Here is a 1,113,667-nt window from a genome sequence, read left to right on the forward strand (position 1 = left end):
GGGATTTTCCACTGAGGTTGTTTGTGTGTTTTGCTTTTTTAAGACAGTTTACAATATTATTTGCACATTTTACTGACTGACTATGCCATTTCTGTTTGTTATTTATAATGTTTTGTGTTTGTCACTGATTAAACAGGTCAGTTTCTTGTTACCAACCGTTGTGTGTTATTCAAGCTCACCTAATTCAACTGGCTAGTTGTTATCAAGAGTACTAAAACCTTTTTCAACATGAGTCTGACAACTAAGTAAGAAAGCTAAATAACTTTAAACTTTAACACATGCTCAGATAGGCCGGTATTGGTATCGGCCAGTATCGGTATCGGATCAGAAGTGCAAAAACCTGGATTGGGACATCCCTAGCTTTGACACTATATCCTCATCTACCTGCTGGTGACACAACAACGTGGGGTTCAGTGTCTTGCTCATGGACTCTTAGATGTATTAATCAGGACAGAGAGTTGAATTCACAACCTCTGAGTTGAAAAACGACTTCTCTTCCACTGAACAACGCATGGGCTCAGATGCACTGTGCTCGATGTGACGCGGCACATCAATGGAAAGCAACTTCAGAAAAAGCGTGTAGCAGCAATGAAGAAAATTTATCATATTTTGGTTCATTTGATAATATATATTTCTTTGATATTTCAATAAAAACTTCCAAATTGCAGACATGTTGCCTGTGAGCCGGTAGTTTTAGCGAGACATCATCAGCCAGCGTGTTGCCTGTTTTGATTACGTCATCAAACAAGAGGACTAAGGTTCTTTACACTATTTTGTGGTAAACTTTCGGTCTTCGAAACCAAAAACTGATAATGCATTTGTAGCGGCCGATAGTTTTCGGTGCCAAATTTTTGGTCACATCTCTGATTTTTACATTGAACGAGATGAACCAAATGAACCAGATGTTATTTAATTATTTGACCAATTATAATATTTTCTCGGATTTTGGCATGAGATGAATTAAGATGTGATTGAATATGTCAGAGCAGACACTATTCTTTCTTACAATTAAATAATCTTGAAATCCCAAAATGAGCAATAACAGACTGGAAGGACATCAAATTGAGAAATATTTGTGACTGGCACAATGTAAGGTTGCTCCGCAAGATCAGTAAAAGAGGCAGCTTTGAGGCAAGTTGAAGAAATAAAATACTTTGTTCAGCCATATCTTTTACTGAGACATTACTGAGATCGTGACTCCAAGGAGATAAATTTGAGACACATTTGAGATCGAAACAAGTACTCACAGTTGTCTCTTGGTGAGAACTTGAAAGGAGACAATTGTGAGACTTTATTGAAAAATCGTGCCAGTAGAACTATTTTCAAGACCTTCTCATGTAATGCTCACTATGAGACTTACTTCTCATGAGACAAATTTGAGAAAACTGAGAAAACCACTCTGGTTTCTATTATTGCTGATTCATTTCTCAGAGATGGAAATGAGACATGAACAAGATCTCATCTTCAATTTTGCTTTGCTATGGGAGGTAAGCATTTCAATTTCAGTCAAATCAGTGGCTGACAGTGCATTTAAACAATAAAAATGGATAAAAACTACATTTTTCTGTCAAAGTCTAACACTACAACAGATCACCAAAAGTGATCAAATTAGCAGGGTTCACCAAATCCAGACCTTGATGCCATTTATCCTGTCATGTTGTCCATGTCTTTCTTCCCTAACACACCTGAATCAAATGATTTTGTCATCAGCAAGCTCTCCAGAAGCCTGATAATGATTCTGGTTATTTGATTCAGGTGTGTTGGGGGAAGGAGACATGAAAAACACGACAGGAAAAGTGGCCCCAAGGTCCGGATTTGGTGAACTCTGTTATGTATAGTGTTGTCACGGGTTACTTAAAAAAGTAATTTATTTACTGATTATGCCTCAAAAAAATGAATCTAGTTACTTTACTGATTACTTTATTATCAAAGTAAGTTACTTTAAAAGTAATTTTCCAGTTACTTTTTATCAATTTTTCTCCCTTTGCTGCCTCAACATAAGAATGACAACAGAAAAATGTCATCGCATGTAATTGACTTTCCGATAATTTAATTCATAGGGAAAGATCAAAATTTTTCACATAAGGCTTAATCTTTGCGGTGGTTTAATTAGTTGATGGAGGTGATTTCAACCAGCATTGACTCATGCTTGCTTAGCCACTCCGGAGCCCTGAAACTAACAAATAACTGACAAACTGCATGTAGATTGATTGGCTTATTAAACCCCCGTCAACTCAAAGATTAAACCTAATGCCATTAATTCTAAACTTCGGCTTAGGGTTTAGGGTTAACAGCATATCAGTGCCTTTGTAAAACAATGCAAATTGACAGCACAATTATCAATAACACACAAATGAATTGCACAGTGCAATAAACAGAAATATGGGGGCGGGCGCGAATGTACGCACACAACCCGGAAGTACGCCGTACACACAAGCGGTCAATTTGGCCACGAAACGTGGCGGCAACTAAGCACTTTACACTCAATCGGACTGACAACACATCCCAAAAATACTAAACGAACAAGTCACCTTACGGCATAAATGTGCAACACGAATATAATGTAGATAATTCTTCCGGACTTCACGAGGACAAGAGGGAGTGACAACTACCCGCTATTGCAACGGCAAAGCTACGAAACGGCTGGTAAAGTAGCGGCTCCAACCTATCTCTGGAACCCTCCAGAATAAAGGGAAAATACTCCAGTTCATTCATGGACGCACACAGATCAACATTCCCTCGCATTCTTAGTAGGTGGTTGCACTCCGCTCGAATGTGCACCCACGCTGGCCTGGCACACATCTTTTTCAGTCCGAAAACACTTCGCGCATGTGAGTCGAGACCAAAACAGGAAGTAATTATGAACGTTTGCCATGGAAACAAACCTTTTCTATTCAAAATGCTCTTCGTACAGGACTACAGTATTCTTCACTCTACATACAGTACATTATGAGGCAATAACAAAATAGTAATGCACGGACGAAACACACAGAAAGTAACTTTAATCAGATTACTAGTTTGGGTAAAATGAACGCGTTAGATTGCTCATTACTGAAAGAAAGTAATCAAATTACAGTAAAGCGTTACTGACAACACTGGTTATGTAGTATATAAATAGTTGATTATAGTACTTGAAACTTGAATGGACTAAGATCTTTTTCCCCACATCAAATAGTTTTGTTCCTTTCATGAGCACTTTCAAAGCGGTAAAAAAATAGAATAAATAAATAAAAACAATGTGGGTTCATTTCACTCAAATAACTCAAGTCAAAAGAAGCATACTACCTCCTAAAGCAGGGGTGGGCAAAGTATTCCACAAAGGGCCGCAGTGGGTGCATGTTTCTGTTTCAACCAATCAAGAGGAAACCTTTTCACTAATCTAGTGTCTTGCAAGGGCAATCAGTTGATCGCAGTCAGGTGTTTTTTGTTTCAGCAGAAACCTCATTGGGTAAACTGTCTGTGCTGGATCAGTAGGAACATAGACCAGGACCCATTATGGCTCCTGAAGACCGGCTTGCCCACCCCTGTCCTAAAGGAGAAAATGTGTGGGGGCAAATTTAAGTTGAAAATCACATAGTTTAAATGACATAATAGTTAATTGGAGTTGCTGAGTCAAACAGTGACTGAATTGGGTTAATTTGAGACAAAAAAATTGTGCTATTGAGCGATCTGGTGGTAGCCTGACCCATTTTGACAAAACAAATTGATCAAACCTTTTTTTTTTTTTTTTTTTTTTTTTTTTTTTTTTTTTTTTTTTAAGAGTTTATGATATTTTATTTCGATATACTTTGGTACCTTGAAACCTTCAAAACACTAAAAAAAAAATCTACAAAAAGATATTAGCTTCATATCACGAAAAATATCCAATATACATTAAGCATACATTAAGCATAATTTAATATGTACTGTTATAAATAGTTCCCGTTTGCAGAACATTTAAAAGTCTTACCATAAACCCGTCATAACATCCTGCCTCCCTATTGGTCAGAATCTTTCCCATCATACTCAGTACAATTATCCTGCTCTCCTATTGGCCGATTGTTGGTATCCCGCCAGAACAGTATAGAGACAGTATTTTGTTTTGGCATTCGCTATTGTTTTTTAGTTATGTTTCAAGCCATGGGTCCCAAGAATGTAGCTAATGACCAATAAAACATGATGAAGATGATTTCTATGGAAATGCAGCTTTATTTTTTGCTGTTTTCCCTCCTGCTCTGCAACCATTTTCACTTTCTGATATCGCCTCACTCAAAATTATATTATTACATATTATTATCACATTTATTATATTTATTACTTCATTACAGGTACGGTATCAATGGTTAAGTTAGGTCGGCGGTCGGCAACCCGTGCTTTGAGAGCTGCATGCGGCTCTTTACCGCTGCCCTAGTGGCTCTCTGGAGCATTTTCAAAAATGTTTGAAAATGTCAAAAGATGGGGGAGGGAAATATATATATTTTATATGGTTTCTGTAGGAGGACAAAAATTACACAAACATTCTTAACGTTTTCCAATGCTGTAAAAATGTGTAGAATAAATATTAAATTTCAACATTTCTGTCAACGAAGATTTGTGTCATAGCCTGCGACACCCGTTTCGATCAGCAGGGCAGGATGCCAGGCAGGTGGCTATTGTAAATAAACCGGCGGCTGTGTGATAGGCCATGGATCCAAAAGAGAATGGATCCAAAAGAGAAAAATAATTGAGGAGAACAGAGGATTCTACGTTTCTTGGACCAAATCATTTGCATTCACTGCCAATGCGGAAGGATTGCCTGAATGTTTACTCTGTGGTGAGAAGTTGTCAAATAACAAAAAGAGTAATGTGGAAAGACATTTCCAGGGAAGACATGCTACATTTGAAGCCGAGTACCGAGTTGGGAGTGAGAAAAGTGCGATTGCGTTACTTCTGAAGAACTTAAAGGAGCGCAAAATTAGATTTAAGAAATGGATTGCATCGCCACTACTGGTGCAAGTTTTGTTCCAACCTGGGAGATAATAAAGCGTTGAAAACCGTTTACAGATGGTGAGAACATGAAAGAGACATTCATCAACATATCAGAATACCTATTTGCAGACTTCCATAACAAAACCGAGATAATAAAGAAAATCAAAGATATGCCCAGATAAGGGGCATGTTATGCACATTCCATTCTGTTGTGTTTCGAAACCTTAAAATTTAAATGACATCAAAATTCGGATTTCTTTATTGCATTTATTTAATTTCATAAAAGCATTGACACAATTCATTAATATTGTAATGAAGAACTTGCGGTGGCATCATACGACAGAATAGTCACGTAGTGTGTTGGATGCACTGCAGGGAAAATAAGCATGAAATCATGAAGGCTCATTATGTATTTTTAGCCAAGTTAGTAATTTTGATAGTAGACTAATATAGCGAATACAGATACATACAAGCACGTGTTTCCTTCATTATCAGTCTTATTTAAGGCTTTTAATTTTTTGCTGCTCCAGACATATTTGTTTTTTGTGTTTTGGTCCAATATGGGTCTTTCAAAATTTGGGGTTGCCGACCCCTGAGTTAGGTATATTGTAGGGCTGCAGCTATCGATTATTTTAGTAGTCGATTAATCGATGAACTAGTTATAATCGAGTAATTGGATATGGAACATGAAAAATTAAAATACCTGAGCTGAGCTTCAAACGGTATGAAAAAAGAAAAGAGGATCTATATACAACAAAAGGACAATTGGCTAACTTACATAGCAAAAGTCCGCTAGCTTAAATCCTATAAAATGCTAACATTTTTTTCCTTTTTTTTTACAATGCTCTTAACAAATGGTTCAAACACATATTCCCACAAAAAAACGGCCAAATATATTTATAAACGAAATTACGAATGCATGAAAAAACATTAGCTCAAACAAAAACTTAGCTTATGTTGGTCTTAACAGAGAGCAGTTGGATTCAGCCATGTGAAATGAGGCGGACCAGAGGGCAGTGTATCCACCGTAATCAATAAAACTAAATGCAAACACTTTCAAAATAAACCATTACAACGTCACTTTCATTAAACGAATACTCGAAGCAATAACATTTAATTTGAATATTTTTTTTCTAATTGAATACTCGAGTTAATCGATTAATCGTTGCAGCGCTAGTATATTGAATGAATCAAATGTATTTGGCTCTCATTTCGTTTACCCTTATTATTCTATGTGGTGTTTTAGTAAAGTTTGGAACAAATTAGGTGATTTACATGTAAAAGGCGATTCATTATATGAAAAATCATGATATGAAAGCCACTCCGGAATGAGTTCATTTTGTATCTTGAAGTCCCACTGTAGTTAGATCTGATTTTAAACGTTTGAGTAAATAGCACCTTGTAAACAAGAAAAGGTACATTACGAACAGCAACAATGCTTTTAACACAAAACTACAGGAGAATTGAGTGACTAACTGGAACCTCCAAACAAACCCTTGTCTCATTATTCTTGTATTCACCATTTCTACAAATGAAACTACACAACTTTTTATCTGTTCTTAGTTAAAAACAGCGCCTGAATGGGATATGAGTCGGTAGTGAATAGTTTATCTCTAGGGTGTTAGCCCTAACTATGGAAGCGGAGTACCAGTGAAACATTAATCACCAAAGTATTATGGCTCATATCCTTGGACAGCACATTAATTCAGGTGGCTATTAGGCTGCAGCCTTGGAGCTAGCCTTCAGAAAAAAAAAGAGGGGGTCCACATTCAAATTCAGCTGACAGTGAACACAGTGTAGAAAGCTGCGACGTTACTGTGCTGCAACTATGAGAAAAGCAATTTGCTAATTTGAATATGACCAATAAATGAGTATATTTAGTCGAGCCGGCGCTGTGGTTAAAACTCAGAATAGTGGACTTTAGTGGGCAGTAGGCATAATAAATCCGAACAAGCACTGCAGTCTTTCCTGTATTGCCTGTCAATACAGGAAGACGCTCTACCTGCAGATGAAAAATAAAAAAAATAAAAGAAATAAATAAAGAAAACTGAGTGAAGGAACACCAATTAGAAAGGCTCTCTCTCCTGCACTCCCTCTGAAAAGCCAGGCTCCGCTAAAGGTCAGCCTGAAATTTGAATGACAGGGCCAAAGTCTTTTACTCATAATTTTTGTGTTTGCAATAGATTTTGGAGCAATTCACAGCCTTAGAGGCCTTAAGTAGAACAGCAATTAATTGTAATGAATAATCTGACAAATCTGGTTGACATATGGCCGCTAATACTCCTTCTTTCTAGAGGGAGCAGTGGAGGGATTAGATTACCTCAAATGATATCTGGGAGTACCGTGCCATCTGCATGTAAAGGGAGCAGCAGCGCATGTGAAACAGGACGTGGGTGGAAGTGGGGTCTGCGCCCTGCCGCTTCACTTCCCCGCAACCGATTCGGGGAGAGAACCTGCTTCATTTTTTCCCCCCTACTCCCTTTCATCTTATTGAACCAGCTGCCTCTCGTGAAGTAAAACGCAATAAGGTGACGCCGTTGCCAAAATGGAACACTGCGAGCAAAAGCAAACAAACACGACAGCAGTGACAAGTGTTGTGTCAACACACAAACAACACTTCCACATGGAGCCATCTGAGCACAGGCAAGTTTATTAAAAGCGTCTAAATGAATGATTACTTCTTATCCCTCATATACGGTGTCACATGTGTTTGCTATTATACTTCTAAAGCTCTACAAATGATTTATATCAAATGAAAGTTGTATGCAATGAACTGCAACCAAGTATTTCAGGGTAGTTGGAGTTAACATATGGAATAATAAAATCAATATATAGAATGAAGATGGAACCTTATATAGCTAGCTAAAACACACACAGGGTCAAAATTAGGGAGCGTCACGTCAACGCATGGTGACGTGACGCAAATGGACTGTGATTGGTCCGCTCAGGCTGTTGTTTCCCGTTCAGTGAGAAATCACCGCCATTTACAAACATTCTTGCGCTACACTCAAAAATGGACCAAGCCGACGAGAGGATCATTGAAGAGGTCCACAAGTACGACCACCTGTACAATGTTTCGTCAATGCATTATAAAGATTGCCAAATGGCAAGCAATTGGTAGAATTAGATTGCTGAAAATATGGAGCTGGCGGTCAGCGAATGCATAAAAAAATGGAAGAAGAGGCAAGCACGTGCCTGTTTGGAAGCGAATGGCCACACGAAGCGATGACCCATCCGGCCAAAAACTGCCAGCTTTTTATCCCTTTATGTCGTATTTTTGGTTGGTGCACCTTACCATTTATCTTTTTACATATGCTTGCTGTGAGTCTGTGACTTATTTACATTTACACTTCAAGTATATGAAGAAAAAAAGCACAAGTTTGGTGTCAAAAGAGTTGTTTGGATGTTGAATTTTCAACAACAGACAGTTTACACACTTGATACATCATCACTGACTGAGCGTGCCTCGGTGCTTTTATGATAACACGTTTACCATCATGGCTTCCAACGCAGTTTGGGAAGTTCCATAGCTGCCAAAAATCTGCTATGGCTTCCCAGTGGCTGCTTGTAGGACACAACAAAAAATCGGGCTGGAGGGCTGTCTACAATACTTTGCAGACCTCTGACAAAACATTGGCCACAGTGCTCGACACAAGTTTGAAGCTAGCCGCCACAGCTTGCTAGCTTCCACCCGAGGCTAGAATTCATAATGTGGCTGCCAGTCTCTGTGCGGCATCAACAGTCGGACGGAACACCTCCGCAACAGTCTTCTGCGTCGCCTGCGCCTCAACATTTGTATCATCAACATTTGTTGTCCAATGTTGATGAGCTGAAGGTCCACATTCAAGCGTTCCATCTCCGTTGCCATTGTTGTCTAAAGAAGAAAACTCAAGAAATTCGACAGGTCCCCCAATACCATACAAACACAACACCACACCCCTCTAGTGGCATGGCGGTGATATCAGACCAACGCGTTCTGTTGACGCAGAACTTGGAATGCTCATTGACGACGAAGGGTCTACGCCAGACATATCCAAAGTCCGGCCAGGGGGCCAAATGCGGCCCGTGGTCAAATTTCATCCGGCCCCCAGCCTCTGTCATAAAATCAATAACGTCTGGCCCGCACACAGACTTAATAAATTGGTAAGCAGTACTGCATATGAAGTAGCTTACACACTAAATGCTGCTCCTCGTTTACCCACTGAAAGGCAGCAGCACTCCAAGCAACATTTCCCCGTGTGACACTTTACTCCCAATTTTCTAAAAATGCGACAATAAACACACAAAAAAAAGAAAGTTGACTGCGACAGCCGACCCTTCAAGAATAGGTAGAAATTGGACTATTTCTTCACTAAAATACGTAACAACTGTGTCTGCCTCTAGTGCTGCAACGATTAATAGATTAACTCGAGTATTCGATTAGAAAAATAAGATTCAAATTAAATTTTGCTGCTTCGAGTATTCGTATAATTATTGTGCCGTTGTCATGGTTTATCTTGAAAGTGTTTGCAATCAGTTTTATTGATTTGAGCGGATACACTGCCCTCTAGTCTGCCTCATTTCACATGGCTGAATCCAGCTGCTGCACATTAAGACCAACATAAGCTAAGTTTTTGTTTGCGCGAATGTTTTTTTTTTTTTTTTTATGTATTCGTAATTTAGTTTATGGGTATATTTTTAGTTTTGTTTTTTGAGGGAATATGTGTCTAAACCATTTGTTAAGAGCATTGTAAAAATTAAAAAAAAAAAAAAAGGGTAGAAATTGAAGCAACTTGAATCTAGTTTAATTTCACAGCAGCAGTATTTTGCAAGAGCCCGAGAGTCGAAAGAGAACGCCACAAAGGCTAGTTGAGAGATTGTTGAAATTATTAATAAAAAAAAATAATAATAATACTAATAAAGCAAATGCGACACACAGAATGGCTTGCTTTAAAATTTGCTTAAATATATTCAGGGGTGCACATAAGTGGTCCGCATGCGCGCATGCGTACTGGACGTAGGCAAATGCGCTGGCCCTCAACGGCTTCCATACGCTTTTGCGTACCGATGGCTGACCACTGTATTTGCGGCGGACACGAGAAAATAACTTCTCAAAATGTCGAAGAGGCAGGCCACACTGAGTAATTGCTTCCGTGTTCCCCCACCCCCGTCAAAAGACAGACAGACGACAGAGACGTCACCGGAGCTACCGAAAAAAAGGACTTTTGCTGAAAAGTGGCTACAGGAGGTACCATGGCTAGAAGCAAATGATGCTCGCACGGAAATGCGGTACAAAATGTGCCGTGAGAATCCCAATGTCGCCGATAAGAGCAGCGCATTTTATGTAGGGTCAAAGAATTTCAGCCATCCAAACTTTGAAAAGCACGAAAAAAACAGAAAGCATGTGGCAATTAAGCAAACTATCGATGTCAAACAGGACCCCACTCGCCCTATGGGCAAGTGGCGGAATAGGGCGGAATAAAGGTAATGAACAGCGACATGCACTGACAAACGTGTTTTTGCTCGCAGTTTACAAAGCTAAACGTGCACGTTCAATGAGGTCTTATGAGGAGGACATCCCACTTTTAAAAAGGCTTGGAGTTAATGTGGGAGCCGCATAATGCCCTTTATTTTGAATTGGTGCTTTTTATTTCTTTACATTTCACTTCAAAGTAATGGCAATCTTGTTGTGCCAGTTGATGTTAATCAAGCACTAATTGTTAATATAATTAATTAAAGTTAATTGGCTCTAAGCAAAGCTTGTCATAAATTTATCGCATCAGGCGGGTCGGCTCTCAAGCTTAATGAGGACCAAGTCACATCTCCAGGTCCTCCTCTGAGAACCTGGGCAAAAAAATTATGTGCACCCCTGAATATATTGTTCTACGTAAAGGACGTCAGCCAAGGTCGGCCCCCCACATTTTTACCACACCAAATTTGGCCCCCTTTGCAAAAAGTTTGGACACCCCTGGTCTACGCAGTTGTTACGCTGTCACCGGAACGCAGAAGCATAAATTAAGCTTAAATTAAATCGGGTCCATCATAATCCGATGACTACCTGTATGTAAAATCTCAAGTTTGTGGGGTGAAATGAAGACGTCTCAAAGGCACCTTATGTTGACATTGACTCTCATATCAGTAAGGATTATCTGCAAAACACAAGCAGGCATGCTGAGTATCACATATGCCTGAGCAGCATTAAAGTGCCAAAAAAACAAGGGAATGGCGGTAAGCGGCGCTTGTCAGCTCAGATATCAGTCACCAGTGTGCTTTCTGATCATCACTTTAACCCCCGTGTACATGCGAGGCAGAGTACTACAGAGGCTCCGTTTACAACACCTGTCTGCATAAGAACACTCTTTTGTGAGGTGATAGTTCAGGAGCCAGGTCTGCTATGATGGCAGGAATATGGAACATTCCTTTTCTTTTTGTTTCTCCTCCCTTCACAAGGCGCTGGTGTGTGGCTTGCATAATTGCTGGGGAGCGGGTCTTAATTTAAACCGTGGGTAATTATCATGCAGAGCATACCCACCCAGAATGTTTGCATAACTATCACAAGCGTTTTCATAAATGATGCTTTAATTAGTCTTAATTAGAATTTGTTTAAGTCAGCAGGGAATGCAGGGCCCGTGAAATGATGTATGTAATAAGCATCAGGGCCTGCTCTGTTTTCCCCCCCTTACTCGGGGAATAGAGCTGACAAAAATCACATCACATTAAATTGATTCAGTCAGAATTAAAATTCTTATGGTATTAATTAAATGGGTGGGTGGGGGGGGGAGATCTCATTAGCAGGCTGGGTGGTGAGGCAGAGAACCTCTCTGCCAGCAGATGTGATGGTGTCAGAGCTGCTGTACACGCTCGCCATTAGGGCCCCCAGACAGAGAAAGTGAGGAGGGAGGGAGGGAGGGAGTGCAGAGAAAGGAAGGGATGACCTGGGAGTGACAGAGGAGAGGAGACAACAGGAAAGAGCGGCAGAGGAAAGAAGGGAGGTGTGTGCAAGAGGAAGAAGAAGTGCAAAGAAGAGAAAGACAGCAAAAGGGTAGGAAGGCGGTGCATGTCGCAGGCTTGGAGAGGAGGAGGAGGGTTGAAGTGGCAGCACATTAATGGGCTGCGGGCTCCTCACCAACTATAGCTTTATTTAGCTTCATTTGGTCTATTTGGCTGGAATTCAATAAGAGGAGAGCTAATGACTTGACCAGATACCCTGTTATCAGCTCTGATGAGACACCCTCTCTCCCCGTGACTTTATACAGCTACACTCGTCTAATGGGCTTCTGGATTGCTTTCCAAAGGACATTACAGTACAGTGGGGCACAGTACAGTGCAGAATAAGTAGTCAGTCATAACTGCATAAGCACTCAGAATGACATGCAACTGGCCAAACAAATGAAAAGTACAGCAGAACATATTAATCTACTTCCAATTTAGTAAAACATTTTTTCTTAAATTAAATATATTTGAGATGTTATTTGTTTATACTGTATAGTTGAGATAAAAATGACTTATATGGCTTTTGGTATACGAAACTATTTTTATCCTGACTAACAAGTTAAATTTGGAGATACCAGCATTGAATGCGAGCAGTGAACTAAAATTACATTACAACAAGAAGCAGGATGCCTGATACAAATCATGACAGTAAAGGTTAAATTTGTCCATAGCCACTCCCAATTTTGGTTTAATTTCAAACTAATCATAAAAAGGAATGTAATAAAACCATCTTATCACTTTGCCCTAAAGCTAAGTTTCACGTTAACTGACAATGGGAACTAGCATCAAGGGCTAATAAACCGCACTGTTTAGGCATGTATGCGAACACAAACAGTGCAACAACACGTGTAGACAGAAATTATGACAAAACTCTGTCAGATATTTACTTTATCCTCGTTAAACAAAGATTGATGTTACTGCAGCTTAACGAGTCACTTAAACTAATTGTGAAAGTTTTACATTAAATCACTCAGATTCTCAACTTTGGTCAGAAAAATATGCTTGGTGATGGAGACAACTGATTCGCTGTGGCGACCCCTGAAAGGAAAAGCCGAAAGGAAAAGCAAAAGAAGTTTTACAGTATACGTTTTTTTGCGGTTAATGTGCCCCCCCCCATCCCACCACGATAATCAAAATCTGAGAAGTAGAGGCAGAGCTTATTTACATTTATTTATTTATTTTGTCTTTTGGTGTGTTCAATGTTTTTTCTCAGATTTAGTATTGGAAAGAGACACACATAAACCCCCCCCCCAAACGTATTATTAAAAACAAAACATTTATTTAAATAAATCTTTTTTAAGTATTTCAAATGTAATAATTATAATGTTTTAAACATGTTACTGTCCCAACGAATTGTTTCTAAACAAGAATAACATAGCAAAATGCTTGTCTTTATTAAATGCTTCATTGAGTGAGTTCACTCAGATCCGCTCACGTTGCTCACTTACCAGTACTCACTACCAGTGCTTGACATCGGTTTGAAGAAAGTTTGCCCCACACCTCAACACAGAATACTTTCAACAGTGGCTGACTGTTGAAGTGAGAGAAAAAAAGCATGGTGAGATCAAAGGAGCTGCCTGAGGCCTTCAGAAAGAAGATTGTAAACGCTTATGAGTCTGCTAAGGGATTCCAAAAGATCTCAGAAGAATATAAAATCAGCCATTCCGCTGTCCAGAAAATAGTCTACAAATGGAGGACATTCAAAAAAACTGCCAACATGCCCAGGTCTGGCCGTCCAAATAAGTTCGCCCCGAGAGCAGACCGCAAGATGCTAAAAGAAGTCTCCAGAACCCCTAAAATGTCATCAAGGGACCTACAGCAAGCTCTTGCTACTGTTGGTGTGAAAGTGCATGCCCCTACAATCAGAAAGAGACTACGCAAATTTAACATTCATGGGATGTGTGCGAGGAGGAAACCTTTGCTCTCCAAGAAGAAAATGAAGGCCAGACTAAAGTTTGCAAGACTGAATGTAGACAAAGACCAGGACTTCTGGAATATTCTTTGGACAGATGAGTCTATAATTGAATTATTTGGAGACCAGAACAGAGGACATGTTTGGCATAAACCCAATACAGCATTCCAGGAAAAGAACCTCATACCAACTGTGAAGCATGGAGGTGGAAGTGTCATGGTTTGGGGATGCTTTGCTTCTGCAGGACGTGGCCAGCTCACCATCATAGAATCCACCATGACTTCTATCGTGTATCAGAGGTTGCTTGAGGAACATGTGAGATCATCTGTGAAAAAATTAAAGCTGAAGCGAACTTGGACTCTGCAACATGACAATGACCCAAAACATACCAGTAAATCCACCAAGGACTTGCTAAAAAGAAATGCTGAGTCCTGGAATGGCCGAGTCAAAGCCCAGATCTTAATCCCTTTGAGATGCTATGGGGTGACTTGAAAGGGGCTTTATATGCAAGAAACCCCTCAAAAATCTCACTGTTCAAAGTATTCTGCACTGAGGAGTGGGGCAATCTTTCTTCAGACTGATGTCAAAGACCGGTAGATGGCTACAAAAAGTGTCTCACTGAAGTTATTTCAGACAAAGGGGGTAACACTAGATGGATAGACTAGGTGGTAGGGTGTCCTAACTTTTTCCTCAGAATATGCATTTTTGTTGATATATTTGGTTTAATGAGTAAACTGTTATTTTTTTGTTGTTTACCTGCAATGAAATCACTTTATTTTCCAGTGATAAAGAAAAACATGATCACATATTGATATGTGAACTTTTAATGATAAAGAAATGAACATTTATTGGGGTGTCCTAATTTTTTTCACATGACTGTATATACATACTGTATATAGCGGAAAACACTCAGGTGACTTAAAGTTCCACTCTAAGGCCCCCAATTTGTGTGATACATCATTGGAAAGCTTAAAATCTCAATTTTTGGGAGGAAGAAAAATTTAGGACAGGAGGGCATTTTAAAAAACAAAAAAAATGTTTTTTTAAACTGCGAAACCCTATCTGGAGGTGAGAGCACACGAGAGCAGAATTACAGACGCCATGATTTTAACGAGATATTTTTGCGTACTTACCTTGTTTCGATCCAAAACCTCCATGTCGTATGTATCACTGAGTGTCAAGACAGAGCTGTGAATGGCCACAGCTGGATTTTTGGGGGATTTTTTGGGTGAAACATGGTGATGTAACAAGGGTCGATGCAGAAATCGCAGACATCAAGTAGTGGTAGAGATTTTCTTTGTCATATACTTACTCTTTTAAACGTTTTTTTTCCCCCCATTTTTTGTTTGTTTGGATCAATTATTTATCATCTAAAAAATCTGAGAAAATGCGACAGTCACAAAAAAAATACAATTTAGCGATAGTTATGAGGTAGATATCTGTGACTTTTTTACAGACGCCATTTTTTTCATTATGAGGGAGTTTGTTTAAAAGTTTAAAATATGCGAGTGAATAATTTTTTAAAAGTTTTTTTTTAAACGAAATATTAGACATCAATGAATGATTCTAAGTTAAAAATGACATTTTTAATAATAAATATTAATTACCTTCTTTTTATGGGTGCGTTTAAACAAAAACGGTTGCTCGACGTCTGTAAACGGGGGTTTCCAGGGTAAAACGGGCAAATTAAAAATAGTTTGGGGGCTTAATGCGCCATGAATCTGCTATGGCAGCATAGAGACATATTGTTCTTTCAAACACAACAGTTCTTTTGGCTTAAAATACAGCAGTTTCTTTCAAAGAGGAGTGCAGGAGCAGAAACTGCTTTTTCAGTCTTTTTCAGTTTTCCGCCATATATATGTACACAGCGAAAAGTCTGCTTTCTTCATATAAATTCCTGTATTTATTAATTTTCTCCCCACAATATTAGGCTACTCCTTCCTAAACAACAAGTATCCCAAAAATGGAATGAAAATCCAAAGAAAAACACAGAGTTTATCCTCTGGCAACAGCTAAAATGCTGTCTTTTCAGAAATGCTAACAATCCAATGCTGTTAACTAGGGCAACCTGTGGTGTAAACCTTAAGCCTGAGTTATGCTCCCGTGTTGCGGTGAAGGCGCAGCGACTACGGCATCATTCGACATTCGATGGTCCTCCGGCCAGGTGACGCCTTGCTCTGTAATTCACCGCCAAGCCCCTAGAGGGGTGTGGTTTTATGTTTGTACGATTTTGGGGTATGCTTGTTGACTTCCTCTCTAGTTTAACGGAGAAAAAAATAAACAATGCAAGATGGAACTCTTGAATGTGGATCTTCAGCTCATCAACATTGAATAAATGTTGATCCTACAAATGTTGAGGCGCAGGCGACGCAGAAGACTGTTTCGAGGCGCTCTGTCCAACTTTTGATGCCGCATAGAGAGTTCTAGCTTCGGGTGGAAACTAGCTAGCTGTGGCTGCAAGCTTAAAACTGGCGTCGGGCACTGCGTCCAGTGTTTGGTCCGAGGTATGCAAAGCCTTGCAGCCTGATTTGTTTGCAGTGTTCTACAACCAGCCAGTGGGAAACCATAGCAGATTTTTGGCATCTAAGGAACTTCCCAAACGTGCGTTGGAAGCCTTGATTGTAACGTTATCATAAAAGCACCGAAGCACTCTCAATCAGTGATAATGTATCGTGTGTGAACTGTCTGTTGTTGAAAATTAAACATCAAAACAACTCTTTTGGCACCAAACCTGTGCTTTATTCATCAGATACTTGATACTTGTGTAATATGTACACAATAAATGATGAAGTGCACCAACCAAAAATACGACATAAAGTGATAAAAAGCTGGCAGTTTTTGGCCGACTGGGTCACCGCTTCGTGTGGCCACTCAATTCCGAACACACATGTCTTGGTGGTTCTTCTATTTTTTTATTCAATCGCTGACCTTGCCATTTGGCAATCTTTATGATGTCATGGCGAGACTTGCTCTTCGATGATACTCCTGTCGGCTTGGTCCATTTTTGCGTGTAGAAAAATAATGTTTGATTCTATTCTACAATGGCGGTGATTTCGCGCTGAACCGGCAACAACAGCCTGAGCGGACCAATCACAGTCCATTTTCCGCCACATCATATGCGTCGATGTGACGCTAGGGTTTGAAAATTTAATAGGCACACGTCAGGCTACGGCGCGAGGTCATAAATTGGGTCTTCCTTGACAGCGCAGGTCTGTTGCAGAAGCATAACTCGGCCTTAATACTGGGGCAGTGGACTAATACGGGTGTCGGGAACTTAGCAAATTTGGTAATTAGCTCAAGACTAACTTCTTGAAAATGTGAGTGTCTGACCTAAAATCCAATTTGCGCTTGTTCACCGAGAAATTTCCCAGCTATCAAAGTGTGTCACTTGACTTAGCTTTTCATCCCTCAGGTAGTGCGTGGCATCATCAGGTCAACAGATAGTAGGGGTGTTAAACAACGGCTGCATTGTTGAACCCCGCAGCAGCTGTCAGCTTCAGTGAACTGCAACCTTGAGAGGACACAAGAATATCAAAAGGGGAAGGAGTAAAAATCCCTTCCATTGCACACATTTATTGAAAACTGTTACTGTATCTCACTGGGAGTTCACCATCTTAAACGATTTTTTCCCCCTTTTTTTCTCTCTCTCTCTTTGCTGTGAGCGGGACATATATTTTCCAATCGGGTGCTGAATAAAAATTGCACATGCATGTTTCTGATTAAATAATTCACTGCAGTGGTCAATAAAGTGAACATTTCCAGCAGAAATCTTTCATTATCCGAAATGCGTCCGTAAAGCCTGTCTACATTGTATGAGGCAGGCACTGTAAACACTGGAAACAGCGCCTGGTATGGAATCCAATGAAAATGATAATGGAGGAAACAATGGCCTCGGGCAATGTAGCAGCAACCCGGCGAAGCCTACGTTACAAGGCATCACTTTCCCTGTATTAGGAGTGAGCATGACCGCTAGTAGGCCCTGCATAAATATTTGGGGTAAATACACAGTATATCATTTTTCTTCACACTTGAATTGCATTATGATTTCCATGCAGACTCAGGTGAACTGGGGTCAGGGGACTAAATTAAGTGGGTCCTGGAAGCAGCTGCAATGGTTCCTCTCTTTAACCATGCTTGGCTGGTTAAGCTATCAAAAGCAGCTTGTACATGCATCATAAAAAAACACTGCGCGCGCGTGTGTTAAAATGGTATTAAAATGCTGTTGACCCTTAAAATTAGAAAAGGAAACATTCAACTCTTTGCATGACAATTATTCCACGTCCATCAAAAGAACAGGAGAAAAGAGACGTATGAGCAAGGCCCCCTTGAAAATTTATTGAAAGTCGGGTGGAGAAGTGAGGAGGTTCATTTATGACAATGGGGTGTGATGACATCACGCCATAAAAGCCCTCCGAGGGGTCATGCGGCACAAGCGGAATGCATTTGGAGTCTTTGTGTTTGCTATGCATGAATATATAAGTGGCAGAGTGGGTCAGTGGTTGACATTGCTTCCCTGTGATGGATTATGACATCCATACAGTAACTACACACTTTTTATTTTTGTTGTACGTATGTTTTTTCTGTGTGGCACCTCAACTTGATACAGTAGTACCTTGAATTTGTAACTCGATGTACTCAAATTTCAACTGAATTGAATGTCATTAATCAGTTGTACTCTCTCAAAGAGACCAAATTTGGATAAAAATGAATGTAAACTAGTTCTATAAAGTGTAAATACCATACATATCATATGTTAACGTTTTGCTCGGACTACTATTAATGTGGCACAACATGCTGACGTCATGTATGTACAGTAGGAGTGGGAACCTCAGGGCACCTCATGATACGATACGATTCGCGATACAAGGCTCACGATAACGATTATATGACGATACAGCGATTATCGATGTATTGGTCAGAAATTGGATACATGAAATTCTACGATACAACTGTTGAAACGAAAAAAAGATATTTGAAAATAGAAAAAAATACTGTTTAAGTCATTTATTAAACAGTGACACCTTTTCTGTGCAACATTGCTGTAAAATATAAATCTACTGCAAATTGTGCCCCTGCACATATAGAGGAAACCAACCACGACCACTGATATCGCTTGGAGAGATAAAAAAATAAAAAGTGCCGTAGGTATCAGCAGTTGAGCTTGGAGTGGGGCAATGATAAAATTGGTGGGTCTTTTCTTTGTATATGAACTTTGTTGCTTGGTTTGAGCACTTCCGCTATCTGCTTCAGCAATTAAGATGTCAGACTTGCTCAGTCACAGTCTTCCTCACCTTAAAAACAACAAAATAAAACAAAAAATATTAGCTACTTCATAGTGTTTGAGTTGAAATCCTGATTTTTTTTTTTTTTTGTGTTGGAAGTATTGAATTAAAAAAAATATGAATTGAATGTATAGAAATTAAAAATTCAATAATTACCTATTTTTAATATGTGGGCTACATTAATTATCATGCACATCACTTTATATATCTTGGAACCTATTCAAACCACTTTTATAGCTTATTGTATCAAAATGACAGTAATAACAGTTTGTGTAGTAAACTAGATGGAAATTGGTTCTCAAATAAATCTGTAAATTCATGTGGGCTTGTTCGATATTCATTTTCATCCAGTTTAGGGTCCTGGTTTATTTTATATCATTCAACACCAAATGTCATCAAAATAATACATGTAAATTAAAAAGTCAATTACATTACAAAACTTTCTTACCTCAAGTGATGAAAGCAAAGCTCACAAACTCCAGTGTCCACTACGTCTCCAGCTCCCAGTGAAACTTATTTTTCTTAGACAATTCTTGCATACAGCAAAGTCCTTGTTCACCTTGCTTCCTTTCTTGTTGGTGTAAAATCTAAAGTGTGTCCCCATGTGTGATTTGTAGCAATATTTTTCTCATTTTTTCCCCCCACCTTCTCACGGAGCTTTTTTATTTTTTCAACCCACTTGGAGCTTCTCTTCTTCTCTAGACAACTTGTGCGCACTTTACCCTCACCGCCACTCCCGAGCGCCCCTAGTGGACCGCCAAGGAATTGCTCAACAAACATTGAGCAGTTTACAGCATCCATACTCCATTGTATGGCCAATATGTTAAATAAAAGTATCGATTCTTGGCGGGAGCATATCGATAACCCATCGGGTTGCAAAATATCGCGATATATCGCTGTATCGAGATATTGTCACACTCTTAATGTACAGGAAGAAGAAAAAGGCAGCGGCATAGGCAGAGTTTGACTTTTGGGGCAGGGGGGACACAACATGTTGATGACCCCGAACTGCAGTGTCAGCAATAAAATTAACTTACAATATTTACAGTATAATAAAATATGCGGGTTTTTTTGTTTGTTTGTTTGTTTCCCATCGTCCTGGGGGGGAATTCCTAAATCAGGCTACTTAGGACAACTATACTTTTCGCCAAGATTGTCATAAATTGAATACGGTACACTCGCCGGTGTCGTGCCAATGTAGTTACCCCCGTCAAAAATAGTATCCCCTGGGCAAAACCACTGAGCTGCACTGATTTGCTTGATTTCCATGTTTTGCTGATGTAGTTACAGTAGGGCAAATAAGAATTTAGTCAACCACCAATTGTGCAAGTTCTCCTACTTGAAAAGATTAGAGAGGCCTGTAATTGTCAACATGGGTAAACCTCAACCATGAGAGACAGAATGTGGAAAAAAAACAGAAAATCACATTGTTTGATTTTTAAAGAATTTATTTCCAAATCATGGTGGAAAATAAGTATTTTGTCACCTACAAACAAGCAAGATTTCTGGCTGTGAGAGAGGTCTAACGAGGCTCCACTCATTACCTGTATTAATGGCACCTGTTTTAACTCATTATCGGTATAAAAGAGACCTGTCCACAATATCAGTCAGTCACACTCCAAACTCCACCAGGGCCAAGACCAAAGAGCTGTCGAAGGACACCAGAGACAAAATTGTAGACCTGCACCAGGCTGGGAAGACTGAATCTGCAATAGGTAAAACCCTTGATGTAAAGAAATCAACTGTGGGAGCAATTAGTAGAAAATGGAAGACATACAAGAACACTGATAATCTCCCTCGATCTGGGGCTCCATGCAAGATCTCACCCTGTGGCGTCAAAATGATAACAAGAACGGTGAGCAAAAATCCCGGAACCACACGGGGGGGACCTAGTGAATGACCTACAGAGAGCTGGGACCACACTAACAAAGGCTACTATCAGTAACGCAATGCGCCGCCAGGGACTCAAATCCTGAACTGCTAGACGTGTCCCCCCCGCTGAAGAAAGTACACGTACAGGCCCGCCTGCGGTTCGCTAGAGAGATGATCCAGAAGAGGACTGGGAGAATGTGTTATGGTCAGATGAAACCAAAATAGAACTTTTTGGTAGAAACACATGTTCTCGTGTTTGGAGGAGAAAGAATACTGACTTGCATCCGAAGAACACCTGTGAAGCATGGGGGTGGAAACATCATGCTTTGGCTCTTGTTTTTCTGCAAAGGGACCAAGACGACTGATCCGTGTAAAGGAAAGAATGAATGGGGCCATGTATCGAGAGATTTTGAGTGAAAATCTCCTTCCATCAGCAAGGGCATTGAAGATGAGAAGTGGCTGGGTCTTTCAGCATGACAATGATTCCAAACACACAGCCAGGGCAACAAAGGAGTGGCTTCGTAAGAAGCATTTCAAGGTCCTGGAGTGGCCTAGCCAGTCTCCAGATCTCAACCCCATAGAAAATCTGTGGAGGGAGTTGAAAGTCCGTGTGCCCAACGACAGCCCCAAAACATCACTGCTCTAGAGGAGATCTGCATGGAGGAATGGGCCAAAATACCAGCAACAGTGTGTGAAAAGATTGTGAAGAGTTACAGAAAACGTTTGGCCTCCGTTATTGCCAACAAAGGGTACATAACAAAGTATTGAGATGGCCTTTTGGTATTGACCAAATACCTATATTCCACCATGATGTGCAAATAAATTCTTTAAAAATCAAACAATGTGATTTTCTGTTTTTTTTTCCACATTCTGTCCCTCATGGTTGAGGTTTACCCATGCTGACAATTACAGGCCTCTCTTGTATTTTCAAGTGGGAGAACTTGCACAATTAGTGGTTGACTAAATACTTATTTGTCTCACTGTATCTGTGAGGTTTTAAAACATGGCCCATGCATCAAAAAAATAATAATAATAATAATTCTGTCGTATAACGTAACATACATACTGAAGATAAAAAAAGGCAATGTTTTACTGTTTTACTCGTAGGATGACCTATAACTGTTAATACTGTTAATCATAGATCCTAATTTATTTATTTATTTTTTTATACCACTTGAGGCTCAGGTATCTTAATTTTTTATGTTCCTTATCAGATTACTCGATTATTCGAACTAACTAGTTCATCGATTAATCGACTAATAAAATAATCAATAGCTGCAGCCCTAGCTCAAAATAAAAACATAAAAAAGCTAACTGTCAATTTTAGCTCAGTAGTCATTGATGTATAAAACACAAAGTAGCACTGGTGCCTAATGTGCTCAGGACTTACAATTTAGAATTAAAACTTAACTAGAACAACAACATAAAATGGATCAAATCTTTAAGAGCAACGAAAGAGTTGAGGAGCTTATTTATCATATTTAGTTTTATATTGGCTCTGTTGGGGAGGTTCAGAACATCTTAGCTGTCAATGTGCACTTCGGACTTGTAAATTTATGTGACGCTACTTATTCATTTCCTTGTGATTTAAAAAAGTCAATGTTTGCGTAATCTTGAAAATATATCCCATTTGACTGCATAATATTAGTCATTTGTACTTGTTTTTCTGAATGTATGTTACTTCTATCTTTATTATTTAAAAAAAAAAAGTAAATATTTACATTAACTTCAGTTTTAATTTACATCCTATGTTCTTAAGCAGTTAAAATTGAGATTTGGCATTTAGTATGTGAGGAAATGAGGGAAAGTAAAAATTAGGAGATGGAGGTTAGGGTTATTGCTGTTTTTGTTAACTTTTATATTGCAAATCATTGAAAAAATGCAATTTTAGATGAAAATCAGTTTTTGTATGTGTTATAGAAATAACTGTGCTAAAAGTTTTCTTTGCATTTCAGTAGTTTGGGAGGTTTGACCCCCCCCAAAAAATGAAAGAAAATACATAAAATTTCTGGCTCCGTGGCGACCTACACGTCGGGGAGTTCCGGCAAGAAATTCTAGCCACTTGCACCCCTGCATTTGAACCAATCAGAGCAGTATGTCAACCAACTGAACGAAAAAATGAGTCTAGGCGTTGTGCTTTGCTGCGTGCATTCGCACATTGACGCGACTCGTCATCGTCAGACTCAGATAAGTGCAGCAGCTGGGGAAACCTCTATGCCGTCCGTGGAATAAAATAAATAATAAATATGGGTGGAAATGGATTACGCTACACAAGCACTTTATCATGCTTGTTGTTAACACTTGTTTATGCAAATCTGATGTCGGTAGATTGTTTTCTTCTTGGAGATGAAATGCATGTGTGGCAGCTTTGTATTTATTTATATATATATATATATATATATATATTTTAACATAGCGTTTTGCCGTCATATTTTCGGAATCAAAGCACCGCGTACAGGAACAGCGTTCCGGCCCTGAATCATATACCGGAACTGCGTTCCTGACCATTCTGGCCCACTTTACCCCCTGCCTCTAATTATCCAAAAAGTAGTGTGTCGTGGGATTCCGGCTATTTTTTTCCCTCCATATTGATGTCCTGCCAGGTATTGTCATTTTATATCACATAAATATCAAATTAATCCTGGGAATTCAGAGCACACTACTGGTTTACCATGAATGCCAGTAAATTCTACCCTGGGTTTGTCACATTCTGATGCGGTCTCTCACCTTTCATATTTAAAGGGAATGACAGGAGTTACTTTTTGGCAGCAAATAGAGTCAGCTGTATTCACGCCCGAACTGCCCAGTTTCAAATGCGCCAGTTTCACCTGGCCAACAACATGTCCTCATACAGTTGCCAGCGTGTCAAAGCGGTTTTGCGTCTAAAGAATATTCCATCCATCCATCAATCATCTTCCACTTGTTCCGGGGTCGGGTCGCGTGGGCAGTCTGTTGCTGCTTTGATTTATTAATATTTCAGTGTACAAACATTTGTTACACTCCTGACCAGTTTTTGAACAATTCAATGCTCCGTACAACATTCGCTTGATGCAATAAACTATGGGGCGCAACACACATTTAGCGCCACACAGTGTTTAAAATGATGTGAAATTTTTAGAGTCACTTTTTTTTTTTTTTTTGCACATTTACAACATTATTTAGCAACTTAAATATTTATTTTCAAAAAAGAAGTTTTGGACCTGATTGTTTAAATCCAGAACTAAATATTTAATTTAAATCTTAAACTTATATCCTATATCCTAAATGTTAAATCAGGAAACGGCCGGAACTAAATATTTAGCTTAATATGCAAATTCACATGACTGGAGACCAGAAGTAACAAAATAAAAGCTGGTGGAGCAGCTCAGACTGTCTATTTACGTTGCTGGAAAATGAATAAAACCTATTCAACGGTGGCAGTCTGCTCTTGGACATGAGTCATTGTGGTAATAACAATATACAGGTAAAATGCATATTTAGGAGAAACTATTTAAAGAGTATTTTGTGTTCTCCAGCTTTTATTTTGTTACTTCCGGTCTCCAGTAATGTGAATTTGCATATTGAGCTATATATTTAGTTCCAACCGTTTCCAGATTTAGCATTTAGGACATAGGATATAAATTTAGGATTTAAATTAAATATTTAGTTATGTATTCAAACAATCAGGTCCAAAACTTCTTATTTAAAAGTAAATATTTAAGTTGATAAATAATGTTATAAATGTGCAAAAAAAAAAAAGTGACTCTAAAAATTTCACACCACGTTTTAAACACTGTCTGGCGCTAAATGTGAGAAAATCATGTCGTAATTTTGAGTATGTGCTGCTTTACAAACGGCGCCCCATAATAAACATGTACCAGGCCAGACGTCACCAATGTGGGCAATGTTGCAAATGAATGAGCAAGACTTCATGACAGTGTCAGTATTACTGGATGTTTTCCATCAGTGTGATAAATCACCTTGATCTGCGCAGAGCAGCCCTGAAAACATTCATGATAAAATTATTTCAATGGGGAAAATATGTTCTCTCCTTCAAAATTGCATTTCACAATTAGAGGCAATTTCCGATATTGTCACAAAGAGGCCTTACACTCTCAGCAAATTCAGATTTCACTGTGATTTTAATCGCTTATCTTACAATTCCATTCCGGTTCTTCCAGATTCACTTCTTATTCTCCTACTAAACTGTAAACACAGGCCATTATGATAATTTAGTTTAATTATACTAATAATCTGTTATATATTCATTAGCCTTTTAATTGGTTAACTCTGGGGACAGCAAGAAATTGCAGTCAGTCACAGACACAGATGATAATCACACACACACCCTCACATGCACGTGCAACACACACACAGGCAGGCAGTTTTCATCGCAGAAGTAACCGCCCCCTGAACTTTTTGTAGAGCACTCTTCTTCCAATCATTGGCAATTTCAGTACATTTGCCCATTCGGACAGGAAAAGCAAGCGTTGACTCTGAATGTGGGGAACCTGTGACATCTGCACTAACATGCTGGAGATAATCCTCCATGTGATTGTCAGACAAATTGGGGGTCAGCGGCGCTGCAGAATGCCGAGTGTGGCGCAAAAGGACACGGAGGGAAATGTTCAATCACGAGTCAGTCCATCCGGGAGCATTCGCCTTTTTCAGCCTCTTCAGCGCACGGTTCATCTCCCCGCCGAGATCTCGCTCTCTCCTTCTCTGCCCACAGCTGCCGTGCCTCCGCTGGGAGGGAGCTGTATTATGGCTGGGTTAATTTACTGATTAATATCCAGGCACTAGATCCCGCTTTCCCCAGATGGCCAATTAAAAACTACAACTGGCAATGCTCGTAGGCCTGGCAGCAGGTCGCCGTCGGGCCCGGGGCTGGAGGCTGTGACAGAAGGTGTGGGTCCTGTTTGGGCCCAAATAAGAACCACCAACTATGTGACTCTTTGACTCTCTGCAGAAGGGCAAACCAAAGCCCCAGAACTGAGAAGGGCAGACAAAAACTGAAGCTACAGAGGACATTTCATGTAAAAATGACTTTTTTCTATGATTAAAAATCAAATATTGAGATCGATGTGCTGCGTGCTGACTTAACCTTGGCTTAATTAGGTCACAGAGTACAGCACCATGAAATAGTATTTGCCCCATTGTTGATTTCTGTTTTTTTGCATATTCATCACACACAAAGGTTCCCGTTCATCAAACTCATTTAATATCACACAGAGACAACCCAAGGAAATACCAAATGCACTTTCCAAGAAAAGCTAAAAATTAGGGCTGTCAAACAATTTTTAATCGAGTTAATCACAGCTTAAAAATGAATTAATTGTTATTAATTAATCGAATTAATCTCTAAAATATGCCATATTTTTCTGTAAATTATTGTTGGAATGGAAATGTAAGACGGATGTATACATTCATCATACTCTACATAAGTACTGTATTTGTTTATTATAATAAATCCACAAGATGGCATTTACATTATAAACATTCTTTCTGTGAAAGGGATCCACAAATAGAAAGACTTGTCATTCTTAAAAGATAAATGTGAGTACAAGTTATAGTAATTTTGATAATTTGTATATTGTGACTAAATATTACCATCTGTTACGGGTCCCAAAAATGGTACCAGACAACAAATACAATAGTCTGTGGAACAGACAAAAGTGCATGAGGAACGAGGACACGATGTTGCTCACGTGCTGTCCAAATTCAGTCTTTTTAATTTCAACATCATGACTCCAACATCACATTCACATCCGCTTAAATTAAATGTCTTCATGCTCAATAAAACGAAAATCTATTCAAAATAATATTTGCAGTTACAAGAATACATATTCTTCCAATCAATAACAGTCTTGCTTTACTGTGATGGATACAACTGACATCTGTTGTCCTTTTCAGCTGTACGACATACTTTCGCCACAAGGGGATGCGCGCGGACGAATATAACGGTTTCATTGTCAGTCTTTTCTTTTCACATCAACAAATAATCATTTTACACGTTCTTGAACAACACAGATAATGTACAGAAAGTTCGCTAAATACCTTTACTAAACAACATGTCCGCTATATACATTTATTAAACAAAGGTGGGAGAGTAGTGACTACAAGTTTTGTATGACGCAATCTACATCGCAATCTACAATTCTACAGCAGAGGGCAAAATAGCCGTTGCTATCACTTCGCCATGAGAACGCAGTTTCTTTTCACTTTCTTTTGTCAATTAAACTTCTTAAATGACCATCATACTTGCTCTTAACATACAATCAATACAACAAAATTACATTTGACTCAAAAATTAGTCAACAATGGTGAATACTGACCTGTGGAACAGACAAAAGTGCATGAGGAACGAGGACACGATGTTGCTCACGTGCTGTCCAAATTCAGTCTGAAATAAGTCCACATCTAAGACGAGGCCAGGCGGCAGCATTTCCGGTGTCAAAAGTTCCACTTACTTTTTCCTTTTAATTATACAATAAATAACAAAATGAACCTAAGGGTGAATTTTGTTAATTGTGAACCCACAATTTATATTAATATGATTACATTTTTTTGTAGTTACTACACATCTAATGCATAGGTGTCAAACCAGTTCCACAAAGGGCCAAGTGGGTGCTGGATTTTGTTCCAACCGATACCACGCAAACAGTTTAACCAATGAATTTTCTGTTGAAGCAAGCAGCACCTGACAAAATTTAACTAATTACCCATGTAAGAGATCAGATTGGGTAAAATGTGTCCTCTTCATTGGTTGGAAAGGAAACCTGCACCTACTTGGCCCTTTATGGAGTCAGTTTGACACCAGTGATCTAGTGTATTTGTTGAGCTAAATGTTTGAATAGAGTTTGACCAAAGTCTGAGTATTATTTTGCATAGCTATTTTGATTGGGAATGCCAGTTCTCTTTGCATTGAGTGCTTTTCTTTTTGTGAACTTTTTTTTTTTTTTTTTTTTCTTGAGAGATAGGAATATTATTTTTGTTTAGGGGTGCAACGGTTCAGTTAGCCCACAGTTCGGTTTGAACCTTTTTTTTTTTTTTTTTTTTTTTAAACTGCCTTTATTTTGCTTTTGAAAAAATGAAATAAACACTTAAAATGTAAACATTTTCGACTGTTAAAATGCCTCTTAGCTCTTTGGCTAGTGTAGTCACTGACTACTGAAATACACACACAGTAGTAAAAAAGTTACTTGGCAAAGTAACTGGTGATACCTTTCATGTTTTTTTTTTTTTTTTCATTTAAAAACAAAAACAAAACAAAACAAAAAACATAGTAACCTTTGCTATGTTTGGAGGTCATTTAATGTTGTGAATCAACCGTTAAAGTTGATAAAATTGCTCCCGTTTTTGCATTAGTTCCCTTGTCTACTACTACGACATGTAAAAAGTTTAAAACTGTTTCATCGTTTGAAGATAGACTCAAGTCAAGATTTTGCCGATTTAGGAGTATTTTAGATTAAAAGTTGCTTAGGTTCTCTCGTAAGGTTTACTACTACAGAGCCTTTCTGAGAAGTTTACTGCTCTAAAATGGCGGCTGTTTACTAACGCTACCGAGTCTGTCATTTCACATGTAGTTCCATATGCATTAGACATCTAGGCGTAGATTGTATGTTGTCAGCTAAGTCAGGTAATATTGGAGCCATGTAGCCTAGCATCGCGTTTGCTACAGCGTCTCAACAAACACTCTTCCCTCTCCGAGTCTCTGACTTTTCTCGCGTCATTCAAGCAACACATTGTCTCGTTGCAGAAACGGTGACCGAATCCGAACGGATTAAAAAAAAAACGTAATGCACGAAAAACTTGCAGATTTTGAACGTAATGTACGGCGTACACATTCAAAAATGAGTGCTCACTTGTACAAATTACGACGAGACCGTACAATTTGACAGGTATGAATTATAGTGGACTGTCACAGTTAGGTTATAGCACTCTGTAGCACGGGACATCCAACTTCCAACTATCAGTGGTCAGGGCGAAACTATGTGCTTTGGCGAAATCATCTTCGATGGCTTTGCGTGCCATTTCATAAATGTCGGGGATTACGTTGTTGGAGAAATAAGTCCGCGAGGGAACAATGTAACGCGGGTCAAGCGTTGCAAATAAATAAAAGCCCGCCGTGTGTTTTCACTGGTGTCATCTTCGGGGTTGTCCTACCCTGAGAAAGTGATATCTGTGGGTGATGCTGGCTGAGGTGCCGGAGTCATGTTATAAAAGTGTTGCCATTAGCATGGGGAACAAGCGCTGAGCAATGCTTGCAATTTTTTTTTCCAATATTTTCTCTCCCCCCGCATTGTAATCCATGGGGAAACCAAAATGTTGCCACACCGCAGATTTGAAAGAAGTCGGTGCTTCCTCAAAATTCTGTTTCTCTACTCCTCCGCTCGCCATAGCTATTTGTTTTCTTTCTTGTTTCACTTTCACTTCGCTCTTAAGCGACAGACGGCGTTACTCGGCTTCTATTACACAGGTGCTTGACAGCGATCCGACATTTACTTGCGGGGCGGGAATTTCTCCACAGCGGTGCTTCACGTCACACACAGGCACACAGAGCTCGATCAATTCATTCCATAAGCGTTCGGAATACATTAATTGCAAAACCGAAAAGGCGCGGTTCATAAAGGTGTATTGAACCGTGCAGGGCGAACCGAACGGTTTGGCTTTGAACCACAAACCGTTGCACCGCTATTTTTGTTGTGCTTTCACTAAATGATACTGTAGCGACTTAACTGTTCTTAACTGCCCAAATGCATGATGGGAAGTTGGGCAACCATGACTGCCAGTGGTGGCTGCAAATGGCATATCTTCTCTGCGTTGTGTACAATACAGGGTGTTAAGGAAAAGATCATCTCCTGTCATTCTTCCCCACATCGCACGCCACAATAGTTATAATTGTTGTGGAAGACATGCAAAGCTTATACCAATAAATAGTGCGGCTCCAATGAATGCCTGTGTCCACTCCACTCGCTTGACTCTGCCTCTTAGCTCTCAATATACATAAAACGGCGCCATTGTAGGCTGTTCGCGGCAATGTGTGAGTGGGTCGTCCCGCGCATACGTTAAATGCGTTAAATATTTTAACGTGATTAATTTTTAAAAATAATTACCGCCCGTTATTGCGATCATTTTGACAGCCCAAATAAAAATCGCAGTCAGTGTCAAAACAAAAGCTTGGACTTCTGATAGTAAGAAAAAAGTCAGTAAAAGCCTAATTGGGGTTGATCAGACTGACCTGAAATACATTTGACTCATTTGTTGCACCTAGTCTGCTTGGCTTTTTAGCATTTAAAAAAACTTCACTCATTACCTGCCACTGACGATGATGGACATCCCAATCCATCTGATTTGAGAGGGCAATGCAGAAGAGCGTCTATCAGTGGCCTCAAATGAGTTTATATGATTTAAAAATATGTTCATACAAACGAACTCATTCCCCCTCATAATAGACACCTCCCCCTATCTACAGTTGAGTAAATAAACGCCTGCGGGCACTATTTGCAAATTATATCACCCTTTACCTAATTACCCACCTGCACATAAAACCGACTATTGCCTGAATGAGAAAATATAAATAAGGACTTGATGACAAAACACCAGCCTTCCTTTCCATTAAAAATCCAGATAAAATAGGAACTATAAATTTGTCATACAGCAATTATTGTCACATAGTTACATCATTATTACATAGTAAATGACTTTACTTCCAAGTGCCATGGATTTAAATGCAAACATTTGTTCTTAAATGTGTCATTAGTTCATTACAATGGCAATTCCGTTCATGTAAAAAAGTGTTCAATTTCATTGTTTGTTATCATATATTATTTAATTCTGTGTCATTGCAGTGCTTCATGAATTTATTTTATTTTTCAACCTCATCCATCAAAGTTAATGGCCGGATCCGAACACCTGATTGAGCCAGGTACAGTAGGCTGCAGAAGTTAGACGTTATTATGGTTATGTCATGCTGGTTTCAGAATCAACGGCTATTTGACTAATATAATGTAACATCCCACTTTCTTCCCTTTGTAGATGCTCTTCTGAAATATTTTCCTTCCACCTCTGTACATCCCGGGCCATCTTTTACAGCCACCTTATCCACATCAGCACTATGTCCAAGCCTGTCAAGTCCAGTACCTTCCCACACACAAACTGCTAGTGAAAAAAGAAATACTGTGTGAATGTGAATGTTTAAATATTTGTGATGAAAATAGCTATTGTTGGGGGGGGCACCAGCACCAGCAAATATGTTGCCTTAGGTACCAAATTGGTCAGGCACGGCCCTGACGGGCTCAAACGCACTGTACTCGATGCGAAGCGAAACGATAAGCAACTTTGCTTTTCTCCGTGTTTTGATTGTGTCATCACAAGAGGGCTACAGTTCTCCATACAATTTTAACCGAAAACCAAAAATGCAATTTTAGCTACAGTGGGGCAAATAAGTATTTAGTCAACCACCAATTGTGCAAGTTCTCCTACTTTAAAAGATTAGAGAGGCCTGTAATTGTCAGCATGGGTAAACCTCAACCACGAGAGACAGAATGTAGAAAAAAAAAAAAAAAGAAAATCACATTGTTTGATTTTTAAAGAATTTATTTCCAAATTAGCGTGGAAAATAAGTATTTGGTCACCTACAAACAAGCAAGATTTCTGGCTGTCAAAGAGGTCTAACTTTTTCTAACGAGGTCTAACGAGGCTCCACTCGTTACCTGTATTAATGGCACCTGTTTTAACTCATTATCGGGATAAAAGACACCTGTCCACAAACTCAGTCACACTCGAAACTCCACTATGGCCAAGACCAAAGAGCTGTCGAAGGACAACAGAGACAAAATTGTAGACCTGCACCAGGCTGGGAAGACTGAATCTGTAATAGGTAAAACGCTTGGTGTAAAGAAATCAACTGTGGGAGCAATTATTGGAAAATGGAAGACATACAAGACCACTGATAATCTCCCTCGATCCTGCATGCAAGATCTCAACGCGTGGCGTCAAAATGATAACAAGAACGGTGAGCAAAAATCCCAGAACCACACGGGGGGACCTAGTGAATGACCTACAGAGAGCTGGGACCACGGTAACAAAGGCTTCTATCAGTAACACAATGCGCCGCCAGGGACTCAAATCCTGCACTGCCAGACGTGTCCCCCTGGCTGAAGAAACTACACGTCCAGGCCCGTCTGCGGTTCGCTGGAGAGCATTTGGATGATCCAGAAGAGGACTGGGAGAATGTGTTATGGTCAGATGAAACCAAAATAGAACTTTTTGGTAGAAACACAGGTTCTCGTGTTTGGAGGAGAAAGAATACTGAATTGCATCCGAAGAACACCATACCCACTGTGAAGCATGGGGGTGGAAACATCATGCTTTGGGGCTGTTTTTCTGCAAAGGGACCAGGACGACTGATCTGTATAAAGGAAAGAATGAATGGAGCCATGTATCTAGAGATTTTGAGTGAAAATCTCCTTCCATCAGCAAGGGCATTGAAGATGAGATGTGGCTGAGTCTTTCAGCATGACAATGATCCCAAACACACAGCCAGGGCAACAAAGGAGTGGCTTCGTAAGAAGCATTTCAAGATCCTGAAGTGGCCTAGCCAGTCTTCAGCTCTCAACCCCATAGAAAATATGTGGAGGGAGTTGAAAGTCCGTGTTGCCCAACGACAGCACCAACACATCACTGCTCTGGAGAAGATCTGCATGGAGGAATGGGCCAAAATACCAGAAACAGTGTGTGAAAAGCCTTTGAAGAGTTACAGAAAATGTTTGGCCCGCGTTATTGCCAACAAAGGGTACATAACAAATTATTGAGATTAACTTTTGGTATTGACCAAATACTTATTTTCCACCATGATTTGCTAAATAAATTCTTTAAAAATCAAACAATGTGATTTTCTGGGGGGTTTTCCACATTATGTCTCTCATGGTTGAGGTTTACCCATGTTGACAATTACAGGCCTCTGTAATATTTTCAAGTGGGAGAACTTGCACAATTAGTGGTTGACTAAATACTTATTTGCGCCACTGTATAGGCTATTGTTAGAATTTGGATACAAAATTATGCAGTTCTGCTAAGTAGCATATGCATAACTAATTTAACCAACACTGTATTGAACCAATATTTACTATAACAGCTTTTGCATTATAAGACACTGCTATATTTAGACTGAGTCATTTGAATACAGCTCTTTTTATGGTAGCGACACAGACCTTGCAATTGGGCTTACATCACCATGGAAACACTGTATATACAACGGCTGAAGCAGCTTTGAGAGGAGGGGTAATTAATAACCCAATTACAGGAAAGAGATAGAAAGCAGACAGACACAGGTTTCTGTCCTTTGAAAAAGAAGAATTTCATGCAAACAGTTGTACTTCCAGCAGGTCAGCTAAACCAGGGGTATCTGGGCCATCTCTGTTTAAAGAGGGAAAAAAGGCTGTGAACAGAATTGATGGCCCATTTCATTATGTAATTGCCTCTTTAACTTTCTTGTCCTGAGCAATCGCTCTTTAAACTCCAGTTCCAGGTAATGTATGCAGAGATATGAGGCTAGTCTCCGCCAGATCATTGGTAAATAGACGTAATCTTTGCATCACCTTTGGCCAACCTGGAGGTGTCGTCTTAAAACTGTAGAATGGATTTAAAACAAAGTCAGCTTCAAACACCAATACGGAGCTCAGCTGAATCCTTCATACATACGGGATAACAAAAGTGCGATCCAGAGGTAGAACAAGGCTCCAGACAGCCTTTAAGCTGCCACCCTCAGTGTCGGGGTACAAGGAGCACAAAGCTAGATATGATTACCTGCCCACAACAGAGCGATGCATCCCACCCTCTAACCCTTGAACCAAAAGGTGCACTCGACATCGAATCAAAGTAAACACCGCACCCTGTTCAGAGCCTCTGAAGTGGCTAGAGGTGTGAACACAACATGAGTGACCCGCTTTCCTTTCATTTCCCTCCTCATAAAGATCCCACAAATGAAAAACAAAAAAAAAAAGTAAAGCAACACACAAAGCAGTAGAAGAGAAGGCAGTACTCTTGATTGAAGGGTCAGCAGAAGGATCACTGGGAGAAGGTCATCCAAGAGCCCAAATTCACATCCCATAATTGAGTAACAGGGGGTCGCTGATTACAAGGCAAGCGACATCCAGGACTATAGGACTGTAGTTGGAGTTACGCTCACCTCACAAAATAAGAAATAAGGAAAGGAAAAGGGGTAGGGGTAGGGGGAAAAAATCAGACAAAGAGCCAAAGACGGTTCTAGAAAGCCAGACAGAATATTGGATGGCCTCACCACTGTGAGAATGAGGACTTAATTAAGTGAACAGTCGGATGTTGCGGCAAGCACTATATCAGAAAGACAGAGAGTGATAATTCCCTTTATGTAATTAGATCAATTGGGCATGAAGTGAAGAGGCTTGATCCAAGAGCAGTCTGCCGCTCAAGTGGGATCACTCTGTGAGTTTTGATTACCTTTTGATTGTTAATGCAAAATGAGACCGGACCGCCATATAAATAGCTTATTTTCTCATTACCGCATTCCAGGATTGTTTGGTGCCGTTTCTTTTATTCTGTTGACTTTACTTTCTAAAATATACTTGACCTTAATGCGAACCATAAATATTGTTTTATAGCAAACCTGCGCACTAAATTCAAATCATTAGCGGTAATTAACGGCTTCTCTGATGAGTCGCCAGAGTGCTTTACGTCCACTTATTTGGCCGATAAATCGACACCAAAAGACTCATTCAGTATTATTTGAGGATATGGATTTGGAGCTCAATGAGATCCCTTTGGAATTCGTTCCTGAGCAGTGAAAGATGAATGACGCTTTCGAGCCTGTTCTTATTACTTCTTGGTTCAATTAAAAAAGTCCTTGTGATTAAAAATTGTCAACACAAACAAATTGAAGATTGAACAGCATGGTGTAATGGATTGTGTTTTGTTTTCGGAGGGTCAACTGTATATGGTGGAAAACAGTCAGGTGACTTGAAGTTCCACTCTGAGACACCGAATTTGGGCAAATTTCAAAATTGTCCTATATGCATGTGTGATACATCATTGGAAAGCTTAAAATCTTATTTTTTGGAGGAAGAAAATTTTTGAACAGGAGGGCATTTAAAAAAAGAACAATACCGTATTGGCCAGAATATAAGACGGCCCTGATTAGAAGACGATCCCCTTTTTCAAGACTGAAGTTTGAAAAAAGACTTTTTGAACACCAAATTATTTTTTATCCAGAAAATAATTATAGTACATCCGGAACAAATGATTATAACAATATATTTGAGAGAAAAAGCATGTTATTTTGCCTCATTCAAATCTTAATATCTGAACACTTAAATATGTAAACTTAAGTGCAATCACATTGGTAAATGAATGGCTTCTGGTTTTTAAAATGTAAATAAACCAATCTATTGTGATAGAACAACAAAATTGCAATAACTGCATTAACCATCAAAGTGAAATATAACTAACTGTAGTCTTGAAACAAATCTGAATAAGGAAAAACATTGCAATAAAATCATGCAAACTGGTAAAACTTGAGAGTAGCTGAGATCTGTCATGACAGAACATCGCGTCAATGATATCTGGCGCCACCTAGCGTCGTGAATGGGTATAACGTCTAGACCGCGAATATAAGACGACCCCCTCTTTTTCATTCTTATTTCAATGCAAAAAAACACCTTCTTATATTCGGGCCAATACGGTAACAAACCCATAAACCCAAACTCGAGGTGAGAGCATGAGAGAGCATAATTAAAGACACCGTGATTTTAACAAGATATTATTGGGTACTTACCTTTTTTTGATCCAAAAACTCCGTGTAACACCGAGTGTCAAGACACCACTGTGAATGGCCACAGCCGGACTTTGGGGGATTTTATGGGTGAAACACGGTAATATAACGGGTTGCTATGCAGAAATCACAGACATCAAGGAGTGGTTGAGATTTTATTTTTCAAATATTTACACTTTTAAACTTTTAAACTTTTTTTCCCCCAATTTTTCTTTGTTTGGGTTGATTATTTATCATTTAAAATATCGGGGAAAATGTGACAGTCACAAAAAAAAAAAAAAAGCGATAGTTATGAGGTGACCTTGACCTACTTACAGACACTTTTTTTTATTGTGATGTAATTTGTTTAAAAGTTTAAAATATGCGAGTGAATAATTTTATAAAGTCTTTTTTTTCTTTAAACTAAATATTAGTCATCAATTAATGATTGTAAGCTAACAATGGTAGACATTTCGAATAATAAATATAATTACCTTCTCTTTATGGTTGGGTTGAAACAAAAGCGGTTGTGCGGTGTCTGTAAACGGGGGTCTCCAGGGTAAAACGGACAAATTAAAAATACTTTAGGGGTTTAATGCACTATGAAACTGCTTTGGCAGCATATAAACGTATTGTTCTATCAACCACAACAGTTTTTTGGGCTTAAAATACTGCAGTTCATTTTAAAGAGGGGTGCAAGAGCAGAAACTGCTTTTTCAGCCTTGTCTGTGTTTTCCGCCAGATATATTTCCCATCCAATCCTGATCACAGGTGGCAAAGTTTTTTTATTCAGTTTACCGTACTAATTAATGGACAACATGGGACATGAGCTCACAGCTTCGCCGCATAGAAGAATTAGGTGCTCATCATATCAACACTTCGACCTCTAAATCTAAATGACTTCTGTCATATTTTATCCCTTGTCATGGAGCCATCCATCTATCCATTTCCAGCACAGATTTTCCCTATCAGGGTCACGGGATGCTGGAGCCTTTCCCAGATGACTTTGGGCGAAAGGCGGACTACACCCTAAACTGGTATCCAGTCAGTTGTAAGGAACACAGAGAAACAGACAATCATTCACACACACAATCACACTGGCACTAAGTGGGAATCGATCCCACACGCACTGCACCAAAGTCAGGCAAATGTACCACCACACTATGAGTGATACTGACTTGATATAAATATAAACGAATGCTCCGAGTCAAAATGGCTTGGACGTCAAGCATCGTCAATGGCACTAAAAGATGAGCATTCACAGCCAGCAGTGTTGTTTTTGGCAGCTATTTTAATTTTCATCTTAGTCTTTTGGAGAAAAATACATATTAGTCTTAGTCATATTTTAGTCATTTCAAAATGTGTTAGTCTTCGTCTAGTTTTAGTCAATGAAAACTTTTTATTTTAGTCGACAATTCTCAAAATGTTTTTGTCTATAAACTTCAGAAGTTTTAGTCCATGAATAAATAAATAATGCTAATGCTAACCTGAACGCTATGCTAAGACTACAAGTTATTTTAATGTGTGATGATCATTCAGCACAGACCTTTAAAGGTTAAAGCAACATGGCATATCTAGCCAAGATAAGAAAGCAAAACTTACCAAGCAGCACCTGATACATATGTTTCACAAAAGAAGCCTGGGCACAGGCTTACCAGCCGGTGAGTGAGCATGTGTGTGTCTGGGGGGGGGGGGGGGGGGCATCACATCACATGAGTGTCACGACCAAACACTGCTAAATATGTGCTAACGACACATAAAAATATCACACATTGTGAATTTATGACGGAAATTGGCAAATTTTCATCTCGTTCTCGTGTTGTCAGATGACAAATGGCATCCATCACGTTATGTTTTAGTCTCCAAAGACAACTTTTCAGCGACTCATTGTTAGGTCATCGTCATGAAAAAAATTGTTCGTTGACTGAATATTTTTGTTGGTGTCATCGTTCACGAAAACAACACTGACTATGAGGGGCCGTAAGAGACATTTTTCATTCTGGCCCACTCACACACATACAGTACATTCTCCTCTCACATACATATATATTCACTCTCACACACATATATATTCTCCTCTCACATTCATATATATTCTCCTCTCACATTCATATACTTTCACTCTCAAATCCATACATTTTTCCTCTCACTTTCATACATTTTTAGTTTCGCATTCATACATTTTCACTCTCACTTTAATACATTTTCACTTTCACATTCATATATTTTCACTCTCACTTTAATACATTTTCACTTTCACATTCATATATTTTCACTCTCACATTCATACATTTTCACTCTCACGTTCACACATTCTCACTCTCACATTCATACATTTTTACTTTCACGTTCATTTTTCCTCTCACATTCATATATTTTCACTCTCATTTTCTACTAAATAAATTTTAAAAATCATAAAAAAATATGAATAGATAAATTGGAAAACTAAGAGGTGTGCCTTGATCTCCAACTAAAGTACTTCAACCCTGCACTGGTTTGGGGTCAAAAGGTCAAAAGAACTCACAGCTACTGAAGTTTGAAGCTAGTAAATATGTCATATATGTGTGTGTGAGACTTAAAATATATGTCGTGAGAGGAGAGAATATGTGTGCGTGTGAGTGAAAATATGTGAATGTAAGAGGAGAATGTATGTATGTGTATGAGTGAAATTTATATGTATATGAGAGGAGAATGTATGGATGTGAGAGGAGAATATATGCGTGTGTGTGAGAGTGAATATATGTAACTGAGAGGAGAATGTATGGATGTGAGAGGAGAATATATATGTGTGTGTGAGAGTGAATACATATGTATGTGAGAGGAGAATGTATGGATGTGAGAGGAGAATATATGTGGGTGTGAGAGCGTGAATATGTATGTGAGAGGAGAATGTATGGATGTGAGAGGAGAATATATGTACGTGAGAGGAGAATGTATGTATGTGAGAGGAGAATGTATGAATGTGAGATTGAAAATGTATGAGTGTGAGAGTGAATATATATGTATGTGAGAGGAGAATATATGTGTGTGAGAGTGAATGCATATGATGTATATGAGAGGAGTATGTCTGTGTGTGAGGGGGCAAAAATGAAAAATGTCTTGTGCGGCCCCTCATAACTGACAGCCAGTTCTTCTAATCTAAGTGAATTGGGCGTTTATCTTTGTCAATGGCAGGCATTGAGTTAATTTTGCGTCACAACTTTGTAATTTTAAGTTACTTATGAATCACTTCTTGTAAATTTTGGATCCTTTCCTTGTTGATTTTTAGATCATTTCCAGGTTGTTTCTAGTTGATTTTGGGATATTTCCAGGTTACTTCTTGCTGATTTGGCGCCACATCCTGTTGGTTTTTGGGTCATGTCCTTGTTAACCCTTTGTTAACTCTTGTTAACTTTGGCTGCCATTGACGGTGCTAAACGTCCAATCCATTTTGACTGCGAGGGGGAGAATGAACGAATGTAACGGCGGACACAAAAGTGAGCCAAGTACCATTGTACACGCACTCAATCACACAAATCACAAATCTACAGTTTTATGGTGCTAATGTCAAAATAAAAGCACGTGATTTTGTATATACAGTCTGAATGGGCTTCAAAATGCCTGTCAGGGGCCTCTTCCGGCCCGCAGGCTGTACATTTGGCACCCCTCATCTACAGGACAAATATATTTGTGTCTGTACTTCCCCTTAAAAATCATAGTACAAATGCCCAAGACCACCTGCTCAACACAAATCTATATAAAATCGTAGTTGACAACAAATTACAACTTTTAAGTCTTTGGCATTAAAAGAGTTAACGACTCTCATTTACGTTTACTTCACTCAAGCCACATTCAAGCTCATGCTGGTTTGTTGCCAGAATTTTGTCTTGCAACACAGAACAAAACAGAAATACAAATGAAAAATGACTAAAACACAGAACAAAAAACTGCATATACACAGTTAAGTGAGCTCAAGACTAACTGAAACTAATGACTTAATGTTTTGCACAATTACTAAATTGTCATTGAGAACACCTTGTGCCTTGTAGCATTGACTTTTAAATGCAAGTAACTGAGGGGTGAAAAACAAACTGTTGTCTTAATAAACTGATCAATCGCTGATCCCGGATAAGAAGCGGCAGTCAGAGCACGCGGGCCCACAGGAAAGGCGTGTAGTAGTTCAGTGGCCCAGTGGAGCATTAGACTGTCTCTGTCTGTCTGGCTCTGCAGACAGAGGACGCGAGTGAGGGATGGGCCTCGTCGTCCGGGGGAAACGGCTTGTGTCCGCCGCCCACACTGCGCCTCCTTTGTGTGAAATTGGCTGAGAGGATGTAGACATATTCCACGCACTGATCCATGGCGGAGTATAAACAAGAGGGGGATCTTGCTTTGCCTCCTAGAAGGTCAGGAAGCTTCTCCGTGAAACAGTAAGTGACACTGCCTCTTCGGCGCTCACTAACAGTCTGACCGGTGGAACCTCGCCCTCCGCCCCTCCCTTTCTCAAATCCTATTTCCCTCAAACTGTATGGCACAGTCCCTTCTTGCTACCGGGTACCGAAACAAATATATATCCAGATGCTCACTGAAAAAGTAATCACAACCACCACAATTCATGGCCAGTTAGAGAAATATCCGAACTACATCACCCATACTGTATGCATATATGTCATATATACTGTTTATACGGTTTATTTTGGACTATAAATCACACTTTTTTCATAGTTTGGCTGAGCCTCCAACTTATGCTCATGTGCAATATACATGGAATTTTTCACACTGACACCTGCGAGACAGACACTCTTGGCATGTCCTCTACCTCCAGATATTGAAGTGATAAAGAATTTACTTGATTTGGTAGTGATTTGGAGTGAGATCGAGAGTTTGGTAAATACGTTACAGTATCGTGTGTTTAGGCTATAACAATCTGAATAAATGTTATTAAGTTACGTTACAGACGCCTGTTGTTCTCCATTATAATGTTATTTTTATCAAGTATAATGTTTGTTCTTGGTCCCCGATAAAACAAAATCAAAATACAACCTTAATTTTGGCACTATTAGGCGCACCTGACTATAAGCTGCCACCCAGCAAATTTTTGACACGAAAACGACATTTTGTTCATAGATAAGCTGCACTGGACTATAAGCCGCAGCTGTCCTCAGTGTATTATGGAATATTTACACCAAAAGATATTAACCGGTAACACTTTATTTGAAAGCGGCATCATACGACTGTCATAAGACCAAATGGTGTTATACTTATATAGCGCTTTTCCACCTTTCAAGCTCTGAACCAATTGGCTTTGCTTCAAGAAGCCTAATTTGGCCATCACTGCTCCTTTAGTGGAGACATTCAACTTCTGCTGCCACCTGCTGTCAACACTGTTGTTGTCCAACATGCCTCCTAGCATGCATTGCAGCGCTACAGATATAAATGACAATCAAAATTCACATTCTATGCTAATTATTTTTTCAGTTACTGTTCCAGTTGTTTCATTAATTGCTAGTTATGGTATTTGGTCACACTTTATTTGACAGTGGCGCCATAAGACTGTCATTTGACAATCATAATTATGACATGACACTGTCATGAGCATTAATGAATGCTTATAACAGATGTCATTTAGTGTTATGCGGCAAATGATCTCACTTTTGAATGAATATACAAGATCCAAGGTGGACATAAATTGAGTTAGTGACATAATTTGCCATGACACATAATGACATCTGTCATAAGCATTCAGTAATGCCCATGATAGTGTCACGTCATAATTATGACGGTCTTATGACAGTGTTATGATACCACTGTCAAAAAAAGTCAACAAATAAATCAACAAATAAGCCACATAGGACTATAGGCCGCTGGATTCATAATGAAGGGAAAAAGTAGTGGCTTATAGTCCAAAAATTATGGTAAGTTACACATTACAGACGCCTATTTTGCCTGTTGTTCTCCATTCTAATGTTATTATCATCATGTATAATGTTTGTTCTGGGTCTCTGATAAAACAAAAATAATTTAAATTAAATTAATTATTATTAAATTACAATAAAACTGATACACTTATACTCCACTGTGACATGTATGTTTGTTTTTTTGTTGTTGTATGTTTGTCATTCTCAGGTGTGTTTTGGGGAATTTTATCCAATGCCCTCACTCGTTTTCACCTTTTCCACCATGGAAGTGCTGTTAATTTGTATATAAGTTTGACTTTTTTTTTTTTTTTCTTTTTTCTTTTATGAAACACAATAGTAGAGTTTATTATAACGTTGATAATAAACGTAAATGAATAGAATGAAAAGAAATGCAAAGATTTTTTTTAAAAATCTTTTTTGGTGTTGTTGCTTCAATTCAATGGTCATTGTGCTGCTCCTGATACCAGATGATATCTTGTCTCAAAACCTTGTAAGTCATGTCACTCTTATTTTGAGACCTACTGTACTTAAAACTAACAAAAGTTGTAAGGGGAAAAAAAGTAAAGTCCTTATCTCAGCAGCAGCGGGGTCACAATGGCTGAGACAAAAGGTAGGAGATCTGTGCATGAAATCTGATTGCGGCTGCAGTAAAATGGACTGGGGAAGGCATGAATGTAATTAAAGTGGCTGACACTTTTATGCTGGGTAATGGGAGTCCAGGGCCCAGCTATTCCCAGACGAGCTCCCCTCACAGTATGGAGCACATTTTAATACCAATCCGCACAATGACTTAAATGCAACTCTCAAGGCTTTTGTGGGGATTTAATATTGATGTGTAAACAGGATAAATGCCAACAACCTGGGGTTTAAGGGACATGGTAAATAAACACTTGGCCATATATAAAATATATAAAACCTGTCAAGCATCTGGAGACAGCCCAGCTGCCGAGTGTTAATTCCGATTCCTAACTTCTGTGATTTTCTGCCACATAAAAATCCTAAATTATGAAACTTATAGGCTTGAGTAAGGCAATGAAATTAAACTACAGTTGGCGAAAAGATGAGCTCTATTGCGTCGCAGCACTAAATTTAGGAAGAAAAAAAACACACACATACACACAAAAAACAGTTTGGCCTCCTCTAATCAGTAACATATTTATTGATGCAGGTGAGAAGGAAGGGAGCATTTAGATCACAGGAAGGCAGATAATGAAGAAGTTAATAAGAGAAATGGTACTTTGAAATGTTCCTCATCCAGCCAGATCCCACGATTTAATTTGTAATAAATAATCTGGCATCATTGCAAGATGGCATCTCATAATGGCAAATGAAATATGATGGTATGATAGGTACAATAAATCTGGATTTTCCTATGGTTCCCTCAGGCTAGGACAATATGCAACTATAGTGCTCTCTGTCAGGAAGAGCAGATCTCAGAGCCGTCATAAAATCTAAATGGGCACTAATTAGGCAAGCCTTGCCTCTCACACTTACTATTTCTATTGACATTTTCAGCACGCCATCACCGCCGCCGCCTCCCCACCCCTCTGCACTACCATAAGTCACTGAGTGGAGAACTCCCTGGATTGCAGAGCGCCGGGCTGTTAAAGGGAAGTTCAACTTAGTGGTAATGAATAAATTTGCCCTCCCATGCAGTACTGTTTCTTTTGTCTTGCACCCGAGCATATTCATCGGGCTAAATGGTCATTTGCGTTGCGGCATCCATTGCTGTAATCGCCATTGCTTCTGACATTCTCATTTTTAAAAGACCTGAAAAATCTTCAAATGCTCACTTTTACATAGCTCTAATGGTGTTAATTTTCTATAGCATAGCGTGGCGCATCATGGGTGTCGTGAAGGTGTGAGACAGGGTAAATATATGCATTCCCGCCTGCCTCAAATTAATAAAAAACCTAATACATGCTTGGCACAAGACTGCTTGTTGAACATATGCTGCAAGCATGGCTAAGCCATCTGGCACAGAGTCAAGTATTCCCACCAACTGTAGTCTTATGCTACCTGACAGTGGAAAAGCTTTATTCCCCTGGTATCGGGGGCACAAATGGAGAAATATTATTGAAATGATTATCTGCATCAAGACTCAGATTTGGGCTGACATTTCGCCGGCTCTGCGTAATCCGAGGGGTTGTCTACGAGAGGGCGGAGAGGGGGTTTGCCGGTAAGCCTTGGCGGGTTGATTAATGAAGCCAGGATACTGGGTGGACCCAGCCCACCTCCACTCAGACCCTGGGGCCGAGCCCCGCATATGAAATTGGCCTACGCCGCTCATCTCCCTGGAAAGCGAAGAGCATGATGATCCTCCCATCGACACTCTACCTCGAGTCACCGGAACGGCGCACTCCAAAGCCCGCCGCGTCCGGGCTTAGGAGGCCCGGCTCCTCACGCTGTATGGCGGTGAGGGAGAGGCGCATGATGAAGAGCGGCATTAATACGTCACCTGATGTCAAGCACATTTCAGACAAAGTTATATTGCTTTTCTCAGTAGCGTCAAAACTTTTCTGCAGGTTAGTTTGTTAGAAAATATATGCCTTTGCTCTCTTGAAATACTAATTTAAAATTTGGATTCAAGCAAATGTAGTTAAATGTAGAACATCCTCATAGTAGTATCAATTATTGTGTAAACGTGCTTAATTACTTTCCTGTTCGTTTAAGTTGACACCATCTGTAACTGATCTGAGGTTTTGCATGCACATTTCAGAATTTTGGAAGGTCTTCACCAGTGTAAATGGTGATAATTTTCAACAAAAAAAAAAGTCACACAACGTGAAGTTTAAAGGGTTTTTTGGGACCATTGGCCCTAGCCCAATTCTTTACCCTAAACTTAACCAGACACAGGGGTAGAGCCGGGAATTTTTGGGCACCTAACGATTGGATTACGATTACGATTCAGAGGCTTTGATTCGATTATAAAACGATATTGATGCACCCCCCTCCTTTTTTTTTTTTTTTTTTTTTTTAAAGGTTTTGTACATTAGTTCCAAAATTGTTCAAAAATCCTCTCAGGCTAAACCAAACTACTATTTCAGTATCAAGTTAACATATAACAGTAAATTAATATACAAAAATAACAATAAATAAAAAACTCCAGTCCCCATTCAGTGTCAGCGGCTTTGAACTACATTCAATTAATTTAATGTTGTGAATCAACTGTTACAGTTGTTAAAATTGCTCCCGTTATTCCATAATTTCCCTTCTGTGTACTTTTGTCAAAGTTTTAACACTATTTCATCATTCACAGATAGATTCAAGACAAGATTCTGCCGATTTAGGAGTATTTTAGATAAAAAGTTAATTAGGTTTGCTACAACAGAGTCTTCTAGAGAGGTCTACTGCTTTAAGATGGCGGCTGTTAACTTATGCCGGAAAGTCTGTCATTTCGGATCTCTGTTCAATAATACATGTTCTAACACCGACGTCGTCTGTCATTTTGCATCTAGTTCTACATATACGTATATGATATCTACTGTACCCGTATGTTTGTAGCAACTAGCAACTGGGCGTTGTTTGTAGCGGCTGTCGGCCGCAGTCAGGTAGGATTGTTTTTTTTATCTAGCTGCATGAGTTGAACATGATATTTACTCTTGGTCCGTTCCTCATTGCGTCCCAAAGACCGCGATGACTCCGTTTTACTTCCGCTTTACCTGGTATAATTCAATAATTGGAATTTGGATATTTGTGAATCTTTCTCGAATCTTCCACGGCCGAATCGCGAATAATCTAAGAATCGGAAATTTCGCACGCCTCTACACAGGGGTATTGCGGATATTACGATAACTAGATAGTAACCTTTGCTATGTGTGGAAGTCATTTAATGTTGTGAATCAACCGTTAAAGTTGTTAAAATTGCTTCCGTTATTGCATTAGTTCTCTTCTGTCTACTTTTGACATGTGTAAGTTTAAACTATTTCATCATTTAAAGATAGATTTAAGTCAAGATTTTGCCAATTTAGGAGCATTTTAGATAAAAAATTACTTAGGTTCGCTAGGAAGGTTCGCTACAACAGAGCCCTCCTGAGAAGTCAACTGCTTTAAGATGACGGCTGTTTACTAACGCATCTAATTCTTTATTATACATGTTGCTAATGCAGCCGTGTCATTTGCATCTAGTTCTGTTTATATGTGATATCTACCGAAACATCATGTGGGCGTAGTTTGTAGGCTATCGGCTACAGTCAGGTATTATTGGAGCCACCTAGCATAGTAGCACCGCGTTTGCAACGGCGTCACCCTCCCTTGCCTCCTCCCTACTCCTGCTCTGCTCTGCTCTCTCGTCTCCGTGAGTCCGTCTTTCTCTGACTTTTCTCGCGTCAGTCAACCAACATAGTAACGCACGCCTTTCCCTCCTCAGTAACGGTAACGGCGTTGCCAAGATGAGATAAGTAATTAATTAGAATAACTCCGTTAGTAACGCCGTTATATTCTAACGCCGTTATTAACAACACTGGTCTTCACTGCCTGTGTGCCCTCAGTGTCGCAAATATATTTCAGGGCCACAGAGTTGCCCAACCCACAAAAGCAACCTGGTTGAGACTTGACTACTGGATTTGATTTACTTTTTATGCATTGCACTTATACATTTAAATAGGTACAACAAATTTCATGCACTTTACATTGGATATAAAAAGTCTATACACCCTTATTTAATTATCACCGTTTTACGATATGAGAACATTTTCCACCATTGTGATCCTGTCATATGTTTAACTCAATTCACAAAAAACAAAATAAATTACAGGTGAACGATAATTATTGGTCCGATAATAGCAATTGTGATGTCATCCAAACAAATCTGATAACAATAATCATAGGCCCGATAATATATAATACTATTGGCATGGTGTTGGTGAATTGGGATGTGTGCGTTTGTTTCCACTCCTGCTTTGCCAGTATGCAAAGTTTTGTTACTGTTCTAGAGGATGTATTTTCCATCAATGAGTGATGAACCTTACTATGGCAATTAGAATATGTTTGCATTTTACAGTGTTATGTTTACAAATTATTTAGAGACCTTTTAGGTATTGATAGGCTTGCTGTCCTATAATTGCCAGGTTAAGAAAGTAAGTAAGAAAGTTAAGAAAGAACCAAAACCACAACAGTCTCCTCTCCTGCTGCACCAAATATTTCATCTGCTGACAAAACACAATACCTGTTGGGTTTATGTTTGTTTTAGTTCAGTGCTCATTGTTCGGGTTAACACTTTGTCAATGACATTGACTGACTGTGATTGACTCAAATCATATTTATTTGAAAAAATAAATATGAGCACTTTATTTGAAGGCAAAACTCTTCTTGTCTTTGTTTTGTTCGTTACAATAATGTTCATGTCATCATGAAAAATCTGGTTAGCTCAAAAGCAATCAATGCTAAATCCACCACTAGTTTGTTTTACCTCCAGGTTTTCAAAAACTAAGGTGAATATATGTTTAGGCCTGCAGCTATCGATTATTTTAATAGTCGATTAATCGATGAACTAGTTAGTTCGAATAATCGAGTAATCGGATAAGGAACATGAAAAATTAAAATACCTGACCTGAGCCTTAAACGTTATAAAAAAATTAATAAATCGGGATATAAGTACAACAAAAGAACAATTGGCTAACTTACATAGCAAAAGTCCGGTAGTTTAAATGCTATAAAATGCCAACTTTAAAAAAAAAAAAAATGCTCCTAACAAATAGTTCAAATATATATTCCCACAAAAAAAAAGCTAAATATTCCTTTAAACTAAATTGTGAATGCATTAAAAAAAACATTAGCTCAAACAAAAACTACCCAAATCAATAAAACTAAATGCAAACACTTTCAAAACAAACCATTACAAAGCCACTTTAATTAAACGAATACTCTAAGCAGCAAAATTTAATTTGAATCTTTTTTTCTGATCGAATACACGAGTTAATCGATTAATCGTTGCAGCAATTTATAAGTTTGAAAATTATATACCGTAATTTTCGGACTATAAGGCGCACCTGACGATAAGCCACCACCCACCAAATTCGACACGAAAACACCATATGTTCATAGATAAGCCACACCGGACTATACGCCGCAGCTGTCCTCACTGTGTTTCAGGATATTTACACCAAAAGATATCTGACAGCGGCGTCATAACACTGTCATAAGACCATCATAATTATGATATGCGATCATGAGCAGTAATGAATGCTAATGACAGATGTCATTTAGTGTCATCCTGCAAATTATCTCACTTTTGAATGGATGTAAAAGATCCAGTCTGGACATAAAATGACTTAGTGACAAAATTTGCCGGATGACACTTCATGACATCTGTCATAATCATTTATTCCTGCCCATGACAGTGTCATGTCATAATTATGTCGGTCTTATAACAGTCTTATGACGCTGCTGTCAAATAAAATGTTAAATATAATAAATCAGCAAATATGCCGCACTGGACTATAAGCCGCAGGATACAAATGAGGGGAAAAAAGTAGCAGTTTATAGTCCAAAAATTACGGTATATACTATTGGTTATGATATCGGTATCGGCCTTGAGGAGTAGGAAGTTATCGATATCAGTATGGGTTTCAAAAAATGGATATTGTGCACTAGTAAAATAGATAAAACATTTTCGAAAGATGATGGACAAATAATCAACTGAGATTTCGTTATTTTCTGAGGAAACAAAGGTAGAACTTTTTTAGCTCTAATTTTAAAAGCTATAAACACAACACTGCTCAAAAGAACAACATACTCAAAGTGAAGTGAGGTGGGAGCATGCATCATGTTCTGAGGCTGTTCCCCTGGAAAGGTTGTAAAATGGAGAGTTAATTCTGCTATCTAATTCTACATTCTCAGTCCTAACATTTTCAACTCGATATCAACATTCAAAAAAATACTCGAAACCATTTTTGATACTGCATAAATTTGAAATAAAAATAATAACAATCATAATAATAATTATAAATTTTGTAAAATTTTGTGGCAGTCTTTGTGCCATTGACAATGACTGACATCCAATCATGTGGCGTCCAATTATCCATCTGGAGTGAGTTGAAATGAGTTTGTCTCTAGTAGATATCCAATCCATTTATATAGTGGGACTGTTGCTCGCGAATGAACAATCCTCTGTAAATTACATATAATAAGTTGATAAAAACTATATTAAGATATCCTGCAGGACACTTTCTGTTGATTTTTGGTCACTTCCTATTGATTTTGGGACATTGCTAGGTCACTTCCTGTTGATTTAGCTTCAATACCAGGCAATTTCTTGTTGATTTTGGGTCACATCCTGGCTGTGAAGACTCATCTTTCAATGCTGCAGTGAAGCGGATAAGACGTTTTGACTGGTCAAAATGGATTGGAAAATGTTGGAAATCTTTTCCATTACTAGCAGTACAAAATTCAAATTTCCCCCATTACAACAAACTAATGATGACCTGCGGCCACGCAAAAACAAACGATTGTGTATTGATACTTTTGCAAACAAACATCGCATCCGGATACAATATTTCAGTATCTATACTTTTCGATTGTTTTGACAACCCTGACCTTCAGTTATGAGGGAAGTGCGAAGTTGCCCCAACAAAGTTTTTTTTCCTCCTTATTGAAAACATACTTATGTGGTGGTAGGAAAAACCTGACTGTTAGATGATCAATTTTTTATACAAAAAAACTTCACTTGTTCATGGGTGTGTAGACTTTTTACATCAAATGTAAAATGCAATTTTTGGGGGGTCTTTAAGATCTGCCAATCATATGTTTGCATCTTTAATGGACCTAAAATGCATGTTTAAATCAAAATGGCATTCAAAGTTCATTGATTAAATTTGATTAAGTTCATTGCAGCAATGAAAAGAAAGAATTTTTTTTTTTTTTTTGTCTCAACCAAATCCTTCTGAGCTTGACATCACTGCAGCAGCAATGCTGGTATGCTCCCTCAACCCTTTAGCCTTGATGGATGAGCTAGTGAAGGCATTTCATGGTGCTGGGAAGCGGATAGTGGTAAGCCAAATTCGTGCCCAGATGGGAAACAACTGCGGCGTTGCTTATGAATGAACGCAAAAGATGAAGAAGACGAAGGGGAAAGTCATTCAAAAAAGGCGAGGTGCATCTTTAATCATGCCGTGTCAACGATTAGTCCGACAATGTCGCTTTGTTAAAACTGCTCTGTAATTAATAACGGGGGTTAGGACGGAACAATCAAGGGAGCCAATGTCACGAGTTGTACTATTCTAGAAAGGTGATTTCTAAATAGTGTAAATTAGGTGTTTACCTATTGTGATCCAGTCCGTGACAAGCAGAGCCTCTTTTTCTCCGCGAACAAGACCGAGGGAAAATGATTAATTGCAAGCTGGCGGATTCTACGGCTTCAAGAGTAAATCAACTTCTAAGAAGTGCTAACTTGCTAGAATATAAACTAATTTTAGGCCCCAGATATTAAAATATAATCCATCTTCTTCCTCCACAGGGAAAGCTAATTAGAAAATGTGACTGGCATAGTAGAGAAGAGGTGGAGGAAATGGTGGGATTAGGCAGCAGAAAAATCAGTCCCTGTAGCTGGATCTGGGGATTTTACACACTTCTTTTAATGTAGTATCTCTACACGTTATCATTATTTTTCTATTCAACATTACATCTTAAAAGTGCAAATATTTATGCTTCCCGGTCATTTGAGTCTCGCACGCACACACTCACTTCACCACAATGAGCACTAAACAATAGTTGCCTGAGGCACACAAGCAACCTGGCTGAGACTTGACTGGTCTTTGTTCCTTTTATGTGCTGACCTTATGCATTGAAACATGTGCAACATATTCCTCCATGCACCTTATAGAGCCGAGATACACACCTATTCATTTAAAAAAATAGCGGACAACCATTGGAAATGTGTTATGAATGCACCTGAACGAAAGCCTAAGAGCATTAGCTGTGACACCTCCTGTGAGCAGTTTGAATGTCACGTGTGGTGGAAAGCACTACGGCCGTCGTCGTCGCCGCCGCCACACTGCATGCAACATGACACAGTCGCATTTTGCAACAGAGCTAAGTAGTCCCAGCCAGCCCGGATCTCTGGAATCCCAGAAGACAATCCCCCTGAGAGGCCGAATGCTCTGAGTGGTGACAGCTTAAAGGCAATAAGCCAATAATAAAGACCAGCAAAGTGGCCACTGGAAGGCTTTCTATTCCTGCTACTTCCAAACCAGCAGAGCAAACAAGTGCCATTCGAGACATCTGCAACAAATTGTAATTTCAATTGTTATATCAATACCTTTTGTAAATAAAATTTAAAAAAATTTTAAATGACAGCCAATTTTGTAAAGGTTTGGACATAACTTGCACTTTAGTAGTGTTGTCATCATTCAATCAAATATCAAGTGCTTTGGACAATATTTTAAGATCTTATATTAAGCTTGCTTGTGTCAAAACATGTTACATTGTCTGACTTACAAGGGTGAATGTCTGGTGTTGTTAAAAATAGCATTTAATGTTGTCTGGCAAAAAAATAAATAAATACATTTTTTTTTAATGGAAACCAACTAAATTAAGAAGAAAAATTCAATGAAATCTTGTGTTACATTTGATTTCAATTAAATTAGTTTGAAAAATGCTGTATTAGTTAATAAATCAAATAAAAATAAAATAACACTTAAAAGGTAAGTTGGTGAATCTTCAGTGACCAGATGTAGATTGCTCATTTCTGGAGTTAGTGAAAGACGAAAGCTGCAAAGGCGTGTGCATGTGTGTGTGAAATCAGCAGAAAACTGATTGAGATTCAGCACTGCAACATTGCCATCTTTTGGCCAATGTGGAAGTATGCTTTCACACCTTCATGTCTTGACCAATGAGTATAATATGGTATTGTCTTGTTACATAAATTTTTATGTATACTGTAATTTGTGTTCTGGATAACCTTGAAGGTATCATCAATTGTTGCATAGTTAAAATGATCAAAGAAGTAGTTGTGAAACTGGGGGGGAAAAAAAAAAAAAAAAAAAAAAAAAAAAGGATATTCAACATAGAATTTTGGGATAATTAATCTACCTTGAGTAAGGAGAATTCAGATTACAATAAATACACCAATATCCAAAACAGTCCTGTTATGCTTTCAAATTAATCTAATTTCAAGCAAGCAAGCAAGCAAGCAAATACCTTCAAGGCTCAAGGTATCCCCTTATTAAAAAAAAATCCTATACAGATAACATTCATAACTGACTAGTATAAAGGAATAATAACCACAGTAAAATGAACCTAAATGTAAAATCACGCACCTTGAAAAAACCCATTATGAGGAGTTTTGGGTGTCTTTTACTAAAGAAACATTTTTACCTGGTGGTATTCTATACAGTGGGGAGAACAAGTATTTGATACACTGTCAATGGGAAAATTGGCAGTGTATCAAATACTTGTTCTCCCCACTGTAGGTACTGTATTGCATTGTCCTGTAGTATATAAAGCGGTATGTGCATTTTCTTTCCAAAAAAATGCATTGTAGGTTAAGTGAATACCGCAAATTGTCACCAAGTGTGAACGGGTCTTCATGATTGTGTGTCTATTTGTGTGACATGCTGGCGACCAGTTCAAGGTGTGTGCTGCCTCTCTGCTAAGCAGCCTGACCATTTCCAATGACGTGATGCAACGATTCTCAAAGTGTGGTATGCTGCTTAGTTCGAGTCATAAACCAAAGTACCACTAAATTCAATACATTTGAAAGCCAAACAACAGATCAACAAATAACTTAAAATGTTACCATACACAGGGTCTATTTGTTCTTTATCTAGTACAGTGGTACCTCTACATACAAAGTTAATTCGTTCCAGGAGCTTTTTTTGTAAGTCCAAATGGTCGTATGTCGAGCAGGATTTTCCCATAAGAATACATTATAATTCCATTAATTTGTTCCACAGCCCGAAAACCTACACTAAATCTTTAACAAATACTGCCGGTACTATTACAAATAGCAATTACACAGAAAAGAATAAATAAATTATGAATAAAAATCAAAATAATAATGTGAAGGAGGACTTTTTATTTTCACTTCACTTGTTCAGCTGCACTGGACAGTAAAACTATATTGCAGAAGTTTGGAAATAAATGAGTAAAAACCTGACGAAGCTGGCGATTTCTTTGGCGATGTTACAACAATATTAATCGTCACCTTAATTTTAAAGACTGGCGAGCGTAGGACGACCGCCAAGATCATAGACTGTCTTCTGTCGTATTGTTGAGCCAGTTCACGGATGTGCCCCCACGCTGATATTTTTTGTTATCATTTCCATCGTCATTTCAATGGTAAGGCTCATCTTTTTCCTTTTTTTTCACCACTTGAACTAACATTGTTGGAACCCATGTTGATTTCTCTCACAAGAAAATCCGCCGTGCGTCCGTCTTGCGGGAAAACAAAGAAACTGCGGCGCTGTAATAAATCATATTTCGGGCATGTCATCGGATGTAGAAACAAATGGCGAGTCAAATTTTACTCCGGATATCGAAAAGATCACGTGTAGAAGCGATCGTATGTCAAGGTACCACCGTAGTACATTTGTTACTTTTTTAATATCGTACAATTTTTACGAACAGCTAAGTTGTATTTAAGTTTTCAGTCTTTTTAGGCATTTTATCTTTTACTGTATTCAAAATGTTATTTATTCTTTATTTTCATGTGTATTATAAACAAATATACTTTAAAAGCTTGTTGCTATATATACAGCCCATTTTTTTGCAAATCTAGTACATTTTTACGTTTCAAATAGTTTTTTAAAATTATTATTATTATTCCACAGTGATTATACATTTGCATTACATCTTTAACTACAGTAGTACCTCGACATACGATCGCTTCGACATACGATCTTTTCTACATCCGACGTAAAATTTGACTCGACATTCGTTTCTACATCCGACGACATGCTCGAAATACGACGATTTATGACAGCGCAGCTGTTTCTTTGTTTTCCCGCAACGGCAGATTTTCTTGGAGAGAAATCAACATGGGTTCCAACACTGTTAGTGCAGGTGGTGATTAAAGGAAAAAGGTGAGGCTTATCATCGAAATGAAGCTAGATATTAGAAAAATAAGAACATGGGGTGCGCATCCGTGAACTGGCTCAACATTACAGCCGTAGACGAGCTATGATCTCGGCGGTCCTCCTACGTTCGCCAGTCTTTATAGGTTAAGGTGACAATTATTATTATTATTGCAACATCACCAAAGAAATCGCCAGCTTCCTTAGGTTTTTGATCATTTATTTCAGAACTTGTACAACGCAACATGCCTACTGTCTTTCGCTGCTGAACAAGTGAAGTGAAAGTAAAAAGTCATCCCTCACTCTGACACGTCAACCATGCGGTGCGTTCAGGTACACCACACAAAAAAAATATATCTGCCACATTAGAACCCGATTTGTCACATTTTGATAGGTATTATTATTACTATTCTATTATGTCATTATTCCGATTTTTTGTTCATCATTTATTTGTTTTGCTCTGTGTAATTGCTATTTGCAATAGTACCAGCAGTATTTATTAAAGATTTAGAGTAGGTTTTCAGGCTATGAAACGAATTAATGGAATTATATTGTATTCTTATGGGAAAATCCTAATCGACATACGACCATTTCGACTTACAAACAAGGTCATGGAACGAATTAACTTCATATACACACTTCACATGCAGTTTTGTTTGTTTGTTTGTTTGTTTGTTTTTTTCTAAACGTTTATGCTAAATAGATTTTAGATTACATATTTTTTTCTAATTATTATCATTTCTATATAAACCTGGTATTATATTCAATTTGTATGTGTACAATTAATGGGACGTAGAATAACAATGATACTTTTTTGGAATAAAACCATTGTCTCGTATTCTTGTTCACACTTTAGGCCTTCTGCGTTATTGTATTCTAATATGCTCTTGAAGATGTTTGTGAACTCTTTTTCTAGGTGGCACACGATGGAACATTTTAGAGAGCCACTCATGCAATGAGTGAGTTTTTGGTCTCATTTAGCTTGATCTCCATGTTTTGTTTGACATCTGAAGGCAAATCTCCCATCTAATGAACTTTGGGATGCTCCACTTGGAAGGCTCCAGCATGCAACAAGAAACAAAGGCATCGGTTGTGGTTATGCTGGCGAAAGCAGACCCCTTCCCTCATTCCAGCCAACCATCAACAACCCTTGTTCCTCTTCTTGTCAGTAGATTTACAAACATGTAGTGAGAAGGAGGCTCGAGTGGATGCCCTCTACCTGAATAAATTTTGTCCTAGCGCCGTCCCAGTTTTCCCACGGTGGTAAACGGGACATCACGGATAAGGGAGAGGATGGGCTGTGACAGAGAGTGACAATTCATGCCGTCAACCCCCTCTCTGACTGACATGTCACATTCTCTGATGACTTTATTGTGCTCGCTGTCACTGCACTTAATCTGCGTGTCAGTCAAGCGGCGAGGAGCCCCACACCGCCATCTCCAGACAGCGCGGCTAATACCCACCCTTTTTAATGACATTACATTTAGAGTAATGCCATTCAGCCTAGCACTGATATTATCTTCTATTTTGCATCATTCAGTGACACAGCCGGAGCTCGGCCGATAGAGTGCTGGTCATTTCCCCATCCATTTCTAACTGGATGACAGATGTCAAGATGAGAAGCGGCTATTATTTACTGCGCCCGTGTTTTTATCACAGGCAGACATGATGTCTCACTTTACTCCGGGCTGTCATCCGATGCATCAGAACCTGTCCTTCTGGGTGATATCTGCAGCACAGCAGTGCATAAAGCATACAACACTTTCCTTTTTATTTGCTTGGATAAGATGAAACGGCTCATTTTTGTTTGCTTGCCTCTGGCTGTGAGGACACTGAATTAATAGTGATGATATCAAATCAAGGAGTGCGTGATAAAAGTCAAATTCATTAAAGCGCCAAAGCTACCATAACCATCCACTTTCTCCGTCAAGACGAAATGAACAGGTGATTATCCTCATCACCGTCTATTTGTTAAATCACGCAAAATGCCCCGTGCCATTTAAGTTAATAATGTATTTTGTGTTCCGTAAATCTCAACGTAAGGGGATTTAAAAGTGGGGGAAAAGTGTTGCCTGTGATCACACGCCGTCTCTCACTAACCATCTGTTCAATGCTCTCAAGGTGATGGAATGACTTGTAATGAACATTATTGGTTTAAATAGTTAAGATATTCTGTCATTGAAAATAAAGCCACGTTTACGGCCTACCATCATTACAGATAGCCATTTTTTTTCTCCCTCTCCAATTGACAGTCCTTTTTGCCTTCCATCACAGCTCCGCGGTGTAATTAAATGTATTTAGCATCATAAATATTCCATGGGGACAGGTTGACACTGTGAATTAATGTCTCCCCTCAATCCCAAAGCCTCTCTCTATTAGAGGCGAAGAGGGAGTTAGCACAGTGGCAGGTAAATAGATTCTTCCTACAACATTTTTGCGTTTGTTAAAAATCAGAGTTTGTTTTTTTTTAACTTTCAAATGCGGACGAAAAACAACTAAAATGAAAATGATTAATTCACAAGATTTGATTAAAAGTTGGCAGGAGGTGAACTTGGAAAATGCATTTTGATTAGGAATAAAAAGTGTTGCTTGAGCACAAGTGATTTTAATTTTAGTTTGAAGATTTATTGACTGTTTTGTTTGCCTCGGTTGAACAGCATTATCTGTGCATGGCGCACGATTGCTACTTTCTACTATGCACTTTTGAGAAAATCCGGCTAAATTCCACAAGATTAGTCTAAGTGTGGCTCAAAGTTTCATTAAGAAACAAGTATCATGTAAGGCATTTAATAGGAAATCCTACATTAACTGAAATCAATCTAAAAGGTAAGTACAATCGTTTCAAATCAAATATATTTATATACGTCCTCAAAGTGCTTTACAACAGAGCAAAAATAGTTCGTGATAAATAAAAGGAAGGAAAGTACGTACTATATAATAAAATTGAGAAAAGAAAAACTGCATCACGCCAAAAGTCAATACAACAAATAAAACAATAAAACAGATCAAATCTGAACACATGAACACAGACATACCCAAAGTCCGGCCCGGGGGCCAAATTTCATCCGGCCCCCAGCCTCTGTCATAAAATCAGTAACGTCTGGCCCGCATACAGACTTAATAAATTGGTCAGCAGTACTGCTACCAGCATATGAGGTAGCTTACACACTAAATGCTGCTCCTCATTTACCCACTAAAAAGCAACATTACCCCGTGTGACCTCTTACTTCCAATTTTCTAAAATGGCGACAATCAACAAAAAAAAGAAAGTTGACTGTGACGGCCGACGCTTCAAGTAATATAATAATATAATATATAATATAATAATTTGGACTATTTTCGACTTTTGCCGGAGACACATCCGTCAAAAAGGGTGGAGCCAGGCCTGGAGTCAACAGGCTAGGTGCATATTCATGGTTTAAACACCAGCAAACATGGACAAAGAACACGTCATCATGGATGTTGAAAGTCACAAATTGATTTATGATGCAGCAGATCCTCTTCATAAGGACAACATTAAAAATGACGCTGAATGGAACAACATAGCAGAAGTTATGACGATGGACGGTGAGGTTATGCAGGTTATGTAATTTAAAACAGTAATTAAATGCTTCTCTGTTGAGTACAGACTCTTTGTGTTTGCCGTTGTTTTTAATTCCACATTATCGCACTCAATCACGCGAGAACTCATGACAGCATACAGCTGCCGGACTGCAGTTGAGCGCAGCCGGTATGTTTTGTCTTATTTTTTTTACATACTGTGGAGCACGCAGTTATCAAGGAGATTGGTGGATTCGTACCGAAGACGCGTCCAGTATAATTTGGCCTTTAGATTTTCTTGTGTGTTGTTAGATCCATTATGCCTCCATCAAAGGTGAGTAAATGAAGCCGATTATATTGTTTGTATTCTTTGTTGATGAGACGTTACTACTTAGCGCGGGTGTGCTACGTTAGTCAGCAATTATGCTCATGAGTGTCTGTGACCCACACACATACTCCTATCATATAACATCTTAAAGCCTCCTTTCAACACAAACTCCCATTCAAACTGTAAATTGTCATACGAGAGTGTGCTTTGGAATTGGATTTGGATTGTATTAAGGAACAACTGTTTGATAAAGAAAACTGATTCATTACAGTCTGCCTCCTCCTTATTCGATTGTGTTATTTAGTTTGCTTAAAGAAAATAATAATAATATTTTTTTTATTTCACATACCATAACAAGAATGGGTAGTTGCGCCCCTTAGATTAGTAATGGTGCGGAATTCAAGGGACAGGCTATTTCACAACCTGGGGGCAGCAACTGTAAAAGATCGATCACCCCACTGTTTAAGTCTCGGTCACCGTTTTTACGAAGTTCAACAGTTCTAGTCAGATTAAAAATTGTGTTTTTGTTTCTTTGTTATTAAATTTAAAAATTGGTGGGGTTCCAACTTCTTAAAGTTATCGAACAATAAAAAAAAATAAAGCATACAAGTGTTTTATCACAAGTTACCACTTTCGTATGCATTTGAAATATTATTATTCTTTGGTGGCTTCAGGACTGGAATTTTTCTGATACAACTCGTTATAGTCTAGAAAAAGTTTGAATGAACTCCAAATGTAACACATTTGCTCTGACATTTGGTGATCCATTATTAATCAGTCCTGAGACAATAAATACAGTGGGCCAAATAAGTATTGAGTCATCCAACAATTGTGCAAGTTCTCCTACTTGAAAAGATTAGAGAGGCCTGTAGTTGTCAACATGGGTAAACCTCAACCATGAGAGAAAGAATGTGGGGGGAAAAAACTGAAAATCACATTGTTTGATTTTTAAAGAATTTATTTCCAAATTAGAGTGAAAAATAAGTATTTGCTCACCTACAAACAACTAAGATTTCTGGCTGTCAAAGAGGTCTAACTTCTTCTAATGAGGTCTAATGAGGCTCCACTCGTTACCTGTATTAATGGCACCTGTTTTAACTCATTATCGGTATAAAAGACACCTGTCCACAACCTCAGTCAGTCACACTCCAAACTCCACTATGGCCAAGAGCAAAGAGCTGTCAAATGACACTATAGAAAAAAATTGTAGACCTGCACCAGGCTGGGAAGACTGAATCTGCAATGGGTAAAACGCTTGGTGTAAAGAAATCAACTGTGGGAGCAATTATTAGAAAATGGAAGACATACAAGACCACTGATAATCTCCCTCGATCTGGGGCTCCATGCAAGAGCTACCCCCGTGGCGTCAAAATGATAACAAAAACGGTGAACAAAAATCCCAGAACCACACGGCGGGACTTGGTGAATGACCTACAGAGAGCTGGGACCACAGTAACAAAGTCTACTATCAGTCACACAATGCGCCGTCAGGGACTCAAATCCTGCACTGCCAGATGCGTCCCCCTGCTAAAGAAAGTAAACGTGCAGGCCCGTCTGCGGTTCACTAGAGAGCATTTGGATGATCCAGAAGAGGACTGGGAGAATGTGTTATGGTCAGATGAAACCAAAATTGAACTTTTTCGTAGAAACACAGGTTCTCGTGTTTGGAGGAGAAAAAATGCTGAATTGCATCCAAAGAACACCATACCCACTGTGAAGCATGGGGGTGGAAACATCATGCTTTGGGGCTGTTTTTCTGCAAAGGGACCAGGACGACTGAGCTGTGTAAAGGAAAGAATGAATGAGGCCATTTATCGAGAGATTTTGAGTGAAAATCTCCTTCCATCAGCAAGGGCATTGAAGATGAGACGTGGCTGGGTCTTTCAGCATGACAATGATCCCAAACACACAGCCAGGGCAACAAAGGAGTGGCTTCGTAAGAAGCATTTCAAGGTCCTGGAGTGGCCTAGCCAGTCTCCAGATCTCAACCCCATAGAAAATCTGTGGAGGGAGTTGAAAGTCTGTGTTGCCCAACAACAGCCCCAAAACATCACTGCTCTAGAGCAGATCTGCACGGAGGAATGGGCCAAAATACCAGCAACAGTGTGTGAAAAGCTTGTGAAGAGTTACAGAAAATGCTTGGCCTCCGTTATTGCCAACAAAGGGTACATAACAAAGTATTGAGAGGAACTTTTGGTATTGACCAAATACTTATTTTCCACCATGATTTGCAAATAAATTCTTTAAAAATCAAACAATGTGATTTTCTGGGGGGTTTTCCACATTCTGTCTCTCCTGGTTGAGGTTTACCCATGTTGACAATTACAGGCCTCTAATATTTTCAAGTGGGAGAACTAGCACAATTTGTGATTGACTAAGATTGACTTATTTGCCCCACTGTAAATAACTGGGCTCAGAGGATCAATACGATACATCCGTAGAATATACCGACAAAATTTCATTGTAATCCGTCCAAGAATAATGAAGGAGTATCAATTTTAGTACTGTCCTTAACAATAACAAAACCAAGTGACTGACCTTTTATGGCCTTCCACTGGCGGTGTAAAAAATGCACTTTTGAAGGTTGTAGTGTCTTAAATCTTCACCCAGGAGATAATATTCTTGTGTTCCAAAGCGTACCACCATAAGCTGATCACCATTGAGGTATTCCGCTGATATAACCCATAGAACCTTGCTGTATTCAGCAGTGTCCTCTGCCTGACAATGCCCCTCACAAGCTTCCCCATTTAGAAGACTGAAGAGGCTTCCTCCAGGTTGGAAGCCCTTCCAAAAATGGTCACCCTTGAAAATCAAAGCATTTCACAGCTTATTTGCCCTGCTTGAAAAAAAAGTGCTCAAGTCTGTTAATCCGCCATCACTTGAACAAACGCTTACCATTGGCAGACCAGGCTGAGGGGGGGACAAGAGAGGATAGAATTACAAGCTCTTATGTTCATTTTAAACCTAGAGAGATTTTAATTTTCACCTCCAACATTTTCTGCAGTAAAAGCGCATACATCACCTTTCTATCTGTAAAACATGTAATTGCAAATTTGCAAGGGCTAAGCTAATTTTACGACACAGGAACACCTGTATTCATCTCCATATTAATAGAAAACAGGACGTATAAATCCCAATTTTGCTGCAGCCAGTGTCAGTGAAGATGTTCCTTGAGGGAGAGGCCTGTCTACTCACCATTAAAATATTGGTCCTCTCCCCCTTGACTTCTCTCCAGAGCTTTTATTTTTTTTTTTTTTGCGACAAAATCAGACATCATAATTATGAATGGCATCCAACCTACATCACAAGGGCTTGACACCTCTCATATCCATATATGCCAATGCACATTTAGGTTTCCACGGGATATGTGACGTTCTGGGTTGAGTTATAGTAAAGGCCGCTCCATAAAAGAGGACCCCTAGGAGTTTCATTTCATGTATGCATGTGCGTGCGTGTCTGTGTGTGTGGAGGGTGGGGGACTGGCTACTCCGGGTACATTTCATTTAAAATCAGCACATCATCATTTGTAACAGTGGAGCTTGGATTCATTATCTAATTTTCGTACAATTTAATAATACCGTTTTGGCCCGAATATAACACGGCCCTGATTATAAGAAAACCCCCTCTTTTTCAAGACTCAAGTTTGAAAGAAGCCTTTTTGAACACGAAATTAGTTTTTTTACAGAAAGTAATTACAGTACATCTGAAACAAATGATTATAACAATATATTTGAGAGAAAAAGCGTGTTATTTTGCCTCATTCAAATCTTAATATCTGATTATTTAAATATGCAAAGTGCAATCACATTCGTAAATGAATGGCTTCTGGTTTTTGAAATGTAAATAAACCAATCTATTGTGATAAAACAACAAAAGTGCAATAACTGCATTAACCATCAAAGTGAAGTCTAACTGTAACTGTAGTCTTGAAACAAATCTGAATAAGGAAAAACATTGCAATAAAATAATGCAAACTGGTTAAACTTGAGAGTAGCTGAGATTTGTCATGACAGAACATCGCTTCAATGATATCTGGCGCCATCTAGCGTCGTGAATGGGTATAACGTCAAGACCGCAAATATAAGACGACCCCCACTTTTTCAATCTTATTTCAATGCAAAAAACACCGTCTTATATTCGAGCCAATATGGTAATAATCATATCATGCATTTCAAAGGGCTTAAAGGGTATTACAACACCTGGGGAAATGCTAATATTCCATCATTTATCCATAAACGCATGCCTTTTGGATTCATATATGCCACTTCGTGTAATTACACACATCGCAACACCAAGAAAGTGATAGAAATTTGGATCGATTGTCAAGCTAAAACGACCAGCGACCAAGATCCCGGAAATCTAGCATATTGTGTGCGTGACGTCACAACAAGGAAACAACCGGCTCAGTGCTTAGTAATGAATGGCGGCGGTGTTCAATATATTTTACGAGCGATAATTTATACATGTGTCCAGTCCTATATCCAATGCGTGATATGTTTTTTATAATAAAAGAGTACTCACTCTGGCCATTTCCCTCCTTTGCTTTGCCTGGGGTGGTGGGGTGGTCTCATCAGAGCCAGTCATCGTCCTCTTTCTTGATATCTCTGGACATTTAGGTGGCTGCGCGTGTATGGTGGGCACCGCATCTGCTTTCAGCAGCAATTTCTTAGCAAAACCTGATTTCATTTTTCTCCATAGTTCGAATAGCTTTCAGGTGTAAAATGCGCACCACACAAAACCGTGCCGGAGGCTGGGTCTGCAAAATTAGCCCTCTTAGTACGGACAAACTTTACTCATTGTCTGCGTAGTCCAGCTCTTTTTCTCGCGTTCGGGAACTCATGGGTACTACATTGCGACAAATGGCTATTTGTACACCACATAGCATGACAGGTTTGAACCATATTAGCGATTTTTTGATAAAACACGAACGCAACTCTCTCGTCGATAAGCAACGATGGCACCTGCCTCGACCTTTTGTTTCCTTGTTGTGACGTCTCCGCCCCATTCGGCTGTTTCCGGAATACTTTCGGAAATGTTCGTAATTTTCGATCTACGATCTATTTTCGATAATTGCTCATGAATGTGATTTATTTTTTTGTGAACTTTATAAATATTTGTTATCTTGCCACATAACGGTTCTATTGATATCTCACAGCCCCTTAGTATTATAATACCCTTTAAGGTCACTGTACAAGAAATACAGGTAGTCCCCGGGTTAAGACGTACCTGACTTACATGATTTCGACTTTACGACGCCGGGGTCTCTTCCGCCATCTTGTCTCCCATCATTTTTTTAAGTCGTGTAACTGTCTCAACCGCCATTTTATCGCTCTTTTTTTACTTTATTTTATTAATATGACATATTATCAGAGGTGGGTAGTAACGCGTTACATTTACTCCGTTACATTTACTTGAGTAAATTTTGAGAAAAATGTACTTTGAAGAGTAGTTTTACCATGCCATACTTTTTACTTTTACTTGAGTAGATTTGTGAAGATAAAACGCTACTCATATTCCGCTACATTGGGCTACACTTGAGTTGTTACATTTTTCGTCTTTATCTACATATTGACTTCATTTTTGCCTGAGATGCCAACAGTGGCTCTAACCGACAGTGGCTCAAGCAGCTTCACAAATAGGATGTTAAAGCAATAATCACATGACTCCATTATACCAAGCACAATAAAGTCGCATGACCAGACACAGGTTTGCAGGCGGAAGTCATATAATCACACCGGCCTGTTCTATCATGTGGCGTCTTTAAAGCGTCGTAAAAATTCAACTATTTGACAAAGAGTCAACATTACTCAAAAACGCAGATTTGTTTGAAACTTTCTCCAATTTTTATTTGACACCGATGGATTCGTTTTCAATTCATGGTAGAAAATTGTTTTTTTTCCTCCACTACAGGGCACACTTGCTCTTTGGAAGGGTAAGGTTTCATTTCCAGTTTGAATCCGATGATTTTTGTTCTTTTTTTTGCCTAATATGGTCACGTAAATTGATGTAATAGGTTTAGTACAGTTTCATAATAACAGTATATAAAGATGTTTTTTTGTTGTTGCCTAATATGGTCATGTAACAGGTTACAGTACAGTATCATAATAACAGTTCTTATAGATGATGCTGTGCTAAGAAAAAAAATACCATTGTTTAAAAAAATATACTGCAAGCAGTTCCTCACAAAGTTACTGATTCCTTGAGTATTCTTTTCAGTGGATACTTTTTTACTTGAGTACATTTTTTAGGATTACTTTTTTACTCTACTTTTACTTTTTATTGAGTAATATTATTTTGAAGTAACGCTACTCTTACTTGAGTAAAAAATTTTAGCTACTTTACCCACCTCTGCATATAATACATGTTTTTGGACCGTTTTGAGATTTAGGGGGTGTTTAGGGGTGCATAAAGGCTTAATTCACACAGAATATACACATATTCACATTTATAAATACACATATACATATATAAAAACTAGATGCAAAATGACAGACTCGGCGGCGTTAGCACATGTATAGAAAACTAGATGCGAAATGACAGACTCACCAGGCGTTAGTAAACAGCCGCCATCAAAGCAGTACACTTCTCTGGAAGGCTGTTGTAGCGAACCTTCCGAGCAAACCTAATTACAGTAACTTTTATCTAAAATACTCCTAAATCGGCAAATCGTGACTTGAATCTGTCTTTAAATGATGAAACAGTTTTAAAACTTTCACATGTTGAAAGTAGACAGAAGGCAAATTATGGAATAACGGCAGCAATTTTAACTCATTCACTCCCACGCATCACTGGATCAAGGCCCTTAGCTCCCGGCCGTTTTACTGGATTTTGACTGACTTTGCAAGGCTTACAGAAAATTCTGTTCTATTGCTATATAAACACGGAACCCACCAAAAGAAAGATTAGACTCTCTTCTTTCAGCAGAAAAAAAAGTTAGTTCATATCTTTTTCCATTCTTTATAAAATCAGCATGAGAAAATAGCTTAGTTTGAGCAATTTTCCAATTTCTGATGAAAAAAAAGAGAAATTGAGCTTTTTGTAAAAGCATACATTTCAAACATAACTTTGACTTTAACACAGCTATTTTTCGCTTTTGTGTCATCCCAAACATCTGAATGTTTTCGTTCCACAAAATAACATAAACAACAAGACAAATAGAGCTTTTGATCGCAAAGTAACAATTTATATACGCATAACTAAACAACTGAACAGTTGAACTATTTGCGCATATAACAATGGGGAAGGCTCGTTGAATGAGGTGGCTCCCAGTAATCTGATGAGTCCGGATCAAGATCGGTCTCACTTTTTTCATCATCTTCATAGTTTGTTTCAACCTTGGGCTCAGGAGTAACGCAACGTGAGCTCCGCAGAACGCGTGTGGAACTTGACACTGTTGTGGCCGTCACCGTCTGTCTCATCAAGATAGATTTTTTTTAATCCTTATTTGAAAATTGGTTTCGTTTTCTTTTCAAAACACTCCTCCAGTGTCGTTTGCCTTTTTTTCCCGATCGTGCTCCACATTTTTCTCAAATTTTCACGCGTCTTCACAAGATCCCTCTAACTTCCGTTTCCTGACTATTTTTCTTCACTTCCTTTCTTGGCCCGAGATGAGTTCTTACAAAATGCGCTACTGCCCTCCAGTGGCCAGTTTTATTGCTTTAAAATGAGTTTTGAGCATTGTGCATTGCAGTTTAGGTGCAACAGAACCTAGAGATGCCTCTTGTAAAGAAAAAAAAAAAAAAACATAAAAGATGTATAAATACGTTTTTGGGACAGTGAAACAATTAAAAATAGAACGTATTTATACGTTTTTGGGACCAAATGAGTTAATAATTTTAACGATGGATTCACAACATTAAATATATTGAATATAGTTTAAAGCTGCTGGTATACAATGAGGACTTGAGTATTTTATTTACTGTTTTGAACTCTTAACTTGATATTGAAATAGTAGTTTATTTTAGCCAGAGAGGATTTTTGTACAATTTTTGTAACTAATGTACGAAACATTAAAAGCAGCTAGTAGTTGTTGGGGGAGGGAGGGTGCATCAATGATCGATTTATAATCGAATCGTAGCCTCTGAATCGTAATCGTAATCAAAACGTTAAGTGCCCCAAGATTCCCATTTCTAGCCGCCTGCGTAGGAACGGAACTCGTTCATAACCCGGGGACTAAAAGTACAAATAAAATTTGGCAAATGCACAGATCAAACGCAAAATCGGCTAACAGTAAATTAAGACGACGTAACACCAAACAGAATAGATGGTCAAGTTGGGTATGATCATTCAAGCAGGTGGGTTTTGAGTCTGGATTTGAAAAGTGGGAGAGAAGATAAGTTACATAGATCAGGGGGTAGATAGTTCCAGAGCTGGGGGGCAGAGTGGCTAAATGATCTGGAAGTGTAAGGGACAAGATGGGCATGTGGGACAGAAAGGTAGAGGATTGAAGAGGAATGGGGTGATCGAGGAGGAGTGTTAATATGGAGGAGGTCAGATAGATATGATGGTGAAGAGCTTTGAAAGTGATAAGGAGGATCTTATGGTTAATTGTTTGTTTTACCGGAAGCCAATGGAGTTGACGGAGGATGGGTGTGATGGGTCTTGTGATGGGGTACTGCTGAGTTTTAGAGGAGCTGCAGTGTCTGGAGGGATTTATTCATGTGTAATAATATGATACATAATTATTAATGTGCATCATATGAGATAAAAGAGGTATGTTATTCAGTATTTCACAAATTACACTTATAGTCCAGATTTGAAACAACTGAAAATGAAACAAGGGAGAAGTGAATTCCCAAAAGAAATAGTATTTTTTGGCCCAGTGAGACTTACACTCAGGTGTGACCCATCGCCTGAAAAAATGCAGTAGATTTCGAACCAAAAAAACACAATTGTCAAAAAAAAGTGGATTGCCAAAAACTATATGAAACAAAACAGCTGAGAACCAAAGAGAAAGTGGACTTTTGAGAGGCTGTTGGAAATCATCGATGACCTAATTCATTGATTGCACCCGTTTATTTTGGCAGAAAAAAGCTTTGTGCTTTACTTTTTAGCCGCAAGGTGATGGGAAATTAATAAATATAGTCATGGATATTTTTTCGGGAGGAAGCCCAATACTATCAGTACGGCTTTAGTGGAGGTTTAAACCCTATTACACGAAATTCTAGTTCCTGCTGTTCTCTTCGACCACTCATCATTAAATGTGGAAATGAGACCATTAAAGCACATGTCAGTCAGAGCTCCTCTACCGGTGCATGTCATTACACTGAGGAAAGGAAGTGAGAAGTCGTTGTCAGGTCATCCTCGACAAAGCTTCGGTGGATGTAGGTGGCCTACCTCGCATCATTAGTAACAGCACGAGCAGTGGTCTAATGAACTTAAGACAATGCTAATTAATGGGAGCTAACAAAGGCTTAACATTTTTTAGAAACCGCCACATGCCGAAGCAGCGTGTATGACAGCGTTTAAGCACCCCTTAATCCAGCTGCTACGCAGCACGCAGTCAAGGCACCTCCACCTCACGGCGGGTCAAAGGGGGCAGCTCCATTCCTCCGCTGATATAGTCACCTGTGACAATTCTTTATGGGCTGATAAAGTAAGGGAAGTCTCTCGTGGAACAGTGCACCAGCTTGGCGGAGGGTCTCCCTAGGGAGCAGGTGTCAGCGTTGTCTATCAGAAGGCTGAAAGGAGGAAAGGGACATGTTACCGGGCTCTATTGTATCCCGGTTGTCAGTGACTGATCGGCTCCATTTAGCTGGCTTTCACAGTGAATGAAACCACCTGAATAGATGAAAGCGAGACAGGCTCGCCGACAAACAAGGAGCCCTGGAATATTCATGGAGGATCTGTGAGCAAAAGATTAATGTATTAGAAATTAAAATGGGGCCCGGACGTATGATCTTGCTCTAACACTTGGCCGGACCTGTGTCACCCGCCGCTAGCGGCTGAAGTCAGCACATGCCGCTGCCAAGGTGGAGAGGAATCATTAAGCACCCTGCCATTGTGTGAGCAGAATAATCAAACTTCGCCCCCACCCAACCGCCGGCCCCCCCTTCCGCCGATTCTTTCCCACAGCACTGACAATGAATAATTCCGGAGCCATTTGCAATGTTAACGGCACCGATCTGGGCCATCCGTGCCTTTATGATAAGAGCTCCAAATATGCATTTCAACAGTCTGAACAGAAGCTGCTTCACCGGCATTTCAAAGGACACCTGTCAGTCATCTGAAAGAGCTGTCAGTCTCCGTCACGCAACGGTGTCGGCGAAATGGCCCCAAAAGATAATCTTTACTCTCCCGGTCTCCACCTCCCTCTCTCACAGTTACAAGTGATTTACACTGGAAAATGGATTGTGTTTTAACTGAAAAACGGGGGGTTGTTTCTTTTACCAACAGTCTTCTTTCTGGCGTACAGCCGCATCAAATCAGTTATCCTAAATGCAATCTGCACCACGCTGAATGTCATTACGCCTGATACCGGAGCACTAGACGGGCTGCAGGGCTGAAAGGTGACTTTGGTCTTGCCTATCTCTCAAAACGGATCTAAGGAAGGGTGGGGAGTAGGTTTGCATAGGATGGATCCAAAAAAAAAAGTTCACCTCTTCGCCCTGTTTTTTAACCCAGCATCATTGTCGGTCTATTTAGCAAAATCTCTCTATAGCCTCAACGAAAAGATGCTCTGATTTGTTTATTTATTGCTTGAACAAGTTTCACATTACGGGCACTTGGTTGGCAAAGGAGCAAGTGAGGCTTCATCCGTCTTCCCCCTCAAGACCAGGCCAGTCATTTGTTAAGCACGACTACCTTGTGCGCCACCAGCTGTTGGTGGTATTTACAGCTGAGTGCAGGGGATGTGTTTGGGCTGAGGCTTGAAGGGGCAGCGCCACGTTGGGCCCGTTCCCACCCACCTCCCTTTTGGCGGCTCCGTGAGGCGAGGGCAGGCAGCGGGCCCTATTGTACGTCACCACCATGGTGAGAGAGAGAGAAATGGGGGGAATCGTGCACATTGTCGTTCGGGATATTGAACCCAAATTCAATCATTTTTGAGTAAGAAAATTTCAAGCGTGGAATTAGATACTTAAATTTTGTCCCAAAATACAAGTCATCACCCCACTTTTCCCCCCTTTTTTAAACTGTCTTGAAGGGGAAGTTCAGGATTTTTAGACATCAGGGTTAATCTTTGACTTAGCGAAGGTTTAATTAGTCGTTGGAGTTGATTTCAACAAATTCTGTGTAGTTTGTTAGTTATTTGTTAGTTTCAGGGCACCCGAGTTGCTAAGCTAGCACGACTCAATTGAGCGATCTTAGCATGCCATTAAAAAATAACATATGCAAGTATGTAAATCATCGCTGGACCATGCAATCAATAGTGTTGGCTATGTTTTCAGGATAAAGTTATTAAAACTTACCATTGCATGTCAATAATTGCAGTATGAACTAGGCCTGAACGATATTGGAAAAAACTATTGTTGTGATTTTTTGGGGGTTTGCGATATATTGCGATATTATATTGCGATATTAAAATATATATATACAGTGGGGAGAACAAGTATTTGACACACTGCCAATGGGTTTTCCAATTGACTGTGTATCAAATACTTGTTCTCCCCACTGTATTCTTTTTTTAAGAAATTTTCACTTGATGACTTGAATAGCTGTTTGGAAAGACTTTGGATGACTCACCATCGCCACAGTGTAAAGTGATCCCTCGTTTTTCGCGGTTAATGGGGACCAGAACCCGCCGCAATAAGTGAAAAACCACGAAGTAGCGCACCCCCCCAATTTTTTTTTTTTTTTTTTTTTTTGTGTGTTTTTTGTGTTCAATGTATTTATTCAGATTTAGCATTGGAAAGCGATACATATAAGACATGGTTTTTCTCACGTTTTCCCCCAAAGTGATTTAAAAAATGTATATAAAATGGTTTTTAAGCACTTCATATGTCAAAATTATGATCAGTTTTAAACATAACTGTCCAACCAAATCATTTTTGAACAAGTACTGTAGTAGATAAATGCTTGGCTTTATTAAATGCTTGTTTATCTACCTTAGCTGTAACAGTTGGAGTGACATGTAGAAATTTCAAAGTCCTCATGATCACTTCTGGCATTTATATGTCTCCAACGTCTACACACAGACACACACACACACACACACACACACACATTCATTCCAGCGCGGCTTCCTTGCAGAAACTGTTTAACAAGTTAAACGATGATTGACAGATGCCCGTGTGAAGTCTGCTTCTTTGGCCAGATCAAAGCCATCGTTAACTTTAATAAGCAAGTGCCGCAGTGACTGAGAGGAACAAAGGGCTGGGAGTGGGAGGGTGTGAGCCCGTGCGCAGAGCAGAAAGCAAGGCGTATATGAATTAAAAAAAAAAAAAGAAAAACTATCGCACGTGCTTGCAATGGGACTATCGCGCACGTGCACATCGCGATGGCGATGTTTAAATGATATATCGCTCAGGCTTAGTATGAACAGCAACATTTGTAGTCCAGAAACTCTGCAGAGGAGCAGGGAGGAGTGATATCACATCGTTTTTTTCCTCCGCTGATTTTTTATGTCGTAGCCAGCAGTAAATAACCACTTTATATTGTTCGTTGTTCTTCATAGGAAACTTGTGGAAACTTTGCTTTGCCCATTTCTTCTGTTTCCACAGCCTCTAGATGCACATTTTGCCACAGTGTCATCTGTCGGTTAACTCAGCAGACTGATGTTGCATTCGAGGAAGGTGGGAAGTCAAGAGTTTCTGACCTCCGATCTGGAAAAATATTATCGGAACGGCTCCACTAATTGACCGCTTACGTGAAAGCAGTTTTTTTTAGTGGTCAGAATGTCTTTTGATGGCCAAAATAAAAAGCAACTTGTCGAGAACAGCCATGTTTGCTGTTTACATTCGCTTGGAACGCTTTGAGGTCGCAACTGGTACAATCCGAGCGAGATAAGTCCGACTTCCTATCTTCCTCGAATGAAACCATCGTGAGCACGAGTGGCTGAAGCACTCCTCTCTATTGTGGTCGCATTACACTTGAGCTGAAACGAATACTCGAGCAACTCAAGTAACTAGAGTTTAAAAACTGATCCGAGTAATTTTATCCACCTCGAGGAATCGTTTAATTTTGCCAGCTCTAAGCATCACGTTTTGCCGGACTGCGGGACAACGCGCTGACATCACGTGCGTAGAGGAAGAAGCAATTAAAAAAAAAATTTAAAAAAAAAAAAAACTTATTGCAGCCGACAGCCGCTACAAACTACGCCGACAGTGATAAAAACTACGCCGATGTTGCTAAAAACTACGCCCGCATGATGCTAGTGTGGTAGCAGGTAGTGTCCGATGCGTCTCATAGATATCCCATGCATTTAGGACTAGATGCGAAATGACAGACTCGGCCGCGTCTGGGCAGCGTTAGTAAGCAGCCGCCATCTTAAAGCAGTAGACTTCTCGGCGCTAATAAATATAACGTTACTGTCACTCGCTCACGTAGCGTTAGCCCTTCGGAGGGCTAGGTTTCTATTGATTATGACCACTGTCGATGCGTGGCTAACGTGTCTTACATACAGGCTTTATTTAATCTGTAAAAACACAGCACTGTAGAGTGATGAGGGTGTAAAATTAAAACATAATAAAGCTAACTGTCAGTTTTAGCTCAGTAGTCATTGCTGAATAAAACACCAAGTAGCACTGGTCCCTAATTTGCTCCAATACAGCAGGTATCATACATTTATTTTGAACACTGCAAAAACTCAAAATCCTATCAGTATTTACAGTTTAGACTAACTTAAAATTTAACTAGAACTTAAAAATAGCTTGACACAAATGGTGATTCAATTGAAACACGTGAGAAAAACATATACAGGGTGACCCAAAAAAATAGTTTACACTGCCATAATACAACTTAAATGCCATGTTTATTCAGCTTAGAATTAGAATTTAATCACAAATTATACATTATTGTAAAGAACATGTACAGTACACTCTATTTTCAATGTGTCCTCCCTTAAGTGTCTCAACAGCCTCCAGGCGCCTGCGGAACGCTTGACAGGTCTTCTTTATGTATGATGCTGTCATCTTTTCCCAAGATCTAACAATGGACCTTTCCAAGGCTCCCGCAGAAGTTTGTGGCTTCTTACAGGCACTGTCCTCCACAGTTGCCCATATGCTATAATCCAGGGGATTGAGATCTGGACTCTGGGTGGCCACATATCACCTTGTCAATCAACTTTTTGGTCCCCACAGATCGGGCACTTCCAGACCCAGGTTTTTGTGAGGCTGTTCCAGTATCTTTCAGCTTCTTTTTAACTTTGTAAACTGCACATTTGGATATTCTCAGATTTGCTGCAATCTCAGTAGGTGTCAGACCGGCACGCAGCAATTCAGGTACAGCTAAAGTTTTCTTCATTTTCAGCAGAAGCACAGGAATTGTAGAGACGAGAGATTACCAGCTGCATTGAGTGACCTTAATGAATCACTTAAGCATGACAACCTATTTAGATATGTTTCAATGGCTTTTAAACAAGCAGTCAACTGAGTGTAAACTTTTTTTTGGGTCACCCTGTAGCTTTCAAGTGATGTGTGTTATCAAGCGTAATTACATTTTTAGGTAAGAAATATGTTGTTATTTTTTTTTATAAAATTTAGACGTTTTTGAGTGAAAGCAGTGAATTTTTTTTCTAGTCACATCTGAGATGCAATAGTTGGCTGTTTTCAACAATGTACATCGAAAATAAAGACATTGATTGACTGAAAATGGTTCAATATTGGATTAAATGTCTTTTTTTCCTCATGTATATTTATAATTTCTTTTTACCTAAAAAAAATGTTTTATCCGATTACTGGATTAATCGATAGAATTTTCAGTCGATTACTCGATTACTAAAATATTCGATAGCTGCAGCCCTACATTACACATCTAAAAACAATAGTCCTACAGAATGAAATGAATTACGGCGGTTTGGTGTGACATTGTTTTTGGAAGGATGATCTGCATGTTGAATTTATTTTACTATGTTGGAACTGCTCGTAGAGCTCTATCATTTTTTTTATTGGCATGCTAGGAAGGTGTCATTAACTCGCGCTAGCTTAGCCACTCCAGAGCCCTGAAACTAACAAATAACTTGTAAACTGCACAGAATTTGTTGAAATCATCTCAAGCACCTAATTAAACCCCCGCTAACTCTAAGATTGAGCCTAATGTCAAAAATTCTGAACTACCGCTTTAATATAAAGTCAGGTGTTGCAGATAAGAGTAGATATCTGTAATATATAAATGGCATTTCAATGGGGAAACTGATATGATAAGACATGGAAAGACAGGAAATACAAGTTTAAATAGTTACTTCACCAAGCTTGTATCACAAAACACTCACAGTATAACCCAAGTTATCCTTCCCTATTGAAATAAATGGACATGAAATGAATGCGTGACAGCCACCAAAGGAAATTTTTACTCCACAGTGTTATAAAAACAAATGAAAATAACATTTGCTCTTGGCAGATTTGGCAAAAATGGAAAATGTGAACATGATCTAATGATTTGTACTTTCTTGTTCTTTGGCGAACTAACTTAATGGCACATTACAGCCACCAATCTAGATCGTTGTTCCACTGCAAGTAAACCAATGTGAATTGAAAGAGGCTGGAATATGTGAGGCTAACTGGCATGGAGTTGTGTCATTAATTTTTGCTCATATTTAAAGACAAAAAATGTATATAATGATGGTTTTTTATCCAAAGAAAAACTTGTACACTTCCTTCGTTATCAATTAATTTTAACTTATCGCAGCGCATCCCTCCTCCCGCAGCCCAGCAAAGGAGCCATTTTCACCCTCCCGGGATCCAGGGTGGTCCCCCGGGCCACCCGCGCTCCCATCAACCGGCCCTCAGGGATTGGAAGAGGGGACGCACCACCAACCCCACGTCCGCCCACCCGGCCTACGAGCCACACCCGCAGCCCCCCAAACGGAACAGCACGCACACGGGACCCCAGCAGCCCACCAAGCCCAGGGTCCCCCGACGGAGCAGGCGATACCCAGGCAGAGAAGGGGAAGGCGGAAGCAGGAAAACGCCGAGGAGCAGCCACGGGGCGATACGAGATCGGAGTTTAAAATGTATTGTAAAAATAATATGTTACACGACAACAGCACCCCGCTGTGATGTTCCACGCTCCCTCCCCTCTCAGGAGGGAGGTATTTCCTCTTCTATTTGTCCAATCAATTAGTGCACCTTTTGTCCATGTGATGCTACTCGGAAAGTTCGGTTGGTGCAGTGTGAATGCTGAACATTTTCAACAACTCATTTGCAAGTGTTGCTGCGAGGTAGCTCTCCAACCGGACCCTGGTCCTCTTGGTCTAGTGCGAAAGCCCCCTAAAACGTGCATATGAACAGCAAAACAAAACTGCTGGGAGCAAAGCTGGAGTAAATCTCACCAAGGACACGTAAGCACAAGCTGAAATAATTGAGAATCGAATAACATGTTAAGAGTTAATCAAATGAAGTGAAAAAAAATGAACAAAAGGGGGTCGTTATCTTTTCCGCTTGTTTTCCCCGTCGTAGAATCCTCCCATAAATGAACATCAATAGATATTCCTGTACAGCAGCTGTCTTGCAAATTATTCAGCAAGTACGATTTTTGCAGTTGAAGAAGTCACCAGAAAGCCATTCACCTGAGTCACAAATGAGTATGTAATTGACTCCTTAGGGGAAATAACTCAGCCTAACTACTGGAAATAATGTGTAAATTCAATACATTTCCTAATGAGCTCATTTGAGTTTGCTGCAATTATATTTGCCAGTCCGGGTGCAGATAGAATTCCGCAGCCGAGTTGAGGTGAATAAAACCCCCCGTGTCCCCCCCCTCCCTTCTATTAATTAAAATTAGCATATGGGCCTGTCAACACTTCTCAGAGGCACGTTGTAACAATGCCATTTAGCCCTGCATCAAGCAATGCCAGCGCAATGAATGAATGCATGCGGCTGGTAAATGCCTCCCCACCCCTAGCGACAGGGGCGGAATAGGACTGGCAGTGCTGGCTCTGACGCACAAAAGAAGCTGCGTTTTAACAGCCAGGCCCTGGCCTCTGACCAGGGGCCATCCACATCAACACTGCTTACACTCCACCATACCTCCCAGCTACTGGCCCGGCCGACTAGTGCTATAAACACCAAACAACAGAAACAAATGAAGACCACTACGGTGAGAGGATGTGTTTGCAGACAGTGAAGATGATTAGGTTGCTGTTAGGGGGAGGGAAAAAAAGCAATTTGACTTCCTTTTTTAAGACAACAACTCTTTCTTCACTGTGAGATTGTTGCGATACAAGTGTCGCTCGCTAACTCAAACATTTGAGTGATTGCAGTTTCTTCTGCAACTCCTTCAAATGTAATTTTTCCTATTTTTATCAATTGGTAACACACTCTGGTGACATTTTTGACAGACACTGACAAGGATTCACTAAGGACCCAAATGCACTAATGTTCCATTTAAACAAAAAAGGTTTATTTTCAGTTCATAGGAGTTCAAAAAGAGACAACGAAAAATCACAGCACTTGCTGGACGCCAAACATCTTAGCAAAGTCAACAAAGTAACAAAAAGGGCATTTGAACCTAACATAAATCTTAGTCAAGAAAAGGCTTACATGAGCTTACACTGTACACGAGCTGGTAACATGGAACATGGTAGGATACAAGACAAACCAACACACGGCAAGGTTAGGTGCAGACTATATATACAATGAATCACAGGTGGAAATGATCAGACTGATTGGGAAGAGCAGGAAGTAAAGTTGGGAACCAGTTGGAATGCCACTACCAAAATAAAAGCAGGAAATTCTGCACCAACAAAACAAAAAACACTAACATGACTTCCAAGACATGACAGACACATTTAGCGAAGGATCGCAGATCTCTACTTCTGTTACAGCTTAGTGTTGTTTATAGACACTTTTTACTGCCCCCTATAGGAGGATCTTTTGTGATGTCATTATTTGTAGAGTGGGGCAAACAAGTATTTAGTCAACCAATTGAGCAAGTTCTTCTACTTGAAAAGATGAGAGAGGCCTGTAATTGTAAACATGGGTAAATCTCAACCATGATACAATGTGAGGAAAAAAATAGAAAATCACATTGTTTGATTATTAAAGAATTTATTTTTCAAATTAGGGTGGAAAATAAGTATTTGGTCACCTACAAACAAGCAAGATTTCTGGCTGTCAAAGAGGTCTAACTTCTTCTAACGAGGTCTAACGAGGCTCCACTCGTTACCTGTATTAATGGCACCTGTTTTAACTGATTATCGGTATAAAAGACGCCTGCCCACAACCTCAGTCAGTCACACTCCAAACTCCACTATGGCCAAGACCAAAGAGCTGTCAAAGGACACCAGAGACAAAATTGTAGACCCGCACCAGCCTGGGAAGACTGAATCTGCAATAGGTAAAACACTTGAAGTAACGAAATCAACTGTGGGAGTGTTAGGGCCTCTGCCCCTCCCTCTTGAAACCTGGCCCACTTGGGGCAGGCATGCGTGAGTTTTCTGATTGCAGGGTGTAAAGAAATGAACTGTGGGAGCAATTATTAGAAAATGGAAACCATACAAGACCACTGATAATCTCCTTCGATCTGGGGCTCCATGCAAGATCTCACCACGTGGCGTCAAAATGATAACAAGAACTGTGAGCAAAAATTCCAGAACCACACGGGGGACCTAGTGAATGGCCTTCAGAGAGCTGGGACCACAGTAACAAAGGCTACTATCAGTAACGCAATGCGCTGCCAGGGACTCAAATCCTGCACTGCCAGACGTGTCCCCCTGTTGAAGAAAGTACACGTCCAGGCCCGTTTGCGGTTCACTAGAGAGCATTTGGAAGATCCAGAAGAGGACTGGGAAAATGTTTTATGGTCAGATGAAACCAAAATAGAACTTTTTGGTAGAAACACAGGTTCTCGTGTTTGGAGGAGAAAAATACTGAATTGCATCCGATAAACACCATACCCACTGTGAAGCATGGGGGATGCTTTGGGGCTGTTTCTCTGCAAAGGGACCAGGACAACTGATCTGTGTAAAGGAAAGAATGAATACCAAAAGTTCATCTTAATACCTTGTTATGTACCCTTTGTTGGCAATAACGGAGGCCAAACGTTTTCTGTAACTCTTCACAAGCTTTTCACACACTGTTGCTGGTATTTTGGCCCATTCCTCCATGCAGATCTCCTCTAGAGCAGTGATGTTTTGGGGCTGTCGTTGGGCAACACGAACTTTCAACTCCCTCCACAGATTTTCTATGGGATTGAGATCTGGAGACTGGCTAGGCCACTCCAGGACCTTGAAATGCTTTTTACGAAGCCACTCCTTTGTTGCCCTGGCTGTGTGTTTGGGATCATTGTCATGCTGAAAGACCCAGCCAGGTCTCATCTTCAATGCCCTTGCTGATGGAAGGAGATTTTCACTCAAAATCTCTCGATACATGGCCCCATTCATTCTTTCCTTTACACAGATCAGTCATCCTGGTCCCTTTGCAGAAAAACAGCCCCAAAGCATAATGTTTCCACTCCCATGCTTCACACTGGGTATGGGGATGCAATTGAGTATTCTTTCTCATCCAAACACAAGAACCTGTGTTTCTACCAAAAAGTTCTATTTTGGTTTCATCTGACCATAACACATTCTCCCAGTCCTCTTCTGGATCATCCAAATGCTCTCTAGCGAACCGTAGATGGGCCCGGACATGTACTGGCTTCAGCAGGGGGACCCGTCTGGCAGCGTAGGATTCGTGTCCCTGTCGGCGCATTGTGTTACTGATAGTAGCCTTTGTTACTGTGGTACCAACTCTCTGTAGGTCATTCACTAGGTCCCCCCGTGTGGTTCTGGGATTTTTGCTCACCGTTCTTGTTATCATTTTGACGCCACAGGGTGAGATCTTGCATGGAGCTTCAGATCGAGGGAGATTATCAGTAGTCTTGTATGTCTTACATTTTCTAATAACTGGTCCCACAGTTGATGTCTTTACACCAAGCGCTTTACCTATTGCAGATTCAATCTTCCCAGCCTGGTGCAGGTCTACAGTTTTGTCTCTGGTGTCCTTCGACAGCTCTTTCGTCTTGGCCATAGTGGAGTTTGGAGTGTGACTGAATGAGTTTGTAGACAGGTGTCTTTTATACCAATAATGAGTAAAAACAGGTCCCATTAATACAGGTAATGAGTGGAGTCTCGTTAGACCTCGTTAGAAGAAGTTAGACCTCTTTGAAAGCCAGAAATCTTGCTTGTTTGTAGGTGACCAAATACTTATTTTCCATTCTAATTTGGAAATAAATTCTTTAAAAATCAAACAAATGGATTTTCTGGGTTTTTTTCCAGATTCTGTCTCTCATGGTTGAGGTTTACCCATGTTGACAGTTACAGGCCTCGCTAATCTTTTCAAGTAGGAAAACTTGCAAAATCGGTGGTTGACTTAATACTTATTTGCTACACTGTAAGTGTTGACAACTATGATGCCAATGCCGTAGCAGCTAATTTCTCCCATTGATTTTTTTCACAACTTTTCAAAATGCATGCATGATACGAAAAATAATCACCTGGAATCCTCGAACAAATCATTCCTAAGGACAATCCTTCCTATTTGCATGCTGTACAGCTTTCGTACTTTTGTCCTTAATCCGGCGTTGAATTGCTGCATGTGTCACTGCGACCAACTGCGAATAACTGAAGAGGATTGTGGGATAGGCCCCCTGCTTGAAGGTGTTGCGCAGTGGCTGGCCAAATAGACCCCAATCACCAACGTCACACAATCACGTGATCGCTGTATTGTGCCGCCATATTGTCCGTCATTGTGTGTCCGTATTGTCATTAATCGTAGTTTCTAAAGGTGGATTCACTTGCAAATTATGGAAGCCCCGGTGCGTTCAGATGCTGTAAACTCATTGGATGAGTTGCATAAAAGCCGTTATTTGGAAGAGTTTCGGTCGATCCAGTCGCCACATCCATATTTGATGCCCAAACCGATGTTTCCTCCCATCCGGTCCAGTCCTGTGCGTCAGAGCTCGTCCTGAGACCACAACATTTCCAATCATGCTCCAGTTTATGTCACGATGAGGAGTCGGGTACCCAAAATCGGCACCGGCCCGAATATAAACCGACATTTGGTCAGCTGAGCGTCACCGTTGCCACGATTGTAAAATGGATCTTGATCGACAGCTGCCCCGCGTAAAATGTCTCCCCTGACGGGAGCGCTTATTTATAACGCTTTATTGACGTGAATACATCAAATGTTTTCATGGATGCATTACAGTAATGGATTTACAACTGTAAGATCAGTTTTAAATAATTACATTACACAAAATATTAGTACTGTATTTTAGTAACAAATCGTGGACTGGGCCACATAACCATCTTTGAACAGAAATGTATTAGTCTACAGGTTTTCATGACCATATCCCAATGGCAATCATACAGGTATGACATTTATTAGTTCAAGCAGAGTAAAATAATACATATTCAAAAAAGTCGTTTCCGTGTGTGCGCTCCCGTCAGGGGGGGACATTTCACGCAGGGCGGCTATTTTTTGGCTCAACACCTGTTGTTGCGCTCACCTTCTTGCTGCGCAACCGTGGCGACGAGCTTCGTAGTCTCCGTCTGATGATGTCTGCGATCGTGTTGGCATCAAATTGATGTTTTCGCCGCTGTCTAACGGCTGTCGACACAAACGCATCATGGACTGAGATAAACAAACCGTGCTGCTTTCGAGATTTGCCCTCTTAACAATGAGCACACAGCAACTACTAAAATGACCGTTTATCTTCTCTGTTACTTCAACTAACCGCCATACATGCCTTCACTATTTTGATTAATCAATGTTAACGATTGTCAGGAAGGTTTTTGGGTTCGTTTACTAGGCGGTGATTCCTTATACAAGCAGAAAACCACGCAGTAATACGAGGAATGTACGTAGCGGTAATATGTAAACACGATGAGCTGACGGACAATATGGCGGCACCAGTCAGGGGGGCGGAGTTGTGACGTCACGTGATTGGGGTCTATTGACTAGTCAATAAGATAATGAAGTCTATGGTCAATACTTTCCATCGTGTTTGTGACTACTTCCCACCCAACCAACTACGCACGGGCCGAAAAAATGTCACCAGAGTTAGTCTTGTAGTCTGGGAGAATATCGTCTAACTGCGATGAAAAGACGCACAAAGTCAGTGACGTGCGGTGAGGTTCATGGTTGGTGAGGCACTGACTCCTTTAGTGTCAGATTTCCAAATATATAAACAAAAAAGGGTAGCTTATTCAATTGGCTACTGGTTATTTCATATCTCATCAGCATTCTTCACAAAACACGCACACACGGTACATATTATTGATATGTAAAAGTAAGAAAATAACATGCATTTTCTCTACACACGCAATGTGTTGGCCGTCGCAATTCTATAATTCATGCAACGTAAATGAGAGTAAAGAGTGGTGTACAAAACCACAGAATTCAATTCTGACCTTTAGTGAAATATTCAGTTGTTTTTAAAACTTTTAATTCTGATACTTTAATCAATTTATTACAGATTGCTAAACAAAAAGTGTGAAAAGAAAAACAAAGAATATTTTATTTAAGGCCAAAATTTAGTTTTTAAATATCCTATTGTATTTTTCTTAGTCTAAGCTCTCTTTATTAATTAATAGGCAAAATGATCAATGCAAAATAAATCCTTATCTACTGATAATAACTTTTACGTGCATTGGTTCAGATGATACACTGTTCGATTCAAACCTTTGTTTTAAAAAAAATACTAAAGAAACATTTTGAAAACTTCCTGAATAAATGTCTGGTTTTTATTAGCAAACATAAACATAATGAAAATAATTCACTTAATAATGGTAGGGTCAATTCTATCCTTACAACATATGGAACTATTGAAAGATCTAAATTCTCTATATAACTGAACATTATATCATGCAAAAAAAAAAGGTAAGGTTGCTTAAAAGTTGGTGGGGACAATTTTAGCATCCTGAAAAGTTGGTAGTGTTATGTCCCTACCGTCCCTATGCAAACCTACGCCCTTTTTGTAAAAATCCTCCTTATTTTCCTTTACTTTAAAAAATCTCTCCGCCTCAATGGAGAGGATTGCTTCAATTAGATCGTTCTGTGTTCTATTTGACAAGCCAGAAAACACAGTGGATGTGTCCTAATGTCTAGCTAACCTTTCATCTTTCTCAGCAAAACAATGTAATCGTTCTACATATATGCCACGTTTAGAAGAGCTTACACGCTCATCGTTACCACGAAATGTTAACTCCTGTTTAGCTAGGATGCAGATTGCATTAATGAGGTCTTTCAAACTCCTTCGGTTTTCTTTTACCTTAGCATTGAGGCCGCTACCGTTGAGCTTCCGCTGTTCGTCAAAGCCAAATCGATCCTTGAGCTTCCAAAAGTTTTTAAAGCAATCAGGCTTTGAATGTGAGTGGTCGAGCTCTTATGTTTGCTGAGGCTTCGTGGTAGTTTTTTAATGTCACAATATATCGTGTTAGTCCAGACATTGGCACAAGTTGAGAAGAAAAGGCAGGGAAAGCAGCAAAGGCGATTTTTCGAAGGACAGCCACATAGCCAGTCTTTTCGGGTGTACCAGTCCGTTTGAAAAGCGCGAGTTATCTTCTGTCCCGCAGTTTGAAGCGAACCTTTTAGCTCCGGTGTGGTGTTAATCGCGTCCACTTTTGACGGAAAGTCCAGTTTCACGTACGCCCCCTTTCAGTGCGGCAGAGTACTATCTGCCGCAACCTGCGCCTTTTCACTGTGGTTTTATTTCCCATCAGCAAAACTAAATATGTCGCTAACAAACATTAAACTTTAAGGGTTAAAGACATTAGCCAGACTGTGGAAAATCAGGTCAAATAAACGTATCTGGAAACATTATAATGGCGACATGCAGATGTACGGCAACCAGCACGCTCCAATTCCATGTATCAACCCAGTTTGTTATGGATTGCGCAATCAGAGGTGAGGCTTTACTCGTTGCTGCCGCACCTCTCGTTTCATATCTTTATTTGAACAGGAAATTGGCAAATTCAGGGATTTTGACTATAAAAAATGTTTGAAATGAGTCATACATAAAGAGCAATGGACAAATATTAATATAAATTTGATGCTATAATTATTTTTTTGTCATGATGACAGGTGAGGCTCTGCCTCACCTGCCTCCCCTGACCGCACGTCACTGCACAAAGTATATGTAAATGCTGCGAAACGTGTGACGGCACATTAGGGTTTTGAATTGATTTTGAATGTATTTGAATTTATTTCTGCCCCCACAGCTGAAAAAAACTACTAACACTTATTGCGCTAGATTGAGGCAATTATTTCCAAATAAGTAGCAGATAGTTAATGTCCCTTGCTGATTTATTCTTCTGTAGAAAGCATCACAGAAAAGCGAAAAGAGACAAAAATACGGATGAAAACACATTCATTTTATGCTCACTAGATTTTAAGTCCACATAGAATTGGTTGAACTGTTATTTATGTTTAAACTGAGATATAATGTATTGTCATAAAAATAGTATTCATCCTTTTTAGAAAAATCTATTATTGAGTGAGTCATTTTCCAAGGTAGCTCTTTTTTTCCTCCACACCATATTGCCTGTAGTTTGTTACAATGGAGCAGAGACAAACTGTGGCAGGCCCTTTTCATCCTCATTAAGGGTCTGTTCGCAGAAGTGTGAATACATAATCTTTTAATAGCCACCCTGACAGAGAAAAAGTTAGTCGCAGTTCTTTTAGTGCCAGAGTGGGAGTGGTAATGGCATCTAATGAGGGTTGGAGGGCTGCACATGCGTGCACGTGAGCTTATACGGCGTTTGACCATCTCAAGAGACTCCAGTGAATAAAAGAGAAGGAAATACCCCTTTGTCCTATTCCTTGCCTTTGATTCTTCATGACCTCCAGTCAAGCCCTGTTAGATGTAGTCCAGGTCATGGGATACATGTGAAAGATGGAAATATCAAATCCAGCCTAAGGCTTTTACATTTGCTCCTGTGCTCCAGGTAATCACATTGTGGAGCTCAGCTGAGGCCTTTTCTTGTGTTTGTACTGCCACTGGAAGCAAATCATAGGGTTAATTATGTCTTAATACAGTCTGGCCACTCATATCCGTACCAGCAAACTAATGACATTTTGTTAATTAAAAAATAGTGTTAGAAGGATCGAGACGTCTTTAAACCTGAATCCATTGTGGAAACAAAAGAGTTTGCAGCTATAGCGGGCTGATTGTGCGCCACCACATCTGGCTGTGCGTCACGTGCGTTGCGAGGTTGTGAAGTGTATCGAGAGGCACAGCCGAGTGAGTCCGATAGTCTGCGCTCTATTGATAACTCTGCCTGTTTTAAAATCCTGGCACAACAATGCAACTCGAGCCTCGCGTGCTCCACTGAGCAACAATACCGCTCACTGGCAGCGTCGGTGTAATGATGACAGACAACAATACGTGAGCGCTTTGCTCATTGGCTCCTCATTTCTGGCGCCTTTTGATAAGAACATTTTAAGTTTAGAACTGATTTATGCTGGGTGGTTCTAGGAAATTGATATTTTCAAGCTTTGGTGTTGTTTAAGATGAAGTTATAAGAGATGAAGTTATTTTTGTAATAATAATAGCTTGTGTTAGAACCAGTAATTAACACAGTATTCTGGTGAATATCGTGTTCATGGTATAAGAATTAAACAAAATAATGAATCTATTTCCATCATCTCAGGGCACATCGACAACAATATATTTTCAGTGTAGTCGCCCTTTAAAGAATAACTTGCTTTTACATAATGTATGTTATGTATGTTTACAAAAAGTACTTCACTATTTGTATTAATGCTGACTAAAAATATATATTTGCAACTTAAATGACATTAAGAGTTGATTCATGAGTTGATCGAAGAAAGTTTCCCAAATAAGTGATTCAGGAGAGAGAAGCAATAGTCATTTTTGGCAGGCGATAAAGAATATATGCGTGTGAGTCAGGGGTCGCGTTAACCGGAAATTTTCCGTCGTTGACCGGTTTTTTAAAACGGTGACGGAAAAAACTGAAGTCCGTCAGTCATTTTGACAGGTTGCAATTCACACCCCAGACCACGGGGTGGCGAGTTAGCATATTAATTAGCTATTGTCTCTCTTAATGCATGACGTCGTTGGCTATTCTGTCAGAATATTGTAGCGTCACCGGGGTCTGGCGGCGGCACCGTGATTGACACATCAACGCGAGGTTCTTATTGGTGCACCCGGTGTGCCAGCGCGTCATCCAATTGATGGACAAGATTGCCGCCTGTGTATAGACCCCAATCACATGACGTCACAACTCCGCCCCCCTGACCGGAGCCGCCATATTGTGTGTCAGCCCGTCATGTTTATACATTACTGCTACGTACATGCCTCCTATTACGGCGTGTTTTTCTGCTCGTTAATATTAATAATCAAAATGGTGAAGGCGTGTGTGGCGGTTGGTTGCTGTAACAGAGAAGATAGACGGAGAGACGTGAAGTTCTACCGTATTCTGAGAGACGCGAAGATGAGAGCGAGATGGACTGCTGTAATTCGACAAGAAATCTGGGCACCAAACGATCACCACAGACTATGTAGTAGTCTTTTTATATCTGGTAAGATGCATTTAATATATATTTAGAAGATTTTGGGCTGACAACCACAATTAAGATCATTGTGTGACGTTGGCGATTGGGGTCTATATCGTTGCCTCCTTTTCTTTGGGGTCGGAGTTGTTGGCGGTAAGCAGAGTAAAAAGGGAGAAAAATACCACGACTTCCGTGTCTAATTTTTCGCCGCCAAGCAAGCGTTTCAATATTAATTAAAAATGAATGAAAACTAAATACTATTGAATATGTCATTATTATCATTTTAAAAATTTAAGTGACGGGTAAAAATAGACTATGACCGGATTTTTATGACCCTGTCAGTCAAAATGACAGACAACGAAAATGTCTAGCGCAACCTCTGGTGTGCGTATTGTAATATTGCTGAACGTTTGAGTTCAAACAGTAATTACTCACAGTTACAGGTAAATACCACAACGTATATGCGACTTTTTGTGTTAGGATTAAGCTTTTTTTTTTTTTTTTTTTGTCTGTTTTTGTTTTTTTGCTAACATTGTGTTAGCATTAAGGGAGTTGACGTTTCTTACATCACTTCTATCTATCTAGTTATCTAGCTTGATTAAATCCACAGTGTGTAAGTAATTCTCTTTTGTTCTATTTTGTTCAGTTGGGAGTAATGGAAATAAACTGCTTAAAGGGATCCACGGATTGAAAGCCTTGTAGTTCTTAAAAGATAAACGTTATTATGAGTTAAAACAAATTTGATATGAAAACCCCTCTTGATGTTTGTTTTTTTTAATAAAATTTGGTCAAATTAGTTTAACTCGTAGGTCGCCATTGTTGTTGACGGCTCTAGGGGTGACTTCACATGGTTATACTGACAGGCTTCCAGAGTATGACTCTAGCAACATAAACATGTCATCTGTTCAACCCTTTCAATTTGAACCAAGAGGAACATTAATGAGCATGACAGCACTGTCGATATTCCACAAAACAAGCAGCAAAAGCAAAATGAAGAAGACAGACGGGATGAGACGACAGTCGACAAAACCGGTGTTCTGCCTTAAGAAAATACTTAAATAATAGTAATATCATAAAAGGGTGGTTTATGTATGCTACATGACTAATGTGGTCAACAGATCTACAATCTGCTTTAAAACTACCACAAGAAAACACAATGCTTAAAAGTATGAGAGGGAAACGCATGCAAAAAGTATTGATGAAAAGGTAATAAAAACACAAATAGTAAGTACTCTCCGCTTTTAACCGATGATCGCATGTGTTGGACGTCTCGCCGCGTAGAAGGAATTGCAGTAACCCGGTAGCATTCGTCGACTGACAATGACAATCTACGTAATCACCCCGAGCGTCTATTGCTCGCTTAAAAGATGGCGCCCTCCGTAGGTCAAAACATGTACTAAATATTATAGATTTTTAAAATCAATGGCAATATTTTATTTGTTTCTAATGACATATTTTAGTAAAAGAGAACAATTGTGGCTTATTAGAGCCTACAAGTCTTTGAGTCCGAGGTTCCCTTTAAAGCTAGCAATTGATTGCTTTTGCTGCCTGTTGGAACATTCGCTTCCATAATCGAGTACTTGGAACTCAAATGCTTTGCTCGCAACATAGGACAAAAATTTAGCCATATCTTTAAAAACTGAATTGTATATTAAAATTATACTAAGTGAAAATACTTGAGAAGTCAATGTTTTTTTGATATTTTGGACCCTGAGACAGATTATTTAAAATGCTCAAAGAGTTCTGGACGTGGATAAAATGTGTTTAGCTTATAAAATCGTCATGGTCACCAAAAAAATAAAAAAGTGACATGATCGAATAGGATCTGATTAATTGAATATGGTATTGCAATGTGAGAGTATGAAAATTAATTGCGAAAGTAGACAAGTATTAAAATTAATTCGATATTACAACTATGGACAGTGTCAGTTCTGCACCATTTAGGCATGATTTTGTGCGAGTTGTGGTCCCATCAGCGGGAATTTTCTGAATTAATAGGATTAAACCAATCATTCTTGGGGCATAAAAACAGTTCATCCAATAAAATACGCGAACAAGAAGTTTTAAAAGAAAATAAATATACATATACTCTATATATATTGTAATTAGTAATACTTATATGAGAAAGAATTGCTCAATTACATGATTATAAAGATAACCTACAATTAAATCCTTTTACTTCGCTGCACTTTAAATCCAGCATACATTCTTGCATGTAGCTTTCAATGCGCATTCAAGACCATACCTCCAAACATGTTTGCCTGTGTAGTGTAATGCGCCCTCAAATTCCCCTTATCCCTTCTAGCACAAAAGACCCATGCGGCAGGCTGCCACTAGCTGATTCAATCAAGTGTGTTACATTGTACACCCATGGGCAACAAGGCGACTTGTATTTTAATTAATAATGTAATACCCCCGACTCAAAGGCATGGCCCTTGGCGTTACTACACAAGCTTTTTTTCTTTCTAAATACTCTCAAGATCCCATTCAAGATGCTGTAAGCAGTTTTATATAAGCAATTTATCTGATGTGAATGGAATTAGTATATTTGTAACAGCATTAATTACACCTGCAATCTCGTGACTACCGAAAGTACTTTAAAAAAATGAAACATAACTAAATAAAAATACTGCACAGGAGATAATAGGGCTTCGTATTGATGGACCTTCGAAATAAATGTGGAGATGAATTGACTAAGGACAATAAGGTTTTCATTGGTTTGTTACGTAAAGTGATGTTCGTACAGTGGTGCCTTGAGATTAATTGGCTCTCTGATCACACGCATAATTCAAAAATGTAAAATCATCTTCCTCCATGAAGCAAATTGAAACGCAATCCGTTTCAGTGCTGGGGTCTCAAATTCCCAGCAAAATTGTGCAAAAGATGGCTCGAAGAACAGCAAATCAAGTTAGCGTATGGGCCCGAATATAAGACTGTGTTTTTTGCATTGAAATAAGACTGAAAAACTGGGGGTCGTCTTATATTCGCAGTCTAGATATTATACCCATTTACGACACTAGATGGCGCCAGATATCATTGAAGCGATGTTCTGTCATGACAGATCTCAGCTACTCTCAAGTTTAACCAATTTGCATTATTTTATTGCAATGTTTTTCCTTATTCAGATTTGTTTCAAGACTACAGTTACAGTTAGACTTCACTTTGATGGTTAATGCAGTTATTGCAATTTTGTTGTTTTATCACAATAGATTGGTTTATTTACATTTTAAAAAACCAAAAGCCATTCATTTACGAATGTGATCGCACTTTAGTTTACATATTTAAATGTTCAGATATTAAGATTTGAATGAGGCAAAATAACATGCTTTTTCTCTCAAATATATTGTTATAATCCTTTGTTTCGGATGTACTGTAATTATTTTCTGTGTAAAAATTAATTTGGTGTTCAAAAAGTATTTTTTTCAAACTTGAGTCTTGAAAAAGAGGGGGTCGTCTTATAATCAGGGCCGTCTTATATTCGGCCCAATACGGTACTTGTATCTCAAGAGTATTAGTATTATTTAGCTTAAGATGCCAAAAGGAAAGAGAACTATTAACTTTTAACTGTTTGGCCTTGAGGCCCTGAGGTCTACTCTTTATTTGACTTTCAAAATCTAACAATTTTTTGCATATTAGAGTTGTACCTCATTTTGTTGAGCCAAATAAGATTACAGTATATCGTGACAGTAAAACGAGTATTTTTGTATATATATATGTATATATATTGTATGTATGTATGTATGTATATATATTTTTGTATATTTGCATATTTAAGAAGCAAGTTAGATACATATTACAGAAAAATTAAAGAGAAATTGATGTTGGGACGTCATTGTGATACATTTACGAGCATTAACAAAAAACAAAAAAAGAGCGAAGGCAACGGACCAAAATGCACCTCTTATACAGAGTACATAGTGTGAATGAAAGTTAATGTTTAGGGCTATGAAGAGGGAGACATGGCCCTGGGTGCAATGTTGTGAGGAATAACGAGCACAGTGAAGGGTGAACGCACGCTTCTTTGGAGATCCTGCACCCGAAAGGAGCCTTGGGGAGCTCAAGGGCTTGTGGGATACGGGGCTGTGCTCAACCTTTATCTGCAGCCACACACACATGCAAACACACACACAAGGACAATGGCGAATGATGGCACATTTACAGTATGCCCTGAGAAGTACCGACTCATTTGTTCACACATAATAAAGATATTAAATGAACACATAAAAATAAATGACTACCAGAATTGCTTTAAGGCGTGAAAATTTATACTTTTTCAAACTATAAGCGTGAGCCATGTTTTTAAGTATTATTAATTGTGGATTTATATTTGGGGGATTCGTTTTTAAGTAAGTACAATTTTAATTTTAAGCTGCAAAACCTTGCCTGGCATGACGCTAAAAAACTCCAAAACATTACATTTTCTGTGGTTTATATTTTGTGGTTCTACATGTTGAGAATACAAATGTTAATCACTAATGTGTTGTTTTTTTAGCAGATACAAACATTCTAATTAGCTGACATGCGCACGAGCGCCAGTAAATCCAAAGTGATTATTCGTGCCCTGGGAGAAAGGCTGTCTCCTTGCGCTCTGTCAAAAGGTCAATTATGGCCCCGAACCGGCATGCAGTGACAGTGACCTGGAAGCGCTACTGATGACCCCACGTCCAGAGGCCCAAAAGAGTTGATCATCTAACATGCAGGCTGCCCGCAGCCATGGAAATCTGACATTTGTCCTTATTCAAATGAACACAAACAATATGCATCCCATGCCTCAGCCTAACCTGTGCCAAATTTAAACCAGCGGATTTAATGCATTGTCTTCCTATCCGAGCCGGTGCCGTTTGCTTATAGGTTATGGCCGGGTTACAGGTACCATCAGTGCATTTCTTAGACTTGTATACTGAAGATATGATTAGAGAGCCATAACAAATATTAACAATTATCATTTGGATTGATGCTTTAATAGAACAATTTCATTCAAAGGATAAATAAACCGTGAGCTATCTCACCTTCCAACTCATTTACTAAATTTTAAAATCATTTCTACTTCACATACCGTATTGGCCCGAATATAAGACGGTGTTTTTTGCAACGAAATAAAACTGAAAAAGAGGGGTCGTCTTATATTCGCGGTCTAGACCTTATACCCATTCACGACGCTAGATAGCGCCAGATATCATTGAAGCGATGTTCTGGGATGACAGATCTCAGCTACTCTCCCCATTCACGACGCTAGATGGCGCCAGATATCAATGAAGCAATGTTCTGTCATGACAAATCTCAGCTTCTCTCAAGTTTAACCAGTTTACAATTTTTTATTGCAATGTTTTTCCTTATTCGGATTTGTTTCAAGACTACAGTTACAGTTAGACTTCTCATTGATGGTTAATGCAGTTATTGCAACTTTGTTGTTTTATCAGAATAGATTGGTTTATTTACATTTCAAAAACCAGAAGCCATTCATTTATGAATGTGATTGCACTGTAGTTTACACATTTAAATGTTCATATATATTTAGCTTTGAATGATGCAACATAACATGCTTTTTCTCTCAAATATATTGTTATAATCATTTGTTTCGGATGTACTGTAATTATTTTCTGTATAAAAATTCATTTGGTGTTCAAAAAGTCTTTTTTCAAACTTGAGTCTTGAAAAAGAGGGGGTCGTCTTATAATCAGGGCCGTCTTATATTTGGGCCAATACAGTATATCGGGGTATTCAAATTACTCCACCAAGGGCCGCAGTGGATGCCGGATTTCATTCCAACAACCAGTGTTGTGATTACGGGCGTTAAAGTATAACAGTGTTACTAACGGCATTATTTTTGTCAGTGGTGAGTAATCTAATTAATTACTTTTCTCATCTTTGCAACGCCGTTACAGTTACTGAGGATGAAAAGTCATGCGTTACTATGCGTTACTACGTTGGTTGAATGTCATGAAAAATGTCTGAGAGACATGGAGAGAGCAGAGGGGTGGAGGGAAAGGGGCTTGTGACGCCGTGGCAAACGCGATGCTAGTTGGCTCGGAGCGTTAGCATAATATTCACGTTCTCATTAGCATTAGCATTTAGCGTGGCGAGTGACATGTTAAACGCTCAGAAAACTTTTTACATATAGTTCGTGGCGTTCAGGGTGGTACAATTAATTGAAAATAATGGACTGTTTTCCTGTTCAGCATTATCATCACCAAGTGGGTGTTGTCCTTGTAGATGCTACGATATAATAAGAATTTGTTTTTGTTTTTTATTACCAAAAATTGTCACTTGCCCTAAACTTTTCTTAAATGACGTATCCATAAACCATGTTTTTTTGTTTGTTTGTTTGTTTGTTTGTTTTAATCAAAACAGCTAGAGCAAAGATAGAAGAGGGAAGATATTCAGAGCTTACAATTGAAAAATATATATGGCGGAAAACACTCAGGTGACTTGAAGTTCCACTCTGAGACCCCTAATTTGGCCAAATTTCAAAATTGTCCTAAATTCATGTGTGATACATCATTGGAAAGTTTAAGATCTCAATTTTCTGGAGGAAGAAACATTTTTAACAGGAGCGCATTTAAAAAAAAATAAAAAATTTTAAACCCCTAGACCCTTACCCGAGGTGAGAGCGTGAGAGAGCATAATTAAAGACACAAGGATTTTACCGAGGTAATATCGCGTACTTACCTTATTTTGATCTAAAAACTCTTTTTGGCATGTATCACCGAGTGTCAAGACACAGCTGCGAATGGCCACAGCCGGACTTTCTGGGGATTTTATGGGCGAAACACAGTAATATAACAAGGGTCGCGATGCAGAAATCGCAGACATCGAGGAGTGGTCGAGATTTTCTTTTAAATGTTTTTTCAATTGTTCTCTGTTTGGATCGATTATTTATCATCTAAAATATCGGGGGTCATGAGGTAGATATCTGTGACCTATTTACAGACACTATTTTTTTCATTGTGACGTAATTCGTTTAAAAGTTTAAAATATGCGAGTGAATTTTTTTTTTTTTTAATCTTTTTTTTTTTTTTTTAAATAAATATTAGACATCAATGAATGATTGTAAGCTAAAAATGATAGACATTTCGAATAATAAATTACTTACCTTTTTATTGCTGGATTGAAACCAAACATTGGGCGGTGTCTGTAAACGGGGGTCTCCGGGGTAAAACGGACAATTAAAAATAGTCCGGGGGCTTAATGCGCCATGAAACTGCTATGCCAGCATATAGACATAGTGTTCTATCAAACACAACAGTTCTTTTGGCTTAAAATACAACATTTTATTTTAAAGAGGGGTGCAAGAGCAGAAACTAATTTTTCAGCCTTGTCTGTGTTTTCTGCCATAAATGTATGTATATGTGTATATATAATGTATGTGTATATATATATATATATATATATATATATATATATATATATATATATATATATATATATATATACACACACACACACACACACACACACACATATAAGGGGTGTGATGTTACACACAAGTCATGGTTCAGTATTACAGGCTTTTTTCTCACAGCGTTTGAAGATTGTATACCATTACACTCTTATATAGGTGAAATTTTCAAAAAAATTTTGTAAAAAGGGTGTCCTATGTTTTTTTGGGGAATGAAAAAGAGTTCAATCAGTTACTATAAACATATATGGTGTGAAAGATGTTATAGAATGGATCATGTAATAACGTGTAGAACATGAAAAATAACGTCAATTACTTTGCCGAGTAACTAAGTCCTCTTGTGTTGAGGTAACAGAGTTACTAGCTCAATTACTTTTTGGGAGAAGTAATTTGCAACCGTAATTACTTTGTTTTTTTTTCAAATTAACATCAACAACACTGCCAACAGCACAAAACGATTTTTTTATCACCAACCTGGTGTCTTACAGGTATAATCAGTTGCTTGCAGTCAGGTGCTGCTTGTTTTAGCAGAAAACTCATTGGTTAAACTGTCAGTGGCCGACTGGTAGGAACAAATGCCAAAACCCACAGCGTTCCTTGAGGACCAGTTTGGACACCCCTGAATAAAAGCATCTGAGGCCTGCTATGCAATGTCAACTTATTGCTCTTGCGTTGTGTCCTGAACATTGGTTTATCAACCAGTGTCGTTTTAATATATAACATCTGAGCTAAAAAGCAAATAAGTTAACCAAGACTTGAGCTACATAAAATACTATAAAAACACTTGACGAGAAAAAGACAACAATACATATGAACATTAAAAGTTTCCCTAATTAAAAAATAGCCATACAAGAAATTGTAAATAAAGTGTATCTATCCATTTTTGATCCTAGTGACCTCGTCCTTTTTCTGTGTTAGGAACTAAAGTGTTAGGAACCAAAGTTAAAAGGTTCAAACTAGGGCTGTCAAACGATTAAAATTTTTAATCGAGTTAATTACAGCTTAAAGATTAATTAATCGTAATTAATCGCAATTAATCGCAATTCAAACCGTCTAAAAAATATGCCATATTTTTCTGTAAATTATATATATATTCTGTAAAATAAATTGTTGGAATGGAAAGATAAAACACAAGATGGATATATACATTCAACATACGGTACATAAGGACTGTAGTGGGCATTTCACTCTACTGTCATTTAAATCTGTCTATGCTGTCCTCACTCCGAAGCGTCTACTTTTTCCAAAGCTAGACAGCTAGTGAACGACGCCTTAATAATTCTTCTTCCTTTTTCATCTGATTTATTAATAAAATGGCCTCAAACCATTGTCCTCTTTAGACCGTCGTAAAACTACAAAATAAAAGTACACAAGCATTGCATTAGCAACAACGTTAGCTTAGCACGCTATACAGGTTCACTAAACATAAACAAAAAGCGTCTCATACAAAAAATATAACATTTCGCTTACTAACATAATATGTACATTCTTTACAACAACCATACTTACGGACAAATCTTGTCCAAGGATCATATAAGCACAACATTATCAGCCCGAGACGTCGTGCAGCCATAATGAACTGGTAAAAAAACAATAAACCATGTCGCAAAGCGACCACAAGAGTTCGCTGTTGGACAGCATAAAAAGCCTTGCTGTAAAACTTACCAAAAGGCAGAATACTTTCTGAGCGGGACATGTGCGTTAATTGCGTCAAATATTTTAACGTGATTAATTTTAAAAATTAATTACCACGCGTTAACACGATAATTTTGACAGCCCTAGTTTAAACTCTTTTACACTAAGGGTCACCACAAAAAAAAATGGCTCAGCAACTATCAGTATAATTAATAACCACCAGAGTACAGTTGTGTAAGAGGTCTGAGTGTCATTCTATTAAGTACTGAAGAAGTGTTTCGAAACTTGGTTGGTCAAACAAGTCAATTCTTGTCTGCTAAAATGAGGTGACTGAAACTGCATTGTTTGACCTCCATTCTGGAGTATAAGCAAGGTAAACCACCTTTAAGAGAATGTTATTGCCATAGCACCGGTGCAGTAAACCCCCATAACACCACCCCCCTCCCAACAGCACTCGCCTGAAGCAACACCTACCATGGTAAATGTTTATCCATGTGGACTCCCCATCTCATGCTGTTTTTGTCTGTTTGCGCAGAAGGTGGCGGCCCGGCCTGGAAGAACGTGGCAGGCAGGGAGCGCGGGCTTGCATGTCTGCAGGGCGTTCCTCAGAGCATGATCATGAAAAGCTGAAACATGAGGGAAAGTGCAAAAGGTTGAGCCGTGCAAACGTCTTTCTTCTGCAAGTCGGTTAATTTCCTTTTACCCCTGCTGCGGTTCCGCATCACTCTTCTATTACGTTTCCAGCACTGTGAAAACATAACATGGATCACACTGCGGAACAGCCACAAAAAATCAAATCATTACACTCACAAATGGAAAAATGGAGACCAATGGAAAAATAAGAATTGTATTCTTCCCCACATTGTAATTCACACAATATCAGATTATTCAGCCTTTAGCAAAACGATAATGGTTTTAAACACAGATTGCCAGCAAAAGCTAAAGACGTCCAATCTTGCGGTGCTTCTCACCAACCACCTCAATCAAAATGCTCAAATGAATAAAATTCTTTGGGGCTCGGTCAGCTGTAAACTGCTATTGATCCGAACAAATGAAATTTGTTTGCGTTGATGAATCGAAAGCATTATCTGAGTATTTTTTTAGTCTATTACCAGCAAGTGGAAACTGGGAAGACATCAGTAAATAAAGCCAGGTCACCCCGGGTAGATTCCCTTCAAACTATACACACGTTGTAAATACAGCAGACTAAACACAAGCACTTCTACTTAAAGGTAATGGACCTGCGTCATGACTAAACACTGTGCTGAGACACAAAAAGCACTTGAGGAGCACCTTCAAGGTCTACAGTCACTTGACAATGCACTGTATACTTGGCCTAGTCTTTTCTACCCTTCTTAATACATACCCTCCCAACCAAATCTACCCCCCCCCCCTAGAAGCACACACATTAAAGCCTTCCAGCTGGCACCCGCCAAGTGCACTTGGCAGGTCGGCGGGGAACATGAGAATTATACCTATATCGCCCCAGAAAGCAATTCTCAAATATCAGTGGAGTACAGCACTTCACCAGGGACTGACGAGAGAGGAAGGCATGTGAATGGAACAAAAAGCTCCTTCTGGCACTACTATCACAGGAGGAAAGTTTACTAAAGCAAGGAGACGGGAACATTTCTGTGAGGACGAATTCCAGTGAAAGTGCTGAAACTAGTACAATCAAGTCCTGTTTCTTAAGGAGTTCATAACGTTCAGATCCAGCACCAGTAGGGGAACAATAATTAGAGCCTCCATTAGAGGTGACTGTAGTTCCATACAGACACACAGCTTTTCATCATCAGGTGCTGTCAGTCAAAGGTACTTACCGTAATTTTCGGACTATAAGCCGCTACTTTTTTCCCTCATTTTGAATCCTGCGATTTATAGTCCAGTGCGGCTTATTTGTTGATTTATTTGGGTTAATAGGTAACACTTTATTTGACGGCGGCGTCATAAGACTGCCATAAGACCGTCATAATTATGAGATGACACTATCATGGGCATTAATTAATGAATGCTTATGACATATTTCATTTAGTATCATGCGGCAAATTATGAGACTAAGACCATTTATTTCCAACTCGGATCTTTTGCATCCATTCATAAGTGATATAATTTGCCGGCTGGCACAAAATGACACCTGTCATAAGTATGATGATGGTCTCATGACAGTCTTATGGCACCACTGTCAAATACAGTGCTACTATATACCATAACTAGCAATTATTTAAACAACTGGAGCAGTAACTGAAGAAATAATTATCAAAGAACATGCATTTTGATTGTTATTTACATCTGTAGCACTGCAATGCATGATAGGAGGCATGCTGGACGACAACAGTACTGACAGCAGGTGGCAGCAAAGGTTGACGGTCTCCCCCAAGAAAACAGTGATGGCCAAATGAAGCGAGAACAATGAAGGCCAAATGAAGCTTCTTGAAGCAATGAAGCTTTGCAGCCAATTGTTTCAAAGCCTCATGGTGGTTCATTTGGTCTTATGACAGTCTTATGATGCTGCTGTCAATTTAAGTGTTACCGGTTTATATCTTTATGTGTAATTATCCCATACTACAGTGAGGACAGCTGTGGCTTATAGTCCAGTGTGGCTTATCTATGAACAAATGCAGTTTTTGTGTCAAATTTGGTGGGTGGCGGCTTATAGTCAGGTGCGCCTTATAGTCCAGAAATTACGGTAGTTCCTGAATGAGATTGCAGGTCAAATAAGAGAATGCGAGTGTGCCCCAGCACACTTACAGGCTGAAGAGTGTGAGCAACTCATAACCTACAAACACAATAATTCCCCAGTTATTATTAGTTATTATTAATTAATCAGCCCTGATAAGGGCTGATCTTGATCCTATGATGAAAATCAGGCAGGGAAAAAAGTTATAATGAGGTCAAGAAGAAACACTTTTATCAGCTGTTCACTTTGACAGTTCTCGCACATTAAAAAAAAAAAAAAAAAAAAACGAAATCTTTAAAATTATATCAAGTTACTGTTGGAGCAATGTTTTGTCATGTCTTATCCGACACAAATTCAATCCAATCATTCAACCTGCACAAGTTCTGCAGACTCGCATGTCCATCACAGCGATTGTGAGATCAGTGCTCATAAAAGAGCCGCAAGCTTTAGTCGATGTTGGGGCTGAGAGGCCGGAAGCGGTTCCCCAATGCGTAGTTTTCTTTCACCCTACTGTCCAAAAATGGTGCTGTACCAGCGTATTCCAGGTCAGATTTGTTTTATTTAGTAGTTTTGGATATTAAGCTGCCCTTAAATTGAAAGATTACTTATAAACTAAATGGACACTAGAAGTGGCCCATAATATGGACATATAAGCATTTAAAATAATATCGGAAAATATCGGTACCAGTTTTGCGCTAATACAGTGGGGTAAATAAGTATTTAGTCAACCACTAATTGTGCAAGTTCTCCCACTTGAAAATATTAGAGAGGCCTTTAATTGTCAACATGGGTAAACCTCAACCATGAAAGACAGAATGTGGGGAAAAAAACAGAAAATCACATTGTTTGATTTTTAAAGAATTTATTTGCAAATCATGGTGGAAAATAAATATTTGGTCAATGCCAAAAGTTCCTCTCAATACTTTGTTATGTACTCTTTGTTGGCAATAACGGAGACCAAACGTTTCGTTGGGCAACACGGACTTTCTACTCCCTCCACAGATTTTCTATTAGGTTTAGCTCTGGAGACTGGCTAGGCCACTCCAGGACCTTGAAATGCTTCTTACGAAGCCACTCCTTTGTTGCCCTGGCTGTTTGTTTGGGATCATTGTCATGCTGAAAGACCCAGCCACATCTCACCTTCAATGCCCTTGCTGATGGAAGGAGATTTTCACACAAATTCTCTCGGTACATGGCCCCCCTTCATTCTTTCCTTTACACAGATCAGTCGTCCTGGTCCCTTTGCAGAAAAACAGCCCCAAAGCATGATGTTTCCACCCCCATGCTTCACAGTGGATATGATGTTCTTTGGACGCAATTCAGTATTCTTTCTCCTCCAAACACGAGAACCTGTGTTTCTACACATTCGCCCAGTCCCCTTCTGGATCATCCAAATGCTCTCTAGCAAACCGCAGACGGGCCTGGACGTGTACTGGCTTCAGCAGGGGGACATGTCTGGCAGTGCAGGATTTGAGTCCCTGGCGGCGCATTGTGTTACTGATAGTAGCCTTTGTTACTGTGGTCCCAGCACTCTGTAGGTCATTCACTAGGTCTCCCGTGTTGGTTCTGGGATTTTTGCTCACCGTTTTTGTTATCATTTTGACGCCACGGGGTGAGATTTTGCATGGAGCCCCAGATCAAGGGAGATTATCAGTGGTCTTGTATGTCTTCCATTTTCTAATAAGTGCTCCCACAGTTGATTTCGTTACACCAAGCGTTTTACCTATTGCAGATTCAGTCTTCCCAGCCTGGTGCAGGTCTACAATTTTGTCTCTGGTGTCCTTCGACAGCTTTTTGGTCTTGGCCATAGTGGAGTTTGGAGTGTGACTGACTGAGGTTGTGGACAGGTGTCTTTTATACCAATAATGAGTTAAAACAGGTGCCATTAATACAGTGGAGCCTCGTTAGACCTGGTTAGAAGAAGTTAGACCTCTTTGACAGCCCGAAATCTTGCCTGTTTGTAAGTGACCAAATACTTATTTTCCACTCTAATTGGGAAATAAATTCTTTAAAAATCAAACAATGTGATTTTCTGTTGTTGTTTTTTTTCCACACTCTGTCTCTCATGGTTGAGGTTTACCCATGTTGACAATTGCAGGCCTCTCTAATCTTTTCAAGGAGAACTTGCACAATTGGTGGTTGACTAAATACTTATTTGCCCCACTGTATGTGTGTTGGCTTAAATGTTAATGTACAAGCCTGCCGCATTTGTAGATGGGTTATTCACAGCTTAGCACAGCAGCTACAGTATGCTTAGAGTGACCTTTAGATGACTCCAAAACAAGATGCTTGGGATTTGTTAAGTAAGCAAAGACCACTTGCATTCATGGTGCACAAATAAAATGAACAATAAGTGGAAAATAACGAATTATAAACTCGTCTCATACAACTGCTGCATCACCACAAACAAATAGTCACGAAGAAAAGTAATAAAACACATAATTGACACTGTGCACTTGTCAAAACTAATGTTTCCACTATTTTGAGTTGAATAATAAATGTAAGGTGCAATATTGGCACATTTTCCATAACTTCAGTTGAAATTTTTCTCTTATTTCTCAAAGATTGTTTATTTGGAAAACCTTGAAGTTGTAACATCTATCATTATTAATGTCATGTGCTCCACTAATTATCAGCATATTCCATCACACTCAGCCTGCTGCCACTCCACCTATCAGGAAGCTCATCTTCCAATCACTCATAATCACCACCACAACCTGTTACCAGTTGTGCATTTAAGGCACGGCCTCATAGCAGTCAGTAGCCACGTTTACATGCTGACTTTTATTCATACCGATTCAAATCATTCCGAATGGAAATTTCAGATCAGCTGTTTACATGTCACTTCATCTATTCCGATCCAGCGTTTACATGTGTCTGCCTTTATTCTGAAAGGACGTTTGACAACTGCCGTCTGACATGCGCAGATTAATCAAAACAAAGCGTCACGTTGCAAAACATGGAGATCGATCGTCAGAGTGCTGCTGTTTTAACTTCAGAGAAGAACTGTCCCCATCACACAGTTCCTCCTCAAAACCCACGTCCACACTGTGGACATCGACGTTGGCCAGTGGTCGTCCTCCCATCACTTCGTCCATCGGGTCGAAGAACGGAAAGTTTGTGGGGTCATATCCACTTCTGCTGTTTTTCTCTTTTGCCTTGTAGTAGCCGGTTTTCAGCGTTTTCCACCTGTTTCTAATCTGGTCAACGCTCCGGTGTATTTCGGCTTCGTGTAACCTCTCGTGAACTTTTTTAAATAGTTCACTGTTCCTCTTTTTACGCCCGTCTAAGCCAGCAATTATATTCCATTCTTTTAAAGTTTGAATTAAATACAAACTTTCCGCCGGACTCCAATTAGGTGCGCTGTGCTTGGAAGCCATGTTGCAAGTGACGTTACTTACGTCACCAAGTGACGTCACCATGTCAGTACGGAGCATGTGCAGAAAGAACGCAACCAGACACCATTCCGCTTCCCTGTTTACATGATATAATTTGACTTCTAATCGGTTTGGGAAAAGGAATATTCCACCCCTGTGAAACGGAATGAAATTCCATTTGGTTTGTGCCTGTTCATTCCGAATGAGGTGTTTATATGGAACACATTTATTCGGTTTGAACATCTAAACCGATTGTAATTGGAATATTTGGCTCCATGTAAACGTGGTTATTGTCAGTTCGTCAACGATTCAGCATGCTCCTGCTCGTTAACCGTCCAAGACTGATCACCACTTCTGACCCAGTAAGCTTAGCCCGTCCTGTTTGACCCAACCACGCCAGACCTCCAGCCTGCTCAGCCTGATCTGCTCAACCTGACTACACCATTCCTCCAGTTCCTGTTTGTTTTCATTGCTTGCCTTAATAAAGCCACGTGTTTGCGATACGCAAAATGTTCCTCCGTCTTGTACCTGACAATAATATGTTAAGTCCACAGCCTCATCGATCCGTATCGGTTTGAAATCAGTATCAAATTTTTGGAGCTGGACAACATCGGGATATCGATTAAAATGTCTAATGGTAACCCCAATGTGAATGAAAATCATTTGAATAATTGTTTAGACAATAAAGCACACCCCTTGGTTCTTTATAAGGTCCAATATCAGTGTCTTGGATATAATTTTAAAAGTTATCATGGCTGAAATGTACAATAAATTGTTTCTCAGTTTCTGTGCCAAACTGGGTGATAGGCCGGCCTCACTAACATCTTGGTTTCTAAGACCAAGTAAAGTGTTTTTGTTAACATAGATGCAGGGGTCGCGTTAACCGAATATTTTCCGTCGTTGACCGATTTTTTAAAACGGTGACGGAAAAAACTGAAGTCCATCAGTCATTTTGACAGGTTGCAATTCACACCCCAGACCACAGGGTGGCGAGTGAGCGTATTAATTAGCGATTGTCTCTCTTGATGCATGACGTCGTTGGCCTTACTCTGAAAAATGTCAAGGCAACTGAGTGTCCGAAGTTTCTTCAAAAAGCCCCAAAACGACGATGGTGTTGATAAAAGAGGTGAAAAAACAGGGACTGCACAAGCGGGCACGCAATTCAAGTCCATGCGCACCAGGAGGAAGGTGTGAAAACTACGTTCAGGCCACAGCAGGTGAACTGTTAATTTCATTGTTCCATATGCTAGATATGGTAGGCTACCTACCTACTGGGGCCACAGTCAGCTGTTTTTGTCACTGCGGAGAAAAAGTTACATATTCATCTGCTTGATGTGTGATGGCAAGGTGTGGATTCTCTGTTAAGCTTGTTCGGACAGAATATTAATTTAAAATGAATGAAAACTGTCACGTGACTGTGTCGTAGCCGCTAACACACTCGGCCAAATGGACACACAAGTACGGAAGTTGAATTATGCCAAACAAAGGGTCACCACAATGTCATTATCATCATTTTAAAAATTTAAGTGACGGGTAAAAATAGATTATGACCGGATTTTTATGACCCTGTCAGTCAAAATGACAGACAACGAAAAAGTCTAGTGCAACCTCTGCATAGATGTGTCATTTTCTGAGTCCATCTCATCGTTTTGAAATCCAAGATGCATGGACCGTTCAACTTTAAATTGTAATTTCTCTGAGATGAATCATACTAGCAAAACAGTAGACATGTCATTGGAAAACTGAGATAATTCTTTTTTCATTATACCAAAAGCTGACTGTGACTCATATTTCCTTTACAGGTCACATATGAGCTTCGCATTTTGACTTGACTTTTATTGACCCTCAAGATCAACATATGATGCAGCGTAGAAAAGTTCCTGTGAACTGGGAAGTTTGTATAATAGACCCAATCGGATCACATCTCTGAATGTCCTTTTGGTATTTCTTCCCACCAACAGGACCTTCCTCAAAATAGAAACTGCACCAACACTACAGTGATAGAACAGCTCTGATAACTCCTTTATTATGGAAAATTATTTTAAACAGTGCAAAAGCAGCGCAGCCTCATTTCTTCTACGTTCCTGCCACTATCACTCCTGCTATTGATAAGATGTCTAAATTTATTGCGGAATAATTCTGCAGGAAAAGAGATAAAAGGTTGCTGAATAAAATATGAGGCGAAGGCTGTAAATTGTAGCAATGCATATCATTTCATTCAAATGTAGGACGCAATTACCATCTGCTACACTCATCAGTCGCCATCCTTTATGACTTAATTATATGTTTAATGCTATCAGATCAAGGAAAGGGCAAAACAGATGAATGAGAGAAACACAGGAAAGATTGGGCAACAAGACAAAAGGCAGATGCAAAGTAACATAAAGGGCTGAAATGGATTCCGTTCAGGAGGAAATAGGAAGTTAATTCCGATACAATACTGCCTCATCTCCTTCGCCTTTCGAAGATAATAAAGCCAGCATGTTGCCAATTTGTCTCAGAGTCAAACAAAGGAAGTCAAGTTCCTTTACATCATGCCCTGATTATGGCAATCCCTTTTAACCATACTAACTACAGGTATACAAAAACTTAGGCGCAACCTTAGAATGGATACAACTACTAGTATGGTGCTACCGGCTGGTTAGCAAACTAAATGAAACGTCTGCTAACGGCATCTGAAGTCCGTTAGCCCATAAAATTCCATAAGAAAAGTGGTTTTCTTTTTAAAGCCCAAGCGTTCAAAGTGCAGGGGGAAAAAATAGCAGCTTATAGTCTGATAAATACGGTATATGGATGGAAACAGGCGAGGGTGTTTGAATTTTAAAAATACTTATGAAACGTAACCCGATGCACCCCTAACCCACCTTTAACATAAGCTATGCTTGACATTTATGAACAGAAAGTATATATGTATTACCTGTGCATATTTTAGACGGGTTTCAAGCATCATGGTGGCAATTTTATAAAGATTCCATTTTCAATTAGCTAAAAAAAACTGCATATGATGTATGTTCATGCAGGGTAACCAAACATCTCTTTTGCCCGGACATGTCCACTTTTCACATCCTGTCCGGGGCGTCCGACGGGGTTTTGTAAATTCCTCAAAATGTCCGGTTTTCATTACTTTTTACTTGACCAATAAGAGTGTGTTGAAATTGACTGAAGCTTTGGACAGAATATTACAGTACTGTGCTGCTTGTGACGGATTCCCGGAGAACCTGCCCATTTGTTTAGATTTTTATTATGATCAATACGTATATAATCAAATGCTCATGTACCCAAAATAGTAATTAAGTCAAAAATACCTTTATTCCACTTTGGATACGAATTTGTGCATGTGTGCCCAGTCACAGACTTGCTTTATCATGGCGTTAACTGTCAATTGTCATCCACAAACAAGCCTTCATCCCAACAGGACCTCACAGGCTATCAGTATGTACACTTGGTATACTTACTTTTCGGCAACAGTTCACAAACAAGCTTTCGTCCCAACTGGACCTCACAGGCTATCGGTATGTACACTTGGTAAACTTACTTTTCAGCAACAGTTGAGTTATGTCGGAACTTTGTACTGATGTGATCTGTAAAATCCCATTTGGTGTCGCATCATTGCGCTGCCGATGATTGTAAACTTTAATAGCAATGTTTCATTTTGTCCCAGCTACCGATGCTCGCTAATAGGATAGCTGTCAGTGAGCTAAGTTGCGCTGGGCATGAGAGGAAATGTAGTTTTGAACTGCAGCGTTTGAATCGTTTGTCAGTTTATTTTGGTTATTGTTTGCGTGCAATCTAGAACATTGAATAACAATTGAGTGGGAGTAACAATTTGTCAACGACAATTGTCGTGATAGTAATTTATAAAAATGTTTAGTTGGTACGTATCCTAATGGACTACATTTCCATGGGTCCACATTATTATAATATTATTATTTATCATTATTTAATTCAATTTTTTTTTGTTGCATTTTTATTGTTCTATTATTTCTTTTAGGAATAATAATGCCTATTGAGTAACATCTGAGAATTTGAATTTTGCCTTTGGCTATATACTATATGGCTATAATTTTTTTTTTTTTTTTTTTTTTAATTAAACTGATTTTTTTCTATCCAGGCGGAGAAGGCACACTTTAAATATATTAAAGTGATATAGGCATCTTTCAGTGAACTTCGAGTATCTCGAGGCCAGGCCGAGTGTCCTCTTTTTTTGGAAATCAAAATATGGTCACCCTATTGTCATGGGTGTGGAAGTCCGGGGAAAAGTCAACCTGACTACCCTGGACCCCCATTCAAATGAAGTGAGGCCTTCAATATACTGGCGTAATAATTTATTTAAAATGTAATGAACACATGAATTGAGAGAATGAACTTTGAATCACAGTTCTCCAACCAATTGGACGTTCTGGGGGTCACATCTTAAATGGTTTAGTCCGCCGACAAGTGTAACATCACTCAACCCAGAATGAATAACGTGGCGAGACTTCATGCTGCTCAAAAAGAAAAATAATCAGGCTTTCAAAAGAAGAAAGTGTAAGAAAGAAGGCAGAACGTGGGAAGAAGCTAGTTACTGCTTTCTTTCAAGGTGACCCAAGTTGACTTGTTATACAAACTCAAGTTAAAGTTAACATAGCCCATTCCAGACAACTGCTACTGATGTTTGTATGCTCCCATGAAGTCTTTAACATAGCTACATAGCTTGCGGCTGTAAATACAAAGACAATTTCGGACCAGCTAACATTAGATGACAACATTATTAGTTTTAGAAACAGTGGTGCTAGAGAATCAGCAGATGCGCTCTTGCTGAAAATGGCTTCAAATGTTATATTTCATATCATACATTATATTAATACCCACCCCCCTTTTGGGGCGGGGGGTGTTGTTGTTGTTGTTGCTCATTCACTGGCATGGATAGCATCCCACCATTAACACTAGGAGTGTAACACATAATTTGTATGTTCACTGCATATGTGCGGTGATGAGGAAAATCAAATATAAAGTCAAATTAAATTTTCACCTTTAATTGGTGACCAGCCTGTAAAGCACCTTCAAAGGGGTCCTGTGACATTTGCTTCGTCCAGTGCACGGGTAGAGACAAGCAGTGTAGGAAGGCATCTTGTGGCTTCATTACCATGACAAGGTGTCTTCTCAAAATCCTGACCATCTGCCAGTTCCAAAAGGAACATTGCAGTAGAAACCTCTAAACCTAAATGCATGTTTTGGGAATGTGGTAAGAAGAAATTGCGTTAAAATTGGAGCACAATCATGTGTCATGAGACGAGGGCTGCAGCTATCGATTATTTGAGTAGTCAATTAATCGATGAATAATCGAGTAATCGGATAAGGAACATGAAAAATTAAAATACCTGAGCTGAGCCTCAAACGGTATAAAAAATAAATGAATAAATAAGGATATACCGTAATTTCCCGAATTTAAGGCGCACCCGTGTATAACGCGCACCCCAAATTTACTTGTAAAATCTAGGGAAAATTATTGTACCCGTGTATAACGCGCACCCTAATTTTAGCACCAATAAATATAGTTGACGGACACAGGAAGTCTGTGTTGTGTTACGTTTGTTATGGTCCGAGTTGCGGAGCTGCAATAAACATTGACTCAAATGAATTCAAGAAACTAAATTCTGTGCTTTATGAAGAGCGAAAAAAGCAGAATTTAACACAGACGAAATCATTCGGCAGATCAGACTGAAGTGTTACCGAAACAAAATGGTGACGTCACGTACAGTAATGGCCGGCAATGGATCGCCGCATACGTTTCTTCAACACAACATGGCCGTGTCAATAAAAAAAAAAAAAAATCGGTTTATAAATAAATATACATATATATACATCCATCTGTCTCCATCCATGTACCCGTGTATAATGCGCACCATGATTTTACAAGTTGATTTTGGGGGGAAAAAGTGCTCGTTATATTTGGGAAAATACGGTCTGTACAACAAAAGACCAGTTGGCTAACTTACATAGCAAAGTGCGCTAGCTTAAATGCTATAAAATGCTGACTTTTTTTTTTTTAACAATGCTCTTAACAAATGGTTCAGACTCATATTCCCACAAAAAAAATATATAAATATATATAAACATACCTATAAAGTAAATTACGAATGCATTAAAAAAAAACATACAATGTTTTTTTTTGTATGTATATATAAACAAAGCCCAAACAAAAACTTAGCTTACGTTGGTCTTAACAGGGAGCAGTAGGATTCAGCCATTTGAAATGAGGCAGACCAGAGGGCAGTGTATCCACCCTAATCAATAAAACTAAATATGAACACTTTCAAAATAAACCATTAGAACGCCACTTTAATTAAACAAATACTCGAAGCAACAAAATTTTATTCGGATATTTTTTCTAATTTTTTTCGAATACTCGAGTTAATCGATTAATCGTTGCAGCACTACATGAGACAGTGTTCAATCTTGCAGGTTCCACTTTGCATTTGCAAAATGGCCTATTGCAAAGTCATTCCTTTGTACATTTTCTGTTCTGACAAAACATTAACAAGGTTTTTATGACACCTACATCCATAATTTCATGTTACATCACTACGCTTTGCTTTATCTCACAGAAATAAAACTAAATGTTCTCTGGTGTATTATCTTCTGTACCGACGCTGTGAATCAAAACTTTACAGTGGTGAAACTTTTTCGTGAGCGTTTCGATGTAAATCATGTGGACCGCATCCACAAAGCAAAGTGGGCTTGTCCAAATGGCTGTGGGCTAAAACGCTAGCCAGTGGGCATCCCAGGTGCCAGCGGGCACTGTCCTAACTGTGTACCTTTGGCCAGAACTCATTACAGGGTGACATTTAGGCTTGCTGCTGTCCATGCCAAGTCAGCCTTCTGGATGGAGACAAATTATGTAGTTATTTTTTATGTCGGACATTAAGTCATGTCCGGTGGGAGCCAAATTAGTATCACCTTTATGTCACCTGAAAGGAAACCGACAAAGGCTGTGGATGTCTTAAACAGGGTGGCAATTTTGCTTACTGTGTAAAACATTCTCTTATTACAAATAAGACAAGAGTGAGTTGAATTATAGCCTCATCTCTACAAAGAACGCATACAACTTCGCATTAAAATGAGGCCCAATAAAAAAAATTAAATAAATAAAGGATTCACACAGCTTAGTGTTAGTGATACTTTACAGGGCATATTTTAGTTACGTTAGAGAATCATTTGAATTGTGACAGTATCATTTCCGTAGTGACTGTTTGCTCCAAGTTGATTGCAAATTTAATCTTAGCTTTGACTATAAAATACTACCAATTATATAAGTATGTTAATATATAGTTATATCTAGAAGTAGTGTGCAGTTGTGTCTTCTAGGAATTTGTCCTCTGGAAAATACCAGCATATACTATACAGCTGAAAGACATAAACATTGAAATCATAATCTTTTTCAACGTTTAATCCAAAAATAGAAAATCATGCATTAGTCGAATTTTTCTTTTATCCCAGACAATGGAATTAAATATTTTATGATTTTTTAATTCCACAAAATTTTAATATTAAATATCATTTAATATGATTTTTAGTATCAGAATTTGATCTTCTAAAAAGTATTATCCTATACACATATTCAGTCTGTCTGCAGTAGTATGAGTACTGAAACAAATGAAAGTTTCTACAATTGACTTATTCTAATTTATTGGGATCTGCCTATGTTTAAGTTCAACTCAACTAAATTTTAGGTCCATAAACTTTGGCACCTAACTGTAGAATTTAAATTGTGAGGGACGTTGAGAGCATGAAATAAAACAATTAAGTCAGCAAACATCTTTATTTTATATCAATTCTGAGCATAAAGCATGTGTCTGTCTTTGACTTTTTGTTTTTTTTTGTTTTAGGATAGTTATGTTGCCACTAACCAGCCACACTATTAGGTACCTCTGGGGTTACAAAAAGATGCCGTTTTAAATTAACACAAAGCTCGTTCAAGGTGTCTCTAGGTCAAATATAGCAAAAATTAAAAGTTTCAAAACAGAAATTATTTGCATGTTCCAAAATTTCCTGTTACTTGTGCTACAAACTTAAGTATGCTCAGTTTTCCTCCCTTTTACAGAGAAATGTGGTCGCTTGATGTTACCATAATGGGCCTAACTGTATTTTAGTTAAAACAGGAACAGAACTAAAGCGCCATCTTGTGGAGAAATGCTCATATCAACTAGTGTGATAGTATATTTGTGTGTCGTCCTGTTAGCCATGTAAATGATGGGGCTGTGGACCAATTTCAACTTTTAACAGCTCAAATATTAGTATGAGAACCAATCAAGGGAGGGAGGGGAGATTCTATTAAATGTGTCACTGCTGCATACTCAAAGATGCAGTAAACGATTTATGACATTTATAACGTTGGAGCACATTAGAGGACAATTAAAATTGAAAATAAAAATAAGTGAGCCGACTGCACTCGCTTGCAGGTAGGTCGCCAGGAATTAACGGTGCCAACGTTATTTTTGCGCTTGGCGTTATTGGCACAAATTGGGGATAATTGCTCATTGGAAGTATTCAGCAGCTCCTTACATGCATCGGGCGAGGGATATTTTCTCACTTTGAACACAAACAGAAACAACAGGGCATGTAATTGATTAAAAGTTAATTGTGCAAAGGTCTGCCTGATGGGGGACCATCTGTCAAGCTGTACATTCACTAATTCTAATCATACTTCATTAAGAGTGCAAACAAATTGCATACATCACAGTTAGGCTGGAAACTATTATGAAACAAATTGGGTTTTACAATGAAGGGAAATTACATCACATAACTAAATATTATAACCGCCACCCCGAGCCATATTTCTTAATGAATCCTCTAACGAATTTAATTGGCATAATGTGCATAATTTGGAGAAGAAAATGTCAGTGGGTCAGACTTAAACGTGTTGTGTTAGCAAAACATGACCCTTATGTAAATGATGCATGTTGTACATGTAATTGCGCGGCCCAATTAACATGTTCTAAAGGTATCATAAGCGTACATTTGGCTGATTTTACACAAGTCATGTGTCAATTCACCTTTTGCCACAGTTAAGTGTAATCCTCTTGGTATCAAAAAAAGTCTTGTCATCTTGTTACTGATTAGGAATGACACATCTATGGATGACTCAGCATTCCACAAAATCCAGGGGCCGTTTAAATGGTGACTCTCCGAGAATATGAAAAATTTCAAATTTGCATTTGCATTTGCGTCTCCATTCGAACAATTTCGCAATTCCGCATGAAAACGATGTAGTATTCATGCCAGGCCCTAGGAGAAAGTGCAGATTTACAGGGCGACAGAGAATGATGCACTTTGACCCCACCAAGCTCCCTCAGCCCGGAAAAAAATATGCCCGCTCACTCGAAGGAATGGCATTTTTCTTTAGTTGAAAAAGGCACAAAAATGGAAGCATTCAACATATTTAATTTAAAAATATTATTAAAACAGTAAATTAAAGCCAACATTCCGCCATATTTGCTGTTTTTAAATGTTTAGTAGCACCGCTGCGCACGCCCAATGTGATGTGTACGAGTGCTTTGATATGCATGCCGAAGAAGCCCCCCATCAATCCCCAGCAATCGGATTCTTCCACTTTGGAGGCAGGATTCAGAATTTTCGTCTTCGCCGACACCATATGTACATGAGGCGAGTCCGCTACTCAGTCATTGCGTCTTTGTGTCGCAGAGTCGCCATGTAAACTTACCCTAACCATGGAGCTTGTCCAGAAAAACGTTCGACTCGGTGACAGAAAAATTTTCGACTCGGTGAAACTTAGAAACAGAGTCAAAAATGTTTCTAAATTTTCGAAGTTTCCCCCCTTCAATCAACTTTATTAAATTGATCAATATAAGTCTAGGTGAGTACTTTTAATTACTGTACAAACATTTTAAAATAATAACATTACAAAATAGCCTTTTCTTGAGCTGATTGTGATTGATGTAATTCAGGGGTTGGCAAATTTTAACACCCAAAGAGCCATTTCGACCCGGTTTCCACAGAAAAGTCAACACTTATGCACATATTGATATTTGTAATGATTGCATCAGTCATATATGGTATGAAAAAGTTTGACCCTAACCCTAACTCAGATAATTTTTAGAAAATTCATTTGTAAATCATTGATTGTTTGGAACAAAAATTTCAATATGTTATATAGACAAGTTTATATGGACGGCGCCATCTTGGGAAATTTCTGCATTAAACTTCTGATTTAGAAAAACCTTCATGAGTTGCGGTTGAAGTTAGCATTGTGTTGACAACGTTAAAACTGCGAAATAAAGCCAGAGGAACCAACGGAATCTTCAAAAATGGATTCAGTACGACCTAGATGAGACGTAGGTGAAAGTGGATGATTGTTCTTATCCCTTTGTTGATCATTCGTGGACAAAATTATAACAACCTGTCAGCCAGTGTTGGACAACATGATACCATTTCTGTTTTTATTTAAAACGATTGGTGCATGTGCAAAACAGGTCAATAAATCACAATTTATTAAGCAATTAGAAAAATATTAACGAAAGTTGAGCATACGAGGAATGTGTTGTCTACATTCGCCTTCATGAAGACAAAATTCCCGTGTTCGTGTATGAGGATTAGAGGTGGGAATCTTTGGGCACCTAACGATTCGATTATGATTCAGGGACTCCGATTCGATTATAAATCGATTATCTTTTTTTTTTTTGTTATTGTTTTGTATATTTGTTCCAAAATTGTTCAAAAATCCTCTCAGGCTAAATAAACCAAACTACTATTTCAATATCAAGTTACCGGTTAAAAACACTAAATAAAATACTCAAGTCCCTATTCTGTATCAGCAGTTTTAAACTACATTCAACTAATTTAATGTTGTGAATCAAACGTTAAAATTGTTAAAATTGCGCCCGTTATTCCATAATTTCCCTCATGTCTACTTTTGACATATTAAAGTTTTAAAACTGTTTCATCATTTAAAGATAGATTCAAGTGAATATTTTGCCATTTTAGGGGTATTTTAGAAAAAAAGTAATTAGGTTCTCTATAACAGAGCCTTCTAGAGAAGTCTACTGCTTTAAGATGACGGCTGTTTACTAGCGCGGGAAAGACTGAATTTCACATCTAGTCTAGATATATGTGATATCTACCATAGCCGTATGTTTGTAGCAACTACCAACTGGGCGCTGTTTGTAGCGGCCAGGTATTATTGTTTTTTTTTTTTTGGGGGGGGGGGGGGGGGTTACCTAGCGGCATTGGCGGCACATGATATTTACTCTTGGTCCGTTCCTCATTGCGTCCCGAAGACCGCACTGACTGCGTTTTATTTCCGCTTTACCTGGTATAATTACCATACCAATACAATAATCGGAATTTGGATGTTTGTGAATCATTGTCGAATCTTCCATGGCCGAATCACGAATAATCTAGCTCGGAGCTCGGAGCTTCCTGATGGCGTTTCCACTAACTGCCATAGAGTCAATATATACGATAATATTTTACTTGTGGTCTCCCTTGGCCACTTCTTTATGTCGTCTTCCCATGTCGAGATGGCAGAAAGATAAGGTATTTTCATATCGTGTTTTTTCAGGGTTTTTTGTGAGTGATGCCACTCCAGTGCCATTGCAGTAAATAGTAAAAAAAACTTGAAAACGGAAATAGCTTGCAGATATGCGAAAGTAAAGCGGATGTACCTCGGAAACATGTCTATAGCAGAATGATCACAGTAATATTTTTTAAATGGAAAATATTACGCACTTTCGGTTTATCCTATACACTTCATTTCCCTTTTCAAATATAATTGTGGTCATCTGCTACATGATATATTTTACTGACATTTTTGTTCCAAACAATCAGTGATTGGAAAATCTTAAAAATTATAAGGTGTGCCCAAACTTTTGCATTCCACTGTATATGCATACGTATGCACCTGCTTGCTGCTCCAGAGCCACGGGTTGCATACCCCTGATCTACATAATGTCCTTTCCACACTATTTTAATTGGTCCTTTTTGCTTGCCTCTTTAAATAGACAGATTCTCATTAATACGTAGCTAAATTTAAACTCTTTGCTATGACTGGTCCTTAGCGAGGGGGGTTGTCAGCGGGCAGCTACTTTGTATCAAAATTAAGACTTCATGGTGCCATTGGCAACTGGGTTTGTCGGATGCATAAAACGGGCAGGTACTTACATATTAAGGTGAAGTGAGACATCACACCACCACTTTTTTTAAATCAGCTTGTTTGCTGAGCGTTTTGACCCTGTAACACCATGTATTTGGTGGTGGTGTCTCAATCTGATCTTCAAAGGTCTTTATTTTAACAGGGACTATAGACGACAAATAAAGATGACATAAATAAGAAACAAAGAAGAACAAATAGTCTGGTGGATATGAATACATACAAGTAAGAATGTAATTCCTATGATGCTGGTGCCTGACGTAAGTGTCCATCGCCACCTGAAATATGTCATCCATTTTGCAGTGAATAATTTAGTCAACAGCTGTAGTGTTGTCATCCATGTTTAACTAAATTAACTGAAAACCATATTGTAATATTGGAACATTTTCTCCAGTCCGCGTATAGACGAAAAGTGTCAGTGCCTATCTAGACCAATCGTTAATTTTTTTATTATTTGTTTTGTTGTCTGTTCCAACAATTTCCGAAAGAAGCAAGCCCTTTTTCATTCACACTGTACCTTCTGTATGAATATGTTTACACAAATAGCGCACACAAAATGCAGAATTAGACATTTCCACAGATTTCAGTTCGTATTAAATGCTAAAAAATAGATTGGCTGACGGATATTTGAAAAAAAAAAAGAATCCAGTTACATGTGTGTACAATCCATGCAGCTAGAGGTGATGACCCCATGAATGAATTTTTCTGTAATCCTAATCTGCCCATTTGCCTTTCTCTTCTATACAGACAAGTGTTCCTCCCAACCTCCTTAACCCCTTCGACTCAACACCAAATCCAAATTCACCTAATGATGCCATCACAAGTTTGCATATATGTTTTACTTGTGAATACATGAATACATTGTATAACCCATGAAAGCACATAGGGCTTTGCCTGGGGGTTGCCCTGAGGCAAATCATCTAGCTAACACACGCTAATGAAAGCGTGTGAGACGCAGCTAAGAGCAGCCACCACCGAACCGCTACTGCACTCCCTCCTCACGGTGCTGTTAAATAGTCTGCACGGAGCCAACTGGACTCCCTGGAGAGGTTGCCTGATGAAGAGGAAAACCTGTGGCCATTTCCGCTAATCACCGCCTAATGGCTGCACTAACATGCCTGTTACAAATGGGATTGTACATGCATGCCTGCATATATACGATATGCATGCTGTGTGAATGTGGGTGTCACAATGGGTGAAATATTGAGATACTAGGTTTAAGATTTTTTTTTGCTTCCGTGTGTTAGAATGCAAAATACAGCAGTCTCATTTCCACATGGATTGCAATAACCAACTAATCCTCACTGACTGAATTTTCTTTTGTTTCTTAAATAAAACATTAATTGATTTTTTTTTTTTTTAATACATATAAACCAGTAGTGCCCCAGTGAAATATGTCTGGATGGACGTCCATGGATCTAGCGCCTGTGTGTTCCAAACAATCAGAGGTAGTGTAACCACTAGAGGTGTGCAAAATTTCCGATTCTTAGATTATTCGCGATTCGGCCGTGGAAGATTCGAGAACGATTCACAAACATCAAAATTCCGATTATTGAAATATGCCAAGTAAAGCGGAAGTACAACACACTCAGCACGCCGCGCGGTCTTCAGGACGACATGAGGACCGAAGCGAGAGTAGCTTAACATCATGCTTCTCATTACCCGGCCCCTCGGGTAATGCCAATGCTCAACTCACGGCTCTAGCTCAACTCATGCCACGAGATAAAAAAACACAACAAAATACCTGACTGCTGCCGAAAAGCTGCTACAAAGTACATCCACATAATGTTACGGTAGATATCATTTATATAGGACTAGATGCAAATTAGATTCGGTAGTGTTAGCAGCATATCTACAAAAAGCTAGATGCGGGCGTTAGTAAACGGACGCCATCTTAAAGCAGTACACTTCTCTGCAAGGCTGTTGGAGCGAACCTTCCAAGCGAACCTAATTAACTTTTTATCTAAAATACTCCTAAATCGGTAAAATACTGACTTTAATCTATCTTTAAAATAGTTTTAAAACTTTCACATGTCGAAAGTAGACAAAAGGGAAATTATGGAATAACGGGAGCAATTTTAACAACTTTAACGGTTGATTCACAACATTAAATTAATTGAATGTAGTTTAAAGCTGCTGATACAGAATGGGGACCGGAGTTTTTTATTTAATGTCATTTTTGTATATTTGTTTACTGCTATACGTTAACTTGATACTGAAATAGTAGTTTGGTTTAGCCTGAGAGTATTTTTGAACAATTTTGGAACTAATGTACAAAACATTTTTAAAAAAAAGGGAGGTGGGTGCATCAATAATCGTTTTATAATCGAATCGGACCCTCTGAATCGTAATCGTAATCGTAATCGAATCGTTAGGTGCCCAAAGATTCCCAGCTCTAGTAACCACTGCATGCACACTACACAGCACAGTGCACGCTGTTGCGTTTTACTGACCTTTTTTTTTTTTTAATTCGTTTTTTTTTCTTTTACAATGTACATAACTTCAATTCGATGTGTCCTGCACACTGAAAATAAATATCCTTGAATCATTTGAACTTTTGATGATGTGAAAACTATATCCCCACTCAAATTGTGACACCAACTTGTTTTTTGGCTAAAATCTAAACTATCAGCTTGCAAGTAACTGACTGACCAGAGAATGGAATCAATACAGCAGATTTGTCTTCATACTTTTTGATGGTAATACTTTCATAACTATAACCCTATAGTGTAAAAGCCCATGAAAATGATAGTGATGACCTTAAAAGTCTGAAATTAAGCATACAAAAAGTAAATGCCTCTTTCCTGAAAGTGATGTGTTTTTACTCTGGGCACTATTAGGATCATTTTAATGCTGAGATTGTGCAACACTGCTCTCTGGTGGTCGAGTTATAGCAAGTGTGACAACCAAACCATGAGCAGAGGTTGGTAGAGTAGCCAGAAAATGTACTCAAGTAAGAGTAGCGTTACTTAAAAAATAATATTCCTCAAGTATAAGTAGTCGTCCGAAAAATGTACTCAAGTATAAGTAAAAAAGTATTTGGTGAAAAGAATACTCAAATAATGGGAAACATTGTGAGTAACTGCTTATATTGTTGTTTTTTTTTTTTTTTTTTTTTTAAACAATGGTATTTTTTTCTGAGCACAACGTTATCTATATGGACTATTGCTATAATGATACTGCACAATAACTCATTACATAACCACATTAGGCCAAAGAAATACAAAAATAAATAAATAAATTCCGACCAGAGGAAAAAAAAAAAAACACATAAATGAAACATTATTCGTTCACAGCATGACTGCCCTTTAGTGGAGAAAATAGTTCCGAATTTGAATAGTGAATAGTTCCTTCATAATTACTATTTTGAAATTGAAAGGATCATATCTCCAGTTTTCCGTGGTCAGTCGGTGCCAAATAAAAACCGGGAGAGAAGTTAAAATCCGCGCTTTCGAGTCATGTTGAGGGCAGCGCTCTCTATCAAATACTTCATTTTTTATGGTGCTTTAAAGACACCACATAATTGAACAGGCTAGCGTGATGATAGGATGGCAAGCTTGCGTCTGATTGGTATAATGGAGTCATGTGATTCTTGTTGCGACGTCTCATTGGTGAAATCGGTAGAGCTACCCCAGTAATACACCAGGCATGTCTCTACAATTGGCATCGCTGGCCAAAAAAATAATAAATGTAATATGTACAATAAATAATAATATAAATAATATGATTCCTGTGTAGCCCAAAGTAGCAGAGTAAGAGTAGCGTCTTTTCTTCGCAAATCTACTCAAGTAAAAAGTATGGCTAAGTAAAACTACTCTTAGGAGTTCATTTTTCTCAAAACGTTACTCAAGTAAATGTAACGGAGTACATGTAACGCGTTACTACCCACCTCTGTCCATTAGACCAAAAAAAAACCGCTATCCCTTACACTCAGAGCAGATCAGGCCAATACTTGAGAGATTGTTTAATTAATCTTGAACATGTTAATCCAGCATTGACTGGCCTTGCTTTTCATTTGCTTTCAATCAACACAATCTCTGTGTTGAGCATAGCTACCTGTAAACAAACCAAACTTACCAAAGCAATGTGAAAATGCCTTGATTAGTTTGTTCACAAGTGTTAATTGACGTCACTTTTCAGGAAAAACCGCATTTTGAAGGTAATAAAGTGCAAGGAATTTGCGACAGGTCTTACCAGATAGTTCAGTGACTCTCAAGCAGGAGGATAATGCACATTTCAATGCGCTGGTACGCGTGAACGAGGTCGCGCCACTTTCTCAAACTCGGAAGTGATTGGCAGTCCACAAACGCGCAGTCCCCATAATTTGTCAAGTTTTCAAATTTTTACAATTGGTCAACTATAAGCGGCAGGCTGTTCATTTGAATTTCCCCGATATTTTTGCTCATCAAAACCTCTCGTTATTTCGTAAGAAAATGTGCAGCCTATGCAGTCGTACAACGACAGTCCTGAACTTGGTACTTTAATTTTGGCGAAATATACCCATTTTTAACATTCCATACATTTATTTTTACAAAATATATATATATATATATATATATATATATATATATATATATATATATATATATTTTTTTTTTTTTTTTTTTTTTTTTTTTAAATTTTTTTTTTTTTTTAATTGAATTTATTTTACACGCGGAGTATCTCCCTGTGCTTAAATGTTGTTTATAACAAAAGTAACTCGACTGCTGGTACCTATATTGGGGATGTCGTAACTGCGGCCCGCGGCCCAGTTTTATTGACCTGCAGCAAATGATGAAAATTGAGTTGAATTGAATTGAAACATAGGAAGCTTGAGTTCTTTGGGGTTAGATTTGTGTCCTTATTATTCAATCAAAAAAAAGTTGCTTCAATCCAATAAAAAGTTGCTTCAATCAAAATATATATTTTCAATCGAAGAAAAAGTCACTTCAATCAAAAAAAAATGTGTTTGAATGCAAAAATAAATTTAAAACTCAAAAAAAAATATTTGAAAATTATTTTTCTTTGATTTTTTTTTATTTGAGTCATGTTTTTTTTTTTTTTTTTTCTTGATTGAAACAACATTTTTGATTGAAGTCATGCAATTTTGCGTTTGGACCACATTTTGGCAAGGACTTTGTGTCTTTATTATTCAATCAAAAAAAAGTTGCTTCAACCAAATAAAAAGTTGCTTCAATCAAAATATATATTTTCAATCGGAGAAAAAGTCACTTCAATCAAAAAAATGTGTTTGAATGCAAAAATAAATTTAAAACTCAAAAAAATATATTTGAAAATTATTTTTCTTTGATTTTTTTTTATTTGAGTCATGTTTTTTTTTTTTTTTTGATTGAAACAACATTTTTGATTGAAGTCATGCAATTTTGTGTTTGGACCACATTTTGGCAAGGACATTTGTGTCTTTATTATGCAATCAAAAATAAGTTGCTTCAAACAAAATAATCACTTCAATCAAAAAATTTTTTAAAAAATCAATCGTAGTAAAAAGGTTTGAATGTGAAAAAATATTTGAGACTCAGAAATTCGCATTTGAACACTTTATTTTTCATTCAAACTGTTTTCTTTGATTGAAGCAATCCTTTTTGTGTTTGAGCCATATTAGGGGTAGGACATTTGTGTCTAAATCATTCAATTGCAATAAAAGTTGCTTTAATCAAAAAACTATTTTTAATCAAAGAAAAAAATTATTTGCAAAAATATTTTTTTGAAAATATTTTTTATTTGATATATATATATATATATATATATATATATATATATATTTTTTTTTTTTTTTTAAATTGAAGTGTCACTTTTTTTGTAAAGCAAAAAGTTTTAAAATTTTCATTTTTTTTTTTAAAGTGGAAAACGTTTTGATCGCACTTTTTTTTCGATTAAATCATTTTGACACAAAGCTTCAACTTCAACGCTAGTTCCGGTGTGCTTGAGTGGCAGGTGACCACGCCAATGGCATAAAAGTATGAAGCAAGAATAATGGCCACCAGGGCTCCATGACTTCAATCAAAAATGTTGTTTCAATCAAATAAAAAAAACTTGACTCAAATCAAAAAAAAATTTTTTTTTAATCAAAGAAAAATAGTTTTCAAATATATTTTTGGGAGTTTCAAATTTATTTTTGCATTCAAATACATTTTTTTTGGATTGAAGTGACTTTTTCTTTGATTGAAAAATATATATTTTGATTCAAGCAACTTTTTATTTGATTGAAGCAACTTTTTTTTTTTTTGATTGAATAATAAGGACACAAATCTACCTCCATAGAGTTCAGCCTACATTCTGTTGTACTTCTCTGCTTTAATACTGGATGGAGATTAGAGTCAGTAAAACACTGCCTCTCCGTTAGCTCAGGGATCCCTAAACCTGACAACACATTGAAATCACTGTAAAATTTCAGTGAATTGTTTTACATAAATGAAAGAATATTAAAACAAATAATAATACATTCCGATGAATTGAGCTATCTTGGTTGTGATTTTCGTGACTTTTATTTATTTATTTATTTATTTTTGCTATTGCTGGACGTTTTCTCTTTTTTCTGCAGTTTGTTTCAGCTGTAAATATAAAAAAATGCTGCAATATCCATACGTCTGAATTATTTTGTTGCTTCTAGCCCTAAACTCATTCACTGCCATTGACAGTTATAGACCAGTTTCCTGCGCGAAACATGGGCGGCACCATCTTTGACATTTTCTGCTATGGACTTCCGGTTTAGACAGAACATTATGAAGTGCGGTTGAAGTACGCGGTGTGCAGACAGTTCAGTTAAAATGCAAACTAAACCAAAGGAACCCACGGAATCCACAAAAATGGATTCAGCATGACGTAGATGAGGCTCCGCGACTTTCTGTGCTGTCCGTGGTTGTGTGAACTCCTGGAAGCGCCTACACATCCAGTATGGTTGGAAGTGTTTTGACCAGCTACAGGATGTGGCTCCCTAACCTAAAAGATTGTATGTTTGTTCTTATCAATTCGTTGATCATTCATGGACAAAATTCTAACAATATGTGCAGCCTGTGTAAACATGGAGTGTAGATTGATAAACCGGCCACTTGAGCGACCAAAATTAGGTGAAATTACAAATTTTACAGCTGCCAAATGCAGAAGGGCTGACACGGATTTTGTTGTTACAAGGAAATACTATAAAGTAATTTTCATCTAGTTAGGTTATAGTGTGGTATTATAAGCTCATCGCACACGTACATATAAACACAAATAGTATGAAATTCTTTTTTATTGCATATATTGATCACAATAAAACATTTGGACAACATGATTCCATTTCTTGTTTTTTTTTTTTTACAATAATTGGTGCATGTGCAAAACAGGTCAATAAATAATTTATAAAATCATTAGAAAAATATTAACGAAGGTGGAGCATAAATCAAGTCCTCCATCATCAAGGTAGAATGCACGTAGGCTCAATATATGTCCATCAACATAAGTGTTGATGTGAGGCACATCAAGTTGTCTTCCCTTGCCTAATAGCGTTTTCCACCTGTAAACAAACGAATGAAAACATGTAACACTTGAATTTATCCCAGATAGCAGACCGACGTTGATAAGATGTTGGATCAACATTCCGCTGTCGATCTTATATCGTTGAATCAATGTCACTTTTGCACCCTCAATTAATGTTGTTTCAACATTGAAATCCTTACAAAACCTAAATGTCATTTCAATTATATAATAATATTGGAACAAACGCTGAATCAATTTTATGTTTTCACCAAAACACCCACTCATTCATAATTTCCTGGGCAATCATGAATCAACTATTTGTCAACAGTAGTTCATCAACTATAAAACGATGTTAACCCAACCATCGCCTGACATACTATAGAACAGGGGTCCTCAAATAAAAATCTTGAAGGTGCACAATTATTTTTTTCATACAAGCATGGGTCCATTTATTAATGTCGGTCAAATACAAGGCAGGTTGAAGGTGGTAAAGGTGTTTTTCTTTTGACCAAACAAAAATACAATGTACATTCTGATTAAATAAAAATAAATTAACAAAACATTATTTTTACTTAAAATTAAAATACAAAAAAAAAAAACATGCAAGTACAATATGTACACTAAATAATTGACAAGATCTGTCATTAAGGTCCAAACAATAACTATTGACAGTACATTTTGTAACTGTAAAACACTGATGGACAAAAAGGAAAACATGTGCAAGTAGTACAGTACATGTTCCCTTGTTCAAAACATAAATGACAAGCTCCGTCATTAAGGTGCAAACATAACAATTATTGACAGTAACTTTAATTGTAAAACACTGCTGAAAGAGAAAAATGGCATTTGGGGGTCAAAAAGCTGTTCACATCATCAGCCAGTACTTCAGTGCGTCTTGTGGTTGATAAATCTGAGAGTGAGATTTGTTTGATTTTTGTTGTCATTTCCTCATTTTCTTTCCCTTTGAACATTGTTGTCATCACTTCAGTCATACACATTCATAATTTCTTTATCAAAGAACGGCTTCTTAGGTTTGGCCAACACCCACGACACTCTGAGTGAAGACTCCGTTGCAATTTGTTGTTGTGTCATAGATTTAACAAAAACCTTGCTTGACTCTTGACTGCTTCAACCTATCAATTTCTTGCCTTCTCAATTCTGATTTAGGAGGAAACATCTTCAAAAGAGTTGTGCTCTTTAACATAATTTTCAGTTTCACATTTTCACTTTTTATTGAGCTCATAGGTTTGGTACTTGCAGTTAGTAAAATGGATGCATATTTGTCATTCCATTCCTCATTGAAACGGCGATTTTCGTTGTCCACTTTTCTTCTCTTGGCTACCTTTGAGCAAGCCATTTTGTTAGATCCGGTCTTCTACTGGAGGCATGTGTGGTGTTAGTGAACGTTGCTTAACGTTGTGATCTTGAATGTTGCCCGCATGCAGCGAGAGTGCCGAGCAGGGCCATATGGTGCCGAGGTAACACGGGGAAATAAATAAATAAATCACGTTTGTTCACACATGACTCACGTTCTTGACTGAAAAATAAAGTACTCGACCGCATGTGCAAACAGATTGCAAAGTGCTAGGTGCGACCACTGCTGCGGTCCGTCACCGCTTGCTAGTAGCATTCAGGCTCTCGCAGCCAATCAGCGCATCCATGCACGCTTTCTCAGCCAATCAGCGCATCCACGCAGGCTCTCTCAGCCAATCAGCGCATCGTTGTCATAGAGATTACAACAGAAATGAGAACATTGAAGATATTTGACTAAAAAAGAAACAGAATTTAGCGATAGAATAGTAGTGCATAGTGATAGATCGGCGATTCATACAAATGATATATACGTTGAAAAAAAAGTGGGTTTTTTTCTGTTTTTTTCGTTTGGCCGTGGGTCCGCAGAGAGGTGTGCCGAGGTCCGGTCGTGGACCGCGGTCCGCTAATTGGGAACCTTGGATGTAGTATATGGACTACGCATCCCATGATCACTCTGGGCTCACACAGCCAATGGCATGGGACTTGGGGGATCTAACGTAGCACATCTAGGTTGCTATTTGATGATATCCAGTGTGTGCGTGCGCGAGTGTTGTCTGGTCATTTACTCGGGGCATTAAAAAAGTTAACAAACGCCACAGAAGTCACGTCTGCTCATAACTGCACAACACCAGCATTTGACAATCGACTTTCATAAACAGGACGAAGTGAAATACAGCGCTCTTAATTTGCTACTCATTGTTCATCATGTAACCGTGAGTTAGTGCTCTGTGTCCCAGGGTTTTCAGCTGTCTGGTGTCAAACCGAAGCTATTCGTTGCAACCAAGTCGGCAAAAATGCAGTATATTGGCGGTCATTGTTGAACATATCCGTAAAGACAGTCTTTGTCAATTATGTACGAGTGGGGATAGCGTAACACTAACCCAAAATGCTGCCAAACATCGGATCTGTATGACGTTGAAACCGACAGGCCGCCTCCGTAAGCTTCTGTGTTTACTCACGAGCAATGGTCCTCGTGCACCACAGCTCCCGCACATAAGGCAGTTTGGGGGAGGAGTGGAGGGGGGCTGCTAGCGGGGAGGAGCCTTCTCATAGCTTTATTTACAAGGCAAAGATGCGCCGAACATTATAGTGAAGTAAGACCACAAAAAAAGTTTTGGGAGCTTGTTCAATTGAATCGAATATTTATGCATATTGAATCGAAGAGGGCGTATCGAACGGTTCAATATAAAACCGAGTATTGTTGCATCCTTAATGATATCGCAATATATTGCAACCCCCCAAAAATTGGATTGATAGTTATAATCCAGCTCTACTATTGCTTTGGTTAGAGAAAATGTAAAACTGAAGTCATGAGCAGAATTGCAGAAGTAAATCGGAAGTACCTCTGAAACTTGTCTATAGGAATCAATTCCATTTCAACTGGGTGGGAAGTCTGGTATTGAGCAGTGTTGTTAATAACGGCGTTACAATATAACGGCGTTACTAACGGCGTTATTTTTTTCAGTAGTGGGTAATCTAATTAATTACTTTTCTCATCTTGGCAACGCCGTTACCGTTACTGAGGACGGAAAGGCATGCGTTACTATGCGTTACTATAGTGGTCGAAAAGTCTGAGGGAGACTGACTCACCGAGACGACAGAGCAGAGCAGGAGTGTGGAGGAGGCAAGAAAGTTGTGACGCCGAACAAACGCGATGCTAGGTAGCTCCAATAATACATGGTGTTGCCGATAGCCTTCAAACTACACCCGCATGTTATGGTAGATATGGTAGACATGGTAGATATGGTAGATATCACATGTACTGTATATAGATATAACTAGATGCAAAATGGCAGACATGGCACTAAATGCGTTAGTAGACAGCCGCCATCTTGAAGCAGTAGACTTTTTAGGATGGCTCTGTTGTAGAGAACCTTCCTAGCAAACCTAAGTAACTTTTTATATAAAATACTTCTAAATCGGCAAAATATTGACTTGAATCTATCTTTAAATGATGAAACAGTTTTAAAACTTTCATATGTCGAAAGTAGAGAGAAGGGAACTAATGCAATAATGGGAGCAATTCTAACAACTTTTAACAGTTGATTCAGGGTAAAGAGTAAATTAGGGTAAAGAATTGGGCTCGGGCCAATTGTACCGAAAACCTTCACAAAAAAATTCACATAGTGTGGCCAATGTTTTTTTTTTTTTTTTTTTTTAATTGAGGGAAAAAAAAAAGTAATTATCACCAATTACTTTGCCAAGTAACTAATTACTCTTACATTCAGGTAATTGAGTTACTAACGCAATTACTTTTTGGGAGAAGTAATTTGTAACTATAATTAATTACTTTTTTTCAGTAAGATTAACAACACTGGTATTGAGTGATCACGTTTCACTGCCATCGACGGGACGGCGATAGGCTTCAAATGGCGTACCGCACGCAGGCTATTTTTAGACCGTGACGTTGCATCGTAAAGCGGAAGTAAAGCCGAAGTGGGACATTATAGACCCGCCCTCGCATAGGCCCCACGTAAAAAGTGCTACTTTTCGCCGGTAATCTTTCAAAAACGAACATGGCGATCACGCATTGCTTTTTTGGAACTTGTAGAAACGACTCTAGACATTACGACCATGAAGGATGTTTTCTTCATACGTTCCCGGAAACCAAAAACTCGGGAGGAAAAAATGTGCAAACCGAATCAACATGCGCGGACTTTAACACCAGCTCGGCGAATCCATTCACGTTTCATATGCAGTAAACATTATGTTGGGTTGGCATGGTCTTTCAGAGGACAAAGAGGTAAGCCATTTTTATATTTTTACTTTATTTTTTTTAGCGTAACGTTGTGCCGTACTGCTTCTGTCTGACAATGAATGACCTGAAAAAACTACAATGGTATCTGACTGCCACTGTTACCGTTTCTGTTATATATATATATAAAAAAAAAAACTTTAGTAAGGGGGAAGTGTAAATAAATTATAGGATTAAGATGTGTTATCAATGAAAAAATTTAAAGTGTTCGTTGGCTGTCACTGAGTAGCATTTGCGACCGCTACACAAAGCTAACTAAATTACCCCCAAGAACGGTAAGAGACGTAGGACAACCAGAGGATATATAAGAAAGACAGGGCTGATGGTAAAGGATAGCTTGTTGAAACCGGAGAATGTCATTGTCAGTCGCGTCGATTAAAAAAAAGCTAAAGCTATGCTTAGGTCGGCTCGTTTTTTTTCGTCTTTTTTAGCCTTCGACGCTAAAGCCATCTCTTTAACTGAACATTTTTATGTTCTTCCACATCTATGCCAGTCAATTTGGCACCAGGCACATCATTTTCGGAGAGAATTGGTAGGTTTAGCGCTGTAAACATCTCCTTCGTACACGATTTCCATTCATTTCCTATTAGGGACAAATGGTGGCTTGTCCTTGCATAGCAACCGTAGCTAATGCCATGAATATTGATGAGCGGAAGTGACGTGTTGCTTGCTGTACGCCATTGGGATATGAGTCCAATCCATTTTTTCCTACCCTGTCAAAATAATTGGACGTCTATCACCGTAAATGACAGGCAATTATTCAATACTGAAAAATAAAAATGAAATATGTTAAAAGAAAATAAATAATTAATCGCAGGAATTTCTTCAGAGGCTTTATTTTTTAAATTTGACGCCTCTACTTCCTGTTTGCACCTATTCTAACTTGACGGTACCTTCGGGCTATTTTTGTCCAATCACAGTTATGCTGCGTCTGGAACGTGGGTAACCACTTGCAGTGATAGTCTACTACTTGAAGCACTGTCTCGTGAAGTGAGAGTGGGGCATAAGAAGTTCATGGCATGACGATAACGTCGGATAGCAGTTCGGTAATGTAGAATAAATTCATACCTCGACATTTCTGTGATTTACTACTACGAACAACGTCGCGGTTACGTCTGGTGTAAGATTTGTAGCATGCCACGAAGGCAGCTAACCACTAAGTTGAGAAGAAATTTGAACTTAAGACCCAATAGTCACCCAGTCAATGAGATAGTTTCAAGTCCTTCACCTTTTTGAGGATGTTTAGGTGTTTCAGGAACCTACGGGGCAGTAAGAGGGTCCTGGTGTTCGTGTTCGTAGCTTCTGTCATTTGGCTGATAGTGGACATAGCTGTCCTCCGTGTCTCCATCGGCGACGTCAACAATCGGCTTGCGAAGGAAAGAGCGTTCCGGGATCTGAGGCGGGCCATTGAGAAGGGAATAAACATGAACAAAGGTAAAGACATGAAGAATGGCACTCAAAAAAACACGGCGAAACACTCGGAGGAAGACGAAGACTATGAGGAAGACGAAGACTCGGAGGAAGACACGGACGGTTTGATTGATAAACCTGTTAGACGTTTCAGAGTGCATACGAAAAAGGAGCATGTAATTGAGAAGAACAACATTCAAGGAGATAAGATTGACATTAAACTACCTGCCGTTGCTGGAAAAGTACCTGTGGATTTGCTTGACAGTGATGCATCACTATTAAAAAATAACACCATAAAGAAAGACTCCATTGCACTAATCAAACCTGTGAAAACTCCAAATTCAAGCATTAAAGGATTTAATAAACCCCAGCCTGCGAAGGAAGAACTTTCCATGAAGGAGGAGAAACAAATTGAAAAACTTCTCATTCAAGAAAAAAACAAAAAATCTTTAGAGAAGGAGCAGAAAGAAACTGAAAAACTTCTCATCCAAGAAACAAACAAAAAATCTTTATTGAAGGAGGAAAAACAAACTGAAAAACTTCTCATTCAAGAAACAAACAAAAAATCATTAGAGAAGGAAGAGAAACAAATTGAAAAACTTCTCATTCAAGAAACAAACAAAAAATTTTTAGTGAAGGAGGAGAAACCAATTGGAGAGAAGTTGAAGCAATCAGAAACAGTCCATGTGAATAAGGCAGGGGTTCACCAGGTTCTTTCACTCGACGTGACCGCTGCCCCAAGAGATCCCGGCGCCGTCGGCCAGTTCGGCCAGGCGGCGATAGTTTCCACTGAGGAAGAGGCGCAAGTAAAGCTGAGGTGGGATGAGGGCCATTTTAACGTCTACTTGAGCGAAAAGATCCCAGTGGACCGCGCCATTCCCGACACTAGGCCTCAGACGTGAGTCGCTCACACGACCGCACTCTACACTAACTAAAAATCTTGACACGTGTCAGGTGGCCTAATCCTTTCCTTACAGCTGCACTCGAGACATGGTCCACGATGACCTGCCGTCCACCAGTGTGATCTTCTGCTTCGTGGACGAAGTGTGGTCCACCCTGCTGCGCTCTGTTCACAGCGTCCTCAATCGATCGCCACCGCACCTCCTCAAAGAGATCATCCTTGTGGATGACTTCAGCCAAAAAGGTAAAGGGGCATTTTGCCTTTCCAAAGATAGCGAGGCCTAGTTTAGATTCAGTCACTGCCAACCCTCCCGGTAAAATGTGATTTGACATCTATTGCAGCCATTGAGTTGAGTCCTGCCGCACACTGAGTGTTGTGGTGGAACCTGATTAAATCACAATATCTTTCACGCAATCAAGTTTTAAGTGGGTTTTATTAAATTTTGGGATTCATTTTACTTTCAGACTACCTAAAAGATGATCTTGACAAGTACATGGCTAACTTCCCAAAAGTCCGAATCCTTCGCTTGAAGGAGCGTCAAGGTCTTATCAGGGCACGGATGGTTGGAGCAGCTGCTGCTAAAGGTACCGTGCGTAAACCTATGTTGATCTTAAGGGTACAGAGATCCCTCGCCAATTTGCGCTCCGAAATTTTTGAGTTACGGTATTCGTGGATTTTTGAGGTACTGTATAAGGTTCCCTTGATACCTGTGCATTGTGTCATCATCATAGTGCACAGGTGTTTCTTTATCATCATCATCATTGTCAGTCAAGGAAGGAGACGCTGGAGTCTAATGTGTTATTTTATTTTAATATGTTAAGATATATGTATGTATATATGCACAAATCATTGTGGTTATATATGCACATATATATATATACACACACACACAGTGGGGCAAATAAGTATTTAGTCAACCACCAATTGTGCAAGTTCTTTTACTTGGAAAAGATTAGAGATGCCTGTAATTGTCAACATGGGTAAACCTCAACCATGAGAGACAGAATGTGGGGAAAAAAAACAGAAAATCACATCGTTCCATTTTTAAAGAATTTATTTTTAAATTAAAGTGGTAAATAAGTATTTGGTCACCTACAAACAAGCAAGATTTCTTGCTGTCAAAGAGGTCTAACTTATTCTAACGATGCTCCACCCGTTACCTGTATTAATGGCACCTGTTTTAACTCATTATCGGTATAAAAGACACCTATCCACAATCTCAGTCAGTCACACTCCAAACTCCACTATGGCCAAGACCAAAGAGCTGTCGAAGGACACCAGAGACAAAATTGTAGACCTGCACCAGGCTGGGAAGACTGAATCTGCAATGGGTAAAACGCTTGGTGTAAAGAAATCAACTGTGGGAGCAATTATTAGAAAATGAAAGACATACAACACCACTGATAATCTCCCTCGACCTGGGGCTCCATGCAAGATCTCACCCCGTGGTGTCAAAATGATAACAAGAACGGTGAGCAAAAGTCCCAGAACCACACGGGGGGACCTAGTGAATGACCTACAGAGAGCTGGGACCACAGTAACAAAGGCTACTATCAGTAACACAATGCGCCGCCATGGACTCAAATCCTGCACTGCCAGACGTGTCCCCCTGCTGAAGAAAGTACACGTCCAAGCCCGTCAGCGGTTCACTAGAGAGCATTTGGATGATCCAGAAGAGGACTGGGAGAATGTGTTATGGTCAGATGAAACCAAAATAGAACTTTTTGGTAGAAACACAGGTTCTCGTGTTTGGAGGAGAAAGAATACTGAATTGCATCTGAGGAACACCATACCCACTGTGAAGCATGGGGGTGGAAACATCATGCTTTGGGGCTGTTTTTCTGCAAAGGGACCAGGACGACTGATCTGTGTAAAGGAAAGAATGAAAGGGGCCATGTATCGAAAGATTTTGAGTGAAAATCTTCCATCAGCAAGGGTATTGAAGATGAGACGTGGCTGGGTCTTTCAGCATGACAATGATCCCAAACACACAGCCAGGGCAACAAAGGAGTGGCTTCGTAAGAAGCATTTCAAGGTTCTGGAGTGGCCTAGCCAGTCTCCAGATCTAAATCTAATAGAAAATCTGTGGAGGGAGTTAAAAGTCCGTGTTGCCCAACGACAGCCCCAAAACATCACTGCTCTAGAGGGGATCTGCATGGAGGAATGGGCCAAAATGCCAGCAACAGTGCGTGAGAAGCTTGTGAAGAGTTACAGAAAACGTTTGGCCTCCGTTATTTCCAACAAAGGGTACATAACAAAATATTGAGATGAACATTTGGTATTGACCAAATACTTTTTTTCCACCATGATGTGCAAATAAAGTCTTTAAAAATCAAACAATGTGATTTTCTGTTTTTTTTTTCCACATTCTGTCTCCCATGGTTGAGGTTTACCCATGTTGACAATTACAGGCCTCTGTAATATTTTCAAGTGAGACAACTTGCACAATTAGTGGTTGACTAAATACTTATTTGCCCCACTGTATATATATAAAATCATAGTTATTACATTTCTTGTGCTTAAAAAACATTTCTTAAAAAAAAAAATCATGGCATATTGTACATGTTTTATTTTTATTTTGTAAATATTCTGGGTATAATACAGCTATCACTGTATTTTACAAACACTTGGCAACGGCCATTTCACACCTTTTTTTTTTTTTTTTTTTTTTTTTAAACTCTGTTGCCAGTGACACCAAATTCATTTAAACCGGAAAAGCTGGAAGTGAATGATTACACTGTCGCCGTCAAGGGCAGCCAATTAGATGAGTAACTGCATTATTGTCGATTTTAACTGTACAAGTTTTTAATCAATTGTTGTCAAAATATTTTTTGTTAATTAGTCCTCACAAAATTTCCATCCTACATTTAGAGTAATTGCAAACATGTATCTTGTACTGTACCTGTTAAAATTGTGCAAACAAGGAATTTCTTTTTTCAAGTTTTTAATTAGTGGTGCACAATAATACATTTTTCAACTGATACCGATAACCGATAATTCCCTCCTTGTTCCAACCGATAATGTCAAGCCGATAATTCTATTAAAAAATTTATGTAAAATGTGAACAAGTAGTAAATTCCAACATCTAAATACAGATTGTCTGACATTGTGTCATGTTAAACTTTTGGCAACAATTACTTAGAGTAAATACCTAAGTTGCTCCAAAAAAAAAAAAACATTACTACACTGCAAAAACACCTCCTTAAAACTAGTTAAAGTCCCTTGTTTTCAGTGTAAATCTATTGGAAATAAGTTAAATTATCTGCCAGCGCTTCAAGTATATTTCACTCAGATTTCTTGAAGAAAAGTAGCTAGCTGAAATTAGGTTTAACAGCCTTATTTTAAGCAGTAAATTATTCTACTTAATCCTAAAAAAAACTTGTCAGAAATATTCTTTATTCAAGAATAGGTATGGTTCAAAATATTATTTGAAAGCATTTATTTCTTGATTTAGGTGAATTTTATTTATTTTTTTTTTTGGCTGTATGGGCTTAATAAGAACAAATGGCAATATTTACTTCAAGTAAGTGGAATAATCTGGCGCATTCTTCTGTTAACTTGTCTTTAACACGCAAAACAAGGTGGGGAAAATTATTTGACTAGATTTAAGAAGAACTGATTAAGACGTCATCAATTTACAGCGTACTGAATGCATAGCTGGCTGACTCCTTTGTGAGTGTGGTTTGGTCATGTTGAAATTATCATCTAACCACTGTGCCGTCATGATAAGTATACTTACTTGACATCACTTGTCCAAATGTCTGTTGTGATCGGCATGTTTTTCGCGAAGAATGGTGGTCGTATGAACTGCATTATTTTTTGTCCGGGGCTTGGGCTCTCTGGTCACTTTGGTAAAAAAAAAAAAAAAAACGTCTCTCGTCCGGCATCTCCTCCCGCCTGTGCCCTTCAGTTAGCGGGCCGCCAAATTAGCACCCGCGCAGGACCTCTGTCTGGCAGTGGTGCTTGATGAGTTGAACCGGAGTGGCGGCGGCAGCAGCTAGGTTCTTACCGGATATCCGCCTGCCCCGGCCGGCTCGCCGTGGTGTGTTCGGGGCCTGGCTCTGCTCCGGACGGAGGCGCGCGCTTCACGTCCCGCACCGCACGCCATGGGGGAACGCTTGAGAAACCGGGGTGTTTGCCGAAGGTCCCGGCAGGCCGCCGCCCTGGACCAGCCAGAGCCAAGGGCTCCGTCGGAAGACGGCTACTTGTCGACAATCGGTCTCGTGAGCGTGTTTAGCCTTAGATGGAGTTTACCACCCGCTTTGGGCTGCATTCCCAAACAACCCGACTCCGGGAAGGCCGCAGCGTCTCTCCATCATTTCAGACCCTGTAGCTTAGTTTGGTTCATGTGTGTTAATGGTGTTGAATGAGGGCGCTTTCTTTCCTCCTCGTGGAACTTCTGCAGTGGATGCTTGGCAGATGGCGTGAGCGTCGTTTGTTTCACACACTGAAAAATCAACCCACGCTAGTGACAGTCTAGAGCACAGGTGTCAAACCGGTCTTCAAAGGGCCGCAGTGGGTGCTGGATTTCATTCCAAACAAACAAGATGAATACCTTTTCACCAATCTGGTGTTTTACAAGCGTAATCAGTTGATTGCAGTCGGGTTCTGCTTATTTGAGCAGAAACCTCATTGGTTGAACTGTCTGTGCTGGATCTGTTGGAACAAAGACCAGGACCCACTGCGGCCCTTTGTGGAATCGGTTTGACACCACTGGTCTAGAGCCACCATGATTTCACCTCAACCCTGTTGTGTAACTCTGCCTCCTCTAGGACCCCACACTCTTCAACCCCTCCTCCCTCAGGGGCCTCAGAGAGAAGAGGGGTTGAGGAGGCAGCGATGCAGAAGTGGACAAAACTGCTTTGGTTGCGCACATTTGGAGGCTAAATCAAGTATATAATTATCGGATTGCATTATCGGTTGAATTTTTTTTAAATCTAGATTTTCTGTGTGACGACATAATTGCTATTATCGGCCGTTAATTATCGGTAACTGATATTATCGTGCATCTTTATTTTTAATACTGTTGTTAAAATATGAGTGGTCAAATATGCTTGCCTTATAGAAATATATTTTTTATTACAATTCTTTACATATTACACTTTGTGAAAGAGGCTAATTGTGTTTCAAACGAGGACACTAATTGCGAACAATTAAATGAATATAATGTCGATTTGTGTCTGTGAACAACTTTCACCATTACATAATGAAGGACTACATTTGTGCAACAAATATTAGAGGACTGTTGATAATGCTAGGTGTGTGTGGACCAAATTAAAGAAGGAAGTGGACCCAAGTTAAATATTTTTCCCACAGCTGCTGTCGATGTTTGAGGCACAATAAAATAACTGCTGTATCCGTCGAATGTAAACATAGCCGCATATACTGTTCTCGTGGGGTTATTTTAGTAACTGACATTTGGTGTAACAGGATGTTTGCTCTGCTCTCAGGTGAGGTCCTCACCTTCCTTGACTCGCACGTTGAATGCAACGTTGGCTGGCTGGAGCCTCTGCTGGAACGCATTTACCTGAACCGCAAGATGGTGCCCTGTCCGGTCATTGAAGTCATCAGCGACCAGGACATGAGGTGATACTGTAGATCCATCTCCTTACTTAAGTGAAATCAGTTTTTATTTGTTGATAACCAGACCCCACCTTTTAGAGCCATAGAGGTGTGACAATATATCGAAATGGTGATACTTTCTATATTGAAAGGTTATCAATATGCTCCGCCAAGAATCGATATATATTGTTTTAAAAAGGTGTCGCTGCTAAACACAAAAACAAGGAACCAACTGGTTTCTTGCAGAATTTTCCACTAGAATAGTGTACCGTATTCTCCACACTTTAAGGCGCATCTTCAATCAATGGCCTATTTTAAAACTTTTTTCATATAAAGGCATACCTGTCAACCCGAGGCCGTTGGCAATCTTACAAATAGGGACGTATGCCTTTACAAATTGGTAACTAATCTTACAACATTGTATATAGTGTTTAACATGAAACAAAAATAAAACTAAATTTTTAAAATAATATGAATTTATTGGTAATATTGTAACATATAACCTGGTGCAATCAAAGAACAATCAATATCTTCAGCTACATCATGATTACTAAAATTTAACAGTGAATTTTGTGATAATTGTATGTAACACTTTTGGCAATTTCTATCATGTCTTTTGATGGCTGCGCTTCAGCCCGCAATTCAGTTTGACTTGAAGGTAGTTCGTTAGTGTGTCCAATTATAAATTAGAAAGGTCAATTGGTAAAATGAACTTACCGATGCAATCTTTGAGTCGGGGAACATTTCTTTTGCTAATTCTGAGAAGTGATTAGCAATAGTTGCAGGCAAATTGCGTTCGGCAACAAATTGGCAGAATAAAATCTCCGCTTTCGTCACTTTTCATTCTGCAGAATTAATCTTTATGACCAGTGTTGCTAATCTTACTTTTAAAAGGTAATTAATTATAGTTACAAATTACTTCTCCCAAAAAGTAATTGAGTTAGTAACTCAGTTACCTGAATGTAAGAGTAATTAGTTACTTGGCAAAGGAACTGGTGTTACCTTTCAGGTTTTTTTTTTTTTTTATTTAAAAAAAAAAAAAACATATTAACCTTTGCTATGTTTGGAAGTCATTTAATGTTGTGAATCAACTGTTAAAGTTGTTAAAATTGCTCCCGTTTTTGCATTAGTTCCCTTCTGTCTGCTTTCGACATGTGAACGTTTTAAAACTGTTTCATCATTTAAAGATGGATTCAAGTCAAGATTTTGCCGATTTAGGAGTATTTTAGATAAAAAGTTACTTAGGTTCGCTAGGAAGGTTCACTACAACAGAGCCTTTCAGAGAGGTCTACTGCTTTAAAATGGCAGCTGTTTACTAACGCCGCCGAGTCTGTCATTTCGCATGTATTTCTGTATGCATGTGATATCTAGATTGTAGGCTGTCGGCTACAGTCAGGAAATATTGGAGCCACCTAGCCTAGCATCGCGTTTGCTACAGTGTCAGAACAAACACTCTTCTCTCTCCGTGTCCCTGACTTTTCTCGCGTCACTCAACCAACGTAGTAACGCATAGTAACGCACATTCTCGTTGCCGAAATGGTGACAAAATCCGAACGGAGAAAAAAAACCCGTAATGCAAGAAAAATGTAAACATTTTGAACGTAGGCATACACATTTAAAAATCAGTGCTCACTTGTGCAAATTACGCTGAAACCGTACAATTTGACAGGTATGTAAAAGGGTGCGCCGCATTATTAAAGGGGAGTAGTAGGGGTTGGGGTTGTGTTATGCATCCACTAGATGGAGCTGCGCTAAAGGGAATGTCATGCCATGATTAGCCAGTATTGAGCTAGATGAAGATGCGCCTTTTATTGCGGAAAGTACGGGATGTTAACTCACTGACTGCCATTGATGCCTAGCGCATTCACAGCTAGTCTTCCCGGTTTTGGGGGCATTTACAGGCCACTTTCCAGTTGATATTGAGTCACTTCCCATGTTAATTAACAAGAAATGAACTGTAAATGCAGCAAAATCAACAGAAAAACAACAGCAAAGGACCTGAAATGCCTCCTAAATAACTCATTGGATTCCATTGACGGCCATAGACGTCTTATATGTTAGAAGAAGGGATGGCAACCTCCCGGTTCAAATGGATTGGAAGTCTACTATTGTTAAACTCATTTCAATTCATAGCGGAAGGATGAAAAGAGCTTGTTTTTCTATTTATTAGTTGTGCCGTATTATAATTATAGTATATAATAATATATAGTGTACATATATAATTATAATTCTTGACCCATGTGTCGATAATTGTTGTATTACCACGTTCTGAGATAATCATTATCGTGAGACCTGTATCGCAAATCATATTGTATCCTGAGCTACTCAGAGGTTCCCATCCAAGTCAAATTTGTTCAGTCAAATGTGAGGATAGTAACCACAAGTAAACAGAAATGATAACTGACCTGCAAGTTATTGTGTTTCATAATTAGAATCAAATTTTATTCACTGCTCTTCCATTTTGCCTTAGTTATAAGCTGGTTGACAATTTCCAGAGAGGTGTTTTCAACTGGCCTCTAGTGTTCGCCTGGAACGCCCTCTCAGACGACTACGTGAAGAAGAACAATATGACTGTGGCCGATCCTATCAGGTAGATTTTCGCACTCTGCTCTTTTTTGATTTGTTTCATAGCTATCATTCACCTTGATTAGTTTTCAACTTACAGATGTCCCGTAATGGCTGGAGGCCTTTTCTCCATTGATAAAAAATACTTCTATGAACTTGGCGCCTATGATCCAGGACTGGAAGTTTGGGGTGGGGAGAACATGGAGATTTCCTTCAAGGTAGTGCACAAATCTTTTGGAAAATGATTATTTCAATTTTTTCCTCGCTCTCAATGCTATTATAAAGGACATTCGTGGTCAGGCCCTGTCCCTCTCCCCAAGAATAGTCACGGGAAGAGGGACAACAGGAAAGATTAGGGTATGACAGGGCAGGGTGAGTGTGAAAGTAGCACTAATGCTGTACAGCAGGCACATTAAGACAAAGTGTATTAAGACTAATCACTGGTGAGAATTACTTAGTTGTCACCCAGTGTTTCGAGTGATGCCTTATGCCTATATCATTATTATTATTGTATAGGTGACCAATTCATACGAGAGAGAAAGTAAGAGAAAGTTAACTTTTTTTTAATATACCGTTAATTTCTAAAAAAGTAATAAACTTATCATGTAACTGGTTTTCTTCCTTTTTTCCTTGCCTGTTTTTATTTTGATTTAAAAATAATAAGAATCATTTAAAAATGAAAGGGTAAATTATTCATCATTAATTCTTTAATTGCCATTGACGGCACTAGACGTCCAATCCATTTAGACTTGGAGGGATGGCTGCCAGCCTCTGCAAGTCAATATAGGTCAGATGTTTAGCGCCGTCAATGGCAGCTAATGAGTTGGGTGAGTTTCCTATAAAGGGTTAATTAGAGGAATTAGATTTTTTCAGATTTTTTGATGGAATCATTGATATATTAAATTTAATAAATATTCAATTGTGACTGCTTCAGTTGAAACATAAATCTGCCTCACTAACCAACATTACGTCTAATCTTTACCACTATTAATTACGATTTGGCGACAAGCAAACTGAGTGTCATTACCTACAAACTTAACCCCACCATATTCACTGCACAAAGTTATTGTGTTTCATAATTAAAATCAAATTTTATTCACTGCTCTTCCATTTTGCCTTAGTTATAAGGTGGTTGACAATTTCCAGAGAGGAAATTGAAGAATTTCCGCATTCACGAAATGTCATTATAATAGCATTATAATGGACTAAAGAATATCTATACAGTAATACTTCTAAATACGAAATTAATATGTTCTGGAATTAGTTTCGTAAATTGAAAATTCTGTAAGTAGAGACGCGTTCTTCTTGTAAATGCCTAATCTGTTCCAAGCACCCTAAAATTCAGACATAAATCTTTTATAATGCATCAAAATATGTTCCAACTACATGTTACAATTAGATTATTGCACAATAAACAAGAAATCAGAGTTGTGCATAATGTAAAAAAAACAAGAATAGAGTAAATAATAAAAGTTAATACACTCGTGTAAAGCTGTAGGAACACGAAGGGCGAATGAAGAAGACGTAGGGATACATACGTACCAGGGATGCAACGATACAGTTAAGTCACGGTTCGGTACGATTTTTGATACGAGGGACACTATTTTCGATTCAATTTATTTAATGCTGTGAAACAAAAAATACTAGTGTTATTTTTTTTTTCAATGTTTGTTTTTATTTTGCTAACAAGCAAAAATAACAATGCCATCATATAAACATGAATTTTAGTGTATAGTATTTATGTGCTTACTTCTTTCTGATCTAAAGAAATTTTGTATAAAAGTGCTCAGAACAATCTTTACTGTTTTTTAAAGTGAGGCGGAGCACACTGTTGATTGCTACAGCTCTCTTAGCAGCTAGGTTTACCACATGGAGCAAAATATCCTGTTTGTGGTCCAAGTCCATCTGTGTCACGTACTGAATTAACATTGGTTGCAACGTTATCTATAGTCACTGGTATCGATTGAGTTGGCCTGCTTAACTTCCATTCATTCACGTCCGTTTTTAATTCATCAATGTAGTGTATGGACTACGTGTCCCATGAGCACTCTTGGCTCACGCAGCCAATGGCATGGGATCTAACGTAGCACATCTAGGTTAATATTTGATTATATCTAGTGTGTGCGTGAGTGTCGTCGGAGCATTAAACAAGTTAAGAAACGACACAGAAGTCACGTCTGCTCATTACTGCACAACACCAGCATATGATAATCGACTTTCATAAACAGGACGAGTTTGAAGTACAGTGCTCTTAATTTGCCACTCATTGTACAGCAGATGTTATGTGCCATAAATTCTCAATGTGCACGAAGATATAAACCCACCGACACAACCAAGGGCAAAATAGGGCTCTGCCCCCCTACCCCCCACACACGGAGCCCTGATCTCAACATGATGCAGTCAATCTGGAATTAAGAGACACACATAACTAAAATATCATTATCCCGCCCAGTTTGGAGGAGGAGGGGTGGGGGACTGCTAGCGGGGAGGAGCCCTTTTTTTCTGTTTTTGTCAACGCGCAGTGGAGAGCTTGGCCTGCGCGCCGGACATTTTAGCAGGAGCAAAAAAAAAAGGTCGGAAAATACATTTTGGGAGCTTTTCATTTGGATCGAATGTTTTTGCGAATTGAATCAAATACCCGTATCGAACGGTTCAATATAAAACAGTATTGTTGCATCCTTGATACGTACACATAAAGTAGAGGTCCCTCTTAGTCAAGTGGATGCCAGGAATGCTAGGCAATAGCCAGTGGCAGAGCAGCTATAAGTATGTTATGTTCAGTAAACTCTGGGAGCTGCGAGTACCAGCCATACTGTATTTTTGCCTTTCGTATCCTGAAATTTCTTTCACAACAAGAGGCAATACTTTCCCATTGAAGTGTGTCTTAATCTGAAAATTCTGTATGTAGAGACGTTCATACACTACCGTTCAAAAGTTTGGTGTCCAAGCGACCCCAAACCTTTGAACCGTAGTGTATCATATGGGGTTTTTCATTATGTACACTACGGTTCAAAAGTTTGTGGTCGCTTTGACCCCAAACTTTTGAACAGTAGTGTAAGTAGAGGTACTACTGTACAGATAAGTTCGAATGAGTTTGCCGTGGAATATTAACACCTACGCATTTACTGCCTGAATAGATTTGGATGTGCGGGGGCGAAATCGAGATCATCCCCTGCTCCCGAGTGGGACACATTTTCCGTGGACAGAACCCGTACGATTTTCCCAATGACCGGCACAAGACGGTGGAGCGCAACTTGGCCAGGGTGGCCGAAGTTTGGCTAGACGAGTACAAGGATCTTTTTTACGGCCATGGCTACAATCATCTGCTGAACCAAAATACAAACTTGGGCGACCTAACTGAGCAGATCAAGCTGAGGAATAAGCTTAAATGCAAGAGCTTCAAGTGGTACCTGGACAACGTGTATCCAGAGTTAGAGGCTCCATTAGTTAAAGCCGAGGGCCTGGTATGTTCCTCCGCTTGCCAGTCTGCAGTATTAAAGTTTAAATCTGAGTTGTAACGATTTTCCTGTTTCACGCAGGTCCTCAATCGGGGCTTAAGAAAATGTCTTTCTGTGCTGAATGAAAGTCTGGTCTTTGAGTTGTGTGATCTCACCAAGCAGGTAGCTTTTTTTGTTTGTTTGTTTGTTTGTAAATTACTGCTTAAATTTACCTACATTTTTGTCAGTTCCCATGGAAGTCTGAAAATTCCTGGCATGTTGCCCACACCCCGCTCAAAAATACTACCCGGCGTCTTCTCTTTGACCTTACAGAATCAGCACTTTAACTACACTTGGTTGTTGCACATCCGCCAGCAGGATATGTGTGTCGAATATAATATAGCTACAAACACCATCCATTTACAGCCATGTGACCGCTCCCTCGTCACACTACACTGGCTCCACAAGTCCTCCGAGTTAAAACAGGTAGGTTGCACTTAGGGTGTGCCGCATACTCTGTACCTTATTTTTTGTCGGCGGAGGACACGACTTTCCAGCTAAACTGGATGATTGATGGTCAATCCCTTCCATATTTGTCAAACGTTTGCATAAAATTTAAACTAAGGATTAAGGCGTGGCCTTTATTGTATTTATTGTTATTATTATTTGATAATTTAGTGTATTTATTAGCGGTCGACCGATATATTGGGCCAGTATATGGACTTCTTTCCAATATCGCCACTGGCCGATTAACAAAATTGAAAAAAAAGCCGATATAAAGATTTTTGATTAGGCATCTGTTTGGGCAACTGTGGCTGCCGCTGATGGTAGAACCCCGGAAGGACCCTGCAGCAGCTTGAAGGCAGGCTACTACAGGAAGCTTCATGCTTTCCTGTTATGTAAATATTGTACGATTTTTTTTTTTTTTTTTTTAATCTTGCATAGGGCTGCAACTAACAACTGTTTTCCAAATCAATTAATCGGCAATTAAACTAATCACTTAATCGGATAAATGTCACTTCTTTCAATTACCTATATAATTTACATGGAAGTTATTTTTGGCACGTTGTAAGTAGCAATGAAGACAAAATGGATGAGTTTTTTTGTTTCAACTGTATCAATTATCAAATTCGTTGGCAATTTATTAATCGATGAGTCATTGCAGCCTTATTAAGAAGCTGGTTTAGTGGTAAGTCAGAAAATTGGCAAAAATGTGAATTGTTGTTTTCCTAAGTAAAAGCAGATTTTTGTTCATGTCCTACTTTGACTTAACAAAAATGTAATGAAGAAATCTGATATTTAAAACTGAGAAGTTACATATGTTATAAATTTTAAGAATTTAGACAGGTTTAAGGTAAATAATTTGCTAATCGATTAGTTGTTGATTAATGGGTTTAATTGTTGCACCTCTAATCTTTCATGAGAGAATATGGAATGTTCGTTTATCCTTTTTAGGTGTTTACTGAGTTTTCCTTACACTCTTAATGTATCTTGTACCGTTAGCGTAGCATTCGCGTTAGCATTAGCGTTGACATGGCAAGCATCTGCTTAAACTCTCACTTGCTTAAATCTTGTCATGTCTTCCTGGTGGGTTTAAGTATTTGAAAATAATGTACTGTTCTTGCTGAGTGTGCATAATAATAAAAAGAAGTGCTGCGTTTGTTGGTTTGGTAGCATTTGACTAATCCTTCGAGTCTCAGGTCATTGTAAATTTGAAGCTGTTGAAGCAATTTTTTTTTTTTAATTGCCTTTCATCATCTATCTGCTTTAAAAAGAAAGTATTTCGGCAATCGGCTGAAAAGGTTTTAGATAACTGCATTGGCATTTCAAAATCCCAAATCGGTCAACCTCTAGTATTTATAGTGATTACTCATTTTAACTTGGAGTACTGATAACAACTTTTCTGCTACTAATGTGCATTACTGATCAAAGGTTCATTCAGCAACACTCACAAACTGTTTCTGTTGTTTTTGCCTAGCCTGATCTATTAACTGTCGAACACACCTCCAAACTAGTGTGCCTGGAAGTACATCAGAAAACTAAACGGCTTCATCTCGCCGCCTGTACCAAAGGTAACCTCTTCCAGCAGTGGGAATTCACAAACTACTACACTAAATAACGTGTACTGGTGGTAAACGTGCACTAGAACTTGCCTTCAGCAAAGCCGTTTGAGATTTTATTTACGTTTCATTGAGTGGAATCCTTGCAGCTCACACTACACACTTTCCAAGAAGGGTTGGTAAATTTGTTTTCAACATGTTGTAAAAAGAACTTACTGACCACTTTTTGACATACAAGGTTTCCGCCCAATGAATATGATACCCTTGATATCCATCTTCAGGTCCATCTTACAGAACATTCTTTGTCCAATTGAATATTTACGGTAATCAGAAAATTGGCTGTCATACTACCGTACTAATCATATTTTTCTCTTTACTTGTGCCACTTGTGTCCTAGCTAGTATAAAATTAAACAAGTAAACTATTATGCTGTACTAGTGAGACTACTTGGTGTAATAGGCCCCATTAATAGGTTCCTGGACCTGACTAGTACCATCAAAATGCCTCCTACTTGTTCAACTTAACTAACAACATGCATTTTGTCCTACTTGTGTGCAGAAATATCAGACAGTAGTGGGGAAAAAGATTACTTATAAGGCAAAGTTGTTCTAGTAGTGTGCCCTAGTTCTCCTACTACTATGCTCAATTGTTTACAAGTGCGATCGAATGGTGTACTATTAGCACAAGGGACTAAAGATGGATTGTGAGTGAGTGAGTGATGTAAAGCAGGGACTGGAAATGTGCAATGTTTTCATGACCTTTTATACAAATTTTATGACTCCATTGTTGCCATTGTTTCATTACACTTACACCCCAAAGTGCCTGAGTGGGACAGTTTTACATGTTTCTATAAGCTCCATTGGTTATGTACACACTGAAAATTTACTATGCACCCGGTTTGCATCCTGTGAATATTTCGGACTAAATAATGATAATTGCACACTAGATGTTTAGAATGTTTGGTAAGAGCCATGATGACATTTTTTTAAAACGTGGTTTACTTGAAACTTATTTTCAATGCTGCTTCATAGTGGTGAATGTGGTCTCTTTTTACAAATGTGTTTCTGTCACTAGAGGGAGGTGTTTGCCTGACACAATAAGAAAAAAAAAGTTCTCTTAACTGCAATCGCTAACAGGTGGGGAAAAAGAGGGAATGTTTTGAAAATTGTACAAATAAAATGACCAGAGATGAAGATTAAATAGCAGTTATGTATTTATTTCACATTTGCAGCATCTCCTATTTAGTGTTCATGCAAATGTATGAGTCCATGAAGCAAGTGTTTCCTAAATGCATCTTGGGTGTTGAGCCCACCTGGTGACAGGGTACAAAAAAATATTTTTATTGGCAATCTGTACCCACAGGTTGGTAATCTGTACACATAGATTACTAAACACTGTGAGCCTGTACACATAGTTTACTAATCTGTAGGTACAGATTATGTATGAAAAATATTATTTTCAATCCTATCTTGATTAAAAAAAATTAACTGAGAAATTTTATAAGTATCATGTGTTTTTTGTTTGTTTGTTTTTTACAAGAATTTAGTTGGGATAGAATTCCAAAACACTGCACACACACTAAAAGCTCTTTTTAAAAAAAAAAAACACACACACACACACAAAAAAACACTTTTTAAAGCAACATTATTTGAAAAATTGGCACCAAAAAGGCAAATTATAAAGTCAATGGTTGAAAATCTGAAAATCTTTGTGTTAAGCACAAGGGCGAGATATCGGGATAGATTGTAAAGGTGCGGAAATATGTGACATTTTATATTTTGAGAACTTTATTTGTGTTTTTGACATATTCTCTGCTGTTGGATTTTTTTCCCTGTCAGCTGTTATCCAACTGATTAGTACTAAGCATAAAAGAAGGTCCTGCCCAGTTTTTGTGTGAAACTCAGGTTTGTAAACCAATGTAATAACTAACAGATGCCTTTAGATGGCAGAGTTGCATCACTCTTGAGTTCAAATCAGCACAGATTTTGAGTATAAGACAAAGATTAAGCGGCAAATAATGCCTTGTCACGTCGATGATGAGTGTAAGAAATGGTAACATGATGAAAGTCAGAGCGCTGTAGGCACCTGACACATGAACAGTTTGTATATGTAATCAATAGGCCTTGTAAGAAAGACGACTGCCATGTCAAAAAAGCCACTGATGTTCTACTCTAGTCGAGACACACGGTTAGTCAGCCTTACTTGCCTTGTAATTCAATTCTACCATCAAAGTCTTGTAGTCTTTTTTTGTTGTTGTTATCTAGTTTGTGTCACTGATATTTCATTACACTATTTGTGTTAAAGTCACTGTTATATGGAGGACATGGAGTGCAAAAATTAAATAAATAAACAGATTATTAAATGTCATTAAAATGCTTCAATTTTAATTATTCGATTTATTTTTATTATTTATTTTATTTCAATTTTTATATATTGCACTTTTTATTTATTTCTATTTTTTTTCCAATTTTTATTTAATTCAACATTTTTTCCCAATATATATTTATCTGAACATTACATAATTTCAACATTTATTTATTTTAATTATTATTTATTTATTTATTCCAATATTTATTTCAACATTTATTTATTTCCCTTCTTATTTATTTCACTCTCTCACTCCTGTTCCCCTTGTACCGCATGAAATAATTATATCTGTCATTGGCATATCAAAAACTGTGGGCGGGCATGTACTAGGTGGGGTTTGAGTTGAGCAAGTCAAGCTACGTAGCTCTGGAGTCGAGGTATTGCTCCTTCCTTCCCAATATGGCAGCGATCGCTGAGGTTATGCATGAGCTTTCTCGGGATTTAGACTTAGAACACGTTGACCCAGGAAATTCGGACTCCGAGCATGTGGCTTACAAAAACAGCGGTTTATCACAATAGGGAGATAACACATAAAAATCTAGATAAAGAAATAAATGTTGTAATAAATATACATTGGGATAAATAAATAAAATGTTGAAATTAAAAAAAAAAAAAAAGACCATACATTGAGGTAAAAAAACTGAAATTAATATACATTGAGATAAAAATTGAAATAAATATTGAAATAGATAAATATTGAAATTGAAGCATTTTAATGACACATTTAATAATTTGTTTATTTAATTTTTGTACTCCTGGTCCTCCATACTGTTCTGCTCAACATGTTTTTGGTCAGAAACTGGTGTTGTCATGTCATGTGCTGCTTCTGCTTGTGAACTGTTTTCTAGTGAAAGAAGAGTCCACTTTCCTTTGGTGTTTATATTTTCACAGTGCATTATTTTTGTCTATCTTGAAAGATCAGTCGAAACACTTTTTTTTTTTTTTTTTTTTTAAAGTGTCGGTGAATTACTTCATTTTGTGCAGAATCTATTACATTATCTTGATGGGACATAAGTATGTTATCACTATAAGTGAAATTTAGAACCAGATGTGAAAATCGGTCACTTTCTGCATCCCACACCATTTTTACTATTACAAATTCATCATGATATACTCAAACTCCTCTATCTTCTTGCGTGTGTTCCCTCGCCGAATCTTGCGGTAGGATACGGAGCTGTACTTGGTTGGGGTAAGGTGGTTGAAGGATTCCTGATCTCCGAGGGTGTCGGAGGACTTCTTTGGGAGAGGTAGAGTAGAATAGCCAGGAACGGGGTCCAATGGTAACACATCAAGATGGCCTACGGCGCCGTCCTTATCTGACTCTGAGCCGGAGCTCGGCTGGGATGGGTCGCTCTCCTCATCGGGTGTCTCAAATGGTGGTGCCTGTCCATTCTTCTCCTCAGATAGTGGATCTTCTTACAAGTCAGGAAAGGAGATAGAATGAATGGTCATTGTTTTTACATTATTTTTTCACAAATCTGGTCCAACTGCAGAGGTCTGAGGACAAATAACATTCACTGATATGCATCCTGTTCACTAAGTAATTCACACCCTTTAGTCACCAGTTCCCTAAATTTATATCATGTACCCTCAATTTGCCAATCTGATCCCTGAGTTTCCGAATCTGTTCCTTTATATACGGCAGCCTGACAATATTGAATTCCTCTAATATCAATCTAATCTTGACAAGAGGCAAACCTGTGCACTAGAGGGGGAAAATTGATAAGGAAAAACATGTCACTAGTAGCAGAAAGAAATGTCACTTCAATACAATTTTCTTGAAAGTAGCATATATGCTTACCTTCTGAGGTTTGACTCAGCTGAGGTCTTTCTTGCTTGCCTTTAAGAGAGCAGTGAAAAGCTGAAGGATCAATCACAGGTGTCCCATGGGAGTCGCTATCTTGTACACTTTCTTCAATATGCATTCCTTCGCATGCATTTTCGGCTTCATTCCCAACAGTCTCCCTGCGTTGCTCAAAACAGAACACACCGGCTCCACCTATGATTCCGAAATGCCAATAAATTTCAGAACTTGAAAACCCTCCATTCAAATGATTGAAATTAATAGAAGGGACGATTAAACCTGGAATTTACTAAATTTAAAATCTGTGTCGTATCTCAAGCTAGGGCGTAGGTTTGCATAGGGACGTTAGGGACATAACACTACCAACTTTAAGGATGCTCAAATTGTCCCCACCAACTTTTAAGCAGCCTTATATGCATTATATAATTAGTTCAGTTATAGAGGTAATTTAGATTGTCTTCCGATATGTTGTAGGGAGAGAATTGACCCTACCATTATTAAGTGAATTACTTTCAAACTTACATTTACCCCTTTTCAAAATGCACGTTTGATTGGCTGATGACTTGACCCACCTCCAGACACACATGTGCATGCTCACACTAACACAGCCCCTACATAAATACATGTTGAAAACATGCCGCCTCCTCTGCCCCCTTCGAAGACGGGGGATATTAGGAGGTTTTTTTTTTCGGCCAGCAGCAGGTATTGTAAGTAATTTAAAAAGATGCCAATGTTGTGGAGGTAGGCAACACACCACTAATTTTGCTACTGAAAGTCCGACCTGCATCAGAATGAGCATAATGTTAAACTGTGTGAACTTGCTAACAGGCAAAACTCGAGTAGGAAGCTGCTTATAGAGAAGTGTCCTTCTGTTTGTGTTTTCTACTGTTAATGTTAATTGAACTGTGAGAAATATAGTGAACTCTGCTGGAAACTATAGAACAAGGAAAACATTAGTAAGAAGCTGTTGAGAGAGGGGTGCTTCATAACCTGATAAGTTGCTCAAACAAAACAACACCAAACATAATTATAATTAACTATGTACATTTAAAAAAAATAATTTGGATGCCGCGTGCTACCACTAGCGTTGTGATTGACTGGTTGATCGTGAATCACGTAATGAGCACTGCTGATTTAGCATATCAATTCATTAGGTTCATATTTGTAAGAAATATACCGATAATCCCCCTTCACCCAATCAGTTTGGTTTTATTAATGTCCCGTCCCAAGTAAAAAGTGTACATGCAGGTTATGCCGTTATATCGTCCCTACCAATGTTGAGATCAAAACTACGCCCTTGTTCTCAAGGCACATCTTTATCTGCTAATTCAGTGTTTTTTTAACTCGTGTGCCATGAGAGATCATCAGGTGTGCCGTGAGAAATTATCCAATTTCGCAATTTTTTATTCTTTGTTTACATCATCGGGTGGGGTTCCAGTAGGAAGGAAGGAGTAGGTAGAAAGTTCTCTGTCGTGTGCAGATGAGCGAAGTATTGCTCATGTCGCATTGAAGAACGGCTCTGATTTCTCATCCGCAAAGTGTACTCCTGCACATCTACTGTACATCATTTGATTTGGCTCGTCAATTGTCGATATACACGAAGGTGTCCTTTCCATTATATCCATATGTGACGACCGTCAATCCTCCCCCCGTGTTTTATTCCAACACATTGTCTAGGATAGCAAGGTTGCTGATGGCTAGAAATCCGATCAGTTCTTGAACACGACATGAGCAGCTCTCCAACAGCACCATGGTGGCAAGCAAGCTTAAACGTCATCTCCAAACGAAACACCCGTCGCTTCAAAACAATTCGATGGACTATTTTGTTCGCCTTCGTGAAAACACAAGGAAACCAGCAGCTTTTGTAAGGATAAACTACAAAGGCAAATGAGAAAGCCCTCAAAGCCAGTTACCATGTTGCTGAACTTTTTGGTATATTCAAAAAGTCCCACACTGTGGCAGAGACATTAATACTACCTGCCTGCAAAGTCATTGTCAGCAAGATGCTCGGCCCTGATGCGGTTAAAGACATTGCTGAAGTCCCCGTCTGATCATTCTGAGCTTTTCAAGCCTAACTGCTATTAAAAAAATAATAATAATAAAAACAAAGATAGACTGAGAGCTGTTCAAGAAGATTCCAGTCAGGATATCGGCTTTGTGTTCATCTAAACAGGCTCAAGTTTCAAACCGAGTAAGTATAATTACTAATAAATTATTTCATGACTAAATATACTGTACAGGAGTAATTTTGGAACATTTTTAGTTTGTGGTGTGCTGCGAGATCTTTTTCCAATGTAAAAACGTGCCGTGACTCAGAAAAGGTTGGATAAATTAGGACCATGTTTTTCAATCTTAAATTTGAACGGAAATGTATTGACAATTTGAGCGAAATTGACCAAAAACTAATTTTATTTGGAAATCCTCTGGTAATGGACTAGTAATTTTCAGCTTAGCTTTTTCTGGAAATTTATCAAACATTACTATAAATTTACTTAACATTACCTAGCAATTTACTGAACATTTGTACAAACCTGGCTGTTATTTTGTAGGAAGTGTAACAAGCATTTTTTTCTCGAAAATTACCAGATATTTTCTGGAAATGTATTGAACATTTCCTATTAAATTGCAGGAAATATCTCCAGAATTACCCATTTTCCACCCCTATTTGCAACCCTTTAATCTGCACGTGCCTGAATCATGAGATCCGTTGGCCTCTCTGCGCTCCCCAGCTAGGTCTTCGTCACTGTAGAACACCGAATCGTCTCCTTCCTCGACAGACCATATGTCTCTTTCCTCTGGTTCCGAGTTGCATAGCTTAGACTCTGGGGCAAATCCACAAATGATCTCGAGTACCTGCGACGCCATTACTACTTCCTCCTCCCCTTCATGATCTGCTGGGTTTGAAAACATCGGGCTCTCCTGCATCTCCATTTTGAGAATGTTTTGATTTTTTCACTCGTTGACTCAGAAACTTAACATCCTTAGGCTTGGCTTTCCGTGATAAATGAGCAAGGCTACTCTTGTCTTGCAAATTGTCCGGAAATTGTCCATCTAGAACTTGAAGTTGGTCGTGCAAGGTCAAGCTTGGCAGTCCTCTCCCCGATGTAGTTGTTAGTGAGCATTAGATCTGCAATGAACAGAGGTTTTGTTGTGAGCACCAACAAAGCCTCTTTGTGGCTCAAGGTTCAAAACATAGAGTGACTGTACCCAATCACTAATCTTTCTTGGGAGACCAATCTTCTTTCTGCAAATTTTCCAGGTGGGATTAACATTCTCCCATAGGTTTACTATACTTATACCGCTTATGTATGCTGTTTTAGACATGTTGGAGCCAGTCTTGGGTACATTTTGTTTGAAAAATAACTTACAAAAAGCGTACAGTGATAAAAAGTTCAATTCCACAAAGTTTTTTTTTTTTTTTTTTTAACGTAACAACTGTTATAAAACTACAATGTTTGTGCTCAGATCAAAGCTTGTTATGAGTATTGTTTGTTTTTTGTTGTTGTTTATTTTCTTATCTTTTACACCATGTACATCATCTTGATCCCAAGGTACATCTTCGAAGTGAGTTGAGGAGCTTCGTCTAGCGCTTTGATGACCTCGTTTTTAGATTGCTTAGAGCAGGAGTGGCCAACCATGGTCCTCGAGAGCCTCAATCCAGCTTGTTTTCCATGTCTCTCTCCTCCAACACACCTGAATCAAATTATTAGGATTGTTATCAGGCAACTGCAGAGCTTGCTGATGAGCTGATTATTTGATTCAGGTGTGTTAAAGGAGGGAGACATGGAAAACAAGCTGGATTGCGGCTCTCGAGGACCAGGGTTGGCCACCCCTGGCTTAGAGTAAGGGCTCCAGGTCTCACTCACTTTGTTCTTTTTCTTCTTGGTGAGTACACTGATAACCAAAATTGCTACTCCTCTGCCATTTGAGATCAATTTGGTTGGCATATTCCAAGAATATATACAGTACGCATCAATCCCTGAAGCCAGAATTTTAGATTTTGGTCTTGGTTCTGTTTAATTACATAAATTAATTTGCATGTTAATGTTGCCTGTAGGTTCTGAGTCAGGCAGTGTTTTATTTATTTATTTATTTATTTTTAACTCTAAACGCTTCAGTTTCCTAATTTATGTTAGTCGAAACAGCGCAAGGTAGGCAAAGTAAAAGAGTGAAAATATATTTTCTTCCCAAGAAAGTACTGTGTATCAATACTAGATGTACATAAGATAACCTCAAGATCAAAAGTAAATTAAAAAAAAAAAAATCTTCGACAGAGATGGGTAGTAATGCGTTACATGTACTCCATTATTTACTTTTAACTTTTTGAGAAAAATGTACTTCTAAGAGTAGTTTTTCCAAGCCCTCCTTTTTAGTTTTATTTGAGTAGATTTGTGTTAAAAAAAAAAAAAAAAAAAAAACTACTCTTCTACTTGGGGCTACACGAGATGTTACATTTTTCCTCTTTATTCTACATATTGTCGCATATCGATTTTTTTTTTTTTTTTTCCAGCGATGCCAAAGGTAGAGTCGTGCCTGGTGTATTACCGGGGTAGCTCTACCGATTTCACCAATGAGACGTCGCAAAAATAATCACAGAATTCCATTATACCAATCAAGACGCTAGCTTGGCGTTCTATCTTCAAGCCAGCCTGTTCAATAATGTAGCGTCTTTAAAGGACTGGAAAAAAATAAGTATTTGATATAGAACGGTGCCCTCAACGTGACCCGAAAGCGCAAATTTTAACCTCTCTCCCAGTTTTTATTTGGTACCGATTGACCACTGAAAACCAAAGATATGATCCTTTTAGTTTCAAAATAGTAATTATGAAGGAACTCTTCACTATCCTCCTCCAGAGGGCAGTCATGCTGTATGGACGAATAATGCTTCATTTATGTGATTTCTTTTTTTCTCACGTTGGAATTCAATGATTTTGCTTTTATTGTTGTATTTGTTTGGCTTACTGTACATTAACCCATTACATGACCACATTATAGACCCTACCCACCGACGTCACAAAACCACGTGGTCGCTGTATGGTTCCGCCCACTTGTCCGTCATTTTGTCTCTGTATTAGCATTGGTTTCAATTGATCGAGGAATTTAAAATGCATTTCATGGAAGACCCGGTGCTTTCTGATGCCGTAAACTCACTGGATGTGTTGCATAAAAGGCGTTATGTGGAAAAGCTTCGTTCTATACAGTCGCCAGATCCATATTTGATGCCCAAATCGATGTTTTTCGACCCACTGTCTTCGCCCTGTCTGCCTGACATCTGCTACGCTGATATTTACAATTATCTGGTCCACACAAAATCAGCCTATTCTCACGAAAATTTGAAAAACTTCAAGAGCTTGGAGGCTTATAAATACTTCGTTGCTGGTTGGGTGAAACAGGTCCTCGTCCACGAAAATTCGGGTGCTTGGAAAGGTGAGTTACGAAATTTTCAATTCAAAATCTTTTGTTATTGCTAACATCCACTGTCAAGTCTAATGTATTTCATGTCGTTTGTCAATGGAGTTAAGGCTTTTAATGTTTATATGGTTTAGCGATAGCACTCTCACTACATACATACGTGTATGTTGTCGGCAATTAGCCTAGCAATGATATTAATTGTGGTTATTTGTCAGCCCAAAACCCTCTAAGTATATCTTAAATGCATCTTACCGGATATAAAATGACTACTACATAGTCTGTGGTGATTTTTTGGTGCCCAGTTTTCACGTCGAATTGCAGCCGTCCATTTCGCTCTCCTCTTTGGATCCCTCGGAATACGGTAAAACTTCAAGTCTCTCCTTCCATCTTCTCTGTTAGTGCAACCAACAGCCACACACGCCTTCACCATTTTGATTATTAATGTTAAGGAGCAGGAAAAACACGCCGTAAATAGGAGGAATGTACGTAGCCGTAACAGGTTAACACTATGTTTTGACGGACAATTGGGCGGTACCATTCAGGAGAGCGGAGTTGTGACGTCACGTGGGTAGGGTCTATTATTACAAAAAAGCAGTCCATATATATAACTTTGTGCTCAGAAAAAATATGCCATTGTTTAAAAAAATAAAATCCAACAAAAATACAAGCAGTAATACTATTTTGAAGTGATGCTGTACTCTTCCTTGAGTAAAATTTTTGGCTACTCTACCCACCTCTGATGATCCTGATCCTAGAGTGATTTCTAATTTATTTTTTAACAGACCCAAATATGCATTCAGTGGGAGTACTGGGGATTAATTCACCACTTTCATGAAAAAAAAAAACTGAAAAATTGCATCCTGGGTTCTACCTCACAAAAATCCTGTATTGGATGTTGCGCTCGGTGTCAAATGTTACATCATCTGTTATTGAGGTCGTCAAGCCCATAGATTAATGAACGATTGAAGCTCCATACCCCTACTGCTTTTTGTAAGCCCCGCGATGGTGTCCCCGTGGTAGCATCAGTTTGCATGAAAATAAATTCTTTTTGTGAATATTAACATTTTAAAAAGACTAATTTTCCTCAAGTGTCCAAAACGCAACATCTGTTAATAATGTATTTCTTGTATTGGCTTTGAAATCAAAGTTGTAAATCCAATCTTGAATTTGGCCTCACAAATCTCTCTTATACTAGAATCTTCACATGAAAAAGGATGCCAATTGTTTCGTGTCCACTTCCAGAAGCTACACAGCATCTGTTACAATCAGTGGCTAACCCTGAAGATTGAACTGTGCTTTCAACTCAGCTCAGATCCAATTATCCGAATTACAGCATTTGTCTAACTATTGATGATCCCGAGAGCTATCATTTGCAAGATAACATACATTGCAAATTACTCCACAACAACGAAATTTCCACACAATGCGACATCCGTTACATACATAAGACCAGAACTATGTTGCCAATCACTTTTCAGAATCTCATCTTCAGTAAACTATTTACTTACAGTGGGGCAAATAAGTATTTAGTCAACCACTAATTGTGCAAGTTCTCCCACTTGAAAATATTAGAGAGGACTGTCATTGTCAACATGGGTAAACCTCAACCATGAGGGACAGAATGTGGGGGGGGGGGGGAACAGAAAATCACATGGTTTGATTTTTAAAGAATTTATTTGCAAATCATGGTGGAAAATAAGTATTTGGTCGATAGAGGCAGTCGGACATCCGGGCATTTAATAACGTCACCAGCCACAACAAAGCGTCGCCATATTGACAATGGGGTAAAAGACGAGTCACTTATAATACAAACGCATTGAACTTTAGTCTTATTTGCTGTCTTTTTTCCGTCGGAATGGCTAAAAGTTGCTGTGTTGCGGGTTGTCACACAAGGAAGAGTTCGGAGCCGCATTTGAAGTTCTTCATTCTTCCACGTGAGAAAAAAAGGAGAAACAAATGGCTGAGCGCAATTAATCGAGGAACAGTAAAAGAAGACTTTTCCGTCGACTATTTTCGCCTGTGGGAACCTAAATCCAAGCACATTTACGTTTGCAGCCGACATTTTATTACTGGTGAGTTTAATCGATTATTTTTTGCCCCAATTAGCTGCTACGATTCATTAAACTAGGCAGTGGTTATTTTTACCTGAACCGGCTACTCGCAAAGCGTTTTTTTTTCTTTTGCCGTGAACTGCTCTGATTAGTCAATCGGTATATTATTGGCCTAGTGGGAATTGGTTATTTTGCTGTGACGTGTTGACGGCTAAATAACGCTTGGAGGCGAATTACCGGTAACGGCAGGAATAATCACTTCGTATATACTACCAATTTTCTCAGTTCCACACAGTACATATTCCACGTAAATGATAAAGGTCAACCAACTTACTGGGTGACTTTATGAGGTAGTTGTAGATGTTTTTGAACTCCACTGCAGGCCATTCCTTTGTTTATCCAGCTATCAGCTGCGACTTTGTATCGGCAGCTTTGTAAGCCAATAAACTCTAATTTTAAATTGCATCGCCTCCTTGCGTCTGTCGGCAGTGACTCGTGATAATAGTAAGCCACGTTTAAGACGTTTTAGCGAAAAAGACGCAAAACACACCTGAAATATATGAATTTCAAACGTTTGTCTATGGAATGTTTAGCTCTGCGTACCCTCTTCACAAAATGGCGACACGTTGCTAAGCCAGGTGACGTCATCGTGACATCACGCCGACTTCCTCCATACCAAAAGTGCCAAAAGTTGGCAATAACGGAGGCCAAACGTTTTCTGTAACTCTTCACAAGCTTTTCACACACTGTTGCTGGTATTTTGGCCCATTCCTCCATGCAGATCTCCTCTAGAGCAGTGATGTTTTGGAGCTGTCGTTGGGCAACACGGGCTTTCAACTCCCTCCACAGATTTTCTATGGGGTTGAGATCTGGAGACTGGCTAGGCCACCCCAGGACCTTGAAATGCTTTTCACGAAGCCACTCCTTTGTTGCCCTGGCTGTGTTGTCATGCTGAAAGACCCAGAACGTCTCATCTTTAATGCCCTTGCTGATGGAAGGAGATTTTGACTCAAAATCTCTCGATACATGGCCCCTTTCATTCTTTCCTTTAAACAGATCAGTCGTCCTGGTCCCTTTGCAGAAACACAGCCCCAAAGCATGATGTTTCCACCCCCATGCTTCACAGTGGGTATGGTGTTCTTCGGATGCAATTCAGTATTCTTTCTTCTCCAAACATGAGAACCTGTGTTTCTACCAAAAAGTTCTATTTTGGTTTCATCTGACCATAACACATTCTCCCAGTTCTCTTCTAGATCATCCAAATGCTCTCTAGCGAACCGCAGACGGGCCTGGACGTGTACTGGCTTCAGCAGGGGGACACGTCTGTCAGTGCAGGATTTGAGTCAGTGGCGGCGCATTGTGTTACTTATGGTAGCCTTTGTTACTGTGGTCCCAGCTCTCTGTAGGTCATTCACTAGTTCCCACCGTGTGGTTCTGGGATTTTTGCTCACCGTTCTTGTTATCATTTTGACGCCACGGGGTGAGATCTTGCATGGAAGCCCAGATTGAGGGAGATTATTAGTGGTCTTGTATGTCTTCCATTTTCTAATATTTGCTCCCACTGTTGATTTCTTTACACCAAGCGTTTTACCTCTTGCAGATTCAGTCTTCCCAGCCTGGTGCAGATCTATAATTTTCTCTCTGGTGTCCTTTGACAGCTCTTTGGTCTTGGCCATAGGGGAGTTTGGAGTGTGACTGACTGAGATTGTGGACAGGTGTCTTTTATACCGATAATGAGTTAAACAGGTGCCATTAATACAGGTAACAAGTGGAATCTCGTTAGAAGAAGTTAGACCTCTTTGACAGCCAGAAATCTTGCTTGTTTGTAGGTGACCAAATACTTATTTTCCACTCTAATTTGGAAATAAATTCTTTAAAAATCAAACAATGTGATTTTTTTTTTTTCCACATTCCGTCTCTCATGGTTGAGGTTTACCCATGTTGACAATTACGGGCCTCTCTAATGTTTTCAAGTAGAACTTGCGCAATTGTTGGTTGACAAAATACTTATTTGCCCCACTGTATGTCATCTTATATTACATTAGCTGTGATCCGAGAAAAGTGCTTGCCCCCACCTTACAACTCATTTGAATTTTGACTCCCTTTGTCACATTCTTCTGTACATATACAGTATGTGTGTGTCAATATATATGACGTTTCATTTATGTGATCATAAATATGGTCAATGTATTGCAAATGGTCATTTAACAGTGGTATTAAATAATGCCCCCCTGAATAAGTAATAAACTGAATGCTAATAATATATAAATCAAAGCCCACCCAGTGCATGTACGCAAAAAAACTGAAAAACAGAAGTGGTAACCTCTCATACCCACATCCTGTTCTGAGCTATATACCATACAAGTTATAAATAAGATTCAGGTTGCTAGGTGAAAACAGACGTGCAAGCAGGAAACATTTTTATTCAAGATAGCAGGATGCTGTACAATGACATCTGAATGTTTGAGAACTTACAAAGAGATACTGTACAGCTCACACTCAGAACAAGTTTTCATAATGCTTTGGTCATGCACTTGAACTCAGTGGAAATTCAGTGCAAAAACATCAACAGTCCAGTATTGGCAACCTTGCCAATTTAACACCAAAGGTATGGCTAATGCCTTGAATGTGAACATTTGACTTTTTGCTTATGTAATACTGAAAATTGAAATCAAAATACACAAAAATAGATAATTGGGCCAAAGTTGAACATTTTCGCCACTTACAATGAATTTCTCAAAGAGAATTCTTGGAAAATAAACTCTTGTCAGTGTGTGGTGTGACGTGCCAGTTCACCCAGCAAATGCTAACTAAACTGCAAAACTGACATGTAAACTGTAATGATGGCGTCATGTAACGGCAGATTAAGTCTCCTCTTCTTCAACCGATCTCTGATGCAGCCCAGGAATCAACTTGAGGATGTTTTTCCGAATACTGGTCCGTTTGCTTTTTCTGGGCATGGTACCGAACAAAGAGGTGACCCTCGCTCTGTCCCAGGTAGGAGACTGTGAGCCGATGCTGCTACTGCTGCTGCTGGCCAAACTGGAGCTGCTCGATCGGCCGACGAGGTGTTGGTGATGATTCGAGTGCCGGTGTGCGAAGAAGTATTCTTGGGTGACGCTGGCGGGGCTGAAGGGGCTGGGCGAGTTCAGGTCCCCAAACACGCTGCCCTGGTCGCTGTCGTCTGTCATCAGGCCTTTGCAACTGCTGTCGCTGGACAAGCATAGGCTACGGTGGCCCATGGGGGAGTTCTGAACTTCAGAGGAATCTGTTGAGGGGTTGCTTTCTTTCAAAGTGCCTGTAGGCGGAAGACCGAAGAGGCTATAAGTGAAAACTGAAAGTTTGTGACAGTTTCATTTGTTCTGGGGAACTTCATCATACATACAGTAATACCCCAGTGTTTATATATAAACAGTGGTGCCTTGAGAAGCAAGTGACTCTTCAATCCACATCACAATGACCAGAATATATTTCATTACATTATATGTAAAGACTGCCAGCAGGTTGAAACCTATGAAACAATAAGTGGCTGACCACTTAACCTTGCTAAAGGTACCAAACCCCTTGGGTTTCACAGGTGCATTCACCGAACCCCTCGGAATATCATTATAAAGCCTTGTTTATTTTTTTTACGAATTCGAAACAGCGCAAGCTAACATCTAAGTGAATTCCTGTATTTCTCCCAGATTTCGAATTCACTACAAATAATTTTGCCTTTTGCTGTAGATTTTCACGTTGAAAAATAAAATGAAACTCATTTCATTTCACACTGTTCCTTTTTTGCTTTCATGTTTACATTCTCATTTTATTGTCACATCTTTGCATCTCATACTATTTTCCTGACGTATTTTTTTTAACTACGCAGTTCACGCTGTCTGTAGGTCTGTTATACTTCCTCATTTCAAGTGCCAGTCAACCTTCCACTGAGCAAACTGATTTCTCCTCCCATTAGATAGAGGGCTAGCAGCTGAAGGAAATGGAATAAAGCCTATAGATTGAGGGCAAACCAGTTCAAAACCTGGTCAAAAACGGCACTTAGTTTAGCGCAAAAAATAGGGCTCCGCGTTTCCTCAAGTGCCTGTGACATGATTAAAAAATATCCTAAATGGCATTATTATGAAATAAAATTATATTTTGACACGATTCAACTATATACAGCAATTTGGCAAAGTGCTGAAAACGAGAAATTTGTCTTTTAATCTGCCGTTTAGACCCTCCTGTCATTATAGCACTGTGGCAATGGAGGAGGAAGCGTTTTCAGCGTTTCTGGTTCAAGTGTAGATCTTTCAAGTGATATTGTCGATCCAGAGGTAGCCTGTGGCATACAGCCATATATATATATATATGTTTGAGTCGTATTTGGAGGAGGCGGAAAATTCAAAGCGAGAAAAAGGCTGATGACTAGAGCATACTGTAAAATGTCATTGTTTTTTCTCTCTTCTCCAATATTTTTACAGAATAGTAGAAAGACAATAGAAAGTATTTTTCCCCGATTGCTAAATAAATTGTATGGTCATGACAAATAAGTCTTTTGCTAAATGGCTGTGCCCATTAATTTTCCTCTCAGTTTCAAATTGAAAGGGTGGAACACATGACATGCTAAGCCCGGCAGCGTAACTGTGTGACGTCACCTCCCTGTGACGTCAACAACAATGGCGACCTACTAGTTAAACTAATTTTCAAATTGTATAAAAACGAAAACATCAAAAGGGGTTTCAATATAAATTTTTTAAACTCATAATAGCGTTTATCTTTTTAGAGGTGCAAGTTTTTCTATCCGTGGATCCCTTAAAGGAGCAGCCTGGGCAACAAGCAGGTGCCAGATGATTCTGCCTGTTAAAAGCAGTACTTTGGTCGACTAAGCCTTGATCTTTTTGTGAACTATTGATTTTTTTAAACGTTACCTTGTGTCTGTTTTTGCCATCAGGACACCCACCCAGCAAAGCCCTCAAAGCCACAACCATTGAACAATCAACCCGCCCGCTGCTCAACACCTTGCCTTTGCTCAATAAAATCCGTTCACTCTACATCCGTTTCTTGGTTGCACTTTGGTCCCCATCGGCTTCCCCATGCCTTGCTATAACACATTCCAAGTTTTTATAGCCGCATGATTGGAAACAATAACCTAGCTGTCTATTGTCGTGTCCACCATGCCTGAAAGGGTTAAGATCATTTCAAGCTCAATACATGACTGCCTTTTCACAAAATACTGTAATTTTTTCTTAAATAAGAGCATACACTGCTGGCCAAAAGTATTGGCACCCCTGCAATTCTGTCAGATAATGCTCAATTTCTCCCAGAAAATGATCACAATTACAAATGCTTTGGTAGTAATATCTTCATTGATTTTGCTTGCAATGAAAAAACACAAAAGACAATGGGGAAAAAAATAGATCATTACCATTTTACACAAAACTCCCAAAAAAAATGGTCCGCACAAAAGTATTGGCACCCTTTGAAAAATCATGGGATGCTTTTCTAATTGGTGTAATTACCAGCACCTTTTACTTACCTGTGGCACATAACAGGTGGTGGCAATAACTTAATCACACTTGCAGCCAGCTACAATGGATTAAAGTTGACTCAACCTCTGTCCTGTGTCGTTGTGTACCACATTGAGCATGGAGAAAAGAAAGAAGACCAAAGAACTGTCTGAGGACTTGAGAAGGAAAATTGTCAGGAAGCATGGGCAATCTCAAGGCTACAAGTCCATCTCCAAAGTTCTGAATGTTCCTGTGTCTACCGTGCGCAGAGTCATCAATAAGTGTAAAGCCCATGGCACTGTGGCTAACCTCCCTAGATGTGGACGGAAAACACAAATTGACGAGAGATTTCAACGAAAGATTGTGCGGATGGTGGATAAAGAACCTCGACTAACATCCAAGCAAGTTCAAGCTGTCCTGCAGCCCGAGGGTACAACAGTGTCAACCCGTACTATTCGTCGGTGTCTGAATGAAAAGGGACTCTATGGTAGGATACCAAGAAAGACAACAATTGCGACCCAGAGACATAAAAAAGCCAGACTGGAGTTTGCCAAAACCTATCTGAGAAAGCCAAAAACATTTTGGAAGAATGTTCTCTGGTCAGATGAGACAAAAGTAGAGCTTATTGGGAAGAGGCATCAACATAAAGTTTACTGGGAAAAAAAACCGAGGCCTTCAAAGAAAAGAACATGGTCCCCACAGTCAAACATGGCGGAGGTTCCTTGATGTTTTGGGGTTGCTTTGCAGTCTCTGGCCCTGGACTGCTTGACTGTGTGCATGGCATTATAATTATGAAGTCTGAAGACTACCAACAAATTTTGCAGCATAATGTAGGGCCTAGTGTGAGAAATCTGGGTCTCCCTCAGAGGTCATGGGTCATCCAGCAGGACAATCACCCAAAACACACTTCAAAAAGCACTAGAAAATGGTTTGCGAGAAAGCATTGGAGACTTCTGAAGTGGCCAACAATGAGTCCAGACCTGAATCCCATAGAACACCTGTGGAGAGATCTGAAAATGGCAGTTTGGAGAAGGCACCCTTCAAATCTCAGAGACCTGAAGCAGTTGGCCAAGAGTAAAGTTCCAGCAGGGCATTGTAAGAAACTCACTGATGGATATCAGAAGTGGTTGTTCAGTTATTTTCTCTAAAGGTTGTCCTACCAAGTATTAGGCTGAGGATGCCAATACTTTTGTCCAGCCCATTTTTGGAGTTTTGTGTGAAAAGATAATGATTTGGTAATTTTTTTATCCCATTCTCTTTTGTGTTTTATCATTGCAAGCAAAATAAATGAAGATATTACTACCAAAGCATTTGTAATTGCAATCATTATCTGGGAGAAATTCAGCATTATCTCACAGAATTGCAGGGGTGCCAATACTTTTGGCCAGCAGTGTATGTATCCTGAATGAATGTAATGCACATTTCTGTAGCTAACTTGTGCCTTTGAAAAGTGGATATGCGGAGGCCTACCGACAAAGTTATCATGGACTCCCTGATCAGATAGTATGAGAGAGCATGTGAAAAAGGAAGCTCTGTGGTCTTGACAGCTGAGCCAAACCCTCTCACCTCGAATTAGGCGTTCTTCCCGTAAAGTAAGCACTTGCAGCTCTTTCAGTTTCTCGTTCAACGATTGCTGTGAAAGAAACAAAAATATCGAAGTTACGAGTCCAGTTGTGTATCCAGGCTTAAGCGTCAGCGAGAAACGCACTTTAAGCTGGTTCACCCTTTTCTCCAACTCAATCCACTTCACCACGCTGCTGCATACAGTCTCCAGTCTATGATGGAGAACACGTATTTAAGAACGTACTCACATCCTGACAATTATGCGTAATGTTAAATGTCAGAAATGAGTGTTGAACGATCTTATCTTTTTATGTGTTCAAACCGCTGAGTTACCTCAGCACTTGCTCGGCGCTCGTTTGCTTACTTTAAACTGTTGGCCGATCCTCTTATCAGATCGATGACCTGCTGATGAGAGAATCCTTCAATGCTATTACCGTTGACGGTAATGATGACGTCTCCTGTGTTGGCGAGTCAACATGAGGACAGGAAGCATATGTAGAGCAAGAAATATGATCAGTGACCTCATTATTGGTCATATCTATGTATCAATTTGAACTGAAATTTCAACCAAAGTGTCACTGAGAGTATCTGTAAGTGAATGAATTGGGCTTGTTCACCTGCGGACAAACCGGCAGTCTCCGCAGCACTGTTCTCCACCACTTTGCTCACAAATGAGCAAATCTCCACTGCAGAGCTGCTCCTCAGCTGCAGGCTGTCAGACTGCAGCAATGAAAATCCTTGTTACCAAGCAAGAAAATGACGTGTTTTGAGAGAAACTTGTGTTGCAAAAACAATACAAAGGTTCCACAGTTAACTTATTGGCTGACGCAAACATTCACAACTCAGCCACAGAGGCCCAGTCCAGATTGGGCGTGTGCACTTGTGAAACCACCTTTACTCAGTTGTTAATTTTTATTTCCACTTTTTTAAATGTCTTTTGTATTGTACAGTGTAGAGGTCATAAATAGAAAAAAATGTGAATTATTTAGTTTTAATATCATTCTGTACATGACAAGAACCTGGAACTTAACTCCTTGGCTGCGACTGATGACGATAGACGTCATTTGCTGCCACTCCCCCCGGTTCAAATGGATAGGACGTCTACTACTGTCAAACTAATTTAGATTCACAGCAGAAGACTGAAAAGGAGGCAAGTGATTGTACCTCTGTCAATAGTATTGAAAGAGTTAAACATGAATGTTTACTTTTATGTCCATATCCATCATATAACCTTTTGCCTGAAATAGAGACTTAAATGGTTCTTTATTTAGTGCAATTTTGAACAGCTAATAAATCACTCAATTTTCACATCAGAAACTTAATACATGATGAAAGCATGCATAATCATCTTAATTTTACTCAACAAAAGCAAAATTAGCATTTTTCTATATACAATAACAACTTATTTAGGTTGAATTCCGATGTCACTATTGCCTCAGCGTGTCTTGCCTGCTATCTGGACCTTGCCGTTTTTGATTGAAATGTTACAGTGGGGCAAATAAGTATTTAGTCAACCACCAATTGTGCAAGTTCTCCTACTTAAAAAGATTAGAGAGGCCTGTAATTGTCAACATGGGTAAACCTCAACCATGAAAGAGAATGTGGAAGAAAAAAAAAAAAAACAGAAAATCACATTGTTTGAGAATTTATTTCCAAACCAAATTAGAGTGGAAAATAAGTATTTGGTCACCTACGAACAAGCAAGATTTCTGGCTGTCAAAGAGGTCTAACTTCTTCTAACGAGGTCTAACGAGGCTCCACTGTATTAAAGGAACCTGTTTTAACTCATTATCGGTATAAAAGACACTTGTCCACAACTTCAGTCAGTCACACTCCAAACTCCACTATGGTTGAAGGACACCAGAGACAAAATTGTAGACCTGCACCAGGCTGGGAAGACTGAATCTGCAACAGGTAAAACGCTTGGTGTAAAGAAATCAACTGTGGGAGCAATTATTAGAAAATGGAAGACATAAAAGACCACTAATAATCTCCCTCGATCTGGGGCTCCATGCAAGATCTCACCCCGTGGCGTCAAAATGATAACAAGAACAGTGAGCAAAAATCCCAGAACCACACGGGGGGGCCTAGTGAATGACCTCCAGAGAGCTGGGACCACAGTAACAAAGGCTACTATCAGTAACACAATGCGCCGCCAGGGACTCAAATCCTGCACTGCCAGACGTGTCTCCCTGCTGAAGCCAGTACACGTCCAGGCCCGTCTGCGTTACGCTAGAGAGCATTTGGATGATCCAGAAGAGGACTGGGAGAATGTGTTATGGTCAGATGAAACCAAAATAGAACTTGTTGGTAGAAACACAGGTTCTCGTGTTTGGAGGAGAAAGAATACTGAATTGCATCCGAAAAACACCAAACCCACTGTGAAGCATGGGGGTAGAACCATCATGCTTTGGGGCTGTTTTTCTGCAAAGGGACCAGGACGACTGATCTGTGTAAAGGAAAGAATGAATGGGGCCATGTATCGAGAGATTTTGAGTGAAAATCTCCTTTCATCAGCAAGGGCATTGAAGATGAGACGTGGCTGGGTCTTTCAGCATGACAATGATCCCAAACACACAGCCAGGGCAACAAAAGAGTGGCTTCGTAAGAAGCATTTCAAGGTCCTGGAGTGGCCTTGCCAGTCTCCAGATCTCAACCCCATAGCAAATCTGTGGAGAGAGTTGAAAGTCCGTGTTGCCCAACGACAGCCCCAAAACGTCACTGCACTAGAGGAGGTCTGCGTGGAGGAATGGGCCAAAATACCAGCAACAGTGTGGAAAAGCTTGTGAAGAGTTACAGAAAACGTTTGGCCTCCGTTATTGCCAACAAAGGGTACATAACAAAGTATTGAGTTGAACTTTTGGTATTGACCAAATACTTATTTTCCACCATGATTTGCATATAAATTCTTTAAAAATCAAACAATGTGATTTCCTGTTTTTTTTTTTCACATTCTGTCTCTCATGGTTGAGGTTTACCCACGTTGACAATTAAAGGCCTCTCTAATATTTTCAAGTGGGAAAACTTGCACAATTAGTGGTTGACTAAATACTTATTTGCCCCACTGTAAAACAGAACACGTAAAAGCTGAATTTTTTTTGTACTAACGCAGAAATGTCTAAATTACTGTTTGTTTGTTTTTGCCAAAAAACAGGCAGTTGGCCAAAAATTACCTGATTATTTGAATGTAAAGTTACGCTATTATGTATCGATACAAAATCCATCGTGGCGGCTGTCACAAAACAAAGAGCTTTTAAGTTGAAAATTTTTGTAAATTATTGCATTAATCCCAGAATTTCTATAGATATGAACGTAAAACAGTCTAGATTCTTGGTTAAAAGCAAAACACCGGGCAGTTATCATTAATTTACGTAAATATTTCCAGCTAAAGTTACGCAAATTTTTTTACCATTCATGTAAGTTTTTTTCACGTTTTAAAGTGCATGCATGTTGCTATTTTATTCAACAATTACCTTAAATCCTTGATAAAATCCCTCTCGAGACACTCCTGCCTGCTTGTATGCACTAAAACGTTTGTTCTGTTTTCACCTAAATTCGGCGTTAGAACGCACCGTATGTTTATCGCAGTGTAAGCCGCCCGCCCTAACGGTCTGCCTGGCCTGGCCCTCTACGGAAAGCCATGGCGCAATGTCTGTAGGAGCTGTTTCGTCAACTGATAGTGGAGTCTTATGTATCGGGAAAAAGCAATAGGTTTCAACAACTTCTGTTCTTGATATTTGTTCCGTTAACATGACATTTTTTCCAGAAGTATGCATATTTTAAATCAAATTAGTTTTAGGCTATGTATAAAAATTAGGTATGATTGGCTCCTTGAGGGGACCCTCCCATTCCCTCGAAATATGATTTATTAGGTACCTGAACTTCAAATCCGAATGCTTCATTGTCTTCCTTTTCCAAGACAACGGTCATTCTGAGTGAGAGAAAATGTAAAAAGTCAAGGTTTAAGTTCAAATACATTACATTGCATTTTACAAAATAATAAATATGTTTTACCTTTGGGGATCACAATAGTCTACCAGAAATTGTTTGGGCTGCAAAATAAGACAGATTTAAAATATTAAAACTATTGCTTTGGCAATGATATATAAGTGCTTTTCAAGTTCACTGCATCCTAGTGAGGGTCATTGTAAGTTAAAAGTTCAGCAGCGCAGCATTACATAACAAGAAGAATAATCACAAGCTTTTGTCCCACAACTTCACATTGCTGTCGGGTATTAGTTGAAAATGCTTGTTGCTAAATTGGGGATAATCTGCAATTCAATATAGAACATTTCTTAGAGTGGCACCAAAGTCTTCTTTTTACTGTATTTTTCATAACATTTCATGGCTTTTATCTGGTTTGCATTACAAAGTGTTTGTAAACCCTAAATATACCTATAAACTAAATTAGGAATGCTAAAAAAAAAAAAAAAAACACATTGGCTAAAACAAAAACTTACCTTCTGTTGGTCTTAACAGGGAGTAGCTGGATTCAGCCATGTTAAATGAGTTATGTCATATTCACTGTTGCCACTAGAAGGCAGTGTATCCACCCAAATAAATAACACTAAATGCAAACACTTTCAAAACAAACCATCACAACGTCACTCTAATTCAGTGCTTCTCAATTATTTTCTGTTACGCCCCCCCAAGGAAGACGTAAATGTTTCGCGCCCCCCCAACTCTCTGCCGCCACTGTAAATAGTATCATTCGTCTATATTACTATTATAAGTATGCCTCAGCCTTACATTGTGTCCTTTTTTTTCTATTAAAGAAAAAAAGTAACATAGATCAACTTATAATAAAGTATAACTTTTTTAACATTGTGTTGCTTGTAACAGAAAAGACTTAACGCGCATCTCAATTTGCCTGAAGTTAAAAAAAAAAAAAAAAAAAAAAAGTCACATCCAAACAGTAAAAATACACTCAAGGTACATTTTTGACCATTTGATACTGAAAAATAAAATGTAATAAAATCAGTAAATAATAACAAATTCAAATTGATTAGAAACATTTACTCTTCAGGACAACATGCCAAAAAATTTGACCGAAAAAAAAACAAAACTGAATAGAAGGGGGGGGGGGGGGGGGAGTCTTTGGACAGAAGGAAAGTTTTTATTTTCGCTGATTCACCACAGTGCTCACTGGTTTACTGATATAACACTGACAAAGCGGGACGATTGTGAAAATTGGCAGTATTCGGCACATTTTCGCTGAAAAATAGTCAAGCGGCTTATCAATGAGATTGAGGTCTAATGTCTTTAAGTGGCGTCTTAACTGATTTGGCTTCTCCGCTATAATCATTTTTAGACTCAGTAAACAGTGGTCTTTCCTCATTTTCCACTATATTAAAAGTCAAAGGCAAACGGCCCGAAAAAAGCGCATTCTCGGCGGCCGAGGGAGAACCGTAGGTGAGGGCGGTGGTCGTGACGATCCCAAGCCGAAAACGGCACTTCTCGGCCGGACACGTGAGAACCGAAGAAGACAGTGGGTCGCTGCGTGAGTCCAGCTCTGCATGAGTCTCTTCCGTGTGCTCTTGCTTACTTCAAAAATACTGCACGCACTTTGAAAATGAGAGCGCCACTGCCACCCACGGAGTGGATGTGCAAGTACACTTTATTCTAGTACGGCAAAAAAAAAAAAAAAAAAAAAAAAAGCATGTTCCCCGAGGTCACTCGCGCCCCCCCTGGCATCGCTCTGCGCCCCCCTGGGGGGGCGCGCCCCACCATTTGAGAAGTACTGCTCTAATTAAACGAATACTCGGAGCAGCAAAATTTAAATTTGAATCTTTTTTCTAATCAAATTACTCATGTTAATCAATCGTTGCAGCACTAGTACTACTGTACTACTAACCACAGCAAATGCACATGCATAGATGTAAATAGCGCATTATTTAAATTATCGGACGCCGATATGGGCAAAAAAATGCGCATCGGTATCGGATCGGCCGACACGGAAAAATTCCGATCCAGACTTCCGATCCAGTTTTTTTTTTAAGTTCGGTCCGGGTTTTCCAGCGCAACGATTTACATAATACATTCAAGTTTTTGCTCCGCTTTCCCAAAAATCCGGTCCGTATTTTACGGCACACCTTCAACACACTACATTACCGTCTCCCAATTTACCGAGAGACTTTATCACAACAACCTATGTTTTCCTGCCATTGAAAATGAAGAAAATTAGAAATGAATGGACTGACGTACATGGCCGTCAATGGTATCCCAGTAGTAGAATGGGCAAGTTTTTGGCGAATTTTGGAAGAACCATAAGTTTTTGGCAAATTCTGTATACAACTTTTATGCCCCTTACTGTCCTGGAATTTTTGGTGTGTAAATTATGTGATTTAGAACCCGCATTTACGGGCGCACGGAAAATTTGAATTATGTGATTTGTAACTCGCATTAACATGCGAACGGAACATTTTGGGCGTGTCATTCAAAAAACTCCCTGCATCACGCGAAAAATCCCGTCGTTTTGATATTCGAACGGTTATGGTCTGTCAAACAGTTCGAAGAAATGCCATTTAAAAAAAATAAAATAAAAAAAAGGAACTTTACTATCTGGACCTTTGCCTTGTAAAGCCCAATCTAATAAATCTCCAGCAATAAATTAACTGAATGCCACTGTTAACCCATGCATCAGAGGCAACGTGAGGTTCAGTATCTTGTCCAAGGACACTTCACAATGGTCACCAGAGCGGGGGAATCAAACCCACAACCTCTGGGTTAGGCAACAACTACTGAGCCATCTTTCTACCACAAGGCTTCGCAAGTTTTCTGGGGGTAAATCTGGTAAAGCGCATGAGTACTTAATAATTTATATTAAGTAACGTACAAATATTCATGTCTACATTCATACTGTACTTGATAATTTTTCCCCTTTTTAGTACTGAGTATTTTCTGACTACTTTTTATGTCTATATTGTTAACTGCTTACTTCACATTTAAATATCAATTGTACATAATTGCCAGTAAACATTTTTTTACTTAGCTTTCATCTCAGTGCATTTTTTCATTCAGGGGTAAAACAGTATTGCTTTGTTATACATGTACTGTGACATAACATATGTGCAAACTGCTGTGTATGTGATAAACAACTAACTATGCTTTAAGTTGTAAAGAAAAGTTGTCGAAGGGGAAAAAAAGGACTGCAAAATGTGTAGGTAAAAGAACGAGTGAAGTTTCACCTTGGCTGTTCTAGGCAGAGAGTCGGTGCTGTGTCGCTGTCTGTACTGATCGTAGCTGCCTCTCAGTGAACGTCTGTACCATAGGGAGCTTTTCTTCCTCTCCGCGCCGGCCTGTGCAGGACGTCCACCGGGGTTCATGGTGAACGCGGTGGTGGAAGGAGGCGAGGGAAGATTGAGAGGCAGACTGGGGTTTTCTCTCAGCATCGTCTTGCTGTTCCAGTCGAGCCTTTGACATGCGCGCGCAGGAGTGTGCGTGCGCGATGCCGAAGCTTAAAAGCAAAACGCATCAAAGCGGATGTCAACGTCGCCCACTTGACGTGTTACATTAGAAACTAACTAAAAGGAAATACTGTATGAACAACTCTTACTTTTACATTTAAAGAAGGAAGTGTTCCTTCACATTAGTGTTTGGACCTGTTTGAACACGTTTCTAAGGTCGTAACTCAAGTTAGGCTTGGTTATATCTCAATTGAATCTCCAATTTAAGCCTTTATATTACTTTTTTTTTTTTTTTTTTAATTAAAGCAAAATTAACCCTTAAAGACCTGGTGTCCATAGACATCACATTTTGAGATTATAGGACACAAAGTTAACATTTGGCTTTGAAGTGTGGAGCGAGAGTCTCAATTATAATTACTTTGATCCCTCGTTTTTCACAGTGAATGGGGACCTGAATCCGTCGTGATAAGTGAAAAACCGCGAAGTAGCGCCCCCCCATTCTTTCTTTTTGTTGCGTGTGTGTGTTTAATGTATTTATTTTAGGGCTGTCAAACAATTAAAATGTTTTAATCGAGTTAATTACAGCTTAAAAATTAATTAATCGTAATTAATCGCATTTCAAACCATCTATAAAATATGCCATATTTTTCTATAAATTATTGTTGGAATTAGGGTAGTTCCGATCATGTTTTTTTGCTCCCGATCCGATCCCGATTGTTTTAGTTTGAGTATCTGCCGATCCCGATATTTCCCGATCCAATTGCTTTTTTGTTTTTGCTCCCGATTCAATTCCAATCATTCCTGATAATTTTTCCCGATCATATACATTTTGGCAATGCATTAAGAAAAAAATGAATAAAACTCGGACGAATATATACATTCAACATACAGTACATAAGTACAGTATTTGTTTATTATGACAATAAATCCTCAAGATGGCATTTACATTGTTAACATTCTTTCTGTGAGAGGGATCCACGGATAGAAAGACTTGTAATTCTTAAAGGATAAATGTGACTTTGTATATTGTGACTAAATATTGCCATCTAGTGTATTTGTTGAGCTTTCAGTAAATGATACTATAGCCATTTAACTGTTGCGCCAAAATGCATGATGGGAAGTGCACCCATGACTGTGCGTAGTGGTACCAATTGATATATCTTCTCTGCATTGGGAAATAACATAGAGTGTTAAGAAAAAGATCGGTTACTACCTTTCTTCCCCACATTGCTTCCCACGATATTTCTAATCATAGGGAGAAGGATTGTAAGATTTTAGCCAATTAAAAAAATGCTCCAAAGGCTGCCAAAATTCACTCTACTCATTTTACGCTGCCTTTTTGCTCTATATATAGGTAAAACGGCGCCATTACAGATTGAACGTGATAACGCGTGAGTGGGTCGTGCAGCGCATGCGTTAATTGTGTTAAATATTTTAACGTGATACTTTTTTTTTTAAATTAATTACCACCGTTAACGGGATTAATTTGATAACCCTACCGTAAGCCTAAACTAAAGACTCTGGATGAGTGTAACATATTAGGTCTATAACGTTAAATACAATTAGAAAATGATCTAATTAAAAAATCTATATATATTAAAAAAAGGAATGTCCGATATTTTTTTGCCGATTCCGATACTTTGAAAAAGACGTGATCGGACCCGATCGATCGGGGAATGGAAAGACAAGACACAAGATGGATTTATACATTCAACATACGGTACATAAGTACTGTATTTGTTTTTTATAACAATAAATCAACAAGATGGCATTAACATTATTAACATTATGGTAAAAGCGATCCATGGATAGGAAGACTTGTAGTTCTTAAAAGATAAAGACAGTATAGATAGTACAAGTTATAGAAATTTTATATTAAAACCCCTCTTAATGTTTTCGTTTTGATAAAATTTGTAAACTCTTCAATCAAAAAATAAACTAGTAGCCCACCATTGTTGATGTCAATAATTACACAATGCTCATGAGAGCTTAAGCCCATAAAATCAGTCGCACCCAAGCACAGGGCGACAAAACTCCAAAAAAAAAAGTAACAAGTTGGCATTGCACTGTGCTGTCATTTTAATCTGTTTGAGCGTGGCATCTGCGTTAATTGCATCAAATATTTTAACGTGATTAATTTAAAAAAATAATTACCGCCCGTTAACGCGATAATTTTGACAGCCCTAATTTATTCAGATTTAGCATTGGAAAGAGAAACATATAAGACATGTTTTTCCCTTTTTTCCCCAATGTATTATTTTTTTTTAATTATATATTTTTATTAATATATCTCCCTGTTCTTCATCCTGCTCCATCTGTGCCTTGTTCCAGTAGCCCACTTGACATCACCCTGTTCTCCCCCAACACCTGACGCAAACCTTGTTAACCCGGCCAACGTAGGGCCTTGCCTAAGGACCCACCTGCATATCACTATGCCCCTGCTGCAACCCCCAACCTTCTGTACCAAAGTCAGCAATATTACCAATGAGCTATCCAGCTGCCCTAAACACAAGATCAATAGAGGCCGGGATCTATCACACCAGACAGGACCCCAGGTGCAGGCTATGCAAAGAGGCCCCTGAGACAGTCCAGCACATCACAGCAGGGTGTAAGACGCTGGCAGGCAAGGCATACATGGAACAACATAACCAGGTAGCAGGCATAGTGTACAGGAACATCTGTGCCGAGTACGGACTGGAGACCCCAGAGTCAAGGTGGGCGACACCTCCAAAGGTGGTCGAGAACAACCGAGCCGAGATCCTGTGGGACTTCCAGATCCAGACAGACAAACTGACGATGGCCAACCAGCCTGACATAGTGGTGGTGGATAAACATCAGAAGACAGTAGTAGTGATAGATATAGCAATTCCGAGTGATAGCAACTTCAGGAAAAAAGGACACGAAAAGCTGGAGAAATATCAAGGGTTGAAGGAAGAGTTGGAGAAAATGTGGGGAGTGAAGGCAACAGTGGTGCCAGTAGTGATCGGGACACTAGGGGCAGTAACCCCCAAGCTGGGTGCATGGCTCCAACAGATACCAGGAACAATGTCCGACGTCCGTTCAGAAGAGCGCAATCCTAGGGACAGCTAAGATCCTGCGCAGAACCCTCAAGCTCCCAGGCCCAAGCTTGAAAGGAGAGACCATACCGGACGGGTGGGCGAGACTAACCCTATATATGTGTATATATATATATATGTATATCACTTTTTTTTCAATCGGCTGCGCGGCTTCTTTATAAATGCAAACGCGCTCTTCCTTGTGTGTTCACATGCGGTCTTCTTCGTGCGCGCAAATACATTCTTCTTCGTATGTCATGTGCTATTACTCACGTGTGGAAGTACTACAGTATCTGCTCCATGCTTCCTGAATAAAAGCCAAAATAAACGCATATCCCACAAAACAAATTTCACCATAATTTAAAAAAAAATAAAATTAAAAAAAAACTGGAGACAAAATGTTGTAAGGTTGAAATCATGTAAGTCGGGTACGTCGAAACCCGGGGACTATCAGTACATAAGCAAACGCCTGTGTAACATCATCTTCCAAAACTGTTTTTCAAAGACACAAGCAATACAATGACCTCAATAAGGTAATGTATTCATTTCACTTTGTGTTTGATTTTCCTAATTCTTGCTATCTGAACATTGAGGGAAATGGGCAGAGTTGCTTACATCAAAGACATTTTGAATTTTCTTTCTGATATTTAAAACACAGATCTGTTAACACATTCATTCATTCACATTTCTGTGTCTCCACAAATCAATGAATGGATCTGCCAGATTTTTCTCCAGTTAAATCTAGAGACAGAAGTGATCATTTTTGGGCCAAAAAAGAAAAGGTCAAAGATAAGCAGGCACCTTAGCACAATGTCACTTACAGCTACAAATCAAGTCAGAAACCTTGGGGTGATTATTGATTCAGACCTAAGATTTGATAGCCATCTAAAGTCCGTCACTAAATCTGCTTATTACCACCGAATAATATAGCCAGAATTAAGGGGCTTCTGACTCAACAAGACATGGAAAAACGTATGCATGCATTCATTTCCAGCAGATTGGACTACTGCAACAGTATATTTTCAGGTCTTGATAAAAAAATCAGTCAGGAAGCTGCAGCTAGTACAGAATGCTGCAGTCAAAGTCCTCGCAAATACAAGGAAACTGGACCACATTACACCGGTTTTGGAATCGTTACACTGGCTTCCAGTGAGTCAAAGGATAGACTATAAAATACTACTTCTTGTCTACAAAACACTTAATGGCCTTGGACCAAAATACATGCTTGATTTGTTGGATTCCTATGAAACATATAGACCCCCAAGGTCGTCTGGAACCGGTCTCCTGTATGTTCTAAGAACAAGAACCAAGCAGGGTAAGGCAGCATTTAGTTATTTTGCTCTTCACCTCTGAAACAAGTTACCTGAAGGTCTAAAGTATGCTCAAACTGTTAGCTTCTTTAAACCAGGGCTAAAAATGCTTTTGTTTAGCACTGCATATCCATAAATGTCTATATATTTCAATCTATTTGTGTTCTATTCCTCTTGTGATTATCTCCATTGCTGATTTCAATTATTATTATTAGTAGTAGTAGTAGTATTTTTTTTTTTTTAAATAAAAATTCTGTTCATGATTAAATGCGATTTTTAAGTATAATTTTATTTCCTATTTCGATTGTCTTTTACGTTGTATTGATTTTAATTAGGGCTGTCAAAATTATGGTGTTAATGGGCGGTAATTAATTTTTTAAATTAATCACATTAAGATATTTGACGCATTTAACGCACATGCCCCGCTCAAACAGATTGAAATGACAGCACAGTGTCATGTGCACGTGTTACTTGTGTTTTTTGGTGTTTTGTCGCCCTCTGCTGGCGCTTGGGTGCGACTGATTTCATGGGTTTCAGCACTATGAGCATGGTGTAATTATTGACATCAACAATGGCGAGCTAGTAGTTTATTTTTTGATTGAACATTTTACAAATTTTATTAAAAGGAAAACATTAAGAGGGGTTTTAATATAAAATTTCTATAACTTGTACTAACATTTATCTTTTAAGAACTACAAGTCTTTCTATCCATGGATCGCTTTAACAGAATGTTAATAATGTTAATGCCATCTTGTTGATTTATTGTTATAATAAACTAATACAGTACTTATGTACCGTATGTTGAATGTATATAACCGTCTAGTGTCTTATCTTTCCATTCCAACAATAATTTACAGAAAAATATGGCGTATTTTATAGATGGTTTGAATTGCGATTAATTAATTTTTAGGCTGTGATTAACTCGATTAAAATTTTTAATCGTTTGACAGCCCTAATTTTAATGTGATTTTTATGATCTTCATGTGATGTAAACCACTTTAAATTGCCTTGTGTTACATTGTGCTATATAAATAAATTTGCATTGCCTTGCCATTCAACACAGGTATTTGCTTAAAGGTTCTTTGATGTACGGCGGCTGCTTGTTGTCACTTGATAGAAAAGCTTGTAATGAGATATTGAAAACAGTAATATTTGGTTAATTATCAAATTAGATATTAAACATGATTCCAAATCTATTTGTAAGTTTACTTATAAAATGAAGTTGAAGTTTCTTTTTCTTGCAAGGTGAACTTTCCAAAGCTACTTAACTAAAATCCAATCATTCCACTCGAGACTTTGTGTCCTGTTCTTTGCAGTCTTAGCAATTTGATGCGCCAAGAGTCAGAGGTGAGCAAAGCGTGACAAAACACCTGCACTTATATTGCAGGCTTTAGAAGGTTAGCGATGGGCTTCCATGCAGAGAGACTCACCGCTCTTGTTATCAAGGTGATCAAAAGGAAGATTTGTTGGGAGGCCCCTGTGTCACTGCCTGTGTTGAGGGCCCCGCAAATATTCATGGATTCATTATGATCAAAGTCCCATCCCACTGTCTGGATTGGCTTGATGAAAATCCGCATGAATATTCTTTTAGAAGTAAATCAAAGCCTCCGTGTTGTTCTTTTAATAAGTGTGTTCATGTAATACAGCACACCCTGACAAAAATATGAGGAACATCTGCACACTTTCTCTTTGTACAAAGATAACGCCATGTTACAGGAAAAAAAAATGTTTCTGGCTCGTCAACATTTTATTTGTGTTGCTTGGGTTCAAACTAAATAAAAAAGTGCCACAAAAAATGTATAAGTTTGGTTTTGCTAAAATTAGAGGCTATATTCAAATTTTCTGATCTTACGTCCTAGGTATACGGAAAATAATTACTGTAATTTTCAGACTATAAAGCGCACCTCACTATAAGCCGCCACCCACTAAGTTTGATACGAAAATGGCATTTGTTCATAGATAAGCCGCACTGGACTATAAGCCGCAGCTCTCTTCACTGTTTTATGGGATACTTAAACCAAAAGATATTCACCGATAACACTTTATTTGACAGCGGCATCATAAGACCAAATGAACCACCATGAAGCTTTGCAGCCAATTGGTTCAAAGCTTTGAAGTATTGCTTCATAAAGCTTCATTTGGCCATCAATGCTCCCTTGGGGAGACGGTCAACCTCTGCTGCCACCTGCTGTCAACACTGTTGTCATCCAACATGCCTCCTGCATGCATTCCAGCACTACAGATGTAAATAACAATCAAAATTCAGGTTCTGTGCTAATTATTTTAGAGCTGAAACAAATACTCGAGCAACTCGAGTAACTCGAGTTTAAAAACTGATCCGAGTAATTTTATTCACCTCGAGTAATCGTTTATTTTGACAGCTCTAAGCCTCACGTTTTGCTCGGACTACTTTTAATGCGGGACAACGCACTGATGTCACGTGCGTAGAGGAAGAAGCAAAAAAAAAAAAAAAAACTTACTGCAGCCGACAGCCGCTACAAACGACGCTAACGTTGCAAAATACTAGCCCGCACGATGCTACGTTGGTAGCAGATAGCGTCTGATGCGTCTCATAGAGATCACATGTATGTTGAACTAGATGTGAAATGACAGACTCGGCCGCGTCTGGGCGCGTTAGTAAACAGCCGCCATCTTAAAGCAGTAGAGCGCTAAGCGCTAATAAATAAGATTAACGTTACTGTCACTAGCTCACGTAACGTTAGCCCTGCGGAAGGCTAGGTTTCTATTAATTATGACGACTGTCGATGCGTGGCTAACGTGTCTTACATACAGGCTTTAACATAACATAGCGTTGGGGAGTGATGAAGGTGTAAAATAAAAACTTAATAATGCTAACTATCAATTTTAGCTCAGTAGTTATTGCTGGATAAAAGTAGCACTGGTCCCTAATGTGCCCCAATACAGCCTGTATCATACAAAACTCAAAATCCTATCAGGACTTACAGTTTGGAGTAACTTCAAACTTAACTAGAACTTAAAAATGGCTTGACACAAATAGAAATTCAATTGAAACACGTGGGAAAAAATCCTAACTTTTAAGTGATGTGTGCTATCAAGTGTAACGGCATTTTTAGGTAAGGCATATATATTATATATATACAGTGGGGAGAACAAGTATTTGATATTTGATACACTGCCAATAGGTTTTCGCATTGGCAGTGTATCAAATACTTGTTCTCCCCACTGTAAATATATATTTTTTTAATAAGATCTAAAAGTTTTTTGAGTGAAAGCAGTGTATTAGTCTTTTTATTCTAGTTACATCTGAGATGCAGTTGTTGGCTGTTTTCAACAATATACATCGGAAATAAAGACATTGATTGACTGAAAATGGTTCAAGATTAGATAAAATGTCTTGTTTTCTCATGTATATTTATAATTGCTCTTCACCTAAAAATATATTTGTTTTATCCGATTACTCTATTAATCGATAGAATTTTCAGTCGATTACTCGATTGCTAAAATATTCGATAGCTGCAGCCCGAAATTATTTATTCAATTACTCTTCCAGTTGTTTCATTAATTGCTAGTTATGGTATTTAGTAACACTTTATTTGACAGTGGTGCCATAAGACCGTCATAATTATGACATGACAATGCCATGAGCATGAATGAATGCTCATGATAGATGTCATTTTGTGTCATGTGGCAAATTATCTCACTTTTGAATGGATGTTAAAGATCTGTCGTTAAAAGATCTGTCATAAGCATTCATTCATGCCCATGATAGTGTCATGCCATAATTAGGACGGTCTTATGGCAGTTTTATAACACTGCTGTCAAATAAAGTGTTGCCTATTAACCCAAATAAATCAACAAATGGCCGCACTGGACTATAAGCCGCAGGATTCAAAATGAGGGAAAAAGTAGCGTCATATAGTCTGGAAATTAAGTTATGTTAAATGTCATTTCTTTGTGTTTCAGGTCAAACTAAGTCTATAAAATAAGGAGGAAAATGTATATTTAATAAAGTACAAAAGCATTAGAAAGTTCAACAGTCAGGAAAAGTGGAAATAGAATTTCAAAGTCGTGATCACAAACCCAAACTTATTGGGAAACAAAAAACTTTTTATATGTTAATGCGAAGAAACAAACTGGGAAATACCACATAGAACCTGGGAACAAAAACAGTGTTACATGGTGTAATCAAACTCATTTTTGATTCAGAGCTATTTGAATATTTTTTTAATTGTGTTTGCAAACTGCATTTTTACAATGATTAAAAAATCATTTGTCAGGGAGACACATGAAATACTACTCTTAAGCATACACGGAGATTGAGGGGAGGCAGACGGGGCAGTGCCACTCCCAGTGGGCAAAAATGTCATTACATGTAATTGTCTTCCCAATAGACCCTACCCACCGACGTCACAAAATCACGTGATCGCTGTATTGTTCCGCCACCTTGTCCGTCATTTTGTGTCTGTATTATCAATGGTCTCAATTGATCGAGCAATTTATAATGCATTTCATGGAAGACCCGGTGCTTTCGGATGCCGTAAACTCACTGGATGCGTTGCATAAAAGGCGTTATGTGGAAAAGCTTCAGTTTATCCATTCGCCAGATCCATATTTGATGCCTAAATCGATGTTTTTCGACCCGCTGTCTTCGCCGTATTTGCCTGACATCTGCTAGCTACCCTGATATTTACAACTATCTTGTCCACACAAAATCAGCCTATTCTCACGAAAGTTTGAAAAACTTTAAGAGCTTGGAGGCTTATAAATACTTCGTTGCTGGTTGGGTGAAACAGGTCCTCGTCCACGAAAATTCGGCAGGAATCTTGTGCTTGGAAAATTTTCAATTCAAAATCTTTTGTTCTTGCTAACATCCACTGTCAAGTCTAATGTATTTCATGTCATTTGTCAATGGAGCTAGGGCTTTTAATGTTTATATGGTTTAGCGATAGCACTCTCACTACATACATACGTGTATGTTGTTGGCGATTAGCCTAGCAATGATCTTAATTGTGGTTGTCAGCCCAAAACCCTCTAAATATATATTAAATGCATCTTACCAGATATAAAATGACTACTACATAATCTGTGGTAATCGTTTGGAGCCCAGTTTTCTCGTCGAATTGCAGCAGCACATCTCGCTCTCTCCTCTCCGGGTCTCTCGGAATCCGGTAGAACTTCAAGTCTCTCCGTTTATCTTCTCTGTTATTGCAACCGACCGCCACACACGCCTTCACCATTTTGATTATTAATGTTAACGAGCAGAAAAACACGCCGTAAATAGGAGGAATGTACGTAGCCGTAACAGGTAAACACGATGTGTTGACGGACAATTGGGCGGTACCAGTCAGGAGGACGGAGTTGTGACGTCACGTGGGTAGGGTCTATACAGATAGTGCCCATATTACGAACGAGTTCCGTTCCTACGCTGGCAACGTAGCCAGAATTTCCGCGTAGTTTGGAATTAACCCCCACAAAATAACTATTCAAAAAGTCCAAAAGTATTGTTATTTATTTAATGATGGAGGATACACTGCCCTCTGGTGGCAGCGTTGGGTCTGACTGTCGCCTTGTATGACAGAACCAGGCTTAGACGTCTGACATGGAATAAGGATAGCTGCGCTCTGGTTTGTCCTACATCAGGCTGTAAGTTGTTTCAGCTAATATATGTTTGCGTATGCATTTGTAATTAAGTTCACAGCTACAGTTTGTGGAGTTACGGGTGAGGGATTTGCTTTGAGAATTGTAAATATGTTAGCATTCATAGCATTTGATAACAAATTACACTCAGTTGGAATATTCATAGATCTTAAAAAAGCTTTTGATACCATTATGACATTGACATATGACATTTTAATCAATAATCTTGAAAAGTATGCGATCAGGGGAGTGGCACTACACTGGGTAAAGAGTTATTTAAGTAGCACAAAACAATTTGTGAAGTTGGGTGACTACTCATCATCATGCTTGGACATTTCTTGTGGTGTCCCCCAGGGTTCAGTGTTAGGTCCAAAACTGTTTATTCTTTATATAAATGATATTGGTACTCACTTTAGTTGCCAGGGGGTTTAGATATTAATGACCATATTTTGAGTTATTTTGAGGGGAAAATAAATTTATTATATAAGCTGCACAGACTACTTTTCATTGAGTCAAAATGTCATTTTGTCAGTGTTGTCCCATGAAAGATATACTTAAATATCTTCAGAAATGCGAGGGCTGTACTCACTTTTGTGATACACTATATAATTAAGGAATAGAAATGGAGGGTAGGTTTTAATAAGCAAATGCTTCATCCTACTCCTTTTTGGACACATTGAATACATTCTGATCTTGTTTATTATTATCATTATTATAATTATCTTAAAAATTGTTGCTGTTATCTCGAGAATATCATTGGTTCTGTCTGATTTTTTTGTTTTGTTTGTCTATTATTTTTATTTTCATGTCCAAATCAAGCATTCATTCATTTATTCATTTAAGCTATCGGACTTTTGCTAGGCAAATTTGGCTAATTTAATCTACTAAATTTACATATTAATCAGACTAGATGGACATTTGAACACCAATTGTTTTGTGTCAAGTTTTTTATTGTTAATATGTGTGTCTTTTTGAACATCAATGTACATACTAGTATGTGTGTTACAGCTTTACAAATTGTCAAAAGTGAAGGCAGTACAAAGCTTCAAAAAGCACAATTGCCTTGTTCATTGTCTGTCAAGATGAACAACTTCACGTTTAGTGAGGACAGAACATGTCATATTAATGAGGTAAAGTAAAATATATGATACTGTGAGGTACAATAACATACTGTTTATGAGACAAAAAAAAAACGACAGGAGACAAAATCGTGACTGAGACTTCAGCGTCGAAGAGTCGAAATCGCATAAGTTGAGTACGTCATAACCCGGGGACTACCTGCATATGAAAGACCTAGCAGGTAAAATCTTGCCTACAAAAGTGGTAGAGCAATAAAACAAACGACAAAAACGAATGAAATGAACAACAATCTTACATAATATTTCATAATGGGTTAAAATTATTTTTCGAACAGATCATGTGACGAGCACGTAAGAGACCCTAACCCTACTAACCGAGCATATATCTTTTAAATTAATTTTATTGCTGATACTGTGATTCGAGGTCATCAACATGTTTTGCCCCCCCCCCCCCCCCCAAAAGTAGAACTCGGCCTACACTCTTAAGTATGTAAAATGTTAATGCCCTAATAATACTAAGATTAAATTATTGTTGTAAAAAGACAATTGGAGCTCTTATATTGAAGTTTCCAACATGAATGATGAGCTAAAAAGGTGCTTCCTATGAATTTGCTTGTGACCAGCACCTTCAACCACATTTGCGCTACTTGACTCAAATCAGTGCAGCGCTGACTGCTGCGCCGCTTCCTGTCTAACAGACGTTTTCACATCAGAAGTTGTATAAGAAAAGGAAAGATGAGAATGAGTCACGAACGTTGATAATCCATACACCATTCTCGGCTTGATGCTGTGAAAATAACGGTGAGCTTTCACATCAATCGCTTCCTTTAAAAAATGACGCCACAGTCACATAACATTTTATTGATTCGCTCTTTATGAATTGTGCAAAATAAAAGACAGCATAATGTTGACGACCACAGGGAGGACTATCACAGCAATCAAGTCTCAACCGGTTTTTAAAAAGACATGTTACATCAGATTTCTGAATGAAGTAGAACCCTCAAGTTGAGCACGGTCTGGTTGACTTCCAATTAGGATTTGGACTTTGAAAATAGTAAAAATTGTGTAACAGATTATGCATTGCAGGGTCAAACTGCAAAATAAAATCTCATTACTGGCAATGCAAACAAACAGACACTATGACACTTTTAAAGGAACTAATGTTATACACCAGACTCTTTGGCATTCTATATGTCATCTATATCTATACTTATATACAATGATGGCCAAAAGTATTGGCACCCCTGCAATTCTGTCAGCTAATGCTCAATTTCTCCCAGAAAATGATTGCAGTTACAAATGCTTTGGTAGTAATATCTTCATTTATTTTGCTTGCAATGGAAAAAACACAAAAGAGAAAAAAAAAATTGCACGAAACTCCAAAAATGGGCCGGACAAAAGTATTGGCACCCTCAGCCTAATACTTGGTAACACAACCTTTAGACAAAATAACTGCGAACAGCTGCTTCCGGTATCCATCAACCAGTTTCTTACAATGCCCTGCTGGAATTTTAGACCATTCTTCTTTGGCCAACTGTTTCAGGTCTCTTAGATTTGAAGGGTGCCTTCTCCAAACTGCCATTTTCAGATCTCTCCACTGGTGTTCTATGGGATTCAGGTCTGGACTCATTGCTGGCCACTTTAGAAGTCTCCAGTGCTTTCTCTCAAACCCTTTTTCTAGGTGCTTTTGAAGTGTTTTTTATGGGTCATTGTCCTGCTGGAAGACCCATGACCTCTGAGGAAGACCCAGATTTCTCATGGTGGACCCTACATTATGTGGTAAAATTTGTTGGTAGTCTTCACACTTCATAATGCCATGCACACGGTCAAGCAGTTCAGTGCCTGAGGCAGCAAAGCAACCCCAAAACATCAGGGAACCTCCGCGATGTTTGACTGTGGGGACTGTGTTCTTTTCTTTGAAGGACTTTTTTTCCTGTAAACTCCATGTTGATACCTTTATCCAAAAAGTTCTACTTTTGTCTCATCTGTCCAGAGAACATTCTTCCAAAACGTTTTTGGCTTTCTCAGGTATGTTTTGGCAAACTCCAGCCTGGCTTTTTTATGTCTCTGGGTCAGAAGTGGGGTTTTCCTGGGTATCCTACCATATAGTCCCTTTTCATTCAGACGCCGACGGATAGTATGGGTTAACACTGTTGTACCCTCGGACTGCAGGACAGCTTGAACTTGTTTGGATGTTAGTCGACGTTCTTTATCCACCATCCGCACAATCTTTCGTTGAAATCTATTGTCTGTTTTTCTTTTCCTTCCACATCTAGGGAGGTTAGCCACAGTGCCATTGGCTTTACACTTAAGCCTGAGTTATACTCCCGCGTTGCGGTGACGGCGTAGCGACTACAGCGTCATTCGACATTCGATAGTTCTGCGGTGAGGGAACGCGTTGCTCTGTAATTCACCGCCAAGCCACTAGAGGGATGTGGCGTTATGTTTGTACGGTTTTGGGGCATGCTTGTTTACTTCCGCTAGTCGGAGAAAAAATAAACAATGCAAGATGGAACTCTTGAAAGTAAATATTCTGCTCATCAACACTGAATAAATATTGAACATACAAATGTTGACGGGCAGGTGATGCAGAAGACTGTTTCGAGGCGGTCTGGCCGACTTTTGATGCCGCACAGAGAGTTTTAGACTCGGGTGGAGAGAGCTAGCTGTGGCGGCTAGCTTCAAACTGGCGTCGAGCACTGCGTTCAAGGTCTGCAAAGCCCTCCAGCCTGATTTGTTTGCCGTGTCCTACAACCAGCCAGTGGGAAGCCATAGCAGATTTCTGGCGTCTAGGGAACTTCCCAAACTGCGTTGGGAGGCTTGATTTTAAGGTTATCATAAAAAGCACCGAGGCACTCTCAATCAGTGATGATGTATTGTGTGTGTGAAGTGTCTGTTATTGAAAATTAAAGATCAAAACAACTCTTTTGACACCAAATCTGTGCTTTATTCTTCTTGAAACATATGTACACAGTAAATGATGAAGTGCACCAACCAAAAATACGACATAAAGTGATCAAAAGTTGGCAGTTTTTAGCCGACTGGGTCACCGCTTCGTGTGGCCACTCGATTCCGAACACCCACGTCTCGGTGGTTCTTCCATTTTTTTTTTCCGATCGCCGACCTTGCCATTTGGCAATCACAATAATAATGTCTTGACGAGATTTGCTCTTCGATGATACTCCCGTCGGCTTGGTGCATTTTTGCGTGTAGAAAATAATGTTTGATTCTATTCTACAATGGCGGTGTTTTCGCGGTAAACTGGAAACAACAGTCTGAGCGGACCAATCACAGTCCGTTTTCGTCACGTCATACACGTCTAGGTGACGCGAAGGTTAGAAAATTTGAGAGGCGGGCGTAAGCCTACGGCGTAGGGTCGTAACTCGATTCTTCCTTGACGGCGTAGGTCTGACGCGGAAGTATAACTCGGCCTTTATTGATGACACTGCGCACAGTAGACACAGGAATATTCAGGTCTTTTGAGATGGACTTGTAGCCTTGAGATTGCCCATGCTTCCTCACAATTTTGCTTCTCAAGCCCTAAGACAATTCTTTGGTCTTCTTTCTTTCCTCTATGCTCAATGCGGTACACACAAGGACACAGGACAGAGGTTGGGGTCAACTTTAATCCATTTTAACTGGCTGCAGTGTGAATTAGTTATTGCAACCACCTGTGATGTGCAAATTAGAGGGTGCCAATAGTTTTGTCCGGCCCATGTTTGGAGTTTTGTGTAAAATGATAATGATTTAATTTTTTTTCCATTCTCTTTTGTGTTTTTTCATTGCAAGCAAAATAAATGAATATATTACTAACAAAGCTTTTGTAATTGCAATCATTTTCTGGGACAAATTGAGCATTATCGGACAGAATTGCAGGGGCGCCAATACGTTTGGCCAGCACTGTATAAATGGAACTTGGTCTGTGTGTGTGCATCTGCATTTTTATGTTCTTTCCCTATGGATTCTGAGACAGCTGGGCAGATTTTGATGAAATTTTACGTAGTTATACTTTATGTCTCTGGGAGTGTTTTTAGATGGGTTTGATCTCCGTAGGCCTCCATTTAGTGCGGAAAATTGATTTGAAAGTCCAAAAATTACCATTGGAAATCTCTGATTGTGGAGGTGACGGCGCCATCTTTTGGACAAAAGACGCGTCTCTTGCGATTGCAATGTCGCAGTTGGCTTTCAGACTTTATGGTTTCATGTACAAATTTAAAGGTGCTGCGATGATATGTTGTGGCTTTGAGTACTCCACAACAAGATGCTGGATTTTAAAAAAAAAAAAAAAAAAGTACAATTTTCCGAAATATGAATAAGGGATTCATTTCTGAAGGATATCGTGATCCCCATAAAGGCAAATTGGTCTGTGTGGCTGTCTCTGTGTTCGTGTTTTATGGACACGGAGCGCTGGGCGGATTTTGACGAAATTTTCACAGTTGTACTTTATGTGTCTGGGAGTGGTCTTGGATGGGTTTTTATCTGCGTAGGCCTCCATTTAGTGTGGAAAATTAATTTGAAACTCCCCCCCAAAAAATCATGGATAAGCCCTGATTTTGAGGTTTCATATGAGTCAATTTAACAAACCTTGGCCCCAACAACCCAGCACAAGTATTATAACTACTATAGGTCACTCAAAACGATAGATTATTAGATCTTTTTCAGTGACAATAAAAAATGTATAAGGCAGATAACACAGACAAGGCTGAAAAAGCAGTTTCTGCTCTTGCACCACTCTTTAAAATAAACTGCTGTATTTTAAGCCAAAAGAACTGTTTTTTTTGCTAGAAAAATATGTTTATATGCTGCCATAGCAGTTTCATAGTGCATTAAGCCCCCAAACTATTTTTAATTTGTCCGTTTTACCCTGGAGACCCCCATTTACAGACACCGCGCAGCCGCTTTGGTGTCTATGTCTAGCATTTTTAGCTTAGAAGCATTCATTGATGTCTAATTTTTAGTTAAAAAAGAAAAAAAAACTACTTCAAACAATTATTCACTCACATATTTTAAACTTTTAAACAACTTACGTCACAATGAAAAAAACAGTGTCTGTAAATAGGTCATGGCTAGCTACCTCATAACTATCGCTTAATTGTTGTTACTGTCACATTTTCCCCAATATTTTTCGATGATAAATAATCAATAAAAACAAAGAAAAAATGAAATATTTGAAAAGGAAATTCTCGACCACTCCTTGATGTCTGTGATTTCTGCTTTGCGACCCTTGTTATATTACCGTGTTTCACCCATAAAATCCCCAAAAAGTCAGGCTGAGGCTATTCACAGCTATTTTTTGACACTCGGTGAGGCATGCTACATGGAGTTTTTGGATCGAAACAACGTAAATACGCGATAATATCTCATTAAAATCATGGTGTCTTTAATTATGCTATCTCATGCTTTCACAACGAGTTAGGGTATAGGAGTTTAATTTTTTTTTTTTTTTTTAATGCCCTCCTGTTCAAATTTTTTATTTCCCCAGAAAATTGAGATTTTAAGTTTTCCAATGATGTATCACACATGCATATAGGACAATTTTGAAATTTGGCCAAATTGGGGGTCTCGGAGCAGAACTTCACGTCACCTGAGTGTTTTCCGCCATATGCATGTTAGATTTGTCACATTGTCAGTCTATATGTGTTTATCCAACATTTATCTCAATTGGTTTTTGATTGCTAGTCAAAGCAACATCCAAGTTTGGTTAGTTGTATCTTAAAGCACCACTGCATGTACAGGTAGCCATTCCAGTGTTGGCAATATAACCCAGATTTCTATGTTAACCGGAATTAACCCTTTCAATACCTCAAAACACCCTATAAATTTTAAAAAAAATCCAAAAACATGTATTAAACATCAATGTACTGTCCTCGCCAAGACATTGGAGCTAAGTCCCAGCTAGACAGCGAGCTAAGCTCCGAAATGACGATGTCAGACATCCGTGTGATTTTTGCTGACTTTATTCACCTGCTCATGACATCAACACATGCAGAATGAAACTGCAATAAAATGAAATTCAAAAGCAATTTAAATTTGCGTTTACAAGTAGCTTCTGATACAGCAATAACAAACGATTAGCATGTGTCAGTTGGTGTCCGCACATCATCACAAACAATCACATAAACTCACCCCAAGTATTCGACCACAATTGAAAACGCACAATAAACAGTACAAAAGGGGTTATGTACAGCCGTCGCTTCTGGATGCTTCACAAGCAACAAATGTGCTCGCAGACTGTCACCTCTGTCACTACTCTGTGTCACTCGGCTGCTCTGTATGTGCGTGTGTGGGATGGGCGGCGCATAAGCGCTCGCTTCCTGTTCAACGCTTCCCGCGCCAAAATAAAACCATGAATCACAAAAGAAAAGTCAACATAACAAAAAAAAAAAAAAAAGACAAAACTCAGGCATCGTAAAGTCAAAATCGCGTAAGTCGGGTTCGTCGTAACCCGGGGACTACCTGTATTTTTGTCTTTAGCCTTGTATTACTAAATTACGTAAAAACTACGTTTCCCTTGAGTAGTACAAAAAATAATGGTCGCATTCAATATGTTCAACTTCAAGGCCGTTAACTTCAGGGGTTTCACTCAATGCAGTCACATAAATGGCGTTAGTAATCTCCTAATGGCAAATTAACTGAGTCTTTGCACGTTACAAATAACTCCAATGGCTTCATAGCAAGGACGCAGGTTTGTAAGGGACAAAACACTACCAACTTTTCAGGATGTTCAAATTGTGACCCCCCCACCCCCCGCCACTCAGACACACACGCACACTCACACAGCCCAGATTAATGTCTACAACATGCTGCCTCCTCTACCCCCTTTGAAGAGGAGGGATGAATTTTTTTTCAGCCAGCAGCAGCCACTGTAAGTAATGTAGATATATTTACCCCAGCAGGGCCATATGGAGGTAGATTTGTGTCTTTATTATTCAATCAAAAAAAAAGTTGCTTCAATTAAAAAAAAGTTGCTTCAATTAAAATATATATTTTCAACCAAAAAAGTCTCTTCAATCAAAAAAAAAAAAAAAAAAAAAAAAAAAAAAGTGAATGCAAAAATACATTTGAAACAAAAAACTAAAAAAAAAAAAAAAAAAAAAATGCATGTGAAAGCTATTTTTCTTTGATAAATTTTTTTTTGTTTGTTTTTTTTTTTTTTGATTGAAGTCAAGATTATTATTTTTTTATTGAAGCAACTTTTTGATTGAAGTAATGTTGATTTGTGTTTGGGCCGCATTTTGGCTAGGACATTTTTCTCTTTATTATTCAATCAAAAAATAAGTTGCTTCAAAAAAATACAGATTTTCAAAAAGAAAAATCACTTACATCAAAAAAAAAAATTTGAAAAAGATTGAAAAATTTGCATTTGAACACAAGTTTTCATTGCAAAAGTTTTCTTTGATTGAAGCAATCCTTTTTGTGTTTGGGCCATATTATGATTAGGACATTTGTGTCTAAATCATTTAATCCCCAAAAAAGTTTCAAAGAGCTTCAATCAAAAAATATATATTTTTTTTCAATCAAAGAAATAAATCATTTAAAAAATTTTTTTTCTCTAATATAAATATATACATATGCATATAGTATATACACACATACTGTATATATATATATATATATATATATATATATATATACATATATATATGCATTATATATTTGTTCTTTTAATTCATTTTTGTTGCAGTTTTATTGCTTTACAACTCTTATTTATATTAAGGAAAGTCAATTACATGCAATTACACTTTTCTGCCACGGGGGGGGGGGCTGGCCCCCCTTAAAATCCGTTATGGCCGCCTCCTCTGCCCCCTTCGAAGAGGAGGGATATTAGAAGTTTTTTTTTTATTTTCCGGCCAGCAGCAGCCACTGTAAGTAATGTAAAAAGGTGTCAATGTTGTGGAGGGGGTGGAAACACCACTAATTTTGCTACTGAAACCCAACCTGCATCAGAGTTAGCATAACATTAAACTGTGTGAACTTGCTAAGATGCAAAACTACTGCAGTCAGGCCAGCCTCCACAAGGAATAACAAAGTCAAGCTAGCCTTCCCTCATTCCAATCATTGTTTGCATTATGTGCATTACGGTAATCCAGTGCAATAGCTTCAGAGAGCAAGTCCCTTTATTTAAAAAAAAAAAAAAAAAACGGGGGGGGGGGGGGGCTATCAAAGAATGGGTCCACTTCAGGGCGACACTGACATGAAAAAAACATCTGTGAAATAAAATCACACACAACAATTTCATGACAGTATTTTGGTTCAAGTCCTGGGGTAGTCTAGTATGCCTCAGATGTAGATCAGTCCTTGGATATATCAGACTTTTTTTCATTGATTTTATCCCCAAATCCCTTTTATATTACAATACTTTAGTTTTAGTCTAAGAGTGCTCCAGTTGTCCCCCAGAAGTGGACCCATTCTTGGGTAGCGCCCCATTTTTATCAATAAAGGGACTTACACTTCAAAATATTTTTTAGTAGTTTTTGAAAAGAAATGTTTGAATTGAACATTGTATCACGTGAACAAATACACACGAAAGCTAGTATGTCATTACAGGTTTATTTTGCATTGATCATTTAGCCTATGAATTAATTAGGTTCTTATTCTTGAGAAATGTTGCCCTGACCCCCGTTCAATAATCTGTATAGTCTTATTAATGTCCCGTCCCTGGCAGAAAGTGTACATGTGGGTAATGCTGTTATATCGTCCCTACAAATGTTGAGACCAAACCTACGTCCTTGCTTGATAGTCTTAACAATCCATGTTTGAATTTCATGGAAAAAGCAAATCTGACATGATAAAAGTTGAAATATGATTAAAAATCAAGCTAAGACAAAAAGTGCATTCATTAATACTGCATTTGGATTTCTTTACCGTGCTACTTTCAACACAATGTCCATGACAATAAGCTGCAAATATATGCTTTACATTTGCTCTTTCAACATATATGAAAATATTTTCCTTTATAATTTGAATACAAGAGCATGTAAATGGATGGGTAGTCACAATGAAAATAAAAAGTGCTCTGCAGAATCACAGTTTCACAAACACCACTAAGATTCAAGTTCAATATTGAAGTGCACACAGACACACACTTGTCAGCGTGTCCTCTCCCTTCAACAGGTTTTAGAACATCCTATTCAAGTACTCTGAAATACCTGCTGTTCTGAGGTTTTCCCTATCTATATAACATTTGTCTGGTCGTCAGGCAACTTTGGCTTTGACAGTTCAAATGAAAACACAAAGAGAATTATAAATATTTACACTTTACATTCGTGAATGAGCTTCAGTTTGTCCCCAAACTAGCATTCTGCTCTTTTTGGCAACGGAATGCTTTTACTGTGCAAAAATCTTTTAGCGCATTTTTAAAGAATGTGACTGTTAGGTACTAGGAAACACAAATGAACAATGAGAAGACAATTTCCTTTTCTGTTACATTCTTCACTGCAGTTAAGAGACCAACTGGTTTTGTAATTCCAATGGGCTCCTCATTAGGCAAGAGTGAGCTGACAATGATGAGTGGGCCACAGATAGAGAATTTTCTCCCTTCTTGTTTTTGATTAATCATTAGAGGTGGCATCAAGTTGCAGTGGAAACCTAAATGTCGAACACTATAAAGCGTCATCAACTAAAAATATACGTGAAGCAATTAAAAAAAAAAAAAAAAAGTACAAATGATGGTAAGACTTTCATTTAAAGCAGTAAAACTCCAATGCAGGGGTGGAATTACTATTAGGCCTCAAGTGTTGTGGAAATAAATGTACTTAAAAGTTAAGGGATTCCACTGTAAATCAATTTAGCATGTTAAAAAAGGGTGCTGCCCTCTGTTGACTTGGAGTGCAAAATACAAAGTGCCTCTTTTCAATTTTCAGTGCATTTGGACATTTTACTTAAAGGACATCCGATCACCTGTGCAAGTGCCTTTTACAAATAAGTACGCTTTTTATAGTGTAACCTCTGCAAATAGCACGACTAAATTTGACATCTAGGGATTTCAATGGCAGCCGATGAGTTCATTTTAACACACTGTTGGCTACAAAACATGGCACGACACGGTAACTAGGAGCAATTTTAGGGCACTTCTTTACACGAGGTAGCAAGGTTTCCACATAGGTCATGTTTTTATACCATTGGTTTGGTTCTAATGACCACAAAACTGGTGCTAAACTGCCACAGGCACCTTCCACTATTCTTTGGCACCAAGAACAACCTCAATCGACTTTCTGTATTTATCCTATGAAGACCACCTGGACATGGGATGGTACCTTCCCGGTGCGGTCTCAGTCCAGCAGCACCCTCTCTGACCCAGCGTGGGGCTGAGAAATGTCTTCACTCTTTGGCATCTTTGATGGTGGACAGCTGGGCGACAGTCTTTTTGACCCGCAGAGAGGTGAGGCGGGCGGCGGGGTTAGCGTACCAGCACTCTCTCATCAACTTGCCCATGACGCGCAGAGCCTAGATTGTCAACACAGTGTACATAGAGGAGGCAACACTTAGTTCCTATGCAAAGTAGAACCTCAACTTACTTGACACCATTAATGATGCTCCTTTTTAGCTAGAGCTTTGACGACATCTTGTGGCACTTAAGCACAATACAGAACGGGCACATGCTAGTTAAGGCTAGCATTTTGAGCATACACTGGTACCACTACATAGAATTTAATTCGTTCCAGGTGTGTAGTGTAATGCGTGGCAGGGCAGGATGCGTTCCGAAAAAGTAAAAAAGGAAGCAGACTTCCACTTATGCCAGACATGTCCAAAGTCCGGCCCGGGGGCCAAATGCGGCCCGTGGTCAAATTTCATCCGGCCCCCAGCGTCTGTCCTAAAATCAATAACGTCTGGCCCGCACACAGACTTAATAAGTTGGTCAGCAGTACTGCTACCAGCATATGAAGTAGCTTACACACTAAATGCTACTCATCATTTACCCACTAAAAGGCAGCAGCACTCTAAGCAACATTACCCCATGTGACCCTTTGCTCCCAATTTTCTAAAATGACGACAATCAACAAAAAAAAAAAGAAAGTTGACTGTGATGGCCGATGCGTCAAGGATAGGTGGAAATTGGACTATTTCTTCACTAAAATACGCAACAACTGTGTCCGCCTCATTTGCAAAGAGACAGTCACTGTTTTTAAAGAGTTCAATGTAAGGCGATATTACCAAACAAGACACGCTGACATGTACGACAAGATTACAGGGAAGATACGTTGTGAGAAATTGAAGCAACTTGAAGCTAGTTTATTTCACAGTAGTATTTCGCAATAGCCCGGGAGTCGAAAGAGAACGCCACAAAGGCTAATTGTGAGATTGTTGAAATTATTCATTAAATAATGAAAAAAAAAAAAAAATCAAATATGATGCACAGAATGGCTTGCTAAAATTTGCTTAAATATATAGTTCTTAGGGCTGTCAAACGATTAAAATTTTGAATTAATCACAGCTTAAAAATTAATTAATCGTAATTAATCGCAATTCAAACCATCTATAATATAATCCATATTTTTATGTAAATTATTGTTGGAATGGAAAGATAAGACACAAGGCGGACATATACATTCAACATACTGTGCATAAGTACTGTATTTGTTTATTATAACAATAAATCAACAAGATGGCATTAACATTATTAACATTCTGTCAAAGCGATCCATGGATAGAAAGACTTGTAGTTCTTAAAAGATAAATGTTAGTACAAGTCATATAAATTTTATATTAAAAGCCCTCTTAATGTTTTCGTTTTAATAAAGATTGTAAAATTTTCAATCACAAAAATAAACTAGTAACTCGCCATTGTTGATGTCAATAATAATTATGATGCTGAAGCCTGAAAGTGCTGAAACCCATAAAATCCAGCCAGCAGAGGGCAGAAAAACACCAAAAAACACAAGTAACAAGTGAAAATGACACTTTGCTATCATTTTAATCTGTTTGAGCGGGCATGTGCGTTGAATGCGTCATATATTTTAAGGTGATTAATTTTTAAAAATTAATTAACGCCCGTTAACGCGACGATTTTGACAGCCCTAATTGTTCTACTTAAAAAAAGTCAGCCAAGGTCGCCCCCCCAAATTTTTACAACACCAGAGCTGGCCCCCTTTGCAAAAAGTTTGGACACCCCTGACTTATGCCCAGCTCGACCACTCGTCAATCGGGAGTGCAACGGACTGCACACACGCGGTCCCAATTGACTCCGACAAAAAGTGAGTAGCAACTGAAGAAGTTGAACATGAATAAAGAGACGCCAACGTGTGGTGGATGTCGTCATGAACGCCATTTACAGTGGTGACTGTTAAAGTAAGTGGGGGGGGGGGGCGTTGTTTAGCCAGTTCACTCACACGCACATCACGCTCATGTTCATTTTATTCTGAATTGCAATGGTAAGCATCACCTTTTTCCTTTTTTTCACCACCTGCACCAACCTTCTTGGGACCCATGCTGATTTCTCTCTCAAGAAAATCTGCCACGTGTCCGCCATGCGGCAAAACAATGAATTTGCGATGCTATCATAAATTGTCGTATTTCGAGCATGACGTCATATGTCGAGACAAAAGACGAAATTTTACGTCTAATGTCGAAAGGATCATATGTCGATGCGATCGTATGTCAAAGTACCACTATATTATCGTCATGTCTTTTGCTGGGCCAATATATCAACCGTATTGTGCGATTAGCATAGTCCTATCACCATTTTCAATAAGCACATTGGTTTATCTTAGTGATTTAATAAAAGTACCACTAAGTTAAAAGTGACTCTAGCAATAATATGATGCAATATATATGAGAGCACTTCCACTAAAAACAGATATTTGGGTGATAAGTTGAAAAATGTTACTTGGACATCCTTATTATCCGATTAGAATTGGTGAAGAAGCTCATTGATTAATTTTCTTTTTCAAATTTGATCAAATTCAAGATTCTAAAATATGACAAAATGCCCAAAGAAGCAATGGGCACAATTCCATCACAGTGCTGGGTAGTGGCTGCTAGTCGGGGACCTGGCAGCCACATACTTTAATAGTGCGGTAGGTGGGTTCCACACTTTTATATGGGTGTTCTCCTCTTTGTCTGGACTGTCAGTTGTGGGGGTGGGAGGGTCGGAGCTTGGCTCCTGTGCCGCCCTGCAGCGGCCTCTCTGCGTTTTCCCGCTTCCGCCATCCTCTCTTTCCTACCCAAGCATCCTCCTTAGGCCCTAGCGCGGATCCGGTGGAGTGTTGCCCCCTCTGGGTGTGGGTCCTGTTCGGCCCCGGGCCTAGTGGGCCATGGGACTCCCACGGTGTTCCGCATCGGTTGGGGGGTTGTGGCGGTGGGTGGCTGGGGGTCCTGGCTGGCAGGCGTAGGGTGGCGTGTCCCCTCATCCCTTTCCTGAGGGCCGGTTATGCAAGGCGCGGATGATCCGGGGGGCCTTTGCCGGAGCTGTAGGAGGAGGGGTGCGCTGCGCTAGCAAAACCTCCCCGATTGGCTGGGGCGGTCACAGGGCCCTGGGGCGGCAACCGCACAGCACTTCCACCTTTCTGCAGGACTATCTCACGTCTGAGTGGGTTCACGCATGACTGAGTGCAGTGAGACACACTCAGTTAGAGAAACTGTCGGTGCCAGGATTAGCAATCAGGTAGCATAGAATAGGATGTAAATATATTTACGTTTACATGTGATTCACATAATACTGGTTTCCACACCCTACATTGGTATACTGATATATTGATATACAACTAATCACGTCTCCTTTGGACTCTCTGCCCCTCCTCTTTCTCTTTGGCTATCTGGGAAATATATATATATATAACTAGCTAATGATGGCATCACTGTGTTCATAGGTAGCATAGGGGAGCAACAATGTACTTCTTGTTGTCGTTTGTTCTCCTCTTCCGTCTGCTTCTTTCTTTTCTGTCCCCCCCATTGCCCCTCACTGCTCCTTGATTTCTCCCAATAAATAAAACATAATGAACATCCATGTGATAGATTAAAACTGTTCCGACCATAAGGACACTCAGATTCCTATTCTCCTTATCTAAGCAGCTGAACAGAACAGGTGAAAAAAGATCGGTAAACTAATTTTATATCGATATTGGTTTTTCATTATCGGTTTTGAGCCAATTTGCAAGTTGCCTTCAAAGTGAATGTAGCCGTCTGCCTTTGTACAAGAGCTAGTCACTGTTTAGCACAGTAGTTTATGCTTACTGACCATGAGATGTCTCCAAACTAAGATTCTTGGGATTTGTTATGTGAGCAGACCATTTGCATTCGTGGTGCAAAAATTCAATGAACAAGAAATGATTGATAAGAATGAATATGTTAAGTCCCAACCGCATATATCGGTGTTGGTTTGATATCGGTATCGGATTTTTGAGTTGGACAATATCAGGATATCGGTTATCAGTTAAAAAGTGATTATCAGACAACTCTAGTTGCCTTTCAAAAGCTTTTATTTTTAGATACTTATTTTCATCATTCTGAGAAATTGGCATCCTAACCCTCCCGATAAAGGTATTGCATTTGTATCTATAAACATGCTAAAAAAATCCTCAAAAATAGCCAACATTGGGTGATCCCTTCAAATTGTTTTCTCAATGCTTATGATAGCTACCTACAAAAGCACAGTCAAACAGCTTTGGATGAAAACCTTGAAGTGGAAGTTTCAGAGGTGAGAGTTTAGTCATAAATCATTTTTGAAAAAAAAAAAAAAAAAAATCAAATCCATACATTTCCTACAGAGATTGTCATCTCTCCCTCTTTCTTTTTTTTTTCTTTTTTTTTTTTTTTTTTAAACACCGTGCGAGAAGCCTCTGCTTTTGTTGGAGCAGCTCATATGGTTGAGGACTAGATATGAGACAATATAGTGGTCAGTATTATAACAGTGTTGAGTAATGTGTCACCTCACAGCTCTGCCACTGGTTGGGAATGTTCGGTCGCCGTTTCAGCTCACACACCACCTTCCTCATGTCCTCCACGGACGGATCAGAAGGCACCAGGTCATAATAAGGCAGCTGGAAATCCTCCTGAAGTCCTGTGTGGAAAACGTTGGCATCAGCTTGACTTTTGACGATGATAACTCGTACAGTATACGAGAATTGTCATACCCCTCACTGAACATCGTCGGGCCAATTCCCAGAACACCAGACCCAATGAGTAAATATCCGCCCGCTTAAAGGACTCAAAGTTGCTCATGTTGATGGTCTCGTCCAGGATTTCGGGGGACATGTACCTGTAGAAGACAACAGCACCTGGGCCTATTGACTTGGTATCTGCAGAACATTCCATATACAGTAGACAGTGGTACGAAAAAGGAACTGAACCTTTTGGAATTTCTTCAATTTCTGAAAAAAATCCCCATCAAATTATTTGATCTTTGTCAAAATCACACAGATGAAAAAACTGTCTGTTTTAACTAAAACCACCCAAACATTTATAGGTTTTCATATTTTAATGAGGATAGTATGCAAACAATGACAGAATGGGGAAAGATAAGTAAATGAACCATCACATTTAATATTTTGTGGTCCCCCCTTTTGGCAGCAATAACTTCAACCAGACGCTTCCTGTAGCTGCAGATCAATCTGGCACATCGATCAGGACTAAACTTGGCCCATTCTTCTCTACAAAACTGCTGTAGTTCAGTCAGATTCCTGGGATGTCTGGCACGAGTCTGTTGTCAGGTCATTCCACAGCATCTCAATGGAGTCTGGACTTTGACCTGACCACTCCAGAACTTTTATTTTGTTCTTTTGAAACCATTCTGACGTTGATTTACTTCTGTGTTTTGGATCATTGTTTTGCAGCATCCATCCTCTTTTTAGCTTCAACTGTCTGACAGACAGCCTCAGGTTTTTCCTGCAAAACATCTTGATAAACTTTTGAATTAATTCTTCCATTAATGATTGCAAGTTTTCCAGGCCCTGAGGTAGCAAAACAGCCCCAAATCCTCCCTCCACCATGCTTCACAGTGGGGATGAGGTGTTGATGTTGGTGAACTGTCCCATTTTTCCTCCACACATGACGTTGTGCGTTACTCCCAAACAATTCAACTTTGGTTTCATCAGTCCATCAATATTTTGCCACAATTTCCGTGGAGTGTCAAAGTGCCTTTTTGCAAACATTAAACGAGAAACAATGTTTTTTTTTTTCAGACAGCAGCGGCTTACTCTGTGTAGTACTCCCATAAACACCATTCTTGGCCATAGTTTTACATATAGTTGATGCGTGCACAGAGATAATGGACTGAGCCAGTGATTTCTGTAAGTCTTTAGCAGACACTGTAGGGTACTTTACAACTCTGATTATTCTGCGCTGAACTCTTGGCATCATCTTTGGTGGATGGCCACTCCTTGGGAGAGAAGCAACAGTGCCAAACTCTCTCCATTTGTAGACAACTTCTCTGACTGTCAATTGATTGACATCCAGACTTTTAGAGATGGTTGTGTATCCTTTCCCAGCTTTGTAAAAATCAACAATCATTGATTGCAGGTCTTCAGACAGCTCTTTGGACCGAGCCATGATGCACATCAGACAATGCTTCTCATCAAGACAATCTTAACCGGGTGTGTGTTTTATGGTGGGCAGGGCAGCTTAAAACCACTCATCAGGGATTGGGCAAACACCTGACTTAAATTGTTTGGGAAAAATTGGTTTTAATTGCTCTTTAAGTCTCCTTAGACAGAGGGTTTATTGACTTGTTTTTCACCATGTCGTTGTTTGCATGCTATCCTCATTAAAATACGAAAACCTATAAATGTTTGGGTGGTTTTAGTTAAAGCAGACACAGTTTTTACATCTGTGTGATTTTGACAAAGGTCAGATCACGTTTGATGATGACTTTATGCAGCAATGTGAGAAATTCTAAAAGGTTCAGATACTTTTTCACACCACTTTAATGAGCAGATGCTGTTCTACGCCTACAAAGTGATGGTCGTGTGAGCTGACTGAAAAAGTCCAACCTCTTTGTTCCCACTCTGTGATTGGTCGGAATGTCGATGCTGTTGGTGCTGGAGTCGTGTTTGACGGCCAAGCCCAAATCGGCAATCGCTGCTGTGCCGTTCTTCTTCACCAAGACATTTTTTGACTTCAGGTCTCGGTGAGCGATGGCTGGCTTCCCTGCAAACAGGGAAGTTCAGGACAGGTCCATAATTTTTGTTGGCTGGCCGTCTAGCGTAATCATATGCAAAGCTCGATTTTAATCTTATAATACTGCGGTAAACTTTAGTCAATGCAAATATGGCTTGCTGTTCACAGGTGACGGTACGAAAGGAGCTCTTGGATTTCTTTATTTTGATAAGTGAGCGTTCCTCTGGCTCATTTTTAGGTTGGTAAATGCCGAAAATGCCATCGGAGCGAGTAACTTGGCTCCAAATCATACTTGTCGCGTTTAAAGCGGTGTTATCTATCTAAAATGCTATCCTTGTGTGACAACAAATCATTTATTTTAGCGTGTAACATGCAAGCATATTTTCTATGTTAATCAGACATACAGTTGGGCAAATAAGTATTTAGTCAACCACCAATTGTGCAAGTTCTCCTACTTGAAAAGATTAGAGAGGCCTGTAATTGTCAACACGGGTAAACCTCAACCATGAGAGACTGAATGTGGGAAAAAACCAGAAAATCACATTGTTTGATTTTTAAAGATTTTATTTCCAAATTAGAGTGGAAAATAAGTATTTGGTCACCTATAAACAAGCAAGATTTCTGGCTGTCAAAGAGGTCTAACTTCTTCTAACGAGGTCTAACGAGGCTCCACTCGTTACCTGTATTATTGGCACTTGTTTTAACTCATTATCGGTATAAAAGACACCTGTCACCAACCTCAGTCAGTCACACTCCAAACTCCACTATGGCCAAGACCAAAGAGCTGTCGAAGGACACCAGAGACAAAATTGTAAACCTGCACCAGGCTGGTAAGACTGAATCTGCAATAGGTAAAACACTTGGTGTAAAGAAATCAACTGTGGGAGCAATTATTAGAACATGGAAGACATACAAGACCACTGATGATCTCCCTCGATCTGGGGCTCCATGCAAGATCTCACCACGTGGCGTCAAAATCATAACAAGAACAGTGAGCAAAAATCCCAGAACCAAACAGCCTAGTGAATGACCTACAGAGAGCTGGGACCACAGTAACAAAGGCTACGATCAGTAACACAATGCGCCGCCAGGGACTCAAATCCTGCACTGCCAGACATGTCCCCCTGCTGAAGAAAGTACACGTCCAGGCCCGTCTGCGGTTCGCTAGAGAGCATTTGGATGATCCAGAAGAGGACTGGGAGAATGTGTTATGGTCAGATGAAACCAAAATAGAACTAGATGGTAGAAACACAGGTTCTTGTGTTTGGAGGAGAAAGAATACTAAATTGCATCTGAAGAACACCATACCCACTGTGAAGCATGGGGGTGGAAACATCATGCTTTGGGAGTGTTTTTCTGCAAAGGGACAGGACGACTGATCTGTGTAAAGGAAAGAATGAATGGGGCCATGTATTCAGAGATTTTGAGTGAAAATCTCCTTCCATCAGCAATGATCCCAAATACACAGCCAGGGCAACAAAGGAGTGGCTTTGTAAGAAGCATTTCAAGGTCCTGGAGTGGCCTAGCCAGTCTCCAGATCTCAACCCCATAGAAAATCTGTGGAGGGAGTTGAAAGTCCATGTTGCCCAACGACAGCCCAAAACATCACTGCTCTAGAGGAGATCTGCATGGAGGAATGGGCCAAAATACCAGCAACAGTGTGTGAAAAGCTTGTGAAGAGTTACAGAAAACGTTTGGCCTCCATTATTGCCAACAAAGGTTACATAACAAAGTACTGAGATGAACTTTTGGTATTGACCAAATACTTATTTTCCACCATGATTTGCAAATAGATTTAACAATCAAACAATGTGATTTTCTGTTTTTTTTTTTCCACATTCCGTCTCACATGGTTGAAGTTTACCCATGTTGACAATTAAAGGCCTAATATTTTCAAGTGGAAGAACTTGCACAATTAGTGGTTGACTAAATATTTATTTGCCCCACTGTATACACAATGGCTCAAAAATGTCAGGAGAACGGCATTGGAATTGGTCCCTGTAACGGCACGCTTTCAATATTTGTTCAGTTTTGTTGGTTTACGCCCATTTTGATCGAGGATGCACCCACCTTGTGTCCCGATAATCTCCATGTGCAGGTGGGCCAGGCCGCTGGCTACCGATAGAGCGATGACCACCATGCTCTCCACCGACAGCGTGTACCTGTTCAGGTAATCGAATAAAGAGCCGTGTTCGTGGTACTCGGACACCAACCACAGCTGAGTCCATGAGCCGTTATCTGGAACATAACATTAGCAGTCAATAAAGCTGCCGGCTAGTAAATCTAAATTCATCCAAAATGTGGCATCGACTTCGTTTAATTTCCTGCTACGTACCTTTGTTGTCTGCTGCGATGAAACCCAGGATGTTGTCGTGCCTGAGCATGATGGTTTGATAAATCTCCGCTTCACGAAACCAGGACCTCTCGTCCCTGGAGGAGAAGATCTTTACGGCCACATCCTCTCCTCGCCATTTTCCTCGCCAAACTTCGCCAAAGCGACCTTTCCCGACGCACTCCTGAAGAACGATAGTGCGAGCGATTGTTCGCTGGACCAGGAGAGGAAGCCCTGAATGAGATGAGTCCACCACATGAACTCAAATGTTAATTGATTGGCTGGCACTGACAGCAAAAGATGTCTAATCTATCTAAACTGGATGATGTCGTATGTATTCAAAAGTAGGTTCAGAAAAGCCAACCTGATCCCGAGCCCGAGGTGCTCATGTCGTAGATGAGATCTTTGAGGCAATTGTTGGCTGACATTAGTGCACGGTCGTCAAGGGCGTCCTCCGGGTCGTGTTTGCGAGCACGGCTGTAGGCACGGCGCTGCCGCTGCACGGCGACTCCGCCCAGCACGACGCCTGCGCACAGCAGGCACGAGGGCACCGCAATCACCACCGCCAATTGCAACATGTTGCCGCTGCTTTCTGCGTTTTCCGAAGGCCTCTCTGAGAAGGAGAAATGGCGTTAAGCAAAGCGCCATTTACTATAAAGACTTGGAATTATATTTAGAGATGATGGTGAGAAGAACCAAAGCTTAAACATGAGAGTTGTAAATAAATATACCGTATTGGCCCGAATATAAGACGGTGTTTTTTGCATTGAAATAAGACTGAAAAAGTGGGAGTCGTCTTATATTCGGGGTCTAGACATTATACCCATTCACGACGCTAGATGGCGCCAGATATCATTGAAGCGAATGCTGAACTTGAGGAGTAATGTTCTGTCATGACAGATCTCAGCTACTCTCAAGTGTAACCAGTTTTCATTATTTTATTGCAATGTTTTTCCTTATTCAGATTTGTTTCAAGACTACAGTTACAGTTAGACCTCACTTTGATGGTTAATGCAGTTATTGCAATTTTGTTGTTTTATCACAATAGATTGGTTTATTTACATGTCAACATGGGTAAACTTCAACCATGAGAGACAGAATGTGGAAAAAAAACAAAAGAAAATCACATTGTTTGATTTTTAAAGAATTTATTTGCAAATCATGGTGGAAAATAAGTATTTGGTCAATACCAAAACGTCATCGCAATACTTTGCTATGCACCCTTTGTTGGCAATAACTGAGGCCAAACGTTTTCTGTAATTCTTCACAAGCTTTTCACACACTGTTGCTGGTATTTTGGCCCATTCCTCAATGCAGATCTCCTCTTGAGCAGTGACGTTTTGGGGCTGTCGTTGGGCAACACTGACTTTCAACTCCCTACACAAATTTTCGATGGGGTTGAGATCTGGAGACTGGCTAGGCCACTCCAGGACCTTGAAATGCTTCTTACGAAGCCACTCCTTTGTAGCCCTGGCTGTGTGTTTGGGATCATTGTCATGCTGAAAGATCCAGCCACGTCTCATCTTCAATGCCCTTGCTGATGGAAGGAGATTTTCACTCAAAATCTCTCGATACAAGGCCCCATTCATTCTTTCCTTTACACAGATCAGTCGTCCTGGTCCCTTTGCAGAAAAACAGCCCCAAAGCATGATGTTTCCACCCCCATGCTTCACAGTGGGTATGGTGTTCTACAGTATTCTTTCTCCTCCAAACACGAGAACCTGTGTTTCCAACAAAAAGTTCTTATTTTGGTTTCATCTGACCGTAACACATTCTCCCAGTCCTCTTCTGGATCATCCAAATGCTCTCTAGCGAACCACAGACGGGCCTGGACGTGTACTGGCTTCAGCAGGGGGACACGTCTGGCAGTGCAGGATTTGAGTGCCTGGTGGCGCATTGTGTTACTGATAGTAGCCTTTGTTACTGTGGTCCCAGCTCTCTGTAGGTCATTCACTAGGTCCCCCCGTGTGGTTCTGGGATTTTTGCTAACCGTTCTTATCATTTTGACGCCACGGGGTGAGATCTTGCATGGAGTTGTGGACAGGTGTCTTTAATACCGATAATGAGTTAAAACAGGTGCCATTAATACAGGTAACAAGTGGAGCCTCGTTAGACCTCGTTAGAAGAAGTTAGACCTCTTTGACATCCAGAAATCTTGCTTGTTTGTAGGTGACCAAATACTTATTTTCCACTCTAATTTGGAAATACATTCTTTAAAAATCAAACACAATGATTTTCTGTTTTTTTCCCCCACATTCTGTCTCTCATGGTTGAGGTTTACCCATATTGACAATTACAGGCCTCTCTTATCTTTTCAAGTAGGAGAACTTGCACAATTGGTGGTTCACTAAATACTTATTTGCCCCACTGTACACTGCTGGCAAAAAGTATTGGCACTCCTGCCATTCTGTCAGCTAATGCTCAATTTCTCCCAGAAAATGATTTCAATTCCAATTGCTTTGGTAGTGATATCTTCATTTATGTTGCTTGCAATGAAAAAACATGAAAGAGAATGGGGGGAAAAAATCAATCATTATCCTTTTACACAAAACTCCAAAAATGGGACGGGACAAAAGTATTGGCACCCTTTGAAAAATCATGTGATGCTTCTCTAATTTGTGTAATTAACAGTACCTGTTACTTACCTGTGGCACATAACAGGTGGCGGCAATAACTAAATCACACTTGCAGCCAGTTATAATGGATTCAAGTTGACTCAACCTGTGTCCTGTGTCCTTGTGTGTACCACATTGAGCATGCAGAAAAGAAAGAAGACCAAAGAACTGTCTGAGGACGTGAGGAAGCATGGGCAATCTCAAGGCCACAAGTCCATCTCCAAAGACCTGAATGTTCCTGTGTCTACCGTGCGCAGTGTCAGCAATAAGTGTAAAGCCCGTGGCACTGTGGCTAAATTGGCGAGAGATTTCAACGAAAGATTGTGCGGATGGTGGATAAAGAACCTCGACTAACATCCAAACAAGTTCAAGCTCTCCTGCAGTCCGAGGGTACAACAGTGTAAACCCGTACTATCCGTCGGCGTCTGAATGAAATGGGACTCTATTGTAGGATACCCAAGAAGACCCTACTTCTGACCCAGAGACATAAAAAAGCCAGGCTGGAGTTTGCCAAAACTTACTTGAGAAAACCAAAAATATTTTGGGAAAATGTTTTCTGGTCAGATGAGACACAAGTAGAGCTTTTTGGGAAAAGGCATCAACATAGAGTTTACAGGAGAAAAAAAACAAGGCCTTCAAAGAAAAGAACCGGGTCCCAACAGTCAAACATGGCGGAGGTTCCCTGATGTTTTGGGGTTGTTTTTCTTCCTCTGGCACTGTACTGCTTGAGCGAGTGCATGGCATTACGAAGTGTGAAGACTACCAACAAATTTTGCAGCATAATGTAGGGCCCAGTGTGAGAAATCTGGGTCTCCTTCAGAGGTCATGGGTCTTCCAGCGGGACAATGACCCAAAACACACTTCAAAAAGCACTAGAAATTGGTATGAGAGAAAGCACTGGAGACTTCTAAAGTGTCCAACAATGAGTCCAGACCTGAATCCCATAGAACACCTGGTGAGAGATCCGAAAAATGGCAGTTTGGAGAAGACACCCTTCAAATCTCAGAGACCTGAAGCAGTTTGCCAAAGAAGAATGGTCTAAAATTCCAGCAGAGCATTGTAAGAAACTAATTGATGGATACCGGAAGCGGTTGTTTGCAGTTATTTTGTCTAAAGGTTGTGCTACCAAGTATTTGGCACAGGGTGCCAATACTTTTGTTCAGCCCATTTTCGGAGTTTTGTGTAAAATGATAATGATTTATAATGAGAATATTTATTTATTTCTTTGATAAGGACGGTGCACATTGATGAACATCTATTAGACACAACTAAAAGACATACAGTAAATATGATGGATTATAGCAAAAATGCCAATTTACATAGGCAATCCCCAGGCAGGTAACCAAGGGCGTAGGTTTGGTCTCAACATTGGTAGGGACGATATAAGAGCATGACCTGCATGTACACTTTTTGCTGGGAAGGAACATTTATAAGACCAAACAGACTGGGTGAACGAGGGTCAGGGCGACATTTCTCACAAATATGAACCTTATCAATTGATAGGCTTAATGATCAATGCAAAATAAATCTGTATTGAATTGTACTAACTTTCAAGTGTATTGGTTCAGGTGACACACCGAGTCAAACTGTTGTTTTCAAAAACTACTCAAGAAACATTTTGAAAACTTCCAGAATAAATGTCTGGATTTTATTCGCAAATTTCAATATTTGAACACAAATTATATTAACATACACAAGAAATACAAACTTGTTAATCAGAAATTGACGATCTATAAGAGGGTAATCCTTCGTTCACTACATTTCTTACAGTTTAATTAACGTTAACAGTCGAAAAATTATAGGAGGATATGTCTCTCAATGCAGCTTCCTCCACGAGTTCGAGAAATTCACACTGATTAATGTTATGCCAACTCTGATGTAGGTCGGACTTTCAGTAGCAAAATTAGTGGTGTGTTCCCAACCTCCACAACATTGACATCTTTTTACATTATTTACAGTGGCTGCTGTTGCTGGTGGGAAAAAAAAACTAATATCGCTCGTCTTCGAAGGGGGCGGAGGAGGCAGCATGTTGTCAACATGTATTTCTGTCGGGGCTGTGTGAGTGTGTCGGGGGGGGGCGTCAAGTCATCAGCCGATCAAACGTGCGTTTGAGGGGAAAAAATTGACTGGCACATTCAGCAATTAAAGGTATCAATGTAAGCAATGAAAGTACTGTAATTCACTTAATAATGGGCGGGTCGATTCTATCCTTACAACATACGGGAAGACAATCTAAATGACCTATATAACTGAAGCCATTATATAATGCAAATAAGGTTGCTTAAAAGTTGGTGGGGACAATTTCAGCATCCTGAAAAGTTGGTAGTGTTATGTCCCTACCGTCCCTATGAAAACAAGAGGTTACAATAAAACAGCACAGTAGGTTACTGAGAACTAAAAAGTCAGTGGTTGCAGGACTGGTTTACTTTCAACCAGAGGCATAGCAATGGTCCCCGGGGGGCTCCGGGCAACAAGCAACGTGGGGCCCTTCGAGCGTGTGCAAGAAAGGGGGACAGTTGGACTTGGAGCAATAGCATTTTCAATAAAAGTATAATAACGCCTCGGTCTCATAGAGCGCTTTTTAGGACACTCAAAGTGCCCGGCTTCTACTACATTAGGACATAAAACTTCAGTAACATAGTAAACTCACCGCTGTCTTGCTTCCTTTTCTACTCTTCTGCTTTTTTTTATTTCTTTTGTCGCTTCCAGAAGGATAACTTCTCTTCATTTTGGATATACGCCAATTTAAAAAAAGCCAAATCGCCGATCACTCTCACTCTGAGTCATGTGAGGGAGGGGGGGAGTGTAGAGCTAGTGAAGGGGCACCTTCAGGGAACTCAGACACAACGCTTTCACTGGCACTGTCGCACTTGTCGCTGCGACAGTGCAGTAAAGCTGCGTGTGCTAAATCTGTTGGTCCTCTGGGGGCCCCTGCTGGCTGGGGGCCCTAGGCAATTGCCTGGTTTGCCTAATGGGACACGACGCCTCTGCTTTCAACCACTGCTTGAACTGAGTTTTGATGGTTAGTATTATGGGCAGTGTTGTTAATAACGGCGTTACAATATAACGGCGTTACTAACGGCGTTATTTTTTTCAGTAATGAGTAATCTAATTAATTACTTTTCTCATCTTGGCAACGCCGTTACCGTTACTGAGGCGGGAAAGGCGTGCGTTACTATGCGTTACTAAGTTGGTTGAATAAAAAAAAGTCTGAGAGAAACGGACTCACAGGGACGAGAGCAGAGCAAAGCAGGAGTGGGGAAGACGCCGTTCCAACCGCGATGCTAGGTGGCTCCAATAATACCTGACTGCAGCCATAGCCGACAAACTACGCCCACATGACACGGTAGATATCATATTATAGAACTAGATGCAAATGACAGACACTGCTGCACTGCCAACATGTTTTAAGGACTACATGCGTTTGTAAACAGACGCCATCTTAAAGCAGTAGACCTCTCAGGAAGGCCCTGATGTAGAGATCCTTCCTAGCGAACCTAAGTAATTTTTTAAAATCTAAAATGCTCCTAAATCGGCAAAATCTTAACTTAAATCTATCTTTAAATGATGAAACAGTTTTAAAACTTACACATGTTTAAAGTAGACAGAAGGCAACTAATGCAATAACGGGAGAAATTTTAACAACTTTAACGATTGATTCACAACTTTAAATGACTTCCACACATAGCAAAGGTTACTAGCTAGTTATCGCAATACCCTTGTGTCTAGTTAAGTGGAGGGTAAAGAATTGGGCTAGGGCCAATTGTCCCCCAAACACTTTAAGCTTCACATTGTGTGACCTGTGTGTTTTTTTTTTTTTTGTTTTGTTTTGTTTTGAGAAAAAAAAATATCACAAGTTACTTTGCCAAGTAACTAATTACTCTTACATTCAGGTAACTGAGTTACTAACACAATTACTTTTTGGGAGAAGTAATTTGTAACGGTAATTAATTACTTTTTTAAAGTAAAATTAACAACACTACATGGCACTAAATGCGTTAGTAGACAGCCGCCATCTTAAAGCAGTAGACTTTTTAGGACGGCTCTGTTGTAGAGAACCTTCCTAGCGAACCTAAGTAACTTTTTATCTAAAATACTTCTAAATCGGCAAAATCTTGACTTGAATCTATCTTTAAATGATGAAACAGTTTTAAAACTTTCATATGTCGAAAGTCGAGAGAAGGGAAGAAATGCAATAATGGGAGCAATTTTAACAACTTTTAACAGTTGATCCAGGGTAAAGGGTAAATTAGGGTAAAGAATTGGGCTCGGGCCAATTGTACCAAAAACCTTCACAAAAAACTTCACATAGTGTGGCCAATGTTTTTTTTTTTTTTTTTTTGAGGGGAAAAAAAAAAAAAGTAATTATCACCAATTACTTTGCCAAGTAACTAATTACTCTTACATTCAGGTAATTGAGTTACTAACGCAATTACTTTTTGGGAGAAGTAATTTGTAACTATAATTAATTACGTTTTTTCAGTAAGATTAACAACACTGATTATGGGACACTCCCTGATGGCGGGTGGTATACTGTTAGAATTTTGACCGAAGGCTGCTTTTCAGAGTGGGACCTCACATTCGCCTCAAGAGGAGGCCCTGGTCCTGAGACCCCTGTGAGCCCATGTAACATCTTGAACATTAGACAAGCCATTTTATTTATTTATTTATTTTATTTCCAAGGCTCAATAAATAGTTTTTTTTTCCCCCAAAAATGTTGCAAACATTGAATGACATTGGTTTAAAGACCTTTAATGATTTTTTTACAGAGTGATTCTATGTTACTGCGTGTATTTCCACCTGCCAGTTGCCAACATGTAATGCAATATGTGATAAAATCAGTGAGTGTAGAAACATTTTAACAGCCCAAGGTGTTATGAAAGATCTTATTTGTTTATAATTGTACAGGTTGAATTTCACTGTATTACATATTCTTTTACGATGGCTTTTAAAAGACAGTGTGGAATTAAGTGTCACACCAAGGTACTTCAATTCAGAAACAATTTGTAGTTCCTGTCCTCCGAAAAATACACCTAAAATGTTTGATGACATTTCTTCACATTTAAAAATAACTACTATAAAGATGAATTCATTATAGTAATAGTTTGATCTGATAATATTAACAAAGAAATTCGAAATGAAGATAAAAACATTTAAATGGCACAACACAGATTCATGTTAAAATTATTTTGGGGGAAAAAAATGACTTTTTTAAAATCCTGATGATCACATATTCTTGTATACACTTTGAAAGAACTTTTAAAGATTTTTTAATGTCTTTGATAAGATCATAGCTTATAAAACAAACTGCTTTCGTTCACAGCAGGTCTTTGAGGATGAGCTCACAGTGACAGCTGCACCCTCTGCTGGCAAATATAGGCAATTGCGTTAAGCGACCCATACAGTCAGGAGGTCCTATGTTTCTTATGTGTTGCTTTTTCCCTAAGCTATTCATTCTACATTTAAAAAATAAATAAATAAATAAAAATAAAAAACAGACGAAACTTATTTTAGATTTACACTATCCTTAGGTGTACATGTCACCTTCTGATTGGCTGTCGACAAGTGCTGCTTTTACCCCAACAGTCAATTAGAGTCACCTCCAGCCATGTCTGGCTTGGAGTAAAACTGAACTGGATGAAAAACAGCCAGATGGACCTTCTTAAACAAGAAGCCAAAGCTTTTAGTCTAATAAACTTTCCTCCACACAGTTAGAAAAAACACAAGAGTAGACTGGTAGCCTTTTCTGCAAGTGACCTTTCTATGGCTCTGTGGGTGGACACATGAGCCCTGGACAAAAACAAGACCTGCACAGCGACCACAGCATTAGGCATATTTGCACTAACTCTAATGCAAGGTGGGGAAGCTTTTAGTACATGCTAAAAATATATACAACTTGTTAAAAAAATCTAACAAAAGCAAACAAACAAATGCACAATTATAAAACATCATCATCTTGATCATATTTGCAGGGCTGTGTTCAAAATCACGCAATTTAAATGTGTTTTGACTAGTTATCGAAAGTCTATTTCAATCAGAGACCGAAATAGTGTATTTAGATGGCCCAATATGCACTTGAACTCTATTACAATTTCATTTCCTAAGACATCTTTGGCCTTTTACCTAAATTAAAGACAGCCTCCAACACACGGATGTGTTGTAAAACTAACTGGTCTCTCTTTTTGGGTTTTTTGTTGTTGTTGTTGTTGGTGGTGGTTTTGTTAATTCTTATCCCAAGGTTCATAGCAGCTTGAACAACATACTAGGCCTGCACAATATACATTGGGGCAAATAAGTATTTAGTCAACCACTAATTGTGCAAGTTCTCCCACTTGAAAATATTAGAGAGGCCTGTAATTGTCAACATGGTTAAACCTCAACAACGAGAGACAGAATGTGGAAATAAAAAAACAGAAAATCACATTGTTTGATTTTTAAATAATTTATTTCCAAATCATGGTGGAAAATAAGTATTTGGTCTATACCAAAAGTTCATCTCAATACTTTGTTATGTACCCTTTGTTGGCAATAAAAGAGGCCAAACGTTTTCTGTAACTCTTCACAAGCCTTTCACACACTGTTGCTGGTATTTTGGCCCATTCCTCCATGCAGATCTCCTCTAGAGCAGTGATGTTTTGGGGCTGTCGTTGGGCAACACGGACTTTCAACTCCTTCCGCAGATTTGCTATGGGGTTGAGACCTGGAGACTGCCGAGGCCACTCCAGGACCTTGAAATGCTTCTTACGAAGCCACTCCTTTGTTGCCCTGGCTGTGTGTTTGGGATCATTGTCTTGCTGAAAGACCCAGCCATGTCTCATCTTCAATCCCATTCATTCTTTCCTTTACGCAGATCTGTCGTCCTGGTCCCTTTGCAGAAAAGGAGCCCCAAAGCATGATGTTTCCACCCCCATGCTTCACAGTGGGTATGGTGTTCTTCGGATGCAGTTAGTATTCTTTCTACTCCAAACACGAGAACCTGTGTTTCTACCAAATAGTTCTATTTTGGTTTCATCTGACCATAACACATTCTCCCAGTCCTCTTCTGGATCATCCAAATGCTCTCTTGCGAACCGCAGATGGGCCTGGACGTGTACTTTCTTCAGCAGGGGGACACGTCTGGCAGTGCAGGATTTGAGTCCCTGGCGGCGCATTGTGTTACTGATAGTAGCCTTTGTTACTGTGGTCTCAGCTCTCTGTAGGTCATTCACTAGGTCCCCCGTGGGGTTCTGGGATTTTTGCTCCCCGTTCTTGTTATCATTTTGATGCCACGGGGTGAGGAGGGAGTTGAAAGTCTGTGTTGCCCAACGATAGCCCCAAAACATCACTGCTCTAGAGGAGATCTGCATGGAGGAATGGGCCAAAATACCAGCAACAGTGTGTGAAAAGCTTGTGAAGAGTTACAGAAAACGTTTGGCCTCCGTTATTGCCAACAAAGGGTACATGACAAAGTATTGAGATGAACTTTATACTTATTTTCCACCATGATTTGAAAATAAATTCTTTAAAAATCAAACAATGTGATTTTCTTTTTTTTTTTTTTTCCCCACATTCTGTCTCTCATGGTTGAGGTTTACCCATGTTGACAATTACAGGCTCTCTAATATTTTCAAGTGGGAGAACTTGCACAATTAGTGGTTGACTAAATACTTATTTGCCCCACTGTATCGTTTGAACCAAGGGTGTAGGTTGTATCTCAATATTGGTAGGGACGATATACAGCATAATCTGCATGTACACTTATTGCTGGGGAAGGGACATTTATAAGACCAAACAGATTGGGTGAACAGGGAGCAGGGCTACATTTCTCATGAATATGAATCTAATTAATTGATAGGCTAAATGATCAAAGCAAAAATAAATCTGTTATGACTTAACTAACTTTCAACTGAAAATTATTTATGTCTTTATCTGATATTTTTTCCTAAAAATAGATGAATAATTTTCTCCATCTTTTTTGAGTGTTAAGGGCTAGTTAACAGATGAATGCGTCAGATTATTCCACTTACTTTAAGTAAATATTATACGTTCTAATAAACCCATACATCTAAAAGTTGGTCATTTTTCACCTAAATCCAGAAAAATTTGCTTTCAAATAATGTTTTGAACAAATATCTATCTTTGAATTTAAGATCATTTCTGCCGCCGAGGGTCTGGGTCAAAATTTGGCGAGGCTCTCAAGCCGCTCCAGAGCTCTCCTGTCTGATATCACATTTTCGTATGCTATTTTTTCTAATAATTTTTACAAATTGGGATTTATCGACCTGTTTTGCACATGCGCCAATTGTTTTAAATATAACAAGAAATGGAATCATGTTGTCGAAATGTTTTATTGCCATCAATACCTGCAATAAAATGAATGGCATACTATTTTTGTTTATATGTTCATACCTTGTAGTATTTCCTTGTAACAAGAGAATGTGTGTCAGCTCTTCTGGTATTCGGCAAATGTAATATAATTTGTAATTTCACCTCATTTTGATCCCTTATGTGGCTGGCGTATCAATTTACACCTCACGTCAACACAGGCTGACAGGTTGTTATAATTTTGTCCACAAATGATCAACAAAGTGATATGAACAATCATAGAATCTCATCTATGTTTTGCTGAATCCATTTTTGGAGATTCCGAGGGTTCCTCTAGCTTGATTTTGCAGTTTTAACTTTTGTCAACACACTGCTTACTTTGACCACGATTCATGTTGTTCTTTCTAAACCGCAAGTTCGGAGCAGACATTTTCCAAGATGGCGCCACCCATATTTTGCCCAGGAAAATCGTCTATAACAGATGTCATTTAGTGTTATTCGGCAAATTATCTCACTTTCAAATGGATGTAAAAGAGCCAAGCTGGACATGGAGTTGGAGACATAATTTGCCAGATGACACTTAACGACATCTGTCAAAAGCATTCAATAATGCCAATGATAGAGTCATGTCATAATTATGACGGTCTTATGACAGTCTTATGACGCCGCTGTCAAATAAAGTGTTTTCTATAAACCCAAATGAATTAACAAATAAGCCGCACTGGACTATAAATCGCAGGATTAAATATTGGGGGAAAAAGTAGTGCCTTACAGTCCGAAAATTATGGTATTTGAGTCATCTGATAAAAATTCTTCAAGTTTTAATATCGCAACATATCCCAAATCCCAAAAAGTCGCAATGTCAGTTTTTTCCAATATCGTTCAGCCCTACAACATACATAACAAGTGCTGGAACGTAACAAACACTTAAGGTCAATTTCGAATGTTCTCTAATTTCAGGTAGAATTAATCCCACTCAATTGCATGGCCACCATCTACTATCACTTGAACTGTGAAGTATTTATAAATAAAGGGGGAGGGGGAAGAATGGCTAAACACGGTCCCGTGGCCTTTGCCAACACTGTTATGTCACAGGATCTAAGCAGGATCAGCATCAATCTCGTCTCGCCGGGACCACAATGACTGGGAAATCCCATAGCCATTGACTTCTATGGATAAGGACAGGCCAAATTGAAGTTCATGTTATTTACTGCCATTGACCAACAATAGATGTCCTATCCATTTTGACTTGGAGGGTTAGCAGAGATCATTTGCTGCCACTGCCAGCTCTCCCAGCTTAATAAGTAAAAAGTTGAGTGTCTACGTACCAGGCTGTAAGCGCAGGGTCTCGTTATTGCAAAAGTCGGTGAAACAGCAGTTCCTCTTGGCGTTGGGGGAGCTGTAGCAAAAAAGCTGACCTCTCATCTCGGACGGAGAAAGGCACGATTTGAGCGTCTCCTCCCGGCCGTCCACCAGCATCACCGAGTTCCAGCAGGCGCCGTCCGCAAACGTCTCACAAACTTGGTTGTCGCATAGCTGGCACATGCATTTGAGACCTGAAACTACAAAAAAGCGACATGCATTCATAAGGGGTGTAACCGTACTTCCATTTCGACGCATGGAAAGGTTAAGCAACGGTATTATTATTTTCAAAATCGAGGTTTTACACATTTTTCTCCTAATAAGAATTTTACTTCAAATGTCTGAAATGTCAGAGCAATTAATAAAAATAACAACATCAAAATTTCTTTGTTTTTTGATGGAATGGCAGCAGATTTTTTGTAATATTGGCAAATATTATATAATTGCCCATAAAAATGAATATTAGAGGCGTGCGAAATTTCCGATTCTTAGATTATTCGCGATTCGGCCGTGGAAGATTCGAGAACGATTCACAAATATCCAAATTCCGATTATTGAATTATATTGATTATTGGGACACAATGAGGAACGGACCGAGAGTAAATATCATGTTCAACTCATGCTGCTAGATAAAAAAAACAATCATACCTGACTGCGGCTGACAGCCGCTACAAACAACACCTAGCTGCTAGTTGCTACAAACATACGGCTACAGTAGATATCATATATATGTAGAACTAGATGCAAAATGACAGACTACGTCGGTGTTACAACATGTGTTATTGAACACAGATGCGAAATGACAGACTTTCCGGCGTAAACTTTTTATCTAAAATACTCCTAAATCGGCAAAATCTTGTCTTGAATCTTTCTTTAAATGATGAAATAGTTTTAAAACTTTGACAAAAGTAGACAGAAGGGAAATTGTGGAATAACGGGAGCAATTTTAACAACTGTAACAGTTGATTCAAAACAATAAATTGATTGAATGTAGTTTAAAGCTGCTGATACAGAATGGGGACTGGAGTTTTTTTTATTTACTGTTATTTTTGTATATTTGTTTACTGTTATACGTTAACTTAATACTGAAATAGTAGTTTGGTTTAGCCTGAGTGGATTTTTGAACAATTTTGGAACTAATGTACAAAACATTTTAATAAAAAAAAAAAAAAAAAAAGGAGGGAGGTGCATCAATAATCGTTTTATAATCGAATCGGAGCCTCTGAATCGTAATCGTAATCGAATCGTTAGGTGCCCAAAGATTCCCAGCTCCAATGAATATTGTATCATGTTATACTTATAACGGATGAACTGTACGTAATTAATGTGCTTGAAGTGGATTTTAAAAAATTGAACATTTAAGTCAGTCAATTTTTTGCATACTACTATTGCAGGGGTCGGCAACCCAAAATGTTGAAAGAGCCAAATTCGTCCAAAATAACAAAAAACTAATATGTCTGGAGCCGCAAAAAATTAAAGCCTTATAGAAGCATTATAATGAAGGCAACACATGTTGTATGTATCTATATTAGCCTACTCATAGATTTCATAACTAATAGAAAATAAAAACTAAAACAGCTTCCTTTTGAAAAGGTAAATAATTATATAATCGGAGTTCATGTATCTGCACAAAAGTGCAGGGTGTTCAATATCGATCACATCACACGACTCATCACAGGTATGCCGCCGCTGAATTAATGTCCTTGATTTGCTGATTGGTGATGTTGCCTGCCATTTTTATGGCCCTTTCCTTCACTGCCTTAGTGCGAGAGGCATGTATTTGATTTTCAGGATGATTTCGGTTTTGTTTTTGAAGTCTGCAAATAGGTGTTCTAATATGTTGATGAATGACTCCTTCATTTACCAGTCACCATCTGTGAACTGTTTTCCACGCTTTATTATCTCCTGGGTTGCAACAAAACTTGCAGCAGTAGTGGAGTTTGGAGATGCAATCCACTTTTTAAATCTATTTTTGCACTCCTTTAATTTCTCCAGAAGAAATGCAGTCACACTTACTGGGTACTTGGCTGCAGAAGTAGTTTGCCTTCCCTGGAAATGTCTTTCCACATTACTCCTTTTGTGATTTGACAACTCGCTACAGAGCAAGCATTCAGAAAATCCTTCCGCATTGGCAAAGAATGTAATTGATTTGTCCTTCCTTGGTTCTCCTCAGTTTTTTTTCCTCTTTTCCCCTTTGGGCTCCATGGCCCATCAAATAGCCGCCGGTTTGTTTACAACAGCCGCCCTGCTTATAGAAATGTGCGTCGCAGGCTATGACACGAATCTTAAGGTTGTTTGTGTCATGTTTGTCCTCCTACAGAAACCATGTTCAAACAAAAAATATATTTCCCTCCCCCATAATTTTCAATTTTCAAACATTTTTAACACGCTCCAGGGAGCCACTAGGGCAGCGCTAAAGAGCCGCATGTGGCTGTTAAAACACGGGTTGCCGACCCCCGCACTAGAGGTACCTCACAGTTGAGTCTGTCCTCCCAATCTGAATGAATTGGACATCTATCTTTCTAAATGGCAGGCAATGAGTTCAATATGATGAAAAGCAATTATATATATCAACTTTAGTGTTACTGGGAACCAGAACCAGAGAGAATTTTGTTTTTAATCGTTTTAATTAGGGCTTTCAAACGATTAAAATTTTTAATCGAGTTAATTACAGCTTAAAAATTAATTAATCGTAATTAATTGCAATTAATAGCAATTCAAACTATCTATAAAATATGCCATATTTTTCTGTAAATTATATATACATTCTGTAAAATAAATTGTTGGAATGGAAAGATAAGACACAAGATGGATATATACATTCAACATACGGTACATAAGGACTGTATTTGTTTATTATAACAATAAATCAACAAGATGGCATTAACATCATTAATATTCTGTTAAAGGGATCCATGGATAGAAAGACTTGTAGTTCTTAAAAGATAAATGTTAGTACAAGTTATAGAAATTTTATATCAAAACCCCTCTTAATGTTTTCGTTTTAATAAAATTTGTAAAATTTTCAATCAAAAAATAAACTAGTCACCCGCCATTGTTGATGTCAATAATTACTTACACAATGCTCATGGGTGCTGAAGCCTATAAAATCAGTCGCACCCAAGCGCCAGCAGAGGGCGGCAAAACTCCATAAAACACAGTTAGCAAGTGGGCATTTCACTCTACTGTCATTTAAATCTGTCTGAGCGGGACATGTGCGTTAATTGCGTCAAATATTTTAACGTGACTAATTTCAAAAATTAATTACCGCCCGTTAACACGATAATTTTGACAGCCCTAGTTTTAATGTGATTTTGTTTTCATTACCCAATTTATTCTTTCAAAACTGTATTTATTCATAAAATAATGATTAAAAAAATACAATCATAATTGAGACCTGGTGTCCACATTTGGACATTATATTTTGGTTCACGTAAGCTACCACACTTGCAAATTAAAAAAAAAAAAAAAAGTTAATATTTAATATATAATATTTCAAATGTGATATCAAATGTGGATGCCAGGTCTTCATGGGATTAAGATTTTCCTTTCTAATTGCCATAAATAGTTACTTGCTCTTTAAAGGATTAAATCACTATTGTTTTTTTTGTTTTTTTTTAGAGAGCTCAATTTTACTCCCAACTTCATTTTTACATATTCAACATAAACACCAATGTTAGAACCCATTAAACAGTCCAGTTGCATGTTGGATGTCTCAGGTGTACCCGATGGATTGTTTGTCACTTTGGAAGCAGACCGGTTATGTAACGGCGGCCGTGTTAAGCGGCTGCGGCGGGTGCGGAGGAACAGGAGTAATGCCTCTTAGTTTAACACCCACATAATCTCATGTTCCACTTGGAGCTGCTGTCATGCTTTGTTTGACGAGATCCACTGGACACTCAAAGCGCCATTTAATCTTGTCATTTCATTCATCAGTACATTCATTCATATAACATATGTTCTGAGCCATAATTGAGTCACAAACTCATTGGCTGTCACGGATGGCCATATAGACGTCTAATCCATTTGAACTAGGAGTGAATGACCATGTTAAAATGGATTGGATATCTAACATCGTCAATGGCAGACAATGAGTTTATATGTTTGTCTTTATGGTTCTGTGCTCATGGATTGTGCAGAATCATCATGTAGCATTAGTCACCTGAAGGGCACTGTATGAGCACTCATTACGACGATCGCGATCTACCAGTCGATCACAACGCTAGTGCTGGTAGGTCGTGGCATCATTTTTTTTTCATAAATTAACCTTGTTAATCATGTTGTGTGAGCAACATATTTGGTTATGCAACACCCAACCCCTGCTGTTAAGGTAGATCGCGGAAGTTTGTCTGCTTGAAAAGTAGCTCTTGGAGCAAAAAACAATAAGCTCCTCTGAAATAGACAATTTCACTTTGAGATGTACAAAGGTTGTGAAAAAAGGAGTGAACAAAAGTAGTGTACAAAAGTAAGTACTGAACAAAAGTAGTGTATACAGGTAGTGTACAAAGCTAGTGAACAAAATTAGTGTACAAAAGTAATTAAGTAGTGTAAAAAGAAAAAAGTAATGTACAAAAGTCGTATACAAAAGTAGGTTAGAAATGTAGTCTGCAAATGTAGTGTGCAAAAGTAGTGTACAAAAGTAAGTAGTGTACAAAAGTTGTGTACAACAGTAGTGTACAAAGGTCGTGAACAAAAGTAGTATACACAGGTAGTGTACAAAAGTAGTGTACAAAAAGTGGTGTACAAAAGTAAGTAGTGAACAAAAGTAGTGAACAAAGAAAGTGAATAAAAGTGGTTTACAAAGGTAGTCTGCAAACGTAATGTGCAAACATAGTGTGCAAAAGCAGTCTACAAAAGTAAGTAGTGTACAAAACTTGTGTACAACAGTAGTGTACAAAAGTAGTGTACAAAAATAGTGAACAAAAGTAGTGTACAAAGGTAGTGTACAAAAGTAGTGTACGATGGTAGTGGGCAATATTGGTGTACAAAGGTAGTGTGCAAAAGTAGTGTGCAAAAGTAGTGTACAAAAAGTGGTGTACAAAAGTAAGTAGTGAAAAAAGTAGTGTCAAAAGTAAGTAGTGAAAAAAGTAGTGTACAAAGGTTGTGAACAAAAGTAGTGTACAAAAGTAGTGTACAGAGTGATGTACAAAAGTAAATAGCGTAAAAAATGTAGTGTACAAAAGTCATTTACAAAAGTAGTGCACAAAGGTAGTAAACAAAAGTGTACAAAAGCAGTGTACAAAAATAGTGAACAAAAGTAGTGTACAAAGGTGATGAATAAAATTGGCGTACAAAGGTAGTGTACAAAAGTAGTGTACAATGGTAGTGTACAAAGGTAATGTGCAATATTAGTGTACAAAAATAGTGAACAAAAGTAGTGTACAAAAGTAGTGTACAAAAAGTGGTGTACAAAATTAAGTAGTGAACAAAAGTTGTGTACAAAGGTAGTGAACAAAGGTAGTCAACAAAAGTAGTGTACAAATGTAGTGCCCAAAAAGTGGTGTACAAAAGTAAATAGTGTAAAAGAAATGTAGTGTACAAAAGTAGTGTACAAAGGTAGTGAACAAAAGTAGTGTGCAAAGGTAGTGAACAAAGGTAGTGTCCAAAAGTAGTGTAAAAAGATAGTGACCAAAAGTAGTGCAAAAAGGTAGTGTACAAAAGTAGTGAACACAAGTAGTGTACAAAAGTAATTAGTGTACAAAGGTAATGTACAAAAGTAGCGTACACCGGTAGTGTACAAAGGTAGGGGACAAAAGTAGTGAACAAAAGTAAGGAGTGTACAAAGATAGTAAACAAATGTAGTGTACAAAGGTAGTGTATTTGGGTAGTGTGCAAAAGTAGTGTACAAAAGTAGTTTACAAAAAGTGGTGTACAAAAGTAGTGTACAAAACTAGTAAAGAAAAGTAGTGTACAAAGGTAGTGAATAAATTGGTGTACAAAGGAAGTGTACAAAAGTAGTGTACACAGGTAGTGTACAAAGGTTGTGAAGAAAAGTAGTGTACAAAAGTAAGGAGTGTACAAAGGTTGTAAACAAAAGCAGTGTACAAAAGTAGTGTATAAATGTGACAAAGTACAAACAATGTACTCTCGAATTTCGTGCGTTTGGTAGCTTGTTCGTCTGCAGCCCTTGTTTGAAATCCCCCACGTCATGGGTGTCCAAACCTGTCCTCGTGGGTCCTGGTTTTTGTTCCTACCAATCAAGCACAGACAGTTTAACCAATGAAGTTTGTGCTAAAACAAGCAGCACCTGACTGCAGTCAACTGATTACACTTGTGAGACACCAGATCGGTGAAAAGATGTCGTCTTGTTTGGTAGGAATGAAATCCAGCACCCACTGCGGCCCTATGTGGAATAGTTTAGACACCACTGCCCTACGTTGTGCTGGTATTTGAGTGTATTTGTTTTGTTGTCTTATCGGCTCTCTGCCAACCGCTTAGGTTAGTATTATTGATCCCCGTGGACCTACTGTCACAGACCCATTGTGTAATAACACAACCCCTTTTCCACGATCGCTTGTATTTTTGTTTGTATTCAATAAACCCTTGAATGCTTGCCTCCGTTATTTTCTGCTTTGAGGTACAACCTTGTTTCCTTGCGATGTTTGTTTAATGCTTTTCGTCTTACTGCGAAGAAAGAGGAAATGACGAGCGGCCCGCCATCAGCCGCTTCCCGGGAAAGTCCCGGGAACATTATACTAAGACGCGGCTCCGTATATGTCCGCGTCATCTCAGTGTAAGTCGGCCCGGGAAATTGGTTTCACACATCAGGGCTACACGTTTAAATCCCGGGATTTAAACAGTGTTTAGGTGTGCTTGAAGGGGGCTTTAGTGTTAGTTAGCCATGTTAAATTTCTACGTGTGTTTTTCCCTCTTAATTCGGCCTGTAGTTCCTGTTTTGAGAATGAAGCCAATACAATTTTTTTTGCCTTCATGTACATATTTTTCCGTATTGTACTGGAACACCAAAATTTAGGGCTCCCTCCCCTGTCAATCCGACTTTAATTACTGACTACAAGTAAAATGAAATAAGTAATAAGATCTTCAATTGAAGGGGGAAAAAATCACTGCCAATTCGGAATTTTATTCAGCTAAGAAACATGCCTGGCAATGAATTAAAATTAAAAAAATAATAATAATAAAAAAACATCCAACATAGCAACGAGGTGACCTAGCTCTATTAAATTCTGAAGTTTGACATCATCAGCTTGTAGGACTTTCAGCTTGGTTGATACGTTTTTTTTTTTTTTTTGCCCTAAGGAGCTCAAATATTAATCAAAATTCTTTCATCGCTCAATCAGCAGTTGCCAGGCAACAATCTGGGTTAAAGAAATGGGGGATGCTTTGGCTCAAGTGCATCCCAGCAGAATCTTGTTTAACAATTTGGGGGGAAAAAAATACAATTTTATTTTTATAATGTGTAATAGTGGAGCAGAACATCAACAAAAGCCAATATTTCCAGAAGGTAGACACAATTGCTCTGAGCAGACATGCCAAAACTGTTTTAGCTGATCAAATGCAACTATTCAAATAGTCCGCCATTTCTCATGACATCACTTATACCTAAATTTCCTATGCAATTGTGATGGCAATGTTACTTACGTGTGAGTCGTCACTTAAACAATCATATATATGTAAATGGGTTTTGCTTGGGAAAATTTTTGAATGTTGTTTATTGTGTCCTACCACTGTTGCTGTAGGTTGGTCTATGTTGCAGTACTTTGGTGCTGTGTGGCATGTCTATAAATTCCATTCTATTGTGCTCTCGGGGTGTAGAGTATCATCGTCACATTCACGGATTTCATATGTGAGTTTTTTAATTTTGCTTGATTTAATAGTGTTCAATGTTCTCAGCGTTTATGTGCTGTGCGCTAACAATGCCTGCTAACGTTGCCTACGGTGAAGAGTCCACAAACATCAGAATTCAGTGAAAAAAATAGATAAATATAGATGAGCCGTCCCAAGCCGATCATGTAGTCTCAGTGGCCGTTTACATGGTGACTCTCCGAGTATACGAAAAATTTCAAATTTGCATTTGCGTCTCCATTTGAACAATGTTGCAATTCCGCATGAAAACGATGTAGCATTCATTCCAGGCCCTAGGGGGCAGTGCAGATTTACAGGGCGACAGAGAATGATGCACTTTGACCCCACCAAGCTCCCTCAGCCCGGAAAAAAATATGCCCGCCCACTCGAAGCAATGTCATTTTTCTTTTGTTCAAAAAGGCACAAAAATTGAAACGTTCAACATATTTAATTTAAAAATATTATTAAAACAGTAAATGAAAGCCGACATTCCGTCATATTTGCTGTTTTTAATGTTTAGTAGCACCGCTGCGCACGCCCAATGTGACGTGTGCGAGTGCTGACGTTAACGGCGCGGTCTTGCGCTGAAGGAGCCTTTGATATGCATGCCGAGGAAGCCCCCCCCCAACCCCCCGCAATCGGATTCTTCCACTTTGGAGGCAGGATTCAGAATTTTTCGTCTTCGCCGACACCATATGTACACGAGGCGAGTCCGCTACCCAGTCATTGCGTCTTTGTATCGCAGCTTCGCCATGTAAACTGCCCCTCACTCTCCCTCCTGCTGCTCTTTGTTGGTCAGGCAGTGCACTGGAGTTGCCTATTAAAGTTAACGATGATTGACAGACATTAAGCTTTGATTTTGCCCCAGATGCCCGGAAGCCGAGGCTACAAAGCGCTCCGTGCATCGTTTAACTTGTTAAACAGTTGCTGTGGCAACTCGTGTGTAAGTGAGCAGCTTGAGCTGATTTGAGTGGATGGATGGATGGATGGATGGATGGATGGATGGATGGATGGATGGATGGATGGATGGATGGATGGATGGATGGATGGATGGATGGATGGATGGATGGAGCACCCTCTTAAGGTCGCTTGGCGACATTGTTTGTTGTTAAAGCCAAAATGGTTGCATGACGTAAACAGTTGCAGCTTCAGCCATGATGTTGGTCTTTATTTCTTACCTAGGCAAGTTTTGGTCATAAGTACTATTAGTCTAAAGTGCCGTGCATATTTTTGTTGTTGTATTTTTTTCATACATTTGTAGATTATTTAGAGCGTAACTTGTCTGTATATTTAGCGTACATAGCTAATGCTAACTTGCGTGCTTTTTCAGTTTTACGGCAGTCTAAATTGGGCAATGGTCAGCATATCGGGCGTATAGGTCGTACTTGCATTTTTGGGCAAAAATGTCAGTTAAAAAAATTGCGAGCTATATGCAAGTATATACAGTAATACAAAAATTGTAAGGGAAGATAAACGTGCATGAAAGGGTTAAAAGAGTCAATTGAATGAGGGGGTCTAATGTGTCATGAGAAACTGTTTTACTTTCTTTACTACTGAGCTAAAAACTCACTTTCATCTCCCCTTTTAGTTGGCCACATAATTAGATTTACAGACATCAAAACATTAATTTAACATCCTTCCAATGTGACTGAAATATTTTATTTTTATTTTATTTTTCGGTAATGTTGTTGCATAACTGATGGAAATAACAAGGGTGAGGGGGTTGAAGTGCAGAAATGAGCTCGTATTCGAAGAGGAATGAAGATAGAATTGTGAAATCATTTTGTAATGTTGAGAAGATGAAGTTATCATTTTATATTTTCATTTCAAGTACAAGAAAGTCTAAAACTGTGAGAAAAACATTTTTATCTGATCAAAAGTAAAGCAAATATCACAGGAATAAAATCGCTATTTTGGTAGGGATAAAATAATTAGCATAAATAAATAAATTATGATAAATTAAAAAACTAATAAGGAGGTGAACTTCTTAATAAAGTAAGAGAATACTTGTTTTTGTATTTTTTTTTCTTCTAGAATAACATTTCAAATAACAGTAATATATTAATATTACATACAGTGAGGAGCAAAAGTATTTGCACACCTCGTGATTTTGCAAGTTCACCCATTTAGAAAATAGGTAGAGGTCTGAAATTTGAATCATAGATACATTTCCACTTAGATAGACATAATCTATAAAAAAAAAAAAAAAATTCGGAACTCACATTGTATGATTTTTTAAAAAATAATTTATTTGTAATTCACTGGAGTTCATAAATATTTGTACCCCTCAGAAAATCAGTGCTAATATTTAGTGAAGAAGCGTTTGTTTGCAAGTAAAGAGATCAGACACTTTCTGTAGTTCTTCACCAGGTTATCACATATGGAAACAGAGATTTTGGTGCATTCCTCTACACCAGTGCTTTTCAATTATTTTCCATTACGCCCCTCCCAGAAAAACATAAATGTTCCGCGCCCCCCTCCCCAACTCTCTGCCGCCACTGTAAATATGCTGTAGTATCATTTGTCTATAAAATTCTTATCGTTATTATAAGTACGCCTCTGCATAGCATTGTGCCCTTTTTAATATTAAAGAAAAAAGTAATATAGATCAACTTACAATAAATTGTTAAAAAAAAATAAAAAAAACATCCATTGTGTAAAACCACACTCAATACATTTTTTGACAGTGTGATACTGAAAATTAAAATTTAATAAAATCAATAAATAATAATAAATTCAAATTGGTTAGCAACATTAACTAAAGATGCTAAAAAATTAGACCGAAACAACAAAAATAAATTAATAGAACAAAAACGAGTGTCATTGGCCAGAGCGGCAGTTTTTGTTTTTGCTGCAGGCAGTATCAGCTCCTTTGCTATGGTGTGGGATTATTTTACACTGAGCAACCTGTTATGCCACTTCATATGATGCTAACAGTGCTTGCTGATTTACCGATGTAACACTGACAAAGCGGGACGATTGTTGGCAATATACAGCACACTGAAAAGAAATTCCTGCTGTCCGCTGCGAACATTTTTAGACAAAGTAAACAGACTGGTCTTTCCTCGTGTCCCGCTGTACTAAATGTCAAAGCCAAAAGCCAAATGCTACATACGCTTCGTCATATTTCATCGTCTTAGCTTTTCATATCTCGAGTGCTCTTTGCTGTGTGCTCTTGTTTGGTTAAAAAATATTGCGCACACGCTGAAAATGATAGCACCACTGCCACCCACTGAGTGTATGTGCAATTACACTTTATTCTAGTACAGCAAAAAAGTATGTTCCTCAAGGTCACATACACCACTATTTGAGAAGTACTGCTCTACACAAATCTTTTCTAAATCTGTCAGGTTTCGGGGCTGTCGTTGAGAAATTTTCAGCTCCATCCAAAGATTTTCTGTCAGACTGGAGACTGGCTAAGCCACTCCCCAGAACCTTGATATGCTTTTTACGAAGCCAATCCTTGGTTATTCTGACTGTCTGCTTGGGGCCATTGTCATGTTGGAAGATCCAGTCAAGACCCATTTTCAATGCTCTAACTGAGGGAAGGAGGTTATTCCCCAAAATCTCACAGTACATGGCCCTGGACATCCTGTCCTTAATACAGTGCACTCGTCTAAGGTAGTCCCATACACGGCTGGCCAAAAGTATTGGCACCCCTGCAATTCTGTCAGATAATGCTCAATTTCTCCCAGAAAATGATTGCAATTACAAATGCTTTGGTAGTAATATTTTCATTCATTTTGCTTGCAATGAAAAAACACAAAAGAGAATGGAAAAAAAATAAATGGTAAATCATTATCATTTTACACAAAACTCCAAAAATGGGCCGGACAAAAGTATTGGCAACCTTTAGACAAAATAACTGCGAACAACCACTTCCGGTATCCATCAATAAGTCCCTTAGAATTTTAGACCATTCTTCTTTGGCCAACTGCTCCATTTCTCTGAGATTTGAAGGGTGGCTTCGCCAAACTGCCATTTTCAGATCTCTCCACAGGTATTCTATGGGATTCAGGTCTGGACTCATTGTTGGACACTTTAGAAGTCTCCGGTGCTTTCTCTCCAACAATTTTTTAGTGCTTTTTGAAGTGTGTTTTGGGCCATTGTCCTGGTGGAAGACCCATGACCTCTGAGGGAGACCCAGCTTTCTCACACTGGGCCCTACATTTTGCTGCAAAATTTGTTTGTAGTTTTCAGACTTCAAAATGCAATGCACAAGGTCAAGCAGTCCAGTGCCAGAGGTAGCAAAGCTACCCCAAAACATCAGGGCACCTCCGCCATGTTTGACTGTGGGGACCGTGTTTTTTCTTTGAATTACTCGTTTTTTTCCCCCTGTAAACTCTATGTTGATGCCTTTTCCCCAAAAGCTCTACTTTTGTCTCATCTGATTAGAGAACATTCTCCCAAAACGTTTTTGGCTTTCTCAGGTAAGTTTTTGCAAACTCCAGCCTGGATTTTTTTTATGTCTGTGGGTCAGAAGTGGGGTTTTTCTGGGTATGCTACCATAGGGTCCCTTTTCATACAGACGTCAACAGATAGTACGGGGTGACACTGCTGTACCCTCGGACTGCAGGACAGCTTGAATATGTTTGGATGTCAGTCGAGGTTCTTTATCCAACATCAGCACAATCTCTCGTCAATTTCTATTTTCCGTCCAAATCTAGGGAAGTTAGCCACAGTGCCCTGGGCTTTACACTTATTGATGACACTGCGCACGGTAGACACAGGAACATTCAGGTCTTTGGAGATGGACTTGTAGCCTTGAAATTGCCCACGCTTCCTCACAATTTTGCTTCTCAGGTCCTCAGACAGTTCATTGGTCTTCTTTGTTTTCTCCATGCTCAATGTGGTAAACACAAGGACACAGGACAGAGGTTTTCGGGCGGGCTTTCTTCAAGTCACATGACATTTTGGAGGGAAAATGACAAGCAGTACTCAATTTGGACATTAGTGATGTGCACTTTTTCATAGGGGTTTACTCACTTTTGTTGCCAGGGGGTTTAGATATTAATGGCTATATTTTGAGTTATTTTGAGGGGGGAATAAATGAACTCTATTATATAAACTGCACACAGACTACTTTTTATTGTGTCAAAGTTTCATTTTGTCAGTGTTGTCCCATGAAAAGATATACTTAAATATCTGCAAAAATGCGAGGGGTGTACTCACTTTTCTGATACACTGTATATAATATACAGTATTTTCAGGGCAACAATACAAAACAGTCCTAAAATTATGAGAAAAAAAGCAGAAAACATCTCATTAAAAAAAAAGTTAACATGATTTTAAATATTTTACAGGACAAAATACATGAGGGGGGAAAAAAACTACTGTACAACCACCCACAGAAATGGTCCATTTTTACAAGCATAATAATAATAAAATTACCATTTAAAAAAATACTGTAAAACTCTACAGAAGGAAAAGAGTTTTTTTTTGATACTACCCCAATAAAAACAATTCTCCAAAATGAATTAAAAAAAACAAAACAACATTGATTGGAATAGAGGAGAGTGGTGGTATCGCCAAATTGATTGAATTCAAGCAACTAATAAACAATACTTGGAAAATAAAACTATCAAGGATAGTTTAGATACATCACCAGAAAAAGTTGCGATGTTCAAGGAAACTAAATATGACCACAAAATCCAGTTAACAGGGGAAAAACTAATATATCACTGATAAAGAATACGATCCTATGGTCCAAGACATTAATGCCACTGAAAGATGAACATTCATGGCCAATCGTCCCAATTTAAATGAACTACACATCCATCACCATCAATTCAATTCGTTGAATGAATATATGACAGGATTTTAATGTTGTATTATTTATAGAGCTGGGAATCTTTGGGCACCTAACGATTCGATTACGATTATGATTCAGAAGCTCCGATTCGATGATAAAACGATTATTGATGCACCCCCCTCTTTTAATTTTTTTAAATTTTTTTTTATGTTTTGTACATTAGTTCCAAAATTGTTCAAAAATCCTCCCAGGCTAAACCAAACTACTATTTCAGGATCAAGTTAACATATAACAGTAAACAAATATACAAAAATAACAGTAAATAAAATACTCTAGTCGTCATTCTGTATCAGCAGCTTTAAACCACATTCAATTAATTTCCTTTCTGTCTACTTTTGTCAAGTTTTAAAACTATTTCATCATTTAAAGATAGATTCAAGACAAGATTCTGCCGATTTAGGAGTATTTTGGATAAAAAGTTAATTGGGTTCGCTACAACAGAGCCTTCTAGAGAAGTCACTGCTTTAGTACTGCTTTTAGATGGCGGCTGTTTACTAACGCCGGAAAGTCTGTCATTTGCATCTAGTTATACATATATATGATATCTACTGTAGCCGCATGTTTGTAGCAACTGGGCATTGTTTGTAGCGGCTGTTGGCTGCTGTCAGGTATGATTGTTCTTTTTTTTATCTAGCGGCATGAGCTGAACATGATATTTACTCTCGGCCCGTTCCTCATTGCGTCCCAAAGACCGCGCTGACTGTGTTTTACTGACGTTTTACCTGGTATAATTCAATAATCGGAATTTGGACGTTTGTGAATCGTTCTCGAATCTTCCACGGCTGAATCGCGAATAATCTAACAATCGGAAATTTTACACGCCTCTAATTATTTATACATTAATATATCTGTAATTACCTTAAAAGTAATATTAAAAACAGAATAATGATTAATATATGAAATACATTATTTATACATTGGAGATATATAAAATCTTTAAATGAACAAAAATAGTCACTATATTACGGGTTAAAAGTCTTAAGTGACAACATTCAAGTGAATTTCTATGGAAGCTATTGCATTCACATGAAAAATAAAAAAAATGGTGGGCTGTTTTTTTGGATTCTTTTTTTTTCAACTCTCCGTTTTTCTGAGTAATGTATTTTTGAGGCTGTTTTTTGAAAAAAAAAATTTTTTTCTAAACCTTCTGTTTTTCTAACATTCATTTTTGGGTCTGTTTTTTGAATTGATTTTTTTCCAACTTTGTTTTTCTATGTTATTTTGGAGCTGTTTTTATGATTTTTTTTTTTTCCAACTTTGTTTTTCTGAGTAATTTATTTTCGGTTTTGTTTTTTGAAATTTTCGCAGTTCGTGCAAGAGTATCTCAATAACTCACAAGTGCTTGAATTTTTTTTTTTTTTCCCCGACAACCAGACGTTTGAAGGCGTCGCGAGAGGTGTCTTCCAGTATAGAACTAGCAGGATGCAGTTCACGTGAGACTTCCAAGTATCTTGATTACTTGAATTTTGAATACATATTTTTTCCTTGGTAAACAAGCTAAGGAAAAAAACAATTCAGAAAACAAACGCAAAAATAAATTACTCAAAAACAAAGTTGGAAAAAAAAAAAAAAAAAACCCAAAAATAGATTATTTTGAAAAACAAAGTTGGGGAAAAAATTATTTCAAAAAACAAACCTGAAAATAAATTATTCAGAAAAACAAAGTTTGAAAAAAAAAAATGTAATCCAAAAATACAAGACCAAAATAAATTACTCGGAAAAACGAAGTTGGGAAAAAAAATTAATTCAAAAAAATGACCTCCCAAAAAAATTATTCAGAAAAACGGAGGATTGAAAAAAAAAATTATTCAAAAAATATTTCCACATTTTAAAATTTTTTTCATGTGAATGCAGTACGCGTCCGTAAATTTCAAGGCTGTTGAAATAAAACATTTAATAGGAATCATGTGCAAAAATGGTTGAGATGAATGATTATGTTAGAAAATCATCAAAAAGGATTTGAAAGACTTTATCTAACTCGGAAAATGGGAACATAATGTCAAAAATGTGAAAAACAATAATAATCAATGGTAATACTCTAAATCTTTACAGTAAACAAAAATAAATAAATGAATAAATTTTAATGTGAGTACACTCACTTGGAGACAACATTCGTTACAGCCATCCCTGGGACATCTACAATTCATATGACTTTTATGAAGCAGTCAGCCACATCAAATCAAATCAATCATGCTTATTTATGAGCCATACACCTTACAAAAGACATGGTGTCCTCCAGTGTGTCTGTCAGGTACCTGCGCTCATCTGCGCCACACACAGCAAAATCCACGCCGCGTGAAGGTTCTGCTTCGCGGGTCGAGTCATGGCAAGGACCGCATGGGTTCCCTCCGGCCGGACGCTGCTCCTCTTTTCACTCCACGCGGCCGCCACGGACATACACACAAAGACATGCGCACACTCAGACACACGCACACTAATGACAGGAGAAAGTGTGCGACGCAATGAGTGAGAGCTTTGCAGCCCTCCCCTGCAGGGAGAGAATGTAAGAGGATTACACAGACTCACACCATTGATGGAGACATGTGAAGCGCACACACAAACAGAACAATGTGCAGTGTGCATCCGTGTGTGTGTGTGCGTGTGGCAACTTGATTCGGCCATTGTTGTATTAGTACATAAAACTAATTGTGAAGAAATGGAAATTATCCCCAAAATACATGCAATCACATTAAAACCCATTTTAGGGTTTCAAATTACAGTTTTAGACTAGGATTAGGGTTTTAAAGTGGTGTTTAAACCCCTGTTTAGAGTTCAGATAAGGGATTCAAACTAAGGTTAAGGTTTTAAAATAGGATAAGGGTTCTAAAGTAGGGTTTAAAACCCTGGTAAATTTCAAAGTAGGGTTTTAAGCCCCTTTCACACATACCTGAACACTGTTTAAATCGCGGGATTTAAACAGGTAGCCCTTATGTGTGAAAGCAATTTCCCGGGTCGACTTACACGGAGATTACGCGGACATTTAATGGGTCTTGTCCATAGGCGGAGTTTGACTTTTGGGGCAGGGGGGGCACAACATGTTGATGACCCCAAAATACATTGTCAGCAATAAAATTAACTTACAAGAATATTCAAAATAATAAGTTGACAACGAGCGTTTTTTTTTGTTTCCCATCATTCTTAAGGGGAAATCTTAATCAGGCTGTAAGTGTTTCAAACAAGGGTTAGGATTTCTAAGTAGGGTTTTAGTCTTAGGATACAAATAAGGGTTTAAAATCCAGGATAGGGTTTCAAATTAGGGTTTTAAACTAGAGTTAAGGCTCTAGATAAGGGTTTAAAACCCAAGGCAGTGTTAAAATGTCAAATTAGGAGTTTAGTCTATGGCTAGGATTCTAAAATGGGGTTTAAAACGTATTGTAGGGTTTAAAATTTGCATTCCAAACTTGGGTTAGGGTTCCGAAAGGAGAGTTTAAACCCCATTTTAGGGTTTTAAACCCTAAAATTGGTTGAGTTTAAAATCCTGTTTAGTTCAAATGAGGGTTTCAAACTAAATTTAGAGTTTTAAATTAGATTGTGGTTTTAAAATGGGTTTCGAAACCTTGGGTAGAGCTTCAAATTAACATTTCAAACTTGGGTTAGGGTTCCAAAGGAGAGTTTAAAACCCTGTTTCGAGTTCAGATGCGCGTTTCAAACTTAGGTTAGGGCATAGACTTCAGAATTGTATTGACTGGTCAATTTGGCCAGCCACTGCAAGCCACAATCCGCTTCAGTTATTCGCAGTTGGTCGCAGCGACACATACAGTGATTCAACGCTGGTTGTAGGATAAAAGTATGAAAGCTGTACCGCATACAACCTGGAAGGATTGTCTAAGCAGTGATTTGTTCGATGATTCAAAGTAATTATTTTATTTTTCGTACCATGCATGCATTTTGAAACGTAAAAAAATCAATGGGAGAAATTAGCCGCTACGGCATTGGCATCATTGTTCGCAATATTTACATAAAATTATTGCTAACTGCACGGTTCTTTGTTCTTTTAACAAAGAAGCAAGACTGTTTTACGTCCATATCTATAAAGAATTCAGGGATTTAAGCATTTATTCACAAGAATTTCAACATAAAAAGCTCTCTGTTGTAATAAGGCGGCGCCACGGTGACTTAAAGACGAGCAGCACATTCGACATGTTTACGTAAAATAAAATTAAAAAAACGGGCAGTATAACTTATTTTTAACCAAGAATCGAGACTGTTTTACGTCCATATCTATAAAGAATTCAGGGATTTAAGCATTTATTCACGAGAATTTCAACGCTCAAAGCTCATTGTTGTGGTAAGGCAGCGCCACAGTCACATAAAGAGGAGCAGCACATTCGACGTATTTACTTAAAATAAATGCTAACTGCCCGTTTTTTTTTTTTTTTTTTTGCTTTAACCAAGAATCGAGACTGTTTTACGTCCATATCTATAAAGAATTTAAGGATTTACGCATTTATTCACAAGAATTTTCAACGTAAAAAGCTCTTTGTGTTTCCATTTGGTCAGCTTTGACGGAGATAGGCCCCCTATTAATCCGACCTCTGCCCGTTGTCCCATCAATACCATTATGAAGTCTACAGTTAGGGTTTCCAATTAGGATTTTAGAGTAGTGTTTAAAACCCAGTTGAGGGTTACAAATTAAATTTCAAACTAGGGTTATGATTTCGAAGTCTGCTTTTAGTGTAGGGTTACAAATAAGTGTTGAAGGAAGAAAATACTGTGAAGCAGGGGTGCCCAAACATTTTTCTTCGAGGGACGCGTTCAGAAAAATCGAAGGATCCAAGGGCCAACTTGAAATGCTTTCATTTTCTTTTGTTAAACACGACATAAACATATCGTCACATCCTACAGCACTATCTGTGTCATACTCAAGAGCAGGGCTCCTCAACCAGAGGCCTGGGAGTTGCACTGGGACTGGGACTGCACCCTTCGGCACTGAGGCTTTAGATGTTGTTCCTGGAATCGTACCCCAGTTTGGGGGTTTATTGTCCCTAGTGAACGACCACGGGAACCACGGTTGCCTTCACCTTCCACATCCTCTCCATCTGCCCTTTCAGCCCGTGGTCATTCTCCACCTTATAGTGTTCCCCCTTCAATCACGTGATAAAAATTTGAGCCAGATCACGTCATTGTCAGAGGTTCCGAAACACGTAAAAAAACATTGGGGTATTAATTTTTATTTTTGAGTCTGAGTGAGTATGAGAGTTAAGGTGTTAACAAAACATCTTACAAAAGTAGCTATTAATTTTACAACAAAAATGTCATCTGTTATGTTAAAAAAAAGACAAAATAACTAGAATGATATTTACAATACAAAATAAAATTATATATTAACTAGGGCTGTCAAAATTATCACGTTAACGTGCGGTAACTAATTTTTGTAATTAATCACGTTAAAATATTTGACGCAATTAACGCACATGTCCCACTCAGACAGTATTCTGCCTTTTGGTAAGTTTTACAGCAAGGTTTTTTGTGCTGTCTAACAGCGAACGCTTGTGGTCGCTTTGTGACATGGTTTATTGCTTTCTTGCCAGTTCAATATGGCTGCACGACGTCTCAGGCTGATGCCTACGTTGTAATGTTGTGTTTATATGATCCTTGGACAAGATTTGTCCGTAAGTATGGTTGTTGTAAAGAATGTACATATTATGTTAGTAAGCGAAATGTTATATTTTTTGTATGAGACGCTTATTGTTTATGTTTAGTGAACCTGTATAGCGTGCTAAGCTAACGTTGTTGCTAATGCAATGCTTGTGTACTTTTTTTTGTAGTTTCACTACGGTCTAAAGAGGACAGTGGTTTGAGACCATTTTATTAACAAATCAGATGACAAAAGGAAGAAGTCTGATTATTAAGGCGTCGTTCACTAGCTGTCTAGCTTTGGAAAAAGTAGACGCTTCGGAGTAAGGACAGCATAGACAGATTTAAATGACAGTAGAGGAAAATGCCCACTACAGTCCTTATGTACCGTATGTTGAATGTATATATCCATCTTGTGTCTTATCTTTCCATTCCAACAAATTATTTTACAGAATATATATATAATTTACAGAAAAATATGGCATATTTTATAGATGGTTTGAATTGCGATTAATTGCGATTAATTAATTTTTAAGCTGTAATTAACTCGATTAAAAATTTTAATCGTTTGACAGCCCTAATATTAACGCATTTGAAAGTCCATATGAACGCTATCAATTTTAAAATAAATCCTGCTGTACATGTACAGACAGTAATTGTGCAAACACAATGCACTTCACTGGTAGTTTGTGTAAATATTTATATAAAAAGTATTTGTTAAATGGGGTCGCGTGGAGAATCTGAGATGCTTCACAGATTGAGAACATACATGAGTTTCCAGGCAACCCTGCTTACATAAACGCCATATGCATGGTATATTTGCAGCCAAAGTACAAAACATTAGTGTCTTCAGACATTTCAAACAGCCGATAAGTGTGGAAATTGCACCTGAAAAGTCTACGTCCTCACAGGCGCCATTACCGACACATTGAAAGTGGCTGCTTGTGTTTGTCTAGCTTTAGCTGATATGCGTGACCTTGTAAAAGGCAATCGTCCGATATTTTTCAGCAGGAGAGACGCAACGGAGCGCATGGAAGGAGCCCGACGGAAAGCGGCGGACTGAGGGTTTTGCGAGCGATTCGTGCGGCAACAGAATGGATTAAATGACACTGAATGCAATGACTGTAAAAATGGCCCAACAGCTGCTGATGCATATGTTGATCGCAGCTAGCCATTATTGGCCAGTAAAATCTGTCCAGTATATTAAAACCACAAGTCATCAGATTTTATTTATTTATTCGAAATGGTGCATGAACCCGTTCAGGGTTACACGTACGAACAAATCCCCTTTTAATGCCAATTTCAACCATGCCCAACTGCAGATACAGTGCCCTCCATAATTATTGGCACCCCTGAAAAAGATGTGTTTTTTAGCTTTTAATTTTTGCGCATCTTTCGTGGCACGCCAGACCCACTTAGAGTGTTTGTTGCCAAAAAGCTCAATCTTGGTCTCATCTGACCAAAGCACACGATCCCAGGTGTGTATTTTTGTGTGAGACCAAGATTGAGCTTTTTGGCAACAAACACTCTAAGTGGGTCTGGCGTGCCACGAAAGATGCGCATGCTGAAAAGCACCTCATACCCACTGTGAAGTATGGGGGTGGGTCAGTGATGCTGTGGGGTTGTTTGGCTTCCAAAGGCCCTGGGAACCTTGTTAGGGTGCATGGCATCATGAATGCTTTGAAATACCAGGACATTTTAAATCAAAACCTGTTGCCCTCTGCCCGAAAGGTGAAGATGGGTCGTCACTGGGTCGGCATCCTTTTTGTTCAGTGTATCATATTGTAATCTGTTTATATTGCATTAAATTAATTAAATTAAATTAGTCTATTAAACGCAATAATGAAAACACTTCTTTTTCATGCCATTTATTAATGCTAACACATTAATTCAACATACAACAACATAAAAATACAACATTGTATTTTCACAAAATATTTTAATTGGAGCAAGCAGCTCCACATTAAAGATGACCCTTCTTTAGACGGTAAACAACATATTGTATTTGTTAAGGTTTTGGGGAAACGGGGGACCTAATTCATTGACGATGAGAGGGAGTAGTAGATAGTGTCCGACGAATCCAGTGGGCAGTTTGGTGATAGAACAGGTGAACAGGCAGGCAGGAGTTTTGCCATGCAAGCAGTACAGGATCTAGGGGGCAAAAACACAAAAATTAGCTCAGTATCAGGATAACAATATTCTGTGTAAACTGAAAGTCACATACCTGTAGGTGAGTTGTTGATATGGCGATGACCGGTTTAAGTAAGCTGCTGAGCGGCACCTGGTTCCAGGCTCACAATTCTGTGCAATCAAGGCAGTGACACAAATACACAAACACAAGGAGGAGGGGCTCATTTTCAATAATAGTATACTATTCAAACATTGAAACATTTACAGCAACACAGAGTAAATGCTTTCTCCCCCCATATGCTGTTATGCAAAAAATTTTGAATGACTTAACTAGCAGACATGGCACTTGAATACAACGGCCATTTTATTAACGCTCGATTGAATAACTTGTTTAACAGTCAAGAAGCGACTTCAAAACGCAATAACGACTTTAAATAAAGCTCTTACCATAAAAATTTCCGTACGGCGAGATGATGTGTCCTCAAGCTTGTAAGTTCTCCTGTTTAAGGCTGATTCTGACGTGCACCTCTCCAAAAAATCGTGACTACGCGTCACATCAACGCCGGTGACGTGATTTTGCTGCTCAGACGGTTTCCGGTCCAGCACAACAACACCGCCGTTTTCAAAACTTTCCAAACGTCTTCCTACGCTTCAACATTTGTATTAACAAAATTTGTTTGTTAAATATTGGTTAGCTGCAGCTGCAAATACACATGTTCCATCTTCGTTGCCATTGCTGTCAATGCCCGGTTTCGCAGCGGATGCCCGCCTTCAGGGTGCGCGCTGTTGTGACGTCAAACGCCAATTGTTAAATTTCAGGTTTTTAACGCGTTCGGTCTGCACGGTCCACCCCGGACCAGTGTGTAACCTATCATTTGTACTGTCAGATTTATGATACGGGCCGCATCTGGTGCACTGACGTCAGCGGGTGTGATTGCTATGCGGATCTGGCGAGCTGAGGCTGGATCGGGCACGGACTCAGCAGCATTTGGGGTTAGTTTTCGTTTTGATCATTCCCGGGTTACTTTCTCTTCAGTAACCCAAGATCAACAGGAAGTGACCCATAAACCCCCCAAAATCAAGAGGAGGTGACCTAGAAATGCCTCAAAATCAACAGTGACCAAAAATCAACAGGAGATAATGTAAAATGCCCCAAAATTAACTAATTGACGTCTATTATGTTGAAGTGGGAAGGATGACAGCGAATGAACTGAACAAATAAGCAATAAGACAAACCAGACCAGGAAATATACTTGTTTTCTATTTAATTAATAGAAACCACTAGTTGATATAAAATGTTAGAGGGAAAAAAAAAAAAGTTGAAGTTGGACTTCATCAACTTGACAATACACACACGTTAAGACGGCATCAAGGCAAACTTACAGTACAGGCCTCCGTTAAGGGAGGAGGCAGAGGGCTGACGTCAGCATCACTGTGCAGGTATTTTATATATTCATCTTTTCTCTTGCGTGGAACTAAAAAAAAACAAAAACAAATAAAAGCGCGTATGTCATTGTACATGGTCATATGCTAAGACTGTGAACTGTACAAGTGTTTAAAAGATTGCTGACACTGGAACAGCGTTGCGCTAACAAACCAAACTGGGAAAGAAACGTGATGTCAGTCATCGTGACCTCCAAAGTGAGGATTTAAAAAAAGCCAAAGCAACAAAGTCCAGGTAAGAGCCAAACTCCAGCTCCTAGATTATGATTAGTTCCTATTGAATGTCCTATTCCCAAGAGCCTGGTAAGCCATCTTTGGATACCAAAATGTGTCCCGCCAAGTCTTTTCAAATAAATACTGGCATGTGCCGCTATAAGGGCACACACCCCACCGTGAAGGCAAGTTCGTCAAGAAAAGTACAGCGCCCGATTCAAATGTCCGTTTTCATTTTGTCCACCGAGCTGTTGATCTTTGTCAGAGTCTTTTTGATGCGTAGCGCCGTCAGTCGGGCCGACGGGTTCTGATACCAGCACTCCTTCATCAGTTTTGCCATGGAGATTAATGTCTAAAAAGTAATGGGACACATATATATATATTTACAAAAATAGCAGCTCGAAGGAGTACATGCTAAAACGATTACATTTCATTTCTATTTCAATTAAAGGTAGGGTTCAATCTTGACTTACTGGGTCCGAGAACCATCGGTTGGGTATGTTGGGCCTCTGCTGGTCCACGCAGACCACCTTTTTCATGTCCTCAAAACTAGGATCACTGGGCACCACGTCATGAAAGGGAGGCTTGTAGTCCTCTACGATGCCTATGAGAAGAGCGCATGGACTTTACATTAGAGATTAGTGCTGCAACGATTAATCCATTAGCTCGAGTAATTTGATTAGAAAAAGAAAAACATTTGGATTAAATTTTGCTGCTTCGAGTATTTGTTTAATTAAAGATGTGTTGTAATTGTTTGTTTTGAAAGTGTTTGCATTTACTTTTATTGATTTGGGTGGGTACACTGCCCTTTAGTGGCAACAAGCCAAGTTTTTGTTTGAGCTAATGTTTTTTTAATGCATTCGTATTAATTTAGTCTATAGGTATATTTAGCCGTTTTTTGTGGGAATATGTTTTGAACTATTAAGAGCAATGTTTAAAAAAAAAAAAAAAAGTTAGCATTTTATAGCATTTAAACTAGCGGACTTTTGCTATGAAAGTTAGCCAATTGTTCTTTTGTTGTACTTAGATCTTCCTTTATTTATTTTTTTGATACCGTTTGAGGCTCAGCTCAGGTATTTTGATTTTTTGTGTTCCTTATCCGATTACTCGATTATTCGAACTAGTTCATTGATTAATCGACTACTAAAATAATGGATAGATGCATTTCTATTAGACCAATATATCGGCCGGCCGATTTCTCGGGCCGATAATTGGAAAGGATGTGTATCGGTATTGGCCTTTTTTTTTTTTTTTTTAATTTTGTGAATCCGACCGGCCGATATGAAAAAGTCCATTTAAAACTAGGGATAGGGACTAGGGATCGCGCCATTTTTCAGAGGATCGGAATCGGGTGAAAAGGATTGGGTTTTTAATTAAAAATAAATGTATACGTATGTCTTCCTGCTTAATGCTCTCCCACCTAAAACTTTTCTTTGTCAGCAGCGCACAGCGAGTTTTGCTTTTTAAAGTTAGCGATGATTGACATGCGTTGAAGCTTTGATCTTGCCAGAGAAGCTTGGCAACCCTACCTTCAAAGTCGCCAAATGTGTCAATCATCGTTTAGCTTGTTAAACACTAGTGTGCTGTGGCAACGCATTGTGTGTGTGTGTGTGTGTGTGCACGGGTGTTCTCAGCAGTAAGCGGATTTGACTGCATGCACTCAATGAAGCATTTAAAAAAGACAAGCATTTTTCTACGTTATATTTGTTTAAAGAAAATTCGCATTATTTAGGCGGCAGGGTGGGACAGTAACATGTTTTTTTTCCCGGAGAGCTATTTAACCTTCTATTCAACTTTATAAGAGATGTTTCTGAGTCCAGGAAATTCAGGCACTTTGGGAGCCATTATTTTTATCTGTGTGATTCAGTAAACGTGCTTTAGGCATTTAAATGAAGTACAGTGTTTTTATTATTCGATTTTTCTACGCCAATTTTTACACTTTCACTGCAAATGAATATTGGCTCCGAAATTCGGTTATCGGCCCGTCTAACTACTAATAATCGGTATCTGTCCTGAAAAACTCAACGACCATGAGGAGCACCTAAAAGTAAAAAAAAAATCTCCAAAGTCACGCTGCGTCTATTGTTTGAACTACGTACCAAAATGTGTCTGTCTGACTGAGCAATTTCTAAAAAGGCGAGCAGGATGAGAACCTTAAAGAGAGAAGGTTGCGTGTGATAGGGAGCGTGCCCCCAGTAGCTATAAAGTTTGAGTGTGTGCACTAGGTTATTCAATTTGGATACAGAAGATGAGGACTTTGATTAATTTGTGGATTGATTAAGATTGATATGAGTTCAGTGATCCCTCGCTACTTTGCACTTTAAACTTTGTGCCATATGAGGACAGTGATCCCTTGCTACTTTGCACTTTAAACTTTGCGCCCTCAGTCTATCGCAGATTTTTTTTTTTCAATTAAAAAAAAATACAGATGAGCTATCCTGACCTAATCATCTAGTCATACTCTCGCTCGATCCCTTCCTCTCCCTGCTCTTTGTTCGTCAGCACGTGGACTGGAGTTGCTTATTAAAGTAAACAATGTTGACAAATGATCGGGTTTGATCTTGCCAGAGCCAGGGACTTCACAGCGCCGCATGCGTCAATCATCGTTTGACTTGTTAAACAGTTGCTGTGACAACTCTGTGTGCAAGTGAGTGTGTGCAGTTTGAGTGAACTCACTTGATGAAGCATTTCATAAACCCAAGCATTTTTCTACTACAGTACTTAATTCTTGTTTAAAAATAATTTGGTGGAACAGTAAAAGTTTAAAACTTATCGTCATTATTATTACATTTGAAGTGCTTAAAAACCATTTATTAAAATATATATATATATAATTTTTTAAAAATTATACTTTGGGGAAAGAAGTGAAAAAACATGTCTTATATGATCTCTTTCCAATGCTAAATCTGAATCAATACATTGAACACACCCAAAAAAAATTTTTTTTGGGGGGGGTTGGGTTGGGGGGTTCGCTGCTTCGCAGTTTTTCACCTATCATGGCGGGTTCTGGTCCCCATTATCCGGGAAAACGATAGATCACTGTATTGTTAAATTCTTTAATGAAGTATGATTTAACTCAATTTTGCTCCCGCTGCCTTAAAAAAAAAAATGCCAGCGTATGTTTTTCATGCGCCCAATAATGCTGTGCGACCTTGTGTGTGTTAAATACAAAAACCTTAAAATGAGCCTGCGCCTTTTAATACGGTGCACCCTATGGTCGCGAAAATACGGTAATTTGAAGCCATTTATTTCTGTAGCGACTTCGCATCTAAAAATATGAATTCATTTTTTTCCCCACCAATTAGTGGGGACCGGTTTGTTTCAATCAATGGGGACCAGTTGGTTCCCAAAGTGATGGCAACGGAAACAATTATTTGTGTCCCATTTGTATCATATTTTAGCCATTTTGAGTCAATTTCTTCAATAATCTCTAGAAAAGATTCCTCTGGCCAAGATTCACGATCCCACCAAGTTTGACGACCATGTGAGTTTTAGTCTCCAAACAAAGACAGACATATAACGGTGAATAATAGTATGTGTATATTGAACATAGGGAAAAAGCATACCGTTGCTGACCGTCCTCCTGGCAACCTCCCACAAAACGAGGCCCAAGGCCCAGATGTCCACCCTCTTGTAGGACTCGAAGCAGTCCATCTGTATGGAGTCATCTAACACCTCGGGGGCCATGTAGCGCTTGGTGCCCACTTTGGGGTTGTTACCCACATCCAGTTCGTTGGTGTCTTGGAAATGCATGACCGCTAGACCTGGAAGACAACAAATATGCACGGTTAGGAACAAAACAACAGTTTTAAATGAATGACTTCATGTTTTTGTCAACAGGATGTAACATGCACCCTCAACACTTCGCCCCTGAGATGAGACGACCGAGATGGCGTCATCCATTGGTGCATTTACAACATTACCAGGTTGCCGCTTCCAGCCCTAAATAAGCTTTTTGATTGAGGGAATGGAACACAAGTCTTCAATAAAGTGCACTTCCGAATGTGTTTACAGCCAAGGCACAGGAGGAACATTAAGCACTGGTTGTTTCTCTTAAATTAGGAACAAATGAGACTAGACGAGAGGAACAACATTAGATTTATTTTCTTCACTGCACCCAATAAATAAAATCACATTACCAAGTCTTTGCCTCCTCACAGGTTAAATCCCTCTCAGAACCATTGTGCAACCTTGAAAACAAATGCATATTGATTGTTTTCTCCTCATAGGGGTCAGGAACACTGACTGTTCATCTTAACTAAGATAGTTTTGCTTTTGAAATCCCTGAGATTTTATGAATTGCGATGCTGCACGAAACCAAAGTGACGGGTCCATCAAAAACTTATACAAATATTTTATTTTTCAAACGTGAATTTCATAGCTAACATTTTCCAGCACCGTGACAGCATTTTGACCGATTTTAATATTGGGCTCTACAATAATATATACATCGAAAGCAAATGTAAATCTAAATTCTCAATTGATTTTACCTGGTGAAATAAATGTTACTTGCATACTGCATATCAAATCAAGCAAATGTATAAAATAGACTGCATGACTACTCGAGTTACGAATGATTCATCATTATTCAATTCAACACGTCTAGACTAGGGCTGTCCCAAACGACAAATTTTCTCCCGATTAATCAGCCGACTATTTTTACGATTAGTCGACTAATCTTTTAATTAATTTATTTTTTTAATTATAAATTTAGCAATGAAATTTTTGTTGACGCTTATAAATTAAAAAAAACATCTATTATTCTTTTTTAAAATAATTTAGCAATGAAATTTTTGTTGACGCTTATCAATTCACAAAAACATTTTGGAACACTTAAATTCTTTATTAAAGTACAAATAAACAGATAAATAACAATAATAAATCTCAAACAATGAGTTCAAGTGCTGATAGAATTAACTTGTGCAAAAGAATGGAATGTAAACAGACTCAGAACACCGACTTCACCTTTCCAACATGATTCAAAACAATTCTTAAAAAAATACCTAGCATTAATATTATAGTATACTGTAGTACTAAATATAATAGTATTATAATAATTATTCATTGCAAATCAGACTTCTCATAAAGAGTGTCATTTTAAAGGTATTCTTAGTGTAAAATCTGAAGTATGTGGGATTAACTCCAGAAATCGTTATTTTATATGATGAACATGACATGCTTTTATTTTGAAATGTTCACCGGAAGTACGCTCGCTAAACCGCTAACCCTAACCCCGCTTTACATTCCGCAAAAAAAGCACTTTTTTTCATTGCATTTGGTGTCAGTAATAAATTTTTTGTCCTTTTGCAAATGCTGTTAACCAGCGATTTTTCATGTTTGAAGTGTCACCTTTTAACTGCAAGTTTTGGACAAGGCTGCCTGTTTTATAGCCGGCTAAAGTAGGTTGTCTTTTTTCCCATTCACCTCAATGTAGCAATGCTAACGTATATAGTGTTTAATATAGATGTGTTTTCTTATTTTGTATGTCTGAACTTTAATTCTACAGCGTGTTGATGACAGAAAAGAACTGGAGTCTTATATGCTATCAGCACGCACGCACAAATGTACGCACGCACGCACGCACGCGCGGGCAACGATAAAACGCAGCCGTGAAAATGACCGCCCTCATTTTTATTTACCATGCGATAAATGGAATCATTGCATATCACAACAGGCTTAGCAACTTCAATAAAACATATCATTAGTTAGTTAGATGGACTTACAATCTCCTGTCGTTATTATTCACGGCCGACGTGCAGCCAAGCTTGGCATTGAAGAGACAGGACACAACAGTGTACCCTCCTTTGTTTCTTTAAAAATAAGTCAATGTTTTGGACTCTCTGGTGCGCTTTTTTGGCTTTGTGCCGATTTCCCCGCTTGCATACCAAGCGTCCGACATTCTGAACTTTCCACGCATATATTTTTTAAACCCTTCATTAACCGTCGACGGGATGTTGTGCTCGTCGACGGATTTACGTCATCGATGACGTCGACTAGTCGGGACAGCTCTAGTCTAGACTCCATTATACCAATCAGACTCAAGCTTGCGAATCTACGATCACGCTAGCCTGTTACACCTCATGGTCTCTTTAAAGCACCGGGGAAAGAAAATAGTATTTAACAGAGAGCTGCTGTCACAACATGACTCGAAAGCGCGGATTTTGATCTCTCTCCCAGTTTTTTATTTGGCACCAATTGACCACGTAAAACCGGAGATATGATCCTTTTAGTTTCATAATAGGAAATGTTTTCTCCACTAGAGAGCACTCATGTTCTTTGGACGAATAGTTCTTCATTTCTGTAGATTTTCTTTCTTGCCAGAATTCAATTTTTTTTTTTTTTTTGTATTTCTTTGGCTTAATGTGGTTATGTAATTGGTTATAGCACAGTATGATAAAAACAATTCATAAAGATAACTGTGCAAAGAAAAAAAATACCACTGGTTTAAAAATAAAATTAAACATGTAAGCAGTTACTCACAATGTTACTCATCACTTGTGTATTCTTTTCACCAAATACATTTTCACTTGTACTTCAATACATTTTTAGGATGACTAGTTTTATTTTAGTAGTTCAGTATATATTATTTGGAGTATAAATTATTTTAAAGTAACGCTACTTTTACTTGAGTAAAATTTTTGGCTACTGTACCCAACTCCGCCCTAAACGCATTGTGTGCCTGGTGAGAGAAAGGGGGTGTGGAAGGCTGTTGTATTTATTTAATTTTTTTTGTGGCGGCTACAGAAGTAGTTTTCAGTGCATTCGGTTGCAAATAAACCACTGAAAACTCCATGTAGATGCTATAATACGTTAAAATAAAAACACGAGACGCTTCCTATTAGTGCTGAGAGGTGGATGGAGAAGAAAGAGGGGAGGCTATGAGAGCTATTGCTGATGAAGCATGTGCACTGGCTTTTGGCCACATGCTGTGAGGTCTGTGTGAACACAAACCTGCTTTTAGGTACGGGTTAGCATTGTGGCAGCTTGGCGTTTTTGTAAGACGGTTTAACTGTGGTCTGAATGCAGCATATCTATATGGATCTCCTTTCTCTGATCTTTTTATGATGTTAAGCTTCGTTTCCATGGAAATTGCTTTGCTTTAGGCTAGACGAACTTTGCTAGATGACCCAGCTCTCTTCTATGGAGTCATAATATGAAAAAAGGAGGGCGAACAAGGCAAAGATACTCCCGGCGCACAAACACAGACCACCACTATGCACTAGCGGGGGGACAAAATGGCGAAATAAGGATGGTCATCGTAAAGTCGAAACATTGCAGGTCGAGGACATCGTGACCCGAGGATTTCATACATTTTCGTTCACCAGAAAAACAGGTTGACTCTACCTTTTTTGGTTCTTTAGTAATCAGCAGTAAACCATGGTTAGTTTTATCAAGATATGATAATTGCTCCAAGAAATCTGTTATGTGGATTCACACAGCCTGGACTGATCTTACAAGTATATTTAACATGGTGCATGGCAACCATTTGCCTCTGGACGTGTGTCGGCAGGATTGTTTCCAAGCATTACTGTCCAGTACGAAAGACTGCATCACACCTCCATTGAAAAATATGATTGACAAGTTTACTCGAGTCTACATTTTACACTCTTTTCCAAGGCTTGTATTCTTCTTACCGAGATCGGCGATGCAACACTGCCCGTTCTTTTTGACCAGAATGTTTTTGCTCTTCAGGTCCCGGTGGGCGATGGCCGGCTTGCCCTGGGTGCCAAAGATCTCCACGTGCAGATGCGCCAAGCCACTGGCGATGGAGAGTGCCATGCGGAGGCAGCTGCACGCGTCCAGCGTGCTCAGCTGAAGGTAGTCGTACAGGGAGCCCATCTCGTGGTAGTGGGTTATAAGCCACAGCTGCGTGCTGGAGTTTCTGGAGGTCATGTCAGATGCGATGAAGCCTGGGGTGACGGCAAACAAATGGTAAAAGACACACTGAGAAAAAAAAAAAAAAAAACAAACTCTTTTGTCAATGCTGCAGGCAAGCAGAGAGGATGAGATGAGGGATCGGCATTATTTTCAAAATGACTCATCTTTGACTGGCAGCAACTACTACTTTGTATATCCCTCAATTCCTATGACTGAAAAATTCATCAATTGCAATGACGTTTACATCACGCCAATTCCAAAGACTGCTATAGCCCTCAATTCCAAAGACGACTGTAATCGTCAATTCTAGGGATGTCCCGATCGCATTTTTTTGCACCCGAGTCCGAGGCACCGATTTTGAGAATCTGCCGATACCAGAGTCTCGATCCGATACCGGAAATGTTTTTTTTTTTTTTAAACAAAGGTTTTAAACCTGGTCTAGCCCACCGTGCCACCTTCATAATATAAATTATTTTTAAACAAAAATAACGTGGAAAAATGCTTGTCTTCATTAAATGCTTCATTGAGTGAGTCCACTCAAATCCGCTCACGCTGCTGAGAACAGCCTCTCACTTACACAATGAGTAGCCACAGCACACTAGTGTATAACAAGCTAAACGATGATTAACAGATTTGCACCTTTGATCGTAGAGCTACCAAGCGTCTCTAGCAAGATCAAAGCTACAAATCCGTCAATCATCATTAACTAGCAAACGCCACTGCAGTGCTGACCAAGAAAAGCAGCAGGAGGGAGAATGAGAGGCTGTACAAGCATGAAGGAGAAAAACGTAAATCTATTTTTTGAAATAAAAACCTGATCCTTTTCACCCGATCTTCAGAATAATGGCTTGATCGGCCCAATTTCTGATCACGTGATCGGATCAGAACATCCCTAGTCAATTCCAATGACTGAAATACCAGTCAATGCCAATGATGTCTGTATCAGTCAAATCCAATGATATGTAAATTTGTCAATTGACGGTTTTATCTTTCAATACAAGTGGGAATTGGGGAAAAGTTTGCGACGAACACAGAAAAAGTATCCCGACGCACCTTTTCCAGAAATTGCATTTTCTAGTTAAAATATTTAGCGGCAAGTTGAGACAAAAAAATTCAGTCAAACAAAGAATAAAAATGAATAATAAATATTTTAGAAACATTCAATCAATTTGTATTGACTGTCAATCATTGTATGTTTTTGCTAAATTACAGGGTGACCCCAAAAAAAAAAAGAAAAAAAACATGAACTTTTTAACAATCCAATAAAACCAAGGGTGATGGAAGACAAAATATTTTATTTATAGAAATTGAGACATTAGAACATGCTATTTAAGAAAAAATGATGGAATTTTCATTTATTAAAAATGATGTTCCATACATGGAGTCCTCCTGTACGAATGCATTCTTAAATCTGCAGCTGAGATTTCTAGTCGATTCCTCATCTGAGCTGGGATACTGTGAATTTCATCCTGACTTCACCATGGTTACTAAAATGGCAGATTGTTTACTTGTTCAAAGTCACTGTCTCGCTGTGCTGTCTCTTGCTCATGTCTGCCAATAAGCAAAAATTATTGTTTTGTCACCAGTGGTCAACAGCAGATTTCAAGAGCGCAAGACGCCACTTAAATGATACCTTTTTTTTCCTATGAATAAAATATTATTCTATCATCACTCTTGGTTTTATTGGATTGTTAAAACGTTCCTGTTTTTTTGGGGTCACTTTGTATTTTCTGTCATCTTTACAAATGCAGATGTTTTAAAGGGCTCTTGTTGTTCAAGCTGATCGTCACCCAGTGATTATGTTTGACATACCCAGGATGTTCTCGTGTCTTAGAAGCACTGTGTTATAGATCTCCGTTTCTCTGAACCAGGACTTCTCGTCTCGGGAGGAGAAGATCTTCACAGCGACACTCTCTCCTTGCCACTGGCCTCGCCACACTTCGCCATAGCGGCCTTTACCTGACATGAAGAAAAGAGAAGATACGTGAAAACGTTAAATTCTTGTTACATATAATTTTATATTATTGAGCTTGATATTGCGAAGTTGTACAACATACCGTATTTTCCAGACAATAAGTTGCATTTTTGTTTTTTCATAGTTTGGCCGGAGGTTTTACTTATACCCTTGAGCGACTTATGTGTGAAATTATTAACACATTATTATATAATTTCACATTATTTTCACACTAAACCGCAAGATGGTACTCAATGTTTCAACATTGGCGGTAATTTATAAACACAAGTAAAAATAACTGAGAAGGGCTGAACAAAATGGCACTGGAAAGAAAATCACATTCTGCAGATTACAAGCTGCAAGTAGTGAAATATGCAGCCGAAAACGGTAATCGAGCAGTAGTGTAACATTAGCATACAGTACACTTATTCAGCCTGTTGTTCTCTATTCTATTTTTATTTTACAGTGCCTTTCAAGAAGAGCCGGGCGGTATACCCAAAAATTTATCGGTACCGAAATTCTTCACAATGACCGACATAATTTTAACCACATCGGTAAATTCGGTAATTTAATAAAACAAGAAATTTTTTTTTTTTTCATCCCGCTTTGACCCTGTGCTGTTCGGCTATATTCATTCCCCTTTAAGAAAGCATTCAGTGTGCTTACGTATGAAGTCACGTGGTTATCGGGAACTCAAACAAACAGAAGCCCAGTAGGCTAACTCTAGCGGCTAACGCTACAAGCAAACATGATGGAGTCGGGCTTAAGGGAGCTTCACCAAACTTTCACCCGACATTCAGTAGACTATTGGCAGCCTTCAGATGGGCTTTCACCAACTTTGCTCCCTGGTTCTCACGATTTCAGGAGAGTGTGCTTTCAGTGCTTTCTACTGGTAGCCAGACAACAGGCCAACGCTAGAGGCTAACAGCGGCTGCAAGTGAACGTGATGGAGTCGGATAGTGGCTCTAACCTTGTCAAAACGGCTGAATTTAATGAGTGGATTGGGCACAGACTGCATCTAGCAATTAGTAAGTTGCGTTATTTTGTATCTCTGTATGTGTGTGATTTCTTTGATATCTTTTATGATGGTAAAGCATTCATCATAAATTATAATCCAACAGTGACCGTTTAATGGCCAAAGCTATTTTTCTGTATGTGCTTGCTTTACTCAGTGTCATTGCTGCCATCATAAAATCTTAAATGTTTCATTGGCAAAAGAGCAATATAGCTTTAATGTGAGAGTGTCTGTTTGGGGGGTGCATGTGTGCGTGCATGAAATAACACTTGTTTTGAGTAATTTTGTCACAGCAGCCATTAACAATAAGTTGGCTGTTTGAAGTGTACTGTTCAATCTGCAAGTCATTTGTGTTACAATACCATGTTTGCACAGTCGTCGTATTGATTTTTATAATGTTTCACATTGTTCAAGTCATACAAGCTGTTAAAAATGTTCATACTTGAATTCTTATTGTTTACAAGAAATTTGTATATAAATGTTTAGACTGCATGTACAATTGTTAAATATGTTAAATCGAAAGCTGGTAAATCAACGACAAACAGTTAATTTGTATTTCACTGATTCAGATTTTCAAATTATATAAAAGTCCGCTTTGAGCAAATTTATCGTCATTTATCGTTATCGAGGTAAATCTGCTCAATTTACCGTGATATGTACTTAAGGCCATATCGCCCAGCCCTACTTTCAAGATGACATGTCTGTTCTTGGTGTTGGATTTTATCAAATAAATTTCCCCCCAAAATGCAACTTATACTCCAGTGAGACTTATAGTCCGGAAAAATACGGTACATGAAAAATTGAAGACAACAGAAATAATGTCTTGTTTGTTTGGTAGCTACTATACCAGAAGTGGTAGAGCACTTAAATCATTATTGATGGGGTAAATTTAATGGCACTAAAATTGGTTACAGTTACCATTGTTGGCACACTTGCTATGCTAAAAATAAAACAATGGCTTTGTCAAAACAAGACGCTTGTGCTTGATTTATAATTAACATCGACATACTAGGTTGTGCCGCTCAAATAAATTAGTCAGTGGAAAAGACTAACGATATATAAGATTGGTCTGGCTCGTGTTAGGAACGACAATCATAACGTAAGCGCTTATTTAAAATTTACATTTCAATCTTTCACATGATATTTACTAGAAACTAAATAACACTGCAATCAACAAGGTGGACCGCAATATCCTGAGGTGCGTTTGGGTAGAATTCTCAGGATATTGTTCTTGATGTATTCTGACTTGAATGGCGACATTGAGCCCTTTTAAAAATAATGAAATAAAAACTTGCTGATTTTGGCACATTCTTTTTGAAAACCCTCTATCTTAAAGCCTCACAAAATATGCAAGATGTGCAAGATGGTGTGTGAAACCTTTGATTTAAAAGAAAAAAACAAAAAAATTAAATGCAACCATATTTCTGTCATTCTACATTTGATTTCTGCCAAATTTACATATCATTGCACAATAGTGGCCTAATTTTGCAATCCAAGTACATTTTTCACCTCAACATCGTTCTTAGTTATTTTTGCAAGTAGAGGTGTGAACTTCTGGGTTGCTCACGATACGATATGCGATACAAGGCCCACGATATGACTATATAACAATTATCGATACAATAAGGAAATCATTCTAGGATATTCTAAAAGACAACTAATAAACAAACAAAAAAAAAAAAGCTATTTTCATCCCTCCGCTGTGAATTGGAATGAATTTATCACTAGTAGACGTCCAATCCGTTTAACCCTTGTGCAGTATATTTTTTTTATACCTCTCGCAGTATTGGGGATGAAGTCTGGCGCCCTCTTGAGGGTGTGATAACTAAGTCATTTCTGAATATTTTTTTACTTGCGACATCTCAAAATGTTCACTAGCATCAGACCTATCCATACGTATATAGTTTTTATTTATTTATTTATTTTGGATGCCCTCTATGGACAATAAAAGCAATAGTGTGCTATGAACAAAACTAACAATGTTGCATGTAATATATAAAAACAAATCCAAGTAGGAATATTTGATATCAGGTCATTAGAGGCTTGAATATGTTCATAAATTATAACATCAAATTTTTTGGGGAACTCAAAATTTTTTTACAATGGCAATTTCAAAATTTTTACCCCTCTCGCAGTATTGGGGATGAAGTCTGGCGCCCTCTTGAGGGTGTGATAACTAAGTCATTTCTAAATATTTTTTTACTTGCGACATCTCAAAATGTTCACTAGCATCAGACCTATCCATACGTATATAGTTTTTATTTATTTATTTATTTTGGATGCCCTCTATGGACAATAAAAGCAATAGTGTGCTATGAACAAAACTAATAATGTTGTATGTAATATATAAAAACACATCCAAGTAGGAATATTTGATATCAGATAATTAGAGGCTTGAATATGTTCATAAATTATAACATCAAATTTTTTTTGGAACTCAACATTTTTTTATAATGGCAATTTTAACATTTTTACCCCTCTCGCAGTATTGGGGATGAAGTCTGGCGCCCTCTTGAGGGTGTGATAACTAAGTCATTTCTGAATATTTTTTTACTTGCGACATCTCAAAATGTTCACTAGCATCAGACCTATCCATACGTATATAGTTTTTATTTATTTATTTATTTTGGATGCCCTCTATGGACAATAAAAGCAATAGTGTGCTATGAACAAAACTAACAATGTTGTATGTAATATATAAAAACAAATCCAAGTAGGAATATTTGATATCAGGTCATTAGAGGCTTGAATATGTTCATAAATTATAACATCAATTTTTTTGGGGAACTCAAAAATTTTTTACTATGGCAATTTCAAAATTTTTACCCCTCTCGCAGTATTGGGGATGAAGTCTGGCGCCCTCTTGAGGGTGTGATAACTAAGTCATTTCTAAATATTTTTTTACTTGCAACATCTCAAAATGTTCACTAGCATCAGACCTATCCATACGTGTATAGTTTTTATTTATTTATTTATTCTGAATGCCCTCTATGGACAATAAAAGCAATAGTGTGCTATGAACAAAACTAACGATGTTGTATGTAATATATAAAAACACATCCAAGTAGGAATATTTGATATCAGATAATTAGAGGCTTGAATATGTTCATAAGTTATAACATCAAATTTTTTTTGGAACTCAACATTTTTTTATAATGGCAATTTTAACATTTTTACCCCTCTCGCAGTATTGGGGATGAAGTCTGGCGCCCTCTTGAGGGTGTGATAACCAAGTCACTTCTAAATATTTTTTTACTTGCGACATCTCAAAATGTTCACTAGCATCAGACCTATCCATACATATATAGTTTTAATTTATTTATTTATTCTGAATGCCCTCTATGGACAATAAAAGCAATAGTGTGCTATGAACAAAACTAACAATGTTGTATGTAATATATAAAAACAAATCCAAGTAGGAATATTTGATATCAGGTCATTAGAGCTTTGAATATGTTAATAAATTATAACATCAAAATTTATTTGAGGAACTCAACATTTTTTGACAATGGCAATTTCAAAATTTTTACCCCTCTCGCAGTATTGGGGATGAAGCCTTGCGCCCTCTTGAGGATGTGTAACTAAGTCATTTCTGAATATTTTTTTACTTGTGACATCTGAAAATGAAATGGAAAATTTTTACCCCTCTTGCAGTATTGGAGCCAAAAGTCACTCTTGGAAGTGTGACAACTAAGTCATTTCTGAATATTGTTTTTTTTTACCTTCAACCACTAAAAATATTCACTGGCATCAGAATAACAGTCAACAAGTCACAACAACTAGAAGAATTTTGAATTAACAGAATCTATATTACTCAAACGCACAACAACAAACTACTGAACTAGAACAACAAACAACTCAACTAGAACAACAAACAACCAGTGAGCTTTTTTTTTTAAAAAAAAAAAACAATTTGCACACTTTTTGGCCATGTTTTTGGCTAAAGAAAATGCCACATTTGCAGCTAATGTTTGATGCCCGTAGTCGGTTAATGCAAAGGCCACATTGCCCACATTTCTGGCTTTGTGGCGTGGCCACCACTGCGGGGTCCACCTGAGTAAAGAGGGTGAATGCATTGAAGAGAGACAGATCCAGCATATGATATGATATGGACATTGGCCATCGTAATGTCCTCCAGCAGCAAGAATATGTGGCAGATGCCTGCAACTAACACACACAAAAAAACACATCAGATGATGTCAGATGACCAGAGAGCTTTGATGCAAAGTTTTGAAAAAGACATAACATATGCTTACCTGGTCCAAGTGATCGACTGCCGCTTTACACAGATCGTAGTCCAAAATAATCTTGGGCTTTTTTTTTTAGACAATCTGATGGATAATGTCGTCCGGGCAAAACAGATTGACAGTAGTCTCGGGGCTACTGATCCTGGCAATTGCAAAAAGCGTTGGGCCAGGCAATAGAATAGGGGGCAGGTTGAAGTGCCTCGAAACTTCATTTGTAGAGGACCACACAATTTCTTGGTTTTTGGCAAGCCATGGAGTGCTGACCTGATTCTGTTGTTGTTGCTCCTCTGCTGCTTCTGCTGTAACCTCCTCAAAATCCTAATCATCATCCTCTTCCTCCTCTCCTACAAGTGGCTCAAAATCTTCATCATAGTCTTGTGACACATCATCCTTTTCATCCATTGAGTATGTGGGACATTCCTCCTCCAACACCATTTTTCTTGCCTCCTCAAGAAAAAATATTCTCGCCATCTCTGCTCACCAGCAGTCACAGGGAGTAAAATGGCCTTTGAGCCGTTGGACCCCATATAAAGTTGTTTACAAACGTGACCATTCACTGAGCCAATGGGAGGAGGAAAAAGTAAAACATTCTACCAATAAGAGTTGAGATTCAATAAACAACTGCATTTTGAATTCTCAAAATGTGTCACATCAAACACCTTTTTGCGCCCTGCAGACAAGGTGCTTTGAAGTGCATTCAAAGCCGCCTTCTGCAGACCTCTGCACGCAAAAGTACAAGCACACACATACGCACACGCTCGGTGACGTGAGAGTGCGCGTGCATGTACAAACGCACACGATTTCTCCCACAGTCGCGTCATAAAGTCAAACTTCACAAAAGTCAACTCATACTGTCCCATTGAACAGGCAAAGTGCGCGCGCACACACACACACACATACCCACATACGCGCGTGCACACCCCCACCCTCACACGCGCGTGCACACACCCACTCACACACAAGTGTTCGTGAGTCCACACACTGGCCCGTTCGATCAAAGCTCAACATGAAAACTTGTTTTTTTGGTAGTAAGTAAATGCGTTTGACAATGAGGGATCAATCAAGAAAAATGATAAATAATAGTCTCTAGTGTCCCCTGCTGGATTTTTTGTTTTTAAGATATTCATCCAGGATCCGTTACAATCTCGTGTCAGTTAACACCCCGCTGAAGCCATAAATTGTGTAATCGTGGGAAATGCACTTTCACACACCAGGTGGCAGTGCATCAAAAAACATGAGAAATTGGGATTTATAATGGGAGTCAATGGGGACGAAAGTTGGCGTAATACTCTCTGCGTCACAAAAAAGTAGGCCTCCCACATATAATAATGACAATACCAATTTTGAAATTGTGGATGGTGCCATTTTGAAGGTAAACATGTTTTGACATTTTTTGACAATTTTCAGCCCTCTAGCTTATTTTTTGATATGCTTTATATATGATAATATGACGAGTAACAAAGCAAAACGCCAGGATTTGGCGCAATACTGCACAAGGGTTAAACTGGCAACGGATTGGACATCTATGTCCATCATTAGTAGTCAATGCCAGGTAATGAGTTCATTTTGAGGCATTTCACGTCATGTTGATTTCCGGTCACTTCCTGTTGATTTTGGGGCATTTACTGGTCACTTCTTGTCGATTTTGGTTTACTGAAAACAAAGTTACTCAATAATGTCCCCAAATGATTGAGAAGTGACTCAAAATCAAGAGGAAGTAACCAGTAAATGCCCTAAAATGAATAGGAAGTGACCTGTCAATGCCCTCAAAAGACTGGCAATGAATGCTCTGGTTTCAGTGACATTGCCAGTCAGTGAGCTAACGTAGACACTAGAGATGCACGATAATATCGGTCACCGATAATTATCGGCCGATAATGGCAATTATGACGTCAGACAGATAATCCAGATCAAACGAAATTCAACCGATAATGCAATCCGATAATTATATACTTGATTTAGCCTCCAAATGTGCGCAATCAACAGTTTTGTCCAGGAGGTGTTTTTGCAGTGTAGTAATGTGATATATGTTAGGAATGGCTTACTTTTAAAGGCATTTTTGTGCAACTTGGGTGTTTACTCTCCAAGTAAGTGTTGCCAAAAGCTTACCATTACACAATGTCATTGCCATTGTTTAGATGTTGGAATTTACTACTTGTTCACATTTGATGTTGAAAAAAATAGCACTAAATTACATTTTTGCACAGTAACATTTGATCTTTGTATACTTTAACATTTTACATACATATCTGAATAGAATTATCGGCGTGACATTATCGGTTATCGGTTGGAAGGGGCAGGAAATTATCGGTTATCGATATCGGTTGAAAAATGTATTATCGTGCATCACTAGTAGACACTTTTCTAATGGAAGATTTTGGTTGCAACCTGTTGGTTTCTTTTTCTTTCTTTCTTTTTTTTTTTTTTTAACTCCTTTTAAAGTGATGTATCGATTCTTGGTGAAAGCATATCAATAACCTTTAGGGCTACAAAGTATCATGATATATCACCTGCTCAATAGATTGTCACACCCTCAGTTGCAAGTGCTAAGAGTTTGATGGCAATGCTTATGCATGAGTCCCAGGATATAAGAAGCAAACACTGAGGTTTAGAATTGTATGAGATGCTTAGTTCGCACAGTGTTATGGAGATTTAAACCTTGGGGAAAATGTATGTGGAGTTGCTGTGGGCAAAACACAGATTCAGTATGGATTTTTCAACAGTTGTGAAGCTTCTTCTGTACTTCTCCTTGTGTGTGTGTGTGTGTGTGTGTGTGCGTGCGTGCGTGCGTTCGCGTCTCGGGGCCCACCCGCTGTGTTGACATAAAGGTCTCATTAAAATGAATGAGCGAGGCTGCATATTCTCACACAGAGCTAATGTCAATAACAATACTGGCTCGGAGTGGACACTCACCCACACACTCGTTGAGAGTGATTTGTCGAGCCACGGTCCTCTGAACTAGGAAAGGCAGGCCGGAGCCGCTTCCTGAAGTGCAGGAGTGATCAAGTAGATCCTGGAAATGAAGAGAAGAACAAATCATCATTTGCATTTTTAAGGGATTTAACATCAAAGAGAAATTTAGATGTTGGCAGGAGTTGGATGAAGTCCAATTTTGTGTGAAAGGACAACATTATGTATTTAAAAACAGTACAAGTGCAGCCCCCTTCTTATTTTCCAATGTTGTGGCTGCTGGAGATTTAATCTAAGCTCCAAAACAAGGCGCGACTCTGCTAAGCCTTTTATTTTTAACTGGGCATGAAGACACATGTAGCACACAGCACCGGCACGAGAGGGCGGTGCTAAGTCGACGGCTGAGGGGAAAACCGAACTAGGGAGGGAAAGGGGAATGCAACATAGGAGGCCGACGCCTCGTATAAACAGATTTATTATGGATGAGCTGTGTGCGAGACAACTGGAATTACAAGGCGGAAGACTGTGGCTGTAAATGAAAGCGTTTCTAAGCTCTAAATAATAATGGTTTGGGCGCTCGATCATGATGGTACCACAAGTTGTGAGTGAAATTAAGTGTCGTGGGAACTAGAATGTGAATCAATACATAGATGTGTTAGTCCAGGAGTTTAGGAATAAAAATGAGCAGCTATGGATACAATTCTAAGATTTGATCATTGCAAGGTTTCGAGGCAGGCTGCTAACAAAATGAATGTTGAAAGATGTTTTGCCCACTTGCGCTGTTTATAGGTCAACATTAATGGTGCAAAAAGGTTTTGGATCGTGTTTATTGTTTAAATCATAAAATGGATGGCTGTTTTGTATTTATTGCCTCATAATGTTTTTCATATAAATGTTAACTACAATTATGTGGTAAATGGGGCTTTTCGAGTTTCATGGTAGTGTACATGTTAGTGTAGGTAAGTTATAGATGTGGTGATGCAAGACAAATTCAGGTTACAAATTTGCTAAAATAACAAAGATCACGCAGGAGTTGAAGGAATATTTTTTCACATAGTCATGTATAATTACCAAGGGCGTAGGTTTAGTTTAACAGCATAACCTGCATGTACACATTTTGCTGGGGACGGGACATTAATAAGACCAAACAGATTGGGTCAACGGGTGTCAGGGCTACATTTCTCAACGAATATGAAGCTAATTAATTGATAGTCCAAATTATCAATGCAAAATAAATCTGCGTTGACTTAATAGTAACTTTCAAATGTATTGGTTCAGGTGATACACAGTTGGATTCAAACCTTTGATTTAAAAAAATACTAAATTTTGAAAACTTCCAGAATAAATATCTGGATTTTATCAGCAAATTGAAATTGCAATATTTGAGCACAAAGTATATTAAGATACACAATAAAAACAAACTTGTTAACGATCTCTTCACCATCCAGGATTGCAAAAAAATAGAGCACTCAACATTGTCTGCCCAAAAAAATAAGTTAAATACAACTACAGACTTCATAATGATATTGACGGGACACATTCCCCAGACGCTGTGCCACGCCTTCAAGTAGGGGGCCGTCAAACACTATGCTACAGTCGATCGAAGTCGGTCGCATTTATTCTCAAACACATGCAGCGATCCAACGCCGGATTTTGGTTGAAAAGTACAAAAGCTGTACCGCATACACATAGGAAGGATTTTCTCAGGAGTGATTTCTTCGAGTATTCAAGGCAATTATCATATTTTTCGTACCGTGTATGCAGTTTGGAACGTTGTGAAAAAAAATCAATGGGAGAAATTAACCGCTACAGCATTGGCGTCATAATTCGCAATATTTAAGTAAAATAAATGCTAACTGGCTGATTTTTTGCTTTTAACCAAGAATCAAGACTGTTTTACATTCATATGAAGAATTCAGGGATTTAAGCATTAATTTACAAGAATTTCCAACGTAAAAAGCTCTTTGTTGTGATAAGGCGGTGCCATAGTGGCTAAAAGACTAGCAGCACATTCGACATATTTACATAAAATAAATGCTAAATGCCCAGTTCTTTGCTCTCTTACAAAGAATCGAGACTGTTTTACATCCATATCTACAAAGAATTCAGGGATTTAAGCATTTATTCACAATAATTTTCAACGTAAAAAGCTCTTTGTGGTGATAAAGTGGCGCCACAGTGGCTTAAAGACTAGCAGCACATTCGACATATTTAAGTAAAATAAATGCTAACTGCCCGGTTCTTTGCTCTTTTACAAAGAATCGAGACTGTTTTACGTCCATATCTATAAAGAATTCAGGGATTTAAGCATTTATTCACAATAATTTTCAACGTAAAAAGCTCTTTGTGGTGATAAAGTGGTGGCACAGTGGCTTAAAGACTAGCAGCACATTCGACATATTTACGTAAAATAAATGCTAACTGCCCGGTTATTTTGCTTTTAACCAAGAATTTAGACCGTTTTACATCCATAACTATGAAGAATTCAGAGATTTAAGCATTTATTCACATGAATTTTCAATGTAAAAAGCTCTTTGTCTGTGTTTCCACTCGGTCAGCTTTGACGGAGATAGCCCCCCTATTAATTGGCCCCGCGCCCCATGTCCCGTCAATTTAGTATGAAGTCTATGATACAACTAAGAAAGACTTGGGGAAAAAAACTGAGCTTTCCTTCAGGTAAAACACTACTGCTTTTGTCCTTAAGCACAGCCAAACTCAACAAAAAATGAAAACTTTTTACCTACATTATGAATAAAGTATGATTATCTGGGGGAAAAAAATGTCTGCCTAGGCTGCACAATAACTTTCGAAATAATGTAAAAAATAAATTAACATAATGAAAATAATTCACTTCATAACGGTAGGGTCAATTCTATCATTACAACATATGGGAAGGGAAGACAATTTAAATTACCTATATTGGATTAATTAATGGATTAATTGATTAATTAATGGATTAATTATACTGAACTCATTATATAATGCAAATAAGTTTGCTTTAAACTTGGTGGGGACAATTTGGACATCCTGAAAAATTGGTAGTGTTATGTCCCTACCGTCCCTATGCAAACCTAAACCCTTGTTAATTATACATATTTGTTCATTGCTGCTCCGTTACGATCCTCCAGCTAATGCACAAAAGTGGCTGCTCTCTTTTCTGTAAACATTTGATAAGGTGACATAGCAATTTATTGTTTACTTTTCACCACGAGCGAGTACTTTTCCATCACGTGCGATTCTATGGCTCGGCCCAGGACGTAGGGATGAACTTGCTCATTTGCATAGAAACAATATACCGTATTTTTCGGACTATAAGTCGCACGTAAGTATAAGTCGCACCAACCCAAAAATGCGCAATGAAGAGGATAAAAAACATATATAAGTCGCACTGGAGTATAAGTCGCATTTTGGGGGGAAATTCACTTGATAATATCCAACACATAGAACAGATATGTAATCTTGAAAGGCAATTTAAAGTAAAAATACCATAGAGAACAACATGCTGAATAAGTTTACACAATGACAATGTTACATGATGCATGAGCAACGAAATGCGAACATGGCCGGTATGTTAACATAACATAGCTATTAAGAGTTATTAAGATAAATATACCATAAAGAACATGCTAACAAGTTTACCAAACCAACAGTGTCACTCCAAAACACCAAAATAACATGTGAAATGATATAATAATGTGTTAATAATTTCACACATAAGTTGCACCAGAGTATAAGGCGCACCTCCAGCCAAACTATGGAAAAAAAAAAACTGCGATTTATAGTCCGAAAAATACAGTAAACGCTGGCCCGGTCATGACTTGGGGCTGGACCATGAGGAGTTTTCCTTTTTCTACCTCCGAGGACCAGACCTCGGGGTGGGCAATGGACACTTTTCTGACTGTTGTTTATACATTTTTTTGTATTTTATGCAACGTTTTATTCATTATAGCCCCTTTCACCCTTATATCCTGGTAAATTTCTGTGTAATGTGACGCAGGAGTTACACGTATCATGGCTATCACACATGGAGAGATTTCCCGGGATTAACCCCGTTGGCAACTCGGCTAGCACAATTTTATAACCTGGGAATTACTTCATCGGCAACGAAATAAACCACACATTTCCAAAGATGGACGATGGACTCGCTTCCTCGGCTGTACGATCCAGTAACAATTTAATTTTGTTATGTTTTCAGTTTAATTTAGCTATTTCCAGGTTGCCATGTTGATAATTGTTTAAGGCTTTTCGTTTTACTGCGAAGAAAGAGGAAATGGAGATCGACTTCGTGCCGTGACAAGGGAATTAAATGCCTGCTACTACACATTCGCATCCCGGGTAGGTCTCGGACATTATACTACGACGCGACGAGGTAAATGTCCGCGCAGTCTCCGTGTCAGTCAACCTGGGAAATTGCACCGAGGTTTACCGGTGTTCAGGTATGTGCAAAAGGGGTTTATTTGTATTATTGTTTTCTTTGTTGCGCCGGGATTACGTGTCGTCACTGTCTGTTCATTTAAGAGAACTAATTAAAAAAAAAAAAACTAAAAAGAAAGTCGACTGCGGCTATGTTTGCCTTGAATTCTTTCTCTTCAGACTCAAGTGGTGTACACTGTGCTGATCATTTATCAGAGGCAAATTGTTTCTTAGGGAAGTCTTTATTTGGCTGTGAAAGAAGGAGTCAAGTCTTACAAGACTGTAAAAGTCAAGAAGACATCATCTCAAAAGGCATTTCACACAAAGTTAAATAAAATCCCACTGACCCTGGCACGGCACTCTCCACATGTGTTTGACAGCCACGACAAAGTGTTTCTGGTCTAGCGTGGCCGTTCACATTTTTACGATACTTAAATAAACATTTGGCGGCTTCGGATTTTTAGATTCATTGCCAAACGTTCGGCTGAGCCAGAATCAACGGCTTGGCTGCGTCATACCGCCGCACGGTGTTTATATACATTAGCGCTCCCATTGGTCAAAGCATACTGTATTCAATATCAGAAGGATCATCTGGGTTTTAAGAGTGGAATACCTCAGTAAGAGTAATACACAAAGTCTGCTCACAAAATGGACGCAAAGTCTTATTTTCCTAAGGCTCCGGCCATGCTCTCTTTGCTCAGCGTGATTAAAGAGTGCGGCCAGCCAGTGAATGTGCTGGCTTGTGTGACCGCACGACTCCACCTAAACTCTGGTTCCGTTTAGTATAACCTCAAAACATAAACCGCAGTGTGCAGAATGCTCACAATCGCTGGCTAGGAGAGGACATTCCTAACGAAGACAGTAAAAATGACCTTGTAAAGCAAAACAAGCGTTAGTTAAAGGGGCTTTCTCGTGGAGAACAAAGAGTCTCTCTGAACCCGACATACGAAAACACAAGACTGTAGCTGTTACACAAGACAGTTTAATCTACATTTAATCTTTTCCAACACTGGAATTTTGTAAACACAAGTAATTAAATATTTTAGTAGCGGCTATGGCTGATTAAATATGTGATTCCACGTGTATAGAAAAATTACAGCTATATTTCCATGTGAGACGACATACAACAATGTACTCATTTTTAATCCTTAGCTCAACCTGCAAGCAGATACAGACAATGATTCACATTACGTTGGCATACTAGTTCAATTTAGGTTCTTCAATGAAACAAACATGGATTTTTTTGGAAAGTAAAGGAAAGCCAGAGTATCCCAAACCTGTGAAGCAGACATACCCAATAGTCTACCTAGCATGCATTCAAATTATATTATTTTAAATTAAACATGACATTTTGGGGATATCAGAGGCTTGGTTCAGACCGCAGGTCTTCATGCACATTTCTGATTTTTGGCATTCCTGTTCAGACAACCTTTTTCCATTGAGCCCCTTCAAATATTACATATATGCACTAACTCACATCCAACACGTGCTAAGTAAACTGTTCCGCATGCGCAGATTCATCAAAACAAATGCCTACACATGCTGGCTCTACGTTATTGAATAATATATTTTGATTTCCAAAAATAGGACACATATACAAGTAGGGATGGGAATCGATAGGATTTTTACGATTCCGATTCCATTATCGATATTGCTTAATGATTCGATTCTTTATCGATTCTAATTTGGGGAAAAAGAAGAACAAACGTTTTGATTGGCATCGAGTTTGTTTAATCAGAAGTCACAACCTTACAAACTCACAACAAGGTCAATAGAGGCCCAAAGCCTCAATATTAACTGTGGCAATAAGTGGCAAATGCACAAGAATGTTTAACATTTTACTGAAACATTTTTCTAATAGAAATAAAAAATCTTGGTATAAGCATATAGGTCGTTCGTCTGCCGTTAGCAATATGTGTTAAACTTGCAGGGGTCCCCAAACTTTTTCCAGTGAGGGCTGCATAACTTTTCCCTTCTCTGATGAGGGGCCGGGGTCAGTTTGTAACAGAAAAAGTGTGATGATTGCAGGAGTGCCTAAATGTAAAAAATTGTTGTTTTTTTAGAATGCCACAATCAAATAACCCTTTCTGGATATTCCACCGAACAAAAGTAAATAAAATAAAAATAATAATATAATATATTAATAATTAATAATAATAACACTATTAATCAAATAGATGATAACCAAATAACCCTCTCTGAGTTCTTCACAGAAAAAGGCCAGAAAATAAATAAACACTATTGAGGAAAAAAAAAAAAAAAAAAAAATCAAAATGCTCTCTGGTATTGTTCAGGGGGCCGGACCAAATGTCGGGGCGGGCCGTATTCGGCCCGCGGGCCGTAGTCTGGGGAACCCTGTTAAAGTGTATTAATACCAGTAGGTGGATGGCGAGATAGTGTAAAGCGCTTTGAGCGCCTTGAAAGGTGGAAAAGCGCTATATAAGTATAACACCATAAGCATAACACCATAACCAGTATATTGAAATGCATGCCTTTTAGTTTTTATGGTGCTTTCACGCTCAAGTGGCGGCGCCCTTGCGCGTCCTCACTCGAAGAAGAACGCGCTCACGTGAAGAAGAGCGCGCTTACACGCGAAGAAGAAGAAATGCCGCATCCAAGGGAGTGAGCGAGTTAGTGAGAGAGGGAAGCACTGCTACGACCCTACGTTCTTTGTTAATGCTTGTAAAATATCTACAGAGGCAACGCCTGTATGTATCATCTTTTGTGTTGTTGTTGTGTGTTTCCACTCGCGATCGGACACTTAAATCCAGTTGTGTAGTGGTTTGAACGATGTGCTAATGCTAGCGAACGAATGCTAACTGTGTTGTTATTACTGAATTAGCAGCTAATCATCGCTGATTTACGTTGATGCAAACCTGTTTGTTATTGGGGACGAAATTGATTTGTTTCATTTCTATTTTTAGTTTCACTCTTCTAGTGATGGTTGAATAAAGTCAGCAAATTATACCAACGTCTTCTGTATCCTCATTTCGGAGTTTAGCTAGCTGTATAGCTGTCTTGGTGAGGACAGTGCAGTCTATTCCCTCCCGATGCAGTTATCTCCACCTTCCCTCCCGATGCAGTTATCTCAACCTTGCAATGATTGCAAGTCGTTTTGTTGTAATTTTTCCTCGTGAAGTGAAGACACACTTTCGAGCGTTTGAACCTATGTGCTGTCATTGTTATGTTTACAGCTGCAATGCTCGTGCTTCGTGCTAAACCATCGTAACCTTTCATTTTCACCCTCTTTCCTGATGAAGTGTAGCCAAACTTTGGAGCGGGTGGTTCTTGGCGCCATGCTAGTTTGATGCGTTTGGACAACAAAACAGTCACGACGCAATATTGTGTCTTCAGGACTCGTTAAAGGGATCGTTAAGGCTTTTTCATTGTGATGTCGAGGCCTCGAAACACTAGGAACCGGTTCCGAATTGGAATCGGATTTCGATTCCCATCCCTATATACAAGACACAAATAATCCCTGTTTACTCTTATATTAAAAGTATATATGCATTGATGGAACGGTTCAATTCTGGGTTTCGGCCTTCCTGTGTGGAGTTTGCATGTTCTCCCCGTGCCTGCGTGGGTTCTCTCCGGGGACTCCGGTTTCCTCCCACATCCCAAAAAACATGCGTGGTAGGCTGATTGAACACTCCAAATGCGTGAATGGTTGTTTGTCTCATTGTGCCCTGTGACTGGCTGGCAACCAATTCAGGGTGTACCCTGCCTACTGCTCATAGTTAGCTGGGATAGGCTCCAGCACCTCCGCAACCCTTGTGAGGATAAGCGGCATGGAAAATGAACGACTGATAGAACGCATGCATGACTGACACACATATGGTCAGTTTGCCCTGACTCTCAGCCATGTAAGCAATATTGAAATATTACTTTAGGCGCACAGAAAGAACAGCGTGCATTTCAAACGTATAAAGGCGAGCGTTCTCAGGATTAACCCTTTTTTAGGGTTCAAGTGCAGCTAGGGATGGGCGATATGGCCTTAAACATGTATCACGATAAATTGAGCAGATTTATCTCGATAACGATAAATGACGATAAATTCGCCCAAGCAGACTGTTATATAATTTGAAAATCTGAATCAATGCATGAAATACAGATTAACTATTTCTTGTTGATTTATTTACCAGCATTCAATTTGATATACTGTATTTAACAATTGTACATGCAGTCTAAACATTAAGTTTATAAAAATGTATTGTAAGCAATAAGAATTCAAGTATGAAAATTTATAACAGCGTGTATGACTTGAACAATGTACATTGTCAAAATCAATATGCCTGTGCAAACATGTCATTGTAACACAAATGACTTGCAGCTTGAACAGTACACTTCAAAAAGACAACTTATTGTTAATGGCTGCTGTGACATAATTATTAAATACAAGTGTTTACTTTATGGTTTAAGGGTTTTTTTCCCCCCAGTGCATTTTTTAATAAATGCACGCACAATAAAAATAGCTGGGGCCATTTCTCGGTCATTATAAGTTTTGCCGTTGGATTGTACTTTATGCTGAATGCTTTACCATCACAAAAGCTATCAGAGGAATCACACACAGACAGATACAAAATAACGCCACATAGTAATTGCTAGATGCAGTCCGTGCCCAATCCACTCATTAAGTTCAGCCGTTTCGACAAGGTTAGAGCCGCTATCCGACTCCATAACGTTCATTTGCAGCGTTAGCCGCTAGCTAGCGTTAGCCTGGCTACCAGTAGAAAGCACTGAAAGCACCATCTCCGGAAATCGTGAGAACAAAGGAGGACAGCGGGTGAAAGCCCGTCTGGATGCCACCAAGAGTCTACTAAATGTCGGTTGAAAGTTTGGTGAACCTCCCTTAAGCCACACTCCATCACGTTTTGCTTGTAGCGTTAGCTGCTAGCGTTAGCTTACCGGGCTTTTGTTTGATTGGCTTCCTGATGATCACGTAACTCCCTACGTAAGCACATTCACTGCTTTCTTAAAGGGGAATGAACATAGACGAACAACACAGAATCAAAGCGGGATGAAAAGACTATATTTTCTTGTTTTATTAATTTACCGAATTTACCGACATGGTCAAAATTACGTCGGTCATCGTTAAGAATTTCGGTGACGGTAAATTTTCGGTTTACCGCCCTGCTCTAAGTGCAGCTATTGATTATTTTAGTAGTCGATTAATCTATCAACTAGTTAGTTCGAATAATTGCGTAATCGGATTAGGAACATTTAATGCATTGCAGAATAAATCTGAGGAAATGTAAAACAAAGACTTGCTAAGATTGCACTTTTAAAGGGAAAACAGAAAATCACATTGTTTGATTTCTAAACAATTTATTTCCAAATTAGAGTGGAAAATAAGTATTTGGTCACCTACAAACAAGCAAGATTTCTGGCTGTCAAAGAGGTCTAACTTCTTCTAACGAGGTCTAACAAGGCTTCACTCGTTACCTGTATTAATGGCACCTGTTTTAACTCATTATCGGTATAAAACACACCTGTCCCCAACCTCAGTCACAAGCCACGTTTACATGCTGACTTTTATTCATACCGATTCAAATCATTCCGAATGGAAATTTCACATCAGCTGTTTACATGTCATTTCATCTATTCCGATCCAGCGTTTACATGTGACTGCCTTTATTCCGAAAGGACGTTTGACAACTGCTGTCTGACATGCGCAGATTAATCAAAACAAAGCGTCACGTTGCAAAACATGGAGATCGATTGTCAGATAAGCTGCTGTTTTAACTTTTCGAGTGGAAACAAAACTTCAGAATGATACACCGTTCATTTAAAAAGTTGTGTGGGTGCGCTGTGCGTGTGCTTGGAAGCCATGTTGCAAGTGACGTTACTTGCATCACCGAGTGACGTCACCACGTCAGTACAGAGCATGCGCAGAAAGAACGCAACCAGACACCATTCCGCTTCCCTGTTTACATGATATAATTTTACTTCTAATCGGTTTGGGAAAAGGAATATTCCACCCCTGTGAATCGGAATGAAATTCCATTCGGTTTGGGCCTGTTCATTCCGAATGAGGTGTTTATATGGAACACATTTATTCGGTTTGAACAAATATTCCGATTGTAATTGGAATATTTGGCTCCATGTAAACGTGGCAACACTCCAAACTCCACGATGGCCAAGACCAAAGAACTGTCCAAGAACACCAGAGACAAAATTGTAGACCTGCACCAGGCTGGGAAGACTGAATCTGCAATAGGTAAAACGCTTGGTGTAAAGAAATCAACTGTGGGAGCAATTATTAGAAAATGGAAGACATACAAGACCACTGATAATCTCCCTTGAGCTGGGGCTCCATGCAAGATCTCACCCCGTGGAGTCAAAATGATAACAAGAACGATGAGCAAAAATCCCAGAACCACACGGGGGGACCTAGTGAATGACCTACAGAGAGCTGGGACCAAAGTAACAAAGGCTACGATCAGTAACACAATGCGCCGCCAGGGACTCAAATCCTGCACTGCCAGACGTGTCCCCCTGCTGAAACCAGTACACGTCCAGGCCCGTCTGCGGTTCACTAGAGAGCATTTGGATGATCCAGAAGAGGACTAGGAGAATGTGTTATGGTCACATGAAACCAAATTAGAACTTTTTGGTAGAAACACAGGTTCTCGTTTTTGGAGGAGAAAGAATACTGAACTGCATCCGAAGAACACCATACCCACTGTGAAGCATGGGGGTGGAAACATCATGCTTTGGGGCTGTTTTTCTGCAAAAGGACCAGGACGACTGATCTGTGTAAAGGAAAGAATGAATGGGGCCATGTATCGAGAGATTTTGAGTGAAAATCTCCATCCATCAGCAAGGGCATTGAAGATGAGACGTAGCTGGGTCTTTCAGCATGACAATGATCCCAAACACACAGCCAGGGCAACAAAGGAGTGGCTTCGATAGAAGCATTTCAAGGTCCTGGAGTGGCCTAGCCAGTCTCCAGATCTCAACCCCATAAAAAATCTGTGGAGGGAGTTGAAAGTGCGTGTTGCCCAACGACAGCCCCAAAACATCACTGCTCTAGAGGAGACCTGCATGGAGGAATGGGTCAAAATACCAGCAACAGTGTGTGAAAAGCTTGTGAAGAGTTACAGAAAACGTTTGGCCTCCGTTATTGCCGACAAAGGGTACATAACAAAGTATTGAGATGAACTTTTGGTATTGACCAAATACTTATTTTCCACCATGATTTGCAAATAAATTATTTAAAAATCAAACAATGTGATTTTCTGTTTTTTTTTCCACATTCTGTCCCTAACGGTTGAGGTTTACCCATGTTGACAATTAGAGGCCTATCAAATATTTTCAAGTGGGAGAACTTGCACAATTAGTGGTTGACTAAATACTTATTTGCCCCACTGTACCTAAGCTTAGCCTCAAACGGTATTAAAAAATAAATAAATAAATAAATGAGGATCTAAGTACAACAAAAGAACAATTGGCTCACTAGCCGCTAACTAACTGCTAGCTTGAATGCTGAGAAATGCTAACTTTTTTTTTTTTTTTTTTTACAATACTCTCAACATATCATTCAAACGCATATTCCAACAAAAACAGCTAAATATACATATAAACTTAGTTACAAATGCATTAAAAAAACATTAGCTTATGTTGGTCTTAACAGGGAGCAGGTGGATTCAGACATGTTAAATATGTCATATTGACTGTTGCCGATAGTGGGCAGTGTATCCACCCAAATCAATAAAACAAAATGCAAACACTTTCAAAACAAACCATTATAACTCCACTCTGATTAAATAAATACTCGATCCAGCAAAATTTGATTTGAAGCTTTTTTGTAATCTAATTACTCAATTGATTAATCTTGCAGCACTAACGGTTGTTAAGCCCGTCTCCTGCCAAAAAGCACAATTCAAGGTAGGCGCTAATGATAACGCGCAGCTCCATCGCTGCCGTCCTCCCTGCCTCTCTATTTGCTGAGGTAATTGCTGCATGAATACAAATTTGGGAGTCTTGAGAGTTCAGACAGCCGCCACATTTTGAAAAATGTGGCCAAAATCAAATTTAAAACCCCATACGAAAGTGACTTAGATGGGATTTGAAAAGGTCCACTTCTATGAGACTTGTGCTGTTCAGACCGTCAAGTTAACGCCTCACTCGAGTCAGACAAACACAATAAAATCGGATTTGTGCATTAAGACCTGCGGTATAAACCTAGCCAAAGTGATGCCAATAAAACTAATTTTTGTTGTGAAACAGAAATCCCATTCCGAGGCAATATAATTATTAAGATTGCAAATGTGCCATTCTTTGGGACTCACCGCAAGTGTGCTTTCCCCCACATTGGATGCAATGAGACCGTCAATGGTTCCGTATTCGGCATCTCGAGAGGTCAGTCTTTCCATCTGATTGTGGTGGATGCGTCTGAACACCAGAATGGCGATGGCCGAGAGGACGACCAGGATGAGTATGGGCGCCACGATGACGACAGCCAGCATGGTCACGCTGTAGTTTGACAGCTCGTCGGCTGCGAGGAGGAGATGAGACAAGAACAGGTTAAGTGTTAGCCTCAAGCAGGCATTTCTTACGTCTTATGCTTTCTAGTGCAAGCCAGAGGGCTATGCTGTGAAACTGTTATTTCCAACTGTCAAAGACTAGTTTCAGCGGAAGGAGGGGTGTGGGGACTTGAATGATGACATGGGAAATAATTACTACTAGAGCTGGGAATCTTTGGGCACCTAACGATTCGATTACGATTACGATTCAGAGGCTCCGATTCGATTATAAAACGATTATTGATGCACCCCACTCCTTTTTTTTTTTTTTTTAAATGTTTTGTACATTAGTTCCAAAATTGTTCAAAAATACTCTCAGGCTAAACCAAACTACTATTTCAGTATCAAGTTAACATATAGCAGTAAAAAAATATACAAAAATAACAGTAAATAAAAAAACTCTTGTCCCCATTCTATATCAGCAGCTTTAAACTACATTTAATTATTTTAATGTTGTGAATCAACCGTTAAAGTTGTTAAAATTACTCCCGTCATTCCATAATTTCCCTTTTGTCTACTTTCGACATGTGAAAGTTTTAAAACTATTTTAAAGATAGATTCAAGTCAATATTTTACCGATTTAGGAGTATTTTAGATAAAAAGTTAATTAGGTTTGCTTGGAAGGTTCGCTACAACAGCCATGCAGGGAAGTGTACTGCTTTAAGATGGCGGCCGTTTACTGCGCCAGCATCTAGCTTTTTGTAGATGTGCTGCTAACGCTACCGAATCTATATTGCATCTAGTCCAACATAAATGATATCTACCGTAACATTATGTGGATGTACTTTGTAGCAGCTTTTCGGCAGCAGTCAGGTATGTTGTTGTGTTTTTTTTTATCTCGTGGCATGAGTTGAGCTAGAGCCGTGAGTTGAGCATTGGCATTACCTGAGGGGCCGGTTAATGAGAAGCATGATGTTTAGCTACTCTCGCTCTGTTCCTCATTGTCCCGAAGACCGCGCGGCGCGCTGAGTGTGTTGTACTTCCGCTTTACTTGCCATATTTCAATAATCGGAATTTTGATGTTTGTGAATCGTTCTCGAATCTTCCACGGCCGAATCGCGAATAATCTAAGAATCAGAAATTTTGCACACCTCTAATTATTACAAGTTCATAATTAGCATTAACACAAAATCTTTAGGCTGCTTGTTTGTCACAAAACATTCTCCTTGGACAGCTTAACTTTATTTGGGGTTAAGTATAGGTACTTTAAATTGTGTTAGTTGTGTACTGATTTACTCATTTGACACGAGTTTGAACATAAAATCTTTGGTATCAGATGGGTTGCATCACTTTGAACCCTATTCTTTGTGTTATTTAGTTAAAGTTAGTTGGTTCTACATTTGACAGAAATGGTGGAAAATGTCTTTTCTATCACAAAATTGGCATTTGAATAAGGGCGTATATCCTTTTAGAAATCATCGCACAAACTCAGCGGCGCAATCACAATGTATAGCCTGATGCCAAATTCATCATTACGTATCCCAGTGTTTACAGGAGTATATACGGTTCCTTTGAGAGGTCTTAGCCATCATGCTTTTGAGGATTTTATAATAAAAGGGCCAACATTTTTTCCCCCTGATATCTTTGCGTGCATCAACAAGGGAAAGGTATTTTCTCCAACTTCTACAACCACTGCTTGTTCACATCTTTTGTCGATGAGCAGTGGGTGATGTACTTCACTTGGTGAAAATGTATTCAAGCTGTTCATATTGCAGAGGTGTCAGATAGATTCTTATCCATATACGAATTGTTGGACTGATCGTACTGAATGAAAAAAATCAGATACGTGTCGAATATGGGCAGAGGAATTGGAATTGACCTGCCGTGTGAACGTAGCCTTAGACCAACGTAAGTGAAGTGAACTGATCACCCTTCAAAATTTCCAAACATTTTAAGGAGAAAGGCCACTCGGCTCTAACTTCAACTGAAACAAAGATCCCTTTCTCCCACTGCACATAATCAACCCTTTTCTCCAAAAGACACATGCACTTATGACTATGATGACTGTTGCTGGGGAAAACCCAACACTAGGGATGTGCGCAACGAGTCGTGTAATCGTTTAACTGCCTACTTATAATTAAATGTATCGTATTTTCTTAGTCAGTTAAACACAGAATGATGCCTCTTGAGCCCCATTCAGACATAATATGAACTCCGGTTAAATCCAGGAATTTAAACCGGTACCCTTTATGTCTGTAAGCAATTTCCTGGGACAACTGACACGGAGATGGCACGGACATTGACCAGGTTGTGCCCTAGTATAACGTCCGGGATTTCACCGGGACGCGGCATGCATGAAAGCAGCCGATTAATTCCCCGGTCACAGCGTGAAGGCTGACGATGAAAATATCATGGCAGGCCGATCTTCATTTTCTCTTTCTTTGCAGTCAAACGAAAAGATGTGAACAAACTTTTATTATCAATTATCAACATGGCAAACTGAAAAGTTCAAAGTTCAACTCCAAACTAGGGATGTCCCGATCCAGGTTTTTGCACTTCTGATCCGATGCAGATATTGTTTTGCACTTCCGATCCGATACCGATACTGGCCGATACCTATACCGACCTATCTGAGCATGTGTTAAAGTTTAAAGAGCATACAACATGAGAAAAAAAGTCTTAAATGGCATTATAATGTGAATTAGAATCATATTTTGAGACGATTCGACTATATACAACAATTTAGCAAAGCGCAGATGACGAGAAATTAGTCTTTTAATCTGCCGGTTAGCCACGCCTACCATTATAGGGCTTTAGTGTCCCCAACAGGTGGATGACGACAGCGGTAGACTGGGCTCATCGGTTTTACTATTCAGCCCATTGAGGGGGAATTATTCAGAACGAGGAAAATGCGACAAAGAGCCGCAAAATGTCATTGTTTCAGTCTCTCTACTCCAATACTTTTACAGGATATTCTTTTTATCCAAGTATTTTTCCCCAATAGCTATATAAATGGCTTGAGAAGGACCAGTCAGCCCGTCGAGGGGGAACTATTCACAACGAGGAAAACGCGACGAAGAGAGCTGCAAAATGTCATTGTTTCTGTCTCTTTACTTCAATATTTTTACAGGATATTCTTTTTATCCAAGTATTTTCCCCAATTGCTAAATAAATGCGTGACAGCTAGCCGACATGCTAACCCGAACCGAGTGATGTTTCAAAGTCTTCGAAGCGGAAAATCACACATAACTAGGCCTGCAAGCAGGACTGAACGGGCCCTCGCAATCTAGCGCAACTCGGTTGTCACGCAACTCGGACAGTGTGCAGGTCAGGGTGGTGGCAGATCCTCCTCTCTAATCATCTCATTAGAACCTAACATGCTCGAAAGTCGCCTCTTTACATTCACACACCTAAGAGATAAAAAACCCTATTGGAGAGAGTACTACAAAAAAGGAGCAAATAAAGGGTCGTCACGGCAACAGACAGAGACAGACATGTGGACATGGGCCATAAAATAAGTATTTCAAAAGGTCTTGAAACTATAATGACCAACCTGAAAAGAACTGGACATATATTAGAAAAATGAGTGACTTTCTATTGCCACTAATTGGCGCTGTAGGGTTGATGCAAATGACCCCTACAGGACCCTTCAGAGTATGACTCAACAAGCACGAGATGTTTGGCGCAGATATGTTGTAGTTACAAGTTATGACTGTTCAAAACTTGTGGTGAGACGAAATGGCTTCAGTCATTTTCACTTCTCCTGTTGGACTCTTCTGCTTCAACCAAACCTCAGTATTTCTCATCAGGCACCTGAACACATGTCTTATGGCTCCCCTGATGCAATTTTCAGGTGAATATATTTTTTTTCCTTGGAGGAGGAGCCTGTTTAGTAAAAAAAGGCATTTCCTGTTCCCAATAGGGGGCGCTCGGCCTAATGGGTAACGTTTCAATGCACTCGTGTTCAGGGTGGGATCCCACACATACATGCCAGATATGAAAATGATTTAACGTTGTGTCAAGGAGCTATTAGTCTTTTACTAAATTTGTCATTTTGCCGAAAAAATGGCCGACTTTGGCACCACGCCCAGGTCAGACCCATGAATGAAAACACACCATTTTGAAAATTTTAGATCTCCTATGTCTCCTGAATAGTCTCACCAATTTTGAAGATGATCCAACAAACTCCCTCTGTGACAAGGTCTCAAATGTGCACCCTGTTAATTGATAAAAATTTCACGTTCGATCCAAAATACCCGATTTCCTGTTGGGTTTGGAATATGGGTTCAAGAGACTTTTTGGAGCAGTTTTGCACAAGGTATCGACTCCCCAAATTTCATTGCTCTACTTTAAAAAAACCTAATAGGAAACGCCTTTTTGAAAAATTCAAGGGGGCGCCACTGAGCAATTTTGTTACATTTTTTTGTAACGTCACAAGATTATCGAAATCCATGCAAATCCGCATGTATGTGCAAAATTTGGTGAGTTTTCGTGCATGTTCAGGCCTCCAAATGTAAACTATACTACAAATGGATAAAAATTTCACATTCGATCCAAAATACCCGATTTTCTGTTGAATTTGGAAAATGGGTGCAAGAGACTTTTTGGAACAGTTTTGCATAAGGTATGGACTCCCCAAATTTCATTGCTCTACGTTGAAAAAACCCAATGGGAAAGGCCTGTTTTAAAACTCCTTTCTGTCGCCACTAGTTGGCACTGTAGAGTTGATGCAAATGATCCTCACAAGACCCTTCAGGGTATGACTCTCAACAAGCACGGGAAGTTTGGCGCAGATATGTTGTATATCTGCCGAGTTATGACTGTTCAAAGTTTTTTGCGAGACAAATTGTTGACGGTCATTTTCACTTTCCTGTTTGGACCCCTCCGCTTCAACGAAACCTCAATATTTTTCATCAGGCACCTGAAGACAGGTCTTAAGGCTCCCCTGATGCAGGTTTGAGGTCAACAGATTTTTTTCCCTTGGAGGAGGAACCTGTCTCGTAAAAAAAAGCATTTCCTGTTCTCACTAGGGGGCGCTAGGCCTAATGGGTAATATTTCAATGCACTCGTGTTAAGGGTGGGATACCGCACATACAGTACATGCCAGATATGAAAAAGATTGAACGTTGTGTCAAGGAACTATTAGTCATTTACTGAATTTGTCATTTTGCCGAAAAAATGGCTCACTTTGGCACCGCGCCCAGGTCAGACCCGTTAATGAAAACGCACCATTTTAAAAACTTAAGATCTCATATGTCTCCTGAACAGTCTCACCAATTTTGAAGATGATCCAACAAACTCCCTCGGCGAAAAGGTCTCAAATGTGCACCCTGTAAATCGATAAAAATTTCATATTCGATCCAAAATAACCGATTTCCTGTTGGGTTTGGAATATGGGTGTAAATGCTTTTTTGGAGCGGTTTTGGACAAGGTATAGACTCCCCAAATTTCATCGCTCTACGCTAACACACCTTAATGTTATAGGCCAATTTTAAAATTTCAAGGGGGCGCCACTGAGCCATTTTGTTACATTTTTTTGCAACGCTGCAAAATTATCGGAATTTACAATTTTCCGCACGTATGTGCAAATTTTGGTGACTTTTCGTGCATGTTCAGGCCTCCAAATTGGCCGTTTTCATTTGCTATGAAAAAAAAAAAAAAAAAATCCTTTGCAAAACAATAGGGCCTTCGCACGCTTAGTGCTCGGGCCGTAATAATAATCCTTTGCAAAACAATAGGGCCTTCGCACGCCTAGTGCTCGGGCCCTAATAATTAAAAAAATAATAATCCTTTGCAAAACAATAGGGCCTTCGCACGCTTAGTGCTCGGGCCCTAACTAGCCTGGATTCATTGACATGACGACTGGGTTGTCCATTGTCTTCGCGGATCGGCAAACCGCCCGGCGGAGAGCAATTTACAGTTCGTTCCCCGGAGGAGGGTGGCTGCAGTTGTTGTGCAGCTAACGTTCAGCTAATGTGCATGAGGAGAGCTTTTTACATGCCTATCAATGATCAAACGTAAGTAGTCCTTTATTTAAAGTTTATTGTGCTTACTTTGTAATCGCTGTATTCGTATTTGACATAATACAAAACAAGATGTTTACTCACTTCCTCGTAAGTCCAATGGTCCCACAGTAAATATCCACGGTGAATGGGAACCTTTTGAAACTCCAAAAAGGCGCATACGCCTCTCCCTCATAAAGAATGATTTTTCTGCAGGCGTTTGGCTGGCGTGATGCGAAAAATAAATGTATTAATCCGCAAAATCAGCTGAATCCTTCGTCCTCATACACAACAGTACGCTGTATAGTGAAGAGGACATCTTCTACCGTACACGTCACAGCGCCCTCCTCCTCAATGCCAGACCGAAACCGGAAGTCACTCATTTTCATGGCGCGGGATTTAAAAAACTAAATAAATATAGCGATCGCTTCCACACACATCCAAGCGGTCCATATCATTCAGGAGCATAAAATACCGCGTGTATTATGAAATAAACATGCTTTTTCGTGTCACATGCACTTTAAAGTTATTTAGCCTCCTTACTTAGTTGTCAGACTCATGTTGAAAAAGATTTTAGTACTCTTGATAACAACGAGCCAGCTGAATTAGGTGAGCTTGAAGAACACACAACGGTTGGTAACAAGAAACTGACCTGTTTATTCAGTGACAATAAATAATAAACTGAAATGACATAGTCAGTCAGTAAAACGGGCAAATAATATTGTAAACTGTCTTAAAAAAGCAAAACACACCAACAACCTAAGTGGAAAATCCCACAAATCCCCCAAGCTATTAGATGCTTTTAATTTTTCGTGCATTAGTTACAAAAATTGTATAAATAGCCTCTCAGGTTTAAATAAACGACTATTTCAGTATCAAGTTAACATTTTAAAACAGTAAATAAAATACTCAAGTCCCCATTCTGTATCAGGAGCTTTAAACTACATTCAATTCATTTAATTTTGCGAATCAACTGTTAAAGTGCTCCCGTTATTCCATAATTTCCCTTCTGTCTACTTTCGACATGTGAAAGTTTTAAACCTCTTTTGAAGATAGATTCAAGTCAAGATTTTGCCGATTTAGGAGTATTTTAGATAAAAAGTTAATTAGGTTCGCTTGGAAGGTTCACAACAGCCTACTAGGGAAGTCTTCTGCTTTAAGATGGCGGCTGTTTACTAACGCATCTGGTTTTCAATACTTCAATGTTGCTAACGCAGTCGAGTCTGTCGTGTAGCATCTGGTTCTATATACTGTATATATGATATCTATTATCTCCAGTGAAATGACGTTGACGTAGTTTGTAGCGGCTGTCAGCAGCAGTCAGGTATTCTTGTGTTTTTTATCCAGTGGCATGAGTTGAGCTAAAGCTGTGAGTTGAGCATTGGCATTACCCGGGTCTAAGACAAGTTATGTGCGGTCAGTTTCTCATTGCGTCCCGAAGACCGTGCTGTGTATTAGTTCCGCTTTACTTGACATATTTCAATAATCGGAATTTGGATGTTTGTGAATCGTTCTCGAATCTTCCACGGCCGAATCGCGTGTTGGATGATGCGTCTTTACTCACGTGAGATAATGGCTCGTCATCCAGAATGAATTCTTCGGCAATGACTCTTGTTATTCCCTGGGCTTTGGGACTGTCGAGTGCCAGTTTGTCACGCTTAGCAAAAGTTTTTGCCAGTGTTAGTTGCGTAGGACCTTTCTTTTTGTCTTCGGTTTTCTTAACATACTCCTCATATTGTTTGTGGTGGTATTTCGCTAAATGCTTGATTAGGTTGGTTGTATTAAAACTTATTACAGATTTACCACTACGCTTGACTTTATTGTGGCATATGTTGCTCTCTGCCTCTTCATCTTTGTTGTCCTTTAAGGTGAAATGATCCCACACAGCTGACATTTTTATCGGTAAATTGGGAGACTGTAATGTAAATGTAGTGTGTTGAAGGTGTGCCGTAAAATGCGGACCGGATTTTAGGGAAACTGAAGCAAAAACTGGAATGGATTATGTAAATCGGTGCGCTGGAAAACGGACCGGACTTTAAAAAAAAAAAACTGGATCGGAATTTTTCCCGTGTTCCGATCCGATACCGATGCGCATTTTTTTGCCCATATCGGCGTCCGATCCAATCCGATATGACATCTCTACTCCAAACAAAGAAATTATTTTGCTACTGAATCTTAGAACCAAAGAAGAGACAGCCCATCCTCCATCTTTGGAAATGTGTGGTTTATTTTGTTGCCAATGCCAACCAAAAATGACGTCATGTCCGGGATATAAAACCCGTCCCTCGCCCTTCACGCACAGACAGAGCCGAGCCGCCAAAGCCAAGTCAGTCAGTTTTTGTTACATCAATAGAATTTAAATAAACAACTTGTCCTGAATGTTTGAGCTGAAATAACTTGTAAATACACAAACACTTTGTATTTTTAAGGGATCCACAAATAGAAAGACGTTATTATGAGTTAAAATAATTTGATATTGAAACCCCTCTTGATATTTTCATTTTTATATAATTAGTTTGTAAAATTAGTTTAACTAGTAGGCCGCACTTGTTGTCGACGTGGCAGGGCGGCGACGTCACTGGGTTATGCTGCAGGACTTCCAGAGTTTGACTCTAGCGGCATAAACATGTCATCTGTTCAAACCTTTCAATTAGAACCCGAGAGGGACATTAATGAGCATGACAGCATTGTCGATATTTCACAAGATGAGCAGCAAAAGTAAAATGAGCAGGAAAGACGGGATAAGACAAGAGTAGGGGAAAAAAACCCAGTGTTCTGCCAAAATGTGCTACACCGGCGAAAACTAAAGATGCCTTAAGAAAATACTTAACCGGAGTAATATAAAATAAGGGTGGTTTAAATATGCTCCGTGACTAATGTGGTCAACAGATCAACAATCTGCTTTAAAGCTACCACAAGAAATCACAATGGTTAAAAGTATGAGAGGGAAACACATGCAAATAGTATTTTGAGGCAATGAAAAGGTAATAAAAGACTTCATAAAAACACAATAGTAAGTACTCTCCGTAAGTACTAATGAGCGCATGCGTTGGATGTCTCTCCGCGTAGAAGCAATTGCCGTAACCCAGTAGTAGTATTCGTCGAGTGACAGTGACAATCTACGTCATTACCCCGAGTGGCCATTGCGCGCTTAAAACATGACGCCTTCCGTAGGTCAAAACATGTACTAAATATTATAGATTTTAAATCAATTCATATGTTTCTGATAACATATTTTAGTAAAAGAGAATTGTGGCTTATTAGAGCCTACAAGTCTAAGGCCGAGGTTTCCTTCAAACTTTTTATTTAATATGTGTATTAAATTGGGAGTTTTCTTGCTTATAGACCAGTCGCAAATAAAATCTGAGACTAGTCGGCAGGGAAATTAGTGTAAATTTCCCTCCTTACCCAACACCACATAAAACTGCAACGTACAACCTCCCAAATATTACAATAATAAAAGAATCACTTTTTCTAAAAAGAGTCAATAACTAATTATATTATGTCAATTCTATGAAAAAAGAAAATTGATTGCAGGTCTTCTTCACACACATTTTGGTTGCATGAGTGAGACATCAAGTTAACCTAATGCTCTGTGGGAGTAAAACAGCAGGACGCCGTAGACCTGAATTTAGCTGTCTGTCTCGCTCACACTCCCTAGGTGGCTTCGAAAATCAAGATAATGTCAGCCAGCAGACAGGACAGCGGGGAGTGCACCATGACTAAGTAATAGTCAAGCCTCCCCCCGACAACTTACTCAGAGCCTCTGTCGTTTCTGTTCCAAAGGGGTGACATTAATTTGACCTCACAGAGGTGGATGTGACAGAATTGTCACACTAAAGTAGTCACACTCCAGTTAGCCTTTGCTATGTTGCACTTTAGGAAGTGTTTTTAATGGGGATTTTAATAGTATACAGCAGAGCAGAACACAAAACAGAGACAACATATGCACAGGCGGGGGCAAACGTAGTACTGCACCTTTGACGGGAAGCTGCACGGTGCTGTTCAGGTTACACAAGTGCCCGAAGCAGCATTCCACAATCTGGTCTCTGGAAGGTGGAGTCTTGCAGGTCATCGTACTCTGCTCGTAGACATTAAAGCAACCTTTCTGGTACATCAGAGAGCCGCCGTTGACGGTCAAGGAAGAGAAACACTGGCTTCCCATGCAGCGATTCCCCGTAGCGCACGAGCTGCCCTCACACACGCACTCATGCTTCTCTTTGACAAGGGGCTTCACTTCCTCTGTAAAAGATTCATGAGGGGAACAGGGTTAGATACAACACCTGCAGTATCTAATGAGATACAGTTAAAGGAGTTGTACACAAAATGGAACTCTCGATTTTGACACACACAGAGAAGTATTAATTCAACAATGTCGTTGTTATTGTAGCAGAGGTTGGAAAGGTATAATAGTAGTTGGGATGCCTGCTTAAGTTTTGAAGTCCAGGCTACCTATCTTGACTCCAGCATGTGAGGAGTTGGCATTCTGTGCCGTTGGGCTTTATCTGGGTATTCTGGCTTTTGCTCATATTTCAGCAATATTCAATTAAGGGTCAATAAAGACTCACAGCATGGTTAAACTTTGTGGTCAATAACTGCTATGGTTACAAGGCCAAATATGGGTAAAAGTTAAAATAGGCATTCAACAAAACTTCATTTTTCTTTTACCATTCAAGTTAAAAAAAATGAATAATCAATATTAAATTTGTGAAAAATTGTTAATTAAAAAAAAAAAAATATATATATATATATATATATATATATATATGTATACTGCATATATATATTTTTTTATTATATTTTTAAAATTGGAATCGCTCTTAACTAAAAACCCTCGGCTAAATGTGATTAAACATTATGTTCCGAAATGCTTTTTTTCAACGACAAAATACTGAAAACAGAAGTTACCTTGGAACAAGAAAATAACTCGTTAGCCTGCGCTTTTCTTGCTACGAGTGGCAACATGCTCGGTAAATGAGGGCGTTGGCTTGCCACAGCTATTCACATTTACAGTAGAACAGCATGTATTACATGCTCTCACAAGGGAGTTTTGGCTGCTTATAGTACTGCAGAGATGACGACCTCTCCACGACATTCACTACAAAGAGATTAGCACCCCCAATGCATCTCTAATTACAACACTCACTCGTCATCTTCCAAGCAACTAAGGGGCCGTTTACATGGTGACTCTCCGAGAATACGAAAAATTTCAAATTTGAATTCACATGGGGCGTCTCCACTCGAACAATGTCGCAATTCCGCATGAAAACGATGTAGTATTCATGCCAAGGCCCTAGGGGGAAGTGCAGATTTACAAGGCAACAGCGAATGATGCACTTTGACCCCATCAAGCTCCTCAGCCCAGAAAAAAATATGCACGCCAACTCGAAGCAAAGGCATTTTTTCTTTTGTTCAAAAAGGCACAAAAATGAAAACATTCAACATATTTAATTTAAAAATATTATTAAAACAGTAAATTAAAGCCGACATTTCACCATATTTGCTGTTTTTAATGTTTAGTCGCACCGCTGGCTACGCCCAATGTGACGTACAGTGCCTTGCAAAAGTATTCGGCTCCCTTGAATCTTGCAACCTTTCACCACATTTCAGGCTTCAAACATAAATATATGAAATTTAATTTTTTTGTCAAGAATCAACAACAAGTGGGACACAATCGTGAAGTGGAACAACATGTTTTGGATAATTTAAACTTTTTTAACAAATAAAAAACTGAAAAGTGGGGCGTGCAATATTATTCGGCCCCTTTACTTTCAGTGCAGCAAACTCACTCCAGAAGTTCAGTGAGGATCTCTGAATGATCCAATGTTGTCCTAAATGACCGATGATGATAAATAGAATCCACCTGTGTGTAATCAAGCCTCCGTATAAATGCACCTGCTCTGTGATAGTCTCAGGGTTCTGTTTAAAGTGCAGAGAGCATTATGAAAACCAAGGAACACACCAGGCAGGTCCGAGATACTGTTGTGGAGAAGTTTAAAGCCAGATTTGGATAGAAAAAGATTTCCCAAGCTTTAAAGTCTGTCCATAGGACAACAATCAGTCGTACGCTGCACAAATCTGGCCTTTATGGAAGAGTGGCAAGAAGAAAGCCATTTCTCAAAGATATCCATAAAAAGTCTCGTTTAAAGTTTGCCACAAGCCACCTGGGAGACACACCAAACATGTGGAAGAAGGTGCTCTGGTCAGATGAAACCAAAATTGAATTTTTTGGCCACAATGCAAAACGATATGTTTGGCGTAAAAGCAACACAGCTCATCACCCTGAACACACCATCCCCACTGTCAAACATGGTGGTGGCAGCATCATGGTTTGGGCCTGCTTTTCTTCAGCAGGGACAGGGAAGATGGTTAAAATTGACGGGAAGATGGATGCAGCCAAATACAGGAACATTCTGGAAGAAAACCTGTTGGTATCTACACAAGACCTGAGACTGGGACGGAGATTTATCTTCCAACAGGACAATGATCCAAAACATAAAGCCAAATCTACAATGGAATGGTTCAAAAATAAACGTATCCAGGTGTTAGAATGGCCAAGTCAAAGTCCAGACCTGAATCCAATCGAGAATCTGTGGAAAGAGCTGAAGACTGCTGTTCACAAACACTCTCCATCCAACCTCACTGAGCTCGAGCTGTTTTGCAAGGAAGAATGTGCAAGAATGTCAGTCTCTCGATGTGCAAAACTGATAGAAACATACCCCAAGCGACTTGCAGCTGTAATTGGAGCAAAAGGTGGCGCTACAAAGTATTAACGCAAGGGGGCCGGCCGAATAATATTGCACGCCCCACTTTTCAGTTTTTTATTTGTTAAAAAAGTTTAAATTATCCAATAAATTTTGTTCCACTTTACGATTGTTTCCCACTTGTTGTTGATTCTTGACAAAAAATTAAAATTTTATATCTTTATGTTTGAAGCCTGAAATGTGGCGAAAGGTTGCAAGGTTCAAGGGGGCCGAATACTTTTGCAAGGCACTGTATATGAGTGCTGACATTATCGGCGTGGTCTCGTGCCGCGAGAGCTTTTGATATGCACACAGAGCAAGCCCCCCTCAATCCCCCGCAATCGAATTCGTCCACTTTGGAGGCAGGATTTAGAATTTTTCGTCTTCGCCTTCCGTTTTCGCCGACACCATATGCACTCCAGGCCATTCCGCTACGCAGTCATTGTGTCTTTGCGTCACAGAGTCGCCTTGTAAACTGCCCCTAAGTTGAGAACCCAGAGTGACAACAATAGAAAGTCTGAAGTCTGTCAACGCATGTTACACTGAGGTAAATAGGAGCATGTTTATGTTGTGCAATGTTGAAATGTCATGCAAATAAAAATTATCAAATAAATATTATTCCAACTATGAATCGAGAATTTACATACATAATTCGGCAAAAAATATTCTTAAAACTAATTGGCTTGCGTTTTCTTTATATATATATATATATATATATATATATATATATATATATATATATATATATATATATATATATATATATATACATATATAAATATTTCAAAATACAACATATATTATGAATAATAATTGGTTCCGGCTTTTGGCCTCGCTTTTTTTCATATTCGGTTTATGCCAAGAATTTTCATTTTGGTGCATCATTATTATGGTCAGTCTCAAAATTTACGACCGGGGGTGTAAAGCTAAACAATTTTCTCAAAATATTTTTAATACATTTACAGATTTGTAATATGGTCAATTATATGTTACAGTTGTTTTATTGTTAGTTGAGTAAAACCAGTGAAACTTTTTTTTCCACTCCCAAAAGATTGCAAAAATCTAATCACAATTATTCTCAATTTTTATCATACTTCATCATTTTAGAAATAAATGAATTTTAATGAACCAAATGTTGGGGAAAAACGCTACCAGTCAATGAATGCTACAAATATTTCAATGCCTGGTGCGTGGGCGAATTAAGTTTGAAGGGTTACTAAATAGTTTGTCACTATATGCCCTGCGATTGGCTGGTAACCAAAGTCTCTAAATAGACAGTAGTAAAACTAAATTACCTGCTTTAGGGGTCTGAAAATAAGTATTTAAAAGAAAGTCTGTGGAGAATTTAAATAGTAAAAATCTCTTTTAACAGCTTAACTACGTTTATACTCGACTGTATCCTCCTTCTGCCATAGTGTTTGACACAGCTTTTTGTGGTGTTGTATATCATCTGCGCCGTGTACAAAGGCACCTTTCCCCGGAGCTTGCACAGTGACGTTCATGTTACACAGATGGCCCTGGCAGCACTTGACAACGTGGGCCGGCGAGGGCGGCGTGGCGCAGGTGGCTCGGCCCACGTCGTCGTCCCTCAGGCAGCCCTTCTGCTGGACGGCGGTGCCGTCCGTCACCTTGAGGGAGGAAAAGCAATGTTGGCCGGCGCAGCGCCGGTGGGGCTGGCAGGCGGCGCCCTCGCACGCGCACTCCTGCTCTCGGAGGATTGGTCTGCCGGCAGACGCTTCCACATCTGACGGGCAGAAGAGGAGATAAAAGAAGAGCCATTAGCGCAATATCATTACTCTCCCATTATCGTAACTGGCATTCAATTAGACATGACAAGGGATCAAAGCTTTCTACAAGCTCTTACCAGGGAAACCTTTCTATTTAAAAACTGAACACCCACCTTTGTTGTCTCAATAGACTAAAGCCATTTCATTACAGTGAACCCCTGCTTAGTTGCTATTCACAAGTTCACCTTGTCATGTTTGAAGTATTAATACAGGCAGGTATAAACATTTTACAGGGCTGTAAATTATTTGCTTTTAGCCATACGACTACCTAGGTACCTTTTCATGTTTTTAATGTTTCGATTTACATCTAACATCATTCCACAACACATATAATTTTACTCAATTTCATTCAGAGCACATTTGATGAAATTAGGACAGCTGTAACAAACCTCAGTACATAAATATCAAACAAGATGAACCCTTTATAGGGCACTCATTTAACCCATTGGCGCAAGACCAATAGCAATGAAAGATGAGCATTCACAGCTAGTCCTCCCAGTTTAACTGAAATAGAATAGATTGTATTGTTAGTATTGTTGTTGATGGTATTTGCTTTATCCATTCATAATTTTATTTACTCCCCACAAAATTAAAAAAATAGTAACTTAATAAAATATCTAAATGTAATTATATAAAAAAATAAAGACTATTATTTATTTATTATTTAATAATGAATGCAATTCATGGAGAAATTTTTTAGAAATGCTTTTATGCTGGTCCTTTATCTCCCAAAGTCACGCTTTGTCTGTTTTGGGTCACTCCCTATTAATCTAAGGGCATTTCTGGGTTGTTCTCTCTTTATATCGGGCCATTTTCTGTTGATTTTAGGGCATACCCAGGTCACTTCCTGTTGATATCAGGTCATTTTCTGATCACTTCCTGTTAATATCGGGTTATTTTCTGATCGTTTTGAAGCATTTCTGGTAGACTTCCTTTTGATATAGGCTGGACTGGTATTTTTGGGAGATCTATGGTTCACTTCCAGTTGATTTGGGGGCATTTTATTTCCTGTTAATTTGTTGAATTTAAAAGAAATAAAATATAAAGGGACTAGTAATTTACCTAAATAACACTCTTAAGTTTTTTGTTTGTTTTAACCCTTTAATACTGGAGGTGTCGGCGGCGACACGTTTACACATATTATCTTTGAAGCATTGTCATGCTGCAATTATGTCACCTACGTGGCAATGGTTGGTCCCATTTGAAAGTGCGGAAGTTGAGGTCCATGCTTGTTTTTAGTTGAAGTCAATCGACTGAGTAAAATGGGAGATAATGTCATTTGAGTTTTATAGTATTGTTGCCATCATAAATAAGCATTAAAACGCTGTGTGAACCATGTGTTTATGCCCATATTTCCATCATTTCTCGTCCTTTTTCAAAACCCAAAGCACCACGAAAGACTACATATCCCAGGAGCCATTGTGAGGTCACGAAGGATGGACGTAATGTGAACATTTTTATTAAATTGCTGAGCGAGGCGCCACTAAGGCGAGGGAGGCAAGGTAGCGAGCGAAGGAGGGTTGGATTGAGCGAGTAACTTTGAAAAGTGCAGAATGAGTCGAAAGCAAAATTTAGCGCAAGCTAATGTGTTATTTCATCAACTTGAGGAAGACGATGGACCAGATTTGTCGTTGTTTTCTTTGGATGAGTCAGCGGGTTGGGAAGACAGGCTAACAGCGCACACGGCGGAAGAATGGGCTGTGTGATGTAGTGTATGACGCAGCCCTTCGCTTTGTTTGAGGGAACTGAGTGGCATGCCTGAAAAAAATTAACTGAGCTAGTTTACTGTCAATATGTTTGAAGATACTTTTTTCCAATGTTATACATTTTTTTCACTATCAATCTTTCCAATTTGTATATGGATGTGTGTGTTCGAGAAGCTTGATTGCATGTATATACTTTTGATAAGGTAATGGGTGCAATACCTAACCTCACAAAGAGATATCCTCCAAACGCTTTTTGTGTGAGAACTTAGATTATATATATATATACACATACATATCCACAATTTTGCACTGTTGGTCTATTGTATATAAGCTGTTTTGACCATACATACCTGTTGTTTGGGTTGAATTGTCAAATATAAAACTATTCAGTCTTCTGTTGAATGTTTATCCAAACGCTAGGCTTCAAAACGGTTCGTCGGGCATGTTTGGTTGTCAATAGGACATCAGTATTACAAATTTTGACAAAAGATTTGGGTACAGTGATCCCTCGCTACTTCCCGCTTCAAACTTCGCGCCCTCAGTCAATCGCGGATTTTGTTTCAATATAAAAAATAAATAAATAAATAAATACAGATGTGCTGTTCCCAGCCGATCGTGCTGTCTCACGCTCGCTCCCTCCTTCCCTCTCTCTCCCTGCTTTTTGTTTGTCAGAGAGTGAACTGGAGTCGCTTATCAAAGTAAACGATGATTGACAGACGGTTAAGCTTTGATCTTGCCAGAGACTCGACCTTCAAAGCGCCACATGCGTCAATCATCGTTTAACTTGTTAAACAGTTGCTGTGGCAACTCACTGTGTGTAAGTGAGCAGGTGGAGCGGATTTGAGTGTTTTTTTCTTTTAATTATACTATGGGGAAAAAGGTAATAAAAACATGTCTTATATGTATCTCTTTCCAATGATAGATCTGAATAAATACATTGAACAAAAAAATATTTTTTAGGGGTGTTACTTCGCGGTTTTTCACTTATCGCTGCGGGTTCCGGTCCCCATTAACCGCGAAAAACGAGGGATCACTGTATTTTTTTTGTCTTTTTTGGGTCCAAAATGTTGAGTTTAATTGGTCAGAGAACAAAACAACAGTTTGGACAAGAAGGTTTTGATGCCCTGAAAAAAGGGACCCAACCCAACGCATTAAGAACCTTTTTTTTTTCTTGGAAATATAAAGGCAAATTCAAAGGCATGCAAATTCGGACAAAACAGGCTCAGGTGTTAAAGGGTTAATAACCAAAAATAGTCGCTTTCCCTAAAAAGTGTTATGGTCTGAAACAAATACCGTTTGTCGCGCATTCAAAAAATAACATGAAAGTCAATAACCAACCTTTAATACGCTGCTGTAGAGTCACGTTCATGTTGCACAGATCTCCGTAGCAGCACTCCATTACCAACTCATGAGTCGGCGGGATCCCGCACTTTTCTTCTTGATTACCCACAATGCATCCCTTCTGAAACTCCCATGTACCATTCAGTAAGGAGGCAGAGGTAAAGCACTGCAGGCCCGAACAACTGTCAGCGTCGCTGCATGACGACCCTTCACAGAAGCATTCAGAGCCCCTTGTGTCGCTCTCAGCTATATGGGTGACAGACATTTTGACCACCTTTTATTAGCGTCGAAGGAACAACACTATTTTCACAGCATTTCGAAATGTGCGCACTACTGCAGTTGTCAAAAATAACTGCAAGGCAGCGGATTAGACAGACTGAGGAGGGTGCGGAGAAGGGGAGACGTGCTTGAATGATCAGTCTGTGCATGCAAGCTGCTCGAGGGGCACTCAGACAGACACGGAGTCTGAGACTCTGTGTTTTGACTGAAAACCGAGCATCTATAGTTAGCCAGAGAGCTATATTCAAGTAGATAAAGTCTGTTAATCCTTGCGCAAGTCCCCCCCTTCTTCCCCTGTAGCTACAATCTCATGTGAAAAGCTGTAAAAGAGAAGAGGGGTCATCCTTACCTTCCAAGCTAGTGCAGGGAGGGGCCAAAGCGATCAAAATCAAAAGAAACATTCGGCCTTTCGTCATTGCAGACCTGTATGTGGAGGAAGACAAACACAACCTTAAAATGAGTCCAAAATGTATTAAACTGGTGCATAGTGATGTATTTTAGTGGGGCCACAATAGAGAGAAACGTCAAACAATGACAGGATGTGTCAATTCAACATAGCCATTTATCAGCGGGACACATTTTGTTTTCAGCAAGGGAGTCAAAACCAAGTTTAAAACATGTAAAGTGGGACTCGTTCCTTGCTGTTGTCCTGGCAACAAGGCATGAGTGGCAAGCAATGGGGAGACTGGTGCTCTCTTATTGGCTGCCCGGGTCCGTGCATGTGTGTGTTGAAGGGACGGGCTGCTAGGCACTGGGGGCGCAGACAGACGTGAGGAGGAGGAGGAGAGCACTGTGGGGAGAATTAGCGTGGGTGCCCAAATAGTGTCCTCTTTGGGAGGCTGCAGACGGTCTAATCCTTCAATATTTAATGCGGCGGTAGTAACGTTCGCAGACGACGGGCAGGCAGACACTTGTTTGTTTCCCCTCCCACTCCCCGTCACTACCCTTTCTTTAAAAATATTTTTTTAAAGACACCATAGCCTGAAATGGAGAAGGAATGCACAAAGTCGTCTACCCCCTCCCCACCTACTCAAACCTTTGTGCCATTATTGCAGACATAAATGATTCAGCATGTAATGTTAACATTAGCTTACCGACAGCGTTTGTGTGGGCCACGCGCGCCGGCCACATGCTGCTCCTTTAATCATTGGACAAAACAGGGATAATCGGTCTGGCCAAGGGAGAAGGAGGGGGCGTCGACAATGGGAGGTGGAAAGCGAGGTATAGCCATGGGGCAGTCGGGGGACAGTGGGTCAGAGGAGGGGCAGCGAACTGGGCCAGTGAGGGCGGCAACTGTGCAGGGAGGGAAGTGGGACAAAGAGGTGTCTGGTGTCGGAGCCTGTGGCGGAGAGTGAGAAGAGGGACACCTTCTTGGCAGCAGACACACAGTGGGTGTGATGATTCTATACATCATCACGTCAAGCAAAGCTGGACTATTTCCAGGTTTTGATAAAATGGTGAAACAGCAAACTCATTTTTATCTGTTACATCACCAAGTCTGAACATTAATTCTTATCCTGCTGTTTTAAACCTCAGGTAAAAGCTGCATTTTATTTTCGCCTCCTGTGGTAGCATGCGGGCTGTAACACAGGCGGGCCGCCGCCGGAGTGTGAGGGTACACCATAACACAGAGATGGGGGTGTGAAGTTTCACACACGACACTGTCTGGCAAGTATTTTACACGTCACACTGAGCAATGGCATGGGCCTGATTTACATAGGTCCATTATTTTTAATAGGCATAAATCAGAAAAAAAAGATCCCAAAGGGCTTCATAAACAATTGGCATTCCATTAAATAGAGCTACGTGTTTTTAGGCAACAATTATTTTTTTTTGCTCCCAAGTCCCAAGTGTTTTTGCTCCCATTTGGTAGATGTGTTAGCAACTTGAACTGAAAGAAAAAAACATACAGAACTAGGAATATACTTAGTAGTACTATTAATCCTAAAGCTGTGTTCAGACCAGACGCGTTTTGTTGCACGACATCGCGTCGATCGCCCTACGCCAAATGCTGCTTTGTGTTCACATTGACCTTATTGTCGGCAGAAGCTGATGTCCGCGTACTCCGAACAACTTCCGGTTCACGAGACCTCAAATAAGTACCGTCGTGGCCCGAATATAAGACGGCCCTGATTATAAGACGACGCCCTCTTTTTCAAGATTCAAGTTTGAAAAAAGACTTTTTGAGCACCAAATTATTTTTTATACAGAAAATAATTACAGTACATCTGAAACAAATGATAACAATATATTTGAGAGGAAAAGCATGTTATTTTGCCTCATTCAAATCTTAATATCTGAACATTTAAATATGTAAACTAAAGTGCAATCACATTCATAAATGAATGGCTTCTGGTTTTTGAAATGAAAATAAACCAATATATTGTGATAAAACAACAAAATTGCAATAACTGCATTAACCATCAAAGTGAAGTCTAACTGTAACTGTAGTCTTGAAACAAATCTGAATAAGGAAAAACATTGCAATAAAATAATGCAAACTGGTTAAACTTGAGAGTAGCTGAGATCTGTCATGATAGAACATCGCTTCAATGATATCTGGCGCCATCTAGCGTCGTGAATCGGTATAATGTCTAGACCGCGAATATAAGACGACCCCCACTTCTTTAATCTTATTTCAATGCGAAAAACCCCGTCTTATATTCGGGCCAATACGGTAATATGCAGTGTTGTTTTCGTCAACGATGACGACAGCGAAAACATTTCGTCAACGAGCAATTTTTTAATGACGATGACGTCACGATGACGTGCGGAAAACGTGTCTTGGGAGACTAAAATATAACGAGATTGTCGTCTGACAACACGAGAATGAGATGAAAGTTCGCCACAGTTTTCGTCATAAATTTACAACGTGTGATATTTTCATATTGTATGTGTAGTTAGAACGCATTTAGCAGTGTTTAGTCGTGTCACTCATGTGAGTGCTGCACCTCCTCTTGACCCCCCCGTCTCACCAGTGAGTAAGTCTGTGCCCCTTCCAGGCTCATTTTGTGAAACATATGTGTCAGGTGCTGCTTGGTAAGTTTTGCCTTTCTATCTTAGCTAGATATGCCATTTTGCTTTAGCCTTTAAAGGTCTGTCCTGAGTGGTCATCACACACTTAACTAACTTGTAGCGTTACATAGGGTTAGCATAGCATTCGCGTTAGCATTAACATTTAGCGCGGTGACTCAGTGTCTTCTTAAAATCTTGAAAAACATTTTACATGCAGTTCGTGGCGTCCAGGTGAGGTTAATTGCAAATAATGTGCTGTTTTCCTGCTGAGTGAGTATTATCATCATGAAAATGGGGATGCTCTTGTAGACCTTTTATTTATTCACTTATTTATTCACGAACTAAAAATTTTGAAGTTATAGACGAAAACATTTTGAAAATTGTCGACTAAAACTAGACGAAATTTGTCAGTTTTCGTTGACTAAAACTAGACGAAGACAGACTAATAAGTATTTTCGTCCAAAAGACTAAGACCAAAAACAAAATGGCTGCAAAAAACAACATTGGTAATACCACTGCTTTAATCTCATAATTTGACAATTTTTTTCTCCAAATATTACGCCAGAAGTAGTTTTGCGTTAATAAAAACCTAACGTTAAAGTAAGCAACAAAATGACTCTAATCTCGTAATATTACAATTTTAATCCTTTGATTTTACAATATATGACTTAATTCTTATTATATTATGAGTTCCATCTAGTAATATTACAAATTTAATCTATTAGTATTACGACTTTTCTCTCATAATATTACAATTTACAACTTGCTTTCTCGTAGTATTGCGACTTTTATCTCCTAATCTTTTGACGATTCTTGTGATCCTATTTTTTCTTGATTTTTTTTTGGACTGTTGAGGAAGGTTCTTGACCAGCTCTGGCAACTGAAGCCACGTGAATGAGAAAACATTTGATTGGCTATTTCCTCATCATCGCTGAAATCTGTTGCAGAAAGGTCAACTTGGCCATCTTCTCTGCAGCTTTGGAAATTTGAATGTGCGACATCGCGGGGCGTGGGCTATCAGGTCAAACTGGCGACATCGTGTCGTGCCTGATGCGTGTCGCCCGTCGTGAAGCCGTCTGTCGCGCTTCAACGCGCGATTACATTGACTCTGTATAGGAACCCATCGCGCGACACGAAAAAAATGTTGCAGAAAAAAATTTTGCTGCAAAAAAAGATTGCAGACTTTCCAAGTTCATTTAGTTCAGCATGGATGCAGAGAACAGATGGATAGTTTTTCTAAGGACCAGACTAATTGTCATAAGAGCTTAAAAAATTGAATTAAAGAAAGAAAACGAAAACGTAGAACATTAAATAAAAAATATCACACACAGGGATCTATCCATTAAAAAGATATAAACACTAATTATTTGATTGCACAATGTTGTGTCACTGTGTAAAAGCACATACAACATCCAGCTTCTTGTTAAGTCCTCTTTAAAAGGTAACTAAACTCATGCTCTAATGTTAGGGCAAATTTTCTGTGGGCCGAATGACTCATATCACTCCCGAAGAGCACAAACCTATATGACTCACTCCCAACTGATAGATCTAAAACTCACCTAACTCGGTTAACTGAACAGAGCGCTGCAGGCATCTCTTAATGGCCTCGATTAGTACAAGTCAATGATTTGCTGTGCTTTTTATTTACATTCACAGATGAAAATAAATGTAATGGAGCATTGAAAATGAGCTCAATCTTTCCATCAATGATTTTTTTTGTTGAAGACTTGTTGTTCAACACGTTTACTAGAGATTAGTATACACTGGGGTTGCTTAAATTAATCCATTTTGAATTTGAATCAAACATAGTGGGGGCAGATCTATCTGGTTATTTATTTCATCGAGTTTGATATGTTAAACAGTCTCAGGAGACAACCTCCTGGTGATGAGTTGTCTTGTGAACACACGTTTATCCTGGTGTATTGAGTTCCCCAGTAGGGCTGCGTTCACAGAAGTTGACATGGAGCCATGGGTGTGCTCTCACATCACTGTCACACTTGGCATCTATATCGTTTTCTTTTATCGTCATGTGACAGCGCACAGTAAGTGGAGTACCTGCAGGAGTACAAAGCGCTGACTTAATGTCTCAATCGCTTTTATTTAAAGCGTGTGAAGTATATGACTTCACGACTCAGTTTTTCATCGGAAGACGCTCAGAATTTTATTGGTGTATTTAATTAACCTATTCAACCATGAATATAGTGACAATAGATCCTAATAAATCACCTATTCAAATGCAATAAATTGTTATTCTGAAGTAAAACAAACTATATTAAAATTAGGGGTGTGACAGAATATCTATATATAATTGACGCCCAATCCATTTAGACTGGGAACGTTTGTTAATTCGAAATAGGGCTGCAGATATCGATTATTTTAGTAGCCAGTTAACTGATGACCCCTAACCCTAACCCTATTAAGTTGGAATAATCACGTCATCGGATAAGGAACATAAAAAAAATTAAAATACCTGAGCTGAGCCTCACACAGTATATACTGTATACATATAAAAAAGAAGGCTCTATGGACAAGAAAAGAACAATTGGCTAACTTACATAGCAAAAGTCCGCTAGCTTAAATTCTATAAAATGCTAAAGCTTTTTTACAATGCTCTTAACAAATGGCTCAGACACATATTCCCACAAAAAAATGGCTAAATATACCTTTAAACTAAATTACGAATGCCTTAAAAAAAATCATTAGCTCAAACAAACACTTAGCTTGCATTGGTCTTAACAGTGAGCAGATGGATTCAGCCATGTGAAAGGAGGTAGACTAGAAGGCCGTGTATCCACCAAAATCAATGAAAATAAATGCAAACACTTTAAAAACAAACCATCACAACGCCACTTTAATTAAACGAATACTCGAAGCAGCAAAATTAAATTTGAATCTTTTTTTCTAATCGAATACTTGAGGTAATCGATTGACGGCCATAGTGGCAGCGAATGTCATTCGCTGCCATCCCTCCCACTTCAAACGGATTGGATGTCTACTCTTGATAAAATCATTACAATTCAGAGCAGAAGCTTGTTTTTCTGTTTATTAGTTGTTTGTAGAATATCCTAGAATGATTTCCTGACTAGGGATGGGAATCGAAATCCGATTCCAATTCGGAACCGGTTCCGACTGTTTCGAGGCCTCGACATCGCAATGAAAAAGCCTTAACGATCCCTTTAACGATTCCTAAAGACGCGTATTGCGTCGTGACGTGTCTTGTTGTCCAGACGCATCAAACTAGCATGGCGCCAAGAACCACTCGCTCCAAAGTTTGACTACACTTCACCAGGAAAGAGTGAAATGAAAGGTTACGACGGGTAAGCACGAGCATTGCAGCCATAAACATAACAATGACAGCACGTAGGTTCAAACGCTCAAAAGTGTGTCTTCACTTCACGAGGAAAAATTACAACAAAGCGACTTGCAGTCATTGCAAGGTGGAGATTACTGCATCGGGAGGGAATACAACTGCGCTGTCCTCACAGAGAGGCTAAGGCTCAGTTCTAGCTATACAGCTAGCTAAACTCCCAAATGACGATGAAGAAGACGTTGGTATAATTTGCTGACTTTATTCAACCATCACTTGAAGAGTAAGACTAAGAATAGAAATGAAACAAATCAATTTCGTCCCCAATAACAAACAGGTTTGCATCAACGTAAATCAGCGATGAGTAGCTGCTAATAACAGTATGGTTAGCATTCGTTCGCTAGCATTAGCACATCGTTCAAACCACTACACAACTGGATTTAAGTGTCCGATCGCGAGTGGAAACACAACAACAACAACACAAAAGATGATACATACAGGCGTTGCCTCTGTAGATATTAACATTAACAAAGAACGTAGGCTCGTAGAAGTGTTTCCCTCACTCACTTCGCTCGCTCACTCGCTTGGATGCGGCATTTCTTCGGGTGCTGAAACTGCGGCCCGCGGCCCAAATACGGCCCGCCTCCACATTTGGTCCGGCCATTTTGAATTTTTTTTTTTTTTTTCTTAATCGTGTTATTTATTTCCTGGCCTTTTTCCTTGAAGAATTCAGAGAGGGTTATTTGGTTATTATGTATTTAATTAATAGTGTTTTTATTATTAATTATTATTATTATATTATTATTTTTATTTTATTTACTTTCATTCCGTGAAGAATCCAGAAAGGGTTATTTGATTGTGGCTTTCTGAAAAACAATAATTTTTTACATTTATGCACTTCTGCAATCATTACACTTTTTCTGTTACAAACTGACCCCTCATCAGAGAAGGGAAAAGTTATGTGGTCCTCACAGTAAAAAGTTTGGGGACCCCTGCTTTAACACATATTGCCAAAGGCAGAACAACAACCTATACCAGCCAATATATACCAATATTTTTTATTTCTATTAGATAAATGTTTCAGTAAAATGTTACACATTCTTGTGTATTTGCAACTTATTGCCATAGTTAACATTGAGGCTTTGGGCCTCTTTTGATTTCGTTGTGAGTTTGTAAGGTTGTGAGTTCTGATTAAACAAACTCGATGCCAATCAAAACGTTTGTTCTTCTTTTTCCCCAAATTAGAATCGATAAGAGAATCGATAAAGAATCGAATCGTTAAGCAATATCGATAATGGAATCGGAATCGTAAAAATCCTATCAATTCCCATCCCTATTCCTGACCAATGTATCGATAATTGTCGTATCGCCATATCGTCAGATCGTTTAAAAAAAAAAAAAAAAATCATCGTTATTGTGAGTTTTGTATCGCAAATCGTATCGTATCGTGAGGTAACAAGAGGTTCCCACTCCTAATTAAAATGTATAAATATTAAAAAAAAAAAAAAAAAAAAAAAAAAATGCATAAGGAGTCATTTTAAAGCTAGTTAGGTGCAGAATATGAAATAGGTGAGAAACTCAATGTCATTTTTGTTGTCTGCCAATTAGAGCCCATTAAAAGTGTTAATTTGATCCAAAATGTCATCTTGTCCTGCCAAGAGCGCACAAATTTGAAGCCAAGTTATTATCATTTATTACATCATATTATCATTGCCAATCAGATTTTTCATAATGGGTGTCATTTTAAATTTATTCTTAGTGTAGAATCTGAAGTTTACGCGGTTGCCTCCAGAAATCTGAACATGGCGTGCTTTTATTTTGAAATGTTTACCAGAAGTATGTTTGCTAAGCCACTAGCCGTAAGCTTTACACTCAGTAAAAAGAAAAAAAAAAAAGTGCACTTCTCTTTCGTCATGCAAGTGGTATAAGTAATAGATTTTTTTTTTCTTTTAATCCAGCCAGTTTTCATGTTTGAAGTGTCACCTTTTAACCGCAATTTTTGCATTGTGGAGAAGACTGCTAATATTTTATAGCAGGCTAAAGCAGTTAGTACATTGTCTTTTTTCCATTAGCCTGAATGTAGCAATGCTAATGGTTTATAATGTCTAATGTAAAAGTTTTTCCTTATTTTGTATGTCTGAATTTTAATTCTACGGCGTGTTGATGGCCAATAAACATCTGTGAAAGCTACTGGAGTCTCATGTAAACAACTTGCACGTGTGCCGAGTGCACGCAGCACACGCACGCACAAAGGTATGCACGCACGCGGTGATAAATCGCAGCTGGGAAAATTACCGCGCGTATTTTTTTTTACCGCGAGATAATTTGACTTATTGCATTTAGCGACAGGCTTACTAACAAAATCAGCTTCAACAATCGGCAATCGGACAATTTTTTTTTTTTTTTTTTTTAACTGATTTGCTCCCAAAAACTATTAACAAAACGATTCTATTTTTAAATGCTTCATTGTCCCTAAAACGTATTTATACTTCTTTTGCGTTTTTTTTTTTTTTTTTTTAACAAGAAGCATTTATAGCTTCCGCTCTATCTGAGAAAGAAAAAACAAAGCTCCAAACCCATTTTAAAGCAATAAAACTGGCCACTGGAGGGCAGTAGCGCATTTGTAAGACCCGCAACCCGATTCAACAGCAATAAAAGGCCAGGCATCACAGTCGGAGCGGTGGTGGCATGATGCCAGGCGGTGGACGACCGAACAACACAACTGAGACGACGACTGGAATACTAGGCGCTGGACGACCGAGCAAAACAATTTGCACCACCATGCAGCGGGCTCGCCAGGCAGACCCCGCAGAGACTCAAAAATAATCCATCGTTGAGAGACAAAGATGAGGGAAAAGTTTACACGGATGACGCGGCGACAACGGCATCATCTCGGCGACAGCAGCGTCATCTCTCAGTATAAAAAATTGTTACTTTGCTATCAAAAGCTCTATTTGTCTCGTTCTTTATGATTTTTTTTAAAAGGAAAACATAATTAAAATGTTTGGGATGTAACACATGCAAAAAATAGCTGTGTCAAAGTTATGTTTGAAATGTATGCGTTTACAAAAAGCTAATTTTCTGTTTTTTCATCAGAAATTGGATAATTGCTCAAACTAAGCTATTTTCTAATGCTGACTTCTAAAGAATGGAAAAAGATATGAACTTATTTTTTTCTGCTGTAAAAAAGAGTCTAATCTTTCTTTTGGTGGGTTCCATGTTTATATAGCAATAGAACAGAATTTTCTGTGAGTCTTGCAAAATCAGTCAAAATTCAGGCAAACAGCCGGGAGCGAAGGGCCTTGCTCTGGTGAAAATGGCTGGGAGTGAATGAGTTAATTAGTATAAACCATTTTTAAAAATTTCATAACGGGCGACCTCTGATAGAGAGCCTATTTGTCATTGATAAGTGAAAGCAAAATGGGCTGAAAAAGCATGATATACACATAATTATGAAATACAAAATATACTACTGTGTGACAGGAGCAGCCGACAGAAGTGTTGGCAAGCGGCGCCAAATGTAGACATGACCAAAATCGTATTTAAACATCTTTTATGACCTAAACCTTCAGTGTATAGGAGGTATTTTGCATATTGCAAGGGGATTGTTGCGGCAGATTTTGAAGCAGGATTACTGTTTATTTTAAGCTTGAAGAAGAGGTGATGTAGATTAAATCACACGAGTTTCATGAAGCCACACATTAAAACACAGGTGGAGAAAATGGCAAGTCCCGCAGAGTGCAAGAGTGTAAGTAGAAGTTGAAGTGTCTTTCACTCAAGTAGAAAATATACAGATTTATAAGTACAGGTACTGAATACATCTTGAATATAAGGCAGATATCACTGACCTCAATGTCGCCAAGTGAACAAGTAGCAACATTGCAGGCAGCATGACTGATGTCCCTTCTGATCATTATGTAACTCACTATTGCTAAATACCGCAGAAGATTGTTTAGCTTTTGAAATTTGTTCTGAAATGTTATTTGTTTTATACAATGAAACTAGTGTTCAGATGTGAGAGGTGTCTCCAAAGCAGTGTTGTTTTCGTGAACAACGACGATAACCAAAATATTTTTAGAACATTTTTTTTCATGGCAATGACGAGCTCAAACCATGTCTTGGATAAGGGAACTATAACAAGATGTTTCAGTTATTGTCTGGCGAGACGAAAATGCGACATTCTGTCAAATGTTGTCAATGTGTGACAGTTGCTTATTGTATGTAGAGTTAGTCAGCCTGCATCCTCGCAGTGTTTGGTCGTGTCACTTATAATAACCTTGTTTCAAAAAATTTAAGAAAATTAACTAAAATTTGTAAAACCTATGTTTAACTGTGGATTTCTAAGGAGTACATAAAGGCAGAATCAACCTCTTTTAAAGATGCTGTAATAAGCTAAAATAAAGAGAGAGCACTGCAAATGAGACCTTCAGGCAGCTGCAATGATTTAATAAACTAAATTCTGTCACATTGAGAAGAAATGTCACTTACAAAAAAATGTTTTTCATCTCTGAGGTTGGAATTTTGAAAACCTAATAGATGCGTTCTTATGTATTCAGGTTTGTATGATGAAGTAAATTACAAAGCGCGCAAATGCTGACGAGAAATGGTGTTGCAGTGTGGTTTTGAGGAGGGAGTGAAGTAGTGAGGGAAAAGAGGGGGCGAAGGTAGGGGGGCGGATTGGACGCCCTGCAGGAGCTGCTGAGTCATCATGCTGGGAAAAAAAGAGGGGAGACGGGAGTCGCAATCTGCGTCTGAGCTGGCAGCCTGGCACAGTTACCATGGCACAAATAGCCTGGCCAGCGAGTAAACTGCAGCAAACTGCGGTGAGGCGATTCAAGAGGCGGCTAGACACTGGACCAATGCGTAGACCCTCTACGTTCGGCTCAAGGGTTTTCACTACAGGGTCGACTCATGGTGTCATCCAGACACAAGGGTTAAATCAAGAGTGAATGCCCGATAAGGCAAATTCAACCCCACTGCGCAACTACGTTAAAAAAGATAACAAATTACGAGTTCTCCAAAGACATCGAGCCAACCTATTTAAGACGGTCCTTCCGGGCAGTGCCATCTAGGTCACCTCTCGTCTCTAGTGGAAGCAGATACTGTTGTGTCGCTTGCTTTTTTGGCTCACGGCCGCGATACAACATAATGAGAAGTCAGCAGTCCTGTGAGGTCACTGCTTCTCAACACTGCAAGAACAGTTGCTCGGTCACAATGCGGCAAACAGACCGAAAGATCTTGACTGGGATGCTGTGGCGACTTGTGAGTTGCGTGAGTAAATAATCTTACAGAGGGAACTCCTATTTGAGGCAGAGTAGATCAGACTTTACTCAATTTAATATTCAGATGACTGGATCCACTTTGAATATTCAATATTTAAGTTTCAGCTCTTTTCTCCGACTGGCGCTCGGTGGTGTGAGTTTGTCCATGGCGTTGGCAATAAGTGCGGATGTGGACTAAAATCGATAAAACCATTTGAGTCAGGGGAAAAAAAGTGACAAAGGCATGAATTGGTCGTGCGACCAAAGCATTGTACAACAGCAAATATATATGTATTTAAAAAATAATGCTTTTAGAGCTGAAACGATTACTCGAATAATTTGAGTAACTCGGTTTAAAAAACGGATCGAGGAATTTTCTCCGCCTCAAGGTATCGTTTAATTTCGCCACTTCTAATAATGAGGTCTTGCCCAGACTACTCTTAATGCGGCACGACGTGCTGGCGTCACGTACATACATTAAGAAGACACAGGCAGTGGATATATTTGATTGCAACCATTCATGAATATAGACGTAACGACAAAGAAGTCGATGAAAGCGAAGAGAAAGGCACCAAAAACGTCCCAAAAACGTATTTATACGTCTTTTGTGTTTTTTTTTTTTTTTTTAAGTGAGAAGCATATATAGCTTCTGCTCTATCTGCGAAACAAATAACAAAGCTCCAAACCCATTTTAAAGCAATAAAACTGGCCACTGGAGGGCAGTAGCGCATTTTGTAAGACCAGGCAACCCGATTCAACAGCAATGAACGGCCGGGCAGCATGGTTTGAGCGCTGGCGGCATGATGCCAGGCGGCGCTCTGACCGAACAAAACAACCGAGAGGACGCCTGGGAGGCCAGGCGCTGGACGACCGAGCAAAACGAATGGGACCCCCAGTGCAGCGACTTGCCGAGCAGACCCCGCAGAAACGCAAAAATAATCCATCTTTGTGAGACAGACAACGATGAGGGAAAAGTTTACACGGCTGACGTGGCTACAACGGCGTCATCTCGGCGACAAACCGTCATCTCTCAATAGTCATGTGTGAATAAAATGTTACTTTGCCATCAAAAGCTCTACTTGTCTGGTTGTTCATGGTATTTTGTAAAAGGAAAACATTATTCAGATGGTTGGGATGTAACTAATGCAAAAAATAGCTTTGTTAAAGTCAAAGTTATGTTTGAAATGTATGCGTTTACAAAAAGCTCATTTTCTCCGTTTTTTCATCAGAAATTGGAAAATTGCTCAAACTAAGCTATTTCCTAATGCTGATCTCTAAAGAATGGAAAGAGATATGAACTTACTTTTTTTCTCCTGAAAGAAGAGAGTAATCTTTCTTATGGTGGGTTCCATGTTTATATAGCAATAGAACAGAATTTTCTGTGAGCCTTGCAAAATCAGTCAAAATCCAGAAAAACGGCCGGGAGCGAAGGGCCTTGCTCTGGTGAAAATGGCTGGGAGTGAATGAGTTAATAATCTTTTGCAGAACGAATTCACTTGCAAACACGATTGCCATCAAATAAAAACACTACACATATAGCACACTTGAAACAGTTTTAAATGTTGGAAAATGCCTTATCTCGCTTTTTAAAGGGAGAAACAACATATGTGCATCCCAGAGTGGAAATGATTTTGTTTCCGAAATTGGAAAAAAAAAGACACAGAATTGGATTTTTTCCTATTGTGTAATAGTAGAGAAAAACATAAATAAAATACAGCATTTCCAGGAAGTGGCCGCCCAAAGTGTGTACAGGCATTTGATCAAAGTTTACCCTTCAATGAATTGCTAACCTTTGAAAAGAGGGGATGAAAGGTATACATCTATGCTAGTCCCTGGAAAAGCTTTTGGAAAAAGCCAAGTCAACCCCAGGTCTTACAGTATCTGAGCAGCTACCTCGTTTTTGCAAGATTGGGAATGTCATCATAAGAGTTTTCCTTTCTACTTTTGTTCAATTTACATTGGCTCTGGCAAAAGCAACACAAATCGCGCTGGTACACTCGAGCAAAACCTTCAGAGTTTAACACAAGGTTGTGTTTTTTGGTAGTTCTCACGCAGATGTATTAGAGCTCTGTGACGCGTGAAGTCGTTTGAGATGGATCGAAAGGTTATATGGTGAGGTGATTAAGACGCCGTTAACGAGTGGTCAACTCCAGTGGTCGCCATGGCAGTTCGACTTTTCACACAGTCATCAAAACATTTCAAACTGCCAATTCAAACACGCTCTTTACGACCCTTCACAATCTTTGCCAGTGCAGGAATGCACAAACACTCCAAAAGAGCATCTCACAGGGCTCCTGGGCCTGAAGCGACCAGCTTCTCAAAAGCAAACCTTCCCTTGATTTGTGTCCTTGTACAACCTTTTGGCAAAATGTGTCCTTGTCAAACAAGCAAACAGAAAGAAAAGACCAGAGAGCTGTGAGAGCCGAGGGGAATAATTAGTCTTGATAGTGTGCAAAGAGCTTGAGAAGCCAAAAGGACTTGTGTGACCATCTTTCCTGTGTGACCCACTCACCAACCTCTTGACCGGTGTGTTGATAATCATCTGCTCAGCTAACATGTGTACAACAAAACAATAAAAGTGTCAACAGCGCAACACCGCTCCTTGAGCCAATGGCCAGCTTTCATAGGGCGGAATTCTCAAGACTTTCAAAAATGAAAGCCCACTAGATTATTTTATCTTCAGATGTACTACATCTGGTCACAAAATCTAAAGGTTTTATTGCTAATGTTTACTTTACGCCGTGACCCTTCATGTTCACATGCTAGTAACGCAGTTGACTGCAGTCCAACACAACTGACTAAATACCTAGTGTTTTGTGACAATGAAAACACAAATCAACTAAAATAGATTTTGAGATTTATCTATACTATACAGTAGAGTATACATGTGCCTATTACCGGTTTCAATGCATAACGTGGTATGAAAATGTCACGGTTTCAAAACATTAAAAAAATTTCAGTCATACCGTTTTTAGCCATTTTTTATGTCCCAAAAATGCAGGGCGAAATCCCTCGCTTGCAGCTGGAAGGCTAAACCCTCCCTTACAAGTTGTTGCTCAGTGTCACTGAGTCAGCTGTGCTACACAATAGCTGGAGGAGGTGAAACTCCTGAACTTTTTCCCACTTCGAAGAAAACGAAATCACTTATATGGGAATACTTCAGCTACAGAAAAGATACCGACGGCCACGGCTTAGAGGGAGAGGGCCAACCGACAAGTAAAACATGTTTGCGGAGGGTGGCTGCAGAGGAGGCAATACCTCCAATATGATTTCGCATTCATACAAAATTAAAGGTTAGCAAACACAGTCATGAATGTTTCTTACCAGCTACAGGAGTTAACTCCAGCGTGTTAAGTGTGTCGAGCGATGGTAAAAAGTTTTTTTTTTTTCTCTCTGGAAACTGTCTGTGTTGAGATAGAGAGTGTGTGTATAATGTAAACATGATACAAGTCATACACACGTGCTTTTAATGGAAAATACCGTAATTTCCCAAATATAACGCACACTTTTTCCCCCCCAAAATCAACTTGTAAAATCATGGTGCGTATTATAAACGGGTACATGGATGGAGACAGAAATATATATATATATATATATATATATATATATATATATATATATATATATATATATAAACCGTTTTTTTTTTTTTTTTTTATTGACACGGCCATTTTGTGTTGAATAAACGTATGCGGCGAACCGTTGCCGACCATTACGGTATGTGAGGTCACCATTCTGTTTCGGTAATACTTCACTCTGATCGGCCGAATGATTTCGTCTGTGTTAAATTCTGCTTTTTTCACTCTTCATAAAGCACAGAATTTAGTTTCTTGAACTCATTTGAGTCAACGTTTATTGCAGCTCCGCAACTCGGACCATAACAAACGTAACAACACAGACTTCCTTGCATGGCAGCAGCCCCATTGGTGTGTGAATGTGTGCGTGAACGGGTAAATGTGTGCTAATGTAAAGCGCTTTGGGCATGGTAACCATGCAGATAAATGCGCTATATAAGTACTGTCCATTTACCATTCCTGTGTCCGTCAACTATATCTGTCCCTCGGGAAACTCAAACCCAAATAACAATAGTTCCTATTGTTACTGTCGACAGCGATGAGCTCTCTCGGATTTCCAACTTACGTTCTCACTTTTATTTTACCGTATCAAACCATGGAGGAAACATTTATTCATCATGATGAATCAAGCAAGTTATACAGCAGCCTTTAAAAGAAAAGTCACATCTGTTTTGTTTTCTCCTGAATTCTGGTAAGTTCAAGAAGTTATCAGATCATATTATTACCGTACATATTGTCAGTTTATGGTAATGTTTTGAACTACCAATGTGCTATGATTGTGCTATGTTTCACCAGTCAGTAAAATTACATTTCTGTATCTGTACACGAGCTCTGTTGGTGCTAATAAGGGTGCGCGTTATACACGGGTACAATAAATTTCCCTAGATTTTACAAGTAAATTTAGGGTGCGTGTTATACACGGGTGCGCCTTATATTCGGGAAATTACGGTAATTCAATTATTTTTGTTCTGATGGTGATTATGTTGCGCTGTGGCTGTGGGTTTAGGCTCACCTAAAGGACTGCATTAATTTTCATTTTCTTCAGGATATTTCATTAATTGTTTTAAAATGTATTTAACTTAACAATATATTTATGTTCCAATTTGCGAATATCTTTTGAAAAATAAAAATCCTGTTCAATGGAAAAAACTTTTTTTTTTTTTTTAAAACACAGATAACTAAAAGTAAGACATTTTAGAGCTGTAATTTCAATACCGCGATGCTGTGAAAACGTGATATTTTGGCTTAAGGTTATCATACCATCAGAATCCCATACCAGCACATGCCTAATATGTAATAGGGGTATGACAATATATCGAAAAGGTGATATATCGCAATACTTTACCCAAAAGTAAACTGTAATTACACCACCCGTACACCGGAAAAAAAGGGGCGATGAGGCGATGTGAACACTACCTCTGGGAAGGTGTTCTGTACAGGTGGGGACATCACGACCTGTTATAGAGCACAGCTGCAAGCCTGCGCGCACATTTGTTGCTTGTGAAGCATCCACAGAGGCAACACCTGTATACAACACCTTTTGTCCTGTTTATTGTGCATTTTCAAATGTGGTTGAATACATAGTTCCATTCTTCAATTGTTGATGTCATGAGCAGCTGAATAAAAGCTGAAAAGTCAAAAAACCACAAAGACGTCTGACATAGTCATCTTTAGCTCGCTGTCTAGGTAGGACATAATGGCGAGGACAGTACAATGCCATAGAATACATGTTTTTGGATACTTATTTTGAAATTTAGGGGGTATTTAGGGGTACTTAAAAGATTAATTCTGACTTACGCGCAAATTTTAGTTACGTCGCCAGCATAGGAACGGAACTCGTTCGTAACCCGGCAACTACCTGTAGCAACTTTCCCATACTTCCCAACTCATAACTTACATAGAAGTCCTTTAATCATATGTCCTATAAACTGGACAAAGACATACATATCACCCCTTAAAAACTAGGCCATAGTGCAAGTGCGATGAAGCTAGTGAACAACTGGTTTGTGTATTCCAACGTGTCTCCAGTGCAGACAAGAGGAGCCAAAGCCACTGCAGATCCATGTTTGAGTGCTTCTGTGCAGACAGTCGCCTCTCATCTCCCTTCCCCCTCGCCTCCGCTTCTCTTCATCCACGTTTAAAAACACAGAAAAAGAGGCGATCGATAATTCCGTGCGGAGCCACCAGCAGAGAAGAGGGACAGATAGTCAAACAAGACTAGACTGAGGAGGAAGACTCTCTTTATCTCATTCCCCTTCTTTTAACTTTCAATGTCGAGACTGCGGCACTACAAGTTCCATACAGCTTGTCTTGATGCAAAGTGCTACGGCTCAAATTATGGATAAAAAAGGGTAGATTTTTACGTAAAATAACACAGAGGCCTCTTTTGTAAAAAAGCTGAGAACAAGTCAAGCCACATGCTGTTATCCCTATGCAGTCTTGCCTCGTCATTGGATGCCAGCCAGCACCAATGCAGAGCACACTTTCTGCCAAGTCAGCATTTAGTGTATATACAAACACAGCAGCGAGCCAGACACATGAGGCTTGAAATAAAAAGGTGGTTGCCCTCCTCCCTCTTCTATGCGCAGCCACACAACCCCCTACCACTTCCCCCACCGACACAGAAGAGTGATGAGCGCCAGACTCTTGCTCAGACTTGAAGACTATCTTGGTCTCATAACTGCGGTTCTCGTTAAAGAAAGATTCTGTAACCTGATTCCATACACGTACACACTAACGGGCCGAAAGAAGCTCATCCTAGCATTTCTCTTGTGTGGATCAGCCTCAGCTACAAAACAAGAGCACCCACATCCACACACCTCCAGACATGAACGCACACACAAAGGCACGAGCACGCATTCTGAAAAATGATAAATGATTGAGCAAATTCGTATAAAGTTTCTCATTTACAGTTTACTGTACACATTTCCTTATTGGCTGACATGGACGACAAGATACGTCCAATCCATTTGGACTGGAAGCATTGACAGTAGAGCTGTCCCGACTTGTCGTCGTATTTAACGTCATTGATGACGTACAGTGCCCTCCATAATTATTGGCACCCCTGGTTAAGATGTGTTTTTTAGTTTCTAATATTTTTTTTTATTCAAATAATATGGGACCTTAATGGAAAAAAAAGACAAAAATCCAACCTTCAATACAATGGCATTCATTCAGTGGAGAAAAAAATCGCACATAAAGAAAAAATTATTTGACATCAAATAATGTGTGTCACAATTATTAGCACCCCTGTTGTTACTACTTTGTACAACCCCCTTTTTGCCAACAAAACAAGGTCTGGGGACTGAGATGGCCATGGGAGGAGCTTGATTTTGTGTCTGGTGAACCATTTCTGTGTAGATTTGGCCATATGTTTAGTGTCAATGTCTTGCTTATTTTAATTTTTAAAAAATTATTAGAAGCTAAAAAACACATCTTTTTCAGGGGTGCCAATAATTATGGAGGGCACTGTAAATGTGTTGACGAGCACAACATCCCGTTGACGGTTAATATATATAAAATGCTTGGAAAGTTGAGAATGTCGGATGCTCGGTATGCAAGCGGGTAAAGCGGCACAAATCCAAAAAAGCACACCAGAGTCGCCAAAACATTGACTTATTTCAACGAAACAAAGGAGGGTACACTGCTGTGCCCCGTCTCTTCAATGCCAAGCTTGCATACCAGACTGCAGGTAGGCTGTTAATAAACACCTAAAGTACCGTCACCCAGTTGTAATTTTGGAATACGACAGGAGACAACAAGCTGGCAGATCGTAAGTCCATCTAACTAACTATCGGCATACTTTATTGAAGTTGCTAAGCCTGTCGCAAAATGCAATTAGTCCATTTATCGCACGGTAAAAAAAAATGAGGGCGGTAATTTTTACTGCTGCGTTTTGTCGTCACAGGCGTGCTTGGTGCATACATTTGTGCGTGCGTGTACATGTGCGTGTTGATGGCATATGAGACTTCAGTTCCTTACAAAGATGTTTATTGATCATCAACACAGCGTTAAAGTTCAGACATACAAAATAAGGAAACACATCTATATTAAACACTGTAAAATGTTACCATTGCTATATTGAGGCTAATGGGGAAAAAAGACAACCAACTAACCACTTTAATCTGCTATAAAACATTGGCAGTCTTCTCCAAAACGCAAACTTGTGGTTAAAAGATGACACTTCAACCATGAAAAATTGCTGGTTAACAGCATTTGCAAACGACAAAAAAAAAATAAAATCTATTACTGACGCCACATGCAATGACGAAAAGTGCTTTATTACGGAGTGTAAAGCTTACGGTTAGCAGTTTAGCGAACGTACTTACGGTGAACATTTAAAAATAAAAGCACATCATGTTCGTCACATAAATAACGATTTCTGAAGTTAATCCCACATACTTCAGAATTTAGATTCTACACTAAGAAAAGCTTTAAATTGACACCCTTTATGAGAAATCTAATTGGCAATGAATAATTATTATAATTATTATAATACTATTGTATGCAGTAGTATACTATAATGTTAATGCTATTTTTTAAAGAATTGTTTTGAATCATGTAGGAAAGGTGAAGTCAGTGTTCTAAATCTGTTTACGTTCCATTCTTTTGCACTAGTTAATCCTATCAGCTTTTGACCTCATTGTTTGTGATTTATTATTGTTATTCACGTGTTTATTTGTACTTTAATAAAGAATTTAAGTGTTCCAAAATGTTTTAGTGAATTAATAAATTAATAATAAATTATAAAAAAATAATAAATTAATAAGCATCAACAAAAATTTCATAACTAAATTAGTAAAAAAAAAACAACAAAAACAATATTAGTCGACTAATCGTCAAAATAGTCGGCTGACTAATCGGGAGAAAAATAGACGTTTGGGACAGCCCTAGTTGACAGTAAGTTAACTCCTTCACTGCCATTGACGACGACAATCATCCAGTTCATTTAGACTGTGAGTCACTGTCAAAACCCAAAGTACCAAATATGACACTTTTGAATCAACGTAGCACCAAATTAAGATTTCCAAATAAGATGGCTGCAAAACAAGCTGTTTTCTACCTTTCCGGTACCTGTCAGATGAGTCAGCGTCTCAGCCCAGCCTCAGACGTCCTGCTATCAGACTACCATCAGCCATGCTCAATGATGCAAACCGCCGAGTATGCCAAGGTGAGACGACAACCTACAGACTATGAAGTTGTTGTCTGCAGATCATCCACGAACCAAAATAGTCACAGGCTGCTCTGCATGGGCGGATCAGGAGGAGGAATTATGGTGGTGGTGTTGCAGATCTTTTTCAAAACAAAACACTGATTCCATTGCGAACAATGGTGATATTTTGAGGGAGGCCGCAAAAGGGTGAAGCTGCACACAAGGCCACCAGGCTTAGAAACCGCTTAGATTTTTTTTAATGGTTTAACTAACAGCATTGAAAATGACCTGGAATTGTGACTGTTTCTGATAGATTTGAAGGAAAAAAAGACACCTGGAGTATTAGGACGTCAAAGCTCTACTTTGCATGCTTGGAGCAACCACTGTTCCACTTAGAAATAGCATCATGGGTAGGAGCAAAACCATGACATATTGAACTCATCAGTGGAATTAGATGGTAACAAAGAACAACAAAGAGGGAAAACAAGGAGCTTTGTCTTGCTGAAGAGAGAAATTATAGACTGAGAACATTGAGTACAGAGCGTTTTAGCAAAGTAGAGTTTGTACGGTTTCATGCTGCATCGCTAAGGCTGCGTTGAGACTGCAGGCATATCTAATTCCAATCGGATTGCTCCTCAAATCTTATTTTAAGGGCTGAATGTTCACACTATTTTTATGGCCTATCCAAATCAGATCTGGACCTGTTCAGACTGGGCCTATTATTGACACACCTGACAGGTTGCAGTGGCAACGAAGGCGTCATCCAGCACAGAATGACGTCACAAACGGTCAAAACCCATCTGAGCTGTTCTGACTGAGATCCATTTTCTCCATATCTATATGAAACTACCTCTCCCGTATAAGGATGGAAATTGATACGATTTTTACGATTCCGATTCCCTTATCGATATTGCTTAACGATTCGATTCTTTATCAATTCAAATTTTGGGGAAAAAAAGAACAAACGTTTTGATTGGCATCGAGTTTGTTTAATCAGAAGTCACAACCTTACAAACTCACAACGAGGCCAAAAGAGGCACAAAGTCTCAATGTTAACTGTGGAAATAAGTGGCAAATACAGAAGAATGTGTAACATTTTACTGAAACATTTTTCTAATAGAAATTTAAAAAATGGTATATATTGGCATATACGTCGTTGTTCTGCCTTTGGCAATGTGTGTTAAAGTGTATTATTTGCCATTATATTGAAATGCATGCCTTTTAGTTTTTAGTGTGCTTTCACGCTGAAGTGGGGTCGCCATTGCGCTTCCTCACACGAAGAAGAACACACTCACGTGAAGAAGAGCGCACTTACATGCGAAGAAGAAGTGCAGCTACAAAGCACTCAAGCGAGTGAGCGAGTTAGTGAGAGAGGGACAAACTGCTACGAGCCTACGTTCTTTGTTAATGTTTGTAAAATATCTACAGAGGCAACGCCTGTATGTATCATCTTTTGTGTTGTTGTTGTGTGTTTCCACTCGCGATCGGACACTTAAATCCAGTTGTGTAGTGGTTTCAACGATGTGCTAATGCTAGCGAACGCATGCTAAATGTTTGTGGTATTACTGTATTAGCAGCTAATTATCGCTTACTTACGTTGACGGAAACCTGTTTGTTATTGGGGACGAAATTGATTTGTTTCATTTCTATTTTTAGTTTCACTCTTGAAGTGATGGTGTCATAACGACAGCTGAATAAAGTCAGCATATTATACCAACGTCTTCTGCACTGTCATTTAGGAGTTTAGGTCGCTGTATAGCCAGGACTGAGTCTTAGCGTCTCGGTGGGGACAGTACAGTCGTATTCCCTCGCGACGCAGTTATCTCCACCTTGCAATGATTGCAAGTCGGTTTGTTGTAATTTTTCCTCCTGAAGTGAAGACACACTTTCTAGCGTTTGAACCTACGTGCTGTCATTGTTATGTTTACTGCTGCAATGCTCATGCTAAACCATCGTAACCTTTCATTTTCACCCTCTTTCCTGGTGAAGTATAGGCAAACTTTGTAGCGAGTGGTTCTTGGCGCCATGCTAGTTTGATGCGTCTGAAAAACAAGACACGTCACGTCACGTGATGACGCAATACGCGTCTTTAGGAATCGTTAAAGGAATCGTTAAGGCTTTTTCATTGTGATGTCGAGGCCTCGAAAAACTAGGAACCGGTTCGGATTTGGAATCGGATTTCGATTCCCATCCCTACCCCCGTATGTGGTTTCAATCTATCTCACAAAAATTTGAGTTGTGTGCTTTGTGACTGTTCAGACTACAAAAGAGCCACCCAGTTTCAATCTGGATGGGCTAAAAATCGGATTTTGGCTGCCACTCTGAACAAGGCCTTAAGGCAGAGTTATGCTTCTGTGGCAGACCTACGCCGTCAAGCAAACCCGATTTACGACCCTCCACCGTAGCCTGACGTGCTCCCCCACTAAATTCTGACTACGCGTCACGTCAACGCGTGGTTACGTGACGCAAATGGACTGTAATTGGTCCGCTCAGACTGTTGTTTCCGGTTCAGCACGAAATCGCCGCCATTTACAAACATTTTTGCGCTACATTAAAAAACTGACCAAGCCGGCAAGAGGATAATCGAAGACATCCGCAAGTACGACCAGCTGTACAATGTTTCGCCAAGGCATTATAAAGATTGCCAAATGGGAAGCTATTCTTGAAAGGAGATTGTTGAAAATACGGGGCTGGCGTTCAGCGAATGCATAAAAAAAATGGAAGAACCTCTGAGACAAGTATGTGTGTGTTCGGAACCGAATGACCGCAAGAAGCGGTGACCCAGGTGACCAAAAGACCAAAAGATGCCAGCTTTTTTATCACTTTATGTCATATTTTTGGTTGGTGCACTTTATCATTTATTTTGTACATATGTTTGCTTTGAGTCTGTGACTTAGTTACAGTTTACACTTCAAGTATATGAAGAATAAAGCACAGGTTTGGTGTCAAAAGAGTTGTTTTCTATGTTTAATTTTCAACAACAGACAGTTTAAATACTTCATACATCATCACTGATTGAGAGTGCCTCGGTGCTTTTATGATAACGTGTTTCCCATCAAGGCTTCCAACGCAGTTTGGGAAGTTCCATAGCCGCCAGAAATCTGCTATGGCTTCCCACTGGCTGGCTGGAGGACACAGCAAAAAATCGGGCCGGAGGGCTGTCCACAATGCTTTGCAGATCTCAGACAAAGCGCTGGACGCGTTGCTTGACGCCAGCTTTAAGCTAGCCGCCACAACTTGCTGGCTTCCACCCAAAGCTAGAATTCGTAATGTGAATGCCAGCCTCTGTGCGGCATCAAGATTTGGACAGAACACCTCCGTAACAGTGTTACGCGTCGCCTGCGCCTCAACATTTTTATGATCAACATTTATTGTTCAATGTTGATGAGCTGAATATCCACATTCAAGCGTTCCATCAGCGTTGGCATTGTTGTGTAACCGGAAGAACACTAGAGGAAGTTGACAAGAGTCCCCCAAAACCGTACAAACACAACGCCACCCCCTCTAGTGGCTTGGCGGTGAATTACAGAGCAATGCGTTCCCTTGCCGCAGAGCTATCGAATGCTCATTGTCACCGTAGTTGTGACACCGTCACCGCAACGCAGAAGCATAGCTCAGGCTTTGGACACTCCAACAATAAAGTGCAGTAAGGTAAAAATCCATGTATATAGTTTCCGCTAGAAATTTCTTTCCGGAGCGTCTCACGAAAGCCAGAAATTAAAATAGGCTTCTAGATGAATTTTAAACAATGAGACAGATTAATGTTCACTAGGACCAGCTACAGCAAAAGCACATGACCTGTGGCAACGGGCAAGAGCATACAGGGATAAAGCACGGATGTAAGGTTGGGCGGGATGATTTTAGAATTTAAAAACAATAAAACATTATTAAAATGAACAGGCGGAGAGTGGAGGGAGGCAACAGTACAAGTTATGTACTCCCACTAACGTGTGGCGAGCCAAAGCCTTGTTATCTTACTGCATATGTGTTGTTTTCGTCAATAACAACGATAACGAAAATACAGTATTTCACTGACAAACAATTTTTTCATGATGACAGCAAGCTAAAACCATTTATTGGATGACTCGAACATGACGAGACAAGATACGTGATATTTTCTTATAGCACATGTAGTTTGTCAGCCTTCTTCCTTTCCGTGTTTGATTGTGTCACTCATGTGACATGTGCTGCCACTGGTGTTTATGAGGTCCTTCAAGCTAGGCTGCACTCCAGGCCAACTTTTTGAGTATTCGTGAACGAAAACTAGACAAACCAATTTTGAAATGACGAAAAAATGACAAAGACTAATAAGTATTTTCATCCAAAAGACTAAGAGAAAAATTAAAAGGGCTGCCAAAGACATCATTGCTGTAGATATAGGGAATTACATTTATCTAACCATTGGATTGGGTTCTGCTGTTAAATGGCGTTATTTAAATAAAACTCATTTAACTTGACCTGACCAATTATTTTGTGGTGCGGGGTATTACTTCATTTGCTCTCAAAAACGTATAAATATGTTCTATTTTTAATTGTTTCAGTGTCCCCCGTCATACGTTTTTTTTTTTTTTTTTTTTTTCAAAAGAGACATCTCTAGGTTCTGATGCAACTTAGCTCCAAAGCGCAATGTTAAAAATCCATTTTAACGCCCGTGATACCAGGCGCTGGACGACTGAGCAGAACGACCGGGACCACCAGTGCAGCGGACGATGCCGTTGAGTCTGTGCTGCTCGCCATGCAGACCCCGCGCCGCTGTGCTCGGCCGCTCACGTCCTACGCACCCTCCAGTGTCTCGCGACTCAGCCGTAAACGCACACGGCCAAACCAGTTTCTCCCGAGGAACACAAGTTCCCCAGGCAAACTCTGCCACGAGGCATTGTTTACCACAAAAGAAAATTAACTAAAAAAAAATCCATCTTGTCGCGGCCACAACAGCGTCATCTCTCAGCTCAATAGTTTAGTTATATGTAAATAAATTGTTACTTTGCAATCAAAAGCTATTTATCTTATTTTGTAGAAGAAACACATTATTCAGATGTTTGGGATGTCACAAAAGCAGAAATAGCTGTCTTAAATTCAAAGTTATGTTTGAAATGTATGCTTTTACAAAAAGCTCAATTTCTCTGTTTTTTCGTCAGAAATTGGAAAATTGCTCAAACTAAGCTATTTTCTAATGCTGATTTCTAGAGAATGGAAAAAGATATGAAGTAACTTTTTTCCTGCTGAAAAAAGAGAGTCTAATCTTTCTTTTGGTGGGTTCCATGTTTATATAGCAATAGAACAGAATTTTCTGTGGGCCTTGCAAAATCAGTCAAAAAAAAAAAGTAAAACGGTTGGGAGCGAAGGGGATTGCACCGGTGAAAATGGCTGGGAGTGAAAGAGTTAAGAGTGTTACATTTTTGCAGCTCTGTTCAAGAAAAATCATGTTAGACGAGCGTAACTCACAATCAGGACGCTCCCTAATTTACACAAAACAGAGTATAACGTGAGTCAAGAAAAAGTCTGTTTGCTGTTTATTTACAGTGCCTTGCAAAAGTATTCGGCCCCCTTGAATCTTGCAACCTTTCGCCACATTTCAGGCTTCAAACATAAAGATATGCAATTTAATTTTTTTGTCAAGAATCAACAACAAGTGGGACACAATCGTGAAGTGGAACAACATTTATTGGATAATTTAAACTTTTTTAACAAATAAAAAACTGAAAAGTGGGGCGTGCAATATTATTCGGCCCCTTTACTTTCAGTGCAGCAAACTCACTCCAGAAGTTCAGTGAGGATCTCTGAATGATCCAATGTTGTCCTAAATGACCGATGATGATAAATAGAATCCACCTGTGTGTAATCAAGTCTCCGTATAAATGCACCTGCTCTGTGATAGTCTCAGGGTTCTGTTTAAAGTGCAGAGAGCATTATGAAAACCAAAGAACACACCAGGCAGGTCCGAGATACTGTTGTGGAGAAGTTTAAAGCCGGATTTGGATACAAAAAGATTTCCCAAGCTTTAAACATCTCAAGGAGCACTGTGCAAGCCATCATATTGAAATGGAAGGCGCATCAGACCACTGCAAATCTACCAAGACCCGGCCGTCCTTCCAAACTTTCTTCTCAAACAAGGAGAAAACTGATCAGAGATGCAGCCAAGAGGCCCATGATCACTCTGGATGAACTGCAGAGATCTACAGCTGAGGTGGGAGAGTCTGTCCATAGGACAACAATCAGTCGTACACTGCACAAATCTGGCCTTTATGGAAGAGTGGCAAGAAGAAAGCCATTTCTCAAAGATATCCATAAAAAGTCTCGTTTAAAGTTTGCCACAAGCCACCTGGGAGACACACCAAACATGTGGAAGAAGGTGCTCTGGTCAGATGAAACCAAAATTGGACTTTTTGGCCACAATGCAAAACGATATGTTTGGCGTAAAAGCAACACAGCTCATCACCCTGAACACACCATCCCCACTGTCAAACATGGTGGTGGCAGCATCATGGTTTGGGCCTGCTTTTCTTCAGCAGGGACAGGGAAGATGGTTAAAATTGACGGGAAGATGGTTGGTATCTGCACAAGACCTGAGACTGGGACGGAGATTTATCTTCCAACAGGACAATGATCCAAAACATAAAGCCAAATCTACAATGGAATGGTTTCAAAAATAAACGTATCCAGGTGTTAGAATGGCCAAGTCAAAGTCCAGACCTGAATCCAATCGAGAATCTGTGGAAAGAGCTGAAGACTGCTGTTCACAAACACTCTCCATCCAACCTCACTGAGCTCGAGCTGTTTTGCAAGGAACAATGGGCAAGAATGTCAGTCTCTCCATGTGCAAAACTGATAGAAACATACCCCAAGCGACTTGCAGTTGTAATTGGAGCAAAAGGTGGCGCTACAAAGTATTAACGCAAGGGGGCCGAATAATATTGCACGCCCCACTTTTCAGTTTTTTATTTGTTAAAAAAGTTTAAATTATCCAATAAATTTTGTTCCACTTCACCATTGTGTCCCACTTGTTGTTGATTCTTGACAAAAAAATTAAAATTTTATATCTTTATGTTTGAAGCCTGAAATGTGGCGAAAGGTTGCAAGGTTCAAGGGGGCCGAATACTTTTGCAAGGCACTGTAGCAGCTAACAGTTAGCCTAGCTTCTATCTATCTATCCATCAGCACCACGCTGCCCCTAATAGGTCAGTCTTGGTAATACTGCAGACGTCTAGTCTGATTTAGGCTCGCGATCATTTTAAAGATTAGTTAAAAAGAGATGAAATCCTCATCTTAAAATTCCAGAAAATTATCTGAAAATAACTAGGGGTGCACGATATCCATTTTTTGAAACCGATACCGATATCGATAACTTCCTGCTCCTCAAGGCCGATACCGATACGATAACCGATAATATATATATATATATATATATATAATTTTTCAACGTATATTCACCTGAGTTTTGAACACCTGTAGGTCAAAAATACTAGTGGTTGATTCAGCTTAGATTTGCCTTTGACCGAACCAGAATTTTCATGATGACGATCATTATTATAATGAACAAAACAAAGGCAGTAACAAAACTTTGCATACTGGAAAAAACAGGAGTGGAAACAAACAAATCCCAATCCGACACCGTGCCAAAAATATTATTAATAGGGCCGATAATACATTATGTTATCGGATTTATTGGGATGATGTCATAATTCCTATTATTGGACCGATAATTATCGGACCGATAATTATCACGCACCTCTAAAAATAACTATGATCAGTTACTAGCGGTGCTGCTGCTTCAAATGGAGAGCCAATACACCAACCAAAGCAACTGATTACTTTTTGTCCCTTAAGTATAGCTTCACCTGGCAATATTGAGCTCGAGAGTCCCAACCACATTGTTTGGCAAAGCCTTAAATCACTACATCAGATGTGTAATCAAGTACGAACACAATCAAGTAATCCCCAGACATACTTGATTAATGTGTTTGCGTCTGGCAAGGGAAGAGGTAGTGTTTTGCCCAGGGAGGAAGGGATTGGGGTGACACAAAGATGCTAGCAGTCGATTTGAACACTTGGGTGTAAGACATTTGCACGTCTTTTAATCAGCACAATTATCTGGGAACGGTTGCTGTGAGAATCATCGCCTCCCTAATGAAGTCATTGTCAACGGGTTTAGAGTCCAGGAAGCCCTAAATGTTTTCAGCTCAAAATCCAGATTAAAAATCTGGTTCCTTCTTTATCTGTGACAGTGTAAATGTGAGTGAATAGTGGTCTTTTTTATTATGTGTCATGTCATGAACCTGGTTTTAATGAAGCATTGCAGTTTTGGAATGGGTTTAGACGTCCAACCTGAATGAAACGTTTTAAAAGCAACACCTAAATCAGAATCAAAAAGCCGAAACCAAATGGAACTTGATTCGGATTCGTTGGCGGAAAATGTAACACACATTTGACTTTAAACGTCATATCAAAATTTGTTTTTTTTTTTGTTTTACAAAACAGAAACATTAGTGCCTAGTTTAGTGGTTTTTAACCTTGCTAAAGGTACGGAACTCCACAAGTTTCACAGGTGCAATTACCGAACCCATCGGAATTTCATAATAAAACAATTTTGTAACAAATTCAAAACTGCAGGCGAGCATCTAAGTCAGGGGTTTCCAAACTTTTTGCAAAGAGGGCCAGATTTGGAGTGGTAAAAATGTGGGGGGCCGACCTTGACTGACGTCCTTTATGTAGAACAATATATTTAAGCAAATTTTAGCCATACTTTTTTATTTTTTTTAAATTAATAATTTCAACAATCTCGCAACTAGCCTTTGTGGCGCTCTCTTTCATCTCTCGGGCTCTTGCGAAATACTGCTGCTGTAAAATTAAACTAACTTCAAGTTGCTTCAATTTCTCGCTACGTATCACCCCTGTAATCTTGTCGTACATGTCAGCGTGTCTTGATTGGTAATATCGCCTCACATTGAACTCTTTAAAAACAGTGACTGTCTCTTTGCAAATGAGGCAGACATAGTTGTTGCGCATTTGAGTGAAGAAATATTCAAATTTCCACCTATCCTTGAAGCGTCGGCTGTCGCAGTCAACTTTTTTTTGTTGATTCTCGCCATTTTAGAAAATTGGGAGTAAAGGGTCACACGGGGTAATGTTGCTTAGAGTACTGCTGCCTTTTAGTGGGTAAATGAGAAGCAGCATTTAGTGTGGAAGCAACTTCACATGCTGGTAGCAGTACTGCTGACCAATTTATTAGGTCTTTGTGCGGGCCAGACGTTATTGATTTTATGACAGATGCTGGGGGCCGGATGAAATTTGACCACAGGCCGCATTTGGCCCCCGGGCCGGACTTTGGACATGTCTGATCTAAGTGGATTCCTGTTCAAATTTCTTCCAAATTTACTACAAATAATTTTGCCTTTTGTTGATTTTCACGTTGAAACTAAGCCTGTCGCAATATGCAATAATTCCATTTATCGCACGGTAAATGAAAATGAAGGCGGTAATTTTCCAGGTGCGATTTATCGCCTCACGTGCGTGCGTGCGTGCGTGCGTGCGTGCGTGCGCGCAGCAGATGTGCGGCGGACGTGCTGTTAAAAGTTCGGCTCCCTTGTTACCAACAGCGCAATATGCTGTGATGAGGATTCACTCTGTTTTATTGACTTCTGGGTATGTTCGTTTTACACATTTGAACCTACCCTATACGTTAATACTACAGGTCTTAATGCATGAATCCGATTTTTTCGTGTTTTTCCGACTCGAGTGAGGTATTAACTTGACGGTCTGAAGGTGACAAGTCGCATAGAACTGGACCTTTTCAAATCCGATCTGGGTCACTTTCGTATGTGGTCTAAATCCGATCTGGGCCACATTTTTCTAGAATGTGGCTGGCGGTCTGAACTTTCAAGTCTCCCGAATCGGAATTCATGCAGCAATGACATCAGCAAAGCGAAAGCGACAGGCAAGACAGGAGCGATGTAGCTGTGCATTAGCTTCTAGCTTGAACATAAATGAAGAAAAGGATAAGCCTGACAATTTTCGATTTTAATTCGATGCGCCGAATGAGCAATATTTCAGTACTGCTTACATGGCCGAGACGGGGCAAATTGACACATCCACGTTACGTCACGCACACAAGTCAAGACTTATGTGCGTGCGTGTATGCGTTCTATCAGTCCATATACTAACTAAACGGGGATTATTAATGTCTGTAATTAGTGTCCTCTTTTTGGATATCAAAATATGATCACCCTGGAATGACATACAGCTAGCATGTTTAATTTGTTTTGATGCTTCTGCGCAAGTGGTCACTTTGCTGAGCGCATCTCGGACTGCGAATCAGTGCGTATGCGTGATACTTGAACGAGCTCCATGGACAAAGGCAGTCTGAACGAGCATGCCAATAAAACAGACATGACAAAAAAAATCGGATTTGTGCATTAAGACCTGAAGTATGAACCTAGTCTTAGTGAAACCAAATTTTGGTTACGGCTACTTAATTAATCTATTTTTCTCTGTTGTTGTTGTTGAAGTGCAATTGTTTGTGTTACTACAACTTTATACCTTTGCGCCTAGATGCTTAAGTTAAGGAAGTGCAATTTTGTCTTTCCTTGAAAAAGACATTTTATTTATTCTGTGTTTCTGTGCGGTATTTATATTGTTGTCTTTACTTAAAAGAGGGATGGTCTATTATTTTTAGTTGTGATTGCTTAAAATTTATTTTTGAATTAAGAGTAAACGTTTATTGAGTTTAACCCTTGAGAGTCGAAGGACGCGCCGGCGCGTCCTCAGCGCACGTCGTCTTTGAAGCGCCCTCACGTTTTAAATACGTCACCCACATGCCGTTGGTTGGTCTCGTTTTAAAGTGCGGAAGTTGCGGTTTACTCTCGTTATTATTTGAAGTCAATCGACCAATTAAAACGTGAGATATTGTCATTTAAGTTTTATAGTTTTATTGTCCTCTCAAAAAAACATTAAAACGCTGCATGGATCATTTGTTTGTGTCTATATTTCCATCATTTCTTGTCCTTTTTCAAAACGGAAGCTCCATGAAAAAACCACAAATCAAACGAACCCTTTCGAAGTCACAGTGGACGCACTAAATGCGTTTTTTAAATAAATATAACTGCCATGCGAGGTTCCACCGAACGAGAGGGAGGAGTGTTCTGAAGCAGCGAGGTGGCGAGCCGACGGCCGTTTGGATCGAGCAGCGACTTTGTGTGACTTTGAGAATGAACGGAAAACTAAATTTAGCGCAAGCAATTGTGCTATTTGATCAACTTGAGGAAGAGGATGGTCCAAATTCGTCATCATCGTCTTCTTCGGAAGAGTCCTCGAGTGAAGATAGTGACGTATTTGAACACGTGGGTGACGCCATCGACGAGCAGAGGTAAGCAAACTCACTTTTTTTTTTTTTTGGGCTGGAAAAAGGTTCTTTTGAAAGTTTCTTTTGATATTGCAAGACAAAGTTAATTTTGATGCAATATAAGTGTGTGTTTGTGTATATAATAATAAAATGTGCATATCAGATCAAAGTCATACGTGAACTGTGTGTATCCAAGGCAGGAATTTATAATTGTGGTGATCTTCTTTCTATATGAAGATTAGGGATGTAGCACATATTCAGCTATGGTATTCTTTCTATTGTCATACATATAGATTTCCAATATTATTTATTGCTGTATATATTTTTATTTTATACTTTATTATTTTCATAAATACTGACTTTTTTTCATGTACATTTATAGTGACAATGAAAGTAAAGTGAAATGAAAATGGAAGGGTGGAAAGAGGACCAACACCCCATGGAAGTGTGGGCTGTGTGATGTCGCCCTGTTTCGAATTCCAGGACGAAACTGCTTTTCGGAGTGGCATGCCTGAAAAAAATTTAACTTGTTTATTGTAAATATTTTTGAAAATACTTTCCCCCCCCCCCCAATGTTATATATATATATATATATATATATATATATATATATACATTTTTTCCCACAATCAGTCTTCTCAATTTGTGTATATAAATGTGTGTTCAAGAAGCTTGATTGTGTGTACATAGTTTTCATCAGGTGATGGGCCGCAATACCTAAACTCATAAAGAGATGGCCTCTAAACACTTTTTGTGTTAGATGGTATATATTTTTCACTGTTCGGTCTGCTGTATATAACCTGTTTTGACTAGAGCATGTATAAAGGCAAAAAACGCCTATGCTATACCTGTTGTTTATGTTGAATTGTCAAATATAAGACTATTTATTCTAAATTTTTTTGGTTGAATGTTCATCCTAACATGTTGAATAAATATTACAAAGTTTCAAAATGGTTCGTTACGCATGTTTGGTTGTCAATTGGACATCAAAATTAAAAATTTTGACAAAACGATTGTGGAATTTTTGGTCTTTTTGGGCCCAAAATGATGATTTATAATTGGTCAGTGACGGAAACAACAGTTTGGACATGAAGTTCAAGGTGTCACAAAAAAAGGGACCAAACCAGGCCATCGTAAACAATTCTTTCTTTGAAATATAAAGGCAACTTCAAAGGCATGCAAAATCAGACAAAATAGGCCCAGACCTTAAAGGGTTAAATGGGTGTACTTAATATTACTTGGTATCATTAATATATACTGTATTCTTACTGTGTTATTGTAAATTGGTTTAAAAAAAAAATAAAAAAGGGGGTTGGGGGGGTGCAATAATATCGCATATCGCAATAATTTATGAGAGAATTTATCGCCCAGTAAAATTTGTTATCGCGACAGGCTTAGTTGAAAATGTTCATTTTTTTATTTTCATGTCTACATTCTCATTATTGCATCCTTGCATCTTATACTATTTTCATAGCGTAAAATGGCGCAAATGTTTTTGTTTTTTATTAGCCACGCAGTTCACGCTGTCTGTAGGTTTGTTATACTTCCTTATATCAAGTGTCAACCTTCCACTGAGCAAACCAATCTCTCCTCGAATTAGATAGAGGGCTAGCAGTTGAATGAAATGGGATAAGGCTTGTAAATTGAGGGCAAATCAGTCCAAAACCTCGTCTAAAACACCACTTTGCCTAGATTTAGTCAGTGTACAAAAGAGGGCTCTGCGTTTAACCTTCACCAAAACCCTGAGGCTTACTCACCGAACCCCAGTTAAGAACCACTGGTCTAGTTGTTTCTGCACAACAGAAACAATACAAAACGTTCAAACACGTCATATAACTGTTCATACCTATTAAATCGCCCGATTTGGTCGGGAGTTTCCCAATTATCTACAAATTTTCCCGCCTCCCGATTTAAAAAAAAAAAAAAATTACTGTAGTTCTCAACTTAATCTGTCAATTTTTGCGGTGAAGATTCTATTCACAAACCGGAAAAACTGTCTGGGAGTGAAAGATCTGCTCGCGAGACGTGCATGCTCCCATGTGACTTCATTTATTCCGGAAGTAGCAGACGAGCAAGATGGCTGATGAGAAGCAATGCAAAACGAAGATAAAATCAAAATATAAAGCAGCTTGGCAAAAGAACTATTCTTGAATAAGTGATAGAGGAGTGACATTTGCTTTTTGCTCACTGTGCTGTGTGCATACGTATATCGGTTCGTAGTGGAGGAAAAAACGATGTGACGAAGCATGCAAAAACATCACAGCACATGGATAGTACAAGAGTTCGGTCGGCAAATAAAAATATTGTAGGTAAGTACCAGCTGCCGATCAGATCTGTCAAATGAAACTGTCTGTGCTCTACTGGCCACAACGTTCAACAGAGACGTGACTAAATTTCTTGTGAGTTAGCTCAGAAGACAAAGACATGGAACTATGTTAAAGAACATAACTAGTTAGAAAGATGTAAGATTATGCAAGAACGGTTATGATAAAGGACATAACTAGTAAGAAAGATTATGTAAGAACTAGGGTTGTTCCTATCATGTTTTTTTTGCTCCCGATCCGATCCCGATCGTTTTAGTTTGAGTATCTGCCGATCCCGATATTTCCCGATCCGATTGCTTTTTTTTTTTGCTCCTGATTCAATTCCAATCATTCCCGATCATACACATTTTGGCAATGCATTAAGAAAAAAATGAACAAAACTCGGACTAATATATACATTCAACATACAGTACATAAGTACTGTATTTGTTTATTATGACAATATATCCTCAAGATGGCATTTACATTATTAACATTCTTTCTGTGAGAGGGATCCACGGATAGAAAGACTCGTGACTTTGTATATTGTGACTAAATATTGCCATCTAGTGTATTTGTTGAGCTTTCAGTAAATTATACTGTGGCCATCCCAAATGCATGATGGGAAGTGGAACCATGACTGTGCGTCGTACTACCAATTGATATATCTTCTCTGCGTTGGGAAATAACATAAGGTGTTAAGACAATGATCAATTGCCACCTTCGCCCCCACATTGCTTCCCATGATAATTCTAATCATAGGTAGAGGGATTGCAAGGCTTTAGCCAATTAAAAAAAGGCTCCAAAGGCTGCCAAAATTCACTCTACTCATTTTCCACTTTCATCTCTCTACATAGGTAAAACGGCGTCATTACAGATTGAGCGCGACAATGAGTGAGAGGGTCGTGCAGCGCATGCATTAATAGCGTTAAATATTTTAACGCGACACATTTTTTAAAAAATTAATTGCCGCCGTTATCGGGATAAATTTGATAACCCTACCTTAAGCCTAAACTAAAGACTGTGGATGAGTGTAACATATTATGTCTGTAACGTTAAATACAATTAGAAAACGATTTAATTCATATATATATATATGTATTTAAAAAAAAAAAAAAAGGCATGGCCGATATTTTTTTGCCGATTTCGATACTTTGAAAATGACGTGATCGGACCCGATCATCTCTAGTAAGAACCATTATGATGCATGATTAAAAGACATTGTTAAATCATTTACTGTGCTCATTGTATTCATATGAAGGTTCAATACACAATAAAATGTAAAATTAGATTCTGATATGCATGTTTTATCTTTGTTGCGTGCGCAATGTCTGGCGCGGACCAAAAATCTCCCTATTTTGATTTTCCACAACTTAATAGGTATGCTGATGTTTTGACCTGTCCCACCTTTGGGAAGCCCTATTTCGATTAATCTGTTCTCTGCTGCAAATTAAAGTTCATTTAAGTTCACTTTGGCTGCCATTGACAGAGCTAGACGTCCAATCCATTTTAGACTGGTAGGGCTGTCAGTGACCATTCACAGCCAGTCCTCCCATTTTAATTGAATTGGATGCCCATCATTGTCAATGGCAGGGGAGGAGTAACTTTTCCAACTCTGGATGTGAAATCTTGTTCGTCACTAAAAGCTATATCATTTTTTTAACCATTCCAGTTGAGAACCCCTGTCATCAAGCTTACAAGCTGCAAACTGAACTGTCTGCATACCCCTTCATCACCAACACCTCCCCCATCCTTAAGGAATGGGCGATTGTGATGTTAAAAAAAAGTGCCCAGAATGGGATGATGACACGCACACGATCAAGCCCCCCAGAAAAAAAAACAGTTTACATGACAATACACCGGTGGGTCGCAACTCTTTGCTAACTTTAAATAGCCCCTTTTTGAATTACACTCCTGGATATGAACGAGACGTGTTGGGTATTTAGCTAGGTAGTTATTTGGCTCGGGGCATTCATTTTAAAAATTGTGGAAAAAATAATAGCATACACAGTCGTATTTAATGTGTACGTGACAAGAAGCTCCGTGTTTTTACAGGCTTTCTTGACGAGCAGAAAAAGCAAAAATCGTTGAAGCTCCCTTTCCAAAACTTCCAACCCACATAAAAAGACGTACACAAAACAGCCACAAAAAGTCAACTTACATTTAAGCGACTGGAGACGCCAGTACGGCACTCACTTCATTGGAGTTTCGTTTCAAAGTGCTTCAAAAGGGGGTCGTCGAACGGAAGAAATCGTCCATCTCCCGGAGCCAATCAGCGACAATAGCCAGTCTGTTCGCCGAAGTCCGAGACGCTGCGGCGGCTACGCGGCGCCAACATTTCCCCCCTCCGCACCACTACGACCACACGCACGTCCGCTCACTCACTTGCTCTGGTTTTGTCAAATTCACTTTTCACCTCGCCTCTCCGGTTCGGAAGAGACAACCTGCGGACATTTTCTCCCTTTAAAACGCGGTTTGGCTCTTACGTAGGAGCCGTCTGGACTTCTCAACTCACACTCAGAACGAAGGCGGCGGCGGAGGAAGGAGGAGGAGTAGGAGAGGACGGGGGACACGGTAGTAAGATTGCAGGAAGTTCAATAAAGACTCAGTTACCCACAATACTAAGCGAGACCAAGCACTGGCGTCTCCGGTGAATTTTCGCAATAAAACAAAGTCATTTCCGGCGTAAGGATTTGCGCAATAAAACAAAGTCACAAATGACCTGACCCCGAATCACTGTAAACTGAATAAAAAATAAGGACACCAAACGACACAAAAACACTTTTTAATACTAGAAACGGCAATTTCTAGATAAATTACGACAGGGTTTTGCTGTGGTTGATACAGATCCATCAGGTCACTTCCTGTTGATTTGGGGACATTTCGAGGACACGTCCTGTCAATACAGGTCACTTCCTGTTGATATGGGGGACACTTCCGGGACACTTCTTGTTGATAGCGGGTCACTTCCTGTTGATCGACTTACTTGGGCTCCAGTTGAATGTTAATGGGCTGTAATGGTAAGTTTTTGGTAAAAAATCCCAACCATTTTTTCTGCCATTGAAAATGGTTGGGGAATTTGGACGTACACAGGGGCGGACTGGGACTAAAAAGCAGCCCTGGACTTTGACTCAGCCCAGCCCACAAGAATCGCTTTATGAAAGGAAACACAGAACCCCTAGGGGGGTCCGGGAGCATGTCCCCCCGGGGAGAATTTTTTTGGTGTTTTTTTTTGTTTTTTTTTACATTTTATTGTAAAATGCATCAATTTCGTGCACTTTCAGAGAAAAATTAAGAAAATGTGTCTAGACTGTGACTGTCTGACTTGGGGCGCTCAAAGTACTGCAAGTCTGAACTGGAGTTGGATTCATTTTCTGTACTAGCTCTATGATCAACCTGAATAAACAAATTAAAGAATTTATTTTTCAAAGCAAGTTTTAGGTATCCAATTGATTATAATATATCTCTATATATCTCTGTCTATAAAATGACTTCATTGTTTATGCCATAATTCAGTGGTCTCCAAACTATTCCACATAGGGCTGCGGCGGGCACATGATTTCATTCTATTTCATTCTAACAAAACAAGACAACACCTCTGCACCGATCTGGTGTCTTACAAGTGTAATCAGTTGATTGCATTCAGGTGCTGCTTGTTTTAGCAGAAACTTCATTGGTTAAACTGTCGGTACTCGATCGGTTGAAACAAAAACCAGGCCCCACAGCGGCCATTGAGGACCGGTTTGGAGACCCCTGCCATACAAATAATAAATTTCAATGAAAATACAATAAACATTTCAAGACAAATCCTGTATACATAACCTTCATTGGAAAGTATTAACCAGACAACAAAACGATATATAAATGATTAAAAATATATTGTATATCATATCAGTTTAACTACCTAAACTTTAAAGTAAAACTATTCATTTTATTAATATTTTGTTATATTTCTTCTGAATTAATATTGCTATGCTGCGTGTGCATACATTGTTTTACGGCTAAAATATTTTTTCTTAAGAGTGGGATAGTAGGACTAGCATACTGTAACTTGACACGATTGCAAACGGGTACATCGATTAGCTGGCACTAACCCTTTAATTGTCATTTATTTCATTTAAAATGTAGCTACCTGGTGAATAACAATTGCCAGTATACCGAGCAAGTAACCCTCTTCATCCCAATTTACTTGCCCTGCGTTTGTCTGGGGAACTTCCTCCAGCTTACTTCCCTCTTCTTTTCTCTCTCCCTGCACCGGCTGCACGTCAGAGCGGCTGCCGCTCCCTCTCACCATTGCCGGGAGCTGGGCTGTTGTTATCCGACGTGGCCGTTGCAGCCAGACTGCTGCTTGCGAAAATATTTGTCGACTTATGACATTTTAATGCTTCACTCTCCAGTTTAATTTTTTTCTCCCTAACTTTCTCCGCGCCATCCTGCTCTTTTCTGTTTTTTGCCACCACCATCCATATTGTGCATTAACGCTCGTCGCTATTTTGCTTCCACAAGGAAGGAACCAATGAAGGCTACTCTGTGCTTTCTTCGTTCCTAGTCTATCAGATTGGCAGTCAACAGCCAGGCGCATTGCTGCCACCTGTCGGATTGGATGTGAACTGTAGATAATCAGAGGATAGACGGGATAAAAACAGTGATGTATAATAATGAATGGCGGCCGCCGGCCGTCCAGGGCACCGGCCGTTCTGTGATCCTCCAGAACCCACAGATTACCAGTCCGCCCCTGGACGTACATGGCCGTCAAAGGCATGGACGTGCATGGCCGTCAATGGCATCGACTTACTTGGGCGCCAGTTGAATGTCAATTTGCTGTAAATGGTCAAAAATCACAAGGACCTATGTTTTCCTGCCAGTGAAAATGAATGGGAAATTTGGACATACATGGCTGTCAATGGCATCCCATTAGAAATAAGTTGCCTGCTCCGGCGAGGGACCCTGCCCTGGGCTTGGTAGGCCGCTGGGGGTCCCGTGGCGTGCCGTGCTGGTTGGGGGGCTGCGGCTGTGGCTTGTGGGCAGGGTGGGGGTGGGCGTGAAGTTGGTGGTGCGTCCCCTCTCGCCATCCCTGAAGGCCGGTTGATGGGTGCGCGGGTGGCCCGGGGGACCACCCTGGATCCCGCGGGGTGGGACGACGCTCCTTTGCTGGGCTGTGTTAGGAGGGATGGGCTGCGCTGAACACCCCCACCCTCCCCGACCGCCCTCCCCGGGCTGGCTGGATGGGGGCCGTGGCCCTGGGTTGGCGCCCGCGTGGCGTCTCTGCTCGTCTGTGTGGCAGCGCCGCGCTTGGTGGGGCTCACGTGCGGTTGGATGTGATGGGTCGCGCTCGGGTGGGAATCCCGGTGCCAGGATTGGGGGGGGGGCAGCGTAGGGTCGGTCGCCAACGGGCTTACACTCACGCGGGATTCACACGATTACTGGGTTTTAGATAAAAGAGCTGATTTGTGTACACTCTTCCCCTTTCAATCACTTAGCATATATCGTTGTTGTTTATGTTTCTTTTTCTTTCTTCTCTCGTGTTTCTTTTCTTCTGTACCCCCATTACCCCTTCCTGTTCGCTGTTTTGTCATAATAAACGAGGTATGTGAATGATCACATTGGGAGTATTTCTTACTCTCAATGTGAAACATTAAAACTGTTCAGACCTACCTGGCACTCAGACTTTCATTCTTCGTGTCAAACAGCTGAACAGGACAGGTTAAAAAAAGAAAAAAAGAAAATGGTTGGGAAATTTGGACGTACATGGCTGTCAATGGCATGAACGTGCATGGCTATCAATGGCATCGACTTACTTGGGCGCCAGTTGAATGTCAATGTGTAGTAAATGGTCAAAAATCACAAGGACCTATGTTTTCCTGCCAGTGAAAATGAATGGGAAATTTGGACATACATGGCTGTCAATGGCATCCCATTAGAAATAAGTTTTCTGGGGAACTATGTGGGAAACATACGTTTTTGGCAAATTCTGTATACAAATTTTATGCCCCTTACCGTCCTGCAATTTTTGATAAATTACTGTATGTGATTTGATCCAAAATTGAAGTGTGAGATACATTTACAAAATATCTACGTTTACGGGCAAACGGAAAATTTTGGGGGGGGGGGGGGGGGTCATGCCAAAATTCCAGTCATTCTGAACATAGATGGTTGGTCAAACGGTTTGGGCTATGCGGCACGGTGAAGAAACACCATTCAAAAAAAAAAAAATTTTTTTTAATTACTATCTAAAATGGAACTCAGATATGCGTTACTACTCCAAAATAGAGTAAAACACGTAATCAATTAACTAAAGTACAATAAATTATTATTTTAAATTAATGACAACAAACATATAGAAATTTTTCAAATGCAGTGAAACTAGCACACCAAACTAAAACACTTAATGTGAAATCTAGAAACATTAGTTAAAAGTGTACAATTATTCAAGAGCGTAGGTTTGGTCTCAACATTTGGTCGGGACGATATAACTGCTATATCGTCCCTACCAATGTTATATTATATATAATGTTATTATTGTTATTATAACAGTATAATCTGCATGTACACTTTTTGCTGGAGACAGGATATTAATAAGACCGAAAAGATTCAAGGACTAATCTACATCTGAGGCATCCTAGACTACCCCAAGACTCGAACCAAAGTACTTTCCTGAAATTCTAATGTGGGATTTAATTTAACATTTTATTCATGTCAGTTCATGTTCACAACAGCGTCCATCTGAAGAGGACCCATTCTTGGATAGCTCCCCATTTTTTTTTTCAATAAAGGGACTTGCACTCTGAAGCCACCGCTTTGTATTACCACAATGCACATAATGCAAACGATGATACAAATGAGGGACAACTAGCATGACTTTGTTGTTCCTTGTGGAGACTGTCCTGACTGCAGTAGTTTTGCAGGTTAGCAAATTCACAGTTTCATGCTATGCTACCTCTGATGCAGGTCGGACTTTCAGTAGCAACATTTGTGGTGTTTCCCTCACCTCCACAACATTGACGTCTTTTTACATGATTTACAGTGGCTGTGCCGGCCGAAAAAAACTTCTAATATCTCTCCTCTTCGAAGGAGGCTGAGGAAGCGACATGTTGTATTTCTGTCGGTGTTGTGTAAATGTGAGTCTGTGTGGCAGGAGGAGGGGGGTTCAAGTCATCAGCCCATGAAACGTGTGTTTGGATGGGGCATATTCAGCAAATGAACTTAGAAATGATAAGGTCTATTCTGTCCTTACAACATATGGGAAGAAAATCTAAATGACCTATTTTACTGAGCGCATTTTATCATGCAAATAAGGTTGCTTAAAAGTTGGTTGGGAAAATTTGAGCATCCTGAAAAGTTGGTAATGTTATGTCCCTACCGTCCCGATCAAAACCTAAGTCCTTGCTCCATATTGCAGGAGTAAGCTAAAATAATTTCATTCATCTTCTATAATGCATATCCTCCTGAGGGTCATGGGGGTGCTGGAGCCTATCCCAGCTAACTATGGGCAGGAGGTGGGGTAGATCTAGAACTGGTTGCCTGCCAATCACAGCATACTGTACATATTGACAAATAACCTTTTAAACTCAACAATCACAGCTATGGAGAATTTTAAGTGTTCCACCAGCCAATATAAGCATGTTTTTGGGATGTTGGAGTATCAGGCGAAAACTGGTGCAGGCACGGGGTGAACATGCAAATTCCACAAAGGAAGGCCCGAGCCTGGGATTGAAACCTAAATTTCAGAACTGGGAAACGTCCCAGTTGAAGCCTGGGACCGTGTGCTTTGGTCAGATGAGACCAAGATTGAGCTTTTTGGAACCAAACACTCTAAGTAGGTCTGGCGTGCCACAAAAGATGCGCATGCTGAAAAGCACCTCATACCCACTGTGAAGTATGGGGGTGGGTCAGTGATGCTGTGAGGCTGTTTCGCTTCCAAAGGCCCTGGGAACCTTGTGAGGGTGCATGGCATCATGAATGCTTTGAAATACCAGGACATTTTAAATCAAAATCTGTTGCCCTCTGCCCAAAAGCTGAAGATGGGCCGTCACTGGGTCTTTCAGCAAGACAATGACCCTAAAAACATATGGCCAAATCTACACAGAAATGGTTCACCAGACACAAAATCAAGCTCCTCCCATGGCCATCTCAGTCCCCAGACCTTGTTTTGTTGGCAAAAGGGGGTTGTACAAAGTATTAACACCAGGGGTGCTAATAATTGTGACACACATTATTTGATGTCAAATATGTGGGATTTTTTCCGCACTGAATAAATGCACTTGTATTGAAGGTTGGATTTTTCTTTTTTCCATTAAGGTCCCATATTATTTGAATCAAAGAAAAATATTAGAAGCTAAAAAACGCATCTTAACCTGGGGTGCCAATAATTATGGAGGGCACTGTAAGTCTTTTTTTGTACATTTTGCTTTAGATGACATCTATATCCTAAATGTGTTAGTTTCTCATAGTTTAGGTTTTTTGTTTAGTTTATTTCCATTTCATTGTCATTTAAGTTTGTTGTTTTAGTTCTTAGTAGTAGAAATATTATCGATGGATTTTATTTATTTACTCTTTGTCTAGACTGTAAACGTGCCTTGTGAATGGCTAGGTGTACTGTTGCCTTTTGCCTATTGTCGATAATGAAATACTTCAGTTTACAGTAACTGTGATGAGGAAAAGTAAGATGGATTTGTTGGATGTTGGAAAAATATGGATTGATTTAAGGGCAGACATTTCACATCAGACTTCTTATGGATGGCAAATGCGGTTTGTTAGTACAGTACTGTATACAGATTGGAAGTTCAGAATATATTTAGACTGTACATTAAAAAAGGCTGTAAGTGTATCCCCTCACTAGAGGGCACTGTTGTACTTGAGCGGATTTGGAAGAAGCAACTCTTCAAAACGACAAAAACATAAAAACACTTCAGAAATACATAAGAGCAACTACATAAAAAAGTGATGTTTATAATGAGATTATAGTTTGACATAGTGGATTTGTTCTGACAAAACGCATCTGAAAAACAAAAACAGAAGTGTTTAGTTGTTTTTGGCAGGGGTGCACAACCTATTTTGCATCATAAAATGTCTTTTTTCACCGACCGGCAATGTGTAGCAGAAAAATACAATATAAAATAAGTTAAATAACACAATGGTGCTAAAAAAATTTGTGTTAGGTAAATACTAAACAAATGTTAAGTGCAGGGAAAATGTAATTCAGCATGCACTAAACCAGGGGTGGGCAAACTATTCCACAAAGGGCCGCAGTGGGTGCGGGTTTTTGTTGCAACCCATTAAGAGGACACCTTTTCACCAATCTGAAGTGCAATCAGTCGATTGCAGTCAGGTGCTTCTCATTTCTGCTGAAACCGCATTGGTTAAACTATCTGTGCTGGGTCAGTTGGAACAAAGACCAGGACCCACTGCGGCCCTCGAGGACCGGTTTGTCCACCCCTGCTAAACCAACCTTTTTAACAACAGCCTTTCCTACTTAACGGGAAATATCCTTGGTTTCAGGCGTAATAAGTTATTCTCCAATCCTGAAAAGTTTCTTGGTTTTAGCAAAACGGTTCACAATGAGGTATGATACTCTCAGTGCATTTGCTTTTGTTGATGTGGCTGCTCTCAGTAATAGTTTGTCCATCGTGCTCACATTTTTTTGAAATTTTGAACACGAGGGAATTAAAAAAAAAAAATATATATATATATATATATAAACAACAAAACCCTAACAGGGATGAGAACACGCGAGAGAATAATTAAAGACGCCATCATTTTAACGAGATATTATCGCGTACTTACCTCTTTTCGATCCAAAAACTCCATGTAGCATGTATCACTGAGTGTCAATACACAGCTGTGAATGGCCACAGCTGGATTTTGGGGGGATTTTATGGGTGAAACATGGTCGCGATGCAGAATTCGCAGACATCAAGGAGTGGTCGAGATTTTCATTTCACATATTTACCCTTTTAAACGTTTTTTTTTCTTCTCAATTTTTCTTTGTTTGGAACGATTATTTATCATCTAAAATATTGGGGAAAATGTGACGGTACCAAAAAAATACAATTAAGCAATAGTTATGAGGTAGATATCCGTGACTTTTTTACAGACGCTAATTTTTTCATCGTGACGTGATTTGATTAAAAATTTAAAATATGCGAGTGACTAATTTTTTAAAGTCTTTTTTTTTTTTTTAACTAAATTTTAGACATCAATTAATGATTCTAAGCTAAAAATGACAGACATTTCGAATAATAAATACGATTACTTACTTTCTTTTTATGGCTAGGTTGAAAAAAGCGCTGCGCGACGTCTGTAAACGGGGGTTTCCAGGGTAAAACGGACAAATTAAAAATAGTTTGGGGGGCTTAATGCGCCATGAATCTGCTATGGCAGCATATAGACATATTGTTCTATCAAACACAACAGTTTTTTTGGCTTAAAACAGTTTATTTTAAAGAGGGGTACAAGAGGAGAAACTGATTTTTCAGCCTTGTCTGTGTTTTCCGCCATATATAAATGGAGAGTACTTATATGTCTACATTGTTAAAATGCACAAAGGGCTTAACATTAGCACACATTTACCCTTTGACACACACAATCACACACCAATGTTGCTGCTGCCACGTAAGGCGCTGCCAACACATTGGGGGCAAAGTAGTGCCTTCGACAGTGGGCAGTCATAGCCATAGTCGAACCGCTGACCCTTTGGTCCCAGGACAACTCAAACTACCAACAGCCACGGCTGCTCCTATATATAAAGAAATAAATGCTAGATGCTAGCTCCAATTGATTTCTATGACAACATCCTATCCAGTTTTATTAATAAAAATATATATAGACAGGTAGATTGGTGTGTCAAGAGGCACAGGGCACAATGCACTTGTAAATTATTTATTATTTTTGTGCGGCCCAGTGGCAAACGCGCTGAGCACCGATGCCGGCAGTTGGTGACACCTGGTATATAATTTTATGCCACATTTGATCATTTTGATTTTTTAAATCATGTTTTATCATTGTTATTAGCGCTTATCTTTATTTTATTAGGACTTGGGCAATGTAAAAATATTCAAAGAACTCGAAAAAGCCACTCTATTCAATCTGTTTTTTTCCTGGCATGTTGGTATTCATTGAATTAATGTAATTGGTTAAAATATCACAGTTTTCTGAATTTTATATTTAAATTAGGGCTGTCAAACAATTAAAATTTTTAATTGAGTTAATTACAGCTTAAAAATTAATTAATTGTAATTAATCGCAATTCAAACCATCTACAAAATATGCCATATTTTTCTGTAAATTATTGTTGGAATGGAAAGATAAGACACAAGATGGATATATATATATATTCAACATGCGGCAGATAAGGACTGTATTTGTTTATTATAACAATAAATCAACAAGATGGCATTAACATTATTAACATTCTGTTAAAGTGATCCATGGATAGAAAGACTTGTAGTTCTTAAAAGATAAATGTTAGTACAAGTTATAGAAATTTTATATTAAAACCCCTCTTAATGTTTTCATTATAATAAAATTTGTAAAATTTTCAATCAAAAAATAAACTAGTAGCCCGCCATTGTTGATGTCAATAATTACTTACACAATGCTCATGGGTGCTGAAGCCTATAAAATCAGTCGCACCCAAGCGCCAGCAGCGGGCAGCAAAACTCCACAAAACACAATTAACAAGTGGGCATTTCACTGTAATGTCATTTAAATCTGAGCGGGGCATGTGCGTTAATTGCGTCAAATATTTTAACGTGATTAATTTAAAAAATTAATTACCGCCCGTTAACGCGATAATTTTGACAGCCCTAATTTAAATGAAAACAAAGCTGTATCTATCTTTATAATTTGTTTTTGCTAGCATGTTTTGTCAGTTTTGGTCGATTTTAGGAAGGAAGACTGCATTTCCCATGAGGACCAGCGCACAGTGTCGTAAAATCTCCCGGTCGCCTGCAGATGGATAAAACAACATTTCTGTTTCCAGCGGCTATGTGAAGGACAAACTAATGAGGTAATGAATCCAGTTGTGGATAAACAATAGCATACGGCGATGTTGAATATCAGAAACGTTAAATTTTGTGCCGTATCCCCCCCGCACTCGAATTTATCAGCGCTGACGAGTTCGGTTGAGGGGGCGGGGGTTCACGCCAGCGAGTGAAAGCTGGGCCAATGTATATTCTTGAGTCTCCTTTTATCCTGTTAGCCTCCCTTTTTTTTGTCTCCTCGGACAAAACATTTTGTCTCTTTTGTTGCTCGGCCATCTTTGCAGAATTCGCGCGAAATCGTTCGCATCTACTTCAGTCTTTATAACGAATGGGCAAGGGGGGAAGTGACGTATGCCGTAAATCAGTCAGCACATTTGTTGACACTTTTGTGTTGCACGGTTCCTGCCACCCTCCTCAAAGTTAATTAGTGGCGTTGAAAGACCCCCTCAAGATATAAAAGAGGTGTCTGTCATTCAACTAGTTGTCAGTCGACCTATCATCAGAAATGTTTTGAAAATATTTTCTAAAGGTTGAAAAGTTACCTTGTGGTGCCTTAACATCTTGCCTCAGCTGTTAAAGTGAATTATTAACATCACTTTTTGTTTTGTTCTTACAGACTGTGTAACCAAGTGACATTTTAACAGCAACAAAAAAGTGGATGCGCACAGATGAGAGGCCTCAAGTTGAGGCGAGACACTGTTTTCTTTGGCTCACAGCTGGTCTTTGCTGTGTACCTTTTGCAAATGTCACCGACCCTCCAAAAACTCAAATAAACCCCAAACCAAAGCCCGACTGACCCGGGACTGTACAGACAACAGCCAAAGAGTATGTACGTAGTTAGTGCTGGGGGAAAACAAACAAAAACGGTCGAAGTCCTGACAAAAATTTTCAAAAATGTGAGGGGTAAAACTAACGTCACTGTTTTCGAGCACAACTCCCTTCCTTTGTGCGACAATAGCTACAAAAAAAAGGTGCAGTATGTGAAACCACAGGAATTACATGGACTTCATCCATCATTGCCTGATAAAACCCATGACTCAAAAAAAAAAAAAAAAACCTTTGGTTGATTTACATGAAACTGGAAAGATTCACACAAGTATCAGGCCATAGTAAAACAGATTGCCTAAAAATGGAGATCATTCAGCAGTGTCGATACCGTGGTTATGCTATAAAGATAACTGCAAAAGCACAGTGTAGAATTCTCAATGAGGTGAGAAAGAACCCTAAAGCGTCTACTGAAGATTTACACAAATCCCTGGTTTATGCTAACATTTCCGTTGAACAATGTGCTTTAGTAAAACATTAAAGAAGAGTGAAAATGTTAAGTTTGCAAAAGAGATCTTATCACGGACAGAAAGAAGCGCTATATGGAGGAAAAACTCACTGTACATCAGCATCAACACCTCATTCCAACCGTGATGTAAGGTTAAGAAGGAAAGGTGGTTTGGTGCTGCTTTGCTTCCTCAGGCATTGGACAAACTAAATTATAAAGGTTATCAAAACATTCCAGTCAATTGAAGCTAAACAAAGAATGGCTCATGGAACAGTGTTGTGTTCAAGTTGAAGTATAGAAATATAATTTTCGATTTAGAAACCTCTTTTGGGCTATAAAGAATTGGATGAAAATCAGATTGCATTTTAAGAGTACTTTAAGTGAAAAAGAAAATCCAGGAAATTGAAACACTTTTTTTTACTGGAAACGCAAAGGTTAGTGTGAACAGCAGTAAGAATTGTTAACACCATTGTACATAACAAAAAAAAAAAACGTATTACAGAGTAGTTTATATAGAAACAGATTTTCCATTAAATTCATTCATACAAAAGTATAACGTGAACAAAAAAACAGGTATAATATTTAGCAGCACAACAGTACAGTAGTAGTACAGTAAAAAAAAAAAAAAACATACAGTATTAGGGATGTCAAACGATTAAAATTTTTAATCGAGTTAATTACAGCTTAAAAATTAATTAATTGTAATTAATCGCAATTAATCGCAATCCAAACCATCTATAAAATATGCCATATTTTTCTGTAAATTATTGTTGGAATGGAAAGAGAAGACACAAGATGGATATATCCATTCAACATACGGTACATAAGTACTGTATTTCTTTATTATAACAATAAATCAACAAGATGGCATTACCATTATTAACATTGTTAAAGCGATCCATGGATAGAAAGACTTGTAGTTCTTAAAAGATAAATGTTAGTACAAGTTATAGAAATTTTATATTAAAACCCCTTTTCATGTTTTCGCTTTAATAAAATTTGTAAAAATTTCAATAAAAAAATAAACTAGTAGCCCGCCATTGTTGATGTCAATAATTACTTACACAATGCTCATGGGTGCTGAAGCCTATAAAATCAGTCGCACCTAAGCGCCAGCAGAGGGTGGCAAAACGCCGAAAAACAAAAGTACACATTTCACTGTGCTGTAATTTTAATCTGTTTGAGCGGGGCATTTGTGCGTTAATTGCGTCAAATATTTTAACGTGATTAATTTAAAAAATTAATTACCGCCTGTTAACGCGATAATTTTGACAGCCCTAATATATATATATATATATATATATATATATATATATATATATATATATATATATATATATACATACAGTCCCTGATAAAAGTCTTGTCGCTTATCACTTTTGAAGAAACAATTGCTAATCGTCTGACTTTTAATTATTCAATTGGTTTCAGAAATGGCTCATATGAAAGCTAAGACCCTCCCAAATGATGTTGAATGAACAAAAAAATATTTGTTTCACTGAAAATAGATTTATCATTTAATGAAGACATAAAGGTCAAATTTTGGCAAAAGTTTTGTCGCCCACAGAAAGTAGTGTGAAAATTGAACAAAAAAATGTACTTCAAATACAAAAGGTCAACATTTAATATTTTAAATGACTTCCATGGGCTTGAAGGACTGCATCCATGCGGTTCGGCAAGGATTCATACAATTTATTGATGAAGTCATCAAGAATATCAAAGAAAGCAGTCTTGAATGCCTCCCAGAGTTCATCAACATTCTTGGGTTTCGTCTTCCATGCTTCCTCTTTCATCCTGTTAATGTCTGGTGACTGGGCTGGCCAGTCCTAGAAGATCTTGATCTTCTTTGCCTTGAGGAACTTTGAGGTAGATTGAAGTATGCAATGGAGCACCATCCTGCTGCGGAATTTGTCCCTTTTTGTGGTTAGGAATGTAAAGGCAGCTAAGATTTGTTGATATTTCAGGCTATTTATGTTGCCTTCCGCCCTGCAGATCTCTCACACACCCCCATACTGGATGTAACCCCAGACCATGATTTTGCCACCACCAACCACTGTTTTCCGAGTCAATCTTGGATCCATGCGGGCTCCAGTAGGTCTCCTGCAATATTGCGGCGACTGTTGTGTAATTCAATGGAAGATTCATCTGGAAAAATCCACCTTTTGCCACAAAACAGTGAACTACAGACTCATCGCTGTTCCAGCGATAGAGTCTGGCGACCGTTCTGCGGATCAAATTTCCAGGGCGGAGCAAGCCACAGCAAACTGACAGCAGAGTGGACCAATCGGCAACGGGCAGACGTGATGTTGGTAAAGCAACAAGAAACTCTAGCGCGTCGAAATAAACATACAAGGAGAGCAGAGAACGGAGAAGTTTATTCAATATGGCTAGCACGAGACAGACTGTTGGTTTAAACGACTCGATGTGTTTTTTTTGTCATTTAAAACGCGGATTGGAACATATCGTCAGCTCTCCAATTCGCCATCTGTGTTGTTGTGGAAACGACTTCCGATACGCAAGAGGGACGTTGCTCTTTAAGAACACGCAAATAAACGAATCTGATTGCACGGATGATTTCGTTCAGGCTCGAGAGGCCATTAAGAGCTGGGTCCCAGACTCTTCTCACGGTGTTTGAAAAATACAGGGAGAACAGTCTGGCCGTGCCAGGCAAGTTCAGTGTGGTTGATCTTGTGTCCACTCTGTTAAAACTATACATATATCAAAGAAATTAATTGTATTGAATCATTTCAAAAGGTGTATTTTTAAAATTATACATTTTTCATCAAGTATACAAAGTTATGTTAGCCATTATGCTGGCAAAGCTAGGCTGAGGGCTAACTTTAGCACAAAATGTCCACACTGTTAGTTGTCCACTCTGTTAAATGGCACCTTCTTAAAACAAATGACCCATAACAATATAAAAATGAACAAATGCACAAGGAATAATAAGCACGATTGATGTGGAAAACATTTATCCAAACATGAGCAAATGAGGATTAAATAAACACCAGCAATATTAACTTTAAAAAGTATTATGACAATTGCAGTGCCTTCTCACATAAGGACCAAATGTGAAAAGTAATTATTGACTCCACTCTATTCTTTGCAAATAAGTAGCCAGTGTTGAGTAATGGGAAAAAAACAAAGGCAAACTTTACAAATGATTAGATATCAGTTAGGGGGTTTGGAATGTTTCTGATGAAATAGAAAAGAAATATTTATCTCAAGCAGTTGTGATACGGTGACACAAACCCTTAAGGACACGCTGACAAGAATCTTTAGATCCCTATAAATCAACTCTGGACACAGGAACGACATTGAAATGTGTCATTGGGAAACTTTCAGCCACGCTCCATAAAAAATAGAGATAACTGAAATTTTGAAAAAAAATGTTTAAATGCTGTATTCAAACAACACAGTACAACACAGTTCTCAGTCTGCAGGTTTTCAACAATCATCTTTAGACATGTATGATTTATATACAGTGGAGGAAATAAGTATTTGAACACCCGGCTACTTTGCAAGTTCTCCCACTTAGAAATCATGAAGGAGTCAGAAATTTCAATGTAAGTGCATGTCCAATGTGAGAGAGATAATCTAAAAAGAAAAATCCAGAAATCACAATGCATGATTTTTTGACAATTTATTTGTGTGATACAGTTGCAAATAAGTATTTCAACACCTGTCTATCCACTAGAAGCTAACCCTCAAAGACCTGAAAGTCTGCCTATTAAAAGTCCACCTCCACTCCATGTATTATCTTGAATCAAATGCACTTTGTTGAGGTCGATACCAGCATAAAGAAACCTGTCCACCCCATACAATCAGTAAGACTTAAGCTTTGTAACATGGTCAAGACCAAAGAGCTGTCCAAAGACACCAGAGACAAAATTGTTCACCTCCAAAAGGCTGGAAAGGGCTATGGAGCAATTGCCAAGCAGCTTGGTGAAAAAAGGTCCACTGTTGGAGCAATCATTAGAAAATGGAAGCAGCTAAGCATGACGGTCAATCTCAATCGGAGTGGAGCCCCATGGAGCTCCATGTCTCACTGATCCTAAAAAAAGGTGAGGAATCAGCCCAAAACTACATGACAGGAGTTGGTCAATGACCCAAAAAGAGCTGGGACCACAGTTTCCAAGGTTACTGTTGGTAATACACGAAGACGCCATGGTTTGAAATCATGCTTGGCACGGAAGGTTCCCCTGCTTAAACCAGCACATGTCAAGGCCCGTCTCAAGTTTGCCTATGATTATTTGGGTGACGCACTGGAGTCATGGGAGCAAGTTTTGTTGTCAGATCAGAGTAAAATAGAACTTTTTGGTCATATTTAGGGTTGTTCCGATCATGTTTTTTGCTCCCGATCCGATCCCGATCGTTTTAGTTTGTTTATCCCGATATTTCCCGATCCGATTGCTTTTTTTTTTTTGGCTCCCGATTCAATTCCAATCATTCCCGATAATTTTTCCCGATTATATACATTTTGGCACTGCATTAAGAAAAAAATGAATAAAACTCGGACGAATATATACGTACATTTAACATACAGTACATAAGTACTATATTTGTTTATTATGACAATAAATCCTCCAAATATATTCTCAAGATGGCATTTACATTATTAACATTCTTTCTGTGAGAGGGATCCACAAATAGAAAGACTTGTGACTTTGTATATTGTGACTAAATATTGCCATCTAGTGTATTTGTTGAGCTTTCAGTAAATGATACTGTAGGCATGCCCAAATGCATGATGGGAAGTGGAACCATGACTGTGCGTAGTGCTACCAATTGATATATCTTCTCTGCGTTGGGAAATAACTTTAGGTGTTAAGAAAAAGATCAATTGCTACCTTGCTTCCCATGATATTTCTAATCATAGAGAGAGGGATTGTAAGGCTTTAGCCAATTAAAACAAGGCTCCAAAGGCTGCCAAAATTCACTCTACTCATTTTACGCTGCCTTTTACCTCTCTATATAGGTAAAACGTCGCCATTACAAATTGAGTGTGACAATGCGTGAGTGGGTCCTGCAGCGCATGCATTAATTGCATTAAATATTTTAACGTGATACATTTTTTAAAAAATTTCTTACTGCCGTTATCGGGATAAATTTGATAACCCTACTTTAAGCCTAAACTAAAGACTCTGGATGAGTTTAACATATTATGTCTAACGTTAAATACAATTAGAAAACAATTAAAAATATTTATATAAAAAAAAAGGCATGGCCGATATTTTTTTGCCGATTCCGATACTTTGAAAATGACGTGATCGGACTATGACTATCGGACTATTATGACTAGAGATGTCTCGACATCCCGATCGATCGGGACATCTCTAGTCATAATTCCACAAAACATGTTTGGAGGAAGAAGAATGGTGAGTATTAGCTAAAGAACACCATCCCTTCTGTGAAGCATGTGGTGGTAACATCATACTCTGGAGGTATTTTTCTGCGTATGGGACAGGACGAGTGCATTGAGTTAAAGAGAGGATGACTGAGGCCCTGTATTGTGAGATTTTGGGGAACAACCTCCTAGTGAGGATGACTGAGGCCCTGGATTGTGAAATTTGGGGGAACAACCTCCTTCCTTCAGTCAGAGAATTGAAAATGGGTCGTGCCTGGGTCTTCTAACATGACAATGACCTGAAGCACACGGCCAGGAAAACCAAGGGGTGGCTCTGTAAGAAGCATAACAAGGTTCTAGCAAGGCCTCACCGGTCTCCATACCTAAACGCAAATGAAAATCTTTGGAGGGAGCTCAAACTCTGTGTTTCTCAGCTACAGCCCAGAAACCTGACTGATGGGTGGCCCAAGATCCCTCCTGCAGTGTGTGCAAACCTGGTAAAAAACTACAGGAAACATTTGACCTCTGTAATCGCAAACAAAGGCTACTGTACCAAATATTAACATTCGTTTTCTCAGGTGTTCAAATACTTATTTTCAGCTGCACCACACATGTTCATACATTGTGATTTCTGGATTTTTCTTTTTAGCTTATTTCTCTCACAGTATACATGCAACTAAGATGAAAAGTTCGGACCCCTCCATGATTTCTAAGTGTGAGAACTTGCAAAATAGCTGGGTGTTCAAGTACTTATTTTCTTCACTGTATAAAGAAATATTCATCTACTTTATAAGGGCTTAAGTTCATTTTTATTGCCCAGCTTTTACCAACTACAGTGAGAACATGATGCAAAGGTTTTAAAATGTTCTCTGAGTCACAATAACGTATTTGCTCCGGTGTTGTTTAGGTTGACATAACACAGCCTGTCATTGTGTTCACAAGACAGGGTCAACGGTTATCAGTGTTCCCAGTAAAGCAGAATGTCATAACACATACGTTATTCTGAGGGCAGACACGCACGCGAGACCAATCATTTCCTAGTCGATTGACCCCGACGTTTTTTGATTGTCGGCTGATGTTTTTGTGAGCGAGTGAATGCTACTCCTCTCTTTCCCAGCCAATCAGCGGCCAGGTGACAAGTCAAGGCTATATAAGCTCTTGACTTGGAGACGGAACATTTTCGTTGAGACACTTAACGCAGCCGAAGCAGTGATTTTTTTCCCAAAATTTGACTCGATTTTCTTTGTATTCATGGCACCAATTCTACTTAACTGCATGGGGAACGATCACAGTGAATATGTCAAGTAAGTTTTCTTTGATATTTCTCAGTTTGAATGGTTAATTAATGAAAAGTACAGTACAATTGAAGAAATTGCTTTGGGTCAAGGGTCATCTACAAATTGTTTTTCCATCTGCAAACCTCAACAAATCTTTCATTTTTTTCCCCTGGTGGAAATTTGATAAGTGTTGCATGTATGATTACCAAAAATTTACTTGGCAGCCCACCATGAAATCAGGTTTAATTTGTCACAAGATATTTGGGTGCAAGCTCAAAAACAGGGTTTTATGAAAATTTACCCTCCATTTAAAGTTTTCTTGCACAACATGAAATTTGGGTAAAACACTCTAAAAAGACTCAAGAAGCCAAGCTCAAAAGGAAAACGATATTTTGGTTTGAAGCAGTCAATTTAGGCACATTTTGGACATTTCCACAGGGCCTTTAAAATGAATATGTTCTCGGGATTATGTCCAAAGACTATGGAATTTATACCACGTGTTGTAGTCAGATTGCTGCTTTATTATTGAGAGTATTGAGCCCTGTCATGAAATTTGATGATTTACCATAAAGTGCAATGAAAAACCTGCTCTAAAGTGATTCATGAGCACAAAATGATTATGCAAAAATTCTGTTATCTGACTTGAGTTCAATGAACTGAATGCACATTTTCCGTTTTAGACAACAGGTCCAAGTGAAAAACCCTTACTTGGACACCATGGAGGAGGACATTCTGTACCACTTCAGCTTGAGTACCAAATCTCACAACTTGCCAGAGATGTTTGGTGACATTAAGGTACAACATTCAAGAAGAAATATTTACAAACAGTTGTTTTATGATCTCCTCTCTTGCAGTTTGTGTGCGTTGGAGGCAGTTCCAACCGCATGAAAGCCTTCGCCCAGTTTATCCACCAGGAGCTAAAACTGCCTGGAAACCCTGCTGAAGTCCGGGATATTTGTGAGGGAACCGACCGCTACTGCATGTATAAAGTGGGACCAGTGCTCTCTATAAGTGTGAGTATTCTACTCTACCAGGTTTTATTTGAAGTGTGAGGTGGCTAGCAACCAGTCCATGGCAAAGCCTGCCTTCTGTCCAATGTCACTTGGGATAGACTCCATCTCAACCATGACCTTAATCAGGATAAGCACTATAGATAAGTGATGAATGCATATAATAACAAAGCCATAGTAAAAATTTGCATCAACAGAAGATAACACGATAACATATAACTAACCAATTTGGATCCAAATTTGCGTAAACAAGTTCTACTTTGAAAATGCTGGTCTGTGCTGGAAAAATACATTTGATCCATATCACGAATCTGCTTCCTCCTAATTGAACCAAAACATTTTAGATCAACCCAAGCCTAAAAATGTAATTGCAGATGTATTTTTTTATATTCTTGCTAAAAACTGTATTCAAAAAGAATTATTTTGACTCACTTGGTTTTCACATGATTTTTGTTGTTTTAAAGGAATCCACGGATAGAAAGACTTGCAGTTTTTAAAAGATAAACATTGTTTAACTAGTAGGTCGCCATAGCTGTTGACGTCGCAGGGCGGTGATGTCACATGGTTACGCTGCCGGACTTCCAGAGTATGACTCTAGTGACATAAACGTGTCATCTGTTCAAGCCTTTTAATTTGAAGCCATAGGAACATTAATGAGCATGACAGCACTGTCGATATTTCACAAAACGAGCAGCAAGAGCAAAATGAACAGGAAAGACTGGACGAGACGAGACAAGATTAGGGAAAAAAAAAAAAAAGTGTTCTGCCAAAATGTGCTACACTGACGAAATGTCTTACAAGAGGCGAATTTGACACCCAAAATACTACCGTACGCTTTCAGCTTGTTTTGTTTAGATCAGGGGTAGCCAACTCCGGTCCTCGAGGGCCCCTATCCAGCTTGTTTTCCATGTCTCCTTCTTTAAAAACACCTGAATCAAATGATCAGCTCATCAGTAAGCTCTGCAGGAGCCTGATAACGATCCTGATTATTAGAGTCAGGTGTGTTGGAGGAGGGAGACATGATACAGACACGATTAAAAAAAAAAATCTTAAATAGCATTTTTATGTGAATTAAAATCATATTTTGAGACGATCTGACTATATACAACAAATTGGCAAAGCGCAGATGATGAGAAATGAGTCTTTTAATCTGCCATTTAGCCCCACCTATCATTATAGCGCTCTCGCGCCTCTATCTGGGTGATGACGTCGGCAGAGTAACGATTTCAGCTGATTTAGAATTCAGCCTGATGGTGAAAATTCAGAACGAGGAAAATGCGACAGAGAGCAGCAAAATGTCATCATTGGTTTTATATCTTTACTTCAATATTTTTACAGGATATTCTTTTTATGTAATATTTTTTTCCCCAATTGCTAAATTGAAATGGAATATTAAAAGTGCATTTATTCAGTACGACAGGGCTAAATAACTGCATAATGGTCAAAACTGTTCTTCAACTTCCCAAATCGTATTTTATGCCACCAGAGTTAGTCCGGCTTTTGTCTTTTTCCTGCCCCGGCTTCGGAGACAGAGTAAAGACTAAGCATAAACAAAACAGGAGGCGTGAGAGCTAGGCGACGTGCTAACCCGATCCGAGCGGCTCTTCCAAGTCTTTTCGTCGCTGTTCAAAAACGAAAAATTACACATAACTACCCTAATTTATGTCACACACAGCGGCCGGGTTGATTGTCTTCACTGACCGGCCAGCCTCTGGCGGCAAGCAAGTTTCGGCTCGTCATTCTGCTGCAGCCCTGGCAGGCAGGCAGTGCTCGTTGCCAGGGACTCAGAGGGGAATGAACGCCGAAAATGGCGCATTCTCGAATTTCTTGGTGGACAAACCGGCCAATGTCGGAGCGCGTGGTTGCCCGAGCCCAAGCCGAGTATAGCGCTCTCTAGGCGGGCACGTGAAGAGGACCAAGGGGGGGGGGTCGAAGCCTCAAAGCAATCGAGAACTGGAGACGAGACCGGGGGGCTCCCCGGGCCCAAGCCAAGGATAGCGCTCTATAGTGGCCTTTTAAGTGGACAGGGAGCATTGTCACCCACAAATGCTAGCCACCTCCTTAAAATGTTTGCCATGATCCCAGTATTTGACATAACACAAACATGTAGCTTACTCACTTAGTCATCCGTCCAATGGTCTCTTGTCATAGGCACTTTATGAGAAAATATTTCAACGTAGTAATATCAAATAAGGGTGGTTTAAATATGCAACGAGACTAATGTGGTCAACAATCTGCTTTAAAGCTACCACAAGAAAACACTATTCTTAAAAGTATGAGCGGGAAACATGTGCAGAAAGTATTTTGAGGCAATGAAAAGGTAATAAAAGACTCAAAAAAACCCTAAAAACTAACAAAAAACGCAAATGGTAAGTGCTCGCTGCTTTTAAGCGTATGTGTTGGACATCTGGCCGCGTTGAAAGAAATGCAGTAACTCGGAAGTGACAGTGACAGTGACAATCTATGTCATCACCCCGAGCGTTCATAAAACATGGCGCCATCCGTGGGTCAAAACATATATATACAGTGCCTTGCAAAAGTATTCGGCCCCCTTGAACCTTGCAACATTTCGCCACATTTCAGGCTTCAAACATAAAGATATAAAATTTTAATTGTTTGTCAAGAATCAACAACAAGTGGGACACAATCGTGAAGTGGAACAAAATTTATTGGATAATTTAAACTTCTATAACAAATAAAAAACTGAAAAGTGGGGCGTGCAATATTATTCGGCCCCCTTGCGTTAATACTTTGTAGCGCCACCTTTTGCTCCAATTACAGCTGCAAGTCGCTTGGGGTATGTTTCTATCAGTTTTGCACATCGAGAGACTGACATTCTTGCCCATTCTTCCTTGCAAAACAGCTCGAGCTCACTGAGGTTGGATGGAGAGTGTTTGTGAACAGCAGTCTTCAGCTCTTTCCACAGATTGTCGATTGGATTCAGGTCTGGACTTTGACTTGGCCATTCTAACACCTGGATATGTTTATTTTTGAACCATTCCATTGTAGATTTGGCTTTATGTTTTGGATCATTGTCCTGTTGGAAGATAAATCTCCGTCCCAGTCTCAGGTCTTGTGCAGATACCAACAGGTTTTCTTCCAGAATGTTCCTGTATTTGGCTGCATCCATCTTCCCGTCAATTTTAACCATCTTCCCTGTCCCTGCTGAAGAAAAGCAGGCCCAAACCATGATGCTGCCACCACCATGTTTGACAGTGGGGATGGTGTGTTCAGGGTGATGAGCTGTGTTGCTTTTACGCCAAACATATCGTTTTGCATTGTGGCCAAAAAGTTCAATTTTGGTTTCATCTGACCAGAGCACCTTCTTCCACATGTTTGGTGTGTCTCCCAGGTGGCTTGTGGCAAACTTTAAATGAGACTTTTTATGGATATCTTTGAGAAATGGCTTTCTTCTTGCCACTCTTCCATAAAGGCCAGATTTGTGCAGTGTACGACTGATTGTTGTCCTATGGACAGACTCTCCCACCTCAGCTGTAGATCTCTGCAGTTCATCCAGAGTGATCATGGGCCTCTTGGCTGCATCTCTGATCAGTTTTCTCCTTGTTTGAGAAGAAAGTTTGGAAGGACGGCCGGGTCTTGGTAGATTTGCAGTGGTATGATGCTCCTTCCATTTCAATATGATGGCTTGCACAGTGCTCCTTGAGATGTTTAAAGCTTGGGAAATCTTTTTGTATCGAAATCCGGCTTTAAACTTCTCCACAACAGTATCTCGGACCTGCTTGGTGTGTTCCTTGGTTTTCATAATGCTCTCTGCACTTTAAACAGAACCCTGAGACTATCACAGAGCAGGTGCATTTATACGGAGACTTGATTACACACAGGTGGATTCTATTTATCATCATCGGTCATTTAGGACAACATTGGATCATTCAGAGATCCTCACTGAACTTCTGGAGTGAGTTTGCTGCACTGAAAGTAAAGGGGCCGAATAATATTGCACGCCCCACTTTTCAGTTTTTTATTTGTTAAAAAAGTTTAAATTATCCAATAAATGTTGTTCCACTTCACGATTGTGTCCCACTTGTTGTTGATTCTTGACAAAAAAATTAAATTTCATATCTTTATGTTTGAAGCCTGAAATGTGGCGAAAGGTTGCAAGATTCAAGGGGGCCGAATACTTTTGCAAGGCACTGTATAATAATATTGTCGATTTTAAAATCAATGGCAATATTTTATTAGCCTGGAACTCCAGACTCACCGCTGTTGCAGCTATAGAGTCTGGGACCCAGCTCCTTATTGGCCTCTCGAGCCCTGACGAAATCGTCCGTGCAATCAGATTTGTTTATCTGCGTGACGTGTTCTTTACAAGCAACGTCACTCTTGCGCATCGGAAGTCGTCTCCACAACACCACAGATGGCGAACGGGAGAGACGAGATTATGCTCCTATCTGCGGTAAATTCAGTTTTAAATGACCAAAAACATATTGAGTCACTAAAACCTACAGTCCGTCTCAAACTAGCCATGTTGAGTAAACTTCTCCGCTCTCCTCGTATGTTTACGTCCTCGCGCTAGAGTTTCTTGTCGCTTTACCAACATCACGTCCGCCCGTCGCTGATTGGTCGACCCCGCTGTCTGTTTGCTGTGGCTTTCTCCGCCCTGGGAATTTGATCCGCGGAACAGTTGCCAGACTCTATAGCTGGAACAGTGGTGTGTCTGGGGTTCCAGGCTAATATTTTATGTGTTTCTAAGAACACATTTTAGTAAAAGACAACAATTGTGGCTTATTAGAGCCTATAAGTCTTTAAATCCGAGGTTCCCTTTAAAATAATCTATTTTACAAACAAATACGTTTATAAAAATGAGAAATATAAAGTCTTGGGGGGGGGGGGGGGTAAATGGATCCAACATTGTGCTCACTTTCAAAAACAAAAGTATAGTGAACTATTTTAGACACATTTCGGCCTGAGCACCAAAACAGCAAGGGACAGTTAAAATGTAACTTGGTGGTGCCTTGAAAAAATGCATGATCATTTCTACTAAGGCAGGTCATGCCAGGGGTGCCCCTTACTAGGATTTTTGTTTTGTTTATAGTGAAAATATTGTACAGGAGCAAGAGAGGTGATCAAGGTTTAGTTTCCCCTCACAAAAACAAGGGATGCATAAAGTAAAAACTGTGTAGACTATATATCTATGCAGAGGCATACATTATTCCAACAGGTCACCTTAATTCACGAACGCTAATTATGCTAGGGTTCTTTGTACACAGCATAGATGAGCATTCAAATAGAAAGTCGCCTTTTTCCTTTTAGCATGGAATGGGTGTGCCATCAATCTCCATTATGCTGCATGAGCTCATCAAACTGCTTTACCATGCCCACTGCAGGGACGTGATCCTGTTCCGTCTGGGGACATCCGGCGGAGTCGGTAATGACTTTTTCCAAAAGTCACAACATTGCAAAAAGTCACTTTGAAGAGAAGTAATATGTCATTTTGTTCAGGTTTGGCTCCAGGCACAGTGGTGGTGACTGAAAAAGCGGTGGACTACTCCTTCCGGCCTCAGTTTGAGCAGGTGGTTCTAGGTAAAGTGATCACCCGCAGCACGGAGCTGGACGAAGGGGTGGCCAGTGAGCTTCTGCAATGCTCCAGAGAGCTGCAAAACCTTCCCACTGTGATCGGGAACACGATGTGCACCCACGATTTTTACGAAGGTACATTGATGCCGTGTTACCTTAGTGTTGTAATCCCCACTACGACAAAGCGGTGAGAATCCTCTGCTTCCCAGGTCAAGGACGACTCGACGGGGCTCTGTGCTCCTTCTCCCATGAAGAAAAACTGGAGTATCTGAGAAAAGCGTATGAAGCTGGCGTTAGGAACATCGAAATGGAATCCACTGTTTTTGCAGCCATGTGTCGCATATGTGACCTCAAAGGTGAATTTTGGCGCAGTAATACTGAGCATTACACACTAGGACCTGCTGATCTTATTTTTGTTTGTGTGGTTCTATAAGCGGCCGTCATCTGCGTCACGCTTCTGAATCGCTTGGAGGGTGACCAGATTACGTCCCCTCACGATGTTCTGGTGGAGTACCAGAAGAGACCTCAAGCCCTAGTGGCCCACTTCATCAAGAAACGTCTGGGACTTATTGTCTAAAGAGCACTACCTGTTTAAATCAATGTACATAGATATGACGGAAATACTTATTGTATATACTGTACCTAATGTTTATATGTGTTATTTAGACTCTTTGCTTTGATTAAGTTAAACATGATGTTAAACACATTTAAGTTTGTACTGGATGTGTTAAACTTTGGTGCTACTGTTAATACGGATTTTAGAAACGATCTATTTCTCTGTCTGTTTGAAAAAGACCCTTCACATTTATTTAGTTGGTTGTAGATATAATGTATAATTTCCACACGCTTGTAGCATAGTACCAATGTATACCTTTCTACGACTAGTGTGACCACCATGTTGTGGTGGTGCTTCTGTCAATGTTGTTTTAATAAAGTTTTAACATGTACACAATTGCTGTCTGTGCACCATTGTTATTATTATCAGTAATCTGGTTAATGGGGACTAAAATCTAGAATTCGCAAAGTTGAGCTTCTTTACATGGGGGGGGGGTTGTTTTGTTGTGTTCAATGGATTTATTCAGATTTAACAGCATTGGAAAGAGAAATATATATGAAATCTTTTTCCCCAAACTAAATATATATATATATATATATGTGTGTGTGTGTGTGTGTGTGTGTGTGTATATACACATACAGTGGGGCAAATAAGTTTTTAGTCAACCACTAATTGTGCAAGTTCTCCCACTTGAAAATATTAGACAGGCCTGTAATTGTCAACATGGGTAAACCTCAACCATGAGAGACAGAATGTGGAAAAAACAACCCAGAAAATCACATTGTTTGATTTTTAAAGAATTTATTTGCAAATCATGGTGGAAAATAAGTATTTGGTCAATACCAAAAGTTCATCTCACTACTTTGTTATGTACCCTTTGTTGGCAATAACACAGGCCAAACGTTTTCTGTAACTCTTCACAAGCTTTTCACACACTGCTGCTGGTGTTTTGGCCCATTCGTCCATGCAGATCTCCTCTAAAGCAGTGATGTTTTAGGGCTGTCATTGGGCAACACGGACTTTCAACTCCCTCCACAGATTTTCTATGGGGTTGAGATCTGGAGACATGCTAGGCCACTCCAGGACCTTGCAATGCTTCTTACAAAGCCACTCCTTTTTTGCCCTGGCTGTGTTTTTGGGATCATTGTCATGCTGAAAGACCCAGCCACATCTCATCTTCAATGCCCTTGCTGATGGAAGGAGATTTTCACTCAAAATCTCTCGATACATGGCCCCATTCATTCTTTCCTTTACACAGATCAGTCGTCCTGGTCCCTTTGCAGAAAAACAGCCCCAAAGCATGATGTTTCCACCTCCATGCTTCACAGTGGGTATGGTGTTCTTCGGATGCAATTCAGTTTTCTTTCTCCTCCAAACACGAGAACCTGCGTTTCTACCAAAATGCTCTATTTTGGTTTCATCTGACCATAACACATTCTCCCAGTTCTCTTCTGGATCATCCAAATGCTCTCTAGCGAACCGCAGACGGGCCTGGACGTGTACTGGCTTCAGCAGGGGGACACGTCTGGCAGTGCCGGATTTGAGTCCCTGGCGGCGCATTATGTTACTGATAGTAGCCTTTGTTACTGTGGTCCTAGCTCTCTGTAGGTCATTCACTAGGTCCCCCCGTGTGGTTCTGGGATTTTTGCTCACCGTTCTTGTTATCATTTTGACGCCACGGGGTGAGATCTTGCATGGAGCCCCAGATCGACAGAGATTATCAGTAGTCTTGTATGTCTTCCATTTTCTAATAATTGCTCCCACAGTGGATTTCTATAAACCACGCGTTTTACCTCTTGCAGATTCAGTCTTCCCAGCCTGGTGCAGGTCTACAATTCTGTCTCTGGTGTCCTTCGACAGCTCTTTGGTCTTGGCCATAATGGAGTTTGGAGTGTGACTGACTGAGGTAATGGGCAGGTGTCTTTTATACCGATAATGAGTTAAAACAGGTGCCATTAATACAGGTAACGAGTGGAGCCTCGTTAGACCTCGTTAGAAGACGTTAGACCTCTTTGACAGCCAGAAATCTTGCTTGTTTGTAGGTGACCAAATACTTATTTTCCACTCTAATTTGGAAATAAATTCTTTAAAAATCAAACAATGTGATTTTCTGTTTTTTTTCTCCACATTCTGTCTCTCATGGTTGAGGTTGACAATTACAGGCCTTTCTAATCTTTTCAAGTAGGAGAACTTGCACAATTGGTGGTTGACTAAATACTTATTTGCCCCACTGTATATGACAGAAAACACAGACAAGGCTGATAAAGCAGTTCCTGCTCTTGCACCCCTCTTTAAAATAAACTGCTGTATTTTAAGCCAAAAGAACTGTTGTATTTGATACAACAGTAGAACGATATGTCTATATACTGCAATAGCAGATTCATGGCGCATTAAGCCCCCGAACTATTTTTAATTTGTCCGTTTTATCCTAGAAACCCCCGTTTACAGATGTCGCGCAACCGCTTTTGTTTCAATCCAGCCATAAAAAGAAGCTCAGTAATTAATATTTATTATTCGAAATGTCTGTCATAGCACTCTCTGTTGTATTGTATTATAGCCTACATGGGACATTAGATGGAAATTGTTTGTTTATATTGTGTCACACCACATTACAGTCGGTTACATTTAACTGTCCATCTCAAATTAGATAATTTGAAAATTTACACTGTCATTGTGCAAAGCGTTAAAAGCACTGCGTATGTTGTCGTGACAAGCCGGTGGCAGGGGTGGGGTTGGGTGGGGGGCCCTATAATGGTCTCTTGTCCCCAGGCCCCTGCAAGTCTGTTGAGAGCCCTGCTCGTAGCCTACGGCAACAATAAGTCTCCAAAAATTATAAAATGGGCTTCAAGATAATCAGTTCAAAAATGCCGGAGGAGTAAGAAGATGTAGTCAAGAGAACATAACAAATGTTATACAAAAGGAAGACATAATTTCCTTTTAAATGATAACTATCATGCATTCAGCAGAATCAGCACAAACAATGTGTGCGCGATGCATTAATTGTACCAAATATGTTGCTATTGACTCTTGTTTTGAGCTTCCGGTGTGCTTGCAGTATCTCTATCAATGGAAAAACATCATCAAAATGCATTGACACAGAGATGAGATTCTGCCATTATTTTCAACCTTCTGAAATGTTTTGGTTAGTATGTTTACCTATAAATTATTTAAAAAACAACAACAAAAAAGTGGTCTCTATCTCACTTGCTTGCTTAAAACTGGATTTCAGATTTGGTGTCTCGTCGTGGCGGTTTGGGGGGCTTGATATGGGCCAGAACCTCTTGGGCGTACTGCGTATGGTGCAAGCCAGCATTCCTCAGGGCCTGCTCGACCCGCAATCTGGGATCGGCGACAATCTGCTCAACAGAAGAGAGGACGATGATTCAGATTTCACACTCTCGCCAATATCCCGTGGTTTGCAAGTCTTTTCAAGCCCGCTGATTAGTCACAAATCTCGCACTGTTTGGCATTTTAAAGAAGTTTCTCCGAGTTAGAAAATCATTAGTCATTGTTGCATAAGAAGAACCACAAACTGTACTGGTGGCCCTGAGCTCAAGGCTATTCATAACAGTCTGCGAAAACGAGGGCAAACACCGTTTAAGCCGCCAAACAGATTACATAATAAAATGCCACTGTGGGTCAGTGGTTGGTTGTAGATGAAAGACAAGGTAACACATAAATGATGTTGTAATGTTAAAAAAAAATAGTTGGAGCCTTAAAATATTCAGAGTTGTGACATGCAGCTAGGAGGAAAGAGGTGGGGCTTTCCCCTAGAGGGCGCCAGTGGATTTCTGGAATGGCAAAGAAGCTTGGGAAAAATAAAGAAAACACATTTAAGAGTGTGCTTGAAAGAAGTAAACATTTAATCTAAAAAGTCTACACACCCTTCAATTGCTTAGCTTTTTTGGGGGGTGGGAGGGATATGCTCAAGGTAAATCATTTCCCAAACACAAAAAGAAAAAGTTACCTGTGCATCCGTGTATGTGTAAAGTCCAAAAAGAGGCTTCTGGATATCAATTTCCTTGAAATTGATGTGTCGATTCCGCCAGGACTGAGTATCTCCCATCATCCGGTCTGAATCAGACTCTGCCACCACTGCAACCTAATTTGATCAGAATTGTCATTTAAATGTGGCATAAATTAAGTTATAACGGTTAGAGACAATTCTAAATTCTAAAAACAATTACAAGACAATAATTCGGATTCATGTGCTGGTAATGTATGGGCTAAATATGCTATACTATGAGTATATCTGATGCTATCAGTTCCCATTTATCTACATTGATCCCTCGTTTTTCGCAGTTAATGGGGACCAGAACCCGCCGCGATAAGTGAAAAACCGCCAAATAGTGTCCTCCAGATTTAGCATTGGAAAGAGATCTATATATACATGTATAAGACGTTTTTTTTCATTTTTTTCCCAGTTTAATTAAAAAAAAAAAAAAACTTTTAAGTATATACGGTATATATTTTAATGTTTTTAGCAATTCAAATCTTCAAATAGTTATGATGAATCTTAAACCTGTTACTGTCCAACCGAATTCTTTTTAACAAAAAATAAAGTAGAAAAATGCTTGTTGCTATAAATGCTATTTTTAATTTGTGCGATTTACCCTGAAAACCCCCGTTTACAGACGTCGCGCAACCGCTTTTGTTTCAACCCGGCCATAAAACGAATTAATTATATTTATTATTCAAAATGTCTCTCGTTAGCTTTGAATCGTTAATTGATGTCTTGTATTTCGTTTTTAAAAAAAAAACACTTAAAAAAAATGATTCACTCACATATTTTAAACTTTTAAACAAATTACGTCACAATGAAAAAAATGGCGTCTGTAAAAAAGTCACGGCTATCTACCTCATAACTATTGCTTAATTGTATTTTTTTTGTTACTATCACATTTTCCCCAATGTTTTAGGCGATAAATAATCAATCCAAACAATGAAATTTGAAAAAAAAAGTTTAAAAGGGTAAATATATGAAAAAGAAAATCTCGACCACTTCTTGATGTCTGCGATTTCTGATGCGACCCTTGTTATATAACCATGTTTCACCCATAAAATCCCCCCAAAATTCAGCTCTGGCCATTCACAGCTGTGTCTTGACACTCAGTGATACATGCTACATGGAGTCTTTCGATCGAAACAAGTACGCAATAATATTTTGTTAAAGTCATGGTGTCTGTAATTCTGCTCTCGCATGCTCTCACCTTCAGATAGGGTTTTGCTATTTAAAAAAAACTTTTTTTTTTTTTTTTTTAAATGCCCTGCTGTTCAAAATTTTTCTTCCCCCAGAAAATTGAGATTGTAAGCTTTCCAATGACGTATCACACATGCATATCGGACAATTTTGAAATTTGACCAAATTGGGGGTCTCAGAGTGGAACTTCAAGTCACCTGAGTGTTTTCTGCCATATACACACAATTAATCACAGGGAACAGGATTTTTTAAATCTAAAGCTCAGGAGCCAGAATTAATGAGACAGAAATGCTAACTACTAGTCCACATAGTGGTTAATTTTGGACTGCTTAAAATTTGCAGATACACTGTAAGCATCTTGTTAGCATACACCTGTTGCCCTAGAATGTGTTATTAGAAAGGTTTATGTGATGTTCATTAGCAGGTGATACAGTAATGCAGGTCAAGTATCAAATGTTTGTTATAAAGTGAATTACCAATGAATTTAGTTGCATTTTTGTTGTTTTAAATTATATTTTATTTTGTATATAAAAGTACTGTATTGTTGCCTGACTGACCTCAAGAAATGGCCCTTTGAATTACTTTAAAAAATTCTATCCCTTTGTAATTGATTGTTCTGGCAGTGATTATACAGTGGGGCAAATAAGTATTTAGTCAACCACCAATTGTGCAAGTTCTCCTACTTGAAAAGATTAGAGAGGCCTGTAATTTTCAGCAAGGGTAAACCTCAACCATGAGAGACAGAATGTGGAGGAAAAAAAAACAGAAAATCACATTGTTTGATTTTTAAAGAATTTATTTCCAAATTACAGCGGAAAATAAGTATTTGGTGACCTACAGACAAGCAAGATTTCTGGCTGTCAAAGAGGTCTAACGTCTTCTAACGAGGTCTAACGAGGTTCAACTCGTTACCTGTATTAATGGTTGATTCAGCTCAAGCTGTGAACAGACGCGCTCCCAAGAGCAACTTATCTCAACTGATAAGCGCTCAGGGCCAACTCAGGGCCAGCAAGCTCGACTCCCAGTATGGCTCCAAAGAATTTGAAACCTGGAGACTTGGATGAAATAAAATCCTCCATACAGAAATTGGAGGTCTCCTTGACTGGCTTGATTCAAAACCAAAATCAAGAAATCGTCAGAGAGCTCCAGTCAATGCGCGCTGAAAACGAGAAACTCAAGCCGGCGGTAGAGGAGAGAGATGTTCGCATCAAGAGGCTGGAAATTTTGGCTGACGATCTCGACCAGTGCCGACGCGCAAATGAGCTCATCATTTCTGGATTACAACTGACGCCTAGCCCAGGTGATACAGTGGCGCAACTGGCAATTGCTAAGCTGAAAGAGTATGGAATAAACATGGAACCGCTGGACATCCGTCGCTGCTTTCTGCTTCCATCTGGGCGGAGAGGACCGGCAACGGTGCTCATGAAGCCGGCAGACCACAAGACCAAGACTGCCCTGCTTAACCAGTGCCGCCACCTGAAAGGGTCGAAGATTTATTTGAATGACAACTTGACTCGCCGAAATGCTGAAATTGCAAGAAAAGCACGTCAACTAAAGAAAGCTGGGAAAATAGCCAACACCTGGGTCTCGGATTGCAGGATCCTTGTCAAGATGCAAGATATGAAGATTAAAGCTATTAGGAGTCTTGACCAGCTGACCTCACTTGAAAATTAATGATGACATCTGAAACCACACAACTTCTACAATAGCTGGATAACTGTAAATACTACACAGCGGACCAGTATAACAACTCGTGGATGTGGACGGTAAACTGAAACGTATCAATGGCAGGAGTCTCTACAAGAATTTTGAACACATTAAGGATGATTTGTTAAAGATAACAAAGGCTCTGACTTTAATTTGCACGGATATAACATGGCACAAATGAATCGGGCATCTAAGGGGGGAGAGGGTGTTTAAATTATGATTGACAATCTCCTGGAATGTATTACAATTGAGCTCCTTATCCCCAATTGTAAAAACATAATTATCTGCTGTGTCTACCGAGCTCCTGATTCAAATGTCCAGCGTACTGAGAATATAGAAAAGATACTGTATAAAAACAATAATAAGCATGTTTTTTGTTGTGGAGACATTAATCTTGGGATAAAATATGTACGACATGTTGTTTGATTTCCTCATACATTCATGTCTGATGAAATTGTTACAGTGATCTTTGTGTGCGCCAATTGTTGCCACTATGTACACCTTAGGAATGTATCCTTTTAAGAGACTTATAAGAAAATCATTTTGAGTCGCTACTCACACCAGCTGTGATAACACATAATCACTTTTGCCACACACATAGCCACAACAAAATGTTCCCACAGCAAACAGACCTTGTACACCCTGAAATTAATCTAGCTGCTTGACTGGACGCTGAGTTATTGTAAACCCAGATTGTTGATTGAGTTATTGTACAGTTTGTGGCCATCTGATGTATGTACCATGTCTGAGTGTGCGTCTTAAGTTGTATGGGGGACGGGAAACTGATAAGCATATGCTTCCTCCCGTCTGCCTTTGTCTTCTTCTTCGGTTCCTTTGGGCAAATCATATCACATTTTGTAATTGTCAATGATTGTCAATGATACCGATGATGATGACAATAAATATTTCATTCATTCAATGGCACCTGTTTGAACTCATTATCGGTATAAAAGACACCTGTCCACAATCTCAGTCAGTCACACTCCAAACTCCACTACGGCCAAGACCAAAGAGCTGTCGAAGGACACCAGAGACAAAATGGACCAGGCTGGGAATACTGAATCTGCAATAGGTAAAACGCTTGAACGCTGAAGAGTTACAGAAAACGTTTGGCCTCCGTTATTGCCAACTAAGGGTACATAACAAAGTATTGAGATGAACTTTTAGTATTGACCTAATACTTATTTTCCACCATGATTTGCAAATAAATTCTTTAAAAATCAAACAATGTGATTTTCTTTTTTTTTTTTTTTTTTTTTTTTTTTAACACATTCTGTCTCTCATGGTGGAGGTTTACCCACGTTGACAATTACATGCCCCTCTAATATCTTCAAGTGGAAGAACTTGCACAATTAGTGGTTGTCTAAATACTTATTTGCCCCACTGTAGATGCATTCTCCCTCACGACCAAATGGTGGCAGTGGCACCCCAGTACAGATTAAAGACTTTCTTCAAATTTTATGGGTCAATCCCAGTGGTAGGTCGAATCAATGGGTTTGAGAGGGTTAAGAGCACATAATGATCCACCTGGTTTCGGAGAGCTTCCAGACGATTGTGCCTCTCTAATTCCTCTCTCTGACGCTCCAGTTCGCATGCCTCCCTCGCCTCCAGGCGCCTCTGCAACATCTCAGCCCGGAAAAGTACCCTGGGGAGAGAGCGGAGGGTGAAGACATTAGACCCGCACACGCCTTCACTTCCATCTGCCACTGTGCCACAAATACACCCCCACACACATTACACATCGCTCCTGACAGAGCACACCTCCAAGCTTTGGAGCTTTTTACGAGGCTGTCAGCGTGGGCTGCAATACTATCATCTGTATTTTATACCCCACAGGCCTCATGAGTCCTCCTTTCATTCACTGCCATGTCTAAAGTGTATACTTTCATACAATATGACTAAAGGGTGATCGAAATACAAAGAAAATCTTGTTAGGCGGTATGCATTCATGAAAGTCCCTTATCAGATGACAAAAAAAAAACAACAACAGTAGACAGAGCAAAACATAATTCAGCATTGTTGATTGATTTTTTTGGAAGATTAAATGGATTATGTAGGTTTCATTGAAATACAGAGCATAATATTGTATACTGTCTATATGAACAATACTGTATTGGCAGGGCTGGCCCAGCCTATACGCAGACTATGCAGCTGCTTAAGGCCCCTGACCACTAGGGGGCCTCCAATCTGGCAATTGTTTAATTTGTATTCTATTTTGTTTACTACAATTTGCTTTATTTGACTTTTGTGAGTTTTGAGACTTGATTACAAGCTTAAAAAAATTGAAAGTTCTTCCTTAACTTCTTTCTTTCCTCTTTTAGAAAAAGGTTTGGCTCTATCTACTGTAAGTACTGACAATCATTTGGGGTGAGAAGTTTGAAGTATGCAGTGCAACATTAATTAATATACAAAATATGGACGTATGGGTTGGATTGCATGTATGGGTTTCACAGTACACTGTGACGAAATGGTGGGCCAAAAATATGGGCCCCTTTGCATTATTTTGCTTAGGGCCCCCAAATGGCCCTGTGTATTGGCCCGAATAGAAGACAGCCCTGATTATAAGACGACCCCCTCTTTTTCAAGACTCAAGCTTGAAAAGAGAATTTTTGAACACCAAATTAATTTTTATACAGAAAATAATTACAGTACATCTGAAACAAATGATTATAACAATAGATTTGAGAGAAAAAGCATGTTATTTTGCCTTATTCAAATCTTAATATCTGAACATTTAAATATGTAAACTAAAGTGCAATCACATTCGTAATTGAATGGCTTCTGTTTTTTTGAATGTAAATAAACCAATCTATTGTGATAAAACAACAAAATTGCAATAACTGCATTAACCATCAAAGTGAGGTCAAACTGTAACTGTAGTCTTGAAACAAGTCTGAATAAGGAAAACCATTGCAATAAAATAATGCAAACTGGTTAAAGTTGAGAGTAGCTGAGATCTGTCATGACACAACATTACTCCTCAAGTTCAGCATTTGCTTCAATGATATCTGGCGCCATCTAGCGTTGTGAGTGGGTATAATGTCTAGACCCTGAATATACGACGACTCACAGTTTTTCAGTCTTATTTCAATGCAAAAAACACTGTCTTATTTTCGGGCCATTACGGTATAATGTTCTGTAGTTAATGACCAGGAATCCAACTGAACTGTGAAATGTCGCTACCATTGTTGTTTTCATCAAGGATGACGGTAACGAAATATATTTGGTCAACGAACACTTTTTTCATGATGATGACGAGACCATAACGAGCTAAAAACGTGTTTTGAGAAACTAAAACATGATGAATGCCAGTTTTCCTCTGACAAAACGAGACGAAAATGCCGTCACATGTTCACAATGTGACGGCATTTTAATGTATAGTTAGCCTGCACCGTAGCAGTGTCTGTGTCACCCAGTATGTCGTCTCCAGTCTCCATGTAGGCTTGCACACACGGTAAGATATGTTGTTGTTTTTTTTGTGCTGTCTAACTTAGCGCGTTGACGGCGGTAATTAATTTTTAAAAATAATCACGCTACAATATTTGACGCATTTAACGCATGCGCGGAATGATCCGCTCATGCATTGCCTCAAACAGATTACAATAACGCCGTTTTTTTGCACATTGAGAGCTAAGAAGCAGAGAAAGGCGAGTGGACACTGGACCGCGCCGTTTATTGGCATAAACTTCGTCAACTCCTTCACAACAAACATAAGTATCATTTAGGGAAAGCACAACAAAAATAATATTCCTATCGCTCAAAAAAAAAAAAAAAAAGTTCATTCCCAATCAAAATAGACATAAAACTTACTCAGACTTTGGTCAAACTCTATTCAAACATTTCGTTTAGCTCAACAAATACACTGGATGGCAATATTTAGTCACAATATACAAACTATCAGTGGTCTCGTATGTGGTGAAGCCAGCACTCAAATGACGTGGATGGACCAGTAAACGGGGAACTACGGTGTCAGTCGAGGGACAAAACACACTCATTGGCTTGATTTCTAAGTAATTTAAAACTCGCCATTGAAACATTTTGGTGTATTTTAATCACTAAAAAGGGAACTACAGCGTCAGTCGAGTGACAAAACACACTCATTGGCTTGATTTCTAAGTCATTTAAAACTCATAATTGACACCTTGTGGTGTATTTCAATCACTACCTTACGTGGTTAAAGACACTGTGGAAGAACGCCAGGGAGCCCATGTGACGTCACAGCTCGGTGACGTCAACAATGGAGAGCTACTAGTTCATTTTTTGATTGAAAATTTTGCAAATTTATCAAAACGAAAACAATAAGAGGGGTTTTAATATAAAATTACTATAACTTGTACTAACATTTATCTTTTAAGAACTACAAGTCTTTCTTTCCGTGGATCCCTTTAACAAAAAGAATGTTAATAATGTTAATGCCATCTTGTGGATTTATTGTTATAATAAACAAATACAGTACTTATGTACAGTATGTTGAATATATATATCCGTCTTGTCTCATCTTTCCGTTCCAAAAATAATTTACAGAATAATATGGCATATTTTAGAAATGCTTTGAATTGCAATTAGTTACGATTAATTAATTTTTTAGCTGTGATTGACTCGATTAAAAATTTTAATCATTTGCCAGCCCGAGTTTTCTTATCTTAGCCAGAGAGAATATGCAATGTTGCTTTAGCCTTTAAGATATGTGTTGAGTGATCATCACACACTAAATGTACAGTAACTCATAGCGTTAGCCTAGCATTCGTGTTAATGTTAGGCTAATGCTAACGTCGAGCATCCTCTTAAACTCTGGGACAATTTTTTTTACATACAGTTCTTGGCGTTCAGTTGTGTATAATTAATTGAAAATAATGTACAATTTTCCTGCTGAGAGTGTATTATCACCAAGTTAGCGATGTCCTTATAAACGCTACAATATATGCTCGTCTCTCGAAACAGTTGAAAACCTTTATTTATTTTTGGAGTCAAATGTTTTAATTTTACGGACGAAAACATTTTTAGTAAACATCGACTTAAACCAGACGAAATTAGTCTTGAGGTTTTATCAACAAAAACTAGACAAAGACAAACACAGTTTGAGATGACTTAAATATGACTAACAATAATAAGTATTACCATCCAATAGACAGACTAAGAGGAAAATTAAAAAGGCTGCCAAAAACAACATTGGTTGCTACATTACAATAGAATAAATAACTTGTAGTACAAAGTAGGGATGCACTGGTGGAATTCAGTTGTATAAAAATACTGATTTTATTTCATTTCGATATCTGTCTAATTGCCCGTCTGTATATGGAACAGTGGGGTTGTGGGGGTTTTTCGTCTATATTAATGCAGTTGCTAGGAAGCTACATTTTAAAAGCTGGCTATTTTTTAATTAGGCTTGATATGTATGTAGTCTGTAATTCTTAGAATTCTGGTAATGAAAAGCCACATTAGATATGACGAGAAGCACACAATAGAGAATTGTATCATTTATTCTGATATGGTATAGCCTGTTAGGGCCTAGTACAGGGGTGGGCAATCCAAAATGTTGAAAGCAATATTGGAGAAAAAAAAACAAAAAACAAATATGTCTGGAGCCGCAAAAATATGAAAGCCTTATAATGAAGGCAACAAATGCTGTATGTATCTATTAGCGCTGCAATTATTGTTCGATTAACTCGAGTAATTCGATTAGAAAAAAAAAGATTAGAATTAAATTTTGCCGCTTCGAGTATTTGTTTAATTAAAGTCGTGTTGTAATGGTTTGTTTTGAAAGTGTTTGCATTTAGTTTTATTGATTTGGGTGGATACACAGCCCTCTAGTGGCAATAGTGACTATGACATTTCACATGGCTGAATTTAGCTGCTCCCTGTTAAGACCAACATAAGTTTTTGTTCGAGCTAATGTTTTATTAATGCACTTGTAATTTAGTTCATAGGTATATTTAGCCATTTTTTGTGGGAATATGTGTTTGAACCATTAGTTAAGAGCACTGAAAAAAAAAAAAAGTTAGCATTCGATAGCATTTAAGCTAGCGGAATTTTGCAATGTAGCCAATTGTTCTTTTCTTGTACTTTGATCCGCATTTATTTGCATTTATTTTATTTATTTTTTTAATAATGTTTGAGGCTCACCTCAGGTATTTTAATTTTTTACTCGTTTGCCCCCAAAAACGTATAAATACGTTCTATTTTTAATTGTTTCAGTGTCCCAAAGACATCTTCATACGTTTTTTACGTTTTTTGTTTTGTTTTTTTCAAAAAAGACATCTCTGGGTCGGGATTCAATTTAGCTCCAAAAAATCATGAAAATCATTTTTAAAGCAATAAAACTGGCCACTGGAGGGCAGTAGTGCATTTGGTAAGAACGCAACACCCTATTCAACAGCAACGAACGGCCAAGCCGCAAGGCCGGGCGCCGACGGAAGACGACCGAATGGATGCCAGGCGGCGGATGACCGAGCAGAACAATCGGTAGGACGCCCGGGATGCCAGGCGCTGGACGACCGAGCAGAACGACCGGGACCACTAGTCCAGCGGACAATGCCTTTGAGTCCGTGCTGCTCGCGAGCAGAGCCCGCAGAGACAGAAAAAAAAAAATCATCTTTATGAGACAGACGGCGATGAGGGAAAAGTTTAACCGGCTGTCGCGGCCAGAACAGCGTCATCTTTCAGTTAGTTATGTGTAAATAAATTGTTACTTTGCCATCAAAAGCTCTATTTGTCTTATTTTGTAAAATGAAAACATTATTCAGATGTTTGGGATGTAACTAAAGCAAAAAATATCTTTGTAAAAGTCAAAGTTGTTATAGGTCTAATATATATATATATATATATATATATATATATATATATATATATATATATATATATATATATATATATATATATATATATATATATATATATATATACATATACAGGGGTGCACATATTTTTTTTGCCCAGGTTCTCAGAGGAGGACCTGGAGATGTGACTTGGTCCTCATTGAGCTTGAGAGCCAACCCGCCTGATGCGATAAAATTATGACAAGCTTTAGTTGGAGCCAAATACCTTTTATTAATTATATTAACAATTAATGCCTGATTAACATCAACCGGCACAACAAATTTGCCATTACTTTGAAGTGAAATGTAAAGAAATAAACATAAAAGCAGTACTAATTCAAAATAAAGGGCATTATACGGCTCCCACATTAACTCCAAGCCTTTGTAAAAGTGGGATGTCCTCCTCCTCATAAGAGCTCATTGAACGTGCATGTTTAGCTTTGTGAAATGCGAGCAAAAACATGTTTGTCAGTGCATGGCGCTGCTCTTCATTAACTTTATTCCGCCACTTGTCCATAGGGCGAGTGGGGTGCTGCCTGACATCGATAGTTTGCTTAATTGTCACATGCTCTGTTTTTTTCGTGCATTTCAAAGTTTGGATGGCTGAAATTCCTTGACCCAACATAAAATGCGCTGCCGTTATCAGCGATTCTCACGGCAAATTTTGTACCACATATGCGTGAGAGCATCATTTGCTTCTAGCTATGGTACCTCCTGCAGCCACTTTTCAGCAAAACTCCTTTTTTCGGTACCTCCGGTGACGTCTCTGTCGTCTGTCTGTCCTTTGACGGGGGTGGGGGAACACGGAAATAATTACTCAGTGGGGCCTGCCTCCGACATTTTGAGAAGTGATTATCTCGTGTCCGCCGCAAATACAGTGGTCAGCCATCGGTACGCAAAAGCGTATGGAAGCCGTTGAGGGCCAGCGCGTTTGTATACGTCCAGTACGCATGCGCGCATGCGGACCACTTATGTACACCCCTGTATATATATATATATATATATATATATATATATATATATATATATATATATATATATATATATATATATATATGTTAGGGCTGTCAAAATTATCGCATTAACGCGCGGTAATTAATTTTTTAAATTAATCATGTTAAAATATTTGACGCAAATAATGCACATGTCCCGCTCAGAAAGTATTCTGCCTTTTGGTAAGTTTTACAGCAAGGCTTTTTGTGCTGTCCAACAGCTAACTCTTGTGGTCGCTTTGCGACATGGTTTATTATTTTCTTGCGAGTTCATTATGGCTGCACGACGTCTCGGGCTGATAATGTTGTGCTTATATGATCCTTGGACAAGATTTGTCCGTAAGTATGGTTGTTGTAAAGAATGTACATATTATGTGAGTAAGCGAAATGTTATATTTTTTGTATGAGATGCTTTTTGTTTATGTTTAGTGAACCTGTATAGCGTGCTAAGCTAACGTTGTTGCTAATGCAATGCTTGTGTACTTTTATTTTGTAGTTTTACGACGGTCTAAAGAGGACAATGGTTTGAGGCCATTTTATTAATAAATCAGATGAAAAAGGAAAAGTCTGATTATTAAGGCGTCGTTCACTAGCAGTCTAGCTTTGGAAAAAGTAGACGCTTTGGAGTGAGGACAGCATAGACAGATTTAAATGACAGTAGAGTGAAATGCCCACTACAGTCCTTATGTACCGTATGTTGAATGTATATATCCATCTTGTGTCTTATCTTTCCATTCCAACAATTTATTTTACAGAATATATATGTGATTTACAGAAAAATATGGCATATTTTATAGATGGTTTGAATTGCGATTAATAACGATTAATTAATTTTTAAGCTGTAATTAACTCGATTAAAGATTTTAATCATTTGGCAGCCCTAATATATATATGTGTATATATATATATATATGTATATATATATATATATTAGTTTGAAATGTATGCTTTCACAAAAAGCTCAATTTTTCCGTTTTTTCATCAGAAATTGGGAAATTGCTCAAACTAAGCTATTTTCGAATGCTGATTTCTAAAGAATGGAAAAAGATATGAACTTTTTTCCTGCTGAAAGAAGAGAGTCTAATCTTTCTTTTGGAGGGTTCCATGTTTTAATAGCAATAGAACAGAATCTTCTGTGGGCCTTGTAAAATCAGTCAAAATCCAGTAAAATGGCTGGGAGCGAAGGGCCTTGCTCCGGTGAAAATGGTTGGGAGTGAATGAGTTAATGTTCCTTATCCGATTATTCGAACTAACTAGTTCATCGATTATTTGACTACTAAAATAATCAATAGCTGCAGCCCTATCTTAGGTATATTAGCCTACTATCAAAAAGACTAAGTTGGCTACAAATACATAATGAGTCTTCATGATTACCATATTTTCCACACTATAAGGCGCACCTGACAGCCTTCAATTTTCTAAAAAGCTGACAGTGCGCCTTCTAATGTTATGTGCCATATATATGGATCAATATTGGTTTATCATGGCAAGACATTCCATTTAGCTCAGCTCCATACGACTACTACTACTGCGCCTTATAATGCAGTGCATTCATTGAATGTGCGCCTTATACTCTGATGCGCCTTATAGTACGGAAAATATGGTAAATGTGTATTTTCCCTACACTGTGGTATGATGCAGCCTCGTTTTTCATAACAATATTAATGAATTAGAAGAATCTTTGTGGCATGTTTGTCCTCCTACAGAAACTATATTAAAAATAAAAATATATGTTTCCCTGCCCAATCTACTTCCATTTTCAAACATTTTTTAAAAAGCTCCAGGGAGCCAATGGGGCAGCGCTTAGTTGCTAACCCCTGGCCTAGTATGACATATTAGGCATTGAAAGAATGGTATGACATGATATGTTATAGTTACGTATGATGTGGTACGGTGACTTCAACCCGCTTGCGATGCTGTGGCATGATCTCAAGCGGGCGATTCTCACCAACCATCGCAAGAATTTAACGGAAGGTATGTTCCAAAATTCATTGTGATATTTGTGCTTTTCTGTCCTGTGAAGGCTTTCATGAAATTCATTTATTTAAGGTCCACAGCACTTATCCTCACGAGGATCACAATGTTGCTGGAGCCTATCCCAGCAAACTACAGGCATGAGGTGGGATTCACCCTGAACCGGTTGTCCCATCAGGGGACACTCGCTTATTATTTAGGAAGGTTAATGAAGGCTTAACCACACGCTGCTCTCCATTTGTGATTTGCTGACGTTGAGAAAAGTGCCTGATTAGATGTGCACCAAAGCTGCATTTTCAATGTAATAAGCAATCAATTTGCTTTATTAGTTGCTGCGCAAAATGTAATCATCTGTGCAGCCTTACATTGTATATATTATGGTATGGTAGGGCTATCATGCCTATCTACAGTCCCTGAAAATAGTCTTGTAGCTTATCCATTTTGTAGAAACAATTGCTATTAACCTGACTTTTAATTATTTAATTGGTTTAAGAAATGGCTCATATGAAAGCTAAGACCCTCCCAAATGATGTTGAATGTACAAAAATATATTTGTTTCACTGAAAAAAGATTTATCATTTAATGAAGACATAAAGGTCCAATTTTGGCAAGACAAAAGTTTTGTCGCCTACAGAAAGTAGTGTGAAAATTGAACAACAAATGTATTCAAATACAAAAATATGTTACATAACATAAGCGAATTAGTTAGTGGTGCTGTGAGATCCAAATTTAATATTTTGTATGACTTCCATGGGCTTCGGCAAGAATTCATACAATTTATTGATAAAGTCAACAGGAACATCAAAGAAAGCTGCCTTGCATGCCTCCCTGAGTTCATCAACATTCTTGGGTTTCGTCTTCCATGCTTCCTCTTTCATCGAGTTCATGTCTGGTGACTGGGCTGGCCAGTCCTGTAGGATCTTGATCTTCTTTGCCTTGAGGAACTTTGAGCTAGAGATTGAAGTATGCGATGGAGCACCATCCTGCTGCAGAATTTGTCCCTTTTTATGGTTAAGAATGTAAGAGGCAGCTAGAATTTGTTGATATTTCAGACTATTTATGTTGCCTTCCACCCTGCAGATCTCTCGCACACCCCATATTGGATGTAACCCCAGACCATATTTTGCCACCACCAAACTTCACTGTTTTGTGAATCTTGGATCCATGCGGGCTTCAGTAGGTCTCTTGTAATATTTGGGGTGGCTGTGGTGTAATTCAATGGAAGATTCATCTGAAAAATCCACCTTTTGCCACAAAACAGTGAAGTTTGGTGGTGGCAAAATCATGGTCTGGGGTTACATCCAATATGGGGGTGTGCAAAAGATCTGCAGGGTGGAAGGCAAAATAAATAGTCTGAAATATCAACAAATCTTAGCTGCTTCTTACATTCCTAACCATAAAAAGGGACAAATTCTGCAGCAAAATGGTGCTCCATCGCATACTTCAATCTCTACCTCAAAGTTCCTCAAGGCAAAGAAGATCAAGATCCTCCACGACTGGCCAGCCCAGTCACTAGACTTTAACAGGATGAAAGAGGAAGCATGGAAGACGAAACCCAAGAATGTTGATGAACTCAGGGAGGCATGCAGGACTGCTTTCTTTGATGCTCCTGATGACTTCATTAATAAATTGTATGAATCCTTGCCGAAGCCCATGGATGTCATACAATATATTAAATTTGGATCTTACTGCACCACTACCTAATTCGCTTATGTTATGTAACATATTTTTGTATTTGAAGTATTTTTTGTCCAATTTTCACACTACTTTCTGTAGGCGACAATTTGTTTGTCTTGCCAAAATTTGACCTTTATGTCTTCATTAAATGCTAACTCTTTTTTCAGTGAAACAAATATATTTTTGTACATTCAACATCATTTGGGAGGGTCTTAGCTTTCATATGAGCCGTTTCTGAAACCAATTCAATAATTAAAAGTCAGGTTATTAGCAATTGTTTCTACAAAATGGATAAGCATTAGGGAAGTACTTCAATGTTAGTACACTACAACTTTCACTGTCAAACATCTCCAGCTTAATTTACATGCCAAATGGTTAAAACTCTTGATCCAAAAAAATCATAACTCACCTCTCTTTATCCTGCCTGGCCTGTTCTTCCATAGCACTCCTCAGTTTAGCCAGCCTCTCCTGATCCCGCTGCTCCAGGTCTTCCCTCCTCCTTTGCTGCTCCAAATGAAATTTCCGGAGCTGAGGGGAAAACATTAACGGCGACGTTTACGAACAAAGAGCCCGACAACAGCCCGAGGAACGGTGGCGTGTAATCTGACTTGCACACTGCTCTCAGCAGTCTTGTGTCCTATTGATTCTGACCATGCCAGAATCAGATAAATGTAAATAGAGAAAATTAGATGATATTTCAATGTCTGGCTGACCATTGTGGTAAATGATGTGGAATCAAATGCATGGTAAAAGCGCTCATTAATCATCGAGTCCCTGCCCAGGGGAAAGACATAATTAAACAGTTTGACTAACTCATGATTATGTTCCCCATCAGGGGAAGTTGGTCTGTAGGTGCGATAATGCATTGTTGATAAAATACCTTGAAACATGTGATTCATTATAGAATCCAGGGATGTGACAAAATATCGAAATGGTGATATATCGTGATACTTTGTATCCCAAAAGGCTATCGATATGCTCCTGCAAGAAACGAGATATCGTTTTTAAAACTCATTTGCTCCCAAAAACATATAAATACGTTCTATTTTTAATTGTTTCAGTGTCCCAAAGACGTATTTATACGTCTTTTACGTTTTTTTTGTTTGTTTTGTTTTGACAAGAGAAATCTCTGGGTTTTGATTCCATTTAGCTCCAAAGCACAAAGCGGAAAATCCATTTTTAAGCAATAAAACTGGCCACTGGATGGCAGTAGCGCATTTGGTAAGACCCGCAACTCGATTCAACAGCCACAAACGGCCGGGGCGCCGGCGGAAGACAACCGAATGGAGAACAACCTAAAGGACGCCAGGGATGCCAGGCGCTGGACGACCGAGCAGAATGATCGGGACCACCAGTGCAGCGGACAATGCCGTTGAGTCTGTGCTGCTCGCCAAGCAGACCCCGCAGAGACTCAAAAAAATCCATCTTTATGAGACAGGCGGCGATGAGGGAAAAGTTTACACGGCTGTCACGGCCACAACAGCGTCATCCCTCAGTTAGTTATATGTAAATAAACTGTTACTTTGCTATCAAAAGCTCTATTTGTCTTGTTGTTTATGTTATTTTGTAAAGGGAAAACATTATTGAGATGTTTGGGATTTAACTAAAGCAAAAAATAGCTGTGTTAAAGTCAAAGTTATGTTTGAAATGTATGCTTTCACAAAAAGCTCAATTTCTCTGTTTTTTTATCAGAAATTGGAAAATTGCTCGAACTATGCTATTTTCTAATGCTGATTTCTAAAGAATGGAAAAAGATATTAACATACTTTTTTCCTGCTTAAAGAAGAGAGTCTAATCTTTCTTTTGGTGGGTTCCATGTGTATATAGCAATAGAACAGAATTTTCTGTGGGCCTTGCAAAATCAGTCAAAATCCAGTAAAACGGCCGGGAGTGAAGGGGGTTGCACCGGTGAAAATGGCTGGGAGTGAATGAGTTAAATGGTGTCAATGTGTTTAAAAAAAAGGAACCAACAAGTTGCTACCAAAATCTTCCACCATAATAGTGTCTCAGTTAACTCTAAGGCTGCATTGACTGTGCGCGACGCCCAATCCATTTAGACTGGGAACGTATGTTAATTCAAAACCAGAGCATTCACAGTCATTCTCTCCAATTTTCAGGGCATTTACAGGTTACTTGCTGTTCATTTAGGGCATTTCCAGGTTATTTCCTGTTGAGTTTAAGTCACTGCCTATTCATTTGGGTGATTCCTAGGTCACTTCCTGTTCTGTAAGGCAAAATAAACAGGAAGTGACCCATATAATACCCCAAAATCAACAGGAAGTAACTGAAAATCAACAGGTAAATGACCTTAAATGACCCAAAATCACCTCATTGTCTGGCATTGGCTGCCACAGACGGCCATAGACGTTCAATCCGTTTTAAGTGGGAGGGATGGCTGTCGTTCATTCGCTGTCACCCTCCCAGTTCAAACGGATTGGACGTCTACTAGTGATAAACTCATTCCAATACACAGAAGAAGCTTGTTTTTCTGTTTATTAGTTGTTTGTAGAATATCATAGAATGATTTCCTGACCAATGTATCGATAATCGTTGTATCACCAAATCGTCAGATCATCGTTATCGTGAGCTTTGTATCGCAAACCGTATCGTATCTTGAGGTACTAAGAGGTTCCCACTCCTAATAGAATCCAAAAGATATTTTGAGTTACCCTTACTTTTGGTCAATATTTGTCCTATATTATAATACTGTAATTTTCGGACTATAAACTGCTACTTTTTCCCTTCATTTTGAATCTTGCGGCTTCTAGTCCAGCGCGGCTTTTTTGTTGATTTATTTGGGATAATAGGTAACACTGTATTTGACAGCGGCGTCATAAGAGTTTCAAAAGCTTCCGCTTCTGTCATAATTACAGCATGACACTATCATGGGCATTACTGAATGTTTATGACATATGATTAAGTGTCCTCCGGCAAATTATGTCAGTAACTCCATTTATGTCCATCTTGGATCTTTTACATCCATTCAAAAGTGAGATAATTTGCCAGATTACACTATATGACACGTTTAAGCATTAATTCATGCTCAGGACAGTTTCATGTCATAATTATGATTGTCTAATGACAGTCTAATGGCCCCACTGTCAAATAAAGTGTCACCAATTTACCATAACTAGCAATTAATGAAACAACTGGAGCAGCAACTGAAGAAATTATTAGCAGAGAATATGAATTTTGATTGTTATTTACATCTGTAGCGGTGCAATTGCTGACATTGGGTGAGAGACACGCTAATTCTAGACAGGTCACCATTCATTGACATATTAGGTTTAGATCAACTCTAAAAGTATAACATCGGTTCCACTATGTATGTAAGATGCAGAGAGGTTCACCTTTTCTTTTTGATGTGCCCGTAGAGCAGCCTCCCTTTCCTGCTCCCTCTTTAAAATGGCCTCAGATTCCTCCTGCTGTCGTGCAGCGATGGCCGCCTGAAGCTCAGCCACCTCCTCCTGATGTGAACGCCACTGCTGCAGCTGGTAACACACAGAACGCGAAATATAGAGCTGTATTGAACCAGTCACAATGAGGCTGAAAGCCACTTCAGGAAGTCAGACTACTTAACATCCTTATTCAAACACCAGGGTCAAGTACTACACGATTTCAAAAACATACAAGTTTGAAATGTGCATAGTTAAGTGCTTAACATAATGCGTCGCTCACAATCATGCATTGAACGTCTTTGTATATGCGTGAATTGTTAAAGACTGCGCTAAAGGTGATTTCATAACCTTTTGTCATTTTATCAGGTTTGCGAGACAATTTGCGTTAAAAATGCTAACGATGTCCTTTGTCAATTGATTTTAGTTGGTCATTTTTGCTTCCCTCTGCAAACAGTAAGATTCTCGTTTTCCCCACCCAGAAAATGTAACATCAATGTTAGTTTTGTTAGCCAGTTAATTGGGTTATGTAATAATGTGTTAGCAAAAAGATAACATACCTCAGTTTTCCAACGTTGTTGTCTGATTGACACGTAATTTTCCTTCATGTTTATTTTTGCAGTCAACTTTAGCTGGCAGTGGCAGATCAATAGCATGAAGGAAACACTATGCCACTATTTTAATGTCTTAGAAAGAAAAATGATGACAAAATATCTAAACGAACAGCATTTATAAAATATACACTTGACAAACCATTATATTATGATATACAGAGAGGAGCAGAAGTATTTGCACTCCAAGTGATTTTGCAAGTTCACCCACTTACAAATTTCAATCATAGATGCATTTTCGCTAGAGATGTCCCGATCGATCGGGTCCGATCACGTCATTTTCAAAGTATCGGAATCGGCAAAAAAATATCGGACATGCCTTTTAAAAAAATTTTTTTTTTTTTAATTAAATCGTTTACTAATTGTATTTAACGTTACAGACATAATATGTTACACTCCTCCAGAGTCTTTAGTTTAGGCTTAAGGTAGGGTTATCAAATTTATCCCGATAACAGCGGTAATTATTTTTTTTGAAAATGTATCACGTTAAATTATTTAACGCAATTAATGCATGCGTTGCATGACCCACTAACGCATTGTCGCGCTCAATCTGTAATGGCGCCGTTTTACCTATGTAGAAAGATAAAAGGCAGCGTAAAATGAGTAGAGTGAATTTTGGCAGCCTTTGGAGCCTTTTTTTTTTATAGGCTACAGCTTTACAATCCCTCACCCTACGATTAGAAATATCATGGGAAGCAATGTGGGGAAGCAAGGTAGCAACTGATCATTTTCTTAACACCTTATGTTATTTCCCAACGCAGAGAAGATATATCAATTGGTAGCACTACGCACAGTCATGGTTTCACTTCCCATCATGCATTTGGGTTGAATGGTTGCAGTATCATTTACTGAAAGCTCAACAAATACACTAGATGGCAATATTTAGTCACAATATACAAAGTCACAAGTCTTTTTATCCGTGGATCCCTCTCACAGAGAGAATGTTAATAATGTAAATGCCATCTTGAGGATTTATTGTCATAATAAACAAATACAGTACTTATGTACTGTATGTTGAATGTATATATTCGTCCGAGTTTTATTCATTTTTTTCTTAATGCATTGCCAAAATGTATATGATCAGGAAAAATTATCGGGAATGATTGGAATTGAATCGGGAGCAAAAAAAAAAAAAGCAATCGGATCGGGAAATATTGGGATCGGCAGATACTCAAACTAAAACGATAGGGATCGGATCGGGAGCAAAAAAACATGATTGGAACAACCCTAATTTCCACTCATAGATACATACCCTAAAAAAGAAATCACATTCTATTTTTTTTTTTTTAATGATTTATTTGTAATTTGCTGTAGTTCATAAGTATTTGTAATCCTGAGGATCGGCTAGGCCACTCCAGGACCTTGAAATGCTTCTTACGAAGCCACTCCTTTGTTGCCCTGGCTGTGTGTTTGGGATCATTGTCATGCTGAAAGACCCAGCCACGTCTCATCTTCAATGCCTTTGCTGATGGAAGGAGATTGTCACTCAAAATCTCTCGGTACATGGCCCCATTCATTCTTTCCTTTACACAGATAAGTCGTCCTGGTCCCTTTGCAGGAAAACAACCCCAAAGCATGATTTTTCCACTCCCATGCTTCACAGTGGGTATGGTGTTCTTCGGATGCAATTCAGTATTCTTTCTCCTCCAAACACGAGAACCTGTGTTTCTACCAAAAAGTTCTATTTTGGTTTCATCTGACCATAACACATTCTCCCAGTCCTCTTCTAGATTATCCAAATGCTCTCTAGCAAACCGCAGACGGGCCTGGACGTGTACTGGCTTCTGCAGGGGGATACGTCTGGCAGTGCAGGATTTGGGTCCCTGGCGGTGCATTGTGTTACTGATAGTAGCCTTTGTACTGTGGTCCCAGCTCTCTGTAGGTCATTCACTAGGTCCCCCGTGTGGTTCTGGTATTTTTGCTCACCGTTCTTGTTGTCATTTTGACGCCACGGAGTGAGATCTTGCATGGAGCCCCAGATCGAGGGAGAATATCATTGGTCTTGTATGTCTTCTATTTTCTAATAATTGCTCCCACAGTTGATTTGTTTACACCAAGCGGTTAACCTAGTGCAGATTCAGTCTCCCCAGCCTGGTGCAGGTCTACAATTTTGTCTCTGGTGTCCTTCGACAGCTCTTTGGTCTTGGCTATAGTGGAGTTTGCAGTGTGAATGACTGAAATTGTGGACAGGTGTCTTTTATACCGATAATAAGTTAAAACAGGTGCCATTAATACAGGTAACGAGTGGAGCCTCGTTAGACCTCGTTAGAAGAAGTTAGACCTCTTTGATAGCCAGAAATCTTGCTTGTTTGTAGGTGACCAAATACTTATTTTCCACTGTAATTTGGAAATAATTTTTTAAAAAATCGAACAAAGGGATTTTCTGTTTTTTTTGGTCCACATTCTGTCTCTTATGGTTGAGGTTTACCCATGTTGACAATTACAGGCCTCTCTAATCTTTTCAAGTAGGAGAACTTGCACAATTGGTGGTTGACTAAATACTTATTTGCACCACTGTATCACGGAAGCCCAACGTGTGCGTCATGAGCAAGATTGACGCACCAAGTCTCGCAATCAGTTGTCACCGGACAGTCCACAACAAATGGCGGGACGGTCTCTCCTAACACGGGGAACACAGGAGAACATCCGATATCCAACTGATAACACGACTGACAAGACTCCAAGAGCCCCTTTGATGCTGAGGTGGCGAAATCCACGACCCTCGTTGCCCTGACAACAGTAACTCCTAAATCCTCCTGTCCAATCCACAAACAGACAATAATCCCAAACACAACCTTGCTCCTGCCCGCAGCCCGCCCCACGAGAGCCTTCAAAAGATTGAATGTTTAAATAAGCATTGTCGTTTTTATGGGGAACCTTTTGTTGACGTATGATAGGGTGACCTTGCCTCCCCGCCTGAGTGTTTCTGTTTCACCTTGCCATTTTGATCTCTGTTGACCTGAATACATTGTCAACTTGTTTTCAGAATTAGCCTTCTTTAAACCTTTCAAAATGGAGTCAGTACAAGGGGTTAAGACTAAGGTGCAGAGTTTGCCCTTCTGGCAGGAGTGCCGGGGTCCCGCCGACCCGGGCAGTTGGAGCTGCGCCAGCACAGGTCCGGCGGTTCGGCTGGCATGATTCCGGCGGTCTGGCTGAAAGGTCAGATTCCTTCATGGGGCAACTCTCATGATGAGAAAAGTGAGGGCTACACTGCAGGAGCTGGTCAATGACCTGAGGAGAGCTGGATACACAGTTTCAAAGGCTACTGTCAGTAGAACACTGCTCAGAAGGTTCCCCTGTTAAAGCAAGTACATGTGAAGGCCCATCTGAAGTTTGCCAAAGACCATCTGAATGATGCAGAGGGGTCACGGGAGAAAGTCACGTGGTCAGATGAGACCAAAGTAAAACTTTTTGGTGCAAACTTTACTCGTCGTGTGTGGAGGAAAAAGAAGGATGAATACAATCCCAAGAACACCATCCCCACTGTGAAGTATGGGGGTGGAAACCTAATGCTTTGGGGCTGGTTTTCGGCAAAGGGGACAGGCCGACTGTACTGTATAAAGCAGAGGATGAATGGTGAAATGTTAGATTTTGACCCACAACCTCTTTTCCTCAGTCAGAGACTTGAAGATGAGTCCCGGCTGGATCTTCCAATATGACAATGATCCGAAGCACACAGCCAAGATGACCAAGGAGTGACTGCGTAAAAAGCATATCAAGGTTCTGGAGTGGCCTAGCCAGTCTCCAGACCTCAATCCAAAAGAAAATCTTTGGATGGAGCTGAAACTTCGTGTTTCTCTCTTCGATAGCCCCGAAACCTGATAGATCTATGGATGATTTGTGTGGAGGAGTGGGCCAAAATCCCTGTCTCCATATGTAAAAACTTGGTGAAGAACTACAGAAAGCGTCTGATCTATGTAATTGCAAAGGAAGGCTTCTGCACTAAATATTAGCACTGATTTTCTCAGGGGTACAAATACTTATGAACCCCTGTAAATTACAAATGAATTATTGAAAAATCATGCAATGTGAGTTCTGGATTTTTTTTTTTTTTTTTTTTTGGTCTTAATAAGTGGAAATGCATCTATGATTGAAATTTCAGACCTCTACCTAATTTCTAAGTGGGTGAACTTTCAAAATCATAAAGGGTGAAAATACTCCTCACTGTGGTTTTTGTACTGGAACTATTTAGCTTGTGTAACTACTGTATAGTATCTTATTGTAAACTCAAGTTTGCATGTTTTCCAAGGACAAGTCTCTTTCTCTCTCACCAAAAAAAGACATTGACACACATTTTGGTATCACACACACACACACACACACACATACGAAAACACACTGCAACATTTTGCTCTGAGTGACAGGCTCGTTATGCAGCAGGCTCTCTGTGGCGTGCCGGCTATTCAAGTGCGGCATTCCGAGCTCGCAGACAGATTCCCGGGCCTATCAAGTGGAGAGCTACAGGGGTGCCCACAGGAATGGACTGCAAATTAAAATGCTCCCGCGCGGATTAGCACCAGGCAGTATCATCAAGGCTTTTGCACGTGTTGAATGTCTGGACTGAAGCAGCGGGCGGCTCAGACAAACCTTCACAAAATCACTGCTAGAAAACATTCTGCTTAAAAACGATTTGACGCTAAAATGCACATTTGTGTTTATTGGAATTTTGGGAAAACAAATTGAAATAAAATTGAAATTTATATAAAGAATATATTTTTAAAAATGTGTTATGTATTTTTTATGTGAGATTTAAAAAATGCTAAATAAAACCAGTAGCAGTGCAACAACAATATTTCATGTTTTATTGCCATTTTTGCAACACAATATTTGTTGACATAAGATTAGATTTCAAAATGAAAATAAATCCTGTCTTTAAAATTATTTGAATCTACATGTACTTGATTACATGAATATAAAAATATGAGTAATGTATTTTAAAATGTGTACATACACATTTCAATTGCTAAATAAAACATGTATTTACATGTATATTATTTGATTAAAGTAGGAAATATGGTACTGTTTTATACATATGAATCTATGGCAGAAACAAAAACAAATAGTTCAAAATCTGTATCAAAAGGTCACAAGTAATTCCGCCGTCTTGATTGACATTGCCAGAGATAATCAATTTAAGAGTGTGATTAAAATGTAATAAAAGACAATAAAATTAAACACAATCAAATATTGATTTGGGACTAGCAGGTAATGGTGTACAACCATAGCTAATACATCATAAAAAGAGTCCTTCACTATATATTCAATTTTGTAACTATACGTTCCCATTATAAGCCTTTATATTATGATTCAAAATCCACTTTAGCTTGGCATTTATTGAAATATAATCAGGGATTAAAGTGGGCCGGAGCCCTCCGGAACTGTTACCCGCAACCTCGGAATTGAGCTCCGTCACCCCTGAGCTGAGCTCCGCCTTCTTGGTCAAATAAACAAATAATTCAATTCAAACTGGCAGTAGCGCCCATAGACTATATAAAGGTGGCGCCGCGGACTACAAATTAGAGCCGGGCGGTTTACCTAAAATTTACCGTTACCGAGATTGTTCATGATGACCAACGTAATTTTGACCATGTCAGTAAATTCGTTTTTTTAATGAAACGAAAGAAAATAGTATTTTGTGCCTGCTTTGAGTATGTATGTGTTGTTTGGATGTACTCATTCCCCTTTGAGAAATGTCAGTGTGAAGTCATGTGGCTATCAGGAAAAAAAAAGGAAGCATGTTCCTATCAACTGGTCTACTAACACTACAAGTGAACGTGATGGAGTCTGATAGTAGTGAAACGGCTACCGGTAGCCAAGCCACAGGCATTTTGAGTATAGCATTAGTTGACGCTCATTGTGTGGTGTTGGGGCCAAGAAAAAACTCGACATTGGTTGTATTTTATTTTATTTTATTTTTTTGATATATTTTAGACATCGGTTGTATTTTAGATTCGAGACGGACGACGAACCATGCGGACCTACATCAGTTTCGCGGTCCATTTCAGAGACAACAAGTGGGAGAAGCGCACCCCCGCTGCTGGATACAGCCTATTTCTCGGACGACCACACGGTTGAAAGGATTTCTCAGGCCCGGAAACAAATGCTCTCTGCGTGGGTCGTAAGGTCGCCATCAACACCGACAGCAGCTCTAACGTTGTCGGACTGAACTCAATGAGTTGTTGCGGAAGCAGTGCACCTAGCAATCAGTATATCGCGTTATTTTGTGGGTGTGACTTCTCCGATAGTTTTACAACTGATCAGCTCAGCATTCAGCATAAAGTATAATCCATGAGTGTAGCCCATACTATGAGCATAGCTATTTTTCCTGTATGTGCTTGCTTTATTCTGTGTCATTACTGCCATCATAAAATCTTAATGTTTCATTGGCATCAGAGTTAGAGCAGTATAGCTTAATGTGAGTGTGTGTGTATGGGGGCGTTGCGTGTGTGTACTTCAGAAGATGCGCTAAGAAAAAAAAAACCCCGAAGTTAACATGATATTTTTTCGCAGTAAGAACTTGACGTAACCACTTGTGTTGAGTCATCATGTCACAGCAGCCATTAACAATAAGGTGTCCGATACTCGATCCTCTGTTTTAAGTGCACTATTTAAGCCCCTCTTGCTTTAAGTCATTTGTGTTACAATGATATTTCTGCACAGTGGTCATAGCAATATTTACAATGTTGTACATTGTTCAAGTCATACAAGCCGATTTAAATGTATATACTTGAATGCTTATTGTTTACAAGATATTTTATTTCCTTAACATTTACACTGAATGTACAATTGTTAAACATGTCAAATTGAAAGCAGGTAAATAAATCAATGAGAAATGGTTAATTTGTATTTCATGCATTCATTCAGATTTTCAACAGTCAACTTGGGCGAATTTATCATCATTTATTATTATCGAGGTAAATCTGCTCAATTTACCGTGATAAGTACTATAGGCCATATCGCCCAGCCCTACTACATATCATTTTCACATGCACAGTATGCATGGCTCTCTCATATGTAAGCGCTGAAATGTTCAACAAATCAGAATGCAGCATCACCCTCTACTGGCTCCGCCTCCTTTAACGCGAGTCAGTCAAACCACCAGTTTTAGTTTAAATCGTCTATCTGTTGAATGTTCCCATGGGAGTCTAAAACAATGATTAAACCAAGGAAAGTGAATACTGTAATGCTAAATTGACTTGACTTGAAGTTCTGAAATATTCAACAATTCATCAAGCCAATAAAAAGAAATTAAATTTTAAAATAGCTAGCTGTTTTAAAATTAGATGCCTTGTGTAATGGCCAATGTTGTTAATAACGCCGTTAGAATATAACGGCGTTACTAACGGCGTTATTTTCTTCAGTAGTGAGTAATCTAATTAATTACTTTTCCCATCTTGGCAACGCCGTTACCGTTACTGAGGCGGGAAAGGCGTGTGTTACAATGTTTGTTGACTGACCCGAGAAAAGTCTGGAAAAAGACGGACTTACGGGGACGAGAGAGCAGAGCAGGTGTGGGGAGGAGGCAAGGGAGTGTGACGCCGTTTCAAACGTGATGCTACTATGCTAGGTGGCTCCAATAATACCTGACTGTAGCCGATAGCCTACAAACTACGTCCACATGATGCTTCGGTAGATATCACATATATACAGAACTAGATGCAAATGACAGACACGGCGGCATTAGCAACATATATAATAAAGAACTAGATGCGTTAGTAAACAGCCTCCATCTTATAGCAGTAGACTTCTCATGAAGGCTGTGTTGTAGAGAACCTTCCTAGCGAAGTCACTTTTTATCTAAAATGCTCCTAAATCAGCAAAATTAAACTTAAATCTATCTTTAAATGATGAAACAGTTTTAAAACTTACACATGTCGAAAATAGACGGAAGGGAACTAATGCAATAACGGGAGCAATTTTTACATCTTTAACGATTGATTCACAACATTCAGTGACTTCCACATATAGCAAAGGTTATTATCAAGTTATCGCAATATCCGCAATACTCCTGTGTTTAGTTAAGTTTAGGGTATAGAATTGGGCTAGGGCCAATTGTCCCAAAAACCCTTTAAACTTCAGATTGTGTGACCTGTTTTTTTTTTTTTTTTTTTTTAAATTTTATTTAAAAAAAAAAAAAAAAATTTGTCACCAGTTACTTTCTCAAGTAAGTAATTACTCTTACATTCGGGTAACTGAGTTACTAACGCAATTACTTTTTGGGAGGAGTAATTTGTAACTGCAATTAATTACTTTTCTAAAGTAAGATCAACAACACTGGTAATGGCAAAAAGGTTAATGGTTATCCCAGTTATCTTAAGAGTAGAGGCTGTGGCTGTGACTGGAGGGATTGTAATAATTAGGGCTGTCAAACGATTAAAATTTTTAATCGAGTTAATCACAGCTTAAAAATGAATTAATCATAATTTAATTACAATTCAAACCATCTCTAAAATGTGCCATATTTTTCAGTAAATTATTGTTGGAATGGAAAGATAAGACACAAGACTGATGTATACATTAACATACTGTACATAAGTACTGTATTTCTTTATTATAACAATAAATCCACAAGATGGCATTAACATTATTAACATTCTTTCTGTTAAAGGGATCCACGAATAGAAAGACTTGTAGTTCTTAAAAGATAAATGTTAGTACAAGTTGTAGTAATTTCATATTAAAACCCCTCTAAATGTTTTTGTTTTATTAAAATTTGTAAAATTTTCAATCAAAAAATAAACTAGTAGCTCGCCATTGTTGATGTCGCCGAGCAGTGACGCCACATAGGCTCCCTGCAGTTCTTCCACAGTGTCTTTACGTAAGGTAGTGATTGAAATACATCACAAGGTGTTAATAGTGAGTTTTAAATTACTTAGAAATCAAGCCAATGAGTGTGTTTTGTCCCTCGACTGACGCCGTAGTTCCCAACCATTGTACTTCACGGTCATTTGAGTGCTGGCTTCACCACGTACGAGACCTTTGATAGTTTGTATATTGTGACTAAATATTGCCATCCAGTGTATTTGTTGAGCTAACAGAAATGTTTGACCAAAGTCTGAGTAAGTTTTATGTGTATTTTGCATAGCTATTTTTATTGGGAATGAACTTTTTTTTTGAGAGAGAGATAGGAATATTATTTTTGTTTTGCTTTCACTAAATGATACTTATGTTTGTTGTGAAGGAGTTGCAGTAGCTTATGCCCATAAACGGCGCAGTCCAATGAACGCCCGTGTACACTAGCAGTGCAACGGTTTGCGGTTCAAAACCGAACCGTACGGTTCGCCCTGTACGGTTCAATATGCCTTTATGAACCGCGCCTTTTTGGTTTTGCAATTACAGTAATTTATTCCGAACGCTTGTGGAATGAATTGGTCAAACTCAGTGTGCCTGTGTGTGACGTGAAGCACAGCTGTGCAGAAATTCCCGCCCCGCGAGTAAATGTCCAATCGCTGTCAAGCACCTGTGTAATAGGAGCCGAGTAACGCCCTCTCTCGCTTACGAGCGAGGTGAAAGTGAAACAAGAAAGAAAACAAAAAACGTTATGGCGAGCGGAGGAGTCGACAGACCGAATTTTGAGGAAGCACCGGCTTCTGTCAAATCTGCGGTGTGGCAACATTTCGACTACAATGCAGACGGAGAGAAAATATTGAAAAAAATTTAAACAATTTGCAAGCATTGCTCAGCGCTTGTTCCCTATGCTAACGGCAACACTTCTAACATGACTCAACACCTCAGCCGGCATCACCCACAGACATCGCTTTCTCAGAGCAGGACAACCCCGAAGATGACACCAGTGAAAACACACGGGTCTATAGAAGAGGCGTTCCAAAAGCCTTACAATATCAGGTCAGAAAAACACAAGAAAATAACCCACGCAGTGGGGATGTGCATTGCAAAAGACTTGCAACCATATTCCGTGGTTGAAGATGCGGGCTTCGTTAATTTAATTGCAACGCTTGACCCGCGTTATATTGTTCCCTCGCGGACATATTTCGCCAACAACATAATCCCCGACATTTAGCCATCGAAGATGGTTTCGCGAAAGCACATAGTTTCGCCCTGACCGCTGATAGTTGGACATCCCGTGCTACAGATTGCTACTACCTAACTGTGACGGTCCACTATAATTCATACCTGTCAAGTTGTACGGTCTCGTCGTAATTTGTACAAGTGAGCTGATTTTTAAATGTGTACGCCGTACGTTACGTTCAAAATCTGCACGTTTTTCGTGCATTGCGTTTTTTTTTTTTTTTCATCCGTTTGGATTTGGTCACCGTTTCTGCAACGAGACAATGTTCGTTATTACGTTGGTTGAAAAATCAGAGACAGGCAGAGGGAAGAGTGAGTGTTGAGACGCTGTAGCAAACGCGATGCTAGGCGGCTCCAATATTTCCTGACTGTGGCCGACATCATACAATCTACGCCTAGATATCTCATGCACATAGAACTACATGCGAAATGACACTCGGTAGCGTTAGTAAACAGCCGCCATTTTAGGGCAGTAAACTTCTCAGAAAGGCTCTGTTGTAGTAAACCTTCCGAGCGAACCTAAGCAACTTTTTGTCCAAAATACTCCTAAATCGGCAAAATCTTGACTTGAGTCTATCTTTAAAGGATGAAACAGTTGTAAAATTTTCACATGTCGAAAGTAGACAGAAGGGAACTTAGGCAAAAACGGGAGCAATTTTATCAACTTTAACGGTTGATTCACAACATGAAATGACCTCCAAACATAGCAAAGGTTACTATGTTTTTGGGTTTGTATGTTTTTGGGTTTGTTTGAAATGACCTCCAAACATAGCAAAGGTTACTATGTTTTTGGGTTTGTTTGTTTGTTTGTTTTTTTTAAATGAAAAAAAAAACATGAAAGGTATCACCAGTTACTTTGCCAAGTAACTTTTTTACTACTGTGTGTGTATTTCAGTAGTCAGTCACTACACTTGCCAAAGAGCTAAGAGGTATTTTAACAGTCGAAAATGTTTACATTTTAAGTGTTTATTTCATTTTTTAAAAAAGCAAAACAAAGGCTAAAAAAAACAACAACAAAAAAAACAAAACCGAACCGAAAACCGTGATTCCAAAACCGAGGTTCAAACCGAACCTTGGGCTAACTGAACCGTTGCACCCCTAGTGTACACTCGCCTTCTTAGCTCTCAATGTGTAAAGAAAGCCGTCATTGGAATCTGAGACAATGCATGAGCGGGTCATTCCGCGCATGCGTTAAATGCGTCAAATATTTTAACGTGATTTTAAAAAATTAAGTACCGCCCGTTAACGCAATAAATTTGACAGCACTATTATGAATATTTATATAACAGCCGGAAAATGTAATCTAAGTGATTTGGCGTGTTTGTTAGCCATGTTAGATTGCTATTTGAGAATAAAGCCAATTTGCCATTATGTACGTAATTTTCCCTACAGAGCCACAACACTGAATTTTAGGGCTCCCCCACCTTTCAAATCTCACTTCACCCACTGGTAACATTTCAAAATTGTCTGCCAGTCGTCTAGAGTTCTTAAAATAGAGAGACCCACCCTCTTACACAATTTTGGGAAACATGGTATTCAGGATGTAGCCCTGCAAGCTTGATTCCACATGTAGGTCAACTAATGTAGCTTTAAGATTGGAATCTACTGTAAGAAGCAGTTTCTGAATGTGATGGGTGTTTGAATTTAATTCAGAGCACACAATGGTAACAAAGAGGCACTGAAGAATCTAAAGTATTAATTTTAATGCAATATTGTATTAAATAGAGGGCCGCTGGCAGGGTCCTTTTATGCAGCGGTATAAAGACTGTCAGAGGAACAAAAGAATGATGCCCTTCTTTTTTATCAGTACGCTACAGCTTGTTCAAAACCTTAATTGTGCGTTGACGTTTTCACTCAAAGCAGCTTTCATAACTCTCTATTGCGTGTCTAATTGACAGACTTTACATGTTTAAAGGAGTGAATCAGTTCAGGACGGAGCATGAACAAAATTGGCAATTATGAACGTTGACAAAGAGTTTGTGCCACGCATACTGAAGTTACTTATACACACACACACCCACACTAATAAGTCAGTGAATCATGGTTTACAGTATTGTTAAAGAGACAAATATACAATAAAAACTGCTTTTGCGTTTGTCCCTAACTCAGGGGTTAATTTGTGCCGGATCTTGCTGGAACAAGATCCAGCACTAGAGATGTCCCGATCGATCGGGTCATTTTCAAAGTATCGGAATCAGCAAAAAAATATCGGCCATGCCTTTTTTTAATATATATATTTTTTTTAATTAAATCGTTTTCTAATTGTATTTAATGTTACAGACATAGTATGTTACACTCATCCAGAGTCTTTAGTTTAGGCTTAAGGTAGGGTTATCATATTTATCCCGATAACGGCGGAAATTCATTTTTTAAAAAATGTATCACGTTAAAATATTTAACGCAATTAATGCACGCACTGCACGACCCACTCACGCATTGTCGCTCTCAATCTGTAATGGCGCCGTTTTACCTATATAGAGAGATAAAAGGCAGCGTAAAATGAGTAGAGCGAATTTTGGCAGCCTTTGGACCCTTTTTTAATTGGCCAAAGCCTTAAAATCCCTCTCCCTACGATTAGAAATATCATGGGAAGCAATGTGGGGAAGCAAGGTAGCAATTTATCTTTTTCTTAACACCTTATGTTATTACCCAACGCAGAGAAGATGTATCAATTGGTAGCACTACGCACAGTCATGGTTCCACTTCCCATCATGCATTTGGGCATGGCTACAGTATCATTTACTGAAAGCTCAACAAATACACTAGATGACAATATTTAGTCACAATATACAAAGTCACAAGTCTTTCTATCCGTGGATCCCTCTCACAGAAAGAATGTTAGTAATGTAAATGCCATCTTGAGGATTTATTGTCATAATAAACAAATACAGTACTTATGTACTGTATGTTGAATGTATATATTCGTCCGAGTTTTATTCATTTTTTTCTTAATGCATTGCCAAAATGTATATGATCGGGAAAAATTATCGGGAATGATTGGAATTGAATCGGGAGCAAAAAAAGCAATTGGATTGGAAAATATCGGGATCGGCAGATACTCAAACTAAAACGATCGGGATCGGATTGGGAGCAAAAAAACATGATCGGAACAACCCTATCCGACACCTCTTGATTTTGGTCCCCCTGTGCTCCGGAAATTTTTTTTTGTAGATCCGGTACCTCTTGTGTATAGAAAATGATAATAATATGAAAACGTTTTTTTTTTTTTTTTAATGTATTGTAATAGCCCAGAATGGGGGGGAAAGAAGGAGAAGAGTCGTTGATGGCTTTCTCCACTTTATTGTGGCAACAATAAGAAAACAGTGTACAAAATAACAGCGGACCGCCGCCAAGTTCAACCGCAAACTTTTGCCTCTTGCCCGTCTCCCTTTCACTTCCTACTACTCACAGCTCTCTAGTCCCAGCATCTCTTTAAGGGACCGTCCATAGTGTCTAGTTTTGAGCTTTTTTTTGACAAAGGTATCGAACACACGACGTGCTAACAGCACGGGCAGAACTTGTGGCTCTCGGCAGGCTGTGCCTCTCTATCTCACTCCGCATCACGTGACTAAAACAACAGTAACGTTGCGTGCACTTCAGGGTGCCTCAGAAAACATTATATCAGAATATTACCATAATTATTGGATATAAGCCGCACCCACCAAATTTGACACAAAAAACAGCATTTGTTCACAGATAAGCCGCACTGGACTATAAGCCGCAGCACTCCTCACTGTATTATGAATATTTACACCAAAAGATAGAACCCGGGAACACTTTATTTGACAGCGGCACCGTAAGACTGTCATAAGACCAAATGAACCACTATGAAGCTTTGAACCAATGGGCTGAAAAGCTTCATTGCTTCGAGAAGCTTAATTTGGCCATCACTGCGCCACCTGCTGTCAACACTGTTGTCGTCCAACATGCCTCCTAGCATGCATTACAGCACTACAGATGTAAATAACAATGAAAATTCATGTTCTCTGCAAATTATTTCTTCAGTTACTGTTTCAGTTTCATTTCTTGCTAGAGATGGTATTTGGTAACTTTATTTGAAAGTGGCCCCATAAAACTGTCATTAGACAAACATAATTATGACATGACACTGTTATGACAATTAATGAATGCTTATACCAGATGTCATTTAGTGTTATCCGGCAAATTATCTCACTTTTGAATGGATGTAAAAGATCCGAGCTGAACATAAATGGAGATAGCGACATAGTTTGCCGGATGACACTTAATGACATCTGTCATAAGCATTGAGTAATGGCCATGATAGTGTCATGTCATAATTATGACATTCATAAGACCAAATGAACCCCCATTGCTTCAAGAAGCTTCATTTGGACATCACTGCTCCCTTGGAGAGACAGTCAACCTCTGCTGCCACCTGCCGTCAACACTGTTGTTGTCCAACATGCTTCCTAGTATGCATTGCAGTGCTACAGATGTAAACAACAATCAAAATTCATGTTATGTGCCAATTTTTTCTTCAGTTGCTGTTCCAGTTGTTTCATTAATTGCTAGTTATGGTATTTGGTAACATTTCATTTGACAGTCGTGCCATAAGACTATCATAATTATGACATGACACTGCCATGAGCATTAATGAATCCTTATGAAAGATGTCATTTTGTGTCATCGGCAAATTATCTCACTGTTGAATAGATTTAAAAGATCCGAGCTGGACATAAATGGAGTTAGTGACATAGTTTGGCAAATGACAATGACATCTGTCATAAGCATTCATTAATGCCCTTGATAGTGTTATAATTATGACAGTCTTATGACGCCGGTCTCAAATAAAGTGTTACCTTTTAACCCAAATAAATCAACAAATAAGCCGCGCTGGATTATAAGCCGCAGGATACTGAGGCAGGGAAAAAAGTAGCGGCTTATAGTCCGGAATGTACGGTACACATAGTTACGGACATTACAGTATGAAAGAAAATAATAACATGCATAAATTCATTTACAGAACAAATCCTAAGAATTCCATGTTGTTTATAAAAATTTTACGTCAGTTGAAGAGTCGGAGATTTCTTGGTGCACTGAAAAGCTGGACCAAAAAAATCACGCGCCTGACATAAAAATAAAATAAATAAATAAATAAATAAAAATTGGGAAATTTGCGGCACCTGGCGAGCAAGCAGCGAGGATCAAACGGTATTTCAACATGCCAAAAAGACAGTTGCATTTTCTTTCTTTGTTCAAAAAGAAGGAAGATGGTTCAAAACAAGTACGAAAAGCACAAAGAAAATAAGGAAAAAAAGAAAACTCCCAAAGCATGGCAAGTGGCCATTTTTCGGCACCATTTTCTGCGTATGTTTATGTTCCGGGACCTGTGCCGGTCTCGTCATCCCTGTGCTGTCATATGTACTTTGCGTTCCAGCACCTTATGATTTACAAATTAAGCACTGCCCTAACTTAAGAAAACAGGCAAAAATGTTAAAAGCTAATGTTTGCATACGTCTTATTTTGATCTCCTACAAAGACAAGTGCAATTCAATGAAGGATACAAATATCAGAGAAAATTTATCGTTAAGTTTTCTCGAGGATTAATTGATTAACAAGAGTTGATTTGATGATGTTGTGTATAACATGCATATAAAAAGATTTTAAAAATCAACAACTGAGGGTGCATAATACACGTAAGAGATTTTAAGAAAATTTTAAACCAGTGGCGTCGTCAGACCTATTTTAGGAGGATTCAACCCCCTACAAAATTCTTAAGCCCCCTAAATAGTTTGGTGTTGTTTTATTTTTAAAAGAAATACAAAAAATGCTGACATATCAACTATGAAGTTGCCAGAATATTAGTTTAAATCAATAATCATATAAACTGTCATTCTTAACTTAAATATGATCATGAATATGTCAGTTTCCCCTCACTTCATAGAGTAAGGTAGATAGCCCCTTCAGTGCGTCGTTATCCAATCCATTCCAATTGTTCATATAGAGAACGCACACATCTCTGAAAATCCAGTCCACTTCTTCCCTGTGACCTTGCTCGCAGTCGGTGTGTACCTCTGATGTACACAGAGCAGAGCGTGAATAGATGGATAAATGATGGACATAAGAAGGTTTTTCAAGAAAGTGAGTATTTATCACTGCTGGTAGTAACAGGATGGACATAAGAAGGTTTTTCAAGAAAGTGAGTATTTATCACTGCTGGTAGTAACAGTTAATTAGCTGCAGCCCCCCAGCTAACAGCAGCTAGTTAGTCTGGAATGCATTGTGATGTCAAGCCAAACCTAGAAATATTTGAACTGCAGTTCGAAATCTGAACATCATATGACGGCAGATTAACCGCCACACATAATCACGAACTACTTGTCATATAACAATGTACCAGCCTATTGCATCACACTCATGCATCACAAAGCTTTCATCACAAGGACTGTGTACTCTTTAATGTCACAAAGAACAGCTGAGAACAGTATATGAGGCATAAACACACAGCATTCAGTGTCAGGTCGTCAGCGATTCAGCATATGTTTGCATGCCAACTAGCCATTACCACTTCACCTGATTGTTTTATTTGCCTGTCAATCAACATCAATAAAATCCTGTGTCTTCGATATGCAACTGGTTCTCCGTCTCGTATATGACACTATTATTCTGCATCACTCTTATTGAAGACAGCTGGGTGCATTAGGACAGCCAATCACAACTCACCAACCACTCTCATTTAAAGCACTTGGGCACCAGTGTAGTCAGAACAAACACTCAACTCAAAGAATTTGCTGGAAAGACTGCTGGCTGGACTCCTTTCTATTGTGATGTTTTTTTGGTTGTATTGAGTTTGGTTGTGGTTAATGGTGATTATGTGTTGATTAATATTAATTTGGGCTGTTTCAAATTTTAATTGTGTTTAACTGAAAGCATATTCAGTATTGTCATGATTTAACACTACCTTTTCTGTGTCTAGGTTTATAACTTAAAACAAACTGAAATACGTTCTCCAAACAACCTTAAAAAATAATAAATAAATTAGGGCTGTCAAACGATTAAAATTAATTAAGTTAATTACAGCTTAAAAATTAATTAATCGTAATTAATCGCAATTAATCGCAATTCAAACCATCTATAAAATATGCCATATTTTTCTGTAAATTATATATATATTCTGTAAAATAATTTGTTGGAATGGAAAGATAAGACACAAGATGGATATACAGTATACATTTAACATACGGTACATAAGGACTGTAGTGGGCATTTCACTCTACTGTCATTTAAATCTGTCTATGCTGTCCTCACTCTGAAGCGTCTACTTTTTCCAAAGCTAGACAGCTAATGAACGACGCCTTAATAATCAGACTTCTGCCTTTTTCATCTGATTTATGAATAAAATGGCCTCAAACCATTGTCTTCTTTAGACCATAGTGAAACTACAAAAAAAAAAAGTACACAAGCATTGCATTAGCAACAACGTTAGCTTAGCACGCTATACAGGTTCACTAAACATAAACAAAAAGCGTCTCATACAAAAAATATAACATTTCGCTTACTAACATAATATGTACATTCTTTACAACAACCATACTTACGGACAAATCTTGTCCAAGGATCATATAAGCACAACATTACAACGTAGGCGTCAGCCCGAGACGTCGTGCAGCCATATTGAACTGGCAAGAAAGCAATAAACCATGTCGCAAAGCGACCACAAGAGTTCGCTGTTAGACAGCACAAAAAACCTTGCTGTAAAACGTACCAAAAGGCAGAATACTGTCTGAGCGGGACATGTGCGTTAATTGCGTCAAATATTTTAACGTGATTAATTTAAAAAATTACCGCGTGTTAACGTGATAATTTTGACAGCCCTAAAACAAATAAATAAATAAATAAAGGGGGAAAAAAACACTTTTTGTCCACATCCTTTCCTGTGAACAAAGGCTTTTTCAAGTGCAGGCTAGAGCTGAGATCACCATAACAATTTAGAGCCTGACAGTAAAGGTCCTAGTAGAGTTAAGTGTGCACTCTTTTTACCGCTATCTTTTGGGTGACTTCCTTCTGGAGCATCAGCTGTGTTTCTCACTTTACGCAATAGATGATTACAGGAGCTGTGCTCATTCGCGTATGATTAACATCAGTGGATCGTTATAATACCTTTTATTGACCTGTAGGAGTCAGAGCAGAGGGTGATAGGGGAGAGACCTCTACTGGAAAGGTGAGTAAAAGAGTAATGATTAGAAAGTGGAGAAAGCCAAGATGATGATTATATATAGCAGGGGTCAGCAACCTTTTTGGTGTGGAGTGCCACTTTCAAATTTTCTTGTCAATCAGTGTGCCACCCCAAGATTAATGACGCGCATCCGAATTTTTATATTCAGCAGAGCTGTAATTTTACTCCAAATAAAAAAAAAACATGGACATACATTTAATTTGTATAACTACCATTCGTCTTCATCAATTAACTAAAAACTAATGCATATTGTCGAAAATATCAAAACTTGAAAATAAGTGCAACAGTAATAACAGCTGTACAGCTGCACCATTTTATGCAAACATATCACACACACACACACCCCAGCACGCAAAGGGGAACAGGTGTGATTCTCAGTGCAGGTCTCTCACAGTACAGAGAGCCTTCAAAGTCAGAACAGCCGACTCTTACATTTTGTCTTGTTCACTAGCAACTTAAACAGTGAATTATGTGCACAATTTTAGATTTTATATTACAAATATAAAAGATACCTACTTTAATGTGTTCCTTGGCCCTGCTTTCTATGAATTTTCATGTTTTGTCTCGTAGTGGCGTTTGACACTTGTTGTGCGACACACAACTCTCTCGAGGCATAATGTACAAAAAGAGCTACCAGAAGTAACCAGGCAACCAGTTGTGACCGGTATCCCCAAGGGGCCGCTGTCCCCTACAATATGATCGGCTTGCTAGTTAAGCGTAGAAGAAGAATTGGGCGTCTGGGCGAGAAAAAGAGAGGGAACGGTGGAAGGTGTCGAGAGAGAGCGGAGAGCGCCGTGAAAAGGAGAGAAGAGGCTGTGTCCCCCACTGGTTTTTGTTTTGTTTAATAAAAGTCTCCAGTAAAACGCCATCCAACGCGTCACAGTGTTTTTATACACATTGCCACCTCTCCGAAGTAAGCACCGGACGAATCGACGGCAACGAGCCACGTTAATCGCCGGTCCACTCCATACTACAGTGGAAGCATCGCTTCACCCGCTGCCCTGACCTGACGGCTGGCAATCGGGGTCCAACCGGAGTGTTGCGATGCGCCGGGACAGGGGTGTACAGCCCCGTATCTTAAGCGACCGGCCTCCGCGCCGGGGCGAGGGTGTGACATCGGGATCTCAATTCAAAGTTAAAGCGACGGGGCTCCCGGCGTGGACGCCGGCGATTCGCCGGCTGTCTACTCGCTTACTGGCCCGCCGGCCTCCACGCTGGGGCTTGGAGTAACAGTACCAAAAAGTGCAGATTGGTAACACTGTGTACTTCCACCAGCTCTCTGACTGGTTGGCTTCGTGACACGTTAGTAGCGGGTGCTGAATTGAGCGCGCAGAATTGAGCGCGCAGAGGAAAAAAAAAACGACGAGCGCAGGAATCGAGAAATTGAAGCGCTGGAAGTGTGCTCAAAATCCATAATTGTTCGCAAATAACGCTATAGGCAGAGGGGTCGGGAGGGACGCTCCTGTAAAGCCCTAAATAACAGGGCGTGCAACTAAAAATGTCTTAATTTCAGGTTAAAAAAAAGAAATTTTTTTGTTTTTGTTTTTTTTTTTGCCATGCGCTCGCGTGTCACTGGTTAACCTTTCGCGTGCCAGTGGTGACACGCGTGTCATAGGTTGCCGACCCCTGATATATAGCATACATATACAGTACAGGCCAAAAGTTTGGACACACCTTCTCATTCGTGCGTTTTCTTTATTTTCATGACATTTATATTGCAAATTCTCACTGAAGGTAATAAAACAATGAATGAACATGTGTGGAATTACGTAATTAGCAACAAAAAAAGGTAAAAAAAAAAAAAAACTAAACGTATGTTAGTCTAGTATCTTCAAAGTAGCCACCTTTTAACCTGATTACTTTTTTTGCACACTCTTGCCATTCTCTTGATGAGCTTCAAGGAGTCATGTTTTTTGACTTCACAGGTATGCCTTTTCAGGGTTAATTAGTGGAATTTATTGCTTTATCAATGCGGTTGGGACCTTCATTTGTGTTGCCTGTACTGTATGTTTGGCTATATGTGTGTGTGCATGTGTGTGGAAGGCAAATTTGCCTGACCTAAATATTACTTAACCCCTTCAGACCCGCATTTTCTCTGCTGGGCAAGAAAAAAAAAAATCTGCGCTGATTTTTATTCTACTCAAACACTAGAACAAAGTGCATTTTTTTGGGTTAGGGGCTTTTATTGCTTATTTTTAATGTTAATGTGTTTTTATGGAGAAATGAGCATGTTACGTTATCCTTTTGGAAGTTGCGTTTGGTCAGCCATTTTCAAAGAGCCAAAAATAGCAAAGAGGAAATGCTAAACCTCATGATTTGATTTCGATGGGTAAAGTTTTATCCAATCATCACCCAGAAGCGGTAATAACAACTAAGCTCAGTGTATTGATTGGTTTAGAGCACAGGTGTCAAACAGATTCTAGAAAGTGCCAAGTGGATGCAGGTTTGCTTTCCAACCAATGAAGAGGACAACTTTTCACCAATCAGATCTTTTACATGTGTAATCAGTTAAACTTTATCAGGTGCTGCTTGTTTCAGCAGGAAGTTCATTGGTTAAACTCTCTTCACGGAATCGGAACAAAAACCAGCACCCATTTGGCCCTTTCTGGAATCGGTTTGACACCTGTGGTTTAGAGACACAAACGCGTCACGTCCTTCAGCAGCATGCTTAGGTCTGAAAGGGGTTAAATTCAAGTAGTCAATAGTATTTTTCTCGGTTTGAAATTACTGCCATTTTTCTTACATACGTGGCCAAAATGTAATCTGCACGATTTACAAATATTTGGAAACAAACAATTACTGAGTTGTGAGCGAAAGTCATGCCTCTTTGCCTTAACATCTACTATTAACCTTTATTAATTTATATTAATATTATAATATATCGGAACATAATATATATTAATATATATTAATTAATTTATATATATATATTAGGGCTGTTAAATGATTAAAATTTTTAATCGAGTGAATCACAGCTTAAAAATTAATTAATCGTAATTAATCGCAATTCAAACCATCTATAAAATATGCCATATTTTTCTGTAAATTATTGTTGGAATGGAAAGACAAGACAGATATATACATTCAACATACTGTACATAAGTCAAGTTATAGAAATTTTGTATTAAAACCCTTGTTAATGTTTTCGTTTTAATAAAATTTGTAACATTTTCAATCAAAAAATAAACTAGTAGCTCGCCATTGTTGATGTGTACCCATAAAATCAGTCGCACCAAAGCGCCAGCAGAGGGAGACAAAAAACACAAGTAACAAGTGGACATGACACTGCTGTCATTTTAATCTGAGCGGGGCATGTGCGTTAATTGCGTCAAATATTTTAACGTAATTAATTTTAAAAATTAATTAACGCCCGTTAACACGATAATTTTGACAGCCATTATATATATATATATATATATATATATATATATATATAAAATAGGGCTGTCAAATGATTACAATTTTTAATCGAGTTAATTACAGCTTAAAAATTAATCGCAATTCAAACCATCTATGAAATATGCCATATTTTTCTGTAAATTATTGTTGGAATGGAACGATAAGACACGAGATGGATATATACATTCAACATACAGTACATAAGTACTATATTTGTTTATTATAACAATAAATCAATAAGATGGCACTAAGATTATTAACATTCTGTTAAAGCGATCCATGGATAGAAAGACTTGTAGTTCTTAAAAGATAAATTTTAGTACAAGTTATAGAAATGTTATATTAAAACCCCTTATCATGTTTTCGTTTTGATAAAATTTGTAAAATTTTCAATCAAAAAATAAACTAGTAGCCCGCCATTGTTGATGTCATTAATTACACAATGCTCATGGGTGCTGAAGCCCATAAAATCAGTCGCACCCAAGCGCCAGCAGAGGGCGACAAAACTAAAAAAAAAAAAAAAAACAAGCAACAAATGGACATTTCACTTTGCTGTCATTTTAATCTGTTTGAGCGGGGCATGTGCGTTAATTGCGTCAAATATTTTAACGTGATTAATTTTAAAAATGAATTACCACCCGTTAACACGATAAATTTGACAGCCCTAATATATATATATATATATATATATATATATATATATATATGTATATATATATGTGTATATATTCTTCAGGTTAACTAATCTTATCACAATGCTATAATTAGGGGTTACAAACGATTAAAATTTTCAATTGAGTTAATTACAGCTTAGAAATTAATTAATCATAACTAATCGCAATTAATCGCAATTCAAACCATCTATAAAATATGCTATATTTTTCTGTAAATTATTGTTGGAATGGAAAGACACAAGATGGATATATACATTCAACATACGGTACATAAGAACTGTATTTCTTTATTATAACAATAAATCAACAAGATGGCATTACCATTATTAACATTCTGTTATAGCGATCCATGGATAGAAAGACTTGTAGTTCTTAAAAAATAAATTTTAGTACAAGTTATAGAAATTTTATATTAAAACCCCTCTTCATGTTTTAGTTTTAATAAAATTTGTAAAATTTTCATTTAAAAAATAAACTAGTAGCCCGCCATTGTTGATGTCAATAATTACTTACACAATGCTCATGGGTGCTGAAGCCTATAAAATCAGTCGCACCCAAGCGCCAGCAGAGGGCGGCAAAACTCCGAAAAACACAACAAGTACACTTTTCACTGTGCTGTCATTTTAATCCGTTTGAGCAGGGCATTTGTGCGTTAAATGCGTCAAATATTTTAACGGGATTCATTTAAAAAATTAATTACCGCTCGTTAACGCGATAATTTTGACAGCCCTAGCTATAATGTAACTGTCAATGATACCGATGATGATGACAAAAAAAAAAACTAATAAATATTTACGCGTGTATGTAAATAAATTATCAGTTTTTGCTAGCCGTTTGTGAAGTTTTGTGCTTGTACGCTACGTTCACTTACACCCTGTGCAACTCCTGGGGGCTAGGTCCCCCCGTTCATAAAATCTAGTGACGCCCCTGCTGAAAACTTCACATTTGATTAACGTTTACCAGTGCTTCAGGTTGTGAAAAAAATCAATATTTCCATTCGAATATAACACATCTCTTGGGCAGAGACATAAACTGCTGTCATTATTGTTGTCCAGCATGTGCATAAAGTGTGAAAGACGAAGAATATACAAATAGGGGTGAATGAGAAAAAAAAAATAGCAAAATAAACACCTCAAAATAAACTATCTTTCCCTTTCTTTGTTTTTGCATTCCCACTTGAACATGTTACAGAAATCTACCACCCCTGGGCTTAATTCACGATGTATAAAACCTAACTGCTCTTCGAAGGTCGTCGAGAGTGGGAAATGAGTGGGAGTAAATAAAAGCGAGGACAAAAAGATGCACTAACAAAATCTAAAAAGAACAATGGCAGCTTGATTGCTGGAGATGAGCACACATCTGGTAAATGAACAAACACTTAGTAAAGCAGGAATTCACTACCGTACTTTCACATATACCGTATGAGCTGCAGCTCGTGCTTTTTATACATTTGAAATAGGAGCTTGTCAGTGAGACTAATACTGCCAGCGTGATGCAACATTGCAGCTATTGGCACTCTGAAATCAATTCTACAGGATTTCTTCCTGGGGCCCAGCCTTCCTGATGATGTGAGAGCCAAACTACCAGAACGGCTTTCCAAAATGATGCCAGCAGAGTCACAGAGGGGATTAGAAAAGGAAGCCGATCACTGTAACCTTGCATGGTAAATGATTGCAACAATTACTTGTCTTGACTCCAGTGCAGAGGTCCTCAACAGGCGGGCGGCAGAACTAAACTGGATTTTTCTATGCAGACTCTGACCTGTTATTTTTTGATGACAGCTGGTAATTTAAGGGTTAAATCATTTGTAGTTGTCTTATTTTAACCTGTGTTAAATAAAGTCAATTCATTTTTTTTCAACAGCTTGGTGCTTGTGCTTGAAATGAGTGGGAGTGTGCAAGGTGGCAAGTGATGTGGAAGCTCAAAATACAAAAGCAAAGAAAAATGAGGTTGGTAATTAGTAACTCAAATTGTTTTGACATGAATAACTGCTGTAGTAAATCAAGAAAAAATATATATTTAAACTTGGCTGGGTGGACTTTTTTTGTGTACAAGTGTTCCTGCACTTGCATAGCAAAAAGTCAAGATGAATTGACAAACCATTAAAAGTTTGTAAATGCTCCTGGATGCCATAAAATGGGAGTAAAGCTTTACAGTTGTCTAAATGAAGCGCCTCAACAGACTTTAACATTGTTCCTTGGCACCAAGATGGCAGCAAAGCACTAGGTTTGTCGAAGTGAAGCTACTCAAATCACTTAAACTTTCTAGGCACTTACCGTATTTTTTGGACTATAAGCCACAACTTTTCTCTCACCGTTCTATTATAAGGAAGCGGCTTATTTATGGATTTTTTTTTCTTATTTACAAACGAGGCAACAAGCTTCCTATTCTATTGTTAAAAAGTAAAAAATTGTATAATTACATATTTTAAAAGAATGGCTTTCCAAATTTTGCCATGACATACCTCTCAGCCGCTACACTAACACCGATAAAACCTGCCAGAAGCTCGTCAGGGTTACTCAAAAAGTCAGGATTTTATAGATGAATATGGCTCCATTTGACACTATATGCGGCTACAAAAGAACAATTTTAAATGAATGGGCATCCACTATTTCCAACAACAAGAGAACGCGATGCTAGCGTTGATTAGCCGTTTTCAACTAGCACTCTGAGGACTTTATTGCAACACTATGCCACAACAGAGCTGCTATATACAGTGGGGTAAATAAGTATTTAGTCAACCACTAATTGTGCAAGTTCTCCCACTTGAAAATATTAGAGAGGCCAGTAATTGTCAACATGGGTAAACCTCACCATGAGAGACAGTTTGTGGAAAAAAAACAACCAGAAAATCACACTGTTTGATTTTTAAAGAATTTATTTGCAAATTATGGTGGAAAATAAGTACTTGGTCTAGACCAAAAGTTCATCTCAATACTTTGTTATGTACCCTTTGTTGGCAATAACGGAGCCCAAACGTTTTCTGTAACTCTTCACAAGCTTTTCACACACTGTTGCTGATATTTTGGCCCATTCCTCGATGCAGATCTCCTCTATAGCAGTGATGTTTTGGGGCTGTTGTTGGGCAACACGGACTTTCAACTCCCTCCTCACCCCGTGGCGTCAAAATGATATTAAGAACAGTGAGCAAAAATCCCAGAACCACACTGGGGGGCCTAGTGAATGATCTACAGCAGTGCTTCTCAGTTATTTTCTGTTACGCCCCCCCCTAGGAAGACGTAAATGTTTCGCGCCCCCCCAAACTCTGCCGTCACTGTAAATAGTATCACTTGTCTATAATATTACTATTTTAAGTACGCCTCTGCCTCACATTGTATCCTTTTTTTTCTATTAGGGAAAATAACAGATCAACTTATAAAGTATAACTTTATTAACATTGTTTTGTTTGTAACAGAAAAGACAACGCGCATCAATTTGCCTGAATTAAAAAAAAACAACAACAACAACAAAAAAGTCACATCCAAACTGTAAAAATACGCTCAAGGTACATTTTTGACCATTTGATACTGAAAAATAAAATCAGTAAATAATAAAAAATTCAAATTGATTAGAAACATTAACTCATGAGGACAATATGCCAAAAAATTTGACCGAAAAAACAAACTGAATAGAAGAAGAAGAAAAAAAAAGTGTCATTGGACAGAAGAACAGTTTTTATTTTCGCTGCTCCCAGTGTCACCTCCAGTTTGCAATGATGTGGTGTTATATTGCACCGAGCATGCTAACAGTGCTCACTGGTTTACTGATATAACACTGACAAAGCGGGACGATTGTTGGCAATGTTCGGCACGTTTTCGCTGAAAAACAACCAAGCGGCTTATCAATGAGATTGGGGTCTAATGTCTTTAAGTGGCGTCTTACTTGATTTGGCTTCCGGCTGTCCGCTATAATCCTTTTTAGACACAGTAAACAGTGGTCTTTCCTCGTCTACCACTGTATTAAATGTCAAAGCCAAAAGGCAAACGGCCCGAAAAAAGCGCATTCTCGGCGGCCGAGGGAGAACCGTAGGTGAGGGCGGTCGTCGTGACGATCCCAAGCCGAAAATGGCACTTCTCGGGCGGTCACGTGAGAACCGGAGAAGACAGTGGGTCGCTGCGTGAGTCCGGCCGAAAAACGGCTTTCGAAAACAGCGCACAGCTCTCCAGCTCTTCATGAATCTCTTCCGTGTGCTCTTGCTTACTTCAAAAATACTGTGCGCACTTTGAAAATGAGAGCGCCACTGCCACCAACTGAGTGGATGTGCAAGTACACTTTATTCTAGTACGGCAAAAAAAAACATGTTCCCAGAGGTCACACGCGCCACCCCTGGCATCGTTCTGCGCCCCCCTGGGGGGGTGCGCCCCACTATTTGAGAAGTATTGATCTACAGAGAGCTGGGATCACAGTAGCAAAGGCTACTATCAGTAACACAATGCGCCGCCAGGGACTCAAATCCTGCACTGCCAGACGTGTCCCCCTGCTGAAGAAAGTACACGTCCAGGCCTGTCTGCAGCTCACTAGAGAGCATTTGGATGATCCAGAAGAGGACTGGGAGAATGTGTTATGGTCAGATGAAACAAAAAAATAACTTTTTGGTTGAAACACAGGTTCTCGTGTTTGGAGGAAAAAGAATACTGAATTGCACCATACCCACTGTGAAGCATGGGGGTGGAAACGTCATGCTTTGGGGCTGTTTTTCTGCATAGGGACCAGGACGACCGATCTGTGTAAAGGAAAGAATGAATGGGGCCATGTATTGAGAGATTTTGAGTGAAACTCTCCTTCCATAAGCAAGGGCTTTGAAGATGAGATGTGGCTGGGTCTTTCAGCATGACAACGATCCCAAACACACAGCCAGTGCAACAAAGAAGTGGCTTCGTAGAAGCATTTCAAGGTCCTGGAGTGGCCTAGCCAGTCTCCAGATCTCAACCCCATAGAAAATCTGTGGAGGGAGTTGAAAGTCCGCATTGCCCAACGGCACCCCCAAAACGTCACTGCTCTAGAGGAGATGTGCATGGAGGAATGGGTCAAAATACCAGCAACAGTGTGTAAAAAGCTTGTGAAGAGTTACAGAAAACGTTTGGGCTCAGTTATTGCCAACAAAGGGTACATAACAAAGTATTGAGATGAACTTTTGGTATTGACCAAATTCTTATTTTCCACCATGATTTGCAAATAAATTCTTTAAAAATCAAACAATGTGATTTTCTGTTTTTTTTTTTTTTTTTCCACATTCTGTCTCTCATGGTTGACGTTTACCCATGTTGACAATTACAGGCCTCACTAGTATTTTCAAGGGGGAGAACTTGCACAGTTAGTGGTTGACTAAATACTTATTTGCCCCACTGTAAGATGTTACCTGTTAGCTGCTAGCTGTTAACCGTTTTTAAGAGGATTTCATCCACTTCAAGTTTAGAAGGCAAGGTAACGTGGATTATAAATCTTTGCAAAAGCAGTGGCATGTTTTTTAAAGTTAATGTTGGGGTGGTTGCAGCTTAACGTTGCATTCGTAGGAATGATTGACGTAGAATAAGTTTTCTTTCAGACAAAACTCGGCATGTTGATTTCCACCTCTCATGCGGTCTTCAACGGCAATACCACAAATCAAAGTAATCGAAGTCAAACAAAAATGACGCACTATAAGTAGCATTTTAGACAATCTTGTGGTGAAAAGATAATATATCAATAATAACAAGCAATAGGAACATTATTTCCACTTCAACTGAGGACACATTTATGAATACAAAACATTTCTCCCAACACCCCCACTTTTTCTCATGTTGATGCCCTTTTTAACAAACAAATGAACTTTTACATTTCAAATTCCAAAAATAACACTGTCAAAATTCAATTTTAACTGTGTTACAGGTTTTGTCATGATATCAGCTATCATGTAATCCGTTGGACAATACATCAATGTTACTCTTCCCTGACTCACAGTAGATCTAATAAAATGATATTTTATGTCTACGTGCTTGCATCTCTGTCTGTTAACAGGATTTTTGGCAAGAGCGATTGTCCCCTGGTTGATATCGTATACAGTTGTTGGAGTGTACTGATAATGATCATTGCTACCTAGTAGTTGTTCTAAATATAGGCATTCTTGTATGGTTGAAGCCAGTCCCGTATATTCAGCTTCACAGTTATATAGTGCGACTGTAGGTTGTTTCTTTGATTTCCAAGAAATTGGAGAACTATTCTTGCTCAAGAAAACACAGTATCTTAAAGTACTGCACCTGTCGCTAGTATCAGCTGCCCAGTCATCATCACTATATGCCTGTATACCAAGTTTCGCATTTCGTCTCTTTTGAAACTAAGGCTCTTTTTTGGAAATACCTTTTAGGTATTGTAAGACATGTTTCACAGTAGTGCACTGCTCCTCCGTGGGTTCACTAAATTACCGTGATAACATGCTTACCACATAGTAATAATAATATCAAGCAATAGGAACATTATTTCCACATCAACTGCGGACACACTTCTGAATACAAAACATTTCTCCCAACATTTCTCTCCAAAGTTTATTTTTAAGCATTTAGACAACACAAGTTGGCAATGTTGATGCGTGTTTATCTGGTAAATACAGTGGGGAGAACAAGTATTTGATACACTGACGATTTTGCTGGTTTTCCCACTTGCAAGCCATGTAGAGGTCTGTAATTTGTATCATAAGTTTTCTTCAACTGTGAGGGACGGAATCTAATACAAAAATCCAGAAAATCTCATTGTATAATTTTTAAATAATAAATTTGTATTTAACTGCATGAAATAAGTATTTGATACATTACCAACTAGTAAATATTTCGGCTCTTAGTTCTTTTTTAAGAACCCCTCTTGTTCTCCACTCATTACCGGAAGTAACTGCACCTGTTTGAACTTGTTACCTGTATAAAAGACACCTGTTCACATGCTCAAACAAACAAACTCCAACCTCTCCACAATGGCCAAGACCAAAGAGCTGTGTAAGAACATCAGGGATAAAATAATAGACCTGCACAAGGCTGGGATGGGCTACAGGAAAATAAGCAAGCAGCTTGGTGAGAAGGTAACAATTGTTGGAGCGATTATTAGAAAATGGAAGAAGTTCAAGTTGACGGTCAATCTGCCTCGTTCTGAGGCTCCATGCAAGATCTCACCTCGTGGGGCATCACTGATCATGAGGAAGGTGAGGGATCAGCCCAGAACTACATGGCAGGACCTGGTCAATGACCTGAAGAGACCTGGAACCACAGTCGCGAAGAAAACCATCGGGAACACATTACGCCGTCATGGATTAAAATCCTACAGTGTACGCAAGGTCCCGCTGCTGAAGCCAGTCTGAAGTTTACCACTGACCATCTGGATGATCCAGAGGAGCAATGGGAGAAGGTCATGTGGTCGGATGAGACCAAAATGGAACTTTTTGGTCTAAACTCGGCTCGTCGTGTTTGGAGGAAAAAGAAGGATGAGTACAACCCCAAGAACACCATCCCAACCGTGAAACATGGAGGAGGAAACATTTTTTGGGGCTGCTTCTCTGCCAAGGGTACAGGACGACTGTACCGTATTGAGGGGAGGATGGATGGGGCTATGTATCGCCAGATCTTGGCTGACAACCTCCTTCCTTCAGTGAGAGCCCTGAAGATGGGTCGTGGCTGGGTCTTCCAGCATGACAACGACCCAAAGCACACAGCCAAGGCAACTAAAGAGTGACTCCGTAAGAAGTATCTTAAGGTCCTGGAGTGGCCTAGCCAGTCACCAGATCTGAACCTGATAGAAAATCTATGGAGGGAGCTCAAAGTCCGTGTTGCCCGGCAGCAGCCCTGAAACCTGAAGGCTCTGGAGAAGATCTGCATGGAGGAGTGGGCCGAAATCCCTGCTGCAGTGTGTGCAAACCTTGTCAAGGACTACAGGAAACGTTTGGTATCTTTAATAGCAAACAAAGGTTTCTGTACCAAATATTAAGTTCGATTTTTGTGATGTATCAAATACTTATTTCGTGCAATTAAATGCAAATTTATTATTTAAAAATCATACAACGTGATTTTCTGTTTTTTTGTATTAGATTCCGTCCCTCACAGTTGAAGAGAACTTATGATACAAATTACAGACCTCTACATGCTTTGCAAGTGGGAAAACCAGAAAAATCAGCAGTGTATCAAATACTTGTTCTCCCCACTGTATATTTTTGATCAATCAAATATTTCTGTGTAACATCTATGTAAATACCCAACGTTTAGATATGGACACCTGCGGCTTATAGTCAGGTACAGCATATATGTAGATTTATTTCTGAAATTCTGTCAAAATTTTGCCGGTGCGGCTGACAATCAGGTGCGCTTTATGGTCCAGAAATTACAGTACATCCCACAACATACTGCCAAAGCAAAACATATTGCTAACATGCAATTTGGGTACTTGCACATGTTGTGGGCCTGCGGGTAAATCCAGCCAAAACAGACTTTTGAATGACAGAGTCTTTACTGTAAATGATTTGTCAGGAGCTTGGTTGCAAAAGTCAGGCCATAGCCGAAAATCCAATTTAAGTCGTTCATTTCTGACAAAACATGACACCGTAATCAAACAACTCACTGGGCGTGTGAATCATTCCTAAACTGGCAAACTGACTGCAAGCACTGAATCTACAGCAAACAAAAACAGATTTGTTTACATGAGTAACAAGCTTGTCGCGTGAATGCCAACAGGCACTCCTCTGAGACGGCGGCATCAATGTTTGCTGGGTCTTCCTTTATTAGCTTGTTTGCATTAACAGCTTATCCCAAGTGGCAGCAAAAACTGGAGATGCTTGTTAGACAGCCTGGTGCTGTCAGCAAATGCAAAAACGAAATGCACACCCTCAAAAGAATCACAACCATAGGTCCATTTTGTATTTCGCTTATTCTGATCAGAGTCGTGGGGACTTGAAGCCTAGTTGATACTAAAATCTTTATTCAGTGGTGGCAGTTGTGGTAGACATACGCGGAGCTTAAGGGGGGGCAGGCCCCCCTGGTGGCCGAAAAGTGTCATTTCTTGTAGTTGACTTTCCTACATATGATTTTAAAGTTAAGTTTTCCGGTAAAATATTGTCTATAAGTTGTAAAGCAATAAAAACAAACAACAAAAAAATGAAATGAACAAAAATAGATATTTTTATAATGGGTCAAAATTATTTTTCCAACAGATCATGTTAATAGCACCTTAGACGGTCATTTGCTTTGCTTAGCCAAAACCACCCGAAGACCGAAGAGGCAAGATGGATAAATGTAATTATTTTCAAACCTAAGCGACAACAACGACTGAGCTAGAAGCAAGGATTGAAAATGTGGACCATGAAACCTCAGAGAGCACCGCCAAAATGGTGAGCGGAGTTTCAATTTGCCCCACTAAAGACGTTAATTGTACAACAGAGCCACTACCGGTGTCTTGCCAATGTAGTTACCCCCGGCAAAAGTTGGATCCTCTGGCCGCGGGAGTGCACACACACACATTAGTTATGAATTATGTCAATTTGAACAATTAATCTAAGCCAGAAAAGAACCACAGTTCTATATTTTGGACATCAACGTTTATCAAACTGGAGAAACTCCATACAGGATTTGAATTACAATAATAACATCCTACTAGTCACCCTACGAGTAAAACAGTAAAACATTCCCTTTTTTTTTACTTTTAGTACGTATGTTACGTTATACAACAGAGAAAAAAGATTAAATTTTTTTTTTTTTTTTTTTTTTTATGGATGGGCCATGTTTTAAAACCTCGTAGATAACTACATCACCAAAACACTGAAATCAAGCAAATTAGTGCAGCGCAGTGACCCCCAAAGGGGTAAAAAATTTTGACAGGGGTAACTACATTGGCACAACACAGGCGGGCGTACCATATTCAATGGATGACGATTTCGGCGAAAAGTATAGCTGTCCTAAGCAGCCTGATTTAGAATTCCCCTTAAGAATGATGGGAAACAAAAAAACTCTCATTTTCAACCTTTTATTAAATATTATTAATTTTATTGCTGACACTGCATTTCGGGGTCATCAACATGTTGTGCCCCTCTGCCCCAAAAGTCAAACTCCACCCACAAAAAGAAAAACAAGCTGCACTGAATTTGTCATCCAAGGTCCTACAGTATAGGAGAAAACTAATTTCTATCAAATTCACTTAAGATATGAGTCAATGTGAAAAATTCTATACTTTAGCTGTGCAAATATTGCATGTGCAGTATCCAGATTATGCAATACCCAAATTGTCTGAGAACTACTTCGTGACGAGCATGTAGCAATGTTGTGGCATTAGCAGTGCAATGACAGTGACATATCAGTGCAAAGTTGAGTTGAATATGTTGACAGATCTTGGAAAGAAATGACTAACGAAATTACTATCAATTACTCAAATCATTTTGTTATCCAATATTATATTTTTTACCTCTTAAGTGCATACTGCAACTACCGTACTCATTTTAGCACTACTGCAGACTTACCTTATCTCTAAGCCGCAAGCAGATGTCCTGCTGATGTTGGCGGTCTCTTTGGAGCTCCAGCTCCTCCTGATAGGCATCCCTCGCTTCTTGCAATGTTGCGAGAGCTTTAGCTAGGAGCTCTTCCTGTTCTTGCTGCCACTGCTGGGTCAGAACCTTTATCTGAGTCTGAGTGAAGCGTTGTCTGGCCAATGCACGCTCATGCTCCAGCTACAGAAAAACAGATGGGATGAAAAACAGGCACTGATGAATAAAGCTACTGTAATAAAGAACAAAAGCTGTGTTGGGCTGAATTTTGTGGTTCAAGCTCCTTGTGAGCAAACAGAAAGTACTGATACATTCAGCCCAGTTGAACAAGTACATTCAAAAGTCCCATCCCTCCCTCTCACCCTCCTCTATTACCCTTTTTTTTTTTTTTTAACAAGACATCAACTCATGGCTCTCCTCAAACCTCCTACTACTCAAAATCAGCAGTCCCAGTAGGCACTCTCACAATGTTCACAAATTACAGTAATTTCTCTGATCCCTTGAGTAATGTAACCATCGCTCCCTCAACTCAAGTTGAGTCTGGGTGTCATCCTCGACAGCATGCTTTCCTTCCGCTCCCTTTTCAATGACATTTCCAGATCAGCCCACTTATCTCATCTCCCCCCATCTCTCAGTCAGCACACTGCAGCTACTCTTGTTTGCAGCCTAGTCACCTCCCAGATCAACTACTGCAATTCACTGCTCTTTGGTCTCCCCAATATATTCCTCCAAAAACTGCAGCAAATTCAAAGCTCTGAAGCACACCTAATCACAAGCACCCCCACCACACACTACATCACCCCATCCCCCGTCAACTTCATTGGCATCCGGTTTAACAAATAATAAATGACAAAGTCCTCAACTTCATTGGCATCCGGTTTAACGAATAATAAATGACAAAGTCCTTCTCATCTGTGTGAAAGCTATTCCCCACCCTACATATCTGACACTGTTTGCACTAACACTCGTCTCAGACCTCTTCGCTCCTCTTCTATGCTCCATCTCTTTGTCCCCCGTATCCATCTCACTACCTTCAGTTCCAGAGCGTTTAGTCAGATAGCACGCAAACAATGACAGAAGGGGGAAAAATAACTGAACCCTCTGCCTAAGGAGACTTAAAGAGCAATTGAAACCAATTTTTACCAAACAATTTAAGTAAGATGTGTGGCCAATAACTGATGAGTGGTTTAAAGCTGCCCTGCCCACTATAGAACACACACCTGGTAAGAAATGTCTTGATGAGAAGCATTGTCAGATGTGCATCATGGCTCGGTAGAAAGAGCTATCTGCGATCAAAGATTGTTGATTTGTATAAAGCTGGGAGAGGAAACAAAACCCTCTCTAAAAGTCTGGATGTTCATCAATCGACAGTCAGAGAAGTTGTCTACAAATGGAGAGAATTTGGAATTGTTAGGGGCGGTCGTGCACAGTTGGTAGCTTGAGTAGTCCTGGGACCGAAGGGTCAGCCGTTTGATTCCCGCTATGACTGCCCACTGTCGAAGTGCCCTTGGGCAAGGCACTGAACCCCAACTTGCCCCCAATGGATTGGGAGCACCACTGGTGTGTGAATGTGTGCGCGAAAGGGTAAATGTGTGCTAATGTAAAGCGCTTTGGGCATTGTCACAATGTAGATAAAGCGCTATATAAGTACACTCCATTTACCATTTGTTGCTTCTCTCCCAAGGAGCGCCGTCCACCAAAGATGACGCCAAGAGTTCAGCGCAGAATACTCAGACAGCTAAAAAGAACCCTAGAGTGTCTGCTAAAGACTTACAGTAATCACTGGCACCGTCCAATATCTCTGTGCACACATCTGTGGACTGATGAAACCAAAGTTGGATTGGGAGTAACACACAACGTCATGTGCAGAGGAAAAATGAAACAACTCATAGAAGCATGGTGGAGGGAGCATCATGATTAGGGGCTGTTTTGCTACCTCAGGGCCTGGACAACTTGCAATCATTAATGGAAGAATGAATTCAAAAGTTTATCAGGATGTTTTGCAGGAAAGCCTGAGGCCGTCTGTCAGACAGTTGATGCTAAAAAGAGGATGGATGCTGCAACAAGACAATGATCCAAAACACAGAAGTAAATCAACTTCAGAATGGTTTCAGAAAAACAAAATACATGTTCTGGAGTGACCAAGTCAAGGTCCGGACTTGAACCCCATTGAGATGCTGTGGCATGACTTAAAGACAGCGATACATGCCAGACATCCCAAGAATCTGACTGAACTCCAACAGTTGTGTAGAGAAGAATGGTTCAAGACGATTTAAATGTGAGGGTTCACTTACTTATTTTTCCCGCTTCTGTCATTGTTTGCATACTATCCTCATTAAAATATGAAAACCTATAAATGCGTGGGTGTGTTTAGTTAAAGCAGAGACTTTTTTCATCTGTGTGATTTTGAAGATTAGATCACATTTCATGGTGATTTTATGCAGAAATGTTAGAAATTCCAAAAGGTTCAGATACTTTTTCATACCACTGTATCTGTTTAAATGATCATATCCATCTTGATCCTCTGTTGTTTTGTTATGATTTCTTTCCTGCTATTTTGATCTACTCTGACTTTTCTTTTAATCACTGTTTTTGTTTACATGTATCTCTTGTATATTAAGTTGTAAAGTGTCCTTGAGGGTCGTGAAAGGTTAAAAGTTTCCCAGTCAAATTCAGTTACGTTCTTAAGGTTAAAGTGCATTTTAGGTTGATACTGAAATGTCAACCTTAGCGAGTTGTGAAGGGCCATTCATGGAACACACGGACGCTTAACAGAACTTCAAGAGGTACTTAAAATCTGTGTTCTAGTTACTGAATGTATGCTACCAGTGGTGTGTAAAGATTTTTTTTTTTACTTATCTATTTTCTTCTAAAGTTTAGAAGCAGCTTTACAGAGACAAAGTTGCACATTTCTAGAGTGCCGTTGAGTCTAATTTTCAAAAACAAGTTACATTCAAGGGCGTAGGTTTGCATAGGGACGGTAGGGACATAACACTAGCAACTTTTCAAGATATTCAAATTGTCCCCACCAACTTTTAAGCAACCTTATTTTCATTATATAATGAATTCAGATAGATAGGTCATTTAGAGTATCTTCCCATAGGTTTTAAGGACACAAAGCCCCGACACAAATATAACATGCCGCCTCCTCCGCCCCCTTCAAAGACGAGGAATATTAGTTTTTTCCCGTCAGCAACAGCCACTGTAAGTAATGTAAAAAAACATCAGTGCTGTAGATGTGGGGAACACACTACTAATTTTGCTCCTGAAAATCTTAAGACAAATGTTTAGTTTTGGCATACATGGGTAATTAAGAGATTATTAACAGGTTTGTATTTATTGTGTCTGTTCATATAATTTATGTTGCAAATATTGCAATTTAATTTTCTAATAAAATCCAGACATTTATTCTGGAAGTTTTCAAAATGTTTCTTTAGTAGGTTTTGAAAACAAAGGTTTGAATCAAACGGTGTATCAACTGAACCAATATGTATGCACTGCAAAAACACACCTTCTTAAAACTAGTTAAATTCCCTTGTTTTCAGTGTAAATCTACTACAAATAAGTGAAAATATCTCCGAGTGCTTCAAGAAAATTTTATTCACTTATATTTCTTGAAACTAGTCTTTAACACTCAAAACAAAATGGTGAAAATTATTTGACTAGACTTAAGAAAAATTATTAGACTAAAACGTTATAAATTTGCAGTGTGAAAGTTCCAGAAGGAATAATCCAGATTTATTTTGGATTGATCATTTAGCCTATCAATTAAAAATTAATATTCGTGAGAAATGTAGCTCTGACCCCCGTTCACCCATTCTGTTTGGTTTTATTAATGTCCCGTCCCCAGCAAAAAGTGCACATGCAGGCTATGCTGTTATATCGTCTGTACCAATATTGAGACCACACCTACACCCTTGGTTACATTACATAGCGGCTTTTAAGGAAAACTACACGGATGTCACTCTAAAGCAAAGGGCTCAGACCTTGTGAGTTTTAAACAAGAGACTGGTTCTGAATTGATGCTAATATTGTACACTTACAGCAATTTTACAAGACATACAGTACACTTTGTGATAAAAGCGGTCGACCCATAGATAAAAGTCTCTATTTGCGTAAGGCTAGTGAATAATAATAATTTTGGGGGGAAAAAAGTCTCTCTCTCTTTCACACTCTTTCCTGGATGTGAAATGTCCTGAAGAAAAGTTCATTTCTGCGTGAGGGCTGCCACATGCTATTCATCATTGTGTCAGGCCTCACTGTGGCTGCATCACTTGGCTGCTTTTGCGGAACAGAGGGAATGATATTCATCTCTGGGCTAATAGCAGCTAACTGATGGTGGGAAGGCATTAGACGGCTGACTGGTTTTACTGAAAATGAGTGAAGCGACAAGCCTGCCAATGGAAGCCAAGTAGTACCAGAGGCGGTGAAGCAAATCATGTTTATTAATGTATAAAAGTGTCAAAATTTCAGAGGCTCCCACTTTCCCATTGACTAACTGGAAGTGTATTAAAAGGGGTTACAGTGAAACCCGCAGTTTAGCAGTTCTTTGTTAATGGTGAAGGGATATTTGTTCCCATATTTTGTTCATTGTACTTGGTACATTCATTAGTATGTCTGTTTGTCGTTCTGAAATAAGGAATGCAGCTCGCAGCTTCTTCTCTGAAGCAAGATCATAAACAGATAACATACAGTAGGGCAAATAAGTATTTAGTCAACCACTAATTGTGCAAGTTCTCCCACTTGAAAATATTAGAGAGGCCTGTAACTGTCAACATGGGTAAACCTCAACCATGAGAGACAGAATGTGGAAAAAAAAAAACAAGAAAATCACATTGTTTGATTTTTAAATCATTTTTTGCAAATCATGGTGGAAAATAAGTATTTGGTCAATACCAAAAGTTCATCTCAATACTTTGTTATGTACCCTTTGTTGGCAATAACAGAGGCCAAACGTTTTCTGTAACTCTTCACAAGATTTTCACACACTGTTGCTGGTCTTCGTTGTATGGAGCATACAACCATGAGAGAGAATGTGGGGAAAAAATCACATTGTTTGATTGTTAAAGAATTTATTTCCAAATTAGAGTGGAAAATAAGTATTTGGTCACCTACAAACAAGCAAGATTTCTGGCTGTCAAAGAGGTCTAACTTCTTCTAACGAGGTCTAACGAGGTTCCACTCGTTACCTGTATTAATGGCACCTGTTTTAACTCATTATCGGTATAAAAGACACCTGTCCACAACCTCAGTCAGTCACACTCCAAACTCCACTATGGTCAAGACCAAAGAGCTGTCGAAGGACACCAGAGACAAAATTGTAGACCTGCACCAGGCTGGGAAGACTGAATCTGCAATAGGTAAAACGCTTGGTGTAAAGAAATCAACTGTGGGAGCAATTATTAGAAAATGGAAGACATACAAGAACACTGATAATCTCCGTCGATCTGGGGCTCCATGCAAGATCTCACCTGGCGTCGTCAAAATGATAACAAGAACGGTGAGCAAAAATCCCAGAACCACACGGGGGGACCTAGTGAATGACTTACAGAGAGCTGGGACCACACTACCAAAGATGACTATCAGTAACACAATGCGCTGCCAGGGACTCAAATCCTGCACTGCCAGACGTGTCCCCCTGCCGAAGCCAGTACACGCCCAGGCCCATCTGCGGTTCGCTAGAGAGCATTTGGATGATCCAGAAGAGGATTGGGAGAACGTGTTATGGTTAGATGAAACCAAAATAGAACTTTTTGGTAGAAACACAGGTTCTCGTGTTTGGAGGAGAAAGAATACTGAATTGCATCCAAAGAACACCATGCCCACTGTGAAGCATGGGGGTGGAAACATCATTCTTTGGGGCAGTTTTTCTGCAAAGGGACCAGGACGACTGATCTGTGTAAAGGAAAGAATGAATCGGGCCATGTATTGAGAGATTTTGAGTGAAAATCTCCTTCCATCAGCAACGGCATTGAAGATGAGATGTGGCTGGGTCTTTCAGCATGACAATAATCCCAAACACACAACCAGGGCAACAAAGGAGTGGCTTCGTAAGAAGCATTTCAAGGTCCTGGAGTGGCCTAACCAGTCTCCAGATCTCAACACCATAGAAAATCTGTGGAGGGAGTTGAAAGTCCGTGTTGCCCAACGACAGCCCCAAAACATCAGTGCTCTAGAGGAGATCTGCATGGAGGAATGGGCCAAAATAGCAGCAACAGTGTGTGAAAAGCTTGTGAAGAGTTACAGAAAAGGTTTGGCCTCTGTTATTGCCAACAAAGGGTACATAACAAAGTATTGAGATGAATTTGGTATTGACCAAATACTTATTTTCCACCATTATTTGCAAATAAATTATTTTTTAAAAATCAAACAATGTGATTTTCTGTTTTTTTTTTTCCACATTCTGTCTCTCATGGTTCAGGTTCACCCATGTTGGTGATTACAGGCCTCTGTAATATTTTCAAGTGGGAGAACTTGCACAATTAGTGGTTGACTAAATACTTATTTGCCCCACTGTATATATAGAAATCCCTCGTTTTGACCATTTTTTGTTTTGACCTAGAACTTGTGTATCCTATTGTCGATAATGCGTTCGTCCTTCACGTTATGTGTAGCAAAGCAAAGTTGTTAAAATATACTTCAAAGTGAGATGTCAAAACAGCTGCTGTGTCAAACCACCAGCCACTTGGTGAAGTCATGTCTCCAAGAAGACTGTGCCATGCAATGGGGGGAGATAAAAATGGCTCCCCTGATACAGTCGGACAAGGTGGTTAGTCTCACTTCTGACGTGGAACATTACGAGGGAATTACTCCTCAATCCGGCCACTGCTCCTGTGGCCTACTTGTCATGAGGGCACAACTAAGAGCATTTGAGGAAAATGTATTACGTTGAACCCAATCGAGCATAAAGAAAGACCCAGCCACCATGAGGTTGGCGAAGATGAGCTCAAAGGTCAAGTCCTTCATTTAGTCAGTTAATTAAATTGCAGAGGTAATTACTTTTTGAAAGTATATTTTAAAATTTCCTCAAGATCTGCTCTGGCTAATTGTGGGATTAGTTGATTGGGTGAAACGTCTTTTTATTTGGTCAGAACCCTTTGGTGTATCTCAAGATACAGGTAGAAAAATACTATTTAAAAAAAGATACATTACCAGCTAATGTGCACTTTATATGGATTAATCATTGCGCACAAACCATCTAAATTTCACCTAATGGCACAACATATGATGGTGTCTGGCTTTTCCTTTCAGAAGGAAAATTGCCATTTGCTTCCTCGCAGCTCCCCCCAGGCTGGTCTCAGTATCTAAATGCAGCATCCAGGCAAAAGTGATATGAGGAGGTCTCAGGGTGTGTGAGATGGAGGGATGAGGGAATGACTGTTGTCATGGTGATGTTAGGCAGTGATGTAAGCAACTTGCCCATTACTCTGTAATAACCTGCAGCATGCCTGGGACCAACGATAATTTTAAATGACAAAAACACCGTCTTCTACTTTTATAAATAAAATAATTCTCACTTTTGAATGACATTGTCAGAGAAGTGTGTTCATTTTAACAATGTTTTGAAAGCTGAGCTTTTTTTTGTACCTCATCATTTTGCCCTTCAGTTATATAACTAAAAAACCAAAACAGCCTTTGGACTTGATCTCATTACATTATGCATGTGTTCCAAATGTTGTGACGATGTTGTGCATATTGCAGATGAGGGATTTCCAAACTGTTGTGTGCGAATCCCTGGGGCTGCATGACATTAAAACCGTAATTGCTTTAGAAATTAAAAGATTCCACAAAATGAAAAAGCTAAATATGGCTATTATATCCAAGATATTCTCGCTACCATAATTAGCTGCATGAAGAGCAGAACGTTTAAAATTACTGGCGTTCTACTTTCAATTAATGTGCAACTTTTTGGCAATCTAGTCAAACTTTGATGAAGTGTTTTAGTTTCTTTTAGAAGTTTCATTGACTTAAAGGGAACCTCAGACTTAAAGACTTATAGGCTCTAGTAAGTCAAAATTGTTCTTTCTTAGTAAAATAAGTCATTCGAAACATAAAATATTGCTATTGATTTAGAAATCTATAGTATTTAGTACATGTTTTGACCTACGGAAGGCGCCATGTTTTATGCGCGCAATGGATGCTCGGTATGGTGACGTAGTTTGTCACTGTCACTAGAAGAACGCTACCGGTGTTCTACAATTCCTTCTACGTGACTAGACGTCAAACACATGCACACATCGGTTAAAAGTGGCGAGTACTTACTATTTGTGTTTTTTGGAGTCTTTTATTATCTTTTCATTGCCTCAAAATACTTTTTGCATGTGTTTCCCTCTCATACTTTTAAGCATTGTGTTTTCTTGTGATAGCTTTAAAGCAAATTGACCACATTAGTCACGCGGCATATTTAAACCACTCTTATTTGGTATTACTACGTTTGAGTATTTCCTTAAAGTGCCTGTGACACGAAAAAGCATGTTTATTTCATAATACACGCGGTATTTTATGCCCCTGAATGATATGGGCCGCTTGGATGTGTGTGGAAGCGATCGCTATTTTTATTTCGTTTTTTGAATCCCGCGCCATGAAAATGAGTGACTTCCGGCTTCGGTCTTGCATTGAGGAGGAGGGCGCTGTGACGTGTACGGTAGAAGACGTCCTCTTCACGCTACAGCGTACTGTTGTGTATGAGGACGAAGAATTCAGCTGATTTTGTGGATTAATACGTTTATTTTTCGCATCACGCCAGCCAAAAGGCTGCAGAAAAATCATTCTGTATGAGGGAGAGGCGTATGCGCCTTTTTGGAGTTTCAAAAGGTTCCCATTCACCGTGGATATTTACTGTGGGACCATTGGACTTACGAGGAAGTGAGTAAACATCATTTTGTATTATGTCAAATACGAATACAGCGATTACAAAGTAAACACTACAAACTTCCTTTAAATGAAGGACTACTTACGTTTGATCATTGATAGGCATGTAAAAAGCTCTCCTAATGCTCATTAGCAGCAGCACGTTAGCTGCACAACAACTCCAGCCACCCTCCTCCGGGGAACGAACTGTAAATTGCTCTCCGCCAGGCGGTTTGCCGATCCGCGAAGACAATCGACAACCTGGTCGTCATGTCAAATAATCCAGGATAGTTATGTGTGATTTTCCGCTTCGAAGACTTTGAAACATCACTCGGTTCGGGTTAGCATGTCGGCTAGCTGTCACGCCTTCTGGTTTGTTTACATTCTCCGAAGCCAGGGAAGGGAAATGACATATGTCCGATTTAGGTGTCATAAAATATCGTTCGGGAGGTGCGACAGTAAAGGTGAAGTTGACAGTTTTGACCATTATGGAGTAATTTTGCCATGTCGTCCTGAATAAATGCATTTTTATTATTTCATATTCCATCCAGCACAAGACTGTTATTTTTCATGACCATGCCATTTATTTAGCAATTAGGGAAAATACTTGGATAAAAAGAATATCCTGTAAAAATATTGAAGTAAAGAGACAGAAACAATGACATTTTGCCGCTCTCTTCGTCGCGTTTTCCTCGTTGTGAATAGTTCCCCCTCGACGGGCTGACTGGTCCTTCTCAAGCCATTTATATAGCTATTGGGGAAAAATACTTGGATAAAAAGAATATCCTGTAAAAATATTGGAGTAGAGAGACTGAAACAATGACATTTTGCGGCTCTCTTCATCGCGTTTTCCTCGTTCTGAATAATTCCCCCTCAATGGGCTGAATAGTAAAACCGATGAGCCCAGTCTACCGCCGATGTCATCCACCTGTTGGGGACGCTAAAGCCCTATAATGGTAGGCGTGGCTAACCGGCAGATTAAAAGACTAATTTCTCGTCATCTGTGCTTTGCTAAATTGTTGTATATAGTCGAATCGTCTCAAAATATGATTCAAATTCACATAATAATACCATTTAAGACTTTTTTTCTTGTGTCATATGCTCTTTAAGGCATCTTTAGTATGTTCTGTCTGTATGCATCTAAACAAAACAAGCTGAACACGCACGGTAGTACTTTGGGTGTCAAACTAGCCTCTTGTAGGTCTCGTCTTGTTTCATCCCGTCTTTCCTGTTCATTAGGGCCTGAGGACCAAGTGGTGCTAGAGCCCTATTGAAATCCAAAGGATTTTTTTTTCATGGCAAATGAAAATGGCACACTTGGAGGCCTTAACATGCTTCAAAACTCACCAAAATTTGCACATACCTGCGGCGTGGTGTAAATTTGGATAATTTTGCGATCTTGTGAAAAAACATAACAAAATGGCTCAGTGGCGCCACCTTGAAAATTTTCAAAAAGCCCTCTTCTATCAGGTTTTTTTCAACATAGAGCGATGAAATTTGGGGAGTCGATACCCTGTGCGAAACTGCTCCAAAGTTTCTTGCATACATATTCCAAACCCAACAGGAAACCAGGTATTTTGGATTGAATGTGAAAAATATGCAATTTTAGTCAAGTTACAGGGTGCATATCTGAGACATTGGCCCCTAGGGAGTTATTTGGATCCTCCTCAAAATTGGTGAGACTGCTAATAAGAGATAAGAGATCTTAAGTTATCAAAATGGTGAGTTCTTATTCACAGACCTGACCTGGGCTCGGTGCCAAACTCAGCATTTATTTTGGCAAAACGCCAAATTCATTAAATGACTAATAACTCCCTGATACAAGGTTCAGTCTTTTTCATATTTGGCATGACTGAGAGGTATCCCAGCTTGAGCACGACTGCATTGAAATATAACCCATTAGGCCTGGCGACCCCTGCTGGGAACAGGAAACGCCCTTTTCTACGAGACAGGCTCCTCCTCCAAGGGAAAAAAAAATCAATTGACCTCAAACCTGCATCAGGAGAGCCTTAAGACATGCATTTAGGTGTCTGATGGAAAATATTGAGGTTTCGTTAAAGCAGAGGGGTCCAAACAGGAAAGTGAAAATGACCGTTGCCATTATGTCTCACCACAAATTTTGAACAGTCATAACTCGGCAGATATACAACATATCTGCACCAAACTTCCCGTGCTTGGTGTGAGTTATACCCTGAAGGGTTCTGTCGGAGTCATTACCATAAACCCTACAGTGCCAACTAGTGGCAACAGAAAGTCACTCATTTTACTTATACATGCCCAGTTCTTTTCAGGTTGGTTAATGTAGTTACAAGACCTTTTGTAATACTACATTATAAGGCCCATGTCCACATGTCTCTGTCTGTTGCCGTGACGACCCTTTTTTCACCATTAAAAGGAAGTAGATTTCTTCAGGGAGTTTATAGAGCCACAAAATTTGGCACTGTTGGTCGAATTGGCCCAATTAAGAGATTCATTTTGGTTTTGATTAATGGAGTGGCTACACAGCTCAGTAGCGCCTCCTTTTTTGTAGGACCCTCTTCAATAGAGGTTGTTTTTCTCCTAGGTGTGTGATTGTATTTCTAATTTAAAAAAAGAAAATTTAAAAAAAGGGGGCAAGTTCCGAGGATGATTGGCTCACATGAGATGATAAGAGGGGGATGATCTGCCACCAGCCTGACTTGTGTGCCATCAGAGTTGCGCCAAACCGGTTACAGGCCTAGTTAAGCTTTTTCTGCTCGTTTTGTGAAATATCGACAGTGCTGTCATGCTCATTAATGTTCCTCTCGAGTTCAAATTGAAAGAATTGAATGAGTTGAACAGATGACATGTTTATGTCGCTCTGGAAGCCCGGTAGCGTAACCCAGTGACGTCACCGCCCTGCGACGTCAACAACAATGGCGACCTATTAGTTAAACTAATTTTACAAATTGCATAAATATGAAAACATCAAGATGGGTTTTAATATCAAATTATTTTAACTCATAATTACGTTTATCTTTTAAAAATTACAAGTCTATGTTTCTGTGGATCCCTTGAAAATGAGCTATTTTGGAGGGGTTTTTTTTTTTTCGTTGTTGGCAATAGGCTCCATGAGTCAGAAAAGGGGGTGGGACAACTCTGTCTGTATGTTAAAGGGGATGCTCATTACCAGATCATTTTTAAGTTTTTCCGGGAAGACCCTTTGAAGCATATGCATGCAGAGTACTCGGTTGTTGGGTATGTCTTGAGTGTACTGAGACAAGGTGAAATGGAAGCGTAGGTGGTCATCCGGACACCAGCCACAATATCTGGAACAGGTACATGTCAGAAAGTTAGATGAAATTATAGTTGTTTTTTTTACACGTATTATGTCAATATTTACTAAAAAAAAAAAAAAAATAAGTGAGACCTACTTGTCTGTTCTTTTTAGGTGCTCTTCAAGACATTGCAGTCGGGACTGGTGGATTTCTGACGATGAGTGAAAGGCCTGGATTAATGACTCCTTTAGCTCAGGATATGGGCAGTCTGATTCCAGAACCTCTGTGGGAATGCTGTCATTCACCATGATATCCAGGGCTGGCAAATATTTCTAGAGAAAAGAATAATTTTACTCTTCAAGATCTACATGCTTTTTTTTGGCAGGCCTGATAAAGAAAAATATACCTCCAAATCAAGGTATTTTATTTCCTTATCTAGATCACAGTACTCCTCTTGTAGTTTGGCTGTTATGATATCTTGTTGGTCTTTTACACAACTGACCTAAAACAAAAAGAAGTTACAATTTGGAGCTTATACAGTACAACTGTTGGCTGATGGGAAATTAGTCTTATTTGCTCCCATACATTCTCAGAAATGGCCAATCTAACGGCCCACAACTCTGGCAGTCGAAAAAGGAAAAGCTATGGAAAACAAAGAGTGTGGTGGTATTTTCTCTCAAAACGACAAATTGAGCAAATACAAGCAATGAGATAAAGAGTCGATGAAAAATGGTTTTCTATTAGCATCATAACATGTACCGGTACTGTAAATCATGAACCTGCACGTAGAATTTTTTAATGTCCTTGGAATTTTGCTGGTAAATTTTTTAAGTATAATCTTTTAGCTGTTTGAAGATATCTGTATTGAAAAGAGTTGTGGTCAGCCTATTGTTGGTACAAAGGGGCCTCTCGTCAAACTGAAAACGCCCTCTAGTTAAAATAGATATGGTTTAAGCAAATCTTTGTTCGCACTTCTACTCCAATAGAATGAAAAAATATGTGGTGTCATTTTACATTTTTCGTGTCTTGTACATTGCATTTCTGTACTTGTGGCATATTTTCCAAATTGACTCATTCAGGTTAAACTCAAATACAGTTTATAGACAAGTTTCCTGAGCGAAACATGAGCGGCGCCACCTCGGATATTTTCTGTTCCGGTTTAAAAAGAACAACGTGAATTGCGGTTGAAGTAAGCAGTGTGTTGACAAAGTTAAAACTGCTAAATCAAACCAGAGGAACCCACGGAATCTCCAAAAATGGATTCAGCACGATGTAGATGAGACTCCGAGACTTTCTGTGCTGTGCCAGAACTCCTGGAAGCGCCAATATATATGATTTAAATTGGAATGTTTTGAACAGTGTCCAGCTTCGCCAGTGTGAATCTACCTCACCATAGTCCTTAAATCGAAACCAGCTGAAGACAAGAAGGATGCGATTTAAACCTAAGGATATACCTAAAACATTGTATGTTTCTTTTTATCACTTCGTTGATCATTCGTGGACAAAATTATAACAACCTGTCAGCCTGTGTTGACGTGAGGTGTAGATTGATACCAAAACGAGGTGAAATTACAAATAATATTACGGTTGTCGAATGCAGAAGGGCTACCATGGATTTTGTTGTTACAAGGAAATACTAAAAGAAATGTACATATAAACATAAATAGTATGTCATTCATTTTTTTTGCAGATATTGATCACAATAAAATATTTGGACAACATGATTCTATTTCTTGTTTTATTTAAAATAATTGGTGCATGTGCAAAACAGATCATTAAATCACAATTTATAAAAAAAAAATTAGAAAAATATAAACGAAGGTGGAGCATACTAGAATGTGGCTTAAGGGAGTCTCGCCAAACTTTAACCCGACATTACAGAGACCCTCGGCTGCCTCCAGACAGGATTTCTCCTGCTGTCCTCGGTAATTCCATCTCCAATAGAGTATCTTCAAGTTGCTGCAGTTAAAAAGCCCGTAGTTGGATCTTGGGATTGAGTTGACGGTCCGCAGCAAGGCAAGCTACCGTCTCCCAGCCCCAGCCTCTTGGCCACCCCCCAAGTAGAACGCATGTAGTCTCGATATATGTCCATAAATGTACAGTAAGCGTTGTTGGGAGAATCAACTAGTCTTCCCTTGCCTAACAGCGTTTTCCACCTGTAAACAAACGAACAAAAAACGTGTAACACTTGCATTTATGCATTGATATCCTACACCAGACATGTCCGGCCCAGGGGTCAAATGCGGCCCGTGGTCAAATTTCATCTGGCCCCCAGCCTCTATCATAAAATCAATAACGTCTGGCCCGCACACAGACTTAATAAATTGGTCAGCAGTACTGCTACCAGCACATGAAGTAGCTTACACACTAAATGCTGCTCCTCATTTCCCACTAAAAGGCAGCAGCACTCTTAAGCAACAGTACCCCGTGTGACCCGTTACTCCCAATTTTCTAAAATGGCGACAATCAACAATAAAAAAGTTGAATGCGACGGCCGACGCTTAAAGGATAGGCAGAAATTGGACGATTACTTCACTAAAATACGCAACAACTGTTTCTGCCTCATTTGCAAAGAGACAGTCGCTGTTTTTAAAGAGTTCAATGTGAGGCGATATTACCAAACAAGACACGTTGACATGCAAGACAAGATTACAGGGAAGGTACGTAGCGAGAAATTGAAGCTAGTTTAATTTTACAGCAGCAGTATTTCACAAGAGCCCGACAGTCGAAAGAGAACGTCACGAAGGCTAGTTGCAAGATTGTTTAAATTATTCATTAAAAAAAATACCGTATTGGCCTGAATATAAGACAGTGTTTTATTTGCATTGAAATACGACTGAAAAAGAGGGGATCATCTTATATTCACGGTCTAGACATTATACCCATTCACGACGCTATATGGCGTCAGATATCATTGAAGCGATGTTCTGTCATGACAGATCTCAGCTACTCTCAAGTTTAACCAGTTTGCATTATTTTATTGCAATGTTTTTCCTTATTCAGATTTGTTTCAAGACTACAGTTACAGTTAGACTTCTTTTTGATGGTTAATGCAGTTATTGCAATTTTGTTGTTTTATCACAATAGATTGGTTTATTTACATTTCAAAAACCAGAAGCCATTCATTTACGAATGTGATTGCACTTAAGTTTACATATTTAAATGTTCAGATATTAAGATTTAAATGAAGCAAAATAACATGCTTTTTCTCTCAAATATATTGTTATAATCATTTGTTTCAGATGTACTGTAATTATTTTCTGTAAAAAAATTAATTTGGTGTTCAAAAAGTCTTTTATCAAACTTGAGTCTTGAAAAAGTCTTATAATCAGGGCCGTCTTTTATTCGGGCCAATACGGCATTAAAGCAAATGTGACACACAGAATGGCTGGCTAAATTTGCTTAAATATATTGTTCTACATAAATAACGTCAGCTAAGGTCATCCCTCCACATTTTTACCACACCAAATCTGGCCCCCTTTGCAAAAAGTTTGGACACCCCTGTCCTACACGTACTGATTAGCAACACGCTAGTAGCAAATAACATGTGTTGCAGCCACAACAGTACAGTAGTTGTAGTAATAATATTGAAGATCATCATAATTACGATCATCATCGTAATAATAATATCAAAGGAAACAAGTCGTTTCATGCGCAAGATTTTAGCCTTAGAATCTTTTGAGCAACGGACACATGACAATGCAGGGATAGGAAGAACATACCTTCCATAACACAGCGGCAACATGGCTACAAAAACAACTTGTCTTTGTGGTGGCACGAGCTTGGTTCCACATCTGCCTTCATGAACATGTTGTCCTCCCCTGTCGTGATGATGGCAGATGGATGCGGCATTTCCAAATTTTCTTTTTTAAGGGATTTTGATGAATAATGTTACTCCAGCTCTGCCCTTGTTTTGGATGGAGAAATTGTAAAACGGAAGTTGCGAGCAGAAATGCGGAAGTAAAGTGGAGGTACCTCGGAAACTTGTCTATAGATACTTCACTTTTCAATAAAAGACAAATACCTGGTGTTGCACGTCTTCCCAGTCTGCCGGAGGGGTGCCGATTCCTTGCTTTTGTTCTTGCTCCAACCTGAAGCTTAAGTCCTCTTTTAACTGATGAACTGGCTGAACAGTGCCCATTATGAAGTCCATACGGTCCCTCTCGAGAAACACTTCTAAACACAAGATGAATAAGAATTCTTTGACGTATTGTGTGAGTATGACTGTAAAACACTTTTAGAGCTTACCATATTCTTTGAGGGAAAAGATGGCAGTGTCTTCTATGCCATGTGGCCTGATGTTCTCCATGAAATTATGCAATTCACTCGCCGCTTTAGCTCTATTTGCAGAGTGGATAAAGCATTATGAAATATGAGCATGAATTGTGGCAGCATGTGTTACAGTGTGCTTCCGCTGTCAAGATCCGTGTGTAAGAATTATTTTCTGTTACGCCACACCGTTTTTCTTGGAACTGAAATTCAAGTGCATCGTGAATGTGATTTGTGTGTAATGAAGTCTTCAGTAATTTGGATTCATACTGTGCGTTGCAAACATTTCTAGTAGTGCTGCAACGATTAATCGATTAACTCAAGTAATTCGATTAGAAAAAAGCTTCAAATTAAATATTGCTGCGTCGAGTATTCGTTTAATTAAAATGGCGTTCTAATGGTTTGTTTTGAAAGTGTTTGCATTTAGTTTTATTCATTTGGGTGGACACTGCCCTGTTGTGGCAACAGTGAATATGACATAGCTCATTTTACATGAACAAATCCAGCTGCTCCCTCTTAATACTAACATAAGGTAAGTTTTTGTTTGCGCTAATATGTTTTTTATGCATTCATAATTTAGCTTTATAGTTATATTTATTTGATTTATATTTATTGTATATTTTTTATGGGAATATGTGAACGATTTGTTAAGAGCATTGTACAAAAAAATGTGAGCATTTCATACATAGTATTTAAGCTAGCAGACTTTTGCTATGCAAGTTAACCAATTGTTCTCTTAGATCCTCATTAATTTTTTTTAAACCGTTTGAGGCTAAGCTTGGGTTTTTAAATGTATTTTTAAATAAAAGTGGAATCCTGCATAGTTTGAAGAAACACTCGGGAATTTTATTTTGCATTTGCATTTAATATTCTTTTGAAAGTACAAGCTTAGCAAGCGTATGTTTTAGATCTTCTAAAATTTATCCTGCAACGCTTTAAATGTTCCAAAACGGGTACTCGATTATTCGAACTAACTAGTTGATCGATTAAAATAGTCAATAGCTGCAGCCCTAATTTCTAGAAAGAGTAAGCAGACCAGACCTTCCTCATTTCCCTCCATAGTCGCAGTGAAGCAAAGCTCTATGTACGCTTCATCTCATTTACTGGTCTTAGTTTTTAGGAGACTTCCTTTTTCCTCTCCTTTCATTTAATCCATGTTAAATATTTTTTTAATTTTGACTGAGGGCACTTCATATCTCTAGCTCTGTGCTGTGTGCACAACATACATGTAACAAGTATTAGTAAAGTTTCCACTGTCCAGCAAGCAATGCTACACGTAGAGCTAATACTTCCTTCGTATTATGGGTGGGAACCTCTTGGTACCTCACTATACGATACGATACGATACAATTTGCGAAACAAAGTTCACGATAACGATGATCTCCTGATATGGCAGCGCAACGATTATCCATACATTGGTCAGGAAATCTTTCTAGGATATTCTACAAAATAACTACTAAACAGAAAAACAAGCAATAATTTGAACAGGGAGAGTGGCAGTAAATTCCCTCCCACTTCAAACGGGCCCCAGCTACTTCTATGGCCGTCAGTGGCAGCCGATGGCATGGTAACGAGGTAATTTTGGGCCATTACAGGTTGTTGTTGATTTTCAGTCACTTCCTCTTGATTGTGGTGCATTTCAGGGTCACTTCCTGTTCGTTTTGTGGCATTTTATGGGTTACTTCCTGTTCATTTTGGATTACAGAACAGGAAGTGACCCGGAAATGACCCGAATGAATAGGCAGTGACTCAAACTCAACAGGAAGTGACCTGTAAATGCCCCTAGAATAGAATAGAATAGAATTTGACATTATATAGTTGTACAATGGAAATTGTGGAGCATCTCCCTTTACAGTGCAGGATAAGTTAAATCTCAAAAGTGACTTGCAAGTATAAAACCATAAAATCTAAATAAATATAATGTGTATGAGATAGTCCTATGTTCAGGCAGTGGAAATAATCGAAGTGAAGTAGCAGCAGTTGACAGTGAAGGCATTGAATATTGCATGTCAGTATTGCACATAAGTATTGCACATACAATATGTGTGAATAGAAGTGAAGTAGCAGCAGTTTGACAGTGAAGGCATTGAATATTGCATGTTAATATTGCACGTGAGTAAGTATTGCACATAGAATATTGCATGTAAATGAATACTCGTCATTGGTTGATGTGGTGTTACATATGGCAGTTCCGGGTGGAGATGGCTTTAGCAAAGAAACTGTTCCTTAGAGCGACTGTGAATGCTCTGGTTTTGAATTAGCTGACGTTCGTTCGCCCTTCCCAGTCTTAACGGATTAGGTGCCGAGCGCCTTTAATGCCAGCTACAGAGGTAACAGACACTAGTATAGCGGAGATTTGGTAGCAACTTTTTGGTTCCTTTTTTTTTTAATTGTCACCTTTTTTAAAACAATATCTCAATTCTTGGCATGAGTGTATCGATAACCTTTTGGGACGGAAAGTATCACGATACATCACAATTTTGATTTTTTTGTCACACCCCTACTTCGTATACTCTGACAATGAGAGCACCACTGCCATCCATTGTACTGGATGTGCAATTACACTTTGTAATACAGCAAAAAAATGCCATCAATTGTATTGGATGTGCAATTACACTTTGTAATACAGCAAAAAAAAAAAAAAAAAAAAAAAAGCCTGACTGTTCCCAATGTTCACATGCGCCACCCTCTGGCATTGCACCGTGCTACCCCAAGAAGATCCAGTGTAACTGTATGAGAAGAACTGGAATAGGTATTGTTCACTAAAATACAAGATAAGCACATTATCAACAAAAGCACTGATCTATTTTCACCCAGACACTGTTGAGCGTAATTATGTTTTGGAATGCCTGTGATTATAGGTAATGTTATTTCAAACAGTGGAGCTGGGTTGAAACCAGGTCTGTAGTGCGGCTAAGAGGTGTTATTTGTTCCATAAAAACAGAATATGGACAGGCTTTATGTGTATTTGAACACATGATTTGCCACTCTATTTTTTATTCTTATTATATAGGAACATTAAATTGGGGCCAGAACATCTTCAACCTTTAGCTGATGTTGCTCTAAACCAGCAGTGCAATTATAAGTTACCACAGCGAAACACTTGCAAATTTAACAAGGGAATTTTAAAAATCTGGATAATTGTACAAGATATAAACCAACGTATCATCAGCTCATCGTCATGACTGTGGTCATTACTGAGCCACGTGCTTGTGTACAGTGTGCATCATTAACCTTGGGTGGCTCAGACATTACGCTGGCAAACAGACTGCACCCTGGGGCTTCTGCTGCCTTTCTCACTTCACAAAGCATTGTGCTTTTCCCCCCCTATCCGTTTAATGTATTCTTTACCCTTCTAAAGCTCCATTCCACTCATTCTCTCCCACTGAGGCCCTAATTCATTGTCATCACTCCAAGTCAACATGCTAGAGTCTTCTCTTTTCTGTCATTTTGATTTTTATCTTCCCGTCCCCCATTTTAGCACGTTTTCCATCCCTATTTCGGTCAGACAGATACCCATTGGGGCTCAGTGGGGCTTAAGTGGAATGACTGTTTAGTATAATAGCAGAGTCAGAAGACTGCACCAGATAATGACTAGGAGTAATAGGGCTCTCTTACTCTGCTTTTTGCAGCCTAGGGCACTCTCGGCTCCACACCTGCCTGTGCTGCCGTAATGTGTCGGACTCCTTAATTTCCTTGGCTACACATCGGGTCCTCTTAACCTGGAAGAGAAAGATGAATACAGCGCAAGATTAAACAACTGCTAAGGAACTGCAGCATGGGCACAAAAAGCTAGGGCGACCACTTTTAAACTATCTACTAATTTAATATATTAATTCCGCCGATAGATAATTTGCGTCAGTCGGTTAAACCTTAATGCTCCGAATAGCTTAACAAATTTATCCCATTTTGAAATTGTATTAAATACAGCAAAGCAATACCATATAAAGACAGGGAAAACACTAGCTTTAATGCCTAACAGCTTGGGGCGGGGGGTTGTTTTGTTGTTCCTGTTTAACAACCCTTTACTACAGGTTGACAGTACTGGTAAGATTTACTAATGGTGTCAGACATTGGACGCTTAGAAGCCATCGGTGCCTTTCACGGTGGCCATTGGAAAGTATTCTTACAAACTAAATGACCTGTGTTGAAAATGTCCAGGTTAAGAGTAGAGAACTTGATAAGCTGTTTTAAAGTGCCTATGACAACAACAAGCATGTTTATTTCATATTTCACGTGGTATTTTATGCTCCTGAATAAAATGAACCGCTTGGATGTGTGTGGAAGCGATCGATTTATTTATTCAATTTCTTGAATCCCGCGCCATGAAAATGAGTGACTTCCTAGATGGAGGAAGAATGCGAATGTGACGTCAGCCGGGTCACCATCTCACAATACAGCCATTACTATATACAGTGCCCTCCATAATTATTGGCACCCCTGGTTAAGATGTGTTTTTTAGCTTCTAATATTTTTTTAATTCAAATAATATGGGACCTTAATGGAAAAAAAGAGAAAAATCCAACCTTCAATACAAGTGCATTTATTCAGTGGGGGAAAAATCCCACATAAAGAAATAATTATTTGACATCAAATAATGTGTGACACAATTATTAGCACCCCTGGTGTTAATACTTTGTACAACCCCCTTTTGCCAACAAAACAAGGTCTGGGGACTGAGATGGCCATGGGAGGAGCTTGATTTTGTGTCTGGTGAACCATTTCTGTGTAGATTTGGCCATAAGTTTTGGGTCATTGTCTTGCTGAAAGACCCAGTGACGACCCATCTTCAGCTTTCGGGCAGAGGGCAACAGATTTTGATTTAAAATGTCCTGGTAATTCAAAGCATTCATGATGCCATGCACCCTAACAAGGTTCCCAGGGCCTTTGGAAGCGAAACAGCCCCACAGCATTACTGACCCACCCCCATAATTCACAGTGGGTATGAGGTGCTTTTCAGCATGCGCAGCTTTCGTGGCACGCCAGACCCACTTAGAGTGTTTGGCTCCTAAAAGCTCAATCTTGATCTCATCTGACCAAAGCACACGGTCCCAGTTGAAGCCTGGGACTGTGTGGTTTGGTCATAGCCACTTTCAAGGTCCTGGAGTGGCCTAGCCAGTCTCCAGATCTCAACCCCATAGAAAATCTGTGGAGGGAGTTGAAAGTCCGTGTTGCCCAACGACAGCCCCAAAACATCACTACTCTAGAGGAGATCTGCATGGAGGAATGGGCCAAAATACCAGCAACAGTGTGTGAAAAGCTTGTGAAGAGTTACAGGAAACGTTTGGCCTCCGTTATTGCCAACGGGTAGTGTCAAAGGGTACATAACAAAGTATTGAAATGAACTTTTGGTATTGACAAAATACTTATTGTCCATCATGATTTTCAAAAAAAATCTTTAAAAATCAAACAATATGATTTTCTGGTTTTTTTTCCACATTCTGTCTCTCATGGTTGAGGTTTACCCATGTTGACAATTACAGGCCTCTCTAATATTTTCAAGTGGGAGAACTTGCACAATTAGTAGTTGACTAAATACTTATTTGCACCACTGTATAAGATGTTTTCCCCCCTTTTTTCTCCCTAAAATACAATTTTAAAAAAGATCAAGAAAACCCTTATATGTATATGTATATTTTAATAAATGGTTTTTGAGCACTGCAATTGTAAAAATTATATGAGAAATATATAAAAGAAAACAATGATTTGTACATGTATACATGCATATATCTTAACTTTTTTAAACAAAAAACTGTATATGTGTTTTGTTTTTGTTTTGTTTTTTCAATTGAAAAAAATCTGCAAAGGACTGAGGGTGTGAAGTTTGAAGCGCAAAGTAGCAAGGGATCACTGTACTTAGATTGCTTAAAAGTCTGACCACTGATTTGTACAATACGATATATGTAAAACAAGCCCTAGAACCTTCCTATCTTGTTTAGTCAGCGGTCTTGCTGGCCCAACTCAAAACCTACACTCCCAACTTGGTCTTTTGGTGACTCCGAGAGTTAAAAAGCAGTCCAGGTTAAAAAACATTCCCTATTAGGCACCATCTTATGTCCAAAGCAATTCTAAATGAGGACTATTAAACCAAACAAACCCTTTTGTGCTTATATTTAGATAAAAACATGCAGTCCAATTATAGACTACACAGGCACAAACCTTTTGCATTGACTGCTTTTACTGTCTATGCACTCATTGTTTTATTCCAAACAAATTAAGATACACTGGATTTCCTCTTAAGTATATTCATGTCAAGGACGGAATCTGATTAAGAGGGATAACAGTAGACAGCTGTAAAAATCCACTGGTTTCTTTCTTGAGGGTAAAAATGCTGCCGAAGGCGACAAATGGTGATTTATTTACCCTCCATCATGTCACCTGTGGGAGACGTCTGCGGAAAGCCGGGTCTGTTATTCTGCCAGGAGCAAAAAATGCAAATGTCTTATCTGCGTTATGCAGTGAACGAGGTTGGAAGGGTGCAAAGGCAACTTTAAGGATACTTTGGAGAAAAAAAATGGCTCCAACGACAGTTAAGCAATTAAAACACTGCAGGTTGGACAGCTTAATCTGCTTGGCCACAAGCACATCCATTTCCCTGTGCTCAGAGTCAAACTTCAAACACTTTTATAATAGACCTCAAGCAGTCTGATGAATATTAATCAAACTAGACACTATTGTGTGTGGTAGTGATATTGCTGTTCTCTTTCAGTGGTTAAATATTATGTAATGCCACTTTAAATCCCATACTAGTAACAATAATAACCCAGAATAATGAGAGAGAAAAAGGTTGACAAACCCATAGAAATGTTTGAGTTTTGCAACCGGCTTGGAGACATGTCATTTTATCACTCTACTGTTTTTATGTACATTTATGTGGGAGATAGAAAGGAAAAATGACTTCTTAATGGTTTACAAATAAGTCTCGAGAGTGTGTGGATACCCATCAAGTGTGAAATTAAACAAGCAAATTCTTATTCCTCAAAAATGTTACCGTGAGTGAGCACTTCATTTCATGACACAGCTCCGTAATAGTAGGGCTAATTTACATACAGTGGTATAATGATCTGATTTTTGTCAAAATCACACAGATGGAAAAAACAGTGCGTGCTTCAACTAAAACCACCCAAACATTCATAGGTTTTCGTACTCTAATGAGGATAGTATGCAAACAATGGCAGAAAAGGGGGAAAATAAGGACCGTAAGTTAACCATCACATTTAATATTTTGTGCCCCGATAACTTCAACAAGACGCTTCCTGTAGCTGCAGATGAGTCTGGCACATCGATCAGGACTAATCTTGACCCATTCTTCTCTACAAAACTGCTGTATTTCAGTCAGATTCCTGGGATATCTGGCATGAATCACTGTCTTTAGGTCATGCCACAGCATCTCAATGGGGTTCAAGTCTGGACTTTGACTTGGCCACTCCAGAACGTGTGAACGTTCTGAAGTTGATTTACTTCTTGATTTACTGATTTACTTATTTGTTGTGGATCATAGTCTTGTTGCAGCATCCATCGTCTTTTTAGCTTCAACTGTCTGACAGACAGCCTCAGGTTTTCCTGCAAAACATCCTGATAAACTTTTGAATTCATCCTTCCATTAATGATTTATAGTTGTCTAGGCCCTGAGCGCGCAAAACAGCCCAAAATAATGATGCTCCCTCCACCATGCTTCACGATGGGGATAAGGCGTTGATGTTGGTGAGCTGTTCCATTTTTCCTCCACACATGACGTTGTGTGTTACTCCCAAACAATTCGACTTTGGTTTCATCAGTCCGCAAGTGCCTTTTTGTGAACATTTAACGTGCAACAATGTTTTTTTTTTGACAGCAGTGGCTTCCTCTGTGTGAAGTCTTCCCATGAAGACCATTCTTGGCCATAGTTTTACATATAGTTGATGTGTGCACAGAGATATTGGACCGTGCCAGTGATTTCCGTAAGTCTTTAGCAGACACTTGAGGGTTGTTATTTACCTCTCTGTGTATTCTGCACTGAACCCTTGGCGTCATCTTTGGTGGACGGCCACTGCTTTGGAGAGAAGAAACAGTGCCAAACTCTCTCCATTTGTAGGCAACTTCTCTAACTGTCAATTGATTAGCATCCAGACTTTTAGGGATGGTTTTGTATCCTTTCCCCGCTTTATACAAATCAACAATCCTTAATCGCAGGTCTTCAGACAGCTCTTTGGACCGAGCCATGATGCACATTAGACAATGCTTCTCATCAAGACAATTCTTATCAGGTGTGTGTTTTATAGTGGGCAGGGCAGGTTTAAACCACTCATCAGTGATTGGGCACATACCTGACTTAAATCGTTTGGTAAAAATTGGTTTCAATTGCTCTTTAAGTCTCCTTAGGCAGAGGGTTCACTTACTTATTTCCTCTGTCATTGTTTGCATACTATCCTCATTAAAATATGAAAATCTATAAATGTTTGGGCGGTGTTAGTTAAAGCACTTTTTTTTCATCTGTGTGATTTTGACAAAGATCAGATCACATTCGATGGTGATTTTATTGCAGAAATGTGAGAAATTCCAAAAGGTTTAGATACTTTTTCATACCACTGTACAGACACGGTGCTCCGCATACGCATAACACGCACTGCGCGTAGGGCACCAACTGCCTGAAGGGGCACCAAAAAAAAATCAAGTTTGTAAAAAAATGCTAAAAAATAGTAATTGTAATAATAACAACAATATATCGTATTTAAAATAAAACTTTGCAGGGCCACTAACAACTGATTCTTGCACTTTAATGTTTGTATTTAAAGTTCATTATTTATGTTCATTTACAAATGTTTATTTGTAAATAGTTGAGGAATTTATTTTTTTTATTTTAAATTATTTAGTTTTATTTATTTGAGTATTTGGTGCCATTGGTCGTTTTTTAATAAATATAGACTTAATTATTATTATTTATCTATTATTTTTGTTTTTTGTTTCATTTTGTTTTTGTTTGGTTTGACAGTTTGTGAAACATTTGTGAATGTGAATGTGAAATATTACTGTTGACAACTAAGTTATTTCGCAAAATAAAGCAATACTGACAAATGTTCAGATATTGTTCGTTTCTATCGTTGGGGGGGTGGATGGGGGGCTGGGGGGTGGGGGGGGGCACCACAAAGCATTTATGCCTACGGCACCAAAATAACTATATACAGTATAACCACTCCCACATATTTTCTCCTCCAATGAAATTACCAACTAGGGAGAGGTTCCAAAGCTGCATTCAAGGAACAGCTGGACACAATGAACATGTCAATGGCAAAAAGTAAGCAAAACTGCAAAGTCTATTGTTGGATTCCTAGATTATTGTCAATTTATAGCATTGGCGGAATATTTCTCCTTTATTAGGTAAAAACATTGATTTGCTATTCTTTGTAATCACTGTGAAAGTTATCCACAAATACGGACGCACCTTTTTTCCGATCAAAGCAGTTTGCAGCCGTTTAGCGTCAACCATGGCTTGCACTTTTTCGTATTCCGTGGGTTTGTAGTTTGATCTGCCCAGGCCATTTTTCAGTCGTGCTGTCAACTTGTCTGCATTCAAGGAAACAAATGACATCAGTCAGTACACTGGTGACAAGAAAGTAGAAGTAAGACCAATTTATAATGTTCACGAAAGGTTAAATTTGATGAATAATCCAAGTCTCCTTTCTCGCAACTAGGATGTTCCAAGCTTAAAATAGGTCATTTTATTGGGCAATGGAGAATTTCCTGGTCAAGAGCTTTGAATTTGTGTTTAGTGCTCTAAATTCATGCCTTCTTTGTGCTTTATCATTAATTCATGTACAGTGGAGGGACTTTATAAAGTCTCAACAGCTCTGATTAAATGACCAAGAATGTGACCCGCACAATTAAACAAATCTAATAGAGAGATGAAAGAAATAAAAGCACAACTGAGATATTGTTAGTGTACAGGTTTGCACACTCTCATAAACCTGAGGGTGGGACAGTGTTCAGAATAAATCAATTACATTGACATTTGTGTCATTTATTTTATCATTATCATTTATTTATTATTTATTCATTGTAAAATATTTCTGCGTGAACTCAGATAAAGTACATTTCTATTTGGCTTCTAGTGCTTGGAAAATATAAAAAAGATTTGTAATTAATGTTTTCTTAGGGGTCATTGGTCCGTTGAAAGGTGCTATACCAAGGACGTAGGATTGGTCTCAACATTGGTCGGGACGATATGGCATAACCTGCATGTAAACTTTTTGCTGGGTACGGAAGATTCTTAATGGTCAATGGAAAATAAATCTGTATTGACTTATACCAATTTTCATGTGTATTGGTTCAGCCTACACCGTGCAATTCAAACGTTTGTTTTCAAAATTTACTAGGGCTGTCAAAATTATCGCGTTAACGGGCGGTAATTAATTTTTTTTTATTAATCACGTTAAAATATTTGACGCATTTAACGCACATGCCCCACTCAAACAGATGAAAATGACAGCACTGTGTCATGTCCATTTGTTACTTGTGTTTTTTGGTGTTTTGTCGCCCTCTGCTGGCACTTGGGTGCAACTGATTTTATGGGTTCCAGCACCATGAGCATTGTGTAATTATTGACATCAACAATGCCGAGCTAATAGTTTATTTTTTGTTTGAAAATTGTACAAATTTTATTAAAACGAAAATATTAAGAGGGGTTTTGATATAAAATTTCTATAACTTGTACTAACATTTATATTTTAAGAACTGCAAGTCTTTCTATCCATGGATCGCTTTAACAGAATGTTAATAATGTTAATGCCATCTTGTTGATTTATCATCATAATAAACAAATACAGTACTTATGTACAGTATGTTGAATGTATATATCTGTCTCGTGTCTATCTTTCCATTCTACCAATAATTTACATAAAAATATGGCATATTTTATAGATGGCTTGAATTGCGATTAATTAATTTTTAAGCTGTGATTAACTCTTAACTTAAAAATTTTAATCGTCTGACAGGCCTAAGATTGACTCAAGAATTATTTGAAAACTTCCAGAAAAAAATTCCGGATTTTATGAGCAAATTTAAATTGCATTATTTGAACATAAACTACTGCTTTTGTCCACACAGCCAAACTCAAACACAAAAATGAAAGCTCCTGAGGGCTGCTTATAGACCACATGAATAAAGTTAAAAGTAAAATTGGGGTAAATGGGTTAAAACTCGGTTCACTACATTTCTCACAGTTTAGGCAAGGCAAGGCAAATTTATTTATATAGCACAATTCAACAAAAGACAATTCAAAGTGCTTTACATCACATGAAGATCATAAAAAGTTTAATTAATGTTAACAGTAGAAAACACATAAAGGAAGACACTCCTTTCTAAGCAGCTACCTACTCGAGTTTTGCAGGTTAGCAACTTAACACAGTTTAATGTCATGCTAACTCTGATTTAGGTCAGACTTTCAGTAGCAAAATTAGTGGTGTGTTCCCCACTTCCACAACATTGACGTCTTTTTACATTCTTTACAGTGGCTGCTGCTGGCTGTGTGTGTGTGTGTGGGGGGGGGGGGGGGTCAAGTCATCAGCAAATCAAATGTGCGTTTAGGAGGGAAAACAACCGGTGTCTTGCCAATGTAGTTACCCCCGTCAAAATTGTATCCCCTGACCGCGGGAGCACGCACACACACTCATTAGTTATGAGTTATGTCGACGTAAACAATTAATTGGAGACAGAAAAGAACCACAGTTACTGTATATATTCTGGACATAGACATTTATTTAACTGAAGAAACTCCATACAGGACTTGAATTACAGTAATAACAGTTATAGGTCATCCTACGAGTAAAACAGTAAAACATTGCCTTTTTTTAACGTTAAGTACACATGTTACGTTATACGACAGAAAAAAAAAGTTAAAAAAAAAAAAAAAATTATGGATGGGCCAAGTTTTAAAACCTTGTAGATAACTACATCACCAAAATACGGAAATCAGGCAAATCAGTACAGCGCAGTAGCTCCGCCCAGGGGATACAATTTTTGACAGGGGTAAATACATTAGCACGACACCTTCAGGCGGACGCGGACCATATTCAATGGATGACGATCTTTGCGAAAAGTATAGCTGTCCTAGCCTGATTTAAAATTCCCCTTAAGAATGATGGGAAACAAAAAAACGTTCATTTTCAACTTATTATTATAAATATTCTTGTAAGTAAATTTTATAGCTGACACTGCGTTTCGGGGTCATCAACGTGTTGTGCCTCCCCCACACCAAAAGTCAAACTCTGCCTATGCCATTACGTTTCTATCTGGCACCCCCAAACATTGTATACAGTAAATCCTAGTTATTTGCTGGGAATAAAATGTGACCCCAACTAGGAATAGGTGAAAATCTAGGCCATAGAGTGAGTGAGTTAAGAAGAGAGAGAGCACATTAAAAGAAAAAAAAAAACTGCTATCATTCCCTGCTTCCATGCTTTCAACTCATTTAAACACACACACACACACACAAAATAATGTTAATAATTGGACACACACTAAATGTGGGCATATAATGTAATACTTGTACATGTTTCGTGTCCATGTGCGTGTATGTGTGATAATGATTGTGCGTGAGTGCCTGGATGTAATTTCCTTAAACAGCGACTGATTGATATTGTTGGCCTGGAGCAAATTAACACATGACGTCCTGTGCGATAAAATGTTTAAATTAGACAAACTTGGAGAACTTTGGAAGATGCACTGCAGCAGGATCCCTAGATGAGTTCAACACTGGATCGCATTTGATGCGAGTTCTTTTTTGCTGACATGAGCAAAAGAAGACAAAGGCCACGGTTCAAGTGAGACACTGCAGGAAAGAGTGCCCGGCAGGCGGAGCAAAGTATTGTCAAGACATTTGTGTTTGCAGTTAAGCTGAGTGCCATCAAGACAGGTGAACAAACAAGCTGTGTTGGACAAAAACATCAATGCCATGTCAGGACATTCAGTGGAATTCCACACAGCATAGAAACCTCCAGGTCAAATTTCAACTTAATTCCACTCACTCACCCAAGTCTTCTGCTCTGTAGGTAGTGATAAATGCTTGTTGACTTCCTGCATTCTTTGCCCAGGTGCTGCTTGTGTACGTCATGTCAAATTACCTGTTTAAAAAAATAAACGACATTATTCATATATAAGACACAATTTCTCAACATGAAGGGAAATAACTTTCCTATGATGTATTGTAGTTTGTTACACTGATGTACTGTCTACCTGTTTGAAGGTATATGAGTGACAAGGGATTTGTGTAAAGACAAAATGGCTTTGACATATAAAGGCACTAAAGGATGACATCATCGACTTGAACGAGGTAGGCGGGAAGTGGCAAGGAGTTGTTTATTTTACCGCAAAGAATATGCGCGCGACACGTGTAGCTAAATAGAACACTACCCAAAATCACCTTTGTTTTGTGTACAAGTGAGTGTACTGCATTTTTTATTTTATGTATTTATTTTACAAAACAGAAATGTAAAAGACAAATGTACTGCAAATGAATGCCATTTATATCTTATATCTGTCCAGTCAATTTTGAATGATTGCTGCCTGTCTCTCTCAGTCCAAATAGATTTTACATCTATCATCATCAAGTGCAACTACTATATTTTTTAAAAAGATACCTTACTTAGACTTTCAAAAAAATTTGTCAAATGGCACTGAAAGATAAATATTGTCATATGAATGGATTTTTCTCTGCCCGTTTCAAGTAAAACAAGCACGACTGTGCCCCAACACACTGAAGGCTTTGCGCTCCCTATGCTGGCTAACTTGTAACCTGGCAACAAAGTCATCATAATTCCATGTGCTGTCTGTGCATGCCATCTACTGGCTAACTTGTACCTAGAGGCAACACAGGCACACATAAATCTTCAATTAATTTATCTTTTTAATTAGCTCTGAGATAAAAATTCAAAAGTTGGGCCTGAGGATTGATGTGTATGCATCCCTAGACTATACCTACCAAATTTCATTCTGATCCGTCCACGAATATCGGAGTGGAAGCAATTTTGGTTAGTGTCCTCACCAAGAAGAACAACGACAAGTGAGCGAGAATTTGAGACCTCCCTCCCGGCGGTCTAAAAACATGTCAATTGGGTGGATTGTATGTCATAGCACCAATGTAATACATTACTGTAGTACACTTTTAGACCTCCTGGAGGCAGTTTCCAGGTCTCACTCGTTTCGTTTTTGTTGTTTTTCTTGGTGAGGACACTGACTTTAATTGCTACTCCTCTGAAATTCATTGACAGATAAGAATTTAATTTGGAAGTGTATTCAATTTCCCCAGTGAGAAGGGAAGAAAAACCCTATGCACGGGGAGGCTGGAGGCACTTTTTCTTTGTCTCCTGGTACCAGTAATGTCTTGTCTTTACTGCTTGTCTGTCTTTAAGTGTAAATTCTTTGTTCTTTTTTATTCCCGAATTCTGTGTCATCATCTCCTGTTCTTTATAAGAATAAATCAACCTGTAACAAGGAAAAATCGACTCTTTTCCTTCAGAAGATACAGTATATTCAAGGGATGTATAGTGATCCCTCGTTACTTCACGCTTCAAACTTCGAGTCTTCGTCTGTTGCATATTTTTTTTGCAATTAAAAAAAAAAAAATACAGATGAGCTGTCCAGAGCCGATCGCGTTGTCTCATTCTCCCTCCCTCCCTCCCTCTCCCTGCTCTTTGTTCATCAGGCAGTGCACTGGAGTTGCTTATTAAAGTTAATGATGATAGACAGACATGTTCAATGTTTGATCTTGCCACAGATGCCTGGAATCCAAAGCTTCAATGCACCGCATGTGTCAATCATCATTTAACTTGTTGGGCAACTCATTGTGTTTAAGTGAGCAGCTTGAGCAGATTTGAGTGGACTCAATCAATTTTTATACTTTATTCTTGTTTAAAAATAATTTGGTGGGACAGTAACATATTTGAAACTTATAATTATTACATTTGAAGTGCTTAAAAACATTACTCAAAATATATATGTACATAAAAGTATTTTTTTCTTAGTATTATATGTTTTATATGTATCTCTTACCAATGCTTAAATCTAAATACTGTAAATACGTTTAACAAAAAAAAAAAAAAAAGGAGGGGGGGCGCTACTTCGCGGTTTTTCACTAATCGGTCCCCATTCTGGTCCCCATTAACCACGAAAAACGAGGGATCACTGTATACACGCCCTAGATCCTTGATCCTGATTTGTTATATTTTGTCTCAGGAATGATTAATTGCATTAATTAATTTCTGACAAGCAAGTAGTGGACATGTGAACTCTTCCGGTGTGCTTATCTTTTCGCTGGGCTAATGATTATTGTTGCCTGTAGGTTCCGAGTCATTTTGCACTAATTGTGCAAACATTACTTTAACTATATCCATCTTTTCACCCTCCCATGAACCCATCCATCCATAAGTACGAAAGCGTGGTTAAGCACGCCGAATAAGATTGGTAATCATTGCAAAAGTACACACAAAATAAAACAAAACCTTGAGAGATAAATATTCACACAAAAGATTATACAAAATATTACATTAATCGACAAATAAGCACTTTACCAGTTCTTTTCCGCCCACCTCTTCTTTGGATGTATCGGTTGACAAAAAGCGTAACCAGGGTAACTGACGTCTTTGTCTCCAATTGGTCCATTCAACAGCTCCAACCTTCCCGGTTACGCCTCCGTGCCTTTCCTTGAACCAATCAGAAGTGCTCACTAGCTACTCGCCCCTCCCCCGTGCTCGGGGCTGCTGTTTGGGAAGCAAGGAGCTCGCGGAGGGCTTCGGTTCCTCTCAGTCTCTCGGCCATGGAGGCGAGTTCTGCACTCTCACACGCATGGGACTAAACGATGAAGTTACAAGCCCAGATGTAGACGGATATCCGTCGCCCGGCCAAGCCTCAACAACAACCACCAACAACCCCACCGAGGTATTTATTATTTCAACGTCTTCTCTCGAAACTATGTTGAGTTGAGAAAAGTCAGGAGACGTGAAAGCATCACGGCGCGCGCGAGGCGGGGTCGACGTGCTACTTTCCCCCTGGAAAAGTCTTTAAATACTCGCTTATGGGATGAGGTTGTTTAATAAAATGTATCTGAGTATTTTTTAAAGTCACCTTTACGGTGGAGAATGTGCTCATATTTTCGTTAGCAGCACACCTCCACGAGACCTTCACGTACCATTGGGATGAAAGGATAGCTAGTTTAGTGCTCTTTCCCCCTCCTCTTCTTCTTCTTTTTTTTTATATTTCAAAGCGAACAAACTCACCTTTAGTGTAGTTTACGTTTATGTGCATGTTGCCAGAAAGTAATGCAAAGGAGAGGATTGCAGGTGAGCCACCAATGAGTGTTATCTCTGGAATACGTGGAGATCAAGAAGCGGAGTTATCCAGGGAAACATGTACATTTTACCGCTTATAGTCAATGAGTTTCACTGCTGCCACATAGTGTTGAAAATAGGTTTTAGATTTGTATATTTATAAGGGCGTTTGGCATAAAAACCCGTTTAGGGTCGCAATGTGCAAGCTCACCCTATTTCTTGGCCTGAGGGTGTTGTATTTCTTATCAGCATTTGGTAAAACCAAAATAAGCCAATTTATTCAGACATGTTCATGCCAACCCTGCATTGAAACAGCTGGATTAGCTGTTATCTACCTATCTTTCTGTCTACTTGATGTCTAGCTTTCTGTTCAGCTCTCTGACTCTGTCACGGACAGAATTGACATTGGATGGAGGTACTCTCAAATGATGGAAAATGTCTTTCCCCCTACCCCTTTTTCAAACATATTTATACAAATAGCTGATTCTCTGAAGTGCCTGTCCACCCATCAAGTGTAGTGCTGCAACGATTAATCGATTACCTCGAGTAATTCGATTTAAAAAAAGCTTCAAATCAAATTTGGCTGCTTTGAGGATTCGTTTAATTAGTGGCGTTCTAATGGTTTGTTTTGAAAGTGTTTGCATTTACTTGAATGATTTGGGTGGATACAATGCCCTGGAGTGCCAACAGTGAATATGACACTGCTCCCTGTTAAGACCAACATAAGGTTGTAAGTTTTTTTTTTTTAGATAATATGATTGTTGATGCATTCGTAATTTAGTTTAGAGGTATACTTAGCAGTTTTTTTGTGGGAATATGTGTTTGAACGATTTGTTAAGAGCATTGAAAATAAAATGTTAGCATTTTATAGCATTTAAGCTAGCGAATTTTTGCTATTTAAAAAGTGCAATCTCAGCAAGTTGTTTTACGTCTCCTAAAATGTATTCTGCAACTCGTTTGCCTGGCACGGCCAGACTGTTCTCCTTGTATTTTTCAAACACTGTGAGAAGAGTCTGGGACCCAGCCCTTTAACGGCCTCTTGAGCAAGCACAAGATCAACCGTCCAGTCAGATTTGTTTATTTGCGTGACGTGTTCTTAACGGGTAACGTCACTCTTCCGCGTCGGAAGACGTCTCCACAGCAACGCAGATGGCGAACAGGAGAGCTGAGAATATGTTCCAATCCATGGTAAAATCAGTTTTAAATGATCAAAAACACATCGACGCAAGTCATTGACAACAGTTTGTCTCGTGCTAGCCATGTTGAATAAACTCCGCTCTCCTCCTATGTCTACTTCCGTGCGCAAGTCCCTTGTCGCTTTATTAACGTCACGTCCACCCGTCGCTGATTGGTCCACTCCACTGTCTGTTTGCTGTGGCTTGCGCTGCCCTGGAAATTTTATTCGCTGAATGGTGGCCAGACTCAATAGCTGGAGCAGCTGTGAGTCTGGTGTACCAGGCTAGTTTGCATTTAGTTTAATCATTTGGGTGGATACACCGCCCTGGAGTGCCAACAGTGAATATGACAATGCTCCCTGTGAAGACCAACATAAAGTTGTAAGGGTTTGTTTGAGCTAATATGACTGTTGATGCATTCGTAATTTAGTTTAGAGGTATACTTAGCAGTTTTTTGTGGGAATATGTGTTTGAACGATTTGTTAAGAGCATTGAAAATAAAATGTTAGCATTTTATAGCATTTAAGCAAGTGGACTTTTGCTATTTAAAAAGTGCAATCTCAGCAAGTTGTTTTACATCTCCTAAAATGTATTCTGCGACTCTTTAAATGTTCCTAATCCGATTAGGATAGCTGTAGCCCTAATCAAGTGTGAAAATTAAACAACCCTGTGCGTCTTTAGCCATATGTCTATTTCCGAAACTATGTATGAATCTAGTATGTCTAAATCCACTTCATTAAGGCAATTTTCAAATAAGTGACCAAACAATGTATGTTTTTTTAAAATTGGTGTGACACCCTAAATTATAAATATTGTAGAGAAATTTATCCGCATAATTGTTCATTTCACTTCATATATTCCTTTGTAAATTGTTTGTATTCTTTCTGACTTTATTGGGATAAGATAAGAGTGCAGAGCTTTGCTTCTTCTCTGAAGCAAGGTCCAAGCAGAGAACATAATATACTGTAGCTGCTCGTAAAATTACACTTTCTTTTGAGCCACTTCATGGCTTAACATGGGGGTCTGCCTATTTGCATCGAATAACAAAAAGGGTATGCGTTGAAAGGTCGGGGCTGAATCTTCTTGAAAGCACCTGGAGCACTCAGGAGAATCCAGTCCTGGCCGGCCAACTTTTAATTGTTCATTTCTTAATCAAATGTATTTAGCTTATAGTAGGTTATTATTTCTTTATTACTTGTTCCTGAATTGTGTGTCATCATCTTCTGTTCATTAAGAAAATTACATAACCTGTTACAAGAGAAAATCAACTTTATTCTTCTTCAAACTACAGCGTCACTGATTGGAATTTGTGGTTTTGTGAACTCGCCACAAAATTCTGTTTCGGCAGTTATTTTGCTGAAATAAGTATTTCGGTGAAACCAAAACACGGTTTTAGTCACATTTTAGCCGAAATCCTTTTAGCTATCAAATTTTTAATGCATTAGCTAATCTGAATATTACGGACATGTGGCTGCTGGCAGTGTCCATCAAAATATTGATTTTGTGTCAAGTCCCTAACTATGGAAACAGCTTTAATAGTCAACTAATGTCTGATGTGTTAAGGTATCTTACTAAACTGTTTTACAAAGGTTTAAAAGTCATGGGTGATGCAATACTCAAAGAGATGAGTGAAAGCAGGGGTGTCAATGATTTTATTTTTACATTGTTGCAGTAAAATTGTAGATTTGTGATTTGTGTGATCGAGTGCATGTACTACTGCAGTTGGCTCACTTTGGTGTCTGTAGGCTCATTCGTACATTCACCACCCTGCAATCAAGATGGATTGGATGTCTAACACTGTCAATGGCAGCTAACGAGTTAACAAGGCCACAAAATGCCCCACATAAACAGGAAGTGACCTGGAAATGCCCCAAAATCAATAAAAATTAGATAGGAAATACTCCCAATTTTACAAAAAGTGACCTTTAAGTTTCTTAAAATTACATTAAAGTCATGCAAAATGAACTCATTGCCTGTCATTAAAATTATAGGTGTCCAATTCACTCATTCCTGTGAATGTTTATCTTTCAGTGCCACTGACAGCACTCGATGTCGTTCATTCACCCCTCAAGTGTTGAAGTATTTAGAGTAAAGCATACCACAGACATGTTAAGACATCTACTGTACTTGCATTGTTACATACTTTGTGTGATTAGGATTTGTATCTATGATTGAAAGAGGCCTGAATCTGATCTGACTTTTTCAAAATTATTTACTGCCATGACAGGATATATCACCCAATTGTGTTATTAAATGTGTCACTTGAACCAATGCAGTCTAAATCCAGGTATGTTCATGTGTAAATGGTTGTAGCAATTCTTTGGGTCCCCTGCTGCCATACAGATGTGGGGACCCCTGACCACAATACACACTGTTTCTGCATTGGCAATGCTTTGACTGTGAACTGCCTAAAACGCATGCACACAGAGACAAGGGAATCTCTAGGTCACGTTCCTCGTGATTCCTATCACTGCAGCCTCATGGCTGACAGCACTGACCGCTTTGGAACAGCAGGAGGGTTGTTGGTGCAAAGGTCTGGTTATGTTTTTTTCTTGTTGACGGGTTTCAGCTTGTACTCTGAAGCACATTGAGAGAGGGTATAAGACCCAGGGGGACACAACCTGCTTTAAACCTTCGATTGGTTGAGATTTCAAAAGAAATGTTCTCTTTAAAATTACCGTAATGTCCAGACAAAAAAAGCGCAGCTCAGATTTCACAAAATTCAAGAAAAGCCATTGATAACCACGGGAATGGTGTACCGCAAGCAACACGTCCCTTCCCCTCATAAATATTCATGATGTTAGCTACTGTTGCTAAGGGAGGATACGCTACCGTTTGTCCCCAGTAGGAAATGAATGGAAATCGTGTACGAAGTAGGGCTGGGCGCTATGGCCTTAAGCACGTATCACGGTAAATTGAGCAGATTTATCTCGATAACGATAAATGACGATAAATTCGCCCGAGCGGACTGTTATATAATTTGAAAATCTGAATCGTTGCATGAAATACAGATTAACTGTGTCTCGATTTATTTACCAGATTTCAATTTAATATATTTAACAACTGTACATGCAGTCTAAACATTAAGTTTATAAAAAATTAAACAATAAGCACAAGTAAACAATAAGAATTCAAGTATGAACATTTATAACCGCTTGAATGGCTTGAACAATGTACATTGTCAAAGTCAATATGCCTGTGCAAACATGTCATTTTAACACAAATGACTTACAGCTTGAACAGTACACTTCAAAAAGACAACTTGTTATTAATGGCTGCTGTGACATAATTACTCAACACAAGTGTTTACTTCAAGGTTTCAGGTTTTTTTTCCCAGTGCATTTTTTAATACATGCACGCACACGTTAAAGCTATATTGATCTTCTGCAAGTGAAAAATTTAATATTTTATGATGGCACTAATGACAAAGAATTAAGCACATACAGAAAAATAGATGGGGCTAAACGGTCATATTATAAATTTCCCTTTTGGATTGTACTTTATGCTGAATGCTTTACCATCACAAAAGCTATCAGAGCTATCACACACAGACAGAGATACAACATAACGCGACATACTAATTGCTAGATGCAGTCCGCGCCCAATCAACTCATTAAGTTCAGCCGTTTCGACAAGGTTAGAGCCGCTATCCGACTCACGTTCATTTGTAGCATTAACCGCTAGCGTTAGCCGCTAGCGTTAGCCTGTGGCCTGGCTACCAGTAGAAAGCACTGAAAGCACCCTCTCCGGAAATCGTGAGAACAAGAGAGGACAGCGGGTGAAAGCCCGCCTGGATGCCGCTAAGAGTCTACTTAAAAAGAAAAAAACGCGTGGATGCCATTGCTTTGAGTGGGCGGGTGTGTTGTGTTCCGGGCTGAGGAGGTAGGAAGTGCATCATTGGCTATCGCCGTGTAAAACTGAACTGCCCCCTAGGGCCTGGCATGAATACTACATTGTTTTCACGCGGAATTGTGACATAGTTCGAATGGAGACGGAACCATGGAAACTCAAACATGAAATTTGTCATATTCTTGGATCATCACCACGTAAACGGCCCCTGAGTGGCACCGTCCTCATGATGAGCTAGGCCATAGAGCAAAATAAAATGCAAACAGCGTTTTTTAAAAATGTGAAATATGAAGCTCATTTGTTTAAAAAAAAAATCCCAAAATAATATGAAAAATCTGCAGGGTACAAATGGAGAGAAAAAATAGTACATATAAATAACAATAAAGCTTTCATTAACGGAGTAAAGGGAGCTAACTTTTTATTAATCCCACATGGAAACTTAGAATCCATTAACATTACATAAAATGTCCAAATCTGTCAAACTGTCACCATCAATAAGATGTTATAAACTGAACAGTCAGTACATTTATAACATACGTGTACTGCATACCATCAATACAAAGATAACATAACATATTACAACAACAACATATTACTAAAAACATGCTTGTGGCCTTCTGATTTGTGCCTAAGCTTTAAAGTGCCTCGTTGTAGTGACTCAGTGGGATATTTTCCAGGAATAGGAGATGCTACACTACCACTACTACTACTACTACTGCTACTAGATATTTCGACACCCTTGGTCAAAAGTTTTGAGACTTTTCTAATTCAGAATGGTGAAAAGTTTCAAAACCTGTACAGTGGTACCTCTACATACGGTTGTAATTCATTCCAGGACCTGGTTTGTAAGTCAAAATGGTCGTATGTTGAGTAGGATTTTCCCATTTGAATACCTCATAATTCGATTAATTCGTTCCTCAGCCCAAAGTCTATGCTAAACCCTTCACAAATACTGCAGGTCCAATCCCAAATAGCAATTACACACAGCAAAACAACAAAAAAAATATAAATACAAATCATAATAATAATGTAACAAATCAGGTTTTAATGTGTCGGTTGTGTTTTGCATGCTGTTCCTGAACGCACCGTGTGACTGACAAGAGGTTGAGAGAAGGCCGAAGAGTGGGAACTTTTTACTTTCTGTTTTTATGTTCTGTTGTTGGTGTCGGCTACGGCGGATAGTAGCTGTGCTGTGTTGCACAAGTTCTGAAATAAATTATTGAAAACCTGACGGAGATTAGATAATTGAATAATAATTGTCACCTGAACTTATAAAGACTGGCAAACGGAGGTCGGAGGAGAACCGTCGAGATTGTAGACATTCCGGCCGTATTGTCGAGCCAATTCACTGACGCGCATACCACGCTCATTTTTTTCCTATCATTTTCATCTTAATTTCAATGGTAATTATCACCCTTTTCCCTTTTCCACCACCTGCACTAACCTTCTTGGGGACCATGTTGATGTCTCTCACGAGAAAATTCGCCGTGATAGCGTCTTGCGGGAAAACATTGAAATTGCGAGGCTGTTGTAAATCCTCGCATTTCCAGCATGCCGTCATACCTCTAGACAAATGACGAGTCAAATTTTACGTTGGATCTCGAAAGAATCATATGTCGAGGTGTATGTATGTCGAGGGATATAAAGACTTCCATTAAGGAAACAAAAAAATAAGATTGTCTGAGTGTGATTGTTTGACTCTGTCTTCACAGCCAGTCCTTTTAATGGGAAGCGACAACCCAGTTAAGCACTCTTTGGCAGGCAGGTTTTTCACCGCCTAATTCTGCCCCGGCATCAGGGTTTAAGCCTTCACCTCTGTGTGTCATGTCAGATTTACTTTTTTTCACTGGGATCAAAAGTGGGTTTCCATCCCCCCTCTTTAGAAGTGGGGAAAGTATTTCCAGCCTTTGCCCTCATCCGAATGACTTCAAACCAGTTTGTTTTTCCTATACTTCCTGAGCGTATGTAGCACTCCCGTGCACAAATAATCAATCACATTCTCAAAGTTGACTGAAGCGAGACTGAATTGCCATCATTCATATTCATGCGTTTGCTTTACTCATTAGACCGTTAATGCATTTTTCTCGCGATTAAGTTCTGTTCATTCCTTCACAAGCGCATGCTTAATGTTGCCTTAATGGTGATGTTCTATTCAAAAGAGTGAGGGATATTGAGTAGATATTCTCTGTTTGTTTTGGCTTGGGATAGAAGACCACTGCTGTGCGGCACCACTTCGGAGTGATAATAACAGTTCGTACTGGTAGCAATCAGCCAACGAGGGGCTTTGAATCATTCTGTTTCTTATTCCAACCCAAATATGCACAGTGTGCTCCAAATGGAATATTTTCCCTAAAGCCTCCTTAGATGGCAAACCAAATGTAGTTTACTGTACATTTGATCCAAGTTTAGTTCTTTACAGAATATAAACTGTTGCCTATTTGAACAAAGTTTAGCACATTCTAGAAAATTTTCAAAACAGGGACCACATTTCATGCTTTGGTCGTATACTCGGCAGCTACAGATAATACAACAACAGAAAGCATGTCAGCGCTTCGAGAGCTTAGGCGCACAATAGATTTTTGTCTGGTGAAATAGGCTTCCATGGTTTTGACATGCTGAGTCTGAAAGACGGCCCCTCGTGAGTTTCTGCTTTGTGGGCATTAGCAGTGAGGGGATAGTGGTTTTCCATTGCGGTATGTTCATCATGGAGCACTGCAACTCTTATAATGATAAGTGTTTTGCCGTTTAGTTTTTGTGTATTCACCTCTAATTTTGTCTTTAAACTAGAAGTCATAAATATGTATCCTCTCCAAATCTTGACTCAAGAGACTAGGCTAGAAAAAAACAGCTACCAGGCTCTGTTTTTAGTATCTTATCAGCCAAGGTTACATGAGCACAAGAGCTGCAACTAACGATCATTTGAATAATAGATTAATATGTTCATTATTTTCGGGTTTAATCAATGGATGTGACGTTTTATGTCCATTCCTTCATTGTCAAACAGGAAATTGTTTACGGTTGATTATGTTCTAGTTACAAGTTTGGTTGTAAAATGTGAAAACTAAATTTTATCGTTGTTTTACGGAGTAAAAAGTAGGGGTGTAACGGTACACAAAAATCTCGGTTCGGTACGTACCTCGGTTTTGAGGTCACGGTTCGGTTCATTTTCAGTGCAGTAAAAAAACAAAATGCAAAATATAAATGTGCTAGTTGTTTATTACACACTTTGTGCTTTCAACAACAGGAACATTAGCCTATACAAAGCTAGAATTCTGCTCAAAAAGTAGCGGGTATTTAAAGATAATCCAACAACAATTTGACTTTCAGACCCCGCATATTGGTCAGCTTTCTTTCTGAAAGAAAGAAGAAAAAAGAAGTCCTGTGCTAAGGAGAAAAGCAATCCCAATGACAAAGATTTTCACATGTATTTTACAAATGAAATGCGTCAATGAAGCTTTTTTTTTTCTTATAAACTGTTTTGAAAAGCTTTATTGGTGGATTTTCTCAAGTTAAAGCGCCGCACAGAAATTAATAAATTTAATTGTGTAAGCAGGATGTGTGTATTATTGTTATTATTTAATTACAGGTGTTTTAGCTAATTTCAATTTATTTTATTTAAATGGGCTATTATTTATTTTATTATGTGTTTATATTTGACAAATGTGATTACAGGTGTTTTAGCTAATTTCAATTTATTTTATTTAAATGGGCTATTATTTATTTTATTATGTGTTTATATTTGACAAATGTGATGTAGTATTCATTTATATTGTATATTTTATGTTGTATAACTTCAGTTCCTATGTGAATATTAGTTCCTACTTGTTTTGTTGTGGTAGGAGGGCTTTGTATTGAACACTGGGCCGTGTTGGTTATTATTATAGCAGAGAAGACAGCCGTAAATCAACAAAGACAAGTCAACTGTGCCCCGATCTACCACTCAAGAGATCTGATGGACTCAAAAAGAAGGTTACGATTGCATATTAGTTTGAAAATCGACCGGATCCACCGTATTATTACACGAGTGACTTCCGGCCCGATCCTAGCTAGTAGTATTGATGCAGGAGGGCCGCGTCTCGCGTCAAATAATAAACTCTGCCGTTCTTTTCGCGTGTGTCGTGTTGAGCCGCTTCTGGGAAGCATCTAACACGAGGCCGCACTGCGACTGGTGTGGATTGGCTGATTGACTCTAACGCCCGCGTTTCACTGCGTTCTCGCGGCAGCCACGTTGTCGCGCTGTTGACGTTTCTGGACTGTCCTACCGTGTTGGTCCTCATTATGGTAGAGAAGACTGAGTAAATATAATCTACACAAAGAAACTGTAACTCGATCGATTCACAGCCTCGAAAAGTAAGGGTTATATTACGTCAGAAACTCGTTCGGTACGCATCCGTTCCAAACTGACTACCATGTACTGAAACGGTTCAATACTATTACATGTACCGTTACACCCTTAGTAAAAAGTGATCCTTGCAAAATTTATTCACAAAGTTGTAGGTTAGTGATCGACTATGTCCGGCACATTCTGACCTTAGTACAAATTTGTGTTACTTTGTCTCCATAGAAATTCGGGGTGTAACGATACCCTAAAATAGAATTTCGGTTTGATTCGGTTTTTGAAGTGCTCAGTTCAGTTAATTTCCATTACAAAAACTGCACAAAAAAAACCTAAACTTAAAATGCTTTTATTTTTAAAAATGTAAACAATAGAAGTTAAATTATTAACTTAAATTAAACTTAAACTGGAAATAAATAAAAGTGACCCTTTTGGGTGATATTTCAAATAAATTACACTCTGAGTTCATAAAATTAAAACATAAATAAAAAATTGTAACAATGATAAAATCTTAAAATTATGAAAGAACAAACAAAACTAAGCTTTGGATCCTCAACAGCAACATTCTGACATGACAAATGTAATTGTCCAAGTTTATAGTTTTTTGTTAGAGATATGAACATTAGGGCTAAAGCTATCGATTATTTTAGAAGTCGATTAATCAATGAACTAGTTAGTTCGAATAATCAAGTAATCGGATGAACATGAAAAAAATTTAAATACCTGAGCCTCAAACGGTATAAAAAATGAAATCAGGATCTATCTACGACAAAAGAACAATTGGCTAACTTACATAGCAAAAGCAAAATGCTATAAAATGCTAAATTTTATTTTATTTTTTTTAAAACAATGCTTAAACAAATGGTTCAGACACATATTCCCACAAACATTGGCTAAATATACCTTTAAACTAAATTATGAATGCATTAAAAAACATTAGCTTAAACAAAACCTAGCTTATGTTGGTCCTAACAGGGAGCAGCTGGATTTGGCCATGTATAATGAGGCAGACTAGAGGGCAGTGTATCCACCCAAATCAATAAAACTAAATGCAAACACTTTAAAAAACAAACCATTACAACACCACTTTAATTAAACGAATACTCAAAGCAGCAAAATTTAATTGGAATCTTTTTTTCCTAATCGAATACTTGAGTTAATCAATTAATCGTTGCAGAACTAATGAACATACGCACATTTTTTGCAGAAAGCACATCTGGTTGCAGTGACAATAGCTTGCTTGACTTTCTTACATTTATATTCAACATTCATTTTGTGATAATGAAGTCAGACGGTCTTTTAGCTCAAGCTTCTTGCTAGCGTTTGTCATGCTGCCATTTTTCATGCCTGTAATTCACAGCAGGGGTGTCCAACCTATTCCACAAAGGGCCACAGTGGGTGCATGATTTCATTTCGACAAAGCAAGACGGCACTTTTTCACCAGTCTGGTGTTTTACAAGTTCAATCAGTTGATTGCAGTCAGGTGCTGCTTGTCTTAGCAGAACGGTCATTGGTTCAACTGTCTGTGCTGGATTGGTTGGAATGTAAACCAGGACCACAGCCTCGTTGAGGACCGGTTTAGAGCACCCTGATTTACAGGACTTTACAGGCATATATCTTGCCTTTTCGGTCTTCGGGTGGTTTTGGCTAAGCAAAGCAAATGACCGTCTAAGGTGCTAGTCACATAATCTGTTCGAAAAATAATTTTGACCCTTTATAAAAGTAACTTTTTTTGTTCATTCATTCATTTTTGTTTTTTTGTTTTATTGCTTTGCGACTTTTATAGACACTATTTTACCAGAAAATTCTTAATTTTAAAATCATATACTGTATAGGAAAGTCAATTACATGCAATGACACTTTTTGCCACCATGGGGGCCTAGCCCTGGCCCCCCCTGAAAATCTACTTATGGTCAAAGTGCCATTTTGTCAGTGTTGTCCCATGAAAAGATATACTTAAATATCTGCAGAAATGTGAGGGGTGTACTCACTTTTGTGATACACTCTATATTGAAAACTGGTAAGTAAATCAACGAGAAACGGTTAATATGTGATACATGCATTGATTCAGATTTTCAAATTATATAGCAGTCTGCTTGGGCGAATTTATTGTCATTTATCGTTATCGAGGTAAATCTGCTCAATTTACCGTGATAAGTACTTAAGGCCGTATTGTCCAACCCTACCGTAAAGTCCAAACTACTTATTCCGAGTGTCCGACACTTAAGGCATCTGTGCGGAAACTCCAACAGGACTTCAGTTCCGCACGCAGCGCTTCACTTGCACTAATAATAAATTTTATGAGGAGAAAATATGCATCAAACAGAACTGAACGGTACAAAAGTGAACCGAGCCGATCATGCAAAATTGAAACAGTTCAATACATACCCATGAAACGTTACACCCTTAATAGAAATGGAATCAATGACCTTCCACTATCGTATCATAGCTGGTATTGCACAGTGAAGCCATCACATTCTGCACCTGATGTTTCCCACTTGTCACTAGATCCTCTTGGGGGAGCATACCAGACCAGTGTTGAGTTATACCGAAACAGACACATGAATGTCTCGTTTAGTGTACGAGCAAAGCAGTGTTCAAATTTTCACAAAGAATGACTAAAATCTGCTGACTTGTTACTAGTTTTGGAAATCTTACCTACATTGTAACTTTGAACCTTTTGATACTCATTTTTTTGTATTGAAAGAGTATTTTTGTCCAAAAATGTACGGAAAGCCAATATGAAGAAACCTTCTCAGACAAGACAAAGAATTAAAAATTTAAACACTCATCAAAGCTAGATAGCCTACAGTAGTAAAAATACATGTGCACTATTTATATATATACTGTATATTCTCCATAGTTTGTTCTGCATTGGATTGATATGATAAAACAAGTCGGGAAAAACTATTTTCATGCAGTAAATCTGTACTCTCAGGGTTGTGAGGACAGCTGGTTGTGTGGACAGGGACGTAGTCTGTGTGCATGAATGCACAGAACACCTCATTAGCTCGCCTTACGCTCATGGCTTTTGATGTGGAATCAGTTTTGACTGGAAAATGAAGGAATTATTTGACATTTTGGAAGCTATTAGTTATATTTTCATTGCTATGCAAATTTTGATTACTCTCGCATTTGCTTAAATGATTTGTTCAGTGTTTAAACACATAACAATAGTTTCAATATTTGTGTTTTCCCAGAATAGGAATACTGTAATTTAAAAATAGTTGTTTCCTCAAATTAATCCACCTATGTGCCAAAATTCAACTCAACACAATAATTAAAAGAGAAGAGGATTAGTAATAAGTTGTAGACAATGTTAGCTATCTTGGCTAAAAGGTGCACGCAGGAAGTAGGGCTGGGCGATATGGCCTTAAGGGCGTATCACGGTAAATTGAGTAGATTTACCTCGATAACGATAAATTCGCCCATGCGGACTGTTATAAAATTAAAAAATCTGAATCAATGCATGAAATACAAATGAACTGTTTCTCGTTGATTTATTTACCAGCTTTCAATTTAACATATTCAACAATTGTACATGCAGTCAAAACATTAAGTAAACAAACATTTCTTGTCAACAATAAGAATTTAAGTATGAACATTTATACCAGCTTGTATGACTTGAACAATGTACAACATTATAAAAATCAATACGACGACTATGCAAACATGTCACTGTAACACAAATGACTTACATCTTGGACAGTACACTTCAAACAGACAACTTATTGTTAATGGGTGCTGTGACATAATTAGTCAACTCAAGTATTTCTTTCAAGGTTGCAGTTTTTTTTTCCCAGTGCTATATTGCTTTTTTGCCAATGAAACATTTAAGATTTTATGATGGCAGTAATGACATAGAATAAAGCAAGCACATACAGAAAAATAGCTGTAGCCATTAAACGGTCATATTATAGGCTTCCTGTTGGATTATAATTCATGATGAATGCTTTACCATCATAAAGTATACAAAAGAAATCACTCACACACACAGACACAAAATAACGCGACATACTAATTGCCAGATGCAGTCCATGTCCAATCCACTCATTAAGTTCAGCCGTTTTGACAAGGTTAACTCCGTCACGTTCGTTTTGTGTCGTTAGCCGTTAGAGTTAGCCTGTGGCCTGGCTACTAGTAGAAAGCACTGAAAGCACCCTCTCCTGAAATCTTGAGAACCAGGGAGGAAAGTGGGTAAAAGCCCGTCTGGAGGCCGCCAAGTGTCTACTTAATGTCAGGTGAAAGTTTGGCAAAACTCCCTTAAGCCCGACTCTATCACGTTTGCTTGTAGTGCTGGCTAGTGTTAATCTACCGGGCTTCTGTTTGTTTGAGTTCCTGATAACCACTTGACTTCATACGTAAGCACACTGACTGCTTTCTTAAAGGGCAACGATCATAGCAGAACAACACAGAGTCAAAGCGGGATGAAAAGACTATATTTTCCTGTTTTGTTTTTGTTTTACATCGGTCATCGTGAAGAATTTCGGTAACTGTAAATTTTCGGTATACAGCGGCTCTTAGGGAAGTCGATCTCGCTTTTTTGGAGGTTGGTAGCTGTTCTCTCAGCTGCTGTGATAGCAACCTTCTTTATTTAGGGGCAAACAATAGGATGGGAGGGGTCAGGAAAGCAACATAGAACGTAAAATAGAATACATAAACTACATGGGGGCAGCATGGCCTAGGACAAAGGAAAGGCTAATTAGACAGCAGTTATCCAATCTGGTGACTAACTGTAATAAGGAAAGCATAAATGTTAACATTATGCACAACAATTCCAACTGTTCGGTAAGTACTGTGGTTAGGAAAAGACTTAAATACTTTGCAAACGCCAATTCAAAGGAAGTTGGGGCGGTATGTTAAACATAAAATAAAAAAAAAACAATGATTTGCAAATCATGTTTAATCTCTATTTAATTGAATTCACTACAAATACAAGATATTTCATGTTCAGCTGATTAACATGGTTGTTTTTGGCAAACAATTCACTTAAAATTTCATGGCTTCAAAGCATTGTACTTGACAATACTAACACTCAACTCTTAAATCTTTCCTAATGGCGTACCGCACGCATGCTATTTTTAGACCGTGACGTCACATCGTAAAGTGGAAGTAAAGCCGAAGTGGGACATTATAGACCCGCCCACGCATAGAAACAACGTAATTGGTGCTACTTTTCTCCGGTAATCTTTCACAAACGAACATGCCGATCACACATTGCTTTTTTGGAACTTGTAGAAACGACTCTAGACATTACGACACATGACGGATGTTTTCTATATACGTTTCCGGAAACCAAAAACTCGGGAGGAAAATCTGTGAAGACCAAATCAACTTGCGCAGACTTTAACACCTGCTTGGTGAATCCATTCACTTTTCATACGCAGTCAACATTTTGTTTGGTTGGCATGGTCTTTCAGAAGACAAAGAGGTAAGCCATTTTTATATTTTTAACTTATGTTTTTAGTGTAATGTTGTGCCATACTGCTTATGTCTGACAATGAATGACCTGAAAAGAATTACAATGATATCTGACTGCCACTGTTTCCGTTTCTGGGGAAAGCAACTTTAGTAAGGGGGAAGTGTAAATAAATTAAAGAATTAAGATTTGTTATCAATGAAAAAAATTAAACGTGTTCGTTGGCTGTCACTGAGTAGCATTTGCGATCGCTACACAATGTGAACTAAATTATCCCGAAGAACGGTCAGAGACGGAGGACAACCAGAGGATATATATATATATATATATATATATAAGACAGGGCTGATGGTAAAGGATAGCTTGTTGAAACAAGAGAATGTCATTGTCAGTCGCGTCGATAAAAAAACTAAGGCTATGCTTAGGTCGGCTTGTTTTTTTCATCTTTTTCAGCCTTCGATACTCAAGCCATCTCTTTAACTAAACATTTTTATGTTCTTCCACATCTTTGTCAGTGAATTTGCCACCAGGCACATCATTTTCGGAGAGAATTGGTAGGTTTAGCTCTGTAAACATCTCCTTCGTACACGATTTCCATTCATTTCCTATTAGGGACAAATTGTGGCTTGTCCCTACTTAGCAACTGTTGCTAATGTCATGAATATTAATGAGCGGAATTGACGTGTTGCTTGCGGTACGCCATAATAATGAATGGCAACCCCCGCTCTATCCAAATTATAATGTTCTTTTTAATAAGGAAAATAACCACAGTTGAAAATAATAGTTGTTCTACATGCATATTCACTGCATGCCTCATCTCATTGTTTTCCTCGCAAGTCAAAGCAAAAAAGAAAAAGGCCAAACAACAGCTCCAATCTCGAAAACCTTAAAAGTTAAGTCACCTCCATCTCAAAGCGCCACTTCAAAAATCTTCCATTGTTCAGATGATTGCGAGTGCGGTTGATGTGTGAGTTTTGCCTTAAATGTCGAGACATTTAGAAGATCGTTACAATACTGATTTACCTGGACTGGTGATGAACAGGAATAAATACCGTTGGCATGACATTTCAAATGTTATTAAATATAAAATCACAAGCCATTTGGACTTGAGTCAGATGTGGGCTGTTTTTTATTCAAGCCTGTATTGTATTTGTTCCCACTCTTCGTCAAAGAATATTTTGTAGGTATTAAATTTGACTAGGTTGTAACCTTAAGGCAATGCCACACAGATGAAAGGTGCAGCGAGCAAGTCTACACTACAGGAAAATGTCTTCATTTAAGTCTACAGTACAGTGATGCATTATCAAGTAGTGAATGCTAACTAATTATGACAACCACAATGATTTCTCCTGCTATGCTTTTGTCTCGGGGAGACCTCAAGTGCCCCTTCTTGTCTGTACAACTTCAAGCTTTCTTTTTTGTGCTTGGATGCGTTTGTTCCCCAGGTGATCACACATCATATACAATTTCCTGTTGTAGCGGAAATGCTGGTAAATCATTTATCACTCAGCTGAAAGAAGGAGCTAATCTTTTGGCTATGGGGATGGAAAGATGTATTGGATAGGGAAAAAGAATTGCCACCATATCGCAGGGTGGCAATGATGAATGAGATAGAGGCGCATACAAGAAGTCTATAGCCCTCTGAGGATCAGAGTTATTGGGCCAGTGCCTCACACGAAATCATATGTGCCTCTGCAGGACTGCAAAATTTCCACGTTTATCGAGTAGGGATAGTCCACAAATTTGAATGAAGTAGTTTCATTTTTAATTGATGTGATTGTTCATCACAAATGTCATAAAGTAATGACGTCAGGTGGTCATCTGGCTTTGAAAGCAAATAAACCCAAGATGATTTGATTATTATATTATTCCAGGAGGTGATGCTTTGAGTTATTTGTGCCTTGTGGTTAGCTTGCTTGCCTCACATTTCAGGGTACAATCCAAGGTTTTCAACAACATGCATGTTGAGGTGCACAATGTAGTATTGATGGCCAAAAATGGTACCGCAACAAGGGCCGGTATGAGACTCTGACGGTATGATAACCTTAAGCCAAAAATATCACGGTTTCACGGTATCACGGTATTGCAATTACAGCTCTAAAATGGGTTGCTTTGAGATTTTTTTCCACTAAACAGGATTTTTATTTTTCAAAACATTAGCAAATTCGAACATAGGTATAATGTTAAGTTGAAATACATTTTTAAAAAAAACAACCGAAATATTCTAAATGAAAGTAAAATAAATGCAGTTCTTTAGGTGAGTGTAAACCCACTGCCACAGCACAACATTTTCACCATCAGAACAAAAAAAAATATTTTCCAGTCATGTTTACATTATACACACACTTTCCTAACACAGACAGAGGAAAAATATACTACAGGCTGTATTTCGAAAATGTTATTTTGGACAGATGTTTACAATGGCGGAAGACTTGAACAAAAGTATGCGAATGTTACTGAGAAAACTAGTTAGCTGTCTTGGCATGCTAATTAGCCACATTATCTGCCTCGTTTACAAGCTTACATTATAGTATGTTTTACCACCGCTAGACACACTAAACACGCTGGAGTTAACGCTCATAGCTGGTGGTAAACGTTCATGATCGTGTTTACTAACCTTTAATTTTGTTTAAATGTGATATCATACTGGAGGTATTGCCTCCGCAAACATGTTTTACATGTTGTTTGGCCCTCCTCCTCTAAGCCACAGCCGTCTGTAACTTTTCTGTAGCCGAAGTATTCCCACACCAGCGATTTCATTTTCTTCAATGGGGGGGAAAAGGTAGGGGAGGTAGTAAGTAGGGGAGGGTTGACCCTTGCAGCTGCATTTTTGGGACATAAAAAAATAGCTAATACCGTAAGGACGCTATTACGGAAAATTTTTGCGGTTTTGAAATCGTGATGTTTTCATTACCACGTATACCTTGAAACTGGTAATTGGCACATGTCTAACTGCAACTAGATCAAAATATTGACGAGCACAAGATGACCTCCCCCTGTGGGTTACCAGAATACAGCTTCACATTGGAGAACCTGCAGGAAAAGAACTTTAAGTAGCAAGCGAGGAGTCCTCTGCAGATGGATTATGGTATATCTTATTTTTAGTTATCATGCATGATGTTTTCAGTGTAATAATGACAACATTTAGTCATGACGATTAAAAGAGTTGTGATATGAGGTACAAGTTAGTTTAGGTCACCGTGACCGAAGTGAGAGAGGTCTACTTCTCTCAATGTATAAGCACACTGACAAGTACCGGTAAATATATAATTTGGTCATGCATTGATAGCATCCACAAAGATAATTTAATTTCTCCATCCATTTCAATTACATTTTTTCAATTACCGACTAATTGTTTAAATGCGTAAAGACATTATCTTTGCCCCGGTCAAGAATCCACATCTAAATAACGTAACACGACCATGGCAAATTAATGCATACCCTTGTTTTGCTTCTCTTGTTGTCTTGAATCATTCAAGATTTGTAACGATGTTTTTTTGCTTGAGTAGTAGAGAGAATTCAGACTGTTTGTCAAATTTGCACAGCCTTAGCTTACAGAGCTGTGACAATGCGGACGAAGACTGTAAACTGGTCTCGTGATTGGCTGATGATGAACACAGAAGCAAAACAGAAACAAATTTGCGAAGTGCAAACCGTCTTTTAAAATGGAAAAATGTCTGCTTAACGTTTGAGAACCATTTTAGAAGTACTTCTAACAAACATGTTTATTCAACATCCATTGAAATATTATGGTCATTTCATGAATAATTGAAATCCCACATTGTGCACCTTTAATTAAATGATTAACCTAAATTCTCTAGTATGAATGTGAGTGTGAATGATTGGTCTTCAATATGTGCCTTTTGCTTGTTTTCAAAGCTAATTAAATGAGGAATAGTTAGTTCAAGTAGAGGAACTTGCACCCGTTAAAAAAAAAGCATCATAACTTTTAATTGGTTGTTTTACCTCACATTTTTAAGAGTACATTAAGGAGAATATAGAGTTATGTTACAGTACAAATTTCACATTATCTTTTGCCTTTAAATTGCAAAACTCTGACAGCGACATGCAGTATGTAGTGTCAAGTTTTAACGGATAATAGCACAGTCATTTTCGAATAACCCCCTGACCAAATTGTGACACAAAGTCCACAAGCCTATCAACTGTCTCATGTTGGGAATGTGGCATCTCACACATTTTCCGCATGCCAACACGACCCGCGTTGAGTTGTCATTTTAAAAGGCCAAAGTTGGCTTTGAATGGTCTATACAAGGCTTTTATTCTTAACACCAAACACCAGTAGTCTTCACTTGTGTGATCACGCAATGAGAAAAAAAAAAACCTGTATCAAATCCATTGCTTGTTCCAACTAAAATCATAAACCGTAATGTAGATCCAGATTATTTGGTAAGTACATGTAGTGTATTTTCCTATCCGCTCTTAAGTGAACTTGTACAGAATTTAAAATGAACAGCAACAGATTTGCCCTGAGGCAAGGCATATTTGCCTAAGATGAGTGTCGATGCTTGATTGCACAAACCAGCAGTTGACACATAAAATTGATACTTCAATTTTTTCACAACGGTATGTTTTCCTAAACCAGACCTTTCTCATTTTATCCAAGAGAATTATCATTGAAAGCACAACAAATATTTAAGTGAAAGTTTGCATTTTAAACGTGAATGCATTGTAATAAGTGTTGATATAACTTTTACAGTGGTACATGGTAAAAGAATTTAAATGTAGCAACCTTAGCTAGTATGGGCTTTACTACAGTGCTAATGCTAAGTTAGTATTGTTGGCCTGCTATTTTAAAGACAAGTTTCCTGAGCGAAACATGGACGGCGCCATCTTTGATCATTTCTGTTCCGAACTCCCGGTTTAGACAGAACAACATGAAGTGCAGTTGAATTAAGCAGTGTGTTGACAAACTTAAAACTGCGAAATCAAACCAGAGAAACCTACGGCATCTCCAAAAATCAGCACGACGTAGATGAGACTTCCGAGACTTTTTGTGTTGTGCATGAACTCCTGGAAGCGCCTATATATATGGTTTGAAGTGGAATGTTTGGAACATCATCCAGCTTCAAAGCGCCAGCGTGGATCTACCTCGCCATACTACTTAAATTGAAATCAGCTGCAGACAATAAGTTAAAGATGTGCTTTAAAACTAAGGATCTACATAAAAGTTTGTATGTTTCTTCTTATCACTTCGTTGATCATTCGTGGACAAAATTTATTATATTTTTATATAATAATATAATATATGTAATTATATAATAAAATAATATATTATTATTATTAATAAATTATATAATATGATATATTTTTATATATTATATTTTTATAAAATATTTTACGGGTCACTTCCTGTTTATTTTGAGTTACAGAACAGGAAGTGACCTGGGAATCACCCAAATGATTAGGTAGTGACTCAAACTCAACAGGAAATGACCTGTAACTAAACAGCGAGTGACCTGTAAATGCACCGAAAAATCGGACAGAATGACTGCGGATGCTCTGGTGTGGAATTAGTACTGCAACGATTAATCGATTAACTAAAAGAAAGATTCAAATTAAATTTTGCTGCTTCGAGTACTCGTTTAATTAAAGTGGCGTTGTAATGGTTTGTTTTGAAAGTGTTTGCATTTATTTTCATTGATTTGGGTGGATACACGGCCCTCTAGTTTACCTCACTTCACATGGCTGAATCCATCTGCTCCCTATTAAGACCAACATAAGCTAAGTTTTTGTTTGAGCTAATGATTTTTTTCAAATGCATTCGAAATTTAGTTTTAAGGTATATTAGCCATTTTTTGTGGGAATATGTGTCTGAGCCATTTGTTAAGAGCATTGCAAAAAAGCATTAGCATTTTATAGCATTTAAGCTAGCGGACTTTTGCTATGTAAGTTAGTCAATTGTTCTTTTATTGTACATAGATCCTCTTTTTTTATATATACAGTGTGAGGCTCAGTTCAGGTATTTCAATTTTTTAAGTTCCTTATCCGATTACTCGATTATTCGAAATAGATAGTTAATCGATAAATCGGCTACTAAAATAATCGATAGCTGCAGCCCGATTTCGAATGAACAAACGTTCCCAGTCTAAATGGATTGGGCGTCGAGCATCGTCAATGGCAGCCCTAGAGTTGTTGTTGGTCCCCCCCGCTTTTTTTTTTCTTTTTTTTTTTTCTTTTTTTTTTTTTTTAACACTGACACCTTTTCAAAACAATATCTCAATTCTTGGCAGGGGCATACCGATAACCTTTTGCCATACAAAGTATCACGATACATCACCATTTTGATATTTTGTCACACCCCTAATGGGGAAAACATCCATACTCCACACTAGGGGTGTGACAAAATATCGAAATGGTGATATATCGTGATACTTTGTATCCCAAAAGGTTATCGATATGCTCCTGCCAAAAATCGAGATATCGTTTTAAAAAAGGTGTCAAGTGTTTAAAAAAAAAGGGGGGGCCCAACAAGTTGCGACCAAAATCTTCCACCATAATAGTGTCTCAGGGAACTCTAAGGCTGCCATTGACGGTGCTCGACACCCAATCCATTTAGACTGGGAACGTTTGTTCATTTGTGATCGGGCTGCAGCTATTGATTATTTTAGTAGCCGATTAATCGATGAACTATTTATTTTGAATAATCGAGTAATCAGATAAGGAACATAAAAAAATAATTTACCTGAGCTGAGCCTCACATTGTATCAAAAAAAAGAGGATGTATGTACAATAAAAGAACAATTGACTAACTTATAAAGCAAAAGTCCGCTAGTTTAAATGCTATAAAATGCTAACGCTTTTTTACAATGTTCTTAACAAATGGCTCAGACACATATTCCCACAAAAAATGGCTAATATACCTTAAAACTAAATTACGAATGCATTCGAAAAAATTATTAGCTCAAACAAAAACTTAGCTTATGTTGGTCTTAACAGGGAGCAGATGGATTCAGCCATGTGACGTGAGGTAGACTAGAGGGCCGTGTATCCACCCAAATCAATGAAAATGAATGCAAACACTTTCAAAACAAACCATTACAATGCCACTTTAATTAAACGAATACTCAAAGCAGCAAAATTTCATTCGAATCTTTTTTTTCTAATCGAATACTCGAGTTAATCGATTAATCGTTGCAGTACTAATTCGACACCAGAGCATCCGCAGTCATTCTGTCCGATTTTTTGGCATTTACAGGTCACTTGCTGTTTAGTTACAGGTCATTTCCTGTTGAGTTTGAGTCACTACCTAATCATTTGGGTGATTCCCTGGTCACTTCCTGTTCTGTAACTCAAAATACACAGGAAGTGACCCATAAAATACCCCCAAATCAACAGGAAGTAACTGAAAATCAACAGGTAAATGACCTTAAATGGCCCAAAATTAGCTCATTGCCTGGCATTGGCTGCCAATGACGGCCATAGACGGATTGGACGTCTACTAGTGATAAACTCATTCCAATTCACAATAGGAGCTTGTTTCTCTGTTTATTAGTTGTGGGTAGAATATCCTTGAATGATTTCCTGACCACTGTATCTATAATCGTTGTATCGCCATATCGTCAGATCATCGTTATTGTGAGCTTTGTATCGCAAATCGTATCGTATCGTGAGGTAACAAGAGGTTCTGACTCCTTCTCCACACACAAAGACCGGAGCCTGGGATTGAACCCTTGATCTCAGAATCGGACGCTTTAACCACTCAACAACCATGGGAAGCATTCTTCATGGCTATTTATCACAATTGTGAACATTCATAACCGTATACCATAATGATTGGCCATGTTTGACATGAGATATGACGTGTCTTTGGTCACAGACTCAGTGTGAGGGGGAGATTATAAAGTGAAGCTGCATACAAAATACAAATCTTGCTTGCTGTTTCAAAACTCCAAACCTGATTATGTACTCAACTGAACTTTGAGAAACCCTGCTTTATTATTCTGTTGGTGAGACATCCAATTTGTGTGATATTTTCAATAATCTCGCTTAATGTTATCTTTTCTCCGAATGTCCTCCCCCCACGCACATGCTCTGCCTTGATGTCAATTTCCAGGAAAGCATCAGGGTGTTAAATGCACATGTCTAATGACACTAGACAGAATGAAGTGTGTCTTCATAGCTCAAATACTAGTTCTATTCAAAGGATTTACATCCAATAAGAATAATTTATTTTGTCTGTCAAAGTGTATTAGTTTTGGTAGCTTCTCATTTGTTAAAGGTTTTCCTTGAAAGGTGTAGTGGAATAAACACCTTAAGCTTTTAATAGCTGTTATTTTGTACTTCTGCACCACTCAAAACACAGATCATGTGGATTGTCGTAGAATTGACCCATTTGTTATTTCCAATTTAATCAACTTTAATAGGTCAGGGAATTTGCAAATATATTCAATGTTTCATATTAGTTTGAAAACCTCTAGTGGAAATGTGATGTCTGGTTCAGAAGCAGAGGTGACCTATAGAACCACTCGTTTCCAGTCCCGACTGCCGTTTACAGAAGAGATTCTATGTGCTTCTCCTAATGAGGCTCGAGGGTCGCCTTGTTTGGGCTAATGATGGACAGGCTGACAGCTAGTGCACATGTGACTGTTTCTGCTCAGGAAAAGAAGACATTCTCCCTGCTGTAGATTGTGCTCGTAAAAAGCCAAGTATTTTAAGCTGTTCAGTGTCCTAAAACATCTAACGTGTCAACCTCCTCTATTAATAACTTAGTTTAACAACACCCCCAAAAATACATTTTGTCAAGTGATTTTAAACAAGAGAAATATTTCTTTATCATAGTTTACGTCATATAATGTAATGAGATAACAAAAAAAATAATGTAACTATGTAAACATTTTTCACCCCAATGTGTAATGTACCCCAATGTACAACTCGGTGAGTAATTCTCTTTGTTTTATGTTAGTATGACAGTAAACCTCTAAAAGAGCATTGAGAAGCTTAAAACTACCGTATTGGCCCGAATATCAGACAGTGATTTTTCCATTGAAATAAGACTGAAAAAGTGGGTGTCGTCTTATATTCGCGGTTTAGATATTATACACATTCACGATGCTAGATGGCACCAGATCTCAATGAAGCGATGTTCTGTCATGACCAGAGGTTGCGCTAGACATTTTCGTTGTCTGCCATTTTGACTGACAGGGTCATAAAAATCCGGTCATAGTCTATTTTTACCCGTCACTTAAATTTTAAAAATGATAATGATGACATATTCAATAGTATTTAGTTTTCATTCATTTTTAATTAATATTGTACCGCTTGCTTGGCGGCGAAAAATTAGACACGGAAGTCGTGGTATTTTTCTCCCTTTTTACTCTGCTTACCACCAACAACTCTGCCCCCAAAGAAAAGGAGGCAACGATATAGACCCCAATCACCAACGTCACACAATGATCTTAATTGTGGTTGTCAGCCCAAAATCTTCTAAATATATATTAAATGCATATTACCAGATATAAAAAGACTACTACACAGTCTGTGGTGATCGTTTGGTGCCCAGATTTCTTGTCGAATTACAGCAGTCCATCTCGCTCTCATCTTCGGGTCTCTCAGAAAACGGTAGAACTTCAAGTCTCTCCGTCTATCTTCTCTGTTACAGCAACCAACCGCCACACACGCCTTCACCATTTTGATTATTAATATTAACGAGCAGAAAAACACGCCGTAATAGGAGGCATGTACGTAGCGGTAATGTGTAAACATGACGAGCTGACACACAATATGGCGGCTCCGGTCAGGGGGGCGGAGGTGTGACGTCATGTGATTGGGGTCTATACACACGCGGCAATCTTGTCCATCAATTGGATGACGCGTTGGCACACCGGGTGCACCAATAAGAACCTCGCGTTGATGTGTCAATCACGGTGCCGCCGCCAGACCCCGGTGACGCTACAATATTCTGACAGAATATCCAACGACGTCATGCATTAAGAGAGACAATAGCTAATAATATGCTAACTCGCCACCCTGTGGTCTGGGGTGTGAATTGCAACCTGTCAAAATGACGGACGGACTTCAGTTTTTTCCGTCACCGTTTTAAAAAACCGGTCAACGACGGAAAATTTCCGGTTAACGCGACCCCTGGTCATGACAGATCTCAGCTGCTCTCAAGTTTAACCAGTTTGCATTATTTTATTGCAATGTTTTTCTTTATTCAGATTTGTTTCAAGACTAAAGTTAGACTTCACTTTGATGGTTAATGCAGTTATTGCAATTTTGTTGTTTTATCACAATAGGTTGGTTTATTTACATTTCAAAAACCATAAGCCATTCATTTACGAATGTGATTCATTTAAATTCATTTTTCGTTTTCTCTCAAATATATTGTTATAATAATTTGTTTCAGATGTACTGTAATTATTTTCTGTATAAAAATTAATTTGGTGTTCAAAAAGTCCTTTTTCAAACTTGAGTCTTGAAAAAGAGGGGGTCATCTTATAATCAGGGCTGTCTTATATTCGGGCCAATACGGTATATACTAGGGTTGTTCTGATCATGTTTTTTTTGCTCCCGATCCGATCCCGATCGTTTTAGTTTGACTATCTGCCGATCCCGATATTTCCCGATCCGATTGCTTTTTCTTTGCTCCCGATTCAATTCCAATCATTCCCGATAATTTTTCCTGATCATATAAATTTTGGCAATGCATTAAGAAAAAAATGAATAAAACTCGGACGAATATATACATTCAACATACAGTACATAAGTACTGTATTTGTTTATTATGACAATAAATCCTCAAGATGGCTTTTACATTATTAACATTCTTTCTGTGAGAGGGATCCACGGATAGAAAGACTTGTAATTCTTAAAGGATAAATGTGACATTGTATATTGTGACTAAATATTGCCATCTAGTGTATTTGTTGAGTTTTCAGTAAATGATACTGCAGCCATTCAACCCAAATGCATGATGGGAAGTGCAACCATGACTGTACGTAGGGGCACCAATTGATATATCTTCTCTGCGTTGGGAAAGAACATTGGGTGTTAAGAAAATGATGAACTACTACCTTTCTTCCCCACATTGCCTCCCATGTTAATTTTAATTGCTGAGAGAGGGAATGTAATTCAAAACATTACCATAAACTGACAATACTTAAGGTAATAATATGATTTGACAACTTCTCCAACTTAGCAGAATCTTGGAGAAAACAGATGTGACTTTTCTTTTAAAGGCCGCTGTATAACTTGCTCGTTTCATCATGACGAATAAATGTTTCTTCCATGGATTGATACGGTAAAATGAAAGTGATAACGTAAGTCGGAAATCCGAGAGCGCTCATCGCTGTCGACATGACAGTAACAATAGGAACTATTGTTATTTGGGTTTGAGTTTCCCGAGGGACAGATATAGTTGACGGACACACACAGGAAGTCTGTTGTTATGTTTGTTATGGTCCGAGTTGCGGAGCTGCAATAAACGCTGGCTCAAATGAGTTCAAGAAACTAAATTCTGTGCTTTTTGAAGAGTGAAAAAAGCAGAATTTAACACAGACGAAATCATTCGGCCCATCAGAGTGAAGTATTACCGAAACAAAATGGTGACATCACGTACCGTAATGGCCGGCAACGGATCGCCGCATACGTTTCTCCAACACAACGTTGCCGTGTCAATAAAAAAAAATGGGTTTATGTGTATATATATATATATAATTCTGTCACTATCCATGTACCCGTTTATAATGCACACCATGATTTTACAAGTTGATTTTGGGGGGGAAAAAGTGTGCGTTATATTTGGGAAATTACGGTATATAGGTCGCCATCTAGTGGTTGGCTGCAATTACTAGGGTGTTTGCACACCTATAGCAGCCCAGCGCCAGTCAATGTAAACAATAACTTCAGCTGCTGTTGGCTGCGTGCTGCGGCCAGGGACGTCTTTGGGCGGCTTTTTTAGTGGGAAAAGGCCACCTGCTGAGCCAGAAGAGGAGCCTACAACTAGGGGTGTGACAAAATATCGAAATGGTGATATATCATGATACTTTGTATCCCAAAAGGTTATCGATATGCTCCTGCCTCAAATCGAGATATTGTTTTAAAAAGGTGGCAATGTGTAAAAATAAATAAATAAATAAATAAAAGGAACCAACAAGTTCCTACCAAATTCTTCCACCATAATAGTGTCTCAGTTAACTCTAAAGATGCCATTGACGGTGCTCGACGCCCAATCCATTTAAACTGGGAACGTGTGTTCATTCGCAACCAGAGCATTCACAGTCTTTCTGTCTGATTTTCAGGGCATTTACAGGCCACTTGCTGTTCATTTAAGGGCATTTACAGGTCATTTTCTGTTGAGTTTGAGTCACTACCTATTCGTTTGGGTGTTTCCAGGGTGACTTCCTGTTCCGTAACTCAAAATAAACAGGCAGTGACTCATAAAATACCCCAAAATCAACAGGTAAATGACCTTAAATGGCCCAAAATCACCTCATTGCCTGGCATAGGCTGCCACTGACAGCCATGGACGTTCAATCCATTTGAAGTGGATTCAAATGGATTGAACGTCTACTAGTGATAAACTCATTCCAATTCACAGCAGAAGCTTGTTTTTCTGTTCATTAGTTGTTAGTAGAATATCCTAGAATGATTTCCTGACCAATGTATCGATAAGCGTTGTATGGCCATATCGTCAGATCGTTATCGTGAGCTTTGTATCGCAAATCGTATCGTATCGTGAGGTACCAAGAGGTTCCCACTCCTACCTACAACCAAGTCCATTCTGCATAATATGTGGCTGAAGGTTAGCAAACGAGGCAACAAAAGCGAATTCACTGAGAGCATCATACCTCATGGCGAACCGTATTGCTAAAGCTAATAAACCTTTCACGATTGGAGAAGTACTCATTATGCTTGTGACCACGGATATTTGCCGACAAGTTTTAGGAAAGGCCGCTGTTAAAAAAAGGTTGATTCAGTGTATGGTGACTGACATTTTCCTTGCACTTAATATTCGTTTTCAGCCTTAATATTCGTTTTCTGCCACACGTTGTCGATCCGTGAAAAAAAAAGCCCACATTACACTGGTCCGTGGTGAAAAAAGGTTGGGGACCACTGTTTTAGACGATAATACTTATTAGTCTTAGTCATATTTTAGTCATCTCAAAATGTGTTTGTCCTCATCTATTTTTTGTTGGCGAAAACTCAAGCCTAATTTCGTTTAGTTTTAGTCGACGTTTACAAAAAAAAATTTATGTCTCCAAAATTGACATTGACAGACAAGCACATATTGTAGCAACTACAAGGACAGCGCCAACTAGGTGATTATACGCACAAAGCAGGAAAAGCATTTTCGTGTCATTCTTGTCTCTTCAGACAAAAACTGGCATTCGTCTCGTTATGTTTTAGTCTCCCATAACACGTTTTTAGCTCGTTATCGTCTCGTCATCGTCATGAAAAAAGTTTTTGTTGACGAAATGTTTTCGTAATTGTCATCGTTGACGAAAACAACACTGCATTGGACAAATCTGATAACTTTCGAACTATCCCAAAATTCCACTGTATATCTAATAGAGGCGTGCGAAATTTCCGATTCTTAGATTATTCGCGATACGGCCGTGGAAGATTCGAGAACGATTCACAAACATCCAAATTCCGATTATTGAATTATACCAGGTAAAGCGGAAATAATACACAGTCAGCGCGGTCTTCAGGACGCAATGAGGAATGGAACGAGAGTAAATGTCATGTTCAACTCATGCCGCTAGATAAAAAAAACAAAACAATAATATCTGACTGTGGCCGTCAGCCGCTACAAACAGCGCCCAGTTGCTAGTTGCTACAAACATACGGCAACATACAGCTATGGTATATATCAAATATATCTAGAACTAGATGTGAAATGACAGACAATGGCCGTGTTAGATCATTTACCAAGAACTAGATGTTAAATGACAGACTTTCCCGTGCTAGTAAACAGGCGCCATCTTAAAGCAGTAGACTTCTCTAGAAGGCTCTGTTGTAGCGAACCTAATTACTTTTTATCTAAAAAAAAAAAAAAAAAAAAAAAATCGGCAAAATCTTGACTTGAATCTATCTTTAAATGATGAAACAGTTTTAAAACCTTCTTATGGAATAACGGGAACAATTTTAACTGAATTAATTGAATGTAGTTTAAAGCTGCCGATACAGAATGGGGACTTGAGTATTTTATTTGCCATTTTTAACAGTTAACTTGATACTGAAATAGTAGTTTGTTTAGCCTGAGAGGATTTTTGAACAATTTGGGAACTAGTGTACAAAAAATTAAAAGCAGCGGGGGACGAGGGGGGGTGTTGTGGTGCATCAATAAACGATTTATAATCGAATCGGAGCCCCTGAATCGTAATCGTAATCGAATCGTTAGGTGCCCAAAGATTCCCACCTCTAATATAATCAATCACTAAATACTAGGAGATGCATTGTACTCAAGTAGGATCTATTAATTTAACATGAACGTAATGAGAAAGATGTTGCACAAACTGCTACCAACACAAGCATGAATTACTGGATCAGCTTCAGAATACAATGAACACATAAAAATCACAAAAATACACTCATTCACAAACACACACACACATAAAAGCAGCTAGTCACATGACAGCAAATTGACCATTCGGTCTTAGGGACATGTCTTCCAAAATGCTGCATTCTGCCCTTTCCTTGCACTATTGCAGCACTCGTTTCTGTTTGCCTCTTACTAATTAGTAGTATTCCAGAGATTACAGTGATTCCGCACAGCAGTGTTACACAATGAACAAAGGACACAGCAGTAAACCTTTATTAAATGAATTCACTTGATGTAGTTACACAATCTAAACATGGTCGATATTTCTCAGAAGTTAAACATTTTTACCGTATTTCAATTGGAAACCAATAGAACAAAAGGCCAAGACATTAAAAAAAAAGCACATTTCCATCCAGATCTCTAAAATAAAGGGATTACATACTGCTAACATCATAGACAGGACATGAACACTAATTGGCTTTTAACTGAACAAGGCACATTAAAATAAATGTTGATTTATGTATTACCAGGTTTTGTGACATTCAAAACGGTTTAAACAACAAAATAACCTTAATCACTGACCAACTGACCTTTCACTAAAGCTCCGCCTCCACCTACCCCCTTAGTTACGGTTGCTAAACTGACAAGCTTTGTGACTCCAATGTAATAATATTCAATAACAGTAACTACAAGTTTGATATCCAGTTTCATGAATGTTCTTGATTCTTCTAAAGCTCGCTAGTTTGCAGGGATGTTAAAAAAATCGATATTGAGATATAACGCGATATTATGTATTAAGATATTATGTTTTTGGTGGAAATAAACAATTCAGTGGCTGCACTTCTACTCCCGTCCAGTAGTTGGCCGCACGCAGCAGCTTTGCCTTGCAGTCTGCTGAAGTAACAACATTAGACTAATCAGAGTAGAGATTTGTGACCATTGCCCTCTAGTGGTTGCTTAGGTTAGTCCTTTGATAAGTCTGAAAACAAAAACCCCAAAACGGAGACATGGAATATTTAGAATCCTGCATTTATTAAGCTGGTTTGCACTAAAGCAGGTTTGCACTAAAAAAGAATAAAAATTGAAAAAAGTTTTTGAAAAAGTTTTGATTCGATTTGCTATGTTTTGTTCTCTATTTTGTTTTGTTTTGTTCTCTAAAGTGAAATACAAATATCGCTGTAATCAAATTCAAGTGTAGTATTGGGATTAATCGGGATCAAATCGAATTGTGACCTGTGAATCGTGATACGAATCATATCGCCAGATATGAAGCAATAGACACCACTAATAGTTATCCTCTGGCGTTAGCTTAATCTTACCTTAAGAGAACATGCATGTATGCTTGTTTATTTTTACATTTAGCTGGGTGTGATGCTGTATGTCCACACTGTTTAATTCTTTGGACTCCAGTTGCTTTTTTGGCTTTAGGAAAGGAAAGAACTAGGGGTGCACGATATCCATTTTTTGAAACCGATACCGATATCGATAACTTCCTGCTCCTCAAGGCCGATACCGATACGATAACCGATAATATATATATAATTTTTCAATGTATATTCACCTGAGGTTTTGAACACCTGTAGGTCAACAATACTAGTGGTTGATTCAGCTTAGATTTGCCTTTGACTGAACCATAATTTTCATGATGGCATGAATATTATTATAATGAAAAAAACAAAGACAGTAACAAAACTTTGCATACTGGAAAAACAGGAATGGAAACAAACGCACAAATCCCAATCCGACACCGTGCCAAAAATAATATTAATAGGGCCAATAATATATTATGTTATCGGATTTAATGGGATGACGTCATAATTCCTATTATCGGACCTCTAGAAAGAACCACTTTCCTACTGATAAACCCCTGGGGTACTTCGTGTCCGATTTAGATATTTTTAATACGCACATCGCTTCTCCTTTTTAGACATCAGCACCTTTTCGTAGTCTTCCGTTTTATGTCAGTTGACGATCTCAAAGCCACCAAATGAATCAATTAGACACTGGGCCATCCGAGAGTTTGACGGATCATGCTCGCTCAACAACATTGCTGGGACGAATGATAGGTCAATTGCCATTTCGGGGCCAAAGTTTGGGAAAGGTACATTAGTTAGTTTGTTGTGAAAACATTGTGAATTGTTTGGAGTATATAGAACATACAGTGAAGAGAGCAAGTATTTGATACACTGCCAATGGGAAAACCCATTGGCAGTGTATCAAATACTTGTTCTCCCCACTGTAGGTGTCAAACTCTGGCCCGCAGTGTAATTATATTTTGCCCGCGAGGCAATTTCAAATTAATATTTTGAGCTGGCCTGCCTCTATTACACGGCGGCAGCGCTGTAATGCCACATTCACCGCTTATACTACAAATCCCATGATGCTCTGCTGTTGTTTTGGCACGTCGAAACAACGCGACGGAGGCAGTCACGCCCCCTCCTCTGTGTCAGTAGCGTCTATGGTAGCGTTCATGGATGTATTAAGAGGTCAGTGATCCGTCTTCGTGTACACTCCTTCGGCTCAAACCCACGGTGGACTCCGTATACCCATTCCTCTCCCCCGGACCACATTGCGACCTCAAACTACACCTGTCACTGTGTTACCCTACCAAGAAAAGGCAAAAAGAAAGGCAGAAAATACAACTTTTTTGGACAGGTGGGAAACTTAATATCTGTTTGCATATGGAAAAGACAGACCTTTTTGTCTTTTTGTGGAGCTAACATGTCAGTAACCAAAGAGCACAATATTAGACGACATTATTATTATGAAACAAAACACCAGGACAAATAAAAGGACATGGACATGACTGAAAGGAGCCAGAAGGTGGAAGAAATGAAAAGAGACAGCAAAAAATGTTCACGATGCCTCAGCTCAGCACCGAAGTTGCTCAATTGCTCTCCATGTTTGGTAGCACTTACCTATGTGAGCAACTTTTCTCCTCAATGAAGATGACGAAAACGTCTCACAGGAGACATCTGACTGACGAACACCTTTGTTCGATAATGAAGGTTTCCTCAGCTCAAACCCTGAGCCCTGACATTGATGAACTGGCATCCAATAAAAGATGCCAGGTGTCTGGCTTAGGCACATCAGAGTAGATCAGTGTGTCGCAAAATGAGCCGTAAATACCCGTTATTTCCCGAATATAAGGCGCACCTGTGTATAATGTTCACCCCAACCCATGTATAATGTTCACCCCAAATTTACTTGTAAAATCTAGGGAAAATTATTGTACCCGTTTATAACGCGCACCCTAGTTTTAGCACCAATAAATAGAAGAATACATGAAAACAGAGCTCGTGTACAGATACAGAAGTGTCATTTTACTGAATGGTGAAACACAGCACAAGCATAGCATATTGGTAGTTCAAAACATTACCATAAACTGACAGTATTTACGGTAATAATATGATTTGACAACTTCTCCAACTTACCAGAATCTAGGAGAAAACAAAACAGATGTGACTTTTCTTTTAAAGGCTGCTGTATAACTTGCTCATTTCATCATGATGAATAAATGTTTCTTCCATGGATTGAAACAGTAAAATGAAAGTGAGAACGTAAGTCGGAAATCCGAGAGCGCTCATCGCTGTCGACACGACAGTAACAGTAGGAACTATTGTTATTTGGGTTTGAGTTTCCCGAGGGACAGATATAGTTGACGGACACACACAGGAAGTCTGTTGTTATGTTTGTTATGGTCCGAGTTGCGGAGCTGCAATAAACGTTGACTCAAATGAGTTCAAGAAACTAAATTTTGTGCTTTATGAAGAGTGAAAAAAGCAGAATTTAATACAGACGAAATCATTCGGCCGATCAGAGTGAAGTATTACCGAAACAAAATGGTGACGTCATGTACTGTAATGGTTGGCAACGGCTCGCCGCATACGTTTCTTCAACACAACGTGGCCGTGTCAATAAAAAAAAAAAAGGTTTATATACACACACACATATTAGGGCTGTCAAACGATTAAAATTTTTAAAGCGCGTTAATTACAGCTTAAAAATTAATTAATCGTAATTAATCGCAATTAATCGCAATTCAAACAGTCTATAAAATATGCCATATTTTTCTGTAAATTATATATATATTCTGTAAAATAAATTGTTGGAATGGAAAGATAAGACACAAGATGGATATATACATTCAACATACGGTATATAAGGACTGTAGTGGGCATTTCACTCTACTGTCATTTAAATCTGTCTATGCTGTCCTCACTCCGAAGCGTCTACTTTTTCCAAAGCTAGACAGCTAGTGAACGACGCCTTAATAATTCTTCTTCCTTTTTCATCTGATTTATTAATAAAATGGCCTCAAACCATTGTCTTCTTTAGACCGTCGTAAAACTACAAAATAAAAGTACACAAGCATAGCATTAGCAACAACGTTAGCTTAGCACGCTATACAGGTTCACTAAACATAAACAAAAAGCGTCTCATACAAAAAATATAACATTTCGCTTCCTAACATAATATGTACATTCTTTACAACAACCATACTTACGGACAAATCTTGTCCAAGGATCATATAAGCACAACATTATCAGCCCGAGACGTCGTGCAGCCATAATGAACTGGTAAGAAAACAATAAACCATGTCGCAAAGCGACCACAAGAGTTCGCTGTTGGACAGCATAAAAAGCCTTGCTGTAAAATTTACCAAAAGGCAGAATACTTTCTGAGCGGGACATGTGCGTTAATTGCGTCAAATATTTTAACGTGATTAATTAAAAAAAATAATTACCGTGCGTTAACGCGATAATTTTGACAGCCCTAATGTATATATATATATATATATATATATATATATATATATATATTTCTGTCTCCATCCATGTACCCGTTTATAATGTGCACCATGGTTTTACAAGTTGATTTTGGGGGGGGGAAAGTGCGGGTTATGTTTGGGAAATTACGGTACATTTTCTATGCACTTTTTCTTGCTACTCCAAGTCCTGAATGGTTGATTTATTCATAGTTATGATTTTTTATTTTCAAATTTATTAGCCTGTGTAAGAAGCTAATTTTGACATTTATCTCAGAAGGCTGCAAACAGAAAGGAGACATTCAATTTTTATTTAAATGTAATATGCCATTGATATGTTTTTTTTTTTTTTTTTTAATTATTATTACTACAATTGTTATTATTTGTAGTATTATTACAACTCGATTTTGCACGCCTGCACTTTTAAGTTCTATAAGCCTTGCTTGTTCAGTAGTCATTGTTAAATCAAAACTTGTTTGGTTCCATATTAAAAGGTTCCTTTGTTCAACCTTGGCCCGCGGCTTATTTCAATTTAAAATGTTGACCCACTGTGACTTTGAGTTTGACACCTCTGATATCGAAGATAAATCTCATCTTGGCGGGCAAGAGGCAAAAGGAACATACCAGCAGGGGTGCTGTTGTTTGACTGATATACAGTAGGATGTAGTAGAACAAGATTATGTCAGTTCTGGGAAGATGAGCTAAATCCATGCCGACTTCCTCTGTGGCACAACTCCATTATTTGTAAGTAAATTCAGCAAAACTAACAGCTTTGGTTTAAATTTGCAGTCAACAACATTGTTTGAAGTTGTCATAAGGCACACTCAGATTTTCTTTGATTTTCAAACTTTGAGTTAAATCCTTAAACATATTTTCTGTATTTTACTGAGAGGCAGCCTGGTCGGGTAGTGGATAGCAAAGCCTTGTCACAGTCAAGCAATCCAAGTTGTAATCTCAAAGTGCTTGAATGGGTTTTATCAATATATTCCAGCTTCCTCCCAATTTACCTAAAAAAATCATCTTGGCTTAATTGAAGACTCAAAATTGCCTGCCACTGTGGACGTGTGATTGGTTGTTTGTTTGTATGTGCCCTTTGAGTGAGTAAGAAGATGTGATTTATAATCACACAGTATTCTTGTTGTGTTGTTGTCACCCTGTAATTTGCCTGCGCAAAGATTCAGTTTGTATGTTCCAAGCCGTTTTCTCAGCCTTTTTGAGTTGAGCTCCGAAAATCAGAGCAATCAGCATTTGAATCTCTTAAATGAGATGCTTAAATTCAGACTCATATGCATGGTTGGTAGTCGTTCCTCGTCTTTTGTTTTTAATGTGGGTGTCCTGGTGTGCCTCAAAGTCAAATTAGCCTTCGGATGACTGACAATGGATCTTTTCAACTCCAAATGACAAAAAGATTCTCTTCTATAGGAATACATGTGTGCTTTGGATTTCTGCTTCAACATATAAATGTCACCTCACCAAATCAGGATTAAAACTGGAACTACACAAAGCTGATTACAGTGCCACCCCCCCACATGCAAGAATGTGACAGCAACAAACTCAAAGCTTTGCTCTTTTATCCATCATCACACCCAATAGAAAGTGAAACATTGTTTTGCTATACAGATAGTTCTATTGACCCTGGCATCAGTCCGAATGCTCAAACACAACCCACATTAATGCATTGCAAATTGAAAGGAAAATAAAACTGCATATACTCCTTTGTTGAAATGATTGATCGAATAACTAATAACTCAATAAAAAAGAAAAAGGCAAAAATATAGAATGAGAGGATCATGACTCCAAGTGAAAAACATACATCCACAATCTCACATGAACATTTGGTTGTTTCTTAATTTAGAAACAATTGTGTAATGACACATTGGTAAAAAAAAATCATTCTAAAACTAATCAGTAGTAGCTTTTTAACATTTTGCATAGCCTCTGATTAGTGCTGCAATGATTGATTGATTAACTCGAGTATTCGAATAGAAAAAAATATTCTAAATAAATTTTATTGCTTCGAGTATTTGTTTAATTAAAGTGGCGTTGTAATGGTTTGTTTTGAAAGTGTTTGCATTTAATTTTATTGATTAGGGTGGATACACTGCCCTCTGGTCTGCCTCATTTCACATGGCTGAATCCAACTGCTCCCTGTTAAGACCAGTGTTGGGCACGTTACTTTAAAAAAGTAATTAGTTACATTACTCACTACTTCTTCCAAAAAGTAACTGAGTTAGTAACTGAATTACTCTATAGTAAAGTAACTAGTTACCAGGGAAAGTAACTATTTCCATTACTTTAAAAAGAACTTGTTGTATGTCAAAGAATTTGACATTTTCTGAGCAGTATTCGAGTCAGTGGAATAGAGAAGAACAGACAGGTAGTTAACTTGTTAGGTGCTTCAGCAGATTTGAATTGCTTACCACAGATGTCGACAAAAGCTTTGCCCCGGGACATAAATTACACATTACATGCAGGTTCTTTCCTTTAATTTCGACAAACCTGAAATAGTGTCTATATCTCCACCTCTTAAAGGACCATTTTTCTTCTGAATGCTCTGCCATCCCGACCCTGTACATCTGTTTTGCGTGTGTGTGTTTGCCGCACGCGCTGTTCCGGTTTGCTTATGAAATCACCGGCTCTGATTGGCTTACTACGACACATGACTCTAACCCTCAGCCAATCACAATCACTTCCATCGCATCTCTTGAGGGGCCGCATTCAGGTAGGCTCGTTTCCCGACAATTCACGTCACCTTCAAAGCGTCTGCCGTCCTGAAGATGGAAGCAGAATTATTGCTGGCTGACAGTGGGAGATGGGAACGAGGCTAGCATCAGGTGTAGCAAACACAGAAACGTTACCAAACTTTGGAAAGCATTGTCTAATTGAATGAACAGGGACAAACAGCATGGTACGTGCGCTATTCTCGAACCTGAACGCACCCCAAGTCTTGGATGACAAATCAACAGAGCAGAGAGTCGACTCAACACGGCTGGTAATTTCTTCAATTTATTCAGAGTAAGTAACGCACCGCTTTTGACCGTCAGTAACGGTAACGGCGTTGTAACGGCGGAAAAAGTAATTAGTTAGATTACCCCGTTATTGAAAAAATAATGCCGTTACGTAACGGCGTTATTTATAATGCCATTACTCCCAACACTGGTTAAGACCAATGTAAGCTAAGTTTTTGTTTGAGCTAATGATTTTTTTAATGCATTTGTAATTTAGGTTATAGGTATATTTAACCTATTTTTGTGGGAATATGTGTCTGCAGCTATAATTTATCTCTATCAGTTTTGACATCAACCAGTATACTGCGTAGAAATTAGGTTAATATGTGAATTTGGTTCTATTTCAGTCGCCGTCACCTGGCACTACCGCCAATCACAACAGATTTATTGACCTGTGAGGACAATGGCCAATCCAGAAATTGACATCCAATCGGCACACTTTGTCAACATGGAGGAGCGTAGTATTTTAGCAGTGTGCGACCAGCCTCTCGGCATGATTTCCAGAACATAAATTAAAAAAGCAGCAGTGTGGGAAGTTGTTGGTGCTCAAAAAAGGCTGTACATTTTTAAATGCCCTGCAAATTCATAATTAATCAGCTAATCATATGCGATATGTGCACAGTTCCATTATTGCGTTTTTGCAATGGTACATCAATATCTATGCACGAACTGTAATTTGCACTATAATCAGGTCAGCCATCTGCCTCCTTTTATAAGTTGTACTGTAAATTGTCATCTATCCACTGTCGCGCTGTTATATTACCACTATATAACTACTTGCTGCTAGTTTATTCCCTCTGTGTACACTGTAACCTGTACTTTTATTTCATCTACGTATCTATTGAATACTTTTCTATTATTAAGAATTCCACAGCAGTGATCCTCAAGGAAGGTGACACAAGTTATATGTGGATTTCAGAGGGATCAGGAGGAATGATAAATACTTTTTCAATATACTGTAGATCATGAATAATTTAATCCACTCAATCTACTAGAAATTACTTTTTCAAACTCATAAGCAGGGTTATTTTATCATACTTAGTCCAACATTTACATTCTCTACCTTGCCCTTTTCCCCCTGCACTGTGAGTTTCATTTCATTCATGATACTTTAGATTCAGTCAAAAAGGACGTGTGTAAGAAATTCCGAGGAGTGGCCGAGTTTTGAGGTCGCTTGAATGGACCACGTGTTGAGTTCAGTCAGGGTGGGGTCAGTTTAAGAAAGCTCTTGGCAGTCAGCGGAATTACAGCTTGGCGTACAAAGACAAATCACTTCACCACATATTTGGATAATGTGTAATCGGGCTTGTTTTGCTATTGCTACTCTTGAAACAGTTTCTCGTGTACGCAAATGCTTTGAAAGGCCATTTTGCTTTGTGTAGCAAACAACACTACGATAGCTCTACAGTGAAATGTCCATGTCCCCCCAAACATTTGTTACAGTAATTTTCTCTTTTTATAATTTGTTTACATTTCAGAGCAGTTTTTCCAATGGGAAATAATGGGGATAAAGTACAGTCAGTACAGCTTAATAAAATAAAGTGTCTCAAGTCATCATTGTACTGTCCATGCCAAGAAGCTAGAGCTAAGTCATAGCTAGACAGCGAGCTAAACTGTAATCTTTCCCCTCTTTTTCTCACTCGGCTGCGTGACTTCTTCGTGTGTACATTTGCTCTCACACGCTTGCGGAAGTACTACCTGCTCTACACTTCCTGTGCCAAAATAAAGAATGCATCACAAAACAAAGTCAACATTATAATCAAATACACATTTCACTAAAGGATAGAACAGTCATATTACTAAAATAAATTAAAAAATAAGTTACTGTAAGGTACAATAAGGGACAGTTTACGCCACAAAAACTACATAAATAAATAAATAAAACGGTTGGAGACAAAATGGCGCACGAGACTCCGGCGTCGCAAAGTCAAATCACGTAAGTAGGGTACGCTGTAACCCCGGGACTACATATATTTTTAAAAAATATTTTTGTGTTTTTTTTCTGTTTTGGGGAAACCCATCTATGAAAAAGGGTTACAGACACTTTAGCTTAGTTAACCTATTTTCCCCCAATGCAATTAAAATCTTATTTGCGTTTTTTCGCTGTTCATTGTTTGGTAGGAAGACCCCTATTTATGGGGGTCCATTGTACAACCAGAAAATGCGATGTAAGGGAGGCTGACTCGCTGTATGGCTTTAGTTCGTGGGTCGGCAACCCGTGTTTTTAGAGCCTCATGCCGCTCTTTAGCGCTGCCCTAGTGGCTCCCTGGAGCGTTTCAAAAATGTTTGAAAATGGAAAAAAGATGGGGGAGGGAAATATATTTTTTGTTTGAACATGGATTCTGTAGGAGGACAAACATTACACAAACAATCTTAGTGTTTTCCAATGCTGTAAAAATGTGTATAATAAATATTACATTTCAAAATTTCTGCCAACAAAGATTTGCGTCATAGCCTGCGACGCACTTTTCTATCAGCAGGGCAGCTAGAGGAGTGCAATAATTGATTTAAAAAGTGGGTTGCATCTCCAAACTCCACTACTGCTGCAAGTTTTGTTGCAACCCGGGATAAATAAAGTGTGGAAAACCTTTCACAGATGGTGACTGGTAAATGAAGGAGTCATTTATCAACATATCAGAACACCTATTTGCAGACTTCAAAAACAAAACCGAGATAATACAGAAAATCAAATACATGCCCCTCGCACTAAGACAGTGAAGGAAAGGGCCATAAAAATGGCAGGCAACTTCACCAATCAACAAATCAAGGAACTTAATACAGCGGCAGTATACTTTGTGATGAGTTGTGTGATATGATCGATATTGAACACCCATCGCTTTTATGCAGGTTTGTGAACGCCGATGATATACTTTACCTTTTTAAAAGGATGCGGTTTTATTTTTATAAATGCAGGCTGCGTTTTATTGCACTGTTTGTTGCCCAAATAAGGGGCACGTTCTGCACATTCTATTTTATTTATTTATTTTTTTTGTCAAATCTTCAAAATACAAACGACATCAAAATTCGGAATTCTTCATGGCATTTCTTTAATTTTATGAAAGCAATTAAACAGAATTCAATAATTTTGTAATGAAAAACTTGAGGCAGTATCGGACAACAGCAAGTAGTCACGTGGTGCGTCATTATTTATAGAATGCGCTGCAAGGAATATAAACATTTAATCATGAAGGCTTATAATTTATTTATAGCCAACTTAGTCATTTTGATAGTAGGCTAATATAGATACTGTATTTTTCAGACTATAAGTCGCAGTTTTTTTTTCATAGTTTGGATGGTGGTGCGACTTATACTCAGGAGCGACTTATGTGTGAAATTATTAACACATTATTATATCATTTCACATGTTATTTTGGTGTTTTGGAGTGACACTGATGGTTTGGTAGACTTGTTAGCATCTTCTTTATGTTATAGTTAATCTTAATAGCTATGTAACGTTAACAAACCGGCCACGTTCCCATTTCGTTGTTCATGCATCATGTAACATTATCATACTGTACAGTTATTCAGCATGTTGTTCTCTGTTGTATATTTATTTTAAATTGCCTTTCATAATGACATATCTGTTCTATGTGTTGGATTTTATCAAGAAAATTTCCCCCCAAAATGCGACTTATACTGTATATATGTTTTTTTCCTCTTAGTTGGGCATTTTATGGCTGGTGTGACTTATACTCAGGTGCGACTTATAGTCCGAAAAATTCGGTAAATACAACATCTGTTGCCATCATTATAACGCTTCTTTAAGGCTTTAAATTTTTTGCGGCTCCAGGCATATTTGTTTTTTGTTATTTTGGCCGAATATGGCTCTTTCAACATTTTGGGTTGCCGAACCCTGCTTTAGTTCAACGTAATTGACATTTTAAAGAGGAGTGAATGGGTGAATAAATGCTGTTCACTCCTTTAACTGCCCTTTGATGTCACATGCTGTCTTTAAACCCTGCATAAACATGTACATACATATTCTGTTCAAGTGTCAAGTGCCTAAACTTGTTTGACTTCCAAAATGTTGGCATTTTCATTCCTCATAATCAACATGGCAATCCAAGACATCACCGTCTTCAGTGATCTATTAACCCCAAATTCCATATAGTCCATCTTTTCTCAGCATCGCAATAAAGAGGTTTTAATACGAGGTGGTTCTCATCATCTGCTCAGCTCCGATCTGGATCAGCTTGAGTCCGTCCTCTCCGCCCCGTCAAACTAAAAATACTAACAAGGTTTATTTTCTGGTCCGTCAACCTGCAGCCGGATCAAGTCCTGCCGTTTAGCACAAACCAAATAGGAAATAGAACGTGCTTCTCCTCCATTTTGTGCATGCGTCTGCGCGTGCACGGACCAGATGAGAGAGTATTCAGTTGGCATTAGGCAGCATAGCCCGCATGCAGGGGACCACAACAGATCGGAGCAGAGCTGTGATGGACTCTGTGGGATTTCAGGGATGGCCATTAAGTTTAACAAGTTTGGAATAAAGCAAAACAAAGACTTCATTCTTCTGAGACTAGCTGAACTGCCACTCAAGTTTTGAAAAACACAAACAAACTAAAACGAGCTAAATAAAGTCCTTCTGCCAAAATCTAAAAGAAGTCAATTCTTGCTGCGAGAAACATGTCAAACTCTCTAGTACAATTGTTTGAATTGAAATACTTAAAGCAGTAATGTGAAGTAAGGTTGGCCAACCATGTTTTTGAATAATATCAATGGCTAAACAGTTATAAGCATATTTTCATTATTTTTTTTTTAACGCAACCCTTCCAGATTCTTTGTTTAAGCCATAGCAACACCCTTGACAACGGCAATCTTCGGAAATTACGTCACACCTAGAAGTGCGAGGGAAGTCCGCCATAGAACAGCATTGTTTGTTGCATTGCTTCTCGGTAAGATGACACGGCGTTGTGTGGCGATGTTTTGTTCTCACTCAAACGAAAAGTTGTATGAGTGGCCGAAGGATAGCAGGGCACGTAAATGGACATCTTTCGTTCGCACGGAGCGAATGAATTTCACGCCATCATCGAGTAGTGTTCTCTGCTGCAAACACTTCGAAGATGCCTGCTTCCTTAACCGGTCTGCTTATGATCAAGGATTTGCCAAAAAGTAAGTGTGATTTTTGGATAGATGACTGATGACTTTGTCAAAGCAGAGCTGCCAACTGTTGTGGAATGAACAGTATAAGCTAGCGACGTTAGCCGAAAATTAACTCGTGGCAATCCCCGATCATAGTTGTTTTTGCGTTCGCTAGGTTAAGCGTGTTTAGATTGTGCGTCATCTACAATCTTGTCCGAAAGGATTAATCCACTGTCAACGGGAAAGGGGTGTGGATGTGCATTTAAGCGGGTCAGCGTCGCGGTAATTCACGGTCACGTTGCAGTAAGAGACACACACCGCCGGTGAGTTTGTGCACATTTATTTGTATTTGTATAATGTATTTCCACCTTCATGCTTCAAGCATTGCATTGCATTTGTACGGTTCAGCGTTTCTTTCACAGTGATTGCTTGATAGCCTTCTAGTTTGTGTTTCGCGAGAGCCGCTGACAGTTGACAACTTAGCGTGTTGGCATTGAGTCAATCTCGCAGCGAATCAGCGAGCGGCTTAAGTCACGCAGTGAATCATGGGAAATGTAGTCTCGGGACAACACTGAAGTGGTGCTTTGTAATCTGTTCGCTTGTGTGAAAAAAACTACATTTCCTCATGCCATTGGACGCCACTTCCTGTCGAGAGCTCTGCCGAGCTGTGTTCTTACTGTTAGCTCCATGTGTTAATAAAGAAACAAAGTTGTCAGCACGTCGTGTGTTCGATACATTTGTAAACAAAAAGCTCATAACAAGACACTATGCACGATCCGTTTAAGAGACGCTGGAGTAATCGGAGGCGAGGAGGAGATCAGCGAGAAGCAAAACTTCGCGGTCGAATGTGGCGGCAGTCCGCTATTATTTTGTTTTCGTATTGTTGCCACAATAAAGTGGAGAAAGCCATCAACGACTCATCTCCTTCTTTCCCCCCAACGGTTTTATATTATTATTTTATATGCACGAGAGCTGCCGAATCTGCCAAAAAGAACATGAAGTCTGATGATTATTTTTTTTTAACAATGTCATCAGATAGACAAAAACATAAAATTATGTGCAAATGCCTGCATCTTCAAATCATGAAAATAATAACAGCCTATATTTTACCAATCTTGTAATCTCGATGGGTCTTGTATCCATTCCATGTCAGGTAGTCTAGGCACATTGTTTGCATCCTGATTAGCGTCTGGCTAATACATGTTAGGTCCAACATAAAATTCCAAGCTCCTCTTCTTCCTGCAACTCTTCAAAAACTTGGATCTCCTCCCTTGCGCTCGATCTATCGCTTATATCGCTGTTTGAATCATTGTTTGAAGGGCTTTGTATGGCGGCCGTATGTATGGAGCTGCCATCGCTGTTCCCGGTGTGACGTATCACTTCCGGGTTCGTCCCCTTTCAGGCTCGAACTTCGGAAACGCGATTATTTTGTCAAATATACAACATATAAATTATTTTTTCATGCTTTATTTGTTGGACAATGTTTAATTACTTTAATTGTGACCCTATTTGGCATGTTATGAAATTACTTCACATTACTGCTTTAAGGAGTATTCAATTTTGCGAGTTTGTCTGTAATCAGACGCCAGTTTTCTCTTTTGTTTAGACCAAAATGAGGTTGTCTTTACTTGTTGGGAACTCTGTTGTGCCTCGGTATTAACCTAATTACAGGCCATGAAAAAACTTCACAGATAGGCTTCTTACACTGCCTCTCTCACCTACTTCATAGTTTAGCTCCTGCAGCACTTGATGACACAATAGTGCTATCTGGCCGGCAGGCCGATAGGGTTGTTTTGTTCAATCACATTTGAAGAGAAACAGAAATGTTGACAAGCCAGTTGGTTTTGTACTTAAACGACTGTAACATAATGTCAACGGCATTGACAGCTGAGTCTCTCACGGCTGTTTTGGTTAGTGTTATTTGGATTCTGGATCATATATAATGGGAAATTACAACGGTAGGATCAGAAATCAGTTTTTCTCTCGGCTAGATTTACATTGCAACAGGTTTGCTTACTTTTAATTCCTGTGTGTTTGACATTTGTATGGGAATGTTACGAGTGCTAAGAATTGGGCAGGACATATCTCACATAAAGCCATTCACTATTCATTCAAGAATGCGCGTAAATCCAAAATTTTAGTTTTGCCATTGTATGTTAGTAAGATGCATGTGATAGCCATTATTAGCCGCTGTTGTCAATTTTACTGTTAGCAAAAAAAAAAAAAAAATCACTGTTGGTGTAGTGTTTTACTGGCCTGACTTCTGTGAAGGCAGCAAGGCTTCAGTACTTTGGTTCACACGATGTCAGTTTGGAAATTTGAATGAGTGAGTGGTTTTCCTGTGATTGGCTGGCAATACTCAACAGGATATGCTGTATGGGATGGAATGGTTATACATGATGAAAGTTTCACCCATGCGTAGTCGGATAAGTGGACTTTCTTTTTGCATAATAGTTCCTATATTTTTTTCTGAGGTATGGTGACTTACAAGGTTGATGCATTCCATGATCATGCTCTTGACTGTTTTTGTGTTGTACTTTATCGCACCATACAGTAACAGTATTATAGACTACAATCACGTCTGTCTCTTGATTTCATTCTTTAATTCATTTTGATGATCCTCATGGCCACCAGGGAGCAGTATATAAGATACATACAAAAGGACGATAGTCTCAACTGCTTAGTCAATAGGGTTGGGCATCGATGGGATCGGGACTAACACTCCGGTTCTCCCAGAACCGTTTGAATTTTTTAATTTCGATTCCAAGTTTCGATGTCCTGACCGCCGACCAGAAAAAATAGCTGCCGATCACCACGAAGAAGAAGCCACATGAAGAATAGCTCTGTTATGAGCAAATCAAATGAAGTGGCTAATTTAGCTTAGCACAAAAACGTGTTGCTTCGCTTCACATAAATGACAGCAAAGTAGTGCTGCAACGATTAATCAATTAACTCGAGTATTCGATAAAAAAAAAAAAATTCGAATCAAATTTTGTTGCTTCAAGTATTCGTTTAATTAAAGTGGCATTGTAATGGTTTATTTTAAAAGTGTTTGCATTTAGTTTTATTGATTAGGGTGGATACACTACCCTCCAGTCTGCCTGTTTTCACATGGCTGAATCCAACTGCTCCCTGTTAAGACCAACGTAAGCTAAGTTTTTGTTTGAGCTAATGTTTTTTAATGCATTCATAATTTAGTTTATAGGAATATTTAGCCGTTTTTTTGTGGGAATATGTGCCTGAACCATTTGTTAAGAGCATTGTAAAAAAAAAAAAATTACATTTTATAGTTTAAGCTAGTGGACTTTTTCTATGTAAGTTAGCCAAATGTTCTTTTTTTGCACATGGATCCTCATTTAAAAAAAAAAATCATAAAAATTCATACCGTTTGAGGCTCAGCTGAGGTATTATAATTTTTCATGTTCCTTATCCGATTACTCGATTCTTCGAACTAACTAGTCCATCGATTAATCAACTACTAAAATAAACGGTAGCTGCAGCCCTACAGCAAAATAACAGAATAAATAATATCAGACCCTCTGTTAAAATGTGCAAACTTCCAGATTTTGTTTTATCAAGGGTTCCCAGCGATGTGTAGTGCAGAAGAGGTGTGTAGCGTCTGTACACCTCCAGGTTTCTTTTCCAATTAAAGAAATAGGTTCTTTTTGCCTGCTGCTTCCAGTAAGTCACCACCAGGGAAAGCCAAGCGCACATAGCAAAACCAAAGAAAAACTGTAGAGTCCGGAGTTACAATAGTGACATCTTGTGGACGGATGAACAATATATCTGTTGAGAAAGAAATCAAACTTAAAAAGTAGTCAACTTAAATTCAAGGGACAGAACACACCCCGCCTGACATCTGTCAGCCCTTAACTAACTTGAAGAAATACCACCTAAAACAAGCTATGCAATATAATAAATGCCTGCAGCATAAGACACACTAAAACATAAGCAAAGAATATGTGTAAATGTTTTTTCCGTGAGCTTTTGAAAAATAAACATCTTTGTGAAAGTTCACTCCTGTGGAAAGAAACTTCATCATATTCAAGTTCAAATTGTAATTGAAAGTTCATATCATTTAAAAAATAATCGAGAAGTGAAGAAATTAGTATAAACTATGCAATTTTTTGACCATGCCTACTAAAAGAATCGAAATCCAGAATCGAAACGTGGAATCGGAACCGGAACCGTTCAAATTCAGACGATACCCAACCCTGTTAGTGAACGACTATAAGTTCATTAGTTTGTTGTCTTGTGCAAAAAATAAAGAATCTATGCATGTGAGTTTAGTCTCTCATTAGTAAATCTTATAAATGATGCATTTTTATATGCTAGGAAACCTGTAAAACCTATCAAGAATGCATATTGCACTTGCATGTTGGAGCTGCTGTTAAATACTGCACACACGCAGCACTTTTTCTTCAAGACACATGCGTGCACAAAAATACAAAAAATAGTATTTTCAAGATTTCATTTGGTCTTTTTTTTAATGTATGCTTGCAATGAATTTTAGAAAGTATGCAAATACAGTGGTACCTCGACATACGCTCGCTTCGACACACGATCTTTTCAACATCCGATGTAAAATTTGACACGCCATTTGTTTCTACATCTGACGAAATGCTCGAAATACGACGATTCATGAGAGCGTCGCAATTTCATTGTTTACCCGCAAGACTGATGCACGGCGGGTTTTCTTGTGAGATAAATCAACATGGGTTCGAAGAATGTTAATAAAGCAGGTGATGAAAAAGGAAAAAAGGTGAGGCTTACCAATGAAATGTAGATGGAATGATGGAAAAATATGAGCGTGGGGTGCATGTCCATGAACTGCTTAACAATACTCCGACGATGTCTGTTCGCCAGTCTTTATACGTTAAGGTGACAATTATTATTCTGGTACCGTCGCCAAAGAGATTAGGGTTGTTCCGATCATGTTTTTTTGCTCCCGATCCGATCCTGATCATTTTAGTTTGAGTATCTGCCGATCCCGATATTTCCCGATCCGATTGCTTTTTATTCTCCCGATTCAATTCCAATCATTCCCGATAATTTTTCCCGATCATATACATTTTGGCAATGCATTAAGAAAAAAATTAATAAAACTCGGACGAATATATACATTCAACATACAGTACATAAGTACTGTATTTGTTTATTATGACAATAAATCCTCAAGATGGCATTTACATTATTAACATTCTTTCTGTGAGAGGGATCCACGGATAGAAAGACTTGTAATTCTTAAAGGATAAATGTGACCTTGTATATTGTGACTAAATATTGCCATCTAGTGTATTTGTTGAGCTTTCAGTAAATGATACTGTAGCCATTTAACTTCTGCCCAAATGCATGATGGGAAGTGCAACCATGACTGTGCGTAGTGGTACCAATTGGTATATCTTCTCTGCGTTGGGAAATAAAATAGGTTGTTAAGAAAAAGATCAACTACTACCTTTCTTCCCCACATTACTTCCCACGATATTTCTAATTTTTGAGAGGGATTGTAAAGCTTTAGCCAGTTAAAAAAAAAAGCTTCAAAGGCTGCCAAAATTCTCTCTACTCACTTAACGTTGTTGCCTTTTAACTCTATGTATATGTAAAACGGTCCCATTATGGGTTGAACTCGACAATGCGTGAGTGGGTAGTGCAGCGCATGCATTAATTGCGTTAAATATTTAAAAGTTATTACCGCCGTTAACACGATAAATTTGATAGCCCTAGTTTAACCCAAAACTAAAGACTCTGGATGAGTGTAAGACATTTTGTCTGTAATGTTGAATACAATTAGAAAACGATTTAATTAAAAAAACATATATATTAAAAAAAAGGGATGTCCGATATTTTTTTGCCGATTCCAATACTTTCAAAATGACGTGATCGGACCCGACGATCGATCGGGACATCTCTAAAAGAGATCACCAGCTTCGTCAGGTTTTTAATCATTCAATTCAGAACTTGTGCAACAAAACACGCCGCCAACTGATCGCAACAACAGGATGTGAAAAGAGAAGGTCAACTGCACTTTCTCATTCTGCCGTCAGCCCCGCGTACGTTCAGGTACACTACGCAAAATACATAATGTATTTGTTTTGCTCCTGTAATTGCTTTTTGCAATAGTAACAGCAGTATTTATTAAAGATTTTGTAAAAAAAAAAAAAAAAAAAAAAAAAAAAGCACTGAGCTGGTGTGACGAGAAGAATGGATACCACTACCACTGCAGATAGTCCGGTTAGAACAATAATGATGCCTGTCCCGAATTAATCAGACCAAAACTTTCTTTTCATCAACGCGTTGCCTTTTTATTTCCTTTCTATGAGAACGTAGGTCTTAACTTTCTTTAGGTGGCCAAAATATGCCTGATCATAAAAACAACAAATTGCAACTCATCACCAGGGGGATCCAAAACACGTAACATGCAAACAACCTGGCATTTTAACAGATTTAGTGTAGGTTTTTGGGCTGTGGAACGAAAATCCTGCTCGACATACGACCATTTTGACTTACAAACAAGGTCTTGGAACGAATTAACTTCGTATGTAGAGGTACCACTGTAACTCTTAAGAATATTTTGATAAGTTTCATGTGAGTGATTGTGAGAGTGGCAAAACTCAGTCAACTGTTTTGAAATTTCGTGCTGAAACTTTTTTTCCCCAGCAGTGGCGGTAACCTTTCTGTTTTATACTTCCCACTGCATGTTTACCTTCACGGTGTGTCGAGGAGGCACGCGGTCAAATAGAAATTTCCTGGCTGCATTCTGAGAATAAAGGCCCATTTTGTGGATTTGTGTTCTGTAGCTGAAGTGGGAAGGAAGAAAAGAGGGAGGGAGTTGGTAGGGAAGTGAATACTGTGTATGAGTGAAAAAGGTATTTGTGAGGGCGCCCTGGTGTATCCTCCGTGGATACATGGCGGTAGTGTCTGTCATTGAGGCCCAAAGCTGGCACATGACTAAAATCGGGTCAGACGCCTTGAAACGCTGCCTCGTTGGCACCTCGTCCTAGGTTTTTTTTTTCCCATCAAAATTTCCTTAGGACTTCTAGCGTATTTCATACAAGTCCCTCCTTTATCTCCTGCTACAAACAAAACCTTTTATATCTTCACTGTAAACAAGCCGAGCGTCTCTCAAAGCGACTGTCAGCCGGAGTTAAATGATGTCATCTGTGTGTGGTGTAAGCGGTGGCTCATTTCAAGTTGGCAGGCGCACATACATGGAGAGGATATGACCCTTTAAGCCTTTAAAGTACGAGCTGTCTGCACTCAAATGGACTCACTTAGTCAGGCTTTGGAAAATCTGGTTGTCTGCCCACCTGCAAATCATCGCGATAAGTCAGCGACACAACAGGACTACTAAAAGGGCTATTACTGAAGGCAGGCTATTTTGTCACATACTGTAACTCTGTTATCTACAGTATGTCAAGTCAAAGCAGAAGCTTTCAGGAAATAGCATACATTGTGACTACTTCCGTCAAAAAAGGCTCATAATCTCCTATAGATGTTGTAAATTAGCACCAAAGCACTACATTTCTAGTCTTCGGTGGCATGCTACTCTTAAAGTGGAAGTTCAGGATTTTTTACATCAGGCTTAATCTTCGAGTTAGTGAGGGTTTAATTAGTCGGTGGAGTTGATTTTAACAAATTCCGTGTAGTTATATATTTGTTAGCTTCAGAGCTCTGGAGTGGCTAAGCTAGCGCGAGTCAATTGGACCATCATAGCATGCCAATAAATAACATATGCACACATGAAAATCCTCGATGAACCGTGCAATCAATAACGTTGGATAACTCTTCAGGATGAAGTTATTAAAAATTACCATTACATGTCAATAATTGCAGCATGAACAGCAACATTTGTAATCCAGAAGTTCTGCAGAGGTGCAGGGCGGAGTGATAGCACATCGTTTTTTTTTAACGCTGATTTTTAATGTCGTAGCTAGCAGCAAGTAACCAGTTTCTATTCTTTCTCGTTCTTCATAGGAAATTTGTGGAAACTTTTCTTCTGTCTGTTTTCAAAGTCTCTAAATTCACATTTCGCCATGTTGCCGGGTGTTAGCCGTAACTCAGCTGACTGATGCTGCATTCGAGGAAGGTGGAAAGTCAGAGTTTCCAACCTCCGTTTTGGAAAAATATCATATTATCCACATCCACTATTTGATCGCTTACGGGAAGGCAGGGTTGCTGAAGTTCAAAATGTCTTTTGATGGCCAAAATTAAAAACAACTTGTCGCGTTTAGCCATCTTTGCTGTTTAGATTCGCTTGGAACACTTTGAGGTCGCAACTGGTACCCTCCGAGCGCGATAAGACCGAATTGCCACCTTCCTCGAATGCAGCCTGAGCACGAGTGGCCGAAGCACTCCTCTCTATTGTGGTCATATTACGCATCTTAAAAATTAGTCCTGCAGAATAAAATGAATAACGGCAGTGTACGGGTGCACGAAATAGGAATTATGACGTCATCCCAATCAATCCGATAACATTATTAATAGGCCCGATGTCATATATCATTTTTGGCACGGTCTTAGTAGATTGGGGATGTGTGCTTTTTTACCACTCCTGTTTTGCCAGTATGCAAAGTTTTGTTACTGTTCTGGAGGCCGTATTTTTCCATCACTGAGTGATGAACCTTACTATGGCAATTAGCAAATGTTTGCATTTTACAGTGGTATGTTTGCAAGTTATTGAAGGACCTTTTGGTTATTGATAGGCTTGCTGTCCTATTATTGCCAGGTTAAGAAGGTTCACAAGGAAGATCACAAAAGTCTCCTCTAAAATAAAACATTTGATGCAACACCAAATGTTTTATCTGCTGACAAAGCCTTTTGGGTTTATGTTTGATTTAGTTCAGTGCTTATGTTCAGGGGAACACGTCGTCAATGACATTGACTGATTGATTGCGACTGACTCAAATTATATTGATTTGAAAAAATAAATATGGGCACTTTATTTGAGGTCAAAATGTCTTGTCTTTGTTTTGTTCATAATAGTAATGTTCATGTCATCATTAAAAATCTGGTTAGGTGAAAGGCAAATCTATGCTGAATCCACCACTAGTATTTTTGACCTGGAGGTGTTCAAAAACTATAAAATAAAATATACGTTTAAAAATGATATGTATATTATCGGTTATCGTATTGGCCTTGAGGAGCAGGAAGTTATTGATATCTGTATCGGTTTCCAAAAATGGATATCGTGCACCCCTAGTTTAGTGTGACATTCTTTAGGCCGCATTGGTGTTTTGCAACAATGATCTGTGAAAGTATTTGACTATGTTGGATGTGTTCGTAGATCTGTATCGTTTTTTTATTTGCATGCTAGGAAGATGCCTTTGACTCGAACTGGCTTAGCCACACCGAAGCACTGAAACTAAAAAATAACTTGCAAACTGCATGGAATTTGTTGAAATCAACTCCACCAACTAATTGAACCCCTGCTAACTCAAAAAGTTAGCCTAATTTAACAAAATCTGAACTTCCGCTTTAAGTGTTTAAATATAAGTAAGAAACAGCTTTTAGTGTTCTTTTTCTTTGTATGTTGGCTTACCAGAAAATCCTGAAAAAGTGATTTTGCTTGTTTTTTTATTTTGCTTGCTTGTTAATCTTATATTCCCGTACACTGTTAGCTGTTCACAGGCTTCATTAATGTTTTTTTTTTACTATTTGCAAGAAGTGCATATCGATAGTGTACTGAAGTCCTATTAGTGTTGTCCATCGCCATCAATGGCAGTGCATGAATTAATGATGAATTACTCAGTGATGTACCCATTGCTACTTTAAACAGTGCCTAGGCAGCTCAACCTTATATTTCTGTTATTTACAAATAAGAAAGATTGGCGACCAATTTAATGCTTTATCACGTTTTCAGACTACTGTAGTGGTTATTTAATTTCAACAAGCTGAAGGCCTGTCAAGTCGTTACTAAGGTTGTTTTTGTTGTTCTTCTTGTGGACACCTACTTTGAAATGCTAGTCCACTATCATTCGTGAACTGATCATCTTGAAACTACGCTACGTAGCATGAACCAGTATTTATCGATCCTCAGAGTTCGATTTTTTATATACCTTGAATCATGGCTGATGAATTCATTGTGGAATAATAGTTAGGAGTTAGCCAGTATAGGGCAGCCCCCTGTATTTAGAGTGCAGTGCCGAATTATTGTTGCCTGGAGATCACGAGTTGCCTGCAGATGGCAAGTTAGCCAGAGTAGAGGGCAGCTTCCACCCTGTGATAGCACACGCATGCTTGTTTATTTATTTATTTTTTTTTGTTTTTTTATAAGGGGGCAATAAATTTAGTCCTGAGAGAGACTTTGAGACTCCCCCCAGAGCAAGAGATTTTCACCTCCAAGCATTCAAGCTGCAAATAATCTTGTTTGTGCAAAGCCACCACTGCCTAACTTAATGAGGTCTAGGAAAATATTGACTTGACTGTATAATCTCAAATTTGATGGTTGGGAAGACACTCCAGAGACCCACCTGTTTGTATACTAACAAGTGAAGTGTCCAATAACCATAACATCCCCTTTAAGGTTTCTGTTGTATAATTTAAGGGCTGTTTATGATTATCATCTCATCACACGATTGTCTGTCTTTTAATGGGATTTGTGTTATTCCAATGTTCAAGACTACTGTATTTGGGACAGTCTAGTTCATTTTTAGAGGAACAACACTCCGATTTGACTGGCCAGGGAGTGGCGCCAGCTGTAAACTGAGTCAAACAACTCTGGCATGTTTTAAATAAAACAAGTCTGAGTAGCTTTGCACTTAAGATTTATTTGTTTGATAGTGAAACAACACTGAATTTAAAAGACTCAATAATTTGCCTTTAAAAAAAGCTTGTCTTACAAAATGTGTTCAAAGTAAATTGTATTTTGAAAAGGTATTTGTCTAAGTTTAATATTTATACACCCCAAATCTGGCATTTATTACTGATCTGTGGATGTTTTTGTGTACCGCAAGTCTGCCCGAGTGAAGATGTTGAAAAGCCACTCTTAAATTGGCGTGCTGTCTGCTTTAGTGCTGTAAATCATTTTGACGAAGATCTGCATACAAAGTACAAGCTTTGAATTTGTCTCTAAATCTTTATTCTAAGTAGCTTGGAGGTGACAGCTGCAGTACATCTTTTGGGTAGTAAGAATCCTAGTAAAATGTATGTCTCCCCAAAGAAACCCTTGCTTTTTTCAAGAAACAAAGAAAGTGCTTATGCCAGAGCGTCACCGCAGGTGCCCTACATGTGATCACGACCCACAATTTATAGCATCGCCTCACCTTATTCATTCTACTAGCTATTTTTCCCTGTGACCCAAAGGCAGTGAGAAAAGGCACCCGCTTATCTTTTTCTGCTAATTTCCATTTTTCCTTTTAATATATATGTTTTTTAATCATCTAGTTGGCTGTATACATTTCATTTTATTTCACTTTTACTTATTCAGGAATGTCAGTTTATAGCAATGTCTCTTTTTCAATGACGCCATCATTACATTACACATAAAACAAGAACAATATATATTATACATACAATACCATCTGGTCATGACTCACAATTACATACAGAATTACCGACTCTATAACATTTGAAATTAAGATCCTAAAACTTTTTAAAAGAAATTAGGTGAACCAGTTTCCATTTATTTTGAAGATTAGTGTCATGCCTTTAGTTGTGTTCTGTTAAGTTTGTGCCCTAGTGTGTCTGGTCCATCTGATTATTACCCATTGATTTCAACTGTTGTGGTCTGCTGCTTGTGTGTTAACCAATCCTCTGCCTCTTGTGTCACCCACCTGTGCCTCTTCGTCTTGTTACCCCATGTCTGTATTTAAGATCCCCATGTCTGTTCTTTCTGTTTCATTGTTTAGTTCTTGTCCATCCCGGTGCCTAATTCCTAATTTTGTTTGGTGTTTGCCTTTTGATTCCCGGCCTTTTGTTTGGACTTTGTGTTTTTGTTAATTAGATGGGGCTTTAAAAAAAAAAAAAAAAAAATTATGCCGTTTTAACGCCCCGCCGCACAGCTCGAACTGTTTGACCAATCCGCACAGTTTGAATATGAAATGACGCGACACATGGAATATTTCGAATGACCCCCAAAAACTTTCCGTTCGCCTGTAAGCGCAGGTTTTTTTTTTTTGGGGGGGGGGGGGAATACATAAAAGTTTTTCAAACACTACTTGTCCTACAATTTTTGACCAAATCACTTAATTTACACATCAAAAATTCCCGGACAGTAAGTGGCATAAAAGTTGTATACAGAATTTCGCAAAAATTTAAACCCTAACCTCAAACTCACCAAAAACTTGCCCATTCATTTCTAATGGGATGCCATTGACAGCCATGTACGTCCAAATTTTCCACTCATTTTCTACGGCTGGAAAACATCGCTCCTTGTGATTTTTTACCATTTACCACGACAGTCTATTGACATTTAACTGGCGTCTAAGTAAGTCCATGCCATTGACAGTCATGCACGTTCATGCCATTTTTTTTTTTTTTTTTTTACCATAACTTAACATTGTAGCTCCTTTAAATTCAACTGGGGCCCAAGTAAGTCAATGCCATTGACAGCCATGCAACAGTGTCCCTGAAATGTCCCAAATCAACAGGAAGTGTCCCCCAAATAACCCAAATCAACCAGAAGGGACTGAATATTCAACTGCATGTGTCCCCGAAATGTCCCCAAATCAATCTGTACCTAACACAGCAAAGCCCCATTGTAATTTCTCCTGCAATTGCAGTTTCTAGTTATCATGAAAACCATTTTGAGTTCACCATCACCCTGCCTCGCCTCCCTGTGTTTTCCCTGCGTTTTGGTCCACCTCGCCTCCACGTTGTGACAATTATTCAATTTCTGGGGAGCATACAACTGAAAGGCAGTTTTCCTCAGTTCTGTCATCATCCTGGGAACTTTTAAAACATACATACATTGGGGCAAATAAGTATTTAGTCAACCACTAATTGTGCAAGTTCTCCCACTTGAAAATATTAGAGAGGCCTGGAATTGTCAACATGGATAAACCTCAACCATGAGAGACAGAATGTGGAAAAAAAAAAACAGAAAATCACATTGTTTGATTTTTAAAGAATTTATTTGCAAATCATGGTGGAAAATAAGTATTTGCTCAATACCAAAGTTCATCTCAATACTTTTTATGTACCCTTTGTTGGCAATAACTGTGGCCAAACGTTTTCTGTAACTCTTCACTAGGTTTTCACACACTGTTGCTGGTATTTTGGCCCATTCCTCCATGCAGATCTCCTCTAGAGCAGTGATGTTTTGGTGCTGTCGTTGGGCAACACGGACTTTCTACTCCCTCCACAGATTTTCTATGGGGTTGAGATCTGGAGACTGGCTAGGCCACTCCAGGACCTTGAAATGCTTCTTACGAAGCCACTCCTTTGTTGCCCTGGCTGTGTGTTTGGGATCATTGTCATGCTGAAAGACTCAGCCACGTCTCATCTTCAATGCCCTTGCTGATGGAAGGAGATTTTCACTCAACATGTCTCGATACATGGCCCCATTCATTCTTTCCGTTACACGGATCAGTCGTCCTGGTCCCTTTGCAGAAAAACAGCTCCAAAGCATGATGTTTCCACCCCTATGCTTCACAGTGGGTATGGTGTTTTTCGGATGCAATTCAGTATTCTTTCTCCTCCAAACACGAGAACCTGTGTTTCTACCAAAAAGTTCTATTTTGGTTCCATCTGACCATAACACATTCTCCCAGTCCTCTACTGGATCATCCAAATGCTCTCTGGTGAACCGCAGACGGGCCTGGACGTGTACTTTCTTCAGCAGGGCGACACGTCTGGCAGTGCAGGATTTGAGTCCCTGGCGGCGCATTGTGTTACTGGTAGTAGCCTTTGTTACTGTGGTCCCAGCTCTCTGTAGTTCATTCCCTAGGTACCCCCGTGTGGTTGTGGGATTTTGGGTCACCGTTCTTGTTATTATTTTGACACCACGGGGTGACATCTTGCATGGAGCCCCAGATTGAGGGAGATTATCAGTGGTCTTGTATGTCTTCCATTTTCTAATAATTGCTCCCACAGTTGATATCTTTACACCAAGCGTTTTACCTATTGCAGATTCAGTCTTCCCAGCCTGGTGCAGGTCTACAATTTTCTCTCTGGTATCCTTCGACAGCTCTTTGGTCTTGGCCATAGTGGAGTTTGGAGTGTGACTGACTGATGTTGTGGACAGGTGTCTTTTATACCAATAATGAGTTAAAACAGGTGCCATTAATACAGGTAACGAGCGGAGCCTCGTTAGACCTCGTTAAAAGAAGTTAGACCTCTTTGACAGCCAGAAATCTTGCTTGTTTGTAGGTGACCAAATACTTATTTTCCTCTCACACTAATTTGGAAATAAATTCTTAAAATCAAACAATGTAGTTTTCTGAGGTTTACCCATGTTAACAATTACAGGCCTCTCTAATCTTTTCAAGTCGGAGAACTTGTCGATGTATCATATTATTTTGCCCTGTGTTGCGACCACTATTGGAGTTACAAAAGAACTTGTCTCAAGTGAAATTAAAATAACTTGTCTGGAGTGAAATTAAAATAAAATGGTATGCAGTAGTTGTAGCTGCAGTTTAGTGCCCAAGTGCCTTTAGTGATTGATGATTGATTGCTTGAATTTACTCACAGCAAAGAAAAGAACACATCAGCACTTTTTAATATAGAGTAAAATAATATCAGCCAGGATAAAAACACAATAAAGCCACGAGGCTAATTTCCATCGTGGTCCTCGAAACATAAAAACACCATACAGACACGGAGCAAGGCAAGTTCAACATTAAGACAATAGGGTATCACACTGTATCACAATGTAAATTTGACATTGCATAAAGTGCAAAACAGGTTAAGGGGAGCAGCAAAGCAACAGAATTATGTATAGTAAAAGGAACTAAATTTATGGAGTTGTATTTTGCAGCCACTTCTTGAGGGCACTTTTAAAAGTAGTCAAGGAAACACTAGTTTTTATTTCCTTTGACAAATTGTTCCATTGGACTGTGGCAGTGTACATAAAACCTTTTCCCTATCAGACTTTTAAATTCACAAAGAACAAAGTCAATTTTGTACCAAAGGTCGGTGGAGAGAGTTTGTCCACCAGCTGTAGCAAGTTGGTTGGTGTTATACTTGTATAGCGCTTTTCTACCTCTCAAGGTTTGAGAAATGTGATTTCAAATGTTATGCAACCTATTTTTTTAAGTTTACATTTTACCTTAATATCAACTTCAAGACTAACATTATTTGTTTAGGAGTACTTTGTTATAATCGCCCACCTCTATGAGGCATTTCCATGACTTCCTTGAACAGTTTTTTTCATACTTTGATTTTCTCACTAACGTAATTTTTCTTTGTCTTTGTTGTGTACTTTAAAGGTTGTTTTTTGCACTTCCTTGCATCATCAGATACAAGAATCAGATCCACAACAGTGGCTGGTTTGCTAGTAAACCATGTAACTTTTTATTACTTGAGAGAGCCCTGATAATTTGCAGAATCTGTCAAATATCGTTGTAAAGAGAAGTGTCTGTACGTCAAGTCATCCTGTTTCGATGGTTATGAAATCCACAGTTTTCCTCAAGAAGCTCATAAAAATTGGATTGCTCAGGTGCCTTATACACACCTCCTCCTGCAGTATGTCTTTATCTACAATCGGAGAATTTAGTTGCAATGTGACAAGAGTTGCCAAGAACTTCATACTGACAGTCTGTGAAAATATTGTGTACTGGAATGTAGGGTTTCCCCTGCTGCCAGGCTTTTCTTGAGTAGCCTGATTCAATTGAAGAAAGAACAGTGTAACATGCATACCAGCTTAGCGTTTACTTGCACCAATTTCTAGTAATAATTCGTTACTACCTTCTCATTTTGTTGAATACAATAAATTGCAATTAGAACGTACTTTTTTCGGGTTGGGGCAAGAAGATTGTATAGCCTTTCAAAAAATTTTAATGTGAAGAATGATATCATATAGAATATGTGTCATTTGCCTTACAAGATTGGTCACAGAACAAATTGAACTTGGAAGTCAAGGTCCTGCTGTAGATTGTGTGTTTCTTCTTAATGTATTTCATAAATCATTATTCATGCTGTGTGTTGTTTTTTCAACGCCATATGGCCTCGATTTGCAGAGTCACATTCTTCAAGCCATATGGTGTCTTTCTGTGTGGGTGTGCAGTTCTGCACCACCGTTCGTGGTGCCGAATGACCCTTGATAGCTCTTTACTTTACTGACGATGACAATCAAGGAGAGGTTGATGTATACACGAGCGCTTCGATCAGTACAGATGCTGATCATGTGTGTGTTTTCTTGGTGTCTTCAGGAGGAATGCCAGTTCCCGAGCAGAGCCCAGTGATGGAGGAGGGGCTTCTGCTTACCTCCCGCAGCCGTTCGACCGGCCGCAGTATGGAGACGAAAAACATGGCCAACAATATTCTGGCATCTGTCAAAGAACAGGTAGCGTGGCAGTTGTGCATCAATGTGTGTGTCAGTTGTGTGTTCCTAACTTTTAAATAATTCAATTCAATTTTCAATTCAATTTTATTTCTATAGCCCTATGTCACAACAAGGTTGTCTCAAAGGGCTTTGCAGAGACAATATAATACACAGTCAGAAACAGTAGACGAATTAATAAAGTTCAAGTCCTGGGCAACCCCCATCCTTAGACCCTCCATGTCGGCAAGTACACCTGCAGTAGACCTGCATTCTGAGAACGGAGTGTTCTGTTGGGGCGGAATGGAACCAGAGCATTGGTGAGATAATATGGCCCCAAACCATTAATGGTCTTAAATGTAAGGAGGAAGGAGTATTTTAAATTTAATTCTAAACTCGACTGGAAGCCAGGGAAGGGCCTGGAGCACAGTGATGATGTGCTCTCTTCTATTAGTTCCTGTTAAAAGTCTTGCTGCTGCGTTCTGGACTAGCTGAAGACCTTTTAGAGAACTTTTAGGCCAAGCTGCAAGTAAGGAGTTAAACTAATCCAATCTAGATGTAACGAACGCATGAAATAATTTTTCTGCATCGTGTTTAGACAAAATATTTCCAATTTTGGCGATGTTGCGCAGGTGAAAAAAAGATGTTCTGCAGGTTTGTTTAATATGATCTTTAAATGATAAGTCTGGGTCAAATAGAACTCCTAGGATTTTAACTGTGGTGCTGGAGGCTACACTTACATTCTCCAGAGTGACTATCTGGGCAGTTAGAGAGTAATACCCCTTTCCCACTGGCCAAAAAACCCGTGTCAACCCACTAACAATCGACTTTTGGTGGCAGTGGGAAAGGTGCAGCGACCCGCCTCGACCCATGTCAATCAACCCGCCAAGCGACCCGCGTTAAAATCACCTCGGCTCTGATCGTCATGCAGTGTGAAAGCAAAACCCCGGGTCAACAGTCAACACACTAATCTACGTGGTGACGTAGGCTCTTACGTGATGCGTCATACAACGTGCCAGTCGCCTCCCATTTAACACGCCCCACAACCGTAGTTACGTCAATGCTAACAACAAAGCTAGTCGAAGAAGAAGAATTCACATCGCCTACGTTGCCTCAGCACAAGCAGAGTGTTGATCCTTTGCCGCATTTCGACCATTTTGAGGGCAGTAAAAAGCATGAAAACAGAGAACACAAACGGAAAGGAAGCTTCCATAATGCTCTGCATTGTTTAGTTCCTTGAACTGAATGAATTCGGTCGCACTTGTCGACGTTGATCTTAGTGTGGTGACGTCACGTAACCTTACGCACGGCTGAGGAGGGGTGAGGGGTTAGACGGGTGGGAAAGAAAAAAAAAGACGCGGCTTTTTTTTTTGTCAATGGGAAAGGTGCCAAATGCCAATCGCTAGTGGGTTGCATCGGCTTGGAAAAAACGCGCATTGACCCACTAGTTTCAGTGGGAAAGGGGCATTTTTTTGGGGGCCTATTGTACGGACTTCTGTCTTTTCAGGGTTAAGTAAAAGATAATTAGTGCTCATCCAGGTATTCATATCTCGGACGGAGGTGCCTAGTTTATCCACTTGCCTGATCTGCTCATGTTTAATTGATAAATACAGTTGTGTGTCGTCAGCATAACAATGAAAGTTAATGCTATGTTTTCTGATGATATTGCCTAAAGGAAGCATATACAGCGTAAACAAGATGGGTCCGAGGACCGACCCTTGCGGCACACCATAACTGACTCTGGAATACGGTGATGATTGCAGGTTTACATTGACAAACTGGTACCTATTAGATAAATAGGACTTAAACCAGCAGAAGGCTGCTCCTCTAATGCCTATGTCACATTCTAGTCTCTGCAATAAGATATTATGGTCGACTGTGTCAAAAGGCTGCACTCAGGTCCAACAGAACCAGGATTGAGACTAATCCATCATCAACTGCTAGTAACAAGTTGTTAGGTACTTTGACTAATGCAGTTACGGTGCTATGATGAGCTCGAAAGCCAGACTGGAAATGTTCAAATAAACTATTGTCCTGTTGGTGCTGACAGAGTTGTTTAACTATCAAGGCGAGGCACATAACTTGCATTGTAAAAGTCTGAAGGCACAGCACCTAGCACAACTTGATAGTTTTATATCTACGGCCTAGAAGTCATTTTTATATAGATAAAATCAGTATTTGGTTCGTGTCTATGCTCATATTTCAAAACATCAGTACTTTCCTTCTAAATGAATTAAGATCTGTTCCATATAGCAAAAAAATGACATGTTTTATAATATGTTTTAAATGTAGCACTCTAGAAGTATCCTGAATAGAAAGTAATAAAATTATGATATTGGAATCAAAGAACATGGCAAATCATGTCATGTCTCGTTGCGACCTGTAGCTTTGCAGTTGCAGTCGATTATGTAAATTTTAAATTCGCTTGTGGAGTTGACAAAACATTTTTTGTTGCGCTAAAGCTGTAAGAGTGACATTATACTTGCTGAATTTATAATAATTTTCACACTTTAGACTGCTACTTTTATTATTTGAACATTGCGGCTTTCATAACAAAGTGGCTTATTTTTTCATGTTGGGGTATCACTGTAATGTAAATATGACTTTACTATTGCACTGTTTTAGGTTAGTGATAGGGCTGCGGCTATCGAATATTTTCGCAATCGAGTATTCTACTGAAAATTCCATCAATTAATTGAGTAATCAGATAATTATTATTACTATTTATTTATTTATTTTTTTTAGGTAAAAAGCAATTATAAATATACATGACAAAACAAGACATTTCACCTAATATTGAACCATCTTTAGACAATCAATGTTTTTATTTTACATGTATGTTGTTGAAAACAGCCCAAAATTTTGACAATTGTGATGTGATTAGAGGGACAAAAACAACAAATTCACTGCTTTCACTCAAAAAACTTCTTGGATCCAAGATCTTATTAAAAAAAAAAGGTAAATGAAGAGTACTTATATAGCGCCTTAAAAGTTAAGTGGTTTCCCAAGTGTTTCAATTGAATTTCCATTTGTCCCAAGCTATTTTTAAAGTCCTAGTTAAGTTTTAACTTTAAGTGTAAATTCCTAAAAGGATTTTGAGTTTTTGCAGTGTTCAAAATTAGTGTTTAATACATGCTGTATTGGAGCGCACATTAGGCACAAGTGCTACTTGGTGTTTCATATCCATCAATTACTACCGAGCTAAACTTGTCAGCTAGCTTTATTATGTTTTTATTTTACACGCTCATCACTGTAGAGGGCTGTGTTTTTACAGATTAAATAAAGCCTGTATGAAAGACACGTTAGCCACGCATCTACAGTAGTCATAATTAACTCATTCACTCCCAGCCATTTTCACCAGAGCGAGGCCGTTCGCTCCCGGCCGTTTTACTGGATTTTGACTGATTTTGCAAGGCCCACAGAAAATTCAGTTCTATTTCTACTAAAAAATGGAACCCACCAAAAGAAAGATTACTCTCTTCTTTCAGCAGAAAAAAAGTTAAGTTCATATATTTTTCCATTCTTTAGAAATCAGCATTAGAAAATAGCTTAGTTTGAGCAATTTTCCAATTTCTGATGAAAAAAAACGGAGAAAATGAGCTTTTTGTAAACGCATACATTTCAAGCATAACTTTGACTTTAACACAGCTAGTTTTTGCTTTACTTACATCCCAAACATCGGAATAATGTTTTCCTTTTACAAAATATCATAAAGAACAAGACAAATAGCGCTTTTGATTACAAAGTAACAATTTATTTACACATAAGTAAACTATTGAACTGAGAGATGACGCTGTTGTGACCACGGCTGTATCAGCAGATGGGGTAAATTTTTACCTCATCACCGCCTGATAGATCCTCAAGATACATTTTTTTTTAATCTTTCTTTTGTAGTGACCACTACCTCATAACAGAATTCACCTACGGAACTTGTGTGGGGCATGTGCCTTGTGTTTTTACATCGTTCTCCACATTTTTCCCACACTTCTTACTTACTTAGAGATGACGCTGTTGTTGCCTAGATGACGCTGTTATCGCCGCATCAGCCGGGTAAACTTTTCCCTCATAGTTGCCTGTCTCATGAAGATGGATTTTTTTTTAGTCTCTTCGGGGTCTGTTCGGCGAGCCCGTTGCACTGGTGGTCCCAGTCGTTCTGCTCGGTTGTCCAGCACCTTGCATCCCAGGCGTCCTCTCGGTTGTTCTGCTTGGTCGTCCGCCGCCTGGCATCATTCCGCCAGCGCTCCGACCGTGCTGCCCGGCCGTTCGTTGCTGTTGCCAGTTTTATTGCTTTGAAATTGATTTTCAGCTTTGTGCTTTGGAGCTCAGTTGAATCAGGACCCAGAGACGTAACAGAGCAAAAGACGTATAATACGTCTTTGGGACACTGAAACAATTAAAAATAGAACGTATTCATACATTTTGGGGCGCAAATGAGTTAATAGAAACCTAGCCCTCCTCAGGATTAGCGTTACATCAGCAAGGTACAGTAAGGTTAATCTTATTTATTAGCGCTACCTCATCTTAAATTTACCTTGTCTCGAGTATCCCTCTTATGCTCTCGGGGTAAAGTGGTGGAGCGGGGGCTAGGTGGGCGGGTCGCGAAGTGGCCCCCCGGCCTGGGTTTTGGGGGCGGTCATCAATCGCGGGGTCCAGCCGGGGGTGCGGAAGCATCGGTGTGGCCGCGGGTAGCCGTGGCTGGGCGGGGGTAGTGTTATGCTAGATCTGTCTTCCAGTGAATACATGAAACAGTGTTCGCTTTGGTCTCCAGCTTGAAATGCTCCCACACTCTTGGCATTTTCTACTTTTTCTTGGTGCCTTTCTCTTCGCTTTCATTCGGCTTCTTCGTCGTCACCTCTATATTCATACGTGGTTGAAATCAAATATATCCGCCGCCTCTCCCTTCTTCCTCTACGTATGTGACTTTATCGCGTTATGCCGCATTAAAAGTAGTTCAGGAAAAACGTCATGCTTAGAGCTGGCAAAATTAAACCATTCTTTGAGGCGGAGAAAATGCCTCAATCAATTTTTAAAATCAAGTTAGTCGGATTATCCGAGTAATCATTTCAGCTCTAGTTAGTGATAAACTACAGTGTGAAAAAAGAAGTACCGTATTTTTCGGACTATAAGTCTCGCACCTGAGTATAAGTCGCACCAGCCATAAAATGCCCAACGAAGAGGAAAAAAACATATATAAGTCGCACCGGAGTATAAGTCGCATTTTTGGGGGAAATTAACTTGATAAAATCCAACACATAGAACAGATATGTCATCTTGAAAGGCAATTTAATATGAAAATACAATAGAGAACAACATGCTGAATAAGTGTACAGTATGATGTTACATGATGCATGAACAACGAAATGCAAATATACGTCCTCACCGGGACGCTACGGCTCTGTCCTGGCTATACAGCGAGCTAAACTCCCAAATGATGATGCTGGATGTCCGTATAATTTGCTGAATCAATTTCGTCCTCGATACCAAACGGGTTCGCATCAACGTAAATAAATGATAATTAGCAGCTATTACAGCAATGACACAAACGGTTAGCATGCGTTCGCGAGCATTAGCACATAGTTCAAACAACCACACAACTGGTTCTAAGTGTCCGATCGCGGGTGGAAAACACACAACAACAACAGAAAAGTTAATACACACAGGCGTTGCCTCTGTAGAGATATTTTAAAAGCATAAAAAACGAACAGCCGGGTTTTTCTCGCCCACTCGTTTAGATACGCTGCGTAGCTGTCCGTCTTCTTCTGGCGTGTGAGCGCTCTTCTTCACGTAAACAAGTACGAGTGCGCCCCCTCTTGGGCGTGAAAGCGGCACAAACTAAAAGCATGCATTTCAATATAAAAAAGTAGGGCTGTCAAAATTATAGCGTTAACGGGCGGTAATTAATTTATTTAAATTAATCACGTTAAAATATTTGACGCATTTAAAGCACATGCCCCACTCAAACATTAAAATGGCAGCACAGTGTAATGTCCACTTGTTACTTGTGTTTTTTTTTTTTTTTTTGTGTTTTGTCGCCCTCTGCTGGCGCTTGAGTGCGACTGATTTTATGGTTTAAGCTAGAGATGTCCCGATCCGATATTTGGATCGGAAGCCGATATGGGCAACAAAGTGCGCATCGGTATCGGATCGGAACACGGGAAAATTCCGATCCAGACTTCCGATCCAGTTTTATTTTAAAGTCCGGTACATAATCCATTCCAGTTTTTGCCTCGGTTTCCCTAAAATCCGGTCCGCATTTTACGGCACACCTTCAACACACTACATTTACATTACCGTCTCCCAATTTACCGAGAGACGTTATCAGTAAAAATGTCAGCTGTGTGGGATCATTTCACCTTATAGGACGACAAAGACCAAGAGGCAGAGAGCAACATATGCCACAATAAAGTCAAGGGTAGTGGTAAAGCTGTAAGAAGTTTTATTGCAACCAACCTAATCAAGAATTTAGCGAAATACCACCACAAACAATATGAGGAGTATGTTAAGAAAACCGAAGACAAAAAGAAAGGTCCTACGCAACTAACACTGGCAGAAACTTTTGCTATGCGTGACAAACTGGCACTCGACAGTCCCAAAGCCCAGGGAATAACAACAGTCATTGCCCAAGAATTCATTCTGGATGACGAGCCATTATCTCACATGAGTAAAGACGCACCATCCAACACTCGATTCGGCCGCTGAAGATTCGAGAACGATGCACAAACATCCAAATTCCGATTATTGAAATATGTCAAGTAAAGCGGCACTAATACACAGCGCGGTCTTCGGGACGCAATGAGAAACTGACCACATTGCGTCCCGAAAGTAAACATAACTTGTCTTAGACCGGGTAATGCCAATGTTCAACGCACAGCTTTAGCTCAACTCATGCCGCTGGATAAAAAACACAAGAATACCTGACTTCTGCTGACAGCCGCAACAAACTACGTCAACGTCGTTTTACTGGAGATAATAGATATCATATGTATATAGAACCAGATGCTACACAACAGACTCGACTGCGTTAGCAACATTGAAGTATTGAAAACCAGATGGGTTAGTAAACAGCCGCCATCTTAAAGCAGAAGACTTCCCTAGTAGGCTGTTGTGAAACTTCCAAGCGAACCTAATTAACTTTTTATCTAAAATACTCCTAAATCGGCAAAATCTTGACTTGAATCTATCTTCAAAACAGGTTTAAAACTTTCACATGTCGAAAGTAGACAGAAGGGAAATTATAACGGGAGCAATTTTAACAACTTTAACAATTGATTCGCAAAATTAAATGACATGAATGTAGTTTAAAGCTGCTGATACAGAATGGGGACTTGAGTATTTTATTTACTGTTTTAAAATGTTAACTTGATACTGAAATAGTCGTTTATTTAAACCTGAGAGGCTTTTTATACAATTTTTGTAACTAATGCACGAAACATTAAAAGCATCTAATAGCTTGGGGGATTTGGAGGATTTTCCACTGAGGTTGTTGGTATGTTTTGCTTTTTTAAGACAGTTTACAATATTATTTGGAGGTTTTACTGACTGACTATGCCATTTCTGTTTGTTATTTATAATGTTTAGTGTTTGTCACTGGATAAACAGGTCAGTTTCTTGTTACCAACCGTTGTGTGTTATTCAAACTGACCTAATTCAGCTGGCTAGTTGTTATCAAGGGTACTAAAACCTTTTTTAACATGAGTCTGACAACTAAGAAAGGAGGCTAAATAACTTTAAACTTTAACACATGCTCAGATAGTTCGGTATCGGCCAGTATCGGTATCGGATCGGAAGTGCAAAACAATATCGGTATCGGATCGGAAGTGCAAAAACCTGGATCGGGACATCCCTAGTTTCAGCACCATATTAGCATTGTGTAATTATTGACATCAACAATGGCGAGCTACTAGTATATTTTTTGATTGAAAATTTTACAAATTTTATTAAAACGAAAACATTGAGAGGGGTTTTAATATAAAATTTCTCTAACTTGTACTAACATTTATCTTTTAAGAACTACAAGTCTTTCTATCCATGGATCGCTTTAACAGAATGTTAATGTTAATGCCATCTTGTTGATTTATTGTTATAAGAAACAAATACAGTACTTATGTACCGTATGTTGAATGTATATATCTGTCTTGTGTCTTATCTTTCCATTCCAACAATAATTTCACAGAAAAAAATGCCATATTTTATAGATGGTTTGAATTGCGATTGATTACGATTAATTAATTTTTAATCAGTAATAACCTCGATTAAAAATTTTAATCGTTTGACAGCCCTATAAAAAGTCAATAATACAATTGAACACACGTTGCCAAAGGCAGAACGTGGCCATAGCTATTAAGAGTTATTCAGATAACTATAGAATAAAGAACATGCTAACAAGTTTACCAAACCATCAGTGTCACTCCAAAACATAAAAATAACATGTGAAATGATATCATAATGTGTTAATAATTTCACACATAAGTCGCTCCTGAGTATAAGTCGCACCCCCAGCCAAAATATGAAAAAATAAAATGCGACTTATAGTCCGAAAAATACGGTAACATTATTAACATTCTTTCTGTTAAAGGGATCCACAAGACAGACTTGTAGTTCTTAAAAGATAAATGTTAGTACAAGTTAAACTAATTTTATATTAAAACCCCTCCTAATGTTTTCGTTATAATAAATGACTTTTAGTCCGAAAAATACGGTACTGTACAGCACTGGAACATGTTTTGGAACTTTTGTTTGATTTAAAAAAAAAAAAAAAAAAAAAATCGGTATCAGATAGCGACTTGGTATTGGCAGATTCTCAAATTCAGGTGACTCGGACTCAGGTGTAACAATCGGGACATCCCTTATGTTTTGTCCAAGCTTCAGTTTGTTATCCAGGTTTTGTTCTGGACTCTATCAGGCTAAGAATCCAAACTTTCAGTGACACTTCATTTATCCCTGGAATGACTGTTGACTGCTGTGCTATTCATTAACAAAGACCACACAGACGTGACATCGCAGCTTCCTGGAAGAAAGTGGGCTTTGTTTGCCCGAGTAAGGAAAGGAAAAAGGCAGCACCTGTCGATGTCACTTCCTTCCCCAGAGGATCCTTGGTAGTGGCTTGTCCGGTTAGAGCAGATATCCGCGCAGGAAGAGTGGCTCGCCTGGCAGAGCTTTGTGGTTTTCATTGACCGCGGCTGGGAAGACCTGCCTCCAAGGGGATTCCTCCTGTATTAGTGTAAAATGATCGGGAGTTAGAAAGACAGAAGAGAGAATGATTGAGAGTGAAAAAGCAGGAAATGATATCAGGGTCTTATGGGTGTTTTTCTTCCCCTTTACTTGCTTGAGGTTTTCCTTCGATTGTTGAGATTTTCGAGGAATCCTGCTGTCGATGTAAGCATGCTCGCTTACTTGGCTGAAGTTTTGGTTTAGAGCGAAGCATGTCCAATGATCTGGTAAGTCTGTTTTGTCATTTTCTAGCTCTGCAGTGGTGGGGTCTTTCCATGTCTTCTTAATTTCCTGTTAGTTGTGTTTGCTATGTTTTACTTTGTGAAATCTTCCTCTCCCTCACTGCAGCAAGCAGACTTTGCCCACATGCCCAAACAAGGGCAGACATATTAACATTTTATAGTTGCATTCTCCCTGCTGTTTCATTTGCTCTCTATTCCAAAATTGTCAATTTGTATGGGCCCAGTCAAGGCACTCATTTTCTTGGAAAATGGCTTTTTGATTTATTTTTGTTGTGTGGGTAGTTATAGCATCATGGCAAAATGGGATATATTTAAGTAGTTGCCAGAAAGGAATTACATTTTGGGTCAGAATTTATAGTGGAAAATTTTGGGGATTCAGTCAGTGTAGCTGATAGCTTAATTTAATTTATTTTGACCAAAGCATGAATAATTCAATAGTTCACAAGTTTAAAGATTAAAGTTCAACATGGAAAAGCCTTTATGGTAAAAAGGAGTGGAATTCGTGAAGGCTAGTAGTACTGGATTTTTAGTTAATTGTTAACTGCTTGCTTTTATTCATTGTTCCTTAAAAGGAGTTGTCAATGTTCAGTGTAGACATATTTTGCTTTATAAAAATGTCAGTATGTCATTACGACAAACGTTTTTTTCTTTACAGTGATCAGAGATTTGCTTTTGACCACAGTACATGTTACATCTTCGACATACATTTTTTTCCCCAACTACAACCTACTGGTTTTGACTCTTAGAAATCTGTCTTCTGTTACAAACAATCTTTCGCGCTCAAAACAACTCACGAGACAGTCAAAACAAGAACCAACTGCACTGACTTTGTTTAAACAAAGTGCTGACAACCTTGGATACTGAATGTTTGGAAAAAAGACTGTTAGCATCCATTTTTTTGGTATAAATATGGTTCTTCAGATAGGAGGAAAATTGTTTTGAATTGTTGATTCTGAACACTTAAATTCAGCATTCATTATTGGTTTGTAGTCAATTTTGAGGCTGACGACTGTGAAATGTTGATATTAAGATACAATCACATTGCATTGTTGAAGTGATACAATTCAGATAATTGTTTTTATCGCTCATAAACACATATGTTGTTTTGCAAAAATACTAATCTACGTTAATAATTTAAGTTTGACCTGAAAAGCAACGGCGTTAGTTTTGTCAGTAGTAACTTAACTAAATTAAATTACTTTTTCCATCTTTGCAACGCCGTTACGGTTACTGAGTATGTGAAGGTGCGCGCTACTACACTTTGGTTGAATGACGAGTGAGATGTCTAAGAGACACGGAGAGAGCAGAGCGGGAGGGGGGAGGAGAGAAGGGGGTTGTGACGCCGTTGCAAACGCAATGCTAAGGGCTCAGAGCATTACCATTTAGCGTGGTGAGCGTCATCTTAAACTCTTTGGACAATTTCTTTTTTTTCTTTTTTCTTTTTATTTTTTTTAACATACAGTTCTTGGCGTACAGGTGGGTACAATTAATTGAAAATAATGGACTGTTTTCCTGTTGACTATGCATCATCATCACCAAGTGGGTGTTGTCGTTGCAGATGCTACAATGTAATAATTTGTTTTTTATTACCAAAAATAGCCAGTTGCCCTGTTATGTTAAAGCCTGTATGTAAGACACGTTAGCCACGCATCTAAAGTGGTCATAATTAATAGAAACCTAGCCCTCCGCAGGGCTAACGTTACGTGAGCTAGTCACAGTAACGTTAATCTTATTTATTAGCGCTTAGCGCTCTTTATTAGCGCTTAGCACTCTACTGCTTTAAGATGGCAGCTGTTTACTAACGCTGCCCAGACGCGGCCGAGTCTGTCATTTCGCATCTTGTTAAACATACATGTGATATCTATGAGACTCATCAGACGCTACCTGCTACCAACGTAGCATCGTGCGGGCTAGTATTTAGCAACGTCGGCGTCGTTTGTAGCGGCTGGTGGCTGCAGTAAAATTTTTCTTTTCTTTTTTTGCTTCTTCCTCTACGCACGTGACATCAGTGCATTGTCCCGCATTAAAAGTAGTCCGAGCAAAACGTGATGCTTAGAGCTGTCAAAATAAACGATTACTCGAGGTGAATAAAATTACTCGGATCAGTTTTCAAACTCGAGTTGCTCGAGTATTCGTTTCAGCTCTAGTTCAGTCCGTTTAGTGCGGGTTCAGTACAACACAACAGGAAAAACAAAAAGGTTTTTTTTCACAGCATTTGAAAGTTTAAGTTTGTATACCATTATACTCTTTACTCTTATATAGGTGAAATTTTAAAAAAAAAATTAAAAAGTGTGACCTATGTATTTTTTTAGGAATGAAAAAAAAGTCGTGAAAGTCATGAATGTCGTGTAGAACAGGGGTCCCCAACCTTATTTGCACCACGGACCGGTGTTATTTGGGTCTTTTTTTTCACGGACCGGTGTTCTGACAAATTTTGCAACCCATCAAAAATTGCAACGATGCGGTTCGGCGCATGCGCGTAACGTTAAACATAGCCGCAAAATGCGCAAATGCAGCGATTCCAAAGTAAACACTACAAACTTTCTTGAAAGAAAGGAATATTAACTTACGTTTGATCATGGAAGGACTTGTAGAAAAGTTCTCCACAGATTCATCCTGCCATGTAAGCTTCACACAACAGCTGCACACCGCGCTCACCATTAACGACTTCGCCTTGTCGTTAAACATTAATTAAGAAGCCCGCTTCACAAAGACACGATGTTAGAAATTGTAGCAAGGTTTTCAACGCTCTTGTCACCATGTCAGGATATTCCAGAATTACTTTAATCCAGAACCTCGGTAGAATTGTTGTCTCAAATGTACGTTTAATAAGGTCGCCGTCATTTGTGATCTCTGTTTATTCACAAACGGGTCACGAATCCACTCCTTCGCAGTTCGTGGGTTTTCGAGGTTGTAGGCTCGTCAGGTGCTCTTTTCGCCGTAAAAATATCCTTTTCGCCGTAAAAATATTTCCAAAGACGTCTGTTTTCCTGTTATCTTCGCTCGTGTGGGGGCTAATTATTTCCGGGAACAAATATGCTGCGCCGCGGCCTAGTAATACGCTATTATCGAGGACAAGCGCACATAGATATATTATATACACAAACAAGATGTACTGCTAGCAGTCCAATCAATGGACTTCTATGACACCATTGTAATTATCCCGTAGTATTATATCTAGAGTAGACAGAGATATTGATGTGTTAAGCAGGGGCACAGGGTTAAATCGGCCAGAATGCGGTCGTTATTAAATTATTTTTTCTTTGCGGCCCTGGTGTAGAACATAAAAAAGAAACGTTGCCGTTGCCGTTTGCCGAATAACTAATTACTCTTATATTGAGGTAACTGAGTTACTAACTCAATTACTTTTTGGGAGAAGTAATTTGTAACTGTAACTAATTACCTTTTAAAGTAAGAATAACAACACTGTTCATAATGGCCAGAATGATGCACTTTTTCTAATCGTGGTAAGACCACTGTGGGTTACAGATTTTCATTTGTTAAAAATTGAAGTGCAAGGGTCATTTACCTTCCATGCAGGTAAGAGTCTTGACGTCCATCGACTCTCAGTTGTTCAGAGGTTTAGAATACAGCGGTACCTCTACATACGAAGTTAATCCGTTCCAGGAGCTTGTTTGTAAGTCGAAATGGTCGTATGTCGAGCAGGATTTTCCCATAGGAATACATTATAATTCCATTAATTCGTTCCACAGCCCAAAAACCTGCACTAAATCCTTAAAAAATACTGCTGGTACTATTACAAATGGCAATTACATATAGCAAAACAAATAAATAATAAATAAAAATCGGATTAATAATGTAATAATAATAATAATTCCTGTAATAGTGTAACGAAACGGGTTCTAATAAGGCGGACGTTTTTTTCTGTACCTGAAGGCACCGCGGCGCTGACGTGACAAAGAGTGAGGGGAGCGGGTGAAAGTTTACTTTCGCTTTCAATGCTTTCTTGAGAACATCGTCAATTGCGGCAGACAGCAGGCGTTTTGTGTTGAATAAGTTGTGAAAGAAATGATGAAAACGTGGCGAAGCTGGCGATTTCTCTGGAGATGTTACCACAATAAGAATTGTCAGCTTAACTTATAAAGACTGGCGAACGATGGTCGGAGGAGGACCGTGGAGATGTATTGTTGAGCCATTTCACGGATGCCCACCCTACGCTCATATTTTTCTGTCATTTGCATCTTCATTTAGAAGGTAAGCGTCAACTTTTTCCTTGTTTCACCACCTGTACCAACCTTTTCTGAAACCTGTGTTGATTTGTCACACAAGAAAATCCGCCGTGCAGTCGTCTGCGGTGCTGCCATTGTCGTCGTATTTCGAGCATGTCGTCGGATGTAGAAACAAATGGCGAGTCAAATTTTACGTCGGATGTCGAAAAGTTCGTGTGTCGAAGCGATCGTATGTAGAGGTACCACTGTATTACTTTTTTTAGAAATATATATGTTTTCGGCTTCAGTTTGGGCTAAACGATATTGGAAAAAACAGGTTTTGGGACATATTGTGATATATATATATGGCAATATTAAAAGGAGAAGAATTTTCACCAGATGACTTGAATGGGAAGATGTATTCATATAATACCGTTTAATCCAGGGGTTCATCTGTGAATGATGAAGATTGCTGTATATAACAGGGATCCAGGTGGCTATGTCTCTGCACAAAATGGATTCTTTTTTTTTTTTCAAGTGAACGTCAGAGCCATTTCCATACAGCGTTCCTTATTCACTTGATGAACAGTGTCATTTTTTTGTCTTGGTCATAACACACTTTCTACTACCTACAGTGACACGTAAACTTGCTTATATACTCAGTCTATTCGAGAGTGAAGTGTTTAAACTTGTCTGACTTTCAACATGTAGCAATTACTTTTCCTTGGAATCGACGTGCTTAGCCAAGATTCATCACCGAATCTTTATTTTCAACAGAAAAACTGTGCTGATCTGGAAAACAAAGCAATGCAAAAAATCACCTTGTTGGGGTGAGAAATTCTTCAACGCTCCTTGCTGAAAAACAAACTTTACTCACATATTCTTTGGATACAGCAAAGGGTTGATTTCCAGTTGACGAACATTAACAGTCGTCACCGACAATGTTTTCCAGAGATGGATACTGTATAGAAACAGTAATCCTCAGTATACAGTAGAGCTGGGAAAAAATATAATCCGGCGATATATCGTGATTCTTATGTCACGATCCTAGTATCAATACTTTTTTATGAGTATTGATACATTAGATACTTCAATTGTGCTGCACCAAAGCAGCGCTGGCCACAATCCAACAAACTAGATATGTCCCGATCCGATCACTCTCCATCCTGCTGCTTTTCTTTGTCCACATTGTGCTCTATATTGCTTGTTAAAGTTAACGATGAGTGACAGCCTTTGAAGCTTTGATGTTGCGACAGAATCCTGGGACCGTTATACTAAAGACTTAATAATGTATTGATGGGACACGGGGTCGATTCATAGGTAGCCTATCTCCGCCAAAGCTGACGGAGTAGAAACACAGACAAAGAGGTTTCTCTGTTGAAAATTCTTGTGAATAAATGCTAAAATCCCTGAATTCTTTATTGGTAAGGACGTAAAATGGTTTCGATTCTTGGTTAAAAGAAAAAAAAAAACGTGCAGTTAGCATTTATTTTCCGTAAATATTGCGAACTATGCCGCTTGTCATTAAGCAAATTAACAGCCGCCATATCGCAGACAAAGAGCTTTTTCCGTTGAAAATTCTTGTGAATAAATGCTTAAATCCCTGAATTCTTTATAGATACGGACGTGAAACAGTCTCGATTCCTGGTTAAAAGCAAAAAACCGCGCAGGTGGCGTTTATGTTGCATAAATATTGCGAACTATGATGCTAGTCGGTAAGCAAATTAGCGGCCGCCATATGTAAACAAAGCGCTTTTTCTGTTAAATTCTTGTGAATAAATGCTTAAATCCCTGAATTCTTTATAGATATGGACGTAAAACAGTCTCGATTCATGGTTAAAAGCAAAAAACGGTGCAGTTAGCATTTATTTTACTTAAATATTGCGAAATATGATGCTAGTTGATAAGCAAATTAGCAGCCGACATATGTAAACAAAGAGCGTTTTCAGTTAAATTCTTGTGAATAAATGCTTAAATCCCTGAATTGTTTGTGAAACAGTCTCGATTCTTGGTTAAAAACAAACAACCGGGCAATTAGCAGTTATTCTACGTAAATATTGCGAAGTATAATGCCAATGCTATAGCTGCTAATTTCTCCCATTGATTTTTTTCACGTTTGAAAATGCATGCATGGTATGAAAAATATAATAATTACCTTGAATCTTCGAACAAACCACTCCTGAGACAATCCTTCCTGTTTGTATGCAGTACAGCTTTCGTACTTTTTCAACCTAAGGGGCAGTTTATATGGCGACTCTGTGACATGAAGACGCAATGACTGTGTTGCGGAGTGGCCTCGCGTGCATATGTTGTCGGCAAAGACGAAAAATTCTGAATCCTGCCTCCAAAGTGGAAGAATTCGATTGCGGCGGATTGAGGGGGGCTGGCTCCGCATGCATATCAAAGGCTCCCGCGGCACAAGAGTGCGCCGATAACGTCAGCACTCGTACACGTCACATTGGCCGTGCGCAGCGGTGCTACTAAACATTAAAAACAGCAAATATGGCGGAATGTCGGCTTTAATTTACTGTTTAATAATATTTTTAAATTAAATATGTTGAATATTTCAATTTTTGTGCCTTTTTGGACAAAAGAAAAATGTCATTGCTTCGAGTGGGCGGGCATATTTTTTTCCGGGCTGAGGAATTTTGGTGGGGTCAAAGTGCATCATTCGCTGTCGCCTTGTAAATCTGCACTGCCCCCTAGGGCCTGGCATGAATACTACATCGTTTTCATGCGGAATTGCGACATTGTTCGAATGGAGACGGGCCAATATAAATGCAAATTTGAAATTTTTCGTATTCTCGGAGAGTCACCATGTAAAATGCCCTTAAATGTGGCGTTAGATCACTGCATATGACCGACTGCTAAACAATGAAGCGGAGTATGGGACGGCCCCCTTCGGGAAGGCGTGAAGCAGTGAATGGGGAATGTGTCATGTCAATACATTATGAAGTCTATTGTTATTTATTTGAAAGACGCCGCATTGTTGAGCTTGTTTAAACACTTACGGTAGTGTGAGTGGCAATTCTTTGTGTGTGTTTGTAAGTGTGGGAGTGGACTGACTCAATAAAGCTTTTAATAAAGACAAGTATTTTTCAACATTATTCTTGTTTAAAACTAATTCAGTGGGACAGTAACGTGTTTTGTACTGGAACAGTAGCTACAACAGTTAATGCACTTTTCTATGTAAAAAAAAATAAAAATAAATTTCATCTAGTTTAAACGGCGATACATGCCTCTGTGTTTTTATAAGTTTTAAAAGGTAATATGTTGCCATAGTTGAAGTATCGCAGTACGTACCGGTTAGCCGCACAGGTATTGGAATATGGATCGGATCGTGACAAGTGGATCGTCCCAGCCCTAGTATACAGTTAAGGACAGAGGAAGGGTTTTTGCCGCAACACAATTTTCTGGCAGAAAAGATATTTTCTCTGCGGGCAATAATCTCCTACATTGGTATAAGTAAGTGAATAAAGCCCTCTAATTACAATTGACTGTCCATTTTTCTCCACGCCTCCGTTTCTTATCTGCCTTCCTCTCCCTGGTGCTGCCGGTGCTGTGACAAAGGCAAGAGGAAATCTAGACCCATAAGCATTGTGGCCTCGATTATGGACATCAAAATGGAAGCCCGGCTCAAAGCAATTACCCTGCGAGGGAGGAAGAGTGCAACACATTCGCAGGGGCGGAATGCAGGTGAAGGAGAGTGCTTTGGTGTGCAATGGAAAAGAGAAAACCCGTAGATCTGGTGGCGGGGATAAAGGCAGGAAAGGACAAAAAAGAGAGAGCAGGGGCTTGATGGAGAGCGGCAGAGTTAGATAGGCTGTCACCTCTGAAGCGTTCTCTAAATGTATTGTGGCAGGCAGCTGTCAATGTAGAGGAAAGCTGAAAATAAGAAAGGGGGAAAGAGGAGACAATCTGCTACCCGTGTGACAAGATGCCAGAGGAGAGTTGCGTCAGGCCTGGCACAATACTGTCTTGTTTTGAATGCAGCTCGGGGAAAATCTCCCACAACACCTGACTGTTAATACTCATGAACATCACTGTCATCATTATAATTAACTCCCTGATCACCACCCCCTCCCGTCGGAAGCAGTACGTTGCACTCATAAAAAGGACAAATAAAGTACAGTGTTACCCCGCTATATTCCGCTTCATCATGTACATATCTGCTATATCGCAGATTTTTCCATGTTTATGATTTTTCTTAGTTTTGTTTTGAATTGGTTCCAGATCCTCTTAAGACCCAAGCATTTGTTTTGCGCATACAACGCCAGTTGTACCAGAACCAGTTGAGCAAAATTAACCACTGTGTAATTATTAGGGCTGTCAAACGATTAAAATGTTTAATCGAGTTAATCACAGCTTAAAAATTAATTAATCGTAGTTAATCGCAATTCAAACCATCTCTAAAATTTGCCATATTTTTCTGTAAATCATTGTTGAAATGAAAAGATAAGACAAGACGGATATATATACATTCCACATACTGTACATACGTACTGTATTTGTTTATTATAACAATAAATCCACAAGATGGCATTAACATTATTTACATTCTTTCTGTGAAAGGGATCCACGGGTAGAGAGACTTGTAATTCTTAAAAGATAAATATCAGTACAAGTTATAGTAATTTTATATTAAAACCCCTCTGTATGTTTTCGTTTTAATAATATTTGTAACATTTTTCAATCAAAAAACTAATAGCTCGCCATTGTAGAAGGTAGCAATTGAAATACACAACAAGGTGTCAAGGGTGAGTTTTAAATTAATTAGAGATATAGCCAAGTTTTTCTAGTCCGTTTTGCCCCTCGACTGACGCCGTAGTTTCCGGGTTCATTGTACCTTACGTTCATTTGAGTGTTGACTTCACAACGTACGAGTCCTCTGATAGTTTGTGACTAAATATTGCCATCTAGTGTATTTGTTGAGCTACACGAAATGTTTGAATAGAGTTTGATCAAAGTCTGAGTATTATTTTGCATAGCTATTTTGATTGGGAATGCCAGTTCTCTTTGCATTAAGCGCTTTTCTTTTTTTGAGCATTGTTTTTTTTTTGGAGAGATTGGAATATTATTTTTGTAGTGCTTTCAGTAAATGATACTGTAGCGACTTAACTGTTCCGCCCAAATGCATGATGGGAAGTTGGGCAACCATGACTGTCAGTGGTGGCTGCTAATGGTATATTTTCTCTGCATTCAATACAGGGTGTTAAGAAAAAAATTATCTCCTGTCATTCTTCCCCACGTTGCTTGCCACAATAGTTATAATTGTTGTGGAAGAGATGCCAAAGCTTATGTCAATAAATAGCGCTGCCCTGATGAATGCCTGTGTCCACTCCACTCGCTTGTCTCTGCCTCTTAGCTCTCAATAGATATAAAACGGCGCCATTGTAGTCTGTTTGCGGCAATGCATGAGTGGGTTGTTCCGCGCATGTGTTAAATGCGTTAAATATGTTAATGTGATTAATTGAAAAAATAATTACCGCCCGTTAATGCGATAAACTTGACAGCCCTAGTAATTATATGACCTAAAATATTAAACACCTTTTCACACTAGCGTCAGCCCAGTGTGAAGAGCGGTCCACGGCAAGCGCAAAACGGGAGGAGCCACGTAGCGTGACGTAGATGCTGTCAGGAAGTGAAAGGCGGCAAGCATATTTACTTTAGTCCCAAGCGCCAATGCGTTTATTCTTTTTATTGTTGCTCAAGAAAACAGCGACTTTTAATTTCAAGGAGCAGGGGACATTATAATAGTCATGTAAAGAGTTTCACTAGTTTAAGTGAGAAAGTGAATAGCTTTTTTTGTTATTGTTCGTGAACTACATTTCCACAGAAACGCACATCAATGTATCATTTAGCTTAGTGTCCCAGAGCTCGCGAAACTTGACAAAATGAAATTGTCTAGGTTGCATCGACCGTGATATGCATATATCCATCTGCCGAAATAGCCTGATTGCACGGGTATAAGTATGCCTGTTCCTCTGCTGTTGGATGCCATGTTGATGTCTTTGAAAATAGACCAAGTCTCTATTTAAGGCACCGCCCCTTGGCGAAAATTCACTCTTTCTGCTCCGTTCAAAACGACCGCCGCCGCTCACTTTCGCCGAGAAATAACCTCCTAGATACACAATGAATGGGTTGCCGCTCAACCCTTCACACTAGACTGCCGCTAGTTTGAAATGGCATTTAGTCCACGCACGTACATTATGTAGGCAGCAGGTGTCTCCAAAAATTCCCCTTGTGAAAAATTGGACATCATTTTGGACAGCTAAACTACAAAAATTGTCCCAGAAACAGTACCTCGACATACGGTCGCTTCGACGTACGATCTTTTCGACATCCGACGTAAAATTTGACTCACCATTTGTTTCTACATCCGACGGCCTGCTCAAAATAAGACGATTTATGACAGCGCTGAAGTTTCTTTATTATGCTGCAAGACGGACGCACGGCGGATTTTCTTGTGAGAGAAATCAACATAGGTTCCAAGAAGGTTAGTGCAGGTGGTGAAAAAGCGGCGCTTACCATTGAAATGAAGATGGAAATTATAGAAAAATATGAGCGTGGCTGGCTCGATAATAGTAGGATGTCTACGATCCCGACGGTTCCTCCGTTCACCAGTCTTTATATGTTAAGGTGACAATTATTATTGGTGTAACACAGGCAAAAAAATCACCAGCTTCATCAGGTTTTTAATGATCTATTTAGGAACTTGTGCAACACAACACGCCTACTGTCCGCTGCAGTTGACGCCAACAACAAAACAGTAAAAGAGAAAGTAAAATTTCTACCGCACCTTTCTCTCTCGGTCACGTCAGCCACGGGGTGCGTTCAGGTACAGCGCACAAAACACGTCCGCCACATTAGAACCCAATTTGTTTATTTATTACAAGAATTATTATTATTAATATATTTTGATTCCGATTTTTATTTACATTTACAGGTCCCTTTGTGTTCATTTTAGGGCATTTAAAGGTCACTTCCTGTTGAATTTGAGTCACTGCCTTTTCATTCCCGGGTCACTTCCTGTTCAGTAACCCAAAATCAACGGGAAGTGATCCATAAAATGCCTCGAAATCAGAAGGAAGTGACTGAAAATCAACAAAATCAACCTGAAATAGCCCAAAATTACCTCGTTGGCTGCCAATGACGGCCATAGAAGTTGGAGGGGCTCGTTTGAAATGGTAAGGGTTCGTTTGCTGACACCATCTGAGTTCAAATGGATTAGACGTCTACTAGAGATAAACTTACAGAAGAAGGTTAAGATAGCTTGTTTTTCTGTTTGTTTTTTTAAAGACTGTTCTCAAAAGATTTCCTGACCAATCTATCGGTAATCGTTGTATCTCCATATCGTGAGATCATCGTTATCGTGAACTTTGTATCGCAAATCGTATCGTATTGTGAGGTGCCAATAGGTTTCTACCCCTACTCACCAGGCCAGGCTCCATCCACTTTTCAGCGTCGTACATATATAGGGGGGAAAAAAACTAAACTAAACCAAAAAAAAAAAAACATTGAAATTCTCATGTGGAATATAAAGGAATTGCCACTAGGCCATGCCGTGAAAAGTGGGGAGTATTGTATTTTGCGTTGCATGATTTTCAATGTTTTTTTCTTTTCTAAAGTCAAATAACTTGGAAGTCAACCAGCGTCACAGAACACCTTGACTTTGCAGGTATCGCTGTAGCATGTCCTTGTAACCAAGATAATACTAATCCACGCTGCAAATCGGTTTGTCCATTCCATAGCAATAAGGCTGCACTCTCACTGTAATGTGGCAGATGCATTCCTACTAAAGATGGACTTGGTTTGAGATTAAGATCAGAGGTGTTAGGGCTCTAAGGGGCAGAAAAAAAGTTATTTACGAGAGAAAAATACGGTCTTGAGAGACAAAAAAACACAATACAAGCACAAACTTCCTACACGGTGACCATAAAGCCATCTTGGTAAAATAATGTGCTTAAAGGAAGCATGCTCAACGTTACGAAAGGAACAACAGTGGAAGACATTTCAGGAAATATCAAAGTCATGGTCATGGGGGCAAGAGAAACCACAGGTACAATCGCAGATAAAAGTGAGCCAGAGGAAGGAAATTGCTTTGGCGTCAATAAATGCATCGCAGCTTTTATCATGACAAGTTGCGACAACAAGAAAAAAAAAAATCATTCCACTGTCCACAAACAATACAATAAATGGTGTGCCACGGTTGTCAACCTAAATCTGTCGTTGGCGTGAAACTATAATATTTGTAGTGGTGGGGCAAGGTGGGTGAGTGGTTAGCTTACAGTTCTCAAATAACAGTTCAAATCCAGCCACAGTTCTTGCTGTGAATTATTCGTAAGTACCAATACTTCGTTCAAAGACTGCATCCATGTACAGCAGGGGTCCTCAACCTTTTTTGCACTACGGACCGGTGTGATTTGGGTCTTTTTTTCACGGACCGGCAATGTGCGGCAAAAAATACAGCAAATATAAAATAACACGACGGGGCTAAAAACAAACGTTAAGTGCAGGGAAAATATAACTCACCCACTGAATCAGTGGGAGGCCAGAGCTTGTTTCGTTGAGACCAGATTGTCCCACTAGGTGTGATGGGAGACAGTGTTCTTTATGTCCAGTCTACTCCATAACGTTGTCTTGGTTGCCGTCATAGCAGAGAAGCCCGCTTCACAAAGATACGATGTTGGAAATTGTAGCAAGGTTTTCAGTGCTCTCGAAGCGATGTCAGGATATTCTGGAATGACATTAATCAGAACCTCGGCAGAGTTGTTGTTTCAAATGTACGTTTAAAGGCCAAATGTGAACTAAGGTTGGCCAACCATGTTTTTGAATAATATCAATGGCTAAACAATTATAAGCATATTTTCATTTTTTTTTTTTAACACAACCCTTCCATATTCTTTGTTTAACCCATAGCAACGCCCTTGACAACGAAAATGCTTTTCTTCGGCAATCTTCGGAAATCTTCAGAAATTACGTCACACCGGGAAGTGCGAGGGAAGTCCGCCATAGAACAGTATTGTTTGTTGCATTGCTTCTCGGTAAGATGCCATGGCGGTGTGTGGCGATGTTTTGTTCTCACTCAAACAAAAAGTTGTGTGAGTGGCCAAAGGATAGCAGGGCACGTAAATGGACATCTTTCGTTCGCACGAAGCGAATGAATTTCATGCCATCATCGAGTAGTGTTCTCTGCTGCAAACACTTCGAAGATGCCTGCTTCCTTAACCGGTCTGCTTATGATCAAGGATTTGCCAAAAAGTAATTTGTGTGTGATTTTTGGATGGATGACTGATGACTTTGTCAAAGCAGAGCTGCCAACTATTGTGGAATGAACAGTATAAGCTAGCGACGTTAGCCGAGGCTATCCCCGATCATAGTTGTTGTTGCGTTCGCTATGTTAAGCGTGTTTAAATTGTGCGTCATCTACCATCTTGCCCGAAAGGGTTAATTCACTGTCAATCGGGAAAGGGGTGTGGATGTGCACATAAGCGGGTCGGCGTCGCGTAATTCACGGTCACGTTGCAGTAAGAGACACACACCGCCGGTGAGTTTGTTTATTTATTTTTTATTTATCTGTATTTGTATTATGTATTTCCACCTTCATGCTTCAAGCATTGCATTGCATTTGTAGGGTTCGCCGTTTCTTTCACGGTGATCGCTTTGAAGCCTTCTAGTTTGTGCTTCGCCGCTTCGCGAGAGCCGCTGACAGGTGACAAATGTTGCTTTTAATATCTGGCAGCGAATCAGTGAGCGCCCAGGCCACGCAGTGAATCATGGGAAATGTAGTCTCGGGACAACACTGAAGTGGTGCTGTATAATCTGTTCGCTTGTGTGAAAAAACTACATTTCCTCACGCCATTAGACGCCACTTTGTTTTCTTATTGTTGCCACAATAAAGTGTAGAAAGCAATCGGCGACTGTGATATAGTGGAATTTATTTAGTTGTAATACGGGAGTTCACCAGTAGAGTGTACGCATGTCATTTAGATGTGTTATTGTTTGTGCCTTACTCCTTCACTGAACTAGAAAAAAGTTGTTCAGAGTCACTTGGCAAGATGTTGATTAAAGTTGTAAAAGCCAATAAAGGTGTCGTGTGGGTCACTCGGTCAAGATATAACAATGACTCATCTCCTTCTTTCCCCCCAACGTTTTTATATTATTATTTTATATGCACGAGAGCTGCCGGATCTGCCAAAATGAACATGAAGTCTGAATATTATTTTTTTTAACAATGTCATCAGATAGACAAAAACATAAAATTGTGTGCAAATATCTGCATCTTCAAATCATGAAAATAATAACAGCCTATATCTTACCAATGTTGTAATCTCGATGGGTCTTGTATCCATTCCATGTCAGGAAGTCTAGGCACATTGTTTGCATCATGATTAGCGTCTGGCTAATGACATGAAATTCCAATCTCCTCTTCTTCCTCCAACTCTTCAAAAACTTGGATCTCCTCCCTTGCGCTTCATCTATCGCTTATATCGCTGTTTGAATAATTGTTTGAAGGGCTTTGTGTGGCGGCCGTATGTATGGAGGTGCCATCGCGTTCCCGGTGTGACGTATCACTTCCGGGTTCGTCCCCTTTCAGGCTCGAACTTCGGAAACGCGATTATTTTGTCAAATATACAACATATAAATTATTTTTTCATGCTTTATTTGTTGGACAATGTTTAATTACTTTACTTGTGACCCTATTTGGCATGTGAAGAAATTACTTCACATTACTGCTTTAAGGTCGCCGTCATTTCTGATATCTACAAGCTGATCCTCCTGTTGCACAGACATGCTCGAATCACTCGGTTAATTTACAAACGGGTCACGAATCCACTCTTTCGCAGTTCGTGAGCCACATATTATTCAGAGCGGACATGGTGCCCGACAGTCACCTGTTGCGACAAACCCATATTTTAGGTCAGATTCTTGGTATTGTCTGTTTTAAGAAGATTTTGTTTTTTTTCGAGGTTGTAGGCTCATCTTCTGGCTCGTCAGGTGCCCTTTTCCCTGTAAAAAATCAATCCAAAGACGTCTGTTTTTCAGTCATCTTCGCTAGTATGGAGGCTAATTATTTCCGGGAACAAATGTGATGCGCCCGCCCTACGGCCTACGTCATACGTTCTTATCGAGGACAAGCGCGCATAGATATAAAAAACATGATGTTCTGCTAGCAGTCCAATAGATTTCTATGACTCTAGATATAATACGACATTCTATCCAGTTGTCGTATTATATCTAGAGTACACAGGGATATTGGTGTGTAAAGGGGCACAGGCCAAAGTTAATTCGGACAGAATGCAATCGTTAGTAAATTATTTATTATTCCTGTGCGGCCCGGTAGCAAATGCGCCACGGACCGGTACCGGCCCGCGGCCCGGCAGTTGCGGACCCCTGATGTACAGTATACATTCTTCTCTTCGTGGAGGAGCAGCACAATGTCCGTTGTATTGAAGCAAAAAAAAATGTGCCAAAAGCTGTTTAACTTGATTACCTTTTATTTAATTGTGTCTAGGCATGTGCCGGTATGAGATTTTGACGGTACGATAACCGTGAGCAAAAATACCGCGGTTTCACGGTATCACGGTATTGCAATTATAGCTCCCAAAAATTTTGAGATGTATGGGTTAAAAAAAAAAAAAAAAAACTTTTTTCCATTGAACAGGATTTTTTTTTTCAGACCATAGTTGCAAATTGTAACATGAATATATTGTTAAAATAAATAAATTATCAATAAAAAAATATTTGAAATAAAATTAAAATAAATATAACTTATAGACTATACTCACAGCCACAGCTCAAGTTGCACAAGATTACAGCAAGAACAAAATAATTTCTATAAAGTAAAAACACTTCTGAATAAAATTTTTAAAAATTTATACTGCATGACTTTTTTTTGAGGGTGGAAAAGCTTAAGTGAAGTTTCGCCATTTTCAGCCACTGTGTCAACTCTAGTCTACATGTCATGCATTTGTGTTAAAAAGAACATAAGGAATTCATAAGTTAGGTAAAAATGTATAAGTTAGTTAAAATGTCAATATTGTTGTGGAAAGGTTTCATCTAGAAAAAAAAAAAAAAAACACATTGGGAGTGAGACCTCACCTTGATCCAGCGAACGTGGATTTGTGCTTAGGGCAAGATCATCGTTCGCAATTAGCGATCTTTGATGCTATCACTTTTTCCCCTTCATTCAAGCGAACCAAGCTTGTTTTCTCACTCTGCGGCTGTAGCACTCAACGAAGTTGCTCTCCCAGCTGAGCCTAGGCTAACATTCATCTTTGTAAGCTTTTACTTAGTTTGTATATTGAATTTGAAAGGAAAATGTGTGTTTTGTTTTTGGCGAACTTTTCCCATGGTGCTAATCTGTGGAAGCTACCATAATTTCCCGAATATAACGCGCACTTTTTCCCCCCAAAATCAACTTGTAAACTCATGGTGCGCATTATAAACGGGTACATGGATGGAGACAGAAATATATATGTATTACATATATATATATATATATATATATATATATATATATATATATATAAACCGATTTTTTTTCATTGACACGGCCACGTTGTGTTGAAGAAACGTATGCGGCGACCCATTACGGTACATGACTTCACCGTTTTGTTTCGGTAATACTTCACTCTAATCGGCCGAATGATTTCGTCTGTGTTAAATTCTGCTTTTTTCACTCTTCATAAAGCACAGAATTTAGTTTCTTGAACTCATTTGAGTCGACGTTTATTGCAGCTCCGCAATTCGGACCATAACAAATGTAAGGACACACACTTCCTGTGTCCGTCAACTATATCGGTCCCTCGGGAAACTCAAACCCAAATAACAATAGTTCCTTTTGTTACTGTCGTGTTGACAGCTATGAGCTCTCACGGATTTCCGACTTACGTTCTCACTTTCATTTTACCGTATCAATCCATGGAAGAAACATTTATTCATCATGAGGAAACGAGCAAGTTATACAGCAGCCTTTAAAAGAAAAGTCACATCTGTTTTGTTTTCTCCTAGATTCTGGTAAGTTGGAGAAGTTGTCAAATCATATTATTACCGTAAATATTGTCAGTTTACCTTAATGTTTTGAACTACCAATGTGCTATGCTTGTGCTGTGTTTCACCAGTCAGTAAAATTACATCTCTGTATCTGTACACAAGCTCTGTTTTCTTGTATGCTTCTATTTATTGGTGCTAAAATTAGGGTGCGCGTTATAAACGGGTACAATAATTTCCCCTAGATTTTACAAGTAAATTTGGGGTGCGCATTATACACGGGTGCGCCTTATATTCGGGAAATTACGGTACTCACATGGAAAAATCTAATTGTACAACATTTTAAATGTATTCATTTTGTATATTAAACTTACCACGATTTGAGAGCTCAATAAATTGAAGAACAGTACGCCTTATGTTTGGAGTAATTGTTTTTGGGTTAGCTGGCTGTGTAGCCGATAGCGTCACTTTCACACACAGCAGCAAACGGGAGGGGGTGAGCGCTGCTGCGCACAGCCGCTTCTGGCTGCATTTTTGACACAAGAAAAATAGCGAATACCATCCTACGGTCTGACGGAAAATTTTAGTGGTTTTGAAACCGTGACGTTTTCACACCACGGTAAACCGTGAAACCGGTAACCGGCACATGCCTAATTGTGTCATTACCATTGGTTTTGTGAAGCATACTTTGTGCGTTTCCTCTTGTTAAAAAAAAACATGTTTTGGGGGGCTAGAACAGATTAATGGCATTTGCATTCATTTCAGTAGGGGAAATGTCATGGTCAGTGGTCATGGGACATCTTTTTGTTTCTCAAGGCAACAATGTTTTATTTCTTTAAAGACTTAAACTTGAGGCTAGTCCTTTTGGAATAGGAGATATTTTCTAAAAAGCCTGTTGACAAGTGAACTAGTTAGACGCGCCAAAGGTTGATGGACTCCCACTCACATATTTCCCAAATGTCTTTATAGTCCTTCCTCATTTGCATTCACACTGCAGTGCACATAATTGCACATAAAAGCACAATTCAAGCACTGTTATTGAGGAGCCACTGATGTTGAGATTCATTTAAAGGTTTTTCTAAGTAAATGTTAACCAAATTGCTTATTTCCATTAAGTCTTTACAAGTGTTTGGAGCTCCCCACGAAGCTGTTTCAGAGCACACAAACTGTTCCATTACAACAATAGCACCAAGGAAACTTGGTCCTCTTGAAATGCTTAAATCAGGGGCATAAAAACTATTCCACATAGGGCCGCAGTGGGTGCTGGACTTCATGCCAACAAAACAAGGCGACACCTTTTCAACCAATCTGGTGTCTTACAAGTGTAATCAGTTGACTGCAGTCAGGTGCTGCTTTTTTAACAGAAACTTCATTGGATAAACTGTCTGTGCTCAATTGGTATGAACAAAAACCACACCCTTGAGGACCGGTTTGGACACCCCTGGCCTAAATAGTACAGTGTCGGATTTGCCCGTGCAGTTGAATTCATAATAGATCTGGAAAACACCTGCCTGGAGAGATTAACATAATTATGCGAAAACAGTACGGGGGTTTGAAATGAAGACAGCATTCAATTTTGCAGTTGTCAGAATAATGATTATATTGACAAGGATGCAGAATGATTCCAGAAGGACAGGACACGTCAAAGAAAATGTATATATGAAATAAAACGTAATAAAGTTTGAACTATCCTATTAATATATATTCAAACTTGTTTTTATAGGGTTGGGAATCTCTGGCATGAAGCCGATTCGATATGTATCTAGATACACAAGTTACGATTCGATTAAAAAACGATATATTTTTTGGGCCGAGCGATTTAATACGATTCGATACAGTTTAAGAACGATACGGTTCGATACAGAGTGAAAACGATACGATAGTAAACATTTGTTGTGTGTGTTCGTACAGTATTTTAAAAATATAAAAAAGACCATATTTTTTAATAGCAAAATTAAACAACAACATTTCATACCAATGTTATGTTTTATTTATTTTTTTTATGAGAAAAAAAAATAAGGCTTACTATATGACAGTCATTTTGTTGGATGGGATTGATAATACAATAAAACTCCAGTGACAGACAACAATAAAGTGCAGCAATTTAATTACTGTATTTCCTGGTGTTTTGAACACAATAGGTAAGTAATTTAAGTGCAAACTTTCAACGTAAACATCTTACAAGCAAAAAAATATTATATGCAGCAACTCTTGAAAAAAAGAATTAAACCTGTTAGTGTTATCATAAATAAATAATAAATTATATTTTACCACTGGTATAACTGTGGGAATAAAAACATGGCATTTTAGACAGACAGGTCTATAATCATTACTTTAACCTTAAACACAGCAAAGTCATTCACTTATGCCTGTGCTTCCACATTTTTTTTATTACTCATCACTGTCTATATCTCTCTTGAAGGGCAGATTTTTCTTGAGGAAGGTCAACTGATCCACATGTTCATGTTTAAGTAGACTGCGTTTCGTGGAAACAATATCTCCAGCAGATCGTGCTGCCCTTTCCACTATTGTAGTGGGTTATTTTTCAGAGTTACAAACTCACGATCTCTGTACCGCTTTACATTTCACACTAGCTCTGTCCCATGCGAACAGATCTGGCTGCCTTCGTCACTTCAAAGTCCGACTTTTGTTTTCCTGGGTGCGTTGAAAATCAATCGCTGCATGTCGCTGGCGTCTGTGATCACACTGTCCATTGTTTTAGCATGTTGCTTCGTTGCCACCACTAGTTTCGTTTTGGGCTGTGAAGAAAATGCTACTGAGCATGCGTTACAGTGGTTTCGTTAGCTCTCGCATTGTTATGACACGCCCGTGACAATCGGGTAATGACGGCAACTACTAGCGGTTCTTCCCAAATGAATGTGAAGTTGAGGCAACCACAACGGCGGTCACAATCTAAGTGCGCTGTGTGGTGAATGACACAAGCGCAGCATGTGAGGTAAAAGCTAAATTATTATCATATTAAGCAATGGATTGAACTAGGCATTAGAAGCCGATTCTTGTGCTCGCGATAGCCGATTTCTATCGCTACTATCGGTTCATTGAATATTTAATGGCTAATTACTGTCGAATGGTAAGTTTACTATCGATACAGCTGTATCTCTCACCTGTAAAACCGGATATCCGGTCGTATCGGTTTATCGTTCTCAAGCTTAGTTTTTTATGGGAACAGCCACGTGCAGTTCATATATCAATTCTGCGCTCTTCAGTTAAAGCAAAAAAAATAAATAAAAATGCAGGCCACTTGTATCTTTATTTTTTTCCCTGTCTAAAGTCTACCTAGCATACACTCGATTGCAAAATGCAAGAGACAGGTTAACAAAATAAAAATGGAGGTAATTATAAACCTTCAAACAACTCCTACTTGAACACACAAAAAGCAGCAGTGGTACCTCTACATACGAAGTTAATTCGTTCCAAGACCTTGTTTGTAAGTCAAAATGGTTGTATGTTGAGCAGGATTTTCCCCATAAGAATACATTATAATTTCCATTAATCCGTTCCACAGCCTGAAAACCTACACTAAATCCTAAATAAATACAGCTTGTACTATTACAAATGGCAATTACACATTGCAATACAAATAATGATAAATTTAACAACTTCAAGGTTTTTCCAAATAAACATTCTGTGAAAACTAAGGGAACATCTTCAAGTCAAGTTATGGGAAAAAGTGCCTATATTGCACCACTATATTTGTTGTTGAAATCAAAATAGTGCAAACATAATTTTTGGGGATCACGTGCAAGTGCAAACTGGCAATAAGGCACTTACTCTGTACTCAATGTGTGTGTGCGGGTATACAAATCGACATCAAACAAATCAGTCTCTAAAGAAAAGTCAGACGCTGGAGGAAAGTTGACTGACTTTACTGTGGTCATCTTTCTCTTGACAAGAGCGCTGTTACTTTTTTGTAAAACTAAAAACAACAAAATATTGTGTCAATATAGTGCTGCAACGATTAATCGATTAACTCGCGTATTCGATTAGAAAAAAGAGATTCGAATTAAATTTGGCTGCTTCGAATATTCATTTAATTAAAGTGGTGTTGTAATGGTTTGTTGAATGTGTTTGCATTTAGTTTTATTGATTTGGGTGGATACACGGCCCTCTACCTTATTTCACATGGCTGAATCCATCTGCTCCCCGTTAAGACCAACATAAGCTAAGTTTTTGTTTGAGCTAATGCTTTTTTTAATGCATTCGGAATTTAGTTTATTGGTATATTTAGACATTTTTTGTGGGAACATGTGTCTGAACCATTTGTTTAGAGCAGTGGTCTCAAACCGGTCCTCAAAGGGCCGCAGGGGGTACTGGATTTCATTCCAACCAAACGAGACAAATACCTTTTCACCAATCTGGTTTCTTACAAGTGTAATCAGTTGATAGCAATCAGGTGCTGCTTATGTTAGTAGAAACCTCATTGGTTGAACTGTTTGTGCTGGATCTGTTGGAACAAAAACCAGGACCCACTGCGGCCCTTTGTGGAGTCGGTTTGAGACCGCTGGTTTAGAGCATTGTAAAAAAAAAATATGTTAGAATTTTATAGCATTTATTCATTTGCTCCCAGAAATGTATAAATACGGTCTATTTTTAAATGCTTCATTGTCCCAAAAACGTATTTATACATCTTTTGCATTTTTTAAAATTTCATTTTACTTTTTTGCAAGTAACATCTTTAGCTTGCGATCTAGCTGAGAAACAAACAACAAGGCTCCAAACCCATTTTAAAGCAATAAAACTGGCCACTGGAGGGTAGTAGCGCATTTTATAAGACCCGCAACCCGATTCAATAGCAATGAACGGCCGGGCAGCACGGTCAGTGCTCTGGCGGCATGATGCCAGGCGGCACTCTGACCGAACAAAACAAGCGAAAGGACGCCTGGAAGGCCAGGCGCTGGACGACCGAGCAAAACGAGTGGGGGCCCCCAGTGCAGCAGCTCGCCGAGCAGACCCCGCAGAGACGCAAAAATAATCCATCTTTGTGAGACAGACAACGATGAGGGAAAAGTTTACACAGCTGACGTGGCGACAATGACGTCATCTCTCAGTTGTCATGTGTAAATTGTTACTTTGCTATCAAGAGCTCTATTTGTCTGGTTGTTCATGGTATTTTGTAAAAGGAAAACATTATTCAGATGTTTGGGGTGTAACTAATGCAAAAAATAGCTTTGTTAAAATCAAACTTATGTTTGAAATGTATGCGTTTACAAAAAGCTCATTTTCTCCGTTTTTTTTTTCATCAGAAATTGGAAAATTGCTCAAACTAAGCTATTTTCTAATGCTGATTTCTAAAGAATGGAAAAAGATATGAACTTATTTTTTTTTTCTACTGAAAGAAGAGAGGTTAATCTTTCTTTTGGTGGGTTCCATGTGTATATAGCAATAGAACAGAATTTTCTGTGGGCCTTGCAAAATCAGTCAAAATCCAGAAAAACGGCCAGGAGCGAAGGGCCTTGCTCTGGTGAAAATGGCTGGGAGTGAATCAGTTAAGCTAGCGGATTTTTGCTATGTAAGTTAGCCAACTGTTCTTTTGTTGTTTATTGATCCTCATTTATTTATTTATTTATTTTTTCTACCGTTTGAGGCTCAGCTAAAGAATTTGAATTTTCTATGTTCCTTATTTGATTACTCGATTATCCGAGCTAAATAGTTAATCGATTAATCGACTACTAAAATAATCGATAGCTACACCCCTACAATAATATGAAATAGTCCCAAAATAAAGCAAATTCTACAGCACATGTCAATTTGAATAGTAACTTTTATGACAGCTTGCAAGCAATGAAATAATATAACCACATTTTACCAATAATGCAAATAAAATAAATATACACATCTCCAATATACTAAGCAACGCTCATGAATATACAACAAAGGAAGAATATAACTTCCAAGTGATGCTTGTATAAGGCACAAACCACGTGATGAGATAGCAAGAACTGCTAAGGTTCACTCGCTGCAGTCAGCTCGATCATGTAGCTCTCTGTTCGCAATGAACTCATGTCGACCAATGATTACGTCAGCAGAAAGTGCTGGAACTTCAAAAACTAATTACACCTAAGTGCCAGCAGGGGACGACAAAACAGCAGAAACACAGGCAGGCAATAAGTGGACATGACAGCACTGCTACTGTATATGCATATTGGCCCAAAACCGATAATGAAAAATCGATGACAATATTCTCCAAAATCATTTTAAAATGCTTTTATCAACTCTATTTCAAATAATAATAGCAGCTCTACTTGTAATTCAAATTTAGACTTGCAAGTTGCACCAGTTACCATTGACTCACAAGTCATGGTATCACCATAATGATGCAAAACTAACATTTTTCCAGCAAGTCAGCATTTCCTCTGTTATTCTTGCAGCCATTCAAACAATAGCACAACGGGAATCAAGACAATACTACTCTTTATCATTTACTGTTCTGTTGTCATCCTGTCACATTCATCAAACGGTTCTATAACATGTGCTGCTGGCTAATAAATACAGTAGTGATCGTTTCAAAGCAGTTAATTAAAGACAGTATAACAGCTGAAACCCAAGAAACAATTGTGTTTGAACCTGTATGAAACAGAAAAGTGAATGATTTGTATCTCGGCAAAATGGGTTTCTGTAAATGTATGACATTTAAGGTTGCTGGGACCTTTTGAGTGTGCCGAATCAGCAGTAACAGGAAGGCGCTTGAGGCATTTCACACAGCTCTTGTATTGTCAGCAGCCGTGATGATGAAGCGTGTCCATCGCGTGGCTTAGCTGGCGTGCCGTCATCTGTTTATTTGGACACAAGGGGGTACAGGATCTGAATCAGCTCTAGTACCTCTGGCAAATAAAGGCATACGGGGGCCCTGTTAGTACAGGGCAGCTGGCCTGCCTGCAAGCTTTTCTTCCAATGTAAGCCTGATGCCAACCGTGGCTTGCTACACTATCGTTAAGTAAGCTTCGCATTTGTTTAATGCGTCCTCCGGCTATCGTTGTAATGAAGCAAGTGCTACTGTTTGTCATTTGCAACGTCTCTCTGTTCCTGTTTTATTTGGCTGAGGTCCATTTTTGCCACATTATTCTGTATTAAAAGCTAATCAAGAAAGCAATGAGTCTGTGTTTATTACAGATTGTAGCCGAAGGGAAAAGTCTAAGCAGACGCAAATGAGCTTGATTCTAAAAAGAAAAAAAAGTTTACGTGGCAAACTCATCATGACAAAGAGGATGCAATGAAAGTGTGGGGTTGTTTTTATCCTTCAGTCGAAAGCATCACATAAACAAGTGATCATTAGGTTATAAGAATTGAGGGTTCTTTTTACCCTCGCTTTTTTAGATGAAACCTCGTCACGTTAAATGACACATAAAAGTGTGCAAATTAGAGATAGACTGATTATCGGTCAGGCCGATTTTTATTTAAGTTTCCAGGAGGTGCTACTGAGCCTGAGAACTCCCTGTATTTTTGTCGTATTGTATTTTCTGTGGAAAATTTTCAGAGAGCTATTCATTTAACCTTTAATTCAAATTTATAAGAGATGTTTCTGAGTCTAGGAAATCCAAGTACCTTTGGGGCTATTATTTTCTATCTGTGTGATTCAATAAACATGCTTTAGACATTTCAATGAAGTTCAGTGTTTGCGTTATTCATTTTTCTACGCCAATTTTTACACTTTTACTGCAAATGAATATCGGCTCCAAAAATTGGTTATCGGCCCCTCTAACGACTAAAAACCGGTAACGGTCCTGAAAAACCCATATCGGTCGATCTCCACTGCAAATAGTATTAGCATGTCAACCCAAGTAGCCTACAGACAGGCAGTCCGTTGAATGTAAACAGTCAAAGACCTTCGTGCAGTACAAAATACATACTTACAAGGGTATTATCCAACCTTTTAAAGAATTAAAGTGTGTTTTTTAAAATAACATATTGTGACACTAATTTGGAAGTATTTAGTTTTGTTTTTTTTCTTCTGGAGATATATTCCATTTTGTCTCAATGTCTTTTAAAGGGAACCTCGGACTTAAAGACTTGTAGGCTCTAATAAGCCACAATTATTCTCTTTTACTAAAATGTATTAGAAACACATATATTACTGACATTGATTTAAAAATCTATACTATTTAGTACATGTTCTGACCTACACAGGGCACCATGTTTTACGCATGCGATACAAGCTGGCTGGGGGTGATGACGCGGTTGGGCTGAACTGGGAGAATAGCTGTGTTAGCTAGTAGAGGCGTGCAAAATTTCCGATTCTTAGATTATTCGCGATTCGGCCGTGGAAGATTCGAGAACGATTCACAAACATCCAAATTCAGATTATTGAATTATACCAAGTAAAGCAGAACTAAAACACAGTCAGCGCAGTCTTCGGGACACAATGAGGAACAGACTGAGAGTAAATCTCATGTTCAACTCGTGCCGCTAGATAAAAAACAAAACAAAAAACAAGATCTGCGGCAAACAGCTGCTACAAACAACGTCCAGTTGCTAGTTGCTACAAACATACGGCCACATACGGCTACGGTAGTTATCACATATATGTAGAAATAGATGCAAAATGACAGACGACAGCGGCGTTAGAACATGTATGGAGAACTAGATGCGAAATGACAGACTTGTCGGCGTTAGTAAACAGCCGCCATCTTAAAGCAGTAGACTTCTCTTGAAGGCTCTGTTGTAGCGAACCTAATTAACTTTTTATCTAAAATACTCCTAAATTGGCAAAATGTTGACTTGCATCGATCTTTAAATGATGAAACAGTTTTAAAACTTTGACATGTCAAAAATAGACAGAAGGGAAATTATGGAATAACGGGAGCAATTTTTCCAACTTTAAGGGTTGATTCATAACATTAAATTAATTGAATGTAGTTTAAAGCTGCTGATACAGAATGGACTTGAGTATTTTATTTACTGTTTTGAACTGTTAAATTGATACTGAAATATTACTTTGGCTTAGCCTGAGAGGATTTTTGAGTAAATTTGGAACTAATGCACGGAAGATCAAAAGCAGGGGGGGTATCAATAATCGATTTATAATTGAATCGTAATCGAATCGTTAGTTGCCCTAAGACTCTTACCTCTACAAGCTAACAAGCGAAGCTAGTATGACGACTGGCATATTTTTTTTTTTTTTTTAACATTCTGCTCTGCTGCTGGTCAGATTGTTTTGTTACAGAGCTGTGGAATGAGCTCCTCACGTCATACCTGCATTTAATTCCAGCTAATCAGCAGTGTCTTTAAACCGATCCTAGGCGGCTTGCCGAGATATTGACTTGCTGCTATTTGACGGTTTGTGTTCCCCCTCGTTGCTAGTTGCATCATTGCCTTTGTTTTTTAACGTTAGTCTGCCTCTGACCGCGGTTTTCCCTCGTTTTTTATTTTATTTTTTATTATTAACGATCCCGACGTACTGCCAAAGACACTTTATGTGTGTCCTTTTTCGCGATCGCGTGTTTTTTTTGTGTGTGTGTTCAATAAACCCTTTTACGCAATCACTATGTTGTTGTAGTCTGCGTGCTGTTTGAAATGTTTTCTGATTCCGTGGTCAAGCCAGCCGCAATTTATTTTCAGTTGCGTTTCCCTTACAGGTTTTACTGCACAGACAGACAACACATGTGGGTTGCGATTGCTTTATAAGGAAAATCATGACTCTAATATCACAGTGAAGGATAGACCTGGGGTCTACGCGTTTGTCTGTCGCACGGGAAACGGGATTTCGAATCCCGCTAGAGACCTTCTTTTAATTGCTTTTGCTCTTCGTTTTGTGAAATTTCGACAGTGCTCTCCTGCTCTTCACTTTTCCGCTCGGGTTCAAATTGGAAGAGCAGAACCGACTACATGTTTATGTAGCTAGAGTGACACTGTGGTAGCCAGGCAGGGCCGCCTAGTGACATCAGCACCCAGAGTGCATTACATCATTAACAACAATGTGACCCTACTAGTTAACTAATTTTACAAATTTTATTAACATTAGGAGCGCTTTTAAAATCAAATTATTATAACTCATACTAGGGGTGTGACAAAATATCGAAATGGTGATAGATCGTGATACTTTGTATCCCAAAAGGTTATCGATTTGCTCCTCCCAAGAATCGAGTTATCGTTTTAAATCCATTTAGACTGGGAACGTTCGTTTATGCGAAATAGGGCTGCAGGTATCAATTACTTTAGTAGTCGATTAATCGATGAACTATTTAGTTTGAATAATCGAGTAATCGCATAAGGAACATAAAAAATTAAAATACCTGAGCTGAGCCTCACACGGGATATTAAAAAAAAAAAAAAAAAAAAAACTATGTACAACAAAAGAACAATTGGCTAACTTGCATAGCAAAACTCTGCTAGCTTAAATGCTATAAAATGCTAATGCTTTTTTACAATGTTGTTAACAAATGGCTCAGACACATATTCACACAAAAAATGGCTAAATATACCTTTAAACTAAATTAGGAATGCATTCAAAAAATTAGCTCAAACAAATGCTTATATTGGTCTTAACAGGGAGCAGATTGATTCAGCCATGTGAAATGAGGTAGACTAGAGGGCTGTGTATCCAACCAATTCTGAGACTGGGCTCATCGGTTTTACTATTCAGCCCATTGAGGGGGAATTATTCAGAACGAGGAAAACGCGACAAAGAGAGCCGCAAAATGTCATTGTTTCAGTCTCTCTACTCCAATATTTTTACAGGATATTCTTTTTATCCAAGTACTTTTCCCCAATAGCTAAATAAATGGCTTGAGAAGGACCAGTCAGCCCGTTGAGGGGGATCTATTCACAACGAAGAAAACGCGACGAAGAGAGCTGCAAAATGTCATTGTTTCTGTCTCTTTACTTCAATATTTTTACAGGATATTCTTTTTATCCAAGTATTTTCCCCAATTGCTAAATAAATGGCATGGTCATGACAAATAACAGTCTTGTGCTAAATGGAATATGAAATAATAAAAACGCACTTATTCAGGACGACATGGCAAAATTACTCCATAATGGTCAAAACTGTCAACTTCACCTTTACTGTTGCACCTCCCGAGCGATATTTTATGACACCTAAATCGGACATATGTCATTTCCCTTCCCCGGCTTCGGAGAATGTAAACAAACCAAGAGGTGTGACAGCAAGCCGACATGCTAACCCGAACCGAGTGGTTTCAAAGTCTTCGAAGCGGAAAATCACACATAATTAGCCCGGATTGTTTGACATGACGACTGGGTTGTCGATTGTTTTCGCGGATCGGCAAACCGCCTGGCGGAGAGGAATCTACAGTTCGTTCCCCGGAGGAGGGCGGCTGCAGTTGTTGTGCAGCTAACGTGCAGTTAATGTGCACGAGGAGGGCCTTTTACATGCCTAGCGTACAAAGTTTGTAGTGTTTACTTTGTAATCGCTGTATTAATAATTGACATAATACAAAACAAGATGTTTACTCACTTCCAAGTCCAATGGTCCCACAGTAGTAGGGCTTGGCCAATATCCACGGTGAATGGGAACCTTTTGAAACTCCAAAAAGGTGCACACGCCTCTCCCTCATAAAGCAAGATTTTTCTGCAGCCGTTTGGCTGGCGTGATGCGAAAAATAAACGTATTAATCCGCAAAGTCAGCTGAATCCTTAGTCCTCATACACATTAGTATGGCTGTTTAGTGAAGAGTCCTTCTCCCGTACACGTCACAGCGCCCTCCTCTTCAATGCAAGACCGAAGCCGGAAGTCACTCATTTTCATGGCGCGGGATTCAAAACACTAAATAAATATAGCGATCGCTTTCACACACATCCAAGCGGTCCATATCATTCAGGAGCATAAAATACCGCGTGTATTATGAAATAAACATGCTTTTTCGTGTCACATGCACTTCAAAGGTAATTAATAGCAAAAACTAAATCAATTTATTGTTCCCATTCAGATATCCTTCCAGATTCTCGAGCATCACCCTCACTGTTTTTTCATCATCGTAGTGTCTCTGCAATGCTAAATTTCAGCTCATATCGGCCCCTATTTTCCCCACCATAAACCCTAGGGAAGCTTTGATTGTGGTGGAGCAACCACAGCCTGCAGCCTAGCTCTTCTTATCTACCGAGGTGATGGAGATAAGAGCAGTGGAGGGCATCGCGTAGCAGTTTGAAGGGGTTGGAAGATCTTTTTTTTTTCCATTGCTGAGGGCACCCAAAGAACACTGAAAAGTAAGTGTGGAAAGTAGGCTGTTCCAAAGCCACCATCAAGTGACCTTCCTAGGTCTCCTCACAGTTGAAGAGCTGATCCGTGCATGGTTGGTGCACTCTGCCAATTGGGGTGATGAATTTAGCAGTGTTGAGAAGGCTTTTACATGAGAGGTCTGAGAATCCTGTCATCTGCTCATGGAGTCATGTTGAGTGAGACCAGAAAAATGCTCTTAGTGGCGCGCAGGGAATCCGGCAAAGTGGTGCTTTGGACGGGATCTCTAATTACTGCGTATATGTGCCGTGTTCGGAGTATTTGCTGTATAGTGTCACTGTATGACTTTGGACTAAAAAATGGTGCATGAAAAAGCCCTAATGATGATAGGTAATTAGTCTATTGCTGAGTTCGACACAGCTTCCATAGCAACTGAGCTACCAAGGCCATATGTCATGTAGGGAAGAGGTGCTTCTGGGTGTATGGATGGTGCATAGTTGACAATAGTGTGTATTTGCGGCGCACACACAGCATATGGGATTGTTATGAGCAAGCATTTTTGAGGGCAGTGATCTTGTTGTTAATGAGACTGAATTGTTGCAGTTTTCCTCTCTCCTGATCAAAGCCAGAAAAGGACCAATCAAGGGATTTAGCAAAATTTGATTAAAACTAATTGATTATAATGTTCTGTAGGATGGGGGTGTTAAACTCATCTTTGTCACGGACCACATTATATATATGGTTTCCTACAGAGGGCCATTATGTCAGCTAACCAATATAGATATTGCGAGATATAGGCGAGAGACGTCCAATGCAGATTCTTAACTCTTGACAAGGTGATGATGCTGGAACTTTGGTTTGGTGCTGTTCCAGTGAGATTTACAAAGATGACTGCCTGAAGAAAACATCAAAATTCCCTCAGTCCTTGAGGATTTTGGGCTGCATGTCTGGCAAAGGCACTGGGGAGATGGCTGTGGTTAAATCTTCAATAAATGCACAAGTTTACATTTAAATTTTAGACAGCTTTCTTATCCCTTCAATTGAAAATATGTTTGTAATTTTCCAAAATGACAATGGATCATGCAAAAGAGTTAAAACTGTTGAAGCATTCCTTGGAGAAAGACTCATCCAGTCAATGTCATGGCCTGCAAATAGCCCAGATCTCAACCCTATTGAAAACCGGTGGTGGAAATTCAAAAAAATAATCCACAGCAAGGCTCTGACCTGCAAGGATGATCTGGCAACTGCACCAAATTGATGAAGAATACTCATCAAGTCCATGCCTCAGAGGTGGTGCTACTAAATACTAGAGATGTGTTTTAATTGTTATTTGTTTGTTTCTCATGATTCCATATTTTTTTCCTCAGAATAGATTGAGTCCATATAGATTTCCCTGCACTTGCTCTGCAAAAGTAAGATTTACTGACCACCACAATGTTTTTCATTCATTTCTTTTAGTTTTTCTGAATGCTAAAGATTAACACTTTTGAACTAATTTTTTTTCAAGCTTTTTATCTGAGTTTGTTCTACATGATAACATGTCTGAGTGAGTGCTCGTCCGAGACTGGTGATTCCATACTTTTTGCTAGGGGTTGTATGTCTTAAAAGTGTAATCAGTTGATTGCAATTAGGTGCTACTTGTTTTGGTAGGAACAAAAACCAGGACCCACAGAGGCCCTTGAGGACCAGTTTGGACACCCCTGGTCTAGAGACACTGTTGACCTGAAAACTGTCCAAAACCGCCTAGTCATGGAATTATGTATTTATTGTTGTTGTCAGTTCTTCTCCTCTTATTTAGGCTTCTTTCCTCTCTATCCCCTCATAACCCCCTCATGTTCGCTGCTTTCTCCTAATAAATAAAACATAATGAACAACCACAATGGGAGTATCTCAAACTCCCTTGTGCTACATTAAAACTTTTCAGACTATAAGGACTCTTAGGCTGGGTCATATCGCAGGTCTTAATGCTTGTTTCCGATTCCGACGAGCATTGTCAGGCTTATCCTCAACCCATTTTATTTTTATTTTTTTTATGACTTGTCAAGCCCATCCCTTCCCCAAAAGTCGCATTCAAGCTAGACGCTAACGCTAATGCACAGCTTGTCCGATACCGTAGCGCCCAGTGTCTCTTGCAATTGCTGCATGAATTTCAATTTGGGGGACTTGACAGTTCAGACCGCAACCACATTCTGGAAAAATGTGGCCAAGATCGGATTTTAACCACGTATGAAAGTGACCTAGATCAGATTTGAAATGGTCCCCTAATGCGACTTTTCTCGTTCAGACCGTTAAGTTAATGCCTCACCCAAATCGGAAAAACACGAGAAAATTGGATTCGTGCATTAAGACCAGCGGCATGAACGTAGCCTTAGATTCTCTGTGTCTAAGCAGCTGATAAGACAGGTAAAAAAGCTGCCCATACTGTAGTACACTTAGAGGAGCAAATGTTTGAGTGGAATTTTAGAAACGTGTAACAAATGTCATTCACCGGAACGAAAAAGAGGGAGGAAAAAATCTGCTTTGTACGGTACATAAAGTAGGGCAAATAAGTATTAAGTCAACCACTAATTGTGCAAGTTCTCCCACTTGAAAATATTAGAGAGGCCTGTAATTGTCAACATGGGTAAACCTCAACCATGAGAGATAGAATGGGGAAAAAACAAAACAGGAAATCACATTGTTGGATTTTTAAAGAATTTATTTGCAAATCATGGTGGAAAATAAGTATTTGGTTAATACCAAAAGTTCATCTCCATACTTTGTTATGTAGCCTTTGTCAGCAATAACGGAGGCCAAACATTTTCTGTAACTATTCACAAGCTTTTCACACACTGTTGCTGGTATTTTGGCCCATTCCTCCATGCAGATCTCCTCTAGAGCAGTAATGTTTTGGGGCTGTCGTTCGGCAACACGGACTTTCAACTCCTTCCACAGATTTTCTATGGGGTGGAGATGGGACTGGGTAAACCACTTCAGGACCTTGAAATGCTTCTTAGGAAGCCACTCCTTTGTTGCCCTGGCTGTGCGTTTGGGATCATTGTCATGCTGAAAGACCCAGCCACGTTTCATCTTTAATGCCCTTGCTGATGGAAGGAGATTTTCACTCAAAATCTCTCGATACATGGCCCCATTCATTCTTTCCTTTACACAGATCAGTCGTCCTGGTCCCTTTGCAGAAAAACAGCTCCAAAGCATGATGTTTCCACCCCCATGCTTCAAAGTGGGTTTGGTGTTCTTCGGATGCAATTCAGTGTTCTTTCTCCTCCAAACACGAGAACCTGTGTTTCTACCAAAAGGTTCTAGTTTGGTTTCATCTGACCATAACACATTCTCCCAGTCCTCTTCTGGATCATCCAAATGCTCTCTACTGAACCTCAGACGGGTCTGGACGTGTACTTTCTTCAGCAGGGGGACACGTCTGGCAGTGCAGGATTTGAGTCCCTGGCAGCGCATTGTGTTACTGTTAGTAGCCTTTGTTACTGTGGTCCCAGCTCTCTGTAGGTCATTCACTAGGTCCCCCCAGTGTGGTTCTGGGATTTTTGCTCACCGTTCTTGTTATCATTTTGACGTCACGGGGTGAGATCTTGCATGGAGTCCCAGATCGAGGGAGATTATCAGTGGTCTTGTATGTCTTCCATTTTCTAATAATTGCTCCCACAGTTGATTTCTTTACACCAAGCGTTTTACCTATTGCAGATTCAGTCTTCCCAGCCTGGTGCAGGTCTACAATTGTGTCTCTGGTGTCCTTCGACAGCTCTTTGGTCTTGGCCATCATGGAGTTTGGAGTGTGACTGACTGAGGTTGTGGACAGGTGTCTTTTATACCTATAATGAGTTAAAACAGATGCCATTAATACAGGTAATGAGTGGAGCCTCGTTAGACCTCGTTAGAAGAAGTTAGACCTCTTTGACAGCCAGAAATCTTGCTTGTTTGTAGGTGACCAAATACTTATTTTCCACTCTCATTTGGAAATAAATTCTTTAAAAATCAAACAATGTGATTTTGTGTTTGCTTTTCCACATTCTGTCTTTCATGGTTGAGGTTTACCCATGTTGACAATTACAGGCCTCTCCAATCTTTTTAAGTAGGAAAACTTGCACAATTGGTGGTTGACTAAATACTTATTTGCCCAACTGTATCCCGGAGACTGGATGCCCTGTGGCACCGGGCTACTTCTCACATGTCGTTCTTGGTACTACGCCAGACATATGGTTAAGGGAAGAAGTATTGCGATTGTCAGTGAAGATATGTGCCAGTGTGTTGTGGACAGAGCTTAACAGAGCATATTGTGACTTGAGAGTTTCTGATGTGTTTGTATTTTTGCATGTATTTGTCAGCATTTTATTTCGACAAGCAATACTGACCTTCACCCTCCCCTTTTTTTGTGCCATACGTCCACAGGAACTCCAGTTTGAGAGGCTAACGCGGGAGCTGGAAGTTGAGAGGCAGATTGTGGCCAATCAACTGGAAAGATGTAGACTCGGGGCAGAGTCGCCGGGTGCTGGAAGCAGCAGGTAATGAAAAGAATTATAACAGTGTATGGTTGACCTGTATACCATTACTATAAAAACACCATTATATCATGAGGAAACCTACTGTACATGGAACACAAAAGTTGAATTCACAATTTGTCACTACTTATTATTTCTTTCAAGTACAAAGCTAGAAAACAATATAAAAGCGCTATTTACAAATGTGTTTGTAGGGAAAACGCTGAGCGTTGTGTTGTGTTCGGCAACACGCATTGTAGGGGAGTGTTATTTGCTTAGCGTGACACTATTCCTGACACTAGAGAAAAGCCTTTGCGTTTGTTGTGGGATGTGGCCCATTCAGTGCTTCTTTTTCAGAACTGTGGAGATGTTAAAGCTTGTCCAATAACTACACAGCTGTGACCCAGGCTGCTGTCATGCATCGGTTACGCAGAAAATACACAAAATCTGCCGTATATATTGAGCGAAAATCTCTTTCACTAAAGGGCAAGGTTCTGTTACCAGTTTCAAAACAATGGAAATAAATAAGTAGGGGTGGGAACCTCTAGGTAGCTCACGATATGATTTGTGATACAAGGCTCACGATAACGATTCATCACGATATGGTGATACAACAGTGATTGATACACGGGTCAAGAAATCATGCTAAAATATTTTACAAAACAACTAATAAACAGAAAAAAAAGCGTTTTTCAGCCTTCTGCGGTGAATTGGAATGATTTTATCAGGAACAGACGTCCAATCCATTAGAAGTGGGAAGGATGGCACTTTGGCAGCGAATGAACGAAGGTCATTCACTGGATTGGACATCTATGGCCGTCTGTGGCAGCTAATGCCAGGAAATGAGTTAATTTTGGGGCATTTCACATCATTTCCTCTTAATTTTCACTTCCTTTTCCTTTTAGGAAAGACTGGCTGCGAATGCTCTGGTTTAAGTGCCATTAACGGTGCTAGTCAAAATTAATTGGATGTCTAGCGCCGTCAATGGCAGGGAGTTAGCTGAGGTAGACAGTATTCTAATGGAAGATTTTGGTCGCAACCTGTTGTTGTTGTTTTTTTTTAATCATTGACACTTTTTTTTTTTTAAAACCTATATATCGATTCCTGGTGGGAGCATATCGATAACCTTTTGGGATACAAAGTATCGCAATATATCACCTTTTCGATATACAGTGATCCCTCGTTTTTCGCGGTTCGATAAGTGAAAAACTGCGACGTAGCAAAATTTGGTATCTATAAATTTTAATAAATGGGTTTAAGCACTTCAACTGTGATAATTATGATAAGTTTCAAACATGTTACTGTCCTATTGAATTATATATAAACAACAATAAACTATAAGAATGCTTGTCTTTAAATGCTTCATTGAGTGAGTCCACTCATATCAGCTCAAGCTGCTCACTTAAACACAATGAGTTGCCACAGCAACTGTTTAACAAGTTAAACAATGATTGATGCATGCGGCGATTTGAAGCTTCGGGTTCCAGGCATCTGTGGCAAGATAAAAACATTAAACGTCTGTCAGTCATCGTTAACTTTATTAAGAAACTCCAGTGCACTGCCTGTGCAACAAAGAGCAGGGAGGGAGGGAGAGTGAGACTACGCAATCAGCTCGGGACAGCTCATCTGTATTTTATTTTAATTGAAAAAAAAAAAATCCGCGATGCACTGAGGGCGCAAAGTTTGAAGCGCGAAGTAGCGAGGGATCATAGTATTGTCAACAGTGTTGTTAATCTTACTTTAAAAAAGTAATTAATTACAGTTACAAATTACTTCTCCCAAAAAGTAATTGCGTTAGTAACTCAGTTACCTGAATGTAAGACTAATTAGTTACTGTTCTTTTTCCCTCGAAAAAAAACAAAACAAAAAAAAAACCATAAGTCAAACTATGTGAAGTTTAAAAGGTTTTTGGGACAATTGGCCCTAGCCCAATTCTTTACCCTAAAAACCCTTTACCGTAAATCAACCTGTTAAAATTGCTCCCATTATTTCATTAGTTCCCTTCTGTCTACTTTGACATGTGTAGGTTTTAAAACTGTTTCATGATTTAAAGATAGATTCACGTCAAGATTTTGTCGATTTAGGTGTATTTTAGATAAAAAGTTACTTAGGTTCGCTAGGAAGGTTCTCTACAACAGAGCCTTCCTAAGAAGTCTACTGCTTTAAGATGGCGGCTGTTTACCAACGCATCTAGTTCCTATACTTTACATGTTGGTAACGCCGCTGTGTCTGTCATTTTGCATCTAGTTCTATAAATATGTGAGATCTACCATGTCTACCATATCGACCATATGATGTGGGCATAGTTTGTAGGCTATCGGCTACAGTCAGGTATTATCGGAGCTACCTAGCATCGTGTTTGCTTGGCGTCACAACTTTTTTGCCTCCTCCCCACTCCTGCTCTGCTCTGTCTCCCTTAGACTTTTCTCGCATCATTCAACCAATATAGTAACGCATAGTAACGCACGTCTTTCCATTCTCAGTAACGGTAACGGCGTTGCCAATTAGATTACTCACTACTGAAAGAAAATAACGCTGTTATTAACAACACTGATTGTCAATCCCTTATAAATGAGTGGTATGAGCAGTTAATTATTTTTTTAATTTAAAATTGTTAAAAAATGAAAATGAGGTTTTTCTATTCAAAAACATCAACAACGATTTACAAGTAAAATGTATGGGTACTGCGGGGGGGGGGGGGGGTTTGAGTAAAAAGTAAGTAAAAAATGCTTAAACAGCTGCTCGGTTTATCTTTTTTTTTGTTCTTTTTACTTTCTTTACTTAAATTTTTGACTTTTCTCAACAGATTGGATTAGACTTTTTCAGTCCCACTTTACTATATTAGTATTCTGTCTTGCAATGTCTGAATTTGTTAGGCCCAGAGAGACACCATATTTATAAACATGTCCCTAATACAGGGGAATTATCATTTGCCTAGAAATGTGTTAAACATGAGTTACCGTTGGTGCAACACAGGCCCTGGGGCACAGCGGCATTTTTGATACAATTGTTTCTATTTGCATAATATGTTGCTTATTTTGTCAGGGTAATGAGTGTCAAATAGTGTTAAAACAAATAGTTTGCAATAAACACGCTATTCACAGCAGATATTTACAGTGCAGGTATTGTTGCTATTTGGGCACATAGCTTAGGAAGCTATGTACATGTTTACAAATAAGTAGCTTTTGCTTCATCTTTTAAGATGCATTTGCCTGAGATGCTACATTTAGGATTGTTAAGGGCTGAAAGTATGATTTCTTTCTAGGCCATGTGCTCCTATACGATGACATATTCTTGCCCTCAAGCTTGCACATCGACAAAAAGCGCCAGCGGGATGCACCTCAAGAGTTGCCGTCATTTCATACAGGCGTAGGTGTTGCAGCATCTTCAAATATTTGTCGCAACACTTCAAAACACCGCTTTATAAACAAATGCTAGCGCAATCAGAATTTTTTGGGGTTGTTTTTTTCCATTAAGTTGTTTATGCAGTGAGAACTAGTGCAGTGACTTTTTTTCCTTTTTTTTTAGCTCATTTTTTTCTTAACATTGTATTCATTCATTCATCTTCCTTGCCGCTAATCCGTATTGCAAGCAAAATGGGAATATGACGCAAAGAACCTGATACGCAGCGGCTTGACTGAAAAAAAGACAAAGCGGCAGTCACCTTTTGAGCTTGTTCACGAATTAAATAAACTCCCATATCAGGGTGTTACTCCACACAAAACAGCATCAGATATAAATCCTCCTTGGCATTAGGAAATGTCCCATAATCATTAGTGACATATTAAACATTGTTATAAGTACCTCAAATCACTTTGTTGGTATTGAATAGATGGTCAAGAACCTTTCCCTCTAATTTATTGTTAGTTTTATTAATCCCTGCATTATTCAGATGCTCAGACGATGCCATAAAGATTCTGAAAAGCCAGAGGTATAAAATATTCCTGACTCGTGGCAGGAGCCTCATATTTTCTAAGACCGTAAATCTGAATTTAGAGGTACAGTAAAATGCATGTTTCCAAAAGATTTTGGTTTCCTCCCACGTTCCAAAAACAATGCACAGTAGTTTAATAGAAGCCACTGCATGTCAATGTTTGTGTGAATAATTGTTTGTGACCTGCGAGCGCCTGTGACCAGTCAGCTGGTTTAAGCTCCAGCACGCACAGATACTATTATATGGAAATACTTAAATACAGCTTAAGTAAAGATTCAAATGTTTTGCGCACTTAAGTTAAGTGAAATTGGACTGAAACAAACGGCTCTTAAAAAAATAAGTGCAAATGTACTGAGCCTAAAAGTTAAATACAACTGAAAACTAAACTGGGACTTCGACACACAAAATTATTCGGTTCAAGAGTTGCATGATTTTTTCGTATCTTGAGCCGTGTTTTACATGTAACTCGCCATATTCGTTCCAAGCACAAACACATTTGAATTATTCAATATGCTACACGCTTCTGTCAAGAGGCGTTGAATCATATTTGTTCCTGTTGTTTTTGGCAGCCATTTTAATTTTCATCTTAGTCTTTTGGACGAAAATACAAATAACTTTCGTCATATTTTAGTCATTTCAAAATGTGTTTCTCTTTGTTTAGTTTTAGTCAACGAAAACAAACAAATTTCATTTAGTTTTAGTTGACAATTCTCAAAATGTTTTCGTCTATGAACTTCAAAAGTTTTAGGTCATGAACAGTGTTGTTAATTTTACTTTTAAAAAGTAATTAATTACAGTTACAAATTACTTCTCCCAAAAAGTAATTGCGTTAGTAACTCAGTTACCTGAATTTAAGAGTAATTAGTTACCAGTGTTGTTAATCTTACTGAAAAAAAGTAATTAATTATAGTTACAAATTACTTCTCCCAAAACGTAATTGCGTTAGTAACTCAATTACCTGAATGTAAGAGTAATTAGTTACTTGGCAAAGTAATTGGTGATAATTACATTTTTTTTCCCCCCCCTCAAAAAACAAAACAAAACATTGGCCACACTATGTGAAGTTTTTTGTGGAGGTATTTGGTACAATTGGCCCGAGCCCAATTCTTTACCCTAATTTACCCTTTACCCTGAATCAACTGTTAAAAGTTGTTAAAATTGCTCCCATTATTGCATTAGTTCCCTTCTCGCTACTTTCGACATATGAAAGTTTTAAAACTGTTTCATCATTTATAGATAGATTCAAGTCAAGATTTTGCCGATTTAGAAGTATTTTAGATAAAAAGTTACTTAGGTTCGCTAGGAAGGTTCTCTACAACAGAGCCGTCCTAAAAAGCCTACTGCTTTAAGATGGCGGCTGTCTACTAACGCATTTAGTGCCATGTCTGTCATTTTGCATCTAGGTATATCTATATACAGTACATGTGATATCTACCATGTCTACCATATCTACCATAACATGCGGGCGTAGTTTGTCGGTTATCGGCTACAACATGTATTATTGGAGCTACCTAGCATCGCGTTTGCTCGGCGTCACAACTTTCTTGCCTCCTCCCCGCACCTGCTCTGCTCTGTCGTCTCGGTGAGTCCGTCTCCCTCAGACTTTTCGACCAATATAGTAACGCATAGTAACGCATGCCTTTCCGTCCTCAGTAACGGTAACGGCGTTGCCAAGATGAGAAAAGTAATTAATTAGATTACCCACTACTGAAAAAAATAACGCCGTTAGTAACGCCGTTATATTGTAACGCCGTTATTAACAACACTGTTAGTTACTTGGCAAAGTAACTCGTGATCATTTTCATGTTTTTTTTTTTTTTCGTCAAAAAAAAAAAAAAAAAAAAAAAAAAAAAAAAAAAGGTCACACAATGTGAAGTTTAAAGGGTTTTTGGGACAATTGGCCCTAGCCCAATTCTTTACCCTCCACCGAACTAGACACAAGGGTATTGCGATAACCAGATAGTAACCTTTGCTATGTGTGGAAGTCATTTAAAGTTGTGAATCAACCGTTAAAGTTGTTAAAATTGCTCCCGCTATTGCATTAGTTCCCTTCTGTCTACTTTCAAGATGTGTAAGTTTTAAAACTGTTTCATCACGTAAAGATAGATTTAAGTCAAGATTTTGCCGATTTAGGACCATTTTAGATTAAAAAAAAAAAAAAAAAAGTAGGTTCGCTAGGAAGGATCTCTACAACAGCCTTAATATGTGATATCTATAATATGTGATATCTACCGTATCATGTGGGCGTAGTTTGTAGGCTACAGTCAGGTATTATTGGAGCCACCTAGCATCGCGTTTGCAACGGTGTCTTCCTGCTCTGCTCTGCTCTGCTCTCTCGTATCCGTGAGTCCGTCTCTCTGACTTTTTTTTTATTCAACCAACTTAGTAACGCATAGTAACGCACGCCTTTCCCGCCTCAGTAACGGTAACGGCGTTGCCAAGATGAGAAAAGTAATTAATTAGATTACTCACTACTGAAAAAAATAACGCCGTTAGTAACGCCGTTATATTGTAACGCCGTTATTAACAACACTGGTCATGAATGACCTAAATCAACCTAAATCCGGCGTTGGATCCCTGCACGTGTTGACTAACTGCGACCGATTGCGAATAACTGAAGCGGACTGTAGGACAGCCCCCTACTTGAAGGCTTTGCACAATGGCTGACGGATGTGACCCGTGAATACAATTATGAGGTCTATGAGTATCTTTTCTGTACGTTATCTTTTGTGCTTTGAATTTTTCCGTAATATGAAGCAAAATAATCTAAAATAGCGTTAGCATACCGGTTGATAGCAATGGGCTTCTGTTTGTTTGATTTCATGATAGCCACGTGACTTCAAACGTAAGCACATTGGCTGTATCTTCTTAAAGGGGAATGAGCATAGCCGAACAAGACATAGTCAAAGCGTGCTGAAAGGACTTAATTAGGGCCGCAGCTATCGATTATTTTAGTTGTCGATTAGTTGATGAACTAGTTAGTTCGAATAATCGAGTAATCGGATATGTAACATGAAAAATTCAAATGCCTGAGCTGAACCTCAAATTGTATTAAAAAAAAAAGAGAATCTATGTACAACAAAAGAACAATTGGCTAACTTAAGCTAGCAGACTTTTGCTATTTAAATGCTATTAAATGCTAACTTTTTTTCTTTCTTTTTTTCAAATTTTTTTTTTTTTTTTAACAATGCTCTTAACAAATGATTCAGGCACATATTCCCACAAAAAATGGCTAAATATGCCTATGAACTAAATTATGAATGCATAAAAAAACATTAGCTCAAACAATAACTTAGCTTACGTTGGTCTTAACAGGGAGCAGTTGGATTCAGCCATGTGAAATGAGGCAAACCAGAGGGCAGTGTATCCACCCCAATCAATAAAACTATTAAAACACTTTCAAAATAAACCATTACAATGCCACTTTAATTAAAAGAATACTCGAATCAATAAAATTTAATTCGAATATTTTTTTCTAATCGAATACTCGAATTAATCAATTAATCGTTGCAGCACTAGAATTATTTTTTTCGTTTCATTAAAAAATGAATTTACAGACATCGTCAAAAATACGTCGGTCATCGTGAACCATCTCGTTAACGGTAAATTTTCGGTAAACCGCCCTGAAAAATGTATTTGGGGGCTACAAGCTTGAGTGGCAAAGCGACAGGAGAATTACAGCATTAAATGATTCATTTAAGATTTAAAGATTTGAATCATGTATACCAAGTGTCTCCAAACCTGTCCTCGAGGGCCGCTGTGGGTCCTGGTTTTTGTTCATACCGATCAAGCACAGACCTTTTAACTAGAGTTGTTCCGATCATGTTTTTTTGCTCCCGATCCCGATCGTTTTAGTTTGAATATCTGTCGATCCCGATATTTCCCGATCCGATTGCCTTTTTTTGCTCCCGATTCAATTCTAATCATTCCCGATAATTTTTCCTGATCATATACATTTTGGCAATGCATTAAGAAAAAAATGAATACAACTCGGACGAATATATACATTCAACATACAGTACATAAGTACTGTATTTGTTTATTATGACAATAAATCCTCAAGATGGCATTTACATTATTAACATTCTTTCCGTGAGAGGGATCCACGGATGGAAAGACTTGTGACTTTGTATATTGTGACTAAACATTGCCATCTAGTGTATTTGTTGAGCTTTCAGTAAATGATACTGTAGCCATGCCCAAATGCATGATGGGAAGTGGAACCATGACTGTGCGTAGTGCTACCAATTGATATATCTTCTCTGCGTTGGGAAATAACATAAGGTGTTAAGAAAAAGATCAATTGCTACCTTGCTTCCCCGCATTGCTTCCCATGATATTTCTAATCATAGGGGGAGGGATTGTAAGGCTTTAGCCAATTTAAAAAAGGCTCCAAAGACTGCCAAAATTCACTCTACTCATTTTACGCTGCCTTTTATCTCTCTATATAGGTAAAACGGCGCCATTACAGATTGAGCGCGACAATGCGTGAGTGGGTCGTGCAGCGCATGCATTAATTGCGTTGAATATTTTAACGTGATACATTTTTTAAAAAAAATTAATTACTGCCGTTATCGGGATAAATTGGATAACCCTACCTTAAGCCTAAACTAAAGACTCTGGATGAGTGTAACATATTATGTCTGTAACGTTAAATACTTAGTTATTAGTTAGTATAATTAGAAAACGATTTAATTAAAAAATATATATATATTAAAAAAAGGCATGGCCGATATTTTTTTGCCGATTCCGATACTTTGAAAATGACGTGATTGGCATCCCGATCGATCGGGACATCTCTACTTTTAACCAATGTGGTTTCTACTAAAACAAGCAGCACTTGACTGCAATCAAATGATTACACTTATAAAACACCAGATTGGTAAAAAGGTGTGGTCTTGTTTTGTTAGAATGAAATCCTGCACCCAATGCGGCCCTATGGTGAATAGTTTGGAGATCACTGATGTATACTAACGTATTATGTAAGATTAAACTGCCTATAAAACAGACCAGTTTGCGTTTTCAACATGTGTGCCCCCCTGACATCATGGCTGGCTTTCAATCAAACGATTATCTACAGTATTTTTCTTCAAATAGCTTGCCACGATTTGATGACGTGAAGCATTTGTGGAGCTTAGTTTTTGAAACAAACTGTGTTTAGATGTAAATGTTGAATCACAGACAGTGTTTGGATTACACTGTACAACACTAACAGTGACATTCTGACTCATCTGCTTCCCATTGGCTTTTTGCAGACTTACTGAGAACTTGATATAAACATGGGCCTTATTCAAAGCGGGAACTACTTTTTGTACTCCTAAAAATACTTTTGGCAAAGTTTAATTCATGGGTCAGTGGCTCCTGGCAGCGATTAATACACTGCTTCAGTTGCTCTTTTTCGGAATGCTCTTGTGAGAGTTTAGTGGGATTTTAAATGAAAATGGCGAGTCTTGCAATTAATAGAAATCCACCAGTTTTGCAGGGAGTTGATTGAATACCTTGACCTACATTCTTTATCGTGGGAACTGACTGAGTAGTTGGCTGCAAAGAGTTTAATGATTGATGATTCATGCAGCATGGACATAATATGTCATCTAAAGCAATAGGGTCGTCCTGATCGCATATTTTTGCCCCCGAGTCCGAATCACCTGGTTTTGAGAATCTGCCGATCCCGGGTCCTGATCCGATACTGGAAAAAAAAAGTTGTTTTTTTTTTTTTTTTTTGCCCTATTGGTAGTATCTATCCTTTCCACCACGCGAAATGCTTACTTTACACAACATTGCAATCTCTCTTGCACCATCTCCCCATTTGATGGTAAAATATTTCCACACAGCAGACATTACCACTCTAGCAGCTACCCATAAGTTCCTCCGTTAGCTTCCAGAACGTTCTCCTAATGGGGCCGTTTACTGTACTTCTTCTTCTGCTTTTTCTGAGAGTGTTGCGCTGTATAAAATGTACCGTATTTTTCGGATAAAAGTCGCACCCGAGTATAAGTCGCACCAGCCATAAAATGCCCAACGAAGAGGAAAAAAACATATATCAGTCGCATTTTTGGGGGAAATTTACTTGATAAAATCAAACACATACTGTAGAACAGTACAACATCTTCAGGCATGAAAATCTCTCACCTTTCGGCGAAATTCGCCGTTTTGAAGTCAAAAATGGCGACCTACGTGAATTGCGTAGATCCGAGGAGAAATTCTTTTTGGGAGGAGGGGGGGGGGGTCGGGAGGTTTTATTTAATTATTATTATTGTAACGAATCGAGTTATAATGTGGCGAGGGTGTTAGCATGTGTTCCTGAATGCACCGGATGACGTAGAGGGGCGAGGGAGGTGCGGGAGAGCGAGGGACGTGCCTTCCGTGTTTACGTTTGTTCTGGCGGGGGAGATATGTGCGTTGGCTGCGGCAGATAGTAGTCGTGTTTTTTAATAAGTTTCCACAAATAAATAATTTCGATCTGATAAAACGGTTGACTATTATCAACGTTACATTATTATTATCATCATGTGATTAACTTAGTACGTAAACTGAGCACTTAAGAAATCGGTTCTTTAAAAAATGTCACACTTGGACAGTCAGCAAATCCTTCTAGATGCTTCGCTGACGAGAACCAATCATCGGCCCAAGGTGCGTTCCATTATTCCAAACGCGCGCACTCCTTACTGTACATGGAGTGCTCGGAGAGCCTTTGGGTGGCATTGCATAGCTGCGAAAACAAAAACCAGGCCTTATCCACACCGGGGCAGACCAGAGCGCAGCATACACACTTGCCTGTATTTGCCAGCAGATTGAATTTGGTGAGTAATGGTTTCAATCGTTTTCACATTTTGCGATATAAAAAAGTTACTGCCGTTCGTTGCAGCTTGCGTTGAACACTACCAGAGCTAGCCAAATCTCCCATGAAAAAAATAGCTCCCGTTAAATTGGCGTCAAGCTTGTGTATTTAGCGGTAATATAAACGAAGAAACACACTGTTGAGTCAAATTAAGCGGCATGCTCTCGGGTGGGAGTGGCGCCTCACATCGCTCCCGTCGTCCGCCGGAGACGCGTTATTTTCGGCTTGGATTTGAGCTGACGGCCGGTGTCGGCACAACACCGGCCCGACGAGTGGTGGGAATGAGTCCTGCTTCTTAAAGCTTTTCAGAAATACAGGATCCCTCGTTTTTCGCGGTTAATGGGGACCAGAACCCGCCGCAATAAGTGAAAACCGCGAAGTAGTCCCCCCCCGCCCCCCCCATTTTTTTGTGCGTGTTCAATGCATTTATTCAGATTTTACATTGGAAAAAAGATAAATATATGACATGTTTTTTCACTTTTTTCACCAAAGTATCATTTATAAATGGTTTTCAAGCACTTCAAAATGTAAGAATTATGATAAGTTTTAAACATGTTACTGCCCCACCGAATTATTTTTAAACAAGAATAAAGTAGTAAGAAAATGCTTGGCTTTAGTAAATGCTTCATAGTGAGTCTACTCAAACCCTCTCAGGCTTTGGTAAACGGTGATTGACACGTGTGCAAAGTTTTTCTTTTTATATATATTTCTTTGTTTGAAGCAACTTATTTGATTGAATAATGAAGACACAAATGTCCTAGCCAAAATGTGGCCCAAATGCAAAACATTACTTCAATGGAAAAATTTGTTTCAATCAAGTAAAATACTTTTCAAATGCTTTTTTTGTCTCAAATTTATTTTTGCAATCAAAAACAATTTTTTTAATTGAAGTGACTTTTTGGGGATTAAAAGTATATACTGTATTTTGATTGAAGCAACTTTGTTTTTGATAGAAGTAACTTTGTTTTTTGATTGAATAATAAAAACACGATTGAATAATAAAAACACAAATCTACCTCCATCGTTATTGAGAGAGAAATAAATTAAGAAAGCTTTAAAACTAAAAGCCACCGGGGAGTCTGTTTTTTTTGTTTTTTTTAATATTTATATTTCATTACATAGACATGCCTCGTAGGGAAGGGAGATTGAGGGATAAAAAAAGGAGTTAGATGAGGCTGCTAAAGGCAGTGGATACCTCATCAGCTGGGTGAATAGCAGACCTGGTAAGAACAAGTTTGCAAGCATAGTCGGGTATTAAATACAATTATAAACACAATTACAATGTTATGTTTCTATAAGATTTTATGTCATTGCTTTATTAATCATTAGGTGCTAGAGTTGTTAAGTATGGATAATAATGAAATAATAGTTTTAAGAAAACTGTGCTGTTGGCTCAGTGACCATCTAATGTGGTTTGTTCTCAGATGAACAAGTTGAGGAAGGAAGTTTTGATGCAGAGGTTGAGGGAAGAAAATAGGCAGACTGACTGAGTCAAAGCCAGAAAGTGTTAATGACAGTTTTGATTTCTATTCACTGTTGCCCCCTCCCAATTAAAGTATGTCACAGTCGCAGCCAATAATTATCTAAAGCTGGTTAAAATTGAAGTTATGTTGTTTTAAGGTGTATTAAATACTTGTTCATGTGCTCCTTTTGATCTACGAGCACCCGCCCCTCCACCGGTCTCTGCACGGCCCTGCTGAAACACAGTGTGGGTCGGCAGAGCTCAATATTTTATTGGGGTGTACAGTGTACTGGAAATTATTTCCTCCACACCCTTCTCACCTTTTTGACCCCTGACCCATTTTCATGCCTGCATCTTGAAAGACAGTTTAAGATAAAAATACAATGGAGAGCAACATGCTGAATAAGTGTACAGCAGACCTGTCCAAAGTCCGGCCCGGGGGCCAAATGCAGCCCGTGGTCAAATTTCATCCGGCCCCCAGCCTCTGTCATAAAATCAATAACGTCTGGCCCGCATACAGACTTAATAAATTGGTCAGCAGTACTGCAACCAGCATATGAAGTAGCTTACACACGAAATGCTGCTCCTCATTTACCCACTAAAAGGCTGCAGCACTTTAACCCTTTATCGCCAAATATATCACATTTGATACACCTAAAATTTCATGATTTTGAGATTAATTTAGAATTTTGACATTTCTTTTTGAAAAAAAAAATGATGGATGCAAGTCAACACATGCATCTGCAGGTTCCAAGAGAAAAAAAAACATGATTTAGCATGGGTTATAGATATTAGAGCGCTTATTACACATATTCATTTTGAGATTTCGTATTACAAATTTGAAAAAAAGGTTTCATTAGGACCTTATTTTTCAAAGTTTGGGATTCTCTGATAATTGCTTCATGTTGCAGGTATATAAGGGTTAAGCAACATTACTCCATGTGACCCATTACTTCCATTTTCTAAAATGGCAACAATCAACAACAAAAAAAAGAAAGTTGTGACGGCCGACACTTCAAGGAAAGGTGGAAATACGACTATTTCTTTACTAAAATACTCAACAAATGTGTCTTGCCTCATTTTCAAAGAGACAGTTGCTGTTTTTAAAGATTTCAATGTGAGGCGAGATTACCAAACAAGACACGCTGACATGTACGACAAGATTACAGGGAAGATACGCAGTGAGAAATTGAACTTGAAGTTAGTTTAATTTCACAGCAGTAGTATTTCGCAAGAGCCCGAGAGTCGAAAGAGAACGCCTCAAAGGCTAGTTGGGAGATTGTTGAAATTATTCATTAAAAAAATAATAAAGCAAATGTGACATACTGAATGGCTAGCTAAACTTTGCTTAAATATATTGTTCTATGTAAAGGAAGTCGGCCCCCCACATTTTTACCACGTCAAATCTGGCCCCCTTTGCAAAAAGTTTGGACACCCCTGGTGTACAGTATGATAATGTTGCATGAGGCATGAACAACGACATGCGAATATACTGTCCTCACCAGGACGCTACGGCTTGTACCGTATTTTTCGGATAAAAGTCGCATCTGAGTATAAGTCGCACCAGCCATAAAATGCCCAACGAAGAGGAAAAAAACATATATCAGTCGCATTTTTGGGGGAAATTTACATGATAAAATCCAACACATACTGTAGAACAGTACAACATCTTGAAAGACAGTTTAAGATAAAAATACAATGGAGAACAACATGCTGAATAAGTGTACAGTATGATAATGTTGCATGAGGCATGAACAACGACATGCGAATATACTGTCCTCACCAGGACGCTACGGCTTGGTCCTGGCTATACAGCGAGCTAAACTCCCAAATGACGGTGCTGGACGTCAATATGATTTGCTGACTTTGTGAAACTAAAAATAGAAATAATACAAATCAATTTTGTCCTCGATACCAAACAGGTTCGCATCAACGTAAATAAATGATAATTAGCTGCTATTACAGTAATGACACAAACGGTTAGCATGCGTTCGCTAGCATTAGCACATCGCTCAAACAATCACACAACTGGCTCTAAGTGTCCGATCGGGGGTGGAAAACACACAACGACGACAGAAAAGATAATACACACAGGCGTTGCCTATGTAGAGATATGGGTCCCCAAATTTTTTCTTGTGGGGGCCACATAATTTTTCCCTTCTCTGATGAGGGGCCAGGGTCAGTTTGTAACAGAAAAATTGTGACGATTGCAGGAGTGCCTATATGTAAAAATGTATTGTTTTTCAGAAAGCCACAGTCAAATAACCCTTTTTGGATTCGTCACGGAACAAAAGTAAATAAAATAATAATAATAATAAATAATAATAACTGAAAAAGAGGGTTAATTTGACTGGGATTCTCTGTGGGTGTGTGGTATAAAGCCGGCGACGCTATGGAGTTGTGATTCCGATCAGAGAATCAACAGGGGATGTTCAGGATTTATTTGTTTCCTTTAATGATGATGAAAGGAGTATTGAGATTTATTTTGTTGTATTGTGGTTTCTGTGAATACAAGATTCACGTAACATGTCAGTAATATAATATATAAAACCAATAAACATATACTGTATTATAAACATATCTAAATTAACAGGAACATTAAATATAAATGAAATACACTGCTTACATAATGCATACAATGCTGATCATTCACAATAATGAGCATACACATTAAGCAGGAAAATAACAATTTAGATAAGTGAATTAGCAACAAACAAAATTCAGCCTCCACCATGTAGCCAAATGGGCCAACGATTAGCATTAGTGATTAGCGCTAGTGGCTAACGGTTAGTACACGGCGGTTAGCGGTTAGCTCATGGCGGCTAACGAATTCAAGGGACCCTAAGCAGGTAACTCATCTGCCAAACGTGTTTTTGCACTGCCAAGGCACACTTCAGCAATAAACCCACCTCTCTCATTCACACACAACACTTGGATTGCCACTAAACAAGACGGCAGCTTGAGGAACGAACCGCAGGCAGTGAAAGGACGGAAAAGTGACTCCGTGCCGGTGTACACCGGCAGTGAAGGGAGGAGAGAAAGTAACTTGTGCGTGCCAATGAAGGGAGGAGTGAAAGTGACTACTGCGCGCGTCGCTTTTCTTAAAGGGCCAGCGTAGTAACAATTAAACTAAAGCACAAACATGCAATGGGGCTTTCCTACAATTACACTATAAATTAAATACATAATAACCAAATAACCCTCTCTGGGTTTTTCACAGGAAAAAGCCAGGAAATAAATAACACTTCTGGGGGGGGGGGGAAAAATCAAAATGCTCTCTGGTATTGTTCAGGGGGCCGGACCAAATGTGGAGGCGGGCCGTATTCAGCCCGCGGGCCGTAATTTGGGGACCCTTGTTTTACAAGCATAAACAATGAACGTAGGATCGCGGTGTGTTGCGCTCTCTCGCTCTCTCTCTCTCTCGCCCACTCACTCAGACACTGCGTAGCTGTCTGTCTTCTTCTGGCGTGTGAGTGCTCTTCTTCACATAAACAAGTGCGAGTGCACCCCCACTCGGTCGTGAATGTGCATGCATTTCAATATAAAAAAGTCAATAATACAATTGAACACACATTCCCGAAGGCAGAACGCGAACGTGGCCATAGCTATTAAGAGTTATTCAGATAACTATAGCATAAAGAACATGCAAGTTTACCAAACCATCAGTGTCACTCCAAAACACCAACATAAATGAAATTATATCATAATGTGTTAATAATTTTACACATAAGTCGCACCCCCAGCCAAACTATGAAAAAAAACTACGACTTGTAGTCCGAAAAATACGGTATATGTTTTCTTTTGGCAATGCCATTGTATTTCTGGATTATTTTGTTACTTTTTAGCCCATAAAAAATATCTTTTAAAAACCCGATCCTTTTCACCCGATTCCGATCCTCTGAAAAAGAGCCCGATCGGCGCTATTTTCGATCACATGATCGGATCGGGGATATCCCTAAAAAACAACTTTATTCAGTGTATTAGTACGGGGTGGGCACTTCCTGGGAAATGTACCCTTTTAATTTGTACTCTATTTATATTGATAGAAATAACCTCAAATGACATCTAAAACATCATTTGAAATACAGTGTGGTGGTATTTAGAGCCAAAGAGATGAAAATTGTGTCCATGTACCAATATTTATGGACTTGACTGTATGTTTTTTTGCAATACTTCACTCAAAGCAGCTGTTAATGGTGTTATTCAATCACAGTCGTTCAGAATAAACACAGCAAGGAGTCCAATCAAGCTAACAAGACACAGCAGTTAGAGTAAGAATATGTCAACTCAACTATTGTTACAGGTGTTTATTTTAACATGACTTCTTCTTCACATCAGTAGCCCTGCAAGAACATTAATTAGTCCCTGTCCTACCCTATTCTGTCTTGTCTACTCTTATTCTACTGGTTATTTAGTGTATTCCTCCCTCATATTCTATGCCCTCTGTTAAATAAAATTGTGATGAATTGGTACTGTTACTTGTAGGCATGTGCCGGTATGATATTCTGACTAGGGTTGGGCATCGAGCATCGATGGGATCTGGGACTAGCACTCCATTTCTCCCGGAACCGTTCGAATTTTTTATTTCGATACCAAGTTTCGATGCCCTGACCGCCGACCGTAAAAAATAGCTGCCAAACACCACGAAGGAGAAGTCACATGAAAACTAGCCCCGTTATGAGCAAATCAAATGAAGTGGCTAATTTAGCTTAGCACAAAAATGCGTTGCTTCGCTTCAATGACAACAAAGTAACAAATTAACACACCGAAATGATATAAAACGGGGAAACTTAGATTTTGTTTTATCAAGGATTCCCAACGATATGTTATGCAGAGGAGGTGTAGCATCTGTACATCTCAAGGATTCTTTTCCAACTAAAGTAATAAGTTCTTTTTGCCTACTGCTTCCAGTTAATCACCACTAGGGGAAGCCAAGCGCACATAGCAAAACCAGAAAGAAAGAAAAACTGTAGAGTCCGGAGTTACAATAGTGACATCTTGTGGACGGATGAACAATATATCAGTTTAGAAAGAAATCAATTTTAAAAAGTAGTGAACTTAAGATCAAGGGACAGAACACTCCCCAGCCCTTAACTAACTTGTAGAAATACCACCTAAAACAAACAATGCAAAACAATAAATGCCTGCAGCATAAGACACTCTAAAACATGGGCAAAAGAATATGTGTAAATGTTTTCTCCGTGAGCTTTTGAAAAATAAACATCTTTGTGAAAGTGCACTCCTGTGGAAAGAAACTTCATCATATTCAAGTTCAAAGACTGATATTTATATACAAGTTAAAAATAGCCCTGTGAGAAATTCATAGCAAAGTTAACTGAAAGTTCTTGTAATTTAAAAATTGAGAAGTTCAGAAATTAATATAAACTGTGTAATTTTTTTTACCCTGCCTATTAAAAGAATCGGAATCGAGAATCGTTTGGAACCGGAATCGAAACGTGGAATCGGAACCGGAACGGTTCAAATTCAAACGATGCCCAACCCTAATTCTGACGTTACGATAACTTTAGGCCAAAATATCACGTTTTCACGGTATTGCAATTACAGCTCTAAAAGGTGTTACTTTGAGTTATATGGGTTAAAAAAACATGTTTTTTGAAAAATATTAGCAACTTGAAGCATAAGTATAATGTTAAGTTAAAATGAAAAATATATATCTATTCTAAAAATGAAATGCAGTCCTTTAGGTGAGGCAAAACCCACAGCCACAGCTCAAATTTATTACCATCAGAACAAAAATAATCGAATTATTTTCCATAAATAGCACGTGTGTATGACTCGTATCATGTTTACATTATACACACTCTTTCTCAACACACACAGTTGCCAGAGAGAAAAAAACGTGTTTTACCAATGCTAGACACACTAAACCTGCTGGAATTAACTCTTGTAGCTGGTGGGAAATGTTCATGACATTGTTTACTACATTTACCTCCACCTTTAATTTTGTATAAATGCAAAATTATATTGGAGGTATTGCCTCCTCGGCAGCCACCATCCGCAAACATGTTTTACATGTCAGTTGGCCCTTGTTCTCTCAGCCGCGTCCATCTGTAACTTTTCTGTGGCCGAAGTATTCCCATACCAGTGATTTCGTTTTCATCGATGGAGGAAAAAGTTCAGGAAATTCACCTCCTCCAGCTGTCGTGTAGCACAGCTGACTCCCTGACACTGAGCAACAACCAGTGGGTAAGGGTTGAGCCTTGCAGCTGCAAGCGAGGGGTTTCTCCATGCATTTTTGGGACATGAAAAATAGCTAATACCTTAGTGACGATATGTTGAAAAATCTTTGCGGTTTTCGAAACCTTGAAGTTTTCATTCCATGATATACCTTGAAACCGGTAATCGGCACATGTCTACCTACTTGTAATCCTGTAGCTTGTCGCTATTCTGCATTTCTGTTCTTTCTGTCTGTCCCCTCAATATATTTTCTGTCCTGCTGCATTTTAAGTAAGCATCACAATATTAAAGAAATGCTGTGGGAGTATTTCAAATTGTACTGTTGCTCGGTAAAACTGCTCCAACGTTAATAGGTTTTCAGATCTACCATTCTACATGATCATGTTACTGAAAGGAGAGTTTTGTTATTTTTAAAAAAAAGTTTTTTAAGAATAATTATAATAATAATAAAAACATTCTACTTTCGTTTAACCTTCCTTTATGCTCCACATTTTTAAGAATGTTTTTATCTCAAATGTTTTCAGTTTAAAGTTTTGGTATTGGTATGGACTCATTCAATGAAACTGTGGGTAGCTTTTCATAAAATTGACCTTGGTAAAAACAAAATTCCTTTGGTATTTGAGAAAATCTTTGTGATAAATGATAGCATGACCTGGAAAACTGACTGAAAACTTTTCTTTGCGTCACCTATTTCTTCATTGAGATTAATATTTGAACACATTTATTTCATTGAGTTTGATGAATGACTTTTAAAATCAGTAGTGCACAAACTGTTTAAAAAAAAAAAAAAAAAAACTAAAAAAAATTATTAAAATCCAGTTCCGTGTTCATCAATCTGGCATTTCACTACGGGCAAAAATTGATTTTATATACGAGTAAATTGAGTTGAGAGCTTGGTCACGGAACAAATTAATCTTATAAATCAAAGTACCACTATAATCGTAATTTATGTCTACTTGGGGGGGAAAGCAGCTCTCAGCACCCCACGTAGGGAAGCACTGGAGAAAACTCCCACCAAGATTTACGCACCTTTTGTAAGAGCCAGACACGGACAAACGAAATGGCTGTCATTTGGCATTTGTGGGCATTTCAGTTCCTGCTGCGGGGCTAATTAGCTCAATTGGGTGACTCGGAGATTAGGGCGCTCACATGGAGTTGGTATAGTTCAACGCACCTCCAAACCGGACTTCCCCCTTCATATCTGCCAGCATGGGTGGGGTGGCCAACAGTACTGGTCCTTCTCAAAAAATTAGCATATTGTGATAAAGATCAATATTTTCTGTACTGATAAACATTAGACTTTCATATATTTTAGATTCATTGCACAGAACTGAAGTAGTTCAAGCCTTTCATTGTTTTAATATTGATGATTTTGGCAAAAAAGTCAAGAAAAAAACAAAAATCCCTATCTCAAAAAATTAGCATGTCATAAAAAAGTACTCTAAAGAAGCTACTAACCTAATCATTTGAGTCAACAAATTAACTCAAAACCCCTGCAAAAGATTCCTGAGGCTTTTAAAAACTTCCAGCCTGGTTCATTATTCAAAACTGCAATCATGGGCAAGACTACCGAACTGACTGCTGTCCAGAAGGCCATCATTGACACCCTCAAGCAAGAGGCTAAGACACAGAAAGAAATTTCTGAGTGAATAGGCTGTTTCCAGAGTGCTGTATCAAGGCACCTCAGTGGATAGTCTGTGGGAAGGAAAAAGTGTGGCAGGAAACGCTGCGCAACCAGAAGAGGTGACCGCACCCTGAGAAAGATTCTGTAGAAGAGCCGATTCCAGACCTTGGGGGACCTGCAGAAACAGTGGACTGAGTCTGGAGTAGAAACATCCAGAGCCACCGTGCACAGGCGTGTGGTGGAAATGGGCTACAGGTGCCTCATTCCCCAGGTCAAGCCACATTTGAACCCGAAACAGCGGCAGAAGCGCCTGACCTGGGCTACAGAGAAGCAGCAATGGACTGTTGCTCAGTGGTCCAAAGTACTTTTTTCAGATCAAAGCAAATTTTGCATGTCATTCGGAAATCAAGGCGCCAGAATTTAGAGGATGACTGGGGAGAAGGATGGAAGGAATGCCAAAATGCCTGAAGTCCAGTGTCAAGTACCCACAGTCAGCGATGGTCGGGGGTGCCATGTCAGCTGCTGGTGTTGGTCTACTGTGTTTTATCAAGGGCAGGGTTAATGCAGCTAGCTATCAGGAGATTTTGGAGCACTTCATGCTTCCATCTGCTGAAAAGCTTTACGGAAATGAAGATTTCATTTTTCAGCACGACCTGGCACCTGCTCACAGTGCCAAAACCACAGGTAAATGGTTTACTGACCATGGCATCACTGTGCTCAATTGTCCTGCCAACTCTCTTGACCTGAACCCCATAGAGAATCTGTGGGATATTGTGACGAGGAAGTTGAGAGATACCAGATCCAACACTGTGGATGAGCTTAAGGCCGCTATCGAAGCATCTTGGGTCTCCATAACACCTCAACAGTGCCACGGGCTGATTGCCTCCATGCCACACCGCATTGAAGCAGTCATTTCTGCAAAAGGATTCCAGACCAAGTATTGAGTGCATAGCTGATATAATTAATTAAAGGTTGAGTTTTTTTTGTATTAAAAAAATATTTTTTTGTATTGAACGGATGAAATATGCTAATTTTTTTAGATAGTCCCCCCCCCCCGACTTTTTTTCGACTTTTTTGCCAAAATCATCAATATTAAAACAATAAAAGGCTTGAACTACTTCAGTTGTGTGTAATGAATCTAAAATATATGAAAGACTAATGTTTATCAGTACATTACAGAAAATGTTGAACTTTATCACAATATGCTAATTTTTTTAGAAGGGCTAGTATATTATTTACCTTAAGCCTGCCATCCAGTTGGCATTCAACATGCACAGTGGCTTGTCATCAAGGTATCTCCTTCTTCCCTCCATTCTCCATGGCTCAGCGGAGCACATCTCGTCTAACTAACTCCTTTAATTGCCTGCATGTGGCTATTAACACCCAGAAAGTCGTGCCGCTTAAAGCTCATTATAGAGCTGTATAGGGTCATTGTAAAGATGGCTGCTTGATTGTAATGACCAGCATTTTTTTCTCTTCCACATCCTTGAACGGGATCAGACAAAGTGAAGAGCTTTTTTCACCGGTCACAGAGTGTTTTTATGATGTAGTGGCTAATATTCCCTGATTATGGCTTTCTGCTGAAGCACTCGTATATCTTGCAAACCTGCCTTGCTTCTGTGGATCGTTTTTTTTTTTTTTTTTTTTTTTAAAAGAAAACAAACACTTTATTATAAGAGATAAAATGCCGGGTTACCTGCATTGCCATCACAGAAGCCATTTGATCCAAATGACCAAAATATGTGATTTGGTCCATTGTAGTGCTTTAGCACAATCTTGTAGCATCTTAACCCATTGCCGGGCATTTGCGGCACTTAGTTTAGTTGAGCACACAGCAATTGATTGCTGCCAGACTCTCTCAGTCATAATGGATTAGACGTCTTAACTAGGGGGTTTGACAAAATATCGAAATGGTGGTCTTGTATGCCTTCTATTTTCTAATAATTGCTCCCACAGTTGATTTCTTTACACCAAGCGTTTTACCCATTGCAGATTCAGTCTTTCCAGCTTGGTGCAGGTCTACAATTTTGTCTCTGGTGTCCTTCGACAGCTCTTTGGTCTTGGCCATAGTGGAGTTTGGAGTGTGACTGACTGAGGTTGTGGACAGGCGTCTTTTATACCAATAATGAGTTAAAACAGGTGCCATTAATACAGGTAACGAGTGGAGCCTCGTAAAACCTCGTTAGAAGAAGTTAGAGCTCTTTGACAGCCAGAAATCTTGCTTGTTTGTTGGTGACCAAATACTTATTTTCCACCATGATTTGCAAATAAATTCTTTAAAAATCCAACAATGTGATTTTCTGTTTTTTTTTTCCACATTCTGTCTCTCATTGATGAGGTTTACCCATGTTGACAATTACAGGCCTCTCTAATATTTTCAAGTGGGTGATTTCCAGGTCACTTCCTGTTTTGTAACGCCAAATAAACGGCAAGTGACCCATAAAATACCCCAAAATCAACAGGAAGTAACTGAAAATCAACAGGTAAATGACCTTAAATGGCCCAAAATTACCTCATTGCCTGACATTGGCTGCCACTGACAGCCATAGACGTTCAATCCGTTTGAAGTGGGAGGGTGGCAGCGAATGAACGAACGTTCATTCGCTGCCACCCTCCCAGTTCAAATGGATTGGACGTCTACTAGTGATAAACTCATTTCAATTCAGAGCAGAAGCTTGTTTTTCTGTTTATTAGTTGTTTGTAGAAAATCCTAGAATGATTTCCTGACCAATGTACCGAAAATCGTTGTATCACCATAACGTCAGATTGTTATCGTGAGCTTTGTATCGCATATCGTATCGTGAGGTACCAGGAGGTTCCCACTCCTAGTCTTAACGCCATGAATGGCACTGAAACTTGAGCATTCACAGCAGGGTTTGAGACTAACATTTCTTACTAGGAGCCCAGAAGCCCCTAACTTAAAATTTTAGGGGCGCAAGCAGAAGATTCAGGGGCACATACTGTACATCGGCATGCAAAGTTTTCCTGTAATTTTCACACTTTAACTGATAAATACTTTCAGAATAAATACGTAAAACTACAAACGTATGAATTTATATTTTATTTTTTATCAGTTTTGACATCAACCAGCATGCTGCTTAGAAATTAGGTTATCATGGGAATTTTTTAGGGAGACCTAGCTGTAACATTGATGCTGAGTGGCCCATTCATGATGAAAAAAATAAGTATATGAAAAAGAAGTTTAAAAAAACAGAATCTAAAGGTAGTCATGGGTTTAAGTCAGTGGTCAGGAACCTTTTTGCCTGAGAGAGCAAAAAACGCCCAACCAGTGTTGTTTTGGCAGCCCTTTTCATTTTTGTCTTAGTCTTTTGGATGAAAATACTTATTAGTCTTAGTCATATTTTAGTCTAGTACTGCAACGATTAACTCGAGTATTCGATGAGAAAAAAAGCTAATGTTTTTACAATGCATTCCTAATTTAGTTTCTAGGCATATTTAGCTGTTTTTTGTGGGAATATGTATGAACCATTTGTTAAGAACGTTGTTTAAAAGAAGAAAAAAAAAAGTTAGCATTTTATAGCATTTAAGCTAGCGGACTTTTGCTATGTAAGTTAGCCAATTGTTCTTTTGTTGTACATAAATCCTCATTTTAGAAAATAAAAAAAATATACTGTTTGAGGCTCAGCTCAGGTAATTTAATTTTGATTACTCGATTATATGAACTAAATAGTTCATCAATTAATCGAATATGACAATAATCGATAGCTTCGGCCCTATTTTAGTCATTTATAAATGTTTGTCTTCGTCTAGTTTTAGTCGAATAAATTCTCATACAAATTTCTTTTGTTTTTTTTAGTTTTTTTTTTTTTATACTTACTAATGAAGTTTTCGTCTCTAAATTCAAACATTTTAGTCCATAAACAAATAAAGGTTTCCAACAATTTTGAATGAATATAGACAGATGAGCACATATTGTATCGTCTAAAAGGACAATGCCAACTTTGTGAAAAGCAGTACATTACTTTCAATTCACCATACCTAGAAGCCACTGACCATAAAAGCCAAGTGACTCTCCTCCGCTTGCCATTGTGAAGGTAATGTTCACGTGAATGCTATGCTAACGCTAGGAGTTACATTTAGCGTCTGATGATCACTCATCACAGACTTTTAGACATGGTACCTGCGGGTTATTAAAAGTATTAAAAAAGCATTGAATTTAGTTTTCCATTATTAAAGGTATTAAAAGTATTAAACTAGCTGTTGTAAGTCTGGATTTTTTTCACTGTGGTCTTAATTTTCAAGAACATCCCAGTGCAACCTAAATTATATCCGTGACGAAGTTTTTCTCTTTTTTTTAAAAATCCATAATGAAGATGACGCATAGAATTTTTACGATGCACTGCACTACAAATCGAAATGCAACTTGTGCTTGCCAAACCACCACAACCGGCAAAACGGAGAATCCATCCATCTCTGGATCGGGAATGCGTCCGTTTGTCGGTGGAACGAAACATCGACTGTCACAATGTTGGTCATATTGCGTTTTGTTCCAGAGGGAGCGTTCCCGATGTCGTAACTGTCTTTTGTAACGAATTTTCAGGTGGCAGAAAAAAACCGCACATTTTCTTAATGTTTAAATAGTCTACATATTTTTATGATCATTATAAATGTATTTACGCAATGAAATAATGCTGGAAAAGTTTGTTAAACATAAACATTTCCGGAGGGAGCATTCCCGACTTCGTAACTTAGCCAATTTAAGCTCATCAAGACTTTGAGATAGAGGGAAAAATCGGGCCTAAAAGAATCCAGCCCGACCCGACCTGGTCCGCGGGCATTAAAGCCCGACCCGCGTTTTGTGTAATAACATTTGTGACGATGTCTGCATAAAAGCCCGTCTTTTGTAACGAATTCTCAGCTGGCAGAAAAAAAAAACGCACATATTCTGAATGTTTAAATAGACTACATATTTTTATGATCATTAAAAATTTATTTACACAACGAAATAACGCTGGAAATTTAAATAAACTGATGCGGTTTTGCGGACTCGCAGAGGAGAAGATTAAAAAGGGCGTATAGGCACACTCTGGCTCTGCAATGACCATACAGCGCCTTCTTTTTTTCATCCAAATTATTTCTTTTATAACAAGTATGCCTTAGTTTATCATTCATACATCGTTAATATATAGTTATTTCAAAAAGTTAGCGAGAAAGAACCCTGGCCCGGCCCGACGTAATAATTGACATTTTAATTTTGGTCCTGTTTTCAGTTTAATTTAGCGGTTTCCAGCTTGCTATGTTTATAATTGCAATGTTTGTTTACCGCTTTTCGTCTTACTGCGAAGAGGGAGGAAGTTACATCGGCCGCCGCTATGATATGTATGTCATCAGCCATCTGCTGTGACCCGGGAATTTCACACCTGCTTTCACGCACACTGCTTCCCATGTCAGTCGACACGGGAAATTGTTTTCACACACAACTGCTGCACGGTTAAGTCCCGCGATATTCCCGTTGTTTTGGAGTATGTGAAAGGGGCTCAAGTTACATCCAGATACTTTAGGTTGCAGTTTATGAGTCATGAGAAGGCAGTGGACCTGCTTAAACATTTTGGTTTGCCTTTCGAATGAATTTGAATTTCGCTGTTTTAACTCAAGAGTTAGCCATGTTCACTGGGGTTTTGGCAGGTGCATGAGCGGCTAGCCTGTTACAGAAGATGGTTGGTCTGAGTCCTGTCCTCCTCCTCTTTTTTGTCCGTAATTATTGTGTGCGTGTGTGTGTTTAAAAAAATTCTGACAGACTTTATAATGTTACTTTAAATGTGTTTTAATTGTATCTTCAATATATGTGCATCCTTTTGTCAAGCACACTTAGTAATTGAGGTTAAATTTGATGTTCAGTGCTTTATTTATTTAATATGATTCAATATGATCTAAATAATGGGTGCGAGAAAAGTATTAATTTTCAGTTGAAATGGCATTAAAAAAAGGTCTTAAAAGTCTTGAATTTAGATTTATGAGCCTGGGGGGACCCTGTTTAAAGGTAAAGCAGCATTGGTTATTTTCTCATGCCAAGATAAGAAAACAAATCTTACCGTGTTTCCAAACAAGCAAGATGGAGCACAGTCTAGCTTGAGATACATCCTATACTCCGGTTAGGAGCAAGAGGCACAGTACATCTCACTTGAGTGACACGACCCAAAAAGTGCTATGATGCAATCTGACGTATTCCACATAAAATATGAAAATGTCACGCAACATATGACAGAAACGATATGTGTTTTCTGTCTGGCTGTCAAACGATAAAAAAATTTAATCGAGTTAATAGACAGCTTAAAAATGTATTAATCGTAATTAATTGCAATTCAAACCATCTCTAAAATATGCCATATTTTTCTGTAAATTATTGTTGGAATGGAAAGATAAGACACAAGACGGATATATACATTAAACATACTGTATACATAAGGAGTGTATTTGTTTATTATACCAATAAATTAACAAGATGGCATTAACATTATTAACATTCTGTTAAAGCGATCCATGGATAGAAAGACTTGTAGTTCTTAAAAGATAAATGTTAGTACAAGTTATTGAATCTTAAAAGATAAATGTTAGTACAAGTTATAGAAATTTTATATTAAAACCTCTCGTAATGTTTTCGTTTTAATAAAATTTGTAAAATTTTCAAACAAAAAAAATAAACTAGTAGCTCGCCATTGTTGATGTCAACAATTACACAATGCTCATGGATGGTGCCATAAAATCAGTCACACCCAAGCGCCAGCAGAGGGCGACAAAACACAAAAAAACAAGAAACAAATGGACATGACACTGTCATTTTAATCTGTTTGAGCGAGGCATGTGCGTTAATTGCCGCAAATATTTTAACGTGATTAATTAAAAGGATTAATTACCGCCCGTTAATGCGATAATTTTGATAGCCCTAGTATTTTCGTCTCGTGTTCGTCTTGTCAGACAAAAACTGGCATTCATCTCGTTATGTTCTAGTCTCCCAAGCCACGTTTTTAGCTCGTCACGTCATCGTCATAGAAAAAATGTTCATTGACGAAATATTTTCGTTATCGGCATTGTTGACGAACACAACACTGAACTCTGCATATTTTAAAATGTGATGTGACGACACCCATACATTGTGTGTGTGTATATGTGTGTAACAGTGGCCGAGACAGGCGGAGCTTCACCGGGCACCCGTTTCGAGAGTCTCGCTCTCCTGGAAGTGCCGGCAATTTCACAGTACAAAAAGTCACGAAAGTGAAAACGATTGCACGCCTGAGTGACATGGCGTTCCCTTTTGTGGTTTAATTTTCCCCTATACATTTTTTATATACTCCAATTCGCATCGAGTCGGGAGGTGCCGACCCCGCCGCTGGCCGAGCGGCAACCGCTTCACACATTGTCCACTGTCACTCTTTTTTTTCTATTGTCTTGTCCCTTGGCTAACCAGCTCGTTACATTTCTGCCAACTAAAGGATTTAACTGTGAAGGAGTTTGTCAGCAAAAAAACAAAAAAAACAAAAAAAATGTAAATAGTCGCGCATGTGCAAGTAGATGAAAAAATTCTTGCACTGGCTCTAACTTAGTTGCAAAATGCGATTATTTGGTCGCAGTCAGGAGCTCTGCACGGACAGTCCTCCCAGCTTAAATGAGTTGGACGTTACTGTTTCAATAGCAAGCAATGAATTAAAGTCTAAAAACTATGTTGAAGGAGGAAATTCACTTAGCCTGTGGTCCTGTCTATATTTTAGGGGTGCACCTATACCACAAGGATTTACTTAAGACTTTGGAACTTTACAACATAATGGGAAAATGCCAGCTTTTACAGACAATGTAAAAAGGGATAAAGAATTACATGACTTCACTTTGAGTGAACTCAAATGTCTTTAAATCCTCTCTGTCATAATCCACTCCATTTTAAACTCCCATTGTTCAAAGAAGGTTTTCTGTTATTTCAGCAGCAAAATGCCTTTGTGTACTTTCAGGGATGAACTCTCGGCCCTCATGACTCTTTTTCAACGATCTCTAATATTGATCTTAAACTCTGTCCGTTTGTCAGTATCCACCCATTAGCCTTGTTCTAAACTTGGACTTCACTGTCACAACTGACACTGCCCCAATATGATTTTAGTTTTGTTGTCAGGCCATTTAGATCTCACACCAAATGCACCTCTAGATAAACAAAGGTGACAAAAGTGGACTTTACATCTGATTTGTAAGCGTTACATTAGATGACTCTGGTCGTTATATCCATGAAGCCAATGATTACCATCTGTGACTCTATCCTGAAACGGTAATGAAAAATGTACTTGGTAAACAACGCGTCACTGTCACTGTGCCCGTACTGACTTTTTCATTTCCTTTTCTCCCTCGCAGCTCGTCTGAGAAGTCCCTGCCTTGGAGAACTCCCGGTAGGCTGGAAATTGCTTTTTACCCCTTTTTTTTGCCAATTATATGCACAGGAACTAAACATGGGTCTATATTTGTATGAAAAAATCAGCTTGCAAAAGTAACAGCGTGATTGAAAAGTTGCTATATGGAAATATTATTATTTCCGTTCCGCATGTCGTCAATGTAATCATCACAAGAAATGCGTTCGGTTAGAACAGTGTTTTTTTTTTTAACCTTTTCTGAGTCACGGCACGTTTTTACATAGGAAAAAATGTCGCAGCACACCACAAACCAAAAATGTTTCAAAATTACTTCCTGTACAGTATATTTAATTATCCAATAATTTCTCCATATTTATTCTAACTCAAGTGTGACTTGAGCCTGTTTAGATGAACACAAAGCCGATATCCTGGCTGGAATTGCAGAAAGACTCACACGAAGCTCGTCTTCAACAGCTCTTTGTCTCTGTGTTTTTATTTAATTATTTATTTTATCGCAGTTAGGCTTGAAAAGCTCAGACTTATCAGACAAGGGGACTTAAGCAATGTCTTTAACCGCATCAGGGCCAAGCATCTCGCTGACAATTACTTTGCAGGCAGGCAAAAAAAGTCAAAAACAAAAAATCCCTATCTCAAAAAATTAGCATATTTCATCCGACCAATACAAAAAAGCGGTTTTTAATACAAAAAAAGTCAACCTTCAATTAATTATATCAGCTATGCACTCAATACTTGGTCTGGAATCCTTTTGCAGAAATGACAGCTTCAATGCGGCGTGGCATGAGGCAATCAACCTGTGGCACTGCTGAGGTGTTATGGAGGCCCAGGATGCTTCGATAGCAGCCTTAAGCTCATCCACAGTATTGGGTCTGGTGTCTCTCAACTTCCTCTTCACAATATCCCACAGATTCTCTATGGGGTTCAGGTCAGGAGAATTGGTTGGCCAATTGATCACAGTAATGCCACGGTCAGTTAACCATTTACCAGTGTTTTTGGCACTGTGAGCAGGTGCCAGGTCATGCTGAAAAATGAAATCTTCATCTCCATAAAGCTTTTCAGCAGATGGAAGCATGAAGTGCTCCAAAATCTCCTGATAGGGAGCTGCATTGACCCTGCCCTTGATAAAACACAGTAGACCAAAACCAGCAGCTGACATGGCACCCCAGACCATCACTGACTGTGGGTACTTGACACTGGACTTCAGGCATTTCGGCATTTCCTTCTACCCAGTCTTCCTCCAAACTCTGGCACCTTGATTTCCGAATGACATGCAAAATTTGCTTTCATCTGAAAAAAGTACTTTGGACCACTGAGGACCAGTCCAGTGCTGCTTCTCTGTAGCCCGGGTCAGGCGCTTCTGCCGCTGTTTCAGGTTCAAAAGTGGCTTGACCTGGGGAATGCGGCACCTGTAGCCCATTTCAAGCACACGCCTGTGCACGGTGGCTCTGGATGTTTCTACTCCAGACTGAGTCCACTGTTTCTGCAGGTCCCCCAACGTCTGGAATGGGCCCTTCTACACAATCTTTCTCAGGGTGCGTTCACCTCTTCTGGTTGTGCAGCGTTTCCTGCCACACGTTTTCCTTCCCACAGATTTCCACCTGAGGTGCCTTGATATAGCACTCTGGGAACAGCATATTCGCTCAGAAATTTCTTTCTGTGTCTTAGCCTCAATGAAGGCCTTCTGTACAGCAGCAAGGTCAGCAGTCTTGCCCATGATTGCGATTTTGAGAATGAACCAGGCTAGAAGTTTTTAAAAGCCTCAGGAATCTTCCGCAGGTGTTTTGAGTTAATTTGTTGATTCAGATGATTAGGTTAGTAGCTTCTTTGGAGTACCTTTTCATGATATGCACATTTTTTGAGATAGGGATTTTTGTTTTCTTGACTTTTTTTTGCCAAAATCATCAATATTAAATAGGGCTGTGAAAATTATCGCGTTAACGGGCGGTAATTAATTTTTTTAGTTAATCACGTTTAAATATTTGACGCAATTAACGCACATGCCCCGCTCAAACAGATTAAAATGACAGCACAGTGCAATGCCAACTTGTTGCTTGTGTTTTTTGGACTTTTGTCGCCCTCTGCTGGCGCTTGGGTGCGACTGATTTTATGGGCTTAAGCACCCCTGAGCATTGTGTAATTATTGTATTATGTATTATTGTATTAGTATTATGGCGGGCTACTAGTTTATTTTTTGATTGAAAATTTTATAAATTTTATTAAAACGAAAACATTAAGAGGGGTTTTAATATAAAATTTCTATAACTTGTACTAACATTCAACTTTTAAGAACTACAAGTCTTTCTATCAATGGATCGCTTTAACAGAATGTTAATAATGTTAATGCCATCTTGTTGATTTATTGTTGTAATAAACAAATACAGTACTTATGTACCGTATGTTGAATGTATATTTCCATCTTGTGTCTTATCTTTCCATTCCAACAATAATTTACAGAAAAATATGGCATATTTTAGAGATGGTTTGAATTGCGATTAATTACGATTAATTAATTTCTAAGCTTTAATTAACTCGATTAAAAATTTTTATCGTTTGACAGCCCTAAGATTAAAACAATAAAAGTCTTGAACTACTTCAGTTGTGTTTAATGAATGTAAAATATATGAAAGTCTAATGTTTATCAGTACATTGCAGAAAATAATGAACTTTATCACAATATGCTAATTTTTTGAGAAGGACCTGTATTTGACCACAATTTAAAACGCACAAAAAACAGTACAGAAGTTGTTATATACAGGTGTTGCCTCTGTGGATGCTTCACAAGCAACAAATCTGCGCGCAGGCTTTCTTTCCCCTATCTCTCTCACTCAGCTGCGCGACTTGTTCGTGGGAGCAAATGCGCTCTTCCTCGTGTGTGCGTGTACTACGAATGGGAACCTCTTGGTACCTCTCGATACGATACGATTTGCGATACAAAGCTCACGATAATGATGGTCTCACGATATGGCGATACAACAATTATTGATACATTGGTCAGGAAATCATTCTAGGATATTCTCCAAAACAACTGAAAAACACAAAAACAAACTATTTTCATCCTTCCGCTGTGAATTGGAATGAGTTTATCACGAGTAGACGTCCAATCCATTCAAGTTTGGAGGGTGTCAGCGATTGAACATTAGTTCATTCGCTGCCATCTCTCCCACTTCAAACAAATTGGACGTCTATGGTGGTCAATGGCAGCCAATAAGTCTAATTTGGGTGCATTTCAGGCCATTTGCTGTTGATATTTCGTCATTTCGTTTTGATTTTGGGGCATTTATTCCGGTTTATTTGGGGTTACAGAACAGGAAATGACCCACGAATCTCGCCAAATTAATAGGCAATGACTCAAACTCAAAAGAAAGTGACCTTTGAATGCCTTAATATGAACAAAAAAGTGACCTGTAAGCGCCCCAACGATATATCAATTCTCGGCAGGAGCATATCGGTAACCTTATACTAAGGTATACTAGTATCACTAAGTATCACAATATATCACCATTTTGATATTTTGTCACACCCCTAGCGTGTACGCTCTTCTTCGTGTGGGCAAATATGTTTTGCTTCGTATGGACATGCGCTATTACTTGCGTGTGGATGTAAAAATAAAAGCATGCATCACAAAACAAAAGTAAACATTTTGAAAAAACAAAACAAAAACACAAATGGAGACCAAATAGCGGACGAAACTCCGGCATCGTAAAGTCAAAATCATGTAAGTCTGGTATGTCGTAACCAGAGAACTCCCTGTAATTCATATGAGTGAGTCCACTCAAATTGACTCACGCTTTGACGCTGCCGAGAACAGCCTCTCACTTACACAATGATTGAGTTGGCGCAGCACACTTCAGACTGGGCTGCAAGTTTAACGATGATAAACACATTCGTGCTTTTGATTTTGCGCTACCGAAGCTTCCCTGGCCAGATCAAAGCTACACACCTGTCAATCATCGTTGACTTTTAGTACCAAACGCCAGCTGCACTGGTGACCAAGAAAAACAGTTTCGTCGCACTGCTTAGTAAGAGGGAAAGTGAAAGGCTGTATGAGCATGAAGAAAAAATGCATGAATACAGTGAGGCAAATAAGTATTTAGTCAACCACGAATTGTGTAAGTTCTCCCACTTGAAAATATTAGATAGGCCTGTAATTGTCTACATGGGTAAACCTCAATCATAAGAGACACAATGTGGAAAAAACCCCCCCAGAAAATCACATTGTTTGATTTTTAAAGAATTTATTTGCAAATCATGTTGGAAAATAAAGATTTGGTCAATACCAAAAGCTCATCTCAATACTTTGTTATGTACCCTTTGTTGGCAGTAACGGAGGCCAAACGTTTTCTGTAACTCTTCACAAGCTTTTCACACACTGGTACTGGACCAGATACACTGGTACAGGACCTTGAAATGCTTCTTACGAAGCCACTCCTTTGTTGCCCTGGCTTTGTGTTTGGGATCATTGTCATGCTGAAAGACCAAGTCATGTCTCATCTTCAATGCCCTTGCTGATGGAAGGAGATTTTCACTCAAAATCTCTCGATACATGGCCCTATTTATTATTTCCTTTACACAGATCAGTCATCCTGGTCCCTTTGCAGAAAAACAGCCCCAAAGCATGATGTTTCCACCCCCATGCTTCACAGTGGATATGGTGTTCTTCGGATGCAATTCAGTATTCTTTCTCCTCCAAACACGAGAACCTGTGTTTCTACCAAAAAGTTCTATTTTGGTTTCAGCTGACCATAACACATTCTCCCAGTCCTCTTCTGGATCATCAAAATGCTCTCTAGCGAATCGCAGACAGGCCTGGACATGTACTGGCTTCAGCAGGGGGACACGTCTGGCAGTGCAGGATTTGAGTCCCTGGCAGCGCATTGTGTTACTGATAGTAGCCTTTGTTACTGTGTTCCCAGCTCTCTGTAGGTCATTCACTAGGCCCCCCCGTGTGGTTCTGGGATTTTGGGTCACCGTTCTTGTTATCATTTTGACGCCACGGGGTGAGATCTTGCATGGAGCCCCAGATCGAGGAAGATTATCAGTGGTCTTGTATGTCTTCCATTTTGTAATAATTGCTCCCACAGTTGATTTCTTTACACCAAGCGTTTTACCTATTGCAGATTCAGTCTTCCCAGCCTGGTGCAGGTCTACAATTTTGTCTCTGGTGTCCTTCGACAGCTCTTTGGTCTTGGCCAAAGTGGAGTTTGGAGTGTGAATGACTGAGGTTGTGGACAGGTGTCTTTTATACCGATAATGAGTTAAAACAGGTGCCATTAATACAGGTAACGAGTGGAGCCTCGTTAGACCTCGTTAGAAGAAGTTAGACCTCTTTGACAGCCAGAAATCTTGATTGTTTGTAGGTGACCAAATACTTATTTTCCACTCTAATTTGGAAATAAATTCTTTAAAAATCAAACAATGTGACTGTTTTTTTATTCCACATTCTGTCTCTCATGGTTGAGGTTTACCCATGTTGACAATTACAGGCCTCTCTAATATTTTCAAGTGGGAGAACTTGACTAAATACTTATTTGCCCCACTGTATATCTTTTTAATCAAAAACACGATCTTTTCACCCTATTCAGATCGTCTGAAAAATGGCGTGATCGGCCCGATTTCTGATGACGTAATCGGATCGGGACATCCCTAGTTTTAATCACATAAAAAGCACCTTAAAATTGGGAGTCAAATCTCAGTCACCCTGCACTTGGTTAAAAGAAAATTTAAAAAAACACTTAAATGCGCATTTGGAGAATCACTAATCTACAACAATCACAATATCTGCTGGCACATGCATGTTTCTATTCCTTCTCGCTTATTAACTTTCTGCATGTACCATTGTGAGGCATATGTATGTTAATCAAGTACTAAATGCGAACATATAGTTTCCATACCAGCGTGCTTTCTAATGTTTGCAATTATGTTTGTTAAGCTCTGTGATTTTGCAATAATTAGCAGCCCTGGGCGTTTTTCTTCAGTTATCTCCTCTGAGCTCCAATTTAAACACAAGGGATTTCTTGAAAATCCTCAATTTTTTCACCTCGCTTCCTCAAATCATCTTCAATACAAAATAGATAGTAATGAATTCTCACCAATGCATTTTATGGCCTATTAATTGCAAAAATGAGCAATTCTATAGTAGTCATCAATCTCGCTTCGATTCTGTCAGGACAGCCTGTGCAGTTGCACATATGCACTGTTGTGAGTCATTTACTTGGAACGCGTGTGCAAAAAAGTAATCGCTGTTATGTTTGCTATTGAGTAGTCATTTTGGTAAGGATAATGAACGACTGTCAAACGCGGTCACGCACTTGTTCCAATCTACGCGTGCTGCGGTGTGAATGCATGTCCCTTGGAGAACAATGACCCGAGTTCCTGTGAGTCTTATTGCCCTCGTCATGCGCTGTATGCGACTTGGCGTTTGAGGTGGCAGCGTTGCCGTGGAAACCAGCCTACGGCCACCAGAAATGTCAATGTGGTCACATCTCATGTGGACTCAGACAAGAGAATATCACCCCATCACATCTTTGCTTGGTTGTGTGCACCCACAATGAAAACTCACTCTAATCAGAACTCTCAGCTATTGGCGATATCGCATGAATATAGATGACTTATAATAAAATATATGTAAGTTATATACAATGATCCCTCATTTTTCGCGGTTAACGGGGACCAGAACCTGCCTTGATAAATGAAAAAACGCGAAGTCCGATCTCAGCTATTCTCTAGTTTAACCAGTTTGCAATGTTTTTCCTTATTCAGATTTGTTTCAAGACTACAGTTACAGTTCGACTTCACTTTGATGGTTAATGCAGTTATTGCTATTTTGTTGTTTTATCACAATAGATTGGTTTATTTACATTTCCAAAACCAGAAGCCATTCACTTACAAACGTGATTGCAATTTAGTTTACATATTTAAATGTTCAGATATTAAGATTTGAATGAGGCAAAATAACATGCTTTTACTCTCAAATATATTGTTATAATCATTTGTTTCAGATGTACTGTAATTATTTTCTGTATAAAAATTTGGTGTTCAAAAACTTTTTTCAAACTTGAGTCTTGAAAAAGAGGGGGTCGTCTTATAATCAGGGCTGTCTTATATTCGGGCCAATACGGTATTTAGTCTGCTGCTTCGTTTTGTATCACTGGCCACTAGGTGGTGCAAAATAACAATTAACAAAGATCATCACCCAAATCGTGAACATAACAGTTGTCTTATATTGGCTATATATCGGCTGATATCGGCCGATCTTGGAAGAAAAAAAAAATCCAAATATTGGATGGACAATTTTCCGTTGGGCTTTGTAAGAAAGATCATCACCCAAACAGTGAACATAGCAGTTATCCTACTATATACAGTTGTGGTCAAAAGTTTACATACACTTGTGAAGAACATAATGTCATGGCTCTCTTGAGTTTCCAGTTATTTCTACAACTCTGATTATTCTCCGATAGAGTGATTGGAACAGATACTTCTTTGTCACAAAAAACATTCATGAAGTTTGGTTCTTTTATGACTTTATTATGGGTTAACAGAAAAAGTGATCAAATCTGGGTCAAAAATATACATACATGGATCTGAAAAAGCGAATCATTGACTTGAACAAGTCAGGAAAGTCACTTGGAGCCATTTCAAAGCAGCTGCAGGTCCCAAGAGCAACAGTGCAAACAATTGTTTGTAAGTATAAAGTGCATGGCACTGTTTTGTCCCTGCCACGATCAGGAAGAAAACGCAAGCTATCACCTGCTGCTGAGAGAAAATTGGTCAGGAGGGTGAAGATTCAACCGAGAATCACCAAAAAGCAGATCTGCCAAGAATTAGAAGCTGCTGGAACACAGGTGTCAGTGTCCACAGTCAAGCGTGTTTTGCATCTCCATGGACTGAGAGGCTGCCGTGCCAGAAGGAAGCCCTTGCTCCAAAAGCGGCACCTTAAGGCTCGACTGAAGTTTGCTGCTGATCACATGGACAAAGATAAGACCTTCTGGAGGAAAGTTCTGTGGTCAGACGAAACAAAAATCGAGCTGTTTGGCCACAATGCCCAGCAATATGTTTGGAGGAGAAAAGGTGAGGCCTTTAACCCCAAGTACACCATGCCTACCGTCAAGCACGGTGGTGGTAGTATTATGCTGTGGGGCTGTTTTTCTGCCAATGGAACTGGTGCTTTACAGAGAGTAAATGGTATAATGAAAAAGGAGGATTACCTTCAAATTCTTCAAGATAACCTAACGTCATCAGCCCGAAGATTGGGTCTTGGGCACAGTTGGGTGTTCCAACAGGACAATGACCACAAACACACATCAAAAGTGGTAATGGAATGGCTAAATCAGGCTAGAATTAAGGTTTTCGAATGGCCTTCCCAAAGTCCTGACTTAAACCCCATTGAGAACTTGTGGACAATGCTGAAGAAACAAGTCCATGTCAGAAAGCCATCAAATTTAACTGAACTGCACCAATTCTGTCAAGAGGAGTGGTCAAAGATTCAACCAGAAGCTTGCCAGAAGCTTGTGGATGGCGACCAAAAGCACCTAATTGAAGTGAAAATGGCCAAGGGACATATTACCAAATATTAGCGCTGCTGTATGTATATTTTTGACCCAGCAGATTTGATCACTTTTTTCTGTTCACCCATAATAAAGTCACAAAAGAATCAAACTTCATAAATGTTTTTTGTGACAAAGTATCTGTTCCAATCACTCTATCAGAGAAAAATCAGAGTTGTAGAAATAACTGGAAACTCAAGAGAGCCATGACATTATGTTCTTCACAAGTGTATGTAAACTTTTGACCACAACTGTAGGCCAAATATTTACCAATGGCCCATCTTGAAAAAAGTCTGTATATTGGCCCTGGCCTCAATATATCTTACTGATTTTGGTTGTTATTACAGTTCTGCATGTTGGTTCATACATTTGATAGCACATTTGGATGAAATTTGCGACTTGTTTGTTAACCCCTCGTCACCCAATATGTTTAAAAAGCCTGATGTTCATCGTTATCCACTACCGCGAAAGGATTAATTCGTTTGACATTCCAAGTTCATGTACGCGACATACAAAGTCAAACTTGATTGGTTGGCAAATTCTGTATGCTGATTTGTAAATATGGGCAACACAATGGCATTAGCTGTGGATGTACATACAGTTTGTGAGGGGAAATAAACCTGGCAGGCTGTTTAAAGTCCCCAGTAAAATCCACAGAGGTGTAAAATACATAACCTGAGCTGTGCATGATTATCAGCTTAATGTAGCAGAAATTAAAGAGGTGGAAATAGCAGGTAATAAAATGTCCATATGCTCAAAATGTACTGTATATTTAGTCAAATGGATTTCTCTTTGACTGTTTCTCCCAGACATCCACGCCCCAGGGGAGCTCCAGGCACGGCTCGCCGAAAGCTCCCAGTCCCCAAGTTACCGCATCAGGCTCGAGTCGGAGCAGTTGTCTCCATACTCTCCGGAACAGTCCTCCCCCCATGAAAGTGAGGGTCTGTTTCTGTCTTCTCTGTCTTCTTCATTTATCTTCCTTCTACTGTGAACACACTTTCATTGCTAGGGTTATTTTCCGGCATCCAGACCCACCCGGATGATGTGAAAATCTGGTGTATAGACAGACCATGTGGGGAAAAAAAAGGATTTATTTGTTCTGTTTTCTCCTGAACTATTTTGAGAATTAGGTCCTCAACGTTCTATCTCGAGGTTTAATGTTCTGTGACCAAGCTCCTCTTCAAATTGTTATGTCTTAAATCATTTTTGCCTATTAAAATGAATGGAAATTACTGTCAAAAACTGACAACTGATAAAGTGGGTCACTCATATCTCAAAGCACCACTCACTGTATTACACTAGTACGGTACCTTGACTTATTACAGGTAATCCCCAGGTTACGAACGAGTTCCGTTCCTGCGCTGGCGACATAACCCGAATTTCCGCAGAAGTCGAAATTAACCCTTTAACAGGGTACCCGCGGGGTCTTAAAAACTTGGAAAAGTCTTAAATTTGATAATTGTAAATTAGGGGTGTAACGATACACAAAAATCTAGGTTCGGTGCCTAACTTGGTTTATTTTCGGTACAGTACGAAAACAAAATGCAAAATATAAGTGTGCTAGTTGTTTAAAACACACTTTTGTGCTTTCAGCAATAGGAACATTAGCCTATACAAAGCTAGAATTCTGCAAAAAAGTAGCGGGTATTTGAAGATAATAATCCAACAACAATTTGCCTTTCAGACCCCGCGTATTGGTCAGCTTTCTTTCTGAAAGAAAGAAGAAAAAAGAAGTCCTGTGCTAAAGAGAAAAGCAATCCCAATGACAAAGATTTTAACATGTACTTTACAAATGAAATGCCTCAATGAAACATTTTTTTTCTTGTGAACGGTTTTCAAAAGCTTTATTGGTGGATTTTCTTAAGTTAAATCGCCACACAGAAATTAATAAATTTAATTGTGTAAGCGGGAGCTGTGTATTATTCTTATTATTTAATTACAGGTGTTTTTAGCTCATTTCAATTTATTTTATTTAAATGGGCTGTTATTTATTATGTGTTTATATTTTACAAATGTGATGTAGTATTCATTTATATTGTATATTTTGTGTTGTATAACTTCAGTTCCTATGTGAATATTAGTTCCTACTTGTTTTGTGGTAGGAGGGTTTTGTATTAAACACGGGGCCATGTTGGTTATTATTATAGCAGAGAAGACAGCAGTAAATAAACAAAGACAAGTCAACCGTGCCCCGATCGACCACTCAAGAGATCTGATGGACTCAAAAAGTAGGTTACGTTTGCATATTAGTTTGAAAATTGACCAGATCCACCGTATTTTTATACGATCCGAGCTTCTGGTAGTAGTATTGACGCAGGAGAGCCGCGTCTCGCATGAAATAATAAACTCTGCCGTTCTATTCGCGTTGAGCCGCTTCTGGGATGCGTCTAACACGCGGCCGCACTGCGACTGGTGTGCATTGGCTGATTGACTGTAACGCCCGCGTTTCACTGCGTTCTCGCTGCGGCCACGTTGTCGCGCCGTTGACGTTTCTGCGTTATGCTGTGCGTGTTGGTCCTCATGACAGTAGAGAAGACGGAGTAAATATAATCTACACAAAGAAACTATAACCCGATCGACTCAGCCTAAAAAAGTAAGGCTTATATTACGTCAGAAACTCGTTCGGTACGCGTCCGTTCCGAATCGAGCACCACGTACCGAAACGGTTCAATACTATTACATGTACCGTTACACCTTTATTGTAAATTAAGGCCTCGAAAATGTCTTCAATTTTGTTTACAAGTCTTAAGTCTTAGACATAATTTTTGGAGTATAAGGCGCTCCTGACTATAAGCCACCACCCACCAAGTATGACACGAAAACGGCATTTGTTCATAGATAAGCCGCATTGGATTACAAGACGCAGCTGTCCTCACTGTATCAAGGGATATTTACCCCAAAAGACATTAACCGTTAACACTTTATTTGACAGCAGCATCTTAAGACTGGCATAAGACCAAATGAACCACCGTGAAGCGTTGAACCAATTGGCTGCAAAGCTTCATTTGGCCATCACTGCTCCCTTGGGGAGACAGTCAACCTCTGCTCCCACCTGATTTCAACACTGTTGTCATCCAACATGCCTCCTAGCATGCATTGCAGCACTGCAGATGTGAATAACAATCCAAAAGTCATGTTCTGTGCTAGTTATTTCTGCAGTTACTGTTCCAGTTGTTTCATTAATTGCTAGTTATGGTATTTAGTAACACTTTATTTGACAGTGGCACCATAAGACTGTCAAAAGACCATCATGAATATGACATGACACTGCCATGAGCATTAATGAATGCTTATGACAATGTCATTTTGTGTCATCGGGCAAATTATCTCACTTTTGAATGGATGTAAAAGATCTGAGCTGGAGATAAATGAAGTTAAATGGAGTTAGTGGCATAATTTGCCAGATGACATTTAATGACATCTGTCATAAGCATACATTTGCCCATGATAATGTCATGTCATAATTATGACGGTCTTATGGTCTTACGGTCTTACGCTGTCAAATAAAGTGATGCCTATTAACCCAAATAAAACAACAAAAAAGCCGCACTGGACTATAAGCCATGGGATTCAAAATGAGGGAAAAAAATAGCGTCTTAAAGCCCAAAAATGACAGTAATCGAAGAAAAATAATCGTTTGGGACAGCCCTACGTCAAACAAAATCACAAAATACAGTGAAAAACGTGTGCCCTTGAATTCAAACGCGACCATTTTTCATCAAAGGGCTCACAACAAAATTGAGAGACAAACCACAAGCATCAGTGAGGTGATCATTGCTCTCCAGCTGGGACAGAGGCCATTAATCATTCTTCTTTAGGTAAAGGTCATGACTATTATTAAAGCTTTAATGATCTACTCTCTGCATTCCCCCTCCCCTTGTCTTCCAGGGTCCACAGGGAACTCGCACAGTTCAATTCAGATGAACTCGTACTCAGACAGCGGTTACCAGGATGCGACCACCGTCTACCACAGCAACCAGAATGTGGTCAAATCTGAGCTGAGGATGCAGCACTCCTTCCCTGGCGCGAGTACAAGCACAAGCACCCCTGTGAAGACCGCCAGGGCGGAGGGGCAGGCCTCTGCACAGGTAGGGTTCTGTGACATCGTAGGACCTCGCAACACACTGTGACAAATGCCTTGTTGTTGCTGTTCAGGTCCCATCCGTGGGTGGAGCGGTACCGGGACGAGCGATGCGGAGAGTTAGCTCAGTGCCTTCTCGCTCTCAGTCCCCGTCCCACGTCAGCAGCTTGTCACCCCCCCGTGGCTCCCTGCGCACCTCTGCCGGCAGCACCTACGGTTCGCCCATTGTTACGGAACCCAAACCCCTCTCCTGCATCTTCTCCACCACTTTACCTTCCTCCGCCAACCGCAGTGGAACCGGAGGCTCGCCTCTCTCAACTCAGAAAAACTCCCCTGCCGCACTACGACGGGTGGGTTCCGCCAACTCCAGACAGGGCAGCACGAGTCGGACAACCTCACCCTACCAGGGTTCGTCATCGGGCCGCGTGGGCTCGCCTCTGACCCTGACGGACGGCTGTCAGATGAGCAAGCAGCCCAGTCACTCGTCTCCGGTTCGAGCGAGCATGGTGGCCGTACCCCAGCACTACAGCTCCACTCTGCCCCGCGGCGTAATCCAAAACGCTGACCCTTACAGGCCGCAGGGGTACGACGTTTACGAGCGGAGGACGCGACCTAACAGCCTCGCAGGTACAAACATACTGTGAGAATCATCTATCAATTTAAGAAAAGTATAGTTCTAATACTACCTGAAAAAAAAAATAATTTGAAAAATTTGATTATTAGAAAACTCAAGTAAAAATTTTAAATAACACTCAAAAACAATTATAAAATTTGATTTTTTAAGAATTAAGTCACAATATTATAAGAATACTCCTAAATTTTCAAGCATGAAAGTTAGGGCTCAAATTAACGATTATTTTTATAATCAATTATCCGAGCGATTACCGTATTGGCCTGAATATAAGACGGCCTTTATTATAAGATGACCCCCTCTTTTTCAAGACTCAAGTTTGAAAAACGACTTTTTGAACACCAAATTAAGTTTTTGTACAGAAAGTAATTGCAGTACATCCGAAACAAATGATTATAACAATATATTACAGGGAAAAAGCATGTTATTTAGCCTCATTCAAATCTTAATATCTGAACATTTAAATATGTAAACTAAAGTGCAATCACATTCATAAATGAATGGCTTCTGGTTTTTGAAATGTAAATAAACCAATCTATTGTGATAAAACAACAAAATTGTAATAACTGCATTAACCATTAGAGTGAAGTCTAACTGTAACTGTAGTCTTGAAACAAATCTGAATAAGGAAAAACATTGCAATAAAATAATGCAAACTGGTTAAACTAAAAAGAGTAGCCGAGATCTGTCATGACAGAACTTCGCTTCAATGATATCTGGCGCCATCTAGCGTCGTGAATTGGTATAAGTTCTAGACCGCCAATATAAGACGACCCCCACTTTTTCAGTCTCATTTCAATGCAAAAATCACCGTCTTATATTCGGGCCAATACGGTCATGATTTTTATTATCCGTCAGAAACAATTATGAAATTGGATTTTTTTAATGTATTGTCACCATATTATAATAATACTCCTAAATTTTCAAGAATGAAAGTTAGGGCTGAAGCTAACGATTATTTTTATAATCAAATATCTGGACGATAAATGAAATGATTCATCAGATAAATGTAGTAGTAGTTGTAACGTCTCATAGAAAGAATACAAACAATACAGTTTGCTTCATTTACTCACCTCTGACGGAGGCACACTGGATCTAACAACACAAAAGACAATCTAAGTCTCGAGTAGGCATGCGCTGGTATGATACTCTGACAGTATGATAACGGTTTCACGGTATCATGGTATTGCAATTACTCTAAAATGTGTTACTTTGAGATATCTGGGTATGAGAAAAAACGTTTAATTAATTTAATTATTTTTTTCCATTGAGCAGGACTTTTGATTTTCAAAACATTAGCAAATTTGAACATACAGTAAGTATAATGTTAAGTTAAAATAAATGTAAAAAAAAAAAAAAAAAAATCTAAATAAAATTAAAATAAATACAGCCCTTTAGGTGAACCTAAACCCACAGCCACAGGTCAACATAATTACCATCATAACAAAAAAATTGAATTATTTTCCATAAAAAGCACGTGTGTATGACTCGTATCATGTACACACACTCTCTTTCTCAACACAGACAGTTGCCAGAGTGAAAACAACACATTTTGCCACCGCTAGACACATTAAACACGCTGGAGTTAACGCTCATGACTGGTGGGAAACATTCATAACAGTGTATACTAGAGGCGTGCGAAATTTCCGATTCTCAGATTATTCACGATCCGGCCGTTAAAGATTTGAGAACGATTCACAAACATCCAAATTCCGATTATTTAATTATACAAGGTAAAACAGAACTTAAACACAGTCAGCACGGACTTCGGGACGCAATGAGGAATGGACCGAGAGTAAATATCATGTTCAACTCATGCCGCTAGATAAATAAAAAAAAAACAATAATACCTGACTGCGACCGACAGCCACTACAAACAACGCCGAGTTGATAGTTGCTACAAACATATGGACACATAATGCTACGATAGATATCACATATATATACAGTAGAACTAGATGCGAAATGACAGACAGCGGCATTAGAACATGTATAGAGAACTAGATGTGAAATGACCGACTTGCTGTTAGTAAACAGCCGCCATCTTAAAGCAGTAGACTTCTCTGGAAGGCTCTGTTGTAGCGAACCTAATTAACTTTTTATCTAAAGCACTCCTAAATCAGCAAAATCTTGACTTGAGTCTAGCTTTAAATGTTGAAACAGTTTTAAAACTTTCACATGTCAAAAATAGACAGGAGGGAAATTATGGAATAACGGGCAATTTTAACAACTTTAACGGTTGATTCACAACAACAAATTAATTGAATGTAGTTTAAAGCTGCTGATACGGAATGGGAACTTTTTTATTTAGTGTTTTGAACTTTTGACTTGATGCTGAAATAATAGTTTGGTCTAGGCTGAGAGGATGTTTGAACAATTTTGGAACCAATGTACGAAACATTAAAAGCGGGGGGGACCTCAATAACCGGTGGGGGAGGGTTAAGCCTTACAGCTGCAAGAGAGGGATTTCTCCATGCATTTCTGGAACATAAAAAATAACTAATACCGGAGGGACAGTATGACGGAAAAGTTTTGCGGTTATCAAACCTTGACGTTTTCATAACATGTTTTACCTTGAAACTGGTAAGTGGCACATGTCTACTCTCGACACTTCGGCATATTATTGATTCAACAAACCAACCCGAGTGTAGCGGTGAACTCTCTCTCTCTGGTTCTAATCATTTGCACATTCTCGTGCAGCCTTACATTCAGGCATGAAAATCTCTCACCTTTCGGCGAAATTCGCCGTTTTGAAGTCAAAAAGGATGACCTACGTGAATCGTGTAGATCCGAGGAGAAAAATTTTAAGGGGGGGGGGTCGTTTGTAGGCATGTGCCAGTTACCTTCACGGATTACCATGCTATGAAAACGTCGCGGTTACAAAACCACTAAAATTTTCCGTCATACAGCAGTACGTATTCGTTATTTTTCATGTGTCGAAAATGCAGCCAGAATTGGCTTGGCGCGGCAGCGCTTACCCCTTCCCCTGTTTGATGCTGCGTGTGTCAGTGACGCTATTCCAGCAAACCCCAAAACAAGCACTCCAAACGCAAGGCGTAAATTCTTCAATTTATTGATCTCTCAAATCGTGGTAACTGAAATATACCAAATGAATACATTTAAAACGTTGTACACTCGTATTTTTCCACATGTGAGTAGCTTCAACAGTTTAGCTTCATGAAAAAGTTCGTCAAAAACAAAACACACATTTTCCTTTCAAATTCAATACACAAAGTTACTAAAAACTTACAAAGACGAATGATAGGCAAGGCTTAGCTAGGACAGCAACTTCATTGAGGTTAATCACAGCCGCTGAGAGAGAAACAAGTTTGTATGCGGGGAGGGGAAAAAAAGCGTCAAAGATCGCTAATTGCGACAGATGATCTTGTACTAAGCACAAATTCACATTCGCTGGAGGAGGTAAAGTATCACTCCCAATTGTTTTTAGATGAATGCATTTGCCAGCATATTGAATTTAGTGAGTAATGGTTTTCGTTTTCATATTTTGTGGTATGACAAAGTTACTGCCGTTCGTTGCAGCTTGCGTTGAACACTGCCGGAGCGTCCGGTGGAAAAATAGCTCCCGTTAAGGTAGCGTCAAGCTTGTGTATTTAACGGTAATATAAAAGCAGTGTTGTCAATAACGCGGTATCGTAATGCGTAACTAATCTGATTACTTTCTTTCAGTAAAGAACAATCTAACGCGTTCATTTTTCTAAATCAGTAATCTGAGTAAAATTACTTTCCTTGATGCCTGTGCGTTACTATTACTACATAATGTGTGTAGAATGAAGAATACTGTAGTCATGGGAGTGACATCACATGTCACATTTTTAAATCGGGGATGGAACAAAAAGGGTCACGTGTATTACCATGATGCGTGAGCGCTGGGAGTTTGCGGCCAAAACAACATAGCCTTGCTACCTCGCCAGGATGCAATGAAATAGGCAGGAGATATACTACAAACGGCTGCATTTGCACACTGGAAACACAGCCATTACTTCACATTTTTGTCCAGTAAAGATAACAAAAATATCTCCGTGCGCTGCGAACTTTGCGCTGGCTCAAAAAGACTGTCGACCGCTATAAGCATCCAATTCAAGCACCACTTGGAATTACAGCACAACAGGTAACACGACAGCCAGGACTTTTTGATACTGCTCGTGCTCAATCCTCGGTTCAAGCTCAGTTGTTGTTGAGGGTTTTGAAAGCTTAGGTTTAAAGAAATTCTAAATATCCATCTTGCCTCCTCAGCTGTAGTTTTGGCTAAGCAATGCAAACGGCTGTCTCTAAGGTTCTATAGTCACATGATCTGTTCGAAAAATAATTTGGACCCATTATGAAATACTTTGAAGGATTCCTGTTCATTTTATTCATTTTTGTTGTTTGTTTTATTTCTCTAAAACTTTTATAGACAACATTTTAATGGCCATATTCAATGGTCTTTATTTTAAAGGGGAAGTTCAGAATTTTTTACATTAGGCTTAATCTTTGAGTTAGCCGGGGTTTAATTAGTCGTTGGAAATGATTTGAACAAATTCTGTGCAGTTTGACAGTTATTTGTTAGTTTCAGGGCTCCGGAGTGGCTAAGGTAGCGCGAGTCAATGGTGGTTGAAATCAACTCCTTCAACTAATTAAACCCCCGTTAACTCGAATATTAAGCCTTATGTGAAAAATTAAAATGGTCAAATTCGCCACATGTAGGACGTTTTGCCGATGGCGGATATTTTGGCAGAACGCTGGAACATATTTACTCCACACCTTTCTCACCTTTTTAACCCCTGACCCATTTTCATGCCTGTACATTACACACAAACAAGTACCCAAATGGGACTGCTCATAGCTGCTGGCAAAAATGGATTATAAAATTAGTCGGCAACCAATTTATTAATCGATTTTAATCGATTAGTTGTTAGTTGTTGTGCAGCCTTAATGAATTTTTTTTTTTTTATTTAGAAAAAAATGCTAATTTAAATATTATTACTTAGGTTTTTAACAATAAAATCATTATGCGGTGGCGCAGTTGGTCGATCAAGTTGTCCTGGGACCTCGATTCCCAGCTACGACTGCCCACTGTCGAAGTGTCCTTAGGCAAGGCACTGAACCCTGATTTGCCCCTAATGGGTTAGCAGCGCCTTGCATGGCAGCTGCACCATTGGCGTGTGAATGTATGCGTGAAAGGGTAAATGTGTGCTAATGTAAAGCGCTTCGGGCATAGTAACGATGTATATAAATGCGCTATATAAGTACCCTCCATTTACCATTTTAAATTTACTTCAATAAAGTCATAATTTTAAGGCACTCTTAACTAAATGAAGTTGCAGTATTAATGTAAAAAATAACATCTTTAAAGAATATGATTATGTTTGTACAAGAATAAAAGTTATAAAAAATACTAATGTACTTGCTATAAAAACTTTAATCTGAGCATTCTTTGAAATTCTCAGTTGATGGGACCGTGGCAATCAGTGGACTATTTTCGTTTGCTGAGTAGTTTTGTAGTCTTGTATTTCTTTTTCAAATTCAAGTAGGACTTAGGAAACTATCCTATTGGATTTATAGGGGCCATATTTTGCCAACCCTTTGTCTATTCATTCCCATCTTCCAACATGAACAAAGTCGGTGACAATAGAATAACGCTGGACAAATGACTCTGCTAGAGATATTCTCTTGTGTTTGTCCTTGCTGCCTTTGGCAAAGTTGCTGTGTGAATCACAGTGCGTCATTGTGCTGCATACAGGACTTGCAGCAAGGACTTCTTCAAGGAACATATGAATGTCATAGCCTATTTAGTTTTTCATATAAACACAGTCATGCCATTATAGTGGGCTTTTACTTAGCATATACAGTGGGGCAAGTAAGTATTTAGTCAACCACCAATTGTGCAAGTTCTCTTACTTGAAAGGGTTAGAGAGGCCTGTAATTGTCAACATAGGTAAACCTCAACTATGAGAGTCAGAATGTGGGAAAAGAAAAACAGAAAATCATATTGTTTGATTTTTAAAGAATTTATTTCCAAATTAGAGTGGAAAATAAGTATTTGGTCATCCACAAACAGGCAATATTTCTGGCTGTCAAAGAGGTCTGACTTCTTCTAACGAGGTCTAACGAGGCTCCACTCGTTACCTGTATTAATGGCACCCGTTTTAACTAGGGTTGTTCTGATCATGTTTTTTTTGCTCCCGATCCGATCGTTTTAGTTTGAGTATCTGCCGATCCCGATATTTCCTGATCCGATTGATTTTTTTTTTGCTCCCGATTCAATTCCAATCATTCCCGATAATTTTTCCCAATCATATACAGTTTGGCAATGCATTAAGAAAAAAATGAATAAAACTCGGACGAATATATACATTCAACATACAGTACATAAGTACTGTATTTGTTTATTATGACAATAAATCCTCAAGATGGCATTTACATTATTAACATTCTTTCTGTGAGAGGGATCCACGGATAGAAAGACTTGTGACTTTATATATTGTGACTAAATATTGCCATCTAGTGTATTTGTTGAGCTTTCAGTAAATGATACTGCAGCCATGCCCCAATGCATGATGGGAAGTGGAACCATGATGGGAAGTGGAACCGTTACTGTGCGTCGTGCTACCAATGGATATATCTTCTCTGCTTTGGAAAATAACTTAAGGTGTTAAGACAAAGATCTATTGCCACCTTACTTCCCTACATTGCTTCCCATGATATTTCTAATCATAGGGAGAGGGATTGCAAGGCTTTAGCCAATTGATGAAAGGCTCCAAAGGCTGCCAAAATTCACGCTACTCATTTTGCGCTGCCTTTTATCTCTCTATACAGGTAAAACGGCGTCATTGCAGATTGAGCGCGACAATGAGTGAGAGGGTCGTGCAGCGCATACATTAATTGCGTTAACGCGACACATTTTTTAATAAATTAGTTGCCGCAGTTATCGGGATATTTTTGATAACCCTACCTTAAGCCTAAACTAAAGACTCTAGATGAGTGAAACATATAATGTCTGTAATGTTAAATACAATTAGAAAACGATTTAATTAAAATATATACAGTATATATATTAAAAAAAGGCATGGCCGATATTTTTTTGCCGATTCCAATACTTTGAAAATGACGTGATCGGACCCGATCGATCAGGATGCCGAACGATCGGGACATCTCTAGTTTTAACCCATTATCGGTATAAAAGACACCTGTCCACAACCTCCGTTTTTTTGTCTGTTTTCTGTTGCCGATGTTAGGGTTCGCTACTGTGGAAACGAGGTTGTACTTCAAATCAGAAAACAAAAGAGAGAGGCGTTCAAGGGTTTATGAAATATAAACAAAAATAGTACACGCGATCGCGGAAAAGGAGTGATAACACAATGGGTCCGTGACAGTAGAACCGAGGAAGAGAGTCCATCGTCCATCTTTGGAAATGTGTGGTTTATTTTATTGCCGATGTGAGGGTCCGCAACAAGGTTGTACTTCAAAGCAGACAACAGTTGAGGGATGCCTTCAAGGGTTTATGAAATACAAACAAAAATACACGCGATCAGGGAAAAGGAGGAATAACACAATGGGTAGGGTTGGGCATCGTTTGAAATTGAACGGTTCCGATTCAGATTCCATGTTTCGATTCCTGTTCCGAACGATTCCCGATTCCGATTCTTGTATTAGGCAGGGTAAAAAAAAAATGCAGGGTCGAAAAAATTGCATTGTTTATATTAAAGTCTTAACTTCTCGACGATTTTTTAAATTAAATGAACTACTCACAGGGCTAATTATAACTTGTATATAAATATCAGTCTTTAAACTCGAGCAATTTTTTTCGCTCGGCGGTCAGGGCATCGAAACAAAGAATCGAAATTTTAAAATTCGAACGATTCCGGGAGCATCGGAGTGTTAGAACCGGTTCCCATCAATGCTCGATGCCGAATCCTAACAATGGGTCCGTGATATCTCGACACCCTTCTCTTGGATCGCCTGGGCTTAATTACAGTCTTGATAAGCTTGAACTGGCTGGAGTAATGACGTCGGGAACACTCACTCTGGAATAAAACACGGTTTGACCAACATTGTGACAGCCGCTGCCGACCAAAAATGACGTAATGTCCCGGTTATAAAATCGCGCCGGCAGCACTGCCCGCACAGAGAGCGCCAGTGGGCAACACGGGACAAGTGTGTGAAAGTGTCCAACCCGCGTCATTCTCGGGACATCTCTACATGCGTGAAAGTAATGACACAAGTAAATCCCGCGTCACCTTACAAGGGAATTTCCCAGGATATGTGAGTGAAAAGGGCTTATGTTGGCTCACTGGCTGCCATTGATGGCGCTAGACATCCAACTCATTTTGACTGGTTTGGGCGTCCAGCGCCGTCAATGGCAATTAAACTAGAGGATTCACAGCCAGTCTTACTGGTTTTGTGGGGATTTACAGGTCTCTTATTGATCATTTAGGGCAGGGGTGCCCAATCCCGGTCCTCGAGAGCCCCTATCCAGCTTGTTTTCCATGTCTCCTTCCTCTAACACACCTGAATCAACTAATCAGGATCGTTATCAGACTGCTGCAGAGCTTGCTGATGAGCTGATCATTTGATTCAGGTGTGTTAAAGGAGGGAGACGCGGAAAACAAGCTGGATAGGGGCTCTCGAGGACCGGGATTGGGCACCCCTGATTTAGGGCGTATACTGCTTACTTCCTGTTGATTTTGATTTTATCTCCGATTCATTTGGGGACATTCTCAAGGCACTTCCTTTTAGGTTACCAAAATTCAACAGACAATTGACAACCAAAAATCAACGAACAAGTGACCTGTAAATACCTCAAAATCAACAGAAGGTGACCTGTAAATTACCCCAAAATCGACAGGAAATGACCCGTGAATGCTCCAAAAGGAACAGAAAGTAACCAAAAATCAACAGGAAATGAAGTGAAATGCCCCTAAATTAACTCATTGCCTGGCATTCCCTGCCACTGATCGCCATACACGTCCAATCCGTTTGAGAGAATATTCAACTTAATTCGCTGCCACCCTCCCAGTTCAAATTAATTGTCCGTCTACTAGTGATATTGTCATTACTATTCATAGCAGAATGATGAAAAAGCTTGTTTTTCTCTTTATTAGTTTAATTGTAGAATATCCTTGAATGATTTCCTGACCAATGTATCGATAATTCTATCGCTATATAGTCAGATCCTTGTTATTATGAGACTTGTGTCGCAAATCATATCGTATCGCGAGTTACCCAGAGGTTCCAACTATCCCACAACATTGATGCTGATTTTGTTAGCCTGTCTACAGTGTTGTTCATTGTATGTTGGTATTAAACTAGCATAAATCGTGTGGGTTGCCAAAATAGAAAATCTGTCATTCTTTCATCTTGACAAAGTTGTAATTCTGTTCAATTCAATTGAAAGTAGAGCTGCAGCTATCGATTATTTTAGTAGTCGATTAATCGATAAACTAGTTAGTTCGAATAACCGAGTAATCGGATAAGGAACATTAAAATTAAAATACCTGAGCTGAGCCCCTACGGCAGGGGTCCCCAAACTACGGCCCGTGGGTCAGATACGGCCCGCCTCTGCATTTGGTCTGTCCCCCTGAACAATTGTTTTTTTTTCAATAGTGTTATTTCCTGGCTTTTTTCTGTGAAGAACACAGAGAGGGTTATTTGGTTCTTATCTATTTAATGGATATTATATTATATTATATTATATTATATTATATTATATTATATTATATTATATTTATTTTATCTACTTTTGTTCTGTGAAGAATCCAGAGAGGGTTATTTGATTGTGGCTTTCTGAAAAACAATAAATTTTTCTGTTTCAAACTGACCCGGCCCCTCATCAGAAAAGGGAAAAGTTTTGTGGCCCTCACAGGAAAAAGTTTGGGGACCCCTGCTCTACCTTATAGAAAAATAACTGAATAAATAAATAAATGAGGATCTAAGTACAACAAAAGAACAATTGGCTAAACCCTAAACCCTAGCAAAAGTCCGCTAGCTTAAATGCTATAAAGTGCTAACATCTTTTTTTTTTTTTTAACAATGTTCTCAACAAATGGTTCAAACACATATTCCCACAAAAACATGACTAAATATACTAAGAAACTAAATTACAAATTAGGAGTGGGAACGATTATCGATACATTGGTCAGGAAATCGACCCAAGATATTCTACAAAACGACTAATAAAGAGAAAAACAAGCTTCTATTGTGAATTGGAATGAGTTTACCACGAGTAGATATCCAATCCATTTGAACTGGGAGGGTGGCAGCGAATGAGTACCATCCCTCCCACTTCAAACGGATTGAACATCTATGGCCATCAGTGACAGCCAATGCTAGGCAACGAGGTTATTTTGGGGCATTTCAGATCATTACTTTATTGATTTTGAGTCACTTCCTGTTGATTTCGGGGCATTTTATGAGTCACTTCCTGTTGATTTTGGGTTACGGAACAGGAAGTGACCCAGGAATCTCCCAAATCAATAGGCAGCGACTCAAACGCAACAGGAAGTGACCTGTAAATGCACTAAAATGAACAGAAATTGACTTGTAAATGGCCTGAAAATCAGAAAGAGTGACTGTGAATGCTCTGGTTTCGAATGAATGAACGTTCATTCGACCCTCCCAGTCTAAATGGATTGGGCGTCGAGCACCATCAATGGCAGCCATAGAGTCAACTGAGACACTTTTATAGTTGAAGATTTTGATAGCACTTTGTTGGTTACTTTTTTTAAAACATTGACACATTTTTAAAACGATATCTCGATTCTTTGGAGGTGTATATCGATAACCTTTTGGGATACAAAGTATCACAATATATCACCATTTCGATATTTTGTCACACCCTTATTACGAATGAATTAAAAAAAAAACAGGGAGCAGCTGGATTCAGCCATGTGAAATGAGTTATGTCATATTCATTGTAGCCACTAGAGGGCAGTTTATTCACCCAAATCTATAAAACAAAATGCAAACACTTTCAAAACAAACCATTTCAACGCCACTTTAATTAAACGAATATTTGAAGTAGCAAAATTGAATTCAAATCTTTTTTTCTAATCGAATTACTCAAGTTAATCGATTAATCGTTGCAACACTAATTGTAAGTGAAGATATCACTTTATTTGTGTTCTGTTTATATGTTTTTTGAAGGCTTCTGAAGTTAGAAGCAGTGATTGTGATTGTGAGTGACAGTGGTTGCCCTGGAATGTAGCCAATACTGCTACCGCAAGAGGATAAACGTTAGTAGCCAGCATGTAGACTGCAAATAAAAGAAGAAAATTTGTAAATAGTTTAAATTAAACTATGCATGTTTTTTATGCATTGTCTGAGAAGTCAACTCTGCTAACGTAGTCGATCTAATGCAGGGGTGTCCAAACTTTTTGCAAAGGGGGCCAGATTTGGTTTGGTAAAAATGTGGGGGGGCCGACCTTGGCTGACGTTATATTTAAGCACATTTTAGCAAGCCATTCCGTGTGTCACATTTGCTTTATTATTATTTTTTAATCAATAATTTCAACAATCTCGCAACTAGCCTTTGTGGTGTTCTCTTTCGACTCTCGGGCTCTTGTGAAATACTGTAGCTGTAAGATTAAACTAGCTTCAAGTTGCTTTAACTTCTCGCTACATATCTTCTCTGTAATCTTGTCGTACATGTCAGCATGTCTTGTTTGGTAATATCGCCTCACATTGAACAGTGACTGTCTCTTTGCAAATGAGGAAGACACAGTTGTTGCGTATTTTAGTGAAGAAATATTCCAATTTCCACCTATCCTTGAACCATCGACCATCGCAGTCAACTTTCTTTTTTTTGTTGATTGTCGCCATTTTAGAAAATTGGGTGTAGAGGGTCACCCGGGGTAATGTTGCTTAGAGTGCTGCTGCCTTTTGGTGGGTAAATAAGGAGCAGCATTTAGTGTGTAAGCTACTTCATATGCTGGTAGCAGTACTGCTGACCAACTTATTAAGTCTGTGTGCGGGCCAGACGTTATTGATTTTATGACAGAGGCTGGGGGCCGGATGAAATTTGACCAAGGGCCGCATTTGGCCCCCGGGCCGGACTTTGGACATGTCTGATCTAATGTTTGGTTTTTAAATTGTTTCTGTCACTTTTGTTTTCTTAAAAAATGATTTTGACTTATTTTTAATTGGACTTTTTTTTTTTTTTTTTTTGGCGTTGTGGCCTTAATATTAGTAGTTTATATTTGAAAACAATAGAAGCAATAAGAAAAGATAATGACTTTCCCTGTTGGAATCGAAATTGTATGTCGTTCCAATCCAGACAAGAAAAGTAGTGATGAGGCGACAACTTTTAGTGGGAAAAGAGGAAAAACAGTTACACTAGTAAAACACGTGTTATGCTGTAAAATAACTCTTTTTGAACTGCTGATGTTGTAATGTGAACTGTCTATGTGGTTGACTTTATGCTGCCTGGGGATTTCTTCAGACGCTCTAGTGGATAATGTTCAAGGTGAACCTCTTATTTTCTTTCTCCCTTCCTGGTCTTGTGTGTGTGTGTGTCTTGTGCATGCCGCAGTTGCCGCATGTGTGCATGACTGTCCTTTGTGGCCCTGTGCATACGCATCTCATTTCCCACCCAGCACCATTCTTGCCGTTTGACCACAACCTGCAAAGGGTTTAAACGCCATCATCTTTTTGGGCCACATGCCACAAGGGGAATAGTGTTAACTATAGATGTCAGCCAAGATCAAGTTTTTCCATTGGAATGATGAAGTTCCAGAATCAGACTATTTTAATTCATCTTGGATGGATGAAGTCTTAATATTTTGAGAAAAGTTTTCATTTAACTCTAATAGCATCTGCAGCCATAGAATATTTTAGTAATCGAATATTCTACTGAAAGTTCCATCGATTAATAGAGTAATTGGATAAAACATTTTTTGGGTGGGTAAACAGCTATTATAAATATACATGAGATAACTAGACATTTTACCTAATATTGAACCATTTTTAGACAATGTCTTTATTTTAGATGTATATTGTTGCAAACAGCCATCAATTGCATCTCAGATGTGACTTAAAAAAAAAACAACAAATTCACTGCTTTCACTCAAAAAACTTAAGATCTTATTATAAAAATATTATTTCTTACCTAAAAATGTCATTGTACTTGAAAACACACATCACTTAAAAGTTATTTTTCCCCACGTGTTTAAATTAAATTTCCATTTGTGTCAAGCTATTTTTTAAGTTCTAGTTAAGTTTTAAGTTTAAGTCTGAATTGAAAGTCCTGATAGGATTTACAGTTTTTGCAGTGTTCAAAATAAATGTATAATTGCTGCTGTATTGGAGCACATTAGGCACCAGTCCTACTTGGTGTTTTATCCATCAATGACTACCGAGTTAAAGTTGACAGTTAGCTTTTTTATGTGTTTATTTTACGCCCTCATCACTCTACAGCGCTGTGTTATTACATATTAAATAAAGCCTGGATGAAAGACACGTTAGCCACGCATCGACAGTAGGCATAATTAATAGAAGCCTAGCACTTCGAAGGGCTAACGTTACGTTAGCAAGGTACAGTAATGTTAATCTTATTTATTAGTGCTACGTTAACTTGATTTTACCTTGGAGTAAATGGGGCGCCTTCGGTGAAGCAGGGGCTAGGCTGGTGGGTTGGTGGCCCGGGTTTTGGGGGCGGTCATCGGTCGCAGGGTCCAGCCCGGGATGCGGAAGCGTCGGCGGGGTCGCAGGTAGCCAGGGGGTGTAGTGTTATGCTGTCTTACAGTGAATACATGAAACAGTGTTCGATTTGGTCTCCAGCTTGAAATGCTCCCACACTTTTGACATTTTCTATTTTTCTTGGTGCGTTTCTCTTCGCTTTCGTCGACTTGTTCGTCGTTACCTCTATATGCATGGTTGAAATCAAATATATTATTATAATATTGCGTCCCTTGTACTCCGTAAGATTTACTTGAGTAACTTTTTGAGAAAAATGTACCCCCAATATAGTTTACTTATACTTATATATACAGTGGGGCAAATAAGTATTTAGTCAATCACTAATTGTGCAATTTCTCCCACTTGAAAATATTAGAGAGGCCTGTAATTGTTAACATGTGTAAACCTCAACCATGAGAGACAGAATGTGAAAAAAAAAACAGAAAATCACATTGTTGGATTTTTAAAGAATTTATTTACAAATCATGGTAGAAAATAAGTATTTGGTCTATACCAATAGTTCATCTCAATACTTTCTTATGTACCCTTTGTTAGCAATAACGGAAGCCAAACGTTTTCTGTAACTCTTCACAAGCTTTTCACACACTGTTGCTGGTATTTTGGCTCATTCCTCCATGCAGATCTCCTCTAGGGCAGTGATGTTTTGGGGCTGTCGTTGAGCAACACGGACTTTCAACTCCCTCCACACCCCGTGTCGTCAAAATGATAACAAGAACGGTGAGCAAAAACCCTAGAACCAAACGGGGGGACCTAGTGAATGACCTACAGAGAGGTGGGACCACAGTAACAAAGGCTACTATCAGTAACACAATGTGCCGCCAGGGACTCAAATCCTGCACTGCCAGACATGTCCCCCTGCTGAAGAAAGTGCACGTCCAGGCCCGTCTTTGGTTCACTAGAAAGCATGGACTGGGAGAATGTGTTATGGTCAGATGAAACCAAAATAGAATTTTTTGGTAGAAACACAGGTTCTCCTGTTTGTAGGAGAAAGAATACTCAATTGCACCATACCCACTGTGAAGCATGGGGGTGGAAACATCATGCTTTGGGGCTGTTTTTCTGCAAAGGGACCCGGACGACTGATCTGTGTAAAGGAAAGAATGAATGGGGCCACATATCGAGAGATTTGGAGTGAAAATTTCCTTCCATCAGCAAGGGCATTGAAGATGAGACGTGGCTGGGTCTTTCAGCATGACAATGATCCCAAACACACAGCCAGGGCAACAAAGGAGTGGCTTCGTAAGAAGCATTTCAAGGTCCTGGAGTGGCCTACCCAGTCTCCAGATCTCAACCCCATAGAAAATCTGTGGAGGGAGTTGAAAGTCCGTGTTGCCCAACAACAGCCCCAAAACATCACTGCTCTAGAGGAGATCTGCATGGCGGAATGGGCCAAAATACCAGCAACAGTGTGTGAAAAGCTTGTGAAGAGTTACAGAAAATGTTTGGCCTCCGTTATTGCTGACAAAGGGTACATAACAAAGTATGGAGATGAACTTTTGGTATTGACCAAATACTTATTTTCCACCATGATTTGCAAATAAATTCTTGAAAAATCAAACAATGTGATTTTCTGTTTTTTTTTCTTTTTTTCTCCCATATTTTGTCTCTCATGGTTGAGGTTTACCCATGTTGACAATTACAGGCCTCTCTAATATTTTCAAGTGGGAGAACTCGAACAATTAGGCTACTTTCATACTACAGGTCTTAATGCACGAATCCGATTTTTTGTCATATCCGTTTTTTTGGCGTGCCCGTTCAGACTGCCTTTATCCATTGAGACCGTTCAAGTATTACGCATGCGCACTAATTCGCAGTCCGACACCCGCTAAGCAAGAAGACCCGCATGCGCAGAACCATCAAAACAAATGACAGACGTCATCCGTCATTCCAGCGATATCATATTTTGCTTTTCAAAAGGTGGACACAAATAACAGACATAAATAATCCCCGTTTAGGCAAATATTCAAAGTTTATATGGATCGATAGCATGCACGCACTGTCCGTCCACGTCACACACACATACGGGCAGTTTGTCCCGACTCTCGGCCGTGGAGGCAATGTTGAAATATTGCTCACTTGGAACAGAGAGAAAACTGAGCATTCTCAGGCATATCCTCAACCCATTTTTATTTTTTATGACTGTTGTCAAGCTCAGCTCTTTCTCAAAAGCCGTGTTCACTGCAAGCTAGGCGCTAATAACGCACAGGTGCATCGCTACGGTAACGACTCTCTCGCTATTTGATGACGTAATTGCTGCATTAAATCCGATTTGCGGGACTGGACAGTACAGACCGCCGCGACAATCTGGAAAAATGTGGCCCAGATCGGATTTAGACCACATACGAAAGTGACCCAGATCGGATTTTAAATGGTCCCGTTCTATGCGACTTGTCACGTTCAGACCGTCAAGTTAATGCCTCACTCGAGTCGGAAAAACACGAAAAAATCGGATTCGTGCATTAAGACCTGTAGTATGAACGTAGCCTTAGAGGTTGACTAAATACTTATTTGCCCCACTGTATTATTTGTGAGAATAGAAATTTAAAAAAGAAAAAGTCCGGGGAAAACATCATGCTTAGAGCTTGCAAAATCAAACGATTCCTTAAGGCGGAGAAAATTTCTCGATCAATTTTTTTAATTATTGGAGTAATCGTTTCAGCTCTAAACTAATATAGTTGATTAGGCTAGAATAAAATGCTATTTTTTCTGGAATTAAAAATTAACATAGTATTATGTTGTAACAGCAGAAATATTTTATCCAAGTGAAAATCAGTCACAGTTGACGTGAAATTACAATTTTACATGCTATCGTGATGTGTCGAGCATCATGAAGCCGCATTGCTGATTATGCTACTTAGTTCCCACTCATGTTAGATGCTTTGCAAGTGTTTATGTAATCAGGCTTCTGTGAGAAACCAGGTTACGCTGCTAATCTAGGATTACATTAACAAGCACTTTCCTATACTGACGTGAACCGTACAAAAATAACCACATTTACTAACACATCGTTGGAACATACCCCCATGCCGATCTTGTCCCTCCCTCTTAAATCAAACATCCCTCGATTTCTCACTGGTGATGTCGGACGGTCCACTAACTGTTTACCCACCTGACAAATCCTGATGGAGTACACTGGGGCTCCACACTGCTTCTCCTTGGCTCTGCCTTTAACTTTTCACATTCACTTTCCTTTAGTGCTTTGGCTCAAGTGCACTTGTGTGTCACAAGTCTTACCTCCACATCGGGCCTCTTGGTAATTTCCTGTCACTATCCATCCAGAGGATGCTTTGGCTGGTTTTCCCACACTTTTCTACAACTCGACTCTCATCTACTTCCCAACTACTCCCCTTTACATGGCACTTTAAATCGAAAACAAGATTTAAACGATGTAACCATAACAGTGCAGATTCTTCTATAGAGTGGAGAGTCAAAGAATGAAAAATAGTTTTAAATTCAGTGTAAAAAATGGGCAGTGATGGACTTCTCTAATTTTTGACCAGCACTGGACCTCGGTACCTCTAGATAAAGCACCGGATGTGAAGTAGCTTATAAATTTAAAACGCAGCCAGACCACTTAGATGAATAAGATTATAATTTTAAACACATTTTAAAATGCTGCAAGAAGAGTGAGGTCAGGTGTTTTCTCCCTCTGAAGTGCTCCAATTAGGAGCTTAATAAAGTATTTTGAGGCAAATTAAGGTATTTAAGGGTGGATGGTCTAAATCGAGTAATAGACAAAAAGTTTAAAAGGATCCTTGGACTAATCGACTTGTAGGCTCTAATAAGCCACAATTGTTCTCTTTTACTAAAATATGTAATTAGAAACACATAAAATATTGCCATTGATTTAAAAATCTACAATATTTAGTACATGTTTTGACCTACGGATTGCGCCATGTTTTATGTGCGCAATGGGCACTCAGGGTGATGATGTAGTTTGTCACTCACTAGATCAGACATGTCCAAAGTCCGGCCCGGGGGCCAAATGCGGCCCGTGAACAAATTTCATTCGGCCCCCGGCCTCTGTCATAAAATCAATAACGTCTGGCCCACACACAGACTTAATAAATTGGTCAGCAGTACTGCTACCAGCATATGAAGTAGCTTACACACTAAATGCTACTCCTCATTTACCCACTAAAAGGCAGCAGCACTCTAAGCAATATTATTTTCTAAAATGGCGATAATCAACAACAACAACAAAAGTTGACTGCGTTGGCCAACGCTTCAAGGATAGGTGAAAACTGGACTATTTCTTCACTAAAATACGCAACAACTGTGTCCGCCTCATTTGCAAAGAGACACTCACTGTTTTTAAAAAGTTCATTGTGAGGCGATATTACCAAAAAAGGCACACTGACATGTAGAACAAGATTACAGGGAAGATACGTTGCAAGAAATTGAAGCAACTTGAAGCTAGTTTAATTTCACAGTAGGATTTCGCAAGAGCCCGAGGGTCGAAAGAGAACGCCACAAAGGCTAGTTGCGTGATTGTTGAAATTATTAATTTTAAAAAATGACAAAGCAAATGTGACGCACAGAATCGCTTGCTAAAATTTGCTTAAATATATTGTTCTAAGTAAAGGTCGTCAGCCAACGTCGGCCTAGAGCAGGGCGGTAAACCGAAAATTTACCGTTACTGAAATTCTTCACGATGACTGACGTAATTTTGACCATGTCGGTAAATTCGGTAATTTAATAAAAGAAGAAAATATAGTCTTTTCATCCCGCTTTGACTCTGTGTTGTTCGGCTATATTCATTCCCCTTTAAGAAAGCAGACAGTGTGCTTACGTTTGGAGTCACATGGTTTTCAGGAAGCCAATCAAACAGAAGCCCGGTAGGCTAACGCTAGCAGCTAACGCTAGCGGCTAACGCTACAAGTAAACGGGATGAAGTCGGGCTTAAGTTAGCTTCGCCAAACTTTCACCCGACATTAAGTAAACTCTTGACGGGTTCCAGATAAAGATGGAAAAACCGAGGCTTTCTGAAACAATGAACCACTTTTAAGACAATTGCCCTAAATTGAATCACTGTTTGACACACTGCAAGAGCCCCATCTACTGGGTAAACAGTGCAAGTTTCTTTTTCGACCAGGAGATCGTGTCCTCATTAAGTGTGATTTACACAATTAAAGTTGACCTCTTTAAGCCTGTGTCATTGCTTTTGTCTGTGAAGATGTGTTCAAAGCAGTATTTGTAATACACGACAGTGCTAGTCTTGTAAGTGGCTCATCCTAGATGACGGGGAGTAACTATGTATTTTTATTTTTTGTAAAAATTACAGTACAGTAAGCACAGTGCTTGGGAACAGGAATATTATTTATTGCATACTGTAAGGATTTCCAAAATCATAAGATGTAAATAATTGAGCCGAATAAAAGAAAGGAAAGGTTTGTGAAACATTTTATTTTTTAATTAAGTATAATTTCTGGGGGGCGGGTGGATGTGTCGTATTTGTATCTATTCTAAATATCTAAACGTATGCCACTATCTAGTGTATAACAATGCGGAATGAATTTAATGACATTCAAGTGATGATATTTTTCAAGTCATACAAGCTGTTATAAATGTTCACACAAGAATTCTTATTGTTTACAAGATTTTTTTTAATACTTAATGTTTAGACTGCATGTGCAATTGTTAAATTGAAAGCTGGTAAATAAATTTAACGAGAAACTGTTAATTTGTATTCCATGCATTGATTCAAATTTTCAAATTATATAACAGTTTGCTTGGGCGAATGTATCGTCATGTATCGTTATCGAGGTAAATCTGCTCAATTTATCGTGATACGTACTTAAGGCCATATCGCCCAGCCCTACGTCGGCCCCCCACATTTTTACCACACCAAATCTGGCCCCCTTTGCAAAAAGTTTGGACACCCCTGCACTAGATGAACACTACTGGTCTTCTGCAATTACTTATACGCGGCGAGACGTCAAACACATGCAATCATCGGTTAAAAGCAGCGAGTACTGACTATTTGTGTTTTTATTGAGTCTTATATTACCTTTTCATTGCCTCAAAATACTTTTTGCATGTGTTTCCCTCTCATACTTTAAAGCATTCTGTTTTCTTGTGTTAGCTTTAAATAAGCCTGTCGCAATATGCAATAATTCCATTTATTGCACGATAAATAAAAATGAAGGCGGTAATTTTTCCGCTGCGATTTAACGCCTCGCGCGCACGTGCGTGTGCGGCAGACGTGCTGTTAAAAGTTTGGATTCCTTGTTATCAACTGCGCAAAATACATCTTCGTTCTAGGTCCGGCAAAAAACTAGCACCGGAGCCAATCATTCCCATTATATCCTATTGTTCAATGTATACCAGCCGTGTCAGTGCTCCGGAGTGACTGCGGACCATCTCCGGCGCGCCGGTGTTGTTGACGTGTGGGCGCTCCCGTCAGGAGTGACATTTCACGCGGGGCGGCTATTTTTCGGCACAACGCCGGATATTTACAGCAAAGTCCGCCAAAACATTGTTACCAACTTGGCTGACACGAACAACCTCGCTTTGACAACGAACAGCTGAATGAACATTGAGTGGCAAATTAAGAGCGCTGTGCTTCAAACTCGTTCTGTTTATGAAAGTCGATTGTCATATGCTGGTGTTGTGTAGTTATGAGCAGACGTGACTTCAGCGACTTTTTTAATGATCTCACACACTAGATATCATGAAATAGCCAACTAGATATGCTACCTCCCATGCCATTGGCTACGTGAGCCCTTAGTATTATGGGACACGTAGTCCATATACTACATCGATGAATTCTAAACTGTCATGACTGAATGGAAGTTAAGCAGGCCAAATCCATCCATACCAGTGACTATAGATAATGTTGCAAATATTGTTAATTCAGTACGTGACACAGATGGATTCGGACCACAAATAGGATGTCTTGCTCATGTAGTAAACCTAGCTGCTAAGAGAGCTGTAGCAATCAACAGTGTGCCGAGCCTCACTGTACAAATATTGTTCTCAGCACTTTTATACAATTTTTTTTCAGATCAGTAAGAAGTAAGCACATAAATATTATGCACTGAAATGCATGTTTATATGATGGCAATTTAATTTTTGCTCGTTTGCAAAAAAAAAAAAAAAAAAAACAACAACAAAAAAAAAGCAATAAATGTATTGAATCGGATCAAAAATCGTGTCCCCCGTATCCAAAATCGTACCGAACCGTGACTTAACTCTTATCGTTGCATCCCTATAGAACACCATTGCAGAAGCTATGACGGGAAAAGTTTTCATTTGCCTAAATGCTGAAATTATTAAGTGCAATTTTTATTTATTTTTTTTCTTGAAAAACACATTTTATTTATTCTGTGTTTCTGTGCGGTATTAATATTGTTATCTTTTACTTAAGAGGCATGGTCTATTGTTTTTAGTTGTGATTTCTTAAAAAGTATTTTTGAATTTAAGAGTAAATAGCGCATTTAAATGGGTGTACTTGATCTATTAATATATACTGTATCCTCACTGTGTTATTGTAAATTGGTTTAAAAAAAAAAATTGGGGGGCGCAGTAATATTGCGTATCGCAATAATGTTTGACATAAATTATCGCACAGTAAACTTTGTTATCGCGACAGGCCTAGCTTTAAAGCAGATTGTTGATCTGTTGAACACATTTGTCACATAGCGTATTTAAACCACCCTTATTTGATATTACTACTTTTAGGTATTTTCTAAAGGCATTTTTATGATGTTCTGCCTGTATGCACCTAAATAAAGCAAGCTGAAAGCCTACGGTAGTACTTTGGGTGTCAAATTCACCTCTTGTAGGAGGTTTCACCGGTATATATTACATTTTGGCAGAACACCGGTTTTGTCATACTCTCGGTTAATCCCGTTTTTCCTGTTCATTTTGCTTTTGCTGCTCATTTTGTGAAATATTGACAGTGCTGTCACGCTCATTAATGTTCCTCTCGGGTTCAAATTGGAAGGGCAGAACTGACGACAAGTTTATGTAGCTAACGAGAGGCACTGTGGAAGTACGGCAGGTTCATTGCACTTTCCTTCCCTCTTAAGATTTGTTTCATGTTCTTGGATCAGACCTGTTCCTCCCAAAAATTCTCACAAAACTAAATCAGTTCACAAATACTGCATTACAAAGGACAGTACACTACAGTGATCCCTCGCTACTTCACGCTTTAAACTTCGCGCCCTCAGTCCATTGCAGATTTTTAAAATTTTATTTTTCAATTAAAAAGTAAATAAATAAATCTCCATCCCTCCCCCTCCCTGCTCTTTATTGGTCAGGCAGTGCACTCGAGTTGCTTATTAAAGTTAACGATGATTGACAGACGTTTGGCTTTGATCTTTCCAGAGACACGAACTTCAAAGCATCACATGTGTCAATCATTGTTCAACTTGTTTAACAGTTGCTGTGGCAACTCCTTGTGTGTGAGATTTGAGCTGGTGCGGATTTGAGTGGACTCACTCAATGAAGCATATAATAAAGCCAAGCATTTTTCTACTTTATTCTTGTTTAAAAATTATTTGTGGGGACGGTAGCATTTTTAAAACTTACCATGATTTTTACTTTTCAAGTGCTAAAAAAACATTTATTAAAATATATTAAATATATATATACAGTAAGCCGAAATGATATATCGTTTAAATATTGCCATCGCCATGTGCGCATGCGCAATAGTCCTATCACAATTCACTTCAATTCAATTCAATTTTATTTGTATAGAGGACATGGGATAGTTTTTGGTTTGGTTTTTAAATCCACAAACATTTGCTCTGCTTCATGCGCTCCACACAGCCTCCCTCCCCCCCTCTGCAAGCTCTTAAATCTGAATAAATACACTGAACACACACCGAGAAAATTTATTATTTTTTGGGGGGGTTGCGCTACTTTGCTTTTCTGGTTCCCATTAACCACGAAAAACGAGGGCTCACTATACACTGTGATCACGGTGAATCATCCAAAGTCTTTCCAAACAGCTATTCAAGTCATCTAGTGAAAATTTCTTTAAAAAAAAAAAAAATATATATATATATATATATATATATATATATATATATTTTTTTTTTTTTAATATCGCAATATATCGCAAACCTCCAAAAAATCGTAACAGTAGTTTTTTTCCCAATATCCTTCAGGCCTAATATACAGCATACCGTATTTTTCGGACTACAAGTCGCACCTGAGTATAAGTCGCACCAGCCATAAAATGCCCAACGAAGAGAAAAAAAAACATATATAAGTCGCACCGGAGTATAAGTCGCATTTTTGGGGGAAATTTACTTAATGAAATCCAACACATAGAACAGATCCTGTATGTCATCTTGAAAGGCAATTTAATATAAAAATACAATAGAGAACAACATACTGAATAAGTGTACAGTGTACAGTGCACGAACAGCGAAATGCGAATATACTGTCCTCATCAGGACGCTACGGCTCGGTCCTGGCTATACAGCGAGCTAAACTCCCAAATGACGATGCTAGACGTCCATATAATTTGCTGAATCAATTTCGTCCTCGATACCAAACTGGTTCGCATCAGCGTAAATAAAATGATAATTAGGTGCTATTACATCAATGACACAAACGGTTAGCATGCGTTCGCTAGCATTAGTACATCGTTCAAACAACCACACAACTGGCTCTAAGTGTCCGATCGCGGGTGGAAAACATACAACAACAGAAAAGATGATACACACAATGAACGTCACCCCCCCACCCCACCGTCTTCTTCTGGCGTGTGAGCGCTCTTCTTCGCGTAAACAAGTCCGCGTGAAAGCGCCACAAATTAAAAGCATGCATTTCAATATAAAAAAGTCAATAATACAATTCAACACAAATTGCCAAAAGCAGAACGCGAACGTGGCCATAGCTATTAAGAGTTATTCAGATAACTATAGTATAAAGAACATGCTAACAAGTTTACCAAACCATCAGTGTCACTCCAAAACACCAAAATAACATGTGAAATGATATCATAATGTGTTAATAATTTCACACATAAGTCGCTCCTGAGTATAAGTCGCACCCCCAGCCAAACTATGAAAAAAAAATGCGACATATAGTCCGAAAAATACGGTACATAAAAGTTTTAAAAGGTGAAAAAAACATGTCTTATATGTATCTCTTTCCAATGCTAAATCTGAATAAATACATTGAATACACTACTTTTCTATTTTTCACGTATTGCGGCTATGTTTAGTTGATGTTAGAGGTTCCACTATTTCGTATGTTATAAGCCCATGGCTTGTACCTGTTCTAACATCATAACACTTTAACGCATTTATTTGAGAGTCTGTTTTGTCAGGCAGGCGTGCAGCAGGGCGCACGCCCTTGATCGAGCCGGGCGCCGAGCGTAATCTGTAAAAAGCCACTCTTGAGAGGATTCTGACAGCGAGAATTAAATGACTCGAGCGCACCAAGAATGCCAGCCATTCGTTCTCGGCAAGACAGCAGCGCGTCACTTCTCCTTGACAATTTGCACATGCTGTTAAGGCAGCCTTGCAGGCACGTTTTACTATAGAAGGCTGCATAAATGTGCGCCTTCAGAATGTTGTCTAAATTGTGCGTTTTGATGCCAAGTGGGGTGATATGCATTTGCCTTTCCCTTTAGGCTTCCAAGCATCATCTTCTTGTGGCTGCGTTTCACACGGGAGACGAAACTCATTAACATGCTTCTTTTCCTTTCCTTTTCTATTCCTTATGTTTTCACTCAATTACTGTTTATATGTTCCAGACTGCTATAAGTGGAAAATATGTGCATCTCAATGCATTAAAAAAGAAATAGACCAACCAAAACACACTATTTAAAGTACAGGGGGACTTGATATTTTTATTTTTGTTATAATAATCTCAAATATAATGGCCGAGACCTAGCCGTAATTCTGCAAACACTGCAACACGTGACGATGTGTTACAGTGCACATGCATGTGATGTCACAGACACATTCCCTTAAAGTGCGTACAACAGGAGAAAAAAAGTCTTAAATAGCATTATTTTGTGAATTAGAATCATATTTTGAGATGATTCGACTATAAAAAACAATTTAGCGAAGCGCAGATGACGAGAAATTAGTCTTTTAATCTGCCGGTTAGCCAAGCCTACCATTATAGGGTTCTAGCGTCCCCAACAGGTGGATGACGCCAGCAGAGTAACGATTTCATCTGATTTAGTATGCAGCCCATTGAGGGGGAATTATTTAGAATGAGGAAAACACGACGAAGAGAGCCACAAAATGTCATTGTTTCAGTTTCTCTACTCCAGTATTTTTACAGGATATTCTTTTTATCCAAGTATTTTTCCCCAATAGCTAAATAAATGGCATGGTCATGACAAATAACAGTCTTGTGCTAAATGGAATATGAAATAATAAAAATGCATTTATTCAGGACGACATGGCAGAATTACTCCATAATGGTCAAAACTGTTGACTTCACCTTCACTGTCACACCTCCTGAACAATATTGATGCCACCTAAGTCAGGCTTATGTCATTGCCTTTCCCGGGCTTCGGAGAATGTAAACAAACCAAGAGGCGTGACAGCTAGCCGACATGCCAACCCGAACCGAGTGATGTTTCAAAGTCTTTGAAGCGGAAAATCACACATAACTAGCCCGGATCATTTCACACGACGACTGGGTTGTCGATTTGTCTTCGCCGATCGGCAGCAAACAAGCTAGAGCTCGTCGATGCCCTGCTGAGAGCAGAGGGCTCGTTTGCGGGGAAGCAGCTAGACAATGACCGACGTCAGAGAAGCGTGTAGCTGCCAAATGGTCAACACGAATATGGTAAAATAATGCTTTACTACACGGCGAAGTCGTAAACAGCGAGAGACTCATAGGAGGGTGGCTGCAGCTGTTATGCAGCTAACATGACAATATGTGTATGAGGGGAGCTTTTTACATGCCCATCCGTGATCAAACGTAAGTAGTCCTTTTTTTTTTTTTTTTTTTTTTTTTTTTTTATAAAGTTTGTAGTGTTTACTTTGTAATCGCTGTATACGCGGCTATTTTTAACACAGAGTTGCCATTTCTGATCGGTTGGAAATCTCAGAGCTCTGTGGTTTCTCTTAATGCTTTTCATGATTACAGTCTAGAACAGGTTGATTCTTGAACAATATCACTTTGAGAAAATGAAAGTTTTACAAACAAAAGACAAAGCATGCTTGCGTCAAACTGTTTGTCGATAAAGATTTAAACTTAAAAAAAAAAAATTGACATTTAACACATCAATGAAACAAAAGAATTATACATTTTTGAACTATTTTTTTTCCCAAGAAAAATCAACTAGCTCTGCCTCCATGCAATGTGAAACACAATGACAGGCAAACAATTAGCAATTAGCACAAACAAATTACTTTAGTTATTATTGAAATTCTAAAGTTTTGAACAACTGACTACCTTAACACATTAACACACTCAGACATAATATACCTCAATATTACCGGGTAAGGTGACCCACACTCTCCCCGAATCGTAGGTTTCAGACTGGTTAGCCTGCGTTACCAATCAGAACTTCCTAAATTCCAGGATGTCCTGCCCAATCTGGGACTGCCTCACAGTAGTACCGGTACTTTACTGTCTCGGCTGCATTCAGACATGAGGGAATTTAGCGGCACTTACTCGACATGGCATCTTTCACATTTCATGAGTTGGGCATGACGTCTTGCCTGTTTACTTTTTTGGATTCCTGTGATATAAAAAAAAAATGGGTAACCTTTTTTTATTGTATCTACTGTTGAGCAGTCATTCATCACACTTGCGTGGGTAATGCGGACATCAATATTGGATATTTGCATAGGAGGGCCCAGAAGTCACAGCGGGTTCGAGGAAAGATGTAGTGTTCCAACTTATAGTTGTGACGTCGACATCACTCATTTTTGGTCAGAGGAAAGAGTTGAAGAATGATAACAAATTGCTTTTGATTAACTAAACTGGATCAAGCCAAGGATTTTTACGTCAAACTGCTGCTTTTTGTGAAGTTAACTCGCATCACAGCCAGTGCATGTAAACACAAATGTTTGCTCTCAACTCAAGACAAAACAACAGCCGAGCCATTAGGTCAGTCCATATTCTCTTCTTTAATTTTCAGAATATTATGACTTTTCTCGCCACTAGTGCCAAGTTTATTCTTATAAATGATCATTTTCTTTAGTATAGAATCTATAGCTTGTCTATTGCAAAATGTAAAATGGACCTTTAGGTTTGTTTGTTGTTCATGGTAAAACAGCTTTCCCGCAATGTGAGCTCGTCCAGTTGGAGTAGACCCGTGAGGCACGTGGAGACTGATGAAATGTTCAATGAGCAGTTTAGTTGCCAACTGTGCACTGGTCCTGTGGGCTTCGCAGCGTATTGAGCATCACTGATGTGAAACTTTAAAATAAAAAAATTGCAGTAGTTTTAAGCAAAGCAAACCTTATCACTAGAGATGTCGGGTCCGATCACGTCATTTTCAAAGTATCGGACTCGGCAAAAAAATATCGGCCATGTCTTTTTTTAGTTTTTTAAAAAAAAATTTATTAAATCGTTTTCTAATTGTATTTAACGTTACAGTTTAGGCTTAAGGTAGGGTTATCAAATTTATCCCGATAACGGCGGTAATTATTTTTTTTAAAAAATGTATCACGTTAAAATATTTAACACAATTAATGCATGCACTGCACGACCCACTCACTTATTGTCGCGCTCAACCTGTAATGGCGCCGTTTTACCTATATAGAGAGATAAAAGGCAGCGTAAAATGAGTAGAGTGAATTTTGGCAGCCTTTGGAGCCTTTTTTTAATTGGCTAAAGCCTTACGATCCCTCTCCCTACGATTAGAAATATCATGGGAAGCAATGTGGGGAAGCAAGGTAGCAATTGATCTTTTTCTTAACACCTTATGTTATTTCCCAACGCAGAGAAGATATATCAATTGGTAGCACTACGCACAGTCATGGTTCCACTTCCCATCATGCATTTGGGCATGGCTACAGTATCATTTACTGAAAGCTCAACAATTATACTAGATGACAATATTTAGTCACAATATACAAAGTCACAAGTCTTTCTATCCGTGGATCCCTCTCACAGAAAGAATGTTAATAATGTAAACGCCATCTTGAGGATTTATTGTCATAATACACAAATACAGTACTTATGTACTGTATGTTGAATGTATATATTCGTCCGAGTTGTATTCATTTTTTTCTTAATGCATTGCCAAAATGTATATAATCGGAAAAAAATATCGGGAATGATTGGAATTGAATCGGGAGCAAAAAAAAAAAGCAATCGGATCGGGAAATATCGGGATCGGCAGATACTCAAACAAAAACGATCGGGATCGGATCGGAAGCAAAAAAACATGATCGAAACAACCCTACTTATCACAAATAAATCAAATCTTTTCATTACAATCTAATATCCGTTCTCTTGATTTTGCAGGCATGCGGAACACATACGCCAGTCAGCACAACCAGTTGGCCCATGACTTGAGGGCTACCATATCTCCAGAGCGCCGTATTGCGCCCATCTTTGAGGACCGCATGTATCAAGCCCCGTTGTACCACACGCAACAAGGAACCATCTGCAGGAGCAGTTCAGGTTGGACTAAAATTTCATTACATTACATACATTTTCGCTGGCACTGGAGTCTGTACATTCTAGGTGCATTGTTATCAAAGAACGCAATATCACAGCCTGTCTGCCCTTTTGCCCCACAAATGTGCCTTTCATTATTTCTGTCCCTCACTGTCTATTCTCTTTTGCACGTTCGCTATCTCTGACGTAGGGTACACAAAAGGCTTAGCTGCGCCCTGACAGGCAGGTGTTATTGGTATGTCACACTGCCAGAAAGACATCCATTAGGTGCTTTTTAGACTGGCTGTTGTCAGGGGCACTGGAAGTCACTCACAGCATGGGGTGATGAGGATGTTTTTTAGTTTTTCCTATCCCAAAAAACGCCGTTTCGGTCCAAATTTTTGTCATGCTCGCGCGTTTTCTCCATACGAGGCGTGCACAATGGCAGTACACACTAAGCCTGAACGATATATCGTTTAAACATCGCCATCGCGATGTGCGCATCCGCAATAGTCCCATCGCAAGGACGTGCAGTAGTTAATCACAAAAAGTCGCATAGCCTCCCTCCCTCAGCTCTTTGGTCCTGAGTCACTGCGGCACTTGCTGTTAACGATGTTGAAAGCTGGTTTTCTTTGATGTTGCCAGAGGAGCGACTTTACACCTGTCAATCATAGTTTAAGTTGTTAAAAAGTTGCTGCGGCAAGGAAGCGCGGGCTGGAATGAATGTGTATGTGTGTGGGGAGAGGTTCAAGACAGCCGAACCTGTTGTGTTGTGGCAAAAAAACGCCACAAGTGATCATTAGTTTGTCATTTCTACATGTCACTCCAAGAGTCACATCCAAGGTAGGTAAACAGAAGCATTTAATAAAGCCAAGCATTTTTCTACTACAGTGCTTTATTCTTGCTTGACAATGATTCGGTGGGACAGTTGTTTAAAACTGATCATAATTATTACATTTGAAGTGCTTAAAAACCATTTATTAAAATATATATACAAGTTTTCAAGTCATACTTTGGGGAAAGAAGTGAAAAAACATGTCTTAAATGTATCTCTTTCCAATGCTAAATCTGAATAAATACATTGAACACACACATATCGCGGCAGGTTCTGGTCCCCATTAACCGTGAAAAACGATGGATCACTGTACACTGTGGTTACGGTGAATCATCCAAAGTCTTTCCAAACAGCTATTCAAGTCATCTAGTGAAAATTTCTTTAAAAAAAAAATATATATGTATATATATATATATATATATTTCTTTTAATATCGCAATATAATATCGCAAACCCCCCAAAAATCGCAGCAATAGTTTTTTCCAATATCGTTCAGGCCTAGTACACACGCATGCTCAATAGTTAACGTACTATTACTAGGCTACTACAAAGACAGCGTTCTATTTCACCTATAGTGTGTGTTGGAGTTTTTGTAGTGGAAATAAAAGAAGTCTTCAGAAGAGGCTTCCCCTTGGGGTGACAGCCATGCACACCAACTTGATGTAGAGTGGTGCGTATCGTCTGAGCACTAACAGGCTGACCCCACCCCCCCACCTCTTCAATCTCTGCAGCAATGCTGATAGAACTCCTGCAACGAGTCACATGATATTTTGGAGGGAAAATGTCGAGCAGTACTCAATTTGGACATTTAGGGATGTACTTAGTTCCCATGCGGTCTACTCACTTTTGTTGCCAGGGGTTTAGATATTAATGGCTATATTTTGAGGGGGAAATAAATTAACTCTATTATATAAGCTCCACACAGACTACTTTTCATTGTGTCAAAGTTTCATTTTGTCAATGTTGTCCCATAAAAAAGGTATACTTAAATATCTACAGAAATGTGTGGGGTGTACTCACTTTTGTGATACACTGTAAGACATGTTTTTTTCACTGTTTTCCCAAAGTAGAAAGTATAAAAAATAAAATAAAAATAAAAAACGTTACAGTGCTCGCCAAAACTTGGCACCCCTGCAATTCTGTCAGATATTGCTCAATTTCTCCCAGAAAATGGTGGATAAAGAACCTCGATTAACATCCAAACAACCAAGGGTAAAACAGTGTCAACCCGTACTATCCGTCGGTGTCTGAATGAAAAAGGACTTGACGGTAGGATACCCAGGAAGACCCTACTTCTGACCCAGAGACATAAAAAAGCCAGGCTGGAGTTTGCTTAAACTTACCTGAGAAAGCCAAAAACGTTTTGGAAGAATGTTCTCTGGTCAGATGAGACAAAAGTAGAGCTTTTTGGGAAAAGGCATCAACATAGAGTTTACAGGAGAAAAAAACGAGGCCTTCAAAGAAAAGAACACTGTCCCCACAGTCAAACATGGCAGAGATTCCCCGATGTTTTGGGGTTGTTTTGCTGGCTCTGGCACTGGACTGCTTGACCGTGTGCAAGGCATTATGAAGTCTGAAGACTACCAACAAATTTTGCAGCATAATGTAGGCCCCAGTGTGAGAAAGCTGGGTCTCCCTCAGAGGCCATGAGTCTTCCAGCAGGACAATGACCCAAAACACACTTCAAAAAGCACTAGAAAATGGTTTGAGAGAAAGCACTGGAGACTTCTAAAGTGGCCAGCAATGAGTCCAGACCTGAATCCCATTGATCACCTGTGGAGAGATCTGAAAATGGCAGTTTGGAGAAGGCACCCTTCAAATCTCAGAGACCTGGAGAAGTTGGCCAAAGACGAATAGTCTCAAATTCCAGCAGAGCATTGTAAGAAACTCATTAATGGATACCGGAAGCGGTTGTTATTTCGTCTAAAGGTTGTGCTACCAAGTATTAGGCTGAGGGTGCCAATACTTTTGCCCGGCCCCATTTTTGGAGTTTTGTGCAAAATGATAATGATTTTTTTTTTTCATTCTCTTTTGTGTTTTTTTCATTGCAAGCAAAAAAATGAAGCTATTACTACCAAAGCATTTGTAACTACAATCATTTTCTGGGACAAATTGAGCATTATTTGACAGTATTGCAGGGGTGCCAATACTTTTGGCCAGCACTGTAGGTGAAAAGATGGGGGTTTTAGACAGGAGTCCCCAACCTTTTTTGCACCACGGACCAGTGTGATTTGGGTCTTTTTTTCACGGACCGGTGTTCTGTCAAATTTTCACCCTTATAAAATTTTGCTCCCAAAGCTTTAAATTTTCCTCCCAAAGCTTTTGTGGCGGTGAAAAAAGCCCTCTTTTATATTCAGTTGGACTCTCAATGTTATCCAACAGTGCTAAAAAACTATTTACATCTTAAACATACATGTGCAACACGAAAATGGCGTAAATGAATGCTTAACGACACGGCGAAGTCGTTAAGTGAGAGAGCTGTGTGCAGTTGTTGCGTGCAGCTCACATGGCAAACATAAGTAAATATTCCTTTCTTTAAAGAAAGTTTGTAGTGTGTACTTTGGAATCGCTGCATTCGCAGTCATTTTTAACAATTTGCGCATGCAAAATTTGTCAGAACACCGGCAATGTGCGGCAGAAAAACACAGCAAACATAAAATAACTTTTGTTTTTCGCCCCGTCGTGTTAAGCGCAGGGAAAATACAACTCACCCGCTGAATCAGTGGGAGGCCTGAACTTGTTTCGTTGAGATGAGATGGTCCCGAGGTGGAAGAGTTAGAGAAGCCCGCTTCACAAAGATACGATGTTGGAAATTGTAGCACAGCATTTAGTGCTCCCTTAGCGATATCAGGATATTCCAAAATGACTTTAATCCAGAACCTCGGTAGAGTTGTGGTCTCAAATGTACGTTTAAGGTCGCCGTGATTTGCGATCTCTACAAGCTGATATTCCTAATGCACAGACATGCTCGAATCACTCGGTTTATTCACATACGGGTCACGAATCCAATCCTTCCCTGTTCGTGGGTCTTCAGTGATTGGGAAGTAGCGTATACAGTGGTACCTCTACATACGATCGCTTCGACACACGAACTTTTCGACATCCGACGTAAAATTTGACTCGCCATTTGTTTCTACATCCGACGACATGCTCGAAATACGACGACAATGGCAGCACCGCAGACGAATGCACGGCGGATTTTCTTGTGTGACAAATCAACACTGGTTTCAGAAAAGGTTGGTACAGGTGGTGAAACAAGGAAAAAGTTGACGCTTACCTTCTAAATGAAGATGCAAATGACAGAAAAATATGAGCATAGGGTGGGCATCCGTGAAATGGCTCAACAATACATCTCCACGGTCCTCCTCCGACCATCGTTCGCCAGTCTTTATAAGTTAAGCTGACAATTTTTATTGTGGTAACATCTCCAGAGAAATCGCCAACTTCGCCACGTTTTTATCATTTATTTCACAACTTATTCAGAACAAAAACACCTTCTGTCTGCCGCAATTGACGGTGTTCTCAAGAAAACATTCAAAGTGAAAGTGAAACTCAAGCTCACCGGTCTGTCTCTGGCACGTCAGCCCCGCGGTGCGTTCAGGGTCAGCAAAAAACGTCCGCCACATTAGAACCCGATTCGTTACATTAATACAGGAATTATTGTTATTATTATATTATTATTATTCCGATTTTGATTTATAATTTATTTGTTTTGCTATGTGTAATTGCCATTTGTAATAGTACCAGCAGTATTTTTTAAGGATTTAGTGAAGGTTTTTAGGCTGTGGAACGAATTAATGGAATTATAATGTATTCCTATGGGAAAATCCTGCTCGACATACGACCATTTCGACTTACAAACAAGGTCCTGGAACGGATTAACTTCGTATGTAGAGGTACCACTGTATTTTGTTTTCTCCAAGGTTGTAGGCTCATCTTCTGGCTCGTCAGGTTCCCTTTTCCCCGTAAAAAATCTGTCCAAAGACATCTTTTTTTCAGTCCTTCTAGTGTGGGGGCTAATTATTTCCAGGAACAAATATGATGGGCGACGACCTACGTCATACGTTATTATCGAGGCCAAGCGCATATAGATATACAAAACAAGATGTACTGCTAATAGTCCAATCAATGCATTTCTACGACGACCTCCTATCCTGTAGTTGTATATCTAGAGTAGACATGGATATTGGTGTGTTAAGCGGCACAGGCCAAATTTAATCGGCCAGAATGCAGTAGTTAATAAATTATGTATTATTTATGCGCGGCCTGGTACCAAATGCGCCACGGACCGGTACCGGTCCGCGGCCCGGTCGTTGGGCACCCTTGTTTTAAGATGTATTGTATTCAATAAGATTTAGATTTAATTTTAAAGGCTACAATGCGACAAAATAATACAGATGATATTTCCAAAAGACAAAAATAAATAATGCATTTATACTACGCAATACAGCGGGAAACAGCAGAAGCCCAAGTAAACACCGGCGGTAGTAGAACATGCTCATAGCTGCAGCGGAAACCTAACGCTAAGATAATATCATGCAAGAGCTTTCTGCAGTATGGGAATATTAAACATTTGGATCTAGCGTACTTTTTTCCTCTTTATTACATTACTGAAGTTTCAGATTTTGCCTCACACTTAGGTGCAAAAATGTGTGATCGGGACATCCTTGATATGTTGTGCTGGCAGCGGATGATTGCCAGAATGGACGTCTGCTGTCAATGACACTAAAACATTATCATTAACTGCTAGATTTGGCGTCAATCACTAAAGTAAAAACATTTTTTAAGTCCTGAAGCCCCTCCAAGCTGTCCGTCCATGCACCACCTTTAGTGACATTGCTCCCTTGGCGCATTGAAGATGTGATCACAACTGATAAGTGTCCTGATAATAGCTATTGATAGCTGTGAAAAAGCCCCACTGACAGGCTGCTGTAAAGTGTTGATTGTTGCTACATATATTGACAAAAGCAAGTGTGTTGGAGGTGTGAGACGAGTACAAAGTGACTGGCTTTTAAGCCTTATTTTTCAAGTTTATTGATGCGGTTTTAATTTCCTTTTTTGGATTTGGACAAAAATGGATGATGTTTTTTTTTTCATAAATGAAGAAATCAAGTGTAACATTACAGTTGAAAAAAACATTTTTGATAATGGACACAAAAACTGAATGAGATTTAAACGAGCACTAATGTGCTACAACAAGCTAGAGGCTGTGATAAAAAGCATGCATGCCCTCTACTGGCTAACTCCTAAACTATAGGCAACAATAAGTTCACTATTAATTCATCAGCCCTGCGAATCAAAGCACGCTAGAACGTACTCGCCAAATTTCATTGCGATCCCTTCACGAATAATGGAGAAATAGATGAAAAAGTTATGGTGTACAAAACCCAAAAAACAACAACAGCCTTGACTTGATAGGCCTTCAGCCTGTTATAAATATATATAAAGTTACCAGTAACCGAAACTGCATTTTCTGTCCACTTAGTAATCATAAATTTAAATGATCTATAGCGTAATTGTAGAAGTAGGAGACTCAATGTAATGTTAAATTTTAAACATCAAATGTGAAGGAAAAAATCATGTAAAATGTTTGACAAAAATCTATTTTGGGAGAGTGACTTTTTCAGGGAAATGACTTGATTTTCACTTCAAAATGTTTATGTGAAAGTTGAAGCTTGTAATAAAATAAAATAAACATCAACAAACTAAATAAGACAAAAATAACTTGTTTGGGTTCAGGAGAACTCACAGATGGAGGAAAAATAGACAGCTACATTATATTGATAGATGAATACTTATTTTAAGATTTCATTTGCAGTCTATATTGTCTATTCTAGTTCCTTTTTTATTCTGTTTATCTGTTTAAATGGAAGACTGTGCTTGTGTGCCTTCTCAGAGCAAATACGTGTTTTTATTTTTTTGATAGATATTGATCCTTGACTGAAAAATAAAGCTGAGCTTAAATCAAAATAGTGATGCTCGAATTGCATTTAGGCTACCCTATGTTTATACTAATCGTCTGGTATATTGGCCCTACGCAAGAGCAACCATGCGAGGAAATTGTGTTTTTGGAGCTGCAACTCAAGCTGACATGTTGGCTTCTGGCAGGATGGAGGGAGGATGGAAATGGTCCGAGCTGATGGAGATCTGGCCTGTGCGGCAGCAGCAGTCATGCTCTGTGTATCAAAGGCGCCATCTGACAGCTTGTTTATGTAAAACTACTCTCTATATTTATGTAGACCTCCTTGTTTAAAATCAGATTCTGGTAATATTAGTCGTACAGTGAACCCCCACAATATGAAAATATAGGTAGTCCCCGGGTTACGACGTTCTTGACTTACGCGATTTAGACTTTACGACTTCGGAGTTATTATGTCTCCAGTCTTTCTTTTTTTTTGTTTGGTTTTTTTTGTTGCACAAACAGTACATAATTGTACCTAACAGTATCTTATTTTTTACTTTACTTTATTAACATGACTTGTTCTGTACTCACTAAACGTGAAATTCTTCATCTTAACAGACAGAAAACAAAGCAATTGCCCTTTTTCAAGTTTTTTACTTCCTTCACCTTTGACAATATGTAAAGCTGTAAATGGTGTTATACAGTGGTACCTCTACATACGATCGCTTCGACACACGAACTTTTCGACATCCGACGTAAAATTTGACTCGCCATTTGTTTCTACATCCGACGACATGCTCGAAATACGACGACAATGGCAGCACCGCAGACGAATGCACGGCGGATTTTCTTGTGTGACAAATCAACACTGGTTTCAGAAAAGGTTGGTACAGGTGGTGAAACAAGGAAAAAGTTGACGCTTACCTTCTAAATGAAGATGCAAATGACAGAAAAATATGAGCGTAGGGTGGGCATCCGTGAAATGGCTCAACAATACATCTCCACGGTCCTCCTCCGACCATCGTTCGCCAGTCTTTATAAGTTAAGCTGACAATTCTTATTGTGGTAACATCTCCAGAGAAATCGCCAACTTCGCCACGTTTTTATCATTTATTTCACAACTTATTCAGAACAAAAACACCTTCTGTCTGCCGCAATTGACGGTGTTCTCAAGAAAACATTCAATGTGAAAGGGAAACTCAAGCTCACCGGTCTGTGACCGGCACGTCAGCCCCGCGGTGCGTTCAGGGTCAGCAAAAAACGTCCGCCACATTAGAACCCAATTCGTTACATTAATACAGGAATTATTATTATTATTATTATTATTATTATTATTATTATTCCGATTTTGATTTATAATTTATTTGTTTTGCTATGTGTAATTGCCATTTGTAATAGTACCAGCAGTATTTTTTAAGGATTTAGTGAAGGTTTTTAGGCTGTGGAACGAATTAATGGAATTATAATGTATTCCTATGGGAAAATCCTGCTCCACATACGACCATTTCGACTTACAAACAAGGTCCTGGAACGGATTAACTTCGTATGTAGAGGTACCTCTGTACTTATATATAGCGCTTTTCCACCTTTCAAGGCGCTCAAAGCGCTTTACACTACATCGCCATCTACCTACTGGTGACGCAGCACCAGGAGCAATGTGGGGTTCAGTATCTTGCTCAAGGATACTTAGGCGAGTTCATCAGGGGAGAGAATTGAACCCACAACCTCTGGGTTCGGGAACAACTACCACTGAGCCACACCACCCCCCCGTATTACACGTATGTACACGTCTGTTCAAAACGACACACATTTAAAATGTCCCGATCCAATATTTGGATCAGACCAACCGCCGATACGCGCAATAAAATGCGCATCGGTATCGGATCGGCCGACATGTAAAATTTTCTATCCGGACTCCCCATCCAGTTTTTTTGAAAATCCAGTCCGAGTTTTCCAGTGTAGCGATTTACATAATCCATCCCAGTTTTTGGTTTGGTTCCCCTAAAATCCGGTCTGCATTTTATGGCACACCTTCAGCACACTAGCACACTCCCAATTTACCTCCGTGGCATCTCCTACATTATGACTGCAATTTTAATTTAAAGTTTATTGGTAAAAATGTCAGCTGCCACCTGAGCATCTTGAAATGCTTGTCTTTGTCCAAAAAAATGCTGGGACTGCATCCAGGGCAAACAGCTGAAGGGATTGTTTAGGATAGATGGAGCAACAAAGTTTGGAGAAGATTGGGGAGTAGAAGCCATTATTGGTTTATTATTAAAATTTAAAAAATTAAAATCAAACCCCGAAAAGTGCCCTGCGTGGTACCCCCAGTCAAAGAGGCGCGCGATCAGTTTTTTTCCCAGACATTTCTGCCCGTCAAAACTGTTGCCGCTTCCAGGATCGCCACTTTTATGCACAAGCAGTCCTGGTTGCTGCTTCCAGGAAATATACTCAGCGCCACACCATATGCTTCTATTTGTTATTTTCCAAGGGGTGAGAGCGCAACTGAGCTTCGATTGTAACATCCCAAGTAATGATGTCAGGCTTCCGTTGTTTTATAAAGATGTGTTTCAATCACAACACGGCGCCTGCTCGTAAAAGCAGAGCGTGCTCTCCCTTCCACTCGCGCTCCTGTGTGATGCGTTCAATTGCGATCACGAAAAAAACAGTGATCACAAAATAATGACAGTCTAGAAGGTGTAGTAATTTCGTAAGTGTGTGATGCGTTCAATTGCGATCACGAAAAAAACAGTGATCACAAAATAATGACAGTCTAGAAGGTGTAGTAATTTCGTAAGTTTCCGTTCCAGATGTAAATCGCGTGGGCGATGACGTAACACATGAGGCTTCTCCTTTTTACGCATGCGTAGTTTGCGCAAATTTAGGCATACCTTGCAGAAGCGGGGAGGCCCTTGAATGCACCTTAAACAAAGTGTGGACAGGGATAAAAAATAGTCGACAAAATACCCTGGAGAAAATTATCTGTCTCGGTGTAGACGTAGCCTGAAACTGCATGTTATAGTGGTTATTATGTTGGTTACTGAAATATGAATGCTGGGCAGTGAAATGTCCTTCATTTCTGCAATGACCCTTATGTTTTAGGTCATAGTATGACTTCGAAATAATGAAAACATTTGTGGAGAGAACTTTGCGTGGAGGCATAAGCGTCCACTCTGCATGCCGTAAGACACTCCCTTCTTTACAAGTGGGTATCCGGCTATTTCGAGCAGGTCTCGGCTTAACGTTGCCACTCTGCTGTGTTTGGCAAGATTAGCTTCTAAGCATACGGTGGCACGGGGCAGTGAGAAGGAGCGGGGGAGAGGATTTGCAGATCAGTGTGCAGGTTGATTTTTGTTTTTCCTAGAAGCAACCGGAGCCCTCCTGGCTCAACGCAATCTTGTAAAAACAGAGCAACAAGCAAATGGACCTTTTGAAGAAGAAGAATCACTTTTTTTGCAAAACCATGAGAGCTGTGTTATGCCCACAACATTAATAGAATCCAGATTTGAGAATCCGCTGCGTTCACCAGAGTGGCTGCGTCATTGTAATTCTTAACCTGAACCTTTAGATGCTTCCAATATCACCCGGATTTGTCTGTTTGCGTGTGCGTATTGTTTGGATTTCATCTCTGAGGGCTTTGCCTTTTTGACCTCAGGTGTGGGGAGTCTCCAGCGGACGTCAAGTCAACGCAGTGCCATGACCTACCAAAGAACCAACTTGGCTCTTAACTCAGCCGCCACCTACGCGGATCCGTATCGCTCGGCGCAGTATCGGCCGTGCGATTCCAACTACAGTCGACAGGTTGGCATCATGGATGATCCCACCCGCTCACCCTCAATAGACAGCATCCAGAAGGACCCCAGGTATGCTCTAAAAACGCTTTGTGTCTTTTGAGAACAACAGAAATCTTTCCATTTTCCATGCTGTTAAATGTAAACTTGTGTTTGCAGAGAGTTTGCTTGGCGCGACCCAGAGCTGACAGAAGTGATTCACATGCTGCAGCACCACTTCCCATCCGTGCAGGCCAACGCAGCAGCTTATTTGCAGCACCTCTGCTTTGGCGATAACCGAATTAAGGCTGAGGTAAGCACTTGTGTCATGCTATCAAGCCCTTACTGACCAGTGGAACCAACCGTGACAAGAACTTGCTAACTATTTGAACTTATTTTAAAGTGCATGTGACACGAAAAAGCATGTTTATTTCATAATACACGCGGTATTTTATGCTCCTGAATGATATGGACCGCTTGGATGTGTGTGGAAGCGATCGCTATATTTATTTAGTGTTTTTGAATCCCGCGCCATAAAAATGAGTGACTTCCGGCTTCGGTCTTGCATTGAGGAGGAGGGCGCTGTGACGTGTACGGTTGAAGGCGTCCTCTTCACTAAACAGCCGTACTGTTGTGTATGAGGACTAAGGATTCAGCTGATTTTGCGGATTAATACGTTTATTTTTCGAATCACGCCAGCCAAACGGCTGCAGAAAAATCTTGCTTTATGAGGGCAGTGTTTCCCATAGGATTTTTTTGAAACTGTGGTGGTGGGCTGCATCGGAGTCGGACAGCCTCACCATGTCGTGCCACGGCGAAATTTTTTTTTTTCCCATTATTTTTTCCCCCAAGAACAACCATAACAAAGATATATTTGAAATATTTCTTTAGCTAGGCTAATGTTATAGCTCTCAGCTACGGTACATGTATGTAAAATGCGTAGCTGATTACAGCTACGTTACCCTATGTAATAATGCGACTTTTTTTCTCGTAGCAATAGTACGACTTGCATCTCGTAGTGACTCAGGGTTGGCAACCCAAACTGTTGAAAGGGCCATATTTGACACCCCCCCTCAAAAAAAAAACAAAAAAACTGATACAGTATGTCTGGAGCAGCAAAAAATTAAAAGCCTTGTACAAGCCTTATAATTATCGATACTAGCTATATTAGCCTACTATAGAAATGACTAAGTTGGCTAGAAATACATAATTAGCCTTCATGATTAAATGTTTATTTTCCCTGCAGTGCATCCTATAGCGGACCACGTGACTACTCTGTTGTACGATGCCACCACGCCAAGTTTAACTTCATTACAATATTAATGAATTGAAAGAATGTTTGTGTCATGTTTGTCCTCCTAGAAATCTTATTAAAACAAAAAATATATTTCCCTCCCCTCCTTTCCATTAAAAAAAAAAAAAAAGCTCCGAAGCAGCGCTAAAGAGCCACATGCGGCCCGAGAGCCGCGGGTTTCAGACCGCCGTCGTAGTGCTCCTTTTTCCTTTTTATTTATCGTTTAATTAATCGTCCGATTAATCGGACGATTAATTAAACGATTAATCGGATAAATGTCACTTTTTTCAGTTACCTTCACAATTTACCTTGAAGTTGTTTTAGGCATGTTGTAAGTAACAATGATGACAAAATGGATGACTATTTTCTTCAAAAAAATAATATTTTATGACAGCTTCCTGACTTATTTGTAGTCTACAACTGTATCGATTATAAAATTCATTGGCAACTAATTTCTTCATCGATTACTGTTGGCAGCCTTATTAACTCATTTGCGCCCAAAAACGTATAAATATGTTCTATTTTTCACTGTTTTAGTGTCCCAAAAACGTATTAATACGTCTTTTACGTTTTTTTTTTCCACATGAAACATCTCTAGGTTTTCGATATGTTGTCACACACCTATTTGACACACCACGAAGAAGTGTTGACACCAACTCTGACAAATATGGATGGATAAAAAGATTGCTATGTATATGAAATGAAGATGGATGTCTGGCATTTGCGTATTTAAGTGTTGAAAGCAGCATCTAGAAAACCAGTGCTATTGCTGTACTTTCTTTAAATGTCACAGAGATGATTCCGACAATTTAATGAAAAGCATGATGGATTTTTTTTTTTAACGCGCACTTCATTATTTTCATCTTCAAGGTTGAAAGCTTTCTCACTTAGCTACATAATATAAGGCATTTGTATGGAACCGTTGTTATATAAATGAACATAAGATTTTTAGTGGCATTCTGGTGCCGATGTTTTGTTAATAACATGAAAAAAAATCCAAAAACAAGTGAAATACTTAATAATCACCAGGTGGTGATTATTAAATGTATTCATGTTTGCATTCACTTCAGATGTGTTTTGGCAGTTGATCTTGGCTTGCTCTGGTCACTTGATCAAAAGGACGGAAAACTCCGATTGTTTGAAGAAATACTCTCATTGGTATTATTGTTGAAATTCTTTTTCGCAAATTATATTTACATGGCAACACGTAGGCTAAACTTTGAGTGGACAGCAAAAAATTCAACGTTCACATCTAGTATATTTATGCTAGGATGTGACAATATATCGAAAAGATGATACAGTGAGGAGCAGAAGTATTTGCACCCCTTGTGATTTTGCTAATATTTAGTGCAGAAGCCTTTGTTTGCAATTATAGACGCCAGATGCTTTCTGTAGTTTTTTACCAGGTTTTCACATGTGGAAACAGGGATTTTGTCCCATTCCTTCTTCTCTAGATCTCTCAGGTTTCCGGGCTGTCGTTGAGAAACGAAATTTTTAGCTCCATCCAAAGATTTTCTATTGGACTGAGGTCTGGAGACTGGCTAGGCCACTGCAGAACCTTGATGTGCTTTTTACGCAGCCACTTGTTGGTCAGCTTGGCAGTGTGCTTTGGATTATTGTCATGTTAGAAGATCCAGCAAAGACTCATCTTCAAATCTCTGACTGAGGGAAGGAGGTTGTGGCTCAAAATCTGACGATACATTTCACCATTCATCCTCTGCTTTATACAGTACAGTCATCTTGTCCCCTTTGCCGATGAAGGGAATAGGCACCGTTCTCGCACACACCATATAATTATTTGCATTAGTCTAACACATTCATATAACTATAGTTTAGGCAGACTTCACTCCGTGCCCTTGAACACAGTAAAGTGAATCACCTTATCGGCGCTCATGAGGGGGAAAAGGAAAAATGGTACCGTTTCTCGTAGCCACCGTCTAACTATTTGCATTACTCAATCACACGTAATATAATTAATCAGGAAATAGTATGATTTCTCATATTTACTTTAGGACTGCACTACTCTAACACACCTAATGTAAAATAAATAGCACACCATAGTTTAAAGAAACAGAATAGATACACAACGCCATCTTATCACAGAAGCCCAACGTGTGCGTCACGAGCAAGATTGACGCACCAACTCTGGCAATCAGTTCTCCCGACAACGAACAAGGACAAAGACCAGCGCGCTTTGTCCTAAAACAAGTAGCGCCAGCCCGGATAACAAAGTTGATAGCGGGCGCTTGTGACGTCAAGACCAGCGTCGGTCGCTGTGGCAACCACGTCCCATCCACGGACAACCTAACCGCCTAAAACCGGCCACAGAGGGATGGTCCCGAAACAACACTCAACCACACCTTCGGCCCGGCCTACTCAACCACAGACTTAAAAAACACTGGACACTGAGATAACACAGATTTCCTGCTCAGAAACATTTTCTATATAGCCTTGTTTTGGACCCAGACTTGTTCCTCCGTCGTCTGTTTTTGCCTTGTTATTGACCATTGTCAACGAATAAATTGTCAACCTGTTTTCGGTGAGTCTTCTTCAAACTTTTTTTTTTTTTTTTAAAAACCTGTCCTGTTCAGCTGTTTGACACAGAGAATGGAAGTCTAAGTGCCCGGATTCTGAACAGTTTTAATGTTTCACATGGAGAGTCTGACATACTCCCATTGTGATCATTCAAAATACCTTTTTATTATGACAAAGCAGTGAACAGGAAGGGATTATGGGGGGACAGAAGAAAAGAAATACAAGAGAAGAAAGAAAAGAAACACATACACAAACAACAACAAGAAATACATTGAACATCTAAACTAGTTACTAATATGCTGGTGCTATCATCAGCGAGATGTATTTCCGGTTTACACCATGTGGGGGCCAATTGGCCAGTGAAAGAGGAGAATGGGGGTGGGGGTGTATATAAGACTATAAGCTAAGTGATTGAAAGGGGTAGAGTGTACACAAATCAGTTCTGTGATCTAGAACCCAGTAATCGTGTGAATCTCTTATGAGTGTAAGCCCGTTGGCGACCAACCCTACGCCGCCGCATCGCCAATCCCGGCACCGGAACCCCCAACCCGAGCATGCCCTACCACATCCAGCAGCACGCAAGCCCCACCGGGCGCGCGACAGCCACGCAGACAGGCGGAGAGACCGCGCGGGCGCCAACCCAGGGCCACGGCCCCCACCCAGCCAGCCCGGGGAGGGAGGGCGGGCGGGGGGTTGGGGGGGCCATGCACAGCCCATCCCTCCTCCCGCCGCCCAGCAAAGGAGCCACCGTCCCCCCCCAGGACCCAGGGTGGTCCCCCGGGCCACCCGCGTGCCCATCAACCGGCCTTCAGGGATGGCAGGAGGGGACGCATCACCAACCCCACGCCTACACCCACCCCCGCCCGCCCACCCGGGCCACGAGCCACAGCCACAGCCCCCCAACCGGCACGGCACGCCACGGGACCCCCAGCGGCCCACCAAGCCCCAGGCAAGGCAGGGTCCCCCGCCGGTGCAGGCGACACCCCGCTGATACACCGGCGCCCAGCCAGCGACCCGCGACGGATCGCAGGGCGGATGCCCAGCCAGAGAACAGAGGGGAAGGCGGAGGCAGGAGAACGCCCAGGAACTGCCACGGGGCGATGCAAGATCGGAGACCCGACCCCCCAACCCACTCCCGCGGCCGGCAGCCGAGGCAGAGGGGAGGCCACACCCCGGGAGCCACGCCATATAGAAAAAGTGTGGGACCCACCTACCACCCTATTACTGTGGCTGCCAGGTTCCCGACTGGCAGCCATCACCCAGCACCGTGATGGGGGTGTGAGGGGAGGGTAGTGCAATGTATGCATTAAAATAGGAGAGCTTGGCTTGGGGCAGTGGGACCGCAGCATGGAGTTTCTGTCCAGCCGCCCGTCCCACCGCCCTTTGCCGGAGCTCTCCTGTGGAGTCTTCTTCAAACTTTTGAAACATGGAGTCAGTACAAAGGGATAAAATAAGAAGAGAACGCGCGGAATAGCCGCCCTCCCGGGGGGCGCACAGAAGGGGTAAGCAGCGGAGCACCACTTCGTCCGGCTGTCGCCACTCCCGCATGCGTCTTGGCTGGGGGGGGCGAATTCCAACACCGAAAAGCAGCCCCAAAGCATGAGGTTTCCATCCCTATACTTCACAGTGGGGATGGTGTTCTTGGGATTGTACTCAAACTTCAACTTGACGAGTAAACTCCAAACACGACGAGTAAAGTTTGCATCAAAAAGTTCTACTTTGGTCTCATCTTACCACATGACCTTCTCCCATGACCCGTCCGCATCATTCAGATGGTCCCTGGCAAACTTAAGCAGGGCCTTCACATGTGCTGGCTTCAACAGGGGATCCTTCTGAGCAATGCATGATTTTAAACCATTGCACCAGAGTGTTCTACTGACTATAGCCTTTGAAACTATGTATCCAACTCTCTTCAGGTCATTGACCAGCTCCTGCCGTGTAGTTTTACGCTGAGCCCTCACTTTTCTCATCATGATTGATGCCACACAAGGAGATATTTTACATGGAGCCCCAGTCCGAGATAGATTATCAGTCATGTTTAGCCTTTTCCATTGTCTAATAATTACTGCAACTGTTGATTTATTCTCACCAAGCTGCTTTCCAATTGTCCCATCGCCTTTTCCAGCTTTGTGGAGCTCAACAATTTTGTCTCTGGTGTCTTTCAAAAGCTCTCTGGTCTTGCCCATGGTAGCAGTTGGATTATGACTGACTGTGGGGTGCACAGGTGTCAATAATGAGCAAACGGGTGGTAGGTGGGTGGTTACTCATGGAGTAAAGGTAGACTGAGAACTCTTTGAGTGTCATAATTATTGCTAATTTTCGGGGGTACAAATATTTATGAACCGCATTAAGTTACAAATAATGATTAAAAACAATCATACAATTATGTCTCTCTGAGTGGAAATGTATCCATGATAGAAATGTCAGACCTCTACCTATTTTCTAAGTGGGTGAACTTGCAAAATCACAAGGGGTGCAAATACTTCTGCTCCCCTATGTATATGGTGTTACTTTGTATCCTAAAAGGTTATCGATATGTTTCCTGCCAAGAATCGATATTTCGTTTTATAAAGGCATCACTTTTTAAAGATTTAAAAAAAAAAAAAAGAACCAACAATTTGCTACTTAAATGTTCCACTAGAATAGTGTCTCTGTTAACTCAAGGGCTGCCATTGACGGCGGTAGACGCCCAATCCATTTAGACTGGGAGGGGCAAATAAACATTCATTTGAAACCAGAGCATTCGTAGCCAGCGTTTCCAATTTTTTGGGAATTTACAGGTCACATCCTATTCTGTAACCCTAAATCAGTACTTCTCAAATAGTGGGGCGCGCCCCCCTGGGGGGGCGCAGAGTGATGCCAGGGGGGGCGCGTGTGACCTCGGGGAACATGCTTTTTTTTTTTTTCTGCCGTACTGGAATAAAGTGTACTTGCGCATCCACTCAGTGGGTGGCAGTGGCGCTCTCATTTTCAGAGTGCGTGCAGTATTTTTGAACTAAGGAAGAGCACTCATCACACAGAAAACAAATATGAAGAGCAGTGCGCCGCCGCCGTTTTCGAAAGCCGTTTTCCGATCGGACTCACTCACGCAGCGACCCACTGTCTTGTCCGGTTCTCACGCCGCCGCCCGATAAGTGCCATTTTCGGCTTGGGATCGTAACGACGACCGCCCTCACCTACGGTTCTACCTCGGCCGCCGAGAATGCGCTTTGTTCGTGCCGTTTGCCTTTTAGCTTTGACTTTTAATACTGTGGGTGATCAGGAAAGACTGTTTACTGTGTCTAAAAATAATTATAGCGGACCGCCAGAAGCCAAATCAATTAAGAAGCCACTTAAAGACATTCGACCCCAATCTCATTGATAAGCCGCTTGATTGTTTTTCAGCGAAAACGTGCCGAATATTGCCAACAATCGTCCTGCTTTGTCAGTGTTATATCAGTAAACCAGTGAGCATTGTTAGCATGCTCATTGCAAAATGACTACACACCATTGCAAAGGAGGTAATACTGAGTGTGAGCAGCAAAAATAAAAACTGTCCTTCTGTCCAAGGACACTCTTTTTTTCCTTTATTCATTTTTGTTTTTTCGGTCAAATTTTTTGGCATATTGTCCTCATGAGTGAATGTTTCTAATCAATTTGAATTTGTTATTATTTACTGATTTTATTACATTTCATTTTTCTGTATCAAATGGTCAAAAATGTACCTTGAGTGTATTTTAACAGTTCGAATGTGACTTTTTTTTTTTTTTTAATTCAGGCAAATTGATGCACGTCAAGTCTTCTCTGTTACAAACAAAACAATGTTAATAAAGTTATACTTTATTATAAGTTGATCTATGTTGTTGTAAGTTGATCCTTTTTTTCTTTATTAGAAAAAAAGGACACAATATTAGGCAGATGCGTATTTATAATAGTAATTTTATAGACAAATAATACTATTTACAGTGGCGGCAGAGAGTTTGGGGGGGCGCGAAACATTTACGTCTTGCTTGGGGGGGGGCGTAGCAGAAAATAATTGAGAAGCACTGCCCTAAATCAACTGGAAGTGACCCATAAATGCCCCCAAAATCAACGGGACGTGACTGAAAATCAACAGTGAATGACCTCAAAAGGCCACAAAATGAAACTTGTTGGTCACCATTGACCGCCGTAGACGTCCAATCCGTTTGAAGTGGGAGGCGGAGTTTGACTTTTGGGGCAGGGAGGGCACAACATGTTGATGACCCCGAAACGCAGTGTCAGCAATAAAATTAACTTACAAGATTATTTATAATAATAAGTTGACAATTAGTATTTTTTGTTTCCCATCATTCTTGAGGGGAATTCTAAATCAGTCTGCTTAGGCAATACTTTTCGCCAAGATCGTCATCCATTGAATATGGTACGCCCGCCGGTGTCGTGCCAATGTAGTTACCCCAGTCAAAAATGGTATCCCCTGGGTGGAGCCGTATGGAGGTATATTTGTGTCTTTATTATTCAATAAAAAAAGTCACTTCAATTTAAAAAAAAAATGTGTTTGAAAGCAAAAATAAATTTGAAACTCAAAAAAATGCATGTGAAAGCTATTTTTCATAATTTGAAATGTTTTTTTTTTTTTTTTTTATTGGAGTCAAGTTTTTTTGGGGATTGAAGCAACTTTTTTGATTGAAGTAATGTTGATTTGTGTTGGGGCCACATTTTGGCTAGGACATTTTTGTCTTTCTATTCAATCAAAAAATAAGTTGCTTCAAAAGATATATATTTTCAAAAAGAAAAATCACATCAGTCAAAAAAGAAAAATTTCAAACGTGGAAAACGTTTTTGAATGCGAAAAAATATTGCTTTTATATAGGGCTGTCAAAATTATCGCGTTAACGGGCGTTAATTAATTTTTTTAAATCAATCACGTTAAAATATTTGACGCAATTAACGCATGCAATGAATGACCCGCTGGCATTTTGCCTCAAACATTACAATGAGGCCGTTTATGGACATTAAGAGTGAATGAATGCCACCGGGCGCTTGGGGGCAGCGCCGTTCCATACTCATGTTATGTCTTCTAAACGTGGGAGAATTAGTAGTTTGTGCTGTATTCACAATGCAATGCAAATTGCTATTTGTGCTCCACACATATTTCGGTAAGTTTTCTTTCTTTTAGTGGCAATTATGTGTCTCTTGTTTTATTTTGGGTAAGATATGTACAGATACAGTGGGGAGAACAAGTATTTGATACACTGCCAATGGGTTTTGGTATATGTTATACAGTAAAGGCGAGTGGACACAGGCGTTCTTTGGACCGCACTGTTTATTGGCATAAGCGTCTCCTTCACAACAAACATAAGTATCGTTTAGTGAAAGCACAACAAAAATAATATTCCTATCTCTCAAAAAAAAAAAATACTGTTCTCAAAAAGAAAAGCACTTGTCTATAGTAATGAGGCCCTATTCTGACACACAGTTAAACAACAATGCAAAATAAACTGGCATTCCATATCAATTTAGCTATGCAAAATACACGTAAAACTTTTCACTCTATTTTTATTATTGTTATATTTATTCTTATTATTATTATATTAACTCTACTTTTGATTGAACATTTTGTTCAAATGAAAACATGAAGAGGGGTTTTAATATAAAATTACTATAACTTGTAACTATAACATTTATCGTTTAAGAACTACAAGTCTTTCTATCCGTGGATCACTTTAACAGAAAGAATGTTAATAACGCCATGTTACAATAAACAAATACAGTACTGATGTACAGTATGTTGTATGTATATATCCGTCGTGTGTCTTATCTTTCCATTCCAACAATAATTTACATAAAAATATGGCATATTTTAGAGATGGTTTGAATTGCGATTAATTGCGATTAATTTCGATTAATTACGATTAATAAATTTTTAAGCTGTAATTAACTCGATTAAAAATTTTAATCGTTTGACAGCCCTACTTTTATATATATTGCATTTGAACACTTAATTTTTCATTGAAAAGTTTTTTTTTTCTTTTTCCTTTCTTTGATTGAAGCAATCCTTTTTGTGTTTGGGCCATATTATGGGTAAGAAATTTGTGTCTAAATCATTCAATCACAAAAAAAGTTGCTTCAATACAAAAAAAAAAAAAAAAAAAAAAAAAATCAATCAAAGAAAAATCATTTGAAAAATAAAATTGCCCTCCCTATTTTTTTTTAAATGACCGTTTTTGCAAAGCAAATGACCGTCTAAGGTGCTAGTCACATGATCTGTTCGAAAAATAATTTTGACCCATTGTAAATATTTTTTTGTTAATTTCATTCATTTTTGTTGCAGTTTTATTGATTTAGGAAAGTCAATTTCATGCAAAGACACTTTTCGGCCACCAGGGGGGCCTGGCCACCCCTTAAAATCCGCTTATGGCTGCCACCCTCCCAGTTCAAATGAATTGGACGTCGACTAGTGATAAACTCAATTCAGTTCACAGCAGAAGGATGAAAAGAGCTTGTTTTCCTGTAACAATGTGCGTATGGTAGTTACTCTTATCGATTCTCCTTCCAGGTGTGTCGGCTCGGCGGCGTCAAACACCTTGTTGACTTGCTAGACCACAAAGTGCTAGAGGTCCAGAGGAACTCCTGTGGAGCTCTGAGGAACCTGGTGTATGGAAAAGTCATGGATGAAAACAAAATCGCTCTGAGGAACGCGGGTGGCATACCGGCTCTGCTCCGACTGCTGAGGAAAAGCGTTGACGCAGAGGTGCGAGAACTCGTCACAGGTGAGCCAGCAAGCTTCAAGTTTTCAGTGTCTGCCTTGACTCGGGAGATTATTTAGTTTTGAGAGAGTATTGTTTGGCTAAAAAGCTCAATTGCTTGCTTGCTTAAGTCTGAGCTAATTGGAGCAGTATTGAAATCGTGTACTGGTCAGTACAATAAAGGTTTCACAATGTTTAATTCACAGCATATTGAAAGAACAGATTGTGTTTGGTATGATATTCCACTGCACACTTTTGAGGGATACTTGTTTTATACAATGGTGGGCGTTGTAGTTTCATTCTTGAATGCGGACAGGACAGACTGCAGTGGATTGTAGGCGTTTCACTTTTGTTTGTCATCTGAGCCCAGAAAACATGCTGTTAAATCCACACTGGTTGGGATAAGGGTGGAGCAGAAATGAGCAAACCGAGCCATTTGGCTTCCAGGTGGTTGATTCAGCTGTTTTTGCTCAGCTTCAGCCCATGTTCCACCTGTTTTAGGTTACAGGTCCAGTGCTTACAGTCCTTGCACAAAAAAAGGACAGACTAACACAGTACTGTGGCATATTTTCATAGCAGGGACTGACATTGAAAATAAAGACTTCTTGACTTAGCTTCGACAAGTATAATATAACTCAATCTTTACATTTAAATAAGCAGAATGCCTTTTACATACAGTGGTATGAAAAAGTATCTGAACCTTTTGGAATTTGTCATATTTCTGCATAAAATCACCATCAAATGTGATCTGATCTTTGTCAAAATCACACAGATAAAAAAAACAGTCTGTGCTTTAACTAAAACCACTCAAAAATATAAAGGTTTTCAAATTTAATGAGGATAGTATGCAAACAATGACAGAAAGGCAATAAATAAGTAAGTCAACCCTCTGCCTAAGGAGACTTAAAGAGCAATTGAAACCAATTTTTACCAAACATTTTAAGTCAGGTGTGTTCCAATCACTGATGAGTGGTTTAAAGCTCCCCCTGCCAGCTATAAAAGACACACCTGTGTAGGGATGGGAATCGAAATCCGATTCCAATTCGGAACCGGTTCCGAGTGTTTCGAGGCCTCGACATCACAATGAAAAACCCTTAACGATCCCTTTAACGATTCCTAAAGACGCGTATTGCGTCGTGACGTGTCTTGTTGTCCAGACGCATCAAACTAACATGGCGCCAAGAACCACTCGCTCCAAAGTTTGACTACACTTCACCATGAAAGAGTGTGAAAATGAAAGGTTACGACGGGTAAGCACGAGCATTGAGGCCATAAACATAACAATGACAGCACGTAGGTTCAAACGCTCGAAAGTGTGTCTTCACGTCACGAGGAAAAATTACAACAAAGCGACTTGCAATCATTGCAAGGTGGAGATAACTGCATCGGGAGGGAATACGACTGCGCTGTCCTCACAGAGAGGCTAAGGCTCAGTACTGGCTATACAGCTAGCTAAACTCCCAAATGACGATGCAGAAGACGTTGGTATAATTTGCTGACTTTATTCAACCATCACTTGAAGAGTGAAACTTAGAAATGAAACAAATCAATTTCGTCCCCAATAACAAACAGGTTTGCATCAACGTAAATCAGCGATGATTAGCTGCTAATAACAGTAATAACAAATGGTTAGCATTCATTCGCTAGCATTAGCACATCGTTCAAACCACTACACAACTGGATTTAAGTGTCCGATCGCGAGTGGAAACACAACAACAACACAAAAGGTGATACATACAGGCGTTGCCTCTGTAGATATTAACATTAACAAAGAACGTAGGCTCGTAGAAGTGTTTCCCTCTCTCACTAACTCGCTCACTCGCTTGGATGCGGCATTTCTTCTTCGGGTCTAAGCGCGCTCTTCTTCACGAGAGCGCGTTCTTCTTCGCGTGAGGAAGCGCAAGGGCGCCCCCACTTGAGGGTGTAAGCGCCACAAAAACTAAAAGGCATGCATTTCAATGTAATGGTAAATAATACACGTTAACCCAGCAGTCCCCAAACTGCGGCCCGCGGCCCAAATACGGCCCGCCTCCACATTTGGTCCGGCCATTTTGAATTTTTTTTCTTTCTCAATCGTGTTATTTATTTCCTGGCCTTTTCCTTGAAGAATTCAGAGAGGGTTATTTGGTTATTATCTATTTAATTAATAGTGTTTTCATTATTAATTATTATTATTATTATTATTAATATTATATTATTTTTATTTTTATTTACTTTCATTCCGTGAAGAATCCAGAAAGGGTTATTTGATTGTGGCTTTCTGAAAAACAATAATTTTTTACATTTATGCACTTCTGCAATCGTCACACTTTGTCTGTTACAAACTGACCCCGGCCCCTCATCAGAGAAGGGAAAAGTTATGTGGCCCTCACAGGAAAAAGTTTGGGGACCCCTGCTTTAACACATATTGCCAAAGGCAGAACAACAACCTATCTGCCAATATATACCAATATTTTTTATTTCTATTAGATAAATGTTTCAGTAAAATGTTACACATTCTTGTGTATTTGCCACTTATTGCCACAGTTAACATTGAGGCTTTGGGCCTCTTTTGGACTCGTTGTGAGTTTGTAAGGTTGTGGCTTCTGATTAAACAAACTCGATGCCAATCAAAACGTTTATTCTTCTTTTTCCCCAATTTAGAATCGATAAGAGCATCGATAAAGAATCGAATCGTTAAGCAATATCGATAATGGAATCGGAATCGTAAAAATCCTATCAATTCCCATCCCTACACCTGTGTTAACAATTGTCTTGATGAGAAGCATTGTCTGATGTGCGTCATGGCTCCGTCAGAAGAGCTGTCCGAATACCTGCGATCAAGGATTGTTGATTTGTATAAAGCTGAGAAAGGATACAAAACCATCTCTTAACACTAAAAGTCCCAGAGAATTCTGGTACTCCTACTAGTCCCAAACAATGGCCAATATGGCCTGTCCCCCGGAAAACCCAGAAGTGGCAAAAATGATTCAAGTGCTTTTCAATTGGCAAGTCGTTGTTGGACAGACAACAGCCGTTTATATGGAAATGCAACCACTAGACATACATTAACTTCAGACACAATGACCACAATCCATACTCCATGCCCCTGATTCAGTCCTTCTAAACTATAGACACAATTCCTGCTTGACACTCAAATTGCAGTTCTAAAAAGCTTTTTTTTTTCCTTCTTCAAAACAATGTACACATTTGGGCCATTCTTTCTGTCGTTATGTGTGGAGTATAGGAGAAGTGAATTAAAAAATGTGTAAAAAGTGTCAAACTTCATAAATAAATGCAATTAAATAAATGTAGCTTGACTTGAACTGACACAAACTATCACGTGAGTCACGGAGGAGAGGCCAAATCGGCCATTGCTCGGGAATATTAGGAGTGTTTGTCTTGGGAAAGGCCAAGTCGGCCTCTGCTGGGTTTTCTAGTGTTAAAGTCCGGATGTTCATCAATCGACAGTTAGAGAAGTTGTCTACAAATGGAGAGAGTTTAGCAGCGTTGCTTTTCTCCCTAGGAGTGGCCATCCACCAAATATAATGCCAAGAGTTCAGCGCAGAATACTCAGAGAGGTAAAAAAGAACCCTAGAGTGTCTGCTAAAGACTTACAGAAATCACTGGCACAGTACAATATCTCTGTACACACATCAACTATATGTAAAACTATACCTAAGAATGTTGTTCATTGGAGGACTCCACGAAGGACGCCACTGCTGTCTTAAAAAAAAAAAAAAAAAAAAATTGTTGCTCGTTTAATGTTCGCAAAAAGGCACATGGACACTCCACAGAAGTTTTGGCAAAATATTTTGTGGACTGATGAAACCAAAGTTGAATTGTTTGGGAGTAACACACAACGTCAAGTGTGGAGGAAAAATGGAACAGCTCACCAACATAAACACCTCATCCCCACCGTGAAGCATGGTGGAGAGTGCATCATGATTTGGGGTTGTTTTGCTGCCTCAGGGCTTGGACAACTTGTAACCATTAATGGAAGTATGAATTCAAAAGTTTATCAGTATGTTTTGCAGGAAAACCTGAGGCCATCTGTCAGTCAGTTGAAGTTAAAAAAGGATGGATGCTGCAACAAGGCAATGATCCAAAACAAAGAAGTAAATCAACTTCAAAATGGCTTAAGAAAAACAAAATACACGTTCTGTCGCGGCCAAATCAAAGTCCAGAATTAAACCCAATTGAGACGCTGTGGCATGACCTAAACACAGCGGTTATTGCTAGACATCCCAGGAATCTGACTGAACTACAGCAGTTTTGTAGTGAAGATTGGGCCACGATAAGTCCTGATTGATGTGCCAGACTGATCTGCAGCTACAGGAAGTGTCTGGTTGAAGTTATTGCTGCCAAAGGGGGCACAAAATATTAAATGTGATGGTTCCGTTTCATTTTTTCCCCCTTGTGTCAATGTTTGCATACTATCATCATTAAAATATGAACACCTATAAATGTTTGGGTGGTTTTAGTTAAAGCAGACACTGTTTTTTCATCTGTGTGATTGTGACAAAGATCAGATCACATTTGTTGGTGATTTTATGCATAAATGTGAGAAATTCCAAAAGGTTCAGATACTTTTTCATACCACTGTAACTCACACATTTATGTAAGCGTACTGTGAAAACCCATTAAAAACAATCGGCTGCTTTATCTAAAATTTTTAGACAACCTTAGTTTTCCAATATTGTTAAGGGGCAACGTGCAAAACAATTTATAAGCGACTCTTCCACAACTCCTCTAAGAGGTCCAAGTGCTATTTACGTTTCATTTGCGAAACTCAAAAGCAAATGACACCTGCTCCAGGTCAGGGCTCATGTTGTGCCAACAGAACACCAGCCTATATTACCTGCCTGCTCTACCTTCAGCTGTTGCAGTTATTGCTCTATTCTGAAACACACTGTTTAGATAATGAGGTCTGAACTCACAGTGCTGCCGTCTGACATTCATGGCTTAAACTGCTACTTAGATACACTGAAATAACTAAGTCACACATACAATATACAGTGGGGCAAATGATTATTTAGTCAACCACTAATTGTGCAAGTTCTCCCACTTGAAAATATTAGAGAGGCCTGTAATTGTCAACATGGGTAAACCTCAACCATGAGAGACAGAATGTGAAAAAAACCGAAAACAGAAAATCAAATTTTTTGATTTTTAAAGAATAGATTTCCAAATTAGAGTGGAAAATAAGTATTTGGTCACCTACAAACAAGCAAGATTTCTGGCTGTCAAAGAGGTCTAACTTCTTCTAACGAGGTCTAACAAGGCTCCACTCGTTACCTGTATTAATGGCACCTGTTTTAACTCATTATCGGTACAAAAGACACCTGTCCACAACCTCCACACACTCCAAACTCCACTATGGCCAAAACCAAAGAGCTGTCGAAGGGCACCAGAGACAAAACTGTGGACCTGCACCAGGCTGGGAAGACTGAATCTGCAATAGGTAAAACGCTTGGTGTAAAGAAATCAACTGTGGGAGCAATTATTAGAAAATGGAAGACATACAAGACCACTGATGATCTCCGTCGATCTGGAGCTCCATGCAAGATCTCACCCCGTGGCGTCAAAATGATAATAAGAACGGTGAGAAAAAATCCCAGAACCACACGGGGGGACCTAGTGAATGACCTACAGAGAGCCGGGACCACAGTAACAAAGGCTACTATGAGTAACACAATGCGCCGCCAGGGACTCAAATCCTGCACTGCCAGACGTGTCCCCCTGCTGAAGCCGGTACACGTCCAGGCCCGTCTGCGGTTCGCTGGAGACCATTTGGATGATCCAGAAGAGGACTAGGAGAATGTGTTATGGTCAGATGAAACCAAAATAGAACTTTTCGTAGAAAAAGAGGTTCTCGTGTTTGGAGTAGAAAGAATACTGAATTGCATCCGAAGAACACCATACCCACTGTGAAGCATGGGGGTGGAAACATCATGCTTTGGGGCTGTTTTTCTGCAAAGGGACAAGGACGACGACAATGATCTGTGTAAAGGAAAGAATGAATGGGGCCATGTATCGAGAGATTTTGAGTGAAAATCTCCTTCCATCTGCAAGGGCATTGAAGATGAGACGTGGCTGGGTCTTTCAGCATGACAATGATCCCAAACACACAGCCAGGGCAACAAAGGATTGGCTTCGTAAGAAGCATTTCAAGTCCTGGAGTGGCCTACCCAGTCTCCAGATCTCAACCCCATAGAAAATCTGTGGAGGGAGTTGAAAGTCCGTGTTGCCCAACGACAGCCCCAAAACATCACTGCTCTAGAGGAGAGCTGCATAGAGGAATGGGCCAAAATCAGCAACAGTGTGTGAAAAGCTTGTGAAGAGTTACAGAAAACGTTTGGCCTCCGTTATTGCCAACAAAGGGTACATATCAAAGTATTGAGATGAACATTTGGTATTGACCAAGTACTTATTTTCCATCATGATTTGCAAATAAATTCTGTAAAAATCAAACAATGTGATTTTCTGGTTTTTTTTTCCACATTCTGTCTCTCATGTTTGAGGTTTACCCATGTTGACAATTACAGGCCTCTGTAATATTTTCAAGTGGGAGAACTTGCACAATTAGTGGTTGACTAAATACTTATTTGCCCCACTGTACAAACTATGATGCTGGGAACCATTATCAGGAGTCTTGGATGTTGTGAAGACAGCATACAAATGAGGTTCAAAGCACTAAAAAGGAAACTACGGCGTCAGTCGAGGGACAAAACACACACTTGGCTTGATCTCTAATTTAAAACTTGCCCTTGACACCTTTTGGTGTATTGAAATCACTACCTTACATAGTCAAAGAGTGACACTGTGGAAGTACCGCAGCGTACCCATGTGATGTCACCATCCTGCGACGTCAGGCGAGCTACTAGTGTATATTTTGGTTTAAAATTTTACACATTTTATTAAAATGAAAACATTAAGAGGGGTTTTAATATCAAACTATTATATCTTGTTTTAACATTTATCTTTTAAGTACTGCATGTGTTTCTATCCGTGGTACCCTTTAAGAAGTCGATTACCTAAGTGTTAGTTGATTAGGTGAAATCAGAACCTACACCCGCTGCCATATTTGCACACCATGAGGAGCTGCCGTATTAAAATAAAAAAAATAGCCTGTGGTATCAGCCTTCTATGTGTATACATATACAGTAAACAGGTTTAGCATAAATATGTCTGTCTCAAGATAACAGTTGTGGCAACACTCCCAGAATGCTGACAGCAAGGCCCTTTTTTGTGGGGGGGGGGGGGGTCTCTTTTTGTCTTTAGAAAGAAGTCAAATCGATTGTGAGTCTAGTTGTTGGTACACGGAAACAAATCAACAATTTACCCCCTAAATAGATCTTCTGCTGTAGGCTTATTTTACTGTGGCTGACAGGCAAAACAAAAGGAAAGACCTAGAAAGTTTCAAGTTGTTGGGTTCATGGTTCAGTGCCTGCAGATGTTGTCCCTAGCTTTGCCCTCTCGAGCTTTGATCAGGAAACACTCCCGGTCGTGGTGTCATAACATTGACCTGAGGTAAACACACAAAACGGAGTCAGTGTTTCTAAAGCAGGTCAAATCACCAGGGAACATGTCACCCGGCAAAGAAAAATACAGACAACCTAACATTTTTGGAACCCTCAAGGATGATTTATGGGCAATGTCGGCCCTAGTTCGCTTCTGACAGCCTCGTCAGTCAGCTGCGCTTTTTGGATGCCATCCTTGAACATAGTAATTGCTCCAAATCAATATCAGAAGTGATGCGAAGGGTCATATGATTAGGTGATTGGTTTTTGTTGTGTCAAATTGACCTCTCTTGAGAATTCTTGATTTCCCCTGAAAAATTAATTTGAATACTCTCAAGCAGAACGTAACTTTCAAAACTAAGTTCAAGTTTGACAGGCTACATATTCACAAACCCGATTCAAGTCTGTAGAGTTCTGAAACGCTGTTTGTTGTTAATTTATGCACTTCTTTGTGACTTAGAGCGTATGATACAGAAGGTGAGAGCTCAACATGTCTGAAAATATGTTCCAAAACTATCCCAAACTACTGCGACCGAGCTTGTTAGAGTATTGGATTCGCCGAACCAGAAGGTTTGGCATTCTATATATACACTCACCTGGCACTTTATTAGGTACACCATGCTAGTAACGGGTGGGACCCCCTTTTGCCTTCAGAACTTCCTCATTTCTTCATGGCATAGATTCAACAAGGTGCTGGAAGCATTCCTCAGAGAGTTTGGTCCATATTGACATGATGGCATCACATAGTTGGTGCAGATTTGTCGGCTGCACATTCATGATGCGAATCTCCCGTTCCACCACATCCCAAAGATGCTCTATTGGATTGAGATCTGGTGACTGTGGAGGCCATTTGAGTACAGTGAACTCATTGTCATGTTCAAGAAACCAGTCTGAGATGATTCCAGCTTTATGACATGGCGCATTATCCTGCTGAAAGTACCCATCAGGAGTTGGGAACATTGTGGTCATAAAGGGATGGACATGGTCAGCAACAATACTCAGGTAGGCTGTGACGTTCCAACAATGCTCAATTGGTACCAAGGGGCCCAAAAAGTGCCAAGAAAATATTCCCACACCATTACACCACCACCAGCAGCCTGAACCGTTGATACAAGGCAGGATGGATCCATGCCTTCATGTTGTTGACGCCAAATTCTGACCCTACCATCCGAATGTCGCATCAGAAATCGAGACTCATCAGACCAGGCAACGTTTTTCCAATCTTCTATTGTCCAATTTCGATGCGCTTGTGCAAATTGTAGCCTCAGTTTCCTGTTCTTAGCTGAAAGGAGTGGCACCCGGCGTGGTCTTCTGCTGCTGTAGCCCATCTGCCTCAAAGTTCGACCTACTGTGCATTCAGAGATGCTCTTCTGCCTACCTTGGTTTTAACGGGTGGTTATCGGAGTCACTGTTGCCTTTCTATCAGCTCGAACCAGTCTGGCCATTCTTCTCTGACCTCTGGCATCAACAAGACATTTCCGCCCACAGAACTGCCGCTCACTGGATATTTTTTCTTTTTCGGACCATTCTCTGTAAACCCTAGAGATGGTTGTGCGTGAAAATCCCAGTAGATCAGCAGTTTCTGAAATACTCAGACCAGCCCTTCTGGCACCAACAACCACGCCACGTTCAAAGTCACTCAAATCCCCTTTCTTCCCCATACTGATGCTCGGTTTGAACTGCAGGAGATTGTCTTAAACCATGTCTACATGCCTAAATGCACTGAGTTGCCGCCATGTGATTGGCTGATTAGAAATTAAGTGTTAACGAGCAGTTGGACAGGTGTACCTAATAAAGTGGCCGGTCAGTGTATATATTTAATAATGAAAGTTAAAGTCTTCCAACTCCTGGTTCAACTGGTCATTTTTTTGGACCTAGCTACTGCTTGTTTTGACCTGGAGCTAGTGACCTTAAATGCAGACTGCACTCTTTTTGTATCAGGCCACTGGAAAGATTTCTTTGCATGACTGTGTATCAAACTGTTCTTGGGGAATTCCACTAACCCTGAACTTGTGGCTTTGGTGTTGCTGATCTTGCCATTCAAAGATTTTGGTTAAAGGGAACCTCGGACTTTAAGACTTGTAGGCTCTAACAAGCCACAATTGCTCTTTTTTACTAAAATATATTATTAGAAACTGAGGGTGTGACGGGACATGTATTTGTATTGAACCGTTTCGGTACGTGGTGCTCAGTTCGGAACAGAGGCGTACCGAACGAGTTTCTGACGTAATGTAACCCTTACTTTTCGAGGCTGTGAGTCGATCGGGTTACAGTTTCTTTGTGTAGATTGTATTTACTCCGTCTTCTCTACTGTAATGAGGACCAACACGGTAGGACAGTATAACCCGGAAACATCAACTGTGCGACAAAGTGGCGCATCCCAGAAGCGGCTCAACACGACGCACGCGAAAAGAACGGCAGAGTTTATTATTTGACGCGAGACGCGACCCTCTTGCGTCAATACTACTACTACTGTAATATGCAATCGTAACCCACTTTTTGAGTCCATCAGACCTCTTGAGTGGTAGATCGGGGCACAGTTCACTTGTCTTTGTTGATTTAGTGCTGTCTTCTCTGCTATAATAATAATAACCAACACGGGCCCGTGTTCAATACAAAACCCTTCTATTATAACAAAACAAGTAGGAACTAATATTTACATAGGAACTAAAGTTATGCAACATAAAATATACAATATAAATGAATACTACATCACATTTGTAAAATATAAACACGAGGGCTGTCAAACAATTAAAAAATTTTAATCGAGTTAGTTACAGCTTAAAAATTATTTAATTGTAATTAATCGCAATTCAAACCATCTATAAAATATTTTTCTGTAAGTTATTGTTGGAATGGAAAGATAAGACACAAAATGGATATATTATAACAATAAATCAACAAGATGACATTAACACTATTAACATTCTGTTAAAGCGATCCATGGATAGAAAGACTTGTAGTTCTTAAAAGATAAATGTTAGTACAAGTTATAGAAATTTTATATTAAAACCTCTCTTAATGTTTTCGTTTTAGTAAAATTTGTAAAATTTTCATTCAAAAAATAAACTAGTAGCTCGCCATTGTTGATGTCAATAATTACACAGTGCTCATGGTGCTGAAACCCATAAAATCAGTCGCACCCAAGCGCCAGAAGAGACACCACAAAACACAAGTAACAAGTGGACATTACACTGTGCTGTCATTTTAATCTGTTTGAGCGGGGCATGTGCGTTAAATACTAGTAGACTAGTAGTAATTAGGGTTGTTCCGATCATGTTTTTTTGCTCCCGATCCGATCCCGATCGTTTTAGTTTGAGTATCTGCCGATCCCGATATTTCCCGATCCGATTGCTTTTTTTTTGCTCCCGATTCAATTCAAATCATTCCCGATAATTTTTCCCGATCATATACATTTTGGCAATGCATTAAGAAAAAAATGAATAAAACTCGGACGAATATATACATTCAACATACAGTACATAAGTACTCTATTTGTTTATTATGACAATAAATCCTCATGATGGCATTTACATTATTAACATTCTTTCTGTGAGAGGGATCCACGGATAGAAAGACTTGTGACTTTGTATATTGTGACTAAATATTGCCATCTAGTGTATTTGTTGAGCTTGTAGTAAATGATCCTGTAGCCATGCCCAAATGCATGATGGGAACTGGAACCATGACTGTACGTAGTGCTACCAATTGATATATCTTCTCTGGGTTGGGAAATAACATAAGGTGTTAAGAAAAAGATCAATTGCTACCTTGCTTCCCCACATTGCTTCCCATGATATTTCTAATCGTAGGGAGAGGGATTGTAAGGCTTTAGCCAATTAAAAAAAGGCTTCAAAGGCTGCCAAAATTCACGCTACTCATTTTACGCTGCCTTTTATCTCTCTATGTAGGTAAACGGCGCCATTACAGATTGAGTGCGACAATGCGTGAGTGGGTCATGCAGTGCATGTGATACATTTTTCAAAAAATTAATCACCGCCGTTATCGGGATAAATTTGATAACCCTACCTTAAGCCTAAACTTAAGACTCTGGATGAGTGTAACATATTATGTCTGTAACGTTAAATACAATTAGAAAGCGATTTAATTAAAATATATATATATATATTAAAAAAAGGCATGGCCGACATTTTTTGCCGATTCCGATACTTTGAAAATGACGTGATCGGACCCGATCGATCGGGACATTTCTAGTAGTAATGATTCTTGAATCTTGTTGATGTTATTTTGTAAAAGGAAAACGTTATTCAGATGTTTGGGAGTTAACTAAAGCAAAAAATAGCTTTGCTAAAGTCAGTTATGTTTGAGATGTATGCGTTTACAAAATGCTCAATTTTGCCGTTTTTTCATCAGAAATTGAAAAATTGCTCAAACTAAGCTATTTTCTAATGCTGATATCAACTTTTTTTCCTGCTGAAAGAAGAGAGTCTAATCTTTCTTTTGGTGGGTCCCATGTTTATATAGCAATCGAACAGAATTTTCTGTGGGCCTTGCAAAATCAGTCAAAATCCAGTAAAATGGCCGGGAGCCAAGGGGGTTGCACCGGTGAAAATGGCTGGGAGTGAATAAGTTAAGGTCCTGTAGCTCATGCATGTTCTGGCTGTGAAAGCTGAACATTATTAGCCAGTGACATGAAAAATACACCAGAGCCTGTTGGTACTAAATCCCTGAGAAAAATCTCCAACAATCTGCTTCTGGATGAAGCATGAAAACCAACTAATGTACTCCTGGCTACTTTTTTAGGCTTTGATTCAATCGAAACTAGACATTTCTGGTTGTCTCTGAACAATCCTGACTACTGTGGCGCGCTTTAACAAGAACAATCTGACCCCAAGGTGACTCCCTGCCACGTCACCTGAGGCGCGGTCACGACCCAGGGGTTGGCCACAGAACATTTGATGAGACAGTTCGGAAATGTAGCCGTGAGCCCCGTTTCTTTATGATACAACCTCGCTCGTACACAGTATGAAAGCTTCTAACAAAGCACATCCTTTTTGTGAACATCTGAGAACGTAGTAATCGTTGGGCGGTTTTTAATGTTTTTAGTCCAAATGAAATGGTCAAATCCTCTGCATGTACTTAAGGCTTTTTATGGATTTAAAGCACTTTAGAATGCAAGAGCATTCTTGGCAGCCACGTAGCTTCTGACTGTGTAAATGCGTGTGGGTCTGTTTAAATGGACTCCGAGGCTATATAATAGACTATTATCATCTTCATCAGTTCAATTAAAACAAAGCGTCTGTACTATGAACAGAGAGGATAAAAACGGATGTTAACAGTATACAGTAAAGATGTCCCGATCGATCGGGTCCGATCACGTCATTTTCAAAGTATCAGAATTGGCAAAAAAATATTGGACATGCCCTTTTTTAATATATATATATATATATTTTTTTTTAATTAAGTCGTTTTCTAATTGTATTTAACGTTACAGACAAAATGTCTTACACTCATCCAGAGTCTTTAGTTTTGGCTTAAAGTAGGTCTATCAAATTTTCGGTTATTAATTTTTTCAAAATTAATCACGTTAAAATATTTAACGCAATTAACGCATGCGCTGCACGACCCACTCACACATTGTCGTGATCAATCTATAATGCAGGCATGAAAATCTCTCACCTTTCGGCGAAATTCGCCGTTTAGAAGTCAAAAAGGATGACCTACGTGACTCGTGTAGATCAGAGGATGTGCCAGTTACCTTCACGGTTACCATGCTATGAAAACGTCGCGGTTACAAAACCACTAAAATTTTCCGTCATACGGTAGTACGTATTTTTCATGTGTCAAAAATGCAGCCAGAAGTGGCTTGGCGCGGCAGCGCTTACCCCTTCCCCTTCTGATGCTGCGTGTGTCAGTGACGCTATTCCAGCAAACCCAAAAACAAACACTCCAAACACAAGGCGTACTTTTCTTCAATTTATTGATCTCTCAAATCGTGGTAACTAAAATATACCAACTGAATACATTTAAACCGTTGTACAATCGTATTTTTCCGCGTGAGTAGCTTCAACAGTTTAGCTTCATGAAAAACAAAACACATATTTTCCTTTCAAATTCAATACACAAAGTTACTAAAAACTTACAAAGACGAATGATAGGCAAGGCGTAGCTAGGAGAGCAACTACGCTGAGGTTAATCACAGCCGCTGAGAGAGAAACAAGTTTGAATGCAGGGGGAGAAAAAGAGAGCGTCGAAGATCGTTAATTGCGACAGATGATCTTGTCCTAAGCACAAATTCACGTTCGATGGACGAGGAGAGGTCTCACTCCCAATTTTTTTTAGATGAATGCATTTGCCAGCATATTGAATTTGGTGAGTAATGGTTTCAATCGTTTTCATATTTTGCGCTAGACAAAGTTACTGTCGCTCATTGCAGCTTGCGTTGAACACTGCCAGAGCTAGCCAAATCTCCGGTGAAAAAATAGCTCCCGTTAAGTTAGCGTCAAGCTTGTGTATTTAACGGTAATATAAAAGTAGTGTTGTCAGTTACGCGTTATGTGAGTAATGCGTAACTGTAATCTGATTACTTTCTTTCAGTAAAGAGCAATCTAACGCGTTCATTTTTCTAAATCAGTAATCTGATTAAAGTTACTTTCCTTGATGCCTGTGCGTTACTATTTTGTTATTGCCCCATAATATACTGTGTGTAGAATGAAGAATACTGTAGTCATGGGAGTGACATCACATGTCACATTTTCTAATCAGGGATGGGAAAAAAAACAGGTCACGTGTATGACTATTATGCGTGAGCCGTGAGCGCTGGGAGCTGGGAGCCAAAACAACATTGCCTTGCTACCTCGCCAGGATGCAATGAAATAGGCAGGAGATATACTACAAACGGCTGCTTTTGCACACTGAAAACACAGACATTACTTCACATTTTTGTCCAGTAAAGAGGACAAAAATATCTCCGTGCGCTGCGAACTTTGCGCTGGCTAAAAAAGACTGTCGACCGCTAAAAGCATCCAATTCAAGCACCACTTGGAATTAAAGCACAACAGGTAACAAGACAGCCAGGACTTTTTGATACTGCTCGTGCTCAATCCTCGGTTCAAGCTCAGTTGTTGTTGAAGGTTTTGAAAGCTTAGGTTTAAGGAAATTCTAAATATCTATTTTGCCTCCTCAGCTGTAGTTTTGGCTTATCAAAGCAAACGGCTGTCTCTAAGGTGCTATAGTCACATGATCTGTTCGAAAAATAATTTGGACCCATTATGAAATACTTTGAAGGATTCTTGTTCATTTCATTCATTTTTGTTGTTTGTTTTATTGCTCTAAAACTTTCATAGACAACATTTTAATGGCCATATTCAATGGTCTTTATTTTAGAGGGGAAGTTCAGAATTTTTTACATTAGGCTTAATCGTTGAATTAGCCGCGGTTTAATTAGTCGTTGGAGTTGATTTGAACAAATTCTGTGCAGTTTCCCAGTTATTTGTTAGTTTCAGGGCTCCGGAGTGGCTAAGCTAACGCGAGTCAATGGTGGTTGAAATCAACTCCTTCAACTAAATAAACCCCCGCTAAGTCGAATATTAAGCCTTATGTGAAAAATTAAAATTGTCAAATTCGCCTCATGTAGGCAGAATTTTGGCAGAACGCCGGAACATATTTCCTCCACACCCTTCTCACCTTTTTAACCCCTGACCCATTTTCATGCCTGATAATGGCGCCGCTTTACCTATACATAGAGCTAAAAGGCAGCGTAAAATGAGTAGAGTGAATTTTGGCAGCCTTTGGAGCTTTTTTTTTAATTGGCTAAAGCCTTACTATCCCTCTCTCAACAATTAGAAATATTGTGGGAAGCAATGTGGGGAAGAAAGGTAGTAGTTGATCTTTTTATTAACACCCTATGTTATTTCTCAACACAGAGAAGATATATCAATTGGTGCCGCTACGCACAGTCATGGTTGCACTTCCCATCATGCATTTGGGCAGAACAGTTAAATGGCTACAGTATAATTTACTGAAAGCTCAACAAATACACTAGATGGCAATATTTAGTCATAATATACAAAGTCACATTTATCCTTTAAGAATTACAAGTCTTTCTATCCGTGGATCCCTCTTCCAGAAAGAATGTTAATAATGTAAATGCCATCTTGAGGATTTATTGTCATAATAAACAAATAGAGTACTTATGTACTGTATGTTGAATGTATATATTCGTCCGAGTTTTATTCATTTTTTTCTTAATGCATTAATGCATTGGAATTGAATCGGGAGCAAAAAAAAAAAAGTAATCGGATCGTCAAATATCTGAATCGGCAGATACTCAAACTAAAACGATCGGGATCGGATCGGGAGCAAAAAAACATGATCGGAACAACCCTAGTATACAGTGAAATCCAGTTTTTCATGTGGAATACTTTCTAATACCTACTTACAAAAGCTGAAAGCATATAATAACTTCTTGACTTTCTTATTGACTGCCTTTGAATGATCACTGCCAGCCCTTCCAGTTCAAATGGATTGGATGTCTATCGCTGTCAATAGCAGTGAATGAGTCGATTGCGCTTTGTCATGCTGTTGTCGCATTATTATGCGAGTATTCTTCGCTCTTTATTGGCAACACATGCCTTATCTGGTGTTAACGGTGGCCCACAGAAATCAGGCTGTGCTGCAGCATTAGCCTGGCAGGGAACAGCATCTAATTAGAGGAACATGCTACATACTGGCTAATCCCTGACAGATGCAGCATCAAAGACTGTGCAAGACTAGCAGTGGCTACCAAAAAAGCATATTTGGGTCGTGTGGAAGGAGGGCATCATTTTTGAAAGACTTACATTATTAATGTTTCATTTCATATGCTGGAGCCATGCCCTTTGTTCCCCCTTTTCCATTTTTCCTCCCTGAAGGTATTCTGCTGTGATGTGGAAGATGGATGTGACTGTCAAATACATATGTGTCAAACTCAAGGCTCAGGGGCCAGATCTGGCCTGTGGTATCATTTTGTTAGGCCAGTAAAAATAAATCATGTGTAACTAATAGAGCTGGGAATCTTTGGGCACCTAACGATTCGATTACGATTACGATTCAGATTATAAAACGATTATTGATGCACCCCCCTCCTTTTTATTTATTTATTAGGGCCCGAGCACTGAGCGTGCGAAGGCCCTATTGTTTTGCAAAGGATTATTATTATTATTATTATTATTATTATTATTATTATTAGGGCCCGAGCACTAGACGTGCGAAGGCCCTATTGTTTTGCAAAGGATTATTTTTTTTTTAATTATTATTATTATTATTTTTTTTTTTCAGGGCAAATGAAAACGGCCAATTTGGAGGCCTGAACATGCACGAAAAGTCACCAAAATTTGCACATACGTCCGGAAAATTGTAAATTTCGATAATTTTGCAACGTTGCAAAAAAATATAACAAAATGGCTCAGTGGCGCCCCCTTGAAATTTTAAAATTGGCCTATAACATTAGGGTCTGTCAGCGTAGAGCAATGAAATTTGGGGGGTCTATACCTTGTCCAAAACCGCTCCAAAAGAGCATTTACACGCATATTCCAAACCCAACAGGAAATCGGTTATTTTGGATCAAATATGAAATTTTTATCGATTTACAGGGTGCACATTTGAGACCTTTTCGCCGAGGGAGTTAGTTGGATCATCTTCAAAATTGGTGAGACTGTTCAGGAGACATATGAAATCTTAAGTTTTGAAAATGGTGCGTTTTCATTCACGGGTCTGACCTGGGCGTGGTGCCAAAGTCGACCATTTTTTCGGCAAAATGACAAATTCAGTAAATGACTTATAGTTCCTTGACACAACGTTCAATCTTTTTCATATTTGGCATGTATGTGTGGTATCCCACCCTTAACACGAGTGCATTGAAATATTACCCATTAGGTCTAGCGCCCCCTAGTGAGAACAGGAAATGCCTTTTTTTACGAGACAGGTTCCTCCTCCAAGGGAAAAAAATCTGTTGACCTCAAACCTGTATCAGGGGAGCCTTAAGACCTGTGTTCAGGTGCCTGATGAAAAATATTGAGGTTTCGTTGAGGCGGAGGGGTCCAAACAGGAAAGTGAAAATGAACGTCAACAATTTGTCACGCAAAAAACTTTGAACAGTCATAACTCGGCAGATATACAACATATCTGCGCCAAACTTCCCGTGTTTGTTGAGAGTCATACCCTGAAGGTTCTTGTAGGGGTCATTTGCATCAACTCTACAGTGCCAACTAGTGGCGACAGAAAGAAGTTTTAAAAAAGGCCTTTCCTATTGGGTTTTTTCAACATAGAGCAAGGAAATTTGGGGAGTAGATACCTTATGCAAAACTGCTCCAAAAAGTCTCTTGCACCCATATTCCAAATCCAACAGGAAATCGGGTATTTTGGATCGAATGTGAAATTTTCATGGGTTCACAGTAGGAGTTTACATTTGGAGGCTTGAATATGCACAAAAACTCGTAAAAATTTGTACATACATGCGGCTTTAGATAACGTTCGATTATCTTGCAATGTTACGAAAAAATGTAGCAAAATGCCTCAGTGGCGCCCCCTTGAATTTTTCAAAAAGGCGTTTCCTATTAGGTTTTTTTAACAGAGAGTGATGAAATTTGGGGAGTCGATACCTTGTGCAAAACTGCTCCAAAAAGTCTCTTGCACCCGTATTCCAAATCCAACAGGAAATCGGGTATTTTGGATCGAATGTGAAATTTTTATCGGTTCACAGTAGGAGTTTACATTTGGAGGCTTGAACATAAACGAAAACTCACAAAAATTTGGACATACATGTGGCTTTGCATAACGTTCAATAATCTTGCAACGTTACGAAAACATGTAACAAAATGGCTCAGTGGCGCCCCCTTGAAATTTTCAAAAAGGCCTCTCCATTTAGGTTTTTTCAACGTAGAGGGATGAAATTCGGAGAGTCGATACCTTGTACAAAACTGCTCCAAAAAGTCTCTTGCATGCATATTCCAAACCCAACAGGAAATCGGGTATTTTGGATTGAATGTGAAATTTTTATCGATTTACAGTGTGCACATTTTACACATTGGCACCTAGGGAATTAGTTTGATCATTCTCAAAATTGGCAAGACTGTTCATGAGGCATATGAAATCTTAAATTATCAAAATGGTGTGTTTTCATTCACGGGCCTGACCTGGGCGGGGTGCCAAAGTCGGCCATTTTTTCGCCAAAACACCGAATTCGGAAAATGACTGATAACTCCCTCATACAACGTTCAATCTATTTTAAATCTGGCATGTGTGTGAGGTATACCAGCCTGACCAGGACTGGATTGAAAATTTACCATTTGTGCTTCGTGCCTCCTAGTGGGAACAGGAAATGCCCTTTTTTTACGGGACACACTCCTCCTCTAAAGGGAAAAAATCAATCTACCTCAAAGCTGCATAAGGGAAGCCTTAAGACCTGTCTTCAGGTGCCTGATGAAAAATATTGAAGTTTCGTTGAAGCGGAGGGGTCCAAACAGGAAAGTGAAAATGACTGTCAACAATTTTTCTCTCCAAAAACTTTGAACAGTCATAACTCGGCAGATATACAACATATCTGCGCCAAACTTCCCGTGCTTGTTGAGAGTCATACCCTGAAGGGCCTTGTAGGGGTCATTTGCATCAACCCTACAGCGCCAACTAGTGGCAATAGAAAGTCACTCGTTTTTCCAATACATGTCCAGTTCTTTCCAGGTTGGTCATTGTAGTTTCAAGACCTATTAAAATACTTATTTACGGCACATGTCCACGTGTCTCTGTCTGTTGCCGTGACGACCCTTTGTTCGCCATTTAAAGGAAATATTTTTTTTCAGAGACTCAGGCAGCTTATAGAGCCACAATATTTGGCACACTTGGTCGAATTGGCCCAGTTAGAAGATTAATTTGGTTTTGAATAAGGGCTTGGCTGCACAGCTCAGTAGTTGCTCCTTTTTTGTAGTACTCTCTCCAATAGGGTTTTTTATCTCTTGGGTGTGGTAATGTAAATAGGCGACTTTCGTGATTGTTAGGTTCTAATGAAATGATTAGAGAGGAGGATCTGCCACCACCCTGACCTGCACACAGTCCGACTTGCGTGACGTCCGAGTTGCGCTAGATTGCGAGGGCCCGTTCAGTCCTGCTTGCAGGCCTAGTTATTATTATTATTATTATTCTTTTTTCAGGGCAAATGAAAATGGCCAATTTGGAGGCCTGAACATGCACGAAAAGTCACCAAAATTTGCACATACGTGCGGCTTTGCGTACATTTCGATAATCTTGTGTCGTTTTGAAAAAATGTCAAAAAATGGCTCAGTGGCGCCCCTTGACCCTAAAAATTTTCAAAAAGGCCTCTCCTCTCAGGTTTTCAACGTAGAGCAATGAAATTTGGGGAGTAGATACCTTATGCCTAACTGTTCAAAAAAGCCTCTTGCACCCATATTCCAAATCCAACAGGAAATCGGATATTTTGGATCAAATGTGAAATTTTTATCGGTTCACAGTTGGAGTTTACATTTGGAGGCCTGAACATGCACGAAAACTCACCAAAATTTGCACATACATGCAACTTTGCGTAAATTTTGATAATCTACAAAAAAATTTAACATAATCGCTCAGTGGCGCCCCCTTGAAATTTTCAAAAAGGCCTTTCCTATTAGGTTTTTTCAACGTAGAACGATGAAATTTGGCGAGTCGATACATTGTGCAAAACTGCTCCAAAAAGTCTCTTGCACCCATATTCCAAACCCAACAGGAAGCCGGAAATTTTGGATCAAATGTGAAATTTTATCGATTTACATTTGAGACCTTGTCGCTGAAGAAAATAGTTGGATCGTCTTCAAAATTGGTCAGACTATTCAGGAGACATATGAGATCTTAAGTTTTCAAAATGGTGTGTTTTCATTCAAGGGTTTGACCTGGGCGTGGTCCCAAAGTTGGCCATTTTTGGGCAAAATACCAAATTCAGAAAATGATGAAAAACTCCGTGATACAACGTTCAATCTTTTTCATTTCTAGCATGTATATGAGATATCCCAGCCTGAACGCGACTGCATTGAAATATTACCCATTAGGCCTGGCGCCCCCTAGTGGGAACAGGAAATGGCCTTCTTTACGAGACAGGCTCCTCCTCCAAGGGAAAAAAATCTATTGACCTCAAACCTGTTTCAGGGGAGCCTCAAGACATGTGTTCAGGTGCCTGATGAAAAATATTGAGGTTTCGTTGAAGCGGAGAGGTCCAAACTAGAAGTGAAAATGACCGTCAACAATTTGTCTCGCCAAAAACTTTGAACAGTCATAACTCGGCAGATATGCAACATATGTGCGCCAAACTTTCCGTGTTTGTTGAGAGTCATACCCTGAAGGTTCTTGTAGGGGTCATTTGCATCAACTCTACAGTGCCAACTAGTGGCGACAGAAAGAAGTTTTAAAAAAGGCCTTTCCTATTGGGTTTTTTCAACATAGAGCTAGGAAATTTGGGGAGTACATACCTTATGCAAAACTGCTCCAAAAAGTCTCTTGCACCCATATTCCAAATCCAACAGGAAATTGGGTATTTTGGGTCGAATGTGAAATTTTCATGGGTTCACAGTAAGAGTTTACATTTGGAGGCTTGAATATGCATAAAAACTCACCAAAATTTGCACATACATGCGGCTTTGGATAACGTTCGATAATCTTGCAACGTTACGAAAAAATTTAACAAAATGGCTCAGTGGCGCCCCCTTGAAATTTTCAAAAAGGCCTCTCCATTTAGGTTTTTCTAACATAGAGTGATGAAATTTGGAGAGTCAAAACTTTGTGCAAAACTGCTCCAAAAAGTCTCTTGCACACACATTCCAAATCCTACAGGAAATCGGGTATTTCGGATTGAATGTGAACTTTTTATCGATTTACAGTGTGCACATTTTACACCTTGGCACCTAGGGAATTAGTTTGATCATTCTCAAAATTGGCGAGACTGTTCATGAGGCATATGAAATCTTAAGTTATAAAAATGGTGTGTTTTCATTCACGGGCCTGACCTGGGCGGGGCGCCAAATTCTTCCATTTTTTCGCCAAAACACCGAATTCGGAAAATGACTGATAACACCCTCATACAACGTTCAATCTATTTTAAATCTGGCATGTGTGTGAGGTATACCAGCCTGAGCAGGACTGGATTGAAAATTTACCATTTGTGCCTGGCGCCTCCTAGTGGGAACAGGAAATGCCCTTTTTTACGGGACACACTCCTCCTCTAAAGGGAAAAAATCAATCTACCTCAAACCTGCATAAGGGAAGCCTTAAGACCTGTCTTCAGGTGCCTGATGAAAAATATTGAAGTTTCGTTGAAGCGGAGGGGTCCAAACAGGAAAGTGAAAATGACTGTCAACAATTTTTCTCTCCAAAAACTTTGAACAGTCATAACTCGGCAGATATACAACATATCTGCGCCAAACTTCCCGTGCTTGTTGAGAGTCATACCCTGAAGGGCCTTGTAGGGGTCATTTGCATCAACCCTACAGCGCCAACTAGTGGCGATAGAAAGTCACTCGTTTTTCCAAAACATGTCCAGTTCTTTTCATGTTGGTCATTGTAGTTTCAAGACCTATTAAAATACTTTTTTACGGCCCATGTCCACGTGTCTCTGTCTGTTGCCGTGACGACCCTTTGTTGGCCATTTAAAGGAAATATTTTTTTTCAGAGACTCAGGCAGCTTATAGAGCCACAATATTTGGCACACTTGGTCGAATTGGCCCAGTTAGAAGATTAATTTTGGTTTTGATTAAGGGCTTGGCTGCACAGCTCAGTAGTGGCTCCTTTTTTGTAGTACTCTCTCCAATAGGGGTTTTTATCTCTTGGGTGTGGGAATGTAAATAGGCGACTTTCGAGCATGTTAGGTTCTAATGAGATGATTAGAGAGGAGGATCTGCCACCACCCTGACCTGCACACAGTCCGAGTTGCGTGACGTCCGAGTTGCGCTAGATTGCGAGGGCCCATTCAGTCCTGCTTGCAGGCCTAGTTTATATATATTTTTTTATGTTTTGTACATTAGTTCCAAAATTGTTCAAAAATCCTCCCAGGCTAAACCAAACTACTATTTCAGTATCAAGTTAACATATAACAGTAAACAAATATACAAAAATAACAGTAAGTAAAAAACTCCAGTCCCCATTCTGTATCAGCAGCTTTAAACAACATTCAATTAATTTAATGTTGTGAATCAACTGCTACAATTGTTAAAATTACTCCCGTTATTCCATAATTTCCCTTCTGTCTACTTTTGTCAAAGTTTTAAAACTATTTCATCATTTAAAAATAGATTCAAGACAAGATTCTGCCGATTTAGGAGTATTTTAGATAAAAACTTAATTAGGTACGCTACAACAGAGCCTTCTACAGAGGTCTACTGCTTTAAGATGGCGGCTGTTTACTTACGCCGGAAAGTGTGTCATTTCGCATCTCTGTTCAATAATACATGTTTTAACACTGACGTCGTCTTTCATTTGGCATCTAGTTCTACATATATATGATATCTACTGTAGCCGTATTTTTGTAGCAACTAGCAACTGGGCGTTGTTTGTAGCGGCTGTCGGCCGAAGACAGGTATGATTGTTTTTTTATCTAGCGGCATGAGTTGAACATGATATTTACTCTCGGTCCGTTCCTCATTGCGTCCCAAAGACCGCGCTGACTGTGTTTTACTTCAGCTTTACCTGGTATAATTCAATAATCGGAATTTGGATATTTGTCAATCGTTCTCGAATCTTTCACGGCCGAATCGCGAATATCTAAGAATCGGAAATTTTGCACGGCTGTAGTAACTAATACAGTGAGGAGCAGAAGTATTATTGCTATCAAATTTATCACGTTAACGGGCGGTAATTAATTTTTTAAATTCATCACATTAAGATAATTGAAGCAGTTGACACATGCACGGAACGACCCGTTCATGCGTCGCCTCAAACAGTTTACAATGACGCCATTTTAGCACACTGAGAGCGAAATGGCAGAGAAATGCGAGTGGACACAGGCGCAGGGATGCATCTGAGCCGCGCCCTTGCGCCATTTACGCATTTTGACAGCCACTGGCGCAACTTTGTAACTCCACTGCGCCAGCACCGGCGCAAGTCTATTATGATTGGCGCATATTGCTACATGATCTGCGCCACATATGACATACTTCTGTGAAAATAGCTAAAGAAATAAATTTAGTTAAACAGCAATTGAAAACTTCGTTTTCCTTCAGAGGTTTTAACTTTCGTCGTCTGCCATCTTGCCTTACCGATATCTAGCCTAGAGGTTAGATCGGGCCTTAAAAATCCAGCCCGACCCGACACGGCCCGCTGCTATTGAAGCCTGACCCGGCCCAAGTACGATCAATTAACTAGATTTGCAGGCCTGAGCCCGAAAAACCCGATTTTTTTTTTTTTTTTTTTTTTTTTTTTTGGAGTGACGCGAAAAAAAATGCAGCGGCAGCAATTTATTTTCATTTCTTCGAGTTGGCAGAAAAACGCAAGTTTTCTTAATGTTTAAATAGTCTACATATTTTTATGATCATTATAAAAGCATTTAAACAACGAAATAACCCTGGGAAAGTTTAATATAATAAAAAAACATACGGTTTTGCAGACACACTGAGGAGAAGATTCAAAAGGATCACATTTCTGTTGCCTTTGTGTGCATAAATAAAAGTGTCTTTCGTAACAAATCGCAAGCACCACAGCGGGAGGAGAAGAAGAAACAGCGGGCGGCGCCACGGCGTTCATATGCGTGCACAAGCAAATGCACAATACAGAGAGCCTGCTCTCGGTTTTATCCCATTTTTTAAATTTTTTATATAATTTATTAGTCCGGCGTGGCGGCACAACCCTGCTTAACATTTTGAATTTGGGTCGGGTTCGGGCACAAGATCTAACCTCTAATCTAGCCATAATCACCTTGCATTTGTTTCGGTGCGTTGCAATTAAATTAAAATTGAATTAAAATTGTTTGTTGATATATTAGAAAAATAGATTTTACGCAAATAATGGTTTTTCATTTGCAATTTAGAAATATCATTCTCTGATGAATGTATTTTGGTTTATTTCAATCAGTTATGTACACAATCTAGTTAAATCGGGCCTCATCAATTTTAGAATTTGGCCCCCTTTTCAGACACAAGGGGGCCAACTGGCCCCTTTTTTTAAATTTCCCAGATGCATCCCTGCAGGCGTTCATTGGACAGCGCCTTTTATTGACTTAAGCTTTGGCAACTCTTTCACAGCAAGTATCAGTATTGCGGCAAACGATGTGGGGAAGAATGACAGGAGACGATCTTTTTCTTAACACACTTAATTGAACACAATGCAGATCATACTGTATACCATTTGCAGCCGCCACTGACAGTCATGGTTGCCCAACTTCCCATCATGCATTTGGGCGGAACAGTTAAGTAGCTATAGTATCATTTAGTGAAATCACAACAAAAATAATATTCCTATACTCAAAAAGATAATGTTCACAAAAAGAAAAGCGCTCAATGCAAAGAGAACTGGCATTCCCAATCAAAATAGCTATGCAAAATACACATAAAACTGACTCAGACTTTGCCTTGGCTAGATCTCTAATTACTTTAAAACTCCCCATTGAGACCTTGTGGTGTATCTCAATCACTACCTTACGTAGTTAAAGACACTAGTTTATTTCATGATTGAAACATTTTACAAATTGTTTTAAAACGAAAACATTAAGAGGGGTTTTAATATAAAATTACTATAACTTGTTCTCAAATTTATCTTTAAAGAACTACAAGTCTTCCTATACGTGGATCCCTTTAACAGAAAGAATGTTAATAATGTTAATGCCATCTTGTGGATTTATTGTTATAATAAACAAATACAGTACTTATGTACTGTATGTTGAATGTTTATGTCCGTCCTGTGTCTTATCTTTCCATTCCAACAATAATTTACAGCAAACTATGGCATATTTTAGAGATGGTTTAAATTGCGATTTATTACGATTAATTCATTTTTAAGCTGTGATTAACTTGATTAAAAATTTTATTCGTTTGACAGCCCTAATTTGCACCTCTTGTCATTTTGCAAGTTCACCCAATCATAGATGCTTATTCGCTTGTAGAGACATAATCTAAAAAAACTCACAAGAACTCACTTTGCATGACTTTTCAATAATTTATTTGTAATTTACTGGGATTCATACGTATTTGTACTTCTGAGAAATTTGGTGCTAATATTTATTGAAGAAGCCTTTGTTTGCAATTACTGAGGTTAGACGCTTTCTGCAGTTCTTCACCAGGTTTTCACACATGGAAACAGGGATTTTGGCCTATTCCTCCACACAAATCTTCTCTAGATCTGTCAGGTTTCGGGGCTATCGTTGAGGAACAAGATGTGTCTGCTTGGCTAGGCCACTACAGAACCTTGATATGCTTTCTACGCAGCCACTCCTTGGTCAACTTGGCTGTGCGCTTCGGATCATTGTAATGTTGGATGATCCAGCCGTAACTCATCTTCAAGTCTCTGACTAAGGAAAGGAGGTTGTGGCTCAAAATCTGACGATACATTTCACCATTCATCCTTTGCTTTACACTGTGCAGTCGTCCTGTCCATTTTGCCGAAAAGCAGCCTCAAAGCATGAAATTTCCACCCCCGTACTTCACAGTGGGGATGGTGTTCCTGGGATTGTACTCATCCTTCTTTTTCCTCCAAACACGACAAGTGAAGTTTGCACAAAAAAGTTCTACTTTGGTCTCATCTGACCACATGACTTTCCCCAATGACCCCTCTGCATCATTCAGATGGTCCCTGGCAAACGTTTGCCTGGCCTTCAAATGTACTGGCTTCAACAGGGGAACCTTCAGAGCAATGCATGATTTTTCTACTGACAGTAGCCTTTGAAACTGTGCATCCAGCTCTCTTCAGGTCATTGATCAGCTCATGCCATGTAGTTCTCGACCAAGCCTTCACTTTTGTCATCATGAGTGATGCACCACGAGGAGGGATTTTACATGGAGCCCCAGTCCGAGGTAGATTATCAGTCATGTTTAGCCTATTCCATTTCCTAACATCTGCTTTCCAATTGTCTCATAGCCTTTTCCAGCTTTGTGGAGCTCAACAATATTTTCTCTGGTGTCTTTCAAAAGCTCTCTGGTCTTGCCCATGGTAGCAGTTGGATTACGAATGACTGTGGGGTGCACAGGTGACAATAAAGAGCTCAGACAGGTGGTGGGTGGGTGGTTACTCATGGGGTAAAGGTGGACTTTTTTCTAGGTGGACTGACAACTCTTTGAGTGTCTAATTATGGCTGATTCTCACAAGAGGTGCAAATACTTCTGCTCCTCACTGTGAATGCTTCTTGTTAAATTACCAAAAAACTCCTCACTGTGAATGCTTCTTGTTAAATTACCAAAATTGCAGTTAGTCCTCAGTTTTGAAAACAAAATGTTGAAAGCATTTTTTTGTTAGCAATCCTCCTTCAAATAAATGGGTGTCGTTCAATTTGTTGTGTGTGTTTAAAAATACAAGGCTACAAGACACTTGCATGGGTTCACAGTCATAATGGCCTTGTCATGACTTTATATTAGTTTGTTTGCACTGCATTTGCTAATGATATGCGAAGAGGGAAAACCATGTAAATCTGATTTGTGGAGGTACAGTGTTTGTGTTTTCCACCATTTTAGTTTTCCCCCTTCTGTGGTGTGTCAAATTCATAAGGCATTTATTTTTCACTTGACATCTTACGCACAGGAGTGCGCTCCAAGGACACTAATATTTTTATAGGTAGAGGCTTGAGGTGTAACGTTACATACAGGTTACTGTTTAGTATGTATTGGGATCACAGTTCTGTATGGCTTTGGTACAAACTTTAACTTTTAAATGATTTGATTTAAAAAAAAAAAGTTTGTTCTACTGGCTGAAACTATAAAACTGCTTTTATAAAAGTGCAAAATAAATAGAAGAAAACACCAAACTTATGATTTTATTTACTTTTATTCTAACATTCTTTAATTTACAGTTTATGTGCAAAAATAAACAACACACCCTTTTTTTTTAGGACTCGACTGAGGTACATTGGGGCAAATAAGTATTTAGTCAACCACTAACTGTGCAATTTCCCCCACTTGAAAATATTAGAGAGGCTTGTAATTGTCAACATGGGTAAACCTCAACCACGAGAGAATGTGGGGGAAAAAAACTGAAAATCACATTTTGATTTTTAAAGAATTTATTTGCAAATCATGGCAGAAAATAAGTATTTGGTCAATACCAAAAGTTCATCTCAATACTTTCTTATGTACCCTTTGTTGGCAAAAACGGAGGCCAAACATTTTCTGAAACTCTTCACAGGCTTTTCACACACTGTTGCTGGTATTTTGGCCCATTCCTCCATGCAGATCTCCTCTAGAGCAGTGATGTTTTGGGGCTGTCGTTGGGTAACACGGACTTTCAACTCCCTCCACAGATTTTCTATGGGGTTGAGATCTGGAGACTGGCTAGGCCACTCCAGGACCTTGAAATGCTTCTTACGAAGCTACTCCTTTGTTGCCCTGGCTGTGTGTTTGGGATCCTCGTCATGCTGAAAGACCCAGCCAGTCGGTGTCCTTGCTGATGGAAGATTTTCACTCAAAATCTCTCAATACATGGCCCCGTTCATTCTTTCCTTTACACAGATCAGTCGTCCTGGTCCCTTTGCAGAAAAACAGCCCCAAAGCATAATGTTTCCACCCCCATGCTTCACAGTGGGTATGGTGTTCTTCGGAGGCAATTCAGTATTTGTTCTCCTCCAAACACAAGAACCTGTGTTTCTACCAAAAAGTTCTATTTTGGTTTTATCTGACCATAACACATTCTCCCAGTCCTCTTCCGGATCATCCAAATGCTCTCTAGCGAACCGGAGATGGGCCTGGACGTGTACTGGCTTCAGCAGGGGGACACATCTGGCAGTGCAGGATTTGAGTCCCTGGCGGCGCATTGTGTTACTGATAGTAGCCTTTGTTACTGTGGTCCCAGCTCTCTCTAGGTCATTCAGTAGGTCCCACCGTGTGGTTCTGGGATTTTTGCTAACCGCTCTTGTTATCATTTTGACGCCACGGGGTGAGATCTTGCTTGGAGCCCCAGATCGAGGGAGATTATCAGTGGTCTTGTATGTCTTCCATTTTCTAATAATTGCTCCCACAGTTGATTTCTTTACACCAAGTGTTTTACTTATTGCAGATTCAGTCTTCCCAGCCTGGTGCAGGTCTACAATTTTGTCTCTGGTGTCCTACGACAGCTCTTTGGTCTTGGCCATAGTGGAGTTTGGAGTGTGACAGACTGAGATTGTGGACAGGTGTCTTTTATACCGATAATGAGTTAAAACAGTTGCCATTAAAACAGGTAACGAGTGGAGCCTCCTCAGACCTCGTTAGAAGAAGTTAGACCTCTTTGACAGCCAGAAATCTTTGCTTGTTTGTAGGTGACCAAATACTTATTTTCCACTCTATTTTGGAAATAAATTGTTTAAAAATCAAAAAATGTGATTTTCTGTTTTTTTTTTCCCCACATTGTCTCTCATGGTTGAGGCTTACCCATGTTGACAATTACAGGCCTCTTTAATCTTTTCAAGTACAAATTGCTGGTTGACTAAATACTTCTTTGCCCCACTGTAACCGTTAAAGTCAGGTAGCATTTGCCAGTTGGTAACTTTTTTATGAAAATACGATTTTTCAATGTGGGATTACACACAGTTAACTGTAAACCATTTGCAGTGAACATACACTCCCGCCTAAGATAAAATTTTATACTAGATAAAATAAAAAGTGCAAACTATTGCAAAATTGAAATATCATCTTTTGAAATGGTGCAAAAATAAATACTCAACCAATGTTTCCATTACTTCGGCCTAGGGCTAAAGCAAAGTAAGATGACCCCCCGCACACACACACACACACACACACTCACACGTATTCCGTCCGACTGCATGCACCTAATTGTGATACCTGTACTGTGACGGTATGGGACGAATAAAAATACCGTTACACTCTTACTAGAAGCCATTAAGATGTTAATTTTCCATAAAATATCCCCCAGTTTTAATTTAACTTCTTTGTTTGCCTTTGGTCACCCTCATGCAGTTATTAAAAGCCCCGATTGTCAGTCCATCCCTGTGTGGTTCCATCAAAGTGCACACAACAACCGAAATACCCTGAAGGCTTGCGTGCATCCGTCTAAGCACCCCGCCATCCTCCACCCCTGCTTGACCGTGTTTGCGTGCGCCATCTCTACAGGGGTGCTGTGGAACCTGTCGTCGTGCGACGCCGTCAAGATGACAATCATCCGCGACGCCTTAACCACCCTGACCAACACTGTGATCATCCCCCACTCGGGATGGAGCAGCTCCACCTTCGAAGAGGACCACAAACTTAAATTTCACTCGTCGCTGGTGCTGAGAAACACGACAGGCTGCTTGAGGTAACCATCTGATTGGCTCACTTGCACCCTCATGTGGACAAACGATGTTATGCCATTTTTTAATTCTAAATTGTTGGACTGAATATGAAAACCTCCCATATTTTGTAAATTGGGCTGCATTGTGTGTTGAATTGAGGGCATTATATTGGAAATTAATTATCCTTTACTCATTGCAACATTCAAACATCTCACACACAGCCACATTTAATCTGTGCTTTACGTTATTATATTGTATATAGTGTAAAACCATTTCATAGATAAACACGCTGAGAAATGACGTAATGCCATCTTACTACTCTCCTCCTCAGCTATTGTTGTTTCTGTGTGGGTTCACTGAGAGCAAGATGGAATGAATTCAGTCAGCCAGACCACACACATTTCATTCATAATAGATGCAGTGCAGGAATGATTACACAAGTGGAACGGGCACACAGTGATCTGTCATTTGGTGTGTTTGCACGTACTCATGCCCTGTATGTTTGATCTTCAAACAGGAACCTGAGCTCAGCTGGCGAGGAGGCCCGAAAACAGATGCGCACCTGTGAGGGTTTGGTTGACTCACTGCTCTACGTCATCAAAGCCTGTGTCAACACTTCAGATTTTGACAGCAAGGTACACACTGGACAACTAACTCAAACACACATGTAGGGCTGCAGCTATCAATTATTTTAGTAGTCGATTAATTGATAAAGCAGTTAGTTCGGATAATCGAGTAATCGGATAAGGAACATGAAAAATTAAAATTCCTAAACTGAGCCTTATACGGTATAAAAAATAAATAAATGAGGATCGACGTACAACAAAAGAACAATTGGCTAACTTACATAGCAAAAGTCCGCTAGCTTAAATGCTATAAAATGCTAACATTTTTTCCCAATGCTTTTAACAAATGGTTCTGACTAGGGATGTCCCGATCCAGGTTTTTGCACTTCCGATCCGATACCGATATTGTTTTGCACTTCCGATCCGATACCGATACTGGCCGATACCGGCCTACCTGAGCATGTGTTAAAGTTTAAAGTTATTTAGCCTCCTTACTTAGTTGTCAGACTCATGTTGAAAAAGGTTTTTTAGTACTATTGATAACTACTAGCCAGCTGAAGTAGGTGAGTTTGAATAACACACAACAGTTGGTAACAAGAAACTGACTTGTTTATTCAGTGACAAACACAAAACATTATAAATAACAAACAGAAATGGCATAGTCAGTCAGTAAAACGTGCAAATAATATTGTAAACTGTTTTATAAAAGCAAAACACACGAACAACCTCAGTGGAAAATCCCACAACCCCCCCAAGCTATTAGATGCTTTTAATGTTTCATGCATTAGTTACAAAAATTGTATAAAAAGCCTCTCAGGTTTAAATAAACGACTATTTCAATATCAAGTTAACATTTTAAAACAGTAAATAAAATACTCAAGTCCCCATTCTGTATCAGCAGCTTTAAACTACATTCAATTCATTTAAATTTTGTGAATCAACTGTTAAAGTTGTTAAAATGGCTCCCGTTATTCCATAATTTCCCTTCTGTCTACTTTCGCATGTGAAAGTTTTAAAACTGTTTCGATGATAGATTCAAGTCATGATTTTGCCGATTTAGGAGTATTTTAGATAAAAAGTTAATTAGGTTTGCTTGGAAGGTTCACAACAGCCTACTAGGGAAGTTTCCTGCTTTAAGATGGCGGCTGTTTACTAACGCAACTAATTTTCAATACTTCAATGTTGCTAACGCCGTCAAGTCTGTCATTTTGCATCTAGTTCTATATACATATGATATCTATTATCTACAGTAAAATGATGTTGATGTAGTTTGTAGCGGCTGTCAGCAGCAGTCAGGTATTCTTTTTTATCCAGCGGCATGAGTTAGGGCTAAAGCCGTGAGTTGAGCATTGGCATTACCCGGGTCTATGACAAGCACGATGTTTACTCTCGGGATGCAATGCGGTCCGTTTCTTATTGCGTAACGAAGACCGCGCTGTGTATTAGTTCCGCTTTATTCGACATACTTCAATAATCGGAATTTGGATGTTTGTGAATCGTTCTCGAATCTTCCACGGCCGAATCGCTCAAGGATGTAATGACGGCTGGGCATGTTGTACCGTGGTTCTAAGTGTTGGATGGTGCGTCTTTACTCACGAGAGATAATGGCTCGTCATCCAGAATGAATTCTTCGGCAATGTCTCTTGTTATTCCCTGGGCTTTGAGACAGTCGAGTGCCAGTTTGTCACGCATAGCAAAAATATCTGCCAGTGTTAGTTACATAGGACCTTTCTTTTTGTCTTCGGTTTTCCTAACATACTTCTTATATTGTTTGTGGTGGTATTTCGCTAAATGCTTAATTAGGTTGGTTGTATTAAAACCTCTTACAGCTTTACCACCACGCTGACTTTATTGTGGCATATGTTGCACTCTGCCTCTTCGTCTTTGTTGTCCTTTAAGGTGAAATGATCCCACACAGCTGACATTTTTACCGATAAAGTGTCTCGGTAAATTGGGAGACGGTAATGTAAATGTAGTGTGTTGAAGGTGTGCCTTTAAATTTGGAACGGATTTTAGGGAAACCAAAGCAAAAACTGGAATAGATTATGTAAATCGGTGCGCTGGAAAACCCGGACCGGACTTTAAAAAAAAATAAAAAAAATAAAATAAAAAAAATGGATCAGAAGTCTGGATCGGAATTTTTCCGTGTTGGCCGATCCGATACCGATGCGCATTTTTTTGCCCATATCGGCGTCCGATCTGGTCCAAATATCGGATCGGGACATCTCTAGTTCTGACACATATTCCCACAAAAAACGGCTAAATATACATATAAACAAAATTACGAATGCATTAAAAAACATTAGCCCAAACAAAAACTTAGCTTACGTTGATCTTAACAGGGGGCTGTTGGATTCAGCCATGTGAAATAAGGCAGACCAGAGGGCAATGTATCCACCCGAATCAATAAACTAAATGTAAACACTTTCAAAATAAACCATTACAACGCCACTGTAATTAAACGAATACTTGAAGCAACAAAATTTAATTTGAATATTTTTTTCTAATCGAATACTCGAGTTGATCGATTGATCGTTGCAGCACTACACACATGCATAGAGACACAGAATTGTTAAACCACGACAAAAATATGTTGCCGCATGTTAAGAGCCCCTCAGAGAGAAATAAAATACCCTTTGTATTGGTTTGAATCTTTTAATTGCCTTTCCAATGGCGTACTGCACGCAGGCTATTTTTAGACCGTGACGTCACATCGTAAAGCGGAAGTAGGACATTATATACACACCCTCGCATGCAAACCATATTATATTTCGGCCGTCTTTCTCCGGTAATCTTTCAAAAATGACATGCGGATTATTCACTGCTACTATGGAACTTGTAGAAACAACTCTAGACATTATGACATATAAAGGATGTTTCCTTCATACTCTCCCGGAACCAAAAACTCGGAGGAAAAAAATGGAGCTACTATGCTACTATGGCGCGGATATCTAAAAGACCAGTTTAACGCCAGCAAGTTGAAGCCGTTCACATTTCATATGCAGTAAACATTTTGTTTGGGCCAAGAGGTAAGCCATTTTGATATTTTGACATATTTTTAACGTGGCGTTTTGCCGTGCTGCTTCTGTCTGACATTGAATAACCTGAAAAAAAATTAAAGTGGTATCTGACTGCCACCGTTGTTACCTTTTCTGTTGTAAAGAAACAACTTTAGTAAGGGGGACGTGTAAATAAATTAATAGAATAGAATTAAGATTTGTTATTAATAAAAAATGAAAAGTGTTCGTTGGCTGTCAACGAGTAGCATTTGCGATCGCTACACAAAAACAGCAATGTCAGTTGCACCCCAAAAGAACGGTCAGAGACTTAAGACAACCAAAGGATATAATATATAAGAAAGACGGGGCTTATGGTGGTAAAGGATAGATTGTTGAAACAGGAGAATGTCATTGTCAGTGGCGTGAGAAAAAGGTGTTGATAAAAAAGCTACGCGTAAGCTTAGGTCGGCTCGTTTTTTTCCGTCTTTTTCAGCCGTCGACACTCAAGCCAACTCTTTAACTGAACATTTTTATGTTCTTAAACATCTTTACCTGTGAATTTGGCACCAGGGACATCATTTTCAGACATAATTAGTAGGTTTAGCTCTGTAAATATTTCCTTCGTACACTATTCCCATTCATCTCCTATTAGGGACAACCAAGAGCTTGTCCCCCCTTAGCTAACAGCAGAGCCACAGTAGCTAACGTCATAAATATTAATGAGCGGAAGTGACATGTAGTGTGCGGTACCCCATTGGGTATTAGTTTACTTTTGTACTCGTAAGTATGAAAATATGAATAAATGACTAAAGTAAATCACACGGTATATATGCTTTTTTTAAACAAATATTGCAGTAACACCTTACAGCTGTGTACACCATTAATATGTGTATATACAGTATATATTTGCATATACAGTGCCTTGCAAAAGTATTCGGCCCCCTTGAATCTTGCAACCTTTCGCCACATTTCAGGCTTCAAACATAAAGATATCAAATTTAATTTTTTTGTCAAAAATCAACAACAAGTGGGACACAGTCGTTAAGTGGAACAACATTTATTGGATAATTTAAACTTTTTTAACAAATAAAAAACTGAAAATTGGGGCGTGCAATATTATTCGGCCCCCTTGCGTTAATACTTTGTAGCGCCACCTTTTGCTCCATTTACAGCTGCAAGTCGCTTGGGGTATGTTTCTATCAGTTTTGCACATCGAGAGACTGACATTCTTGCCCATTCTTCCTTGCAAAACAGCTCGAGCTCAGTGAGGTTGGATGGAGAGTGTTTGTGAACAGCAGTCTTCAGCTCTTTCCACAGATTCTCCATTGGATTCAGGTCTGGACTTTGACTTGGCCATTCTAACACCTGGATACGTTTATTTTTGAACCATTCCATTGTAGATTTGGCTTTATGTTTTGGATCATTGTCCTGTTGGAAGATAAATCTCCGTCCCAGTCTCAGGTCTTGTGCAGATACCAACAGGTTTTCTTCCAGAATGTTCCTATATTTGGCTGCATCCATCTTCCCGTCAATTTTAACCATCTTCCCTGTCCCTGCTGAAGAAAAGCAGGCCCAAACCATGATGCTGCCACCACCATGTTTGACAGTGGGGATGGTGTGTTCAGGGTGATGAGCTGTGTTGCTTTTACGCCAAACATATCGTTTTGTATTGTGGCCAAAAAGTTCAGTTTTGGTTTCATCTGACCAGAGCAGCTTCTTCCACATGTTTGGTGTGTCTCCCAGGTGGCTTGTGGCAAACTTTAAACGAGACTTTTTATGGATATCTTTGAGAAATGGCTTTCTTCTTGCCACTCTTCCATAAAGGCCAGATTTGTGCAGTGTACGACTGATTGTTGTCCTATGGACAGACTCTCCCACCTCAGCTGTAGATCTCTGCAGTTCATCCAGAGTGATCATGGGCCTCTTGGCTGCATCTCTGATCAGTTTTCTCCTTGTTTGAGAAGAAAGTTTGGAAGGACGGCCGGGTCTTGGTAGATTTGCAGTGGTCTGATGCTCTTTCCATTTCAATATGATGGCTTGCACAGTGCTCCTTGAGATGTTTAAAGCTTGGGAAATCTTTTTGTATCCAAATCCGGCTTTAAACTTCTCCACAACAGTATATCGGACCTGCCTGGTGTGTTCCTTGGTTTTCATAATGCTCTCTGCACTTTAAATAGAACCCTGAGACTATCACAGAGCAGGTGCATTTATACGGAGACTTGATTACACACCGGTGGATTCTATTTATCATCATCGGTCATTTAGGACAACATTGGATCATTCAGAGATCCTCACTGAACTTCTGGAGTGAGTTTGCTGCACTGAAAGTAAAGGGGCCGAATAATATTGCACGCCCCACTTTTCAGTTTTTTATTTGTTGAAATAGTTTAAATTATCAAATAAATGTTGTTCCACTTCACGATTGTGTCCCACTTGTTGTTGATTCTTGACAAAAAAATTAAATTTCATATCTTTATGTTTGAAGCCTGAAATGTGGCGAAAGGTTGCAAGATTCAAGGGGCCGAATACTTTTGCAAGGCACTGTATACTGTACAGTTGTACCTCGACATACGATCGCTTCGACACCCGATCTTTTCGACATCCAACGTAAAATTTGACTCGATATTTGTTTCTATATCTGACGACATGCTTGAAATGCGACGATTTATGACAGCGCCGCAGTTTCTTTGTTTTCCAGCAAGACGGACGCGCGGCAGATTTTCTTGGGAGAGAAATCAACATGGGAGAATAACCAAGAATGTTAGTGCAGGTGATGAAAAAAGGAAAAACGTGAAGCTTACCATTGAAATGAAGATGGAAATAATAGAAAAATATGAGCGTGAACTGGCCCGAGAACACGGCCGTAGAATGCCGATCTCGACGGTCCTCCTCCGACCTCCGGTCACCAGTCTTTAAGTTAAGGTGACAATTATTTAGGGGTGCACGATTTACATTTTTTTAATACCGGTATCGATAACGTCCTGCTCCACAAGGCCGATACCGATACAGTAACCGATAATATATATGGCAAAAAAATATATATACATAACTTTTTAAATTATATATTTACACTTTATTTAGTTTAAGAAAGTGGGGGAAATGGTGCTTGCAGTTGAAAAAAAAGGAATATCCTTCACATTATGATGGATAGATTTCCATTACAACTCCTGTCTAATATGGAACATATTAAACATTAAATCACCTGAGCAGACGTATCGTATCAGTATGAATTTGTTCAGCCCCTGTCTGTCTCTGTGTGCCCATCAGATAGTGGAAAACTGCATTTGCACGTTAAGGAACCTGTCCTACCGTCTGGAGCTGGAGCTGCCTCCGTCACGCTTGATCGGAGTGCAAGAGGTCGACGCCATTCTGGGAAGCGAATCGCCAAGCAAAGACGTCAGCTCCAGTTGCTGGGGGAGGAAAAAGAAGAAGAAAAAGAACTCGCAGGAAGACACTGTGAGTGTTTGTCTTTAATAAGCAGTGCAAGCTATTGCCTGAAATTTCACCTGAAATGCCAAATATCCCTAACTTTTTATCAAAACTGCATTGTCCTTTTTCTGCTGAATGTTGTGTTTGTATCCTCAGTGGGATGGTGTGGGACCCATCCCAGGTTTCTCCAAGCCACCCACAGGTGCTGAAATGCTGTGGCACCCTGCGGTAGTGAAGCCTTACTTGACGTTACTTGCCGAGAGCTCCAATCCTTCCACTCTGGAGGGCGCTGCCGGGTCACTTCAGAATCTGTCCGCCGGCAACTGGAAGGTAAAATCATATCTTAAGACCTCATTGTTTCTTACAGTGTTACTTAAATGTTGACATAGTTAAGGCTGAATTTGCCCCTTTTTCATTTGGAACAGTTTGCAGCATACATCCGTGCCGCAGTACGTAAAGAGAAAGGACTTCCCATCCTTGTAGAGCTGTTGCGGATGGATAACGACCGGGTGGTGTGTTCGGTGGCCACCGCACTGAGAAACATGGCGCTGGACGTCCGGAACAAAGAGCTCATTGGTAAGAGCCTCACACAGTCACTAAAAAACAAACCCACCAACCAGCCAACAAACAAACAAAAAAAATTAATTTGCTGGAATGAATACATGCAAAAGTGTCTTGTCTAAATGTAAACACTACTGAAATTTACTTAAAGAAACTGCCCTGTTATTTATTATTTTGATGATTTTCTTTACATGAAATATGTGTTAAAGTTAGAAACTTTTTTGGGGGGTCTGGTTTCTCAGATGTCTTCTTCACATAAACAAGTGCGAGTACACCCTCACGTGGGCGTGAAAGCGCCACAAAATAAAAGCATGCATTTCAATACAAAAAAAACACACATTGAACACACATTGCCAAAGGCAGAACGCGAATGTGGCCATAGCTATTAAGAGTTATTCAGATAACTATAGCATAAAGAACATGCTAACAATTTTACCAAACCATCAATGTCACTCCAAAATACCAAAATTTTAAGTTTAATAATTTCACACATAAGTCACTCCTAAGTATAAGTCCCACCACCAGCCAAACTATGAAAAAAACTGCGACTTATAGTCCGAAAAATACGATAAGTATTTTTCCCCAATTGCTAAATAAATGGTATGGTCATGACCAGTATTGTTAATCTTACTTTAAAAAACTAAATACAGTTACAAGTTACTTCTCCCAAAGAGTAATTGAGTTAGTAACTCGGTTACCTTAATGTTACTTGGCAAAGTAACTGGTGTTACCCTTCATGTTTTTTTTTTTCATTACAAAAAAATAACAAAAAAATAGGAACCTTTGCTATGTTTGGAAGTCAATTAATGTTGTGAACCAACCGTTAAAATTGTTTAAATTGCTCCCGTTATTGCATTAATTCACTTCTGTCTACTGTCACCATGTGAAAATTAGTCAAACTTTCATCATTTAAAGATAGATTCAAGTCAAGATTTTGCCGATTTAGGAGTATTTTAGCATTTAGTTCTCTATACATGTGCTAACGCTGCCGTGTCTGTCATTTCGCATGACAGTATCATGTCCGGGACTTTCCTGGGAAGCAGTGTGCGTGAATGCAGGCGGTTAAATTCACGGGTCACCGCACGATGGCTGATGATGTAAATATCATGGCGGGCCGATCGTCACTTCCTCTTTCTTCACATTAAAGGCCGAGTTAAGCTTCCGAGTTAAGCTTTCAAGCGTTCCATCTTGCATTGTTTATTTTTTCTCTGTTAAACTTGACAATAGAAAGTCAACAAACATGCCCCAAAACCGTACAAACATAACGCCACACCCTCTAGTGGTTTGGCGGTGAATTACAGAGCAACGCGTCACCTGGCCGGAGAACCATCGAATGTCAAATGACACCGTAGTTGCTGCGCCTTCACCACAACGCGGGAGCATAACTGAGGCTTAAGAAGAAAAGCGGTACACAAACATCGCAGTTATCAACATCACAGGTGGAAATAGCTAAATTAAACTGAAAACAAAACAAAAAAAATTGTTATTGGATCGTAGAACCGTGGAAGAGAGTCCATCATCCATCTTTGGAAATGTGTGGTTCATTTTGTTGCTGATGTTCGGGTCCGCAACTGCGGAAACAAGCAGTTCCTTAAACCTCAAAGCAAAAAACAACGGAGGGAAGCGCTCAAGGGTTTATTAAATACAAACAAAAATAGACGGGAACGCGGAAAAGGGGGAATAACACAACGGGTCTGTGACAGTAGGTCGACGGGGATCAATAATACTGACATAAGCGGTAGGCAAAGAGCTGATAAGACAACAAATACAGTGATACCTCAGCTCACGAACGCTTAAGCTCACGAACTTTTCGCCTCAAGAACATTAAATTCGTGAGCATATAGTCTCTGCTGACGAACTAGTTTTCGGCGGACGCGAGAAGCTGACGCACACTCACGGCGTCCCAGTTCGTCCCCTCCCTTTCGTTGAGTGCGGACGTGGTTTGTGTTTGATAGACATTTTGGACCATATTGAGTGTACTTTTGCTATTATGGGACCGAAAAAGACCCCACCACAGGCTAGTGTTAAGCCTAAGAAGACATTAAAGAAAATAAGGTTTATCTTTGTGTAGTTTTAAGGCTTATTTAGTAGAAAATTATGTTTTATGGGGACCTGGGAACGGATTATTCTCATTTTAATGGTTTCTTATGGGAAATAAATGTTCGGAAGACGAACTTTTCGCCTTACACACACTTTCTGGGAACCAATTATGTTCGTGAGCTGAGGTATCACTGTACACTCAAATACCAGCACAACGTAGGGGAATTCAAAACAAGAATGACCGACGAACAAATGCACGAACTTCGAGAGTAAAGGTGTTGAATGGCGCACAGCAAGTTAATATCTTGGCACCCTTTTCTTGGATCACCTGGGCTTAAATATAGTCTTGATGAGCTTGAATTGGCTGCAGTTACGACGTCGGGAAGGCTCCTACAACCGGCTCTGTAACAAAACACGATCTGACCAACAGAATGTGACAGCCAATGCCGACCAAAAATGACGTAATGACCGGGTTATAAAATCACGCCAGCAGCCATCCCCACACAGAGAGCGCCAAGTTGGAAACACGTCATTCCGGGGATACCTCTCCACGCGTGAAAGCAATGACGCGAGTAAATCCAGCGTCACCTTACACGGAAATTTACCAGGATATGTGTATGAAAAGGGCTATGTAGTATCACACTCTCACTGCCTTGTCATGACACCAAACTCTAAAGTCATTCACGACTTTGAACAGCACAATTTACGTTGATATGAAGTGACATAACTGAATATCCTTGCATCTGCACTTGTATCCTGCACACCATCGCGACCATAAGGCCCTGTCATGTCATATTAGCTCCACATCTCCCTCCTCCCTCACAGGGAAGTACGCCATGAGAGACCTGGTCAACCGCCTCCCCGGGGGAAATACCACCTTGCTGTCGGACGAGACGGTGGCGGCCATCTGTTGCACCCTGCACGAGGTCACAAGCAGGAACATGGAGAACGCCAAAGCGCTGGCAGACACGGGCGGCATCGAGAAGCTAGTCAACATCACCAAGGGCAGAGGAGACAGGTATGAACGTGCAGTATGTTTGTCACAAGGCATCGTATGGGAAACGACTTGATAGTTTACAAGTGCCAGAACACACAAATATTAGGTGTGTGGAAGTAGACTATTCGTTTGAGTTTGAATTGTAATTTCATGCATAGAATTTCAACACTTTGAGACATGCAGATATTGTACCTTTTTAAATGTTGAAAAAAACGTGTTTTTTTTTTTGTAATATTGATGATTAAAAAAAGATTAAAATTCAGGTTTTTATTTTTTCATATTCCATTTTCAGGTGGAATTTAACATTGAATTTTTCACATAAAATCTGCCAATATTAAAAATTCAGTGCAAGTTTTTTTCATTCCCTGCCATTGACATTAATAGATTTTCAATACATTTGAACGAGAGGAACTGTTGGTAAATTACAGACATAAATTTTCTTTCAAACACCGATGGCAAATACTGTGTACTTTGTGATCTATTAGTATTTTTGTGGTAACCTAGTTTGAATTCGGATCTAAGATATTGGATTTTGGCACAGATTTGTTTTGACAAAATATACTCCCAAATAGGCAGACGTAAAAATTGTTCTGGAAAGTGCATGCCATGTATCGGCAAAAATGTTTTTGTGTCCATTAAGTTCTAGTTTCTTAGTGGCTTGATTTATTTCTATTTAATTTTTAAATGGACTTCCTGTAGCTGAAAATACATTTAAAAAGTCACACTTCTTCATGCACATTTCACACGTCATGTGACAGTGTTTTTTTTTTTTTTACTGTATCTCCAAATACTACCTTATATTTATATACAACTCACAAAAGGTCATAAATATAACCCTCCTGATAACATTTTGTGAAAAAAAAAATCCATTCTCGTTTCGATTTTTAGTTTATTTTGAATTGGCTGATCCTGAAAATTTGACATGAATATCCTGAACCTGTTTGAATGTATTTGCTGTATGTATTGCAGGTTTTCTCTGAAAGTGGTCAAAGCGTCCGCCCAGGTGCTAAACACATTGTGGCAGTACAGAGATTTACGTGCCATCTATAAGAAAGTAAGAAGCTTTTTCATTTATGTTCATTGCATAGACTTCACTATCAGTTGACAGAAAACGGGACGCAGGTCCGCTCCATAGGGGACCTATTTTCCAAAACTTAAAATTCAAATATTTTCAAAACCAAAGCTGCTAGCGACCTAAAACCAAAACCCTTAGGATATATTAGTCTCCGTGTGCAGCGGCATCAAAAAAGTCATTCCCGAAAAAAATACCGATTATTTTTTATATAAGTCTAAAAAAACTTAAAATGGCTATAAAATTCTCAGATTTTACACTAGATGCACAAAAATCATCAAATGCAGAGATAATTACACATATTTTCAGGATCAATAGCAATGTTTAACATATAAGTCTTTGCCCAAAATAGTGACTTAGTTATTTTTATTCAGTGCAATTTTGACATGTTTTCAACAGTTAATAAATCACTGAATTTTCACATCAGAAACTTAATACTTGAGGAAAGCATGCAGAATCATCTTAATTTTGCTCAACAAAAGCAAATTTTGCATTTTCTTTATACAATCACGAATTATTTAGGCTGAATTCTGATGTCACAATTGCCTTGGCCCTTGTCGTTTTTAGGTCGAAATTGTACATAAAATAAAACACGTAAAAGCCAATTTTTTCTATGGATGCAGAAACGTCTAAATTACTAGGGTTTTTTTTTTTTTTGCCAAAAAATGAGCAGTTGGTCACAAATGACCTGATTATTTGAATGTCATTGTGTATTCTGTATGGATACAAAATCTAACATGGTGGCCATCACAAAACAAAGAGCTATTTAAGTTGAAAATTCTTGTAAACAAATGCGTAAATCCCGGAATTTCCATAGATATGAACGTAAAATAGTCTAGATTTTTGGTTAAAAGCCAAAAACCGGGCAGTTATCATTCATTTTACATAAATATTTCAAGCTAAAGTTACGCTAAATTTTTCCATTCATTTCATTTTTTTCACAACGCTACAAAGTGCATGCATGGTGCTATTTTATATAATTATTACCTTGAATCCTCGACCAGATTAATCTAGAGACAATCCTACCTGCCTGCATTCTCGTATACTTTCGTCCTGTTTCCAACTAAATCCGGTGTTAGAACGCAGCGTGTGTTTGCGTTTATCGCAGTGAAAGCTTCCACGGCGCTCTGCCTTGCCCCCTACAGGAAGCCGTGGCGCAATGTCTGTAGGAGCTGTCTCATCAACTGATTGTGAAGTCTATATTCATTGTTTCACTTTTTTGTATCTCACCGATCTTAATAAAAAATAAAAAATATCTTAGGGAAAATAAAAAAAAATATTGTGATATTTTTGTCTAAGGGTCTTTTTTTTTTTAATAGGGTTCCATTTGGACGTAACAGAGTGGACATTTTGGTGACAAGTTAGCCCTTAGCCTAGCATGATTTTGATGAGAAAATCTATAATTTTACAAATATAACTTTGGAAAATGTTCAATTAGATTTATTTCTTTGATATATACTTTTAGCAGTGTGGACACGTGATGATCAACCACACCAAATGTGCTTCATAAAAATGCAAAATCTGATTTTTAAAGGAGGCATTAAAAAAAAAAAATATATATATATCAAATTGCTTACTACAATGGAATTTCCCGTCATTGGTGTGATGTTATCGCAGAAGAGTTGAATGAGTATTTGTCCAATTTTAGTGAAAATACATCTTAATTTATACTTGGGACACAAATAGCACCCTATAAAAAAATCACCCATAAGGTATCAATATGTTTCCTTTGTGTTTTCGTGACAGGATGGATGGACCCAAAACCATTTCCTCACTCCTGTATCCACACTCGAGCGGGACAGGTTCAAGTCGCAGCCCACCCTCCCCACCAACAGTAATCAGATGTCCCCCCTTAACCACCCTGGTAGGCCGTGTTACTTTTGGCGCAGGCCTCTGCGGTGCAACGCTTCGTTCATGCCCGACTGTTCCTTTCGCAGCCGCCAGCGCCATGTCGTCTCCCGCCGTTCGTGATCACACCCTGAGAGATTATCAGAGAGCACAGTCAACTATGCAGTTTTATAACTACCAAGTGGACAACAGTATTCACAAAATTCAGTATACAGGTACTATGCAGTATTTTAAGATGAGTCTTGCCTCTGGTTTTCTCTGAAGGGGAGCATTTAGTAGCTTGTTATGTCCCTTGTAACGCTCCCTGCACTTTCACTTTCTCATTCTGCCAAAACATTGCACTCCATTAGCACCACTAAAGCGCCGCCAACCCTTTGCTATCCTAACCCGCCACCATGAATGGACGGACTTGACTAGTGTGCCACATGGAAATACAGAAAAACACAACATAGTTGTAAGATTTCTTGTTGACTCTAAATTGTCCAAAAAAGATTATCAGAAATTACGGAGCCCCAAAAGGGACAACGACAGAAATAAAACAAATTTAAACCATCTGGTGCACACCAGATAGTATGTGGTGTTCACCAGACACCATCTGGTGCTCACCAGAAACAATCTGGTAAACATTAGCTTTATATAGCATTTGAACTAGCGGACATTTTCGTTGCGAGCTAGCCAATTGTTCTCTTGTTGTATTTATATCCTCATTTATTTATTTATTTTATATCGTTTAAGGCTAAAATCAGGTGCTTGTTGAGTCCAATATTGAAGTAAAGCTCAACTAAATCCTGTATTTTCCTGTTTAGCACACCGAAACTGCTGGTGTCTGATGGGTGCCGGAGCTTAGCTTAAAACGATATAAAAATAAATGAATAAATAAATGAGAATCTTACAAAAGAACAATTGGCTAGCTTGCATAGCAAAAGTTCGCTAGCTTAAATGTTATATAATGCTAATGTTTACCTGATTGTTTCAAGTGCGCATTAGAAACAATTTGGTGCGCACCAGATGGTTTAAATTTATTTTATTTCTGTTGAGGTACCTATAGGGGCTATGAAAGGAATACATACCAAAAAAAATGGTTCGTTATTTGAATTTATAGTACAGAATTCCATAATTATACATTGTCTTGTCTTTTGCAGCCTTTCTATGTCTATTTCTGGAAGTGATACATATTAGGGCTGTCAAACGATTAAAATTTTTAATCGAGTTAATCACAGCTTAAAAATTAATTAATTGTAATGAATCGCAATTCAAACCATCTCTAAAATACGCCATATTTTTCTGTAAATTATTGTTGGAATGGAAAGATAAGACAAAAGACGGACATAAACATTCAACATACTGTACATAAGTAATGTATTTGTTTATCATAACAATAAATCCACAAGATGGCATTAACATTATTAACATTCTTTCTGTTAAAGGGATCCACGGATAGAAAGACTTGTAGTTCTTAAAAGATACATTGGAGTACAAGTTATAGTAATTTTAGATTAAAACTCCTCTTAATGTTTTCGTTTTAATAAAATTTGTAAAATTTTCAATCAAAAAATAAACTACTAGCTCGCCATTGGTGACGTCACATGGGCTCCCTGCCGTTCTTCCACAGTGTCTTCAACTACGTGAGGTAGTGATTGAAATACACCACAAGGTGTCAATGGCGAGTTTTAAATTAGCGATCGAGCCAAGGCAAAGTCTGAGTAAGTTTTATGTGTATTTTACATAGCTATTTTGATTGGAAATGCCAGTTCTCTTTGCATTGAGTGCTTTTCTTTTTGTGAACATTATTTTTTGAGGGATAGGAATATTATTTTTGTTGTGCTTTCACTAAATGATACTGTAGCGACTTAACTGTTCCGCCCAAATGCATGATGGGAAGTTGGGCAACCATGACTGTCAGTGGTGGCTGCAAATGGCATACAGTATGTTCTGCGTTGTGCTCAGTTAAGCGTGTTAAGAAAAAGAGCATCGCCAGTGAGAGATAGGAATATTATTTTTGTTGTGCTTTCACTAAATTATACTGTAGCGACTTAACTGTTCCGCCCAAATGCATGATGGTAAGTTGGGCAACTGTGACTGTCAGTGGTGGCTGCAAATGGTATACAGTATGTTCTGCGTTGCGTTTAATTAAGCGTGTTAAGTTAAAGATCATCTCCTGTCATACTTCCCCACGTCGTTCGACACAATACTTATATTTGTTGTGAAAGAGTTGCCAAAGCTTAAGCCAAAAAAATGTGCTAAAACAGCATCATTGTAAACTGAGGCAACGCATGAACAGGTCATTCCGTGCATGCGTTAATTGCGTCAAATATTTTAACGTGATTAATTTTAAAAATTAATTGCCGCCCGTTAACGCAGAAATTTGACAGCACTAATACATATACAGTATATACATATATATATATTTTTTTTAATGGTGAGGCAAGTTTTTCAAAATACGGGCCCCATTCGTTTTGCTTTGACTTGCATTTGCAATATGAGCTCTGCATGGTGACAGTAAACTCATCTCAAAACAAGCAACAGTTTTATAAAACAATTTTTCACCAAAAAATAAATAATTAAAGTTTCAAGCTGGTTGAAGTTTTCGGCGAGGCTGAATATGACAAGTTGAAATGAACTCACTCCCTAAACGGCCCATTAGCCTAGAAACAATATACGCAGACCTGAGATTGTGCTTGCACTCTAGCTAACTCAGAACATCTCAATAACAATAAGTACGCACACCCAAAGATTGCGCATGTGATCTACTGGTTAACTTGAAACTTACAGGCAACAATAAGTCTACAAATAATTAAATTAATTATCCCTGAGGGGGAAAAACTGAAAATTAGGCTCTGAGAATTAATGCCTATTCATAACTAGAATATTACTATCAAATTACGTTCTGCACCATCCACGAATAACGGAGCAGTAGGATTCTTAGTGTCCTCACTGAGAAGAACAACAACAAAAAGCGAGTGACATCTTGAGCCCTCTCCAGGTGGTCTAAAATTGAAGCGCTAGTAAATATAATTTTGCACTGAAGCTTGTTATGAAGAAAATTGTGACTCCAATCGAAATTCAGTGATTCGGGCTTCAAATTTCGGCCCCCCATCGTGGATTTTTTTTCAATTAAAAAAAAAAATAGAGATGAGCTGTCCCGAACCGATCTCGTTGTCTCACTCTCGCTCCCTCCCTCCCTCTACCTGCTCTTTTTTCTTCAGGCAGTGCACTGGAGTTTCTTATTAAAGTTGAGGTCAAAGCACCGCATGCGTCAATCATCGTTTAACTTGTTAAACAATTGCTTTGACAACTCATTGTGTGTAAGTGAGCAGCTTGAGTGGATTTAAGTGGACTCATTCAATGACGCATTTATTAAAGACAAGGATATTTCTACTTTATTCTTGTTTAAAAATAATTCGGTGGGACAGTAACATGTTTAAAACCTTACATAATTATGACATTTGAAGTGCTTGAAAACCATTTATTAAAAATTATAATGTTTTTTTTTATTATACTTTGGGGAAAAAAAGTGAAAAAATGTCTTATTTGTATCTCTTTCCAATCTGAATGAATATATTGAACATTGGGGGGGCACTACTTCGCGGTTTTTCACTTACCGTGGCGGGTTCTGGTTCCCTTTAACCGCGAAAAACGATGGATCACTGTAGCAGTATTAGCCAGAAAAATCACAATTGTTTTTTTTTTTTTCCCCTTCTAAAATCGTCTAGCCCTACTTTGTGTCTAATTCTGTATCATAAAATGTCCCAGATGTCGAAGGTATGCACACTAAAAGTAGCACAATGTCTATTGAATTTAAGCAAAAAATATGGCAAAAACATAATATTTTTTACCACATTAAATTATTCTTTTGCAATATGCTATATAAAATGCAATAAAATAGACAGCTATGTAACCTCAATTACTACTTCATTGCTATTAAAAGCGAGAGAAGTGATAGAAGTAAAACACACAACATTTATTATTGTTTTTCAGCGGAAGGCTTCGACAGATTGATGTCATTTCTATTCATTCGATCAGGAAAAGATTATTTACATACCATACAAGTGTTTTGAATTTTTAGTGTGGTCAGAAACCAATTGAGCGGCTATCTCAAGGCACCACTGTGCTGTATATCGCTCAGTTTTTAGAGTAGCCTGGTCCAAATTGTTTTTTCTGCTTTCTCGTGATTGTTCCCAATCGTGCTCTCAGTATGGCTGCTGTTGTGGATTCCTTTCCCCTTCGCTTCTTCTATTTCGCCCCACATTGGGTCCTCTGTCAGTTTAGCACGCAGCACTTGAGAGCGGCACAGCACTAAAGTGGACCCGCTAGTCCATACCGGACCACACAATGGTGTTATTATTGCAAATTGGGGGGTGAGGGCGAGTAGGTACGCCAGACAAGAGCTCTTGCCTAACTGGCGGTGGAGTGGGAGGGCAGTTTAAATAACAACAAGAAAAAAAAGGCATCAGTGGAAACGAGGTTTAATGGATTCCAGTGGCGAGATGGCATGCCAACGTAAATCCCGATCCCTGTGGGCAATGTAAACAAGTGGAAAGCCACAGCCCGGCGCTGTGATTTCCCCTTCAAGCGCGTAGCTCGTCTGAATCGGCATATATGAAATTGTTCAAAGGTTTTGTACTTGATTGCAGGGTCTGGAAAGCCATCGCCATATTACTACCCGTCACCCACACGGGAGGAGCCCAGAAGAACACAGGTCAGTTAGCGAAGTACATTTTGTTGTCACTGCAAAGGGGTAACTTGGTATTCGGTAGTCTGTAATATTAAAAAATATAAAAACTTTTGTACTTAGATTCAAAAGAATCTATGATTGTATTTTTTACTTCAAAATTTTACAAAATGTTCATGTATTGTTTTGTATTTGTATTTTATTAGGATCCCCATTAGCTGATGAAAACATCCGCTACTCTTCCAGGGGTCCACACAAAACATAAAACAGACAAAACATCAACATACTAATCTATGGAGGACCCTTCCTGGGGTCCACACAAAACATAAAACAGACAAAACATCAACATACTAATCAACATAGGCTATACTGTATATAAAAGAAGAAAAGTAAATGTACACACTAAAACAAACATAATTCAACATACTAACATTAAGACAGAAGATAGTAAGGAGGTAAATAGACAATATAAAAGGTAATATATATATATATATATATATATATATATATATATATATATATATATATATATATATATATATATATATATATATATATATATATATAGTGTATATTGTTGTAGGCCCTTTTCCTTGGAATATTCCAAAATACTTATAATGCTAGTAATGTTTTATTTTATTTTATTTTTTATCACATCTTAATTTTCTGACATGTTATTTTAATGCTAACAAAGTACAAATAAACACAATAAAATTCTAGCTTTGTCTTCAGTTTAATAGTGTAATATACAGTTTAAAATATATTAATATGATATAATGTAATATATTAATAGAATATTTCTTATAATGGTTCTAGTATGTTTTTTTTTTAATATTGACATTTTTAATTTAAAAAAGTTGATGTGACTTGGGGTGTTTTTCCTTTAAAAAAAAAAAAAAAACATTTCACAATATTATTTTTTTAAATCTTCATAAAAATTCCCCTAATATTTTCCTTGTGTATCTCAAAATTACAACTTTATTTTCCTAACAGACAAAACATCAACATACTAATCAACATAGGCTATACTGTATATGAAAGAAGAAAAGAAAATATACACACTAAAACAAACATAATTCAACATACTAACATAAAGACAGAAGAAAGATAGTAAGGAGGTAAATAGACAATATAAAATGTAATATATATAATATATATATATATATATATATATATGTGTGTGTGATGTGCGTTGATGTGACATGGGGTGTTTTTCCTTTAAAAAAAAAAAAAAATCTCACAATATTATATTTTTAAATCTTAATAAAAATTCCCCTAATATTTTCCTTGTGTAACTCAAAATTACAATTTTATTTTCCTAAAAACGTGTTCTTATATATAGTAATATTTCAACTTAAGTCATTCAAAATTCCACCAATTTCTCACAATAAGAGAGTATCGTACTTTTTGGACTATAAGTCGCTTTTTTTTTTTCGTAGTTTGGCCGAGGGTGTTATTGAGCGATTTGTGTGTGAAATTATTAACACATTATTATGTCATTTCACATGTTATTTTCACACTAAACCAAAAGAGGGCGCTCAAGGCTGTTTTGAGACATTAAAGGTAACTTATAAAAACAACTGAGAAGGGCTAAACAAAATGGCACCAAAAAAGAAAATATATTCTGCAGATTACAATCTACAAGTAGTGAAATACCGGTATGCAGCTGAAAACGATAATCGAGCAGCAGAAAAAAAGGAGTCAAGAAGAAGAAAAACTAAGAAAAACCAATCGCTAATGGAGCGACACTGCTAGTTTGGTAAACTTGTTAGCATGTTTTTTATGCTATAGTCATTTGAATAACTCTTAATAGCGATGTTTCGCGAACATAACGGGCACGTCAGTTCGTTGTTTACGCGTCATGTAACATGAGCATACACTTAAGCCCCTTTTAGATTTATATTCCGGTAAATTCCCGTGTAAGGAGACTCGGGATTTACCCGCGTCATTGCTTTCACACATGAAGCGATACCCCAGGAATTACGTGTTTTGGACACTTTCACAGACTTGTCCCGTGTTGACGAATCAGCGCTCTCTGTGCGGGGAGGGCAGCTGGCATGATTTTATAACCCGGACATTACGTAATTTTTTGGTCCGCAACGGCAACAAAATAAACCACACATTTTCAAAGATGGACGATCCAATAGCAATTTAATTTCATTATGGTTTCAGTTTAATTTGGCTATTTCCAGTTTGCCATGTTGATGATAGCGATGTTTGTTTACCACTTTTCGTCTTACTGCGAAGAAAGAGGAAATGACGATCTACCCGCCATGATGTTTACGTCATCAGCTATCGCGCTGTGACCTGGGAATTTAACACCTGCTCCACACATAGCGCTTCCCGGGAAATTCCCGGACATTATACTAAGACGCAACTCGGTAGATGTCCGCGTCATCTCCGTGTCAGTTGACCCGGGAAATTGTTTTCACACATAAGGGTTACCCGTGATTTTAACGGTGTTTAGGTATGTGTGAAAGGAGCTTCATTCAGCCTGTAGTTCTCTATTTTTATATGAAATTGCCTTTCAAGATGACATGTCTGTTCTTGCTGTTGGATTTTATCAAATAAATTTCCCCACAAAATGCGACTTATACTCCGGTGCGATGTATACAGGTAGTCCCCGGGTTACGACATACTCGACTTTTTTTTTTGTCGCATAAACAGTACCTTATTGTACCTCGAAGTATCTTATTCTTTACTTTATTAGTAAGAGGTGTTCTGTCCTCACCAAAATGTGAAGTTGTTCAGCTTTACAGACAGCAAACAAGGCAATTGTGTTTTTGAGGCTTTTTACCTTCTTCACATTTGACCATTTGTAAAGCTGTAACACGCTTATATTCAAAACGACACACATTTTTACAATAAAACACTTGACACAAAACAATTGGTGTTCAAACGTCGATCTAGTCTAGTCAAAACGTAAATTTAGTAGATTGAATTGTCCTAATTTGCCTAACAAAAGTCTGCTGTCTAAAATGCTACAAATGCTAACATATTGCAATTCTCATAGCAAATCGCTGACATGTAACTCCACAAACTGTAGCTGTAAACTTAATTACAAATGCATACACAAATATATATTAGCTGAAAAAACTTACAGCCTGATATGGGCCAAACCAGATTAAAGCTGTCTTTTCTCCATGTCAGACGTTTGAATCTGCAAAGTCATACAAGGCGACAGTCCAGCCAGACTCAACGCTGCCACGAGAGGGCAGTGTATCCTCCATCACTAAACAAACTACAATACTTTTGGACTTTTAGTATAGTTGTTTTGGGGTAGTTAAAGGGTTCATTCCGACTTACGCGGAAATTCGGGTTACGTCGCTAGCGTAGGAACGGAACTCATTCGTAACCCAGTGTGACTTACAGTCTGAAAAATATGGTACTTAATTTTTGTGATACAATTATTTATTTTTCAAATTTTCTTAATTATTTTTCACCTAAAACATTCTTTTTTTCCCTCTTCAAATTTTACTGTAATATGACAATATTCTAGGGGTGCACGATATCCATTTTTTGAAACCGATACCGATTATATTATCGATAACTTCCTGCTCCTCAAAGCCGATACCGATATCGATAACCGATAATAAATATATAATTTTTTAAATGTATAACCTGAGTTTTTGAACACCTGGAGGTCTAAAAAAAAAAACTAGTGGTGGATTCAACATAGATTTGCCTTTGATCTCATCAGATTTTTCATAATGACATCAACAAAATAGTGCGGTTCACTTCTGCACTGCCCGACAGCCAGCTAAGAATGAATGCACTTCCATAAACCACAAGGCTTGGTCTTTCCTTGCTTTTATGGGAAGACACTCGTCTTGGTATTGTGAAAGTACAACAGAAAAATACACATATTCAATACTCAATATACAACAAACTGCACAATAAACTTATATACTCAACTATTATATGTATAGCATAGCACGCTAGCTTGGGCTACTAAAGTACTGGCTGGCTTCTATAACACAACTTATGAAGTTCTGTACATATGACCCTTCACCCCAGAAGTAAACATATATTGCACATCCATATGTTATAGTAAACATAAAATACTTAAATATATTTCCGAGTTGGAAACGTAACAGAAAGCATTCACGACTGTCAATGCTCCCGCTAGACACCGCAATGTGTAAGTGATTGAACCAAACTACTGTAACAAAAAAATAGATGCAGTGAATTATTCTGACCAGCAGGTGGAAGCAATGCCCCGCAAATGGTCAACTGATTTCCCATACTAGAAACTGTAAAGCCAGAACAGTACATATTATCGGTCCTATTTGAAATGTTATTGGTTTTATCGGGATGACGTCATAAGTCCTATTATCGGACCGATAATTATCGGACCAATAATTATCGTGCACCAGTACAGTAAAGGTTTATTCGAGTAAAATTATTATTGTAAAATTACAACCCATAAAAGTGTTGTTTGTACTTTGGTGTAATGACAGTGTTATATGACAAAGGTTATATTTTCATGTATATGAAGCAAAAATATTGGTCCTAAATTAAGATTTCATGTCCACCTTTGCCTTCTACAAGGCAGCAAGCCGTTTGTTTTGTGTTCAAAGTCAGATGTCAATGAAACGGGCTTCTTAGTTTGCATGATAAATTTATCAATTATTAATTTAATTAAAAATATGTAGCTATTGACTTTTACATTAGTCGGATCTCCCTCCAGGCCTGTTAGGAGACCGTCATAAAAGAATATGAAACCATCCATGGAAATCAATGTTTTCTCTGTTGTGCTGTCTGATAATTGGATTGCACAAACTCATACTGCAAATGTTTATTCACTTTAAATAAAAGATAACATTATGACTTTGGGAACCATCTTATATCAATTGTTGATGAGATGTCGATAAACATTGCTCGCATCTCTTCCTCTCAGCCTCTGTACTACGCCGACGAGGTCGGGAGAAGGACTTACGACCCGTACAGGATGTACTTGCAGCATCCGCACGGCTACGACGACGCCTACGCGGACGAGGTCCTGGCGTACGTGCCCGCCATGGACTACGGCGGGCAGACTCACACGCTAAAGGCCACCAACAACTACGTGGACATTTACGCCAGCACGCGCAGGCCCTCTTACCGGGCCGAGCAGTACCCGGGATCCCCCGACTCGTGGGTCTGAAACACAAAGACGAAACGTGAACTTGGCTTTGTAAAGACTACGTGTGAAAGTGCGTCTGTTTGTGTGTGTGTGTTTGTATACAGTGGACATAATAGTCTACACGCCTCTGTTTAAATGCCAGGTTTGGGTTAGACCAAGACAAAGTCATTTCAAAACCTTTCCACCCTTGATTTATAACCTGCGGAACCCAACTGTAAGAATATAAATAAGAATTCTAAAGTGGACGTAAAAATTTTACCATAAAAAAATAATTTTGTGTGTGGAAGGCATGTGCTGGTATAAGATTTTGACGGTTTGATACCACGGTATCACGGTATTGCAATTATGGCTCTAAAATGTGTTATTTTGAGATGTATGGGTTAAAAAATGTTTAGATTAAAAGATTTTTAAATTTTTCACAACATATTTGCAAATTGGAACATTGACACAAATATAATGTTATAATACATAAATTTAAAAAAATAATAAATAACTGGAATATTTAATGTGAGTATTGTGACCTTCACATACTACTATTAATATTAATTTGGTGAATATTAATTGAGAACGAGAGAGACGCAGCGCATGTGTATGACTTGTATCATTATTTACACATTATATACACACGCACACCCTCTCTCAACACAGAACGTCGCATGTGCTGGTATGAGATTTTGACGGTATGATAACCTTAAGCAAAAATACCGCGGTTTCACGGTATCACGGTATTGCAATTATACCTGGAATATAATGTTATAAAAAATAAATAACAAAACAAATTTTAAAAAATGGAATATTTGATGTGAGTATTGTCACCTTCACCTACTACTGTTGATATTAATTTGTTGAATATTAATTGAGAACGAGAGCGACGGAGCGCGTGTGTATGACTCGTATCATTATTTACACATTACATACACACACACCCTCTCTCAACACAGAAAGTCGCATGTGCCGATACAGCGGTTTCACGGTATTACGGTATTGCAATTATAGCTCTAAAATGTGTTATTTTGAGATGTATGAGTTTAAAAAATTCAACTGAACAGGATTTTTCACAACATATTTGCAAATTGGAACATTGACATTAATATAACGTTATAATAAATAATAGCAAAACAAAATAAATAACTGGAATATTTAATGTGAGTGTTCACCTTCACCTACTACTACTAATATTAATTTGTTGAATATTAATGGAGAGCGAGAGTTAGAGACAGCGCGCGTGTGTATGACTCGTATCATTATTTACACATTATACACACACACACACACTCTCTCAACACAAAGTAGCCAGAGAGAAAAAACACCACAGGCGGAAGACTTTACAAAAATACGCGAATAGTAGTGAGTAAACTAGTTAGCCATCTTGGCATGCTAACTATCCAGGTTAACAGTCTCGTTAACAAGCTTACATTATAGTACATGTTTAGACACACAAAACACGCTGGACTGGTGGAAAACATTCATGACAGCGTTTACTTACCTTAAATTTTGTGTCAAGTGAGGGATGACATTGGTCACGTAAATGTGAAATCACGTTGGAGGTCCTGCTGTACTTCCTCCTTTAAGCCGCGTCCGTCTGTTTCTTTTCGGTAGCAGAAATACTAATACCTAATACTCGGGAGGGGTGAGCACTGCCACTCCAAGCCATTTGTCGCATAAAAATTAGCTAATACCCTACTGACGGAAAATTTTACGTGTTTTGAAACCGTGACGTTTTCATACCACGGTAAACCTTGAAACCGGTAACCAGCACATGCCTAGTTGTGTGTTTTAAGTCATATGGGTTATAGATCACGTTGTTTGAAAGGGTTTTAAAATGATCTTGGGTTTATTTTTGTACAGTACAAAAACTTGACATTGAAACAGAGGTGTGTAGACTTTTATATTGCCACTGTACGTAGTGGAGCGACAGCAGAGGGAATCATGGAATGTGTGCCTATAGAAGGGAATTAGTTTAAGTAGTTAGGGGGGTACACACAAAAACGATATTTGAGGTTCTAACCAATGGAAAAAAATTTGCAAGTGAATTATGACTTTCGATGGTAAGCCGAAACCGTTTTCGAGGCATATCAAGTACAAAAAAAAGGCTCTAAACACACACAAAAGCACAGGATAATTACTAGGGCTGCAGCTATCAGTTATTTTAGTAGTTGATTAATCTATCAACTACTTAGTTCGAATAATCGAGTATTCGGATTAAGAACATTTATTGCGTTGCAGAATCAATTTTAGGCGATGTAAAACAAAGGTTTGCTAAGATTGCACGTTCAAAAGAGCATTAAATGCAAATACAAAATAAGCTTAGCCTCAAACAGTATAGAAAATGAACGAGGGTCTAAGTACAACAAAAGAACAATTGTCTAACTTGGATAGCAAACGTCTGCTAGCTTAAATGCTATAAAATGTTGGGGGATTTTTCAAATGCTCTCAACAAATCGTTCAAATACATATTCCCACAAAAAAACTGATAAATAAACATAGAAACTAAATTACTAATGCATTAAAAAAAAAAAAAAAAAAAAAAAAAAACAATAGCGCAAACAAAAACTTAGCTTATGTTGGTCTTAACAGGGAGCAGCTGGATTCAACCATGTTAAATGAGTTATGTCGGATTCCAAAATCAATACAACTAAATGCAAACACATTCAAAACAAACCATTACAACACCACTGTAATTAAACGAATACTCGAGGCAGTAAAATTTGATTCGAAGCTATTTTCTAATTGAGTTAATCGATTAATCGTTGCAGCATTAATTATTTCAAACATCCAGGAAATATTCAGATTCGGCCGATCAACGTGTGTGGGTGTGTGTGCCCCATTTTAGACAAAAAAAAAACGCGGGGGACAAAACTGGACGCGACTGACAGTCCTGCTTTGTTTTAGATGTTAGATTTTTTTTTAGCAAACTTGTAAGGGCGTGAGTCATGTGATGCGAGGATCTGCAGGAAGGGTTAAGATGGAGGTTGTTTGTGTATGTGCCCAAGCCAACGTTGACGGACCCGGGGAAAGATTGTACAAAAGGATGGAAGTGTTAGCTGTACTTACTGTTGTAACCATGTTGTGTTTTCATGTAAATACAGTACACGTGGCCTGGTTTACACTCATCTGCACTGCTATACAAATCATGAACTTGTGCCATATTAAAGCTTTAGAGATACTGTATATCGAAATATGAAGAAAGTACGTGGACACGAAAGTGGCATATGTGCATAAGTCAAATATAAAATGATAATAAAAAGGACAGTTTTGTTTTTTACACCGTCGTGACTTTTTGGAAGCTCATATTACCTCTGAATTTATGAATTTAGAAAATGTGCATGAAACATCCCCCCCCCCAAAAAAATATTTCAATTACCGTATTGGCCTGAAATTTAGACTGTTTTTTCCATTGAAATTAGACTGAAAAAGAGGGGATTGTCTTTTTTTCGCGGCCGAGACGTTATACCCATTCACGACACTAGATAGCGCCAGATATCATTGAAGCGATGTTCTGTCATGACAGATCTCAGCTACTCTCAAGTTTAACCGGTTTGCATTATTTTGTTGCATTTTTCCTTAATCAGATTTGTTTCAAGACTACAGTTACAGTTAGACCTCAATTTGATGGTCAATGCAGTTATTGCAATTTTGCTGTTTTATCACAATAGATTGGTTTAATTACATTTCAAAAACCATTTACGAAGGTGATCACCCTTTAGTTTACATATTTAAATGTTCAGATATTAAGATTTGAATGAGGCAAAATAACATGCTTTTTCTCTCAATTATATTGTTATAATCATTTGTTTCGGATGTACTGTAATTATTTTGTGTATAAAAATTAATTTGGTGTTCAAAAAGTATTTTTTCAAACTTGAGTCCTGGAAAAAGAGGGGGTCGTTTTACAATCAGGGCCGTCGTATATTCGGGCAAATACGGTACAATCTAATTTAAAAAGATGGAATACTTGTGCTTTTAAGGCCTGCATAATTTTCATATACAGTCATGGAAGAAATTATTGGCGCCTCTGGAATTTTTCCAGAAAATACAGCATTTCTCCCAGAAATTAATGCAATTATAAATGTTTCCTGTATGAATGTGTTTATTTCATGGATGTTCATCGGAAAAACACAAAACAGCTGAGGAAAAAAAGTCTAAATTGACACAAATATTAACAAATAAAAAATAAAAAAAATAGACTGGACAAAATTGTTGGCACCCTCACCTCAATATTTGGTTGCACATCATTTGGAAGAAATAGAAAGCAATTGCTTCTTCTAACATCAACAAGTTTCATGCACCTCTCAGATGGAATTTCGAAACACTCTTTTGCGAACTGTTCCAGGTCTCTCAGATTTAAAGGGTGCCTTCTTGCAACAGCAATTTTGAGATCTCTACATGGTGTTCAATATGATTTAGGTCCGGACTCCTCGATGGCCACTTCAGAATTCTCCAGCGCTGTGTCTCCAACTATTTCTTGGTGCTATTTGAGGTATGTTTTTGGCCATTGTCCTGTTGGAACAGCCATGACGTCTGACACAGACCCGGTTTTCTGACACTACACCCTACATTCCGGCCCAAAACATTTTTATAGTCTCCTTATTTCATGACTCCTTGCACACTGTCAAGGCACCCAGTATAATTAAATAAAATAAAAGTACACATGATATTAATTGTTTTCCAATGACTTCATAATGATATTGATGGAGCGCGGGGCCGATTAATAGGGGGCATGTGTTGTTGGCGTGGCCGTCAAAGCTGACCGTGTGGAAGCACAGACTGAAAATTATTGTTAATAAATGCTTAAATCCCTGATTTCTTTATAGATATGGAGGCAAAATGGTCTTGATTCTTTGTAAAAGAGAAAAAAAACGGACTGAGCATTTATTTGACGTAAATATGTCGAAGTACGATGCTAGTCTGTTAGTCAATGTGGAGGCAGCCTTACAACAGAGTTTTTTACGTTGAAAATTCTTGTGAATAAATGCTTAAATCCCCGAATTCTTTATAGATGTGGACGTAAAACAGTCTCAATTCTTTGTTAAAAGAGCAAAAAAACGGGCAGTTAGCATTTATTTTACGTAAGGCGGCAGCCTTACAACAAGGAGCTTTTTACGTTGAAAATTCTTGAGTAAATGCTTAAATCCCCGAATTCTTTATAGATCTGGACGTAAAGCAGTCTCGATTCTTTGATAAGAGCAAAAAAACGGGCAGTTAGCATTTATATTACGTAAATTTGTTGAAGAATATGCCAGTCTGTTAGGCAATGTGGCGGCAGCCTTACGATAAAGAGCTTTTTACATTGAAAATTCTTGTGAATAAATACCAAAATCCCCGAATTCTTTATAGATATGAATGTAAAACAGTCTCGATTCTTTGTTAAAAGAGAGAAAGAAAGAAAAAAATCGAGCAGTTAGCATTTATTTTACGTAAATATGTCGAAGAATTATGCTTGTCTGTTAGACAATGTGGCGGCAGCCTTACAACAGAGTTTTTTACGTTGAAAATTCTTGTGAGTAAATACTTAAATCCCCAAATTCTTTATAGATATGAACATAAAACAGTCTCGATTCTTTGTTAAAAGAGCAAAAAAAAGGGCAGTTAGCATTTATTTTACGTAAATTTGTCGAAGAATGATGCCAGTCTGTTAGGCAATGTGGTGGCAGCATTACAACAAAGAGCTTTTACGTTGAAAATTATTGTGACTAAATGCTTAAATCCCCGAATTCTTTATAGACATGAACGTAAAACAGTGTTGATTATTTGTTAAAAGAGCAAAAAAAAACATACAGTTAGCATTTGTTTTACGTCAATATGTCGAATTAGATGCTAGTCTGTTAGACAATGTGGCGGCAGCCTTACGACAAAGTGCTTTTTACGTAGAAAATTCTTGTGAATAAATGCTTAAATCCCCAAATTTTTTATAGATATGAACGTAAAACAGTCTTGATTCTTTGTTAAAAGAGCAAAAAAAATGGGCAGTTATCATTTATTTTACCTAAATATGTCAAATTAGATGCTAGTCTGTTAGACTGTGGCGGCAGCCTTACAACAGAGTTTTTTACGTTGAAAATTCTTGTGAGTAAATACTTAAATCCCCAAATTCTTTATAGATATGAACATAAAACAGTCTCGATTCTTTGTTAAAAGAGCAAAAAAATAGGCAGTTAGCATTTATTTTACGCAAATTTGTCGAAGAATGATGCCAGTCTGTTAGGCAGTGTGGTGGCAGCATTACAACAAAGAGCTTTTACGTTGAAAATTATTGTGACTAAATGCTTAAATCCCCGAATTCTTTATAGACATGAACGTAAAACAGTGTTGATTATTTGTTAAAAGAGCAAAAAAAAAACATACAGTTAGCATTTGTTTTACGTCAATATGTCGAATTAGATGCTAGTCTGTTAGACAATGTGGCGGCAGCCTTACGACAAAGTGCTTTTTACGTTGAAAATTCTTGTGAATAAATGCTTAAATCCCCAAATTCTTTATAGATATGAACGTAAAACAGTCTTGATTCTTTGTTAAAAGAGCAAAAAAAAATGGGCAGTTAGCATTTATTTTACGTAAATATGTCAAATTAGATGCTAGTCTGTTAGACAATGTGGCGGCAGCCTTACAACAAAGAGCTTTTACGTTGAAAATTCTTGTGAATAAATGCTTAAATCCCCGAATTCTTTATAGATATGAACGTAAAACAGTCTTGATTCTCTGTCAAAAGAGAAAAAAAAAAAAAAAAAAAAAGGGCAGTTAGCATTTAGTTTACGTAAATATGTCGAATTAGATGCTAGTCTGTTGGACAATGTGACGGCAGCCTTACAACAAAGAGCTTTTTACGTTGGAAATTCATGTGAAAAAACAAAAAATATAATAATTACCTTGAATCCTCGAACAAATCACTCCTAAGACAATCCTTCCTGTTTGTATGCGGTACAGCTTTCATGCTTTTTCAACCTAAATCCGGCGTTGGATCACTGCATGTGTCGCTGCGACCGACTGCGAATAACTGAAGCGGATTTTGGGATGGTACCCTACTTGAAGGCGTGGCGCAGTGAAGGTGGAATCTGACCCGTTAATATTATTATGAAGCCGTCAATATCATTATGAAGTCTATGTGTTATTTATTTATTAACATTTTACCTATTAAGTAATGCGCTATTTGAACTATTTGAATAAATACATTAATAAATACATAGAATATTAATAAAAAAACAAAATATTGCTCGCGTGCATCTAATAAACTGTCCAGCTGTATTTTTTTTTTCCCAGTCATTTTTTTCCCCGCTGAAATGCACACGTGTCCAACGTTCTTGAAATAACAAGCTTACGTCACATTTTAAGGCGAGGCGGAGGTGTGGCTTTGGGCGTGTGACGTCAGCTGCTGTTCAGCCTATAAAAAGTGTGAGTCGCGCAGCATCGAGAAGAAAGTTTGTTTTCTTACCGAGAAATTTGGAAGATGGTTCACCCAGGCAGCAAAAGTGGCCCCAAAGACCCTCGCTTGCTTAAAGCTGGACACCCTCCTGCTGGTAAAATAATCATTTCTCAATGACTTCACTTCACTGTTAGTTGGTTTGTTTAGGTCGACTTTGACGCACTGAGCTTGCACTTGAATTAGAGTCGCTTGAAACGTGATTTATTGCCGTGTTATGGGGTTTTACTGAAACGTCTTCGATTTTTTCCCCACACTTATACGTTAGCTTAGCATAGCATTAGCTTTGTGTGTGTACCATATCCTTTTTGACTTGTTCATTTATGCTTGAGAGAGCAGTGACACGCTGATGGAATTCATGTGTTTTTGAAAGAGCGTTTGATTTTTAGGGGGCGGGGCTTTTAATTGCGGTTAATGGATTCTGCCTAGCAACAACTATGTGCAACGTCACTATACATTTTTCCCTGACATTTCTCACAAATATGAACCTAATTAATGGATAGGCTAAATAATCGATGCAAAGTAAATCTATTTATTTATTTTTATTTTCCCTTCAGGCATGACAAATCCAAACAAACATACAGCATTTATATGTGTTTACAATTAATTTAACCCGAAAAGAAAAAGCTGACGGAAGAAGCCGAAGCTTATTGAAACCCGTCCCCAGTATACCATATAGGACGCAGAAAATATCGAATATCAATTTTTGACATTCAGATTTCATAGTGATTACAAGTTTTTTTTTTTTTTATAGTAACCATCCCCTCTGATCTACTAATTTACTCTCTTATAATAACTTTCACGTGTAAAGTTCAGGTGATACACCGTTCGAGTCAAACCTTTGTTTTCAGAAAATACTGAAGAAACATTTTGAAAACTTCTGGATTTTATTAGCAAAATTGAATTGCAATATTTAAACGTATGGCAGAAAACACAGAGAAGACTGAAAAAGCAGTTTCTGCTCTTGCACCCCTCTTTAAAATAAACTCATAGAACAATATGTCTATATGCTGCCATAGCAGATTCATGGCGCATTAAGCCCCTGAACTATTTTTAATTTGTCCGTTTTACCCTGAAAACCCCAGTTTACAGACGTCACGCAACCGCTTTTGTTGCAACCCAGCCATAAAACGAAGGTAACTAATTATATTTATTACTCAAAATGTCTGTCATCTTTACCTTAGAATCGTTATATTGATGTCTAATATTTAGTTTGACAAAAACGACTTTAAAAAATTATTCACTCGCATATTTTAAACTTTTAAACAAATTACGTCACAATGAGAAATGTGGCGTCTGTAAAAAATTCACGGATAGCTACCTCATAACTATCATTTAATTGTATTTTTTTTTTTTCGTCGTTGTCGCATGTTAGATGAAAAAAATGATCCAAACAAAGAAAAATTGAAAAACGTTTAAAAGGGTAAATATATGAAAAAGAACATCTCGAACGCTCCTTGATGTCTGCGATTTCTGCATCGCGACCCTCGTTATTTTAACGTGTTTCACCCATAAAATCTTCCAAAAATCCAGCTGTGGCCATTCACATCTGTGTCTTGACACTCGATGATACGTGCTACATGGAATTTTTGGATCGAAACAAGGTAAGTACGTAATACTATCTCGTTAAAATCATGGAGTCTTTAATTCTGCTCTCGCGTGCTCTCATCTCCAGATAGGGTTTTGCTGTTTATTTTATTTATTTTTTTTTTTAAATCAAAATGCCCTCCTGTTCAAATCCCCCCCCACCCCCCCACCCCCACCCCCGAAAATTGAGATTTTAAGCTTTCCAATGATGTATCACACATGCGTATAGGACAATTTTGAAATTTGGCCAAATTGGGGGTCTCAAAGCAGAACTTGTCACCTGAGTGTTATCCGCCACATCTTAAATTATATCACCATACAAACATGTTAATAATTTCCCAGATACCAGACCGACATTGAATAAATGTTGATTTACCATCAAAATCATCAGTATGGTTGACGTTGAAATTTTCGACGTCAAGTGACGTTGAAAAAACGTTGTTCTATGGTATGTCAGGCGATGGTTGGGTTAACATTGTTTTGTAGTTGATCAACTAGTGTTGACAAATAGTTGGTTTATGATTGACCGAGAAATATGATTGAAAAAGTCATTGAATTATGGGTGAGCGGGTGTTTTGGTCAAAAACATAACATTGATTCAGCGTTGTTCCAATATTATTAATAATCGAAATGACGTTTACATTTGTAGGATTTCAATGTTGAAACAACATTAATTGAGGGTGAAAAAGTGACTTTGATTCAACGATATAAGATCGACAGCGGAATGTTGAGCCAACATCTTTTCAACGTCGGTCTGCTATCTGGGCTCTTAAATATCCAGTAGGGCTGTCCCAAACGACTAATTTTCTCCCGATTACTCAGCCGACTATTTTTACGATTAGTCGACTAATCTAATAATTAAAATTTATTTTTTATTTTTTTATTTTTTTTAAACTAATTTAGCAATGAAATTTTTGTTGACACTTATCAATTCACAAAAAACATATTGGAACACTCAAATTATTTATTAAAGTACAAATAAACACGTAAACAACAATAATAAATCACAAATAAACAATGAGTTCAAATGCTGATAGAATTAACTAGTGTAGCATCCCGATTGAAAAGATGGTCTCTTAAACTGATGGTTTACAACTTTTATTCCATCCTTGATGTAAACACACTGTAAGAGCTACGGTGCACACAAATAAAGCAACACAATTAGAAATTAACAAAAACTTTTCACCTTTTTCCTTTTAAACCTTATTTATATATCAATGAATTGCCTATATGAATTGCCTTTACCTTAATTTATTACCTTATCATTGACAATCTCTCCCTTGAGTGCAATCACTGTATATACTGTATATATTCATGACCTTTTAACCTTATATAATTTTCTATACCATAAAATAAACCATAACATGAAATAAACCTTTCAATTAGCATTAAGAACAATAGTAATAGCACTTATAGGCCCATTGTCAATGAAACATTATTATTTAGTAAGGCGACAGCACCCTCTGGTGTACAAAAAATGAAGAAAAAAAAAAATTACAAACTGCGTGAAGGCGCTTGAGGTGTTTATTCACGGCCGACGTGCAGCCAAGCTTGGCATTGAAGAGACAGGACAGAAGAGTGTACTCTCCTTTGTTTCTTTGAAATAAGGGAATGTTTTGGACACTCTGGTGCGCTTTTTTGGCTTTGTGCCGCTTTCCCCGCTTGCAAACAGAGCATCCGACATTCTAACTTTCCACGCATATATTTTTTTAACCCTTCATTAACCGTCGACGGGATGTTGTGCTCGTCGACGGATTTACGTAATCGATGACGTCGACTATGTCGACTAGTCGGGACAGCTCTAATATCCAGGAATGCAAAAAATACATTTTGTCTCTAAAATTTGTCTTAAGAGCACTCAACACTGTCTGTCTAAATAAATAGATTAAATATAACTGAAAAAAAGTCTTCGTCAGGGAATAGCAAAAATAGATTTAAAAAAAAGGTTTCCTTCAGGTAAAACACTACAGCTTTTGTCCACAAGCACAGCCAAACTCGACAAAAATGAAAACTTTTAACTTTGATCAAGGACGTAGGTTTGCATAGGGACGGTAGGGACACAACACTAGCAACTATTCAGGATGCTCAAATTGTCCCCACCAACTTTTAAGTAACCTCATTGCATCATGAGTTTAGTTATACAGTATAGGTAATTTACATTATCTCCCCAATTGTTGTAAGGATAGAATTAACCCTACCATTTTTAAGTGAATTATTTTCATAATGTTCAGACTTGACCCCTTTTCACTTGCTGAATATACCGGCTCATTTTTCCCCCCTCAAACGCACGTTTCATTGGCTGATGACTTGCCTTTATTTCTTAGATTTGTTTTTTTTTTTTTTTTTTTTTTTTTTTAATTATTTGCAGCCTACGCTAACATTTTTTCCAGATAATCATACATTAATCATAGTCGAGGTAAAAAAGTGTTTTGTTGAGTTTAGGTGTTCTTTTTGTACAAAAACGGTAGTGTTTTACCTTGATGAAGGCTCCATTTTTATTTTTGTTATACCCTGACTAAGAATTTTTTTCAGTTTTATTTCTTTATTTAGACACACTGTTGAGTGGTTTTAAGACAAATGTTTATTTTTTTTTTGCATTCCTGGATTGTAAGAGATCATAAACAAGTTTGTATTGTGTATGTTAATATAATTTGAGTTTTAATATTGCAAATTGAATTTGTTACAAAAATTCAGACATTTATTAATATACAAGTTTTCTAAATGTTTCTGTAGTAGTTTTCAAAAACAAAGGTTTGAATCAAACGGCGTATCACCTGAACCAATACATGTGAAAGTGGGTCAATCCAGATTAATTTCGCATTGATCATTTATCAATTATTTAGGTTCATATTTGTGACAAATGCAGCCCTGACCCCTGTTCACCCAATCTGTTTGGTCTTATTAATGTCCCGTCCCCAGCTAAAAGTATACATGCAGGTTATGCCGTTATATCGTCCCTACCGATGTTGACACCAAATCTACGCCCTTGACCTCAATTCTGATTAGTTTGCCATTATCTGAAAAAAATGTCTGCATAGGCTGCAAATAGAAATATTTTAAAATAAATATTGTAGAAAATATATTTTTTTTAGATAAATGCAAGTCAATCAAACGTATGTTTGAGGGGGAAAAATGGACCGGCACATTCAGCAAGTCAAAAAAAGGTAAATGTATGTATGATGAAAATAATTCTGTTAATAATGGTAGGGTCAATTCTATCCTAAAAACATAGGGAAGACGATCTAAATTACCCATTTCTGAAGTAATGCAAATAAGGTTGCATAAAAGTTGGTTGGGACAATTTGAGAATCCTGAAAAGTTGGTAGTGTTATTTCCTACCATCCCTATATGCAAACCTAATATGTAAATATATTGGGGAAAACACAGAGGTGACTTGAAATTCTGCTCTGCCAAATTTCAAAATTGTCCTAAATGCATGTGTGATACATAATTGGAAAGTCTAAAATCTTAATTTTCTGGGGGAAGAACATTTTTTTAACATGAGGGTATTTAAAAAATAATAATAATAATAATACTTTAAACAGCAAAACCGTAACTGGAGGTGAGAGCATGAGAGAGCATAATTAAAGACTCCATGATTTTAACAAGATACTATCGCGTACTTACCTCTTTTTGATCCAAAAACTCCACGTGGCATGTATCACCGAGTGTCATGACGCAGCTGTGAATGGCCACAGGTGGATTTTGGGGGGATTTTATGAGTGAAACATGGTAATATAACAAGGGTCGCTATGCACAAATGGTAGACATCAAAGAGTGGTCGAGATTTTCTTGTTCATATATTTACCCTTTAAAACTTTTTTTTTTCTTCTTCTTCTTAACCTCCCACCCAATTATTCTTTGTTTGGATCGATTATTTATCATCTAAATATTGGGGAAAATGCGACAGTAAAAAAAAAAATACAATTAAGCGATAGTTATGAGGTAGATATCTGACTTGTTTACAGTCACTATTTTTTTTATTTGTGACGTAATTTGTTTAAGATATGTGAGTGAATAATATAAAATTTTAATAATCAAGTCTTTTTTTTTTTTTTTTTTTTTTTTTTTTAACTAAATCTTAGAGATCAATTAAGGATTCTAAGCTAAAAATGACAGACATCTCGAATAATAAATGTAATTCTTTTTATGGCTGGGTTGAAACAAAAGCGGTTGCGCGACCTCTGTAAACTGGGGTCTCCAGGGTAAAATGGACAAATTAAAAAGTTTGGGAGCTTAATGCGCCATGAATCTGCTATGGCAGCATATAGACATATTGTTCTATCAAACACCTTTGGCTTAAAATACAGCAGTTTATTTTCAAGAGGGGTGCAAGAGCAGAAACTGCTTTTTCAACCTTGTTTGTGTTTACTGCCATATATATAATATATACACGTTTACAGTGTTTTAACTCAAACTTGTTTCAACACACTGACTTTTTTTTTTTTTTTTTTTTGCCTGTAGTGCATTTTGCATTAAAACACTACAAAAGTTCTCATAGATAAAATATTTTTTCCCCAGATGCTAGCTATATACAGCTTCTTTTGACATGTTATTACTATTCTCGACCTCTTGCAACACAATTCTTTGCACAACTCCATAAAAAAATCAAGGTACCACTTTCAGAAATAATTGTCACAATATGGTATGAGTTCATTGGCCAAATTGATTAGTTGAACTTCGTACTGTGGTTTGGGATCACATGTAGTGTTGCCTCATCTTTCTAAAATCACATGATGACTTCAAGTTTGAGGGTATTTCCTTGCTCGCAGTAATTTCAAGAACCCTTGTGTTGTAACTAGTAAAGGCTGGAGGCAAGAGAGTGGCTAAAAAGGGCTTGGAAGAGGCGGGCACTCATGGAACCCTAGAGAAGGAGACCAAAAGGCCTGACAAAAACAGGTAGCTACCCTGTAACAGCGCTTGTCATTTAGAAATGGATGGAATTGGCTCACATTTTGAATGATGACTTTGAGGATGAAATCTCTGGTGTACCTAATTTTGTGGTCAGTGCGTGAATATTTCACTTCTCTCAGGTCCGGTGCAAACAGGATGCAACAAGTGAGTCTTCTTCTGGCAGGAACTCTAGACAAGGTGAATCTTTTTCTTGAAAGGTTCAAAATTTATATAAATAGATACAAAAAGTCAGTTTTTTTTTTCATCGTGATGATTTTAATTTATGGCCTCGTTAGCTGAGCCACGACTTTCCTGAGACGCCAGTGAGTGTGAGGCACAGCAAGGTGCGACCTGCTGTGGAGAAGCCCCACTCTCCCCGTCTCACCTTCTGCATCCAGCAGCCAAGGAAGTTCTGAAGAAGGCTACCTTGATGTTTTGTAACACTTGTACATGGGCTGCTTCTTCTTTCAGCTATGTGTGCTTCTATTAGCTTAATGGCTGTTGTACAACTTTCTTGTGTGTAAAATGAAGATTCTGATGTTTCTGATGTTTAAAACGTTGTCTTTTCTGCCACGTTTGTACTGCTTGGCATGTTATGCATTTAATAATAAAAACTAGATTTTGGCAGTGTTCTTGCAATAACTCGTGTTTGCCAAAGGGTGGCGACAAATGACAAGTACAGGAAATGCAGTTTAATAAATAAATAAATAAATAAATAAATAAATAACATGTTTGGAATGATTTATGGATTTTTTTTTTAAACATTACTACAAAGTGGTTGCAATTTAAACTATTTATACCTGTTGTCATGAAGGAAGTCTTTGGCAGATCAATACAGTATGGACAACGTTTTAGACTTGGATGCCAAATTAACATATAGTAAATGTGTACAATACTATGAAACTGCCACTAAGTGCTTCTCAATTATTTTCTGTTACGCCCCCCATAGGAAGACGTCAACGCCCCCCCAACTCTCTGCCGCCACTATAAATATACTGTATTATCATTTGTATATAAAATTCTTATTATAAGTACACCCCAGCATGACATTGTGTTTTTAATATTAAAAGAAAAAAGTAATATAGATCAACTTAAAGTGTAAAAAAAAAAAAAAAACATAGATACTGTAAAAATTACACTCAAGATACATTTTTTGACCGTTTGATACAGAAAATTAAAATTTACCGTAATTTCCCGAATATAAGGCGCACCCGTGTAGAATGCGCACCCCAAATTTACTTGTAAAATCTAGGGGAAATTATTGTACCCGTTTATAACGCGCACCCTAATTTTAGCACCAATAAATAGAAGAATACAAGAAAACAGAGCTTGTGTACAGATACAGAGATGTCATTTTACTGACTGGTGAAACACAGCTCAAGCATAGCGCTTTGGTAGTTCAAAACATTAACGTGAACTGACAATATTTACGGTAATAATATGATTTGACAACTTCTCCAACTTACCAGAATCTAGGAGAAAACAAAACAGATGTGACTTTTCTTATAAAGGCTGCTGTATAACTTGCTCGTTTCCTCATGATGAAAAAATGTTTCTTCCATGGATTGATACGGTAAAATGAAAGTGAGAACGTAAGTCGGAAATCCGTGAGAGCTCATAGCTGTCAGCACGAGAGTAACAAAAGGAACTATTGTTATTTGGGTTTGAGTTTCCCGAGGGACCGATATAGTTGACGGACACAGGAAGTGTGTGTCCTTACATTTGTTATGGTCCGAATTGCGGAGCTGCAATAAACGTCGACTCAAATGAGTTCAAGAAACTAAATTCTGTGCTTTATGAAGAGTGAAAAAAGCAGAATTTAACACAGACGAAATCATTCGGCCGATTAGAGTGAAGTATTACCGAAACAAAACGGTGACGTCACGTACCGTAATGGTCGGCAACGGGTGGCCGCATACGTTTCTTCAACACAACATGGCCGTGTCAATGAAAAAAAATCGGTTTATATATATATATGTAATACATATATATTTCTGTCTCCATCCATGTACCCGTTTATAATGCGCACCATGAGTTTACCAGTTGATTTTGGGGAAAAAAAGTGCGCGTTATATTCGGGAAATTACGGTAATAAAATTGATAAAAATGAATTCAAATTGATTAGCAACATTAACTTATCAGGATAATATGCCACACAATTAGACCAAAAAAACCAAAATTAATAGAACAAAAACGGCAGTGTGATTGGATGGAGGGACAGTTTTTATTTTTGCTGCAGGCCGTATCAGCTCCTTTGTTATGGTGTGGGTTTATTTTGCATTGAGCAACTAGGTATGCCACGTTAAATAATGCTGACAGTGCTTGCTGGTTTACTTAACATTGAATAAGCGGGAGGAGTGTTGGCAATATTCAGCACGTTTTCGCTGAAAAAAAAAATTCCTGCTGTCCGCTGCGAACATTTTTAGACAAACGGACTGGTCTTTCATCGTCTCCCACTGTACTAAAAGTCAAAGCCAAATGCAACATACGCTTCAGCATATTTCCTTGTCTTAGCTTGTCATATCTCCGGTGCTCTTTGCTGTGTGCTCTTGTTTGGTTAAAAAAATACTGCGCACACGTTGAAAATGAAGGCGGCACTGCCACGGCAAAAAAGTATGTTCCCCAAGGTCTCATGCGCCACCCCCAGCATCGCTCTGCGCCCCCCTGGGGGGGCCCGCCCCACTATTTGAGAAGTACTGCACTAAGTGGAAGTATTGCTTTACGAAAATGAGAGTGATCTTTTGACATGTTTTAGAGCGCTCATTTAACTCTGGCTGCCATTGAAGCGTAGACGTCCAATCCATTATGACTGGGAGGTCCAACAGAGATCATTTGCTGTCACTTAAACATGAACAGTCACAGCCAGCCATATAATAGGTGTATAGAAAGTTTCCGAGGTACTTCCGCATTTCTGCTTGCAACTTCCGTTTAACACTTTCACCATCCAAAACAACAGTGGAGCTGAAGGGGCATTACTTATCAAAATCCCTCAAAAAAGACAATATGGAAATGCTGCATCCATCTGCCATTATCGTGACATGGGAAGACAACATGAAGAAATTGCTAAGAGTCGCCACAACCAAAATAGGTTTATATTTTATTGATTTAATGGCAGTGCATGGAAACACAGTCAGGGACCTTAAACTCTCCGAAGCATCCAGTTGAATGTGTCCTAATACAGTGGGGCAAATAAGTATTTAGTCAACCAGTAATTGTACATGGACGTCCAAACTTCCCATTAATTTCCAATGGCATTTAATCATGTTTTTTCATTCTATTGATGCTAATGTACTTGGATTCCATTGACGCCTATGTAAGTCGATGCGATTGACGGCCATAGACGTCCAAATTTTTTTACATTTATTTTCAATGGCAAAAAAAATGTCCCCAAAAACAGGAAGTGACCTGATATTGTTCCCGAAATGTCCCCAAGCCAACCTGTGCGGGGTTAAGATCTGTATCACCACAGAGCAAAGACCCAGAGTAATTTCTCCAGAAATTGCAGTTTCTAGTTGTTTAAGTTCTCCCACTTGAAAATATTAGAGAGGCCTGGAATTGTCAACATGCCATGGGTAAACCTCAAGACAGAATGTGGGGGAAAAAATCCAGAAAATCACATTGTTTGATTTTTAAAGATTTTTTTTGCAAATCATGGTGAAAAATAAGTATTTGGTCAATGCCAAAAGTTCATCTCAATACTTTGTTATGTACCCTTTGTTGGCAATAACGGAGGCCAAACGTTTTCTGTAACTCTTCACAAGCTTTTCACACACTGTTGCTGGCATCTTGGCCCATTCCTCCATGCAGATCTTCTCTAGAGCAGTGATGTTTCGGGGCTGTCGTCTGGCAACACGGACTTTCAACTCCCTCCACAGATTTTCTATGGGGTTGAGATCTGGAGACTGGTTAGGCCACTCCAGGACCTGGAAATGCTTCTTACGAAGCCACTCCTTTGTTGCCCTGGCTGTGTGTTTGGGATCATTGTCATGCTGAAAGACCCAGTCACATCTCATTTTCAATGCCCTTGCTGATGGAAGGAGATTTTCACTCAAAATCTCTCGATACATGGCCCCATTCATTCTTTGCTTTACACAGATCAGTCGTCCTGGTCCCTTTGCAGAAAAACAGCCCTAAAGCATGATGTTTCCACCCCCATGCTTCACAGTGGGTTTGGTGTTCTGCGGATGCAATTTAGTATTCTTTCTCCTCCAAACACAAGAACCTGTGTTTCTACCAGAAAGTTCTATTTTGGTTTTATCTGACCATAACACATTCTCCCAGTCCTCTTCTGGATCGTCCAACTGCTGTCTAGTGAACCGCAGACGGGCCTGGATGTGTACTTTCTTCAGCAGGGGGACACGTCTGGCAGTGCAGGATTTGAGTCCCTGGCGGTGCATTGTGTTACTGATAGTAGCCTTTGTTACTGTGGTCCCAGCTCTCTGTAGGTCATTTATTAGGTCCCCCCGTGTGTTTCTGGGATTTTTGCTCACCGTTCTTATCATTTTGACGCCACGGGGTAAGATATTGCATGGAGCCCCTGATCGAGGGAGATTATCAGTGGTCTTGTATGTCTTCCATTTTCTAATAATTGCTCCCACAGTTGATTTCTTTACACCAAGCGTTTTACCTATTGCAGATTCAGTCTTCCCAGCCTGGTGCAGGTCTACAATTTTGTCTCTGGTGTCCTTCGACAGCTCCTTGGTCTTGGCCATAGTGGAGTTTGGAGTGTGACTGACTGACCTTGTGGACAGGTGTCTTTTATACCGATAATGAGTTAAAACCGGTGCCGTTAGTACAGGTAACGAGTGGAGCCTCGTTAGACCTCGTTGGAAGAAGTTAGACCTCTTTGACAGCCAGAAACCTTGTTTGTAGGTGACCAAATACTTATTTTCCACTCTAATTTGGAAATAAATTCTTTAAAAATCAAACAATGTGATTTTCTGTTATTTTTCCACATTCTGTCTCTCATGGTTGAGGCTTACCAGTGTGGACAATTACAGGCCTCTAATATTTTCAAGTAGGAAAACTTGCACAATTGGTGGTTGACTAAATACTTATTTGCCCTACTGTATGGGAAGACAATCTAAATGACCTGTATAACTGGACTCATTGTACAATGCATATAAGAGTTGCTTGAAAGTTGGTGGGGTCAATTTGAGCTTCCTGAAAAGTTGGTAGTGTTATGTCCCTATGTCCCATTGGGTTGTTTTTATTTATTACAAAAATAGTCACTTGCCCTCTAAAAGGTTAACTGTTCGATTTTTTAATGGTAGTGTATATGGCGTAAATCCTGGCAAAAACCACTGGGAGATGGCATGTATTTGCTAAAATTGAGATAATACGGATCCCTTCTTTTTGTATACATGTACAGGCGCAAAATATGTGTGATTAAAAAATAATGATTTTCTCACGCTCAGTTGGAAATATGAAGCAAGCAGTATACGCATTTCGCCACTAAACGTCGCTGTGGAGTCATATACATCTCTTAGAAATTGGGCTTGAATCGCTTGTACATACAGGCTGTCTTTTAGATGGCGATTTTGTAATTCGATACCTAAAATACACAGGGAAATTTTGTACGGTTTTTAATTTTGTAAATTAAATAAAAATACTAATTTGAATGTCAATGTGAAAATTAAGTTTGGCCTTTTTACGTTTGTAACCACAAAACATTGTCCATAATCAATTGGTCCTGAGAGAAGTAAAGTATCAACTTCTTTTGTCGTGAGGCGTTCAAAGAGTAGGGATAAAGGGAGGAGGCTGGAGGATGATCCAGTGCAACCCGCCGACTCCTCGACGATGAGCCGCCTGCAAAGATGACCTCACGCTGGGAAGGAGGAGGAGTCCAACCTCGGAAGTCTACCTTAGTGCTGGATCAAGTGGGAGCAAAAGAGTTTTTGGAGTGTGTGGAGTTATTCTCAAGTGCCGCGGGACGTTTTTTTCTTCAAGAAGGAATCTACTCTTGTGACATTTATCAGGTAAGATATGAAGTTTTTATAATTTTGATATAAATGCTGAAAGTAGCGACTAGTTTGTGCCTGGGGGAATGTTGGGGCATGCCCAGCGGAGCAGCCGTAACATTCAGGGTGACTGACAGCCACTTGGGGGCTTCACGAACAGCCCACACATTCTACATTTAACGAATTGTCCAACATACCACGTTTTTAAAGAGAGTTTTTACTAAATGTCATATTTTAGAGTTCGACATAAATAAATCCGACAGCTTGGCGAACTTTTGTTGAATGAAACTTTGGGCTCAGGTAGCGTCGCCCTGAACGCACCATACGGGTCAAAGTAAAACCAGCTAATGTTAGCATGTTGAACTAGCCTTACAATTTCACGTGACCTCCTGAGTCAGTTTTATACCCCCCCCTGAAAATCGTTAGAAAACTCTATTCTTTGTTTGTAGGTGCGTGTTTATATCAAACGACAGTTATTTACGGATTTAAAATGTGTGATGATGAAAAGGGACACCTGATTTAAAATAAATTACTGTTGTGTTCACAAACTTTACTGTTACATTTATATCGCCGAGTAATAAGTCAAGTCACGTTTATTTACAGCCCTGACTCCTCAAATAGATCCTAATTAGATGTGAACAAGTAGCCTGAAGTATATGAAATGAAGGAATTAATAATACTACAACATGTACAGCATATATGGAATTGTTAATATGAATAATAGTTCGCCAGAAGAAAAAATGATTTATAAATGCAGTTATGACTCACTCATACAAATATTCTTCAAAATCCTGCCTCCACACCCCTTAATTAAATTTGTCATTTGATGTTAAATACTACCTTGTGATTCAAAGTTGGATTTAAAAACTAGTATAAACGGTGTTGAATATCCACTGAGAGTCAGTCTGGCTCCCAGTTGACATGGAGATACTCACTATTAAGTTTCCACTACCACCATTTCAGGGCAATTTTACACTGATTAAGGGATCATTATAGTGCACTGTAATGCCAGCCTGATGCTTGTTCACTTACCACAAAGAATTGGTATTTGAAAGATGCACCACAAGAGACTGATTACCTTCCAGTCTGAACGTAGCCTGGTTCCCATGGTCTCCAGGCCAGTTGGCTCATAACAGAAGCTGGCACTAGAGTGGCATTGTTATGACTGAGGAAGGGGCCTTATTGAAGCAATGACCTGATTGACAGAACATACTGAGCTCTTCATGATGGTCAGGATGATATAAGGATGGGGAAAAGGTTCATCATGTGTTTTCAAATTTGAATCCCATCCTGTTGTCTTGGAATACATAAAATGTGCTAGGGCCAATGTGGAAGTCATATCACTGCAATGGTTGATGTAATATTGCATCCCTCTGGTGGAATGTCGAGATAGAATCTCTGACATGTTTTCCTCTCATGTATTTATGTCTCCCAAAAGACGAGTTGATTTGAGCTAAGTGTATTATTCAAACCTGAGTGTTTTGTTGACCATATACGCTATACAGTATATAAACAATTGGAGGATGTCTGGTGGAATACAGTATAGTTTTCTAGGTGTTAGTTATTTTAGGTGTTCCTCCTAGGTTTCCTGTGTTGATTGGCTGACGACCAGTCCAAGGTGTATCATCGAAACTCTTAAGTACTGTAATTTTCGGACTATAAACCACTACTTTTTTCAATCGTTTTGAATCCTGCGGCTTATAGTCTATTGTGGCTTATGTGTTGATTTATTTGGGTTAATAGGTAACACTTTATTTGACAGTGGCGTCATAAGCCTGCCATGAGACCGTCATAATTATGAGATGACACAATGATGGCCATTAATGAATGCTTATGACGGTTGTCATTTAGTGTCATCCGGCAAATTATCTCACTAACTTCATTTATGTCCAGCTGGGATCTTGTACATCCATTCAAATGTAAGATAATTTGCTGGATGGCACAAAATGACAACTATCATAAGCATTCATTAATGCTCATGGCAGTGTCATGTCATAGTTATGATGGTCTAGTGACAGTCTTATGTTGCTGCTGTCAAATAAAGTGTTACTAAATACCCTGACTAGCAATTAATGAAACAACTAGAACAGTAACTGAAGAAATATTAGCACAGAACATGAATTAAGATTGTAATTTACATCTGTAGTGCTGCAATGCATGCTAGGAGGCATGTTGGATGACAACAGTGTTGGCAGCAGAGGTTGACTGTCTCCCCCAAGGGAGCAGTGATGGCCAAGTGAAGCTTTTTGAAGCAATGAAGCTTTGCAGCCAATTGGTTCAAAACTTAATGGGGTTTATTTGGTCATATGACAGTCTCATGATGCCGCTGTCAAATAAAGTGTTACCGGTTAATATCTTTAGGTGTAAATATCCCATGATACAGTGAGGACAGCTGTGTCTTTTAGGCCAGTGCGGCTTATCTATGAACAAACGTTGTTTTCGTGTCAAATTTGGTGGGTGGTGGCTTATACTTCAAGTGCCACTTATAGTCCGAAAATTACGGTACTCTGTTTACGCTCATAAACATCCAAATGATATTCCCACAGAGACATTTTTGTATTGCTGTGACTGATATAAATATGTGAAATTGTGAGATCCCCTTTGGAGGTGACAGTTTAGGTATGTTTTGTCCACAGCCTATACTGAAGTACTTGTTAGTATGTAAAGCATGTGATTGTTTGGGATTGAAAGTTCTCCTGTGTGACAGCTGTTCCTGCTTTACATTTTTTTGAAAGCCCCCTGAGACGGAGCGAGAGGAAAAGAAATACAGGTGCTGCTGTGAGCCCCTCAAAGCAAACAGCCTTCAACTTCTTGGAGCTTTTGCAAAGCTGTACTTTTAAGCATAACTATAGTGATTCAACCTAACCCATCTCAAGCTATGTGGATGTTGTGATTCCTGCAGAGATGCCATTTTCTTGCTTATGTGCCTTCAAGGAAGGCCACAGAACACAAAAAAACGCCCTCATTTGTTAACTATTAAAGCTTCCACTATCCTGGGAAGATTTCCTGAAAGAATTTGGAGTGTGTCTGTGGGAATTTTTGTCCATTGATCTGGAAGAACGCGCATGATAGCTAAGGTCAGAAACTCTGTTATAGTTCATCCCAAGGTGTTTGGTGAGGGCGAGTCAGGCACTTCCACCCAAAACATGCCTTTTGGACCTGGTTTTGTGCCTTGGAGCACAGTCATGCTGGAACAGAAAAATAATTTCCCCATAACTTTCCAGCCAAATTCGAAGCATACAGATAAGATTTAAGATTTCAAGGATGTACTGTAGTCATTTGAGACTAATGTATCTATGTATGTACTCCTGTAAAATGTTTCACTGACCTACCTATCAAATTGACTCACTGGCCTGTTTCGGTGACCCCTGTCCACACAAGACGTAGTGTGACGTTCCCTCTGAGATCAGCACGAATGTGTGACGCTTTATATGCAAACACTGTTCGGAGGAATGGAGCAGCACAGTGTGAAATTGCATAGCCTGAGCGCGCGCATATTTGTGGCAGTAGGACCAAAAAAAGCAGCCGTAGAACAATACTCGGGAATGCGAGTCTCTAAGGTCAACTGTTGGGACGTTTGCACTTAGTTTCACACTTCTTAAACTGCTCGTAAAAGCTTCCCAACTTGTTTTAATGTAGTTATTTATAGGCAAGGGAATGCAGAAGATAAGTCATTATGAAGGCAGCACTTTGGTATTGTGGTTAGTATGTCTCGGTCTGCATTAAAGTCCTGAGGTTCTACGTTTGAACGTCGTCCAAAGGCAGATGGGATAGACTCATGATCACATTTAAACTTTATGAGGCAAAGCGCTATAGAAAATGAATACGTGGATGATTATCATTTCCATACCTGACATTGTTTGAATGTGTGATTGGCATAATAGTTAGCTGATAGAAATTACCATATTTTTCGAAATATAAATCACATTTGTTTGTTTGTTTTTTTCTTCTTCTCAAATAGTTTTGCCGGAGGTACGACTTACACTCCAGTGCGATTTGTCAGTTTTTTCCTATTACTTATTAGGGTTGGGCATCGTTTGAAATTGAACGATTCCGGTTCTGATTCCACGTTTCGATTCCAGTTCCAAACGATTCTCGATTCCAAGGGTCCAAAAAAAAAAAAAAAAAATTGCATAGTTTATATTCATGTCTTCTTGATGTTTTTTCAAATTATATGAACTTCTCACAGGACTAAAGTGTAACTTGTACATAAATATCAGTCTTTTAACTTGAGTGTAGTGCTGCAACGATTAATCGATTAGAGTGTTTGATTAGAGAAAAAAAAGATTCAAATTAAATTTTGCTGCTTCGAGTATTTGTTTAATTAAAGCGGGGTTGTAATGGTTTATTTCGAAAGTGTTCGCTTTTAGTTTTATTGATTTGGGTGGATACACCACCCTCTGGTCTGCCTCCTTTCACATGGCTGAATCCACCTGCTCCCTGTTAAGACCAACATAAGCTAAGTTGTTGTTTGAGCTAATGTTTTTTAATTTGGAATTTAGGTTTATAAGTATATTTAGTAGAGGCGTGCGAAGTTTCCGATTCTTAGATTATTCGCGATTCGGCCGTGGAAGATTCGAGAACGATTCACAAACATCCAAATTCCGATAATTGAATTATACCAGGTAAAGCGGAAATAAAACACAGTAGGCGCGGTCTTTGGGACGCAATGAGGAACGGACCGAGAGTAAATATCATGTTCAACTCATGCCGCTAGATAAAAAAACAATCATACCTGAATGCGGCTGACAGCCCCTACAAACAACGCCCAGTTGCTAGTTGCTACAAACATACGGTTACAGTAGATATCATATATATGTAGAACTAGATGCAAAATGACAGACGACGGCGGTGTTAGAACATGTATTATTGAACAGAGATGCGAAATGACAGACTTGCCGGGGTTAGTAAACAGTCGCCATCTTAAAGCAGTAGACTTTTCTAGAAGGCTCTTTTGTAGCGAACCTAATTAACTTTTTATCTAAAATACTCCTAAATCAGCAAAAACTTGTCTTGAATCTATCTTTAAATGATGAAACAGTTTTAAAACTTTGACATATCAAAAGTAGACAGAAAGGAAATTATGGAATAACAGGACCGATTTTAACAACTGTAACAGTTGATTCACAACATTAAATTAATTGAATGTAGTTTAAAGCTGCTGATACAGAATGGGGACTGGAGTATTTTATTTATTGTTATTTTTGTATATTTGTTTACTGTTATATGTTAACTTGATACTGAAATAGTAGTTTGGTTTAGCATGAGAGGATTTTTGAACAATTTTGGAACTAATGTACAAAACATTAAAAAAAAAAAAAAAAAAAAAAAAAGAGGGGGGTGCATCAATAATCGTTTTATAATCGAATCGGAGCTTCTGAATCGTAATCGTAATCGTAATCGAATCGTTAGGTACCCAAAGATTCCCAGCTCAAATATTTAGCCATTTTTCGTGGGAATATGTGTCTGAACGATTTGTTAAGAGCAATGTAAAAAAAACAAAAAACATTAGCATTTCATAGCATTTAAGCTGGCGGACTTTTGCAATGTAAGTTAGCCAATTGTTCTTTTGTTGTACATAGATCCTCATTAATTTTTTGTCATACCGTTTGAGGCTCAGCTCAAGTATTATAATGTTTTATGTTCCTTATCCGATTACTCGTTTATTCAAACTAACTAGTACATCGATTAATCGACTACTACTAAAATAATCAATAGCTGCAGCCCTACTTGAGTGTGATTAAATTTTTTTCCACAGGAGTGCACGTACATAAAGATGTTTATTTTTCAAAAGCTCACTGACAAAACATTCACACTTATTGTTTTGCCATACATGTACCTTAGCTGGGAGCTACGACGAAGCATTAGTATAAATTATTCTATTGATTATAATTTGATGATCTTTTAACACTGATGGTCTTTGATTTTAACAGAGGCGGCAATGCGCTACGTAAAGTACGTAGCTGCTTATATAGGTTATATAGACTGGGAAGTCTACTGCTTTAAGATGGCGGATGTTTACTAATGCCAGCGAGTCTGTCATTTTGCATCTGGTCCTCTATACATGTGCTAACGCTGCCGACTCTGTCATTTCGCATCCAGTTCTATATACATGTGATATCGACCATTGCCCGACATAATAATATGACTTATTCTCGTACTATTCCATTCATCCATCATGTACTGCTTAATCTGGGGTCAGATCGCGAGAACAGCAAAAGACAGACGTAATTTATTGTTTTACTTACCTGGTTCTGACTGGTTAGAGGACCGGCGCGGCACTCAGCGATGCTACTCGTCACTTGTATTCCATGAAGCCAGAGGTGTTTAATCATATTGGTCGTGCAGCCACCTTTGCATGATATAGTTGTGTCGCAAATGTTGCACTGAGCTGACTGGTCTTTTTTTTTTTGTGTGTGTAAAGTTGAGTCAAACTTTTGAGCACCACTGCACCGTGTCCCAAAAAAATTACTTTTTTACGGGATGGGCTCGGAACTTTGTATCGACAGATTCTAAAAAAAAAAAAAAAGGTGACTCTGACTTCGGTGCAAAAATATGCGATCGGGACATCCCTAATTTATACTCCTGAGCGTCTAATAGTCCGAAAAATCAATTATAATAATTAGTGGATGAGTAAAAATTTATATTGGTTTTCTGGAATATTCATCATTCACTGCCAGTTAAGTTCCTCCAGTTCAAATTGGACATCTGTCGCCATCAATGGCAGAAAATGAATTAACCATGTCGAGAGTAAACCAAGGCAAAATGGATCTTAAATAATCCTATTAAAAAAATCAGCATTCGACTAATAGCTCAAGGAAATTTGGTAATTCATAAAAATAGATACTAAACCGTTTGATCGTAACCTGTCTTTGATCAATTTCCCCTCATAATATGCTGTTTTCAAGCCGCTCTGTTTACTGACAAATCCTAACATGAGGATTTTTTCTATTTCCTCCCTCAAAAAACATTCTGTAGCTTCAAAAAGCATCTTGTTAATATTTCACCCTTCATCAAATACGAGACTTCCCAAGAGGCAAATGTTGAGCTCAGTCCAGATAGCATTTTCCCTTTACTTTTTTATATATTTGGACTCCCTGTGTTCATTAGCACATAAATAGCTCTGTGGGTTGTTAATAGAGGGATAGCGAGACAATTACAAAGGAAAGCAACGTTTAATAAGTGAGATTCCCATGAGCCTGACGATTTCTGAAGAATCCTTTGTGTGATGTCAGTGGTGTATTTGTTGCAGGAGGACTTATGAGTAGTTTGACATGGGAAAACTGGCTTGTGAGCCTGCCTTACCACCTTATATTATCCATAAACACACGTTCTGTCAAGCCAACTTATTGCCCATGGCTCTTTTAGTTTGGATTTCATCCATGTTAAATGAAATATGTTTTTTATGCGGGAAAACATGTAAAGTGTCTTGTCCTGTCTTTGTTAATTTCAGGTTTAGTCCCTTTAAGAAGCCTAAGCTGTAACTGTAATTGCTGAGAACCCTGTAAAACATGCCTTGACACTTTGGAGGGTAACCGTCACGGGATTGAAATAAATTGCCTTTCACACACTGTCGTCACTGACAGGAAGGAATGGATGCATCAATCATGTCTCGAACTATCAAGGACAGGAAGCGCAATTCCCTTTCCCACACTGTCCTAATGACTGGATCAAACTTGTTATCTGCAGTAATAAACCACCTGGCTTTGCCCCAAGCTGCTACTTTGAATGCACCTGCAGAAGCGGACCTCACTAGGACTTGTTCAAACGGTATAATTCAATCTGATTGGTGGAGAAGTAAGAGAATGCACTGAACTCCCAAAATATATTGCAAAACAGATTTGTTTTGGTGTCCATTGTAGACAAAAGTGAACAAAACTTGACAGGAATACTAACGAAAAAGCTCTGTAGTGTTACATTTATATTTTTTGTACAGTAAAATAATGCCCCAACAGCTTTGGAATTCTGGCAAAATAGTGTTTTTTGTGTGGCATGTCAATGTTTGTAGTGCATGTTGTTGCAGACACTTGCCATTCTTTTGTGGAATGTGTCAAATAGCGTAGTGCTCTTATCTAACGATGTAGACCACATGATGCTAGCGTAGCGCCTTACAGTGTGGCAAGATTGTGTATTTTTGGTTCCAATAACAAATTGGGTATGCTGGAACCTCTCTCAGCTGACTTTGGGCGAGAGGCACATTTTTCTGCAAAAATGTCCTACCCCTGTGAAACGTCCTACCAGAGGCGAATTTGACATCCAAAGTATCCTTTCATGCGCTTTCAGCTTGTTTTGTTTATATGCATACAGCAAGAACGGACTAAAAATGCTTTAGGAAAATACCTAAACGTAGTAATTAGAGCTGAAACGAGTACTCGAGCAACTCGAGTAACTCGAGTTTAAAAACTGATCCGAGTAATTTTATTCACCTCGAGTAATCGTTTATTTTGACAGCTCTAAGCATCACGTTTTGCTAGGACTACCTTTAATGCGGGACAACGCGCTGTCACGTGCGGAGAGGAAGAAGGGGAAAAAAAACAAAACTTACCGCAGCCGACAGCCGCCACAAACGACGCCGACGTTGCTAAATACTAGCCCGCACAATGCCACATTGGTAACAGGTAGCATCTGGTGCGTCTCATAGAGATCACATGTATGTTGAACTAGATGCGAAATGACAGACTCGGCCGCGTCTGGGGAGCGTTTGTAAACAGCCGCCATCTTAAAGCAGTACAGCGCTAAGCGCTAATAAAGAGCGCTAAGCGCTAATAAATAAGTTTAATGTTACTGTCGCTACTAGCTCACGTAACGTTAGCCCTGCGGAGGGCTAGGTTTCAATTAATTATGACCACTGTCGATGCGTGGCTAACGTGTCTTACATACAGGCTTTAACATAACATAGCATTGTGGAGTGATGAGGGTGTAAAATAAAAACTTAATCATGCTAACTATCAATTTTAGCTCAGTAGTCATTGCTGGATAAAACACCAAGTAGCACTGGTCCCTAATGTGCTCCAATACAGCCTGTATCATACATTTATTTTGAACACTGCAAAAACTCAAAATCCTATCAGGACTTACAGTTTAGACTAACTTAAAACTTAACTAGAACTTAAAAATGGCTTGACACAAAGAGAAATTCAATTGAAACACGTGGGAAAAAATCCTAACTTTTAAGTGATGTGTGTTATCAAGTGTAACGGCATTTTTAGGTAATATATATATATATATATATATATATATATATATATATATATATATATATATATATATATATATATTTATTTTTTTTTAAATAAGATCTAAAAGTTTTTTGAGTGAAAGCAGTGAATTAGTCTTTTTTTTTTTTTTTTTTTTTTTTAATTTTAATTCTAGTTACATCTGAGATGCAATTGTTGGCTGTTTTCAACAATATACATCGAAAATAAAGACATTGATTGACTGAAAATGGTTCAAGATTAGATGAAATGTCTTGTTTTCTCATGTATATGTATAATTGCTCTTCACCTAAAAATATATTTGTTTTATCCGATTACTCGATTAATCGATAGAATTTTCAGTCGATTACTCGATTACTAAAATATTCGATAGCTGCAGCCCTAGTAGTAATATCAAATAACGGTGGTTTAAATACAACACTGTGCTGCTTCAAAGCTACCGCAAGAAAATGCATGCCAAAAGTATTTTGAGGCAATTAAAATAAGACTCAATAAAAATGAAAATACTAAGTACTCGCCGCTTTTAACCGATGTGCGCATGCATGCGCAAGCACACTGGACTTTGGAAGGATGCAGGTTTGGAAGGAATTCCAGAACACTGGTTGCCAGTAAGGCTGCAACCTAATCGAATAGATTAGTTGCCAAAGAATTTTATAATCGATTTTTGCTGGCAGGTATGAGCTGGCCCTTTTTGGTCCTTTGTTTTGTCTAACAAGAAAGTGTACTTTGAAATTGGGTTTGAATTGTATTTATGAACAACTATTTGAAAAATAAAATGGAGTCACAACAGTCTTCCTCTTCCTTATTCAATTTTGTTTTTTAGTTTATTTGCAGAAAATAAAGTATTAATTGACACAATTTATATCAGCATTTTGCCAATAAGAAAACAAATGTCAATCATCAGCCCTGTTTTTTATTTGAATGAACAGGGCTTTGTATGATTTGTATACTGAGAAGTTATTTTTATGTTTTATCCTCAGAACCTTTATTAGAAACTTAAACAAGTTTTATGTACTTACAACAGTACAGTCGTAGATTACATTTCAGTCAGGAAGCTCTAATAAAATATTATTTTTGAAGGAAATAGTCAAATCCATTTTGTCTTCATTGTTACTTACAACATGAACTTCAAGTTAAATTGTAAAGGTAATTGAAAAAAGTGGCATTTATCCATTTAGTCGTTTAATTAATCATCCGATTAATCGATTATAAAAATATTTGTTAGTTACAGCCCTAGTTGCCAGTCAATGGCAGACTCTTGGATGAAGTATCTGAAACTGCATTTCCGTAACAAGAACATCACCATACAACTCTCTACAGTACATGCCAAAAATTTGATTGTTATTCCTTCTCCGATTTTGGTCCTCAGGTTTCACACATTTGAGGTCACAATCAACCCAATCTTGAAAATAAATTGGTCACTTGCACCTGCACATTGGAACTGATCGTTTCAGTGATATTTGCAACAATAGTTACAGGAAAATCAACAAGTGCCAAGTTTAGTGCCTCTCTGCCTGCTAGGTTTGCTTGATTGTGTTAAGAGGATTCCACGCCTGATAAAGGGCTACATTTATTTACATAGAATTTCCTACTCAATTGTTGTGAAGGCATGTTGACCTGCACTTGTGCAAGATCCTGTGAGATTGTGGAAGTACAGGCAGAGCTCCAATGAATTGTTTCAAGAGGTTTGAGCTGAGAACAGTACAGACTTGTGGTTAGTATGGCTAAAGCTGTGGGACACGCGTTTTCCTTGTCGCGCAATGGGTTCCCATACAAAGTCAATGTAATCGCGCATTGAAGCGCGACAGACTGCCTCGTGACACGTGTCAGGCACTACAGTATGTCGCAGATAACTAGCGACCCATGATGTCATGCGTTATAATTTCGCACCACAGAGAAGATGGCTGAATTGATCTTTCTGCGACACATTTCAGCGACGACGAGAAAGCAGCTAATCAAATATGTTTTCTCATTCACGTGACGACAGTTGCTGGAGCCATCCCGGAATATTCCTCAACATCCAACCAACAAAGAAAGAAAGAAAGAAAAAAAATAGGACTAGGAGAATAGTCAAAATATTAGGAGATAAAAGTCGCAATACTACGAGAATGAGGTCATACCTTGTCATATTACGAGATTAAATTCATAATATGGTGGTACCTTGACATATGATCGCGTCGACACACAATCTTTTCGACATCCGACATAAAATTTGACTAACAATTTGTTTGTACATCTGACATGCTCGAAATATGACAATTAATGACAGCGTCGTAGTTACTATGTTTTCCCGTGAGACAGACACACGGCGGATTTTTTTGTGAGAGAAATCAACATGGGTTCCAAGAATGTTAGTGCAGGTGGTGAAAAGGCTTACCATTGAAATGAAGATGGAAATGATGGAAAAATATGAGCGTGGTTGCCTCTGTAAACTGGCTCGACAATACGGCTGTAGAATGTCTACAATCTCGACGGACCTCCGACCTCCGTTCTCCAGTCTTTATAAGTTAAGGTGATAATTATTATTCTCGCCAAATAAATCGCCAGCTTTGTCAGGTTTTTGATCATTTATTTCAGAACTTGTGCAACACAACATGCTTACTGTCTGCCGCAGCTGAACATGAAAAGTGAGAGTAAAAAGTCCTCTCTTACTCTGTCAAGTCAGTACGCGGTGTGTTCAGGTACACCACGCAAAACACATCCACCGCAATAGAACCTGATTCGTTACATTATTACGGGTATTATTACTGTATTACTACTATTATTATATTATTATTATTATATTATTTTAGATATTATTCCACATGTTTTAGGCTTTAGAATGAATTAGTGGAATTATAACTTATTCTTATGGGAAAATCCTGCTCGACATAAGACCATTTCGACTTACAAACAACGTCCTGGAACGAATTAACTTTGTATGTAGAGGTACCACTGTATTACGAGAATTAAGTGATATATTGTAAAATTGCAGGATTAAAATCGAAATATTACAAAATTAAAGTAGTTTTTTTGCTTATCTTAACGTTCCGTGAACTGGAACTTTTTTCACGGGCTGACACTATTACCAATGTAAGGTTTTTTCAACACAAAACTACTTTAGGCGTAATATTAGGAGATTGAAGTACCGTATTGGCCCGAATATAAGACAGTGTTTTTTGCATTAAAATAAGACTGAAAAAGTGGGAGTCGTCTTATATTCGGGGTCTAGATATATTACTCATTCACAATGCTAGATGGCGCCAGACATCATTGAAGCGAATGCTGAACTTGAGGAGTTATGTTCTGTCATGACAGATCTCAGCTACTCTCAAGTTTAACCAGTTTGCATTATTTTATTGGAATGGTTTTCCTTATTCAGATTTGTTTCAAGACCACAGTTACAGTTAGACCTCACTTTGATGGTTAATGCAGTTATTGCAACTTTGTTGTTTTATCACAATAGATTGGTTTATTTACATTTCAAAAACCAGAAGCCATTCATTTACGAATGTGATTGCACTTTAGTTTACATATGTAAATGTTCAGATATTAAGATTTGAATGAGGCAAAATAACATGCTTTTTCTCTCAACTATATTGTTATAATCATTTCTTTCAGATGTACTGTAATTGTTTTCTGTATAAAAATTAATTTGGTGTTCAAAAAGTCTTTATTCAAAGTTGAGTCTTGAAAAAGAGGGAGCCGTTTTATAATCAGGGCTGTCTTATATTGGGGCCAATACGGGTAATATTAGGAGATAAAAGTAGTCAAATTATAAAATAATGTCGTAATAATACTTTTGTTTACATTATGTGAACCAGAAGTTGTTTGGGATATGCAGACTTAAACTATTAGCAACTTAAAGGTTGGTGTGAACATGAAAACAACATTTGGCGACAGACGTAAGACAAGCGATGTGATGTCGTGCAGTAAAACAGGTCTGGTCTAAATGCTGCTTTACAGGGTTTAGTTCTGTTCTGATTTTGAATGTCAGCAAGCTGACTGGGGTTTACCTTCAGTTTTGGTTATGTTCTATATGTGAGCAAAATATGAGCCATACCCGCTTTTAACTCATTTGCTCACAAAAACGTATAAAGATGTTCTATTTTTAATTGTTTCAGTGTCCCAAAGATGTATCTAGACGTCTTTTATGTTTTTTTGTTTTTGTTTTTTTTTTTTCCAAAAAAGACATCTCTAGGTCGTGATTCAATTTAGCTCCAAAGCACAAAGCTGAAAATCCATTTTAAAGCAATAAAACTGGCCACTGGAGGGCAGTAGCGCATTTGGTAAGACCAGCAACCCCATTCAACGGCAACGAACGGCGAAGCCGCACGGCCGGGACGATGCCTTTGAGTCCGTGCTGCTCGCGAGCAGAGCCCGCAGAGAATCAAAAAATTTAATCTTTATGAGACAAACAGCGATGAGGGAAAAGTTTAACTGGCTGTCACGGCCAGAACAGCGTCATCTTTCAGTTAGTTATGTGTAAATAAATTCTTACTTTGCTATCAAAAGCTCTAAGTATAATCCAACAGTGAAGCCTATATATAATATGACAGTTTAATGGCCACAGCTATTTTTCTGTATGTGTTTGCTTTATTCTGCCATCATAAAATCTTAAATGTTTCATTGGCATCAGAGCAATACAGCATTAATCTGGTTGTGTCTGTGTGGGGGGTGCATGCATTTAAAAATGTTCTGGAAAAAAAACCCTGAAACATTGACGTAAACACTTGTGTTGAATAATTATGTCACAGCAGCCATTACCGATAAGTTGTCTGAAGTGTACTGTTAAAGCTGCAAGTCATTTGTGTTAGAATGACATGTTTGCACAGTCGTCATATTGATTTTTATAATGTTGTACATTTTTCAAGTCATACAAGCTGTTATAAATGTTCACACTAGAATTCTTATTGTTTACAATATTTTTTTAATACTTAATGTTTAGACTGCATGTGCAATTGTTCAATTGAAAGCTGGTAAATAAATTTAATGAGAAACGGTTAATTTGTATTCCATGCATTGATTCAAATTTTCAAATTATATAACAGTCCGCTTGGGCGAATTTATCGTCATTTATCGTTATCGAGGTAAATCTGCTCAATTGATACGTACTTAAGGCCATATCGCCCAGCCCTAATAGCAATAGAACAGAATTTTCTGTGGGCCTTGCAAAATCAGTCAAAATCCAGTAAAGCAGCCGGGAGCGAAGGGCCTTGCTCCGGTGAAAATGGCTGGGAGTGAATGAGTTAAGGTCGATCGCGGGAGGTTGTCTCCTTTAAAAACTAGATCTTGGAGCAAAAAACAATGAGATTTGAAATTAGAGATCACTGAGTGAAGGATCAAATTAAAAGTGGAAGTCAAAGTACCAGCAAAAATAACGATGTTTCCTGTTGTTAGAGAGTTAAGTCATTAGGAGGATGTTTAAAGGTGGGGCCGGGAAGGATGCACTTGAGCCAGACGGGTAGGCCTGTGACATAAAAATGTCTGCCGTTTGTTCTCTCTCTTCCTCTAACGCCAGCGTGAATAGTAACATTTGCTTACAATGGCTGACATTAAGACATAGCTGTCCTTCATACCTGCTCCCTCCACTTCCTCCATTAATGCTCGTGTTAGTTGACGGGCCATTGTTCACACACCACCGCAGCACATAAGCCGGGCCGGCCTTTTTCCTGCGCTCTGTGAATAGATCATCAAAGAATATTTGTGCTTCCCGCAGGCTTGGCTCACAGTGCTCGCAGTAGTGCCGAGTGTGACGGAGCAAAGTGTCTGACCTCACCGCGGTCCTTAATGGGATGGTCAAGCATCCTCCCTCTGCTTGCAAAATTAGGAAAAACCCTTTAATTACAGATGAAAGATGAATTTGAGATTTGATTTAGTTTGGAAATGTCTTAAAGGATTTAAAGCTCAACCATTCATCATTTACTGCCAACCTTTGAGTTCAAATGGATTTGACATCTTTTGCTGTCAATGCCACTGAATGAGTCGTCTTCTAGGCAACACTTTGCAAGACCCAAGTGCAATTATTCAATCATTATTACTGATTAAGACAGCCAAAGTTAAAAAAAAAAATGCTGCAGTCATGTCGAAGTTTATCCGAGCTTTGACTTGTTCATTGTCGTCTTGTGTCTCACAGCACAAAGCAGGTTTGAACGTGAACCGCTTCCCCGCCAGAGGCACTCGGGACAAACAATCATATATATGGCAGTTTGCTTTGATAACTGTTGTAAAAACGAGTTGGCCCCATTAACCACATGTCACGCTAGCATTGTGCAGGTGCTGTTCTTCTTTCCTTCATAATCGCTGTGGATTTGAACTCCATCAAGACAGAGGTGACCTGATATCACATGCACGGTGATAGCCTTAAGGTGCCGCCTGACAACACAGGTTTCCTATTTCTCCACATTTCAAGAAAACTCTTCCAGTGAGCTCCAGTATGCTGTTTTTGTGAATTTGTTCTTTCTAAAGCTTTAAATGGTGCATAGTTGTTCTATTTTCTTTACATCTTTGACATGTATCTGTAGTTGTTTACCTGAGTCTTCATATTTTAGCATCTAAGATATTAACTCGACAGCTCGGCTAACAGTTAGCTCGCATACTGGAAATGTAAATATTAAGTGTCCATTAAGCAGTGACTAAGCAAAGCCTTGTAAATGTGTTATTCTTACTTCTTTGTTGTAATACTAGACGACCCCCCTCAAAGGGCCTGTTAAACTTAGGTTAATGATACAACCTAAAGTTAGAAGGCCTTCTGGAAAAGATCAAAGTTGTTACTGTGTTACACCTTAGAGCGCAAGGTAAGGTTTTGATCTAGTGCATCCTAACGGAAAGAATATAGTTTAATAATTTATGGTTCACATTTTGTTTACATGATATGATATGGTAAGATGTGTCAATCGGAAACCATGATTCGAAACAAACCAAATTCACTTGTGGGGTTCCTCAAGGGTCCATTCTCAGACCACTTTTATTTAACATCTTTATGCTTCGTCTAGCTCAGATCATGGAACAGAATGACATCTCCTATCACACCTATGCAGATGACACTCAACTCTATAGTTCAGTGTCCCCGCATGATTATAGTCCCTTAGTCTCCCTGAGTAAATGCAATCATCAAATCAATGAATGGATGTTCAGAATTTCAAGCCAAAATACATGCTTGATTTGTTTGAGCCCTGTGAAGCATCTAGACCCCTAAGGTTGTCTGGAACCAGTTTGTTGTATATTCCAAGAACAAAAACTAAGCAGGGTGAGGCCGCATTTAGTTACTATGCTCCTTGCCTCTGGAACAAGTTATCCGAAGGTCTGAAATGTGCTCAAACTGTTAGCTCCTTTAAATCAGGGCTAAAAATACTATTGTTTAGCACAGCACATTAAAAACTGTCTATAATTTCAAATTTCAAGTTATTTGCTTTTTCCTTAATTTTTTTTTTTTTTTGGTTTTATTTTCATTTCCGATTTCAATTATTTTTTACTTTTCATGTTGATTTAATGTGATTTTTACAAATCATTTTATCTCTGTTTTTGGATCCTCACGTGATGTAAAGCACTTTGAATTGCCTTGTGTGGAATTGTGCTATATAAATAAATTTGCCTTGCCTTGCCTTCATACAAGTAAACATTGAAAAATAAAGCCAATATTGCCAGGACGTACGCGAAATAGGTATTGTCAGACATGTTTAATACAGTACTATTTTAGCCAATCAAAGATGAGTATTTGAGATTGTCCTACATTCTAGTCACAAACTGGGGTCATTAAAAAGCATTAAAAGTCATTAAATGGATTTTGCGAAAATTCAGGCCTTAAACAGTATTAAATAGCATTAGTCTAAATATTGGCTGCATTAGAAATTATGTAAACATTTTTACATAATTCATTAGGGTTGTCAATCATTTTAAAATTATATCGGATGATATCGACATCGGTTTTTCATATTTGGTTTTGGACCAATATGCATGTTGAGTTCAAAGTGAATGTAGACGTCTGCCTTTGTTGAAGGGCTGGTCACAGCTTAGCACACCAATTATGCTTATTGACCATTAGATGTCTCCAAACTAAAATGTTTGGGATTTGTTATGTGAGAAACTATTTGCATTCATGGTGCAAAAAATTAATGAACAATACAGTAGATGATTGAAAAATAACAAATTATAAACCTCATGCACTGTCTGAAGCAGTGTGCTTTGCTGTTATTTTGAGTAATAAACACTGTGAGCCATATGTGATATGGTAGTACTTTATTGGCACACTTCACTTGCACTTGATCCAAAAAAACTGATGTTTGCACTATTTTGATTTCAACAACAGAAAGTGCAGTGCAATATAACCTTTTGGAATTTCTCACATTTCTGCATAAAATCACCATCAATTATGATCTGATCTTTATCAAAATCACACGGATGAAAAAACAGTGTCTGCTTTAACTAAAACCACTCAAACATTTATAGGTTTTCATATTTTAATAAGGATAGTATGCAAACAATAATAGAAGGGGGGGGGGGGATAAGTAAGTGAATCATCACATTTAATACTTTGTGGCCACCCCTTTGGCAGCTGTAACTTCAACCAGAAGCATCCTGTAGCTGCAGATAAGTCTGGCACATCGATCAGGACTAATCTTGGCCCATTCTTCTCTACATAACTGCTGCAGTTCAATGAGATTCCTGGGATGTCTGGAGTGAATCACTGTCTTTAGGTCATGCCACGGCATCTCAATGGGGTTCAAGTCTGGACTTTGACTAGGCCACTGCAGAACGTTTATTTTGTTCTTCTGAAACCGTTCTGAAATTGATTTACTTCTGTGTTTTGGATCATTGTCTTGTTGCAGCAGCCATCCTTTTTTTAGCTTCAGCTGTCTGACTGACAGCTTCAGGTTTTCCTGTAAAACATCCTGATAAACTTTTGAATTAATTCTTCCATTAATGATTGCAAGCTGTCCAGGCCCTGAGGCAGGAAAACAGCCCCAAATCATGTTGCTCCCTCCACCATGCTACACGGTGGGGATGAGGTGTTAATGTTGGTGAGATGTTCCATTTTTCCTCCACACAGGAAGTTGTGTGTTCCTCCCAAACAATTCAACTTTGGTTTCATCAGTCCATAAAATATTTTACCAAAACTTCTGTGGAGTGTCCAAGTGCCTTTTTGCGAACATTAAAGGTGCAACAATTTTTAGACAGCAGTGGCTTCTTCTTTGGAGTCCTCCCTGTAGGCACTTTTTCCATAACTTCAGTTAAAGTTGTTCCCTTATTTTTTTCCAGAATGTATATTGGAAAACCTTGAAGTTGTTACATTTATCATTACTAAGTATCCAGATGGGCATTGCAATACAATTAGCCATAATATGTTAAGTCCACGACCGCATATATTGGTATCTGTTTGATATTGGTATCAAATTTTTGGAGATGGACAATATCGGTATATTGGTTATCGGTAAAAAAGCCCTTATCGAACACTCTATTTACAATTTGTGTGTGTGTGAGCATGGGCATGGGATTTAAATTTGTTTAAAGTAGCATTAAAAAGCATTAAATGAGATTTGCTGTTACCTGTAGAAACCCTGTATTAGCTCATCTTTTCATTTAAGCTTTGAATTTAGCTCAACTGTAGTAGTTGTGCAACACATCACCAATTAACTTGTTTGATGTTTGTTATTGTGAAAAATAGCACATTGCAATGGTTAAACTGATAAACTGGCAGGATCTTACAAATCCCTCAGAAAATAAATGTATTTGTCACTCAAGCCATGCACACTCAAACTTACTATAGTAGTACATTAGGATGACAAGCATGTAAAATGTTGGTGGTACAAAATCACATTTTATTCAATCTCTCAATTAATTGGTGGAAAAGATTGGATGTTTACATTTATTTTAATTATATTTTAATGGTATGGAGAAGCTAATGCCTCTATAATGAAGTGTCTACTTAAGATGTGGAGGGCATTATAATCATGCTATTTTACGGTTTCTGTTTTTAACGGAAAGTGGACTTTTAAAATGGTAGCAGTTTTATTTTTACAAGGCCTCTGAACTCTTTACTTAAACTGAACTTGGCCCATTTGAGCAGACAAGGCAGAGTTGTTATAGCCCTTCAGATCCCCAAGTGCCAGTCAGCTCAGTGTTTCAGCTGACATCATCAAGGACAGAAAGAGATAGATTAAGCGGCTCTCCCACAGCAACCGTAAGCTGGGCTTCTGCAGTTGAGAATGCATGGACTTTTTGTGTTTTGTTTGTAAAACGCAAGGCCTTATTTGGACAGAGCTGTTCATTTCTCTTGACTGGAATTATACCTCGGCTTCTATTAATACAGCAGGGAACACTAGGCCAGTCTAAATTGCTCAATAACCACAGCACTACTGTGAAAGCTGCTGTTCAGTTAAGCATTTATTTACTGTTGTTCAATTCCATGAGGCTATTACTCATGCTAAAATAAACAAGCACACCCAGGCTGGACCTTGACTTGATGTTATATCGCTCCCTCACTCGCTGGTGAACAACTTCGAACACAATTTCAAACGGCCAAGTTTAGTCTCACAGTGTCAATTACACGTGGAATTCGGGGCATTTCAGTGTTTTCCTCCGCAGCTAGATAACAACTCGTGCTCTTTTTCTGTATACGTGTTGAAGCATTCTTTCCATGTACTCTTGCACTGGTGACCTGCAGAATTAGGAATGCTGTGGGAAAATCACCAGACTGTTGCCACTTGCCCGGTTCAATTGTATCCAATATGCACTATTTTGGGTTTGAAAGTCAAGGGTTTAAATGTGTCTGATTTATTTCTTTACTGAATGCGTTTTCCAAGGATTAATCCCTGTAAAAAATAGTAGAAATTAAATTGCTTCGGCCAAAAAGAAAGACTACATTCCGAACTGCCATCAGACACGTTCAGCTTTGACTTGTAAGGAAAACTTTGAGGTACAGTGCTGGTCAAAAGTATTGGCACCCCTGCATTTCTGTCAGATAATGCTCAATTTCTCCTAGAAAATGATTGCAATTACAAATGCTTTGGTAGTAATATCTTCATTGATTTTGCTTGCAATGAAAAAACACAAAAGAGAATGGGGAAAAATAAAACCATCATTTTACACAAAACTCCAAAATGGGCCGGACAAAAGTATTGGCACCCTTTGAAAAATCATGTGATGCTTCTCTAGTTTGTGTAATTAACAATACCTGTTACTTACCCGTGGCACATAACAGGTGCTAGCAATAACTAAATCACGCTTGCAGCCAGTTAAAATGGATTAAAGTTGACTCAACCTCTGTCCTGTTTCCTTGTGTGTACCACATTGAGCATGGAGAAAAGACTGAAGACCAAAGAACTACCTGAGGACTTGAGAAGCAAAATTGTGCAGAGTCATGAGCAATCTCAAGGCTGCTCTCCAAAGACCTGAATGTTCCTGTGTCTACCATGCGCAGTGTCATCAATAAGTGTAAAGCCCATGGGCACTGTGGCTAACATCCCTAGATGTCTGAAGACTACCAACAAATTTTGCAGCAAAATGTAGGGTCCAGTGTGAGAAAGCTGGGTCTCCCTCAGAGGTCATGGGTCTTCCAGCAGGACAATGACCCAAAACACACTTCAAAATGCACTAGAAAATGGTTTGCGAGAAAGCACTGGCGACTTCAAAAGTGACCAACACTGAGTCCAGACCTGAATCCCATAGAATATCTGTGGAGAGATCTGAAAATGGCAGTTTGGAAAAGGCACCTTTCAAATCTCTAGATGCTGGGAGCAGTTGGCCAAAGAACGATGGTCTAAAATTCCAGCAGAGCATTGTAAGAAACTCATTGATGGATACTGGAAGCGGTTGTTCGCAGTTATTTTGTCTAAAGGTTGGGCTACCAAGTATTAGGCTGAGGGTGCTAATACTTTTGTCCGGCTCATTTTTGGATTTTTGTGATGATAATTATTTAAATTTTTTCTTTCATTCTCTTTTGTGTTTTTACATTGCAAGCAAAATAAATGTAGATATTATGACCAAAGCATTTGTAATTGCAATCATTTTCTGGGAGAAATTGAGCATTATCTGACAGAATTGCAGGGGTGCCAATACTTTTGGCCAGCACTGTACAAGTGGCAGTGACCTCAGGGTACAAACAACCATTTATACTCAAATTTGCCCCTACGAACAAATTTCAAGGGTTCAATCAACCAACCATGAATGTTTTTTTGTGTATTTGTATATTAACTCATTCACTCCTAGCCATTTTCACCGGAGCAAGGCCCTTCGCTCCCGGCCGTTTTACTGGATTTTGACTGATTTTGCAAGGCCCACAGAAAATTCTGTTCTATTGCTATATAAACATGGAACCCACCAAAAGAAAGATTAGACTCTCTTCTTTCAACTTTTTTTAGTTCCTTTTTCTGTTCTTTAGAAATCAGCATTAGAAAATAGCTTAGTTTGAGCAATTTTCCAATTTCTGGTGAAAAAACAGAAATTGAGCTTTTTGTGAAAGCATACATTTCAAACATAACTTTGACTTTAACACAGCTATTTTTTGCATTAGTTACATCCCAAACATCTGAATTCCTTTTACAAAATGACATAAACAACAAGACAAAAAGAGCTTTTGATCGCAAAGTAACGATTTATTTACACGTAACTAAACTACTGAATTGTTAAACTATTTGCGCACATACAGTAACAACGGGGAAGGGTCTCTGCTGCTCCCGGTTGAATGAGGTGGCTCCCAGTATTCTGATGAGTCCGGATCAAGATCAGTCTCACTTTTTTCATCATCTTCATCGTTGGTTTCAACCTCGGCTCAGGAGTAACGCAACTTGAGCTCCGCAGAACGCGTGTGGAACCTGACGCTGTTGTGGCCGTCAGTCTCCTCAAGATAGATTTTTTTTTTTAATCCTTCTTTGACGATGGTTTCCTTTTCTTTTCGAAACACTCCTAAAGTGTTTTTTTTTTCCTGATCGTCCTACACATTTTTCTCAAATTCTCACACGTCTTCACAAGATCCCGCCAACTTCCGTTTCCTGACTATTTTTCTTCACTTCCTTTCTTGGCCCGAGACGAGTTCTTACAAAATGCGCTACTGCCCTCCAGTGGGCAGTTTTATTGCTTTAAAGTAAGTTTTGAGTGTTGTGCATTGCAGTTTAGGTGCAACCGAACCTAGATATGCCTCTTGAAAAAAAAAAAAAAAAAAAAAAAAAAAAACGTAAAAGACGTATAAATACGTTTTTGGGACACTGAAACAATTAAAAATAGAATGTATTCATACGTTTTTCGGAGCAAAAGAGTTAATGATAGCTAATTTTCAAATAAAAAATGCATTAGTTTTAAGATATCACTAACATCATTATATTACCATGAACACCATTTACACCTCTGTGGATGATATCACGCATTTTTTATTTGACCTATTTGACAAAAAAAAACCACACACTTGAGGAGTCAGTGATGCCTTGAGCAGTAACGTTAAAATCTTGCATGACATTTGCACATGAAGGTGGTTTGTCTGCTGAATTGTGTTTAATTTTTCCAAATTGAACAACTTAAGCGGCATTTGACTTCATTATCTTCTGTTGTTGTTTTCTTCAAGGTCACTACAGAGAGGACTCCAAGAGTGGTGCCATGTTCAAGGCAGTACTTAAAAAGAACAGAGATGGGGGCAAGGCCAGCAGGAAAGATTCAGGTATGTGGAAGATGAGGAGATTGAAGAAACACCAAGATAGCTATCTGAAGATGGTACATGAGGCTTATCACATATCTGCGAGCAGGCGGCGAGAGGAAAATATTAAAACATTTTGTATTTATAGTATTTCCTCCATTCAACAGATCGGGAGCAAAAATCACTCTCAGGGCAATCATTTTGAGACATCCAATAAACCATCATTTTCTAATCATTATAACGCTAATGTGTCTCAAATTAGACCAAATTATTGATTTAAAATAACATTTTTAATACATAATAAAAACATGGTTTACCATGAGCTCAGAGTACCAATAAGAAAGTTGATATGACCTCTCAAAAGTTCAGCGCAATCTTTAAATGAAAGTAGAAAGATTTTTTTGCCCCATTAGCTCTTTTGAGCCACACCAGGCCTCTTAACTGCATTTTGAATTGGAATCTAAGCAGCCTGTGACAGTTTAATCTGTTCATCAATTCAGTTTGGTTTATGTTGAACAGTGAGGCGGAACAGCAGGGCCTTATTCCCGCTGAGAAGAAGCCGTATAAAAAGCAGCCTCTGTCACTTCATGTTTTTGTAAATATTCCAAAATGCATCGTCTTTTACTTTCAGTTCGAAGCAGGACATTTTTACTGTGGTTATTTATTTATGAAACTGCTACTAAACAAACAGACTTGCCCTTGTGTCATCGCAGATGTTTTCTTTCCTTGGATACATGACAACATGAGTTTGAATGAGTCAACGTGAAAGTGCAATTGTTGACTCGTCCTACAGTGTTGAATTGTGACCATTTTTGCTTGGATTGCTTTTGAGTGGCTTGGCTTGCATCATCAGTCTAGGACAGCTTTTACCGCCTGGTTTCCCCATCCTGTGTAAAGAAGATACAGAAAGTTTGCTGTCTAAGTACTGGTAGTGAGTTGTTTCAATCTTCCGCAGTTAACACCAGGCTTGATTTATTATTGCATGCTGTATCTAATTGTCGCATGCGGCTTCACACTCGAAGAGTGAGCGCAGCAGAGTTTTACGGCTCCTTTATCCTGGCCTCATTCTTCCAGTTGCAGACTATCCGTCATGCCCTGCCGACCCTGTCTCCCTTTCTCATGCTGGGACAATAAAACTGGGCGACTCCTCTTGGTTGTTTAGGGCTCTCGAGACAGATGAGAGGTCACAGAGATGCTCTTTCCCTCGGGTGGCCTTGCATGAGGGCACCAATCGCGACACTCGCTTCTATTCTTAGTCTTTGGGCTTCCATCTTTTTTTGATAAGCAATCGTGTGGGTCAGTTCCTGTAAAATATATATATTTTTTAATATGTATAGTAATCGCATGCGGTAAACAAGTTATCTCAGCGCATGCAATTATAAAACTTAAATTAGGTTAGTGCTGCAACGATTAATCGATTAACGAGTAATTCGATTAGGAAAAAAGCTGCGAGTCAAATTTTGCTTCTTTGAGGCATAGACTTCATAATATATTGACGGGGCGCGGGACCGATTCATTGGGGGCCTATCTCCGTCAAAGTTGACCTTGTGGAAACACAGACAAAGAGCATTTTACGTTAAAAATTATTGTGCATTAATGCTTGAATCCCTTAATTTTTTATAGATATGAACATAAAACAGTCTCGATTCTTGGTTAAAAGCAAAAAACCCACTCGCTAGCATTTATTTTATGTAAATATGTTGAATTTGATGCTAGTCTTTTAGCCAATGTTGCGCCGCCTTATAACAACAAAGAGCTTTTTACAATGAAAATTATTGTAAATAAATGGTTAAGTCCCTGAATTCTTTATAGATATGTACAGTACGTAAAACAGTCTCGATTCTTGGTTAAAAGCAAAAAAACGGGCAGTTAGCATTTATTTTACGTGAATATGTCGAATGTGATGCTAGTCTTTAGGCCAATGTCGCGCCGCCTTATCACAACAAAGAGCTTTTTACGCTGAAAATTCTTGTGAATAAATGCTTAAATCCCTGAATCCTTTATAGATATGAACGTAAAGCACTCTCGATTCTTGGTTAAAAGCAAAAAAAAACGGGCAGTTAGCATTTATTTTGCGTAAATATGTTGAATGTGATGCTAGTCTTTTAGCCAATGTGGCCCCGCCTTATCACAACTAAGAGCTTTTCATATAAATGCTTAAATCCCTGAATTCTTTATAGATATGGACGTAAAACCATCTCGATTCTTGGTTAAAAGGAAAAAAACGGGCAGTTAGCATTTATTGTACGTAAATATTACGAAGTAGGACGCCACTGTAGAGGCTAATTTGAAAGTGCAATCTTAGCAAGCCCCTTTTTTTTTCTCTCTTGAAATTTCTGTATTCTGCATTAAATGTTCCTTATCCGATTACTCGAATTAACTAGTTCATAGATTAATCTATTACTGAAATAATCGATAGCTGCAGCCCTAAATTAGTTTGATTAGTTTTTACAGCCTGGATGTTAACACCAGAGCTCAACGGTTGCTTGGGCGTCATTTAGCTTTCTGATGCCCATTAAAAGATTCAATAGTCAATTTTTACACTTCTTTGGTACTCTTTTATAAACAAAAAAAGATGCATAGTAATAACAGGTGGCTTGTAAATGGATGAAGCAGATTCTTTACAGAAAACAACAAGATTTTTTTTTTTAATGTGGTTTTCATGCACTTGCCGAGCCTTCCTATTGTTTACAGTTTTGTGACAAGTAAGATAAGATTGAATTGTGTAAAAGTGCCTAAAGTTGGATATAGTTTTAAAATGCATTAATTAGGGACTGGAGAAAACAAGCTAGAGTTGTGAAAGCATGCTTGGTATATTATGGTCCCTCTTGCCTCTATATCAATAAACCCTCATACTGAAGACTGTCCGTGTGGAATATGCCCTCTCAGCTTGCAGACATTTAATTTGGCCATTAGGGTTAGAAGGAAACACTCCCGTAAGACGAAAAATAGCAGTGATACATCAGTATATGTGGCCCTTGACATGGTGGCTATTGACTGGAGACAACTTGAAAGCAGTTAAGGAAACTTGGTTCCCATGCCAGATACCACTGCAGTCATTAGCTTTCCTTTGGGATCGTCACATTGCCAGTACCGCAAAAACACAGCTAGCTAATTTGGTCTCTCCTCTTAGATTCCTCCTCTCGTTCCACACAGGATTGGTCTTTAGATTCCCTTCTAAGTACTTTTTTATGGTGTGCCATGGTGGAAGTGGGATGCTGGTTTGCCTTTGATGGAAACATGCACAAGGACAGATTAGTCTGAGAGAATATATGGGCCTGAAAATGGGTATATGTTCATTTATAGCTGGAATCTAATTAACTGACCAAAATGACTTGGTCACGCACATTTATTTCCACATTTTACTCCCCATTTGCATTTCTACTGGAAAATGCAGGTACTACCTTTATGAAAGTAAATGCCTTTTTTTCTTTATGTGCCTTGCTATTGGCTGGCAACCAATATGAAGTTTACCAGATAGACTCCAGCACACCTTTGATCCCAGTGAGTATATGCGGTACAGGGAAAGGAAGATGTTTGTCAGTGTGACTGTGAATCATTTCGACTAATACAATTACTCAAAAGTTTTTTTTAAACCTGTCCTATTCAGCTGCTTGACAAGGTAAATGGAAATCTGATTGTCCGATTGGTGTGAAGTTTTAATGTATTACATGGGAATATGACATACTCCCATTGTGATCATTCATCATGCCTCGTTTATTAGGAGAAAGCACCGAACAGAAGGGGTTCATGAGGGGACAGAAGAAAAGAAGGAGAGGGAGACAGAAGAAGCGCGAACAACAGCAAGAAATAAATTGAACACTCACACTAATCATAAATATGTTGGTGCTATTGTTAGCTCATTGTATTTCCGGTTGACACCGTTTGGGGGGCCTGATGACCAAGGAGAAAGAGGAAGGGTGGGGGGGGCAGAGAGTCAGAAAGATAAGTGATTGGGAGGGGTGTAGTGTACACAAATTCGCAATGTGAGGTTTAGAACCCAATATTCGCGTGAATCCCTTGTGAGTGTGAGTATGTTGGCATCTTGTTCTATGCTGTCTGATCGCTAATCCTGAAACCGAGTTTTTCTACTTGAGTCTGTCTAATTGCACCTAGTCATGCGTGAATCCCGTCAGACACGTGATAGTCCTGCAGAACCGTTTGGGGGGCCTGATGACCAAAGAGAAAGAAGAAGGGTGGGGGGGCCAGAGAGTCAGAAAGATAAGTGATTGGGAGGGGTGGAGTGTACACAAATTCGCCATGTGAGGTTTAGAACCCAATATTCGTGTGAATCCATTGTGAGTGTGAGTATGTTGGCATCTTGTTCTATGCTGTCTGATCGCTAATCCTGACACCGAGTTTTTCTACTTGAGTCTGTCTAATTGCACCTAGTCATGCGTGTATCCCGTCAGACATGTGATAGTCCTGCAGACAACGGAAATGCAGCACGGGAGCCGCCTCAGGGACACGGCCTTCCCCAGCCAATCGGTGGGGGCAGTGTGGTCCATCCCTCTTCCCTGCAGCCCAGCAAGGGGGCTGCCGTCATCCCCCTGGGATCCAGGGTGGTTCTTCGGGCCATACGCGCCTTCATAAACCGGCCTTCAGGGATGGGATGTGGGGATGCGCCGCCACCACCCCCCACGTCCACCCCCTTTTTTGTTTTCTATTTTTAATTTGGAGTTGAAAACTGACAGGCCCAAACCAAAGTGAGTCAAGCTAAGCCATTGGTTCCAAGCTGTGGAAAAGTGCCATATGTGGAGGAGTGTGGCTTAGGTCATGGAAAAACCCATGAAAATGCTGCAAATCCAGGGATTTTCTTTTTATCATCGCAGGATATATGATTTCGTGAGAAACGGCATTCATCTCTCCTTTTTAGAGGTGTTGATGGCTCTGTAGCACCACATACAGGATTGGGGCAGAACAGTGTTGACTGCAATGTCTGACTCTGGAAATTACGAGGACGGGAGAATTCCTCTGGCATTGATGTAGGTCTTCACACTTGTGAGTTCCCTACTTATTCTAATGGTTTCCGGACTGTTTTACCATGTCGTTAATTCCTGGTACTTGGTGATCTGGAAATACTTTCCCAAAAACCTGGAACGTGGGAGGGTGTTCCATGTAAAATTCCATGGTAACCGTACGCGCAGAACTTTTTGGTTCACCGACTGTGGTAATGCATGAAAGCGGTTTCCACCTTGAGCTTCGTATTCACTGATTTAATTGCTTTAGGCAGCTGCTCTCCAGTTCTCTGACAGTGTTTATCCCACATTTCCATGCATCCTCCAAGGCCGTTTGGTTTCACCTGTTTCTCACTCAGACTCATATAGAGTACATACAGGCGTTGCCGTGGCTCATTTGTTCATCTGGCCGGCTGGGGACAGAAGCTAAACATGAATCTGAGTGTGAGACGTTGTCGTAGTAGGCCTACTAAGGATGGGGAAGTTTCAGCCATTCTCCCTATCTTTGGTTTCAGATTAGCACTGGCGTACTTTCAGTGGTTTTAGCCTTTACATAATCATATTAACAACAAGAGTAATAGACAATTAAAACGTCCTTTTCGATGACAGCTCTCTTGGAACGAGAAATCTCCCTTCTCGGGTGGCTTTTCTGTTCCCAAACGCAGCACAAATTGCAACCAGGGCCGCCTCACTTTCATCATCCACATGGTCTTGGACGGCAGGGGGTGACTTTTCTGCTTAAGCAAAAAATTTAATGAGGGCCAAGTGAGGATAAGCAGAGCGAGACAAGAATGTGAAATTAGCTCACTGCTTTACTGACTTTTTATGTCTTGTAATGTCATTTTTAATGGCCCAGTGGCTGATTTGGAACAACCTCATCTGGATTTCCGAAAGAAGGTGAAAGATGAAGGGAATATTTATAATATAGATGAGACAAGCGCAAGACCCTTGAATGTATATGTATGTGTGTGTGACGGCAAGTGTGGGGGGCCATTAGACACGGAAATGTGTTGCCTCAGCTGTGACTGGTACTTGTGCTGTCTCAACAGTTCTGTGAGTTTCTTGGTTGTTTTGACACACAACAATGACTTGTCGCAAAGGTTCTGACTCAACTAATTTTATTATTAAGCAGGACTTTAAATTGATGGGTTAGTTTCTAAGGCATTCAGAGTTATGAAAAACATGTAAATACACAGTTTCCCATATGGTGGTAATTGTGGTTGCTTGTAATGAATTAATTGTTTAACATTTCAAAACTGATGTATCGCATGGGCAATGTTGTTCAAGTTACTTTTGAAAAGTAAAGTTATCGTTAGTTCTCTGAAAAAGTTACTAATTACTTTACTAGTTATTCAATTATGAAAGTAAGTACTTTAAGTTACTTTCCATAAAAAAAATATAAAACGATTACTTTTTTTTTTTTTTTTAACAATTAACACTGTATTTACTCCCTGAAAAGCCTCCACTCTGAGTGTCATGCTTACTTGCCCTTGCAGTGCTTAGGACATGTCTACTCCTTGCAGGGTTTTTCAAAACCGAGGATCCTGCCCTAATATGTCGGGAAAAAAATAATTACGTCCACACTTTTTGCATCCATTTTTACCTACATTCATAACAATGCGCGAAAAATAATTGTCCATAATACCCCCATCCTTAGCATGTGTGCTTCAATATGAAACACAGTGAAATCTTCGGTTATCAGTGTCCACATGATGGAGCCACAAACGCAGAATTCGCAAATCTTCACTTATGAAGGAGTTTTTAAGAATTCTCGTTTAAAGGTGCGTGTGGATGATAGGCCAAATCGTAGAAAAAGATCCATCCATCCATCCATCCATCCATCCATCCATCCATCCATCCATCCATCCATCCATCCATCCATCCATCCATCCATCCATCCATCCATCCATCCATCCATCCATCCATCCATCATCTTTCGCTTGTTCCGGGGGTCGGGTCGCGGGAGCAGCAGCTTTAACAGGGAAGCTCAGACTTCCCTCTCCCCAGCCACTTCAACTAGCTCCTCCGGCGGGATCCCAAGGCGTTCCAAGGCCAGCCGAGAGACAGTCTCTCCAGTGTGTCCTGGGTCGTCCCTGGGGCGTCCTGCCGGTGGAACATGCCCGGAACACCTCTCCGGGGAGGCGTCCAGGAGGCATCCGAACCAGATGCTCGAGCCACCTCAGCTGGCTCCTGTCCACGCGGAGGAGTAGCGGCTTGACGCCGAGTCCCTCCCGGATGACCAAGCTTCTCACCCTATCTCTAAGGGAGAGCCCGGACACCCTGCGGGCGAAACTCAGTTCGGCTGCTTGTATCCGGGATCTTATCCTTTCGGTTACAACCCACAGCTCGTGACCATAGGTGAGGGTAGAAACGTAGATCGACTGGTAAATCGAGAGATTTGCCTTTCGGCTCAGCACCTTCTTCACCACTACGGACCGGTGCAGAGTCCGCATTACTGCATACGCTGCACCGATCCGCCTGTCGATCTCCCACTCCCTCCTACCATCACTCGTGAACAAGACCTCAAGATACTTGAACTCCTCCACTTGGGGTAGGATCTCATCCCCGACCCGGAGAGGGCACTCCACCCCCTTTTCCGACTGAGGACCATGATCTCGGATTTGGAGGTGCTGATCTTCATCCCAACCACTTCACACTCAGCTGCGAACCGCTCCAGTGAGAGTTGGAGGTCACGGCTTGATGAAGCCAACAGCACTATATCATCTGCAAAAAGCAAGATTCAATGCTGAGGTCACCAAACCGGACCCCCCTCAATGCTTCGGCTGCACCTAGAAAAAGTTCTTCTTGCCAAATACCCTGCTACGTTTAGACATGGCCCTAGTGTTTGTTCAACCAGAGTTTTGTGTTTGTGCGTAAACTGGGTTTGTGGGTCTGCGTTTAGTACAGCCATACTACTATGACTCTGTTCGACTTTCTTTGATTGGCTTACCCTCATATCTTGCCCACTGTTAGCCAATCAGTAACGTCTTCTGGGACGTGCTATGTTCATGTTAGAGGAGGGATGTCTAAACCGGTCCTCAAGGCCCGCTGTGGGTCCTGGTTTTTGTTCCTCCTAATCGAGCTAAGACAGTTTAACTTAATTAAATTTCTGCTAAAACAAGCAGCACCTAACTGCAATCGATGATTACACTTGTAAGACAACAGATTGTTGAAAAGGTGTCGTCTTGTTTTGTTGGAATGAAATCCAGCACCCACTGCGGCTCTATGTGGAATAGTTTAGACACCCCTGTGTTAGAGTGAAAAAAGCCATGTAGACTCTGAGGCTAGTATGAGAGTACAAAGCTGTCATCAGAGAACACCACAGATAGCGGTCTCTCTCATAGACAATAGCCGAGACGTCTGTAAATGACAGATAGACTCATGTACCACGGCACTGCAGAGTGTGACTTTTAACTTGGATCACGTAACATAAATAACACTCATACAATAACTATAGGGCCTTTGTAGAATGAGAAAATATAATGCGTTTTGTTAGAAGTTAAAGCAAAAAGTAGTTTCATGATGTAACATAACAAATGTAAGGGCGTTAGTTCCAACACTGGTTTTGGGTGGGCATGGTAATTGACTCTAATTGATGACTACCATTCTGTAAAGTTTAGCTGTCCAAGTAGAACAACGAGACATTAAGTTGAGGAAGTTGTACTGCCTTCACACAGATCTCTGCTTTGCCATGAATCATTCTGGCATAATGAATGCAATGATTACAACTGGCAAAGAAACACGAATGGAGCACCTTTCCATCCCAAACTACAGGAAAGAGCGCCTATTACAACCCTGAATTTGAATGACAAACAAATTTGGTCAACTTTATAAAATGACATATACGGTACACAGAACTAAGTATTTAAGATGCAATGATACAACTGATTGAAGTCTGATTTAGATGGAAAATATCCCCCTGGGTCTACACGCTTCTCCATACTTTCTCTCTCCAATGTGCACATACTCATAGCTGACAACAAGGCGTTCCAAAACAACTACACCTATGTTGTTGATATGGATTAAAAAAAAAAAAATCCCCGTCCTCAGTATACCACTTTTGAAAAATTATGTTAAAACATGTATGTAATACATTTAGATATTAATGTCCGAGTTCACTATATTGTGGTTAATTTCGAGAAAATTACACTTAATTTATAGCAAGGAATCTTAGGGGCCGTTTACATGGTCACTCTCCGAGAATACGAAAAATTTCTAATTTGCATTTGCATTTGCGTCTCCACAATGTCGCAATTCCGCATGAAAACGATGTAGTATTCATGCCAGGCCCTAGGGGGCAGTGCAGATTTACAGGGCGACAGGGAATGATGCACTTTGACCCCACCAAGCTCCCTCAGCCTGGAAAAAATATGCCCGCCAACTCGAAGCAATGTCATTTTTCTTTTGTTCAAAAAGGCACAAAAATTGAAACGTTCAACATACTGTATTTCATTTAAAAATATTATTAAAACAGTAAATTAAAGCAGACATTCCGCCATATTTGCTGTTTTTAATGTTTAGTAGCACCGTTGCGCACGCCCAATGTGACGTGTACGAGTGCTGACGTTAACGGCGCGGTCTCACGCCGCAGGAGCCTTTGATATGCATGCCGAGGAAACCCCCCTCAACCCCCCGCAATCGGATTCTTCCACTTTGGAGGCAGGATTCAGAATTTTTCGCCTTCCGTCTTCGCCGACACCATATGCAATCGAGGCGAGTCGGCTACTCAGTCATTGAGTCTTTGTGTCGCAGTCGCCATGTAAACTGCCCCTTAGTCAAATACCCTCCTTAGAAGTGACATTACCTCTCACTCACTAATCTGTTTATATGTGAGTTAAAATAAGTGACACCTTAGCAGTTTCAGGCCTCACTGCTTTTGCTGCCCACTTCCAAACATAGCCCGAACTCTGCGTAGGTTTTACTAATGTTACATCTCCTGTATAGACATTATGTGACTTAAAAAAGAAACATGGGTCCAAACAAAGTCTGCCCACTGGTTCCACTGCTCTCATAGGCCTGGTCTTTCTCCGTGAACAGCTGGATGGTAGCAGTCTATCCTCAAGCTACACTGTATCTACCGCAGCCATTTTGAAGCACACTCCCTTTTTGTCCTGTGGTTTCTAGGAGGATTTCTAAAAAAAAATTCTGAGCGTGATCTTCATGGCTGCTGGAAGTTTCTGCAAGGATTGGCGTTTTCCTGAATTAGTTGCTGGATTAGACTTTGTATTGTACCATCAGTGGAGGAAGTATTAAATGTCCATGTTTTAGTTCATGTTCTTCACAGTGAAGGCTCTATCTTGCGCTCCAAGACATACAAACAAGTGTATGGCATTCAGCCAAACACATATAGTTTGCTATACTCATAGGACAGGCGTCATAGTGGTACCACACAAACTCAGACGAGAACTCAGAAAGTTTCAGACTAATAATTGTTCATCAAAAATATTGTCTAACCTGCAAATCCAAACATAGAGTTTTATTGATTCCAGTGTCAATTTCCCTTCTTCCATATTTTTTTCTCAAACACGAATTGTGGGTCTTGGACTCATGTTTGTTATTTTTGTTCCCGGTCATGTTTGTCTAAATTTTCATCTCCAGACTGTTAAGGTAGGGTTTAATATGGTGTAGAAAAGAATGTGAGGGTTATTACAAAGAGAACCATTGAGTATACGGCAGCCTACACGGCTAGCAAAGCACTGCGCGCCCAGCAGGCAACGATTTAGCAGGGCGTAGCTCAAACCACATCTTTTGGTTACACACACATTCATACATAAACATACATACATGAACACGCCCACAAACCTCAGGTGTATCCACATTAGATACGCCCTCTCTCTGCTTTTGAAAAGCATAATAAGGGCTCTTGGGGAAGGCAGTGATGCTGGCTGACCAGTCTCACTTTTTTATGTTTGCTTTAACTCTCTTTTAACACATATTAGTACTTGGCAAAAACAAAAAACATCTTAAAACACTTGTGAAGATTATCTGATTTGTACCACATACCTTTTCGTTTACTTTCTTAAGCAGCTCAACATATTTACACTGAAACTTTAAAGGTTAAACACAATCCGTTCCAGGATACTGATTTTTTTCCACATTGGAATTGATGGAAAATATTGGCTTTGCTACCAGTGGTAAATTCTAAATCTTGCCTCGAGTCTACCGTTAGCTGGCATCATCACATCTTTATCAGCTTAGAAATGGATGTGTCAGTAGAAAACTGACCTGTCCTCCCTGCTTTCCCGGCTGCTTGAGAACTACTCAAGGAATGTTAGTAGCTAACCGAACGAGCTCTGAGAGATAAAATAATAGAACAGCTACACCAAATGCACACACATGTCCAAAAACCACAAATGAATCCGTAAGTAGCCACATATGTCAGCCAGATGGAAGAGTATATAAGGTCAAAGTAATATTAATTCATTCATTTTCCATTATTGTAATAAACATTGCCAGTTATTTCAGTTTACACCATAGAGTCCTGGGTTTTAATTTAGTTTTTCTAAACAATAATTATAAAATTATCTCTTTATGTAGTTTTTAATCAAATTATCTGTAAGAAACTCCACAAGCCATTCAGAAATACAATACTGCTCTTATAATTGTTGCACTCAAGTTTCTCTTGACCTTTCTAGCATAAATATACTATTAAGGGATATGTTTTACAGCAAAATATTAATTTTAGGCCATATCACTCAGTCCTAATTCCAAATGTAGCAATGGAAAAGTAGTCTATAAACTGGTTTGCAACCAGTGTTGTTTTTGGCGGCCATTTTATTATTTGTCTTAGTCTTTTGGACGAAAATACTTATTCCCGTATGTTTCGGACTATAAGTCAGTTTTTTTCATAGTTTTGGCTGGGGGTGCGACTTATACTCTTAATAGCTATGTTACGTTAATATACAGGGCCACATTCGCATTTCGTTGTTCATGCGTCATGTAACATCATCGTACTGTACACTTATTCAGCATGTTGTTCTCGATTGTATTTTTATTTTAAACTGCCATTCAAGATGACTTATCTGTTCCATGTGTTGGATTTTATCATGTAAATTTCCCCCAAAAATCGACTTATACTCAGGTGCGACCAATATGTTTTTTTCCCTCTTCGTTGGGCATTTTCTGGCTGTTGCGACTTGTACTCAGGTACAACTTGTAGTCCAAAAAATACGGTAGTCTTTGTCATATTTTAGTCATTTGAAAATGTGTTAGTCTTCCTCTAGTTTTAGTCGACGATTCTCAAAATGTTTTCGTCTATAAACTTCAAAAGTTTTAGTCCGTGAATAAATAAATAAATAAATAAATGAAAGGTTTACAACAATTTCGAATGAACATGACAGACCAGCACATAACTGTAGTCTACAAGGATATCACCATTTTCATGATGATAGTACACCATCAGCAAGAAACAGCACATTATTTGCAATTAATTAAACTCACCTCGACGCCACGAACTGTATGTGAAATGTTTTCCAAGGGTTTGAGAAGACACTGATTTACCGAGCGAAATGGTAATGCTCACGCGAACGCTATGTTAATACGAACGTTATGCTAACGCTACAAGTTAATTCAGTGTGTGATCATCCCTCAGCACAAACCTTTAAAGGCTAAAGCAAAATGGCATATCTAGTAGGGGTGTAACGGTACACTAAAATCTCGGTTCGGTACGTACCTCAGTTTTGAGGTCACAGTTTGGTTCATTTTCGGTACAGTAAGAAAACAAAATGCAAAATATAAATGTGCTAGTTGTTTATTACACACCTTTGTGCTTGCAATAATAGGAACATTAGCCTATACAAAGCTAGAATTCTGCTAAAAAAGTAGTTGGTATTTAAAGATAATCCAACAACAATTTGCCTTTCAGACCCCGCGTATTGGTCAGCTTTCTTTCTGAAAGAAAGAAGAAAAAAGAAGTCCTGTGCTAAAGAGAAAAGCAATCCCAATGACAAAGATTTTAACATGTATTTTACAAATGAAATGCCTCACTGAATCATCTTTTTTTCTTATGAACGGTTTTCAAAAGCTTTATTGGTGGATTTTCTCAAGTTAAAGCGCCACACAGAGATTAATAAATTTAATTGTGTAAGCAGAATCTGTGTATTATTCTTATTTTTTAATTACAGGTGTTTTAGCTCATTTCAATTTATTTTATTTAAATTGGCTATTATTTATTTTATTATGCGGTTATATTTTACAAATGTGATGTAGTATTCATTTATATTGTATATTTTGTGTTGTATAACTTTAGTTCCCATGTGAATATTAGTTCCTACTTGTTTTGTTGTGGTAGGAGGGTTTTGTATTGTACACGGGGCCGTGTTGGTTATTGTTATAGCAGAGAAGACAGCAAAAAATCAACAAAGACAAGTCAACTACGCCCCGATCTACCACTCAAGAGCTCTGATGGACTCAAAAAGTGGGTTACGATTGCATATTAGTTTGAAAATCGACCAGAACCACCGTATTTTTACACGAGTGACTTCCGGTCTGCCCGATCCTAGCTACCGGTAGTAGTGTTGACGCAGGAGGGTCGCGTCTCGCGTCAAATAATAAACTCTGCCGTTCTTTTTGCGTGCGTCGTGTTGAGCCGCTTCTGGGACGCGTCTAACACGCGGCCGCACTGCAACTGGTGTGCATTGGCTGATTGACTTTAACGCCCGCGATTCACTACGTTCTCGCGGCGGGCACATTGTCGCACCGTTGACGTTTCTGGGTTATACTGTCCTACCGTGTTGGTCCTCATTATAGTAGAGAAGACGGAGTAAATATAATCTACACAAAGAAACTGTAACCCGATCGACTCACAGCCTCGAAAAGTAAGGGTTATATAACGTCAGAAACTCGTTCGGTACGCGTCCGTTCCGAACCGAGCACCACGTACCGAAACGGTTCAATACTATTACATGTACCGTTACACCCTTACTAAGCAGTACCTGACTCATATTTTTCACAAAAGGAGCCTGGAATGGGCACAGGCTTACTCAACTCACCAGCTGGTGAGTAAGCATGTCTGTGAGGCGTGGTGTGTGTGACATGACCAAACACTGCTAAATGCGTACTAACTACACTTACAATAAGAAAATATCACATATTGTGAATTTATGACGGAAACTGGCAAATCTTCATCTCGTTCTCGTGTCTTCAGACGAGAACTGGCATCCATCTAGTAATGTTTTAGTCCCCCAAGACATGTTTTCAGCGCGTCACCGTGACGTCATCGTTATTAAAAAATTGTTCATTAACAAAATATTTTCATTGTCGTCGTCGTTGACGAAAACAAAACTGCAACTAAGGCATTGCACAGATTTAAAAATGCATTTGTGATAAAATGGAAAAATGTATAGTTTATACTCTTATGTCCAAATCTAGTGATTAATTCGGGAAAATCCTTCATGATTTACACTGGCCTAGTGTACCAACTACTCTTCCAATTGCCAAATTTGACCTTTAACACACTCTGTATTGCGTTCTGTGCGACCCCGTGACCTGGTAGTGGGAACATGGCAAAGGACAAGAAGCCAAACAAATACAAAGGTCTCATTTGTAGCTCGGGGTTATGTCATCTACAACACACCATCCCAGAAGTCAGAATTCATCCAATGCCATACTGCCCCCTTGACACTTACCCATTTGTGATCGGGTTGAGTGTTTTCTTACATCAAAGCAAAGGCGCAATTTTTATCAGTTTGCATGCCACGGTGTATTAAAGTGTACTTTGAAAAAGGTGATAGTGACTGTCATAGAGGTTCATTGGCTTGAGAGGTCAGCAGGCCACAAGCTTTTCTAATTACACCGTGACCTGCTTTAGCAGACACATTCCTTTGGTCTGATCTTTCAGGTATTTCTTTCATACATCAGGATTTTCTGACTGTCTCAGTAAGAGCTTGAATTTTAATATACTTGGTTCCTATAGCTGTGCATTGACAATAGCCTCACCAGTTGTTGGCTAACTTTACGGACTGTTTTGAAGTCAATTTTTATAGGCATACACTAGTGCTTTGAGAGCGTCTGTGAAGACCTCTGTTTGGGTCTTACGGGGGGTGGGTTTCACCTCTTTCTATCCTACTTTCTACATATTTGAGCATAGAGCCTTTTTTGTAAGTGTGTCTGCAGATGAATGTCTTGCTATGCATGGCTCAGGAGGATTTGAGACAGGTTGAACTAATGACCCCGGTTGCTTTTGTGCCCTGCCTCAAAGGGAGACGGGTTGGTGTCAATTGCAAAGAGGAGTTTGGAATAGAATTCTCTCTAAATGTTTACCTGGAATCTATTTCATTGTCAATTTTGCTTAATAGTATGATTATTTATCCAAACAGAGAGGCCTACCCAAGGCAAAGTCTTGTATTTGATTGGATGAAGAGTATCTGTAGAGATTTGTGTATTGCCTGGTCTAAGGCTAATGTGGTTTTAAAAGTATCAATGAATCACTATACTAACGGTTTGATTAAATTTAAATGACCCTTTTTGGTGATCAAAGCAGTTACGATTGACACTAAATGGGCACAAATTCACCATGATCTATGTTTCTGAATGCTGCAAGGCTGCAGTATTTGCCCTGATCCTTGTTTGTTTATAGGATTTGGCTCTCGGGGAGGACAGCTTTACAGACACCATTCAGGGCTGCCGAAGCGGCTGTTGCCCTGCAGTTAGTGGCGTTCTCGTGACCTCACCTGGCCCTAAGAAGGAGCTCTGCCTAATGATCTGTGCTAATGGCAATCAAAGCTGGTATGACTCTGTATCACGATGGCAACATGAACCTCAGTTAAAATGTAATTATGTGAAGAAATATATTGTAGTATTTAGAAGGTTTTGTGCCACCGGTGGTTCTAAATGATGAGTTAACTAAGAAACAATAAAACCAGTAATGGCATTAAACTGGCAGATTCACCAGAGCCTTAATTCACAATTTGCCTGACAAAGAAGATACTCAAAAGTATGCTCTACATGTGACTGGAGATGACCTTTTAAGCATATTTGAAACCTCACAGAAACAAAACTTTGCCATTTCAACCAGGTCGTTGTCATGTAAACATACTCCGACCCAGGTTTGAAAGGCATGTGTGATAGTCTTGACAGGCTTGGAATGCCTCATTCACAGATCTCAGGACCTCTTGATGACACTGACACCCATCATGTAGATTTTTCGGTGTGCGTCCCCATGGCATGACCTGTTTTGAAGTGAGCTCTCTTCCGTACCTCGTGCGTGGTTTTCGTACATCTGTTGTGGAAGTGAATGTGTCATCTGTCTTGGCCTTGGAGTAAACCACATGCCAGACTAAGCATGCCTCCACAGATAGATTGGACCTCACACAGAATGATGTAAACATGACTTAAACTTAGGGATTGTATATAGGCATTAGGGGTGTGCCATCTTAGGCACCCCACGATTCGTTTCGATTCCGATCCAGGGTGCTCCGATTCGATTTTTGAACGATGATCGCGGTATTGACGATGATCGCGGTTATCGCGATTATCGATGCATCGTACAGTACTGTTTAATAAAGTAGCCAAACAAATGTATGTCCATTATTTATTTAAAATATCCTTATGATTCAACAGGAAAGATGGAAACATGCCCATACAACAAAAAGCTGCACTTAAGCTGCTTTTTATTTATTAATTTTTTACAAGAAAGTGCAAAAACATTAACCATTTTAAAGGGAGTACTTATTTATCTCAACAATACAATAACATTTACACTGGTGGAATGAATTCCACATTTTCTGGACACAAACAAAGTGTCTTTAGAAAAAAAATACTTCTTTTAACCAATATACCGTACTTTGTTTTCACAGTGTTACAGGTGGAAATCACAACTGCTCCTGACACCGCCACGCACACACTCATGACAGCGCGCGCACTTCTCCCCCCTCTCTCCCGCAACAACAGATTTCTGTACTATTTCGCATGTTTGTAGTGTTACCGCTGTACTTAATCATGGTATTACACGTTCTGGATATGAAATACACGTTAGCGAGTTAGCTAATTAGCTTAGCGCTCGGCGCTAACTATTAACATCTCAAAAACAACAACAATAAAGGCTAAACAGTACAAGAAGGTTCGTGTACTCACCACTTATAGACGCACACAGGTCTTAGCAACACACTCAGGACATTTTTCAATTGAAATGCCTTTAAACTACTGCTGGACAGTAGGAAAGACAAGGAGCAATGAACTATCTCGCTTCCCCTCTCGCTCTAAAAAATAACTTGCGCACATTCTGTGCCTGAAAGTGTCATACTCAAATTTATTTTCCAGTCTTTTAAAAAGTAGTAAATCTCCCTCCCAGTAACTGGGAGCATCCATCATAACGTTGTGCGTGTGTCTGTTAACGGTGTCCGGGCGGCAGACAAGTCTTGAATTTCGTTCGGCAACGTGCAGCTGTCATAAAGTTATGAGTGAAAATCATCGTTTTTGAAGCTTTATGAATCGTAATCGGATCGTCACGTGTCGAATCGCGATGCATGTAATAATCGATTTTTTTGAACTCCTCTAACAGGCATTGCCTCAGTATTAGTGTGTATCGTTTCCCCATTTAGTGTGAGCATCTCCCTTTCAATCTCCCCCATTTGTCAAGCTCACTTTTTCAGTGTTGACTACCAAAATTGCCACTATAGGGCACGGGTGAAAGTGGGCCGGTACACCGGAATGGTAAAAGATTTGGGACCGGAACTTTCCAGCACGGTGCTTCGGACTCGACAATATGACGGCAACTGTTGAAACTCCATGTTAAATAACCTGCCAGGCTAACATACACGCATCTCTGACAAAGCAATTTACTAACGTCAGATTTACATACACAAGTGTTAACAAGAAGTTTCATAAAGTGCTTCTGAATTATTCCTCTGTGCTTGTATAGCATAATCCATTTCCAGTCCACCGACATCTATTTATTTATTCCCCCGAGTTCTGTCCACCGGCTCCGTCTCAGTCCAGCTGACGAGTCACTTCCAGGTGTAGGTTGTCTTTTCAGTTGTCTGAAAGACTACACGGGATCTGCATGGCTTGTCAGCTTTGATTGGTTTCATTCTTAAATGTCCAAAAAAAGGCATAACATAAAAACGCATGTGTGACAACTAGAAACAAATTGTTCTCATTTTCCATATCATTTGTCTTTTGTGCTCCATACACAAAAATGAGATGAATGAATGTGTGCTTGGTTTTAAATTTTATTTGAATGTCTTTGATGCGGATGTTCAGAAGATCTCCCGTGTTAATGTGCACATTTGCACTTCTTTTTGCTCATTCATGTTAGGCTACATATTCATTTCCTTCTAATTAAAAAAAGTCAAATGTTTCCGATATGTTCTAAATATATTCAATTTTATTGCACAATGTAAGAGTCATTTGTTCTTAATTTTTGTAAATTTATGTTGCTTATTTATATCCCTGTTTTTTTTTGTGTGTGTAAAATCAACCCTTACATTACCTTACATTTTAATGTACCTCCAATGATCTTAAGTTATGTAGTAGTTAACATTGAGGTTTTGCATTTATTTGTTTTTTCATTTATTTGTAAATAATATTAGGAGATGGCTTTTTTGTTAGGTGTTATTTCGTACAGCATTACCCGCTACCCGACCCGGGAGTAAGCGGTAGATTATGGATGGATGGATGGTTGGATGAAAAATATAATTTTGAATGAAAATCCGTTTTCCACGTATGCCTTGTTACAATCATGTTGCAGTGAGTAGCCTAATACATGTAGTTGTAGGAGGTTTCCATCCATCCGTCCATCCGTCCGTCCATCCGTCCGTCCATCCATCCATCCATCCATCCACCACTTGTTCCGGGGTTGGGTCGCGGGGGGAGCAGCTTTAACAGGGAAGCCCAGACTTCCCTCTCCTCAGCCACTTCAACCAGCATCTCCGGCGGGATCCCAAGGCGTTCCCAGGCCAGCCGAGAGACATAGTCTCTCCAGTGTGTCCTGGGTCGTCCCCGGGGCCTCCCGCCGGTGGGACATGCCTGGAACACCTCTCCAGGGAGGCGTCCAGGAGGCATCCAAACCAGATGCCCGAGCCTCCTCAGCTGGCTCCTCTCTACGCGGAGGAGTAGCGGCTCGACCCCGATTCCCTCCCGGATGACCGAGCTTCTCACCCTATCTCTAAAGGAGAGCCCGGACACCCTGCGGTGGAAACTCATTTCGGCCACTTGTATCCGGGATCTTGTTCTTTCGGTCACGACCCTCAGCTCGTGACCATAGGTGAGGGTAGGAATGTAGATCGACTGGTAAATCGAGAGCTTTGCCTTTCGGCTCAGGTCCTTCTTCACCACTACGGACCGGTGCAGAGTCCGCATTACTGCAGACGCTGCACCGATCTGCCTGTCAATCTCCCGCTCCCTCCTACCGTCACTCGTGAACAAGACCCCAAGATACTTGAACTCCTCCACTTGGGGCAGGATCTCATCTCCGACCCGGAGAGGGCACTCCACCCTTTTCCGAATGAGGACCATGGTCTCGGATTTGGAGGTGCTTATCTTCATCCTAACCGCTTCACACACAGCTGCGAACCACTCCAGTGAGAGTTTGGGGTCACGGCTTGATGAAGCCAAAAGCACTACATCATCTGCAAAAAGCAGAGATTCAATGCTGAGGTCACCAAACGGGACCCCCTCAACACTTAGGTAGCACCTAGAAATTCTTTCCATAAAAATTATGAACAGAATCGGTGACAAAGGGCAGCCTTGGCGGAGTCCAACCCTCACTGGGAACGAATTCGACTTACTGCCCGCAATGCAGACCAAACTCTGACACCAGTCGTACAGGGACCCAACCGCCCTTACCAAGGGGCTCGGTACCTCGTAATCTCTGAGCACCCCCCACAGGACTCCCCGAGAACGCCTTCTCCAGATCCACAAAACACATGTAGACTGGTTGGGCGAACTCCCATGCACCCTCGAGGACCCTGCCGAGGGTGTAGAGCTGGTCCACTGTTCCACGGCCGGGATGAAAACCACACTGTTCCTCCTGGATCCGAGATTCAACTTCTCGATGGAGTCTCCTCTCCAGCACCCCTGAATAGACTTTACCAGGGAGGCTGAGGAGTATGATCCCTCTATAATTGGAACACACCCTCCGGTCCCCCTTCTTAAAAAGGGGGACCACCACCCTGGTCTGCCAATCCAGAGGCACTGTCCCCGATGTCCACGTTTTAGGAGGTTTGACACTCCTAAATTTGGGACCTTTATGTCAGGGGGTTCCGGCAAGAAATTCTAGCCACTTTCACTCCTGTTACAGGGCCATAATAATTGTGGAGAAACTAACTAGATTCATATGTTTTTATTTTGTAGGCCAGACTTTTGAGTGGGTGTTATGCTGATGCCGCTCCAATTTGTGCTTCTCCGTGACGCTTGCCTAAAGTTGTTGATAAGGGCCTGTATTGTGGAATACATTTTAACGTCTGTTAAAACTCTTTTTACACAATACAACAAAAAAGTTCTGAGTGCCAGCCATTTGATAAAGATGTCTGGAATGCATTAAGTGGATTCACACAGTGGAAAATATTGCTTTGGATTTCGTTAAATTAGATTTTAGTCAGACTTTATGAAAAGGATTCATCTAAAAAAAAACGGAGTTGCCAGTGTTTATCTTTAGCAGCAAATCCTGGAAATTTTCAGACACTCTTTAATCTGTTCCTTTCCCGCTTACATGATTGAAAATGAGAAGATTCGGATCCATTTCATGTACAACTCATTCAACTTAAGTGCTATGCTACCATCCATCTTCGATCCCTTTCAAGTACGAGTCAGTTTCTTTTCATGGTCATTTAAACTGGTGTTTTATGAGAAAGATATGGGAAATGTCACTGAGGAACCCTCCTCCCCCTTCTCCTCGTCCACTCTTTCTCCCCAAGACCCCCAACACACCCCCTCCTAGTCCTCCCCTGGGGCCAGAAGGGAGGCATTCCTGAACGCAAGCCACTTCAGAGCTGTGGAACAGAGCCACTCAGTCTTATTGTTTTGATCTGAAGCAGTCTGCTATCATGCGTGTCATTCCTAGATAGCATTAGCTACCCATAAAGAAGCAATATTGCTTTTTTTCCCCTTCGCAATTCAAAGGCATATGTCTAAGATGAGCATTTTACAGCTTCAAGCTAATGTTAAACACTGCCTGTTGTGTTCTCCTTTACAGACCACCAGCATAGATCAGTTGTCCTTTGAAAGTTAAGGGACAGTTGAATAGAATTTTATAGTTTCCGATCAAAGTGGCATGCCATGGTGTAAATTTTAGAATGGGGTATAATGGACGGATTAGACAAACACACATAAGGTCGAATTAATGTATAAGGACCAACCCAGGCAAAGGATCACCACATTGAGAGAAGCTGTCTTTTAAATGAAGTTGTTGTTGTTATTTCAAATTGTCTTAAAGTACGTATAGAAAAATATTTTAATTAGACAGATTTACATCTCATTAGCCCGCACTTCATCATCATGTGAGACTTGCAATGAAGACCCTCCCCCACTCTGTTGTCCTTGTTGACCAGCTCTCTCTCTCCCCACTGAGAGTTGCTAGTGTGTTAACCATGACAGCTTTTGTCAGAGTGTCACCCAAGTCTCGGAAGTACACAGGGAATCCACATTGGCACTCAGTCCAGAGGGAGAATTACCCCGTTGATGAATTGTCCTATGGACATTGTGCTTTGTTTGCCCACTGAAAGAATTTGCATTAATTATAGCCTGAATTATTTTCTTTACAGTATAAATATCTTTGACTGCAATCTAAAATATTATCTTCACATAATGGAATATTTAAAAATAGCCATAAAGCAAAATGGCAGCAGAAGCGCTAAAATCAATATACAAAAAAATACCGTTGATACATATTTTGAAAGACACTACACTAATGGGGAAGGCTAGGACTGTAAGCGAAACATAACAGCATCTACAGCATGTTCTGCTTCTGTGTACTGAAGGCGGTTTTGCAAACAGCATGTGCTCCTCTAGGAATGATGTACTTTTTGGCATATATAATGCCATCACAAAAGTGCAATTTACTTTTGCCAAGGGCACAAACACAAACCTAAACCAGGACAGAACACAGTTTCTGGACTTGATGCTAACAGTCCGGTTGGTCCTTTTTGGTCTTTGGTCAGTGTCCATTTCCTCTATAAAAAAAGACATATTTGACCGCACTAAACATTTCCACTGTGCTATGGGCCATCATTGCCTCCGGACACAGTTTACTTAAGGCCTTAAGCAAAGTTTTTGCTGGCATATGTTAATGTAGCTAAATACTGTGGTCCTTGAAAGCAGTTTTCAAAGTAACCCTAAACCCTTGTGGTTCTATCAGCTTAAGATGAATGCTGGTTCTTAATGCAGCGTTGTGTCAGGGATCAGAGATTGCAGATGTTCAACTCAGTCTTGCAACTGTCACACATTTATCTGAGGAACAGCATTCTTAACTATGTACCTTATTGGCCCGAATATAAGACGACCCTGATTATAAGACGACCCCCTATTTTTCAAGACTCAAGTTTGAAAAAAGACTTTTTGAACACCATAATATAACAAGGGTCGCTATGCAAAAATCGCCGACATCAAGGAGTGGTCGAGATTTTCTTTTCCATATATTTACCCCTTTAAACGTTTTTTTTTCAATTTTTGTTTGTTTGGATCGATTATTTATCATCTAACATATTGGAGAAAATGCGACAGTAACAAAAAAAAAATACAAATAAGCGATAGTTATGAGGTAGATATCCATGACCTTTTACAGACGCCATTTTTTTCATTGTGACGTCATTTGTTTCAAAGTTTAAAATAAGCGAGTGAAAATTTTATTTTTTATTTATTTATTTTTTAAAGCAAAATATTAGACACCAAATAGTGATTCTAAGCTAAAAATTACAGACATTTTGAATAATAAATATAATTACCTTGTTTTCATGGCTGGGTTGAAACAAAAACTGTTGCGCGACGTCTGTAAACGGGGGTTTCCAGGGTAAAACGGGCAAATTGAAAATACCGTATTGGCGCGAATATCAGACGGCCCTAATCATAAGACGACCTCCTCTTTTTCAAGACTCAAGTTTGAAAAAAGACTTTTTGAACACCAAATTAATTTTTATACAGAAAATAATTACAGTACATCTGAAACAAATGATTATAACAATATATTTGAGAGAAAAAGCATGTTATTTTGCCTCATTCAAATCTTAGTATCTGAACATTTAAATATGTAAACGAAAGTTTGCTAAAGACAGGTCAACAAAGCACATAGATTACTGGAACCATGTCCTGTGGTCTGATGAGACGGGCGGGCTTTCTTGTGTACCGTCTTCAGAAGAGGCTTCCTCCTGGGGTGACAGCCTTGCACACCAATTTGATGTAGAGTGCGGCGTATGGTCTGAGCACTAACAGGCTGACCCCCCACCTCTTCAATCTCTGCAGCAATGCTGACAGCACTCCTGTAATGAGCCACATGACATTTTGAAGGGAAAATGACAAGCAGTACTCAATTTGGACATTTAGGGATGTACGTATTTACCAAGGGGTGTACTCCCTTTTGTTGCCAGGGGTTTAGAAAATAATTTAATGGCTATATTTTAGTTAGAGTTATTTTGAGGAGAAAATAAATTAACTCTATTATATAAGCTGCACACAGACTACTTTTCATTGTGTCAAAGTGTCATTTTGTCAGTGTTGTCCGATGAAAAGACATACTTAGATATCTGCAGAAATGCAAGGGGTGTACTCACTTTTGTGATACACTGTACTTAACTGGTCGTGTCCTCAATGAAAATAACTTTTGAGTTCGCTTTGCTATTGATTATCCAAGCTTGTCAATGTGAGAAATGTTAACAAATTGTGTTTGACTGCTATCATATTTAAATGATTGCCTCAGTCACCTTGTATTTGGTGACTCTAATGCATCTGTCACTGACAATATTTTGGCTACCTTGTGAGTTACTCATGAGCAGCCATCTAACATCATTACCCAATGACCTAGATTTGATAATTATCGGAGCGCAAGTTCTTTTGTTGCTGCAGCTCCTCATAAGCCACATAATCACTAACCATCAAGGATTGTCATGATATATTTGTTTGAGAAACTTCACAGTGTGCCTTTCCAAATTAAGAGTAAAAATATATGGAATATGGACTTGTATTGACCTGCGATTGTAACTTTAAAAATATTGAACTTTTTTATATTGGTTGTGCAGGTCGTAGTGGGCTATGGCCATCTACTTTGATGAGGAGTAATGAGCATGCATGGCACTATAATCATTTTAGCTTGGTCTTGGGCAGCAGCGTGTAATTAGAAAGGGTTGATTTCCTGCACCACAGAAGGGCCTAAAATTGAAGGCCTTGCCCCGACCGGGGTTTAGGAAAGTCACTGAAATAGCTCTGGCGAGTTTCCGTCCTTGCGTCTTTCTACGTATAGTATCGGTCAGATGGCAGTGCTGTCACCATGACATACTGCAGCCTGTTCCCCAGCACTTGGATGAATAGCTTTTATGTGGCACCCCTTGTTTTCAGAGCCATCCACCCAAATTACAACTCTGTGTTAATCTTTTTTGCATGCGACATGACTAAAAACGTGTTTCAACTTAAGTGAACTCACCACTATGAGATTTTAACAAATGTTGCCGTAAAAGGAGTTCTTTATGTAGCACTTGTGCACCATGCCCTTGTGTATACTGTGATAAATTCATCATTTGGCTATTTTATGAAATGTATTTTTTTTTAAATTGCTTTTAAATAAACATTTAATCCCCAATTGAATCCTCGAGTGGAGGAGTTTAAAGTGCCTGTGACATGAAAAAGCATGTTTATTTCATAATACACGTGGTATTTTATGCTCCTGAATGAAATGGACCGCTTGGATGTGTGTGGAAGTGATCGCTATATTCATTTAGTTTTTTGAATCCCGCGCCATGAAAATGAGTGACTTCCAGCAACAGTCTTGAGTTGAGAAAGAGGGCGCTGTGACGTGTACGGAGGAAGGAGTCCTCTTAACTATACAGCCGTACTGTTGTATGAGAAGGACTAAGGATTCAGCTGGTTTTGCGGATTCATACGCTTATGTCAAGTTCAAAAATAGATCCTTAGGTAGACATTCGTAAAATTACCCCAAAATAAGGAGAGAAGACACTCAGTTTTCTTGGCCAAGGAGAGCAAGGAGGGACTAGACAGACTAGACTAGATTACGCTGCTTAGTCACAAAAATTGATCTAAACTAAACTCCTTGCTCTTTCTTTTATTAGGAGCTTGTCCTAACACAGAAAGGTGCCGCCCTAAAGGGAGGGGGAAAGCAAGCTGGAGACACCCATGTGATTTTGATTGGCTATGTGTGCGCATGTAGGTGGAACTAACTAAATACACGTGTGTAAGCAAACGCACTTAGATAAAGTGGTCAGAATGACCCAGAAACTTCAGTTATGCAACGCTGCGGCCATGGAAGATGTCCTCGAATGGAAGATGTCCTCGAAAGTCTAGACGAAAGTCTAGACGTCAGGTGCTGAAGATGTCCCAGAAGCTCTAGTTACGCAATGTTGCGGCCATGAAGCAAGGCAGTTGTCATCCCGACCCTCTTTACTCTTTATAACACTTAAACATTATACCACAACCTAGTATTGCAAGCAATAATCATTTACTGGTTATATCAATAAGAAAAAATATGGCAATATGTATTATGTATGTATTAGGTATATATGAGCACAAGCAAATATTCAATCAATCAAGCAAATATTCAATCAAACCTCGATAATTAACTCAACATTTTATATTTCGCATCATGCTAGCCAAATGGCTGCAGAAAAGTCTTGCTTTAACGAGGGAGAGGAGTGTGCGCCTTTTTGTGGTTTCAAAAGGTTCCCATTCACCGGTGGATATTGGCCAAAACGAGCCCTACTACTGTGGGACCGTGGGACTTACGAGGAAGTGAGTAAACATCGTGTTTTGTATTATGTCAAATACTGGGATCATTTTAATATGTAGGTGGCTTGCATTTTGTGGCTGACATGCTCTTTGTCCCCTCGGCTGACGCCCGGCGGCTTGTCGCACATCCCCCCGCCGGGAGAGCACTATACTCGGCTTATTCCCCTCTTCATGTGCCCGGTGTTCTGTCAAATTTTCCGATCGATCAGAAATAGCAACTTTGAGTTAAAATTAGCTGCGAATACAGCGATTACAAAGCAAACACTACAAACTTTCTTTAAATAAAGGACTACTTACGTTTGATCATGGATGGGCATGTACCGTAAAAAGCTCTCCTCATACACATTAGCTGCACATGTTAGCTGCACAACAACTCCAGCCGCCCTCCTCCACTGAGTGTCTCGCTGTTTACGACTTCATCGTGTAGTAAAGCATTATTTTCCATATTCGTGTTGACCATTTGGCAGCTACACGCTCCTCCGACGTCGGCCGGTTTGTTCGGTGGTCATTGTCCAGCTGCTTCTCCTGTCCGTAGTAGCAGGGGAACGAGTTGTAAATTGCTCTCCGCCGGGCGGTTTGTCAAAGACAATTGACAATCCAGTCGTCATGTGAAATGATCCGGGCTAGTTATGTGTGATTTTCCGCTTCGAATGCTTTGAAACATCACTCGGTTCGGTTTAGCATGTCGGCTAGCTGTCACGCCTCTTAGTTTGTTTACACTCTCGGAAGCCGGGGAAGGGGAATGACATAAGCCCGATTTAGGTGGCATAAAATATCGTTTGGGAGGTGCGACAGGATAGGTGAAGTCGACAGTTTAGACCGTTATGGAGTAATTTTGCCATGTCGTCTTGAATTAATACATTTTTATTTCATATTCCATTTAGTACAAGACTGTTATTTGTCATGATCATGCCATTTATTTAGCTATTGGGGAAAATATTGGAGTAGAGAGACTGAAACAATGACATTTTGCGGCTTTTTCGTCGCGTTGTCCTCGGTGTGAATAATTCCCCCTCAATGGGCTGCATATTAAATCAGATGAAATCGTGACTCCGCTGATGTCATCCACCTGTTGGGGACGCTAGACCCCTATAATGGTAGGCGTGGCTAACCGGCAGATTAAAAGACTAATTTCTCGTCATCTGCACTTTGTTGTTTATAGTCGAATCGTCTCAAAATATGATTCTAATTCACGTAATAATCCTATTTAAGACTTTTTTCTCCTGTCGTACGCACATTAAGTATCTTGGTTACAAGTAAAGGAAGAAAGAAATGGGAGATTGACAGGCGGAGTGGTGCTGTATCTGCAGTGATGCAATGACTCTATACTGGTCCATCATAGTAGAGAATGACCAGAGCCGAAAAGCAAAGCTCTCTATTAACTGGTCAATTTATGTTCCTACCCTCACCTATCTTCACGAGCTGTGGGTCGTGACTGAAAGAACAAGATCTCGGAGACAAGCAGCCGAAATGAGTTTCTTCCGCAGGGTGTCTGGGTGCTTCATCACGTGAGAAACTTTGCGTCTCCCATTTGAATTTTTCTGTAAAAGTAAACCTTAATGATAAAACACTCTCCAAAATCCCCTAAGACAGGATAATGAAAAACTACTAGTCATTTTGGGACTGTAACCAACACCTAATAATAAGCCACACCCTCCAAATTTTACAAGAAAATGATTTTTGATCATTTATAAACTGCTCTGGACTACAAACAGCAGGCGTCCACGTAATATTAAGTTATGGCGGAAAACACTCAGATGACTTGAAATTCCGCTCTGAGACACCCAATTTGGCCAAATTTCAAAATTGTCCGATATGCATGTGTGATACATCATTGGAAAGCGTAAAATCTCAATTTTCTGGGGGGAAAGAAAAATTTTGGACAGGAGGGCATTTAAAAAAAAAGTTTTTTAAACAGCAAAACCATATATGGAGGTGAGAGCACGTGAGAGCAGAATTATAGACGCCATGACTTTGACGAACTATTATCACGTACTTACCTTGTTTCGATCCAAAAACTCCATGTCGCATGTGTCACTGAGTGTCAAGACACAGCTGTAAATGGCCACAGCTGGATTTTTTAGGGATTTTATGGGTGAAACATGGTAATATAACAAGGGTCGCGATGCAGACGTCAAGGAGTGGTCGAGATTTTCATATATTTACCCTTTTAAACGTTTTTTTCCCCCAATTTTTCTTTGTTTGGATTAATTATTTATCATCTAATATATCGGGGAAAATGCGACAGTAACAAAAAAAAAATACAATTTAGCGATAGTTATGAGGTAGATATCCGTGACTTTTTTACAGACGCCATTTTTTTCATTGTGACGTAATTTGTTTAAAAGTATAAAATGTGAGTGAATAATTTTTTAAAGGCTTTTTTTTTTAAACAAAATATTAGACATCATTTAATGATTCAAAGCTAAAAATGACAGACATTTTAAATAATAGATATAATTACCTTGTTTTCATGGCTGGGTTGAAACAAACACATTGCACGACGTCTGTGAATGGGGGTTTACAGGGTGAAACGGGCAAATTAAAAATAGTTCGGGGGCTGAGTGCGCCATGAATCTGCTATGGCAGCATATAGACATATTGTTCTATCAAACACAACAGTTGTTTTGGCTTACAATAAAGCAGTTTCTTTTAAAGAGGAGTGCAAGATTAGAAACTGCTTTTTCAGTCTTGTCTGTGTTTTCCACTATATATAAGACATGCCACTTATTAGCCGATAACAATCCACAAATAAGTCACACTGGACTGAAAGTGACAGGTTTCAAAGTGGGCGAAAAAGCAGTGAATTATAGTCCGAAAAGTATGGTATTATTACTAGAGCTTTATATGCTTTTATAACCGTCCTCCATTCAGTGACAGTCATTCATTTTCCATGCCGCTTATCCTCACGAGGGTCGCTGGGGTGCTGGAGCCTATCCCTGCTAACTACAGGGAGTAGGTGGGGTACACCCTGAATTGGTTGCCAGCCAATCGCAGAGCAGAATGAGACAACCATTCATGCACTCACACCTACCTTCGGTCAATTTTGAGTGTTTACTGTAATCAGCGTACGATGATGTTTTTAGGATGTTGGAAGAAACAGGAGTACCCGGAGAAAACCCACGCAGGCATTGTGAGAACATGTAAACTCCGCACAGGAAGGCAGGAGCCTGGGCTTGACCTCTTGTTCTAAGAACTGTGAGGCGGAAGTGCTAACCACTATTCCAAAATGGCTTTGTATTTATCATGTCTGTATTATACTGACCTTGTGTGGCCTGATGTGTTGGCTAGGAGCAGAGCAATGTTCACATAATTATCAGATGTCCAAACTCTTTCTTTACTTTATTTTTGATTACAGTATAACGGTACTGTACAGTGTTTCCCCTAGAATACTTGCAAAGTCTGGTGGTATAGAAGCCCACCAGCGCCCCACCATGTTTTTTTGGGGGTGGGGGAAAAAACATAAAAAATACAGTAACACAAAATGAAAGTCTTAATACTGTTTACCAAACAAAAATACAATTAAAATAGTTGCTAAAATGTATTAAAAAAAAAAAAAAAAAACGATCACGTGACTTGAATCCTAGTATATCTCACAACAATCGGTTTCTGTTCGCTTTAAAAGGAAAATAAATTAACAGGCTTTAAAAAAGATGTGTATCTGTCACAGGCACTTAAAAAATCTTAAATAGCATTATTATGTGAATTATAATCATATTTTGAGGCGTTCGACTATATACAACAATTTGGAAAAGCGCAGATGAAGAGAAATTCGTCTTTTCATCTGCCGTTTAGCCCTGCATGACATTATAGCGCTCTAGCAACCCCAGCTGGAGGATGATGTCGGCAGGGTCACGATTTCATCTGATTTACAATTCAGCCAATTGAGGGGGAAAATTCCGAATGAGGAAAATGCGACGAAGAGAGGAACAAAATGTCATTGTTTCAATCGCTCTACTCCAGTATTTTTACAGGATAGTATTTTTATCCAAGTATTTTTTTTCCCAATTGTTAAATAAATGGTATGGTCATGACAAATAATAGTCTTGTGCTAAATGGAATATGAAATATTAAAAATCAATTTTTTCAGTGCGATGGGAAAATTACTGCATAATGGTCAAAACTGTGAACTTCTGGGACCTACCGAATGGCATTTTATGCCACCGGAGTTAGTCCGGCTTTTGTTATTTCCCTGCCTTTGGAGACTGAGGAAAGACCGTAAACAAAACTGGAGGCATGACAGCTAGCCGACATGCTAACCTGAACCAAGCGGCCTTTTCCAAGTCTTTCCAAGTCCAGCTCGTCGTTCCCTTGCTGCGGGCAGGAGTGCTCTTTGCCACGGAAGCAGCTGGAGAATGACCGCGGAGCAGCTGTTCCAATCATTTTCGCCTTTCAAAAATGAAAAATAGCACAAAACTACCCCAACTCATGTCACACACGGCGGCGAGGGTGACAGCCTTCACCGATCGGCCAGCCTCCGGCGGCGAGCAAGTTTCAGCTCATCGTTCCCCTGCTGCGGGCAGGAGTGCTCATTGCCGGGGATGAAGCTGGAGAATGAACGCTGGACAAACCGGCTGACGTCGGAGGAGCGCGTGGCTGCCCGAGCCCAACCCAATAGTGGTCTATTACCGGGCACACTAAGTGGCAGAGGGGACTGGAAGTCTGGACAATAAGGAAAACTGCAGACGAGAGCGGAAGGCTGCAAGAGCATAAGCCGAGTATGGCGCTCTCTCGGCGGGAATGCGAAGAGGACCCCGCCGGGTGTGCGACAAGCTGCTGGTCGTCGACCGAATGGCCTTCTCGGTAGACAAGGAGCATTGTCAGCCACAAAATGCAAGCCACCTCCTTATTAAAACGTGTGCCATGATCCCAATATTTGACATAATACACAACACGTAGTTTACTCACTTCCTCGTAAGTCCAATGGTCCAACAGTTGTCAGACTTGTTTTGGCCAATCTCCGTGGTGAACGGGGACTTTTTGAAACCCAAAAAGGCTCACATGCCTCTCCCTGGTGCAGCAACAGAAACCTGCAGCAGATTTGGCTGGTGTGATGCGAAAAATAGAACAAATTAATCTGCAAAATCAGCTGAATCCGCAGATATCACATTCGCTGTCTTCCTCAATCCAGGAAGTCACTCATTTTCTGGGCACAGGATTAAAAAATTTTAATATATAAATCGATCGCTTCCACACATATCCAAGCTGTCCATTTCATTCAGGAGCATAAAATACCGTGTGAAATAGAGGTGTGACCAAATATCAAAATGGTGATATATCATGATACTTTGAATCCCAAGAGGTTATCGATATGCACCTGCCAAGAATCGAGATATCGTTTTAAAAAGGTGTCAATGTTAAAAAAAAAAAAAAAAAAAAAAAAAGGAACCAACAAGTTGCTATCAAAATCTTCAACTATAATAGTGTCTCAGTTAACTCTATGGCTGCCATTGATGGCGCTCGACGCCCAATCCATTTAGACTGGGAAGGTCGAACGAACGTTCATTCATTCGAAACCAGAGACTTCACAGTCACTCTTTCTGATTTCCAGGCCATTTACAAGTAAATTTCTGTTCATTTTAGTGCAATTACAGGTCGCTTCCTGTTGAGTTTTAGTCGCTGCCTATTCATTTGGGAGATTCCTGGGCCACTTCCTGTTCCGTAACCCAAAATCAAGAGGAAGTGACTCATAAAATACCCCGAAATCAACAGGAAGTGACTCAAAATCAATAAAGTAATGATCTGAAATGCCCCAAAATTACCTCGTTGCCAAGCATTGGCTGCCACCATTCGCTGCAACCCTCCCAGTTCAAATGGATTGGATGTCTACTAGTGGTAAACTCATTCCAATTCACATTAGAAGCTTGTTTTTCTGTTTATTAGTCGTTTTGTAGAATATCTTAGCTTGATTTCCTGACCAAAGTATCGATAATCGTTGTATCGCCATATCGTGAGATCATCGTTATCGTACGTTTGGTATCGCAAATCATATCGTATCGTGAGGTACCAAGAGGTTCCCACTCCTAGTGTGAAATATGAAATAAACATGCTTTTTGCTGTCATAGGCACTTTAAACTGCTAGTAGAAAAGTGCAAATAAAATACTCACCCATTTTTTTGCTGAGAAATTTAATTGTCAGTGCAGTGGCAGAGAGCTGGGACAGGTTTGTTCATATATTGACCATAAGATGTCGCCATTTCGCTTTCAACTGTATCACCAGACATGGGTAAAATGCGGTTAAAATCTATGTACTTTTTATACCTTTAAAAAGTACATCCTTTTGTTGGGTTTTTGCGAGACTGGAATGGATTTATTTCTTTATTTCAGTGGGTTTTGAGATACGTGTGTTTTGACTCCCAAGGCATCACTGTTCATTTGCTAGTGGTGTAGTCAGTACGGGATTGAGATTATGGACGCTTTGGGGGTTGATAGGTCAGGTTGACGGCAGGTCCTGGCCTTGGCTAAAACACCTTTGAGACATTCACAGCTTTTGCTATGTCAGAGGCCATGCAGAGGTGTCACTGCAACCCTTCCGCTTCCTGTGTCTGGCATTCATCTTTGTTTAGTAGCTCTTTAAAAAACACAGGACAGCTTTGTGTCTCCTGTGTTGTGGCAGTGGCCTGCAGAAAATGGCTCTCTCTGTTTCTGATTATCCTGGCAGGCCAGTACCACTCCTTGTCCCCCGAGGGCTGAAGCAGGACGCTAAAAGATGTTTGCGACTTGTCGTTGAAACTGCAGTGATCTCTCTAAGACTGCAGACAGAGGCATCATTGCAACTATACTGATGTCTACCTTACAACTCAGACCTATAAACTCGTTGTCGTTACTGTGGTTAACCACATCTGCTGTTATAATCACACTGGGCATGCTGACATATTATTAGTCAGGGATTACATGCTATCTTGAGGTTGGTCATTCTCCATATTAATTGTAGCCATGATGAGTTTGCAGCTTTGGCACCCGACAGTAGATTACTGTGCTCCCTGACTGGCTCCATGATTTAAACGGTCTTTCCGTGCAGAACTGTATTTTCTCAGCACCGAAAACCTGTTTTTAACATCCTTGGTTTGGATTCCCTTCAGCGGAGTAGTAGTCGGGTAAAATCATTAGCACATTTCAAGTGACGGTAAATCATCTGTACAAGCTGTGCAAGAGAATTTATGTGTAGTTCTTGACTTGCCTTCTGTTCAAAGTAACTGAAAATTCATTCATGCAAAAATTCATTATACAACATGAAAGTTCAGAACTTTTATCTGCCCGGATGACTCCACCTCCACCTGTGTTGGAATGTTGACAATAATTCTTCTAGCTTGATAAACTATAGCGTGTCACGAATCGCTTAAGACGGCATACGTTTGACTGATTAGTGGAAAGACTTTTCAGAGCAGTTTATAAAATGATGTTGCGTTCATGGTAGACCTCAGCAGCTGTACATAGCGTTTAATGAATAACATTTTAGCTTACCTTCAAATGGTCAATGACACTGCTTTATTTGCACTATTAGCGAGATGATAAAGTGCTCCCATGGCAGGACGTCCACCTTGCACTGAGTTTGTCCTGCTCTCTCTTAGCGGCTCCCCGAATATTTATCAGTAAAACATCTTAAATTGCCGGTTTTCTGCTCGTTACTCTGCTATTGCTTATTTATTTATTTATTAACTGGTGATTAATCGGCTCATTTGGTATGTTTTTGAACTGTAGGTATGTAGCTTCCACCTGCATACTCTAGTCGTCAGGCATGCCTGATCAGGGTTTAAAGAAGTGAGCAGTACCATGTACCATTGAAATTGGACTGTACCACTTGGTGGAAAGTGGAAACAAAGCTTTACATTCCTTGCATTCATGCTTCAGACTTAACAAGATAATATAAACAAGCGGTTTTGAAAATTGGAGTATTAGTTGTTGAAGTTAGGCTTACTTTTCTTGATGGGGCACTACATTGGAAGTCAACATTCATAAATTAATTGTATGGGTAAATTAAACGAGTGTTATTAAACAGTCTGTCAAATTTGAATTAATAAAAAAAACTTAACCGTAATTTACAGCCACCCACCAAATTTGACACGAAAATGGCATTTGTTCATTGATAGACCGCACTGGACTATAAGCTGCAGCTGTCCTCACTGTATTATGGGACATTTACACCAAAAGATATCAACCGGTAACAGTTTATCTGACAGCGGTAGCATAAGACTGTCATAAGACCAAATGAACCACCATGAACCATTCATTGCTTCAAGAAGCTTCAACTTGGCCATCACTGTTCTGTTGGGGGAGACAGTCCACCTCCACTGCCACCTGCTGTCATCACTAGAGGCGTGCGAAATTTCCGATTCTTAGATTATTCGCGATTCGGCCGTGGAAGATTCGAGACCGATTCACAAATATCCAAATTCCGATTATTTAATTATATCAGGTAAAGCGGAAGTAAAACACAGTCAGCGCGGTCTTTGGGACGCAATGAGGAATGGACCGAGAGTAAATATCATGTTCAACTCATGCCTCTAGATAAAAAAAAAAAATCATACCTGACTGCGGCTGACAGCCGCTACAAACAACGCCCAGCTGCTAGTTGCTACAAGCATACGGCTACAGTAGATATCATATATATGTAGAACTAGATGCAAAATGACAGACGACGTCGGTGTTAGAACATGTATTATTCAACAGAGATGCGAAATGACAGACTCTCCGGCGTGAGTAAACAGCCACCATCTTAAAGCAGTAGACCTCTCTAGAAGGCTCTGTTGTAGCGAACCGAATTAACTTTTTATCTAAAATACTCCTAAATCGGCAGAATCTTGTCTTGAATCTATCTTTAAATGATGAAATAGTGTTAAAACTTTGACAAAAGTAGACAGAAGGGAAATTATGGAATAACGGGAGCAATTTTAACCACTGTAACAGTTGATTCACAACATTACATTAATTGAATGTAGTTTAAAGCTGCTGATACAGAATGGGGACTAGAGTTTTTTATTTACTGTTATTTTTGTATATTTGTTTACTGTTATATGTTAACTTGATACTGAAATAGTATTTTGGTTTAGCCTGAGAGGATTTTTGAACAATTTTGGAACTAACGTACAAAACATTAAAAAAAAAAAAAGAAGAAAAAAAAAGGAGGGGGGTGCATGAATAATAGTTTTATAATTGAATCGGAGCCTCTGAATCGTAATCGTAATCGAATCGTTAGGTGCCCAAAGATTCCCAGCGCTAGTCATCACTGTTGTCATTCAACATGCCTCCTAGTGGTGTGCCATCTTAGGCACCCCACAATTCGACTCGATTACGATTCAGGGTGCTACGATCCCATTATTGAAGATGATCACGGTATTGACGGTGATCACGGTTATCACGATTATCACCATTATCGATGCATCCTACATTACTAATTAATAAAGTAGGCAAACAAATTTATGTCCATTATTTAAACAAAATATCCTAATGATTCAACAGGAACGATGGAAACATGCCCATACAACAAAAAGCTGTCCTTAGGCTGCTTTTTATTTATTTTTATTTTTTTTACAAGAAAGTGTAAAAACATTAACCATTTTAAAGGCAGTAATTATTTCTCTAAACAAGACAATAAAATTTACACAGGTGGAATGAATTCCACATATTCTGGAAACAAAGTGTCTTTAGAAATAAGACTTCTTTTAACCAATATACTTTGTTTTCACAGTTTTCTGTACTATTTTGCATGTTTGTAGTGTTACCGCTGTACTTAATCATGGTTTAACACGTTCTGCATATGAAATACACGTTAGCGAACTAGCTAATTAGCTTGGCGCTCGGCACTAACTGTTAATATCTCAAAAACAACAACAATAAAGGCTAAATAGTACAAGAGGGTTCGTGTACTCACCTCTTATAGACGCACACGGGTCTTAGAAACACACTCAGGACATTTTTCAATTGACATGACTTGAAACTACTGCTGGACATCTGAAAGACAAGGAGCAACGAACTATCTCTCTTCCCCTCTCGCTCAAAAAAAAAAACTTGCGCACAGAAGCGCGACCGCCGGGTCCCGCCTGTCTCATACAGAAATATATTTTCCAGTCTTTTGAAAAGGAGTAAATCTCTCGCTCAGTAACCGGCAGCATCCATCATAACGTTGTGCGTGCATCCGTTAAAGGTGTCCGGGCGTTAGACGTGTCTTGAATTTCGTTCCGCTACGAGCGGCTGTCATAAAGTTATGAGGGAAAATCATCGTTTTTGAACCTATATGAATCGTAATCGAATCATCACGTGTCGAATCGCGAAGCTTCTAATAATCGATTTTTTGGAACTCCCTTAATGCCTCCTAGCATGCATTGCAGCACTACAGATGTGAATAACAAATAAAAATTCATGTTCTTTGCTAATTATTTATTCAGTTACAGCTCTAGTTGTTTCATTAATTGCTATTTATGGAATTTTATTACACTTTATTTAAGAGTGGCACCATCAGACTGTCATTATACCATCATAATTATGACATGACACTGCCATGAGCATTTATGAATGCTTATGACAGATGTAATTTTGTGTCATCCGGCAAATTATCTCCCTTTTGAATGGATATAAAAGAGCCGAGCTGGACATAAGTGGAGTTAGTGACATAATTTGCCGGATGACACTTAATGACATCTGTCATAAGCATTAATTAATGCCCGTGATAATGTCATGTCATAACTTTGACGGTTTTATGGCAGTCTTATGATGCCACTGTCAAATAAAGTGTTACCTATCAACCCAAATAAATCAACAAACAAGCCGCACTGGACTATAAGCCGCAGGATTCAAAATGAGGGAAAAAAGCAGTGGCTTATTGTCCGAAAATTACAAGTAAGTAATAAGAATTAAAAATAGGGAAAAATAAGGGTGGCCATCAGGTCTCAGACGCTGTAGGCGTGTCTGCTGACTATGCTCAAACCATATACCCCTCAAGTGCCAAATGGAAAGCCCTGTTTAGATTCCTTGTTTTATTATGTTAAAGGATTTCCAAGCAATGTAAAATCTCTAATAACATTGTGGTTTTCCCTAACAGGAGATTCTCATAGTCACAATGCCCAAAGAAGATTCCCACCTGAAGGAAACTCTCTGACCCCGAGCCTGGGCAGCGTCCACCCTAGCGTTCCAGATGATGTTTTCAGACTAAGCCTCGCCAAGGGAGCGTCTATGTCTCTGCCCTCCTCACCTCTTCTACCACGACAGTCCTACATGTTGCCTTTAAGGCCAAGCAAACGATCTCCAGGTATGTTTTTATTCATTATTAACTATTCACAATTAACTGATTAAATTTGCTACACTTGCAAGTTAATTCCAGTATTCAGTTGTCGATAATTGATAAGTTATCTTAACTTGGTCAATTCATCTTTATTTCAAGGCTCTCGACATCTGTACCATTTGTTTACATTTAGTTGGTTGGAAATAGGCGTGTGTATACGCTGGAACTAATTGTCTCTCCTTCCTCGGCTCTTTTTTTCATCTACCATGCCAAAGAGTCTTCTTGTAAGCAGCTGTGCGGGCATTCAAAGCTGGGGGATACTGAACTTGTTCTAACCTGAGGCATTCTGTCTAGGAAATCTTGACAAAGAGGCTAGAAATCTTTTAAGTGGTCAACATGGTCTCTCTCTCGCATGTGGCATTCATCTGTGGGGCTTTCTGGCCTTTGTTTATTCCGGTTTTAGCTTTGATCTACACTCAAACGTGTCGAGTTAACTGGCACTTAATGTGTGCAAGGCTTTATATTATCAAAGGGCCTACTATTCAGAGTTTATTCAACTGCTTAAGTCAATAATTTTATGAGTGGATTTATAATGAATATTAAAGGTCATCATATACATCCTTTTAAAAATGTGTATGCTCATCCAGAACTTCAGAAGAGGCTAGGCTTGCTAAGGTTAAAGGGGCCTTCCGGGCAAGAGAGGGGAATCACTTATTAAAAGTAACTGCTAACTTGAGAGGGTCAGAGGCATGCATTTAAAAAATAAAAGACAGACGGATCAGTGATGTTATGGAAGCCAGCCAAGGAAATGGGGGATGGTCTTCTGACGCATCTCTACTTACATGTACCTGTGAAAACCCACAAGGGAGAGTTCCAACCTCCAGTTAATAAACACATCTTGCAGGAAATGTCGCAACTCTGCGACAAAAACATTGTGTGTCTGCATGCTCTGATTGTCTTCCTTTGGGGTTGATCACACGAGACAATGTTTTCTCCCATACAGTCCCTTTGCTGCCATAGAATCCTCATGTCTGAGATTTACGCTTCCATGTCAAAGTCACAAAGTTACATCACCCACTATTAGTCTGAACCATGTAAAGCTTTGTGAATCACTACATGTACATTTGGGACTATCCCAACTATTCATTTGTCTTTAAATTTTGTGTAATTCACAAGCTTGTGTTAACGACATCTTGAAGTCTGAATTCATCAATGGAGCGTCTACATGCTGCTCACAGATGTGGATTCCCGGCACATTCCAAGAGACAATGTCTTAGAAGTGTGATGACATGAGAGATACTTGGATGCAGAAGGCTTGTCAAAAAAACAAATAGTCACGGTGTACAGTCGTTGTGTAAATTTGATTTTTATAGTCAATGCAAATTCATCAGTCAAAGCAATTCCATAGATTATTCAACATTAAACAAGCAAAAATCACGTAACACATAGTCAGAGCTGCAAAGAATACTCGAGTAACTCGAGTTTAAAAACTGATCCGAGTAATTTTATTCGCCTCGAGGAATCGTTGAATTTTGCCAGTTCTAAGCATCACATTTTGCTACTACTTTTAATGCGGGACAACGCACTGATGTCACATGTGTAGAGGAAGAAGCAAAAAAAGAAATAAAAATACATGACTGTAACCGACAGCCGCTACAAACTATGCCGACGTTGCTAAAAACTACGCCTGCATGATGCTACGGTGGTATCAGGTAGCGTCTGATGCGTCTCATAGATATCACATGTATATAGAACTAGATGCGAAATTAGAGACTCAGAGGCGTTAGTAAAACGCCGCCATCTTAAAGCAGTAGACTTCTCAGTAGCAGTAGACTGTCCTTTGTTCACGTAATGTTAGGCCTGCGGAGGGCTATGTTTTTATTAATGTTGACTACTGTCAATGTGTGGCTAACATGTCTTACATACAGGCTTTATTTAATTTGTAAAAACATAGCACAGTAGAGTGATGAGGGTGTAAAATAAAAACATAATGAAGCCAACTGTCAATTTTAGCGCAGTAGTCATTGCTGGATAAAACACCAAGTAACACAGGTCCCAAATTTGCTCCAATACAGCAGGTATCATACATTGATTTTGAACACTGCAAAAACTCCAATCCTGACTTAGACTTTAGACTTTAAAGTGCGTACGACAGGATAAAAAAGTCTTAAATAGCATTATTATGTGAATTAGAATCTTATTTTGAGACGAGTCGACTACAAACAACAATTTGGCAAAGCGCAGATCACGAGAAATTAGTGTTTTAATCAGCCGTCTAGCCACGCCTACCATTATAGGGCTCTAGCGTCTCCAACAGTTGGATGACGTCAGCGGGAGAATGGTTTCATCTGATTTGCTATGCAGCCCATTGAGGGAGAATTATTCATAACGAGGAAAATGCGACGAAGGGAGCTGCAATATGTCATTGTTTCAGTCTGTCTACTCCAATATTTTTAAAGGATATTCTTTTTATCGAAGTATTTTCCCAATTGCCAAATAAATGGTATGGTCATGATAAATAACAATCTTGTGCTAAATGGAATATTAAATAATAAAAATGCATTTATTTAGTACGACATGGCAAAATAACTCCATAATGGTCAAAACTGTCGACTTCAACTTTACTGTCGCACCTCTCGAACGCTGTATTATGCCGCTGCAGGCTTTTGACATTTCCCTGCCCCCGGGCTTCCGCGAATGTAAACAAACAAAGAGGCGTGACAGCTAACCGACATGCTAACCCGAACCGAGTGACGTCTCAAAGTCTTCTTTTCGCTTTCGAAGCGAAAAATCACACAAAACTAGCCCGGATCATGTCACACTGCCGCGGGGTTGTCAATTGTCTTCGCCGATCGGCAACCGGCCCAGCGGAGAGCAAGTTACAGCTCGTTCCCTGCTACTACGGACAGGAGAGCTCGCCGGGGAAGCAGCTGGAGAGTACCGCCGGGGAAACCGGCCGACGTCGGAGGAACACGTAGTTGCCACCTGGTCAACACAAATACCTGTATAATGAAAAATAATGCTCTACTACACAGCGATGACATAAACAAAGAGCGGCGTGCAGTTGTTGTGCAGCCAACATGACTGACAGAATGTGTCTTAGGAGATCTTTTATACCTGCCCATCCATGATGAAACGTAAGTAAATAGTCCTTTATTTAAAGAAAGTTTGTAGTGTTTACTTTGCAATCGCTGTATTCGCGGCCATTTGTAACGCAAAGTTGCAATTTCTGATGGGGTTGAAAATTTAACAGAACACCGGGCACATGAAGAGGGCAATAAACCGAGTATAGTGCTCTCCCGGCGGGGGGATGTGCGGCAAGCCGACGGCGGAGTCGACAAGGAGCATGTCAGCCACAAAATGCAAGCCACTTAGGGCTTGTTTTGGCCAATATCCACCGGTGAATGGGAACCTTTTGAAACCCCAAAAAGGCTCACACACCTCTCCCTGGTACATCAAATTTTTTCTGCAGCTGTTTGGCTGGCGTGATGCGAAAAATAAACGAATTAATCCGCAAAATCAGCTGAATCCTTAGTCCTTCTCATACAACAGTACGGCTGGACAGTGAAGACCTTATACCGTACACGTCACAGTACCCTCTTTCTCAACTCGAAACTGGAGCCGGAAGTCTCAACTCAAGTTAAGTCTTTTTCTTTCTAGTCACATTTGAGATGCAATTGTTGGCTGTTTTCAACAATATACAGTACTGTGCAAAAGTTTTAGGCAGGACACCTGCCTAAAACTTTTGCACAGTACTGTATATTTTTATTATATTATGTATATACAGGATATACTGTATGTATATATTTTCCCCAAGTGGAAGCTTCCATGATCCTAATAAATTTAATAATTAAAAAAATATATGTACAGTACTGTGCAAAAGTTTTAGGCAGGTGTCCTGCCTAAAACTTTTGCACAGTACTGTACATCGAAAATAAAGACATTGATTGACTGAAAATGGTTAAGTATTACATTAAATGTCTTGTTTTCTCATGTAAATTTATCTTTATCTAGCTCTTTACCTAAAAAAATGTTTTATCCGATTACTCGATTAATCGATAGAATTTTTAGTCAGATACTCGACTAAAATATTTGATAGCTGCAGCCCTACATATACTAATGTAGTCTGACAATGTATCAATACTATATCTGCTGCTGCTCAACTAGTGATGTTTTACAACGGAGTGGTTACCCTACTGAATCAGAAAGCACTTTTGTGGTTTAGCTTCATTTCCCGACACATCGGATAATCGATTGCAGTTCGGAAAGTTCCTTTAATGAGAACCTAAGCGAGTACAACAGAGAATTGAGAGTTTGAGTTTAAGTGGGAGTTTGATGGATGTCTGAGCTGAAAAGTCCCGGTGGCGCTGACTGCCACCGCTTTGATCAGCTAAGTCATGAAACACAGAAGCCTGCCATGTGTTGACCAGCACCTTGCCTCTTACGGGTGAATAGTTAACAAGCCTCTCAAAGATCTGAGTAAGGACATTTTTCCTGAATGAATCAGTGACCCACTTGCAGATTAAAGATTACGTATGGAAAACCTGCAATGTATATCGTGATCGGGAATATTGCTAGTCACTTCATAAATTAGTTCTGGAGTTGATTTATTTATACTTGTCAGAGTTGAGCCTTCCCTGACATTTATGTCCCCACAGTGACCTCCTATGGCTGAAATAAGTTACTGTGCCATTCATTCCATGACATCTGTATTATTGCCTGCTTCACATTCTAGGCCGAACTGCTCATCTTCTCTGTGTTTGGTCAAGTGTTTTTAGTTACTTCCTCTTTGTTTTGTGTTGATGTTTTAGTGGAGCTGTATTTGTCTCTTAGTTCTTTCTTGCCGTGTTAATGTCCAGATTTTTCTATCATTAACTTGCCAGTGTGCCTATCCAATCAGCTTCCTGTCAGCTGTCATGTCCTTCCCACCCAAGTCTTATTGTCTTGGTTCAGAGAGGATTCCGTTTCTTGGGTTCTCTCCGGTCTTGTAGGCTCATTTGTTTATCGTCTTTGTTCTCGTTCCTAGTACTCGCTCGCATGCCAGCGCCTCAATGCTGTTCTTGGTTTCCTTCCGTTTCCTTCCTGAGGCAGCCAGCAAAGTATATTGTCTTGGTTTTTTTTTTTGTACATACACTCTGTACATAAAAACTATAAACCTCTTCAGTAAACTTGCTTACTGTAAGATACATAGACTAATTCTAACTACCAGACTTGAAAATGAACAATATTGTCTTTGTGAAGTAATAGGTATAGTTAAAACTGTAGGATTAGCACTTACTCAAATTTCGGGCTGCAGCTATCGAATATTTTAATAATTGAGTATTCTACTGAAAATTCCATTAATCGAGTAATCGGAAAAAACATTTGTTTAGGTAAAGAGCAATTATAAATGTACATGAGAAAATAAGACATTTCTCCTAGTATTGAACCATTTTTAGAAAGACAATGCATTTATTTTAGATGTACATTGCTGAAAACAGCAACAGTTGCATCTCAGATGTGATTAGAAAAAACAACAAATTCACTGCTTTCACTCAAAAAAACTTAATATCTAATATCTAAAAAAAAAAAAAAAAATTATATTTCTTACCTAAAAATTTTGTTACGTTTGTTAACACTCATCATTTAAAAGTTTGTGTTTTTCCCCTGTGTTTCAATTGAATTTCCATTTGTGTCAAGCCATTAAGTTCTCATTAAGTTTTAAGTGTAGTTTTTGCAGTGTTCAAAATAAATTAATGATACCTTCTGTATTGGAGCACATTAGGCACCAGTGCTACTTAGTGTTTTATCCATCAATGAATACTAAGCTAAAATATACAGTTAGCTTTATTATGTTTTTAGTTTACACCTTCATTACTGTACAGCGATGTGTTTTTACAGATTAAATAAATCCGGTGTGAAAGACATGTCAGCCATGCATCGACAGTAGTCATAATTAATAGAAACCTAGCCCTCCGCAGTGCTAACGTTGCGTTAGCAAAGTACAGTAACATTCAGTGTTGTTAATAACGGCGTTGCCGTATAATGGGGTTACTAACGGCGTTATTTTTTTCAGTAGTGAGTAATCTAATTAATTACTTTTCTCATCTTGGCAACGCCGTTACCGTTACTGAGATTGTAAAGGTGTGCGTTACTACGCGTTACTACTTTGGTTGAATAACGCGAGAAAGTCTGAGAGACACGGACTCATGGAGACGAGAGAGCAGAACGGGAGTGGGGAGGAAAGAAGGGAGTTGTGACTACGTTGCAAACGGGACACTAGGCGGTTGAAATCAAATATATCCGCCGCCTTTGTACATATGTGACGTCAGTCCGTTGTGCTGCATTAAAAGTAGACCAAAACGTCATGCTTAGAGCTGGCAAAATTAAACGATTCCTAGAAGCGTAGAAAATTCCTCAATAAATGTTTATTTATTTAAAAAATTTTTTTTTTTTTTACCTGTCCTGTTCAGCTGTTTGACACAGAGAATGGAAGTCTAAGTGCCCGGGTTGTCTGAACAGGTTTAATGTTTCACATTGAGAGTCTGATATACTCCCATTGTGATCATTCAAAATACCTTTTTATTATGACAAAACAGTGAACAGGAAGGGATTATGGGGGGACAGAAGAAAAGCAACACAAGAGAAGAAAGAAAAAAAACACATGAACAACAAGAAATACATAGAACATCTAGACTAATTATTAATATGCTGGTGCCATCGTCAGCGAGATGTATTTCCGGTTTACACCATGTGGGGGCCTATTGGCCAGTGAAAGAGGGGGTCGGGGGTGGGGGTGTCTATAAGCTAAGTGATTGAAAGAGGTAGAGTGTACACAAATCAGTTCTGTGATCTAGAACCCAGTAATCATGTGAATCTCTTATGAATGTAAGCCCGTTGGCGACCAACCCTACGCCGCCCCATCGCCAATCCCGGCACCAGGACCCCCAACCCGAGCATGCCCTACTGCATCCAGCAGCACGCGAGCCCCATCGGACGCGCGACAGCCATGCAGACGGGCCGAGAAGCCGCGCGGGCGCCAACCCAGGGCCACAGCCCCCACCCAGCCAGCCCGGGGAGGGAAGGTGGGTGGCGGGGTGAGTTGTCAAGCGCAGCCCATCCCTCCTCCCGCAGCCCAGCAAAGGAGCCATCGTCCCCGTCCCCCCCGGGATCCAGGGTGGTCCCCCGGGCCACCCGCGCACCCATCAACCGGCCTTCAGGGATGGCAGGAGGGGACGCACCACCAACCCCACGTCTACCCCCACCCCCGCCCGCCCACCCAGGCCACGAGCCACAGCCGCAGCCCCCCAACCGGCACGGCACGGCACGCCACGGGACCCCCAGCGGCCCACCAAGCCCAGGGCAGGTGCAGGCAACACCCCGCTGATACACCGGTGCCCAGCCAGCGACCCGCGACGGAGTGCAGGGCGGATGTCCAGTCAGAGAAGAGGGGAAGGTGGAGACAGGAGAACGCCGAGGAACTGCCACGGGGCAACGCAAGATCGGAGCCCCGACCCCCCACCCCACTCCTGCCCAGTAGGCCTCCGCCACCCCGAAGGCCTCAATCAATTTTTAATGACGAGTTATTATTCGAGTAATCGTTTCAGCGCTACTAAAATTATGAAAGTATAATCAAACATGTTCTCGGTCGCAGTAGAATACATTTCCATTAATCAGTATGGTCTACTATCCATCAATCTGCCAAGAATATGTGCACCAGGGAGTACACATTATACAGGTTATTTGCTGTGCTGTGGCCTAACCTTGTCAACTATGCTGACAGTGACAAAAACATCTCATTGAAGGCATTCGTATTAGTGGGTTGATGGCACATAAATGGATATTTTTTAAAAATCCTTGTGACCTCCTCACCTCATCAGCAATGAAATCAACAAAGCCTTTCAAAGTGTCATGTGTCTTCCTCAAGGTTTTTCGATTTTGCGCTAAAAGACATGCCTTCTAGCACATTTCGTGCGGAACTATAATAAGCGCAGATCGCTTTAGCTTTATTTTATCAAGAGAAAGAAACCACTTCAGTGCCACCAAGGTGAGTTCTCCTGAAATCACCTCTGGGCCAGTCACACTAACCAGACGTCCCTTTGGGGGATAATGGATGTCTTTCGGTGTGCTGAACTGTGAAAGATCTTGTGATGCCGTGGAAACCTTTTTTTTGACAGTTGCTTTGATGGGCACCGAGCGAAAACTTCAACACTGTGCTCTACTTCACTTCAGTGCACTTCCCTTCACTCAAGCCTTGCTTCCTTTTTATGAGAAAGCCCACTTTTTTATCGATTCCAATTCACATTCTGCCTGAGAAACTGAATGAACTGTCAGGCTTGGAAGATGTATCCGATAGATAGCGATGGGATCACAGAGTTTACTGGTGGTAAACACACATTATTGACAATAAGGGCAGATTTGCACATTCTGTATTATACAGTATTGTAGACATGCAGTGTTGAAATTCCTAAACTCTAGGGTAAAACGAGGAGTTATAGATTTTTTTTACAATATAAACAAAGTCCAGGGTACCAAATGGTTAAAATACTTTAAAGCCAGTACACAATTCACAGAGCTTGCATGCGTAAGATTCAAGGGCGTAGGTTTGGCCTTAATATTGGTAGGGACGAAATAACAGCATAACCTGCATGTACACTTTTTGTTGGAGAAGGGACATTAATAAGACCAAATATATTTGGTGAATGGGGGTCAGGGCTACATTTCTCACTTATATGAACCTAATTAATTGATAGGCTAAATGATTAATGCAAAATAAATCTGTATTAACTAGAGCTGTCAAACGATTAAAATTTTTATTTGAGTTAATCACAGCTTAAAAATGAATTAATCGTAATTAATCAAAATTCAAACCATCTATAAAATATGCCATATTTTTCTGTAAATTATTGTTGGAATGGAAAGATATATACGATATATAGATTCAACATACGGTACATAAGTACTGTATTGTTTCTTATAACAATAAATCAACAAGATGACATTAACATGATTAACATTCTGTTAAAGCGATCCATGGATAGAAAGACAAATGTTAGTACAAGTTATAGAAATTTTATATTAAAACCCCTTAATGTTTTCATTTTAATAAAATTTGTAAAATTTTCAATCAAAAAATAAACTAGTAGCTCACCATTGTTGATGTCAATAATTACACAATGCTCATGAGGTGCTGAAACCCATAAAATAAGTCGCACCCAGAGGGCGACAAAACACCAAAAAACACAAGTAACAAGTGGACATTACACTGTGCTGTCATTTTATTCTGTTTGAGCGGGGCATGTGTGTTAATAGCGTCAAATATTTTAACGTGATTAAGTAAAAAAAAATTCATTACCGCCCGTTAAGGCGATAATTTTGACAGCCCTAGTATTAACCTATACTAACTTTCACACTGCAAATTTATAACGTCTTAATCTGATAACTTTTGTTAAATCTAGTCAAATAGTTTTCTCCATCTTTTTTTGAGTGTTAAAGGCTAATTAACAGATTAATTCGTCAGATTCCTCCACTTTAAGTAAATATTATTATTTGTTCGTATTGAGCCCATACATCTAAAAGTTGTTCATTTTTTACCTAAATCAAGAAAAAAATTATTTCAAATAATGTTTTAAACAATATTCTTGAATTAAGAACATTTCTGACAAACAAGTTTTTCTTTTAAGATTAAATATACAAACTTTTTGCTTAAAATAAGTCTGTTAAGCTTATTTTCAGCTAGCTGTTTTCTTATTTCAAAAATTAGTGGCATTAGTGGAGTGTTCCCCACCTCCACAACATTGAAGTCTTTTTACATTACTTACTGTGGCTGCTGCTGGCAGAAAAAAACTTCTAAAGCCCTCGTCTTTGAAGGGGGCGGGGGAGGCGGCGTGTTGTATTTCTGTCAGGCTGTGAATGGGTGTGTGTGTGTGTGGGGGGGGGGGGGGGTTCAAGTCATCAGCCAATCAAACGTGCCTTTGAGGGAAAAAAATTGACTGGCACATTCAGCGAGTGAAAAGGGGTCAGTGTAAGTCTGAACATAATAAAAGTACTGTAATTCACTTAATAATGGTAGTATCAATTTTATCCTTACAACTTATAGGAAGACAATCTAAATGACCTATATAACTGAAGTCATTATACAATGCAAATAAAGTTGCTTAAAAGTTAGTGGGGATAATTTGAGCATCCTGAAAAGTTGGTAGTGTTATGTCCCTACCATCCCTATGCAAACCTACGCCCTTGGTGAGATCAGTTGTGACTAATAAACATAGCTTAGTTTAGTCACAACCTCACAGCTGCAAAGTGCAGAAATTGCCTCAGCCTGCGGGTGTAATGGCAATATGTCTGGTCTTTTGAAGAAGCAAATGAATCATTTGTCACACAACATAAAAAAACACAAAGCAACACGTCTGTAACGCTTCCCCGACTGTTCAGCAAACACTGCGGATAATGGATTATTTTCTTAGTAGATCAATTAGCCAGGAGTCACACATACAATAAGACATTCAACTGGCAATCAATCTGAATCTAAATCGAGGAGGAAGGAAAAAAAGGTGGCTATTGTAACAGCTGCTGCCATTCCATTTGCAGTGTAAATATGATGGATTGTCTAATAGTGAAATGAAATGTAGCGAGGTCAAGAGTCCATCCTGAAGAATGACAGGAAAAACAGCACGATGCCTGCACGTGTTTTCTTGATTGCCATTGGATGCACTTGGTTTAAAAATAAAAACATCATCAGCTACGGGTGTTTAAATTTTGTCAGGATACTTTTAAGATCTAAAGCTGCGGTTGATGTCATCCCCCTCTAATACATGCACTGGTATGAAAAAGTATCTGAACCTTTTGGAATTTCTCACATTTCTCCATAAAATCACCATCAAATGTGATCTGATCTTTGTCAAACTCACACAGATGAAAAACAGCATGAAAACAGATGAAAAAACAGTGTCTGCTTTAACTAAAACCAACCAAACATTGATGGGTTTTCATATATTAATAAAGATAGTAAGCAAACAATGACAGAAAGGAGAAAATAAGTAAGTTAACCATCACATTTAATATTTTGTTACACCCCCCCCCCCCTTTTTTTTTTTTTTTTTTTTTTTGCCAGCAATAACTTAACCAGACACTTCCTGTAGCTACGGATCACTCTGGTACATCGGTCAGGACTAATCTTGGCCCATTCTACTTTACAAAACTGCTGTAATTCAGTTAAGATTCCTGGGATGTCTGGCAATCGCTGTATCTCAATTGGTGTTTAATTTGGACTTTGACTTGGCAACTCCAAAATGTGTATTTTGTTCTTCTGAAACCATTATGAAATTGATTTACTTCTGTGTTTTGGATCATTGTCTTGTTGCAGCATCCATCCTTTTTTTTTTTAGCTTCAACTGTCTGACAGACGGCCTCATGTTTTCCTGCAAAACATCCTGATAAACTTTTGAATGCATTCTTACATTAATGATTGCAAGTTGTCCAGGCCCTCAGGTAGCAAAAGAGCCCCAAATCATGATGCTCCCTCCACCATGCTTCACGGTGGGGATGAGGTGTTGATGTTGGTGAGCTGTTCCATTTTTCCTCCACACATGACGTTGTGTGTTACTCACGAACAATTCAACTTGTGTTTCATCAGTCCACAAAATATTTTGCCAAAACTTCTGTGGAGTGTCCAAGTGCTTTTTTGGGAACATCAAACGAGCAACAATGTTTTTTTTTGTTTTTTTTTTAGACAGCAGTGGCTTCCTGAGTGGAGTCCTCCCATGAACACCATTCCTGGCCATAGTTTTACATGTAGTTGATGTAGGCACAGAGATATTGGACTGTGCCAGTGATTTTTGTAAGTCTTTAGTGGTCACTCTAGGGCAGGGGTCCCCAACCTTTTTTGCACCACGGACCAGTGTGATTTGGGTCTTTTTTTCACGGACCGGCAATGTGCGGCAGAAAAATAGAGCAATACAATACAATACGATACAATATAAAATAACACGACAGACCTAAAAACAAATGTTAAGTGCAGGGCAAATATAACTCACCCGCTTAATCAGTGGGAGGTCTGAGCTTGTTTAGTTGAGACGAGATTGTCCCATCTAGGTGTGATGGGAGACAGTGAGACACGTAGTGTGTTCCTTATGTCCAGTCTGCTCCGTAACTTTGTCTTGGTTGTCGTCATTGTAGAGAAGCCCGCTTCACAAAGATACGATGTTGGAAATTGTAGCAAGGTTTTCAGTGCTCTCGTAGCGATGTCAGGATATTCCGGAATTATTTTTATCTAGAACCTCGGTAGAGTTGTTGTCTCAAATGTATTCGAAAGGTCGCCGTCATTTGCGATCTCTACAAGCTGATCCTCCTGTTGCACAGACATGCTCGAATCACTCGGTTTATTAAATAACGGGTCACGAATCCACTTCTTCGCAGTTCGTAGGACATATATTATGCAGAGCGGATTTGGCGCCTGACAGTCACATGTTGTGACAAACCCATATTTTAGGTAGGATTCTTGGTATTGTCTATTAAAAGAAGATTTTGTTTTCTTCGAGGTTGTAGGCTCATCTCCTGGCTCGTCAGGTGCCCTTTTCTGTCCAATCTGTCCAAAGACGTCTGTTTTTCAGTCATCTTCGCTAGTGTGGGGGCTAATTATTTCCGGTAACAACGGCCTACGGCCTACATCATATGTTGTTATCGAGGACAAGCGCACATAGATATAACTGGACATTCTATCCAGTTGTAGTATTATATCTAGAGTAGACAGGGATATTGGTGCGTTAAGGGGCACGGGCCAAAGTTAATTCTGCCAAAATGCAGTCGTTAATAAATGATTTAGTATTTCTGTGTGGCCCGGTAGCAAATGTGCCACAGAATGGTACCGGTCCGCGGCCCGGCGGTTGGGGACCCCTGCTATAGGGTTCTTTTTTACCTCTCTGAGTATTCTGCACTAAACTCTTGGCATCATCTTTGGTGGACAGCCACTCCTTGGGAGATAAACAACAGTGCCAAACTCTCTCCATTTGTAGACAAGTTCTCTGACTGTCGATTGATGACCATCCAGACTTTTAGAGATGGTTATGTATGCTTTCCCAGCTTTATAAAAATCAACAATCCTTGATCGTAGGTCTTCAGACAGCTCTTTTTTCCCACTTCTGTCATTGTTTGCATGCTATCCTCATTAAAATATGAAAACTTATAAATATTTGGGTGGTTTTAGTTAAAGCAGACACTGTTTTTACATGTGTATGATTTTGACAAAGACGAGATCAGATTAGATGGTGATTTTATGCAGAAATGTGAGAAATTCCAAAAGGTTTACATACTTTTTCATACCACTGTAGCCCCTTATAGCTTGTCTTTTTCTGACACCTTGCAATTAAATACTTTGTTTCCGTCTGCTTTTGTTTTCTTGTCTTAACAAGCCTTCCCTTTTCAGTATGAGAAGAGAAAAACATTTGTAATTTGTTCTCTCCGCAGGAAGCATGTTTCGACTTTGATTTGTCACATCTGAGTTTTGAGATAGAATGCTGAGATTTGATGGCTGATGCTGCCTCCTGAGAAGCACCCCCTGTATCCATTTTCTCAAACATAAAAAAATGCGGTGTCATATACTGTAGGTGACTATTGTCAGTCTTGTTACAGTCGGTCATTCCGCCCTGCACCTTTTTTAAAACCAGATATGATATTTTGATCCCACACAAAATGTCGCTGAGCCGGGCTGAAAGATGTCCAATTAAGCTGGACTCAGCGCTTTTTTTGGTGAAAGGTTGATATTTTTTGTTTATTTATTTTTTTCTAGAAAACACGCTTCGTTTTTGCTTCCCCATTTCATACTACAAAAGTGATAATTGTCTTTACAGTGGCCTGAATTTTTTCTATCATCTATACTAGTTACTAGTGTTGTCTAAGCTGCCACGCCAGATTGATTGTTCCATATATCCACAACGAATATATTTCACATCAATCTGGGAAAGATCCCATCGAGACCTGTTTTATGGGATTAACCTTAAAAAATATACGGCTGCTTATTGGACGATGGCTCTTCTCGTCACACTCGTGAATATATTGCTTCCCACCAAATCAAAAAAAGTTTTTGTTATGGTTTTTGCTCGTCTTTTAATGAGGAAACCTATGACCTATCTACAAGAACCACTTTGTATTCCGCCACAGTATTCAAGCACATAGTCGCTTCCTCGTCACGTCTGCGGCTCCCGCCTCTTTCTGCTGATTGGTTCAAATAGCGAGAAAACTGGGGACATCGCCGAGCCTGCGCCATCTACCCTTTCTCTGCTTTCTTGTAAATGTAACTGCCGTTCACCCCAGCTTCCCAATGTGAAAGCAACACTCGAAACTAACAGAAAGTAGTGCTGGCGCAAAGTCAAACAAATCCGAGTGCAACAAAGGAAAGCAGACCGCACATACCAGTATAGTATAATGAAATACCAGATATCCATAGCAATTAGAGATGGGCCGTGGCGCAGCTGAACTCGAGTTTTCCTAGGACTGAAAGGTGAGGGGTTCGATTCCTGGCTACGACTGCCCACTGTCAAAGGGCCCTTGGGCAAGGCACTGAACCCTAATTTGCCTTGCATGGCAGCTGCACTATTGGTGTGTGAAAAGGTAAATGTGTGCTAATGTAAATCCCTTTGTGCATGGTAACCATGTAGATAAATGTGCTATATAAGTACTCTCCATTTAGATTTTTAAAAAAATATCAAAATTAAATGGCAAATAATATACTGTACTTGCCATCAATGCTGAGAGGTGGCGAACAAGACACTGTTACGCGACTTTAAAAAAAGAAGAAAAAAAAACAACTGGTGACAAAACGGCAGATGAGACTCCGGTGTTGTAAAGTAGAAATCACGTAAGTCAGGTACGTCGTAACCTGGGGACTACCTGTATTTGTAAACAGAGCATTTTTTGAGGAGGTATTAGCAGGAGTCACTTTAGTACAAAAAATGTCATTTGTCGTTATGCATTATTTTTCACATTGTTTTTGTTGTCTAAAAATATAGGTATTGGATTGGTATCGGCAAAAAAATCGTCAGAAAAAAAAAAAGTCAGAAAAAAGTCAGAAAATCTTTATAAGAGTTATCTAGTTACATTGAAACTTTTTCTGAATGGAACGGATGCTATGTTTGTATTGATTTAGAATCCTTCAATTAATTGGATTTGACTCAATTGTTATATACCGTATTTTTTCGGACTATAAGTCACACCCGAGTATAAGTCGCACCAGTCACACCTGAGTATAAGTCGCACCAGCCATAAAATGCCTAACGAAGAGGAAAAAAAACATATATAAGTCGCCGGGAGTATAAGTCGTATTTTTGGGGGATACTTGAGAAAATCCAACACATAGAACAGATATGTCATCTTGAAGGGCAATTTAAAATAAAAATACAATAGAGAACAACATGCCGAATAAGTGTAAAGTATGATAATGTTACATGATGCATTAACAACAAAATGCGAATGTGCTGTCCTCACCAGGACGCTACGGCTCGGTCCTGGCTACACAGCGAGCTAAACACCCAAATGACGATGCTGGACATCCGTGTAATTTGCTGACTTTATTTTGGCTGTCGTTATGACACCATCATTTGAAGAGTGAAACTAAAAATAGAAATAATACAAATCCATTTCGTCCTCTATACCATCGCTTCAACGTAAATAAATGATAATTTGCTGCTATTACAGCAATGACACAAACGGTTAGCATGCGTTCGCTAGCATTAGCACATCGTTCAAACAACCACACAACAGGCTTTACATGTCCGATAGCGGGTGGAAAACACACAACATCAACAGAAAATATGATACACACAGGTGGTGCCTCTGTAGCGATATTTTACAAGCATAAACAATGAACGTAGGTTCGCAGCCGTGTTTCTCTCGCTCACTCAGACACTGCGTAGCTGTCCGCCTTCTTCTGGCGTGTGACCGCTCTTCTTCACGTAAACAAGTGCGAGTGCGCCCCTACTTGGGCATGAAAGCAGCTCAAACTAAAAGAATGCTTTTCAATATAAAAAAGTCAATAATACAATTGAACACACATTGCCAAAGGCAGAACGCGAACATGGCCATAGCTATTAAGAGTTATTCAGATAACGATAGCATAAAGAAAATGCTAACAAGTTTACCAAACCATCAGTGTCACTCCAAAACACCAAAATAACATGTGAAATGACATAATAATTAGAGAAGATTCGGAATGATTCACAAACCTTCAAATTCCGATTGTTGAATTATAACAGGTAAAGCGGAAATAAAAAACAGTCAGCGCAGTCTTCAGGACGCTATAAGGAACGGACCGAGAGTAAATATCATGTTCAACTCATGTCGCTAGATTAAAAAAAAAAAAAATAATAATAATAATACTTGACTGCGGCCGTCAGCTGCTACAAACAGCGCCCAGTTGCTAGTTGCTACAAACATACAGCAACATACAGCTATGGTAGATATCACATATATCTAGAACTAGATGTGAAATGACAGACGATGGCCGCGTTAATCATATACCAAGAACTAGATGTGAAATGACAGACTTTCCCGCGCTAGTAAACAGGCGCCATCTTAAAGCAGTAGCCACTCTAGAAGGCTCTGTTGGTGCAAAGCTAATTACTTTTAGCGAAGCTAATTACTTTTTATCAAAAAAAACAAAAAAAACAAAAGCAAAACAAACAAAAAAAAACTAAATCGGCAAAATCTTGACTTGAATCTATCGTTAAATGGTGAAACAGTTTTAAAACTTTCACATGTCGAAAGTACACAGAAGGGAAATTATGGAATAACGGGAGCAATTTCAACAACTTTAATGGTTGATTCACAACATTAATTAATTGAATGTAGTTTAAAGCTGTCGATACAGAATGGGGACTTGAGTATTTTCTTAACTGTTTTTAACAGTTAACTTCATACTGAAATAGTAGTTTGGTTTAGCCTGAGAGGATTTTTGAACAATTTTGGAACTAGTGTACAAAAAATTAAAAGCGGGGATGGGTGTTTGTGGTGCATCAATAATCGAATAATCGAATCGGAATCTCTGAATCGTAATCGAATCGTTAGGTGCCCAAAGATTCCCACCTCTAATAATAATGTGTTAATAATTTCACACATAAGTCTCTCCTGAGTATAAGTCTCACCCCCAGCCAAACTATGAAAAAAACTGTGACCTATAGTCTGAGAAATACGCTACATGTCTGTAATTTGTGACCGTGCCTGAGTTCAAATTTAGTTCTGTCCCTGACCAGATTTGCATTTTCACCACAGGGTGCGTAGATGGGTTGCTGTTTCTGCTACCCAAACTGTGACATGATATCTTACCAACCTGTAATTATGCTAATGATGAATAAAACAGTTTCATTAAGATGTTGGCGGCATATTAACATGCATGCATACTGGACTGAACTGAACCTTTCCAAAGCTACTCCTTTCCCTTTGATGTGTCCTTAAAGCACCTCTAGTCTAATAGCTAGCCACATGTTGTTGTGTTGTACGTGCATCCTGTGCTCGTCATTGTGTAAACTAAACGTGAACTTAAAACATATGGCTTCGATTATTCTAACAGTACACCCTGCTGTTCCTTGATGAAATGCACTCAGCACGTGTGTGGTATTTTTTCCCCTCCCAATCTAGTCTCACTATAATTGGAGCTATGTGACTCTTGGGTAATAGGATGTGCCTGACCATCCGTGGGTGAACGTTGGTTGAGGTTAAGAATTTTGACGTAGCATCTCATTTAAATTGGAGCCATCAAAAGTAAGGCGTGTTTTTGTGTTCACCGCTATAGCTATTACCAAGACTGCAGTTAGCTCTGACCAGCTGCATTTGTTTCTGTGTACTGAGTAGCCTCGTGTGTGCTAACAAGCAAGACGACAGCAGCTCTCCCTCCAAAGCTCCCTAAGGCTATGAGAACGCTGCTACTCATCTTGTGTTTCATGTTGCATATCCATAGATGGCACTGTGCGCCTAACTAGCACATGGTCTGCTTTTGAGTCTTCTACTCACACAGCTGTAGCCTCCCCTTTCTACCCCTAACCGTCCCCCCCCTCCATCTCCGCTGTAGTGATATCAGCTCTGGTTCAAGGGGTTTGTTTTATCTGATTCCAAGGATGCTTTTTGGAGAGGAAGGGAGGGAAAGAGCAGTATTTGTTGTGGTATTAGGAAATGGCTCTCATCACCATCTTGCCTTATCTCTGTCTGGGTTACATATAGAGTACAGCCATTCCATTGAGAAGAAGATTTTAATTCAATGACTTCCAGAATATTTTTTTCTTTTAGTTGTTGCCTGTCCTCTGGATCAAAGATTGTTGAGCTTTTTCATAGCTGCAGGAGATTCTCACAAGTTGTTTGATCATGTTGTATTTAGTCTCGCTTTCTTGCTGAGTTTCCAGTGAGTGTAAAAACCGAATCTTAATCACAATTTACTAATACTTGCCACTAGAGGTGTGCGAAATTTCCGATTCTTAGATTATTCGCGATTTGGCCGTGGAAGATTCGAGAACGATTCACAAACATCCAAATTCCGATTATTGAAATACGTCAAGTAAAGCGAAAGTAAAACACACTCAGCGCGCCGCGCGGTGTTCGAGACGCAATGAGGAACGGTGCGAGAGTAGCTAAACATCATGCTTGTCATTACCCGACCCCTCGGGTAATGCCAATTCTCAACTCACGGCTCTAGCTCAACTCATGCCGCGAGATAAAAAAACAACAACATACCTGACTGCTGCCGAAAGCTGCTACAAAGTACGTCCACATAATGTTAAGGTAGATATCATATTTATATAGGACTAGATGCAAAATAGACTCGGTGGCGATAGCAGCACATGTAGAGAAAGCTAGATGCGGGCGTTAGTAAACGGCCGCCATCCTAAAGCAGTAGACTTCCCTGCAAGGCTGTTGTAGCGAACCTTCCAAGCGAACCTAATTAACTTTTTATCTAAAATACTCCTAAATCGGTAAAATATTGACTTGAATCTATCTTTAAAATAGTTTTAAAACTTTCACATGTCGGAAGTAGACAAAAGGGAAATTATGGAATAACAGGAGCAATTTTAACAACTTTAACGGTTGATTGACAACATTAAATTAATTGAATGTAGTTTAAAGCTGCTGATACAGAATGGGGATTTGCGTATATTATTTATTTTTTTAACGGTTAACTTGATACTGAAATAGTCGTTTATTTAAGCCTGCGAGGCTTTTTTTTTTTTTTTTTTTTTACAGTTTTTGTAACTAATGTACAAAACATTAGCAGCTAATAGCGGGGGGGGGGGGGGGGGGGTGTCATCAACAATCGATTTATAATCGAATCGTAGCCTCTGAATCGTAATCGTAATCGAATGGTTAGGTGCCCAAAGATTCCCACCTCTACTTGCCAACATATAAGCAAATTAGCATTATTGTTAAGGTAAAATTATTAAATAAATGTGTGATATAAAATAGCACGACATATACTGCTCATTAATTACTATTACCGTATTGGCCTGAATATAAGATGACCCCCTCTTTTTCAAGACTCAAGTTTGAAAAAAGACTTTTTGAACACCAAATTAATTTTCATACAGAAAATAATTACAGTACATCTGACACATGATTATAACAATATATTTGAGAGAAAAAGCATGTTATTTTGCCTCATTCAAATCTTAATATCTGAAGATTTAAATATGTAAACCAAAGTGCAATCACATTCGTAAATGAATGGCTTCTGGTTTTTGAAATGTAAATAAACCACTCTATTGTGACAAAACAACAAAATTGCAATAATTGCATTAACCATCAAAGTGAAGTCTAACTGTAAGTGTAGTCTTGAAACAAATCTGAATAAGGAAAAACATTGCAATAAAATAATGCAAACTGGTTAAACTTGAGAGTAGCTGAGATCTGTCATGACAGAACATCGCTTCAATGATATCTGGCGCCATCTAGCATCGTGAATGGGTATAATGTCTAGACTCAGAATATAAGACGACCCCCACTTTTTCAGTCTTATTTCAATGCAAAAAACACTTTCTTATATTCTGGCCAATACGGTACTTAGGAGGGTGGTGGATGAGCCAGAGCATATTCCAGCTGACTATTTGTAAGGAGTACGATAAAACCTAAACTGGTTGCCAGCCAATAAACTATACACACACACACACATTAATTCCCAATTTAGGCTCTTCAACCAAAGCTGTTTTTAAAAAGGAAGGTTTAAAAAAATTTTTTTTTTTTTTTTTCTATGCTGGCATGCTAACTAAGACTCTTGATTAGCCTTATCGGAAGGTAGTTTATGTTGAGTATGTCATTACTGAATATAGTTGCTTTGTGCACATTCTACATATATGTCGTATGGTTCTCTCCAATTTAGGTGCTTTGCTAATTTTTGTCGATGTTCAGACCGTAGCTTGAAGTCACCAATACAAGATAGTTTTGCTTGGTGTAATTCGAGTGGGATTCTTTCATGAGTCTTAACAAGCAAAATCGCATGGAATCTGTTATTTTCAAATCCAATTTCAGCTAATTTCATATCAAAATTCATGGATTCGATGATGACATCAATTTGTATTTCTCAGCAACAGTGTGAAATAGCAAGTGGAAAGCATAGAGTTGAAGGAGGTGTGCAGTGGAGGGACAGCAAAGTGCTACAGCTAATAAGTATTTGAGAGGCGTGAAACAATTCAAAGGCGACTTACAGGGATCTGACCGTGACGGCTGGCTTTTCTTTCTTTCCGACTCGAGGCTTGCTTGACCGTAATTGTAAAAACGGAAAAATAAAGAACCTTAAAGTCAGATTTAAGGATGCCAACGACTTCTTAAAAAGGTACATTCTCTTAAGTAAGACTTTTTAGGGGAATTTGTTTATGTAATTTCCATACATTTCAATGCAAAGGTAAATGAGGAATAAATTCAACGCGTATTCAAGGCACTACTGTGATCAAATAACCTGGCACGCTAGATTGATTGTTCCATATATCTGCAACGAATGTATTATGCATATCAACCTGACAAAGATCCAGTTGAGACATTTTTAATGGGAGGAACCTTCAAAAAATATAAGGCTGCACTCATCACCGACTAATACTGTACTTATTAAGCCACAGTATGACGTATTGGTCAACAAAGCTATTATTGACTTTCTTTGCTCTTCTTTCGATGAGAAAATTAAGTGTATTTGCGACAAAACTTTGGAAATAGACCTACAGTGGTATTAAAAAATATCTGAACCTTTTGGAAATTCTCACATTTCTGCATAAAATCACCATCAAATATGATCTGATCTTTGTCAAAATCACACAGATGTAAAAACAGTGTCTGCTTTAACTAAAACCACCCAAAAATTTATAGGTTTTCATATTTTAATGAGGATAGCATACAAACAATGACAGAAGAGGAAAAATAAATAAGTGAACCCCCTGCCTAAGGAAACTTAAAGAGCAATTGAAAACAATTTTTACCAAAAATTTAAGTCACGTGTGTGCTCAATCACTCAGGAGTGGTTTAAAGCTACCCTGCCCACTATAAAACACACACCTGGTAAGAATTGTCTTGATGAGAAGCATTGTCTGATGCGCATTATGGCTCGGTCTAAAGAGCTGTCTGAAGACCTGCGATCGAGGATTGTTGATCTCTATAAAGCTGGGAAAAGATACAAAACCGTCTCTGAAAGTCTGGATGTTCATCAGTCGACAGTCAGAGAAGTTGTCTACAAATGGAGAGAGTTTGGCACTATTATTTCTCTCCCAGGGCATGGCCGTCCACCAAAGATGACGCCAACAGTTCAGCGCAGAATACTCAGAGAGGTAAAAAAGAACCCTAGAGTAATTGCTAAAGATTTACAGATATCACTGGCACAGTCCAATATCTCTGTGCACACACCAACTATATGTAAAACTATGGCCAAGAATTGTGTTTATGGGAGGACTCCACAGAGGAAGCCACTAATGTCTAAAAAAAACATTGTTGCTCGTTAAATGTTCGCAAAAAGGCACTTGGACTTGTGGACTGATAAAACCAAAGTTGAATTGTTTGGGAGTAACACACAACGTCATTTGTGCAGGAAAAATGGAACAGCTCACCAACATCAACACCTCATCCCCACCGTGAAGCATGGTGGAGGGAGCATCGTGATTTGGGGCTGTTTTGCTGCCTCAGGGCCTGGAAAACTTGCAATCATTAATGGAAGAATGAATTCAAAAGTTCATCAGGATGTTTTGCAGAAAAACATGAGGCTGTCTGTCAGACAGTTGAAAATAAAAAGAGGATGGATGCTGCAACAAGACAATGATCCAAAACACAAAAGTAAATCAACTTCAGAATGGTTTCAGAAGAACAAAATACAGGTTCTTCAGTGGTCAAGTCAAAGTCCAGACTTGAACCCCATTGAGATGCTGTGGCATGACCTAAAGACAGTGATTCATGCCATACATCCCAGGAATCCGACTGAACTACAGCAGTTTTGTAGAGAAGAATGGGCCAAAATTAGCCCTGATCGATGTGCCAGACTGATCTGCAGGTACAGGAAGTCTTTGGTTGAAGTTATTGCTGCCAAAGGGGTGGCCACAAAGCTTTAATGTGATGGTTCACTTAGTTATTTTTCCCTCTTCTGTCAATGTTTGCATACTATCCTCATTAAATTATGAAAACCTATAAATGTTTGTGTGGTTTAGTTAAAGCAGACACTGTTTTTTCATCTGTGTGATTTTGACAAAGATCAGATCACAAGTGATGATTTTATGCAGAAATGTGAGAAATTCCAAAAGGTTCAGATACTTTTTCATACCACTGTATCTACTAAAACGGTTTTGCACTCCGCCATTGTATTCAAGCAGATTGTCGCGTTCTTGTCACCCCTACAGCTCCCACCTTTTTCTCCTGATTGGCTCGGTCATCAGATGGCCGCGGATTGGTTAAACACTTGAGGTTGTTAAGACGGTACTGTATGATGAATCAGTGATTCAGGCAGGACCATTTTTTCTTGCAAGGCTAATTATAAACAATTGCTCAAACGTGAGATGTAAAATGTATTATTGTATCACAAATTTTAGGGGCAGTTTGGAATCCTGAATTAAGAAATTATGCTCAGTCATAATGGTGTTAATGTGGATTATGCACTTTCGTGAGGTAGTGTGCGATTTTCTAATTGTGTCACGCTTCTAGCTGAGGGAATAGCGCAGTCATTTGACCTTAGCCGCTCGTTAATGACATTCCTCAAAACCCTATACGACTGTCCCACATCTCCACAACACCTGCACTTGAATCATTTCAAATGTATCCTCGCAGCAATGGGAGGGCATACTTTAGTAGGGTTGCTCAAAGAAAAATGCTCGTCTGTTTGTTGTTCCTCACATCCCCAGCAGTGCATGTGTGTTCAATCTCTTCTACTGTATAAGAAGAAAATCGCTAAGAGGCTAATTGCTGTGGTTTCCTGTTGCCGGTTAAATTCCCAGAGCTGGCTTGCACTTTGTTACTGGTAGTCTATGGCCACGCAGACAATTTCTGGGTTTGTCAGACAGAACCAAGATATCGACGCTGGTGTGTGTACGTGTATGTGCGCGTGTTTGATGGTTTTTGTTAGGACCGGAGTATTGCTAAGCCAGTCCGGCTGAGACACCACCACCTCTCATCCCATCTGGAACATGTTAATTCAGCAATAACCCTCTCTCTCTCTCTTCTCTCTCTTCTCTCTCTCTGACTCCTACTTGTGTTGGCTTCTCTTTTTCCTGTCTCTCCTGCCCTCTTGTTCACTCCCTCACTCGCGCTCTATCTCTTGGATTCACGGTGGCAGGTCCAGTCAGGAAGCCCAAGTACGTGGAGAGTCCTCGCGTACCCTCCGATGCCATCGTGTCAGCTCTAAGGAAGGTGGGCGATAACAAGGAGTCAACCCGCAATGGTAAGTTTGGCTTTTCTTGCATTCACTATTGTTATTTTTCCTTTTTTGGAATGATAATAAAAAAAAAACCACTAGAAACTTAACACTAAAATGACTTTGATCCTCATTCTGCAGTACATACTCTTTGTCCCCAAAGCTAAAGTGGGTGCTTTTGAGTGTCAGTGGTGCAGTGTTTGAGTCTCCAAAATGCAAGGACTGTATCAGTTCCAACCTGAGTGGTCCTTCAGAACTACCACAGCGTCTGAGCCCAGTCTTGTCATGCAACCCCTTATACAAACACAAGGGTGCCGTGTTTATTTGAAAGTGTGTGTTTGTATTACACAGGATTCCATTTTCCTGTGAGCGGCGGGGATGCGTTGTCTCACTCACACTGTCATGACTTCAGTACCTCTAATTTCTCAGTAATTGTGCGTGCACATGTGGTTTTGTTTCCACATTTTTTGTGTGAGGTAATACTTTATGGTTTCAGTTGGGCTCCAAAGTTGAACGCAATGTGGAAGGTGATGCTGGTTGACTACTTAGCAACTGCAAAACAAATACAGTAGCCCCTCGCTTTTCAAAGAAAACCCGCAGAGAAATGATCATATTGAAAAATAATACCACTGCAAAAGACGCATGTGCAAAACATTATATATTTACGTCCACTTGGGGTCACCATTCTTGTGTTCTTCACTGTAGTATCTGGGAATCCAAATGTATGTGGCCTTAAGTGTTCCAAGTTAACCGACATCAGTTGTGGCCATCTAGCTAATGTAAGAATGTGCTTGTTCAGTATTTATTTAGTTTCCATTTGCAAATTTCCATTTTGCAGTGAAGTGATTAAAAGTACAATGGAAGTTGTGTCTTCCTCTAACCCAGTACTTCTCAAATGGTGGGGGGCGCCCCCCCAGGGGGGCGCAGAGCGATGCCAGGGGGGGCGCGAGTGACCTCGGGGAACATGCTTTTTTTTTTTTTTTTTTTTTGCCGTACTAGAATAAAGTGTACTTGCACATCCACTCCGTGGGTGGCAGTGGCGCTCTCATTTTCAAAGTGCGTGCAGTATTTTTGAAGTAAGCAAGAGCACACGGAAGAGACTCATGCAGAGCTGGACTCACGCAGCGACCCACTGTCTTCTTCGGTTCTCACGTGTCCGGCCGAGAAGTGCCGTTTTCGGCTTGGGATCGTCACGACCAGCGCCCTCACCTACGGTTCTCCCTCGGCCGCCGAGAATGCGCTTTTTTCGGGCCGTTTGCCTTTGACTTTTAATATAGTGGGAAATGAGGAAAGACCACTGTTTACTGAGTCTAAAAATGATTATAGCGGAGAAGCCAAATCAGTTAAGACGCCACTTAAAGACATTAGACCTCAATCTCATTGATAAGCCGCTTGATTGTTTTTCAGCGAAAATGTGCCGAATATTGCCAATTGTCACAATCGTCCCGCTTTGTCAGTGTTATATCAGTAAACCAGTGAGCACTGTGGTGAATCAGCGAAAATAAAAACTTTCCTTCTGTCCAGAGACCTTTTTCCCCCCTTCTATTCAGTTTTGTTTTTTTTTCGGTCAAATTTTTTGGCATGTTGTCCTGAAGAGTAAATGTTTCTAATCAATTTGAATTTGTTATTATTTACTGATTTTATTACATTTTATTTTTCAGTATCAAATGGTCAAAAATGTACCTTGAGTGTATTTTTACAGTTTGGATGTGACTTTTTTTTTTTTTTTTTTTAACTTCAGGCAAATTGATGCGCATTAAGTCTTTTCTGTTACAAGCAACACAATGTTAAAAAAGTTATACTTTATTATAAGTTGATCTATGTTACTTTTTTTCTTTAATAGAAAAAAAAGGACACAATGTTAGGCTGAGGCGTACTTATAATAGTAATATAGACGAATGATACTATTTACAGTGGCGGCAGAGAGTTGGGGGGGGCGCGAAACATTTACGTCTTCCTTGGGGGGGCGTAACAGAAAATAATTGAGAAGCACTGCTCTAACCTCAGTTGAAGGCTCTTGATCAAATGAAAAGTGGAGTATGAAAAAGAAAATGGGTGTGTCTGTTAGTGTGGATGAATTCAGCTAGGTTAATAACGGTTTAAATTAGATGAAACTAAGTATTTGTGTGACATAAGGCCTGTCATAGGGCAACCAAAATGATTTGCTGTATGACAGGCATGATGTGACTAGTGTGAGCAGATCTTGTCAGAGCATCAAACAGTTACAGTTTACATTCGATTTGTCTGGTGGGCCAAGTAATAAAGAATAGCAAAGAGCATAGGTGAAAGTGATGGAGGTAACGCATAACCCTTTAACACCGAACGTGTCGGCGGTGACACGTTTACGCATATCATCTTTGAAGTAGGGCTGTCAAACGATTAACATTTTTAATGGAGTTAATCACAGCTTAAAAATGAATTAATTGTAATTAAGCGCAATTCAAACCATCTATAAAATATGCCATATTTTTCTGTAAATTATTGTTGGAATGGAAAGATAAGACACAAGACCGATATATACTGTCATGTTTATGTGCCTTCTCAGTTCTTTTCTTTCCTTTCCAGCACATTATGCAGCTGGATGGGCGGGGCTGTGCTGCACACCTGTGGCACATTTGGAGCGCTCATTATTTAAGGACTCCTGTCACCGTCTGCGAGTGTCGGACTATTGCATTTGCTTGTTACCTGCTTTGCTTACCGCTGTGTGCTCATCGTCACCCTTGGTGCTTCCCGACATTCTTCGATCGTGTTCTGGTTTGATCTCATTTACCTTTGTGTTTTATTGGGATTTTGTAATTATAATTTTGTACTGTTATATTCACGCCATTTTGGCGTGCTCTCTCAGTTGTATTTTCTTACTCGCGTTTTCTAGCGTGCTCTCTCAGTTGTATTTTCTGACCCGCGTTTTCTAGCGTGCTCTCTGTTGTATTTTCTTACCCGCGTTACTTAGCGTGCTCTCTCAGTTGTATTTTCTTACTCGCGTTACTTTGGCGTGCTCCCTTTGTTCTCGTTTTTTGTAATAAATACTTCTAATTTCAAAGTCTGTGTTTGGATCCATATTGTAACATAACAGAATAGTCCGACCATGGATCCCACAGATTCTGAAAGTACTCGTCGTGTAATCGCCTGTCACGGTCACGTGATCAGCCAGCACGAACAGTCACTGCGTGAACTAGCAAACGCGATCGGCTCGCTAATTACACGAGTAGAAAAGATGACGTCACCTTCACAGTCTTGTGGCATAGTTGACGCTGCGGTGGCGCCCGATCAGCTCCCTCCCTCTTCGATGGGTCCGCCGGCGTCCTTTCGGGAGCCGGTGTTGCCACACCCCCATCGATATGAGGGAGAACCCGGTGCTTGCCGACAATTTTTGCACCAGTGCTCCCTTGTTTTTGACCAACAGCCATACACATTTGCGAGTGATAGCTCCCGTGTAGCATATGCCATGAGTCTCCTCGCCGGTAAAGCTGCTACGTGGGCCATGGCGGTAAGCAACTCTACACCCACGATCCGTCAGTCATACGAGACTTTTAAGACTGAGTTTATGAGGGTTTTTGACCATCCGGTTAAAGGCAAGGAGGCAGGCAGCCGCCTGCTGGATTTTTTTCAAGGCGATCTGTCTGTGGCGGACTACTCCATTCAGTTCCGCATTTTGGCCGCGGAGTGCGGTTATGGCGAAACGGCTCTGTGTGGTATTTTTCGGCGGGGGCTGTCGCCTGCTGTCAAAGATGAGTTGGCGGCCCGGGATGATTCATCGGGTCTGGAGGACCTGATTTCTCTGTCCGTGCTTTTGGACAATCGTCTGAAGGAGCGCGAGAGGGAACGAGCCATGGAGACTCGGGGACGTCGTTGGCCTTCGCCGCGGGGCGGCCCGACAGCGGACCGTGCAGATGGCTTCGTCGAGCCGTCATTTGTCTCCACGCCGACGCGGGGTCCAGGCTCGACAGGAGTGGAGCCTATGCGACTCGGTGGCGGTCGTCTTTCTGCAGCGGAGCGACGGAGACGGATGACAACGGGTTTGTGTCTGTACTGCGGCTTGCCGGGGCACCATGTCGCCGCCTGTGACGCGATCCCTTCAGGTCGCCTCGGATCTTCGGCCGCTGGGGCTCCCCTCGCCCGAGGGGGAACGAGATTCAGGCATGACCGCAGTCCATCGAACGAGTTGCCTCGCGACAAATTAAATGAACCAATACACCCTCGAGGTGATTTGAGACTGCAACTGCCGGGAGAGGTGTCATATAGTGGGATTAATTTTAGGTTTACTGCTTTAGTTGATTCGGGGGCGGATGACTGCTTTATAGACCGAAGTGTTGTTGACGCTCTTAAATGTCCGTTGATAAAACTAGCTCGGCCTAAAAAGGTTTTAGATCTCGATGGGCGACCCCTGGCGGACGTGAGATTTATTACGCCTCCGCTCAAAACAAAGCTTTCCGGTAATCATTTTGAGATCCGTAGTTTTTTAGTGATGCCGTGCAAGTCGGCTCCAGTTGTACTTGGGCTCCCCTGGTTAAAAGTGCATAACCCTAATATTGATTGGGCCAAGACACAAGTAGTGACGTGGAGCTCATTTTGTTATGCGCACTGCTTACGTTCTGCATGTTTACTTCCTGGTCAAACGCAGGCGGCCATCGAGCCGGTCAATTTGGAGAATGTTCCGGCCGAATATCATGACCTCCAGCACGTTTTTAGCGAAGAGCGTGCCAAGACCCTGCCACCGCACCGTCCGTACGACTGTGCAATTGAATTATTGCCTAATGCCGCGTTGCCTAGCTCTAGATTATACCAGGTCTCTAAACCGGAACAAGAGGCAATGAGGGAATACATCTCCTCTTCCTTGGCTGCTGGCCTTATTCGCCCGTCATCTTCTCCTTTGGGGGCGGGGTTTTTCTTCGTCGGCAAAAAAGATGGGGGTCTTAGGCCGTGTATCGACTATCGGGGTCTCAACGAGATCACTATCAAAAATAAATATCCGCTGCCGTTGTTGGATTCGGCTTTTGCTCCGTTGAAATCAGCCACAGTATTCACCAAATTAGACTTGCGCAGCGCTTACCACTTAGTCAGGATTCGTGAGGGAGACGAGTGGAAAACCGCTTTCAAAACCCCGCTCGGGCATTTCGAGTACCTGGTCATGCCTTTCGGCCTAACTAACGCACCTGCTGTTTTTCAGAGCCTCATAAATGATATATTGCGTGACATGCTAAATGTGTTCTGTTTTGTTTATTTAGATGACATTCTGATATTTTCTAGAAGCCTGCAGGAACATCACCAACATGTCCGCATGGTTCTGCAAAGACTACTAGAAAATAAACTGTTTGTCAAAGCTGAAAAGTGTGAGTTCCACCAAGGGTCAATCCAGTTTCTTGGTTTTATTGTGGAAAAAGGGCAGCTACGACCTGACCCAGCTAAAATTAAGGCAGTAGCAGAATGGCCGACTCCCACTTCACGTAAGCAATTACAAAGATTCCTTGGGTTTGCCAATTTTTATAGGCGTTTTATCCAAAATTATAGTATGAGGGCTGAGCCCCTGACCAGGCTGACCTCTAACAAACGCCCCTTTGTGTGGTCTCCAGTGGCAGAGGCCGCATTCGTAAGTCTTAAACGGTCATTCACGAGCTCGCCCGTCCTTGTCCATGCTGACCCAGATCTTCCTTTTGTGGTCGAGGTTGACGCGTCGAGTTCCGGAGTGGGGGCAATCCTGTCCCAGAGGTCTTCAGTCGACCAGAAACTGCACCCCTGTGCCTTCTACTCCCGCCGCCTCACCCCTGCCGAGGCGAATTACGATGTGGGCAACAGGGAGCTGCTCGCTATAGTCCAGGCTTTGCAGGAATGGAGGCACTGGTTGGAGGGCACAGAGGTACCGTTCCAAATACTTACCGACCACAAGAACCTGCAATACCTTCGGGCCGCCAAGCGTCTCAACTCACGCCAGGCCCGTTGGGCATTACTCCTGACGCGATTCAACTACGTGATCACTTACCGTCCAGGTTCAAGAAACGGGAAGCCCGATGCACTTTCAAGGCTTCATGAGCCAGCGGGGGAGGAGCCTTCGGAGGAGCCTGTTGTTCCTGGAAACCTGATAGTCGGCACGCTACGCTGGGAGGTCGAACGGCTTGTGGAAGAGGCCCTGCAAGGCGTTAAGGTGCCTGGAGGCTGTCCTGCTGGCAGGCTATTTGTTCCGGTTGCTCAGCGTGCAGCAGTGCTGAAGTGGAGTCACACTTCAAAGTTCGCCTGCCACCCGGGTGTGTCCCGCACATTCTTCCTACTTTCCCAAAAATTTTGGTGGCCAGGTATGAGAAAGGACGTCATGGACTATGTTTCTGCTTGCTCCGTCTGCGCTCGGGGCAAGGCAGTCCACCGTGCTCCAGCAGGACTCTTGCGTCCCTTGCCTGTTCCATCTCGCCCTTGGTCCCATGTTGCACTTGACTTCATCACTGGCCTTCCACGCTCCAGGGGTCATTCCGTCATCTTGACAGTGGTGGACAGATTCTCCAAGATGGTACACTTCGTCGCTCTCCCAAAGTTGCCTTCGGCTCTGGAAACCGCTGACTTGCTGGTAACGCACGTGTTTCGGACTCATGGCATCCCGTGTGACCTCGTCTCCGACAGGGGCCCCCAGTTTGTCTCCCGGGTTTGGGCAGCGTTCTGCAAAGCCTTGGGGGCCACGTCAAGTTTGTCTTCTGGTTACCACCCACAGTCCAACGGGCAGACTGAACGGGTCAACCAGGAGCTGGAGGCCGCCCTCCGTTGCGTCTGTCACCTGCACCCAGCTTCCTGGTCTTCACACCTCCCTTGGGTGGAGTACGCTCACAACACCCTCGTTTGCTCAGCCACCGGGAGGTCACCTTTCATGACCGCATATGGGTTCCAGCCGCCGCTATTCCCGTCTCAGGAGGCCGAGGTCGTTGTGCCATCTGTCCAGGTGCACCTGCGGAGAGCCCATAGGGTCTGGAGAGACACTAGGGCGGCACTTGTCCGCACGGCAGCCCGCAACCGTCTGATTGCTGATCGCCATAGGAGACCCGCTCCAGCTTATCGTCCGGGCCAGATGGTCTGGCTGTCGGCGCGGGATTTACGCCTTGCTGGGACTTCTAAGAAGCTAGGCCCTAGATTCGTGGGCCCTTTCGCGGTGGACTCTGTGGTGAACCCTGTCGCAGTCAGGCTGAAGCTTCCCAGCTCGATGAAGATTCACCCCGTTTTCCACGTCTCGCTGCTCAAGCCTGTCTCCACCTGTCCTCTGAACCCTCCGCCAGTGCCTCCTCCTGCTCCTCGCATAGTCGACGGTGGACCAGTGTACACGGTGCGTGTCATTCTCGATTCCAGGAAGAGGGGTAGGGGGGTGCAGTACCTGGTCGACTGGGAAGGTTATGGCCCTGAGGAACGTTCCTGGGTACCCCGCTCCTGGATTCTCGACCCGTCACTTCTGCGGGATTTCCACTCCCTCCATCCGTTGAAACCAGGTGGTCCGCCAGGGGGCGTCCGTTGAGGGGGGGGTTCTGTCATGTTTATGTGCCTTCTCAGTTCTTTTCTTTCCTTTCCAGCACATTATGCAGCTGGATGGGCGGGGCTGTGCTGCACACCTGTGGCACATTTGGAGCGCTCATTATTTAAGGACTCCTGTCACCGTCTGCGAGTGTCGGACTATTGCATTTGCTTGTTACCTGCTTTGCTTACCGCTGTGTGCTCATCGTCACCCTTGGTGCTTCCCGACATTCTTCGATCGTGTTCTGGTTTGATCTCATTTACCTTTGTGTTTTATTGGGATTTTGTAATTATAATTTTGTACTGTTATATTCACGCCATTTTGGCGTGCTCTCTCAGTTGTATTTTCTTACTCGCGTTTTCTAGCGTGCTCTCTCAGTTGTATTTTCTGACCCGCGTTTTCTAGCGTGCTCTCTGTTGTATTTTCTTACCCGCGTTACTTAGCGTGCTCTCTCAGTTGTATTTTCTTACTCGCGTTACTTTGGCGTGCTCCCTTTGTTCTCGTTTTTTGTAATAAATACTTCTAATTTCAAAGTCTGTGTTTGGATCCATATTGTAACATAACATATACATTCAACATACTGTACATAAGTACTGTATTTGTTTATTATAACAATAAGTCAACAAGATGGCATTAACATTATAAACATTCTGTTAAAGCGATCCATGGATAGAAAGATTTGTAGTTCTTAAAAGATAATGTTAGTATAAGTTATAGAAATTTTATATTAAAACCCCTCTTAATGTTTTCATTTTAATAAAATTTATAAAATGTTCAATCAAAAAAATAAACTAGTAGCTCGCCATTGTTGATGTCCATAATTACAGATTTGCACATGGTGCTGAAACCCATAAAATCAGTCGCACCCAAGTGCCAGCAGAGGGCGACAAAACACCAAAAAACACAATTAACAAATGGACATGACACTGTGCTGTCATTTTAATCTGTTTGAGCGAGGCATGTGCGTTAAATGCATCAATATTTTAACGCGATTAATTAAAAAAATTAATTACCGCCCGTTAACGCGATCATTTTGACAGCCCTACTTTGTAGCCTCATCATGCTGTAATTACGTCAACCAAGTGGCGCTGGTTGGTCTCATTTGCAAGTGCAGAAGTTGAGGTCCAAGCCCGTTTTTACTTGAAGTCAACCGACCAAGTAAAATGGGAGATAATGTCATTTGACTTTTCTGTTCATAAATAAACATTAAAACGCTGCATGGACCATGTGTTTATGTCCATATTTCCATAATTTCTGGTCCTTTTTCAAAACCGAAAGTGCCACGAAAAACTATATATCCCAGGAGCTATTGTGAGGTCACGAAGGACGGACATAATGTGAACATTTTTCATAAATTGCCTAGCAAGGCGCCACAAGGAGAGGGAGGCGAAGTAGCGAGCGACGGCCGGTTGGATTGAGCGAGCGTCTTTGACACACACGGAATGAATCGAAAACTACATTTAGGGCAAGCTAATGCATTATTTGATCAACTCGAGGAAGAAGATGGGCCGGATTTAGCATTGTTTTCTTGTGAGGAGTTGGCGAGAGTGGGCTCTGTGACGTTTTTTTGTGTTAGATATATGGCGGAAAACACAGACAACACTGAAAAAGCAGTTTCTGCTCTTGCACTCCTCTTTAACAGAAACTGCTGTATTTTAATCCAAAAAAGCTGTTGTGTTTGATAGAACAATATGTCTATATGCTGTCATAGCAGATTCATGGCGCATTTAGCCCCCGAACTATTTTCAATTTGTCCGTTTTACCCTGAAAACCCCCGTTTACAGACGTCGCGCAACCGCTTTTGTTTCAATCTAGCCATAAAACGAAGGTAATTAAATTTATTTATTATTCAAAACGTCTGTCATTCTTAGCTTAGAATCATTAATTGATGTTTAATATTTGTTTAAAAAAACCAACAACAAAAAACGACTTTAATAAATTATTCACTCGCATATTTTAAACTTTTAAACAAATTACGTCACAATGGAAAAAAATGGCGTCTGTAAAAAAGTCCCGGATATCTACCTCATAACTATCGCTTAATTGTATTTTTTTGTTAGTGTTGCATTTTCTTCGATATATTAGATGATAAATAATCGATCCAAACAAAGAAAAATTGGAAGAAAAAAAAAAAACGTTTAAAAGGGTAAATATATGAAAAAGAAAATTTCAACCACTCCTTGATGTCTGTGATTTCTGCTTCCTGACCCTTGTTATATTACCATGTTTCACCCTTAAAATCCCCCAAAAATCCAGCTGTGGCCATTCACAGGCGTGTCTTGACAGTCAGTCATACATACTACATAGAGCTTCTGGATCGAAACGAGGTATTTACGCGATAATATCTCGTTAAAGTCATGGCGTCTTTAATTTTGCTCTCGCGTGCTCTCGCCTCCAGATACGTTTTTTTCTTTTTTTAATAAATGGCCTTCTGTTCAAAATTTTTCTTCCCCCAGAAAATTGAGATTTTAAGCTTTCCAATGATGTATCACACATGCATATCAGACAATTTTGAAATTCGGCCAAATCGGGGGTCTCAGAGCGGAACTTCTGTATATAACCTGTTTTGACCATAGTATGTAGAAAGAACAAAAACGCTGATGACCATACCTGCTGTTTCTGTTGAATTATCAAATATAAAACTATTCAGTGTCATTTTTTTTCTGTTGAACGTTTATCCTAACACAGGGGTCCCCAACCTTTTTTGCACCACGGACCGGTGTTATTTGGGTCTTTTTTTCACGGACCGGTGTTTTGACAAATTTTGCAACCTATCAAAAATTGCAACGATGCGGTTCTGCGCATGCGCGTAATGTTAAACATAGCCGCAAAATGCGCAAATGCAGTGATTCCAAAGTAAACACGACAAACTTTCTTGAAAGAAAGGAATATTAACTTACGTTTGATCATGGAAGGACTTGTAGAAAAGTTCTCCTCAGATACATCCTGCCATGTAAGCTGCACACAACAACTTCACACCGCTCTCACCATTAACGACTTCGCCTTGTTGTTAAACATTAATTAAGAAGCCCGCTTCACAAAGATACGATGTTGGAAATTGTAGCACGGTTTTCAATGTTCTTGTAGCGATGTCAGGATATTCCAGAATGACTTTAATCCAGAACCTCGGTAGAGTTGTTGTCTCAAACGTACGTTTAATAAGACTATTGGTACAATTGGCCCGAGCCCAATTCTTTACCATAATTTACCCTTTACCCTGAATCAACTGTTAAAATTTAAAATTGCTCCCATTATTGCATTAGTTCCCTTCTCTCTACTTTCGACATATGAAAATTTAAAAACTGTTTCATCATTTAAAGATAGATTCAAGTCAAGATTTTGCCGATTTAGAAGTATTTTAGATAAAAAGTTACTTAGGTTCGCTAGGAAGGTTCTCTACAACAGAGCCGTCCTAAAAAGTCTACTGCTTTAAGATGGCGGCTGTCTACTAACGCATTTAGTGTCTGTCATTTTGCATCTAGGTATATCTATATACAGTACATGTGATATCTACCATGTCTACCATATCTACCATAACATGCGGGCGTAGTTTGTAGCCTATCGGCTACAACATGTATTATTGGAGCTACCTAGCATCGCGTTTGCTCGGCGTCACAACTTTCTTGCCTCCTCCCTACTCCTGCTCTGCTCTGTCGTCTCGGTGAGTCCGTCTCCCTCAGACTTTTCGACCAATATAGTAAAGCATAGTAACGCATGTCTTTCCGTCCTCAGTAACGGTAACGGCGTTGCCAAGATGAGAAAAGTAATTAATTAGATTACCCACTACTGAAAAAAATAACGCCGTTAGTAACGCCGTTATATTGTAACGCCGTTATTAACAACACTGGCTGCGCCCGCGGCCTAGCAATACGTTATTATCGAGGACAAGCGCACATAGATATATTATATACACAAAGAAGATGTACTGCTAGCAGTCCAATCAATGGATTTCTATGACGACATTCTAATCTATCCTGTAGTGTTATATCTAGAGTAGACAGGGATATTGGTGTGTTCAGGAGGGGCACAGGGTTAATTCTGCCCAGAATACGGTCGTTGTTAAGTTATTATTTCTGTGCGACCCGGTAGCAAATGCGCCATGGACCGGTACCGGTCCGCGGCCCGGCAGATGGGGACCCCTGTCCAAACAAGTTGAATAAATATTATCAAGCTTCAAAACGTTTCGTTGGGCATGCTTGGTTGTCAATGGGACATCAATATTACAAATTTTGACCCAAAAAATTGGGATTGGGACCAAAATGTTGATTATAATTGGTCAGTGAAGAAAACAACAGTTTGGACATGAAGGTTATGGCGTGCTGAGAAAAGGGACCCAACCAGGTCATTGTGAACATGTTTTTTTCTTGGAAATATAAAGGCAACATCAAAGGCATGCAAATTCGGACAAAACAGGCTCAGGTGTTAAAGGGTTAAAACTGAGATGACGGGGTGCTACATAGGTTGAAATCCTGCAATAGCTTAGAAAAAAAGACTCAAATATGAAAGATTCATATCCCGAAATTACGGATAGAAAACATTATAACTAACCACAAGTTCATGATACTATCCTTCCAACCAATTTTGGAACATTTATTTGTGTGCTTGATCAACAACTGTGTTTGAAGTAATGTGCTGTAATGATGTTGTAATTATACCTAAAGAATGCTCACATATTGCAGGTAAATGCGGAGATGCCGGTAATGTTATCTTAAAGAACAGTGCAGCATAGAAAGTGGTTGCACATGGTGCATTCTCACAGACAGGGGCGACTGTTACCAAAGCACGAGGGGTGTGTCTTGACATTCAGCTGAGTTCAGAGCATTGTTTAGGCTCAGAGTGGGCTATCAGGAGATAGTGGAGGCTGGATAAATGTTACCTCATGACAGCTGCGTGGTGTTTTGCTGACACTCTTAAGGGAGTTCATTTATGTCAGCTCCAGACTTTCATTTCATGGAAATATGGAGATATTTAATTGGCATTTGGTAAGTCACTGCACAGTGATTTTTTTAATGTGCCTTTTTATTATTCGTTTGGCGGTTTTAGCTTCACTCCTTTTGGTCATTTGAATTTCGACAAAATGGTTATGGTTTTCAAGTGTATATGTTCTGTATGTTCTGCTGGCTGAGTTAGTGTGTTGGCACACTTTGTCTCACTTTAAAGTTTTACTCAAATTAAAAAATGGATTTTTCCACAAATGTTGCAGTGGAATTACCTTTTTAATTGTGCAGCCCTTGGGGGATTTCAATTTAGAGGTTCTACTTTACTGACTTACAGTAAGTCACAGAACTGAAGAAAGGTCAGCAAGCTACCTGTGTCCTATTAACGCGGCCACCTGCAGTTGTTAAATAAGCGGACCCCCCTCGCAAAACTAGTTTACTGCTGGGAAATTACAATAGCGAGGTAACTTATGCTACTTTTTATGCGCAATGGAGTACTATATAAAAGCTAATGATGTTGAATTGCAACAGCCCAGCTGTAATATGAGATTCTGTGCTCTGTGATTGAGGCGCATAATCGCATTTTTTTAATCATTTGTGGACCAAATTGAAAAAATTGAATGATATTTTTTGAAAATCATGATTATTGTTTTATGGAACATTATGCACTATTGTTGTAGAAAACAGTTTTGGGAGGAATACACACAGGTCTGCTAATTGTTTAGAATTTCCTACTAAATTCTTGTTTTAAAAAAAAAAATCAGGCAAGGACAAAACACACAAACATCCTTTCCAGAAGACGCTCAAGCATTCCAACAATTCCGTTTCCCTTCCTACTACCACGGAATGCCAGGTATTGGCATTGTTGATTTTACAAAAGCGAAAACATTGTAAATTCTTCAAAATTTTGCAGCATGAGCTCTTAGAAGAGTGAAGGTCTTTTTGCTCTGTTGTCAAACTTGCATTACAAATGCTTGTAGCAGAGGCTTTGTAGAAGATATTAAAAGATCTAGAATGGAATGGACGATGTCTTTTTGACCTCTTGTCATGCAGAGGGCTTATTGTGTATCTTATATTTATTCCCGGCCACACTCATGTATGATTACAGCTTATGTGTGGAGTTTAAATGCATTTTCTGTGTTTCACTCTGGTCAAGTTTCCAATTGTTGTTGGAACATGTTTGACCTGCAGTAAAGTTGACTCACATAGCTATGTCTTTGACAAGGGATCGGGTTTCTTTAGTATGCGTGCAAGTATGTGTGAATGCACTTTTTAATTTTAGGTATGCACCTCCGAGTACATTTACGGCCGTTTATATGGGTGTCTTCGGGTATGAGGGGACCTGAGTGGATTTGTAACAAGGGGGTCAACTGTCCTCGTACACTCTCAGCTGTGCTCTCGCAGCACTGTCTCCGTCAATCAACTCTGGTCCCTGCAATCAATGCGCTCTCCCACAGCATATTATTTAAAAGCCTGCATGGAGATATGGACTTAGCACCTGTTTCTTGATGGGAAAAGACAAGTTTGTTTTGTAAAACAGTAATCGTTATTTTCATTTCAAGTTGAAGACTTTAGGCATTGTCAAGTATCGGCAGTAAGCAGTCAATTATTAAGTGATATTGGTGTATCCCTTAAGACGCAACGACTTGGTTTAGTACAGTGCTTCTAAATCATTTTCTGGTATGACCCCCCCCCCCCCACACCCAATGACATAAATGTTTTTGCACCCCACCAAACTCTCTTTAAATAGTATCATTTGTCGATAAATTTACTATTATAAGTACACATCTGCCTAACATTGTGTCCTTTTTTTCTATTAAAGATAAAAAGTATCATAGATCAACTTATAATAAAGTATAACATCATTAACATTGTTTTGTTTGTAACCGAAAAGACTTGAAGCGCATCAATTTGCCTGAATTAAAAAAAAAAAAAAAAAAAAAAAAGTCACATCCAAACTGTAAAAATGCTTAAGGAACATTTTTGACCATTTGATACTGAAAAATAAAATGTAATAAAATCAATACATAATAATAAATTCAAATTGATTAGCAACATTCACTCATGAGGACAATATGCCAAAAAATTGACCGAAAAAACAAAACTAAATAGAAGAAAAACAACAGTGTCATTGGCCGGAGGGATGGTTTTTATTTTTGCTGCTCGCAGTAGCACCTCCTTTGCAATGTTTGCAATGGTGTGGGGTTATTTTGCACTGAGCATGCTAACAGTGCTAACTGCTTTACTGATGTAACACTGACAAAGCGGGACGATTGTTGTCAATATTCGGCACGTTTTTGCTGAAAAACAATTAAGCGTCTTATCAATGAGATTGGGGTCTCATGTCTTTAAGTGACGTCTTAATTGATTTGGTTCCCGCTTTCCGTTACAATCATTTTTAGATAAAGTAAACAAAGTAATCTTTCCTCGTCTCCCACTGTATTAAAAGTCAAAGCCAAATGACCCGAAAACAGCACGTTCTCAGCGGCCGTGGGAGAGTCGGAGTTGAGGGCGGTCGTCGTGACGATCCCAAGCCAAAATTGGCACTTCTCGGATGGACAAGTGAGAACCAGAAAAGACAGTGGGTCGCAGCGTTAGCCTAGCCGGAAAACGGCGCACAGCTCTCCATATCGCTTTGCTGTGTGCTCTTACTTGGTTCAAAAATACTGCGCACACTCTGAAAACACTCTGAGAGCGCTACTGCCACCCACTGAGTGGATGTGCAACTTAAGTACACTATATTCTAGTACGGCAAAAAACAGTATGTTCCCCGAGGTCTCATGAGCCACCCCTGGCATCGCTGTGCGCCCCCCTGGGGCCCCACAATTTGAGAAGTACTGGTTTAGTAACACTTCCGTATGCTCTATATGCATTGATTTAGTTCCATAGATTGCTGATCTACCATTGATTACACTCATCCCCTGCATCCCTGACAGTCTCCATAGAAACAGAACAATGTAATATTTTTGATAAATGTCTTTGTATTGGATTCCATGAGCTTGTAGTGGCTATTATATGTAAGAAAAAGGGAAATCAATGGCAACTGTTGATTACAATTCTAATTTGACAACCTGTGTCATACAGTGCTCTGGCAATGTGCTTATGTTTGACTGATTCATATTTTTCCCTACTGATAGATTTCTTTTTCTATTTGGATCAGTTCATGCATTAAGGAGCTGCACACGCCAATTATAAATCAACAATCATTGTTACTTCTTAGAACAACTTATAATCAGCCTTAATGCTATATCTAGTATTCTGGACTGGATTTGGTATATTTATGACTGAGTAGATGAATGCGCTGTAATATCTTTTGGCCCTATTCGTTAATTCATGTTCGATAGTTGGCTGCATGTTCGATCACTTTGTTAAGGTTCAATTATCTGTGCTGCTTATTTCATGGAACCAAACAGCACTCAAAACTTAACGAAGCTATTTATATGTACAGTGGTGCCTTGAGATTGAGTGACCTGACTTTTTTTTCCAAGAAAAGAGGTTCTGCTTATATTTTTTCCCTTTCCTTTGAATTTTGAGCAGAAATTTAAAATGTGAATGGGTTGCAGTAAACTCAACATACTTCACAACAAGCAATGGAAACTACAGTGTCACTGAGTTTTAACCTGTAAATTGACTGATATTTGAATGCAACAGTGAAACAACACAGTACAGTGGTACCTCGACATACGATCGCTTTCGACACACAATCTTTTCGACATCCGACGTAAAATTAGACTCACCATTTGTTTCTACATCCGACGACATGCTCGAAATACAACGATTTATGACGCCGCCACAATTTCTTTGTTTTGCCGGAAGACTGACACACGGTGGATTTTCTTGTGAGAGAAAACACGGGTTCCAAGGTTAGTGCAGGTGGTGTAAAAGGAAAAAGGTGAAATTTACCATTGAAATGAAGATGGAAATGATAGAAAAATATGAGCGTGGTGTGCGCATCAGTGAACTGGCCCCACAATACATAAAATAAAATGTCACTGATCTCGACGGTCCTACCTTTGTTGCTAGCTTCGTCGTGTTTCTAATCATTTGTTCCATCAACTTGTGCAACACAACACGCCTACTGTCCGCCGCAGTTGAAGCCAGCAACAAAACATTGAAAGAGAAAGTAAAATCTCTACCGTACTCTCTATCTCACTGTCATGTCAGCCACGCAGTGCGTTCAGGTACAGGACACAAAAAATGTTGGACACATTAGAACCCGAATTGTTATATTATTACAGGATTTATTAATATTATAATTAGAAGCGTGCAAAATTTCCGATTTTTAGATTATTCGCGATTCGGCCGTGGAAAATTCGAGAACGATTCACAAACATCCAAATTCCGATTATTCAATTATACCAGGTAAAGCGGAACTAAAACACAGTCAGCGCGGTCTTCAGGACGCAATGACGAATGGACCGAGAGTAAATATCATGTTCAAGTCATGCCGCTAGATAAAAAAACAATAATACCTGACTGCGGCCGACAGCTGCTACAAACAACGCCCAGTTGCTAGTTGCTACAAACATACCGCCACATAATGCTACGGTGGATATCACATTTATATGGAACTAGATGCGAAATAACAGACGACGGTGGCATTAGAACATGTATAGAGAACTAGATTAAAAAATGACAGACTTGCTGGTGTTAGTAAACAGCAGTCATCTTAAAGCAGTAGACTTCTCTGGAAAGCTCTCTAGTAGCGGACCTAACTTTATATCTATAATACTACTGAATCGGCAAAATCTTGACTTAAATCTATCTTTAAATGATGTAAGTGTTTTAAAACTTTCGTATGTCGAAAGTAGACAGAAGGGAAATAATGGAATAATTGGAGAAATTTTAACAACTTTAACGGTTGATTCACAACATTAAATTAATTGAATGTAGTTTAAAGCTGTTGATACGGAATGGGGACTTGTGTATTTTATTTACTGTTTTGAACTGTTAACTTGATACTGAAATAGTACTTTGGTTTAGCCTGAAAGGATTTTTGAACAATTTTGGAACAAATGTACACAATATTAAAAGCGTGGGGGGGAAGGGGGGGGTTACATCAATAATCGATTTATAATTGAATCGTAGCCTATGAATCGTAATCGAATCATTAGGTGCCCCAAGATTCCCATGTTTAATTCCAATATTATTCCGATTTTTATTTCTAGTTTAATTGCTTTGCTATGTGTAATTTCCATTTGTAATAGTACCAGCAGTATTTATTAAGGATTTAGTGTAGCTTTTCGGGCTGTGGAACTAAAAGATGGAATTATAATGTATTCGTATGGGAAAAATCCTGCTGGACTTACGACCATTTCGACTTACAAACACGGGTCACGGATCAAATTAAATTCGTATTTAGTGGTACTACTGTATACAGAAAACATAAGAATACTTACAGGAACACTTTTAAAACAATCACTTTGAGGAAACAAACAAACAAACAAAAAAAGGTTTGTCGACCCATTAACATTGCATTGTTAAATAATTTGGAAAAATAACTACACATTACTATCGATTTGTGAACAAAATGACCAAATGTTCTATTGAAATAATCCATTACAAATTATTCATTTTAATGGTGAAAAAAAAAAAAAAAAAAAGCTCATATGTCAGGGCACGTTTGCATTGGATTTGCTGAATTTAAGCTTCCATTCTTCACTGGCTAGAGCATCAGGTCTTATTTTATCCATCTTGATCTAACTTGATTACTTATATTGTAACATGTCACTGGACTCCATTTAAGAGACATTGTTTTTGCGGCAGGAGAGTGTGCAGTCATCGTTTCAGGGGGCTCATCACCCAGTACCTTTAAACTCGAACGAGGAGGCAGGATGCACGGTCTCATCAAGGTTTCATTAAAGCGGCCCCCCACTTTTGTGCTATTGAAACTCCAGCTGCTAATGAGCACCGGCTGGATTGTATTCTCAGCAGGGAGAGGTCCGAGACAGCTCTTAGAAACTAGTGTATTCCCGCTTTCCTCCCCCTTTATTCTCCATCCTTCTTCATTCTTCCGTCACTGCACTGCAAGACCGCTATTTCACACCTGCTCGTAAACGCTTTGAATTTGTTTTTTTTTTCTGTCACGCTTATAAATGCTGGAAAAACAAATTCCTTGTTTTTTCCGTCGCAAACGTTTGCTGAACTAGACTGCAGAATTAGATAATACATATGTATGTTGTTTTACCAGTCTAGACAGCCATCTTTCAGGCTGTATTGTGTTCTTGAGCCATCATAAATAAGAAAGATTGCATCTATATCCGCTAAATTCACTTTTGATTCAACCTTTATGACCAAATCTCTACATTCTATTGTGGCTAGGCAGAAAGGGAGAGCTTCAAAGGTGCTGAATGCACCCGATGTCATCTTGTAGACACTCACACGGGGTCAGTTAATAACTTGGATTCATCAAGAGGAGATGAGTTAATTAGAGCCTTTAGAGGCAATCATGCCAGGCTGATGTTTCATTAAACTTGGTGAACGACTAAGCACGGACCATTTCCTGGAAGATATCGCTATCCTATCTGTAAATCCAGGTTCCTTTATGGTACTTTATAATGTTAATGTCGCCATTGTACTGATCAGAATCCACAATGAGATCTGAAGACTTCCCCTGTCCTTGTTGAGAGTGCAGCATTGCAATATCGCCTTCATTACAGCCGTAGGTGGTCACTTTTATTACACTCATATATTAATCTGATATATTTACAAGGCCTTGGTTCTCTACACTTTTGTTTATGGACTAATAGTAGCGCAAATGGCAATGCTCTAGAGAGATCCTATCACAGATAATGTACTTTGGTGTATCGCTGTAGTGATGAAAAGTACATTAATGAAAGAAGCATATTAACTCAATGCAAAATCCTTATATTTGGGAGGAATGAGGGATTAAAAAACACAGCACAACAAAAACAAGCACAACCTTTCCTTCACTCATTCACTCCAAGCCATTTTCACCGGTGCAACCCCCTTCGCTCCTGGCCATTTTACTGGATTTTGACTGATTTTGCAAGGCCCACAGAAAATTCTGTTCTAATGCTATATAAACATGGAACCCACCAAAAGAAAGATTAGACTCTCTTCTTTCAGCAGGAAAAAAATGTAAGTTCATATCTTTTTCCATTCTTTAGAAATCAGACTCCTTGATGTCTGCGATTTCTGTATCGCGACCCTTGTTATATTACTGTTTCACCCATAAAATCCCCCCAAAATATGTTTGTGGCCATTCGCAGCTGTGTCTTGACACTCAGTGATACATGCGACATGGAGTTTTTGGATCGAAACAAGTTAAGTACGCGATGATATCTCGTCAAAGTCATGGCGTCCGTAATTCTGCTCTTGCGTGCTCTCACCTCCAGATAGGGTTTTGCTGTTTAAAAAACATTTTTTCAGAAAATTGAGATTTTAAGCTTTACAATGATGTATCACACATGCATATCAGCCAATTTTGAAAGTTGGCCAAACTGGGTGTGTCAGACAAATACTGTACATACAGTGTTTATTTACATGAGCACCATCTTTCTAAAGTGACTGTTATCTTACTTATGTGCAATTTTGCTTGGTCTACCAACCTCTGGAGCTGAAAAGCCGCAGCCAATACCATTCAAATGTTTCAAAAGGCACAATTATTGCTCTCCATTTAGTTGAAATTCCACGAACCATCCAATTTAACAAGCTGACAAATTATTCAACATAAACTGGTTAGCAACTAAAGAAAGGTTTTTTAGTTCAAGGGCATTTGCATGCTAGTGTTGCATGTGTGCATCTCCCTTGAATTACTTTTTAAGTCAAGGAGTTTTCTGCGACTACTCCGCCACTGGACAGGCTTGCATTTAATCAAATTCATTGCCAGCGGCAAGTCAATGAGGAAGAAGAAAAAGAGGGTAAAAGAAGAATGAGCAAATGAAGGCGAAAAGGGGGGAGAGTTGATGATGGAGAGCAGCGTAATAAACTTGTGTACTTTGGACGTCTGCCTTCTGTCTTTGGCTGTCTGTTCTTCTGTCTGATTTGTCTTTTATATTCCGTATTTGAGCAGAATATACTATGCCGCGGATGGATATGATAGCATATTTGAATTGGCTTTCTGCCATATTCTTTAAGGCAACCGTGCGGAATATATTTTCAAGATCTACAAAAACCATCTGCTGAATGACGTCATGTCTTGTGGACATTTTTGCACTCTGATTTTAACAGTAACCGCAGTGACGATGCGAGCAGTAAAACAAAAATGTCAGACAAAAGAAGATGGAAACCATTGCTGTGTTGTTGTTATGTCAGTGTTGCCACCGGCTTGTTAGGACTGATGGCTGCTTTATATGTACAATGGTCTTTGAGGTGTTGGGTCTGTGACTGACTTCGTTTATTTGAGTCTTGTGTGCTTAAAGTTTTTGACAAGAATGAACACTGAATAAAGGTGTAGACTACACATTAATATCACATCACCAACCATTTGAGCCCTACTGAGTTAAACATGGACGATTTTGCCAGCCGTCAGCCGCCCGATCACAAAGTTATGACAAGGCAGTGCAGTAAAGAGTACTACAGTAAGTGATGGTTTAATAAAGTGTCTGTCCAGTTAGTTTCATTTACAGATTATGGTATTCTCAGAAATTTATTTTATATACTGATAAAGCTGTTGCCCTCGCAACCCGACCCCGGTAGATGATGGATGGATGGAAATTTCTTGTGTTAAAGAATACATTTAAGTGAAGTATGTGGCAAGACTGTGATGGAAGTCTGCAGTTGGGTATTCAAATGTCGGCCATGACAAGTTGTTACTGTAAAAAGTGTATAAGTGAAACTTATACCATGTTCAAAAAAGTTTTTTTGTTTTTGAGCCATATTTGGAGGACAACAAATACATTTAAAAAAAATAAAATAAATAATAAATCAAAAATGAAAGCACAGTGGTATGACAAAGTATCTGGACCTTTTGGAATTTCTCACATTTTTGCATAAAATCACCATCAAATGTCAAATAAAATGTGACTGATCTTTGTCAAAATAGCACAGATGAAAATACAGTGTCTGCTTTAACTAAAACCACCCAAACATATATAGGTTTTTGTATTTTAATGAGGATAGCATGCAAACAATTACAGAAGGGGTAGAAATAAGTAAGTGAACCCTTTGCCTAAGGAGACTTAAACAGCAAATGAAACCAACTTTTATCAAACATTTTAAGTCAGGTGTATGCCCAATCACTGATGAGTGGTTTAAAGCTGCCCTGCCTTCTATAAAACAGACACCGGGTAAGAATTGTCTTGATGAGAAGCGTTGTCTGATATGCATCATGACTCGGTCAAAAGAGCTTTCTGAAGACCTGTGATCATGGATTTTTGATTTGTACAAAGCTGGGAAAGGATACAAAACCATCTCTAAAAGTCTGGCTGTTCATCAATCGACAGCCGCAGCCCAGAAGTTGTCTGCAAATGGAGAGAGTTTGGCACTGTTGCTTCTCTCCCAAGGAGTGGCCGTCCACCAAAGATGACGCCAAGAGTTCAGCGCAGAATACTCAGAGAGGTAACAAAGAACCGTAGAATGTCTGCTAGAGGCTTACAGAAATCACTGGCACAGTCCAATGTCTCTGTGCACACATCAACTATATGTAAAACTATGGCCAAGAATGGTGTTCATGTGAGGAGGAAGCCACTGCTGTATTAAATAAATATTGCTGATTATTTAACGTTCGCAAAAAGGCACTTGGACACTCCACAGAAGTAAAGCAAAATATTTTGTGGACTGATGAAACCTGAGTTGAATTGTTGGTGAGTAACTCTCAACGTCATGTGTGAGGGAAAAATGGAACAGCTCACCAACATCAACACCTCTTCCCCACCGTGAAGCATGGTGGAGGGAGGATTTGGGGCTGTTTTGCTACCTCAGGGCCTGGAAAACTTGCAATCATAAATGGAAGAATGAATTCAAAAGTTTATCAGGATGTTTTGCAGGAAAACCTGAGACCGTCTGTCCCACAGTTGAAGCTTTTTAAAAAAAAAGAAAAAAAGGGATGGATGCTGCATCAAGAAAATGTTTCAAAGCATAGAAATAAATCAACTTCAGAATGGTTTCAGATGAACAAAATACACCTACTGGAGTGACCTAGTCAAAGTCCGGACTTGAACCCCATTTAGATGCTGTGGCATGACCTAAAGACAGCGAATCATGCCAGACATCCCAGGAATCTGATTGACTCACAGCAGTATTGTAGAGAAGAATGGGCCAAGATTAGTCCTGATCGATGTGCCAGACTGATCTGCAGCGACAGGAAGCGTCTGGTTGAAGTTATTGCTGCCAAAGTGGGGCACAAAATATGAAATGTTTTGGTTCACTTACTTATTTTTCCCCCTTATGTCATTGTTTGCATACTGTCCTCATTAAAATATGAAAACCTGTAAATGTTCCGGTGGTGTTAGTAAAAGCAGACACTGTTATTTCATCTGTGTAATTTTAACAAAGATTCACATTTGATGGTGAATTTATTCAGAAATGTGAGAAATTCCAAAAGGTTCAGATACTTTTTCATACCACTGTAAAATTAAACACTTTTACTCATTTTGGTCTCAACACATTCTTAGTGGCTACGTTAACTTCAAGGCTATTTTTTCCCTGTAATTAAAAGTTATTTGTGAGAATTTGATTTAATGTTGGACTTGCATGACAGTTAATGGTAAAAGAAGGGACATGATACCAACTAATATGATTACGGTACATTTGTTTTTGAAGTCAATGGAGTTTGTATTTTAACATACAGTAAGTATTATTATTTGACTTGTTCTGAGGTTCAAGGTTCCAACCGCTGCCTGGAACTTTTCCATGTAGATTTTTTTATTTGACTCCCACTGCTTGCATGGGTTTTCTCTGGGGACTCCATCTTGTATCGACATTGCAAAAATATGCATGTTAATAAATTGTCCATAGGTGCTAGTTGGCTTTGAATTGCAATTGGTTAGCAATGTGATTGAGTGGATTAGATTAAGCTAACTTCTGACCATAATCAGGACAAGTCATATTAAAAATGGGAGGCTGGACGAACAGCTAACTTTTTTTGTTTCTTTTTGTATAACTATTATTTTCAGACTATGAGGTCCACCTGACTATAATCTGCACCCACCAAATTTGACAAGATAACTGTATTTGTTCATATGTAAGCCTCACAGGACAATTGCACTGGGCGACATGACGATATATATCGCCAAAAAAATAGTAAATTATGTATCGTTATTAGGAGTGTAACGGTACACAAAAATCTCGGTTCGGTACGTACCTCGGTTTTGAGGTCACGGTTCGGTTCATTTTCAGTACTGTAAGAAAACGAAATGCAAAATATAAATGTGCTAGTTGTTTATTACACATTTTTGTGCTTTCAACAAGAGAAACATTAGCCTATACAAAGCTAGAATTCTGCTCAAAAAGTAGCGGGTATTTAAAGATAATCCAACAACAATTTTCCTTTCAAACCCCGCGTATTGGTCAGCTTTCTTTCTGAAAGAAAGAAGAAAAAGAAGTCCTTTGCTAAAGAGAAAAGCAATCCCAATGACAATTTAACATTTTATTTTTTTTAACATGTATTTTACAAATGAAATGCCTCAATGAAACATTTTTTTCCCTTATGAACGGTTTTCAAAAGCTTTATTGGTGGATTTTCTCAAGTTAAAGCACCACACAGAAATTTAATTGTGTAAGCAGGATGTGTGTATTATTCTTATTATTTAATTACAGGTGTTTTAGCTCATTTCAATTTATTTTATTCAAATTGGCTATTATTTATTTTAATATGCGTTTATATTTTACAAATGTGATGAAGTATTCTTTTATATTGTATATTTTATGTTGTATAACTTTAGTTCCTATGTCAATATTAGTTCCTACTTGTTTTGTTGTGGTAAGGGGGTTTTGTATTGAACACATTATCATAGCAGAGAAGACAGCAGTAAATCAACAAAGACAAGTCAACTGTGCCCCGATCTACCACTCAAGAGATCTGATGGACTCAAAAAGTAGGTTACGATTAGAGATGACCCGATCGATCGGGATGCCGATGCCGATCACGTCATTTTCAAAGTATCGGAATCGGCAAAAAATTATCGGACATGCCTTTTTTTAATATATATATATCTTTTAATTAAATCGTTTTCTAATTGTATTTAACGTTACAGACATAATATGTTACACTCATCCAGAGTCTTTAGTTTAGGCTTAAGGTAGGGTTATCAAATTTATCCCCTTAACGGCGGTAATTTTTTTAAATTTTTTTATCACGTTAAAATATTTAACGCAATTAACACATGCGCTGCACGACCCACTCACGCATTGTCGCGTTCAATCTGTAATGGCGCCGTTTTACCTATATATGGAGCTAAAAGGCATCATAAAATGAGTAGAGTGAATTTTGGCAGCCTTTGGAGCCTTTTTTTAATTGGCTAAAGACTTACAATCCCTCTCCCTACGATTAGAAATATCGTGGGAAGCAATGTGGGGAAGAAAGGTAGTAATTGATCTTTTTCTAAACACCCTATGTTATTTTCCAACGCAGAGAAGATATATCAATTGGAACCACTACGCACAGTCATGGTTGCGCTTCCCATCATGCATTTGGGCAGAACAGTTAAATGGCTACAGTATCATTTACTGAAAGCTCAACAAATACACTAGATGGCAATATTTAGTCACAATATACAAAGTCACATTCATCCTTTAAGAATTACAAGTCTTTCTATCCGTGGATCCCTCTCACAGAAAGAATGTTAATAATGTAAATGCCATCTTGAGGATTTATTGTCATAATAAACAAATACAGTACTTATGTACTGTATGTTGAATGTATATATTCGTCCAATTTTTATTCATTTTTTTCTTAATGCATTGCCAAAATGTATATGATTGGGAAAAATTATCGGGAATGATTGGAATTGAATCGGGAGCAAAAAAAAAAAAAAGCAATCGGATCGGGAAATATCGGGATCGGCAGATACTCAAACTAAAACGATCGGATGGGGAGAAAAAAAACATGATCGGAACAACCCTAGTTACGATTGCATATTAGTTTGAAAATCGACCGGATCCCCCGTATTTTTACACGAGTGACTTCCGGCCCCATCCTAGCTACCGGTAGTAGTATTGATGCAGGAGGGCCGCGTCTCACGTCAAATAATAAACTCTGCCGTTCTTTTTGCGTACATCGGGTTGAGCCACTTCTGGAACGTATCTAACACGCGGCCGCACTGCGACTGGTGTGCATTGGCTGATTGACTCTAACGCTCGCGTTTCATGGCGTTTTTGTGGCGGCCACGTTGTCGCGCCGTTGACGTTTCTGGGTTATACTGTCTTACCGTGTTGGTCTTCATTATAATAGAGAAGACGGAGTAAATATAATCTACACAAAGAAACTGTAACGCGATTGACTCACAGCCTCGAAAAGTAAAGGTTATATTACGTCAGAAACTCGTTCAGTATGCCTCCGTTCCAAACCGAGCACCACGTACCGAAACTGTTCAATACTATTACATGTACCGTTACACCCTTAATCGTTATAGATTACTTTTATCATTAATATGCAATTAAAATCAGGTACTATAAAAATACTCTTCAATTAACTCTGCAGTGCTAATATTTATTAAATCAAAAAAGCGTACGACCACTAGCTGTCCCTTTACCAGCAAACTGGTTGTGTGATAGATCACAACACAACACAAACATTTGGTGCATGAATAAAAACATGTATTAACTCATTGGCTGCCGTTAGACAGCCAATTCAATTGAAGTGAGAGGGCTGACCGTGCATGGTCATGTTTCATTGCCAGTGACGGCGATAGACGTCGGAACCACAATCACTTTTCAAATTACTGCTACTATCAACGAACAACATTTAATAATAATTTCTGGGGGGACTTTTTTTTTCATTCAATATTTAAAAACATCGAGCCATATCATTATCAGAATCCTAACATGGCTTATATTGTGATAGATTTTTTTCTGTAATGATAAGCCTCAGAGGTCCACTTATTATCATGGTATATTTACACCGAAAGACATGCAGTTCATTAGTCTCTTGAAAGCCATAAATAGGCCTCTCTGGACTCTATGAGGCAGGGTTCAAAGTAGCAGTTTATAGTCGCAAAATTACAGTAAATACAATTATGGAAGTTGGAGGCTCCACTGTAGAAAGACGATTTCAGAAATTGGTTGGCTGAAACATAAGCTGTAATATTATGGAGCAATTTGTTTTAAATAGTTAAAAAAAACCACATGGACAAACAGTTTGATTTGTTGCAGCAAACCTATGTCCACTCATTGATATTCAGAGGCTGTATGTGTGAATGCTGTAAACAAGCAGAAAACCCTAGAAAGCAAACACACACACACACACTAAACCCCAATGCCCATCTTCCCTCTCTGGTGTGCAGCACCTGATCAGGAGCCGGATGGTGCAGAGCACAGAATTTGGCGGCGGCACTCAGGGAGTGTGCCACGCAAAGTATTCCGGTGACAGTCGCGCAAATTTTTAGCTTCTCTCTCTCTCTTTCTCACCCGCCGTCCTCTAGAGCGACAAGTGGAGAAACAGCCAAGCTCCTCCTCCTCCCCCGCCACCCAGGAACTGATGACAAGGCTGGGCTTCTTACTGGGAGAAAGCATCCCGGGATCGGCGCGCATACCTATGGACGACAAGAATGAAAAAAAGGTATTTGATTTTTTTTGTTCCAACTCCTCCCCCTAGTTCTAGTAGCAGCTGCATCCACTGCTGCAGCGCAGAGATAGATAGATAGATGTGGAGGAAGAGAAAGAAAGATAGAGAGAGGATGACAGAGGAGGAGAGAAGTCTCATGGCAGTGTTTTCAGAGAATTTTATTTTTGTTGCCGGTTGATTCTTTTTAACCCTGCTTTGTATTATCTTTGGATGGGAATGTAAGTGCCACTTTTTGACTTTTAGCCGCTCTGACAAACAAATATTTGAGAGTATTTTCCTGCAAATAGCTTTATTTCAGTACCAGCTTTCCTGTGTTCAGTGTGTGAGAGTGTGCCAGTAACTTGAGTGTTGTCCCGGGGGCTCTTGAGTATGCAACAACAGTGTCTGAACCCCCGGTCCAGAAATAGAGTTATGTTGGTGGTCATGAGGTTCAGTTTGTTTGGCTTCGCTAATTAAGAGTTGTGTGAGAAGCAAAGTCAAGCATGATACTCTCGATCTGGTGTCTGGTGTAAAGGAAAGAGCTTTACTCAAGTTGTGTATCAACTTTATGCATATTGGCATAAGACCAGTGTAGTTGATGGTATATTTCTCAGCAAAAACTAAGTATTTACAGTTTTGTCCGATTTGTCACAAACGTTGTAATTGGTACAATGGTACCTTGAGATTCAAATTATTTTTTAGTTATAACTTGATCACTTTTATCACAAATCGGTTTGACTAGCTGTGGTAATAAACTGCTTGAAGTATCTTTTTTGGATGAATTGTTCACCAGCTGCCAAAGCACTGTTTGTTGCTAAGAGAGGTTAGATAACTTCACTTCTACCATCCAGCATGTGTATCTAAAATTTCCGCAAGTCAAAACAAAAAATTGGCCGAATGACAGCTCGTATCTTAAAAAAAACTGTAAGTTGAGTTACTTGTACGTCAAGGCAACCAGTGCTTGACTCAGTTGACGCCAGATAAGTGATATTGAGCTACATCCACGCATCGAAAAGAGCGTTGTGTATACATTACATATTCGTCCTTCTAAAAAAAATAGCATATTGTTATAAAGTTCATTATTTTCTGTAATGTACTGATAAACATTAGACTTTTATATATTTTAGATTCATTACACACAACTGAAGTAGTTCAAGCCGTTTATTGTTTTAATATTGATGATTTTGGCAAAAAATCCCTATCTAAAAAAATTAGCATATCATGAAAAGGTATTCTAAAGAAGCTACTAGCCTAATCATCTGAATCAACGAATTGACTCAAAACCCCTGCGAAAGATTCCTGAGGCTTTTAAAAACTCCCTGCCTGGTGCATTACTCAAAACCGCAATCATGGGTAAGACTGCCGACCTGACTGCTGTTCAGAAGGCCATCATTGACACCCTCAAGCAAGAGGCTAAGGCGCAGAAAGAAATTTCTGAGCTAATAGGCTGTTCCCAGAGTGCTGTATCAAGGCACCTCAGTGGGAAGTCTGTGGGAAGGAAAAAGTGTGGCAGGAAATGCTGCGCAACCAGAAGAGGTGACCGGACCCTGAGAAAGATTGTGGAGAAGGGCCTATTCCAGAGCTTGGGGGACCTGCAGAAACATTGGACTGAGTCTGGAGTAGAAACATCCAGAGCCACCGTGCACTGGCGTGTGCTGGAAATAGGCTACAGGTGCCGCGTTCCCCAGGTCAAGCCACTTTTGAACCTGAAACAGCGGCAGAAGCGCCTGACCTAGGCTACAGAGAAGCAGCACTCGACTGTTGCTCAGTGGTCCAAAGTACTTTTTTCAGATCAAAGCAAATTTTGCATGTCATTCGGAAATGAAGGTGCCAGAGTTTGGAGGAAGACTGGGCCGAAGGAAATGCCAAAATGCTTGAAGTCCAGTGTCAAGTACCCACAGTCAGTGATGGTCTGGGGTGCCATGTCAGCTGCTGGTGTTGGTCTACTGGGTTTTATCAATGGCAGGGTCAATGCAGCTAGCCATCAGGAGATTTTGGAGCACTTCATGCTTCCATCTGCTGAAAAGCTTTATGGAGATGAAGATTTCATTTTTCAGCACGACCTGGCACCTGCTCACAGTGCCAAAACCACAGGGTAAATGGTTTACTGACCATGGCATTACTGTGCTCAATTGGCCTGCCAACTCTCCTGACCTGAACCCCATAGAGAATCTGTGGGATATTGTGAAGAGGAAGTTGAGAGACACCAGACCCAACACTGTGGATGAGCTTAAGGCCGCTATCGAAGCATCCTGGGCCTCCATAACACCTGAGCAGTGCCACAGGCTGATTGCCTCCATGCCACACCGCATTAAAGCAGTCATTTCTGCAAAAGGATTCCAGACCAAGTATTGAGTGCAAAGCTGATATAATTAATTGAAGGTTGACTTTTTTTGTATCAAAAAACACTTTTTTATATTGGTCGGATGAAATTTTTTTGAGAAGGACTAGTATGTAGTGAGCCCTCGTTTTTCGCGGTTAATGGGGACCAGAACCCGCCGTGATAAGTGAAAAACCGCGAAGTAGGATGTGAGAGCGTGAAAGAGCATAATTAAAAACTCCATGAATTTAACGAGCTATTATCGCGTACTTACCTTGTTTTGATCCAAAAACTCCAAGTAGCATGTATCACCGAGTGTGAAGACACAGTTGTGAATGGCCACAGCCATATTTGGGGGGATTTTATGGGTGAAACGGTACTATAACAAGGGTCGCGATGCAGAAATCGCAGACATCAAGGAGTGGTCGATATTTTCTTTTTCATATATTTACCCTTTTAAACTTTTTGTTTGTTTGTTTGTTTGTTTGGATCGATTATTTATCATCTAACATATTGAACAAAATGCGACAGTAACAAAAAAAATACAATTAAGCGATAGTTATGAGGTAGATATCTGTGACTTATTTACGGACACATTTTTTTTAATTGTGTCATACTTTGTTATAAGTTGCGAGTGAATCATTTTTTAAAGTGTTTTTTTTTTTTAAACTAAATATTAAATATGAGACATCAATTAATGATTCTAAGCTAAAAATGACAGACATTTTGAATAATAAATATAATTAATTACCTTCTTTTTATGCCTGGGTTGAAACAAAAGCAGTTGTGCTACGTCTGTAAACGGGGGTCTCCTGGGGAAAACGGACAAATTAGAAATAGTTCGGAGGCTTAATGCGCTATGAATCTGCTATGGCAGCATATAGATATATTGTTCTATGAAACACAACAGTTGTTTTGGCTTAAAGTAGTGCAGTTTATTTTAAAGAGGGGTGCAAGAGCAGAAACTGCTTTTTCAGTCTTGTCTGTGTTTTCCGCCATGTATAAAAATTATGCATGCCTTAATAGCACAAGTATTCCATCTCTTTATATTAGATTTTGATTGAAATATTTTTCGAAGCATTTTTTAAAAAGTACTCCTTCAACACCAGGTCATGCATATTTGTTAAATTCATATATTCAAGGGTAAAATGAGCTTCCAAAAAGTCACGACGGGGTTAAAAACAAAGGTGTCCTTTTTATTATCATTTCATATTTGAATTATGCACATATGCCACTTTCGTGTCCACATACTTTCTTCATATTTTGATATACAGTATCTCTAAAGCTTTAATATGGCACAGGTTCATGATTTGTATTTATAACATGTTTTTTCACTTTTTTCCCCCTAAGTATAATTTAAAAAAAAAAAAAAACAAAACTTTTTTTGTGTATATATGTCTATATATATGTATATTTTTTAAATAAAACCTTTTAAAGCAATCCAGATGTAATAATTATGATGATTGTGAAGTTTTCAACATGTTACTGCCCCACTGAATTATTTTAAAACAAGAATAAAGCAGAAAAATGCTTGACTTTATTAAATGCTTAATTGAGTGAGTTCACTCAAATCCGCTCAAGCTGCTGATTTACACACAATGAGTTGCAACAGCAATTGTGCAACAAGTTAATCCTTGATTGACGCATGGGGCGCTTTGATGTTCGCTTCTCTGGCAAGATCAAACATCAACATCTGTCAATCATTGTTAACATTAATAATCAACTCAGGTCCACTCACTGCCTGACCAACAAAGAGCAGGGAGAGGGAGGTCGTGAGACTACACAATCGGCTCGGGACAACTCATCTTATTTCATTAACTTATTTCCTTTGTATGCTGATGACTGTCAGATCTATTTTCGAGTGGCACAAAATGGCACGTTCTGTCAACTCATTGAATGCCTCAACGACATAAAGTCGTGGCTTTCACTTAATTTTTTAAGTTTGAATGGCAGCAAGACTGAAGTCATGGTGTTCAGACCAAGTAGCCAGGCCTCCCTGAATGTTGACCTCAGTTCATAGTCTCCATTTCTTAAGAACTGTGTAAAAAATTCTAGGAGTCCAATTTGATTCTGATTTTAAATTTGAGAGGCAGATTTCTTGCGTTGTACGTGACTGTTTTTATCAGCTTCGCCAGATTGCTAAGGTGAAATCTATTGTTTCACGCTCCGATTTGGAGAAATTGATCCATGCTTTTGTTATAACTCGGCTGGATTATGGTAATTCTTTGTATGCAGGCGTCGGTCAGGCTGCACTGGCCCGTCTACAATTTGTTCAAAACTCTGCTGCTCGACTCCTAACTAAAACCCGCAGGCGCGAACATATCACCCCGATTTTAGCATCTCTTCACTGGCTCCCAGTATATTACCGAATACATTTTAAGATATTATTATTTGTTTTTAAATGTTTGAATAATCTTGCAGCGCCATATCTGTCAGAACTGCTTCAGCCTTACAGTCCAACCAGAACCCTCAGATCAGCTGACCATCTGCTTTTAGAAGTCCCAAGATCAAGGCTGATAGGGATGACCGTGCATTTGCAGTGATGGCGCCCAGGCTGTGGAACCAATTACCACTTACTATTAAATCACGCCTTAAAACATTTTATTTTTCTTTCGCTTTTAATGTGCAATGACTGTTTATTTTATTTTTATGTGTTTGTTTTATCCTTGAAAGCAGTTTGGACTCCTTGGCGGATTTTTTATATGTGTTATACAAATAAAGTTGATTGATTGATTGATTGAACTCATCTGTTTTTTTTTTTGTGTGGGTTTTTTTTTTTTTTTTTTTTTTTGTAGTTGGAAAAAAATCTGAGATGGACTGAGCGCGTGAAGTTTGAAGCGCGAAGTAGCGAGGGATTGCTGTATACACCATTGGTGTATATTGGTATAATATACTACATTTTTTAGCAAGCATTTATTTAAAAAATATTGAATAGAACATTTCATCACTGAAGAAGTTGTTTGAAAGATCCAAACTATTCAACTTCTAGTACCTACAGATAAAAGAGCTGTGAAAAGTTTGACGCATGAAAGGAAAACTCCCAAAATGTGGTCGATGCATCTTTTTCAATTGACAGCAAGAGTATTCAAAAACAGCAGCAAGTCCCCATTCACATGGGATAAAACTAGATCAAACATTTAAATCCTAGATGATTCAAGATCCGTAGGACCCTCAGATACATTTATTCAATTCATTCTGCTTTGGTTTAATAATTATTACTGTCATGGCCTGAAGTTGGTCTGTGACCAGTCTCTGCTGTAAGCTGCCTCTTGCGCAGAGTCAGCTGGCATACACTCCAGCTCAACCGCGACCCTAATGAGGACAAGCGCTATAGAAAATGAATGGATTGATGCAGAGTGTTGCACAGCTCAAATGTGTTTGTGTGGCATTGACACTCTGTATAAGCTTATAGTGTTTTGTGTGGATTTAGAATTTTTGTCAAAGGCTCTGTTTGAACTGAATAACGCACATAGATTCAAATTGTTATGGTTGCCATGCAGCTGCTGTATGGTTGTCACATATGCTCAGTGGACTGGGCAACGTGCCATACGTATCACAAAGCAGATATTTTTTTAAAACGTGAAGTTCTCTCAGTGTTTTGGTTCGCCCTGGCACAAAAGTGTGTCATCTTTTGTGGAGCATTTATGTGTTGTTCTTGCATGATCCCAATCAGTAATGAACTTCATTATTCACCATTATTATCATTCACCACTCATCATGTCCTCAATTTAGCCTGGAAATTGGGTTTTGACTGGCAGTGCTTATTAGTTGAGGTTTAGCAGCTGTGGAATGATTCACCAAAACCTTGATTGGTTTTATATTATTGTATCCCATCAGGGGAACTCTGGGATGCTTTTGGATCTGCTCGAAAGCTGTATTTGTTTTTTTTCTTTTTTCGACTCAAAGTTTCATTTGGCTCATGATCACATTTTGTGTGTTTACCAGATATGGGGCCAAAAATTTTCTCACTTTTGATGAAGTTCATAGATTCTAGGGGTGTGACAAAATATCGAAATGGTGATATATTGTGATACTTTGTATCACAAAAGGTTATCGATATGCTCCTGCCAAGAATTGAGCTATCGTTGTAAAAAGGCGTCAATGTCTAAAAAAAAAAAATACAATAAAAATGAACCAACAATTTGCTACGTAAATCTTCCACCATAATATTGTCTCAGTTAACTCTAAGGCAGCATTGATGGTGCACGACGCCAAATCCATTTAGACTGGGAACGTTCGTTCAATGGAAACCAGAGCCTTCACAGTCATTCTGTCCAATTTTCAGGTCATTTACAGGTCATTTCCTGTTGAGTTTGAGTCACTGCCTATTCATTTGGGTGATTCCCAGGTCACTTCCTGTTCTGTAACGCAAAATAAACAGGAAGTGACCCGTAAAATACCCCAAAATCAACAGGATGTAACTGAAAATCAACAGGTAACATTTAAATTTTGTCATTGATAACAAATCTTAACTCTATAATTTATTGACACTTCCTCCTTACTAAAGTTGTTTTTTTCTTTTTTTACAACAGAAAAGGTAACTGGCAGTCAAATACCACTTTAATTCTTTTCAGATCATTCATTGTCTGACAGAAGCAGCACGGCACAACGTCACGTTAAAAAATAAGTTAAAAATATCAAGACGGCTTACCTCTTTGTCCTCTGAAGGAGCATGCCAACCCAACAAAATGTTTACTGCATATGAAATGTGAATGGCTTGACCGTGGCTTCACCTAGCTGGCGTTAAAACATCCGTGCAAGTTGATTCATTCTTCACATTTTTTCCTCCCGAGTTTTTGTTTTCGGGAACCGTATGAAGAAAACATCATTCAGATGTCGTAATGTCTAGAGTCGTTTCTACAAGTTCCAAAAAAGCAATGCGTGATCAGCATGTTCGTTTTTGAAAGATTACTAGAGGAAAGTAGCAGAATTAACATTGCTTCTATGCGAGGACGGGTCTATAATGTCCCACTTCTACTTTACTTCCGCTTTACGATGCGATGTCACGGTCTTAAAATAGCATGCGTGCGGTACGCCATTACAAAATAAAATATGTTCGGGAGACAGAAATTAGGCTATGGTAATTTACACTCCCACCAAAATTATGATTACTAGTAACAACAAACAAATGAATAATTGTCAACAATGAAATAACCACAATTCAGTAAGCTTTCGAACATTCCAACACAAGAATTAGCTTTCGTACAGGACGCTCTACAGCAGAAGGCTTACTAGTATTTTGCTCTTTGTAATTCAGTCTTTTATCACCAAAGGATATTTTCACTTTCCGTACAAGTCCATCCTTGCCGTTGAAAGTTTGCTTTCAAATAATGTTTTGAATAGGGTTGTTCCGATCATGTTTTTTTGCTCCCGATCCGATTCCGATCGTTTTAGTTTGAGTATCTGCCGATCCGATTTCTTTTTTTTGCTCCCGATTCAATTCCGATCATTCCCGATAATTTTTCCCGATCATATACATTTTGGCAATGCATTAAGAAAAAAATGAATAAAACTCGGACGAATATATACATTCAACATACAGTACATAAGTACTGTATTTGTTTATTATGACAATAAATCTTCAAGATGGCATTTACATTATTAACATTCTTTCTGTGAGAGGGATCCACGGATAGAAAGACTTGTAATTCTCAGATGTGACTTTGTATATTGTGACTAAATATTGCCATCTAGTGGATTTTTATGAGCGTTCAGTAAATGATTACTCAGGCATTTAACTTCTGCCCAAATGCATGATGGGAAGTGCACCCATGACTGTGCGTAGTGCTACCAATTATATATAAATATATATATAAATATATCTTCTCTGCGTTGGGAAATAAATTAGTGTGTTTAGAAAAAGATCAATTATTACCTTGCTTCCCCACATTGCTTCCCACGATATTTCTAATCGTAGGGAGAGGGATTATAAAGCTATAGCCAATTAAAAAAAGGCTCCAAAGGCTACCAAAATTCACTCTACTCATTTTATGCTGCCTTTATGCTCTCTTTATAGGTAAAAGGGCGCTATTACAAATTGAGCGCGACAATGCATGAATGGGTCTTGCAGCGCATGCATTAATTGCGTTAAATATTTTAACGTGATACATTTTTTAAAGAATTAATTACCGCCGTTATCGGGATAAACTTGATAACCCTACCTTAAGCCTAAACTAAAGACTCTGGATGAGTGTAACATATTATGTCTGTAACGGTAAATACAATTAGAAAACGATTTAATTCAAAAATATATATATACTGTTAAAAAAAGGCATGTCCGATATTTTTTTGCCGATTCCGATACTTTGAAAATGACGTGATCGGACCCGATCGACATCTCTCGTTTTTGCCGATTCCGATACTTTGAAAATGACGTGATCGGCGATCGATCGGGACATCTCTCGTTTTGAACAATATCTATTCTTGAATTTCTGACAAACAAGCTTATTTTAACTTTATATATACTAACTTTTTGCTCAAAATAAGTGTGTTTAGAAAAATAGCTAGCTGAAAATAAGCTTATTTCAGGAAATCCAAGTCAGTAAGATATGGCTGATAATTTCTTGTATTTCTAGTAGTGCTGTCAAATTTATCGCATTAACGGGCAGTCATTTTTTTTTTAAATATCACTTTAAAATACTGTATAATACGCATTTAACGCATGCGCGGAATGACCCGCTCATGCATTGCTTCAAACAGATTACAATGAATCAGAGCTAAGAGGCAAAGAAAGGTGTCTTGTTTTGTTCTTAACAAAGGTATACCACACGCGACATGCTGGCAATTAGTTTCTTTATTAGCACGTTAAGCTTCAACATTAACGCAGCTTACGGCTCTCGGCAAGCCGTAACTCTAACTCACTCCTGCATCATGTGAGTAAACAACATTGGCGCCGCATACACTTCAGGGTGCCTCGGATAATTCTATATCATAATATTACAAAAGGCGAGTGGACACAGGCGTTTATTGGCATAAGCTTCGGCAACTCCTACACAACAAACATAAGTATCATTTCGTGAAAGCACAACAAAAATAATATCTCTCAAAAAATAATAATGTTCACAAAAAGAAAAGCGCTTCAATCTGTATTAATGAGGCCTAATTCTCACACAGTTAAACAAAAGTGCAAAGAGAACTGGCATTCCCAGTCAAAATAGCTATGCAAAATACACATAAAACTTACTCAGACTTTGGTCAAACTCTATTCAAACATTTCGTTTAGCTCAACAAATACACTGGATGGCAATATTTAGTCACAATATACGAACTATCAGAGGTTTCGTACGTTGTGAAGCCAACACTCAAATGAACGTAATGTACAACCCGGAAACTACGGCGTCAGTCGAGGGACAAAACACACTCAGTGGCTTGATTTCTAATTAATTTAAAACCCACCATTGACACCTTGTGGTGTATTTCAATCACTACCTTATGTAGTTAAAGACACTGAGGAAGAACGGCGACAGCCCATGTGCCAATGGCCAGCTACCAGTTTTTTGATTGAAAATTTTACAAATTTTATTAAAACGAAAACATTAAGAGGGGTTTTAATACAAAATTAGTATAACTTGTATATTTTACATTTATCATTAACATTTATCTTTTAAGAACTACAAGTCTTTCTATCCGTGTATCCCTTTAACAGAAAGAAAGTTAACAATGTTAATGCCATCTTGTGGATTTATTGTTGTATTAATAAACAAATACAGAACTTATGTACAATATGTTGAATGTATATATCCGTCTTGTGTCTTATCTTTCCATTCCAACAATGAATTACAGAAAAATATGGCATATTTTAGAGATGGTTTGAATTGCGATTAATTACGATAAATTCATTTTTAAGCTGTGATTAACCCGATTAAAATTTTTAATTGTTTGACAGGCCTAATTTCTAGTAGATTTACTCTGAAAACAAGGGGATTTAACTAGTTTTAGGGAGGTATGTTTTTGCAGTGTAGTTGCTCAAACACTGAGAATAGGAATCTTGGTTGTCCTTATCGTCTGAACAGTTTTAATATGTGAGTTTGTTATACTGTACTCCCATTTTGGTTGTTCATTATGTTGCATTTGTTAACTCATCAATGCCACAACTGGACCTTACCCAGGCCAAAGCAGGATTCTTCCTATGGTTAAAGCAGGACTCTCACATATAACGTAGTACACATCTCATGAACAATGAGATTTTTGTCTTTTTCTTTTAATGTGGGCCAAATCAATTATATTAAAAGTAAACTAAAGAAAATTGCTGCTGTAGTTTCATTCTTTTAATAAGCCATGTAACTTGCTATGATCCAGGGTTTTGAACAGCCGTGATACTGATGTGTGGCCCAATGGTACACATCTGATGTTGCTCACCATGTTCCGCAGTGTGCTCAGGGAGATTGTATGTCTGCTCAGACACATGAAAAATTTGAGGGAACATCGTTTGGATGTAAAATTAATTTTGCAGTGTTGGAATCGAACAACCAAAAGGATGAGATTTGAGTCCTATATTATGTACCGGTTTGTCTTAAAATTGCGCAAACATCTCCATTGCATATTTAGCGAAGCAGTGAAATATAAGTGCTGCTCTGTTCATTTTCTCCTGCAGCAAATCATATGCTGCATCCTCCCCTGCTGCATAGGGCTGCATATATTCAGTCGTTGTGAGTGTTAGTTGAGGGTTAGCACTGTCGCAAAGCTGCATGCTGTTTTTTTTTTTTTTTTTTTCTTCTTAAATTTAGATTGATTGATTTATGCCACAATTGCTATCTACCTCACACCTGAACTCACCTCCTTGCCTTGTATCACCCAATAGACACACTTGGGTGATGTCTCAATTACATGAAGTCCACCTTGATTCACATAAAATGGAAATATTCATTGGGTTTAAAGGGACGCGTCGGTGCCGATACTGTAAATCTGTACTCGTAAAAATGCTCCGATACTTTGTTCAACCCCAGTAAGTGATTATGCTGGACATGTTCCCGGCGTAACCCTCAACTTTCTCTCCTCCCCAGTGTTCTGTGACAAACCAGGGTATCAGCCCCTGCTCCACACTGACCAGTAGCACAGCGTCGCCCTGCACAGACAGCCCATGTTCCACACTCAACAGCACCACGAGCCGACCCCCTCTCAGCCGCGCCAGCCCTTGTGGGACCATCACCAGCCCGAGCTCAACGCTCGAGAGTAAAGATAGTGGAATCATAGGTAAGACGGGCTCCTTTGTATTCCTTTTGAAAATGTGTTTGAAAAAGAGAAAATATGTCAGACTTTTACACGGGACACAAAAGAAATGTCTCATTACTTTTTATTATGTCTCTTAGCAACAAGCAATAACAAAATACTTCCTAGTCAACGATTTTTCAACACGTATTGCAAATATGAAATTTGCAACATGCAGAAATAAATCTGAATGTCTTTTATTGCTTTAACAGTGTTAATATGCCAAAGGAGTTTGGTATACAGTGATCCGTCGCTACTTCACACTTCAAACTTCACGCCCTCAGTCCATCGTGGAATTTTTTTCCAATATAAACAAATAAATAAATATATAATAGAGCTGATCCGATCACGTAGTCTCTCACTCACATATATATGCATACGTTTTTTAAAATTATACTGTACTTTGGTGAAAAAAGTGAAAAAAAACATGTCTTTTATGCAGTATTGTTTTTGCCAGCCCTTTTAATTGTCATCGTAGTCTTTTAGGCGATAATACTTATTAGTTTGTCATATTTTGGTCATTTCAATATGTGTTTATCTTCAACTAGTTTTTGTTGACAAAATCACAGACTCGTCGCCTAGTTTTAGTAGACGTTTACCCAATATTTTCATCTGTAAAATTCCAAAATTTCATTCCAAAAATATAAATAAAGGTTTTCAAGTAAAACTATTTCGAATGAACATTGACAAACACACATTGTAGCATCTACAAGTATTTACAAATCTATCACCTGATAGCACACACTCAGGAGGAAAACAGTGCATTATTTTCAATTAATTATACCAACCTTGATGCCACGAACTGTATGTAAAAAAAGTCTGAGCATAGACTTCATAATGTATTGAAGGGACACAGGGGGCGGGGCCGATTCATAGGGGGCCTCTCTCCTTCAAAGCTGACCGAGTGGAAACACAAAGTGTTTTTTACGTTGAAAACTTGTGAATAAATGCTTAAATCCCCGAATTCTTTATCGATATCGGCGTAAAACAGTCTTGATTCTTGGTTAAAAGCAAAAAAAAAAGAAGAAACGGGCAGTTAGCATTTATTTTACGTAAATATGTCAAATGTGCTGCTAGTCCTTAACACACCGTGGCGCCGCCTTATCACCACAAAGAGCTTTTTATGTTGAAATTCTTGTGAATAAATGCTTAAATCCCTGAATTCTTTATAGGTATGGATGTAAAACAGTCTCGATTTTTGGTTAAAAGCAAAAAAAAAAAAAAAAAAAAAAAACGGGCAGTTAGCATTTATTTTACGTAAATACGTATGTCAAATGTGCTGGTAGTCTCTAAGCTACTGTGGCGCCGCCTTACACCACAAAGAGCTTTTTACGTTGAAATTCTTGTGAATAAATGCTTAAATCCCTGAATGCTTTATAGATATGGACGTAAAACAGTCTCGATTTTTGGTTAAAAGCAAAAAAACGAGCAGTTAGCATGTATTTTATGTTTTTTTTTTTTTGACGTTTCGAAATGCATGCATGATACGAAATATATAATAATTACCTTGAATCGTCGAACAAATCATTCTTGAGACAATCCGTCCTGTTTCTATGCGGTACAGCTTTTGTACTTTTTCAACCTAAATCCGGTGTTGGGTCGTTGAATGTGTTTGAGAAGAAATGAATTGTGGGACGGCCCCCTACGAAAAGGCGTGCCGCAGTGTCTGGGGAATCTGTCGTGTCAATATGGTCTGAGAATATAAAAGCACACTCGCCCTTAGCAATAGCCTAATGCTAACTCGAACGTGAATGCCATGCTAACACTACGAGTTACATTTAGTGTATGATGATCACTCAGCACATACCTTTAAAGGCTAAAGCAACGTTGCATATTCTGTCTTGCCAAGATAAGAAGACATAACTTACCGTGTTTCAAAACAACAATGAGTTGACTAGAGAGGACACTCGTGGGTGCGTTGGGGAGGCCCAGCACGTCACATGAGTAACACAACCAGACACTGCTATGATGCAGGCTAACACATAAAATGTCACACATTGTGAACATGTGAAGGAAACTATGGTGCAATTTCTTCTCGTTCTCGTCTCGTCAGACGAAAACTGGCATTCGTGTTGTTATGTTTTAGCCTCCCAAGACATGTTTTTAGCTCATTATAGTTATCGTTTTAGTCATCGGTGACGAAAACAACACTGCTTATATGCATCTCTTGCCCGGGCTAAATCTGAATAAATACATTGAACACACACAATTTATTTTTAGTTTTATTTTTTATTTTTTTATGGGGGCGCTACTTCTTGGTTTTTCACTTCGCAGCAGGTTATGGTCTCCATTAAACACGTAAAACAACGGATCACGGTCCTCCCTTTGTGGTTGTTTATATTGTGGCGTTTATTAAGAAAAGCAGTTGGACTCAATACAATTTAAGGGGACAGATAAGAACAAGAGGGAATGGTGATACAGAACCGTCATTTTTTTTTTTACAACAAGTGACCTCCTTTACTGAGGAGAAACCATGTGAGGAGGCAATACACCTACGAACTGATAGGACAAGATGAGTGAAAACAAATTTGAAATTTGCAAGGTTTGACTCTTCTTTTGATGCAGTGTACTGCATCCACAAAGATGCTAATTGTGTTTACCACTCTGAATTTACATCCGCTCACTCTTGTCCAGTTGCTCTGTTGGTGTTTCATTGATTTTGAAACTACATGTTGAATAATAAGATGAAATCACTAGCTTTTGCCACGTGAGCGGGATTCCTATTAACTTACCAATATTACCTACAGTATAATTCTTACTTATTGCAATTAAATATTGCCTCTTCTTTACTAAGCTAAGTGGACAATGCTCCGACAGAGCAAGCAAATCAAGCCCCAAGCCATACGACATAACACAACAGTTTGGATTTTCAGTAGTGCAGCGTCTACAGTCTTCAAAGAGCACAATTAGCATGAGTCTGTCATCCTGTCTCCCCAGAGCAATTCATAGCAGGCTGATAAATAATTTATGCAGGTTGCCATATAATACACACCAGTCGTGGCGACTGGCCGGGAGGAAAAATGCTGTCGGGTAACATTCATAGTTTGTGTGTATGGAGCGTCGTCGGTTTTTGTTCAAACTTGTGAGAGGATTTTTCTGACATTTCTGAACAATATCCCATCCGTCTCCATAATGAGAGCGGAACATGGGACAACAACACAAAGGTAGGTTGTATTCAGTAGTCAGATTCTTGATTCTTACGATTACCGGTTCTTACCCCTTTTGATGTTTTCCTCAGACTCTGAATTTCAAAAGCACATTAATCCGACTTTGCAACATTAAAGCTCTTTGGTGGAGTTACCAAGACTTTGAAATATAGTTTTATAAGTATAGTTTCTTATTGAGATAACTCAAATCGGAAATTTAGAATCAATCGCAACCAAATCGACACTCTGAAACTGTTGATGTAGTTTTGCGTTTGTTTAGTCCCATGGTCAACACTCTTATGAGGTCGTGTAACTACAGTTTGGATAGTGTAAAGGGCTGGCCCTAGAAGATTAAAGGATTTCTTCTCATGACCTGTCTGGACTGAACAATGCGGCACAAGCTATGGGAAGTTGCACTACATCCACTGTGCCCTTTTGTATAGATCAACTCTTCCAGGCACAGTTTTTTGGTGCTTAAAAATGTCATGAAATTGGTGGTCACGGAATGCACTACTGTACGTTTAATTAATTAAATTAGTTTTACTTTGTTTACATAAAACCGACATGTACTCTAGGCATGTGCCGGTATGAGATTCTGACAGTATGAAAACCTTAACAAAAAATATCACAGTATCGCAGTATTGCAATTTCATCTCTAAACTGTGCTACTTTGAGATACACTGCAAAAAATGCCACTTCTAAAACAAGAAAAGAATTATTTGAAATGAGATAAGATTTGCTTATAACAAGTAAGAAAATTCTGCCAATGGAACAAGCATTTTTTGTCTTGCTAAGAATTCTTAAAATAAGACATCCATTCAGGATGAACTAGTAAAATATAACTACTTTCAAGATCTCATTGAACTAGTAAAATATAAGTAGTTTCAAGATCTCATTCATTCTGAAGGGATGTCTTATTTTAAGAATTCTTACCAAGACAAAAATGATTTGTTCCATTTGCAAAATGTTCTTGTTATAAGCTAATCCTATCTCATTTCACATAATTTTTTTTACTCGTTTTAGACGTGGCATTTTTTTCCAATGTATCTAGGTTTTAAAAAAAAAAATAGTGCTGTCAAATTTATTGTGTTAACGGGCATTAATTAATTTTTTTTATTAATCACGTTAAAATATTTGACGCAATTAACGCATGCACGGAATGATCCGTTCATGTGTTGCCTCAAACAGTTTACAATGACGGCGTTTTAGCACATGCGAGTGGACACAGGCATTCATTGGACCGTGCCTTTTATTGGCTTAAGCTTTGGCAACTCTTTCGCAACAAATATAAGTATTGTGGCGAACGACATGGGGAAGAATGACAGGAGATCTTTTTCTTAACACGCTTAATTGAGCAATACGCAGAACATACTGTATACCATTTGCAGCAACCACTGACAGTCATGGTTGCCCAACTTCCCATCATGCATTTGGGTGGAACAGTTAAGTCGCTACAGTATCATTTAGTGAAAGCACAACAAAATTAATATTCCTATCTCTCAAAAAAATAATGTTCACAAAAAGAAAAGCGCTCTCTGCAAAGAGAACTGGCATTCCCAATCAAAATAGCGATGCAAAAAAAAAAATACACATAAAACTTACTCTGACTTTGCCTTGGCTAGATCTCTAATCAATTTAAAACTCGCCATTGACACCTGTATTTCAATCACTACCTTACGAAGTCAAAGACACTGTGGAAGAACGGCAGGGAGCCCATGTGACGTCCCGCTCGGCGACGTCAACAATGGCGGGATATTAGTTTATTTTTTGATTGAAAATTTTACAAATGTTATTAAAACGAAAACATTAAGAGGGGTTTTAAAATAAAATTACTATAACTTGTACTCAAATTTATCTTTTTTTTTAATCTAATTAATTTTTTGAATTAATCACGTTAAAATAATGATGCATTTAACGCACATGCCTCGCTCATACAGATTAAAATGACAGCACAGTGTCATGTCTACATGTTACTTGTGTTTTTTGGTGTTTTGTCGCCGTCTGCTGGCACTTGGGTGCGACTGATTTCATGGGTTTCAGCACCATGAGCATTGTGTAATTATGGACATCAACAATGGCGAACTACTAGTTTATTTTTTGATTGAAAATTTTACAAATGTTATCAAAACGAAAACATTAAGAGGGGTTTTAATATAAAATTACCATAACTTGTACTCAAATTTATCTTTTAAGAACTACAAGTCTTTCTATCCGTGAATCCATTGAACAGAAAGAATGTTAATAATGTTAATGCCGTCTTATGGATTTATTGTTAAAATAAACAAATACAATACTTATGTGCTGTATGTGGAATGTTTATGTCCGTCTTGTGTCTTATCTTTCCATTCCAACAATAATTTACATATAGAATTGTGATTAATTCCGATTAATTCATTTTTAAGCTGTGATTAACTCGAGTAAACATTTTAATCGTTTGACAGCCCTAAAGGAAAACCAAAACAAAAAAAAACGTTTTTCCATAGAACAGGATTTTATTTTTCAAAAAACATTTGCAAATTCGAACAATAAGTTTAAAGTTAAAATAAGTAAAAAGAACAACATATTCTAAATAAAATTAAAATAAATGCAGTCCTTTAGGCGAGCGTAAACCCACAGCCACATCTTAACATTATTATCCTCAGAACAGAAATATTTGAATTATTTTCCATAAAAAGCACAAGTGCATTATGCGTATCATGTTTATATTATACACACACTCTTTTTCTCAACACAGACAGTTGCCAGATGAAAAAAACACGTTTTACCACCGCTAGACACACTAAACACGCTGGAGTTAACGCTCGTAGCTGGTGGGAAACGTTCATGACAGTGTTAACTAACCTTTAATTTTATATAAATGCAAAATCATATTGGAGGTACTGTCTTCTCAGCAGCCAACCTCCGCAAACATGTTTTATATGTCGGTTGGCGCTCCTCCTCAAAGCTGTGGCCGTCTGTAACGTTTCTGTTGCCAAAATATTTCCGTACCAGCGATTTTGTTTTCTTCGATGGGGGGAAAAATTTCAGGAGCTTCACCTCCTTCAGCCATCGTGTAGCACAGCTCACTCAATGACACTGAGCAACAACCAGTGGGTGAGGGTTGGGCCATGCAACTGTAAGCAAGGGATTTCTTCCTCAATTTACGGTACATAAAAAATAGCTAATACCTTAGGGATGGTATGACAGAAATTATTTGCAGTTTTGAAACCGTGACATTTTCATACCACGGTATAGCTTGAAACTGGTTATCGGCACATGCCTAATGTTAACATACAATTTTCCCCTACATCTGCCTGATCACAGCCACCATCACCAGTTCCTCTGAGAATGACGACCGCAGCGGCTCCAGCCTAGAGTGGAGCAAGGATGGCAGCCTGAGAGGCAACAGTCGCCATGGCCTGGCACAGACCATGCGGGCTGACACCTGCTCTCCTGTGGCAGAGGAAGACTCCATCGTCGCCTCCGCCACGTCGGTCGACAACACGGCCAGGACAGACCAGCAGCTGCAGCAACACGGCAATGTGTCGCTGACGGCGGCTGTCGGACCCCCGCAGCCGTCATGCCACATGTCTGAGGGACCAAATCAGTACTCACAACAGACATCCTCTCTTCTAATGATGCCCAGGCCCAACTCTGTGGCAGGTAACTTATTTTTCTATTCAGTAACATTTTCTCCAAATGGTTGAGTTTGGTTCAGTTTCGTGCTGCAACGATTATTCAATTAACTCGAGTATTCGATTAGAAAACAAATATTCAAATTAAATTTTGCTGCTTCGAGTATTCGTTTAATTAAAGTGGCGTTGTAATGGTTTGTTTTGAAAGTGTTCGCATTTAGTTTTATTGATTTGGGTGGACACACTTCCCTCTAGTCTGCCTCATTTCATATGGCTGAATCCAGCGGCTCCCTGTTTAGACCAACAAAAGTGAAGTTTTTTTTTTTAAGTTAGTTTTTTTAATGCATTTGTAGTTTAGTTTAAATGTATATTTCGCCGTTTTTTATGGGAAAATTAAGTATTTGTTAAGAACATTGTTTAAAAAAAAAAAAAAAAAAACCTTTGCTATGTAAGTTAGCCAATTGTTCTTTTGTTGTACATATATCCCCATTTATTTATTTCTTTTTTTTTATACCGTTTGAGGCTCAGCTCAGGTATTTCAGTTTTTTTATATTCCTTATCCGATTATTCGTTTATTCGAACTAACTAGTTCATCGATTAATCGACTACTAAAATAATCGATAGCTGCAGCCCTAGTTCAGTTTGCTATGGTATTGCTGAGATCGCTAAAGCTTTATCTGGTTTTACAGTACAGAAATGTTATTATCGTTAACAAAAAAAATAATCAAATGACAAAATTTAATTGAAAAACATTTTTGCAACTGAAGTAAAAACTAAATATAAAAAATATGGGTGCAACAATTAATTGATTAATCGACAATTAATTGATTGGCAAATTAATGGACAACTATTTTAATAACCATTTAGGACCTTCTTCACCTTACACCTTAAACTCCAAATTATCGAAATCATAACATACCGTAATTTCCCGAATATAAGGCGCACCTGTGTATAATACGCACCCCAAATTTACTTGTAAAATCTAGGGGAAATTATTGTACCCGTTTATAACGTGCACCCTAATTTTAGCACCAATAAATAGAAGAATACAAGAAAACAGAGCTCGTGTACAGATACAGAAATGTCATTTTACTGACTGGTGAAACACAGCACCAGCATAGCACATTGGTAGTTCAAAACATTACCATAAACTGACAATATGTACGGTAATAATATGATTTGACAACTTCTCCAACTTACCAGAATCTAGGAGAAAACAAAACAAATGTGACTTTTCTTTTAAAGGCTGCTGTATAGCTTGCTTGTTTCATCATGATGAATAAATGTTTCTTCCATGGATTGATACGGTAAAATGAAAGTGAGAACGTAAGCCGGAAATCCGTGAGAGCTCATCGCTGTCAACACGACAGTAACAATAGGAACTATTGTTATTTGGGTTTGAGTTTCCCAAGGGACAGATATAGTTTATGGACACAGGAAGTCTGTGTGCTTACGTTTGTTATGGTCCGAGTTGCGGAGCTGTAGTAAACGTTGACTCAAATGAGTTCAAGAAACTAAATTCTGTTCTTTATGAAGAGTGAAAAAAGCAGAATATAACACAGACCGTCATTCGGCTGATTAGAGTGAAGTATTCCCGAAACAAAATAGTGACGTCACGTACCGTAATGGTCGGCAACGGGTCGCTGCATACGCTTCTCCAACACAACGTGGCAGTGTCAATAAAAAAAAAAAAAACAGTTTATATATATATATATATATATATATATATATATATATATATATATATATATATTTCTGTCTCCATCCATGTACCCGTTTATAATCCGCACCATGATTTTACAAGTTTATTTGGGGGGGGAAAAAAGTGTGCGTTATATTCGGGAAATTACGGTATATACATTTTCTCAGTTGTAAATATGATCAGATTTCTTCAACATATTTTTCTTAAGTCAAAGTAGCACATGAACAAAAATCTGCTTTTACTTTGGAAAACAACAATTCCCATTTTTACTGTCTAAACTAGCTTCTTAATAAGGCTGCAACAACGAATCGATTAAATCGATTAATAAATTATTTGCCAACAAATTTGATAATCGATAAAGTTGAAGGAGATAGTTATCCATTTTGTCCTCATTGCTACTTACAAAATGCCGAAAACAACTTCAAGGTAAATTGTTAAGCAGTGTTGTTTTTGGCAGCCCTTTTCATTTTCATCTTAGTCTTAGTCTTTTGGACGACAATACTTATTAGTCGTAGTCATATTTTAGTCATCTCAAAATCTGTTGCTCTAATTTTTCGTCGACGTAAATTCGAGACTAATTTCGTGTAGTTTTAGTCGCTGTGTAATAAAAATGTTTTTGTCTGTAAAATGGAAAAAACAAATCATTATACCAACCAGGATGCCACGAACTGTATGTAAAAAAAAATTTCTCTGAGAGTTTAAGAGGACGCTCGCCGTTAGCAATAGCTTGATGCTAACGCGAACGTGAATGCTATGCTAACGCTCCGAGTTACATTTAGTGTGTGATGATCACTCAGCACAGAGAGTTAAAGATGACACTCGCCGTTAGCAATACCCTGATGCTAACACGAACGTGAATGCTATGCTAACGCTACGAGTTACATTTAACGTGTGATGATCACTTAGCACAGACCTTTAAAGGCTAAAGCAACATTGCATATTCTCTCTTTTTGCCGAGAAAAGAAGACTCATCTTGGCATGTATCTCAAAACAGGCAATGGGAAGACTGGCGAGGACACTAGCGGGTGAATAGGGGGGGCACAGAACGTCGCATGAATGACACAATCAGACACACATTGTGAACATGTGACAAAAACTACGGGGCATTTTCGTCTCATTCTCGTCAAACGAAAACTGGCATTAGTGTCGTTATGTTTTAGGCTCCCAATAAATGTTTTTAGCACGCTATCGTCATGAAAAAAATTGTTTGTCGACGAAATATTTTCAGTATAATCGTCGTTGATGAAAACAACTCTGTTGTGAAGGTAATTGATAAAAGTTACGTATATCCGATTAGTTGTTTAATTAATATTCCGATTAATGGATTGTGAAAAAAATTGTGAGTTGCAGCCCTAACAAGAAAGAAGGGATGAATAACTGAAACTGCATTGTGTTCTCAAAACTAACATTTTAGTATGTTATTTTCATGTCACGAATTACAGAATTCAAAATGACTGGATACATTTCCTAAAAATGTTACTTTTGAATTACGAAAGTTAATTCTAATACAAATTTGACTAAAACAAATAATTTGAAGAAAAATGGAAACTGATTAAAAACGAGCAAATCTTTGATAAAAACTATTTAAAATTAAATGAAAATGATAAAAATTAAACTAGTGCTGCAACGATTAATCGATTACCTCGAGTAATCCGAGAAAAAAAAGAAAAAAAAAAAAGCTCACATCAAATTTTCCTGTTTCGAGAACTCCATTAATTAGAGTGGCGTTGTAATGATTAGTTTTGAAAGTGTTTGAATGTAGTTTTGGGTCAATATTCTGCCTTCTTGTGGCAACACTGAATATTACATAACTCATTTAACAGGGCTGAATCCAGCTGCTTCCTGTTAAGACCAACATAGGGTTATTTAAGTATATAAGTTTTTGTTTGAGCTAATATGTTTTTTTATTGCATTCATAATTTAGATTACAGGAATATTGAGCCGTTTTTTGTGGGAATATGTGTTTGAATCATTTGTTGAGAGCATTGTTAACCCTTAAAGACTTGCAACATGAAGCAATTATCAGAGAATCTCAAAATTTGAAAAATAAAGTCCTAATGAAACCTTTTTTTCAAATTTGTAAAAAGAAATGAATATGTGTAATAAGCGCTCTAATATCTATAGCTAAATCCTGTTTTCTTTTTTTTTTCTCATGGAACCTTTTCAAAAAGAAATGAAATTTAGGTGCATCAAATGTTATACATTTGGCAATAAAGGGTTTAAAAAACATTTTTTTTGTTTTTTTATAGCATTCAAGCTAGCGGACTATGCATGTCAGCCAATTGTTCTTTTGTTGTATTTAGAGCCTCATTTATTTATTTATTCATTTTTTGTTTTTTTTTTTAATACAATTTGAGGCTAAGCTCAGGTAGTTTAATTTATTTTTACAGGAAAGTGCAATTAAGCATAGTTTGAAGAAACACTCTGGAATTTTATTTTGAAAGTGCAATCTTAGCAAAGCTTTGGTTTACATCCCTAAAATTTATTCTGCAGCGCATTAAATGTTCCTAATCTGATTCCTCGATTATTCGGACTAACTACGGTAGTTGATAGATTAATCGTCTACTAAAATAATCGATAGCTGCCGCCTTAAATTAAAACTAACCCGTAATGAAAATTAAATGAAAACAAAACTATAATGACGAATTCAAGGCGACTATAAATTTGGTGTATAGGCAGGATGGCAATAACTGTCTGCTACAGTGAGATAATAGCTAGTTGACAGCGTGTTACTTGCCAGTAAATTTAACGAATAAAACATGGCTGTTGTAAATACATCGCTGTCATAATCTCTGGGATTACAAACCTTTAAAGTTATGCACCCTCCCGTTTATGTTGGATTGTAAACAAAACATTGCCTTGATTTACAAACGTTTCGAGTTGCAAACAGGTTACGGAGTGAACTCTACGTTCCTGTTCCATTTCTGTGCAGGTGCACGATTTTTTAAAAAATGCCGAAGTATTCAAGTCTTAGACGTACTAATGTTGATATTCTTTTGAAAAGGCATTGAATTTTATTTCTTAAATTCCTTTTAAATTAGACTACATAGCTTGAAATTGTGTCTGAGAAATGTTCTGCCATTTTAAGAATTGTTGAAGACCTGCTTTTTGTGAGGTTTTCCGTGTAAATTGCCCCGGAATCGACATTAAATTCTGTTTGTTGTGGTCTTAAAAAGTCTTTTCACTTTCACTAGTGGAAACCTGTAGGAACCCTATAGCAGCGACGCAAACAAATTTCAGTACAGGTTCACTGAAGAATGGAAAATTCCAAACTGCGCTGCTCGGTTAAAACAATATGCAGTACATGGGACCCAGTAGCCTAATAACCTTGCTCATGTTGGCACTGAAGCAAAGCCGTCCTTGTCTCATGGGTGCCTTCAAGTGTAGTTGCGATATGACAAGTGGATGAAACGGAAGTATGTTGGAACGTCTTATGTAAGCAAATGCTGCAGCAAAGAAAAACCAGACCTGCAGATGTAAAGTCAATGAGAAGGTTGTGGTACAGGCCGTCGGTGCGGTACGAGCATTATGCATCTGTTGTGTGTTGTTCCTTGACTGACTGCAAGCCACTGTGTGACTGATCTGTTCTGCATTCCTGCCTCAGAACGTCCCTTTTATGGCCTAGTGCTCCAAATCCACACAGCTGTGACAGTCCATATTCCTCGCAAACCTCTTTGCCCCTCGTGTTCAGTCACAAGTGGTCTCTCCCGCCACTTCCCCTTGTTTTTGTTGATTCTGCATTTGACCTTGGGGTTTTGTTTGCTATTTTAACATATTTTAAAATGCATGGATGTATGGAGCTGCAGAGATCAAGTCATCACGGGTGGTCATTGCTTAGTTTAGCATCAGATGTCCAACATTGGTCACCCGAGGAAAGTTATTGTTCTCTGCCGAATATAGGATAATTGTTGGATTCTGTAAGTAAGCGAATTCAGCGACTGCTGCAGGGCTGTCTACAGGGCTACATAAAATATCCCATTGGTCATCTAAATCCAAACTAGGAACTGACTGCACATGCTGAGTGTGATGAGAGACCGCCTGAGGCACAAGTGAAAAGTTAAGATTGACCAATAACACTCACAAAAAAAGTCCTTTTTTTATAAGGAGTACTTTTCCAACATATCATTTGAAGCTGTACCTACATTTCAATTATGTAAGGTTGTCCTTGACTTATTCCTTTGTGCTCCCCAGAGTCCTGGACCTTTCTACATGTCTTCTTGACATTAATAACGATGGCACAGACACATATAAGCTCATAAAGCGAACAAGCCAGAAAACATCTGACAGTTCATATGTGCGGGTTTACGTGCTTCTCTTTGTGTGCGTGTGTGTGCTGAAAGTTTATGGGCTGATGTCATAGTTATGCAGCATTGCCCTCTAGGGTACCTTCACAATTCACACCTCGATATTTTACGCCGTGCGACAAAGCCCGTGGGGAGGAAATCAAGGACATGGGAAGATGGCTTCATTTATGCACAAATTACTGTAGGTGCTATTCCATTTCAGTTCAGAGAAATTGTTGTGAGCTCGCCGGCTGCCATTGACGGTCCTAGACATTCCATCCATTTGAAGTCTTTCAGAGGCATTAAGTGCAACTTGCGGCTCGAGAGCCACGTGTGTCTCTTTGTTTTTTCTGCTGAGAAATAAAATTTGTTTGTCGGTAGATAGATGTCCAATCTGTTTTGGCTAAGAGAGGCTGACCAGCGCTCCCACTACAAATTGATTGGACGTCTTTCGCCATCACTGACACTGAAACATGATAATTTACTTCTAGCCTTCTCAGTTCAAATAGTTTGGACGCCCTTTGACATCAATTACGGCATTTCCATTGCAGTTTTCCAAATAAAGGCTGTTATTTCAAAGATTTCAGCAAAGGCGTAGGTTTGGTCTCAATGTTGGTAGGGACAATATAACCTTAATCCTAACCTGCATGTACACATTTTGCTGGGGACAGAACATTAATATAAACTAAACAGATTTGGTCAGGGCCAATAAGAACCTAATGAATTGATAGGCTTGATGATTTGATGCAAAATAAATCTGTATTGCCCTATACTAACTTTCACACTGCAAATTTACAGTATAACGTCTTAGTCTGGCAATTTTTCTTGAATCTAGTAGAATAATTTTCATCTTGTTTTGAGTTTTAAAGGCTAGTTAACATATTAATGCATCAAGATTCTTCCATTTACTTTTGGTAAATATTACCATTTTTTCTTATTAAGCCTATACATCTAAAAGTCGGTCATTTTTCACCTAAATCAAGAAGAAAATGCTTTTAAATAATAAAACTTACAATAATTAGTTAAAAAATTAAATAATAAAACCTCCAGAATAAGTGTCTGGATTTTATTAGGAAATTTAAATTGCATTATTGGAACACAAATTATATTAACATACACAAAAAGTACAAACTTGTTAATCATCTCTTAAGTATCCAGGAATGCAAAAAATAAAATAAAATAAAATAAACATTTGTCTTAATATCACTCAAAATTGTCCTTCTAAATAAATTAAATAAAAAAAAAACAACTTCTTATTCAGGGAATAACAAAAAAAAAAAAAAAAAAATTGAGCTTTCTTTCAGGAAAAACATTACTGCTTTTGTCCACAAGCACAGCCAAACTCTCAAACAAAAAATGAAAGCTCCTTTGCTTTAAGATCACATAAGCAAAATAAAAATGAAAACTGGGGAGAAGGGGGTAAACCTTGGTATACTAAATTTCTTACAGCTGAGCAGAGTTTACTATATTTCTAGCAGTTTAATTAACGTTAACATAGTAGAAAATGCATACAGTAGGACACTTCTCCTATGCAGCTTCCTACTCCATTAGCAAGTTCACACAGTTTAATGTAATGGTAATGTTAAACTGTAATGCAGGTCGGACTTTCTTTCAGTCGCAAAATTAGTGGTGCGTTTCACAACAATTACATTTTTCATTACTTATAGCGGGCTCCTGGCCGAAAAAAAAAACTTCTAATATCCCTCCCATGTAATGTAGTTCTGTATTGTGAGAGTTGCGTGTGTATGTGTGGAGGTGGAGGGGTGGGGGTCAAGTCAGCAGCCAGTGAAACGTGCATTTGAGGGAAAAAAAACATGGAATGGCACATTCAGTAAGTGAAAAAGGGGTAAATGTAAGTCTTAAAATAATGAAAATAATTCATTTAATAATGGTAGGGTCAATTGTACCATTAACAAATGGGAAGACAATCTAAATCACCTATATAACTGAACACAGTATCTAATGCAAATAAGGTTGCTTAAAAGTTAGTGGGGACAATTTGAGCCTCCTGGAAAGTTGGTAGTGTTTAGTCCCTATGCAAACCTACGCCTTTGGATTTCGGCAAAGTATCTTTGTGACTCAAGCGTGTTTCTATGTAAACTATGTAATCTAAGGCTAGATTCATACCGCAGGTCTTCATGCACAAATCTAATTTTTTCGTGTTTTTCCGACACGACTCCGGCATTAACTTGATGGTCTGAACGGGACAGGTCGCATTAAAGTGGACCATTTCAATCCGATCAAGGTCACTTTCGTATGTGCTTAAAATCCGATCTGGGCCACATTTTACCAGAATGTGGCTGAGGTCTGAACTGTCAAGTCTCCTAAATCGGAATCCATGCAGCAATTATGTCAGCAAAGAGACAGAGAGACTGGGCACTACTTTAGCGATGGAGCAGTGCATTAGAGAGCGTAGCTTTTAGGGAAGAGGCGAGCTTGACAACAGTCATTAAAAAAAAAAAATGCCGGGGGAAATGGGGGGAGGATAAGCCTGAGAATGCCCGGTTTTCTTTCTGTGCTCTAATTAGCAATATTTCAAGATTGCTTACACGGCCGAGAGTCGGGGCAAACTCTCCGTATATGTGTGCATCATGCACGCACAGTGCTTTTTTTGGAAATCAAAATATGATTACCCTAGAATGATGTTGAGCCAGCATTTGTTTTTGATGCTGCTGCGCATGTGGGTCAGTTTGCACAGCGCATCTCGGACTTCGCACAAAAAAAAAAAACAAACAAAAACGATATGACAAAAAAATCGGAATTGTGCGTTATGAATCCAGCCTAAAAAGCCTCATAACTCTTTTAAAGTCTCATTCCATGAGAGTTAAGTGACAATGATGATGTAGATGCTTGATGACATTACTTCCACGATGGTGCTATGACTCAAAGTAAAGTATTTAACTTAAATCTTTGCCTTCAACTCAACTTCTCTTTTGGCCAAATGTCGTCGTTCTGCTAAGAAGCATTTCTTGCTACTTTTCCATTCCCTAGTTTCCCTTTCTATTTGTTTTTAACAGTTCCATACTATGTTGCTTGCTATCAGGGATTGCTGTTAGAGATGTCGATCGGGTCCGATCACGTCATTTTTAAAGTATCGGAATTGGCAAAAAAATATCGGACATGCATTTTTTAAATATATATATATTTTTAATTGAATAGTTTTCTAATTGTATTTAACGTTACAGACATAATATGTTACACTCATCCAGAGTCTTTAGTTTTGGCTTAAGGTAGGCTGTCTGTCTGTGGCGTTCAGCTATTCAGCAGATTTGCGGTCTTGCCCAGGGTAAGGTACAACTCATTCTAGTTTCCTTCTTTCTTCCCCAAGTTGCGCTGTTTTCTACATTGTGTAAAACCGTACGATAGCAGGGCGAGAATCCCTTGTCAGAAGGCATTGTCTGGATTGTTGAAAAGTAAGGTCGTGAATAGGAGTGGGAACCTCTTGGTAGCTCACGATACGATACGATTTGCGATACAAAGCTCACGATAACGATGATCTGACGATATGGCGATACAACCATTATCGATACATTGTAGAATATCCTAGAATGATTTCCTGACCAAACAACTAATAAAGAGAAAAACAAGCTTTCGGTGTGAATTGGAATGAGTTTATCACTAGTAGACATCCAATCCATTTGAACTGGGAGGGTGGCCATCCCTCCCACTTCAAACGGATTGAACGTCTATGGCCGTCAGTGGCAGCAAATGCCAGGCAATGAGGTAATTTTGGGCCATTTAAGGTCATTTACCTGTTGATTTTCAGTTACTTCCGTTTTATTTGGGGTTATTGTATGTGTCACTTCCTGTTTATTTTGAGTTATAGAACAGGAAGTGACCCGCGTATCACCCAAATTAATAGGCAGTAAGTTAAACTCAACAGGAAATGACCTGTAAATGCCCTAAAATGAACAGCAAGTGACCTGTAAATGCCCTAAAAATCACAGAATGACTGAGAATGAACGAACATTCGTAGTCTAAATGGATTGGGTGTTGAGTACCATCAATGCAGCCTTAGTGTTAACTGAGACACTATTATGCTGGAAGATTTTGGTAGCAACTTGTTTGCCCCTTTTTATTATTTTAGACATTGACACCTTTTTAAAACGATATCTCGATTCTTGGCAGGAGCATATCGATAACCTTTTGGAATACAAAGTATCACGATATATCACCATTTCGATATTTTGTCACACCTCTAGTCGTGAATACTTTTTAACATTGTAAATTCTTGAGCTACTACAGCAACATATGTGTGTATCTCACATGTTTTTTTATTAGAAGAACTGAAGTCATCTTCACCTGATCTGTGACGTAATTAAGGGCATCTCGTAATAATCCCCTCAAGCTAAAGTATGACTCCAAGTATTTTAATTCAGGCTAGACCATGAATGGCGTCATTTCAAACAGTGTCACCTTGTTTAAAGACAGAATCCTTTATCGTAAGTGTCTTTTGATGGATTACCGTTGTCATGGGCTTCATGGATTGACTGAGACACGGAGCTCTATAAGTAGTTTCCCGAAAAGACTGCCCAAACAAAACTCCAGCTTTCCAACAAAGGTCACAGTGACATCTGATGAAATGTCCTTTCTCTGAGAATTCTTTGTGTCTGTATGTCACTTTGCCAGGCTCCGAAAGGAGCGCATTGTCAACCAACTACTGTCACAGTAGAGCTTAGTTAATTCCAATTGACTGTACTCTGTGGTTTAATAACTGTCTCTCAGCTACCTTCTGTACATATCACAAAAATACAAAACATTGCTGAGATTTTATTGATCCAATAGTGAGGAAAAAACTAGATAAAATATCAATGTAAAAAGATTAAAAACAAAGAAATGAAATTAATGTAGAGACAGGGTTTATTATACAGTTTCATAAACTTAACTTCACTTCAACTTAGATGCTTATTTTCCAGTTAGACCCTCCATTTAGCACATTGGTCTTACATTTCTTAGTGTAGTGGTTGAAAGTCAAGACTTTGTAAACAATAGAAAAAAGGCGATTTAAATTCACAATACTGACCAAAAAAACAGTAATACGATTTTATTATTGAACTTAAAGGTGCTACCAATGACACCTGGTTTAGATGTTTTAAAATGTCCCTGAACAAAAATGAGATAAAATGGGTTAAAACACAGCACGACAATGATGTGATGTAAGTTTTTTGTTTTGTTTTTACAGTATCGTTCATTAATTGTCATTAATTGTTCGTTATTTGTCACCTAATTTGTTTGAAAGTTTATGCGAGTAAATAATTTTATAAAGTCCTTTTTTTAACTAAATATTAGACATCAATTAATGATTCTAAGCCAAAAAGATAGACATTTTGAATAATAAATACAATTACTTACAATATTTTAATGGCTGGGTTGAAATGAGCGGTTGCGCGTGTCTGTAAACGGGGTCTCCAGGGTAAAACGGACGAATTAAAAAATATTTGGGGGCTTAATGCGCCATGAAACTCCTATGGCAGTATATAGACACATTGTTCTATCAAACACAACAGTTCTTTTGGCTTAATATACAGCAGTTTATTCTAAAGAGGGTGCAAGGGCAGAAACTGCCTTTTTAGCCTTGTCTGAGTTTTCCGCCCTACACAGTGGGGCAAATAAGTATTTAGTCAACCACTAATTGTGCAAGTTCTCCCACTTGAAAATATTAAAGAGGCCTGTAATTGTCAACATGGGTAAACCTCAACCATGAGAGACAGAATGTGGAGAAAAAATCTCTAAAAATCACAGTTTGATTTTTAAAGAATTTATTTGCAAATCATGGTGGAAAATAAGTATTAGGTCAATACCAAAAGTTCATCTCAATACTTTGTTATGTTGTTGGCAAATACGGAGGCCAAACGTTTTCTGTAACTCTTCACAAGCTTTTCACACACTGTTGCTGGTATTTTGGCCCATTCCTCCATGCAGATCTCCTCTAGAGGAGGAGGATGAAAGGAGATTTTCACTCAAAATCTCTCGATACATGGCCCCACTCATTCTTTCCTTTACACAGATGAGTCGTCCTGATCCCTTTGCAGAAAAATAGCCCCAAAGCAGGATGTTTCCACCCACATGCTTCACAGTGGGTATGGTGTTCTTCGGATGCAATTCAGTATTCTTTCTCCTCCAAACACGAGAACCTGTGTTTCTACCAAAAAGTTCTATTTTGGTTTCATCTGACGATAACACATTCTCCCAGTCCTCTTCTGGATCATCTAAATGCTCTCTAGTGAACCGCAGACGGGCCTGGACGTGTACTGGCTTCAGCAGGGGGACACGTCTAGCAGTGCAGGATTTGAGTCCCTGGCGGTGCATTGTGTTACTGATAATAGCCTTTGTTACTGTGGTCCCAGCTCTCTGTAGGCATTCACTTGGTCCCCCCGTGTGGTTCTGGGATTTTTGCTCACCATTCTTGTTATCATTTTGACACCACGAGGTGAGATCTTGCATGGAGTCCCAGATTGAGGGAGATTATCAGTGGTCTTGTAGGTCTTCCATTTTCTAATAATTGCTCCCACAATTGATTTCTTTACGCCAAGCATTTCACCTATTGCAGATTCAGTCTTCCCAGCCTGGTGCAGGTCTCCAGTTTTGTGTCTGGTGTCGTTCGACAGCTCTTTGGTCTTGACCATAGTGGAGTTTGGTGTGTGACTGACTGAGGTTTGTTGACAGGTGTTTTTTATACCAATAATGAGTTAAAACAGGTGCCATTAATACAGGGAACGAGTGGAGATTCGTTAGAAGAAGTTAGACCTCTTTGAAATCCAGAAATCTTGCTTGTTTATAGGTGACCAAATACTTATTTTCCACACTAATTTGGAAAGAAATTCTTTAAAAATCAAACAATGTGATTTTGTTTTTTTTCCCACATTCTGTCTCTCATGGTTGAGGGTTACCTATGTTGACCATTAAAAGCCTCTCTAATCTTTCCAAGTCGGAGAACTTGCACAGTTGGTGGTTGACTAAATACTTATTTGCCCCACTGTATATGTAAAAATCGCAAATCAAATTGCAATCAAGTTTTCTGTCACACTTCTGCAACCCTAATAGCCACCCTAATGGCAGCCTATGGGAAGCTGCTCTGCCTCAAATTTTCAGTGATTTGATTTTTAAGTAGCTTATCCAGGTACTCATCTCCCTCTCATATTCCAAAATGTATCCACGTTGGTACCATTAAATGCTAACGGGTCCAAAGATGTTGTTTTTGTATGTGGCCTGCAATTTTCTGGCATCCAGTCTATGGTTGAAGTGGAATAACATGAATCAGCAGTATTGAAGACAGATCGATGAATAGAATTGAGTAGAACTCCAAATTGAACGACGACCGCATTGAGTGCAGACAGTAATTATTCATCAGCAGGCGGAGGTTAGTTGTTAATTTATTGTCTTTGAGTCTTCTTTGAATCTCGTCAAAAAAACTGCTCTATCATTAATATTCGAGTCCCAAAGTAGATGGAAAAGAAAAATGTTACCTTGTGTGCCTGAGCACCTGGCGTCTTACTTGCTGATATCCTGTAGACAGGCCGGAATGCATAAAAAAAAAATACTTAAAACGCAATAGAGGAGATGGAATTTTGGCAGCTGTAAAGAATCGTGCCTAATGAGGAAGATCATTCTGCGGATTAAAAAGAAATAAGGAAAAAATCTTATGATTTTAAGTACCCGTAATTTCTGGACTATAAGGCGCACCTGACTATAAGCCGCCAGCCACCAAATTTGACATGAAAACGGCATTTGTTCATAGATAAGCCGCACTGGACTATAAACCGCAGTTGTCCTCATTGTATTATGGGATATTTACACCAAAAGAGATTAACTGGTAACACTTTATTTGACAAAGGCATTAAAAGACTGTCATGAAACCAAATGAACCACCATGAAGCTTTGAACCAATTGGCTGCAAAGTCTTATTGTTTCAAAAATCTTCATTTGGCCATCACTGCTCCCTTGGGGGAGACAGTCAACCTCTGCTGCCACCTGGTGTCAACACTGTTGTCATCCAACATTCCTCCTAGGATGCATCGCGGCACTACAGATGTAAATAACAATCAAAATTCATGTTCTGTGCTAATTATTTCTTCAGTTACTGTTCCAGTTGTTTCATTAATTGCTAGCTAATGTATTTGGTAACATTTTCTTGGATAGTGGTGCCATAATACTGTCATAATTATTACATGACACTGTCATAAGCATTATTGAATGCTTATAATAGATGTCGGTTAGTGTCATCCAGCAAATGATCTCACTTTTGAATGGACGTAAAAGATCTGAGCTGGACATATATGGAGTTAGTGACATAATATGCCACATGACACATATTGACATCTGTCATAAGCATTCAGTAATGCCCATGATAGTGTCATGTCATAATTATGACGTTCTTATGACAGTCTTATGATGCCGCTGTCAAATAAAGTGTTACCTATTAACCCAAATAAATCATCAAATAAGCCGCACTGGACTATAAACCGCAGGATTCAAAATGAGGGAAAAAAGTAGCGCTTATAGTCCGAAAATTATCATGTAAAAGTATTTTTTTCTGCTTTAATCCCTAGGGAAGCTTCTCCAATAGCCAGTATTGACAACACATAGTTGTATGGCTTTGCACCCTGTACCGTTAACATGTTTCTCCTTTTAATTGTGCCCCAGTCTCTTCTTTCATAAGCCTCTCACTAAACCCTCGCCCGACTTCAGCCAAGACCATTGATTAATTCCACACTTGCTGTTCATTTCGAGCTGAAACACTGGAAACCCTAGTTCTCGGTTTTTCCATCAGTGCATCCCGCAGATTATGTCAAAATCTGCCGCAGCCTTCTTTCACGCCTGCGGAACATTATTCACAAGCACCATACGTCCATATTGGTGGAGAGGGCAGGCATGGTGACACTCTTCTGTAAAACGTTGCATTCATTTAGCGACTGCGAGTGAGGGAGTGAGGGCAGCCGAGCCTTCCACTCAGCAGCTGAATGCTGTCAGTGTGCCTGCATGGGAGCACTGGGGCACAGCAATTGCTTTTGTGGCCTCAGTGAGCTCATCCACCAGGAGCCCTCTCTAGAGACTTAGCTAAGGAGCTGCACCCTACTTGCGAACAGGCCAACTAAATGCTGGGAAAAACAGGGAGGTTTTCCTTAAATTTCCACCACTTCTGCTTCTGGCGTAAGTTTCTACTTGCTCTGGATTTCATTTGTTCGAATATGAATGGCAAACTAACCAAGAGGGCCTTGATGACATTGTTCTCTTTCATTCTGATTTTTCATTGACTAGTTTTTATCAGTTGGACAGAACCATTGATTGATAAAGAGAGTAGTTGAGTGTTTGCGAAAGGCCCTCGCTCAACTAGCTCTGATAAAGTAGAGCTCTTGCTGTTTTTGATTCTGCCCTTCAACAGCACTGAACACGTGTCACCATGGCAATCACATTATTCGGCAAAGAACAGCCAATGGTAGACAGACCTTGAGATATTAATGTAAATTAATATCCTCACAAAGAATCACTGGCTTGACATGTAGTTCCCCCACAGGTTTGTTTTGCGTATTGATGTCTTAATTTGGAAGTTGTAATGGCATTTTTACTCTCTTAAAATAAATTCCCAATGATTACACAGACTGTTTTCTGAATATGACGTATCTGGCGTTGGTGTGATTGTGGTTTGATTTACATGTGGAGTGTGGTGTGTTCTGTGCAATGTGCTGAGGAAGAGAATATTGGGCTGTTTAGCAGTCATCCGCAACATTTCTGCAGCTCGCTAGAAATGATTTCCCTCCACACTCGTATAAGAGCTAAAAGTAATATAAACTTTTTGTGTGGGGGGAAAAAGCTAAAAAAAAATTGAGGGTCAGTGTTGAGATGAATTTATAAAGAATTGTGCTTTTTCCACGCAAGAACCTCACTTTTTGTATCACTCAATCTTCTGCAATGTTTCTCTGGCCCTGATGAAAGCAGAAAAAGACACACAGTGTTCACTCAGCATTTTATGATTTGCCCAGTACTAGCTTGTGAATAAAGTTTTAATCTAAGTTGTAGAGGTATGGGAGACACCGGGCAACAAGATGTATGCGGAGAAGGCAGACAAGCCAATAAGCTATGAAAAGAAATCTGAACTGAGTTGCAGTGGAAAGTACACTGGGAAAAAAAACTGTTATAAAATCTGTTAAATATACGGTAAAATACTAGCAGCGGTGGCTGCCAGAGTTGTACCATAAAAAAATCCAGGAAAAGCTTAAATGTCAAATTAACAACAAAGTGCCTTAAAAAGACCTACGTTTTAACATTTTTTTAGCTAACGACTGTAAAAAGTATGTAGGGCTACAGCTAGCGAATAGTTTAGTAATCGAGTATTCTACTGAAAATTTCATTGATTAATTGAGTAATCAGATAAAACATTTCTTTTTTTGTACAATGTTGAAAATAGCCAACAAATTTCACTCAAAAAAACGTAAGATCTTATTTAAAAAAAATTAAAAAAAACATTTCTTAACTTAAAATGTCATTACACTTGATAACACACATCACTTAGAAGTTTTTCCCACGTTTCAATTGCAGTTTCCATTTCCACTTGCTATTTTTAAGTTCTAGCTAAGTTTTAAGGCTAAGTCTAAATTGTAAGTCCTGATAGGATTTTGAGTTTTTGCAGTGTTCAAAATAAATGTATGATACTTGCTGTATTGGAGCACATTAGGCACCAGTGCTTCTTGGTGTTTTATCAATCAATGACTATCGAGCTAAAATTGACAGTTAGCTTTATTATGTTTATATTGTACACCCTCATCACTCCAGACCATTGTGTTTTTACCGATTAACTATAGCCTGTATTAAAGACATGTTTGCCACGCATCGACAGTAGTCCTAATTAATAGAAACCCATCCCTCCGAAGGGCTAACATTACATTAGCAAGGTACTGTAACGGTAATCTTATTTAATAGCGCTAGGTTAACTTAATTTTACCTTGTCCTGAGTATCGTTCCTCCGTGGGGCCTTCGGTGGAGCGGGGGATAGGCGGGCAGGGTCCCGTCGGGAGTACGGAAGCGTCAGCAGGGCTGCGGGTAGCCGGGGCCGGCCGGGGCTAGTGTTATGGAAGCGCTGTCTTAAGCCTGAGTTATGCTGCGTTGCGGTGACGGCGTAGCGACAATGTAGACCCTACGCCATCAATGAACATTCGATAGTTCTGTGGCAAGGGAACGCGTTGCTCTGTTATTCACCACCAAGCCACCAAATGGGTTGTGGCGTTGTGTTTGTACGGTTTCTTCTGGTTACACAACAATGCCAACGGAGATGGAACGCTTGAATGTGGCTCTGCCGCTCATCAACATTGCACAACAAATGTTGATCATACTGTAATGTCCGTAACTAAGCGCGGGTCCTTTAAGAGGCGTTTAGACTGGGGAGCGGTGACTTAGCGGGAAGCGAGTGGAAAGAACAGGAGAAAGCGAACATTAGCGGTTGCATGTTGCGGCAGACCGCTATTTTGTTATTTGTTTATTTTATTGGTGCCACAATAAAGTGGGGAAAGCCATCATCGACTCCTTTACTTCTTTCCCCCATCCAGGGCTCTTACAATACAAATGCTGAGGCGTAGGCGACGCAGAAAAAGGTTGCGGATGTGGTCTGTCCGACTGTTGATGCCGCACAGACACTGGCAGTTTACGAATTCTAGCATCGGGTAGAAGCCAGCAAGCTGCGTTGTCCAGCGTTTTTTCCGATTTCTTTGCCGTGTGGTACAACCAGCCAGTGGGAAGCTATAGCAGATTTCTGGCGGCTATGGAACTTCCCAAACTGCGTTGGAAGCCTTGATGGTAAACACGTTATCATAAAAGCACCGAGGCACTCTCAATCAGTAACGATGTATCAAGTATGTGAACTGTCTAGTTGAAAATTAAACATCAAAACAACTCTTTTGACACCAAACCTGTGCTTTGTTCTTCATATACTTGAAGTGTAAAATGTAAATAAGTCACACATGACTCTCAGCAAACATATGTATACAATAAATAATAAAGTGCACCAACCAAAAATACTACATAAAGTGATAAAAAGCTGGCAGTTTTTGGCTGACTATGTCACTGCTTCGTGTGGCCATTTGCTTCCAAAAACACACATACTTGTCTCGGAGGTTGTTCATTTTTTTATGCAATCGCTGACCTCCAGCCCCGTATTTTCAGCAATCTCCTTCCACAAATTGCTTGCCATTTGGCAATCTTTATAATGTCTTGACGAGACATTGTAGAGGTTGTCGTACTTGCGGACCTCTTCGATGATACTCTTGTCGGCTTGGTCCATTTTTGCGTGTAGCACAACAATGTTTGAAAATGGCGGTGATCTCGCGCTGAACCGGAAACAACAGCCTGAGCGGACCAATTACAGTCCATTTGCGTCACGTCACCACGCATTGACGTGACGCCCAGTCAGAATTCTGTGGAGGTCAGGCTTCGGCGTAGGGTCGTAAATCGGGTATGCCTTGACGGCGTAGGTCTGCCGCAGAAGCATAACTCGGCCTTTACAGTGAATACATGAAACAGTGTTCGCCTTGGCCTCCAGCTTGAAATGCTCCCACTCTTTGACATTTTCTGCTTATTCTTGGTGCATTTCTCTTGGCTTTCGTCAGCTTCTTTGTTGTTATCTCTATATCCGTGCATGGTTGAAATCAAATATATCCGCCGACGCTGTTTTCTTCTGGTACATACGTGACGTCAGCGCGTTGTGCCGCATTAAAATTAGTCCAGGCAAAATGTGATGCCTAGAGCCGGCAAATTTAAACAATTCCTCGAGGCGAATGTAATTCCGCACTCAATTTTTAAACTTGAGTTAATCGAGTGATTCGAGTAAGCGTTTCAGCTCTAAAAGTATGTATGTGTAACCGGTCTGATGTCAGTGACACCCCCCTTTCGCCGGGTTTTGAACCTGTGCCCTCGCCCCTCAGTCAAGCATGCTGACTACTGAACCAATAGTCCTGTGTGCCTTCTGATGACAGCAAACTCTTTTAATTCTCAAGGAATACCAGGATTTAGATATACTGGTCCTTCTAAAAAAATTAGCATATTGCGATAAAGTTCATTATTTTCTGTAATGTACTGATAAACATTAGACTTTCATATATTTTAGATTCATTACACACAGCTGAAGTATTTTAAGTCATTTATTGTTTTAATATTGATGATTTTGGCAAAAAAGTCAAGGAAAACCAAAAATCCCTTTCTAAAAAAATTAGCATATCATGAAAAGGTACTCTAAAGAAGCTACTGACCTAACCATCTGAATCATTGAATTAACTGAAAACCCCTGCCAAAGATTTCTGAGGCTTTTAAAAATGTCAAGCCTGGTTCATTACTCAAAACCGCAATCATGGGCAAGACTGCCGACCTGACTGCTGTCCAGAAGGCCATCATTGACATCCACAAGCAAGAGGCTAAGACTCAGAAAGAAATTTCTAAGCGAATAGGCTGTTCCCAGAGTGCTGTATCAAGGCACCTCAGTGGGAAGTCTGCGGGAAGGAAAAAGTGTGGCAGGAAACGCTGCACAACCAGAACAGGTGACCGCACCCTGAGAAATATTGTGGATAAGGGCCCATTCCAGACCCTGGGGGACCTGCAGAAACAGTGGACTGAGTCTGGAGTAGAAACATCCAGAGCCACCCTGCACATGCATGTGTGGAACGGCGGCAGAAGCATCTGACCTAGGCTACAGAGAAGCAGCACTGGACTGTTGCTCAGTGGTCCAAAGTACATTTTTCAGATGAAAGCAAATTTTGCATGTCATGCGGAAATCAAGGTGCCACAGTTTGGAGGAAGACTGGGGAAAAGGAAATGCCAAAATGCCTGAAGTCCACTGTCAAGTACGCACAGTCAGTGATGGTCTGGGGTTCCATGTCAGCTGGTGGTGTTGGTCTACTGGGTTTTATCAAGGGCAGGGTCAGGTCAATGCAGCTTGCCATCAGGAGATTTTGGAGCACCTCATGCTTCCATCTGCTGAAAAGCTTTATTGAGATGAAGATTTCATTTTTCAACATGACCTGGCACCTGCTCACAGTGCCCAAACCACTGGGAAATGGTTTACTGACCATGGCATTACTATGCTCAATTGGCTTGCCAACTCTCCTGACCTGAACCCCATAGAGAATTTGTGGAATATTGTGAAGAGGAAGTTGAAAGACACCAGACCCAACACTGTGGATGAGCTTAAGGCAGCTATCGAAGCATCCTGGGCCTCTGTAACACCTCAACAGTGCCACAGGCTGATTTCCTCCATGCCACGCCATATTGAAGCAGTAATTTCTGCAAAAGGATTCTCCACCAAGTATTGAGTGATACTGATATAACTAATTGAAGGTTGACTTTTTTTGTATTAAAAGCACTTTTTTTGTATTGGTCGGATGAAATATGCTAATTTTTTTAGATAGGGATTTTTTGGTTTTTCTTGACTTTATTGCCAAAATCATCAATATTAAAACAAAAAAAGGCTTGAACTATTTCAGTTGTGTGTACTAAAATAAACTAAAATATATGAGTCTAATGTTTATCAGTACATTAAAGAAAATAATTAACTTCATCACAATGTGCAAATTCCTTATGTCTTTTCACATACTTGGCCGATAAACAAGATTCTTTTTCTGATTCTTTAAACACAGCCCAAAAATGAGATAGCAGATGTTTAGGTTTGTACATTCAGCAATTTAGACAGGATAATGTTGTGTAACATAAAAAACAGGAACTGTAAGAATATTTGCAGCAGATAAAATCACCACATACAGCAGAAGGCTTTTGCTATCCAAAACCAGATCCACAAACACGTGCACACAGGAAGAGAGGGATTAGGATCTTAACCATCCATCATGCAGACGAACGAATATAAGGCCAGAGTCAAATTTGCAGCTTTGGAACAACTATTTTAGCAGAGTCTAAACTTAATGCACATTACATGGGTAGAACAGCAGGAAGGTTGTATGAGGTCAGCTGCGGTAACGTGACCTTAATTAGGTTAACACTAAGGTTATGCTATGTAAAGACCTACCACAGTACTGTTCATACTATTTTCTGAGCTGGCTTTGGTGTTTTGGATTCAGCACGGGTTAGTGTTGCTAGGCAGACTTATTTTTTAATAGATTTTACCGTAGTTGCTCAGTCTTTCTGTCAGTCAGCACCCTACCTGCCCTTGAGCGCTTACCACCTTACCATCTGCCTCATACTTGAGCTAAAGATTGATGAAGCTCAGCTTCACGCATTCACAGGTATTACTGTTTTCCAAAAATACGCGCTCTCAATCTCTAAAGGCTCAAATTTCTTCATTTTGTGTCAAGATTTAGGAGTTTAGGAAAGCTGCAATCCCTAACTGGCCAGTGTCTTACTGTCTGTTCTTAAGCTCGATAAACAAGTGAGACATTTCTAGATGGTGCTTCCTCTGCTGATTGAAATTCAGACACCGTTTGCAGTTCTTTAACGCTGTAAAACCAAGTCCAAATGAACACAATATCAGTTCCAAGATCAAAATGAATCAAAGTAAAGAACACTACTTTATACAAGTAAAACCAAAAAGTTACGGTACATTGTTTCGCTTGCCAAGAATGCTAATCTATGAGCCAATGTTGCTAGTCTTTCATTATTCTTTCTGTAGCTTTAATCATTCACATTGTCTTGGGATTCAGGTCTTTTGTTTCTTTGTTTCATGCCCCAAAGCTTCTGTCACCCAAGTCTCAGAGAGGAACATCTAGGACCTTTTAGCTTGATTTTGACATCATCTGGAATATGTTTTCTTCGAAAGCTTTTTCATGTTGCTTGAGAGAGGCACATCTTTTTGACTCTTCACGTGGAGAACATGTTGTTTGCAGTGGGTTTAACCGGTAGCATTTGCATTAAAATTAAAAACAACAGGAATGGATGAAAGGCCAGGAAATGGACACTGCTTGAAATGTATTGTCATGTTCATAAATGCATCATGCTGATCTATTTATAATGATTCTTTCCTCTAAATAAATCAAATACTCAATGCTGCTTTCTATTAAACTGTTTTCTGGGAATGTTTTCCCCCATTGCAAGTCTTATTTCACTGAGTACGAAATTATAAAAGTGGCGTCAGAAGACACCTGAAAATTACATTTAAATAGCTTCCAATTGTCGGGACTGATGTTGATGAAAGTTTTAGTTTGCCTCGGGGATATGTTCAAGTGCATTCTGCCTCACTGTAAATGTATCTGTCCATGTTCTTGCAAGAAAGCCACAAAGGTATCCTTATCTCTACAGTGAGACACCAAATGTGCTATAAAACCACACTCTGGCTACTTTGCGCTTTAGAATTACGACAAACAAAAATCAAGATGCACCCGAGTGTTTTCTTCACTCCGTCTTTTTTCCCTGTTTCTGTATCGATAGCAACCAGCTCAACAAAGCTGGAAGACCTGAGCTATCTCGATGAACAGCGTAACACACCGCTACGGACATCCATTCGCCTCCCCTGGCACAATACGGGGGGAAGGCCACCTCAGGACTCTAAAGGTGACTGCAGTTTGTGTTATTACTGTACATGCAATCTGGTGAGATAAACCGAGCCTGGATTGGAACTCAATTTCAACGTTAAACCTCTCTGGGTAATGGAAAGCTGAATGTTCTCAATGCGATGTCCTATTTTTTGCTGACCTTTTCCCCAGGTCGTTTCTCTCCCTACAAACCGGTGGACATCATGCTCAAGCCGCTGTTGTTCGAGGTGCCCAGCATCACCATGGATTCTGTGTTCGTGGGCCGAGATTGGCTCTTCCAGAAGCTGGAAGACGTCTTGAAGGACAGCGAGTCCGCGGAGAGCCACGGCGCCGTTATAGTAGGCAGCGTGGGTTATGGGAAGACGGCCATTATCTCTCGGCTGGTCGCGCTGAGCTGCCATGGCGGACGCATGCGACAGATTGCATCCAACAGTCCTAGTGCCTCTCCTAAAAGTAAGAAATAACATTTTAATGATTGTGAAAAAATTCAGTGATAATTGTCGTCAAAACAAAAGCATGAATCAAGAGAACCATTTGTTTCATCTAGGTGGTGCGGGGCCAAGTTCAGAACTTCCTCTCAGCCAGCCCCCACAGCCCACACCCCCCTCGAGTGCTACGAATACATTGAGGACAAATAGCTGTCCGGGAACCCCTGAAATGCAGCGCCGCAGGGAGGAGGCTGTCAAACGGCTGGCTGCAAAGGTACATCTTCCTTAAGTACAATGACTGGGAGGTGGAGGTCAATGGGTTCAAGGTACAAACGGGGGTGGGGTTGTTGGAATCATTTGTTAGAGCCTGAATAAGGTGCTGTTCTACAGGATGTTATGGTGAGCTGCTTTTATGTTGTGGAACTATAGCTTTGCCTTGAACCTCCCAATCTAGTCATAAGAAGCCAGTAACTAAAGCCCTCCCGCATACAATTCTAAATACAGTCCTCAATCCTCTTCTCGGCTGTATTGGCACCATATGTTGCGTCCATAGCTGGTAAAAAATTGCTATATTGATTTACGAGCACAAGACCATACATGGTTAAACAATATGAATAATTAGTGCTGCAACGATTTATCGATTAATTCGAGTCAAGAAAAAAGCTTCGAATCAAATGTTGCTGCTTCGAGTATTCGTTTAATTAAAGTGGCGTTTGTTTTGGGTGGATACACTGCCCTTTAGTGGCAGCAGTGAATATGACATAACTCATTTAACATGGCTGAATCCAGCTGCTCCCTGTTAAGACCAACATAAGGTAAGTTTTTGTTTGAGCTAATATATATTTTTTAATGCATTCGTAATTTATTTATTTGGTATATTCAGCCGTTTTTGTGGGAATATGTGAACAATTTGTTCAGAGCATTGCTTAAAAAAATATTTGCATTTTATAGCATTTATGCTAGGGGACTTTTGGGATGCAAGTTAGCCAATATTTCTTTTGTTTTACTTAGATCCTCATTTATTTATTTATTTATTTTTGAAACCGTTTGAGGCTAAGCTCAAGTATTTTAATTTATTTTGAAATGTCAGTGTTTTTCTGCATAGTTTGAAGAAATTTTATCTTGTTTTTGCACTTAATGCCCTTTTGAAAGTGCAATCTTAGCAAGCCTTTGTTTTACATATCCGAAAATTTATTCTGCAACGCATTAAATGTTCCTAATCGCATTACTCGATTATTCGGACTAACTAGTTGATAGATTAATCGACTACTAAAATAATCAATAGTTGCAGCCCTAAAAATAATAATGATAATAATGAGTGGAAAAAGTTATATTTACGGTGAAAGACATACCGTTATAAAAAGAGGAAAACCTTGTAAAGAAAAAAAAGTTAAGTTTAAAAAACTACAGTAATCATAACTGCATTTTAATTGTTGTTTTAGAGCAAATGACTGTGAAAAGAATGTGTTTGTAACCGGCCTGTTGATGGTGGTGACATCATTGCACTCCATTTCTCATTTTGCGGCTGGCAGTCAAATGTTCTGACTACTGAGCCAAAAGCCCAGTCTATCTCCTCCCACCAGTGCACTCTTTTAAAGCAACACTAGATAACTTTTTAACCTTTATAAAATATTTTCATAACATTTGTGATGATATGTCGACTGACAACTACTAGTAGTTGAATAACACCTCTTTTATATCTTGAGGGGGTCTGTATTGCATGCTTTCACGGGTACTAATTAACTTTTAGGAGTGTGGCAGGAACCCTGCCACACAAAAAAACCCACAAATGTGCTGACTGCTTTACAGCATACGTCACTTTCCCCTTTCCCCATTCATTATAAAGACGGAAGTTGATTTGAACGCTTTCACACGAATTCTGAAAAGATGGCAGAGCAACAAGAGACAAAAAGTTTTATCTGAGGACGAAAAAAAAAAAAGCGAGGCTAACAGGATATACAGAATAAACGCTGGCCCGGCTTTCACTCACTGGCGTAAAGCCCCACCCCCAACCGGATTCATTAGCGCCGACAGCCGTAAATGCCGTAATACCTTTTACTAGTGTTGCACCGTTACCATTTCTCGGCCCCGATACCGTTAGCATAAAGATAACACTTTGTTTTAAATATATACATATATATAAATGAAGAGCTACATACTTGAATGTGAAATCATTGCTAACATGGCTTTGTCAGGCTGCTGCTTACCTTTGTGAAACAGAAAAAAAGAGTCCTACAAAGTGAATCCAGAACTTTTTATTGCATACCTGGTATGGGTGACAATAGTTAAATAAACCTTTGGCTCTCAAAGGCAAAAATAGTGCTAAATTCGTGAAATTAAAACATGTGTAATACTAGCCCAACAGTAAGAAAGTAAAAATACAATGAATGAACGAATAAACTTTTTTAAACCCTGAGTTTTGGCTCTCAAATATCAAACAGTCCAACTTTTATGAAATTTTAAGTAATAATAATTGACCATAGCATCCTGTCTCTCTATTCCCTCCCTCTTTGTGCACCAGCAGCAACATAACTCAACTCCATCAATAGCTATGCACAAATGCAAACAATGAATGAGTTCGACTCTCTCTCTGACACACACACACACTTAGCTTAACTTACTTTGCTTACTTCTACAGCACTTTTGAAACAGGTCTCAAATTACTGCGGCATTTCTTTCAGTAAAAGATAATAAAAGTAAAGTAGACGAAGTGAACTGACCAGGGATTGTTGCTCCGGTCCAGCCCCCTTCCTCTGGATAGCAGTCCTGCTGCAGCCTTAAACTCTTTGTGTTCGTTCACATGTTTCGTCTTCAAATGTTTTATCAGGTTCGAGGTATTCAAACTGGCCGATTTAACTCCACCTCTCGAAACTTTCAGGCCGCAAATCTTGCATGCAGCCATTGTACTCGGAGGAGATTATATGCTGAAATATTTCCAGACCGCCGACATTTCCTCTCCTAGTTTGTTTGTTTTTCCTCCATATGAAAAGCTGCCCCGGCATTGGTTAAGAGCAGCTATTGGCCCGCCCTCATTGGTCTGGAGCAGGTCAATAGCGGTCGCTGCTTGACATGCAAAGTGATCACTTGTGATCACACAACACATAGTGGAGTGAGTGTCAGGAGAAAGAAGGCTGCGGTCAAGTGTTATAATTCTGGACCGGTAAATGGTATCGCCGCCTTATTTGTTGGTACTCGCCGATACCACCATTGTAGTGCTGGATCGTATTAGACATATTTTAACGTATTTGATTCTAAACTGAGTGTTTAGCGATATGAGCAGTCGCTTTGTTGGTTTAGTTAATTTTTTTTTTTTCTTTCGCTTTGAGTGCTGAGCTTCAGATACATTACCAGATAAGGGGTGGGGGTTTCTAATTTGCAACTATTACAGCCTATTCCAGAAGCTTGCCAAGGTTGCATGACTAATCAACATGCAACTGAGATTTATCCAGTAGCAGAACAGGTCACCTGATCACCCCCCAACCGCTGACCCTGAAAAGTGTGTCAGCTCCTCCAGGTTCGATTGTAATTAGGACAGTGTTATGCTCCCCCCCAGGCAGCTCTCTTTACCAGGCAGTTCTACCTCTTTCCTTGGCCTACTCCGAATCAGGGGTCCACCTGGGATTTTTGGGGGAGTTATTTGAGATGATTAAGCACATTTCAGTTTCTTAATCAGGAGCTGTGTGTTTGTCAGATCTTTTTTTGCGAGTCTGAGTAGATTCAAGAGGCTATGATGGCTTTTGTGATTAAATATTTGTCATGATCTCTGGCAGTACTGTTTACTTCAAGGTTAGGCTGCAGCTATCGAATATTTTAGTCATCGAGTATTCTACTGAAAATTCCATCAATTAATCGAGTAATTGGATAAAACATTTTTTTTCTTAGGTAAAGAGAAATTATAAATGTACACATACCTGTCAACCCGGGCCTTTGGCAAGCTTACAAATAGTGACGTATGCCCATACAAATTGGTGACAAATCAAACGTTTTATATAGCCTGCAATATGAAACAAAAATAAACTCAATTTTTAAAATAATATGAATTTAGTGGTAATTTGGTAATATTGTCACATATTACTTGGTGCAATCAAGGAACAATTAATGTCTTCAGCTACATCATGATCACTAAAATTTAACAGTGACTTTTATTATAATTGTATGTAGCACTTTTGGCATTTTCTATCATGTCTTTTGATGGCTGCACTTCATGGCTCTTCAGCTCGCAATACAGTTTGACTTGAAGATCGTTCGTTAGTGTGTCCAATTATAAATAAGGTCATTTGATAAAATTAACTTTACGATGCAATCTTTGAGTCAGGGAACATTTCTTTTGCTAATTCTGAAAAGTGATCAGCAATAGTTGCGGGCAAATTGTGTTCGGCAACGAATTTGCAGAATAAAACCTCCGCTTTCGTCACTTTTCATTCTGCAGACTGCGTCTTTATGACCAGTGTTGTTAATCTTACTTTAAAAGTAATTAATTAGTTATAATTTACTTCTCCTAAAAAGTAATTGAGTTAGTAACTCAGTTACCTGAATTTAAGAGTAATTAGTTACTTGGCAAAGTAACTGGTGTTACCTTCCATGTTTTTTTTTTCTTGTATTTTTTCAAAAACAAAATTAGTCATTAAACTCATTTACTCCCTAAAATGTTTAATATGTTCTATTTTTAATTGCTTCAGTTTCCCAAAAACGTATTTATACGTCTTTTGCGTTTTGTTTTTCTTGTTTTTTTTTTTTTTTTACAAGAGGCATCTATAGGTTTCTATTTATCTAAGATACATTGCACAAAGCTCAAACCCCATTTTAAAGCAATAAAACTGGCCACTGGAGGTCAGTAGCGCATTTGGTAAGAACTCATCTCGGGCCAAGAAAGGAAGTGAAGAAAAATAGTCAGGAACCGGAAGTTGGAGGGATCTTGTTAAGACGCGTGAGAATTTGAGAAAAATGTGGAGAAGGATCGGGGGGAAAAAAGGCAAACAACACTGGAAGAGTGTTTTGAAAAGAAAACGAAACCATCGTCAAAGAAGGATTCAAAAAAATCTATCTTGATGAGATGGACGGTGACGTCCACAACAGCGTCAGGATCCACACGTGTTCTGCGGAGCTCACGTTGCTTTAGTCCTCAGCCCGAGGTTGAAACCAACGATGAAGATGATGAAAAAAGTGAGATCGATCTTGATCCAGACTCATCAGATTAGCCACGGGAGCAGCCGAGAGCCTTCCCGTTGATATGTGCGCAAATAGTTCAACAGTTCAATAGTTTAGTTATGTGTAAATAAATTGTTACTTTGCGATCAAAAGCTCTATTTGTCTTGTTGTTTATCTTATTTTGTAAAAGGAAAACATTATTCAGGTGTTTGGGATGAAACCAAAGCAAAAAATAGATGTGTATAAGTCAAAGTTGTGTTTGAAATGTATGCTTTCACAAAAAGCTCAATTTCTCCGTTTTTTCATCAGAAATTGGAAAATTGCTCAAACTAAGCTATTTTCTAATGCTGATTTCTAAAGAATGGAAAAAGATATGAACTAACTTTTTTTCTGCTGAAAGAAGAGAGTCTAAAATTTCTTTTTGTGGGTTCCATGTTTATATAGCAATAGAACAGAATTTTCTGTGGGCCTTGCAAAATCAGTCAAAATCCAGTAAAACGGCCGGGAGCAAAGGGCTTTGCTCCGGTGAAAATGGCTGGGAGTCAATGAGTTAATGTTGTGAATCAACCGTTAAAGTTGTTAAAATTGCTCCCGTTTTTGCATTATATCCCTTCTTTCTACTTTCGACATGTGAAAGTTTTAAAACTGTTTCATCATTTAAAGATAGATTCAAGTCAAGATTTTGCCGATATTGGAGTATTTTAGATAAAAAGTTAATTAGGTTCACTAGGAAGGTTCACTACAACAGAGACTTTCTGAGAAGTGTACTGCTCTAAAATGGCGGCTGTTTACTAACGCGACCGAGTCTGTCATTTCGCATGTAGTTCTATATGCATGTGATATCTAGTGTAGCATCAAGTGGGCGTAGATTGTAGGCTGTCGGCTACAGTCAGGAAATATTGGAGCCACCTAGCCTAGCATCGCGTTTGCAACAGCGTCACAACAGTCTTCCCTCCTTCCCATTCCCGCTCTTCTCTCTCGGTGTCTCTGACTTTTCTCGCGTCATTCAGCCAACGTAGTAACGCACATCGTCTCGTTGCCGAAACGGTGACAAAATCTGAACAGAGAAAAGAAATGTAATGCACGAAAAACGTACAGATTTTGAACGTACGGCGTACACATTTAAAAATCAGTGCTCACTTGTACAAATTACGCCGAAACCGTACAACTTGACATGAGAAAACAAGACATTTGACCTAATATTGAACCATTTTTACACAGTCAATGTCTTTACGTATTTGTCATTACAATTTTCAAGTTCTAGTTAAGTTTTAAGTATAAATCCAAATTATAAGTCCTGACAGGATTTTAAGATTTTGCAGTGTTCAAAATGCATGATACCTGCTGTATTGGAGCACATTAGGCACCAGTGCTACATGGTGTTTTATCCATCAATGACTACCAAGCTAAAATTGACAGTTAGCTTTATTATTATTCATCTATTTATTAAATAAAGCCTGTATGAAAGACACGTTAGCCACGCATCGACACAGCTTTCATAATTAATATAAACCTAGCTCTCCGCAGGGCTAATGTTACGTTAGCAAGTACAGTAATGTTAATCTCATTTATTCGAGTGAGTGAAGTAAAGTAAGTAAGAGTAAACGGGGTGCCATCGGTGGAGCAGGGGCTAGGCGAGCGGGTTGCACGGTGCAAAAGCGTCAATGGGGCCGCGGGTAGCCAGGGCTGGGCGGGTATACTGTTATGCAATCGCTGTCTTAAGGCCGAGTTATGCTTCCGCATCAAGCCTGCGCCGTCAAAGAAGACCCGATTTACGACCCTGCACTGTAGCCTGACGTGTGCCTATTGAATTTTCAAACCCTAGTGTCACGTCGACGCATATGACGTGGCGGAAATGGACTGTGATTGGTCCACTCAGGCTGTCGTTTCCAGTTCAGCGCGAAATCACCGTCATTGTAGAATAGAATCAAACATTATTTTTCTACACACAAAAATGGACCAAGCCGACCGGAGTATCATCGAAGAGCAAGTCTCGTCAAGACATCACAAAGATTGCCAAATGGAACGGAATCGAGTGGCCACACAAAGCGGTGATCCAGTTGGCCAAAAACTGCCAGCTTTTTATCACTTTATGTAGTATTTTTGGTTGGTGCACTTCATCATTTATTGTGTACATATGTTTGCTGTGAGTCTGTGACTTATTTACGTGTCACACTTCAAGTATCTTAAGAATAAAGCACAGGTTTGGTGCCAAAAGAGTTATTTTGATATTTAATTTTCAACAACAGACAGTTCACACACGATACATCATCACTGATTGAGAGTGACTCAGTGCTTTTATGATAACGTTAACATCAAGACTTCCAACGCAGTTTGGGAAATTCCATAGATGCCAGAAACCTGCTATGGCTTCCCACGGGCTGGTTGAAGAACACGGCAAACAAATTGGGCTGGAGGACTTTGCAGACCTCAGACAAAACGCTGGACACAGTGCACGACGCCAGTTTGAAGCTAGCAGCCACAGCTAGCTGGTTTCTACCCGAGGCTAGAACTCTCTATGCGGCATCAAAAGTTGGACAGACCGCCTCGAAACCGTATTCTGCGTCGCATGCGCCTCAACATTTTTAGGATCAACATTAATTCAATGTTGATGAGCTGAAGATCCACATTCAAGCGTTCCATCTTGCATTATTTTTTTTTTTCTCTGTTAAACTAGACAAGAGGAAGTCAACAAGCATGCCCCAAAACCGTACAAACATAACACCACACCCCTCTAGTGGCTTGGCGGTGAATTACAGAGCAACGCGTCACCTGGCCGGAGAACCATCGAATGTCTAATGACCAGTGTTGTTAATAACGGCGTTACAATATAACGGCGTTACTAACGGCGTTATTTTTTTCAGTAATGAGTAATCTAATTAATTACTTTTCTCATCTTGGCAACGCCGTTACCGTTACTGAGGCGGGAAAGGCGTGCGTTACTATGCGTTACTAAGTTGGTTGAATAAAAAAAAGTCTGAGAGAAACGGACTCACGGGGACGAGAGCAGAGCAAGAGTGGGGAAGACGCCGTTGCAACCGCGATGCTAGGTGGCTCCAATAATACCTGACTGCAGCCATAGCTGACAAACTACACCCACATGACACGGTAGATATCATATTATAGAACTAGATGCAAATGACAGACACTGCTGCATTGCCAACATGTTTTAAGGACTACATGCGTTTGTAAACAGCCGCCATCTTAAAGCAGTAGACCTCTCAGGAAGGCCCTGATGTAGAGATCCTTCCTAGCGAACCTAAGTAATTTTTTTAAAATCTAAAATGCTCCTAAATCGGCAAAATCTTAACTTAAATCTATCTTTAAATGATGAAACAGTTTTAAAACTTACACATGTTTAAAGTAGACAGAAGGGAACTAATGCAATAACGGGAGAAATTTTAACAACTTTAACGATTGATTCACAACTTTAAATGACTTCCACACATAGCAAAGGTTACTAGCTAGTTATCGCAATACCCTTTTGTCTAGTTAAATTGAGGGTAAAGAATTGGGCTAGGGCCAATTGTCCCCCAAACCCTTTAAGCTTCACATTGTGTGACCTGTTTTTTTTTTGTTTTTTTTTTGAGAAAAAAAAAAATATATCACTAGTTACTTTGCCAAGTAACTAATTACTCTTACATTCAGGTAACTGAGTTACTAACGCAATTACTTTTTGGGAGAAGTAATTTGTAACTGTAATTAATTACTTTTTTAAAGTAAAATTAACAACACTGCATGGCACTAAATACGTTAGTAGACAGCCGCCATCTTAAAGCAGTAGACTTTTTAGGACGGCTCTGTTGTAGAGAACCTTCCTAGCGAACCTAAGTAACTTTTTATCTAAAATACTTCTAAATCTGCAAAATCTTGACTTGAATCTATCTTGAAATGATGAAACAGTTTTAAAACTTTCATATGTCGAAGGTAGAGAGAAGGGAACAAATGCAATAATGGGAGCAATTTTAACAACTTTTTACAGTTGATTCAGGGTAAAGGGTAAATTAGGGTAAAGAATTGGGCTCGGGCCAATTGTACCAAAAACCTTCACAAAAAACTTCACATAGTGTGGCCAATGTTTTTTTTTTTTTTTTTTTTTTGGAGGGGGAAAAAAAAAAAGTAATTATCACCAATTACTTTGCCAAGTAACTAATTACTCTTACATTCAGGTAATTGAGTTACTAACGCAATTACTTTTTGGGAGAAGTAATTTGTAACTATAATTAATTACTTTTTTTCAGTAAGATTAACAACACTGCTAATGACGCCGTAGTCGCTGCGCCGTCACCGCAACGCGGGAGCATAACTCAGGCTTTACAGTGAAAGCGAGCGGGTCGCACGGTGCGGAAGCGGCAGGGTGGCCGCGGGTAGCTGGGGCTGGGCGAGTGTAGCGTTATGCAAGTGCTGTCTTACAGTGAATACATGAAACAAGCTACCACACTTTTGACATTTTTTTCTTTTTCTTGGTGCCTTTGTCTTCGCTTTCGTCGGCTTCTTCGTCGTTACCTCTATATTCATGCGTGGTTGAAATCAATGTATCCGCCTCCTCTTTCTCCCCTGTACGCACGTGACATCAGTGCATTGTGCCGCATTAAAAGTAGTCCTGGCAAAACGGCATGCTTAGAGCTGGCAAAATTAAACGATTCCTCGAGGCGGAGAAAATTCCACGATCAATTTTTAAAATTGAGTTGTTCGAATTATTCGAGTAATTGTTACAGGTCTACTTCTAGGCTGTATTGCACTGAATATAGATAAAAGAGAAAAGCTTTTGTTTCAGCTCCCATTTTTCAAAATGTAAGACTTTTTCTGCACACACACAAGTCTTATTTTTCCTAAATCTGTGATCAGTTATCATGCTGTCTAATCAACATATTTGGCATTGACCGAGAATCCAACCCCTTCATCTTTTTGTGTTCCAGGTGGTGGCCTATCATTACTGCCAAGCAGATAACACATACACCTGCTTGGTGCCAGAATTTGTGCACAGCATCGCCGCCCTGTTGTGCCGAGCACACCAGCTTCATTCATACCGGGAACTCTTGCTGAAAGAGCCCCACCTCCAGAGCATGCTCAGTCTGCGCTCCTGTGTCCAGGACCCCATGGCTGCTTTCCGGAGGGGCGTCCTTGAGCCTCTGGCCAACCTTCGTAAAGGTAAAACATTGCCGTTTGATGTTTTAATATGTCAGCTTTGGCCTTTTTAAAAGGGACATCACGCGTGTGATTTATGTAAACCTGACTGCTCCTCTTCCCTCTTAACTCTGTGAGTTTATGTCTTTCCAGAGCGGAAGATTCCAGAGGAGAATCTCATCATTTTGATCGACGGACTAAATGAAGCTGAATTCCACAAGCCTGACTATGGAGACACAATTGCCTCCTTTATTACAAAGATTATAACCAAGTTCCCTCCGTGGCTGAAACTGGTGGTCACTGTTCGTGTCAGCTTGCTGGTAAGGAGCTAGTCATTACTAATATGGGAAGGTTTTCAGTTATTGGGGTATGATTCGAAATTGAATCGTTGGGTGAGTCGGTCCCACTGTAATGGGTCACTTTTATGACTTCTCTGCAAACTGCATTAGTTCACTTTTTACTAAATGACTCTCCCCTGTGATAGACTGGCGACCATGCAATCCAGGCTGTAGTCTGTCTTTCACCCAAAGTCAGCCGCGATAGACTACAACTCCCCACGACCCTGAAGCGGATAAGCAGTAAAGAAAATGGATGAATGCATGGATTAAACCGTGACATTCCCTTGTGTATGCTTCTATGGCTTTATTTTGTCAGCATTTTAGACAGCTATTGCTGAGGCTGAAAGACTCCATTTCTTTACTTCTACACCTACTCTTTGTTATATTCTCTCCTGAGATTTCAGTCACCGAGAGAGAGTTTCGTGTCTGACACACTGACATTTGGAAAATCTGAGTGAAAAGTGTTTTTTCTTTTAGATGGTAGGTAAAGAGGAACTTTGGCAAAGTAACCGTATTAGAGAGCCTAAATACGTACTGCAGTATGTACCAACATACAAGCATCAACAATTGGAGGATGCTAATTGGTCCACGTCAAAGTCTGCACGCTTCTAGTTTCAACAGGACCGCATATATTCACTGGATTAGAAGGTATCGAGTCCTACATGTGTATCAGTACACGCTTATGTTTGTGTTATGAGGGCAGTGTTATCTTGCTGAGTAACGTTACTCCATCCCTGAACAGGGAGAGGCAAGGAGGATTAGGTTGCATTGATTTCTTCAATCCCTAAAACATAGATTTAAATGTAGACTGTGGCTCAAACCTCCGCTCGGCAGCTGGAGGTCTGACGCTCGTCTCTATGACGTCCTCTACTGCTTCTGACTTTGTTGGTCTTCATATTAAAAGGAACTATGAAGACTTGTGGCTCTTAAAAGATAAATGTTACATGGTATCCGCGGGTTATTAAAAGTATTAAAAAAGCATTGAATTTAGTTTTCCATTATTAAGGGTATTAAAAGTATTAAATTAGCCATTGTAAGTCTGGAATTTTTTCACCGTGGTCTTTATTTTAACATCATCTCAGTGCAACCTAAATCCGTGAAGAATTTGTATTTATTTTATTTTTTTTCAATCCATAACGAAGATGACGTATAGAATTTTAGGATGCACTGCACTACAAATCGAACGTCATTTTTGGTCGGCATCGGCTCTCACAACGTTGGTCAAATTGCGTTTTGTTCCAGAGGGAGCGTTCCCGATGTCGTAACTGTCTTTTGTAACGAATTCTCAGTTGGCAGAAAAAAAATGCTAATTTTCTTAGTGTTTAATTAGTCAACATATTTTTATGATCATTATAAATGTGTTTACACAATGAAAATGCTGGAAAAGTTTGTTAAACATAATGTTGGTCAAATCGTGTTTTTTTTTTTCCGGATCGAGTATTGCCAACATCGTAACTGCAGCCAATTAAAGCTCATCAAGATTTTAAGATAGAGTTAAAATCGGGCCTATAAAAATCCAGCCCGACACGACCCGGTCCGCGGGTATTAAAGCCCGACTCGGCCCAAGCCCGATCCATTAACTTGATTTGCTGGCCCGAGCCTGAAAAACAAAACAAAATTCTATGCTTTATTTGTAGGCCCGTTCCCAGGACAAAAAAACGAAATTCTATGTTTTCTTTTTGAGGATAAAAGCCTGTCTTTTGTAACGAATTCTCGTTTGGCAGAAAAAAAAGTTTTGTTAATGTTTAAATAGTCTACATATTTTTTATGATCATTATAAATGTATTTACACAACGAAATAACGCCGGAAAAGTTTGTTAAACCTAAATAAACACAACACATTTTTTTTTTTTTTTTTTTTATTAATCCAAATTAGTATTCCTTAGTTTAACATGCATACATCATTCATATATATTTATTTGAAATGTTAGCGTGAGAGAACCCTGGCCCGGCCCGACCCTGACGTAATAATTGACATTTTAATTTCGTAATGTTTTCAGTTTAATTTAGCCGTTTCCAGCTTGCTGTGTTTCTAATTGCGATGTTTGTTTACCACTTTTCGTCTAACTGCGAAGAGGGAGGAAGTTACATCGGCCGTCACCATAATATTTAAGTCATCAGCCATCTGCTATGACCCGGCAATTTAACGCCTGCTTTCATGCACACTGCTTCATGGGAAAGTCCCGGACATGATACTAGGACGCGACCCGTGAAATGTCCGCGTGAACTCCGTGTCAGTCGACACTGAAAATTGTTTTCACACACAACTCAAGTCACAGGGCTCAAGTCACATCCAGATACTTTGGGTCGCAGTTTATGGGTCATGCAAAGGCATTGGACCTGCTTAAACATTTCAAAGTAAGCTGCCAATTTCTCCCCAAAAAATGTGTTAGATGCAATAATGTATTTCTGCACAGTTTGCCTTTTGAATGAATGTAAATTTCGCCGTTTTAACTCAACAGTTAGCCATGTTCACTGGGTCTTGGCAGGTGCACTAGCCTGTCACAGAAGATGACTGCTCTGAGTCCTGTCCTCCTCCTCTTTTTGTCCATAGTTATTGCGTGCGTGCGTGTGTTTAAAAAATTCTGAAACACTTTATAATGTTACTTTAAATGTGTTTTAATTGTATGTTCAATAAATGTGCATTCTTTTGTCAAACACACTTAGTAATTGAGGTTAAATTGATGTTCAATGCTTCATTTGTTTAATACGATTCAATATGATATAAATTATGGGTGCGAGAAAATTATTAATTTTTAGTTGAAATGGCATTAAAAAGGTCTTAAAAGTCTTAAATTTAGATGTATCAATCCTGGGGGGACCCTGTGTTAGTATCAGTTATAAGAATTTGATATAAAAGCCCTTCTTTATGTTTTTGTTTTTATAAAATTTGTAAAATTATTAGTAAAAGGCAGTAAGTAATGTAAGTAAACTAGTAGGTCACCATTGTTGTTGACGTCGTAATGCAATGCATCATCAGCCTCCAGTGTGCATTGCGCGCTCAAGGAAAAAAGTCGACTTTTTTTTTCTAACGATGGGAGATAACGACACACAATTCAGGAACAAAAAGAAGGCAATAATAAAAGATATACAGTATACAGTATGTCAAGGAATGCGCGGGCAGGCAGGTGTGTGGACCCAATTGCAGGGAAACAAAAAAGGCAGCGAGGCAGGTGGAGGAGAACTCAAAACACGTTTTAATAACAACTAACCAAAAGCACAAAGTACAAACAAAAGGACTAGGGATCAAAAAGGCAATGTTCAAACCAAAACTTACTTAGGCAGAGGGACTGGTACACGAGGGCGTGGAACGGACTTGACTTTGGTGAAGACGGACATAGACATAGACAATGACGCAACAAGGAGTGACAAGAAACTGGGTCATTATATACACAGACAAGGGGTAACGAGACGAGGAACAGCTGGGTAACACAGGTGGATGCAGATTGCAGGATACACTGGGAAAACACACACAGGTGAGAGCAATGGGTAATCACAGGGACAAGTCACACAAGGAGAAACCAAACACAAAACCTAACACAGTACATTTATTGAGGAAAGCGTAATTTAAAGCTGGTCGACAAGGAGACATCTCCCCCAGAGTATGGTGCTCCCCCGAAGAAACGTGCCCCGACCTTGAGGTTCATACCGTTTGTATTTGCCGTCCACACAAACAGTGGGGAAAAAACAGGCAGCCTAGTGCCGGCCCCTACCTAGATAAAACAATGGAAGAAGAAGCCCTTGTACTCAAGCAGTACTGTAGATAAACGCACAGTTATGAGAACAAAGAATGATTATGTGCAACGCTGTGCAATTAACAGTTATATGTTCAAGTGAATGAATGGAAATATACAGTCCCTGACAAAAGTCTTGTTGCTTATCCATTTTGTAGAAACAATTGCTAAAAACCTGTCTTTTAATCATTCAATTGGTTTAAGAAATGGCTCATATGAACGCTAAGACCCTCCCAAATGATGTTGAATGTACAAAAATTAGGGCTGTCAAACAATTAAAATTTTTAATCGAGTTAATTACAGCTTAAAAATTAATTAATCGTAATTAATCGCAATTAATCGCAATTTAAACCATCTATAAAATATGCCACATGTTTCTGTAAATTATATATATATTCTGTAAAATAAATTGTTGGAATGGAAAGATAAGACACAAGATGGATATATACAGTGGGGAGAACATGTATTTGATACACTGCCAATGGGAAAACCCATTGGCAGTGTATCAAATACTTGTTCTCCCCACTGTACATTCAACATACGGTACATAAGGACTGTAGTGGGCATTTCACTCTACTGTCATTTAAATCTGTCTATGCTGTCCTCACTCCGAAGCGTCTACTTTTTCCAAAGCTAGACAGCTAGTGAACGACGCCTTAATAATCAGACTTCTCCCTTTTTCATCTGATTTATTAATAAAATAGCCTCAAACCATTGTCCTCTTTAGACCGTCGTAAAACTACAACAAAAAAAAGTACACAAGCATTGCATTAGCAACACCGTTAGCTTAGCACGCTATACAGGTTCACTAAACATAAACAAAAAGCGTCTCATACAAAAAATATAACATTTCGCTTACTAACATAATATGTACATTCTTTACAACAACCATACGTACGGACAAATCTTGTCCAAGGATCATATAAGCACAACATTACAACGTAGGCGTCAGCCCGAGACGTCGTGCAGCCATATTGAACTGGCAAGAAAAAAAATAAACCATGTCGCAAAGCGACCACAAGAGTTCGCTGTTAGACAGCACAAAAAGCCTGCTGTAAAACTTACCAAAAGGTAGAATACTGTCTGAGCGGGACATGTGCGTTAATTGCGTTAAATATTTTAACGTGATTAATTAAAAAAATTAATTACCGCGCGTTAACGCAATAATTTTGACAGCCCTAACAAAAATATATTTGTTTCTCTGGAAAAAGATTTATCATTACTGAAGACAAAAAGGTCAAATTTTGGCAAGACAAAAGTTTTGTCGCCAACAGATAGTAGTGTGAAAATTAACAAAAATGTACTTCAAATACAAAAATATGTTACATAACATAAGCAAATTAAGTAGTGGTGCTGTGAGATCCAAATTTAATATTTTGTATGACTTCCATTGGCTTAAAGGACTGCATCCATGTGGTTCGGCAAGGATTCATACAAGGAACATCAAAGAAAGCAGTCTTGCATGCCTCCCAGAGCTCATAAACATTCTTGGGTTTCGTCTTCCATGCTTACTCTTTCATCCTGTTCATGTCTGGTGACTTGGCTGGCCAGTCCTGGAGGATCTTGATCTTCTTTGCCTTGAGGAACTTTGAGGTAGAGATTGAAGTACGCGATGGAGCACCATCCTGCTTCAGAATTTGTCCCTTTTTATGGTTAGGAATGTAAGAGGCAGCTAATATTTGTTGATATTTCAGAGTATTTATGTTGCCTTCCACCCTGCAGATCTCTCGCACACCCCCATACTGGATGTCACCCCAGACCATGATTTTGCCACCACCAAACTTCACTGTTTTCTGAGTGAATCTCGGATCCATGCGGGCTCCAGTAGGTCTCTTGCAATATTTGCGGCGACTGTGGTGTATTTCAATGGAAGATTCATCTGAAAAATCCATCTTTTGGCACAAAACAGTGAAGTTTGGTGGTGGAAAAATCACGGTCTGGGGTTACACACCGGTTGAAAAACACTGGGTTAGAGGACCGGGGACGCATGTCAAATTCGCGGCACTCAGCTAGTTATTTCGGCACTGTTCGGCACTTGTATTCCATGAAGCCGGAGATGTTTAATCATATTGGTCGTGCAGCCACCTTTGCATGATGTAGCTGTGTTGCAAATTTTGCACTGAGCTGACTGGTCATTTTGCCGCCACACAGTGACTACGATTGAAATCGAGTTGCAATGCACAAACACACACTTCATGTGGCTTCTTCTTCTTCTTGGTGTTCGGCAGCTATTTTTTCCGGTCAGCGGTCATGGCATCGAAACTTGGCATCGAAATTTTAAAAAATTCAAACGATTGCAGGCGAACCAGAGTGTTAGTCCCGGATCCCATCGATGCTCGATACCCAACCCTAGGCATAACTCGACCACCTTCATCCACCGGCGTCGCCAAAATTGACCAAAACTTAAAAGTGTTGCTTTAAAACAAAAAACATCTAATTACAGTGCCTTGCAAAAGTATTCGGCCCCCTTGAATCTTGCAACCTTTCGCCACATTTCAGGCTTCAAACATAAAGATATGAAATTTAATTTTTTTGTCAAGAATCAACAACAAGTGGGACACAATCGTGAAGTGGAACAACATTTATTGGATAATTTAAACTTTTTTAACAAATAAAAAACTGAAAAGTGGGGCGTGCAATATTATTCGGCCCCTTTACTTTCAGTGCAGCAAACTCACTCCAGAAGTTCAGTGAGGATCTCTGAATGATCCAATGTTGTCCTAAATGACCGATGATGATAAATAGAATCCACCTGTGTGTAATCAAGTCTCCGTATAAATGCACCTGCTCTGTGATAGTCTCAGGGTTCCGTTTAAAGTGCAGCGAGCATTATGAAAACCAAGGAACACACCAGGGAGGTCCGAGATACTGTTGTGGAGAAGTTTAAAGCCGGATTTGGATACAAAAAGATTTCCCAAGCTTTAAACATCTCAAGGAGCACTGTGCAAGCCATCATATTGAAATGGAAGGAGCATCAGACCACTGCAAATCTACCAAGACCCGGCCGTCCTTCCAAACTTTCTTCTCAAACAAGGAGAAACCTGATCAGAGATGCAGCCAAGAGGACCATGATCACTCTGGATGAACTGCAGAGATCTACAGCTGAGGTGGGAGAGTCTGTCCATAGGACAACAATCAGTCGTACACTGCACAAATCTGGCCTTTATGGAAGAGTGGCAAGAAGAAAGCCATTTTCATAAAAAGTCTCGTTTAAAGTTTGCCACAAGCCACCTGGGAGACACACCAAACATGTGGAAGAAGGTGCTCTGGTCAGATGAAACCAAAATTGAACTTTTTGGCCACAATGCAAAACGATATGTTTGGCGTAAAAGCAACACAGCTCATCACCCTGAACACACCATCCCCACTGTCAAACATGGTGGTGGCAGCATCATGGTTTGGGCCTGCTTTTCTTCAGCAGGGACAGGGAAGATGGTTAAAATTGACGGGAAGATGGATGCAGCCAAATACAGGAACATTCTGGAAGAAAACCTGTTGGTATCTGCACAAGACCTGAGACTGGGACGGAGATTTATCTTCCAACAGGACAATGATCCAAAACATAAAGCCAAATCTACAATGGAATGGTTAAAAAATAAACGTATCCAGGTGTTAGAATGGCCAAGTCAAAGTCCAGACCTGAATCCAATCGAGAATCTGTGGAAAGAGCTGAAGACTGCTGTTCACAAACACTCTCCATCCAACCTCACTGAGCTCGAGCTGTTTTGCAAGGAATAATGGGCAAGAATGTCAGTCTCTCGATGTGCAAAACTGATAGAAACATACCCCAAGCGACTTGCAGCTGTAATTGGAGCAAAAGGTGGCGCTACAAATTATTAACGCAAGGGGGCCGAATAATATTGCACGCCCCACTTTTCAGTTTTTTATTTGTTAAAAAAGTTTAAATTATCCGATAAATTTTGTTCCACTTCATGATTGTGTCCCACTTGTTGTTGATTCTTGACAAAAAATTAAATTTTTATATCTTTATGTTTGAAGCCTGAAATGTGGCGAAAGGTTGCAAGGTTCAAGGGGGCCGAATACTTTTGCAAGGCACTGTAGCTATTTATTTATTATTTGCATTTTACATTGTGTCCCTTGTTCAGGCTAAGGTTCCACATAACTGAAATGTCTTGTGTTACAGGTTACATTTAAGTAAAATTTATTACTGTTAGTACCACGTATACCATTTTCAGGAGCTTATTTTGTTATTTATCGATATTTGATTTAAATAAAATGCTTTTTTATGATAATTGCGAGATCTAATGGGATTGTCCTGTATTGTACGTGTTATTGGCAAAAACCTATAGTTGGGCTGAAAAAGTGGGAATCATGCATCCTTGCTTCATATCGACATTTCTTCCAGTAACAAGTCTCTGCTGCAGCCTGAAGGCTGTCTATGTTTGCTCACCAAGTGCTTTGAGAATCTCCTCTGATATTTATCACGCGCGCAAAAAACAAAAGTCAGACTCTTTATACATAGCCTTAGGATGTCTGCAGCTCTTCAGTTTGTTTCTGTTTGGTCAAGCAGAATATAATTGAACTGCAAGAAAACTTTCAATTACTCTCGCTAAAAAGGTTTTCTTTTCATCAATTTAAGTTTGTCCTTGTTTTGTTTACATGAAGTTTTTGTTATATCAACCCCGTTTCCACTGTTTTGACAAGATGGTTATGCTCCTCGGAATTTCAAACTCACTTGTACCAAGAGTCCACACTGTGGCGATAAAAAATAAATAAAAGTGGCAAAAACATCATTGTTTTCAGTGCAGAAAACATCACATTGCTACTCTAGATAATCCAGTAAGATCCTAAGGTGTAGCAAGTCACTCCGGTGATAAATATTTAAAACCGTGGACGAATGCTCTAGTTGTTTTATGATTTTTATTCAAGTTTAATGTTGTGCTTTTACAGGTATTGAATTCTGTATTTACGCCTTATGTTCCGTAGGAGATCACCGGCCTTTTGCCCTTCTCCAAGATATCTCTGGACGACTTTTCGGACAATAAAGAGATAAGCAATGACCTCAACGCTTACATCCAGTACCGCATCAACGGCAGCAAAGACATCATGAACAACATTAGCCTCAATGGGAAAGCGGACCCGGTCACGGTGGGGAAGCTTAGTGGTCACCTCATCTCCCGCAGTCAGGGCTCCTACCTTTATCTCAAACTCACCCTGGATTTATTTGAGAGAGGCCACCTGGTGATCAAGAGCTCCAGTTACAAAGTGGTGCCCGTCTCGCTAGCTGAGCTCTACCAGCTGCAGTGCAACATGAAGTTCATGACCAACTCGGCCTTTGAGCGCTCGCTACCTATCCTCAACGTCACGCTGGCTTCGCTGCATCCCATGACGGACGAGCAGCTGTTCCACGCCATCAACGCCGGCAACGTCCAAGGGGAGCTGCCCTGGGAGGACTTCCAGCAACGCATGGATCTGCTGTCAGGCTTTCTCATCAGACGCCGCGACAAGACACGCATGTTTTGCCACCCCTCCTTCAGAGAGTGGCTTGTGTGGAGGGCCGACGGGGAGAGCACCGACTTCCTCTGTGACCCGAGGTTAGTCCTTTGCTTTCTAATTTATGCTGCCAAGAAACAAAGTGCTACCTTGACTTAAAACTCAATGTGTTGAAATCTGATCTCTGACAATCATGCCATGTTTTTGTGGTTTAGTGATAGAAAAGTACAGTACATTGTATAGTAGAGGTGTAATTTCGACTTTACGACGCCGGAGTCTCGTCCTCCATTTTGTCTATTTTTTTTTTTTTTCTTTTCGCGTTAACAGTACCTAGTTCCCGTTGCCGTACGTCATGTCAGGCCGTTACCGCCGTACTGCAGTTCCTTTCAGCCGGGAGCTCTGCCGCTTCCTTGTTTTCATGCTGCTGCTTCTGCGCCAGTGCCGACTCCTCTTGCAAGTCTAGATCCATTTATTTATTTATTTATTTATTTTTTAATTCCGGACGGCGGACTTGCATTGAGAGAGCCTCTCTCACCTCCCTACTCTTTTCTAAAGCGCCCTTTTCGTTCAGCAAGGTGACTCACTCGCAAATAGTCCTTAAATATAACAGCATTTAACACAACTTACCTCATAGAATCTTATTTTTTACTTTAGTTTATTCATATGACATACAGGGTGTTCCAAAATGGTTGACCCCATTCTAAATGCCCATGGCGGAAAACTTGACTTGGTGACTTGAAGTTCCGCTCTGAGACCCCCAATTTAGCCAAATTTCAAAATTGTCCTATTTGCATGTGTGATACACCATTGGAAAGCTTAAAATCTCAATTTTCTGGGGGAAGAAAAAAATTGAACAGGAGGGCATTAAAAAAAAATTATTTTTTCAATTAAACAGCAAAACCCTAACTGGAGGCGAGAGCACGCAAGAGCATAATTAAAGACGCCACGATTTTAACGAGATATTATCGCGTACTTACCTTGTTTCAATCCAAAAACTCCATGTAGCATGTTTCACCGAGGGTCAAGACACAGCTGGGAATGGCCACAGCCGGATTTTTGGGGGATTTTATGGGTGAAACGGGGAAAATGCGACAGTAACAAAAAAAAATACAGTTAAGCGATAGTTATGAGGTAGATATCCGTGACTTTTTTACAGACGGCAAATTTTTCATTGTGACATAATTTGTTTAAAAGTTTAAAATATGCGAGTGAATAATTTTTTAAAGTCATTTTGTTTTTTTTAAACTAAATATTAGACATCAATTAATGATTCTAACCTAAAAATGACAAACACTTTGAATAATACAGTGCCCTCCATAATTATTGGCACCCCTGTAAAAGATGTGTTTTTTAGCTTCTAATTAGGGCTGTCAAACGATTAAAATTTTTAATCGAGTTAATTACAGCTTAAAAATTAATTAATCGTAATTAATCACAATTAATCGCAATTCAAACCATCTATAAAATATGCCATATTTTTCTGTAAATTATTGTTGGAATGGAAAGATAAGACACAAGATGGATATATACATTCAAAATACAGTACATAAAGACTATTTGTTTATTATAACCAGGGGTGCACATAATTTTTTTGCCCAGGTTCTCAGAGGAGGACCTGGAGATGTGACTTGGTCCTCATTGAGCTTGAGAGCCGACCCGCCTGATGCGATAAATTTATGACAAGCTTTACTTAGAGCCAATTAACTTTAATTAATTATATTAACAATTAATGCTTGATTAACATCAACTTGCACAACAAAATTGCCATTACTTTGAAGTGAAATGTAAAGAAATAAAAAGCACCAATTCAAAATAAAGGGCATTATGCGACTCCCACATTAACTCCGAGCCTTTTTAAAAGTGGGATGTCCTCCTCATAAGACCTCATTGAACGTGCATGTTTAGCTTTGTAAAATGCGAGCAAAAACACGTTTGTCAGTGCATGTCGCTGTTCATTACCTTTATTCCGCCGCCACTTGTCCATAGGGCGAGTGGGGTCCTGTTTGACATCGATAGTTTGCTTAATTGCCACATGCTCTGTTTTTTTCGTGCTTTTCAAAGTTTGGATGGCTGAAATTCTTTGACCCTACATAAAATGCGCTGCTCTTATCGGCGACATTGGGATTCTCACGGCACATTTTGTACCGCATTTCCGTGCGAGCATCATTTGCTTCTAGCCATGATACCTCCTGTAGCCACTTTTCAGCAAAAGTCCTTTTTTTTTCGGTAGCTCCGGTGACGTCTCTGTCGTCTGTCTGTCTTTTGACGGGGGTGGGGGAACACGGAAGTAATTACTCAGTGTGGCCTGCCTCTTCGACATTTTGAGAAGTTATTTTCTCATGTCCGCCGCAAATACAGTGGTCAGCCATCGGTACGCAAAAGCGTATGGAAGCCGTTAAGGGCCAGCGCGTTTGTCTACATCCAGTACGCATGCGCGCATGCGGACCACTTATGTGCACCCCTGATTATAACAATAAATCAACAAGATGGCATTAACATTATTAACACTCTGTTAAAGCGATCCATGGATAGAAAGACTTGTAGTTCTTAAAAGTTATAGAAATTTTATATGAAAACCCCTCTTAATGTTTTCTTTTTAATTAAATTTGTAAAATTTTCAATCAAAAAATAAACTAGTAGCCCGCCATTGTTGATGTCAATAATTACTTACACAATGCTCATGGGTGCTGAAGCCTATAAAATCAGTCGCACTCAAGCGCCATCAGAGGGACCCAAAACTCCGAAAAACACTGTTTTACTGTGCTGTCATTGTAATATGTTTGAGCGGGGCATTTGGGCGTTAATTGCGTCAAATATTTTAACGTGATTAATTTAAAAAATTATTTAACACCCGTTAACGCGATAATTTTGACAGCCCTAATCTATATATATATATATTAGTGGTACCTCTACATACGATCGCTTCGACACACAAACTTTTCGACATCCTACGTAAAATTTGACTCGCCATTTGTTTCTACATCCGACGACATGCTCGAAATACGACGACAATGGCAGCACCGCAGACGAATGCACGGCGGATTTTCTTGTGTGACAAATCAACACTGGTTTCAGAAAAGGTTGGTACAGGTGGTGAAACAAGGAAAAAGTTGACGCTTACCTTCTAAATGAAGATGCAAATGACAGAAAAATATGAGCGTAGGGTGGGCATCCGTGAAATGGCTCAACAATATATCTCCACGGTCCTCCTCCGACCATCGTTCGCCAGTCTTTATAAGTTAAGCTGACAATTCTTATTGTGGTAACATCTCCAGAGAAATCGCCAACTTCGCCACGTTTTTATCATTTATTTCACAACTTATTCAAAACAAAAACACCTTCTGTCTGCCGCAATTGACGGTGTTCTCAAGAAAACATTCAAAGTGAAAGTGAAACTCAAGCTCACCGGTCTGTCTCTGGCACGTCAGCCACGCGGTGCGTTCAGGGTCAGCAAAAAACGTCCGCCACATTAGAACCCGATTCGTTACATTAATACAGGAATTATTATTATTATTATTATTCCGATTTTGATTTATAATTTATTTGTTTTGCTATGTGTAATTGCCATTTGTAATAGTACCAGCAGTATTTTTTAAGGATTTAGTGAAGGTTTTTGGGCTGTGGAACGAATTAATGGAATTATAATGTATTCCTATGGGAAAATCCTGCTCGACATACGACCATTTCGACTTACAAACAGGGTCCTGGAACGGATTAACTTCGTATGTAGAGGTACCACTGTGTATATATATATATATATATATATATATTTTTTTTTTTTTAATTTTTTAATAGGATGTAAAGGTTTTTTGAGTGAAAGCAGTGAATTACTCTTTTTTTTAATTCTAGTTACATCTGAGATGCAATTGTTGGCTGTTTTCAACAATATACATCGAAAATAAAGACATTGATTGACTGAAAATGGTTCAAGATTAGATGAAATGTCTTGTTTTCTCATGTACAGTATATTTATAATTGCTCTTCACCTAAAAATATATTTGTTTTATCCGATTACTCGATTAATCGATAGAATTTTCAGTCGATTACCAAAATATTCGATAGCTGCAGCCCTAGATGATATCTAGTGTGTGCGCGCGAGTGTTGTCGGGCATTAAAAAAAGTTAACAAACGCCACAGAAGTCACGTATGCTCATTACTACACAACACCAGCATTTGACAGTCGGCTTTCATAAAGTTTAACAGAGTTTAAAGTACAGCACTCTTCTTAATTTGCCACTCATTGTTCATCATGTAACCGTGAGTTAGGTCTCTGTGATCCACGGTCTTAACCTGTCTGTTATCAAAACGAGGTTAACGTTGCAGCCAAGTCGGCAACACTATCGGCAGACTTTGTCGTAGGTATCCGTAAAGACAGTCTGTATCCAAAATGTACAAGTGGTGATAGCACATCAGCTCACCCAAAATGCTGCCAAAATACAGATCTGTGCAATACTGATTTGAATAATTTTCTGTCTTTCTTCACGTGCAATGATCCTTGTGCGCCACAGCTCCCACCTTTCATGCAGTTTGGGGGAGGAGTGGAGGAGAGGGGCTGCTAGCAGCATTGTATTTTTTTCAAGGCAAAGCTGCGCCGGACGAGAGAGACGACAATAATAAATTCGGAAAATACATTTTTGGAGCTTTTCATTTGAATGGAATGTTTTTGCGTATTGAATCGAAGAGGGCGTATGGAACGGTTCAATATAAAACCGAGTTTTGTTGCATCCTTAGAGGATACCACCTCTACTGTATAGTGATGCCTCCAAACTTCGTTTTCCAATTACAACACAAAAGGTGAAAGTTTTCCTGTTGTTCAATGTTACGTATACGTACAAGGATGCACCATTTACGCGGTTGTGAGGCTCAGACAGAAATTTGTTTTCGGTTATTGGAATTTTTTTTGTAATGCAACAGAAAGCATCTTTGAGTGTCCTGAAAAAGTGCAATTATAATAATAATGCATCGGATTTATATGAAGTATTATTATTTCTGTTATCATTTGCTCTTCATGCACCACTTTTTGTTTTGTTTCCAATTATAAATGTCCATGTAAATATACTGTTTAGAAGCATACATTAGTATCAAAATCAAATACTTTCAAGTGATAAGCAGGTTTTGAACTGATGCTAGTTTTATATTCTATTGATGTTGCTGCTATCTTTTGGTAGTGTCTGAAGTTCACTTGTAAGTGAATTTTTTGCTGGCAACACAAAGCAAAAAGAAGGTGATGACTCATTACTTTTAAAACTCAGGTTTGGACATTGTGGTAGTATCATTACAAAGCATTGTGTCATGGCTACATCCCCAAAAGAAGTGGGAAAACAACACTTTAACAATGAAAAAAGGTTATAACAACCCAGAGACTTTAAAATGGTAAACAGGAGGAGGGATAAAAAACAAAAATGAAGTTGGACTCAAACCTGAAAAAATATATATGATTAAAAAAAAAAAAAGCCCTTAAAATACAGAAGACAGCAAGATTATATCAGTTGTTTGCTTTTATTTCCCCCCCTCCCGGATCTTCTGGGCTTACAAAGAGCAGATTCCTAAGTGCACTAGAGCAGAGTTTCACAATTCTAATCATTCATTAAAACAAAGGCTTGAAATTTGGCAGAGAAGATGAATATGCAGATAAAAGCTGGTATGCTGAAACAGTCCGTAACTACAGAGAATTTTAAACCCAATCAAAGTGATCTCCAATCATGCATGTCCTTTTAATGACAGAATCTGGGCCTTCCAGCTCTTAATGATGCAGCGCATACCTGATCAAGTGGTTCTTTGAATGTCGACCACATGTATTTGCTCTCGTCAGCTAGTCTCGTCGCCTACAACTGAATGGCTGTTCTGTTAAACTGATACTCAACACGAATGTGTCATGAGAAATTCTCAATTTTTACATAAGTAGTCTGAAAATTTACCCTTTATGGGGTTAAAGGTGAACGGGAAAGGTAAGCATTCAGAGCCAGTCCTCCCATGCCTGCCATTTTTACAAATGGCAGGCAATAAGTTAATACTAAATATTTTCTTGTTTATCTATTTTTTTTAATGCAGCTTAGGTTCTAAAAACTTTTTTTTTTTTTTTTTTTTTTTTTACATTTTTTAAAATAAAGTCACTATCTTCATTATTTATTTTATGATTATTATTATTTTAAAAGAGATTGAATAAAAAACCATGTATTTTTTACATGTTTTGATTTTTTTTTATGCTTTATAAAAGATTTATGTCTGATTTTCAGGGGGGCTTGGGACGGATTAGGGCATTTTGTTAGAAAACACGGCCTCTACTCATGGAATTTTCAGTTTACGAATTTACTTCCAGAACCAATTAATTTCGTAAAAAGTCTGGCTGTCAAACGATTAAAATTTTTAATCGAGTTAATTACGGCTTAAAAATTAATTAATCGTAATTAATCGCAATTCAAACCATCTATAAAATATGCCATATTTTTCTGTAAATTATACATATTCTGTAAAATGTTGGAATGGAAAGATAAGACACAAGATGGATATATACATTCAACATACGGTACATAAGGACTGTAGTGGGCATTTCACTCTACTGTCCTTTAAATCTGTCTATGCTGTCCTCACTCCGAAGTGTCTACTTTTTCCAAAGCTAGACAGCTAGTGAACGACGCCTTAATAATCAGACTTCTCCCTTTTTCATCTGATTTATTAATAAAATAGCCTCAAACCATTGTCCTCTTTAGACCGTCGTAAAACTACAACAAAAAAAAGTACACAAGCATTGCATTAGCAACACCGTTAGCTTAGCACGCTATACAGGTTCACTAAACATAAACAAAAAGCGTCTCATACAAAAAATATAACATTTCGCTTACTAACATAATATGTACATTCTATACAACAACCATACTTACGGACACATCTTGTCCAAGGATCATATAAGCACAACATTACAACGTAGGCGTCAGCCCGAGACGTCGTGCAGCCATATTGAACTGGCAAGAAGACAATAAACCATGTCGCAAAGCGACCACAAGAGTTCGCTGTTAGACAGCACAAAAAGCCTTGCTGTAAAACTTACCAAAAGGCAGAATACTGTCTGAGCGGGACATGTGCGTTAATTGCGTCAAATATTTTAACGTGATTAATTTTAAAAATGAATTACCGCGCGTTAAAGCGATCATTTTGACAGCCCTAGTAAAAAGACGTACCACTGTATTTGTCAAATACGTTCTTCAATACAAACAACATGTCACTCTCGGCAGTAAAAAGGTTGTGTTGCAGTTTTTAAAAAAAAATAAATATAAAAAAATTATGGAGTGAATGACGAACACATGGAAGAAAGACACTGACTCATCTCACGCTAGGTGGTGAATTCACATCGCTAACTGTTTACTACTTGGTATCTGTGTCAATAACCTATTATTCCTCCATTGAAAGCCCTTTATCAGTGGCTTCTGTTATTATTTTTCTTACACACAATAAGCAAAAGCAAAAATATTTGCGTGTCAGCTTGAAGTGTTTCTTTCCACAGTGTGATTTTGGTGAAATGAGCCCATGTTTGATTGCTGCTTACTAGAGAATGGAAAAGCTAGAAACAAACATTATTTTCTAGTGAAAGTAGAGAATATACTCTTTCGAGCATTAATATTTCAGTTTTCAGTTTTAGCCTATGGTTTGTCGTGAGATTTTTGAAATGTATAAAATGGGTGCATTTTCAATAAAAGTTCGAAAACACTGCTCTATTGTGTTGTGCAGGACCGGTCACGCTCTCATTGCATTCATGCTGTCCCGTCAAGAAGGGAAACTGAATCGGCAACAGACCATGGAATTGGGGCACCACATTCTTAAGGCTCACATCTTTAAGGTAAGAATGATTCTAGTCAAATTTAGATTCATATTGAAGTGCATTCCTTTTTCGGGAAGTTCTGTGTTTTTTACTGCGGTCAAAAAAGAAGAGACAAGAACAGAAGTCTCGTGTGAAGCTTCACTTATGGTCTATACTAGTGTGTTTGTGTGCATTTATGTTGTTGTTATCCTGTGTGTGGCAGGGCCTCAGTAAGAAAACGGGTGTGTCATCCAGTGTGCTGCAAGCTTTGTGGATCAGCTGTAGTGCCGATGGCCTCTCCGCAGCTTTAGCCTCTTTGAGAAACCTTTACACTCCGAATGTGAAGGTGAGGTAAAAACCTATTCATATGTAGAAGTATACAGTAGGTACTATTTGGGGGTAGGGTTGGGCATCGTTTGAATTTGAAGAGTTCCGATTCCACCTTTAGATTCCAGTTCCAAACGATTCTCGATTCCAGTTCTTTTAATAGGCAGGGGCAAAAAAAAATAAATTGCATAGTTTATATAATTTCTTAACTTCTCGATTTTTTTTTTTTTTTTTTAACATTATATGAACTTTCAATTACCTTTGCTTTGATTTTCTCACAGGGCCATTTTTAACTTGCGTATAAATATCAGTCTTTGAACTTGAATATGATGAAGTTTCTTTCCACGGGAGTTCACTTTCACAAAGATGTTTATTTTTCAAAAGCTCACGGAGAAAACATTTACACATATTCTTTTGCCTATGTTTTACAGTGTCTTATGCTGCAGGCATTTATTGTTTCGCATTGTTTGTTTTCGGTGATATTTCTACAAGTTAGTTAAAGACTGACATCAAGCAGCTGTCAGGCGGGGAGTGTTCTGTCCCTGATCTTGAGTTGACTACTTTTTAAGTTTGATTTCTTTCTAAACTGATGTATTGTTCATCCGTCCACAAGATGTCACTATTGTAACTCTGGAATCTACAGTTTTTTGTCTTTTTCTGTGTGCGCTTGGCTTCCCCTAATGGTGACCTACTTGAAGCATCAGGCAAAAAGAACTTATTACTTTAGTTGGAAAAGAATCTTTGAGGTGTACAGACACTACACACCAGGGGTCGCGTTAACCGAATATTTTCCGTCGTTGACCGGTTTTTTAAAACGGTGACGGAAAAAACTGAAGTCCATCTGTCATTTTGACAGGTTGCAATTCACACCCCAGACCACGGGGTGGCGAGTGAGCATATTAATTAGCTATTGTCTCTCTTGATGCATGACGTCGTTGGCCTTACTCGGAAAAATGTCAAGGCAACTGAGTGTTTGCCTGGCACGGCCAGACTGTTCTCCCTGTATTTTTCAAACACTGAGCGAAAAGTCTGGGACACAGCCTCTAGAGTAGGTACAAAATCAATCGACAAATCAGATTTGTTTATTTGCGTGACGTGTTCTTCACGATCAACGTCACTCTTGCGCGCCGAAAGTCGTCTCTACAACAACACGGATGGCGAACGGGAGAGCCGAGAATATGTTCCAATACGCGGTAAATTCAGTTTTAAATGAGCTAAAACACATCGACACGAGTCATTGACAACAGTCTGTCTCGCGCTAGCCATGTTGAATAAACTCCGTTCTCCTCGTATGTCTACTTCCGCACGCAAGTCCCTCGTCTTGCCCTCGTCGCTTTGCTAACGGCACGTCTGCCCGTCGCTGATTGGTGCACTCCGCTGTCTGTTTGCCTCTTGTTAAGCTTGTTCGACAGAATATTAATTAAAAATGAATGAAAACTAAATACTATTGAATATGTCATTATTATCATTTTAAAAATGTAAGTGACGGGTAAAAATAGATTATGACCGGATTTTTATGACACTGTCTGTCAAAATGACAGACAACGAAAAAGTCTAGCGCAACCTCTGCTACACACCTCCTCTAAACTACACATCGTTGGGAACCCTTGATAAAACAAAATCTTTAAGTTTCCACGTTTTAACTGAGGGTCTGATATCATTTCGATGTGTTTATTCTGCTACTTTGTTGTCATTTATGTGAAGCGAAAAAACACGTTTTTGTGCTAAGCTAAATTAGCCACTTGTTGGACAGCTATTTTTTCGTCTGGTCGGCAGTCTGGGAATCGAAACTTGGAATACAAATAAAATAAAATTTCTTGTTTCGCATTTAATCACATATTTTCATAGATTTGATTCTTGTAGCTGACAATATCAGACAGTTCTAAATAATTTAACAGATGTTAGATCTTTTTATTTACCTGTGCCAGTTACCATGAGTTGATAATGATATTTTGATTTTATTTATTTATGTATTCATTTGCTGATTTTAGCTTTTTAACTTATATTGTGTCATTGATGGCGACAGACGTCCAATCCATTTGAACTGACCGCTTCCGGTACTCCCAGTTCAAGTAGATTGGACGTTTATCCCCATTAATTTTGTGAATGTGTTTTAGCTATAACTCATTGCTCAGGAATACGTACAGTATTCAGTATGTGTCTTGGTAGTTAGTAAAACTTCAACTTAAAAACACCCATTAATCCGAGTGAAAATGGATGGGGCGTCTATCGCCATTGATGGTAGCCAAAGAGTTAAATTAACCACACATATAGCTAATAGTAAATGAGTCTATAAACAATGAAATCTTGCGATGATGTCTCTAAAATGAAGTGTAAAAACATTACCGTAATTTTCGGACTATAAGCTGCTACGTTTTTCTTTCATTTTGAATCCAGCGGCTTATAGTGCAGTGCGGCTTATTTGTTGATTTATTTGGGTTAATAGGTCACACTTAATTTGACAGAGGCGTCATAAGACTGTAAAATGACACTATCATGGGCATTACTGAATGCTTATGACAGATGTCATTATCTGTCATCCGGCAAATTATGTCACGAACTCCATTTACGTCCAGCTCGAAACTTTTACATCCATTCAAAAGTGAGATAATTTGCCAGTTAACCCAAAAAGACATCCGTCATAAGCATTCATTAATGCTCATGGCAGTGTCATGTCATCATTTTGATTGTCTACTGGCGCCACTGTCAAATAAAGTTTTACCATATACCATAACTAGCAATTAATGAAACAACTGGATCAGTAACTGAAGAAATAATTAGCACAGAACATGAATTTTGATTGTTATTTACATGTGTAGCGCTGTTGGACAACAACAATGTTGACAGCAGGTGGCAGCAGAGGTTGACTGTCTCTCTCAAGGGAGCAGTGACAGCCAAATGAAGCTTCTTGAAGTAATGAAGCTTTGCAGCTAATTTGTTCAAAGCTTCATGGTGGTTCGGATGATGCCACTGCCGAATAAAGTGTTACCGGTTAATATCTTTTGGTATGAATATCCCATAATACAGTAAGGGCAGCTGCGGCTTATAGTCTAGTACGGCTTATCAATTAACAAATGCCATTTTCGTGCCAAATTTGGTGGGCGGCGGCTTATAGTCAGGTGCGCCTTATCGTGCAAAAATTACGGTAGTCATTAGCCCCTGTCACATCACAGGAAAAAAAGATGCATGAAGGTCAAACATGCTCTGCCACTTCATAAACCTCAGTGAATATGACATCTGCTGTATTAGTATACACCATAAAATAAGTCACGTGAGTTGTAAAGTTCATTTACATAACATGCAAACTAACCCATGGAGCCTACTTGCATGACTCAATGTTCTGCTCCATTGATAGAATCTACAGGCGGAATAACAAAAAATGTGTTTGAAGGGTTTTTTCACAGGGTTTTTTGATAGTTGACGCTGGCCAAGCAATCAACTCAAGTGTTCACAAAACAAATTCATTTTTGTTCCTCTCCTTTGGACCAGTCTGTACCCTCTCATACACATTGTTTACTGATAATGAGGAACACTGAAGAGTTTCCCCAACCTCTAACAATAACATGTGAATTTAATTCAGATGCTGAGCACTTCCTCTTTTGTTTGTATTGAGAGGAGACATTAGCCTCTTCAAGAAAGCCCCATTATCTCTGATTGATGCTTTCTGGCTTGCGGCTAAATAAGTCTTTTTCCCCGCTTGTCACAGGTGTTAGTGTTTCACTTGTTGTCATCACCAATATATATTTGCGAGTTATTATGCGCGAGTGCGACATCACTCACAGTGGAAAATTTACAAGACTGACCTTGTTCTGTCCTCCGTCACAGTAAATCTATTCAGAACCAACAAATTAACGCTATTTCTTAGTCTGTCCTCGGAATACTCGTTTGGCCCTGTGCCTTTGTTGTACTATACGTGTATTATTGATTTTCCTCATCCCCGAGAGGAGAAAAATCTGTCTTGATATTGGCTTCAGTGGTATGTCCGCCCTTTAATTTGAGAAAACGCTTGAGTTCAGGCTAAGGTAAAATTTCTAAGAGATTAGACAAGAATGTAGAAATACCATAATGTAAACTTTAATACTGGATGAAATGCTTTCTAAAAACAAGCGGTTTTTTATGTTTGGATAATGTTTTTGCATATATTATTCATTACATTCATCCAGTCTTCCATGTTTTTTTAGCACGCTTGTCCTCATTAGGTTTGCGGGTAAGCTGCAGCCTATCAAAGAAGCAGCCGACTTTGGGCGAGAGGTGGCATGCGCTCAAGAATGGCCACTAGCCAAGCACAGGCACATAGAAAAACAAGCATTCATTTTCCCCAAACCTCTTTTTAACGTAAAATGGAAAATAGCAAAATAATTGAACTGTTTTCTTTGTATCTGAAAAAATTGATATTTTTATTTAATAATATAAAGAGGGAATCATATACACTAGACATTAGGGGTGTCCCATCTAATGCACCCCAGGAGTCGAATCGATTACGATTCAGGGTGCTACGATTCGATCATTGAACGATGATCACGGGATGGACGATGATCACGATTAGTGCTGCACCGATACCATTTTTTGGCCCCGATACCGATACCTGGCTGTGCAGTATCGGCCGATACCATACCGATACCACTTCGTTTGAACGTATGATACCATACCGATACGACTTCGTTTGAAATTTATCCTGTCTCTCTATTAGCCTCCCTCTTTGTGCACCAGCAGCAACATAACTAAACTCCATCTACAGTGGGGCAAATAAGTATTTAGTCAACCACTAATTGTGCAAGTTCTCCTACTTGAAAAGATTAGAGAGGCCTGTAATTGTCAACATGGGTAAACCTCAACCATGAGAGACAGAATGTGGGAAAAAAAAAACTGAAAATCACATTGTTTGATTTTTAAAGAATTTATTTCCAAATTAGAGTAGAAAATAAGTATTTGGTCACCTACAAACAAGCAAGATTTCTGGCTGTCAAAGTGGTCTAACTTCTTCTAACGAGGTCTAACGAGGCTCCACTGTATTAATGGCACCTGTTTTAACTCATTATCGGTATTAAAGACACCTGTCCACAACTTAATCAGTCACACTCCAAACGCCACTATGGCCAAGACCAAAGAGCTGTCTAAGGACACCAGAGACAAAATTGTAGACCTGCACCAGGCTGGAAAGACTGAATCTGCAATGGGTAAAACGCTTGGTGTAAAGAAATCAACTGTAGAAGCAAGTATTAGAAAATGGAAGACATACAAGACCACTGATAATCTCCCTCGATCTTGGGCTCCATGCAAGATCTCACCCCATGGCGTCAAAATAATAACAAGAACGGTGACCCAAAATCCCAGAACCACACAGGGGGACCTAGTGAATGACCTACAGAGAGCTGGGACCACAATAACAAAGGCTACTATCAGTAACACAATGCGCCGCCAGGGACTCAAATCGTGCTCTGCAGACGTGTCCCCCTGCTGAAGAAAGTACACGTCCAGGCCCGTCTGCAGTTCGCTAGAGAGCATTTGGATGATCCAGAGGAGGACTGGGAGACTGTGTTATGGTCAGATGAAACCAAAATAGAACTTTTTGGTAGAAACACAGGTTCTCGTGTTTGGAGGAGAAAGAATACTAAATTGCATCCGAAGAACACCATACCCACTGTGAAGCATGGGGGTGGAAACATCATGCTTTGGGGCTGTTTTTCTGCAAAGGGACCAGGATGACTGATCTATGTAAAGGCAAGAATGAATGGGGCCATGTATCGAGAGATTTGGAGTGAAAATCTCCTTCCATCAGCAAGGGCATTGAAGATGAGACGTGGCTGGGTCTTTCAGCATGCCAATGATCCCAAACACACAGCCAGGGCAACAAAGGAGTGGCTTTGTAAGAAGCATTTCAAGGTCCTGGAGTGGCTTAGCCAGTCTCCAGATCACAACCCCATAGAAAATCTGTGGAGGGAGTTGAAAGTCCGTGTTGCCCATCGACAGCCCCAAAACATCACTGCTCTAGAGGAGATCTGCATGGAGGAATGGGCCAAAATGCCAGCAACAGTGTGTGAAAAGCTTGTGAAGAGTTACAGAAAACGTTTGGCCTCCGTTATTGCCTACAAAGGGTAGATAACAAAGTATTGTGATGAACTTTTGGTATTGACCATGATTTGCAAATACATTCTTTAAAAATCAAACAATGTGATTTTCTTTTTTTTTTCTACATTCTGTCTCTCATAGTTGAGGTTTACCCATGTTGACAATTACAGGCCTCTCTAATATTTTCAAGTGGGAGAACTTGCACAATCAGTGGTTGACTAAATACTTACTTGCCCCACTGTATAGCAACGCACAAATGGACATGGAAATTCAGCGATTTCGCTAATTAGCATAGCGCTCGGCGCTAACTAGTAACATCTCAAAATCAACAACAGTAAGGACTAAACAGTACAAGAGGGTTCGTGTACTCACCTCTTATAGACGCACACGGGTCTTAGCAACACACGAGGGACATTTTCCAATTAACATGACTTGAACCTACTGCTGGACAACTGAAAGGCAAGGAACAACGAAGCATCTCTCTGTCCGGGCGGCAGACGTGTCTTGAATTTCGTTCCGCTAGTAGTGGCTGTCATTAAGTTATGAGGGAAAATCATAGTTTTTGAACATTTATGAATGTAATTGAATCGTCACGTGTCGAATCTCGATTAATCTAATAATAGATTCATTGGCACATCGCTACTAGACATTGGGGACGTTTACATGGGTAGTTTTCCTCAATCCGATTGAAAACAATCGCATTAAGTGAATAGGATCTGATCTGTATACATGAAGTTTAAGTAAAGAGATTCACGTTACATCTGCGTTTGCATGGGCCCAGCTGAATCCGATTGTATTGTTCTTTTTGACATGCGCGTTATTACGCTCTGCAATTACTTGTAATGTGTAATGCTGCCTTTTAAATGCTCAGGGAAAGATGATCCTTACCACTCGCTAATTGGTAGTTATGAATACCTCCTGTGCATGTGCTTTTGTTGTCGGAGCAAAGAGCCCATTTTGCTTGGGCAAAACGGTTTTAGACCTGTTAATTCACAAACTACAATAAGAAGAGATTTCATCAAAATGCGAACATATGTTTTTGTTTGCAAAAAATTATAAGAACGTTATAATTATGCACACTACATTTTGATGCTGGTGTTAAAAAAAAAAAGTGCTAGAGTCTTAGAAAACTTATAGTTTCTTACCATTCACAATTTCTTGTTCGCGCTTCGCCATTTTGAAAAGTAAACGGTTGCCCAAACTCGGGTATCATAATAAAATCCCAGTTTTCCAGTAGAAAATACGACATGAGGGGGCGTTCACATGCAATTTCCCACTCGACAAGTGGCATTTACCACAATTACGACATCATGTGAAGGCAGTGTAAGAGAAGAAGAGTTTAAAAGAAGAATTTACCGAGAAGTGTATGCTACCGAGCTATTTTTTTTTCTGGTTTCTTTAATGTTATTGAGGTGAAAAGAGTATTTTGGACCAAAACCCAACATTTTTTAATTTTTTTTTACACATTTCAGCCAAAATGGTTTGAAGTTGTTCAGCTTGACAGACAGCAAACAAGGCAATTGTGCTTTTTGAAGGTTTTTCATCCTTCACTTTTGACAGTTTGTAAAGCTGTAACACACGTATGTAAACTTATGTTCAAACTGACATGCATTTTGACAATTAAACACTTGACACCAAACAATTGGTGTTCAAACGTCCATCTAGTCTGATCAATACTGTATGTAATTTTGGTACATTAGCCGAATTTGCCTAACAAAAGTCTGCTAGCTTAAATGCTACAAATGCTAACATATTTACAATTCTTATAGCAAATCGCTCACATGAAACTCCATAAACTGTAGCTGTAAACAAAAAAATGCATACACAAACATATGTTAGCTGAAACCACTTACAAACTTATATGAGCCAAACCAGAGCGCAGCTATCTCTTTCTTTATCCACGTCAGACGTCTGAGTCTGCTTCTCAGCCATACAAGGCATACAAGGATACAAAACCATCTCTAAAATTCTGGATGTTCATCAATTGACAGTCAGAGAAGTTGTCAACGAATGGAGACAGTTTGGCACTGTTGCTTCTCTCCCAAGGAGTGGCCGTCCACTAAAGATGACGTCAAGAGTTCAATGCAGAATACTCAGAGAGGTTAAAAAGAACCCTAGATTGTTGCTGAAGACTTACAGGAATCACTGGCATAGTCTAATATCTCTGTGCACACATCAACTATTATTAAAACAATGGCCAAGAATGATGTTCATGGGAGGACTCCACGATGGAAGTCACTGCTGTCTAAAAAAAAAAACCATTGTTGTTTGTTTAATGTTCGTAAAAAGGCACTTTTTTTGGCAAAATATTTTCTGGCCTGATGGGACCAAAGTTGAATTGTTTGGGAGTAACACACTGCGTCATGTGTGGAGGAAAAATGGAACAGCTCACCAACATCAACTCCTCATCCCCACCGTGAAGCATGGTGGAGGAAGCATCATGATTTGGGACTGTTCGCTGCCTCAGGGCCTGGACAACTTGCAATCATTAATGGAAAAATGAATTCAAAAGTTATCAGGATGTTTTGCAGGAAAACATCAGGCCATCTGTCAGACAGTTGAAGCTCAAAAGAGGATGGATGCTGCAACAAGACAATGATCCAAAACACAGAAGTAAATCAACTTCAGAATGGTTTCAGAAGTACAAATGCACATTCTGGAGTGGCCAGGTCAAAGTCTGCACTTCAACCCCATTGAGATGCTGTGGCATGACCTAAAGACAGCAATTCATGCTAGACATCCCAGGAATATGACTGAACTACAGCAGTTTTGTAGAGAGGAATGGGCCAAGATTAGTCCTGATCGATATGCCAGACTGATATTCAGCTACAGGAAGCGTCTGGTTGAAGTTATTGCTGGTGGGGGGGGGGGCACAAAATATTAAAATGTGATTGTTCGCTTATTTCCCCCCATTCTGTCATTGTTTGCATACTATCCTCATTAAAATATGAAAACCTATAATTGTTTGGATGGTTTTAGTTAAAGAACTGTTTTTTCATGTGTGTAATTTTGACAGAGATCGGATCACATTTGATGGTAATTTTATGCAGAAATGTGAGAAATTCCAGAAGGTTCAGATACTTTTTCATACCACTGTATAATGAGGACAGTGTTACTGAATGTCCGTGTTACTCAACAGGTGAGCCGTCTGCTCATGCTGGGCGGAGCCAACGTCAATTACCGCACCGAAGTGCTGAACAACGCGCCAGTCATCTGCGTCCAGTGCCACCTCGGCCATCTGGAAATTGCCTCCTTGCTGCTGGAGTTCGGCGCCAGCGTGGAGGTGGTGTCAGAAAACGGGATGAACCCCCTGTGCTACTCAGCGGCTGCTGGACACCTGAGTCTAGTCATGATGCTCTGCAAGCGGGGGGCCAAGGTGAGCAGATGTTCATGTGGGTTGAAAACTAATAGTCTATCCACTATAAATAGGACGCGAAATTCCGAGTTCACCATCTTGAGTACAGGATATCACAGTGCTCACAAGTAATGCTCCAAAATTATTTGACTGATCGGTGAACTGCATTTTTCACAATAAATCCTTTTGAAAACATCTGACTAAAACCAGATCCAAGGAAAACATTTCCCATAAGAAATTCTATGATGTTTCTCGTCTTCTTTATCAAAGGGAACTTTCTTTGGACTTGTGGTGACTTATTTAGCAATCGCACTCAATAAATGAGCACAGAAAACTTTCCAAATGCTCCAAATAGACGTGAGGTGACGCTCAATCTCGCTCACTCTTGAAGAAGCAAAATAGAATAATTATCGTCTTTATTGACAAACATGCATTCAGAAAGTTGAACTCTGTAGTAAACACTGTGATTGTGCTACGGGTTATTTTCAGGGGTCGACAACCCAAAATGATGAATTGTTGAAGCCAAAAAAAAAAAAGAAATGTGTCTGAAGCCGCAAAAAATTTAAAGCTTTATAATAGGGCTGTCAAAATGATCGCGTTAACGGGCGGTAATTAATTTTTGTAATTAATCACGTTAAAATATTTGACGCAATTAACGCACATGCCCCGCTCAAACAGATTAAAATGACAGCACAGTGCAATGTCCAGTTGTTACTTGTGTTTTTGGGAGTTTTGTCGCCCTCTGCTGGCGCTTGGGTGCGACTGATTTTATGGGCTTCAGCACCCATGAGCATTGTGTAATTATTGACATCAACAATGGCGGGCTACTACTGGTAGTTTATTTTTGTATTGAAAATTTTACAAATTTTATTAAAACGAAAACATTAAGAGGGGTTTTATATAAAATTTCTATAACTTGTACTGACATTTATCTTTTAAGAACTACAAGTCTTTCTATCCATGGATCGCTTTAACAGAGTGTTAGTAATGTTAATGCCATCTTATTGATTTATTGTTATAATAAACAAATACAGTACTTATGTACCGTATGTTGAATGTATATAGCCGTCTTGTGTCTTATCTTTCCCTTCCAATAATAATTTACAGAAAAATATGGCATATTTTATAGATGGTTTGAATTGCGATTAATTACGATTAATTAATTTTCAAGCTGTAATTACTTCGATTAAAACTTTTAATCGTTTGACAGCCCTACTTTATAATGAAGGCAACATATGCTCTATGAGTCTATATTAGCTATACAGTGATACCTTGTTTTTCGCGGTTAAAATGATTGTCATTAATTCTCTTGAATTTTTTAATTAAGAAAATGTAATTAAATATTTTTATTTTTAAATCTATTGACATTTATACAGAAGAAAAAGCTGGAAACACTAAATGTTATTTTTATTTAAAAAACAAAAAAACAGTACATATTCCTTTTTTTTTTCCCCCTAATTTTTAAGTGTTTTTCTTTAATTGAAAGAAAATGTATGAAAGGCCTGATGATGTGGCGGGCCAAATCCGGCCCCCTGGCCTAAAGTTTGAACGCCTATGAAATAGATGAAACTCGTGCGAAGCACTACAGCTAACAAATATTTATTTGCCAGGTCGACCATATAGATAAAAGCGGCCAGTGCGCTCTTGTGCACGCTGCTCTCCGAGGACATCCAGATATCATCCAGTACCTGCTGGAGATGGAATGGAGCGCCGAGGGGCAACAGCAGGATTGCGCTTTGAAGAGCCGAGCCCTGCAGCAGGCTTTGATAGGAGCGGCGAGCATGGGACATACACAGGTCTGCATTTTATATAAATGAAAAATCTTGAGCTCTTGCCTTACTCCTGTGACTCATAGAAATTGGTGCACAGAAACCCAGGAGTCCATTTTGAGCGCATGTTGGGGGCCCTCGGTTTATACATACGTTACTTTTAACCTATTATGAGGGGTGTAAATCACCAATTTTATGACAGTGGGATACAATAGCGTTTCCCTGGACACGTTACAAAATTTGACGATATTAAAATGTCTGCTGCCATTCATTTTGAAATCGATTCAAGGGCCTCTGATAAGTTTAATATATTAAATACGTATATATTTAGTAGTGCATTTCACTTACCTATATTTCAGTATAACTTTCAATGATTTTGACCTTTTTGAGATTTTTTTTGCCGAAACATTGCAGAGATCTGAATTTAAAAAAACTTTTTATCAAAACGGCATCTATAAAAGATGACGGCATTCATCGATGTTTCACGTTTTGATCAATTCGATTCGATCAGAGCTTAACAGTTCCATTTATCATTCCAGATTGGTTGTATCGTTACACCCCTAGTTTAACTACCGTATTTTCCGCACTATAAGGTGCACCTAAAAGCCTTCTATTTTCTCAAAAGCAGACAATGCGCCTTATACCGTATTGGCCCAAATATAAGATGGCCCTGATTATAAGACGACCCCCTTTTTTTCCAAGACTCAAGTCTGAAAAAAGATTTTTTGAACACCAGAAAATAATTACAGTACATCTGAAAGAAATGATTATAACAAGAGATTTGAGAGAGAAAGCATGTTATTTTGCCTCATTCAAATCTTAATGCCTGAACTTTTAAATATGTCAACTAAAGTGCAATCACATACGTAAATGAATGGCTTCGGGTTTTTTAAATGTAAATAAACCAATCTATTGTGATAAAACAACAAAATTGCAATAACTGCATTAACCATCAAACCGAGGTGTAACTGTAACTGTAGTCTTGAAACAAATCTGAATAAGGACAAACATTGCAAGAAAATAATGCACACTGGTTAAACTTGAGAATAGCTGAGATTTGTCATGACAGAACATTACTCCTCAAGTTCAGCATTCGCTTCAATGATATCGGGCGCCATCTAGCATCGTGAATGGGTAGACACTGAATATAAGACAACTCCCACTTTTTCAGTCTTATTTAAATGCAAAAAACACCGTCTTATATTCGGGCCAATACGGTATATGAATCAATATTGGTTCATCATGGCAAGACATTCCCTTTAGCGCAGCACCATCTAGTGGATGTACAACGCAACCCCAGCCACTACTGCGCCCTGTATCTGAAAACAGTTTTAAAATGGGCCATTCATTGAAGGTGCGGCGTATACTCTGATGCACCTTATAGTGCGGAAAATACTTGAGTTTGAACTAGGAGAGTATCACTGTCATGACGATATAGTACGATATTAATTCATTAGACAACGATACAATATTTGCCGCTATTACAGTCTGCAGCAACACAATCCTCTTTGATCGGCGTATGGATCCAGATCCATGTATCATGACTCCCCCTAATTAATCATCCTATTGAAACAGAAAACCATGTGATGAAATTTTCGTTGCCTGATACATAGGTATTTTTGCTGTGAAATCTAATGCGGAAAATTTTGATCTCTCATCTTGGTACTAGCCCCTTACACTAACCTTAACTAAAAACTAGTACTGCAACGATTAATCGATCAACTCGAGTAATTCGATTAGAAAAAAATTAAAGTTTGCTGCTTCGAGTATTTGTCTAATTAAAGTGGCGTTGTAATGGTTTGTTTTGGAAGTGTTTGCGTTTAGTTTTATTGATTTATGTGGATACACTGCCCTCTACTGGCAACAGTGAATATGACATATTTTACAATGGCTGAATCCAGCTGCTCCCTGTTGCGACCAACATAAGCAACATTTTTGTTTGAGCTAATGTTTTTTAAGGGTTTTGTAATTTAGTTTGTAGGTATATTTAGCGTTTTTTTTGTGCGAATACATGTTTAAGCCATTTATTAAGAGCATTGTAAAAAAAAAAAAAAAGAAGTTAGCATTTTATAGCATTTAAGCTAGCGACTTTTTCGATGTTAACCAATTGTTCTTTTGTTGTATTTTCTTATGCCGTTTGAGGCTCAGCTCAGGTATTTTAATTTTTTTATGTTCCTTATTCGATTACTTGATTATTCGAACTTGCTAGTTCATCGACTAGTCGACTACAAGAATAATCGATAGCTGCAGCCCTACTAAAAACCCTACCTCACCAAGCCCTAAACCATTAGCCTCTTACCCTTACCGCTACACTAACCTTAACTAGAATTCCTACTCACCCCTTGACCTTACCCCCATTTGACCTAAAATCTGAAAATATTAAGCCCCTACTGTAACCCATATTCTAAACTTAACGAGACAAAATGAACTCAATACAACTAACAACTGGGCATGTGCCGGTATGTGATTTTGACAGTATGATAAAGTTAAGCAAAGATAACAGGGTTCCACGGTATCATGGTATTGCAATTATAGCTCTAAAATGTGGAATTTTGAGGTGGGTTAAAAAATAATTTTTTTTTAAAAAAATTCCATTAGATATGATTTTTTTTTATTTTTCAAAACGTATTTGCAAATTGGAACATCAACATGAATATAATGTTAAAATAAATCAATAAAATAACAAAAAATAAATAACATCATGTTGGAGGTCCTGCTGTCCTTCCTCCTCCAAGCCGCGGCTGTCCGTTTCTTTTCGGTAGCCGAAGTACTCCCATACTAGCGACTTTTTTCAGGGGAGGGGGAAGCTCAGGTATAGTCTCCCCGTAGAGATGTCCCAATCCGATATTTGGATCGGATCGGACGCCGATATGGGCAAAAAAATGCATATCGTATCGGATCGGAACACGGGGAAAATTCCGATCCAGTTTTTTTTTTTTTTTTTTAAAGTCCGGTCCGGGTTTTCCATCGCACCGAATTATATAATCCTTTCCAGTTTTTGCCTCGGTTTCCCTAAAATCCGATCCGCATTTTACGGCACACCTTCAACACACTACATTTACATTACTGTCTCCCAATTTACCGAGAGACTTTATCGGTAAAAATGTCAGCTTTGTGGGATCATTTCACCTTAAAGGACGACAAAGACGAAGAGGCAGAGAGCAACATATGCCACAATAAAGTCAAGCGTAGTGGTAAAGCTGTAATAAGTTTTAATGCAGCCAACCTAATCAAGCATTTAACGAAATACCACCACAAACTATATGAGGAGTATGTTAAGAAAAGACAAAAAGAAAGTTCCTACGCAACTAACACTGGCAGAAACTTTTGCTATGCGTGACAAACTGGCACTCGACAGTCCGAAAGCCCAGGGAATAACAAGAGTCATTGCCGAAGAATTCATTCTGGATGACGAGGCATTATCTCGCGTGAGTAAAGACGCACCATCCAACACGGCCGCTGAAGATTCGAGAACGATTCACAAACATCCAAATTCCGATTATTGAAATATGTCAAGTAAAGCGGAACTAATACACAGCGCGGTCTTCGGGACGCAATGAGAAACTGACCGCATTGCTTCCCGAAAGTAAACATAACTTGTCTTAGACCCGGGTAATGCCAATGCTCAACTCACGGCTTTAGCTCAACTCATGCCTCTGGATAAAAAACACAAGAATACCTGACTACTGCTGACAGCCGCAACAAACTACGTCAACGTCGTTTTACTGGAGATAATAGATATCATATGTATATAGAACCAGATGCTACACGACAGACTCGACTGCGTTAGCAACATTGAAGTATTGAAAACCAGATGCGTTAGTAAACAGCCGCCATCTTAAAGCAGAAGACTTCCCGAGTAGGCTGTTTTGAACCTTCCAAGCGAACCTAATTAACTTTTTATCTAAAATACTCCTAAATCGGCAAAATCTTGACTTGAATCTATCTTCAAAACAGTTTTAAAACTTTCACATGTCGAAAGTAGACAGAAGGGAAATTATGGAATAACGGGAGCCATTTTAACAACTTTAACTGTTGATTCGCAAAATTAAATGAACTGAATGTAGTTTAAAGCTGCTGATACAGAATGGGCACTTGAGTATTTTATTTACTGTTTTAAAATGTTAACTTGATACTGAAATAGTCGTTTGTTTAAACCTGAGAGGCTTTTTACACAATTTTTGTAACTAATGCACGAAACATTAAAAGCATCTAATAGCTTGGGGGATTTGTGGGATTTTCCACTGAGGTTGTTGGTGTGTTTTGCTTTTTTAAGACAGTTTACAATATTATTTGCACGTTTTACTGACTGACTATGCCATTTCTGTTTGTTATTTATAATGTTTTGTTTGTCACTGAATAAACAGGTCAGTTTCTTGTTACCAACCGTTGTGTGTTATTCAAACTCACCTAATTCAGCTGGCTAGTTGTTATCAAGAGTACTAAAACCCTTTTCAACATGAGTCTGACAACTAAGTAAGGAGGCTAAATAACTTAAACTTTAACACATGCTCAGATAGGTCGGTATCGGTATCGGCCAGTATCGGTATTGGATCGGAAGTGCAAAACAATATCGGTATCGGATCGGTAGTGCAAAAACCTGGATCGGGACCTCCCTAGTTTCCCCACCTTCAGCCATTGTGTCTACTCTAAGCACAGCGACAAAGTAGTGCCACCGACAAACACTGGACAGAGCAACAACCGGAGGGGGGAGCGCTGCCGCTCCAAGCCACGGATTTCTTGCTGCATTTTTGGGACATAAAAAAATAGCTAATACAGTACTACGGTATGACGTAAAATTCTAGTAGTTTTGAAACCGTGACGTTTTCAAACGACTGTAAACCTTGAAACCGGTACCCGGCACATGCCTATTATGAACGTATACGATTGCCCATTACATCAACAAATCCCAAAACATCATTTTCGGTTCACAAATTCCCCTATTTTTAAACCATGCGATCCTTTCTTGCGAAACATCCAATCTGAGAAGATGACATGTAACTTTAAGACCAAAAGGGGCAGCACCTCACAGTGCAGGATTTTGTTTATGCCACTCCATTGTTCCCACGGCCCATTATTTTCACTCCAAATTAGCATATCGTCCCAGTGTGTTATTTGATCTCTTTTGTTGAAATACTATGCCATTTATCAAAGTTTCTTCCTGGCAGGTTGTGAGCGGCTTGCTGGCAGTGAATAATGAGTACGTGGTGCAAATTGATAGCCACGACACTCTGTGGGGAGAGACAGGTATGTTTTCATCCATCTTTTTACATTACATGCTTTATTTTATCACAGCTGGTGTTTTATCATTCTGGTCCTCTCTTTGGAGAGGGTGCATTTTTTTTACGGCCCCACTGCGTTTTCGTGTCCTGTTCTATCTGGTAAAAGCATTTGCTGTTGTGGTCATGTGGGTTTCTACTTAGAGGTTGGTAAACACGGCATTTCCTCTGAGGAATGGTTCTCAAGTACACCGCTGGATTACTGCTGCGCTGTCTCCTCTCGGTGCTATTTATTTGGAGGCCAACAACACTTTGGACGTTTTCAAGCACTCCTCCATCTGTTCCACAAAGATACTTAAGATTTAGGTGGCTCGGGAGGTTTTGTATGACATACGGCTTGCAAGATTAGACATCTTAATTATTTGTTGTCTGAGAAGACTCTACTTTTGCCTTATATACATAATTTTGACAGATTTCATGACATGTTGGAATGGAATCACAACCAGAATTTGAGGCAGCTTGGGTTGGATAAAGAGCTTTCACAAATTAGTGTGTTGAACATTACAGAAACATTGAAGTAATTGCTTTTGCCGCTCATTTTGGGCAGCTGTTTTCTTAATAAATGTGTTAAGCATGTGCATATAATGATGACTCCCTAATTTGAAGTATCAGAATACACAATCAAAGCAGCTGCTGCTGGATTTTAAGTCTCCTAATAGACTAAATTATAATTGACAACCACTCAAGATACTGTATATATTTTATAATCTTTCCTCAGTGTACTTTTTTTTTCGTTCTAATTACATTTACATTCATTTTTGGTAGTGCTGGCAAATTTATCGCATTAAAGGGCGGTAATTAATTTTTGTATTTAATCACGTTAAAATATTTAACGCAATTAACGCATGCACGGAATGACCCGTTTATGCGTTGCCTCAAACAGTTTACAATGACGCCGTTTTATCCCATTGAGAGCGAAAAGGGGGAGAAATGCTTTTATTTGTTTAAACTTTGGCAATTCTTACATAATAAATTATTGTAGCGAATGACGTGGGGAAGAATGAAAGGAGACGATCTTTTTCTTAACACGCTTGATTGAACACAACTCAGAACGTACTGTATACCATTTGCAGCCACCACTGACAGTCATGGTTGCCCAACCTTCCATCATGCATTTGGGCGGAACAGTTAAGTCGCTACAGTATCATTTAGTGAAAGCACAACAAAAATAATATTTCTATCTCTCACTGGAGACGATCTTTTTCCTAACCCGTTTAATTGAACACAACGCAGAACATACTGTATACCATTTTCAGCCACCACTGACAGTCATGGTTGCCCAACTTCCTATCATGCATTTGGGCGGAACAGTTAAGTAGCTACAGTATCATTTAGTGAAAGCACAACAAAAATAATATTCCTATCTCTCAAAAAAATAATGTTCACAAAAGAAAAGCGCTCAATGCAAAGAGAACTGGCATTCCCAATCAAAATAGCTATGCAAAATACACATAAAACTTACTCAGACTTTGCCTTGGCTAGATCTCTAATTAATTTAAAACTCGCCATGACACCCTGTAGTGTATTTCAATCACTACCTTACGTGGTTAAAGACACTGTGGAAGAATGGCAGGAAGCCCATGTGACGTCCCGCTCGCCGACGTCAACAATGGCGAGCTATTAGTTTATTTTTTGATTAAAATTTTTTCAAATTTTATTAAAACGAAAACATAAGAGGAGTTTTAATATAAATTTACTATAACATGTAGTCAAATTTATCTTTTAAGAACAACAAGTCTTTCTGTCCATGGATCCCTTTAAATGAAAAAATATCAATAATGTTAATGCAATCTTGTGCATTTATCGTTATAATAAACAAATACAGTACTTACTGTATGTACAGTATGTTGAATGTTTATGCCAGTCTTGTGTCTTCTCTTTCCATTCCACAAATAATTTACAGAAAAATAGGGCATATTTTAGAGATGGTTTGAATTGCGATTAATTATGATTAATTAATTTTTAAGCTGTGATTAACTCGATTAAAAATTTTAATCGTTTGACAGCCCTAATTTTTGGACATAATCCAAACCAAGGCTGCAACAACTAATTGTGTAAATCAACTAAAATCTATTAATAGATTAGTCAAATTTTAGCTGGCAGCTATGAACAGTCCCGTTTGGGTCCTTGTTTGTGTGCAACAAGAGGCTGCGCGCGCGCCAGTGATTAGGGCGAGAGAGAGAGAGTTCACTGCTGCAACTACTGCCACCGCTGCTGTTGCTGAGTCAATAATATTACAAGGTGTTGAGAGTTAGATTGTCTTTTGTTTTGTTTGATCCAGTGTGCGTCCGTCAGACGTGACTAAATGAAGACCATTGTATTGCTTGTGTTCTTTGCTCATGAGACGTTACTACTTAGCACAGACGAGATTATGATCATCGGTGTCTTAAGTGTTCGTTTGTATTGTGTTTTGCAGAAGCATATTATCACTTGAGTTACTGTTAGATAGTAAAGTTCTCTCTTTTCTTTTTATAAAGAAACCACACACATAAACCCATTCATTTAACAGCTTAGTCTCCTTTCAACACAAACTCCCATTCAAACTGTAAATGGTCATACAAGAGAGTGTGCTGTAAAAATTGGCCAGTTGGATAAATAAAACGGATTCATTACAGTCTGCCTCCTCCCTATTCGATTTTGTTTAGTTTGTTTAAAGAAAATAAATTCATTGACAGTAATTGACACAATTTATATAAGCACTTTGCCCACAAATAAAGAAAAAAAGGTCAATCAGCAATTTTTTTATTTTAATGAACATGACTTTTGTCTGATTTGTGTACTGAGAAAATCTGTTTGTTTTATACTCAGAATCTTTATTTAAAAACTAGTTTTATGTCCTTAAAACAGTACAGTTGTAGACTACTTTTAATTGGTATTAAAACACTAAGGGGCTGTGAGATATCAATAGAACCGTTATGTGGCAAGATAACAAATATTAATAAAGTTAACAAAAAAATAAATCGCATTCATGAGCAATTATCGAAAATAGATCGAAAATTACGAACATTTCCGAAAGTATTCCGGAAACAGCCGAATGGGGCGGAGACGTCATAACAAGGAAAGGAAAGGTCGAGGCAGGTGCAATCGTTTATCAACGAGAAAGTTGCGTTCGTGTTTTATCAAAAAATCGCTAAAATGGTTCAAACCTGTCATGCTCTGTGGTCTGTAAATAGCCATTTGTCGCAATGTAGTACCCATGAGTTCCCGAACGCGAGAAAAAGAGCTGGACTACGCAGACAATGAGTAAAGTACGTCCGTGCTAAGAAGGCTAATTTTGCAGACCCAGCCTCCGGCACGGTTTTGTGTGGTGCACATTTTACACCTGAAAACTATTCGAACTATGGACAAATGAAATAAGGTTTTGCTAAGAAATTGATGATGAAAGCAGCCACCAAACACGCGCAGCCAACTAAATGTCCCGAGATATCAAGAAAGAGGACGACTGGCTCTGATGAGACCACCCCAGGCTAACCAAAGGAGCGAAGCAGCCAAGCTCGAAATGGCCAGAGTGATTACTCTTTTATAATAAAAACATATCACGCATTGGATATAGGACTGGACACATGTATAAATTATCGCTCGTAAAGTATATAGAACAAATCCTCGAATCCTATTCATATTTGTGTCTGTTGGCAGAGCGAAAACCTATGATAGCACAATAAATGATCATTATTCTATGCATTCCTTTATTTTGCAGTCACGGTGTATCAGCTTCACAAAAAGAAATGCAGAACAAACCATTCGGTGTTTCCCACACGATGTTGCCGGTGTTTCATCAGTGTGATTGCTCCTCTCAATGATCCTTTCATTAGGCTGCATTGGCTTTCGTTTGGGCTCAAATTGATAACCCAAAACACCAAAGAAAGGTTCATAACTCTCCTCGTCACCATTAGAAGAATGTTCGTTACGTCGGATTCTTCGCTGCAACTAGAAACAAAATTGTCCGCTATCATCGCCGCCATTCAGTACTAAGCACTTAGCCGGGTGTTTCCTAGTCGTGACATCACGCACACAATATGCTAGATTTCCGGGATCTCGTGGGCGGGTCCTTTTAGCTTGACAATCGATCCAAATTTCTATCATTTTCTTGGTGTTGCGATGTGTGTAATTACACGAAGTGGCATGATATGAATCCAAAAGGCATGCGTTTATGGATAAATGATGGAATATTAGCATTTCTCCAGGTGTTGTTATACCCTTTAAGTCAGAAAGCTGTATTAAAATAATATTTTTGAAGGAAATATCATCCGTGTTGTCTTCATTGTTACTGACAACTAAGCCTGTCGCAATATGCAATAATTCCATTTATCGCGCGATAAGTTAAAATGAAGGCGGTAATTTTTCCACTGCGATTTATCGCCTTGCGTGCACGTGCGTGCGGCTGACGTGCTGTTAAAAGTTCGTTACCAACTGCGCAAAATGCATCTTCCTTCCAGGTCTGGCAAAAACTAGCGCCGGAGCCAATCGTTCCCATTATATCCTATTGTTCAAAGTATGCCGGCCGCGTCAGTGCTCCGGAGTGACTGTGGACCATCTACGGCGCACCGGTGTTGTTGACGTGTGGGCGCTCCCGTCAGGAGTGACATTTCACGCGGGCCGACTATTTTTCGGCACAACGCCGGATATTTACAACGAAGTCCGCCAAAACATTGTTACCGACTTGGCTGCTACGAACAACCTCGCTTTGACAACTGACAGCTGAATGAAATTAAGAGCGCTGTGCTTGAAACTCGTCCTGTTTATGAAAGTCTGGTGTTGTGTAGTAATGAGCAGACGTGACTTCAGCGGTGCTTGCTAACTTTTTTAATGCGCCCACACACTAGATATCATGAAATGGCAAACTGGATGTGCTACGTCCCATGCCATTGGCTACGTGAGCCCAGAGTGATTATGGGACACGTAGTCCATATACTACATAGGTGAATTCTAAACTGTCATGACTGAATGGAAGTTAAGAAGGCCAAATCAATCCATACCAGTGACTATAGATAATGTTGAAAATATTGTTAATTCAGTACGTGACACAGATGGATTCGGACCACAAATAGGATGTCTTGCTCATGTAGTAAACCTAGCTGCTAAGAGAGCTGTAGCAGTCAACAGTGTGCCCTGCCTCACTTTACAAACAGTAAAGATTGTTCTCGGCACTTTTATACAAACTTTTTTCAGATCAGTAAGAAGTAAGCACATAAATATTATGCACTAAAATGTATGTTTATATGATGCCAATTTAATTTTTGCTCGTTAGCAAAAAAAAAAAACAACAATTTTTGGTTTCGTTTTTTTTTTTTTTTTTTACAGAGCATTAAATGTATTGAATCGGATCGAAAATCGTGTCCCCCGTATCAAAAATCGTACCGAACTGTGACTTAACTGTATCGTTGCATCCCTATGGAACACCGTTGCAGAGGCTATGACGGGAAAAGTTTTCATTTGCCTAAATGCTTAAGTTATTAAGTGCATTTTTTTTTTTTTTCAAACACATTTTATTTATTCTGTGTTTCTGTGCAGTATCAATATTGTTGTTTTTTACTTAAGAGGCATGGTCTATTGTTTTTAGTGATTTCTTAAAAAGTGTTTTTGAATTTAGTCAATAATTATCGCGTTTAAATGGGTGTACTTGATCTATTAATATATAATGTATTCTCATTGTGTTATTGTAAATTAGTTTTTTAAAAAATGGGGGGGCGCAATAATATCGCATATCGCAATAATTTATGAGAATAATTATCGCACACTAAAATTTGATATCACGACAGGTCTACTGACAACATGCCTAAAACAACTCCGAGTTAAATTGTGAAGGTCATTGACAAAAGACATTTACCCAATTACTTATTTAATTAATCGATTATAAAAATATTCGTTAGTTGCAGCCCTAATCCAAACTGTCGTTACATCATTAGCAATAATTCCATTTTTAATATGGATCTATGGCTCCCAATAGGTGAAAAAAATGTAGTCAATCATCAGCAGTCTAATTCTGTTTCAAATTGGATTGCCTCATTTGATAGGAGTAAAAGATTGCTCTGTGTGTGTGTGTAATGTCACACCACCTTTCACTTAAATCAGTAATTAAAGTTTTCGTTGGAAAATCCCATTCAACTTGTTACGTCAATCTGACTATAATATCATCTGATGAAGCTTTACTGATGCTGTTAGATTTTGCTTTCTCAAAAACGAAAGAAAATTGGACGGGTAAATATTGATTCGGAAAAAAAACAAAGCACAAATCACAGGAGGTAACTGCATAAAGGTTGCACAATAATCTTGATTAACCCTTTAAGGTCTGGGCCTATTTTGTCTGATTTTGCATGCCTTTGAAGTTGCCTTTATATTTCAAAGAAAGAATTGTTTACGATGGCCTGGTTTGGTCCCTTTTTTTGTGACACCTTGAACTTCATGTCCAAATTGTTGTTTCCTTCACTGATCAATTATAAATCATCATTTTGGGCCCAAAAAGACCAAAAATTCCAAAATCGTTTTGTCAAAATTTTTAATATTGATGTCCAATTGACAACCAAACATGCGTAACGAACCGTTTTGAAACTTTGTAATATTTATTCAACATGTTAGGATGAACATTCAACCAAAAAAATTTAGAATAAATAGTCTTATATTTGACAATTCAACATAAACAACAGGTATAGCCATAGGCGTTTTTTGCCTTTATGCATGCTCCAGTCAAAACAGGTTATATACAGCAGACCTAACAGTGAAGAACAGTGAAAAAATATATACCATCTAACACAAAAAGTGTTTAGAGGCCATCTCTTTATGAGTTTAGGTATTGCGGCCAATCGCCTGATGAAAACTATGTACACACAATCAAGCTTCTTGAACACACATTTATATACACAAATTGAGAAGATTGATGTGGGAAAAAAATATATATATAACATTGGGGGGGGGAAGAAGCATTTTCAAAAATATTTACAATAAACAAGTTAAATTTTTTTCAGTCATGCCACTCCGAAAAGCAGTTTCGTCCTGGAATTAGACACGGCTACATCACACAGCTCACACTTCCATGGGGTGTCGGTCCTCTTTCCACCCTTCCATTTTCATTTCACTTTGCTTTCATTGTCACTATAAATGTACATGAAAATAAGTCAGTATTTATGAAAATAATAAAGTATAAAATAAAAATATATACAGCAATAAATAATAATGGAAATCTATATGTATGACAATAGAAAGAATACCATAGCTGAATATGTGCTACATCCCTAATCTTCATATAGAAAGAAGAACACCACAAATTATAAATTCCTGCCTGGGATACCCACAGTGCACGTGCGACTTTGATCTGATATGCACATTTTATTATTATATACACAAACACACACTTATATTGCATCAAAATTAACTTTGTCTTGCAATATCAAAAGAAACTTTCAAAAGAAACGTTTTCAGCATGAAAAAAAAGAGTGAGTTGGTTTACCTCTGCTCGTCGATGGCGTCACCCACGTGTTCAAATCCGTCACTATCTTCACTCGAGGACTCTTCCGAAGAAGACGATGATGACGAATTCGGACCATCCTCTTCCTCAAGTTGATCAGAAGCACAATTGCTTGCGCTAAATTTAGTTTTCCGTTCATTGTCAAAGTCACACAAAGTCGCTGCTCGATCCAGCAGTATCCAACTGGCCGTCGCTCGCCACCTCGCTGCTTCAGAACACTCCTCCTCCCTCTCGTTCGGTTGAACCTTGCACCGCAGTTATATTTATTAAAAAAAAAAAAAAACGCATTTTGTGCTTCCACTGTGACTTCGAAAGGGTTCGTTTGATTTGTGTTTTTTTCATGGAGCTTCCGTTTTGAAAAAGGACTAGAAATGATGGAAATATAGACATAAACAAATGATCCATGCAGCGTTTTAATGTTTTTTTGAGAGGACAATAAAACTATAAAACTTAAATGACAATATCTCACGTTCTAGTTGGTCGATTGACTTCAAATAATAACGAGAGTAAACCGCAACTTCCGCACTTTAAAACGAGACCAACCAACGGCATGTGGGTGACGTAATTAAAACGTGAGGGCGCTTCAAAGACGACGTGCGCTGAGGACGCGCCGGCGCGTCCCTCGACTCTCAAGGGTTAAGTGTGTCTGTATCATAAGACATATTGAGTATAAATCGACCAATATGGGTTTTTCAGCACCGATACCGATTATTAGTGGTTAGACGGGCTGATAACCAATTTTCGTAGCCGATATTCATTTGCAGTGAAAATGTAAAAATTGGCGTAAAAAAATTGAATAATGCAAACACTAATGTTTTCTGTCCAGAGCGTCTCACACAAGAATTTTTCCTCTCACTTCCAGTGTTTGTGAGGACAGTTTCTTCTTGGGAGGCTCTGCCTCTGCCGCTTAGTGGGTGGCGTGGTTCAGTGATAGAGTAGTCTTTCCCCAACCCAGAGGTTATGGGTTCAATTGTCCGCCCTGATGACCTCATCTAAGTATTCTGTAGACAGATACTAGACCCTACGTTGCTCCTGGTGCTGCGTCACCAGTAGCATTTATTCAATTCTTTGAATCCCGCGCTACGAAAATGACAGACTTCCGGCTTCGTTCATGCATTGAGGAAGAGCTGTGACGTGTACGGGAGAAGGAGTCCTCTTCACTATACAGCCGTACTGTTGTATGAGAAGGATTCAGCTGATTTTGCGGATTAATTTGTTTATTTTTTGCATTACGCCAGCCAAACGGCAGCAGAAAAATCTTGCTGTACGAGGGAGAGGCGTGTGCGCCTTTTTGGGGTTTCAAAAGGTTCCCATTCACCGGTGGATATTGGCCAAAACAAGCCCTACTACTGTGGGACCATGGGACTTACGAAGAAATGAGTAAACATCGTGTTTTGTATTATGTCAAATATTGGGGTCATTTTAATCTGTAGGTGGCTTGCATTTTGTGGCTGACATGCTCCTCGTCCCCTCGTCCGACCGCTTGTCGCACATCCCCCTGCTGGGAGGGCACTATACTCGGTTTATTGCCCTCTTCATTTGCCCGGTGTTCTGTCAAATTTTCCGACCGATCAGAAATTGCAACTTTCTGTTAAAAATAGCCGCGAATACAGCGATTACAAAGTAAACACTACAAACTGTCTTTAACTAAAGGACTACTTACGTTTGATCATGGATGGATATGTAAAAAGCTCTCCTCATACTCATATTGTCATGTTAGCTGCATAACAACTGCAGCCGCCCTCCTATGAGTCTCTCGCTGTTTACGACTTCGCCGTGTAGTAAAGCATTATTTTGCCACATTCTTGTTAACCATTCGGCAGCTACACGCTTCTCCGACGTCGGCCGGTTTGTCCGGCGGTCATTGTCCAGCTGCTTCCTCGCAAATGAGCCGTCTGCCCTCAGCAGGGGAACGACGAGCTCTAACCTTTTCGCCGCCAGGCGGGTTGCCGATCAGCGAAGACAGTCAACAACCCAGTTGTCATGTGAAATGATCCGGGCTAGTTATGTGTGATTTTCCGCTTCGAAGACTTTAAAACATCACTCGGTTCGGGTTAGCATGCTGGCTAGCTGTCATGCCTCTTGGTTTGTTTACATTCTCCGAAAGCCGGGGAACAGAAATGACATAAGCCCGATTTAGGTGGCATAAAATATCGTTCGGGAGGTACGACAGTAAAGGTGAAGTCGACAGTTTTGACCATTATGGAGTAATTTTGCCATGTCGTCCTGAATAAATGTATTTTTATTATTTCATATTCCATTTATCACAAGACTGTTATTTGTCATGACCATGCCATTTAATTAACTATTGGGGAAAAAATCTTGGATAAAAAAATTATCCTGTAAAAAAATTGGAGTAGAGAGACAGAAACAATGACATTTTGCGGCTCGCTTCATCGCCTTTTCCTCGTTCTGAATAATTCCCCCTCAATGGGCTGAATACACGGCTCCCGATAACGATGATCTCCCGATAAGGCGATACAACAATTATCAATACATGGGTCAGAAAATCCTTCTAAGATATTCTACAAAACAACTGATAAACAGGAAAAACAAGCTATTTTCATCCTTCGGCTGTGAATTGGAATAATCACAATGTTGTTTTCGTCAACGATGACAATAACGAAAATATTTCGTAAACAAACAATTTTTTCATGATGATGTTGTCACGATGACGCGCTGAAAACGTGTCTTGGGAGACTAAAACATAGTTGTCGTCTGACGACATGAAAAAGACGAAAATTTGCCATAGTTTCTGTCATAAATTCACAATTTGTGATATTTTCTTATTGTATGTGTAGTTAGAACGCATTTAGAAGCGTTTGGTTCTGTAACGCTGAGTAACCCCCACACGCTAAACTAAGGTGTGGTGTTAGCATAGTGTTAGCGTAGCATTTAGCGCGGTGACTCGGTGTCTTCTTAAACTATTGGAAAACATTTTTACATACAGTTTGTGGCGTCCAGGTGAGTTTAATTAATTGCAAATAATGTACTGTTATCCTGCTGAGTGTGTATTATCTTGAAAATGGTGATGTCCTTGTAGACTAGTTATGTGCTCGTCTGTCATGTTCATTCAAAATTGTTGGAAACCTTTTATTTATCTATTTATGTATTTGTTCATGGACTAAAACTTTTGAAGTTTATAGACGAAAATATTTTGAGGATTGTCGACTAAAACTACACGAAATTTGAGTTTTCGTTGACTTAAACTAGACGAAGACGAACACATTTTGAAATGACTAACACATGACAAAAACTATTAAGTATTTTCGTCCAAAAGACTAAAACGAAAATTAAAATGGCTGCCAAAAGCAACACTTGTTAATCACAAGTAGACGTAAATCCGTTTGAAGTGGGAGGGTGGTAGCGAATGAACATTCGACGTCTATGGCCGTCAGTGGCAGCCAATTCCAGGCAATGAGTTCATTTTGGGGCATTTCACGTTATTTCCTGTTGATTGTCGGTCACACCTTTTCCTTTTGGAGCATTTACGGGTCACTTCCTTTTGATATGGGACCATTTACAGGTCACTTTCTGTTGATTTGGGGTTACTGAAAAGGAGGTGACTCAAGAATATCCCCAAATGAATAGGAAGTGACTCAAAATCGACAGGGAGTCACCTGTAAATGCCCTAAAATGAATAGGAAGTGACCTGTAAATGCCCACAAGACTGGCTGTGAATGCTCTGGTTTCAATGTCAATGACAGCGTTAGGCGTTCAATCCTGTCAAAATGATTTATATGTCTAGCGCCTTCAATGGCAGCCAATGAGCTAATGCAGACACTATTCCAATGGAAGATTTTTTTTTTGTTTTGTTTTTAAACAGTAATACTTTTTTAAAACGATGTATCGAATCTTGGCTGAAGCGTATCGATAAAATTTAAAAGTATCGCAATATATCACCTTTTAATTCATTTGCTCCCAGAAACGTATAAACACGTTCTATTTTTAAATGCTTCATTGTCCCGAAAACGTATTTATACGTATTTTGTGTTTTTTTTTTTTAACAAGAAGCATATATAGCTTCCGCCCTACCTGAGAAACAAAGAACAAAGCTCCAAACCCATTTTAAAGCAATAAAACTGGCCACTGGAGGGCAGTAGCGCATTTTGTAAGACCAGGCAACCCGATTCAACAGCAATGAACGGACGGGCAGCACGGTCGGAGCGCTGGTGGCATGATGCCAGGCGGCGCTCCGACCGAACAAAACAACCGAGAGGACGCCTGGGGGGCCAGGCGCTGGACGACCGAGCAAAACGAGTGGGACCCCCAGTGCAGCGGCTCGCTGAGCAGACCCCACAGAAACGCAAAAATAATCCGTCTTTGTGATACAGACAATTATTCAGATGTTTGGGATGTAACTAATGCAAAAAAATAGCTTTGTTAAAGTCAAAGTTATGTTTGGAATAGGGCTGTCAAAATTATCGCGTTCATGTGTGGTAATTAATTTTTTAAATTAATCACCTTAAAATATTAGACGCAATTAACGCACATGCCCCGCTCAAACAGATTAAAATGACAGCAGTGTCATATCCACTTGTTACTTGTGTTTTTTGTCTCCCTCTGCTGGCGCTTTGGTGCGACGGATTTTATGCACCATCAGCATTGTGTAATTATTGACGTCAACAATGGCGAACTACTAGTTTATTTTTTGATTGAAAATTTTGCAAATTATATTAAAACGAAAACATTAAGAGGGGTTTTAATATAAAATTTCCATAATTTGTACTAACATTTATCTTTTAAGAACTGCAAGTCTTTCTATCCATGGATCGCTTAACAGAATGTTAATGTTAATGCCATCTTGTTGATTTATTGTTATAATAAACAAATACAGTACAGTATGTTGAATGTATATATGTCTTGTGTCTTATCTTTCCATTCCAACAATAATTTACAGAAAAAAATGGCATATTTTATATATGGTTTGAATTGCGATTAATTACGATTAATTAATTTTTAAGCTGTGATTAACTCGATTAAAAATTTTAATCGTATGACAGCCCTAGTTTGAAATGTATGCATTTACAAAAAGCTAATTTTCTCGTTTTTTTCATCAGAAATTGGAAAATTGGTCAAACTAAGCTATTTTCTAATGCTGATTTCTAAAGAATGAAAAAGATATGAACTTTTTTTTTCCTGCTGAAAGAACAGAGTCTAATCTTTCTTTTGGTGGGTTCCATGTTTATATAGCAATAGAACAGAATTTTCTGTGGGCCTTGCAAAATCAGTCAAAATCCAGAAAAACGGCCAGGAGCGAAGGGCCTTGCTCTGGTGAAAATGGCTGGGAGTGAATGAGTTGATATATTGTCATACCCGTTGTTGAATTCAGCGTACAGGTCTGAATGTTGTTATTTTTAATGTAAATAGCCCCTCTTAAAGATGCTGAACTTAAAAAAAAAAAAAAAGAAAAAAAAAAAGAAACGTATGAATGGTTGCACCAAAAGTAGAACAGTGTCCTTCTATGTTAATGTATTAGTTTATTCTGGATGTTTGAAAGGTGGGTCATCCTGTTAGGATCATCTATCCACTCAACCTCTTCTTCCTTCCAAACCACCACAAGATGTCAGACCTTATTACCACGCTGGGACAAAGGAATCCCAAATATTCCTCCTCGGTGGAGCCTCTTGTAGCCACAGTCTAGCACTTGCGTCTCCGCTCTGTTCGCTCAGCGGATGCTAAATTGCATCCGCTGCACATGAGTGAAATTGCAGGTCTGTGGCGGCGCTGAGCTGTGGAAAAGGGACTCTCACGTCCTTGTGATGACCACAGTGTCTGATATCCCTTTTGCCACCAGGACCTTATTTAGAAACCACCGGGAGCCCATCTGTATTCGGGTAAACTAGGCTGCCGCTGTGTCATAGCCTAGCGGGGACTGATAGTTTTATTGAAAGGAGTATTACAGGTTGAAGGTCAGATGAAATGATCATGTTGTTACGCTCGTGTTGCTTACACCTGTGAAGATTACCGCCCGGGAGATATGAAAGTTTATATAAGATATGTAAGTATACACTGTCATATCTCAGAGTGGTAAACTGTAGATTTTCCTGAAATCCGCTTTTTTTAAATTGAGTTTCGGGTAGTTGATAACACCAAAACAACAACAAAACTTTGAAGCTGCCTGGAAGCTTCTCAGAAATCATTTTCATACACAAAGACAAAGATGTTTGTGTGTGAATAAAGTAGTGGTTATTTCAGCAGAATTAGTCAAATTGTTACGGTCCGAGAATGCGGAAAACAAGATTGAACCCCAAAGTGGCCAACAAGGGGGGCGTTCAAAAGGTTTATTGAATACAAACAAAACCCGCAATCGCGGAAAAAAAAGGGCTAACAAAAAGGGACTGTGACGACAGATCGACGGGGATCACAAAACTAACCCAAGGGAAAACTAATAAGCCAACAAGGGAAGAAAACTAACTCAAATACCTGCACAAGATGGAGGATTCCAAACAAGGCTGCAGACAAACAATTCAAGACAGTGGCGAAAATAGTACTAAACCGTCCGATGGTGACCAGCAAGACAATATCTCGGCAACCCTTCCTTGGGTTGCTTGTGTTTATACGGCGTTGATAAGATTGGACGCACCTGCGTTCAAGTAACACCGCCCACACTCTGTAATGAGAACTAGTGCTGCAACGGTTAATCGATTAACTAGTATTCGATTAGAAGAAAAATATTCGAATTAAATTTTACTGCTTTGAGTATTCGTTTAATTAAAGTGGCTTGGTAATGGTTTGTTTTGAAAGTGTTTGCATTTAGTTTTATTTGGGTGGTGGATGCACTGCCCTCTAGTCTGCCTCATTTCACATGGCTGATTGCAGCTGCTCCCTGTTAAGACCAACATAAGCTAAGTTTTTGAGCTAATTTTTTTTTTTTTTTTTAATGCATTCGTAATTATGTTTAAAGGTATATTTTGCCGTTTTTTGTGGGAATATGTGTTTGAACTATTAAGAGCATTGTAAAAAAAAAAAAAGTGGGCATTTTACAGCATTTAGGCTAGTGGACATTTGTTATGTAAGTTAGCCAATTGTTTTTTTGTTGTTGTACATATATCCTCTTTTTTTTTAATACAGTTTGAGGCTCAGGTCAGGTATTTTAATTTTTTATGTTTCTTATCCGATTACTCGATTATTCGAACTAACTAGTTCATCGATTAATCGACTACTAAAACAATCGATAGCTGCAGCCCTAATGACAACAATGACCAGCCGCCGAATGTGTATTTCTGCTGCCAGAATGATAACAAGAGCGGTGAGCAAAAATCCCAGAACCACACTTGGGGGACCTAGTGAATGACCTAAAGAGAGCTGGGACCACAGTAACAAAGGCTACTATCAGTAACACAATGCGCCGCCAGGGACTCAAAGCCTCCACTGCCAGATGTGTCCCCCTGCTGAAGTCAGTACACGTCCAGGACTCCAGGCCCGTCTGTGGTTAGCGAGAGAGCATTTGGATGATCCAGAAGAGGACTGGGAGAATGTGTTATGGTCAGATGAAATCAAAATAGAACTTTTTGGTAGAAACACAGGTTCTCGTGTTTGGAGGAGAAAGAATACTGAATTGCATCCGAAGAACACCATACCCACTGTGAAGCATGGGGGTGGAAACATCATGCTTTGGGGCTGTTTTTCTGCAAAGGGACCAAGACGACTGATCTGTGTAAAGGAAAGAATGAATGGGGCAATGTATCAAGGGATTTTGAGTGGAAATCTCCTTCCATCAGCAAGGGCATTGAAGATGAGACGTGGCTGCGTCTTTCAGCATGACAATGATCCCAAACACACAGCCAGGGCAACAAAGGAGTGGCTTCGTAAGAAGCATTTCAAGGTCCTGGAGTGGCCTAGCCAGTCTCCAGATCTCAACCCCATAGAAAATCTGTGGAGGGAGTTGAAAGTCCGTGTTGCCCAACGACAGCCCCAAAACATCACTGCTCTAGAGGAGATCTGCATGGAGGAATGAGCCAAAACACCAGCAACAGTGTGTGAAAAGCTTGTGAAGAGTTACAGAAAACGTTTGGCCTCTGTTATTGCCAACAAAGGGTACATAACAAAGTATTGAGATGAACTTTTGGTATTGACCAAATACTTATTTTCCAGCATGATTTGCAAATAAATTCTTTAAAAATCAAACAATGTGATTTTCTGGGGGGGTTCCACATTCTGTCCCTCATGGTTGAGGTTTACCCATGTTGACAATTACAGGCCTCTCTAATATGTTCAAGTGGGAGAATTTGCACAATTAGTGGTTGACTAAATACCTATTTGCCCCACTGTATCTCTTCATGCTTGAAAGCAATGACGCGAATAAATCCTGCATCACCTTATACGGGAATTTACCAGGATCTGTGTGTGAAAGCGGCTTATTTCAATGGTAGTGAATGAGCTAACAGCCGACTCCTCCTGTCACCCCGTATCTCCTATTAACACCAGCTGCACTCAAAGTACCTAAACGACCCATGATATTTGTATCTATATCAAGTTTGTTGCCAGATGTAATGGAAAATGTTCATTCCCTGCAATTCATTTATAATAAACATGCTCTCCTTGGACATTTTAATTCACGTGTCTGCATAATTTAATGAAATTCATTTCAAGTGCAGTAAATAATAATGCTTTGCGGTAAATTTATCTCATTTCCTAATTTAGCTACATCGTAGAGATACTGTAATAAAACGGCTCTGAATAGGATTCAATTCCATACTACTTCCTGCAAACTCCAACCCAAGAAATAAACTGTTACATTAGGACGTCCCTATTTTTCTGTCAACGTGTGTCAGAGAAACTGAATGTTACTGCTACTTGAGAAAGGACTCATATTGGATGCTATTTGACTTTATACCTTATGGTGTGTATCACCTGTTTAAAATGAAATGGACCTTTCATCTCTATGCAAATAGGCCTGGTGTGTCTCCTATTGTTGAGTAGAGGATGATTGGATTGCACATCTGTGCTCGCTTCCTCTTTTAAAGCTTCCTCTTAGGATGGCGTCGCAGTTATGCAAAGAGAGGTGATTTGCTTCGCCGGGATCATCTTTGTTAGCTCACAGTATAGAATCGATTCAAAGGAAAAATATTTTCAATATCGCCTTTGTTTTGTTCAAGGTGCCAGACGATAAGGTAACTTTGCGTGTGTTCCCTTGAAATTTGCCTATTTAATTAATCTCGCCGATGAAATGTTTTGGGGGGTTTTAAACCTTGAGAAAATCACCGTGATTTGAAGCGATTTTCACCAATTGGAAGCCTTTGCCAGAACAGAGTGTTTGCATGATTGAGATTGTCAGGTAATCTTCCAGGTTATTTACCTGTGATGAGTTCAGGCTCTGCCTGCGCAATTTGACGGTAATGGGATTCTGGCTTGGGGAAGCAATCACGTTTACTTTTTTAGCCTGTGATTCGTCACCTCCGCCGCAAGGTGGGCTTCTTTGGTGGGTCGCCAGAGACATGGGAAAAAACACTTTCGCAATTTTGATTGAGGCTCTCGGCGTTAATCTCAATGTCGAACACGTATTTTCGTTCATTTGACTGCCATTTTTAACTCATTTTTGGATGCAGAATCCAAAACTGGTCTCAGTTTTTCTCTGTTGAGTCATTTGCACCACAGGATCCTTATAAAATTCAAAAATTCCTATATTTTTCAAATATTGATGGAAACGAAATATATAGCAGGCATGACTACAATTGTAATTTAACACTAGTATAGTTTTACATAATTATGGTTAGTTATGTACACATAGTAACAATAGTGAGGAGTAGGGATGTCGCCGATCGTGCCATGTTCCAGAGGATCTGAATGGGCTTTTTAATTTAAAATATGGACCGTAATTTTTAAGCCGCCACCCACCAAATTTGGCACGAAAACAGCATTTGTTCATAGATAAGCCGTACTGGACTATAAGCCGGAGCTGTCCTCATTGTATTATTGGATATTTACACCAAAAGATATTCACCGGTAAAACTTTATTTGACAGCGGCATCATACGACTGTCATGAGACCAAATAATCCACCATGAAGCTTTGAACCAATTGGCTGCAAAGCTTCATTGCTTCAAGAAGCTTCATTTGGCTATCACTGCTTCCTTGGGGGAGGCAGTCAACCTATGCTGCCACCTGCTTTCAACACTGTTGTTGTCCAATATGCCTCCTAGCATGCATTGCAGCGCTACAGATGTAAATAACAATCAAAATTCATATTTTGTGCTAATTATTTCTTCAGTTACTGTTCCAGTTGTTTCATTAATTGCTAGTTATGGTATTTGGTAACACTAATTTGACAGTGGCGCCATAAGACTGTCATTAGACAATCATAATTATGACATGACACTGTCATGAGCATTAATGAATGGTTATAACGGATGTCCTTTAGTGTTATCTGGCAAATTATCTCACTTTTGAATGGATGTAAAAGATCCAAGATGGACATAAATGGAGTTAGTGACATAATTTGCCGGATGACACTTTACGACATAAGCATTCAGTAATGCCCATGATAGTGTCATGTCATAATTATGACGGTCTTATGACAGTCTTATGATGCCACTGTCTAATAAAGTGTTACTTATTAACCCGAATAAATCAAATAAACCACACTGGACTATAAACCACAGGTATCAAAATCTAGACTGGCTTATAATCAGAATATTACTGTGTGTGTATATATATATATATATATATATATATATATATATATATATATATATATATATATATATATATATATATACATTAGGGCTGTCAAACGATTAACATTTTTAATCGAGTTAATCACAGCTTAAAAACTGATTAATCGTAATTAACCGCAAAATATGCCATATTTTTCTGTAAATTATTGTTGGAATGGAAAGATAAGACACAAGATGGATATATACATACAACATACTGTACATACGTAAGTACTGTATTTGTTTATTATAACAATAAATCCACAGATGGCATTATTAACATTCTTTCTGTTAAAGTGATCCACGGATAGAAAGACTTGTAGTTCTTAAAAGATAAATATTATAGTAATTTTATATTAAAACCCCTCCTCATGTTTTCGTTTTAATAACATTTGTAAAATTTTCAATCAAAAGTAGAGTTAATATAATAAGAATAAAAATAACAATAATAAGAATAAGAATAGAGTGACCAAAGTCTGAGTAAGTTTTATGTGTATTTTGCATAGCTATTTTGATATGGAATGCCAGTTCATTTTGCATTGTTATTTAACTGTGTGAGAATAGGGCCTCATTACTGTAGACTGAAGTGCTTTTCTTTTTGTGGACATTTTTTTTGAGAGATAGGAATATTATTTTTGTTGTGCTTTCACTAAACGATACTTATGTTTGTTGTGAAGGAGTTGCCGAAGCTTATGCCAATAAACGGTATGGTCCAAAGAACGCCTGTGTCCACTCGCCTTTATAACAAATATATCTCTGTACATATCTTACCAAAAATACAACAAGAGACACATAATTGCCACTAAAAGAAAGAAAACTTAGGGAAATATGTGTGGAGCACATTTAGCACAATGCAACAGCATAAACGTCTCTCAACTACTAATTCTCCCACGTTTAGAGGGAATAACATTAGTATGGAACGGCGCTGCCCCCAAGCGGCCGGTGGCATTCTCTTCACTCTTAATGTCCATAAACGGCCTCATTGTAATCTGTTTGAGGCAATGTGCGAGCGGGTCATTCAGTGCATGCGTTAATTGCGTCAAATATTTTAACGTGATTAATTTTAAAAAATTAATTAATGCCCGTTAATGCGATCATTTTGACAGCCCTAATATATATATTATTATATATATTATAATATTTATATTTTATATATATATATGTGTGTATATATATGATTAAAATGTTAATCATTTGACAGCCCTAATATATATATATATATATATATGTGTGTGTGTGTATATATATATATATATCTATATATATATATTAGGGCTGTCAAACTATTACAATTTTTAATCGAGTTAATTACAGCTTAAAAATTAATTAATCGCAATTAATCGCAGTTCAAACCATCTATAAAATATGCCATATTTTTCTGTAAATTACATATATATATTCTGTAAAATAATTTGTTGGAATGGAAAGATAAGACACAAGATGGATATATACATTCAACATACGGTACATAAGGACTGTAGTGGGCATTTCACTCTACTGTCATTTAAATCTGTCTATGCTGTCCTCACTCCGAAGCGTCTACTTTTTCCAAAGCTAGACAGCTAGTGAACGACGCCTTAATAATCAGACTTCTTCCTTTTTCATCTGATTTATTAATAAAATGGCCTCAAACCATTGTTCTCTTTAGACCGTAGTGAAACTACAAAAAAAAAAAGTACACAAGCATTGCATTAGCCACAACGTTAGCTTAGCAGGCTATACAGGTTCACTAAACATAAACAAAAAGCGTCAGACAGCATAAAAAGCCTTGCTGTAAACCTTACCAAAAGGCAAAATACTGTCTGAATGGGACATGTGCGTTAATTGCGTCAAATATTTTGACGTGATTAATTTAAAAAATTAATTACCGCGCGTTAACGCGTAAATTTTGACAGCCCTAATATATATACTGTATATATATATATATATATATATATATATATATATATATATATATATATATATATATATATATATATATATATGATAAATTTTAAAAATCGTTGTCTCGCCCATCTGGGCGGTATGGTCTCTCCTCTCAAGCTCGGGTCCTCTACCAGAGACCTGGGAGCTTGAGGGTTCTGCGCAGGATCTTCGCTGTCCGTAGGATTGCGCTCTTCTGAAGGGATATATATATATATATATATTTTTTTTTATATATATATATTTTTTTTAAGGCTAAAAAGATACAAAATAATCCAGAAATGCAGTGGCATTGCCAAAAGAAACAAAAATATATACGTTTTATACTCTGCAACACTCCCGGAAAAAGTGAAAGTACTGTAAACATTACAGTACTGTAACATGTTTAGAACTTGTGTTCAAGTAAAAAAATTAATAAATTCGTATCGATCGGGACTTGGTATTGACAGATCAAAATCAGGTGACTTGGGTGCAAAAAATATGCGATCGGGACATCCCTAGTGAGGAGATAAGCAGTAGCGTAAAAACGAGAAAAGTTAGAAATGACTGCAATTTTGGAATCAGCATGCCAATTATAGTTTGAATCATCTCAAGAATCTAACTCAACTTTTTTTTTCAAGTTGTTCCCCAGTGTAATTCAAGAGATTCTAATGCTGCTGATCGTTCTAACATTCTCCACATTTAATTAATCCCTCCTACACACAGCCACCAGCTGCGTTTTGTGTCCCAGTGCTTATATTTGCCTTTTTATCCTGTCGTCTTTGAGAATTATGGCCATATGGCCAACCGCTGTTTAAAATAGCCTTCATTACACCGAAACAAACCGAGAACTAACTTTTGATTTGTGTTAAATCGGCACACATTTACAAAGTGCAACACACGCTTTCCTGTCATATATTTGCAAGGCGCCTTTGATTTTAAGTAAAGCTTGGCTTCTCTCTTCAGCGTTGACGGCAGCCGCCGGCCGAGGCAAGATGGAGGTGTGCAACTTTCTGCTGGAGCGAGGAGTAACGGTGCAGCAGGTCAACCGGCGGGGAGTGTCTCCACTATTCTGTGCCGTCAGACAGGGACACTGGCAGGTGAGAGCAACATGGTTCCCGTATCCACGGCAACCATTGATTCTTTCTTCTGGTGCTCCGCTTGATGTTAACGCTCAATGCATTGAATAACCTCCTTCGCAGCATTCACTCATTTTCTTGTTGGAAAAGAGTGAATAGTAAGAGAAGATACAGTTAATAGTTACTACTCACCTCAGCGTATTTTGTTCCCAAGGCCACATCCTTGCAACATAGGTTGGATTTACATTGCTTGATTGAAGTGAAATAATGACTTTGTTTTCAAGTTTTGTAATTCTCATAGCCTATGTGTCATGGCAACAGAGGTTTAAAAACATGTACGCAGGGGTGAAAGTGGCTAGAATTTCTTACCGGCACTCCCCGACGTGAAGGTCGCCATGGAGCCAGAAATTTTATTTATTTCTTTTTTTTCACTTCTTTTTTTGGGGGGAGGGGGGGGGGGGGGGTCAAACCTCTTAAACTACTGAAATGCAAACTGTTTTAGCACAGTTATTTCTATAACACATACAAAAACTGATTTTCATTCAAAATTGTATTTTTCCAATCATTTGCATAATAAAAGTTACCAAAAAGAGCAATAACCCCAACCTCCATCTCCTAATTTTTATTTTCCCCTCATTTCCTCACATACTAAATGCCAAATCTCAATTTTAACTACTTAAGAACATAGGATGTATATTAAAATTGAAGTTAATGTAAACATTTACATTTTTTAAAAAATAATAAAGATCTAAGTAACATACATTCAGAAAAATAAGTACAAATTACATATTATGCAGAGTGAAATGGAATATATTTTGAAGATCGCGCAAACATTGACTTTTTTAAATCATAAGGAAATGAATAAGTAGCCTGACATAAATGAACAAATAAAAGTCCAAAGTGTACATTGAAAGCTAAGATGCCCTGAACCTCCCCTTTAGAGCAAATAAAACAAAATATGATAAATAGGCCTTCTCAACTCTTTCGTTGCTCTTAGATTTTGATCCATTTTATGTTGCATTGCCCTTTTATTGTCGCATCAATTCAACAACTTTTTTTTTTTTTTGCTGTTCCAGAAAACATGCACATTTGAACCAATCAGAGCTATCTCTGCTGATCACATCAGTATGTCAGCCAACTGATTGGATAAATGAGTCCAGGCGTTTTGCTTTGCTGCGTGCATTCGCACATTGACGTGACTCATCATCGTCAGACTTAGATAGCTGCAGCAGCTGGGGAAACCTCCATGCCGTCCGTGGAATAAAACAAATAATGAATATTGGTGGAAATGGATTACGCTATACAAGCACTTTATTATGCTTGTTGTTAACACTTGTGTATGTAAATCTGATGTTGGTAGATTGTTTTCCTCTTGGAGATGAAATGCATGTGTGGCAGCTTAGCTTTTTTTTTTTTTTTTTTTTAACATAGCGTTTTGACAGTTGCCATCGTATTTTCGTAATCAAAGCACCGTGTACCGGAACAGCATTCCGGCCTTGAATCGTATACCGGAACTGCATTCTGGTCCTGAATCTTATACCGGAACTGCGTTCCTGACCGTTCTGGCCCACTTTCACCCCTGCATGTACGGAATTGATTATTGGATGAACTGTCCCAGGGGTCGACAATATTAATGGCCCATTGGCCCGGACGTACTCTTAAAACCGTCATTTGATAGTGGGGCCTTCGTTGCAGGGTTCCGGAGTGGCTAAGCTAGTGCGAGTCAATGATTCTTGCTAGCATGCCAATAAAAAAAACAACATATGCACGCATGAGAATCACCGATGACCCATGTAATCAATAGTGTTGGCTATGTTTTCAGGATAAATTTATTGAAACTTACCATTCCATATCAATACCAATTAGTGCTGCAACGATTAATCGATTATCTCGAGTAATTTGATTAGGAAAAAAAAGCTTTGAATCGGATTTTGCTGCTTCAAGGATTCGTTTAATTAGAGTGGCGTTGTAATGGTTTGTTTTGAAAGTGTTTGCCTTTAGTATTGTATATTTGGGTGGATACACTGCCTTCTAGTGGTACCAGTGAATATAACATATTTACCATGGCTGAATCTAGCTGCTCTTGTTAAGACTAACATAAGGTAAGCTTTTGCTCACTCCTAGTTCTGTATTTTATTTAGTTTGTTTTATTAAGTGTTTTATTAATCACTTGGACCGCAGTGCAAATCCTGCCATCAAGTGTTACACTGCCGTGCCTCTCTCCTAGATTGCAGAGTTGCTGTTGCAGCACGGCGCGGACATTAACGTCAGCGACAAACAGGGCAGAACATTACTGATGGTGGCGGCCTGTGAGGGTCACCTGAGCACCGTTGACTTTCTGCTCTCCAAAGGTGAGCTACATAGTGACACTCACTTTATGAGTCAATGCACCAGAATGGCAAGTTTGTACAACACTCTCATACTAAATCCAAATAAATAGTGTCGTTTAGTCCAGGTGTACGTACAGTGGTAAGAAAAAGTATCTGAACCTTCCTCACATTTCTGCATCAAATCACAATCAAATGTGATGTGATCTTCGTCAAAATCACACAGATGAACAAACAGTGTCTGGTGTCTGCTTTAACTGAAAACACTAATAGGTTTTCGTATGTTAATGAGGATAGTATGCAAACAATGACAGGAGGAGGAAAAATAAGTAAGTGAACAGCACATTTAATATTTTGTGCAATAACTTCAACCAGACGCTTCCTGTAGCTGCATCGATCAGGACTAATCTTGGCCCATTCTTCTCTACAAAAGTGCTGTAGTTCAGTCAGATTCCTGGGATGTCTGGCATGAATCGCTGTCTTCCATCGTCTTTTTAGCTTCAACTGTCTGGCAGACGGCCTCAGATTTTCCTGCAAAATATCCTGATAAACTTTTGAATTCATTCTTCCATTAATAATTGCAAGTTGTCCAGGCCTTCAGGCAGCAAAACAGCCCCAAATCATGATGCTCCCTCCACCATGCTTCACGGTGGGGATGAGGTGTTGATGTTGGTGATCTGTTCCATTTTTGCTCCAGACATGACGTTGTATGTCACTCCCAAACAATTCAACTTTGGTTTCATCAGTCCACAAAATATTTTGCCAAAACTTCTATGGAGTGTCCAAGTGCCTTTTTGCGAACATTAAACGTGCAACAATGTTTTTTTTTTTTAGTAGAGGTGCACGATAATTATCGGTCCGATAATTATCGGTCCGATAATAGGAATTATGACGTCATCCCAATAAATCCGATAACATAATATATTATCGGCCCTATTAATAATATTTTTGGCACGGTGTCGGATTGAGATTTGTGCGCTTGTTTCCACTCCTGTTTTTCCAGTATGCAAAGTTTTGTTACTGTCTTTGTTTTGTTCATTATAATAATGTTCATGTCATCATGAAAATTCTGGTTCAGTCAAAGGCAAATCTAAGCTGAATCAACCACTAGTATTTTTGACCTATAGTTGTTCAAAAACTCAGCTGAATATACATTGAAAAATTATATATATATATATAATCGGTTATCATGTCGGTATCGGCCTTGAGGAGCAGGAAATTATCGATATTGGTATCGGTCTCAAAAAAATGGATATCGTGCACCCCTATTTTTTAGACAGCAGTGGCTTCCTCCGTGGAGTCCTCCCATGAACACCATTCTTGGCCATAATTTTACATATAGTTGATGTGTGCAGGGATTTCTGTAAGTCTTTAGCAGACACTCTAGGGTTCTTTTTTATCTCTCCGAGTATTCTGCGCTGAACTCTTGGCATCATCTTTGGTGGATGGTCACTCCTTGGGAGAGAAGCCACAGTGCCTAACGCTCTCAATTTATAGACAACTCCTCTGACTGTTGATTGATGAACATAAAGACTTTTAGAGTTGGGTTTGTATCCTTTCCCAGCTTTATACAAATCAACAATCCTTGATCGCAGATCTTCAGACAGCTCTTTTGACCAAGCCATGATGCACATCAGACAATGCTTCTCATCAAGACAATTCTTACCAGGTGTGTGTTTTATAGTGGGCAGGGCAGCTTTAAACCACTCATCAGTGTTTGGGCACACACCAGACTTTAGTTGTTTGGTAAAAATTGGTTTCAATTGCTCTTTAAGTCTCCGTAGGCAGAGGGTTCACTTACTTATTCATATATGAAAACCTATAAATTAGGGTTGTTCCTATCATGGTTTTTTTTGCTCCCGATCCGATCCCGATCATTTTAGTTTGAGTATCTGCCGATCCCGATATTTCCCAATCCGATTGCTTTTTTTTTTGCTTCCGATTCAATTCCAATCATTCCCGATAATTTTTCCCGATCAAATACATTTTGGCAATGCATTAAGAAAAAAATGAATAAAACTCGGACGAATATATACATATACATATATATATATATACATTCAACATACAGTACATAAGTACTGTATTTGTTTATTACGACAATAAATCCTCAAGATGGCATTTACATTATTAACATTCTTTCTGTGAGAGGGATCCACGGATAGAAAGACTTGTGACTTTGCATATTGTGACTAAATATTGCCATCTAGTGTATTTGTTGAGCTTTCAGTAAATGATACTGTAGCCATGCCCAAATGCATGATGGGAAGTGGAACCATGACTGTGCGTAGTGCTACCAATTGAAATATCTTCGCTGCATTGGGAAATAACATAAGGTGTTAAGAAAAAGATCAATCGCTACCTTGCTTCCCCACAGTAGTAGTAGGGAGAGGCATTGTAAGGCTTTAGCCAATTAAAAAAAGGCTCCAAAGGCTGCCAAAATTCACTCTACTCATTTTACGCTGCCTTTTAGCTCTCTATATAGGTAAAACGGCGCCATTACAGATTGAGCGCGACAATGCGTGAGTGGGTCGTGCAGCGCATGCATTAATTGCGTTAAATATTTTAACGTGAAACATTTTTAAAACAAATAATTACTGCCATTATTGGGATAAATTTGATAACCCTACCTTAAGCCTAAACTAAAGACGCTGGTTGAGTGTAACATATTATGTCTGTAACGTTAAATTCAATTAGAAAACGATTTAATTAAAAAAATATATATATATACAGTGATACCTCAGCTCACGAACGCTTAAGCTCACGAACTTTTCGTCTCAAGAACATTAAATTCGCGAGCATATAGTCTCTGCTGACAAACTAGTTTTCGGCGGACGAACCATTTCACGCGGTCGAAAAGCGCCACGAGAAGCTGACGCACGCTCACGGCGTCCCAGTTCGTCCCCTCACTTTCATTGAGTGCGGACATGGTTTGTGTTTGATAGACATTTTGGACCATATTGAGTGTACTTTTGCTATTATGGGACCGAAAAAGAGTTACCTACAGTCCTTATGGAAGGTGACTCGTGTTACCAATTCGCCCTCGACTGGTAATTGGCGGTGCTTTCAGCTTCCCACCGTAGTGACAAGTGGACCGGCGAGTCACGTTGGCTCGTTGTCGTCGGTTGTCTTCGGTTCGCCCGATTTCCTCTCCAGAAAGGAGGCGGCGTGCATACAAACACCCAGAGGCGTCGGATGGCTTTTTGTGGGCACTTTTATTAACAACCAAAAGCATGTGGGGGGCACAGCAGTGGAGTCTACGCTAACTGTGCTCTTTGCCGGTAACACTCTCCTTCCAAACAGTAACTCCCTCCCTCCCTCCCTCCTCCTCCCACTCCATTCCATCAAGCCATCAACTACCATCACAAAGGTAAATAAAACGACTTTATTATACAGTACAGTTTATTTCTTTAATTATAATACAATAGCACATGTTTTATGGGGACCTGGGAACGGATTATTCTCATTTTAATGGTTTCTTATGGGAAATAAATGTTCGGAAGACGAACTTTTCGCCTTACACACACTTTCTGGGAACCAATTATGTTCGCGAGCTGAGGTATCACTGTATATATATATATATATATATATATATATATTAAAAAAAAAAAGCATGGCCGATATTTTTTTGCCGAATCCGATGCTTTGAAAATGACGTGATCGGATGCCGATTGATCGGGTCCGATCTCTACTATAAATGTTTGGTTGGTTTTAGTTAAAGCACTTTTTTTTCATCTGTGTGATTTTGACAAAGATCAAATAACATTTGATGTTGGTTTTATGCAGAAATGTGAGACATTCCAAAAGGTTCAGATAGTTTTCCATACCACTGTATACAATCCACAGAGTATGTCATGTCCGAGTTTGTAAAATGTTTTATGTCTCAAAAGGTGCCTCTCTGACTTCCATGGACAAGGAGGGCTTGACAGGCCTCAGTTGGGCGTGTCTAAAAGGACATAAGACCGTCGTACAGCTTTTGGTGGACAAAGGCGCTGTGATCGACCACACCGATAAAAATGGACGCACTCCTTTGGACCTGGCCGCCTTCTTTGGAGACGCAGAGATCGTGCGTGGCCGTACACTTCCAAACACACATGACTGACCTTATCATATTGATCTTAGTCAATGCTGTGTGGTTATTGAGCACACACTGCTGGATATTAGTGAGCTTGCTTAACTGGGGCGTCGCCTCCCGTAGGTCCAGTATTTGGTGGAAAGAGGGGCGGTGGTGGAGCATGTGGACTACAGTGGCATGAGACCTCTGGACCGCGCCATCGGCTGTCGGAACACGTCGGTGGTGGTCACCCTGCTGAAAAAAGGGGCCAAGCTTGGTAGGTTCTTTTAAAAAATACTAATGTGTCGTTTCATTTTTGCATTTGACTATTTTAGTAGTTTTGTTCTTGCCATTATTACTTAATAAACGGGTTGAATAACTAGATTTTTTGGGAGTTCATTATGTTGTAATATAAGTTAAGTCCAAGTCGATTCTTCAGTGACATTGTTGATATTTTACAGCAGTGGTTCCAATTAAGTGGGGGCTATGGAGTGGTTTTACACAAATACGCTAGATGGTGAACTTCGAGCCCGTTTTGTGTAATGTATTACTTTATTGAACCGCAAAACCATGGTGTGATTGTTGATGGGTTAGCACCAAGGGCGTAGGTTTGCATAGGGACAGTAGGGACAAAACACTACCAACTTTTCAGGATGCTCAAATTATCGCCACCAACTTTTAAGCAACCTTATTTGCATTATATAATGATTTCAGTGATATAGGTAATTTAGATAGTCTTCCCATATGTTGTAAGGAAAGAAATAACCCTACCATTATTAAGTAAATTACAGTACTTTCATTATGTTCAGACTTACATTGACCCCTTTTCACTTGCTGAATGTGCATGCTGAAGCTTTTTCCACTAGCAGCAGCCACTGTAAGTAATGTAAAAAGACATCAATGTTGTGGAGGTGGGGAACACACCACAAATTTAGCTTCTGAAAGTCCGACCTGCATCAGAGTTAGCATAATAGCATTTATCTGTGCGAAAGCAGCCCAAATGAGCGTTCATTTTTTTGTTGAGTTTGGCTGTGCTTGTGGACAAAAGCAGTAGTGTTTTACCTGAAGGAAGGCTCCATTTTTATTTATTTTTGTCATTCCCTGACTAAGACGTTTTTTTGTTATATTTAATTCATTTTCACAGACAATTTTGAGTGGTATTAAGACAGATGTTTATTTTTTATTTGTTGCATTCCTGGATGATTAACAAGTTTTTATTTCTTGTGCATGTTAATATAATAATAAAATCCAGACATTTTTTCAGTGTTCAACTTTTCAAAATGTTTTAGTAGTTTTTGAAAACAAAGTTTTGAATCGAAAGGTGTATCACCTGAACAAATACATATGCACTGCAAAAACCCACCTCCTTAAAACTAAAAAAAAATAAAATAATAATAATAATAATAATCCCTTGTTTTCAGTGTTAATCTACTAGGAATAAGTAAAATTATCTGACAGTGCTTCAAGTAATTTTTACTCGCTTAGATTTCTTGAAATCAGAAAAACAGCTAGCTAAAAATAAGTTTAACAGTGTTATTTTAAGCAAAAAGTTTGTATATTTAATCTTAAAAGAAAAACATGTTTGTCAGAAATGTCCTTTAATTCAAGAATATTGTTCAAAAGATTTTTTTTTTTTGCTCGATTTAGGTGACAAACTTTTAGATGTATGGGATTAATAAGAACAAATAGTAATATATACTTAAAGTAAATGGAATAATCTGACGCATTAATCTGTTAACTAGCCTTTAACACTCAAAACAAGATGGAGAAAATTATTCGACGAGATTTAAGAAAAAAAATATCAGATTAGGACGTTATAAATTTGCGGTATGAAAGTTAAGTATTAGTCAATACAGATTTATTTTACATTAATCATTTAGCCTATCAATTAATTAGGTTCATATTGGTGAGAAATGACCCCCGTTCACCCAATCTGTTGTGTCTTATTAATGTCCTGTCCCCAGCAAGAAGTGTACATGTAGGTTATGATGTTATATCGTCCCTACCAATATTGAGACCAAACCTACGCCCTTGGTTAACACAGAGAGGAAGATTAGGCCCGCAAATGTGCATTTTTTATCGTTTGTTTTTTCTGCGCCATTATGTTGACGTGCACTGACAAGTCAAATTTTCAATCGCCGCTAAACTACTCGCTGACCGTCAGCCACTTATTAAAATGTATTACATTCTCCGTATATTTGAATGTTACATAAGAAACAACCCTCAATACCAAATATGGTCCGTTCTAAAAATGACCACTTTCCCATCTTGGATTGAAAACAGCAAATAAATAAATAAATAAATGCAAAAAGACACTCCAGTTTTGTGCATGTACAACACATTTTTGCACAAATTAGTCCCGAGAAATGTAAATAAAGATCATTTTTTTCTTGAGTTTTTGTTTTCGTAGTCCATCACGGGTCTAAGAATAAGCCCAGACTAATTTGGTGGAATGCTGCGAGGAAGCACGGCATCCATTCACTCTTCATTTGTGTGTGTGTGTGCTGGTGAATACACGTGTGTCCTTTCTTTCCTCCCTCATGTGCTTCTGGGCTAAGTTTAGACTGTGACTTATCACCTTAACGACATACCTGAAGTTATGTGGCTCTGCGGCATATCTGTGCTGTACTTTGCAATGGGCACCTTTCAACTTTCTCGCCGCATGCTGAACCGTTTGCATGGCTGGAATCGGCGTCGAAAGCAGTGCTTCTCAAACTTTCTACTCAAATCAACACCTCCAAAAACTGCATAACTCTTCAATTACCAGCAAAGGTTATTCCTGAAATGTACATAAGCCCCTGTAATATGTTTGAACATTAACAGCTTGCTTTTGTGAGGGAGGGGGGACTTACCTAATAATGTTAACTAAAACTAAATGAAATACAATTGTAGTGAACTTGATCATGTAATATACAGTGGTATGAAAAACAATCCGAACCTCTTGGAATTTCTCACATTTCTGCATAAAATAACCATCAAATGTGATGTGATCTTTGTCAAAATCACACAGATGTAAAAACAGTGTCTGCTTTTTATTAAAGCCACCCAAACATTTATAGGTTTTCATATTTTAATGATGATAGCATGCAAACAATGACAGAAGGGGGAAAAATAAGGAAGTGAACCCTCTGCCTCAGGAGACTTAAAGAGCAATTGAAACCAATTTTTACCAAACATTTTAAGTGAGGGTGCGACCAATCACTGATGAGTGGTTTAAAGCTGCTCTGCCCACTATTAAACAAGCACCTAGTAAGAATTGTCTTGATGAGAAGCATTGTCTGATGTGCATCATGGCTCGGTCAAAAGAGCTGCCTGAAGACCTGGGATCAAGGATTGTTTATTTGTATAAAGCTGGGAAAGAATGCAAAACCATCTCTAAAAGTCTGGATGTTCATCAATCGACAGTCAGAGAAGTTGTTTACAAATGGAGAGAGTTTAGCTGTGTTACTTTTCTCACTAGGAGTGGCCGTCCACCAAATATAATACCAAGAGTTCAGCGCAGAATACTCAGAGAGGTAAAAAAGAATCCTAGAGTGTCTGCTAAAGACTTACAGAAATCACTGGCACAGTCCCAATATCTCTGCACACATCAACTATATGTAAGATTGTGGCCAAGAATGGTGTTCATGGGAGGACTCCACCGAGGAAGCCATTGCTGTCTAAAAAAAAAAACATTGTTGCTCCTTTAATGTTAGCAAAAAAGGCACTTGGACACTCCACAGAAGTTTTGGCAAAATGTTTTGTGGACTGATGAAACCAAAGTTGAATTGTTTGGGAGTAACACACAACGTCATGTATTGAGGAAAAATGGAACAGCTTACCAACATCAACACCTCATTCCCACCGTGATGCATGGTGGAGGGAGCATCATGATTTGGGGCTGTTGTGCTGCTTCAGGGCCTGGACAACTTGCAATCATTAATGGAAGAATTAATTCAAAAGTTTATCAGGATGTTTTGCAGGAAAACCTGAGGCCGCCTGTCAGAGCTAAAAAGAGGATAGATGCTGCAACAAGACAATGATCCAAAACGCAGAAGTAAATCAACTTCAGAATGGTTTCAGAAGAACAAAATGCACGTTCTGGAGTGTCCAAATCAAAGTCCAGACTTGAACCCCATTGAGATGCTTTGGTATGACCTAAAGACAGCGATTCATGCCAGACATCCCAGGAATCTGACTGTACTACAGCAGTTTTGTAGAGAAGAATGGGCCAAGATTAGTCTTGATCGATGTGCAAGACTGATCTGCAGCTACAGGAAGCGTCTGGTTGAACTTATTACTGCCAAAGGGGTGGCCACAAAATATTAAATCTTATAGTTCACTTATTTATTTAACCCCTTCTGTCATTGTTTGCATACTATCCTTGTTAAAATATGAAAACCTATAAATATTTGGGTGGTTTTAGTTAAAAAAAAAAAAAAAAAAAATTTCATCTGTGTGATTTTGACAAAGATCAGCTCACATTTGATGGTGATTTTATGCAGAAATGTGAGAAATTCCAAAAGGTTCAGATACCTTTTCATACCACTGTATATAGTCGAAACTTCTCAAAATATGATTTTAATTCCAATAACAATGCTATTTAGGATTTTTTTATGGTGTCACAGGCACTTTTATTGAATGGTAATTGTGTGACGTGTATATGTTGGGGAAGAAAAAATGTAAATGAATGTCATGGGACTCTCGTACGTAAATGCCCTCAATTCAAGACCTTTGCCTGCCTAAGTGCGAATAACTACTTGTTCCAGCCTTTGAGAATCACTGCTTTAATGAGTGCGATGACACGTGTGTGACCTCTCCTGTCCCTTTTCCCTTCTGCTAACTCTTTCCCCACCCGCTGCCTCTAAACTAAGGCCACAGAACGTCTCCTTACGATCGATCAGGTACAATCTTTAGGTAACTTTACCTCATTGTGAAAGTTGGCAGAGCAATACAGGAAGCACCCGCGGCGGCTCTGACATTAGCCACCTAACGATGTTGTGCCCTCACTTTTCTTTGGCAGGCAACGCCGCTTGGGCCATGGCTACCTCCAAGCCTGATATCCTCATCATCCTGCTTCAGAAGCTGATGGAGGAGGGCAACCTGCTTTACAAGGTGACCTTGGAAAATAATTTTTTTCCCCAGTTGTACTACTTTTAGATGACATTTTATTGTCACTTAAGTGCTTCAAATTAATATACAGCACTGAATTAGAGTAATGTCAAATCCACAATTTAAAGGGATGGTTATTCGATGGAGATGTACGAGCTGTTTTTTGAAAGGGTACCTGATCGATGCTTTGACATTTCAAGTCACTGGTGCGGAAAGGTTAAATCGGCCAGGCAAACGTGTCTCTTTTATGCTGCTTCCGCCACTGTGGGAAGTCTCACTCTATGTCAAGGGTGTCCAAACAACGGCCCGCCACCCTGGTTTTTATTAGCCCGCAGTAAATGATGAAAATATTTTTGACTATGGCTAGCACAAGAAGCTGAAATTCAGCCTTCACTCAGTTGCATTTCTCAGCTTTACCACTAAATGGAGCTAGTTGCCCCTCCATTAGCTCAGTACAGGTAGTCCCCGGGTTACGATGTACCCGACTTACATGATTTCGACTACTCGTCTCAACTCTCGTCGTTTTTGTTTAGTGATGCGTAGCGCAGGTTGTACTTCGGCACGCGAGAGCATTTACACACCCGCCCACCCCACACACGGCACACACATACATGAAGAAGCAGCCGAGCGAAGAGGTGACAGCCTGCGCGCACATTTGTTGCTTGTGAAGATTCTAGAGGCGACGGCTGTGTATAACCCCTTTTGTACTGTTTATTGTGCATTTTCTATTGTGGTCAAGTTTATGTGATTGTTTTTGATCATGTGCGGACGCTAATTGATACAAACACTAATCATATTTTATTGCTGTATCAGTAGCTACTTGTAAACGCAAATTTGAATTGCTGTTATTGAAGGTGAGACTGATTTTATTTCATTTTATATTAGTTTCATTCTGCAAGTGTTGATGCCATTAGCAGCTGAATATTTTCGTCTGGCATTGTCATTTCGGAGCTTTGCTCGCTGTCTGGCTAGGACTTAGCTCCATCGTCTTGGCGAGGACTACATTGGCGTATAATACATGTTTTTGGATAGTTTTTTTTCTTTTTTAATTCAGAGGGTGTTTAGATGTATTTAAAGAGTTAATTCCGACTTACGCGGAAATCCGGGTTACATCGCTGGCGCAGAAACGGAACTCGTTTGAAAACTAAAATTTTTGTATTTTGTTTAACATAAATTACATAAAAATCCAATTACATTAATACATTATGGTTGTGATTTTCTTTTGCATATTATTATATGCTCTAGTGTCGCAACGATTGATTAACTCGAGTAATTCGATTAGAAAAAAAGCTTAGAATCAATTTTTCCTGCTTCGAGTGTTCAATTAGAGTAGCGTTGTAATGGTTTGTTTTGTCAGTGTTTGCATTTAGTTTTATTGATTTGGGTGGATACACTGCCTTCTAGTGGCAACAGTGATTATGACATAACTTATTTAATATGACGGAATGCAGCTGCTCCCTTTTACGACTAACATAAGGTAAGTTTTTGTTTGAGTTAATGTTTTTGCTTTTTTTTTTTTTTTTTTGCATTTGTAATTTAAGTTTATAGGTATATTTTGCCGTTTTTTTTTTAAATGAAGTTTAATTCTGCATAGTTTGAGGAAACACTCATTAGGTTTATTTTGTATTCACATTTAATTCCCTTCTGAAAGTGCAATCTTAGCAAACCTTTGTTTTACATCTCCGAAAAGTTATTCTGCAACGCATTATATTTTCCAAATCCGACTACTCGATTATTCGAACTAAATGGTTGATAGATTAATTTACTACTAAAATAATTGATAGCTGCAGCCCTTTTGTAGACTTTATCTCATTCACTGCCGTTGACAAGCAGCCGTATAGACCCTACTCACATGACGTCACAACCACGCCCCCGCGCCATATTTTCCGTCAACTCGTCACTGTTGATGCATTACCGCTACGTAAATTCCTCCTATTATGGCGTGTTTTTCTGCTCGTTAACATTAATAATCAAAATGGTGAAGGCGTGTGTGGCGGTCGGTTGCAATAACAGAGAAGATAGACGGAGAGACTTGAAGTTCTACCGGATTCCGAGAGAACAGGAGAGGAGAGCGAAATGGGCTGCTGCAATTCGACGAGAAAACTGGGCTCCAAACGATTACCACAGATTATCTAGTAGTCATTTTATATCTGGTAAGATGCATTTAATATATATTTAGAGGGTTTTGGGCTGACAACCACAATTAAGATCATTGCTGGGCTAATCGCCGACAACAGACACTCAGACGTTGTGAATGAACAACCTGAAAATATATAATTATAAGGGGATAATAAGACCGTTGTCATACAATTAATTTACAATTTCACTATTGAGGTCATAAGCCAAAAAATAAATTCAACTAGGGACAATCTGGAGTAGTGCTATCGCACTTTATATTTATTTCATATTATATATGTATGTAGTGAAAGTGCTATCGCTAAACCATATAAACATTAAAAGCCCTAGCTCCATTGACAAATGACATGAAATACATTAGACTTGACAGTGGATGTTAGCAAGAACAAAAGATTTTGAATTGATAGATTCCTGCCGAATTTTCGTGGACGAGGACCTGTTTCACCCAACCAGCAACGAAGTATTTATGAGCCTCCAAGCTCTTAAAGTTTTTCAAACTTTCGTGAGAATAGGCTGATTTTGTGTGGACAAGATGGTTGTAAATATCAGGGTAGCAGATGTCAGGCAGAGACGGCGAAGACAGCGGGTCAAAAAACATCGATTTAGGCATCAAATATGGATCTGGCGAATGGATAAACTGAAGCTTTTCCACATAACGCCTTTTATGCAACGCATCCAATGAGTTTACAGCATCAGATAACACCGGGGCTTCCATGAATTGCTCTATAAATTGCACGACTAATTGAAACCATTGAGAATAGGGCTAAAAATGACGGACAATATGGCGACCGGATACAGCGACACGTCATTTTGTGACGTAGGTGAGTAGGGTCTATTGTAGACCTTATCTCAGGGGTCTCCAACCCAGTCCTCAAGGCCCACTGTGGGTCCTGGTTTTTGTTCCAGCCGATCCAGCAGAGACAGTTGAACCAATGAGGCTTCTGCTAAAACAAGCCACACCTGACTGCAATCAACTGATTGCACTTGTAAAACACCAGATTGGGGAAAAAAATGTTGTCATCTTGTTTGGTAGGAATGAAATCCTGCACCCACAGTGGGCCTTTGTGGAATAGGTTGGGGACCCCTGCCTTATCTCATTCACTGCCGTTGACAATTATAAACATCAAATCCATTTCAACTGGGAAGGCAGGCATTATATTTCACTGCCATTGATGGCGAAAGACATCCAATCCAATTTCCAATCCAAACGATCGCTGTCAGCCCTACCAGTCAAAATGGATTGGACGGCTATCACCGTCAATGGCAGCCAATGAGTTAACCTAAAAAAACACACATTTTAAAACTTTGTTGTCCGATAATGACATATTAATCGATATCCAGATATTGTCAAAATCCAAAAATCTTATACCGATATATGCGGTCGTGGATTTAACATATTATGGCTAATTGTATTGTAATGCCCCACTGGATTCTTTAATAATGATAAATGTAACAACTTTAAGGTTTTCCAAATAAACATTGAAAAAAATGTTCTGGAAAAAGTGTCAATATTGCAGCACTATCATTATTTTCCAAACTCAAAATTGTGCAAACATCAGTTTTTTTGGATCATGTTCTCTTGGAGAGTGCAAAGTGTCAAAAAAGCACTGCCATATCACATATAGCTCACACAGTAACTATGTGTTTTATTACTTTTTTAAGTGACTATTTCTTTGTGGTATAATTCATTATTTTTCATTTGTTATTCATCATATTTGTGCACCATGAATGCAAATGGTCTTTGCTCACTTAACAAATCCCAAGCATCTTAGGTTGGGTCATTCTTAGCATAGCTGCTGTGCTAAACTGTGACCAGCCCATGTACAAAGGCTGCCGACTTGTACATTAACTTTTAAACCAACATACCGTACATATTGGCGTAAAACCAATATTTTCCGATATTGTTTTAAATGCTTTTATCAGCAGTTAATATCAGACAACTCTATTAAATCTTAAATCTTTTTTACGCGATTCCGATCATCAGTTTCTCAAATGAAAGTGGCAGGATTTGAAGTTGGCCTTGCATACTTTTATATTTTGAGAAAAACGGTTTGCACACCCATACTGTATTATCCAGTCTACATTAAATACTGTTTATAATATTAATGATATAACATTGAGTGGCAAGTGTGCGAGTGTTTAGCCCCGAGCCACTTTTCCGGTCTCGCTCACCACGTGGGTCCCTTCATATGTCCTCCAGAAAGGCAAGATGAAGGAAGCTGCTCAGCGGTACCAGTACGCTTTGAGGAAGTTTCCCAGGGAGGGATTCGGAGACGACCTGAAGGCCTTCAAAGACCTCCGGGTCTCTCTCTACCTCAACCTATCCCGCTGTCGCAGAAAAACCAACGTAAGACATCACTTTAATCATCCTGATTGTTCTTAACGCTTCAAAGTGTAGGGGAGTGTTTTTTGTTTAACTTATGAATAGGTTTAAATTAACAATGACTGATTTCCTCTACGCAGGACTTCGGGATGGCTGAGGAGTTTGCTACTAAAGCACTGGAGCTCAAACCAAAATCATATGAAGCCTATTACGCCCGCGCGCGGGCAAAAAGGAGCAGCAGGTAAACGATTAGCAACCATTTCAATATCAGTGATGTGCTCTTAGCCACTTTATTAGGTCTAAAGCCTGAATTAAATTGTGGCATAGTGATACAGTGGGGCAAATAAGTATTTAGTCAACCACTAATTGTGCAAGTTCTCCCACTTGAAAATATTAAAGAGGCCTGTAATTGTCAACATGGGTAAACCTCAACCATGAGAGACAGAATGTGGGAGAAAAAAAACAAAAACAGAAAATCACATTGTTTGATTTTTGAAGAATTTATTTGCAAATCATGGTGGAAAATAAGTATTTGGTCAATACCAAAAGTTCATCTCAATACTTTGTTATGCACCCTTTGTTGGCAATAACGGAGGCCAAACGTTTTGTGTAATTTTTCACAAGCTTTTCACACACTGTTGCTGGTATTTTGGCCCATTCCTCCATGCAGATCTCCTCTAGAGCAGTGATGTTTTGGGGCTGTCCTTGGGCAACACGGACTTTCAACTCCCTCCACAGATTTTCTATGGGGTTTAGATCTGGAGACTGGCTAGGCCACTCCAGCACCTTGAAATGCTTCTTACGAAGCCACTCCTTTGTTGCCCTGGCTGTGTGTTTGGGATCATTGTCATGCTGAAAGACCCAGCCACGTCTCATCTTCAATGCCCTTGCTGATGGAAGGAGATTTTTACTCAAAATCTCTCGATAAATGGCCCCATTCATTCTTTCCTTTACACAGATCAGTCGTCCTGGTCCCTTTGCAGAAAAACAGCCCCAAAGCATGATGTTTCCATCCCCATGCTTCACAGTGGGTATGGTGTTCTTCAGATGCAATTCAGTATTCGTTCTCCTCCAAACACGAGAACCTGTGTTTCTACCAAAAAGTTCTATTTTGGTTTCATCTGACCATAACACATTCTCCCAGTCCTCTTCTGGATCATCCAAATGCTCTCTAACAAACCGCAGACGGGCCTGGACGTGTACTTTCTTCAGCAGGGTGACACGTCTGGCAGTGCAGGATTTGAGTCCCTGGCAACGCATTGTGTTACTGATAGTAGCCTTTGTTACTGTGGTCCCAGCTCTCTGCAGGTCATTCACCAGGTCCCCCCGTGTGGTTCTGGGATTTTTGCTCACCGTTATTGTTATCATTTTGACGCCACGGGGTGAGATCTTGCATGGAGCCCCAGATCGACGGAGATTATCAGTGGTCTTGTATGTCTTCCATTTTCTAATAATGGCTCCCACAGTTGATTTCTTTACACCAAGCGTTTTACCTATTGCAGATTCAGTCTTCCCAACCTGGTGCAGGTGTACAATTTTGTCTCTGGTGTCCTTAGACAGCTTTTTGGTCTTGGCCATAGTGGAGTTTGGAGTGTGACTGACTGAGATTGTGGACAGGTGTCTTTTATACCGATAATGAGTTAAAACTGTTGCCATTAATACAGGTAACGAGTGGAGCCTCGTTAGACCTCGTTAGAAGAAGTTAGACCTCTTTGACAGCCAGAAATCTTGCTTGTTTGTAGGTGACCAAATACTTATTTTGCACTCTATTTGGAAATAAATTCTTTAAAAATTAAACAATGTGATTTTCTGTTTTTTTTTCCACATTCTGTCTCTCATGGTTGAGGTTTACCCATGTTGACAATTAAACGCATCTTGTCAAGTAGGAGAACTTTCACAGTTGGTGGTTGACTAAATACTTATTCGCCCCACTGTAATATTAACACTAGAAAACCCAGCAGAGGCCGACTCGGCCTTTCCCGAGACAAATACTCCTAATATTCCCAAGCAATGGCCGATTTGGCCTCGCCTCCGAAAACCCCCAGAAGTGCTTCTGAACTAGCAAGTCGTTGTCTGACAGACAACAACCATTCATATGTAAAAACAACCACTAGACATACATCGTGTTGGTTTGCGGGCCAAACGTTTGTGTCAGTTTAAGTCAAGCTACATTTAGTTACATTTATGACGTTTGACACTTTTTACCTTTTTTAACTCACTTCTCCTATACTCCACATTGGGGGGGGGGGGGGTCTTAGAACTGCAATTTGAACGTAAAGCAGGAATTCTGTCTATAGTTTACAAGGACTGAATCAGGGGCGTGGAGCATTAATTGTAGTCATTGTGTCTGACGTCAATGTATGTGTAGTGGTTGCATTTCCATATCAACGGCTGTCATCTGTCGCACAACGACTTGCCAATTCGAAAGCACTTGGGTCATTTTGGCCACCTCTGGGTTTTCCGGGGGAGAGGCCATGTCGGCCATTGCTTGGGACTTGTAGGAGTACCAGAATTCTCTGGGACTTCTAGTGTAAAATAATAATAATGATAAAATATCAGTATCCAGACTGCTCCTAAAAGCGGCTATTTTTTCCCTCTAAAATTTTACTCAGCGCCAGTAAGTTTTACAGTCGCACCTTTGCGACCGGTAATTAAAAAAAAAAAATTTTTTAAATCTTTATTCCTTTTTCTGTTGCTCACAAACTTCCACACTTGGGCCTAGTTTTTGGCAGTAACGCTCAAATTAACTGATAAAATACTGTGGACCCTCATGATGTAAGCACAATCCATTCCAAAACCAAGCGTGTATTATGAATGTATTTTCTCCATAAGAAATAATTGAATTCAAGTTAATGCGAGCAGCATTTCCCATGACCCTCCTACGTTCCCTCTAAATAATAATTCAAGGCATCATTTTTAAGGCTAAATAATCTGAAGAAGAAATTAAAAGTATATAAAAAATGTTGTTTATATACAAGCACTTACCATGAGGGCTTAAAGGCTTGTTCATACCCGAGGCATTAAACATTCCGCGCTGAAATGAAACGTACGGAGTTCATCCAGCACACATTTTTCAGAATGTACACTCTGGTTTTGCCACAGTGGTGAAACCGATATACTCCCAGACTAGAAGGGGCAGCAAAATGTGTACAAGCAAATTCATACTATAACATAAGTGGAGATTTTTCTGCATCATGACGAGGAAAAGACCAGTCTTTTTTTTTGCAGCGGATAGCAGGAAGCCAAACCAATTAACACGTCACTTAAAGACATTAGACCCCAACCACATTGCCGCTTGATTTTTTTTTTTTTTCCCCAGCGAAAACGTGCCAAATATTGCCAACAATCGTCCCGCTTTTTCAGTATTAAATCAGTAAACCACTGAGCACTGTTTACATCATATAAAATACCAAGTTTGTCAGTGCAAAATACCCCGTACCTTTAATCTTTTCGGATTAAAAAAAATAATAATAACCTTTTTTCGGTTGAACAGGATTTTTATTTTTCAAAACATTTGCAAATTGGAACATAAGTATAATTCTTAAATTAAAATGATTTTAAAAAATAACAAAACATTGTCAAAAAGGCTAAAATAAATGCAGTCATTTAGGTGAACCTAGACCCACAGCTCAACATTATTACTATCAGAACAAAAATAATTGGAGTTATTTTCCATAAAAAGCACGTGTGTATGACTCGTATCATGTTTACAGTATACGTACAGTCTCAACACAGACGGTTGCCAGAGAGAAAAAAACTAGGGCTGTCAAAATTATCGCGTTAACGGGCGGTAATTAATTTTTTAAATTAATCACATTAAAATATTTGACGCAATTAACGCACATGCCCCGCTAAAACAGATTAAAATGACAGCACAGTGTCATGTCAACTTGTTACTTGTGTTTTTTGGAGTTTTGTCGCCCTCTGCTGGCGCCTGGGTGCGACTGATTTTAGGGGTTTCAGCACCATGAGAATTGTGTAATAATTGACCTCAACAATGGCGAGCTACTAGTTTATTTTTCGATTGAAAATTTTACAAATTTTATTAAAATGAAAACATTGAGGGTTTTTAATATAAAATTTCTACAAGTTGTACTAACATTTATCTTTTAAGAACTACAAGTCTTTCTATCCATGGATCGCTTTAACGGAATGTTAATGTTAATGCCATCTTGTTGATTTATTGTTATAATAAACAAATACAGTACTTATGTACAGTATGTTGAATGTATATATCCGTCTTGTGTCTTATCTTTCCATATCAACAATAATTTACAGAAAAATACGGCGTATTTTATAGATGGTTTGAATCACGATTAATTACGATTAATTAAATTTTAAGCTGTGATTAGTAGAGGTGTGCAAAATTTCCGATTCTTAGATTATTCGCGATTCGGCCGTGGAAGATTCGAGAACGATTCACAAACATCCAAATTCCGATTATTGAAATATGCCAAGTAAAGCGAAAGTCCAACACACTCAGCGCGCCGCGCGGTCTTCGGCACAATGAAGAACGGCGCGAGAGTAGCTAAACATCATGCTTCTCATTACCCGGCCCCTCGGGTAATTCCAATGCTCAACTCACGACTCTAGCTCAACTCATGCTACGAGATAAAAAAACACAAAAACATACCTGACTGCTGCCGAAAAGCTGCTACAAAGTACATCCACATAATGTTACGGTAGATATCATTTATATCGGACTAGATGCATTATAGATTCGATAGCGTTAGCAGCACATCTACAAAAAGCTAGATGTGGGCGTTCGTAAACGGCCGCCATCTTAAAGCAGTACACTTCCCTGCAAGGCTGTTGTAGCGAACCTTCCGAGCGAACCTAATTAACTTTTTATCTAAAATACTCCCAAATTGGTAAAATATTGACTTGAATCCATCTTTAAAATAGTTTTAAAACTTTCACATGTTGAAAGTAGACAAAAGGGAAATTATGGAATAACGGGAGCAATTCTAACAACTTTAACGGTTGATTCACAACATTAAATTAATTGAATGTAGTTTAAAGCTGCTGATACAGAATGGGGACTGGAGTTTTTTATTTACTGTTATTTTTGTATATTTGTTTACTGCTATATGTTAACTTGATACTGAAATAGTAGTTTGGTTTAGCCTGAGAGTATTTTTGAACAATTTTGGAACTAATTTAAAAAACATTTAAAAAAAAAAAAAAAAAAAAAAAAAAAAAAAAAAAAGAAGGAGGGGGGTGCATCAATAATTGTTTTATAATTGAATCGGAGTCTCTGAATCGTAATCGTAATCGAATCGTTAGGTGCCCAAAGATTCCCAGCTCTAGTGATTACCTCGCTTAAAAATTTTAATCGTTTGACAGCCCTAAAAAAAAAACACCACGTTTTACCACCGCTAGACACACTAAACATGCTGGAGTTAATTCTCGTAGGTGGTGGGAAACGTTCATGACACTGTTTGCTAAACTTTAATTTTGTATGAATGTGAAAACTATAGACCCCACTCACCAACGTCACACAATGACGTGTCGCTGTATCCGGCCACCATATTGTCCGTCATTGTTTATCCGTATTCTCAATGGTTTCAATTTGTCATGCAATTTATAGTGCAATTCATGGAAGCCCCGGTGCTTTCAGACGCTGTAAACGCATTGGATGCGTTGCATAAAAGGCGTTATGTGGAAAAGCTTCAGTCTATCCATTCGCCAGATCCATATTTGATGCCTAAATCGATATTTTTCGACCCGCTGTCTTCGCCGTCTCTGCCTGACATCTGCTACTCTGATATCTACAACTATCTTGTCCACACAAAATCAGCCCATTCTCACGAAAGTTTGAAAAACTTTAAGAGCAGCACTCTAAGCAACATTACCCCGTGTGACCCTTCCAATTTTCTAAAATGGCGACAATCAATAAAAAAAAAGTTGACTGCGACGCTTCAAGGATAGGTGGATATTGGACTATTTCTTCAATAAAATATGCAACTGTGTCTGCCTCATTTGCAAAGAGACAGTCGCTGTTTTCAAAGAGTTCGATGTGAGGCGATATTACCAAACAAGACACGCTGACATGTACGACAAGACGGATGATACGCAACGAGAAATTAAAGCAACTTGAAGCTAATTTAATTTCACAGCAGCAGTATTTCGCAAGAGCCCGAGGGTCGAAAGAGAACACCACAAAGGCAAGATTGTTGAAATTATGAATTAAAAAAAAATAATAATAAAGCAAATGTGACACACAGAAGGGCTTGCTAAAATTTCTTTAAATGTATTGTTCTATGTCAATCAGCCCAGGTAGCCCCCCACATTTTTACCACAACAAATCTGGCCCCCTTTGCAAAAGGTTTGGACACCCCTGTTTAACTGATGATCCGTAGACGAGGCCAGCTTCTTTCACTTGTTACCAGCTAAATATTATTCAAAAAATAATGATGGTGGAAGAAATAAGCATCTTGAATTTGAAAGTGTATGTTGTTGGCAATTAGCCTCGCAATGATCTTAATTGTGGTTTGTCAGCCCAAAACCCTCTAAATATATATTAAATGCATTTTGCCAGATATAAAATGACTAGTACATAATCTGTGGTGATCGTTTGGTGCCCAGTTTTCTCGTCGAATTGCAGCAGTCCATCTCGCTCTCCTCTCCGGGTCTCTCGGAATACAGTAGAACTTAAGTCTCTCCGTCTATCTTCTCTGTTACTGCAACCAACTGCCTCACACCCCTTCACCATTTGATTATTAATGTTAACGAGCAGAAAAACACGCCATAATAAGAGGAATTTACATAGCGGTAATGCATAAACACGAGCTGATGGAAAATATGGCGCGGAGGCGTGGTTGTGACGTCATGTGAGTGGGGTCTATTGGAGGTATTGCCTCCTTGGCAGCCACCCTCGGCAAACATGTTTTACATGCCGGTTGGCCTTCCTCCTCTAAGCGGCAGCCGTCTGTAACTTTTCTGTAGTATTCGCGTGCCAGCGATTTCATTTTCTATGATTGGGGGAAAAAGTTCAGGAGTTTCACCTCTTCCAGCCATCCTGTAGCACAGCTGACTCACTGACACTGAGCAACAACCGGTAGGGGAGGGTTGAGCCTTGCAGCTGCATGCGAGGGATTTCTCCAAGCATTTTTTTGGGACATAAAAAATAGCTAATACTTTAGGGACGGTATGACAAATTTTTTTGCGGTTTTTAAACCTTGACGTTTTCATACCACGGTATACCTTCTAAACCGGTAATCGGCACATGTCTAATGTACAACTTTAATAAGTATATCTGAATATTTAGTGGGCCATTTTAAATGTACCTACATTTTCAACCAAGGCTGTTTAAATTTTTAGGTCATTTCAGGGGCTACAGTTTTTCCCCCAAAAAAGTCAGATTTTGTCAGACGTAGCCTATAATGGCCTTTTTTAACGAATAATGTGGGCCACGATAAAGATTGTCCCAAGTAAAAAGTGAATTCTTTTTCGTCTCCAGACAATTCGCCGCCGCCCTGGCCGACCTGCACGACGCCGCCAAGTTGTGCCCGAACAACCGCGAGATCCGTCGCCTTTTGGCCCGTGTGGAGGACGAGTGCAAGCAGATGCAGCGAGCGCAGACCAACAACAAAGGTGGCCTGGAAGGAGCGGTGGCCGCCCTCCCGCAGGCGGCGGGGGGCCACGACTCAGATCGTGAGGGCGACGATGCCCGCGATTTGTCGGAGCGCAGCCAAAGACACGCTATGGAGGAAGAAGACGAAGATGAAATAGACGATCGGACGGCATGCAGGTCGCTGGGAAACAACGCCGCTCATACCCAGGGAAGGCTTCCTCCTCAGCGCTACTCTCGCGATCCCCCACAAGGTCTACTTCTACAGCCCACCAAACAGGCTCAAATTGTCAAGACCAACAAATCCCACTATGCCCCCTCCAGCCCCTTACCCAGCCGGCACATGTCCGGCGTGTTGAAGCCCGGCCCGGGGATCGACATCAGCCCGCTGCCCGCCGACGAACCGCTCTACGGGAACCGTGTGACTCTGACGGCCTTGACCCACGGCGGCGAGACGGCCTCTTATTCAGCGAAAGCCGCGCCCGCGCACTTGGACGCAGAATCCGGCGGGAACATGCGCGTGTCCAGCTCCACCAGCAGCCTGGCGTCCAGCGGCAGCCTGTCGGACGGCGGCAAGACGGGCCCGGACGTCAAGTCCAAACCGAGGCCCTTCATGGGCGTCACTGACAAGACGGCGCGCTTTCTGCAGCAGAACCCCCAGCCCGCCGCCCGCTCTCGGCTCAACCGCTCCGTGGACGACGACGACGAAGATGACTTCGGGAAAACGCCGAGCGGCGCTTACCGCGACCAGCGACGCCCGTTACACAACGGGGGCGCGCACGCAAACCAGTACTCTGACAAGTTCGTCTGTTACAAGGACGCCAAGTCCCTGGCCAACCCGAGCCAAGCCCTGCACATCACGTCCATCAAGCCAAAGCGATCCTTTATCGAGTCCAACGTGTAGTGCCAAATGTTCCCCCCCGTGATGCTTCTGTTACAAGATGGACGCTTTGCACTGATGGACAGGGCGAGTGAAAGAGAGACGAATGGACATTCCTGTGTTTTGACAAGCTTTCTCCTCTTTGTTTGTATCCATACAGCGCTCACTAAAGTTAGGCTTGTTGGGCTTTGGGATGAAATTTACATCTTACTATATCCCTCATTGCATTGAGGTTAGAGGTTCATAAAACTACTTCAGATAGTGCAGGTGGTGGAATGCATGTTAAGCGCACTGTCAAACTTGAGTTTTAGTTTAGTTCAACTCAAATACAGGGCGGGGCAGAGCAACTTGCTTATTTAAATTTGGCACCCTGAAGCGATGGTTGCTCTGAGGATAGTAGGGATGGACTTATTTGAGAAGGTGGTTCTTAAAGTTTGTTTTTTAACAATATTATTTTGTGTTTATTTTTCAAGAAGCCCAATGAGCATCATTGAGTGGACAAAGTTGGAACGCGCTTTCGCTGTTGAGGCATTTTTTTCAAGCGGTCGCTCAATCATCACAACGCAACAAGCATTCCGTAGACATTTCAATATTGCCCCCCCAGGTCGTGTTCCTTTCATGGGTAAACAACTTCAGGGAAACGGGTGATGTAACGAAAAAGAAACTTGGCCTTTTCACAAGCAATAAAATCGTGTGGCTCAACTTCCTGCACCATAGCTAATTTTCTGGGATAAAATTTCAATTCTTCATGGAGGATTCATCTCATAGAACTAGCAGACAACCCAACAGCAGATGCGTGTTTGCGGGCAGACTGTCAGGGAGATCTCAAAACAAATTGTCTCACCGCGTCAATGTTTTGGGGTGTCCTTGCTGTTCGTGGGAGGCCAGCTTTCTCTTTCTTTACATCACCCGTGTCCCCATGAAACAATCGACTGCCGGCCAAGAACACAACAACGGGGGCCAATATTAAAATGTCTAGGGAATGCACGTTGCGTTGCGACGATTGAGCGACCGCTTGAAAAAAAATGCCTCAATAGGGAAAATGCGTTCCAACTTCGTCCACTCCATGATGCTCACTGGGGTTCCTGAAAAATAAAGACAAAATACATAACGCATGTTAAGAACCAAACTTTAAGCCCCACCCTCTCAAATAAGTCCATCCCTACTATCCTCAGAGCAAACATCACTTAAGGGCGCCAAATTTAAATAAGCAAGTTGCTCTGCCCCACCCTGTACTTTTAATACAGTAACTTGTACAACTTGAGTATTATACAACTGTTTGATTGGACTACAAATAACTAATATTAACCAACAAAGTACATATTAAGTAGCACAAGCGAATCAAGCATTACCTAACCCTTTTAGGGACAGTGCTCACAACAGTGGACAGCAAAAGTTGACATTTCTGGTGACCTAAAAGCCACAAAATCTACTGGAAGTGACTCACAAATGCCCAGAAATCATCTGAAATGTATAGGACGTTACCCAAAATCAATAGGAAGTGACCTAAAATTAACGTATTGCCCACCATTGACATCGATAGACATCCAAATCATTTAAAATGGCTGTGAATGCTCATCTTTCAGTCCCATTTTCCCTCCAAGTAAAAATGGATTGGATGTCTAGCATAGTCAATTGCAGACAGTTAACAAAGAAATGACCTTAAAATGCCACAAAAATAGGAAACCTGACTGAAAATCAGCATCCCAATCTTTTAGTTTGTTAAATAACTTTAAAACAGCAACAAGGTTGTTGCTCTGTTTCCATTAGTGTGAGTATTGTAGGTGGTGATAGCAAAGCTTACTGTGTGGTCAAAGTAAAAAAAAAATCATTTTACACCTTCAATGAAAACCATAAGTGCTGTCAAAGTTTACACGTGTATCATGATAAATCACAATCGTGATTAGTTATTACCGTACACAACATTAATGAGTAAAGTGAGTTCACTGTCCTACCTTTGAGCCTCTCTACTCATCATGCATTCCACTATACGGTGGCCGAGAGGTGTCAGGCGAAAAGTCCAAACACTTTGCAGATAGAAAAAAGCACGACCCCGAAAGAAAAAAGCACGAATGCAAACTGCCACAACACGATCGCCAATTCCTATAACGCGATTGCAAATTGGCAAAAGCGCAAACCCCAATTGCCACAAGCAAAGAAAGCTAAGAAAAAGCTACGAGTGACGTCACCACTCGAAATCAATATCTCAATAAAAGCGTAAAACTGTATTTACAAAACCGTTGCAGCACCAAAAAAATGGAATTGGGGATCGTGTTGTGGCAGTTCGCATTCGTGCTTTTTTTCTTTTGCAAAGCGTTTGCAATTAGGGTTCATGCTTTTTTTCTATTTGCAAAGTGTTTGAACTTTGACACCTCTCGGCCACCGTACCACTACCCTCACCCAGCTGTTTTATCAACTTAAGTAAAAATACAAAAGTCAAAATGCATTTTAGCGTCAACCTCAAATTTCACGCCAAAGAACCGATATCCCTAACTTTCCATGAGAAACATACGCTGTTTTTCCATTTGTACGCACAATGTTGTTCAAATTGTGTTAAATGTTGAGGAAAAAAAAATAACCACACACTAGGGTGTTTGTTAAATATGTTTGTACATGGATCAGCATTAACAGAGTTTAAAGTCTTTTTTTTTCTCTATTTGCTTGTTGTTGCTGTCTAGATTAATTTATTTACCAATGGCTTCAATGTAAGAGCAATATATTTTATATAGTTATTTTTGCACAGCTACGAAGACATTTAAATGATTGAAGTGCATGCTACATTTGCAGTTTACACCTTATCTCGTTGCGGTTTCACATGGATGTTCGACGCTACCGTTCCATGCCATGTTTTTCGTCAGTATTGTGGTCGCATACTGTAAATGGAGTTGTGCTACCGTGGCAACCATGGGAGAGAAATAAAGACCCCACGAGGGACGACAAACACGTCAATGTTTTGAAAATGTGTCAGTGAGCCTGTGTTGTGGTAGTTAGTAGCAGTATTTCATTTTTGGGATGCAGTTTAGTAACTTATGTCTAGACCAGTGATTTTTAAACATTTATCAGGGTCGACATTAACTCATTCTCAACCATTGACAGCATTAGAGGTTCATTCGATTTCATCTAGAAGGGCAGTGCAATGCTGATCAATATGGCGCGGATACATGATAAACACACTTGAAACACATGCACACTACTGGCAACAACAAGTCAGTAATTAATCAGCGCTGAGACTACAAGATTTAAAATCAGGATTCAAGGATCCATGTAGACATCATATACATATGTATCGTATACATCCTTAAGAATAGAGGTCAACCGAGATATTGGCTAGCCACTTTTTTCCATTAAAAAAAATCGCCCAATTAACAAACAAGTTTTTTTTTGATCAGGCATCTGTGTGGGCAACTGTGGCTGCTGCTGCTGACTGATGGTAGGACCCCAGAAGGACCCCGCAGCAGCTTGAAGGCAGGCTGCTACAGGAAGCGTCACACTTGCCTGTTTTGTAAATATTGTTTTGATATTTCTTTTTTATCTTACATGGGAGAATATGCAATGTTGCTTTAGCCTTTTAAGGTGTTTACCAAGAGATCTTTTTACTCTAAATGTAACTTGTAGCATTGATTCACTATCAGTTGACGGGAATCGGGGCGCCTATTTTCAAAAAACTTAAAATTCTAATATTTTCAAAACCAAAGTCGTTAGAACCAAAAACCAAAACAGGCACCTCCCTTCAGCATGTGTGTCTCCATGAGCAGTGGCATCAAAAAATGTTGTCATTCCCGAGTAAAAACCCGATTATTTGTATATAAGTAAAACAAAACTTAAAATGGCAATAAAATTCTCAGATTTTACGCTGCATGCACACACACAGACACAAAAAAATCACCAAATGCAGAGATAATCACATATTTTTAGGCTCAATAGCAACATTTAAATTATCACGTTTTTAGCGACAAATTTAACATACATACATACATACACACACGTTTTCAACAGCTAATAAATTAATCAATTTTCACATCAGAAACAATACTTGAGTGCAGCATGCAAAATCATCTTAATTTCATCTTAAAAAGCAAATTTTGCATTTTTCTATATACAATCACAATTTATTAAGGGTTAATTCTGATGTCATTATTGCCTCAGTCTTTCCAGCTATCTGGGTCACGTCGTTTTTAGATTCAAATGTTACATAAAATGAACATATGGATTTCGTATGGATGCAGAAATGTCTAAATTGCTAGTTTTTTTTTCTGAAAAATTGGCAGTTGGCCAAAACTGATTATCTGAATGTAAAGTTAACGCTATTGTCTATGGATACAAAATCCAAAATGGCGGCCATCACAAAACAAAGAGCTTTTTAAGTTGAAAATTCTTGTAAACAAATGCGTGAATCCCGGAATTTCTATCGATATGAACATAAAACAGTCTAGATTCTTGGTTAAAAAAAATAAAACGGACAATAATCATTCTTTTTACGTGAATATTTCAAGCTAAAGTTACGCAAATTTTTCCACTCATTTTTTTCACGTTTCAGAGTGCATGCATGGGGCTGTTTTATATAATAATTACCTTGAATCCTCGACCAAATCACTCTGAGACATTCCTGCCTGCTTGTATGCGATAAAACTTTCGTCCTGTTTATGTTTCCACCTAAATCCGGCGTTGGAACGCTGCTTGCTTGAGTTTATCGCAGCAAAAGCTCCATGACACGCTGCCTGATGTCTGTAGGAGACGTCTCGTCAACTAATAGTAAAGTCTATGCTTGTAGCATTAGCATAGCATTTGAATTAGCATTAGCTTTAGCATTGCGAGCATCCTCTCAAACTCTCACTTGTTTACATCTCATCGTGACGTCCTGCTGGGTTTAATGATTTGAAAGAACTAGGCCGAATTAATTGAAGTCTCAGGTCATAATTGTAAATTTGAAGCTGTTGAAGCATTTTTTTTAATTGTCTTTATAATCTACGTATATCAAAATCGGTTTTGGGTATCTGCAATCGGCTGAAATTTTTTTTCATGCCATATCGGTCGACCTCTACTTAAGAATATACCTATCAAATTTGATTTCAATCGGTCCAAGAGTTAGGGAGGAGTAACTATTTTTAGTGTCGTCACCAACAAGACAAAGCTTGTAAGATTTTGAGCCCTCCCTCCAAGCAGTCTAAAAAGGTTGAACATTTAATCCATACCAATAGAGGGAGCCGGCATACCATTGGTAGTACTTGTACACACTTTAAGAACCACTGGTGTAGACTGACATAATTTAGGCGTACTTGTAAAATGAGGATTTTGTGAATATCTAGATTTGCCGGTATGCCCTCGTCACGTCACGATTGTTGTTGGCTCCCCTTCCATCGACTGATGGCCATCTTCAGGGCTCTGTTGGGGGTGAGCACTGTGGTCTGCAGGGGAAGATTGGTCATTGGGCTGCTTCTATTCTTCCCTTTAATCCAGCTCTCGATGGACTCGCGCTCGTAGGAAAAACCATCTGGAGAATGCAAGTCAGCACAGTCTGAGGAATTATGTACAGTGGATAGAGGAACTTCATTTAGACCAAGGGTGTCCAAACTTTTCTCTGAGGGCCGCTTTCAAAAAGATCAGAGAATGCAAGGGCCAATTTGATATCCTTCCACTTTCTTGTCACAATGTTCATTCGGTGCTTACAATGACCATAAAGATCTATTCTATTCTATTCTATTTTTTAAATGCATTTAACAAGTATTAACTCGTGGATTTGACGTCTTTAACTGTCAATGGCAGTAAATGTGTTGACGACTACAAGCAACAAATAACCCAGAAGAATAAAGATATCAAAATATGCAAATATAGTTTTAAACATGTTACTACCCCACCGAATTATTTTTAAACAAGAATAAAGTAGAAAAATGCTTGGATGTATTAAATGCTTCATTGAGTGAGCCCACTCAAATCCGCTCAAGTAAGTGAGCAGCACTCACAGACAATGAGTTGCCACAGCAACTGTTTAACAAGTTAAACTATAACTGACGCATGCGGCGCTTTGCGAACTTCAAACATGAAACGTCCGTCAATCCTCGTTTACCTTAATAAGCAACTCCAGTGCACACACTGCCGGACCAACAAAGAGCAGGGAGGGACGGAGGGTGAGACTACTCGATCGGCTCGGGAGAGCTCTTTTTTTTTTTTTTTTTTTGTAAATTGGGAAAAAAAAACTTCGATGAACTGAGGGTACGAAGTAGAGAGGGATCCCTGTATATATTTTTACACTACTGTAACAAATTTTTCAGAACAAAGAGAAAATTTCCAGTAAAAACAGAAAATAAACAAAAAAATCTGTGATGGACTGAGGGTGCGAAGTACCGAGGGATCCCTGGATATAAAACTGTTCAGTAAAAACAGCAAATAAACAAAAGAAAGTCAAGCAAATCACAGCTAAGATCGCTCAATTTAAACACATTGTATTATATTTGTAACAAAAACTACTGATATTCTAGAGTTTCTTACATTGTTTTTTTTCAACGTCTTGTTTGAGCTAATGGCGAGGCACTGTTTAAGTTCTCCATCTAGTGTTGAAGCAAATAAGTGCAACAGAATGTAGGCTGAACGCAAGCTTCTTGTGCAGACTAGGGTTGTTCCGATCATGTTTTTTTTGCTCCCGATCCGATCCCGATCATTTTAGTTTGAGTATGTGCCGATGCCGATATTTCCCGATCCTATTGCTTTTTTTTTGCTCCCGATTCAATTCCAATCATTCCCGATAATTTTTCCCGATCATATACATTTTGGCAATGCATTAAGAAAAAAATGACTAACACTCGGACGAATATATACATTCAACATTCAGTACATAAGTACTGTATTTGTTTGTTATGACAATAAATCCTCAAGATGGCATTTACATTATTAACATTCTTTCTGTGAGAGGGATCCACGGATAGAAAGACTTTGCCATCTAGTGTATTTGTTGAGCTTTCAGTAAATGATACTGTAGCCATGCCCAAATGCATGATGGGAAGTGGAACTATGACTGTGCGTAGTGCTACCAATTGATATATCTTCTCCGCGTTGGGAAATAACATAAGGTGTTAAGAAAAAGATCAATTGCTACCTTGCTTCCCGACATTGCTTCCCATGATATTTCGAATTTCAAAATTCACTCTGCTCATTTTACTCTGCCTTTTATCTCTCTATATAGGTAAAACGGCGCCATTACAGATTGCGCGCGACAATGCGTGAGCGGGTCGTGCAGCGCATGCATTAATTGCGTTAAATATTTTAACGTGAGACATTTTTTAAAAAAATAATTACCGCCGTTATTGGGATAAATTTGATAACCCTACCTTAAGCCTAAACTAAAGACTCTGGATGAGTGTAACATATTATGTCTGTAACGTTAAATACAATTAGAAAACGATTTTATATATATATATATATATATATATATTTAAAAAAGGCATGGCCGATATTTTTTTGCCGATTCCGATACTTTGAAAATGACATGATCGGACCGGATCGATTGGCATTCGGGACATCTCTAGTGCAGACCATATTCAATTATATTTTCATTTGCTACTGGCCATAATTTGGACACCACTGATTTAAAGCAGTGCTTTGCCGCAAACCGAAAGCCTTTATCGACAAGTTTCTGAGGTACTTCCGCTTTACTTCCTGCTTTCTACTCGCGATTTCCGTTATTTAACATTGACAGCAATGGTGCTGGAGTGGCATCACTCACTAAAAACCCTGAAAAAACACTTTTTGGAGATACCGCATTCTTCTGCCCTCTCGACATGGGAAGACAACAAAGAAATGGCCGAGGGTGACCACAAGTAAAATATTATCGTATTTTATTGACTCTGTGGCAGTGGAGGAAAACACCATCAGAAACCTGAAAAGCTCAGAGGCATTCCAGTACCTGCTGAAGGAGGTTTCTCGTAGGCACCGTCTAACTGTTTGCATTATTCTAGCACACTTAATATAATTAATCAGGGAATAGTATCTTTTTTCGTATTTACCGATCGACTGTATTACTCTAACACACGCAATATAAAATAAATAGGGCTTATACCATAGGTTAAGGAAAATAAGCAGAATGTAGGGCATAAGAGATAAACAACGCCTTCTTATCATGGAAGCCCAACGTGTGCGTCATGCAGCTGACTGAGCAAGATTGATGCTGACAAGCCCACGTCTGCAATCAGTTCTCCCGGACAGTCCAGAACAAATGGCGGGACGCCTTGTCCCAACACAAGGAAAACAAATGCCGGATATCCAACTGATAACACGACTGACATGACTCCAAGAGCCCCTTTGACGCTGAGGTGGCAAAATCCACAACCCTGCCCTGACAATAGTAAATCCTGAATCCTCCTGTCCAATCCACAAACAGACAATAATCTTATAACGCACAAACACACCCGAGAGCCTTCAAAAGACTGAATGTTTAAGCGTTGTCATTTTTCCCGGGAACCTTTTTTTGACTTCTGATCTCGTGACCTTGGTACGAGTTTGCCTCCTCGCCTGAGTCTGTATCTATTTCGCCTTGCCGTTTTGATTGCTGTCGACCTGAATGAATTGTCAACTTGTTCTCAGTGAGCCTTCTTTAAACCTTTCAAAATGGAGTCAGAACAAAGGGTTAAGACTAAGGTGAACGTGCGGAGTTTGTCCTTCTGGCCGGATTGCCGGGATCCCGCCGGCCCGGCTCGCTGGATCTGCTCCAGCGCGGGTCCAGCGGTTCCATTGGCGCGATTCCGGCGGTCTGGCTAGAAGGTCAGATTCCTTTGCTGCACGGTCACAAAGTTGGATGTGTCCTCATACATGAACATGGGAATTTTGTCATCATGGAGGCGGATGTGGAACCAAGCAAGTGCCTCAATGTTCTGTACCACAAAGAATGGGTTCTAGTGACAAAGGAGGGAGACGTTGAAACTGCATGTATCATAGCTCCCGGGCGTTCGTGTAGTCATGCTGCCGCTGTGTTATGGAAGGTATGTATATTCTCCAAAAATATGAAACCTAAAATCTGGCGCATGAAACGACTTGTTGCCTTTCTATTGATATCATAATGATGATTGTAATTATGAAGGCAATATTTTTTACTACAACTACTGCTTTTGCTGTAGCTGTTACTACAAAAACCACAGTTCCAAGAAAGGATGTTCTTCGGTGGGTTTCTTATCAACGAAGTCGTAAGAACAAACATATAATCTTTTAGGTGGAGCCTTTAAGTTTAGAGAAGTGATCCACATTCTTGAAATGTTGTCTGCTGCTGGTTTTGGATGTAAGGCATATGGCGGGGTACATCCGCAGTGGTGCTTTGAAGCTGGTTAGTGATAAAAACATTCCCCTTCAAACTACAGTGCCTTGCAAAAGTGTTCGGCCCCCTTGAATCTTGCAACCTTTCGCCACATTCCAGGCTTCAAACATAAAGATATGAAATTTAATTTTTTTGTCAAGAATCAACAACAAGTGGGACACAATCGTGAAGTGGAACAACATTTATTGGATAATTTAAATTTTTTTAACAAATAAAAAACTGAAAAGAGGGGCGTGCAATATTATTCGGCCCCTTTACTTTCAGTGCAGCAAACTCACTCCAGAAGTTCAGTGAGGATCTCTGAATGATCCAATGTTGTCCTAAATGACCGATGATGATAAATAGAATCCACCTGTGTGTAATCAAGTCTCCGTATAAATGCACCTGCTCTGTGATAGTCTCAGGGTTCTGTTTAAAGTGCAGAGAGCATTATGAAAACCAAGGAACACACCAGGCAGGTCTGAGATACTGTTGTGGAGAAGTTTAAAGCCGGATTTGGATACAAAAAGATGTCCCAAGCTTTAAACATCTCAAGGAGCACTGTGCAAGCCATCATATTGAAATGGAAGGAGCATCAGACCACTGCAAATCTACCAAGACCCGGCCGTCTTTCCAAACTTTCTTCTCAAACAAGGAGAAAACTGATCAGAGATGCAGCCAAGAGGCCCATGATCACTCTGGATGAACTGCAGAGATCTACAGCTGAGGTGGGAGAGTCTGTCCATAGGACAACAATCAGTCGTACACTGCACAAATCTGGCCTTTATGGAAGAGTGGCAAGAAGAAAGCCATTTCTCAAAGATATCCATAAAAAGTCTCGTTTAAAGTTTGCCACAAGCCACCTGGGAGACACACCAAACATGTGGAAGAAGGTGCTCTGGTCAGATGAAACCAAAATTGAACTTTTTGGCCACAATGCAAAACGATATGTTTGGCGTAAAAGCAACAGCTCATCACCCTGAACACACCATCCCCACTGTCAAACATGGTGGTGGCAGCATCATGGTTTGGGCCTGCTTTTCTTCAGCAGGGAAAGGGAAGATGGTTAAAATTGACGGGAAGATGGATGCAGCCAAATACAGGAACATTCTGGAAGAAAACCTGTTGGTATCTGCACAAGACCTGAGACTGGGACGGAGATTTATCTTCCAACAGGACAATGATCCAAAACATAAAGCCAAATCTACAATGGAATGGTTAAAAAATAAACGTATCCAGGTGTTAGAATGGCCAAGTCAAAGTCCAGACCTGAATCCAATCGAGAATCTGTGGAAAGAGCTGAAGACTGCTGTTCATAAAACACTCTCCATCCAACCTCACTGAGCTCGAGCTGTTTTGCAAGGAAGAATGGGCAAGAATGTCAGTCTCTCGATGTGCAAAACTGATAGAAACATACCCCAAGCGACTTGCAGCTGTAATTGGAGAAAAAGGTGGCGCTACAAATTATTAACGCAAGGGGGCCGAATAATATTGCACGCCCCACTTTTCAGTTTTTTATTTGTTAAAAAAGTTTAAATTATCCAATAAATGTTGTTCCACTTCACGATTGTGTCCCACTTGTTGTTGATTCTTGACAAAAAATTAAAATTTTATATCTTTATGTTTGAAGCCTGAAATGTGGCGAAAGGTTGCAAGGTTCAAGGGGGCCGAATACTTTTGCAAGGCACTGTATATGTTTAGGCGCTTCCAGGAGTTCGCACAGCCACGCACAGCACAGAAAGTCCCGGACCCTCGTTTACGTTGTGCTTAATCCATTTTTGGAGAATCAGTGGGTTCTTTTGATTTCATTTTGACTCCGTCATCACACTGCTAACTTCAACAGTAACTCATGTTTTGTCTAAACCGGAAGTTCGGGGCAGAAATTTTCCAGGATGGCGCCACCCATTTTTTGCTCAGGAAACTTGTCTAGATAGGTGGGTGATGATTACAAGCGAATTTTGATGGCGTTTTTCACCTGAGGCGATGACTGGCTCCTTCATCAGTTCCCTACTGATGGGACACATGAACTCGTCAGGGCAGTCGGAGGTGCTCTGCTCCACCTTTAGGGCTTGGATTCTTCTCAGGAGAACCCCGTAGACCTCAACAGACTCTAAAAGACATTAGTTCACAACTAATGAGCTAAAAAGGTGGGCAAAATATGTACTCACACTCTGTAAAGATATAGTAATTGTACTCAAGTCAGGGAGGTCAGACTTTAGCAGGTGCTTTCAATCTTACACCATAGACTTCATAATTGTATTGACGGGTCACATCCATCAGCCACTGCACAACGCTTTCAAGTAGAGGGCCGTCCTACAGTCCGCTTCAGTTATTCGCAGTTAGTCAACACATGCAGCGATCCAACGCCGGATTTAGGTTGAAAAAGTACGAAAGCTGTACCGCATACAAACAAGAAGGATTGTCTCAGGAGTGATTTCTTCGAGGATTCAAGGTAATTATTATATTTTTCGTACTATGCATGCATTTTGAAACGTTGTGGAAAAAAAATCAATGGGAGAAAGTAACCGCTAGGGACCAGCATCATTCTTCGACATATTTAAGTAAAATAAATGCTAAGTGCCAGTTTTTTTTTTGCTCTTTTAACCAAAAAATGAGACTCTTTTACGTCCAATTCTATAAAGAATTCAGGGATTTAAGCATTTATTCACAAGAATTTTCACCGGAAAAGTTCTGTTTACATTTGGCGGCCGCCACATTGACTAACAGACTCGCATTATTCTTCAATATATTTACATGAAAGAAATGCTAACTCCACATTTTTTTGCTTTTAACCAAGAATCAAGACTATTACGTCCAGATCTATAAAGAATTCAGGGATTTAAGCATTTATTCACAAGAATTTTCAACGGAAAAGCTCTGTTTACATTTGGCGGCCGCCACACTGACTAACAGACTAGCATTATTCTTCGACATATTTTCATAAAATAAATGCTAACCGCACATTTTTTTTTTTGCTTTTAACCAAGAATCGAGACTGTATTACGCCCAGATCTATAAAGAATTCAGGGATTTAAGCATTTATTCACAAGAATTTTCACCGGAAAGCTCTGTTTACATACGGCGGCCGCCACATTGACTAACAGACTAGCATTAATCTTCGACATATTTACAGTACGTAAAATGAATGCCAACTGCACTTTTTTTTGTTGTTGCTTTTTACCAAGAATCGAGACTGTATTACGCCCTGATCTATAAAGAATTCAGGAATTTAAGCATTTATTCACAAGAATTTTCACCAGAAAAGCTCTGTTTACATATGGCGGCCGCCACACTAACTAACAGACTAGCATTATTTTTTGACATTTACATAAAATAAATGCTAACTGCACGTTTTTTTGCTTTTAACCAAGAATTGAGACTGTATTACGTCAAGATCTATAAAGAATTCAAGGATTTAGGCATTAATTCACAAGAATTTTCACCGGAAAAGCTCTGTTTACATTTGGCGGCCGCCATATTGACTAACAGACTAGCATTATTCTACGACATATTTACAGTACGTAAAATGAATGCCAACTGCACTTTTTTTTTTTTTTTGCATTTAACCAAGAATCGAGACTGTATTATGTCCAGATCTATAAAGAATTCAGGGATTTAAGCATTTATTCACAAAGAATTTTCACCGGAAAAGCCCTGTTTACATATGGCAGCCGCCACATTGACTAACAGACTAGCATCGTACTTCAACATATTTACGTCAAATAAATGCTGTTTTGTTGGGGTTTTTTTGGCTTTTAACCAAGAATCAAGACTGTTTGTGTCCATATCTATAAAGAAATCAGGGATTTACAAGAATTTTCAACGAAAAAAGCTCTTTGTCTGCGATTCCACTCTGTCAGCTTTGACGCCCACGCCAACAATGCAGGCCCCCTATTAATAGGCCCCGCGCCCGTCAATATCATTATGAAGCCTATGCTTACACGCCGATCGTCTTTTCCAGATCTTGTCATAAGTCAGATCAGTTCATTTTTGTTTCTCATCCAAAATTTCTGTTTATGTCAATGCAACCTAATCGATTTACGGCTAGTCTAATCCGACACGCTGGAGAGCTCATATTGACGCGTACGTGCGTACAGACGACACACTGTTCCTCTTCGGCGGGCAGAGGGAGTGCAAGTCATGTCGATGGCCGTTAAGAAAACTTTCATTCGTCACCTTGGCACAAATGAGGCCTTTTGCATTTTGACATCATTCAAAGAGACACTTGTGTCTGACGGTTCTCCACTTAAAACGATCACCTTATCTTGCCTTTAATAATTCATCCGGCAAAATCAAGATTTTAAGTGCCTGCAGGGTGGTGATTACCAGGCACCCCTTTTTCATTGATTTATTATTTTAAATATGATTTGTCGCCGGTCAGTCACCAAAGAAAATGATGTGACTGCTTTACAGATGCCATATTCACCTTATGAACCATTTTTTTTTTTTATCTCCTGTTTGAGATGGACGATTTACTTTTTCAAGTAATGATGGTACAGTACGACGTTGTCATGGAGACCGGCAGCAACGACGGATACCTTGATCGACCTCGCGGCTGCCAATCATATTGTTGCCTGGCTCGAAAAGGTTGCGTGCTAGTGAGGGTGGATTGTTGCACGCATAGACTGCAAAGGGGATTGTGTGTGTTTTAGGATAATCAGAGCATTGATAAAAGCGGCTTATGTTTATGCTTTCCATTTCAAAAACTCCCACCACGTGCGTGTCGCACACACACTAAGCCACTCGCCTACTGACCAATTCCCATCTTTAAGACCGCGTCTTCGCTCAGCTGCTCTAGCTGGCGGCCGTCGACTCCGTTGGCTTGAAAGACAGCAGCCAGCTCGGCGTCCAGTCCTTCCTCACGCAGCCAATCCTGCACATCCTCCCGCGACCAATCAGGGAGCAGCGACCTGGAGGAACGGGATGGCTGCTTCCTCCCTGACAAAAACACAGCACAAAGAGAGGATATGACACACACACAAATACACTTTTATCCACATAATGACACTAGTGCTGCAACGATTGATTAAACTGAGTATTTTGTTTAGAAAAAAAAAAGCTTTGAATCAAATTTTGCTGCTTCGAGTAGCGTTGTAATAGTTTGTTTTGAAAGTGTTTGCACTTAGTTTTATTGATTTGGGTGGATACACTGCCCTCTAGTGAAAACAGTGAATATGAAATAACTCATTTAACATGGCTGAATCCAGCTGCTCCCTGTTAAGACCAACATAAGTTGTTTTTTTTATGCCTTCGTTAGTTAGTTTACAGCCGTTAGCCATTTTTTTGTGGGAATGTGAACGATTTGTTAAAGCATTGTTAAAAAAAATTTTTTTTTTTTTAATGCATTTTAAAGCATTTAAGCTAGCGGACTTTTGCTATGCAAGTCAGCTAATTTTTCTCTTGTTGCACTTAGATCCTTATTCATTCATTTTTATACCATTTAAGGCTAAGCTCAGGTGTTTGATTTTTAAATAACAGTGCAATTCTGCATAGTTTGAAGAAAAACTCGGGAATTTTGTGTTTGCATTCAATGCTCATTGGTAAGTGCAATCTTAACAAGCCTTTGTTTTACATTTCTAAAATTTATTCTGTGATGCATTAAATGTTCTTAATTCGATGACTCGATAATTCGAACCAAATTGTTGATAGATTAATCGATTATTCAAGTAATCGATAGCTGCAACCCTAAATGACACACTTTGTAACACAAAAAAACTCAACACAATGGCTGACATGGACGATGACAGACATCCAGTCCATTTGGACTTCCCTCCAGTTCAAATGGATTGGACATCTCTTTAATGACAAATTTAAATGCAGAACAAAAGGACCGAAGCTTGCAGAGATCCATCATCGTCAAAGGAACTTAATCCTTTATAAGGCAAGTGATTATTAAATTAGTTTTATTGGCACATAAACTTCATAATTGTATTGACGGGTCAAGTCACCCAGCCACTGCGCAACGCCTTCAAGCAGGGGGCCACCCCACAATCCGCTTCAGTTATTCGCAGTCGGTCGCAGCTACACATGCAGCGATTCAACACCGGATTTAGGACAAAAGTACGTAAGCTGTACCGCATGCAAACAGGAATCATAATTCGCAATAATTACGTAAAACAAATGCTAACTGCCCGTTTTTTTTTGTTTTTTTTTTGTCTTTTTGCTTTTAACCAAGAATCGAGACTTTTATTTTCATATCTATAAAGAATTCAGGGATTTAAGCATTTATTTACAAGAATTTTCAACGTAAAAAGCTCCTTGTGGTGATAAGGCGGCACTACAGTGAGTTAAAGACTAGCAGCACATTCGACATATTTACGTAAAATAAATGCTAACTGCCCGGTTCTTTGCTCTTTTAACAAAGAATCGACACTGTTTTACGTCCGTATCTATAAAGAATTCAGGGATTTAAGCATTCATTCACAAGAATTTTCAACAGAAAAAGCTCTTTGTTTCCACTTGGTCAACTTTGACAGAGATAGGCCACATATTAATCGGCCCCGTTCTCGTCAATACCATTATGAAGTCAATGATTAGCAAAAATAAAGTTGATAAATGACCTGGTGTCACCATACGTGGACATCACATTTTGGGTCATGTAGGCCACAATATTAACATTTGGTAAAGTAAGACGTCCACATACATGGATGCAAGGTCTACAGTATGTTATTGCTTTTATTAGTCATTTTGATGGTTTTTAAACGAATACACGTACGATACAGTGGATCACAAAAGTGAGTACACCCCTCGCATTTCTGCAGACAATAGCCACGTTTACATGCTGACTTTTTTTCATACCGATTCAAATCATTCCGAACGGAAATTTCACATCAGCTGTTTACATGTCACTTCATCTATTCCGATCCAGCGTTTACATGTGTCTGCCTTTATTCCGAAAGGACGTTTGACAACTGCCGTCTGACATGCGCAGATTAATCAAAACAAAGCGTCACGTTGCAAAACATGGAGATCGATCGTCAGATCAGCTGCTGTTTTAACTTTTCGAGTGGAAACAAAACTTCAGAATGACACGCCGTTCATTTAAAAAGTTGTGTGGGTGCGCTGTGCGTGTGCTTGGAAGCCATGTTGCATGTGACGTTACTTACGTCACCACGTCAGTACGGAGCATGCGCAGAAAGAACGCAGACAGACACCATTCCGCTTCCCTGTTTACATGATATAATTTTACTTCTAATCGGTTTGGGAAAAGGAATATTCCACCCCTGTGAATCGGAATGAAATTCCATTCGGTTTGGGCCTGTTCATTCCGAATGAGGTGTTTACATGGAACACATTTATTCGGTTTGAACAAATATTCCGATTGAAATTGGAATATTTGGCTCCATGTAAACGTGGCAATTTAAGGATATCTTTTCATGGGACAACATTGATAAAATGACACTTTGGCACAATGAAAAGTAGTCTGTGTGCAGCTTATATAAGACTTAATTTATTTTCCCCTCAAAATAACTCAAAATATTGCCATTAATATCTAAACCCCTGGCAACAAAAGTGAGTACACCCCATAGAAACTACGTACACCCCTAATTGTCCAAATTGAGTACTGCTTGTCATTTTCCCTCTAAAATGTCATGTGACTCGTTACAGGAGTGCTGTCAGCATTGCTGCAGAGATTGAAGAGGTGGGGGGGTCAGGTACACAAGAAGGCCCGCCCGTCTCATCAGACCATACGACATGGTTCCAGTAATCCATGTGCTTTGTTGACATGTCTTCAGCAAACTGTTTGCGGGCTTTCTTGTGAACCGTCTTCAGAAGAGGCTTCCTCCTGGGGTGACAGCCATGCACACCAATTTAATGTAGAGTACAGCGTATGGTCTGAGCACTAACAGACTGACCCCCCACCTCTTCAATCTCTGCATAGATAGATAGATAGATAGATAGATAGATAGATAGATAGATAGATAGATATAGATATAGATAGATAGATATAGATATAGATAGATAAATTTACTGTGCCCAAAGCAATTTACATTAGCTCACATTCATACACCACGGCAACAATGAATAAAATAGCATTAATAACAAACTTTTCATAAACTTCCTTGTTCCTTGTTTTTAATATTTAAGCTATACATATTTAAAAGAAAAGCAAATAAATAAAACATTGTTGACTCATTGCCTGTCAATGACAACGATAGACGTACAGAGAACTGACAGTGAATGCTCATGTGACGGCGCTAAATGTCCAGTCCATTTCGACTAGGGTTGGTAGCGATCATTCGATGCCAGGCTATCCCAGTCAAAATGGATTGGACTTCTGGCGCCATCAATGTCAGAAAATTAATTTAAAAATAATAATAAAAATTAAGCGCCCTGGAGTCATTTGCAACCATATCACCACCAGGAACATGTAAGGGCTCTGCTGGCCCCACGGATAGCATGTGGAGTCTTGTAGTCTAGAAGGCTGAGTCATGGATGCGTAGTGCCAGAGACAAACCTCAAATGTGTGTTTTTTTTAATCACTTGAACAGACAAGTCAGGAAAGCTCACGTCATTGTCTCCAGCCGGGCATCAATGGAACGACACATTAGCCCCACCTGTGCTATCTAATCCTTCCATTTTTAGCAGTACACCCATGAGTGATCACAAGACAATCACTGTATTTTTTTGTGACAACCACAACAAGTATTATTAGTATTAATGTAATGACAAACATTGTACGGTAGAAAATTAACATGCAGATAATAAGACAAAGATAGTAATAAGAACATATTGACCTTGGCAGACAGGCTGCTCCAACTCAGCTCCTGCAGACAGACAGGAAGGAGAAACCATTTATTTTGTGGAAAAGAACCACATTGACATGAACAAGTGGAATATTTGAAGACTGACTGATGGCAAATGTACAGTAAAGCCACTCTAGGATTCCCCGGCTTTTTCCTTTGCGTGAGCTTGGAAAATATCATTTGAAATAAAAGGTTTTCCCAGTGCGCCATAAAACATCAAAAACACGCTATTGTGTGTAAAAGTGATGTATGATCCTCCGCACACTTCATTCAATTGCAGAAACGAGCGGTACAAATTAAACTTAAGGTCGGATTTCTCGATCACACCCATCATTTATCGTATTGGCCCGAATATAAGACGGGGGTTTTTTTTGCATTGAAATAAGACTGAAAAAGAGGGGGTCGTCTTATATTCACGGTCTAGACATTATACCTATTCACGACGCTAGATTGCGCCAGATATCATTGAAGCGATGTCATGTCATGACAGATCTCAGCTACGCTCCCCATTCACGACACGAGATGGCGCCAGATATCATTGAAGCGATTTTCTGTCATGACAAATCTCAGCTACTCTCAAGTTTAACCAGTTTGCATTATTTTATTGCAATGTTTTTCCTTATTCAGATTTGTTTCAAGACTACAGTTACAGTAAGACTTCACTTTGATGGTTAATGCAGTTATTGCAATTTGGTTGTTTTATCACAATAGATTGGTTTATTTCTATTTAAAAAACCAGAAGCCATTCATTTACGAATGTGATTGCACTTTACTTTACATATTTAAATGTTCAGATATTAAGATTTGAATGAGGCAATATAACATGCTTTTTCTCTCAAATTTAATTGTTATAATCATTTGTTTCAGATGTAATGTAATTATTTTCTGTATAAAAATTAATTTGGTGTTCAAAATGTCTTTTTTCAAACCTGAGTCTTCAAAACGAGGGGGTCGTCTTATATTCAGCGCCGTCTTATATTTGGGCCAATACGGTAGACTGTATTTGGTTTTTTTTGTGTGCATGCTCGAAATAAAAAAGCATCATCATCATCAATATAAGCAATTACATAGGCGAGTAAATTCAAGTGATGTCATTAATTCAGCTTCATACTTTTAGTGACTTTTTGTTGAACTCATTGTCTGCCATCGACAGCAATAAATGTCCAGTCTCACCGTCACATCATTTCCTGTTGACTTTTTGGTCAATTCTTTTACCTGGTTAGGCCTTTACAGGTCACGTCCTGTTGATATTAGGTCACTGAATAGGAAGTCACTCAAGAATGTCCCATAATGAATAGGAAGTGACTCCAAATCAACAGGAAGGAGCCTGTAAATGCCCTAAAACGAACAGGAAGTGACCTGTAAATGCCCACAAAGGACTGGCTGTGAATGTTCTAGTTTCAGTAACTGGATTGGACGTCTAGCGCTGTCAATGGTAGTCAAAGAGCTAACGTAGACGCTATTCAAATGGAAGATTTTGGTAGCAACCTGTTGTTGTTGTTTTTTGTGTTTAAATCGTGACAGACACCCATTTAAAACGATATATCGATTCCTGGTGGGAGCCTATCGATAACCTTTTGGGATACCACGTTTTATCTTTTCGATTTATTGTCACATCCTTACTTTTTACCGGGCACTGTTGTTATTTTCACCAGGGGTCAACCACCTCTTAAATATAACCAGTGTTGTTAATTTTACTTTTTAAAAAAAGTAATTACAGTTACAAATTACTTCTCCCAAAAAGTAATTGCGTTAGTAACCCAATTACCTGAATTTAAGAGTAATTAGTTACTTGGCAAAGTAACTAGTGATAATTTTCATGTTATGTTTTTTTTTCTCAAAAAGGTCACACAATGTGAAGTTTAAAGGGTTTTTGGGACAATTGGCCTTAGCCCAATTCTTTACCCTCCGCTTAACTAGACACAAGGGTATTGCGATAACTAGATAGTAACCTTTGCTATGTGTGGAAGTCATTTAAAGTTGTGAATCAACCGTTAAAGTTGTTAAAATTGCTCCCGCTATTGCATTAGTTCCCTTCTGTCTACTTTCAACATGTGTAAGTTTTAAAACTGTTTCATCAAAGATAGATTTAAGTCAATATTTCGCCGATTTAGGACCATTTTAGATTAAAAAAAAAAAAAAAAGTAGGTTCGCTAGGAAGGATCTCTACAACAGAGCCTTCCAGAGAGGTCTACTGCTTTAAGATGGCGGCTGTTTACTAACGCATGTAGTCCTTAAACATATTGCCAATGCAGCCGTGTCTAACATTTGCATCTAGTTCAATAATATGTGATATCTACCGTATCATGTGGGCGTAGTTTGTAGGCTACAGTCAGGTATTATTGGAGCCACCAAGCATCGCGTTTGCAACGGCGTCTTCCCCACTCCTGCTCTGCTCTCTCGTCTCCGTGCGTCCGTCTCTCTGACTTTTTTTATTAAACCAACTTAGTAATGCATAGTAACGCACGCCTTTCCCGCCTCAGTAACGGTAACGGCGTTGCCAAGATGAGACAAGTAATTAATTAGATTACTCACTACTGAAAAAAATAATGCCGTAAGTAACGCCATTATATTGTAACGCCGTTATTAACAACACTGAATATAACATCGTCCATCCATTTTTGATGAAATTCACACTACCCCATCTCTGCATATTCCCGCTCACCTCTACAACAGCGAATAACCAGGCGTCATGGCGACAAATCAAGTTGCTAACGTAAGCCGAGGTTGCGAACAATGTACCGTTTAACATACTGTAATTTTTGGACTATAAGGCGCACCTGACTATAAGCCGCAGCTGTCCTCACTGTATCATGGAATATTTACACCAAAAGGGATTAACCGGTAACACTTTATTTGACAGCGGCATCATAAGACTGTCATTAGACCAAATGAGGATTTGAACAACTGGCTGCAAAGCTTCATTGCTCAAGAAGCTTCAGTTGCCCATCACTGCTCCCTTGGGGGAGACAGTCAACCTCTGCTGCCACCTGCTGTCAACACTGTTGTCGTCCAACTGTCTCCTAGCATGCATTGCATCCCTACTGATGTAAATTGCAATCAAAATAAATGTTCTGTGCCAATTATTTCCTCAGTTACTGTTGTAGTTCTTTATTTAATTGCTAGTTATGGTATTTGGTAACACTTTACTTGACAGTGGCGTCATAAGACTGTCATAAGGCCATCATAATTATGGCATGACACTGCCATGAGCATTAATGGATGCTTATAACAGATGTCATTTAGTGTTATCTGGCCAATGATCTCACTTTTGACTGGATATAAAAGATCTGATCTGGACATAAATGGAGTTTGTGACATAATTTGCTGGATGACACTAAATGACAATCATCATAAGCATTCATTAATGCCCATGATAGTATCATGTCATAATTATGACGGTCTTACGGCAGTATGATGACGCCACAGTCAAATAAAGTGTTACCTATTAACCCGAATAAATCAAATAAACCACACTGGATTATAAACCGCAGGATTTAAACTCAAAATGAGAGGGAAAAGTAGCGGCTTAGACTCCGGAAATTACGGTATATTAAATCCTAAACTCTCGTATCTAGTGCATGGCTTTTAATAAAACAAATGCACACCATTAGATGTTTTACGGCAGACTTAAATGTATCGTCTGGAAATGAAATAACTCCTACAATTTTCAATTAAATTTAAGACAATTTAATACCTTGATTATCTGGATTTAAAATTTAAGAAATTTTAAGACTTTTTAAGGACCTGCGGGAACCCTGAATGGCGTACCGCACGCATGCTATTTTTAGACCGTGACGTTGCATCATAAAGCGGAAGTAAAGTCGAAGTGGGACATTATAGATCCGCCCTCACATAGAAACAACGTAATTTGTGCTACTTTTCGCCGGTAATCTTTCAAAAACGAACATGCCGATCACACATTGCTTTTTTTCGAACTTGTAGAAACGACTCTAGACATTACGACACATGAAGGATGTTTTCTTCATACGTTTCCGGAAACCAAAAATTCGGGAGGAAAAAATGTGAAGACCAAATCAACTTGCACGGACTTTAACACCAGCTCGGTGAATCCATTCACATTTCATATGCAGTAAACATTTTGTTGAGTTGGCATGGTCTTTCAGAGGACAAAGAGGTAAGCCATTTTTATATTTTTAACTTATTTTTTTTAGCGTAACGTTGTGCCGTACTGCTTCTGTCTGACAATAAATGACCTGAAAAGAATTACAATGGTATCTGACTGCCACTGTTACCGTTTCTGTTATATACTGTGTGTGTGTATATTATATACAGTGTTGTTAATAACGGCGTTACAATATAACGGCGTTACTAACGGCGTTATTTTTTTCAGTAGTGGGTAATGTAATTAATTACTTTTCTCATCTTGGCAATGCCGTTACCGTTACTGAGGACGGAAAGGCATGCGTTACTATGCGTTACTATATTGGTCGAAAAGTCTGAGGGAGACGGACTCACCGAGACGACAGAGCAGAGCAGGAGTGAGGAGGAGGCAAGAAAGTTGTGACGAGGAGCAAACGCGATGCTAGGTAGCTCCAATGATACATGTTGTAGCCCATAGCCTACAAACTACGCCTGCATGTTATGGTAGATATGGTAAACATGGTAGATATCACATGTACTGTATATAGATATAACTAGATGCAAAATGACAGACTTGGCACTAAATGTGTTAGTAGACAGCCGCCATCTTAAAGCAGTAGACTTTTTAGGACGGCTCTGTTGTAGAGAACCTTCCTAGCGAACCTAAGTAACTTTTTATCTAAAATACTTCTTAATCGGCAAAATCTTGACTTGAATCTATCTTTAAATGATGAAACAGTTTTAAAACTTTCATATGTCGAAAGTAGAGAAGGGAACTAATGCAATAATGGGAGCAATTTTAACAACTTTTAACAGTTGATTCAAGGTAAAGGGTAAATTAGGGTAAAGAATTGGGCTTGGGCCAATTGTACCAAAAACCTTCACAAAAAACTTCACATAGTGTGGCCAATGTTTTTTTTTTTTTTTCAGGAAAAAAAAAAAAAAAAAGTAATTATCACCAATTACTTTGCCAAGTAACTAATTACTCTTACATTCAGGTAATTGAGTTACTAACGCAATTACTTTTTGGGAGAAGTAATTTGTAACTATAATTAATTACTTTTTTTCAGTAAGATTAACAACACTGATTATATATATAACAACTTTAGTAAGGGGGAAGTGTAAATAAATTATAGAATTAAGATTTGTTATCAATGAAAAAACTAAAAGGTTGGCTGTCACTGAGTAGCATTTGTGATCGCTACACAAAGCTAATTAAATTACCCCCAAGAACGGTCAGAGACGTAGGACAACCAGAGGATATATAAGAAAGACAGGGCTGATGGTAAAGGATAGCTTGTTGAAACAGGAGAATGTCATTGTCAGTCACATGGATAAAAAAGCTAAGGCTATGCGTAGGTCGGCTCGTTTTTTTTTTTTGTCTTTTTCAGCTTTCGACACTCAAGCCATCTCTTTAACTGAACATTTTTATGTTCTTCCACATCTTTGCCAGTGAATTTGGCACCAGGCACATCATTTTCGGAGAGAGTTGGTAGATTTAGCTCTGTAAACATCTCCTTCATACACGATTTCCATTTATTTCCCATTAGGGACAAACGGTGACTTGTCCCTACTTAGCAAAAGTAGCTAATGTCATGAATATTAATGAGCGGAAGTGACGTGTTGCTTGCGGTACGCCATTAAGGTTGGGGATCACAACCATAATCAATAACCATCAAATACATAAGAATGTTAATTTCCCCAATGCTTACTAGTTTCATTATGTCCATCTCCTATCATCCACACGTTAACTGTTCGATCCATGGAGCCAGTAGCCATGAGGCAAGCTATGCTGGGAGAGAGGGCCACTGCAGTCACATACCTACAAGAATAGAAGATTGAGTAAAAGTGCATATGCGTGTGTGATTGACATTCACATTCTAATCTCGAGAACTACTTGAAAGCACTTCTGGCCAACACACTACAACGATAGAGCCTCACTGTACCGTGGCCTTCTAGGAGTTGGGATGGAGAGGTTATTAATCAAGCTTCTTTTTGATATGAAAGCTCTGCTGCACTGCGACTTTTTTTTTTTTTTTTTTTTACCTGTCATGTTGTTTTAAAGTGTGCAGAAGTGTTCCTGACTCCTGCGAACAAACAAAAGCATATTTAGTCTTTTAGGGGATCCAAAACAACAAGTCAATATGTTTGGATGTTTGTTACACACCGTGTCATAAACTGCAACACTTTTGTCCACTGAGCTGTTAAGGGGGAAAAAACACATTTTTACATATGTTATGCAGCGGAAAGGACACAAATTGGGTACGTGATTGTGCATTTAGCACCATAACTAAGCGAATGAAATGTTTAACATAATAAAACAGTGTCCTCTTGTGGCCAACTGGGAGAGACGGCAGTCTGCTGAGGACTCCACGTTTTCCATTACAAAGTGAAGCATCTTGAAAACAATTACTTAGTAACAATCACTTGTTATAAAAAAAAAAAAAAAAAAGGACCAATAAAAATAATTTCAAAAGATTTTTCATCGAGTTATATCCATTCAACAAAAGTTCAAACGTGATTAATTCTGATCGTTTTTGCAAAGTTGTGCAAATACATCATTTCTGATGCTTATTTTTACTTCGTCTTAAAAATATGAATATTTCAACTGTTGTATACAGTGAAAGGAATAGTATCATCTCCCATATTTGCTGTTTGACTGATTGTATTACTCCAACACACCCAATATAAAAGAAATAGCATTTAATGACAGTTTAAGAAAACCAGTAGAATATATCTGTATCTGAAGTATGAGTGGAGCTGGAATGATTGGAAATTGCAGCACAACGGGCAGAAAAGGCTGCCTGCTGAATACGGAAGCCCAACGTGCGTGTCATGCAGCTGACTGAGCGAGATTGATGCTGACGGATCGAGACAAGCAGGTGACCACCAAATCCTGCCATCAGCTCTTCTGGTAACCAACAATGGGCAGTCCAGAACAATAAAATGACATCCTCTCCTCCTACAAGGAACATCTGATAACGGAGGGACCCGCGACTGAGAAGTGAACACTCAGCACACACTCGGCGCTGAGGATAGCAAAATCCTCAACTCTCGTTGCCTTGACAACAGTAACGCCCCAATTCTCCTGTCCAATCCACAACAGACACTAATCCTAAACAACGCCCAAACACACTCTTCTTCCGGACCACAGCCCGCCTCACCAAAGCCTTCAAAAGACTGAATTCTTTAGCAAGCACCGTCTTTTCTCAGGAACGTTTTTGTGTACTTGTTGTTTGTCGACCCTGGAGTCAGCTTTCGTCATCGCCTAGTTCTATTTACTGTTTTGCCTTGCTGTATGACTGCTGTTGACTTGGAATCAACTTGTGTTTCGAAACCTTTTTGCAGCTTTTAAAATGGAGTCAGTACAAGGGGCTAAAACTAAGGTGAATGTGCAGAGTTTGGCCTTTGGCCGGGTTGTTCAGGCACCGCCGGCCCGGGTCGTTGGAATTGTGCGAGAGCGGTTCGGCTGGCGTGATTCCGGCAATCTGGCTAATAGGCCAAATTCCAACAAGTTAATAGGTTAAATTAATTTTGAAGACAGTATTGGAATGATTGATTTCAGTCTTATTTGAACAGGAGTGTGTAGACATTTTACATCCACTATTCTTTCTTCTGTCAAATTGAAGAGAATTTCCAGTGCGTGATTGTGTCTTACCCGGAAACAACAAGTTGGCCATCAGAGGAGAAGGCACAGCACAGAACTGGAGCAGACTGACTGGACAGTGCGTGGAGGAGCTTTATAACATATGCTGAATGTTGACAAAAGACACACACACACAAGCACAGAGTGTATTTGATGGTTGGCAGTATGAAAAAAAGCAATATCGTTATTAAATGTCAGAAGGTCCAGCAGGGCATCTAAACAATGCAAACAATAAAGTTGTACGAGATTTAACCTCAAACTGCAGGCCATCACATCAATTCATTCAAGATCCAACACTTTCCTTTGACCTCGGCGAAGATTGAAAAATTCATGTGTATTCATAAATCCAACTCAGTGCAACATCAGGTTGTATTGTAAAACAGGCTAACCATGTCCTTGTAAACGGGTTACCATCCATATCATCAAGCGGCTGTCCTGTCCACAGGAGGCAAGTCGGACATGCACGTGGCTGTCATCTGTAAAGATAGCAGAACGATCTTAACCGTCAACTCTTCAATGCATGTCTAACATCTGTTTTTTTAAGCACATACAGTGGTATAAAAAAGTATCTGAACCTTTTGGATTTCTGCGTGAATTCACCATTACATGTGATCTGATCTTTGTCAAAATCACACAGATGAAAATACAATGTCTGCTTTAGCTATAATCACCCAAACATTTATAGGTTTTCATATTTTAATGAGGATAGCATGCAAACACGACAGAAGGGGGAAAATACATAAGTGAACCCTCTGCCTAAGGAGACTTAAAGAGCAAGTGAAATCATTTTTTTACCAAACATTTTGAGTCAGGTGTGTGCCCAATCACTAATGAGTGGTTTAAAGCTGCCCTGCCCACTATAAAACACACACTTGGTAAGAAATGTCTTGATGAGAAGCATTGCCTGGTGTGCATCATGGCTAAGATCTGCGATCAAGGATTGTTGATTTGTATGAAGCTGGGAAGGGATACAAAACCATCTCTAAAAGTCTGGATGTTCATCAATCGACAGTCAGAGATATTCTCTACAAATGGAGAGAGTTTGGCATTGTTGCTTCTCTCCCAAGGAGTGTCCTTCCACCAAAGATGACGCTAAGAGTTCAGCGCAGAATACTCAGAGAGGTAAACATAAAAGGACCTTAGAGTGTCTGCTAAAGACTTACAGAAATCAGTGGCACAGTCCAATATCTTTGTGAACACATCAACAATATGTAAAACTATGGCCATGAATGGTGTTCATGGGAGGACTCCACAGATGAAGCCACTGCTGTATTTAAAAAAAAAAAAAACATTGTTGCTCGTTTAAAGTTCGCAAAAAGGCACTTGGACACTTCACAAAATATTAAATGTGATAGTTCACTTACTTATATTTCCTCCTTCTGTCGTTGTTTGCATACTACCCTCATTAAACCTATAAATGTTTGGGGGGTTTTAGCTCAAGTAGACACCATTTTTTCATCTGTGTGATTTTGACAAAGATCAGATCACATTTCATGGTGATTTTATGCAGAAATGTGAGAAATTTCAAAAGGTTCAGATACTTTTTCATACCACTGTATTTTTCTATATTTTTTTATTCTGTAGTTTTCACGGTGCAAATGGTGCAACTCAGCTTTGAAACCTGTTTGAAACTGTCTTCATTGCACAAAATCTAAAGGGCTTATATAACATGTGCAACGCGATTTGTATTTCTGCATTTGTGGTGGCTTGTCTTAATAATAAGTGCGTTTCTACATGTGTTTGTCTTAATATCTGTGCTTTTTTGTTCAGGTGTTTTGCGAGTGTGTGTTTCTACATGTGTATGTTTTAATTCTGTGCATGCATTTTTCCTATGTTTCATTTGTGTCCGTTTCTGATGTGCACAAGTTTGTTCTCAGTGGGGTTTTTTTTGTTTTGTTTTTTTAATAATCTTAGGCTATGTTCACCTTTGAGAGTGCATCTGTTGTTTCTCTGTCTTTATCTCTTTGATCACAGGTAACAATTCAATTCATTCATTCATCTTCCGACACGCTTATCATCACGATGGGCGCTGCCAGGGATTTTGGGCCCATTGAAAAGATATCACTTTGGGCCCCACCACCAGTGCCGGGACACACACCCACACATTTAGAGTATTAAGTTTATCAACTACTTAATTTCCTGCATTCTGGTGAATTTGTGCATTTTATGCATTAGTTTAAGATGAAAATATATTAATGTAAACATACAGCATATAGAGCAATAATGAATAGACTGATATCATCTATCAGAAATGTACTGAAGGCCATCTTTTACGATCTAAATATATTTTCATTAGAAATATTCTCAAAGCAAATACCATAATGAATGACTTAGAATAAATGTTTTGATTGAACTTAACTATACTACAGTATACACTACAGTATACAGTATACAACTGTTTTAGTATGAAGAGATTGGTAAGGATTTGCTTGCTGCACTGATTAAATGTAAGGTAAAAGTGGAGCAAACACTAGCTCTTAGCCTCATCTGGAAACTCGCGATCTCCACTATAGGCTACAGCTCCGAAGCGAGGTCCCTTGTTAACAAACTAAATTCAATTGATGACAAATTAAATTCAATAAATTCTTGACAAACTGGATTGAAGCAGATTTTAAAAAAGAAAATTTCCACACCAACTTTCAACATAAGTAGGATACCAAAAAATGCCGTCATTATTTGGAATTCATGTTTTTGAATAGGTGCATGTCGCTCATTGAGGCCGGGAAAATCTCGTATTTCTTACGGAGTGAGCTGGGACATCGCTTTGGAGCTAAGATTATTGGGTTAATTTTCAGCAATTCACTGACACGAGACACCAACCTTCTTTGTGAAGTACTTTGTTACATCCTGTTGGCCTTTTCTATTCATCTCCTGTTTTGCTTTCTTTTCTTTCCGCTCTTGAAAAACCGATTTTTGTTTTAAAAATATTTCTGCACTACCGCACTCTGCGCGCTTCGAGTCATTGACTGGTGTAAGTGCGCACCGCTGCTCCTGGGCGGACTAAACCATTTAATGAGAATACGGAGTTTGGGGGTGGCTGGCAATACATATGCTCTCTGGTTGTTTACTTTTTGCGAAAAAGCAAATGATTACCTAATGTTCTAATTTTCTTTGTGGGCCCCCATCAGGGCATGGGCCCTTAGAATCAGTACCACTTTTCACCCCTATACGGCGCCCCTGCACGGAGGTCCCGTAACCTATCCCAGCTAACTATGGGCAGTACACGGGGTACACTCTAAATTGGTTGCCATCCCATCGCAGGGCACAATGAGACGGACAAGCATTTACTTGTACAAGTACTTGTACACAGGGTCATACTTACAGATAATTTGCAGTGGTCATTCAGCATAATGTGCATGGTTTGGAGATGTGGGAGGAAACCAGAGTACCCAGAAAAAACCCACGCAGGCACAGGGAGAACATGCAAACTCCAAATGTGGTGGACGTGCTAACCAGTCTTCCACTGTGCCGCCCGACAATTTAATATTTCAACAAAAATGTCCCCCTAATCAGGTTTTGGTCAAGTTTGAACCACAGAACTGCTTGCAAATCCAAATGTTTTGTGCAGTGAACTTTTGTTAGTTCTTAACTGACCGACTTCAAACTGTGGCGCGAAGGTGCAGCAGGTGACACCGAGGTCATGAGCGTCTTTCTCCACGTACATTAGGGCGCCGTCCACATCCCAAAGACGTAAGTCTCCCAGGGTACACCCGGTCACCAGCGTGCGGCCACAAGGGGAGAAGCAGCAAGCCGCCACGCTGGCCTCACTCACTGTGTTACACCTGCAAAGGAGAAGACTTCATTACCCTAGTTCTTGGTAATTTACATGTTTTCTACTGGATGGGACATTGCAGTAATGTACTACCGTGAACTGACTATGTTAACTTCTAAATTTCTAAGTTGCTCACTTTTAGGGGTGTGACAACAAATCGATATGGTGATATATTGAGATACTTTATATCCCAATAGGTTATCAATATGTTGTTTTAAAAAGGTATCACTGTAATAAAGGGAACCAACAGTTTGCTACTTTCAAAAGTCTATGTTGACTTGTTTACACGAATGTTGCAACAGCATAGAGTTGCTGTATTTTACAGAAATGTTGCACTGAAATATTTGAGGTAGACAGTTTTGACAGGTTGACTGCGAAAATGTTAAAAATGTATATATATTTCAATTCAGAAATATCTTTTTTCTTTAACTCAATGGCCGATTGCTGTCAACCCTCCCAGTCGAAATGGATTAGATGCCAACAGCTGTTAATTGTAGTGAAACATGATTGATCACTTAATGCCAGCCATTGCATTTGAAATGGATTTGATGTCTATCACTGTCATTGGCAGTGAATCATAGGTGAAGATTGAGAAGGGGCCGGGGGGCATAGCCCCCTCCACCCCAACTGGCCGAAAATGTCATTGCATTTAATTGACTTTCCTATATAAGAATTTAAAATTAAGACTTTGCCGGTAAAATGTCTATAAAAGTTGTAAAGTAATAAAAATACAAATAAAAATAACAAATAAATATATTTTTATAATGGGTCAAAACTATTTTTCGAACAGATCATGTGACTAGCACCTTGGAGACAGTCATTTGCTTCGCTTAGCCGAAACCACTGGAGGACAGAAGAGGCAAGATTGATATACGTAATTTTTTCAAACCTAAGCTTTCAAAAGCGACAACAACTACTCAGGGAGAACCAAGGATTGAAGATGTGGACCATGAAACACAGGAGAGCACCGCCAAAATGGTGAGCAGAATTTCAATTTGCCCCACTAAAGACGTTAATTGTACAACAGAGCCACCACCGTACTTACCATATTCAATGGATGACGATCTTGGCCAAAAGCATAGCTGTCCTAAGCAGCCTGATTTAGAAAAAAACACACACAAAAAAAAAAAAAAAAAAAAAACGCTCATTTTCATCAACATGTTGTGCCCCCCCCTACCCCCCAAAAGTCAAACTCCGCCTATGATTAAAACACTGATGTTGAGACAATCATTTGTTTACAAGAATTTGCAACAGTATAGTGTTGGTGTATTTATTTATAGAAATGTTACACTGAAATATTTGAGGTAGACAATTTTGACAGGTCTACTGCGAAAATGTTAAATTTTTTTTTTTTTTTTTTAAAGTACACTTTTCAATTCAGAAATATCTTGTTATTCTCTTTAACTCATCGGACGATCGTTGCCAACCCTCTCAGTTGAAATGGATTAAAGAGGTCTATCACCGTCAATGGCATAGGCGGAGAGTGACTTTAAGGGTAGGGAGTCCACAACATGTTGATGACCCCGAAACGCAGTGTCAGCAATAAAATTAACTTCGAAGAATATTTATAAAAACAAGTTGAAAATTAGCATTTTTTTGTTTACCAACATTTTTGAGGGGAATTCAGAATCAGGCTGCTTAGGACAGCTATACTTTTCACCAAGATCGTCATCCATTGAATATGTTATGCCCGACGGTGTTCTGTCAAATATTTCACTCCATCAGAAATTACAACTTTGCGTTAAAATGTCCGCGAATACAGCTGTTACAAAAGAAACACTACAAACTTTCTTTGAATAAAGGAATATTTACTTACGTTTACTCATGGACTGACATGTAGAAAAGTTCTCCTTAGACACATACTGCCAGTTAGCTGCACACAACAACTGCACGCCACTCTCTCACTGTTTACATCTTCACCGTGTCATTAAGGATTAATTTTCGCCATATTCGTGTTGAACATGTATGCTTATGATGTTACATGTTTATTTAGCACCTGTGGATAACATTGAGAGTCCAACTGAATGTAAAAAAGGGCTTATTGACCACCACAACAGCTATCGGAGCAAAATATAAAGATGCAAAATTTGGCAGAACAATCTTGCCTCAAAGCAAATAACCGTCAAACGTGCTAGTCACATGATCTGTTCAAAAAAATAATTTTGACCCAATATAAAAATATTTTTTCATATCATTCATTTTTGTTGTTTGTTTTATTACTTTACAACTTGTATAGACAATATTTTACTGGAAAACTCTTAATTTTAAAATCAGGTATAGGAAAGTCAATGCACGGGGGGGACCATTTCGAATAATAAAAATAATTACTTACCTTCTTTTTATGGCTAGGTTCAAACAAAAGCAGTTGCGCGACGTCTGTAAACGGGTGTTCCCAGAGTAAAACAAATTTTAAAAATTTTTTAAAAGACCGAGGCGTTATTATTAGGGCTGTCAAACTTATCACGTTAAGAGGCGGTAATTAATTTTTTAAATTAATCACATTAAAATATTTAACGTATTTAACTCATGTGCGGGACGACCCACTCATACATTGCCCCAAACAGACTACAATGGCGCCGTTTTATGTATATTGAGAGCTAAGAGGCAGAGACAAGCGAGAGGAGTGGACTCAGGCATTCATTGGGGCCGCGCTACTTATTGGCATAAGCTTTGGCATCTCTTCCACAACAATTATAACTATTGTGGCGAGGAACGTGGGGTAGAGTGACAGGCGATGTTTTTATTGACATCCTGTATTGAACACAACGCAGAGAAAATATAATATTTGCAGCCACCACTGACAGTCATGGTTGCCCAACTTCCCATCATGCATTTGGGCGGAACAGTTAAGTTGCTACAGTATCATTTACTGAAAGCACAACAAAAATAATATTCCTATCCTATATCCTATCCTAAGCGCTTCAATGCAAAGAGAACTGGCATTCCCAAGCAAAATAACTATGCAAAATACACATAAAACTTACTCAGATTTTGGTCAAACTCTATTCAAACATTTCGTTTATCTCAACAAATACACCAGATGGCAATATTTAGTCACAATATACAAACTATCAGAGGTCTCGTACATTGTGAAGTCAACACTTAAATGTACATAAGGTACAATGAACCCAGAAACTACAGCATCAGTCGAGGGGTAAAACGCACCAGAAAAACATATATATATATATCTCTAATTCAGACATGTCCAAAGTCCGGCCCGGGGGCCAAATGCGGCCCGTGGTCAAATTTCATCCGGCCCCCAGCCTCTGTCATAAAATCAATAACGTCTGGCCCGCACACAGACTGATAAATTGGTCAGCAGGACTGCTACCAGCATATGACGTAGCTTACACACTAAATGCTGCCCCTCATTTACCCACTAAAAGGCAGCAGCACTCTGAGCAACATCACCCTGTGTAACCCTTTACTTCCAATTTCCTAAAATGGCGACAATCAACAACAAAAAAAAAACAAACAAAAAAAGTTGACTGTGACGGCCGACGCTACGATAGGTGGAAATTAGACTATTCCTTCACTAAAATACTCAACAAATGTGTCTGCCTCATTTGCTAAGAGGCAGTCGCTGTTTTTAAAGTGTTAACGTGAGGCGATATTACCAAACAAGACACGGTGACATGTACTACAAGTTTACAAGGAAAATACGCAACGAGAAATTGAAGAAACTTGAAGCCAGTTTAACTTCACAACAGCAGAATTTTGCAAGAGCCCGAGAGTCGAAAGAGAACGTCACAAAGGCTAGTTGTGAGATTGTTGAAATTAATAATTAAAAAAATAATAATAAAGCAAATGTAACACCCAGAATAGCTTGCTAAAATTTGCTTAAATATATTTGTTCGTCAGCCAAGGTCGGCCCCCCACATTGTTACCACACAGAATCTGGCCCCCTTTGCAAAAAGTTTGGACATCCCTGCTCTAATTAATGTAAAACTCGCCCTTGACACCTTGTGGTGTATTTCAGTCACTATCTTCCACAATGGCGAGCTATTAGTTTTTTTTGGATTAAAAATTTTACTAATTTTATTAAAACGAAAACATCCAGAGGGGTTTTAATATAAAATTAATATAACTTTCACAGAGAGAATGTTAATGATGTTAATGCCATCTTGTGGATTTATTGTTATAATAAACAAATACAGTACTTATGTACAGTATGTTGAATGTATATATCCGTCTTGTCATATATCTTTCCATTCCAACAATAATTTACAGAAAAATATGGCGTATTTTAGAGAAGGTTTGAATTGCGATCAATTACGACTAAATTTTAAACTGTGATTAACTCGATTAAAATTTTTCAATCGTTTGACAGCTCTAGTTATTATACTTTTATTAAATATGCTATTGCTCAAAGTCCAACTGTCCCCCTTACTTGCACACGCTCGGCGCCCCATGTTGCATGTTGCCTGGGGCCCCCGGGGACCCTTGCTACGCCTCTGCATGTATCAATACTTCTATCATCATATTGTGAGAGGTAATCGTTATCGTGAGACTTAAGTATCGTAACGTCAGGTCCGCAGTTCCCCATATTCACTATACCTGATTAACGTCCGGGAAGGAAAGTCCCAAAGGGCCAGTGTCCCATCACTGGCCCCTGCCATGAGGAGGGAGGCATCGGGGGCGATCGCACACACTCTGAGGGGGCTGCGTTCAGGGTGGCGCAACTCCGACTCCACCTCACCGGACTTGGAGCTCCACACCAGCACGGAGCCGTCAGCGGAGCAGCTGAGCAGGTAGTCCCCGCTAGGAGTGAAGCAGCAGCTGCGCACACCGTAGCCGTGACCCGAAAGGGGAGAGCAAGGAAGCTCGGAGAGGTCGGCTACATTGTACAGTCGCAGGCTCTTGTCGCCCGAACCTGTGGCCAACTGGGAGGCGGAGAAAGCGCAGCAAATCACCTCGTCGGTATGATGTTGGAGGCTTCCGATTAATGACACCATACTGGAAACAGACAAACAAGTGGGAACTGTCCTTCTTCCTCTATTTGAGAAGAGAGTTTGTCACAGTGAACTCACCATAAAGTCGGACAGCGTTATCAGTCACCTGACCCGAATTACAAAACGATCCAAAACCACGCCTAGTGCAATGTTTAGAGTCCACATAATAATGACATAATGATGATTCCGATCAGGTGTGCCACAGCACCTTCGGGGACATCCAATGATCGGAAACAAACAATAGACAAAAAGTAAAATTGCAAATAAAACAGCAGACTGATTTCTAATGTTCATCATTAGAAAGAAAAAAATGACATTACTAAAGCGTGGCCTTAATGACTAAAAAGCTTCTTTTTTTTAGTATACACAAGAGGGCGCCACATAGTAGTCAATTGTTTGTGTTGGTCTTCACAACATTTATGTGTGAAGTTTACTAGTACATTAACATTGTTGACATACTGAAGCGCCAATCACGTTAATTTTTCTGGGAACGACTTTTCAAATAATTTCTTGAGTTACATTTTAAGAAATATCTGGTTTTGCCTCTGATGTTCTGCAAGTGGGTTGCCTCATATGATAATAATGAAAGACAACATCAGACATGTCCAAAGTCCGGCCCGGGGGCCAAATGCGGCCCTTGGTCAAATGTCATCCGGCCACCAGCCTCTGTCATAAAATCAATAACGTCTGGTCCGCACAGAGACTTAATAAATTGGTCAGCAGTACTGCTACCAGCATATGAAGTAGCTTAGACACTAAATGCTGCTCCTCATTTACCCACTAAAAGGCAACAGCACTCTAAGCAACATTACCCCGTGTGACTCTTAACTCCCAATTTTCTAAAATAGGAACAATCAACAACAAAAAAGTTGACTGCGACGGCCGACGCTTCAAGGATAGGTGGAAATTGGACTATTTCTTCACTAAAATATGCAACAACTGTGCCTGCCTCATTTGCAGAGACACTCACTGTTTTTAAAGAGTTCAATTTGAGGCGATATTACCAAACAAGACACACTGACATGTACGACAAGATTACAGGGATGATACGTTGCGAGAAATTGAAGCAACTTGAAGCTAGTTTAATTTTACAGCAGCAGTATTCACAAAAGCCCGAGAGTCGAAGGAGAACGCCACAAAGGCTAGCTGCGAGATTGTTAAAATTATTAATTTAAATAATTAAAAAAAATAATAAAGCAAATGTGACACAAGGAATGGCTTGCTAAAATTTGCTTAAATATAGTGTTCTACGTAAAGAACGTCAGCCAAGGTCGGCCCCCCACATTTTTACCACACCAAATCTGGACCCCTTTGCAAAAAGTTTGGACACCCCTGGACTACATTATATTACCCTTTTCAACATAGGCAGAGTTTGACTTTTGGGGCAGGGGAGCACAATATGTTGATGACCCCGAAACGCAGTGTCAGCAATAAAATTAAATTACAAGAATATTTATAATAATAAGTTGAAAATGAGCGTTTTTTTGTTTTCCCATCATTCTCGAGGGGAATTCCAAATCAGGTTGCTTCGGCTATACTTTTCGCCAAGATCGTCATCCATTAAATATGGTACGCCCACCGGTGTCGTGCCAGTGTAGTTACCCCAGTCAAAAACTGTATCCCCTGGGCGGAGCCACTGCGCTGCACTGATTTGCTTGATTTCCGTGTTATGGTGATGTAATTTTCTATGAGGTTTTGAAACATGGCACATCCATAAACAAAAATGTCAATGTTTCACTGTTTTATCCGTAGGATGACCTATAACTGTTATTACTGTAATTCAAGTCCTGTATGGAGTTTTTCGAGTTTAATAAACGTCGATGTCCAAAATATTTAACTGTAGTTCTTTTTTGGCTTCAATTAATTAAGTCGACATAACTCATAACTAATTTGTGTGTGTGCACTCCCGCGGCCAGGTGAGACAATTTTTGACGGAGGTGACTACATTGGCAAGACACCGGTGGTGGTTCTGTTGTACAATTAGCGTCTTTAGTGGGGCAAATTGAAACTCCGCTTACCATTTTGACGGTGGTCTCTTGCATTTCATGGTCCACATTTTCAATCTTTGGTTCTTGCTCAGTAGTTGTTGTCGCTTTTGAAAGCTTAGGTTTGAAAAAATTTCGTATATCTATCTTGCCTCTTCCGTTCTCGGACGGTTTTGGCTAAGCAAAGCAAATGACCGTCTAAGGTGCTAGTCACATGATCTGCTCGAAAAAAATAATTTTGACCCACATAAAAATGTCTTTTTTTGTTCATTTGGTTCATTTTTGTTGTTTGTTTTATTGCTTTACAACTTTTAGACAACATTTTACCTGAAAATTCTTAATTTTGAAATCATATACTGTATAGGAAAATCAATTACATGCAATGACACTTTTTGGAAATCCGCTTATGCTTTTCAACATGTTGGAATTGGGACCCAATTGTGATGACCAAGAATGCACAAACAAGTTAATGTAACTGAGTTACTTTATTATAGAGGATGGGGGCTCAGATTGTGCAAGATACACGTCCAAATACTGTATATTGCACAAAAGCATCATACACACTTTGATCACATAGCACACTTCTGCCAACCCTTCTGGCTTTCATTTCTATGCTAAAACTGTGAAAAATCCCGCTTTTCATATAGATAACCACAAACACGATAACTGGAAGACATTTTCATTAATGTGCAAAAATGTGAAGGAAGCATATAGCAACACTTTGAGATGCTCTGAAGTTTAAAACAAAACAACAAAAAAAAAAGAAAAAGGGGTCCATAGCATAACTGTAACAATTCATGTATCAATGGTTCAAATGAAGCTCACTGATAACAATTATACTTTTATAAAGAAGTCACATTAAGTCTTTACAAATAAAAGAACACTGGTGTAACTTGGAAAGTGAACAAATGCTAAGAAAAACCCTGATGATACAGTATATTTTGTCAACGTTGGTAAGCAAAAAGATTTTTATTTATTTTATTTTTTTTAACAGAAAGCATTAAAGACAGCAACAAATCGTGTCAATTTCGAAATTGAAATGAGAGTTATGGGACTTTTTTTTAAGTGAGAGACTTAGCTCAAGGACAGGTGAATGACACATGCGTTGTTGAAACAAGTGAAAGGTCAGATTTGTCATAAAAATGCCCCAAAATATTGACCCTAAGGCTTATAATTCTCAGAGAAGCCATATTAAATTGAATTCAGATTTGTCTGAAGATAATTTCTGAAAAAGTGAGGGAAAACCGTCCAGTAGTCGTGAATAGCGGAGATATGTGGCGAAATCTTTTTCATCATATCAGTCTTAATGATGGTGAAGAATCTTTCAGCTGGGAATGATTTCAATTCAGTGGCCACATTTGAGAGTTGCGACAACTCTTGATTTTTCATGATTTTGAAGCTTCATTTTCTATGGTATTTTTTTTTTTAAATCAACCGAATTTAACATGGTTGTAATTAACACTTTTCATTGTGTTGTCAAATTTAAAGGACAGTCATGTTCACTTCAACCCATGAAGAAAAGGGTAGCCCACCCAATATCGCTTTGTCATCTGTATCCTCAACTTCATGGGAGAAAACAAATCCTAATAGGAATATGACCTCACCAGAGTTTAGATCCTATCAAGATGAATGCCTGACAAATAAGCAAATGCCACTCAGACGAAACGAATATTAATGGTTGTTAGTGTAGCTACTACTGATTTGGTAATGATGACATTTTACATTCCGAGTCAAAACATTTGGCACTGGTGTCACCACGTTGTGAACTTCATCCTACGGGCCGCTATCAAACTCCTCGGCCTCCACCAGGCAGGAACGGTCGCCGTCGGGCGCTCTGAACGGCGGGTGGTACTCGAACGCCGTGATGACGGAGGAGCCAGGATGTCGCTTCTGGTGCAGGAACCAAATGACACCGGAGACCGCCATGATGGCGATAACACTGACAATGACCAGCGCTGACAGCAGTCCGCTGGGTTCTAATGGAAAACAATTGACAATGCACGGAAGTTATCACTCAATACAAATATTAGTATTAAACGTATTAAAAGTGAGTGCCTGGGGGGAGAACCTTACTTTTTTTGGCTTCCTCTGCTTCTGAAATAAAACAAAGAAAAGCTGTCAGTTACTAACAGCAAAACTAAGTGTATCCTATTGATTTTGAAAAACAAAAAAGCTCAGTGAGTTATGGTCAAAAGGCAATGGTGCCATCTTTTATCTATTGTTCTGGACTGGTTCAATAGGACAGGTCAAGAACTCTGATCGTAGTTTTAGGTAAACACTAGCGGTCCTAATGAAGAAAGGCACTACAAGAAATGGCAGTGAATTAGTTTCCTGAAAGACAATATTGATCCACCTCAAAGCAAGAAATCTAATATCCTAAGACGGGTTTCAAACTGGTCCTGAAAGGGCCTCAGTGGGTGTGGATTTCATTCCAACCAAACGGGATGAATACTTTTTCATAGTGATGTAATGCAGCCTTCGAAGCGTGTGTCGAGTAATGAAGGGAGTAGGGTTGGGCATCGAGAATCGAGCATCGATGGGAACCGGTTCTAACACTCCGATGCGTTCGAATTTTAAAATTTCGATTCCTTGTTTCGACGCCCTGACCGCCGAGCGGAAAAAAATTGCTCAAGTTTAAAGACTGATATTTATATACAAGTTATGATTAGCCCTGTGAGAAGTTCGTTTAATTAAAAAAAAAAAGTCGAGAAGTTAAGACTTTAACATAAACTATGCAAATTTTGGACCCTGCATCTTTATTTATTTATTTATTTTTGACTCTGCCTCTTAAAAGAATCGGGAATCGTTCGGAACCGGATTCGAAACGTGGAATCGGAATCGTTCAATTTCAAACGATGCCCAACCCTAAAAGGGAGGTTTCCGCGAAGCGCGTACCGAGGCTTGCTTCATTTAGGGGAGGTTCCAAAAACGATGACGTCCAAAGCCTCGCTTTCCAGCTGTACCACGTGATTACTTCAGGGAGTGCTCGCAACAGTATATAAACACCTCGGGTGACATTCTGCAGTGTTTTAAGGAGAGTTGCGATCAGGTGAGAGATTGGAGAGTTTGGAGAGTGAAAGGTGAGGAGAGAAGGAGTAGTACAGTAGTTAATAGATGGAGCCAGCAAGAAAGAGGACATCATCTGTGTGGGAAAACATGTTTTGGGAAAAAAAATGAATGAGAATCCCCACTATCCTGTAGCTACACCAAGGTCCAATTTACACAAGCATAATTTGTTTGCCTGGTACACCAGGCTCACCGCTGTTCCAGCTATTGAGTCTAGCCACCATTCAGCGGATACAATTTCCAGGGCGGAGCAAGCCACAGCAAACAGACAGCGGAGTGGACCAATCAGCGACGGGCAGACGTGACGTTAGTAAAACGACGAGGGCAGGACGAGGTACTTGCGCGCGGAAGTAAATGTACGAGGAGAGCGGAGTTTAGTCAACATGGCTAGCGTAAGGCAGACTGTTGTCAATGACTCGTGTCGATGTGTTTTTGGTAATTTAAAACTGATTTTACCGTAGATTGGAACATATTCTCGGCTCTCCTGTTCACCATCTGTGTTGTTGTGGAGATGACTTCCGACGCGCAAGAGTGACGTTGCTCGTTAAGAACACGTCACGCAAATAAACGAATCTGATTTGTCGATTGATTTTGTACCTGCTCGAGAGGCCGTTAATGTGCTGGTTCCCAGACTTTTCTCTCAGTGTTTGAAAAATACAGGGAGAACAGTCTGGCCGTGCCAGGCAAATAATTTGTGCCCTTTTTCAGGTTACACAAGCACGTTTATGGTTTTCTCCCTGATTACGCTCACGCTATTTCCAGAAAAAAAAACATTGCACAACCTACCATATTATGCTCATACTATTTAGGAAATAATTTTTACACATACCCTACATTAAAAAAATAGTCGGTTTTACTTTATGAGTGATGTGGCCACTCCTCCTTCTGGACCCAGTTTTTATGTATAATTTGTTGTATGTTGGTTTTGGGATGCTGCTTGGCACTGCTGACCTACAGGAGACATCGCTTTATCATATATTTTTATGACTGTGAGGTACTGTTTATGTGTGCGATTTTTGTTTCATATGTGTCGGTCCTTTTTGTTTTTTGTTCTTGATTCAGGGAGTACTGCCCCTTACATTCACACAGGTTATAAATTTGATCCTATTGCTGAAAATATATGCCAAATTTAACTTCTGTGACTGGAAAACAATGAAAATAATGTTGAAGAAAAAATATATATACATACAGTGCTGGCCAAAAGTATTGGCACCCCTGCAATTCTGTCAGATAATGCTCAATTTCTCCCAGAAAATGATTGCAATTACAAATGCTTTGGTAGTAATATCTTCATTTATTTTGCTTGAAATAAAAAAAACACAAAGGAGGATGGGAAAAAAAATTAAATCATTATCATTTTACACAAAACTCCAAAAATGTGCCGGACTAAAGTATTGGCACTCTGAGCCTAATACTTGGTAGAACAACCTTTAGACAAAATAACTGCGAACAACCGCTTCCGGTGTCCATCAATGAGAATCTTACAATGCGCTGCCAGAATTTGAGACCATTCTTCTTTGGCCAACTGCTCCAGGTCTCTGAGATTTGAAGCGTGCCATCCAAAACTGCCATTTTCAGATCTCTCCACAGTTGTTCTATGGGTTTCAAGTTTGAACTCATTGCTGGCCACTTTAGAGGTCTCCAGTGCTTTCGCTCAAACCATTTTCTAGTGCTTTTAGAATTGTGTTTTGGGTCATTGTCCTGCTGGAAGACCCATGACCTCTGAGGGGGACCCAGCTTTCTCACACTGGGCCCTACATTATGCCGCAAAATTTGTTGGTAGTCTTCAGACTTCATAATGCCATGCACACGGTCAAGCAGTCCAGTGCCAGAGGCAGCAAACCAACCCCAAAACATCAGGAAACCGCCGCCATGTTTGACTGTGGACACCGTGTTCTTTTCTTTGAAAGCCCCGTTTTTTTCCTGTAAACCCTATGTTGTATGCCTTTTCCCAAAAAGCTCAACTTTTGTCTCATCTGACCAGAGAACATTCTTCCAAAACTTTGGCTTTCTCAGGTAAGTTTTGTCAAACTCCTGCCTGGCTTTTTTATGTCTCTGGGTCAGAAGTCCCCTTTCATTCAGAGGCCGACTGATAGTACGGGTTGACACTGTTGTACCCTCGGACTGCAAGACAGCTTGAAGTTGTTTGGATGCTAGTCGATGTTCTTTATCCCCCATCCGCACAATCTTTCGTTGAAATCTCTTGTCAATTTTTCTTTTCTGTCCACATCTAGGGAGGTTAGCCACAGTGCCATGGGCTTTACACTTATTGATGACACTGCGCACGAAAGACACAGGAACATTCAGGTCTTTGGAGATGGACTTGTAGCCTTGAGATTGCCGGTGCTTCCTCACAATTTTGCTCCTCAAGTCCTCAGACAGTTCTTTGGTCTTCTTTCTTTCTTTTCTCCATGCTCAATGTGGTAAAAACAAGGACACAGGACAGATGTAGAGTCAACTTTAATCCATTTTAACTGGCTGCACGTGTGATTTAGTTATTGCCACCACCTGTTATGTGCTACAGGTAAGTAACACCTGCTGTTAATTACACAAATTAGAGAAGCTTTACATGATTTTTCAAAGGGTGCCAATACTTTTGTACGGCACATTTTTGGAATTTTGTGTAAAAAGATAATGATTTTTTCCCATTCACATTTGTGTTTTTTCATTGCAAGCAAAACAAATGAAGATATTACTACCAAAGCATTTGTAATTGCAATTATTTTCTGGGAGAAATCGAGCATTAGAATTGCATGGGTGCCAATACTTTTGGCCAGCACTGTATGGTCAGACAATATTTCGCAAAATAATTCTTTCCCAACAGACACACACACAAAAATCAACGAATCACTCAGGTGGTTGGGAGACAACTGACTGTGATTATACACTTAGCCAGTAGGTGGTACCGTGGACACATGAAGCTCCAAGAAATGAACCCCTTCATGAACCAATTGGCTCAAGTGGTTCAATGCCTCATGAGGCTTCATCTCATCATCACTACTTTTTCACCAATCTGGTGTCTTACAAGTGTAATCAGTTGATTGCAGTCAGGTGCTGCTTGTTTTAGCAAAAACCTCATCGGTTGAACTGCCTCTGCTGTATCTGTTGGAACAAAGACCAAGACCCACTGCTGCCCTTTGTGGAACCGATTTGTCCGCCTCTAAGACGATAACAAAAGGAAATATTTGCAGTTCTTTGTCAGTAAATGCTGGAGCCGTCTCGAATGTCATGTGATCAATAAGTATGCACGGAATGAACTGCGCTTAGTGTGGTTTCTTGGGGTCAGGGGTCATGATGGTATGTACAGTAATACTTTTAAGCTCTCCACTGGACACAAGTTTTCAGACTTAATCCAATCACCGAGCAGCAAAGTGACTGACCTGAGCGGTATTATCCTATTTTATTCATCCTTAAAGGGTGTTTTTGCTTACCAACATAATGCTCGGGATTAGCTTGGTTTTAATGTGTGAGGAGCATTTTGAAAGTGCCTTGAGAAGACAGTGATTAGCATCAAATGTTTTGTAATGACAACAGTATGAAGAAGACTTTCAGAGTGGACCACCGTCTGGTAAAAATAAAAAGGCACACGTACTCTGAGATGTCTCACAGACCACTCCGTTCTCCAGATCATCCAAGCAGCTGACACGTTCCCACTTCCCCGTGTCGCTGTGCACAGCCACACAGGTTTCCATGGGCACGAAGTCCGACGGGGAAGAACCCGGTTCCCAGTTTGTGAACTTCACCGGCTTCTCGTCAAACCACATCATGTCTTCACCTATCAAAAGTGATTGCGTCAGCGCAAACAGTACTGGATTACTGCTGCGAGAAATCACTGATATGACTCTTTCACTTCCTAAATCCCCATTTGCTATTATGCAAAAAAAGAGGATATCCTGAAGCTTTTTCAGGATGTACAGTGAGCTAAATTGTTTTAATTTGCATTTCACTTTGAATAAGATGTGTATTTAAAAAAATAAAAATAATAATAAATACATCACAAATTAGTGGATGCTTTGTAGAACTGTAAAATCTGTGAGCAAAAACATGGAATAAAATTTATGTATATTATATCATTATATATTATTATATATTATATCAAACAGTACATTAAAAGTAAAAACAAATTGAGAGGACTTGATTTAATCTTCATTCAGATTGAACAAAATTGCGTTTGGGGGTTTTAACCAATAAACCCAAGTTGATCTTGGCATTGAGCCCACAACTTTCCGCAAGTCTTGTAGTCACACGGCACTTACTGTTTGTATCGTAATACATTCCCAGCCACACATTAACTTCTCCTTTCCACACCTCAGGACTATATTTAACCACAAAGTCATTCTCCTCAGCACTCTGGATGGACAGGAGCTCTTTTAAAGGGATTAAAAAGACAAGAATAAGACAACGTTACATGGTCCTGCAATTTTCCCTGATATTCATTAAAAAAAGATGCCCCATTATCTTTGTGAAAGCTGATTTTTGACATACCAGAGTTTGGACAGAGGCTTTTGGCATTCTCAAAATTGTACACTTTGAGTTTGTCTTCTTCTCCGTGGACAAAGTGGTAGCATCTGTCTTTAAAGGGCACCCAGGTGCGTCCATCGGCAGGACAGTCTGAGGAAGAAGTGTGATAGAACATTGAAAATGCTGTCAATTGTCTTTTGTCAATATTATGGGGAGGTCAACTAGGCATAGCGATTCTAAAATTAGGAGTAGAGCCTGCGGAGCAGATAAGGCACAAAGGGGCAATGGCAGTCTATGGGCAGCCGCTCAGGGTGACATTACTGAGGGGTGGCATCGTGCCCAAAATCATTTTTTTTTTTCTCTAAAAAGGTCAGTGAAATTGGTTTTTATTTCGTAATTCAACAAACACAAGCATTTTTTAAGGGAAATTTGTATCCCCATGCGAAGTTACCCTCTAACGCAAAGTGCAACTTTGCAGAGAGCAAAGCGAACCATTCATTCTGGGACCACCACTGCTCCAGGGGCACTGATTTGGCCCACTATGCAATTTCCAACTGTTATTAAAAGGCCCCTTTTCCCTAACAAATGATCTTTGTAACAAACACTTAAAAGATATGCCCATTAAAGGACTTCACAAAAACTGAATGGGTTGTGCGAAAGAAAAGTATCCCCATCAAACCTTCCAAGCTTGTTTTCTCTTAATTGTGATCATTGTAAAAATAAAATACTGCTGAGCTGATTATTTGCTTGAAAAAAAAAAACAGATTCTGATTAGTTTGCCATTTCAATGCCAATCCATTAGTTGCAGCTCCACTTCATTTAGAGTGATCATTTACGCAACTAGAAATAGAGGTAATAGAAATTAACACAGCTTTAAACAAGCTTTGAATCATGCTTTGTTAGCCGTTTAAATCCTTGTTCATTTTCTCTAACTCTACTCATTGGACCTTAAAGAGATCAACGGATAGAAAGACTTGTAGTTCTTAAAAGATAAATGTTATTATAAGTTTAAATAATTTGATATTGAAACCCCTCTTGATGTTTTTGATTTTATATACAATTTGTAAAATTAGTTTAACTAGTAGGTCGCGATTGCTGTTGATGTCGCAGGGCGGTGACGTCACATGGTTACGCTGCCAGGCTTCCAGAGTATGTCTCTAGCGACATAAAAATGTCATCTGCCCGAGAGGATCATTAATGAACATGACAGCACTGTCGATATTTCACAAAATGAGCACCAAAAGCAAAATGAACAGGAAAGACAGGATGAGACGAGACGAGAGTAGGAAAAAAAAGTGTTCTGCCAAAATGTGCGACTCTCCCGAAAAGTCTACAAGAGGCGAATTTGACAGCCAAAGTACTACCATGTGCTTTCAGCTTGTTTTGTTTAGACGCATACAGACAAAACATACTAAAGCTGCCTTAAGAAAATACTTAGGCATAGTAATGCCCTACGTGACTAATGTGGTCAAAAGATCAACAATATGCTTTAAAGCGACCACAAGAAAATACAATGCTTAACTCATTTGCTCCCAAAAACGTATAAATACGTTCTATTTTTAATTTCTTCAGTGTCCCAAAAACGTATTTATACGTCTTTTGCGTTTTTTTCACAATCGGCATCTATAGGTTCCCATGTATCTCAGATAGAATGTACAAAGCTCAAAACCCATTTTAAAGCAATAAAACTGGCCACTGTAGGACAGAAGCACATTTGGTAAGACCCGCAACCCTATTCAACGGCAACCAACGGCCAAGCTGCAGGAGGGAGGAAGACGACCGAATGGATGACAGGCGGTGGACGACCGAGCAGAACGACCCGGACCACTAGATGCCGCACAGTCCGTGCTGCTCGCGAGCAGAGCCCGCAGAGTCTAAAAAAACATTCATCTTTTTGAAACAGGCGGCGATGAGGGAAAAGTTTAACCAGCTGTCGCGGCCAACACAACGTCATCTTTCAGTTAGTTATGTCTAAATTAATTGTTACTTTGCTATGAAAAGCTCTATTTGTTTTGTTGTTTGTTTTTTTTGTCAAAGGAAAACTTATTCAGATGTTTCGGATGTAACTAAAGCAAAAAATAGCTGTGTTAAAGTCAAAGTTATGTTTGAAATGTATGCGTTCACAAAAAGCTCAATTTCTCCGTTTTTTCATCAGAAATGGTAAAAATGCTCTAACTAAGCAATTTTCTAATGCTGATTTCTAAAGAATGGAAAAAGATATGAACTTACTTTTTTCTGCTGAAAGAAGCGAGGCTAATTTTTTGGTGGGTTCTATGTTTATGTATATAGCAATAGAACAGAATTTTCTGTGGGCCTTGCAAAATCAGTCAAAATCCAGTAAAACGGCCGGGAGTGAACGGCCTTGCCCCGGTGAAAATGGCTGGGAGTGAATGAGTTAAAAGTATGAGAGGGAAACACATGCAAAAAGTATTTTGAGGCAATGAAAAGGTAATAAAAGACTCAATAAAAACTAGAGGTGAGAATCTTTGGGCACCTAACGATTCAATTGCGATTACAATTCAGAGGCTACGATTCGATTATAAATCGATTATTGATGCTGCTTTTAATGTTTCGTACATTAATTACAAAAATCCTTTTAGGCTTAAATAAACGACTATTTAAATTAAGAGTTCAAAACAGTAAATAAAATACTGAAGTCCCCAGTCTGTATCAGCAGCTTTAAACTACATTCAATTAATTTAATGTTGTGAATCAAACGTTAAAGTTGTTAAAATTGCTCCCGTTATTCCATAATTTCCCTTCCGTCTACTTTCGACATGTGAAAGTTTTAAAACTGTTTCATCATTTAAAGACAGAATCAAGTCAAGATTTAGCAGATTTAGGAGTATTTTAGATAAAAAGTGAATTAGGTTCGCTTGAAAGGTTTACTACAACAGCCTTCCAGGGAAGTCTACTGCTTTAAGATGAAGGGTGTTTACTAACGCCGGCAAGTTTGTCATTTCGCATCTCGTTTTCTATACATGTACTGCCGCTGATTCTGTCATTTTGCATCTAGTTCTTAACACATATGAGATCTAACGTCGCATTATGTGGGCATAGTTTGTAGCGGCTGATGGCAGCAGTCAGGTATTATTGTTTTTTTTATCTAGCGGCATGAGTTGAGCCAGAGCCGTGAGTTGAGCATTGTCATTACCCGAGTGATGACAAGCATGATGTTTACTCTCAGTCTGTTCCTCATTGCGTCCCGAAGACCGCGCTGTGTTTTAGTTCCGCTTTTCTTGGCATATTTCAATAATCAGAAATTGGATATTTGTGAATCGTTCTCGAATCTTCCACGGTCGAATCGCGAATAATCTAAGAATCTGAAATTTCGCACACCTCTAATAAAAACACAAATAGTAAGTACTCGCCACTTTTAACCGATGTGCGCATGTGTTGGATGTCTCGCCACGCAGAAGGAACGTAGAAGGAATTGCAGAAAACTGGTAGTGTTCGTCTAGCGCAGTGTTTCTTAACCTCGCTAGAGGTACCAAACCCCACAAGTATCACATGTGGATTCACCGAATCCTTTGGAATTAGAAAATAAAGCAATCATTTTAATATGTAAGCTAGCAAATTCCCAGTCAACATTCTTCTCATTTTGATAGCATGTTTTATAAACAGGTCAAAATTTGAAACCACACTGCCCATTGGTCTGTTGTATTCCCTCACACCAAGTGCGACTCAACCTTCCACTGAGCAAATCAATTCCTCCTCCCATCAGATCGATCATTAGCATTTAAAAAAGGAATGGAATAGCCTGTAAACTGGGCGCAAACCAGTCCATAACCTGGTCTAAAATGCCTAAATTTAGTCAGTGTATGAAAATAGGGCTCTGTGCTTGTTTACCTTCGCTGAACCCCTTGGTCTGTGCTCGATTGGTAGGAACAAAAACAAGCACTCACAGCGGCCCTTGAGGACTGGTTTGAACAATGCTGCTTTTTAGTTTCTGTACCTGTCATATCTGTGGCTGTCTCTCTTCTTTCTCTGTCTGAGACAAATCCTGTTTCAATTGCTGGGTTCATGAAAATTTGTTTCTCCAATAGTATTACAGTCTGTATCCAATATGTGACGAGTAGGTGGGAAAATCTGAGATAATCGCATTTGATTGGTAAAAATACTGCTGACGTGTAAAAATGACTGAGAATGGCTATTTCAGCTACTTCCGGGAAGTATTGGCTTTTATTTACGTTGTTCTTAACTATTACACATTGGAAAAATGAAATTTTGCATATTTTCACTTTATTGAACAAGATTTTTTTTCCACTGGGATGTACATGTAGAAGGCGTTTTCTATCACTTTAAGATGATTAAACAGATAGCATATTACATTCATTCCAAACAATTGAAGTTATGAGTTGTCACTGAATGTTAGGGTCAATGGTTGAGTTGCTTAAAAATTCGATCTTGATTGGGAAAACATTTAAAGCTGTCATACCTTTGCTTTGAGTAGATTTAAATGAATTTACAATCTTTTAACCAGACTTTTGCTACAATAATCCTACAGTTGCAGTTATCAGCCAATGTTATGCAGGGGTGAAAGTGGGTAGAATTTCTTGCCGGAACTCCCCGACGTGAAGGTCGCCACGAAGCCAGAAATGTTCTTTATTTTTTCTTTATTTTTATTTTTTTATTTTATTTTTTTGGGGGGGGGGGGGTAAAACATCTTAAACTACTGAATTGCAAAGAAAACTATTTTAGCACAGTTATTTCTATAACACATACAAAAACTGATTTTCATTCAAAATTGTATTTTTTCAGTGATTTGAAATAAACGTTAACAAAAACAGCAATAACCCAAACCATCTCCTAATTTTTATTTTCCCTCATTTCCTCACATACTAAATTCCAAATCTCAATTTTACTTAAGAACATAGGATGTACGTATATTAAAATTGAAGTTAATGTAAACATTTTTTTTTTAGCAATAAAGATATAAGTAACATACATTGAGAAATATAAGTACAAATGACTTATTTTGAAGATCATGCGAACATTGACTTTTTCAAATCATTCGGAAATGAATATAGTAGCCTAACATAAATGAAGAAATATAAGTCCAAAATGCACATTGGCAGCTAAGAAGTTCTGAACCTCCCCATCAGAGCAAATAAAACTAAATATGATAAATAAGCCTACTCAACTCTGTCATTACTCTTAAAGATTTAATCCATTTTATGTTACATTGCCCTTTTTTTGTTGCATCAATTGAACAACCTTTTTTTTCTTCTTGCTGTTCCAGAAAACATGCACGTTTGAACTAGGGTTGTTCCGATCATGTTTTTTTGCTCCCGATCCGATCCCGATCGTTTTAGTTTGAGTATCTGCCGATCCCGATATTTCCCGATCCGATTGCTTTTTTTTTTGCTCGCGATTCAATTCCAGTCATTCCCGAAAATTTTTCCCGATCATATACATTTTGGCAATGCATTAAGAAACAAATGAATAAAACTCGGACGAATATATACATTCAACATACAGTACATAAGTACTGTATTTATTTATCATGACAATAAATCCTCAAGATGGCATTTACATTATTAACATTCTTTCTGGGAGAGGGATCCATGGATAGAAAGACTTGTGACTTTGTATAATGTGACTAAATATTGCCATGTAGCGTATTTGTTGAGCTTTCAGTAAATGATACTGCAGCCATTCAACCTAAATGCATGATGGGAAGTGGAACCATGACTGTGCGTAGTGCTACCAATTCATATATCTTCTCTGCGTTGGGACATAACATAAGGCAGGGGTGGCCATTACGTCGATCGCGATCGACCAGTCGATCGCAACGCTAGTGTGGGTAGCTCGCAGCATCAAAAAAAAAAAAAAAAAAAAAAATTTTTTTTTTTTTTTTTTAAATGTACATGGTTAACTAATTTGCTCCCAGAAACGTATGAATACGTTCCATTTTTACATGCTTAACTGTCCCAATTACGTATTTATACGTCTTTTGCGTTTTTTTGTACAAGAAGCATCAAGAGCTTCCCATCTATCTCCAAAACAAAAAACAAGCCTCAAAACTAATTTTAAAGCAATAAAACTGGCCACTGGAGGGCAGTAGCGCATTTGTTAAAACGCCACAACCCAATTCAAACAGTACAACTTTATTAGGGAAGTTAGCAGAGCCCCTCCGCAGCTCTCTGCTCAGGTCCACCGCACGCTCGAGTGTCCTGCACGGAAACGCGCATGGCCAAACCAGTTCCCCCCCAGGAACATAAGTTCCCCAGGCGAACGAGACAGTGGTCACCACAAAAAAAAAAGACCAAAAAAAAAATCCATCTTTACGAGACAGTCTGCAATGAGGGAAACGTTTAACCACTGTCGCAGCCACCAAACGTCATCTCTCAGTTAGGTAAGTGTGAATAAATTGTTACTTTGCTATCAAAAGCTCTATTTGGCTGGTTGTTCATGTTATTTTGTAAAAGGAACACATTATTCAGATGTTTGGGATGTCACTGAAGCAAAAAATAGCAGTGTTAAAGTCAAAGTTATGTTTGAAATTTTTGCGTTTACAAAAAGCTCATTTTCTCCGTTTTTTCATCAGAAATTGGAAAATTGCTCCAACTAAGCTATTTTCTAATGCTGATTTCTAAAGAATGGAAAAAGATATGAACTTACTTTTTTTTTCTGCTGAAAGAAGAGAGTCTAATCTTACTTTTGGTGGGTTCCATGTTTATATAGCAATAGAACAGAATTTTCTGTGGGCCTTGCAAAATCAGTCTAAATCGAGTAAAATGGCCGGGAGCGAAGGGCCTTGCTCCGGTGAAAATGGCTGGGAGTGAATGAGTTCATTATGTTATGTGAGCAAACATAATTTACCGTCCATTTTTTATTTATATTTTTTTAAACGTACACAGTTATTTGTGTTTTTTGTGAGCAACATAACGTCATATGTTGCTCTTAAGGTAGATCGCGGTAGGTTGTCTCATTTAAAAGTAGATCTTGGAGCAAAAAACTTTGAGCACCCCTGACATAAGGTATCAAGAAAAAGATCAATTGCTACCTTGCTTCCCCACATTGCTTCCCATGATATTTCTAATCGTAGGGAGAGGGATTGTAAGGCTTTGGCCTATTAAAAAACGGCTCCAAAGGCTGCCAAAATTCACTCACCTTATTAACGCTGCCTTTTATCTCTCTAAATGGGTAAAATGGCACCATTACAGATTGAGCGCGACAATGCGTGAGTGGGTCGTGCAACGCATGCATTAATGCGTTAAATATTTAACGTGATACATTTTTAAAAAATTAATTACCGCCGTTATCGGGATAAATTTGATAACCCTACCTTAAAGGGTATGACAACACCTGGGGAAATGCTAATATTCCATCATTTATCCATCAACGCATGCCTTTTGAATTCATATCATGCCATTTCGTGTAATTACACACATCGCAACACCAAGAAAATGATAGAAATTAGGTCGATTGTCAAGCTAAAAAGACCCGCATCCGAGATGCCGAAATCTAGCATATTGTGTGCATGACGTCACTATAAGGAAACAACTGGCTCAGTGCTTAGTACTGAATGACGGCGATGATGGCGGACAATTTTGTTTCTAGTTGCAGCGACGAATCCGACGTAACGAACATTCTTCTAATGGTGACGAGGAGAGTTATAAACCTTTGTTTGGTGTTATGGGTTATCAATTTGAGCCCAAACGAAAGCCAATGCAGCCTAATGAAAGGATCATTGAGGGGAGCAATCACACTGACGAAACACCGGCAGCAACAGAAACACCAAATGGTTTGTTTTGCATTTCTTTTTGTGAGCTGATACACCGTGACCGCAAAATAAAGTAATGTATAGAATAATTATCATTTAATGTGCTATCATCGGTTTTCGCTCTGCCAACCGACACAAATATGAATGGGATTAGAGGATTTGTTCTATATATTTTACGAGCGATAATTTATACATGTGTCCAGTCCTATATCCAATGCGTGATATGTGTTTTATTATAAAAGAGTACTCACTCTGGCCATTTCCCTCCTTTGCTTTGCCTGGGGTGGTGGGGTGGTCTCATCAGAGCCAGTCATCGTCCTCTTTCTTGTTATCTCGGGACATTTAGGTGGCTGCGCGTGTAGGTGGGCACCGCATCTGCTTTCAGCAGCAATTTCTTAGCAAAACCTGATTTCATTTGTCCATAGTTCGTATAGCTTTCAGGTGTAAAATGCGCACCACACAAAACCGTGCCGGAGGCTGGGTCTGCAAAATTAGCCCTCTTAGCACTTACGAACTTTACTCATTGTCTGCATAGTCCAGCTCTTTTTCTCGCTTTCGGGAACTCATGGGTACTACATTGCGACAAATGGCTATTTGTAAACCACATAGCATGACAGGTTTGAACCATTTTAGCGATTTTTTGATAAAACACGAACACAACTCTCTCGTCGATAAACAACGATGGCAGCTGCCTCGACCTTTTGTTTCCTTGTTATGACGTCTCCGCCCCATTCGGCTGTTTCCGGAATACTTTCAGAAATGTTCGTAATTTTCGATCTATTTTCGATAATTGCTCATGAATGCGATTAATTTTTTTGTTAACTTGATTAATATTTGTTATCTTGCCACATAACGGTTCTATTGATATCTCACAGCCCCTTAGTGTTTTCACACCCTTTAAGCCTAAACTAAAGACTCTGGATGAGTGTAACATATTATCTAACGTTAAATACAATTAGAAAACGATTTAATTAAAAAAAATATATATATTAAAAAAGGCTTTTTTTTTGCCGATTCCGATTCTTTTAAAATGACGTGATCGGACCCGATTGATCGGCATTGAACCAATCAGCTAACTATCTTTGCTGATCACGTGTCAGCATGTCGGCCAATTGAACGGATAAATGAGTCCAGGTGTTTTGCTTTGCTGCGTACATTCGCACATCGACGTGACTCATCATCGTCAGACTCGGATAACTGCAGCTGCTGGGGAAACCTCCATGCCGTCCGTGGAATAAAATAAATATTGGTGGAAACGGATTACGCTACACAAGCACTTTATTATGCTTGTTGTTAACAGTTGCGCATGTAAATCTGATGTTGGTAGATTGTTTTCTTCTTGGGGATGAAATGCATGTGTGGCAGCTTAGCTTTTTTTTTACATAGCGTAATGACAGATGCTGTCATATTTTCGGAATCAAAGCACCGTGTACCGGAACAGCATTCCAGCCCTGAATCATATACCGGAACTGCGTTCTGGCCCTGAATCTTATACCGGAACTGTGTTCCTGACCGTTCTGGCCCACTTTCACCCCTGAAGTTATGTAATGCATAAATAGTGGTAAACCATCTTTTAAAAAACACACACAAAAAAAGTAGTTCCTTAAACACTTGTTAACTAGCACCCCTTTGCTCTACTCATGAGCTAAACTGTATCAACTTAACATTTGAATCACATGAATTAAACAGTAGGTCTTTTAAATGCATGCGTATCGGTCGTAAACGTTTTACTGAACTTCAAGGATTTAGGAATTGTGCAAGTTCTTAAAACCACGGAACAGTGGCTGCACAGTTCACTTCATTAGTAAACACAGTGTCGACACTAGGGCCACTTTTAAAACACGTTACAACTAAAATAAGCCAACATAACAACACACAGAAAAAGAACTTAGTAGAAAAAGAGGTTCATAATAAAAGCACTACTGTGCTGTGTATGGACTTAATAAGTGAGTTGCCCCGATCCTTACCTCCCGTCCAAGCCGCCTGCAGCTGAAGAAGAAACAAACACAAACACGTCAGGGACAGAGAACGACGAATACTTTTCTCCGGCGACTCCATGACAAAAACGAGAAACAAAAGTCAACAAGTCCTTGTGTTTTTTTTTCCTGTTCGCAAAGCAACTAAGCCCCTCCTACCCGTTGCACGAAACATGCCCGCCGAAGAAGTCGGACACATTTACAAACCTTCTCTGACGTCTGTTACATAAAAATGTTCAAAAACAAACACGACAATATGCTAACTTTGTTACAGGTTTTCTTGGGAGAGGTAAAGCTTCCTATTCAGTCGTGTATACCAATTTTGCTTGGTGAACGATTTGAATGTGTAGACAATTGTACGACAGTCCAATGTGTGGTCGTTCTAAAATCCGATTATCCTTGAACGTCTCTGACGTTCGGGACACACCTGTGATGACATTGAATCGGAAAGCTCTTATTTTAATATGAAAACAAAACAAAAAAAAGAAAGGTCTGATTTATATTACTCTCAATATTCATACATATACATATACACAGACACACGTATACATATATATACAAAAACAAATGTATGTATTGCGCACATACATACCTATATGCGCATACTGTGTACACTGTACATACATGCACAAGTTTACCTGCCCTCTAGCACCACCATCAGGCCAAACTTTTAAGTTAGAATAAATGTATGCTGTATCTTTAATGACCAAAAAAGGATGACCCCTTTTTGTTATTGGTGATGATGTGACCTTTTCTCTAGTGCCACCATCAGATCAAACATTAAAATTTAGATTTATTATTTTAGAGTTAGTATAATGAATGGACACCATTAGTCCTTGTCTGTTGCTACAGGCTTTCCGTAGAGTGTCATGACACCCGCTTGGACGCTGTGAGCCCATCTGTTGTGGTAAATCCTCCCAAGTGTACATCTTGCGTACCCACATCCATTCATCTACCCTCTGCCTAGCCTCCTGATAATGTTGTCATGATGCAGTGTGACAGTGTTGATTAGCTTTTACTTGGTCTTCATCCTCTCGAAATACCAGTTAGTTGCTAAGGGAACCGAACATGTTCGTTTTCTTGGGTCTTTACTGCCATTTCGATTATGATATGGAAATCCGAATGTGTAGGACCTTTGGTATCCTAAAGAGCTGTCAGTGTCCTCATGAAAATGGAATTAATTCAAGTCTCAACATTGGTAGGGACGATATAACATCATAACCTGCATGTACACTTTTTGCTGGGGACGGGACATTAATAAGACCAAACACACTGGGTTAACGAGGGTCAGGGCCACATTCCTCACCAATATAAACCTAATTAATTGATACTAAATCAGGGGTCCCCAAACTTTTTCCTTGAGGGCCACATAACTTTTCCCTTCTCTGATGAGGGGCCGGGTCAGTTTGTAACAGAAAAAGTTTGACGATTGCAGGAGTGCCTAAATGTAAAAATTTATTGTTTTTCAGAAAGCTACAATCAAATAACACTTTCTGGATTCTTCACTGAACAAAAGTAAATCAAATAAATATAATATAATAATGTAATAATAATAACACTATTAATTAAATAGATAATAACCATTTAACCCTCTCTGGGTTCTTCCCAGAAAAAAAGCCAGGAAATAAATAACACTATTGGGGGGGGGGGGGGGGGGCATGTTCAGGGGGCCGGACCAAATGTGGAGGCGGGCCGGATTAGGCCCGCGGGCCGTAGTTTTGGGACACCAGGGGTAAATGATCAATGCAAAATAAATCTGTATTGACTTGAAACTTTCATGTGTATTGGTGATACACCGCTCGATTCAAACCTTTGAAAACTACTAAAGAAACATTTTGAAAAGTTCCAGAATGTCTGGATTTTATTAGTAAATTTAAATTGCAATATTTGAACACAAATTATATGAGCATACATAATACAAGCTTGTTAATCATCAATTGTCTATAAGGGGGTAAGCCTTAGTTCACTACATTTCTTACAGTTTAATTAACTTTATTAGTAGAAAAAATACAGGAGGATATTTCTCTCAATGCAGCTTCCTCCGTAAGTTCGAGAAATTCACAGATTAATTTCATGCTAACTCTGATGCAGGTCGGACTTTCAGTAGGAAAATCAGTAGTGTGTTCCCCACCTCCACAACGTTGACGTCTTTTTACATTACTTACAGTGGCTGCTGCTGTTGGAAAACAATCCCTCGCCTTTAAAGGGGGCGGAGGCGGCATGTTGTATTTCTGTCGGGCTGTGAATGTATGTGTGTGTGTGTGTGTGTGTGTGGAGTCAAGTTATCAGCCAATCAAATGTGCGTTTGAGGGGGAAAAAATGGACTGGCACACTTAGCAAGTGAAAAGGGGTCAATGTAAGTCTGAACATAATGAAAGTACTGTAATTCACTTAATGATCGGGTCAATTTTATCCTTACATCATATAGGAAGACAATATAAATTACTGTAGATTTAGAGCTGAACTTATTATATAATGCAAATAAGGTTGTTTTAAAGTTTGTGGGGACATTTTCAGCATTCTGAAAAGTTGGTAGTGTTATGTCCCTACCGTCCCTACGGCCTTGATTTAATCACTGAGGTCTTAAGGCAAGCATTTGCAGTACTTGGTTGTATTTTCATGATTTAGGCCCCTTCTCTTTTTGACATCAGTAAATTTCAGTTTTACAGATGTCATGTCTGGTTTACAGGCTATATGTTGTGGTAAGTGGTCTCCTGGGACACCCTGTGGTACAAGATATAATAGTAATGGTAATGGCAGCCACCTAGTGGCACTGGAACCACCTGTTATTTTTCCCCACGAGGAAAACAGGCATCTTGTTTATTCAAATGAATGGTACAGTGTTATTAAATTGTGGGAAGTAGTCTATTTTAGCAGTGGAACTAATTTGAAAATACAGAAGATTTAACTGCTCAGGTGTCTTGTGTATTTTTTCCTTATACAAAATCAGAATGCACTTTAAAAAAATCTCAATGTTCTTTATTTGGGAAAAAAAATCCATAAAAAGTAAAAGGAATAAACCTGAGGCAGCAAACTACGAGAGGAAACGAGTTTGGCCTTAACAAACACTACGAAGACATAAGAAGCTTGTAACTGTACAAACACAACCACTCGCAAGTATGTGGTACGAATTAAAAAAAAAAAAAAAAAAAGGGGGGGAGGGGAGGGGGCAACTTAGAACAATACTTTCATAAACCTCTTCAAGCTCTGTACAAAAAAAAAACTTCATAAATTAGAATTTTCTTTCAATACAACTTAATGACTGTTTAACATGACTGTTACTTTTCTGACCAGTTTTTCCTTGACACAGATCTGCAGTTCTTACTTGGTTTAGACAGCATTAACAGCAAAATCTCACAAAACAGTATTCGTTCTCAGTCTCAGACATAACGGGGATATCACAACGTTTTTGTTTTTACACCCAGCAAACGCTGCTTGCAAGTTGGTCTCCATCCATGACGGGGTGTTAAAATCGACCACATCTCCAGTGAACACATCTTATTGTCTTAGGAATTTAATGAGGTGAAGGTAGTTCTTAAAAGCATGTGGCTGAACACCTTCTTGAGAACACACTGTTCAAAAATGTATAGGAAAAAAAAAAAGATAAAAATGAAAGGAAACTGCGCCATGTGACCAGCTCCTGAGCTTAGCATTTGGTCTGGGAAGTGGGCTGGACTCGCTCATCCGGCTTAGAACTGAGGAACACGGTAGAACTGAGGTAGATATCTGGTCTTACTGACCACTTGTTGGAATAGCAGAAGTGCACCTTAAGAATGTTATTCAAAAAATAACCAGGATTTAGTTGAAAGCACCTCTTTGGAGTGCTGTCATATTAAAAACCACTTTTCTCTTTTTAAACACCCTCAATAATGTATTAAATCGTCTCCTATTCTGTAGGAAAAAAACTAGTCTGTGGCACTTGGATTCCTGTTTTTATGCTTGTGTCCATATTACAACTACCGTCGGGATGCAAACTGAGTGTAAATGTTGAGAAAGGCACAGTTAATCATCACTTTTGTTCTGTTAAAAGACACAGATTCTGTTTCCTCAGTGTACAAACTACCCTATCTTTGGTGATAAAGCAAAGTGGCAACTATTAGTATCTTATCCAGAAAAAGCTACTATGCACATCTCTTGTAAGCTCCCACAAAGTCATTTGACACAGCTTTGTCTTTGCACAATTCTAAATCCACGTGTTCCTCTTGGCTTGTTAAATAAAAGTGAAAGACACCATCATCTATTGCAACCCAAATTGACCACAAAAAGATGCTTGCCTCACTAACAATGTCGGCTAGTTTCCGTTAGGAAGTTGGCAAAAAAGGCTAGATTCCAAAGATGATCTTTCAGGCAAACATCCAGGACCATATATTTTTTCTCAAAATAAATATCACAATAAAATCAACAGGAGTCAGTACTTACTGTACACACATCAATTTCCTATTAATCCTTGGGCGGCGTGAAGCAAAAACACATGTCATTGCTCATTTACAAAGCAACAGCCCTCACTTCCAGTTCTTTGTGGCGATCTAACAATCACTGTAGTAAAACTGTTAAGGCAAACTGTAAGCAGATAGCATTGTCATCGTAAAGCACGACAGAGGAGGAAAACACCAAGACTTGGCCATGGCAACACTCGCACAGCAAGCACAATAATGTCAAAATATTAGGCTGAAAAAGGACATTTATCACCATGCACATTTTTTTCCTTGTATTTCCTGGCCATCTTTGGTAAAAAATAAACATTTTTTGTATGAAAATAAAAAACCTTTTCAAAACATGTTCTTAGTAGTTGTTAAAATCATTTGATAAACCGAAGAGTATCCTTTTGTGCTCTTCGAAAACGATTCCAAAAATAGCCTCACGACAATTGCAAAACCAGTGCAAAACAGTGAAGGATCCTTAGCGTTCATTGCTTTTGTTTGTTGCCAAATTTGCTGTAGTGGTTGGCAAACACTTAAGTCGGCACTACTTGGTTTGTTGGTAGGCATATGGGGAAGGGTTGCCGGAAGTGTCCACCTGAGAAGAAACTCCGTTTTCCTGAAAGACAAGACCGCAAACATGCCAGTTGTTACCCTTTTGCAGTTCAGCAGACAATGTTTTGCTTTAAGATATTCATGCACTTACTTCTCCAGGAACGGCTGCTGTTTGCATGTGTGTGTACTGAGGGATGTAAGCACCTGGCATGGGAGTGTTGGTGGCAATGAACTGAACAGCAGAGAGAGAAAGTGATGGTCATGCAAGAGGTGCTAGAAAAATCTCAGGATTTGGGTCACCGGTACTCTATTTCAAACCCAAAACTTCAGATATTCCCCTTCTACGTTGGCAAAACAATTAAGTAAAGATGCAGGATAATATCGGTTACAGATAATTATCGGCTGATAATAGCAATTATGACGTCACACAGATAATCCAGATAAAAAAACTCAACCGATAATGCAAGCCGATAATTAGAACTTTGATTTAGCCTCCAAATGTGCGCAATCGACGCAGTTTTATCCAATTGTGCACCGCCGTCTCAACCCCTCCTCCCTCTGAAGCCCCTGTTGCATGGTTGACGTCACACGAAACGCTTGTTATCATAGTGGCTCCGTCACAAGTGTGCCTTTAACTTTTTCGTGTGTGAAACTCGCCAACTGCAAAACATATACTAGAGAAGTTCCACGAGGCGGAAAGAAAGTGTCCTCATTTAACACCACTAACCTGATCAGTCATTTAAAGCTGCATCACAATTATTTATGGAACGAATACGAGGTTGCCGCTCGCGCAAAGGCTAAAACTAACAAATTGAAAGCATGCTACGGTACGGGGCTTGTGACGATCGAAGACGCTTTTGTCAAGCAGCTGCCGGCTTGGTCTCGGGCAGCACCACCCCCACTCATCTCCGGTTCAACTCATTAAGCACCTAAATCAAGAAAAATTTGCTTTCAAATAATGTTTTGAACCATTTCTATTATTGAATAAAGAACATTTCTGACAAACACATTTTATAGGTTTGAATATAATTATTGCTTAAAATAAGGCTGTTAAGCTTATTTTCAGGACGCTATTTTTCTATTTCAAGAAATCTGAGTGAAATTTACTTGAGACGCTGGGGGATAATTTCACTTATTTCCAATTGATTTACACCTAAAACAAGGGGATTTAACTAGTTTTAAGGAGGTCTGTTTTTGCACCGTGGTAATGTTATATATGTTAGGAATGGCTTACTTTTAAAGGCATTTTTGTTCAATTTAGGTATTTACTCTTAAAGGGATCCTCTGTTTTAAGACAAGTAATTCTTAAAAGATACATGTTAGTATGGGTTATAATAATTTGATATTAAACCCCCTCTTAAAGTTTTTGTTTTAATAAAGTTTGTAAAATTATTTTAAGTGATAGGTCGCCATTCTTGTTACGTCGCAGTGCGTGACGTCACTGGTCCCGTTGCGGAAATCCAAGCGCGTCACTCGTTAGCTTTCCCAACATATCGTCAGTTCTATCCTTCCTATTTGAACCGGATCTGAAAAGTGAAGAGCAGGACAGCACTGTCGGTCGTTCACAAGACGAGCTTCAGGGAAAAATGCGTGCAGCAAATACCTGATAAGACAAAAGTTGGGCAAAACTGGTGATGCGAGAGAGTCCGGTTGGGAAGTCCGGTTGGGAGCGAGAGTGTATGCTGTCCGGTTTTATTAGCAGATATTCAAGGTAAGCATATTGTGTTTTCAAACTTATCCCAATATTATTATGTAGATTGTTAGCATCCAGAGCTGTCGTGTGCTTACAGTACAGGACAAAGAGCACACCTTGTGTAATCCATGTCTTGTACATTGTAACGTGTGGTAGCTAGGATACGTGTATAAAAGTACCAAAAAGGGGAGAAGCTTCCACTTATGCACATTTATTCACAAAAAATAATATTTCCACCTTGACCACTTTTCACTCGGGAGCTCAGCAGTACGCAAACACGCGTTCCCTGACGAACTCCCAACATTGTTGTAAGGTCCACGTCAGAGTCACTGTCGTCACTGTAGCGTGCCATAGTGCTTTAATTATTTAGTATGATTTGGGGAAAACTCCCACGAAGAATAGTCAACAAAAAAGATAGCAATAGTAATCCAAATCTGCGTTTTTTACTCACTCGAAGATCCAGGAATTAGACCGATACCATGGCAATGTCGCAGCCGCGATTAGGCCGTCGATTCCACAAAATAGACTGAGCCGAAAAGCCGCTGTGGGACCGACGAATAAAAAAAATGGACAGATCTGAAACCAATATTGCAGACGCGGTGGGGCCGTCGGATCCAGAAAATAAACGGATCCCTTACTTGACTGAGGATCCAGGAAAAATGTTCGGGCGCCAGTTGTAACGCGTGGTGTAGGATGCCTGCATACAGGGACCAAAAAGGGGGAGAAGCTTCCACTTGTGCACGTTTATTCAGTAAAAATAATAATTCCATCTTGACCACTCACTTCACTCCCTTTGTTTCCATTTGACTGGAAATTGCATCCAAAAGCAGCACATCGTGGCATTTTACTTCGCGAGTTTAGGCAGCAATAAGCAATTGTTGAACACGCAAGATACCAATGACGTCATCACTGCGAGCCCGCAAACCATGGCGCCAACTAACGGTCAAAATATGGACTAAATATTATAAAATATTGCCATTGATTTAACATTTTATGTGTTTCTCATAACATATTTTAGTACAAGAGAACAATTGTGGTTTATTAGAGCCTACATGTATTTAAGTTAGAGGATCACTTTAAGTAACTGTTGGCAAATTTTTACCATTACACAATGTCAGACAATCTGTTATTGTTACTGTTATTGTAGTAATATTTACTCTTGTGTATACCTTAAAATCTTACGTGTCTTTTAAAAGAATTATCGGCTTGACATTATTGGTTATCGGCTGGAACGAGGATGAAATTATCGGTTATCGGAATCGGTCGAAAAATGTGTTATCGTGCATCACTACAATTAAAACCATGATATATATAAGTAGTTTGCTTTCTTAAGAGTCTAAACGTATGTATGCAAGAAGGCTGGGATAGTGTGTTAAGATTCCAGGGGAAAACTTGAACTTTGGTTTTAAAATATCAAATGTGATGCATTTCTCGGAACTTTTCTGATAAGCTCTGTTCAGATCATATTTGATTTATCACATCATTAGACAAAGCTCGATTTTCTCACCGCTCCTGCATTGCCTAAAGACATATGACTCATTTGCTGTGTGAGAGGAGTCATCAGGGATGTAGGCTGCAGTGACAATGATGGCTCCATAGAGGGCGATATGACTGCACCCTAGAACAAAAAGTGAGACGCAAGCATGCAGATATTTGTAAAACTAATTCAAACCGTACATCTAAAATATTTTCTTCTGTTCATTCGTTTTCTAAACCACTTATTCTATTCAGAGTCCATGCAAGAGCTCATGCTAATTTTAGATGGAGAAGTTTGTGAATGGTTGATTAGCTATGATAATTTAAAATGGAGTAGTAACGGATACATAAAATTTGGATTGGTGTAAAACTGTGTGTTGAAGCAATCGAGTCATAAAGGAAAGCTTGGCTGCAACCAACAGTTGCGGTTGGTTCATCTTAAATATTTTACTGTCTAAACAAAACCAGGCCACACCTCTAATGTGAAGCATTATTTAAAAAGATTTGGTTTCTCCCATCAAACATAATTTCAAAAATTTGATTTTTTTTGCCACCATCACTCAAGGGAATGGAAACCAATTCAGTATCAATAGGATCTTTTGATATTCATTCAATGTTGTGTGTCATGACCAAAGCAGAGAGCAGGCTCATGCACCGGTCAGGTTGCATACATGTTGTCCATTTTTAGAACAAAGCAAAACCAGAGACTCATCTCTCATTCCATACCCAGCTTTACTGTATTTGTATCATAAAGCACCTGTTGGAAATGGTCTATTTAGACACTTAAAAATTACTCGATGGATCACTTCTTCCTATGCTGTTAATTTTGTGGAGTTTAATCCCCCCCAAAAAGCTTTCTTTATGCTTAAAACTAGTTTACACAAAGCATTAAAAGTTTTGAGTGGTTCATGCTTACAGGGTGCTGCATGATGTAGGGTTGATGATGCATCCAAGATGGGTTCTGCACCTTTGAAATTACACAGAAAAACAAGGAGAAAGAAATTACGCAATCCTCCTAATTGTCACTGGTTCCTTTTCTTGATGACAAGCTGTAGACAGGCAGGAATGTTGTTTCATAACGTGTAAGAGTGACAACGACACTGGGTCATAATTTAAAATAGATTAACATGATGCATGACCATCACTTCAGTGGAGACGCCAACATATAATCACATTAGATCTTTAGGTACACCACTTGCAAACAATAGAAATTAACAGTTGACATTTCAAAACAGTGGTATCTCCACTTTGTTGCATTGTAATTTTTCAAGTTGTGGGCAGCCCCTAACATATTTATTTTCCCTTAAACTGCTAAAATTGAGAGTTGTGAGCGCTAAATGGTAGTTAACTTCACAACTCAAAGCTTATCCGAAAGTCAGTGCTTGCTCTAAGTAGTTTATTGCTACTTCAAGTTGTAAGGGGGTTGAACAAAATAGAATTTCAGTTCATTTAAATGTGGAACAATCATTTGAGATGTGCGTGTTTTGAGTTAGAAGGAATAAATTAAACTCACAAGTCAAGGGACTACAGTACAGTTTTGTGTGTGGGTGTGTGTGTTGGGTTTGTATTTTTGTTTTTAAATCAGCTTATGTAATGGCTGTCAAGAAATGTGGATCTTGAGTGCATACTTTATGTATAGTGTTAGCATGAAATGCAAAGAGATTCAAGGATCCAACCTGGTATGCTGAAACTGGAGACATGTACGTGGACATGGGTGTGTGAGCAATCATCCTGTTGGAAATGCTGTACGCTGGTGGGAAGAATCTGTATGTTCAAAATCAGAACCATGTGTTCAGTAAGTTCATTTAACTATACAGTACAAAGAAACCATGAGAGTGCAATTGCATCGTAAACCCAACTTACCCGTTTTGTATTGCTGCTGCACTGGGATCATACGTGAGTGTCATTCCAGCCTGGTGGGAAAAGAGCACACAGGTTTGGTAACAATGCTGGAGAATGCATGATCATCACTTTTTCACCAAAACATGGGTAACGTGTGGTTTGCTATGTTGTAAGGGCATAACTAGAATGTCTGCAGCTTCAGCAATAGCTCAGTAGAGTGGATCCAATTCTTATATTTTATGTCTTTTGTTGTTGCTCACATGACACTCTTGGCGCAACTACTGTGGTGTGATGATTTTGTATCCAAAACAAGTTGAGACAGTCCCACCATGTTCAGCAGGTACACTGTCGTTACAAACAAAACAAAAATAAAAAGCAGTGCTGAAGCACAGTGCACTGGATTCTTGCATGTCGCCTTAAAGCGACATGACTAGGTAACTTTGCAGTTTTGGTCGATTTTAGCGACGCAGGTGGACAAAAGTAGTGGTGTTTTGCCTTAAGGAAGACTGCGTTTCCAATGAGGACCAGCGCACAGTGTTGTAAAATCATGATCGCCCGTCGCCTGCAGATGGATTAAACGATGTTTCTGTTTCCACCAGCCGTGTGAAGGATGAATAGTAATGATGTAACGAATCCAGTTATGGCTAAACAATAGCATATGACGATATTGATGATAAGAAATGTTTGATTTAATACCGCATTCCCCCACCGGCCCTCAGCACTGACGAGTTGGGTTGGGGGGAGGGGGTCACGCTAGCGAGTGAAAGCCGGGCCAATGTTTATTCTTGAGTGTCATTTTATCCTGGTAGCCTCCCCCCCCCCCTTTTTTTTTGTCTCCTCAGACAAAACTTTTCGAGTCTTTTGTGCGCTGCCATCTTTGCAGAATTTGCGTGAAAGTGTTTGCATCGACTTCCATCCTTATTACAAATGGGGAAAGGGGATATCACATATGCCGTAAAGCAGTCAGCCCATTTGTAGTTTTTTTTTTTTTTGTGTGTGTGGCAGGGTTCCTGCCACCCTCAACGTTAATTAGTGCCGGTGAAAGCAATACAGACCTCCTCAAGATATAAAAGAGGTGCAATTCAACTAGTTGTCAGTTGACATATCATCACATATGTTTTGAAAATATTTTATAAAGGTTGAAAAGTTACCAAGTGCTGCTTTAAAGAGTAGTTTTGAAGTGTGGGATTTGGGACACATTTTGTCTCACATGATTATATGAAGCCTTGGAAGCTAGATTTGATCAGGAGGGGAAAAAAATCAAGCACGCTAAATTTAGTTTCGATTGTAAAGTCAAGAAATTTGTTTAGAGATGGTTCATTTTTAACTTGTTTGACCTCAGTTTAGCAACAACCATCAAGTGTATTTTGTCTTTTACTTTTAGGTATTTCCGCAGCAGGCTCAACAGGATATCTTTAAGAGAAGACAAGAAAGGAGTGTACTGTAAACATGTTTCCAACTTACCAGTCTGACGTTTCCATCTCTTAGCCAACCTCGACCATTCTGAACAAATTTGTTTTGGCCTTGTCTCTTTTTCTGCCCACCGTCCGCAAATTTGCAAAGCAAAGGTTCAGCAGGTGCTGGATTGAGAACAAGACATTTCAAACCAGATTTGATCAAACAGTCAGGGTTACAGTACGGCGTGTAATGTGATGTTTTCTAAACCATCATTGACTAAACAGCCAGACAACCCAAGCTTCTAATTTGGCGACTGTGGGGCTGTAAACCCCCTCGGCCTTCTGAAAGGAGGCTCGACTGGAAGGGACTATTTCTGTCTGATAATCTAATTAAAAAGATTAAACTAGGAGGGGAGGCCACAGTGAGCCTCTTAAGCTCACTGTATATGATCTCTAGCAACAGACCCTGATTGGAAAAAGGAAACCAGTTGGCTGACCACTTTCTGTCCCTTTCCTGAGCTCACACATCCGACATCAGAACACACAATACAGTAAATCATGTGACTTCCTTTCACCATAAACTATAATTGAACTAAGGAATTACATTGTACTGTGTGATTCAGATTAATAAACTCAATGTGCTCTATATTTCTTGAGTCTTAACGTTAATCATATAGAGTATACCTGGAACACCGGCGGGCGTCTTGATGAACTTGCCATTAAAGTGAGAAATGACTGCATCGCATTTTTCTGTTGACTCCATCCTGAATTTATAGGAAACATAGAACATGAATGTGTCAGCAATAAACGTTGAAACAAGCTTGACTGGCGGAAGTTGCCATTACCACTATAATTAAGTTAAACAGTCACTACAAAACTATTTACTAAGGAGATGATGAGAGGTTATCCTGCTGCTTTTGGTATGGACAAACAAAGAAAGGTGGTTTACATTAATGTTCGAGAAAAATTGACTACTTGGATGATAAACAAGTGTTCTACCTGGCAAAGCCTACTCCTCTGCTTGCTCCACTTGAGTCCCTCAAAACACGTGTGGAAATGACCTGGCCAAAGTGCTTCAGCATGTTCTCCAGTTCCTGCTCGTCCATTGACAGGGGCAAGTTTGATATATACAAGTTGGTCGGGTCTTGTTCTTGTTGCTGTACGGCAAAAGAGTAAGATGTATAAATTAGGGGTGTCAAACGATTACAATTTTTAATCGATATAATTACAGCTTAAAAATTAATTAATCGCAATTAATCGCAATTCAAACCATCTATAAAAAATGCCATATTTTTCTGTAAATTATTGTTGGAATGGAAAGATAGGACACAAGATGGATATATCCATTCAACATACGGTACGTAAGTACTGTATTTGTTTATTATAACAATAAATCAACAAGATGGCATTACCATTATTAACATTCTGTTGAAGCGATCCGTGGATAGAAAGACTTGTAGTTCTTAAAAGATAAATGTTAGTACAAGTTATAGAAATTTTATATTAAAACCCCTCTTCATGTTTTCGTTTTAATAAAATTTGTAAAATTTTCAATCAAAAAATAAACTAGTAGCTCGCCATTGTTGATGTCAATAATTACTTACACAATGCTCATAGGTGCTGAAGCCTATAAAATCAGTCGCACCCAAGCGCCAGCAGAGGGCGCCAAAACTCCGAAAAACACAAGTACACATTTCACTGTGCTGTCATTTTAATCTGTTTGACCGGGGCATTTGTGCGTTAATTGCGTCAAATATTTTAACGTGATTAATTAAGAAAATAATTACCGCCCGTTAACGCGATAATTTTGACAGCCCTAGTATAAATACATAATTGGGACTCGCTTAATTCAGATGGAAATGTACAATTCAATATTTCTTTCTTCACATATGTACAGTGCATATGATTAGGTTTTGGTATAAAAAAAATGACTGCCATGAAAATTGACACATTGCACTACATGCAGTCATGGAGGTTTCATGCTCACATCAGCTCATTTCTCTTCTAATAGTATCAGCAGAAATGTGTGAGATGGCTACAAGACCCCAGGGAATGGGATTTTGACATTAATATTCATCATCTTTAGAACATTGTTGTAAGTGCCAGATAGTCACCAAGGTGACACATGAGGAAAAATCAACAGTTCACAATTAAACAGAAAAAGCACGCCAAAGAAAATAGAATGCAGAATAAACTGGTTCAGAATGTATAACTGGTTTGGTGAGATCGGGGGTGAAAGGGAGGAGATGTAGGCATGTTTGAGCATCTAGTTGTCTAAAGCCAACTATACATGATGCGGAGTCTATTGTCAATGTACACTCATGGGAAAAAAATAGCCCACCATTGTTCTTTTTACTGTCTGGTCCACTAAAGATGTATAGGCCTAGTGTAACAAAACAGAAAAGAAAACATGAAATGGCTAAAAGCATGTTTTTTGAAGTACTATAAGATGGTTGTATCGTTATTGCTATTGATGTAATAACTTTAAGTAACTGATTTTGGTTATAAAGAAATAAAAGGAAAATGGCTAGATATTAGCGCTTAATTAAAGATTTATTAAATATATTTGTTGTCATTTTTTTCCAAACATTTGTATAAAGCCTTTAAAAATTAGTAATAAAGAACAAAGGCTCTAAAAAGAATCTGAAATGCCTCTTCAGCATGTCCATGATTTTAATTTGCATATTTAATTAGGTCAATTAACATGAGAGCTGTTCCAGATTCACCCTGCGTCAATGCTGAGTATCAGGCCTCACCTGTCAGGTCACAGAGGAGCTTCCTCTGCTATTCAGAGTATTTAATGTGCTGCAGATTCCTCTAAACTCTGACTAGATTCCTTTATTTTTACTTGACAGTAAAAACGGACAAATCGAAATGAACTCAGGAGGTTTAGTCCAAGTAGCTATTAGCAAAGGCAAGGATGAAAATGAAGAGAATGTCTCAAGCTTTATTTGGGCACTGACCTTCCACAATGCGAAGATTAAACTTGAGGACACCCCACTGAGGCTACCCTTACTAAATTAAAAGGCTAAATGGGTGCACAGAAGCATGACAAGAGGTACCACAGAGCCCCGAACAAGGGAATGAGGACAAGGGTTCTAGCTCACTCCTGTATGAGAAGTAATTACCCCAACAGATTCTAGTTACCATGACGACGTAAAGCTAATGTCCAACGTCAAGTACAGCAAGTGAGTCCCTTTGTAAGCCAGTGTCACTGCTAACAGCAGTGCCCTATTAAGCTGGTTGGTTGAGAGAGGCTAACATTAATACATTTCTAATTTGCACACTTTTTCATCAGCAATCTCTAGGCACATATTCCAATTGTATGCTTGTTGGCACCAATGGCGGGATAACCCGAACAGCAGACCTTGAGTTATAACCTTAATAGAATACTAATTGGCGGTGAGAGTAGGGCATGGAAACGTAACACATCAGCCCTCCATAGTAAGAATATCTTAGTAAATAGAACAAGGAAAGTACCATAATGATGAAGTACAAAGGATAATGATCACTGTGCAGAATTTCAGACAGCGCGCTTATCAATAGCCATTGATGGGACAAAATGAGGATGAGAAACATACAGGGCTCAGCCTGGTTAATTAGTAATGGGTGGGTGCTATAAATAGTTCCGTATGTAAGGACAGCTATTTAGACCACGGCAATGTCTGATTATGAAAGGTTGTGCATATGTGCGCGTACTATTTTGTGAGTAGATCTTAAAGGTTTATACACGTTTGGTATCATGCAGAATGAGATTTTATAACGACACAACACAAAAAGGAAGCAAAACTGCTTGCGTGCTTAAAAAATGTATGAATTGGCCTTAGTTTTTATATGTGACCTGTACAAAGGTCCTTGGAAACTGTTAAAGGTGCGGACATACATCGATTGAGTATAATGAACTCTCACCTTTGCCATCTGAGCTTGAACTCCACTAGTCTTTAGGGCAGCCACTGCTTTCTGAGCTGCAGTGGGACTATCAAAATCCACAAAGCCATACCCTGAGGAGGCAAGTAGGACAGTAAGGACAATATAGTAGAGTCATCACTAACCATATCATGTAGCCTATCCTTTCAATGTCTGGTGGATGTTTGTGTGTTCATGTCATTCAGACTACTCTAAGCCTTGCATTCAAGTTATTTGTTGTACATGTATGTTTGTAGAATGCTATGCTCCACTATGAATATATGCTTTGAATGTATACATGTGTGGAAGAAGAGCAGCAAAAAGCGCTGAGGATGCAGATACCACAGTGATGTTGCTGGCTGAGGTCAGCTCTTTGTTCTGTGGTGTACAAACAGGGTGAAGCCATAGAGCTTGGCTTCTAGTCATCCTATTTTTAGCCTGTTCAAACTAAATAAAGGTGTATATGCCCTTGTTTTGATTTTGAGTCCTCTTCTAGGTTTTCGCCAAAATCATTGCTGATTTTCTTTCTTTTTTAAAAATTCGAACATTATAGGACATTTACATTCGATTCTTCATTTGAATGAAGTACGAGTAACAGTACAGGTAAATGACAAAACTTCAATGAGAGGTCATACTGAACTCCCCCTAACCCTTGTGACATTGACACACAGCCAACAAAAGGCTGAAACTTAAACTGCTTGGGGTCAATTTAAAGGTGCTGTATTCAGTTAAAACTGAGAAAATACTATTAGGCCGATGACACTTTTACAGTACAATAGGCCTGTCGCGATAAAAATTTTTTAGTGTGCGTTAATTTATCTAATAAATTATTGCGATATGCGATATTATTGCGCTCCTCCCCCCATTTTTTAAAAACCAATTTACATTTACGCAGTGGGAATACACTATATATTAATAGATCAAGTACGCGATTAAACGCGATAAATGTTTACTCTTAAATTCAAAAATACTTTTTAAGAAATCACAACTAAAAACAATAGACCGTGCCTCTTAAGTAAAAGACAACAATATTAATACAGCACAGAAACACAGAAGAAATAAAATGACTTTTTCAAGAAAAAAAATAAAATTGCACTTAATAACTTAAGCATTGAGGCAAATGAAAACTTTTCCCCTCGTAGCTTCTGCTATTGCGTTCCATGTGTAATTTTCCGATTGGATGTTTTCCGAGGCACCATGAAGCGCACGCAACGGTGATGTTTTGTTCATGTGACGCGGCACAGCCTGCCGAGAACCACAGATTGAAGAAGTGTTGTTAGCGGCGCACCGTGCGTTAATAAAAAACAAAGTTGTCAGCACATCGTGTGTTTGATATCATTGCCAGAAAAACGCATATAATAGGACACCATACAGCTTCCTTTTTAATGTTGTCCTTATAATGATGATCTGCTGCATCGTAAATCACTTTGTGACTTTCCACCTCTATGATGGAGCGTTGTTCATCCGCGTTCGCTGGTTAAACTGTGAATAAGCAACTGGGCTGTTGACTCCAGGCCCGGTGTTGTGCCGAAAAATATCTCCCCCGCGTGAACTGTCTCCCCTGACGGGAGCGCTTATTTATAACGCTTTATTGAGGAGAAAACATCAATTGTTTTCATGGACGCATTACAGTAATGGATTTATGACTGTAAAATCTGTTTTAAATAAATAAATTACACAAAATACTAGTACTGTATTTTGGTGACAAATCGTGGACTGGGCCACATAACCATATTTAAGCATAAATGTATTAGTCTACAGGTTTTCACGACCATATCCCAATGATATTCACACGGGTATGACATTTATTAATTCAAGCAGAGTAAAATAATACATATTCACAGTACAAGATTTATTAGTTCAAGGAGAGTAAAATAATACATATTCACAGTACAAGAAAGTCGTTTCTGTGTCCATCGATTGGTAAGAGAAAGCTGTCTGTATGAGTGACATCTGGGCGCTCCCGTCAGGAGAGACATTTCACACGGGGCGGATTTTGTCGCCACAAAACCGGCTGCGCCTTTTTTGCCGGATGCGGATCCGGCATAAATAAAAAATAGCCTAAACCGGAGCCCGCCGGAGATTGTCCGCAGTTAATCCGGAGCACTGACGCGGCCGGTGTGCGTTGAACAATAGGATATAATGGGAACGGATTGGCTCCAGCGCTATTTTTTGCCGGATCTGGAACGAAGATGCATTTTGTGTAGTTGGTAACAAGAAAGCCGAACTTTTAAAAGCATGTCTTCCGCACGTGCACGTGCACGCGAGGCGATAAATCACAGCGGAAAATTTACCACCTTCATTTTCATTTACCGTGCGATAAATGGAGATATTGCATATTGCGACAGGCTTACAGTACAACACAAGTCAGTTGGTGTCCCTCCAAGTAACTTTATATGTATGATGTACAATGATAATCTCTTTCGCTTAGATGGCTAAAGAAATACAGAAATGCTCCTAATTTGTAAATTTCACCGATAAAGATAAACAATAAATTACAATAGAGTTAGCCCCAAATCTAAGCCACTGTAGCCTACATGATAAACTGGTGCACAATGTTGGGAGAAACAAAAATGTCCCATACCTTTGCATTTGTTTGTAGTCTTGTCCAGGATGGCCTTTGTTGATACTATTTTGCCATACCTGAGAGTGAAGCAAAAAGGTTAGTGAAGTGGTAGAAGGTTTGGACAACCCTAACAATTCCCATTATTTTCATTAATACTGTAAACCTGTTTGGATTAGTAATTTATATTTAAATATACAGTATATATAGAAGTAAAGAAGTGGAACCAAGTTAAATGGCCAAACGAAAGATGTGCAGTATTTATCATAATGAAATTACACAGGTGCAAAACTTGGGCACCCCAATCTTCCTAAAACAACAGCTTCTAGACATTTCTTATGACTTCCTATGAGTTTCTGGATTCTGTATAGAGCCATTTTGGACCATGCCTCATGACAAAATATCTTCACTTCAGTTAAATTCAATGGTTGCAGAGCATGGGCAGCCTGCTCCAGTTCATCACACAGATTTTCAACGATATTCAGACCTGGGGACTGGGATGGCATTGGCTCCTTTGTATGAATACCCGAGTAGATTTTGAGCAATACTGTGGGTCATTGTATTGTTGAAAAATCTAGCCCTGGCGTAAATTCATTGGTGTGATGGTTTGTTGCCCATTATTCTAAAGAGTCTGTTGATATTGAGGGGAATCCTTAGTGGACCCCTAGTGGTGTGACTGAATAATTACCCCAATACATCGAAACAATTTTGCCCACCTTTTTACAGCTGTGTAATTTTGATGCATATTACAAAACTGCCATTAGTCAGATAAACCTAGTTTCAATTCTGAAATTTTACTATGTCCATCAGTTTCTTGATATATCAAAAAGAAGTTGCTGATTCCACCACCCAATAGTTTATTAACAAAACTAATGCAAATGGTCCAGGTCAAGGGAGCCCAAACCTCTTCATACCACACTATGTGTAGGTGAACTCTGCTTTAGAAGAGAGGGAGCCAGTTGTACAACATAGGAAAAGGGAGGGTTCCACAACAGTGACATCACCACAATGGTATGAGACATAGGAAGTTGCTGCTAGACAGGAGTCGCAGTCTCTACTCTGAGTATGGAGACACTTTCTTTCATAATGAATGAATTTGCACTGCAGGTCAAGTTTTAAATTTTATCGCAATGCCTATAACTAATTAGGGTATTTTGTCAGTGGTTTTTTTGTATGCCATACAAGTAATGCATATCCAATGTGGTTGTTTTCTATACCGTCTAAACAACAGCAATGATTATGTGGTGGAAGTGAAAAAAATATCAATGCAAATAACAGCAATTAGTTGGTCTGGTTTTAAAAGGGTACTCCCATCACACACTCTAGTGGCCATCATCCTCATTTATTTTAACACATTTATTTATGTCTGTGTATAGGAGATGTTAACATTGGTGCATTTTAATGACGTCACGCTCATATAACAGTGCATATATTAACAGTGTTGTCTTGACCAGTAAATAGTTTTCCTTTTAATTCCTGCTGCTATGAGGTGTACATCTTAAATGACCCTCTTGAGAGCATTAAAATCTGAATTGTCACTACAACATGCTGTATATCAATGATAAATGGTAAACATCCAGGAAAAAATCTTTAACGACATCATTCTAACAACTGATCAATGTAATTAGCCATATATATCTATTTTCCCAGCAATAGTCAGTGACAGCGTGATTGTGAAGCGGCCATACAGATACTTGAGTCCATGCCAGATGCATGACAGGAAGCTAAGGGTTGTGCTACACCAGTGCTTCTCAAACTTTTTACATAATCTAACAGCTACTACAACGATTAATAAAATATTTAAAAATGAGACAGGGGTTTTAATAACAAAAATTAAATAAATCAATATTATAAACATTGGGCACCAATTGGCAAAGGAAAAAAAAAAAACGATTTCAGTAATTCAATAAAAACGAATTTCACATAATTGTATTTTAATAAATACAATAATTTAAATAATAATTCAAATATGAATTGGAAATTTGTGAAATGTTTATTTTACTAGATTTTTTTTTTCTAAAGTACTTGACCAAGCAAAAAAGTGTTAAACAAGCTACAAGTTTCTAATTCTTCTTTAAAGATTAGCTGCTTGGTTGAACAATATTCTTGGCCCTTACATAACCGGGGCAGAGAGCAGCAGTTTGATTTTCTCTTCGGAAAGGTAATCTCATGATTGTATCTGCAACACTAGCTCTAAGATGTCTGGAGCAGAACAGTTATCTACAGAAATAAATTAATGGAAGGATTGCTTTAAAGATAATTGTGTACCACTGGAGAGCACAGTAACACAATTTACCTATAATTTATATACTGTATACTACACTAAACCAAACTACATCATATCAATGGCAGCCAAGAATGCAAATTGAGCAAAGTTCTGTGTGCATACCTGCAGATGCTGCACAACTGAACTTTTTACCTCAAGACTCCAAAACAGTCATGCATTATACAGTCATCAACGTTTGTCTATTCTGTCCAACCTGATTCAATGTCTGTTATAATCGCACATACTCTTCTTGATAGTCATAACACCAATTAATAGCACTAAACCAGTTACATGTAAAATATTTGACTGCTCCCATAATTTGGAGCAAGACAATCAATGGCAAATCATTACTAAATAATGAAGTGCACTACTCACGGCTGACAGAGTTTGACCAGGTCATGATCTGTTGTTGATGGGGACAGCCCTCTGATGTAGAGGTTGGTTTTGCTGAGTTGCTCCCAGCCTGCAGTACTATTGCTGCTGTTGGTGCTGCTGTTGTTACTTGGGCTGGGTGGAGCCATGGGATGAGACAGTAGGGTAACCGGTGACTGGAGAGAAAAACAAGGCCCAATTAAGGTCACACTGGATCCTAAATCAACATGTCAACACATCTATGAGCATTTGAAACATTTTACTGTGGCAAAATGTTCGCGGTGGAAAAAGTCAGTGAATGCTGATGGCAAGTTAAAAAAGGCCTTAGATATTTTCTGCAGAGTACTATATGTACATGTATGTACCGTAGCTTCTAAAAAGAACACATTAGAGAACGCATGTTAGAAGCAGACAAAAACTATTTTGAATTCAAATATTACAATGATTTGAATTGAATTGTCACACACCATGATCTCCTAACACTGTATATCGTTCTATGTAAAAATATGAAGTAATAGTCACTGGTCAGGCTTTAAATACAACTATCAAATTAATTATCCAAGCAAATAGGTCACCATTTTATTACTGTGGTTAAACATTTTGGTCAAAACATAAAAGCTAATGCTGCAGATAGAATCATGACATATACTTGCAAAAAAGAAAATCTAACCACTGTTGTGATTATGCAAGGCACAGAGTTGATCTTTAATATTTAAGTCCTTGTCATTCTTGTCCATGAAACAATGTCTCGCCTTTTTTTCCAGTCAACACAATTGAGGTCCGTATGTGCCCTTTCACTTGTGATGAAAAAAAAAATTACTTGCTTAAAACGGCACTCTATTCAGGTGCCAAAATTTTGATCTGTTTCATGCAGGTTGAGACGGAAGTGTGCCGTAGGTTGTAGAGTGTTATCCAAGTGTTTTTTCATTTTAATTGCAATTGCATTTGGAAGTTAGATCGTCCTGGAGACGCTAGGTTTTGAAATTGTGCAAAGTGTGACGTGACGCTGTGCACAAATATGCACGAACCAGCCTTATTCATTCATCTTTCATGACGACTATTATAAGGGACGCTGAGCACTGAGCTGTCTGGAGGTTGCCACTTCCTGCATACGGTATATAAATAAGGCATTATTAAATCTATGCATGTGCAACCACTGTGGTTCCACCCTACTACCTTCATCATGCAATGCTTTCTGCCATTTACCTAGCTGAGAGTCACCCCCGCCGGCTTGTTCACAGCCAAAAGTCGGTTATCTAATTGACTTTAGCTGCTGTAGATTGTCTCCTGACTTGCAAGACGATAATGAATTCCACGCACCGTGTGAGTGTGATGGTGTCAGCTTAGTCAATGTTATGGTTAAAGTGTAGGTACCCGATAATTATCGGTCCGATAATAGGAATTATGCAGTCATCCCAATAAATACAACATAATTAATAAGCTCGATAATATACAGTATAATATTTTTGGCACGGTGTCAGTGGATTGGGATGTGTGCGTTCGTTTCCTCTCTTGTTTTGCCAGTTATGGTGTTAAATGGTAAACGGTGTTATACTTATATAGCGCTTTTCCACCTTTCAAGGAGCTCAAAGCGCTTTACACTACATCGCCACAATGTATCAGTGACTGTTTGTGGTTGAGGAAGAGGGAGGTGTGCCACAAATCAAGCGCTCCTTTTCTGTGACGTACCACTCAAGCGACGACAGTGTGCGGCTGGCTAGTAGCAACTTTTTTCAAATTGTCATTGGAAAACACTTCACTCGCAATTTGTAACAAATGCAAAGCCGAAGTTCCACGAAGAGGGGAAAAAAGTGTCGAGCTGCAACACATCTTAATTAGCCACTTAAAAGATCACAATCGCTTCGGTTGTGTTTTTAAAAGAGTACAAGGACGCGCGAGCTGCGAATGAAGCTGCCCATCCAATACCAAAGCCAGCTGAGAAAGCCAGGGTTGTACCATTTAACTAGGCCTTTGAAAAGTTTCACAAAGATGACCGAGGGCTATAGCGATCACAAACATGTTCACAGAAATGATGGCGCATAGGATACTTTGTCATTTGGAGCCCAGGTTCATTCCAAACAGCTGCCACTTTTTTAGATGAATGTTTACCGGCAAAGTATGATGACATTGCCACACGCTTCCATACTTCGATCGGCAACCATGCACGGCACATAAGTTTCACCACGGACATATGGACGTGTGATGTTAGTCCTGTCAGCATGCTTGGTATGACGGCGCAGTGGCTGGACAAGGATTCCGTGCTGTGCAGAGAAGAAACCTCAAGCTTTATTGAAAATGGGTTCACTCACTGCCTTTTATATGGATTATTATAAAGCAAGCCATTAATCCTTTTTGTTCTACCACATTTTTGATAATGAGGAATGAGTGATGAGACTTACTATATAATGTTTGCATTTCACAGTGTTAGTTATAAGTTAGTGAGAGGCCTTTTGGTTATTGATAGGCTTGCTGTCCTATAATTGCCAGGTTAAGAAAGTTGTTTCATGGACCAAGACCACAACAGTCTCCTCTCCTGTAGCACCAAATGTTTTTATCTGATGACAAAGCACAATACCTGTTGGGTTTATGTTTTGGTTTAGTGCTCATTGGTCAGGGAACACATCTTCAATGACATTCACCAATTGATTGTGATTGACTCAAATTATATTTATATGAAAAAATAAATATTGACACTTTATTTCTTTCTTTGTTGTTTTTCTTTGTTTTGTTCATTATAATAAAATTCATGTCATTATGAAAAATCTGGTTAGGTCAAAGGCAAATCTATGTTGAATCCACCACTAGTTTTTATAACCTCCAGGTGTTCAAAAACTCAGGTGAATATACATTTGAAAATTATATACGAGGGGCATTCAAAAAGTAATGCACTCAAGTGCATTGCTCGTACAGGATTTTATCAATCTTGTTTATGTTTCGCACAAACATGATAGGACACACCTTTTTGCGATTTTTATATTTGTTTTTCTTATTTTCAGATTTTTAAAGCTTAAACAAGCTTCCAAAATGGCTGCCCCTCTTGAAGCTCGTCAGAAACAAAGAGCTGTAATCGAATTCCTTGTTGCAGAGGGAGAAACCCTTCTGAGGATTCACAACCAGCTGGAAAATGTCTACAAGGATGATACCATAGACCAGGGGTGTCCAAACTTTTTGCAATGGGGGCCAGATTTGGTGTGGTTAAAATGTGGGGGGGCCGACCTTGGCTGATGTCCTTTACTTAGAACAATATATTTAAGCAAATTTTAGCAAGCCATTCTGTGTTTCACATTTGCTTTATTATTTTGTTAGTAGTAGTACTGCTGACCAATTTATTAATGTCTGTGTGCGGGCCAGACGTTATTGATTCTATGACAGAGGCTGGGGGCCAGATGAAATTTGACCAGGGGCTGCATTTGGCCCCCAGGCCGGACTTTGCACATGTCTGCCATAGACTATAGTACTGTAAAAAGATGGGTACAGCGATTTAAAAACAGTACTGAAGACCATGAAGAGGTGGGTGAAGCCAGCATAGCCGATAAGAGATTCAAGAGGGGCAGCCATTTTGGAAGCTGGTTTAAGCTTTAAAAATCAGAAAATAAGAAAAACATATATAACAATCGCAAAAAGGTGTGTCCTATCATGTTTGTGCCAAATACAAACAAGACTGGTAAAATCCTTGCCTGGCTCTGCCAGACTACTCTCCCTGTATTTTTCAAACACTGAGAGAAATAGTCTGGGAACCATCCCATTAACGGCCTCTCGAGCAGGTACAAAATCAATCGACAAATCAGATTCGTTTATTTGCGTGACGTGTTCTTAACGAGCAACGTCACTCTTGCGCATCGAAAGTCGTCTCCACAACACAGATGGTCAACGGGAGAGCCGAGAATATGTTCCAATCCACGGTAAAATCAGTTTTAAATTACCAAAAACACATCGACACGAGTCATTGACAACAGTCTGTCTCGCGCTAGCCATGTTGAATAAACTCCGCTCTCTTCGTATGTTTACTTCCGCGCGCAAGTCCCTCGTCTTTCCCTCGTCAGTTTACTAACGTCACGTCTGCCCGTCGCTGATTGGTCCACTCCGCTGTCTGTTTGCTGTGGCTTGCTCCGCCCTGGAAATTGTATCCGCCTGAATGGTGGCCAGACTCAATAGCTGGAACAGCGGTGAGTCTGGTGTACCAGGCAAGTAAAATCCTGTACAAGCAATGCACTTGAGTGCATTACTTTTAGAATGGCCCTCGTATTTGTTATCGGTTATCGATATCGGCTTTGAGGAGCAGGAACTTATCGGTATCGGTTTTAAAAAATGGATACGATGCACATCTAGTTTAAGGAATAATTAGGGAAGTCATAACGAAAGCGTGCCTCATGAATGAAATACACCTGTCTGTGCACATGCGCACAGAGAACCTGTTGAAGCAAAGAGTATAAAGTGAGTGAATATTACGTTTTTGTGTAACTGTGAAATAGCGAAGCTCGGCGTAATTTTTCAGCAGATTGTAGTACGCATCTCCATGATGTGTAAGTTACCACACACATTGCCAATGCACACACGCTTCCGACCAACAGACCTTCCCCACTAACAGCAATTCTGAGCATAGAGTATATAACTTAGCTTAAGTCAGCTGCATATTAATGAGAAACAGGATTTTTGCAGAGAAGTCAGAAAAGGACCACCTAAAATTTGTAGAAAATTAAATTCTGGGCACATTCAACACAAATTGCCATGCAAACCAGGTAAAATGGTATTCTATGTCATGAAAAATGTTAAAAATTTTAAGTCAAGTACACTGTTAAGGACTGCCACACACTAAGACCCTGCTGAAATACATTGAACTGTCCGTCAATAGTTATCACATGTTTACTGTACTGTTTAAAACGTGTACTTGTTAGGATTTCGTTTTAACAGTTAGGATTTAAGGTTAAGGTTTACGGCTTACAAAGACACAATTTGTGAAATTTTGGCAATTTTAAAAGAACATTTATCTAGGTATAGAAATCGAGTAAAGCCATTTGTCACGTGTTTGCCTATTTTGATCTTAATAACTGAAGTAACTCAAACGGCCTGGCTCAATGATTGCATGCCTCACAGAGTACCTGTGAGGTTATATCTTAGTAAAATACACACACATGCACGCAAGCTTAAATGGCTGTCACGGGTCTGTTTCCACTCTGACTTGTTTGATTGTAATTACTGTGTATAAATAGCCAACGAGTTTGTAAGCTCGAGACCCTGCACATTTATTTCATCCAAGGCTGCACTGACTTTGCAGGATTCAGCACCATGGGAAACACAAAAAAAACTGTTGAAGGACTAGAGAGAAAATGTAGTTCAACTTTCTAATTCTCAAATAGGACATACAAATATATCAGAAGAATAAAAATGAAAAGATGCAAATAGTATCTTCCGTCAGTGTGCAGCAGTTTTTTGATAATTTAGGCATTTATGGATCCATAATCTGTTCTCATGGACACCTACCCCATCCATCTGAAAAAACTAACATGCAATACTTATTGCAGCCGCGATGTTAAAAAAAAAAAAAAAAAAAACATATTCCAGAAAGGCTTGTCCTTGTCTGAAGAGAGCTTTCCCCTTCAGGCATTAGTCAGTGATTATCCCATACGTCTACTTTCCCTTTAAGAATTTCAAACTGAGAGGAAGCTAATAAAATCTGAAGCACTGACATGACTGAGCAACCTGAATCTGGACTCCACTAGAGAATCTTCATTTGTCTTTGTCTAAACTTAACCAGGAAATCAAGGTTGGATTCTTGCCTTATCTTATTGTTTGTCACAGCCCTCATTGTCCCCCAGTTACCTCCCATCCGCTCACTGCCCTCCTCTAAGTCTATTATGAATTGATTGAATGAATCAACGTTGCATGGAAACATTTTCATGAAAGGATTTCCTATAAGGGCTGAAGTAGAAAAGAAAAATACAAGCAGAGTGTACCCCGCCTACTTCCCAAACTTGACTGGGATAGGCTTGAGCACCCCCACGACCCTCACGAGGACAAGTGGAACAGAATCTGGATGAATGAATAGATTATTACTCACTTCAATACATCTGTGAGCAATTATGTTACGACTAAAGATGCACGATAATATCTGTTACCTATACTGGACTAGAATACACAATATTCTAATTTCCTGAGACAGTCAGGAAATTAGAATATTGTGTATTCTAATTTCCTGAGACAGTCCTGTATATATACACAGGACTGTCTCAAAAAATTAGAATATTGTGTATTCTAATTTTCTGAGACAGTCCAGTAATTATCGGCCGATAATGGCAATTATGAGGTCACACAGATAATCCAGATAAAAAAAAAAAAAATCAACCGATAATGCTATCCGATAATTATATACTTGATTTAGCCTCCAAATGTGCGCAACCGAAGCAGTTTTGTCCACTTCACCACCGCCGCCTCCTTAACCCCTGCTCTCTCTGAAGCCCGAGGGAGGACGGGTTGAGGAGTATGGCGTCAAAGAGGAGGCAGCGTTACACAACAGGGTTAAGGCAATATCATGGCGGCTCTCGCTAGCGTGGGTTGATTTTTCCGTGTGTGAAACAAACGCCGCTCTTGCCATCTGCAAACATGCACTGCAGAAGTTCCAGGAGGCGGTAGTGGGCCGAGCCAAGTTCCCTGGCAGCGGGACCTCCGCGAACACCCCGGTTTCTCGGGCGTATCCCAACGGCGTGCGGGACAGCAGAGCCATGCCCTGAATACGCCGTAGCAAGCCAGCTGGGGCGGCGGATATCCGGTACGAACGTAGCTGCCGATGCCACTCAATCTCCGGTTCAACTCATTAAGCACTACGGCGGCCGGACGGACTGAAGGGCACAGGGGGGAGGATGATGGACGAGAGACGTTTTTTACAGAAGTGACCGGAGAGCCCAAGCCCCGGATAAAAAAAAAAAAAAGCAGTTTATACGACCACCATTTTTTGTGAAAAACATGCTGATCACATCAGTTTCAACACGGACATTTGGACAAGTGATGTCAAATAAGCATGCTTATCATGACGGCACTATGGTTAGATGATAATTCTAACATGCACCAAACCACACAAAGAACTCAGCCAGTCAGTAATGCATTAAGTACGCTGTAAATTGATGACGTCGATCATTCTTCTTAAATCTAGTCAAATAATTTCCCCCATCTTGTTTTGAGTGTTAGACTCGTTAACAGATAAATGCGCCAGATTATTCCACTTACTTTAAGTAAATATTGCCATTTGTTCTTTTTAAGCCCATACATCTAAAAAAAAAAAAAAAAAAAAAAAAAAAAAAAAAGGTCATTTTTCACCTAAAAAAAAAAAATTGCTTTCAAATAATGTTTTGAACCATATATTGCCTATTCTTGAACATATTTGAACATTTCTGACTTTTTTTTAGGATTAAGTATAATAATGTATTGCGTAAAATTAGGCTGTTAAGCTTATTTTTAGCTAGCTATTTTTCTTCAAGAAATCTGAGTGAAATATACATGAAGTGCTGGCAGATAATTTCACTTATTTCCAATAGATTTACACTGAAAGCAAGGGAATTTAACTAGTTTTAAGGAGGTGTGTTTTTGCAGGCTAGTGATGTTTTGTGTTAGGAATGGCTTACTTTTAAAGGCATTTTTGTGCAACTTAGGTATTTACTCTGTAGGTAATTGTTGACAAAACGTTTACCATTACCCAATGTCAGACAATCTATCTTTATTTAGATGTTGGAATTTACTTTCACATTTGATGTTGAAAAAAAAGAGCAATAAATTATATTTTTACAAAGTAATGTTTTCTCTTGTGTATACTTTGAAATTTTACATAAATCTTTTAATAGAATTATCAGCTTGACATTATCGGTTATTGGTTGGAACGAGGAGGAAATTATCGGTTATCGGTATCGGATGAAAAAATGTATTATCGTGCATCACTAGTTACTACCGTTCTCACACGAATTGGTGATAGTAATAATTTCCAGACCTAAAACAAAAAGCCATCAGTGTGACCAGTTTTTAATGGCAGTCCCATGACTAGCTCCCTTTTGTTAAGAGTGTGACTGTGGTTAATTTTCACAATTCTGCAAACTTATTTGAAGAAACCCTAGGTCTAATAAAGCAACAACAAAATTCAAAGTCCACATTGCCCCCCAAAAAAGTGTTGCACTGCAGCAAAATTGATTTCCAGTGTTGCCTCAAAAGTGGGTACTTTTCCATTTTAACTACTCAGTTTTACAAATTTAATAATAAATAAAGTTTGTATTAATGCCTCACTCTATATAATCCCCAAAACTGCACCGTACTACAGGTCCAAGCGCTGTGACATGGATCTTTTAGATTTAATGTAATCATCCAAATATAAAGAAAATAATCTGTTTCAAGGTCAAATGATCAATCTGCTAAACCATTTAAGGCAATTAAAAGTAAAACGTACAGGAAACGTAAGATAATGCTCTCATCGTCTGGCAAAAAAAAGAAAAAAGTTAACCAGGCTTTTCCATAGACGTCATGATATTGACGGGTCAGATTCAACCTGCAGTGTGCCACGCCTTTAAGTAGGGGGCCATCCCACAATTCGCTTCAGTTATTTGCAGTCGGTCGCAGCGACACATGCAGCGATCAGACGCCGGATTTATGTTGAAAAAGTAAAAAAAGCTGTACCGCAAACAAACAGGAAGGATTGTCTCAGGAGTGATTTGTTCTAGAATTCAAGGTAATTATTATATTTTTCGTACCATGCATGCATTTTGAAACATTGTGAAAAAAATCAATGGGAGAAATTAGCCGTTACTGTACTTCGCAATATTTACGGCGGAAAACACGGACAAGACTGAAAAAGCAGTTTCGGCTCTAGCACTCCTCTTTAAAAGAAACTGCTGTATTTAAAGACAAAACAACTGTTGCATTTGATAGAACAATATGTCTATATGCTGCAATAGCAGATTCATGGCGCATGAAGCCCCAAACTATTTTTAATTTGTCCGTTTTACACTGGAAACCCCCGTTTACAGATGTCGCAGAACCGCTTTTGTTTCAACCCAGCCATAAAACGAAGGTAAATAATTATATTTATCATTCAAAATGTCTGTCATTTTTAGCTTAGAATCATTAATTGATGTCTAATATTTTGTTTACCAAAAAAGTGACCTTAAAAAATTATTCACTCGCATATTTTAAACTTTTAGACAAATGACGTCACAATGAAAAAAATGGCGTCCGTAAAAAAGTCTACCTCATAACTATCGCTTAATTGTATTTTTTGTTGTTGTTACTGTTGTATTTTCTCCGATATGTTAGATGATAAATAATCGATCCAAACAAAAATTTAAAAAAATTAAAAAAACGTTTAAAAGGGTAAATATATGAAAAAGAACTTCTCGACCATTCCTTGATGTCTGCTAATTCTGCATTGCGACCCTTGTTATATTACCATGTTTCACCCATAAAATCCCCCAAAATTCCAGCTGTGGCCATTCACAGCTGTGGCTTGACACTCAGTGATACATGCAACATGGAGTTTTTGGACCGAACCAAGGTAAATACGCAATAATATCTCGTTAAAGTCATGGCGTCCGTAATTCTGCTCTCACGTGTTCTTACCTCCAGATAGGGTTTTGCTGTTTAAAAAGCTTTTTTTAAATGCCCTCCTGTTCAAAATTTTTTTCCCCCAGAAAATTGAGATATTAAGATTTCCAATGATGTATCACACATGCATATAGGACAATTTTGAAATTTTGAATAGGGGGTCTCGGAGCGGAACTTCAAGTCACCTGAGTGACTGAGGCGGAAAAGCCTTACGTAAAATCAATGCTACCAGCACGTTTTTTTTTTTTTTCTTTTAACCAAGAATCGAAACTCTTTTACGTCCATATCTATAAAGAATTCAGGGATTTATGCATTTATCACAAGAATTTTTACCGGAAAAGCTCTGTTTACTTATGGCGGCCGCCACATTGACTGACAGACTAGCATCGTACTTCGACATATTTGCGTAAAATAAATGCTAAGTGCATGTTTTTTTTTTTTTTTTTTGCTTTTAACCAAGAATCGAGACTGTTTTACATGCATATCTATAATGAATTCAGGGATTTAAGCATTTATTCACAATAATTTTCAACAAAAAAACCTCTCTGTGATTCCACTCGGTCAGCTTCGACGGCCACGCCAATAACGCAGGCACCCTATTAATCGACCCTGCGTCCCCGTCAATATCATTATGAAGTATATGGCTTTTCTCAATAATATGAATACTGAAATAATGTTACTAAAAAAATGTCCTTAAAGTGAAAAATGAGCATTTTTAACTGAACACAGCACTATTATTTTGCTGTATGAATTCAGCATGTGGATAAACGGGTTTATTGGAACTTCTGTCATATAATGGAAGCGCATTTAACTATCGTTTAAAAATGTGTATATTGCCTGTATAGATAGATGTAGTAGTTATCATTGAAAAATGAGGAAAAAAAACTGATTCTGTTACAGAGCCTAGCTAGGCCTTCTTTTGAAACAAGTGTTGCTGACACCCCCCCCCCCCCCCCAAAAAAAACCCCAAAACACATGGAGAGTTGATCCGTTCATGCACACTGAACAGAGCTTAGCTACAGAGCGCAATTTTGCATGACCTCATCTTTTTCATATCCATGTATATGACTCTTGGGGGAAAAAAAGAAACACACACCCAGAATGAATCCTTTGTTTGCTGAGTTCTTCAAGTATCCAGAAGTGCTTACAATGTTGTGGTGTTAGACTTGATGGTAAAACTTCTACGGTATTTCGCCCCCATAAAATGTTGGTCTAATAAGGCGCAATTATTGAATCGTCTAACTCATATTTTATGATTAAACACAAAAGTCAAATTCCAAATGTCATCCTCAGAACTTTACAGGGATATTTATTTCACAGATTATTGCTGGTAAAGTTACTTCCACAACGCCATGTTAAAAAGAAGTTGGCACCTAAGCCGCAAGCCTGTAGGAAAGAGTCCATAAATGACCCCAAAAATTAACAGGGCAGATAAAGTGCTATGTGGACCACAACTGCACATCTTAGACTGTGCATCTCGATGTTGGCTATCATAACTCACCATCACTAGTTATGACTAGTGATGCACGATAATACATTTTTCAACCGATACCGATAGTTTCCTCCTCGTTCCAACCGATAATTGATAACGTCAAGCCGATAATTCTATTAAAAGATTTATGTAAAATTCTAAAGTATACACAAGAGAAAACATTACTGTGCAAAAATATAATTTATTGCTCCTTTTTTTCAACATCAAATGTGAACAAGTAGTAAATTCCAACATCTAAATAAAGACAGATTGTCTGACATTGTGAAATGCTAAACTTTTGGCAACAATTACTTACAGAGTAAATACCTAAATTGCACAAAAATGCATTTAAAAGTAAGCCATTCCTAACATACTGTATAACATTACTACACTGCAAAAACACACCTCCTTAAAACTAGTTAAATTCCCTTGTTTTCAGTGTAAATCTATTGGAAATAAGTGAAATTATCTGCCAGCACTTCAAGTAAATTTCACTCAGATTTCTTGAAGAAAAATAGCTAGCTGAAAATAAGCTTAACAACCAAATTTTACGCAATAAATTATTATACCTAATCCTTTAAAAAGTCAGAAATTTTCAAATATGTTCAATAATAGGTATGGTTCAAAACATTATTTGAAAGCATTTTTTTCTTGATTTAGGTGAAAAATGACTTTTTTTTTTTTAGATGTATGGGTTTAATAAGAACAAATAGCAATATTTATTTTACGTAAGTGGAAAAATCTGGAGCATTCATCTGTTAATTAGTATTTAACACTCAAAACAAGATGGGGAAAATTATTTGACTAGATTTAAGAAGAATGATCTGATTAAGACGTCATAAATTTACAGCGTACTGAATGCATTACTGTCTGGCTTACTTCTTATGAGTGGTTTGGTGCATGTTACAATTATCATCTAACCACTGTGCCGAAGCATGCTTACTTGACATCACCTGTCCAAATGTCTGTGGTGAAACTCGGCATTCGGCATGTTTTTCACCAAGAATGGTGGTCGTATAAACTGCATTATATTTTTTTTAGCCGGGACTTAGGCTCTCTGGTCACTTCGGTAAAAAAAAAAAAAAAAAAGGCTCTCTTCCGTCCGGCCGCCGTAGTGCACGATGAGTTGAACTGGAGATGAGTGGCGGCGGCAGCTACGTTCGTACCGGTGTTATATCCGCCCGCCCCAGTCGTCTCGCCGCAGCATATTCGTGGCATGGTTCTGTTCCGGACGAAGGCGTGCGCCTCGCGTCCCGCACGCCGTGGGGGAACGCTCGAGAAACCGGGGTGTTCGCCGGAGGTCCCGCCGCCGGTTGCCGGTGCTGAAAAATAGCTGCTCCGCGTGAAATGTCCCCCGTGATGGGAGCGCCCACACGTCACTCTTACAAACAGCTTTTTCTTACCAATCGATGGACACAGAAACGACTTTTTTGTACCGTGAATATGTATTATTTTACTCTGCTTGAACTAATAAATCTTGTACTGTGAATGCTAGGGTGACCATATTTTGATTTCCAAAAAAGAGGACACTCAGCCCGGCCTCAAGATACTTGAATTTTACTCGAAGTTCACTCAAAGATGCCTATATCACTTTAATATATTTATAGTGTGCCCCTCACTCTGGATGGAAAAATGCAGTTTGATAAAAAATAATGACTTTAAAAAAAAAAACATATATATATATATATATATATATACAGTGGTACCTCGACATACGATCGCTTCGACACGCGATCTTTTCGACATCCGATGTAAAATTTGACTCGCCATTTGTTTCTACATCCGACGACATGCTCGAAATACGACATGACAGCACTGCAAACGAACGCACGGTGGATTTTCTTGTGTGAGAAATCAACAGTTTTCAAAAAAAGTTGATACAGTTGGAGAAACAAGGAAAAAAGTGATGCTTACCTTTGAAATGAAGATGCAAGTTATAGAAAAATATGAGCTTGGGGTGCGCGTCCCTGAACTGGCTCAACAATACAGCTCCATGGTCCTCTTCCGACCACCGTTCGCCACTATTTATAAGTTAAGGTGACAATTATTATTGTGGTAACATTGCCAAGGAAATCGCCAGCTTTGTCACGTTTTTATCATTTATTTAAGAACTTATCAAACACAAAACGCCCATTGTCTTAAGCAGTTGACTGTGCTCTCAAGATAACGAAAGTATTATCTCTACCGCACCGACCTATCTCACTGAGACGTCAGCTTCGCGGTGCGTTCAGGGACAGTAAAAAGTGTCCGCCATATTAGAATCCGATTCGTTACATTATTTACAGGAATAATTATTAATTATTCTTCTTATTATTATATTATTCTGAATTATTTATTTATAACTTATTTGTTTTTCTATGTTTAATTGCCATTTGTAACAGTGCCAGCAGTATTTATTAAGAATTTAGTGTATGTTTTTAGGCTTTGGAACGAATTAATGGAATTATAATGTATTCCTATGGGAAAATCCTGCTCGACATACGACCATTTCGACTTACAAACAAGGTCCTGGAACGAATTAAATTCGTATGTAGAGGTACCACTGTATATGTATATATATGTATATATAATGCAGACCCATAGAAATGTAGTCCAGTCAATACACATACACACAGTAGGCTATGTGCCAGCTAAACATTTTTATAAATTACCGACAATTGTCCGTGACAAATTGTATTCCCATTCAATTGATATTCTCATTCAAAGTTCTAGATTGCACACAAACAAAAACCGAAATAAACTGACAAACTATTCAACCAGCATGTTTCCAAACGTAGCAGTTCAAAACTACGTTTCCCATAACGCCTAGCGCGGTTTAGCTTACTGATAGCTAGCTAAGGCAAAAATCAAACTTTGCTATAAAAGTTTACAATCATCGGCAGAGCTACGATGCGACACCAAACGAGATTTTACAGTCAAAGCTCTGACAGAAGTCAACAGTTGCCATTATATACATATTTATCGTAAAAAACTTAATTGGGCAGGCGTTGTGGCTAAATCGTCAACCCAGTAGATGGCGGTAATGCCTCATGATAGGGGTTAACTGCCAACAAAAACAAGAAGAACTACTTCTTCCCTCCCTACTACTAGGAGCCACGTTATCGCAGGCAGGCGCTGCCACCCAGCGACCGGAGGGATTCTCTTCAAATTGGTCCCGTGAAAAATCATTAAAACCGGACATTTTTATTAATTTATAAAACCCGCCCGGACGACGAGGATACCACGTGAAAGTAGGACATGTCCGGGCAAAAGAGGACGTTTGGTCACCCTAGAATATGTATTATTTTACTCTGCTTGAACTAATAAATGTCATACCTGTGTGACTGTCATCGGGATATGGTCGTGAAAACCTGTAGACTAATACATTTTTGTTCAAAGATGGTTATGTGGCCCAGTCCACGATTTGTTACTAAAATACAGTACAAGTATTTTGTGTAATTTATTTATTTAAAACTGATTTTACAGTCGTAAATCCATTACTGAAATGCGTCCATGAAAACATTTGATGTTTTCACCTCAATAAAGCCTTATAAATAAGCGCTCCCGTCAGCAGGGACATTTGATGTGGGGCGGCTATTTTTCGGCACAACACCGGGCAATCAGGCTCGGCCCGCCTGCCCGCCCCGCCGACAGCCTGCCAGACCGGCCAGAGCGGCGGGCTCCGTCGGAAGACAGCTACTTGTCGACCATCGGTCTCCTCGCCGGTTTTTAGCCTTAGATGGAGTTTACCACCGGCTTTGGGCTGCATTCCTAAACAACCAGACTCTGGGAAGGCAGCAGTGTCTCTCTATCGTCACAAGCCCCGTAGTTTAGCTTAGTTTATGTGTGTTTAGCTGTAGCATTCGCGCTAGCAGCAGCCTCGTATACGTTGCAAAAATCTTTGTGATGCAGTTTTAAATGGATGCTGGGTTAGTGGTGTTGAATGAGGACTCTTTCTTTCCGCCTCGAGGAACTTCTGCAGTGCATGTTTTGCAGAGGGCGAGAGCAACGTTTGTTTATCACATGGAAAACAACCCACGTTAGTGAGAGCCGCCATAATATTGCCCCAACTCTGTTGTGTAACTCCGCCTCCTCTATGACGCCATACTCCTCAACCTCTCCCCCCTCAGGGGCTTCAGAGAGAGGAGGGGTTGAGGAGGCGGCAGTGGAGAAGTGGACAAAACTGCTTCGTTTGCGCACATTTGGAAACTAAATCAAGTATATAATTATCGGATTGCATTATTGGTTGAATTTTTTTTTTTTACTGATTTATCTATGTGACGTCATAATTGCCATTATCGGCCGATAATTATCGGTAACCGATATTATCGTGCATCTTTAGTTATGCCATATTGTAATGTGCATAACTGTTAAGGATAGACAAAGCTATTGGTGCACTTTCAATTATATGACAAATCTTAAAAAATATATATATTAGATGCGATGGGTCACTTATTTTACCCTCTTCTGTCATTATTTGCATACTAGCCTCATTAAAATATGAAAACCTATAAATTTTTGAGTGCTAATAGTTAAAGCAGAGATTGTTTTTTCAACTGTGTGATTTTGACAAAGACCAAACCACATTTGATGGTGATTCTGTGCAGAAATGTGAGAAATTCCAAAAGGTTCAGATACTTTTTCATAGGACTGTACGACAATAACAATGTGAGTATGCTGAAAATTATCACCTTCACTTCACATGCACATGTTGCCTTTAATAATGTCATATCCATTTTTATCCCATTAGCCAATTGATGATGTTATAATCTGCGGAAAACCCAATTCTAAAAGTACTAATGAGATCCTTTGGACTTTGTATACTCCACAAAAATTGACTTACAACTCACAACTAACAACTAAGTAATTATGATATTAATTTCACAATGAATACATAAGGGCTTTGACTATCGCTATACCTACTATCAATCCCTACAGAATATTTAAAATGTAGTCATTCATTACATTGTTTTACTTGCATTACACAGAATGGCGAGGAGAAAAGCATGGATTAAAATGACCATACATTAATGGCCAAATAAAATTGGACCTTACAAACGAAAGTGTATAATGTAAATGTGGTACTAAAAATGATTATACAGTAGGCAATAGATAAGAGAATCTTAGTATAGGTAGAGTTGAATTACAGTTCAACTCGAGAGTGACACTTTCTTTCTCTGGGAGAAGGAAGGTTCAATTTTTGGCTTCATTCACCGATCAATTCACTCGGATATAGGACTGAGGGGAGAATGGGGAGAGGACGACATCTTATCAGTCAACAACAGACCAGCTGAGCCTGTCATACTGTATAATACGCAGGGCTTCCAGTATTAGGCCTCGCCCAATGAGCTCCTGTCAGAGGATAAGAGCGTGAACATGGGCAAATATGCTTATTATTTAAAATCTTTTGGCTAAATCAGATTCCAAGAAAAATCCATATATGCAACTGGGCCAAATAGAATGCATCAGTGCGTAATTAATCACCTTTGAAGGATATTTCCGTAAAATCCAGAATGATGTATTTATTAACTAAACGAACAAACACAGATAATATATATTGGAGGACCGTAAATTTATGTAGGCAAACTTTAATTTTCCTTGGTTCATTGGGATTGCTTAGGAAAACCAAAACATAGGAGGCAAGTCCAAAACCTCGTTTCTATCCATGATGCAGGCAGCCGGTATTCATCTCATTCTCAAGAGACCTCTGAATCACACACAGGCGCCGAAGCACCACAATGCCTATTTCGTATATGTCCTCATCATTCTTCTGACTCACAACCTTGTCTTTTCACACAGCAATTCATCCGTCGTAGGACCCTGAACGCAACACTCCAGTTCCACAAAAATAAACATCGAGTTTCGGTGCGAGTTTGTCTTGCTTGGTTTCACGAATATAAATACTGTTTGTAAATAGACACTTAAGGAAGTCAGTTTTAAAGGCGTAATATATATAAAATGTTTGGTTACCTGTTTGCGAAACTGCGTCCTTAGTGGGTTTCCAGTATTAGAAAATATCATCCTCAATCTGATTATGGGAGAGTTGGCTTTTACTTGGGCTGTGAATAACTATGCCCCTCGCCTAAAAGTACGAAAACCGGCTGGCATATATCGGCCGTTTAGTCGGCTGACGCACGCAAAAATGGAATTGTAAGCATATCTGTGGTCAAGCAGCCTCGATATCGTCGACTCTCCGGCTACAGTCACCCCCGTCCCTGGCGTCCCAACTCCGACCGCGGCCCTGCCTTGTATGTTTGACGGGCTTCATGACTCGAAGTCAGCGGGAAGCAGGAGTGAGGCTGAAATGTTGGACTAAACCATTTCGCCGGCTGCGCAGGGGTGGTCAAAAATTATTTTTGACGAAAATACTTGATTATCGCTAAATTCTGGTGACAGAAGGTGTTTGCAACCGTTTACAATACAAACCTCATTCTGTAGAGTTTAATAACGTCGCGTTTAAAGTAATATTTAATAACCCTTTTCCCCCGAAGTGCACGCAGTTTACAGTGGCGTCGATGCCACCTATGTTGTTGTTTGGAGTGTATTATGATGCATACTTAACATTCCGCGATGTGACTTGTCCTCATGGCTCTGTGTTTGCATCTCACCAATTCCATAAAACGTACTTTTCCACAAAGGGAAAAGTATGAGCATTTGGTCATAGTGACGACTTTAGTTTCCCATGGCGCGAGGTATTCAAATGTGGTCTCATAGAGCCGATAACTACAACGCCAATAGTCACGGGGATAGCAACAAGCTATTGCGTAGTCCTCGTCAGTGCAATTTAATGTGATTTAATGATAAATGAACGCTATCACAATTGTGAACGTCACAAAAAGAAAACACACACACACAAACGCTGAAATTCGACACGCTCCTGACATGTACTCTTCCTTATCAGCAATGTTTTTATTTTTATTTCATTGTATTTATTTATTTATTTATTTTCCCATCAGGCATGACAAATCCAAACAATAGACAGTAAATAATCGCTTGTTATGCTATCCCATCGTTGAAATTTGGATAAGCCAATGATTACAATTTAAAACTAGGTTTTTATACAGAATTAACTCATTGGCTGGCATTGACGGCGATGGACTTCCAGTCCATTTTGATTGGGACAGCCAACTGCGCTCTCCCAGTCAAATTGAATGAGACATCAATTGCCGTCAAGTCTTTTTAATCAAGGGCTTATGTTTGGTCTCAACATTGGTAGGAACGATATGGCATAACCTGCATGTACACGTTTTGCTGGGGACGGGACATTAAGAATGATCAATGCAAAATAAACCTGTATTGACTCATACTTTTATGTGTATTGTTTCAGCCTACACCGTTCAATTAAAACCTTTTGTTTTCAAAAACTACCAAAAAAAAAAAAAAAAAAAACATTTTGAAAACTTCCAGAAAAAATGTCCGGATTTTATCAGCAAATTTAAATTGCATTATTTGAACATCACTTAAATTTTATTAACATACACAAAAAATACAAGCTTATTATTCATCTCTTAACTATCCAGGAATAAAAATTAAAAAAAAAAACATTTGTCTAAAGATCACTAAACATTGTCTAAATAAAGAAATTAAATATAACTGAAAAAAACCTTGCCAGGGAATAACAAAATAAAATAAAAATGGAACCATCCTTCAGGTAAAACACTACTGCTTTTGTCCACAAGCACAGCCAAACTCGACAAAAAAATGAAAGCTCCCGCGGACTGCTTTAAGACCACATAAATAAAATAAAAAGTCTAATTGGGGATAAAGGGTAAACCTTGGTTCACTACATTTCTCAGTTAATTTAACGTTAGCAGTCGAAAACACATACAGGAGGACTTCTCTCTAAACAGCTTCCTACTCGAGTTTTGGAGGTTAGCAAGTTCACACAGTTTGACTTTATGCTAACTGATGCAGGACGGAATTACAGTAGCAAAATTAGTGGTGTGTTCCCCATTTCCACAACATTGACGTCTTTTTACATTTCTTACAGTGGCTGCTGCTGGCTGGAAAAAAAACATTTAATATGTGTGTGTGTGTGAGGGGGGTCATTTTATCAGCCAATCAAATGTGCGTTTAGGAGTTTAAAAAAAAATAAAAAAATAAAAAATGGACCGGCACATTCAGCAAGTGAAAAGAGGTACATGTAAGTTTGAACATAATGAAAATAATTCACTTAATAATTGTGGGGTCAATTACAACAATTTTTTTTAAAAATGGGAAGACAATCTTAAATGACTTATATAACTCCAGTCATCATACTGTATAACACAAATAAGGCTGCTTAAAAGTTGGTGGGGACAATTTGAACATCCTGAAAAGAGTTTTGTCCCTGTCGTCCCTATGCAAACGTACGCCCTTGTTTTTAATACATTTTTTAATTGCACTAATTACCACATCACATACACGGAAATACTATACTGGCAGTAAATGAGTGTATTTTGTAGAATAAACACTAAATTGCATTTGTAATGAACAAGGAGATACCTCAAGTCTAAAACACAAGATCACACCTGTCTCTTGCTGTTTATTTACCATAGTTTATGAATTCAATTGCTTCCATGACAAAGCTTATATGTTACTCATGCTGACATTTATTCATTCATATGCCTTTAATCTGTTCCGTCCAAAACTTTTTTTTCATTTACAAATTGCTAATAAAGAAAAATGTACTATGTAAAGCCTGGTAAAATATAATGTAAAGGCATTTATATAGAATAATTACTCTACATCAGATATGTCCAAAGTCCGGCCCGGGGGCCAAATGCGGCGCGTGGTCAAATTTCATCCGGCCCCCAGCCTCTGTCTTAAAATCAATAACCTCTGGCCCGAACACAGACTTAATGAATTGGTCAGCACTACTGCAACCAGCATATGAAGTAGTTTACACACAAAATGCTGCCCCTCATTTACCCACTAAAAGGCAGCAGCACTTTAACCTTTTATTGCCAAATGTATCACATTTGATACAACTAAAATTTCATGATTTTGAGACTAATTTAGAATTTTGACATTTATTAAAAAAAAAAAAAGTGATGGATGCAAGTCAACACATGCATTTGCAGGTTCCATGAGAAAAAAACCCACATGATTTAGCATGGGTTATAGATATAGAGCGCTTATTACACATATTAATTTTGACTTTTCTTTTTACAAATTTGAAAAAAAGGTTTCATTAGGACTTTATTTTTCAAATTTAGGGATTCTCTGATAATTGCTTCATGTTGGAGGTATTTAAGGGCTAAGCAATCTTACTCCGTGTGACCCATTACATCTATTTTCTAAAATGGTGACAATCAACAAAAAAAAGTAAGTTGACTGTGACGGCCGACGCTTCAAGGATAGGTGGAAATTAAAATATTTCTTCACTAAAATACGCAAAAACTGTGTCTGCCTCATTTGTAAAGAGACATCGCTGTTTTTAAAGATTTCAATGTGAGGCGATATTACCAAACAAGACACGCTGACATGTATGACAAGATAACAGGGAAGATACGCAGTGAGAAATCGAAGCAACTTGAAGCTAGTTCAATGTCACAGCAGCAGTATTTCGTAAGAGCCCGGGAGTCGAAAGAAAAAAAAAAAAATTAAGCAAATGTGACACACTGAATGGCTTGCTAAAATTTGGAAAGTCCATCTGCATTGCTATGGAAAGGCATTACAGTACAGTTTATATTTTCAAAAGTGAATCAGGGTCTTCACACCACTGCTGGTTGCTATTGTCATCATTTTTTTTTTTTTATTATTGAAATGTGGCCACCAGTCATACTATGTGAATCACATGTCCTCCACAAGCGAGGTGAATCAATCCAGTAGATTTTCTGAATCAATATTTAACTGCAGGAAGAAGTTTTCAAATGCATCTAGTCATCACTATTATAAATACCCCTGCTGGTAAGCCAAAATTACATTGAACTTATCATAAGTCTTGCTATGATTAAATACTGTAGGTGTGATATATGATGGGTCCTTCCAGAATGAACCTGGAGGTCACTAGTTGAGTTTATAGATTGCCCAACAGGCAAACAAAGGTTCCCAGGGTCAGCATGAGAGGAAAGAGTGAAAGGTCTGAGTAAGCACTTTGCTCTTTTGGGGGCAGGGAAAGGCAATTAAACCAGTACCTGCGCTTCGATCCTTAATGTTACTTACAGAATGTGACCTTTAATAAAAAAATGTTAAATTGCAATCTGATGTTGGTACATAAAAGATTGTGTGCTTAACTATGCATGTATGTATTGTTAGCAGAGAAACAAAGGAATTATCAATGTGTTACCCCACAAGTGATACAGGAAGTTAAATAACATTTTGAGAGCAAAATAGACCCTAAAGACACGCTAGCAAAAAAGCCGAGTAAATCACAGCTGTGATAGCTGAATTTGTCCCATTGAATGTCTTTTATTTTTCATTTTTACTTATGTTAAGTTAAAGTTAAAGTTTTCCAAACGTAATTTGTGTGTAACCTTATTTTGTGCTGCACAACTGATGCGCAATAAAAAAGGATTTGAGAAAAAAAAAAAAAAAAAATATATATATATATATATATATATATATATATATATATATATATATATATATATATATATATATATATATATATATATATATATATATATATATATTTCTACTGATTCCAAATAAGCTGTTTGTGGAAACAGTTGTCAAACATTGCACGAGAGTTCAGTCAGGTGGGTTTGCTCAGTAAGCATCAGCCGTAACGTAATGAGGCCCCTCCCTCGGCACTTGTGGCCCACATTATAAAAAAACAAAAAAAAAAACAAAATAATTTTGTGGCCCAACAGATGCCGCTGGTACCCATAGTTGGGCTGTGGTCCAAGGGTTAAGAATGACCAAGGTAATGTCTGTCACGTTTCACAATACAACAAAAGCACAACTAACTTGGTAAAAAACATAAGAACTCTACGTATGCACTCACTTGAATTAACGGCATAGTGTGAAGACGGTTTCTTCTGCTCCTTCAATTTGGGTCACAAGCTCCAATGCTGTATCTTGCATTAAAAAAAAACTGCTAGCAATGTATCACCACAACCTCTCTTAATGCTTCTGAGGTTATTCTGACACTGTGACTTGCTTGACATCTTGGAACTAGACAACCAAAAATCAGATAAAGCTATTAAATAAGGACCCAATTTTCTGGAATTTTATGAAACTGACTATTGTTGGAAATGCAGCGATTACAACATCGATCAGATTCATAGAACACAAATTCACTGTGGTGCACACTGGGGATTTCCAAGGGAAATAAGAGTGTGCTTATTTCAGGACTTGTTGGCTTTCATGCAGTTCCGGATCTTGTGCTTTTAAAAAACTAAACCCCACAGATATTCTTCAACAAAGGTCGCGTCTTTCTTGACTTTGTCTTTGAATTAATAATTCTCAAATGCAATCTGTTCTTGCATTTCTTTAAATTCACACACACACACACACACACACACCGGCACACACACACCTTGTGTTATACTGCATACTCTGTTGAATTCTCAGTCCAACAGACTTGTGCCTAGATGAACAATGTATTTCACTTTCATTCTTGATGTGTTTAGATTTACTACAAAAGACTATGTGTGTTACATTTAGTATCTCAAATTCAAAGCCTTGAACACAGTCCACGCTCAAGCATATTGATGGCCAATATAGCATGATGCATTGTTCCAGTTTTCTTGTAGGACCCACAACGGAGTTAAACGATGTTTACTTTAGTTCAGTCATTCAAGGTTCATTTCAGTTCATTTCACAGTGTAAGAACACTATTCTTCTGCCACTTATCAGGTTTTACCAAGATCTTGTCCATGTCAGAATTCTTTATGCTATTTTTTTTCCTAAATCATAGCCTTAAATTCATTCAAGCCACACATTTGAAGATGAGTAAATAAATAAATCTGGGGCTCAACTGATATCCAGATATCCAGAAGTCACTCCGTGTGTCAAACTGAGCTTTTTCATTGTAGTTGCTGAGTCACAAAAAAAAAAAAAAAAAACACTTACCATGTTTAGAGATATACAACTTGTATCGAGGAAAAAGATTATTCAACTTGACAGTTTGCAAAGGAAGAGAACAAACCTTTAGGTACTACTCTTTGAGTCTAAGGAGGTGAGGAGAAAGCTGAAAGGTGGTGAATCTGTCAACTCAGTTGTATAACTAAGAACATGCTATTCAATAGAATGATGAAGAGTTATTTTCTAAAATGGGGTGGGGATCATAATGGAGACACAAAGTCTGTTTAAAACAAAATGAAAAAATGAAAATGTATGTAAATAAAACCACAGTGCAATCTGATGAAGAGGCAGCATTGGAGAAACTAATGCCAGAGCCAAAGCTCCATCAACCTTTGAAATCATTGTAGATAACCTATTGAAGTCAAATTAGGGGGAAAAAATTCTTTCATGACTGCAGATTGCACTTACAATTCATTTCCGTCATAAAAATTACAGAAGTGGTCCTTTAAATAGTTGTCAGTGGCATTTTACCTAGATTTTCTGAATCCTGTCTAGTGAATGAGAGGAAATACTTGACAGCAGCAGGAAAGGTTTCACTTTGGAGCTCTGCCCTCATTGCGTTCGTGTAAAATGTCCCAAGAATGAGATTCATTGTGTTTTTTCAGGCCTCACATTGATATAAACAGCTGCACCACTGCAGCGTTTCATTGTGGACACGCCTTTGCTGGGCAACTCCTCCAACTTCATTGTAAACCCTAAATATAAATATATTTTATCGTGCCCCTGCTCACATTCTTGACGTGGCACAAACATCTCAAGCCGATGAGCATTTCAAGCGTTATTTAACTGAGATCTCCAACATTTCTACTCCTTTTCTGCATCGTCGCTAGCGAGACATCTAAAAGTTGAACAAAATCCACTCCAGAATGCCGATCAGTCTCCCAAAAATAATGGAGATGCAATTACGGTAATCACTGTCATAGGCCCTTTAGCAAATGTGTAGGCTGCATTTGAAGCAACATGTTTACATTCTTCCCCATGTGGATTGATAAGATTGAGTGGTTCAGAAGGAAATAATACAAAGTTGTTTCTGTGTCTTTGACACTTTAATATATTACATTTTAAACAGAAAATACAGCATATTTAGTATGCACTTACAATTTGTAATGTATCTTTAGAAAAAACAAAAACAAAAGAAGATGATTCTTTTCTGAATGAATGTTAAAAGATCAAAACCTATTTAATTTAATGCAATTTTTTTCATACGTTACATACGACAGAGGTTTAGGACCAAATAAAGGAGAAGAGGAAAAAAAGGACTCCAAGATACGAGTGCCTCATGAAATAAACTGATGAAATGGCTAGCAGTGACCTATACCCTTGCAAGCTAGACCTCACCTTAAGAATACGTATACAGTACTGTATTCATCTTCCTGACACTTTGGTAATTTTAGCCAAGGGATAAGTCAAATTACAGCCCAGAATCAGGTGATCTCTGAAGCTGAATCAAAGCACTGTTTTTTTCATTCATTCATTTTCCATGCCGCTTTTCCTCACGAGGGTCGCGGAGGTCCTGGAGCCTATCCCAGCCAACTACGGGCAGTAGGCAGGGGACACCCTGAACTGGTAGCCAGGCAATCGCAGGGCACAAGGAGACATACAACCATTCACGCAGACACTCATACCTACGGACAATTTAGAGTGTTCAATCAGCCTACCATGCATGTTTTTGGGATGTGGGAGGAAAACGGAGTTCCCGGAGGAAACCCACGCAGGCACGGGGAGAACATGCAAACTCCACACAGGAAGGCCGAAGCCCGGGATTGAACCCTTGATCTCAGAACTGTGAGGCAGATGTGCTAACCACTAAGCCACCGTGCCGCACTGTTTTTTTGTTGTTGTATTTTTTTAGGGCTGTCAAAATTATCGCGTTAACGGGCGGTAATTAATTTTTTAAATTAATCACGTTAAAATATTTGACGCAATTAACGCACATGTCCCGCTCAGACAGATTTAAATGTCAGTAGAGTGAAATGCCCACTTGTTAATTGTGTTTTATGGAGTTTTGCCGCCCTCTGCTGGCGCTTGGGTGCGACTGATTTTATAGGCTTCAGCACCCATGAGCATTGTGTAAGTAATTATTGACATGAACAATGGCGGGTTACTAGTTTATTTTTTGATTGAAAATTTTACAAATTTTATTAAAACGAAAACATTAAGAGGGGTTTTAATATAAATTTCTATGACTTGTACTAACATTTATCTTTTAAGAACTACAAGTCTTTCTATCCATGGATCGCTTTAACAGAATGTTAATAATGTTAATGCCATCTTGTTGATTTATTGTTATAATAAACAGATACAGTCCTTATGTACCGTATGTTGAATGTATATATCCATCTTGTGTCTTATCTTTCCATTCCAACAATATTTTACAGAATATATATAATTTACAGAAAAATATGGCATATTTTATAGATGATTTGAATTGCGATTAATTGCAATTAATTACGATTAATTAATTTTTAAGCTGTAATTAACTCAATTAAAAATTTTAATCATTTGACAGCCCTAATTTTTTTTAAAAGTAGGAATCAACTAGTGGGATCAAGTATGAAAATGACTTCTAGTGAGGTACACTGACATTGCAGTGATTATCACGGGACATCTCAAATCATGTCAGTTGGTCATCCATGTTTTTGTTTGGGGTGTTTTCTGGATGCTAATATGGATTTACAGCCTCTGTGGAGTGTGGATGTTCATATTCCATACTGTACTCCAGAGACAGTTTACAATAATTATGCATTTAATTAGAGTGTCCCAGTGATTAATGATATCATTTTAATGAGACAAACATGTCAGAGTTTGACTCAAATGTAGTCAAATAATCAATTACATCAATTACAACCACTTCTATATGTGTGTGCCAACTCTCAATTCACCAAGAACAGCTTTTGACAGTTAGATGAATTGCTAGAGATACTCTAAAGAGGCGCAAAGTCTGAATGAAACTGTACTTCCTTTGTTTTTAATTGGTAGCATGACTGTATGGTTTGTTTCATGTTAAAATGCCCATCCTCTATTGACAAACCTAATTTTACACAACAGCTGAAAGCAGACTACAAATCTGTATTCTAAATAGAGTTTGCTGTAGGCCCTTGATCATACTTTGCTAATATCCTAAAATGGCCTTTTGCTTCTTCACTTTTGGTGTAACACACATACACTTTGGATTCAAGTGTACATGTACATATAGCCTGCTCTGAATTACTTCCTCTCCCTCGCTATGTGTGCATTAAACAATAAATATTATTCAAAATTGGAAAAGATTCTCAGATTCAGAAAAAAGCGGAAGCTAGCAGTATTGATTTTTGGTGTAAAATAAAATCAATCGTAAACATGTCACACGTGTCATCCAGTCAAGCAGGAAACCAGACAAGGTAATGATGGAAGGGTTGCGAGCAATTTATCATACCGATGTCCCACAAATTTTTTAAACATGCTTTACCTGTTTTTCACCCACTACTAATTTGAAGTCATTGTCCAAGGGGACATGCTTTATCTCATGTTAACAAATTACAAATGTTTGCCAAATTAAATCAGCACTGAAGTGGTTGTCATGGAGCGGAAGTACTTACAACATTTGAAAACATTTGCTACTTAATTTAACCTAAAATTGACCTTAGATATTTTTTGATGTGGAATGTATAACATTAACAGTGTTTGCATTTGGCTTGCAATCAGTCCTGAGTATACGCTACTGCTTGACCAAAGTATTATGTTAATTTATAATCCTATGGAACCCTTTTGGTCATAATGTTTGGTGCAAGCGTAAGAAAGCTCATAATCATGAGAACACCAACCCTCCAGTGAAGCGAATTTCATCAATAAGTGGTACAAGTAAAATTTGATAAAATTTTCATTTACCATACAGTGTATCAGAAAATCCCCCCATTGATGGGCTCAAAACGGATCAAAATTGTTGCATCACAGCACCTTGTGCCTTTGCAACTGGAATCGAGGTGAGTGGGTAATAAAATGTTGTGACAACTTTGAGCGTTCCTCCAAAACTGGAAACCTGTTCACTTTGTTTTTTGTGACAAACTGACAATCAAAATGTAAAGTAAAAAGCTGAGGAGTGTTGCATAACGGTTTTATCCTGCGAGTGGCGATGCAGGATTGATTTGTATGGCGAATCATCATTGAGTCTGAAGGGCCTCTTTGCATACACAGTCACAACTTGTAGTCTTTAAATAGCAGGAAGCCCCCAGGGCAGAGCCTCTACTGAGATAATGCTGTGTACTGCTTCACCTTTGGGTGGAAGTCAGCATGGCTCGTAGCTCCGCTCTTGAGGACATCCTGTTTGCTTACATTCCTGAAAGTGCAGAAAAGGCATTGCGACATACGCATGAAGACGATGTTTTGGTATTGCTTTGCACAGTTTTTGTATTGTTGGGAATAATTTACATCTTATTTCCAGGAAATGTTGTGGCAAGAAGAGGTTTTGTGGCTTACTGTTAATGTAGACTCCTGAAATTCGATCTATGTTGTGCCTCACATTCCTCCCACTCTTCCCTACATGCCGGAGTCCTTAGCTTTGCCCTCCATCTGATCTCACATTTTTGCAGACCTACACCACAGTGTTTGTTTTCCTTGAAGGAAGCATGAATGAAGTACATGCTGTCACAAGATTTATTGCAGAGGTCGAGTCGGACTTGTATCTTCCAAGTGGCTGCTTTAGTCCAGTTACCTCAAATAATCCCTGTATGTACAGTGCAAAGTACTGCAAAATACTACAAGCAATGAGGCCTTGATATGACATGGTTCTAGACTACGTTTTTTACTCTGGTTGAAGTGGTACACTTTTTTTTTTTTCTTAAGTTGACCACACCACATTCAACAACACGATTTGACATGTTTCTTTGAAAAAAACAAATACATAAAAAAGTAGTTTCTAGTATTTTAAGAGGTCTTTTGTTTTCTATAATTCCAAACGATGGCTCGTGTCTCAAAAACCTATAAAATGGGTTATTCCCACTGTATCTCAAGGCACCTCAGTACTGGACCTAACCTTATAATTGTGCTAATTGTTCATATTGCCATATGTTAATTCATTTTCGTGCTCAGGCTCAGGCCTTATGTTCATTAAATGTTGTGTGTTCACTGACTATACAGTACTGTACTGTACTCCACAAATCCTTTAGCTGCCATCTGCTGGTCATTATAGTGACCTTGTATACAAGAGTCCCTATTACATGAATACTGTACTGTGTTTCTATTTCGATTTGATGGAATTATCATATAAGTAGCTGAATAAAATATAGTGACTTGCACTTTTGTTCCGATCATTCACTGCCAGCCTTTCCAGTCAATGGATTGGATGTCGAGTGCAATCAATAGAGATGAAACTTACAGCTACTCCTCCCAATTTAAATTAATATGATGCAATAGCGTCATTAGGCCTAAAATATTCTTAAGCCCCCCTAAGTAATTTGTTGTGGTTTTATTTAAAAAAAGAAAAAAAAAAAAAAAAAATCATGATATAACCTATCATTATTAAGTTAAATACTGTATAATCATAAATCTGTCAGTTTCCTCTCACACCATAGAGTAAGGTAGAGAGCCTCTTCAGTGTGTCGTTATCCAATTCATTCCACTTGTTCATATAGAGAACGCCCTCATCACTGAAAATCGAGTCCGCGTTTTCCCTCTCACCTTGCTCGCAGTCGGTACTGGACTACCAGCATGTGTGTGTGTACTTCTGACGCACACAGAGCAGAGCGTGAATAGATGGATGAAGGATGGATATAAGGTTTTCCAAGAAAGTGAGTATTTATCACTGATGATAGTAACAGTTAGCGCCAGCCCCCAACTAACAGCAGAATGTCCCATGTGATTAATAAAACAACTGCTCCGTGTTTGACGGATAAAAAGCTGGCTTGCACACTACAGACAATCTCTGTGCATGTCTTACATTTGTTGTTTTGCGGCCAAAAGTTACATCCCATCTCTAAAATAACGCTGCTACATAGCTGCTGCTGCTGCTAGCTAGTTAGTCTGAAATGCATTGTGAAGGTCCTGGTTGTTTATAGAGTTAAGAGTGCACTCTTTTTACCACCATCTTTGGGGTGACTTCCTTCTGGAGTATAAGCTGTGTTTCTCACTTTACGCACAGAAGAGTACAGGAGCTGAGCTCATTCACCTATATGATTATCATCAGCGGATAGTCATAATAATACACTAATAATAATCACTCTACCACCTTTATTGACCTTTAGGAGTCAGAGCAGAGTGATGGACCGATTTGCCACCCTTTAAAACAGACGGCATTCTTTGATGCTTCCATCTACCAAGTAACTTGCAATTGTAGCCATTTTTCCCCCTGTTGTTCTGCTGTATAAAAAAATAGACTGAAACAACAACAACAACAATAATGAATATATAATCAGTCTTTGTTATCCGTTTGTGAAGTTTTGTGCTTGTACGCTACGTTCACTTACATCAGACATGTCCAAAGTCCGGCCCGGGGGCCAAATGCGGCCCGTGGTCAGATTTCATCCCGCCCCCAGCTTCTGTCATAAAATCAATAACGTCTGGCCCGTACACAGACTTAATAAATTGGTCAGCAGTACTGCTACAAGCATATGAAGTAGCTTAAACACTAAATGCTGCTCTCATTTACCCACTAAAAGGGAGCAGCACTCTAAGCAACATTACCACATGTGACCCTTTACTCCCAATATTCTAAAATGGCGACAATCAACAACAACAACAAAAAAAGTTGACTGCAACGGCTGGCGCTTCAAGGATAGGTGGAATCTGGACTATTTCTTCACTAAAATACGCAACAACTGTGTCTGCCTCATTTGCAAAGAGACAGTCGCTGTTTTTAAAGAGTTCAATATGAGGCGATTTTACCAAACAATGCATGCTGACATGTACTGCAAGATTACAGGGTAGATACGTAGCGAGAAATTGAAGCAACTTGAAGCTAGTTTAATTTCACAGCAGCAGTATTTCGCAAGAGCCCGAGAGTCGAAAGAGAACGCCACAAAGGCTAGTTGCAAAATTGTTGAAATTATTAAATAAAAATATAATAATAAAGCAAATGTGAACCACACGCCAGCTTGCTAAAATTAGCTTAAATATATTGTTCTATGTAAAGGACGTCAGCCAAGGTCGGCCCCCCACATTTTTACCACACCAAATCTGGCCCCCTTTGCAAAAAGTTTGGACACCCCTGACTTACATCCTGTGCATCTCCCAGGGGCTAAGCCCCCACCTCCCCGTTCTTAAAACCTAGTGACTCCCCCGATATGATGTCTGTAGGTGTCAATGGCATGCAATAAGTTTAATACCATGAAATAAATTATATATATATAATGCAGTAATGATGAATATTAAAATAGACAGAAAAGTATATAAAAATTTACATGACAGGCCACAGTTGTATGCTACAATGTTATTTGTGGCCTACATGACTGAAAATGTGATATGTGATGTCCACATATGTGGATGCCAGGTCCTTATGGGGTCATTATTATTATATTTTTTTCAATTAATTCACTTGCCCTATATAAAGTTGTTCTTCCTGTGCAATTAATTATTGTTAAACTATTGTTAAGCATAATTTCAGAAAAGTGTTCATGTTCAAGATGTGCGTCATGTTACATATGGTGTTGTGGGAATCTTCTGCATTCATTTTTGATGAGCACTTTTGATGCACAGTATTCTGTGTTTGCCATTACCTTGGTACTTGGAGCCAAGTGACGTTCCAACAAAAATTCAAAGCACTGTTAGTGTAAAACGTGTACATGCAAAGGACAAGAAAATTTGATTTAGATGTCTGTTTTCTCAACCTAATTTGTGCGTTGAGTCGAGCGCTAATATGATGCCGAGGAACAAGGTGAGCTGAGCCGAGCGGAGCTGTTCTTCAGTTGTCGGGGCCGGTTTCAAACAGCAGACATGTGGGCGGGACCAACCTCCAAGAGCGGGCCGCCGCGCCTCCAAGCCGCGCGCCGATTGGTCGAGCGTGATCGATGGCGGAAGTACACGGAGCGGTGGGGATTCCCCGAGGGAAGTTCCCAACTTCGCTAAGTAGGCTATGTAAAAACACACACTTCGCCATATCCTCAACCCCACTTCCTAAGTTTATGTATGTGCGTGTGTGAAGAAGAGCATGTTGTCCACTCAATAAATTCGACTTTTATCCCCAATGAAGGTAAGCTAACGCGCAGTGGCATTAGTGACGTGACGTAGGGCGGCAGCTATTGATCGCTGTCTAACTTGATTTTCTCATTGCGAAGCCGTAAGGTCCTCTTCTAAGTTAACTACTAGCCTGTGTTAGGAGTTTTATTAAAAAGTAGTAAGGAGGTCGTTAAAGATAGGAATTAGACTCACGGTACAAATACCTTACTTGGAAATACAAGGAATTCTAGCATCTTGGTTCAGGAACTTTTATCATGCCAAGTCTTGCATGTAAAATGCTATTGTGCACAATGCAGGGTAAATATATCCTTCTTAATGTCATTTTACTAAGTTTGAAGTTGTTGTCTTGTATTGCTAAAGTTACCATCAAGTCTAAAAAAAAGTACAGTCCAGTTTAGGGGAAGTCTACTTGCAGTATTTGATTCGTTATGTTCACCATATTTAGTCTTTTAGAGTGTCGTTTGTAAAAATTGTGCAAAAACAACTGTATTGCCGCCTCTGCTTGTCGATGTATTTAATGAAGTATATAAAAAGTTAGCTGTTTCAAATAAATAAATAAATAAATACATAGTTTGCTTTTCAATGCACAAATTGGGGAAAATATGTAAGCGTAAAAGTGCATAAACTGCCAAAAACCTTGGGGTATTTCTCCACATCTGCTTCCTCAAAGCGGAATATTGTGTTTTTTTTCTGTACCTAATATCACATATTTAGTATGGGAAACTAAAGTGATTTTGGATGTTTTTTTTAATTTTTTTTATTTTATCCCTAATATGTTATATGGGACAAATCTTGTTACAAGAAAAGCATGAAAACAGATAATTTAAGGGGGCGGATTTAGCATGCACGATACATTGCTGAAAGTTGCCCCCCCCCCCCCCCCCCCCAATTAACTTTATAGCAAAAATAAATGATAAAATAAAGAAAACTTATACTTTGGAAATTGTGGGTTTGACCAATAATAACTAAGGTGTCATGGTTTTTTAGTAGTTGTGTAAAGCACTGTTTCCTAAACTTTTGTTGAGCCAATGCAGTGGCACACATTTTCCGCCAGGTCACTTCACATTCACAGCCAAACAAAAACGACCACATAAAGTATGACTACTGAAATAATGATGAATTTATTTACAAAAATATTTTCATTGTGAAATCTGACTTCCACTGCCTTTTTAAGTTCAACCAATCTCAAATCAGAAACACAACTTGACACAAACTATTTGCCAACACCTCCAACCTACTTTTTGCATCTCTAAATTAATTTTTTTCAAACAAAAAACCGCATTGTTTCTAGACTGGCTGTAGATTGATTGAATGAATGCTTGACGATGACTTGCGTTGACAGGTCCCATGTCTGCTCCGTCAGTGATGATTGTGGTGCACGCGGCATGGAGAGGAACATTGGAGACCAACTCAACAAAGCTTTTGAAGCTTATCGACAAGCCTCAATTGAAAAGGACAACGCCAAAAAGGAGCTGCAGCAAATGGTGAGTTTGCAAATGACTTCTATCATCAGCAACGGTGCATAAGTTAATTCATTAAAAATCTTGCTGCACCAGTTTGACTAGGAGAGTGTGAACTATCGTTGGTAGGTTACTACGATCAAATTCCACAATGTTAAGTACACGTGTATACTCAAAACACTATTTAAAAAAATCTGATCAATATTGAGTGATGCAGAATCATTGAACCAGAAATGGAGAAATACACTTAATAAAATATTATATATTTACTTTGTACACAAATTACATGAATGAACTCAAAATGGGTTCCTATGTTGCCTGCTTGCAAACGCAATTTTTTTTTAAATTATACATTGAAAATGTTTTGAAAGCTTCAGCCTGTTTCCTCTCGGTTACATTTCTGTCAGATGTCTTCATAAGGGTTAAGTTAGTTAAAACATATTTTCTGTAATGTTTATAAAGATGGAATAACTGAAATTGAAATAAAAACAACAAATATAAACTTTCTTCATCTCGCTCCAAAGCAGAGGTGGGTAGTTTAATGCGTTACATGATGTACTCCGTTACATTTACTTGAGGAAGTTTTTGAGAAACATGTACTTCTAAGAGTAGTTTTACTAAGCCATACTTTTTACTATTGCTTGAGTAGATATGTGAAGAATAACACTACTCTTACTCTGCTACTTTGGGCTTCACAAGAGTCGTGACATTTTTCCTCTTTATTTTACATATTAGAATTATTATTATTATTTTTTGCCAGCGATACGAACAGTAGCTCTACTAATTTCACCAATGAGATGTCGCAAAAATAATCACATGACTCCATTGAACCAATCAGATGCAAGCTTGGCGTTCTATGATCACGCCAGCCTGTTCAATCACGTGGTGTCTTTAAAGCACCGTAAAAATATGACGTATTTGATAGAGCGCTGCCCTCAACATGGCTCGAAAGCGTGGATTTAAACCTTTCTCCCAGTTTTCATTTGGCACCGATTGACCTCGTAAAACCGGTGGTATTATCCTTTTAATTTCATAAATGGAACTATTTACTATTCAAACTAGGAACTATTTTCTCCACTAGAGGTACTCAAGGGCACTCATGCTCTTTGGATAAATAATGCTTCATTTCGGTCTTTTTTTTTTTTTTTTTTTTTTCTCGCCGGAATTCAATAACTTTAAAATTTTGTATTCCTTTAGCTTAATGTGGTTATGTAGTGGGTTATTGTACAGTACAGTGGTACCTCGACATATGATCGCTTCGTCACACAATCTTTTCGACATCCAACGTAAAATTTGACTCGCCATTTATTTCTACATCCGACGAAATGCTCGAAATATGACGATTTATGACAGCGCCGCAGTTTCTTTGTTTTCCCGCAAGACGGACGCACTGCGGATTTTCTTGTGAGAGGAATCAACATGGGTTCCAAAAATGTTAAAGCAGATGCTGAAAAATCCAAAAAGGTGGGGCTTACCATTGAAATGAAGATGGAATGATGGGAAAACCCTTGGCAGTGTATCAAATACTTGTTCTCCCCACTGTATGTATATATTTATATATATGTATATATATATGTATATATTAGGGCTGTCAAACGATTAAAATTTGTAATCGAGTTAAAATAATTAATCCTAATTAATTGCAATTAATCGCAATTCAAACCATCGATAAAATATGCCATATTTTTCTGTAAATTATTGTTGGAATGGAAAGATAAGACACAAGATGGATATACTGTATATATTCAACATGCGGTACATAAGGACTGTATTTGTTTATTATAACAATAAATCAACAAGATGGCATTAACATTATTAACATTCTGTTAAAGCGATCCATGGATAGAAAGACTTGTAGTTCTTAAAAGATAAATGTTAAAAGTTATAGAAATTTTATATTAAAACCCCTCTTAATGTTTTCGTTTTAATAAAATGTGTAAAATTTTCAATCAAAAAATAAACTAGTTATTAATAAACCATTGTTGATTTCAATAATTACTTACACAATGCTCATGGGTGCTGAAGCCTATAAAATCAGTCGCACCCAAGCGCCAGCAGAGGGCAGCAAAATTCCACAAAACACAATTAACAAGTGGGGATTTCACTGTACTGTCATTTAAATCTGTCTGAGCGGGACATGTGCGTTAATTGCGTCAAATATGTTAACGTGATTAATTTTTAAAAATTAATTACTGCCCGTTAACGTGATAATTTTGACAGCCCTAGTATATATATATGTGTATATATATATCCCTGTACAAGTTAATTTTGGGGAAAAAAGTGCGCGTTATATTCGGGAAATTACGGTATTCTTATGGGGAAAATCCTGCTTGACATACGACCATTTCGACTTACAAACAAGGTCCTGGAACGAATTAACTTCGTATGTAGAGGTACCACTGTATTACTTAGTGGGATGCATGTGACAACGTTGGCATTAGCAGTGCAATGACAGTGACATTTCATTGCAAACTTGAGTTGAGAATGGTGACCTCTTGGAAAGAAACTGTCCCTCAGTCTGTTTGTTTTGGCTGTTTCTGGTCCTGTATTGCCTGCTAGAGGGCAACAGGTTTAAGAGGTGGAAACTGGGCCGTCTGTCGTCTTTTATGATGCTTCTTGCCCTTCCTAAGCACCGAGAGTTGTAGATGGTGGACAAGGGTGGAAGAGGGCAGCCGATGACCCTTTGTGCCGTTTTGATCCCCCTCCGCAATATTCTCCTGTCTGCTTCTGTGCAGTTTAAATGCCATACTGACACAGCATAGGCCAACAGGCGCTCAATGGCTAACTGGTAGAAGGTCACCAGCAGGTTGGTGTCAAGTCGCTCCTTCCTGAGCACTCCCAGGAAGTGTAGTCTTTGGTGCGCCCTACTTAGCCAGTGTGATGGTGGTGTTGGTTGCCTAGGAGAAGTCAGTAGAGATGTGGACCCCAAGGAGTTTGAAGGACTCTATTGCTTCACACGTTCACCGTTGATATACTGTACGGGGGGTGGTGGTGGTGGTGGTGGGGGGGCGCAGGGACGGTTTTGTGCTGTTTTAAGTCCAGAACGAGTTCAATAGTCTAGGACAGGGGTCATGAATTAAAAATCCTCTGGGTCCGAAATTAAAAAATTACAACAATCTTGGGTCCGGAAATATTTTTAATGCTTCTTTTTTTTCCCAAAAATACAAACGTATCTTTACGTGGCCATGCTTATAATTACAACATTCAAAAATGTAAATAAAATATAAAAAATAAATTTATAGTAAGTAATAAATAATATTTAATAATAATTAATTAGAAATAAATAATAAAGCGATCATATTGAGCCCTTAATTCCGCTATTTTTTGAGAACAGATGGCAGAGTTCATAGGGAAACTGTGAAAAAGCTGCGTGCTTCGTTTCATAGTGCATTTTCAAATGGCTGCTTTTTACAAGCGCTTCCGTTGTTCGGCCATTCCTTACTAAAAGGCGAAACGTCTACACAAGACGGTTGCAAGCATCCGCACGCATGCGCACATCGGTTAGAAGCGGCGAGTACTCACTATTTTTGTTTTTATTTAGTTTTTTAGAACCTTTTCATTGCCAGAAAAATACTTTTTGCATGTATTACCCTCTCATACTCTTAACCATTGTGGCTTTTTGTGTTAGCTTTGAAGCAGTTGACCACATTAGTCACGTAACGTATTTTAACCGTCCTTATTTGGTATAACTGCATTTAAGTATTTTCTTAAGGCATTTTTTAGTACGTTCTGCCTGTATGCATCCAAACAAAACAAGTTTAGCGCGCACAGTAGTACTTTGGGTGTCAAATTCGACTAATGTTGGACGTTTTGCCAGTGTAGCAGATTTTGGCAGAACACCGTCTCTGAACAGATGAGGATAGTGGGCTTGTGCTGCCGCCAGGTAAAATGAACAACAATGTGTTGGTCTACTCCTCCTTAAACACTGTTTTCTGCATCAATTTTGCGTAGTTTTGAGCACGCCATTTGCCGTACCTTTTCGCCCTTTCCTCCAACTTCATTCGGCTCAGTTTTTGGTTGTACATCAGCGGAGTCTGGAAAGCGAGTGTGAGACATGCTGTTCTAAAAATAACTTTCAAATGCTAAGGTTTTTGTTTGTTGCCCATTCCGCGCTCTGCAAACCCGGAGAACAAAATGATTTTTGTTGTTGCAACGTGTAATAGTCCGGACAGTTTGAGATCCGGTCCAGACGGCTTGGGGGTCCGGAACCGGACCGAGGTCCGCGGTTCCGTGACCTCTGGTCTAGGATATATTCAGTGCAATGTTATGCATCATGGAAAGGGTTGTTGGCGGGTTTACTGAATTTGAGCATTTTGGTGTACCTAATCAAGTGACCAGTGAGTGTAGGTTCTAACTACAAAGTCAGATGGAAGTGCATATGTTTTAAAATCTTGCCTCATCGCTTTTACAGTATGTTTATGTTAAACATGACAGATGTTATGACTAGGACCAGTCATTCCTGCTGGAAGTAATGACAAAATAATATTTTTACAGACTCAATATTACCAGCAATACACTCAAAAACTGCAGAGGCAAATAGAAGACCAGCAGCAGCTGATTGCACAACTTAAAGCGCAGCTGTCCACAACAAGGAAACCGTCAGGTTAGTGATCTGATTCTAATCCTCATCCATGTATGTCTAGCACTTGGTGTTGACATATTTTGATTGACTCTACATTCAGCTAAATTCAACTGCTTTGTCACCCATGTTATGTTAATTTACACTCTTGGAATTTAAGGGGAGGTGAAATGCGAGTCGTGCAACCGTCTCATTGATGGGGCCAACGCATATGGGAAAACACAACATCCGGTAAGTGAGCTCTTTTCTACATGTTTCATTAGTATTAATTCAGGGGCTTCCATGACAAATTTACATACATATATATGCAGTCAAAAAAATGTGAGTGATTCATTTGTGGTTCATTTGTGAAAGAAAAACTGAACTATTTTGGCATAGAAATAGTCGCGCACTGAGCAGAGAAAACAAATTAAAATCTAGATATAATACTAAAACAAGTGCAGCGTTACCACGACATACAATCGCTTAGACACGCGATCTTTTCAACATCCGACGTAAAATTTGACTGGCCGTTTGTTTCTACATCCGACGACAACCTCGAAATACGACGATTTATAACAGCGCCGCAGTTTCTTTGTTTTCCTGCAAGACATGCGCACGGCATATTTTCTTGTGAGAGAAATGTACAATGGTTCCAAGAATGTTATTGCAGGTGGTGAAAAAAGGAAAAAGTTGAGGCTTACCATTGAAATGAAGATGGAAATGATAGAAAAATATTAGCGTGTCGTGCACGTCAATGAACTGGCTCGACAATAAGGTCGTAGAATGTCTTCGATCTTGACGGTCCAGTCTTTTATAAGTTAAGGTGACAATTATTATTGCGGTAACATCACCAAAAAATCGTCATCTTTGTTATACAACACAACATGCCTACTGTCAAGCGCAGCTGAACAAAGTCCTCCCTCACTTTGTCAAGTCAGCTATGCAAAACACATCCGCCACATTAGAACCCAGTACGTTACATTATTACAGGTATTATTATTATTACTATTATTATATTATTATTATTGATGCACGGTAATACATTTACCGATAATTTCCACCTCGTTCCAACTGATAACCGACAATGTCAAGACGATAATTTTATTAAAAGATTTATGTAAAATTTTAAAGTAGTAAAGAGAAAATATTACTGTGCAAAAATATAATTTATTGCTCTTTTTTTCCAACATCAAATGTGAACAAGTAGTAAATTCCCACATCTAAATAAAGACCGATTGTCTGACATTGTGTAATGATAAACTTTTGGCAACAATTACTTATAGAGTAAATACCTAAGTTGCACAAAAATGCCTTTAAAAGTAAGCCATTCCTAACATACTGTATAACATTACTACACTGCAAAAACACACCTCCTTAAAACTAGTTAAATTCCCTTGTTTTCAGTGTAAATCTATTGGAAATAAGTGAAATTATCTGCCTGCACTTCACGTATGTTTCATTCAGATTTCTTGAAGAAAAATAGCTTGCTGAAAATAAGCTTAACAGCCTAATTTTACGCAATAAATTATTATACTTAATCCTAAAAACAGTCAGAAATGTTCAAATATGTTCAAGAATAGGTGTGGTTCAAAACTTTATTTGAAAGCAATTTTTTTCTTGATTTAGGTGAAAAATGACCAATTTTTTTTTAGATGTATGGGCTTAATAAGAACAAATGGCAATATTTACTTCAAATAGGTGGAATAATCTGGCACATTCATCTGTTAACTAGTCTTTAACACTCAAAACAAGATGGGTGAAATTATTTGACTAGATTTAAGAATAATGTCATAAATTTACAGAGTACCAAATGCATTTCTGTCTGGCTGACTTCTTTGTGAGTGTGGTTTGGTGCATGTTGAAATTATCATCTAACCACTGTGCCGTCATGATAAGCATGCTTACTTGACATCTTGTCCAAATGTCCGTGGTGAAACTAATGTGATCGGCATGTTTTTCACGAAGAATGGTGGTCGTATAAACTACATTATTTTTTAATGGCTTTGGCTCTACGGTCACTTCGGTAAAAAAACGTCTCTCATCCGGCATCCCTTCCCGCCTGTGCCGTTCAGTCCGTCCGGCTGCCAAATTAGCACCCGCCCCAGGCCTCTGTCTGGCCAATGGGTTGAACCAGAGATGAGTGGCAGCTACGTTCGTACCGGATAGCCGCCCTCCCCATCCGGCTCGCCGTGGCTTATTCGGGGCCTGGCTCTGCTCCAGACGGAGGCGCGCGCCTATGGTCCTGCACGCCATGGGGGAACGCTCGAGAAACCGGGGTGTCCTTGCTCGGCCCGCTTGCCCGCCTCGCTAGGCCGGCCTGCTGGACCGGCCAGAGCGGCGGGCCGGGCTCCATCGGAAGACGGCTACTTTTCGACTATCGGTCTCGTGCCAGTGTTTAGCCATAGATGGAGTTTACCACCCGCTTTGGGCTGCATTCCCAAACAACCCGACTCCGGGAAGGCCACATCGTCTCTCCATCATCACAAGCCTTGTAGCTTAGCTTAATAGTTTATGTGTGTTTACATTAGCTTTAGCATTCGCGCTAGCAGCAGCCTCGTATTCGTTCCAAAAATCTTTGCGATGCAGTTTTAAATGGCTGATCGGGTTAGTGGGGTTGAATGAGGACGCTTTCTTTCCACCTTGTGGAACTTCTGCAGTGGATGTTTTGCAGATGGTGAGAGAGTTGTTTTTTTTTCACACACGGATAAATCAAGCCACGCTGGTGACAGAGCCACCATGATATCCAACTGCAGTGCCTCTGTTGTGTAACTCGGCCTCCTCAACTCCTCCTCCCTCAGGGGCTTCAGAGGGGGGAGGGGTTGAGGAGGCGGCGGTGCAGAATTGGTTGCGCACATTTGGAGGCTAAATCAAGTATATAGTTTTCGGATTGCATTATTGGTTAAATTTTTTTAAAAATCTGGATTATCTGCGTGACGTCATAATTGCCATTATCGGCTGATAATTATCGGTAACCGACATTATGGTGCATCTTTAATTATTCCGATTTTTATTCATAATTTATTTGTTTTGCTCTGTGTAAGTGCTATTTGCAATAGTACCAGCAGCATCTCTTAAGGATTTAGTGTGGGTTTTTAGGCTGTGGAACGAATTAAAGGAATTATAATGAATCATTATGGGAAAATCCTGCTTGACATACAAACAATGTCCTGGAACGAAATAACTAATAATAAAGAAATTTGGTCTATTGGAGGAGTTGGTAATATTTTTCCATTCATTTCAATAGCGCTTGTCCATAAATCAGCCTGTCCTTGCAGTTAATTGAAGACAACCATTCAAACTCACATTCACACCTGATAATTTAGACTTCAGTAAACTTAACGGACCTTAAGTGAACAGAACAGAACTGTAAGGCGGATGTGCTACCAACTATTTCACTGTGCTGACTAGTTACTAATTGAACCACTTTTGTCGTTAAAAGAATGCTGCAATTTACCGCAACTTTTTATTTCCTGCTTCCTTTTTTCTTTTCTTTCTTTCTTCGCTCTCTTTTTTCTTTTCTTTTTTATTTTATTTTTATTATTATTATTTTTTTTACAAGTAGTTAATTGTTAATTGTAGTTGAACTTCAGGTTATCGTGGGCATTGTGGAGCTTACTTTAGTTTAAATGAAATTTAGCCTTTGTAAAATAAGATTTAAATCCTTAGTTGACTCGTAATAGACTTCTCTTTCATGCATTTAGGGAATGTAAAGGTTTTTTTTTTTTTTTTTTTTTTTACATTACATTGCTAAACAGAGGTAACAAGCTTCTTTCTTGTGGATAACTGAGCAATAAGAGAGTACATTTAGATTTAATATTATATTCTTGTAATATCTAAGTCGATTGATTGGGTTCTGTAGCATTTTTCTTACATCTTACCTTAGTAACGTCCTTTTGCATGACGTTTAAGTGATCTACTTACGTATATATGAACCAATCGGTTGAAAACCCTTCAAAACAAGCGCAGCGAACTGCAGTTTCACTTCACAAGATGGTGCTAAAGGACAATTTTTATAGAGCTTGAGTAAAACTGCTCCACCAGCAAATGCTATTTTACTTGCAATATTTTCCCTTGGACACTTTAATCATCATATTGGGACTTTTTTTTTTTCTTTAGGAGACAATAGGCACCCTTGCTGTTTCTCCACTAAAGACTGTCAATAACAGTGTTGACTAGTAAGTCTTTTCCCCCCTTTTTTACATGAAGACAAAACACAAGTTCATGTTGGCACTTGTCTCATTTGCTTATCAGTCAGGACATGTTGGATGCACTGGAAGCGATTCACGGCACCTTTCGGCAGATTCGATCTCTATCTCGAAGGCAAAAAGATCATCTGAAGAGATTCCGCGGGGGGATTGAAACTGCAACTGGTACTTATTCTATGTGTTGGAAAACCTCTTTGACACTTTTACGAGACATGAAGCTATAATATCCAAAAGCTGTATCCCATCCCATGTATCATGTGCAGACCTTAAACTGGATTTTCCTAAATTAAGACTGGGATTAACCCCAAAAATAACACGTAACTCTTAAATGTAACTTTCAAAAGTCTGAAAACTTCAAGATTTTGGTCTTATTAAACATTTTGCATTAGTTTTATTCCAAAGAATAAAATTAACAATTTAAGGTCATTTACACCATGGATCACCAAAACGCCCCAGGGTGCCCTTAAATAGTAGCCTATTGCACAAATGAGCGGTTAATTTATCACTAATATGTTAAATTGAGTGGAACTACAGTATTTACCTTGCAACTTTACAATGTGTGTGTGCCCCCCTGAAATTTGTACATGTGCTGCTGAACACTGTAAAAGAAATGAGAAAGTCTGGAGCCCAGAATCTGAACAAACATTGAAATATACATACCATATTTTTCTAAAATAAACCAAATTAATTTATTTTATTCATAGGTTTTAATACTGTATATATTAATATATTCACTCAAATTACCCACATCTACAGCTTACAAGCTGTTTAGACACCTACCTGAGAATAATGTAAAGTCACTTGAGTCTTAAGACTCGTGTGGCACTTACACAGTATCTATGGTGTGCACCAATTAACTTATGCTGTGGTTGCAAATGATTTGTTATATAGTCTGAACAGTGACAACTCATACACATCTTCACAAGTGTTGTAAATAATGCTCAGTTTTTATTGACACTTTCGGAAAGGTGTTAATACTAGCAATACACTTATAGGTGTGGTTGTAGTTCAGTGGTGTAGAACTACACTGCATCCAAACAAATAATTACATTACCCTCTTTAGCTACATGAGACGTGCGTTACGCTAGTTTGAGTGCTCGGATCGGCTGTATGTGTGCAGCATCTGAACAAAAAGTGAGAGGAAGTTCAAAAATATCATGATAAACATTTGTTTGATCTTTGCATTACGTTGGTCTTTTAAAAATATTTGTCTCTAGAAAAAAATAGCAGAACCAAGGGATACAAACTGAAATGGCCACATTTTTCACAATTAATTTACAGCCACATTAAAAGCCACATTAAAACGCATTGTTAAATGAATCTGTCAGTCCAAACTAGACAACCATCTTTGTTTTTATTTTCTGGAATACGTCCTGTATTGCTTCTCATTTGTACATGCAGGTGTACCTAATGAAATGTCTGGTTGGTTTATATAAAAGGTACTGTATGTACCGGTATAGTCTTAAGATTTAAGATAAAAACTAGATAATCTTTTTTAGTCCCACAGTGCTACTATTTATGAGTAGCTACATGTCTTTGCAACTGAAATTAAATTTGCTTTAAGTTGAAAAATAAATTATTTTTAATTCTGATCATATTTTCAGCAGGGTCTAGGTATTATAGACAAAGTTTTGTAAAATGTTCAATATTTGCTTGCCCGTGACTTGAGACACATTTCCCTTTTTGCGTTCCCTTTTAATGTTGTATTGTTATAGTGCCATGTTCAAATTTACTTCACGTTGAGCAGAGACTTCATAATGATATTGATGGGACAGGGGGCGCGAGGCCGATTAATAGGGGGTCTGCATTGTTGGCGTGGCTGTCGAAGCTGACCGAGTGGAATCACAGACTAAGAGCTTTTTTCATTGAAAATTCTTGTAAATAAATGCTTAAATCCCTGAATTCTTTATAGATATAGACGTAAAATAGTCTCGATTCTTGGTTAAAAGCAAAAAAAAAAAAAAACCACACAAAACATGCAGTTAGCATTTATTTTACGTAAATATGTCGAAGTACGATGCTAGTCTGTTAGTCAATGTAGCGGCCGCCATATGTAAACAGAGCTTTTTTCGTTGAAAATTCTTGCGAGTAAATGCTTAAATCCCTGAATTCTTTATAGATATGTTTGTAAAAAAGTCTCTATTCATGGTTAAAAGGGAAAAAAAAGTGCCGTTAGCATTTATTTTACGTAAATATGTCGACGTACGATGCTAGTCTGTCAGTCAATGTGGCGGGCGCCATTAAAAATTCTTGTAAATAAATGCTTAAATCCCTGAATTCTTTATAGATATCGACGTAAAACAGTCTTGATTCTTTGTTAAAAGAGCAAAAAAACAGGCATATATTTTACGTAAATATGTCGAAGAATGATGCTAGTCTGTTAGACAATGTGGCCATACAACAAAGAACTTTTTACGTCGAAAATTCTTGTGAAAAAACGAAAAATAGAATCCGCGAACAAATCCCTCCTGAGACAATACTTCCTGTTTGTATGCGGTATAGCTTTCAGACTTTTTCAACCTAAATCCGGCGTTGGATCGCTGCATGTGTCACTGCGACTGACTGCAAATAACTGAGGCGTATTGTGGGATGGCCCCCTACTTGAAGGCGTGGCACAGTGAAGGTCGGCTCTGACCTGTCAATATCATTACGAAGTCTATGGGTTGAGGTATTTTTAGGATATTTCCTGAAAAATGCACGTTGCTTACTGTTGTTTGGCGGCTAAAGTCACCCCCCCATCACCCCCCACTCCGGAAAATATTAGCATTCAACTTTGGTAATTTCCACAATTCTCATTAAACGTTGAAATAGTTTAAGTGAGAGTTGGTCATGTTTTTGTATTGTTAATGTTACAAACACCTGTGGTAAGCATTTCACCATGCTTACATGTAAGAAAACCTCTACGAAAACCAATGTTTATGTGCCATCTGACAGATCAGCAGTTCTCCATGCCCATTCAGTGCACAGACCGCGCATCAGAAGCCGAAATGCCCGTCTTCGCAACGTCGAGGTCGACGGTGGATATTCCGACGCCACTGGCATCGCGCGGTGCTAGCCCCGATGATAGGGACTTTGTAGACTCTCTCACCAAGTTTAGTGTCAAATTCCCGCCTCCTGCGGACAGTGAATATGACTTCCTGAACAGTGCCCCAGACAGGCACGATGCTCAGCCTGTACCTGTGAGGCGGCCCCACGACGGTATCCTTACAGCAGCCAACGTCAAGGAAGAGGAGGAGGAGCCCTCGGAGTTGCCTGTGCCTTTTATCATCCATACATTCCCCTCCCACTCGACAGCCTCCTCACTATCCCAGGAGGAGGACGTTCGGGGGCCGCAGCAGGTGAGAAACAGGTCTGAGAAAAGTAGTAGCATATTATCAGATTTGCTTAGTCTTAAGTACATGGAGTGAAGGTGTGTGAAGTCCAAAAAAAAGTGCCATTTCTAAGATTCAACACATCGCTGTGAAATGAGTGCTAATCCCTTATTTTTCTATGAAGCTCTGTGGTTTTATTCATAAAAGTATTTGCTGGAAGGTGTGAGCCAGATGAAAAGTGGCGCTCAGTAACCAAATGTCATTATTACAGTATAAGTGTTTTTAATTGGGGATAGCTATAAATGTCCATTAAATAATTCGTAAACCTGAACTGTAAAAAAACACGCTTTTTTTGTAATTCATTAACAAACACATTCACAACACACGGCAATCTGTGAGTACAAAAAATAACAAATGGACACTTGAGAAAAGCTTTTTCATCTGACTTTTTACGCATACCTTTAGGTGCGACGGTTTCTTTTTGCCTGTGAATAAAGAGGAGCTTTTTTCTTTTCAGTCTTTGTGGAGCCCAGAGTTGTGTGAGGCACCCGACGTGGAAGCAGAGTTGGCGACGTCTCAGAGCAGCATCCCAGATAAATGTGCTTTCTGCCATGCCGTGGTTCCTCAGGATGAAATGAAGAGCCATCTTTACTCCCATTTCCTCAAGCAGTAAAATAAGCAAGAAATGTGCATGGGATTTATGGACCAGCATATCAAGGCTCCAAGCTTCTCCTAAATTTCGTTTCCCTCCCAAGGAAGAAACCCACCGGTGACTTTGAACTGTTGCTGCCCAGAGACGTAATGTAATTGTGGTCGGGTGTTGCCCGCCGCTTTCTATGTTGACTGTATGGGACACTGCATTGAGACTTGAATCAATGTTATTTAATATTGAATAATTGAATGGTACAGTCCCCATACGTGTGCGTGTGTGTGCGTTTTTTTTAGGTTGCATTATGAGGAAATAAAGCCAACAATGAGTCCTTTTATTTGAAATTGCGCAATAGTGTAATCATTTTGTTTATATTGTTCGAAATACATTTTTAGAGTTTATACATCCATTCTTTTTAGACACTGCTTATCCTTGTTGGGGTGCTGGATCCTATCCCAGCTGACTTCAGGCGAAAGGCAGGCTCTACCCTAAACTGGTCTCCAGTCAGTCGTAGGGCACACACAGAGACCGAGAACTATTCACACTCACAATCACACCGCCACTGAGCGGGAAACGATAACACGCTGCCTGCGCCGAAGTCTAGTGGACGAACTACTACACCATCAGCAGCTAATACAGTTTATATATTTTTTAAAATTTAGAACCAAGAACATTTTTGGTGCTTTATTTCTCTAGGCTATCAAACTCATTTTTGTCAAGGGGGCACATAGCAGTTTCCCTCAGAGGGCCATTCAAAATGCATAGTCTTGTGTATTATTGCATCTACACAACAAATTGCTTCATAATGACAGTTGTATTCCTCAACTATTTTAAATGTATATAAAAAAGGGTATGGATATGAAATTCAAATAGTTTCATTTTATTATGTCACTCAGTCTGTTCATGACCAAATGCGCCAGAGACCAATTGCCCTCTCCAAACAAGCCAGGTAAGGAAGAGAGTACCAAACAAGACTACGTATTATCAGAGCTGTCACACTAGTCAAATGTACCGGACATCTTGGCCTAGGCCAGTGCTTCTCAATTATTTTCTGTCACGCCCCCCCAAGGAAGACGTAAATGTTTCGCGCCCCCCCAAACTCTCTGCCGCCACTGTAAATAGTATCATTTGTCTATAAAATTACTATTATAAATACGCATCTGCCTAACATTGTGTCCTTTTTTTCTAATAAAGAAAAAAAGTAACATAGATCAACTTATTAGAAAGTATAACTTTATTAACATTGTTTTGTTTGTAACAGAGAATACTTGACGTGCATCAATTTGCCTGAATTAAAAAAAAAAAAAAAATTCACATCCAAACTAAAAAATACACTCAAGGTACATTTTTGACCATTTGATACGGAAAAATAAAATAATAAAATCAGTAAATAATACCAAATTAAAATTGATTAGAAACATTCACTCATGAGGACAATGTGCCAAAAAATTTGACCGAAAAAACAAATCTGAATAAAAGGGGGAAAAAAGTGTCCTTGGACAGGACAGTTTTTATTTTTGCTGCTCACAGTATTTGCCTCCTTTGCAATGGTGTGGAGTTATTTTGCAATTAGCATGCTAACAATGCTCACTGGCTTACTGATATAACACTGACAAAGCAGGACGATTGTTGGCAATATTTGGCACGTTTTCACTGAAAAAATTAAGCGGCTTAACAATGAGATTGGGGTCTAATGTCTTTAAGTGGCGTCTTAATTGATTACGCTTCTTGCTGTCTGCTATAATTATTTTTAGACACAGTAAACAGTGGTCTTTCATCATCACCCACTGTATTAAAAGTCAAAGCTAAAAGGCAAACGGCACGAATAAAGCGCATTCACGGCGGCCGAGGTAGAACCGTAGGTGAGGGCAGTCGTCGTGACGATCCCAAGCCGAAAATGGCACTTCTCGGGCGGCGACGTGAGAACCGGACAAGACAGTGGGTCGCTGCGTGAGTGAGTCCGGTCGGAAAACAGCTTTCGAAAACGGCGGTGGCACAATGCTCTTCATATCTGTTGTCTCTGTGTGCTGAGTGCTCTTCCTTAGTTCAAAAATACTGCGCGCACTCTGAAAATGAGAGCGCCACTGCCACCTACTGAGTGGATGTGCAAGTACACTTTATTCCAGTACGGCAAAAAAAAAAAAAACATGTTCCCCGAGGTCACATGCGCCCCCCTGGCATTGCTCTGCGCCCCACTATTTGAGAAGTACTGGCCTCGGCACAGATTGCCACATGTGCGTGCAACCCAATTGTTTGGTTTAACTAAGAGTTACAATCAACTAATCATTCGGTCTGTTCTTCTTTGAAAAATGGTGGACAAATTAACCACCAACAACCTGTTGTCTAAATTTGAACTGTAATGTGAAACAGCTGTTGGTCGACCACCGTGCTGTTTTTCTGAATTTCAGAAGTTTATGTGCCATGTGTTCATTAGGCATGAGAATTAGTTTTTAATCCTTGATGACACGCAACATCAGGCACAAACATGCCGTTTAATTATCTCAATTAGGTCCTTATTTGCCAGCCCCTGCTTGTATATGCTCATACTCTCCGATAACCATTTCTTTGACGACTGATTATTAATGACATTAGCGTAGGAGATCTGAATGTCGCCTATATTGATTGTCATGGCAGCTCTGGCACCTTTGGCCATGATTGTTTACATTATTTCTTTGTACGAAAATAACTTCATCTTGCTTTATCAGGACAAATCAGCCATATTTTTTCTTAATTACATCAGATAGAGTACACACAAAAATGACATTAATATTACTATAATTTATACAAACCAATTGACCTTTCGCAAAAGCTCCGCCTTCCATTAGTTATGGTTGATAAGTTAAAAAGCAATGTCTGCCTGCAACGGCACAAGCCATTGCAGTCAGACATATACAGGAGTGTTTTAAGTAATTTATACTGGAGCAATACATCCTCTATATTGAGGCAAAATGGTTTGCAATATGGAACAGAGGGTTATATTTAAAAATGTAAAAAATTGTAGCAAGCGATAAAGGCAAAAGCACAAAGGATGGAAAATAAAATAAGTTCAAGGCGCTTAATAGGACGCTATGTTTTCATTTAAAATGAAGAAGCATCGCTTTAATGTTAGCGCACTCATGGACTGCGAACGAAGGCATGAAGTTAACTAAGGCTATGTTCATACCGCAGGTCTTAATGCACGAATCCGATTTTTTCATGTTTTTCCAACTTGAGTGAGGCATTAACTTGACGGTCTGAACGGGAAAGTCGCCCATTTCAAATCGGATCTGGGTCACTTTATGTATGTGATTGTTGACTGTATGTGATTTAAATCCGATATAGGCCACATTTTTCCAGAATGTGGCGGCGGTCTAAACTGTCAAGTCTCCCAAATCGCAATTCATCTAGCAATTACGTCAGCAAAGAGCGAGAGAGACGGGGCGCTACGGTAGCGGTGCAGTTGTGCATTAGCGATGGCGTGTAGCTTGAATGTTGCTTTTGGGGAAAGAATGGGTTAGATGACAGTCATGAAAAAAAATAAAATGGGTTGAGGATAAGCCTGAGAAAGCTTGGTTCTCTCTCTGCTCCAAATGAGTAATATTTCAAGATAGTTTACACGGCCGGGAGTCAGGGCAAACTGTCCGTACGTGTGTGTGTGCGTCATGTGTAGTCATTTTATTTGATTCTCCTACGTATGCGAGTGAGTTTGCCCAACGCATCTCGGACTGCGAATTAGTGCGCATGCGTAATACTTGAACATGCTCAATGGACAAAGGCAGTCTAAACAGGCACACCAAAAAAAAAAAAAAAAACACCCATACATCCATTAATCATCTGCTGCTTAATCCGGGGTCTGGTCGCGGGGGCAGCAGCTTTAGCAGGGAACCCCAGACTTCCCTCTCCCTAGCCACATCAACCAGCTCCTCCGGCGGGATCCCAAGGCGTTCCCAGGCCAGCCGAGAGACATGGTCTCTCCAGCGTGTCCTGGTTCGTTCCCGGGGCTTCCCGCCGGTGGGACATGCCCGGAACACCTCTCCAGGGAGGCATTCAGGAGGCATCCGAACCAGATGCCCGAGTCACCTCAACTGGCCCCTCTCAAAGCGGAGGAGTAGCGGTTGACACCGAGTCCCTCCTGGATGACCGCGCTTCTCACCCTGTCTCTAAGGGAGAGCCCAGACACCCTGCGGAGGAAACTAATTTCGTCCGCTTCTATCTGGGTTCTTGTTCTTTCGGTCACGACCCACAGGTCGTAATCATAGGTGAGGGAAGGAACGTAGATCGATCGGTAAAGTGAGAGCTTCCCCTTTCGGCTCGGCTACGGACCGGTGCACCGATCTGCCTGTCGATCCCCAACTCTCTTCTACTCTCACTCGTGAACAAGACCCCAAGATACTAGAACTCTTCCACTTGGGGCAGGATCTCATCCCCGAGCCGAAGAGGGCATGCCACCTTTTTCTGGCTGAGGACTATGCTCTCGGATTTTAGGTGCTGATCATCATCCCAACCGCTTCACACTTGACTGCGAACTGCTCCAGTGAGAGTTGGAGGTCATGGCTTGATGAAGCCAACAGCACCACATTATCTGCAAAAAGCAGAGTTGCAATGCTGAGGCCACCAAACCGGACACCGTCAACGCCTCGGCTGCGCCTACAAATTCTGTCCATAAAAATTAAGAACAGAATCGATGACAAAAGGCAGCCTTGGCGGAGTCCAACTCTCACTGGGAATGAATTCGACTTACTGCCGGCAATGCGGACCAACAGCCCTTACCAAGGGGCTCGGTACCCTGCACTCCCGGAGCACACCCACAGGACTCCCCGAGGCACACGCCTTCTCCAAATCCACAAAACACATGTAGACTGGTTGCGCGAACTCCTGCCGAGGGTGTAGAGCTGGTCCACTGTTCCATGGCTGGGACGAAAACCACACTGCTCCTCCTGAATCCGATATTAGACTTGCCGGCGGACACTCCTCTTCAGCACCCCTGCATAGACTTTAAAAAAGCAGATATGACAAAAAATTCGGAATTGTGCATTAAGACTTGCGGTATGAACCTAGCCTAATTCTAGCTAATGAAAGAGCTATACGTGTAGCGTTATTGAGAATATAGCGACGACAACCTAGTATGATATAGTATTCGATAACAGTAGCTACAACTTTAATATCCAGTCTAATAAATGTTCTTGCTTCTACCGAAACATTATAAGCAAGACAGCTTGCTATTTAGCCTTTGGCGTTAGCTTAATCTTACCTTAAAAGAATGCATATGTTTGCTTGTTTATTTTGTAGACATTTAGCTGGGAGTGAAGCAGTACATCCAGATTGTTCAATCCACTGGATTCCAGTTGTTTTTTCGGCTTTGGGAAGCGAAAGAACTGCATTCATACCGATATACTCCTGGTGTCCTCGTGTCCGATTTAGATATTCCATAGGTGCATCGCTTCACCATTTTGGAAGTCCGCAGCTTGTTGAGCCTTTTCTTCTTCTTTCGTAAAGTTTCCTGCAATTGGCGATCTCAAAATCATCAAATCAATCAATTAGGCAATGGGGCATCTGAGAGCTTGTTGGATCATGCTCTTTTAACAACGTTCTCTAGGACGTAAGATTGGTCGATGGCTGTTTAGGAGGAAACATTGCGAAAGGTAATTTTTAAGCAGTGTTGAGAATAACGGCGTTATAAATAACGCTGTTACATAACGGCGTTATTTTTTTCAGTAACGGGGTAATCTAACAAATTATTTTTTCCACCGTTACAATGCCGTTACCGTTACTGACGGTCAAAAGCGGTGCGTTACTTACTTTGAATAAATTGAAGAAACTACCAGCCGTAGCGAGTCTGCCCTGTTTATTTGTCATCCAAGACTTGGGTTGTGTTCAGGTTCATGCAAATAAAATAGTAAACACACATAGCCTACCTTTGCAAGAACGATGGAGTTGCCGTTTGATTCGGTCATAATGTGCAGTTCCTGCACCCATCCGCAGCAAAACTGTTCGTAGCTTTGTAGCGATTTATAATTTCGGAATCGCTGATTAGTTTAGTAAGATACACCAAACAATAAATACAGCAGAACGTCCATTTCGCGTAATTGTGGAAGCCCGTCGACATCTTTACTCCATTTGTCTTCGGCTTGCTCGTAAGGGTCAACATTGTTCACATCCCTAAGTTTGATCACATATCTGTTCTTTGCCTTAGTAACGAGTTTGTCTCTTTATCGAACTGGCAAGTTAAAGTTTAATGTCCCGCGAGCCAGACCTGCTTCCAATATGGCTGCGTTGTTGTCAAATCTCACGTGATCCCCCATTCTGTGACGTAAACGCTCGAGCCTAATAGCGCACGTACTTCAGGGCTGGTGTTTTCACACACAAACCGGAACAGCACGTGCGGCAAACACACACATGCAAAGCCTTTGTCGACATCTGTGGTAAGCAATTCAAATCTGTTTATTTTTGGTGCACTTCAAGTGTAGGATAAATCTGTTGCTGGTGAGGTGCAATAAATATTACAAGGTTCTATAACACAACTACCTGTCTGTTCTTCTCTATTCAACTGACTCGAATACTACTCAGAAAATTTCAAATTCTTTGACATAAAACAACTTTTTAAAGTAACGGAAATAGTTACTTTCCCTGGTAACTAGTTACTTTTACTATAGAGTAATTCAGTTACTAACTCAGTTACTTTTTGGAAGAAGTAGTGAGTAACTATAACTAATTACTTTTTTAAAGTATCGTGCCCAACACTGTTTATAAGAAAATATTACTGATGATGAATGATTTTTTTTTTTTTTTTAGATAGGGAATACAAATTGGAAAACAAATAAGCAATTGTGATACTGTTGTTGTACAAGTACCACATAAAGATTCTTTGATTAACTGGCTATTTTTTTTTTTTCCTGGTAGGCTTTTTAGCTGTAGTCTATAGATATTGTGCTAACATTGATTGCTACTCCTTCTACCTCGACATGGGCCTCAATTTCAGCAAATAGCCCCGAATCTCGTACAATGCTTCACTTTGGTGTTCTTTTGGTTAAGAGCAGTTTTCTGTGCACCAAATATACCATTTTAAACGATGGCCAAAAAGTTCAAATTTCCTTTGTTCTGGGCCAGTGAAACCAAGGTATAAGCGATTCTGATCAGTTCCAAATACTAATCAGTCTTAGCATAACACTTGCAGGCTTCTCGGCAAAGCAAGAAAATATCAGGACATAACTTTATTTTGGGTTAAAAGAGGCACATTCAAAAATAGGCAGGTGTTTGCTCACTTCCACATAACAAGAGTTTGAGTTTGATAGGTCAAGTCTGAACACAACCCTTTATTCCCCTTTACTCTTTGGCTTCCATTTACAGCGACAGCTGTCCAATACATTTTGATCATACGATTGCTGCCAGCCTCTCACAGTTAAAATATATTGGACAACTATTGTCATTTGGACCTTTATTGCTGTTAATCGGTGTTTTCAATATAAATGTTCTTCTTTTACTAACTACCACAACACTTACTCTGTGTCTACAATACATGCATGTGTTAACAGACATTATTTCAGAAGTTCCTGCTTTGCTGGAATAAATTTGAGTCAAACTGTACAGGTTTCAGACTGGATTTTTTAATGGGAAAAGTTTTGAAATGATCTACCTTGGCTTCATTTTCTATGTCATAAAAACTTGGAATTTGAGTAGGGTTATGATCTTATTAAATTCACTGTAAGTTAATTTTTGAACAGAGGCTTTAATTACATTTCATAAATAGCTCTGCACATGTAGAGAGATTCTTCATTTACCATGCCAAATATATCATGTTTATTAGAGCATTTTTAATGGCACACCACGTCATTGTACATTCTACAGCACAGAATGGGCTGTGTTTTTCGGGGAGGGGGGATTTGTCTGGCAAATACAGATCCCTAATGATCCTTCCTGGTTAATCTGTGAAAAGTCGAACATAGTGCGGCCTACACGCTTTTCTCTCTGGGAGCATGAACAGCTGCTTGCTCATAATTACGTTGTCATTCATTGTTTGGAAGAGGAAACTACAATTGACAGCTCATATTATATTTGCTTTTTTTATTCCTACCTCTATAGGTGACTTCCCACGTGTAAGGAGGGTGAACTTGAGCATCATTTTTTCTTGTTGTTGGAAACATTTTATCTGGTAACTTTAATTTCTCAATGCATGCTGTGGAAGAGGCGTCATGAGGAAGATGAAAGTGATGTATGAAATAAGACACGAACACAAAAAAAGATATGGATTGAGGTGGATATGTAGTGGTCTGATTCCAAGGTGTCAAAATTGCCAGGAGCAAGAAGGTGAAAGCAATCAGGGGTGAGAAGATTGCGGCATTCGTGAGGGGCAACTAATTATCCAAGTCATTTGTGGAGAGAAGCATTCGAGGCAGCTCGAGCCCACGGTCTGGTGACAGATTGGTGCGGAGGAGAAGGGGAGGTGTTAGAACAATGGAGACCAGCTCCCCATCATTACTGCACACTAATCAGCAGCACTGCTGCACCACCAGTCGGTGCTGAAGACAGTTCGGGGGGACAGGGAAGTCAGCCAGAGGGCCAGAGATGAGAGGTGGAAAGTGACACTACTGGCGCTCAGCCACTGCTTGTTTAGTGCAGTACGCACATCTGAGGCCTGTCTTCTCATTCTTAACACGCGGCACAGCATGTTGGATTATTTACATGCCAATTATGAAAATCGTAGGTTCCTTCATGCAATAAAATTCATATGACAGATTGTAATCAATGAAAGTACTATAAGTTTTGACTGGATTTAAAAGCAAAGTAACCAGATTGTGATATAGTGGTCTGAGCCACAGCAATTAAGTTATGTTTTCTTTTAAGTTACTAGCATAGTGTATGAAGCATGTTTACAGCATGTTTACTTGTGTGAGAATTTTGTAGACATTTTACAAAACGCAAAATTTTGCAAAAATAAAAAACACCTGAAAACTCATGGTACTGTAAACAATAATAATAATAACAACAGTGATTTAATACTACATTGATTATTAACTTTGATTCATTACTCATTTTCTGACCCTCAAAATGTTCAAATTTTCATGATGACTAAATTTAATAATATACATTACTGGAAACCTGAGTTTTAGGATAAAAAAAGGCCCAAATAAGTTTAACCAACCCCTAAAAAATACTGCATTATATTTGGAGATATCTTGCCTAGAATACAAGGAAAACCTATTACTAAAATACAAACAATTGTGCATCGGTTTTCTGTCTCTGTAAATGTCAATGCAAGTTTACTATTCATTGCTATTTACCGGTGCATTTTTTGTTTATGAATTCAGGAGTGATGTTTTATTGTCAAATATATATATTTTTTCTCCATTGTTATCTATTTCTCAATGTTTTATAAAGTATTTAACGTCTTAAATTTACAAGAATTGATAAAGTGTCCTAAAATGACATTACATTGCATCTCATAGGCCTTAAATTTCTTAAATTTTAAATTGCGCAGTTGCGCAAAATTTGGAAACACACATTCTTCCTCAACTATTGCAATGAAAATTATCAGCTTTATCGACGTGTATGAAGCTTCAGCTTTGAAATTTGCCCCAAAATTGGCATTAAATTCTGTTCTCTCTGGTCTTAAAAAGGGTATTTGAAAGTTAGTAAATAAAAGTGCCACATTGGCTACTTTTACAATTAACCTTATATTTCCCATGTAAAAATAAAACAGGTTAAGCGGGAATGTTGAATCCAGTGGAAACCAAACAGAGAGCTAGCAAGTGGATCAGGGTCACTTGGCTTGAGTGCCCTCTTCACATCAGTGTCAATGAGATGATTAACAACTTAGGAGCGAAGCATATTCCTCCGACTGTGCCCAGGTCACCGCTGGCATGAGCAGGTGCCAAGTCACGTGACGACGTGAGCTGAGCATTGCCTCCGAGTCATCTTGCCGTTCGACGTGTTCCTTAGTGTTCGAAAAAAACGTAGCCTCTGTTAAGTTTCGCAACATCCAGCCCCTCCCTCCATTGTGGGGAGCTCTGCTCTCAGATGAGCCTTGGAGCAAAAGATTTGGCAGTCACACATAGTGATGACAGAGGCAGTGGTGCGATCGCACCCACAACCCCAAAGGACGCTCACATTTCAGGCGGGTGTTCAGTACACATGCAATGCAAAGGCACTGCTCATTACAGGTCACAAGATGCCTTTTGTTTCACTGCTTCTTTTTGTGTAATGGGGGGTGGTCTTGGACATGCACACCCACCAGACACCTCTTTAGCGCGTGGAGGTTAATTCATAGATCTATTCGCAACTAAAAGTGTGATTTATTAACAGAACGGGGGGAGATGTTAAATTTTTTAAAAATTGTTTTCATTGTAAAGCTTATACTTGAGATTAGGGCTGCAGCTATCGATTGTTTTAGTAGTCGATTGTTGTATCAACTACTTAGTTCGAATTATCAAGTAATTGGATTAGGAACATTTAATGCGTTGCTGAATAAATTTTAGGAGTTATAAAACAAAGGCTTGCCAGGATTGCACTTTCAAAAGAGCATTAAATGCGGATAACAAAATTCCTGAGTCTTTCTTCAAACAATGCAGAATTGCACTTTCATTTAAACTAAATCAAAATACTTAGCCCCAAAGGGTAGAAATAAATGAAATGAGGATCCAAGTAAAACAAAAATATATTTGACTAACTTGTATATTACAATGTGCTTAACAAATCGTTCAAATGCATATTCCGACAAAAAAAAAAAAAAAAAAAAAAAAAACGGCTTAATATACCTATGAACTAAATTACGAATGCGTAAAAGAAACATATTAACTCAAACAAAAACTTACCTTATGTTGGTCTTAACAGGGAGCAGCTGGTTTCAGCCATGTCAAATGAGTTATGCCATATTCACTGTTGCCACTAGAGAGCAGTGTATCCACCCAAGTCAATTAAACCAAATGCAAACACTTTTACAACAAACCATTACAATGCCAATCTAAACGAATACTTGAAGCAACAAAATTTGGTTCAAAGCTTTTTTTTATACTCGAATTACTGGAGTTAAATGATCAACCGTTGCCGCACTACTTGAGATCCTTGAAAACTGAAATTAATCATATTCTCACTAATCTATGCTAACACTGCGGTAAATAAATAGTTAATATTTGCATAGAAAAACACTTACAGACCATAATTGTAAAATAAATAAATAAATAAATAAAACATTAAGTGTTGCACTGTTTAAAACATACCTTCATTTAAAACCTAATTAACTAATTTACTGCTATCTGAATATTGTGTTCTGTAACAATAAAAGCATCAAACCTTCTGAAATAAAGTCTAGACTCTGCTTTTTCCACCAGAAACGCAAGCTCCAAATGAAATACGACCGCCCAGCTAATTATGATCTGTCCACGAATAACAAGGAATATCAGTTTTCCTCAGAACAAGAAGACGTGAACCCTTCCTTTAGAGTGGTCTTAATAGCAACTGTTTTTAGTGTTTCCTCATTACTTTGTAATAACCTACAAATATAACAAGGGTCGTTTTGACCCATGTTTCCGACCAAATAGGACCAAAAACTATTTTTTTTGTAAGTGTTGAAAAAACGTGTAATTTTGCAACGCTTCAAATGAGCACAAACTGCACATGTTAACTGTATTGTTGTTGTGTGATATCAGGTGTTTCCACTCACATGACAAGCAAGCAGCAGTGTGGCATATAACATGGGTAAAATATCCTCCAAAAAGAGACTCTAATATAATTTATCACCACTATGATTTTAAGGTAACTATCAAACTAAACATTTAATGAATAAAACTCAACGTTGCCATTTAAAAAAAATATATGGCGGAAAACACTCAGGTGACTTGAAGTTCCGCTCTGAGACCCCCAATTTGGCCAAATTTTAATATTGTCCTATATGCATGAGTGATACATCACTAGGAAGCTTAAAATCTTTATTTTCTGGGGAAAGAAAATTTTTCAACAGGAGGGCAATAGAATTTTTTATTTATTTATTTTTTTAAACAGCAAAATCCTAACTGGAGGCGAGAGCACGCGAGAGCAGAATTAAAGACGCCATGATTTTAACATGATTTTATCGCGTACTTACCTTGTGTCGGTCCACAAACTCCATGTAGCATGTATCATCGAGTGTCAAGACACAGATGTGAATGGCCATAGCCATTTGGGTGGATTTTATGGGTGAAACATGGTGATATAACAAGGGTCGTGATGCAGAAATCGCAGACATCAAGGAATGGGCGAGATGTTCTTTTTCATATATTTACCCTTTTATACATTTAAAAAAAAATTTTTTTCTATGTTTGGATCGATTATTTATCATCTAACATATTGGGGAAAATGCGACAGTAACAAAAAAAATACAATTAATCGATAGTTTTGAGGTAGATATCCGTGACTTTTTTACAGACGCCATTTTTTTCATTGTGACATAATTTGTTTTAAAAGTTTAAAATATGCAAGAGAATAATTTTTTAAGTCGTTTTTTTTTTTAATGAAATATTACACATCAAATAATGATTCTAAGCTAAAAATGACAGACATTTCGAATAATAAATATAATTACTTACCTTCTCTTTATGACTGGGTTGAAACAAAAGCGGTTGCCGTCTGTAAACGGGGGTTTTCAGGGTAAAACGGACAAATTAAAAATAGATTGTGGGCTTAATGCGCCATGAATCTGCTATGGCGGCATATAGACATATTGTTCTATCAAACACAACAGTTCTTTTGGCTTAAAATACAGCAGTTTATTTTAAAGAGGGGTGCCAGAGCAGAAACTGCTTTTTCAGCCTTGTCTGTGTTTTCCACCATATAGTTATTCAAAACTTGAGTACATTTACAGAGTACTTGTTTGAACACTTTAACAATTTGATGACATTCATGAGCTTTACAAAAGAGCTTTACTAAAACCTAACCTAAACGCTAAACGCTAATGATACTGATGGGCATTTATACGCTTTTAAAGACATTTAGCTGCCAATTTTAGCGCCCTTTAAAGTGTGTATGAAGATGTCAGCAGGCCTTTATTTCTTTGTGGTTGCAAGTGTGCGATAGGTTGTCGTGGGATGGCGCATGTGGATGTTTGCCGGATGGCACCTCACAATTCTGGGGTTAAGGCAGCATGAAAGAATCCATTCTCGGTTTAATGACCTCCCCTTGACAGTCGAGGACGACAGGGAACACGCTCCTGACTTGTACTAAATTTGCCAATTAACACCTCTGATAACAGGCTGCCTCTAAACAGCACCAGTGCAGAGAGGGGCAGAGCAGTTGGTTGTCTGATATTTTAATGATAATCCTTGTGATGTCCTTATTTTCTCCCCTCAATCATGATTGATCAAGTCCTCCTAGATAATTCGGCAAGGATTTTGCTTTCGTAGTGATTTAAGACATGCCGCAATTGATGATCAGACTGGCCGTGATGTTGGACATATTTTCTTTCTCCACATGCTGCTCGAATCCTAATGCGCGGTTGGGCCGTCTATTTTTTGCACATGTCCATATGGTCACGTGCAGCTTCAATTAAGCACATGGCTGTTATGTGAGGAACACCATGCTCAATTTGTGTGTCCTCTCTTATTGTTATCATGCTTGAGAAACACAGCATAACGGCACTGTTCTCAATAGAAGAGGCTTGAAAGACCAGTCGGTCCCTTTTCAAATCAGACCCCTCCCACCTCCCATTGCAGTCACCCCTCTGGTGCCGCACATGCTTATCAGCCTCCCAAACAACACCTAGTGCAGGTGTGAATATTTAAATCCCCAGTGAAAATCACTGTGGGCTTTCTTAGGTTGTCCTCAGAGTCCCCTTACACGCTGAAGCCATGGGGCCGCCATGCTGCTGGCTAACAGCAACTTGCAAAAACACCTCCGGCTAAGTGTAAGGTGGACGTTCGCTAACCAAATGTGCTTAATGACTGATGAATTAGTTCTCAATTGAAATCAGCATCTAATTGAAAAAGGGCTTCCAACAGCCACAGCCTGTAAAAATGCACTCCTGAAATTTAAAGTTTATGCTTGAACAAATACAATTATCACACTGAATAAATACACCAGGTATTAAAAGGCTGCATTATTGATTGATTGCAATGTTGAGTTTTTTTTTTTTTTTTGTTAATTTAGCAGAGAACACATCAGGTTTCCAAATTTGGATCTGTACCTACTTGGATTATTTTCTTCACATTTTGTTTTCCATAAATTCAAACTAATGCATTTTCTTCATTCAATAAATGTAATAATCAATTAATTTATTTATATATTCCTCAACCCCCAACAGGGAAAAAAATTAACATTTTCGGTATCATCTTTTTCCCTTAGTCTTATATACTCGATGTTCCCAAACTAAATATGTATAAAAATGGTATGTATTTTACATGCCTTTTTTTTTTTTTTTTTAAGCTTAAAATACCAATATTTTAGATGTAAATTTTCTTTTCAAAACACAACATACATAGCAATTATAATCAAAGAAATTGAAATTTTGTCATTAATGTTAATTTGAGCTTTTATGACGATAATTAATTTGATAAATAATTCTGCCCTCAATACGGTTTTAATTCATTGCTCTGCTGTTATGTTGTCATTATAGAAAATCAGAACTTACAGTTCTTTTATTGGTAAGCTATTTTCATAAATTTTTGAAATATGAAATTCCCACCATCATGTGTAAAATACCATATAATAATGTAATATTTTTTTAGTCTCAAAATTGCACTAAAGTGTCATTTTCCAAGCCATTTTAGTTGGTCTTTTTGTTTGGCTTCCTGCAGTATCTCAAATCTCATTAAAATGCATCTGACTGGATCCAATTTGAATATTTGATATTCTCAATTTCAACTCTTTGCTCTGATTGACCTATGATTGACTTATGGGGTGGCGTGGCTCAGTGGTAGAGTAGTTGTCCCCCAACCCAGAGGTTGTGGGTTCGATTCTTCGCCCTGATGAACTCGCCTAAGTATCCTTGAGCAAGATACTGAACCCCATGTTGCTCCTGGTGCTGCGTCACCAGTAGGTGAATAGTGAGATAGTGTAAAGCGCTTTGAGCGCCTTGAAAGGTGGAAAAGCGCTATATAAGTATAACACCATATATAAGTATAACACCATTGACCGTCAGCGTGAAAAGTTTGTGGACTTCGGCAATGCGGGTTTGTGACTGACAAATTGCATAGACGAGAACTAATATCGTTATTCAATGACACCAAGGTTCACTATTATAATAAATAAATTATAATTGTATTAATTATAATTATAACAAAATAGGTACTCACTTGACACTTCCGCGTGGTTTCGGCCCATGCATGCGTGCAGAGACGTGAATTTCAGTCAGGAGGCAAACCTTTGCTAGGACTTCCTGATTCCAATTTAAAATACGTTTTGTGCTCCATGCATGCGCTACCAATGCCCTGATGAGTACACAGAGCACTGACATTTTAACTGAGACTACCCTAAAAGCCCTTTTTCTTGCCTTCAATCGAGAAAGTTCAGGTCAAATACTTGGCGAACACGCACCCATGCACATCCACGTGTGTCCCCGCGGCAGCAGCGCTGTCTCACTGCTGTTGGCTTGGAAAAAACACTTTTCTACCCACGTTTTACATATCTAGTGCTGATTTGATGGGCCAAACGCTCATTTGCTTTATGTTTGTGCTTGTACAACCATGGGCGCCATGCACGAGCTTAACACAGGCTGCAGTTACGTTTTATGCTGGAGGTGGCAGTCGTGACAGCACACTCCCACGGTGCGTCAAGGCTAAAGGTCATCGTTGTATTGCAGATTTTCAAAATTGAGGTACAAAAGTCGATTGAGAACCAGGTGAGGATGCTGACTTTTGCTGGCGAGCAAGCCGAGCAAAGTGCCTCTTGGCCGACGAAACAGCGGTGCAGGTGGAAGTCGCAGGAAATAAGTTCCAAAGACAGGAACTGGTCGTGTATTGTACTGAACAACAGTAAATGCACATGTATAAAATAAAATACTGTATGCTTGGTGCAGCAAAGTAGGTGCAATCCGGTAAGCTATAAATCCTCCAAGGGCTGACTGAATTTCTTGTGTTGCTTTCGAAGGTAGCAGCCAGTGTTGTTTTTGGGAGCCCTTTTCATTTTCTTCCTAGGGGCCATTTACATGGTGACTCTCTGAGAATACGAAAAATTTCAAATTTGCATTTATATAGGGCCGTCTCCATTCGAACAATGTTGCAATTCCGATGCGACAAAAGATGCACTTTGACCCCACCAAAGTTCCTCAGCCCGAAAAAAAATATGCCCGCCCACTCGAAGCAATGGCATTTTTCTTTGTTCAAAAAGGCACAAAAATGGAAAAATTCAACATATTTAATTTAAAAATATTATTAAACAATAAATTATAGCCGATAATCAATAATTCTCAAAAAGTTTTTGCCTGACTTCAAAAGTTTTAGTCCATAAATAAATAAATACATAAAAGCTTTCCAACTATTTTGAATGAATATTGATTAGTGAGCACATAATTGTACAGTCTACAAGGACATCAACATCTTCATGATGATAGTACACACTCAGCTGGAAAACACACTTTATTTGCAATTAATTAAACTCACCTGGACGCCACAAATGTGTGTAAAAAGTTTTCCAAGAGTTTAAGAAGACACTCATCGAGTCACAACGCTAAATGTTAATGCTGATACGAACGCTATGCTGGCGCTACAAGTTAGTTTAGTGTGTGATGATCACTCAGTACAGACCTATAAAGGCTAAAGCAACATGGCATTGCCAAAACAAGAAAACAAAATTTACCAAGCAGCACCTGACACATGTTTCACAAAAGGAGCCTGGAATGGGCACACGGGGCGGGAGAGGTCAGGGGAAGGCGCAGCACGTCACATGAGTGACACGAGTAAACACTGATAAGATGCATGCTAACTACACATACAATAAGAAAATATCACACATTGTGAATTTATGACAGAAACTATGGCGAATTTTCCTCTCGTTCTCATTTCGTCAGATGACAACTGGCATCCATCTTGTTATGTTATAGTCTCCCAATACACGTATGAGCTCGTCACCGTGACGTCATCGTCATGAAAAAAATTGTTCGTTGACGAAATAGTTTCGTTATCATCATCATTGACGAAAACAACACTGGTATGCGCTCACAAAGCCTCGCTGGCATGTAGAGGAGTTTTGCAGATAAAGGGTACAAATTACTCGTGGACAGACATGAACCAAGTTTACAGTTGGCTCTTCAGTGGGGTGTGGTTTGAGTACAGTCAGCAGACACACCTACAACTTCTGAGACCTGACTGGGCAATCTTATTTTTCCTCATTTTGATGCCTGCTACATATGCATAGAATGTTTCCATTAATTCAATTGCATTTTTTTGTCAAAAACACTCTTTTATTTGGCCCAATAAAATAATTTGTTGATATTAACTACAATAGTTATAAATGTACAGTTGTCGATTCCGAGTAGATTGGTAAAAACTAATCCCCCTGAGGATAATTTGTCACAATAATCCTTTCAATCCCTCCAAAATGCCTAAGACTAGATCGTTACATGTGTACCGTGCTTTGATAGAGGTTTGGCTGCAGCCAAAATAAGGATTTAATCACTTGTGCAGACTGATGACAGTCAGTCATCTATAAAAATTACAACCGTTGACTGGGAGTCATGCCAATCAAAATATGGCATTTAAATAAATAAATCATCTGGCTCACGAAATGGCGTCTATAACTTTTGTGGATTCTCTGAACTCGACAAGCAGATTAGTCAGTTTTACAGTTGGATGGAAAAATTGAGGATACTCACAAGGTTCTTGTATCCTGCCTCTTAAACTGACCACCTTGGTGTCACATCTTGATAACGATGTGAGATGTGTTCTCCTCAGATATTCAGTGTTAAGAAACCATCTGGCTTAACTAGAGCTGAATGTCATCCTGGCAGGCCACTTTTATCTGACTGACACCTCACAAAATTAGTGGGAGGATGAATTTTCTGTCTTGTACTTGGATAAGATCACACAGCTCAGCATTTCCGCATGTCTGTTAGGAACTAGTTCAGCATATTGCCCCGTTTGGTCATCTGAGGTGGTGAAACATATCACGCTTTGTGTTGTTCTAATGGTAGCTGCGAAAATGGCACGCCATATGTAATGCACTCACTTGCTTTTGGTCTTGCCAATTTCCAGAAGATAAGTACATCATGTGCCAATATTCGCCCTCTCTCTTTGTCCTTGTCATTTAATTGAGAATTTTGCATCCTATTGCTTTCTTTTGAGGGATGTGGTGGGTGTCCAGTTCTTAAATTTAACACATATCAGACTCTTTAATGAGATCCAATACTTATTTAGAAATATAATACTTAATTACTACTATCACAGTTAGTAAGATGTTCATAGAATTCATTTATATCCAGTGTTGCCACAGATTAATTGAAAAAGTAATTTAATTACTGATGACTGATTACGCCTCAAAAAGTAATTTAGTTACTTTACTGATTACTTTATTATCAAAATAACTAAGTTACTTTAAAAGTAATTTATCAGTTACTTCTTACAATTTTTTTCTCCCTTTGCCGCCTCAACATAAGAATGACAACAGAAAAATGTCATCGCATGTAATTGACTCTCCGATAATTGAATTTAAAGGGGAAGATCAGAATTTTTCACATAAGGTTTAATCTTCGAGTTAGCGGAGGTTTAATTAGTCGATGGAGTTGATTTCAACCACCATTGACTCGCGCTAGCTTAGCCACCCCGGAGCCCTAAAACTAACAAATAATTGACAAACTGCAACCACCATTGACTCGCGCTAGCTTAGCCACCCCGGAGCCCTAAAACTAACAAATAATTGACAAACTGCATGGAATTTGTTGAAATCAACTCCAACGACTAATTAAACCCCCGCCAACTTGAAGATTAAGCCTATTCGGAACTCCGGGTTAGGGTTTGGCGCATGTGTGTCCAAACCTGTCCTCAAGGGTCGTTGTGGGTCCTGGTTTTTCTTACTACCAATCGAGCACAGACAGTTTAACCAATGAAGTTTGTGCTAAAACAAGCAGCACCTGACTGCAATCAACTGATTACACTTGTGAGACACCAGATTGGTGAAAAGATATCGTCTTGTTTTGTAGGAATGAAAGGCAGGACCCACTGCAGCCCTATGTGGAATAGTTTGGACACCACTGGTTTAGGGGATTAACAGCATATCAGTGCCAATGTAAAACAATGCAAATTGACTGCACAATAATCAACAACACACAAATGATTTGTACAGTTCACAAAGGTGGGGGCGGGCGCGGATGCGCACGCACAACTCGGAAGTATGCCGTACACACAAGTGGTCAATTTGACCACAAAATGTGGCGGCAACTAAGCACTTTACACTCAATCGGACTTACAACACATCAGGAATATGCTAAACGAACACGTCACCTCACGGCATAAATGTGCAACACAAATATGATGTAAACAATGCTTGCCGACTTTACTACCCGGCATTGCAACAGCAAAGCTACGAAACAGCTGCGCATGCAGTGGGTCCAACCTATCGCTGGAACCCTCCAGAATGAAGGAAAAATACTGATGTTCATTAATGGACGTACATACATCAACATTCCCTCGCACATCTCAATAGGTGGCTTTACTCGGCTCGAATGTGCACCCGCGTCGGCACACGTCTTTCTCAGTCCCAAAATACTTAGCGCGGGTGACTCGAGACCAAAACAGGAAGTAGCTGTGAGCGGTTACAGGGAAATGAACAAGCAGCGGACACCTTTCTAGCATTTTCTATTTGAAAACGCTCTTCGTCAATGAGTACAATATTCTTCATTCTTCATACATTATGAGGCAATAACAAAATAGTAATGCACAGACACTAAGGAAACTAACTTTAATCAGATTACTGGTTTGGAAAAATGAAAGCGATAGATTACTCGTTACTGAACAAAGTAATCAGATTACAGTAACGCGTTACTACGCGTTAGTGACAACACTGTTTATATCATATGTTGCCCTAAAACACCACTTATGGTAACTACCAAACTTTTTTTGGGGGTAAATAAATTAGTATGTTGAACCTTCAAGCCAAAGGAAATTTTAAAGTTCAAACATAAGTTTTCATTCATTTTCAAATGTCATGTTTTATTAAATGATAAACTGATCACACAACTGATTAGTAAAAATACTTTTTGTGGTTTAGTTTTAGTGATTGAATGGTATGCTTGATTAGTTTGTGGTTTAGAAAAGCATGTGACCTTATATTTAGATAAGTAAAGTTGTATTCACTTAAAAAAAAAAATTCTCCCCTTAACCTAGTAAAAGGACTTCGATTAGCTCAATGAAGTTCAAAATATTTAAAGCAGCTCCCAGTACTATGCAAAGCTGTTCTTTACCACCGCAAAGTACAACGAAAATAAGAACCGTACTTTGAAACTAGAAATGCATATCCGTAAACTGAGGGGCCGTTTACATGGTGACTCTCCGAGAATACGAAAAATTTCAAATTTGCATTTGTGTCTCCATTCGAACAATGTCGCAACTCCGCATGAAAATGATGTAGTATTCATGCCAAGCCCTTGGGGGGAGTGCAGATTTACAGGGCGACAAAGAATGATGCTCAATGACCCCACCAAGCTCCCTCAGCCCGGAAAAAAATATGCCCACCCACTCGGAGCAATGGCATTTTTCTTTTGTTCAAAAAGGCACAAAAGTGGAAACATTCAACATATTTGATGTAAAAATATTATTAAAACAGTAAATTAAAGCCGACATTCCGCCACATTTGCTGTTTTTAATGTTTAATAGCACCGCTGTGCACGGCCAATGTGACATGTACGAGTGCTGACGTTATGGGCGCGGTCTTGCTCCGCGGGAGCCTTTGATATGCATGCCGAGGAAGCCCCCCTCAATCCCCCGCAATCGGATTCTTCCACTTTGGAGGCAGGATTCAGAATTTTTCGTCTTCGCCTTCCGTCTTCGCCAACACCATATGCACGCGAGGCCACTCCGCAACACAGTCATTGCGTCTTCGTGTCACAAAGTCGCCATGTAAACTGCCCCTGAGAATCCACTAGTTGTTGATTTTTACATTTGTATAATGCTATTGAGGCCATCTTGTCCTCCAATACCTAAGGATCTCAAGTACTGTTAAACATCAATGTGATGATCATGCTTTTTATGCTTCTTCTTCTGCTGTGTAGAAAACATTGGCCGCATATTTTGTTCACACCTTATGTTACCTGGGGATTCCAAGCACAGTCTTACCTCATCATACCTGTGACAACAATCTGCAAAGTGCTCCCTGTGCCCTAATCTGCAATGAACTGTAAAGAACTGCTGCTGGATGTTCTCATTTTCTTTGTGTGGAATTATCTTACTTGTGATAGGCCAATTTTGAACAAATGTAGAAATGGCTTTCCATTGCTGTCTTTTTTTTGTCAACATTCCCTCCTCCCCCCACACATACTCACTAACAACACATTGGTTTTCAATCGGGCCCAATAACGGCCCACTGATCTAGAAATGGCAGTCAGATTGAGATTTGAGCATCAACAGATGGTCAGTAGATGCTTTAAAATGAGTAACACCACTGCCTGCTTTTGGAGTTGGCTTAAGCGGCGGAGTACTACACTACTGTCTCATCATATCTGCCCATGTGAATGATGTCACCATGATAGCCGTGGCTCAGGAGGGATCTGAGCTACTCAGTGCTACTCACTAGTCCCGACGGCAGTGGGACAATCCCAGTCCGGTTGAATTATTCAATACTCCTTACCTCTGCAAAGCGTGAGGGACTGTTGAAAGATAGATTTGATTTTTGTTTTTATATTTAAAGTGTAAGGATGAAGATGGTGGTGGTGGTGGGGAGACGTTCCCAGCTGGTGCAGCCTGGACGCTTTACTAAGGCAACTTGGCGAGTTTGTCCAACTGATCCGCTGGACTTGGCAGACTGCTGAGGACGTTGCGGATGAGCGGGCTTTCTTGAGTGCCTTTTTGTTTTATGCGACTAGGAATTGAATGATCATTAATCATTCGACTGACACAGTCAGAAACATACAGTGAGTCTGTGCTTCTCAATTTGTGGCACCTGCTCTACCTCTAAACTTTTTTGGCTGGGTTTTCACAATTTGGAGTTTTGCGCTTTTAGTGTCATACAGAGGTGGGTAGAAACGTATTACATTTACTCCGTTACATTTTCTTGAGTGACGTTTTGAGAAAAATGTTCTTTTAAGAGAAGTTTTACCATGCCATTTTTATTTATACTTCAGGTTTAATTACATTAAAGTCCTTACATTTTTCGTCTTTATTTTAAAAATGAGAATTTACTTTATTTTTGCCAGAGATACTGAAAGTGGCTCACCAGTTAGACATCACAACAATTGACATGTCTCCATTTTACCTATCAGATGTAACAATACAGTCACATGACCACACACAAGCTTGCAGAGGGAAGTCCTATGATCACGCCGGCTTGTTCAGTCACGTGGTGTCTTTAAAGGGCCGTAAAAAATAAAACTCTCTACTCGTTTTTATTTGGCACCGATACATGATGGAAAGCCGTAGATATCTTTTTAATTTCATGGTAGGAAATATTTTTCCTCCTCTAGAGGGCACTCATGCACTTTGGATGGGTGATCTTTCGATTCTGTAGTTTTTGTTTTAGTCAAAATTCGATGATTTTTGTGTATTTTCTGGCCTAATATAGTCATATTATAGGTTATACTGCAGTATAAAAATTACAGTTCATATAGATGACTTCTGCTGAGAAAAAAAAAATACCGTTATTTAAAAAGATAACAGACATTCACTCAATACTTGATAATCCTTTTCACTGAATACTTTTTTACTCGTACTTGACTAAATTTTTGGAATGACTACTTTTTCTTGAGTAATATTATTTTGAAGTAACGCTACTCTTACTTATGGAAAATATTTGGCTGCTCTATCCACCTTTGAGTACCACATTGTGCCACAACATGGCGAGCAGCACTTAGTTCTACTGAAAGAAATGCAGCAAAGTAATTGTCATTCCCGCACAACAGATATCTATAAAAACGAGCCGTATATGGGGCTCGTCAAATTTCTCTAATCGTAACTTCCAAGGTCCTCACCCCACTGTTTCCATGCCTGTCCCTCGCACCAGTAATTCCATTGAGGAGACAAGGATATTGACAGAGGAGCAAGATAAAAAAAGAGACTAATGTTTGTAGAAATTTAACGGTCCTTCCTCTGTGACGTCATTTTAAAGAGAAGGCAACAACAAATGACATCACAAAATTGAAACGACACGTTCCAAGTCCATTGTCTACGAGACTGAATTAATTCTATATAACCACGAATGTTCACTTCATTACTCTGTTTCTTCACTCTGTAACCCTTCACGTCTTTAGATGATTGTGAACCGTTCCCCGAAACCGGATTGGTGCACCGTCAAAATTAGATATGACACAATTAAGTGGCAATGTCTGTATCTTAAAGGGTACCACGGATAGAAAGACATGTTGTTCCTAAAAGATAAATGTTAGTACGAGTTATAATAATTTGATATTAAAACCTCTAATGTTTTAATAACATTTGAAAAATTATTTTAACTGCTAGGTCGCCATTGTTTTTGACTTAGCAGAGTGGTGACGTTACATGGGTACGCCGCCGGACTTCCACAGTGTCACTCTTTAACTACATTAACATGCCATCGGTTCTGCTCTTCCAAATTGAACCTGAGTGGAACATTAATGAGAAGGACAGCAAAAGAAAAATGAACAGGAAAGACGGGATGGGACGAATAGTGTTTATGTGTCAAGTTCGCTAGTGACAGCACTCCCCTGTTCTAGTGATGGGACCAGGAGAGTGTTTGATGTCAAAAAGTATTTGCAGATCTTCACGGTAAACAGCATATTCCAATATTATTATGGCGATAGTTAGCATTCGGAGCTGTCGTGTGCTTTACATATGATTAGGGTATACAGTGAAACACAGCAGTGTGATTATTTACGTAACACACGAAAAGTTTTTTCGTCTACCGAGACGTCTACTGGCATCTAATAATTTCTTACCTTATTTTTGTCACGTAAAAACAGATATCCAGATTGTTGATCATCCTGCCCGTGTTCTCAGATTTATCAGATTTAGCTTTAGCTATAGCTTTAGCAGATCTAGCTGGGAAGCTTGCTTCCCGGTGAATAAGCGACACGGAAAACGAATACCGTAATTTCCCGAATATAACGCGCACTTTTTTCCCCCAAATTCAACTTGTAAAATCATGGTGCTCATTATAAACGGGTACATGGATGGAGACAGAAATATATGTATATATATTACATATATATAAACCGATTTTTTTTTATTGACACAGCCACGTTGTGTTGAAGAAACGTATGCGGCGACCCGTTGCCGACCACTCTAATCGGCCAAATGATTTCGTCTGTGTTAAATTCTGCTTTTTTCACTCATCATAAAGCACAGAATTTAGTTTCTTGAACTCATTTGAGTCAACGTTTATTGCAGCTCCGCAACTCGGACCATAACAAACGTAAGCACACAAACTTCCTGTGTCCGTCAGCTATATTGGTCCCTCGGGAAACTCAAACCCAAATAACAATAGTTAGGGCCCGAGCACTAGGCGTGCGAAGGCCCTATTGTAATGCAAAGGATTATTATTATTATTATTCTTCTTTTTTCAGGGCAAATGAAAATGGCCAATTTGGAGGCCTGAACATGCACGAAAAGTCACCAAAATTTGCACATACGTGCAGATTCGCGTAAAATTTGATAATCTTGCGTCGTTTTGAAAAAATTTCAAAAAATGGCTCAGTGGCGCCCCCTTGACCCTTAAAATTTTCAAAAAGGCCTCTCCTCTCAGGTTTTCAACGTAGAGCGATGAAATTTGGGGAGTAGATACCTTATGCCTAACTGTTCAAAAAAGCCTCTTGCACCCATATTCCAAATCCGACAGGAAATCGGATATTTTGGATCAAATGTGAAATTTTTTCGGTTCACAGTTGGAGTTTACGTTTGGAGGCCTGAACATGCACGAAAACTCACCAAAATTTGCACATACATGCAACTTTGCGTAAATTTTGATAATCTACAAAAAAATGTAACAAAATCGCTCAGTGGCGCCCCCTTGAAATTTTCAAAAAGGCCTTTCCTATTAGGTTTTTTCAACGTAGAACGATGAAATTTGGTGAGTCGATACATTGCGTAAAACTGCTCCAAAAAGTCTCTTGCACCTATATTCCAAATCCAACAGGAAGTCGGAAATTTTGGATCAAATGTGAAATTTTATCGATTTACATTTGAGACCTTGTCGCTGAAGAAAATAGTTGGATCGTCTTCAAAATTGGTCAGACTATACAGGAGACATATGAGATCTTAAGTTTTCAAAATGGTGAGTTTTCATCCAAGGGTCTGGCCTGGGCGTAGTCCCAAAGTTGGCCATTTTTGGGCAAAACACCAAATTCAGAAAATGATTAAAAACTCCGTGATCCAACGTTCAATCTTTTTCATTTTTACCATGTTTATGAGATATCCCAGCCTGAACATGACTGCATTGAAATATTACCCATTAGGCCTAGCGCCCCTAGTGGAAACAGGAAATGGCCTTCTTTACGAGACAGGCTCCTCCTCCAAGGGAAAAAAATCTATTGACCTCAAACCTGTTTCAGGGGAGCCTCAAGACATGTGTTCAGGTGCCTGATGAAAAATATTGAGGTTTCGTTGAAGCGGAGAGGTCCAAACTGGAAGTGAAAATGACCGTCAACAATTTGTCTCGCCAAAAACTTTGAACAGTCATAACTCGGCAGATATGCAACATATCTGCGCCAAACTTTCCGTGTTTGTTGAGAGTCATACCCTGAAGGTTCTTGTAGGGGTCATTTGCATCAACTCTACAGTGCCAACTAGTGGCGACAGAAAGAAGTTTTGAAAAAGGCCTTTCCTACTGGGTTTTTTCAACATAGAGCGAGGAAATTTGGGGAGTAGATACCTTATGCAAAACTGCTCCAAAAAGTCTCTTGCACCCATATTCCAAATCCAACAGGAAATCGGGTATTTTGGATCGAATGTGAAATTTTCATGGGTTCACAGTAAGAGTTTACATTTTGAGGCTTGAATATGCATAAAAACTCACCAAAATTTGCACATACATGCGGCTTTGCATAACGTTCAATAATCTTGCAACGTTACGAACACATGTAACAAAATGGCTCAGTGGCGCCCCCTTGAAATTTTCAAAAAGGCCTCTCCTTTTAGGTTTTTTCAACGTAGAGGGATGAAATTCGGAGAGTCGATACCTTGTACAAAACTGCTCCAAAAAGTCTCTTGCATGCATATTCCAAACCCAACAGGAAATCGGGTATTTTGGATTGAATGTGAAATTTTTATCGATTTACAGTGTGCACATTTTACACCTTGGCACCTAGGGAATTAGTTTGATCATTCTCAAAATTGGCGAGACTGTTCATGAGGCATATGAAATCTTAAGTTATCAAAATGGTGTGTTTTCATTCACGGGCCTGACCTGGGCGGGGTGCCAAAGTCGGCCATTTTTTCGCCAAAACACCAAATTCGGAAAATGACTGATAACTCCCTCATACAACGTTCAATCTATTTTAAATCTGGCATGTGTGTGAGGTATACCAGCCTGAGCAGGACTGGATTGAACATTTACCATTTGTGCCTGGCGCCTCCTAGTGGGAACAGGAAATGCCCTTTTTTACGGGACACACTCCTCCTCTAAAAGAAAAAATCAATCTACCTCAAACCTGCATAAGGGAAGCCTTAAGACCTGTCTTCAGCTGCCTGATGAAAAATATTGAAGTTTCGTTGAAGCGGAAGGGTCCAAACAGGAAAGTGAAAATGACTGTTAACAATTTTTCTCTCCAAAAACTTTGAACAGTCATAACTCGGCAGATATACAAGATATCTGCGCCAAACTTCCCGTGCTTGTTGAGAGTCATACCCTGAAGGGCCTTGTAGGGGTCATTTGCATCAACCCTACAGCGCCAACTAGTGGCGATAGAAAGTCACTCGTTTTTCCAAAACATGTCCAGTTCTTTTCAGGTTGGTCATTGTAGTTTCAAGACCTATTAAAATACTTATTTACGGCCAATGTCCACGTGTCTTTGTCTGTTGCCGTGACGACCCTTTGTTCGCCATTTAAAGGAAATCTTTTTTTTCAGAGACTCAGGCAGCTTATAGAGCCACAATATTTGGCACACTTGGTCGAATTGGCCCAGTTAGAAGATTAATTTTGGTTTTGAATAAGGGCTTGGCTGCACAGCTCAGTAGTGGCTCCTTTTTTGTAGTACTCTCTCCAATAGGAGTTTTTATCTCTTGGGTGTGGGAATGTAAATAGGCGATTTTCGAGCATGTTAGGTTCTAATGAGATGATTAGAGAGGAGGATCTGCCACCACCCTGACCTGCACACAGTCCGAGTTGCGTGACGTCCGAGTTGCGCTAGATTGCGAGGGCCCGTTCAGTCCTGCTTGCAGGCCTAGTTCCTATTGTTACTGTCGTGTTGCCAGCGATGAGCTCTCACGGATTTCTGATTTACGTTTTCACTTTCATTTTAACGTATCAATCCATGGAAGAAACATTTATTCATCATGATGAAACGGGCAAGTTATACAGCAGCCTTTAGAAGAAAATTCACATCTCTTTTGTTTTCTCCTAGATTCTGGTAAGTTGGAGAAGTTGTCAAATCATATTATTACCGTAAATATTGTCAGTTTACGGTAATGTTTTGAACTACCAATGTGCTATGCTTGTGCTGTGTTTCACCAGTCAGTAAAATGACATTTCTGTATCTGTACACGAGCTCTGTTTTCTTGTATTCTTCTATTTATTGGTGCTGAAATGAGGGTGCGCGTTATAAACGGGTACAATAATTTCCCCAAGATTTTACAAGTAAATTTGGGGTGCGCATTATACACGGGTGTGCCCTATCTTATGTTCGGGAAATTACGATAAATGTATTAGTTTGATTGCTGGTTATTAGTATCATTTTCTGCCCAACAGATTTTACTGATGCCTTATTTTGCACATTGAGATCGAAGAGGTAGAGAAAGGCGAGTGGACACAGGCGTTCAGATTCGTAGCTCGGACTGTTCCATTTATTGGCATAGGCTTCGACAACTCCTTCACAACAAACATTAGTATCATATAGTGAAAGTACAACAAAAATAATATTCCTATCGCTTAAAAAAATAATGTTTACACAAAATAAAGTGCTTCAATCCGTATTAATGAGGCCATATTCTCACACAGTTAAACAACAATGCAAAGACAACAGGCATTCACAAATTCACAATCAAAACAGATATGCAAAATACACATAAAACTTACTCAGACTTTGGTCAAACTCTAAACATTTTAGCAACTCGTTTAGCTCAACAAATACACTGAATGGCAATATTTAGTCGCAATATACAAACTATGATGCTGGGAGCAATTATCAGGAATGTTGTGAAGACAACATACAAATGAGGCACAAGGCACAATGGACCCGCACTAAAAAGGAAACTACGGCGTCAGTCGAGGGACAAAACGCACTCATTGACTTGATCTCTAATTAATTTAAAACTCGCCATTGATAGCTTGCGGTGTATTTAAATCACTACCTTAACATAGATAAAGAGTTACACTGTGGAAGTACGGCAGTGTACCCATGTGACGTCACCGCCCTGCGACGTCAACAACATTGGCAAGCTACTAGTTTATTTTTTGGTTTAAAATTTTACAAATTTGATTAAAACGAAAACATTAGGGGTTTTAATATCAAATTATTAAAACTCGCACTGACATTTATCTTTTAAGAAGTACATGTCTTTCTATCCGTGGTACCCTTTAAGAAACATTTTTATATATTTATATGTATATTTTCGAACTGATTTATGGCTACAGTAAACTTTCACGTCACGGTTAGCATCCTAAAGTTGAGTGCGCCTCTGAAAGCAGACCCATCATAAGCATTTATCAATTATGCACCTCTAAGTAGTTTCCAGTGTGTCTACAGATATTAGCAACTTAATTCAATACCCAAGGGTGATGGCACCAATTTTCAATAACTGATCAAAATGTCTGTTTATTTGAATATAGGTTGTTTGCAACCATACCTCATGGCAAAAAAAAGAGGGCAGAGGGAGCGAGAGACGAATTGCTCTAGAACAGAGCTCACGCCCTGATAAGCCATAGTGGGTATCGATCCGTCAGCCTCTGATGACACTGTAGTGTCACTTTTGTATTTAAGTGTTATCTTGTTATCGTCAAATTATCAAGCTGTCCGATCTGGAAGAGGCCTGCACAAGTGATGTTGCTTTGTCTCTTTTGTCCAGCTGTCTCCACATCTGTCTTCCTTTGCAGTAGCTTTGGATGCAAAAAGTATTATTATTTATTTATTTTTATTCATTCATTAAGCTCATATTTCTTAATAGTCATTAACAACGACTGTTTTGGAATTGCCTTAGTGTCCAAAGTTAATGCAAAGATACAAAAATGTGTCATTAAACAAACAAAAAAACAACAATTGTTGCCAAATTGTGCTTCAATTACGCTAAAAGCTGTAATTGCAAATGTTTGTTTTGTTGTCCTTATTCTTCCTGGAGTGTCATTTAGACTCTTTAAGATATGAAAATTTTAGTGAACATAATTGGAGTCTGTGCCCTGCCCAAAATCACATAAGATAGAGAACACTATTGAAAATTCTAGGATGGATAGAGTCTGACTGTCTTTAAGGAGAACGCTGCAGGCCACGTGTGCAGTGCATGCTGGGTAATGTACACGCCATAGCCAGAAGTTCACACGTACTTTGCAAGACTGTGAATTTATTGGCTTCTTCCTCCATCTTTCCAATCAAATCATCACTAGTGTTATTGGAACAAAAAGGCGTGGAAGCCGATCCATCCCAAAACTGTCAGGACACAACTTATGGTCATAATTCCACTAACCGTGTTTGGAGGAAGAAGAATGATGAGTACTTTCACTAGAACACCCTCCCTACTCTGAAGCATGGGGGTGGTAGCATCGTGCATCGGAGGTGTTTTTTTTGCACATGGGACAGGACAAGTGCACTGTTTTAAAGAGAGGATGACTGGGGCCCTGTATTTTGAGATTTTGGGGAACAACTTCCTTCCTTCAGTCAGAACACTGAAGATTGGTCTTGACTGGGTCTTCCAACATGACAATGACCCGAAGCACACAGCCAGGAAAAGCAAGGAGTGGCTCCATAAGAAGCATAACAAGGTTGTAGCATGGCCTAGCCGGTCTCCAGACTTAAACCCAATAGAAAACCTTTGGAGGGAGCTCAAACTCTGTGTTTCTCAGCGACAGCCCAGAAACCCGACTGATGGGTGGGTTGAGATCCCTCCTGCAGTGAGTGCAAACCTGGTGAAAAACTACAGGAAATGTTTGACCTCTGTAATTGGAAACAAAGGCTACTGTACCAAATATTAACATTTGTTTTCTCAGGTGTTCAAATACTTATTTGCAGCGGTATAACACAAATCATTTTTTTTAAAAATCATACATCGTGATTTCTGGATTTTTCTTTTTAGATTGCAAAATTATTATTAGTATTTTATTCATTAAGCACATATTTCTTAATAGCCATTAAGAACGACTGTTGTGGAATTACCTCAGTGTCCAAAGTTAATGCAATGATACAAAAATGTGTCATTAACTATGCTGATTGATCGGGTCCGATCACGTCATTTGTCCAAAGTCACATAAGATAGAGAACACTAGAAACGTCTAGGATGGATCAAGTCTGACTGTCTTCTTGGAGAACGTTACAGGCCACGTGTGCAGTGCATGCTGGGTGTTGTACACGCCATAGCCAGAAGTTCACACGTACTTCGTGAGGCTGTGAATTTATTGGCTTCTTCCTCCATCTTTCCAATCAAATAATCACTAGTGTTATTGGAACAAAAAAGGCGTGGAAGCTAATCCATCCCGAGACTGTCAGGACACAACTTGGGTTTGTTTGCGAGTGAACCATGTCCCTTTTTTTCCTTTTCTCAGCTTGGAACGTAGTTGTTCTCCCGGTAGAATTCTGCACTGATCATTAACCTTTCTTTGGTTTCTTCCCTGGCTTGGTCACATTTCCTCTCTATTTGCTTCCTTGCCCCATATGCCACTTTCCTATTTCCTGCCTGCAGACAGCAGGGAGTAGCTCTATTATCACCTTCCTAGAGCTGTCTTTGAATGTGAGAGGCAATTCCATTCCACTCGACCATGGGGAGGAGGAGGAGGGGGAGGAAAAGACATCACACATCATAAAGTACACAGAAATTGTTAGATGGCCACTTCTTTATACTTCAATTGGGCATCACTTGGTTTTTGATTCAAGAGTTGGTTATCTTTTTGGTTGAGTAAAAGTAAACCTCCATTCATAATGGTAGATAAAATCAGTTTTGTGATATAAACAATATATTGTTTTTAAGTCATATAGCATTGTTAGAAAATCTGTGATGGAGCACTGCTGCCAACAATAGGGTTGTACTCCAAAATAAGAGAAGTGCAACTCAATGGAAAGTCGTCCTTTGAAATATTTACAATGCTAAAGCAGCTATATTACACTGCTGTGAAGCTGTGCTAAACATGTAGCGGATGTCTCTAATGCTTCCATTCTCAAGTGTGTTCACTCCATTTTGCGACATTTGACTCCAAGAAATGTTCTTTTTGGGACTTACCCTTTGGTTTTATCCTCTCCTCGCTTTTATCGACGTCTTGTTCTTCGGGAGCACTCGGGCGGTCGACAATATTGCCTAGGCATAAATTAAACATGCGTTATGTGAAGTGATAATCTGCAGGCCTCTCTATTTTCACGCTGCATTCCCAATGAGCTGCGGCTTGGCCTGGTGTTGTTGCCTGTGATTTTAATGACTATTATTCTTGTAACGCGACAGCCGCCTGCCTGCTTCTGCTCGCCTTTCAATATTTTCCTCATTTTAATTTATATATATATTTTTTACCAGTTATTTTAAGAACAGGGTGCTTTTTCATGGCCACAATGAAGATAAAGCAGCTAGTTATCCAAGAAGTAACATTTGGAAATGGTTGTCACTCCATGATACTCAACTTAAAAATAATAATAATGAGACAGCTGTACCTTAACATAATGTTAGAGGGCCAATCCATTTTAACATGGGAGGGCAGGAAGCAATCAAATGATCATGAGTGTTTTTAAAATACATTTTACTCACTACCACAATGCATACTCCGTGAATGCTACTAGTATCTAGTACATACAGTAAAGAAAATAAGTATTTGAACACCCTGCTATCTTGGATGTTCTCCCACTTAGAAATCATGGAGGTGTCTGAAATTTTCATCGTAGGTGCATGTTCACTGTGAGAGAGATAATCTAAAAAGAAAATTCCAGAAATCACAATGCATGATTTTTTTAACTTAATTTATTTGTGTGATACAACTGCAAATAAGTATTTGAACACCTGGCTATCAGCTAGAATTCTGACCCTGAAAGACCTGTTAGTCCGCCTATTAAAAGTCCACCTCCACTCCATTTTTGAGGTCGATGGCTGCATTAAGACACCTGTCCACCCCATACAATGAGTAAGACTCAAACTTGTAACATGGTCAAGTCCAAAGAGCTGTCCAAAGACACTACAGACAAAATTGTTCACCTCCATCAGACTTGTAAAGGCTACGGGGCAATTGCCAAGCAGCTTGGCGAAAAAAGGTCCACTGTTGGAGGAATCATTAGAAAATGGAAGAAGCTAAACATGACGGTCAGTCTCAATCGGAGTGGAGCCCCATGTAAGATATCACCTCGTTGGGTCTCAATGATGCTAATAAAAGGTGAGGAATCAGCCCAAAACTACACGACAGGAGTTGGTCAATGACCTCAAAAGAGCTAGGACCATCGCTTTCAAGGTTACTGTTGGTAATACACTAAGAGGTCATTGTTTGAAATTACGCATGACACGGAAGGTTCCCCTGCTTAAACTAGCACATGTCAAAGCCCGTCTTAAGATTGCTTATGACCATTTGGATCATGCAGAGGAGTCAGGGGAGAGAGTTGTGTGGTCAGATGAGAGTAAAGTAGAACTTTATGGTCATAATTCCACTAACCGTGTTTGGAGGAAGAAGAATGATGAGTACTTTCACTAGAACACCATCCCTACTGTGAAGCATGGGGGTGGTAGCATCGTGCATCGGGGGTGGTTTTTTTGCACATGGGACAGGACAAGTGCACTGTATTAAAGAGAGGATGACTGACTGGTAGTGGCGTTAACAATAATCGATGCGGCGATGCATCCCGACACGGGGCATGGACGATTCGATTCGATGCGGGCAACAAGCCGAATCAATTCAGCGCATTTTAAAATATATAAGTACGTTCAAAAATCTTCCCTGCGTAATTCCGGTGATGCTACGGATTTGGTTTCCCCATTTGTATTATTATTCTCATGTTTCATTTTTTACACACCGCATAACTCTGGTCAAGTTTCCCACCAACCTCGTTCGTAGAAGCCAAAATGTCTCCAGATGCCTGCTTTCAATGTCTTAGGTGCATCAATAATCTTTCTTGCTCCCTCTTTCTCCGCTTTAGCCATTGTTATGTTATGTCCTATCTCTTAGAGGTTAGATCTTGTGCCTGAACCCGATTAACATTTTGGGCCCGACCCGACCATTCACGTTCGGGTCGGGCCGCCGCGCCGGACTAATAAATTATATTTAAAAAATGGGATAAAACCAAGAGCAGGCTCTCTGTATTGTGCATTTGCTTGTGCACGCACATGAACGCCGTGGCCCCCCATGTTTTTTTTTTATATTAAACTTTCCCAGCGTTATTTCGTTGTGTAAATGCTTTTATAATGATCATAAAAATATGTAGACTATTTAAACATTAAGAAAACTTGCATTTTTGTCTGCCAACTGAGAATTCGTTACGAAAGACACTTTTATTTATGCACACAAAGGCAACACAAATGTGATCCTTTTGAATCTTCTCCTCTATGTGGCTGCAAAACCGCATGTTTTTTTTTTTTTAATATTAAACTTTCCCGGCGTTATTTGGTTGTGTAAATGTTTTTGTAATGATCATAAAAATATGTAGACTATTTAAACATTAAGAAAACACGTTTTTTTCCTGCCGAGAATTCGTTACGAAGGACACTTTTATTTAGGCACACAAAGGCAACAGGAATGTGATCCTTTTGAATCTTCTCCTCTGTGTGTCTGCAAAACCCAAGGTTTTTTTTTTTTATATTAAACTTTCCCAGCGTTATTTCGTTGTGTAAATGATTTTATAATGATCATAAAAATATGTAGACTATTTAAACATTAAGAAAACTTGCTTTTTTTCTGCCAACTCGAAGAAATAAAAATAAATTGCTGCTGCTGCTGCGGTTTTTTTCCACGTCACTCCAACAAAAAAACAAAAAAAATCGGGTTTTCGGGCTGGGCCTGCAAATGTATTTAATTGATTGGCTTCAATACCAGCGGGCCGTGTCGGGTCGGGCTGGATTTTGTAGGCCCAATCTAACCTCTATTGCACATATATAGTGGGCTAGGCCTACATTTTACTTTTGTTCTACATTGCAATTTAGTTGATGTTTTGTTTGTAACTGAACTGATCCCTGGATTGATATTGCGATAAAGATGCTGCTGCACTACAATATTTTCTTTGTCGTTTTCTTTAATATTTACTTGAATATTTTTATTGATGGGTCGTTGTGACTAAAATACAGTGACTGTTATTACTGATTTTGCACAGTTCAGAGTTCAGATGTTGCACTGTGTGAAAGGCTGCTACTGTGTGTAAAAAAAAGAGAAAGCCCTGGTCTCATTCAAAGCACTAATTAAATGCTGTGATCTGTTTTTTTTGTTTTGTTTTTGTTTTTAAAATATATATCTGAAAGTATACTATTTTCATTTGACTTCAACCAGGAGTGACACAAGAGCCAATAAAAAGTTGTTTTATGTCTGACCGCTTGTGTTGCCTCATGATTCACGAAAAATATGCTTTGCTTTAGAATTCTAATGCATCCCAGGCTTTAATGCATCGTGATGCATTGCCGAATCGAACCAAACCGTGGCCCTCCGAATCGTAATCGAATCGAATTGTGAGTGCAGTGCCGATGCACAGCTCTAATGACTGGGGCCCTGTATTTTGAGATTTTGGGGAACAATTTCCTTCCCTCAGTTAGAACATTGAAGGTGAGTCATGCCTGGGTCTTCAAACATGACAATGAAGCACACAGCCAAGAAAACCAAGGAGTGGCTCCGTAAGAAGCATAACAAGGTTCTAGCACTGCCTAGCCAGTGTCCAGACCTAAACCCAATAGAAAACCTTTGGAGGGAGCTCAAACTCCGTGTTTCTCAGCGACAGCCCAGAAACCAGACTGATGGGTGGGCCGAGATCCCTCCTGCAGTGTGTGCAAACCTAGTGAAAAACTACAGGAAATGTTTGACCTATGTAATTGGAAACAAAGGCTACTGTACCAAATATTAACATTTGTTTTCTCAGGTGTTCATATACTTATTTGCAGCTGCATCACACAAATAAATCATTTGTAAAAAATCATACATTGTGACTTCTGGATTTTTCTTTTTAGATGATCTCTCTCACAGTGGACATGCACCTACGATGAAATTTTCAGACCCCTCCATGAGTTCTAAGAGGGAGAACTTCTAAGGTAGCAGGGTGTTCAAATACTTATTTATATGTTTCACTGTATGAAAATGTGACGTCACGTGTGTTAGTGTTTACGAAGGTAAAATTGGGAGACCTCCGCCGTTATGGTTTTGTGTCAACTTTACATACATATTTCACTTGTTGATGACGTACTGTATGTGTCACATTCAAACAGACATGCATTCATACTCCAGGGGTGTTGGATAGACATCCGATTTTTATCCAATTACGAATGAGCCCAGGTCACATTTGAAAAAAATTGGAATTGGACTGTTCACACAGTGCATGGGGGGGGAAAAAAAATCAGGTTTTCTAATCTGGTGATAGGTTCTCCTACAAAGTCAATGTGCGATAGGCGGCTTTGCGACCGGTGACACACGTCAGGCACGATGCGATGTTTGAACAGCATGTCATATGTTGAGTTTTCGCACCAAAGAGAAGATGGCTGAGTTGATTTTTCTGTGACAGATTTCAACGATGACAAGGAAGTGGCCAATTAAATATGTTCTGTCATACACGTGGCTTCAGTTGCCGGAGCTGAAAACTTCCTCAGCATCCAGTCAACCAAAGTCCAAAGAAAAAAAAATTAAGACTACGAGAATAGTCAAAATATTAGGAGATTAAAGTCGTAATATTACATTGCATGAATGAAGTCATACATTGAAATATCAGGAGAGAAAATTTGTGATATTACGAGATTAAAGTCGTAGTGTGATTAGAATTAAATCATACAGTTACAGGATTAAAATCTTAATACAGGTAGTACCCGGATTTCCTACGCTGGCAAATTAACCCGAATTTCCGCATAAATTGGAATTAACCCTTTGAGTACCCTGAAATCGCAAAATATCTACCCAAAAAGTCCAAAAGTATTGTATTTTGTTTAATGATGGAGGATACACTGCCCTCCGGTGGCAGCGTTGGGTCTGGCTAGTCTGCCGGCTTGTATGTCTGTGGACTCAGATGCCTGAGATGGAAAAAGGGTAGCTGCGCTCTGGTTTGGCCCACATAAGGCTGTAAATTGTTTCAGCTAACATATGTTTGTGTATGCATTTGTGATTAAGTTTAGAGCTACAGTTTTTGAAGTTATGTGTCAGCGATTTGCTTTGAGAAATTTAAATACGTTAGCATTCGTAGCATTTAAACTAGCGGACTTTTGTTTGCCAAATTTAGCTAATCTAATCTACTAAATTTACTTATTGACCAGACTCGATGGATGTCTGAACACCAATTGTTTTGTGTCGTTTTGAACATAAGTGTACATATATGTGTTACAGCTTTACAAATTGTCAAAAGTGAAGGAAGTAAAAACCTTCAAAAAGGCAAGGCAAATTTATTTGTATCGCACAATTCCACACAAGGCAATTCAAAGTGATTTACATCACATGAAGATCATAAAAATCACATTAAATCTAAGAAAGTTAAAACAAAGACAATCGAAACAGGAAATAAAGTTATACATAAAAATCACATTAAAAAACAGATAGAAATAAAGAAAATAATAGTAACTGAAATAAAAAATGGAAATGAAGCAAAAAATGAATAAAGGGCAAATAGCTTGAAATTTGAAATATGTAGACAGTTATCGATATACTGTAGTAAACAAAAACGTTTTTAGACTTAAAGGAGCTAACAGTTTGAGCACACTTCAGATCTTCAGGTATTTTTTTCCCAGAGGTTAGAAGCATAGTAACTAAATTCTGCCTCGCCCTGCTTGGTTATTGTTCTTGGAACATACAGAAGACGGGTTCCAGACAACTTTAGGGGTCTGGATGTTTCATAGGGATCCAACAAATCAGGCATGTATTTTGGTCCAAGGCCATTGTGTTTTGTAAATGAGCAGTAGTATTATATAATCTATCCTTTGACTCACTGGAAGCCAGTGTAACGATTTCAAAACCGGTGTAAAATGTGGTCCAGTTTCCTTGTATTTGTAAGGACAACAGCATTCTGTATTAGCTGCAGCTTCCCGACTGATTTTTTTTATCAAGACGTGTAAATATACCATTATAAAAAGCACAATTGCCTCGTTTGCTGTTTGTAAAGCTAAACAACTTCACTTTTAGTGAAGACAGAACACGTCCAATTGATAAAGTAAAGTAAAAAAATAACATATTGTGAGCTACAATAAGGTATTGTTTATACGACTAAAAAAAATCAACGAAACAAAATGGCGGAAGAGACTGCAGTGTCATAAAGTCGAAGTCATGTAAATCAAGTACGTCGTAACTTGAATTGCGAAATGAAAGTTAATTTGTTGCTTATTTTTATATTACATAAACACAAAATTGGTTGGTTTTATGGGCTGAGACTTTTTGCGATGTAAGGTTTGTATAATCACAAAACTACTTTTGGTGTAATATTAGGTGATAAAAGTACGAGATTGATTTCTGTAATATTACTTATTTTTACGTCATGTGAATTGGAAGTTGTTCGGGTTACGCGGACTTCTTAACGGTCGGCGTGAACACAAAAAAGCATTTGGCTTCTTCCGCCCTGGGGCCGGTGGTTCTGGTGGACGGGGCCACGCCCGCGGGAGCTTGCCTCTTAACTCACGCACTTCTCACTTCGGCACTGTATATATTTTTCACCCTGGCACTTACATGCTCATACATTTCTCCGGGGAGAGTTGGGACGGGGCTTTACAGTCCCAGCCCGACTCCCCCCTGTTTTTAATGCACCACACACCAAGGTTGTGGGATGGTTGGGACCTGTTGGGGGGGGGGGGGGGGGGGGCCTCACGGCTGCCTCCTCACCACAGGCCCCGCCATCCCTGCACCTTTTTTAAATGCACCACACACATCATACTCCACAGGAGAGCTCCGGCAAAGGGCGGTGGGACGGGCGGCTGGACAGAAACTCCATGCTGCGGTCCCACTGCCCCAAGCCAAGCTCTCCTATTTTAATGCATACATTGCACTACTCTCCCCTCACACCCCCATCCCGGTGCTGGGTGATGGCTGCCAGTCGGGAACCTGGCAGCCACAGTAATAGGGTGGTAGGTGGGTCCCACACTTTTTCTATATGGCGTGGCTCCCGGGGTGTGGCCTCCCCTCTGCCTCGGCTGCCGGCCGCGGGAGTGGGTTGGGGGGTCGGGTCTCCGATCTTGCATCGCCCCGTGGCAGTTCCTGGGCGTTCTCCTGCCTCCGCCTTCCCCTCTCTTCTCTGGCTGGGCATCCGCCCTGCGCTCCGTCGCGGGTCGCTGGCTGGGCGCCGGTGTATCAGCGGGGTGTCGCCTGCACCGGCGGGGGACCCTGCCTTGCCTGGGGCTTGGTGGGCCGCTGGGGGTCCCGTGGCGTGCCGTGCCGGTTGGGGGGCTGTGGCTCGTGGCCCGGGTGGGCGGGCGGGGGTGGGTGTAGGCGTGGGGTTGGTGATGCGTCCCCTCCTGCCATCCCTGAAGGCCGGTTGATGGGCGCGCGGGTGGCCCGGGGGACCACCCTGGGTCCCGGGGGGGGGGACGGTGGCTCCTTTGCTGGGCGGCGGGAGGAGGGATGGGCTGCGCATGGCCCCCCCCACCCCCCCGCCCGCCCTCCCTCCCCGGGCTGGCTGGGTGGGGGCCGTGGCCCTGGGTTGGCGCCCGCGCGGTTTCTCCGCCCGTCTGCGTGGCTGTCGCGCGCCCGGTGGGGCTTGCGTGCTGCTGGATGTGGTAGGGCATGCTCGGGTTGGGGGTTCCGGTGCCGGGATTGGTGATGCGGCGGCGTAGGGTTGGTCGCCAACGGGCTTACACTCATAAGAGATTCACACGATTACTGGGTTCTAGATCACAGAACTGATTTGTGTACACTCTACCCCTTTCAATCACTTAGCTTATAGTCTTATAGACACCCCCACCCCCATTCTCCTCTTTCACTGGCCAATTGGCCCCCACATGGTGTAAACCGGAAATACATCTCGCTGACGATAGCACCAGCATATTAGTAACTAGTTTAGATGTTCAATGTATGTCTTGTTGTTGTTTGTGTATGTGTTTCTTTTCTTTCTTCTCTTGTATTCCTTTTCTTCTGTCCCCCCATAATGCCTTCCTGTTCGCTGCTTTGTCATAATAAAAAGGTAAAAAATAAAAAATAAATAAATAAATAAATTTTTAAAAAAAGCATTTGGCGACGAGTGTGGAACAAATACGGTCGGTCTGAACACAACACTAGACTTCCTTCCTTCCTTCCTTCCTTCCTTCCTTCCTTCCTTCCTTCCTTCCTTCCTTCCTTCCTTCCTTCCTTCCTTCCTTCCTTCCTTCCTTCCTTCCTTCCTTCCTTCCTTCCTTCCTTCCTTCCTTCCTTCCCTCCCTCCTTTCTTTCCCTCCCTCCCTTTTCTTTCTTTCTTTCTTTCTTTCTTTCTTTCTTTCTTTCTTTCTTTCTTTCTTTCTTTCTTTCTTTCTTTCTTTCTTTCTTTCTTTCCTTCCTTCCTTCCTTCCTTCCTTCCTTCCTTCCTTCCTTCCTTCCTTCCTTCCTTCCTTCCTTCCTTCCTTCCTTCCTTCCTTCCTTCTTTCTTTCCTTCCCTTCCTTCCTTTCCCTCTCTCCCTCTCTTCTTTCCCTCCCTCCTTTCTTTCTTTCTTTCTTTCTTTCTTTCTTTCTTTCTTTCTTTCTTTCTTTCTTTCTTTCTTTCTTTCTTTCTTTCTTTCTTTCTATTTCTTTCATTCTTTCTCTTTCTATTTCTTTCATTCTTTTTCTTTCTTTCTATTTCTTTCATTCTTTCTCTTTCTTTCTTTCTATTTCTTTCATTCTTTCTCTTTCTTTCTTTCTTTCTTTCTTTCTTTCTTTCTTTCTTTCTTTCTTTCTTTCTTTCTTTCTTTCTTTCTTTCTTTCTTCTCCTTCCTTTCTTTCTTTCTTTCTTTCTTTCTTTCTTTCTTTCTTTCTTTCTTTCTTTCTTTCTTTCTTTCTTTCTTTCTTTCTCTTACGACTTCTCCCTGTGATGTGCATGCAATAATATGTTCTCAGACATCTGTCTCAATCTGGGTACTGCATATGCAATATTTGTACAGTTACATTATACAGTAGTATTTTTGCACTGTTACATCAATATCTATGAACAAACTTTCATTTGCATATCATATCAAGTCAAACATTTGACTCCTAGTCTGAGTACTGTGTTTTTATATTAGCCTTATTGTACTTTTGCTTTTCTGTTTATGCGGTGCACGTTAGGGTGAAGCTTTAAATCTCGTTGTACTCTGTACAATGACAATAAAGGCTTTCTATTCTATTCTATTCTATTCTATTCTATTCTAACTCAGTTTGGGTGTCTAGTGACAAAACCTTTAACACTTATGACTTAGCTAAGAAGAAAATTTTCAATTGCCCATAAAGGTGAAACTACCTTCAAATAAAAATAGCAAAGCAAAAGTTTCTATTGTTTGTCACTTTGAGCAGCGGCATTGCATGGGAAACCTCTGAGAAATCCCAAGGCAGTAAGTGCACACACTTGATGGCATGGCTACTCTTAAAATGCAACTGATGTCACTGATAAATAATTTCCACGTTACAAACATCAGCCCCCACAATCACGCCGATCCGCCGATATTCATTTGGCATAAGTCAGTTTCATTCCGGCGCGCTTTTCATCAGAAATGGCCTGAAAAGAAGAGTTGGTTTGAATTTTTCATGCCGAGGGCTTACTGGGGACAGTGGTCGTGTTCTTCACTTGCAGACGTCTGACGGCGCATGGCAGCAGAAATAACAAAATGGTCACAAACCCCAACTGCACTCCCCGGGTCACACAACCTCGTTAAATTTTAAAGGAGATGGCAACAATCCCGACACTTGATAAAAGGTCAGGAGATGGCGATAAAAAGACATTTTTAAGGCACATTGGGTCTCCATTTGAACTGTGTGATCTTGGTATTGTTGTTGTTTTTTTAAAGTTGTCTTCAAATCAGTCTTGGCTTAAAGCTGGTAGACAAACATTGCAGCGTTTCACACACGTTACTTTGCTGTGGTTGGTGCTAGACAAAATTCACACAGGTCTCAGTAGGTGTTGTTAATGGGATTCACCAAATGAAGACGCTACTACTATATTGCTTATAAAAATCAGTTAAGCCACATTGAAGTGGACAATCATTTAATAACCAAACATTAGTGTGTTGATATAATCCCATTTACTCACATATAATAACGTAACACCAACATTATAGAATTCAGGCTTTTTCACAAATTGCCAGTTCTCCTCTCTGTAAATATTTGGACTCTCCTCCTTAAAGATATGATAAGGGGGGATAGAGGAATTTTTTTTTCACGCTTTATATTTTTCCACCACGTATGATCCAATGGCTCAGCCCAGGAGGCTGGGATGAACTTGCTCATTTGCATAGGAATAATAAAAACTCGTCACTTGCTTTTTTTTTTTCCCATTAATCACGGTGGGTGAGGCTCGGGCTGCTTTACATTTCGAATTTTAAAAATTAATCTTTTCTGTCCTTTTCATTCAATTTGATACTTTGTTCCATGTCTTATTTATTATTTTTTAAATTTGTTATGAGTAGTGTGTCATCATCTTCTGCTCATTTAAGAGAATTAAAAAGCCTGTAGAAAGAGAATGTCAACTCCGGCTATCATCGCCTCAAAATTTTCTCTTCAATGGCCAAATTTGATTGAGAAGTTCATTATTGTTGATTTTTTTGTGCCATTTTGACTCGTGCTAGCTTCGCCACTCCGAAGCCCTGAAACTAACAAATAACTGACTAACTGCATTGAATTTGTTGAAATCAACTCCATCAACTAATTAAACCCAGCTAACTCGAAGATTAAGCCTAATTTAAAAAATCATTAACTTCCCCTTTAAAATAAAGACCTAGCCACTAAAATGTTGTCTATAAAAGTTGTAAAGCAAAAATACAAGCAACAAAAATGAATGAAATGAACAAGAATCCTACAAATAACTTCACAATGGGTCAAAATTATTTTTCGAACACATCATGTGACTAGCACCTCAGAGACAGTCCTTTGTCTTGCTTAGACAAAACTACACCTGAGGAGACGAGATGGATATTTAGAATTTCTTTAGACCTAAACCTTCAAAAGTTTCAACAACAACTGAGCTTGAACCAGGGCTTGAGCACGAACAGTGTCAAGATGTACAGTGGGGCAAATAAGTATTTAGTCAACCACCAATTGTGCAAGTTCTCCTACTTGAAAAGATTAGAGAGGCCTGCAATTGTCAACATACAGGTAAACCTCAACCACGACGGACAGAATGTGGAGAAAAAAACAGAAAATCACATTGTTAGATTTTTAAAGAATTTGTTTCCAAATTAGAGTGGAAAATAAGTATTTGGTCACCTACAAACAAGCAAGATTTGTGGCTGTCAAAGACATCTAACTTCTTCTAACGAGGTCTAACGAGGCTCCCCTCGTTACCTGTACTAATGGCACCTGTTTTAACTCATTATCGGTATAAAATACACCTGTCCATAACCTCAGTCAGTCACACTCCAAACTCCACTATGGCCAAGACCAAAGAGCTGTCGAAGGACACTAGAGACAAAATTGTAGACCTGCACCAGGCTGGGAAGACTGAATCTGCAATAGGTAAAACGCTTGGTGTAAAGAAATCAACTGTGGGAGCAATTATTAGAAAATGGAAGACATACAAGCCACTGATTATCTCCCTCGATCTGGGGCTTCATGCATGGCGTCAAAATGATAACAAGAACGGTGAGCAAAAATCCCAGAACCAAACAGCCTAGTGAATGACCTACAGAGAGCTGGGACCACAGTAACAAAGGCTACTATCAGTAACACAATGCGCCGCCAGGGACTCAAATCCTGCACTGCCAGACATGTCCCCCTGTTGAAGAAAGTACACGTCCAGGCCCGTCTGCGGTTCGCTAGAGAGAATTTGGATGATCCAGAAGAGGACTGGGAGAATGTGTTATGGTCAGATGAAACCAAAATAGAACTAGATGGTAGAAACACAGGCGCTTGTGTTTAGAGGAGAAAGAATACTAAATTACATCTGAAGAACACCATACCCACTGTGAAGCATGGGAGTGGAAACATCATGCTTTGGGGCTGTTTTTCTGCAAAGGGACCAGGACGACTGATCTGTGTAAATGAAAAAATGAATGGGGCCATGTATCGAGAGATTTTGAGTGAAAATCTCCTTCCATCAGCAAGGGCATTGAAGATGAGACGTGGCTGGGTCTTTCAGCATGACAATGATCCCAAACAGATAGCCAGGGCAACAAAGGAGTGGCTTCGTAAGAAGCATTTCAAGGTCCTGGAGTGGCCTTGCCAGTCTCCAGATCTCAACCCCATAGAAAATCTGTGGAGGGAGTTGAAAGTCCGTGTTGCCCAACGACAGCCCCAAAATATCACTGCTCTAGAGGAGATATGCATGGAGGAATGGGCCAAAATATCAGCAACAGTGTGTGAATAGCTTGTGAAGAGTTACAGAAAACATTTGGCCTCCGTTATTGCCAACAAAGGGCACATAACAAAGTATTGAGATGGACTTTTGGTATTGACCAAATACTTATTTCCCACCATGATTTGTAAAAAAAATTCTTTAAAAATCAAACAGTGTGATTTTCTGTTTTTTTTTTCCACATTCTGTCTCTCATGGTTGAGGTTTACCCATGTTGACAATTACAGGCCTCTCTAATTTTCAAGTGGGAAAACTTGCACAATTAGTGGGTGACTAAATACTTATTTGCCCCACTGCACATCTGTAGCGCTGCAATGCATTCTAGGAGACATGTTGGACAACAACAGTGTTGATAGCAGGTGGCAGAAGAGGTTGACTGCCCCCCGCCCAAGGGAGCAGTGATGGCCAAATGAAGCTTCTTGAAGCAATAAAGCTTTGAAGCCAATTGGTTCAAAGCTTCATGGTTCATTTGGTCTTGTGACAGTCGTATGGTGCCGCTATCAAATAAAATGTTAATATCATTTGGTGTAAATATTCCATAATACAGTGAGGACACCTGCGGCTCTAGTCCAGTGCGGCTTAACTATGAACAAATGCCATTTTTGTGTCACATCTGGTGGGTGGCGGTTTATAGTCAGGTGCACCATATAATGGGAAAAGTCCCTTTAAACCAAAACTGGTTTTCTAAAAGGTATCTACGGTAACTACAGTACATTCACTTAGTCACTAGTCCACAAAACAAATGTTGCATTGATGCAAACATTTGTTCTTGTGTAACTTTGGACTGCTGAATCCAAATCTAACCTTTTTTAAATGTTATTTATTTATTTATTTTTGTGTGTGTGGTTTATTCTGTAAGGTGTAGTGTTTTTTTTTTGTTTTTTGTTTTTTTTGGTTGTTTTTTTTAGGGGGGGGTTTACACAAGATTTTCAAATTTGTTTATTGCAGAATTATATCAAAGGGATATTTTAAACAAAGTGGGAATATATCAGACTTAAAAAAAAAATAGCCCAAAATTAACAATAATAGTTATTGCATGTTTTAGACAACAGTAGTAGACACTGAAGACCATCAATGGGTAAATTGTGACGTGCTGTACTGCACTGCAACCAAAGTGCTCCAATATTTTAAAATCAGTCATTTATAACGAGTTAATGTTGACAACGATTTTAAATTGACGCCTTCTTAAAATAATCTCGTCTTTTTTTTTTTCAAACACAAAACAAATTAACCATTTGATGATTTTTGAAAAGTATTTTCGAAGAGTTTTGAACATTTTTGGCGTTTGGCAATTATCTAAATCAAGTTACAATATAAGTATGCAAAGGACTGAAGAGATAAACTAGTATTAGTGGAACTATAAGAAGAATCTGTGAAGAACAACACAAATATCAGAATATCAAAAAATACAGATTTCATGAAAAGTACAGCATAGAGGAAATTCGACCTGTAATTGTATAGACTCAACAGCAAAACAAAACTCATGCAAAAGAAAATGAATAAAAAAAAAAAAAAAAAAATTGGCCTGTGAACTTTACAATAAGACCTTCGATTCTGAGGCAACATAATGACATAAGGCTTCAGCAGTGAAAATTAGTCAAATTTTTATCGAACTTTTAGATAGTTCAAACATTCAAAAGAGTTCAAATGTTTGTTCATAACCTACTTTCTAGCTTTAACTCATTGGCTGCCATTGACAGCGAGAGACGTCCAATCCAGAAGATGGCCGTAAGTGGCAGTGAATGAGTACAATTTGTTGATGATGCATAAAAATATGACATCGGGACAGACGAATACTAAATATCTTTACTCTATTTTGATATACGAGGTTTCTGCCCAACAGTGACATTTTCCCATAATCAATTATAATATTTACTATGAATAATCGACATGTCCCAGTCAAACAGCCTTGTTACTGCATATTGGAGGACTCTAAATAAATCAATGTTCAGTGGGCCTTACTTTGCCCACCCCTGGCCTAGTAATGTTCTCACTACACATGAACGCTTCCTTCATTGCAGGTTCAAATGCTGTTTTTATGCACACTTGAATTCCCACTGAACACCCAAATCACCTGCTCTGAGGTTAATTTGCCAGAAGCTTTGTGGTAAAGCACTGACGGTGTGGCTGAGCATTGGTTGGAGTCCTCAAAGTACAGGAGTATAATGAGCAGGTGTAAGAGGGCACTCTCGCGTACGGACGCGTGCCGCCGCGTGTCCAGGGAGGATGGCTAATGAGACTTAAAAAGCCACAACTGTCCACTCCGCCCCTTTGCAGGCTTCCAGCTGTCCTTTCTGTCAGGCAGCATCCCTGATTCCCTTTGACACACAGGGGCTGCTTGTATTAGCATACCGCCAAGTGCCACGTTGCGGGATTAGTCCAACTACTTCATTAAGTACTTCAAATGCACCGGATAATGTCGTCAAATCGAAGTTCCAAAAAAAAAGGGGGAACGTGTCTTTCCTTTCACTTTGATTTATTGACGGAAATTGCAATGTGACATGTGGCAAACAACATATAAATAACTTAAGGGCCATCTTAAATGCATTCCCATGAAATTTTTAGTGCCACTGTAATATAAGACACTACCTGTCATGAATTCCAAATAACCTTGGCTCTATCCTCTTAGTCCAGACCCACTGTGCCTCATTCCTTATTACTGGCCTGACAAGGAAATGTTTACCCATCCGACAAGTGACATGCCATTCCATAGTTGCAAAAAAAGGGAAAAGCAATTTCACCTGACTGGAGTAGCACGCCGTGTGTTACCCTCACTGTATCCTTGCTGGCTATAATTTTGTTGTCATTTGGTGTGCTATGATCATATCATTGAAGTGACAGTAGTGGGCATTAGGAAAAAGTCCCTGAGCTGGTGCTCACTTTCAGCCCTTTTTCTCTCCTTGTCATTCACATTGATTAGATTAGACCCAGGTGGCCCGCACATTTTTTTTGCCACAATAGAAGTCAGAATAATAAAAAATGTGATGCATCTTAGAATGGTTCATTTTAGGTACACTATGTAATGCCATGCTGCAAAATATTCTTTTTTGTTTGTTTGTTTGTTTGAACGTTCCTAAATCTAATGTCCTTTAATACAAGAACAAGGTTATTCTGAATGGTGTGCCAGAAAAACCTCCAGAACTGATCTAACAGTATATATTTATTTGAAATCCACACTAAAGTATGTGGCGGAAAACACAGACGAGGTTGAAAAAGCAGTTTCTGCTCTTGCACTCCTCTTGAATAGAAACTGCTGTATTTTAAGCCAAAAGAACTGTTGTGATTGATAGAACAATATGTCTATATGCTGCCATAGCAGATTTATGGCGCATTAAGCCCCCAAACTATTTTTAATTTGTCCGTTTTACCCTGAAAACCCCTGTTTACAGACGTCGCGCAACCGCTTTTGTTTCAACCTAGGCTTAAAAAGAAGGTAAGTAATTATTTTTATTAGGGCTGTCAAACGATTAAAAATTTTAATCGAGTTAATTACAGCTTAAAAATTAATTAATCGTCATTAATCGCAATTAATCGCAATTCAAACCATCTATAAAATATGCCATATTTTTCTGTAAATTATTGTTGGAATGGAAAGATAAGACACAAGATGGATATATATATTCAACATGCGGTACATAGGGACTGTATTTGTTTATTATAACAATAAATCAACAAGATGGCATTAACATTATTAACATTCTGTTAAAGTGATCCATGGATAGGAAGACTTGTAGTTCTTAAAAGATGAATATTAGTACAAGTTATAGAAATGTTATTTTAAAACGCCTCTTAATGTTTTCGTTTGAATAAAATTTGTAAAATTTTCAATCAAAAAATAAACTAGTAGCCCTATTCTGTCCTCAATGCGCGTGAATACGCAAATTGACAGATAGCGAACATAAGTTCCAAAAAGAAATCAGATGGTGTGGCAAAATTGAATGGGCTCTACTGAAGTCATCTCTTTTTGACAGGAGCACGTTTCTTGTATTTTTGTAAAACTGAAAATAACAAGGCAATGTGTCAATAACTTGCATAAATCACAGAATAACATAAAATGTACACACACGTGTCCATTTGAGCAGTAGGACTAGCCAATTAGCTCACAAGCATCTAACAATGTAACTGCATTTCACCATATATGTGAACAAATTCAAATACACGTCATCAATAACTATCTAATGCTCATGAATATAAACAAAGGAGGAATATAACTCACAAGCGATGCATGTATTAGACACAAACAGTGTGATGGGGCTATGAGAACTGCCACTGAATACTGGATGTGGACGTTAGCTGGTCTGAATAGCACTGTCTCTTAGTGTGAGTTCGCGTCGACATATAATCACGTCAGAAAAGCGCGCCGAAACCCAAATAATCAGCTGCACTGAATCGCCAGCAGAGGGCAACATTACGCCACATAACATATGCAAGTCACACCCAAGCGCCAGCAGAGGGCGGAAAAACTCCATAAAACACAACAAGTTGGCCTTTCACTGTACTGAGATTTAAATCTGTCTGAGTGGGCCTAGTGCGTTAATTGCGTCAAATATTTTAACGTGATTAATTTAAAAAATTAATTAACGCCCGTTAACGCGATAATTTTGACGGCCCTAATTTTTATTATTCAAAATGTCAGTCATTTTTAGATTAGAATCATTCATTGATGTCTACTATTGTTTAAAAACAATGACTTTAAAAAATTATTCACTCGCATATTTTAAACTTTTAAACAAATTACGTCACAATGAAAAATTTGGCGTCTGTAAAAAAGTCACGGATATCTACCTCATTACTATCGCTTATGTTAGGTTTTGTGTTGGTTGTCCCTGTGATTGCCCAGTGATTTCACCTGTTGTTCCTTCTCCTAGTGTATCCTCCAATCTGCCTCCTCCTGTGTTACCCAGCTGTTCCTCGTTGTCTCGTTACCCCTTGTCTGCGTGTGTGTATATAAGCACCCAGTTTCTTGTCACTCCTTGTTGCGTCATTGTCCATGAAGATGTCGAAGTCCTGTCCAAGCCCTCGTATATTAGTCCCTCCGATGAAGTAAGTTTTGTTTGAACCTTGCCCTTTTAATCCCCAGTCCATTTGATTGTACTTTGTGCTTTTTGTTAGTTATTATTAAAACCTTTTTTGAGTTCTCTGCCACCTGCCTTGCATTATTGTTTCCCTGCATTTGGGTCCACACAACCTGCCTGCCCGCGCATTTCCTTTTGTTACTGTCACATTTTCCCTGATATGTTAGATAATAATCGATCCGAACAAAGAAAAATTGAAGAATATCGTTTGAAACGGTAACTATATGAAAAAGAAAATCTCGACCACTCCTTGATGTCTGTGATTTCTGATTTCTTTGATATATTACCATGCTTCACCCATAAAATCCCCACAAAATCCGGCTATGGCCATTCACAGCTGTGTCTTGACACTCGGTGATACATACTACATGGAGTTTTTGGATCAAAACATGGTAAGTACGTGATAATATCTTGTTAAAATTGTGGCGTCTTTAATTCTGCTCTCGCGTGCTCTCGCCTCCAGTTAGGGTTTTGCTGTTTCAATTTTTTTTTTTTTTTTTTTTTTTTTTAAATGCCCTCCTGTTCAAAATTTTTCTTCCCCCAGAAAGTTGAGATTTTAAGCTTCCCAATAATGTATCACACATGCATACAGGACAATTTTGAAATTTGGCCAAATTGGGGGTCTCAAAGCGGAACTTCAAGTCACTTTAGTGTTTTCAGCCATATACTTTATTGTTTATTCAAGGGCGTAGGTTTGGTCTCAACATAGGCGGAGTTTGACTTTTGAGGCAGGGGGGCACAACATGTTGATGACCTCGATCAGCAATAAAATTGATTTACAAGAATATTTATAATAAAAAATTGAAATCTCTTTGTCGCATTTTCCTCGTTCCGAATAATTCCCCCTCAATGGGCTGAATTCAAAATCAGATGAAACCATAACCCTGCCAACGTCATCCACCTGTTGGGGACGCTAGAGCCCTATAATGGTAGGCGTGGCTAAACGGCGGATTAAAAAACTAATTTCTTGTCATGTGCGCTTTGCCAAATTGTTGTATGTAGTCAAATCGTCTCAAAATATGATTTTAATTTACATAATAATGCTATTTAACACTTTTTTTTAATCCTGTTGTACGCACTTTAAACTAAGAATAACTGTGAATAATCGGTAACAACCTCTCCCATTGTATTATTGAACTTAAAGTTTATTCCTAATCTATTGCTGTCAATGGCTTTGAAACGTACCTATATCAATAACAATATTGGCCAATGTTATGAACATTTTCAATCAAAACACACAAAAACTAATTGCGTTTCTCAGAAACAGTTTTACTGCCACGCAACCAGCTGCAGATGGCAGCGATGCACCATTTTAGAGTCAGAATTAACTCTTCTACTGTCGATGACTAAAGAATTGAAAAAGCTCAAACAAAACTTTTTACTTCTGGTAAATGAAAAGAATTCATTCTTCAAATCCATAGGCCACACAATTATGTTTGTCGAAAAAATTGTCAATATTATTTTAGATAAAGTGTCTCACACCCATATTGTGGTAGTGATCATCTATGATAGTAAGTGTCATGGCCGAATGGAATTAAATGAGTAGCTCCCAGGAGTTCCAAAGTGAGTTATACTGCACTTATTACTCCGTTGGTCAGTTCATGGGGTTTATAAACGAGGAACTGAAAAAAACAAGCCTGTTATGTTGATTAAAGATCGGAGATGTAAGTGCATGTTAATCCTGTAATTAAGCGATCTGAGAGTAGCCTCCCCTTGTGCTCCGGTCCAGACAAGCCTGTGCTTGTACCTTTCACAGCAACAGATTACTGGACTCTTCAGCCTTACTGTATAATGACCTCACTTGTTAGCGTTGCGCCACCTTCATTAGAGACACAAGCTATAGTGGCTAAGCCTCCTACTCGTTTCGTCGTCTTGTCGTGAATTGATTGCGAATTGCTGTTGGAAAACAGGTTAACACGGTGAAGCGGAAAGTCTCTTTGCCAGTGTGTGTGTCTATGGTGGAGCACAATCCACATAATTGTCTTTTCTCAAATCTTTGACAACCTTTTTTGGGTGGGTTTTTATATTTTTTTTTAATGAACTTTTTTTTTTGTTTTACTAATTGTAAAAGTGAAAGTTATGATTTTAATCCTTAGTCACTTTTGTCAAAATGTATAACCCTGCAATTATGTTGTAGTATAGTCGCATAGCACCAACATTCATTCATCAGTAGCAAACTTTGATCAATACAATCAATTCAACTGAAATAATAAAGTTAGATGAACAAACCACTGCAATGGTAAATAAAAGTGTCTTTCTGTCTGTCACAGATCATTCCCCCCCTCCAGTACATGTGCCCCAGACCACCTTCAAACAGCAGCATGTGTTACCTTGGTAATAAGCTTATTAGGCCAGAGAGCAAGGTGTTCACTGTGCTACCAGGACTGCAGCTGCTCCCTGTGCACTGTGACTCAGTGACTTCAAACTAATCTCACACTAATTTCGTATCCTTTTGTTTTTTTTCAAAATGTGAATCCTCCCAAAGCCAATTTTTGGTATGCTTCTTTAACCACTTTTGCAATGGACTTTTTATAACCTCTAAATTTGGGGATGTGGTGCATCATTTTTAAAGGTATCATGCATATCATGCATATTTTGGGCAATTCAAAATATATCATAGGCCAGTGTTTTTCAACCAGTGTGCCTTGACGGGATGGGAATTGATACGATTTTTACGATTCCGATTCCATTATCGATATTGCTTAACGATACGATTCTTCATCGATTCTCTTATCGATTCTAATTTGGGGGGAAAAGAAGAACAAACGTTTTGATTGGCATCGAGTTTGTTTAATCAGAAGTCACAACCTTACAAACTCACAACGAGGTCAAAAGAGGCCCAAAGCCCTAATGTTAACTGTGGCAATAAGTGGCAAATACACAAGAATGTGTGACATTTTACTGAAACATTTTCCAATAGAAATAAAAAATATTGGTATATATTGGCATATAGGTCGTTGTTCTGCCTTTGGCAATATGTGTTAAAGCGGGGGTCCCCAAACTTTTTCCTGTGAGGGCCACATAACTTTTTCCTTCTCTCAGGGCCGGCCCAGGCCATTTGGGGGCCCTAAGCAAAATAATACAAAGGGGCCCATATTTTTGGCCCACCATTTCGTCACAGTGTACTGTGAAACCCATACATGCAATCCAAGCCATACGTCCATATTTTGTATATTAATCAGATTGTGTTGCACTGCATACTTCAAACTTCTCACCCCGAATGATTGTCAGTACTTACAGTAGATAGCGCCAAACCTTTTTCTAAAAGAGGAAAGAAAGAAGTTAAGGACGAACTAATATTTTTTAAGCTTGTAATCAAGTATCAAAAGTCACAACAGTCAAATAAAGCAAACTGTAGTAAACAAAATAGAATATAAATTAAACAATTGCCAGATTGAGGGCCCCCTAGTGGTCAGGGGCCCTAAGCAGCTGCACAGCCTGCGTATAGGCTGGGCCGGCCCTGCCTTCTCTGATGAGTGGCCGGGGTCAGTTTGTAAAAGAAAAAGTGTAACGATTGCCAGAGTGCCTAAATGTAAAAATGTATTGTTTTTCAGAAAGCCACAATCAAATAACCCTTTCTGGATTCTTTACGGAACAAAAGTAAATAAAATAATAATATAATATAATATAATAATAGTACATAATAAAAACACTATTAATTAAATAGATAATAACCAAATAACAAATCATCTGAGTTCTTCACAGAAAAAGGCCAGGAAATAAATAACATGTTTGAGAAAAAAAAAAATCAAAATGCTCTCTGGCATTGTTCAGGGGTCCGGACCAAATGTGGCCGTAGTTTGGGGACCCCTGCGTTAAAGTGTATTATTTACCATTATATTGAAATGCATGCCTTTAAGTTTTTATGGTGCTTTCACGCTCAAGTGGGGGCGCCCTTGCGCTTCCTCACGCGAAGAAGAATGCGCTCATGTGAAGAAGTGCCGCATCCAAGCGAGTGAGCGAGTTAGTGAGAGAGGGAAACACTGTTACGAGCCTACATTCTTTGTTCATGTTTGTAAAATATCTACAGAGGATACACTTGTATGTATCATCTTTTGTGTTGTTGTTGTGTGTTTCCACTCACGATCGGACACATAAATCCAGTTGTGTAGTAATTTGAATGATGTGCTAATGCTAGCGAACGCATGCTAACCGTTTGTGTTATTACTGTATTAGCAGCTAATCATCACTGATTTACGTTGATGCAAACCTGTTTGTTATTGGGGACGAAATTGATTTGTTTCATTTCTATTTTTAGTTTCACTCTACAAGTGATGGTTGAATAAAGTCAGCAAATTATACCAACGTCTTCTGCATCGTCATTTGGGAGTTTAGCTAGCTGTATAGCCAGGACTGAGCCTTAGCGTCTCGGTGAGGACAGTGCAGTCGTATTCCCTCCCGTTGCAGTTATCTCCACCTTGCAATGACTGCAAATCGCTTTGTTGTAATTTTTCCTCGTGAAGTGAAGACACTCTTTCGAGCGTTTGAACCTACGTGCTGTCATTGTTATGTTTACGGCGGCAATGCTCGTGCTAAACCATCGTAACCTTTCATTTTCACCCTCTTTCCCGGTGAAGTGTTGCCAAACTTTGGAGCGAGTGGTTCATGGCACCATACTAGTTTGATGCGTATGGACAACAAGACACGTCACGACACGACGCAATACCGTCTTTAGGAATCGTTAAAGGGATCGTTAAGGCTTTTTCATTGTGATGTCGAGGCCTCGAAACACTAGGAACCGGTTCGGAATTGGAATCGGATTTCGATTCCCATCCCTAGTGCCTTGCATTTTTTTTAACGTCGTCGGGCGGAGTTCCAGTAGGAAGTAAGGAGTAGGTAGAAGGTTTTGGTTGTGTGCAGATGAGCGAGGAATTGCTCGTGAAGCGTTCAAGAACTGCTCAGATTTCTAGCCATCAGCCACTTAGCTGTCCGCGACAATTTGGATTTTGGACCCCAGCACATCTATTGTACATCCTTTGATTAGACTCTGCAAGTGTCGATACACACGAAAGTGTCCTTTCCATTTGATCCATATGTGACAACTGTCAATCCCCCCCGTGTTTTATTCCAACACCTTGATGAGGACAGCAAGGTTGCTGATGGCTAGAAAAACCCGAACAGTTCTTGAACGCAACACAAGCAGCATTCCAACAGCGCCATGGTGCTAAGCAAGCTTAAACGTGTCCTCCAAATGAAACACCCTTCGCTTCAAAACAAGTCGATGGACTATTTTGTTCGCCTTTGTGACAAAACAGAGAAACAGGCAATTTTAGGGGGGTAAACTACAAAGGTAAATGAGAAAGCCCTCAAAGTTACCTTGTTGCTGAATTTGTTGCTAAACTATTAAGCAAAGCCATTGTCAGCGAGATGCTCGGCCGTGATGCGGTTAAAGACGTTTCGAAAGTCCCCCTGTCCGATAATTCTGAGCTTTTCAAATCTGACTGCTATTAAAAAAAAAAACAGAGAGAGGTTGAGAGCTGCTGAAGAAGGTTCCTGCCAGGATATTAGCTTTGTGTTCATCTAAACAGGCTCAAGTTTAACACTGAGTAAGTATAAATACTGAGAAATTCTTTTATTATAAAACATACTGTACAGAGAGTAATTATGAGACATTTTTGTTTGGTGGTGTGCCGCGAGATTTTTTCCAATGTAAAAATGTGCCGTGACTCGGAAAAGGTTGGAAAACACTACCGTAGGCAACCGTCAGCATTTTCAAATGTACCCATAGTGGGGGGTTGGGACTATCCCAAATTTTACTTTGAAACACTTGCGTACAGTATTTGTGTACTTTGACTTGTTATACTCACATGCAGTATATAAGTGTGAGTCATTCTCATGTATTCATCATCCATTGTACTGTATTAGAAATGCAAATACAATTTCATTAACTAAATAACGAAATACTGTACTGTAAATACTTATATGCAACCTGGGTTTTAGGCAGTGCTTCTCAATTATTTTCTGTTATGCCCCCCCCAGGAAGACGTAAACGTTCCGCCCCCCCCCCCCAACTCTCTGCCGCCACTGTAAATATACTGTAGTATCATTTGTATATAAAATTCTTATTATAATAAGTAATTCTCTCCATAACTGTGTTCTTTTCAATATTAAAGATAAAAAGTAATATAGATGAACTTACAAAAGTGTAAAAAAAAAACAACAAAAAAACACACACATCCATACTGTAAAAATGCACTTAGGATACATTTTTTGACCGTGTGATACTGAAAAATAAAATTTAATAAAATCAATAAATAATAATAAACTCAAATTGATTAGCAACATTAACTCACAAGGATAATATGCCAAACAATTAGGCCAAAAAAAACAAAAATAAACAAAAACGACAATGTAATTGGACAGGGGGACAGTTTTTATTTTTGCTGCAGGCAGTATCAGCTCCTTTCTTATGGTGTGGGGTTATTTTGCACTGAGCAACTTGGTATGCCACATTATATAATGGTGACAGTGCTCGCTGGTTTAGCCATGTAACACTGACAAAGCGGGAGGATTCTTGGCAATATTCGGCACGTTTCGGCTGAAAAAAATATTTCCTGCTGTGCGCTGCAAACATTTTTAAACAAAGTAAACAGACTGGCCTATCCTCGTCTCCCACTTTACTAAAAGTCAAAGCCAAATGCTACAGACGCTTCGTCATATTTCCTTGTCTTAGCTTTTCATATCTCCAGTGCTCTTTGCTGTGTTCTCTTGTCTGGTTCAAAAATATTGCGCACGCGCTGAAAATGAGAGCGGCACTGCCAACCACTGAGTGAATGTGCAATTACACTTTATTGTAGTACAGTAAAAAAGATCACATGCGCCACCCCCAGCATCGCTCTGCGCCCCCCTGGGGGGGCCCGCCCCACTATTTGAGAAGTACTGGTTTTAAGGTAGTGGTCTGAGTGCCCTGCTGCTAATGTGGAGGCCCTGGTTCAATCCCTGCTTGTGGGTTGCGTCAGTAAAGACATATGGCATAAAAACTTGTGTCTGTCAAGCGAATTGACCTGATGGGAAACTCCAAAGGATGGATGGACATACAGTATGTGCATATATCTGTGTGTGTATGTATTTACATATACTTTAAATATGCATATATGTCTGTGAACCAGTATACAGTGATAACTCGACATACATTTCCTTCGACAATTTTTTTGACATCTGAAATTTGACTTGCCATTTGTTTCTACATCCAGCGACATGCTCGAAATACGACGATTTATGACAGCGCTGCAGTTTCTTTGTTTTCCCGCAAGACGGACGCATGGCGTATTTTCTTATGAGAGAAATCAACATGGGTTCCAAGTACAAACCGGATTCGGTTGAGGTTGGGAAATTGCGTAAAATGGAAATAAAAACAAAATACAATGATTTGAAAATCCTTTTCAACCTATATTTAATTGAATACACTACAAAGACAACATACAGTATTTAATGCTCAAACTCATTAACTTTGTTTTTCAAATATTAATTACCTTAGAATTTCATGGCTGCAACACGTGCAGTAGAAGTTGGGAAAGTGCACGTTTACTACTTCGTTACATCACCTTTCCTTTTAATAACACTCAATAAACGTTTTGAAAGAGAGGAGACTAATTCCGCTTCAGTTGTTCAACAGTTCGGGGTCTTCTCTATCGTATTTTACGCTTCATAATGCGCCACACATTTTCAATGGGAGACAGGTCTGGACTGCAAGCGGGTCAGGGGAGAACCTGGACTCTTTTACTTCCAAGCCACGCTGTTGTAACATGTGCAGAATGTGGCTTGGCATTATCTTGCTGAAATAAGCAACGGCGTCCATGAAAAAGACGTTGCAGCATGTTTTGCTCCATAATCTGTATGTACTTTTCAGCATTTATGTTGCCTTCACAGAAATGTAAGTCACCCATGCCATGGGAACTAATGCACCCCCATACCATCACAGATGCTGGCTTTTGAACTTTGCGTTGATAACAGTCCGGATGGTCCGCGACGACGTCCAGTGTTTCCAAAAACAATTTGAAAAGTGGACTCATCAAACCACAAAACACTTTTCCATTGTGCATCAGTCCATTTTACATGAGCTCGGGCCCAGAGAACCCAGCAGCATTTCTGGATGTTGTTCATAAACGGCTTTTGCTTTGCATGGTAGAGTTTTAACCCGCACTTACTGATGTAGTGACAAACTGAATTTACTGACAGTGGTTTTCTGAAGTTTTGCTGAGCCTATTTGGTGATATCCTTTACACACTCATGTCGGTTTTTAAGGCGTCTGAGGGATCGAAGGTCACGGTCATTCAGTCTTGGTCTCCGGCCGTGGTGCTTACGTGCATTGATTTCACCAGATTCTCTGAACCTTTTGATGATATTATGGACTGGAGATGTTGAAATCCCTAAATTCCTTGCAATTTTACTTTGAGAAATGTTGTTCTTAAACTGTTCAACTATTTTGTCACGCAGCTGTGGACAAAGTGGTGAACCTCGCCCTATCGTTGCTTATGAATGATTGATTGATTGATGTTTGGGGAGGCTCCTTTTATGGTACCCACCTGTTCCCAATTAGCCTGATCACATGTGGGATGTTCCAAATAAGTGTTTGATCAGCTTTTCTCAGCTTTCTCAGTATTTTTTGCCCCCTTTCCCAACTTCTACTGGACGTGTTGCAGCCATGAAATTCTAAGTTAATTATTATTTGGCAAAAAACAATTAAGTTTATCAGTTTGAACATTAAATATCTTCTTTGTAGTGTATTCAATTGAATATGGGTTGAGAAGGATTTTCAAATCGTTGTATTTTGTTTTTATTGACATTTTACAGTTTCCCAACTCAACCGAATCCGGTTTGTAGGTTAGTGCTGGTGGTGAAAAAAGGAAAAAGGTGACGCTTACCATTGAAACGAAGATGGAAATGATAGAGAAAATATGAGCACGGTGTGCGTGTCCTCGACGGTCCTCTTCCGACCTCAGTTCTCCAGTCTTTATAAGTTAAGGTGACAATAATTATTGTGGTAACGTCGCCAAAGAAATCGCCAGTTTAATCAGGTTTTTAATCATTTATTTCAGAACTTGTGCAACACAACACGCCTGCTGTCCGCCGCAGGGGACGCCAACAACAAAACAGGACATTAAAAATGAAAGTAA

The 1,113,667-nt window shown here is 39.1% G+C and overlaps 14 protein-coding genes and 1 long non-coding RNA gene across 35 annotated transcripts; 7 read left to right on the plus strand and 8 right to left on the minus strand.

Annotated features, from left to right (window-relative positions):
• Positions 1-124,021: 124,021 nt before the first annotated feature.
• Positions 124,022-140,420, plus strand: LOC130927496 (polypeptide N-acetylgalactosaminyltransferase 5). Its single transcript, XM_057853379.1, has 10 exons — positions 124,022-125,409; positions 125,489-125,655; positions 125,877-125,996; positions 130,863-130,998; positions 133,445-133,564; positions 133,640-133,757; positions 136,677-137,003; positions 137,079-137,159; positions 137,310-137,462; positions 138,955-140,420. The coding sequence occupies exons 1-10, from the start codon at positions 124,340-124,342 to the stop codon at positions 139,093-139,095; spliced, it is 2,433 nt and encodes an 810-aa protein (XP_057709362.1). The 5' UTR covers positions 124,022-124,339; the 3' UTR covers positions 139,096-140,420.
• LOC130927497 (ermin-like) lies at positions 140,232-146,316 on the minus strand. Of its 2 annotated transcripts, none has more exons than XM_057853381.1 (3): positions 145,898-146,316; positions 143,205-143,402; positions 140,232-142,815 (listed from the first exon to the last, which is right to left on the minus strand). In XM_057853381.1, the coding sequence occupies exons 1-3, from the start codon at positions 146,136-146,138 to the stop codon at positions 142,496-142,498; spliced, it is 759 nt and encodes a 252-aa protein (XP_057709364.1). In that variant the 5' UTR covers positions 146,139-146,316; the 3' UTR covers positions 140,232-142,495. The 2 variants fall into 2 exon arrangements, with proteins under 2 accessions (XP_057709364.1, XP_057709363.1); XM_057853380.1 differs by having other exon boundaries at positions 140,232-142,818.
• A 6,767-nt stretch (positions 146,317-153,083) lies between these two features.
• On the minus strand, positions 153,084-171,021 carry cytip (cytohesin 1 interacting protein). 2 transcript variants are annotated; one of them, XM_057851607.1, is made up of 9 exons: positions 170,919-171,021; positions 164,904-165,172; positions 161,731-161,768; positions 161,593-161,647; positions 158,334-158,436; positions 158,081-158,174; positions 157,862-157,928; positions 157,720-157,786; positions 153,084-153,968 (listed from the first exon to the last, which is right to left on the minus strand). In XM_057851607.1, exons 2-9 carry the CDS (start codon positions 165,105-165,107, stop codon positions 153,535-153,537), a joined length of 1,062 nt encoding a protein of 353 aa, XP_057707590.1. In that variant the 5' UTR covers positions 165,108-165,172; positions 170,919-171,021; the 3' UTR covers positions 153,084-153,534. The 2 variants fall into 2 exon arrangements, with proteins under 2 accessions (XP_057707590.1, XP_057707589.1); XM_057851606.1 differs by lacking the exon at positions 170,919-171,021 and adding an exon at positions 168,452-168,656.
• Positions 171,022-183,947: 12,926 nt separating this feature from the next.
• LOC130927434 (activin receptor type-1C) lies at positions 183,948-223,878 on the minus strand. Its single transcript, XM_057853254.1, has 9 exons — positions 223,722-223,878; positions 207,818-208,051; positions 195,935-196,183; positions 195,574-195,804; positions 195,309-195,476; positions 193,112-193,268; positions 191,258-191,382; positions 191,054-191,184; positions 183,948-186,632 (listed from the first exon to the last, which is right to left on the minus strand). Exons 1-9 carry the CDS (start codon positions 223,861-223,863, stop codon positions 186,507-186,509), a joined length of 1,563 nt encoding a protein of 520 aa, XP_057709237.1. The 5' UTR covers positions 223,864-223,878; the 3' UTR covers positions 183,948-186,506.
• Positions 223,879-228,926: 5,048 nt separating this feature from the next.
• LOC130926735 (activin receptor type-1-like) lies at positions 228,927-316,176 on the minus strand. Of its 4 annotated transcripts, none has more exons than XR_009066277.1 (13): positions 315,717-316,096; positions 279,919-279,992; positions 279,288-279,536; positions 275,928-276,200; positions 271,692-271,955; positions 261,538-261,743; positions 248,837-248,936; positions 240,520-240,666; positions 238,464-238,739; positions 234,396-234,593; positions 231,303-231,433; positions 229,268-231,181; positions 228,928-229,194 (listed from the first exon to the last, which is right to left on the minus strand). XR_009066277.1 is itself a non-coding variant. In XM_057851860.1 (13 exons), exons 2-13 carry the CDS (start codon positions 315,719-315,721, stop codon positions 231,047-231,049), a joined length of 2,058 nt encoding a protein of 685 aa, XP_057707843.1. In that variant the 5' UTR covers positions 315,722-315,964; positions 316,036-316,176; the 3' UTR covers positions 228,928-231,046. The 4 variants fall into 4 exon arrangements, 3 of the variants coding, with proteins under 3 accessions (XP_057707844.1, XP_057707843.1, XP_057707842.1); XM_057851860.1 differs by having other exon boundaries at positions 228,928-231,181; positions 315,717-315,964; positions 316,036-316,176; XM_057851861.1 differs by having other exon boundaries at positions 228,927-231,181; positions 315,682-316,097.
• Positions 316,177-316,465: 289 nt separating this feature from the next.
• LOC130927453 (uncharacterized) lies at positions 316,466-326,453 on the plus strand. Its single transcript, XR_009066430.1, has 3 exons — positions 316,466-316,540; positions 325,391-325,527; positions 326,118-326,453. It is a non-coding gene; the product is annotated as an uncharacterized LOC130927453 (long non-coding RNA).
• A 6,729-nt stretch (positions 326,454-333,182) lies between these two features.
• upp2 (uridine phosphorylase 2) lies at positions 333,183-340,889 on the plus strand. Its single transcript, XM_057852642.1, has 7 exons — positions 333,183-333,425; positions 334,079-334,193; positions 334,253-334,411; positions 339,680-339,794; positions 339,869-340,078; positions 340,153-340,299; positions 340,378-340,889. Exons 1-7 carry the CDS (start codon positions 333,217-333,219, stop codon positions 340,518-340,520), a joined length of 1,098 nt encoding a protein of 365 aa, XP_057708625.1. The 5' UTR covers positions 333,183-333,216; the 3' UTR covers positions 340,521-340,889.
• On the minus strand, positions 338,505-427,611 carry LOC130927093 (coiled-coil domain-containing protein 148-like). 3 transcript variants are annotated; one of them, XM_057852640.1, is made up of 16 exons: positions 427,550-427,611; positions 425,013-425,104; positions 421,429-421,550; positions 415,626-415,729; positions 411,987-412,078; positions 411,763-411,914; positions 408,145-408,240; positions 407,895-408,070; positions 407,651-407,789; positions 395,629-395,835; positions 362,215-362,355; positions 359,274-359,392; positions 348,934-349,051; positions 344,467-344,601; positions 343,704-343,855; positions 338,505-340,211 (listed from the first exon to the last, which is right to left on the minus strand). In XM_057852640.1, the coding sequence occupies exons 2-15, from the start codon at positions 425,092-425,094 to the stop codon at positions 343,712-343,714; spliced, it is 1,827 nt and encodes a 608-aa protein (XP_057708623.1). In that variant the 5' UTR covers positions 425,095-425,104; positions 427,550-427,611; the 3' UTR covers positions 338,505-340,211; positions 343,704-343,711. The 3 variants fall into 3 exon arrangements, with proteins under 3 accessions (XP_057708623.1, XP_057708621.1, XP_057708624.1); XM_057852638.1 differs by lacking the exon at positions 427,550-427,611 and adding an exon at positions 425,175-425,304 and having other exon boundaries at positions 425,013-425,103; XM_057852641.1 differs by lacking the exon at positions 427,550-427,611 and adding an exon at positions 425,217-425,302.
• A 133-nt stretch (positions 427,612-427,744) lies between these two features.
• LOC130927091 (plakophilin-4-like) lies at positions 427,745-676,801 on the plus strand. Of its 6 annotated transcripts, none has more exons than XM_057852634.1 (22): positions 427,745-427,916; positions 486,756-486,889; positions 530,035-530,147; positions 558,535-558,569; positions 567,901-568,032; positions 570,980-571,179; positions 571,247-571,799; positions 599,902-600,060; positions 610,429-610,636; positions 610,724-610,856; positions 620,890-621,103; positions 650,796-650,979; positions 651,474-651,591; positions 657,789-657,977; positions 658,107-658,280; positions 658,376-658,526; positions 661,377-661,569; positions 662,518-662,602; positions 664,367-664,484; positions 664,558-664,683; positions 669,103-669,167; positions 674,041-676,801. In XM_057852634.1, the coding sequence occupies exons 2-22, from the start codon at positions 486,761-486,763 to the stop codon at positions 674,284-674,286; spliced, it is 3,525 nt and encodes a 1,174-aa protein (XP_057708617.1). In that variant the 5' UTR covers positions 427,745-427,916; positions 486,756-486,760; the 3' UTR covers positions 674,287-676,801. The 6 variants fall into 6 exon arrangements, with proteins under 6 accessions (XP_057708617.1, XP_057708618.1, XP_057708615.1 ...); XM_057852635.1 differs by lacking the exon at positions 427,745-427,916 and adding an exon at positions 463,028-463,102; XM_057852632.1 differs by lacking the exon at positions 427,745-427,916 and adding an exon at positions 472,284-472,406.
• A 4,846-nt stretch (positions 676,802-681,647) lies between these two features.
• On the plus strand, positions 681,648-688,789 carry dap1b (death associated protein 1b). Its single transcript, XM_057852966.1, has 4 exons — positions 681,648-681,779; positions 688,072-688,168; positions 688,303-688,360; positions 688,459-688,789. Exons 1-4 carry the CDS (start codon positions 681,710-681,712, stop codon positions 688,576-688,578), a joined length of 345 nt encoding a protein of 114 aa, XP_057708949.1. The 5' UTR covers positions 681,648-681,709; the 3' UTR covers positions 688,579-688,789.
• A 5,109-nt stretch (positions 688,790-693,898) lies between these two features.
• tanc1b (tetratricopeptide repeat, ankyrin repeat and coiled-coil containing 1b) lies at positions 693,899-936,386 on the plus strand. 4 transcript variants are annotated; one of them, XM_057852771.1, is made up of 27 exons: positions 693,899-694,140; positions 716,872-716,964; positions 753,820-754,026; positions 777,746-777,850; positions 804,784-804,920; positions 816,228-816,417; positions 822,882-823,220; positions 845,531-845,653; positions 845,806-846,087; positions 846,182-846,336; positions 856,130-856,361; positions 856,491-856,657; positions 865,357-865,964; positions 873,589-873,697; positions 873,882-874,004; positions 883,194-883,430; positions 885,020-885,205; positions 890,347-890,425; positions 911,445-911,578; positions 913,785-913,908; positions 917,775-917,950; positions 918,083-918,215; positions 922,792-922,821; positions 922,941-923,032; positions 927,366-927,512; positions 927,629-927,729; positions 934,951-936,385. In XM_057852771.1, exons 2-27 carry the CDS (start codon positions 716,904-716,906, stop codon positions 935,963-935,965), a joined length of 5,292 nt encoding a protein of 1,763 aa, XP_057708754.1. In that variant the 5' UTR covers positions 693,899-694,140; positions 716,872-716,903; the 3' UTR covers positions 935,966-936,385. The 4 variants fall into 4 exon arrangements, with proteins under 4 accessions (XP_057708754.1, XP_057708755.1, XP_057708757.1 ...); XM_057852772.1 differs by lacking the exon at positions 922,792-922,821; XM_057852773.1 differs by lacking the exons at positions 693,899-694,140; positions 716,872-716,964; positions 753,820-754,026; positions 777,746-777,850; positions 804,784-804,920 and adding an exon at positions 804,952-805,144 and having other exon boundaries at positions 934,951-936,386.
• Positions 936,387-938,627: 2,241 nt separating this feature from the next.
• LOC130927537 (WD repeat, SAM and U-box domain-containing protein 1-like) lies at positions 938,628-970,580 on the minus strand. 3 transcript variants are annotated; one of them, XM_057853453.1, is made up of 13 exons: positions 970,518-970,580; positions 970,361-970,443; positions 970,045-970,266; positions 965,310-965,497; positions 962,105-962,191; positions 961,728-961,821; positions 960,237-960,270; positions 960,116-960,156; positions 959,782-959,891; positions 953,957-953,986; positions 949,974-950,156; positions 947,194-947,328; positions 938,628-941,432 (listed from the first exon to the last, which is right to left on the minus strand). In XM_057853453.1, the coding sequence occupies exons 1-13, from the start codon at positions 970,518-970,520 to the stop codon at positions 941,272-941,274; spliced, it is 1,371 nt and encodes a 456-aa protein (XP_057709436.1). In that variant the 5' UTR covers positions 970,521-970,580; the 3' UTR covers positions 938,628-941,271. The 3 variants fall into 3 exon arrangements, with proteins under 3 accessions (XP_057709436.1, XP_057709435.1, XP_057709433.1); XM_057853452.1 differs by having other exon boundaries at positions 938,629-941,432; positions 970,045-970,370; positions 970,518-970,568; XM_057853450.1 differs by having other exon boundaries at positions 938,631-941,432; positions 970,045-970,443; positions 970,518-970,569.
• A 2,320-nt stretch (positions 970,581-972,900) lies between these two features.
• On the minus strand, positions 972,901-989,872 carry cd302 (CD302 molecule). Its single transcript, XM_057853515.1, has 6 exons — positions 989,648-989,872; positions 979,976-980,101; positions 979,747-979,857; positions 979,083-979,265; positions 974,498-974,518; positions 972,901-974,400 (listed from the first exon to the last, which is right to left on the minus strand). Exons 1-6 carry the CDS (start codon positions 989,736-989,738, stop codon positions 974,198-974,200), a joined length of 735 nt encoding a protein of 244 aa, XP_057709498.1. The 5' UTR covers positions 989,739-989,872; the 3' UTR covers positions 972,901-974,197.
• Positions 989,873-992,356: 2,484 nt separating this feature from the next.
• On the minus strand, positions 992,357-1,032,269 carry LOC130927084 (RNA-binding motif, single-stranded-interacting protein 1). Of its 3 annotated transcripts, none has more exons than XM_057852616.1 (13): positions 1,032,101-1,032,269; positions 1,010,148-1,010,320; positions 1,007,528-1,007,586; positions 1,004,947-1,005,038; positions 1,002,037-1,002,194; positions 1,001,722-1,001,801; positions 1,001,105-1,001,220; positions 999,662-999,711; positions 999,475-999,562; positions 998,715-998,765; positions 997,830-997,940; positions 994,781-994,861; positions 992,357-994,693 (listed from the first exon to the last, which is right to left on the minus strand). In XM_057852616.1, the coding sequence occupies exons 1-13, from the start codon at positions 1,032,113-1,032,115 to the stop codon at positions 994,622-994,624; spliced, it is 1,146 nt and encodes a 381-aa protein (XP_057708599.1). In that variant the 5' UTR covers positions 1,032,116-1,032,269; the 3' UTR covers positions 992,357-994,621. The 3 variants fall into 3 exon arrangements, with proteins under 3 accessions (XP_057708599.1, XP_057708600.1, XP_057708598.1); XM_057852615.1 differs by lacking the exon at positions 1,032,101-1,032,269 and adding an exon at positions 1,027,141-1,027,454 and having other exon boundaries at positions 992,361-994,693; XM_057852617.1 differs by lacking the exons at positions 997,830-997,940; positions 1,032,101-1,032,269 and adding an exon at positions 1,027,141-1,027,458.
• An 8,910-nt stretch (positions 1,032,270-1,041,179) lies between these two features.
• Positions 1,041,180-1,057,637, plus strand: tank (TRAF family member-associated NFKB activator). 2 transcript variants are annotated; one of them, XM_057853342.1, is made up of 8 exons: positions 1,041,180-1,041,343; positions 1,042,673-1,042,814; positions 1,047,285-1,047,393; positions 1,047,530-1,047,600; positions 1,051,468-1,051,526; positions 1,051,603-1,051,721; positions 1,054,491-1,054,905; positions 1,055,385-1,057,637. In XM_057853342.1, exons 2-8 carry the CDS (start codon positions 1,042,716-1,042,718, stop codon positions 1,055,503-1,055,505), a joined length of 993 nt encoding a protein of 330 aa, XP_057709325.1. In that variant the 5' UTR covers positions 1,041,180-1,041,343; positions 1,042,673-1,042,715; the 3' UTR covers positions 1,055,506-1,057,637. The 2 variants fall into 2 exon arrangements, with proteins under 2 accessions (XP_057709325.1, XP_057709324.1); XM_057853341.1 differs by having other exon boundaries at positions 1,054,491-1,054,894.
• Positions 1,057,638-1,113,667: the final 56,030 nt, after the last annotated feature.

This window comes from Corythoichthys intestinalis, chromosome 12 (genome assembly GCF_030265065.1).
Source record: "Corythoichthys intestinalis isolate RoL2023-P3 chromosome 12, ASM3026506v1, whole genome shotgun sequence".
In the NCBI taxonomy this organism is placed as follows: Eukaryota; Metazoa; Chordata; class Actinopteri; order Syngnathiformes; family Syngnathidae; genus Corythoichthys; species Corythoichthys intestinalis.

Bases quoted from the DNA above. Each gene is read 5' to 3' on its own strand.
- LOC130927496 (XM_057853379.1), top strand. From the start codon at position 124,340: ATGTTTAGGTGTTTCAGGAACCTACGGGGCAGTAAGAGGGTCCTGGTG. The intron at 125,997-130,862 runs GTACCGTGCGTA...CTCTGCTCTCAG, and splicing joins TGGAGCAGCTGCTGCTAAAG to GTGAGGTCCTCACCTTCCTT. The intron at 137,160-137,309 runs GTAGCTTTTTTT...TTGACCTTACAG, and splicing joins TGTGTGATCTCACCAAGCAG to AATCAGCACTTTAACTACAC.
- LOC130927497 (XM_057853380.1), bottom strand. From the start codon at position 146,138: ATGGAGATGCAGGAGAGCCCGATGTTTTCAAACCCAGCAGATCATGAA. The intron at 143,403-145,897 runs GCACGTGCAGAT...TCGGAATCATAG, and splicing joins CAACGGATCTCATGATTCAG to GTGGAGCCGGTGTGTTCTGT. The intron at 142,819-143,204 runs GTAAGCATATAT...CTGACTTGTAAG, and splicing joins GCTGAGTCAAACCTCAGAAG to AAGATCCACTATCTGAGGAG.
- cytip (XM_057851607.1), bottom strand. From the start codon at position 165,107: ATGCTGAGAGAAAACCCCAGTCTGCCTCTCAATCTTCCCTCGCCTCCT. The intron at 161,648-161,730 runs GTAAAACATATT...TCTCTCACTCAG, and splicing joins GACTATTGTGATCCCCAAAG to AATGACCGTTGTCTTGGAAA. The intron at 157,787-157,861 runs GTGCGTTTCTCG...TTTCTTTCACAG, and splicing joins AAAGGGTGAACCAGCTTAAA to CAATCGTTGAACGAGAAACT.
- LOC130927434 (XM_057853254.1), bottom strand. From the start codon at position 223,863: ATGTCCGTGGCGGCCGCGTGGAGTGAAAAGAGGAGCAGCGTCCGGCCG. The intron at 195,805-195,934 runs GTTGGCTTTTCT...CATCTCATTCAG, and splicing joins CACCTCGGGCTCGGGATCAG to GGCTTCCTCTCCTGGTCCAG. The intron at 195,477-195,573 runs GTACGTAGCAGG...GTTATGTTCCAG, and splicing joins CATCGCAGCAGACAACAAAG to ATAACGGCTCATGGACTCAG.
- LOC130926735 (XM_057851860.1), bottom strand. The intron at 248,937-261,537 runs GTGAGTCCCAAA...CTTCATTTCCAG, and splicing joins TGGGGGAAAGCACACTTGCG to GATCTACTTGATCACTCCTG. The intron at 240,667-248,836 runs GTGAGTGTCCAC...TCTTCATGTCAG, and splicing joins CACTCTCAACGAGTGTGTGG to GTAAAGGCCGCTATGGCGAA.
- upp2 (XM_057852642.1), top strand. From the start codon at position 333,217: ATGCTACTCCTCTCTTTCCCAGCCAATCAGCGGCCAGGTGACAAGTCA. The intron at 334,412-339,679 runs GTGAGTATTCTA...TTTTCCTTTTAG, and splicing joins GACCAGTGCTCTCTATAAGT to CATGGAATGGGTGTGCCATC. The intron at 340,079-340,152 runs GTACATTGATGC...TCTGCTTCCCAG, and splicing joins CACCCACGATTTTTACGAAG to GTCAAGGACGACTCGACGGG.
- LOC130927093 (XM_057852640.1), bottom strand. From the start codon at position 425,094: ATGACGTACACAAGCAGCACCTGGGCAAAGAATGCAGGAAGTCAACAA. The intron at 408,241-411,762 runs GTATTTGTCTTT...TTTTTGTTTTAG, and splicing joins GGGAAGACGTGCAACACCAG to GTCAGTTGTGTAAAAGACCA. The intron at 408,071-408,144 runs GTATATTTTTCT...TCTTTTCTCTAG, and splicing joins TAAAATACCTTGATTTGGAG to AAATATTTGCCAGCCCTGGA.
- LOC130927091 (XM_057852632.1), top strand. The intron at 600,061-610,428 runs GTTGGACTAAAA...TTTTGACCTCAG, and splicing joins CATCTGCAGGAGCAGTTCAG to GTGTGGGGAGTCTCCAGCGG. The intron at 610,857-620,889 runs GTAAGCACTTGT...TTCTCCTTCCAG, and splicing joins ATAACCGAATTAAGGCTGAG to GTGTGTCGGCTCGGCGGCGT.
- dap1b (XM_057852966.1), top strand. From the start codon at position 681,710: ATGGTTCACCCAGGCAGCAAAAGTGGCCCCAAAGACCCTCGCTTGCTT. The intron at 681,780-688,071 runs GTAAAATAATCA...TGTTGTAACTAG, and splicing joins AGCTGGACACCCTCCTGCTG to TAAAGGCTGGAGGCAAGAGA. The intron at 688,169-688,302 runs GTAGCTACCCTG...CACTTCTCTCAG, and splicing joins AAAAGGCCTGACAAAAACAG to GTCCGGTGCAAACAGGATGC.
- tanc1b (XM_057852771.1), top strand. From the start codon at position 716,904: ATGTTCAAGGCAGTACTTAAAAAGAACAGAGATGGGGGCAAGGCCAGC. The intron at 804,921-816,227 runs GTATTTGATTTT...TCTCCTCCCCAG, and splicing joins ACGACAAGAATGAAAAAAAG to TGTTCTGTGACAAACCAGGG. The intron at 846,337-856,129 runs GTACATCTTCCT...TTTGTGTTCCAG, and splicing joins TCAAACGGCTGGCTGCAAAG to GTGGTGGCCTATCATTACTG.
- LOC130927537 (XM_057853450.1), bottom strand. From the start codon at position 970,442: ATGGTGTCATTAATCGGAAGCCTCCAACATCATACCGACGAGGTGATT. The intron at 960,271-961,727 runs GTAAGACACAAT...CCCCCTTAACAG, and splicing joins GGCCAACTTGTTGTTTCCGG to CTCAGTGGACAAAAGTGTTG. The intron at 960,157-960,236 runs GTGTGTAACAAA...GTTTGTTCGCAG, and splicing joins GTGTTGCAGTTTATGACACG to GAGTCAGGAACACTTCTGCA.
- cd302 (XM_057853515.1), bottom strand. From the start codon at position 989,738: ATGGAGTCGCCGGAGAAAAGTATTCGTCGTTCTCTGTCCCTGACGTGT. The intron at 979,266-979,746 runs GTAAGTGCCGTG...CACTTTTGATAG, and splicing joins AATGTATTACGATACAAACA to GTGAAGACATGATGTGGTTT. The intron at 974,401-974,497 runs GTAAGGTTCTCC...GTTTTCCATTAG, and splicing joins AGCAGAGGAAGCCAAAAAAA to AACCCAGCGGACTGCTGTCA.
- LOC130927084 (XM_057852615.1), bottom strand. From the start codon at position 1,027,191: ATGATATTTTCTAATACTGGAAACCCACTAAGGACGCAGTTTCGCAAA. The intron at 1,007,587-1,010,147 runs GTGAGTAGTGCA...CTTCACTCTCAG, and splicing joins CTGGTCAAACTCTGTCAGCC to GTATGGCAAAATAGTATCAA. The intron at 999,563-999,661 runs GTAAGTTGGGTT...TTGAACATACAG, and splicing joins GCAGCAGCAATACAAAACGG to ATTCTTCCCACCAGCGTACA.
- tank (XM_057853341.1), top strand. From the start codon at position 1,042,716: ATGGAGAGGAACATTGGAGACCAACTCAACAAAGCTTTTGAAGCTTAT. The intron at 1,047,394-1,047,529 runs GTTAGTGATCTG...TTGGAATTTAAG, and splicing joins CACAACAAGGAAACCGTCAG to GGGAGGTGAAATGCGAGTCG. The intron at 1,054,895-1,055,384 runs GTGAGAAACAGG...TTTTCTTTTCAG, and splicing joins ACGTTCGGGGGCCGCAGCAG to TCTTTGTGGAGCCCAGAGTT.